General features: G+C 44.9%; 23 protein-coding genes across 29 annotated transcripts; 12 read left to right on the forward strand and 11 right to left on the reverse strand.

The window, feature by feature from the left end:
- Nucleotides 1-7879: 7879 nt before the first annotated feature.
- Nucleotides 7880-23472, reverse strand: LOC137524154 (nicotinamide N-methyltransferase-like). The gene is made up of 3 exons (XM_068243728.1): nt 23274-23472; nt 22334-22541; nt 7880-8880 (listed from the first exon to the last, which is right to left on the reverse strand). Exons 1-3 carry the CDS (start codon nt 23470-23472, stop codon nt 8457-8459), a joined length of 831 nt encoding a protein of 276 aa, XP_068099829.1. The 3' UTR covers nt 7880-8456.
- A 15259-nt stretch (nt 23473-38731) lies between these two features.
- LOC137524157 (nicotinamide N-methyltransferase-like) lies at nt 38732-58615 on the reverse strand. Its single transcript, XM_068243730.1, has 3 exons — nt 58441-58615; nt 57067-57274; nt 38732-39562 (listed from the first exon to the last, which is right to left on the reverse strand). Exons 1-3 carry the CDS (start codon nt 58589-58591, stop codon nt 39139-39141), a joined length of 783 nt encoding a protein of 260 aa, XP_068099831.1. The 5' UTR covers nt 58592-58615; the 3' UTR covers nt 38732-39138.
- An 8915-nt stretch (nt 58616-67530) lies between these two features.
- Nucleotides 67531-72432, forward strand: LOC137525419 (indolethylamine N-methyltransferase-like). The gene is made up of 3 exons (XM_068246497.1): nt 67531-67736; nt 69756-69963; nt 71316-72432. Exons 1-3 carry the CDS (start codon nt 67586-67588, stop codon nt 71737-71739), a joined length of 783 nt encoding a protein of 260 aa, XP_068102598.1. The 5' UTR covers nt 67531-67585; the 3' UTR covers nt 71740-72432.
- A 65960-nt stretch (nt 72433-138392) lies between these two features.
- Nucleotides 138393-162841, forward strand: LOC137524158 (indolethylamine N-methyltransferase-like). Of its 2 annotated transcripts, XM_068243732.1 has the most exons (4): nt 138393-138767; nt 142867-143074; nt 155820-156048; nt 162619-162841. In XM_068243732.1, the coding sequence occupies exons 1-4, from the start codon at nt 138617-138619 to the stop codon at nt 162697-162699; spliced, it is 669 nt and encodes a 222-aa protein (XP_068099833.1). In that variant the 5' UTR covers nt 138393-138616; the 3' UTR covers nt 162700-162841. The 2 variants fall into 2 exon arrangements, with proteins under 2 accessions (XP_068099833.1, XP_068099832.1); XM_068243731.1 differs by lacking the exon at nt 162619-162841 and having other exon boundaries at nt 138397-138767; nt 155820-157053.
- A 29824-nt stretch (nt 162842-192665) lies between these two features.
- On the forward strand, nt 192666-227118 carry LOC137524162 (indolethylamine N-methyltransferase-like). Its single transcript, XM_068243735.1, has 3 exons — nt 192666-192873; nt 199179-199386; nt 225015-227118. Exons 1-3 carry the CDS (start codon nt 192723-192725, stop codon nt 225436-225438), a joined length of 783 nt encoding a protein of 260 aa, XP_068099836.1. The 5' UTR covers nt 192666-192722; the 3' UTR covers nt 225439-227118.
- A 20768-nt stretch (nt 227119-247886) lies between these two features.
- Nucleotides 247887-260302, forward strand: LOC137524165 (indolethylamine N-methyltransferase-like). The gene is made up of 3 exons (XM_068243739.1): nt 247887-248071; nt 252837-253044; nt 259771-260302. Exons 1-3 carry the CDS (start codon nt 247921-247923, stop codon nt 260192-260194), a joined length of 783 nt encoding a protein of 260 aa, XP_068099840.1. The 5' UTR covers nt 247887-247920; the 3' UTR covers nt 260195-260302.
- Nucleotides 260303-262862: 2560 nt separating this feature from the next.
- LOC137525421 (indolethylamine N-methyltransferase-like) lies at nt 262863-279747 on the forward strand. The gene is made up of 3 exons (XM_068246499.1): nt 262863-263235; nt 270281-270488; nt 278028-279747. The coding sequence occupies exons 1-3, from the start codon at nt 263085-263087 to the stop codon at nt 278449-278451; spliced, it is 783 nt and encodes a 260-aa protein (XP_068102600.1). The 5' UTR covers nt 262863-263084; the 3' UTR covers nt 278452-279747.
- Nucleotides 279748-292671: 12924 nt separating this feature from the next.
- Nucleotides 292672-311700, forward strand: LOC137525422 (indolethylamine N-methyltransferase-like). Its single transcript, XM_068246500.1, has 3 exons — nt 292672-292850; nt 303742-303949; nt 310861-311700. Exons 1-3 carry the CDS (start codon nt 292697-292699, stop codon nt 311282-311284), a joined length of 786 nt encoding a protein of 261 aa, XP_068102601.1. The 5' UTR covers nt 292672-292696; the 3' UTR covers nt 311285-311700.
- Nucleotides 311701-314927: 3227 nt separating this feature from the next.
- Nucleotides 314928-858390, reverse strand: LOC137524164 (indolethylamine N-methyltransferase-like). 2 transcript variants are annotated; one of them, XR_011022638.1, is made up of 4 exons: nt 858185-858390; nt 852910-853117; nt 841471-842077; nt 314928-315004 (listed from the first exon to the last, which is right to left on the reverse strand). XR_011022638.1 is itself a non-coding variant. In XM_068243738.1 (3 exons), exons 1-3 carry the CDS (start codon nt 858333-858335, stop codon nt 841654-841656), a joined length of 783 nt encoding a protein of 260 aa, XP_068099839.1. In that variant the 5' UTR covers nt 858336-858390; the 3' UTR covers nt 841362-841653. The 2 variants fall into 2 exon arrangements, 1 of the variants encoding a protein (XP_068099839.1); XM_068243738.1 differs by lacking the exon at nt 314928-315004 and having other exon boundaries at nt 841362-842077.
- LOC137524166 (indolethylamine N-methyltransferase-like) lies at nt 338352-358193 on the forward strand. Its single transcript, XM_068243740.1, has 3 exons — nt 338352-338502; nt 351269-351476; nt 355296-358193. The coding sequence occupies exons 1-3, from the start codon at nt 338358-338360 to the stop codon at nt 355717-355719; spliced, it is 777 nt and encodes a 258-aa protein (XP_068099841.1). The 5' UTR covers nt 338352-338357; the 3' UTR covers nt 355720-358193.
- Nucleotides 387747-402593, forward strand: LOC137525423 (nicotinamide N-methyltransferase-like). The gene is made up of 3 exons (XM_068246502.1): nt 387747-387972; nt 401080-401287; nt 402088-402593. The coding sequence occupies exons 1-3, from the start codon at nt 387822-387824 to the stop codon at nt 402509-402511; spliced, it is 783 nt and encodes a 260-aa protein (XP_068102603.1). The 5' UTR covers nt 387747-387821; the 3' UTR covers nt 402512-402593.
- On the forward strand, nt 418266-429274 carry LOC137525424 (indolethylamine N-methyltransferase-like). The gene is made up of 3 exons (XM_068246503.1): nt 418266-418475; nt 419980-420187; nt 428217-429274. Exons 1-3 carry the CDS (start codon nt 418322-418324, stop codon nt 428638-428640), a joined length of 786 nt encoding a protein of 261 aa, XP_068102604.1. The 5' UTR covers nt 418266-418321; the 3' UTR covers nt 428641-429274.
- LOC137525425 (indolethylamine N-methyltransferase-like) lies at nt 498318-514871 on the forward strand. Its single transcript, XM_068246504.1, has 3 exons — nt 498318-498527; nt 512189-512396; nt 513841-514871. The coding sequence occupies exons 1-3, from the start codon at nt 498377-498379 to the stop codon at nt 514262-514264; spliced, it is 783 nt and encodes a 260-aa protein (XP_068102605.1). The 5' UTR covers nt 498318-498376; the 3' UTR covers nt 514265-514871.
- Nucleotides 526881-543616, forward strand: LOC137525426 (indolethylamine N-methyltransferase-like). 4 transcript variants are annotated; one of them, XM_068246506.1, is made up of 5 exons: nt 526881-526955; nt 532770-532981; nt 540751-540957; nt 542886-542946; nt 543101-543616. In XM_068246506.1, the coding sequence occupies exons 2-5, from the start codon at nt 532831-532833 to the stop codon at nt 543522-543524; spliced, it is 843 nt and encodes a 280-aa protein (XP_068102607.1). In that variant the 5' UTR covers nt 526881-526955; nt 532770-532830; the 3' UTR covers nt 543525-543616. The 4 variants fall into 4 exon arrangements, with proteins under 4 accessions (XP_068102607.1, XP_068102608.1, XP_068102606.1 ...); XM_068246507.1 differs by lacking the exon at nt 526881-526955 and having other exon boundaries at nt 532713-532981; nt 540751-540958; nt 542890-542946; XM_068246505.1 differs by lacking the exon at nt 526881-526955 and having other exon boundaries at nt 532713-532981.
- Nucleotides 569684-595363, reverse strand: LOC137525427 (indolethylamine N-methyltransferase-like). Its single transcript, XM_068246509.1, has 3 exons — nt 595062-595363; nt 575661-575868; nt 569684-570400 (listed from the first exon to the last, which is right to left on the reverse strand). The coding sequence occupies exons 1-3, from the start codon at nt 595210-595212 to the stop codon at nt 569968-569970; spliced, it is 792 nt and encodes a 263-aa protein (XP_068102610.1). The 5' UTR covers nt 595213-595363; the 3' UTR covers nt 569684-569967.
- On the reverse strand, nt 610421-632592 carry LOC137524159 (indolethylamine N-methyltransferase-like). The gene is made up of 3 exons (XM_068243733.1): nt 632389-632592; nt 623808-624015; nt 610421-610980 (listed from the first exon to the last, which is right to left on the reverse strand). The coding sequence occupies exons 1-3, from the start codon at nt 632537-632539 to the stop codon at nt 610557-610559; spliced, it is 783 nt and encodes a 260-aa protein (XP_068099834.1). The 5' UTR covers nt 632540-632592; the 3' UTR covers nt 610421-610556.
- LOC137525429 (indolethylamine N-methyltransferase-like) lies at nt 641954-666435 on the reverse strand. 2 transcript variants are annotated; one of them, XM_068246511.1, is made up of 4 exons: nt 666083-666435; nt 661901-662108; nt 651263-651486; nt 641954-642355 (listed from the first exon to the last, which is right to left on the reverse strand). In XM_068246511.1, the coding sequence occupies exons 1-4, from the start codon at nt 666231-666233 to the stop codon at nt 642327-642329; spliced, it is 612 nt and encodes a 203-aa protein (XP_068102612.1). In that variant the 5' UTR covers nt 666234-666435; the 3' UTR covers nt 641954-642326. The 2 variants fall into 2 exon arrangements, with proteins under 2 accessions (XP_068102612.1, XP_068102611.1); XM_068246510.1 differs by lacking the exon at nt 641954-642355 and having other exon boundaries at nt 650998-651486.
- On the reverse strand, nt 705113-727636 carry LOC137525430 (indolethylamine N-methyltransferase-like). The gene is made up of 3 exons (XM_068246512.1): nt 727308-727636; nt 709140-709347; nt 705113-705749 (listed from the first exon to the last, which is right to left on the reverse strand). Exons 1-3 carry the CDS (start codon nt 727456-727458, stop codon nt 705326-705328), a joined length of 783 nt encoding a protein of 260 aa, XP_068102613.1. The 5' UTR covers nt 727459-727636; the 3' UTR covers nt 705113-705325.
- On the reverse strand, nt 743717-768298 carry LOC137525431 (indolethylamine N-methyltransferase-like). The gene is made up of 3 exons (XM_068246514.1): nt 767932-768298; nt 749112-749319; nt 743717-744473 (listed from the first exon to the last, which is right to left on the reverse strand). Exons 1-3 carry the CDS (start codon nt 768080-768082, stop codon nt 744050-744052), a joined length of 783 nt encoding a protein of 260 aa, XP_068102615.1. The 5' UTR covers nt 768083-768298; the 3' UTR covers nt 743717-744049.
- LOC137524161 (indolethylamine N-methyltransferase-like) lies at nt 772705-791819 on the reverse strand. Its single transcript, XM_068243734.1, has 3 exons — nt 791587-791819; nt 776485-776692; nt 772705-775042 (listed from the first exon to the last, which is right to left on the reverse strand). The coding sequence occupies exons 1-3, from the start codon at nt 791735-791737 to the stop codon at nt 774619-774621; spliced, it is 783 nt and encodes a 260-aa protein (XP_068099835.1). The 5' UTR covers nt 791738-791819; the 3' UTR covers nt 772705-774618.
- Nucleotides 811809-826303, reverse strand: LOC137525432 (indolethylamine N-methyltransferase-like). Its single transcript, XM_068246515.1, has 3 exons — nt 826127-826303; nt 814875-815082; nt 811809-812348 (listed from the first exon to the last, which is right to left on the reverse strand). Exons 1-3 carry the CDS (start codon nt 826275-826277, stop codon nt 811925-811927), a joined length of 783 nt encoding a protein of 260 aa, XP_068102616.1. The 5' UTR covers nt 826278-826303; the 3' UTR covers nt 811809-811924.
- Nucleotides 858391-945400: 87010 nt separating the features above from the next.
- LOC137525433 (indolethylamine N-methyltransferase-like) lies at nt 945401-972556 on the reverse strand. The gene is made up of 3 exons (XM_068246516.1): nt 972333-972556; nt 963672-963879; nt 945401-945909 (listed from the first exon to the last, which is right to left on the reverse strand). The coding sequence occupies exons 1-3, from the start codon at nt 972481-972483 to the stop codon at nt 945486-945488; spliced, it is 783 nt and encodes a 260-aa protein (XP_068102617.1). The 5' UTR covers nt 972484-972556; the 3' UTR covers nt 945401-945485.
- A 33344-nt stretch (nt 972557-1005900) lies between these two features.
- On the forward strand, nt 1005901-1012588 carry LOC137525434 (indolethylamine N-methyltransferase-like). The gene is made up of 3 exons (XM_068246517.1): nt 1005901-1006082; nt 1010574-1010781; nt 1012092-1012588. Exons 1-3 carry the CDS (start codon nt 1005932-1005934, stop codon nt 1012507-1012509), a joined length of 777 nt encoding a protein of 258 aa, XP_068102618.1. The 5' UTR covers nt 1005901-1005931; the 3' UTR covers nt 1012510-1012588.
- Nucleotides 1012589-1027500: the final 14912 nt, after the last annotated feature.

Consider the following 1027500-nt stretch of genomic DNA (forward strand, 5'->3'; position numbering starts at 1 on the left):
CTTATTATGGATGATCGGAAAGGGCGATTTCTGATTCCGCAGAAATTCGGAATTCCGTCAGAACAAAATTCCGTAACTGTTACATTCTGCCGGTATTTTGCGGAATTCCGCATTCCGGTGGTACAATTTCAGTAATCTCATTTGAAACCTCGTTTTTGTAACATCGCAGGCCATGGGACCTAGTGGCTGTTCCACAAGTCTTTTTTTTTTTTTTTTGGGAGCAGCAGGAGTTGTCGTAGGCCATGGGACCTAGAGGTGGTTCCACGGCGGTCATCACAATTTTTGTTTGGGAGCAGCAGGAGTTGTCGTAGGCCATGGGACCTAGAGGTGGTTCCACGGTGGTCATCACAATTTTTGTCTGGGAGCATCAGGAGAAGTTGTAGGCCATGGGACCTAGAGGTGGTTTTACGGCAGTCATTATAATTGTTTTTTTTAAAGCAGCAGGAGTAGTCATTGGCCAAAAGCATAGAGTTAGTGATGTGAATACCCCACCGGCAGCACTAAATACTCACTCAGAAAGAACACTGGCGGCGGGGCATGCCAGAACCTCCAGTGCATACTGAGCGAGTTCAGGCCAGGTATCCAGTTGTTTTGTCCAATTGTCCATGGGGTCATCAGTACTCTCCATATTGTCTTGAGCACTGGCCGACCCCAAGTGATCATTCACCATACGGGCCAGCCGCTGGCGGTGACCACTTTGTCCGCTGGTGGTGCTGCTGCTAGAAGGAGTATCTGGCATTGGCTGATAAAATTCCTTCAACATACTCAACAGGTTCACAGATGAAAAATAAATCGTTGTATATGTACAACCTGGAAAAAAAACATAAAAATGCAAAATAGGAAATCAGAGAGTACGGACTACTCAAAAGTCCCTAAAAGTTCCTAAAAATAAATCGTTGTATATGTGCACCCAACACCAATGTACAAACTGGAAGAAAAACATATAATTGCAAAGTCAGAAAATCAAAAAGTGCGGACTACTCAAATGTCCCTGAACCCAAGTCCAAAAACTTATCTATATGTCCATGGGTCGCAGCATCAATTCATCAAGCATATGATGCACTTCTTTCACTTTATCCAGACGCTGCGCTCTCATGTACTCCAGAAGAGATCCCTCTTCAATATAGTGCTCAAAATAAAGAAAAAGAAACAAAAAACCATAGCGTGACTCTGTATCAACATTAACTTGTCCTCAACATCACACCAATGCTCCAAACTGATTATCTGTGCTCAATATCACCACCATATAAGTCTCATAGGTTCTCACCAAATAGTGCAGCTACCAAGCCACAGACAGCAATAAAACATTTGTGACTCTGGAGACTCCCACTCTCTCCCTCAGCATGCAAGTGCTTCTTAATATCACACGTGGCCTCTCACCTTATTAATATGCCATCCACATTATAAGACAGCTCATGCACTTATTGCTCCTAGTCTGAAAACTCCCAAGGCAGCGGACTCAGCCAAACGGATCAGCCAAGAAGCAGCAGACTGAATCTAGTAATTAAAAAGCTTCTCATAGCATAAAACTGTATGTTTATTAAAAGATATTAAAAGCAATTACACTCACATGATCCCAGAATACATAAGCATATAGTAACAAGTTGCTCCACGCCAACCACTCCACGCCTCTAAGCTCCTCCCTACGCGTTTTGTGCATGCGCACTCATCAGGCACTCATCATTGCTAGATGAAAGCAGTGGGACACATGGTGATACTGCTTACAGGCTTCAATTCAAGACTTCAGAAAGATCATGTGCCCCCCTGCATGATGCTGGTGTAACACACACAGCAAAGTACAGCAATCTGAAGTCTGGAAGATTCCAGGGCAAGGGTGGGAAGGATGAAAGGCTAGGCGGCCATGCAACCATTCCTGCTAACCTAAAGCTTACTTGTCTCTTACAAAACATTGGCTTAAGACTTTACCAAATCCAATGCTCCAATATGGGGAAGCTTCGCTGTTTGCTGTTTATTTTTTTATTTTTTTGTGTGTGGTGTCACAGTTCACTCATCTTTTCAAGTACAAGAAAGGCCCAGGAGTAGTCTTAGCTACCGTAATATCAATGTTACGGCAGGCCCTTATTACACTTTCTCTTACAGAGCTATGGAGTCTTAAGCCAATGCGTTGAAAGCCACAAGTAAGCTTTAGGTTAGCAGGAATGGTTGCATGGCCACCTAGCTTTTCATCCTTCCCACCCTTGGCCTGGAATCTTCCAGACTTCAAATTGCTGTCCTTTGCTGTGTGCGTTACTCCAGCATCATCCAGGGGGGCACATGATCTTTCTGAAGTCTTGAATTGAAGCCTGTAAGCAGTATCACCATGTGTCCACTGCTTTCATCTAGCAAATAAGGCAAATAAGCAAGCTCATTTTTCTCTTGGGTATATCACAATGGTACATGCTAGGCTGGCTTCAGCATGTAGTGTTGGTGGTATAGTGGTGAGCATAGCTGCCTTCCAAGCAGTTGACCTGGGTTCAATTCCTGGCCAATGTATGTGAGCTTGCTTTTGACAGCCTACAAATTCCTGGAAGACAAGATGAGAGAGGTGGAGGTGGTTATTTTTTAGCTTCCAAAACGGTTTGGAAGCCTTTTAAAATGCACTTCCAGTCTTTCTATCCAGATATCCGAATAGGTCGGATATCCGCTGATAATGCATCCGGATATCCGCGTTCACGCGGATATCTAAAAGGCCAGATTCAGATATCCAAACCGGATCCGAATATCTGGGGATCCGGATAATTTGGATTTTAAAAAGTACCATCCGGGCATCCCTGTTGAAGACGTAAGTTGAGATTTTCAGCATCAGAAACAGTTCCTATATTTATTTATTGCTGTACATTGGTATTCCCCACCCTCCCAGTGATGTTTAGCCTAGGCTATGATGTCACAAAGTCTTTGTTTTGCAGTGCACTCTGGGAGACTAGGCATTGTTTCTGCTCATTTCTAAACACACACACGCAATAAAAAGAAAACATTTCACAGTGATGCACTTTAGCAGCAGTAAAGATGTCACCTCAAACATTGACTTAATAGTATATACTGTAAATACATACTGTAAAATATAAGCAATTTAAATAATTCAGTTACATTCAATAAAGTTAATCTGTAAATAGCATTTATTTTGTATTTGAAGAGCATTACACTTACGTTTGATTACACATTTGATTTGCATATAAGTTCATTTTAATTTAGTTTTGTCAAAGCTAATCACTGAGTTCAGAAGAAGCTCACTCCAAAGCAATGTTAGAGGACAAAGCAAAGCACATCTTGTCAAATACAACTACAAACATGGATTTACACCCCTCCAACAGATCCCATTCACAATTCAAGCACTGGATGTAAGACCCCTCAAACATGTACGTAAAATTTAAGTTAAAAGAAAAATACAACCTTACGTGTCCACAAACCCTACCTGACCTAAAGACAATATAAAAGGTTCTACGGGTCTTTTTAAACTTAACCCCCCTGGTGGTAATTCCGAGTCACAGAAGCTGAAAGCTGATACTGCCGTGCCACTCCTATTGGCTGCCTGGGTCCTGCATACAATCAGTGCTGAACAATTATGCAGACAAATCTACATAACCAAGCTCAATTATGCAGATCAGGGGTTCTAATACTTAAACTCCAGTAACTGCATACATGGTCTAGGTACGGGACTTAAAAACAGATGATTAGAGTTGGGCCGAACCTCCGATTTTAGGTTCGCGAACTTCCGCGGAAGGTTCGGTTCGCGTTAAAGTTCGCGAACCGCAATAGACTTTAATGGGGATGCGAACTTTGAAAAAAAAAAAATTATGCTGGCCACAAAAGTGATGGAAAAGATGTTTCAAGGGGTCTAACACCTGGAGGGGGGCATGGCGGAGTGGGATACATGCCAAAAGTCCCCGGGAAAAATCTGGATTTGACGCAAAGCAGCGTTTTAAGGGCAGAAATCACATTGAATGCTAAATGACAGGCCTAAAGTGCTTTAAAAAATCTTGCATGTGTATACATCAATCAGGTAGTGTAATTAAGGTACTGCTTCACACTGACACACCAAACTCACCGTGTAACGCACCGCAAACAGCTGTTTGTGTAGTGACGGCAGTGGCGGGTTCACTGAACAGGAATACAGTGGCGGGTTCACTGAACAGGTATGCAGTGGTGGGTTCACAGAACAGGTATGCAGTGGTGGGTTCACAGAACAGGTATACAGTGGCGGGTTCACTGAACACAACAGGTATGCAGTGGCGGGTTCACAGAACAGGTATGCAGTGGCAGGTTCACTGAACAGGTATACAGTGGCGGGCTCACTGAACAGAACAGGTATGCAGTGGCGGGTTCACTGAGCAGTACAGGTATGCAGTGGCAGGTTCACTGAACAGGTATGCAGTGGTGGGTTCACAGAACAGGTATGCAGTGGTGGGTTCACAGAACAGGTATGCAGTGGTGGGTTCACTGAACAGGTATGCAGTGGTGGGTTCACAGAACAGGTATGCAGTGGTGGGTTCACAGAACAGGTATGCAGTGGTGGGTTCACAGAACAGGTATGCAGTGGTGGGTTCACAGAACAGGTATGCAGTGGTGGGTTCACAGTACAGGTATGCAGTGGTGGGTTCACAGAACAGGTATGCAGTGGTGGGTTCACAGAACAGGTATGCAGTGGTGGGTTCACAGTACAGGTATGTAGTGGTGGGTTCACAGAACAGGTATGCAGTGGTGGGTTCACAGTACAGGTATGCAGTGGTGGGTTCACAGAACAGGTATGCAGTGGTGGGTTCACAGAACAGGTATGCAGTGGTGGGTTCACAGAACAGGTATGCAGTGGTGGGTTCACAGAACAGGTATGCAGTGGTGGGTTCACAGAACAGAACAGGTATGCAGCCAGGAACAAGCTAAGCCTAACTAATCTTTCCCTATGAGAGACAGTCTGCAGCAGCTCGCCCTACTCTCACTAACGCAGGCACACGAGTGACCGTAATGGCCATCGCTGCCTGCCTTTTATAAGGGGGGGGAGTGGCTCCAGGGGCTAGTGTAGCCTAATTGGCTACACTGGGCCTGCTGACTGTGATGTAGAGGGTCAAAGTTGACCCTCATGGTGCATTATGGGGCGAACCGAACTTCCGCAAAAGTTCGCCTGCGGGACGCGAACGCGAACCACTGAAGTTCGCATGGAACCGTTCGCAGGCGAACCGTTCGGCCCAACACTACAGATGATGTCGAAAGTCCACATGGCAACCAGACAACCAAGTTATTAAATCTGATATGCATCACCCTTTTCCTCATTTTGTTTTAGTATCTACAGACTTTTCTCAGGATATAGATAGAGTTAGTTTGTGCCACAGATATTTGAAATGGCTGCAACAGAGCACAGCACTGAAATGAAAGGCTGGAAGGGGGAACAGGAAGAGCCTCTTTCCTACTAATGAGAGTGAGAGTGAGAGATAACTTATTTAGCTTACCTATCCTGTTGTTTTTTTGGTTTTTAGTGGTCACTATCAGATTTAGGAGAAATGGGATATGAAAAAGGAAAGAACATATCTTCTGGTATGCAGTGGTGGGTTCACAGAACAGGTATGCAGTGGTGGGTTCACAGAACAGAACAGGTATGCAGCCAGGAACAAGCTAAGCCTAACTAATCTTTCCCTATGAGAGACAGTCTGCAGCAGCTCGCCCTACTCTCACTAACGCAGGCACACGAGTGACCGTAATGGCCACCGCTGCCTGCCTTTTATAAGGGGGGGAGTGGCTCCAGGGGCTAGTGTAGCCTAATTGGCTACACTGGGCCTGCTGACTGTGATGTAGAGGGTCAAAGTTGACCCTCATGGTGCATTATGGGGCGAACCGAACTTCCGCAAAAGTTCGCCTGTGGGACGCGAACGCGAACCACTGAAGTTCGCATGGAACCGTTCGCAGGCGAACCGTTCGGCCCAACACTACAGATGATGTCGAAAGTCCACATGGCAACCAGACAACCAAGTTATTAAATCTGATATGCATCACCCTTTTCCTCATTTTGTTTTAGTATCTACAGACTTTTCTCAGGATATAGATAGAGTTAGTTTGTGCCACAGATATTTGAAATGGCTGCAACAGAGCACAGCACTGAAATGAAAGGCTGGAAGGGGGAACAGGAAGAGCCTCTTCCCTACTAAGGCGAGTGAGAGTGAGAGATAACTTATTTAGCTTACCTATCCTGTTGTTTTTTTGGTTTTTAGTGGTCACTATGAGATTTAGGAGAAATGGGATATGAAAAAGGAAAGAACATATCTTCTGGTTTCTATCTTTACTGTTTCTCTATGATGCCAAAAGTGACATAATTCTGCCCTTTTTTTCCAACCCAGTTCAGTGTTATTTTTCCTTCACTACTTCCACGGCTTACTGTCCCTCCCACAGCAAACATCATCATAGACTTACCGTATATACTCGAGTATAAGCCGACCTGAGTATAAGCCGACCCCCCAACTTTTACCTAAATATGCTGGTAAAAATGACTGACTCGAGTATAAGCCGAGGGTAGGAAATGCAGAGGTCTAAAGTAATTGTTCTGCTAGTCATACACTACACAACAAGCACCCAATCCTGCAACTGACAATGCCCCACAGCATATGCAGTGTGGTTTACCTGGTTTCAGCATCAGAAATACTTCCTATATCTACATATTGCTGTAAATTGGTGTGTAGCCCCACCATCCCAGTGATGTTTAGCCCACGCTGATTAGCTATGTGGAATTTTCCTCCCAAAGAATTCTGGAGACCAGATATATTTTGCACTTGCTTTGAAATTCTCAGAAACCAACATTCCGCAGAGATCACTTGACAGGACTAAAGATGCCACCTGTGATAAATTTCAGAGTATGAATCAGGGAGAGGAAAGATTTTACAATGGGCAATCACTGACTAAGCAATGTTATTCTTTTACATTATTTTCACTACTGTTCCTTTTTAATTGTTTTCCAAACTCTACATAACTGTATATTTCTCAGTTGAGTCTGTCAGTGCTCATACACTTACAGCTTCCAAGAGGACTTCTAAATTTCCATAGCTATGCATCTAGTCAACGAAGGGCATGGTAGTAGGCCTGTGTGCATACTCACATCAGACTTGGGCACAGAACAAACTCAGAAAAGTCTTGGAGGCAAGCTGCTGTTCTGCCCGGCATCTTATACAAACAGCTTACTAATGCCTTTTGGGATAGGCTGTAGTGACTGAACAGCAGTCTGAATGCTCATAAGTACCTTACATAGATAACCCAGCCCTAGAAATAAATATCAGCTGTATGCTGATTGTCCCCCTTGCAGTTTGCAGAGTGATAAACAGCGGAGCGTGCGTGTTTTACTCACCACCAGTCCCTCCCTACACCTAAATGCCCAGAGGCATAAATGATTGCAGACCAGACCATCCGCATATACAGCATGGTTTCACTGGATTTTCAGTGATGGCTCTGTCCCCCTTACCCTGCCAGAGTGGAGCGGCGTGTAAATATCAGCTGAATGCTGATATGATTGTTCCCCTCGCAGTTAGCAGAGTTATAAGCAGCGGAGCGTGCTTCTTTCACTCACCAGAGTCACCACCAGTCTGTCCGTAGCTGCAGGGATTCCCCTCTTCAGCTTGTCCTCCTTTGCAGGCTAATTTCTTTGACGCCCTCTAGTGGTGCTTCTCGTTACGCGTCATAAAGAAATGCAGGCTCATTTCTTTATGACGCGTAACGAGAAGCACCACTAGAGGGCGTCAAAGAAATGAGCCTGCAAAGGAGGACAAGCTGAAGAGGGGAATCCCTGCCGCTACGGACAGACTGGTGGTGACTCTGGTGAGTGAAAGAAGCACGCTCCGCTGCTTATAACTCTGCTAACTGCGAGGGGAACAATCATATCAGCATTCAGCTGATATTTACACGCCGCTCCACTCTGGCAGGGTAAGGGGGACAGAGCCATCACTGAAAATCCAGTGAAACCATGCTGTATATGCGGGCAGCACTCGGATCGGGACACAGCGATAGTTTCCACACTGTTCCGTTCCGGAGGAGAGATGGGGGGCACAGTCATGGCTGCACATCTGACATGGTGACCCGAGTATATGCCGACCCCCCCACTTTTGGGCTACTTTTTTTGCCCAAAAAAGTCGGCATATACTCGAGTATATACGGTATATCACTGAGTAAACTCTTCAAAGGGGAGGAAGGATTAATTAACCTTTTGGCCATAGTGTCCTTACTTTATCCAATGTGGGAAGTTTTCTGTTATTTGCATGCTGAGATAAGCTTGTTACTGTAGCAAAAATAAAAATATTTTTGCTGGCACTGAATAGTCTCTTCAGTTAGGCAAAGGCAACCAGATAAAAATGAATAAGAAATGGGGGAAATATAAAGACTTATTTTAGAAAAAAAGGGATTTACATATATTTTTGGAACACTAACAATTTTTGGTAATTTTTATTTTTGAATCTTACAATCCCCTTTAAAATAAAATGTTTAAACTACTACTTGGTCTTGCAAGCTGTGATAAACATGAAAGCTTCATAATCAGTAAGTTTTCTGTCATGCCTACTCTTCTGCACTGCATAATAATCAATAACAAAGCCCAGCTTGTGGAGGGCATTTTTCACAAAGCTTTCATCAAAAGTAAGAATATAACACCTGTCTTCTCCAGCCGTGAAATAAGTTGTATTCAGTGCTGCCATTAGTATCAGGTGGCCTCCAGGTTTCAGCAGCTTTGAGATCTTCTCCAGGTTCCTCATATAATCATCTTCATCTTTGCTGATGATATCGGCTATCCATAAACTGGTGACACAGTCGGCGAGTGGAAGCTCAACAGGATGAGTTATATTCTCATTTTCAAAGTCACATGATATAACGTGACTAATGGCTGTCTTCAGCTGCTGATCCTTGTCTTCAGTTTGGGTACTTGGAGGGAGATAAATATAATTAAAAGAAATGAAGTCTTAAAAGAAAAACTGAAGGGGGAAATATATATATATATATATATATATATATATATATATATATATATATATATATATATATACACATATTGTATATACAGGTCCTTCTAAAAAAATTAGCATATTGTGATAAAGTTCATTATTTTCTGTAATGTACTGATAAACATTAGACTTTCATATATTTTAGATTCATTACACACAACTGAAGTAGCGCAAGCCTTTTATTGTTTTAATATTGATAATTTTGGCATACAGCTCATGAAAACTTTATCACAATATGCTAATTTTTTGAGAAGGACCGGTATATATTCCTAAGTTTCTGATCTCCCGATCCTTGTTCTCATTTGGGTTGAAGGTTAAGTAGCAGCTTTGTTAGCAGGGACTTTAATCTGGTTAATTTAGGTCACATTTACATCACTATTCTATCATATTTTTTTTTTAAGCTACACAGAAGTTTTATGACTTATAATTAGCTTTCAGAAACGCTCATTATAAGCTTTATATTTTTAAATGCTAATTATAAGCTAATGACTGCTCAGACTGCTGATATACAGCATAGGTTTATGAGATACAGCATAGGTTTATGAGATACAGCATAGGTTTATGAATTCTCACTTTGAAAAAAAAAAAAAAAACACAGTCCACATGTAAGTGGATTTAGAGCTACAATGGTGTTTGCAATTTTGTGAAGCCTTTAAATAGTTTTACATTTTTTTTTATATAGCTCCGGATGAACAAGCTGATTTTGTTTAGGTTGCCAAAGTACCAAATTTATATTGAATTGAAGACAATTGTGCAGACATTTGCGGTTAATAGCACAGCCCCATACATGCTGGAATCGCCAGATTTGCTGGAATCAAAAGAACACAGTTCCCATTCACTGATCTAAGTGCCTGATATCAATGAGTACCAGCATCAATGAGATGCTCGTGTTCATTGACAAAAATCAATGTATTGCATACACGCGTTACTACTTCCTGTAGTATGCGTGTATGCCATCTAAAGTTAAATCAAAATAAAGTGTGGGAGACATCTAGTGGCCAAAAAGTAAAATTACACCTTGAAACTTCAATGCTATTTTAAATTAAATTAAAATAGCATTGATTAACTCCTTACCTCCCCTCCCATAGCTAACCAAATGTCATACTTACCGTCCTGGCTCTGTCCGGTGTTCCCGCGGGCGTGTTGTTACGTGCGCGCGGGTGCATTGAGTTTTATTGTTGCCTCTGGTGGTCTGGCGCGCACGGCGTTGCGCGCGCAGGCGCAGTGCACGCAAAAGGTTGCGCGCGTGCGCATAGCGGTGCGCGCGCATGCGCACACCGCACGGTGCGCTGCGCGCATCCGCAGGCGTCATTATTGGCGCCAAAATCCTCTATTTAAACAGCTCTGCCCTTGGAGCAGTGCTGTTAGTTCTTACAGCGTTGTGCCTTGTATCCTGAGTTTATTCTGATTGTTATTCCGGTATTGACCTTGGCTTGTTCCTGACTACTCCTGATCGCTGCCTGTCCTGACCTTTGGCTTGTTTCCTGATTATGTCTGATCGCAGCCTGCCCTGATCTCGGCTTGTCCTCGACCTTCCAGATCTCTGCCAATCCTGACACTCGGCCTGTCCACGACCCTGAGCATCTGTTACTGGCTCTCCTCAACGAGACGTCAACTGTTCTCCAACCCTCTGTGGGATCATTTCAAGCGCAACCTGGTGGGCACTAGGCAGCGAAGTAACCACTCTCCCCTCAAGGGATTGTGGTCCTGCTTCCCCCTTAAGGGGTCGTGGGTGAAGACCCGTGGTCACTTAGACTCTGCGCTTGGGTGGTTCGTATCACAGTGGGGCAGTCAACAGCATCTGTACCTCACCGCCGCGCCTAACAGTAACTAACAGCCACTATGGACGGCTCTGAAGAGCGCTCACCTTTTGAGGCCCTCTGTGACCTGGTTCATCAGTTAACCGTATCTGTTCAAGAGGTTCAAAGAGACTGTGCTATGATTCGTGGTTAACTCGACACTGCACCCGCTCCTGTGGCAGCTCCAGTGGCGCCTGCTCCAGTTCCGGCTCCTGTACCTGCACCTTTGCCTGCCGCAGTACCTGTAGAGTCCGGCTCACCTGCTCCTGAGCCCAAGCTACCTCTTCCTGAACGCTTCACCGGGGAGAGGAGCAAGTTTAGACTGTTTAGGAGTGCGTGTTATCTGCACTTCTCCCTATTACCCAGGACTACGCCAGTGAGAATGTACGTGTGGGTGCAATCATCTCCCTCCTGCAAGGGGAACCCCAAGCTTGGGCCCTCAGACGGGTCGAACAGAGTCACGACTGCCTACAAGACTCTGCTGCCTTCTTCCAAGCAATGGCCGAGCTTTATGACGACCCTGGTAAGAGCGACTCGGCAGACGCAGCTATACGCGCTCTCCGCCAAGGTCGAAGGTCGGTGGAGGATTATGTTCTGGAGTTCCGCCGCTGGTCTGGAGATCTTGACTGGAATGACTCTGTGCTCAAGTCCCAGTTTCGCCTAGGTCTATCCGAAGCTATCAAGGATGAGCTTGCCCGCATAGGAGTCCCCGATACCTTAAAAGATCTGATCCAGCTCTCCATTCAGATTGACAGACGGCTGAGGGAGAGACGTCAGGAAAGAGCTGGCATGACTCACGGTTCCTGGTTTCCTCCGGCTCCTATAGTTCCTACTGCCTCTGCTCCAGTTCCTAGCTCTCCCGTCATGGACGATCCTGAGCCCATGCAACTGGGCCTTGCTCGGGCTCCTCTAACGCCTGAAGAAAGACAGCGCCGGAGAACCGCCAACCTTTGCCTCTACTGCGGAGCCTCTGGACACTTTCGACAGAATTGCCCAGTCCGTCCTCTGAGTAAGCCTGATTCTTTGTGTCCTGCTGAAAATCCCAGATCCGCTGCGTCCACCTCTTATGTACCCTTGTCTCTCTCCTTACAGGGGTCCAGAGGAGAGAACCTAAGGATTGAGGCCATCGTTGATTCGGGAGCTTGTTCCTGCTTCCTTGACTTCCAGCTTACTCATGATCTCCAGTTGCCTACCCGTAGAAAGAGAAGACCACTCTTCTTGCAACTTGCTGATGGGTCCTCCATCCATTCTGGACCTATTACTTTAGAGACTTTTCCTCTTTTGATCACTATTGAAGACAATTATCAAGAGTATCTTGTCTTTGACTTAATTCCTTCTCCACTGTATCCTGCAATCCTCGGAATGCCCTGGCTCAAGAGTCACAATCCAGAAATCAACTGGACTACTGGAAAGGTGGCTTTGAACTCTTCTTACTGCCACTGTTTCTGCCTCAGTAATTCTGGCTGCCTTCTTTGCACCAGCCTTGAAAAAGCCTCCATCATTCCAGCCGTTTATCACGATTTCCTGGACGTTTTCGATAAAAAGAAGGCGGATACTCTTCCTCCACATCGTATATACGATTGCCCTATCGATCTTCAGCCTGGAGCCGCTATTCCTTATGGCCGAGTCTATCCTCTCTCAGAACCAGAAACTCAAACACTCAAGGACTACATCCAGGAAAATCTAGAAAAGGGCTTCATCAGACCTTCTAACTCGTCCGCAGGTGCAGGAATATTCTTTGTGGAGAAGAAGGATGGCTCCCTCAGGCCTTGTATTGACTTTAGAGCACTCAATCAAATCACCATTAAAGACCGCTATCCTCTACCCTTAATGTCCGATCTATTTCAGAGACTCCGTACCGCTAAAGTCTTCACTAAATTGGATCTACGGGGAGCTTACAACTTGATCAGGATCCGTGAAGGCGATGAATGGAAAACTGTATTCAGGTCTCGGTTTGGGCACTTTGAATATACAGTGATGCCTTTCGGCCTCTGCAATGCCCCAGCCACCTTCCAACGCTTCATCAATGATGTGTTCCGTGATTTTCTTGATGACTTTCTAGTTGTTTATCTGGACGACATCCTGATCTTTTCTGCCTCTCTGGAAGAACACCGGACTCATGTTAGAAAAGTCCTGTCCCGTTTACGCACCCACGAACTATACGCTAAACCTGAAAAGTGCGAATTTGAATTAGACAATATCCAGTTCCTGGGTTTCCGTATCTCATCTGAAGGGATAGAAATGGATCCTAAGAAGGTGTCTACCATCCTAGACTGGCCAGTGCCTTCTGATCGGAAAGCGGTCCAACGTTTCATCGGATTTGCTAACTTTTACCGAAGATTCATTAAGAACTTCTCCAAGATTGTAGCACCCATCACACAGCTGACCAAGACCAATTCCCCGTTTAAATGGACTCCTGAAGCCCAGTCTGCCTTTGAAAGACTCAAGGTTCAGTTTACTTCAGCTTCCATTCTCAAACACGCCGACCCATCACAAGCCTTCGTGGTGGAAGTGGATGCTTCAGAGACTGCTGTAGGGGCCATTCTTTCCCAACGCTTTGGTCCCAAAGCCCTACTACATCCAGTAGCTTTTTTTTCCAGAAAGCTGAGTTCCGCTGAAAGAAACTACAATGTAGCAGACAGAGAACTTCTGGCTATAAAGGCAGCTCTTGAAGAATGGCGCTACCTGTTGGAAGGGGCTATGCATCCAATTATTATTTTCACTGACCACAAGGACCTTGAGTACTTACGTTCTGCTCAAAGACTGAAGCCTCGTCAAGCTCGCTGGGCCCTGTTCTTCTCAAGATTTAATTTCCATCTCACCTTCCGTCCTGGGTCTAAGAATTCTAAGGCGGATGCATTATCCCGCATGTTTCACGAAGATTCCGTACCCCATGCGGAGCCTGATACCATCCTTTCGAAGAATCATTTTCTGCTGCTGCAATCTGATATGTTGATTCAAATTAAACAAGCCACCGCTGTAATCCCTGCACAGGAAGTTCCAGCTAACCTTGTCTGGTGTGACGGTCTTCTTCTTTTTCAAGATAAAGTCTTTGTTCCCCCTGATCTTCGTCTGACAGTTCTAGCAAACGGCCATGAGAGCAAATTGGCTGGCCACTTTGGTACCACCAAGACATTGGCGCTCCTTCAGAGGAACTTCTGGTGGCCGGAGATGTCTAAAGACTGCAATCAATTTGTCCTATCTTGTGCAGTATGTGCCAGATCAAAAAGTTCTAGATCTAAACCTTGGGGTCTTCTGAACCCTTTACCGGTGCCTGAACGACCTTGGGACAAGATTTCTATGGACTTTATTGTTGAACTTCCTCCCTCTGAAGGGTTTACTACTATTTTTGTGGTCATAGATCGTTTTACAAAGATGGCCCACTTCCTGCCCATGAAAGGCACTCCTTCCGTAGCAACTACGGCTCAAGTATTCTTAAAGGAGATTGTTCGTCTTCATGGCCTTCCTTCTGAAATCATCTCTGACAGAGGAACACAATTCACTTCTAAATTCTGGAAGGAACTTTGCAGACTGCTAGGAATTAATTCCTGCCTCTAGTCTGGTCATCATCCTCAGACCAACGGCCAGACCGAGAGGACTAATCAGACTCTTGAACAGTACTTGCGTTGCTTCTCCTCTGTGTCTCAAGATAATTGGTCCACACTTCTTCCTACCGCAGAGTTTGCCTACAATAATGCTATCCATTCAGCTACAAGGACTTCTCAGTTTTTTGCCAATTATGCCTTTCACCCTGCTTACCTACCTAACTCCTATGTCGATTCCTCTGTTCCTACTGTACAAGATAGACTCACACTGCTCACGGAAAATTTCAAGAAATTACAGTCTATCCTGTTAAAGTCGCAAGAAAAGGCAAAGTTCTGGGCGGATAAAAAAACGCAGGGAAAGTCCTGACTTTTCTCCAGGGGACTCAGTCTGGCTTTCTACTAACAATCTTCATCTCCATTGTCCTTCAAAGAAGCTGGGACCTAAGTTCATCGGGCCATTTATCATCGAGAAAGTGGTTAATCCTGTGACTTTTAGACTGACCCTCCCAAGTTCCATGAAGGTCCATCCTGTCTTCCATATCTCTTGCCTCAAGAAGTTTGTTCCTGATGAGTTTAGCCGATCTGTTTCCCCCCCGCCTCCTGTACTACTAGATGGCCATGAAGAATTTGAGGTTGAGAGAATTCTGGACTGTAGGCGAAGGGGTGGTTCTCTTCAGTACTTGGTAAAGTGGAAGGGGTTTGGAGTAGAAGAAAATTTGTGGGAACCCTCCAGTAATGTGCACGCACCTAGATTAATTAGGATGTTCCATTCCAGGTTTCCTGAAAAGCCAGCTCCAAGAGGCACCCGGAGGTTGCCTGTAGGGGGGGGGGGGGGGCAATGTCATACTTACCGTCCTGGCTCTGTCCGGTGTTCCCGCGGGCATGTTGTTACGCGCGCGCGGGTGCATTGAGTTTTATTGTTGCCTCTGGTGGTCTGGCGCGCACGGCGTTGCGCGCGCAGCGCGCAAGGTCACGCGCAGGCGCAGTGCATGCAAAAGGTTGCACGCGTGCGCATAGCAGTGCGCGCGCATGCGCGCACCGTGCAGGCGTAATTATTGGCGCCAAAATCCTCTATTTAAACAGCTCTACCCTTGGAGCAGTGCTGTTAGTTCTTACAGCATTGTGCCTTGTATCCTGAGTTTATTCTGATTGTTATTCCGGTATTGACCTTGGCTTGTTCCTGACTACTCCTGATCGCTGCCCGTCCTGACCTTTGGCTTGTTTCCTGATTACGTCTGATCGCAGCCTGCCCTGATCTCGGCTTGTCCTCGACCTTCCAGATCTCTGCCAATCCTGACACTCGGCCTGTCCACGACCCTGAGCATCTGTTACTGGCTCTCCTCAACGAGACGTCAACTGTTCTCCAACCCTCTGTGGGATCATTTCAAGCGCAACCTGGTGGGCACTAGGCAGCGAAGTAACCACTCTCCCCTCAAGGGATTGTGGTCCTGCTTCCCCCTCAAGGGGTCGTGGGTGAAGACCCGTGGTCACTTAGACTCTGCGCTTGGGTGGTTCGTATCACAGTGGGGCGGTCAACAGCATCTGTACCTCACCGCCTAACACCAAATAAAACCTTTAATTAAAAAAAAATGTAATTTAAAAAATATGACATAAATATTTAACTTAGGGACTAAACTTTTTTGATTTGTATGTCAAGAGTATATATTACTGTGTTTTGTTTTGTTCATTTTTTTTGCAAAAAAAATTGCTTCTAATTAGTGACAGATTCAAAACTAAAAAAAAAATAAAAATACAACTTTATTTCCAAATAAAATATTGTTACACCTTGAAACATCTTTTCCATCATTTTTCTGGCCAGCATAATTTTTTCTAATTTTCCAAGTTTGCCTCCCCATTGAAGTCTATTGCGGTTCGCGAAAGTTTGCGCAAATCAAACTTTCACGGTAGGTTCGCGAACATAAAATCGGAGGTTAAGGGCCATCTCTAGCTGTAAATGATCAAAATTATAACAAATAAAGGTTGAAATATCTTGCTTTGTATGTAATGAGTCTATATGTTATATATTAGTTTCACCTTTTAGGTTGAATTACTGAAATAAATGGACTTTTGCACGATTTTTCGTGTTTCACTTACACATTGAGCCAAATGTAATTTATTTTTGCTCCTACAGTTTCTCCTAGGAGAAATGTTTGCATTATAAATAAAAAGCCATTTAAGTCACCAAGAAAATACTCAGAATAATGTTGACAGTACTATTTCACCTACTTTTTGGCACATTTCCAATTGCAGAGTGCTGAAAAGCTACAGAAGATCGAAATGATCTCCTAGGAGAAAACTCAGGAAAAAAAGTGAATTGAATTGGGTCAATTTAGTTTCTACACTAATAAGTTTGGCACGAGCAGCAGGAGATAGTATTAGTGTTGATAGTTAAGTATTACTGATATTATACTATTAAGAGATTACTGCTATTTTCCCGAAAATAATGTTAAATTTGGTTTTCAAGCAAAAATGCCATTGAAAATAAGTTTTGTTATTTTTCGCGGTTTTCATGAATTTTCACATTAAAAACATTGAATACAAGCCAATTTCATATTAGAAATCAGGAAAGAAAAATATATAGTTGAAAAAGTATACAATACTCTTTATTAAAAAAAAAACACGTTATATATGGCACTGGTTATCGTTTGAAAAATTAAAAACAATTAAAAAGAATCGTGAAATCCGAAGTCACCTTGCTGTCACATTCATGCCCATCCAGATGAATATGATAATATATTACTGAATATTCAGATTATATGTTTAACACATCACATGCATTAGCCAATTTCATGAAAAATTTCTTGAAATCGAAAACGGCATTTTCGATGTGAAAATGACTTTGGCAAAAATTTGCAAGCAACCTTGCTCATAACACTAACCCTCCTACTACCTCACTGCCACTACACCTACACTATCTCCGCTACTTCTTCTATTCCCTACCACTACACTACTAACCTCATATCCACAAATTCTAAGATTAATCTTCCTACCTTTACACATAACACCAATCTTTCTACCCCTACACCTAACACCAACCTTCCTACCCCTACACCTAACACCAACCTTCCTACCCCTACACCTAACACCAACCTTCCTACCCCTACACCTAACTCTAACCTTCCTACCCCTACACCTAACACCAACCTTCCTACCCCTACACCTAACACCAACCATCCTACCCCTACACCTAACACCAACCTTCCTACCCCTACACCTAACACCAACCTTCCTACCCCTACACCTAACACCAACCTTCCTACCCCTGCACCAAACACTACCCTCCCTACCCCTACACCTAACTCTAACCTTCCTACCCCTACACCTACCACCAACCTTCCTACCCATACACCTAACACCAACCTTCCTACCCCTACACCTAACTCTAACCTTCCTACCCCTACACCTAACACCAACCTTCCTACCCCTACACCTAACACCAACCATCCTACCCCTACACCTAACACCAACCTTCCTACCACTACACCTAACACCAACCTTCCTACCCCTACACCTAACACCAACCTTCCTACCCCTGCACCAAACACTACCCTCCCTACCCCCACACCTAACACTAACCTTCCTACCCCTACACCTAACACTAACCTTCCTACCCCTACACCTAACACCAACCTTCCTACCCCTGCACCAAACACTACCCTCCCTACCCCTACACCTAACACTAACCTTCCTACCCCTACACCTAACACTAACCTCCCTACCCCTACACCTAACACCAACCTTCCTACCCCTGCACCAAACACTACCCTCCCTACCCCCACACCTAACACTAACCTACCTACCCCTACACCTAACACTAACCTTCCTACCCCTACACCTAACACCAACCTTCCTACCCCTGCACCAAACACTACCTTCCCTACCCCTACACCTAACACTAACCTTCCTACCCCTACACCTAACACTAACCTCCCTACCCCTACACCTAACACCAACCTTCCTACCCCTGCACCAAACACTACCCTCCCTACCCCTATACCTTACACTACCCTCCCTACCCCCATACCTTACACTAACATTTCTATCCCTACACCTAACACTAATCTTCCTACCCCTACACCTAACACTACCCTCCCTACCTCTACACCTAACACCAACCTTCCTACCCCTACAACTAACACTACCTCCCTACCCCTACACCTAACATTAACCTTCGTACGACTACACCTAACACAAATCTTCCTACCCTTACATCCAGCACTAATTTTTATACCCCTATACCTAACACTACCCTCCCTACCCCTACATCTAACACTACCCTCCCTATTCCTACACCTAACACTAATCTTCCTACCCCTATACCTAACACTAACCTTCCTACCCCTACACCTAAGACTAACCTTCCTACCCCTACAACATCACCTAACACTACCCTCCCTACTCCTACACCTAACATCAACCTTCATACCCCTACATCTAACACTACCCTCCCTACCCCTATACTTAACACTAACTTTCCTACCCCTACATCTAACACTATCCTTCCTACCCCTACCCCTAACACCAACCTTCCTACCCCTACACCTAACGTTACCCTCCCTACCCCTATACCTAACACTAATCTTCCTACCCCTACTCCTAAGACTGACCTTCCTACCCCTACACCTAACACTACCCTCCCTACTCCTACACCTAACATCAACCTTCCTACCCCTACACCTAACACTACCCTCTCTACCCCTATACCTAACACTAACTTTCCTACCCCTACACCTAACACTATCCTTCCTACCCCTACACCTAACACCAAACTTCCTACTCCTACACCAAACGCTACCCTCCCTACCCCTATACCTAACACTAATCTTCCTACCCCTACACCTAAGACTGACCTTCCTACCCCTACACCTAACACTTACCTTCATACCCTTACACCTAACACAACCCTTCCTACCCTTACACCTAACACTAGCCTTCCTAGCCCTACACCTAACACTATCCTTCCTACCCCTACACCAAGACTATCCTCCCTACCCCTACACCTAACAGTAACCTTCCTACCCCTACACCTAACACTACCCTCCCTACCCCTATACCTAACACTAGTCTTCCTACACCTACACCTAACACAACCCTTCCTACCCCTACACCTAATACTTTCCTTCCTACCCCTACACCTAACACTACCCTCCCTACCCCTATAACTAACACTAATCTTCCTACACCTACACCTAACACAACCCTTCCTACCCCTACACCTAACACTAACCTTTCTACCCTTACACCTAACACAACCCTTTCTACCCCTACACCTAACACTACCCTCCCTACCCCTACACCTAACACTAATCTTTCTACCCCTACACCTAAAACTTACCTTCCTACCCCTACACCTAACACAACCCTTCCTACCCCTACACATAACACAACCCTTCCTACCCCTACACCTAACACTATCCTTCCTACCCCTACACCTAAGACTATCCTCCCTACCCCTACACCTAACACTATCCTTCCTACCCCTACACCTAAGACTATCCTCCCTACCCCTACACCTAACACTATCCTTCCTACCCCTACACCAAACACTACTCTCCCTACCCCTATACCTAACACTAACCTTCCTACACCTAACACTAATCTTCCTACCCCATACACCTAATACTGACCTTCCTACCCCTACACCTAACACTAACCTTTCTACCCCTACACCTAACACTTACCTTTCTACCCCTACACTTAGCACTATCCTTCCTACCCCTACACCTAACACTATCCTTCCTACCCCTACACCTAAGACTATCCTACCTACCCCTACAACCAACACTAACCTTTCTTGTCTTACTTACCATTGGAAGATGGCCTCTTACTGACCGTGTTACCATCCCACCATTGCTTGCTGAACATGTGCCACCATGCTCAACAAAACTTTTGCTGAGCGCATCAATTTTAAGCACCTCAGCTTACTATAGTTGCAATTTGGATTACAGACTTTGGAAGTGCCTGTTTCCTTGTTGATCATATTACCATAGCAACATTGCATCCCGAATGTAATATCACTGTGCTACCACTCCCAATGAATCAATTGCTGAGTTTTCCAATTCTAAGCACCCCAGCGCCCCATAGCCTCAAATAACATTGTAGGCTACTGTAGTGCCAAGGATGCCACCTGCGTAAGATTTGCCTCCTTTTACTATTTTAGAGCCTAAAAACACCAATCATATAGCAAATGCATAAGGGTGTATTTTCTAGAGGTGAAGACAGACAGTTCCATTTTCTTCTATTGCATATGATCGCTTTGCTCCATACTTCACCAAAACCAGCAGTGGTGCAAAGTTCATTGCACTATTTGTCTCCTCTGCATGTGTGAATACATACTGTACCTACAGTGGCTTGCAAAAGTATTCAGCCCCCTTGAAGTTTTCCACATTTTGTCACATTACTGCCACAAACATAAATCAATTTTATTGGAATTCCACATGAAAGACCAATACAAAGTGGTGTACACGTGAGAAGTGGACCGAAAATCATACATGATTCCAAACATTTTTTAAAAATAAATAACTGCAAAGTGGGGCGTGCATAATTATTTGCCCCCCTCTGAGTCACTACTTTGTAGAACCACCTTTTGCTGCAATTACAGCCGCCAGTCTTTTAGGGTATGTCTCTACCACCTTTACACATCTAGGGACTGAAATCCTTGTCCATTCTTCTTTGCAAAACAGCTCCAGCTCAGTCAGATTAGATGGACAGCGTTTGTGAACAGCAGTTTTCAGATCTTGCCACATATTCTCGATTGGATTTATATCTGGACTTTGACCTGGCCATTCTAACACATGGATATGTTTTGTTTTAAACCATTCCATTGTTAACCTGGCTTTATGTTTAGGGTCGTTGTCCTGCTGGAAGGTGAACCTCCACCCCAGTCTCAAGTCTTTTGCAGACTCCAATAGGTTTTCTTCCAAGATTGCCCTGTATTTGGCTCCATCCATCTTCCCATCAACTCTGACCAGCTTCCCTGTCCCAGCTGAAGAGAAGCAACCCCAGAGCATGATGCTGCCACCACCATATTTGACAGTGGGGATGGTGTGTTCAGAGTGATGTGCAGTGTTAGTTTTCCGCCACACATAGCGTTTTGCATTTTGGCCAAAAAGTTCCATTTTGGTCTCATCTGACCAGAGCACCTACTTCCACATGTTTGCTGTGTCCCCCACATGGCTTGTGGCAAACTGCAAATGGGACTTCTTATGCTTTTCTGTTAACAATGGCTTTCTTCTTGCCACTCTTCCATAAAGGCCAACTTTGTGTAGTGCACAACTAATAGTTGTCCTATGGACAGATTCCCCCACCTGAGCTGTAGATCTCTGCAGCTCGTCCAGAGTCACCATAGGCCTCTTGACTGCATTTCTGATCAGTGCTCTCCTCGTTCAGCCTGTGAGTTTAGGTGGATGGCCTTGTCTTGGTAGGTTTACAGTTGTGCCATACTCCTTCCCTTTCTGAATGAACGCTTGAACAGTGCTCCGTGGGATGTTCAATGCTTTGGAAAAAATTTTTTAGCCTAATCCTGCTTTACATTTCTCAATAACTTTATCCCTGAGCTGTCTGGTGTGTTCTTTGGACTTCATGGTGTTGTTGCTTCCATTATTCTCTTAGACAACCTCTGAGGCTGTCACAGAGCAGCTGTATTTGTACTGACATTAGATTACACACAGGTGCATTCTATTTAGTCATTAGCACTCATCAGGCAATGTCTATGGGCAACTGACTGCACTCAGACCAAAGGGGGCTGAATAATTATGCACACCCTACTTTGCAGTTATTTATTTTTAAAAAATGTTTGGAATCATGTATGATTTTCGTTCCACTTCTCACGTGTACACCACTTTGTATTGGTCTTTCAAGTGGAATTCCAATAAAATGGATTCATATTTGTGGCAGTAATGCGACAAAATGTGGAAAACTTCAAGGGGGCCGAATACTTTTGCAAGCCACTGTATATCTCCTTAACTATAAAAAGGGAAAAGCATGAACTTTTCACTGCTTCATACATAGCACTTACACAACATCTCACCTCTTTCCCTCTAACTTTGCAGCATGGGCTGATGTGTGCTTCCACTCCGTAGCTCCAGTACGAGTGTCCTTCCATTTGCTTGTCTCCATGTTACATTTCTCATTGAGCTTCAGTATAATGATGTCCTTGAAGATATCACAAGCTGAGTAGAGATGATGAATGAGAGAACTCATACTGACGTCAATCAAAACATCTCCCTTTACGAAACCTGCACAGTTGTTAAAAAAAAAATCACCTCAATTCCATCATAGTCATAGGAATGCCAAAGCAAATATAATGTATCTGCCACCTGTTCATACAGATTTTCAGCAAAAGCAGCATTTTTTTGTGGATTAAAGTGATGCTTATTCTTAGTTGGAGCTGTAATGGGGTACACAAAGTTGCTGCTGAACCCATTACAGTTCCTTAACCTTTAAAAACACTGGCATTAGTTACACATATTTCCAGTTACCTGAGAAACCATGGAATTTCTGAGAAACATGCATATTTTAAATAGCCCTCCACGCAATACATTAGACAAACCTGCCAGAAGGCTGCTATTCACCTCTACGTAGGAGACCAGCTCTACCACATGACCAGCTCCAGACTCCATACAAATCAAAAGAAACAATCAAACATTACCTGGACATGCTTATAGCTTCTGTTGAAAGTTCTGTCTAGAGATCTGCAATAGTACATGTTTAATTATCACTAGAGACACAGGCATTAGTTACTAGTATTTGCAAATAATCAATTCCTGCCTAGAGATCCATGATTACTTCTCTATCTTCCCAAAGCAGGACATGCATTTCAACAGATAATAGATTTTAAGAGGTGAAGCATTGTGCAAAAATAAGAGATTTCTTTTCTACAAGTGATAGGATTAGATAATTTCCTGTATTTATTAAAAACTCAAGATTAGCTGTTATATACATACCTGACATTTATTACATATACATACCTGAGCTGAATATGTAGTGAAAATTATTCATAGGGAATTTTAAAGTATCATCTGCAAACTCCATGTCTGGCTTGTCATTGTAATATGTTTCAGTAAAAGCTCTGCAGTTAAATGCATGCTTGTGGTAGATCTTCAGTGGTGGGCAATCCATCTTGTGAGATCTTCTCCAACTCGGTTCTACAAGTTCTGTTCTGCTCATTTGATTTCAGTCTTTCCTTTATAGTCATACAAAGCCAGGTGGCTGCATCTGATGCTTTATGATTTCACATTTTACTATATCTATTTGTTATAGTCACATCATATGTCAACCATAAGGTCTCAGCTGACTGAGCTATGATTGATCATCTCCCTCTTGCTTCAAAATAATTCACAGTGTATTAACTGCTCTTCCAAATGATAGCATATACTATCTGTTTTTTTTAATCTCAATCATTTTTATTGAATTGTTAAGAAACAGTAAAAGTAAAGAATCTTGTAGCATAAGTATACAACAATTTAAGTAATACAAAGACTAGTACAGAATATGACATGACCTTATGGTCTACTTGTATGAACAATAGTAAAAATTAAGGAACAATATCAAAATTCCTCAATATGAAAGTATTACTCCTAGATAGTAATAAGGGATCCAGCTAAATAAGAATGGTTAAGGCAATAAAGGTGGGTTTAGTACATAACTACCCATGAACTAAACCAATCATGGTTGGTTAGAGATGCCCTCTCTTAAGACTCTCAATAGTAGCATACGAGGCCCGGTCTCCAGCAAGATCAGGTCTTAAATGCAAACTAAGTGGCTTAAAATTAAAAAAGGGGGGGGGGGGGACCAGTCTCATGAAATAAACGGAAACTGATAATAATTAGAGCTTCAGCAATTTCCACCATTTGGGCTATAATCAGAAAACTATGTTTTTCTCTATATCTACCCAGGCTGGTTTATTTACACTTGCATGCCAACTCGTGAGAGCTGCTAGTTGGGCTGCCTTGTAATATAGTTTAAGGTTGGGTACCCCTAAGCCACCATTAGATCTTAAAAGGAGTAAATAACGCTTATTGAATCATGGTTTCTTGGAACCCCATATAAAATCATTCACCTTGCTTTGGGGAGTCTCTGAAATGAGGATGGTAATGGGATAGGGAGTAACCAAAAGACATAAAGTAATTTGGGAAGCAAAGTCATCTTTTTGACTACGATCCATCCCAACCAGGAAATGGAATAACTCTAGCAACTTACAGAGGACTTTGACCAGTGGAGGAAAGTTATATTGAAGAAGTGTGTCATAAGAATTAGTGAGATACATTCCAAGATAGGGGAGTTTACTTTGTTCTATTTGAAATTCAAAGGTACCCTAAAGGGCTTGTATGAATCTGAGAGGTAAAGAGATATTTAAAGCCTTGGATTTGGTTGAATTAATGTGAAGCCCAGATATAGCTCCAAACTGTTTCAATAGGTTCATTTAGGTGAGAAGGGAATTAGTGGGCCGTGAAATACACACAATCAGGTCATCGGCAAATAGACCAATCTTATGCATCCTATCACCGAGTTGTATACCTTGGATCTCAAGCGTGTTGTGAATTAAGATAGCTTGCGGTTCAACAAGCAAGGCAAACAGAAGCGGGGATAGGGGACATCCCTGACTGGTGCCTCTCGTTATTTTAAAGGGGGAAGATTTAAAACCGTTATAGACAATTGATGCAAATGGATTGGAATAAAGGGCTATAATCCAATCCAAGTAATTAAGTGGTTTCCAAATCCCCAATGTCATAACGTAGCTAATAGGTAAACCCAAGAGACCGAATCAAAGGCTTTAGTTATATCAAGCGCTAGAAGCATGGAGGGGGAAAGATGAGCATGGTAATAAGGTGTATGAGCCGATGAACACTATCCCCTGCTTGTCATTGTGTATAATTGTTGTGATATCAAGGCTTAAAGCTAATGTAACCCGTTTTTTTTTTGTTTTTTTAAAGGCAGATACTCACCTAAGGAGAGGGAAGGCTCCTCCGTTCTCATCCCACGCCGAGGGGACTACGGAAGTCTTCGGGAGCTGAGTCCTCCCGAAGACTGGCGGCGCACACGCGAACACGTCATAGAGGCTGCGCGCATGTGCGCAGTGTAGAGTGGCCCGTCTTCGGGAGCACTCGGGCTCCCGAAGCATTTCCCAAGCCTCCCTTCAGCCGGGAGACAGCGGTATTTGACCAAAACGGTCGAATACCGCTACGGGGAGCCAGGACAGCAGCGGGCACCGGGAGAGGAGAGGGAGTGCTCTATGGGACCCAGAGCCTCCCTCTCCTTAGGTGACTATCTGACTTTAAAAAAAAAAACGGTTCTGTGAGAAAACGCGGAAAAGCCGCCGCAAGTATTCAGAGTAAGGCGGCTGATTCCGCGTTTGGCATGACAGCTTGCGTGCATGGGCCTGCATCCACTAGCCTGACGGAACGCGGAGAAGCCGTCGCATGCCCAATGAACAAGGCAGCGGATTCCGCGTCCGACGCGGAGGTTTGCACGCATGGGCTTGCCACTAACAGTATGGCCGAACGCGGGGAAACTGCCGCATGCTCTGACAGCGGTGCGGCTGGCCCCGCGTTCCAACCAACAGACGCATTACAACACATGTCTGGTGTGGCTGGGATGGATAGTCCACACAGGTTCAGAATGACGCGCGCGAACGCTGAGAGGCAGAACCTTTATGGCAGTCAGAAGGGTGTCAACTGATCCAGCCGATCAGCTGACAATTCTATCCAGTTTCATTGGTCCAGCACTTAGGAAAGGCGCTGGAGAGCGCTGGTGTATATATACTGGGTGCTGGTCATTTCTCTGGTGTCTGGCGTTGCGATCACTACGTGGTAGCACTCAGACCTTATCAGTATCTGTGATATATCTGTGTTATTATTCTAGACCAGTTCCTGGGTGTTGATGATCAAGGACCTCACACCTCAGTCTAGGGAAAACTGTATATTATCTGTGTTATTATCTAGACCATTTCCTAGGTGTTGATGATCAGGGACCTAACACCTCAGACTAGGAATTAGGTTACCATCTTGTTATACTTAGACCAGTTCCAGGGTGTTGATGATCAAGGAGCTCACACCCAAGACTAGGCATTGTTGAATATTTGGTATGACCTTCTGCTTTCCTGACTACTCTTCCGATCTCTGATTAGGTACCTCGCTATATCTGATACTCTGTTACTGAACTCTGCTTGTCTTAGGATTCCGCATCTGTCTCCTGTCTCTGTCCCTGATCTGTCTGTCTGTTGCCGACCCGGCTTGCCCGACCTCGAGAGCTATCTCCTCAGTCAGGGGCGTAACTAAGCCCCACCGGGCCCCCCTGCAGAATTTCAGAGCGGGCCCCCCCCCCGGGGCCCGCTCGTGGCCGGTTTTTGGGTGCTGGAGGGGTGGCAGCATGAGGGGAAAGCCTTGCCCACAGTCGGCGGGGAGAGGGGAAGTTCACCCCTCTCCCTCACCTCGGGGCTCTCCCCTCTGCGCTCCCCTCCAGCTAGTGAACCTGTGTGGGCAGCGAGCAGCAGCGGTGGCAGGATACATACCTTCTTCCTTGCGTTCCATCGCCGCCTTCTCGCTCTAGCGGCTGACGTCACTTCCGGAAGCGGAAGTGACGTCAGCCGCTAGAGCGAGAAGGCGGCGATGGAACGCAAGGAAGAAGGTATGTATCCTGCCGCCGCTGCTGCTCGCTGCCCACACAGGTTCACTAGCTGGAGGGGAGCGCAGAGGGGAGAGCCCCGAGGTGAGGGAGAGGGGGGAACTTCCCCTCTCCCCGCCGACTGTGGGCAAGGCTTTCCCCTCATGCTGCCACCCCTCCAGCCCCCAAAAAACGGCCCAGAGCGGGCCCCAGGGGGGGGCCGCCGGGCCCCCCCGTGGGCGCAGGGGCTATTGTTACGCCCCTGTCCTCAGTCAAGAGATAGCTCACAGACCTGGGGGTGACACCCTTCCTTGGTGTCACTCACACTCTGTCCTTCCTACTCTTAGCCTGACCCCTCCCTCGGGAGAGTCTCAAGCTTGCGGAAGGAACGTGTTACTGTGCAGTACTCCTTACTGCTGGGCACCTGCTCCTCAGGTGCAATCCTCAAAGTATTCCTGTTGCACCAAACACTCGTATTACCCTAGTGTCCAGAGGTTAGTGATACATCTGATTATCGGTGATACTGCAGATCATCAATAATCGGGTATATATCTGTATTCTCGGTGATACTGCAGATCACCGGTAATCAGATCCTCTCTGTGTTACACCGATCGTTACAGAACGCCAGACCGAAAAATGCAAATGGACGCACACACCGACCGTCTGGGCGCACTTGCCACTTCGGTGGATACCATCAACCAAGTGCTGGGTAGTCACCGGGCGTTGATTGACGCTTTGTCTGGGTCTTTTCAAACCCTCCAGACGGCTGTGGATGAAGTGCGATCTCCTCCTAGCACAGACATATGCATGCCTGTACCTGAAACATTTTCTGGTCACAGATCTGATTTCCGAAATTTTAGGAGTAGAGTGTTATCATACTTTGAGTTGAGACCTAGATCTTCAGGAACTATGGCCCAGAGGGTCACATTTATTAAGACTTTGTTATCAGGAGATTCTCAGACCTCGGCGTACAGTCTACCTGCTGGAGACTTAGCCCTAACCTCGGTAGATGCATTTTTTAAAGCCATGACTATAATTTACGACGATCCAGACATTGCCTCGACTTCTGAGCGGAAGCTCAAGTTATTACGTCAAGGCAAGAGTCCGGTCGAGGAGTATGCTGCTGAATTTAGAAGGTGGTCAGTATCAGCCAGGTGGGGCACCTTTGCCCTGTTAGATTGTTTCTTATCAGGATTATCAGATGAGGTCTCTGATCTTATGTTAAGTTAGCCTGAACCTAAGACCATTGACGAGGCCATTTCATCGGCCATCAGGATCGATCATAGGCTACGCTATCAGAGACAGACCCGGGGTAAAGACCATGTAAGGATGGTGTCCTACGCTGTGCCTCCTGTGACTCCACCTCCTCCCGTTTCACCTCCACCCGAACCAATGCAGATTGGTCGGTCAAAGTTGTCCCAAGTGGAGCGGAGACGCAGGATTTCAGAGCAGTTATGTCTTTATTGTGCAGAGGGGGGTCATAGAGTACAGAATTGCCCTAAGAAATCGGGAAACGCTACTGCCTAGGAGTAGTTGGGGGTAATACCCTAGGCGTACAACTTTTACCCCTAGATGATGAAAAGTTGCTTCTTCCTTGTACGATTACATGTGAAGATAAATCTGAAGTCACTGAGGCCTTCATTGATTCAGGCTCAGCGGCTAATTTTATGGATTACGAATTTGCTAAGAAATTGGGTATTCCGCTCATCCCGGTAACACCACCTATCCAGGTTACGGCAGTGGATGATTCCCCCCTGCAACGTAACCACCCTCTGTCTCAGACACCAGAGGTGGGAGTCACTATAGGGGTGCTGCATAGGGAGAAGTTTTTTTTTTTTTTTTGTGTTACACATGACAACCTCCACTATCATCCTTGGCATGCCTTGGTTACACCTTCACTCCCCTCAGATTAATTGGGCCACTGGTCAGCTAACAAGCTGGTCAGCCCATTGCTTTCATCATTGTTTAGTGAGGGTAACCTTGGGTCAGACCAGGATTCATGTGGAGGGAGTACCGGAACAATATTCTGAATTTTCAGATGTGTTTTGTCCCAAAGCCGCAGAGGAACTACCTCCACATCGCCCTTTCGATTGCCCCATCGATCTCCGATCTGGTTGTATGCCCCCTAGAGGTCATCTCTACAATTTGTCTGGGCCAGAAAAAGTGGCCATGCGAGAGTGAAAACTTAGCTAAGGGGTTTATTCGCCCTTCCCGGTCGCCTGCCGGAGCAGGGTTCTTTTTTGTAAAGAAAAAAGACGGAGGCCTTCGGCCATGCATTGATTACCGGGGCCTGAATAAAATCACAGTAAAAAATTGCTATCCATTGCCGTTGATAGACGATTTATTCACTCAGGTCACCAATGCTAAGATTTTCTCGAAATTGGATTTGCGGGGTGCATACAACCTGGTGCGGATCAGAGAGGGCGATGAGTGGAAGACGGCCTTTAACACACCCGGGGGGCATTACAAGTACCTGGTGATGCCCTTCGGGTTGTGTAACGCCCCGGCCGTCTTTCAGGAACTCATTAATGAAGTATTCAGGGAGGTATTGGGTAAATTTGTTCTGATATATCTGGATGATATACTAATCTTCTCAGATAACCTCTCTGAGCACAGAGCTCATGTTAAATTTGTGTTGCACAAGTTAAGACAGAACATGCTTTATGCTAAACTGGAGAAATGCATTTTTGAGGTAACATCTGTCACTTTTCTGGGGTACATAATTTCCACCTCAGGCCTTGCTATGGATCCTGCCAAAGTCTCTGCTGTCCTGGAATGGCCTCAGCCAGTGGGACTGAAATCTCTCCAGAGATTTTTAGGATTCGCTAACTACTATAGAAGGTTCATAAAGGGGTACTCCACAGTCATAGCACCCCTCACCAGTCTTACTAAGAAAGGGGCAGATACCAACCATTGGTCACCCGAAGCTCTGGCTGCTTTCTCCACTTTGAAAGAATTGTTTTGCTCTGCACCCATTTTGAGACACGTCGACACCTCCTATCCCTTTATTGTGGAGGTGGACGCATCGGAGGTCGGGGTAGGGGCTGTGCTGTATCAGCGCTCTGGGTTGCAGGGAAGATTACACCCGTGTGCCTATTTCTCTCGTAGGTTTTCACCAGCAGAGAAAAACTACGATATAGGCAACAGGGAGCTCCTAGCCATTAATTTGGCCTTCGAAAAATGGCGTCATTGGCTAGAAGGAGCAGATCATACTATTACTGTTTACACTGATCACAAAAATTTGGAATACATTGAGGGGGCTAAGAGATTGAGTCCCCGTCAGGCTCGGTGGTCACTGTTTTTCTCGAGATTCAGATTTGTAATTACGTACACTCCGGGTAGTAAAAACATTAAAGCAGATGCTTTATCCAGATGCTTTGAGCCAGAGACAGCACAGCCCTCAGACCCAGAGACTATTATCCCACAGAGAGTGGTGTTGGCAGCCACAGAGACCTGGAAAAACTGGATGGAGACTTTAAGTCCCTTCCAGCAGGATGTCCCTGAAGGAAAGCCTGAAGGGGTGATGTTTGTACCACTGCCATTTCGTCTCCAGATATTGCAGATGTTCCACTTCCACAAAAATGCTGGACATCCTTGGGCCACCAGAACACAGGACCTTGTTGCTAGGTGTGCTTGGTGGCCTTCATTGGCAACTGACTGCAAGGAGTATGTTAGAGAGTGTGCAGTATGTGCAAAAAGCAAATCCTCCCGTCTGGCACCTGTGGGAACGTTGCAGCCTTTGCCCACCCTGAGTGAACCATGGACCCATTTGTCCATGGATTTTGTGGGTGAGCTTCCGAGGTCTGAGGGCATGTCGGTCATTTGGGTGGTAGTCGACCGTTTCAGTAAAATGGCCCATTTTGAGCCCCTGAAAGGACTCCCCTCGGCCCAGGAGTTGGCCGATCTTTTCATCATCCACATTTTCCGGCTACATGGCATTCCGGAAAACGTTGTGTCAGATCGGGGAGTCCAATTTTTTTCGAAATTTTGGAGGGCATTTTTTCATCAAATGGGCATGGAACTGTCATTTTCGTCGGGCTACCACCCACAGACCAATGGTCAGACTGAGAGAATTAATCAGTCATTGGAACAGTTTCTAAGGTGTAATGTTGCGGATGCACAAAACGATTGGGTCAAGTTCTTGCCGTTTGCAGAATTTGCGCACAATAAATTAAAAAGCTCTTCCTCTGAATTTTCTCCGTTTCAGGTGGTAACTGGGAAGTTGCCTAAGTTCTCCCCACTGCCAATAGCTTCCATTCTGTTTCCAGCTTTGGAGGCTTGGCAGAAGTCATTTAAGAACATTTGGGGGATCGTAAAAAATAATTTGGAGAAGGCTTTTCAAAGTCAGAAAGGTCAAGCTGACAAGAAACGCTCCTTAGAGTGGAAGTTCCGGCCAGGAGACTTGGTTTGGGTGTCCACACGTCATTTAACCCTGAAACAGCCCTCGCCCAAGTTAGGACCCAGATTTGTGGGCCCTTTTCCAGTAACCAGGAAGATCAACAATGTTACTTATGCCATTGATCTTCCTGCCAGCATGCGTGGCGTAAGATCCTTTCATGTGTCCCTGCTTAAGCCAGCAGTTCATGTAGGTTCCACTCCTCCTCCTCCTGTGATGGTAGATGACAAACCTGAGTACGAAGTAGAAAAGATTTTAGACTCACGTGTTGTACAGAACTCGGTGCAGTATCTAGTTCACTGGAAAGGGTATGGTATTGAGGAGAGAACATGGGTACCTGAGTGTCGCATGCATGCGGATAAGTTAATGAGGGAGTTCCACGCTTTATATCCTAGGAAACCGGGTAGGAGCTGTCCGGAGTCCACTCCTCAGGGGGTGGTACTGTGAGAAAACGCAGAAAAGCCGCCGCAAGTATTCAGAGTAAGGCGGCTGATTCCGCGTTTGGCATGACAGCTTGCGCGCATGGGCCTGCATCCACTAGCCTGACGGAACGTGGAGAAGCCGCCGCATGCCCAATGAACAAGGCGGCGGATTCCGCGTCCGATGCGGAGGTTTGCACGCATGGGCTTGCCACTAACAGTATGGCCGAACGCGGGGAAACCGCCGCATGCTCTGACAGCGGTGCGGCTGGCCCCGCGTTCCAACCAACAGACGCATTACAACACATGCCTGGTGTGGCTGGGATGGATAGTCCACACAGGTTCAGAATGACGCGCGCGCGCGCTGAGAGGCAGCACCTTTATGGCAGTCAGAAGGGTGTCAGCTGATCCAGCCAATCAGCTGACAATTCTATCCGGTTTCATTGGTCCAGCACTTAGGGGAGGCGCTGGAGAGCGCTGGTGTATATATACTGGGTGCTGGTCATTTCTCTGGTGTCTGGCGTTGCGATCACTACGTGGTAGCACTCAGACCTTATCAGTATCTGTGATATATCTGTGTTATTATTCTAGACCAGTCCCTGGGTGTTGATGATCAAGGACCTCACACCTCAGTCTAGGGAAAACTGTATATTATCTGTGTTATTATCTAGACCAGTTCCTAGGTGTTGATGATCAGGGACCTCACACCTCAGACTAGGAATTAGGTTACCATCTTGTTATACTTAGACCAGTTCCATGGTGTTGATGATCAAGGAGCTCACACACAAGACTAGGCATTGTTGAATATTTGGTATGACCTTCTGCTTTCCTGACTACTCTTCCGATCTCTGATTAGGTACTTCGCTATATCTGATACTCTGTTACTGAACTCTGCTTGTCTTAGGATTCCGCATCTGTCTCCTGTCTCTGTCCCTGATCTGTCTGTCTGTTGCCGACCCGGCTTGCCTGACCTCGAGAGCTATCTCCTCAGTCAAGAGATAGCTCACAGACCTGGGGGTGACACCCTTCCTTGGTGTCACTCACACTCTGTCCTTCCTACTCCTAGCCTGACCCCTCCCTTGGGAGAGTCTCAGGCTTGCGGAAGGAACGTGTTACTGTGCAGTACTCCTTACTGCTGGGCACCTGCTCCTCAGGTGCAATCCTCAAAGTATTCCTGTTGCACAAAACACTCGTATTACCCTGGTGTCCAGAGATTAGTGATATATCTGATTATCGGTGATACTGCAGACCATCAATAATCGGGTATATATCTGTATTCTTGGTGATACTGCAGATCACCGGTAATCAGATCCTCTCTGTGTTACACCGATCGTTACAGGTTCCCATTAGCTTTAAGCTGTTAGCCAATATTTTTGCAAGTAGTTTGATATCTATTTTTAGAAGCGATATTGGTTGATAATTGGACCATATATTGTGTGATTAGTATTGGGTTTGGGAATCATACTGATATTTGCTGTAATAGTTTCTGAATGGAATTGGGCTCCTTTAAGTATACTATTAAATGCTTTTACTAGGTGGGGAGCAACAAGTTGATAATTTTTTTATAATATGATACGCGAAAGCCATCTGGACCTGGCTGTTTATTTGGCTTGAGTTGCTTAATTGCTTGTTGAACCTCTAGCAGTGAAATCTCCCTATCCAATGAGTCTTTTAGGCCATCAGGAAGTGCTGGAAAAGGTATTGTAGTTTGGAACGCTGTTACTTGTACTAATGGCATATTATCAGGGGAATTGTATAACTTCCCGAGATTATAGCGAAAAGTTTCAACGATTTTAGAGGGATTAGCAGATAATTGTTTTTGCCAATCTGGAGAGTAATAGGTTTAAAGAGACTCTGTAACAAAATGCTCAGCCTAATTTCTTCTATCCTATAAGTTCCTATACCTGTTCTAATGTGGTCTGGATTACTTCAGCCTTTTCTAGTTACACTGTCTCTGTAATATATCTAATCTTCTTTTCTTTGTCAAGCTTTGTCAACCCATGGAGGAATGCACTGCCTCTGCTGTGATAGGGAGAAGTTATGCACGTCCCCTCCACGCCCCCCTCTGTTTTCCTGTGTGCTGTGTGTATGAGTCACAGGCAAGGTCTCTGCTCACAGCCAGAGTGTCTGCCTCACAGAACTGTGACATTTCAAGCAGCTGTAAGTGCAGAAAGATCAGTTCAAAGCCCAGACAAGAAACTAAGGCAACAAGTGGGAGTAACATTCCAGCAGTCATGTCAGGCTAAAGAGGAGCTACTGCAAACGGGCACCTGCTCTGATTATGTATTTCCTGTTTGGCGGCCATCTTTATTGTTTACAAAAACAATGAATAAAACGTTGATTTTATCACCAAGAAAACAGCGGGGAGTCTTTTGTTATAAGGAGGATGTCTTTAAGACCTTTATTCTGACATATTTTGGGGAGTAATGAGTTAAGAATTGGAGGCCTAAAATGAAAAAAAATGTACCACTTTTAGACCCATAAATCCAGGCAGCAATGCACTGCCAGGGAGGTTAATGCATTTTAATGTGTTGCATTTTATTGCAGGGAAGCATGGACACCGAATTGCACATCAGTTGTCCTTTCAGCTACAACTGACAGCAACTTATATAGTGTAAAAAGACCCTTAGGCTGACTATGTTCTCTTGCCCCCCCCCCCCCCTTCTCCCCATCTCAATCCAAAACCAAGAACAATTATGAAGATCAGGTGTTCTCACAACACTTAGGCTTCTTTTCCACTGACTGTTGAGCTGTGTGCTCTGCAAGCAGCTGCCAGGCAGCAGTGAGCAGTTGCCAGGCAGCAGTGAGCAGTTACCAGGCAGCAACAAGCAGTTACCAGGCAGCAGTGAACAGATATCAGGCAGCAACGAGAAGTTACCAGGCAGCAGAGAACAGATATCAGGCAGCAACGAGCAGTTACCAGGCAGCAACGAGCAGTTACCAGGCAGCAACAAGCAGTTACCAGGCAGCAGTGAGCAGTTACCAGACAGCAGTGCGCAGTTGCCAGGCAGCATCAAGCAGTTGTGAGAGTCTCAGAAGCATTTCACTGGCTATCAACTGCTCGTGGAAAAGAGGCCTTAAACTCCAGTAACTGCATACTTTCTCTAGGTGTGTGACACAACAACAGATGATGTCAAAAGTCCACATGACAGCCAGACAACCATGTTATTTAAAGGGAATAAATATGATATGCATCACCCTTATATCTTAGAGCCCCTGATGAGTCAGTAAGCCTGACGAAATGCATAGGGCGGAGCCGCAGCACACGTGACTGGACCAGGAAGTTTGCCTCTCGCAGCTAGCAGCCAAACGGGGAGCTGAAGCAGCACTTGCAGAGCGGTCTCCCGGGGGACCAGGGTTGTAATTGCCTAATGCTTTGTGATCTAGCTGGCTTGTGAGTGCAACTGTTTTTATTCAACTCTAATAAATTTACAGTATTACGCTATGTCAGCCTTTCTCAGTTACAGCATAGTTTGAAGTTGGTTTGTGACATAGGAGATTGACGGTGATCCTTTTTAACCCCCATACATTATCAATCCTACCTCTGGAGAGACAGGAGGCTTACAGGGTGAGTGAGTTTAAAAAATATATATTCCTCGGGTGGCAGCCTGTACTTCAACGCTGTCAAAAAGTGAGGAATCGCTGGCTATGTAGACTCTGATGAGCCGGCTGCGCGGGCTGCACTTCCTGGATGAACGTACTGTCCGGATGGCTGAGGGCGGAAGCGACATTTCCGTGATGCCCTGTGTGTGGGCGGAAGTGTTTCATAAATAGATGCCATTGGCTCAATGGCTAAGGGCGGGAGCGACTTCTCTATGCTGCCCGGGTTGTGGGCGGAAGCGCTGCTGGCATGTATTCACGTATTCGGCATTCCTAGTTGCTTAGCAACTAGTGCCTGCTAAACATGTCTATAGCAGAGGGAAGAAAGAGGGAGGTGAAACAGGATGGACTTCCGAGGTTGCTTGGCAATCCCTAGCTACCTTGGAAGTGGTGAATTAATTGGGGAATAGTACATTCCTGATACTGGCCTCCTTTATCTAGACATTACATGATATAAAAGAATATCATCTCTCCCTGTAGAGGATGATATGTTTTAATGGAGGTGGAAGGTGTGTGTATTTAGTAAGATCCAATCGGAGCATAACAATCCCTCCCACCAGATAACTTCGCCCCTTACCATTAGCACCTGACCAAAAAATTAGGTCTATTTAAGCAGTGCACTAGCTTGCAGCATCATCTGATGAAGGTGTAGGTACGCCGAAACGCGTCATGATGCTACAGGCACTGCATTAGAGGCCCCGACGACCCCACCCCATCCCCAAGGTCTGAAATCCAACTTGACATCCCTGCTACTGGCCACAACAATTGGGAATTCGAGGAAGTAGAGGGAGAAAGGGAATCCTCACAGCCCGGATGTTGGGCGATATGCTTTTATAGCATTTACATCTTGTAAGTGCAATTTTAATCCTTTTTTAACAGTAATAAAACATTGCAAGGAAATGAACAGCGCTACTTAAAAACAGGCAAGTGCCTACCTGCAAAAGAGTGCAAGCCCCACTTGTGGGATATAATACACACCGAGCATACACATGACCTGTCTACCACCGGAGGAGGATGTTAGTTTCCGGTAACAGCTTGCATGCAACCTATTAAGTACTCGTCCCTCCCACTGCGTAGAAGTCGATCCTCCATGGGAGGGGCCTAACACTAACTAAATCCTAACCTATGTATATGCATAGCCTGGGTGCGGCTAATCAAATAAAATCGAAAATTGAAAATTGCGCAAAAGGTGGATCAGCGCAACACCAGGCCGCCTCCGAATGGCCTCCAATCAGAGGTGCGCTGAGCCCCCCCAGAAACTACAAACGCACCTTGAACCCAAACAGAAGCTCTGCATATACACCAAAAGCATGGCTGTTAAGTGGGAGCAGCTGACCAAAAACGAATTAAATTAGTACATAGCAAGGAAATGAACAGCGCTACTTAAAAACAGGCAAGTGCCTACCTGTAAAAGAGTGCAAGCCCCACTTGTGGGATATAATACACACCGAGAATACACATGACCTGTCTACCACTGGAGGAGGATGTTAGTTTCCTGTAACTTTTCAATTTTCGATTTTATTTGATTAGCCGCACCCAGGCTATGCATATACATAGGTTAGGATTTAGTTAGTGTTAGGCCCCTCCCATGGAGGATCGACTTCTACGCAGTGGGAGGGACGAGTACTTAATAGGTTGCATGCAAGCTGTTACAGGAAACTAACATCCTCCTCCAGTGGTAGACAGGTCATGTGTATGCTCGGTGTGTATTATATCCCACAAGTGGGGCTTGCACTCTTTTGCAGGTAGGCACTTGCCTGTTTTTAAGTAGCGCTGTTCATTTCCTTGCTATGTACTAATTTAATTCGTTGTTGGTCAGCTGCTCCCACTTAACAGCCATGCTTTTGGTGTATATGCAGAGCTTCTGTTTGGGTTCAAGGTGCGTTTGTAGTTTCTGGGGGGGCTCAGCGCACCTCTGATTGGAGGCCATTCGGAGGCGGCCTGGTGTTGCGCTGATCCACCTTTTGAGTAATAAAACATTAATGCACCATAGAGCGCTCCTGTCTTATCTTGTTTTCCCGTTTTTCTGTTTATCTCTTTTTGCATGCTGAGGAGTTTGTCCTGAAGTTAAGAGCCAAGGATTTTGGAAGACAGTTGAACTGCAATAGAGCCTGGTGTGAGAACAGATTGGCAGCTAACTGTGAGACTGTTAAAGTGGACCCAAATTAAAAATTAAAGATTTGAGAAATAAAATCTATTTTCTAACTTATAATAATAAATAGCAACCTTTTTTCAGCTGCATGATGACAAATATAAAATATTTTACATTTATTGGAGGAACCCCTCCCTTCCTTTCAAATTGCTGGAATTTTTCCGGCAAACTGGTGGAGTAGATGGTGTCCGGCAATGGAGGAATTGCTAATGGCTGCCACCTGTATAACCCTAGTTATGAAAAGAGAAGGGTGAAAAGCATGCACTGAAATGCTCATAGGTTTGAAGGAGTGTTTATTTATCTTTGTATGTGTCAGAGCGGTGCAACTAAATATTTTTAATTACAAACATGTTTAGTTTGGGTCCGCTTTAACTCTTATCTCTCATATGACAGGGAGCGTGGTCTATTTTTTTATTCTATTGACTTTCTGTTTATGCACAAACAGTGAGAACGCGATCCGCCTAGTGCAATAGTAGTCTTCCTAAGAGCATATTCTGTATTTTTATCACCCTTATATCATTTGTTTTAGTGTCTACAGACTTTTCTCAGGATATAGATAGCAAGTCTCCCTTACACTGCTACTGCCAATAGAGCGCGCCCTAGTGGCTGCTGCTCTGCTCTGGCGCTTTGAGTCCGCAAGGAGAAAAGCGCAATATAAATGTTATTTGTCTTGTCTTGTCTTGTCTTGTCTAGATAGAGTTAGTTTGTGCCACAGATATTTGCAATGGCTGCACCAGAGCACAGCACTGAAATGAAGGGCTGGAGGAGGGGAACAGGAAGAGCCTCTTCCCTACTAAGGTGAGTATAAGACCCGAGGTGAGATTTATCACTTCAGGTTCTCTTTAAAGTGCATTGAAACTCCATATTTACAGGAAAAAAATCATCAATGAGAGATAACTTATTTAGTTTACACATCCTGTTGTTTTGAGTGGTCATGATCAGATTTTGGAGAAATGTGATATGAAAAAGGAAAACACATTTTCTGCTGGCTTCCATCTTTACTGTTTCTCTATGATTCCAAAAGTGACGTAATTTCTGTGCCTTTTTTTTTTCAACCCAGCATTGTTAATATTACTTCAGTAGTCACAGTTTACTGTCCTTCTCTCAGCAAACATCACCTAGACCAGGCATGGACAAACTTGGCTCTCCAGCTGTTAAGGAACTACAAGTCCCACAATGCATTTGCCTTTATGAGTCATGACTGTGGCTGTCAGACTCCTGCAATGCATTGTGGGACTTGTAGTTCCTTAACAGCTGGTGGGCCAAGTTTGCCCATGCCTGACCTAGACAATAGACTTATATCACTGCGTAATCTCTTCAATGGGGGGAAGGGATTAAATAATCCTCTGGTCATAGTGTCCTTATCTTATCCAACATATGAAGTTTTCTGTTATTTGTATGCTAAGATAGGCTTATTACTGTATCTAACACCCCCCCCCCCCCCCAAATAAAAATAAAATAAAATAGAATTTCGCTGGCACTGAATAGTCTCTGCAGTTAGGCAAAGGCAACTGGACCAGGTAAAATGAAAGAGGGCATGGAGGACATAGAGGGACCTATTTTAGAAAAAAAGGGGTTGACATATATTTTTGGGGCACTATTTTTTGGGGTAAGTTTTTATTTTTGAATGTTACAAGCCCCTTTAAAATAAAAGGTTTAAGCTACTACTTGGTCTTGCAAGCTGTGATAAACATCAAAGCTTTATAATCAACAAGTTTGCTGTCATGCCTACTCTTCTGCACTGCACAATAATCAATAACAAAGCCCAGCTTGTGGAGGGCATTTTTCACAAAGCTTTCATCAAATGTAAGAATATGACACCTGTCTTCTCCAACTGTGAAATAAGTTGTATTCAATGCTGCCATTAGTATCAGGTGGCCTCCGGGTTTTAGCAGCTTTGAGATCCTTTCCAGGTTCCTCATATAATCATCTTCATCTTGGCTGATGACATCCAATAACCATAAGCTGGTGATGCAGTCGGCAAGTGGAAGCACAACAGGATAAGTTATATTTTCATTTTCAAAGTCACATGATATAACGTGACTAATGGCTGTCTTTAGCTGCATATCCTTGTCTTCAGTTTGGGTACTTATGGGAGGACATAAAAAACAAAAAACAAAACAAACAAAAAACAAAACAAAACACAATTAAGGCTTAAAAGAAAAACTGGGAAATGATAATGATAATAATAATAAAATATATATATAGAAAAGTGCGTGGATATATATATATATAGTCCACGCACTTTTCTCAATATTAATCTCAGTAACTCAATGACCGACTGTACAAGGTTTGAGAACCATGCCATTAACAGTGTAAGAATGGCTGTAGTTTACATTTTCCCAGTGAAATTTGTATTTGTCTCTGCCCACTGATGACCCGGCGTTGCCCGGGTATGTATTTCACTGGTGTTGGCTGCACCCACTTTTTCTAACCATAACACACAATTACTCAATTACTTAATGATCATGTTTGTGAGCTTTGTGGTCTTTGGCATCAATAATTTGCATTGAAATGAAACAAATCTGATTGGCTGCTTGTGGCTCCACCCCTTTTCTTAATTTTGCAGTGACCCAATGACCAACTGTACCAGGTTTGAGGTTTGTGCCATTAACAGTGCAAGAATGGCAGCAATTTTAATATTCCCTTTGAAAATCAACAGGTGAATTTTGATTGGCTTTTTTAAGCTCCATCAACTTTTCTGAATATTAATCCCAGTCACTCAGTAAAAAACTGTGCAAAGTTTGAGAACCCTACCATTAAGAGTGAAGAAGGGCTTCAGTTTATGTTTTCCCAGGGAAATCTTTTTTTTTTTTTTTTTAACAGTTAAATTTTATTGTTTTTTTTGAACATTACACAACTAGAGGAAAAGTGCAAAGCAATGCAAGTACAGTGTCCGCCACAGTAGAAGTTACAACGTGTTCACAGTCCCACCAGACAATAATACATAGGGCCCTTTTCCACTAGCAATCGCTAGCGTTCACGCTTAATGCTAGCGATTGCTGAATCGCAATTACCGCCGATTCCCCGACGTTCGCGGCCGCGATTTTGCTATGCTATGCACTGCATAGCAAAATCGCGGCAAAAGTCGCTCCGCGGCGCGATCGCGATCAAGTAAAAAACGAATCGCGGTAGTGGAAATTACCTACCGCGATTCCCATGTTAAAAAGCAAACCGTAGCGGTTGTAAAATCGCTAGCGGTTTGAGTTTTTGCGATTCAGCCAGCGCAAACGCGCTGGTGGAAAAGGGCCCATAGGAATAATTGAACAATGGTAATTATAACACTTAGAACCTAGTGAGACAGTGCAGGAGCAATTAATGATGAGACGGAAGGACCGACTCGCACTGAGAGGATGAGATAAAGATAAGGAAAGGGCCATAATTAGGGAGATGCCGCAGGTAATTGGCCCATAAGAAAGAAAAGGAAAGAAAAAAGAAAAAAGAAGAAGGTTTGCCCGCCCGCACCCAGCCCAGCACCCACCCCCGATCAACTCAGCATCCATTAGTCAACGATAGGAATGAATTTATCATTAGTAGGGTCTAAGATTTTGTTCTCCCATATACCCCATACTTTGTTTAATTTTTTGGGAGATTTCCTATTTAGGTATGTGGTTCTATATAATGGTAAAGCGTTATTGATTGATTTGGCCCAGGAACCAACTGCTGGGATTGCGTTTTTTTCCAAAATTTTAAAATCTCTTTCCTTGCTTGAAAGCATAATACTTTGAGTAATATTTGCTTATGCTTAGATATATTTTCCGTCTCCAGTTTACCAAGGAGCATTAGACCTATATCCAAAGGAAAGGCCATTTCTAATAAAGTATTAATAGTTAGAAGTATACTTTTCCAAAAAGGAATAATTACCGGGCATAACCAAAATATGTGTATAAAGTCTCCTCTATGTACAAAGCATCTCCAACATCTGTCCGAGTGAGTAGAGTTCATTCTGTTTAGTCTCGCAGGGGTGAGATATATTCTGTGCAGGAATTTGGTTTGAATAAGTTGGTCATTTGTTGATATTACTGTAGAAGGGAACTCCTCTAATATTATTTCCCACTCCTTGTCATTTAGGGAGGGGATATCTGTCTTCCATTTATTATAACATTTTTTCTAATCTAGAATTGTTAGTGTTAAGCAATTCAGAGTAAATGGCAGAAAGAGTCTTGGAGAGGTCTTTGATCAGAAGGAGCTTTTCCAACCTGTCTGTTTGCAAGTCAGGAGGTTGAGAACCGAACTGAGACCTATAAGCATGGTGAAGCTGTAGGTATCTGAACAGGTATTTATTTGGGAGGTCGCATTGGGTCTTGAGTGTATTAAAGGTATGAATAGTTTTATCATGTTGTATGTGGGAGATGTTTTTGATACCGTGTCTCGCCCATAGGGTGGGATCAGGAATGGTAGTGAAGTGTTGGAGGAAGAGATTGCCCCACAGTGGCGTGTAAGGAGAGATGGTGTCGGGATCTAAGAAGGGAACTGTGGCCGTTTTCCAAGCCTTCCATGTGGTTATCATAGCAAGAGTAGTTTGGGGGTTGGCTTTGGGACCTCTGTAAGGTAGGTTTGTAAGTTGTTCGTAGGAGCCCAAGATTGCCGCCTCCACATTCACTGCTGGGTTTGTATCCTCTTGCGAGAACCACCATCTAATGGGTACAAGAAGGGAAGCCCAATAGTATTTTTAAGATTTGGGAGAGCTAATCCACCTCTGGATTTAGGGAGCTGTAATACATCTAAAGCTATTCGGGGTTGTTTTCCCGCCCAGATAAAGGTAAGTATTATTTTGTCAATTTTCTTAAAGAAAGCAGAGGGGAGCCAGACAGGACATTGACGAAAAATGTATGTAAACTTAAGTAAAAAGATCATTTTGATTAGGTTAATCCTACCTATCAATGAAAGTGGAAGTTTATTCCAGATTGCACACCTGGACTCAAGCTGGCGAATGACCGGATCTATATTGAGGTTCTGGTATGTAGAAAGGTCATTGGTCACTTGAATTCCTAGGTATTTAAATTGATTAACTATTAGAAGCGAGGAGTTTGATCACGGTATTGAGTTGGGCTTGACATCTATAGGAAACAAAAGTGATTTATCCCAGTTAATCTTAATACCTGACATAACTCCAAACTCCTCAAAAAGATGGAGAGCTGCATCTAGAGAGGAAAATGGGTCGTTTAAATAGAGAAGTACATCGTCTGCATAAAGGGATATTTTTTCATGTAGTTTGCCAATCATCAAACCCATCACAGAGTTGCATTGTCTGATTTTAGCCGCGATGGGCTCCATAGCTAATGCAACTAAGCCTGGCGACAGGGGGCAACCCTGTCTGGTACCCCACTGCAAACAAAAGAACTGTGAGATTATGTTCCCTGTTTTGATTTTGGCTTTAGGAGAATTATAAAGTAGTTGAACCCACTTGATAAAATTGTTACCGAACCCAAATTTGCGAAGCACCGCCCACAAGTAATCCCATTCAACTGAATCAAACGCTTTTTCAGCGTCTAATGATGCTATTACCCTCTGACCCACGTTAGAATGGGAGGCGACAATATTGGTCAACAACCTACGGATATTGACGTCAGTGCCTTTACCAGGCATAAAGCCTGATTGGTCATGATGTATCAGCTTAAGGATATACATATTTAATCTGGTGGCTAATATTTTAGCTAGCACCTTTGCGTCAGTGTTCAAGAGGGAAATTGGCCTGTATGAGGAGCATTGAGTGGGGTCTTTCCTTGGCTTGGGAATTACTATTATTAAGGCTTCAGCCATTGAGGGTGGTAGGGAGCCCGTATCAAAAGAACGTTGGAGAGTGGATTTTAATTTGGGGGCTTTTAGGTTATTAGGTTGGAGTAAGGGTGATTGGAGCTTCGAGTGCTTCAACGTCCTCTATAGACAATGTAGGTAAAACTATTGTTTCAAGGTAAATTTCTAAGTCTGCGACTGATTTTTGGAGTCGGCTAGAATATAGCTTAGAGTAAAACTGGAAGAAAGTTTTGTTAATTTCGTCAGGATCAGAAGTAATAGTGTGAGAATCACAGCTTATTTGTGTAATTGTAGTCGAACTCCTGGCGTCTCTAGAGAGCCAGGCAAGGATTTTCCCGGCTGGATCCCCATGTTCAAAAATGTTTTGCTTTTGGTCCAGTAGACTCTTTTTAGTAGTATCTAATCTGTACAATTCGAGTGTTTGTAATGCCAACTGCCATTTTTTATAAGTGTCATTATCTTTAGTACTAATAAAGTCTGTTTCTAGGCCCGAAGCAATTTTTTTCCTCCACTGCACTGATGCATGCACCTGTTCTCTAGCAATTTGTATGGCTCCTGCGTATTGCCCTCTTAATACAGCTTTGTTGGCGTCCCATACCATTTGAGGGGAGGTGGAATCGTTGTTTTCTTCCCAATACTGTCTAATTTGTCTTTTTTATAATGTTGTCTATCGTGTCAGCTATCCAATAAGGAGACAGCCTCCACACTTTATCCACTCGCTTTATACTCCCTTGAAATAGCAATTCTAAGGGCGCGTGGTCTGAGATTCCTTTAGGCAGGAAATGGGATGTTTTAACCAGGGATAGCATTTCCTTGGAAGCAAGAGCTAGGTCAATCCTTGAAAGGTTGCCATGAGAGGCCGAGTGACAGGAATAAGCTTTGGTAGTGGGGTGTTTCCATCTCCAAACATCTGAGAGGTTGTATGCTTCTAGCCTGTGTCTAAATACTAATGAGTCTTTGCTAGAAGGCTTAAGGGCTCTTTTCCACTATGAAATGCGATCGCGATTGCGATCGCAATCGCGTTTCAATTTCCACCATGCGATTGCGATTGCGATTGAGCTACTATACTCATTATAGTACAGCTCAATCGCATACAAAACGCGGCAGGACGATGATTGCGCTTTGACCAAAATCGCATTGCAATCGGATCGCACTAATGGAAATTGCTGCTGCAGTTTCCATTAGTTTCCATTAGTTTAAATGTACCTTGCAATTTCCATTAGTGCGATCCGATTGCGATGCGATTTTGGTCAAAGCGCAATCGTCGTCCTGCTGCGTTTTGTATGCGATTGAGCTGGACTATAATGAGTATAGTAGCTCAATCGCAATCGCGATCGCATTTCATAGTGGAAAAGAGCCCTAAGTCTGTCCATGAGAGGATCATGAATGAGATTGAGGTCACCACAAACAATTAGCTTTTGAGAGGGCATTAGTGCCGTGATAGTGATTATCTTGTCAAGAATGGAGATATCTGCAGGAGGTTGTAAATAGACATTTACTACTGTTAACCTCTCTTGATCTACAGTAGCGTTTAAAATTATGTACCTACCACCAGGGTCAATTTTAATTTCGTGTAACTGAAAGGGTAAGGTCTTGCTAATGAGTATTGAGACTCCTCTTGAGTAGGATGAGTATGTAGCGTGGTATGCGTGTGCAATCCAGGGCTTTTTAATTGCTAGAATCTTTCCTCCTGTAAGGTGTGTCTCTTGTAAGAAACATATGTGAGGTGAATGTTGTTTCAGAAAGTTGGTTACTAGTGATCTTTTGATTTTTGAACCTAGACCCCTAACATTCCAAGATAGTAGTTTGACAGTTGACATTTATGTTAAGTGTATTGATAGTAGAGTATAATAAGGGTAGCTAGGCCTTGTGGCGGTGAGGGAGCCCGGGCAGGGAGCAGGCAGGCAAGGAGAGAAAGAGAGAAACTGAAAGGAACAGAGCATAGTACAAGTGAAGTGCAGTAACAAACCCCAAAAAAACCCCACCCTACATCCTGGAGAAAAAAAACCAACATCCGGACGTTTTGGATCCCTATACGTAACTGTATATTAACCACCCTGGCGTTCTGATAAAATCGCCAGGGTGGCTGCGGGAGGGTTTTTTTTAAATAAAAAAAAAACGATTCCATGCAGCCAACTGAAAGTTGGCTGCATGAAAGCCCACTAGAGGGCGCTCCAGAGGCGTTCTTCCGATCGCCTCCGGCGGCCAGAAGTAACACGGAAGGCCGCAATAAGCGGCCTTCCGTGTTTCGCTTACCTCGTCGCCATGGCGATGAGCGGAGTGACGTCATGGACGTCAGCCGACGTCCTGACGTCAGCCGCCTCCGATTCAGCCCTTAGCGCTGGCCGGAACTGTTTGTTCCGGCTACGCTGGGCTCGGGCGGCTGGGGGGACCCTCTTTCGCCGCTGCACGCGGCGGATCGCCACGCTGCAGCGGCGATCGGGCAGCACACGCGGCTGGCAAAGTGCCGGCTGCGTGTGCTGCTTTTTATTTCATTAAAATCGGCCTAGCAGGGCCTGAGCGGCAGCCTCCGGCGGTGTTGGACGAGCTGAGCTCGTCCAGACCGCTCAGGTGGTTAAAGAGCCTTCAGTCTCAAAATAGGACTGGATCAAACACAAACAAATTAAAATATAAAAAACTCAGAGGGGGCGGTAGTGGGCCAAGGTAGAGGTCTGCTACCCAGCTACACCCAGTTGTTATTCTGGGGGTACGACTTGCGTGTAGGGAAATAGGGAGAGGAAAGGGGGGGGGGGGGCGGGTGAGGTTAGAGAAAAAAGGGGAAGGGAGGTAGGAGAGGGGAGGTGGTGGGGATGGTAGGGTGGGAGGGGGGATCCAGGGTCTCATGCTGGGAGGATACAACCTGTATGGAGGCTTAAGACCAGCTAAAAAAAAACAGAAGCATAGCGGTATATAATACTTAGAGCAGTTTGAAGTATACACAGTATATATAATAGTACTTTCCTGGCCAATTACCGCGCAGGCACCTGAAAAAAGAAAGTAACCCGCGCAGAAATGGGCCTGGAAAGCATCATACGTATCGTACATCCTCGTATTCTGGGCGTATATTGATAAGGCATGCTTAGTGAATACTAGCACCCAGAGAGTAAGAGGATATTGAGAGGTGGTCCCAGCCATGCCACCAGAAATAAACAATCCATCAAACGATGCGGGAGGCAATTAATAGTGCCCAGGTGTAAAGTTCCAAACCCCTCAAGTAAAGGATGAGACGTTATGATATAGGTTATTCATGTATTACATATTACCCTGTATTTAAAGATTTTAGAAAGTGTGACCGTCATATTTCAGCTACACAGCTAGGACCCCTCTATATCGTACCTCTAAAAGCGTATGGGAGTTGTACATGTAGGGGGGAATGGTTACTAAACTGTGGGACAGTGAGCCGGCCATCTGGTGTAGACATAATACGTGTGCTACCCCTTGGAGAGCAAGAAGTTATTAGGTTACAGTATGTGATCAGGTTTGTACACAGTACACATAGACTTATTACTTATACACAGTATGATAAGATTAGTCGGCTCAGGCTTCAGCCAAATCCCGCGGCAAAACCCTATCTAACAGAATAGCAGTATTGTGTAATAAAACTGAGGATATCACCCGGGGGAAGGCAGGAAACACCAGCCGTCTCACAGATCAGAACCGGAAAACCAGTACAGCAGCACCACGGGCATGGCACACACAGGAGTGATTGATAACCTAAGCAGTTAGTTAGCATAAGTATAACACTCCAGAAAAAAAACCGGGGCGTAGATTCGGACCGCGGCTGAGCACCTGCCACGTAATAACACAGGAGGACTGATAGTGGTACAACAGAACCATCTAGTGGAAAATCGGTGGCAGCTGTAATAGTCTGTAACATAGTTACCCAATCCACCTAGCAGGGCTCAGCAGCACTGTTCCAATCTATTTAGCAATAAAGGTCCTATCCCGTAGTGTGCAATACCCCCGAGGCAGCGCAAATTAATTGGTACACTAAAAGCCTGCCAGAGGGAATGGAGGACCGTGTAGATTCGTAGTTAGATGTTTTATGTACACCATACACCAATGGGGCTAGATACCATGAGATTGATGATATTGGTATTAGAGGGGGGATTGATGGTAATGGGCGGGGAGGGGAAGGGCAGGGGAATAGGTGTGAGGATAATCAAGGTTTATATTATCTGCTTTTAGTACTGAATTATGAATTACCTAATACAGATTTATAACAAATCGGTAGATTGATAAGCAAGAATGAACTTTTTAAACATAGACTGATGTATAAACCGCATTTCTCTATGCATCTAAAACTGCGCAGGCAATCAGACAAAACAGCATTTAAATGTCATTGAACATTAGGGATGCTCGGAAAATTCCGCGGAATTATAAATTCCGTGATTCCGGCCGGAATTAGGTTAATTCCGATTCCGGTAATCAAAGCGGAATTCCTATACCTCTCAAACGGAATTCCGCGGAAATTTTATAATTCCGACGGAATTTTCCAAAATAGCATAAAAAATTCTTTCTTTCTTTTCCTCCTCCTCCGTACTTTTTGAAAAGCATGCTTATATACCATAGCTGGGATTTGAACCCAGGACGCAGTGTGTAGTAGGTATCTGTCTTAACCTCTAGACCATGACCCACACTACATGCTAAAGCTGGCCTAGCATAAACCATACTACCATTATGATCAATTCGATAGAAAAAGTAGCATGATTAAGGATTTGTACTTTTTGAAAAGCATGCTTATATACCATAGCTGGGATTTGAACCCAGGACATAGTGTGTAGTAGGTATCTGTCTTAACCTCTAGACCATGACCCACACTACATGCTAAAGCTGGCCTAGCATAAACCATACTACCATTATGATCAATTCGATAGAAAAAGTAGCATGATTAAGGATTTGTACTTTTTGAAAAGCATGCTTATATACCATAGCTGGGATTTGAACCCAGGACGTAGTTTGTAGTAGGTATCTGTCTTAACCTCTAGACCATGACCCACACTACATGCTAAAGCTGGCCTAACATAAACCATACTACCATTATAATCAATTCGATAGAAAAAGTAGCATGATTAAGGATTTGTACTTTTTGAAAAGCATGCTTATATACCATAGCTGGGATTTGAACCCAGGATGCAGTGTGTAGTAGGTAGCTGTCTTACCCTCTAGACCATCAACCACACTCAGGGTCAGGTTTTAGCATGTAGTGTGGTCAGAGGTGGGACAAGGTCCTTCAGCACCCAAGGCTGAGACAGCAAAGTGCGCCCCCCCATCCCTCCCACCCCAGCTGTCACACACTGATTGCTATTACACTAAGAGGTGCCCCAGCCCCCCCCCCCCCCCCAACACCTTAATCTCTACTTATCTGGCTTGCAGTCGCTGCCATGTATCACCTTTTCTTATTTCTTTCTGCTTCAAACACAATTGGGAATGACAGCTGAATGAATTGGGCACCCCCTCCTACACTGCGCCCTGAGGCTGCAGCCTCTCCAGCCTCTGCCTCAGCCTGGCCCTGAGTGTGGTTGATGGTCTAGTGGGTAAGACAGATACCTACTACCATGCAGTGTGGTTCATGGTCAAGAGGGTAAGACAGATACCTACTACACACTGCATCCTGGGTTAAAATCCCAGCTATGATATATAAGCATGCTTTTCAAAAAGTACAAATCCTTAATCATGCTACTTTTTCTATCGAATTGATCATAATGGTAGTATGGTTTATGCTAGGCCAGCTTTAGCATGTCATGTGGGTCATGGTCTAGAGGTTAAGACAGATACCTACTACACACTATGTCCTGGGTTCAAATCCCAGCTATGGTATATAAGCTGTTTTGAAAATCTGCAATTCCCTACTGCATGATATAAGAGGATGGATGGGAGGAGGAGAGAGAGATTTTAAAATTTTTCCGGCGGAATTCCGTATATGTGGGACAGCCCCGAATACCGTCGGAATGGAACGGTAACGGAATTTCTATATGACGGAATGCGGAATTGTCCCGGAAACGGAAATGGGCTCTTCCGACCATGCCTGTTAAACATAAAACATTAGAACAATGGAAGTAAATAATTAGCTAACCGCGCTCAAAGCGCAGATCCGGGCACTAGAGCCATAAACACAGCAGTGACAGTCCCCCTGGGAAAGAACGTTGGCGCCTAAAATTCAAAAAGTAGGAAAGGAGCGAAAATATGAACAAGGCGCTTTCCCGCCAGCGTCCGTTGGTGTAGCGCTGAGCGCCAAATAGGGCATAACCTGCAAAAGTATCCGCACCCTGCCTATAGCACCAGGTGTTCCTTTGTACTTCAGCTATGGGATAGCAGTTCATGAATAAAGTGTTATTGGGAAATAAAAATTATGTAGGATTGCTTCCCAGTCAGTTTGTTGCCTAGCTCGATCCATTCCAAACATGAGCATATAATCTTAACAGGTACCAGATATTTTAAGGAAGTCTGCGTGTATGGAGCAGATATCGAAGCTCCGAGCTTGTAATAAGTTTCAGAAGAGCTTTGGCAGACCGACAAAATGAAGGGCCTATATAGGTTAACAGTACCAATGTTTAAGATAAAGGACTATACAGGAGGAGCTGTAGCGAACACCTCAAAGGAAGAGTCTCACCAGGGCTCGTGCTGGGGCTATACGTGATGTATGCCATGACTTGGGGGGCCCTGTTTACTATGCGGGGCTTGAGTATCAAGGGGGAGACAAAGTGCTCCAGTGTGGTATCCTGGGTAGATGAAATTACAGCAATAGGTAGGGTTAGCCAAAAAAATCCCCAAGTGTAGCTACTTATCTGGTTGCTGCGCTGGTCGAGCCTCTAACCAAGTGGTGGCCGCTTCTAGGGGTCTCGAAAAAGATGGTAGATTCCCCGTCCTGGATTCGCAGCTTAGCGGGGAAGAGCATGGCGTATTTTATCTGACGTTCTCTCAGCTTTGCCTTAACATTCTGGAAATTTTTCCTGAGCTTTTGCGTCTCCGTTGTGTAGTCTGGAAATAATATCAGGCGTGCGTTCCCCAGTTTAAGATCCTCCACTTTTCTGGCTGCTGCAAGCATTTCGTCCCGATCTCTATAGTTGAGCATGCGGAAGATCAGCGGCCTTGGATAAGCCCCGGGAGGGCTTTTACATGTCGGGATCCTATGCGCTCTCTCCACTAGAGATGGGCCGAACGGTTCGCCGGCGAACGGTTCCACGCGAACTTCGGTGGTTCGCGTTCGCGTCCCGCTGGCGAACCTTTGCGGAAGTTCGGTTCGCCCCATAATGCACCTTGAGGGTCAACTTTGACCCTCTACATCACAGTCAGCAGGCCCAGTGTAGCCAATTAGGCTACACTAGCCCTTGGAGCCCCACCCCCCCTTATATAAGGCAGGCAGCGCCGGCCATTACGGTCACTCGTGTGCTGCCTGCGTTAGTGAGAGTAGGGCGAGCTGCTGCAGACTGTCTCTCAGGGAAAGATTAGTTAGGCTTAACTTGTTCCTGGCTGGCTGCATACCTGTTCTGTGAACCCACCACTGCATACCTGTACTGTGAACCCACCACTGCATACCTGTTCAGTGAACCTGCCACTGCATACCTGTTCTGTGAACCCATCACTGCATACCTGTTCAGTGAACCTGCCACTGCATACCTGTGCTGTGAACCCACCACTGCATACCTGTTCTGTGAACCCACCACTGCATACCTGTGCTGTGAACCCATCACTGCATACCTGTTCAGTGAACCTGCCACTGCATACCTGTGCTGTGAACCCATCACTGCATACCTGTTCAGTGAACCTGCCACTGCATACCTGTGCTGTGAACCCACCACTGCATACCTGTTCTATGAACCCACCACTGCATACCTGTGCTGTGAACCCACCACTGCATACCTGTTCTGTGAACCCACCACTGCATACCTGTTCTGTGAACCCACCACTGCATACCTGTTCAGTGAACCCACCACTGCATACCTGTTGTGTTCAGTGAACCCGCCACTGCATACCTGTTCTGTTCAGTGGACCCGCCACTGTATACCTGTTTAGTGAACCCGCCACTGCATACCTGTTGTGTTCAGTGAACCTGCCACTGCATACCTGTTCTGTGAACCCGCCACTGTATACCTGTTCTGTTCAGTGAACCCGCCACTGTATACCTGTTCAGTGAACCCGCCACTGCATACCTGTTGTGTTCAGTGAACCCGCCACTGTATACCTGTACTGTTCAGTGAACCCGCCACTGCATACCTGTTCAGTGAACCCGCCACTGCATACCTGTTGTGTTCAGTGAACCCGCCACTGCATACCTGTTGTGTTCAGTGAACCCGCCACTGCATACCTGTTGTGTTCAGTGAACCTGCCACTGTATACCTGTACTGTTCAGTGAACCCGCCACTGCATACCTGTTCTGTTCAGTGAACCTGCCACTGTATACCTGTACTGTTCAGTGAACCCGCCACTGCATACCTGTTGTGTTCAGTGAACCCACCACTGCATACCTGTTCAGTGAACCCACCACTGCATACCTGTTGTGTTCAGTGAACCTGCCACTGCATACCTGTTCTGTGAACCCGCCACTGTATACCTGTTCTGTTCAGTGAACCCGCCACTGTATACCTGTTCAGTGAACCCGCCACTGCATACCTGTTGTGTTCAGTGAACCCGCCACTGTATACCCGTACTGTTCAGTGAACCCACCACTGCATACCTGTTCAGTGAACCCGCCACTGCATACCTGTTGTGTTCAGTGAACCCGCCACTGCATACCTGTTGTGTTCAGTGAACCCGCCACTGTATACCTGTACTGTTCAGTGAACCCGCCGCTGCCGCCGCTGCCCCAAGAAGACTAAGTCGCTCCCAGTCCCTCCACACAGCATGTCTGCATGCAGGCCGCTTGACTACCTTCTCCTCCACCACCAACAGGGTCCGGGACTCCAGGCGGATTGCTGAATTTTTTAGGCCGCTGCTAGCAGCGGCCGCTGTAATATTTTTCTGGTGCGTGTACATGACTGCCTAATTTTTCTGGCTGCACTGCGGGCAGCTGCAACAACAAAAGAAAAGGCATGTACATGCACCCATTCCCCTTCGTGATCATTACCTTGCCGTGGTGAAGGGGCTTGTGTATCACAATGAAGCAATGACCGGCGCCTAGATGAGTGTCTCGGGGGGCACACAAAAGATAATAAGGTCGTTGCTTCATTGTGGTCAGACCAAATTTGATCAGCTGGACAGTCACTGTTCTGTCATTCAGCTACATCAGCCAGGCGACCATATGGGCTGTAAAGCCACCAAAACCTGCACTCTCGCCATGGTGCGCACCAGTCCAGCACGGCCATCACTACACAAACAGCTGTTTGCGGTGCGTTACACGGTGAGTTTGGTGTGTCAGTGTGAAGCAGTACCTTAATTACACTACCTGATTGATGTATACACATGCAAGATGTTTTAAAGCACTTTAGGCCTGTCATTTAGCATTCAATGTGATTTCTGCCCTTAAAACGCTGCTTTGCGTCAAATCCAGATTTTTCCCCGGGACTTTTGGCATGTATCCCACTCCGCCATGCCCCCCTCCAGGTGTTAGACCCCTTGAAACATCTTTTCCATCAGTTTTGTGGCCAGCATAATTATTTTTTTTTTTCAAAGTTCGCATCCCCATTGAAGTCTATTGCGGTTCGCGAACTTTAACGCGAACCGAACGTTACGCGAAAGTTCGCGAACCCGGTTCGCGAACCTAAAATCGGAGGTTCGGCCCATCTCTACTCTCCACAGCAAACTGAGAGGAAAACTTGGCATCGGGCAGAAGTTCCTTGAGAAGGTCTTCCATGTAGGCTGCGACATCTTGGCTTTCCTCTCCCTCAGGCAGCCCCAGCAAATGCAGGTTGTTACGCCTGTTACGATTTTCAGCATCATTTGCGCGGGCTTCAAGCTGGGAGACTCTTCTATTGATTTGAGGTATGTCAGCGTCATGCCTTCTGATGGTGTCCTCGGCATCCGAGGTACGGCGTTCCAGGTCTTTTGTACGGTCTCTAATTACGCCTAAATCTTGACGAAGGAGACCAAATTTGGCCTCCATGTGGTCCATTTTGGTGGTCAGGACGGTTTGACAGGCTTTAATTGCCTCCATGAGCTCGGCCGAGCTTGGCGAAGGAAAGGCGATCTCCACGTGGTCCACCGCCATGTCGTCCGCATGGTCCGGCTTGTTGCTATCAGCATCCTTGGAGTTGGAGCTTGACGCTGGTGAGTTGTCAGCTGGAGGATTACTCTCCCCTTTATCTTTCTTTCCCCTACCTCCCATCTCTCCGTAGGGAGTATAGCGCAGAGAAGTTCTTTGAGGGCGAGCCGGGCCTGGGGAGTGTGAGCATTCAGGTGAGGCCTCGGCGTTTTCCTCAGCCGATGCCGCAGGGGGGACACACCATTCCGCCAGGGTGAATCAGCAGTACTAGCAGTACAGTTTGAGCGTGTTTCTATGTAGTTAGCAAGCCGATGGCTGTGGATTGGAGAAGCTGGGTAGCGGAGCTCAGAGAAGAGACGGCTGGATAAACTGCTTCTATTCACACAATTTTGATGCCAGAAACCCAAAAGCTCACAAACTTGTTCATTGAGTGGCTGTGTGTCAAGGTTGCAAAAAGTGAGTGGAGTCAAAAATAGATTTCCGGGGCATGGCCAAGATGACGTGCTGAGCGGACGCTTGACACACAGCCACTCAATGACCAAGTTTGTGAGCTTTCGGGTTTCTGGCATCAAAATTGTGTGAATAGAAGCAGTTTATCCAGCAAATAAATCTGATTGGCTGTTTGTGGCTTCACCTCTTGAACCCCAGTCACTTAATGACCAACGGTAGCAGGTTTGAGGCCTCTGCCATTAACAGTGTAAGAATGGCAGCAGTTTCAATATTCTCCTTGAAAATCAATAGGTGAATTTTGATTGGATGTTGAGGGCTCCACCCACTTTTCTGAATTATTATCCCAGTCACCCAGTGACCAACTGTGTCAAGTCTGAGAACCCTGCCATTAACAGTGTAAGAATGGCTGCAGTTTATATTTTCCCATGTAAAAGGTTAGTTGTTTTTGGCTGCGCCCACCGTTTGTAACCTTGACATACAATCACTCAATGACCTAGTTTGTGATCTTTGGGGTCCTTGGTATCAATAATTTGTATATTCCCATTGAAATTAAAGAAATCTGATTGGCTGTTTGTGGCTTTGCCCCCTTTCTGAATTAGAACCCCAGTCACCCAGTGACCAACTGTACCAGGTTTCAGGCATCTTAATCTCAATCACCCAGTGACCAAGTGTGCCAAGTTTGAAAACCCTGTGATTAATAGTGTAAGAATGGCAGTTTACTGTGGTGTGGGCGTGACCTCACATGTATCGCACCTCTCGGCTGCTTCCTCGGAGATGATTAATTTTAATTAATTTTTGTGGATACATCTTTCTATAAATATTTACTATTTTTGCATACTATTAGCATGTGTTTGTGCTACTTTTCATGGAGTTATTTTGTTATTGATTGGTTTTGGTTCATTTCCATGACCATGGATTGTTTCTTATTGCTCTACCTTTTTGTATATTGGTAATAACTTAGTACAGCGCTGCGATCTACAGCAGCGCTGTACTGGGGATAGCCGTGTGACACGGCTGTCCCCCTGGGAGGTAAAATTGTGATCCGCTGTCGTAGGCTGAAGCCCATGACAGCCGATCGCGCTGATTAGCTGGCGGCGGGAGGGAGGTTAAAAAAATAAAGAAAAAAATTTAAAATTTATTTAAAAATTGAATAAATACTTATTAAAAAAATAATAATAAACACTGGGGGAGCGATCAGACCCCACCACCAGAGAGCTCTGTTGGTGGGGAGAAAAGAGGGGGGAGGAAATAAATTGTGTGCTGAGTTATGTGGCCCTGCAGTGAGGTCTTAAAGCTGCTGTGGCCCAATTTGTGAAAAAAGGCCTGGTCACTGGGGGGGAGGGGGGGGGGGGGGGGTTAACACCGCGGTCCTTAAGTGGTTAAACATTTACAATGTAGATGTAGGGTAGTAACACATTAGGCAGAATCACATATGCGTTTTCCATAACACATAGTGGAAAACACATATGTGAATCTGCCTAGTGTGTTCCTACCCTGAATGTTTTGTTGTCTCTGTATTGTGGCAGCCTATTAAGTGTCCCTAAATGAAAATACATGAACTATTGACCCTTTTCTATCTGCCTCTGCTCTCAGAAGTTCTATTCTGCCAGAAAAATTTTCATAGCTTTAATTTGCTTATTAGTGAGTGATGTTTACTATATTCCCGACTAGATACCAACAAGACAGCAGCTGTCACTTCCATACCTAGAAATTAACGCTTTTTGGCAGCAAAATAAAACAAGTAAAACAGCCTGGTTATTAATGTTTTGCACTGTACATACACATTTATCTCATCATCTTTTAGTCTTTCAGTACCCCTATGCTCATTTCTCCTGGGAAGGGGGTGGGCATCTGGAGTCCCCTTCTTAAAGTGGACTCCCAGAAGCCACCTCAAACCCCTTCCCCCAGGCATTGATCGCCCCCACCCCTCCTGGGCATCAGAGGGTGGGTAGCCATGGATTGGACAAGGGCTCTGGGAGAGAGAGGGAGGCTTGGCCACCCCTCTCTTTTAGAGCCCCACCCCCTATGCCATAGACCATGCGGGCTGGTATTGCTCAGGCTGGTCCAGGCTCTGCATTCTGACTACCCCAGCCTACATGGGTGACAAGGGGTTAAAATGGCTCAGGAGAGGGTACCCCACATAATTGTATTTTAATGTAACCTTTCAATGTCCAAACCATAGAAACATTTGCCAGGGATCCTTATACATAATATTGCAGCTGTTAGGAAGGTTTCTCAGACAGTGCAGTGTGCGAGGGGAAATTGCTGTTGTTGAGGTAACCAATACATCTGCTGTATTGCATCAATGCCCAGCACTGGAAGGGTTAAGTACAGAAAAGCTTCACAGGACACCAGGCAGCAGAGGGGAGGAGCACTTCACAAATAATTTCTAGCCTGCACTGCTGCGCTATCTGTAGAACTGCAATTAAGCACTTCTTATCAGATTAAGGATGGATTTGCACTTTTCTTAACTGTAGTGCAGCTCTAGAAATTCACACTAAACTGTTACTATTAAGTATGATTTCAGAAGTTTCTAATTATCATGCAGAACAGTTCCTCTGCTGGTTAGAACAGTTTAAGAAGAAAAAACTGTCAGTGATGCTTTACACTTAACACTATCCTTCCTACCCCTACACCTAACCCTATTCTTCCTTCTCCTAGTGCTAAATTATTATTGACATAATAATGCTGTGCCACCACGCCAAACAAATCTATTGCTGAGTGCATCAATTCTGAGCATCTTGACTTACTATAATTGCAATTTGCATTACAGACTATAGAAGTGCCTGTTCCCTTGTTGATCATATTACCATTGCATTGCACTGTCGCTTCCTGAACATAATATCACTGTGCTACTGATCCCAATGAATCTATTGCTGACTTTGCTGTTTCTAAGCACCCCATAGCTTCAATTAACATTGTAGGCTATGGTAGTGCCGATGAAGCCTCCTGCTGCTGATGCCAAAAGTAAGATTTGCCTCCTTTTATATTTTAGAGCCTTATAACACCAATCATATAGCAAATGCATAAGAGTGTATTTTCTAGAGGTGGAGACGGGCAGTTCCATTTGCTTCTATTGCATATGATCACATTGCTCCATACTTCACCAAAACCAGCAGAGGTGCCAAGTGCACTATTTGTCTCCCCTGCATGTGTGAATACATACCTATCTCTCCTTAACTATAAAAAGGGGAAAGTATGAAGTTTTCATCCCTTCTTACATAGCACTTACACAACATCTCACCTCTTTCCCTCTAATTTTGCGGCATGGGCTGATGTGTGCTTCCACTCTATAGCTCCAGTACGAGCGTCCTTCCATTTGCTTGTCTCCATGGTACATCTCTCATTGAGCTTTAGTATAATGATGTCCTTGAAGACATCACAAGATGAATAGAGATGATGAATGAGAGAACCAACACTGACATCCATCAAAACATCTCCTTTTACAAAACCTGCAGAGTTGTTAAAAAACACATTAATTCCATCATAGTCATAGGAATGCTGAAGCAAATGTAATGTATCGGCCATCTGTTCATACATATTTTCAGCAAAAGCAGCAATTTTTTTGTGGATTAACGTGATGCTTATCCTCAGGTGGAGCTGTAATGGGGTACACAGAGTTGCTGCTGAACCGATTACAGTTCCTTAACCTCTAAAAACACAGGCATTAGTTACACATATTCCAATTACCTGATAAACCATGGAATTTCTGTAAAACATGCATATTTTACAGAACCCTCCATGCAATACATCAGATGAACATGACAGACACCTGCCAGCAGGCTCTATTCACCTCCATGTAGGACACCAGCCCTGCCACATGACCAGCTCCAGACTCCATACAAATCAACAGAAACAAGCAAACATTTCCTGGGCATGCTTATAGCCTGAAAGTTGTGTCTAAAGATCTGCAACTGTACCTGTTTAAATGGAAGATCCGAGGAGGATAAAAAAAAAAACCACTTACCTGGGGATTTCTCCAGCCCCTGGCAGCCGTCTTTTGACCTCGTCACATCTCCAGTGGCTCCCTGTCCACACCGGTGGAGAAGTCGACTTTGCCAGGTCGGCTTCCAGGTTGGCTTCTCATGCGCTCTAGGATGATACTCACTGAGTCGCACTGACTTCAATCGGACTGTAATGCACAGGCGCAGAGCTATTGCACCTGTGCAGTACAGTCTGGATGACTTCAGCATGACTAAATGAGATGTGCGTTGGAACTCAAGCAGGCCTCTGGTACCAGAGGGGACCCTGGGCCGTCGGCAGGGAGTGGAGCGGCACGGGCACAGGACGGCTGCCAGGGGCTGGAGGAAGCCCCAGGTAAGTGGATATTTTTTTTTGTTTTTATCCTACTCGGATGTATCCTTTATCACTAAAGACACAGGCATTATTTACAAGTATTTGCAAATACACAATCCCTGCCTAGAGACCCATGATTCCTTCTCTAGTATCTCAAAGCAGGACATGCATTACAACAGAGAATAGATTTTAAGAGATGAAGCAATGTGCAAAGTAAGAGATTTCATTTCTATGAGTGATAGGATCAGATAATGTCCTGTATTTATTAAAAACTCAAGATTGGCTGTTATATTCATATCTGACATTGATTACATATACATACCTGAGCTGAATATATAGTGAAAATTATTCATAGGGAATTTCAAAGTATCATCTGCAAACTCCATGTCTTGCTTGTCATTGTAATATGTTTCAGCATAAGCTCTGCAGTTAAATGCATGCTTATGGTAGATCTTCAGTGGTGGGCAATCCATCTTGTGAGATCTTCTCCAACTCGCTGCTCCAATCTTTGCTTTGTTCATTTGATTGCAGTGTTCCCTTTATAGTCCTACAAAGCCAGGTGGCTACATCTGATGCTGTGTGTCTCCATATTTTACTAAATCTATTTGTTATAGTCATATGTCAACCACAAGGTCTCAGCTGACTAAGTGTTTGATCATCTTCTGGCCAAATAGTAAAACTACACCCTAAAGCATTTTACATATACAAATACATTAGTTTTACACAATTAATTAACTCATTACCTCCCACACTCCCCATTTTTTTTTTTTTTTTGTAATTAAAAAAAAATACAATAATAAAAAAAAAAAACATAAAGGGACTGAACTTTTTAAATATTTATGTCAAGAGGGTATAACACTGTTACTTTAAACACTATGGGCTTGTAATTAGGGATGGACGCAAAACTGAAAAAAATGCATCTTTATTTCCAAATAAAATATTGGCGCCAAACATTGTGATAGGGACATAATTTAAATGGTCTTATAACCGGGACAAATGGGCAAATACATTTCATGGGTTTTAATTACAGTAGCATGCATTATTTAAAAACTATAATGGCCGAAAACTGAAAAATAATAATTTTCTTCCCACGTTTTTTCCTATTTTCCCATTAAAACACATTTAGAATAAAATACTTCTTGGCATAATGTCCCCCCTAAAGAAAGCCTAATTGGTGGTGAAAAAAACAAGATATAGTTCATTTCATTGCGATAAGTAATAATAAGGTTATAGACGAATGAATGGAAGGAGCGCTGAAAGGTGAAAATTGCTCTGGTGTTCGAGGGGTAAAAGCCCTCAGTGGTGAAGTGGTTAAGGAGCTAATAACTGCGGCTGCTTTTGCACGCAAACCACTGCGCGCAAATGCTTGAGCGCATATTAGCACGCGAAGAGGCATTTTGCTCGTGCTACGGGGCTTTTCACTGATGTGCTAACACTTTAGCAACGCTTTAGTGAATCGAGCCCACTGTGTTATATAGGTTTTTTCTTGCCACAAAAGTGCAATGCAAGATGTGTACCCCGCCTATAATTAGGCTATGCACACCTATGCTGGTAGTCATTCAGATGCAGCCTGCTTTAGGAAGTGCAGCCATCTCTCTCTACTATCTTGGCGCTTGTTCCCCGCTGATGACGCTGTCACTAGTGTTCAGGCCACACATTCTGATAGGCAGAGGGCGCATTCCTAGTACACCTTTCGCAAAGGTAAACAATTGTCAGCTGACTCCGGTTAGCTGACAGAGCGGTGTCAGCTGACATTACAGCCTGACGCCTAGGTAGGGTCTTGCTGTGTGATTGGATGTGCAGTGTGTGGCCGGCCACTGATTGGATGATGAATTGTATTTAAACCTGCAGAGTGCTCCCAGTCATGGCCCGTGATAAGCATAGCTTTGGCTAGTTGCTGGGTGCGCACTCACTTGTAAAGATTGCTGGATATTGACCTTGGCCTGTATTTGACTATTCCTGTCTGTTTTGATTAACCTTTGCTTGATTCCTGGATATCCTTGCCTGCTTCCTGGACTGATCCCCGCCTGTTAACTGGATACTCTTTGCTTGTTGCCTGGACCGACACTTGCCTGTTTACTGGATACTCTTGCCTGCCACCTTGACCGACCACCGCCTGTTTACTGGATACTGTTGTCTGCCGCCTGGACTGACCATTGCCTGTTTACTGGATATTTCTTCCATGCCACCTGGACTGGACAAAAGTATACTTATACTAATCCCTATCAGTACTTGAACAACTTTGCATGCAGTTTCATATGAACTATATCACATACTGTCTGGAGCATCTATTGCCTGTTGAATAATCTTGCATGAACTGTGTCATACCTAGATTACCTATTGCCTGAAATCTTGCATGTGGACTTGCTTAATCCCTCCTCTGATATCTGGAAATCTGCACTTGTCATCTCTGCTACTCCTGACAAATGATGCTGACAGCCTCCTCCCACTGGATCAAGGCAATAACCCTGTGAGATACTGATGAACTATTGAACTGTGTTACTAGCCTCATTAGGGTTCTAACAGGTTATTCCTCTTTACTTCAGTCTGTATGTCTTGCAGTTAAGACCTGGAGGTAACCGTAGTCAGGAGACAAATAACGTGTCCTGTTCACGTGGGGGCTTGTCTATAGGTGAAGATGTGGGTCAGGCTCAGAGCTGCCGTAATAGATTGGGGCATAGAGACTGACTGGGGACATAACCTGTCAAGCCTTACAGTATCACAGGACAGAATCCCCCAAATCCTGCAAGATGGATGCCAACGGGTGGTGTTCTCAAATAGAAATTCTCTGTGAACTGATTGCTCAGTTGCGTATAGTGTTGGGCGAACATCTAGATGTTCGGGTTCGGGCCGAACAGGCCGAACATGGCCGCGATGTTCGGGTGTTCGACCCGAACTCCGAACATAATGGAAGTCAATGGGGACCCGAACTTTTGTGCTTTGTAAAGCCTCCTTACATGCTACATACCCCAAATTTACAGGGTATGTGCACCTTGGGAGTGGGTACAAGAGGAAAAAAAAATTTAGCAAAAAGAGCTTATAGTTTTTGAGAAAATTGATTGTAAAGTTTCAAAGGAAAAATTGTCTTTTAAATGCTGAAAATGTCATGTTTCTTTGCACAGGTAACATGGTTTTTACCGCCAGGCAGTCATAAATGTAATAAAGATAAGAGGTTCAATAAACAGGGACCGGTAACGCTAACCCAGCAGCAGCAGCAGCACACGTGATGGAACAGGAGGAGGCGCAGGAGGAGAAGGCCACGCTTTTTGAGACACAACAACCCAGGCCTTGCATGAGGACAAGAAGCATGCGGATAGCATGCTTTTTACCGCCATGCAGTCATAAATGTAATAAAGATAAGAGGTTCAATAAACAGGGACCGGTATCGCTAACCCAGCAGCAGCAGCAGCACACGTGATGGAACAGGAGGAGGCGCAGGAGGAGAAGGCCACGCTTTTTGAGACACAACAACCCAGGCCTTGCATGAGGACAAGAAGCGTGCGGATATAGCAGCAATGCTTTTTGCCGCCATGCAGTCATAAATGTAATAAAGAGAAGAGGTTCCATAAACAGGGACCGGTAACGCTAACCCAGCAGCAGCACAGAGCACACGTGATGGAACAGGAGGAGGCGCAGGAGGAGAAGGCCACGCTTTGAGACACAACAACCCAGGCCTTGCATGAGGACAAAAAGCGTGCGGATATAGCAATGCTTTTTGCCGCCATGCAGTCATAAATGTAATACAGATGAGAGGTTCAATAAACAGGGACTGGAAATGCTAACCCAGCAGCAGCAGACGTGATGGAACAGGAGCAGGCGCAGGAGGAGAAGGCCAAGCTTTTTGAGACACAACAACACAGGCCTTGCATGAGGACAAAAAGCGTGCGGATATAGCAATGCTTTTTGCCGCCATGCAGTCATAAGTGTAATACAGATGAGAGGTTCAATAAACAGGGACCGGAAACGCTAAACCATCCCAGATGTTCATTGGTCATGTTACTTGGTTGGGGTCCTGGAGTGTTGCGTAGTCGTTTCCAATCCAGGATTGATTCATTTTAATTTGAGTCAGACGGTCTGCATTTTCTGTGGAGAATGCTATATAGTGTGGCTGAACGAGCGGTGTACTACTGTTCCCAGCAGACACAGAACAGTACACAGAATGCTATATAGTGTGGCTGAACGAGCGGTGTACTACTGTTCCCAGCAGACACAGAACAGTACACAGAATGCTATATAGTGTGGCTGAACGAGCGGTGTACCACTATTCCCAGCAGACACAGAACAGTACACAGAATGCTATATAGTGTGGCTGAACGAGCGGTGTACTACTGTTCCCAGCAGACACAGAACAGTACACAGAATGCTATATAGTGTGGCTGAACGAGCGGTGTACTACTGTTCCCAGCAGACACAGAACAGTACACAGAATGCTATATAGTGTGGCTGAACGAGCGGTGTACTACTGTTCCCAGCAGACACAGAACAGTACACAGAATGCTATATAGTGTGGCTGAACGAGCGGTGTACCACTATTCCCAGCAGACACAGAACAGTACACAGAATGCTATATAGTGTGGCTGAACGAGCGGTGTACTACTGTTCCCAGCAGACACAGAACAGTACACAGAATGCTATATAGTGTGGCTGAACGAGCGGTGTACCACTATTCCCAGCAGACACAGAACAGTACACAGAATGCTATATAGTGTGGCTGAACGAGCGGTGTACTACTGTTCCCAGCAGACACAGAACAGTACACAGAATGCTATATAGTGTGGCTGAACGAGCGGTGTACTACTGTTCCCAGCAGACACAGAACAGTACACAGAATGCTATATAGTGTGGCTGAGCGAGGTACACAGTGGCAGTAAACAATGCTATATATAGTGTGGCTGAGCGAGCGGTGTACTACTGTTCCCAGCTGCGACACACAATGACTGGGGGGGACCCTGGCTAGCGTGGCTGGAGCGCGAACTACCCTGCCTGCCTACCCAAAGCTAAACCCACAGACAAATGGCGGAGATATGACGTGGTTCGGGTATTTATTTACCCGAACCACGTGACCGTTCGGCCAATCAGAGCGCGTTCGGGTCCGAACCACGTGACCCGTTCGGCCAATCACAGCGCTAGCCGAACGTTCGGGGAACGTTCGGCCATGCGCTCTTAGTTCGGCCATGTGGCCGAACTCGAACATCACCCGAACAGGGTGATGTTCTGCAGAACCCGAACAGTGGCGAACACTGTTCGCCCAACACTAGTTGCGTATATCTGTGGAAGAAGTTCAGAAGAACTATACTCAAATTCAGCAACAACTCAATAATCTCGTACCAACCCCTGCTCCTGCCTCTGTTGATGCAAATGATATCCATGCCAATGAGACTGCTTCATTCTCTGCTCTCTGTACTCTTGCCCCTGAACCCAAACTACCTCTGCCTGAGAGGTTTTTCAGAGGCAGAGCTAAGTACAGGTTATTCCGAAGTGTTTGTTATTTACATTTTTTCTTGATGCCTAGAACATTTGCTAATGAAAATACTTGAGTTGGGGCTATTATTTATTTGTTACAAGGGGAACCCCAGGCCTTGGCCCTACGTTTATTAGAACAACAACATCCTGCTCTTGCCAATACTACTACATTCTTTGAAACATTATCGGACATATATGATGACCCTTGTAAGGGAGCTCATGCTGAAACTGTACTTCAGGATCTTCGCCAGGGAAAAAGTCCTGTTAAAGACTATGCCAATAAGTTTAAACATTGGGCAGGATATACCATGTGGAACCATGCTGCTTTGAAACATCAATTCAGGCTTGGCTTACCCAACCAGTTGAAGGATGAGTTGGCCAGAGTGGGAGTACCTGATAGAAAGAGTTAATCCATCTTGCTATTCAGATTGATCGACGTCTGAGGGAAAGATGTCAGGAGAAATCATTTTCTTTGAAACCTGATTGGTTCTCCTCAGTTCCACCAATCCCAGCTGATCCTCCAGTATCTGTTTCAGTCTCCTGTGTTTGACAATCCTGAACCTATGTAGTTAGGTGTTTCTAAGATATCTGTGGTGGAAAAAATTAAGAGTAGAAATGAGGGATTGTGTTTCTATTTTGGGGGTACAAGACATTTTGCTCTAGTTTGTCCAGTAAAGAAAAATAAGTTGGAACTTCAGCACTTAGATGAGGTTGAGTAAACTCCTTTAAGTGTACAGGTGTTTCCTCTTAAATCTGAACGCATCATGTTACCTATTTCAGTTATTTATGGAGAAAATGTCCACAAGTGTCTTGCTTTGGTTGAATGTGGGACTGTGGGAAATTTCATGGATAGATCTTTAGCCCAAAAATTGCAGATTCCTACTGTTGCCGTGTCAGAAACTGTTTGTATTACTGTTATTGATGGTTCTACTTTACAGAAGGGTCAATCTTTGTCCTCAACTTCTGAAGTTACTATGCAAGTAGGATCTATGCGTATAGAAAGTTTCAAATTTTATTGTTTTGATATGCCTTCCTATGCAGCAGTGTTAGGTATGCCTTGACTCAAACAGCATAATCCTGTGTTTGATTGGCAGTCAGGTCAGTTGTTGAAATGGACTGCACACTGTGAGGATTCTTGTCTGAAGAAAATCACTATTGCTCAGACTAGTTTTGGCTTAAGGAATTACCACTGTATATCAAAATATTGCTAATATCAGGGATGCTCATCCAGATCCGGGTACCCGGGTAAACCCGGGTTCCCGACCATTTTTACACTATCCAGGTCAGATCCAGATCCAGATACCTGGGCCAATATCTGGATAGCTCTATGCGGGTATCTGGCCGCATAATCCGGATACCCGCGGGTACCCGCGGATATCCAACGGACATCCGGATCTGGGTACTGTAACAAATGAGATGATGTCATTGAGCCAAAGACCAATGAGACCAATGAGGGCATGAGGGCAATGAGGGCATGAGAGCATGAGGGCAATGAGACCAATGAGACCATTCCAAAGACCAATGAGGGCAGGTGTACACCTAGAGTTCTTCTGAGTGCTTTTAAAATCGCCAGCATTTTGTAAAGCACTTGGAGAATGTGTTTGGTTTTTTTCACATCAGAACGATGTCATTTTTGCCCAAATGAAAACACATTTTAGCAGCATTTTAGAGATGATTATGCCTCAAAGACAAGTATCGGAAAAGTGGAAAATCGCTTTAAAAAGTGCTGAACAGAGCGATTTTCCTAGCGTTTATTTTTTAAAGCTGATGTCTTCCAAGTCAAAGTGTACAAGAAGTATAAAAACAAAAAAACTTCAAAAAACTCGCTAGGGATAAATAGAAAATCATTAGGGACATGCCTGGAATTGCTTATAAAAATCACTTCAAAAAATGCTAAGGGTTTGTGATTACGCTAGTGATTTTTGGTGTGCCCTAGGCCTTAACGCTAATGTGACCCCATATTTAAACAAAAAAAAGTCAGATACTCACCTAAGGAGAGGGAAGGCTCAGTCCTAAGGAGCCTTCCCTCTCCTCTCCCGGTGCCCTCGATGCTGCGCTGGCTCCCCCGTTCGCATCCGCTGCCGCGGGGACTTCGGAAGTCTTCGGGAGTTGAGTCCTCCCGAAGACAGGCAGCGCACACACAAGTGCATCATAGAGGGCGCTCGTGCATGCGCAGTGTGGAGCGCCCCTTCTTCGGGAGCACTCGGGCACCCGAAGCATTTCCGAAGCTTCCCTTCGGCGGGGGAACAGCCGTATTTGACCGATAATAAGGTCGAATACCGCTACGGGGGAGCCAGCGCAACAACGAGGACCAGAAGAGGAGAGGGAAAGCTCTATGGGACCCAGAGCCTCCCTCTCCTTAGGTGAGTATCTGACTTTTTTATTTAAAAACAGGTTCCCATTCACTTTAAAAAGTGCCCAGTGCAAAGAGGAAAAAGCAGTGAGGCCAACTGACAACACAAGCATGGGTTAACAGTGGAAACTGCAGAGCTTAGCAGAGCACAAGCTGTGCAGCAGACGGACTGGGTACTGTGCAATGGAGTGAAGGGAAAGTGCAGAGCATTATCTTTAAACAGTGGACACTGCAGAGCACAAGGAAAATGAAAGTAACATGCTGTGCGGCAGACTGACTCGTGATGAGCTCAAATTTCACATAGACGTAATTTTTGCATCAAAATGCACAATTACGATGCAGAATTGTAATGCGAAAATAAAAAAAAAAATTGTAATTAATTTTGTCTGGAATTGTAATAATTCATAATTTCTTGAAAATGTTTGTGTAATTTTCGCATAGTTTTGTGTCGATTCTTGCGGTTAATAGCAAAACCTCCATACATGCTATTACCAACATTGCTAAATGTGTTAAGGTGAATAGTAGGTAAAGGTCCAAAAAGCATTTTTCAAAAAGACCTTGTAGTTTTTGAGAAAATCGATTTTAAAAATGGTTTTTAAACTGTCCTTTTTCTGAGTTTAAAAAAAAAACATTTCTCTTTGTGTTTTTAAAATCGATGTTCTCAAAAACTGCAAGGTCTTTTTGAAAAATTCAATTTTGGTGACAATAGCATGTATGGGGACTTCACTGCTAAAGTTGGCATAAAATTATGTGAAAATCCCGCATAAATGTATGCAAAATTACGAATGATTAATAGAAAATCAATTGAATTTACAAATCATAATTACGCATAGGTGTAATTGCGAAAATATATGCAACATTTCATGTAATCATAATTAGCTGATTATGATCGTCACTAAGATGGACCAAAAACACGCAGTGGAGTGAGAAGAGGAAAGAGGCTCCCCAGAGGATTACCGAGGTATCTGTTGCCAGAGTTTCTTTTGGCAGAATTACAGCACCGTGACTGATATTGCTGTAAACCAATCATGCTGACACTCAGGAAAGCTTGATTCTAATTGGTGCTGACAGCCCTTCAGACAAGCTCCTCTGTGACATGTTTACTGGAGATTCTGTCTCCTGTTATTGGACAAGAGCAATCAGCACCTCTTTCAGTTGGTACCGATGCCTTTTTGGGAGGTTCCTGAGCACTACAGCTGGCACATGATGATCAGCCGCCAATTCCTTCATCCCTGGATCTTCTGCTACTGCTGATGCTGTACGGAGGAGCTGGCATTTGGAGCCACTGCAGGGCAACATACGGACTATAAGATGCACTGATCCCGCCCCCCCCCCCCCCCACACACACACACACACTTTTAGGGGAGAAAAGGTGCATCTTATAGTCCAAAAAATACGATGTATTTCTTTTTATTCTACACCTTCACATGAACACAGAGCATGATCTGTTATTTGGATTAGATGGGAATAATCTGTAGTTTATTTTGCACAGCTCAGTCATCTGAATCCCCATGACCAAGCAAGCAGTTCTAGGAAAATAAAAAATCACGCAGTATCAGGTGTACCTCTGGGGGATGGATGACTGTAAAGAGAACACAGAAGAAAAACAGATTAGAAAGAGGAAAAGTCAAGTAAAGGAGATCCTCCCAAGATGGATTGTGGACCAAAGAAGTTCTACAATAAGCATGACTTTGATTCTAGAGATTACATTGAAACATTTTATTCCGACAAGCCAGACATGATCTTCTTAGATGACACTGTGACGTTTCCTATGATGAATTTTCATTACATGTTCAGCTCCGGTATGTATATCACAGCAAAACTTCCCTATGAAAGTAATACAGTTACTTTAACTGCTGTTGAATAGATAATCTCATTTTTGCACAGTGCTTCAGTTCTCACAATCTATCATCTATCGTAACTGATATTTTTAGCGAGGACCGAAGAGTCACACTGGAGGCTTGATGGAACACCCATGGGTTATCATATATTTGTAATTGCTTGCAACCAATATCTGTGCCATAGAACATATAGTCAGACACTGTTGCATGGCTACTGGGTCAGGCCTAGGATTACCCTTGAGATTGCACTAGTAGTGGTAGTTTCCTAATTGCCTTTGGCTGGGCAGTGGGCACAACTCTTAGCATGGATTATTGGTATGGACAGGAAAATGTTCCTTGCTTTTGTTCATTGGTATAGGCTCTGAAGCTGGCCATATGGTGGGTCTGGGGTCCTACGTGGAAGAGCGTAACCATTTCCTTGCAATTCTCTGCCAGGTTTATCTGTAGCAATACTGGCTCTGGTTTGAGGAGTGTAAGTGACTTAGGTAGATCTCTGTAGTAAATTATTTTTTTGCAATTATGTGTAGCCAATTAAAAACAGGTTTATTGACAAAAAGAGATAGGCACTGTTGTAGATGTTCCATGATTTGATAAACTTTTTCTCCTTCAAGATAATTTATGATCTTCTTATCTCAAAACTATTTAGAATATTTTCTTACTACCTGGTGACTTAAAAGTCATGTTAGTGACAAAGGCCCATATGCAATTATTTTTTTCTCCAGAGTTTTCTCCAAGGTGATAATCTATCATCTTCTATTTAGAAATAACTTCCCAACACTTTTCAACTGAAAAAGTTACAAAAAGTAGGTGAAAAAAAGTACTATTAAAATAAATTTGAGTATTTTCTTGCTTGTTGGTGCCTTAAAAAGCATTTTGACAGTTTAAAAATATCAGCTAGGAGAAAACTCAGGAGAAAAAGTGAATTGCATATGGGCCCATGGCCTTCTCAATAAAATGCCCTTTAACCAGCAGCAAGTGAAAAAGTACTCAAAATAATTTTGATAGCACGTTTTCATTTACTTTTTGGTACTTTTTCAATTGCAAAATGCTGAAAAGTTATTTTAAAAGGAAGTTGAAAAGTTATCTCCTAGGGGAAAACTCAGGAGAAAAAGTTAATTGCATGTGGGTCGAAGTATTTTAAAACACCAGCAAGGAAAAATAGTCAAATTAACATTAACAATACTTTTTGCATATTATTTTGATTTTTCAATTGTAAAGTTTTTTCAATTGCAAAGTACTGAAAAGGTATTTTAAAGTGGATATGAAAAATTATTCCCCAGGAGAAAATTAGGGAGAAACAAATTATTGCATAAATTATTGCATTTGGGCCAGGTTGTGAAAAGGAGAAAACTCAGAATGAAAAAGGAAGGATAGTGTACTGGTTAAGGGCTCTGCCTCTGACACAGGAGACCAGGGTTCGAATCTCGGCTCTGCCTGTTCAGTAAGCCAGCACCTATTCAGTAGGAGACCTTGGGCAAGACTCCCTAACACTACTACTGCCTATAGAGCGCATCCTAGTGGCTTCAGCTCTGGCGCTTTGAGTCCGCCAGGAGAAAAGCGCGATATAAATGTTCTGTGTTTGTTATTTTAATTGAATTATTATGTTTTGTTCAGAGACATTTTTATTGTAAGAGAATGACCAAGGGACTGAGATAGGTCTGTTAACCTCCCTACCAGTATTTATGGTTATACACTTCAATATACAAAACATGTGAACAGTATTGACGTGCATACACGTAAACACTCTCCTGCACTGTATACTAGACACTTGCTTGACACATTATGGCAATTTACAGAAAAAAAAGGTTATGAAAATTAATTGGTCACTTTTTGCACAAAAATCCTGGGGAAATTGAACCCAGGAAGGTTAATAGACTACTTAATAGTTTAACCCTCCAAAAAATATCTCTTGTTGTGGAAAACCTGTGTGAACAGCTTCATGCGTATAATCTATTAATATGACTCTTAACAACTTTGCAGGTTTTGTAAAGGGAGATGTTTTGGTGGACATTAGTGTTAGTTCTCTCATTCATCATCTCTACTCATCTTGTGATATCTTCAAGGATATAATTATACTGAAGCTCAATGAGAGATGTAACATGGAGACAAGCAGATGGAAGGACGCTCGTACTGGCGCTTATAGCTGGGAGCACACATCAGCCCATGCCGCCAAGCTAGAAGGAAAGAGGTGAGGTATTGTGTAAATGCAATTCTTGAAGGAATGAAGGACTTTATGTTCATTTCACCCTATTTAAACTGAGGAGAGTTAGATGGGGGAAGAAGTAGAGTAGAATGGAGAGTTTTAGTAAATGGCTGCAAGATCTGATGTGCTAAGACTGTGCCAAGTGGAGTCTAGGACTGGCTCCCTCAGGTTTGTTGTGTTACAAGATCATTTTAATGTCAGTGGAAGTGAAACCCTTTTTTCCGTGAGCAGCATGGTTTTGTTTGTGAAACCGCTATTGGAGGTAGGGATGTATTTTATTCCACTGTATTCGTGTGTAGTGTTAAAACCATAAAACCATACGTGTTTCCCCAAAAATAAGACACTGTCTTATATTAATTTTTACTCTAAAAGATGTGCTAGGGCTTATTTTCAGAGGATGTCTTATTTTGGGGGGAAACACGGGTAGTTTTCCTATGGGCAGCACGGTGGCGTAGTGGTTAGCGCTCTCGCCTTGCAGCGCTCGGTCCCTGGTTCGAATCCCAGCCAGGGCACTATCTGCAAAGAGTTTGTATGTTCTCTCCGTGTCTGCGTGGGTTTCCTCCGGGCACTCCGGTTTCCTCCCACACTCCAAAAAACATACGGATAAGTTAATTGGCTCCCCCTAAAAAATTGGCCCTAGACTACAGTACTTACACTACATAATATAGACATATGGCAATGGTAGGGATTAGATTGTGAGCTCCTTTGAGGGACAGTTAGTGACAAGATATATATATACACTGTACAGCGCTGCGTAATATGTCGGCGCTATATAAATACTAAAAATAATAATAATAATAATACAAAATGTGCATACTGCATGCCATAATGAAACACAAGCAGCATGCACAGAGCTTGTGGTTTGCAGATATTGGCTCTCACTTCCAAGAAACTGATTCTGCTGCTCATGTGGGTAATAGTCTATTTCTTGCAGGCAGATCAGGCTCCTCAAAGTTATGATAGGATAAGCTGTGTGTCTTGGGAAGAGGTGAAGCGCTGCTGATGCTTATCACTTTATGACAAAGATAAGGAGGGCTGGCTCCAACAAAAACACAAATTGCCTGACACAAATATACTGGACTGTAGAACTCACATTAGACTTCTGCTCTCCTGTATCCAGGCATTGTATTGAACGTGACTTGCTGGTGTCATGTGGGCTGCTGCTAGCTAGGGCTTACATTCGGGGATGGGCTTATATTTCAAGCATTCTTGAAATTCCTGCTAGGTCTTATGCTCAGGGGATGTCTTATTTTCAGGGAAACATGGTATGTGATTTTTTATTCAGTTCTGCTGTGTTACAAGATCATTTAAAAGCCTCCATTATTTGTTTCCCCCAGTGTTCAAATTCAGGACAAGGATGAGCAGTTAAAGACAGCCATCAGCCACATTATATCATGTGACTTTGAAAATGAAAACATTACTCACCCAGTTGTGCTTCCACTAGCTGACTGCATCACCAGTTTATTAATAATGGATGTCATCTGTAAGGATGAAGATGATTATTTGAGGAACCTGGAAAAAATGTCAAAGCTGCTGAGACCCGGAGGCCACCTGATACTAATGGGGGCTAGAAATGCATGCTACGTTATGGTTGGAGGAGAAAAGTTTCAGGGTTTTTCTTATGATGAAAGCTTTGTGAAAAATGCCCTCAGCAAGCTGGGCTTTGTTATTGATTATTGTGCAGTGCAGAGGAGGAGGAATGAGAGTAAGCTTGTTGATTATGATTCTGTTATATTCATCACAGCTTGCAAGACCAAGTAGGTCAAGATACCTGCCAACCTTCACCATACTTTCTTTACCTAATCTATCTATCTATCTATCTATCTATCTCTCAGTCTATCTATCTATTTTTCCTGACAGGCTAGAGAATGATAGGGTAAATGTAGACAAAACAGTCCCTTGTTACTGCTATTTTCAAACATCCCTGCCCCAAATTACTCTATCTGTAGCCTTCATGTGCCCATACATTTCTCAATTTGTGGCATCAATATCTGGGCGATTCAATCAAATATGACAGAGATCGATGCTAAAATATGGCTGCCAGATTGATCGATTTCTGGCTGAATTGATTGAAACAATAAATCCAGCTTGCTTGAAAGATCTCACTCGAAAGGGCTCGGTTGGGGATAGCTGCGTTCAATATTTCGATGAGTGGGGCAAACCCCTGGCCAGTTTCCCCCCAAGCATAATGTGTTTGCCCCAGGCCCATGGTGAGCATGAAAGTAGCTTACTTGTCCACTGGCATGAGTCATAATTTGAAATTACGATGCAAAATCATATTGCAAAATTTTGGTAAAAATCATCATTAATTTCATTGGTAATCGTAATCAGGAACTGTTCACAATTATGCATAATTTTGCCTAATTTTCACATTAAAAAATCACATACAATTGGGTGCTTAGCACACTGAAAGACTAATGAAAAACAATTCAAAACCCATCATAGCAAAAGTATAAACAAATTTATTGATTAAATAGTCTATTAAAAGACAAAACAGTGTATATCCCCAAAGTGGGATAAACTTTGGGGATATACACTGTTTTGTCTTTTAATAGACTTTTTAATCAATACATTTGTTTATACTTTTGCTATGATGGGTTTTGAATTGTTTTTTAATTTTCACATAACTTTGTACCAAATTTACCAGCTAATAGCAAACCCCCCATACATGATGTCTTCACAAAAATTGCTACAAATTATGCAAAATTTTGCCTAATTATGTGAAATTTATGAATGAATTATGCGAAATCAATTGAATTTCAACATCGTAATTACATATGGCTCTAATTGCAAAATGTTACGCTCCAGAGCGTTAAAGATAAAGATCCCAGACCACCACTTCTTCAGTAGGCTTCTATCTGGATTTAGGCCATCTCCACCAGGACCTCAAGGCATAGGAACTGTTTTTGCCCCTCCACCATCAACCTCTTGAACTCTCTCCAGCATCCCCTCCCCCTCTCCCCATCTAGGTTTGCAGCTGCTGGTTGGTGTTACCGATAGACTGTTAAAACACTGTTATAATGTATCTTGATTACACTTTGCTTATTGTGTCTTATTGTGTGTTTTATTATTCATATTGTATCTATTTTAATGTTCTGAGCCATGTGCGTGTCAAATCCAATTCCGGGCACGGCCCGGTCATACTTGGTGAATAATTAAATGTTTCTGAATTCTGATAAATTTTCTGTTTGAAATGACAATTACATCTGTTCAGATGCACAATGTATGCTAATTATGCTATTTAATCACTAATTCAATGTGACCTGATTAATTGAGCCTCCTTTTGCAAATATAAAAGTCTCAAGACCCTCCTATAGCCTTAAAGTGGACCTGAACTCAGAACGTCCTCTCTGCTTTAACAGATAATCAACAGCATATTAACCTTTAAACAAGAAAACATTTCTTTGTTACAGCTGATTCAAATCATAAAATAAATCTGCACAGTTTCTACTTCCTGATTCATGGAAGCAGACATATTGTATACAACCTGTGCTTTCAAATGGGCTTATCTGCTTATCTGCCATAGGCAGTTAAGTGACACAGGGGAGAGATCAAACTCCAACTAGTAATTAGACACAAATGAGGGTGAATTAAACAGGCTTATACGTACAGGGTGCATTTCTGTTATGTTTTCTTCCTGTCCTGTGTAAGAGTTCAGCTCCACTTTAAATGAGAGTCTTGCTTTTGACCATTCTTTAACCACCCTGGCATTCTATTAACTATGCCAGGGTGGCGGCGCAGCAGTTTTTTAAAAATATATATATTTTTTTAAATCATGTAGCTAGCCTATTGCTAGCTACATGATGCCCCCCTCCCTGCGCATCCGGTGCGTACCTTCGATCGCCGCCGGCGCGTACCCTCCTAAGGAAATCCCGTTCTGAACGGGATTTCCTTTAGGGCTTCCCTCGTCGCCATGACAACGATCGCAATGGTGGCATCGATGTCGTGACATCAGACGGAGTCCCGATCCACCCCTCAGCGCTGCCTAGCACTGATTTGCCAGGCTGCGCAGGGGTCTCGGCAGGGGGGGGGGGGGTCTTTACGCGGTGGGTAGTGGTGCATCAGTGGCGAGCGGCGGCCAGCGGGACAAGCACGCAGCAAGCAAAGTGCTTGCCGCGTGTTTTAAAAAAATATTGTGAAAATCGGCCCAATGGGCCCTGAGCGGCGCCCTCCGGCGGTCATCGTCCATACCGCCAAGGAGGTTAATACAAAATCTCTCTTTTTTTGCAGGTAAGCACTCATCTGTTTTTAAGTAGCGCTGTTCATTTCTTTGCTATGTTTGATTGATTTATTTCTGGTCAGCTGCTCCCACTTAATAGTTTTCCTTTGGTGTATATGCAGAGCCTCTGTTTGGGTTCAAGGTGCGTTTGCAGTTTCTGGGGGGGCTCAGCGCATCTCTGAGCTGGGGCCATTCAGAGGCGGCCTGGTGATGCGCTGATTTCACTTTTTTTGCGCAAAATCTCTCCAGTTAAGGTAAATTTGATGGCTGCCAAGCATGGACAGCCTGCTTTAAATTATCCGAAAGATACCCATGTCAGGGGACTGTGACAGCATTCCAGAACGTTCTACTGCATGAATGCCTTTGTAGATTTTTGACCTTTTTTTTTAATTGGTTATTGCATTGTTGGAATATCCATAAGTTCAACTTTGTGACTGTGGCTTGAACACTATCCTGCTGAATTTGTTGATATTAGGTTAATTTCACCAGACCCTCAACTTTAAAAGGAGTCTGAAGGCAAATTAAAAAAAAAAAAAAAAAGAAACTAACCTAAGGAGAGGGAAGGTTCTGGGTCCTATTGAGCCTTCCCGTTCCTCTCACAGTCCTTGCTAAGACTTTCCATTGGGCTTCTAACAAAAAGGGGAATCCTCCTCATGGAGGCTTTGATGGTGCTTACTGTGCATTAATTTAGTGAGTGCCAGCAGTAACGTCTACGTAAGTTCTTCAGGTATTTTCATTCAAGCAGTCCAGAGGATATTGGGGGCGATCACATTGTATCCAACCCAAGAGATTTGGGCACATCTGGTGCCACCATAGACCGTAATAGGAATTACGGCTATAGCGGCGCTGTATTGCTACAGAAAAAGTGACACCACTTAAACAGATAGCAATTGCAGGTTCTTTTTGACTCCTCCAAACATCAGACACAAGCAACAAGGTTAACAAGTTTATTGATACAAAATATGATGTAAAATACCAAGTTATTTGAAAGAAAACAAAGAATAAGAGCATAATAACATAAAAATTAAAGTGTAACTGTCGGGCTTAAAATAAAAAATCAATTCTTTATTTTTATCTGGTAAACAAGTAATAAGGATGCTAATCAGGCAATCCAAAAGTTAAAATCTCTATTACTTTTCTTGTTTATAAATGATCATTCCCCAGTTTACCTGACTGTTATTTGGTGCGTTGCCGCAAAAAGGAAGTTGCAGGGCATGCTGGGGTGTCCTTTTTTGCTTCTGTAGATTAGCTAAGTCTGGAGGGAAATAAAGAAGCAAAAAAGACAACCCAGCATGCCCTGCAACTTCCTGTGTGGGGCAACGTACCAAATAAGAGTCAGGTAAACTGGGGAATGATCATTTATAAACAAGAAAAGTAATAGAGATTTTAACTTTTGGATTGCCTGGTTAGTATCCTTATTACTTGTTTACCAGATAAAAATAAAGAATTGATTTTTGATTTTATGTCCGACAGTTACACTTTAACAGTATTATAAACATACTACATCACCTTGTGTTTATTAGGTGTAGTGTAACGATCCGCTCAGCTGATCATTATTCAGGTCTGCATGCTGCAGGACTCTGGAAAGTAGACCTTCTGTCAGTTTTGCAGCTTGTGCTTGCTGAGGAATTTGCATACGTTGTCATGCAAATTGCCTGGCCACATTCATTGGAGGCGTGTACTATAAGTAGTATGTGTGTCCCACAATGCTTCGCTGCTCATAGAGGTTTGTTCCTGCTGGACTCACCTGGAGTGTCAGCCACTGCTATCTTAGTATAGTTAATTCTTGGGGAGTGCTCCTTGCATTCCTAGTTAGTGCAGTCAGTTTGTGTATAATTTGTACTGCCTATTCTGTCTTGTCTTGTCTGTCGCGATTGCGCTGTCACCAGCGGCGGTTGATAGCGAATCGCTCTGTCTTGTTTGGATCTCACTAGCCTCTAGCGGTAGCGGCTGTGGATCCTTCTGATCTGAGTTCCTGGAGTGTAAGCTGGAGCAGCGGTTGCTACCGGCTACCTCATCTGATCTGTCTTGTTTAGATCGCACTAGCCGCTAGCGTTAGCGGCTGTGGATCTTTCTGATCTGTGTTCCTGCTTGGATCACACTTGCTCTGGCAGAAGAGCGGTGGATCCTTTCTGCCTAGTTCCTGTTTCTCGTTTGTCTGTCTTGTCTGATACGGGCGCTTGCTGTAGGCTCGATGAGGTAACCGTTAAGCAAGCGTTCACGTTCTTTGTTTCGTGTTTGTCTGTTGATGGTTAGTTAGGCGTGCTTGTCTCTATTGTGCTTATCACGTGGAGACCGCGCATAACCGCGTGCACTGTTGCGAATGAGTGCGGTGTTCGCGGTTAGCTAGCGTTTATTATTTTCCGTATATTCTCATTGTATTTGCTGTGCCTTTGCTACCCTCGTATTCTATTCTGATCTGCCTTGTGTCACGTCTGGCGATCGCACCTCTCGCGATCGCGTTCCTGTTTCGTATCTGCTGTTGTGTGTGCGCGGTCGCGGGGTGGCGACTAGATTGGCGCACACACATACAACCTATCCCTTTGCTCAATCTCATTCGCAATCGCCTCTCTTGCGATTGCGTTCTGCGCTTCGTACAAATTCCTGTCTGGCATTTGTGGAGGTACAGAGGATTGGTTCCTCTGCACTCCCCAGCGCCATCTGCCGACAGGAATTTTCCCTCTACTGGTGCTTGCACCAAAAGCTGGGTTCTAGTATCTTGACACGCTTGTGGAGGACCTCCGCAGTGTCAGCGCACATCTTTGTGCGCTGAACACGGAGATATCCCACAATCGTTACATTATGAGCAGCCCAACCCAAAACCCCAGTGTAGAGGGAATTTCTGATTTGTACGATTTTGCTGAGTATGGTTCCTGTGTCTTTAAGAGTTTCAAAATATTAAATTCAGAGACGAAAGAGGATTTTCTCTCTGAATGCGTAAAATTTTGTCTGAATCCTACTTTTCAAATTACTGATCCGTCCACGTCTGCTCTCCAATTAGCTTATGTGCTTTTGAAAGATGATCTGTTTGTATGGGCTCATGAAATCTTGCAAGACAATTCTTGGAATGATAATCTATATCAGTTTCTTACATTTACATTCTCCTACTGGTTTGAGTTGCCTTGCTTGCCACCTGCCCTGTATGAGTGTGTAGTTGCTAATGAGTCAGCTGCTCTACCTACTTCATGCAAAACCATTCAGTTTGAAAATGAATGCAGTAACTATTCCCCTGTGTCTAAACAGCAGCCACCTAAAGCAGCAAGGACTAAAAGCAGGAAAAAAAGGAAGACTTCTCAGCTGAAAAATCCGTTGCCCATAGCAACTACAAATAAAAGAATTGTGTCTGTAAAGTCTGAAATTTCTCAGTCTCAGGTTTCATTACCCCAAGAAAGGGCATTTGTGGATCCTTTGATAGGCAGAATTATTTTCTATATTAAAGGAGTGAGAAAGTCTTTGCATGTTCCTAACCCCAACCCTTATGAGGGTTTCTTGGAAACAGAGTTGTTTGAACCCCCATTTGCTCCATGGGATATTGGAGCATTAATTGAGGAGTTTGAGATTGATTGGAAGGCGTTTTGCGATTTTTACATCGCAAAAAGTGCAGAGATTCTTTATGCTTGTCTTGATTCGGTGTACGCTTTGATTGACTCTGATGAGTGTGATGAATGTTTTGTGAATCCGGTGACTTATGTGTGGCAGACGATTTTGGATGAATTGCACACACACCAATCAATTGACTTCAATAAAGAGACATCGTTATCGGATGATTGTTCCTGCCTTTCTGGGGTAAAGCATGTGAGTCTAGATATTGTGCGACCTGACATGAATGGGTGCACTACTGTGGTTGATTCTTGTGCGAATCTTGAAAGATTCTCTCCTGATTGCGTGAAGTTTGAATCTATGCGATGTAATGCCTGTTTCTCAGATGTTCCTGCAGATTGTGATCAACATGAATGTGCCAGTTTTCTCAAAGATATGTGGGATCCCTTGTCATCTAAGAACAGATCTTTTAGATCTTCCATCTATGATCCTGCTATGGGAAAAATTCCTAAACTATGCAGCATCAAAAGTGAAATTAATATGCCTAATAAAGTTTATTCTGTTGATGTCGCTATTTCTTCTGCAGATGAGTCTCTGTCTCACCCTGTTCACACCTGTAAGGGTCCGTTGCCTGGGGACAATTGCTCCAGTGTTTCGACCCTAGATGCCTTGCAGTCTGCTCCGCAGATCGCGGAGATTTGCGCTATGGAAGCGTCAGTTTCACAACCTAAAGCGATCTTGGATTCGCAGGTTTTGCGTTTTGGCTCCTCGGATTTGACATTGTTAGCCGAATCTAAGAGTGAGACAGCGCTTCGGTTTTGCGAATCTGACTCTGAAACATCTCTGCTGGGTCCAGAGAAAGTTTCTCTGAGCCTGCCCTGTACCATGAATAACAATATAATGTCCAATCACACTGACATTTGTGAGTCCCTTTCTTGTTCTGAGGAAAGTGCTGATTCTGCACCCTGTACTCTGGATGAGTTAAGATGGCCTTGTTTAGAGTCTCCTGCAGTGTCCCTAGAGGCTCGTCTAGGTATTGCCACTATACTCACCTGTTTTTCTGCAGTTTTGGAGTTACAAGCTAGTTTGACTGCCACACAGAATTCTGGGTACAGTGAGAATGAATTTAGGGAGTCAGTGTGTGTTCCAGTAAATATACCTGCACATTCCCCTCATGATGATGAGATCCAGTCTCAGGTTATGGTGGAACCATTCCTGGGACATCTGCCCTGTCCACAAAATAAAGTTCCAGTTTTGCCCTGTAACATGGATAGTTCAGAATCCTTCCGAGAAAACTTGAAAAAAGATGTTCTGGAGGTCCCCGAGTTCCTCCCAAAGGGTGCAGAACTTGTAGGAGATGTCTCCTGCCCCCCAAGTCCTTCTGAGGTGTTACCCTCTTCCGTAGGCATTGCTGCCTTGCTGGCTACCTTTTCAGCTCTGATGGAGCTTCACTCATATGTAGTCAATGATGATATTATTGTCACAGAAATTTCTGAATTTGTATCCGAGTCTTCTTGTGAAAGTCCAGTGTCTGTGACCTCCACTCATGATGATTCTCTGTCCGGTACTGGTTTTGGTCTTGTCGTGCCGGACTCTGAGGCTGGCAGTTCCCCGACATGTACTGAGGTTTCTCCTGTGCTGGTGTACCCCAGTGTGCTCTGTGACCCAGAAAGCCCAAGTGTGCCTCGGTTACCAGCGTACTCAGATGCTTCCTCGGTGGAGACATGCTCTGATTTAGCCTGCCTGCTTGCATGCCCAGAAGTGGTCCCTGAAAGTCTTGATCTTGATGGGTGTCCTCGTAATTCTAAATCCGGAATTGTCATTGGTTCCATGGGGGTTCTTGGTAATTCTCCATGTGAGCCTGGTGATTGTTCTGCCCTCTTGGGATCTCTGTGGAGCTTCAAAAGGTTCTGGGAGATTCCGGGAGAGATTTTGCTTGGTCCCCTGGATAAGATCAATGGTGGCTTTTGTGTTGTAAGGGACACTTCGAACAGGTATTGTGGCAGGTTTGGTATTTTCGGACGCTCCTTGGAAGGTGGTGGGTATTGTCTGGAGGGTGTCGATGGCTTTTTCTCTGGTATCCACAGTCCTGATGGGTGTTACGCTAAGACTGGTAGTACTGATGGGCATGTTTCGGTGGCTTCTGTTTCCGATGAGGTCGGTTTCGGGTGGACTGACTCTGGAATTGGACCTTGTCGGGCTGCCCCGACCTTCATGAGTCTTCAGTTAGAGTTTTTTGGTAACGCCAGTTTTGAAAGACGTCTGGAATTCGTCCCTAGAGGGGGGGGTACTGTAACGATCCGCTCAGCTGATCATTATTCAGGTCTGCATGCTGCAGGACTCTGGAAAGTAGACCTTCTGTCAGTTTTGCAGCTTGTGCTTGCTGAGGAATTTGCATACGTTGTCATGCAAATTGCCTGGCCACATTCATTGGAGGCGTGTACTATAAGTAGTATGTGTGTCCCACAATGCTTCGCTGCTCATAGAGGTTTGTTCCTGCTGGACTCACCTGGAGTGTCAGCCACTGCTATCTTAGTATAGTTAATTCTTGGGGAGTGCTCCTTGCATTCCTAGTTAGTGCAGTCAGTTTGTGTATAATTTGTACTGCCTATTCTGTCTTGTCTTGTCTGTCGCGATTGCGCTGTCACCAGCGGCGGTTGATAGCGAATCGCTCTGTCTTGTTTGGATCTCACTAGCCTCTAGCGGTAGCGGCTGTGGATCCTTCTGATCTGAGTTCCTGGAGTGTAAGCTGGAGCAGCGGTTGCTACCGGCTACCTCATCTGATCTGTCTTGTTTAGATCGCACTAGCCGCTAGCGTTAGCGGCTGTGGATCTTTCTGATCTGTGTTCCTGCTTGGATCACACTTGCTCTGGCAGAAGAGCGGTGGATCCTTTCTGCCTAGTTCCTGTTTCTCGTTTGTCTGTCTTGTCTGATACGGGCGCTTGCTGTAGGCTCGATGAGGTAACCGTTAAGCAAGCGTTCACGTTCTTTGTTTCGTGTTTGTCTGTTGATGGTTAGTTAGGCGTGCTTGTCTCTATTGTGCTTATCACGTGGAGACCGCGCATAACCGCGTGCACTGTTGCGAATGAGTGCGGTGTTCGCGGTTAGCTAGCGTTTATTATTTTCCGTATATTCTCATTGTATTTGCTGTGCCTTTGCTACCCTCGTATTCTATTCTGATCTGCCTTGTGTCACGTCTGGCGATCGCACCTCTCGCGATCGCGTTCCTGTTTCGTATCTGCTGTTGTGTGTGCGCGGTCGCGGGGTGGCGACTAGATTGGCGCACACACATACAACCTATCCCTTTGCTCAATCTCATTCGCAATCGCCTCTCTTGCGATTGCGTTCTGCGCTTCGTACAAATTCCTGTCTGGCATTTGTGGAGGTACAGAGGATTGGTTCCTCTGCACTCCCCAGCGCCATCTGCCGACAGGAATTTTCCCTCTACTGGTGCTTGCACCAAAAGCTGGGTTCTAGTATCTTGACACGCTTGTGGAGGACCTCCGCAGTGTCAGCGCACATCTTTGTGCGCTGAACACGGAGATATCCCACAATCGTTACATTATGAGCAGCCCAACCCAAAACCCCAGTGTAGAGGGAATTTCTGATTTGTACGATTTTGCTGAGTATGGTTCCTGTGTCTTTAAGAGTTTCAAAATATTAAATTCAGAGACGAAAGAGGATTTTCTCTCTGAATGCGTAAAATTTTGTCTGAATCCTACTTTTCAAATTACTGATCCGTCCACGTCTGCTCTCCAATTAGCTTATGTGCTTTTGAAAGATGATCTGTTTGTATGGGCTCATGAAATCTTGCAAGACAATTCTTGGAATGATAATCTATATCAGTTTCTTACATTTACATTCTCCTACTGGTTTGAGTTGCCTTGCTTGCCACCTGCCCTGTATGAGTGTGTAGTTGCTAATGAGTCAGCTGCTCTACCTACTTCATGCAAAACCATTCAGTTTGAAAATGAATGCAGTAACTATTCCCCTGTGTCTAAACAGCAGCCACCTAAAGCAGCAAGGACTAAAAGCAGGAAAAAAAGGAAGACTTCTCAGCTGAAAAATCCGTTGCCCATAGCAACTACAAATAAAAGAATTGTGTCTGTAAAGTCTGAAATTTCTCAGTCTCAGGTTTCATTACCCCAAGAAAGGGCATTTGTGGATCCTTTGATAGGCAGAATTATTTTCTATATTAAAGGAGTGAGAAAGTCTTTGCATGTTCCTAACCCCAACCCTTATGAGGGTTTCTTGGAAACAGAGTTGTTTGAACCCCCATTTGCTCCATGGGATATTGGAGCATTAATTGAGGAGTTTGAGATTGATTGGAAGGCGTTTTGCGATTTTTACATCGCAAAAAGTGCAGAGATTCTTTATGCTTGTCTTGATTCGGTGTACGCTTTGATTGACTCTGATGAGTGTGATGAATGTTTTGTGAATCCGGTGACTTATGTGTGGCAGACGATTTTGGATGAATTGCACACACACCAATCAATTGACTTCAATAAAGAGACATCGTTATCGGATGATTGTTCCTGCCTTTCTGGGGTAAAGCATGTGAGTCTAGATATTGTGCGACCTGACATGAATGGGTGCACTACTGTGGTTGATTCTTGTGCGAATCTTGAAAGATTCTCTCCTGATTGCGTGAAGTTTGAATCTATGCGATGTAATGCCTGTTTCTCAGATGTTCCTGCAGATTGTGATCAACATGAATGTGCCAGTTTTCTCAAAGATATGTGGGATCCCTTGTCATCTAAGAACAGATCTTTTAGATCTTCCATCTATGATCCTGCTATGGGAAAAATTCCTAAACTATGCAGCATCAAAAGTGAAATTAATATGCCTAATAAAGTTTATTCTGTTGATGTCGCTATTTCTTCTGCAGATGAGTCTCTGTCTCACCCTGTTCACACCTGTAAGGGTCCGTTGCCTGGGGACAATTGCTCCAGTGTTTCGACCCTAGATGCCTTGCAGTCTGCTCCGCAGATCGCGGAGATTTGCGCTATGGAAGCGTCAGTTTCACAACCTAAAGCGATCTTGGATTCGCAGGTTTTGCGTTTTGGCTCCTCGGATTTGACATTGTTAGCCGAATCTAAGAGTGAGACAGCGCTTCGGTTTTGCGAATCTGACTCTGAAACATCTCTGCTGGGTCCAGAGAAAGTTTCTCTGAGCCTGCCCTGTACCATGAATAACAATATAATGTCCAATCACACTGACATTTGTGAGTCCCTTTCTTGTTCTGAGGAAAGTGCTGATTCTGCACCCTGTACTCTGGATGAGTTAAGATGGCCTTGTTTAGAGTCTCCTGCAGTGTCCCTAGAGGCTCGTCTAGGTATTGCCACTATACTCACCTGTTTTTCTGCAGTTTTGGAGTTACAAGCTAGTTTGACTGCCACACAGAATTCTGGGTACAGTGAGAATGAATTTAGGGAGTCAGTGTGTGTTCCAGTAAATATACCTGCACATTCCCCTCATGATGATGAGATCCAGTCTCAGGTTATGGTGTGCTTATCACGTGGAGACCGCGCATAACCGCGTGCACTGTTGCGAATGAGTGCGGTGTTCGCGGTTAGCTAGCGTTTATTATTTTCCGTATATTCTCATTGTATTTGCTGTGCCTTTGCTACCCTCGTATTCTATTCTGATCTGCCTTGTGTCACGTCTGGCGATCGCACCTCTCGCGATCGCGTTCCTGTTTCGTATCTGCTGTTGTGTGTGCGCGGTCGCGGGGTGGCGACTAGATTGGCGCACACACATACAACCTATCCCTTTGCTCAATCTCATTCGCAATCGCCTCTCTTGCGATTGCGTTCTGCGCTTCGTACAAATTCCTGTCTGGCATTTGTGGAGGTACAGAGGATTGGTTCCTCTGCACTCCCCAGCGCCATCTGCCGACAGGAATTTTCCCTCTACTGGTGCTTGCACCAAAAGCTGGGTTCTAGTATCTTGACACGCTTGTGGAGGACCTCCGCAGTGTCAGCGCACATCTTTGTGCGCTGAACACGGAGATATCCCACAATCGTTACATGTAGTAACTACTATGTTTCCTAGAGAGCAACTCTTCCCTCGTGATAGCTTAGACGTTCCTCAGGCGAGAAGCACAGTCAGACTTAGTTAGTTGGCCAGCCCATCTATGAGTTGAGAGAATTCCACCGCCTCTAAATAGCAGCTGGGTTTTATATCTTTTTGCCCAGTAGAGAACTTTGGGATTACATAGAGGTCTATGGAGCATAGTAAAACCCCTTGAGACTTTAGACAACTCCCACCACTCATAATAGCTGGAACATCACCAAGTGGCCACATGACAGATGTATAGCCTCCTCTAAATGTCCTTTACACAATTAGATATTCACTCTGGGATACAACAACTATATTTACGACCCTCTTCTAAATAATCCTGAATTCATGCATTATGGCTAAAAAGTCTCCATACTAAAAGGACGATTATTGGGTTTTAGTAAATTAATAAGGAATTCTAAGTCATGGGTCAGATCAGTATTATGTTCCTTATATAAAAGCATTTTGTACTAATTGTAAATACGTCGTAACATATGAACCCACCTGGTTAGTTTCTGTTAAGCAAGTGTTTAAGGAAGTCCGCCAGACTCAAATGATCAGATACAGACCTGAATAAAAAGATTCACATAATATAAGACTACAAGATGGCTACCACAGCATCACTAATACAAAATGGCGGAGAATAAAAGCTGTAGCACTACAGGCGCACAGTGAGTAACTTTGGCGCTGTCAGAAGACAGAGCTAAAGTTACTTTTAAAACACTAAAATTTGTCCGCCAGCAATAGCTGGAAGCCTAATTACACAATTCCCTACTATCCACATCAACCTGAAGGGAGAATAGTAATAAACACCACCGGGACTTTTGCAGGAGCAGAGTAAGCTGTATATCGGTTGCATCCTGCACCCAAGTCTCCCTGTGGCCATTTCATATATACTCTATGGAATGGGGGGGGGGGGGGCAATTCTAGAGGATATTGGCGTTGGATCAATTGTTAAAGAAAAGTATTTATGATTTTATTTGTGGTTACATTTTTATTTCATTTACAATTTTTTTGTGAAAAAATGTAAGGGGTACAGTAGTTCCCCTTTATCCATTTCACCTGGGGAAGGGGGGTAACTGAGGTCCTATTGTTCTTCTATGGAAAACTGCATTTTTTTTATTTTTATTTTTATTTTTTACTTGATTACACTATTCCCTCTTACAAACCTACCCAATTTGGAGATAATAGCATGTATGGGGACTTTTCTATTAACCATATTTGACTTCAATGTAAATTCTGGTTAGTTCAAACTTTCTCGACATATGTGAAGAATCATTTAAAGAGACACTGAAGAGAAAAAAAATATATGATATAATGAATTGGTTGTGTACTATGAATAATTACTAGAAGATTAGCAGCAAAGAAAATATTCTCATACTTTTATTTTCAGGTATATAGTGTTTTTTATAACATTGTATCATTCTATAATATGTGCAGATTACACAACACTCAGCATTCAAAATGAGTCTTTCAGAGCAGTCTGTGAAGTAATGACCTCTCCTCTAGCAGAGGAAAATAAAACTGTTCACTAACAGTTGAGATAATAAAAGTCAGATAACAGCCCTCTCCATGACTAAGACTTAGTCAGAGAGTTAATAGCTTGTTTGCATAGAGATAACAACTGGAGTTTCTCAACTCTTCCTGTACTGGAAACAATTACACTGATGTATCTGATCTTAATGTTTTATTTCCTAGCTGTACTACACATACAAATCATAATATCATAATTTTTTTTCGCTTCATTGTCTCTTTACGACTGCTGTGTTCATAATTTTAATAATAACGTTATAAATGGATTATCAATAAATCAAATCAATTTAAAGATTGTAATTGCGTGCAATTGTAATTTCAAAATTGTGAAGGACATTAAGTATAGAGAAATAAGTACATTCCGACCATCACTAAATTAACCGGTTCTCTTAAAAAATTAGCATTAGACAATAGTAGGGACATTACTCAACTGTGGGATTAAATTGTGAACGCTGATGGCTTTGAACTGCATGCTAAGAGCTGTAGAAAATATCAGCACTACATAAATACATGGTGAAGGCAATACAATGTGACAGGCAGCAGTGGGAGCCCCAACTGCTTTTTAAACTATTCAAAGCTAAAATATTTTTTTTACTAAACTTGAGCAAATGTTATATTACATTTTTACCCTACGCCAGCATTCACATGAACACAAAGCATGACTGTAACATCTGTAAACTTGGCGGCTGCGGACACGCATGCTATGCCCGCAGCTGCCTTTGTTCCCTGTTCACAGGCCTTATCCGTCCTGGCGGCGTCCAGCATGCCGGGAACGGCATTGTCTCTTGCTCATAGGTTCTCTGTATCGCGCGGGCACGGAGACAGGACCTTTATGCTGGAAGAAGGCGCGTCAGCTGACCTGCCGGTCAGCTGACATCAGGAGTGACTCGCGCCGCTCTGATTGGCTGATTGTTAGGGGACGTGGCGCTGGGCTCTCCTCGGCTTCTTAAGCCTTCACAGATCATTGGCAACTCGTCTGCTGTTGCGAATACACTCGTGTTAGCGCTCAGACCTAGTGAGGTTCCTGTTGATGATAGATGTATATGCAGTGTTTGCAATATACATCTATCTATAGTTAGTTATTATTACATTGTATTCTGATAACCTGTGTATGATTCTGGCTACTTTCTGACCTTGCTATTGATTCTATACCTCTGCCTTTCTGACTTTAGTTGCTGAACCTCTGCCTGATATTAACTACTCTCTCGCCTGCCGATTTTGCACTATCTCTACCTGCCTGTTATCGAACCTTGCCTGTCTGACTACCCTACTCACCAGTGGGCCCTTGCCACTGGTGAGGTGCTCTAGCTATTAGAACCTACCAGCCCCTCTGGTGAGGTTCAGACTTACTTGCATAGCTCCAGTGACTGATAGTACCTTGCCAGCTCCACTGGCAAGGTCTAGTTAAACTATTCAGTCATTTGTACTGTTAGTACCTTACCAGCTCCTCTGGTAAGGTTTAGCCAAACTTCTTTAATTCTTTAATTATTAGTACTTTGCCAGCTCCTCTGGTAAAGGTATTGTTATTTGTGTTGGTAGACCCTCCAGCTTCTCTGGAGAAGTCTATACTGTTGCACCAAACACCACACCTTACTCTCAGCTAGCTATACGTGTATTATTGGTGATTCTGCAGATTACCACATAATCAGGTATAGCGTCTGTATTATTGGTGATTCTGCAGATCACAAATAATCAGACGTCTGAGTTGCAGCACCCAATCGTTACATTGACATTGTGTATAAGTCAACTCTAATATTTGACCCTCTCAAGCTGGAATTATCCTTTGACTCAAGTCTACCCAGTAAAGTTAATGGCTGCACTTGGGGCCGAGGAAGGGTTAATGACTGCACTGCATACAGTATTGCAGCCATTAACCCCTCCTGTCCCTTAAGTGCAGCCCATAACGCCTCTTGGCATCCCAAGTGCAGCAATTATTCACTCCCCTTCCTGTGGCCCAGTATTTCCCCCCTGCCTCTTTCCTTGTTAATTTTTGTGTCCAGGACTTTCAGACCTGAGTTTTCTTGACATTTCCTTTATCAAGAAAGTGACGTACCACTGGGTAAATTGCTGCAAATGGGAATATCTCTAATGGTACCCAAATTGCTCAGTGTTGCTCATGACTCATATGACTCATTTATTTAGTGAATCAAACCTACAGTTCTAGACTTGAAGTTAAGTATATATATCACAGCAAATATAATTTGGACTAGACGTGAATAATGAGTTATTTACTTTGTTAAAGTGGACCCGAACTCTTGCACAGGGCAGGGGGAAAACATAACAGAAATGCACCCTGGGCCATATGCAATTCACTTTTTCCCCTGACTTTTCTCCTTGGAGATCATTTTTCATGTTCATATTAAAATAACTTTCCAGCATTTTTCAACTAAAAAAGTACCAAAAAGTAAATGAAAAAGTACTATCAAAATTATTTTGAACATTTTCTTGCTTTCTGATGGCTTAAAATGCATTTTGTTGACAAATTTAAAAATATCACCCAGGAGAAAACTCAGGTGAAAAAATGAATTGCATATGGGCCCCTGTGTGTATTTAAAGAGTTTAGTCTGTTTAATTCCCCCTCATTTGTGGCTAATCACAAGTTGTAATTTGATCCACCCCTGTGTCACATGACTGCCTATGGCAGATAAGCCCATGTGAAACTGGCTGTAAACAATATGTCTGCTTCCATGAATCAGGAAGTAGAAACTGTGCAGGTTTAGTTTAGGACTTGTAACAGCTGTAACAAAGGAATGTTTTTTGTTTAAGGGCTCTTTCACACCAAGATGTTGCATTTTAGGGGACGTTAAGGTCGCATAACAGGCCCCTAACGCAACGCATTGTGGTTTTAAAGTTGGACGTCAGATTGAGCCGCGTTATGAGGCTCTTGGTGCTATCCTGGGAAGTCCGGATCTTTTCAATGATTCGGTTGATTCGAATCAGATCATTGAAAAGATCCGGATCTTTTAATCATTTTACTAGGGAAGCAGGAAGCAGGGGTGCAGCAGAGGGAGAGGTGCAGGAGAATGAAGGCACACTGAGGGTGCTAATGGGGAAGGGAGAGATGCAGCAGGAAGATTGTGCTTGTGCACAGAAGCTGCAGTTCCTGTTTCTTCCAGACATCCACTGTGAACCGAATCCTTCATTGTGATGATCCGGATGATTTGACTCACAAAAAAGATCCGGATCAAAGATCCGAATCGTTCATGATCTGGACAACACTACAGTGCAGTGAATATTAATTAGCCATGTGGTGAGGAACAATAGCCCCCTTACTGAGCATGTGCAAACAGTCTAACGCAGCTAAAACCACATATAACGCACAGCATGCTGCACTTTCTTTGAACATCCAGCTTTACAATGTAACGCAACGTGGGCACTGTGAACAGCCCATTGATTTTTCATTACTGTGCAGTGAGCTGTGTTACAGGCTGCTCTAACGTGCGCCTGTAACGTCCCACTGTGAAAGCAGCCTAAATGTTATTATGCTGTTGTATATCTTTTAGAGCAGAGAGGATTTCTGAATTCAGGTCTACTTTGAGCATGTGATGATTTGCTCAACTGCCTGTGCAGGCAGGCAGCTTTTTGACCATTGTTTTGATTTGCATGCTGCAGGACTCTGGAAAGAAGAGCTTCTGTCAGTTTTGCAGCTTGTGCTTGCAGAGGAATTTGCATACGTTGTCATGCAAATTGCCTGGCCACATTCATTGGAGGAGTGTACTATAAGTACTATGTCTTTCCCACAATGCTTCGCTGTTCATAAGGATTTCGTCCTATGTAACACTCCTGGTGGGGTGTCAGCCTTGCTCTCTGTTTGAACATCAGCTTAGAGTTTGACTTAAAGTTAGTTTTATTCAACCAGCAAGTAAGTTTTTGACGGGAAATTACATAGGTGTCTCCCAAAAGATAATAAGACAATGTACAAGAGGCATTGTTGTGGAAAAAAAGTATTTCTCAGTTTTTATTTACATTTGAACAAAAAGTGTCCAGTCCAGAATTATTCATACCCTTCACAAACTGTCACAATCTGTGGGAAAATCCAAAGTTCTATACCATTCCAAATAGTCCAAGGTGTTCTAAAGCATCCTAATTAGTTACCCTGATTAATTGGGAAAAGCTGTTTTAATCAACTCAACAGGTGAAAAACAGCAGCTCTCTGCAGTTGGTTTTTGGAGAGTCATGGCTAAGACAAAGGAGCTCGGTAAGGAGGACCTGCGGCTGTGCATTGTGGCTGCTCACAAGTCAGGAAAGGTCTACAAGGCCATTTCTAAATGTTTTCAAGTTCCAATGGCTACAGTACAAAGTATTATTAAAAAAATATGTGGAAAATCTCAGAGGACGTGTAAGGAAGCCAAAAGTGACACCTATGCTGGCCAGGAGGTTAGTGAGAGAGGTGGGAAGAATCCAAGGTCTACCACCAAGGCCATCCTGGTGAATCTGGGCTCTCTGCTGGTTGCAATGTCTCAAGGCAAACAATCCAATAGACACTGCACACTGCTGGGTTCCACATATGCAGACGAAGGAGGATGCCATTTCTCCAGATAAGGCACACAAAAGCTTGTGTCGCCTTTGCAAATGTCCGCCAGGAGAAAAGAGTGATATAAATGTTATTTATCTTGTTTGTCTAAATATTAAGGTAATGGCAAGAAGACCCTCCAATGAGCAAGGAGCTCCAACCTGAAAGATTTGGAGCTCATTGCTAAAGATTAATGGGCAAAAATATCTGTGGAGACATGCAGAAAGCTGGTCTGTAATAATAATAGGATTGCTGCAATAGTCAATAAAGGCTTTTCTATTGATTATTGTGAAGGGTATGAATAATTTTGAAGTGGACACTTTTTGCTCAAATGTAAATAAAAGCTGAGAAATGTTTTTTTCCCCCACAATAATGGCTCTTGTACACCTATGTCATTTCCCGTCAAAAAATGACTTGCTGGTTGAATAAAAGTAACTTTAAGTCAAAATTTGCCTGGGGTATGAATAGTTATGGGCAGCACTGTACGCCCCATTTTCCTCTTTGTTTCTTTGCAGGTTCTCTTTGGAATCTCTCAATCACATGCAGCTGCATATCTGTCATCCTTTTCTTTGGACCTGGTATATATGTTTTGAGCAGTGTTTAAAGAGAACCCGAGGTGTGTTTAAAGAATGTTATCTGCATACAGAGGCTGGATCTGCCTATACAGCCCAGCCTCTGTTGCTATCTCAAACCCCCCTAAGGTCCCCCTGCACTCTGCAATCCCCCATAAATCACACACAGCCATGCTGCGAGGCTGTGTTTACATCTGTAGTGTCAGTCTCGGCTGATCCCCCGCCTCCTGCATAGCTCCGGTCCCTGCCCCCATCCCTTCCCTCCAATCAGCAGGGAGGGAAGTGATAAAGGCGGGGACCAGAGTTCTGCAGGAGGCGGGGAGAGCAGCAGACTGACACTATAGAGATAAACACAGCCAGCTTTGACAAGCTGTTTGTCAGCAGCGTGGCTATGATTTATGAGGGATTGCAGAGTGCAGGGGGACCTTAGGGGGGTTTGGGATAGCAACAGAGGCTGGGCTGTATAGGCAGATCCAGCCTCTGTATGCAGATAACATTCTTCAAACCCACCTCGGGTTCTCTTTAAAGCAGGAGGATTAGCCATACTATGCCAGGGAAAAAAACACATATATAGGTAGATAAATACTTGATCTACTTACATAACACATGTTTTGATTTCAGTGAATGTTATATAGTAAATGAAGAGAATTCTGTTCTTGGTGGGGGTCATGTCTCTTGCCCACAGTTTGAAACTAAATCCTGATGTCATTCTTCCCTTAACTTTTTTTTCTTTTCTCCTCCAATCGCTGAGTCACCTCAGCCTTGCTTGTAAACACAAGTGAGCAGGGAATCAGGTTTCAGCTAGTCAGCTAGGCAGGGAAATAAAGGAAAGAGGAGGAATATATTATAGATGAAAAGAACCCCAGCATGCAACTGTTTGGCAATGGCTATTAAAGGGCCATTGCTCCAAAAATATGTGATAACTCCAAATCATAGCAGCAGAAAAAGTTTTGAAAGCAGGATTAGCATCTATATCACTTAATGCACTCAGACCAATTGCTGTTGAAATTTGATTTTTATAGTGACAATCCCACTTTAACTATCTACTGTATAAACATAGTCTGAGAAGAATGCACTGTGGCAAAGGGAAGTTTCACCTTACTCCAAACCATCATTTATGAACATCACCACCACAACTATGTCTATCTATATTCTTGGCAATATTGGGAGCAGTTAAAAAAAATTCTATTGACAGGAGCCTGGAGGCCCTTTTTATTCTTTGTTCAAAAAGGTAATTTGTTCGGCTGTTATGTGATGTTTTGTCATCTGCAGTTTTTAAAGAGAGCCTGAAGCTTCAATAAAAATAAAAAACAGATACTTACCTAAGGAGAGGGAAGGCTCTGGGTCCTGATAAGAGTTCCCGTTCTCCTCCGGTGTCTGCTTTCCCCAGGAGGCTCCCCCATTAACAGACCACAACCAAAAGGGTCGTGGCTGCTCTCTTCCAGGTTGGGGAGACTTCAGCAGCCTTCAGAGGCACTCGGGCTTCCGAAGATGAGCTGCTCCATTCTGGGCACACGCAAGCGCCCTCTCTCACGCACTCGCGTGTGCGCAGTATAGAGTTGCTGGTCTATGGAAGCCCGAGTGCTTCTGAAGTTTATTTAAGTCTCCCCCGGACTCAGGGCCTTCCGTCTCCTTTGGTAAGTATCTGTTTTTTATTTTTATTGAGACATCAGATTCACTTTAAGCTATGCACCTAGAACAAATACATAGTTAGTAGAGTTTTAGTGCAGTCAGAACACCTTATTTGCTTAATAATTTTGAGTCAGGGGTTCAAATTAAGCACATATTTGCCAAAAGGGATCTTTCACACAATACAACATTTATAGATTACTAGCTGATGACCCAGCATTTCCTGGGTATGTATTTGGATGCTATTGGCCCTGCCCACTTTTTCAAACCCTAACACACAAACACTCAAGGACCAAGTTTGTGAGCTTTGGGGTACTTGGCATCAATCATTTGTATTTTCCCAGTGAAATGAGACAAATCTGATTGGCTGTTTGTGGCTCAGCCCCCTTTTCTGAATTTGAACCTCAGTGATCCAATGTCCAACTGTACCAGGTTTGAGGCTTGTGCCATTAACAGTGCAAGAATGGCAGCAATTTAAATATTCCCTTGAAAATCAACAGGCAAATTTTGATTGGCTTTTTTAGGCTCCACCCACTTTTTCTGAACATTAATCCGAGTCACCCAGTAACCATCTGTGCAAAGTTTGAGAACCCTGCCATTAACAGTAAAGAAGGGCTGCAGTTTACATTTTCCCAGGGAAATTTGTTTTTGACTCCACCCACTTTTAGTAACCTTGACACACAATCACTTCATGACCGAGTTTGTGAGCTTTCGGGTTTCTGGCATCAAAATTGTGCGAATGGAAGCAGTTTATCCAGCAAGGAAATCTGATTGGCTGTTTGTAGCTCCTCTCCTTAAGGGAATTTGAACCACAGTTACCCAATGACCGACAGTAGCAAGTTTGAAGCTGCTGCCATTAACAGTGTAAGAATGGCTGCAGTTTACAGTTTCCGTTTTAAAATTAATGGCTGAAATTTGATTGGCTGAATGTATAACCTCGGTCACCAAGTGACAAACTGTGCCAAGTTTGGGGACTCTGGCTTGTGCAGGGGGACACGAGACCCCCAAAACATATCATCCTAGGTAGAAAGGGATCTGTATACCAAGTTTCAATGAAATTGGTCAGGGCGTTTTCGAGTAATTGCGGCACATACATACACATGCAGACACATACACATATGCATACATACTGTACATACATTATATATATATAGATTTAAATCTATTACTTTTTCAAATCACATGTACAGTATATGCCATTTTCTATTCAAATTAGCTGTAGTATGCCGCTGCCTGTTATTTTTCCCATATTGGGGGTACTCACAAAGAGGCACACAATCAGTGTCAAATACACAGCAGCTGTGTGAGTGTGTGTATCACAGGGCTGTGTAATTTAACACACACACACACACACGCACAGATATCCTATAGTACTTTCAATCACAAATACAGTTGCAAGCTAAGCACTGCTTATGATACACAGTGTGCTGGCTTGCTTGCAATAGTTAAAAAAGTATAGTAGAACTACAAGGCCCGGCAACTAGGGGCCTGTATGCAGTGTGAAACCCACACAGATATCAATAACAGATACAGTTGGAATCTAACACAGCTTATGATGATAGACAGTGTGCTGGCTTGTAATAGATAGAAGAGGATAGTAGAACTGCAAGGCCCAGCAATGACTGTGGCCTGGCCTGTATGCAGTGTCTGTCTCTCACACACACACACACACACACACACACACACACACACACACACACACACACACACACACACACACACACACACACACACACACACACACACACACACACACACACACACACACACACACACACACACACACACACACACACACACACACACACACACACACACACACACACACACACACACACACACACACACAGAATATGAGTCCTCAAAGGGGCTGTTGTTTTGGGGTGGTTTCAGCAATAAAGAACAGCCTACGGGGATGGCTGTAAAGCTGAAAACAGAGGCTACCACTGGCAGATCCTCACCTGCATTGCCATGTCCTCAATCCTGCTGATGTCACCAGGAGCGTACTGCACAGACACAGACCATACTGGGCCTGCTGGTGACATCAGTGGGATTGAGGACATGGCAATGCAGGCGCAGTGGTTTTCAGACTTTAAAGTCTGAAATTCCAGAAGTCAACCGGAGGCGGGGCCGGAGCATCGATAAGTGGCTGAGTGGGCACAGGATGTCTGCGGGGGACCATTAGAAGCCTCTAAGTTCAACTCATTTTCCCCCGACCCCCTACAGTGCCCCTTTAAATCAAGTATTTCTTATTAGATCTTGTTGCTAAATAGATGAAATAACATGATACTCATCCACTGGCGGGGCCGGAGCATCGATAAGTGGCTGAGTGGGCACAGGATGTCTGCGGGGGACCGTTAGAAGCCTCGGGTAAGTTCAACTCATTTTCCCCCGACCCCCTACAGTGTCCCTTTAAATCAAGTATTTCTTATTAGATCTTGTTGCTAAATAGATGAAATAACATGATACTCATCCGCTCCGCCTCCCCTCCAGTATCATAAGTTATTTTTATCTATTTAGCAACAAGATCTAATAAGAAATATTTGATTTAAGATGTGTTTTAGTGCGCAACATTACTTTTATTTATATAAACGGGCTACAAATCTACATAACTATGTGTGGAAGTCCTTTCAGAACTACATTACCCATGACCACATTGAGGTCATGTGAGAAAACTGACCAATTACGAATGGAAGCAGTGCAATCATGTGACACTCCCTTGCCCAATCCCTATCAGCACATGCAATGCAAGGCAGAGAGGGCGATGTGGAAGCTAGGGAGGAGGCAGCACTGGAATCTACAATGTAAGTGATCATATCTATAAATTGTATGTCCTAAGCTCAGTCTCCATCTGCTCCTGAGGACGGCACAATGCCAAGACCAGTCGAGCTGTGGAGATTAGGCAATACTCTACAACTGGATTGATCATTTATGCCTAGATATGCATTATATGCTCAATTTTACTGATGGGCCCCTTGTGATAAGGGCCCTCAATGTGAGTACCTTGTTGGTATTTAAGCTTGGATTTTAATAAACGTCAAAGTGTTTTGTTACCAACTAATGGTGATTTGATTAATTCATCTGGTGACAGTCACCTGTCTGTTTGTTGGAGCACGGGGTGAAGGCCAGTGGTGCTCGTAATGGACAAAAACTTTGTTTCGCAAATTTCGTGAAGTTTTTCGCATCGTAAAACTTTGCATTAAACTTCGCGTAGTATTTTACGAAATTACGGGTATAACGTAATTACGGCTACGGTACTACGCTTGTTGTAAGTGTACATCAATCAAATACGAGTCAAAAGATACTAAATGACTCATTTCGTAATGAACCGTAATTTCGTGAAATTACAAAGTTATGCAAAATTTCGATACATAATTACGGTTCACACGTAATTTATTATGCACTAGCTGGTCGCCCGGCGTTGCTCGGGTATGTAATTGGGTAGTGTTAGCTCTGCCCACTTTTTCTAATCCTAACACACAATTACTCAATGATGACCTAGTTTGTGAGCTTTGAGGTCTTTGGCATCAATAATTGGCATTGAAATGAAATAAATCTAATTGGCTGTGGCTCCACTCCTTTGATAATCAATAGGTGAATTTTGATTAGCTTTTGTAGGTCCACCCACTTTTCTGAATACTAATCCCAGTCACCCCGTGACCAACTGTGCAAAGTTTAAGAACCCTGCCATTGACAGACAGTGTAAGAATGGCTGCAGTTTACATTCTGGCAGTGAAATTTGTATTTTTCTCCACCCACTGATGCCCTAATGTTTCCCGGGTATGTATTTGGCTGCTGTTGGCTGTGGCCACTTTTTCTAACCCTAACACACAATTGTCAATAGTCAATGACCAAGTTTGTGAGATTTGTGGTCTTTGGCATGAATAATTTTCATTGAAATGAAACACATCTGATTCGCTGTTTGTGGCCCCACCCCTATTCTAAATATTTAACCCCAGTCACCCAATGATCAACTGTACCAGGTTTGAGGCTTGTGCCATTAACAGTGCAAAAATGGCAGCAATTAAATATTTGCCTTGAAAATCAATAGGTGAATTGTGATTGGTTTTTGTAGGCTCCACCCACTTTTCTGAATATTAATCCCAGTCACCCAGTGACCAACTGTGCAAAGTTTTAGAACCCTACAATTAATAGTGTAAGAATGGCTGCAGTTTACATTTTCCCAGTGAAATTTGTGTTTGTCTCTGCCCACTGATGACTTGGTATTGCCCAGGTATGTATTTGGCTGGTGTTGGCTCCGCCCACTTTTTCTAACCCTAACACAAAATTACTTAATGACCAAGTTTGTGAGCTTTGCGGTCTTTGGCATCAATAATTTGCATTGAAATAAAATAAATCTGATTGGCTGTGGCTCCACCCCTTTTCTGAATTTGAACCCCAATCACCCAATGGCCAACTGTACCAGGTACAGGTGATTAACAGTGCAAGAATGGCATCAATTAAATATTCCCCTTAAAGATTAATAGGTGGATTTTGATTGGCTTTTGTAGGCTCCACCCACTTTTCTGAATATTAACCCCAGTCACCCAGTAACCAACTGTGCAAAGTTTGAGAACACTACCATTGTACAGTGTAAGAATGGCTGCTGTTTACATTTTCCCAGTAAAATTTGTATTTGTCTCCGCCCACTTATGACCCTGCGTTGCCCGCTTATGTATTTGGCTGGTGTTGGCTGTGCCCACTTTCCTAACCCTAACACACAATCAATCAATTACTCAATTAAGTTTGTGAGATTTGCAGTGTTTGGCAACAATAATTTGCATTGGAATGAAACAAATCTGATTGGCTATTTGTGGCTCCACCCCCTTTCTGAAATTGAACCCCAGTCACCCAATGATCAACTATACCAGGTTTGAGGCTTGTGCCATTAACAGTGCAAGAATGGCAGAAATGTAAATATTCCCCTTGAAAATCAATAGATGAATATTAATTGGCTTTTATAGGCTCCAACCACTTTTCTGAATACTAATCCCAGTCACCCAACGACCAACTGTGCAAAGTTTGAAAACCCTGTCATTAACAGTGTAAGAAAAACAAAAGTTTGCTTTCTTAAAACAGAAAGAATTTGCAATAATTCAGGATGGAGTGAGCTTGAGATGTCTCCCAGTGCATCACTGCTGAATATATGCAAATTAACCATTGTTACCCATAGAAGCTAAACACACCTCCAGAACCGCTGGAATACAATGATGCGTCAGCTCATTAATTTGTACAGAGCCATAATAATCCAACATGCATACAGACTGTTCTGGATTGTTTGATCCTCATCAATGCATTGCATAGATTAATTTGGCTCTATGCAGTAGGGCTTGTAACACCGAGAGGTACAGACTAACCAGCAAGCTCATGGTGACCCAGAACTCATTGGAGTGTGTAAGGGACTACAATGGTCCTAAAAGCCCCCTTACTAAGATGTTAAGAAAAACAAAAGTTTGCTTTCTTAAAACAGAAAGAATTTGCGATAATTCAGGTTGGAGTGAGCTTGAGATGTCTCCCAGTGCATCACTGCTGAATATATGCAAATTAACCATTCTACCCTTAGAAGCTAAACACACCGCCAGTGTAACAGTGTAAGAATGGCTGCAATTTACATTTTCCAGTGACATTTGTATTTGTCTCTTTTTGGTTATGGGAATAAAAAGTATCCTATACTTTATTCCAGGTAATGTACTATGTGTGTGCCAAATTTCATTCGAATCCATTCAGCCGTTTTTGCGTGATCGAGTAACAAACATCCAAACATCCAAACATCCGAACTTTCCCATTTATTATATTAGTAGGATTCTCCCGTAAATTTCGCATTATGATTATGATGGAAAATAGCAAATTTCGATGCGACATTTCGCACATGCGAAATTTCGGCCCACCACTGGTAACTGCAGCTCAGTGCTGGGCCGAAATTACGCATTAGCGTAATTACGCATCGTAATTCACTACAAATGCACCGTAAGCGTTAAGTGTAAGGTTACGGTATTACGCGTAATTAATTACGCGTAGACCGTAGGTTACGTTGTTACGCGTAACAAATTACGCGTAAGACAGTAAACTCCCATTGAAATTACACAGTCTGCCGTAATCGTGTAATATTACGCTCCCGTATAATATAAAAAAGCAGCCGACTTTAAGGGTTAATAGCAAAGCTCCCTTAAGTGCTAAGAGCCTCAAATTTGGAGAATATATTAAGGAGATCAGAAGGAATAAGAGGAAAAAAATTTTTTTCAAAAAGACCTTATAGTTTTTGAGAAAATCGATGTTAAAGTTTCAAAGGAAAAATATATACATTTAAAAACCCACCGACTTTAACGGTTAATAGCAAAGCCTGCTTAAAATTTAGGAACACCAAATTCACAGGGTATATTAAGGGGATCAGTGGGAATAAGAAGAAATTTTTTTTTTCAAAAAGACCTTATAGTTTTTGAGAAAATCGATTTTTAAGTTTCAAGGGCAAAAATGTCTTTTAAATGCGGAAAATGTCCGTTTTTTTGCACAGGTAACAATAGTGTTTTATTTTCATAGATTCCCCCAAGTGGGAAGAGTTTTACTTACTTCGTTCTGAGTGTGGGAAATATTTAAAAAAAACGACGTGGGGTCCCCCCTCCCAGACCTCTTTAACCCCTTGTCCCCCATGCAGACTGGGATAGCCAGAATGCGGAGCACCGGCCGCGTGGGGCTCCGCACCCTGACTATACCAGCCCACATGGTCCATGGATTGGGGGGTCTCGGAAGGGGCAGCCAAGCTTCCCCCCCCCTTCCGAGCCCTTGTCCAATCCAAGGACAAGGGGCTCTTCTCCACCTCTGATGGGCGGTGGAGGTGGAGGCCGCGATTTCCTGGGGGGGGGGGGGTTCATGGTGGCATCTGGGAGTCCCCTTTAAAAAGGGGTCCCCCAGATGCCCACCCCCCCTCCCAGGAGAAATGAGTATAGAGGTACTTGTACCCCTTACCCATTTCCTTTAAGAGTTAAAAGTAAATAAACACACAAACACATAGAAAAAGTATTTTAATTGAACAAAAAACATAACCACGAAAAAAGTCCTTTAATATTCTTAATTAACCATTAATACTTACCTGTCCCTTTAAAAGCCAGTTCCCACGCAATATCCTCGGAAATATACTAATCAGTTACAATGTAACAAAGTTGTTACAATGTAACAACTTTGCTACTTTGTAACACCACCGCACCCGACGTCACTCGCCGCTCACCCGCCGGCCGCCGCATACACTAACGCTAAGTCCCCGCCGACTCCCGCCGTCCACTCCGCCCACACTGTTACCCTGTTACCCTGATTCTTGTTTCCCCCCTCCTTTCTCTTGCTCATTGTGTATTTTTTTTTTTCAATTAAATTTTTATTGAGCGAAAGAAGTGTCAGTAAAATACAAACTTTTGAAATAATTCAGCAAAAAGCATACAACGGATACATAGCAGAAGTGATAACATTCTTCAGTGTTTCAACTACATACAAACTTCAACTATAGTCATAATAACTCAAAGTTTAATTCAAGACTATAACTTTGTAGTAGAATGATTGGGAACAGGGGGCAGATAGGAGAAATGAGTGATTTTAGTCTGGTACCTCCTGTGTCGAGGGGGGTATATGCGACCCAGATGAGAGCGAGGGAATAAGGTATAGGAGTGAGGGAAGAAGAGAAGGAGAGAGAAAAAGAAGGGAGGGAGGAGATAGGAGGGAGATAGAGGATTCTCAGTTCTGTCGGAGGGGTTACTCAAGATTGCAGGATAGTTTTGTATTCCTGGGAGCATTGGAAATCCGACCAAATTGACCAAGTTATGGAGTACTGGTAATTTTTGTCTTGAGAGAGAAGGATAGATCTCTCCATGGTTTCTATGAAATCCACTCGTTTGATCCATGCTTTAATTGAGGGTGGTGATATTGATTTCCAATTTACAGGAATCAGAGCTCTGGCAGCATTGATCATGTGTATTGTTAGTAATTTTTTGTATGTCCTAATGGGTTCTGTAGTGGCGTGAAGGAGAAGGGTCTCGGGTGTGAAATCGAGTTTATCTGATGTGATCTTTTCCATCAAGCGGTGTGTCTGTTTCCAAAAGGGAACAATTAGGGGACATGACCAAAATATATGCATTAATGTGCCTACCTGTGAGTTGCATCTCCTGCAGAGGTCAGAGAGTGAACAAATATTTGGTGAAGACTTGAAGGAGTTCTGTACCATCTGGTAATAAGTTTATAACCCATCTCTTGGGTGTTTGCGCATAAGGAGCCTTTATGGTTTATTGCAAATATTTTTCCCCATAAATCATTGTCTATTTCCTTCCCAAGGTCAACCTCCCATTGAGTTTGGTATTTTAGCTTAGTTAGATCCCTGGATCCAAAGAGCATTTGGTACAGGAGGGAGATCAAATGACTAGGTTTAGATGTAGATAGGATGAGATTTTCAAAGACTGTGGGATTCTGGAACCAGTTAAATTTGTGTCTCAAGGAGTTCAAATAATGTCTGATTTGAAAGAATTGCCATCTTGATAGGGAAACATCGTCTCGGAGGGCCGAGATATCTGAAAAGGTTTTAACTGCTCCCTGGGAAATAAACTCGTGAACTCTTTGGATATCACCTGACGGCCAGGATTGTAAGAATGGGATATCCACTGCCGGAGGGAAAGCAGGGTTTTCAACTAAAGGTGTCAATTTTCCGGGGAAGGATGCCAGTCCAAGCGCGGTCAAGCCTTTGCGCATAGCTTTCACTGAGGCAGAGATAAGGGGGTTTCCCCAGGCCAGCATTTCTTTTTCTGGCCTCTCTACCCAACCCAATGTGCCTGAATCAAAACCTACTGAATTCTGTTCTACCTGTACCCATGCTTTGGGGTTTTCTCTGTTAGCCCACTCAATCACTCGACTCAGCTGGGAGGCTAGATGGTATGTATGTAGGTCTGGGAGGGCCATTCCTCCTTCATCTTTCGGGAGAGTTAAGATTTGCCTCCTAATTCTAGGGGGTTTTTGGCCCCAGATAAATTTGTTGATATGTTTCTGTAGGTCACGAATAAAGGCTGGTGGGAGAGTAATGGGGAGGCATTGACTAACATAGAGAAATCGGGGCAAAAGATTCATCTTTACCGAAGCCATTCGGCCAAACCAAGACAGACTTGGTTGGCGACCGCAAGTAGTTAAGTCTGATTTTAAGTCTCTACTTATAGTCAAGAAATTTAGAGGGAATACATCTTACAGGTGATGGGGTATATTAATACCTAGATATTTAAGAGAGTCTTTTGCCCAAATGAAGGGGAACGCCAGTTTGCAATGGTCAACCAGAGAGTCCCCAAGAGAAATATTAAGTGCATTCGATTTGTTGAAGTTAATTTTAAGATTAGAAATAGATCCAAATTCTTTGAATCTTGTTATCAGGTTGGGTAAGGAAATCAGGGGATCCTGGAGGTAAAAAAGTGGGTCATCAGCGAACGCAGAGACTACATGATAGGAAGACTCAATCTGAATTCCTTTGATAGATCTGTCCTCTCTTATGGCGTTAAGGAAGGGTTCAAGTGTAAGTATATAGATAAGAGGTGAGAGAGGGCATCCTTGCCTTGTCCCATTGCTAATGGCAAGAGGGTCAGAGAGAAGGCTGTTTGCTTTAAAACGAGCCGAAGGGTTCGAGTATAAAAGTTCAATCCATCTTCTCATTGATGAACCGAGGCCTAGGCTCGACAGGGTGGCACGCATGTAATTCCATGCCACCCTGTCGAAAGCCTTTTCTGCGTCTGTGGATAGTATAAATGCTTTAGTACCATGTCGCCTGGCATGTGCTATCACCCCCACTGTTCTCATGACATTGTCTTAAGCTTCCCTACCAGGGATAAAACCTGCCTGATCTACGCCTATGTGATTGGGTATAAAGGGAAGGAGTCTGTTTGCCAGCATTTTGGCCAACAGTTTCACATCAACGTTGAATAGCGAGATTGGCCTATAGCTCGAGCAGAGTCTGGCATCCTTCCCCGGTTTGGGTATGACAGATATGTGGGCCTCCAAGAGTTGAGGTGACGGGATAGTTGATGGTCGGATTTTATTGAATGCGGAGACAAAGGCGGGGGCTAGTATAGATTTAAAAGTCTTATAATATTGGGAGGTGAAGCCGTCAGGGCCAGGAGCCTTGCCAGATTTCAATGATTCTACCGCTAACAAGAATTCGTCAGTTGATAGGGGAGCTTCAAGATCTTCTTTGTCAGAGTGAGATAGATTAAAGAGTTTAGCGTATTTGTGGAGGAAGTTAGTAATCTGTTCCTTCCTGATTGAGGGTGTACAGGGATTGGAGATGTTGTACAAATTTTGATAGTATTTCCAAAATTCCTCTGCGATTTCGTCTGATCTCATTAGGTTCTGTTGCTTATTATCTGTTAAGGAATGGATATGGGAGCGGGTCATTTGTTTTCAAAGAGCTCTCGCCAGATATTTGCCACTCTTATTGCCTAGTTCATAGAATATTTTTTTGCCTGACAGAATTTTCCTTTTAGCTGCTACATAGAGTATGTGGTAGAGTTTTGTTCTAGCTGAGTTTAAAGCTTCAAGCGTTTGGCTAGCCAATGTTTGTTTGTGGAGTGTCTCTAGTTTTGAGATTTCAGCTGTCAGGTTTGAGATGCCCTCTTCTCTTTCCCTCTTGAGCTTTGCCCCCATTCTAATAAAGGAGCCTCTTATCACTGTCTTGTGGGCTTCCCACACTGTCAGGTCTGAAACCTCAGGAGTAATGTTGTGCTCAAAGTAGGAGGAGAGAGAATTGGATATCTCTTGGATTCTGTTTTGATCTGTTAATAGATTAGGGTTAAGTTTCCAGGACCAGCTTTTCGTGGTGGTCTCAGGGAACTCCAAGGATAAAAAAAATAGGGGCGTGGTCTGAGATATTCCTATGACCAATAGATGTGCTACTTATCAAAGGGAGGTCTCGTTGGGACACAAAGAAATAGTCAATTCGAGAATATTTGTTGTGTATAAGTGAGAAAAAGGTGTAATCCTTCTCGACTGGATGTGCTATTCTCCATGGGTCCATTAGTGTCAACTGTTGTAGGCTTTTTTTAATGTGTTTAAGTGCTCTGTAGGAGAGGGCCGAGGAGCCGTTAGAGCAGTCTATCAGGGGGTGTAGTGGAATAATGAAATCCCCTCCCAGAATTAGCATACCTTGGTAGAAGCCCAGCAGCTTGGAGGCGATGGAGGAGACGAAGGAAGGTTGTTTATTGTTTGGTGCATATATCGCTGCCAATGTAATCTGTTTGGCCGCAATTTTCCCTTTAACAAATAAAGATCGACCCTCTTCGTCTCTCTCCACATCCTCCAGTTCAAAGGGAACATCTCTGTGGATAAAAATTGAGACACCTTTAGTTTTAGATAATAATAATGGCAGTATTTGTATAGCGCCTTTCTCCTGTCGGACTCAAAGTCTTGCCCAATGAACTCCTTTCTGAATTACTGGCTTACTGAACAGGCAGAGCCAAGATTCGAACCCTGGTCTCCCATGTCAGAGGCAGAGCCCTTAACCAGTACACCATCCAGCCACTAGATGTTGGAGAGGTGGAATGGTATACCCAAGGGAATTTATTGTCAAATTTAGATGGGATGTGTTAGGTTCTAAGGTGGGTTTCTTGGAGGAAAGCTATATGAATGTTTTTCTTCCGAAGGAGGTCAAAGACTATCGTTCTTTTTTCAGGGGTGTTCAAGCCATTAACATTCAATGACATGAAATTCCAGCGAAGTGGGGCCTGGTGAGATTGATGCATTATGAGTGGGCAGCCAGGTGGTATTGAAAGCTGAGGGCTATTTAATCCTCTACTATAGGGGGGGTGAAATTGAGAGAGAGCAGAAAGGCAGAGAGAGAGAAAAAGGAAATATAGGGACCAGAGAGGAGAGGTAAGTCGACACAGGAGGTGGGTCACACACTGAGGTGCGCTCATCAGGGTGTAGAGTGTATAAATCCCACGTGAGTACGTCGTGGGAGGACGCATTCACCTACAATGTGGGAAAACTAGTCAGTATACAAAAATATACTGTGTGAGGGAAATGGATGACGTGCGATCAAAAGTAAATAAAGAACAAGAAAATAATTATTTACTGAAGAGAAACTGTTTCAGAAACTGATCTCCTGGTAATCCCTGTCATGTGGTGTAAGGGGAATTCCCCAGGCAGGATTTTAGTTAAGAGATTGAGCAGTTGAATCATGAGTAGGCCCGAAGGGGTTTTCACAGGTGTCCCTCATCCAGAAGGGAAGAGGGAGGGGGGGGGGAGGGGTAGGGGAGGGAGCTCCTAACTATTTGCTAGTGTGGGATGATGCGCCGGGTGGGAGTTATGTAGGTGCATAGAGGAGTGTAGGATTGTCAGGATTAAAGAATGGCTAATAACACATTTATCCTAGGTTCCTATTTCACGGATATGGGTTGGTTAGTGTAGTTTTAAATTGGGATAGGGACCGACAGGTGTCTATCAGTGATAACTTTAGTCTGTTTCTTAGGGGTCTATGAGGTAATTCAGAGATTAGATTGCAAGAGCGTTGTACTTTAGTATGTAAAAAACTTGCAGCAATGGATCAGACTCAGTATTCTGTCCCTTTGGGCAAGAAATACCGTCAAAGGGTAGAGTACCCAATAGGGAGTGTATGTATAGTGTTAGAAACCTTTCCTTTTTTATGGTGACAATACCAAAGGATGTCGCTATACTGTAGTGGTGGAAAACATGGCTAAAAATGTTTAATCTCATAGTGTGTTTTATTTCCATTTTAACCCTTTGTAGTAATGGGTAAGGGACGCCAAAACATATAACAATTGAACACAATAAGTAAAAAAATAAAGGATTAGCAAATGCCAAATCTACAATTTTTGCAATGTATATTTATACAGAGGTTGAAATAGGATATAATGAATTTGTTGTGTAGTTCAGATAATTACTAGATCATTAGTAGCAAAGAAAATAGTCTCATATTTTTATTTTCAGTTATGTGTTTGTTTGTTTTTTAAACATTGCATCATTCTCTAATATTTGCAGTTTACACATTACTCAGCATTCTAAATGATTTTCGAGAGCCGGCTAGTGAACTTTTAACCTGTCCTGAACTGTTCTCTGCAGTAGAAAAAACAAGTGACTGACAGTTGAGATAACAAGCTTCAGAAGACAGAGCTCTCTGTGACTTTGAAAGTCGTGGAGCTCAATGGCTCTTTTGCATAAATAACAACTGGAGTTTCTTAACTCTTCCTGTACTGGAAACAGTATTAGAATTGAGTTTCTGCTCCTAATGCTTTATTTCTTAGCTGTACTACAGAACAAATTCTTTATATCATAATTTATTTTTCGCTTCAGTGTCTCTTAAACTTTTCTATAAAAAAAGCAAACAAACAACAACAACAACAACAAAAAACACACACATTCAGACACACCACCTCAATAAAGGACATTTAAATACGTTATAAGGCAGGTGCTAAAGGGGGTGTGGCCAACAGAATAGCAAAGTCAGTTAACCTTTTGCACACTCATGTGCAAATGTTCAAACAAATGCTTTCACTGAAGTCAATCATCCAGGCACCTCAGCTATCCCTGCATCTAAGTTAAAGGAATACTGTAGGGGTGCGGGGAAAAATGAGTTGAAGTTACCCGGGGCTTCTCATGGTCCCCCGCAGACATCCTGTGCCGCGCAGCCACTCACCGATGCGATGGCTCCACCTCCGGTGCACTTCTGGAATTTTAGACTTTAAAGTCTGAAAACCACTGCGCCTGCGTTGCCATGTCCTCGCTCCCACTGATGTCACCAGGAGTGTATAGCACAAGCTCAGTATGGTCTGTGCCTGCGCTGTACGCTCCTGGTGACATCAGCGGGAGTGAGGAAACGGCAATGCAGGCGCAGTGGTTTTCAGACTTTAAAGTCTGAAATTCCAGAAGTGCACCGGAGGCGGAGCCGTCACATCGGTGAGTGGCTGCGCGGGCACAGGATGTCTGCGGGGGACCTTTAGAAGCCCCAGGAAAGTTTAACTCATTTTCCCCCTACCCCCTACAGTATTCCTTTAAAGGGGGGTGGGGGGGGGTCTTGGTACAAACCATGGTAAATTCTCTTATGCAGTCACCTACACCCCGCAGAGGAACACCAATATTCGTATGTATCCTAACTCTGGCCCTGTACCATGCATAGTACAAACATGCATTACTTCAAACCTGTCTGAATAAGATTAGGAGCACATATCCTGGAGTCCTCTCTTGGGACTAATAGTGCATCAAACTGATCCCACAAGTGAGCTAACAAAATTCATGGTGCATATGGATGTATTTAAGTTTGATGCAATGAATGTTTGCATGTCTTCCCTATGCATGCTACAGGGCCAAAGTTAGGACATCTACAAATACTGGGGTACCTCTGCACAGTGTAGGTGACTGCGTAAGAGAATGCATTCTATTGTACTAAGAACCCGGCTTTTAACTTAGCTTTCATAACATTTCTATAAACACAGATTAAAATGTTTCTGGAAGATAAGCAAATAAATCATTTATTTTGCATCAAACATCAGAAAGTTTACAGTTCAGTCAGCTGAATCCTCATGACCAACTTGTGAATATAACAAACATTTCTGGGTAAATACAGAATCACCCACAAAGAGGTGTAACTCCCCAGATCTGTATAACTAATGCCAAAGTCTAATAAGTAGAGTACAAAATGGGAAACCAAGGTGGAGAAGATCCTTACATAATGGATTGTGGACCATAGAAATTCTACCATAAACATGACTTTAAAGAGACTCTGTAACAAAATTTTCATCCTTATTTATTCTATCCTATAAGTTCCTATACCTGTTCTAATGTGGTCTGTCTAACTGCAGCCTTTCATAGTTGCACAGTGGCTGTGTTATCTCTGTTATATGATCTAATCTTCTCTCCTCTGTCGGTTCTGTTGGGCTGAGGCAGTCAGGCTGGAATGCGCTTTGCTGCTTGTGATTGGATAGAAGCTATACACACCCTCTCTAGGCCCCCTGCACACTCTGTATGACTCACACACTGAGATACTCTCAGCGTATCACTTGCTATGTATTTTGTTTGTAAACAAAGGATAAAAATGGCAATTACAAGCCAGAATTGCAGCAGGGAGAGGCAGAAACAGCACAGAGGGGCCCAGGAGAACATGATGAATAGAATGGTATGCTTTTTATTGTAAGAATCTTAGAGTACAGATTCTCTTTAATAGAGATCACCTTGATACGTATTTCTCGGACAAGCCAGATATGGTTTTTGCAGATGATGCTTTGAAATTTCCCATGATGAATTTCCATTACATGTTCAGCTCTGGTATGTATATCACAGCAAATCTTCTATATGCAATAAAAACAGTAAACATTAAATAGAATAGCTCATTTTTACACAAAGCATAAAAAAAAAATAATAAATAAACAGAATAGTAAGAGCAAATGTCAGGTATCGGAAACTCAATGTCTCCTAGTAATGATGAGCAGAAATTACGCCTATGCATAATTACACATCGTAATTTGCAAATACTGTACACATCGTAATATGAAATTTCGGGCAAAATCTTAATTAATTTCATGTAATCATTCATAACTGTGTAATTTCTCACTTAAGTTTGTGCCAATTTTAGGAGTGAATAGCAAACCCCCTACACATGCTATTGTTACCAACATGGCTACATATGTTAAGGAGAATAGTAAGTACAAAAAAAGAAATTTTTTTCAAAAAGATCTTGTAGGTTTTGAGAAAATAAATTGATAAAAATGCAAAAAAAAAAATGGTTTTTAAACTGTAATTTTATATGCTTTTTTAAAATTGACTTTTTCAAAAACTGCAAGGACGCAAAGGACACAAAAATGTGGAAAATTTCATGCAAAATTACGAAGGACTAGCCAAAATCAGGTGAATTAAAAATTTGTAGTTACGTATATGCGTAGTTGCGAAAACCTAGGTGAAATTTCACATAGTCGTAATAAGCTGATTCCGATCATCGCTGCCTTCTAGGACAGCAATGAGTTCAGCGCATGCTAGATGCAGACACACTTACTGTGTCTTTAAATTTGCTGATAGGCCTCCCTGCAGACCATTTAAAATGGAATGAAATGCCATATTAACCTCTAGCCCACCGCGTCACGCCGATGGGCGTGGCTGTGGCGGCAGCCCCAGGACCGCCTAACGCAGATCGTTGTAAAGTCCTAGGGCTCTGTTTTGCGGGAGATTGCACGCAGGCTGCACACTCATCTCCTGCTCGGTGGGCTGAGCGGAGCTATTGCTGCTCGGGAGACTGTTAGATGGCGTAATCGCCGTCTAATTACTGGTACAGCGCTGCGATCAGCAGCAGCGCTGTACTGGGGACAGCCATGTGACCTGGCTGTCCCCTCCAATCACGCTAATTGGCTGGCGGGGGAGGGAGGGAGCAGGGATGTGCTGTAAAAAAAAAAAAGTCATTTTTATAAAAAAAAAAAGGTTAACATAAATTTTGATTTAAAAAAAAATAAACACAGGGGGGGGGGGGGGGGGTGATCAGACCCCACCAACAGACAGCTCTGTTGGTGGGGAGAAAATGGGGGGGAATCACTTGTGTGCTGTGTCGTGTGGCCCTGCAGCTTGGCCTTAAAGCTGCAGTGGCAAATTTAATGAAAAAGTGCCTGGTCTTTAGGGGGGTTTAACACTGCGGTTCTCAAGTGGTTAACTAAAAAGATTTAACAAAATCATCCTGTAACGATTGGTGTCAGCACACAGAGAGAATCTGATTATTGATGATCTGCAGAATCATCAATAATACAGATGTATACTTGATTATGGATGATCTGCAGAATCACCAATAATACAAGTATGACTAACCTCTGGACACCTAATGAAGTGTAAGTGTTTGGTGTAACTGTAGGCTATCTCCCGTGAGACGGGAGACACAGGCAGCTCGGCCAGGAACCACCTGAGGGGCAGGTGGCCCTCGGCTGTGCAGGGACTATCTCCTTCAGAGAGGGAATAGAGAGAACCTGGCAACCGGTGATACTTGGTGATCAGGTAATAGACTGTACTGCAGCCAAGGGACTCCAGAGGAGTAGAGGCCACTGGCTGCTAGCAGGCCGGACTCTCTGAGGAACAGGAGTCCTAACAGCTAACTGACACTTGGTGTAATAGTGTCAGAGCTAGTACAGATAGACTGAGCACTCAAGAGATGAGTGACAGCCGGGAGGGTCGGGCAGGCCAGGTCGGCAACACACGAGCAGATAGGGTACAGAGACAGAAGGCTGATTCGGTAACCGGGTACAGGCAGGGTTTGGCAACAGGTAGGCAGATATGCAGAGGTACCGAATCAGAAAGCAAGAGAGAGGTTGACAGAGCAAATAGTCATAACAGATATAAAGCACAGTCCTAGTCTGAGGTGTGAGGTCCTTGGTCTCGACACCCAGGAACTAGTCTATAGAATAACTCAGCAATAACACAGTAATCCTAAGCTTGGGTGAGAGGTCCTTGGTCTCAACACCCCGGAACTGGTCTAAAGTATAACACAGTAATGACACAGTGATCCTAAGCTTGGGTGTGAGGTCCTTGGTCTCAACACCCTGGAACTGGTCTAAATTATAACACAGTAATGACACAGTGATCCTAAGCTTGGGTGTGAGGTCCTTGGTCTCAACACCCCGGAACTGGTCTAAAGTATAACACAGCAATGACACAGTGATCCTAAGCTTGGGTGTGAGGTTCTTGGTCTCAACACCCCGGAACTGGTCTAAAGTATAGCATAGCAATGACACAGTGATCTGGCTAAGTGTGAATTCCCAGGTCCACCTGGTTCTAACACACTGTGGAATCTGACTGAGGTTTGAGTGCTCACACATAAGTATTCGCAACGGCAGACAACCAGAGACTGACCAGCAAGATCTATATATACTGCAGCGCTCCTCCGCGCCGCCCTGCGCCACTCAGCCAATCAGTAACCGCGCTGGGATCAGCTGATCGTTCTCCTACTGGCATAAAGGGCTTGCCTTCTAGCTCTCTATCTGTGTGCACTAGAAGACCCAGGCAAACCAGACGCATGCTGCTGTACGGAAACCACCGGTCTGAACGCGGAGACAGCCACCCCGCTGCCAGACCACGCAGCGGCATCTCCGCAATCCATTACAAGAGGTTGCTTGTTCTGTAGTGGAGAGTCATCGATAGCGGTTACGTATATGTGTCTGTCTAATGGAAGAATGTGAATTCCCCACTTAGAAACCAGACTAGCATCAATAAAATTAGCTGCAGAACCTGAATCCACAAATGCCTGCGTACAAAAATCCTGACCCTTCCATGTCACAGAACAAGGTAATAATACTTTGGAAAACTTTGGAGGTGAAGCAGGTTCGCCTAGGGTAGTACCTCCAACTACACCTAGGAGGAGAAGTTTTCCGCCTTTTTACTGCAATTTTGAATAATATGGCCTCTTTCTCCACAATATAAACAAAGACCCTCTTTACGTCTGCGAGTCTTCTTGGTCTCCGACAACTTTGAATGACCGATCTGCATTGGTTTATCCAGGGTAGTTGTGACTTGTGGGGTAGAGACAACAGTTCTGGAAGTATCTTGTGACCTGCCTTGTCTATAGTACCGTATCCTGCGATCAATCTTTACTGCTAAGGTAATAGCTTCATCCAAGATTTTGGGTTCGGGATGGCTGATCATGATGTCAGTAACTGAATCAGCCAAGCCTGACAGAAAACAATCTAGTAGGGCGTAATGTTCCCATCTGGAAGAGACCACCCATTTCCTAAACTGTGAGGCGTAATCTTCCACGGTACCATGCCCTTGGTGCAGCCTTTTTAAATTCCTTTCTGCCATGGATGCAATGTCTGGGTCATCGTATATGACCGCCATGGCATTAAAGAAAGCCTGAACTGAACTTAATGCCTCATGACCCTCAGGCAGGTTATAGGCCCAAGTCTGTGAATCTCCAGACAGCAAGGTTTTAATCAAAGTTACCCGTTGTAATTCAGAGCCTGATGAGATGGGTCTCATTTCAAAGTATGATTTACACCTATTTCTAAAATTTCTGAAGTCAGACTTATGCCCTGAAAATCTCTTAGGTAGAGCCATTTTAGGCTCTCGGATCAGAGAGGGAGACGATGATGATGCAGATCTCTGTGAACGATTAATGGCTTCAGTCAAAGCGTTCAACTGAGCCTGTTGTGATGTCACAGTGGCATTTAATTGCGCAACGGCTGCAGTTAATGCTTGAATCTGAGCCTCCATTTGGTCTGCTGTTATGTAATGATCAGTGGTACTCTGCTGGTCAGAGTGAGCTCAACAGACTAGTTAGCAATACAACAGATAAAGATACAACAATATGTCAGTATTTTAATCAAGGTGTGATCACATGTGATTTGGTGCACAGTAGCTCAGGAGTACTCCTATGTGATAGCCCCTGGTTGTGGGGACTATCAGTACTATGTGATAGCCCCTGGCTGTGGGGTCTATCACTTATAATAAGAGTGGTCGTTCAGGCAAGGTCGTTATCAAATCGGTCAGAAGTCGGTACAAAATCAGCAATCAGAGTCGTAGTCAGAGTATAGCCAAGGTCGGCAGCAATCAGATATGCAGAGGTACAGAATCAGAGAGAGAGAGCTAAATCGAGGTCGGGCCGAGGTCGGCAACTAGACAGAAAGGCTGAGTACAGAATCGTGAGGCAGAAGGATATACGGAAGTTCAAGCAAGGTTCATACACATAAAGGCAACAATGTAAGTTATAATTATAGCTATCAAAATCAGATCCTGAGCTATGTGTGTAATTCCCGGGGTCCTGCTGGTTCAAAGCACACTAGGAACTAACTAAGGTCTGAGAGCTTAACCGCAAAGTTTCAGCAACAGCAGACAATGGTGCACTGACCACTCCAATCTTAAATACACAAGGTATACCTGCGGCTCCACCCACTAGCCTCAGCCAATCAAACGGCAAAGGATCAGACCAGAGTTGTCAGCTGACCGGCCGGTCAGCTGACCGGCCGGTCAGCTGAGCCTCCTCCTCAGAGCATAAAGGTCCTGTCTCTGTGTGCGCTCGTGCGCCCTTCTGGTCTGATGTATCCTGGAGAGACCTGACCTGGTGTGACGCGATGCCGAGGGGTGGCGGCGGAATCCGCCGTGACGTCAGACTAGTGTTGGGCGAACATCTAGATGTTCGGGTTCGGGCCGAACAGGCCGAACATGGCCGCGATGTTCGGGTGTTCGACCCGAACTCCGAACATAATGGAAGTCAATGGGGACCCGAACTTTTGTGGTTTGTAAAGCCTCCTTACATGCTACATACCCCAAATTTACAGGGTATGTGCACCTTGGGAGTGGGTACAAGAGGGAAAAAAAATTTGCAAAAAGAGCTTATAGTTTTTGAGAAAATCGATTTTAAAGTTTCAAAGGGAAAACTGTCTTTTAAATGCGGGAAATGTCTGTTTTCTTTGCACAGGTAACATGTTTTTTTGTCGGCATGCAGTCATAAATGTAATACATATAAGAGGTTCCAGGAAAAGGGACCGGTAACGCTAACCCAGCAGCAGCACACGTGATGGAACAGAAGGAGGCGCAGGAGGAGAAGGCCACGCTTTGTGAGACACAACAACCCCGGCCTTGCATGAGGGCAAGAAGCGTGCGGATAGCATGCTTTGTACCGCCATGCAGTCATAAATGTAATAAAGATAAGAGGTTCCATAAACAGGGACCAGCAACGCTAACCCAGCAGCAGCAGCACACGTGATGGAACAGGAGGAGGCGCAGGAGGAGAAGGCCACGCTTTGTGAGACACAACAACCCAGGCCTTGCATGAGGACAAAAAGCGTGCGGATAGCATGCTTTTTACCGCCATGCAGTCATAAATGTAATAAAGATAAGTGGTTCAATAAACAGGGACCACGCGGCAACGCTAACCCAGCAGCAGCAGACGTGATGGAACAGGAGGAGGCGCAGGAGGAGAAGGCCACGCTTTGTGAGACACAACAACCCCGGCCTTGCATGAGGGCAAGAAGCGTGCGGATAGCATGCTTTGTACCGCCATGCAGTCATAAATGTAATAAAGATAAGAGGTTCCATAAACAGGGACCAGCAACGCTAACCCAGCAGCAGCAGCAGCAGCACACGTGATGGAACAGGAGGAGGCGTAGGAGGAGAAGGCCACGCTTTGTGAGACACAACAACCCAGGCCTTGCATGAGGACAAAAAGCGTGCGGATAGCATGCTTTTTACCGCCATGCAGTCATAAATGTAATAAAGATAAGTGGTTCAATAAACAGGGACCACGCGGCAACGCTAACCCAGCAGCAGCAGACGTGATGGAACAGGAGGAGGCGCAGGAGGAGAAGGCCACGCTTTGTGAGACACAACAACCCCGGCCTTGCATGAGGGCAAGAAGTGTGCGGATAGCATGCTTTGTACCGCCATGCAGTCATAAATGTAATAAAGATAAGAGGTTCCATAAACAGGGACCAGCAACGCTAACCCAGCAGCAGCAGCAGCAGCACACGTGATGGAACAGGAGGAGGCGCAGGAGGAGAAGGCCACGCTTTGTGAGACACAACAACCCAGGCCTTGCATGAGGACAAAAAGCGTGCGGATAGCATGCTTTTTACCGCCATGCAGTCATAAATGTAATAAAGATAAGTGGTTCAATAAACAGGGACCACGCGGCAACGCTAACCCAGCAGCAGCAGACGTGATGGAACAGGAGGAGGCGCAGGAGGAGAAGGCCACGCTTTGTGAGACACAACAACCCAGGCCTTGCATGAGGGCAAGAAGCGTGCGGATAGCATGCTTTGTACCGCCATGCAGTCATAAATGTAATAAAGATAAGTGGTTCAATAAACAGGGACCACGCGGCAACGCTAACCCAGCAGCAGCAGACGTGATGGAACAGGAGGAGGCGCAGGAGGAGAAGGCCACGCTTTGTGAGACACAACAACCCAGGCCTTGCATGAGGGCAAGAAGCATGCGGATAGCATGCTTTGTACCGCCATGCAGTCATAAATGTAATAAAGATAAGTGGTTCAATAAACAGGGACCACGCGGCAACGCTAACCCAGCAGCAGCAGACGTGATGGAACAGGAGCAGGCGCAGGAGGAGAAGGCCACGGTTTTTGAGACACAACAACCCAGGCCTTGCATGAGGACAAAAAGCGTGCGGATATAGCAGCAATGCTTTTTGCCGCCATGCAGTCATAAATGTAATACAGATGAGAGGTTCAATAAACAGGGACCGGAAACGCTACACCATCCCAGATGTTCATTGGTCATGTTACTTGGTTGGGGTCCTGGAGTGTTGCGTAGTCATTTCCAATCCAGGATTGATTCATTTTAATTTGAGTCAGACGGTCTGCATTTTCTGTAGAGAGGCGGATACGCCGATCTGTGACGATGCCTCCGGCAGCACTGAAACAGCGTTCCGACATAACGCTGGCTGCCGGGCAAGCCAGCACCTCTATTGCGTACATTGCCAGTTCGTGCCAGGTGTCTAGCTTCGATACCCAATAGTTGAAGGGTGCAGATGGATTGTTCGACACAGCTACGTCATCTGACATGTAGTCCTTGACCATCTTCTCCAGGCGATCGGTGTTGGAGGTGGATCTGCACGCTTGCTGTTCAGTGGGCTGCTGCTGCATGGGTGTCAGAAAATTTTCCCACTCCAAGGACACTGCCGATACCGTTCCCTTTTGGGTACTAGCTGTGGCTTGCGTTGTTTGCTGCCCTCCTGGTCGTCCTGGGTTTGCGGAAGTCAGTCTGTCTGCGTACAACTGGCTAGAGGAGGGGGAGGATGTCAATCTCCTCTCTAAAGTCTCCACAAGGGCCTGCTGGTATTCTTCCATTTTGACCTGTCTGACTCTTTCTTCAAGCAGTTTTGGAACATTGTGTTTGTACCGTGGATCCAGAAGGGTATAAACCCAGTAATTGGTGTTGTCCAGAATGCGCACAATGCGTGGGTCACGTTCAATGCAGTCTAGCATGAATTGAGCCATGTGTGCCAGAGTCCTACCAGAATCCTCATCATCCTCTTGTGAGCGTTGTGATAGTTGTTGTGATGCATCATAGTCGTCACCTTCCTCCTGGTCTGCTTCTGCTGACCATTCGCGTTGAATTGTGGAAGTCCAACGTGCACCGCTCTGGCCCTCGTCAGTGGTGGCATGAAATTCCTGCTCCAACTCCAGCTGTTCCTCCTCCTCTTCTTCGTCATAGCTGCTGGGGCCAGCGTTCCCTGAGGCGGATGGCCTAATGTTGGTACCATCACGCTGATCGTTTTCTCCTTCAGATTCCCCCAGTTGCATCATGACAGCTGTTTCCTTGATTTTCAACATTGACCTCTTCAGTAAACACAGCAGTGGTATGGTAATGCTGACTGAAGAGTTGTCACTGCTCACAAGCAACGTGGATTGCTCAAAATTTTGGAGGACTTGGCAGAGGTCCAACATGTTGGCCCAATCGGATCCACAGAAGCTTGGCAGCTGTCCGGATGCGCCTCGGTACTGCGCCGTCATGTACTGGACCACTGCACTCTTCTGCTCGCAAAAGCGTGCTAGCATGTGCAGCTTAGAATTCCAGCGCGTAGGGACATCACACAGCAAGCGATGGTGGGGGAGATTGAAGCGCTCCTGCATCTTGGCGAGTGCCCCCGAAGCAGTACTGGAATTTCTACAATGTTTGGCCACTCGACGCACCTTCAACAGAAGATCGGCCACGCCTGGGTATGTCCTCAGGAACCGCTGAACTACTAGGTTCATCACGTGCGCCAGGCAAGGGATGTGTGTCAGCTTAGCCAACCTTAAAGCGCGAATGAGATTACTCCCATTATCACACACAACCATGCCCGGTTTCAAGTCCAGCGGTGCCAGCCACAAATCCGTCTGTTCCTTTATTCCCTTCCAAATTTCCTCCCCTGTGTGCTGCTTATCCCCAAGGCAGATCAGCTTCAGCAACGCTTGCTGACGCATGCCAACAGCTGTGCTGCACTGCTTCCACGATCCTACTGCTGCTGGGTTAGCGTTTCCGGATGAGGTACAGCTTTGAGATGCGTTGGAGGAGAAGGAGTCAGAGAGGTAGGTGCTGCTGTTGTTATCCAGTGGGAGGGACGGCGGTGCAGCTGTTTGCGGCGTGGGCAACACCCGCGCCGTAGCAGGTGAGGAATCGCTGCCAGGCTCCACAAGGTTCACCCAGTGCGCGGTAAGGGAGATGTATCGACCCTGGCCGAACGCACTCGTCCAAGTGTCAGTGGTGAGGTGAACCTTGCAGGCAATGGCATTCTTCAAGCTTCGGGTTATTTTGCTGACCACGTGCTCATGCAACTCAGGCACTGCAGAGCGTGCAAAGTGGTAGCGGCTGGGAACCACGTAACGTGGGATGGCCACTGACATCATGCCCTTGAAGCTGTTTGTCTCCACCACTCGATATGGCAGCATTTCGCAGGCCAGAAGCTTGGCTATGCTGGCTGTTACTGCCACGGCCCGGGGGTCATTTGCTGGCAATTTCCTCTTGCGCTCAAACATCTCCGACACAGACAACTGAACCGTAGCGCTGCACACGGAAGGGCTGTTGGTTGTTGTGTTTGATGAACACTGGGAGACCTCAAGAGCACTACTCCGGAAAGTGACAGTGTCAGCGTCGTCTGATGTTTGTGAATGTTGTGAACCACGCAATGGCTGGGCTACTGCTGCTGCTGAGGCGGGTCTGGTGGTGAGTCTGGTGAACCCAAGGGAGGCAGTGTTGCTGGTACCCTGTCCTGCCGCGTTTGCCCACAGAGTGGGATGTTTGGATAGCATGTGGCGGCTCATGCTGGTGGTGGAGAGGTTGTTAATACTTTTCCCCCTGCTCAGGCGAGTCTTGCACACCTTGCAAATCGCCATGGTAACATCCTCAGTGCAGTCTTCAAAGAAAGCCCAGACTTTGGAGCACCTGCCTCCTTGCTGGCGATTTCTGTTTCCTCCTCTTTTGCCTCTCACTCTAACTTCCACGCTTGTGGTGCCTGAAATTGCGCGCCGCCTACCTTGTGGCACAAGGCGAACTCGTGCAGCAGTGGGTTCTTCAACAGACTCATCTGTGCTGCTGCTACGACGGCGATGTTCTCGTTCACAAATAAAATCTGGGTCTCTGTCCACATTGTCCATACCCTCCTCTTCCATCTCCTCAAACTCGTCATATGTCATTGTGGGGGGCCGCCGCCGTGGAGTAGAGCTCCCCAGAACAACCTCTGCGCAGCTCACTCCAACGTCGTCTTCCAGATCTTGTCGGCCGACCTCCTGCAATTGCAACCCCTCCTGCCCAACTTGCTCTGGGATTTGGGTTTCCGAGTCCTCCTCGGACTCGCCTTGTATTTCAGTGCGCGGTGCATTTCCCACAGTTAATGGTTGTGAATCCGGGCACAACATTTCTGGCTGTTCCTCCATTGACCTTTCATAGGTGGAAGTTTGTTGGGCTGGGAATAGCTCCTGCGAATACCCCATTGTGTCCTGAGTAGTGTTGGGCGAACATCTAGATGTTCGGGTTCGGGCCGAACAGGCCGAACATGGCCGCGATGTTCGGGTGTTCGACCCGAACTCCGAACATAATGGAAGTCAATGGGGACCCGAACTTTTGTGGTTTGTAAAGCCTCCTTACATGCTACATACCCCAAATTTACAGGGTATGTGCACCTTGGGAGTGGGTACAAGAGGAAAAAATTTTTTAGCAAAAAGAGCTTATAGTTTTTGAGAAAATCGATTTTAAAGTTTCAAAGGGAAAACTGTCTTTTAAATGCGGGAAATGTCTGTTTTCTTTGCACAGGTAACATGCTTTTTGTCGGCATGCAGTCATAAATGTAATACATATAAGAGGTTCCAGGAAAAGGGACCGGTAATGCTAACCCAGCAGCAGCACACGTGATGGAATAGGAGGAGGGTGGCGCAGGAGGAGAAGGCCACGCTTTGAGACACAACAACCCAGGCCTTGCATGAGGACAAGAAGCGTGCGGATAGCATGCTTTGTACCACCATGCAGTCATAAATTTAATAAAGATAAGTGGTTCAATAAACAGGGACCACGCGGCAACGCTAACCCAGCAGCAGCACACGTGATGGAACAGGAGGAGGCGCAGGAGGAGAAGGCCACGCTTTGTGAGACACAACAACCCAGGCCTTGCATGAGGACAAAAAGCGTGCGGATAGCATGCTTTGTACCGCCATGTAGTCATAAATGTAATAAAGATAAGAGGTTCCATAAACAGGGACCGGCAACGGTAACCCAGCAGCAGCAGCAGCAGCAGCACACGTGATGGAACAGGAGGAGGCGCAGGAGGAGAAGGCCACGCTTTGTGAGACACAACAACCCAGGCCTTGCATGAGGACAAAAAGCGTGCGGATAGCATGCTTTGTACCGCCATGTAGTCATAAATGTAATAAAGATAAGAGGTTCCATAAACAGGGACCGGCAACAGTAACCCAGCAGCAGCAGCAGCAGCAGCAGCACACGTGATGGAACAGGAGGAGGCGCAGGAGGAGAAGGCCACGCTTTGTGAGACACAACAACCCAGGCCTTGCATGAGGACAAAAAGCGTGCGGATATAGCAGCAATGCTTTTTGCCGCCATGCAGTCATAAATGTAATACAGATGAGAGGTTCAATAAACAGGGACCGGAAACGCTAAACCATCCCAGATGTTCATCGGTCATGTTACTTGGTTGGGGTCCAGGAGTGTTGCGTAGTCGTTTCCAATCCAGGATTGATTCATTTTAATTTGAGTCAGACGGTCTGCATTTTCTGTGGAGAGGCGGATACGCCGATCTGTGATGATGCCTCCGGCAGCACTGAAACAGCGTTCCGACATAACGCTGGCTGCCGGGCAAGCCAGCACCTCTATTGTGTACATTGCCAGTTCGTGCCAGGTGTCTAGCTTCATGCCCGGTTTCAGGTCCAGCGGTGCCAGCCACAAATCCGTCTGTTCCTTTATTCCCCTCCAAATTTCCTCCCCTGTGTGCTGCTTATCCCCAAGGCAGATCAGCTTCAGCAACGCTTGCTGACGCATGCCAACAGCTGTGCTGCACTGCTTCCACGATCCTACTGCTGCTGGTGCTGGGTTAGCATTTCCGGATGAGGTACAGCTTTGAGATGCGTTGGAGGAGAAGGAGTCAGAGAGGTAGGTGCTGCTGTTGTTATCCAGCTGTTTGCGGCGTGGGCAACACCCGCGCCGTAGCAGGTGAGGAATCGCTGCCAGGCTCCACAAGGTTCACCCAGTGCGCGGTAAGGGAGATGTATCGACCCTGGCCGAACGCACTCGTCCAGGTGTCAGTGGTGAGGTGAACCTTGCAGGCAACGGCATTCTTCAAGCTTCGGGTTATTTAGCTGACCACGTGCTCATGCAACTCAGGCACTGCAGAGCACGCAAAGTGGTAGCGGCTGGGAACCACGTAACGTGGGATGGCCACTGACATCATGCCCTTGAAGCTGTTTGTCTCCACCACTCGATATGGCAGCATTTCGCAGGCCAGAAGCTTGGCTATGCTGGCTGGCTGTTACTGCCACGGCCCGGGGGTCATTTGCTGGCAATTTCCTCTTGTGCTCAAACATCTCAGAGACAGACAACTCAACCGTAGCGCTGCACACCGAAGGGCTGTTGGTTGTTGTGTTTGATGAACACTGGGAGACCTCAAGAGCACTAGTCCGGAAAGTGACAGTGTCAGCATCGTCTGATGTTTGTGAATGTTGTGAACCACGCAATGGCTGGGCTACTGCTGCTGCTGAGGCGGGTCTGGTGGTGAGTCTGGTGAACCCAAGGGAGGCAGTGTTGCTGGTGGTACCCTGTCCTGCCGCGTTTGCCCACAGAGTGGGATGTTTGGATAGAATGTGGCGGCTCATGCTGGTGGTGGAGAGGTTGTTAATACTTTTCCCCCTGCTCAGGCGGGTCTTGCACACCTTGCAAATCGCCATGGTAACATCCTCAGTGCAGTCTTCAAAGAAAGCCCAGACTTTAACTGGCTGAGGACTCGGACCTCGTGCGTGATGTGCTGGTGCTGCTTAACCCACTGCTGGACGCTTGAGAGGTCATCCAAGTAATTATCTGGTCCTGTTCTTTTGGATCTGTGAGGGTTGTTGTCCTGGACAACATGGGCAGTATTGAGTGGGTTTTCTTGGGTGCTCCCCTGTGGCCTGTACGTGAACCGTCAGGGGAAACACCTCTTCCCTTGCCCCTCCCTCTTTCACCGGATTTCTTCCTCATTTCACTTATCCTTAAAGTACACGCTGACTGGCAGCAGTACAGTGGCAGTACAGAAATGCTATACAGTGGTGGGTGAGCGGTGTACCACTATTGTCAGCAGTGACACAGAGCACAATGCTATACAGTGGCGGGTGAGCGGTGTACTACTGTTCCCAGCAGACACAGAGTGGAAGTAAACACAATGCTATATAGTGTGGCTGAGCCGTGTACACAGAGTGGCATTAAACACAATGCTATATAGTCTGCTATATAGTCACCCCGAACAGGGTGATGTTCTGCAGAACCCGAACAGTGGCAAACACTGTTCGCCCAACACTACTGGGAGGGAACGCAGATTTTAGTACCTAAACACACGATACAACATGTTTTCCGGGGTCGGACTCTGAGGCACATACAGATGGTCCCGATCATCATCCTCATCATACAACTCTTCTCCTGAGTCTGACCCACCCACCACCTCTGCCACCCCAACATCCCCAGACACAGACCCCTCATCGTCCTCAACATTAACTTGGGATGCTGGCCTGAGCCAGACCTCCTCCTCCACATCAGGCCCCATCATCTCCTCAATGGCAGCCCTCATTAATCGCTCTGGCGACGGACTGATGGACACAACGTTCTCCTCCGGGGAGGGCTGCTGCTGACCACTGGCTGCTGGGGTGGATGTTATAGCTTGCGTGGGGCGTTGGCTGTTGCTGTTGTTGGGAGTGCTGCTCACAGCGGAGGTCTCTGGGGAACTCATGTTGAGCTCATATAGTGGTTGACGGTGAGTGGAGTATTACTGATCCCAGCAATATACACACTGACTGGCAGAGTACGCAATGCTATATAGTGTGGCTGAGCGGTGTACACAGAGTGGCAGTAAACACAATGCTATATAGTCTGGCTGAGCGAGCGGTGTACTACTGTTCCCAGCAGAATCAGAGTGGCAGTAAACAATGGTATATAGTCTGGCTGAGCGGTGTACACAGAGTGTCAGTAAACAATGGTATATAGTCTGGCTGAGCGAGCGGTGTACTACTGTTCCCAGCAGAATCAGAGTGGCAGTAAACAATGGTATATAGTCTGGCTGAGCGGTGTACACAGAGTGTCAGTAAACAATGGTATATAGTCTGGCTGAGCGGTGTACACACAATGCTATATAGTCTGCTATATAGTGTCAGTAAACAATGGTATATAGTCTGGCTGAGCGAGCGGTGTACTACTGTTCCCAGCAGAATCAGAGTGGCAGTAAACAATGGTATATAGTCTGGCTGAGCGGTGTACACAGAGTGTCAGTAAACAATGGTATATAGTCTGGCTGAGCGGTGTACACAGAGTGTCAGTAAACAATGGTATATAGTCTGGCTGAGCGGTGTACACAGAGTGGCAGTAAACACAATGCTATATACTCTGGCTGAGCGAGCGGTGTACTACTGTTCCCAGCAGAATCAGAGTGGCAGTAAACAATGGTATATAGTCTGGCTGAGCGGTGTACACAGAGTGTCAGTAAACAATGGTATATAGTCTGGCTGAGCGGTGTACACACAATGCTATATAGTCTGCTATATAGTGTCAGTAAACAATGGTATATAGTCTGGCTGAGCGAGCGGTGTACTACTGTTCCCAGCAGAATCAGAGTGGCAGTAAACAATGGTATATAGTCTGGCTGAGCGGTGTACACAGAGTGTCAGTAAACAATGGTATATAGTCTGGCTGAGCGAGCGGTGTACTACTGTTCCCAGCAGAATCAGAGTGGCAGTAAACAATGGTATATAGTCTGGCTGAGCGGTGTACACAGAGTGTCAGTAAACAATGGTATATAGTCTGGCTGAGCGGTGTACACAGAGTGTCAGTAAACAATGGTATATAGTCTGGCTGAGCGGTGTACACAGAGTGGCAGTAAACACAATGCTATATACTCTGGCTGAGCGAGCGGTGTACTACTGTTCCCAGCAGACACAGAACAGTAAACAGAATGCTATATAGTGTGGCTGAGCGAGCGGTGTACCACTATTCCCAGCAGACACAGAACAGTAAACAGAATGCTATATAGTGTGGCTGAGCGAGCGGTGTACCACTATTCCCAGCAGACACAGAACAGTGAACAGAATGCTATATAGTGTGGCTGAGCGAGCGGTGTACCACTATTCCCAGCAGACACAGAACAGTGAACAGAATGCTATATAGTGTGGCTGAGCGAGCGGTGTACCACTATTCCCAGCAGACACAGAACAGTAAACAGAATGCTATATAGTGTGGCTGAGCGAGCGGTGTACCACTATTCCCAGCAGACACAGAACAGTAAACAGAATGCTATATAGTGTGGCTGAGCGAGCGGTGTACCACTATTCCAAGCAGACACAGAACAGTGAACAGAATGCTATATAGTGTGGCTGAGCGAGCGGTGTACCACTATTCCCAGCAGACACAGAGTGGCAGTAAACAGAATGCTATATAGTGTGGCTGAGCGAGGTACACAGAGTGGCAGTAAACAGAATGCTATATAGTGTGGCTGAGCAAGCGGTGTACTACTATTCCCAGCAGACACAGAGTGGCAGTAAACAGAATGCTATATAGTGTGGCTGAGCGAGGTACACAGAGTGGCAGTAAACAGAATGCTATATAGTGTGGCTGAACGAGCGGTGTACTACTGTTCCCAGCAGTGACACACAATGACTGGGGGGGACCCTGGCTAGCGTGGCTGGAGCGCGAACTACCCTGCCTGCCTACCCAAAGCTAAACCCACAGACAAATGGCGGAGATATGACGTGGTTCGGGTATTTATTTACCCGAACCACGTGACAGTTCGGCCAATCAGAGCGCGTTCGGGTCCGAACCACGTGACCCGTTCGGCCAATCACAGCGCTAGCCAAACGTTCGGGGAACGTTCGGCCATGCGCTCTTAGTTCGGCCATATGGCCGAACGGTTTGGCCGAGCACCGTCAGGTGTTCGGCCGAACTCGAACATCACCCGAACAGGGTGATGTTCTGCAGAACCCGAACAGTGGCGAACACTGTTCGCCCAACACTAGTCCTGAGGTAATTCATAGGACTGGTTATCTGGCAGTTGTGTGCGTGGTGTCGCTGCCGGTTGTGTCAGCTTTGTGCCCACTGGCTCCTTGTAACTGGCTGAGGACTCGGACCTCGTGCGTGATGTGCTGGTGCTGCTTAACCCACTGCTGGACGCTTGAGAGGTCATCCAAGTAATTATCTGGTCCTGTTCTTTTGGATTTGTGAGGGTTGTTGTCCTGGACAACATGGGCGGTATTGAGTGGGTTTTCTTGGGTGCTCCCCTGTGGCCTGTACGTGAACCGTCAGGGGAAACACCTCTTCCCTTGCCCCTTCCTCTTTCACCGGATTTCTTCCTCATTTCACTTATCCTTACAGTACACGCTGACTGGCAGCAGTACAGTGGCATTACAGAAATGCTATACAGTACCACTATTCCCAGCAGCGACACAGAGCACAATGCTATACAGTGGCGGGTGAGCGGTGTACTACTGTTCCCAGGCCCAGCAGACACAGAGTGGAAGTAAACACAATGCTATATAGTCTGGCTGAGCGGTGTACACAGAGTGGCAGTACACACAATGCTGTATAGTCTGGCTAAGCCGTGTACACAGAGTGTCAGAAAACACAATGCTATATATAGCGTGGCTGAGCCAGGTGCACAGTGGCAGTACACACAATGCTTTATAGTCAGGCTGAGCCGTGTACACAGAGTGTCAGTAAACAATGGTATATAGTCTGGCTGAGCGGTGTACACAGAGTGTCAGTAAACAACGGTATATAGTCTGGCTGAGCGGTGTACACAGAGTGGCAGTAAACACAATGCTATATATAGCATGGCTGAGCGAGGTGCACAGTGGCAGTACACACAATGCTATATAGTCAGGCTAAGCCGTGTACACAGAGTGTCAGAAAACACAATGCTATATATAGCGTGGCTGAGCGAGGTGCACAGTGGCAGTACACACAATGCTTTATAGTCAGGCTGAGCCGTGTACACAGAGTGTCAGTAAACAATGGTATATAGTCTGGCTGAGCGGTGTACACAGAGTGTCAGTAAACAACGGTATATAGTCTGGCTGAGCGGTGTACACAGAGTGGCAGTAAACACAATGCTATATATAGCGTGGCTGAGCGAGGTGCACAGTGGCAGTACACACAATGCTATAGAGCCAGGCTAAGCCGTGTACACAGAGTGTCAGAAAACACAATGCTATATATAGCGTGGCTGAGCGAGGTGCACAGTGGCAGTACACACAATGCTATATTAGTCAGGCTAAGCCGTGTACACAGAGTGTCAGAAAACACAATGCTATATATAGCGTGGCTGAGCGAGGTGCACAGTGGCAGTACACACAATGCTATATATAGCGTGGCTGAGCGAGGTGCACAGTGGCAGTACACACAATGCTATATATAGCGTGGCTGAGCGAGGTGCACAGTGGCAGTACACACAATGCTATATTAGTCAGGCTAAGCCGTGTACACAGAGTGTTAGAAAACACAATGCTATATATATAGCGTGGCTGAGCGAGGTGCACAGTGGCAGTACACACAATGCTATATATAGCGTGGCTGAGCGAGGTGCACAGTGGCAGTACACACAATGCTATATATAGCGTGGCTGAGCGAGGTGCACAGTGGCAGTACACACAATGCTATATATAGCGTGGCTGAGCGAGGTGCACAGTGGCAGTACACACAATGCTATATTAGTCAGGCTAAGCCGTGTACACAGAGTGTCAGAAAACACAATGCTATATATATAGCGTGGCTGAGCGAGGTGCACAGTGGCAGTACACACAATGCTATATATAGCGTGGCTGAGCGAGGTGCACAGTGGCAGTACACACAATGCTATATATAGCGTGGCTGAGCGAGGTGCACAGTGGCAGTACACACAATGCTATATTAGTCAGGCTAAGCCGTGTACACAGAGTGTCAGAAAACACAATGCTATATATATAGCGTGGCTGAGCGAGGTACACAGTGGCAGTAAACAATGCTATATATAGTGTGGCTGAGCGAGCGGTGTACTACTGTTCCCAGCAGCGACACACAATGACTGGGGGGGGACCCTGGCTAGCGTGGCTGGAGAGCGAACTACCCTGCCTGCCTACCCAAAGCTAAACCCACAGACAAATGGCGGAGATATGACGTGGTTCGGGTATTTATTTACCCGAACCACGTGACCGTTCGGCCAATCAGAGCGCGTTCGGGCCCGAACCACGTGACCCGTTCGGCCAATCACAGCGCTAGCCGAACGTTCGGGGAACGTTCGGCCATGCGCTCTTAGTTCGGCCATGTGGCCGAACGGTTTGGCCGAGCACCGTCAGGTGTTCGGCCGAACTCGAACATCACCCGAACAGGGTGATGTTCTGCAGAACCCGAACAGTGGCGAACACTGTTCGCCCAACACTACGTCAGACGCGAGAGCGGCGGCCGCACCGCTCTCCGCTGCAGAGGTAATTTTCCCATTACTGACAAAAGCTTTATGGAGATGAAGATTTCATTTTTCAGCACGACCTGGCACCTGCTCACAGTGCCAAAACCACTGGTAAATGGTTTACTGACCATGGTATTACTGTGCTCTATTGGCCTGCCAACTCTCCTGACCTGAACCCCATAGAGAATCTGTGGGATATTGTGAAGAAAAAGTTGAGAGACACAAGACCCAACACTCTGAATGAGCTTAAGGCCGCTATCGAAGCATCCTGGGCCTCCATAACACCTGAGCAGTGTCACAGGCTGATTGCCTCCATGCCACGCCGCATTGATGCAGTCATTTTTGCAAAAGGATTCCCGTCCAAATATTGAGTGCATAACTGAACATAATTATTTGAAGGTAGACTTTTTTTGTTTTAAAAACACTTTTCTTTTATTGGTCGGATGAAAGATGCTAATTTTTTGAGATAGGAAATTTGGGTTGTCATGAGCTGTATGCCAAAATCATCAATATTAAAACAATAAAAGGCTTGAACTACTTTAGTTGTGTGTAATGAATCCAAAATATATGAAAGTCTAATGTTTATCAGTACAATACAGAAAATAAGGAACTTTATCACAATATGCTATTTTTTGAGAAGGACCTGTAGTTCATAGACTTTAGCTCTGGCATACTTCAATGAATGTGTCATTAAAGGAACACTTAAGTCAAACAAAAAAAATTAGTTTTACTCACCTGGGGCTTCCAATAGCCCCCTGCAGCTGTCCGGTGCCCTCGCCGTCTCCCTCCGATCCTCCTGGCCCCGCCGGCAGCCACTTCCTGTTTCGGTGACAGGAGCTGACAGGCTGGGGACGCGAGTGATTCTTTGCGTTCCTTGCCACAATAGCGCCATCTATGCTGCTATAGCGTATATCATATACCATATAGCAGCATAGAGGGTGCTAATGTGTCTGGGAACGCGAACAATCACTCGCGTCCCCAGCCTGTCAGCTCCTGTCACCGAAACAGGAAGTGGCTGCTGGCGGGGCCGGGAGGATCGGAGGGAGACGGCGAGGGCACCGGACAGCTGCAGGGGGCTATTGGAAGCCCTAGGTGAGTAAAACTCTTTTTTTTTGTTTGACTTAAGTGTCCCTTTAAACAAAAACAATAAAACAGTAAAAACTTAAAAAGTACATTTAAATATAAAATAAAACTGTGGGATATCTTAAAAAGTCATTTTTAGGAGAAGGAAAATAGATACAATTGTTTATTTCATTAGTTTATTTTCACCTTGGGTGTCCTTTAAGAGAGATAGAGTGTGCGGGATTGCAGCATATATATAACTTGTGCTGATTTAAATCCAATTTTGATTAGCCAATCCTTAGCCAATATTACAACTTCCATATAGTATGAGGTAACCAATTTTGTATACTGCAAACAGATTGTGTAGGTAAGGACTTTTACTAAAGGAAGTGGTAAAATGAGTCAATCAATGATACAATCTTGATTATACAATCTTACCACTTTTTTACAGGTGAAGCCCAAAAATTAGAATAGCGTGCAAAAGCCCATTTTTTTTTCTAATTCAACTTAAAAGGTGACACTAATATATGAAATAGACTCAATATGCAAAGCGAGATATTTCAAGCCTTTATTTGTTATAATTTTGATGATTATGGCTTATAGCTTATGAAAAAACCCCAAATCAAAATTTCAGACCATTAGGGCCTGTACACATTGCTGCAGTTACGCTACATTTTAAAAAACGCATTTGTTTTTTAACCGATAGGTCTTTTGAAAAATCATGAAAATTGCAAATATCTGTACACACTGGTGCAATGTGATTTTTTTTATTTTCATGAAGGCTTTGCGATTTAAAAACGCAGTGCATGCGCAGCAGTGTGTACAAGCCCTTAAAATGTTGTGAAAAGGTTTGATATTCTAGGCTGAAAGTGTCAGTCTCTAAACAGCTATTGTATATACTTGAATATAAACCGACCCGAGTATAAGCCGATGTCCCAACTTTTACCTTTAAAAAAAACTGGAAAAATGTTTAGCCCGAGTATAAGCCGGGGTGTCAAAAGCCACAACCAAAGACCACTCACAACCATGGCCGGCCATAACAATATATTAGAAAAGCAGCATAAATTCAACAGATTGCAATAATAAGCCAGAACATAGGCCTACAATGGAGATGGACATGCAGAGAACTCCTGTTGCAAAGTTTAAGCTGGCATAAAGATAAAGTAAGGAATGCAGAGCCACATTTTCATGTATCTAAAACTTGATATAGGAATGCATGGATTCTCACTAGAGATGGGCCGAACGGTTCGCCGGCGAACGGTTCCAGGCGACCTTCGGGTGGTTCGCCTTCGCCGGCGAAGGCAAACTTTCCCGGAAGTTCAATTCGCCCCATAATGCTCTATGGAGCAGAACTTTGACCCTCTACATCACGGTCAGCAGGCACATTGTTGCCACTCAGACTGCACTCACTCCTGGAGCCCCACCACCCCTTATAAAAGGCAAGGTCCTTGTGCCATTTGACTCACTCGTCTGCCTACACTAATTAGTTAAGGGACAGCTGCTACACACACTCTGCTAGGGAGAGTTTAATTAGCCTCTTGTAGGCTTACCCCTCCTTCCTCCTACCAGAGGGAGGAGGGTCTCATCTGCCAGGGAATTACAGTATTTCAAAAGCCAGCTTACATACCGTGGCTGGGGATTGAACCCAGGTCTCAGTGTATGGTAGGTAGCTAACATATCCTTTATACCACCAACACTACTAGCTGACGCTAGCCTAGCATGTACCATTTATGCTCAATCCAAGAGAAAAATTAGACAAGACAAATAACATTTATATCACGCTTTTCTCCTGGCAGACTCAAAGCACCAGAGCTGTAGCCACAAGGGCACATTCTATAGGCAGTAGCAGTGTTAGGAAGACTTGCCTCAGGTCTCCTACTGAATAGGTGCAGGCTTATTGAACAGACAGAGCCAAGATTTGAACCCTGGTCTCCTGTGTCAGAGGCAGAGCCCTTAACCATTACACCATCCAGCCACTGCTTAAGGATTTGTAGCCAGGCATGGCCTTGCCTTTTGTGTTCAACAGTTGTCAAGAGAAAAATTAGACAAGACAAATAACATTTATATCGTGCTTTTCTCCTGGCAGACTCAAAGCGCCAGAGCTGCAGCCACTAGGGCACGCTCTATAGGCAGTAGCAGGAAGACTTGCCTAAGGTCTCCTACTGAAAAGGTGCAGGCTTACTGAACAGACAGAGCCAAGATTTCGAACCCTGGTCTCCTGTGTCAGAGGTAGTGTTGGGCGAACAGTGTTCGCCACTGTTCGGGTTCTGCAGAACATCACCCTGTTCGGGCGATGTTCGAGTTCGGCCGAACACCTCATGGTGTTCGGCCTTTTTAGTTCGGGTTCGCCCGAACAGCTCAATGCCCAGCCGAACAGGCCGAACAGGGCCCCTGTTTGGCCGAACAGGGCCCTGTTCGGCCAAATACTGCCCCCTATGGGGTCGCAGGCATAAGGGGGGAGCATGCCCCGGTCGCGGGGAGGGTCGGAAATTCCCCCCACCCCCTCCGCTAGCGCTTCCCCCTCTGCCCACTTCCCCATACAAAAATTTTCCGTAAAGTTCAATAGTACCTTCAGTGGCTGGCTGGCACTGTGGTGTGAGTGAGTAGGAGGAGTCCGAGTAGGACACGTTGAGGCCGGGCAGCGGGCGGTTCAGTGGTAGTACCCTTGTGGTACTTCTGCCCTTTCTCTGACCCCACGTCCTCTACGTGATGACGCATACGAGGGTACGCGTAACGCGTACCCTCGTATGCAGAGGACGTGAGGTCAGAGAAAGGGCGGAAGTACCACAAGGGTACTACCGCTGAACCGCCCGCTGCCCGGCCTCAACGCATCCTACTCGGACTCCTCCTACTCACTCACACCACAGTGCCAGCCAGCCACTGAAGGTACTATTGAACTTTACGCAAAATTTTTGTATGGGGAAGCGGGCAGAGGGGGGAGCGCTAGCGGAGGGGGTGGGGGGAATTTCCGACCCTCCCCGCGACCGGCGCATGCTCCCCCCTTATGCCTGCGACCCCATAGGGCCCCCAAAAGCGGGATGTTCGGGGGAGTTTGGGGTTCGGGCCGAACATGCCGAACATCTGGCCCATGTTCGGCGAACGGACCCGAACCCGAACATCCAGGTGTTCGCCCAGCACTAGTCAGAGGCAGAGCCCTTACCCATTACACCATCCAGTTACTGCTTAAGGATTTGTAGCCAGGCATGGCCTTGTCTTTTGTGTTCAACAGTTGTCCAAAGAGAACCCCAGATAGCCAGGTAGATTCATCTCTCTCTCTCTCTCTCTCTCTCTCTCTCTCTCTCTCTCTAGTAGGGATGGTCACCGCTTTCCGCGGAATTGCATTTTTGAGCATAAATGGATTGAGCATAAATGGTACATGCTAGGCTGGCTTCAGCATGTAGTGTTGGTGGTACAGTGCCACTGGCTTTTGAATTTGAAATACTGTAATTCCCTGGCAGATGAGACCCTCCGGTAGGAGGTAGGAGAGAAGAGGGTGGAGGAATACACTGCCTGATGTTGTAAAGCAGTGTAGGCCTGCAATTGAACATTCAATGAGATTTCTGACCTTAAAACACTGTTTTGTGTAAAATCCAGATTTTTTTCTGGTACTTTTGATGTGTATTCCAGTCAGCCATGTCTCCCGGGTATTAGACCCCTTGAAACATCTTTTCCTTCATTTTTCTAGCCAGCAGAATTTTTTCTAAATTTTTAAGTTCGCCTCCCCATTGAAGTCTATTGCGGTTCGCGAAAGTTCGCTTGAATCGAACCTTCCGCGGAAGTTCACGAACAGGGTTCGCGAACCAAAAATCGGAGGTTCGGCCCATCACTAATTCTCACCACTCAGTAGACACTGTCCCTGTATGCCTTCCAAGGCTACAACTCAAGATGAGGTTAGCTGCGACCTCCCATGGAAATATCAAGTGTGTGGTCTACCTCAGATTATGCACCAATGTGCATATAGTAGGAGTTACTCAAAGAGTAACAACTCGAGTATAAACAGAGAGCCCCACTTTTGGGCCATTTTTTGGGCCCAACAATCAGGCTTATACTTGAGTATATACATCCAAAACACATACAAAGACATATGTTAGTTTTATTTATATATTGTAACGATTCGCGGTAGATTTCCAGAGTCAGCGCACTCCGCGTGCGCTAAGCAGAGGAGAATCACCACAATCGCAGAATAAGTGTACCCAGGATGTGCACTACACATGTAGAGGGGAATTCCAACCAGCAGGTGGTGCTGTAGAGCACATAGAAACAGAGTCTCTCTGCACATCCACAGATGTCAGATTGGAATTGCACGACTTGAGACAAAACAGTGCAAACGGAAACCAGACAGCAAGACAGAAGAGATCTGGAACAGAAAGAGATTATGTGAGTGTCTACCAATCTAGTCGCCGCCCAGCGACGGTAGACACTCCACATCAGAACAGGCCAGAGTGAGAACACAATCGCAGGAGGGGCGATTGTAGCAGAGACACAAGACTGAGTAAAGGCAGAACACAGGTGTAGTGAGAAAGACACAGCAAAACCATACAATGAGAACGTCAAAGAAAATAACAAACGCACTAACTAAACGCGATCAACGCGACAAGCACGTTTAATCCACGGTCTCCGCACGATAAGCGCAACAGAGACAAGCACGCCACCCTGACTAACGAATGAACACGAAAACACAAACAAACAAATAACAGGAATGCTTGCTAAACGGCTGCCTTACCTCAGGCAACAGCAAGCGTTTGCTCCAGACAGACAGACAAACAAACAGACAACAGGACTTGGTCAGATAAGATCCACTGCTCTTTCCACCAGAGCAAGTGAGAACCAAGTTCAGGAACAGGACTGATAAGATCCACTGCTCTTTCCGCCAGAGCGAGTGCGATCCAAGTTCAGGAACAGGACTGGAAAGATCCACTGCTCTTTCCGCCAGAGCGAGTGCGATCCAAGTTCAGGACAGAACGATTCACTATTGCCAACCACTGGCGACAGTGTAATCGCAAGGACAAGACAAGACAGAACAGACAATACAGATATACAACCTGACTGCACTAAAAAGGGTGCTAGGTGCACTCCCAGGAATTAACTACAGGAGAATACTAGCAACAAAGATGCTGAGGCTCTAACGTTAGCCTCCCTAGAGAGGAGCTTATGACGAGCGAGGCATTCTAGGAGGAAGTGACATTTATACTCAAAATCATTCAAGGAAGCCAGCAAGTAATTTGCATGACAAGTGGATGCAAATCCATCCACAGCAGCAAGCTGCAAAACTGACAAAAGGTCTCTTTTCCAGAGACCTGCAGAATGCAGCCCAGGAAATGACAAAAAGCTGCCTGCTTGTGCAGGCCAACAGAGCAGATCCTAACATATATACATTTGAATTACTGAAATAAATGGGCTTTTGCATGAGGGAGCTAACGTAATGTATCCATGTGCACCATGCACATACACCAGCATAAGCTGTGTGCATGCTGACAAACACATACAGGGGAAGGAGGGAGTGCACTGAATTAGACCCTAGCCACAGGGGTCAGTAACAAGGGGTCAGTAACATGCTGGTGTATGTACATGGTGCACATGGATACATTATGTTAGCTCCCTTGTGCGATTGGTAAGATACACTATCTGTCCCAGGAGAGGACGTCAGGATGTTTGCTCCTAATCCATTGATAGGTTTGATGCAATGAATGTGTTTGCATGTCTGCACTATGCATGTTACAGGGCCAGAGTTAGGACACCTATGTTTACCTGGGTACTTCTGCGCAGTATAGGTGACTAAGCATAAGAATGCATTCTTCTGTGAACTAAGACCCCGGCTTTTAACTTAGCTGTAGGGATAACAGTTGTGCCTCGATGAGTGAATCTGTGAATGCATTTGTTTGAACAATTGCATGCGTGAGTGCGAGGGGTTAATAGATTTTTTGCTGTTTTCTAGCCACACCCCCTTCAGCACCTCCCTTTCCTTAACTTATATAATGTCCTAACTAGAGGCGATGTGCCTGGATATGTGTATTTTTTTCTTGTTACTGACCCCTATGGCTAGGGTCTATTTCAGTGCACTCCCTCCTTCCCCTGTATGTGTTTGTCAGCATGCACACAGCTTATGCTGGTGTATGTGCATGGTGCACATGGATACATTACGTTAGCTCCCTTGTGCGATTGGTAAGATGCACTGTCTGTCCCAGGAGAGGACGTCAGGATGTGTGCTCCTAATCCATTGATAGGTTTGATGCAATGAATGTGTTTGCATGTCTGCACTATGCATGTTACAGGGCCAGAGTTAGGACACCTATGTTTACCTGGGTACTTCTGCGCAGTATAGGTGACTAAGCATAAGAATGCATTCTTCTGTGAACTAAGAGCCCGGCTTTTAACTTAGCTGTAGGGATAACAGTTGTGCCTGGATGAGTGAATCTGTGAATGCATTTGTTTGAACATTTGCATGCATGAGTGCGAGGGGTAAATAGATTTTTTGCTGTTTTCTAGCCACACCCCCTTCAGCACCTCCCTTTCCTTAACTTATATAATGTCCTAACTAGAGGCGATGTGCCTGGATATGTGTATTTTTTTCTTGTTACTGACCCCTATGGCTAGGGTCTATTTCAGTGCACTCCCTCCTTCCCCTGTATGTGTTTGTCAGCATGCACACAGCTTATGCTGGTGTATGTGCATGGTGCACATGGATACATTACGTTAGCTCCCTTGTGCGATTGGTAAGATGCACTGTCTGTCCCAGGAGAGGACGTCAGGATGTGTGCTCCTAATCCATTGATAGGTTTGATGCAATGAATGTGTTTGCATGTCTGCACTATGCATGTTACAGGGCCAGAGTTAGGACACCTATGTTTACCTGGGTACTTCTGCGCAGTATAGGTGACTAAGCATAAGAATGCATTCTTCTGTGAACTAAGAGCCCGGCTTTTAACTTAGCTGTAGGGATAACAGTTGTGCCTGGATGAGTGAATCTGTGAATGCATTTGTTTGAACATTTGCATGCATGAGTGCGAGGGGTTAATAGATTTTTTGCTGTTTTCTAGCCACACCCCCTTCAGCACCTCCCTTTCCTTTACTTATATAATGTCCTAACTAGAGGCGATGTGCCTGGATATATGTATTTTTTCTTGAAGCTCCACAACAGCTGCAAAAGTAGTCGGCATAACAGCAATGCCCACTGAAGTGGGCAATACCTCAGAAGGACCTGGGGGGCAGGAGACAACTCCTAAAAGTTCTGCACCTTTAGGGAGGAACTCGGAGACCTCCAGAACATCAAACAAAACCTCAGGAGCATCATTTCCCAAGTTTTCTGACAAAGTCATCAAGGATTCTGAACTATCTATGTTACAGGGCAAAACATCAAATACATCAGCGTATTGTAGAACCATCCCTGGGACATTTGCCCTGTCCGGGCAAATGTCCCAGGGATGGTTCTACAATCCGCTGAGACTGAGTTTCATCTTCATGAACAGGATGCACAGGAATATCTACTGGATCACACACTGACTCCCTGGCTCTAATTTCACTGCACGCAGAATCCTACATAGCAGTCAAACTAGACTGCAATTCCAAACTGGCAGAAAAACAGGTGAGAGTAGTTGCAATACCTAAACGAGCCTCTAGGTTCACTGCAGGAGATTTTATGCAAGGCAACATTGACTCATCCAGAGTACAGGGTGGAGAGTCAGTACTTTCCTCAGAGCAAGAAAGGGACTCACAAATGTCCGTGCGAGTGGACATCACAGTTTTATTAATGGTACAGGGCAGGCTCACAGAAATATTCCACGGACAAAACAAAGATCCCTCAGCTTCAGATTCGCAAAACAAAAGCGCTGTCTCACCCTTAGACTCGGCTAACAATGTCGAATCCGAGGAGTCAGAACGCAAAATTTGCGAATCAAAGATCGCTTTTGGTTGTGAAACTGAGGCTTCTAAAGCGCAAGCCTCCGAAACCTGTGGACCATATTGTAAAATATCCAGAACAGGAACATGGGAACAATTTTCATCAGGCAATGTGCTTTCACAGGTGTGAACAGAGTGAGGCATAGATTTATTTGCAGAAGAAGTTGCGACAACAACATGAGGAATTTTATTAGTTATATTAACATTACTCTTGAGGTTGCATAGTTTAGGAATTTTCCCCATAGCAGGATCATAGATGGAAGATCTTAAAGAATTAGTGGGAGACGAAGATCTGTTTTTAAATGACAAAGGATCCCACATATCTTTGATAAAACTGACACATTCATGTTGATCATAATTTGCAGGAACACCTGAGAAAAAGGCATTAGATTGCACAGATTCAAACTCCACACAAGCTGTTGCCATGGGAAAGGATCTTTCAGAATTCACACTGGTGTCAACAACAGCAGCATACTCATTCATTTCAGATCGCACAGTATCAAAACTCACTTGCTTTACCCCAAAAAGGCAGGAACAATCATCCGATAACGGTGTCTTTTTATTGGAGTTAATTGGTTGGTGTGTGTGCAATTCATCCAAAATCGTCTGCCACACACAAATCACCGGATCCACAAAACACTCGTCACATTTACCAGATTCGATCAAAGTATAAACGGAATTAATACAAGCATTAAGAATCACTTCGCTTTCTGCGATGTAAAAATCGCAAAACGCCTTCCAATCAATCTCAAACTCCTCAACCAATGCCCCAATCTCCCATGGAGCAAATGGAGGCTCAAACAACCCTGTATCAAGGTAACACTCATACGGGTTGGGATCAGGAACATGCATAGATTTTCTTACACCTTTAATATACTGCATAATTCTGCCTATCGTGGGATCCACATATGCTTTTGCTTGGGGTAATAAAACCTGAGACTGAGAAGTCTCTCTGGATTTATCACATTCAAATGTGTTCCACATTTCAGACTTTACAGAAATAATTTCTTTATGAGTAGTTGCTATGGGCAACGGATTTTTCAGCTGGGAAGTTTTTCTAGACACAGGCTGAACAATTTCATTGTCAACATCTATAAGAAGTGTTTCACTCAGATGTTTGCGTCTTTTAGACTTTCTCTTTTTGCGGTGGTGGCTGGAAGGTGTAATGGTTAAGGGCTTTGCCTCTGACACAGGATACCTGGGTTCAAATCTCAGCTCTGCCAGCACTTATTCAGTAGGAGACCTTTGGCAAGTCTCCCTAACACTGCTACTGCCTATAGAGCGCGCCCTAGTGGCTGCAGCTATGGCGCTTTGAGTCCGCCAGGAGAAAGCGCAATATAAATGTTATTTGTCTTGTCTTTTTAGCAGTTTTGAATGGCTGCTGCTTAAATGCAAAAGAGCTGTAAATGCATTTCTCCTGCACACTCTTAGTAACTGAAGCAGTAACGGGAATATGTATAGGTTCATAAGGCAGTGGACAATCAAAGACCTTACGCAGATTGCATTGTCTAGGAACTTTCCCCATAGCCGGATCAAAAATGGATCTTCTCAAACAATTACTGGGAAAAGTAAATCTGATGCCCATAGACAAGGGAATCTCAGATTGCACAAGGTCAAACTTCACACACTCAGAGACTTCACATTCAGTTGCTTTAGGTACTGAGATATTAAACTGATTGTCAACGCCATCCTTTGCAAACTGCATAGTTCTGCATGAAGTGGATGGAACAGCTGACTGATTAGCAGGTACACACTCATCAAGAATAGGTGGTAAGTAAGGAAGTTTAAACTAGTGGGAAAAAAATCAATGTAAGAAACTGATAAGGATTATCATTCCAGGAATTGCTTTTCAAAATTTCATAAGCCCCTGAAAACAGATCCCCCTGCAATAGAATATAAGCTAATTGGAGAGCCCATGTGGACAAATCGGTAATTTGAAATGTGGGATTAAGAAAAAATCTTACACATTCAGAAAGGAAGTCCTCTTTGGTTTCAGAGTCTAGTTTCTTAAACCTCTTAAAGGTACAAGAACCAAATTCGACAAAATCGTACAAATCGGAAATCCCCTCTACAGTGGGAATTTCGGTTTGGCTGGTCATACTGTAACGATTGTGGAATTATCTCCGTGGTCAGTGCACAAGATGTGCGCTGACACTGCAGAAATCCTCCACAAGCGTCTAAATAACAGAACCCAGCTTTGGTGCAATGCACCTGTAGAGGGGGAATTCCCACCGGCAGATGGAGCTGTGGAGTACAGAGGAACAAACCCTCTGCACTGCCACAGATGCCAGCCAGGAATTGTACAAGGGGAAGCAATACAGGGCAAGAAAGCCCCTAGTGAGAGAGAGAGAGAGCACAGAGACAGAATGTATGTATGTCCACCAATCTAGTCGCCACCTGGCGACGGTGAACACACAACAGCGAAGACCAAGTGGGAAAGCAATCGCAAGAATGGCGATTGCTAACAGCGACACAAGACTGAGTAAAGACAGAGCATAGGTGTAGTAAGAAAGACACAGCAAACCATAACAATCAGAATGCCAAGGAAAATAACAAACGCACTAGCTAAACGCGGTCGCCGCACGAGAAGCGCAACAGCGACAAAACACGTTAATGGTGCGGTCTCCGCACGATAAGTGCAACAGAGACAAAACGCGCCAACCCTGACTAACAAATGAACCCAGAAAACACAAACAAACAAATAACAGAAACGCTTGCTAATTAGTTGCCTTACCTCAGGCAACTGCAAGCGTTTGCTCCGGACAAACAGACAACAGAAACAAGTCAGGTAGGATCCACTACTCTTCCGCAAGAGCGAGTGCGATCCGTACACAGGAACAGGACTGAAAGGATCCACTGCTCTTCCGCAAGAGCGAGTGCGATCCACACAACAAGACAGACAGAAGGAGTAGCCAGTAGCGACCGCAGCTCTGGCTACACTCCTAGACAGAATACAGAGAGATCCACCGCCTCTAACGCTAGGGCGAATGCAATCCAAACAGACAGAGCGATTTCCTGTCAGCCGCCGCTGGCAACAGAACAATCGCAAAAGAAGGACAGAACAAGCAACAAGGCAATACAGATAATAAACAACCTCACTATGCTAGAAGGAATGCTAGTGCACTCCCAAGGATAACAACTCTAAGATAATATTAGCAAACAATTAGCAGAGGGCTGAAACTCCAGGTAAGTTATCAGGAACAAACCTTCATGACCAGCAGGGAATTCTGGGAGGAAATGGTATTTATACTGCAAGCCATCAATGGAAGCAGCTAAGCAATTTGCATGACAAGTGGATGCAAATTCCTCACTAGAACAGCAACTCTAAAACTTGCAGAGTGAAGACAGGTCTCTTTTCCAGGGACCTGCAGCACTCAGACCCAAAAAATAGTCAAAAAGCTGTCTGCCTGTGCAAACAGCAGAGCAGATCATTACATTGATCAAATATGGAGCTACTATCAATAATATATGCCTTGCAATGGGACCTTGTTTGCATTGTGTGGTAGGGGATATGAAAGCACAGATGTGCATCATGGGACACTTCATTTCCGTCCACCAGAGAATATGGGTGTGTCCTAATTAATAGAAGGTAAGGATGTATTGCTAAAAATTGTTAAAATTAAAATACATTTATCTTCTTGTTCATTTTATTATTCTTAACTCATTGTAGCGATAGGTAAGGGTCACAAAAACTGCACATATAAATTGTACAAAGTATAAAATATATCATAGGCATATACAATTCTTACATTTTTACCATTTTATTTTTTCAGAAAGTTGAACCTTTCTAGAAACACAGATTATAAACTTGTTTGGAAAAGAAGTGAATAGTCAATAATCACAGATCAGTCAGCTGAATCCTCATGATCAACCTGAGAAGAAAACAAGCAGTTCTGAGAAAATAATGAACAGCAAATAAAAAGGTGTAACAACCTGGTGCTGTATGACTATAAAGGGAACACGAAAAGAAGGTACGTATTGGCAAAGTGAGAAACCAAAGTGGAGAAGATACTTACACCATGGATTGTGGACCAAAGAAATTCTACCATAAGCATGACTTTCATACTAGAGATTACATTGAAACGTATTGCTCTGACAAGCCAGACATGGTCTTCACAGAAGATACTCTGAAATTTCCTATGATGAATTTCCATTACGTGTTCAGCTCCGGTTTGTATATAACCACAAATCTTCTATATGCAATAGAAGCAGCGAAACCACTGTTTAATAGAAAAGCATATTTCTATACAAAGCTTCTGCTTTTCAAGTGTACCAGAGACGAAGAAAAGAAAAAGTTTTATACATACCTGGGGTTTGCTCCAGCCCCATAAGCTCGGATCGCTCCCATGCCACTGTCCTCCTTTGCCCGCAGCTCCGGTACCGGGTCCAGTCAGTCGCGGCCAGTCTGCACAAGAGAAGCGCGCCCTCTACTTATCTCTCCAGCAGCTGCACGCAAAGAGCACACTTCTCTTACGTCAGACTGGCCGCGACTGACAGAAGTGCCGGGACCCGGTACCGGAGCTGCGGGCAGAGGAGGACAGCGGCATGGGAGCGATCCAAGCTTATGGGGCTGGAGGAAGCCCTAGAAATGTATAAAACTTTTTATATTCTTTAGTTCTGTTTTTTTTTTAAGATATATCTATTGTAATGCATGTCATGCTTTAATAACTAATAGTCCAACAGACTTCTATGTCCCCCTGTGCCATCTATGTCCCCCTTATGCCTACTATGTCCTCCTGTGCCTTCTATGTCTCCCTGTGCCTCCTATATCCCCCTGTGCCTCCTATGCCCCCCTGCGCTTTCTATATTCCCCTGTGCCCCTATGTCCCCCTTGTGCCTTCTATGTCTCCCTGTGCCTCCTATGCCCCCTATGCATTTTATGCCCCCCTGTGCCTCCTATGCCCCCCTGTGCCTCCTATGTCCTCCTGTGCCTCCTATGTTCCCCTCCAGTGCTGCTCGGACACCCCTTTTCAAAATCCGGATAAATTCGGATCCGGATACCCAGATATCCAATCCGGGTGGAATATCCGAGTTCCAACTTTACTGATCCGAATCGAATATCCAACCTCAGTATCCGGGGAAACCGGGCGGATTGAGATATCTGGATAGAAAAAACGGAAGTGGCCTTTAAATTGCTTTAAAAATGTTTTTTTAGGGTAAATGAGGCATGATGTAGCATCATTATTTTTTAAAGCGAAACACTAATTGATGATGTGGGGACTTAAAATCCCCCCCCAAAAAAATGGCTGTCAATTAACATCAGGACTAGGTTCCAGACAGTGGTCGTGCAGCCCACATTGGGCCTGATTCACAAAGCGGTGCAAAGTGTTTGCACGCGAGTGAAAACCCCTTTATCACGCCTAAACTCAGTTTAGGCATGATAAGAAGAAACTCGCGCGAATTTTCCGCGCACAAGCGCGCAGGCGCGCGCGCAGCACCCGGCGCTTCGCGCGAAGCTCCCATTAAGCCCTATGGGACTTTGCGCGCGCATGTACGCGCGTACGCGAGGTAGCTTCGCGCGAGTTAGAGCACAAATCGGTGATAACTTTGCTAGTGCAAAGGTTATCACGCCTAAAGTCTTTTAGGCGTGATAACTGGGTTATCACCGCTTTGTGAATCAGGCCCATTGTGTCCAAAGTCCAACCGCACAACTGGGACATGACAGTTTTCAGCCCAGACACCTCCAAAAAATTACACAGCAATTGTGTTTTGGGTTTAATATAGGTATCAGCACAGCAGCAGTGGCCTGTGGCACCCTGGCGGTGGGAGCAGTAAAGGCAGCAGGAGCAGGGCAATGCAGCAGCAGCAGGTGTAACGTCTGCCAGGAGCATGCCGGACGTGGCACTTGGCAGTGGCACGTGGCACTTGGCACTTGGCATGTGGCACTTTGAACATGGCAATTTGCACTTGGCACGTGGCACTTTGCATGTGGCACGTGACACGTACCAAGTGCCACGTGCAAAGTGCCACGTGCAAAGCAGGGCTGTGGAGTCGGAGTTGGAGTCAGAGTCGAGGAGTCAGAGTCGGAGCAATTTTGGGCACCCGGAGTCGGAGTTGGAGTCGGAGTCGTTGATTTCAGAAACTGAGGAGTCAGAGTCGGAGTTGGAGTCGGAAGATTTTTGCACCGACTCCACAGCCCTAGTGCAAAGTGCCACGTGCAAAGTGAAAAGTGCCACCTGCCACGTGCAAATTGCCGCGTGCAAAGTGCCACAAGCAAAGTGCCATGTGCAAAGTGCAAAGTGCCATGTGCAAAGTGCAAAGTGCCACGTGCCAAGTGCAAAGTGCCACGTGCCAAGTGCAAAGTGTCACATGCCAAGTGCAAAGTGCCATGTGCAAAGTGCCACGTGCAAAGTGCCACATGCCAAGTGCAAAGTGCCAAGTGCAAAGTGCCGCGTGACAGTCAGGCAGCAGAGGAGAAGACACTAACTGTCACACTGGCACTGCTCAGCAGCACAGCAGTTCTGTAGTAAGCTAACACAGGAATACTACTACTCTAACAACTACTAGCACTGACTGCAGTACTACAGTACTAACTACACAATAACACAGTAATCCTATTCCCTAATCCCTAACCTAACCTATACTGTAGCTAGCTAAGGCTAATAGCTGGCCAGCAGGCAGCAGCTAGCCTGGTGGTCTGTGCACAGGCTCAGCACACACACAGACACATAGCAGCTGCCTGCAGCAGCCTTGCAGCACACACTCTGACTGTCACACAATGAAATCAAGCTAATTAACAATACAACAATAGTGTAGTGATAGTGAAGGGGTTAATCACTGAACAGCTTTAGTTTTATCACTGTATACAGCACTTGCTAGGCCAGCAGCACTGGAGCATGTCTCTCAGTGAGCATTCACAAGCAAGGACGAGATTTATCATCATGGCAGCCCTCCTTATTATACAGGGAGGCCTGGCCAGGGTTCCTTTCTGTGATTGGGTGCCAGGGCTGGGAGCCCTCTGATTGGCTCAATGAGGTCAGGTGGGGCTGGCCAGGGTTCCCTTCTGTGATTGGTTGCTAGGGCTTCTGCTGGGAGCCCTCTGATTGGTTAAATGACGTCTTGGACGTCATCTACTTAGTTATAGTATCTCAATAGTCAGATTTCTGCGGATATCCGCGGATATCTGGATTGCCTGCCAACTATCTGCAGATAGCTATCCGGAGTTTATACTCACTTCAGATTTGCTTTAAAGAGGAATTATTAGCCATACTATGCCAGGAAAGAAACTACATGTCTAAGTAGGTAAATACTTGCTCTACTTAGTTCACAGATGTATTACACTGTCCACGTTTTGATTTCAGTTAATTTTATATAGTGAATATAGAGAATTCTGTGCCCTGGCAGGGGCCATCTTTAGTCCCATTCCTGATGTAATTTCCTCTTATTCCTTCTCTCCCCCTCCTCCCCACAGCAATAGAGAGTGAGTGCCTCATCTATGGGCACCCCCACATCCATGGGAACCTCCGCCGTTACCATATCCATAGGGATTTACACTCTACCCATCGATAGGCAGCATCCCGCTGCATTACAGATCTTGGAAGGGAATAATAAATGCAGCGCACACACACTCACCTCAACATGGTTCCAAGCTATGGAGTTCCCGTCTATACTCTCTGCACTACCGCCACCCTGTACGGAGGTAGTGCAGAGAGTATAGACGGGAACTCCATCATCTGGAACCATGTTGAGGTGAGTCCGTGTTCGGTGCATTTATTATTTCCCGCCAAGCTCTTTAATGCTTCAGGACGCTGCCTATCGATGTGGTTGGATCGATGGGTAGAGGGTAAATCCCTATGGATATGGTAATGGGGCCGGCGGGTTCCCAGGATGCAGGGATGCCTAATAATGCGGAGGGGATACCTATCATGTGGCTGGAGTGCAGGGAGGGGGCAGACGGTGGCAGACATGAAGGCAGACAATCAGGAACATGCATGAGAGTGACACAGGCTTCAGCCAATCAATCAGGCTGAAGTAGCTGTGTCTGTGGAGAAGAGGAAAGTAAAACAGAAACCCTCCGCCGGCCCAGCATGCCCTGCAACTTCTCTTTTGCGGCTCATGTACGATCAAGAGCTGCAGGTAATATTCATCTTCAATTAAAAAAGTAAGATTGATTTTAAAAGTTTGGCATTGCCTTTTTAGCATCCTTTTTATATATTTAAAAGATGAAAATAGAGAATAAATTTTGTGTTTCATGCTTAACAGTTACTCTTTAACAGCTTTGTGGTTGTGATGTACTCAACATGGACAATTTTGTTTTTAACCCCCGCAGGTTTTGTGAAAGGAGATGTTCTGATTGATCTCAGCATAGGTTCCATTATTCATCATCTCTATTCAGCTTGTGATGTCTTCAAGTACCTAATTATACTGAAGCACAATGAGCAATGTAACATGGAAACAAGCAAATGGGCAAACACTAGAACTGGAGCTTATGATTGGAAGCACGCATCAGCCCATGCCGCCAAGTTAGAAGGAAAGAGGTGAGGGGTCGTTTAAATGCAATCTATGGAGGGATGAAAGAGTTTATTGCTTATTTAGATGGTGCAAAGAACAAAGTATTCCAGCAGCACAGAATATTTCAAGTTAGATAAAGAAAGGAGCAGTCTGGACAGGAGAATTAAGGAAATATGGGTTGGGTTGCATGTGATGGAAATTTAAGTCCAGAAGTGACTTTCTCAGTTCTGCTTACATTCATCACTAGAAACCATAGTATTATTGTTATTATTATTATTATTGTTTTTATTTATATAATGCCAACCTCTTCTGTAGCCCTGTACATAGTACAAAACAAATATTGGGCAACATATATACATGAGAAGTTCAAGACACTGTACAGCCATGACATCCAGCAATACAAGCGCAAATACATACTGTGACAAAGTCGATACCCAGGAGGTAATCGATTTGTCCCAGGTTGTGTTGGATGGGAGGTACATTCCACCTGGGATCAGACGCTACATCCAGTAGCAGCTCCGGAATAAAAAGGTTTTGGCTGTCTGTCACATGGACAGAGGTTAATAACCTTACTTGGGTCCGGAGCTGACCAGATGCAGAGTGGGCGGGCGCATCTGGTCGCCAGATCCTGGGTGGATCGTTTGCTCTGTGTATGTGGGCTTCTGCTGGAGTCAGGACACACAGGGTTAACAGAGCAGCTTTGAAAGGCTGGAGTAGGAGGAGAGAGAGTGGGTGTGACCAGCAAGGTCTGACAGTCTGCTAAGAAAGACTTCACGTTTGAATCCAGAAAGCTGGTTTTGCTCTGGAGAGAAAGTGCAGGCTGCACATGGAGTTTGGTGTGTTCCTGATATTGAAAGCTGAATGTAAGCTGCTGGCCTGGACTGGCCTTTTTGTTTTCATTTGAACTGTACTTTACAAACTGCCAAAAGACTGCTGTTTAAGAAGCCTGCTGTCCAATAAACTGTTGTTTGTTTTGGAAAATACACCTGTCTGTGCTGCTATCTCCCGCTGAGTACTCACCATTTGCAGCTGATCCCTCACAATTGGTGCTCGGATGCGGGCAACTTAGCATGCCTACAGCGACAGTGTGTTTGGCGTAAGATTTAAAAGTTTGAACAGCAGCATGGATGAAATGGTGAAGCAGCTGGTGTTAGCGAATGCGGCCTTGCAACAGGCTAATGCTGAGCAGCGGAAAACAAACACAGCCCTGCAACAACATACAGAGGCAGTACAGCAGCAAGCGGTGGCCCTGTGTGAGAGTCTGGCTGCAGCTGCGGAGGCCGATCGTCAGACTGCTGAGGCTGACAGGAAAGCAGTGAGTGAGTTGGTGCAACAACTTGTGGCTCGGAACCAAGAGGGACAGCTGCTGGTACCTGGCAGTGGAGGCACCATCCGCGCAAGCCACTTCTTGCAGAAGCTGACTCCCCATGATGATGTCGAGGCGTTCCTCCATACCTTTGAGAGGACAGCGGAGAGGGAAGCCTGGCCTAAAACGCAATGGGCAGGATTGGTAGCTTCGTTCCTGACTGGGGATGCTCAAAAGGCCTACTTCGACCTTGCCCTAGAGGATGCTAAAGACTACGACAAGCTGAAGGAGGAGATCCTGCGTAGACTTGGTGTCACCCCGGCGGTGCGAGCCCAGCGAGTTCACCAGTGGTCCTATTCAGCCGGATGCTCTCCAAGGTCCCAGATGCACGATCTAATCCACTTGGTAAAGAAGTGGTTGGAACCTGAGAAGTTAACAGCTCCGGAGGTCGTCGAAAGAGTTACCATTGACCGTTTCTTGCGCTCCCTACCGCCGGCTTTGCGAAGGTGGGTGAGTCATGCAGATCCACAGTCAGCTGATGAACTAATTGCGCTGCTGGAACGTTATCTGGCTGCAGAGGACTCTTTGGCTTGGGCCACAGGACAGCGCTCAGCTACCCGGAGACTGGCAGCACCCCAGGGAACTGGTAAGACAAAAGCTGACTTTGTGGGGGGTGTGGTCAGTGAGCCAAGCTCTGCAGGCCGAGGTCGACCAGGCACAATGGTAAGAAGTCGATCCCCGGTACAATGTTGGCAATGTAAAGAGTGGGGACATATTGCTGCTAACTGTCCTCAGGCAGTTGAACCCATGGAGTGCGATTACACTCGTCGCAGGTCCTTGTTTGCGCGACCTGTGTATATCGCAAGCTGTGACTCTCATTTGGCGGTGGTAAAAATTGCTGGAAAAACTGTCCAGGCTCTCTTAGACTCTGGTAGCTTGGTGACCCTGGTGCATTCCAGTTTAGTGGACCCGGCCTGGCTGGGGAATCGTCGGGTCACAGTACAATGTGTTCATGGGGACTCTAAACAATACCCCACCGCCCTTCTCACCATTGAAACAAACTGTGGACCTGCCACTCAGGAAATAGTGGTGAGCCCGAACTTGGCACATAGTGTCATCCTGGGGAGGGACTTTCCACTGTTCTGGAACTTGTGGGAAGGGGATAACTGTGGAGGCTCAAGAGAGCTGGAATCTAAAAATAATACAGAAATTGATGGTAATGAAATGTTTTCTCCCTTGGAGGTGTTTGCTGGGGACTCTGAGTTATCCCCAGAGACCTCTGAGGACTCGGTCCTACCAGAGCTGGAGGTGTCTCGGGATAACTTTGGGACTGCCCAGTTAAGGGATCCTACGCTGGCAAAAGCGTGGGAAAATGTCAAGGTGTTGAACGGTGAACCCCAAGTGGTCGGGGCTGAGAAAGTATTTCCTCATTTGGCGGTACAGTCAGACTTGCTGTACCAGGTTTGTAAAATTCAGGGTGAGGTTGTGGAACAACTCGTGGTCCCCAAGTCGTATCGCCCAATGGTCCTAGACCTAGCGCACAAACATGCCCTGGGGGGACATTTGGGTACCGAAAAAACTAGGGACCGAGTCCTGCAGCGATTCTTTTGGCCTGGGGTACATGGAGATGTAAAAGCTTACTGTGAATCCTGTCCCGAGTGCCAAAGATGTGCTCCGGCTCCCCATTTTCGAAGTCCGCTCGTCCCCTTGCCCATTATCGAAGTTCCCTTCGAAAGGATAGCCATGGACCTAGTGGGGCCATTGGTTCGATCAGCGCGTGGTCACCAGTACATTCTGGTGGTAGTGGACTATGCCACTCGCTACCCAGAAGCGGTTCCCCTCAGAAATACGTCGTCTAAAGTGATTGCACGTGAGTTGTTCCACATGTTCACCAGAGTAGGTTTGCCAAAGGAAATTTTGACAGACCAGGGTACCCCATTTATGTCTAAATTGATGAAAGAAGTGTGTAAACTGATGAAGATCGATCAGATTCGTACTTCAGTGTACCACCCTCAAACGGACGGGCTTGTGGAAAGATTCAACAAAACCTTAAAAAATATGTTAAAGAAAATAGTGGACAAGGATGGCAAAGATTGGGATTGCCTTTTGCCCTACCTAATGTTTGCAATTCGGGAGGTCCCTCAGTCTTCCACAGGTTTTTCGCCGTTTGAGTTGTTGTATGGGCGATGCCCACGGGGAATTCTGGATATAGCCAAAGAAACCTGGGAGCAAGAGGCCACCCCCTACAGAAGTATTGTTGAACATGTGTCTGGTATGCAAGATAGGATTGCAGCGGTGATGCCTTTAGTCAGAGAGCATTTGCAACATGCCCAGGAGGCACAGTCTCGTGTTTATAATAAATCAGCAAAGGTTCGAGCTTTCAGTCCTGGGGATCGGGTCCTGGTGTTGGTTCCCACGGTTGAAAGCAAGTTTTTGGCTAAGTGGCAAGGTCCATATGAGATTATTGAAAAGGTCGGGGAGGTGAATTACCGGGTTTACCAGCCTGGCCGGAGGAAGCCAGAACAGATATATCATGTGAATTTACTGAAACCCTGGAAAGAGAGGGTGGCCCTTGCAGCTTCCCAGGTTACTCAAGAGTCCACCAAGGGTGGAATAGAGCTGGTACAGGTGGCTGAGACGCTGTCTGTTTCACAGAAACGGGAGGTCCGAGAGTTCCTCTTACGGAATCGAGAGGTGTTCTCGGAACTTCCAGGTTGTACCCAAGTCATCAGGCATGATGTTGTGACTGAGCCCCATGTACAGGTCCGCCTTAAACCTTATAGAATACCTGAAGCTCGCAGACAGGCCATAGCAGGGGAAGTAGAAAGAATGCTGGAACTGGGGGTTATTGAGGAGTCCAACAGCGAATGGAATAGCCCCATAGTGCTAGTTCCGAAGTCTGACGGTTCCATTCGTTTCTGTAATGACTTCAGAAAGTTGAATGAGGTATCAAAATTTGATGCCTACCCTATGCCAAGGGTAGATGAGTTAGTCGAAAGGCTGGGCCCCGCAAGATATGTCACCACCTTAGATCTGACCCGGGGATATTGGCAGGTGCCCTTAACTGAATCAGCCAAGGAGAAGACAGCCTTCTCGACTCCCCAAGGGCTGTTTCAGTATGTCAGGATGCCGTTTGGGTTGCAAGGGGCCCCAGCCACCTTTCAAAGGATGATGGACAAGATCCTCAGGCCGCATCAGCGGTATGCTGCGGCTTATTTGGACGACGTGGTCGTCTTCAGTACAGATTGGGAAAGCCACCTTCCGAAAGTCCAGGCGGTCCTGGATGCCATTAGAAAGGCGGGACTGACAGCGAACCCCAAGAAGTGTGCAGTAGGGTTGGAGGAGGCTCGTTACCTGGGGTACACAATTGGGAGAGGTCTGATTAAGCCCCAAGTGCAGAAAGTGGAGGCCATAAGGGACTGGCCTAGGCCTACCACGAAAAAGCAGGTCAGGACCTTCTTAGGTTTGGTGGGCTATTATAGGAGGTTCATTCCAAATTTTGCCACTTTGGCCACTCCCATTACAAACCTCACAAAAGGGAAAAGTTCCTCCATGGGTCCATGGGGACAGGAGGCTGAAGAAGCCTTTCAAGGTCTTAAGGAGGCATTGTGCAGGGGTCCAGTCTTGGTCACGCCTGATTTTAAAAAAGAGTTTCTGGTACAGACAGATGCTTCAGCTGTGGGGTTAGGAGCAGTCCTATCCCAAATCGTCAATGGAGAGGAGCACCCAATTGTGTATCTGAGTCGAAGGCTGACCGCAGCCGAAGAAAGATATAGTATCGTGGAGCGGGAGTGTCTGGCCATCAAGTGGGCACTCGAGGCTCTACGGTACTATCTCTTGGGCCGTCGCTTTCGCCTCATTACCGACCATGCTCCTCTCACATGGATGTCTCAAAACAAGGAGAAAAATGCAAGGGTAACGCGCTGGTTTCTGGCATTACAGCCCTTTAATTTTTCTGTGGAGCACAGAGCTGGAAGACTGCATGGCAATGCAGATGCTCTATCAAGGGCATTCTGTCTTGCCGCAGACTGTGTCCGATCCCACGGGATCGAACAGAGGGGGGGAGTATGTGACAAAGTCGATACCCAGGAGGTAATCGATTTGTCCCAGGTTGTGTTGGATGGGAGGTACATTCCACCTGGGATCAGACGCTACATCCAGTAGCAGCTCCGGAATAAAAAGGTTTTGGCTGTCTGTCACATGGACAGAGGTTAATAACCTTACTTGGGTCCGGAGCTGACCAGATGCAGAGTGGGCGGGCGCATCTGGTCGCCAGATCCTGGGTGGATCGTTTGCTCTGTGTATGTGGGCTTCTGCTGGAGTCAGGACACACAGGGTTAACAGAGCAGCTTTGAAAGGCTGGAGTAGGAGGAGAGAGAGTGGGTGTGACCAGCAAGGTCTGACAGTCTGCTAAGAAAGACTTCACGTTTGAATCCAGAAAGCTGGTTTTGCTCTGGAGAGAAAGTGCAGGCTGCACATGGAGTTTGGTGTGTTCCTGATATTGAAAGCTGAATGTAAGCTGCTGGCCTGGACTGGCCTTTTTGTTTTCATTTGAACTGTACTTTACAAACTGCCAAAAGACTGCTGTTTAAGAAGCCTGCTGTCCAATAAACTGTTGTTTGTTTTGGAAAATACACCTGTCTGTGCTGCTATCTCCCGCTGAGTACTCACCATTTGCAGCTGATCCCTCACAATACATAGTTAATATGTGGATTGAGATATCACCAAAATTGGTAAACGCTCATCTGGCAAATTAAAGTGAGTAAGAAACGATAGGAGGAGGTACCTTCCCTTGTAAACTTACAATCTAGAGGGTAGTGTGGGGCGGAAACAACAGCAAAGGAAACATAGGGGATGAGACAGTGAACGTCCAATGCTGCCTATAGAAAATTATAGGGTTGTCTGCTGAATAGGTGTGTTTTAAGAGTACGTTTAAAGGTTTCCAGGCTCGGAGCATGGCGGACAGGCTGTGGGAGAGAGATCCAGAGGAGAGGGAAATCCCGTGGGAAGTCCTGGATGCTAGAGTGAGAAAATGTGATCAAGTTAGAGAACAAAAGGGACTCCTTTGAGGAACAGAGGTTCCAGACAAGGAAGTATCTGATATCTTGTATAAGCCCCTATGTCCTATAAACCCCTTGTGCCAAAATGTTTGGCTGGTAGCTGGCATGTATGGTGGCACCAACATTTTCCAGTAGCCATTTGAACTCCAAATTGCCTGTTTTGACTTGAAACTGGATTGATCAGAATCATCAGCTACGGCATTTAATTAGTACAGTAACAAGCTGCATAAATTTACATACAAATAACATAAAATTAGGTTGATGTAAGTATCTAATTGGCCATCTTGACTAGTGAATATGTACTGGTGTTGTTGGATCTTAGTTAGGACACCATGCATAAACTATGTACCATATACAGGATCTTCTCAAAAAATTAGCATATTGTGCTAAAGTTCATTATTTTCTGTAATGTACTGATAAGCGTTAGACTTTCATATATTTTAGATTCAAATACACACAACTGAAGTAGTTCAAGCTTTTTACTGTTTTAATATTGATGATTTTGGCATACAGCTCATGAAAACCCAAATATCCTATCTCAAAAAATTGGCATTTCATCCGACCAATAAAAGAAAGTGTTTTTAAAACAAAAAAGAGTCAACTTTCAAATAATTATGTTCAGTTATGCACTCAATACTTGTCCGGGAATCCTTTTGCAGAAATGACTGCTTCAATGCGGCGTGGCATGGAGGCAATCAGCCTGTGACACTGCTCAGGTGTTATGGAGGCCCAGGATGCTTCAATAGCGGCCTTAAGCTCATCCAGAGTGTTGGGTCTTGCGTCTCTCAACTTTCTCTTCACAATATCCCACAGATTCTCTATGGGGTTCGGGTCAGGAGAGTTGGCAGGCCAATTGAGCATACCATGGTTAGTAAACCATTTACCAGTGGTTTTGGCCCTGTGAGCAGGTGCCAGGTCGTGCTGAAAAATGAAATCTTCATCTCCATAAAGCTTTTCAGCAGATGGAAGTGCTCCAAAGTCTCCTGATAGCTAGCTGCATTGACCCTGCCCTTGATAAAACACAGTGGACCAACACCAGCAGCTGACATGGCACCCCAGACCATCACTGACTGTGGGTACTTGACACTGGACTTCAGGCATTTTGGCATTTCCCTCGCCCCAGTCTTCCTCCAGACGCTGGCACCTTGATTTCCGAATGAAATGTAAAAGTTGCTTTCATCCGAAAAAAGTACTTTGGACCACTGAGCAACAGTCCAGTGCTGCTTCTCTGTAGCCCAGGTCAGGCGCTTCTGCCACTGTTTCGGGTTCAAAAGTGGGTTCATGCTTCCATCTGCAGAAAAGCTTTATGGAGATGAAGATTTCATATTTCAGCACAACCTGGCACCTGGTCACAGTGCCAAAACCACTGGTAAATGGTTTACTGACCATGGTATTACTGTGCTCAATTGGCCTGCCAACTCTCCTGACCTGAACCCCATAGAGAATCTGTGGGATATTGTGAAGAGAAAGTTGAGAGACGCAAGGCCCAACACTCTGGATGAGCTTAAGGCCGCTATCGAAGCATCCTGGGCCTCCATAACACCTGAGCACTTCCACAGGCTGATTGCCTCCATGCCACGCCGCATTGAAGCAGTCATTTCTGCAAAGGATTTCCGACCAAGTATTGAGTGTATAACTGAACATAATTATTTGAAGGTTGACTTTTTTTTGTTTTAAAAACACTTTCTTTTATTGGTCGGATGAAATATGCTAATTTTTTGAGATAGGAAATTTGGGTTTTCATGAGCTGTATGCCAAAATCATCAATATTAACTAGTTCGGCCTTTCTGGACGAGCTTTCTCGTCCAGAAAGGCACTGCTGCTTTCAATGCGTGGTGCGCGCGATCGGGTGTGCATGGGTTTTAATTACGGTAGCGTATATTAATTTCAAACTATAATGGCCAAAAACTGAGAAATAATGAATTTTTTTCATTTCTTTCTTAATCCTCCTGTTAAAATGGATTTAGAAAAAAACAATTCTTAGCAAAATGTAGTACCCAAAGAAAGCCTAATTAGTGGCGGAAAAAACAAGATATAGATCAATTCATTGTGATAAGTAGCAATAAAGTTATAGGCGAATAAATGGGAGGTAAACGTTGCTCGGATGCATGAGATTTTCGGCACTGCGGCGCTGAACCGGTTAAAATAATAAAAGGCTTGAACTACTTCAGTTGTGTGTATTTGAATCTAAAATATATGAAAGTCTAATGTTTATCAGTACACTACAGAAAATAATGAACTTTAACACAATATGCAAATTTTTTGAGAAGATCCTGTATAGTTGTGTATAAGCCGTCCTGTGAATAGGCCGACCCCGAGCCTTTGCCCCTAAAAATACCTAATAATGTGTGACCCACTGATAAGCCGACCCGCCAATGTCTCACTCTGGTCCCCCCATTGTATGTGGGCCATGCCTCCGCTCTGTATATGGTACAGAGTAAAGCATGCTTGTAGAGTCTATGTTATGATGCAGTGTATGCATGTTCAGCAGAGTGTATGTAATTGATGATGCAGTGTATGTATGTTCAGCAAAGTGTATGTGATATTGAGTGCTGGGAAGTATACATATAGCTACCTCTCCTCCTCTGCCATCTTACCTTATCACTTGCAGCTCTGTACTTCCCGCTGACATCTAGTGGCCAAGTACGGAACTGCAAGGGAGAAAGGAAGTGGATCGGCTGGATGAGAAGAAAGTGGAACCATGACATCTAGAAAGGAGGGCTACACAAGAGACACTGTCAGGAACGAGGAGAGATAGCTATCCCCAAACACCCTGCACCCATGACCCCGACACACTTTTGGGACACTTTTTTTGTCCCAAAAATTTGGGTTATATGTGAGTATATACATTACGTATTTCTCTTGTGTTGCTAAATATTCCAGTTTTACTATGGATAAATTATATAAACATGTTATGTAGTCATTGTTGTCTGCATTGCACTGTTTGTAGTACCAAGAAACATTTCATATATATATATATATATATATATATATATATATATATATATACAGTATATATATATATATATATATATTATTCATACCCCTGGCAAATTTTGAACTAAAGTTACTTTTATTCAACCTACAAGTAATTTTGCAAAGGCGAACTTTTGCGGAAGTTCGATTCGCCCCATACTGCTCTATGGAGCAGAACTTTGACCCTCTACATCACAGTCAGCAGGCATATTGTTACCAATCAGACTGCACTCATGCCTGGAGCCCCATCCCCCCCTTATAAAAGGCAAGGTCCTTGTGCCGTTTTACTCACTCGTTTGCCTACACTAATTAGTTAAGGGACAGCTGCTACACACACTCTGCTAGGGAGCGTTTAAATAGGCTGTTGTATATCACCCCTCCTACCCTCCACCCTCCTACCTATTCCCTCCTCCCTCCTAGCAGAGGGAGGAAGGTCTCATCTGCCAGGGAATTATAGTATTTTAAAAGCCAGCTTATATACCGTAGCTAAGAAATTGAACCCAGGTCTCACTGTGTGGTGGGCAAGTACCTTCACCGCTGTACCACCAACACTACTAACTGAAGCTAGCCTAGCATGTACCATTTCTGCTCAATCCAAGAGAAACATTAGGTTGCTTAAAGGGAACCTTAACTGAGAGTGATATGGATGTTTCCTGTTAAACAATACCAGTTGCCTGGCAGTCCAGCTGATCTCTGTGGCTGCAATAGTGGCTGAATCGCACCCTGAAACAAGCATGCAGCTAATCCAGTCTGACTTCAGTCAGAGCACCTGATCTGCATGCTTGTTCAGGGGCTGTGGCTAAAAGTATTAGAGACACAGGATCAGCAGGCGATTCAGGCAACTGGTATTATTTTAAAAGGAAAAATCCATATCCTTCTCAGTTTAGGTTCCCTTTAAAGCAGAGGGACACCTAGAGCCCCAATAGTGTAATTCGTCTTGGGGACAACAAAATAATTTAAAATTATACTTACAAACCAGGGTTACCAACAGGCAACCACTGTATAGGCAGGTGGGGAGAACAATCCTGACCCCATTCAGGAATAAAAAGTTGCTCTCTGTAGACAGGAAAATAGGGTAACAACCCTCCACCCAGGGTGGACTCAATGTAGTGTACAAGATACAGAGGTGCCAAAGGAATAAAAGGTAATTAAATGAACTTAAAAAAAACCAACTGGTTAAACAGAGGAGGCAGCGGTGGTTTTACCCCCTCCAAACAGACACAGGCAAGGACTGCAATTCAGACAGTCACCAATTTATTCGGAACTCCAAAAAACAATGCAACGCGTTTTACGGGCCATACATCCCGCTTCCTCAGGCAAAATACAGTAGGAGTCACAGCATCTGTATTATATCAGAGGCGCCGAGCTCACTGATATAATACAGATGCTGTGACTCCTACTGTATTTTGCCTGAGGAAGCCGGATGTATGGCCCGTGAAACGCGTTGCATTGTTTTTTGGAGTTCCGAATAAATTGTTGACTGTCTGAATCACAGTCCTTGCCTGTGTCTGTTTGGAGGGGGTAAGACCACCGCTGCCTCCTCTGTTTAACCAGTTGGTTTTTTAAGTTCATTTAATTACCTTTTATTCTTTTGGCGCCTCTGTATCTTGTACATTAGGTTCCCTTTAAGGATTTGTAGCATAAAAGCCAACCCACATTGGTTGGGAATTGAACCCAGGTCTCACTGTGTGGTGGGCAAGTACCTTAACCGCTGTACCACCAACACTACTAACTGAAGCTAGCCAAGCATGTACCATTTCTGCTCAATCCAAAAGAAAAAGTTAGATAAGACAAATAACATTTATATCATGCTTTTCTCCTGGCGGACTCAAAGCACCAGAGCTGCAGCCACTAGGGCACACTCTATAGGCAGTAGCAGTGTTAGGAAGACTTGCCTAAGATCTCCTACTGAATAGGTGCTGGCTTACTGAACAGACAGAGCCAAGATTCGAACCCTGGTCTCCTGTGTCAGAGGCAGAGCCCTTAACCATTACACCATCCAGCCACTGCTTAAGGATTTGTAGCCAGGCATGGCCTTGCCTTTTGTGCTCAACAGTTGTCCAAAGAGAACCCCAGATAGCCAGGTAGATTAATCTCTCTCTCTCTCTCTCTCTCTCTCTCTCTCTCTCTCTCTCTCTCTCTCTTGTATTTTTGAGCATAAATGGATTGAGCATAAATGGTACATGCTAGGCTGGCTTCAGCATGTAGTGTTGGTGGTACAGTGCCTGCCTGTTTGTGTTGTCTAACTTTTTCTCTTGGATTGAGCAGAAATGGTACATGCTAGGCTAGCTTCAGTTAGTAGTGTTGGTGGTACAGCGGTTAAGTTACTTGCCCACCACACAGTGAGACCTGGGTTCAATTCCCAGTCACAGTATGTAAGCTGGCTTTTAAAATACTATAATTCCCTGGCAGATGAGACCCTCCTCCCTCCGGGAGAAGGGAAGGAAGGAGGGAGGGAGGAAAAGGAGAGTAGGCCTGTAATTGAAAATTGACCTTAAAATAGGGTTTTTTTGTGAAATCTAGATTTTTGCCTGGGACTTTTGATGTGTATTTCACTCAATCATGTCTGCCTCCAGGTATTAGACCCCTTGAAACATGTTTTCTATCATTTTTCTAGCCGGTAGATTTTTTTCTAGTTTTCAAAGTTCGCCTCCCCATTGAAGTCTATTGTGGTTCGCAAACTTTTTGCAGAGGTTCGCGAACTGAAAATCAGAGGTTCGCGACATCACTAGTGAATATAGGCAGATCCCCCCTTTAGTGTATACAGACAGATCTCTTTTGGTGCATATAGGCAGATCCCCCTTTTAGTGTATATAGCTAGGCAGATAAATAATGTAAAGTATACAAGCAGATCGCCCTTTGGCGTATATAGGCACCCCCCCCTCCACACACACACACACACACACACACAAACACACACACACACACACACACACACACACACACACACACACACACACACACACACACACACACACACACACACACACACACACACACACACACTTCCTCAACCTGGAAGTTTTTCTGCTTGTAGCTGGGGACAGAAGATGGCCAGGAGTCAGGAGTGACAAGCAGGTCTCTCCCTGATTAGCGTGCAGCGCAGACATCACCTGTGAGCGAGGGGCTCATACAGACTCGCCAAGACTCAGCAAAGGCAGCAGCACATTCCAGGAGTCTTCGCCCCCATCACCCCCAGTGTCACCAGGGGCGGAACTACCACTCAAAGCAGTCACAGATGGACCTGGAGCCCGCAACCGCAGCCAGCAGGTAGAAATGCGACCAGGGCCAGTTGAATGCACATCATGTGTGCCCCCCCCTCAGAAGCCGGTGCCCTGAGCGACCACTGTGGTCGCTCAGGTCAAAGGCCGGCCATTTATGGGCAGCACTGTATAAATAGCAACTGTTATGTGTTTTTTGTGTTTTCAGTGCCCAAGCTCAGGACAAGGATGAGCAACTGAAGACAGCCATCAGTCATATCATATCGTGTGACTTTGAAAATGAAAATATAACTTACCCTGTTGTGCTTCCACTCGCCGACTGCGTCACCAGTATAGGGATATTGGATTGTATCAGCAAAGATGAAGATGATTACATGAGGAACCTGGAAAAAATGTCAAAGCTGCTGAGACCTGGAGGCCACCTGATACTAATAGGGGTATTAGATACATCTTACGTTATGGTTGGAGGAGAGAAGGTTCATCTGCTTACATTTGATGAAAGCTTTGTGAAAAATGCCCTCAGCAAGTTGGGCTTTGTTATTGATTACTGTGCAGTGCAGAGGAGGAGAAATGACAGCAAACTATGTGATTATAAAGCTGTTATGTTTATCACAGCTTGCAAGACCAAGTAGGTCATGACTAGTGTTGAGCACAAATTTCGCAAAGATGTAATTTTGCATCAAAATTTGCAATTAATTAATTTTTTCTGTAATTGTGATCATTCGTAATTTCGCATAAATATATATCATTTTAGTGTTTCCGTGCCGACTTTAATAGCAAATCTCTCATACATGCTATTGCCACCAATTGGCATTTGGCAAATTGGCAATTGCAACATATGTTAAAGGGGAACTTCAGCCTAAACAAACATACTGTCATTAAGTTACATTAGTTATGTTAGTTAGAATAGATAGGTAATATAATTTTTTACCCACCCTGTTTTAAATGAACAGGCAAATGTTTGTGATTCATGGGAGCTGCTATCTTTGTCATGGGGGCTGCCATCTTTGTCATGGGGGTAGCCATCTTTTTGGTTGAAAGGAGGTGACAAGGAGCAGGAGACACAGTTCCAACTGTCCTGTGTCCTGATAACCCCTCCCAGCTGCACACACTAGGCTTCAAATGTCAAATTCAAAATGTAAAAAAAAAAAAATTGCAGCAAAACCGCAGAACGAGAACAACAACATCAGAAATCCAATCATGCTTTGCACAGCATCAGGGGGGAAATGCCCGGGCAGTTTTCTTCTGTGCAGCTAAAAATGAGGCTTGTATAAGAGAAACAAAGTTCTGATGCTGTGAAACTGTTAAAGAAACACGAAACCTTTTCAGTTCTGCTGAGTAGATTTTTAGTCTGGAGGTTCACTTTAAGAAGAATAGTGGGTACAAGCAAAGTCTCTTTTTTTCGAAGAGACCTTATAGTTTTTGAGAAAATTGACTTTAAAAATGCAAAGTAAAATTGTTTTTTAACTGTCATTTTTCTGAATTTGAAAACAATTTTTCTTTACATTTTTAAAACCGATATTCTCAAAAACTACAGAGTCTTTTAGATTTTTTTTTACTTGTACCCACTATTCTCCTTAACATATGTAGCCATTTTAACAACAATCACATGTATGGGGTCTTTGCTTTTCACGTCACGTATAAGTGTAGTTGCGAAAATGTACTAAAAATTTAGAGCAATCATAGTTAGCCGATTAAATCTACCGTATATACTCGCAAGCAAGCTGAATTTTTGACCCCCCAAAAGTGGGCCAAAAGTTGGGGGGTCGGCTTGCTTGCAAGTGCTGTGGTTCGTGGTCCCCACCCCCGTCCGCCCCCCCCCCCTCCGCCCCGCTCCCCCCCGCGGCCGCCGCTGCAATTAGCTTACCCGGCGGCTTCCTCTATTCCTGTCTCCGTGCAGGCATGTAAATAATTCACAGCAGCTCGCCCCACGGCGGCTGCTGTGTGATGAGGGAGGAAGCTGTAGGGAGAGCGGTTCCCATAGTAACGGCGATACACATCGCCGCTACAGGAAGCCGCTCTCCTGCTTCCTCCCTCATCACACAGCACTAGCCGTGGGGCGAGCTGCTGTGAATTATTTACATGCCTGCACGGAGACGGGAATAGAGGAAGCCGCCGCGTAAGCCAATTGCAGCGGCGGGGGGGGGGGGGGGGGATGGCCACCTACACATACTGGGCACTACCTATACTGAGCACTATACTAGCTATAATGGTTCACTATACTAGCTATAATGGGGCACTATACTAGCTATACTGGGGCACTATACTAGCTATAATGGGGCACTATACTAGCTATACTGGGGCACTATACTAGCTATACTGGGGCACTATACTGGGGAACATGGGGCACAATACTAGCTATACTGGGGAACATGGGGCACAATACTAGCTATCCTGGGGCACTATACTAGCTATACTGGGGCACTATACTAGCTATAATGGGGCACTATACTAGCTATAATGGGGCACTATACTAGCTATAATGGGGCACTATATTAGCTATACTGGGGCACTATACTAGCTATACTGTGGCACTATACTAGCTATACTGGGCCCTATACTAGCTATACTGGGGCACTATACTAGCTATAATAGGGGACTATACCAGCTATACTGGGGCACTATACTAGCTATACTGGGGCACTATACTAGCTATACTGGGGCACTATACTAGCTATAATGGGGCACTATACTAGCTATACTGGGGCACTATACTAGCTATACTGGGGCACTTTACTAGCTATACTGGGCACGATACTAGCTATGCTGGGCACTATACTAGCTATACTGGGGCACTTTACTAGCTATACTGGGCACTTTACTAGCTATACTGGGCACTATACTAGCTATACTGGGCACTTTACTAGCTATACTGAGCACTACCTATCTATACTGGGCACTATACTAGCTATACTGGGCACTTTACTAGCTATACTGGGCACTATACTATCTATACTGGGCACTATACTAGCTATACTGGGCACTATACTAGCTGTACTGGGCACTATACTGGGCACTTTACTAGCTGTACTGGGCACTATACTGGGCCAGGGCCGGATTTACCATAAGGCACTGTAGGCACGTGCCTACAGACGCCTGATGAGGAAAAGGCGGCTCACTACTCCCCTGGTGCCTCCTTCCCTATGCAGAGTCCTGAGGAGAGTGTAAATGAGAGTTTACTCATCCAGCTCTCGACATTCCACTGATGAGATCTCCTTTTAGTCAAGGACACCATTAGCTACTTAATAAGTAGGGTTCCTCTGGCTACCTAATGCTAAGGGACACCTCTAGCTATGACGGGAAAAGCTGGGCTAGTCATCAGACTTGTGGTATGGTTTGGTGGGGGTCGGTAGGTTTATGGAGGGTGATGTTCAGGGTGCCAGGACATCTGTGCCTATAGGCTCCTGTGATGTAAATCCAGGCCTGTACTGGGCACTATACTAGCTATACTGGGCACTATACTAGCTATACTGAGGCACTACCTACCCATACTGGGCACTATACTAGCTATACCAGGACACACTGGGGGGATCAAGCGGCCAGCATTTCCTACCCCCGGCTTATATGAGGGTCAATCATTTTTTCCTGTTTTTTTCGGGTAAAAGTTGGGGGGTCGGCTTACATGCGGGTCGGCTTGCTTGCGAGTATATACGGTATCTATTTGATCTATTTATCTTTCCTGACAGGCTAGAGAATGATAGGGCACAGCAAGAAAAAAACACCCCCTACCACTGCTATTTGCAAACATCTCTTGAAGCAAGAACGCCAGGCACCCACTACAGATCGTTAATCTCTATTGCACTCACTCAGCTTTTTTTATAGTGTTTCTTGCAGTGATATTAGGAATAGTTATTTAAATTAATTACTGAGACAGCGCTCCTCTTCTGTTAATAAGGCACCTGCAAAATCAGAAAAGCTGAACATAGTGCATTACTGCTATAATGACACAACTGCATATACACCCCAAGTGTACAAGTTTAAAAGTGTTTCACTCGTGCTCCACTCAAAAGCTTGTGACCTTCCACGTGGCTCCCTTAAAAATTGCAGGCTCACCAGATTCACACCACCTCAAATCCAGGTGGGTCTAGAGCATAGGTAAACCAGCCACGAAACTCAGTTGTACTATGTTGTCAGACTTTTAATCCAGCTTCTCTTAAAATAAAAATTGGACATAGCATAAAATCCTTTAAAATTCAAAAGGCCTGCGCTAAAGAGCGCACTTACATCATCCAAACGTGTTCTGCACTTATCGGGCTAAATAGCCCAGCGGTGTTGCCCTTGCTGCGGTCGCGGTGTCCCGTCTCCGCTATTGGCTCCCCGCACTAGTTTCAAGTTGAACTTCCGATCGGTATCCACCAAACTCTCTGCGACGTCAGGCGCTCCCGGCTCCACCTAGGCAAGTGCCTTATTAACAGAAGAGGAGCGCTGTCTCAGTAATTAATTTAAAAAGACATTCTGTGGATCCATCAGATAGCGAATACTCGTTTTTTATCAATACTGTATGATAATGTTTATGTGAGTAGCGGAGCAGTGGGCGCAGCCTTGTATCAGTATTGCAGATATTAGGAATATGATCCATTTCCAGTGGTTTTATAAGCAACTTTATTTCAGTTCTACAGATTTGTGGAGCAATTGTGATTAGAGATTGCAATTAAATTTATTATTATTTATTTTTATTTTTTTGGTGGGCCGGGCAGTAAAATTTCTGCAAAATCACTTTTGTGCAGCAATTTTGCAGCATTCTTATACTTTGTATTGAAACACAAGCACTCCAAAAAATGCTGCAGGACTTGCAATTGCAATTTCACTTTGGCCTAATCACAGTTGTTCCTGTGGGTTTGCCTGCATTGACTTTCATTAGCATAGCACTTTTTTGGATCGCCAGTGGTTGTTGGCAATCTCCAACTGCTGCTAAAATCACTCTAATGGGTCATAGCACGAAATTTAGGCACCTCCAAGCACTGGGGAAATTTGGATGGCATCATAGTCCTTATTAAATGCCACAATTACCGGCTACAGCTGGAAATGTAATTGCCAATAGTGCCTGAATAAAATAGCGGAACATCGAAGGTGGGTTTATCAGAAAGAAGCACTTGGTTATAGTATTGCTAAGTGCCAAGGGGTTAATATGGGCGCAGGCGGGTGGCTGGCCTGCTGAAGGTGTAGCAGAAATGGGCACTCAACTAAACTATAACCAAGCGCTAAGAGGTTAACTCCCACAGTAGAAGTTAAGGCACCAGAAAGATGCTAGGACAAAGCGAAAAAGTTGAGAAGGGTAAATTACTGAACATCACATTGGGGTAAGATAATTTAGTGTCCGGAGGGGGTGTCAGAATCTCATATTAATGCAGAGAAATAATCCCCATTTTGCCTTAAGTTGACCATGTATGTTAAAATGTTCTGCAGATTATTTGAGTTAATTTCATGATTTTTTAATTACAAGCAGAGGTTTTATTTGATCATTTAGATTGTTGGTTAGAATAACGTTTAATAGCACTTTCTGCAGTAAGCTGTTTTGTTTTCTGTACAAGGTTATGTTTATATTAAGATAGCGCTGAAGAATGTTCTGACTTTACTCAGATCTGGCTGTAATGCCTGCTTAGCAAGGCTTACCCATCAGAGAGAAATACCGCAGAAGCTACTAGTCCTGTGTGATGCTAACATCAATTTTGAATAGAAATTATGTATATTGATTATAGATTTGTTGATCAATGATAGACTTATATAATAAGGTAAATAAGTTTGCTTTCTATATATTTTAGCATGTATTAAAACAGATGGCTGTTTGCTAACCAATAAGCCATGTTAACAAGACAGTACAACCAGTGGCCACAGGGGGCGTTCAGAAATCCTCGTTAAAGGGAACCAGAGAGGATGAAAAAAAGCTTTTATACATACCTGGGGCTTCCTCCAGCCCCATACGCCTGGATCGCTCCCACGCCGCCTTCCTCCGCTCCCACGCCGCCTTCCTCCGCTGCCTGGATCCGCCACCACCGGGTCCCGTCATTGCCGCGAGTCGGCCAGTCGGCCGGTGCACGCGGCCAATTCTCCGCATCACAGGGGGCTCCCTCTATACAGGTACGCATGTGGCTGCTTACTGCGCAGCCGCATGTGTACGGGTATGGAGGGAGCCCCTGTGATGCGGACAATTGGACAAGTCCGCCGGAAGTGACGGGGCCGGCGGTTCCAGGAAGCGGAGGATGGCGGCGTGGGAGCGATCCAGGCTTATGGGGCTGGAAGAAGCCCCAGGTATGTATAAAAGCCTTTTTCTATTTTACACAACCATTCCTCTCTGGTTCCCTTTAATAAATTATGTAATGTAAGAGCATGCCGAGTTTCCAAGAATAGGTTAAGAACACACATATATCTTGACGTCTAACAGATTCAGAAAGATGTAAAAGAACACCATGAGTGTCAACAACTGTGTCAAAATTTCTAATTATAATAATGATTGAGGTAATGCTGATTAGAAAAGGCGCAGATTACCTACGTTAATAAGTCAAAGTAGCGTCATATATGTACGCACCTGTTCAGATAACCTGCTACTTCAAAATGTCACAAAATGTCACAAAATGTCAGAATGTACCAGCTAAAAATAATGTAAAATCCCCTAACAGACGCCATTTTAGAAAAATTACAATAAAAAGACCTGGCAGGCTAGCATATCAGATCATCAAGCCTGAAACTCTACTGAGATCAATTGAGGCCTAACAGACTACCTGCCTTCCACTGTGATTCTGGAACCCAAGAGAGGTAATATGCATTGTTCTTGCTAAATTTATTAACAAATAGTTTATATAAACGTTAAAGACTTGTTATTTCAAACTTCAGCAGCTTTTTAAGTTTTTTAGATAACTTTTTTCTGCTATACTTCATATACAATCAGTAAGCATTACTATTTAAATGCAATTGCAAGCTTAGGGACAACTACCTAGCTTTGATTGATTAAGATATATCTACTTTAAGTTCTTTATACAAGAATATAACTATGTATGTCATTTTTTAAGGATAAAGCAATAAAGCTATACACTGTACAATCTCAAGACAACAATTATCGATGGAAGTTAAAATCTACAGAAGAAGAATAACTATATTGATATGGACTTGTTTCACTAAACGAACTTTGAAAATGTATATTGGATGATGGACAACAACTGGAGAGATGTATATTCCTGTATATATATATGCTTTATCTATATTTTTTATTTCAATATAATTTTATAAAATTCAGCAGCTGAGTGTTGCGTATTTTTTTCAGAGGTAAACCTGTTAACCTATAAATATTCTGTTTATAGTGAGCAACTCACCCACTACTGACTAATCTTGATTATGACGACCTTAAAGAGAGTCTGAAGCGAGAATAAATCTCGCTTCAGACCTCATAAATAGCAGGGGCACGTGTGCCCCTGCTTAAACGCCGCTATAGCGCGGCTTAACGGGGGTCCCTTCACCCCCAAATCCCCCTCGATACACCCGGGGAGCGCTTCCTGGTTGGGGCAGGGCTAACCGCCGCAGCCCTGCCCCACGCGCGTCTGTCAGCGCGTATCTCCGCCTCTCCCCCGCCCCTCTCAGTCTTCCTTCACTGAGAGGGGCGGGGGAGAGGCGGCGATGCGCCGCTGACAGACGCGACTGGAGGCAGGGCTGCAGCCGTTAGCCCTGCCTCCAGGAAGGGAAATTCTGCGACCTTTCTACGACACACTTTTGCGGGGGGTGGGTTGGGGGTGAAGGGACCCCCGTTTAGCCGCGGGATAGCGGCGTTTTAGCAGGGGCACACGTGCCCCTGCTATTTATGAGCTCTGAAGCGAGATTTATTCTCGCTTCAGAGTCTCTTTAAGACTTGTTCTTTTGAGTAGTTAATAATCATTTAAAAGCAGATATCAATCAGATATTTGACAGGGAGCTAGTGTTAGGAATGGGGGGAGGGGGTGAGGGTAGTGTTAGGCATAGAAATGGGAGGACTATTATGAGATTAGGGTTATAGTGAGGGATAGTAGAATATTGGTATAATTATTGATATTGTACAATTGGGGATAGTAGAATTTTGGTAAAATTACCAGCATTCTACTATCGGTATTAACTAGTGCCCATATTTGATTGTGCCTCAGTTGAAAGTATACAACATCCCTGCCCCAAACGTAAGCTATCTATAGCCTGAGGAAATACTGTAAAACATGAAGGCTGCCATCTTTGTTCACTTTTAAATAATGCCAATTGTTTGCTAGTCGTGTTGTTTAACTGCTCGCCGACCGCGTCACACCGAGAGAAGGGGGCTTGGGCGACAGCCCCAGGACCGCCTAATGCCAATCGCTGTAAAGTCCTGGGGCTTCAGTTTGCAGGAGATTGCGCGCAGGCTAGGCATGCATTTCCTGCTTGGTAGGCGGAGTGATTGCCCCTCGAAGACTGTTAGACGGCGAAACCGCCATCTGTAAACATAGTACAGCGCAGCGATCTACAGCAGTGCTATTCTGGGGACAGCCGTGTGAGATGGGACACTAGAGAGTGATCAGCTCTCAGAGACTGAAGCCTATGACAGGCGATCACCGTGATTGGCTGGCTGGGGGGAGGATTTTAAAAAATAAATAAATAAATAGTAACATTTATTATAAAAAAAACAAAAAACAAACATAAATATTTGCAAAAAATACAAATAAACACGGGGATGAGAGGGGGATAGGGCTTCAGACCCCACCAACAGAGAGCTTTGCTGTAGTGGGAATCACTCGTGTGCTGTGTTGTGCGGCCCTGCAGCTTGGCCTTAAAGCTGCAGCGGCCCATTTTACAAAAATGGCCTGGTCTTTAGGGGGGGTTAAAGCCTGTGGTCCTGAAGAGGTTAAAGGATAGCAGAGCCGAAGCACATATGAGAAAGGAAGGAGCAGGCATGTATGGTGAGCTGTCTTGATGTTCACCGCTCCCCCATTCTCCTTTCTGCGCCACTGCTGCTTCTAAATGCCCTCCAGCACCCTCTTCCAGGGTTGCCGGAGTTGGGCATCACTGTACCTGCGCAGGTCTGGCTGTGCGCATCCTACGCAATGAAAATCTTGTTTGTCTTGAAAAAAACTATATACTGTATTTTTCAGACTATAAGATGCACTTTTTCTCTCCAGAAATGGGGGGAGAAAGTTAGTTCATCTTAAAGTTGCTGACACTCAGTGAGTGCAGTGATTGTCCTCAGTGAGGAAGCCCTGGTCCCGCTGGCGAGACCATTTGCTCCTGTCACGGCACAGCTGCAGCCGTGACTGGCAGTTCTCCCTGCCAATCAGACTGCAGGGATCTGAAGACATCCTCTGACGTTATCCAACTTACACATGCTGAAGCTCCCGTTACCGAGGGTGAGTATTCCCAGCACAGGGGGCACAGGGGAGACATAAAGAGGGCACTAGAGGGACAGAGCGGAGACGGAAAGGACACAGGGGGACGCTGGAATGACAGAGGGGGACACAGAAAGGACAGAGGGGGATAGTGGAAGGACAGAGAAGGTCAAAGGGACATAAAAGGGGACATAAAAGGTACAAGGGGGATATGATGATTGTGGGGAACATGCCCCTGCATCATGCACCAGGATTAGTATTTTTTTTCCTGTGGTTTGTCTTTAAAATCTAGGTGCATTCTTATGGTCAGAAAAATAAGGTATATATAATTTAGGTGTCATAGGTAGGGATAAAGTTATTGCTGATTAAATAGGGACATATCTAAAATGTCAAATCTGCTCTGGTCCATAAGGGGGAAAAAAAAAACTAAATGCAAAGTGGCTAACATACTTCACTATTGGATCCTGGTTATTTGTTTCCCTTGAGTCTTTTCAGTCCACAGATTCTGTTTGATCTCTCATTCTCTTCCTATAGATATGCATATATATGGATTTTACATTTCACATTTTTTTTTTGTGATAGTTGTCATTTTAGTCACAAGGATAGAGGCATAGCAGAGGAGCCGCGAGAGAGTACAGGCAGTCCTCTACTTACAAACAGGTTCCATTCCCGGGAGATTGTTTGTAAGTTGAATGGGTTTGTAGGTTGAGTCATTGTTAAACATGGTGAAACCTTGATAAATTATGTGCTTTAGGACAACTTTAGATTTGCACAGTACATATAGTAATAACTATGTTTTTTGGTTGTTTTCACTGAGATTTTAAAATGGATATGGAGGCTGCCATATTTATTTCATTTTAAGCAATACCAGTTGCCTGGCAGCCCTGCTGACCCTCTGCCTCTAATACATTTAGCCATAGACCCCAAACAAGCATGCAGCAGATCAGGTGTTTCTGACATTATTGTCAGATCTGACAAGATTAGCTGCATGGTTGTTTCTGGTGTGATTTAGACACTGCTGCAGCCAAATAGACCAGCAGGGCTGCCAGGCAACTGGTATTGTTTAAAAGGAAATAAATATGACAGCCTCCATATACCTCTCACTTCAGTCGTCCTTTAAACTACTTATAACAGTCAGATTAAGCAGTCAGATTAAGCAATACTGTAACATTTAACGAAAAAAATATATATATACATGTATATGTAATAAAAAAAAATTGTATTGTATATTTTTGCCAAGAAGACAACTTTGTTTGTTCTCTAAAATGTAACTGAAATTGTTTGTAAGTAGGTGACTGTCTGTATAGAAGTGGATGAAGGAGAGAATTATTTTTAGCTTTCTTTCTTTGCTACACAGTATATATATATATATATATATATATATATATATATATATATATATATATATATATATATATATATATATATATATATAGCAAAAAAAGAAGTATCAGCAGCACCGCTAAAGTGAAAAGGATAGCTCTTTTATTTGTGCAATAAAATCACATAGCAAAGATAGAGCTGAAGGCAACTACAGCCCGCTGTTTTGAAGCGACATGCTTCTTCTTCAAGTTGCAAGCTCATAATGACAAACAATGTTCACATACCTCCTTTTATATATCACATTCAAATGTTAACCAATCCACAAATAGGACTTGAGAAGTGACCAATCAGAGCAGATCAAAAAGCAGAGGACCTGATGGGTAACTTCAGTACACAGGAAGTACATCCCACAAGTGACATCACTGTCAAACAACACTCCCACAGAAAAAACGGCTGCTAAACCACGCCCAAAAGGAAAAAACGGACCTGATGGGGAACTGCCGTGTACGCATAAAAAGTCACGTGACGCGTAAAAATGTACGCATAGATTGTATTCAGACGCGTAAAACATGAAAACAACGCATAAAAACATCTGCATGAATACTGACAAAAAAGAAGAACGTGTAAAATTGTGGGAGTGGCATATAAAAATACGCGAAAGAATTCAAAATAGGCAGTGCATAACATTGAATGCAATACGCGAAAAAACGTGTAAAAATATACGCAAAAAGCATATAAAAATAGCAATATTGAAAAGCTCAGATTGGTCACTCCTCATACAGTACATACACATCAAGAGCAATTAATCACATAAGATACAGAAAAATACAGGAATAACCTTAAGAAAAATGTCATCTCAGCATATAAATACTAGATGCATCCCATAATTATCCCAAAAAGTGCAGAAAAAACCTCAGCCTAAGATACACTGGCCCCGATTGCCACCCAGACCCAACTCATTTCAAACACAAAAGGATAAATCGTACTCCCTATTTAAACCTCCTCGACCTACAGTTCCTAAACGTCTAATCCATCCTGCTTCACATTTTAACAATGCTTTCAATCTATCTCCACCACGTAACGTCCTAGGTACGCTGTCTATAACTTGAATCCTAAGTTGTGACACTGAATGTCGAAACTCGACAAAATGGGACGACACTGCTTGTTCCCGATTCTGGCCACGTATTGCACACTTGTGTGATGAAAGATGCACACATAAAGGTTGTGTCGTCATACCGACATAAGCTAAGCCACAAGGGCATTTTATGAGATATACTACATATGTTGAATCGCAAGAATAGCGTCCACGGATCTTAAACTACGTTCCCAAAGATGGGTGATTAAAGCGATCACCCTTCACAATGTGGCTACAAGCATGGCAACTTAAGCATGGATAAGTGCCAAATTTGCTCGCCAAGTCAGTCGCTGCAGGTGTCGTCCCATATTTGTCTCGTCCCACTTTATCCCTAATCGTGGGAGGTCTTTTAAAGGACAGGAGTGGAGGATATCTAAACTCATGAACTTGTGGGAAGGACTGGCGTAAGAGGCCCCAGTGTTTCCGTATAATGAACCCCAGCTGAGCGCTGCAGGCATTATAGGTGGAAACAAAGGGGAGTCTAAGGCCCTGCTGGCGTCTAGGTCTACTGTCCCGTTCCTTGAAAGTACGGTCAGGATAACCTCGTTGTTTAAATTTAGAAACAGTCTCCTGGAGTCGTTGGTCACGCATGATCGGATCAGAAACTATCTTTGAAACTCTCGCAAATTGTCCTCGTGGGATATGTTCTCTCACTGAACGGGGGTGGAAACTAGAAAATTCTAAGAGGGAATTGCGGTCAGTTGATTTAACATAAAGGTCTGTGATAAAATGGTTTCCTTGACGGATCACCATAGTATCTAAAAACAGAACACGTTCCAAATCTGAATGGCTAGTCAGTCTAATAGATGGACACTTGTTACTCAACTCACATATAAATAAATCGAGCTCCAAACGTGGCCCCCTCCACACGCAAAATACATCGTCAATGTATCGCCACCAACATAAAACATGTCGGCGGAAATACATACTTTGGTACACAAATGCCTCCTCATAGAGGCCCATAAAAAGATTGGCGTAGGAGGGGGCCACGTTGGAGCCCATTGCCGTTCCTCTCAGCTGTTTATAGAGATTACCACCAAAAAAGAAATACTTCTCTTCAAGAATAATGCGTAATAATTCAACCGCAAACTTCCTATGTGGAGTCTGTAAGTCAGAATGTGTTAACAAAAACCAATCGACAGCCTCTACACCCCCATCAGGTGGGATGGAGGAGTAGAGGCTCTCAACATCCAACGTAACAAGAAGAACATCCTCATCCCCAACATCTAATGAACTCAGTTTACTAAGGAACATAGAAGTATCCCTAAAATATGAATCCAGCCCAATTACTAAAGGCTGAAGGAGTTTATCCAAAAAAACTGCTAATGGGACAAACACAGAATCCATGCCGGCCACAATGGGTTGCCCCGGTGGCCTGCATGGATTCTTGTGAATCTTAGGAAGAATATAGAAAATAGGAGTAGCTGGATACTCTTTTTTAAGAAATCTTCTCAGGTCACTATCAATAATATCCTGTTGGATAGCTTTATCAAGAAGATGATCAATTCTTCGAATAATATTAGCTAAAGGATCACCACTAGTGTTGGGCGAACAGTGTTCGCCACTGTTCGGGTTCTGCAGAACATCACCCTGTTCGGGTGATGTTCGAGTTCGGCCGAACACCTGACGGTGCTCGGCCAAACCGTTCGGCCATATGGCCGAACTAAGAGCGCATGGCCGAACGTTCCCCGAACGTTCGGCTAGCGCTGTGATTGGCCGAACGGGTCACGTGGTTCGGACCCGAACGCGCTCTGATTGGCCGAACTGTCACGTGGTTCGGGTAAATAAATACCCGAACCACGTCATATCTCCGCCATTTGTCTGTGGGTTTAGCTTTGGGTAGGCAGGCAGGGTAGTTCGCGCTCCAGCCACGCTAGCCAGGGTCCCCCCCAGTCATTGTGTGTCGCTGCTGGGAATAGTAGTACACCGCTCGCTCAGCATTCTGTTTACTGCCACTCTGTGTACCTCGCTCAGCCACACTATATAGCATTCTGTTTACTGCCACTCTGTGTCTGCTGGGAATAGTAGTACACCGCTTGCACAGCCACACTATATAGCATTCTGTTTACTGCCACTCTGTGTACCTCGCTCAGCCACACTATATAGCATTCTGTTTACTGCCACTCTGTGTCTGCTGGGAATAGTGGTACACCGCTCGCTCAGCCACACTATATAGCATTCTGTTCACTGTTCTGTGTCTGCTTGGAATAGTGGTACACCGCTCGTTCAGCCACACTATATAGCATTCTGTGTACTGTTCTGTGTCTGCTGGGAACAGTAGTACACCGCTCGTTCAGCCACACTATATAGCATTCTGTGTACTGTTCTGTGTCTGCTGGGAACAGTAGTACACCGCTCGCTCAGCCACACTATATAGCATTCTGTTCACTGTTCTGTGTCTGCTGGGAATAGTGGTACACCGCTCGCTCAGCCACACTATATAGCATTCTGTTCACTGTTCTGTGTCTGCTGGGAATAGTGGTACACCGCTCGCTCAGCCACACTATATAGCATTCTGTTTACTGTTCTGTGTCTGCTGGGAATAGTGGTACACCGCTCGCTCATCCACACTATATAGCATTCTGTTCACTGTTCTGTGTCTGCTGGGAATAGTGGTACACCGCTCGCTCAGCCACACTATATAGCATTCTGTTCACTGTTCTGTGTCTGCTGGGAATAGTGGTACACCGCTCGCTCAGCCACACTATATAGCATTCTGTTTACTGCCACTCTGTGTACCTCGCTCAGCCACACTATATAGCATTGCGTACTCTGCCAGTCAGTGTGTATATTGCTGGGATCAGTAATACTCCACTCACCGTCAACCACTATATGAGCTCAACATGAGTTCCCCAGAGACCTCCGCTGTGAGCAGCACTCCCAACAACAGCAACAGCCAACGCCCCACGCAAGCTATAACATCCACCCCAGCAGCCAGTGGTCAGCAGCAGCCCTCCCCGGAGGAGAACGTTGTGTCCATCAGTCCGTCGCCAGAGCGATTAATGAGGGCTGCCATTGAGGAGATGATGGGGCCTGATGTGGAGGAGGAGGTCTGGCTCAGGCCAGCATCCCAAGTTAATGTTGAGGACGATGAGGGGTCTGTGTCTGGGGATGTTGGGGTGGCAGAGGTGGTGGGTGGGTCAGACTCAGGAGAAGAGTTGTATGATGAGGATGATGATCGGGACCATCTGTATGTGCCTCAGAGTCCGACCCCGGAAAACATGTTGTATCGTGTGTTTAGGTACTAAAATCTGCGTTCCCTCCCAGTAGTGTTGGGCGAACAGTGTTTGCCACTGTTCGGGTTCTGCAGAACATCACCCTGTTCGGGGTGACTATATAGCAGACTATATAGCATTGTGTTTAATGCCACTCTGTGTACACGGCTCAGCCACACTATATAGCATTGTGTTTACTTCCACTCTGTGTCTGCTGGGAACAGTAGTACACCGCTCACCCGCCACTGTATAGCATTGTGCTCTGTGTCACTGCTGACAATAGTGGTACACCGCTCACCCACCACTGTATAGCATTTCTGTACTGCCACTGTACTGCTGCCAGTCAGCGTGTACTTTAAGGATAAGTGAAATGAGGAAGAAATCCGGTGAAAGAGGGAGGGGCAAGGGAAGAGGTGTTTCCCCTGACGGTTCACGTACAGGCCACAGGGGAGCACCCAAGAAAACCCACTCAATACTGCCCATGTTGTCCAGGACAACAACCCTCACAGATCCAAAAGAACAGGACCAGATAATTACTTGGATGACCTCTCAAGCGTCCAGCAGTGGGTTAAGCAGCACCAGCACATCACGCACGAGGTCCGAGTCCTCAGCCAGTTAAAGTCTGGGCTTTCTTTGAAGACTGCACTGAGGATGTTACCATGGCGATTTGCAAGGTGTGCAAGACCCGCCTGAGCAGGGGGAAAAGTATTAACAACCTCTCCACCACCAGCATGAGCCGCCACATTCTATCCAAACATCCCACTCTGTGGGCAAACGCGGCAGGACAGGGTACCACCAGCAACACTGCCTCCCTTGGGTTCACCAGACTCACCACCAGACCCGCCTCAGCAGCAGCAGTAGCCCAGCCATTGCGTGGTTCACAACATTCACAAACATCAGACGATGCTGACACTGTCACTTTCCGGACTAGTGCTCTTGAGGTCTCCCAGTGTTCATCAAACACAACAACCAACAGCCCTTCGGTGTGCAGCGCTACGGTTGAGTTGTCTGTTTCTGAGATGTTTGAGCACAAGAGGAAATTGCCAGCAAATGACCCCCGGGCCGTGGCAGTAACAGCCAGCCAGCATAGCCAAGCTTCTGGCCTGCGAAATGCTGCCATATCGAGTGGTGGAGACAAACAGCTTCAAGGGCATGATGTCAGTGGCCATCCCACGTTACGTGGTTCCCAGCCGCTACCACTTTGCGCGCTCTGCAGTGCCTGAGTTGCATGAGCACGTGGTCAGCTAAATAACCCGAAGCTTGAAGAATGCCGTTGCCTGCAAGGTTCACCTCACCACTGACACCTGGACGAGTGCGTTCGGCCAGGGTCGATACATCTCCCTTACCGCGCACTGGGTGAACCTTGTGGAGCCTGGCAGCGATTCCTCACCTGCTACGGCGCGGGTGTTGCCCACGCCGCAAACAGCTGGATAACAACAGCAGCACCTACCTCTCTGACTCCTTCTCCTCCAACGCATCTCAAAGCTGTACCTCATCCGGAAATGCTAACCCAGCACCAGCAGCAGTAGGATCGTGGAAGCAGTGCAGCACAGCTGTTGGCATGCGTCAGCAAGCGTTGCTGAAGCTGATCTGCCTTGGGGATAAGCAGCACACAGGGGAGGAAATTTGGAGGGGAATAAAGGAACAGACGGATTTGTGGCTGGCACCGCTGGACCTGAAACCGGGCATGAAGCTAGACACCTGGCACGAACTGGCAATGTACGCAATAGAGGTGCTGGCTTGCCCGGCAGCCAGCGTTATGTCGGAACGCTGTTTCAGTGCTGCCGGAGGCATCATCACAGATCGGCGTATCCGCCTCTCCACAGAAAATGCAGACCGTCTGACTCAAATTAAAATGAATCAATCCTGGATTGGAAACGACTACGCAACACTCCTGGACCCCAACCAAGTAACATGACCGATGAACATCTGGGATGGTTTAGCGTTTCCGGTCCCTGTTTATTGAACCTCTCATCTGTATTACATTTATGACTGCATGGCGGCAAAAAGCATTGCTGCTATATCCGCACGCTTTTTGTCCTCATGCAAGGCCTGGGTTGTTGTGTCTCACAAAGCGTGGCCTTCTCCTCCTGCGCCTCCTCCTGTTCCATCACGTGTGCTGCTGCTGCTGCTGCTGCTGGGTTAGCGTTGCCGCGTGGTCCCTGTTTATTGAACCTCTTATCTTTATTACATTTATGACTACATGGCGGTACAAAGCATGCTATCCGCACGCTTTTTGTCCTCATGCAAGGCCTGGGTTGTTGTGTCTCACAAAGCGTGGCCTTCTCCTCCTGCGCCTCCTCCTGTTCCATCACGTGTGCTGCTGCTGGGTTAGCGTTGCCGCGTGGTCCCTGTTTATTGAACCACTTATCTTTATTACATTTATGACTGCATGGTGGTACAAAGCATGCTATCCGCACGCTTCTTGTCCTCATGCAAGGCCTGGGTTGTTGTGTCTCAAAGCGTGGCCTTCTCCTCCTGCGCCACCCTCCTCCTGTTCCATCACGTGTGCTGCTGCTGGGTTAGCATTACCGGTCCCTTTTCCTGGAACCTCTTATATGTATTACATTTATGACTGCATGCCGACAAAAAGCATGTTACCTGTGCAAAGAAAACAGACATTTCCCGCATTTAAAAGACAGTTTTCCCTTTGAAACTTTAAAATCGATTTTCTCAAAAACTATAAGCTCTTTTTGCTAAATTTTTTTTTCCTCTTGTACCCACTCCCAAGGTGCACATACCCTGTAAATTTGGGGTATGTAGCATATAAGGAGGCTTTACAAAGCACAAAAGTTCGGGTCCCCATTGACTTCCATTATGTTCGGAGTTCGGGTCGAACACCCGAACATCGCGGCCATGTTCGGCCTGTTCGGCCCGAACCCGAACATCTAGATGTTCGCCCAACACTAATCACCACCAAGTTTTAGATAGACCTCTTGTTGAGCCAATTGATTCAATATTTCCTCTTGATAGTATGATGTATCAAGTACCACCACTGCACCGCCTTTGTCGGCTGCGCAGATGGTGATGGCATCATTTTGTTGTAAGGCTGTCAATGCCTCTCTTTCCTGTTCACTCATATTGAAGTTGACCCGAGTACATTTTTGCTTAAAATCTTGCTCCACTTTCTTAAGATCATCCATAACATTCTTGGAAAACAGTTCCACAACAGGATTACTCGGTGGCATGAACGAACTCTTGTTCCTAAGACCAAAATCTTGAAGATGTAAAGAGTCATCATCACTTGGGGAGAATCTATTCGGCATTGGATTATTAGAAAAAAATACTTTCAATTTAAGAGATCTAAAAAATCGAAAACACTCCTGTTCAAGTTGAAAAAAGTCAGGAAATCTTGTAGGAAAGTAGGATAGTCCATGACTAAGGGCTCGTGTTTCAGTATCAGTAAGGGAGTATGAAGAGATGTTAACCACTAATTCTTGCGTTGTCTCAACACTCTCTTGGAAAGTTGCTGCGCGCCTCTGTTGTTGTTGGTATTTCCGTCGGACCCTCTTGCCCCCTCGTCGTTTTTTCGTTGTGTAGGGCGAGGGGAGGCATCTCTAGAGGATGATTGACCCTCACTAGAGGACCCATTAGCACCAGACGCAGGAGAACCATCGCTGGCATGACACGGCTTCTTGTGTGGTTTACTTCCAGGAAAGCGTCTACGGCGTGAGCCTGATGAATTAGGCTGGATTCATATTTGAGGGATACTTCTATGTTCCTTAGTAAACTGAGTTCATTAGATGTTGGGGATGAGGATGTTCTTCTTGTTACGTTGGATGTTGAGAGCCTCTACTCCTCCATCCCACCTGATGGGGGTGTAGAGGCTGTCGATTGGTTTTTTGTTAACACATTCTGACTTACAGACTCCACATAGGAAGTTTGCGGTTGAATTATTACGCATTATTCTTGAAGAGAAGTATTTCTTTTTTGGTGGTAATTTTTATAGACAGCTGAGATGAACGGCAATGGGCTCCAATGTGGCCCCCTCCTACGCCAATCTTTTTATGGGCCTCTATGAGGAGGCGTTAGTGTACCAAAGTATGTATTTCTGCCGACATGTTTTATGTTGGCGATGTATTTTGCGTGTGGAGGGGGCCACGTTTGGTGCTCGATTTATTTATATGTGAGTTGAGTAACAAGTGTCCATCTATTAGACTGACTGCCCACTCAGATTTGGAACGTGTTCCGTTTTTAGATACTATGGTGATCCGTCAAGGAAACTATTTTATCACAGACCTTTATGTTAAATCAACAGTCCGCAATTACCTCTTAGAATTTTCTAGTTTCCACCCCCGTTCAGTGAGAGAACATATCCCACGAGGACAATTTGTGAGAGTTTCAAAGATAGTTTCTGATCCGATCATGCGTGACCAACAACTCCAGGAGACTGTTTCTAGAATTAAACAACGAGGTTATCCTGACCGTACTTTCAAAGAAACGGGACAGTAGACCTAGACGCCAGCAGGGCCTTAGACTCCCCTTTATTTCCACCTATAATGCCCGCAGCGCTCAGCTGGGGTTCATTATACGGAAACACTGGGGCCTCTTACGCCAGTCCTTCCCACAAGTTCATGAGTTTAGATATCCTCCACTCCTGTCCTTTAAAAGACCTCCCACGATTAGGGATAAAGTGGGACGAGACAAATATGGGACGACACCTGCAGCGACTGACTTGGCGAGCAAATTTGGCACTTATCCATGCTTAAGTTGCCATGCTTGTAGCCACATTGTGAAGGGTGATAGCTTTAATCACCCATCTTTGGGAACGGAGTTTAAGATCTGTGGATGCTATTCTTGCGATTCAACATATGTAGTATATCTCATAAAATGCCCTTGTGGCTTAGCTTATGTCGGTATGACGACACAACCTTTACGTGTGTGTCTTTCATCACACAAGTGTGCGATACGTGGCCAGAATCGGGAACAAGCAGTGTCGTCCCATTTTGTCGAGTTTCGACATTCAGTGTCACAACTTAGGATTCAAGTTATAGACAGCGTACCTAGGACGTTACGTGGTGGAGATAGATTGAAAGCATTGTTAACATGTGAAGCAGGATGGATTAGACGTTTAGGAACTGTAGGTCGAGGAGGTTTAAATAGGGAGTACGATTTATCCTTTTGTGTTTGAGATGAGTTGGGTCTGGGTGGCAATCGGGGCCAGTGTATCTTAGGCTGAGGTTTTTTCTGCACTTTTTGGGATAATTATGGGATGCATCTAGTATTTTTATGCTGAGATGACATTTTTCTTAAGGTTATTCCTGTATTTTTCTGTATCTTATGTGATTAATTGCTCTTGATGTGTATGTATGAGGAGTGACCAATCTGAGCTTTTCAATATTGCTATTTTTATATGCTTTTTGCGTATATTTTTATGCGCCTTTTCGCGTATTGCATTCAATGTTATGCACTGTCTATTTTGAATTCTTTCGCGTATTTTTATATGCCACTCCCACAATTTTTACGCGTTCTTCTTTTTTGTCGGTATTCATGCAGATGTTTTTACGCGTCATTTTCATTTTTTTACGCGGCTGAATATGACTTATGCGTACAATTTTACGCGTTTACGCGTTCTTCTTGTCGGTATTCATGCAGACTTTTTTACGCGTTGTTTTCATGTTTTTACGCATCTGAATACAATCTATGCGTACATTTTTACGCGTCACGTGACTTTTTATGCATACACGGCAGTTCCCCATCAGGTTCGTTTTTTTCTTTTGGGTGTGGTTTAGCACCCGTTTTTCCTGTGGGAGTGTTGTTTGACAGTGATGTTACTTGTGGGATGTACTTCCTGTGTACTGAAGTTCCCCATCAGGTCCTCTGCTTTTTGATCTGCTCTGATTGGTCACTTCTCAAGTCCTATTTGTGGATTGGTTAACATTTGAATGTGTAGCCATATAAAAGGAGGTATGTGAACATTGTTTGTCATTATGAGCTTGCAACTTGAAGAAGAAGCATGTCGCTTCGAAACAGCGGGCTGTAGTTGCCTTCAGTAGTGTTGGGCGAACACCTGGATGTTCAGGTTCCCGAACGTTCGTCGAACATGGCCGCGATGTTCGGGTGTTCGCGCCGAACTCCGAACATAATGGAAGTCAAGGGGACCCGAACTTTCGTGCTTTGTAAAGCTTCCTTACATGCTACATACCCCAAATTTGCAGGGTATGTGCACCTTGGGAGTGGGTACAAGAGGAAAAAAATATTTGAAAAAGAGCTTATCGTTTTTGAGAAAATTGATTGTAAAGTTTCAAAGGAAAAAATGTCTTTTAAATGCGGAAAATGTCATTGGTGGGTGAGCGGTTTACTACTGTTCCCAGCAGCGACACAGAGCACAATGCTATACAGTGGTGGGTGAGCGGTGTACTACTGTTCCCAGCAGCGACACAGAGCACAATGCTATACAGTGGTGGGTGAGCAGTGTACTACTATTTCCAGCAGCGACACAGAGCACAATGCTATACAGTGGTGGGTGAGCGGTGTACTACTATTCCCAGCAGAGACACAGAGTGGCAGTAAACACAATGCTATACAGTGGTGGGTGAGCGGTGTACACAGAGTGGCAGTAAACACAATGCTATATAGTGTGGGTGAGCGGTGTACTACTGTTCCCAGCAGCGACACAATGACTGGGGGGACCCTGGCTAGCCTGGCTGGAGAGAGAACTACCCTGCCTGCCTACCCAAAGCTAAACCCACAGACAAATGGCGGAGAAATGACGTGGATCGGGTATTTATTTACCCGAACCACGTGACCCGTTCGGCCAATCAGAGCGCGTTCGGGTCCGAACCACGTGACCCGTTCGGCCAATCACAGCGCTAGCCGAACGTTCGGGGAACGTTCGGCCATGCGCTCTTAGTTCGGCCATATGGCCGAACACCATCAGGTGTTCGGTCGAACTCGAACATCACCCGAACAGGGTGATGTTCTGCTGAACCCGAACAGTGGCGAACACCGTTCGCCCAACACTAGCCTTCAGCTCTATCTTTGCTATGTGATTTTATTGCACAAATAAAAGAGCTATCTTTTTCACTTTAGCGGTGCTTTTGAACTTGATGAGCAACAAGTGCTGATCAGCTATAGCACGCTAGTCTCCAATTAGAGTGTTGTGTCAAACAAATATATATATATATAGATATACTGTATAGCAAAGAAATTTATGAGCAGTCAACACAGACTATTTGTTCTGAGTATGGGAAGTAGCGAATCTGTCTGGAAGTTTTTTTTAAGAAAAATACAAATATATTGTATATATCTTTATATTTTAGGCAGCGTAGGTGAATTAACCCTTCCTGCTGTGGCCTGTGCCCACTAACCTTCCAGTTCATTTTTTTTGTAAAAACAAGAAACTGAATTGCACTCATCCCTAGAAATATACAGCAGCAATATCACATGCATGTAAAATCCTAAGCATATTTGAATCAGTAACACACATTTTTTTGCTTTTTAATCAAGCAACACATATATATAACGCTATATGGCAGCTAACACTGCTATATTGGTTTTGGCACCAGTGCAATTCAGTTTCCTGTTTTTACAAAAAAAATAAATGAAGGTTGGTGGGCACAGGCTACAGCAGGAAGGGTTAATTCACCTATGCTACCTAAAATAAAAAATAAAAATATATACAATATATTTTTATTTTTCTAAAAAAACACTTCCAGACAGATTCGCTTACTTCCCGTGCTCAGAACAAATAGTCTGTGTTGACTGCTCATAAATTGTAACAGTACTTTCCTTGTTCAAAGTTCCAACTAGGGAGCAAATAAGTCGGCGCTTGTCAAGCCAGCAGGAAACCTCATGGGGGAATTCAACTAATGTGATTGGGTGGATGGCACCCTCTTGAACTGCTAGGTTTCCAATAGGTTGTAGTAAACTACGCCCACACTATTTGGCCAATCACAACACTTGTGTAGTAAGAGGGTGCTGGCTGCCATTGAAGAACTGTCCCCATAAAGGTTTCCTGCTGAGTCCCCTAAAGTAGACTACCACCAAAAAGTCAACAGGCTTCTGGATCCTTCACACATATTTTCAAACTATAGGTCACACTACTATCCACAAACTTTCAGTCACTTTCTTCCTCACGTTCCCTCAAAAGACGTAAGTAAGTATACATCATTGTGCAGTATATCGACAAACAGGCATAACTACAGGGGAGCAGGGGGGGCGCACAGCTGTAAGGGAGCCCCAACTACAACTCCGATAAAGGGGTCCGTCCTTCAGAGCAGGTGTTTTTGTGGCTACATTTGTTATGGGTGTAAAGATTATGATGCACACACATGTTTATGACACCCCCCAGGCTGAGTCACCAGGGGTAGGCAAGGAAAAGGGTGTGACCATGACCACTGGGGGGGATCAAAGTTTTGCCGGGGGGCATGATTTGTAGTTATGTCCCTGACTCCCTGACCATGAAAAGTCGATCTATCGGTCCCCAGCACCAGAGTGCACCCACCCTGCAATACTTCCAGCACCTGCCCTTACTCTACTTTTTTTCAAATGTAAATTCATCTGTTCAACATACACCTTAGCTCAATAGAAGCTTAGTAGTAGACTTACATGGCTAGAAGATAAAAGAACATGTAAAAACAATGTTTTCAGCTGCTTGTGGCCTCAACAGCATATCAGTAGGAATGGCAATACTAGATTTTATGCCCGATTGTCGTTCAAACCGAACGTTTGAACAATGTGTCATTCAAACAACAAGTCGTTCAAATGTCTTGTACACACAGACAACAAAATGGTTAATATGCTAATGGCAGCTAATTTACATGTTGTTTGACTGGTCAATGGACTGGGTAGAACGATGGACCAGATCAAACAACTGATCAAAAGACTTTATGTTTGAATGGACATAACTTATACAAACTACTCCCAGTGGTTTGTTTGTACATATGTACGGACCTAACTGTCGTTTGAATGACAGTTAGTCCAACGGATCTGCCAGGCGGATCAGTCAAAACTGCTGCTATCAGTCTAACGATCGAACGTACACATGTCCAACTGTTTAAACGACAAGTCTTTTGGAAAAATCAGACGTGTGTATGTACCTTTAGGAAAACTCCTGGAGAAGCATGTGATCAGTTTGATCAGCTGATAGATTTGTAAGGTTCTGGTTTGCTGGTCCTGATCATGTGTTAAACCAAGAAGTCATCACAACAAATCAGAACCTTACAAATCCAGTGATGTGAAAAACTATTTGCCCCCTTCCTGACTTTTTAAATTTTTTGCATGTTTGTCACACTTAAATGTTTCTGCTCATCAAAAACCATTAACTATTAGTCAAAGATAACATAATTGAACACAAAATGCAGTTTTAAATGATGGTTTTTTATTATTTAGTGAGAAAAAAAACTCCAAATCTACATGGCCCTGTGTGAAAAGTGATTCCCCCCTTGTTAAAAAATAACTTAACTGTGGTTTATCACACCTGAGTTCAATTTCTGTAGTTACCCCCAGGCCTGATTACTGCCACACCTGTTTCAATCAAGAAATCACTTAAATAGGAGCTATCTGACACAGAGAAGTAGACCAAAAGCCAGACATCATGCCAAGATCCAAAGAAATTCAGGAACAAATGAGAACAAAAGTAATTGAGATCTACCAGTCTGGTAAGGCCCCGTTCACACTGCACGCGTTTCCAGCCGTGTTTTGGAAACGCGTGCAGGTGGCCGACACACACGACATCAGACATTGCATAGAGTGCAATGTCTGATGTTCACACTGCCTGCGTTCTGGACCTGTGCGGTCCGGGAATGCATGCTGCACGCATTTTTTGTAAAAACGCGTGGCTGTCCCATTCACTTTTCAGTGATGGGATCAACCACGCAACGCACACAAATGCGGATGGCGTGCGTTCGCATACGTTGCGTTCCGCATGCGTGGCCATCCGCGTTTGTGATGTGAACGGGTCCAAAAGGTTATAAAGCCATTTCTAAAGCTTTGGGACTCCAGCGAACCACAGTGAGAGCCATTATCCACCAATGGCAAAAACATGAACAGTGATGAACCTTCCCAGGAGTGGCCGGCCGACCAAAATTACCCCAAGAGCGCAGAGAAAACTCATCCGAGAGGCCACAAAAGACCCGAGGACAACATCTAAAGAACTGCAGGCCTCACTTGCCTCAATTAAGGTCAGTGTTCACGACTCCACCATAAGAAAGAGACTGGGCGGATTGCTCAAGTTCAGTCTTATCAGCTGAACGACAGACTGTACACATGTCCGATTTGATGTCCAAACAACCGGACGATCAAACGTCCAAACAACGGGTCAGTTGTGAAAATCCGACGTGTGTATGTACCTTAAGATAACATTTTTACTCCATCATTAGCTCTTCTTGTGTTATAGCTTAAAGAGAAACTCCGACCAAGAATTGAACTTTATCCCAATCAGTAGCTGATACCCCCTTTTACATGAGAAATCTATTCCTTTTCACAAACAGAGCATCAGGGGGCGCTGTATGACTGATATTGTGGTGAAACCCCTCCCACAAGAAACCCCTCCCACAAGAAAAGTATGTACTCCTGGCAGTTTCCTGTCTGTGAACCTTGTTGCATTGTGGGAAATAGCTATTTACAGCTGTTTCCAACTGCCAAAAACCATGCAGCAGCTACATCACCTGCAACAGTAAACTGTTCACTGGAGTTCCTCTTTAAAATACAGAGTGTGGCTTGTAATTGCAAATATTAGAGAATTATGCAAATCCTCAGTCGTTTTTCACCTTATGCATACGAGCAATTTTTTACCTGCCATTCATTTGCCAATAACTTTAGCACTAATTAACACAATGAATTGATCTATATCTTTTTTTTCTTCCACTAATTATGCTTTCTTTGGGTGGTACCTTTTGCTAAGAATAATTTTTGTCTATATGCATTTCAACAGGGATATTAAGAAAAAAATTGAAAAAAAAAATCAATATTTCTCATTTTTGGCCATTATAGCTTTAACATAATACATGCTACCATAATTAAAGCCTATGTGTTTTATTTGCTCATTTGTCCCAGGTATTACACCATTTAAATGTTGTCCCTATCACAATGTATGGCGCCAATATTTTATTTGGAAATAAATGTGCATTCTTTTCAGTTTTGCGTCCATCTTTATTTACAAGCTTATAATTTAAAAAATATTAGTAATAGACCCTCTTCCCATGCATATGACCCTTAGGTAACTATTTATGGGTTTGTTTGTTTTTTAATTGTAATTTTTTTTTTCATAAAACATTTTATTTGTGTAATTTTTGGTGTGGGAGGTAAACAGTTAATTTTAAATGTAACAACATGTGTTTATTTAATTAAAAAGATGTATGTGAATGTAGTTTTAGTATTTGGCAACAAGATGGCCACAGTCAATTTTTTGTTTTTTTAGTCCTGGAACACTCTCGCTTCCAGGAAGTATAGGGAGGACGGAAACTTTTTTTCTTCAGAAACATTGCAGCTTCTCAAAGAAGCCATCGGTCTTTCTGCCGGGGACTTAGATCAATGAATGGCAATATGTTCCCATTCATTGATCTCTGGGCTAACGGGGGCACACGGTCGCGTGCGGGAGCGCGCAGCAGCCCAGCAGCAGCCAAATGGATGTGACAGTCATGTCCATTTGGCTAAAATGGTTAAAGGATATAAGAGGTGACATGTGAATGCAGGGCAGCCATCAGGCGGGACAACTGAAACTGCAGTGAGGGGCCCAGGGCTTCTGGGGGACCTTCCCCCCACCCAAAGCACTGTAAAGGGCAACATGTGCTGGCTCGCTCGCTACAGCAGACTTTCTATACTGGGACACCACCTATATCTGACTAGCGGCTACCTATACTGGGCCACCACCTGTGCCTGGCTACCTACAGTATACTGGGTCTGGAACCACCTATACCTAGTTACCTATACAGGGGCACCACCTATACCTGGCTACCTTTACTGAGGGCACCACCTGTACCTGGCTACCTATACTGGGGCACCACCTGTACCTGGCTACCTTTACTGAGGGCACCACCTGTACCTGGCTACCTATACTGGGGCATCACCTATACTTGGCTACTTATACTGGGGTACTTATAGCTTGCTACCTATACTGGGGGCAGGCTACCTATACCAGGGCACCACCCATAGTTAAATGCCAATACTGGGGCACCTGTATTTTTCTGGTCTATACTGGGGCACTAGCTATGCTAGGCTACCTATACTAGAGGCATCTACACCAGGCTACCTATACTAGAGGCACCTATACCTGGCTAGGGCAGGGGGACGAGCTGAGACAGAAGGGGACAAGAGGTAACACATGGGGATAAAAGAGGCATAAGGTGGAACAGAGGCGGACAAAACAGGCACAGGGAGAAAAGAGATGAGATGGGAACATGAGGACACACAGAGGGACACAAAAGAGGCACAAACTGAGGTGAGACAGAGGGGGACAAAAGAGGCACCGGAAGAAAAGAGGGGGACAAAAGAGAACGGATAAAGGATAAGAAGTCCCTATCTAATTTGTTAACCGGGAACTACCTGTATTTTGCTAGTATTTGGCCCCACCCACAACATGCCGTGGTCTCGCCCTCTTTTTGCCACATCACTCTGTGCATGCCGTTTTCTTCAGTGTCGGAGCCATGAACATTTTTTACCGCAGTGCACTTCGGACACGGGGGTGGGGTGGCTAGTGGGCTGGCACAGCAACCGGTGGGTTGATGTGTAAGGGGCCCCAAAAGTTCTGATGGCTGCCCTGTGTGAATGTGACATGATGAGATAGACATGTGTAAGTATAGTGCCTAGCACACAAATAACTATGCTGTGTTCCTTTTTTTCTTTCCCTGCCTGAAAGAGTTAAACATCAGGTATGTAAGTGGCAGTTCCTGTCTGAGTCAGGACTGGGTCAGACTACAGTGTGACTCTCACTGATAAGAAATTCCAACTATAAAACACTTTCCTAGCAGAAAATGGCTTCTGAAAGCAGGAAAGATGTAAAAAGGGACTATAGTTCATAGACTTTAGCTCTGGTATACTTCAATGAATGTGTCATTGAGCAAAAACAATAAAACAGTAACAACTTAAAAAGTAGATTTAAATATAAAATAAAACTGTGGAATATCTTAAAAAGTCAATTTTAGGAGAAGGAAGACAGATGCAATTGTTTATTTCATTCGTTTATTTTTTACCTCGGGTGTCCTTTAAGAGAGAGAGGGAGAGAGAGAGTGCAGGATTGCAGCATATATACTGTATAACCTGTGTTAATTTAAATCCAATTTTGATTAGCCTATCCCTGGCCAATATTACAACTTCCATATAGAACGAGGTTACCGATTTTTGTATACTATGAACAGATTGTGCAGGTAAGGACTTATACTGAAGGAAGTGGTAACATTATTTAATCAATGATACAATCTTGATTATACAATCTTACCACCTCTTTACAGGCAAAACTCTAAAATCAGAATAGTGTGCAAAAGCCTATTTATTTTTTTAATTCAACTTAAAAGGTGACACTTATATATGAAATAGACTCATTATGCAAAGCAAGATATTCCAAGCCTTTATTTGTTACTAGGGACCTTAGCCCATTTAATAACTTACTCTAGGTCTGTCACCGCCGTCACCTGTCAGCGCACATGCACACACCCGTGCGCACGTGCCTGGCCAGCCCCCTGGCTGTCCTGCTCATCCCAACAATGGCTGTCCCTGCAGCACATGCGCAGCAGCGCAGACACAGAGACACACACACACACACACACACACACGCAGGGACATAGGGGTTTTATTAGGTAGGATAATTTTGATAAATTAAGGCTTACAGCTTATGAGAACCCCAAAATCAAACTCTCAGACCATTAGGGCCTGTACACATTGCTGCAGTTGAGTTGCGCTTTTAAAAATGCATGCGTTTTTTAATTGCAAGGTCTTTTGAAAAATCGTGAAAATTACACAAACCTGTACACACTGGTGCAATGCGATTTTTCTATTTTCATGAAGGCTTTGAGATTTAAATTCACAGCACAAGCGCAGCAGCGTATACACGCCCTTAGACTATTGTGAAAAGGTTTAATATTCTAGGCTCAAAGTGTCAGACTCTCAACAGCTAATTCCTCCAAAACAGCTACAAAGGCATATATTAGTTTCACATTTAAAGTTGAATTACTGAAATAAATGGACTTTTGCATGATATTCACTCAGTTTACATTTGTACTGCACAGATTTGGTAAGATTGTTCAATCAAGATTATATCATAAGTTTGTACCTTAAAGTTACTTGAGCACCGAATTAAAACAAAAACAAAAAAACCTCCTTAAAAGGGCATTTTGTAATGGTGTGTGCCGTTGTGGGTGTTGGAGTTGGGGGTAGCATCAGGGGTGCTCGGATACCCCCTTTTCAAAATCCAAATTGATCCGGATCCGGATACCCAGATATCCGGATCTGGATCAGATATCCGAATCCAAACTTTGAGGTATCCGCGTACACGCGGATATCTGAACGCATTACCTGGGATATCTGGGCGGATTCGGATATCCGGATAGAAAACCGGATAGAATTAGCCTTTAAATTGCTTCCAAAACGTTTATTTTAGGGTAAAATGAGGCATGTAACATCATGTTTTTTTTAAAGGGAAACACTAATTGATTATGTGGGGACTTAAAAGCTCCCCCCCCCCCCCCCAAAAAAAAAAAATTGGCTGTCAATTTACATCAGGCCTAGGTTTCAGACAGCGGTCGTGCAGCCCACTGTAATGATCTGCGCTGCTGTCTGCACTGGCAGACAGCTGTTTGACCATTTTTTAAGTCTGAGTGCTGCAGGTCTCTGGAAAAGAGACCTGTCTTCACTCTGCAAGTTGCAGAGCTGCTGTTCTGGGGAGGAATTTGCATACACTTGTCATAAAAATTGCTTAGCTGCTTCCTTTGACGGCTTGCAGTATAAATACATTTTTTTCCCAGAATTCCCGGCTGGTCATACTGGTTTGTCTCTGCTTACTTACCTGGAGTCAGCCTTTGCAAATCGTTTGCTAAGATTATCTTAGAGTAAATCCTTGGGAGTGCACTAGGCATTCCTTCTAGCGTAGTCAGAATGTATTATCTGTTTTGCTTTGTACTGTCTATCTGTTACGATTGTCTTGTCGCCAGCGGCGGTCGACAGGAAATCGTACTGTCTGTTGGGATCGCATTCGCCCTAGCGGTAGTGGCGGTGGTTCCTTACCATCTGGGAGTGTGGGCCAGAGCTGCGGTTGCTGCTGGCTACTCCTTCTGTCTGTCTTGTCTGGAGCGAACGATTGCTGTAGGCTCGGTGAGGCAATCGTTTAGCAAGTGTTCACGTTTTCTTTTCGTTTTTGTGTTACATCGGTTAGTTAGGGTTCCAATTTTCAAAATACTGCGATCACTCCTTCCAATCACATAGCATCATTTGCCAGTATTGCAAAGAAACACCTTAAAATGGGAACAAAAACGTATATAGTATAGCCTGTATAAATACTATTCTATCACCCTCATGTGACAGGCATTCATTAACATACAAGGTGTGAGAAACACAGAAGGGGTCCACCACCTCTGGGCTCAGGCGCTCCCCCCCATTATCTCCCTGCTCACCAAACGTTTGCCTCTAATGAACATTCAATGTCTGCCACCTGGGCTTTTCCTCATGGATGAATCTGCAACCAAACTCAGAGAAACGTACCATGTGTAAAACCTCCTTTAATACTTAGATTAAAAAATAAGTAATGCCCGTACATAAAAACAAAACATCAACAGCATTGTATATCACCATCCCCTCGGTAAAGGCAGGATTCCGCGTCTCGCATCTCCACAGCCTCCACACCGCCTCACAGACTCAGCTCGTATGTCCTGTAGCTCCGCCCTACCGGTTTCGTCATATCACATGACTCATCAGGGGCTAATGACAGGACGTGTGGCTGGGTCTTATATCCGCCTCCCCCCTTATTAGCATATTCCGTATGAGCCCGGTGTCGTCCGCCTCTGACTGGGATGAAAGAATTGGGTGCCCGTTAATCTCCAACCTATATATTTCTTGCCGGTGCTTAATTACATCTATGCCCTATTCCATATTTATACTTTACCTCATTTCTCTCCATAGAACTTCCATATCACGTCTCTCGTCCCAGGGATTTCCAACTCCGCCCTACTCCCTGTGCGTCATCCTGCGTGCTCTATTCTTTATGCGCAGAAGTTTGGCACATGCGCATAAAGAATAGAGCACGCAGGATGACGCACAGGGAGTAGGGCGGAGTTGGAAATCCCTGGGACGAGAGACGTGATATGGAAGTTCTATGGAGAGAAATGAGGTAAAGTATAAATATGGAATAGGGCATAGATGTAATTAAGCACCGGCAAGAAATATATAGGTTGGAGATTAACGGGCACCCAATTCTTTCATCCCAGTCAGAGGTGGACGACACCGGGCTCATACGGAATATGCTAATAAGGGGGGAGGCGGATATAAGACCCAGCCACACGTCCTGTCATTAGCCCCTGATGAGTCATGTGATATGACGAAACCGGTAGGGCGGAGCTACAGGACATACGAGCTGAGTCTGTGAGGCGGTGTGGAGGCTGTGGAGATGCGAGACGCGGAATCCTGCCTTTACCGAGGGGATGGTGATATACAATGCTGTGGATGTTTTGTTTTTATGTACGGGCATTACTTATTTTTTAATCTAAGTATTAAAGGAGGTTTTACACATGGTACGTTTCTCTGAGTTTGGTTGCAGATTCATCCATGAGGAAAAGCCCAGGTGGCAGACATTGAATGTTCATTAGAGGCAAACGTTTGGTGAGCAGGGAGATAATGGGGGGGAGCGCCTGAGCCCACAGGTGGTGGACCCCTTCTGTGTTTCTTACACCTTGTATGTTAATGAATGCCTGTCACATGAGGGTGATAGAATAGTATTTATACAGGCTATACTATATACGTTTTTGTTCCCATTTTAAGGTGTTTCTTTGCAATACTGGCAAATGATGCTATGTGATTGGAAGGAGTGATCGCAGTATTTTGAAAATTGGAGGTTTGCTACAGATTGGTAATCTGCAAGTACAGCGATCCACGGAAGAAGGGAACTGGTATACGTATGTACTGTGGCCTTAGTAAAGGGTGAAGCGCAGCACAAAGACACTTCGTTTTGGTTAGTTAGGGTTGGCATGCTTTGTCTCTGTTGCTCTGTTTGTGTGGAGACCGCGCCATTAGCGTGCTTTGTCGCTGTTGTGCTTTTCGCGTGGCGACCGCGCTTAGCGAGTGCGTTTGTTATTTTCCTTGGCATTCTGATTATTGTTATTTGCTGTGTCTTTCTTGCTACGCTTGTGCTCTGTCTTGGCCGGTCTTGTGTCGCTATTGGCAATCACCACTCTTGCGATTGAGTTCCCACTTGGTTTCCGCTTTTGCGTGTTCACCGTCGTCGGGTGGCGACTAGATTGATGGACACACATACATCCTGTCTCTGTGCTCACTTTCTCTCTACAGGTGCATAGCATCAAAGCTGGGTTCTGTCGTTTTATACGCTTGTGGAGGACTTCCGCAGTGTCAGCGCATATCTTGTGCGCTGACCACGGAGATAATTCCGCAATAGTTACACCCACATTGTGTCCAAAGTCCAACCGCACAACTTGGACATGACAGTTTTCAGCCCAGACACCTCCAAAATATTACGCAGCAATTGTATTTTGGGTTCAATATAGGTGGTATCAGCACAGCAGCAGTGGCCTGTGGCACCCTGGCGGTGGGAGCAGCACGGGCAGCAGGAGCAGGGCAATGCAGCAGCAGCAGGTGTAACATGTGCCAGGAGGAGCATGCCGGACGTGGGACGTGTACGAGGCACGCATACGTGGCACGTGCATTGGTACCACGGCTGTAAAAAAGTTGTGAGCCAGGAGGCTTAGTTAGTAATAGTTAACAATCAGGAGGAGCCAGGAGGCTGTGGTGGTGGTGGTAAAGAGTGGTAAGGCAGACATAGTGAGTCCCAGCCACTTCATGTCCCCCTCTTGCCAACAACTGGGAAAGACTCACCCAACAGGGTCTGGCGGCAGTTTTTCCTTGCACGAGAAGCGGTGTAGGGAGCAGAGGAGGCCACTGAGGACTGGCTGCCTGAACAGGCCTCAGTGGCAGAGGGGGTTCTGGTGCTCCGAGTCTGACCACTGCCAGAGCCAGCTTGCTTCAGCCAGATGATGTGGGGTACTTGTACTTTATTAAAATAGGGGTTGGACTTTAAAGCAAATCAGCACGGAGTGACAGACAGCAGAGGAGAAGACAGTGTACACTAACTGTCTAACTACACAATACACAGTAATCCTATTCCCTAACCTATACTGTGGCTAATAGCAAGCCAGCAGCAGGCCTGGTCTCTGTGCACAGCACACACAGACACACAGGACCTAATAGCAGCTGCTGCAGGCCTGCAGCACAAACTCTGACTATCACTGAATGAAATCAAGCTAGCTACCTAATAAACAATAGAACAATAGTGTAGTGAAGGTGTTAATCACTGAAAAGCTTTAGGTTTATCACTGTATACAGCACTTGCTAGGTCAGGCAGCAGCACTGGAGCATGTCTCTCAGTTAGCAGTCACACAAGCAAGGACAAGATTTCTCATCATGGCACCCCTCCTTATATACAGGGAGGGGGGGCTGGCCAGGGTTCCATTCTGTGATCGGGTGCTAGAACTTAGGCTTGGAGCCCTCTGATTGGCTCAATGAGGTCAGGAGGGGCTGGCCAGGGTTCCCCTCTGTGATTGGTTGCTAGGGCTTCTGCTGGGAGCCCTCTCATTGGCTCAATGACATCATCTCCATGGTTACAGTTTCCGGATTTAGAAATCCGCTGCATATCCAACCAGATATCGGATTACGTATAAATATCTGCGTTACCCGGATAGTGCTATTCGGATTTGCGAAGAAATCCGGGAATCCGGATCCGGTTCGGATAGTGGAAAAAGTTCGGATTATCTGGGTAGTTCGGATATCCGGAATCCGGATGAGCACCACTGAGCATCATTACTTACCTACGGGGTGCTGCTCTTCTGGCCCCCGACTGTATGACATGCACCATCTTCTTCACCTGTGCAAAGTGAAAATGCCAATAATCTTTTTGCATTCATTTTTTCGAAAATAATGTTAAATTTGATTTTCGTGTGAAAATGCCATCTGAAATAAGTTTGTTATTTTTAAGGATTTTCACACTTTTCACAAATTTTGCAGAAAAAAAAGTATTGAAGTATTTTAAAGTATTTTTACCACCATAAAAATGTTTACTGTAAAAGTACAGTTCTTTGCATTTTCTCGCAATTTTTTGTAGAAAAAAATTGCTTTTTCGTGTTTTGACTAAAACGCAAAAATACAAGCCTTTATTGCAAATATCAGGGGCGTAACTAGAAATCACTGGGCCCCCTGCAAAACTTTGGATGGGGCCCCCTCCCACCAAACCTCAAACCTGCAGAGAATAGAAAGCTTTTTCTCTCCGTGCCCAGAGTCCTCAAGCATCACTACAGGACACAGAACTTGGGGAGGGGTAAAGAGGCTGGGGGTTGAAAAGAGCTGTACACAAGACCCTGCTGAACACTGAATAGGGACTGTCTACAAATCTTTGTCTGCAAAACTTTGTATGATTCCTTATCAGTGGCTGAGCAGATGCACTCATTAGAACAATTGTGCAGAGAGCAGAAAGCTTTTTCTCTCCTTGCCCTTAGTTGTCAGTCGCTCAGGACAGGGCCCCCTGCGGCTTCTGGGCCCCCCTGTGGCTGCATCCTTTGCAGGGTCTATTGTTACACCCCTGGCAAATATTTTCTTGAAATCGAAAATAGCATTGGTGATGCGAAAATGACTTTGGTGAAAATTTCCAAGCAACACTGTTGTTTTCCACTCGACCAGCCGATTCTGCCGGCTTTTGAAATTCCCAACAGTGTCACACGCATGTGCATCATAATGCATACAAGGAGATGTAGTCTGATGATGTGAGTAGGCTCCCTCAACAGCATACAACATTACAGACCCTCCCTTACGGGGAGGTTCTCTTTTTTTTAGTGCTCAGGTCACTGTAAGTCTAACATTGTGTTAAAACAGAGGCGCCAGTTTTATTGATTTATTTATTTATTGTATCTATAAAGCGCCAACTTATTACGCAGCGCTGGACATTAGTTTAGGTTACAGACAATATTTAGGGGTGACATACAGCAAAATGACAATACATGAATACAAGAAAGACCAGATCATGCAGCACAGTATGAGTATAAAGTAATGCTTAGTCACTGGAGGGGAGGATGGAGATTAGGCAAGTTAGGTTCACTCAGATGCGTAGCATGGGTTCACAGTAATGGAGGTGCATGATCAGGTAGGACACAAAAGGAGGAGGACACTGCCCAAAGGCTTACAATCTAGAGGGAGAGGTAAGGACACGAACGGTAGGGGACCAGAGTACAGCTGTGGGTTTAGAGTAATTGTGAGGGGTGGTAGGCCAGAGTGAAAAGGTGAGTTTTGAGGGGCCTTCTTGAAGATGTTGAAGGAGGGGGCTGCCCTAATGGGTGGAGGTAGGGAGTTCCATAGTGTTGGAGCAGCTCTTGAGAAGTCCTGGAGGCGTGCATGGGACTGGGTGATGCGGGGGGCGGTTAGGCAAAGTTCATTGGAAGAGCGCAGTGAGCGGCTAGGTGTGTACCTCTGAGTAAGATTGGAAATGTAGGTTGGACAGGTTTTGTGGACAGATTTGTAGGTCAGACACAGTATCTTGAATCTGATTCTGGACTGGATAGGAAGCCAGTGGAGGGATTCAAGGAGGGGATCCGCCATGGTGGAGCGATGGGAGCAGCGGATAATTCTGGCTGCCGCATTCATGATTGACTGCAGTGGGGCTGTTCAGGCCATAGGGAGACCAGACAGAAGGGCATTGCAGTAGTCGAGGCAGGAAATTATGAGGGCATGGATGAGGTGTTTGGTGGTGGCAGAGGTCAGGAAAGGGCGAATTTTACAGATGTTATGAAGGTGGAAGTTGCAGGACTTTGTGAGGTTTTGGATGTGGAGAGTGAAGGAGAGTGCGGAGTCTAGGGTGACCCCCAGACAGCGGGCTCGAGGGGTAGGGCGAATGGTAGTGTGGTTAACAGTGACATGCACATCTGGGAGGTTCATGGATGGCCGGGGTGGGAAGATCATAAATTCCGTTTTGTCTAGATTTAGTTTCAGGAACCAAGCGGATATTGAGGAGGAGATGGCAGATAGACAGGAGGAGACCTTGTCCATGGTAGTGGTGAGTATGTCAGGGGTGTGGAGGTAGATCTGGGTGTCATCTGCATACAGATGGTAGTTAAAACCCAAAGTTCAGGATAAAATAATTAAAATAATTAAAAGTCATTTAAAAATAAAGAGGTAGTAGTGGAGTTACCTCTCCCCAAGTAGACACAACAGTGTGAATTTACTTAAAAATATTCTTTATTCAAAGTACTCCACAATTGAACGCAACATGTTTTGCGTGCGTCATCCAGCTTCCTCAGGCAAATATAGGAGCTGTTTGTGGTCAAGAGGAAGCCAAAATACCAGAAGTGCCAAAGTCTAACATTGTCCGTTCCTGACATTGTTGATCAAATATGGAGCTACTATTGATAATATACACCTTGCATTGGCACCTTATTTGCATTGTGTGGTAGGGGATATGCAAGCACACATGTGCATCATGGGACACTTCATTTCCGTTCACCAGAGAATATGGGTGTGTCCTAATTAATAGAAGGTAAGTATTTATTGCTAAAAAAATGTTACAATTAAAATACATTTATCTTCTTGTGCATTTTATTTTTCTTAACTCATTGTAGCGATAGGTAAGGGGCACAAATACTGCACATATAAATTGTACAAAGTATAAAATATATCATTGGCATATACAATTCTTACATTTCTTACCAATTTATTTATTCGTAAAGTTGAACCTTTCTAGAAACACAGATTATAAACTTGTTTGGAACAGAAGTGAATAGTCAATCACTTTGCAGCAATAGTCAGTCAATAATCACAGATCAGTCAGCTGAATCGTCATGATCAACCTGAGAAGAAAACAAGCAGTTCTGAGAAAATAATGAACAGCAAATAAAAAGGTGTAACAACCTCGTGCTGTATGACTATAAAGGGAACACGAAAAACAAGTACGTATCGGCAAAGTGAGAAACCAAAGTGGAGAAGATCCTTACACCATGGATTGTGGACCAAAGAAATTCTACCATAAGCATGACTTTCATAGTAGAGATTACATTGAAACGTATTGCTCTGACAAGCCAGACATGGTCTTCACAGAAGATGCTCTGAAATTTCCCATGATGAATTTCCATTACGTGTTCAGCTCTGGTATGTATATAACCACAAGTCTTCTATATGCATCAGAAGCAGTGAAACCACTGTTTAAAAGAAAAGCATATTTTTACACAAGGCTTCTGCTTTCAAAGTGTACCAGACCTGAAGAAAATAAACATTTTTATACATACCTGGGGCTTCCTCCAGCCCCATAAGCTCGGCTCGCTCCCACGCCGCCGTCCTCCTCTGTCTTAAGCTCCGGTACCGGGTCCTGTCAATTCTGCCAGTCGAGGCCAGTCTGCGCTAAAGAAGTGTGCCCTCTACGTATCTCTCCAGTGGCTGCTGGATAGATACGCAAAGAGTGCACTTCACTTACGTCAGAATGGCCGCAACTGACAGAAGTGACGGGATCCGGTATCAAAACTGCAGACAGAGGAGAACGGCGACGTGGGAACGATCCAAGCTTATGGGGCTGAAGGAAGCTCCAGATATGTATAAAACATTTTATTTTTTTTAGCTCTGGTTTCCTTTAAGGCATATCTATTGTAATGCATGTCATGCTTTAGTAACCAATAGTCCAACAGACTTCTATGACCCCCTGTGCCGTCTATGTCCTCCTGTGCCTCCTATGTCCCCCGGTGCCTTCTATATCTCCCTGTGTCATCTATGTCCCCCTTGTGTCTCCTATGCCCTACTTGTGCTTTCTATATCCCCCTGTGCCCCCTATGTCCCCCTTGTGCATCCTAAGTCCCGCTTGTGCCGTCTATGTCCCACTGTGCCTCCTATCTCCCCCTGTGCCTTCTATGTCCCCCTTGGGCCTTCTATCTTCCCTTGTGCTTTCTATATCCCTTTTGTGCCTTCTTTGTCCCCCTGAACCTCCTATGTCCCCCTGTGCCTTCTATGTTCCCCTTGTGCCTTCTATGCCCCTGTGCTTTCTATATCCACCTGTGCCTCCTATGTCGCCCTTGTGCATTCTATGTCCCCCTGTGCCTCCTATGCCACCCTGTGCCTCGTATGCCGCCTATACATTCTATGCCCCCCTGTGCCTTCTATGTCCCCCTTGTGCCTCCTATGCCCCCCTGTGCCTCGTATGCCGCCTATACATTCTATGCCCCCCTGTGCCTTCTATGTCCCACTGTGCCTCCTATGCCCCCCTTGTGCCTTCTATGTCTCCCTGTTCCATCTTTGTCACCTTTGTGCCTCCAATTTCTGGCTGTGCCACCTATGTTCCCCTCTGCGTTCTATGTCCCTCTGTGCCTCCTATGCCCCCCTGTGCCTGCTATGTCCCCCGTGTGCCTTCTATATCCCCCTGTACCTCCAATGTCCCCTTGTGCCTACTATGTCCCCCTGTGTGTCCTATGTCTATCTGTGCCTGCTACGCCTCCCTTGTGCCTCCTATGTCCTCCTATGCCTACTAATGTATGTACTTCTGTGCTTTTTATGTTTCTGTGTCTTCTATGTCCTCTTTTTCTTTTTATGTCCCCTGTGCCTCTTACGTCCCCCTGTGTTTCCTCTGCTTCCCCAGCTCCATTCATTTAGCAAAGTATGCTCAGCGGAAGGAACAGCAATTGTGTCAACTGCCCCGGACATCTCCAGCAATGTCCTCTCACGCTCACTGTTTCCCAGGTGTCGGCCTCTCCTGATTTCATTATTATGGGGAAATAGTTGGGGTGAGAAGAAATTGCTAATCGATGCTCGTGCTCCTGGAGCAGGTGAGACAATTACTGCCGCTTCTGCTGTGCACACTCTGCTAAATAAAAAAACAAAAGGACTGGCACTGCTAAGTATATTATAGCTCTTTATTTCATAAGAATGGCAGCAGTGACAAACTGCTTTAAAGAGACTCTGTAACTTTAAAAAGATCCCCTGGGGGGTACTCACCTCAGGTGGGGGAAGCCTCCGGATCCAAATGAGGCTTCCCACGCCGTCCTGCGTCCCACGGGGGTCTCGCTGCAGCCCTCTGAACAGCCGGCCACAGGCCCGACTGTAATTTCAATATTTACCTTTGCTGGCTCCAGCGGGGGCGCTGTGGCTGCATTCGGCTCGGAAATAGATGGAAATACCCGATCTCCGTCGGGTCCGCTGTACTGCGCAGGCGCTGGAGACTTGCGCCTGCGCAGTAGAGCGGACCCAACGACGATCGTGTATTTCCGCCTACTTCGGAGCCGACAGCCGTCAGAGCGCCGTCACGGCTGTACGGAGGGCTGCAGCGAGACCCCCGAGGGACGCAGGACAGCGCGGGAAGCCTCATTAGGATCCGGAGGCTTCCCCCACCCGAGGTGAGTACCCCCCAGGGGATGTTTTGCCGTTACAGTTCCTCTTTAAGTAGTTTGATAAAGGGTTTTGCACTCAGAACAGGGGTCTGCCACTGCTGCCATTCTTATGAAATAATAAAGAGCTATAATATACTTAGTGGTACTCCCTGTAGTGCTCCCCAGGAGGCACTGGTGTTGGAATTAAGTTAAGCATGCTACTTTTTTGTTGGTGCTCCCTTCCTTCTGTTTTTGCACACTCTGCAAAAGAAATGGGGATGGAGGAGCACAGGATAGGGAGTCCCTAACTGTGCAACATCATTGTGACGGATAGGTGAGCTGTTTGTACGCTGGGTGTTTGTAGGTAGAGATGGCCCGAACGGTTCGCCCGGTGGGTAGTTTGTCTAGTTTTTCTATATGCATAATTTTCATGTAACTTTTGTGTAATTTTGTACCGACACCATACATGCTATCATCACCAAAATTGCTATGTATGTTATAGGGGCACTATGGCGAAAAATTGTAAAATTTAAAATATGTGCAAACATTAACAAATAAGAAGTACATTTTTTCCAGAGTAAAATGAGCCATAAATTACTTTTCTCCTATGTTGCTGTCACTTACAGAAGGTAGTAGAAATCTGAAAGAAGTGACAGGATTTGAACGAGTACATCTCTTCATGGGGGATTCTCAGGGATTTATTTATTTTTAAAAGCACTTAGTGAATGGCAGTTGCTCTGTCCAACTGCCAAAAAACTGTGTAGCGAGCAGGGAAGCTGGCCAGCATCATTGTTTAAATCCTTTTTATGGAATATCTTTATAAGGAATAAAATCCTTGCTGAGAATCCCCTATGAAGAGATGGACTAGTCCAAAACCTGTCACTTCTGTCAGATTTCTATTGTGACTGCAACATAGGAAAAAAGTAATTGATGGCTCATTTTACTCTGGAAAAATGTACTTCTTATTTTTCTGTTTGCACATATTTTAAATTTTACATTTTTTCACCATAGCGCCCCTTTAAGGAGAAGGGTGGGAAAAGGCAAAATATTTTTTTTTTAAAAAGACCAAGTAGTTTTTGAGAAAATCGATTTTAAAAATGCGAAGTAGTTTTCTCAAAAACTACGAGGTGCGGTTGATTCATTAAGTTAGCATTGCGTAACAGCAAGAGTTATCAGCTTTTATGCGCGCTATAAAACTTAAGTGCCTTAATTAGTGATTGGCCCAATAGGCTGTCTGTCAATCGATGTCAAGTGACAGACAGCCTATTGAGCCAATAAGAGCGCAGGGATCAGGTCCTTTGATGTGACTGAACCCGCTGATGAAGAGGGCAGGAGGAGTGGAGCTTGTTTCTTTAACAGTTTCACAGCATCAGAACTTTGTTTTTCTTACCAAAGCATCATTTTTAGCTGCATTTTTAACTAAGCTCCACCCATCAAAGAAAAAAAGCCCAGGCTTTTTTTCCCTGATGCTGTGCAGAGCATGATGGGATTTCCTATGTTGTTATTCACGTTACCTAGCAACTGGGAGAGGTGCTCAGGACACAGGACTGTTGGAACTGTGTCTCATGCTCCCTGTCACCTCCTTTCAACCAAAAAGATGGCTGCCATCATGAAATCAAACATTTGCCGGTTCTTTTAAAACACTGTGGATAAGAGATTATATTACCTATCTATTTTAATTAACGTAACTAATGTGACTTAAAGGGGTTCTTTCGCGAAAAAAGTAGGCAGTTAAAAAATGTGACAGATGACAGGTTTTGGGCCAGTCCAAGTGGGATTCTCAGGGCTTTCTTTGTTTTCAACAGCATTTCCTGAACAACAGTTGCAAAATCTAACTGACATAATAGTGTGCAAGTGATTAGGGAGGCCGGCTGGTATCTTGCTATTTTGGCAGTTAAACTGCTGTTCAGGAAATGCTGTTGAAAACAAAGAAAGCCCCGAGAATCCCCCTTAAAAAGATGGACTGGCCAAAAACCTGTCATCTGTCACATTTTTTAACTGCCTACTTTTTTCGCGAAAGAACCCCTTTAATGACAGTATGTTTGTTTAGGCTGGAGTTCCTCTTTAACGTTCGCTATGCTGCAATTCAGCAGCATAGCGTGTGCAGAGTGCCCACTCCCAGATTAAGCATGCTAAGTTGCCAATAGCGCACGTAGCGTGCAAGGACACTAATTAGGGCACTTAAGTTTTATAGTGCGCATAACAGCTGATAACTCTCACTGTCAGTGTCAGACTGGGAGCTGGGAGAGCTGAGTAAATTCACTTGCTGGTCAAGCAGCAGTAATCAGGTGTTGCTGCTCACAGTGAGGTCTTGCTGCAGGTGTCTATTGGGAGTGATAACACAGGGTTACTGCTGCTTGGCCAGCAGGTGGATTTCCTCAGTTTTTCCACCTCTCAGTCCGACACTGCTCACTGTTACACAGCACTAACTTTAGTAAATCAACCCCAAGGTCTTTTTGAAAAATTTTTTTTTTTTGCTATGTTCCCATCCTTCTATTCTCTCCTTAACGTACCTAGCAATTTTTTAATGATATTAGGGCTTTGCTATTCAGCGCTAAATTTTGCATTACCATTTTGCATCATAATTGCAAATTTTGTTGCGAAATTACGATTATGCGAAGTTTGTGCTCATCGCTACTTATCTTTAGTGATGAGCAGAAATTACGCCTGTGCATAATTACGCATCGCAAAATGCAATTACGCATCAAAATGGTAATGTGTAATTTCGGGGTAACAGTATAAGCAATTTAGTAGTTAATTGTTCCCATTCGTAATTACGCATGAACTGACGCGTAATTTACGCATAATTTCACGCCGACTTTGGTGGTGAATAGCAACGCCCCCATGCATGCCATTGCTACCAACATTTATATATATATATATATATATACATATATATATATATATATATATATATATATATATATATATATATATATATATATATATAAAGAAAAATAGTGGGTACAAGTTACAAAAAGAATTGTTCAAAAAGACTTTGTAGTTTTTGAGGAAATCGATTTAAAAAATACAAAAAAATGGTTCTTAAACTGTCATTTTCTAGGATTAAACACTTTACATCCAGACTTTTTTTTCCCACTTATTGACCAGAGCAGTTTTGACAGTTTAGCTATGTCCTGATTTAATCAGAAATAACTTTATCCCTACTGAGGACACAGAAATGAAATATATATTGTTTTTTCAAGACAAACTAGGCTTTCATTGTATGCCATTTTTTCCCTCAAACAGTTTTGCTTTCTTTGAATTTTAATGGGAAAACAAAGAAAAAAATAGAAAAAACATTTATTTCTCAGTTTTACCAATTCCAGTTTAAAAATAAAAAGTGCTACTGTAGATAAAAAACACAAATTGTGTTTGGCTATTCTTACCGCTTATCACAAAACTTAGATTATGTTCCTGTCACAATGTATGGTGAAGATATTTGATTCTGAAATAATGCTACAGAGTGTGTTTTTCACTATGAAATGAGAAAATAAAAGTATTTTTAATAGTAAAAATCAATCTCATTAGCTCAGGAAACTTATATTCCCATTCACCAATTAGTCCTGCATCAGATAGTGCCAGAAATGTGCACAGAAGCAAGCCCAATCCTGCACAGCCCTGCTTCTGTACAAGTCATATATCTACTGACTTGTGGCTTAGATGAAGTCACAGAGGACGTATATCTATTGACTTGTGGATAAAGTGGTTAAAAACCATTTTTCTTTACATTTTTAAAATCCATTTTCTCAAAAACTACAAGGTCTTTTTGAAAAAATATTTTTTTGACTTGTGCCTAATATTCTCTGTTACATGTAGCAGTTTTGGTAGCAATAGCATTGCTATTCACCACCAAAGTCTGCACAAAATTACGCATAAATTCATGTGTAAATATGAATGATTACACAAAGTCAATTGAATTACGAATTTGTAATTACGTGTATGCGTAAATACGAAAATGTACGCGTAATTTCTCGTAATCGTAGTTAGCAGATTACAATCATCACTACTTATCTTATAAGTTTATATTCGCTCCAGGTGTGCTTCAGCAGCTCCATGGTAATGATGTACTTAACATGGGCATTTTTGTTTTGAATAACTCTCCAGGTTTTGTGAAGGGAGATGTTCTGATTGATGTCAGCATGGGTCCCGTCATTCATCATCTCTATTCAGCTTGTGATGTCTTCAAGGACATAATTATACTGAAGCTCAATGAGAAATGCAATATGGAGACAAGCAAATGGAAGGACTCTCGCACTGGCGCTTGTAGCTGGGAGCACACATCAGCCCATGCCGCCAAGCTAGAAGGAAAGAGGTGAGGTGTCATGTAAATGCAATCTATGGAGGGTTGAATGAGCTAATTTAAGAGTGAACAGAGGCGCCAGCAGGATAAAAGGTTCTAATAGGCTTAAAGGAATACTGTAGGGGGGTCGGGGGAAAATGAGTTGAACTTACCCGGGGCTTCTAACGGTCCCCCGTAGACATCCTGTGTTGTCGCAGCCACTCACCGATGCTCCGGCCCCGCCTCCGGTTCACTTCTGGAATTTCAGACTTTCAAGTCTGAAAACCACTGCGCCTGCGTTGCCGTGTCCTCGATCCCGCTGATGTCATCAAGAGCGCACAGCGCAGGCCCAGTATGGTCTGTGTCTGCGCAGTACACTCCTGGTGACATCAGCGAGAGTGAGGACATGGCAACGCAGGCGCAGTGGTTTTCTGACTTTAAAGTCAAGAAATTTCAGAAGTGAACCAGAGGCGGGGCCGGAGCATCGGTGAGTGGCTGCGCCAACACAGGATGTCTGCGTGGGACCATTAGAAGCCCCGGGTAAGTTCAGCTCATTTTCCCCCGACCCCCTACAGTATCCCTTTAAAATCCCTGAGGAGGTGGTGGTGGACTCGCCTCTTCGAGGCAGACAAGATACCATCAGTTTTATGACAACAGAGGCGCTATTCGTGACCTTGAGACTTTACTCTGTACTCCTATCTGTTTATTGCCTGAGGAAGCGGAAACATACCCGTGAACCGCGTTGCACTGCTTGTTTTGGAGTATATTAATAAACCTGTTGTCATAAAACTGACGGTATCTTGTCTGCTTCGGGGAGGCGAGTCCACCACCACCTCCTGAGGGATTTTAAGCCTATTAGAACCTTTTATCCTGCTGGCGCCTCTGTTCACTCTTACATTACCAATACCCACCCCTGGTGGAGGGGTTGATCCCCATTTTTCCTTATCTACAGAGAGCGACTTTTAATCCTGAGTGAGGACAGGTCTAATCTCCTCACCTGCCTATACAGTGGTTACCTAGGCGGTAACCCACGTTTGTGAGTATATACATTATATACTTTTCATTTCCAACCCCTTGTTTTGCATACTACACTATATTGGGCTCTCGGTATTTCTTTTGTCTTTATTGAATGAGCTAATTGGTTATGTCAATGGTGTAAGGAAAATAGTCTTTAAGCAGCATGGACTATTCCAAGAGTAAGATAAGTAAAGGACATCCAAGGTGAAAATAAACGAATGAAAAAAAAAATTGCACCTATGCTACTTCTCCTCAAAAAATGACTTTTTTAGACATCACACAGTTTTATTTTATATTTAAATCTAGTTTATAAGTTTTTTTTTCTGTTTCATTGTCTCTGTTTAATGACACCTTCATTGAAGTATGCCAGAGCTAAAATCTATGAATTATTGACCCTTTTTATCTATTTCCTGCTCCCAGAAGCCATTTACTGACAGGAAAGTGTTTTATGGCTGTATTTACTTATCAGTGAGAGTTATGCTATAGTCTGACCCAGTCTGACCTGGTCCTCACCCGGACAAAAAATAACTGATTTTTAACTATTCTGGGTAAAGAAAGTAAAAAGGGAACACAGCATAGTTATTTGTGTGATTTACACTGTACATGCACATGTCTATCTCATCATGTCACATGTCACCTCGGGTATCCTTTAAAGGAACAGTGTGGATAGAGTAGTGTAGTGGGGGTGTCTCAGCACCTTGCAGGAAAAAAATATAGGAGACAAATACGGGAGCCCAATAGTGTAGTATATTAGTATGCAATTGAAAAAAAGGAATTTCAATAAATTACTACTCACAAAAGGAGGTTACAAGGGCAACCAACCGTAGGAAGCAGGTGGAGACCATAAACCCGACTCCACTCGGGGTAGTCCCAGCCGGGACCTGGATGTGGTCGCTCTCCTTGAAAAAGTAGGGACAGGTGTCCACTGTGGGGCACCCTTTGCCGTATCGACTTGTTCATTTGGCACTTTTATTGGCCTGATGAAGCGGGCTGGGACCCGCGAAACGCGTTGCCTGTGCTAAATAAAAATCTTTTGTCATATACAAGGATTTCGTTATTGAGGTAAGCCACCTCATATTATTTCCTCGATTTTAAGCTGTTTTTAGATGCTTTTATTTCAACCAGGGCGCCTCTTTACCTTCAAGTGTGGATAGAGGGTTGTGGAAGTATGTGTTGGGCCACATGTGATTGAATATTGTAAAGTTAAGTCCAGAAACCGGGGCACAACTACAAGGCATGGGGCCACCCAGCAAAACTTTCATGATCACACCCTTACCCTTGCCTACCCCTGATGACCTTCACAACCTGTGGGGTCCATCTTGCAAGGATCATAGAACAAGTGTGGATGTCACGATCTTCACACCCATAACAAGTGTATCCACAAAAACACCTGATCTGAAGGATGGATGTCTTTATAGAAGGGAGTGAAGTAGTAGTTTGGGCCCACTTAAATCTCTGCCCCCCCCCCCCCCCCGCAGTTTCAGGAGCTGCTCCCGTGTAGTTACACCCCAGTCCAGAACTGAATCTCAGTTCTGCTGTGTCGAAACATGATTTTGACAATTACAAGCACCTGTCTGCACATCCCTTTCATTGTGTTACTGTTTCCAACTTCAGCTATCTGGTCTGTTCCCTTCTCTTTTCCATCTCTACTCAAAGTCTACATCCCAGGTTCTCAACATGTGGTTTGCGCACTGCAGGGTGTACTTCTGATGGTTCCAGGGGGTACTCGAGCTTGATATACTTAACCAAGAAACAGGGCCATTTCTTGGGCAGTGCGGGCAAAACAACCACCCTGGGCCCAGACCGGCAAGTAGAGGAAGGGGACTCAGGCAGAAGGTCATAACCGCTAGGGAGCTGGTGACACAAGATGCCGCCAAATAGAAGAACAAAGAAGATTACCAGCACGATCACCTTCCTTGACTCTTCCTGGGCTGCCTGCGTCCCAGGGGCAAACGCAGGATTTTTAAGGGGGGGATTCCTGAAAGGTCCAGAAGTACTTATGTCCCCGAGTGCTTCCGAATACAGGTGGATCCATACTGCCCATGCACAAAAGTGCGCCGGCGTATTACGGAGCTGCCTATCTTTGAAAGTACTCAAGGACATGAGTGTTTCTGAGGGCTTCTGGTAGCAGCAAATTTGAACAGGGGACAGCGCTGGAACAACTCCCCGAGAGAGGAACGGGAGATAGACTTAGTTTGGACAATTCAGTGGAATATGCTACATAGTGTCACATAGCGCAAGCGATAGCCATATGATGCAGGGATATATGCATCTGCGGAAGATGGTGGTGCTATATAAATACTAAATAATAATAATTTGCCTCGCCAGGATTGCACTTTTATTTAGCTTTCCTGTATGACAAGAAGACACAGCCAGCCAGCACTAGGGGAAGAGGGAAACAAAGGTGAATGAGGGAGGGCTGGTGCACACCAAGAGTGCTTCTGAGCGTTTTTCAAATCAACAAGGATTTCAAAAAAGCGTTTGGCTCATGTTACTCTATGAGGGTGTTCCCACAGCAGCGTTGTGATTTTTTCAAAATCGCAGGTATACCGCATGTAGCATTTTTTTGAGCGATTCATTCAGAAATCGCTCTGAAAATCGCTTCACAAAATCGCACTCACTAATTGCTAGAGATTCCTATTGTGATTTTGGTGTGCACTAGCTCAGAGAGAGGAGGAGTGAAGAGAGACTGAGAATAGCCTGAGATGGAGCAGAGAGCGTATCTGTATTGCAATCACACAGAGGCTACTTGCCTGTAATAGGTCTTATGTCCCTGCTGGTCTCTCACACAAGTCAGAAAGCAACCCTCCTGGAGTCTAGGGACTGTAAAAAAACTTTTCACTTGTTTAACACCTTATCCACACATGCAGTCATTATAACAATGAGGAGAGACCAGACAGATTTTTGCCAATGGACCCTCCAGGCAAGCTCTGCATCATGCTGTGTATATTTACCAGCTTGCCTGCCCTCTAATTGCACTTTTATCAGCTAGCCTAGTATTTTACATTGCCTTACAACAACAAACCTGAATACACCAGACAGGGGACCAGCCCTAAATCACTGAATGAAAGGGGGCCTGGGAGGAGATTGCCCCCCTTCCAGCCAGCACTAGGGGAAGGGGAGAAACAATGGTGAATGCGGAGAGAGTATCTGTATTGCAGTCCCACATCACACAGGCTACTTGCCTGTAATGTGTTTCCTGTCCCTGCCAGCCAAATCCAAAAAAGCTTTATTGGCAGGACCAAATACATTTAGCATTGCCAAAGCAAAAACAAAACATGAACAACATAGTAGGGAGGATTGTGGGAATATGGGAATGATTATAAGTAAACCATCCATAGGGGTATGGAGGATGTAAGGGATGGTCCGCCTCTCACACAAGCTGCAGGCAGCCCTCCTGGAGTTTAGAGACTGTCAAAAACTTTTCAACCTGTGAATACCTTATGTAGCTGTCTACATGCAGTCTTTAAAATAGTGAGAGAGCTGAGTTTTTCCCACAGACCCTGGAGGAGGCAAGCCTTTGTGTATTTACCGCGTGTATCAAAAAAGGGCGCCTGGAAAAAAGGGCGCGGGGTATAGCCGAAATTGTAAGTTTGAATGCAAAATCATATTTTTCGTTTAAGAGGTTATAAACGATAATTTAGTGCTAAATAGGTTAAATAAACGGAAATGAAATGGCAAAATACCGTCTATAACAGAAAACGAATTCTGAAATGAAACGTCAAATAGCGTCTATAGCAAAAACGATATTTACACTTGTATTATGCATAGTACTAGAATGATAGGTTTTACAGGTATTTTACTACAATTATACCTAACTTTAGGGTCACAGATATCTCTACTTATCCCTATCCCTCACACCTAGACCCCCCCCTTTGTGTAAATACACATAATGTAATACATTGTATATATTACATATATTGTACTGTAACTATACCTAACCTTACTCTCATACAGAGCCCTCCCTGTACCTATCCATAACCCCTAGACCCCCCTGGTGGTGCCTAAACCTAAGACTCCCCTGGTGGTGCCTAAACCTAAGACCCCCCTGGTGGTGCCTAAAACTAACCACCCCCCTGGTGATGCCTAAACCTAACCACCCCCCTGGTGGTGCCTAAACCTAAGACCCCCCTGGTGGTGCCTAAACCTAAGACCCCCCTGGTGATGCCTAAACCTAAGACCCCCCCTGGTGGTGCCTAAAACTAACCACCCCCCTGGTGGTGCCTAAACCTAACCACACCCCTGGTGGTGTATATTGCACTGTAACTATACCTAACCCTCCCTGTACCTATCCCTAACCCCTAGACCTCCGTGGTGGTGCCTAAACCTAACCACCCCCCTGGTGGTGTATATTGCACTGTAACTATACCTAACCCACCCTGTACCTATCCCTAACCCCTAGACCCCCTAGTAATGCCTAAACCTAACCATCCCCACTGCACAAACACGCTAAACACATATAAACAATCATATATTTAATCCTTAAAATACTTCACTCCAAATAACATGAATAAAATAATTTATATATTTGTAATAGAATAACTAGCCTTAAAATCCCATATACATTAATAATATTATAATTAGAAAAAGGTATATATAATACATACACACATACAATACAATAGATAGCCTTACAATCACGTATGCATTAGAAATCTTAAAATAACAGTAATATTTAAAGCGATATTTTAGTAACTATAATCAACGCATTATAAGTGTAAAAACAAAGTTAATACCAAAAGCGATGTATTTCTAATACAATCAGGTTGAGAAACGATATTTAAGCATTATACATATGAAAACGAATTTTAAATGATAAAAGAAGTGTAAACGAAAATTTTGCTGTTATAGTTTTGTAAGCGCAATTTTAAAACGAAATAACTAGGTAAAACTCATATAAGCGAAACTTACAAACGAAAAAATAAGTATAACACAAAGTCAAAACGAACTTGTAAACGATATTTGTTATAAACCTTATTCTGTAAACGAAAACTTTTGTTAACACGATCCCTGTAACTGCTATTTCTCGGACGCCCTTTTTTCCTGTCGGGCGCTGAATAGCTGATATTTTGCATTGCAGTCTATGGTGGCGCCCTTTTTGTCCACTATCCCTGTGCGCCCTTTTTTACTAGCACCGTATTTACCAGCTTACACACTATTTTTTTTAAGGTACAGGAGTCTCAGGGGGTTTTCCATACATTCGGAACCCCCGTCTGAAAACGCCAGTGCGTCCGACGTCAAGTCATCATCACATCACCACCGCGTGATGTCACGTGATGTTCTGTAGCGGTACTGCAGGCTAGTGGTGCTCAAATACCCCTTTTTAAAATTCGAGTTTGGTCGAATTCGAATAGTAAATTATTCGAGGTCAGTCGAATATTCGAGTCGAATAAATTTTACTATTCGATTCGACCTCGGACTTCGAGCTCACTATTCGAGTCGGTATTCGAGCTCATTATTCGAGCTGACTATTCGAATTGGCCTTAAATAGCTTCCCAACACTTGTTTTGAGGGTGAATGATGCAAGAAACATATTTTTTTCCAAGTAACAACAGCAAGTGATTATGTGGGGATGTTCCTTTAAAAAAAAAAAGGTGAAAAGAGAAGTTGTGTCCAGAATTTTGTTCAGTACTGTATATACTTCTTCTTCTTCTTCTTCTTTATCTTCTATATCTTCTTCTTCTTCTTCTATATCTTCTTCTTCTTCTTCTATATCTTCTTCTTCTTCTTCTATATTGTCTTCTTTTTCTTCTTCTTCTTCATCTTCTTCATCTTCATCTTCTTCATCTTCTTCTTCATCTTCTTCATCTTCTTCATCTTCATCTTCTTCATCTTCTTCTTCATCTTCTTCATCTTCATCTTCTTCATCTTCTTCTTCTTCATCTTCTTCATCTTCTTCATCTTCTTCTTCATCTTCTTCATCTTCTTCATCTTCTTCTTCTTCTTCTTCTTCTTCTTCTTCTTCTTCTTCTTCTTCTTCTTCTTCTTCATCTTCTTCTTCTTCATCTTCTTCTTCTTCATCTTCTCCTATATCGTCTTCTTCTTCTTCACTTATTTCTCTTTTCATTTTTTTTTTTTAAAGAAATGCAGCTATTTTTGAGCGTAACAACAAATAGCTGGTGGCGCACGCATGTTGGAAGCGCATTGTATGTGCTCCCTGGCAGTGGAAACACACAGACAGCAGGAGGTAAATTCAGCAGCAGGAGGAGGAGGATGAGTGTGTGGCAGCATGCAGTCAATGAGGCAGGCAGCGTGACATAATAGCCCTGGTACCTAGCGGTGATACCAGGGCTGTAAATAAACACAACAGGAGGTCCCAGACAGCGGTCGTGCAGCCCACATTGTGTCCAATACACAACTGGGACAACACAGTTTTCAACCCGGGCACCTCAGAAAAATTAAACCTTTTTTTGTAATGGTTTTGTAGTTTTGGTTTTACAACCAATTACACAGATATATAGCTATTTTTTGACGTAATAGCTGGTGGCAGAGTGGCAGCAGAAGGTAAATCTGTGTACCCTGGCGGTGGGAAACACAGACAGACAGCAGCAGCAGCAGGAGGAGGAATGGAGGAGTAATTATGTGAGCAGCTATTGTTTGACGTAATAGCTGGTGGCAGTGTGGCAGCAGAAGGTAATTCTGTGTACCCTGGCAGTGGGAAACACAGACAGACAGCAGCAGCAGGAGTAATGGAGGAGTAGTGTGAGTGTGGCAGCAGGTAGACAGCGTGACATAATAGCCCTGGTACCTAGCGGTGATACCAGGCCGTAAATAAACACAACAGAAGGTCCCAGACAGCGGTCGTGCAGCCCACATTGTGTCCAATACACAACTGGGACAACACAGTTTTCAACCCGGGCACCTCAGAAAAATTAAACCTTTTTTTTTTTAATGGTTTTTTGGTTTTGTTTGTAAAAGAAATTACACAGATATATAGCTATTGTTTGACGTAATAGCTGGTGGCAGAGTGGCAGCAGAAGGTAAATCTGTGTACCCTGGCGGTGGGAAACACAGACAGACAGCAGCAGCAGCAGGAGGAGGAATGGAGGAGTAATTATGTGAGCAGCTATTGTTTGACGTAATAGCTGGTGGCAGTGTGGCAGCAGAAGGTAATTCTGTGTACCCTGGCAGTGGGAAACACAGACAGACAGCAGCAGCAGGAGTAATGGAGGAGTAGTGTGAGTGTGGCAGCAGGTAGGCAGCGTGACATAATAGCCCTGGTACCTAGCGGTGATACCAGGCCGTAAATAAACACAACAGGAGGTCCCAGACAGCGGTCGTGCAGCCCACATTGTGTCCAATACACAACTGGGACAACACAGTTTTCAACCCGGGCACCTCAGAAAAATTAAACCTTTTTTTTTTTAATGGTTTTTTGGTTTTGTTTGTAAAAGAAATTACACAGATATATAGCTATTGTTTGACGTAATAGCTGGTGGCAGAGTGGCAGCAGAAGGTAAATCTGTGTACCCTGGCGGTGGGAAACACAGACAGACAGCAGCAGCAGCAGGAGGAGGAATGGAGGAGTAATTATGTGAGCAGCTATTGTTTGACGTAATAGCTGGTGGCAGTGTGGCAGCAGAAGGTAATTCTGTGTACCCTGGCAGTGGGAAACACAGACAGACAGCAGCGGCAGGAGTAATGGAGGAGTAGTGTGAGTGTGGCAGCAGGTAGGCAGCGTGACATAATAGCCCTGGTACCTAGCGGTGATACCAGGCCGTAAATAAACACAACAGGAGGTCCCAGACAGCGGTCGTGCAGCCCACATTGTGTCCAATACACAACTGGGACAACACAGTTTTCAACCCGTGCACCTCAGAAAAATTAAACCTTTTTTTTTTTTTAATGGTTTTTTGGTTTTGTTTGTAAAAGAAATTACACAGATATATAGCTATTGTTTGACGTAATAGCTGGTGGCAGAGTGGCAGCAGAAGGTAAATCTGTGTACCCTGGCGGTGGGAAACACAGACAGACAGCAGCAGCAGCAGGAGGAGGAATGGAGGAGTAATTATGTGAACAGCTATTGTTTGACGTATTAGCTGGTGGCAGTGTGGCAGCAGAAGGTAATTCTGTGTACCCTGGCAGTGGGAAACACAGACAGACAGCAGCAGCAGGAGTAATGGAGGAGTAGTGTGAGTGTGGCAGCAGGTAGACAGCGTGACATAATAGCCCTGGTACCTAGCGGTGATACCAGGCCGTAAATAAACACAACAGGAGGTCCCAGACAGCGGTCGTGCAGCCCACATTGTGTCCAATACACAACTGGGACAACACAGTTTTCAACCCGGGCACCTCAGAAAAATTAAACCTTTTTTTGTAATGGTTTTGTAGTTTTGGTTTTACAACCAATTACACAGATATATAGCTATTTTTTGACGTAATAGCTGGTGGCAGAGTGGCAGCAGAAGGTAAATCTGTGTACCCTGGCGGTGGGAAACACAGACAGACAGCAGCAGCAGCACACAGCAGCCCACTGTAGGTGTAAAATGTGTGGCTGCAGGCGACGTAATAGTCAAAGTGAACCAGGCTGGCTTAGTGAGCAGGAGCCAGGAGGTGGTAAAGGGTGGTAAGGCACATTAACGATGGTTCTTAGCCAGTTCATGTCCCCCTCTCGCCGACAACAGGGGCCAGGAACTCGCCTTCCACCCACGCCTGGTTCATCTTGAGAAACGTCAGTCTGTCCACAGACTTGTGAGACAGACGTGAGCGTTTCTCGGTGACCACGCCACCAGCTGCACTGAAGCAGCGCTCGGACAGCACGCTGGAAGGGGGGCAGGACAGCACTTCCAGGGCGTACTGCGCCAGCTCGCTCCAGATCTCCAGGCGCTTGACCCAATACTCCATGGGATCAACAGGGGCATCGCTGTCAAGCCCATGTAGTCAGCCACCATGCGGGTCAGGCGCTGGCTGTGACTGGAGGAGGATGCTGCTGCATGCACCTCCTCTCTAGTCACTGCTGCCGGAGCCTCTACAGTCCTGTAGAGCTCGTGGCTGAGAGACAGCAGGTCTGTGGGGCGCTTGCTGCTGCTGGATGCAGGCACCTGCTGCTGCCTCTGTGCTGGCTGCTGGACAGTGGGGGTGGAAGGCTGGGGGAAGGCTTCCTCCAAGCGCTCAACAAGGGCCTGCTGCAAGCTCCTTATTTGTTGCGCTGGGTCTCCTCCTGCAGGCGGCAGGAACTGGCTCAACTTCCCCTTGAGGCGTGGGTCCAACATCATGCTGATCCAGATGTCCTCCCTCTGCTTCATCTGGATCACCCTGGGGTCCCTGCGCAGGCACGTCAGCATGTGCGCTGCCATTGGGAAGAGGCGGGCCACGTCTGCTGGCACATCGACGGCAGTGCTGCTGTCCTCATCCTCCTCCTCTGCCTCGTCAGCCTCATCCTCTCTCCACCCCCGCACCAACTCAGCTGCACTGTGCTGCTCCCCCTCATCAGCAGCAAGGTCAGGGACCTCCACCAAGTCCTCCTCCTCCTCCCCCTCAGAGGTGGACTGTGCAGCTGCTTGCCGCTCCTGCTGGTCCAAGGCTGCCGCTCCCTGTTCCAGCAAAGCATCGAGGGCCCTGTTCAGCAGACAAACCAGGGGCACCCACTCGCAGACCATAGCATGGTCCCTGCTCACCATGTTAGTGTCCTGCAGAAAGGGAGCCAGCACTAAGCACACCTGCTGCATGTGCCTCCAGTCATCATCGGGGACGATGGACGGGATGTTGCTGGTCTTGTCCCTTCTCTGAGCGGCGGAAACAGTGGCCAGGGCAAGGTACTGGTTGACAGCGTGCTTCTGTTCAACCAGACGCTCCAACATCGCCAGGGTGGAGTTCCAGCGAGTCGGAACGTCAAGGATCAGCCGATGGCGTGGCAGATCCAGCTCCTTTTGCACGTCTTCCAGGCTCGCACAGGCTGCAGCCGAGCGCCGGAAGTGACGCACAACGTTCCTTGCCGTTTCCAGCAGTTCGCCCATCCCCTGGTAGGTGCGCAAGAACTTTTGCACCACCAGGTTCAGCACGTGGGCAAGACAGGGGATGTGGGTCAGGTTTCCCCTGTCTATTGCGGCAACCAAATTGGCCCCATTGTCGGCCACCACCTTTTCGACTCTGAGGCCTCTGGGGGTCAGCCAAATCCTCTCCTGCTCCTGGAGTTTGGCCAACACATGGGTTGCCGTCAGCTTGGTCTTCCCAAGGCTGACCAAGTGCAGCAGCGCTTGGCAGTGGCGGGCCTTCACGCTGCTGCTGAGGCGGGGGGTTTGGCCAGGTGTGCCGGAGGATGGCAGAGGATCGGAGGAACCTGCTGCAGTTCCCCTGACCCTGCGGGGTGGCACCACCCACTGTGTTGCTGCTGCTGCTGTGCCCGCTGCTGCTCTCCCATCCTCACCCCCTTCCACCAAGCTGACCCAGTGGACAGTGAAGGACAGGTAGCGGCCTGTCCCGAAGCGGCTGCTCCAGGAGTCCATGGTGACATGGACCCTTTCACCAACCGCGTGCTCCAGCCCTCTCTCCACATTGGCCATCACAAAGCGGTGCAGTGCAGGAATGGCCTTGCGGGAGAAAAAGTGTCTGCTGGGGAGCTGCCAGTCTGGGGCTGCGCAAGCAAGCAGCGCACGAATGTCGCTCCCCTCCTGCACGAGCGTGTACGGCAGGAGTTGGGAGCACATGGCCCGTGCCAGCAAGCCGTTCAGCTGCCGCACGCGACGGCTGCTGGGAGGCAGAGCCCTAACCACCCCCTGGAAGGACTCGCTCAAAAGGCTCTGGCGTGGCCTTTTGCTGGCACGGGAATCAGCAGACACAGCGGAGGAGGCCACTGAGGACTGGCTGCCAGAACAGGCCTCAGTGTCGGCGGCAGGAGTTGCAGAGGGGGGAGGAGCAGTGCGTTTCCGCACTCCTGCTGGTGCTGCTGGAGGAGCAGGAGGGCGGGTGGCTGCTGTTGCTGCTGCTGCTGCTGCTGAAGGCTGTGCAGTGATGGGTGTGGTGCCACTGCCAGCACCAGATGCCTTCAGCCTCTGGAACTCCTCATGCTGGTGGAAATGTTTCGCAGCAAGGTGGTTGATGAGCGAGCTGGTGCTGAACTTTAAGGGGTCTGCACCTCTGCTCAACTTCCGCTGACAGTGGTTGCAAGTGGCGTACTTGCTGTACACAGTGGGCATGGTGAAATATCGCCAGATTGGTGACAGAAACATCCCCCTACAGCATGGAAGCGCTGCTGCCTGTCTCCCTGTGGTGGTTGGGGGGGGGGGGCTTGGGTGCGGCTGGTGGTGGTACTGGCAGATGCTGCTGCTGCTGCTGCTGCTGAGCCTGAGACACCAGCTGGCTGTGGGACCTGCCTACTGCTGCCAATGCTTGCAATGATGCGCCTCCTTGCAAGGCCCACAAGCGCATCCTCCTCCTCCTCCTCAGAGCTGCTGAGGACGACATCCCCTGGAGGTGGTGGCACCCAGTCTCTGTCTGTCACCGGGTCATCATCATCCTCCCCCTCCTGAAACATGTCCTGCTGGGATGATGACCCCCCAAACTCCTCTCCTGATGCATGGATGGGCTGCTTGACTGTCGCCACAGTCTTGCTGTCCAATCCCTCATCCCCCAAAGTGCCCATCAGCATCTCCTCCTCAAGATCGCCAACAACAGCAGACAATTTACTCATGATGCCTGGGGTCAAAAGACTGCTGAATGACAGGTCGGCGAGTGACGGTGAACTGGCCTCCTCCCCAGACCCTGCTGGGCGGCTGCTGCGAACAGGGGTGGTGGTGGTGGTGGTGAGGGTGGAGGCCTCGGATGCAGAGCTGATGGCGGGCTGCTCATCCTCCGTCATGAGTTGCACCACAGTGTCTGCATGCTTTTCCTCAATGGGACGTTTCCGACCCGGCTGGAGGAAAATCGGAGCAGGTGCTACACGCTGCTGCTGCTGTGTCTCTGCAGCGTGAGTTGCAGATGCTCCTGCTGGGCGGCGCCCAAGGCGTCCACGGCCAGTGGCTATGGGAGGAATGTTAGCCACTGACGCTGCTGCTGCTGCTGCGGAACTGTGCATGGTGGCGCGGCCGCGGCCTGCCACAATGCTGCTCCCTCTCCTCCTGATTCCCTTGCTGCCCTTCCCCTTGCCCAAACCGCGCTGGCTGCCACTTCCAGACATCTTCGATGTTTTGGGCAGGGCGGGTGAAAAGTGGGGTACTTTAATGGAGTGGGTTGGTGGGTGAGGTGACTGAGTGAGTGTCCCTAGTACAGTAAGTAAGTAGTAACAGTCAGGAAGTACAACTAACTAATTACAATAAGCAATCAGTTATCAGAAGGAAATAGAGTGTGTGTAGTGTGTGTACACAGACAGTGAGTGCACACACGCAGGAGCTAGTAGCCTATGAACAGTGACTGAGTGTCCTAGACTCCTAGTACAGTAAGAGTAACAAGTAGTAACAGTAAGTAACTAACTAATTACAATAATCAATCAGTAATCAGAAGGAAATAGAGTGTGTGTAGTGTGTACTCAGACAGTGAGTGCACACACGCAGGAGCTAGTAGCCTATGAACAGTGACTGAGTGTCCTAGACTCCTAGTACAGTAAGAGTAACAAGTAGTAACAGTAAGTAACTAACTAATTACAATAATCAATCAGTAATCAGAAGGAAATAGAGTGTGTGTAGTGTGTACTCAGACAGTGAGTGCACACACGCAGGAGCTAGTAGCCTATGAACAGTGACTGAGTGTCCTAGACTCCTAGTACAGTAAGAGTAACAAGTAGTAACAGTAAGTAACTAACTAATTACAATAATCAATCAGTAATCAGAAGGAAATAGAGTGTGTGTAGTGTGTACACAGACAGTGAGTGCACACACGCAGGAGCTAGTAGCCGATGAACAGTGACTGAGTGTACTAGACTCCTAGTACAGTAAGAGTAACAAGTAGTAACAGTAAGTAACTAACTAATTACAATAATCAATCAGTAATCAGAAGGAAATAGAGTGTGTGTAGTGTGTACTCAGACAGTGAGTGCACACACGCAGGAGCTAGTAGCCTATGAACAGTGACTGAGTGTCCTAGACTCCTAGTACAGTAAGAGTAACAAGTAGTAACAGTAAGTAACTAACTAATTACAATAATCAATCAGTAATCAGAAGGAAATAGAGTGTGTGTAGTGTGTACTCAGACAGTGAGTGCACACACGCAGGAGCTAGTAGCCGATGAACAGTGACTGAGTGTCCTAGACTCCTAGTACAGTAAGAGTAACACGTAAGAACAGTAAGTACAACTAACTAATTACAATAATCAATCAGTAATCAGAAGGAAATAGAGTGTGTGTAGAGTGTACTCAGACAGTGAGTGCACACACGCAGGAGCTAGTAGCCTATGAACAGTGACTGAGTGTCCTAGACTCCTAGTACAGTAAGAGTAACAAGTAGTAACAGTAAGTAACTAACTAATTACAATAATCAATCAGTAATCAGAAGGAAATAGAGTGTGTGTAGTGTGTACACAGACAGTGAGTGCACACACGCAGGAGCTAGTAGCCGATGAACAGTGACTGAGTGTACTAGACTCCTAGTACAGTAAGAGTAACAAGTAGTAACAGTAAGTAACTAACTAATTACAATAATCAATCAGTAATCAGAAGGAAATAGAGTGTGTGTAGTGTGTACTCAGACAGTGAGTGCACACACGCAGGAGCTAGTAGCCGATGAACAGTGACTGAGTGTCCTAGACTCCTAGTACAGTAAGAGTAACAAGTAGTAACAGTAAGTAACTAACTAATTACAATAATCAATCAGTAATCAGAAGGAAATAGAGTGTGTGTAGTGTGTACTCAGACAGTGAGTGCACACACGCAGGAGCTAGTAGCCGATGAACAGTGACTGAGTGTCCTAGACTCCTAGTACAGTAAGAGTAACACGTAAGAACAGTAAGTACAACTAACTAATTACAATAATCAATCAGTAATCAGAAGGAAATAGAGTGTGTGTAGTGTGTACTCAGACAGTGAGTGCACACACGCAGGAGCTAGTAGCCGAAGAACAGTGACTGAGTGTCCTAGACTCCTAGTACAGTAAGAGTAACAAGTAGTAACAGTAAGTAACTAACTAATTACAATAATCAATCACTAATCAGAAGGAAATAGAGTGTGTGTGTACAAGACTGTGAGTGCACACACGCAGGAGCTAGTAGCCTTAGCTTTAGCCTATGAACAGTGACAGTGAGTGTCCTAGCCTAACTACAATACTAAATACAGAATCAATCAGTAGTAAAGGACAGCAGCAGAAATACTGGTATAGATGAGAGAAATATACTAACAGAGGACAGGAGAGAACAGCTGCCCACACAGGCAGGCCCTGAGGCCTAAAGCTGTGTAAGCCTGCAGCAGCTGTGTCTCTGTCTATGTAACACAAAAGCTACTAACTAAAATACAATGTCTATCTAACTAACAACAATATAGGTGTATATAGGAGGTGTATGTGAGCAAAAACGCTAGGTAAATGACCACAATAGAGCTCTTGCTAAGCCAAAGCACAAAGGAGCAACTCTCTCTCTGTACAAGTCTCAGGCAAGCACGGAGAAACCTAACATGGCGGCCGCTATTTATAGGGTAGGGGCTGGCCAGGGTCCCCCTCTGTGATTGGCTGCCGTCAGAGGGCCTGGGAGCCCTCTGATTGGCTCTAAGGACATCAATCTGGGCTATGACGCTATTCGAGCTCGGTACCGAGCTCGAATAGCGCCGTTTTGCTCGAATAGCTCGAATAGTGAATGGGCTATTCGAGTGTACTCGAATACCCCATTCGAATAGCTCTAGCTATTCGGAGCTCGAATACCGAGCTCGAATAGCTGAGAAAGAGCTCGAATATTCGAGCTACTCGAATATTCGAGCTCTGCTGAGCACCACTGCTGCAGGCTGTCAGTGTGCAGCGCCCATGGAGGAGTTGGCTTTCCGGGCTCTATTCCTCTATGTGTTTACCTGGTCCCTGCTTCCTCCTGAATGAGCGGCTGGTCACTAGTAAGTAGGCAGATCTACTTGGTACCTGTGGCTGTGTGACTGTCCCTAAAGAGTAAGGGTTCGCAAGTTCACAGTGGTGGGGGAAAATGAGCGCAATTTTTACACCCTCGCCCTGGGTGCAATTTAGCTTAGAAACTGCCCTGCCAAGAAAAACAAATTTAGAGTTTTAGAAAATGATAAATTTTATTTAAACAACACCAAATTAGTATTTTAGCTAATTAAAAGCAATAGTGAACGTTTGGAAATTGTTTAGAACCAATTATCATGTACTAAGAATAAATATACCATATATTTGTCAAGGGGTACTTGAGATAAAGTTTAATATTCTAGGGGGTACTTGGTGAGTACAGGGTTTTAAAAAGGCTACATACCAATAACATTTTGAGAAACACTGGTCAACACAATTTAGGCTCATTTTCAATATAATTTCTACATAAATCTCTTAGCTTCTGAATTCTCTACTCTATAATCTTGAGCCCCATTATGTGCTGTTTCCCTATTCACATCATCTCATTTCATTACCTTAAAGGAAACCTAGGATTAAACAAGTACCAGCATGTAAACTTACTTGGGGCTTTCTCCAGCCCCTTGTAGGACGTGGGCTACTTCACCATCATACCAGGCCACAGGGGTGCTGCAAATGTTTTTTTGGCCACAAGTGGCACATCAATCATGGCCCTCTCCCCTGCAGACTTAGGTCCCTTCTCCCGTAATTGTAAAACCATTTGTAATTTTGCATAATTTTGTGCCGATTTTAGCAGTGAATAGTAAAACATCCATACATGCTATTGACACCAAATTGTTACATATATTAAGGAGAATTGTCGGTACATGTCAATAAAATAATTTTTCAAAAAGACCTTGCTGTTTTTTGGAAAAAAAAATCGATTTTGAAAATACAAAGTAAAATGTTTTTTTAAACTCATAAAAATGACAGTTTAAAAAACGTTTTTGCTTTGTATTTTTAAAATAGATTTTCTCAAAAACTACAAGGCCTTTTTGAAAAAAAAAATGTTTGACTTGTACCCACTATGTAGCAATTTTGGTAGAAATAGCATGTACGGGGGGGTTGGTATTAACTGGTAATGTCGGCACAAAATTATGCAAAAATGACTGACACGAAATGGAGGCAAAATTACGAATGATAACAATTACAGCCAAGATTTATATTTTCAGCCCGCGGGTAATTTTCACCTTATGGACGAGAGAAATGTTCACATTTCAGCACTCTTCCCTTTCATTCCCCAATAACTTTATCACTACTTATCACAACAAAATGATCTTTATCTTGTTTTTCACCACCAATTAGGCTTTCTTTGGGTGGTACATTATGCTAATAATTATTTTATTATAAATCTATTTTAATGGGAATAATAAGAAACATTTTTTTTTTAATTCATTATTTCTCAGTTTTCGGCCATTATAGTTTTAAAATAATACATGCTACTGTAAGTAAAATCCACACATTTTATTTGCCCATTTATCCTGGTTATTGCAACATTAAAATTATATCCCTAGTATAATGTATAGTGACAATATTTTATTTGGAAATAAAGGTGCATTTTTTCAATTTTACATCTATCACTAATTTCTAGCCTATAATTTAATAATAATATACAATCTTAAAATACATATTAAAATTATTATATTATATTTGGCCACAAGATGTCCTCGAACCAGTGCTTCCTTAGAGATGGCCTGAACTGTTCGCCGGCGAGCAGTATTCTGCGAACATCCGCTGTTTGCATTTGCGGTGAACAGCGAACATTTGGCCTGTTAGATTCACCCCTATATATTATAATTGGACTAAACTTTGACCCCTTACCTCACAGTTAGCAGACACATGGCAGCCAATCAGCTAGCACCCCTTCCTGGACCCCCACCCCCAATGACACCTAGGGCTGTGCATAATGTGATTTCTGACCTTTAGGGATTAAAACTACTGTTGATCGAACAGTGCTGAACACTGTTCGTTATTCCCCGAACATTAGGGTGTTCAGGTTCGGGTCGAGAGAGCACAGCCGAGCACTGCATGGTGCTCGGCCTCACTGTTCGGTCTCCTCCCCTCGCTTATTGGCGCCTTTGCAGGCAGCCAATAAGCAGCGACGATGCTTTTTCCACAACTATGGTCACACAGCCTAGCTGGCTGTGACCATAGCTGTGATTGGCCAAGCGGGTCACGTGTTCAGGTATATAAATACCCGAATGCGTGGCTGGCTCCGCCATTCGCATTGGGGTTTAGCTTGGGATAGGTAGGAGACAGAGCTAGCGTAGCGGTTAGGTAGGTGCCATCACTGCCAGCCAGGCTAGCCACAGTGCCCTGGCCTCACCACCACTGCCAGCAGCAGCCACAGTGCCCCAGCCTCACCACTGCCAGCAGCAGCCACAGAGCCCCGCCTCACCACTTCCAGCAGCAGCCACAGAGCCTCTGCCTCACCACTGCCAGGCATTGGCAGCAGCCACAGTGCCCCAGCCTCACCACTGGCAGCAGCCACAGTGCCCCTGCCTCACCACTGCCAGAAGGCACTGCCAGCCCACTGCCAGCAGGCACTGCCAGCAGCCACTGTGATTTCAATACTTTCAGTGCCAGCTGGGAATAGTTGTGCCCTTAACCTCCTTAGCGGTAACCCCGTGTGTGACACGGGGTAAGCCGCCGGAGGGTGCCGCTCAGGCCCTGCTGGGCCGATTTAAATATTTTTTTTTTTTGCTGGACGCAGCTAGCACTTTGCTAGCTGCGCCAGCACCCCGATCGCCCCCGCCGGGCGCCCGAACGCCGCTATCCGGTGCGGCGCGCGGCCCCCCCCCCCAGACCCCGTGCGCTGCCTGGCCAATCAGTGCCAGGCAGCGCCAAGGGGTGGATCGGGTCTCCCAATGACGTCCCGATGTCGCTGACATCGGTGACGTCATCCCGCCCCATCGCCATGGCGACGGGGGAAGCCCTCCAGGAAATCCCGTTCTTAGAACGGGATTTCCTGATCGGAGATCGCCGAAGGCGATCGAAGCGGGCGGGGGGATGCCGCTGAGCAGCGGCTATCATGTAGCGAGCCCTGGGCTCGCTACATGATTTAAAAAAAAAATTTAAAAAAAAAACTGCTGCGCTGCCCCCTGGCGGTATTTTTCATACCGCCAAGGGGGTTAAAATAAACACACTTTATTGCATTTTACTGTTGCTTATTGCTGAAAAAAACAGTACTTTCAGTGCCAGCTGGGAACAGTTGTGCCCATAAAAAAAACATTTTTCAGAAGTTTCCCTCATTTTGCAAGTTTTTTCAGGCCTGCAAAGGTCCCTATTTTCAGGCATGCTCGGGTCCCCATTGACTTCAATTAGGCTCGGAATATCCCGAACATCTGGACCATGGTCAGCCGAGCCGACCCGAGCCCGAATACCTGGGTGTTCGAACAACTCTAATTAAAACCCGACTTTGTGTCAATAATTTTTGGTGAGACTTTTGGCATGGATCCTCCTCTGGTATTCCACAGTCCAGGTGTTAGACCCCTTGAAACAACTTTTTCATCACTTTTGTGGCCAGAAACAATCTTTGTAGGTTTTAAAATGTGCGTGCCCATTGAAGTCTATGGTGGTTCACCAGATTCGCCTGTTTGCGAACATTTTCGGAAGTTCGTGTTCGCGAACGGAAAATTATTTTTTGCGACAACTCTATACTTCTTATAAGCATACAATAAGTACGCTACATAGGAAGCAAAGCGTTACATTGTAACTAAGGAAGTGAGGCAGGTATTTCCTTGATGCCTGCATCACGGTGGCCTAGAGGGGAGATGAATGACTGGGAACAATGTTCCCATTCATAAATCTAACGATTGGTGGCAAAAGCGGTGGAAACGATCGAGCGGGAGGCGGCATAGTGGCACTATTTAAGGAGACTCTGTAACAAAATGTTCTGCCTTATTTCTTCTATCCTACAAGTTCCTATACCTGTTCTAATGTGTTCTGTCTTACTGCAGCCTTTCCTAGTTGCACAGTGGCTGTATTATCTCTGTTATATAATCTAATCTTCTTTCCTCTGACGGCTTTGTCGGGCTCAGGCAGGAATGTGCTGTCTGCTGTTATAGGCAGAAGCTATACACATCCTCTCCAAGCTCTGTATGAGTCACAGACTGAGATCCTCTAAGCCTATCACATTCTGGTTAGCAGCTATGTCTTTTGTTTGTAAACACTGCCTAAACTTTTGTAGCAGGGAGTGGCAGAAACAGCACAGAGGGGCCCAGGTGAACATAATGAATAGAATGGTATGCTTTTTATTGTAAGAATTTTAGAGTACAGATTCTCTTTAAGAATGATCGAGGTTTTTGAACAAAAACCATGATCTCTCTCCGCGGACATGTACAAATTGGCTCAGGAGACTCTTGTCCCCTGCCACCAATCCCCCCTGTTGCCTGCAACATTACGATCGCAGGCTTCCACCTGCACGATCGCACGCACAGCCCCCAAACTGCAGGGACATGACTATCGCTTCCCTGCACCTGTGGCAGCTGCCACTGTGGATGTGAAGTTTCATTTAGGAGTGGGGCTTAGCTCAAGTGGTGGGGCTTAATCATAAACATGGCACCCCCAGAACCAGTATCACTCCAGGCAGTGGCTTGCTGTTTACAGTTGGGGAGCTCAAAAACATCCGTGGCTGCATCCCCACCGTATGCGGTGACCATATGAAGGCAGCAAGTTCAGTACAAGTATGGTAGAAGAAAATCCACTCACCAGTATTCCTGGAAAGAAGTGACTTAACGCGGTTCCGATAGCGAGATGAGGGGATACCTCACTGGGTGAAGGGTGGAGCAAGCTGCAGCCGTCCAGGAAGCCCGGGGTATGGAAAAAAGAGAGAGAGTGGCGATGTGCCCAGAAAAGTATGCCTCTGTCACCCGTCTGACCGGCCCTCGTATCCTATTGCCATACCTCCTTCTCTGCCTCTCAGATCTCACTCCTGAGGACTGCAGTGAAGAGGTGCAGGCGCACATGTGCGAGATCTGAGAGGCAGAGAAGGAGGTAAATAGGATACAAGGGTGGGCCAGACAGGTGAAAGAGGCGTGTTGCGCTATCGCTCTGTCTCAGAGATAGGTATAGCTGTCCAATCCAAGCAGGCTTTGTATACGACAACCATCCAATTGCCAGTAAGGTATATCGCTTGTTGTGATTGGTTAGTTGTTGTATACTGGGTCCCACATACAGTACAGCACCAGTATCTGTATCTGTTTATACAGTATTGCACCAGTGAATACAGTATAGTATACAAATGTCTAAAGGTGCCCATATATGGTACCATTTTTCATTTTTTTTTATTAGATAATTTAGTTTGATTATTCCGTTAGATCAAATATAAAGATTTTTTGGGACTTACGTATTATACCATCCAGCACATTTGGGAGCATCCAGTTAAAAATATATCTACTTTTCTTGCAAGGTTGAACCATCTTTATAAAGCTGAACGTCTTGGCTTTCATTTGTACCAGGTCCCAAGTCAGTATTTCACACGGTTTCTGAATAAGTGGCTGTATTATCTCTGTTATATAATCTAATCTTCTGGGTGCTGAAGGAGGGGTGCCCCCTACACTTGGCTGTCGCTGTTACTATTAGAAGCCTCCGATCTCTATATTGGGCGGCTGGAGGCTGGCCACTTCTTGCACGCAGGAACGAATCACAGTGACCCCGGCAGCACCAACTCAGAAATTGTGAAGTGTAGTGATAAGATCTGTTTCCAGGGGCCTGGGCAGGTAATATACTTGCAGAAACAGAACAGCTTTCTGCACGGCAACCCTACGCAGAACAGAGCAGAGCGCAGGAGACAATGGGGGTGGGATACAGGAGGAGCTTGAGTCAACAGTGAGGACAAGACGGGGGATGATAAACAGGAAGTGTGTAACGATCGGTGTCAGCACGCAGAGAGAATCTGATTATTAGCGATCTGCAGTATCACCAAGAATGCAGATATATACCCAATTATTGATGATCTGCAGTATCACCGATAATCCAATATATTGCTAACCTCTGGACACCAGCAAAAGAACACAATCAAGACAGTAATATCACGGAAGTGTGGAAATATCCACCACACGGCAATTCCTCAGAGGTGTGGTTACCTCTGAATGGGAACCCTGTGAGCTAGATCCTCTATCCAGGCAGAGTGAGGAATCTCGACCCCTAGCAGTAATCGTCTGCTTGGGGCAAGCGTCTCGGAGAGGCGAGCCTCAGAGATAACCCTCCAGTGGGAGACGTTCCACTGAAGGGAGAAAGGTCAGACAGGCAAGGGTTCAGCAACAGAGATGACGGCAGCAGTACAGGAACGGAAGGCAGAAGAGTAATCGGTAATCAGGCAGGGTTCGGCAACAAGGATCAGATAGGCAAAGGTACAAGATCAGCAAGAGATAGAGTAGTCAGGGATAGCCAAAGTCAAAACACAGATCAATATACAATAATATTCCTAAGCTAAGGTGTGAAATACTTAGTATCAACACCAGGGCACTGCACTAAGGTCTGAGCGCTAACACAGAAGTGTATTCACGACAGCAGACAACTTGCTACTGCCCAGCAAGTCCTTATGTAGCTGGAGGACTACTCAGCACCGCCCCAGAGCCCCAGCCAATCAGGAGACCTCTGGAGGTCAGCTGACTGGAGAGTCAGCTGACCCTCCTACGTAGGAGGTAAAACTCCTGCCTCCTTGCGCGCGCACGCACGCGAGACCCTTTGCCTCTGGACGTTGGAGAGGCCAGGCCCAGGAGCCGCGTCTGCACATGGCCTAAAGTCCGCCTGTCGCACTGCAGGACTCGCCCCCATGTCACCAGACGCGGCAGCGGCGGCGGCCTCGTCAGCCTGCGCCGGCATCTCTGTGTGGTCAGCGGAGCCGGCCGGCTGGGAAGCGGAGACCGTCCCCATGCTGCCCGGCGTGGCGGCGTTGTCTCCGCTATCCCTAACAAAGCGGAGTTCATCAGTTATTAACCTGACTGGCACTAGGCATTAAAAATACCGGCCGCCCACTCAAAAGACCAAAGGCTTCCAATGGTAACAGCGACAGCCAAATGCAGTGGATAGCTCTCCTTCAAAACCCACCAATTCGGGAATCGTGTGTCACACCGACTTGGAACCTGGTGCAAATGAAAGCCAAGACGTTCGGCTTCTTAAAGGCAGATCAATCTTGCAAGAGAAGTAAATATATTTTTAACAGGAGGCTCCCAAATGTGCTGGAGGGTATAATAAGTAAGTACCGATCTTTCCAACATGTCTGATTGGATTTTACACAAAATACAGGATAAGCATTCGTTTTCCTTGATTGAAAAAAATTATTCTTTTCATCTTTCATTCGATTCAAATGTTTTGGTCGAAAAAATGGGAAAATCAAGTGTTTTTATTGTCCCATGTATGGGTACCATAACAGTCAAAAGGGGTCATCTTATAGGGCGAGTATATCCCAAAATGCATATTTTAACTGGAAAAGTTGGGAGTTGTCTTATACGCACATTCATCTAATATGCCGGAACATACGGTACATTGGAAGCTGTAGAATTTTAAATAAATTAGTATTCCTAAAGAAAAAAACAAACAATATACTGAAGTTCTGACTATTTGGAGACTTTATTAAAATGCCATTTCATTCATTAGAATGGTTCTTTAACCCATTCAGGTTCCGTCGTTTTCACGTGAAAAATGTTCACCTCCCATTCATTAGCCTATAACTTTATCACTACTTATCACAATGCACTGATCTATATCTTGTTTTTTCCGCCACCAATTAGGCTTTCTTTGGGGGGGGGGGGGGTACATTTTGCTAAGAGCCACTTTACTGTAAATGCATTTTAACAGGAAGAATAAGAAAAAACGGAAAAAAATCATTATTTCTCAGTTTTCAGCCATTATAGTTTTAAAATAATACATGCCTCCATAATTAAAACTCACGTATTGTATTTGCCCATATGTCCCGGTTATTACACCGTTAAAATTATGTCCCTATCACAATGTATGGCGACAATATTTTATTTGGAAATAAAGGTGCATTTTTTCCATTTTGCATCTATCACTATTTACAAGTTTAAAATAAAAAAAATATAGAAATATTTCATCTTTACATTGATATTTAAAAAGTTTAGACCCTTAGGTAAATATTTACATGTTTTTTTTTTCATTGTAATGGTTTTTTTTTTTTTATAGTACACATTTTATTTGGGTAGTTTTGGGAGGGTGGGAGGTAAACAATAGATTTATAATGTAAATGTGTGTTAATTTAAAAAAATTTTTTTTACAGGTGTAGTATTACTTTTTGGGCACAAGATGGCAGCCATGAGTTTGTTTACATGACGTCACTCTAAGCGTAACATACACTTACAGTGACGCATCGGGAAGGGAACGGCCAGAAAAGGCGCAGCTTCCGAGAGAAGCTGTCGCTTTTTCAGCGGGGGAGAGGAATCAATGATCGGGCACCATAGCCCGATACATTGATTCCCTGGCTACCGAATCCGCGGCCGGGAGTGCACGTGCACGCGCGCGATCGGCTGCGGGAGCGCGCGGTAGCGCGCATGGTTCCTGGACGTAGAAACTACGTCCAGGAATCAAAATAGGTTAAAGTGAACCCGTGGTGAAAATACACTGATGAGATAAACAATTCTATTTATCCTCCTATTCCTAAAAATGACTTTTTTACGTATCCCAAGGTTTTCTTTTATACATAAACGTTTACAAAGTTGGTTGAAAGTTTTACTGTCTCTAATCAGTGGGATCCTGTTAAGTGTCCCAGAGTTAGAAAAAGGTCAATAGTTCATGCATTTTATTTCTCCCTACCCTCAAAAGTTGTATTCCACCAGGAAAACCTTTATGGCTATAATTTGCTTATCAGTGATGCTTACAATATTCCAGAAAAAGGTATCGGTAAGACAGAAGCTGTCACTTCCATGCCTAGAAATTAACTCTTTAAGGCAGCACAAAACAAGCAAGTAAGAGAGCCTGGTTATTAATGTGTTCTGTACTGTACATACACATGTTTATCTCATCCTGCCAAATGTCGCCTTAAAGGAATACTATCGATACTCAAGTGTTTTAAAATGACAGTGTGCAAATAATGTCTAAGTAGCTGTGTAAACATTTTCCTACTTTTCATGTTAAATATCAGAGGCAAAAGCTGTAATTTATTGAGGGTAGGATTTAGCTATAATGGGACAAATTAATTGCAGAAGGGGTGTCTGCTTCAATATACAGCCAGAGTTGCATATCAGACTACAGAAAACAAATATCAAACATATCAAACTCTGAAAGCAAAAACAAAAGCTGTGACAATTAGTTACATTTCCTCAGCTCTCTTCAGACAAGTCAGTCAGAAACACAGGAGCTGCAGCTGTTGGGAGCTCTCTTCTCTGTCACACACAGAGCTACACATAGAGTTAACTGATCAAGTGTGAGGGGAATTTCCCCTCTCCTCATGGCTCAGTCAGCCGTCAGTTTTGGCGTCAGTAAACTTTGAATGTATTTTGCTAACAGTAAACAAAGAAGTTGCTACTAAAATGTATACACCAGTACTTAGCAGCACTTCCCAAACAATTCCTGTGTCAATTGAAAAAAATATGTGAATCGATAGTATTCCTTTAAGCACACTTTAAGTTCCTCAGCATTTTCTGTATTGTACTATGTGGAATGCTCTGAAAGATGATGGTATGAATAATAATAACTTTAAAGCTTCTTTTTGTGTCTCAGTGCCCAAGTTCAGGACAAGGATCAGCAGCTAAAGACAGCCATCAGTCATATCATATCATGTGATTTTGAAAATGAGAATATAACGTATCCTGTTGTGCTTCCACTCGCCGACTGCATCACCAGCTTATGGATATTGGATTCCATCTGCAAAGATCAAGATGATTATATGAGCCACCTGGAGAAGATCTCAAAGCTGCTGAGACCCGGAGGCCACCTGATACTACTAGGGGATTTAGATACATCTTACATTATGGTTGGAGGGCATCAGGTTCATCTGCTTACATATGATGAGAGCTTTGTGAAAAATGCCCTCAGCAAGCTGGGCTTTGTTATTGATTATTGTGCCGTGCAGAAGAGGAGGAGTGAGAGCAAACTATGTGATTATAAAGCTGTTCTTTTTATCACAGCTTACAAGGCCAAGTAGTTCAAGATAGCTGCCAACTTTTATCTCAAATCATGCATTGGTGTGCAGCTCAGACGTATCTATGCTTAGTGTTATTTGCCTTCTTAAAACAGAAGGTTGGTGAGCTAATTCAGCTTTAGGTAAACATCTGTGGTTACCCACAGTGCACCGTTTCTGAATATGCAAATTAGCATTTTATGCCCCTGATGCCAGACTTGCATCCAGAACTGCTGGTGTAAAGTAAGCTTTAAGTTTTACATTTTACAGAGCCACATCAACCCAACATGCAGAAAGCCTGTTTCGGACTTCAGGTCCTCCTCAGTACATGGCAGGGATTGATTTGGCTCTAAGGGATTGTGGGTAACCACAGATGTTTACGTAAAGAGAAACCATAACCAAAAATTAAACTTTATCCCAGTCAGTAGCCGATACCCCCTTTCCCATGAGAAATCTTTCCTTTTCTCAAACAGATCATCAGGGGGCTCTGTATGGCTGATATTGTGGTACAACCCCTCCCACAGTGAGATGTCAGCACCAGGGTGCTGACATCACACTGTGGGAGCCGTGTTGCATTGTGGGAAATAACAGCTGTTTCCAACTGCCAAAAATACATTGTCTCTTCCTACAGACATCACCTGCCGTGAAAATAATAATAATAATAATAATGTGAAAATGTCACCATGCAATAAATGTCAGAATGTAAATCAGGGAATGGGCAAAATTGACTAAATCATTTATATATAATAATTGTAAAAATGTAGTACTTTTTTCATTACATTATTTTCACTGGAGTTCCTCTTTAAAGCTGAATTATTGCAAATACCTTCTGTTTTAAGAAGGACAACCACACTAAGTATTGCTTTTAAGTGGGAGGGCCTTTCAGTCTCTTTTAGTTCTCTATACTTTCCTAGTGGTTTAGTGATCTATCTAACTATCTATCCATCCATTTTTTCTCTCAAGCCTGGGAATCTTTTGTCTTTGGCATCAAGAGTGGTGGGTTAAGGGTTAGGCATCAGTACAGGGAGGGAGGTCTTAGGGTTATTAATCAGTTGAGGGCGGGTTCTATGTAAGTGTAGGGTTAGGATAAGTCATAGTAAAATATCGGTTAAAATAACCAATATTTTACTATTGGAATTTAGTAGTAGAATATTGCTAATGTTATCAATATTCTATTAGCAACAACCCCACATGCCCTTGTTTCCAGGTGCCTTTTTGACATGAACGCCATTTTTCTCCCGAAAACATGCTATTGAAAACTAGAGATATGAAAAATGCTAATAAAAAAGAAAAATACATAGTAGCGCTTAAAAATAATAATAATAATAATAATTAATTTCATGTGTAAAATGTAAAGTGTAGTGTGAAATGGCCCAAAACAAGATTTTTTTTTTCTAATGGAAATCAACAATAGCACCTTCCATTTTCTTTTTAGAGTAGATTTATTTCATTAAAGACTTGTGTACACTGGAGTTTGTATTCAGCTTCTGATATGCATTTTAGGAGCTTGTTTTAGGGTTATTAAAGCTATCATTAAGATCTTGAATAAGAGCAGTATAAACCCACAATAGTTCTTGCATTTGACAAAGTGTGCTTTTCCTTGTCCTGTAACCTTGCCTTTGAAGTGCTTTGCTAATTCTGTTAAATTTAATGAGTGGTTGTGAGTGACCTTCACAAATACAATAAATTTGTATGCAAATAAAATTTATCTTGAAATGAATGTTAAATATTTTCAAATGCACATAAATGCTATATTATTATTATCTATATATATAAAATCGGATGTGGGTATGTGTGTGTGTGTATGTATGTATGTATGTATGTGCCGCGATCACTCAAAAACGGCTTGATTTGAACGAAACTTGGTACACAGATCCCTTACTACCTGGGATGATAGGTTCTGGGGGTCTCGCGGCCCCCCTGCACACGTGGGCGGAGCTACAAACAGCAAATCAGATTTCACCCATTCAAGTCAATGGAAAAATTTATAAAAGGCTGCCATTCTCACAGAAATCAAGCCAGAGTCCCCACACTTGGCGCAGTTGGTCACTTGGTGACCAAGGTTACAAATCCAGGAAAAGTGGGCGGAGCATAAAACAGCCAATCAAATTTCAGCCGTTCATTTTAAATGGGAAAATGTTAACTGCAGCCATTCTTAGACTGTTAATCGCAGGGTTCTCAAACTTGACACAGTTTGTCACTAGGTGAATACGATTAAGATTCAAGAAAATGGGTGGAGCCTACAACAGCCAATCAAAATTCACCTTTGATTTTCAAGGGGAATATTTAAACTGCTGCCATTCTTACACTGTTAATGGCAGAGGCTTCAAACTTGCTACAGTCATCATTGGGTGCAAAGTAGGAAAGTTCAAATACGCTCTACCCCCCTCACCTCCAACCGGTCGGTGCAGGATCTGGGAAGCCAAACCAGTCAATATGTGAAGAAGGATCCGCAGACCAGACCAGGTAGATGAAAAAGTCTGAAAAAATTTTATTTGAAAAATTCCACAAACAGTGCAATAAAAAAGACAGAAAGTGCTAACGCGTATCGGGCCTACAATCTGCCCTTAATCATAGCTGAAGTAAATCTGCCTAAAAAAGGGCTTATATGCAGGTGGGGAAAGGAAAAACTCCACCCACTCACCATACAGCCCAAATCTTAAAGGTGCAATACAATGTTATAATACACAAACATGTTACAGACGTATTTAATAACAACAGTATAGAATTTAAGAAAAAGTAAAAAAGGGTTACCACTGAGTATATGTATATATGATATATAATCGAATGCACATAGTAAAATATAGAGTATAAATGTAATGAATATAGTAAATATAGTAAAAAAAAAAAAAAAAGGAGGAAGAAAAACGAGCATTATCATGGGAAATGGGATCATAACACAAGTGTGCAGTTACACCAAAGCATATACAAATATTAATACGTATACACTAAACTTAGATCCCAACGCTTATTTAAACCATCTGGCACACGAGTGCCCATTCGATGGATCCAATAAGCTTCTCTCCTAAGAAGTAAACTATAGATATCCCCTCCTCTAATAGGACATGTAACACGCTCCACCCCTTGGAAAATAAAGGACGAAAGATCGCCCTTATGGACTGTTTCGAAATGTTTCGAAACAGACGATTTCCTAAAAGTGTTCCAATTGGTTCCGCAATAGTGCTCCGCTATTCGGGCTCTGAGATTACGGGTAGTACACCCTACATACTGTATACGGCATGCAACACAAGAAATCACATAAACAGTGTATTTGGTATTACAATTTACATATTGCTTAATTGGAAAATCCTTATTGGCTGCAAATGAAAAAATTGCAGTACTTCGCCTATGACAGTGGCAATAGTGGCAGGTTGAAAAGCCACATGGATATGAACCCACTGTGGTAAGCCAAGTGGGTGTGCGCATGGATGAAGGGGATCGAAAAAGACTAGGGGAGAGGATTGATCCTAAATTCATCATTGGGTGACTGGGGTCCAAATTCACTAAAGGGGCGGGGCCACATACAGCCAATCAGATTTCCTTGGTGGATAAACTGCTTCCATTCACGCATTTTTGATGCCAGGAACCTGAAAGCTCACAAAACGTGGTCATTGAGTGACTGTGTGTCAAGGTCACAAAAAGTGGGCAGAGCCAATAACAGCTTTTACTGGGAAAATATAACCTGCAGCCATTCTTACATCGTTAATGGCAGGGTTCTCAAACTTTGCACAGTTGGTCATTGGGTAACTGAGATTAAGATTTTGAAAGGTGGGTGGAGCCTACAACAGCCAATAAAAATTCACCTTTTGATTTTCAAAGGGAATGTTTAAGCTGCTACCATTCTCTTATACTGTTAAAAGCAGATGCCTCAAACCTGGTACAGTTGGTCACTGGGTGACTAGGGCCCAAACTCAGAAAGGGGGCGGAGCCATAAACAGCCAATACGATTTGTTTATTTTTAAATGGGAATATACAAAGTATTGATGCCAAGGACCCCAAAGCTGATAATTGAGTGACTGTATGTCAAGGTTAGAAAAAGTGGGCGGTGCCAACAACTAAATTTTTAACATGGCAGGGTTCCCAAACTTTACACAATTGGCCACTGGGTGACTGGGAAGAATATTCAGAAATGTGGGTGGAGCCTAAAACAGCCAATCAAAATTTACCTAATGATTTTCAAGGGGAATATTCCCACTGCTACCATTCTTACACTGTTAATGGCAGAGGCCTCAAACCTGATACAGTCAGTCATTGGGTGACTGGGGTCCAAATTCACTAAAAAAGTGGAGCCACAAACAGCCAATCAGATTTGTTAGATTGATTTCAGCCATTATGTTATTGGCAGGAATCTCAAACATGACCCAGTTGGCCACTGGGTGACTGGGACTAATATTCAGGAAAGTGGGTGGAGCCTACAGCAGCCAATCAAAATTCACCTTTTGATTTTCAAGGGGAATATTGCAACTGCAGCCATTCTTACACTGTTAATGGCAGAGGCCTCAAACCTGCTACAGTCGGTCGTTAAGTGTCTGGGGTTCAAATTTAGTAAAGGGGCGGAGCCAAAAACAGCCAGATTTCTTTGCTGGATAAACTGCTTCCATTACCATAATTTTGATGCCAGGAACCCAAAAGCTCACAAACTTGGTCATTGTGTAGTGACTGTGTGTCCAGGTTACAAAAAGTGGGTGGAGCTAAAACAGATTTTTCCGGGAAATTGTAAACTGCAGCCCTTCTTCACTGTTAATGGAAAGGTTCTCAAACTTAGCACAGCTGGTTACTGGGTGACTGGGATTAATGTTCAGAAAAGTGGGTGAAACATAAAAATGCCAATCAAAAATCACATGTCCCTTTTGAAGGAGAATATTACAATTGCTGCCATTATTGCACTGTTAATGGCACAAGCCTCACACCTGGTACAGTTGGTCATTGGGTCACTGGGGATCAAATTCAGAAAAGGGGACAGAGCCACAAACAGTGAATCAGATTTGTTTCATTTCATGGGAAAATACAAATTATTGATGCCATTGCCAAGGACCCCAAAGCTCACAAACTTGGTCATTGAGTAGTGCCTTTGTGTCCAGGTTGCAAAAAGTGGCCGGAGGCAAAAACAAATTTCACTGGGAAAGTGTAAACTGCAGCCCTTCTTACACTGTTTATGACAGCGTTCCCAAACTTTGCCCAGATGGTCACTGAGTGACTGAGATTAATATTCAGGGAAGTGGATGGAGCCTATAATAACCAATCAAAATTCACCTGTTGATTTTCAAGTGGAATATTTAAATTGCTGCCATTTTTCCACTGTTAATAGCAGATGCCTCAAACCTGCTACAGTTGGAATATTTAATTGCTGCCATTCTTACACTGTTCATGGCACAGGCCTCAAATCTGGTACAGTTGGTTATTGGGTGACTGGGTTTCAAATTCAGAAAAGGGTGTGGAGCCACAAACAGCCAATCAGATTTTTTCATTTCAATGCAAATTATTGATACCAAAGACCACAAAGCTCACAAACTTGGTCAGTGAGTAATTGTGTGTTAGGGTTAGAAAAAAGTATGCAGAGCCAACACCAGCCAAATACATACCTGAGCAACGCCGGGCAATCAGCTAGTTATTTATAAAGCGCCAACATATTTCATGGCACCGTACAAAGTAGAAAAACAACAAGGGGTACATACTGATAGAGACAACAATATACATCAAGTATGGACACTAGTACTAGGGCTGCTCACCGCATTCCGCGGAATTCCTTTTTTCGCAATTCCGGCCGAATTTGGTGGTTCCGCTCCGTCGCATCGGAAAGGAATTGCTATACCGTTCCGATGGGATTCCAGAATTGCTATGCGTAATTCCGTTGGAATGCGGATTTGTGTACGCCAATCACAAGGAAGCCCCTTAAAGTGAAAACAACTGGATTTCTGCATGAAAATAGGAATTTCTGCACCAATTAGAGGTTTACAAACACCAACCAAACGGATTTCTGCATGAAAATCAGAATTATTTAGCACCAATTACAGTCCTGTGTTAGCAACCAGCTCCCTAGCTATCTCAGCTATCCCAATCATTTTGTATAGGTCCCATAGCCTACGCGACACTTCCTGTGGCGCCAATCGACCACCATGGAACCACCACCAGGTCCCCAAAGCTTACATGACACCTCCTGTGGCGCCAAAACCACCTCCATGGGACCACCGCTAGGTCCCATGGCTTACGCGACAACTCCTGTGGCTCCAAACCACACTTATAATGACCGCTGTGTAACCCCATGGCTTATGCGACACCTCCTGTGGTGTCAAAACCACCGCCATGGGGCCACCGGTAGGTCCCATTGCTTGGGCGACACCTCCTGCTGCCCTCCCTAAAAAAAACATGGGACCACCGGTAGGTCCCATGGGCTACTATTTAGCATAAACGAGGTTTCAATTGCGGTTACTTTAATTTTTCCGCTGAAATCCACAAAATTCCGCGGAAATGTAACGGTTACGGAATTTACCGCTGGCGGAATTCTGGAATTCCGGCGGGATGGAATTTCCTCTTTCCGATCATCCCTAACTAGTACAAAATACATAAATGGTGATTACAATGACAGATGGAACATGATGAATAAAAAGTATAACAGTGCAAGCTATAAAATGAACAACAAAATCCAGGACACAAATGGGAAGTACAGTAGCATTGAATCACTAATTCAATGCTATTTCCCATGGATGTAGGTTTTATAGCAAGCCTTAACTGAAAATAAACTTATGGGGTGATTAATCAAATTTTTAGCAGCAACAGTATATAGCGGACATTTTTTTAGGGAGCACGGCACTGAGTGCCGAGCACAGAAACTAAGAGCTGCTATAGTAGTAATGCTATAGTGCAGGGGACGTATAAGGGTAATTCGGGGACCCCAAATGCCTTTCCTCCGAGTTGCGATGACTCAAGGGTAAATGGTATTCAATACCCCCAGAGGTTTGAGCCGCAGCAGGGTGAGTCGTCTTTCGGCTCACCCTGTTCCCACTGCCCAGCTCACCGGTGGCATACTAATATGTACGTGTATATAAAACCGACCTGTAGTCTCATATTCCTAGTTTCAATTCAAGGGGATACATTTGATCTCTGAAGTTTAAACAGCAACCATTTCAGTGTGAGGTACAATGTGGTTCACTCAGCTGCCAACGGAAAGAAATAATAAGAAATAAGAAATGCACTTTCCAGCTCATGTTTGTTATCAGCAGTGTTTGCTCTTCAGAACAAACTTACTATTTGACATATTGCATTTCAAATTGCACAAAGATAACTAGGCTCTTTTAAATGGAATTTAAACCGATGCAAAAAAAAAAGAAGAGTTAAACTTACCTGAGACTTCTACCGGCCCCCTGCAGATGTCCTGTGCCCATGCTGCTATTACTCAGAAATCCTCCTGCCCCCTAAGGCTCAGTTTAGATTCTGAGAGTTAATGGTCACTGCGCCTGTGTGGCAGTAGAAGGTTTCTCATACTGTGATTGCATAGGAAGCTCCCTGCGATGGAGTGCAAAGACGCATGGGCCAGAGCCACGCAGGTGCAGTGGCCATCGACTGGCTCAGTCAGCATAATCGAAACTGAGCCATGGCGGTGGACAGGAGTATTGTTGAGTACTGGCACAGGGTGACTTCAGGGGGCTGGTAAAAGCCTCTGGTAAGTTAAACTCTTTTTTTCTTCATTGGTTAAGTTCCCTTAAATGCTGTAAATGTAAGAAAAATAATAATAATGAACACAGGCAGGTTCTACATAGGCTTAAGGAGTGTACAGGCCTTCAAATTGTTAGCCAGTTCAGGACTCAATGCTCTACAGACACCTGGAGGCTAGTGACACATAGAGATGGCTCGAACCTCCGATTTTGGGTTCACAAACCTCAAACGCGAACTTCAGCAAAAGTTCGGTTCGCGCAAAACTTCAATGGGGAGGCGAACTTTGAAAACTAGAAACATTTATGCTGGCCACAAAAGTGATGGAAAAGATGTTTCAAGGGGTCTAACACCTGGAGAGGAGCATGGTGGGAGTGGGATATGCGCCAAAAGTCGTGCCAAAAAGGGAAAAATCCGGATTTGGGGGAAAATCACTGTGTAACTTTGTGTAGTGACGGCCCTGCTGGACTGGTGCGCACCATGACGAGAGTGAGGTGATAGCGGTTGTCAAGCTCATATGGTCGCCAGGCTGAGGTAGCTCAATAACAAAACAACAGTGACTGTCCAGCTGATCGAATTTGGTCTGTCCACAATGAAGCAACGACCTTATTATCTTGTTTCAAGGGGTCTAACACCTGGAGAGGGGCATGGCGGGAGTGGGATATGCGCCAAAAGTTGTGCCAAAAAGGGAAAAATCCGGATTTGACGCACAGCAGGGTTTAAGGGCAGAAATCACATTGCATGCTAAATTGGAGGCCTAAAGTGCTTTAAAACATCTTGCATGTGTATACATCAAGCAGGGAGTGTAATTAGTGTACTGCTTCACACTGACAGACCAAACTCACTGTGTAACGCATCGCAAACAGCTGTTTGTGTAGTGACGGCCCTGCTGGACTGGTGCGCACCATGGCGAGAGTGAGGTGATAGCGGTTGTCAAGCTCATATGGTCGCCGAGCTGAGGTAGCTCAATAACAGAACAACAGTGACTGTCCAGCTGATCGAATTTGGTCTGTCCACAATGAAGCAATGACCTTATTATCTTGTTTCAAGGGGTCTAACACCTGGAGAGGGGCATGTCGGGAGTGGGATATGCGCCAAAAGTCGTGCCAAAAAGGGAAAAATCCGGATTTGACGCACAGCAGGGTTTAAGGGCAGAAATCACATTGCATGCTAAATTGGAGGCCTAAAGTGCTTTAAAACATCTTGCATGTGTATACATCAAGCAGGGAGTGTAATTAGTGTACTGCTTCACACTGACAGACCAAACTCACTGTGTAACGCACCACAAACAGCTGTTTGTGTAGTGACGGCCCTGCTGGACTGGTGCGCACCATGGTGAGAGTGAGGTGATAGCGGTTGTCAAGCTCATATGGTCGCCGAGCTGAGGTAGCTCAATAACAGAACAACAGTGACTGTCCAGCTGATCGAATTTGGTCTGTCCACAATGAAGCAACGACCTTATTATCTTGGGTGCGCCCCCCCCCCCTCCCGAGACACTCATATAGCCGGCGGTCATTGCTTCATTGTGATAGGCAAGCCCCTTCACCACAGCAAGGTAATGATCATCAAGGGGAATTGACACATGTACGTGCCTTTTTTTGTTGTTGTTGCAGCCGCAGTGCTGCCAGAAAAATTAGGCAGCATGTACACGCACCAGAAAAAATATTATAGCAGCCTTAAAAGTTCAGGAGTCCACCTGGAGTCCTGGACCCTGTTGGTGGTGGCAAAGAAGGCAGTCAAGTGGCCTGCAGGCAGAGATGCTGTGTGGGGACTGGGGACCAACTTAGTCTTGGGGCAGGCAGTCACACGGGCTGCAGGCAGAGATGCTGTGTGTGGGACTGACTTAGTCTTTGGGCAGGCCTGACCGTGATTTTCAGACCACGTGGTCAGATTGACCCTTGACCCAACGCTGTGTGCCAGAGATGACACCACTTGCCTTTCAACATCACGGTACAGTTTGGGTATCATCTTTTTTTGAGAAATAATTGCGGCCTGGTAACTTCCGCTGCGGTGTGTGGCTTTGCTTTTGTGTGCTGCTTTTCCTCAGGTGGTCAATCCCATTGCAGTTTGTGCTTTGTCATCATATGCCTTCATAAGGAAGTTGTCCCTACGCGGGTCTTGGTCTTTCCACGGCTCAATTTTTGGTGGCAGAGAGTACAGATGACATTGCTCTCATCTGAAGCAGACACACAAAAATTTTTCACACCACTGAGCCCTGGGGTAATGGCACTTTGGTGGTGGAGGCCGACTGAGTGTTAAGTGGGATCCCTGAATTAGAGCAGGAGAAGGAAGATATATCACAGTTCCATGCGGAAGCTGAGGAAGATGAGGTGTTCTGTGTTAAATAGTCAACTACGTCCTGACAATCCTGGGGGTTGATGGCACGTGCCTTCTTCTGAACACTGTACTTTGGTCCAGGGCCGCACGAAATCACGACAACACAACCTCGAACAGACCTGCCGGGTGGCCTGGCTCTGCCTATTTTTCCCATATTGGGGGGGTTGAAGTGAAAGGGATGTACTGACTTGGAGGGACAAACTCAGGATTTTCAAGGGGGGGGGGGGGGGGATTCCTGAAAGGTCTCCCTCAGCCACGTACAATACAGTATAATAATATGGTAGGACACCATGCTGGGTTCACATAATGCAATTTCCCGTCCGACTGAAAGGATATGACTACTGCTACATCCAAAGTCAACTGTAGCAGGGAAATAAAGGGGGCGGGGCTGTGAGCTGCAGAATGCCTGTCTCAACAGGTGCCTGTCTCCAGACATTGCACCGCTCCTGGTCTAAGGGGGGATTCTGGACAGCTGTAATCCCCCCCCCCTGCGTTTGCCTATGGACTTGACTAATACAATGTGCAGTGGTATGCAGTAACTGGTATTACAATACAATGTGCAGCTGTCACACAGGTGCAGTTAACAGATATGCACAGAGTGGTATATCACATAGCATGCGGGCACACAGGTACTGTGAACAACTATGCAATGACTGGTATTACAAATTTGCAGCTGTCACACACACAGGTGCCACGAACAGGTGCAGTGACACAGTGTGCACTCACATAGGTAGGTGGGTGCACTGAACAACAGGTAGGTATATGCAGTGATGAGTATTACAAATGTGCACCTGTCACACACACAGGTACCGAACAGGTACAGTGACACTGCGTGCACTCACGTAGGTAGGTGGGTGCACTGTGAACAACAGGTAGGTATATGCAGTGATGAGTATTACAAATGCGCACCTGTCACACACACACAGGTACCAAACAGGTACAGTGACACTGCTTGTGTTCACGTAGCTAGGTGGGTGAACTGAACAACAGGTAGGTATATGTAGTGATGAGTATTACAAATGTGCACCTGTCACACACACACAGGTACCAAACAGGTACAGTGACACTACGTGTGCTCACATAGGTAGGTGTGTGCACTGAACAACAGTCAGGTATATGCAGTGATGAGTATTACAAATGTGCAACTCTCACACACACACAGGTACTGAACAGGTACAGTCACACTGCGTGCGCTCACGTAGGTAGGTGGGTGCACTGTGAACAACAGGTAGGTATATGCAGTGATGGGTGTTACAAATGCGCACCTGTCACACACACACACAGGTACGGAACAGGTACAGTGACACTGCATACGTTCACGTAGGTAGGTGGGTGCACTGAACAAGAGGTAGGTATATGCAGTGATGAGTAATACAAATGTGCACCTGTCATACACACACAGGTACCGAACAGGTACAGTGACACTGTGTGTGCAAACGTAGGTAGGTAGGTGCACTGAACAATAGGTAGGTATATGCAGTGATGGGTATTACAAATGTACAGCTGTCACACACACAGGTAGTCACTGAATGTGCTGGGCCTGGCAGTGGCACGGTAGGAATTACCAAAGGGCCAAGGTCCAGCAGCTAAGACAAGTGTCTGTGGGACACACACACAAAAAAATAGATCACAAGAACAACATTAGCTCTCAAAAGAGCTGTTGAGGATTAGAGATGACCCGGACGGTTTGCCGGCGAATGGTTCCTGGCGAACTTCCGGGGTTCGCGATCGCGGAGAACCGCAAACTTTTCACCCCCATAATGCACCATAAGGGCCCGTTCACACTTACAATCGCAGAACGCCAGTTTTGCGGGAGTGATTTTCCCGCGATTAGCGCGGAAAAATAACTGGACACTGCGACGGTTTTGGAGCGATCGCGATTAGCGTGCTTTGCACGCTAATCACGATCGCTAATCGCGGAACGCTCGTCGCCGGCAAACCGCTGCATGCGGCGCGGTTGCGGTTATTGCTAATCGCAACCGCGGCAGTGAGAACACTGCCACTCGCTACATTGTGTAGCGTTTTTTGCTAAACCGCTAGCGGTTTGCTGTGAGAGCGGGCCCTTAGGGTCAACTTTGACCCTCTACATCACAGACAGCAGGCACATTGTACCTGTTGTGTTCAGTGAACCCACCTCATCACTGCATATACCTACCTGTTGTGTTCAGTGAACCCACCTCATCACTGCATATACCTACCTGTTGTGTTCAGTGAACCCACCTCATCACTGCATATACCTACCTGTTGTGGTCAGTGAACCCACCTCATCACTGCATATACCTACCTGTTGTGTTCAGTGAACCCACCTCATCACTGCATATACCTACCTGTTGTGGTCAGTGAACCCACCTCATCACCTCATCACTGCATATACCTACCTGTTGTGTTCAGTGAACTCACCTCATCACTGCATATATCTCCCTGTTGTGTTCAGTGCACCCACCTCATCACTGCATACACCTACCTGTTATAGGTGCGTGTACATGCCTGCCTAAACACCAGTGAGTGAAATGGCTGACACTGCCTGCATTTTATAAGGGGGGGGGGGGGGGGGGCTCGAGGAGGGAGTGTAGCCTGATTGGCTACCCTGTGCCTGCTGACTGTGATGTATAGGGTCAAAGTTGACCCTAATGATGTAGTATAAGGGGCGGGTCGAACCACCATAAAGCTTGCGGTTCACCGCGAACGCGAACCACCGAAGTTCACACGAATAAGTTCATGGGCAAACCGTTCGGGCCATCTCTAACCACCCTCAGGAGCCACACGAAATTGCAATCTTTGCGCAAATGCAGTAGAGGTCCACCACAGTTCACAAGAATACTGTCACTAACAGTTGAAAGGTTGTAATGTCCCTAGTTCCTGTTTATTCCTCCTGGGCACACCTCCTCCCTTTCTATCTATTTAGTTTTTTTTTTGGAGGAGATTACCTCTGTCACCCTCTCTACAGGAGGGAGCTTCAGCTTAGAACATACCATGTCTCCTGTGTCCAAGGTGGTGTCCTTAGCCAGGACTCTATCCAGCTGGGAAGGGCCCCCCTCGGCCTACCTTTATTCTGTTCTGAACTTTGGACATTGTTCACTCTCAGCGGTGGTCACCTACTAAAAAACCTGCTGGGGCCCATTACTTTCTATACTTAGAAATAAGTAATACTTTCTTTGTATCTTTTTTTGTGAGATTGATCCTGCAGCTACAATTGGGATAAACACGGAGTATAAATTATCATTTGGAAGAGACCTGAATACCAAATCATTTACTTTACTGCACAAGGCAGATCGGTAATCACACCTCAGGCAGCCGAATCAACATGACTGACTCGCAAGTGTAACAAACACCTATGTGTAAATATTGAACCACACAGATAATAAGTGTAATAACCCGATTCTGTAAAGCTATAAAAACACCAACGTCAAAGAGGTGTTAAAGCAAACCTAAAGTGAAAATAAACGTATGAAATGATTAATTGTATGTGTTTTAGTAAAAATAAATACAGCATAGAACCGAGTTTCCGTTGAAGGACTTCCTTTTTAGACTGGATTTTAAACAGCAGCTGTAGCAAATCTGCCTTGCTGAGGTGGAGAACAAACAGAAGTACTGTCCTGGGACTTCAGAATTTCCAGCACTAAAACATTAACAGAGTTATCAGAGTCCATTTCTTAACCAGATAAGCTTCTATTTACATTTCAGGAAAAAGACTAAATTGGACAAGCAGTTCAGACTAGCTTACTTGCATAAATAACAACTTGATGAACAGGAAAAGAGAAAGGAACTTTAGACATTTTTTTAAGTAGGGCTAGTACTATATGTACCTATGCTAATCTCATCCTGTCACATGTCACTTCAGGTACCCTTTACACTCTTAATCCTATCTGGACGACAATTGTTCTATAGAGGTGGACCAAACTATTCTGGTGGCAAATACTTCATAGCGCACCAGCGGTATTCAAAATTCATGTTCAACAGGAATTTTTTTGAAAAAAATTGCATTCACATTTTTCCCATAGACTTTAATGGCAGGCGAGCGGCCGCCGACTTTAACGGTAAATAGCAAAGCCCCTTACATGCTAGAAACATCACATTTTCAGGATATGTGGAGGAGGGCAGTGGCTACAAGAGGAAACATTTTCAAAAAGACCTTATCGTTTTTGAGAAAATTGATTTTAAAATTTCATAGGAACAAAAGAATACTTTTAAAGGGACTCCGAGCAGTGCAGAAACTATGGAAACATGCATACCATTTTGAAGCTCTCTTTCTCCTCTTTCCAACGACACATAAACCGCTACCCTACGCCTTTTAGTTTTCAATATTTTTGCGATCGAATTCGCGGCGGCCACAATTTGGATACCGTTGTCAGGGATCTTTATACAGCCATATTGCAGCTGTATAGTGATCCCTGACGAAAAACATTGAGACTTTGGAGGGGTTGTGTGGGTCCGTATGCACTGCATTTCGGACCCTGTTAGGAAATTCATTGCTCTTTCTTTTGATAAAGTTAAATTTACACGACCATTAGGTTTGCAACATTATCTGTCATTTATCGCATTTAAAGAGACTCCGAGCAGTGCAGAAACTATGGAAACATGCATACCATTTTGAAGCTCTCTTTCTCCTCTTTCCAACGACACATAAACCGCTACCCTACGCCTTTTAGTTTTCAATATTTTTGCGATCGAATTCGCTGCAGCCACAATTTGGATCGCGAAAATAGCAAAAACTAAAAGGCGTAGGGTGGTGGTTTATATATTGTTGGAAAGAGGAGAAAGAGAGCTTCAAAATGGTGTGCATCTTTCCATATTTTCTGCACTGATCGGAGTCTCTTTAAATGCGATAAATGACAGATAATGTTGCAAACCTAATGGTCGTGTAAATTTAACTTTATCAAAAGAAAGAGCAATGAATTTCCTAACAGGGTCCGAAATGCAGTGCATACGGACCCACACAACCCCTCCGAAGTCTCAATGTTTTTCGTCAGGGATCACTATACAGCTGCAATATGGCTGTATAAAGATCCCTGACAACTGTATCTATTTCCCACACACTAAACATTAACAAAAAATATATATGTAATATTGTTCAGAATGTGGGAATTTTTTTAAAAAATTGATGTGGGGTCACCCCTCCTGAACCTCTTTACTTTCAAATTTACTTTATTGAAGTCCTGAACCTCTTTAACCCCTTGTCCCCCATGCAGTCTGGGATAGCCAGAATGTGGAGCCCCTGCCGAGTGGGGCTTAGCACCCTGAGCTATACCAGGCTGCATGGCCCATAGTCCATGGAGGGTTCTCCGGGGAGAGGGTTAGCCACACCACATACCCTGAAAATGTGGTGTTTCTAGCACATAAGTGGGCTTTGCTATTAACCGCTAAATTCAACGCCTGTTTGCCTGCCATTAAAGTCTATGGAGCCTGCTGGAAATAGCAGATTTGAGGATCTTTGCAGAAATTAACATTCAAAATTCATGAACCTAAAATTTGATGTTTGGCCCAATACACTTCTATTCAAATGTCCATGTTCAACATACACCGTAACTCAATAGAACCAAAATCCAAGAGAGAAAAACTATGCTCCAATGAACCGTCCTTGAAAACTAATTTGTAGGGATTCCCAGCTGTATTCAGAGTTATTATTATTATTATTATTTATTGTATTTATTAAGTGCCAACATATTACGCAGCGCTGGACAATAAATATATACAATGATACAAGGATGACATACATAACAAGGTTATACACATAGAACACAGTTATACATGCAAATTGTACAAAATGCATGATTATGCAATATGGGCTGGTTAGGTAGGCCCAGTAATACAAGTACAGGCTGTCATAGGACAGGAGCACATGATCCTGTAGATTACACTAGGGAGTGGAGGACCCTGCCAGAGGCTTACAATCTAAAGGGAAGGGTGGAAACACTAAGTGGGGCTGTTAAATATTCCTTAGAGAGTTACTGTGTGGTAGGAGGTGGGTAGGCCATCATAAAGAGGTGGGTTTTGAGGGCTTGCTTGAATGTGTTGAAAGAGGGAGCAAGTCTGATGGGTGGTGGAAGGGCATTCCAGTGGGTGGGGGCAGATCTTGAGAAATCCTGGAGGCGGGCATGGGAGTGTGAAATGCGTGGGGTGGTGAGGCGAAGGTCGTTGGAGGAACGGAGGGGGCGACCTGGTGTATACTTGTGAACAAGCTCCGAGATGTAGGTAGGGCAGGTTTTGTGCACAGATTTATACGCCAGGCATAGAATCTTGAAACTTATCCTGAAACGGATAGGCAGCCAGTGCAGGTATTCACAAAGGGGAGATGTGGATGCAGAGCAGTGCGAAGAATGGATGAGTCTTGCAGCCGCGTTCATCACTGATTGAAGGGGAGCAGTGCATTTCAGGGGGAGGCCAGAAAGGAGGGAGTTACAGTAATCAAGGCGGGAGATGATGAGGGCATGGATGAGCAGTTTGGTCGTGTCCGGGGTTAAGAAGGGGCAGATCTTGGAGATATTACGGAGGTGGAAATTGCAGGCTCTGGTGATGTTTTGGATGTGTGGGATGAAGGAGAGGTCAGAGTCCAAGGTGACACCCAGACAGCGGGCCTGGGAGGTAGGGAGAATGGTTGTGTTGTCGATTGTGAGGTGGAAATCTGGGAGGGGTGCAGCAGCATGGGGTGGAAAGATCAGGAGCTCAGTTTTGTCTAGGTTAAGCTTTAGGAACCTAGCTGACATCCAGGAGGAAATTGCTGAGAGACACGAGGAGACCTTGTTTATGGTGGTGGATGAGAGATCGGGGGTATGGAGGTAAATCTGAGTGTCATCTGCATAAAGGTGGTAATTGAAGCCCAGGGAGGAGATAAGCTTGCCAATTGAGGAAGTGTATATGGAGAAAAGAAGGGGGCCTAGAACAGAGCCCTGGGGGGTAGGGGTTGAGGAGGAGCCATTGAAGGAAGTGGTGAAGGAGCAATTGGATAGGTAGGAGGAGATCCAGGCCAAGGCAAGACCATGGATGCCCATGGACTGTAGTGATTGGAGGAGGAGGGAGTGGTCAACAGTGTCAAATGCTGCAGAGAGGTCAAGGAGGAGCAGGATGGAATAACTGCCTTTGGCCCTGGCAAGGGTAAGGTCGTTGACCACCTTGGCGAGGGCTGTTTCAGTTGAGTGTGCAGGTCGGAATCCAGACTGTAGGGGGTCAAGTAGGGTATAGGTGTTGATGTATTGGGTAATGCATTGGTGGACTAGGCGTTCAAGGAGTTTAGAAGCATAGGGAAGGAGGGACTTTAGTTTACTTTACTTCTTCACGTGCCAATCTTAAAAGGCTGCACTCCATATACAAATGTCTCCCCACCACAAGGATGACTAGTACGATGACCTTAAAATAAAAAGTGTAGGACCGCACCTAGTGCTCAGTACTGTACATATAAAATAATAGCTAAAACCCCACACAGTACTCTGCTGAGATGTACCACCACCAGGAAGGGATCAATTCACTCTTCCCCTACGTGTGTGCACTCACTGACTGGCTGTTTGGCTGATTGCTCAATTGCAAAGCATCCATCACTTCTGGCATGCGTATCCTTTCAACAGGTTTATTCCTTAGAACACTTCTCAGTGGATAAGATTGATTAGTCCCCGATGAGTGATATTCTGATGAAATGCATCAGGGGAGGAGCCTGGAGGTATGCTGACGCTCAAGCTAAAGTGGAGTACAACCAAAAGGAGATTTGCTGGCTTTAATCTGCAGTGACAACCACATGGTATTATCCGGCTAAACCTGATTTTTGTTATGCTCTTATGGGTGCTATTCCAAGATGACCTAGAAAAGACAATATTAGGAATCAATAGGACTGCCCATAACAATCTACCCTTTGTATCTTAATTAAAAAGGTATTCAAAATATTATCCCAAGTGGTGTTATTGTTTCTTTTATCTGATAGTGTGTTGGATTGCAGCACATACAGTATATATATACCCTATGGATAATTTCAATATGTTATTCTACTTCCTGTTTAGATGGGGGTTGGGGAAGCGAGGTTAAAGACATTATCATTACACATGCAATTCTGTTTGGCCAATGACTGGCCAATTTACCACTTCCATGTAGTGTGAGGACCAACAGATTTAGAACAAAGATTGTGTAGGTAAGCTCTCAAACTATAGGCATATATATACTGTACAGGTGTTCCCAAAAGAAAAGATAAAACACAGCAGGTTTGATGAAACGTTAGCTGCCAAGCCAATGCAGATGACCACATTGCAATAAATACAAACAGATGTCCTCCACCAAAGATACAACAGAGAATGAATAAAAACTCTTGTCAAACACATTAAAGTTTAACCACTTCTTTACTATAGGTTTTTTTTTCCCCTTCAAAAGCTCTTCCCATTCATTCAGTAATAACTGTATTGCTAATTATCACACTGAAATGATTTATACATTATTTTTTGTGGGACAAACTAGGCTTTCTTTGGGCAGTACTTTTGCTAAGAATTATATTATTTTATATGCATTTGTCAGGGAAGAAGAAGACAAAAATTTCTCAGCTTTCAGCCATTGTACTCTAAAAAAAAGTGCTATTCTAGATAAAACCGACACATTTTATTTGCCCATTTGTCCCGGTTATTACAATGTTTAAATTGTGTCCCTAGTACAATGTATGACGATAATATTTTATTTTGAGTTAGGGGTGAAGGAGTTAAAAAAATTATGAAAATGTATTTAATTTTTCTATGGGAACATGTATAATGGTTTATTTGGATGTAGTTTTACTTTTTGGCCACAAGGTGGTGCTACTCTAACTCTGTTTTCTAAAAATAGAAAACAGAACCAAGTGTTTACATGTGTTTACAGGTGATTATAATTTTAAACAGGGACGTAGATCGTACTCAAAATGGGAGACTGTTAGCAGTGGGGTACCACAGGGATCTGTTCTGGGTCCAGTGCTCTTCAATTTATTTATTCATGACCTAGTAGATGCAGTAGTGAGCAATGTTGCTATTTTTGCAGATGATACAAAATTGTGCAGAATCATCAACTCTCAGGAAGATAGTGTCATATTGCAACAGGATCTGGATAGGATGGCTATATGGGCACATACATGGCAGATGAAATTCAATGTTGAAAAATGTAAAGTCATGCATTTTGGACGTACTAATGGTCTAGCACCATACAAAATAAATGGGATATAGTTGGGGACATCAAACTTGGAGAAGGACTTAGGAACACTCATGGACAACAAGTTAAATAATCGTACTCAATGCCAAGCAGCTGCAGGTAAAGCTAACAAAATTTTGGGATGCATTAAAAGGGAAATAAAAACTCGAGATGCTAGCATAATATTGCCCTTGTTTAACTCTCTAGTAAGGCCACATCTGGAATATGGAATTCAGTTCTGGGCACCACATTACAAAAAAGATATTGCAGTTTTAGAGCAGGTGCAGAGACGAGCAACAAAATTGATACGTGGGATGGAAGGTCTCACTTACCAAGAAAGGTTAGATAAACTGGGTTTATTTAGTGTAGAGAAAAGACGCCTTAGAGGGGATCTAATTAACATGTATAAATACATCAAAGGGCAATATAATAGCTTTGCAGATGAGCTTTTTGTCCCTAGGCCTTCTCAAAGGACTAGAGGACATGATCTGCGCATGGAGGAAAAACGTTTTAGCCATTTATTTAGGAAAGGATTCTTTACAGTAAGAGTGATTAAGATGTGGAATGCATTGCCACAGGAAGTCGTAATGGCAAACTCTATACCTGCATTTAAAGGGGGCTTAGATGCTTTCCTTGCGTTGAAAGACATCCATGGCTACAATTACTAGGTAATGCCTAATGATGTTGATCCAGGGATTTTATCTGATTGCCATCTGGAGTCGGGAAGGATTTTTTTCCTTTAGGGGCTAATTGGACCATGCCTTGTAAGGGTTTTTTCGCCTTCCTCTGGATCAACAGGGATATGTGAGGGAGCAGGCTGGAGTTGTACTTTATACTAGTTGAACTCAATGGATGGATGTCTTTTTTCAACCAAAATAACTATGTAACTATGTAGAAAAGCATGGCAGAAGTTGTTAAGTGGTTAATACGGCTCTTAAGCAGTTAAAATACAGTGTAGAGAACACTTACATTGCGGGCCTCTATGACATTTGAATTAGTCTCAAGCGTGACAACAGTATACATAAAAACATAAGTTCCAGTCAGAGAATGCCCACTCTCTTTTTCCCAACCGGTTTCGGCGCTGCGCCATCGTCAAGAGATAAAAAGAGTCTGAGCATATATCGGCCATTAAATAAACTAGTATACTTACAAGCTCCCTCATACTAATTGGACAATTAAAATTGGATTTATTCATGCACCCTTCAGGTGCCCATCAATGTACAATCTTGATTGTACAATCTTACTACTTCTATATAATATGAGGGACTACCTAGAGATCTACTACATAGATCTGGTGAGATTGTACAATCAAGATTGTATCATAAGTGGGTACCTTACAAGGGACCTGAGCAATGGAATTATAAAAAAAAATAAAAAATGAACCTCCCCATAAGTAACATTCATAAACGTGTTGGCCATTGTGATTGTGGAGATTAGGGGAGCATTATTACTAACCTACGGTTTCTGATCCTCTGACTCCCCACCGTATGACATGCACCATCTTCTCCATACAACTGGCAGCTTCTGACACTTTTGTGGTGACACACGCACGCCACAATGCATGCCAGCAGATATAGTTCATAGATACCAGAAACACCGCCTCCCCCATAATGGTACATAGAGTTTCGAGCCTTATCCTTTTTTAGTAGAAAAGGTGGTCACTGTGGGGATACCATGGTCACCTACTGTATATGACAAGGAGAGACCAGGAGCCAAATGGTGCAGTATTGTGGGGTATTAGATGTTAGATTGTAGTACAAGAGTATTTATACTCACAAAGGTGGATGGCAGTCCCTGCAACCACCGTATATCACCTACAGGGAAATAACCATCTACGCTCGGTATTCCAGGTCCTACTGGAACTGGGTGGTTGCACTCCTGGTTGGTCCTTCTTGGTTGTAGATAACACCATACCTGGAATGTTAACACCTCCAAAGGAGATATATAGTATAGTATATATATATAGTACTGGGGGAGGAGGTGCCCAAAAATAGGTAATGTGATGAAATGAAAAATAATAATAAGGGGGAGGGAAGTGTCTTTACCACTCCAGATGGAAGAACCCAAACAACAGAGTTAATGTAAAAAGATTAAATTAATTAATCAGCACGATTAAATGGATAACGCGTTTACCCCCCTAGTGACCAGGCTATTTTTCACAAATTAGGCCATTGCAGCTTTAAGGCCTCTCTGCAGGGCCATACATCCCAGCACACAAGTGACCCCCCCTTTTCTGCCCACCAACAAAGCTTTCTGTTGGTGGGGTCTGATCCCCGCCGGCATGTTTACTTATTTTTTTATGTATTTATTTATGTTTATTTTTTAAGTAAATTTCTCTATTTTTTTTATTTGTGTACTAACCCGCCCTCCCTCCCCTGTCAGCCAGTTACCGCAATTGGCTGTCATAGGCATCAGACTATGACAGCCGATCGCTCCTGTGGGTCCCAGGGGTACAGCACTGCCGTAGATTGCAGTGCTGTACAGTATAAATAGACAGCGGTTTTGCCATCTAACAGTCTCCTTGCGGTGACCACCGCAAAACCCCGCCCCAGGACTTAATGTCAATTGACGTTGAGTGATTCTGGGGCCGCCGCCTTCGCGTCCACACCAATTGCCGTGGATCGGTTGTTAAAAAATAATCTATTGCTCGAGTCACTTTACGTCTAACATTGTCTTTTCAGGATATCCGTTATCAAATAAGGAGCTAATATTGGTTATATACTTCCTGAAAATGGAACGTATTGGCATTGTGCCTCATGGGATGCTTCGGTTACGTTCACCAAAGGGTGTGGCCTAATTAATGAAAAGGTAAGAATTTATTGTTAAATATTGGTTATATACTTCCTGAAAATGGAGCGTATTGGCATTGTGCCTCATGGGATGCTTCGGTTATGTTCACCAAAGGGTGTGGCCTAATTAATGAAAAAATAATAATTTATTGTTAAATATTGTTAAAGAATATTACATTTTTTTTTGTTTTTTGTTTTGTTTTTACTTTTACTTGTTAACTTGTTAACTCTTTGTGGTAATAGGTAAGGGGCACAAATACATGCATACACATTTTACAAATTATAAATTAAATTATTAGAAAAATGAAACACTTACACTTGCACTTAACCTTCTATCAACGCAGCATATAACCTTATTTGGAACAGAAGTGAATAGTTCATTAATCTTCAGCAAAAGTCATATAGTAATCACAGCTCAGTCAGCTGAATCCTTGTGAACGACCTGAGACTATAACAAACAGTACCTGGAAAAGAAACCATGAAAAAACACACACAATAACTGCTGTGACCACCTGACCTGCTGCTATATGACTATAAAGGGAACACCAATGTCTAATGTGTAGAGCACGAAGTGGGGAACCAGAGTGGAGAAGACCCTCTCGCGATGGAGTGTGCACCAAAGAAGTTCTACCATAAGCATGACTTTCATAGTAGAGATTACATTGAAACGTATTGCTCTGACAAGCCAGACATGGTCTTCACAGAAGATGCTCTGAAATTTCCCATGATGAATTTCCATTATGTGTTCAGCTCCGGTATGTATAGCAGATCTGCCCTATGAACTAGTTACAGTAAATAGTAACTCTCATTTCCGTACACTGCTTCATCTTTTTAAAACATATCTTCTGTAATGCATGTTTTGAATTGTTTTGTATCAACCAAACCAATAGGCAAACAGAAGATCACAGGGAACCCCTTTAGTATTTTGTGTATTTTCATAAATGTGTAACTAATGTCTGTGTTTTTAATGATGATTAGAGACAGGTACTGTTGCAGAACTGATGGGAGTGAACATAAGATACTATTTGTGGTTAGGGATGGTTGGAAATGCCGATTTTCGATTCTGCAGAAATTCTGATTTGTGCATTTCTGATTTTCCGATTCCCCATTTTTCCGATTTTCTAATTTCCGATATTCAATTTTTCCGTTTTTTTAGGAGTATTTTATTAGTTATTTTTGGCATCAGAGAATCCAAAACAAATGAAAACAAATTGGCAAAACAGAAATTGGAAAAAAACAGAAATCGGAATTTCTTTCAGATTATTAACATGCTCAGAAAACTGATGCCAGCCAGCAATGTAGCAGCGATGATATGCTAGCTGGAGAAGTAGGGCAATCTCCTTTTAAATCTGCTGTATTTATCTCTTGTTTATCTCTTGATATGCATGCCCTGGTTTAGGACACTAGAGTAGGAACTAAGATTCACACAGGAGGTCTGATGGATCCCACACAACATATTCTGCATTTGTAAATTGGTGTAACTAATGCCTGTGTTTTTAAAGGATACCAGAAGTGACATGTGACATGATGAGATAGACATGGGTATGTACAGTGCCTAGCACACTAATACTATGCTGTGTTCCTTTTTTTCTTTCTCTGCCTGAAAGAGTTAAATATCAGGTATGTAAGTGGCTGACTCAGTCCTGACTCAGACAGGAAGTGACTACAGTGTGACCCTCACTGATAAGAAATTCCCCTTTTTATCTCTGTCTTGCTCTCAGAAGCTATTTCTGCTAGGAAAGTGTATTATAGTTGGAATTTCTTATCAGGGAGGGTCACACTGTAATCACTTCCTGTCTGAGTCAAGGCTGAGTCAGCCACTTGCATACCTGATATTTAACTCTTTCAGACAGAGAACGAAAAAAGGAACACAGCATAGTTATTGGTGTGGTAGGCCCTGTACATACACATGTCTATCTCATCATGTCACATGTCACATGTCACTTTGGGTATCCTTTAACTCCCTAAATACATACAGGGTGCATTTCTCTGTTTTCCTTCTGTCCTGTGCAAGAGTTCAGGTCCGCTTTATTAAAGATCTACTTTAATTCCTGCTATGTGCTTGCATGAAACATGCAATGTGCCCCCACCATGCAAATGCAATCATGCAACAGACTCTTAAATCTGATGGCCTGTTGCATGATTGCATTTGCATGGTAGTGGGAAGGGGGAGGGGGGGACGACACATGCTTCATGTCAGCACACAGCAGGAATTATAGTCTTATACACTGGCTCAACCTGAGGCTCTTCCTGCCTAGTCGGCACTATTCCAGCACACTGCAGGCCAGGAGTTAACATATTGGCTCCCACTCACCGAAAACCCCCTGAGGCTCCTCCTGCCTGGTCGGCGGTAAATTGCACAATGCGCATCTTGTGACAAGGCAGGGCGCGTCCTTCATTGCACGCCCATCTTGCCGGGAGAGCTCAGGATGTCAACCTTGGCGTCTTGTGCAGAGTGCTCCTGGCAGGGCGGGCAAGCGGTGTAGGACATGCGGTTAGAGCTCCTGAGTGTAACGTGGAGGAGGTGGAGCCGACTAGGAAGAGCCTCAGGGCTTTTGGGTGAGGTGCGGCTGGCAATCATTACTTGCAGCAGCTGTGATTGCTACTTCCACTTGCCCCCCCCCCCCACCCCCCCTCCCCCATCCCCCAAAGTTCAAAGAAAGAGAGGATCAATCAGAAACAATGAGATTTTACAGCCCTTTTGTCTGTGGATTTGGCAATAAGCTACACTCCTTTCGTCCATCAGCACTAAATAACAGAATAGATAGGTTCAAAGGCCAAGTATTGTGTTTACAAACAGTGGAGACTCCTACCTGCTCCCCCCCTCACTTCCTACCTGCACTGGAGAGCGAGGACTTTGTAGACACTTTACAAACTTCCCCTGGGAGGGAGGGGAGGAGGAGGGGGAGCAGGGAAAGTGTGGATTGCCGCTCTGCGCTGGGGTCCTGTCATTCCCGGACAGCTTCACTATTGTTATGCAAAGTGGATGTCCTATGCGAGACGGATCTCCAACAGGTTTTTTTTCTCATCCCGGGACACAGCCTCCAAAACAGCTGGTGTCTCCAGAAAGCCGAGAGAGGAGGAGTGTCTGATCAGACAGGCACCGCACCGACTGCACATAAGAGGAAAAAGATAGATCTGCTGTACCCAGCCAGTTCAGAGCCGGACATGTGCGAGGAGGAGAGCCTGTCACCACTCACTGGGAGCACCACTGGTGCCTGGTCCATGGTTGCTTCAGGTCAGGCCGCCGACGGGAGTTTTGCAGTGGCCAGTGGGCAGGACCTGTAGATCGAGGACTCGCACTTCTGTGAGTGCTATGCGTATGACGTCAATCGTAACGTCATGCGCAGAGCGCACCCAGCAGGGCCGGCAAATGGAACGCTGGCTGGTCTGCGCTCCAGATACAGGAAGCCTCAGGGCTTTAGGCGAGCGAGCTGCTGGCAGTATATAATATAAATGTAAGTGGCAGCGGTGAGGGGCCTCTTCAAGCGCGGGGCCTGGGGCCTTGCCCCACTTCCCCCACCGCCCCCCCCCCCCCCCCCCCCCCCCCGTACGCACCCTAAAGCCTTTACAGTCAATAATCACTTTATTTTAGCATAGTGAAAGGAAGAATTTTTGAATCATCAATTTAACCACCTCTATGTAATAGGAGATTTTAACCTACACAATTTTATGACAAGTTTATAGAATTCAAAATCTGTTGACCCTTTTACTTCATGGAAATGGTAAAATTGGCCAATCATTCGCCAATCAAAATTGAAGATGTGTACCAGGTCAAACGCTTACTAATAACTAGAGGTAATAAAACTGGCACATCATGGGAAACAGGAAGCAGAGAGGAGCCGGCCGCTGGAACCCATGGACAGGTGAGATAACCACAGTCACCACCACTGCAGCAAAACTTTGCAAGAGGACACAGGAAGGGGGGGCATGAGGAGGGAGGGAGGAATGATTACGGACTACCTCCATGTATCCCCACACTACTCATTGGCATGCGACTGGTGTCTCAATCATTTTTTCCCTCCTTTGCCTGCCCAGCCAGGGCACAAGGGGGAGAGGGGTGTTTGGAGGTGATTCCCCCAACCTGAGGAAGTCCCGCTGAATTCAGGACGGTTGGGAGGTCTGCTCTATATGCAAATGTAGAATGTGAGGTTCCATGGAAGTCCTAGTCAGTGTTTTGCTTGGATACCCCTGATCACAAATTTGAGTAAATCCGGCCATGGCAGTATCGAAATCCGGATATGCCGTGATCGTGATCTGAATTTGAAACGGAATTCCGAATTCGACTCAGATTTTAGCCGTGATTGCGTGTAGAATCCGTGATTACTGCCGTGATCACCGATTTTACTTTAACGTTAACAGCAAAACCCCAGCGGCCGGCGTGGCAGTACGGCGCATGCGCGCTTTAATCTCGCATGCGCAGTACTTTCACGCCGGCCGCCGTGATGACGCGAGGCGGCCGGCGTGTGACGTCAGCCGCGTCATACGCGGAAGGAACAGCCCGATACTCAGCAGAGTGTCGCCCGGGCTGCGGCCGGTCAGCCATTCCGGAACGGGGACTAGGAGAGGAGCCAGGACGCCGTCGTGGGACCTCCCGACCAGCACTGGGCTGGAAAAAGCCCCGGGTGAGTACAACTTTCTTTTTTTACTTGAGCTCGGAGTCCCTTTAAAGAGACACTGAAGCGGAAAAAAAGTGATATAGTGAATTGGTTGTGTACTATGAATAATTACTAGAAGATTAGCAGCAAAGAAAATATTCTCATACTTTTATTTTCAGGTATACAGTGTTTTTTCTAACATTGCATCATTCTATAATATATGCAGATTACACAACACTCAGCATTCAAAATGAGTCTTTCAGAGCAGTCTGTGATGTAATGACCTCTTCACTCTTCACTTACAGTTGAGATAATAAAAGTCAGATAACAGCCCTCTCCAGGACTAAAGCAGCCCATACACTCAGCCGATTTTCTGGCCGACCGATCGATCCCGATCGATCGATCGATCGATTGCAAATCGGTTGGCCAATCGACCGATCGACGGCCGATTTCGATCGATTTCGATGGATTTCCATCGAACTTGCAGGGTGGAAAATTTAGGTCGATCTGATGAGATTGCTTATCAGTTTGCATTGGCCTTAATGGAAATCTGATGGCAAAAAAATGCCATCAGATCGAATTTCAATAGATTTCAAACTGAAATCTATTGGAATTCTATCCTGGTAAAAAATGTTCTAAAAACGCATCAGATAGATCATCAGATGCATTTCTTATCTATCTGCTGCCAATCTGACGAGTGTATGGGCACCTTAAGACAGTCGGAGAGTTAATGGCTTGTTTGCATAGAGATAACAACTGTAGTTTCTTAACTCTTCCTGTACTGGAAACAATTAGACTGATGTATCTGATCTTAATGTTTTATTTCTTAGCTGTACTACACATACAAATCATAATATCATAATTTTTTTTTTTTGCTTCAGTGTCTCTTTAACATGTGAAATGTTGTTTTTAAATAATGCAGGTTTTGTGAAGGGAGATGTCTTGATTGATGTCAGTATGGGTTCCATTATTCATCATCTCTACTCAGCTTGTGATATCTTCCGGGACATAATTATACTGAAGGCCAATGAGCAATGCACCATGGAGACAAGCAGATGGAAGGACTCTCGCACTGGAGCTTATGATTGGACGCACACATCAGCCCATGCCGCCAAGCTAGAAGGAAAGAGGTGAGGTGTAGTGTAAATTCAATCTATCCAGGGATCAAAGAGTGCATTGCTCATTTATAGGGTAAAAGAAACAACGTATTCCTGAAGCATAGAGTATTTCAAGTGTTAGATAAAGTAAGGAGCAGTGGGATAGGAGAATTAAAGAAGTATGTGTTGGGTTGCATGTGATAGGGCGGTGGAAAGTTTATTCCAGAATTTCCTTCCCTCAGTTCTGATGTGTTGGAAAATCTTTTTGACATGCATCATCATCACTGGAGATTCCTTCCACAATCTTATAGAAATACTAACTGTTTCTAACACCCTACCTGTTGGTGTACTACAAGATTCCAATTCTTAGACCTCTTCTCTTCAGCATGGATGGCCAAACATCACAAAAAAATGTTTGCAAATTTTACAGAGAAAGTACACAAAACACATATGGCGAGCCTTATTGACTTTAATGGCAGGCAAGCTTCTAAAAATGTTAGTGGTTAATAGTGCAGGACCTCTGCAGAGGTGTAGGGTCTGCAGATGTGTGGGAGGATCTGCACTCAATGGCGGCCCTTCAGTTACAGTGTTAACTGGTGATGAGGGAGGACCTACCCTCGGTGGCAGTCCTTCACTTATAATGTTATCTGATGGTGTGGGAGGACCTGCCCTCGATGGAGCTCCTTCAGTTATAGCTTTGTCTGGTGGTGTGGGAGGACCCACCCTCAATGGCAGTCCTTCACTTATAGTGTTATCCACCGGCGTACCTACCGGGGATGCGACCCCCTCAGCCGCAGGGGGGCCCGGGGCTGCTCTGGGGCCCGCTCACTGTGCGTGGGGGGAGCGCTGCTCTGGACCCCCCAGCAAGGTGCTCAACTGGCCGCAGCGTCTAATAGACGCTGCGCCAGTTCATTCCCCGCAGCCCTGCTCCAGCAGCCTGCATAGTCTCCGGCAGGCAGAGCAGGGCTACGGCAAGATGGCCGCCGAAGAAGCCCTACACTGGAGACTATTTGTGTCTCCAGTACAGGGCTTCGGGAGCCATCTTGCCGTAGCCCTGCACTCTGCCTGTCAGCGCGGGAGATGTGCTGCAGGAGGACTCGGGGAGCTACGAGCCAGATGCCGGGAGAGGAGAAGACTTCTGTCAGGTAAGTGAATTGTTTTTTTTTCACAGGTGCATTTTTTTTCTAGTGTCTGCTGCACACATTATGATTTTCTAGTGTCTGCTGCCCACGTTAGGATTTTCTGGTGTCTGCTGCCCACATTGCGATTTTCTGGTGTCTGCTGCCCACATTACGATTTTCAGGTGTCTGCTGCCCACATTGCGATTTTCTGGTGACTGCTCCCCACATTGCGATTTTCTGGTGTCTGCTGCCCACATTACGATTTTCAGGTGTCTGCTGCCCACATTACGATTTTCTGGTGTCTGCTGCCCACATTGCGATTTTCTGGTGTCTGCTGCCCACATTGTGATTTTCTGGTGCCTGCTGCCCACATTAGGATTTTCTGGTGCCTGCTGCCCACATTACGATTTTCTGGTGTCTGCTGCCCACATTACGATTTTCTGGTCACTGCTGCCCTCATTGCGATTTTCTGGTCACTGCTGCCCACATTGCAATTTTCTGGTGCCTGCTGCCCACATTAGGATTTTCTGGTGCCTGCTGCCCACATTACGATTTTCTGGTGTCTGCTGCCCACATTGCGATTTTCTGGTGTCTGCTGCCCACATTACGATTTTCAGGTGTCTGCTGCCCAGCCTGCCCACATTACGATTTTCAGGTGTCTGCTGCCCACATTACGATTTTCTGGTCACTGCTGCCCTCATTGCGAATTTCTGGTCACTGCTGCCCACATTGCGATTTTCTGGTGTCTGCTGCCCACATTACGATTTTCAGGTGTCTGCTGCCCATATTATGATTTTCTGGTGTCTGCTGCCCACATTACGATTTTCAGGTGCCTGCTGCCCACATTACAATTTTCAGGTGTCTGCTGCCCACATTATGATTTTCTGGTGTCTGCTGCCCACATTGCGATTTTCTGGTGTCTGCTGCCCACATTACGATTTTCTGGTGTCTGCTGCCCACATTGCGATTTTCAGGTGTCTGCTGCCCACATTACGATTTTCAGGTGTCTGCTGCCCACGTTACGATTTTCAGGTGTCTGCTGCCCACATTACGATTTTCAGGTGTCTGCTGCCCACATTGCGATTTTCTGGTGACTGCTGCCCACATTGCGACTTTCTGGTGTCTGCTGCCCACATTACAATTTTCAGGTGTCTGCTGCCCAGCCTGCTCACATTACGATTTTCAGGTGTCTGCTGCCCACATTACGATTTTCTGGTCACTGCTGCCCTCATTGCGATTTTCTGGTCACTGCTGCCCACATTGCGATTTTCTGGTGTCTGCTGCCCATATTATGATTTTCTGGTGTCTGCTGCCCACATTACGATTTTCTGGTGTCTGCTGCCCACATTACGATTTTCTGGTCACTGCTGCCCACATTGCGATTTTCTGGTCACTGCTGCCCACATTGCGATTTTCAGGTGTCTGCTGCCCACATTACGATTTTCAGGTGTCTGCTGCCCACATTACGATTTTCAGGTGTCTGCTGCCCACATTACGATTTTCAGGTGTCTGCTGCCCACATTGTGATTTTCTGGTCACTGCTGCCCACATTGCGATTTTCTGGTCACTGCTGCCCACATTGCGATTTTCAGGTGTCTGCTGCCCACATTACGATTTTCAGGTGTCTGCTGCCCACATTGCGATTTTCAGGTGTCTGCTGCCCACATTACGATTTTCAGGTGTCTGCTGCCCACATTGCGATTTTCTGGTGTCTGCTGCCCACATTGCGATTTTCAGGTGTCTGCTGCCCACATTACGATTTTCTGGTGTATGCTACCCACATTGGGATTTTCTGGTGACTGCTGCCCACATTGTAATTTTATGGTGACTGCTGCCCACATTGCGATTTTCTGGTGACTGCTGCCCACATTGCGATTTTCTGGTGACTGCTGCCCACATAAGGATTTTCTGGTGACTGCTGCCCACATTAGGATTTTCTGGTGACTGCTGCCCACATTACGATATTCTGGTGACTGCTGCCCACATTAGGATTTTCTGGTGACTGCTGCCCACATTGCAATTTTCTGGTGTCTGCTGCCCACATTGCGATTTTCTGGTGTCTGCTGCCCACATTACGATTTTCTGGTGTATGCTACCCACATTGGGATTTTCTGGTGACTGCTGCCCACATTGGGATTTTATGGTGACTGCTGCCCACATTGCGATTTTCTGGTGACTGCTGCCCACATTGCGATTTTCTGGTGACTGCTGCCCACATTGCGATTTTCTGGTGACTGCTGCCCACATAAGGATTTTCTGGTGACTGCTGCCCACATTAGGATTTTCTGGTGACTGACTGCTGCCCACATTAGGATTTTCTGGTGACTGCTGCCCACATTACGATATTCTGGTGACTGCTGCCCACATTAGGATTTTCTGGTGACTGATGCCCACATTGCGATTTTCTGGTGACTGCTGCCCACATGGCGATTTTCTGGTGACTGCTGCCCACATTGCGATTTTCTGGTGAAATCTGCCCACATTACGATTTTCTGGCCCACATTACGATTTTCTGGTGAACACTGCCCACATTACGATTGTCTGGTGAATGCTGTCCACGTTACGATTTTCTGGTGAACGCTGCCCACATTACGATTTTCTGGCCCACATTACGATTTTCTGGTGAACACTGCCCATGTTACGATTGTCTGGTGAATGTTGTCCATGTTACAATTTTCTGGTGAACGCTGCCCACATTACGATTTTCTGGTGAACTCTGCCCACATTACGATTTTCTGTCCCACATTACGATATTCTGGTGAACGCTGCCCACATTACGATTGTCTAGTGAATGCTGTCCACGTTACAATTCTCTGGTGACTGCTGCTCACGTTACGATTTTCTGGTGACTGGTGCCCACATTACGATTTTCTGGTGAACTCTGCCCACATTACGATTTTCTAGTGAACTCTGCCCACATTACGATTTTCTGGCCCACATTACGATTGTCTGGTAAAATGTTGCCCACTTTACAATTAATTTACAGTGAAACGCTGCCCCATTACGATTATTTGGCACCTATGGGGGGGGCCCCATCCACATATTCGCAGGGGGGCCCAGTGATTTCTAGTTACGCCCCTGGTGTTATCTGATGGTGTGGGAGGACCTGCCCTCGATGGCGCTCCTTCAGTTATAGCTTTATCTGGAAATGTGGGAGGACCCACCCTCAATGGCGGTCCTTCAGTTATGGTGTTCCAACAACTTATATCATACAAGGATGGTTAAGAGTTCACAGCTTTCCCGAGTTGGTATTTGTGTCTAGGACTTATGCTGGCCAACTTCCCTGCTCGCTACACAGTTTTTTTTGGCAGTTGAACAGAGCAACTGCCATTCACTAAGTACTTTTGAAAATAAATAAATAAATCCCTGAGATCCCCCATGAACAGATGGACTAGTCAAAAACCTGTCACTTCTGTCAGATTTCTACTACCTACTGTAAGTGACAGCAACATAGGAGAAAAGTAATTTATGGCTCATTTAACTCTGGAAAAAACGTACTTTTTATTTGTATATGTTTGCACATATTTCAATTTTTTTACATTTTTCACCATAGTGCCCTTTTAAGGATTACCATTTCCAATGCATGTATACATTAGAGGTGTTCATTGCCAGCATAGCTCCAATAAAAAGAAAATAAGATGGATGAAAAAGGGCCCCTAGTGGGCCTGTTATGGTCACAACCTCTGCATCCCATATTGCTACACCACTGCTCTGGAACCTAATGAGGATTCCCCAGTCATCTTCAACCAGTTCAATCCAGCGATGAGACCCCCAAACAAACCAACACAATGATAATGATAGTTGCCTGCCTGCGCAGGTGCACTAGTGGCTTTCTACTCAGGCTCCAACAAAAATAGCCGAGTCCGATCAGGTCTGCTCTCCTGCGAAGCCGCAGGCTCGCAAGGACCCAATGGAGCTCAGCTATTTCCTCAAGATCCACAGTGAAAAGCTGCTAGTGCGCCTGCCAGCAGCAACTGTCATTGTTATTGTTTTGGTTTGTTTGGGGGTCTCATTAGGGATGGTTGGAAATGTCAATGTCAAATTCCGATTTCCACCAATGCCGATTACCGATTCCACAGATTTCCGTTTGGTTTCCGATTTCCGAGTAGTGTTTTTTTGGTTTATTTTTTGTATTCTCTGATTGGCCAAATACTTCCGAGTTGACTCTGCATTCTCTGATTGGTCCAATGCTTCCGAGTTCTGTAATTGGGTCAAAATCACCGAATTGCATTAATGCAGTATTTCCACTGAAATCCGATTTCCGAGTTCCGATTTCCGGGTAGTGGTTATTTTTGTCATTTTTTTGCCTTCTCTGATTGGCCAAATACTTCTGAGTTGACTCTGAATTCTCCGATTGGTCCATTCATTTCGAGTTCTGTAATTGGGCTAAAATTACTGAATTGCAGTAATGCAGTATTTCTGCAGAAATCCAACTTCCGAGTTCCGTTTTCTGATTCCATTTTCAGAAATTTTAATTCCACAAAATCTGAATGAGCATCACTAGTCCCTAGGTCTCATTGCTGGATTGGGCTGGCTGAGGAGTACTGGGAAAGCCTCATTAGGATCCAGCGGCTTCCCCCTCCCGAGGTAAGTACCCCACAGCGGCACTTTTTTCCCTCCATGTTCACTGAAAGTTCTTTGTTGATATATTAATCTTATTGTATGTTATGTTTTAGCCATTAACATCCAACCTGACAGTCCTTGCAAGATATTTAGCTTAGGAGATCAGTGGGATTGTGGTACATATTGTTGTGGTGATAACCTGGGCTCTTAGCAAATACTCACCTCAGATATTCTCTAAGTTTCCCTCTGAGTCACTTTTCATCTACAACACACAGATGTAAACGGACCCATAGAGAAACATGGAAAATTCCTTCTTCTCAGTTTTTCCATTGTTTTATACAGTGCTGCTCGTAATGGAAAAATCTACGCTTACGGATCATTACGCGTAATTTTACGCTATTACGCATTACGCAATTACGGTTACGGCATAGGAAATTATCTACGGTACATCACTGCAATTACGCGTAAACTTACGCAATTACGCGTAAGGATACCGTAATGAAGGCGCTTACACTACGATGTTACGCGTAGTGCCGTAATGACCATTAATGCGTATTTTTGGACGCATGCGGACGATATGTACGCAATAGCCGTCAATGTGACAGTTATTGCGTACATATCATTCGTATGCGTCAAAACTTACGCTTATACTGAAGGGCGGGAGAAGATACTATTGGTTGCTTAGGATGTTGACTGATTGGCTACTCTTAGAAAATGGGAGATTTTACGTTAGTAATTACGCGTAAAATTACGCGTAAGTGTTCGTAAAATTACGCATGCCTAGCAATTACGGTAGACAGTGTAATTACGATACCACTTACGGTCTTACGCGTAAATAATTACGCGTAAGACCGTAAGCTACGCGTAACGCTTACGCGTAAATTTACATTGAATTACGATGCGTAATTACGCTCATGCGTAATTTCGGCCCAGCACTGGTTTTATAGATGATAGCAACTGATTCAGTGTAAACCCAACCTTAGTTATGGACATGCATGTGCCCAACCAGCACTTATTTGCTTGTATAAGTGGAAAAATAATAATTTTAAGGCATCTGTTATGTTTTTTTCCCTAGTGCCCAAGTTCAGGACAAGGATGAGCAACTAAAGACATCCATCAGTCATATCATATCATGTGACTTTGAAAATGAGAATATAACGTATCCTGTTGTGCTTCCACTCGCCGACTGTGTCACCAGTTTATGGATATTGGATTGTATCAGTAAAGATGAAGACGATTACATGAGGAACCTGGAGAAAATCTCAAAGCTGCTGAGACCCGGAGGCCACCTGATACTGATAGGGGATTTAGATACATCTTACATTATGGTTGGAGGGCATAAGGTTCATGTGCTTACATATGATGAGAGCTTTGTGAAAAATGCCCTCAGCAAGTCGGGCTTTGTAATTGATTATTATGCAGTGCAGAGGAGGAGGAGTGAGAGCAAACTATGTGATTATAAAGCTGTTATATTTATCACAGCTTGCAAGACCAAGTAGCTCATGATAGTCAGTGATTAGTGAAAATGGCGATATTCTTTTTGCTTTAATTTTCACAAAAATAATGTTAACTTTGACTTTTGAGCAAAAACGCAATTGTTTGCTTTTTCATGCTAAATATATATATATATATATATATATATATATATATATATATATATATATATATATATATATATATATATTTTTTACATTTTCGCCCTAAATAAACCATTTTTGTGTTTTCACTGTAAAAATAACAATTCTGTGCATCTCCACTGATTTTTTGCCATATTGGAAAACAAAAAATTACTAAAATCAAAAATGCCATTTTCGATGGGAAAATGGCTTTGGTGAAGAATATTTGCGAGCAACACTGATTCAACTTTTATCTCAAAACCAGTGTTGATGTGCAGCTATCCAAATAGATAGTAGAGCACCCATTTGATATCTCTCTATGGCCTTGATTCAGCAACTGCGCTGCTTAATGTGAGGGAGTGCTCGCTATACATGCCTTACATAGCAGCGCTCCTAGCTATGTAATGAGCCTGCCTTCCTGAGTTACGCGCGTTGCTTGTATTACCGCTGGAATATATGTTGTGCAAATAGTGTAACAGGTGGTGATACTCTTTTTGAGTCACTCAGCTAGAACAAGTATGCAGTCACTAGAGTTTGTGTGCTGTCGGAACACCTGATCTGCATTATAATTTTGGGTCAGCGATTTTTTCAAATCACATATACATTATTTGTCATGTGTCAAATTCACAGTAGTATTCACAATGCGATGCATTTTTTCAGGGGCAGCACGGTGGCGTAGTGGTTAGCGCTCTCGCCTTGCAGCACTGGGTCCCTGGTTCGAATCCCAGCCAGGGCACTATCTGCAAAAGAGTTTGTATGTTCTCTCCGTGTCTGCGTGGGTTTCCTCCGGGCACTCCGGTTTCCTCCCACATTCCAAAAACATACGGATAAGTTAATTGGCTCCCCCTAAAATTGGCCCTAGACTACAGTACTTACACTACATAATATAGACATATGGCAATGGTAGGGATTAAATTGTGAGCTCCTTTGAGGGACAGTTAGTGACAAGATATATATATATATACACTGTACAGCGCTGCGTAATATGCCGGCGCTATATAAATACTAAATAATAATAATAATAATAACACACCTCAAGATGCACGCCCCCCCCCCCCCCCAAAAAAAAAACAAAAAAAACAAAACAACAACAAAACAAAAAATCTTGGTTTTTGATGGCAGGGATAAAAAAAGGCCAACGGAGAATGGAGAAACAAATGCACAGCAGTGTTCAAAAAACAGGAAATAAAAGAATACAAATGCACTCCATGTCCCAAAAGTGAAATGTGTAGTCTGTAGTGTGAAAGGGCCCAGGGCTGCATTTAAATAAATAAATAGATAAAAATCAGCAATAATCACCTTTAATTTTCTTTTTCGTGCAGATATCATTATAAGACTACAATAGAAATGTGGAACTCCGCTCAATACCTCCGTCTATCGACAGTGCAGAAAACAGGCTGCCAAGACCTCAGATCCAAGGATGTAGAAAGTGAAGTCCGCACGATGTCGATGAAATCACTATGGCTTTGTTCAATAGTTACACATACAAGCTAAGAACCAGCACCACATGCTGACATGTTTCGGGCGTTACACGCCCTTAATCATAGCATAGGCGCAAATGAGAAAGGGTGATAAAATAAAAAAATTGCCATTTAAAGAGATATTTCTCCTACCCAGCATAGGTATGTGTAAAAATACACTCCAAAACACATTATACTACTTCTCCTGAGTACGGAGATACCACACGTGTGACACTTTTTTGCAGCTTAGGTGCGCTAAGGGGCCCAACGTCCTATTCACAGGTCATTTTGAGGCATTTGGTTTCTAGACTACTCCTCACGCTTTAGGGCCCCTAAAATGCCAGGGCAGTATAGGAACCCCACAAGTGACCCCATTTTAGAAAGAAGACACCCCAAGGTATTCCGTTAGTTGTATGGTGAGTTCATAGAAGATTTTATTTTTTGACAGGGGAGAATAGATTTTATTTTTTGACAGATGATTGACAGGGGAGAATAGATGTATACAGTACACAGGGGGGAGGTCTAAGGGGGGGTCTGGGGTGGATCTGAGGGTAGGGGGGTGATCAGGAGCCCCCAGAGGGCAGTTAGGGACCTAATCTATAACATAGCACTGACAGATATTGACAGGGAGTGATTGATGGGTAATTAGGAGGTGATTAGAGGGAAGAACAGAAGGGAAGGTCCCTCGATCACTGGGACCACCAGGGCAGGAGGCAGCCTGTATAATACACTTTTTATACATTACAAAGTGCATTATACACTTTGTATGCGGCGATCGAGCAGTTAACATCCTGCCGGCGCTTACAAACAGCCGGCGGGATGATGTCGTGGGTGGGCGGAACCTGTTGCCAGGGGCAGCGCGTGTCACCAGTGATGCGATCGCTGCCCCGACACGCCCAAAGGAGCCACCGTCGAATGGCGTTTTGCGGTTCTTTCGGCGTCCACTTTGCCGCCGCCCATCATCTGTGGGTGGTCGACAAGTAGTTAAATTATTAGCAAATGAAATACTTTTTTTTTGTTTTTCTCAGAATGTTGAACCTGCACTTAACCTGTTTAAAAATACAGACTATAAACTCACCTGGAAGAGACATGAATAAATAATTTAATTTGCAGCAAAAGTCATAAAATAAACACAGCTCAGTCAGCTGAACTCTTATGACTGGCATGTGAATGTAACAAACAGTTCTGGGAAAATACTGAATCACACAGTAATAGGTGGGACTCCCTGGTGCTGCATGGCTATAAAGGGGACACCAATGTCAAATAAATAGAGTAAAAAGTGGGAAACAAAAAACGGAGAAGATTCTCACAAGATGGATTGTGGACCAAAGAAATTCTACCATGAGCATGACTTTGATTCAAGAGATCATCTTGAGACATATTTCTCAGACAAGCCAGACATGGAGTTTGCAGACGATTCTCTGAAATTCCCTATGGTGAATTTTAATTACACGTTCAGCTCAGGTATGTATGTGATCAGAAATCTTCTGAACAACAATAAAAGAGCTAATGAGCAGTGGTGAGCGAAAATGCCAATATTCTTTTCTGATTATTTTCATGAAAATAATGTTAAGTTCGATTTTCGAGCAAAAATTAGATTGAAAATAAGTGTTATTATTTTTCACAAATTTTAGAGGTAAACAAATTGATATTTTTTGCTGACAAATAGTCGCTGTAAAACTACTGTTTTCCATGGCTTTGAGCTTTTTTTTGGCAACAAATATAGTTTTATCGCATTTCTTTTCCGTGGCAAAAATATCATTTTTTGCGAAAATGTTCGTAAATCGAAAAATTTGCAAGTAACACTGCTAATGAATAGAAAAGCTTATTTCTACACAGTGATGCAGCGTTTACGACATATCTTTTGCAATGCATATCTTGCTTTGGGACTATAGGATAGTAACCAACAGACAAGCGGAAGATCACAGGAGAGCATCAGAAAATCTGGGCATGAGTATTGCTGATAATACATTAGTAATATTTCTGTTATTCTACCAGCAGCTATTCCAGATGGTATTATGTTGGTAATGTTATCGCTACTCTACTAGCATCTGTTCCGGATAATACCATATTGGTAATGTTATAGCTGTGCTACTAGCGTCTATTCCGGATAATACCATATTGGTAAAGTTATAGCTGTTCTACTAGCAGCTATTCTGGATAATACCATTTTGTAGTGGCTGGGTAGTGTAATAGTGCTCTAGTTAGGACCTCACACGCGCTTTGAGTCCAACTGGAGAAAAGCACTATACAATTATTATTGGTAATATTATCGCTATTCTACCAGCAGCTATTCCAGATAATACCATATTGGCAGGGCCAGATTTACAGCTCAGGACAAGCACAGAAGCTCCAGTGCTCTACACCCCACCCCTTAACACAGGCCACACACTTCACACACCTCCAAAGACATTCAAAGACACCCCCCATATTCAGATGTGCCAGCTATAGCTTCCCCAGTATAGATTAGCCAGCTATAGGTGCCCCAGTATAGATTAGCCAGGTATAGGTGCCTCAGTATAGGTCTTCCAGGTATAGGTGCCCCAGTATAGGTTAGCCAGTTATATGTGCCCCAGTATAGGTTAGCCAGCTATAGGTGCACCCAGTATAGGTAGCCAGACATAGGTGACCTAGGTTTGCCAGGTAAAGGTGCCCCATTATAGGTTAGCCAGCTATAGGTTCCCCAGTATAGATTAGCCAGCTATAGGTGCACCCAGTATAGGTAGCCAGACATAGGTGCCCTAGTTTAAGTTTGCCAGTGTAGATTCCCCAGTATAGATAGCCAAACATAGGTGCCCCAGTATAGGTTAGCCAGCTGTAGGCAGTGCTGCTTGGACACCACTTTTCACTATCTGGAACTAATTCGGATCCGGATACCCAGATATCTGATCCGGGTCGGATATCTGGATCAAAAATTTTGCAAACCGAATCTGGGTCAGATATCTGACCCCACTATCCGGCCGGATTCGGATATCTGGATAAAAAAAATGGAAGTGCCCTTTAAATTGCTTTAAAAATGTTTTTAAGTGTCAATGAGGCATGTAGAATCATTATTTTTGAAAGGGGAACACTAATTGATGATGTTGGGACTTAACCTCCCCCCCCCCCCAAAAAAAAATGGCTGTCAAAGTGCAAAGGGCCAAGTGCCAAATGAAAAGGGCCAAGTGCCAAATGCAAAGGGCCAAATGCAAAGTGCCAAGTGCAAATGGCCAAGTGCCAAATGCAAAGGGCCAAATGCCAAATGCAAAGTGCCAAGTGCAAATGGCCAAGTGCCAAGTGCAAAGGGCCAAATGCAAAGTGCCAAGTGCAAAGTGCCAAGTGCCAAGTGCAAAGGGCCAAATGCAAAGTGCTAAGTGCAAAGGGCCAAATGCCAAATGCAAAGTGCCAAGTGCAAAGGGCCAAGTGCCAAGTGCAAAGTGCCAAGCGCCAAATGCCAAGTGCCAAGGGCCAAGTGCCAAATGCAAAGGGCCAAGTGCCAAATACAAAGGGCCAAGTGCCAAATACAAAGTGTCAAGTTCCAAATGCTCATTGCCAAGGGCCAAGTGCCAAATGCAAAGGGCCAAGTGCCAAGTGCAAAGGGCCAAGTGCCAAATGCAAAGGGTCAGGTGCCAAGTGCAAATTAGCTAAGTGCCAAGTGCAAAGGGCCAAGTGCCAAATGCAAAGGGCCAAGTGCAAAGGGCCAAGTGCCAAGTGCCAAATGCAAAGTGCTAAATGCAAAGTGCCAAGTGCAAAGGGCCAAGTGCCAAATGCAAAGGGCTAAGTGCCAAATGCAAAGTGCCAAGTGCAAAGGGCCAAGTGCCAAATGCAAAGGGCTAAGTGCCAAATGCAAAGTGCCAAGTGCAAAGGGCCAAGTGACAAATGCAAAGGGCCACGTGCCAAATGCAAAGTGCCAAGTGCAAAGGGCCAAGTGCCAAATGCAAAGGGCCAAGTGCAAAGGGCCAAGTGCCAAATGCAAAGGGCCAAGTGCCAAATGCAAAGTGCCAAGTGCAAAGTGCCATGTGTAAAATGGCAAGTGCAAAGTGCCAACACGTGCAAACACGTGCAAAAATGTGCAAATACGTGCAAATACGTGAAAACACATGCAAAGTGCAAACACGTGCAAAGTGCAAACACGTGCAAAGTGCAAACACGTGCAAAGTGCAAAGTGGCACTTTGCATGTGTTTGCACGTGTTTGCACTTTGCACGTGTTTGCACTTTGCACGTGTTTGCACGTGTTTGCATTTTGCACCTGTTTGCACGTGGTTGCACTTTGTACATGTTTGCACGTGGTTGCACTTTGCACGTGTTTGCACTTTGCATGTGCACAGCACTTTGCACGTGGCACTTTGCTCTTTGCACGTGTTTGCACGTGGCAGGCAGCAGCTGGCGTGGTGTGTGCACAGCACACACACAAACACATAGCAGATGCAGCAGCACTGCAGCACACACTCTGAATGTCATATTTATGACATCAATCAAGCAACTGAATGATTTAAGAATACTGTAGTGATAGTGAAGGAGTTAATCACTGAACAGCTTAGGTTTATCACTGTGTACACACTTGGTATGCCAGCAGCACTGGAGCATGTCTCTCAGGAAGGATTCAGCAAGCCAGAACGATCTGTCTTATCATGGCAGCCCTCCTTATTATACAAGGGGGGCTGGCCAGGGTTCCTTTCTGTGATTGGGTGCCAGGGCTTAGGCTGGGAGGCCTCTGATTGGCTCAATGAGGTCAGGTGGGGCTGGCCAGGGTTCCCCTCTGTGTTTGGTTGCTGGTGCTTCTACTGGGAGCCCTCTGAGTGGCTCCCATGACATCCTGGACCTCATACAGTATTAAAATGGTCCAGGTTACACTTAGCCATCAGCCATCTTCTTTAAAGAGAATCTGTACTCTAATATTCTTACACTAAAAAGCATACCATTCTATTCCTTATTTTCTCCTGTGCCCCTCTGTGCTGTTTCTGCCACTCTCTGCTGCAATCCTGGCTTGTAATTAACAGTTTTAGGCAATGTTTACAAACAAACTAACCAGCTTCTAATAGGCTCAGCTAAGCATAGTGTGTGAGTGTGCAGGGGGCCTGCAGAGGGTGTGTATCGCTTCTACCAATCACAAGCAGCCCTGCACATTCCACACAAGCAAAGCCTTAGCCCGACAAACAGGACAGAGGAAAGATACATTGATTTATTACAGAGGCAGTGTAATTAGGAAGAGCTGCAATAAGCCCCAGCACATTAGAACAGGCATAGGAACTCATAGGATAGAAGAACTAAGGCTGAAAAAATTGTTACAGAGTCTCTTTAACACATCCCATGGCGCGTCCCATGCTGTGTTCCAAGCCACGTCACATCACTACTGCACTTCCTCCTTCAACCTGGAAGGAGGAAGTGTTTGTAGTCACAAGACCGCGTTTTGGAACACAGCGTGGGATGCGCCGTGGGATGGGTTAAAGAAAACGGCTGATGGGTAAGTTTAACCCCCCCCCCCCCCGCACACACCCACCCAGCTGCACTAATTAGAGGATGAAATCCAAGTAAAACTAATTTGGATTTCATCTGAATTTAATCCGGTGCTAATCCCTCTTGCAGGCACCCTTTTAATGGTCCAGATATCCATGGATATCCGCATAGCCCAGCCAACTGTCCGCAGATAGCTATCCGGATACAGGAACAGCTATCCGGAATCCGGATCCGGTCGGATAGGCCTAAAAAGTTGGATATCCGGGTCTACCCGGATATGTTTTACATGTGTCTACACTATGTTCTCATGAATGGAACCCTCTGAGGCCCCCAGAAAAATTGTCAGACATTCTTGTGTTTACTACTGATGCACTGAATAATAAAACTTCATAACAAAGACAATGGTGTGCTTAGTCCTCGGCCTAAAGTGGGACACATGCTTACAGCAGCTGGTTCTTAAGGATACCACAACTGAAATGTGACATAATGAGATAGACATGTGTATGTACAGTGCCTAGCACACAGATAACTATGCTGTGTTCCTTTTTTTCTTTCTCTGCCTGAAAGAGTTAAATATCAGGTACGTAAGTGGCTGACTCAGTCCTGACTCAGACAGGAAGTGACTACAGTGTGACCCTCACTGATAAGAAATTCCAACTATAAAACACTTTCCTAGCAGAAAATGGCTTCTGAGAGCAAGAAAGAGGTAAAAAAGGGGAATTTCTTATCAGTGAGGGTTACACTGTAGTCACTTCCTGTCTGAGTCAGGACTGAGTCAGCCACTTACATACCTGATATTTAACTCTTTAAGGCAGAGAAAGAAAAAAAGGAACACAGCATAGTTATTTGTGTGCTAGGCACTGTACATACACATGTCTATCTCATTATGTCACATGTCAGTTCAGGTATCCTTTAGTCAAGCAGTCCACTAAAACCAAGTGAAACCTGTCCGGGTGGCCATTTAGTCAGTAAATATACACAAGTGCTGTTCTTAGTTTGTTGTCATTTTCAGGGAATTATTATGGCTGCATCTGTGTGGAACAGTCACCTGATTGCACTACAAGATGGAAATCCCGCCCTTCATCCACTCTAACTACTAAGAACAAGGACTATAGATAACATTTTAATCTCATCAGTTAAAGTGGACCTGAACTCTTGCACAGGACACAAGGAAAACATAACAGAAATGCACCCTGTGTGTATTTAAAGAGTTTAGCTTGTGTGATTCCCCCTCATTTGTGTCTAATCACTAGTTGTAATTTGATCTCCCCCCTGTATCACATGACTGCCTACAGCAGATAAGCAGATAAGCCCATTTGAAAGGACAGGCTGTAAACAATATGTCTGCTTCCATGAATCAAGAAGTAGAAACTGTGCAGATTTATTTTAGGATGTGTTTCAGCTCTAACAAAGGAATGTTTTTGTTTAAAGGTTATTATGCTGTTGTTTATGTTTAGAGCAGAGGGGAGTTTTGAGTTCAGGGCCCATATGCAATTAACTTTTTCACCTGAGTTATCTCCTAGGAGATAATTTTCATTTTCTCTTTAAACTAACTTTACAGCATTTTAAAATTGACAAAGTACCCAAAAGTTAGTGAAAAGTTACTATCAAATTTATTTTGAGTATTTTCTTCCTTGCTGGTGGCTTAAAAGGCATTTTATGAAAAGTTGTGAAAATATCACCTAGGAGAAAACTAAGGAGAAAAGGTGAATTGCATATGGGCCAGGTCTTTAAAGTGCATCCGAGATAAACTTTTAATCATTGCATAATTGTGCCCCATACATAGTGTTTGTAGGGCATTCCTCAAGCCAAATACTTTTTTGTTGTTGTTTTAATACCCTTATTCTCTATAAACTAAACAAGCCTTGCCCACATCTCCTCCAGTTCCTAGGCATTCTAAGTCCCATGCAAGTGCTCATGGGAGTTCAGTCTGGGGAGGAGGAGGCTTTTCCTGAAGAAGGAGGTGGAGGCGTTACCAGCCAGAGATTTCAGAGGCAAGGGGAGGAGAGGGGAGGAGAGGAGAGAGGAGTGAAGTTTTCACAGGCTGTCGTGGTTGGGGTGTCTTGGCACCCTATGGAAAAAAATACAGAAGACAAAAAAGGGAGCCCGATAGTGCAGTATGTCAATAATAGGTGTGTTGAGAAATCAATTGATTGAAAGGGCTACTCACAAAGGAGGGCTGCAATAGGGAACCGACCACAGGAAGCAGGTGGAGACCATAAACTCGACTCCACTCGGGGTGGTCCTGGACGGACCTGGTTGCGATCGCTCTCTTAGACGAAAAAGGATGGACAAAACATTAACCGTGGTAAAACAACAGGTGTTCTGTCACCACCCCTCGGACAAACATGTACGGGGTATAACTATACAAATCAAGGGAAAGAGGCGCCCTGATTTGAATAAAAGCTTTTAAAACCAGTTTAAAAACGAAAAAGAAAAATGAGGTATCTTACCTCAATGACGAAATCTCTGTAAACTTACAAAAGATTTTTATTTGAGCACAGGCAACGCGTTTTGCGGGTCTGAGCCCGCTTCCTCAAGCCAATACAGTGCCAAATGACAGAAATCATGTAGCATAGGGAGCCTCTCTCTATGCTACATGATTTCTGTCATTTGGCATGTATTGGCCTGAGGAAGCGGGCTCGGACCCGCGAAACGCGTTGCCTGTGCTCAAATAAAAATCTTTTGTAAGTTTACAGAGATTTCGTCATTGAGGTAAGATAGCTCATTTTTCTTTTTCGTTTTTTAAACTGGTTTTAAAAGCTTTTATTCAAATTAGGGTTCCCCTTTCTCTTATTGTGCATTTTCACAGGCCGAGAGGAGGAGATGCAGAGCAGCTTGCCTGTGTGATGACAAGCAGAATATGGCAGCTCTCATTGTATCACAGGAAGAAACAATCATATAATGTTGAAGCTGTTTGCAGCTAGATTTGTCGTGTAAACTATCTAAACTTTAGATAAGATATATAGATACTTGTTATAGTTCGTTTTTCATCTCAGATCCACTTTAATATTCACCTCAGGTTTGCTTTAACAGCTTCATGGTAATGATTTTTTTTAAATAACTCTACAGGTTTTGTAAAGGGAGATGTTTTGATTGATGTCAGTTTTAGCTCTGCAATTCATCATCTATATTCAGCTTGTGATATCTTCAAGGACATAATTATACTGAAGGTCAATGAGAAATGTAACATGGAGACAAGTAGATGGAAGGACTCTCGCACTGGAGCTTTTAATTGGAAGCACACATCAACCCATGCCACCAAGTTAGAGGGAAAGAGGTGAGGTTTCTGAAAATGCTTCTTCAGTTTGACTTTGTTGCAACATCATTTTGACATAGAAATCAGACACTATCACATTTCTCTTGCCTGTCTGGGCATTCCTTTCACCATTTGACTGGCTTATTTTCCAGTACTGTTTCCAGTGCCAGCTTCTTGTTGGTGTACCACAAGGTTCTGTTTTTAGACCACTTCTCTTTTCCATATTTACTGAGAGTTAGGAAAATAATATGCTTAAATTCAAAATGTATTTTACCACATCTCTCAGCTCCTGACCTCTCTATTCTATAATCTTGAGTCTCTATTTGTCTGTCTGCTGTTTCCTTATTAGTCTAAAACGAGATTAAATAAATGATTTTACCTTGAATTAATGTTCAGCACTATAGCTAGTGCTAAAACGCTGCATCCCTGTGGCAAAACAAGGGGTTTATACCCGCTAAATCCCCTGGGCTAACAGCGGGGAGCACTTCCTGCTTGAGGCAGAGCTTATGGCTGAGCCTGTAACTCTGCCTCTTCGCGCGTCAATCTCCGCTGATCGCTGCCTCTCCCCGTCCCTCTCAATCTGCCTTCACAGAGAGGGGCAGGGGAGAGGTAGAGAACCGTGCGGCGATTGACGCGCATGGAGGCAGAGCTGCAGCTCATAGCTCTGCCTCCATGGGCAGCAAAATCCACGACCAAGAAAGTCGTGGATTTTGCAGAGGGGATATGGGGGGTATAAACCACTCGTTTTGCCGCAGGGATGCGGTTTAGCATTCCCTATAGTGCTTAACATTAATACAATGTAAAATCATTAATGTAATATCGCTTCAGAGTCTCTTTAATGTCATCTTAGTTCTGAAAATGTAACAGGAGTGAAAAGGAACATGTTGTCTTTCCACCCTCTCTTTCTGCTCACCTACCTGTAGTAACTATAAAAATGGAACCCCGGCCCCGCCACCACTCATAAATTCAGGCGGTCCAGGGGTAATATTTGACTCTGATCTCTCATTTAAGCCTCAGATTACCTCAAAAACGTTCTCCTTCTGTTCCTTCTGAAAAAGATGACAAGAAACAAACCAGTGTTATAATGAACAATCGCGCTAATCTCATCCAACTTTCCTCACATTTTTTTCTTATGCTGCCCCTCTCTGTCACTCCTTTGTCTGCAACCTTTGTGTCTCATACAAAATCGACCTCTTCTCCATTTTATTTTCTTCTGTTCACTCTCACGTCTTCTCTTTCATAGCATGTCCACTATTAGGGATAGGCTGGCAATTTTTTTTAAATCTTTTCAGGCAAAACATTTATCTTAACAGTTGGGTTATTTTCCCTTATTACTTCTAACTTTTTGTGCACATTTTTTTCAAAAAAGACCTTGTTGTTTTTGAGGAAATTGATTTTAAAAATTTCAGAACATTTTTTTTTCTGAACTCAGTAAAATTACATTTTGATGACACAGTTGCAATTAAGTAAATGGTGCCAACTTTATCAGTTAATAGCAAAGCCCATATGCACTCTTTATTCTTCAAATGTGTTCCCCCTTGGTCCCCCTTTGTAAATCCTCCTATTGGAAGTTTCCCATTGGTCTGTTAAAGGACCAATTGGGAGCTCCAGTGGCACTTTTAAGGATTCTTTGCTGGGGCTTGCTATACTTTAGTATAGCAAGTACGAGGGGAAGAGAGCAACGTGTGCACGGTTGTTTGCCGTCATCAATCAATTTCCTAGAGGATATGGGTGTGAGACCTTTTCCAAAGATTTTGGTGTGGGATCATTATTTAAAAGTAAGTATTCCTAGTTCATTAAGAGTATTTAAGGACTTTTCTAATGGCTATGTTTTTATTTAACTTTTAACTATTTGTGGAAATGGGTAAGAGGTGCTTCAGTACTCTGAGTACAAGAGCTCTGGGGGAACAAGGAAGGTGTTGCTTATTTCATGGACCATGGGGGCTGGTATAGCTCAGGGTGCAGAGCCCCCCACAGTCCAGGCTCTGAATTCTGGCTATACCAGCCATTACGGGTGACAAGGAGTTAAAGAGATTTGGGAGGGGGAACCCCACAATGTCGTTTTCTTAAATGTGATGAAATATGTATACAGTACTTAAAGAGACACTGAAGCGAAAAAAAAAATATGATATAGTGAATTGGTTGTGTACTATGAATAATTACTAGAAGATTAGCAGCAAAGAAAATATTCTCATATTTTTATTTTCAGGTATATAGTGTTTTTTCTAACATTGCATCATGCTATAATATGTGCAGATTACACAACATTCAGCATTCAAAATGAGTCTTTCAGAGCAGTCTGTGCACTAATGACCTCTCCTCTGGCAGAGCAAAAGAAAACAGTTGAGATAATAAAAGTCAGATAACAGCCCTCTCCACGACTAAACTTAGTCAGAGAGTTAATGGCTTGTTTGCATAGAGATAACAACTGGAGTTTCTTAACTCTTCCGGTACTGGAAACAATTAGACTGATGTATCTGATCTTAATGTTTTATTTCTTAGCTGTACTACACATACAAATCATAATATCATAATTTTTTTTTCGCTTCAGTGTCTCTTTAAAACTAGTATAAATGAAAGTGTACCACAGCAAAATTTAATTTTACTAGTTTAAAAAAACATGAACTGTTTGAAAACAACTTTCCCAAAATAACATCTTTGTATTATTATTTCTTTTTGCTTTTTTTTTCCAGTTTTCCTACTAATGTACCTATCACATTTGGTGATGGTAGACTGTGTGGAGGGTTTTCAATTAACCATGACATTTAGTGGTATTGATTTTAACATAAATGGCTTAATTCTTCCACAAAATGTCATTTTATTGCTGTTTTTTTTTTATCCATTCAACATTTTCTTAAAAACTACAAAGTCTTTCTTTATTTTTTTACTTAACCCCACTATCCTCCCTGATACCTGCCAACTTTGGTGAAGATTGCACTTACTTTGTAGTTAACTACGGAAGTCTGTGGTATTGACTTTAATGTTAATGTCAGAATTCCACAGCCTCTGGGTTCCAATCACATGATATGACATGTGATCAGGACCCGAAGAAAGAGGATGTCAGCATTACAGCACTGTGCGGTGGTGGAAGAGGACAACCGATCCTGTGTCCAGATCAGGTAAATATCTCAATTAGTGATGATCGTAATAGGCTTATTACGATTACGTAAAATTATGCATACATTTTCACAATCACGACTATATGTAATTACAGATTCTTAATTCAATTGACTTTGCATGATTATTCATAATTACAAATTAATTTACGCAGAATTTACACGTAATTTCTTGCCAAATTTGGCAGTGAATTGCAAAGCACCCATACATGCTATTGCTACCAAAACTGCTGTATATGTTAAGGAGAATAGTTGATACAAGTTTAAAAAAATAATTGTTCAAAAAGACCTTGTAGTCTTTGAGAAATTCGATTTTAAAAATGCAAAGGAAAATAGTTTTTAAATGCAGAAAAAGGGTTTAAAAACCATTTTCTTTGAATATTTAAAGGAAACCTAAACTGAGAAGGATATGAATTTTTCCTCTTAAAATAATACCAGTTGCCTGACTCTCTTGCTGATCCTGTGTCTCTAATACTTTTAGTCACAGCCCCTGAACAAGCATGCAGATCAGGTGCTCTGACTGAAGTCAGGCTGGATTAGCTGCATGCTTGTTTCAGGTGTGTGATTCTGCCACTACTTTGGTCAATGAGATCAGCAGGGCTGCCAGGCAACTGGTATTGTTTAAAAGGAAACATCCCTATCCCTCTCAGTTAAGGTTCCTTTTAAAATCAATTTTCTTAAAAACCACATGGTCTTTTGAACAATTCTTTTTTTCAATCTTTTACCCACTATTCTCCTTAACATTTGTAGCAATTTTGGTAGCAATAGCATGTACTGTATGGGGGCTTTGCTATTCATGGCCAAATTCAGTGCAAAATTACATGTAAATTACGCGTAACTTAATTCATACTTACAAATGCTAACAATTATGTAACGATTGGTGTCAACACACAGAGAGAATCTGATTATTGGTGATCTGCAGTATCACCAAGAATAGAGATATATACCTGATTATTGATGATCTGCAGAATCACCGATAATACAAGTATAACTAACCTCTGGACACCTGACAAGTGTAAGTGTTTGGTGCGACAGTATATGAGCCAGTGATTCCCTGACTGTTGGGAATCAGACTCTACTGCAGTCAAAGGACTCCTTTGAGATGGAGTCCCTGACTGAATTGCAGAGAGGTCCCTTTGGAAGATAGGGAGTCTCTGCAGCTACTGGACACCCCAGGAGAGGGTATCAGTTAGAGAGGTCGGCCGGGCCGGGTCGGCAACACATGAGCAGATAAAGTACAGAGACAGAAGGCTGATTCAGTAACCAGGGACAGGCAGGGTTGGCAACAAGAAATCAGAAAGGCGTAGGTACCAAATCAGAGAGCAGAAGCAAGGTCAGGAGAGCAATAGGTCATAACAGATATTTAACAGATGCCTAGTCTAGAGTGTGAGGTCCGTGGTCTCAACACCCAAGGACTGGTCTAATATATACACAATAATGATACAGTATCCCTAGTCTTGGGTGTGAGGTCCGTGGTCTCAACACCCTGGAACTAGACTTAAGTATAACACAATAATAACACAGTATTCTGGCTAAGTGTGGATTCCCAGGTCCACCTGGTTCCATTCCACTGTGGAGGATCTGACTAAGGTCTGAGTGCTAACACATAAGCATTCGCAATGGCAGACAACTGGCAACTGACAGAGAGGAAGTATATTTAGCAAAGTGCTCCTCAGCACCACCCAGTCCCAGGCAGCCAATCACCCGCTGTTCTGGGATCAGCTGATCGTCCAGATCAGCTGATCCTTCTCCTATTGGCATAAAGAGCTTGCCTGTTGGCGCGCACGCGCGTAGCTCTCCATCTGTGTGCACTACTAGGTTCAGACAAACCAGGCGCATGTTGTTGCAGAGAAACCCCCTGTCTGAATGCGGCACCAGCCGCCTCATTGTCAGACCGCGCGGTGGTGTCTCTGGACTCCGCCACAATCCCTCTCCTTTTGGCATGAAGGGTTTGCCTGTTAGTGCGTACGCGCGTAGCTCTTCATCTGTGTGCACTACTAGGCTCAGACAACCTAAGCGCACGTTGCTGCGGAGAAACTGCCGGTCTGAACGTGGCACCAGCCACCTCGCTGTCAGACAAATTAACTATGAAATTAATTACGCTTTTCCCCCAAAATTTTGCATTATGATTATAATGCGTAATTGCGAATTATGATGCATTATTAATCATAGGCATAATTTCTACTCATCACTAATCTCAATCTGTCTCTGTGCCACTCTGCATTAGGGGGCTGGGGAAGGCTGTGAGCTAAACCATTAAAAAGGATGCCTGCAGTAGGGATGAGCACCGGTTTAAATTCATCCTCTAATTAGTGCAGCTCAGCAGGTGTGTGCGGGGGGGGGGGGGGGGGGGGGGTGGTGGTTAAATTTACCCATCAGCCGTTTTCTTTAACCCATCTCACGGCTAGTGGTGCTCATCCAATATTCGGGTATCCGAACTACCCAGATAATCCAAACTTTTTCCACTATCCAAACTTTGAATAGCAATGCAGATACTTTTTTAAAATCCGAATAGCAATATCCGACAAACTCGGATTTCACATCTGAAATCCGAAATCCGGGCGGATAGTTAGTTCAGATATCCGAGCAGAAGCCAAAATCCCCTTCAGTGGCAGAAATCCCTTTCGAAGACATTTTGACCATTGCGTCGGGAAGTGAAAAAACAAATCGCTTTGCAAAAGCACTTAGAAAAGCACCTTACAAAAAATTGTAGTACACAGGTAAGCTCCGGGAGGCGCTAAAAAAGAAAATCACTCACAAAATTGCAAAATGCTGGCATGAGCGATTGCGATTTTAGATGGGAATAAGGCCTTAAAGCGGAATGAAACCCAGCATTTCTTCTTTGCTCTAATAGATTATTTACAGCATATTATATACTACCAGCATTTTTTTTTTACTAGAAAAGCATTCAAAGGGTTAAACACAGGACTAGCTCCCTGCAAGGAAAGCTGGATGCATCCGAACTGGAGATAATGTTATCTTGTGTTTTTCCGGACCGCCGCAGTATAAATCTACGTCGGGCGGGTGGCGATGCGGTTCTGACCGGACGTTTTTACTAGAACAGCATTCAAAGAGTTACAGGACTTACAAGCTCCCTGCAAGGAAAGCTGGACGCATCCGAACTGGAGATAATGTTATCTTGTGTTTACTTCATTGTATTGCCCACCCCCTCCGATCCTCCAATGACCTGCGCCTAGTCGCGCCACGCATAATTCAGTCACATGCACGATTGCAGGACTTCACCAGGGCTGCCCCTACTCTCTGAAACTCGCTCCCACCAGCCGTCAGACTCGCCCCCACCTTTAATACCTTCAAACAAGCTCTCAAGACTCACCTCTTCACGCTCGCATACCCCCCACATCAGCACCAAATATGTTCTGTTAGACACCCTCTCAAAAGATGCACCTATTGTCTCCACCCCCACCCTGTAGATTGTAAGCCTCTGGCAGGGCCCTCCTCCCTAGTGTTTCCAGCTTGATTATGCAATCTTACTGACAATCACCCCTCTTGTGGACTAGAACAGTCTCTATTTTGATCTATGACACTGTATTGTTATCAAATCATTTGCATCTTGTTTTGTTGTGAGTTTCCTGTATGTCCTACCTTGTATGTTAACACATTTATCTATTGTGCAGCACTGCGTAATATGTTGGCGCTTTATAAATACAATAAATTTTAATAATAATAAAATTGTATCAAGTGAGGAATGTAAACACTTCTCTGACACTGCAGACTCTCCTGAACACAGTGAGGCCCAGTGCACACCAAAACCGCTAGCAGATGCGCAAAACGCTAGGCGTTTTTGTGAGCAGATTTCAAAGTGATTCTAGGCATGTTTAGAGACGTTTTCTAAACATGCCTAGCATTTTTTGGAGCATTTTTGTGTAGCAGATTACACATATTGTTACCGTAAAAGCTGTAACTGAACAGCTTCTGTTACAAAAACGCCTGGAAAACTGCTCTGATCTTGCGTTTTCCAGAGCGGTTTGAGCTTTTCCTATACTTTACATTGAGGCAGAAACGCTTGTGCAAACCGCAAAAGTACTGCAGGACCCATGTTTGCGGTTTGCTAAAAACCTCAAACCGCTGGTGTGCACCATCCCATTGAAATACATTAGCCAAGCGGTTTTCCAAGGCGGATGCAGTTAAAGCAGTTATGAATAGAATGCAAAGTCAGCTCTCAGAGCAAAAAAAGTGTACTTTGGGAACTTGTAATTTCTTAATGGATAATGATAACCGTATGGCGTATAAAAAGTAGGAAAGCATGTTTTTATTGAATATTATTTCAGGGTTTTATACCACTGTAAGGTCCTCATTATTGTCTGTAGTGCACTCTGTGCAGTGCCCACAAAAGATAATTGTACTATTTATTTATTTATTTATTTATCTATTTATTCATTTTAAAGGTGATACATTTCAAATCTCTGCTACCTTTGTTTCTTAGTGCCCAAGTTCAGGACAAGGATCCGCAACTAAGAACAGCCATCAGTCATGTGATATCATGTGACTTTGAAAATGAGAATATAACTCATCCTGTTGTACTTCCGTTCGCCGACTGCATCACCAGCTTATGGATATTGGAAGCCATCAGCAAAGATGAGGATGATTATATGAGGAACCTTGAAAAAATGTCAAAGCTGTTGAAGCCTGGAGGTCACCTGATACTACTAGGGGTATTAAATACCTCTTATTATATCGTTGGTGGAGAGAAGTTTCACATGTTTGGATTTGATGAAAGCTTTGTGAAAAATGCCCTCAGGAAGTTGGGCTTTGTTATTGATTATTATTCAGTGCAGAGAAGGAAGAATGAGAGCAAACTATGTGATTATAAAGCTAGTATGTTCATCACAGCTTGTAAGACCAAGTAGGTCAAGGTAGCTGCCAAATTTTCTCCTAGGTGATTTTTTTACACCTTATTAATAAAATGTATTTTAAGCCACCAGCAAGCAAGAAAATACTCTAATTTTGAGAGTGCTTTTTTTCACTTACATTTTCAATTGCAGAGTTCGGAAAAGTTATTTTAAACAAAAGAGGAAAAATGAACTCCTAGGAGAAAAGTTTCAAGCGGAATGAAACCCAGCTTTCTTCTTTGCTCTAATAGATTATTTGCAGCATATTATATACAACCAGCATTTTTTTTTTACTAGAACAGCATTCAAAGGGTTAAACACAGGACTTAGAAGCTCCCCTGCAGGGAAAGCTGGACGCATCCAAACTAGAGATAATGTTATCTTGTGTTTATTTGTATCAAGTGAGAAATGTAAACAAATCCTTCTCTGACACTGCAAACTCTCCTGAAGACAGGGAGACAATCAGTAAACATCAGAAAGCATTTATGCTTAACCACCTTAAGACTGCCCCACGCCCATGGGCGTGGCTGCGGCGGCAGCCCCAGGACCGCCTAACGCTGATAGCGTCAAGTCCTGGGGCTGCAGTTTGCAGGAGATCGCGCGCAAGAAGCACGCGCACCTCCTGCTCGGGGGCGGGGCTCTGCCCCCTCTTCAGTCTACGAGCAGCGATCGCCGCTCGGAAGACTGTTAGATGGCATGATCGCCGTCTATTTACATGTACAGCGCTGCGATCAGTGTCACACGGCTGTCCCCCTGGGGGACAAGAGAGTGATCGGTTCTCATTAGAAGAAGCCTATGACAGCCGATCACCAGGATTGGCCGGCTGGGGGGTGGGAGGGTTTAAAAAAATAATAATATAGAAATAGTAAAAAATAATAATAAAAAAATTACATAAATATTGATAAAAAAATCAAGCTCTGTTGGTGGCGGGAAAAGGGGGGAGAATCACTCCTCTGCTGTGTTGTGCGGCCTTGCAGCTTGGCCTTAAAGCTGCAGTGGCCAATTACAGAAAAAACAGCCAGGTCTTTAGGGGGGTTTAGCACTGTGGTCCTCAAGTGGTTTAGTTAGACAATGAATAAAGCAGTTATGAATAAAATGCAAAGTTAGCTCTCAGAGCAAAAAAAAAGTGTACTTTGGGAACTTATAATTTCTAAATGAATAATAATACTTATGCACAAAAGCAAATATGATAACTGTATGGCATATAAAAAGTAGGAAAACATGTTTTTATTGAATATTATGTCAGGGTTTTATACTGCTTTAAGAGGAACTCCAGTGAAAATAATGTAATAAAAAAATGCTTCATTTTTACAATGATTATGTATAAATGATTTAGTCAATGTTTTCCTATTTTAAAAGCTTGCCTCTCCCTGATTTTCATTCTGATGGTTATCACATAGTGACATTTTTACTGCTGGCAGGTATGTCAGTGGAAGTAGCTGCTGCTTGCCTTTTTGGCAGTTGGGAACAGCTGTAAGCAGCTGTTATTTCCCACAATGCAACAAGGTTCACAGACAGAAACCTGCCAGGACCATGGTCATCACAGTTTCCTGTGGGAGGGGTTTCACCACAATATCAGCCATACAGAGCCCCCTGATGATCTGTTTGTGAGAAAGAACAGATTTCTCATGGGAAAGGGCGTATCAGCTACTAATTGGGATGAAGTTCAATTCTTGGTTACAGTTTCTCTTTAAGAGAAAAGGTGAATTTGATTTGGCCCAATATCTATAGCACAGCTATATCACTATATACTGTATCCTTGTAATGATTGTAAACATCAAAATAAAGTTGTATTCCAGAAGCCTGGAGGCCCATTCCTCTTATTATACTCCCTTTTAGAAAATATATTTTTTATATGTATTCATTTTTAACATCACATCATTCTCTATTCAAATTGCATAACAGTGCTTAAGAAAGGAAAAAACAAAACAGCATATACACACACATAGACACACACACACACACACACACACGCATGCACACACACACACACACATGCATGCACATACACACACACACACACACAGGGCTGGATTTCTGGGGAGGCCACAAAGGCCATGGCCTAGGGTGATAAAATTAGATAAGATAAGAAGGGCGAGAGGACTTGGAGAGAGAAGAGGTCATATGTTAAAGTAAATCATCTCTTCTGGTCTGCAGCGCAGCGCCCTGCTCTGCATTGATGTTTGAATTCCAGAGTTCCCGTACTCCCTGCATATCTGGTGCCTATCCCGTCCTCTGTATGATAGACATACATGCTGCTGCTGTGTGAAAAGTGCCAGTTTACAATAAAGCAGACAGAACTGCATTCAGTTTTAATACTCACATTCAGAGGAATTTCAAGAAGTTTTAAATCAGGATGATACACCATACAATACTCTACTACTACAGAGGGATTTCAGCTCTGCTAGTTACTTCTCCCTTTCTCCTACAGCTGTCAGAATGACTCCTGTTAAAGACTTTCTCTCATCTAACCTAAATTTATGACTGTTTAGCTAGCCAGGGATGTTTATGGCTGCAGTGATCTCCGCTTCAGTTAACTCTTTCCTGACTCATTTTAGGATCTGTGTTTCTGTTTTAAGCACGACATTGTCACTGTTTAACGGACACCTACATTTATGTCATGGTATGTAGTTTAGGATCCTTCTAATTACCTGTAGCAGTAGAGTATTGTACCGTGTTAGCCCTTAGTGAAGGCAGAAAGTTTTCAATCAGAATCTTATCATTTATTGGCTATTATGGTTAACTTAAAAGAAAAAGCTTTCTGCTACTAAGCCGCCTTCTTCCTGTATACTGACAAGATGTTGTTATTTGTTACTTACCTGTTCCCTGCTTTGGGTGGGCTTCTCTCACCTGTCTGTGGCCTTGATTGACAAAAAAGCAGCACATGCTCTGTCCACTCGCGCTCCTTATATTTTGGCGCTCCTGTCTGGATGTGCACAGGAGGCAAGTGTTATGAGTATGTGTACTTGACAAGTACTGCTCATACACAAGCGTAATTTCTGAAGGATGCATGCCTACAACAGTATTGACTGCTGTGCACATTCGGGCAGAAGCATGGAATTACAGGGAGCACGAGTGGACAGAGCATGCGCTGCTTTTTTGTTGTGTATAGCAAAGAGTAGCACAATGTAAAGGACCCCATTCAAATCAGTGATTACTAGTAAGGTTTTTGGACAGAATAGTGTTGGGGAGGGCAGGGCCACCTTCAGAAACTTTTGGGCCCCATAGTGGACAAGCAAACTGCCCCCCCCCCCCCCCGGCCTGTCTGTATACTTTCTATTGCTGCAGGAATGTGTCTGAGAGAGCAGAGTAACTGCCCAGTGTAATGTTTGCAATTGATTTGGGGGACTCGTGGTGTAGAATCTGGGGGGGGGTTGTGGGGTTGTATCTCTGTGCTCTATGTCCAGCAATGACCACAGTGCCTTTCCAGACCTTTCAGAGCAATGGAATGTATATAGTTTATCTTTTGGGCTATTTTTAGTACTGTCTCTTTGGACCGCAAACGGAACTGATCCTGAAGGGATCCGGACCTCCCGGATTCGTGTCCAACTGACAGTTTTGGCTTCAAACGCAAGTGTGAATCGGGCCTTATGCTGGATGTGGACTGCATCCTCCGTTCCCCTAACCACGGCTCCATTCAGCTACAATTTGGACGGAAGTAGGCCCTGACCCAAGGAAGAAGTATTTGCCCTGCATGCACGGTTCAGTTCTCATGTACTGCTGGCAGCTGTTATGAGTGCACCACGCCGCTCAAGAAGCCACTGGGAGCGCAGTCACATCATTCTGAATAAATTGCTCATATGCTTTATGCAAACGGCCAAAACTGTGCATGCGGGCAGACTTTTACCAGTTCAAACACCCCGAGACCCTAGTCTGGACCAAGTTGCAGCTGAACGGATTTGTGAGGGGCAGAGAATGGAGGACACAGTCTGTGTCCGTAGATTGCATTTTGGACAATATGGACACTGCTTCACTACAATTACCCAGGATTTCATTAAACTGCTTCTTTTTTTTTTACTTTAGACTTCCTTTTAACTTACCTGGGGCTTCTTGCAGTCCCCTGCAGTCACCCTATTCCCACACTGACCTTTTGGGGAAACTCCCATCAAAGCTTCCAGCCATCCACCTCATCGCATCCCCATACGCAGCAGTATTCTGTGCATGCGCAGTATTGGAAATAAGTAGAATGGTCCTGTGATGACCAGCCAGCTTTGAGGGGTTAACCACTGCTGACTGGATGGTTCCAGAGTGACGGGGCGTGCACAGGATGGCTATAGGGGGCTGCAAGAATCCACAGATAAATTCAACTGCATTTTTTTACTTTAATAACCCTTGAAAGAATACCAGAGCCAAAAGGAGTTGGAAAAACAGGGGGAGCAGGCATGTATTGTTCTCATGTCCGTTCTATTCCGGCCCCTTCCTTTGTGTCACCTAATTGCCCCCTTGCACCCCCTTCCAGGTAGGCAAGTTGCAAATGTGCATGTCACAGGTACGTTGTGCATTGCTCCTGGCCGTGGTTGCGCGATATAGGACTTGTGCAGCCGGGCCAGTGCCTGCGTACTACTGCAACTTACTCACTGATCCTGTTGCACAGAAGAGGCTGCAGGGGGGTATTTAGGTGACAAAGGAGGGAGACGTTTATGGCTCTGGTATCTTTTAAAGTGTACCTGAGATGGTACACTGGGCCTCATTTATACTGACCTGGGGATTCCTCCAGCCCCATGAGGAATGTGGCCTCCCTTACCATCCTCTTCACCCCCTTTGTTCTGATGCTTTGACTCCTGGTAATCCGTTCAGTCACCGCGCCAGTCGTAGGCTTCTGCACATGCTTGTGGTACTACTGAGCACACACAGAATGCTCCAGTCTTTGGGAGCGCAGCAAGGGGTGCACCGCGGTCAACTCACGTATGCACAGAGGAGTGCGGCTGGACGGATTACTGGGATGCATAGTGCAAGAAGGACAAGGAGTGAGGCCACAGTGCTCATGGGGATGGAGGAAGATCCAGGTAACTATAAATAAACATAATCTAAGATTCACTTTAAAATAAGCCTCATTAAGACGTATCTTAAAGAGACTCTGAAGCGAGAATAAATCTCACTTCAGAGCTCATAGTTAGCAGGGGCATGTGTGCCCGTGCTAAACCGGCGCTATCGCGCCGCTAAACGGGGGTCCCTTCACCCCCAAACCCACCCCCGCAAGACTTGGTCGTACACTTGGTCGCTCCTGGAGGCAGGGCTAACGGCTGAAGCCCTGCCTCCAGTCGCGTCTATCAGCGGCGCATCGCCGCCTCTCCCCCGCCCCTCTCAGTGAAGGAAGACTGAGAGGGGCGGGGGAGAGGCGGAGATACGCGCTGACAGACGCGCGTGGGGCAGGGCTGCGGCGGTTAGCCCTGTCCCAACCAGGAAGCGCTCCCCCGCTGCACCGAGGGGATTTGGGGGTGAAGAGACCCCCGTTTAGCGGCGCGATAGCTGCGGTTTAGCAGGGGCACACATGCCCCTGCTATCTATGAGGTCTGAAGCAATATTTATTCTCGCTTCAGACTCTCTTTAAACAAAATAATAAACCTTCAAAAAAAATCTCACCCACCCATCAATACATACTTTTTTCAAGAGCTTGTCTGTGCAGTGCTCTGTGGCTGTGCAGTGCTCTGTGCTGTCTGGGTCCTGCTGTCTGTGTCACAGTCACACATGCTTCTCCTGGCTGTTAGCTGATCTCTCTCCATTTCTCCACCTCCCATCAGCCCCTGCGCAGTGTGAGGAAGTGAGGAGGAGACATGGAGGGTGGAGCTGAGCTGGTGGTGGACAGCAAGGAAACAGGAACTAGAAACCACCACCAGCTCAGGGAGGTGGGACAAGGAGGAGAGAGTCTGGAGAGAGCAGTGTGATGAGACCAGCCCAGACCAGCCCACTGATACACAGCACAATAGCACACACAGTCACAGCATCCCAGCCCCCCCTCCCCCCAGCAAAGAGCGTGCGTAGGGAGAGATTAAAAGCAATGCAGCAGCAGCAGGGATGGATGAGGGAAACGTACAGTACATTACTGCAGCAGCTGGGGCCCAGTTTGTGTGATTCTGTGTCCACAGGGCCCTAGAAGTAACAAGGCCCCTCCCTGCTCTCATGTCAATCATGTGCTGTAGGCGGCCCTGGGGGGGAGGGGGCGGTTGGGGGGGCGGTTGGTGACACCTGACCTTGGGTGCTGGAGAGTACAAATCTGACCCTATACTCACACACACACTCACACACACACACATACACGTATGCATGCAAGCACACATGCATTTTATGGAGAACTGTAGTTTGTAGTGTGAAATATTCCCAAATGATTGTTTTGTTTTTGTTTTTTTTAATTGAAGTTAAGAATAGCACATTCCATATTCTTTTTAGTGCAGATTTCATTTGTGTAGAGGGATTGTACAAGCTGGAGGTGTTATTTTGCATTTTATATCCCTTTTAGAAGCTTTTTTGATGGTTATTGAACCCACCACATGGAATATTTTGGACAGCGCAAACCCAGATTAGTCCTTGCTTTTGACAAAATGTGCTTTACCTTGTCCTGTAATCTTGATATTGATGTGCTATGCGGATTATATTGCATTCCAAACACAAACACAATGTATTCATAATAAAAAATGATATTCAGGTGCACATGAAATCTGTTTGGATACAATACGGATGTTGATTGATCACAAATGACATGCTTGAGAGACCATGTGCCCATGGATACACGCCTTAAAGAGAATCTGTATTGTTAAAATCGCACAAAAGTAAACATACCAGTGTGTTAGGGGACATCTCCTATTCCCCTCTGTCACAATTTCGCTGCTCCCCGCCGCATTAAAAGTGGTTAAAAACAGTTTCAAAAAGTTTGTTTATAAACAAACAAAATGGCCACCAAAACAGGAAGTAGGTTGATGTACAGTATGTCCACACATAGAAAATACATCCATACACAAGCAGGCTGTATACAGCCTTCGTTTTGAATCTCAAGAGATCATTTGTGTGTTTCTTTCCCCCTGCATCTCTCATGCACTGAAGTTTCAGGCTGCTCTTTTCTTCCTGCAAACAGCTTTGCCCTTGTCTGTTCCTCAGTATGTGAAAGCCCAGCCAGCTCAGAGGACGATTTATCCAGCTTGTAAAAGATAAGAGAGAAGAGAGAAGCTGCTCTAATCTAAATAACACACAGGCAGTGTGCAGAGAGGGGCCTGGAAGGGGGAGTTCATAGCAGAACCACAACACTGAAGAACTTGGCAGCCTTCCAGACACAGGCCTGACAAGTCTGACAAGAGAGAGATAAGTTGATTTATTACAGAGACTGTGATAGTACAAAGTGCTGCAGTAAGCCAGAACACATTAGAATAGCTTTTGGAACTTGTAGGATGATAAAAAACAGGATGCAATTTTTGTTACGGAGTCTCTTTAAACCTGCACGGAAAATAAACGTATAAAATTAGGAATTGTATGATTATCAGTAATAGTATATAGAACCACCCTGCTGTCTCACATTCTTATTTTCAATTTAGGTGGTTAAATGGGATAAATGGAATATCCAAAGTTTGAACAGCAGCAATTTCAGAGTCAGGTAAAGGGATGGCAATTGCTGATTTGCCTTACAACTCTAACAGCTGATTAAACTGACCACATTATTTTCCATGAGTTTTCCTAAGCATTCTCCTTGCCTTTCCTAGTGAGGTACAATCTGGTTCACTCAGCTGACAACAACAAAAATTATAACGGTTTACACTCTCCAGCTCTTTTTTCTTATCAGCAGTGTTTGCTCACCCAGATAAAACTTATTTGCTTCGGTTTACTCTGCAGGACAGACTTGATGCATACTGTATTTGCTTTACTTGCATACAGAAAACACTGCTTTCTAAATTCAGTGAATGCAAAAAAATAAAAAGTTTTAAAGCAGCCTTAAAGAGGATCCGAGATGAAAAACTAACTATAACAAGTAACTTGTCTATATACCTTATCTAAAGTTTAGATAGTTTACACAGCAAATCTAGCTGCAAACAGCTTCAATATAATATGATTATTTCTTCCTGTGATATAATGACAGCAGCCATGTTGTTTGTAAACATTACAAACAGGCAAGCTTATCTGCATCTTTTGTGAAAGAAACCTAATCCCCCCCTCCTCCTCCCTTCTCCCCTCTGCCTCTGAAATCTCTGGCTAGTAATACCTCCCCCTCCTCCTCCCCAGACTGAGCTCCCATGAGCCCTTGCTACTGCTAGTGTTGGGCGAACATCTAGATGTTCGGGTTCGGGCCGAACAGGCCGAACATGGCCGCGATGTTCGGGTGTTCGACCCGAACTCCGAACATAATGGAAGTCAATGGGGACCCGAACTTTTGTGCTTTGTAAAGCCTCCTTATATGCTACATACCCCAAATTTACAGGGTATGTGCACCTTGGGAGTGGGTACAAGAGGAAAAAAAAATTTAGCAAAAAGAGCTTATAGTTTTTGAGAAAATCGATTTTAAAGTTTCAAAGGGAAAACTGTCTTTTAAATGCGGGAAATGTCTGTTTTCTTTGCACAGGTAACATGCTTTTTGTCGGCATGCAGTCATAAATGTAATACATATAAGAGGTTCCAGGAAAAGGGACCGGTAATGCTAACCCAGCAGCAGCACACGTGATGGAACAGGAGGAGGGTGGCGCAGGAGGAGAAGGCCACGCTTTGAGACACAACAACCCAGGCCTTGCATGAGGACAAGAAGCGTGCGGATAGCATGCTTTGTACCACCATGCAGTCATAAATGTAATAAAGATAAGTGGTTCAATAAACAGGGACCACGCGGCAACGCTAACCCAGCAGCAGCACACGTGATGGAACAGGAGGAGGCGCAGGAGGAGAAGGCCACGCTTTGTGAGACACAACAACCCAGGCCTTGCATGAGGACAAAAAGCGTGCGGATAGCATGCTTTGTACCGCCATGTAGTCATAAATGTAATAAAGATAAGAGGTTCAATAAACAGGGACCACGCGGCAACGCTAACCCAGCAGCAGCAGCAGCAGCAGCACACGTGATGGAACAGGAGGAGGCGCAGGAGGAGAAGGCCACGCTTTGTGAGACACAACAACCCAGGCCTTGCATGAGGACAAAAAGCGTGCGGATATAGCAGCAATGCTTTTTGCCGCCATGCAGTCATAAATGTAATACAGATGAGAGGTTCAATAAACAGGGACCGGAAACGCTAAACCATCCCAGATGTTCATCGGTCATGTTACTTGGTTGGGGTCCAGGAGTGTTGCGTAGTCGTTTCCAATCCAGGATTGATTCATTTTAATTTGAGTCAGACGGTCTGCATTTTCTGTGGAGAGGCGGATACGCCGATCTGTGATGATGCCTCCGGCAGCACTGAAACAGCGTTCCGACATAACGCTGGCTGCCGGGCAAGCCAGCACCTCTATTGCGTACATTGCCAGTTCGTGCCAGGTGTCTAGCTTCATGCCCGGTTTCAGGTCCAGCGGTGCCAGCCACAAATCCGTCTGTTCCTTTATTCCCCTCCAAATTTCCTCCCCTGTGTGCTGCTTATCCCCAAGGCAGATCAGCTTCAGCAACGCTTGCTGACGCATGCCAACAGCTGTGCTGCACTGCTTCCACGATCCTACTGCTGCTGGTGCTGGGTTAGCATTTCCGGATGAGGTACAGCTTTGAGATGCGTTGGAGGAGAAGGAGTCAGAGAGGTAGGTGCTGCTGTTGTTATCCAGCTGTTTGCGGCGTGGGCAACACCCGCGCCGTAGCAGGTGAGGAATCGCTGCCAGGCTCCACAAGGTTCACCCAGTGCGCGGTAAGGGAGATGTATCGACCCTGGCCGAACGCACTCGTCCAGGTGTCAGTGGTGAGGTGAACCTTGCAGGCAACGGCATTCTTCAAGCTTCGGGTTATTTAGCTGACCACGTGCTCATGCAACTCAGGCACTGCAGAGCGCGCAAAGTGGTAGCGGCTGGGAACCACGTAACGTGGGATGGCCACTGACATCATGCCCTTGAAGCTGTTTGTCTCCACCACTCGATATGGCAGCATTTCGCAGGCCAGAAGCTTGGCTATGCTGGCTGGCTGTTACTGCCACGGCCCGGGGGTCATTTGCTGGCAATTTCCTCTTGTGCTCAAACATCTCAGAAACAGACAACTCAACCGTAGCGCTGCACACCGAAGGGCTGTTGGTTGTTGTGTTTGATGAACACTGGGAGACCTCAAGAGCACTAGTCCGGAAAGTGACAGTGTCAGCATCGTCTGATGTTTGTGAATGTTGTGAACCACGCAATGGCTGGGCTACTGCTGCTGCTGAGGCGGGTCTGGTGGTGAGTCTGGTGAACCCAAGGGAGGCAGTGTTGCTGGTGGTACCCTGTCCTGCCGCGTTTGCCCACAGAGTGGGATGTTTGGATAGAATGTGGCGGCTCATGCTGGTGGTGGAGAGGTTGTTAATACTTTTCCCCCTGCTCAGGCGGGTCTTGCACACCTTGCAAATCGCCATGGTAACATCCTCAGTGCAGTCTTCAAAGAAAGCCCAGACTTTAACTGGCTGAGGACTCGGACCTCGTGCGTGATGTGCTGGTGCTGCTTAACCCACTGCTGGACGCTTGAGAGGTCATCCAAGTAATTATCTGGTCCTGTTCTTTTGGATCTGTGAGGGTTGTTGTCCTGGACAACATGGGCAGTATTGAGTGGGTTTTCTTGGGTGCTCCCCTGTGGCCTGTACGTGAACCGTCAGGGGAAACACCTCTTCCCTTGCCCCTCCCTCTTTCACCGGATTTCTTCCTCATTTCACTTATCCTTAAAGTACACGCTGACTGGCAGCAGTACAGTGGCAGTACAGAAATGCTATACAGTGGTGGGTGAGCGGTGTACCACTATTGTCAGCAGTGACACAGAGCACAATGCTATACAGTGGCGGGTGAGCGGTGTACTACTGTTCCCAGCAGACACAGAGTGGAAGTAAACACAATGCTATATAGTGTGGCTGAGCCGTGTACACAGAGTGGCATTAAACACAATGCTATATAGTCTGCTATATAGTCACCCCGAACAGGGTGATGTTCTGCAGAACCCGAACAGTGGCAAACACTGTTCGCCCAACACTACTGGGAGGGAACGCAGATTTTAGTACCTAAACACACGATACAACATGTTTTCCGGGGTCGGACTCTGAGGCACATACAGATGGTCCCGATCATCATCCTCATCATACAACTCTTCTCCTGAGTCTGACCCACCCACCACCTCTGCCACCCCAACATCCCCAGACACAGACCCCTCATCGTCCTCAACATTAACTTGGGATGCTGGCCTGAGCCAGACCTCCTCCTCCACATCAGGCCCCATCATCTCCTCAATGGCAGCCCTCATTAATCGCTCTGGCGACGGACTGATGGACACAACGTTCTCCTCCGGGGAGGGCTGCTGCTGACCACTGGCTGCTGGGGTGGATGTTATAGCTTGCGTGGGGCGTTGGCTGTTGCTGTTGTTGGGAGTGCTGCTCACAGCGGAGGTCTCTGGGGAACTCATGTTGAGCTCATATAGTGGTTGACGGTGAGTGGAGTATTACTGATCCCAGCAATATACACACTGACTGGCAGAGTACGCAATGCTATATAGTGTGGCTGAGCGAGGTACACAGAGTGGCAGTAAACAGAATGCTATATAGTGTGGCTGAGCGAGCGGTGTACCACTATTCCCAGCAGACACAGAACAGTGAACAGAATGCTATATAGTGTGGCTGAGCGAGCGGTGTACCACTATTCCCAGCAGACACAGAACAGTGAACAGAATGCTATATAGTGTGGATGAGCGAGCGGTGTACCACTATTCCCAGCAGACACAGAACAGTAAACAGAATGCTATATAGTGTGGCTGAGCGAGCGGTGTACCACTATTCCCAGCAGACACAGAACAGTGAACAGAATGCTATATAGTGTGGCTGAGCGAGCGGTGTACCACTATTCCCAGCAGACACAGAACAGTGAACAGAATGCTATATAGTGTGGCTGAGCGAGCGGTGTACTACTGTTCCCAGCAGACACAGAACAGTACACAGAATGCTATATAGTGTGGCTGAACGAGCGGTGTACTACTGTTCCCAGCAGACACAGAACAGTACACAGAATGCTATATAGTGTGGCTGAACGAGCGGTGTACCACTATTCCAAGCAGACACAGAACAGTGAACAGAATGCTATATAGTGTGGCTGAGCGAGCGGTGTACCACTATTCCCAGCAGACACAGAGTGGCAGTAAACAGAATGCTATATAGTGTGGCTGAGCGAGGTACACAGAGTGGCAGTAAACAGAATGCTATATAGTGTGGCTGTGCAAGCGGTGTACTACTATTCCCAGCAGACACAGAGTGGCAGTAAACAGAATGCTATATAGTGTGGCTGAGCGAGGTACACAGAGTGGCAGTAAACAGAATGCTGAGCGAGCGGTGTACTACTATTCCCAGCAGCGACACACAATGACTGGGGGGGACCCTGGCTAGCGTGGCTGGAGCGCGAACTACCCTGCCTGCCTACCCAAAGCTAAACCCACAGACAAATGGCGGAGATATGACGTGGTTCGGGTATTTATTTACCCGAACCACGTGACAGTTCGGCCAATCAGAGCGCGTTCGGGTCCGAACCACGTGACCCGTTCGGCCAATCACAGCGCTAGCCGAACGTTCGGGGAACGTTCGGCCATGCGCTCTTAGTTCGGCCATATGGCCGAACGGTTTGGCCGAGCACCGTCAGGTGTTCGGCCGAACTCGAACATCACCCGAACAGGGTGATGTTCTGCAGAACCCGAACAGTGGCGAACACTGTTCGCCCAACACTAGCTACTGCCAAGGCTCTCTGAAAAACTGTGGGCAAGGCTTGTTTAGTTTATAGGGAATGAGAGTATTAAAACAAAAACAAAAAAGTATTTGGCTTGAGGAATGCCCTATAAACAATAGGAAAGGAACACAATTATGCTATGAGTAAAAGTTCATCTCGGTTCCAGTTTAAGGTGGCCATACATCAGGTGAATTGGCGGCCGATCGACTATCCGATTTGATTATTATAATCAAATTGGATGAAAATTGGTGCCGCCCAGTGCATGCCCGATCAACAAAGCGACCAATTTCGGGCCAAAAACGGATGTAGGGCCGAAGTTGGTTGGTCAGGTGTGTGGCGGTACGGTGGCCGATTTCGGAACAAGCAATGAAATGATGAAACCCTGCTGCTGCCACAGAAATGTATAAATGTGCCTCCCTGTGTGTGAATTTTATTCAAACAATTATTGCGCATTTTCTGTAAATCCAATAAACTTTATTTAACTTCTCAAATATCACTGTGTGTGTCTCTTATATGATATATGTAACTGACATTTTTTATCATAACAACCAGCGATTTATACAGGAAAATCATGACGATTAACATGGTTGCCCAAACGTTCGCATCCCACTGTATGTTTTGCACATTTAAAGGGTTGCTGGGGCTGTTGTCCACCTAAATATGTCTTTCAGAACCACTTCTTTATATCCTGCATGTCTAAAGGGATACCAGGGATGCCACCTGCAGTCTTGGGGAAATTTGGTTTACTAATACCTATATATTGCAGAAATTAAATTATTACAAAATTAAATACTTAACCTCCCTGGCGGTATGATTCCCGCGGCCACAAGGTTTTTTTTAACCTTTTTTTTTTTTTTTTTTAGCATGTAGCTAGCAACATGCTTCCCCCCTCCCTGCGGCGTCCCCCCGTAGCGACTGATTGCCGCCGGCGCCGCTTGCCCATAAGGAAATCCCGCTCTGAACGGGATTTCCTTGAGGGCTTCCCCATCGCCATGGCGACGAACAGAGTGACGTCATCGATGGAGTGACTTCACAGGGAGTCCCGATCCACCCCATAGCGCAGCCTGGAGGCGAAAAAAAAAATTATACAAATCGGCCCAGCAGGGCGGCGGCTTACCCCGTGTCCAGCACTGGGTTACCGCTAAGGAAGTTAATTGTTTTGCTTTTTATCGTAAAGTTTACCTTCCACCTAACCTGTCTATAAACACAGAATATATATTAACCTGGAAGAGAGGTGAATAGTCGATCAATCTACAGCAAACATCAGATCATAGTCACAGCTCAGTCAGCTGGATCCCTATGACTGTCTTGTGAATGTAGCAAACAGTTCTGTTGGAGCCATTTAGTAATAGGTGTAACTACCTGACCCTGAACAACTATAAAAGTAACAACAACATTCATGAATACAGTAGAAAGTGAGAAACCGAGGTGAGAAGATCCTTACATGATGGATTGTGGACCAAAGAAATTCTACCATGAGCATGACTTTAATAGTAGAGATCACGTTGAAACCTATTGCTCTGACAAGCCAGATATGGTGTTTGCAGATGATTCTCTGAAATTTCCGATGGTGAATTGTCATTACATGTTCAGCTCTGGTATGTATGTAGCCGAAAATCTTCTATATGTAGTAAAAGCTGTAAAACAGTTCTTAAAGCGGAATATAACCCTGCATTTCAACTTTGCTCTAAAACATTATTTACAGTATATTATATGCAACCAGCATTTTTTTTTTTTACTAGACCAGCATTGGAAGGGTTACACAGGGCTTTAAAGTCCCTAGAGATTTCTGCAACCGAATCCGAACTTGAGTTAGATACTTTTTGTTTACAAATATGTGTTTATTATGACTCATCTCTCTCACTGAGAAGGAGCTTGGAGGACAGCCAAAGAGATGTATCTATTGATAAACAGTTACACACTAACTAAATAGAATGTAACCATCTGAATGTCTGCACGGAACTTAAAACCTCTGTGTTTAACCCTTCCAATGTTGGTCTAGTAAAAAAAAATGCTTTTTGCATATAATATGCTGTAAATAATGTTTTAGAGCAAAGTTGAAATGCAGGGTTATATTCCGCTTTAAATAGAAAAGCATATTTCTGCACAGTGCTTCAGCTTTTGCATGCTTTGGATGTTCTAGGATAAGATAGTATCCTTGGGTATTGTGTATTTACAAACATGTGGAACTGATGTCTGTGGTTTTAACCATTTTACACCTAGACCTATTTTCCACATTTATGAAGTGTTAACCACTTCACTATTTGCTGGGGCTTACCTGGGGCTTCTATCGGCCTCCTGCAGGTGTCATGTCCCGAGCCATCCTCCTACAATCCTCCGTTCTTCGTCACTGGTCCCAGTCTAATTCATCATCTAATAAAACTGTGACTGAAGGGCCATGGGCGTGCACGTCCTCGCTCCCACTCGCTTCTGCGGGAGCTTACTGCGCAGGCACAGTACGTGGTTTTCTCGTACTGCGCCTGCACAATAAGCTCCTAGAGACGCGAGGGGGAGCGAGCAGTGTTCGTCTAGATAAATAAATAATTACACTGGGACCGGCGGTGGGGAACGGAGAATCGTAGGAGGAAGAAGCAGGACACGACAGCTGTAGGGGGGCGATAAACCCCCCAGGTAAGTGTCAGTTTTTTGTTTTTAAAACCCTCCACAGAAGGGAGGGAAGGAGAGGGAGGGGGGAATGGCGCTGCAGAAGAGGGCTTTGAGGAGCCCCCCCGCTAGGCACACGTGAGCGGCGGCGATCAGACCCCCCCCAGCAGGACATCCCCCTAGTGGGGAAAAAAGGGGGGAAGTCTGATCGCCCTGCCTAAAACCTGATGGTTAAAAAATCAGAGCAATTTTCACCTGTAAGCGCTCCTTCTATTCATTCTTTGGGTTACTTTTTGCTAAGAATTATTTTATTCTAAACGTGTAGAATTTCTCAGTTTTCGGCCATTATAGTTTTAAAATAATACATGCTACCGTAATTAAAACTCACACATTTTAAATGCCCATTTGTCCCAGTTATTGCAACGTTTAAAAATTTCCCTAGTACAATGTATGGCGCCAATATTTCATTTGGAAATGAAGGTGCATTCTTTAAGTTTTGTGTCCATCCCTGATTACAAGCACATCATTTATAAAGTAATAGTAATATACCCTCTTGACATACATATTAAAATGTTCAGTCCCTAATTTGTGTATTTTTTTTTTATTTGTAATTTTTTTTTTCAAAAAAATAAATAAATGCTAACTATTGGGGAGTGTGGGAGGTCAGAGGTTAATTTAAAAAGTAAAAATAAGGTAAAAATAGGTCCTTTATTGAACAAAAAGATAAAAAAAACGCAGATGTCATTTTACTATTTGGTCACAAGATGTAGTATCACTACACAAACAGCAAGCACTGCCTGGACGGGTTTTGTGAATGATGGTGCCATCTAATAGACAGCTATGGTCATTCCCACGGGAACTTAGATCAATGATTTATTGATCTAGCGGCTAGCGATCGGCGGCGGTAATGAGCATGGGGGGCAATCGGTAACGTGCGGTGGGGAGGGACGTGATAGTTACGCCTCTGCAAGAAGTTATGGGAACTTCCTGGGACACAGTTACTCGTCCCAGGGGAGAAGAAGTGGTTAATTATGTCTCTATTTAAAGGAAACCTGTGAGAAGAAAGTGCCCTAAAATAGGTACACACTTTGGGAGAGGGAAGCCTCTGAATTCTTCAGAGGCTTCGCCCGTCTTCCTCCATTGGCTTATTCCAGCGATGTCTCGTCCACAAAACACATGCGAAGGAGCATGGAGCTGCTCAGGTTTCAGATGAAAAACCCAAGTCAGGATGGGTATTACATATGCGTGAGCCACCTGCCCTGTAACATGGACCCAATCATACCCGGCTTTTTCCTGCTAAAGCCCAGATGGTTCCATGCAACTGCATAGGCACAGTGTGGTTATGCTTTGGAGGTCTCAGCACTGAAATGACCTGGCAGAGGCCATCAGAGAAAGCCTCTGTCGGACCCAGAGGCTTCCTTCTCCGAAGTAAGTATCTAAATGTGTGCTTTGAAAATCTCATAGATTTGCTTTAATCAAATGCTATTTTTGGGGGGTTGGGTGCTTTCTTCCCCTAGAAATTAATTTAAATTGACAAAGGACAAGAAATTGAAAAATTACTTGTGCACTGTTTCTCAGTTTTTACTCATTATTGTGAGGGGATTGGACACTAAGGTAGGATTTCCTGCTTAGTCACCTAAATATTGCATGGGCTAATGAGCACAGGCATCTTCCACAGCACTTTTACATAGTGTATATAGTAATGCTACTGACTAAACTCATAATCTAATCCTTCCATAATCATTGTTGAATGTGTTACCATGTTATTATTATGTATTTATATAGCACTGACATATTCTGCAGCACTTTACAGAGTACATAGTCATGTCACTGTGTGTCCTCAGAGAAGCTCACAATCTAATCCCTACTATAGTCATAGTCTAATGTCCTACTATATTATTAGTATTTATTGATTTAGCACTGGCAATGTCTGCAGCACTTTACAGAGTACATAGTCATGTCACTGACTGTCCTTAGAATCTTTTTCCACCATACTGTAGTTATAATCGAATGTCCTACCATACTATTAGAATGTATTTACAGTATATAGCACTGACATCTTCTGCAGCACTTTCTAGTTCACATACTTAATCCTTCTATAGTCAGTCTTTGTCTACAATTCACTAATCTCATAAGGCCAGTAAAAACTTATCCCAACACATCAATGCCTAGTGCATCAATTCCTAAACCTAGCGTTATCTTAATTTATTTATTTTTGGATTATATTCAACTTCCACTTGTATGACATACTAATCTTGACACTCTAAATGCTCCATTCTCCCTAAACTAAATTAATAATGTAATAAACAAATCTTAAATCTAACCAGTTCCAAACAAATGAATAATATTCATATGTCTTATCAATTCTCTCTACCGCAATGCAAAATATATGTAACAACTTCAACCCAAGGGTTTTTTCCCTAACGGACCAGAGCATTTTTCCCTGTCAGCACCCCTCCCTTCCATTCACCAATAACTACAAATCACTACTTATCACATGAAATGATCTGTAACTTATTTATTTATTTTTGCAACAAACAAGGCTTTTGTTGGGTGATGTCAGTAATTGCTTTATTTTTGTGTTGTCAGTATTTACTTTATTTTTTATGCATTTTATAGGAAAAAAAAAGGAAAGTGCACTATTTCTCTAAATGCATTCCTTATAGTTTTAAAATAAGCAATATTACTATGAATAAAACCTACACATTTTATCAGCCCATTAGTCCCAGTTATCACAACATGTCAATGATGTTCGTAGTACAATGTATTGCAACAATATATTATTTGGAAATAAAGGTGTATTTTTTCTGGTTTGGGTTTTTAGTATCCAACCAATAATTGCATGCCCTTATTACTAAAATAACAATAATATACCTATTACATACATATTAAAAAAAGCTCAGTCCCTAACATATCCATTTATGTATTATGTTTTAAATGCTGTCATTTTTTTTTTTTTTACAAGTCTTTGATTTTGGTAACTATTTGGGGAGTAGGGGGTGATTTTAATGTATTTTTATTGAAAGTAAAAAGTGTCAAATGTAGTGTAAAATGTGTATTTTTACTTTTTTTTATGTATTTTTCTACCACTAGATGTCACTAGTCTGTGTGCTTTGAACAAGCTCACAGAGAGTGTTGTTACTGCAAAGATCATTGGCTTCTTGTTGAAGTCATGATGTTTCCCTCACAGGCACTTTGATTGGTTCAGGAAGTTCTTGTTCACCAATTGCAAATCTTTGATTTCTGATGGGTACGCATGGTGGGGAGTGCTTGTGGGTGCACGGTAGTGGCAGAGAATATTTTAAAATGTCTGTTGGTCCATTAAGAGCGACCAACAGGACGTTTTAAAATGATGTATTTTCCAGAAGTGGTTAATTACCTTAGGACACAAAGTAATACTTAGATGACATTTTCCTAATTTGCAGATACGTATCAAAACTTGCACCGGACTTAGGCCCCATTCACACTTGCGTTTTGGCAAGTAAACGGACCGGATCCTGATCGGATCCTGACCTGATCCTGATCAGAACCGTACGGTTCCGATCCGGATCCGATCCGGATCCGGTCCGTTTGCATCAGGCATGCATCAGGCTGCCATCCGGATCCGTGGGCAAAAAATAGCGAAATTTTAAGAAAAAAATGTTGGGGTCAGCAGAAGGTGCACCTGGTGCACCTGTAGAATCAGGTTCCTCCGCTGTAGGCCTCACCTCCACCTCCGACATTCTGCCAAACAGCTCCAGCACGTCTGTCACTGCTGCTCCACTCCAGACATGCTTGGCCCATGTGTCCCCATCCGAAATGGCCGCTTGGATACGCATAGGAAGTGGGGTAGAACGTCAGGTTTTTGTAGGCAGTGTGTTCTGTGCCTTCCGTTTCCCATTGGTTTCTTTGTTCCGGATGGTGCTGTCAGGCTCAGGTCCGGCTCCGGTCCGGGTGCGTGGGCTGGAGATCCGGACCCAAAAAATAGCGCATGTTGGAAAAGAGTCCGGAGTCCGGATCCGATCTGGCTCCGGTACGTACGGAACGGACGCGTGTGAACGTCCGTATAGACTTTACATTGCTATGCGGAACGTACGTTCCGTTTGTACAGTATGCGGTCCGGATCAGACCAGGAAAATCCGGATAGCGAACGCTAATGTGAACCGGGCCTTATATCTTTTCTAACTAGTGTTACTGCAACATCAGATAACATTTCCCAAATATCTTTTTATAAAATTAATCTCCATAAACCCTATATATTTGGGTTTTACAACGATATAAGGTTAAAAGAAACCTACATCTCATATATCATACCACTGTATTAGCCTGTTTAACCCTCAAACATTTATAAATGTAACATTATTAAATTATTTGAAGATATTTCAAAGAATTATATACAGCAATATTTTAAAATTTCAAATATCATAAGTAGAACAATTAGAATTGTTTATAATGAAAATTCTTTCTAAAATATTTTATATTATTATTATTATTTTATACACATACTATATTCTAACTTCCAAATTAAACAGACAAATGTCAACATTTATATGAAATGGTAGCAAATTAAGAATCTATCTTTATAATGCAAAAGCTCTTTAAAAAAGGTATTCATCCTATTCATCCTAGATTGCTCTAGATAATGGTTAATAACTAAATCCAACAAAAAATTGTCAAACATTGAAAGATTCTTAATTATGAATCATACACATTCATATATTTTAGCTTATATTCTAAAACCTAAAAGTGTCCCAACATTATCTTCTTCTGTTAGAGCCACTCTACAAATTGGGAGTAGTGATGGGCCACATATGAAATTTTGGGTTTGCAAATTTTGAATCTGAATCTATGCAAAAATGTGCAAATTTGGTAAACCTGAAAATCTCCATAGACTTCAATGGGCAGGAGAATGTTAAAACCTACAAAGACTGTTTCTGGCCACAAAAGAGATGGAAAAGTTGTTTCAAGGGGCCTGATACCTGGACAGGGGCATGCCAAAGGGGGACCCACCAAAAATGACATAGTTAACACAGAGTCATGCTTTAATCATTAAAGGGCAGAAATCACATTACATTCCTAAATTGGTGGAATAAAGTGCTTTAAAACATCGGGCATGTGTACAAGTCCCAAAGTACAGATAAACTGTACTTTGGGACTTGTAATTTGTAAATAGTCATTATTACTTGTGCACAAAAGCAAACATGGTAACTGTATGGGTAATACAAAGTAGCGAACATTTTTACTGAATGTTATTTCAGAGTTTTATTACATTTTAACCACTTGTCGACCGCCTAATGCCGATTGGCGGCAGCAGAGTGGCTCTCTTGTTCGACCAAGAGATTTTCAGAATCAGAATCAGAATCAAGTTTAATGGCCAAGTACAGGGGTTTGCACCTGGAATTATTTTTGGCACAGGCAGGCTCGAGTAGTACACAAGACAAGTAATACAGATATACAGTACCGTAGACAGATATACAACAGTAGTACAGGAGGGCAGTAGAGTAGTTAATTAACTCTAGAATAGTTGAGGTGATGTACCATGGGTGGGCTACTACCCGGGTGTAAGCGCTGGAGCTAGGGAGTGCGCTTGGGAGGGAACGTTGAGGAGGGCGATGGCTTGTGGAAAGAAGGTGTTTCTGTGTCTAGTGGTCCTGGTGGGTAAGGACCTGTAGCGGCGGCCTAGGGGGAGGAGACTGAAATAGCGGTTGCCAGGGTGGGTGGGGTCACTTGCTATCCTAGCGGCCCTTGAGCTTAGTCTTGACGAGTAGAGAATGTTAAGTGGTGGGAGGGGAGTACCGATGATCCTTTTGGCAGACTTTATGACTCTTTGTAGTCTGTACCTGTTGCTCGCAGAGGCCCCTGCATACCACACGATGATGGAAGAGCCAAGTATTGACTCAATGGCAGCAGAATAGAAGCAGGTCATAATGTCTTGCGACATTCCAAACTTTTTCAGCTGTCGTAGGAAAAACAGCCGTTGTTGCACTCTCTTCTGGATCATTGTGACATTTGCCTCCCACCTTAGGTTGCTGGATATGGTGGTGCCTAGGAAACGTGCGTGCGGGACCCTGGCCACCTCAGTGCCTTCGATGAGGACCGGGGGGAGTTCGGGACAGCCTTTTATGAAATCAATGATCAGTTCTGCGGTTTTAGCTGTGTTCAGTACAAGCTTGTTTGCCTTGCACCAGTTGCAGATATTCGCAATCTGTTGGCGATAGGCTCGTTCATCGCTCCCTTCTATAAGACAAAGGATGGTGGTATCACCTGCAAACTTGATGACCTGGACCGAGTTGTTTGTTGAGATGCAGAAGTCTGTGTACAGCGAGAACAGCATTGGGGAGGAGCGAAATTTGACGGGCGCTTGCACGAGTGCAAGCTCCCGCCACTGTAAACAGATGGCCCCAGAGATCAGCCTGCCAGCAGCTGATCAGCGCTGGCAGGCTGTTATTTTTTATTTTTTCAGCAGGAAAGTACGTATATAGCGCTGACATTGTAAGCAGTGCTGTACAGAGTATAAGCGTGTCACTTCACTGTACCTCAGAGGGGTTCACAATCGAATCCACGCCATAGTAGTGAGTGTAACATAGTCTAGGGCTATTTAAAGGGGAAGCCAATTAAATAATCTATATGTGTATTATTTTATAAAATGTATGTCATTTTTAATTAATAATAATAAAAAAAAACTTAGCAATCAGATACCAGCAAACTAGAGCTCTATTAGTGGGAAGAAAAGGGGGTAAAAATTAATTTGGGTGCTAAGTTGTATGACCAAGCAATAAACCGGTGTTATGATCACTTCTGCAGCATGTACTGCTGGCTGCAGTTTTAATGTAGACAAGCAGTTTTTGATTTCTTTGCGTGCATTTGCTCGCATAGTTTTGCTTGCGCTCACACTGAGTGTTGATTCCATCTGTAGTCGCTCTGAAGGTAATGACAGTTTAAGATGCTCTTGTGAAGTCAAACATTGTCTGTTGCAGTGGAGCTGCAACCCCTTTCATGCTGATTGCATAGTTTTGTCTGCCTTTTCCTGCTGTCAGCTTGTGACTGATTATCATTCACCTGTGTGGGAATCTGCATGTCTGCTCCCATTGGATGACCTCAGTATAAAGAACTGCTTCCTGCAGTGCTCCTCGGGCTATCATAGTTCCAGCATAAGCCTGTCTTGCTGTTACTCTGGCCCCAGACCGTGTTCCTAGTTCTAGTGTTAATTCATGTGGACTGCACTGATCTCCTGCGTAGGAGTCAGTGAGTCCTTCTAGTCCTGTTCTTGTTTATCAGTATTTGTTACTTTGCTAGTCTTGCATCATATATTGGTTCATTGCCGATATATACGCATACTAGCGCGTTTGTTATTTTCCTTGTACTCGTGTTACGTTAATACATCAGTGTCGCTGATATATACGTACTCGAACTGTTTATATCCTGTGTTCAGTCAGTCAGTTCCAGCACATTTCGGTAGTGTAGGGTTTAGCGGAGGCACCGCCGCCGCACTGGTCAGCATGGCGGCGGTCTCCGCTTCCCAGCCGGCGGTTTCTGCCACTCGGGCGGAGCTGGTGGCACAGTGCAGTGGGGACACCGCCGCCCCGGCTGGCGACATGGCGGCGGGTCTCACAACCCAGCCGGCGGACTTTGGTGCGCGTTCGTGCGCTGACCTGGGGCCTGGCCTCTCTGGTACACAGCAGGAGGAGGCAGCAGGACTTTAACCTCCTACGTAGGAGGGTCAGCTGACTCTCCAGTCAGCTGACCTCAGGAGATCTCCGTATTGGCTGGGCTTCTGGGCGGGCTGGCTGAGTGACTCTCAGCATATAAGGAGCTGGATGTCAGTTGCTCCTTGTCTGCTGTCGTGAATACATTCGTGTTAGCGCTCAGACCTTAGTCCAGTTTCCTAGGTGTTGATATCAAGGACGTCACACCTTAGATTAGGATTGTATTTGTATATTTACCTATGTTTTGACTCTGGCTATCCCTGACTACTCTTTACTCTAATCGCTCTTGTACTTTTGCCTATCTAATTCAAGTTGCTGACCCTGCCTGTTTACCGACTCTGAATCAGCCTTCCGTTTCTGTGCTGCTGCCGCCTTCTCTGTTGCCGAACCTCTGCTTGTCTGACCTTTCTCCCTTCAGTGGAACGTCTCCCACTGTAGGGTTATCTCTGAGGCTTGCCTCTCTGAGACGCCTGCCCTAGCAGACAATTACTGCCAGGGGCCGAGATTCCTCTCTTTGCCTGGTTTGAAGATCTCACACACGGGGTTCCCATTCAGAGGTAACCACACCTCTGAGGAATTGCCGTGTGGTGGATATTTCCACGATCTTGTGAATTATTACTGTCGTTATTATCATTTACTGTATTAGGTGTCCGGAGGTTAGTTACACTTGTATTATTGGTGATTCTGCAGATCATCAATAATCAGGTGACATCTGTATTATTGGCGATACTGCAGATCACAAATAATCAGATTCTCTCTCTTTGCTGACACCGATCCTTACAGGTAGGTTGCGCTTATCGTGATCACCCGTGCTTAGTTAGTTCAGTCCTGTTCCTGTTACCTTGCAAGGATTGCGCTCACTTCTGCGTAGAAGTAGCGAATCCTTCCTAGTCCTGTTCCTTGTATTGCTCCAGTTCCTAGTCAGTGTTCCTTGCTTATGTTATATATCGGTTCCTCGCCGATATATACATATGTTAGTCAGTCGTTTGTAGTTTCATTGATAGCTGTAATTATAATACGCTAGGAATATCCAATCTATTGTATATTAAGTATTGTTTGTGGTTGCTCGGATCTACGCCTGCTCTGTGCGCCACATCTCCTACGGGAGTCAGTCCTCTCCTCCACTACACTGGGGATATCCTGGTCTCTTGTGTGTGTGTCTCCTTCATGTCAGGTTATGCATTACGTGCGGACTGTGGAGAATATACCACCGAGCGTAACAACCGTAACAACAACTTATACAATAACTCATACAATAAACCAGAAAGTTGTGAAGTGCTGAATTGTAAACAATGGCCTGTTCACTAGGGGAGTATAAACCTCTGGTGCCTCAAGAGGTTAAGAATTCATTGCAAATAATACTGTGTTAGTCTTTCAAATTTGTTATGAATGTTTGCTTTTACATTATATTAAATTAAAAATAAATGAGAAATCAATGTTTGAATTCTTTATTTAAAAGTATTTATTTACGTGCATTTTTACATTTCTTCAAATGCTTACATCAAATTATCTGTTTTTGCAATTCTCATACACCATAATAAACAACAATAAATACAGAAAATATAATTTTGGATGTGGTTCAAGATTTGTCTGTGGGGGAGCTGAAAATTAGCCATCCTATTTCCTATATGGGCTATAGATACAGTTATTTATCTCATCAGTTTATATTATGTTTGAATTTGCTTCAACAGTTTTATGATTGTGAGGTACTTAAAGGATACCCGAAGTGACATGTAACATGATGAGATAGACATGTGTTTTTACAGTGCCTAGCACACAAATAACTATACTGTATTCCTTTTTTTCTTTCTTTGCCTGAAAGAGTTAAATATCAGGTATGTAAGTGGCTGACTCAGTCCTGACTCAGACAGGAAGTGACTACAGCGTGACCCTCACTGATAAGAAATTCCCCTTTTTTTTACCTCTTTCTTGCTCTCAGAAGCCATTTTCTGCTAGGAAAGTGTTTTATAGTTGGAATTTCTTATCAGTGAGAGTCACACTGTAGTCACTTCCTGTCAGGACTGAGTCAGCCACTTGCATACCTGATATTTAACTCTTTCAGACAGAGAGAGAGAAAAAAGGAACACCGCCTAGTTATTTGTGTGCTAGGTACTGTACATACACATGTCTATCTCATCATGTCACATGTCAGTTTGGGTATCCTTTAACATAAGCCTTTTTGCTTTTAATAATCCCACAGGTTTTGTAAAGGGAGATGTTTTGATTGATCTCAGTATTGGTTCCCTCATTCATCATCTCTACCCTGCTTGTGATATCTTCAAGAACATAATTATACTGAAGCTCAATGAGAGATGTAACATGGAGACAAGCAGATGGAAGGACACTCGCACTGGTGCTTTTACTTGGAATCACGCATCAGCCCATGCTGCCAAGTTAGAAGGAAAGAGGTGAGGCATATTGTAATTGCGATCGCAGTAATTGGCTCGCGGGGGGAGGGAGGGATGGGAATAAAAAAATAGTATGATTTTATACAAAAAAAAAACAATTAAACAAATAAACAAATATGCCAGTGGGGATCAGAGCCCACCAACAGAAAGCTCTGTTGGTGGGCATAAAAGCTGAAAAGGGGGGGGGGGGGGAAATCACTTGTGTGCTGAGTTGTACATCCCTGCAGCAAGGCCTTAAAGCTGCAGTGGCCTAATTTGCAAAAAATAACCAGGTCACTGGGGGGGGGGGGGGTAAGGCCTGTGGTCCTTAAGTGGTTAAGGTCCACATTATTGTCTGTATTGCTGCTAATGTGATTGCTTTAAAGAGACTCTGAAGTCTCAAAAAAGCTTCTTTTTACGTAATAAAAGTGTTTAACCTAATAGCTGTCACGTTCCGTAACAACTAGAGAGGACAGAGAGTGACTGATCTCTGGAGATCTGCAGTATCGCCAGAAATACAGATATACCTGATTATAAGTGATCTGCAGTCTCACCGATAATCCGATATATACGCTAACCTCTGTCCACCCACATGGGGTGTAATGATTGGTGCAAACAATAATAGCGTATTGCTCTGTGGCGAGGGCCCACAGAACACAGACTACCGTCCAGCGGCAAGGGCCCGCTGGCGGGGATGGTCGACAAGCAAGGATCGGCAACAGGTAATCAGAAATACGAGGTACAGAATCAGGAGGCGGAGGCGGAGTCTAGAAGGCTAGCCGGGGTTCGGCAACAGAGATCAGAGATACGAGGTACAGAGACGGTAGGCAAGAGAGTAAACGAGGGCACAGCAAGGTAGGCAACGGGAAATCAGATAGGCAGCAGTACAGAAGGATTCGGCAAACTCAGAGTCAAGGACAGGCAAAAGATCAAAGACACAGGTAAATACAATGGTATATTTCTTCCAGTACCTATATATTGGCGTAACCAATATATAAGTATACTGTGGATCCGAGAGCTAGCACAGAGTGTGATCGCTACAGCGGACAAGGAGTACTGACAGTCTGCTGCTTAAATGCAGATTGTTCCTCCAGGAACCCCCACCCCCCGGATGATGTCAGCAAGGGGCGGAGCGTGCCTCAACAGGGCGGATCAAGGCAACCTTCTCCTCAGGGCATAAAGGGCCTGACGCTCCGTGCGTGAGCGCGTTGCCCGGCCCTGCAATGATGACTTGTGGCTGTGACGGCCGCCGGCGCCGCCAGCTGATGCCGACCGGAAGTTCGGGGATCCGGTGACGTCAGCGCTGCGAGCGGCGTCCATACTGGCCGCCGCTGAAGAGGTGAGTCTCTCCCTGACATTACCCCTCCCCTGAGGCGTGGTCTCCGAACGCGCTAAGGAAGGTTTATCAGGATGGGAGTCATGAAACTCCTGTATGAGTTCTTGTGCATGGCAATGATGAGCTGGTACCCATGATCTCTCCTCAGGACCGTATCCCCTCCAATGAACCAGATACTGGAGAGACCTCCTAAGAAATCGAGAATCCAGTATTCTCTCGACCTCATACTCAGGCTCCCCATCCACTAACACAGGAGGAGGACCAGGGTCCACATGCACCGCAGGTTTTAGTAATGACACATGAAATGTTCTCACCCCACGCATAGATTGAGGCAACGTTATCTGATAAGAAACTTTATTGATTCTTTTAGCTACTGGATATGGACCCACAAATTTAGGCCCAAGCTTAGCTGAAGGTTGCCGTAAGGCGATATGCCGAGTGGAAATCCATACAAGATCCCCGGGAGAGAACTCCCACTCGGGTGAACGCTTTCGGTCAGCCTGTACTTTCTGGAGTGAAACCGACTTCTTTAAATTGGCATTTACTTCCTTCCATCGGGATTTTAGTGTCTCCTGCCAGTTTTCTAGGGCAGGAAAAGGAGAAGAACTAACAGGAAAGGGGGAAAACCTGGGAGATCTCCCATTAACAATCTGAAAGGGTGAAAACCCTGAGGAAGAGCTCCGGAGATTGTTATGGGCAAATTCGGCGTATGGTAAGTATTGTACCCATTCTGTTTGGTTATCTGCCACATAACACCGGAGATACTGTTCCAGTGACTGGTTCACCCTCTCTGTCTGACCATTGGTCTGAGGGTGATAACCAGATGAAAATGAAAGCGTAATTCCTAGTACTCTGCAAAATTCTTTCCAAAATTCCGAGATAAACTGTACCCCCCTGTCAGACACTATATTCTCTGGGACCCCATGAAGGCGAAGGACATGGACTACGAATAGCTCAGCCAGTTCCTTGGCGGAGGGAAATTTTCTCAATGGCACAAAATGAGCCATTTTAGAAAATCGGTCAATAATGACCCAAATCACCGTGTTACCATCTGAAGAAGGCAATTCCCCCACAAAATCCATGGATATGTGAGTCCAGGGTTCAGAGGGTATGGGCAGGGGTTGGAGGGTACCTACTGGGGATATATGTGAGGGTTTGCTCCGTGAACATACTGCACAAGAGGCAACAAATTCCTCGACATCCCTCCTCCAGTTGGGCCACCAGACACTCCTGGATAACAATTCTCTGGTTCTGTCAATTCCAGGATGCCCTGCCAGTCTGGATGAATGGAACAACTGCAACACCTGTAACCTAAACTGTAACGGAACAAACATCAGATCAGGTGGCTTCCCCGTCGGACTGTCTGGTTGATGAGGAAGAAGAACAGAGGCAAGATCCTCCCTCGAATCTACACAAGCCAACACCACTTTCTCAGATAAAATTGGATCTGGTTCAGAGGGCAATACCGACTCTATGTCAAAACATCGGGAGAGGGCATCTGCTTTGACATTTTTACTTCCCGGTTTGAATGTGATAATGAAGTCAAACCGGGAAAAAAATAAAGACCACCGTGCCTGTCTGGGATTCAATCTCTTAGCCCCCTTCAGATACTCCAAATTCTTGTGATCTGTATAAACTGTGATCACATGTTCTGCCCCCTCAAGCCAGTGTCGCCACTCTTCAAATGCCAACTTCACAGCAAGCAATTCCCTATTGCCAATATCATAATTTTTCTCTGCCTCGGAAAATTTTTTCGAAAAAAAAGCGCAGGGATGGAGTCTTCCCTGTGACCCGGTGTATTGTGACAAGACTGCCCCAACCCCAATCTCAGATGCGTCTACTTCCACAATAAATGGTCTGGAAGAATCCACGTGATGCAAAATGGGGGCGGAACAGAACGCTGTCTTAAGGTTTTGAAAAGCGGAAATGGCCTCGGAAGACCAATTGACGGTGTTAGCCCCTTTCTTGGTCATGTCAGTAAGAGGGGCTATCAAGGCGGCATACCCCTTTATGAATTTTCTGTAATAATTAGAAAACCCCAAAAATCGTTGTAGGGCCTTCAGTCCAACTGGCTGAGGCCAGTTCAAAACCGCCGTGACCTTGCTGTTATCCATAGATAACCCGGAACTCGAGATTATATAACCTAAAAATGGAACCTCTGTGACCTCAAATAAACATTTTTCTAATTTAGCATATAATGAATTCTCACGTAATTTGAGCAAAACATACTGAACTTGTGACCGATGTTCCTTGATATCATGAGAAAAGACCAGGATGTCATCTAGATAGACGACCACGAACCTCCCCACAACGTCCCTGAAAATGTCATTGACCAGCTCCTGGAAGACAGCGGGAGCATTACACAGACCAAAAGGCATGACCGTATATTCGTAATGCCCGTCCTGGGTGTTGAACGCTGTCTTCCACTCGTCCCCCTGCCTAATTCTGACCAAATTGTAAGCTCCCCTGAGATCTAACTTGGTAAATATCTGGGCACCTGTGACCTGATTAAAGAGATCATCGATCAGGGGGAGCGGGTAACGATTTTTAATTGTAATGGCGTTAAGAGCTCTGTAGTCAATACAAGGCCGCAGGCCACCATCTTTTTTCTTTACAAAGAAAAACCCTGCCCCAGCGGGTGACTTAGAGGGTCTAATGAACCCCTTCTCCAAGTTCTCCTGGATGTATTCCCTCATGGCCACTTTCTCGGGACCAGTGAGATTGTAAAGGTGACCCCTGGGAGGCATGGTTCCAGGTCTGAGTTCAATCGGGCAGTCATACGGTCTGTGAGGTGGCAGTGAATCAGCAGATCGTGGACAGAACACGTCGGCATAAGATACATATGGCTGAGGGAGTCCCTGAAGAACTAACTGAGTGGCACGGAGAGGTATTTGGGAAATACAGTGCTTCTGACAGTATGGTGACCAGGATAATAATTGCCCGGAGGCCCAATCTATTTGTGGGGAATGCAGACGTAGCCATGGTAGGCCCAAAATAATAGGACAAGAAGGCATTCTGATTAGATAGAATCGTAACCTCTCACAATGTAAGATCCCCACAGTACATGTCAACTCAGGTGTGACGGAGACCGGCAAACTATCCTGTAATGGCGAATCATCAATGGCCGTGACTATGATATGTTTTTCTAACGGGATGACTGGTATGCCCATCTTTAAAGCTAGACTAGAGTCCATAAAATTGGCTGCAGCGCCTGTATCAATAAAAGCCTGCAGTAAACTGACCTGTTTATTCCAGGAAATGGAAATAGGTAATAACACTTTATCTCTGGGAGGTATCGAATTCTCGCCCAGGGTAGTACCTCCGACTAACCCTAGGCGGAGAAGTTTTCCGCCTTCCTGGTACAAACAGATGCGATATGACCTTTCTCCCCACAATAAAGACATAGACCCTCCTTTCTTCTTCTTAACTTTTCTGTCTCAGATAGTTTAGAATGACCCAACTGCATGGGCTCATCAGTGGAAGGAGAGCTGGGAAGACTTATGGGAGTTTGAAGTCGCATAATGGGTCGTTGTCTAGATGACTTATGAAAACGTACCCTTCGATCAATTTTAATAGCAAGGCTTATGGCTTCATCCAGAGTTCTGGGTTCAGGGTGACTTAACATTAATTCAGATACAGAGTCAGCTAACCCCGTCAGAAACCTATCTAAAAGAGACTGTGCCTCCCACCTGGTGGAGAACGACCACTTGCGGAACTCTGCCGCATAAGTCTCAACAGAGTTCTGACCTTGTCTGAGTCTCTTGAGTTTCATTTCAGCTGTGGCGGCTATATCTGGATCATCATATACCACCGCCATGGCATTAAAAAAGTTCTCAACAGAGGTAAGGGCCTCATGACCTAAGGGTAAGCTGTAGGCCCAGGTCTGTGAGTTGCCCTGTAAGAGGGTCTTTATAAGCGTGACCCTTTGTAATTCTGAACCAGATGAGATAGGACGCATCAAAAAATAAGACTGACAGCGATCCCGAAAATTTCGGAAATCGGAACGTTCCCCTGAAAATGGTATCGGTAACGGCATCTTAGGTTCGACAGGTGCTATGGGAGCGGGAACACCTGGTGCCTGCAAGTTTTGCACAGTCTCTGTTAGTCGGTTGATCTGGACCTGCTGGTCTTTAATGGTCTGGTCCAATTGAGCAACGACTGTAGTCAGAGTATTGACCTGCTGGACCAGGGCTTCCATATTAATTGGTCCGCTGTACTGTCACGTTCCGTAACAACTAGAGAGGACAGAGAGTGACTGATCTCTGGAGATCTGCAGTATCGCCAGAAATACAGATATACCTGATTATAAGTGATCTGCAGTCTCACCGATAATCCGATATATACGCTAACCTCTGTCCACCCACATGGGGTGTAATGATTGGTGCAAACAATAATAGCGTATTGCTCTGTGGCGAGGGCCCACAGAACACAGACTACCGTCCAGCGGCAAGGGCCCGCTGGCGGGGATGGTCGACAAGCAAGGATCGGCAACAGGTATTCAGAAATACGAGGTACAGAATCAGGAGGCGGAGGCGGAGTCTAGAAGGCTAGCCGGGGTTCGGCAACAGAGATCAGAGATACGAGGTACAGAGACGGTAGGCAAGAGAGTAAACGAGGGCACAGCAAGGTAGGCAACGGGAAATCAGATAGGCAGCAGTACAGAAGGATTCGGCAAACTCAGAGTCAAGGACAGGCAAAAGATCAAAGACACAGGTAAATACAATGGTATATTTCTTCCAGTACCTATATATTGGCGTAACCAATATATAAGTATACTGTGGATCCGAGAGCTAGCACAGAGTGTGATCGCTACAGCGGACAAGGAGTACTGACAGTCTGCTGCTTAAATGCAGATTGTTCCTCCAGGAACCCCCACCCCCCGGATGATGTCAGCAAGGGGCGGAGCGTGCCTCAACAGGGCGGATCAAGGCAACCTTCTCCTCAGGGCATAAAGGGCCTGACGCTCCGTGCGTGAGCGCGTTGCCCGGCCCTGCAATGATGACTTGTGGCTGTGACGGCCGCCGGCGCCGCCAGCTGATGCCGACCGGAAGTTCGGGGATCCGGTGACGTCAGCGCTGCGAGCGGCGTCCATACTGGCCGCCGCTGAAGAGGTGAGTCTCTCCCTGACAATAGCCCTAACTAAACCACCGCATTCCCGCCGCTCTAATCTAACTAAATTCCCCCAAAACTCCCCGGGGGACAATCCGGGCAGCGCTTCCGTGTGAGGCAGAGCTATGAGCTGCAGCCCTTCCTCACATGCATCTGTCAGCCCGGATCACCACCTCTCCCCCACCCCTCTCAGTCTTCCTTCACTGAGAGAGGCGGGGCAGAGGCGGAGATCCGCCACTGACAGAAGCGTGTGAGGCAGGGCTGCAGCTCGTAGCTCTGCCTCACACGGAAGCGCTTAGGGCAGCAAAATCCACGACCAAGAAAGTCGTGGATTTTGCAGGGGAGAGGGAGGGGGGAGTTAGGGGGGATTTAGTTTACAGCGGCGGTTTAGTTGGGGCTATTAGGTTAAACACATTTATTACATAAAAAGATGTTTTTTTTAGACACTTCAGTCTCTCTTTAAAGCCTTTCCTGTTTTGTTTCTCAGTGACCAAGTTAAAGACAAGGATCAACAACTAAAAACAGCCATCAGTCACATTATATTATGTGACTTTGGAAATGAAAATATTACTCATCCTGTTGTGCTTCCTCTTGCTGACTGCATCACTAGTTACTCTGTTTTGGAAGCCATCAGCAAAGATGAAGATGATTATGTGAGGAACCTGGAGAAAATCTCCAAGCTGTTGAGACCCGGAGGCCACCTGATACTGGTTGGGGTATTAAATGCATCTTATTACATGGTTGGAAGAGAGAAGTTTCATGTTTTTGATTGTGATGAAAGCTTTGTGAAAAATGCCCTCAGCAAGCTGGGCTTTATTATTGACTATTGTGCAGTGAAGAGGAGGAAGAATGACAGCAAATTGATTGACTATAAAGCTATAATGTTTATCACAGCTTATAAGACCAAGTAGGTCAAAATAGCTGCCAGCCTTTATCTCAAAAAGTGATCTACAGTCTATCTATCTATCTATCTATCTATCTATCTATCTATCTATCTATCTATCTATCTATCTATCTATCTATCTATTTATCTAATTTATCCAGCATAACGCACTATGGCAAGATGAAATATCACCCCATCCCCCAGTAAAAGTCATAAATGGCTAATTACTCACCCTTTTGTGTCATGGAATGTTATTAATTCAATTGCTTGCACACTGTTAGAAATTTATACATTTTAGTCATCATGTTAAATCAAGTTGTAATCAGCAGTGCTGTATCTTGTATCAGTGTTCAGATTTCATGTATATCATTGTCTGTATCATTATGTATCCCTTGTTTGTTTTCTTACATTGTACAGCGCCACGGAATATGTTGGCGCTTTATAAATAAATAAATAATAATAATAATAATTACAATTGTGCAACATTTTTCACAAAATTTCACAACTACGAACACATACATAATCATGATTTGGAAATTCAATTGACTATGCATAATCCATTCATTATTTTGCATAATTATGCATTTTTTTTTTTTAGCAAAGCTTCTATACATACTGTTGTTACCAAAATGTATACATATGTTAAGGAGAATAGTGGTAACAAGTCAAAATTCAAAGGGAAATGAAAACTACAAGGTCTTGAAATATACATATATATAATTTTTTTTACTTACATAAGTTGTCATTTCAGTGACGATAGCATGCATGAGGACTTTTCATGAAAATCACACAAAATAACAATCCCTGATTATGGTTACAACTAAGATTAATTACGATTTTTTACCAAAATTTTTCATCACGATTCTGCATTGCAATTGCGAATTACAATGCTAAATTTTTTATGCAAAATTTAAGCTTATCACTAGTCCCCTCCATTTATGAATATTTATAACACAGCTGCATCTATGTATACCCTTGGAATGATTGTGAACATTAAAATAAAACTGTATTAACTTGAGACTGCAGGCTTTCTTTACCCATTGCATACACAATTTTAAGATTCAGGTTTTTTTAACAAGTTTTTCAAATCACATGCATACTGTATGTAATTTCCATTCAAATTCATAGTAGTATTCACAATGCAATGCATTATAAACACATTATATTTTTTCCTAAAATACATATGATTAACCACTTAAAGGACAACTGAGGTGACATGTGACATGATGAGATAGACATGTGTATGTACAGTGCCAAGCACAGAAATAACTAGGCTGTGTTCCTTTTTTTCTTTCTCTGCCTGAAAGAGATAAACATCAGGTATGCAAGTGACAGTTTCTGTCCGGGTCAGGACTGGGTCGGACTGGGTCAGTCTGTAGCAGTGATGGCTAACCTTGGCACGCCAGCTGTGGTGGAACTACAAGTCCCATGAGGCATTGCAATACTTTGACAGCTCTAAGCATTACTCGGGGAGGCAGAGGCATGATGGGATTAGTAGTTTTGTTACAGCTGGAGTGCCAAGGTTAGCGATCACTGGTCTATAGCAAAACCCTTACTGATAAGAAAGTACAGCCATAAAATACTTTCCTGGTATAAAATGGCTTCTGAGAGCAGTAAAGAGATAAAAAGAGTAAATAAGTCATAGATTTGTGCTCTAGCATACTTCCATTAAGGTGTCATTGAGCAGAGAAAATGAAACAGTAAAAATGTAAAAACTAGAACTGTCGTGAAAATCTTAAAATGTAAAACTCATACAAATAAGAAGTACATTTCTTCCTGAGTAAAATAAGTCATACATTACTTTTCTCCTATGTTGCTGCCACTTACAGTAAGTAGTAGAAATCTGACATTACCGACAGGTTTTGGGTTAGTCCATCTCTTCATGGGGGATTCTCAGCATGGCCTTTATTCTTTATAAAGACATTCCCTAAAAAAGATTTATACACTGATGCTGGTCAGCCTTCCTGCTCACCGTACACTTCCTTGGCAGTTAGACGATGGGACTAACATTTACTAAGTGCTTTTTAAAATAAAGAAAACCCTGAGAACCCCCTTTGAGAAGATGGGCTAGTCCAAAATCTGTTGGTAATGTCAGACTTCTACTACCTACTGCAAGTGACAGCAACATAGGAGAAAAGTAATTTATGGCTCATTTTACTCCAGAAGAAATGTACTTCTTATTTGTATATGTTTACATGTATTTTAAATTTTAATATTTTCGCGACGGAGGTCCTTTAACCACCCTGGCGTTCTGATAAGATCGCCAGGGCGGCTGCGGGAGGGTTTTTTTTAAATAAAAAAAAAACTATTCCATGCAGCCAACTGAAAGTTGGCTGCATGAAAGCCCACTAGAGGGCGCTCCGGATGCGTTCTTCTGATCGCCTCCGGCGGCCAGAAGTAACACGGAAGGCCGCAATGAGCGGCCTTCCGTGTTTCGCTTACCTCGTCGCCATGGCGACGAGCGGAGTGACGTCATGGACGTCAGCCGTCGTCCTGACGTCAGCCGCCTCCGATCCAGCCCTTAGCGCTAGCCGGAACTGTTTGTTCCGGCTACGCTTGGCTCGGGCGGCTGGGGGGACCCTCTTTCGCCGCTGCACGCGGCGGATCGCCGCGCTGCAGCGGCGATCAGGTAGCACACGCGGCTGGCAAAGTGCCGGCTGCGTGTGCTGCTTTTTATTTCATTAAAATCGGCCCAGCAGGGCCTGAGCGGCAGCCTCCGGCGGTGTTGGACAAGCTGAGCTCGTCCAGACCGCTCAGGTGGTTAATAACCTTTAAACAAAAAAAAAAAAACATTTTTCTTACAGCTGATACAAATCCTAAAATAAATCTCACCGTTTCTACTTCCTGATTCTAGGAAGCAGACATACCAGCCCATATACAATTCACTTTTTCACCTGAGTTTTCTCCTAGGTGAAATTTTCAAACTTGTCAATAAAATGCATTTTAAACCCACCAACAAACAAACAAATACTCAAATTAATTTGTATAGTACTTTTTCAACTACTTGTTGGTACTTTTTCCATTGCAAAATCCTAAAAAGTTGTTATAAATCAAAGATGAAAAATTATCTCCTAGGAGAAAACTCAGGTGAAAAAGTAAATTGCATATGGGCCACCATCTACCATAGGCAGTCATGTGACACGAGGGAGATCAAATTACAACTAGGGATTAGACACAAGTGAGCTGGGATTACACAGGCTAAACTCTTTAAATACATACAGGGTGCATTTCTGTTATGTTTTCTTGTGTCCTGTGAAAGAGTTCAGGTCCGCGTTAAAGGACAACTGAAGTGAAGCTGCCTTATTTATTTCCTTTAAACAATACCATTTGCCTGGCAGCCCTGTTGATCTATTTGGCTGCAGCAGTCTCTAAATCCCACCAGAAACAAGCAGGCAGCTAATCTAGTCATATCTGATAATAATGTCAGAAACACCTGGGGCTTGATTTACAAAATGGTGCTAACTTTAGCACTGGCCCTTAGCACGTCTAAACTCAGTTGAAATGTGAGAAGTAGTGATCGTGCGCAAAGTACCGCGCGCAAAGTTTTGCACGCGCACTGCACAGAGCGCAAGGCGCTCCGCGCGAAGTGCCCATTAAAGCCTATGGGACTTAGCGCGCGCTCTGCGAGCAAAACTTTGCGGGCGATCTGATTGAGAAATCCGGTGCTAACCTACTTAACACCCTGGTTAGCGCGCCTTAAGACTTTAGACGTGCTAAGTAGGTTAGCACCTCTTAGTAAATCAAGCCCCTGATCTGCTGCATGCTTGTTCAGGGGCGGTGAGTGAAGGTATTAGAGGCAGAGGATCAGCAGGATAGCCAGGCAACTGGTATTGCTTAAATGGAAATAAATATGGCAGCCTCCATAGCCCTCTCACTTTGGTTGTCCTTTAAAGAGACTCTGTAACAAAATGTTCATCCTTATTTCTTCAATCCAATAAATTCCTATACCTGTTCTAATGTGCTCTGTCTAACTGCAGCCTTTTCTAGTTGCACAGTGGCTGTATTATCTCTGTTATATGATCTAATCTTTTCTCCTCTGTCGGCTTTGTTGGGCTCAGGCAGTCAGGCTGGAATGTGCTGTGCTGCTTATGATTGGATAGAAGCTATACACACCCTCTCCAGGCCCCCTGCACACTCTGTATGACTCACACACTGAGCTACTCTCAGCCTAGCACTTGCTATGTCTTTTGTTTGTAAACACTGGATAAAAATGGCAATTACAAGCCAGGATTGCAGCAGGGAGTGGCAGAAACAGCACAGAGGGTCCCAGGAGAACATAATGAATAGAATGGTATGCTTTTTATTGTAAGAATTTTAGAGTACAGATTCTCTTCAAATAAAATAAAAAAAATAAAAATTGCAGCAGCAATCAGAGACCACCAAAAGAAAGCTCTATTTGTGAGAAGAAAAGAAGGTAAAATTCATTTGGGTGGTAATTTATATGAACGAGCAATAAAGCATTAAAGTGTGAAGTGCTGAATTGTAAAACATTGCCTGGTCACTAGGGGGGGGGGGGGGGGGGGGGGTCAGGCAGTGCTGAGGGGTGGATCGGGACTCCCAATGACGTCACGACGTCGCTGACGTCGGTGACGTCATCCCGCCCTGTCGCCATGGGGACGTGGGAAGCCCTCCAGGAAATCCCGTTCTTTGAACGGGATTTCCTGATCGGAGATCGCCGAAGGCGGTCGAAGTGGGCGGGGGGATGCCGCTGAGCAGCGGCTATCATGTAGCGAGCCTTGGGCTCGCTACATGTTTTTAAAAAAAAACTGCTGTGCTGCCTCCTGGCAGAATTCATTAAAAACCAGGAGCGTTAATTACACATTTATGCACCGGATTATTTGCAGCCTGTCTATAATCGGCCTGTACAGGTGTGTCTGGTGGCTCTAAGGAACCACCCCCCAGAAATTGTTCTACACAGTACACAGTACACAACTTTTTACAACAACTATTGGGTAACAATAGCACTGGCGTAACAATAGGGGATATGACCCCTGCCGCCGTGGGGGGGGGGGGCCCGAGGCCCCCCTAGGGCCAGCTCAGGGACTTTTGTGGAGCAGGAGGGGTCGCAGCATAAGAGGAGAGCATGGCCAAAGATCGGTGGGGAGGGGGGACATTCCCCCCCTCCCTCACCTTGGGCTCTCCTCTCAGCGCTCCCCCTCCTGCAATCATTGGTGGCAGCGGGCAGGCAGCAGCGGCAGGCAGGCTGAACACATACCTCCTTCTCGCCAGAGGTCTTCCGAACTCTAAGAGCAACTTTCTGTTTACACAGGAAGTTGCATGAAGCTCTTAGAGATCGGAAGACCTCCGGCGAGAAGGAGGTAATGTGTTTAGCCTGCCTAACGCTGCTGCCTGCCCGCTACCACCAATGATTGCAGGAGGGGGAGCGCTGAGTGGAGAGCCCAAGGTGAGGGAAAGGGGCAATGTCCCCCCTCCCCACCGATCTGCGGCCACGCTCTCCTCTTATGCTGCGACCCCTCCTGCCCCACAAAAATCCCTGAGCGGGCCCTAGGGGGGGGGGGGGGGCTTGATTTTTTTTTGCAGGGGGGCCCGGGGATTTCTAGGTAGGCCCCTGAACAATAGTATGAAAATTCCCCATGCCCCTTAAAACAATGACACAAGGCAGTCTTAAACACCCCCCCAGAAGTACACATAGCCGGCTGGGGAACACACACGAGAGCCACACAACACGCAACTGTCTTAAGAGGATAATAGAAAGAGAAGCCACTCAGCTCTCCCTGCTTTCTTGAGTATGCTTCTCTTTATTAGGTGAGTTTATCCAGAGCAGTGATAAGCGAAAATACTGATAACCCTTTCGCATTAATGTTTGCAAAAATAATGTTGCATTCTACTTTCAAGCAAAAACACAATCAAAAATCATTTTGGAATAAATGTGTGATTTTTTGCATTTTTCGTGAATTTTAAAATAAAAATTAAAAATGAATCCTTTTTTGTGTTTTCATGAATTTTGTATAGACAATTTGTTTTTTTGTTAGTTTTTTTGCAGTAAAAAAAATTGATTTTTCTTTTTTGCGAATTGTCACCAATGTTCTCAAACTCGAAAATTACATTTTTATAACCACAAAAACAAAGCTGTAGAGCAGTAAAATCACCCCCACCGCCACTAACACACCCACATAATCAACATGTTTCGCTTAATTAATACATTTAAGCTTCGTCAGGACAATAAAATAAAAAAGGTGCAGTGCTAAAGTGGTTATAACCACATGTGTCGGGTTAGCGGCCCCTTAGCAATGTTTGGCTGAGGGACTGAAACCTGATTTAGAGCAGATCAAGATTATATGTAGGAGTATTGTGGGCTAAATCTCTCTTCAACTCATCTACTAACTGCTGCTATATATGAATAGACGGATTTCTGGGTGACCGCTATACCCGGACTCAGACGCCCATTTTATATGTACCTACCAAACTGTCCATTTAGGACATTATATTGATAACAGTACTCCAAAACGATCATATAACTGTACAGGTAGTCCCCGGTTTACGAACGCCCGACTTACGAACGACCCGCCGATACGAACGCCCGCCAACCCGCTGCGATGACGTCACGCCGCCTGGGACTACCTGTTCTGCTGCCATTTTTAATTAGGTTGGCGCAGCGGAAGGTAAATAGTGGACATCTCACCTGTTCCATGGCTGTAGAAGGTCTTATCATGCTGCCGGGAAGCTGCACGGGCCATCCTCTTGCTCCGTCCACTGTCCTCCCGGTGGCTTCACATGCGTTGCATAATGACACATTAGCAGGCGCCGCCACTAGGGGGCTTCTCCTGATTGCGTCATTATGCGACGCATGTGAAGCCGCCGGGAGGACAGTGGACGCTTCCAGGCAGCACGCTGGGACCTTCTAGAGCCATGGAACAGGTGAGATGTCCTCTATTTACCTTTCACTGTGCCAACTTTGCATTAAAAATAGCAGCAGAACAGGTAGTCCCGACTTAAGGACGGATTCAGGTTAAGAACGAGCTGACAGTCCCTATCTTGTTCATTAACTGAGGACTACCTGTATAGATTTTTTGTCCCCCCCACTCACCCTATATGTTGTATGGTGATGGCATTGTTAGCCCGGTTTTATTAATGATTGATAATTAAAGTTATATTTTATGGTAATATATTACCAATATTATGTCAAGGGGCGAATAGGGATCAGTGGGTCCCAGTGTTTTGTGTATTGCTACCCCAGTACTTTTCTCTCTGTGTGTTTGTCTCTCAGGAGAAAACTCAGGAGAAAAAAAGGGAATTGCATATGGGCCCGTGTGTCCTTATTTTCAGTTTTGACATCTTAGAAAGCAGCATCATCTATACCTTTGTTACAAATCCTTAAGTATATGCAGGGAGAAGGAGGAGAGCGCCAACACTGCTGTCATTCACTTTATATAAAATCCCAGTATGATATATATTGTTAAAAACATGCATATATAAAAAATATTGTGACACATTCCAGAATGACTGTGGATTGATGCAGTGGGTGAGGGGGTTAGGCTCCTCACCCCCTGCACCCACCACATCAATCCACAGTCATCTTGGTGTGTGTCACAATATTTTTTATCAATGCACGTTTTTAACAATGTATATCATACTGGAGTTTTGAATAAAGTGAATGACAGCAGTGCCAATGCTCTCCTCCTTCTCCCTGCATATACAGGGAATGCAGAATTATTAGGCAAATTAGTATTTTGACCACATCATCCTCTTTATGCATGTTGTCTTACTCCAAGCTGTATAGGCTCGAAAGCCTACTACCAATTAAGCATATTAGGTGATGTGCAGCTCTGTAATGAGAAGGGGTGTGGTCTAATGACATCAACACCTTATATCAGGTGTGCATAATTATTAGGCAACTTCCTTTCCTTTGGCAAAATGGGTCAAAAGAAGGACTTGACAGGTTCAAAAAAGTCAAAAATAGTGAGATATCTTGCAGAGGGATGCAGCACTCTTAAAATTGCAAAGCTTCTGAAGCGTGATCATCGAACAATCCAGCGTTTCAATCAAAATAGTCAACAGGGTCGCAAGAAGCGTGTGAAAAAGCCAAGGCGCAAAATAACTGCCCATGAACTACGAAAAATGAAGCGTGGAGCTGCCAAGATGCCACTTGCCACCAGCTTGGCCATATTTCAAAGCTGCAACATCACTGGAGTGCCCAAAAGCACAAGGTGTGCAATACTCAGAGACATGACCAAGGTAAGAAAGGCTGAAAGACGACCACCACTGAACAAGACACACAAGCTGAAACGTCAAGACTGGGCCAAGAAATATCTCAAGATTTTTCTAAGGTTTTATAGACTGATGAAATGAGAGTGAGTCTTGATGGGCCAGATGGATGGGCCCGTGGCTGGATTGGTAAAGGGCAGAGAGCTCCAGTCCGACTCAGACGCCAGCAAGGTGGAGGTGGAGTACTGGTTTGGGCTGGTATCATCAAAGATGAGCTTGTGGGGCCTTTTCGGGTTGAGGATGGAGTCAAGCTCAACTCCCAGTCCTACTGCCAGTTTCTGGAAGACACCTTCTTCAAGCAGTGGTACAGGAAGAAGTCTGCATCCTTCAAGTAAAACATGATTTTCATGCAGGACAATGCTCCATCAGTACTCCACAGAAGTGGCAAGAAAGGGTATAAAAGAAGAAAAACTAATGACATGGCCTCCTTGTTCACCTGATCTGAACCCCATTGAGAACCTGTGGTCCATCATAAAATGTGAGATTTACAAGGAGGGAAAACAGTACACCTCTCTGAACAGTGTCTGGGAGGCTGTGGTTGCTGCACGCAATATGTTGATGATGAACAGATCAAAACACTGACAGAATCCATGGATGGCAGGTGTTTGAGTGTCCTTGCAAAGAAAGGTGGCTATATTGGTCACTGATTTGTTTTTGTTTTGTTTTTGAATTTCAGAATTGTATATTTGTGAATGTTAAGATGTTATATTGGTTTCACTGGTAAAAATAAATAATTGAAATGGGTATATATTTGTTTTTTTGTTAAATTGCCTAATAATTATGCACAGTAATAGTCACCTGCACACACAGATATCCCCCTAAAATAGCTAAAACTAAAAACAAACTAAAAACTACTTTCAAAAATATTCAGCTTTGATATTAATGAGTTTTTTTGGGTTCATTGAGAACATGATTGTTCAATAATAAAATTATTCCTCAAAAATACAACTTGGCTAATAATTCTGCACTCCCTGTAGATATAAGCTTTGCCTGAGCACACTGAAGACTCACACTATTCATACCTGGTTGCCTGTGGCTGTGCCGCCCCCCTCCTTCTCCCTGCATAGAAGATGGCAACTGCAGGGTCAGCGTTTCTGCTTCTTTTTTCTTATGACATCTTGAAATCCTTAAGTATGGATCATACATGTCTGCTGAGATAACTTCAGCCTGACAAATTATGCCCATGTGAGCCTAAGAAAACAATTAATGTTTGAGTAAAATTATCTCTTGAGTTCCCATGAGAGGGACATAATTGTTCATAGGAACTCAAAAAACTGAACATTAAAGAAGAAGAAAGAAGTTTACAAAATAAATTATAACAATGAGTACAGTTCAAAAATGAGAAGTCAAATATTAAGTATTTTTTATGTATTTTTTGTTTAATTATCTTTATTATGATAATGAGATAAACAGAGGAACACCAAGAGCCCCAATAGTGTAGTATGTATTGACAAAGGGGGTAATGACAAAGAGTAATAGTTATACTCACAAACATGGGTCACCAATAGGCAACCACTGTAAAGGCAGGTGGGGAGATTATCCTGACCCCACTCAGGAATAAGAAGTCGCTCTCTGTAGATAGTAGAAAGGGTCGCAACCCTCCACCAAGGGTGGATACAATATTATATAAGAGAGAACAGAGGCGCCAAAAGGATAAAATGGGTTTTAAAGGAGCTTAAAAGCCAAAACTTGGTAATTAGAGGAGGCAGTGGTGGACTTACCCCCTCCAAGCAGACACAACACGACTGTACATTCAGTCTATTTATTAACGAACTCCAGATAAAACAAAGCAATGCGTTTTACGGGTCAGCGCCCGCTTCCTCAGGCAATAGAAAAAGGAGTTACAGCATCTAGCAAAACAAACGACACTCAGCGCCTCTGCCGCTGCTGCAGAGGCGCTGAGTGTTGTTTGTTTTGCTATATGCTGTAACTCCTTTTTCTATTGCCTGAGGAAGCGGGCGCTGACCCGTGAAACGCGTTGCTTTGTTTTATCTGGAGTTCGTTAATAAATAGACTGAATGTACAGTCGTGTTGTGTCTGCTTGGAGGGGGTAAGTCCACCACTGCCTCCTCTAATTACCAAGATTTGGCTTTTAAGCTCCTTTAAAACCCATTTTATCCTTTTGGCGCCTCTGTTCTCTCTTATATAATGTATTATGATAATGTATTTATTAGTGATGGGCAGCTGAAATTTATAATCTTAATTTTGATGTGAGTTTTTGCTTAAAGTGGATCCGAGATAAACTTTTACTCATTGCATAATGGTGTTCCTTTTGTATAGTTTATAGGGCATTCCTCAATCCAAATACTTTTTTTAATACTCTAATTCGCTATAAACTAAACAAGACTCACCCATAGCTTCTCCAGAGACCCTTGGCACTGTAGGAAGGGCTTATGGGAGCTCAGTCTGGGCAGGAGGAGGAGGAGGCTACTAGCCAGATAATTCAGAGGCATAGGGGAGGAGGGAGGAGGAGAGGTTAGTGAAGTTTTCCCAGGCTAAGGGCTGGAGATGCTATCACTTGCTTGTGTGTATTGTGACAAACAGAACATGGCTGCCCACATTGTATCACAGGAATAAATAAACATAAACTGTGGAAGTTGTTTACAGCTAGATTTGCTGTGTAAACTATCTGAACTTTAGATAAGATATATAGACAAGTTACTTGTTGTTTAACAAAGATTTAGTAAAATTGCGGCCAATTCCTCCTCTTCCTTGCCATTCCAGCACTGAGACCCCCTGAAACCCATCGACAAGGTCTTAATGATGGAGCTCACCCTCACTGTGCAGGTGTGGAGCCGAACGGGCTTAGCTTATTCCGCTAAGTCCGAATGTCGGCTCCAAGCTACTGTACAGGTGTAAGCCATCTGCACCTGCACAGTGAGGCCGTGCTTATTCTTTTACCGGAGCAAGGGCATGAGCTTTCGGGGTCCCAGCACTCGAACAGCAAGGTGGAGGGGGGCAGGAGAACCTTTTACCAAGGTATCTTTTTTTTTGTTTATTCAATTTCAGATGGATTTTCTTTTAAGTAGGTATGAGTTTCTGAATTTCATGGAATTCAGTCATCCAAGTTTCCATTTACAAATTGATATGTGGAAGTGTGAGGAATCGCGGAAGAGCCGCCGCCATGAGCCAGCGGCGGGCGGCTCTTTCCGCATCACACGGAGAGGCAGCCGCCTCTTCACATCATGAGGCGGCTGCCTCCATGCAGCAGGTGGGGCAACGCGGCGAAACCGCCGCGTTGGACGCGGCGGTTCGCGCACATGTCCCCGCAGCAGAGACACCGCTGAGCGGGGCTGCGGTGGCTGGGACCCGTAGTCCCACAGAGTTTAGAGTGACGCGCGCGCGCACACTCAAGCAGGCCTTATGACACCCGGGAGAGAGTCAGCTGATCAGGCAGGTCAGCTGACTCTTTACTCCGCTCCCCATTGGTCCAGCAATCTGGGAGGTGCAGGGGATGCTTAGGTGCATATATACTGCCGGCTGTTCACTCTTGCTTCGTCTGGCGTTGCGATCACACATGTGGGAGCACCCAGATCCGTAGTCAGATCCTCAAGTGTGCCGGGACCAGCAGGAGCTGTAATCCTACACTTAGATAGATTTTGATAGCTAAAGTACTAGTTTGATTGTGATTATTTGTTATGACTTTTGCCTGCCTCGACTATCCGCCTGAACTCTGACCTTGTACCTCGATATTTCTGATACTCTGTTGCCGAACCTCGGCTCGTTCCTAGACTCTGTTTCTGCCTCCTGATTTTGTACCCCGATATATCTGATACCCCGTTGCCGAACCCTGCCTGTACTTTGACTCCGCCTTTGCCTACTGTATTTGTACTTTATCTGTCCGTGTGTGTACGACCTGGCTTGTCCGACCTCGAGAACCGACCTCACGATTGGAGGCGGTTCCCAGTCCTGTTAGTGACACTTCTTCCTGAGTGTCACTCTCGGACTTTCCTTCCTACTGTCAGTCTGACTCCTCCCGTCTTGGAGAGCTCAGGTCTGCGGAAGGAATCCGTGCAGTTCTCCTTGCTGCACCCAGGCCTCGGCATTTTTGTGTTACTGTTACACCAAACACTACACTCTACTCAGGTGAACAGAGGTTAGCCAGTATATTGGATTATCGGTGATACTGCAGATCACATATAATTAGAGTTGGGCCGAACCTCCGATTTTAGGTTCGCGAACCGGGTTCGCGAACTTTCGCGGAAGGTTCGGTTCGCGTTAAAGTTCGCGAACCGCAATAGACTTCAATGGGGATGCGAACTTTGAAAAAAAAAAAAATTATGCTGGCCACAAAAGTGATGGAAAAGATGTTTCAAGGGGTCTAACACCTGGAGGGGGGCATGGCGGAGTGGGATAGATGCCAAAAGTCCCCGGGAAAAATCTGGATTTGACGCAAAGCAGCGTTTTAAGGGCAGAAATCACATTGAATGCTAAATGACAGGCCTAAAGTGCTTTAAAACATCTTGCATGTGTATACATCAATCAGGTAGTGTAATTAAGGTACTGCTTCACACTGACACACCAAACTGTTCACTGAACAGAACAGGTATGCAGTGGCGGGTTCACTGAACAGGTATGCAGTGGCAGGATCAATGAACAGGTATGCAGTGGCAGGATCACTGAACAGGTATGCAGTGGCAGGATCAATGAACAGGTATGCAGTGGCAGGATCACTGAACAGGTATGCAGTGGCAGGATCAATGAACAGGTATGCAGTGGCAGGATCAATGAACAGGTATGCAGTGGCAGGATCACTGAACAGGTATGCAGTGGCAGGATCAATGAACAGGTATGCAGTGGCAGGATCAATGAACAGGTATGCAGTGGCAGGATCACTGAACAGGTATGCAGTGGCAGGATCAATGAACAGGTATGCAGTGGCAGGATCAATGAACAGGTATGCAGTGGCAGGATCACTGAACAGGTATGCAGTGGCAGGATCACTGAACAGGTATGCAGTGGCAGGATCACTGAACAGGTATGCAGTGGCAGGATCACTGAACAGGTATGCAGTGGGCTGAGGGCTCACTGAACAGAACAGGTATGCAGCCAGGAAGAAGTTAAGCCTAACTAATCTTTCCCTATGAGAGACTGCAGCAGCTCGCCCTACTCTCACTAATGCAGGCACACGAGTGGCCATAACGGCCGCCGCTGCCTGCCTTATATAAGGGGGGGTGGGGCTCCAGGGGCTAGTGTAGCCTAATTGGCTACACTGGGCCTGCTGACTGTGATGTAGAGGGTCAAAGTTGACCCTCAGGTGCATTATGGGGCGAACCGATTTTATGCGAACTTTTGCCGCAAAACGTTCGCGTGCGACACCCGCACGCGAACCACCTAAGTTCGCGCGAACCACGTTCGCCGGCGAACCGTTCGGCCCAACTCTACATATAATCTGGTATACGTCTGTATTCCCCGTGACGCTGCAGGTCACCGGTAATCAGACCTCTCTGTGCTTCACCGATCGTTACAGAACGCCAGACCAAAATACCGATGGAACGCACTGATCCTCTGACTGTGCTTGCCACTTCGGTGGATAGCATTCATCAGTCACTAGGCCAGCACAAAGCCTTAATTGATGCCTTAACAGGCTCTGTGAGAACCCTCCAGACATCAGTTGATTCAGTGCGATCCCCTCACAGTGAGGACATACGTATGCCTGTCCCTGATAAGTTTTCCGGCCACAAGTCTGACTTCCGGAATTTCAGGAGTAGAGTGTTGTCATATTTCGAGTTAAGACCCCGATCCTCGGGGACTGAGACCCAACGGGTCATTTTCATTAAAACTTTATTGACTGGAGATTCCCAGTCTTGGGCATACAACCTGCCCGCTACCGATACTGCCTTGACCTCAGTAGAGGAATTTTTTAAGGCCATGGCTATAATCTACGACGACCCTGATCTTGCGGCATCCTCAGAGCGGAAGATCAAACTCTTACGGCAAGGCAGAGGGTCAGTCGAGGATTATGCGGCAGAGTTCCGTAGGTGGTCAGTCACCTCGAGATTTGATAATTTTGCCCTCATGGACTATTTCTTGTCTGGGTTGTCGGAAGAGGTTTCCGATCTTATGTTGACCGTACCCGAGCCCAAGACAGTTGACGAGGCCATTTCATCAGCCATTCGCGTAGATCGCAGGCTACGCCATCAGAGGCAGGCTAGGAGTAGTCACCGGGTCAGGGTGACTTCGTACGCTGTACCAGCTGTAGCATCCCCAGTAACCGCAACTCCGTCTGTCTCATCCTCTCCGGCCTTGCCTCCACCAGAGCCAATGCAAATTGGTCGATCAAAACTGACCCAGGTGGAGCGGAGGAGGAGAATGACGGAACAACTGTGCCTATACTGTGCAGAGGCAGGGCATAGGGTGCGAAATTGCCCCAACAGGGCGGGAAACGGGTCTGCCTAGGAGTAGTGGGGGGTGACACCCTAGGCACACAAACTTCACCCCTTAAAGAGAAAAAATTGCTTCTCCCTTGTACTGTCACATGGGATGATAGGTCTGTTGCCACTGAAGCTTTCATTGACTCCGGCTCAGCGGCTAACTTTATGAATTTTGAGTTTGCTCAGGAGTTGGGTCTACTACTCACTCCCGTGAGACCCCCCATTCAGGTTACGGCTGTTGACGATTCCCCTTTGCAGCGGAATTGTCCTCTGTCACAGACTCCGGTTGTGAAGCTCACCATAGGGGTATTGCACGAGGAGCAGTTACAATTTTTTGTTTTACACATGTCCACCTCCACTATAATCCTAGGCATGCCTTGGTTGCAAGTCCACTCCCCGCAGATAGACTGGGCCACAGGACAGTTGACAGCCTGGTCACCTCATTGTTTCCAGCAGTGTTTGGGGAGACTAACATTGGGTTTAACTAAGGTACAGGTGGAGGGTATACCGGAACAGTATTCGGATTATGCCGATGTGTTTTGTCCCAAGGCCGCGGATAAATTACCCCCGCATCGCCCATTTGACTGTCCCATTGACCTTCGTTCTGGTTGTATGCCTCCTCGAGGCCATTTATATAATTTATCTGGTCCCGAGAAACTTGCCATGCAGGAGTACATCCGTGAGAACTTAGCAAAGGGCTTTATTAGGCCATCCCGGTCACCCGCTGGGGCAGGCTTCTTTTTTGTTAAAAAGAAAGACGGGGGTTTACGGCCTTGCATTGATTATCGTGGCCTCAATAAAATCACGGTGAAGAATCGTTACCCGCTACCACTTATAGACGATTTATTCACACAAGTCACTGAGGCTAGGATATTTTCAAAATTGGATTTACGGGGGGCATACAACCTGGTGCGTATAAGGAGGGGCGATGAATGGAAGACGGCCTTCAATACCCCTGATGGGCACTACGAGTATAGGGTGATGCCTTTCGGCTTGTGCAATGCCCCGGCCGTCTTCCAGGAACTCATCAATGAGGTTTTTCGGGAGGTCTTGGGAAAGTTCGTCCTAGTCTATCTTGACGACATTCTCATTTTTTCTAACAACCTCCCGGAACACAGAACCCATGTCAGGATGGTGTTAGACAAACTGAGGCAGAATCGGTTATACGCCAAACTCGAGAAATGTATTTTTGAGGTCACGTCGGTGGCTTTTTTGGGGTATATAATCTCCACCTCAGGTCTGTCTATGGACCCTGCCAAGGTTTCCGCGGTCCTAGAATGGCCACAGCCGGTGGGGTTAAAATCTTTGCAACGGTTCTTGGGGTTTGCGAATTATTATAGAAGGTTTATAAAGGGGTACTCCACAGTTGTCGCCCCTCTCACTAGCCTTACTAAAAAAGGGGCAGACACCACTCATTGGTCTCCCGAGGCCTTACAGGCTTTTTCTAAGTTAAAGGGGTTGTTCTGCTCAGCCCCCATACTCAGACATGTGGACACTTCCTTTCCGTTTATTGTTGAGGTAGACGCCTCGGAGATCGGGGTGGGGGCTGTGCTGTCCCAGCGTTCTGGTCTTCAGGGTAGACTACACCCGTGTGCCTATTTTTCTCGAAGGTTCTCTCCGGCAGAGAGAAACTACGACATAGGCAACAGGGAGCTCCTAGCCATCAAATTGGCCTTTGAAGAATGGCGTCATTGGCTAGAGGGAGCCGAGCACACGATCACGGTTTTTACCGACCACAAAAACCTAGAATACATCGAGGGGGCTAAAAGGTTAAGCCCGAGACAGGCTCGGTGGTCGCTATTTTTTTTGAGATTTACATTTTTGATCACATACACGCCAGGTAGTAAGAATACCAAGGCGGACGCACTTTCTAGGTGTTTTGAGCCGGAGACAGCACAGCCCTCTGTTTCCGAGACCATTGTCCCACGAAGTATGGTGTTAGCCGCCACCGAGACTTGGGAGGACTGGAAAGAGACTTTGAGTCCTTTTCAGCAGGATATCCCAGAAGGGAAACCAGACGGGGTGTTATTTGTTCCGTTACCACTCCGTTTTCAGATCTTGGAGATGGTTCATTCCCATAAGAATGGGGGACATCCGGGAGCGTCTAGAACGCAAGATCTCGTGGCCAGATGTGTATGGTGGCCTTCGCTGGCCGCCGACTGTAAGGAGTTTGTCAGGGAATGTGCGGTGTGCGCAAAAAGCAAGCCCTCCCGCCTGGCACCTGTAGGTACTTTACAGCCTTTGCCCACCCCGAGTGAGCCATGGACCCATTTGTCCATGGACTTTGTGGGAGAGCTTCCGAGATCTGAGGGCATGTCAGTTATTTGGGTGGTGGTTGACCGTTTTAGTAAGATGGCCCACTTCGTGCCTCTGAAAGGACTCCCCTCGGCCCAGGAACTGGCCGATTTATTTATCATCCATGTTTTCAGACTGCATGGCATTCCAGAAAACATAGTATCCGATCGGGGAGTCCAGTTTGTTTCGAAGTTTTGGAAGGCATTTTGTCACCTAATGGGCATGAAATTGTCATTTTCCTCGGGGTACCACCCGCAGACAAACGGCCAGACGGAGAGGGTCAACCAATCCTTAGAGCAATTTTTGAGGTGCTATGTTGCCGAGACACAGAGCGATTGGGTTAAATATATTCCTTATGCAGAGTTTGCCCACAATAACTTGAAGAGCTCTTCCTCAGGTTTCTGTCCATTTCAGATTGTGACAGGTAAATTGCCTAAATTCTCTCCTTTGCCAGTTGCATCCACTCCGTTCCCAGCTTTGGAGGCCTGGCAAAGGTCATTTAGAGACAGGTGGTGGACCATTAAGAATAATCTCGTTAAAGCATTTCAGAGTCAGAAAGGTCAGGCTGATAAGAGACGCTCGGTAGAGTGGAGATTTCAACCAGGAGATTTGGTTTGGGTGTCATCTCGTCACCTGACCCTGAAACAACCCTCTGACAAACTTGGTCCCAGGTTCGTGGGTCCATTCCCAGTTACTAGGAAGATCAACGATGTCACGTATACCGTGGATCTTCCCGCCAGCATGCGTGGAGTGAGGTCTTTCCACGTATCACTTCTCAAACCCGCAGCCCAGGTGGGTCCCACTCCTCCTCCTCCGGTGTTAGTCAATGCCCAACCCGAGTATGAGGTGGAGAAGATCATAGACTCACGTACTGTACAGAACTCGGTACAGTATCTCGTACATTGGAAGGGGTACGGCATTGAGGAGAGGCAATGGGTACCTGGGAACCGCATGCATGCGGATGAGTTAGTAAGGGAATTTCACGCTTCACATCCAGAGAAGCCTAGAAGGAGCTGTCCGGAGTCCACTCCTCGGGGGGGGGGGGGTACTGTGAGGAATCGCGGAAGAGCCGCCGCCATGAGCCAGCGGCGGGCGGCTCTTTCCGCATCACACGGAGAGGCAGCCGCCTCTTCACATCATGAGGCGGCTGCCTCCATGCAGCAGGTGGGGCAACGCGGCGAAACCGCCGCGTTGGACGCGGCGGTTCGCGCACATGTCCCCGCAGCAGAGACACCGCTGAGCGGGGCTGCGGTGGCTGGGACCCGTAGTCCCACAGAGTTTAGAGTGACGCGCGCGCGCACACTCAAGCAGGCCTTATGACACCCGGGAGAGAGTCAGCTGATCAGGCAGGTCAGCTGACTCTTTACTCCGCTCCCCATTGGTCCAGCAATCTGGGAGGTGCAGGGGATGCTTAGGTGCATATATACTGCCGGCTGTTCACTCCGTAGTCAGATCCTCAAGTGTGCCGGGACCAGCAGGAGCTGTAATCCTACACTTAGATAGATTTTGATAGCTAAAGTACTAGTTTGATTGTGATTATTTGTTATGACTTTTGCCTGCCTCGACTATCCGCCTGAACTCTGACCTTGTACCTCGATATTTCTGATACTCTGTTGCCGAACCTCGGCTCGTTCCTAGACTCTGTTTCTGCCTCCTGATTTTGTACCCCGATATATCTGATACCCCGTTGCCGAACCCTGCCTGTACTTTGACTCCGCCTTTGCCTACTGTATTTGTACTTTATCTGTCCGTGTGTGTACGACCTGGCTTGTCCGACCTCGAGAACCGACCTCACGATTGGAGGCGGTTCCCAGTCCTGTTAGTGACACTTCTTCCTGAGTGTCACTCTCGGACTTTCCTTCCTACTGTCAGTCTGACTCCTCCCGTCTTGGAGAGCTCAGGTCTGCGGAAGGAATCCGTGCAGTTCTCCTTGCTGCACCCAGGCCTCGGCATTTTTGTGTTACTGTTACACCAAACACTACACTCTACTCAGGTGAACAGAGGTTAGCCAGTATATTGGATTATCGGTGATACTGCAGATCACATATAATCTGGTATACGTCTGTATTCCCCGTGACGCTGCAGGTCACCGGTAATCAGACCTCTCTGTGCTTCACCGATCGTTACAGGAAGTTGGAATTCTGGCATTTTGGGCCAATCACAAGACTTGAAAGCATTGGACCAGAGAATCCCAGAATCAGTGTTGTACTAAAGAAATCGGATAACCACAGAATTTTTAGGCCATAAGAAGACTTGGAAGTATTAGGCCAGTTAGCGAATGCAGAAGTTTTCCACGATTGCCAAATGGAAACTAGAGATGTCGCGAACCTCCGATTTTCGGTTCGCAAACCCCGTTTGCGAACTTCCGCGGAAGGTTCGGTTCGCGTAAAAGTTCGCGAACCACAATAGACTTCAATGGGGAGGCGAACTTTGAAAAATAGAAAAAATTATGCTGGCCAGAAAAGTGATGGAAAACATGTTTCAAGGGGTCTAACATCTGGAGAGGGGCATGGATGAGTGGGATAGACACCAAAAGCCCCGGGGAAAAAATCAGGAATTGACGCAAAGCAGCGTTTTAAGGGCAGAAATCACATTGAATGCTAAATTGCAGGCCTAAAGTGCTTTCAAACATATTGCATGTGTATACATCAATCAGGGAGTGTAATTAGAGTTCTACTTCACACTGACACACCAAACTCACTGTGTAACACACCGCAAACAGCTGTTTGCGTAGTGACGGCCGTGCTGGACTGGTGCGCACCATGGCCAGAGTGCAGGCCGTGGCAGTTTTCCAGCCCATATGGTCGCCGGGCTGTGGTAGCTCAATGATAGAACAACAGTGACTGTCCAGCTGATCGAATTTGGTCTGTCCACAATGAAGCAACAACCTTATTATCTTCTTGTATGTAGGTAGGCATAGGTAGGAGTCCCAGTATAGGTAGGTAGGCATAGGTAGGTGCCTCAGTAGTTAGCTAGGCATAGGTAGGAGACCCAGTATAGGTAGGTAGGCATAGGTAGGAGTCCCATTAGTTAGCTAGGCATAGGTAGGAGACCCAGTATAGGTAGGTAGGCATAGGTAGGAGTCCCAGTATAGGTAGGTGGGCATAGGTAGGTGCCTCAGTAGTTAGCTAGGCATAGCTAGGAGACCCAATATAGGTAGGTAGGCATAGGTAGGAGTCCCATTAGTTAGCTAGGCATAGGTAGGAGACCCAGTATAGGTAGGTAGGCATAGGTAGGAGTCCCAGTATAGGTAGGTAGGCATAGGTAGGTGCCTCAGTAGTTAGCTAGGCATATGTAGGAGACCCAGTATAGGTAGGTAGGCATAGGTAGGCGTCCCAGTAGTTAGCTAGGCATAGGTAGGAGTCCCAGTATAGGTAGGTAGGCATAGGTAGGTGCCTCAGTAGTTAGCTAGACATAGGTAGGAATCCCAGTATAGGTAGGTGGGCATAGGTAGGTCCCCTAGTATAGGTAGGTAGGTAGGTGTCCCCGTATAGGTAAGTAGGTGCCCCAGTAGTTAGGTAGGCATAGGTAGAGGTCCCAGTATAGATAGTTAGGCAGGGCCTGGCTGGCTCAGTAATAACAATTATCAAGGTCCAGCTGCAACAGATAGGGCTGTATAATGTCAGTGAGCAACACACACAAAAAAAACACATCAGGAAAACATTATCTCTCAAAAGAGAGCTGAGGGGTGCTATTTTAGCAATAACAATCATCCAGGAGCAAGCCAAGAGCCTAACTAATCTTTCCCTAGGAGAACAAGTCTGCAGCAGCTGTCCCTAGTCTGTCTCTAGCAGGCACACGAGTGAGTGTCATGGCCAGCGAGCCTGCCTTATATAAGGGGGGGGGGGGGGGGGCTCCAGGGCTTAGTGTAGCCTGAATGGCTACAATGTGCCTGCTGACTGTGATGCAGAGGGTCAAAGTTGACCCTCATAGTGCATTATGGGGCGAATCGAACTTCCGCAAAATTTCGCCTGGTGCAGGCGAACGCGAACCCCCAAAGTTCGCCTAGAACCGTTCGCCGGCGAACCGTTCGCTACATCTCTAATGGAAACGCGGATTCAGCATAATGGTGTACCACCACCAAAATTAGCGGATGCTAAAAAAAAATATTATATGTATATATTTTTTGCTTTTACATTAAACTAACTTTATTGAAAAAAATAGCACAAAAAAACACAACATTCTGTGGAAATCAGTAATTGGAAATTACGATTTTTGAGGAATTCTGTGGAAATCTGAAAGACACATCTTGGAAAGCAGAATTCCATTGGAAATAAAAAAAAAATCATTTCTGACATCCCTACTTTAAAGATTATAAAATAATTGATAACAGTAACTCACCATTCATTTTTTACCACAAAAAAAAAATAATTCTAGGAGAAAACCTAAGAGAAGAAGTTAATTGAATAAGGCCTGCGAGTCCTTATTTTCAGTTCCGGCATCTCACAAAGCAGATGGACTGCGAGGATGGCACCATCTGCTTTTTGTTGCATTTTTCAAATTTTTCCAGGAACTCTGCACCTTTGTCCCAAATCTTGAAGTATGGATTGTTGGTGTTTGCTGAGATAACTTCAGCATGACAAGCTATGCCTGTGTGAGCCTAAGTAAACTACGTACAATGTTTGTGTAAAGCTATCACCTGTGTTTCCATGAGGCACATGCTCCATCCATGGCTTTCCTGAAGCTGCACATTGCCTCAGGCCTCCATCCCGGATACAGCACGGCACAGACTTGTGTAGTGCTATAGCTTTTATGCACCATATTGTACTGATATTGCTATAGTGAGCCATCTTGAATGTGAATCTTTTCATTCAGATCTGTATATTGGTTCATTTGAGTCGGGTGGACTTCTTTAATACTTGTTTATTAGGAAACTAACACAGATGGGTCGATGAGTCATATGTTACTTAAAAAGCACTATTATAGGGAGTGCTTGCATATACAGAATGTACTAATCTGACCCAGGATTTAAGACTCTTCACTAATGAACTAATGGCCTCTTAGTGTATGAAGTTAGAGGACATTAGGATATTTTTTAGGCTATAATGCATGACTATGATCTTATTAATAGGTCGTAAATCTAGTACTTGTATTCTGGAATGAATATCTAATTGTGCAGATGGGCGGATGGAAATATGAAAGGGGGCCATAAATCTATCAGAAGTATGCTGACCGAAACATGGCCTAATGGGTGGAATGCCAGCTATTGTTGCTTGATTCAGAAGTTGCTGATTGTCAAAAAGGGGGTGTTCTATCATACTCCATAGGCTAACATGGAGTCCCATGTTGGTCTATGGGATGAGGAGCTATAAAGCCCAGCTGCTATTTCCAGACAATCGGGACTCCTCTCAACTCGTAACTGGGCTGGCCACCTGGTTAAAGACTGACTGTATTTCCCGTCTGAGGAACTTCTAAACTATCGTGAGGGAAGAGTTGCTCTCTAGGACAGATAGAAGTTACTGCAACCTTGAGCGGGACACCTAGGAAACACAAGGTGATGTGATGTGTTTATAATTCTGATACTTATGTTATGTTAGGCTGTTATTCTCTGTCTTCTTTCCAATAACTTGGTATTGTATGTCATATTCTGTATCAATAAACTTGTTAACCTTGTTACTTGTCTCTGATTTTGGAGGAATCTAAAAGAACCTGCAAGTGCTACATTTGTAAGTGGTGTCACTTTTTCTGTAGCAATACAACTTGAGTCACCTTGCTTTTCGAAAACATGAAGTCATGTCACAGCGGAGTTTATCATAAAAAGAGCTAGCTTCCAGATTTGCCAGAAATACAGGGGCCCATACCCTAATGCCGTAAATGGGGGGCCCCAAGGTTAGTTTTGCCCTGAGGCCCAATTGTCACTACAACTGGTCCTGTGTAAGGGTACCACAATGTTTGTCCAGATTGCTTTATATTTGTGCATATATCAGTATCAATATCTATCTATCTATCTATCTATCTATCTATCTATCTATCTATCTATCTATCTATCTATCTGTCTGTCTGTCTGTCTGTCTGTCTGTCTGTCTGTCTGTCTGTCTGTCTGTATCTCTCTATCCATCTAACAGATTTGTGCAACTGCAGGGCCACCATCAGAAATTCTTGGGCCCCATACTGGACAAACCTACTAGGCCCCTCTTACTTCCCTCACTACCCTCTGCCCCCACATGGCAAATCACAATCTTTGAAGGTCTGATGGCACTAATGTCTGTGTGTCCGATTTGCATGTGCTCCTATGGCTGGGAGTGTTCTTCATTTGCTCAGTTAAGACTGTACTGCATGCACAAAGCGCTCCCAGCTATGGGAGAACAATGGAGGAGGTGCACAGCCCAGAACAATGTGCACAGTGCCCAGCAACCCAGCTGTATTGACTTTCCAGGAACACAATGGTTGGGAAAGGAAAGGGTGTATTGCCACACAAATGCGCCCCCTTGAGGGGAGATGTCATTTTGTATTTGTATTTGTGATGCAATTATTAGGCGCCTTTGAATAGTAGATGCGCCATTTTGTAAGTAGTAGCCATTTTGTACTTCATTCTGTAAGACAAAAAAGTTCAGCCGGCACCATCAAAATGCTCTTTTACATTTATTGGAAGACCGTCATATAGTACAGAGTACAAATGAGCGACGTTTCGGAGCGATGGTATTGCTCCTTTTTCAAGCCATGACAGTCTCAATTAACCAACAGTTACAAGCAGTGTATATAGTACATCATCTAATTCAAATTTACCAATCACGGCTCCTGACACATAGGGAGCCAATCATATTCCCCTACAGCAAGAGCGGACCTGATGGAAACCTGTTCTAAATATATTTGAACCAATAGAAATGAGGAACTCACCTACACCTTCCTTCCTATTCCTGTGCGCACTCATAGACAGTCCTGCACCCGACGTCACGAAGACTATTATTCTATTAGATTATTCTATTAGCCTCATGTGTAGACTGTTAGCTGTGTATATTCTTTCCAGTTTACAGATCTTGATTTGATGCTGCTATGTTGTGATTAATATGCTACTATGCTGTGATTTATATACATCCATTCCTTTGCGCACTGACAGCTCTGTTTATTCCATCACTAGGACAACGCGGCCTGTGCCGCTGTTGTCTATCTGGGAGACGGAATGGCTGGCTGATATGTGGAGCTTCCACAGGATTGGCTGGCCTTAGCAGTGACGGGTGCGTCCTGCCCTTTTGGAGGCGGGCGGCATTTGTGCCCTCATCCATGCAGTGACGTTCGCGTCCTGCCCTTTTGGAGGTGAGCGGCTTGTCCGCCCGCGTCCATGCCGTCTCCCAGGTAACGTCTTTGATGTTACTAGCTCCGCCCCCGTGCGCTACGTTCCCCATCAGGTCCAGCGTTTCTACTTCGTGACGTCGGGCGCAGGACTGTCTATGAGTGCGCACAGGAATAGGAAGGAAGGTGTAGGTGAGTTCCTCATTTCTATTGGTTCAAATATATTTAGAACAGGTTTCCATCAGGTCCGCTCTTGCTGTAGGGGAATATGATTGGCTCCCTATGTGTCAGGAGCCGTGATTGGTAAATTTGAATTAGATGATGTACTATATACACTTGTAACTGTTGGTTAATTGAGACTGTCATGGCTTGAAAAAGGAGCAATACCATCGCTCCGAAACGTCGCTCCTTTGTACTCTGTACTATATGACGGTCTTCCAATAAATGTAAAAGAGCATTTTGATGGTGCCGGCTGAACTTTTTTGTCTTACTACTCGGGTGGTATCCGAGCTTGCCTTGGCACATCAACGGTGAATTTCTATGGGAGGGTGCGACTCTACACTACTAGTGCTTCATTCTGTATGAATCTGTTTATTTAGGTCTAGAAGACATCTTTAACACTTGTTTACTAGGAGCTGATACCAGCTGTACTGTATGTATGACTCATATGCTGTTCATGTCACATTAGTACAAAGTGCTTTCATATAAAGAATGTAGCACTGATCTGACCCATGGTTTAGGATCCCTTATTAATGTACTAAAAAACAATAATTGCCTTTTAGTATGAAGATGGGGGACACTGGGAGACTTTTTAGCCATAATGCATGTATTTAGAATTATGTAGAAGAGGATTGTAAATGTAATTGTTGTATTCTAGAGTGAATATCTAATTGTTTAGATGAGGGAAAAGTCATTTAGAGGGCGCTATGAATCCCTCAGTTACATGCTGACCAGAATGTGGCCCACTTGGTGCTGTTCCAGCCATTATGAGTTGTTAGGGGAGTTGCTGATCGTCTCGAGGGGTTTTATCATACTCCATGGTCCTCTATGGAGTAGAAACGGTATAAAACCCAGCTACTATTCTGAGACAGCGGAATTCTCTCGAATCTTGACTGGGCTGGCCACCTAGCTAAGTCTGACTGCCTAAATCTCGCCTGAGGAACTTCTAATCTATCACAGGGGAAGAGTCGCTCTCGTAGGATAATAGAAGTTACTGCAACCTTGAGGGGGACACCTAGCAAACACAAGGTGATGTGATGTTTTTCTAGTACTGTTAATTATTATGTTTTTATACTCTTATTCTTTGTCTTCTTTCAAATAACTTGGTATTTTTTCATCATATTGTATATCAATAAACTTGTTAACTTTGTTGGTTGTGTTGGTCGTATCTGATTTTGGAGGAATCAAAAAAGAACTGCTGCAGTTGCTACCTGTTTAATTGGTGTCCCGTTTTCTGTAGCAATACAAAGGGTATTGAGGGAAATGATGGACTACAGAGGGCTGGAAGGAAAGGTTAGGTAAGTAAAAATCCTTTTCTCCCATTCATCTCAGGTTTACTTTAACTACTTTATGACCGCCTCATGCCAATGGACGTGACCGCAGGGGCAGCCCCAGGACCGCCTAACGCCATTTGGCCTCAAGTCCTGGGGCTGCAGTTTCCCAGGGAACGGCCGCGCGCATGCGCGATCGTTCCCTGCCACTTCACGGAACGGAGTTCCGTGATTAGCCTGCTAGCCGACGATCGCGGCTAGCAGGCTGCTTGTAAACGAAAGGGGAAAGAAAGCCCCTTTGTTTATATGCGTACAGCGCTGCAGTCTCCAGCAGCGCTGTACAAGATCGGCGATCACCGTCCTGCTCAATTCTTTAGGCAGAGGGGAAGAGAGAAGAAGAGGGACAGCGGCAGCGGCAATGAGAGCCTCTAAGAGGCTGAAGAAAAAAAATAATAAAAGTGACCTCACCGATCGGACCCCTCCGGCAGCATGTCCCCTTAGGGACAAAAATAGGAGGTGAGTCCGATCGCCATATTCCTTAGCTGGGCTGTGCAGGAGGCTGAAAAGCCTGCACAACCCAGTACAGAAAAAAAGTGCCTGGTCTTTATGGGGAAGGGGGGTTAACACTACAGTCATCAAGTGGTTAATCATTAACTGACTAAGGTCCTTTCACACCAGCTGCATTCCATTTTGTTTTTCAGAAGGCTTGCAGTTTTCAAAACACAAGTACAGTAAAGTTACAATTGGAATTGTGGGAATGCAATTATACTAAACGAGTCTATGATTAAAGGCAATAGTAGCTCTGCTGCATTTTTTTCTGCATTTCGATTGAGGCCAACATAGTGAAAACCATAAACTTTGAAATACAAAATTCAATTGAATTTAATTGTGATTGTTTTTTTCAATTTTTGGTGTGAAAGAGGACTCAGGTCACTCCTGGGAGATTCTACCGGCACCTCTCACAACATTAATGGGCAGCCTGAAGGACAGACATGGATAGACACAGACTGCAGTTGGGGCTCACATGAGGCAATGTTCCCCGGGCCCAGATTCACTCGGGCCCCATACAACAGTTCTCCCTGTCCTGAAGGCGGCCTTGTGTAACTGTCCCCAGAACCACCAAGGCTTAAATGGAGCCATTAAAATCTATAAACCATTGAAATCTATAAAGAGCCACAGGACAAGACATAAGAGCAGATATTAACAGTGGGACTGGCGGCAGCAATGGGAGCCCAGCTTTCACATAAATGCACAATATAAACCTTTATTTGGAAGAGAGATAGGTAATCATCAATCATTTACTTCTCAGTAAGAGGCAGATTGTTAATCAATCACTGCTCACAACTTAGTCAGCTGAACCCCATGAGCAACACATAGTTAAAGGAAAATATTGAATCACACAGTAATGGGTTTAACTTCTCGGTTTTATGAGAACATAAAAGGAGCACCAAATCAAATACGTTTTCAGAAGTGAGAAGATTCTTACATGATGGAGAAAAAATTGTACCATAAACATGCATTTAAAAGCCGAGATTACTCTGAAACCTATTTCTCGGACAAGCCAGACATGGTCTTCGGAGATGATACTTTGAAATTCCCTATGACGAATTTTCACTACGTGTTCAGCTCCGGTATGTATTTTGTAGCAAATTATGAACAAAAACAAAAAAAATTCAGCAAAGCTATTTTTCCTATGCAAAAAAAGAAAAACAAAAAACTATGTATGCATAGCAGAAGAAAAGAACTAGGAGGAACTGCTCACACGATGCATGGACAGTACCAGTTCCAGGATAGCCAGGCCAGGGATGCAATAATACAGAAAGAACCCGCACAATGTCCTTAAAGAGACTCTGTAACATCAAAAAGATCCCCTGGGGGGTACTCACCTCGGGTGGGGGAAGCCTCCGGATCCTAATGAGGCTTCCCACGCCGTCCTCTGTCCCACGGGGGTCTCGCTGCAGCCCTCTGAACAGCCGGCGACAGACCCGACTGTCAGTTCAATATTTACCTTTGCTGGCTCCAGCGGGGGCGCTGTGGCTGCTTTCGGCTCCGAACTACACGGAAATACCCGATCTCAGTCGGGTCCGCTCTACTGCGCAGGCGCCGGAAACTTGCGCCTGTGCAGTAGAGCAGACCCGACGGCGATCGGGTATTTCTGCCTACTTCGGAGCCGACAGCCGTCAGAGCACCTGCACAGGAGCCGGGAAGGTAAATATTGACGTCATCATTCACGGAGGGCTGCAGCGAGACCCCCGTGGGACAGAGGACGGCGTGGGAAGCCTCAGTAGGATCCGGAGGCTTCCCCCACCCGAGGTGAGTACCCCCCAGGGAATCTTTTGACATTACAGATCCTCTTTAAGATCGAGATCCTTTATTATGGACGTATCCAGATAAAATCACACACCATCAGCTGACATGTTTCGGACCTTGGTCCTTAATCATAGCTATGTTTAAGGACCAAGGTCCGAAACATGTCAGCTGATGGTGTGTGATTTTATCTGGATACGTCCATAATAAAGGATCTTGATCTTAAGGACATTGTGCATGTTCTTTCTGTATTATGCATGCATAGCCATGGAGAATCTTATTTCTGAACAGTGCTTCATTTATGTTAAAGTCTGTTATCTATTGTATTGTAAGCTCTGCCTTGGGACTTGAGAGCAAGAACCATCATTCAAATATGAAAATAAGCAAAACGCTCAAATTTTATAATATTGGCAAATATGTGTAAATTGATTTGGGTTCAAATCCTTCCCCACCGCCTAATGCTGATAGGCGTTGGGAAGGTGGCAGCCCCAGGACTGCCTAACGCCGAAAGGCATCAAGTCCTGGTGCCGGGTTTTTCAGGGGTTTGCGCGCGCCTATGCACGCAAATCCCTGCTTGAATGGCGCTCTGCACTGTCATCAGTCTACCAGCGGCGATTGTCACTAGCAGACTATTAAATGGCGAAACCGCTATCTATTTACATTGTACAATGCTGCGATCTATAGCAGCGATGTACTGGGGTCAGCCATGACACTTGGCTGCCATCTGGAGAGGCTCAGAGAGCGATTGGCTCTAATAGGCTGATGCCTATGAGAGTTGATCACTGTGATTCTGTGATTGGCAGGCGGGGGGAGGGGAGTATTTAAAATAAATAAAAAAAATACAGGAATTTGTAAAAAAAATAAAAAATAAATTAAAAAATAAATAAACATTGCAGCAGCGATTAGAGCCCACCAACAGAAATCTCAGTTGGTGGGAAGAAAAGGGGGGGGGGGTTATTTGTGTGCTTAGTTGTGTGGCTCTGCAGCGAACCCTTAAAGCTGCATATCACTTATTTGTAAAAAATAGCCTCGTCACTGGGGGGTGTAAGCCTATAAACCTTAAGTGGTAAAGTGGTATTAGAGCTATATACTCCTAAAACTAAAATTTCAGTAACTACTCTTCAATACATAAGAGAACATTTGAGAGAGTTCCTAAGCATTCTCTGTGTGCAATTTTTTTTTCACTGCAGAGAGTAGTACAGGCTTGCTTATCTGTGGCTCATTGGTAAATGTAATCATTGCTGACTAGGAGACACTCTCTGCCTGTGTCTTCAGTCTTTCCCCTCCTCCCTTCTGCTGATGGACAGACACATTGCCCTAACAACAGTTGAGTCACTTCAGCAGAAAAGAAGTAGGGCAGAGTGAAGACACAGGCAGAGAATGTTCCCTGGTCCGCAGTTTCTGTTCATTTGCACTGAATTTGCAGCTGGCCATATAGCAAATCTGGTAACTAATGTGGAGGCAGATAGCAGCCTCCTGTGAAGTTTCTGGCATGTGTACTTGTTAAATATAAGTGTGCCTTCTTAAAACAGAAGGTATTTGCAATAATTCAGCTTAAGAGGGCATTTAAAGATGATTTGCACATTTAGGATTGATGCATTATTGGAAATACACTTGCTCATGTGAAGGATAACTAAAGTGAGCAACACTGCTGCCGATTCTCTGCCTTTGAGGCTGATTTCACAGTGGGACGTTACAGGCGCAGGTTAGAGCAGCCTGTAACGCACTCCACCGCACAGTAATGAAAAATCAATGGGCTGTTCACAGTGCCCACGTTGCGTTACTTATTAACGCTGCGCCATAAAACAACGTACTGCATGCAGTACTTTATAAGCGGCAGAGCCGCGTTAGACTGTTTGCACATGCTCAGTCATGTTGAGGAGGAGCGGAGAGCGGCCAGGCACATGGCTAATTAATATTCACTGCACTCAGTGATGTGCAGTGTTTACTTCCTGGAGCGGCCGCTCTGTGCGGCGATTGGCCGGGCGGGACCACGTGATGCCGCATGCGTCCAATAGTACGCATCATGGCATCACGGACGCCAGAGTGAGCTGCACAACGCGGCTAACTCTGACGTCCACATCAGAGAGCATCAGGCGTTGCGTTAGGGGCACGTTATGCGACCATAACGTCCCCTAAAACGCAACGTCCTGGTGTGAAACCAGCCTAATAGTTTTGGTCCATAGACCCTGAACACACATGCAGATCAGATGTTTCTGACATTTTTATCAGAACTGACAAGATTAGCTGCATGCTTGTTTCTGGTGTTATTCAGACACTACTGCAGCCAAATAGATCAGCAGGCCCATCAGGCAACTGGTTTGTTTAAAAGGAAATGAATATGGTAGCCTCCATACTTTTTTCTCTTTTGTTGCCCTTTAAAATTACTGCAAACACCTTCAGTTTTAAAAAGGTATAATTATACTAAGCACCCGTTTCTCAGTAAGAGGGCTTTTAGGGTCTCTTGTAGCTCCTTATACTCTCCTTGTGGCAACTTATGGGTCTCCATGAGCTATGTGGGTACTCTGTTTATCTGCTGCAATGCATATCCTGTAATGGGACACTAACTTGACTGAATAATCTATAATGCTTAATGTTTTTGATTTTGATTTTCTTTTTATAGTTTTTTTTTAACCCCAAAATGTCACAACATTACAAATCATTATATGCAGGTGAGTTGAGTACTAAAGTCACAACAGCAATTCAATAATGAAATAACTTATAAAGCATTGAAGCTTTGTTTTAACTTGTCCGAGGTAAAAATAAAGTGATGAGAAAAACAATTGCATCTATCCTCCTTCTCCTAAAAAATGACTTTTTTTTTAGATATCCCACAGCTTTATTTTATATTTAAATCTAGCTTTTAAGTTTTTACTGTTTCATTGTCTCTGCTCAATGACACCTTCATTGAAGTATGCTAGAGCTTAACCTCCCTAGCGTTCTGGACGAGCTGAGCTCGTCTAGAGACTCCGGAGGTGCCTCTTTTCCCATTTCTGGTATTGAAAGAATATTTCAAAAGATGTTTAAGTATTTCAGTAAATATTTTTATTTTAATTAATTAATTCTACCTAAAGTGAAAGACGAAGAGAGTTCCAACATTTAATATTCTCTTGAGTCTTGAATAATAAGGGAGCAAGGTTTAAATCATAATATTGATCAATATCAGTATTAACATTTTAATTTTAGAAACAGTTAGTAAAGAGAAATTTATATTTATTGGCCAATGCATCTACGGGTAACAAAAGGGATTTATGCCAATTAATAACTAACCCAGAATACGTTTCAAACTCAGACGTTGTAGTGCAGATTTAAGAGAAGAATGTGGGTCGGCCACGTATGGCAATAAATTGTCAGAAAAAATGGGATTAGCGCATTACCAGGCCGCCTCTGAATGGCCTCAGCTCAGAGATGCGCTGAGCCCCCCCAGGAACTACGAACGCACCTTGAACCAAACAGAGGCTCTGCATATACACCAAAGAAAAACTAACAAGTGGGAGCAGCTGACCAGAATTAAATCAAACATAGCCAAGAAATGAACAGCGCTACTTAAAAACAGATGAATGCTTACCTGCAAAAAAGTGCAGACCCCACTCATGGGATACAAATACACAATGAGCACACATACAACCTGTCTACCACTTGGAGGATGTTAGTTTCCACTAACAGCTTGCAATGCAATTTGTTAGGTACTCGTCCCTCCCACTGTCGAAGAAGTCTTTCCTCCATGGGAGGGGACCTAACACTAACTAAAACCTACCTATGCATATGCATAGCCTGGGCGCGCTACCAGTAAAATTAAGAATTGCGCAGAAAAAATGGGATTAGCGCATTACCAGGCCGCCTCTGAATGGCCTCAGCTCAGAGATGCGCTGAGCCCCCCCAGGAACTACGAACGCACCTTGAACCACACAGAGGCTCTGCATATACACCAAAGAAAAACTAACAAGTGGGAGCAGCTGACCAGAATTAAATCAAACATAGCAAAGAAATGAACAGCGCTACTTAAAAACAGATGAATGCTTACCTGCAAAAAAGTGCAGACCCCACTCATGGGGTACTAATACACAATGAGCACACATACAACCTGTCTACCACTTGGAGGATGTTAGTTTCCACTAACAGCTTGCAATGCAATTTGTTAGGTACTCGTCCCTCCCACTGTCGAAGAAGTCTTTCCTCCATGGGAGGGGACCTAACACTAACTAAACCTACCTGTGCATATGCATAGCCTGGGCGCGCTACCAGTAAAATTAAGAATTGCGCAGAAAAAATGGGATCAGCGCATCACCAGGCCGCCTCTGAATGGCCTCAGCTCAGAGATGCGCTGAGCCCCCCCAGGAACTACGAACGCACCTTGAACCAAACAGAGGCTCTGCATATACACCAAAGAAAAACTAACAAGTGGGAGCAGCTGACCAGAATTAAATCAAACATAGCAAAGAAATGAACAGCGGCGGCCTGGTGATGCGCTGATCCCATTTTTTCTGTGCAATTCTTAATTTTACTGGTAGCGCGCCCAGGCTATGCATATGCATAGGTAGGTTTTAGTTAGTGTTAGGTCCCCTCCCATGGAGGAAAGACTTCTTCGACAGTGGGAGGGACGAGTACCTAACAAATTGCATTGCAAGCTGTTAATGGAAACTAACATCCTCCAAGTGGTAGACAGGTTGTATGTGTGCTCATTTTGTATTAGTACCCCATGAGTGGGGTCTGCACTTTTTTGCAGGTAAGCATTCATCTGTTTTTAAGTAGCGCTGTTCATTTCTTTGCTATGTTTGAATAAATTGTCAGCATACAAAGAGATTTTTTCTTCTAACCAATGTGAAATCTAACAACATCAGTGTAATTATGTATACCAGCTGTCAATGATTCAATGGCTAGAGCAAAAAGTGCAGGTCAGAAAGGACAACCTTATCAAGTTCCACTTTCCAAATGAAAAGAGATGATATCACCAGTGCATATTTTAGCAACAGAATATGCATATAAAACTTTGATATAAGTAAAAAAAGAACCTTTAATATGATGTTTTTCCAATGATGCCCATAGATCCGCCCACTCTGCTAAGTCAAATGCTTTTTCTGCATCAAGAGACACATTGGCCTCAATTCACTAAGATCATGCTGGAGATAATAAGGCAAGAGAAAACTTACCTCCACCAGTGAGAGAGTTATCTTAACTCTTCATTCCTTAAGTTACCTCCTCTGTAGTTAATTTACCTCCTCTGTAGTTAATTTACCTCCTCTGTAGTTATTTTCACATGCAGTTAATTAACAGCCTGTCTTTAACTCTGGAGTTATTTTAAGGATTGAAGAGTTAACTTAAAGACAGAATAGTTAACTTTAGGTTTGCCTAGTGTTGGGCGAACAATGTTCGCCACTGTTCGGGTTCTGAAGAACATCACCCTGTTCGGGTGATGTTCGAGTTCGGCCGAACACCTGATGGTGCTCGGCCAAACCGTTCGGCCGCATGGCCAAACTAAGAGCGCATGGCCGAACGTTCCCCGAACGTTCAGCTAGCGCTGTGATTGGCCGAACGGGTCACGTGGTTCGGACCCGAACGCGCTCTGATTGGCCGAACGGTCACGTGGTTCGGGTAAATAAATACCCGAACCACGTCATATCTCCGCCATTTCTCTGTGGGTTTAGCTTTGGGTAGGCAGGCAGGGTAGTTCGCTCTCCAGCCACGCTAGCCAGGGTCCCCCCCAGTCATTGTGTGTCGCTGCTGGGAACAGTAGTACACCGCTCGCTCAGCCACATTATATATAGCATTGTTTACTGCCACTGTGTACCTCGCTCAGCCACACTATATATAGCATTGTGTTTACTGCCACTCTGTGTACACGGCTCAGCCAGACTATATAGCATTGTGTGTACTGCCACTGTGTACCTCGCTCAGCCACGCTATATATAGCATTGTGTTTACTGCCACTCTGTGTACACGGTTCAGCCAGACTATATAGCATTGTGTGTACTGCCACTGTGTACCTCGCTCAGCCACGCTATATATAGCATTGTGTTTACTGCCACTCTGTGTACACCGCTCAGCCAGACTATATAGCATTGTGTTTACTGCCACTCTGTGTACACGGCTCAGCCAGACTATATAGCATTGTGTGTACTGCCACTCTGTGTACACCGCTCAGCCAGACTATATAGCATTGTGTGTACTGCCACTCTGTGTACACGGCTCAGCCAGACTATATAGCATTGTGTGTACTGCCACTCTGTGTACACCGCTCAGCCAGACTATATAGCATTGTTTACTGCCACTCTGTGTACACGGCTCAGCCAGACTATATAGCATTGTTTACTGCCACTCTGTGTAAACCGCTCAGCCAGACTATATAGCATTGTGTGTACTGCCACTCTGTGTACACCGCTCAGCCAGACTATATAGCATTGCGTACTCTGCCAGTCAGTGTGTATATTGCTGGGATCAGTAATACTCCACTCACCGCCAACCACTATATGAGCTCACCATGAGTTCCTCAGAGACCTCCGCTGTGAGCAGCACTCCCAACAACAGCAACAGCCAACGCCCCACGCAAGCTTTAACATCCACCCCAGCAGCCAGTGGTCAGCAGCAGCCCTCCCCGGAGGAGAACATTGTGTCCATCGGTCCGTCGCCAGAGCGATTAATGAGGGCTGCCATTGAGGAGATGATGGGGCCTGATGTGGAGGAGGAGGTCTGGCTCAGGCCAGCATCCCAAGTTAATGTTGAGGACGATGAGGGGTCTGTGTCTGGGGATGTTGGGGTGGCAGAGGTGGTGGGTGGGTCTGACTCAGGAGAAGAGTTGTATGATGAGGATGATGATCGGGACCATCTGTATGTGCCTCAGAGTCCGACCCCGGAAAACATGTTGTATCGTGTGTTTAGGTACTAAAATCTGCGTTCCCACTTCCAGAATCCCAGTACTGCCCGCAGTGCCCGGGTCCACGGATCCATATAATTTTTTGGGCAGCACTATCAAACTGTGGTACTATGAGTGAGTTGCCATGGTCCTTCTGTGCTGCCTGTCACACTCACCGTCTGTCTGCAGATGGATTGTTCAACACAGCTACGCCATCTGACATGTAGTCCTGGACCTTGACCATCTTCTCCAGGCGATTGGTGTTGGAGGACATGGAACTGCCCGATTGCTGTTCTGTGGGCTGCTGCATGGGTGTCAGAAAATGTTCCCACTCCAAGGACACTGCCAATACCATTCCCTTTTCGGCACTAGCAGCAGCTTGTGTTCTTTGCTGCCCTCCTGGTCCTCCTGGGTTTGCTGAAGTCAGTCTGTCGGCGTACAACTGGCTAGAGAAGGAGGAGGATGTCAATCTCCTCTCTAAAGTCTCCATCCTCAAGGGCCTGCTGGAATTGTTCCATTTTTGACCTGTCTGACACTTTCTTCAATCAGTTTTTTAACATTGTGTTTGTATAAACTGGGTATAAACCCAGTAATTGGTGTTGTCCAGATTCCAGAATAATGAATAATAATGAATAGTGAATAATGCGTGGGCCGCGTTCAATGCAGTCTAGCATGAATTGAGCCATGTGTGCCAGAGAGTCCTGCCAGACTCCTCTGTCTTCATGTTCTTGTGAGCGTTGTGATTGTTGTGATGCATCATATTCGTCACCAGCATCACTTTCTTCCTCTTCTGCTGTCCATTCCCGCTAAATTGTGGAAGTCCAACGTGCACCGCTCTATCCCTCGGCAGTGGGGGCATCCAATTCCTGCTCCAACTCCAGCTGTTCCTCGTCCTGTTCTTTGTCATAGCTGGGAACAGCGTTTCCTGAGGCAGGTTGCCTGATGTTGGTATCATCACGCTGATCGTTTTCATCTTCAGAATCCCCCACTTGCATCATGCCAGCGGTTTCCATCTTCAACATTGATTTCTTCAGTAAACACAGCAGTGGTATTGTAATGCTGACTGTAGAGTTGTCACTGCTCAGTCACGCAACGTGGATTGCTCAAAATTTTGGAGGACTTGGCAGAGATCCAACATGGTGGCCCAATCAGATCCACAGAAGCTTGGTAGCTAGCTGCTGGAATGCACCTCGGCACTGCGCAAAAGCGTGCTAGCATGTGCAGCGTAGAATTCCAGCGCGTAGGGAGGGACATCACCCAGCGAGCGATGGTGCGCTAGATTAAAGCGCTCCTGCATCTCTTGGTGAGTCCTTCAGAAGCGGTACTGGACTTTTAACAATGTTTTGTTTTTTTTCCTTCAACAGAAGATCTGCCACGTTGGAGTGAGGAGGACGCCGCCGACCCCGACACCAAGCTGAACCCCGGCGAACTCCAAGCAGAGGATCTTCAGGAACCCTCAAGGCTTTGAGCAAGCTGAGGAGGATCAGCAGTCCCGACGAGACCTCTCCTCATATGCGACTGAGTGCAGTGGAGCTCCCCAGAGCAACCTCTCAGTTGTCACTTTGTCACTTGTCACTTTGTCACTTGTCACTTTGTCACTTGTCACTTGTCACTTTGTCACTTGTCACTTGTCATTTTGTCACTTTGTCACTGGTCACTTTGTCACTTTTCACTTGGTCACTTGTCACTTGGTCACTTGGTCACTTGTCCAGATGATCTCGGTACACCTCCTGCGATTCAAATTCCTGCACACATTGCTCTGGGATTTGGGTGTGATGAATGATGCATCTAACTGGCCACCGGAGGCAATTAAGGCCTTCAAAACATTGAAAGCAGCTTTCTGTTCCGCCCCCATTTTGCGTCATGTTGAGTTGACGTCATGTTCATCCTCGGCCTCGCCTTGCATTTCAGTGCGAGGTGCATTTTCCACAGAAAAAGGTTGTGAATCCGGGCACAACATTTGTGGCTGTTCCATTGACCTTTCACAGGTAGAAGATTGTGGGGGTGGGAATAGCTCCTCCGAATAGCCCATTGTGTCCTGAAAACTACTCATTGCATTGCTTTGCGCACACATTTTTTTGTCCTCATGCAAGGCCTGAGTTGCACCTGAAAGCGTGGCCTTCTCCTCCTGCGCCTCCTCCTGTTCCATCACGTCTGCTGCTGCTGGGTTAGCGTTGACGCCCGGTCCCTGTTTATTGAACCTCTTATCTTTATTACATTTATGACTGCATGGCGGTAAAAAGCATGCTATCCGCACGCTTCTTGTCCTCATGCAAGGCCTGGGTTGTTGTGTCTCAAAAAGCATGGCCTTCTCCTCCCGCGCCTGCTCCTGTTCCATCACGTGTGCTGCTGCTGCTGGGTTAGCGTTACCGGTCCCTTTTCCTGGAACCTCTTCTCTGTATTACATTTATGACTGCATGGCGACAAAAAGCATGTTACCTGTGCAAAGAAACATGACATTTTCCACATTTAAAAGACAGTTTTTCCTTTGAAACTTTACAATCAATTTTCTCAAAAACTATAAGCTCTTTTTCAAATATTTTTTTTCCTCTTGTACCCACTCCCAAGGTGCACATACCCTGCTAATTTGGGGTATGTAGCATGTAAGGAAGCTTTACAAAGCACGAAAGTTCGGGTCCCCATTGACTTCCATTATGTTCGGAGTTCGGCGCGAAAACCCGAACATCGCGGCGATGTTCGGCGAACGTTCGCGAACCCGAACATCTAGGTGTTCGCCCAACACTAGGTTTGCCTGAGGTAAAATGTTTCCTGAATACTACATGCCTTATCACCATGGTAACAACTCTAGAAGAGTGATTAAAGACAGGAGATAATCTTAGTGAATTGAGGCCATTACCTCTAAACCCAGAAGTGTCATGGTGTAAACATGTGAGAGGTCTTAGGAATAGTTTGGTCTGCTATCTCCTATTTCTCTCCTGGGATTGTAACTTGTAGAGATCTTTCCTAAGCCCTAAGCCAGTGGTTAATGTTGTGATTTTAATGGTGAGTAGAGCTAAACTTTGTCTTCTCTTAACACCTAAGACTGATCTCAAAATTGTGCAGTGACCTTCTTATGGTACTAAAAAGCAGAAACCACAGAATTTTCAAGTTCAGTCTTGAGCAGCTCCAATGAAATGAATTAATGATTTTAATGATGATTAGAGTCCGTACAGTTGCAACCTTGTGGAAAAACATCTATACTTTGTCTTCTCTTGATATTTAAGACTAATCTCAAAATTATGCAGTGACTTTCTTATGGTACCAGAAAGCAGGGAACTGAATTTTCAAGTTTGCTCTTGAGCAGCCCCAAATTCACTTAAGATGGCCACACACCATCAGGGCTGTGGAGTCGGAGTTGGAGTCGAGGAGTCGGGGCAATTTTGGGCACCTGGAGTCGGAGTTGGAGTCGGAGTCGTTGATTTCATAAACTGAGGAGTCGGGAGTCAGAGTCGGATGATTTTCGTACAAAATCCACAGCCCTGTTAAGTATTAGGCTAAGGAGTCGGAGTAAAGGAGTCGGAGTCGGAGCCATTTTGGGTACCCGGAGTCGGAGTTGGAGTCGGAGTCGTGGTATCATGAACTGAGGAGTCGGAGTTGGAGTCGGAAGATTTTTGTCCCGACTCCACAGCCCTGCACACCATACTATTTTTTTCTTTTCTCTTTAGATCAATTTAATTTAATCAATTTTCTTAAAGTGAACCCAAATTAAAATACAAGATTTTGCAATAAAGCCACATTAGTCAAGAGCAAGGAGTTTACATTAAACAGGGTTGGTAAATAGAAGTACAAAGATTCTAAATAAAAGTAAAATGTAACTATGATCATTTGATCAATTTACGCTATTAATGATGATCAAAAGACATGATTTATTGATTGTTTCATTTGCTTCAGGGTCATTTTACTACTGTTTATGATACTTTTGCTTATTCATATGTGTCAGTTTAGTAAACCTGCTCCATATGGACTGATCGGAAGTTGACAGCAATCTTGTGATATCAACAATTTTGCTAATCCTTAGTACAGAGAGGGACTCCAAGGGGTGTAGCAGCAACCCTGTTTACACCAATAAAGTGTGATTAAAGGCTGATCACAGTTTTTATCCACACCAGGACTAAATCAGATGCAAAAATGTATTTGCGAAAATACAATACATTTTTGCAGTATCGGCAGTGCATTCAAAAATACTTTTTTTCCTACACTAGTTTTGAATTTACTTCCACATCATACAGAGATACTTAAAAATAAACTTTACTGACTGTAACGAAATAATTTAAAATTGGTTATATTTTACATTTTAATTTATAGATTATTTAGTCAATAGTTGCCCTTTCCTCACCCTGATTTACATTCTTAAATTTAGCATGTGTGACAACAACTTTACTGCTGGCCAGTTACATTACTCTGGATTTTTTTTTGTTTTTAATTCTGAGGTAATCAGAAAAAAACATAGTCTCCCAGAATGCACAGGGTTGAGAAAGCTGTGTGACACCACAGCCTAGATTAACCACTTCAGGTCACAGGCTTACACCCTCCTAGTGTCCAGGCTATTTTTTACAATTTAGTGCTCTGCAGCTTTAATAGCTCACTGCAGAGCCATACAACTTAGCACACAAGTGAGTCCCTCCCTCCTTTTCTGCCCACCAACAGCAATTTCTGCTGGTGGGCTCTGATCGCTGGTGCCATGTTTATTTATTTATTTTTATTAATTTATTTGTATTTTTTTATGCAAAAATATTGCTATTTTTTTCTCCCTCCCTCCACCAGACAATCACGGTAATCCTCTCTCATAGGCATCAGCCTATGAGAGGGGATCCCGATCGGAGCCTCTCCAGGGGACAGCCGAGTGACACGACTGTCCACAGTACAGCGCTGCAGTAGATAGCAGTACTGTACAATGTAAATAGATGGCGGTTTCACCGACTAACAGTCTGCTAGTGGCTCTCACCGCTAGTAGACTCCGTCACTCAAGCGGGAACGCGCGATCCCCTGTAAAACCCCGCCCCAGGACTTGACATCTTTCGTCGTTAGGCGGTCGGCAAGGGGATAAACATCACTGGGAGGGCGGGGCTACATACAAATTATGACAGCGATATAGAGATACAGGAAGTGTTTCTGATTCTGAAACCAGGATAATTCAAGTAAAATTGGGTATCTTGAATAATAAAAATGTGCCTCCTACTATATGTCATCACAGTGTCTCTTTAACATAATTATTATTTATTTTTTTAACCACACTGCAGGTTTCATTAAAGGAGATGTTATGATTGATATCAGCCTTGGTCCCCTCATTCATCATCTCTATGCAGCTTGTGATGTCTTCAAGAACATAATAATACTGAAGCTCAATGAGAGCTGTAACATGGAGACAAGCAGATGGGCGAACACTCGGACTGGAGCTTATAATTGGAATCACACATCAGCCCATGCCGCCAAGTTAGAAGGAAAGAGGTGAGTGGTTTTGTAAATACAGTCTATGAAGACTCCTTGCCCATTTCTCTATTTCAGTTCAGAAGAGCTAATGCGGGAAGAAGCAGGGTAGAGAGGATAGTTAAAGAATAATTGTACCCACCTACAAAAAAAGAAAAGAAAAAATAACATACTCACTGTAGAAGAGTGAAGGCTCTGCATCCCAGAGATCCTTCCTGGTCCTCTCACAGTCCCCTTGTTCCCCCACTGGGCCCCTGTTTCAGAAATCCAACTTTTATGTTGAGGAAGCCCTCGGGTCTCCTTGGAAGGCTTCAGGAATACTCAGATCTCCGAGCACTTGCAAAGACGAGTGGACTCACGTATGCATAGCACGGAGCCACTTGTCTTAGAAAGTACTCTGAGACCTCAGCAGGCCCGGATTTACCCCACGGGAGCCTATAGGCACAGATGTCCTGGCACCCTAGACTTCACACTCCATGAACCTACAAACCCCCACCGAAGTATGTTGGCTGGCCGAGCTGTCAATTCTTCCTTACTTCCCTGGCCCGTCATAGGTCGCTACAGGTCCCCCTTTATTATTAGGTAGCCAAAGATACTCTCAGTATTATAGGAAAACTTAAATCATGTAAAAAAAGAGAGATTCACTTACCTGTGGCTTCTACTAGCCCCCTGCAGCTGTCCGTTGCTGCGGTGGTCCGCAACAATCCTCCGTTCCCTGAGTCAGCAGGCCCATGCTCCTGCACGACCCGGGTCGCACATATCCTTTTTTGCGTTCCACTTTGCAATAGTAGGGGAACACGAAGAAGGATACGTGTTGCCAGGGCTGCGCAGGCACAGTGTCCTGCCGACTCCAGGTCGGTGAAAACGAAACTAGGTGGGGAACGGAGGATCGTTGTGGACGGGTGTGGCAACGGACGGCTACAGGGGACTAGTAAAAGCCCCAGGTAAGTGAATCTCTTTTTTAAGGTGACTTAGGTTTCCCTGTCAGTAGCTAGAGATGTTCCCAATTGAAGGGAGATCTAGTCAGTAGAATGCCAAGACCTGATTGAGTAACCTCTCATTTACACTCAGCTTGGGACTCTGCATAGGGAAGGAGGGAGGGAGGTGCTTTGGGAGGGGAGTAAGCCGCCTTTCCCTCAACAGGTGCCTCTAGGCACAAGCCTAAAGTGCCTTATGGTAAATCCGGCCCTGGACCTCAGTATTTCTAAACTTCCAAGGAGAAACAAATGAGGAGAAAGGGAAAACACATGGCTGGCTTAGAGAGGGTGCTGAGGGGTGGGTGGGGGAGAGGGTAGCTTACTGAGGGTGCTGGGGGGAGAGACTTACTGAGGGTGCTGGGGGTGGATGGGAAGAGGGGGACTCACTGAGGGTAATGGGTTGAAAATGGGGCTTAGTGAGGGTGCTGGGGGTAGGTATTTAATTCGGATTTCGCGGAATTGAAAGCGGAAGCCGATCGGAAATCTGTGAAATCGGTAATTGGCATTGGCGGAAATCGGAATTTCTGCAGAATCAGAAATTAACATTTCTGACCATCCCTAGCTGAGGGAGAGTGGGGTTTAGTTAGGGTGTATTAGTAAGGGTGTTAAGGGGTGGATGAGGGGAGAGGAGGGTGTACTGATGGTGATGGGGGGGGGGGGCAGAGGAGATTAGTGAGGATGCTGGAAGGGATACAGGAAGGGGGGCTGGGGAGAGAATGGAGATTATTTAGGGTTGGGGGGAGAGAAGACAGAATAATCACTACTGAGGGTGCTGGGGATTACAGAGGTGGCTGATTAGAGGGCAGTTAACTCCCTCTTCTAGTCTGTTCAGAGGTTATGAAGGCGGAGCTTCATGGGTTCTGGGGGAACAGCTTATCGCTGTCTGGAGGAGAAGCTTAATGCTGGTCTGGGGCAGGGCATATGGAAGATGAAACACACACACACATGCACATATGGCCTGTGTGCTAGTCATCAAGACCTGCTTCAACCAATAGAATGCATTTGCAGTGAAGCCTATTACTGTGCAGAGTGTTCCCTGTACTCTCCAGGCTACTGCTGTGCATGCAGGGGCATAACTAGAAATCACTGGCCCCCCTGCAATACTTTGGATGGGGCCCCCTCCCTTCTTGCTTTCTGCACAGGTAAACTGAGAACCAATCTAATTCAATTAGCTAGTGCACACTTTAATGTTTTTCCCTATGCAGATAAAAACAGCAGTGAAGCACAGCATGCATTTTCTCTATTAATTACATTAGCTTCTGTGATAAAAGGTGCATGTTTTCACACATACAGACACACATGGTGTGCAGAAAAGGCATACAGAAAACCGACAGGCGAGTGTGCTCCCAGCCTCGGCTTATTACACTCACTCTGTCCATCTCTGATGGGGAAGAACTGGCTCTGCAGATTCTCCAACATCACTACAGTACAGAGCATTCGGAGAGGGGTAGAGAGGTTGGAGGCTGGGTGCTGTATACAAGACCCGGCTGCACGCTGAATAGGGACTGTCTACAAATCTTTGTCTACAAAACTTTGTATAATTTGTTATTAGTGGCTGAGCAGATGCAGTCATTAGAGAGCAGAAAAAAAATTATCTCCATGCCCTTAGTTGTCAGTCTATCCAGTTGAAGCCCGTAGAAGGCGGGCGCAACGCGTAGGTGGGCGGGGCTCCAACCCGCACTTTTGAACTGGAGTTATTCGAAGTGTCTCTAGCCGGGATAACCTCGGGCATTGCTTGCATGCCGCTGGATCCCTGTGGACCGGAGACCTCTCCTCTAGATCGAGGTCCGGCGAAAGAGTGAGGATTACCACTGTGCGCACAGCAACTTCTAGAGGAGGACATAGGGAAGAAGAGTGGTGAGTCCCGCGACGCGGGTGAAGATTTTCACTAACCCTTTGCCGTTATCTCGGAAGCCTTCTTGGTTTCATCCTGGCCAGTAGTTTGACACTTTCCGGACAGCATGTATTTCCACTCCGATTGCTTCATTCCCTGCAGGGTAGAATCTCCGCTCTGGTACCGGTACCCCTGTATGGATGGTGTTGTGTGAGTGTGATTGCAGCTTGTCTGGGCACGGAGCGCTCCAATTATTTTAATTGGTTTTATGGTTTATTCCAGTATGTGTGTTTTTCCAATAATAAAGTTTGTTACATTTTGAAACCTGCTGAGTGATGGCACATGATTTATTGTCAATTGCCCTGATTCAGTTGTGACGTCATTCCTGCTCTGCAGTGTTGCAGGTTACACTACAAGGTTGAGTTTGTGCAGTCTTATTTCATAATTAGTTGTCAGTCTATCGGGACAGGAAAAAAAAACTTCTCCCCCCCCCATGGGCCCCCCTGTGGCTTCTGGGCCCACCTGCAGCTGCATCCCTTGCTGGGTCTATTGTTTCACCCCTGGGTGCATGTCAGGAGGGCTGGGGAATGGAGCAGCTACATGTTCTGTTGCAAGGCAGCAGAAGATTCGCTGGATATCATTGAGCTGGCACAGCTATAAGAAGCTCATTTGGTTGAAGACTGCTGCGTACCCCCAGCTGTGGTCTTGCTTACCCCCTGGGGTACCGTGTCTTGAGACACACTGCTCTATATGATCTAGAATTCTGGAACTAACTTAGTGGCTGTGTAGTGTACTGGTTAAGGGCACTGTCTTTGACATAGGGGACCAGGGTTAAAATCCTGGCTAGGGTCAGTACCTATTCAGTAAGGAGATCAAGGCAAGACTCCCCAACACTGCTGGGTGGCCTCTTGAGCGAGTCCCAGTGGCTGCAGCTCTTGAGCGCTTTGAGTCAGACGAGAGAAAAGTGCTAAACAAATATTCGGATTATTTAAACTTCATCAGTTTTCCTGTGTTTGTTTTTTTTCACAGTGCCCAAATAGAGGACAAGGAGGAGCAACTAAAGACAGCCATCAGTCACATCGTATCATGTGACTTTGACAATGAGAACGTAACTCATCCTGTTGTGCTTCCACTCGCCGACTGCATCACCAGTTTATGGATATTGGATGTCACCAGCAAAAATAAAGATGATTATATGAGGAACCTGGAAAAAATGTCAAAGCTGCTGAGACCCGGAGGCCACCTGATACTAGTTTCGGCTTTAAATATATCTTACTTTATGGTTGGAGCAGACAGTATACATTGTTTTAAATCTGATGAAAGCTTTGTGAAAAATGCCCTCCACAAGCTGGGCTTTGTTATTGATTATTGTGCAATGCAGAAGAGGAAGAATACGAGCAAACTTACGGATTATGAAGCTTTTATGTTTATAACCGCATGCAAGACCAAGTAGGTCAGGATAATTGCCAAGCTTCATCTCAAAGCATGTGCTAGTGTGCATCTATCAAAGCTTCACAATAAGAGTAGCAAACATGACCAGGGCTTAAACCATTCTGGAAAACATTTAAAGTGGTTATTTGGGGGGTTGAAAATAAAAAACGACACTCACATCGACACTTCTATCAGCCCCCCGTAGCTGTAATGTCCCACGCCGTCCTCTAACGATCTGCCATTCCCCACCGCCGGCCCCGGTCTAGCGCAGCATCCCATTCAACTGCGGCTGCGTGGCAGTGGCCGCGCATGTGCTTGCTCCTGCACGTGTCATCGGAAGCTTACTGCACAGACGCAGTACAAGAAAACTTTGTACTGCGCATGCGCGGTAAGTTACCGATGGGAGCGCGCATTATTCGTTTTGTGGGGAATGGCGGATCGGAGGAGGACGGTGTGAGAAATGGCAGCTACATGGGGCTGATAGGAGCCCCAGGTAAGTGTCGGATTTAATGTTTAATCCCCCCCCCCCCCGAGAACCCCTTTAAAGCACACGTGACCTAAGGCAAAGCTACCTAAGGTAAGCACAAAGCGGATGCTCATACTGGATCCACATACCTCTGTTCATTGTCCATTCTTCTACTTGACCTCACCTTCAATCCCTGCTATCACTCCTTGAAAAAAGGTTTAATACTTACCTGGGGCTTCATCTAGCCCCCTTCAGGGTACTTGGCCCCTTGCTGTCCTCTTCTGGTAGTTTGGGAAGTTGGGGTGTACTACACATGCGCGGCATGGCTGCGTGCCCCATTGTGCTTCTGTCACTGGGAGAGTTCTGCACCTGGGCAGTACTAATGCTCAGGCACAGAACTCTCCTTGCACACGGGGCAGTGTGCACTGCTGGACTGTGCCTGCGCTGACTGGCAGTGATGCTCGGATACCCCCAATCACGGATTTGACTTATTCGCCGTGGTTGAAAAAAAATCCGGAAATTCCATGATTCATTACCGGATTTGAAACGGACTCACGAATTTGACCTGTATTTTTTCCGTGAATGAGGCAATCGTGGAAATTCACGTCCGTGATCACGGAAAAGCAGTTAAGCTAATAGCAAGGCCCCCACGCATGCTACAATCCCCCAAATTGCATGGATTATAAAGGTGATAAGGGGCTAAAACTTAAACAAAACAAAAAAATTAAAGAAGAACTTTTAGTTTTTGAGAAAAAAAACGTAAAATGGAAAAAGTATTTGTGATTAAAAAGCCGCCAAAACCCGCCGACTTTAGCGGTTAATAGCAAAGTCGCCTTATATTGTAGAAACACCAAATTTGCCAGATATGTTAAGAAGAAGAAGAAGATCCAGAATCCGAAGTCGAATAGTGAAAAAGTGCTTGTGAATCACAGCATTTCCGTGATCACAGAAATTATCTGCCCACCACTGCTGACTGGCACCGATTTGCAAAATTACCAGGCCAGTGACACTGGCCACCTAGTGGAGGATCCAGGCAGCATGGGAAGATGGTGAGGGACCAATGAGCCTAAAGTGGGCTGGACGGAGCCCCAGGTTTGTATAAAACTTTCTTTTTTCTTGTCTCAGGTACACTTTAACTAAAGTCAAATTTTCTATCAGAAAGAAGCCGGCCTGCAACAATGTTCCCTCCTATCACCCTCCAATTCCCTCCTCTACTCTGACCCAGTCACAGCACTTAAGTGAGGGTGATAGGAGGGAACATTGCTGTAAGAATTCCTGTCTAAAAATTTGACTTTAGCTACACGTCACATTTTTGAAGGAGTGATCATTGGAGATAGGGGGAATGAGGAGAGGAATGGACAATGCACAGAGTTATGTGGAACCACTTTGAACATACCTTTGTGTGAGATTTGCTCACTATATACTTTCCCATAGAAAAAGTACCCCCCTAACCCAAAATAAAATATTATCGCCATACATTGTACTAAGGACACAATTTAAACATTGTAACAACCGCGACAAATGGGCAAATAAAACATGTCTGTTTTATCTACAAAAGCACATTGTATTTTTAAACTACAATAGCTGTAAGCTGAGAAATTGTGATTTTTTTAAAACTTTTTTTCTTCTTCTTCTTCCCTGTAAAATGCATATAAAAAATTATAATTCTTATCAATAAGTACTGCCCAAAGAAAGCCTAGTTTGTCTCACAAAAAATTATATATACATCATTTCAGTGTTATAAGTAGCGCTAAAGTTATTAACGAATGAATGGGAAGAGCTTTTGAAGGGGAAAAAACCTGTGGTACAGAAATGGTTAAATCTATCTATCTACCAATCTTTACCGATCTAGATTCATAGGCTACAAAAATATGATACAGTAAGGGCCCGTTTCCACTGTAGCGTTACGAAATCGCCGGCGAATCACCGCAGGCAAATCGCATGCGGGTGCGATTCCGCATGCGTTTTTTGCCGCGATTTCGCATGCGATTTCGCATAGGTAAGGCTGTATGCGATTTTAACCATGTCACTGCCTGTGTGAATTAACATGGGTACCTATGCGAAATCGCATGCGAAATCGCGGCAAAAAACGCATGGGGAAAACGCATGCGATTTCCCTATTAAATACATTGTGTGCGATTCGCCTGCATTCCACACGCAGGCGAATTCTGAGGCCCCTACCCTGCAGATTTTTTCTGCACAGAAAAACGTGCGGGGAAACGCACAAGTGGAAACAGTCCCATCCACTTCTACTGACTGTGCGGATCCGCATGCGTTGCCCGCATGCGGATTCGCGATAGTGGAAACGGGCCCTAAGACAAAAGACCCCCCATTCTTACTGTTTACCCCACATTAAACCTATCTCTATAAAGAGGAAACAGTTACCTGGTACAAGGTTGTTGTTGTTCAGGGATTTAGACCAGGAATTTGTTTTCCCCTAAAAACAAAATCAACCAAATCACCTCTGATATTATTAGCTCACATATCCTTAAAGCTGTATAAAACCCTGACATAATATTCTATAAAAAACATGTTTTCCTACTTTGTATATCCCATACGGTTATCATATTTGCTTTTGTGCATAAGTATTATTATTCATTTAGAAATTATAAGTTCCCAAAGTACACTTTTTTGCTCTGAAAGCTGACTTTGCATTTTATTTATAACTACTTTATTCATGTTCTAACCTAATCAGAAATGCTTTCTGATTGTCTCACTTTGTTCAGCAGAGCCTGCAGTGTCAGAGAAGTGTTTATTTACATTCCTCACTTGATACAATTAAACACAAGATAATATTATCTCAAGTTTGGATGTGTCCAGCTTTGCTGGCAGGGAAGCTCCCAAGTACTGTGTGTAACCCTTTGAATGCTGTTCTAGTAAAAAAAAATGCCAGTTGTATGTAATATGCTGAAAATAATCTATTAGAGCAAAAAGAAATGCTGGGTTTCATTCCGCTTTAAAAGACCACTATCGCAACAATTGTAAGATTTAAAATACACACATATAAAAAATGTATGTTTCTTCTACAGTAAAATGCACTATATAAATTGCTTTTTTCATATGTCACTGTCACTTACAGTGGGTAGTAAGTGGTTTGACAGATTTTGTCTAGTCCATCTACTCATGGGAGATTCTAAGTATTTTCTTTATTCGTTACAGAAATCACTCCCTGGAAAGGATCTATACACAGATGTCAGCCAGCCTCTCTACTCATTTGCTCACTATTCCAGCAGTTGGATTGAGCAACTGCAGTTCAGTCAATGTTTTTGCAAATAACAAAATCACTGATAATCCCCTATGAGGAGATGGACTAGTCAAAATCCTGTCAGATCTGCCAGATTTTCACTACCTACTGTAAGTGACAACAATACAGGAAACAAATAATTGATAGTGAATTTTACTGTAGGAGAAATGTATATTTTATATACCATATGTATTTTATAAAAAAATAAACTTTTTTATGATAGTTGGCCTTTCAGTGTATACATCAGAGAAGGTAGTTTGTCTAAATATTGTTATGCACACCTAAACAAGATAGCAAGTTTGAAGTAACATATATTAAAAAGGTAGTATTCAAATAAAGGATTAAAAAATGTACTCTAAGCATACAGTGTTAAAATACAGGCATGGAGATGACTGCTGAATTTGTAAATGAGTGTATCATAAAGTAAAAATGCAATGCAGTACAATAATCTGACAATCAGGACAGATAAACAAAACAACATAATGCATGCAAGAGTATAAGAACAAAGCTATACCACAGCTATCATGCAAGCAATCGGCTGACATCCCATCTCAAAATACGAGCAAAAAAAAAGAGGACAAAATACAGTAGTATGTATGTTATTGCAAAGGCACCAATAACATAACTGAAATGCACTGTCAGAACAAAACCAAAAATTATGCAAAAAGTTTAGAGTCCACAGCAACCTCAGTAATAACATGAATCAACATCAGAAGAAATAGCATTGATTATCAACAACATTGTATTGGGGCACTCCCAACTTAATCAAGGTAATGCCAAAACATGATAAATGTGGCTCTCCCAATGGCATCTTCTTAATAAAGAGGGGGAGGGGGGGGCTGCTTAAGATTTAAATCCAATCCAATACTTGAATTTTTAATTTGATTTCTTGTAGCAGTGAAAACCCACATCTGTGCCGCTTTTGACAATATGAACATTGCCTTGTCTTGTAACTTTGCTTTTGAAGTGCTTTGTTGTTAGCTTTGACCAAATGCCAATAAAATGGAGTATTGTGGAAAAAAATGATTGTTGTGCAAAGACAATGTCTGGTCAAATGCAAGTGTCTTGCTGTTTAATTGCAAAACAAATGTTATTTAAAGAGAATCTGTACTCTAAAATTCTTACAATAAAAAGCATACCATTCTATTCCTTATATTCTCCTGGGCCCCTCTTTGCTGTTTCTGCCACTCCCTGCTGCTATCCTGGCTTGTAATTGACATTTGTATGCAGTGTTTACAAACAAAAAACATGGCTTCTAACCAGAGTATGATACGCTGAGAACAGCTTACTGTGTGATTCATGCACAGCTTGGAGAGGGTGTGTATAGCTTCTGCCAAGGACAAGCAGTGCTGCACTTTCCACACATTCCAGCCTAAGCCCAACAGAGATGACAGAGGAAAGAAGATACGATTTATTACAGAGACAGTGCACCTAGGAAAGGCTGCAGTAAGACAAACCACATTAGAACAGGCATAGGAACTTATAGGATAGAAGAAATAAGGCTCAAAATTTTGTTACAGAGTCTCTTTAAACACAAATGAAATGCTTTGTAAAACATATTCCACAATACACCAGCCTATTAACAGACCATTGGCTACAGCGGATGTCCAGGGAATTCAGGGGCAGTTTCAACATAATCATTTTGGCCCTACAACATTTATTTATTTTTATAAATGTACCGACGTGCTATTGGTTAAATGAACACTTTAAAATGGCATAGCATTGTAAGATATCCAGGTGCTCACCAGTTACTCTTCAGATCCAGTACTTCAATCTCCACAACAATCTATACCTATAGCCAAGCCCCTGCTTGAATGGGAGACTGTAAATGTCTACCTGACCTTGGATGACCCTCTGGACTTATTTGTGAAAAGTATTGGACCTGAGGCTGTGGTAACCAATGAAACCCGCAAAACTAAGAAAATGCAGAGTCCAGGAATGGAGCCAGCGTTCATACACAGGTGGTCAGTTGACTTACTAATCTGAGGGTTAAGCAAACTTTTACCTTCTTGGTGTTATTATTTTTAAATATAGGGTCTAAAACCGTGCAATGTTTTCACAAGCTTTTAGACCCTAGAAACAAGAAAAAAATACCACCAAGGAATCTGCAGCTGCTCCCGCATATAACTCACTCAGGCACAAGGTTACCACTCTGAGCTGCGGAGCTTACCACTAAGGAGGTTAAGCCAGGAACAAGCCAGAGGGCATACACAGTGGATCAAGCAGACCCAGGGGTGAGACCGGAGAATTTTGTTACAAAGCAGAGGTCAATTCAGGAAGGTCAAACAAGCCGAGGTCAGTAACAGAGCAATCCAAAAGCAACCCCTTCACTGAACAGGCATCTGAACACCATAATGGGCGTGGAGCCAAGGCAGGAAGAAATGTTTATGTTAATAGCAGTCAAATGGAGAGCAGATGCAAATCAGACTCACCAGGACATTAATTAGCCAAGAGTGGTCGAGGTGGGAGAAAGCCAACTGTCATACAAAGAATGCTCAACTGGCAATTAGCCTAGTGAGAAATGGGTAGACTTGCTGCAATACCTAAAGCTGTCACTGGGTGACAGCAGCAACACTCCTGCCAGCTCCAAATCTGATGGGCTGGCAAAAAGCATCATGAGAACATTCAGAATGAGTGTGTGTACGCTGGGAACCTGCTAAGTTCTGATTCCTAACAAGCATTTCCCTGTTCATCTCCCTTAGTAAATCATCAGTGGATTTGCATTGACATCATTAGCTGCTGAATTTTTGCACGTGTGAGGAGACTAAATGCACTGACTGATAAGAGGAAGATCATGTCAATATAACTGTTGGACTGATTTGTGCTGCGTGTTATCAGTTGTTTGAACAATAGCAAAAAACTTTTTTGGGTTGTTTCAACTTGTTTCAACAACAAAAGTTGCTAATTGTGCATTTAAAAGTGTTTTGTTGAGTGTGTGTACGGGGCTTTAGACCTAATGTATACACTGTAACTTTAGAGTACTTGGTTGTTGAAAGGATGTGACCTAAGCTGTGTTAAGGGCTCTGCCTCTGACGCAGGAGACCTGGGTTCGAATCTCAGCTCTGCCTGTTCAGTAAGCCAGCACCTATTTTCAGTAGGAGACCTTGGGCAAGTTTGCCTAACACTGCTACTGCCTATAGAGTGTGTCCTAGTGGCTGCAGCTCTGGCGCTTTGAGTCCGCCAGGAGAAAAGCGCGATATAAATGTTCTGTGTTTGTTTGTTTGTTTGTAATAAGACCTGCTGTAACAGTAGCCCAGTCAAAACTTCCTTGATCCAGCTCCAAACACCTGTAGGGATGAGCCAGTGAATTTCTTTACATTGTTTCACCAGGGGAGACATGCTGAAAGAAAATTAGCGAGTTTTCTTATTTGTGGTCAGATAAACATCCAGTGGCTATCACAAACCTATGGTAAATGAGAACTCCTGACCTAACCTACACTGCCACACCCTCAACGTCTGTGTTCATTTGAATTACTTTAATCGAGAGCTCTGTCTGAAATGTGTACCCTGTTGCAACACTTTGCCAGGAAGAGGTTGCCTACCCCATATGTGGAAGTCCTATTACTGGAGCAGAACTCATCGCAATATCAGCTCCCTGTTGGATCCACCAGTATAACCAGTCGAGTCAGTTCTAAACTATGATGATCATGAAGGACCATACAGGTACAGTAGTAATAAGCTACAGCCCACAAGATCGCAAAGTTTTCCTATTTAACCAGTTCAGGACTATAGGATTACACCCCCCCCCCCCCCCACCCTAGTGACCAGGGTATTTTTTACAATTCAGGCCACTGCAACTTAAGGGCTCGCTGCAGGGCCATACAAAGCACACTGCTTTCTCACAGATTATATGAGAACAGCTGAGATATTTGTCAGCTATGTATAAGGAATCTGACGAGAAGGACCTGTACTTTATTCCTGTTCTTTCATGCCCCCCCATTCAAAATGAGCTCTTCCTGTCTGTAAACTGTTTACTTTATAAAGCGAGGCAAAGAGAGAGAGACACACAGGAACACAGGGCTACAGCTGATGAGTTATTTACACACTTTATTTGATGCAATATTTCTGCTTTCTATCATTCTGAACACATTTCACTCACATGATTACAGCCAGTAAAGCTTGTTTCTGTACAGTGAAAACTGTTCTCTGTAAATGTCATATTTTCTTCACATAAAACATGAAAATATGAAGGAAAAAAAAACATTTGTATTGCTGTTTGCTAGTAATTACTGGAAATATAGGTGGCATTTAGGATTTTAGTTAAAGCGGATCCGAGATGAAAAACGAACTATAACAAGTAACTTGTCTATATATCTTATCTAAAGTTTAGATAGTTTACCCAGCAAATCTAGCTGCAAACAGCTTTAATAGAAAATGATTATTTCTTGCTGTGATACAATGACAGCAGCCATGTTGTTTGTAAACATTACACAGAGGCAGGCTTATCTGCATGCTGAGCATTCAGCCTGTAAAAAAAACGAATCTCCCCTCCTCCTCCCTCCTCCCCTCCGCCTCTGAAATCAATGGCTAGTAACACCTCCCCCTCCTCCTGCCTAGACTGAGCTCCCATGAGCCCTTGCTACTGCCAAGGCTCTCTGAAAACCTGTGGGCGTGGATTGTTTAGTTTATAGGGAATTAGAGTATTAAAACAAAAACAAAAAAGTATTTGGCTTGAGGAATACCCTATAAAAAATAGGAAAGGAACACAAGTATGCAATGAGTAAAGTTCACCTCAGATCCACTTTAACTTTAGTTAACTTTGATAGTTGTCCTTTAAAGTCAATGGGATGACCAAAAATGCAAATTTTCACTGTAAAATTTGCCACAAATTTTAATTGCAAAATTTGCCACAAATTTTAATTGCAGAATTTGCAAACAGCCTTTAAACCGTTGTTTGCGATGTGAGTTGATCACTAGTTGAGCGTGGTTGGTTGTTTGAAGATGTTAATGAGTGGTGGAAGGAAGTTCCAGAGAGTGGGGGCAGCTCTAGAGAAGACCTGCAATTTTGCATGGGAATGGGAGATGTGAGGGCGGTCAGGCACAGGTTGTTGGAGGATTGGAGAGGGCGGCTGGGTGTATGTCTGTAGATGAGTTTAGAGATGTAGGTCAGGCAGGTCTTGTGGACAGATTTAGACACAGAATCATAAAGTTGATCCTAGAATGGGTAGAGAGTCAGTGGGGGGATTTACAGAGGAGAGTTGTGGAGGTAAAGTGATGGTAGGAATGGATCAGTGTGGCTGCTGCATTCATGACAGATTGTAGGGGGTGATGAGGTTCAAAGGGAGACCAGACAAAAGGGAGTAGAGATGAGCGTAATGACTTAATTACGATTTCACGAAATTTTGCGTAATTAGTGTAATTACGATTATGGCCGTAAGTACATAATCGTAATGAAGAAGGATTTCGCGAAATTCCACGTAAGCGTAATTTTTGCATTACAGTGGGTATCGCGAAATTACGTTTGCCTTGCATGCAACCATTTGTAAGCGTAATTACATAACGTAATTTCGCGATAGTTCATATTACTGTAAGCGTTAATTTTTGTGTCGTTTTCGCGTTACAGTGGGTATCGCAAAATTATGTTTGCCTTGCATGCAAACGTTTGTAAGCGTAGTTTACACCCTTGAACTGCGCATGCTTAGTTTTTACATTATTTAACGCGAAAAAGCGTTTATATGCGAAAATTTGTTAGCGTTCATCTGACTACTGCTGATTCGCTTCTGATTGGCTAATGCGAACAAGTAATTTTTTATAGCTAACAAGTAATTACGAAATTCGCGAAATTACGAAGAAATGCGAAATTACGGGATGATTTAACGCGAAATTACATTATGGTTTAACGCGAAATTACGTTATGAACGAAACGCGAAATTACGCGTTGAAAATTACGCTTACGGTATTTTCAATTACGATTTTTTTTTGGTAACACTGATTTTTATTAAGCAGATTAGATAATACACAAAGACCGTTAGAAGATTGGAAGTTAACTTACAAATCATATAAAATTTAAGAGTCAGTGATGTAAGAGTCTTAGGGTGAAAAGTTCTTCAGCCAGTCTTCATGTGGCTCGTAGAATTGTTTACTTCTCTGAGATGGATTTTAATAATATACCTATTTCTTTGAAGAAGTAGACAGCCTTGTATATGGGAGGGGGGAGGGAGGGAGGGGTATGAGGGGGGGAGGGGTTAGGGGGGAGGGGAGGGGGTAGTGTAATAGGGATAAGGGGGGGAGGAGTTGAATTATTATTAAAGGTCAACCAGCTAAATAATCAGCAGATAGCAACAATTGAAAATAAAGAACTGATGGACAACAGGTCCAAGTGGGTCACGATGGTCAGATATCCCGCATATCAGTTTTGATAGTTACCTCAGATGAGGTTAGTTCTATTTAGAGATAGAGGGGAGGAAGGGCCTAATAGAGAGGGTTGTATAGAGTCCTTGTATTGGATAAAGAGGGGGTGATATGGGGATTTGTTTTTCCCTCAACTACCACATTCACTCCAAAGCCCATTCGTCTCCTTTAGCATCCCAAAAAGATTTAAGCATATGTTCTACTCAGCTAGATAATAAAAGTGGCAAACACGCTGCACCATTGACATCACAGAACAGTTGCCTATAAAACTAGACTTCTGACTCTGGGCTCAAGGTTCATTCATCTTACAGATCGTTATCTTCATCTGGCAGTGCTGTGGTCTGGGGCAACCTATATATCATTTAAGGGGGTATGTAATCTGAGGAGTTAAAAGTCCATGGGTCCCAGATCTTATGGAATCTGTCTTCGGAGTCTCTCAGAGAGGCTGTCATTTTCTCCATAGTTTTATACCAGGTAATTTTAATTTTTATCTCTAAGGTTGTGGGTGGGGCTATTTGTTTCCATGCGGCTGCTATGGAGAGTCTGGTGGCTGTCAGGATGTGGGTAATTAGACGCATAGAATGTGTAGGGACACCAGGTATGGTTTTACCCAGTAGCATATAAAGGGGATCGTGAGGGATAAAAGTGTCAGTGACATGTTGAATCAGAGATTGGATGTCTCTCCATAATGTATCAATGAGAGGACAGAACCAGAATATATGTGCTAGGGTTTTTCAATTACGATTTTAATGGCAATTACGCTACCATAATTTCGCATCGTAATAGCAAATTTCGCATGCGTAATTATAGTAACGCGAAATTTCGAAAATTTCAGCTCAAACCTAGTAGTGAGTAGCATAAAGTTCTCATAATTGTAATGTTTCATCGTACATCACATTTATGATGCAGAATCTTAATGAAACATTTTGAGAAAAATCATATCTAATTTCATATGTAAACGTAATCAGGAACCATTGTTTCACAATTTTGCATAATTTTTGCATACTTTGTGCCAAATTTAGAGATTAATAGCAAAGTGCCTACACATCCTACCATAACAATTTCTAGGTATGTTAAGAGGAACAGTGGGAGCAAGTTAAAAAAAAATCTTTTTTGACCTTGTGATTTCAGGGAAACTCGATTTTAGAAATGCAAAGGAAAAAAAGGTTTTTTAACCATTTATTTTTCTGTGTTCTAAAACCATTTTTCATTTGCAACTAATTTCTCAAAAACTGCAATGTCTTTTTCAAAAAAAATATTTTTTTTTTATTAATTCCTACTATTCCCCTTAAAGAGAATCTGTATTGTTAAAATCTTTTAAAAGTAAACATACCAGTGCGTTAGGGGACATCTCCTATTACCCTCTGTCACAATTTCGCCGCTCCCCGCCGCATTAAAAGTGGTTAAAAACAGTTTTTAAAAGTTTGTTTGTAAACAAACAAAATGGCCACCAAAACAGGAAGTAGGTTGATGTACAGTATGTCCACACATAGAAAATACATCCATACACAAGCAGGCTGTATACAACATTCCTTTTGAATCTCAAGAGATCATTTGTGTGTTTCTTTCCCCATGCACTGAAGTTTCAGGCTGCTCTTTTCTTCCTGCAAACAGCTTTGCCCTTGTCTGTAATTCTTCAGTATGTGAAAGCCCAGCCAGCTCAGAGGACGATTTATCCAGCTTGTAAAAGATAAGAGAGAAGAGAGAAGCTGCTCTAATCTAAATAACACACAGGCAGTGTGCAGAGAGGGGCCTGGAAGGGGGAGTTCATAGCAGAACCACAACACTGAAGAACTTGGCAGCCTTCCAGACACAGGCCGACAAGTCTGACAGGGGAAAGATACATTGATTTATTACAGAGACTGTGATAGTACAAAGTGCTGCAGTTAGCCAGAACACATTAGAATAGCTTTTGGAACTTGTAGGATGATAAAAAACAGGATGCAATTTTTGTTACGGAGTCTCTTTAATTTACTGTATGTAGCTAAAGTCGGCACAACATTATGCCAAAATGTATGTGAAATGTTGTGGAATTGTAATTAGCAAAACACTAAAAGAGAGTTGCAGTGATGAACAAAATGTATAGCATATTCATCCATCCATCCATCATTCATCCACCCATCATCCATCCATGAGCCCAATAGGTTTCTATTACTGAACCACCAAGGTTTAAATTCTAACCACTAATTTATATAAAGATCCCAAGGACCAGACATAAGAGCAGATGTTCACAGAGGGGCTGACGGCAGCAATGGGAGCTCAGCTTTCACATAAATTCACAGTATAACCCATAATTCAGGACAAAGAGAAGTAAATAATCAGATATTTACTTTGCAGGAAGAGGCAGGTTAGTGATCAGTCACAACTCAGCTGAATCCCCATGACCACCTTGTGTGTAACACACAGGTAAAGGAAAATATTGAATCACACAGTGACAGGTTTAGCTACTCGGTTTTATAAAGGGAGCACTAAATCACATAAAGGTTCAGAAAGTGTGTGATACCGTAGGTGAGAGGATCTTTATACGATGGGCAAGAAATTGTACCATAAACATGCCTTTAATAGTAGAGACCACTCAGAGACCTATTTTTCCGACAAGCCAGACTTGGTCTTCACAGATGATACGCTGACATTTTCTATGATGTGTTTTCATTACATGTTTAGCTCTGGGATGTGTATGTATTACTATATGAGTATATATAATATATAACGATATATAATTTATTATATAAACATAAAAATGAGCCGTAATTTCGCATTTTTGCGTAATTACGTGTAATTTTGTGCTGGCTTTAGAGGTCATTAGTAACACCCCCATGCATGTTATCATCACCAGTCTCTATGGCCCATATGCAATTCACTTCTTCACCTGACTTCTCTCCCAGGAGATAATTTTTCATCTTCTATTTAAAATAACTTTTCAGCACTTTTCAACTAAAAAAGTACCAAACAGTAGGTGAAAAAGTACTATCAAAATTATTTTGAATATTTTCTTGCTTGCTGGTGGCTTAAAAGGCATTTTATTGACAAGTTTACAAATATCACCTAGGAGAAAACTATGGAGAAAAAAGTGAATTGCATATGGCCCTATATGTGTGTTAAGAGGAATAGTGAAGACAAAGCAAAAAAAAAAAAGACTTTCTCAAAAGGACCTTGTAGTTTTTGAGAAAATACATTTTAAATTGCAAAGGAAAAATAGTTTTGAACCTGAGTTTTCTGAGTTTAAAAATAATTTTACCTTTGCATTTTTAAAATCGTTTTTTTTCAAAACGACACAGTTTTTTTTAAAAAAAAAAGGAGAAAAAAAATGTTTTGCCTTGTTTGCGCCCTTCTTATTAACATGTGTAGCAATTTTAGTGATGATAGCATGTATGGGGATTTGCTATTATCCTCACGAGTCATCAGGAAATCACACAAAAATTATGCAAAAATTACACAAAATTGCAAAAGGAAATATTATATATAATAAGTTGAATGTCCAATTCGTAATTACATACTGTATGGTCATACTTTTAAACATGATAAAATGTTTTTAAATTGTCATTTTCCTGAGTTTAAAAAACTTTTTTCCGTGGCTGAACGGCAGACTGTGGGAGGACGGCGAGGGACTCACACATGCTTATGGGGCTGGAGAAAGCCCTGGGTAAGTATGGATTCTTGCATTTTACTCAGCTCTGGTACACTTTAAAAGTAACTTTAAAAATGAACAAGCAAGAAGGATTTCTAAGTACAAATTTATGAAGATGTTCAAGACATTAACAGAAGGTTTAAATTGTGGAATGGGATTCATGAACCCTATTTAACATGATTGACTTGGCTTCATTATCCTCAGAGACCTGCAGCATTTCTGGTATGCTTGCATAGCTAACTGGCTCCACCCTGCTGATCACCTGACATCTAACTGCTAAACAGTAACCAGCACAACAGTCATCTTTGTGTTTACTATTTACCTGAATCAGTGTTTTACTTCAGCTAACATCTCGATGTAATAAACATGGAGGAGGCAGCTGCGGGCAGTCTGACGTCCTCCGCAACTGCCTCCATTTCTCTGCCTAGCGTGTCACCTGTGCCTCCGGCGTCTAGCACGCCAAGGACAGGTTTGTCAGCCGCACATAGGGTCCCATTGTCGCGTGCTTGCGCACACAGACAGGACCTTTATGCAGGGAGGAGGCGTGTCAGCTGACCAGCCTCATTGGCTCAGAGGAGTGGGCGTGCCAATTGGGTCTCCTCTGCTTCTTAAGCCTCTCGGCTTCACTTGCAACCTGTCTGCTGTTGTGAATACTTCGTGTTAGCGCTCAGACCTTAGATAGATCCGGTGTGCTTTGATCCGGGAGGAAACCGGGGATTTCACACTAGATAGGAATATTGTTGTTTATATTACTCTCTGGCTTGCTTCTGACCTCTCTCTTGTTTACTGACTCTGTACTTCTGCCCATCTGATCATGCTGCCGACTTTGCCTGTATAACCTCCTTCCTATTGCTATCCGATTTTGTACTGTTACAACCTGTCTGTTGCTGACCTTGCCTGTCTGACCTCGCCTCCCCACCAGAGAGCCCTGATCTCTGGTGAGGGCCTCTGTACTGGTAGTACCCACCAGCTCCTCTGGTGAGGTATAGCTAAATCTATCAAGTACTACTGTTGCACCAAGCACTATACATTAGTATCTCTTCTGTGTGTTGCTATACTTGTATTATTGGTAATTCTGCAGATCACCACATAATCAGGTATAGTGTCTGGATTATTAGTGATACTGCAGATCACTCAATAATCAGACATCAGTATTTGCTGACACCAATCGTTACAGACAGTATCAACAGGAGAGTCGGGTCAGCAACAGATAATCAGATAAACACGGTACCATGGATTCATCAAGAGCAAGGTCAAAGGCAGAATAAACAGGTCAGAATAAGGAACAAATACAGATCGAGTAACAGGTATACGGAATTCCCAGAGGCTCAGGCCTGCAAGGGACTACAAAGTTCTGGCAACTGGCTGGAGCAAACAACAGTCTTTATATAGGCCATGCAACCAGCAGGATTAAAAACAAGAAGCAGCTGGTGGTGTCACCCTGCAGAATGTGCTCCTGAACCACCCACAGGCCAGATCAGGAACTGCAGGTCTTTCCCACAGACAGTAAACCTACTGGTGGATGGCAGAGCTCCAGGGCTGCTTAAGATCCACAAAGCCCTTCGCTGGTGGCACAATGAAAGTCTAGGACAGCCCAAATCAACAGCAGGCAGGAGAAGGCCGTACATAATTCCTAACAAAGTGAGGGCCAAGTCATCAATAATAAGTCAGTGCCAAGTTCATTCCAGAACTGACATCGTCAGTTTCCCTGTATTTTAAAACCATGTTAAAGCAAATCTGTAGTGAAAATATATTAAAGAGGTAATGAATTGCATGCGTAGTATGGAAAATAAATAGATAATAAATTAAGATAATAAATAGATAAAACATCAGTTGCAAAGAAAAGAGTCTGATATTGTTTTCCCGTACAGTAACTCTTAACAGTAAGAGTTAAAAAAAAAAAAAAAAAAAAAAAACTTGAGTTTTTATCTATGCAGAAGCTGAGCTAATCAACTAACTTTGTCAAACTCAGTCCTGTTTTCTGAAGAACTTAACACTCAAGGACCGGGCTGTTTCTGCAGTATCTGTGCTGCGTGGGCTCTCCAGCCTGCAGCACAGATCTGCAATAAGCCAGGGCGATCAGACTTTACCCCTTTTTTCCCCACCAGGGGGATGACCTGCTGGGGGGGTCTGATCGCCGCCGGCTTGCTGTACCTTGCAGGGGGGGGGGCTCCTCAAAGCAATTTCCGCCCTCTCTGCCCTTCCCTCCCTCTCCCTTCCCCTATGTGCTGCGCAGGATGGATATCCATCCTGTGCCTAATAGATTAGGCTTCAGCCTATCAAATGACGGTGATCCCCAGCCAATCAGAGGCCCGGGGATTGCCAATCTCCTGTACGGCGCTGCTGCGCAGCAGCGCCCAGTGCCGCATTGATGTAAACAGCGGGGATTTCTTCCCCATGCGTGTTTATATTACACGTGAGAGCCGCGATCGTACACACACTGTTCACGGAGACACCCTCTGTGAACTGACATGGAAAGGCCGCTCGAACGAGCGGCCGTTTCCATGCAAAACCACAAACAACCAGCCGCCGCCTGTCGGCATTAGCTGGTCGTTAAGTGGTTAAACAGTCAAGAAACAGTGAGAAACATCTTGAGATAAGGTTTTACTGCACAAAAGTTCAAAGGGTCATTAGCTCTGCTTTGTTTTACAGTTAAAAATACAGAGTGGGGATTCCAAAATGAAATTTTGAAAGTCTGGTGCAATGTTAAAAATAACGCTGTATAACTGAGAATATGAGCCTCTTTTCTCTGCTACTAATTTTCTATTTATTATCTACACTACGCATAAAATTCATTATCTCATAGGTTTATATTTGCTACAGATTTTTTTTAAAGCCTTCATTTTTTCCCCTCAGTGACCAAATTTAGGTCCAGGATCAGCAACTAAAGACATCCATCAGTCACGTGATATCATGTGACTTTGAAAATGAGAATATAACCCATCCTGTTGTGCTTCTACTCGCCGACTGTGTCACCAGTTTATGGATAGCTGATGTCATCAGCCAAGATGAAGATGATTACATGAGGAACCTGGAAAAAAGCTGCTAGAACCCGGAGGCCACCTGATACTAGTTGCAGCACTAAATATACCTTACTTTATGGTTGGCGAAGACAGGATACACACCTTTAAATTTGATGAGAGCTTTATGAAACATGCCCTCCACAAGTTGGGGTTTGTTATTGATTATTGTGCAATGCAGAAGAAGAAGAATAAGAGCAAACTTTCTGATTATGCCGCTTATATGTTTATTACAGCCAGGGCCGACCCTAGACTTTTTGCCGCCTGAGGCATAATTAGAAAAAATCGCCGCCGTCGCCCGCCCCCAGGTATTGGGCCTAGCGGTGGGGAGGGGGGTCGGACCCCCCCCTCCCTTGCCTGGGTCCCCCGTTCTGCGCTCCTCCTCCTCCTCCTCCTCCTGTCACTTCCTGCAAGGCGGTCCACTTACAATACAGTGGGCGGCATTGCCAGAAGTGACGTCAGTGGAGCACACGATGGAACGCGGAAGAGGTGAGTGATTCCCCCGCCCGTTGCCTCTTCATCTTTATGCACGCTGGTTACTTAACGCTGGAGGAGGAGCGCAGATCGGGGGACCCAGGCGAGGGAGGGGGGGTCTGACCCCCCTCCCCACCGCTAGGCCCAATACCCCCTTTCTGCCAGCTACCCCTCCAGCTTGGCGGGCGACACCCAGCATCCACAGACAGGCGGGTGCCGCCACCCCAGATCTGCCGCCTGAGGCAAATGTTTCACCCCGCCTCATGAGCGGGCCAGGCCTGATTACAGCTTGTAAGACCAAGTAGGTCAGGATCATCTCCAATCTCCATCTCAAAGCATGTGCTAGTGTGCATTTAATGAATTTTCACAATTATAATAGCAAGCATGAATTTGATTTTAAACTGATTAAAACCTACCTACCTAAGGCAAACACAGATGTATGTTCATCCTGAATCCACATACTTTTGTGTGTTTTCCACTTCTCTCCTTATCAACCATGGCCTCCATAATTACTCCATTAAAATGTGAGTTTTGGCTAAAGTCAAATTTTCAGATAAGAAAAAGCAGGCTTGCAGCAACGTTCCCTCTTATCACCCTCCCATTTCCTCCTCTTCCCTGACCCATTCACTCACATTAACCCCTTCTTGACCGTCCAAGGCTGATAGGCATCAGAAAGGTGGCTCTGCCAGGACGGCCTAACACCAATTGGTGTCAAGTCCTGGGGGAGGAGATTAGCGGGGATTGCGCGCACATCCTCGCTGAGTTACCGTAAACAACCTGCCAGTCCTGATCGCAGCTGGCAGGCTGTGAAATACAAAAAAAGGGCCAAAATTATTTGTACAGCGCTGCGATCTAGCACATCGCTTTCCTGGGGAGAGCCCTGTCACTTGGCTGTCCCCTGGAGTGCTCAAAATGCGATCGCTCTCATAGGCTGATGCATATGAAAGGCAATCGCTTTGATTGGATCTCGGGGGTATGGAGAAATTTAAAAAAAAATAGTCATTTCAATTAAAAAAAAAAGAGTTACATTAATAATAATAATACAAAAATACAGCCTGCAGCAGCGACCAGTGCCCACCAACAGAAAGCTTTGTGAGCAGAAATGGGGGGGGGGGGGGGGGATTCATTTGTGTGCTCAGTTGTGTGGCTGTGCAGCAAAATTGTTCAAGGAAAAGTATACATACATTTGTAAATTATCCATAGAGAATAAACATTCAGTATGTTTATTATAATTGTTGTTTAGCCGGTAATGAGAAATACTCAAAACACATTGAACAGGAAAAGAGTAGGATTAAGAATAGGAATAGTAAAGGAATCCTATATTACCTAAAGAACCAAACAGGCTCCCCAATCCATATCATTTTTGAAGAATACAGTATCACAACAGCTTTGTAATCTATGGCAAAATACATCTGTGTATTAGAGTGAATTTGATTTCTTATACCAGTGTACAGTAAACACACATTTGTGCTGCTTTTGATAATGTTAAAATTGCTTGTTCTATAACTTTACTTTTGAAGTGCTTTGTTCATTCTGTTAAATTCCATGGGTGGCTTTAACCAAATGCAAATAAAATATGTAAAAAAATAAAATGACTGTTTAAATGAAAATGAAATGGTGTTCAACTACTTTGGCCTCCTGGACGTAGTAGCTATGCCCAGGAGGCCATGTGTGCATCCGCGCGGTCCCGGCCACGGTTCGTTAGCCTGGCAATCAGGGCTGGGCTATGGTGCCCGATCACTGATTCCTCTCCCCCGCTGAAAAAGCAACAGCTTCTCTCGGAAGCTGTGCTTTTTCTGGCTGTAACGTCCCCCATACGTCGCTTTAAGCGTATGTTACGCTTAGAGTGACGTCATGTAAACAAACTCATGGCCGCCATCTTGTGGCCAAAGAGTAAAACTACAACTACAAGTAAAAAAAAATAAAACTCAAGACACATTTACATTTTAAAACTATGGCTTTAATCCCACCCTCCCAAAAATACCCAAATAAAATGTTTAATACAAAAAAAATAAAAAATAATCATTACAATAAAAAAAAACATGAAAATATTTACCTAAGGGTCTAAACTTTTTAAATATCAATGTAAAGATGAAATATTTCTATTTTTTTTTATTTTAAACTTGTAAATAGTTATAGATGCAAAACGGAAAAAAATGCACCTTTATTTCCACATAAAATATTGTCGCCATACATTGTGATATGGACATAATTTTAACGGTGTAATAACCGGGACATATGGGCAAATACAATACATGAGTTTTAAATATAGAGGCATGTATTATTTTAAAACTATAATGGCTGAAAACTGAGAAATAATGCATTTTTTCCATTTTTTTTCTTATTCTTCCTGTTAAAATGCATTTACAGTAAAGTGGCTCTTAGCAAAATGTACCCCCCAAAGAAAGCCTAATTGGTGGCGGAAAAAACAAGATATAGATCAGTTCATTGTGATAAGTAGTGATAAAGTTATAGGCTAATGAATAGGAGGTGAAAATTGCTCGGATGCATAAAGTGAAAACGACTGAAGGCTGAAGTGGTTAAAGAGAAACTCCGACCAAGTATTGAACTTTATCCCAGTCAGTAGCTGATACCCCCTTTTACATGAGAAATCTATTCCTTTTCACAAACAGACCATCAGGGGGCTCTGTATGGCTGATTTTGTGGTGAAACCCCTCCCACAAAGAAATTCTGAGTACGTACTCTTGGCAGTTTCCTGTCTGTGAACCCTGTTGCATTGTGGGAAATAGCTGTTTACAGCTGTTTCCAACCGCCAAAACAGCAAGCAGCAGCTACATCACTTGCCAGCATTAAAAATGTCACCATGTTTGTAATTCATACGGGATTCCTAAACAACATTTTTTATACTATGGTCAACTACAATCTTATATACGAGACAAGGGTGGCAAGCTCGCATCAGTTTGTTCGGTGAACGAGTTTGACAGATTTCTGACCCCACATGTCCCTAAGGTTTCCTTGTCTTCTATTCAATCAAACCTCCAGCTTTTCAATATTTCTTCCAAAGCGCTTAATAATCTCGCCAAATGGGGAAAGGACATTCCCGGGGAACAAGTGGAGTCTAAAATTCTTGAGGGGTATCGGATATCTTATAAGCTGATTTCAGGGGAATCGTGGAAGGAATCTCAATTGAAACTAATACACAGGGAAAAGTATGCCTTTAATATTAAATATAGTAAACCCCCCGCTTATTATTCACCAGCATGTCCAAAATGCACACACCCACAGGCGGATCTCTTCCACTGTATCTGGTCTTGCTCTATAATCTCACCAAACACACAATTGGAGAACCTCACTCCCAAACAGTTCTCTGCTGCTTTATAAAGCCTGCAGGCTGCTTATAAGCCAATGAGAAATGCACACATAATTCACCTAGCTTGCAGTGATAATCAAGCAGAAGCTGAGCAAGTCAGCCAATTAGTAGGAGAGGGCTTCAGTTGCATATAGACAATGGCTATATGACCAGCAGGGGGCACCAGCGTGCAGGATATTCCCTCTCATCTGCCCCCCTCCTAACTAAACTGCATGGAATACTACAATAATTAAAAACAATGGTGCATGAGCCAGCCTGGGGCCCCGGGAACTCTCACTGCCCGGGGCCCCAGAACCAGCATCTAACACCATATGTGAGCGCAGCCAAAACCTTGGAGCTGCCACCTCCACGGCCTGTCTCCTACTGCTCTAAAACTTACCAAACACACAATTGGAGAACCTCACTCCCAAACAGTTCTCTGCTGCTTTATAAAGCCTGCAGGCTGCTTATAAGCCAATGAGAAATGCACACATAATTCACCTAGCTTGCAGTGATAATCAAGCAGAAGCTGAGCAAGTCAGCCAGTCAGTTGACAGGCCGTGGAGGTGGCAGCTCCAAGGTTTTGGCTGCGCTCACATATGGTGTTAGATGCTGGTTCTGGGGCCCCGGGCAGTGAGAGTTCCCGGGGCCCCAGGCTGGCTCATGCACCATTGTTTTTAATTATTGTAGTATCCCATGCAGTTTAGTTAGGAGGGGGGCAGATGAGAGGGAATATCCTGCACGCTGGTGCCCCCTGCTGGTCATATAGCCATTGTCTATATGCAACTGAAGCCCTCTCCAACTGACTGGCTGACTTGCTCAGCTTCTGCTTGATTATCACTGCAAGCTAGGTGAATTATGTGTGCATTTCTCATTGGCTTATAAGCAGCCTGCAGGCTTTATAAAGCAGCAGAGAACTGTTTGGGAGTGAGGTTCTCCAATTGTGTGTTTGGTAAGTTTTAGAGCAGTAGGAGACAGGCCGTGGAGGTGGCAGCTCCAAGGTTTTGGCTGCGCTCACATATGGTGTTAGATGCTGGTTCTGGGGCCCCGGGCAGTGAGAGTTCCCGGGGCCCCAGGCTGGCTCATGCACCATTGTTTTTAATTATTGTAGTATCCCATGCAGTTTAGTTAGGAGGGGGGCAGATGAGAGGGAATATCCTGCACGCTGGTGCCCCCTGCTGGTCGTATAGCCATTGTCTATATGCAACTGAAGCCCTCTCCAACTGACTGGCTGACTTGCTCAGCTTCTGCTTGATTATCACTGCAAGCTAGGTGAATTATGTGTGCATTTCTCATTGGCTTATAAGCAGCCTGCAGGCTTTATAAAGCAGCAGAGAACTGTTTGGGAGTGAGGTTCTCCAATTGTGTGTTTGGTAAGTTTTAGAGCAGTAGGAGACAGGCCGTGGAGGTGGCAGCTCCAAGGTTTTGGCTGCGCTCACATATGGTGTTAGATGCTGGTTCTGGGGCCCCGGGCAGTGAGAGTTCCCGGGGCCCCAGGCTGGCTCATGCACCATTGTTTTTAATTATTGCTCTATAATCTCAACATTTTGGAAGAAAGTAGCGGACTACGTGGAAGAGATCTGCAAGTATAAAGTCGAGCCAAATCCATTACTATTTCTCAGGGGCAAACGCAGGATTTTTAAGGGGGGGGGGGTTCCTGAAAGGTCCAGAAGCACGTATGTCCCGAGTGCTTCCGAATACAGGTGGCTCCATACTGCCCATGCACAAAAGTGCGCTGGCGTATTACGGAGCTGCCTATCTTTGGAAGTACTCAAGGACACTAGTGTTTCTGAGGGCTTCTGGTAGCAGCAAATGTGAACGGGGTACAGCGCTGGAACAACTCCCCAAGAGAGGAACAGGAGATAGACTTAGTTTGGACAATTCAGTGGAATATGCTACATAGTTTCACATAGCGCAAGCGATACCCATATGATGCAGGGATATATGCATCTGCGGAAGATGTCGGCGCTACATAAATACTAAATAATAATATTTTGCCTCACCAGGATTGCACTTTTATTTAGCTTTCCTGTAAGACAAGAACACACAGTCAGCTCTAGGGGAAGAGGGAAACAAAGGTGAATGAGGGAGGGCTGGTGCACACCAAGAGTGCTTCTGAGCGTTTTTCAAATCAGCAGTGATTTGAAAAGCGCTTGGCTAATGTTACCCTATGTGGGTGTTCCCACAGCAGCGTTGTGATTTTTTCAAAATCGCAGGTATACTGCATGTAGCATGTTTTTGAGCAATTCATTCAAAAATCGCTCTGAAAATCACTTCACAAAATCACACTCACAAATTGCTAGCGATTGCTATTGTCATTTTGGCGTTGCACTAGCCCAGAGAGAGGAGTGGAGAAATTGAGAATAGCCTGATGCTACGTACACACATGCGACAACGATCGTTCGTTGAGAACGACGAACGAGCTTTTAATTGATGAAAGAACGACCTGAGTAAAGTTAGTTTTTAAATGTGTGTAACGATCTGAACGTTAGAACGAACGTTACATCACGTAAAGCAACTATTGCGCCTGCGCATAAAAATGAGAAGTTTCAGGGAGAAATAGTGAAATGCGCATGTCAAGCCTAGTACGAACGATCGTTTCCAACGATGTACTACTTTTGCAAACGATCGTCGTTGGTTAAAATCCGCCGAGACAGAACTTTCTTTTGTAGCGATTTGGCTCGTTCGTCGTTTGCCTTAATAGTCGGTGGTTCGTTTTTTGTAACGATCGTCGTTAGTAAAGATCGGGGAACGATCGTTACAAACGACTATAGTCGCATGTGTGTACGCACCTTGAGATGGAGCAGAGAACTTATCTGTATTGAAGTCCCACATCACACAGGCTACTTGCCTGTAATCGGACTCCTGTCCCTGTCAGTCTCTCACACAAGTCAGAAAGAAGCCCTCCTGGAGTCTAGGGACTGTCAAAAACTTTTCAGCTTGTTATCCACACCTTATCCACACATGCAGTCATTATAACAATGGGGAGAGACCAGACAGATGTTTGCCCACAGACCCTGAGTCCAGGCAAGCTCTCCATCATGCTGTGCATATTTACCAGCTTGCCTGCACTCTAATTTCATCATGTCTGACACTTCTGTGCTGTGGAGAGTCCAGGACTCCATAATCAACATTCTCTCACTGCAGGCTGCATCTTCTTGTGAGGGTTGTGAGGGGAAGCATGGCTGCCTCTCTCATTCTATTAGCTGGAGGGAGGCACCAGAAGTAAGAAGGGAGGGAGAATGAGGCTGTTTATATTATGCGGGCTTCCCTGGCTGAATACACAGCTCAGTGCAGGGGGGAGGTTCCAGACACCCGGAATAGCCCCCTGAGTTCGCCAGTGTTTCTATTCCATTATGTTCCTCCAAAAACACCAATTACGGACGTACAGCAACAGCCAGCTATCGCCCCAAGCAAATTAACCCACCTCATAATTTTGGCGGCCCGCAAAGTTATATTCAATAAATGGATTTATTCCACTGCCCCCTCAATATGGGACGTGAAGGAAGAATTACTGCATCTATTCAGACAAGACAAGTTGGAGGCTGTGACATATAAGGACAAGAAAACCAAAAGTTTTTTTAAAACCTGGAAATATTTTATCTTGTCATCTTTCTCTAAAAAAGAGATAGATGAGGTGATGACCCCTTTTGTAGATACCAAGTGGTATTTGGTTGAGAAGCTGTCCGGTACTTTAGGTAAACTAGAAGTGTAATATCGGCAAGGTTACTAGTGACCGTTAAACCAGAGATGACTAGATGGAAAGAGGGGGGGGGGGGGGGGGGGGGGAGGGAGCGGGAGGGAGCTCAGTGGGCGTTACTATAACGAGTTTTTTTATGGTTTATTCTGAAACATCATATTGTAAGACACAGTGGATAAATGTGAAATAGACCCATATGATGACGTGTCTTCATGTTGGAAAAAACCAATATTGTACTTTTCTTTCCTATCTGCTGATGTATGGCCCACGGTGTGTGTTCTGGATGAAAATGTTGAAAAATTCAATAAATTTTGTTTAAAAAAAAAATGTCACCATGTGATAAATGTCAGAATATACATCAGGGATTTAAAATATTTCACAATGGGCAAACACTGACTAAATCATTTATACATAATTATTGTAAAAATGAAGCACTTTTTTATTACATTATTTTCACTGGAGTTCCTCTTTAAGTGCAAAGCCCATGTTTTTAAAAATAAATTAAATATTATTCAAATAAAGTGCAACCTTTATTAATGCATTGTTTTATATCAATCCACACACAATTGGTTGTTTAAGATTAACACTTAAACATTTCACAGCAATTTCCTGTTTATCTCCCTTTGTGAATACTCCAGTGTTTATTGGCATTGACATTATTATCTTCAAAGGGGTTAGGTGGAGCCACAGCCAATCAGATTTGTTTCATTTCAATGCAAATTATTGATGCCAAAGACCGCAAAGCTCACAAATTAAGTGAGTAATTAAATAATTGTGTGTTAGGGTTAGAAAAAGTAGGCGAAGCCAACATCAGCCAAATACATACACTACAATCTAGGCTTTTCTGGTAAATATTTTTTTAAGAGTGTTTTAATTTTATTGGCATTTTATAGGGGAAAAATATGCGTAAATGCAGTAAAGATTAATTTATTTTCATTTTTCACCCTTCCTATTTTTTCTTTTCTTTGATTACAAATCTTTTATTGAACACAGATAAATCAGAACAATATATATAGCAAAAGTTCAATGCAAGGGTTACAATAGTAATAACATATACAGTAGATACATAACACATTGTCTGTCATTATGAATACCTTGTAACAAACTTACCTGGTGTTGTCTCTGCAGGCTGCTCTGATAGTGTTGAGCAGCTGGAGAGAGTTTCCTCTTTCTCTTTGGTCAGTTGCATCCCCGGCTCCCCTGTAGACATGAGTCAGCATGTTGGCATCCCTGGCTCCCCTGTAGACGTGAGCCGGCACCTTGCATCCTCCCAAGACCCTGGGCAAATGCGCACAACATGTGACAGCCTTTATAGGCTGAGAAGCCGGGTGTGAGGCCGGTCAGCTGACACAGCGGTCAGCTGACTAGGAGCAGGATTCTGATTGGCTGGCAGTTCGGTAGTGTGCTGCACTTTCCCTCCTCTCTCAGTTCCAAGCTGTCTGTTATAGCAATCAGGTCACTGAGCGCTGGACATTGCTCTGCTTCTGAGTCTAGTTAGAGTTCTACTGAGATAGATGTATATGCAGTTTTTTGCGATATATATCTACCCTTAGTTAGTATATTATATTGTATTATTGTGATTTTTTTTTCTGTGTATGACCCGGCAAGCTCTCCACTTTGATTAAAGTCTCATCCTTCTGTGCTTCAGTCATCTGATCCTCGATATTGACCTCGACTAGCCTAACGACCTTGTCTCTGCCTCATCCTTAAATGTACCTCAGCCATCTGACCTATGTGTATGATTTCGGCCTGTTTAATGTTCATGCATCTGTCTTAGCCCACTGTACTTTAGCCATCGGATTACCAGTGTATGATTCTAGCCAGTTATTGACCTTGCTCCGTCTTAAGTCCCTTTGTACTGCATATCTCTGACTTCACATGTATGACCTCAGCTGACTATCTGACTTTGATTTACCATATTTTCAAAGTACACTTACAACCAGCATTACACACATTAAGTTTGATACATAACATACTCTTTTAAAAGTCATCTTTCAATTGGTTGTTTTTGCTACACCTCAGCGAGGTAGCAACATCAAGAGACATCAATATTATAAATCAGAACAGTGAGCTAGAAAGAGCCCCGGATACTTGCATTCTATAATATATATGAAAGAGTGGTATGTCAAGATATACATATATAAAGGCAATAAAGAAAAAAAAAATAGTTTGACAGCACTAAGTGCCTTGAAGTACCTTGAACTAAACCAAACAGAAAAGAGAGAAGAAAGAAAAAAATAAAAACACAGCACAAAACAGACCTACAAAGCCTAAAACGTAAAACCTACAGGTCGTTTATAGGTTTCCACGTACCAGGGAGGGTAAAAGATCTTAACCAGGAAAGTTAAACCAGGATCTTGACAGGAGAAAGACACTTTGGTCACCTTAGGTCCTACTCCTAATTTTATGTTCTAGGGATAAGTTTCTATTCACCAGAATCAGCAACTGGGAAATTGAAATCTGATGTGCCGATTTCCAAATAGAGTTAATTATTGAACGAGCAGTATTAAAATGTGATGGATCTGATTTTTAATATTGTATGGAGGATCTTCCAGACCCAGTAAAAGTTGAGCTAGTCTAGGAGAAATACAGAAAGTCAGTAGAATTTTTTTTTTCAAACTAAAGATTTAACTTGAAACTAAAACTTGGAGATTGGGGGCCCTCCCAAAACATATGGAGTAAAGTGCCAGGCAGAGAGAGGCAATGTCAATGCAGAAAAGATGCAGCAGCAGTAAACGAGGCTATCCTCCTTGGAGTTAAATACCATATATAAATTAATTTACGGGATTGCTCCCAATGAGAGTTGCATTTAAAAAGTTTTAGAACTTTCAACGTAGATTTGAGTAAGTGGTGAACCGTAATATTTATATGTATATAATAAGAACAAGAACATAAGAACAAGATAGGGCATACTTCTGTAAAGGGGAAGTAGAAGGAAGGTTTAGAGCCTCATACCGAACTGAAATATCCCCTCTGCGTCTGGCCTTTACAATTTTATGTTGTTAATAAGTGACTAGGGAGTTGGGGGAGACTTAATTTTTTTTAAGTTTAATCAAGTCAAATAGTCTATGAAATGTAATGATTTGTGAGTGAGGAAGATGGAACTCTTTCTGAAGCTCAGTAAATGTCTTAAGTTGGGATCCGGAAAAGAGCTCATTTACAGATGTATTACATACTTTATACCAGGACAGGAAACTAAGATGAGGGGTGAATAGATTGAGGACTGAGAGTGGGATACTCAGACAGTGTGTTTGTTCAGCATTAGGTGGGTATTTACCAAATCGTTCCCATGCTAGGAGCATAGATTGTATGTTAGGTTATTGGGTGGAAGGAATCTTAGCACGTAGAAGGACACCTGCTAAGATGGTTTGGAGGTTCATCTTCAGTCGGCTGTAGCTTAGCCCAGGGTTTACTGGATAATTTTTTCTCCCAATGTTTGGTAAGGTATAATGATGTAGTGTAATAATATGACTTAACATATGATAGGCCCATGCCATCTAGTTTTATGGGTAGACCATGACTTTATATAGGACCAAAATCCTTTTCCCATTCCAGACATAATGGTTGATACATTTATTTTTAGATCATCTAGAAAGGATTTACGTAAGGGGATATTTGCTGTTCTTAGGGTATATTGAATTGTTGGCAGTATAAACATTTTGAAGACTGAAATTACCCCAGAATAAGTTAACCAATCCCTTTTTAACCAATCCATTTCAAGTAAACCAATCCATTTCTGCACAGTCCTTCTTGACTGTAGCAAGCAAGGGGATATAATTGCTTGTGAATAGTCTCTCAGACTGATCTGTTAATCTAAGACCAAGATAAGTGATATCCGAGCCTGTCCATGGAAAAGAAATGTATCTGAGATCTTGGTTTTCAGGAGAGGAGAAACATTAAGCCCTAAGGGCCATATCCTATTCAAGGTGATAAGTAGCTTGCAGATGCGAGCTACTTATCACCTTGCCATCGCGCGAGGATTACCGGCAAATCCTATTGCCCATATCCTTCGCGCGATGGCCGATCGTTAGAGAGCATTACTCAGGCGAAAGCCTGAGGGATGCTCCCTTTTACCGAGCGATGGGGAGTGAGGTTTACGCTGTGGTGCTGTCCATCAGCACCACGGCCTCACTTCCCACACATGCGCACTCGCCCGCCGAACATCGCCGACATCTTCCGCCGCAGCATCTGGGGGTCTCCTCTTTGAATCTGCAGCTGGGGCTCCCCATTGGTCCGCTGTCTGAGCCATTTTATTGGTTCAGACAGCAGACCAATGGGGAGCCCGGCTGCAGATTCAAAGATGCTTTGCCCGGGCTCCTTCTATGCGCACAGTAATTACAGTGTTAGATACACTGTAATTACGTGACGGATTTTGCGGCGAGAGGCGGCGGGTGATCGGCGGCGGTACGTATGAGAGGGGAGCCCGGCAGAGCTGCGCGGGGGCTTCTACACTGTGCGGCGACCCGACGGGGAGCTCTGGGGGTCTCCTTATCAAAGGAGACCCCCAGATGCTGCGGCGACGACGTGCGTAAGCTAGTTTAGACCTGCTTTTTGCAGGTCTAAGCTAACGCTCATGTCTGCCGGGAAGCATCGCTTCCCGGAGACATGATAAGGGTAATTGGATTCTGTGTTAAGAACTCACTGGGCGATTATATCGCCCAAGCGAGTTCTTTTCCGCCTGGGGGGTCTAAAGTTTAATTAGATTAGGCGATGCCCCCATCGCCTAAGTTAAGAACTCGCCAGTGCTTAGCGCTGGCGAGTTCAGCAATAGAATATGGCCCTAAGAGCAAAGACTTAGGCCTATTTTCCATGGACTGTTGATAGGCAGTGAAATGCCTCTCAGACTCTCACAACTGCTCAGTGCTCACTACTGCCTGGTAACTGCTTGTTGCTGCCTGGTATCTTTTCTCTGTTGCCTGCTAACTGCTTGTTGAGCACACAGATCAAAAGTCCAGGGAAAAGAGGCCTTATGCTGGTTAAAGCGGTTTAAAACTCTGACAAAATTTTCAACAAAAATGTGTTTTCCTACTTTTTATAACCCATACAATTATCATATTTGCTTTTGTGCACAAGTACTTTATTCATTTAAACTTATAACTTTCCAAAGTTCAGTTAATTTATTTTTAAAGCTGCTGGTGCATTTTATTCATAACTGTTGTCATTCTATTGTGAATGCAGCCACCAGGGATTTCTGACCTGTGTTTCACCCCAGGACTCATTAGCTGAAGTCCTGCACAGCCAGAGAATGTTTACATAAATGTATCAAGTAATGAATGTGTACACAAGATAAGCTTAACAGCAGTTCGGATACCAGTTCTCCCTGCAGAAGAAAGAGTCAGCACTGTGATGTAGACCTTTGAAAGTGGTTTTACTAAAAAAAAACAAAAAAAAACAAAACATTGTGTTAGTATATTATATGCTGTAAATAATCTTTTAGAGCAAAGAAAAAAATCTGGGTTATATTCTGCTTTAAGCTTATAATAAGAGGCATTGAAAAACAGATTCAGATCTTATAATAAATGTTTCAAAGAGTTAAATGGGTGGTTGTCCCCTACAATAAATAATAATAATATCTGCACTACTTTTATTGAGGAATTATACCATATCTTTTGGGCAATGGTCTCCATCAACAGAACAAAAATAATTTTCTCAGCTAGGGCTCCGCATTCTGGCTATCCCAGCCTGCATTAGGGACAAGGGTTCAAAGGGTGTATCGAGGCTCGGGAGGGGGGATAGCATGTCATTCTGTTTTTTACATTTCCAAAAATAGGTAAAGTTGTCAGGGATCTTTATACAGCCATATTGCGGCTGTATAGCGATCCCTGGCCAAATCGTTGTGGCTACCAGGGTATCCGTACGCACTACGTAAAAAATTAATTGCTCTTTCTTTTGATATATGTAAATTCACAGTAGAGTTAGGTTTGCTACATTATCTGTCATTTACTGCATTTTAATGTACACTTTTTTTTAGTATTGAAACTTTTTTCTCAACAACTATAAGGTCTTTTTGAAAATGTTTCTTTCCTCTTGTATCCACTGTCCCTTTTCACATACACTTCAAATGTGGTGTTTCTAACATATAAGGGGTTTTTCTATTCTTATTATTTCTATTAACCGTTAAAGGGACTCCAAGCTCAAAAAATAAAGGAGATTTGTACTCACCTGGGGCTTTGTACAGCCCACCGTAGGTTGGGAGGTCCACCGGCGTGGTCCTGGCTCCTCTCCCGGTCCCTCCGCCGCATACCACACGTCCCACTTCCTGAACCGGGCCGCTTTTCATCATGACGTCAGCCGCTGCGTGTCATCACGCCGGCCGGCGTGAAAGCACTGTGTATGCGCGGTTTAACAATGCACATAAAGCACCTGGTGCACATATAGGAAAACATATATAATATAATAACGGCGGGTCAGAAGAAAATTACGCAACATAACAATTAACACTATAACCGTAAAACGGGTGAAAGGGCTGATAGTCAAGCCTGATGTGTGGCAAAGTTCCATTATCCACACGAGAAAGTTGGGTAAAAAAATTAGAGAAAGCTGTATAACTCAAGACAGCAGAAACAACAAAAGTCACAAGGGTAGAGACAGCATAAGCCTACGCCTGAATTCAAAGTTTTTTCTGTGAATGCCACTGTCATGAGCAACTTTAGCAGCACCGAAGGAAGTTGAAGGTCGGCGAAAGTCCTCTAGGACTTGCATTTTCAAGTGTTTAAACAACCTTAGGCCTGATTCAGAGGAACTATTGTATAGTGCTTATTGAAATAGACCAGACAGTTATTGTCATTTGTCAATATTTACAAATAATTTTCAAGACTATGCAAAATTCTGTATGCTAATTGACCACTTGAATACTGCAAAGGTGGACTTTGATTGGTCCATTTTCAAGCAGCAAACATTTGCATACATAATTTGCCTAGTCATGCATTTACTTAAAATTATTTGCATTTTATTGACCATCCATAGGACCAGATGTGTGCAGGTGTTTATAACAATTAGATAAATAATGCCAGTGCAACCTGCATTTTCTTTTCTTGTGGGAATCTTGTCCACAAGAACTAGAATATTAAGAATATAGAAAAGGAAAATAGAATATTAAGGAGTGGGAAGGCTCTGAGGCTTATAGAGCCTTCCTTCTCCTCTGCCAGTTCCCATTCCAGCGCTGGCTTCCCTGTAGCAGCATTCAACCAAGTTGGTCAAATACTGCTGTCTCCCCAGCTGAAAGGAGACTTTCAGAAGTCTTCAGGATCCCAAGTCCTCCTGAAGACAGGCGGCTCTATACTGCACACATGCAAGCGCCCTCTCTCACTCACTCACTCACTCACTCACTTACTCACTCACTCACTCACTCACTCACTCGTGAGTGCGCAGTATGGAGCCGCCTCAGCTCTCGAAGACTTCCAAAGTTCCTCACGGTAAGGAATTCAAACAAGGAGCTGCCACTGCAATGAGGGCACTGGAAGAGGAGAGGGAATGTTCTATAGGACCCAGAGCCTCCCCTCTCCTTAGGCAGGTATCTGGCTTTTTAAGAAAAATAAAACATTCCCATTTACTTTAACCAGCATATGATTTGATGTTTGCTGGTCATTATTGTCCCAAAAACTCATTTTTAAATGACCCCCGAAGGTGGGTCCTAAATCTACAAAATAAATGATCAGCATTACTGTTGTTTAATTAGATTACTGAATGTTTAACTAATACGTAACAGTGACATAAACACAAAATGTCAACTATCTTGTGACAAGTGGCAGATAATTAACCACAGCTCAGTCAGCTGAATCCCTGTGACAAGTACAAACAGTGATGGGATAGATTTATTCAAACAATAATACACATAATAGTGACTACCTGGTTCTATGTGACTATACAATGAACGCTGAAGACAAGTAAGTCACAATAAAAAGGGAGCTAGTTGAGAAGTTCCATACAAAATGGATTGTGCGTCTAGGAAATTCTACCATAAACATGAATTTGATTGTAGAGATTTTCTTGAAAAATATTGCGCTGACAAGCCAGACATGGAGTTTGCCGAAGATGCTTTACAATTTCCCACGATGAGTTTTCATTATGTTTTCAGCTCTGGTATGTATATATAACAGCAAAACTTCTGCATACAATAATTATACAAAAATTATAGTGGATCACTTACGGGGTTGGACAGATTCCCATACGTTTTTGTGGTTTTGCAAATATGTGTAGCTAATACCTGTGTTTGTAAATAGAGATAATTACTGACCGAGTCCTGAAGTTTTCTTTCAGTTGACTTTAAAAATTGGTTCAAGCCGTGATGTTTTGCATTGACTTTATTATTGTACTAGATGGAGTAATGAGCAAGGAACGGCAAGGGGTTTAGCAACCTTGGTTACATTAGTATTATTTTTTATTTATAAAGTACCAACATTTTCTGTAGTTCTTTACATAGTACAAAACAAATAGTAGGATAGGAAGCCTAAAACTCTGTACAGTCAGGACATCCAGCAATACAAGAACAAATGCATGCAGAGTTGATGTGGGGTTTGAGACATCACCAATGTAGATGTTCATATGCTTACGATCTAGAGATAAGTCAGGTGGAGAAAATTAGGGAAAGGACACAGGGGTTTAGCAGATGAGGCCGTGAGCCTCCATAGCTAGCTTTGACGAACTGTAAGCTTGTCTAAAAAAGGTGTATTTTCAGAGAACACGTGAAAGTTTTAAAGAGGAACTGTAACATGAAAAGATCCCCTGGGGGGTACTCACCTCGGGTGGGGGAAGCCTCCGGATCCTAATGAGGCTTCCCACGCCGTCCTCCATCCGTCAGGGGTCTCGCTGCAGCCCTCCGTGGAGTCCGGGCAGCGGTGACGTCAATATTTACCTTCCTGGCTCCTGCGCAGGCGCTCTGACGGCTGTTGGCTCCGAACTACACGGAAATACCCGATCGCCGTCGGATCTGCTCTACTGCGCAGGTGCAAGTTTCCTGCGCCTGCGCAGTAGAGCGGACCCGAATGAGATCGGGTATTTCCATGTAGTTCGGAACGGAAAGCCGCCACAGCGCCCCCGCTGGAGCCAGCAAAGGTAAATATTGAACTGACAGTCGGCACAGTCGCCGGCTGTTCGGAGGGCTGCGGCGAGACCCCCGGGGGACAGAGGACGGCGTGGGAAGCCTCATTAGGATCCGGAGGCTTCCCCCACCCGAGGTGAGTACCCCCCAGGGGATCTTTTTAATGTTACAGAGTCTCTTTAAGGAGCATGGCAGACAAGGGCCCATATGCAATTACTTTTTTCACCTGAGTTTTCTCCTAGTAGATAATTTTTCATCTTGTATTTAAAATAATTTTTCATCACTTTGCAATTTAAAAAAAATGCCAAAAATAGTTGTTAAGGTGCTATCAAAATTATTTTTAGTATTTTCTTGCCTATTGGTGTAAGGCATTTTATTGTAAGTTATAAAAATATCACCTAGGGGAAAATTCATTAAAAAAAGTGAATTGCATATGGGCCAAGGTATGGAAGAGAGTTACAAAGTAGTGATGAGCAAAAATGTCAATATTCTTTTTACATTAATGTTCACAAAAATAATGAAAAATTCAATTTTCGGGTGACAATGTACCTTAAAGAGACTCTGTAACATCAAAAAGATCCCCTGGGGGGTACTCACCTCGGGTGGGGGAAGCCTCCGTATCCTAATGAGGCTTTCCACGCCGTCCTCTGTCCCACAGGGGTCTCACTGCAGCCCTCTGAACAGCCGGCGACAGACCCGACTGTAAATTCAATATTTACCTTTGCTGGCTCCAGCGGGGGCGCTGTGGCTGCTTTTGGCTCCGAAGTAGACGGAAATACCCGATCTCAGTCGGGTCCGCTCTACTGCGCAGGCGCCGGAAACTTGCGCCTGCGCAGTAGAGCGAACCCGACGGCGATCGGGTATTTCCGCCTACTTCGGAGCCGACAGCCGTCAGAGCGCCTGCGCAGGAGTCGGGAAGGTAAATATTGATGTCATCTTGCACGGAGGGCTGCAGCTAGACCCCTGAGGGACGGAGGATGGCGTGGGAAGCCTCATTAGGATCTGGAGGCTTCCCCCACCCGAGGTGAGTACCCCCCAGGGGACGTTTTGACATTACAGATCCTCTTTAAAATCCTTTTGTTAGCTCTGAGAAAATATGTTCGCAGAGTACACAATTTTTTTTTCCGCAGATGCGCACAATTGTGAAAACACGTTTACAGATAGCTGTACTAAAATTTAGCTTAAAATATGATGCCATTCAACTTACACAGGCATACTTCAGTATATGCTATATAAAGTTTTAATTAAAAAAAAAAACTTTTGAAATCCTTTTGATGACAGCCCATCCCTAATATCAGCAGTCAGTATCTATCTCTGCTTCAATCAACTCTAATGAACTAATCAAAAGAAACAAAAGCACAAAAAAAGTGTTTAAAAATACTGTTGGTTTGTAGTAAAAGTACTACACAACCTGCTATAGTTTGTATTTGTGCAGATCTAAAGACACATAGCATTTAGAAGAACAAAAATGCAGCTTATTGTATATTATGCCTATTAAAAAACACAGATGCACAGTAGTGAATACACTGTATATTTTAAAAATATAGCCTTTATTTTTTAGAACAAAAAAAAATCAGCATTTTTGCAGTTACTTTCTTATATCCATTTTTAGAATATACTGTATTTCCAAAATTAAAAATAGCATTTTCAATGTTAAAATAACTTTGGCACACATTCTAACTAAACACTTTTCAAAATGAGAGGTTACTAGGCTGGATGACAAGAGGGTCTCATGGAAGGAGCAAAGATGTGGGTGGGTGGGATGCAATCTTAAGATTAATGAGGAGATATATGGAGATGACAACTTGCATAGAGTTTAGTATAATAGGGTTAGGAGTTTGAACTGGATTCTTTAGTTGATTAGCAGCCAGTGGAGGGTTTGGTAGAGAAGGGCTACCTTAAAGGGACCGGAGGAGAGATTGATGAGACAGGCAGCAGAGTTCAGTAGGGACTGGAAAGTTGTCAGTTTGTTTATTGGTAGACCATAGAGTATGGTGTTACAGTATTCAAGATGGGATAGAGCATGTACAAGCATTTTGGTTGCCTCCTGTGAAAGGTAGGGGTACATTCTGGAGATGTTTTTAAGTAGCAGGAGCAGGGGCGGCGCTACACTGGGGCTTGCCGGGGCTGAAGCCCCAGCTGACAAACTGTAAGCCTCCCCCAAAGCCCCCCCAGAGCTAAATGTACTTTTAAAAAAAAACCTTCCCTCATGCTGCTGCTGCTTAAATGTTCTGCCCTCATCAGTGTCATTGTTAAGCTCAATTTATTTGTAGCACGTGCCGGTATCAGCCCCATTGTGCCCCGAACGGGCATTTCCACTGTACAAAATAGTCCCGATCGCTGCATATTTACACTAGCTGACTCAAAGGCGTAAGGATACAGGATTTTTCAGCTGCAGGGCGGAAGGATACAGTTTCAGCTGACAGCGATCACGGGTGTTGGAAAAGCTTTTAACCTCCCTGGCGGTTTATTAAAATCCGCCAGGGGGCAGCAAATACGAGCGGCATCCCCCCAGCCCCTCCGATCGCCTTCGGCGATCAGAGATCAAGAGATCCCGTTCAAAGAACGGGATCTCTTGGAGGGCTTCCCCCGTCGCCATGGCGACGGGGCGGGATGACGTCACCGACGTCATCGACGTCGTGACGTCAAAGGGGAATCCGATCCACCCCACGGCGCTGCCTGGCACTGATTGGCCAGGCAGCGCACGGGGTCTGGGGGGGGGGGCGGCTGCGGCGACGCGTATAGCGGCGGATCGGCGGGTAGCGGCGGCGATCGGAGGTTACACGCAGCTAGCAAAGTGCTAGCTGCGTGTAACAAAAAGAAAATTATGCAAATCGGCCCAGCGGGGCCTGAGCGGTGCCTCCCGGCGGCATAGCCCGAACTCAGTTCGGGCTTACCGCCAGGGAGGTTAATAGGAAGGAAGAATTGAAGAGAGGAGGAGGAGAAGCAGGAGGCTGGAGGAATGTCTGATGCTGCAGTCAGAAATCAGCAGTGTCTGTGAGTGTTTCTCCTCCACGACTTCACTCACACCACCAGTGGACTAAAGGGCAGATCATGGATGTCTGATAGCTGACACCAGGGCAGGGAGAGAAGCAGACACGGAGGGATTACTAGTGACTAGTGTGAGTCTATGACGTCTAGGGGAAAGCAGCAGCAGGATAGATACTGTGAAAGCAAGCAGGGATTCTGGGCATACATTAGAATAGATGACAGATCACCAAGTACATTTCTCTTAGCATGCAGGGAACTTGGTTACTCTGCTGTGCAGGGAAGGGAGTCACACATCCTCACCATACACTGAAAATAATGCACTTTACCTGACTGCTTAATAGCTAACCTGTTGGCTATTATATGAATGATATGGTGCAAAATCAGGGTGCCTAATTGCTATATGGGAAACGTCTACTTTCAAGTGGTATGTGTCACTAATTGCTGTGTGCTCTGCTACCTTTCTACTTCCTACTATCCTACTTCCTACTATCCATCTGCTACCTTGCTACTGTGCAGAGGGATACGCTGCCTAACTGCCATGCAGGGGTATAAATGGGGGATACATGCAGTCCTATTGCTATGTGACAGATGCCTAATTACTGTACTATGTGGGACGTATGCAGCTGTATTACTATGTGGTAGATGTAGTGCCTAACTGCTAAATGGGGGATTTGATGCCTAAAAATTGCTATGTGTGAGATATTTTGGCTGTTATGTGGGAAGATTCTATAGGAGACTTCGGAGCTAGTCTACTTTAGGAGACCCAGCAGGAAATCTAGCTAACGTGATTGGGTGGACGGCATGCTCTTGAACTTATAGGTTTCAGATAGGTTGTAATAAACTACACCCACGTTGTTCAGCCAATCACAATGCTCTGTGCGGTAAAGGGTGCTGTGATTGGAGAGCTGTTCCCTATGAGGTTTCCTGCGGGGTCCCCTAAAGTAGACTAGCTCTGAGACTTCTAGCCTTATTCTTTTTTATTATGGTGACATATAACCTGTCATTGCCATGCCCACAAACACCACAGCATGTCACACGGTTTCCTTTTATTGGTGCCCAGAAGTGCCCCGAATCTTTTGGGATGCTGGCAACGCACCTGCCCCTTATTCTCCCCTGTGGTGGTGGTGCTGCCACTGCTAACACACCTCAGATCAGTAGATAGGAATCAGCCAGACCAGCGCATAGCAGCCGCACGGTGGACTTTAAATGCTGGACGTGACCGATGATGTCACTTCCTGCATTTGATTTCACCGCGTGGCTGCAATGCGCTGTTCTGGCTGACTCCTATCTCCTGCTCGCCGCCGATCTGAGGTGTGTTAGCGTCAGCAGCAGCACCACCACAGGGGAGAATGAGGGTGGGGGGTATATTTAAGCAGCGATGCAACAGCAGTAGATGGCTTCTTCCTCCTCCACACCCCCAGACGGACCCAGGACCATGGGAGCCACATACTTCTCTCGCTGCCACTCAAGTACCAGCTGCTCTGGGGTCCTGGGCTGAAGGATGGGGTCAGTGCTAGAGGCAGGAATGAGATGTGCTGCTGGGGTTACAGAGGGACAGGTGTGTGATATGCTGGGGGAGGGGGGTGGCTGGAGTGTGATGTTTTTGGGGGGACTGGAGGGGACAGGTGTGTGATGTGCTGGAGGGGACAGTGAAGTGAGGTGCTGGAGGGGACTGGGGTGTGATGTGCTGGATGGGACTGGGGTGTGATGTGCTGGAGGGGACAGGGGTGTGATGTGCTGAGAGGGACAGTATTGGCATGTTCTGGAGAGGACAGGGGTGTGATTTTCTGGGAGTACAGGGGTTTTGTGCTGGAGGGGACATGGGTGTTGTGCTTGGGAGACAGGGGTGTCATGACACCCCTGTCTCCCAAGCTCACAATACCCCCTGTCCTCCCAGCATGACACCCCTGTCCCTCGATTTCCTCAGCATACATTTACTGGTGAAAAGCTGTCTGTCAAAATGTGCATTTACTGGTGAAAAGCTGTCTCTTATGTGCATTTACTGGTGAAACGCTGTCTCATTACGTGCATTTACTGGTGGAATGCTGTCTGGGGAAACGCTGTCCCTCCTTACATGCATTTACTGGTGAAAGGCTGTCTGTCATTGCGTGCATTTACTGGTGAAACGCTGTCTCTTATTACATGCATTTACTGGAAAAACCCTGTCTGTCATTACGTGCATTTGCTGGGGAAACGCTGTCTGTCATTATGTGCATTTACTTTATATTTTTTTTTATGCAACTACATTAGCTGGTACAAATACATTACAGTTAGCCCCTCCCACATGATGTCATGACCACACCCACATGGTCGCCGCGGCTTCCCCCCATGAGCCCCGCCTGCCATCCATTGTGCCCCTCTTGAGCCCCCCCCAAAAATCTGAAGCTGGAGCCGCCACTGAGCAGGAGGCGATTAATGTGTTAATATGTGGTTAAAATGAGAGCTCAAAGTCAAGAGTGGGAGAGAGTGAGTGAGATTAACAAGTATGATCTCACAGCGAATCATTGCTTGCTTGCTGAACTTCTTCGAAAGAAAGGCCTGGTGATTGGCCATGCGGTCATTATCTCGCCAAACAAGCTGGGTCAACATTGAGGGGTGGTAATGATGCCAAAATTCAGTAGGAAGAGCAGAATGGGCATCTGTTGAAGAAATTATTTGCTCCAAAGATGCACAGCAAGTCCCAGCAGCCAATAACAAGGGATACAACCAGAGGCAAATATATACAGGAGGGGTGGGGAGGGGATGTTGGCTTAGTCAGTCCATTTTGAGCTATGTGTGTGTAGGAGGTAGGGACAGAGCCAGGAAGAGCATTGTATTATAACAGGGCGATATTTAGAGCATAGTTAGGTTTTCTCAGCCTAGATCTGTGTTTCTTAGGGGAGAGACTGAGTAGAAGTGTTCAGTTTGGATTTTTTGTGTCTAGATTCTAGAATTGGATAAGCATACATTAGTGATGAGCAGAAATTATGTCCATGCGTACTTATGCACCTTAAAGTGGACCTAAACCAAACATTTTTTTAATTCAAAATATTTAGTTGCACCACTCTGACACATACAAATATAAATAAACACTCCTTCAAGCCTATGAGCATTTCAGTGCATGCTTTTCACCCGTCTCTTTACATAACTAGGGTTATACAGGGGGCAGCCATTAGCAATTCCTCCATTGCCCGGACACCATCTACTCCACCAGTCTGCCGGATTCTGTCCCGGCAATATGAAAGGAAGGGAGGGGTTCCACCAATAAATGTAAAATATTTTATATTTGTCATCATGCAGCTGAAAAAAGGCTGCTATTTATTATTATAATTTAGAAAATACATTTTATTTCTGAAATCTTGTATTTTTAATTTAGGTCCACTTTAATTCCCAATTACACATTGTAATGGTAATGCAACATTTTGGGGAAAATTGTAATTAATTTTGTATGTAAATGTAATCATTTGCATAATTGTCATGTAATTTTGTGCCGACTTCAGCGGTAAATAGCAAACTCATCATACATGCTATTAATACCAAAATTGCTACATATGTTAAGAAGAATAGTGGGTACAAGTCAAAAAACGAGACCTTGTAGTTTTTGAGAAAATCGATTTTAAAAATGCAAAGAAGAATGGTTTTTAAACTGTCATGTTTCCATGTTTATAAACTTTTTTTCTTTGCACTTTCAAAGTCAATGTTCTCAAAAACTACATGGTCTTTTTGAAAATTATTTTGGTAATAAAGTAGCATGTATGGCGGCTTTGCTATTCACCACCGAGGTTGGCACAAAATTACACAAAAATGACAGGAAAATTTGTGCGAAATAACGAATGGATATACAAAATCGAATTGAAGTAATAATTTGTAATTACATATAGGCGTAATTGTGAAAATGTACAAGAAATATTGCGTAATTGTAATTAGCTGATTATGATAATCACAAGCAGACATTATTGCCGTTACGGTAGGTATGCAGGCTTGTCAGCTTAGCTTCTGCAAACTGTATTGTATCACTGTCAGAAGAACACTGTTAGGCAGCATTTCACTGCAGATTCACTAAGGTAGAACGCTGTGGACAGAAATTATCTGTAAATAATCATGTGTAAAAACATACTGACTGAGAGAAGAACAGTGCTGCTCACTCAGTAGAAGACAGTGGCCCATATGCAATTAACTTTTCTCCAGGGCCAGAGCTACCATAGGAAAAATGGGCAATTGCCCCAGGGCCTCAGAGCCTGAAAGGGCCCCCAAGGTGTCCCTCCCCATCTTAACTGTTGCTCCCCAGGGACTCTGCAGAGTCTGTTAAGTTGGGAGGTGATTGGGGAAGGGTCAGCAGCCAGCTCAGGGTCCCATGAGGGAAATTTGGCTGCAACAAATGGCCTCTAATGACGCTTTTTGGTCGAGGGTGTTTGTTGGGGGGCCCCCAGGCTGATTTTGCTCTAGGGCCCAATTGTTACTTGAACCGGCCCTGCTTTTCTCTCTTGAGTTTTCTCCTAGGATTTATTTTTAAACTTGTCAATAAAATGCTTTATATGCCACCAGAAAGCAAGAAAATACTCAAAAGAATTTTGACAGTACCTTTTTCACCTACTTTTAGTACTTTTTCAGTTGAAAAGTGCAGAAATGGTACTTTAAACAGAAGATGAAAAACTATCTCCAATGAGAAAACTCTGGAGCAAACGTGAATTGCATATGGGTCAGTGGCCCTGCTATCCTCCTGCTACTGATTAAATAACATTTGACTCTATTATGGCCCATATGCAATTAGCTTTTTCTTCTGAGTTTTCTCCTAGGTGATATTTTTGCACCTTGTAAATAAAATGCTTTTTAAACCACCAGCAAGCGAGAAAATACACACAATAATTTTGATAGTTCTTTGTCGTGTACTTTCTGGCCTTTTTTTAATTGCAAAGTGCTGTAAAATAATTTTAAGAATAAGTTGAAAAATGATCTCCTTGGCAAAAACTAAGGAGAAACGTTAATTGCATAGGGGCTATAGGTCACATGCAATTCACTTTTTCACCTGAGTTTTCCGATTTATAAATAAAATGATTTTTTTTTTGCAACTAAAATGCCTTTTAAACCACCACAAGCAAACAAATATTTAAAATAATTTTGACTGTACTTTTTCACCTACTTTTTGGTATTTTTCCATTGTAAAGTGCTAAGATGTTATTTATAATTGGAGATGAAAAATGATCTCCTAGGCAGGGATACTCAAATCCAAACTTTGAATGAATAGTTGTTATCCGGATTTCACCCAGTAAAATCAAATCACCTGTGCGGGCTGGGCGGGAGGGGGTGTCAATCTTACCTCTCTGACGTCTTCTTAGGACCGTCCCTCAGCGCCTCCTACGATGCGGTCCACGCGCGTCAAGTGAGTGCAAACACTTCCTCCTTCAACCCGGAAGGAGGAAGTGTTTGTAATCACGTGACCGCCGCTTGGACCACAACGTAGGAGGCGCTGAGGGACGGACCTAAGGCGATTTCAGAGAGGTAAAATTGACCCACCCCCCATCCCTGCTCACCCCGCACAGGTGATTTGATTTCACTGGGTGAAATCCAGATAACAATTATCCGGATTTATCCAAAGTTCGGATTTGAGCATCCCTGCTCCTAGGACAAAACTCAGGAGAAAATGTGTTTGAACATAGCCCTATTACATTTTATTGTGACATTTCCACCCAGGGTGACACATTACACTAGCTTTTAGTATGTAACACAGTTGCACCCCACATATTATTCCTAAAAGATGCGCTTACATTTTATATATTTGGTGTTAATTTTTTCATTGTAGCAGACACTTACTTTTTGCACATATTTTAATGCACAGTAATTGCCAAACAAAGTTGCTTCTACGTACTGTATATTTGTGTGGAACTGAACTCTTGCACATGGCAGAAGAAAAACATAGAGTATATGTATGAACAGTATTGTATGTATTTAGAGAGTTTAGCCTGTGTAATCCCCCCTCATTTGTCTCTAAACACTAGTTGTAATTTGATCTCTCCCCTGTGTCACATAATAATACTGCTAATAATAATAATAATAATCTTAAATTTTCCCCTGTCGCGCTTTTCCCCTGTCAGAGTGAGCAAGAGCTGCACCCACTAATGCTGGGTACACACGATGCGTTTCCACGTCGAATGCGCCGCTTGATTCGATTATTTCCGAGCATTCCAGAGTGCATTTTCGATTATTTTTAGGTCGAATGCCATGTAAAGTATGGCAAATTGACCTAACGATCCATCAAAATGCGAATCGGACATGTCGAAAATCGAATCGACGCGAATCGAGAGGCGTATCGAACGCGGAAACGCATCGTGTGTACCCAGCATAAGGACACACTAGATTAAGGGAACAAGACAGATAAGATAAGTCAGATTGTTTACAGCCTGTACTTTCAAATGAGCTTATCTGCTTATCTGCCATTGGCAGTCATGTGACACGTGGGAGATCAAATTACAACTAGTGATTAGACACAAATGAGGGGGAATTACACAGGCTAAACTCTTTAAATACAAACAGGGTGCATTTCTGTTATGTTTTTCTTGTGTCATGTGCAAGAGTTAAGGTCAACTTTAACTGCTATTTTCAGAAAAGCTAAAATGTATTTTGGAATGTTATATAGGAGAGAACAGAGGCGCCAAAAGGATAAAAGGGGTTTTAAATGAGCTTAAAAGCCAAAAATTTGGTAATTAGAGGAGGCAGTGGTGGACTTACCTCCTCCAAGTAGACACAACACGACTGTACATTCAGTCTATTTATTAACGAACTCCAGATAAAACAAAGCAACGCGTTTCACGGGTCAGTGCCCGCTTCCTCAGGCAATAGAAAAAGGAGTTACAGCTGCAAATGACAGAGATCAGAGGGTATATTGTTTCTGCTATGATACATCCTACATTTTAAGCTTCGATCAATGAGTGACAGACATGTGCAACATAATATGGTATATTGGCAGTAAAGGTACAGTATTTTGTATTATAGAATTGTTATGTTGGTGGGCTGTGTTGGTGGGGGGAAAGAATGGGAGGGGAGGAGAACCACACAGGGGTGGGGGATGGGGGAAACCCCCAGGGAAACCCCCAGGTTTCCCCCATCCCCTTCCCCCTTCCCCCATCCCCCACCCCTGTGTGGTTCTCCTCCCCTCCCATTCTTTCCCCCCACCAACACAGCCCACCAACATAACAATTCTATAATACAAAATACTGTACCTTTACTGCCAATATACCATATTATGTTGCACATGTTTGTCACTCATTGATCGAAGCTTAAAATGTAGGATGTATCATAGCGGAAACAATATACCCTCTGATCTCTGTCATTTGCAGCTGTAACTCCTTTTTCTATTGCCTGAGGAAGCGGGCGCTGACCCGTGAAACGCGTTGCTTTGTTTTATCTGGAGTTCGTTAATAAATAGACTGAATGTACAGTCGTGTTGTGTCTGCTTGGAGGGGGTAAGTCCACCACTGCCTCCTCTAATTACCAAATGTTTGGCTTTTAAGCTCATTTAAAACCCCTTTTATCCTTTTGGCGCCTCTGTTCTCTCCTATATAATATTGTATCCACCCTGGGTGGAGGGTTGCGACCCTTTTCTACTATCTACAGAGAGCGACTTCTTATTCCTGAGTGGGGTCAGGATAATCTCCCCACCTGCCTTTACAGTGGTTGCCTATTGGTGACCCATGCTTGTGAGTATAACAACTATTACTCTTTGTCATTATCCCCTTTGTCAATACATACTACACTATTGGGGCTCTTGGTGTTCCTCTGTTTATCTCGTTTGTATTTTGGAATGTGTATCCCTTGTTGCCACTGTTCTGCTACACATACCTAGCAAATATGATGGTTCTAACTTGTATAGGAGCTTTGCTATTAACCTTTAAAGTCAGCCCATGGAATTCGCAAAATTTGTTTGCAGAAATTCACAGTACCACCTAAAGTTCGAGGAAATTTTCACAAGACTCTCAGGTGCCTTTACGCTCATCTCTAGTCCAGAGAAAGCCGCAAACAGAGAGCTTCAGGAGTGGAGGTTAATGGGCTGTTTTCTACATTGATTGATATTTATTGGTGTGAGAACAGATTAATAAAATGGAAATATTATCATCTCCTTTTTGCCCATGTTAAGTTTAAGAAAACAAATGACATGAAATCAGAGACAGCAGATAGTCTGTCCCAGCTGTTTCTCTTTCAAATATTGTGAGACACGGGTGAATTAGCTGTCATTATTTAAATTGACGGCTTGAGGCACAATCTAGCTTGAAGGGATACTTAAAAAGAGTTTTACTCACCTGGGGCTTTTACCAGTCCCCCACAGCCAACCTGTCCCACGCCGCTCCTCAATGATCCTCCATTCCCCCGAAGCCAGCTAGTTTTGTTTTCGCCAAATTGGAGTCGGCAGTCCACTGCACCTGCGCAGGACGCTCTTGCAGACAGCAATGTGTGAGTGAAACTCTTTTTTTCCGACGTGCTTAAGTATCCCTTTAAGGTCTTCACCTTGAACCATGGTGGTGAGCTTAATCCCCACCAGGGAGCCCATACAAGGCAGCGATGATGCAAAAAGAATTGCTGTCCCCCACTATCTTCATGACTGATAAAACTGTTGTTGCTGTCAAAGCTGCTGGACATGTAAATATTGTAAGGAATAAATATAGCTGATGTGCCCTTGTGCTCACAATTTGTCTTAGTATATTACGTCTTAATTATAGAGTACCCAAAGCAGATATAGATTATAGGACACAAGAGGCATGTTCTCTTCCCAATGACATGCCTCTGTGTCCTTCTAGTGCCGCTACCAGTCCCCCTGGGCTCTGCTGTCCTCTCCCCCCCATTTAGCGACAGACTAGCGACAATCTGATTGTCGCTAGCCTCCTGTTTACTTGCTGCTGTCAGCCCTCTCCTCCCTCCTCCCCTGCCTTGCTACACTGCCTAGCTCCCCCGCTTCCCCCAGCTCATTCCACGCCTCCGTTATCTCACTCCCCCACCTCCTCCAACCACCAGCTAAGTGGTGACCCTGGAAGTACTTGGAGGATGAACGGACCCACGGAGAGAAGCGTGAAGCAGTGCAGATTGATTCGGGAGGTGGCTTGGAGCAGGTAGTATGTTGTTTTTTATTTTTTTAATGCCTCCTCAGGTTCTCCTTAACACTTGATTATATTTTTTTAACAATCCTGCAGGTTTTGTGAAGGGAGATGTTTTGATTGATATCAGTATGGGACCTCTCATTCATCATCTCTATTCAGCTTGTGATATCTTCAAGGACATAATTATACTGAAGCTCAATGAGGGCTGTAACATGGAGACAAGCAGATGGGCGAACACTCGTACTGGAGCTTTTGAATGGAGGCACACATCAGCCTATGTTTCGAAGTTAGAAGGAAAGAGGTGAGGTGTCATGTAAGTTCAAACTATGAAGGGATGAAAGAGCCTCGTACATTTTCTCTATTTCAACTGTGGGGAGTTAGATGGCAGAAGGAACAGATTCCTCAAGCAGTGCAGAGTATCTCGAGGAGAAGGTAGATGGTGGAAATGGCAGAGAGGGGTGAAGAGAAAGCTTAGGCAGGGGCAGGTTGTACATGATATGGTAGTGCTAAGATGACTGTTAGGGATGGATTTTAAATGCCGATTTCCGATTCTGCAGAAATTCTGATTTCCCCCATGCCGAATACTGATTCCACGGATTTCCGATTTCCAAGTAGTGTTTTTTTTGTTGTCATTGTTTTGCATTTTCTGATTGGCCAAATACTTCCGAGTTGACTGCATTCTCTGATTGGCTCAATGCTTCCGAGTTCTGTGATTAGGCTAAAATTACCAAGTTGTAGTATTTCAGCTTAAATCCGATTTCCGTTTTGCAAGTAGGGTTATTTTGATCATTTTTTGCATTCTCCGATTGGCCAAATACTTCTGCGATGACTCTGCATTCTCTGACTGATCCAAGGTTTTCACAGTCCTGTGACTGGGCTAAAATGACTGAGTTGCAATAATGCAGTATATCCGCTGAAATCCGATTTCCGAGTTCTGTTTTCTGATTTCCAATCCGAAATGCCGATTTCTGATTGGAAATGTGAAAATTTTAAACCCGCAAAATCCTAATGAACATCCCTAATGACTGTTTAATAACGTCTTCAGTTCTGCTGTTTTTGACAATCATTTTAAAGCCTGGTATGTTTTTTTCCCCCTCTCAGTGCCCAAATTCAGGACAAGGAAATGAAACTAAAGGAAGCCATCAGCCACATTATATGTTGTGACTTTGAAAATGAAAACATTACTCATCCTGTTGTGCTTCCACTCGCCGACTGCATCACCAGTATTTGGATACTGGATGCCATCAGCAAAGATGAAGATGAATATATGAAGAACCTGGAAAAAGTCTCAAAGCTGCTGAGACCTGGAGGCCACCTGATTCTAATTGCGGCTTTAAATACAACATTCTTCATGACCGGCGGAGAAAGAATTTATATTCTTAAACATGATGCAAATTTTGTGATAAATGCCCTCAGCAAGGTGGGCTTTGTTATTGAATATTATGCAGTGCAGATGAGGAGGAACGACAGCACACTTATTGATTATGAAGGTGTTATGTTTTTCACATTTCGAAAGACCAAGTAGGTCAAGATAGCTGCAAACTCATATCTCAAAACATGCAACAATCAAACTTAAAAACATAATAAAGATAATGAACTGGGTTTAATTTGTCTCTGAAGACTCTTTAAATTGTTTATGAAAGTAACTCTATTTATATATCTGTTATACAGCTGTCTATTTTTATCTTAATACCTCACAAACAGTGTTGCATGCAAATGTTTGCCCAAGTCATTTTTGCATTGAAAATGCCAAATTCATTTTTGCATTTATCACATTTAAAAAAAACAAGTGCCTTATTTTTAGCCAAAATGACAATTTTCCAAAATAACTGCCCTATTTGAAATGTCCTTTGTGGAGAACGCAAAAAAATTTAAAGGAAGTAACTTCTTCTCTCTCCATGTTAGGCCCATATTAGGCCTTACAGAAAGCAAAAAATCAAAGCAAAAAAATGCTAAACTAATTTTCCACTTTTTGAGCAAAAATTAAAGCAAAAAAACTTGCTAAATTATTTGAGCGTATTTTCGCTTGTTAAAAAGACAATTATACTTATTTCTGCAAAGATAACGCAAAAAGTATATCTGCATTTTCGCTCATCACTGCTCACACGTACAGGAAAACAAAACCATGCATTCATCACCATAATTTTCAAACGTCCGCACACCAAACTCTATCTACACTCTTAGGATACACTGTGGACAATAAAAGGATGCTGTATTCAAAGGAAAGGGGAGGCTATCAATAAATGCCAAAAAAGCCTGAAACACCTGACTGCAGGTTGGATTATATGACTCTGTGAATTGACTACAGTAAAAGGTATGCTTTAAACCAGCAGTATTACCTATTTGCCTGGCAACTTAGGGTCAAAAAGGATACATTTACATTATAGCTCTGGAAATGGTACAACCTTCAATGCACTCATTTTCCTTTTTTTTAAATTGCCCACAGTGTTTCCACCTAAATAGTTTGGCCCATTTGCTATTAACTTTTTCTCCTGAATTTTCTCATAGGGAAGAATTTTTAGCTTCTGTTTGAAATAATTGAAAAAGCTTTTTAGCAATCTGCAAAAAGTACCCAAAAGTAGGTTATTATTAGTAGTAGTATTATTATCAATACTTGTAGTCAACTGTGTCGCTACTCAGTATTTCTAAACTTTAAACTAATAATCGTCTTCTTAATGCTAGGCAAGATCTCCCAGGTTCGCTGCAGTTCTTTCAAATATTGGGGAACGCTTGTATAATTTTCTGCTGAGATTCCAAAAATAGATCCTATAAAGCAGTACCAAACAGGACGTAGCTCCTACATCCAAATATGCATGCTGGACATAGGAGATACGTCCATGAAAAAAAATGCAGCCGCCGGGGTTCGCAGTGCCACAACCGCATGTTATCCCGGAGATCAATGAATGGGAATGCATGTCAAAAAGTTATAATACTAATATTTTTTAAATGATAAGCTTGAAAATAGCGATGGTCGCAAAACTGAAAAAATGCACCTTTATTTCCTAATAAAATATTGGCGCCATACATTGTGATAGGGACATCATTAAAATGGTGTAATAACTGGGACAAATGGGCAAGTAAAATACAAGGGTTTTAATTATGGTAGCATGTATTATTTGAAAGCTATAATGACCGAAAACTGACAAATAATTTTGTCCATTTTTCTCTTAATATTCCCGTTAACATGCATTTAGAATAAAATATTTCTTAGAAAAATGTACCACCCAAAGAAAGCCTAATTGGTGGCGGAAAAAAGAAGATATATATTATTTCATTGTTATAATTAGTGATAAAGTTATTGGTGAATGAATGAGAGGTGACAATTGCTCGGATGCATAAGGTGAAAAAACACTAAAGGCTGAAGTGGTTAAAGTCCTTCTGATGCTGTAATTGACCAACACACTCATATGGGTCATTGCTTCATTGTTATACGCAGTGGTGCTCAGCAGAGCTAGGATATCCGAGATACTCGGATATCCTAGCTCTTTTTTCACTATTCGAGCTCGAATACCGAGCTCGAATAGTATTAGCTATCCTGGCTGTGCTATCCGAGCGCACTCGGATAGCAAGCAGCTATCCGGAGATATCCTAGTTATCCGAGCTCGGATAGCGTCACCAGCTCGGATAGCGTCACACCAGACGTCACCTCGAGTCCTCACAAGCGAATCAGAGGGCTCCCAGCCCTCTGACTGCAGCCAATCACAGAGGGGGAGCCTGGCCAAGCCCCCCTCTATAAATAGCGGGCGCCATCTTGCCTTACTCTTCCTGCTTGCGACTTACTGACTGATTGTACAGAGAGAACTGCTTCAGTGCTTTTTGTCTGTGTGCAAGTGCATTTATACTGTTCTAAACCTAGCGTTTTTACACTCCAACACTTGATATTCAACTGTATTGCTTTGTATTTTAGATAGATTGTATTTTAGGCAGTTTAGTTTGTGTGATTAGGGACTAGGGAGGGAGACTGTCACTGGTGCTGCTGCAGGCCAGCAGCTAGGCCCTGTGCCTAGGCAAGGCAGCCTGCCCTGCTCTTTGCTCTAGTCTCTAGTTACCTGTGCTCTCACCTGTCCTACTCTACTGTACTACTTCTGTGTTAGATAGATTGTATTTTAGGCAGTTTAGTTTGTGTGATTAGGGACTAGGGAGGGAGACTGTCACTGGTGCTGCTGCAGGCCTGCAGCCAGCAGCTAGGCCCTGTGCCTAGGCAAGGCAGCCTGCCCTGCTCTGTGCTCTAGTCTCTAGTTACCTTACCTGTGCTCTCACCTGTCCTACTCTACTGTACTACTACTTCTGTGTTAGATAGATTTGTACTATTTTGTAGTTAGCAAGGCCCAGCTTTACTGCTATACTGTCAGGGAGAGACTCACCTCTTCAGCGGCGGCCAGTATGGACGCCGCTCGCAGCGCTGACGTCACCGGATCCCCGAACTTCCGGTCGGCATCAGCTGGCGGCGCCGGCGGCCGTCACAGCCACAAGTCATCATTGCAGGGCCGGGCAACGCGCTCACGCACGGAGCGTCAGGCCCTTTATGCCCTGAGGAGAAGGTTGCCTTGATCCGCCCTGTTGAGGCACGCTCCGCCCCTTGCTGACATCATCCGGGGGGTGGGGGTTCCTGGAGGAACAATCTGCATTTAAGCAGCAGACTGTCAGTACTCCTTGTCCGCTGTAGCGATCACACTCTGTGCTAGCTCTCGGATCCACAGTATACTTATATATTGGTTACGCCAATATATAGGTACTGGAAGAAATATACCATTGTATTTACCTGTGTCTTTGATCTTTTGCCTGTCCTTGACTCTGAGTTTGCCGAATCCTTCTGTACTGCTGCCTATCTGATTTCCCGTTGCCTACCTTGCTGTGCCCTCGTTTACTCTCTTGCCTACCGTCTCTGTACCTCGTATCTCTGATCTCTGTTGCCGAACCCCGGCTAGCCTTCTAGACTCCGCCTCCGCCTCCTGATTCTGTACCTCGTATTTCTGATTACCTGTTGCCGATCCTTGCTTGTCGACCATCCCCGCCAGCGGGCCCTTGCCGCTGGACGGTAGTCTGTGTTCTGTGGGCCCTCGCCACAGAGCAATACGCTATTATTGTTTGCACCAATCATTACACCCCATGTGGGTGGACAGAGGTTAGCGTATATATCGGATTATCGGTGAGACTGCAGATCACTTATAATCAGGTATATCTGTATTTCTGGCGATACTGCAGATCTCCAGAGATCAGTCACTCTCTGTCCTCTCTAGTTGTTACGGAACGTGACAGTACAGCGGACCCTTTAATATGGAAGCCCTGGTCCAGCAGGTCAATACTCTGACTACAGTCGTTGCTCAATTGGACCAGACCATTAAAGACCAGCAGGTCCAGATCAACCGACTAACAGAGACTGTGCAAAACTTGCAGGCACCAGGTGTTCCCGCTCCCATAGCACCTGTCGAACCTAAGATGCCGTTACCGATACCATTTTCAGGGGAACGTTCCGATTTCCGAAATTTTCGGGATCGCTGTCAGTCTTATTTTTTGATGCGTCCTATCTCATCTGGTTCAGAATTACAAAGGGTCACGCTTATAAAGACCCTCTTACAGGGCAACTCACAGACCTGGGCCTACAGCTTACCCTTAGGTCATGAGGCCCTTACCTCTGTTGAGAACTTTTTTAATGCCATGGCGGTGGTATATGATGATCCAGATATAGCCGCCACAGCTGAAATGAAACTCAAGAGACTCAGACAAGGTCAGAACTCTGTTGAGACTTATGCGGCAGAGTTCCGCAAGTGGTCGTTCTCCACCAGGTGGGAGGCACAGTCTCTTTTAGATAGGTTTCTGACGGGGTTAGCTGACTCTGTATCTGAATTAATGTTAAGTCACCCTGAACCCAGAACTCTGGATGAAGCCATAAGCCTTGCTATTAAAATTGATCGAAGGGTACGTTTTCATAAGTCATCTAGACAACGACCCATTATGCGACTTCAAACTCCCATAAGTCTTCCCAGCTCTCCTTCCACTGATGAGCCCATGCAGTTGGGTCATTCTAAACTATCTGAGACAGAAAAGTTAAGAAGAAGAAAGGAGGGTCTATGTCTTTATTGTGGGGAGAAAGGTCATATCGCATCTGTTTGTACCAGGAAGGCGGAAAACTTCTCCGCCTAGGGTTAGTCGGAGGTACTACCCTGGGCGAGAATTCGATACCTCCCAGAGATAAAGTGTTATTACCTATTTCCATTTCCTGGAATAAACAGGTCAGTTTACTGCAGGCTTTTATTGATACAGGCGCTGCAGCCAATTTTATGGACTCTAGTCTAGCTTTAAAGATGGGCATACCAGTCATCCCGTTAGAAAAACATATCATAGTCACGGCCATTGATGATTCGCCATTACAGGATAGTTTGCCGGTCTCCGTCACACCTGAGTTGACATGTACTGTGGGGATCTTACATTGTGAGAGGTTACGATTCTATCTAATCAGAATGCCTTCTTGTCCTATTATTTTGGGCCTACCATGGCTACGTCTGCATTCCCCACAAATAGATTGGGCCTCCGGGCAATTATTATCCTGGTCACCATACTGTCAGAAGCACTGTATTTCCCAAATACCTCTCCGTGCCACTCAGTTAGTTCTTCAGGGACTCCCTCAGCCATATGTATCTTATGCCGACGTGTTCTGTCCACGATCTGCTGATTCACTGCCACCTCACAGACCGTATGACTGCCCGATTGAACTCAGACCTGGAACCATGCCTCCCAGGGGTCACCTTTACAATCTCACTGGTCCCGAGAAAGTGGCCATGAGGGAATACATCCAGGAGAACTTGGAGAAGGGGTTCATTAGACCCTCTAAGTCACCCGCTGGGGCAGGGTTTTTCTTTGTAAAGAAAAAAGATGGTGGCCTGCGGCCTTGTATTGACTACAGAGCTCTTAACGCCATTACAATTAAAAATCGTTACCCGCTCCCCCTGATCGATGATCTCTTTAATCAGGTCACAGGTGCCCAGATATTTACCAAGTTAGATCTCAGGGGAGCTTACAATTTGGTCAGAATTAGGCAGGGGGACGAGTGGAAGACAGCGTTCAACACCCAGGACGGGCATTACGAATATACGGTCATGCCTTTTGGTCTGTGTAATGCTCCCGCTGTCTTCCAGGAGCTGGTCAATGACATTTTCAGGGACGTTGTGGGGAGGTTCGTGGTCGTCTATCTAGATGACATCCTGGTCTTTTCTCATGATATCAAGGAACATCGGTCACAAGTTCAGTATGTTTTGCTCAAATTACGTGAGAATTCATTATATGCTAAATTAGAAAAATGTTTATTTGAGGTCACAGAGGTTCCATTTTTAGGTTATATAATCTCGAGTTCCGGGTTATCTATGGATAACAGCAAGGTCACGGCGGTTTTGAACTGGCCTCAGCCAGTTGGACTGAAGGCCCTACAACGATTTTTGGGGTTTTCTAATTATTACAGAAAATTCATAAAGGGGTATGCCGCCTTGATAGCCCCTCTTACTGACATGACCAAGAAAGGGGCTAACACCGTCAATTGGTCTTCCGAGGCCATTTCCGCTTTTCAAAACCTTAAGACAGCGTTCTGTTCCGCCCCCATTTTGCATCACGTGGATTCTTCCAGACCATTTATTGTGGAAGTAGACGCATCTGAGATTGGGGTTGGGGCAGTCTTGTCACAATACACCGGGTCACAGGGAAGACTCCATCCCTGCGCTTTTTTTTCGAAAAAATTTTCCGAGGCAGAGAAAAATTATGATATTGGCAATAGGGAATTGCTTGCTGTGAAGTTGGCATTTGAAGAGTGGCGACACTGGCTTGAGGGGGCAGAACATGTGATCACAGTTTATACAGATCACAAGAATTTGGAGTATCTGAAGGGGGCTAAGAGATTGAATCCCAGACAGGCACGGTGGTCTTTATTTTTTTCCCGGTTTGACTTCATTATCACATTCAAACCGGGAAGTAAAAATGTCAAAGCAGATGCCCTCTCCCGATGTTTTGACATAGAGTCGGTATTGCCCTCTGAACCAGATCCAATTTTATCTGAGAAAGTGGTGTTGGCTTGTGTAGATTCGAGGGAGGATCTTGCCTCTGTTCTTCTTCCTCATCAACCAGACAGTCCGACGGGGAAGCCACCTGATCTGATGTTTGTTCCGTTACAGTTTAGGTTACAGGTGTTGCAGTTGTTCCATTCATCCAGACTGGCAGGGCATCCTGGAATTGACAGAACCAGAGAATTGTTATCCAGGAGTGTCTGGTGGCCCAACTGGAGGAGGGATGTCGAGGAATTTGTTGCCTCTTGTGCAGTATGTTCACGGAGCAAACCCTCACATATATCCCCAGTAGGTACCCTCCAACCCCTGCCCATACCCTCTGAACCCTGGACTCACATATCCATGGATTTTGTGGGGGAATTGCCTTCTTCAGATGGTAACACGGTGATTTGGGTCATTATTGACCGATTTTCTAAAATGGCTCATTTTGTGCCATTGAGAAAATTTCCCTCCGCCAAGGAACTGGCTGAGCTATTCGTAGTCCATGTCCTTCGCCTTCATGGGGTCCCAGAGAATATAGTGTCTGACAGGGGGGTACAGTTTATCTCGGAATTTTGGAAAGAATTTTGCAGAGTACTAGGAATTACGCTTTCATTTTCATCTGGTTATCACCCTCAGACCAATGGTCAGACAGAGAGGGTGAACCAGTCACTGGAACAGTATCTCCGGTGTTATGTGGCAGATAACCAAACAGAATGGGTACAATACTTACCATACGCCGAATTTGCCCATAACAATCTCCGGAGCTCTTCCTCAGGGTTTTCACCCTTTCAGATTGTTAATGGGAGATCTCCCAGGTTTTCCCCCTTTCCTGTTAGTTCTTCTCCTTTTCCTGCCCTAGAAAACTGGCAGGAGACACTAAAATCCCGATGGAAGGAAGTAAATGCCAATTTAAAGAAGTCGGTTTCACTCCAGAAAGTACAGGCTGACCGAAAGCGTTCACCCGAGTGGGAGTTCTCTCCCGGGGATCTTGTATGGATTTCCACTCGGCATATCGCCTTACGGCAACCTTCAGCTAAGCTTGGGCCTAAATTTGTGGGTCCATATCCAGTAGCTAAAAGAATCAATAAAGTTTCTTATCAGATAACGTTGCCTCAATCTATGCGTGGGGTGAGAACATTTCATGTGTCATTACTAAAACCTGCGGTGCATGTGGACCCTGGTCCTCCTCCTGTGTTAGTGGATGGGGAGCCTGAGTATGAGGTCGAGAGAATACTGGATTCTCGATTTCTTAGGAGGTCTCTCCAGTATCTGGTTCATTGGAGGGGATACGGTCCTGAGGAGAGATCATGGGTACCAGCTCATCATTGCCATGCACAAGAACTCATACAGGAGTTTCATGACTCCCATCCTGATAAACCTTCCTTAGCGCGTTCGGAGACCACGCCTCAGGGGAGGGGTAATGTCAGGGAGAGACTCACCTCTTCAGCGGCGGCCAGTATGGACGCCGCTCGCAGCGCTGACGTCACCGGATCCCCGAACTTCCGGTCGGCATCAGCTGGCGGCGCCGGCGGCCGTCACAGCCACAAGTCATCATTGCAGGGCCGGGCAACGCGCTCACGCACGGAGCGTCAGGCCCTTTATGCCCTGAGGAGAAGGTTGCCTTGATCCGCCCTGTTGAGGCACGCTCCGCCCCTTGCTGACATCATCCGGGGGGTGGGGGTTCCTGGAGGAACAATCTGCATTTAAGCAGCAGACTGTCAGTACTCCTTGTCCGCTGTAGCGATCACACTCTGTGCTAGCTCTCGGATCCACAGTATACTTATATATTGGTTACGCCAATATATAGGTACTGGAAGAAATATACCATTGTATTTACCTGTGTCTTTGATCTTTTGCCTGTCCTTGACTCTGAGTTTGCCGAATCCTTCTGTACTGCTGCCTATCTGATTTCCCGTTGCCTACCTTGCTGTGCCCTCGTTTACTCTCTTGCCTACCGTCTCTGTACCTCGTATCTCTGATCTCTGTTGCCGAACCCCGGCTAGCCTTCTAGACTCCGCCTCCGCCTCCTGATTCTGTACCTCGTATTTCTGATTACCTGTTGCCGATCCTTGCTTGTCGACCATCCCCGCCAGCGGGCCCTTGCCGCTGGACGGTAGTCTGTGTTCTGTGGGCCCTCGCCACAGAGCAATACGCTATTATTGTTTGCACCAATCATTACACCCCATGTGGGTGGACAGAGGTTAGCGTATATATCGGATTATCGGTGAGACTGCAGATCACTTATAATCAGGTATATCTGTATTTCTGGCGATACTGCAGATCTCCAGAGATCAGTCACTCTCTGTCCTCTCTAGTTGTTACGGAACGTGACATATACCTGTCCTGTATCTGCTCTCTGTAATCTAGTCACACCTGTTCTATTGTTTAGCTAGATTTGTTAGTACTGTAATAGTACTTTAGTCTGTGTATAGGGACCGTCCGTCACCGCGTTGCCTAGGGGCTTTGTGTGCGCAGTGCACGTCTGCGCTGTCCGCACCCTCTCTTTAGTGCTACACCCGTCCTAATTTTTTATATTACTTCTATTGGGTATTTGCTGACTTGTACTCTACTGGTCCCCAGGAAAATGGTCTATTATACTATGACATTTGAAGAAGCTCAAAACAGATATTGCCCTCCTCCAGGAGTGCCACTTTTCACGTGATCAGTTCTCGTATATGCGTAAATCCTGGGTAGGTCAAGTTTATGGATCTCCAGCCCAAGGGAGGAAAGCGGGAGTACTTATTTTATTACATAAGCAATTACAAGGGAAAGTAGTAGAGGAAAAATTTGATGAAGAAGGCAGGTGGGTGAGAATTAAGATATGCTTAGCAGGGGAAGAGTTGATGGTCTCTAGCATATATGGACCTAATATTGAGGATAAAAAATTATTTGCTAGTCTCCTTTCAGGCACTCTATCCACTGGTACTTCTAAAGTGGTGCCGGGGGGTGATTTCAATGTGATGGTCAGCCTTTGTGAGGATAGGTCTAGGGGTCCAGTGCTAGTTCTCTCTCTTCAGCTAAATCCTTGCTATTAAATGATTACATGCATTCTTCTCAAGTATCGGATAGCTGGTGCTTGTTTCACCCAGATGGCGAAGAATATACATTTTATCCCCCGCCTAATGATATATGGTCCCGTCTGGATCATATACTGGTTTTCCAGCAGTTTATGCCACAAATTATTTCCTCAGAAATTCTTCTTTAGTGGTCTCAGATCATGAACCAGTACAGTTAGCTTTCTCCCCAATGATCCCAAGAGGTACAGATATTATCTGGAGGTTTCCATCTTTCCTCTATGAGGATGAGGGCTTTGCAAGTTTATTACAGCAGTGGTGGTGGGAATATAAGGAGGATAATAAGTCTCATGCTAAGGACATTTAGCCTACAAGGAATGTTTAACAAAGTTAAAAATTAAAATGGCTTAGAGCTAAGGGAGGAATGGATACCAATTTGAAAATGATGGATATGTACCTGAAATCACATAAAGACCTCTATTTTTACAAATTTGGTAACAAAATAGGTACTTTGTTGTCCAGGTTATCAAAGCCCCTGTATGTAAATACAGTGATCACCTCACTCTGTTCAACTGAGGGCCAACTAAAACATAACCCCAAGGAGATCAATATGATCTTTAAGGACTTTTATAAGAAACTGTACTCTAGTTCTCCTTCAGCCATGCGGAGGGATAAAATTCAAGACTGGATGGCGAGGATTTCTCTTCCTTCACTTGCAGAGGCTGACCTTCAGGATTTGAATGCACCTATCACAGAAATTGAGGTTCATACAGTTATAAACGGATTGGATAATGGAAAGGCGCCGGGCCCTGATGGGTTTTCATCAGAGTTTTTTAAATTATTACGACAGGACCTGGCCCCCTACTTGGTTTCACTCTTCAATAGGATACTAAAGGAGGGCACTTATCCAATGTCGGCAAACATGGCCTATATCAAGCTTCTGCCTAAAGCAGGAAGGGACCCACTCTCGCCTGGTTCATACCATTCAATTTCTTTAATAAATCAAGACATAAAGCTTTTGTCCAAAATAATGGTAGATCGATTGGCGACGTTACTTCCCAAATTGATAAGTCCCAATCAAGTGGGTTTTGTAAGAAATCGGTCAGCAGTAGCCATTATCCGTAAGCTACTATTGGTCCAGGACTGGGTCAAGGCCTATCACAGGACATGTAAAGACTATGCTATTTTAATGATTGATGCCGAAAAGGCATTTGATAATGTGTCCTGGGGTTGGTTGGAAGTAGTCTTGGATAAAATGAAAATAATGGAGGCTTTTCGTCGGCTTATAATGGCTATGCATACAAATCCCACGGCTCGTGTCTATACTCCGGGTTTTCTCTCTGATCCCATTAAATTGGAATAAGGAACCAGGCAGGGATGTCCTCTCTCGCCACTATTATTTAACCTGGCTCTGGGACCTATGACCTGATATTTGGCAAACCAACTAGCAGGGGTGAATGTGGGGGACCACCAAGTGGCTCAGGCCGTGTTTGCTGATGTTGTCATGCTTTTTCTCAGGGATCCAGCTACGCAATTGGAACGAGCTTTGGATATTATTGGGGATGTGGGATCATTGAGTGGTTTTAAAATTAATGTATGAAAATGTGAATTGATGTATCTTTCTCCTCAGTGTTCCAGTGTTGGTCTATCTCATCTCCCAGTGAAATAGTCTCACAGGTTACATACTTGGGCATCAAATTCCATAGAGACCCCTCACTTTTGTACTCTAAAAACTATCAACCACTCATAGCTGACATTAAACGACAGTTGCTCAATTGGGAAAAATTACCCATAAGCCGCTCTTATGAAGTCAGTTTGTTTTGGCAGGTTACTGTATCCTTTACAAAAAATTCCTCTCTTACTGAAACACTCAGATGTAAAAGACATATATAAGGCATTTTCTTGTTTTCTGTGGAAAGGTCAGAATTGCACTCTCAAAGCTTCAACTGCCTAAGGAGTGGGGCGGGTTAGCCATTACAGATATTTAAAAAAACAGGGAGAACCGAGAGCCCAATATGGTGTAGTAAGTTAAGGCAATTGGTATATTGAAAAAGAGTAAGTTATATACTCACAAACCAGGGTTACCTCCATGCAACCACTGTATAAGCAGGTGAGGAGATTGACCTGTCCCCACTCAGGATTAAGAAGTCGCTCTCTGTAGACGTGAAAAAAGAAAGGGGTATCCCCCTCCACCAAGGGTGGATATGTACTATATTGTAAACTGAACAGAGGCGCCAAAAGGATAAAAACAGTATTTAAAATATTTAAAATCGCTTAGGAGGCAGTGGTGGACTTACCTCCCTCAAGCAGACACAAAAACTGTGTAGTTCGACAACAATAAATTTATTAGTACACTCCAGGGTTTTGCAACGCGTTTCGCGGCTCTATACCTGCTTCATCAGGCAGTGGAGATAGGAGTACACAGTATAATGTCAGAGTCACACCTGGTGCCAGGTGTGACTCTGACATTATACTGTGTACTCCTATCTCCACTGCCTGATGAAGCGGGTATAGACCCGCGAAACGCGTTGCAAAACCCTGGAGTGTACTAATAAATTTATTGTTGTCGAACTACACAGTTTTTGTGTCTGCTTGAGGGAGGTAAGTCCACCACTGCCTCCTAAGCGATTTTAAATATTTTAAATACTGTTTTTATCCTTTTGGCGCCTCTGTTCAGTTTACAATACATTCCAGATATTAAACGCTATAATTTAGCCTGCCTTAAACGACACATAAGAGATTGGATCAATAATTCTATATAGATATACTCTAACTGCGCACTTGAATCATCTTATGCGAATCCTTGGTCCTTGGCAGGATTATTACATTCCTCTCATAAGAATCTTCCCCCCATATTTAAAAGGTGTAAAATGTTCAATGACACTATAGTGGCTTGGAGGGAGATATGCAAAATGTTTACTCTTCCTTTCCACGTTTCAAAATATATGCCTTTATGGGGTCTTCCTGGGTTCCCGGCCAGTTTAGCACATGGGGGTTTTTTGGAATGGCAAGGAAAAGGTATTCAGAGACTAGGCCAATTGATAGATCTTTCTACCAGGAAATTATTATCTTTTTTAAAGATCAGACAAAAATTTCTTATACCCAAACACCATTTCTTATATTATGGTCAGTTGAAATCTTATGTAGAGAGTAGAAGGGAGCATTTTGAGAAAATAGCCACTTTAAATGCTCTGGATGGTTTTCTAGCCCCACATGTGCCCAAGCTTTCATTGTCTATGCTCCAAACTGACCTTCAAAAATTATGGTTGCCTAAAAAAGCCTTGAATAATCTAGTCAAATGGTCAAAAGATATACCCGGAGACGATATTCTAACTAAAATTCTTGAAGGGTATAAGGAGATTTATAAGGTGGTGATTGGGGAAAATTGGCGAGAATCACATTTAAAGTTTGTGCACAGAGCAAAATACGCTTTTAATATTAAATATACAAACCCTCCACCCTATTACACTCCAAAGTGCCCTAAATGTTTAGCTTTGAATGCTGATCTTTTCCACTGTTTCTGGGATTGCCCTATAGTGAAAAATCTTTGGAGCGAGGTGATGAAATTCATTGGGCGAATGTTTAAAATCCAGGTATAACCCACACCACTATTATGTCTCTTTAATTATGAGAAACCGGCCTCACAAAGTGGGGGTGTTAACCAGGCATTTTGCAAATTTTTGAGTAAGTTGGCTCACTTGACATTACTGGCAGCACGCAAGGTGATCTTTGACAAATGGATATTTAACAGTGGTCCCACAGTTTGGAATATTAAAGAAGAGTTCACTCATTTGTATCATTTAGACAAGTTGGATGCCTTATGCCATAAAGATAAAAAGACCAAGTCTATCTTTAAGAAGTGGAGACTTTTCATAATAACAACTCATACTCAACAGGATATCCGAGCTTTGATGGAACACTTTCGTTACACTAAATGGTATTTAATAGAACACCTACAAAGGTACATTGGGAAAACTGGATATCTCGTGATATGAAAAGCATACAGTTAGTACAGGGATGACAAGACAGGGAGAGGGGGGAGGTAGTAGGGGAGGGGGGATTAGGTCTTTATCTTTTGTATATATAGGTGGCACAAATATAGTCAAGTACAATGGTCAAATTAAAATGTACCGTCTAACATTGGAATACTTCGGCAGGAGAAAAATTGTACTTGTAAACTTTCTTGAACAGTATTTCTATATGCTACTGTACACCTGATATGTAAAATGTAAAAATCAAATAAAAATGTTGTTTAACCTCCCTAGCGTTCTGGATGAGCTGAGCTCGTCCAGAGACGCCGGAGGTCACGGCTCAGACCCTGGTGGGCCGATTTGAATTTTTTTCTTTTTTGTGAAACACGCAGCTAGCACTTTGCTAGCTGCGCGTTTCTCCGCTCGCCGCCGATCCGCCTCTACCCGACGCGAAAGAGGACCCCCGCCCGCACACCCTGTGTGCAGCCTGGCCAATCAGTGGAGTGGTGGATCAGGACTCCGTCTGACGTCACGACGTCAATGATGTCAGTTTGATTGTTGCCATGGCGACCGGGGAAGCCTTAAAGGAAATCCCGTTCAGAACGGGATTTCCGGATGGGTCTTCACGCCGGCGGCGATCGGAAGGGTGGGATGGATGGAGCACGGGGGGGGGGGGGGGAGCATGTAGCTAGCGATAGGCTAGCTACATGGAAAAAAAATTAGGTAAAAAAAACCCTCCCGCAGAATCAGAACGCCAGGGAGGTTAAAAAAAATGGTCTACCTTACTGCAGTTGAAAGTTACTGTAAATACAAATTATATGCATACAAATAGGATCCTAAGAGGTGATTCTAAGTCACATTCACATCCACACTGTACAGTCACACTCACTGCAGTGAAAAAATAGGTGTCTGAAAAAAAAACATTTTGTATACATGCATATATAAAAATATATTAAAAATAGAAGTACAAATATAAAAAGTAAAAATGAAAAATGGGAGCATCAAATGCATTTACCATTCAATGGAAAGTATTGTTGAAGGTTGCTGTCTCTTTAATTGTGTCCAAATCACTCAGGGAGTCCTGAATCCTAGTGTGTAAAAGTTCATCCAGTATGTGCTGGTATGTTTATAGCTGCAATCCCTGGATCAGTAAGAGGATTGATGGCTGAGCTGAATGAGCATCAGCACTCTATGTTCAAATGCCGTTCAGTGTAATGTTTGTGGCTGCAGTCCCTGCTCAGGTGTCAGGGCAGATAGCTGGGTTGAATAGCACAGTGTTCAGATGCTAATCACTGTCTCCCTGTGATTATCAATAGAGTGAGACAGGCAAAAATAGCTGAATAAATGCAGCTGCAACAGGAGGACTATGGGAGTAGAGCAGACTTCTACTCACAGTTAGCTGGAATTGTAGTGAGGATAGTGTATGGATGGCGTAAGATCTGCAGTGAAGCTCAGCTGGACCCGGCCGGCGGTGCAGCTGGCAGGATGGATGTGACCAGAAGCAGTCCTCTGCTCTCCTCTGGTGGGATATCACTCCTCCTGTCTGGTGCGGCTAGCGGTGGTGCACTTGCAGGTCAGTACTGCTCACAGCAGACACAGATATTTGCTCACAGACCTCTACTGGGGGAGGGGAACCCCCAATATTTCAAACTTGCAGCTGACAAACAATACAATTAGGTGCAATACCATTACAATTTATTCTTTAACTTATCTGTATGTTTTTTGGGATGTGGGTGGAAACCGGAGTGTCCGGATGAAACCCACACAGACACGGGAAGAACATACAAACTCTTTGCAGATATTGACCTGGCTGGGATTCGAACCAGGGACCCAGCGCTGATTCTAGAATGAATAGGGGCTTTGCTATTAACTGATAAAATTGGTGGTATTCCTTTATGCTATTCAACCCAAAATCTGACGATGAATATGCAGAAATGTGTAAAGGGGAGAATTAATGTGAATATGCGCCATTATCGTGGAAAACCATGGTGAGTGAGAAAAGCCCGAATTGCCCATGAGATCAAGCATAAAAATCTCACTCACTCATCCCCACTAAAAATGTACCCACTCCTAGCATCCACATATACACTGAGTGTGGCAAATATTTTCTTTATGACAAGATTCTGTTTGGTAGTCACAGATCAGTCAGCTGCATCCTCGTGATCTTGTAAATACAACAAACAACCATAGGAAAACATCGAAACCAACAGTAATAAGTTTCACTTCCTGGTGCTGCACGACTATAAAAGGGAACACTGAAGTCACATAAGCAGAGCAGAAGGTAGAACATCATCCAAGTGGAGAAAATAGTTACAGGATGGAGTCTGAATCAAAAACAATGTACCACCAACATGATGAGTTTCCGAGTAAAGAATACCTTGAGTTATTTTTCTCGAACAAGCCAGACATGGCGTTTGCAGATGATTCGTGGAAATTCCCTATGGCCAATTTGCATTACATCTTCAGCTCTGGTAGGTATAGATCAGCATTTATCCCATACACCATAAATATAAGAAAACAGCATTAAAAAAGACATATTTAAACTCTTATCTCGTAAAATGTATTCCCTGATTTCGGGCACAAGACAAGCAACAAAGGGTCATAAAGGAGGTTTGAAGAAGCCTCCATAGTTTGCCCTGTGGTAGGGCTGGTAGGTAGAGGTGACTTGCAGCCTACTAGTAAATCTCTTCCACTTATATTTACTATGCTATTGCATACACATGTCTTAAGGTGTCAATTAACAGTAGAATTTTTTTGTGAACAATCGTCTTTTTGATCAGATATTTAGATGGTTGATTGCCATGGTGAATTTTTTAATAGATATGATTGTAACTGGTCTAGATACGATCACAAGCTGAATTCTTTAATGGTGTGAATTGATGAAATACAATCTTTAAAATTAATATGAACAAAATCCAAGACGCAAAACAGTGAGGGAGCCATGCCCTAAATGTATGGACGGCAATCTAAACGTATGGGGGGCAGGGCAAGCGGGGTAGTATACCAAAGGCAGTGTGTTTTAGGTCATCTAGTAGGAAGTACAACTTGGCCAGAGGTCAAAAGGGGAACTGGCCTAAGCTAGAGCATATGCTTGTCAGAAAAAAAATGAGCTTTGAAGGCACGTCTAAAGATATCAAAGGTTGGAGAGTGACAGATGTGTTGTGGCAGGGAATTCCAGAAGAGGGGTTACATGAGAAATCTTGTATATGTGAATGACAGAAGATGATTCTAGAAGAGGACAATAGAAGATCATGTGCAGATCTGACATTGCAATTGGGTCGGTATCTGGAAACTAGTGAGGAGATGCACACAGGAGAGAGATTATATCTGAATTATCTTTTTAAAAATAAAATTGGTCTCTAAAAATGGCATCATATGAATAGGCAGCTTAACTTTGAGGCACTAGAATAGGAACCATGGGTCACACCGAAAGATTATTTAAACTTCCAAACCTTACTGTGTGTTTGCAAATATGTGTGACATATGCTTCTGATTTAATGGCAAAAGAATTGACCCAGAGTATACCAATTTATCTTGTACTGGCATGTTGATTGCCTTTCTCTGGAGTCTTCCCTTGCACAGGTTATAAAAATGCTCAAAGAAGTTTTGCTTTTATCTGCGTATTTCAGTGGACTCTACATTTAGGGAATGGTGACTTTTTGACTTTGACAAAACATACGCAACTAATGCCTGTGTTTTTAATTTCAATTATAGATAGATACTGTTGTAGAGAAATCTGAGGTTCCTCTTTAGGATTTTTTTTTCTTATTCCTAAGATTATGTAGCAACTGTAGAGAATAGGGACTGCAATGGAATTGGCAGTCACTCTTCTTTCATCTGTATGGTGCCACCTAAAGCTGAGAATTGGTGAAACTCACAAACATCACTGCTTTTGCTAAAAAGCCTTTTCTGAACTCGTAGCTCAGACATTGAAATTACATTAATAACGTAACATGATTTTTAACATCCCTGTAGGTTTTTCAAAGGGAAAAATTTTGATGGATGTCACTGCTGGTCCCATCATTCATCATCTCTTATCAGCTTGTAATGTCTTCAAGGAAATAATATTACTGAAGGTCAATGCGAAATGTAACATGGAAACAAACAAATGGCTAAATTCTGATGCTGAATGTTTTGATTGGACTCACACCTTAAAGCATGCCACCAAGTTGGAAGGAAAGAGGTGAGATGTCTTGTAAATGCAATCTACGAAGGGATGAAATTACTTTATACTCATTTCCCTGGCTGGATAGTGTAATGGTTAAGGGCTCCGCCTCTGACACAGGAGATCTGGGTTCGAATCTTGGCTCTGCCTGTTCAGTAATCCAGTACCTATTCTGTAAGGAGTTCTTTGAGCATGTCTCCCTAACACTGCTAATGCCTACTGAGTGCGCTCTAGTGGCTGCCTCACAAGCGCTCTGAGTCCGACAGGAGAAGAGCGCTATACAAAAAAAGGAATTATTATTATTTCATATGGGAAGAATTAAAGGATACATGAGATAAGCGAGAATATATGAGATGGCTATACCTGGGGCTAGGATGAACAATATGAAATGAACATTCGTAGCGAGCACGTTTACTTTAATGGCAGATGAACTTCTACAATTAGTGGTGCTCATAATGGGTCAATTACGCAAAATTTCTTGTAATTTTTTACAATTACGTATTGCATTATTGCGATTACGTTAAGTACAGCATGCTATGTTTGTGAATCATAATTACGCCTGTAATATAATACTACCAGTAGGGCTGAGCTCTCGGATTCTGAATTTCGAGTTTGGCATCGGAATTTGGCAGTTCCGAGTACACACTTGAAACTCAAAAATTTGGCAGTTCCGAGTATCGAATTCGCATTTCCATTGAAGTCAATAGTGCCAAATTCCGCAGTTCATTGTGAAGCCCCCATACATGCTATCATCACCAAATTTGGCATGTATATTAAGCAGATGAGTAGGAACATGGTAAAAAAAAATTGTGAAAAGACCTTTTAGTTTTTGAGCAATTCGATTTCCAAGTCTAATGGGAAAAATGTTTTTTAAACTGGGTAAAATTACACTGCTGCAGTACAGGTTACTGCATTCCGAGTTCTGTATACATATTGTATACATTTCATGAAAACAGACAACTTGGGGTCCCCCCTCTTGAGCCTCCTTAACTCCTTGCCCCCATGCAGGCTGGGATAGTCAGAATGCGGAGTCCTGGCCACGTGGGGCTTCGCACCCTGAGCTATACCAGCCTGCATGGTCCATGGTATGGGGGGGCTCTAGAGGAGAGGGGCAGCCAAGCCTCCCCCTCTCCCCCAGAGCCCTTGTCCAATCCAGGGGCTCTTCCCCACCTCTGGTGCCCCAGGAGGAGGTGGGGGCCCCCGATGGAGGGGGGGTTCATGGTGCGATCCAGGGGTCCGTCTTAAAAAAGCGGATCCCTGGAGGCCACCCCCTCCTCAGGAAAAATGAGTATAGGGGTACACAGAACCCCTTACCCATTTCCACAAACAGTTAAAAAAAGAAATAGAAACAAGACAACGAAAAAAAAAGTCCTTTATTGTTTTATATTAACCAGGGATACTTACCTTGTGATAACCCCACGCCAGTATCCTCTTAGGAGATCCCACACACCTGCCCAACTCCCGAGGCTGAATGGCTGTAGACGGCCTCTGAAATCTGTATTGCATAAGCTGGAAACACAAAAATTGTTTTCTGAAACCAGAAGTTTCGTCAAATAGTGCCACATGCAAAATGGCTGCTGGGGAATCCCCGTTCCCCAGAGGCCACCGCAGAGTGTCAGAATGAGCTTTATTTCACATGAATGGGTGGGTGCAGGGGACCAGGGCATCTCCTGCACTGGTCACCTGGACCCACCATCTATGTGAAAAATGGCTGGTTTCACCACTCTAGTGTGGCCTCCAGCGATCAGGGATTTCCCATTGGCCATTGTGATTGCATCCCTGTTTGCTAAAATTTCTTGTTTCAAAGGCAACATTTTCATGTTCCCAGCCTCTGCTATACAGATGCAGAGGCTGACTGTGACCATTCAGTGGCGGGAGTTCATTGGTGTGGGAGGGCTGTGGGATGTCCTAAGAGGACACTGGCGTGGGACCACTGCTGAGGATACTGGCGTGGGATTATCACAAGGTAAGTATCCCTGGTTAATCTAGAACAATAGAGGACTTTTTTCACTGTCGTGTTTTTATTTCTTTTTTTAACTCTTTGTGGAAATGGGTAAGGGGTACTATGTACACCAATACTCATTTCTCCTGGGGAGGGGGCGGCCTCCAGGGATCCGCCTGTAGCCCCAGATTGCACCATGAACACTCCCCCAGGACCACGGCAGCTCCCACCTCCTCCTGTCCGCCCCTCTCCTCCAGATCCCACCATACCATGGACCATGTGGGCTGGTATAGCTCAGGGTGCGAAGCCCCACGCGGCCGGGACTCCGCAATCTGGCTATCCCAGCCTGCATGGGGGACAAGGGGTTACAGAAGCTCGGGAGGGGGGACCCCACGCTGTCTGTTTTCATGAAACGTATACAATATGTATACAGAACTCTGAATACAGTAACCTGTACTGCATTCTAGGTTACTAGGTTAGCACCGCTTTGTAAATCGAGCCCTAAATATGTAAAATGCATTCGTATGTGAAAAAAATTGTGTTCATCAGCTGGTATACTGCGCACATGCAGGTATTATTTAAATGTTTAATATGAAAAATCAAAATTGCAAATTTCACATTACGATTACGATGCATAATCAGAATTATTATGTGTAATTACACATCAACGTAATTTCTGCCCACCACTATCTAAAACCTTCAGGGCATCTCTGCAGCCACAATTTCTTTAAAAAAAAAGTGTACTAAGTGTCCAAAAACCCATAAAGTGGCATGACGGAGGGGGATCAATGGCAAAATATTCACCAAAAATGTGGTTTTTTTTAAACAAACGCTTTTTTAATGTTTTTTTTTTTTTTTTTTTTAAAGGAGATGTTAATCGCCTCCAACTTTAGAAGTTATTGTAACGATCGGTGTCAGCACACGGAGAGAATCTGATTATTGGTGATCTGCAGTATCACCAAGAATACAGATATATACCTGATTATTGATGATCTGCAGAATCACCAATAATACAGATATAGAGCTAACCTCTGGACACCTGTATAATTGTGAGTGTTTGGTGCAACAGTCAAGACTTTGAGTAAACCACCTGATGAGCAGGTGGTCCTTGGCAGTATGGGCAATACTGCTTTTTAGAGAAGCCTGAGAACCTTCCAGCTGCTTGAGACCTTCCAAGGTGTGGAGTCTCAGGCTGAAGGTAGGAAGGGCCAGGGAGTGAGTGACACCTGAAGGTGGATGTCACTAGCGGATCTAGAGACTATCTCCTAAAGGGGAGAGATAGCTCTCGAGGTCGGGCAAGCCAGGTCGGCAACACACGGACAGACAAAGTACAAAGACAGAAGGCTGATTCGGTATCCAAGGCAGGCAGGGTTGGCAACGGATAATCAGATGTGCGTGGTACCGAATCAGAGCATGGAGGGATAGTCAGGAAAGCAATAGGTCATAACAGATATCAAATCAAACAATGCCTAGTCTTGGGTGTGAGGTCCTTGGTCTCTACACCCTGGAACTAGTCTGAAGAATAACAGAATGATAACACAAGTTCCCTAGTCTTGGGTGTGAGGTCCGTGGTCTCTACACCCTGGAACTAGTCTGAAGTATAACAGAATGATAACACAAGTTCTCTAGTCTTGGGTGTGAGGTCCGTGGTCTCTACACCCTGGAACTAGTCTGAAGTATAACAGAATGATAACACAAGTTCCCTAGTCTTGGGTGTGAGGTCCGTGGTCTCTACACCCTGGAACTAGTCTGAAGTATAACAGAATGATAACACAAGTTCCCTAGTCTTGGGTGTGAGGTCCGTGGTCTCTACACCCTGGAACTAGTCTGAAGTATAACAGAATGATAACACAAGTTCCCTAGTCTTGGGTGTGAGGTCCGTGGTCTCTACACCCTGGAACTAGTCTGAAGTATAACAGAATGATAACACAAGTTTTCTGGCTCAGTGTGAATTCCCAGGTCCTCCTGGTTCAAACACACTGTAGGATCTGACTAAGGTCTGAGTGCTTCCACGTAGTGTTCGCAACTTTGCACTTGTGACTGACCAGCAGTAACTATATATAGAACAGCACTCTCTGGCGCCACCCTAAGTGAAAGACCAATAGTTACTAGCTCTGAGGTCAGCTCACCAACCTGATCAGCTGATCCCTCTCCGTTTGTCATAAAGTTTCCGCCTCTCTGCACGTGCGCGCGTATTCCTCAATCTGTGTGCACTAGAAGGCCCAGCCACATCAGACGCATGCTGCTGCGTTCAAACCGCCGCGCTGGAACTAGCCGCCTTGCTATCAGTACACGCGGCGGCTTTTCCGTGTTCTCTCACAGTACCAGACGCCCGCCCTTGCATGCAAACCGCCGCGCTGGACGCAGAATCAGCCGCCTTGCCTTCAGTACACGCAGCGGCTTTTCCGCGTTTCCTCGCAGTTATTAGCAAAGCCCCCAAACAAATTAGAAACACCAAATTTCCAGGGTATACAGAACTCCGAATGCAGTAACCTGTACTGTAGCACTGTCATTTTTTTGCAGTTTAAAATCAATTTTTCCTATGAAATTTTGAAATCAATTTGCTCAAAAACTATAAGGTCTTTTCACAATTTTTTTTTTTTACCACGTTCCTACTCATCTGCTTAATGTACACTACATGCCAAATTTGGTGAAGATAGCATCTATGGGGGCTTCACAATTAACTGCGGAAGATGCATTTGAAACAAAAAGAAAAATCGAGAGCCCAATATAGTGCAGTAAGTCTAACAATTGTTGGCAAAATAATTAACAGATGTGGATATACTCACAAACATGGTTACCACATAGGCAACCACATAAAATGCAGGTGGGGAGCATTAGAACCTGACCCCATTCAGGTTTAAGAAGTCGCTCTCTTTAGATAGAAAGAAGGGGAGAGTCCACTCCACCCAAGGTGGACTATATACTGTGCAAATTTGGACAGAGGCGCCAGGCAGGTTAAAATGATCTAAAAACAACATCAGGCAAGGAGTGCAAGCTCAAAAAGGTCCAATAGTGGCAATGCGTCTCTATATACCTTTTTGAGCTTGCACTCCTTGCCTGATGAAGCAGGTTGTACCTGCGAAACGCGTTGCGGAGTGCCAAAATAAATTGTTATTTGCGATTTGAACAATCTCGATTGTCCATCATTTCAGGAGGTAAGTCCACCTGTACTCCTTTTTAGTTGCTTTTAGATCATTTTAACCTAACCGTGGAAGATGGCACTATTGAATTCAATAGAAATGCACTCGGAACGCTAAAATTCGGAACACGAAATTCGGTTTTCGCCGGCGGTACACCGAATGTAGTTGAAATCGGAATTCAGCTGTTCCGATCAGCCCTAATTACCAGTGTACTGCGCATGCGAGGCTATTAGTCAGATACTAAGGGCTTGATTCACAAAAGGGTGCCTAGTGTTAGCACGTCTGTGAAAAGCCTCTTAGCATGCCTAAAAGAGCTTTCCGTGTGCTAATTCGCGCGCAAAACGCATCGCGCACAAAGTTTTGCATGGATTTGTGCTGCATGGAGCGCATGAAACATTGCACCATTCACGTGCTAAATACACTTATTAGGCGTATTTAGCGTGCGAACGTGTGACGTTTCAGTTAGTAAGCACACCCAAACCCTTTAGGCGTGCTAACTAGGTTAGCACCACTATGTGAATCAAGCCTTAAATGTGTAAAATACATTTGTATGCGAAAAAAATTGTGTTCATCAGCTGGTATACTGCGCACATGCAGGTATTATTTAAATATTCAATGTGAAAAATCAATTTGTATGTATAAAAATGTTTGCATCTGAAAATACACTAAAATTACACTAACTAAGTAATTAAAGTTTGTGATTACGTTTTCAGCTACTTTTTTACGCAAAATCTGCAAATTTCACATTAGGATTACGATGCATAATCAGAATTATTATGTGTAATTACACATTGACGTAATTTCTGCCCACCACCATCTATAACCTTCAGGGCATCTCTGCAGCCACAATTTCTTTAAACAAAAGGTGTACTAAGTGTCCAAAAATCCATAAAGTGGCATGACGGAGGGGTGTCAATGGCAAAATATTCACCAAAAATGTGTTTTTTTACACAAACGCTTTTTTAATGTTTTTTTTTTTTTTTTAAAGGAGATGTTGTTTATTGCCACCAACTTTAGAAGTTATTAGCAAAGCCCTCATACATATTAGAAACACCAAATTTTCAGGGTATGTTATGGAGAAGAGTGGGAACAAGATGGGAGAAATGAAAAAGACCTTGTAGTTTTGTAGAAAATCTATTATGAAAACTTCAAAGAAAAGATGATGAAGTCTGCAGAATTAAAAATGTTATCACTCTGGGACTTGCTATACTTAGTGTAACAAGTCCAAGGCTGGGAATGTGATCAACAGTTGTGGTCAGTGATCGAAGCGTGTGGCATTCTCCATCATTCATCGAGTTTCGGGAGGATATGGTGCAGGATCATTTCTAAGCATACTGTCATGTTTTGTCCATGGCTTGGACAAGGGCTCTGGGGAGAGGGGGGGCTTGGCCACCCCGTCTCTTCCAGAGCCCCCCATACCATGTAGACTAGTATACAGTAGCTCAGGCTGGGGAGCCCCACACGGTCCGGGCTCTGTCAGAGCCGCTCCAACACTATGGAACTCCCTACCTCCACCCATTAGGGCAGCCCCCTCCTTTAACACCTTCATGAAGGCCCTCAAAACTCACCTTTTCACTCTGGCCTACCACCCCTCACAATTGCTCTAAACCCACAGCTGAACTCTGGTCCCCTACCTCTCGTGTCCCTACCTCTCCCTCTAGATTGTAAGCCTTTGGGCAGGGTCCTCCTCCTTTTGTGTCCTTCCCAATCATACACCTCCATTACTGTAAACCCATGCTATGCATTTGAGTGAACCTAACTTGCCTAATCTCCATGTTCCATCCAGTGACTGACTAAGCATTATCTTGTACTCATACTGTGCTTTATGATCTGGTTTTCTTGTATTTCTGTATTGTCATATTGCTGTATGTCACCCCTAAATATTGTCTGTAACCTAAATTAATGTCCAGCGCTGCGTAATATGTTGGCGCTTTATAAATACAATAAATAATAATAATAATAATAATAACCCAGCCAGCATGGGTGACAAGGGGTTGAAGAGGCTTGGGAGGGGGGACCCCATAACACTTAAAAAAATGAACCATGATTTGATCAATAAAATGTTAAGTAAAAAAAAAATCGGTTAATGAACAAGACAGGGATTGTAGATTTGGTCTTAACCTGAATCTGTCTATCAGTCAAAACACTGTCCCATCTATTTCCCCTGTACCTCCTGTATGCCACCTTGTGCCTTCATTTTCCCTTTGCCTCCACTGTGTCCCTTTGTAACACCTCTGCCCACCATTCGTCAATTTTGCCTCGTTTTGTGAAATTATTAAGGCAGCCATTGTAAACAGTTGTTTGTGTAAATTGCAAAAACATTTTTGCGCAAACGACAAAAAACAAACAGGAACAGGCCCAATTTTATTTTTAAAAAGATCATGTAGTTTTTGACAAAACCGATTTAAAAAAAGAATCCACAGTTTTTGAACTCAGTAAAACTATCATATTACCATGTTCTTTGATTTTTTTAAATCTATTTTCCCAAAAACTATAAGGTGTTTTTAACATTTTTTTTACTTGATCCCACAGAATCAAATTTAGCAATGTTGGGCTGTTCGTATCTGCGGGTCTTTTGTAATTTGGGTGTTAGTAAATTAGACTACCTGTAATTATTTACAGTGGATATTTAGCCTTAGGTTTTCAGTTCCAACAGATTTGCATTAAGGCCCCAAAACTACTACAAACTCCAGTTTATGTGCGTAAAGTAAGCTATCCTCTTCCCATGCATATGCCTATGGGCCAGAACACTTAAAAGATGAGGTTCTGAAATACTCCCACATATAGAAAAGTGCACACATCCAGGTACAGTATGACCATCTCATTGTGTCACCTTAGCTATCCCTTGAGTAAGTTTGGGCCAGGTGGCATAAGACCAGTGCCAGACTCAATCCAGAACCAGCTTGTTCAGTATTACTGTGTCGTAAGATCATTTCATGAATCCTGTTACTTTTTTCATTAGTGACCAAATTGAGGACAAGATTACACAGGTAAAGTCAGCCATCAGTCAAGTTATACCATGTGACTTTGAAAAGGAAAATATAACCGATCCGGCCGTGCTTCCACTTGCCGACTGCATCCTCAGTTTGGGGGTAATGGATACCATCAACAAAAATGAAGATGATTATATGAGGAACATGGAAAAGCTCTCAAAGATGTTGAAACCCGGAGGCCACCTGATACTAGTCGGGGCATTAAACACATCTTACATTATAATTGGAGGAGAAAGATTTCATGTTTTTTGCTATGATGAAAGCTTTGTGAAAAAAGCCCTTAACAAGTTGGGCTTTGTTATTGATTACTGTGCAGTGCAGAGGAGGAAGAATGATAGTGAAATTATTGATTACAAAGCTCTTATGTTTGTCACAGCTTGCAAGACCAAGTAGGTCAAGACAATTGTTCGCCTTCATCTCTGGCCTGTGCAGCTATTAAACTTTACAAAATATAATAAAGAAAGAGTGTAACTTGGGTTTAAAGAGGAATAAAACCCAGAATTTCTACTTTGCTCTAATAGATTATTTACAGCATATTATATACAACTAGCATTTTTTTTTACTAGAACTGCATTCAAAGGGTTAACACAGGCATTAGAAGCTTAGAGATGGAAGCATCTGAACTTGTAGATAATGTTATCTTGTGTTTAATTGTATCAAGTGAGGAATGTAAACAAAGCCTTCTCTCACGCTGCTGAGTCTCTTAAAGACAGTGAGACAACCAGAAAGCATCAGAAAGCATTTATGCTTAAGTTAGAGGATGAATAAAGCAGTTATGAATAAAATGCAATGTAAGCTCTCAGAGTAAAATAAGTGTACTTTAGGAACGTATGATTTCTAAATGAGTAATAATAATACTTATGCACAAAAGCAAATATGCTAACCGTATGGCATATAAAAAGTAGGAAAACATGTTTTTATTGAATATTAGGTCAGGGTTTTATACCGCTTTAAACTGTCTTTGAAGATGTTTGTATTTGTTCCCTCCATCTCCACCAATTTCAAATATCCATGCCACTAAGTCCATCTGCATCTTAGTAACATAGATGTTAAAAGAAATCGGTATTGCATGGAAGATGTGACCGCCATCTTTTTCCCTTTTAAAGGGACACTTAAGTCAAACAAAAAAAATGAGTTTTACTCACCTGGGGCTTCCAATAGCCAGCTGCAGCTGTCCGGTGCCCTCGCCGTCTCCCTCCGATCCTCCTGGCCCCGCCGGCAGCCACTTCCTGTTTCGGTGACAGGAGCTGACAGGCTGGGGACGCGAGTGATTGTTCGCGTTCCCAGACACATTAGCACCCTCTATGCTGCTATATGGTATATGATATATGCTATAGCAGCATAGATGGCGCTATTGTGGCCAGCAACGCGAAGAATCACTCGCGTCCCCATCCAGTCAGCTCCTGTCACCGAAACAGGAAGTGGCTGCCAGCGGGGCCAGGAGGATCGGAGGGAGACGGCAAGGGCACCGGACAGCTGAAGGGGGCTATTGGAAACCCCAGGTGAGTAAAACTCATTTTTTTTTTGACTTAAGTGTCCCTTTAAATAATATCAGATGCCTGGCTTTATTATTATTATTATTATTATTATTTTTATTAGTAGTAGTAGTAGTAGTGTCACCTGGGTATGCTTCACTGTCTGGTCCGCAAAGACTTCTACATCATTTTATGTTTACTCCGGCCCACCAGCGGTCTGAAGTATGTTGACCCGGCCCTCAACCCAAAATGTTTGGGGACCCCTGGTCTAGAGGGTAAGACAGAAACCTACTACACACTAGGTCCTGGGTTCAAATCCCAGCTATGGTATATAAGCATGCTTTTCAAAAAGTACAAATCCTTAATCATGCTACTTTTTCTATCGAATTGATCATAATGGAAGTATGGTTTATGCTACCGGCAGCTTTAGCATGCAGTGTGGGTCATGGTCTAGAGGGTAAGACAGATACCTACTACACACTAGGTCCTGGGTTCAAATCCCAGCTATGGTATATAAGCATGCTTTTCAAAAAGTACAAATCCTTAATCATGCTACTTTTTCTATCGAATTGATCATAATGGAAGTATGGTTTATGCTACCGGCAGCTTTAGCATGCAGTGTGGGTCATGGTCTAGAGGGTAAGACAGATACCTACTACACACTAGGTTCTGGGTTCAAATCCCAGCTATGGTATATAAATAAGCATGCTTTTCAAAAAGTACAAATCCTTAATCATGCTACTTTTTCTATCGAATTGATCATAATGGAAGTATGGTTCATGCTACCGGCAGCTTTAGCATGCAGTGTGGGTCATGGTCTAGAGGGTAAGACACATACCTACTACACACTAGGTTCTGGGTTCAAATCCCAGCTATGGTATATAAATAAGCATGCTTTTCAAAAAGTACAAATCCTTAATCATGCTACTTTTTCTATCGAATTGATCATAATGGAAGTATGGTTCATGCTACCGGCAGCTTTAGCATGCAGTGTGGGTCATGGTCTAGAGGGTAAGACACATACCTACTACACACTAGGTTCTGGGTTCAAATCCCAGCTATGGTATATAAATAAGCATGCTTTTCAAAAAGTACAAATCCTTAATCATGCTACTTTTTCTATCGAATTGATCATAATGGAAGTATGGTTTATGCTACCGGCAGCTTTAGCATGCAGTGTGGGTCATGGTCTAGAGGGTAAGACAGATACCTACTACACACTAGGTTCTGGGTTCAAATCCCAGCTATGGTATATAAATAAGCATGCTTTTCAAAAAGTACAAATCCTTAATCATGCTACTTTTTCTATCGAATTGATCATAATGGAAGTATGGTTTATGCTACCGGCAGCTTTAGCATGCAGTGTGGGTCATGGTCTAGAGGGTAAGACAGATACCTACTACACACTAGGTTCTGGGTTCAAATCCCAGCTATGGTATATAAATAAGCATGCTTTTCAAAAAGTACAAATCCTTAATCATGCTACTTTTTCTATCGAATTGATCATAATGGAAGTATGGTTTATGCTACCGGCAGCTTTAGCATGCAGTGTGGGTCATGGTCTAGAGGGTAAGACAGATACCTACTACACACTAGGTTCTGGGTTCAAATCCCAGCTATGGTATATAAATAAGCATGCTTTTCAAAAAGTACAAATCCTTAATCATGCTACTTTTTCTATCGAATTGATCATAATGGAAGTATGGTTTATGCTACCGGCAGCTTTAGCATGCAGTGTGGGTCATGGTCTAGAGGGTAAGACAGATACCTACTACACACTAGGTTCTGGGTTCAAATCCCAGCTATGGTATATAAATAAGCATGCTTTTCAAAAAGTACAAATCCTTAATCATGCTACTTTTTCTATCGAATTGATCATAATGGAAGTATGGTTTATGCTACCGGCAGCTTTAGCATGCAGTGTGGGTCATGGTCTAGAGGGTAAGACAGATACCTACTACACACTAGGTTCTGGGTTCAAATCCCAGCTATGGTATATAAATAAGCATGCTTTTCAAAAAGTACAAATCCTTAATCATGCTACTTTTTCTATCGAATTGATCATAATGGAAGTATGGTTTATGCTACCGGCAGCTTTAGCATGCAGTGTGGGTCATGGTCTAGAGGGTAAGACAGATACCTACTACACACTAGGTTCTGGGTTCAAATCCCAGCTATGGTATATAAATAAGCATGCTTTTCAAAAAGTACAAATCCTTAATCATGCTACTTTTTCTATCGAATTGATCATAATGGAAGTATGGTTTATGCTACCGGCAGCTTTAGCATGCAGTGTGGGTCATGGTCTAGAGGGTAAGACAGATACCTACTACACACTAGGTTCTGGGTTCAAATCCCAGCTATGGTATATAAATAAGCATGCTTTTCAAAAAGTACAAATCCTTAATCATGCTACTTTTTCTATCGAATTGATCATAATGGAAGTATGGTTTATGCTACCGGCAGCTTTAGCATGCAGTGTGGGTCATGGTCTAGAGGGTAAGACAGATACCTACTACACACTAGGTTCTGGGTTCAAATCCCAGCTATGGTATATAAATAAGCATGCTTTTCAAAAAGTACAAATCCTTAATCATGCTACTTTTTCTATCGAATTGATCATAATGGAAGTATGGTTTATGCTACCGGCAGCTTTAGCATGCAGTGTGGGTCATGGTCTAGAGGGTAAGACAGATACCTACTACACACTAGGTTCTGGGTTCAAATCCCAGCTATGGTATATAAATAAGCATGCTTTTCAAAAAGTACAAATCCTTAATCATGCTACTTTTTCTATCGAATTGATCATAATGGAAGTATGGTTTATGCTACCGGCAGCTTTAGCATGCAGTGTGGGTCATGGTCTAGAGGGTAAGACAGATACCTACTACACACTAGGTTCTGGGTTCAAATCCCAGCTATGGTATATAAATAAGCATGCTTTTCAAAAAGTACAAATCCTTAATCATGCTACTTTTTCTATCGAATTGATCATAATGGAAGTATGGTTTATGCTACCGGCAGCTTTAGCATGCAGTGTGGGTCATGGTCTAGAGGGTAAGACAGATACCTACTACACACTAGGTTCTGGGTTCAAATCCCAGCTATGGTATATAAATAAGCATGCTTTTCAAAAAGTACAAATCCTTAATCATGCTACTTTTTCTATCGAATTGATCATAATGGAAGTATGGTTTATGCTACCGGCAGCTTTAGCATGCAGTGTGGGTCATGGTCTAGAGGGTAAGACAGATACCTACTACACACTAGGTTCTGGGTTCAAATCCCAGCTATGGTATATAAATAAGCATGCTTTTCAAAAAGTACAAATCCTTAATCATGCTACTTTTTCTATCGAATTGATCATAATGGAAGTATGGTTTATGCTACCGGCAGCTTTAGCATGCAGTGTGGGTCATGGTCTAGAGGGTAAGACAGATACCTACTACACACTAGGTTCTGGGTTCAAATCCCAGCTATGGTATATAAATAAGCATGCTTTTCAAAAAGTACAAATCCTTAATCATGCTACTTTTTCTATCGAATTGATCATAATGGAAGTATGGTTTATGCTACCGGCAGCTTTAGCATGCAGTGTGGGTCATGGTCTAGAGGGTAAGACAGATACCTACTACACACTAGGTTCTGGGTTCAAATCCCAGCTATGGTATATAAATAAGCATGCTTTTCAAAAAGTACAAATCCTTAATCATGCTACTTTTTCTATCGAATTGATCATAATGGAAGTATGGTTTATGCTACCGGCAGCTTTAGCATGCAGTGTGGGTCATGGTCTAGAGGGTAAGACAGATACCTACTACACACTAGGTTCTGGGTTCAAATCCCAGCTATGGTATATAAATAAGCATGCTTTTCAAAAAGTACAAATCCTTAATCATGCTACTTTTTCTATCGAATTGATCATAATGGAAGTATGGTTTATGCTACCGGCAGCTTTAGCATGCAGTGTGGGTCATGGTCTAGAGGGTAAGACAGATACCTACTAACACTAGGTTCTGGGTTCAAATCCCAGCTATGGTATATAAATAAGCATGCTTTTCAAAAAGTACAAATCCTTAATCATGCTACTTTTTCTATCGAATTGATCATAATGGAAGTATGGTTTATGCTACCGGCAGCTTTAGCATGCAGTGTGGGTCATGGTCTAGAGGGTAAGACAGATACCTACTACACACTAGGTTCTGGGTTCAAATCCCAGCTATGGTATATAAATAAGCATGCTTTTCAAAAAGTACAAATCCTTAATCATGCTACTTTTTCTATCGAATTGATCATAATGGAAGTATGGTTTATGCTACCGGCAGCTTTAGCATGCAGTGTGGGTCATGGTCTAGAGGGTAAGACAGATACCTACTACACACTAGGTTCTGGGTTCAAATCCCAGCTATGGTATATAAATAAGCATGCTTTTCAAAAAGTACAAATCCTTAATCATGCTACTTTTTCTATCGAATTGATCATAATGGAAGTATGGTTTATGCTACCGGCAGCTTTAGCATGCAGTGTGGGTCATGGTCTAGAGGGTAAGACAGATACCTACTACACACTAGGTTCTGGGTTCAAATCCCAGCTATGGTATATAAATAAGCATGCTTTTCAAAAAGTACAAATCCTTAATCATGCTACTTTTTCTATCGAATTGATCATAATGGAAGTATGGTTTATGCGACCGGCAGCTTTAGCATGCAGTGTGGGTCATGGTCTAGAGGGTAAGACAGATACCTACTACACACTAGGTTCTGGGTTCAAATCCCAGCTATGGTATATAAATAAGCATGCTTTTCAAAAAGTACAAATCCTTAATCATGCTACTTTTTCTATCGAATTGATCATAATGGAAGTATGGTTTATGCTACCGGCAGCTTTAGCATGCAGTGTGGGTCATGGTCTAGAGGGTAAGACAGATACCTACTACACACTAGGTTCTGGGTTCAAATCCCAGCTATGGTATATAAATAAGCATGCTTTTCAAAAAGTACAAATCCTTAATCATGCTACTTTTTCTATCGAATTGATCATAATGGAAGTATGGTTTATGCTACCGGCAGCTTTAGCATGCAGTGTGGGTCATGGTCTAGAGGGTAAGACAGATACCTACTACACACTAGGTTCTGGGTTCAAATCCCAGCTATGGTATATAAATAAGCATGCTTTTCAAAAAGTACAAATCCTTAATCATGCTACTTTTTCTATCGAATTGATCATAATGGAAGTATGGTTTATGCTACCGGCAGCTTTAGCATGCAGTGTGGGTCATGGTCTAGAGGGTAAGACAGATACCTACTACACACTAGGTTCTGGGTTCAAATCCCAGCTATGGTATATAAATAAGCATGCTTTTCAAAAAGTACAAATCCTTAATCATGCTACTTTTTCTATCGAATTGATCATAATGGAAGTATGGTTTATGCTACCGGCAGCTTTAGCATGCAGTGTGGGTCATGGTCTAGAGGGTAAGACAGATACCTACTACACACTAGGTTCTGGGTTCAAATCCCAGCTATGGTATATAAATAAGCATGCTTTTCAAAAAGTACAAATCCTTAATCATGCTACTTTTTCTATCGAATTGATCATAATGGAAGTATGGTTTATGCTACCGGCAGCTTTAGCATGCAGTGTGGGTCATGGTCTAGAGGGTAAGACAGATACCTACTACACACTAGGTTCTGGGTTCAAATCCCAGCTATGGTATATAAATAAGCATGCTTTTCAAAAAGTACAAATCCTTAATCATGCTACTTTTTCTATCGAATTGATCATAATGGAAGTATGGTTTATGCTACCGGCAGCTTTAGCATGCAGTGTGGGTCATGGTCTAGAGGGTAAGACAGATACCTACTACACACTAGGTTCTGGGTTCAAATCCCAGCTATGGTATATAAATAAGCATGCTTTTCAAAAAGTACAAATCCTTAATCATGCTACTTTTTCTATCGAATTGATCATAATGGAAGTATGGTTTATGCTACCGGCAGCTTTAGCATGCAGTGTGGGTCATGGTCTAGAGGGTAAGACAGATACCTACTACACACTAGGTTCTGGGTTCAAATCCCAGCTATGGTATATAAATAAGCATGCTTTTCAAAAAGTACAAATCCTTAATCATGCTACTTTTTCTATCGAATTGATCATAATGGAAGTATGGTTTATGCTACCGGCAGCTTTAGCATGCAGTGTGGGTCATGGTCTAGAGGGTAAGACAGATACCTACTACACACTAGGTTCTGGGTTCAAATCCCAGCTATGGTATATAAATAAGCATGCTTTTCAAAAAGTACAAATCCTTAATCATGCTACTTTTTCTATCGAATTGATCATAATGGAAGTATGGTTTATGCTACCGGCAGCTTTAGCATGCAGTGTGGGTCATGGTCTAGAGGGTAAGACAGATACCTACTACACACTAGGTTCTGGGTTCAAATCCCAGCTATGGTATATAAATAAGCATGCTTTTCAAAAAGTACAAATCCTTAATCATGCTACTTTTTCTATCGAATTGATCATAATGGAAGTATGGTTTATGCTACCGGCAGCTTTAGCATGCAGTGTGGGTCATGGTCTAGAGGGTAAGACAGATACCTACTACACACTAGGTTCTGGGTTCAAATCCCAGCTATGGTATATAAATAAGCATGCTTTTCAAAAAGTACAAATCCTTAATCATGCTACTTTTTCTATCGAATTGATCATAATGGAAGTATGGTTTATGCTACCGGCAGCTTTAGCATGCAGTGTGGGTCATGGTCTAGAGGGTAAGACAGCATACCTACTACACACTAGGTTCTGGGTTCAAATCCCAGCTATGGTATATAAATAAGCATGCTTTTCAAAAAGTACAAATCCTTAATCATGCTACTTTTTCTATCGAATTGATCATAATGGAAGTATGGTTTATGCTACCGGCAGCTTTAGCATGCAGTGTGGGTCATGGTCTAGAGGGTAAGACAGATACCTACTACACACTAGGTTCTGGGTTCAAATCCCAGCTATGGTATATAAATAAGCATGCTTTTCAAAAAGTACAAATCCTTAATCATGCTACTTTTTCTATCGAATTGATCATAATGGAAGTATGGTTTATGCTACCGGCAGCTTTAGCATGCAGTGTGGGTCATGGTCTAGAGGGTAAGACAGATACCTACTACACACTAGGTTCTGGGTTCAAATCCCAGCTATGGTATATAAATAAGCATGCTTTTCAAAAAGTACAAATCCTTAATCATGCTACTTTTTCTATCGAATTGATCATAATGGAAGTATGGTTTATGCTACCGGCAGCTTTAGCATGCAGTGTGGGTCATGGTCTAGAGGGTAAGACAGATACCTACTACACACTAGGTTCTGGGTTCAAATCCCAGCTATGGTATATAAATAAGCATGCTTTTCAAAAAGTACAAATCCTTAATCATGCTACTTTTTCTATCGAATTGATCATAATGGAAGTATGGTTTATGCTACCGGCAGCTTTAGCATGCAGTGTGGGTCATGGTCTAGAGGGTAAGACAGATACCTACTACACACTAGGTTCTGGGTTCAAATCCCAGCTATGGTATATAAATAAGCATGCTTTTCAAAAAGTACAAATCCTTAATCATGCTACTTTTTCTATCGAATTGATCATAATGGAAGTATGGTTTATGCTACCGGCAGCTTTAGCATGCAGTGTGGGTCATGGTCTAGAGGGTAAGACAGATACCTACTACACACTAGGTTCTGGGTTCAAATCCCAGCTATGGTATATAAATAAGCATGCTTTTCAAAAAGTACAAATCCTTAATCATGCTACTTTTTCTATCGAATTGATCATAATGGAAGTATGGTTTATGCTACCGGCAGCTTTAGCATGCAGTGTGGGTCATGGTCTAGAGGGTAAGACAGATACCTACTACACACTAGGTTCTGGGTTCAAATCCCAGCTATGGTATATAAATAAGCATGCTTTTCAAAAAGTACAAATCCTTAATCATGCTACTTTTTCTATCGAATTGATCATAATGGAAGTATGGTTTATGCTACCGGCAGCTTTAGCATGCAGTGTGGGTCATGGTCTAGAGGGTAAGACAGATACCTACTACACACTAGGTTCTGGGTTCAAATCCCAGCTATGGTATATAAATAAGCATGCTTTTCAAAAAGTACAAATCCTTAATCATGCTACTTTTTCTATCGAATTGATCATAATGGAAGTATGGTTTATGCTACCGGCAGCTTTAGCATGCAGTGTGGGTCATGGTCTAGAGGGTAAGACAGATACCTACTACACACTAGGTTCTGGGTTCAAATCCCAGCTATGGTATATAAATAAGCATGCTTTTCAAAAAGTACAAATCCTTAATCATGCTACTTTTTCTATCGAATTGATCATAATGGAAGTATGGTTTATGCTACCGGCAGCTTTAGCATGCAGTGTGGGTCATGGTCTAGAGGGTAAGACAGATACCTACTACACACTAGGTTCTGGGTTCAAATCCCAGCTATGGTATATAAATAAGCATGCTTTTCAAAAAGTACAAATCCTTAATCATGCTACTTTTTCTATCGAATTGATCATAATGGAAGTATGGTTTATGCTACCGGCAGCTTTAGCATGCAGTGTGGGTCATGGTCTAGAGGGTAAGACAGATACCTACTACACACTAGGTTCTGGGTTCAAATCCCAGCTATGGTATATAAATAAGCATGCTTTTCAAAAAGTACAAATCCTTAATCATGCTACTTTTTCTATCGAATTGATCATAATGGAAGTATGGTTTATGCTACCGGCAGCTTTAGCATGCAGTGTGGGTCATGGTCTAGAGGGTAAGACAGATACCTACTACACACTAGGTTCTGGGTTCAAATCCCAGCTATGGTATATAAATAAGCATGCTTTTCAAAAAGTACAAATCCTTAATCATGCTACTTTTTCTATCGAATTGATCATAATGGAAGTATGGTTTATGCTACCGGCAGCTTTAGCATGCAGTGTGGGTCATGGTCTAGAGGGTAAGACAGATACCTACTACACACTAGGTTCTGGGTTCAAATCCCAGCTATGGTATATAAATAAGCATGCTTTTCAAAAAGTACAAATCCTTAATCATGCTACTTTTTCTATCGAATTGATCATAATGGAAGTATGGTTTATGCTACCGGCAGCTTTAGCATGCAGTGTGGGTCATGGTCTAGAGGGTAAGACAGATACCTACTACACACTAGGTTCTGGGTTCAAATCCCAGCTATGGTATATAAATAAGCATGCTTTTCAAAAAGTACAAATCCTTAATCATGCTACTTTTTCTATCGAATTGATCATAATGGAAGTATGGTTTATGCTACCGGCAGCTTTAGCATGCAGTGTGGGTCATGGTCTAGAGGGTAAGACAGATACCTACTACACACTAGGTTCTGGGTTCAAATCCCAGCTATGGTATATAAATAAGCATGCTTTTCAAAAAGTACAAATCCTTAATCATGCTACTTTTTCTATCGAATTGATCATAATGGAAGTATGGTTTATGCTACCGGCAGCTTTAGCATGCAGTGTGGGTCATGGTCTAGAGGGTAAGACAGATACCTACTACACACTAGGTTCTGGGTTCAAATCCCAGCTATGGTATATAAATAAGCATGCTTTTCAAAAAGTACAAATCCTTAATCATGCTACTTTTTCTATCGAATTGATCATAATGGAAGTATGGTTTATGCTACCGGCAGCTTTAGCATGCAGTGTGGGTCATGGTCTAGAGGGTAAGACAGATACCTACTACACACTAGGTTCTGGGTTCAAATCCCAGCTATGGTATATAAATAAGCATGCTTTTCAAAAAGTACAAATCCTTAATCATGCTACTTTTTCTATCGAATTGATCATAATGGAAGTATGGTTTATGCTACCGGCAGCTTTAGCATGCAGTGTGGGTCATGGTCTAGAGGGTAAGACAGATACCTACTACACACTAGGTTCTGGGTTCAAATCCCAGCTATGGTATATAAATAAGCATGCTTTTCAAAAAGTACAAATCCTTAATCATGCTACTTTTTCTATCGAATTGATCATAATGGAAGTATGGTTTATGCTACCGGCAGCTTTAGCATGCAGTGTGGGTCATGGTCTAGAGGGTAAGACAGATACCTACTACACACTAGGTTCTGGGTTCAAATCCCAGCTATGGTATATAAATAAGCATGCTTTTCAAAAAGTACAAATCCTTAATCATGCTACTTTTTCTATCGAATTGATCATAATGGAAGTATGGTTTATGCTACCGGCAGCTTTAGCATGCAGTGTGGGTCATGGTCTAGAGGGTAAGACAGATACCTACTACACACTAGGTTCTGGGTTCAAATCCCAGCTATGGTATATAAATAAGCATGCTTTTCAAAAAGTACAAATCCTTAATCATGCTACTTTTTCTATCGAATTGATCATAATGGAAGTATGGTTTATGCTACCGGCAGCTTTAGCATGCAGTGTGGGTCATGGTCTAGAGGGTAAGACAGATACCTACTACACACTAGGTTCTGGGTTCAAATCCCAGCTATGGTATATAAATAAGCATGCTTTTCAAAAAGTACAAATCCTTAATCATGCTACTTTTTCTATCGAATTGATCATAATGGAAGTATGGTTTATGCTACCGGCAGCTTTAGCATGCAGTGTGGGTCATGGTCTAGAGGGTAAGACAGATACCTACTACACACTAGGTTCTGGGTTCAAATCCCAGCTATGGTATATAAATAAGCATGCTTTTCAAAAAGTACAAATCCTTAATCATGCTACTTTTTCTATCGAATTGATCATAATGGAAGTATGGTTTATGCTACCGGCAGCTTTAGCATGCAGTGTGGGTCATGGTCTAGAGGGTAAGACAGATACCTACTACACACTAGGTTCTGGGTTCAAATCCCAGCTATGGTATATAAATAAGCATGCTTTTCAAAAAGTACAAATCCTTAATCATGCTACTTTTTCTATCGAATTGATCATAATGGAAGTATGGTTTATGCTACCGGCAGCTTTAGCATGCAGTGTGGGTCATGGTCTAGAGGGTAAGACAGATACCTACTACACACTAGGTTCTGGGTTCAAATCCCAGCTATGGTATATAAATAAGCATGCTTTTCAAAAAGTACAAATCCTTAATCATGCTACTTTTTCTATCGAATTGATCATAATGGAAGTATGGTTTATGCTACCGGCAGCTTTAGCATGCAGTGTGGGTCATGGTCTAGAGGGTAAGACAGATACCTACTACACACTAGGTTCTGGGTTCAAATCCCAGCTATGGTATATAAATAAGCATGCTTTTCAAAAAGTACAAATCCTTAATCATGCTACTTTTTCTATCGAATTGATCATAATGGAAGTATGGTTTATGCTACCGGCAGCTTTAGCATGCAGTGTGGGTCATGGTCTAGAGGGTAAGACAGATACCTACTACACACTAGGTTCTGGGTTCAAATCCCAGCTATGGTATATAAATAAGCATGCTTTTCAAAAAGTACAAATCCTTAATCATGCTACTTTTTCTATCGAATTGATCATAATGGAAGTATGGTTTATGCTACCGGCAGCTTTAGCATGCAGTGTGGGTCATGGTCTAGAGGGTAAGACAGATACCTACTACACACTAGGTTCTGGGTTCAAATCCCAGCTATGGTATATAAATAAGCATGCTTTTCAAAAAGTACAAATCCTTAATCATGCTACTTTTTCTATCGAATTGATCATAATGGAAGTATGGTTTATGCTACCGGCAGCTTTAGCATGCAGTGTGGGTCATGGTCTAGAGGGTAAGACAGATACCTACTACACACTAGGTTCTGGGTTCAAATCCCAGCTATGGTATATAAATAAGCATGCTTTTCAAAAAGTACAAATCCTTAATCATGCTACTTTTTCTATCGAATTGATCATAATGGAAGTATGGTTTATGCTACCGGCAGCTTTAGCATGCAGTGTGGGTCATGGTCTAGAGGGTAAGACAGATACCTACTACACACTAGGTTCTGGGTTCAAATCCCAGCTATGGTATATAAATAAGCATGCTTTTCAAAAAGTACAAATCCTTAATCATGCTACTTTTTCTATCGAATTGATCATAATGGAAGTATGGTTTATGCTACCGGCAGCTTTAGCATGCAGTGTGGGTCATGGTCTAGAGGGTAAGACAGATACCTACTACACACTAGGTTCTGGGTTCAAATCCCAGCTATGGTATATAAATAAGCATGCTTTTCAAAAAGTACAAATCCTTAATCATGCTACTTTTTCTATCGAATTGATCATAATGGAAGTATGGTTTATGCTACCGGCAGCTTTAGCATGCAGTGTGGGTCATGGTCTAGAGGGTAAGACAGATACCTACTACACACTAGGTTCTGGGTTCAAATCCCAGCTATGGTATATAAATAAGCATGCTTTTCAAAAAGTACAAATCCTTAATCATGCTACTTTTTCTATCGAATTGATCATAATGGAAGTATGGTTTATGCTACCGGCAGCTTTAGCATGCAGTGTGGGTCATGGTCTAGAGGGTAAGACAGATACCTACTACACACTAGGTTCTGGGTTCAAATCCCAGCTATGGTATATAAATAAGCATGCTTTTCAAAAAGTACAAATCCTTAATCATGCTACTTTTTCTATCGAATTGATCATAATGGAAGTATGGTTTATGCTACCGGCAGCTTTAGCATGCAGTGTGGGTCATGGTCTAGAGGGTAAGACAGATACCTACTACACACTAGGTTCTGGGTTCAAATCCCAGCTATGGTATATAAATAAGCATGCTTTTCAAAAAGTACAAATCCTTAATCATGCTACTTTTTCTATCGAATTGATCATAATGGAAGTATGGTTTATGCTACCGGCAGCTTTAGCATGCAGTGTGGGTCATGGTCTAGAGGGTAAGACAGATACCTACTACACACTAGGTTCTGGGTTCAAATCCCAGCTATGGTATATAAATAAGCATGCTTTTCAAAAAGTACAAATCCTTAATCATGCTACTTTTTCTATCGAATTGATCATAATGGAAGTATGGTTTATGCTACCGGCAGCTTTAGCATGCAGTGTGGGTCATGGTCTAGAGGGTAAGACAGATACCTACTACACACTAGGTTCTGGGTTCAAATCCCAGCTATGGTATATAAATAAGCATGCTTTTCAAAAAGTACAAATCCTTAATCATGCTACTTTTTCTATCGAATTGATCATAATGGAAGTATGGTTTATGCTACCGGCAGCTTTAGCATGCAGTGTGGGTCATGGTCTAGAGGGTAAGACAGATACCTACTACACACTAGGTTCTGGGTTCAAATCCCAGCTATGGTATATAAATAAGCATGCTTTTCAAAAAGTACAAATCCTTAATCATGCTACTTTTTCTATCGAATTGATCATAATGGAAGTATGGTTTATGCTACCGGCAGCTTTAGCATGCAGTGTGGGTCATGGTCTAGAGGGTAAGACAGATACCTACTACACACTAGGTTCTGGGTTCAAATCCCAGCTATGGTATATAAATAAGCATGCTTTTCAAAAAGTACAAATCCTTAATCATGCTACTTTTTCTATCGAATTGATCATAATGGAAGTATGGTTTATGCTACCGGCAGCTTTAGCATGCAGTGTGGGTCATGGTCTAGAGGGTAAGACAGATACCTACTACACACTAGGTTCTGGGTTCAAATCCCAGCTATGGTATATAAATAAGCATGCTTTTCAAAAAGTACAAATCCTTAATCATGCTACTTTTTCTATCGAATTGATCATAATGGAAGTATGGTTTATGCTACCGGCAGCTTTAGCATGCAGTGTGGGTCATGGTCTAGAGGGTAAGACAGATACCTACTACACACTAGGTTCTGGGTTCAAATCCCAGCTATGGTATATAAATAAGCATGCTTTTCAAAAAGTACAAATCCTTAATCATGCTACTTTTTCTATCGAATTGATCATAATGGAAGTATGGTTTATGCTACCGGCAGCTTTAGCATGCAGTGTGGGTCATGGTCTAGAGGGTAAGACAGATACCTACTACACACTAGGTTCTGGGTTCAAATCCCAGCTATGGTATATAAATAAGCATGCTTTTCAAAAAGTACAAATCCTTAATCATGCTACTTTTTCTATCGAATTGATCATAATGGAAGTATGGTTTATGCTACCGGCAGCTTTAGCATGCAGTGTGGGTCATGGTCTAGAGGGTAAGACAGATACCTACTACACACTAGGTTCTGGGTTCAAATCCCAGCTATGGTATATAAATAAGCATGCTTTTCAAAAAGTACAAATCCTTAATCATGCTACTTTTTCTATCGAATTGATCATAATGGAAGATGCTACCCGGCAGCTTTAGCATGCTAGTGTGGGTCATGGTCCTAGAGGGGTAAGGGACACATACCTACCTACTCACTAGGTTCTGGGTTCATATCCCAGCTGTGGTATATAAATACGCATGCTTTTTCAAAAAGTACAAATCCTTAATCATGCTACTTTTTCTATCGAATTGTCATACTGGAAAGTATGGTTTATGCTACCGGCAGCTTTAGCATGCAGTGTGGGTCATGGTCTAGAGGGTAAGACAGATACCTACTACACACTAGGTTCTGGGTTCAAATCCCAGCTATGGTATATAAATAAGCATGCTTTTCAAAAAGTACAAATCCTTAATCATGCTACTTTTTCTATCGAATTGATCATAATGGAAGTATGGTTTATGCTACCGGCAGCTTTAGCATGCAGTGTGGGTCATGGTCTAGAGGGTAAGACAGATACCTACTACACACTAGGTTCTGGGTTCAAATCCCAGCTATGGTATATAAATAAGCATGCTTTTCAAAAAGTACAAATCCTTAATCATGCTACTTTTTCTATCGAATTGATCATAATGGAAGTATGGTTTATGCTACCGGCAGCTTTAGCATGCAGTGTGGGTCATGGTCTAGAGGGTAAGACAGATACCTACTACACACTAGGTTCTGGGTTCAAATCCCAGCTATGGTATATAAATAAGCATGCTTTTCAAAAAGTACAAATCCTTAATCATGCTACTTTTTCTATCGAATTGATCATAATGGAAGTATGGTTTATGCTACCGGCAGCTTTAGCATGCAGTGTGGGTCATGGTCTAGAGGGTAAGACAGATACCTACTACACACTAGGTTCTGGGTTCAAATCCCAGCTATGGTATATAAATAAGCATGCTTTTCAAAAAGTACAAATCCTTAATCATGCTACTTTTTCTATCGAATTGATCATAATGGAAGTATGGTTTATGCTACCGGCAGCTTTAGCATGCAGTGTGGGTCATGGTCTAGAGGGTAAGACAGATACCTACTACACACTAGGTTCTGGGTTCAAATCCCAGCTATGGTATATAAATAAGCATGCTTTTCAAAAAGTACAAATCCTTAATCATGCTACTTTTTCTATCGAATTGATCATAATGGAAGTATGGTTTATGCTACCGGCAGCTTTAGCATGCAGTGTGGGTCATGGTCTAGAGGGTAAGACAGATACCTACTACACACTAGGTTCTGGGTTCAAATCCCAGCTATGGTATATAAATAAGCATGCTTTTCAAAAAGTACAAATCCTTAATCATGCTACTTTTTCTATCGAATTGATCATAATGGAAGTATGGTTTATGCTACCGGCAGCTTTAGCATGCAGTGTGGGTCATGGTCTAGAGGGTAAGACAGATACCTACTACACACTAGGTTCTGGGTTCAAATCCCAGCTATGGTATATAAATAAGCATGCTTTTCAAAAAGTACAAATCCTTAATCATGCTACTTTTTCTATCGAATTGATCATAATGGAAGTATGGTTTATGCTACCGGCAGCTTTAGCATGCAGTGTGGGTCATGGTCTAGAGGGTAAGACAGATACCTACTACACACTAGGTTCTGGGTTCAAATCCCAGCTATGGTATATAAATAAGCATGCTTTTCAAAAAGTACAAATCCTTAATCATGCTACTTTTTCTATCGAATTGATCATAATGGAAGTATGGTTTATGCTACCGGCAGCTTTAGCATGCAGTGTGGGTCATGGTCTAGAGGGTAAGACAGATACCTACTACACACTAGGTTCTGGGTTCAAATCCCAGCTATGGTATATAAATAAGCATGCTTTTCAAAAAGTACAAATCCTTAATCATGCTACTTTTTCTATCGAATTGATCATAATGGAAGTATGGTTTATGCTACCGGCAGCTTTAGCATGCAGTGTGGGTCATGGTCTAGAGGGTAAGACAGATACCTACTACACACTAGGTTCTGGGTTCAAATCCCAGCTATGGTATATAAATAAGCATGCTTTTCAAAAAGTACAAATCCTTAATCATGCTACTTTTTCTATCGAATTGATCATAATGGAAGTATGGTTTATGCTACCGGCAGCTTTAGCATGCAGTGTGGGTCATGGTCTAGAGGGTAAGACAGATACCTACTACACACTAGGTTCTGGGTTCAAATCCCAGCTATGGTATATAAATAAGCATGCTTTTCAAAAAGTACAAATCCTTAATCATGCTACTTTTTCTATCGAATTGATCATAATGGAAGTATGGTTTATGCTACCGGCAGCTTTAGCATGCAGTGTGGGTCATGGTCTAGAGGGTAAGACAGATACCTACTACACACTAGGTTCTGGGTTCAAATCCCAGCTATGGTATATAAATAAGCATGCTTTTCAAAAAGTACAAATCCTTAATCATGCTACTTTTTCTATCGAATTGATCATAATGGAAGTATGGTTTATGCTACCGGCAGCTTTAGCATGCAGTGTGGGTCATGGTCTAGAGGGTAAGACAGATACCTACTACACACTAGGTTCTGGGTTCAAATCCCAGCTATGGTATATAAATAAGCATGCTTTTCAAAAAGTACAAATCCTTAATCATGCTACTTTTTCTATCGAATTGATCATAATGGAAGTATGGTTTATGCTACCGGCAGCTTTAGCATGCAGTGTGGGTCATGGTCTAGAGGGTAAGACAGATACCTACTACACACTAGGTTCTGGGTTCAAATCCCAGCTATGGTATATAAATAAGCATGCTTTTCAAAAAGTACAAATCCTTAATCATGCTACTTTTTCTATCGAATTGATCATAATGGAAGTATGGTTTATGCTACCGGCAGCTTTAGCATGCAGTGTGGGTCATGGTCTAGAGGGTAAGACAGATACCTACTACACACTAGGTTCTGGGTTCAAATCCCAGCTATGGTATATAAATAAGCATGCTTTTCAAAAAGTACAAATCCTTAATCATGCTACTTTTTCTATCGAATTGATCATAATGGAAGTATGGTTTATGCTACCGGCAGCTTTAGCATGCAGTGTGGGTCATGGTCTAGAGGGTAAGACAGATACCTACTACACACTAGGTTCTGGGTTCAAATCCCAGCTATGGTATATAAATAAGCATGCTTTTCAAAAAGTACAAATCCTTAATCATGCTACTTTTTCTATCGAATTGATCATAATGGAAGTATGGTTTATGCTACCGGCAGCTTTAGCATGCAGTGTGGGTCATGGTCTAGAGGGTAAGACAGATACCTACTACACACTAGGTTCTGGGTTCAAATCCCAGCTATGGTATATAAATAAGCATGCTTTTCAAAAAGTACAAATCCTTAATCATGCTACTTTTTCTATCGAATTGATCATAATGGAAGTATGGTTTATGCTACCGGCAGCTTTAGCATGCAGTGTGGGTCATGGTCTAGAGGGTAAGACAGATACCTACTACACACTAGGTTCTGGGTTCAAATCCCAGCTATGGTATATAAATAAGCATGCTTTTCAAAAAGTACAAATCCTTAATCATGCTACTTTTTCTATCGAATTGATCATAATGGAAGTATGGTTTATGCTACCGGCAGCTTTAGCATGCAGTGTGGGTCATGGTCTAGAGGGTAAGACAGATACCTACTACACACTAGGTTCTGGGTTCAAATCCCAGCTATGGTATATAAATAAGCATGCTTTTCAAAAAGTACAAATCCTTAATCATGCTACTTTTTCTATCGAATTGATCATAATGGAAGTATGGTTTATGCTACCGGCAGCTTTAGCATGCAGTGTGGGTCATGGTCTAGAGGGTAAGACAGATACCTACTACACACTAGGTTCTGGGTTCAAATCCCAGCTATGGTATATAAATAAGCATGCTTTTCAAAAAGTACAAATCCTTAATCATGCTACTTTTTCTATCGAATTGATCATAATGGAAGTATGGTTTATGCTACCGGCAGCTTTAGCATGCAGTGTGGGTCATGGTCTAGAGGGTAAGACAGATACCTACTACACACTAGGTTCTGGGTTCAAATCCCAGCTATGGTATATAAATAAGCATGCTTTTCAAAAAGTACAAATCCTTAATCATGCTACTTTTTCTATCGAATTGATCATAATGGAAGTATGGTTTATGCTACCGGCAGCTTTAGCATGCAGTGTGGGTCATGGTCTAGAGGGTAAGACAGATACCTACTACACACTAGGTTCTGGGTTCAAATCCCAGCTATGGTATATAAATAAGCATGCTTTTCAAAAAGTACAAATCCTTAATCATGCTACTTTTTCTATCGAATTGATCATAATGGAAGTATGGTTTATGCTACCGGCAGCTTTAGCATGCAGTGTGGGTCATGGTCTAGAGGGTAAGACAGATACCTACTACACACTAGGTTCTGGGTTCAAATCCCAGCTATGGTATATAAATAAGCATGCTTTTCAAAAAGTACAAATCCTTAATCATGCTACTTTTTCTATCGAATTGATCATAATGGAAGTATGGTTTATGCTACCGGCAGCTTTAGCATGCAGTGTGGGTCATGGTCTAGAGGGTAAGACAGATACCTACTACACACTAGGTTCTGGGTTCAAATCCCAGCTATGGTATATAAATAAGCATGCTTTTCAAAAAGTACAAATCCTTAATCATGCTACTTTTTCTATCGAATTGATCATAATGGAAGTATGGTTTATGCTACCGGCAGCTTTAGCATGCAGTGTGGGTCATGGTCTAGAGGGTAAGACAGATACCTACTACACACTAGGTTCTGGGTTCAAATCCCAGCTATGGTATATAAATAAGCATGCTTTTCAAAAAGTACAAATCCTTAATCATGCTACTTTTTCTATCGAATTGATCATAATGGAAGTATGGTTTATGCTACCGGCAGCTTTAGCATGCAGTGTGGGTCATGGTCTAGAGGGTAAGACAGATACCTACTACACACTAGGTTCTGGGTTCAAATCCCAGCTATGGTATATAAATAAGCATGCTTTTCAAAAAGTACAAATCCTTAATCATGCTACTTTTTCTATCGAATTGATCATAATGGAAGTATGGTTTATGCTACCGGCAGCTTTAGCATGCAGTGTGGGTCATGGTCTAGAGGGTAAGACAGATACCTACTACACACTAGGTTCTGGGTTCAAATCCCAGCTATGGTATATAAATAAGCATGCTTTTCAAAAAGTACAAATCCTTAATCATGCTACTTTTTCTATCGAATTGATCATAATGGAAGTATGGTTTATGCTACCGGCAGCTTTAGCATGCAGTGTGGGTCATGGTCTAGAGGGTAAGACAGATACCTACTACACACTAGGTTCTGGGTTCAAATCCCAGCTATGGTATATAAATAAGCATGCTTTTCAAAAAGTACAAATCCTTAATCATGCTACTTTTTCTATCGAATTGATCATAATGGAAGTATGGTTTATGCTACCGGCAGCTTTAGCATGCAGTGTGGGTCATGGTCTAGAGGGTAAGACAGATACCTACTACACACTAGGTTCTGGGTTCAAATCCCAGCTATGGTATATAAATAAGCATGCTTTTCAAAAAGTACAAATCCTTAATCATGCTACTTTTTCTATCGAATTGATCATAATGGAAGTATGGTTTATGCTACCGGCAGCTTTAGCATGCAGTGTGGGTCATGGTCTAGAGGGTAAGACAGATACCTACTACACACTAGGTTCTGGGTTCAAATCCCAGCTATGGTATATAAATAAGCATGCTTTTCAAAAAGTACAAATCCTTAATCATGCTACTTTTTCTATCGAATTGATCATAATGGAAGTATGGTTTATGCTACCGGCAGCTTTAGCATGCAGTGTGGGTCATGGTCTAGAGGGTAAGACAAATACCTACTACACACTAGGTTCTGGGTTCAAATCCCAGCTATGGTATATAAATAAGCATGCTTTTCAAAAAGTACAAATCCTTAATCATGCTACTTTTTCTATCGAATTGATCATAATGGAAGTATGGTTTATGCTACCGGCAGCTTTAGCATGCAGTGTGGGTCATGGTCTAGAGGGTAAGACAGATACCTACTACACACTAGGTTCTGGGTTCAAATCCCAGCTATGGTATATAAATAAGCATGCTTTTCAAAAAGTACAAATCCTTAATCATGCTACTTTTTCTATCGAATTGATCATAATGGAAGTATGGTTTATGCTACCGGCAGCTTTAGCATGCAGTGTGGGTCATGGTCTAGAGGGTAAGACAGATACCTACTACACACTAGGTTCTGGGTTCAAATCCCAGCTATGGTATATAAATAAGCATGCTTTTCAAAAAGTACAAATCCTTAATCATGCTACTTTTTCTATCGAATTGATCATAATGGAAGTATGGTTTATGCTACCGGCAGCTTTAGCATGCAGTGTGGGTCATGGTCTAGAGGGTAAGACAGATACCTACTACACACTAGGTTCTGGGTTCAAATCCCAGCTATGGTATATAAATAAGCATGCTTTTCAAAAAGTACAAATCCTTAATCATGCTACTTTTTCTATCGAATTGATCATAATGGAAGTATGGTTTATGCTACCGGCAGCTTTAGCATGCAGTGTGGGTCATGGTCTAGAGGGTAAGACACATACCTACTACACACTAGGTTCTGGGTTCAAATCCCAGCTATGGTATATAAATAAGCATGCTTTTCAAAAAGTACAAATCCTTAATCATGCTACTTTTTCTATCGAATTGATCATAATGGAAGTATGGTTTATGCTACCGGCAGCTTTAGCATGCAGTGTGGGTCATGGTCTAGAGGGTAAGACAGATACCTACTACACACTAGGTTCTGGGTTCAAATCCCAGCTATGGTATATAAATAAGCATGCTTTTCAAAAAGTACAAATCCTTAATCATGCTACTTTTTCTATCGAATTGATCATAATGGAAGTATGGTTTATGCTACCGGCAGCTTTAGCATGCAGTGTGGGTCATGGTCTAGAGGGTAAGACAGATACCTACTACACACTAGGTTCTGGGTTCAAATCCCAGCTATGGTATATAAATAAGCATGCTTTTCAAAAAGTACAAATCCTTAATCATGCTACTTTTTCTATCGAATTGATCATAATGGAAGTATGGTTTATGCTACCGGCAGCTTTAGCATGCAGTGTGGGTCATGGTCTAGAGGGTAAGACAGATACCTACTACACACTAGGTTCTGGGTTCAAATCCCAGCTATGGTATATAAATAAGCATGCTTTTCAAAAAGTACAAATCCTTAATCATGCTACTTTTTCTATCGAATTGATCATAATGGAAGTATGGTTTATGCTACCGGCAGCTTTAGCATGCAGTGTGGGTCATGGTCTAGAGGGTAAGACAGATACCTACTACACACTAGGTTCTGGGTTCAAATCCCAGCTATGGTATATAAGCTGTTTTGAAAATCTGCAATTCCCTACTGCATATGAGAGAGAGAGAGAGAGAGAGAGAGAGAGAGAGAGAGAGAGAGAGAGATTGAGAGATTGAGAGATTTTAAAATTTTTCCGACGGAATTCCGTGGAACTGACCCGGTATACTGTCGGAACGGTAACGGAAATCGGCTATTCCGACCATGCCTGTTCAAATGTATCAGTTACATCCTTAGTTATAAAAAAGACATCTTTCCATCAAGTTAGACCAGAAACCCCCCTCCCCCAAAAAATAAAAAACAAAATATTTTTTACAGCGTTGTTTTGCACCCTCACATATTACAGCTGACCCAGAGGAAGGTGAAACATCTTTACAAGCCTTAGGGTAATTAGCCTTAAAAAGAAAAGATAATTTTTACCGATACCAGAAAGCAGTCAAATAAAATCCCTTGATCCACATCGCCGAGGATGTTCTACAAGCCCTGGATTTATCACTTCCTGTGCTAATACAGTCCACATTTTAACCACTCTTAAAGCGGAACTGAAATTGAATAAAAAGAAAAAACAAACAAACAAAGCGTTTCACTTACCTGGGGCTTCTGCCAGCCCCTTGCAGCCTTCCTGTCCCGCGCCAATCCTCCACAATCCTTCAATCTTTCGCGCCAGCTACTTTTGGTTCCGTCGACTCAGCAACTGTGCCTGAACACCCTGGTCCACACTTATCATTTTACATAATAGTGCGTTATTAGCGTAGGACACTATTGTGGGCGGGAAAGATATGCGTGGCTTGCCATCAACTTACAAGTCATCGTCGATGGTATGACAGTATCAAAAGTAGCTGATGGCGGGAGAACGGAGGATCATGGAGGATCGGAGCGGGACAGGAAGGCTGCTAGAGGCTGGCAGAAGCCTCAGGTAAATCAAACACTTTTTTATCTCAGTTCCACTTTCAAGAACCCCCTTTCTAAAGAGACCACACAGGTGAAAAAGGAAATACTTACCTAAGAAGAGGGAATTGGAGAAGCCTCTGGAGCCTATAGAGGCTTCCTGTGTCCTCTTTGCTCCTGCTGCCCCTCACGGTACCCTCCCTAACATTGGGGCTGCGCTTCTCCTCTAGCATGAGCACGCCCCTGCTGCACCCGCTCAAGCATAGCCGCACCTGCACAGTAGTACCGAACAGTGCATGAGTGAAGTTAGACATCTTAACCAGGAAGCTTGAGATAGCAGTTTGTATTTTGCTTTTGACATGCTTTTTAGTAGCCTATTTGAAGATTTCTAAATCCAGTATTAGAGTTTTTAATTAGATCTTATAGACTAGTTTTAAATCACATTTGTTACTGGCTTTTTACAAGATGTGTTTGGTGTTGTTCTGCATTTTGCTTCAAGTGCTTGACTGCTAATGTGGCTGCAACCATACACAATTGAAATTATTTCATATTTATAAATACAATGTAGGTTCAAATTGCAAATTAAAACCTTATTCAAATGCAAAATAAATTATGTTTAAAATAAATAAATGTTATGCAAAGGAAGTGTCCCTATGTCCTACTTTACATAGTTACATAGTTACAGTTATTTTGGTTGAAAAAAGACATACGTCCATCGAGTTCAACCAGAGAACAAAGTACAACACCAGCCTGCTCCCTCACATATCCCTGTACTTTGTCCTACTTGGTTTTAGAGTGCTTGCCACTTCACACACCTTGCACTATCACCTGTGTACGAGCCAAAAGGTTTTGCAAACTCACAGGTTCTCTTTAAAGTACACCTGAGACAAAAGAAGGGAAAAGTTTTATAGATACCTGGAGCTTCCTCCAGTCTCCTCCACACAGATCCAGGGCCAGTTCAAGTAACAATTGGGCCCTAGGGCAAAATTAGGCAGGGGGTCCCCCAACAGACACCCCGACCAAAAAGCGTCATTAGAGGCCCTTTGTTGCAGCCAAATTTCCCTCCTGGGCCCCTGAGCTGGCTGCTGACCCTCCCCCAATCACCTCCCAACTTAACAGACTCTTCAGAGTCCCTGGGGAGCAACAGTTAAGATAGGGAGGGACACCTTGGGGGGCCCCTACAGGCTCTGGGGCAATTGCCCATTTTTTCCTATGGTAGCTCCGGCCCTGCACAGATCGCTCCCTCACCGCCGTCATCCGTCTCCTGGATGGACTGGTAGATGCCCTGCTATCTTTAAGCTGTTGGGTGTCCTGCACATGCGCGGCCTGGGTCCAACTGGCCGAAGATAACAGGGCATCTACCAGACCACCCAGGAGGCTGAGGACGGCAGCGAGGGAATGATCTGCATGGAGGGGGCTGGAGAAAACCCCAGATATGTATAAAACTTTTCTCTCCTTTTGTCTAAGGTACACTTTAAGGGCAACAGTAAAGAGATATGTTTAGGGATCTAGACTCAAATTGCAGTGAAAAAACTCAGCCTTGATTTATTGACTATTTCAGTTAAAAAAGATGGAAACACAGTCAAATAGGGTTTCTTGGTAGTATGTACACATGTTTATCTCATAATATTAGATGTCACATCAAGGTGTACTTAAAGAGACTCGGAAGTGAGAATAAATCTCGCTTCAGAGCTCATAGTTAGCAGGGGCACGTGTGCCCCTGCTAAACCGCCGCTACAGCGCTGCTAAACAGGGGTCCCTTCAGCCCCAAACCCCCCACTGCAACACTTGGTCGCAGACTTGGTCGCTCCTGGAGACAGGGCTAACGGCTGCAGCCCTGCCTCCAGTCGCGTCTATCAGCCGCGCATAGCCGCCTCTCCCCCGCCCCTCTCAGTGAAGGAAGACTGAGAGGGGCGGGGGAGAGGCGGAGATACGCGCTGACAGATGCGCGTGGGGCAGGGCTGCGGCGGTTAGCCCTGCCCCAACCAGGAAGCTCTCCCCCGCTGCACCGAGGGGATTTAGGGGTGAAGGGACCCTTTAGTGACGCGATATCGGCGGTTTAGCAGGGGCACACATGCCCCTGCTAACTATGAGGTCTGAAGCGAGATTTATTCTCGCTTCAGACTCTCTTTAAGTCAGGTGAATTCCCATAACTGTCTTATGAATTAAATAAACAATACTAAGATAATATTAAATCATACAGTAGTGAGTTTACTAAGCTGGATGTGGATCAAGACACACTGAATTCTGGGAACAGAAGGTCATGCTGGAGCATGGAAAACAAAAAACAGTTCAAACTGCTCAGCATCTCTATCACGACAACTCCACATTACATAAATATGACGGTATACGTCGCAAATCTCCGTCTTTATGGGAATTCTCTTTTCTGAAGAAGCCACAGTAGTCCTCTTGTGATTATTTTTTTCTCTCTAAATGTGGCAAATTGGTGTAATTTGCCATGAGCAGGTAATAGAGTGTTAAAATTAGTGATGAGCATAATGACCAAATTACAATTACACGAAATTTAGCGAAATTTTGTGTAATTCACAAATTTACGATTATGGCCGTAATCAAAATTTCTTGAATTTCACGAAATTACGCGAAATTTCGCGTTTATGGGTAATGTCGTAATTACAATCTTTTTCGTAGTTACGATCGTTTACGTAACACAAACAAATCAGAATGTCGTGTTTAACACACAAATTCATCCTTTCTCAAAATTGTGTTCCAGTCCAGAGCCTCCTGATACATTTAAAGCGACAGCACGTGCAGGTACCTTTGCATTATCAGATATTGCAAAGCCCAAAACCAAGTGTCTCAGCATGCATGACCGCTAAGTGCACCTTGACAAAGAGCACCTGTCTTAGAAGTGGCTGTAGGTAGAGCCTCCTGATAAATTTAAAGTGACAGCAAGTGCAGGGACATTTGTATTATCAGATATTGCAAGGTCCAAAAACAAGTGTCTCAACATGACCGCTAAGTGCACCATGGCAAAGAGCACTTGTCTTAGAAGTGGCTGCAGATAGAGCCTTGTGATACATTTAAAGTGACAGCATGTGCAGGGGCCTTTGCATTATCATTCGTGTCGTAGCGGCAAAATTCGTGTCCATAATTAAGGAAACACGAAATTATGAAAATTTTGGCTCAACATGTTCAAATAAAATAAAGGCCAGGAAAAGGGGCATTGGAAGATTGGTGGGTAGGCAAAGAATACTGGTGATGGATGATGAAGGGCATGTATTGATTTTAGAGCAGGCTGGAGGCATAAAATGTGGGTCACTAAAATGACCCATACACCATGGGTATTTTTGTAATTCACTAGATACTAGATTTTATAAAAATGATGATGATGATGGGGATTATAATTACTGATTTATATTAAGTCATCACTGCAATTTAAAACACAAACATGATTAGTAGGTTGGCAAACAACATAAATGTGACTGATGTAATCTGTAATAAAACACGAAAAATTACAAAATCAGCAGTAAAAAAAAAAAGTTTTAAAACTAAGGTTGTTTTTATCAACTGTCATTTTTTTTCAAATTGTCTTAACGTTAATGGGTTGAAGCCATTACCATTTAAAACTTTTGTACACACACCTAACCACGGTCCTCCATAATGAACCTAGAACACCACATCTGAGTATCATTGAAAAAATGATTCAAAAAGACTTTCTCTCTGCTAACTCCTCATTGCACCCCCTCCAGTCCTGCTTCTGATCTCCGCATTATACAGAAACGGTCCTCAGTAAAATTGCAAATTACCTCCTAGTAGAGTTGGGCTGAACCTCCGATTTTAGGTTCGCGAACCTGGTTCGCGAACTTCCGCGGAAGGTTCGGTTCGCGTTAAAGTTCGCAAACCGCAATAGACTTCAATGGGGATGCGAACTTTGAAAAAAAAAATAATTATGCTGGCCACAAAAGTGATGGAAAAGATGTTTCAAGGGGTCTAACACCTGGAGGGGGGCATGGCGGAGTGGGATACACGCCAAAAGTCCCCGGGAAAAATTTGGATTTGACGCAAAGCAGCGTTTTAAGGGCAGAAATCACATTGATTGCTAAATGACAGGCCTAAAGTGCTTTAAAACATCTTGCATGTGTATACATCAATCAGGTAGTGTAATTAAGGTACTGCTTCACACTGACACACCAAACTCACCGTGTAACGCACCGCAAACAGCTGTTTGTGTAGTGACGGCCGTGCTGGACTGGTGCGCACCATGGCGAGAGTGCAGGTTTTGGTGGCTTTACAGCCCATATGGTCGCCTGGCTGATGTAGCTGAATGACAGAACAGTGACTGTCCAGCTGATCAAATTTGGTCTGACCACAATGAACCTTATTATCTTTTGTGTGCCCCTCGAGACACTCATCTAGGCGCCGGTCATTGCTTCATTGTGATACGCAAGCCCCTTCACCACGGCAAGGTAATGATCACGAAGGGGAATGGGCGCATGTACATGCCTTTTCTTTTGTTGTTGCAGCTGCCCGCAGTGCAGTCAGAAAAATTAGGCAGTCATGTACACGGACCAGAAAAATTATTACAGCGGCCGCTGCTAGCAGCGGCCTAAAAAATTCAGCAATCCACCTGGAGTCCCGGACCCTGTTGGTGGTGGCGGAGAAGGTAGTCAAGCGGCCTGCAGGCAGACATGCTGTGTGAAGGGACTGGGAGCGACTTAGTCTTCTTGGGCAGGCCAGGCAGCCAGTCACACGGCGTGCAGGCAGAGATGCTGTGTGTGCGGGGACTGACTTAGTCTTGGGGCGGGCAGCAGCCCTCCGGGATCCATGCCTCATTCATTTTGATAAAGGTGAGGTACTTAACACTTTTGTGACTTAGGCGACATCTCTTCTCTGTGACAATGCCTCCAGCTGCGCTGAAGGTCCTTTCTGACAGGACGCTTGCGGCAGGGCAGGAGAGAAGTTGGATGGCAAATTGGGACAGCTCTGGCCACAGGTCAAGCCTGCGCACCCAGTAGTTCAAGGGTTCCTCATCGCTGTTCACAGCAGTGTCTACATCCACACTTAAGGCCAGGTAGTCGGCTACCTGCCGTTCCAGGCGTTGGTGGAGGGTGGATCCGGAAGGGCTACGGCGAGGCGTTGGACTAAAGAACGTCCGCATGTCCGACATCACCATGAGATCGCTGGAGCGTCCTGTCTTTGACTGCGTGGACACGGGAGGAGGATTAGTGGCAGTGGTACCTTGCTGGCGTTGTGCTGTCACATCACCCTTAAAGGCATTGTAAAGCATAGTTGACAGCTGGTTCTGCATGTGCTGCATCCTTTCCACCTTCCGGTGAGTTGGTAACAGGTCCGCCACTTTGTGCCTGTACTGAGGGTCTAGTAGTGTGGCCACCCAGTACAGCTCATTCCCCTTGAGGTTTTTTATACGGGGGTCCCTCAACAGGCAGGACAGCATAAAAGACATCTGCACAAAGTCGGATCCAGTACCCTCCATCTCCTCTTGCTCTTCCTCAGTGACATCAGGTAAGTCAACCTCCTCCCCCCAGCCGCGAACAATACCACGGGAAGGTTGAGCAGCACAAGCCCCTTGCGACGCCTGCTGCGGTTGTTATCCTGCTGCTGTCCCCTCCTCCTCCTCCTCCTCCTCCTCCTCCCCCAAAGAAACACCTTGCTCATCATCCTCTGAGTCTGACTCGTCTTCTGCACACGACTTCTCTTCCTCCTCCTCCTCCCCCCCTCTGTGCTGTCGCAGGTGTTGAGGAAACAGCTGGGTCTGATGAAAATTGGTCCCATGCCTGTTCCTGCCGTAACGGTTCCTGGTCACGCTCATTCACAGCTTCATCCGCCACTCTACGCACAGCACGCTCCAAGAAGTAAGCGTAGGGAATTAAGTCGCTGATGGTGCCCTCACTGCGGCTCACCAGGTTGGTCACCTCCTCAAACGGCCGCATGAGCCTGCATGCATTTTTCATCAGTGTCCAGTTGTCGGGCCAGAACATCCCCATCTTCCCAGACTGTTTCATTCTACTGTAGTTGTAGAGGTAGTGGGTCACGGCTTTCTTCTGTTCTAGCAGGCGGGAGAACATGAGCAGGGTCGAGTTCCAGCGAGTCGGGCTATCGCAAATGAGGCGTCTCACCGGCATGTTGTTTTTGCGCTGAATTTCCGCAAAGCGTGCCATGGCTGTGTAAGACCGCCTCAAATGCCCACAGAACTTCCTGGCCTGCTTCAGGACACCCGCTAAGCCAGGGTACTTTGCCACAAATCTTTGAACCACTAGATTCATGACATGTGCCATGCAGGGTATGTGTGTCATCTTCCCCATATGCAAAGCGGCAAGCAGATTGCTGCCGTTGTCGCACACCACGTTGCCTATCTCCAGGTGGTGCGGGGTCAGCCACTCATCCACCTGTTTCTTAAGAGCAGCCAGGAGAGCTGCTCCAGTGTGACTCTCCGCTTTGAGACAAGACATGTCTAAGATGGCGTGACACCGTCTTACCTGGCATGCAGCATAGGCCCTGCGGAGCTGGGGCTGTGTAGCTGGAGAGGAGAACTGCCACTCAGCCAAGGAGGAGGAGGACAGCGAAGAGCATGTAGCAGGAGGAGAGGAGGTGGCAGGAGGCCTGCCTGCAAGCCGTGGAGGTGTCACAATTTGGTCCGCTGCGCCCTGCTTGCCATCGTTCACCACCAGGTTCACCCAATGGGCTGTGTACGTAATGTAGCGGCCCTGCCCGTGCTTGGCAGACCAGGCATCCGTGGTCAGGTGTACCCTTGCCTTGACCCAACGCTCTTCGCAAGAGATGACACCACTTGCCTCTCAACTTCACGGTGCAGTTGGGGTATGGCCTTTCTCGAAAAATAAGTGCGGCCTGGCATCTTCCACTGCGGTGTTCCGATGGCCACAAATTTATGGAAGGCCTCAGAGTCCACCAGCCGGTATGGTAACAGCTGCCGAGCTAACAGTTCCGCCACGCCAGCTGTCAGACGCCGGGCAAGGGGGTGACTGGCCGAAATTGGCTTCTTCCGCTCAAACATTTCCTTCACGGACACCTGACTGCTGCTGTGGGCAGAGGAGCAGGAACCGCTCAAGGGCAGAGACGGAGTGGAGGAGGGTGCCTGTGAAGGTGGAAGGGAGAAAGTGGCAGAAGCAGATAATGCACCTGATGGAGGAGGAAGAGGAGAAGGAGGGTGGCTTTGCTTTTGTGTGCTGCTGCTGCTTTTGCTCAGGTGGCCATCCCATTGCTGTTTGTGCCTTTTCTCCAGGTGCCTTCGTAAGGCACTTGTCCCTACGTGAGTGTTGGCCTTTCCACGGCTCAATTTTTGTTGGCAGAGCGAACAGATGGCTTTGGTCCGATCTGAGGCACACACATTAAAAAATGTCCACACCGCTGAGCCACCCTGGGATGTGGGCACTATGGGGACCTCAGCAGCTGATGCTGAAGGGCAAGTTGGCTGGCTGTACATAGGTGGCGATACATGGTGCCGGACTCTGCCACCAGCTGTTTCTGACGAAGAGCTGCCCCAGCTTCTTTCAGCAACTTCTCTCCTCCTACTACTCTCTGACTCCCCCTCTGAACTGTCCCCCTCTTCATCTCCTCTATTGGGAACATACAGAGGATCCATATCATCGTCATCATCGTAGTCATCCTGCCCAGCTTCGCTTGACTCAGAAAAATCCAAACATGCACCATCAGTAGGTCCTTCATCCTCCTTACACGTTACATCCATAGTGTTGCCGCGTAACGCAGACATATGAGCTGGTGAAAATTCATCTGGCTGTAACAACAATGGCTGTGCATCAGTGATTTCACCACTAAATAATTCTTGCGAAGTGTCAAATGCAGCGGAAGTGGTGCTAGTAGTAGCGCTGGTGGCTGAGCAAGATGAGGTGTTCTGTGTCGCTAAATACTCAACCACGTCCTGACAATCTTGGGACGTGATGGGACGTGCCTTCTTCCGAGCACTGTACTGTGGGCCAGGTCCACACGAAATTACATTTACACGACCTCGCGCAGACCTGCCGGGTGGCCTTCCTCTGGCTCTGGCACTACCTCTTCCACTACCTGTTTTGTCCATATCGGGTATGCACGGAGTGGTATATCACACTGCGTGCACTCACGTAGGTAGGTGGGTTCACTTAACTGCACAGGTATGCGCACTGATGCGGTGGGTTCACTGAACAGAACAGGTATACAGTGGCGGGTTCAAAGAACAGGTATGCAGTGGCAGGTTCACTGAACACAACAGGTATGCAGTGGCGGGTTCACTAAACAGGTTTACAGTGGCGGGTCCACTGAACAGAACAGGTATGCAGTGGCGGGTTCACTGAACACAACAGGTATGCAGTGGCGGGTTCACAGAACAGGTATGCAGTGGCAGGTTCACTGAACACAACAGGTATGCAGTGGCGGGTTCACTAAACAGGTATACAGTGGCGGGTCCACTGAACAGAACAGGTATGCAGTGGCGGGTTCACTAAACAGGTATACAGTGGCGGGTCCACTGAACAGAACAGGTATGCAGTGGCGGGTTCACTGAACACAACAGGTATGCAGTGGCGGGTTCACTGAACACAACAGGTATGCAGTGGCAGGTTCACTGAACACAACAGGTATGCAGTGGCGGGTTCACTAAACAGGTATACAGTGGCGGGTCCACTGAACAGAACAGGTATGCAGTGGCAGGTTCACTGAACACAACAGGTATGCAGTGGCGGGTTCACAGAACAGGTATGCAGTGGCAGGTTCACTGAACACAACAGGTATGCAGTGGCGGGTTCACTAAACAGTACAGGTATACAGTGGCGGGTTCACTGAACACAACAGGTATGCAGTGGCGGGTTCACTAAACAGTACAGGTATACAGTGGCGGGTTCACTGAACACAACAGGTATGCAGTGGCGGGTTCACTGAACAGGTATACAGTGACGGGTTCACTGAACAGAACAGGTATGCAGTGGTGGGTTCACTGAACAGGTATGCAGTGGTGGGTTCACAGAACAGGTATGCAATGGCGGGTTCACTGAACAGTACAGGTATACAGTGGCGGGTTCACTGAACACAACAGGTATGCAGTGGCGGGTTCACTGAACAGGTATACAGTGGCGGGTTCACTGAACAGGTATGCAGTGGTGGGTTCACAGAACAGGTATGCAGTGGCGGGTTCACTGAAAAGTACAGGTATACAGTGGCGGGTTCACTGAACACAACAGGTATGCAGTGGCGGGTTCACTGAACAGGTATACAGTGGCGGGTTCACTGAACAGAACAGGTATGCAGTGGTGGGTTCACTGAACAGGTATGCAGTGGTGGGTTCACAGAACAGGTATGCAGTGGCGGGTTCACTGAACAGTACAGATATACAGTGGCAGGTTCACTGAACACAACAGGTATGCAGTGGCGGGGTCACTAAACAGGTATACAGTGGCGGGTCCACTAAACAGAACAGGTATGCAGTGGCGGGTTCACTGAACACAACAGGTATGCAGTGGCGGGTTCACTGAACAGGTATGCAGTGGCAGGTTCACTGAACACAACAGGTATGCAGTGGCGGGTTCACTAAACAGTACAGGTATACAGTGGTGGGTTCACTGAACACAACAGGTATGCAGTGGCGGGTTCACTGAACAGTTATACAGTGGCGGGTTCACTGAACAGAACAGGTATGCAGTGGTGGGTTCACTGAACAGGTATGCAGTGGTGGGTTCACAGAACAGGTATGCAGTGGCGGGTTCACTGAACAGTACAGGTATACAGTGCCGGGTTCACTGAACACAACAGGTATGCAGTGGCGGGTTCACTGAACAGGTATACAGTGGCGGGTTCACTGAACAGAACAGGTATGCAGTGGTGGGTTCACTGTACAGGTATGCAGTGGTGGGTTCACAGAACAGGTATGCAGTGGCGGGTTCACTGAACAGTACAGGTATACAGTGGCAGGTTCACTGAACACAACAGGTATGCAGTGGCGGGGTCACTAAACAGGTATACAGTGGCGGGTCCACTGAACAGAACAGGTATGCAGTGGCGGGTTCACTGAACAGAACAGGTATACAGTGGCGGGTTCACAGAACAGGTATGCAGTGGCAGGTTCACTGAACACAACAGGTATGCAGTGGCGGGGTCACTGAACAGGTATACAGTGGCGGGTCCACTGAACAGAACAGGTATGCAGTGGCAGGTTCACTGAACACAACAGGTATGCAGTGGTGGGTTCACTGAACAGGTATGCAGTGGTGGGTTCACAGCACAGGTATGCAGTGGTGGGTTCACAGCACAGGTATGCAGTGGTGGGTTCACTGAACAGGTATGCAGTGGTGGGTTCACAGAACAGGTATGCAGTGGCAGGTTCACTGAACAGGTATGCAGTGGTGGGTTCACTGAACAGGTATGCAGTGGTGGGTTCACTGAACAGGTATGCAGTGGTGGGTTCACAGAACAGGTATGCAGTGGCAGGTTCACTGAACAGGTATGCAGTGGTGGGTTCACAGCACAGGTATGCAGTGGTGGGTTCACTGAACAGGTATGCAGTGGTGGGTTCACAGCACAGGTATGCAGTGGTGGGTTCACAGAATAGGTATGCAGTGGTGGGTTCACAGCACAGGTATGCAGTGGTGGGTTCACTGAACAGGTATGCAGTGGTGGGTTCACAGAACAGGTATGCAGTGGCAGGTTCACTGAACAGGTATGCAGTGGTGGGTTCACTGAACAGGTATGCAGTGGTGGGTTCACTGAACAGGTATGCAGTGGTGGGTTCACTGAACAGGTATGCAGTGGTGGGTTCACTGAACAGGTATGCAGTGGTGGGTTCACAGAACAGGTATGCAGTGGCAGGCTCACTGAACAGGTATGCAGTGGTGGGTTCACAGCACAGGTATGCAGTGGTGGGTTCACTGAACAGGTATGCAGTGGTGGGTTCACAGCACAGGTATGCAGTGGTGGGTTCACAGAACAGGTATGCAGTGGTGGGTTCACAGCACAGGTATGCAGTGGTGGGTTCACAGCACAGGTATGCAGTGGTGGGTTCACAGCACAGGTATGCAGTGGTGGGTTCACAGAACAGGTATGCAGCCAGACAGGAACAAGTTAAGCCTAACTAATCTTTCCCTGAGAGACAGTCTGCAGCAGCTCGCCCTACTCTCACTAACGCAGGCAGCACACGAGTGACCGTAATGGCCGCCGCTGCCTGCCTTATATAAGGGGGGGGTGGGGCTCCAGGGGCTAGTGTAGCCTAATTGGCTACACTGGGCCTGCTGACTGTGATGTAGAGGGTCAAAGTTGACCCTCCATGTGCATTATGGGGGGAACCGAACTTCCGCAAAGGTTCGCCTGCGGGACGCGAACGTGAACCACTGAAGTTCGCATGGAACCGTTCGGCCCAACTCTACCTCCTAGTTGCAAACTCCAAAGGACAATTTTTCTGTACTAATACTCCTCGACCTTTCCTCTGCCTTTGACACTGCCAATCATTTTTTGCCTCTTCAGACCCTCTCGTCACTGAGTATTAAGGGCCAAGCACATTTTTTGATTTGCTTATTCCTGCCTGGTTGTTCTTTCACTTTCTCCTACTAGTTCGTCTCCACATTCATTGTCTGTAGAAGTACCATAAGGCTCCCTTCTTGGTCCTCTTTGCTTCTCCAACTACATTCATGGTCTGGAACAATTAATAGGCCCTTTTGATTTCTAGCATCACATCTGCGCTGATGACACCCAAATCTATCACTTAGCTCTTGACCATCTACTCTATTATCTCAAATTCCTGGCTGTCTATCTGCTGTTTCTGCATTCATGTTTTCCCATTTCCTTAATATTTCCCCCGTCTTTCTCTGCTCTCCAACCTGTAGTTCCCATCTACATAGCATCCCAACAGTCTCAACTTTTAATGCTTACTGTCTGAGGGTAGCTCTGGACTCTGAACTCTCATTCAAACCACATAAAACTGCATTACCAACTTCCTACTAGTTCTATGTTAGAAATAGCTGCAGAACATTTTCCTTTGCTACTTAAGAGGCTACTAACATGCTTATACAGCATATGTGTTATACTGCCACTGGTGAGCTGGGCGAGCTAAATGTCGGCTCACTCTGCTGCCAATCGAATTGCTGACAATGTTTAACACTATTCCACCTCTGAGTTGTAGCAACTTGGAGGGAGAAGTAATTTGGGGTCCGCCGATTGCTGGAACCCCAAATTACCCTTGCAAGGGGTGCGCATTATAGCATTATTGCCACAGCAGTGCCCAGCTTCGGTGCTCAGCACCCACTTGCTTCGCTTGTACATGCTCTTATCATTTCCCGACTTGACTACTGTAACACCTTACTCTATGGCCTACCGGAAACAGACTGGCACATCTCCAGTCCCTGTTGAACTTGCTGCTCATCTCATTCACCTCTCCTCTCACTCTTCTGATGCTGCCTCTCTCTTCCAATTGCTTCATTGGCTGCCAGTTACCCAGTTATGATCTAACTCCTAACACTATCATACAAAGCTCTACACAAGCTGTCCACTCCATAATTTTCTTCATTCATCTCTAGATACCGTCCCTCCCAGGAGACACTCTTATCATCTAGCTTGGGCATGGCTTCTCACTCTTACTTCCAGGACTTCTCACAAGTGTTACCTCTCCATTGGAAACACCTTCCACAGCCTGTATCTAAAGTCCCAAGTCTGGACTCTTCAAACACACTTAAAACACACCTCTTTAGACAAGCTTATAATTAGTTATAGCTAGAATTGGAGACTCACTGCCTCATTTGCTAACCTTATGTGTCCACCCAACTACCCTCTAGTTTGTAAGCTTGCAAGGGTAGGGACCTCCCCCTTAATAATAATAAATACACCTCAGAACTGTCCAGAATCCTCTCTCCCAGCATTGGTTCACCTTACGCCTGCCCCAGATGACCCAACCAACAAATGGTCAGAAAGGGTAAATACAGACTTGGCATATCATTGCTTTGCTGTTTTTTTATCTCCTACTACACTCACCGCTGGGGATTCAGGCTTGTACCAGTCAAGCGCAGAAAAATGTTTACATGCCCACCGCAGCGTCTTCCAAATAACAACCATGGAATCCCGACTGGATCACCATCCAGATTTGATCTTTGAGCGAAAATTCCATTGAAAATACTTTCAGTTATTTTTAAATTAATGTTGCACTTTCCATGAATTTTCGTGGTAAAAAAAAATAATTTTTTCTCATTTTCATGGTAAAATTTGTCTGCGTGGATGCAATTTTTTGTGGAAAAAATAATGATTTTTATTGATCTATTTTTCATAAAAATGTATTAAAATCGAAAACTGCATTCTCGATGTGAAAGTGTACAAGCAACACTGGTGAATTACGATGCAAAATTATGAGTATGTGAAATTTGTGCCCATCACTAAACTCCTCGTCCCAGTCATACAAACTCACTTCATAATCAGGGAAAAGGCCAAGCCCCTTCTCAAGAACTTTGATCTCATTTTGAGAACTGGAGAGGGAGGATACATTAATAATATTACTCCGTACCTCTTTGCCAATAAGAGAGGTGGATCTTTTCAGAATTTAGTTTGCAATTCCGACATACAAAGGGAGACAAGTGATATAGCTGCTATAGGCAGGAGAGGCACCTTTCCTGCCTCTACTTCAACTTTTGTAGTGCCATCATAAGGGGAATTTTGTTTTCACCCACATACAGGGAAAAAAATGTTCATGACCAACAAGTATTATTGCTATAGCATGTGTGTTGTCTATGGCCTGAAGTGTACAATGTGGCTTGGTCTTAGTGGTGGGCCGAAATTTTGCATACGCCAAATTTCTCATCGGAATACGCATTTTCGCATCTTAATCGTAATGCAAAATTTCAGCAAAAATCATAATTAATTTACTTTGTATGTAATTTCGTATGTAATAGTAGTATTTCATAATTTTGGGTAATTTTTTTACTTTGGTGGTTAATAGCAAAGCCCCCATACATGCTATTGCTACCAAAATTGCTACATATGTTAAGCACAATAGTGGGTACAAGTAAAAAAAAAAACCTTTTAGTTTTTGAGAAAATCGATTTTAAAAATGCATAGAAGAATGGTTCTTCAAAGTTTAAAAATCATTTTTCTTTGCATTTTTTAAATGATTTTCTCAAAAACTATATGGTGTTTTTGGAAATTCTTTTTTTCCCTTATACCCACCATTCCCTTAAACATAGATAGCAATTTTGGTGTCAGTAGCATGTATGGGGGCTTTGCTATTAACCTCCAAAGTCGGCACAAAATTAAGCAAAATTTTGCGAAAATTATGTGAATTTTTATGTGAAATTACGAATGACTACAAAATCAATTTAGTTTGCAAATCGTAATTACGTATAGGCATAATTGTCAAAATTTACACAAAATGTAACAAAATCATAATTTTGCTGATTACGATCATCACTACTTAGTCTAAATTGGGAATAGTGATGATCGAACACCTAGATGTTCGGGTTCGGTTAGGTTCGGCTGACGTCATCCAGCCCACCTGCCCCCTCCCGCCACCAGGGGCCGCCAGTCCTCCCGAGAGCTGGTCTGCCCCTCTCTCGCACTGTGGGGGGGGGGGGGGGGCTGGCATGCCGGCTCTCGGGAGGACCGGTTGCCCTGATGGCGGGAGGGGGCAGGTGGGCTGGATGACGTCAGCCGAACCTAACCGAACCCGAACATCTAGGTGATCGATCATCACTAATTGGGAACACCAAGCATGTGGCACGAGCAAAAATCCAGGAACACCAACAGGATACTGAGTGTGGTCCGCTATTAGTCATGGAAAGAATCCAAAGACATAACCACAAAAGTTGTTTAGGTGATACCTTTAATGACTAACTGTCATTATGACTAACTGTACAAGCTATCTCTGCAAGTTTTTGAAACTTTAAGTATTTCCTTCAGGCATTAGAGATGGGCCCAATATTTTGGGTTTCTGAATTTTGAATCTGAATCTCCACAAAAATTTGCAAATAGTTGAATCTGGTAAATAGACTTCAATGGGCAAGCACATTTTAAAACCTAGAAAGACTGTTTCTGGCCACAAAAGCGATGGAAAAGTTGTTTCAAGGGGTCTAACATCTGGACTCTGGCATGCAGGAGGGGGGCCCATGGCAAAAGTCGCACCAAAAATTATGAAGTTGACGCAAAGTCGTGTTTTAATTGCTAAAGGGCAGAAATCACAGTACATTACTAAATTGGTGGAATAAAGTGCTTTAAAACAACTGGCGTACATGTCAATCAGGTAGTGTAAGGGTTATGCCTGCTTCACACTAGCAGACCAAATTCATTGTTTAATGCACCGCAAACAACCACAAAGAGTTGTCAATAGTTGACACTCTCAGGACATAAATGTTAGTCCTCTCGGCGGCAATCTTTGTTCAGTGGTCACCATGCTCGTGCACACATTCACAAGAGTGTAGGCAATGGCTGTTTTCCAGCCCCTATGATCAGGCTGAGGTAGTTCAATGATAGTAAAGTGACCCAGAAAACACTGATTCTGCAGTTTGGGCCCCCTCACTACATCAAGGGTAATTGACACATGTACATGCCTTTTTTTGCAGCTACAGTGCATCACCAGAGGCCAAAAGAATTAGGCATTGCACAAAAGCCTGAAAAATTAGGTATTGCAGCAGCCGCTGCAGGAGAAAAAGTCACAAAAACATGTGTGGTGAGAGTAAAGCCAGCTGTGTGGGGGAGTCTGGGGACTAAGTCACAAGTCTTCTGTCAGGCAGTAACCCTCCAGGATTCATGTCTCATTCATCTTAATAAAGCTCAGGTAGTCAACACTTTGGTGACCTAGGTGACTTCTCTTGTCAGTGAAAATCCCTCCTGCTGCGCTGAAGGTCCTTTCTGACAGGACAAGCCAGGAGTTCAATGGCAAATTGACAGCTGACAGCTCTGGCCACAGATCAAGCCTGTGCACCCAGTAATCCAGGGGTGCATCGCTCCTTAGAATGTTGATATCCGCACTTAAGGCCAGGTAGCCCGCTACCTGCCGGCAGAGGCGTTCTCTGAGGGTGGATCCCGAAGGGCTGTGGCAGTGCGTCGGACTAAAAAAACTGTACATGTCCGACATCACCATCACATCGCTACAGTGTTTTCCTTGCCGGCGTGGCCATGGGAGGAGGAGGATTACTGCCTGGCACCTCTTTCCCGTTGTGCTGTGACATCACCCTTAAAGGCAGTATACTCCTTAAAGGCAGTGTAATGCATACTTGCCAGCTTATTGTGCAACTGCTGCATCCTTTCTGCCTTCTTGTAATTCAGCGACATTTCCACCACTTTTGTGCTTATACCAAGGGTCTAGCAGCATTGCCACCCAGTACAGTTCATTGTCCTTTTTATACGGGGGTCCCTCAACAGGCAGGACAGCATGAAAGACCCCATTTGCATGTCGAGCTAGCCATCTCCAGTTCTTCGTCCTCACTGATGTCATGGAAGGTCTGTTGCTCCCCCCAGCTACGTACAACACCAAGGATGTTGTACTATTTGCAAGTAGTTTAGGATCTGTAGTTATTTGTAAGATTGGTCTATAGCTGCTGGGGTAGACAGGCTGCTAGCCGTGTTTATGGATACTTGTAGTGGTGGCACACAGAAATTCGGAAGGAAGAGGACCCAGCAAAACTACTTCAAGGCTTTAGCTAGTGGACTAATTATTTGATGGGCAAAAGTTGAATAGTAATTGTTAAGGAAGCCATCCTCTCCAGGGGCTTTGTTGAATTTTAATGATTTAATAACATCTGCATCTATTTCTCTATAAAGTGTTTATTAAAGAGTTAGGGTTGTTCACTAGTAGTATTGGGTATGTTAAAGGGGAACTGAAGAGAGAGGTATATGGAGGCTGTCATGTTTATTTCCTTTTAGACAATACCAGTTGCCTGGCAGCCCTGCTGATCCTCTGCCTCTAATACTATTAGCCATAGCCCCTGAACAAGCATGCAGCAGATGAGGTGTTTCAGTGGTTCAGACTTATAAGTCTGATCTGACAAGACTAGCTGCATGCTTGTTTCTGGTTTTAATCAGATACTACTGCAGAGAAATAGACCAGCAGGGCTGCCAGGCAACTGGTATTGATTAAAAGGAAATAAACATGACAGCCTCCATGTAGCTCTCTCTTCAGTTCCCCTTTAAGTTCTGCTAGGTAGAAACGTATTTCGAGCAGGGTGGGACATATACAGGACATTGTAGCCATCTTTGCTAGTAGACCTTATGTGGAATCTATCTTGTCCACATTCTGTCTGATGTGTGTGCGAAATACCATCTTCTGTCCACACATTCTGTCTGCTGTGTCTGAAGTTCACTCATATACAAAGTTATTGCAGTTGCATCCCCTTTGAAGAGTGCTGTAATAACATTTGAATTACATGAATATAGAGTTAAAAGAGTGTGTCAAGCTGCCAGCAAGTCCTATCTCAGCTCATGAGCCTGGCCAGAGCTCAAGGAGCAGTGTTCTCATGGGATGAGCGGTGGGCAGAGCCTGGTCATGCGGCGAGCCATCTGAAATCACTCGCTGGCGGCTGGACACTCGCTTTTAACCCTATATTGTTGTAAGTGCAACTTAATGTGTAATTTTATCAATTAAAAAGGTTACCACACCCTTGGAGCACTCCTTTCCCTTCTTGTTTCCGTATTTAGCAAGGGTTACCCTGACCCAACATCACTATCGCATTCTCCCACACCAAGAATTAAACCGTACACAGGGTAAAGTTCTATTTCAGTTTTCTTTTCTTTTTATTTTATAAGCAATCGTCTTGTTGTGTGTCTTTGTCATTTTTACTTTTGTTTTTGTAAATAATATTTTTATATATATTCTTTCTGCATTTGTTAAAAAATGTCCACACCGCTGAGCCACCCTGGGATGTGGGCACTATGGGGACCTCAGCAGCTGATGCTGAAGGGCAAGTTGGCTGGCTGTACATAGGTGGCGATACATGGTGCCGGACTCTGCCACCAGCTGTTTCTGACGAAGAGCTGCCCCAGCTTCTTTCAGCAACTTCTCTTCTCCTACTACTCTCTGACTCCCCCTCTGAACTGTCCCCCTCTTCATCTCCTCTATTGGGAACATACAGAGGATCCATATCATCGTCATCATCGTATTCATCCTGCCCAGCTTCGCTTGACTCAGAAAAATCCAAACATGCACCATCAGTAGGTCCTTCATCCTCCTTACACGTTACATCCATAGTGTTGCCGCGTAACGCAGACATATGAGCTGGTGAAAATTCATCTGGCTGTAACAACAATGGCTGTGCATCAGTGATTTCACCACTAAATAATTCTTGCGAAGTGTCAAATGCAGCGGAAGTGGTGCTAGTAGTAGCGCTGGTGGCTGAGCAAGATGAGGTGTTCTGTGTCGCTAAATACTCAACCACGTCCTGACAATCTTGGGACGTGATGGGACGTGCCTTCTTCCGAGCACTGTACTGTGGGCCAGGTCCACACGAAATTACATTTACACGACCTCGCGCAGACCTGCCGGGTGGCCTTCCTCTGGTTCTGGCACTACCTCTTCCTCTACCTGTTTTGTCCATATCGGGTATGCACGGAGTGGTATATCACACTGCGTGCACTCACGTAGGTAGGTGGGTTCACTTAACTGCACAGGTATGCGCACTGATGCGGTGGGTTCACTGAACACAACAGGTATACAGTGGCGGGTTCACAGAACAGGTATGCAGTGGCAGGTTCACTGAACACAACAGGTATGCAGTGGCGGGTTCACTAAACAGGTTTACAGTGGCGGGTCCACTGAACAGAACAGGTATGCAGTGGCGGGTTCACTGAACACAACAGGTATGCAGTGGCGGGTTCACAGAACAGGTATGCAGTGGCAGGTTCACTGAACACAACAGGTATGCAGTGGCGGGTTCACTAAACAGGTATACAGTGGCGGGTCCACTGAACAGAACAGGTATGCAGTGGCGGGTTCACTAAACAGGTATACAGTGGCGGGTCCACTGAACAGAACAGGTATGCAGTGGCGGGTTCACTGAACACAACAGGTATGCAGTGGCGGGTTCACAGAACAGGTATGCAGTGGCAGGTTCACTGAACACAACAGGTATGCAGTGGCGGGTTCACTAAACAGGTATACAGTGGCGGGTCCACTGAACAGAACAGGTATGCAGTGGCAGGTTCACTGAACACAACAGGTATGCAGTGGCGGGTTCACTAAACAGTACAGGTATACAGTGGCGGGTTCACTGAACACAACAGGTATGCAGTGGCGGGTTCACTGAACAGGTATACAGTGGCGGGTTCACTGAACAGAACAGGTATGCAGTGGTGGGTTCACTGAACAGGTATGCAGTGGTGGGTTCACAGAACAGGTATGCAGTGGCGGGTTCACTGAACAGTACAGGTATACAGTGGCGGGTTCACTGAACACAACAGGTATGCAGTGGCGGGTTCACTGAACAGGTATACAGTGGCGGGTTCACTGAACAGAACAGGTATGCAGTGGTGGGTTCACTGAACAGGTATGCAGTGGTGGGTTCACAGAACAGGTATGCAGTGGCGGGTTCACTGAACAGTACAGATATACAGTGGCAGGTTCACTGAACACAACAGGTATGCAGTGGCGGGGTCACTAAACAGGTATACAGTGGCGGGTCCACTGAACAGAACAGGTATGCAGTGGCGGGTTCACTGAACACAACAGGTATGCAGTGGCGGGTTCACAGAACAGGTATGCAGTGGCAGGTTCACTGAACACAACAGGTATGCAGTGGCGGGTTCATTAAACAGTACAGGTATACAGTGGTGGGTTCACTGAACACAACAGGTATGCAGTGGCGGGTTCACTGAACAGTTATACAGTGGCGGGTTCACTGAACAGAACAGGTATGCAGTGGTGGGTTCACTGAACAGGTATGCAGTGGTGGGTTCACAGAACAGGTATGCAGTGGCGGGTTCACTGAACAGTACAGGTATACAGTGGCGGGTTCACTGAACACAACAGGTATGCAGTGGCGGGTTCACTGAACAGGTATACAGTGGCGGGTTCACTGAACAGAACAGGTATGCAGTGGTGGGTTCACTGAACAGGTATGCAGTGATGGGTTCACAGAACAGGTATGCAGTGGCGGGTTCACTGAACAGTACAGGTATACAGTGGCAGGTTCACTGAACACAACAGGTATGCAGTGGCGGGGTCACTAAACGGGTATACAGTGGCGGGTCCACTGAACAGAACAGATATGCAGTGGCGGGTTCACTGAACAGAACAGGTATACAGTGGCGGGTTCACAGAACAGGTATGCAGTGGCAGGTTCACTGAACACAACAGGTATGCAGTGGCGGGGTCACTGAACAGGTATACAGTGGCGGGTCCACTGAACAGAACAGGTATGCAGTGGCGGGTTCACTGAACACAACAGGTATGCAGTGGTGGGTTCACTGAACAGGTATGCAGTGGTGGGTTCACAGAACAGGTATGCAGTGGTGGGTTCACAGCACAGGTATGCAGTGGTGGGTTCACTGAACAGGTATGCAGTGGTGGGTTCACAGCACAGGTATGCAGTGGTGGGTTCACTGAACAGGTATGCAGTGGTGGGTTCACAGAACAGGTATGCAGTGGCAGGTTCACTGAACAGGTATGCAGTGGTGGGTTCACTGAACAGGTATGCAGTGGTGGGTTCACTGAACAGGTATGCAGTGGTGGGTTCACAGAACAGGTATGCAGTGGCAGGTTCACTGAACAGGTATGCAGTGGTGGGTTCACAGCACAGGTATGCAGTGGTGGGTTCACTGAACAGGTATGCAGTGGTGGGTTCACAGCACAGGTATGCAGTGGTGGGTTCACAGAACAGGTATGCAGTGGTGGGTTCACAGCACAGGTATGCAGTGGTGGGTTCACAGCACAGGTATGCAGTGGTGGGTTCACTGAACAGGTATGCAGTGGTGGGTTCACAGAACAGGTATGCAGTGGCAGGTTCACTGAACAGGCATGCAGTGGTGGGTTCACTGAACAGGTATGCAGTGGTGGGTTCACTGAACAGGTATGCAGTGGTGGGTTCACAGAACAGGTATGCAGTGGCAGGTTCACTGAACAGGTATGCAGTGGTGGGTTCACAGCACAGGTATGCAGTGGTGGGTTCACTGAACAGGTATGCAGTGGTGGGTTCACAGCACAGGTATGCAGTGGTGGGTTCACAGAACAGGTATGCAGTGGTGGGTTCACAGCACAGGTATGCAGTGGTGGGTTCACAGCACAGGTATGCAGTGGTGGGTTCACAGCACAGGTATGCAGTGGTGGGTTCACAGAACAGGTATGCAGCCAGACAGGAACAAGTTAAGCCTAACTAATCTTTCCCTGAGAGACAGTCTGCAGCAGCTCGCCCTACTCTCACTAACGCAGGCAGCACACGAGTGACCGTAATGGCCGCCGCTGCCTGCCTTATATAAGGGGGGGTGGGGCTCCAGGGGCTAGTGTAGCCTAATTGGCTACACTGGGCCTGCTGACTGTGATGTAGAGGGTCAAAGTTGACCCTCCATGTGCATTATGGGGCGAACCGAACTTCCGCAAAGGTTCGCCTGCAGGACGCGAACGTGAACCACTGAAGTTCGCATGGAACCGTTCGCAGGCGAACCGTTCGGCCCAACTCTACCTCCTAGTTGCAAAATCCAAAGGACAATTTTTCTGTACTAATACTCCTCGACCTTTCCTCTGCCTTTGACACTGCCAATCATTTTTTGCCTCTTCAGACCCTCTCGTCACTGAGTATTAAGGGCCAAGCACATTTTTTGATTTGCTTATTCCTGCCTGGTTGTTCTTTCACTTTCTCCTACTAGTTCGTCTCCACATTCATTGTCTGTAGAAGTACCATAAGGCTCCCTTCTTGGTCCTCTTTGCTTCTCCAACTACATTCATGGTCTGGAACAATTAATAGGCCCTTTTGATTTCTAGCATCACATCTGCGCTGATGACACCCAAATCTATCACTTAGCTCTTGACCATCTACTCTATTATCTCAAATTCCTGGCTGTCTATCTGCTGTTTCTGCATTCATGTTTTCCCATTTCCTTAATATTTCCCCCGTCTTTCTCTGCTCTCCAACCTGTAGTTCCCATCTACATAGCATCCCAACAGTCTCAACTTTTAATGCTTACTGTCTGAGGGTAGCTCTGGACTCTGAACTCTCATTCAAACCACATAAAACTGCATTACCAACTTCCTACTAGTTCTATGTTAGAAATAGCTGCAGAACATTTTCCTTTGCTACTTAAGAGGCTACTAACATGCTTATACAGCATATGTGTTATACTGCCACTGGTGAGCTGGGCGAGCCAAATGTCGGCTCACTCTGCTGCCAATCGAATTGCTGACAATGTTTAACACTATTCCACCTCTGAGTTGAAGCAACTTGGAGGGAGAAGTAATTTGGGGTCCGCCGATTGCTGGAACCCCAAATTACCCTTGCAAGGGGTGCGCATTATAGCATTATTGCCACAGCAGTGCCCAGCTTCGGTGCTCAGCACCCACTTGCTTCGCTTGTACATGCTCTTATCATTTCCCGACTTGACTACTGTAACACCTTACTCTATGGCCTACCGGAAACAGACTGGCACATCTCCAGTCCCTGTTGAACTTGCTGCTCATCTCATTCACCTCTCCTCTCACTCTTCTGATGCTGCCTCTCTCTTCCAATTGCTTCATTGGCTGCCAGTTACCCAGTTATGATCTAACTCCTAACACTATCATACAAAGCTCTACACAAGCTGTCCACTCCATAATTTTCTTCATTCATCTCTAGATACCGTCCCTCCCAGGAGACACTCTTATCATCTAGCTTGGGCATGGCTTCTCACTCTTACTTCCAGGACTTCTCACAAGTGTTACCTCTCCATTGGAAACACCTTCCACAGCCTGTATCTAAAGTCCCAAGTCTGGACTCTTCAAACACACTTAAAACACACCTCTTTAGACAAGCTTATAATTAGTTATAGCTAGAATTGGAGACTCACTGCCTCATTTGCTAACCTTATGTGTCCACCCAACTACCCTCTAGTTTGTAAGCTTGCAAGGGTAGGGACCTCCCCCTTAATAATAATAAATACACCTCAGAACTGTCCAGAATCCTCTCTCCCAGCATTGGTTCACCTTACGCCTGCCCCAGATGACCCAACCAACAAATGGTCAGAAAGGGTAAATACAGACTTGGCATATCATTGCTTTGCTGTTTTTTTATCTCCTACTACACTCACCGCTGGGGATTCAGGCTTGTACCAGTCAAGCGCAGAAAAATGTTTACATGCCCACCGCAGCGTCTTCCAAATAACCACCATGGAATCCCGACTGGATCACCATCCAGATTTGATCTTTGAGCGAAAATTCCATTGAAAATACTTTCAGTTATTTTTAAATTAATGTTGCACTTTCCATGAATTTTCGTGGTAAAAAAAAATAATTTTTTCTCATTTTCATGGTAAAATTTGTCTGCGTGGATGCAATTTTTTGTGGAAAAAATAATGATTTTTATTGATCTATTTTTCATAAAAATGTATTAAAATCGAAAACTGCATTCTCGATGTGAAAGTGTACAAGCAACACTGGTGAATTACGATGCAAAATTATGAGTATGTGAAATTTGTGCCCATCACTAAACTCCTCGTCCCAGTCATACAAACTCACTTCATAATCAGGGAAAAGGCCAAGCCCCTTCTCAAGAACTTTGATCTCATTTTGAGAACTGGAGAGGGAGGATACATTAATAATATTACTCCGTACCTCTTTGCCAATAAGAGAGGTGGATCTTTTCAGAATTTAGTTTGCAATTCCGACATACAAAGGGAGACAAGTGATATAGCTGCTATAGGCAGGAGAGGCACCTTTCCTGCCTCTACTTCAACTTTTGTAGTGCCATCATAAGGGGAATTTTGTTTTCACCCACATACAGGGAAAAAAATGTTCATGACCAACAAGTATTATTGCTATAGCATGTGTGTTGTCTATGGCCTGAAGTGTACAATGTGGCTTGGTCTTAGTGGTGGGCCGAAATTTTGCATACGCCAAATTTCTCATCGGAATACGCATTTTCGCATCTTAATCGTAATGCAAAATTTCAGCAAAAATCATAATTAATTTACTTTGTATGTAATTTCGTATGTAATAGTAGTATTTCATAATTTTGGGTAATTTTTTTACTTTGGTGGTTAATAGCAAAGCCCCCATACATGCTATTGCTACCAAAATTGCTACATATGTTAAGCACAATAGTGGGTACAAGTAAAAAAAAAAACCTTTTAGTTTTTGAGAAAATCGATTTTAAAAATGCATAGAAGAATGGTTCTTCAAAGTTTAAAAATCATTTTTCTTTGCATTTTTTAAATGATTTTCTCAAAAACTATATGGTGTTTTTGGAAATTCTTTTTTTCCCTTATACCCACCATTCCCTTAAACATAGATAGCAATTTTGGTGTCAGTAGCATGTATGGGGGCTTTGCTATTAACCTCCAAAGTCGGCACAAAATGAAGCAAAATTTTGCGAAAATTATGTGAATTTTTATGTGAAATTACGAATGACTACAAAATCAATTTAGTTTGCAAATCGTAATTACGTATAGGCATAATTGTCAAAATTTACACAAAATGTAACGAAATCATAATTTTGCTGATTACGATCATCACTACTTAGTCTAAATTGGGAATAGTGATGATCGAACACCTAGATGTTCGGGTTCGGTTAGGTTCGGCTGACGTCATCCAGCCCACCTGCCCCCTCCCGCCACCAGGGGCCGCCAGTCCTCCCGAGAGCTGGTCTGCCCCTCTCTCGCACTGTGGGGGGGGGGGCTGGCATGCCGGCTCTCGGGAGGACCGGTTGCCCCTGATGGCGGGAGGGGGCAGGTGGGCTGGATGACGTCAGCCGAACCTGACCGAACCCGAACATCTAGGTGATCGATCATCACTAATTGGGAACACCAAGCATGTGGCACGAGCAAAAATCCAGGAACACCAACAGGATACTGAGTGTGGTCCGCTATTAGTCATGGAAAGAATCCAAAGACATAACCACAAAAGTTGTTTAGGTGATACCTTTAATGACTAACTGTCATTATGACTAACTGTACAAGCTATCTCTGCAAGTTTTTGAAACATTAAGTATTTCCTTCAGGCATTAGAGATGGGCCCAATATTTTGGGTTTCTGAATTTTGAATCTGAATCTCCACAAAAATTTGCAAATAGTTGAATCTGGTAAATAGACTTCAATGGGCAAGCACATTTTAAAACCTAGAAAGACTGATTCTGGCCACAAAAGCGATGGAAAAGTTGTTTCAAGTGGTCTAACATCTGGACTCTGGCATGCAGGAGGGGGGCCCATGGCAAAAGTCGCACCAAAAATTATGAAGTTGACGCAAAGTCGTGTTTTAATTGCTAAAGGGCAGAAATCACAGTACATTACTAAATTGGTGGAATAAAGTGCTTTAAAACAACTGGCGTACATGTCAATCAGGTAGTGTAAGGGTTATGCCTGCTTCACACTGGCAGACCAAATTCATTGTTTAATGCACCGCAAACAACCACAAAGAGTTGTCAATAGTTGACACTCTCAGGACATAAATGTTAGTCCTCTCGGCGGCAATCTTTGTTCAGTGGTCACCATGCTCGTGCATGAATTGACTGTAAACAAGAAGCAGATTCGGGCACCATCCGTGTGTAAACATAGTAGGAAGGAAGTATTGCATGAATTCACTGTAAACAAGAAGCAGATTCGGGCACGTCAGTGGCTGAATTTGTATAGTGCAAGTGATTGACTGTGCGAGAAGTTTTGGCCCAGTGTCATTCTACCCACTGAACTTTCCTGGATTGTCAGGAGTGCCACACTTGCTTTTCTTGGATCACAGACCATGCTCGTGCACACATTCACAAGAGTGTAGGCAATGGCTGTTTTCCAGCCCCTATGATCAGGCTGAGGTAGTTCAATGATAGTAAAGTGACCCAGAAAACACTGATTCTGCAGTTTGGGCCCCCTTACTACATCAAGGGTAATTGACACATGTACATGCCTTTTTTTGCAGCTACAGTGCATCACCAGAGGCCAAAAGAATTAGGCATTGCACAAAAGCCTGAAAAATTAGGTATTGCAGCAGCCGCTGCAGGAGAAAAAGTCACAAAAACATGTGTGGTGAGAGTAAAGCCAGCTGTATGGGGGAGTCTGGGGACTAAGTCACAAGTCTTCTGTCAGGCAGTAACCCTCCAGGATTCATGTCTCATTCATCTTAATAAAGCTCAGGTAGTCAACACTTTGGTGACCTAGGTGACTTCTCTTGTCAGTGAAAATCCCTTCTGCTGCGCTGAAGGTCCTTTCTGACAGGACAAGCCAGGAGTTCAATGGCAAATTGACAGCTGACAGCTCTGGCCACAGATCAAGCCTGTGCACCCAGTAATCCAGGGGTGCATCGCTCCTTAGAATGTTGATATCCGCACTTAAGGCCAGGTAGCCCGCTACCTGCCGGCAGAGGCGTTCTCTGAGGGTGGATCCCGAAGGGCTGTGGCAGTGCGTCGGACTAAAAAAACTGTACATGTCCGACATCACCATCACATCGCTACAGTGTTTTCCTTGCCGGCGTGGCCATGGGAGGAGGAGGATTACTGCCTGGCACCTCTTTCCCGTTGTGCTGTGACATCACCCTTAAAGGCAGTATACTCCTTAAAGGCAGTGTAATGCATACTTGCCAGCTTATTGTGCAACTGCTGCATCCTTTCTGCCTTCTTGTAATTCAGCGACATTTCCACCACTTTTGTGCTTATACCAAGGGTCTAGCAGCATTGCCACCCAGTACAGGTCATTGTCCTTTTTATACGGGGGTCCCTCAACAGGCAGGACAGCATGAAAGACCCCATTTGCATGTCGAGCTAGCCATCTCCAGTTCTTCGTCCTCACTGATGTCATGGAAGGTCTGTTGCTCCCCCCAGCTACGTACAACACCAAGGATGTTGTACTATTTGCAAGTAGTTTAGGATCTGTAGTTATTTGTAAGATTGGTCTGTAGCTGCTGGGGTAGACAGGCTGCTAGCCGTGTTTATGGATACTTGTAGTGGTGGCACACAGAAATTCGGAAGGAAGAGGACCCAGCAAAACTACTTCAAGGCTTTAGCTAGTGGACTAATTATTTGATGGGCAAAAGTTGAATAGTAATTGTTAAGGAAGCCATCCTCTCCAGGGGCTTTGTTGAATTTTAATGATTTAATAACATCTGCATCTATTTCTCTATAAAGTGTTTATTAAAGAGTTAGGGTTGTTCACTAGTAGTATTGGGTATGTTAAAGGGGAACTGAAGAGAGAGGTATATAGAGGCTGTCATGTTTATTTCCTTTTAGACAATACTAGTTGCCTGGCAGCCCTGCTGATCCTCTGCCTCTAATACTATTAGCCATAGCCCCTGAACAAGCATGCAGCAGATGAGGTGTTTCAGTGGTTCAGACTTATAAGTCTGATCTGACAAGACTAGCTGCATGCTTGTTTCTGGTTTTAATCAGATACTACTGCAGAGAAATAGACCAGCAGGGCTGCCAGGCAACTGGTATTGATTAAAAGGAAATAAACATGACAGCCTCCATGTAGCTCTCTCTTCAGTTCCCCTTTAAGTTCTGCTAGGTAGAAACGTATTTCGAGCAGGGTGGGACATATACAGGACATTGTAGCCATCTTTGCTAGTAGACCTTATGTGGAATCTATCTTGTCCACATTCTGTCTGATGTGTGTGCGAAATACCATCTTCTGTCCACACATTCTGTCTGCTGTGTCTGAAGTTCACTCATATACAAAGTTATTGCAGTTGCATCCCCTTTGAAGAGTGCTGTAATAACATTTGAATTACATGAATATAGAGTTAAAAGAGTGTGTCAAGCTGCCAGCAAGTCCTATCTCAGCTCATGAGCCTGGCCAGAGCTCAAGGAGCAGTGTTCTCATGGGATGAGCGGTGGGCAGAGCCTGGTCATGCGGCGAGCCATCTGAAATCACTCGCTGGCGGCTGGACACTCGCTTTTAACCCTATATTGTTGTAAGTGCAACTTAATGTGTAATTTTATCAATTAAAAAGGTTACCACACCCTTGGAGCACTCCTTTCCCTTCTTGTTTCCGTATTTAGCAAGGGTTACCCTGACCCAACATCACTATCGCATTCTCCCACACCAAGAATTAAACCGTACACAGGGTAAAGTTCTATTTCAGTTTTCTTTTCTTTTTATTTTATAAGCAATCGTCTTGTTGTGTGTCTTTGTCATTTTTACTTTTGTTTTTGTAAATAATATTTTTCTATATATTCTTTCTGCATTTGTTAAAAAATGTCCACACCGCTGAGCCACCCTGGGATGTGGGCACTATGGGGACCTCAGCAGCTGATGCTGAAGGGCAAGTTGGCTGGCTGTACATAGGTGGCGATACATGGTGCCGGACTCTGCCACCAGCTGTTTCTGACGAAGAGCTGCCCCAGCTTCTTTCAGCAACTTCTCTTCTCCTACTACTCTCTGACTCCCCCTCTGAACTGTCCCCCTCTTCATCTCCTCTATTGGGAACATACAGAGGATCCATATCATCGTCATCATCGTAGTCATCCTGCCCAGCTTCGCTTGACTCAGAAAAATCCAAACATGCACCATCAGTAGGTCCTTCATCCTCCTTACACGTTACATCCATAGTGTTGCCGCGTAACGCAGACATATGAGCTGGTGAAAATTCATCTGGCTGTAACAACAATGGCTGTGCATCAGTGATTTCACCACTAAATAATTCTTGCGAAGTGTCAAATGCAGCGGAAGTGGTGCTAGTAGTAGCGCTGGTGGCTGAGCAAGATGAGGTGTTCTGTGTCGCTAAATACTCAACCACGTCCTGACAATCTTGGGACGTGATGGGACGTGCCTTCTTCCGAGCACTGTACTGTGGGCCAGGTCCACACGAAATTACATTTACACGACCTCGCGCAGACCTGCCGGGTGGCCTTCCTCTGGCTCTGGCACTACCTCTTCCTCTACCTGTTTTGTCCATATCGGGTATGCACGGAGTGGTATATCACACTGCGTGCACTCACGTAGGTAGGTGGGTTCACTTAACTGCACAGGTATGCGCACTGATGCGGTGGGTTCACTGAACACAACAGGTATACAGTGGCGGGTTCACAGAACAGGTATGCAGTGGCAGGTTCACTGAACACAACAGGTATGCAGTGGCGGGTTCACTAAACAGGTTTACAGTGGCGGGTCCACTGAACAGAACAGGTATGCAGTGGCGGGTTCACTGAACACAACAGGTATGCAGTGGCGGGTTCACAGAACAGGTATGCAGTGGCAGGTTCACTGAACACAACAGGTATGCAGTGGCGGGTTCACTAAACAGGTATACAGTGGCGGGTCCACTGAACAGAACAGGTATGCAGTGGCGGGTTCACTAAACAGGTATACAGTGGCGGGTCCACTGAACAAAACAGGTATGCAGTGGCGGGTTCACTGAACACAACAGGTATGCAGTGGCGGGTTCACAGAACAGGTATGCAGTGGCAGGTTCACTGAACACAACAGGTATGCAGTGGCGGGTTCACTAAACAGGTATACAGTGGCGGGTCCACTGAACAGAACAGGTATGCAGTGGCAGGTTCACTGAACACAACAGGTATGCAGTGGCGGGTTCACTAAACAGTACAGGTATACAGTGGCGGGTTCACTGAACACAACAGGTATGCAGTGGCGGGTTCACTGAACAGGTATACAGTGGCGGGTTCACTGAACAGAACAGGTATGCAGTGGTGGGTTCACTGAACAGGTATGCAGTGGTGGGTTCACAGAACAGGTATGCAGTGGCGGGTTCACTGAACAGTACAGGTATACAGTGGCGGGTTCACTGAACACAACAGGTATGCAGTGGCGGGTTCACTGAACAGGTATACAGTGGCGGGTTCACTGAACAGAACAGGTATGCAGTGGTGGGTTCACTGAACAGGTATGCAGTGGTGGGTTCACAGAACAGGTATGCAGTGGCGGGTTCACTGAACAGTACAGATATACAGTGGCAGGTTCACTGAACACAACAGGTATGCAGTGGCGGGGTCACTAAACAGGTATACAGTGGCGGGTCCACTGAACAGAACAGGTATGCAGTGGCGGGTTCACTGAACACAACAGGTATGCAGTGGCGGGTTCACAGAACAGGTATGCAGTGGCAGGTTCACTGAACACAACAGGTATGCAGTGGCGGGTTCATTAAACAGTACAGGTATACAGTGGTGGGTTCACTGAACACAACAGGTATGCAGTGGCGGGTTCACTGAACAGTTATACAGTGGCGGGTTCACTGAACAGAACAGGTATGCAGTGGTGGGTTCACTGAACAGGTATGCAGTGGTGGGTTCACAGAACAGGTATGCAGTGGCGGGTTCACTGAACAGTACAGGTATACAGTGGCGGGTTCACTGAACACAACAGGTATGCAGTGGCGGGTTCACTGAACAGGTATACAGTGGCGGGTTCACTGAACAGAACAGGTATGCAGTGGTGGGTTCACTGAACAGGTATGCAGTGATGGGTTCACAGAACAGGTATGCAGTGGCGGGTTCACTGAACAGTACAGGTATACAGTGGCAGGTTCACTGAACACAACAGGTATGCAGTGGCGGGGTCACTAAACGGGTATACAGTGGCGGGTCCACTGAACAGAACAGATATGCAGTGGCGGGTTCACTGAACAGAACAGGTATACAGTGGCGGGTTCACAGAACAGGTATGCAGTGGCAGGTTCACTGAACACAACAGGTATGCAGTGGCGGGGTCACTGAACAGGTATACAGTGGCGGGTCCACTGAACAGAACAGGTATGCAGTGGCGGGTTCACTGAACACAACAGGTATGCAGTGGTGGGTTCACTGAACAGGTATGCAGTGGTGGGTTCACAGAACAGGTATGCAGTGGTGGGTTCACAGCACAGGTATGCAGTGGTGGGTTCACTGAACAGGTATGCAGTGGTGGGTTCACAGCACAGGTATGCAGTGGTGGGTTCACTGAACAGGTATGCAGTGGTGGGTTCACTGAACAGGTATGCAGTGGCAGGTTCACTGAACAGGTATGCAGTGGTGGGTTCACTGAACAGGTATGCAGTGGTGGGTTCACTGAACAGGTATGCAGTGGTGGGTTCACAGAACAGGTATGCAGTGGCAGGTTCACTGAACAGGTATGCAGTGGTGGGTTCACAGCACAGGTATGCAGTGGTGGGTTCACTGAACAGGTATGCAGTGGTGGGTTCACAGCACAGGTATGCAGTGGTGGGTTCACAGCACAGGTATGCAGTGGTGGGTTCACAGCACAGGTATGCAGTGGTGGGTTCACTGAACAGGTATGCAGTGGTGGGTTCACAGAACAGGTATGCAGTGGCAGGTTCACTGAACAGGTATGCAGTGGTGGGTTCACTGAACAGGTATGCAGTGGTGGGTTCACTGAACAGGTATGCAGTGGTGGGTTCACAGAACAGGTATGCAGTGGCAGGTTCACTGAACAGGTATGCAGTGGTGGGTTCACAGCACAGGTATGCAGTGGTGGGTTCACTGAACAGGTATGCAGTGGTGGGTTCACAGCACAGGTATGCAGTGGTGGGTTCACAGAACAGGTATGCAGTGGTGGGTTCACAGCACAGGTATGCAGTGGTGGGTTCACAGCACAGGTATGCAGTGGTGGGTTCACAGCACAGGTATGCAGTGGTGGGTTCACAGAACAGGTATGCAGCCAGACAGGAACAAGTTAAGCCTAACTAATCTTTCCCTGAGAGACAGTCTGCAGCAGCTCGCCCTACTCTCACTAACGCAGGCAGCACACGAGTGACCGTAATGGCCGCCGCTGCCTGCCTTATATAAGGGGGGGTGGGGCTCCAGGGGCTAGTGTAGCCTAATTGGCTACACTGGGCCTGCTGACTGTGATGTAGAGGGTCAAAGTTGACCCTCCATGTGCATTATGGGGCGAACAGAACTTCCGCAAAGGTTCGCCTGCAGGACGCGAACGTGAACCACTGAAGTTCGCATGGAACCGTTCGCAGGCGAACCGTTCGGCCCAACTCTACCTCCTAGTTGCAAAATCCAAAGGACAATTTTTCTGTACTAATACTCCTCGACCTTTCCTCTGCCTTTGACACTGCCAATCATTTTTTGCCTCTTCAGACCCTCTCGTCACTGAGTATTAAGGGCCAAGCACATTTTTTGATTTGCTTATTCCTGCCTGGTTGTTCTTTCACTTTCTCCTACTAGTTCGTCTCCACATTCATTGTCTGTAGAAGTACCATAAGGCTCCCTTCTTGGTCCTCTTTGCTTCTCCAACTACATTCATGGTCTGGAACAATTAATAGGCCCTTTTGATTTCTAGCATCACATCTGCGCTGATGACACCCAAATCTATCACTTAGCTCTTGACCATCTACTCTATTATCTCAAATTCCTGGCTGTCTATCTGCTGTTTCTGCATTCATGTTTTCCCATTTCCTTAATATTTCCCCCGTCTTTCTCTGCTCTCCAACCTGTAGTTCCCATCTACATAGCATCCCAACAGTCTCAACTTTTAATGCTTACTGTCTGAGGGTAGCTCTGGACTCTGAACTCTCATTCAAACCACATAAAACTGCATTACCAACTTCCTACTAGTTCTATGTTAGAAATAGCTGCAGAACATTTTCCTTTGCTACTTAAGAGGCTACTAACATGCTTATACAGCATATGTGTTATACTGCCACTGGTGAGCTGGGCGAGCCAAATGTCGGCTCACTCTGCTGCCAATCGAATTGCTGACAATGTTTAACACTATTCCACCTCTGAGTTGTAGCAACTTGGAGGGAGAAGTAATTTGGGGTCCGCCGATTGCTGGAACCCCAAATTACCCTTGCAAGGGGTGCGCATTATAGCATTATTGCCACAGCAGTGCCCAGCTTCGGTGCTCAGCACCCACTTGCTTCGCTTGTACATGCTCTTATCATTTCCCGACTTGACTACTGTAACACCTTACTCTATGGCCTACCGGAAACAGACTGGCACATCTCCAGTCCCTGTTGAACTTGCTGCTCATCTCATTCACCTCTCCTCTCACTCTTCTGATGCTGCCTCTCTCTTCCAATTGCTTCATTGGCTGCCAGTTACCCAGTTATGATCTAACTCCTAACACTATCATACAAAGCTCTACACAAGCTGTCCACTCCATAATTTTCTTCATTCATCTCTAGATACCGTCCCTCCCAGGAGACACTCTTATCATCTAGCTTGGGCATGGCTTCTCACTCTTACTTCCAGGACTTCTCACAAGTGTTACCTCTCCATTGGAAACACCTTCCACAGCCTGTATCTAAAGTCCCAAGTCTGGACTCTTCAAACACACTTAAAACACACCTCTTTAGACAAGCTTATAATTAGTTATAGCTAGAATTGGAGACTCACTGCCTCATTTGCTAACCTTATGTGTCCACCCAACTACCCTCTAGTTTGTAAGCTTGCAAGGGTAGGGACCTCCCCCTTAATAATAATAAATACACCTCAGAACTGTCCAGAATCCTCTCTCCCAGCATTGGTTCACCTTACGCCTGCCCCAGATGACCCAACCAACAAATGGTCAGAAAGGGTAAATACAGACTTGGCATATCATTGCTTTGCTGTTTTTTTATCTCCTACTACACTCACCGCTGGGGATTCAGGCTTGTACCAGTCAAGCGCAGAAAAATGTTTACATGCCCACCGCAGCGTCTTCCAAATAACAACCATGGAATCCCGACTGGATCACCATCCAGATTTGATCTTTGAGCGAAAATTCCATTGAAAATACTTTCAGTTATTTTTAAATTAATGTTGCACTTTCCATGAATTTTCGTGGTAAAAAAAAATAATTTTTTCTCATTTTCATGGTAAAATTTGTCTGCGTGGATGCAATTTTTTGTGGAAAAAATAATGATTTTTATTGATCTATTTTTCATAAAAATGTATTAAAATCGAAAACTGCATTCTCGATGTGAAAGTGTACAAGCAACACTGGTGAATTACGATGCAAAATTATGAGTATGTGAAATTTGTGCCCATCACTAAACTCCTCGTCCCAGTCATACAAACTCACTTCATAATCAGGGAAAAGGCCAAGCCCCTTCTCAAGAACTTTGATCTCATTTTGAGAACTGGAGAGGGAGGATACATTAATAATATTACTCCGTACCTCTTTGCCAATAAGAGAGGTGGATCTTTTCAGAATTTAGTTTGCAATTCCGACATACAAAGGGAGACAAGTGATATAGCTGCTATAGGCAGGAGAGGCACCTTTCCTGCCTCTACTTCAACTTTTGTAGTGCCATCATAAGGGGAATTTTGTTTTCACCCACATACAGGGAAAAAAATGTTCATGACCAACAAGTATTATTGCTATAGCATGTGTGTTGTCTATGGCCTGAAGTGTACAATGTGGCTTGGTCTTAGTGGTGGGCCGAAATTTTGCATACGCCAAATTTCTCATCGGAATACGCATTTTCGCATCTTAATCGTAATGCAAAATTTCAGCAAAAATCATAATTAATTTACTTTGTATGTAATTTCGTATGTAATAGTAGTATTTCATAATTTTGGGTAATTTTTTTACTTTGGTGGTTAATAGCAAAGCCCCCATACATGCTATTGCTACCAAAATTGCTACATATGTTAAGCACAATAGTGGGTACAAGTAAAAAAAAAAACCTTTTAGTTTTTGAGAAAATCGATTTTAAAAATGCATAGAAGAATGGTTCTTCAAAGTTTAAAAATCATTTTTCTTTGCATTTTTTAAATGATTTTCTCAAAAACTATATGGTGTTTTTGGAAATTCTTTTTTTCCCTTATACCCACCATTCCCTTAAACATAGATAGCAATTTTGGTGTCAGTAGCATGTATGGGGGCTTTGCTATTAACCTCCAAAGTCGGCACAAAATGAAGCAAAATTTTGCGAAAATTATGTGAATTTTTATGTGAAATTACGAATGACTACAAAATCAATTTAGTTTGCAAATCGTAATTACGTATAGGCATAATTGTCAAAATTTACACAAAATGTAACAAAATCATAATTTTGCTGATTACGATCATCACTACTTAGTCTAAATTGGGAATAGTGATGATCGAACACCTAGATGTTCGGGTTCGGTTAGGTTCGGCTGACGTCATCCAGCCCACCTGCCCCCTCCCGCCACCAGGGGCCGCCAGTCCTCCCGAGAGCTGGTCTGCCCCTCTCTCGCACTGTGGGGGGGGGGGGGGGGGGGGGCTGGCATGCCGGCTCTCGGGAGGACCGGTTGCCCTGATGGCGGGAGGGGGCAGTTGGGCTGGATGACGTCAGCCGAACCTAACCGAACCCGAACATCTAGGTGATCGATCATCACTAATTGGGAACACCAAGCATGTGGCACGAGCAAAAATCCAGGAACACCAACAGGATACTGAGTGTGGTCCGCTATTAGTCATGGAAAGAATCCAAAGACATAACCACAAAAGTTGTTTAGGTGATACCTTTAATGACTAACTGTCATTATGACTAACTGTACAAGCTATCTCTGCAAGTTTTTGAAACTTTAAGTATTTCCTTCAGGCATTAGAGATGGGCCCAATATTTTGGGTTTCTGAATTTTGAATCTGAATCTCCACAAAAATTTGCAAATAGTTGAATCTGGTAAATAGACTTCAATGGGCAAGCACATTTTAAAACCTAGAAAGACTGTTTCTGGCCACAAAAGCGATGGAAAAGTTGTTTCAAGGGGTCTAACATCTGGACTCTGGCATGCAGGAGGGGGGCCCATGGCAAAAGTCGCACCAAAAATTATGAAGTTGACGCAAAGTCGTGTTTTAATTGCTAAAGGGCAGAAATCACAGTACATTAATAAATTGGTGGAATAAAGTGCTTTAAAACAACTGGCGTACATGTCAATCAGGTAGTGTAAGGGTTATGCCTGCTTCACACTAGCAGACCAAATTCATTGTTTAATGCACCGCAAACAACCACAAAGAGTTGTCAATAGTTGACACTCTCAGGACATAAATGTTAGTCCTCTCGGCGGCAATCTTTGTTCAGTGGTCACCATGCTCGTGCACACATTCACAAGAGTGTAGGCAATGGCTGTTTTCCAGCCCCTATGATCAGGCTGAGGTAGTTCAATGATAGTAAAGTGACCCAGAAAACACTGATTCTGCAGTTTGGGCCCCCTCACTACATCAAGGGTAATTGACACATGTACATGCCTTTTTTTGCAGCTACAGTGCATCACCAGAGGCCAAAAGAATTAGGCATTGCACAAAAGCCTGAAAAATTAGGTATTGCAGCAGCCGCTGCAGGAGAAAAAGTCACAAAAACATGTGTGGTGAGAGTAAAGCCAGCTGTGTGGGGGAGTCTGGGGACTAAGTCACAAGTCTTCTGTCAGGCAGTAACCCTCCAGGATTCATGTCTCATTCATCTTAATAAAGCTCAGGTAGTCAACACTTTGGTGACCTAGGTGACTTCTCTTGTCAGTGAAAATCCCTCCTGCTGCGCTGAAGGTCCTTTCTGACAGGACAAGCCAGGAGTTCAATGGCAAATTGACAGCTGACAGCTCTGGCCACAGATCAAGCCTGTGCACCCAGTAATCCAGGGGTGCATCGCTCCTTAGAATGTTGATATCCGCACTTAAGGCCAGGTAGCCCGCTACCTGCCGGCAGAGGCGTTCTCTGAGGGTGGATCCCGAAGGGCTGTGGCAGTGCGTCGGACTAAAAAAACTGTACATGTCCGACATCACCATCACATCGCTACAGTGTTTTCCTTGCCGGCGTGGCCATGGGAGGAGGAGGATTACTGCCTGGCACCTCTTTCCCGTTGTGCTGTGACATCACCCTTAAAGGCAGTATACTCCTTAAAGGCAGTGTAATGCATACTTGCCAGCTTATTGTGCAACTGCTGCATCCTTTCTGCCTTCTTGTAATTCAGCGACATTTCCACCACTTTTGTGCTTATACCAAGGGTCTAGCAGCATTGCCACCCAGTACAGGTCATTGTCCTTTTTATACGGGGGTCCCTCAACAGGCAGGACAGCATGAAAGACCCCATTTGCATGCCGAGCTAGCCATCTCCAGTTCTTCGTCCTCACTGATGTCATGGAAGGTCTGTTGCTCCCCCCAGCTACGTACAACACCAAGGATGTTGTACTATTTGCAAGTAGTTTAGGATCTGTAGTTATTTGTAAGATTGGTCTGTAGCTGCTGGGGTAGACAGGCTGCTAGCCGTGTTTATGGATACTTGTAGTGGTGGCACACAGAAATTCGGAAGGAAGAGGACCCAGCAAAACTACTTCAAGGCTTTAGCTAGTGGACTAATTATTTGATGGGCAAAAGTTGAATAGTAATTGTTAAGGAAGCCATCCTCTCCAGGGGCTTTGTTGAATTTTAATGATTTAATAACATCTGCATCTATTTCTCTATAAAGTGTTTATTAAAGAGTTAGGGTTGTTCACTAGTAGTATTGGGTATGTTAAAGGGGAACTGAAGAGAGAGGTATATGGAGGCTGTCATGTTTATTTCCTTTTAGACAATACCAGTTGCCTGGCAGCCCTGCTGATCCTCTGCCTCTAATACTATTAGCCATAGCCCCTGAACAAGCATGCAGCAGATGAGGTGTTTCAGTGGTTCAGACTTATAAGTCTGATCTGACAAGACTAGCTGCATGCTTGTTTCTGGTTTTAATCAGATACTACTGCAGAGAAATAGACCAGCAGGGCTGCCAGGCAACTGGTATTGATTAAAAGGAAATAAACATGACAGCCTCCATGTAGCTCTCTCTTCAGTTCCCCTTTAAGTTCTGCTAGGTAGAAACGTATTTCGAGCAGGGTGGGACATATACAGGACATTGTAGCCATCTTTGCTAGTAGACCTTATGTGGAATCTATCTTGTCCACATTCTGTCTGATGTGTGTGCGAAATACCATCTTCTGTCCACACATTCTGTCTGCTGTGTCTGAAGTTCACTCATATACAAAGTTATTGCAGTTGCATCCCCTTTGAAGAGTGCTGTAATAACATTTGAATTACATGAATATAGAGTTAAAAGAGTGTGTCAAGCTGCCAGCAAGTCCTATCTCAGCTCATGAGCCTGGCCAGAGCTCAAGGAGCAGTGTTCTCATGGGATGAGCGGTGGGCAGAGCCTGGTCACGCGGCGAGCCATCTGAAATCACTCGCTGGCGGCTGGACACTCGCTTTTAACCCTATATTGTTGTAAGTGCAACTTAATGTGTAATTTTATCAATTAAAAAGGTTAACACACCCTTGGAGCACTTCTTTCCCTTCTTGTTTCCGTATTTAGCAAGGGTTACCCTGACCCAACATCACTATCGCATTCTCCCACACCAAGAATTAAACCGTACACAGGGTAAAGTTCTATTTCAGTTTTCTTTTCTTTTTATTTTATAAGCAATCGTCTTGTTGTGTGTCTTTGTCATTTTTACTTTTGTTTTTGTAAATAATATTTTTCTATATATTCTTTCTGCATTTGTTTCACCTTTATTTAATAAATTGTCTTCTGTGTACTAAGCAGAGAATTAACATCTCCTAGCGGGAGACTGCAGAGTATTGTGTTACAAATCAGTGCCGCATTATATGTTTGGTAGTTTCATTGCTTCCGTGTGAGATTGCATTGGGTGTGGCGTTCCCGTAGTTTAGGTTTAAAGCATGTGGCTGGCCCAAGATATATGAAGGCCAGCCTAGGTGCATGCAGCTTGACAGCAGTCAGCCAATTAATCCGGTGCACAGGTCTTCAATTGTATAGTATACCTCCTAAAATAAGGGGGTAAATGGGTACAACATTTCTTGAACGCCGGGGGGCCTGCTCGGGGCCGTTTTGGGGGGCTGGAGGGGTCGCAGCATGAGAGGAAAGCCAAGCTGCACTTCGGCGGGGAGGGGGGCGGTCCCCCCCTCCCTCACCTCAGGCTCTACCCTCCAGCATCAATACGATTGTGTGTGCAGCGGCGGGCAGCTGCAGATACATACCTTCCATGCGCTCCAGCGAGGACGTTCCTCTCTCTCTCTAGCCTCTGACGCGACCTCCTGTATAAACAGAAAGTTGCAGCCTCCGTAGAAGCGCATAGCGCGAAACGGCTGTCAGGCTCCTCTCCCTCTGCACCCACCATCACACCGTCACGATCCACCTCTGGGTATGTGTTTCCATCACGTTACTTTGCATGTACGCATGTTTTAACATGTTGCCTATACTGGAGCAAATAAATTGTGTATGACAGCAGTGCCGGCGCTTTTCTCCTTCCTTGTTGATGCAGATTCACTGCTGCCTGAGCACGCTGTGGACTCACCTATCCTTATCCGACTGTGTGGACTCAGCCATCTCCCTCCCCCTCCCACCCTAATAGAAGTGTGCAGACTGCAGTGCCAGCGTCCTTGTATCTTTATCTCCTATTGCACTTAAGACACTAGAGGGAGAAACATCCACGGTGGAGCGCACAGAAGGTATGTATCTGCACACACAATGGTATTGATACCGGAAGGGAGCGCAGAGGGGAGAGCCCGAGGTGAGGGAGGGGGGACTGTCCCCCCTCCCCGCCATATGCGGCCATGGCTTTCCCCTCATGCTGCGACCCCTCCAGCCCCCCAAAACAGCCCCGAGTGGGCCCCCGGGGGGGCGCTCAGAATTTCTGCAGGGGGTCCCGGTGGGACCTAGTTATGCCCCCGACGAGTACACAAATGAGAACCCGTCACTCATCTACTATAACGACCAAAAGTTTATTATTTCCAACTTGCAGTGGATATAAACTGGTCACTCCACGCCTGTATATGCGTTGGTCCAGCTTGGCTCACACAAAATGTAAAAAGGACTGGACGTCCAGGATTATATGTAGTGTGTGGAAATGAGTGTGCATGTTCATAGGAGCGCTCCTTATGGAATCCAGTGTGTCTGGGGGATTTTAATGGGTTTGGGAGGGGTGTGGGGAACCAGTTTATATCCACTGCAAGTTTGAAGTAATAAAGTTTTGTACGTTTATAGTAGATGAGTGGCGGGTTCTCGTTTATATACTAGCTTGACAGCAGTGCATGAAATTGTTGTCATTCAGAATCAGAATCAGATTTATCAGAATCAGAATCAGAATCAGAATCAGAATCAGATTTATTTCGCCAAGTGCAGCAGTTGCCACACTCGGAATTGTTTGTGGTACACATCGGCATAAGACATAGTAGTGCAAAGCATGCAATGACAGGCATAGAACAATAAAACAACATAGTGCAAGCAAAACATGTGCAGACAAGAGACTTTAGGGTATTGTAGTGCAAAAACTGCGTGCGGAACCACGGAAAAGTACATATTTAATTAGGCCTGGGTCGCAGGTGTTCTATTTAGTTTTTCTGTGTGTGTGACTTGAGTTCAGAAGGCACACTGCTTGGGGGAAAAAGGAGTTCCTGTGCCTGGAGGTTTTGGTGGAAATAGCTCTGAAACGATGGTCCGAGCGCATGCGGTTGAAAAAGCGGCCACCGGGGTGGTGCGGGTCATTCGTGATCCTGTATGCCCTTGTTTTCAATCTGGATGCGTGGAGGAGGTCCAGAGGTGGCAGGGGTGACCCAATGATTCTTTCCGCTGCCTTGATTACTCTTTGAAGTCTGTACCTGTCGCTCGTGGTGGCACCCCCATACCACACGATGATAGATGAGCACAGGATTGACTCGATGGTGGCAGTGTAGAAGCTTGATAACAGTTCCTGCGGCATGCCAAACTTCCTGAGTTGTCTTAGGAAGAACAGCCGTTGCTGCGCCTTCTTTTGGCATTTGGTGGTGTTTTCACTCCATCTCAAGTCGTTGGTGATGGTAGTGCCCAGAAACCGAACACTTGATACTCTGGTGACTACAGTGCCTTCGATGAGTACCGGGCTGAGTGGGGGGGGGCGTTTCCTGAAATCGATAACCAGCTCGACTGTCTTTGCAGCGTTTAGGACAAGCATGTTGTCCTTGCACCAGCTGCAGATTCGCTCAATCTCACTGCGGTAGGTGCGTTCGTCCCCCTCACTGATGAGACCAAGGATGGTGGTGTCGTCCGCAAATTTAATTACCTTAACGCAGTCCGCGGTTGAGGTGCATCTGTTCGTGTACAGGGAAAACAGTATCGGAGACAGTACACAGCCTTGGGGGGCGCCAGTATTTGTGGTCCTCGTTTGGGAGAGGCAGCTACCAAGTCTGACCTGTTGCGTCCTGTTTGTGAGGAAGTCCTTGATCCATGTGCAGAGATTACCCTCAAGCCCAAGTTGCGCTAAGTTGTTATACAGGATGTTCGGGCAGATCGTATTGAAAGCAGAGCTAAAATCCAGGAAGAGGATCCTGGCGTAGGTGTTGGGTCTGTCCAGATGTTCCATAGTGTATGCCAGACTGATGTTGATGGCATCCTCTACGGACCTGTTTGCCCTGTATGCAAATTGAAGTGGGTCTAGGAGGGCGTTGGTGGAGTTTTTCAGATGGGTGAGGACTATTTTTTCAAGGATCTTCATGACTGTTGAGGTAAGGGCCACGGGTCTGTAGTTGTTGAGATCCGTGACCCCTGGTTTTTTGGGGAGTGGGATGATGGTGGACCTTTTAAGGCAGGAGGGTACTTTGCCAGCCGACAGGGAATTCTGAAAAATGGAGGTCAGCACCGGGGCTAGCTGGCTAGCGCAGGATCTTAGGCACATGGATGACACGCCGTCTGGGCCAGAGGCTTTCCTAGGATTAAGTTTCCGGAGGTGCCTGAGTACGTCTGTCGCCTGGACCACAGCTGGTTCTGGGAGGGCATCACCAGTCCTAGGAGGGGTGAGTATGGGGGGTGCCCAGTGGTTGGTCCTCAGATCTCCTACCCGGGTTGGTTGATGTTCGAACCTGCAGTAGAATTCGTTGAGTTTTTCTGCTAGCTCGAGGCTCGGGGGTGCATGATGGGGAGAAGACTTGAAGTTTGTGGCTGCCCTAAGACCTTGCCAGACCTCCCGTGTGTTGTTTGAGCGTAGGCGGAGCCCCAGCTTGTTGGAGTATTCCCTCTTTGCTGCACTCAGTTCACGCTTGAGGGTGTATCTGGCTGCCTTGAATTCCTCTGGTGTCCCGGACTTGTGCGCTTCTTCCTTGATTTTTCGGAGCCGGCGTAACTTGCCGTTAAACCAGGGCTTGTTGTTGGGATAGGCCCTGAAGGTTTTTGTGGGGATGCACAGCTCCTCGCAGAAGCTGATGTAGGAGATGACGTTCTCTGTCCATTCTTCCAGGCAGGCTGTCTCAAGGGTGGCCCAGTCCGTGCAGTCAAAGCACGCCTGCAGTTGTAGCTTAGCTTCTTCTGTCCACTTTCTCACAGTCCTGAGGACTGGCTTGGATGATTCAAGGTGCCTTCTGTAGGTTGGAATTAGATGGAGTAGGCAGTGGTCAGAGTTGCCCAGGGGAGCCTGGCGAATAGGTTTATACGCCTTCTTGAGGACCGTGTAGCAATGGTCCAGGGTGTTCTGATTCCTGGTGGGGCAAGTAATGTGTTGTTTGTAGCGAGGCATCTCCGTGTGGAGGTTCGCGCTGTTGAAGTCCCCGCAGACGATGAAGAGGGAGTCCGGGAGGGATGTCTCCCACCTCGAGATGGTGTCGCTGATTGTACGCTGGGCGATCTTGGTGTTGGCACTGGGGGGGATGTATACTCCTACAAGGACGTAGGAGGAGAATTCTCTTGGTGAATATTGGGGTTTGCAATTTATGAGTAGGAACTCAATGTCAGGTGAGCAGTGACTGTCCATAATGGAAGTGTTTGTGCACCAGGTGGCCTTGATATAGAAGCAGATGCCACCCCCCCTCTGTTTTCCGGAGAGTGCGCTGTCACGGTCTGCGCGGAAGAGGTTGAAGCCGGGTAGTTGGAGGGAGTTGTCCGGGATGGTGTCGTTCAGCCACGTTTCAGTGAAGCAAAGGACTGGGGTGTTAGTGCCCATTGAACGATTGCGTCCTAGCAGTATGAGCAGTTCGTCAAGCTTGTTTGGGAGGGAGCAGACATTAGCCAGGAGAATGGCTGGGATGGGTGAACGCAGGCCTTTTCTTTTAAGCTTCGCTTGGACTCCTGCTCTCTTTCCCCTGGGGCGGTATCTTCTGCTGGCCCACCTGGCCCTTCTGGTAAGTAGCCCGATGTGTGCCCAGACTGTGTCCCGCAGGGATGCATGGGACTCCGCGCTGCAGGCCTCCCATAGCAGGAGTTCCTCTCTGGTGTGCGTGGTGATGCCCGTCGTGCATGGGGAGTGCGGCGGCTTCAGAGCCATGGAGCTGCTATGGAATATGCAGGGGGGCCGGTGCAGGTAACAGGCAGTAACAGTCAAGCAGTCGCTGTGGCAGAAAAGTAGTTTGTAAAAGTGCAGGTAACCGGCCTTAACAGACAAGCGGTCTCTGCGGCAGGCAGTATGAAGCAGGACCAGCAAAGTGCACAGAGCAGATGGATAGGGCAGGACTAGCAAGGTGTGCAGAGCAGATGAGGCAAGAGAGCACCAGTAGCAGGCAGGGTAGCAGGCAGATAGCAGGCAATACACTTTGTGGCAGGCAGCTGGATACACAGGTCCGGCACGGAGATCCAGTGTACAGGAAGGGCAAACAAGGATGCTAAGGCACAGAGATCAGGTGTGCAGGCAGGGCGAGCATGGGTGCAGGCAAGGATGCAAGGGTGGCAGATGAACTTGCTTACCGGAGTAGATTGAGCCCTTCCCGGTGTGTAGCAGAGACGGAGAAGGTGGCAGCGGAGACTCTCTGGCGAAGATGGGTGGCCAAGCAGGGCCTCGGGACTGCAGGGACAGCGCAGCGGTGACGCTCCAGCCGGGTGGATGCCAGAGGCCACGTGGGTGGCCGAGCAGCCGGACCTCCGGGATGCGGGGACAGCGGCGGCAGTGTTCCTCCTCCTGCTGCAGGGACAGGGGTGGCGCAGTGTTCCTCCTCCTGTCGCAGGGACAGCGCTGATCCTCTGGATGGATGGATGCCGGGGGCCACGTGGGAGCCGAGCGGCCGGACCTCCGGGCTGCGGGAACAGCGGCAGCAGTGTTCCTCCTCCTGCCGTAGGGACAGGGGTAGCGCTGATCCTCCGGATGGATGGAAGCCGGAGGCCGCGTGGGAGCCGAGCAGAGCAGTGTGCAGAGCAGATGAGGGTGGCGCTGATCCTCCAGATGGATGCTGGAGGCCACGTGGGAGCCGCTCAGCCGGACCTCGGGGCTGCGGGGACACAGCGGGGATGGATGCCACGTGGGAGGCCGGGCAGCAGGACCTCAGGCTTGGCGGAGGCCCCTCTGAAGGTGCTGGAGGGGCAGCGGTGATCCACCTCCAGCTGCGAGATAAGGCGGCGCTGGTCCTCCGACGGGAACCGGGATGGATGCCACGTGGGTGGCCTAGCCGCAGGACCTCCGGGGCAGCGTGTTCTCCTCCTCTGTTTGGCTGTTGCGGAGGCTCCTCCGAGTGCCGGAGGGCCTGGAGCAGGGCAACTGAGCGGGTCCACGGCAGAACGAGGGTGCTTGAGCAGGTTAGATTACACTACACAAGACTAACAAATAAAAACAAAAAGAAACAAAAAGAAAGGGATGCTAACACTATTTACACTAAACTATGCTGGGAGCCGATGTGACCGAGGCTGCACACGTGGGCGCCATCATCCAGCCATAGACACGGACAAATCTTGTTTTATTGCAGAATGTGTGTGTACGGTGTCTAGCAGATTTTGTTCGCAGATGACCGCTAGTGGTGGCTGAATCTCACAATGTGTGACTAAAGGCAACAGCCTTGTTTTACACTTAAAAAGAAACCGTAACTAAGAATTGAACTTCATCACAATCAGTAGCGGATGCCCCCTTTCCCATGAGAAAGATTTTCCTTTTCAGAAACAAATCATCAGGGGGCTCTGTATGGCTGATATTGTGGTGAAACCCCTCCCGCAGTGTGATGTCAGGACCATGGTTCTGACATCACACTGTGGGAGCCTTGTTGCATTGTGGGAAATAACTGCTGTTTCGAGCTGCGAAAAAAGCAAGCAGCTTCTCCTTCCACTAACATCACCTGCCAGCAGTAAAATGTCACCATGTGATAAATGTCAGAATGTAAATCAGGGAGAGGAAAAATATTTCAATGGGAAAACACTGACTAAATCATGTATAAATAATTATTGTAAAAATGAAGCACTTTTTATTACATTATTTTCACTGGAGTTCCTCTTTAAACAAGACTGCTCTTCATCTTGATTTGGTTGAAAAACATCAAGTCCTGTCTCGGCATCAGGCTTGCCGTAGGGGCCGGTTCCTGAAACAGGGAGTTTAGCTTCTTTTTCAGTCATCCAAACCTGGAAGCTTTTTATTCCTGGAGTTGCGACTTGATGCCTTAAAGGGAACCTAAAGCGAGGCTTCTATATTTAGTTCCCTTTTAAGCAATACAGTTGCCTGGCATCCGGCTGATCACGTTGGCTGCGGTAGTGTCTGAATCCCCCACTTGAAACAAACATGGAGATAATCCAGTCCGACTTCAGTCAGAAACACCTGATCTACATACTTATTCAGGGCCAGGGGCGTAACAATAGACCCTTCAAGGGATGCAGCCGCAGGGGGGCCCCATCTTGAGAGACTGACAACTAAAGGTAAGGTGAAATAACTTCATCTGCTCAGCCACTGATAATAAATCATACAAAGTTTTATAGACAAAGATTTGTAGACAATCCCTATTCAGTGTGCTGGGGCCCCATCTAAAGTTTTGCGGGGGGGCCCAGTTATTTCTAGTTACGCCTCTGTTCAGGGTCTATGGCCAAAATTATTAAAGGAGAAGGATCAGCAGGATAGCCAGGCAATATGCATTATTTAAAAGGAAATAAATATGGCAGCCCCTATATCTCTCTCGCCTTAGGTTCCCTTTAACTGTATATATTTTTAAAAAAATGCAAACGTGACACTCATTTTTGTCACTTTGTTTTTTCAAACTACTCCTAGCGTTCATGTCACCACAGAGTACCATCCATCATTTTCTCTTCAGCAAGAGAGAAAGTGTTGATCAATGATCACAGGTCAGTCAGCTGAATCCTCATGACTGACTTGAGAAGGTATTCACACAGTAATAGGTGTGACTATCTCAGGCTGTGCAAAGTGAACACCGAAGTCCCATAAGTGAATCAGAAAGTGGTAATCAAAATTTTAGCCGATCCTTACAAGATGGATTGTGCATCAAAGAAATTCTACCACAAGCATGACTTTGATTCTAGGAAGTTTCTTGAGACATTTTTCTCAGACAAGCCAGACATGGTGTTTGCAGATGATTCTTTGAAATTTCCTATGGTGAATCTTCACTACGTGTTCAGCTCCGGTATGTATATAATAAATCATCTATTCGCACGAAATATAGCAAAAACTTTCTATTACTTTTTCTGTTATTCAAATACATTTAAAATGAGTTTTCTACAAGCAGCTTAAAGTGTACCAGAGACAAAGTAAAATAGAAGTTTTATGCATACCTGGGGCATCCTCCAGCCCCCTCCACACTGATCGCTCCCACGCTGTTTTCCTCCATCTCCTTGCTTGCTTGGTAGAAGCCCCATTAGCTTGGCAAGTCTGGGCCAGTCGGTGCAGGTGCAGTTCACCCACACGTGCACCCCCATCTGGCTCCCGTGGCTGGGAGCATTCTGCACCTGCACAGTAGTACTGCACAGGTGCAGAGCACGTCGGTACGTGTGCACGCGGCCGGGCAGCGCATGCCCAGTACACCCTGACCCAACCAAGCTAATGGGCTTCTACCGAACAAAAAAGGAGGGGGAGGAAGACACACCCCACAAATGACCCCATTTTGGAAAGTAGACACCCCAAAGTATTCAAAGAGGGACATGGTGAGTCCGTGGCAGATTTCATTTTTTTTTTTGTCACAAGTTAGCAGAAATGGAAACTTTTTTTTATTTTTATTTATTTTTTTGGTCACAAAGAGTAATTTTCCGCTAACTTGTGACAAAAATTAAAATCTTCTATGAACTCACCATGCCTCTTAGTGAATACTTTGGGATGTCTTCTTTCCAAAATGGGGTCATTTGGGGGTGGTTTTATACTATCCTGGAATTCTAGCACCTCATGAAACATGACAGGTGCTCAGAAAAGTCAGAGAGGCTTTAAAATGGGAAAATTCACTTTTTGCGCCATAGTTTGTAAACGCTATGACTTTTACCGAAACCAATAAATATACACTTATTGGATTTTTTTTTTATCAAAGACATGTTGCACAATACATTTGGACAAAAATATATATAGAAAGTTTACTTTTTTTTGAAAAATGTCAGCACAGAAAGTAAAAAAAAAATCATTTTTTTGACAAAATTGATGTCTTTTTTGATGAATATAATAAAAACTACAAATCGCAGCAGCAATCAAATAGCACCAAAAGAAAGCTGTATTAGTGATAAGAAAAGGAGGTAAAATTCATTTAGATAGTAGGTTGTATGACCGAGCAATGAACCGTTAAAGCTGCAGTGGTCTGAATGGAAAAAAAGTGTCTGGTCCTTAAGGGGTTTTAAGACTACAATCCTTAAGTGGTTAAGCCAGAGAACTGACCAAACATTTGCAGATGTATTAAAATATCTAGTTCATGGTTTTCTGGATTAGACAAGAACAGTGGGGTTTCATCTGTGAATAGGGCATATTTGATACTAGGTTTCAGCAGAAGATGAAGCAAGTAATTTGGGCATGATGGCTGCCCAAAAATTGTGTGCCACTATAGGTGCCTATGTTAAAATTCAGAATTACCAGCTACAACCTTAAACGTGGGTGCCAGTGGCAAGCAAGATCATAGCAGAGGGAAAGCTCAGCCACATTGTAATTGAACTTTGTAGTCACGGTGCTAAGTATCATAGGGGCTATATTATCGACGAGAGAGTTCTGTTACGATGTAGCAAAATTCTCTAGTGGATAAAATAGGGACAGTGGTAGAGTATCATAGCGCCTATTTTATCCACTACTGGGTTGGGTTCTACTGATAAATGATATGGAGAATCATAACAGATGTTTTAACCACTTCATAGCAGCAGCGATAGTGGCAGTGACAGAGTCAGATATAGGTAGGGGTACACATTATTATGAGGTGTAGGTAGAGAGGGTTAGTGCTAGGCAAAGATAAGGGTAGGCTTGTGTTAGGCATAGGTAGAGGGGTAGTTTAGTGTTGCTGGGAAAGTTAGTGTGAGAATAGGTTGAGATACTGATATTCTGCCGTCGATGAAAGGTGATAGTGTACTATCGGTAAAAATACTGTTTATAAGGGCACACATTAACAATAGTACTGGAGACAGTTTATTTCTTCACAAAGCACTCTCTCTCTCCACTTTAAAACCATCCCTCCAGTTGAAGGGACTCAGCTACAGAAACTGATGGACTGAACCATTTTTTGCGCAAGAGATCCTGCTGGTAACACCTCAAAATAAAGCGGAATGAAACCCAGCACTTCTTCTTTGCTCTAAAACATTATTTACAGCATACTATATACTACCGGCATTTTTGTTTTACTAGAACAGCAGGGATCAGTGAAAAGGGCGCCTGAGCTACCTGTATGAAAAGGGCGCCTCCATAGACATCAATGTTATTGTAACGATTGGTGTCAGCACGCAGAGATAATCTGATTATTGGCGATCTGCAGTACCACCAAAAATGCAGATATACGCCTGATTATCGATGATCTGCAGAATCAGCGATAATACAGATGTATTACTAACCTCTGGACACCAGAATAGTGAGAGTGTTTGGTGTAACAGTAACAACTCTGAGAGGAGACCACCAGAGGAGCTGGCGGCCTAAGACTCCTGAGGAATTCACCCCTGACTGGGGGTGATATTCCTGTAGCCTGTGGACCCCTGGGCGAGGGACCAAGGCTGGGTTGCAGGAAGCCCTGCTGCTAATATGAAAGGTTTTGCCCTGAACTGAGCTAATGTAATACAGAAGTAGCAATATCCTAGTCTTGGGTGTGAGGTCCGTAGTCACAATATCCTGGAACTAGTCTGGATCATAACATAAATGATAATACAATGCCCTAGTCTTGGGTGTGAGGTCCGTGATCATCAACACCCTGGAACTAGTCTGGAGTATAACATAAATGATGGTACAATTCCCTAGTCTTGGCTGTGAGGTTCGTGATCATCAACAACCTGGTACTAGTCTGGGATATAACACAAAGACAATACAGTTCCCTAGTCTTGGGTGTGAGGGCCTTGATCTCAACACCCTGGAACTATGCTAGAGAATACACTGAAGATACACAGTATTCCTAGTCTGGGGTGTGAGGGCCTTGATCTCAACACCCTGGAACTGGTCTAACAAATAATAACAGTACAAGGTAATCTGGCTCAGTGTGACTTCCCAGGTCCACCTGGTTCAAACACACTGTAATGATCTGACTATGGTCTGAATGCTTCCACAAAGTGTTTGCAACGGCAGACAACCAGCAACTGACAAGCAAGTAGAATATATAGTAGCTGAACTCTGCTGCCCCGCCCGAGCCACTCAGCCAATCATGAGTCCAGCAGGAATCAGCTGATCGTCCTGATCAGCTGACACTTCCCCTGCTGGTATAAAGGTCCTGACTTCTGGCCCGCGCGCGTAGCTCTTCATCCATCTATGTGGAATAACAGACCCAGCCACTCCAAAGGCACGCTGCCTTTGCAAATCGCCGCGTTGGATGCGGAATCAGCCGCCTTGCTTTCAGCACACGCGGCGGCTTTTCCGCGTTTTTTCACAGTTATTTCTGGAAATGAGCTAAAAGGTGGTGAAAAGGGCGCCCGAGTTTTGATATAGGCTACAAGCGGGCACCCCTTTATAGCCCATATTTTTTCGGCTAGAGTAGGGCGCTCCTTTGTAGCCCATATTTTTTTCAGCTACAAGGATTTCGGCTACAGAAGGGCACTCTTTTGTAGACCATATTTTTTTCAGCTACAAGGTTTTCGGCTACAGTAGCGCACCCCTTTGTAGCCCATATGTTTTATTTGGCTACAAGATTTTCGACTACAAGGTTTTTGATTCTGGGGATTAGGCACCACCAGGGGAGTCTTAGCGTTAGGCACCACCTGGGGGGTCTTAGGGTTATGTGCCCCCTGGGGGGACTTAGGGTTAGGCACCACCTGGGGGGTCTTAGGGTTAGGCGATAATGTTATCTTGTGTTTAATTGTATCAAGTGAGAAATGTAAACAAACACTTCTCTGACACTGCAGACTCTCCTGAACGCAGGCAGATAGTCAGAAAGCATTTCTGCTTATATTTCAAGATGAAAAAAAAAACAGCTATGAATAAAATGCAAAGTCAGCTATCAGATCAAAAAAGTGTACTTTGGAAACTTAATTTCTAAATGAATAATAATACTTATGCACAAAAGCAAATATACTAACCATATGGCGTATAACAAGTAAGAAAACATATTTTTATTGAATATTATGTCAGGGTTTTATACTGCCTCGCCATTAGGAATGTAGAAGTGGTGGGACAGGGTTCAAGTTTCCTGCAGTGTGTGTTTGTGGTCTTCATTCCTCACGCAGCTCACAAAAGCATTCCTTTTCACCAGTGTGTTTCTTAGTGAGGATCATAATTGGCTAATTCCGATTATGCTAAATTTCCCATACATGTTCACAATTACACCTATACGTAGTTACGATTTGTAAACGCAATTGATTTGGTATAGTCATTCGTAATTTCATGTAAAATTGTGCGTCATTTTAGCATATTTCGTGCAGATTTCAGCAGTGAATAGCAAAGCCCTTATACACGCTATTAACACCAAAATTGCTACATACTGTATGTTAAGGAGTATAGTGGGTAAAAGTCAAAAAGATCTTGTAGTTTTTGAGAAAATTGATTTTAAAAATGCAAAGAATTTTTTTTTTAAACCACAATTTCAAAAACATTTTTCTTCGCATTTTTAAAATTGATTTTCTCAAAAACAAAAAGGTCTTTTTGAATTTTTGAAATTATTTTTGATTTTTTTTTTTTTTACATGTACCCACTATTCTTCTTAACATATGTAGCAATTGCTCGTATGGGGGCTTTGCTATTAACTGCTAAAATCGGCACAAAATTACACCAAATTGTGTGAATATTTACACTAAATTATAAAATATTACAATTACATACAAAATTAAGATTTCCCCAAAATGTTGCATTAGGATTAGGATGCGTAACTACGAATTATGATGCGTAACTATAATTATGCATAGGCATATTTTCTGCTTCACTTTTGAGGGAGAAAAAGTGCATCTTATGGTTTAAAAAATATGGTAGATCCTTTCCAGGGAGTACCGTATTTTTGTAAAAAAATGCAGGAAATACGGAAAATGTCCTATAGGGAGATGGTCTAGTGTAAGACTTGTGAAGTTTTTACTACCTACTGTAAGTGACAGCGACACAAGGAAAAAAAGTAATTTATATTGCATTTTACTCAGTGACAAATGTAAATCTTATATGAACTGTATGTTTAAATTTTACATTTTTTTGCCGCGGTGCAGAGAATGCAAGCTGTGTAAGTGCCCCTAGTAAAATTTTGTGTGATAAATGTTTTTTTTATAGACTACAATTTATTTATTTATTTATTGTATTTATAAAGCACCAACATATTACGCAGCGCTGGACATTAGTTTAGGTTACAGACAATATTTAGGGGTGACATACAGCAAAATGACTATACATGAATACAAGAAAGACCAGATCATGCAGCACAGTATGAGTACAAGGTAATGCTTAGTCACTGGAGGGGAGCATGGAGATTAGGCAAGTTAGGTTCACTCAAGTGCATAGCATGGGTTCACAGTAATGGAGGTGCATGATAAGATAGGACACAAAAGGAGGAGGACCCTGCCCAAAGGCTTACAATCTAGAGGGAGAGGTGGGGATACGAAAGGTAGGGGACCAGAGTTCAGCTGTGGGTTAAGAGCAGTTGCGAGGGGTAGTAGGCCAGAGTGAAAAGGTGAGTTTTGAGGGCTTTCTTGAAGATGTTGAAGGAGGGGGCTTCCCTAATGGGTGGAGGTAGGGAGTTCCATAGTGTTGGAGCAGCTCTTGAGAAGTCCTGGAGGCGTGCATGGGACTGGGTGATGCGGGGGGCGGTTAGGCGAAGTTCATTGGAAGAGTGGAGTGAGCGGCTAGGTGTGGACCTATCGCTACAAAACAGTGATTTTCAGTTTTCACAATTCTTAGATGGTTGCAGATTGAAATAGAAAGATACTATTTTAATATCATAACATTGCAAAAAAAGTAGTTTTCTGTAACGATCGGTGTAACACAGAGAGGGTCTGAATACCGGTGATCTGCAGTATCACCGAGAATACAGATATATACCCGATTATTGATGATCTGCAGTATCACCGATAATCAGACATATCTCCAACCTCTGGACACCTGGGTAACAAGAGTGCCCGGTGCAACAGGAATATCTCGAGGACTGCACCTGAGGAGCAGGTGCACAGCAGTAAGGAGTACTGCACAGTAACACATTCCTTCCGCAAGCCCGAGACTCTCCCGAGGGAGGGGTCAGGCTAGGAGTAGCAAGGACAGAGAGTGAGTGACACCAAGGAAGGGTGTCACTCCCAGGACTGTGAGCTATCTCCAAACTGAGGAGATAGCTCCCGAGGTCGGGCAAGCCGGGTCGGCAACAGACAGACAGATCAGGGACAGAGACAGGAGACAGATGCGGAATCCTAAGACAAACAGAGTTCGGCAACAGAGTATCAGACACAGCGAAGCACCCAACCAGAGATCTGAAGAGTAGTCAGGAAAGCAGAAGGTCATAACAAATAATCAACAATGCCTAGTCTTGGGTGTGAGCTCCTTGATCATCAACATCCTGGAACTGGTCTGAGTATAACTAGATGGTAAAGCTAATTCCTAGTCTGAGGTGTGAGGTCCCTGGTCATCAACACCTAGGAACTGGTCTAAATAATAACACAGATAATATACAGTTTTCCCTAGACTAAGGTGTGAGGTCCTTGATCATCAACACCCTGGAACTGGTCTAGATAATAACACAGATAATATCACAGATACTGACAAGGTCTGAGTGCTACCACGTAGTGATCGCAACGCCAGACACCAGTGAAATGACCAGCACCCAGTATATATACACAAGCGCTCTCCAGCGCCTCCCCTAAGTGCTGGACCAATGAAACCTGATAGAATTGTCAGCTGATTGGCTGGATCAGCTGACACCCTTCTGACTGCCATAAAGGCTCTGCCTCTCAGCGCGCGCTTGTCCTTCTGAACCTGTGTGGACTATCAGTCCCAGCCACATCAGACATGTGGAGTATTTTGGAGTATGTGAATAAATTTCCGTTAATTTGAACTGACAGCATCGTGTCTGTTTTGGGTTGGTTGGTCCACCACCACCACCTAGATGTTTTAAACCTTTTATCATCTTTTATTCTACTGGCGCCTCTGTACACCGGTTTATCCAGCGAACCACCCTTGGTGGAAGGGTGTCATACCCTCCTTTCTTCTATCACAGAGAGCGACATCTTAATCCTGAGTGGGGACAGGCTTGTACTCCCCACCTGCCTATACAGTGGTTGCCTTTGCGGTAACCCGTGTTTGTAAGTATAATACTTACCTTCATTTATATTCCTCCTGGGTTAATACCTACTACACCATATTGGGCTCTCGGTTTGTCTCTTTTTTATCTCCTACAAGTTTACTTGGCCACCTCGCTAGACGTCGCGGCAACCTTAACCCGATTGCAGCCCTTCTGTACAACCTACATGGATCCATTTGAGGATCATATCTCGCATAGGAACACACTCCTGGCACAATTCAAGAAAGGTCAACAGCCTACAACAGAACTCATCATCCACACTCCGACGACTGACACCCCTCCACAAGTGGACCTGAAACCTACGTTTCAAAAATTAGAGTCAGTCCTCAAGGATGAGTTCTTCAACCTTGCAGACATCACCATGCAGGAAACTTATATTAGTGAAAAAATTTCTCCTGACGGCATCAGAATAAAAATTCTGTCAGCCTTTCCTAAAGATACTGTGTTTACGACAGAATTTTATAGCTACCTAGAATGTTGTACACAAGGCATTATGGAGAGAATCATCAAAAAGAGAAAGTCCCTGGTGGTAGAGCTACAGCCCACTATCACTGAATGTAAAAACTTTCTAGCCCAGCATACTACCAACCCCCAATACCATCCCTTATTTTCAAACCTCACCACTAGAGTCAAAAGATTCGAGCGGGACACCACTGAAACAAAACTCAAGAAGCTTAACCGTGATCGACTTGCCTATGCAGAACACAGGGAAAGGGATAGGAAACCACGACCCACACCTCTACCTAATGCACCCCTACCACCAGGCTCCTACCCACCTTTTCCCCCACCACCACTCATGAGCCTCCCCCTTCACAGACCCAACGGGCAGTTTTACCCACCTTATCCACCCCCTCCCCTCCTCCCCACCAAACTTAACACCCCACCACCACCACCACCAACCTTACCCACAACCACGAACATGAAGCCTACCTCCATCAACACCACCCCTCTCTCCAAACTCGTTCCACAATCCAGTTGTTTCACAAACACCAAAACCTCCCACTCTAGGAACACACCTAAAACACAGCACTCCATTCGCACCAAGCCTAGGCCAATACAGAAAACATCTCGAAACAGCCCACATACTGTGGCTGACCGGAACATTACCCTAACAAACCCGAAATCATCCAACTTCAATTTTACCAACTCCACCCCTCCCATAACCCTTTCACTACAGAAACCGGACATATCAGGACCCGAAAAGGATGGCCAACCTCCCTCCCCCCATCAAGGTTTGGCGGCCAGCGACACAGACGGCGAGTTTAGACTCTCCCAGATTAGCACATACAACTCAAACCCCAATTCCCCAACCACACCTGACCAATACACCACACCATCCAGCTCATCCTTTGTCAAACCCCGCCAAACCACCATCGGTAGGTTTTTTGTGCCTAGAATTTCCCAACTTACAGATACAGATGAACCACAAAACCAAACTCTATCATCATCTTTTTTAGAATTACCTGCCTCCCTAACACAAAACATCCTCTCGACCCAGCTACCCAGTCCCATCTCCACGCGGTCTCATCTGCAACCGGTGAAAAAGAGCAAACGCCCACTATCCGACTCAGAAAACGAGGAAGGAGAGGCAAAAGAAAAAAGAAACAAACGATAACGGCCCTTTATCCATTAATCACCTCCCCTCCCACCACTGAAACAAAAAGAAGTATCTTCAATCTCTCCCATCACAATCTTACTAAACAGGATTCTGGTCTATTAGAAAAAGGCCTCTCATTTTGCCCCACCAATCAATCCGATCTATTTGAACTATTTAATGACCTTAACACTTACATACGCAAACTCACCCTTAAAAGACACTTTGCCATCAAAAAACTTAACACCTCGCTCCACACAGACCCCACCAGCTTTATCATCACTTGCAACGACTCCATCCCCACTGTTTCGGTCTCTACGGCGGAAATTGAAACAGAAAAATTCATTAATACAAAACTCAAAGGCCGTTCACGATTCTATCCCACTTCTTCCAAAGGAAACTTTATTGACACCTTTTATTCCCTAGTCCTAAAAGACCTACAAGAGCTTACCATCCCCGACGCCCTCCCTACCTCAAACTTAACGCCATCTGAAAGATCGGCACTCCGAACCCTGCGTAATAACACGAACATCGTCATCAAACCGGCAGATAAGGGGGGAGGGATAGTCATCCTAGACAGAGTTGACTATTTAGAAGAATCCCTCAGACTATTAAATAACCCCAGACACTACAAACTACTGAACACAGATCCCACACCAGAAATCAACAAAACCCTCAAAAGTTTCATTAATGAGGCACTTCTCAACAACATCATCACCAAAAACGAACGCAATTTTATTATCAATCATCATCCAAAAACTCCATTCTTCTATTACTTACCCAAAATTCACAAGAATATTCTTAAACCACCGGGCAGACCTATCATTTCAGGTATTGATTCCGCAACCAGCAATCTGTCCCGATTTATTGACACACACCTCCAACCCCATGTTCAGGCCCTACCATCTTTTTTAAAAGATTCCCAGCATCTCATCCAACTGTTACACTCAACAACATGGCAGGACGACTACGTCTGGCTCACCTGTGATGTTACCTCCCTGTACACAAACATTCCACACTCTTTTGGACTTACCGCCTTACAATACTACCTCAAATCCAACACATACATGCCACCAATACAGCAATCATTTCTAGTACAATGCACTGAATTTATCCTTAACAACAATATTTTCACATTTCAAGAATCCACCTACCACCAAGTCAGCGGAGTATCCATGGGAAGTTCTTTCTCCCCTTCCTATGCAAACCTGGCCATGGGTCTCCTAGAACACATCAAATTATACTCAGATAACCCCTTCTCCAACAAAATCATCTTCTACAAAAGATATATCGACGATCTGATTTTTATATGGAAAGGTTCCTCTGACTCCATTCCCTCCTTTCTAGATTACCTTAATAACAATCCAGCAGGCCTACAATTTACCTCACACCATGACCCCACCTCCATTGAATTTCTAGATCTGGTCCTTTACACGGACCAACATCACATCAAAACCAAAACCTTTTTCAAACCCGTGGACGCCAATAATTATATACACTACCACAGTTTCCACCACCGCCCCTGGACCAAGAACATCCCCTACAGTCAATACAAAAGAATACATCGCAACTGCACAGATATCCAACAGTACAATATACAATCCAAAGTTCTGACAACCAAATTCACAGACCGGAAATACCCCAAAAAACTCCTACAGGACGCATACCACAAGGCAAAAATCCCGAAACCACCCACATTAGCTCCTGACACTGAAACCAGTAACGTACCCCGCTTCATTACCAAATACAGCCACCAGCATCAGTCCATTCGTAGCATCCTTAACAGAAGGTGGGAGGTCCTTCTCCAGGACCCCCACCTACGTCCCATCCTACCCACGAAACCAGCCATCACATATAGACGCGCCCCAAATCTTCGCAGCCTACTGGCTCCCAGCAGGCTCCGCCAACCCCCTATCAGCAATATGAACTCCCATACCACCTCTCCCCCCGGAAGTGCCCCATGCCAACATCAGAGATGTTTGGCATGCCAATTTGTCCTCAGTACATCTACCTTTTCCTCCTCGGTTACTAATACAACATTTAACATTAAAAACGCTATCAACTGTGGATCCAAATACATCATCTACGTCATTTCCTGCCCGTGCCAGCTACAGTATGTGGGCAGAACCACTCAAATAGCCAGAAGCAGAGTAGGACAACATAAAAGAAACATCAGCAAGAAATATCCCCTACACAGTGTCTCACGTCACTTCGCCACACACCACAACAGTGACCCTGCACTATTTCGTATCACCTTTATCGAATCTGTCCCACACTCCCGCTCTGACTCTTTTGACTCCCTCAGAAAACGAGAGATATATTGGATACAAATTCTAAAAACATTAACTCCAGGTGGCCTCAATGAGGTACTGGAGAAGATTTATTAGATACACTACTCAAAAATAACTGATCCCCCTTTTTTCAATCTGTCGCTCTCCTTTTATTAACTTATATGTGTTTTTTTATAGGCATCATATGTCCTTTTTATGCAATTTTATGCTTCTTTATGTCCTTTCATAGCTTTTTATTATTTTTATTATTAGTTTTATGAGTTGTACTAGCAAATTGAGTTTGATCTTGAGGTCAATTTGTATATATTCATGAGATATGACAACGGTCGAGTACATATGCACGTTAGTATCAGTCACTTCTGGGAACCATGCGCATACGAGTATGTGTCCGTGTCCCTCAGGTGGGCATCTCTCCATGTGAATTTTTCTTGCGATCTTCCTTATATTTTTTACCTGTACAAATCCTATCCCTCTGTTTCCCCCCCCCCCCCCCCCTTCCCGTTTTTTTATGGTTACGTGAACCAAACATAACCAATACCTAAGTTAGGAGTGGATATTTGTATAGATATAGTTATGTTTTTGCATAATTGTTTTACATATTTGTATATCTAATGTTGTGACACTTACTGATGACACACATCATCAACACTAGTGCACACACACACTTAAACCTTCTATAATAACATGGCATGTCCTGGTAATTATTTAATTTTTAAACTGAAAAAGTTCTTCAAGTGGCCACTAGAGGGCAGCATCACTCCACTACCAGTATCTCCGGTAATGGTACACGTGTTTGTTACAAATATAGGAAGCCACTAGATCTAATTGTTTAACACATCGTTCTAATATCACTATACTTATGTCCAATTGCTTTTATGTATTCATGCTCATCCCCCTTGCCCACTTGATCCCTCTCACTGTTGCTGCCCGTTATTCCCTTATCCAACATGGCCACCCCTGTCTCTCGCGCATGCGCCGTCCGCATGTATAACTATCCCCTTCTCTTCCGTATACGTGTCAAGGTTCGCATGCGCAGTAGCGGCCAGCCTATGATGCGACCATGCGCACGCGCACTAGCGGTAAGCGGCATGACGTATTACACGCACCGCCCCGCTGCTCGTGACCCTTACCTCTTTCCCCAGTACGCTTACACCTGCCGCCCTCTGGTCTCCACCCACCCGCACATCCCATTGGTTCCTGACCTGGTCCACTGCCTCCAACCCCGCCCTCCAGCCACGCTGAATCTTACAACACTTGGATCTATTTAAAGGTCCTGAGCGGGCATACAAGCACAGAGGTGCTGAGCCTGATCAGGACAGATAGCTGGTAAGTGTTTTTGCACATATATTTAAAGACTATTACTCACTGGTATAATTTGCGATAGGAATGTTTTCCAGCTGGATATCTAAAAGTTGTAATCTACTAGTATAACCCCAACTTCCCTTAAACCCCACATATACTTACTGCAATAGATCACTTTCCCCTTAGCCCACCCATATTCCCACACCTCCTCCCACCTTTTACCCCTGGCCACCTTAGCCCCCCTCCCCCCTGAAACCCCCTCCCCCCCTCTCCCAATTCCAATACATTATACGACCAATCACACACTATACTACTACCCATGTTATCATCACATTATCTCCCCTTAACATAAACATTATCGTACGTACATGTTTATTATTATTATATACTTTATACAGTTCCCTGATGTGGTTTTTATCTCTGTCATCCTGTAGTGAGATACTCCTGTTTTTTAATGCCTGAGGAAGCGGGCTTTTGACCCGAGAAACGCGTCGCAGTATTTTGGAGTATGTGAATAAATTTCCGTTAATTTGAACTGACAGCATCGTGTCTGTTTTGGGTTGGTTGGTCCACCACCACCACCTAGATGTTTTAAACCTTTTATCATCTTTTATTCTACTGGCGCCTCTGTACACCGGTTTATCCAGCGAACCACCCTTGGTGGAAGGGTGTCATACCCTCCTTTCTTCTATCACAGAGAGCGACATCTTAATCCTGAGTGGGGACAGGCTTGTACTCCCCACCTGCCTATACAGTGGTTGCCTTTGCGGTAACCCGTGTTTGTAAGTATAATACTTACCTTCATTTATATTCCTCCTGGGTTAATACCTACTACACCATATTGGGCTCTCGGTTTGTCTCTTTTTTATGTGTTGTAATGCATCTGTTGGTTTGAACGCGGGGCCAGCCTCACCGCTGTCAGAGCATGCGGCGGTTTCCCCGTGTTCAGCCATACTGCTAGTGGTAAGCCCATGCGTGCAAACCGCCACATCGGACGCGGAATCCGCCTCCTTGTTCACTGGGCATGCGACGGTTTCTCCGCGCTTCGTCAGGCTAGTGGATGCAGGCCCATGCACGCAAGCTGCCATGTTGAATGCGGAATCAGCCGCCTTACTCTGAGTACTCGCGGCGGCTTTTTCGCATTTTCTCACATTTTCATTGAACTTTTTTCCTTTTTTTCTCCTGTTAACAGCTTTCTGACTATAATTTTCTTAATTTTCTTAACTTTTTTTTTCTTTAACAAATTGCAGGTTTTGTGAAGGGAGATATTTTGATTGATCTCAGTGTTGGTTCCTTTATTCATCATCTGTATTCAGCCTGTGATATCTTCAATGACATCATTATGCTAAAATTTAATGAGAGATGTAACCTGGAGACAAGCAGATGGAAGGACTCTCGCACCGGAGCTTATAATTGGAAGCACGCCTTAACTCATGCCGCCAAGTTAGAGGGAAAGAGGTGAGGTGTTCCGTAAATGCAAGCTACAATGGCTTATTATGTTGTTTTGTTTGTTTGTTTGTATTTTATTTCATGTAATGAGGAGTTAGATGGTGGAGGAAGGCAATGTTGTGAGAAAATTAATCTCAAGGTAGAGATCAGAAAGGAGGGTAGTGGTTTTGGGTGCTGCCTCCTGTACAAGACGATATCTAAAGCGAAGGGAGACTCTCTTTTTGTCTTCCTTCACAGACGGTGGAGGAATCAGAGTCCTCCAGCAGCACAATGTATTTCAGTAAAGGAGAATAACATAGTAAAAGAAGCAAAGCTGAGAAGAGAGTTAAGTAAAGGTTCACTTTATATAACCTATTTTAATAGATTAGAAGCTAGATTTAATATAAAAACATGGAATAAAGAAAAATGAAAGCAAAGGCAATTAAAATTCATATTACATGTAAACACTTGATCAGACTTGCCTGTTATTTGCTAGATTGATCCCAGCAGGAGTGTGGTTGAGAAGGGGGTCAGGCAGCAGCAGCACATGCAACTGAGGTTTTATTAGTGTTGTGCTACATTGGGCAGTACAAAACTTTCAACTGCGAGGATAAGATAAAATTCTATCTAATGGTTCAAGATGGTGGAATGGGTAAATGACCAATGTTTGTTTGTTTGATCTAGCACAAATTGTATAGTCTATGGTTAGCTTAAGTGAGACCCAAGGAGTGTTGCCAACCATCAGTAAATTTACTGACAGTCCATGAAAAAAATTTGTAGTGTCAGTACAAAAACCCCTCTCTCTCCCAGAAGATCACAGCACTTACTGCTTATCAGTTCACGTATCACTCTGGAATGTACACTGCTGTAGCTAATGGTGGCCATACATCTGTAGACTTGGTGGTCGATCGACCATCAGATAAGACAATTATTATGTAATATTATAAAAATCGGTGTCACCAAGAGCATGCCTAGTTGACAATCAAACCAATTTCGGGCCGAAATCGGTTGCATGTATCAATCGCATGTATAAATCTGACATGCTGGAAAATCTCAGGTTGGCATGGTCGATAAGGTGTGCAGCAGTAAGGGCTGCAATAATCGAGGACAAATGTGACGGAAACCCCCCGGTCGCATCCCCTAAATGTAAATGTATCAAAGCCCCCTCCCCCCCATGCCATGCATTAATACTTCACCTTTCTGGTGTCCGCCACTGCACTCTTTTTCCTCATTCACACCCCTTGTGGTTGCCGTTGTATTGCACGTAGGGCGCATGTGTGATACCTTTCATTTAATTTCATTAATAGATGTCAGTAAAAAAGGGGTTATGTCAGTAAATTTTTTGTGCTTTGTCAGTATAAATGTATTTCCCAAGTGGCATGTAACAGAGCAGTACTAGCTTCTCTTAAGAGGTGACTTTTTCAGTTCTGCTGTGTGTAAAACCTCTGCTATGTTTTTTGTATTGTTTTCCCAGTGCTCAAATGAAAGACAAGGATGAGCAGCTAAAGACAGCCATCAGTCACGTTATATCATGTGACTTTGACAATGAGAATATAACTCATCCTGTTGTGCTTCCCCTCGCCGACTGTGTCACCAGTTTATGGATAGCTAGTGTAATCAGTAAAGATGAAGATGATTATACGAGGAACCTGGAAAAAATCTCAAAGCTGCTGAGACCTGGAGGCCACCTGATACTGGTTGGGTTATTAAATACGTCTTACATTAAGGTTGGAGAAGAGAATTTTCATGCCTTTAATGTTGATGAAAGCTTTGTGAAAAATGTCCTCCACAAGTTGGGCTTTGTTATTGATTATTGTGCAATACAGAAAAGGAGGAATGAAAGCACACTCATTGATTATAAAGCTATTATGTTCATTACAGCTTTCAAGACCAAGTAGGTCACGAAGATAGTGGTCAAATGTTCCTCAAAATATGTGGAACTTTATTAAATAAAATAAAGTGCATGCATTGGGTTGAAGCTGTCTGTGAAGATTTTTAAATAATATTTCACATCAGTTATCAGACTATCTATGCTATCTGTCTGTTGCACATATCCAGAAGAGATTCCACCGTATTGTTTGTCGTAATGTGCTTATTTCAGCTACAAAAAAATTCACATCAAATTTTGCAATTATGACTGCAAGTAATTATGATTTTGAAATTTATTTTTTTCATGTATTCCACTGGTACATTTCACGTTATGCAAAATTACGAATGTGGCAATTGTAAAAGACTTTTCACATAAATTGCAAAAACATTTAGCACAAATCCGAATGGTTAAGGGGGATAGGAAATAAACCGTGGGAACAAAGAAAAAAAAACTGGTAGTTTTTGAGAAAATCAATTTAAAAAAATCAAGTTTATATAACTGTAACTATAACAAATGTACCCAGGGCTGTGATGAAGTCCTCCAACAATGGAGGCTAAGGCCTCATAGTTGAGCTAAGCAAAAATGCAGATAGCCTGTTTGCATTAATTTTCCCAAAAATAATGTTAAATTCGACTCCTTGTAATTTTGCATTTTTTGGTGAATTTTGGTGAGTTTTTGCACTAACAATAAACTATTTTGTGCATTCTCATGCTTAAATAAACTTTTTCTCTTCTTTGCATTTTCAGGAGTTGTTTCCATATTTCAAAACTACTATGGGCTTGATTCACAAAGCGGTGCTAACCTACTTAGCACGTCTAAAGTCTTTAGATGTGCTAACCAGAGTGCTAAGTAGGTTAGCACCGGATTTTTCAATTGATTAACCTACTTAGCACCCTGGTTAGCATGTCTAAAGACTTTAGACGTGCTAAGTAGGTTAGCACCGCTTTGTGAATCAAGCCGTATGTATTTTTGTAAAAATTTTCTCAAAACCAAAAGTGTAATTTTTGATGTGACATGATTAGTGAAAATTCTTGTGCAACACTTCTCAAAGTGTGACCCCAATCCCCCAGACTTCAAATGCTTTATAAGACATGATACTAAGGAAGCCTTGAGCCATAAACTGCACCTTCATTTACATTTAAATATAGAAATACAGTTAATCGAAAAACATGTTTTATTTTATTTTTTCCACAGATAGAAAAACATAGACAACCTAATACCGTATTATTTAGACTATAAGACACACTTTTTGTTCAGTAAAACTAGGGGAAAAAAGTAAAAAGGAACAAAACTATATTCATCTTATAGCCCAAATGTACAGTTGCAGAGTAGAAATCCCTTTCTGATGCAGCTGGCACACTTCTTTCCTCCATTTGCAGAGTTGATGAGAAATCCTGCCGATTTAATCCTCCAAGCCCCCGTGCTCCTCTCCCCATCTGTCTTCGTCTGCAGTCACTGCACATTCTGTTGTTGTCCACACACCATCCCTCCTGGTTATTCCACACTTCCTAATTACTTCCTGATAAAGACATTTGACATTGCTGTGATGACAACAGATGTGGACGCTAAGAACTACACTGCATCTGTGGGTCTCTAACTCTGATACGGCATAGATTCTATGCTGCGGCTTAACATAGTCCTGTGCCGATTGCTTCTTCTAGAGGAAGTAACCTTGGCTACCATGTGACAGCCGAGGCTTCCTCCTTTCATTCAGTTGTTGTTTTCATTGGCTCCTGACCTCCTGATCACTGTGAGTCAATCACAGGGATCCGGAAGTGAAAAAAGTAAATAAAAAAGACCCTGGCCCTTAAAGAAGGAACTGGAGGCTGTTGTGCTAAATTAATCAAATAATAAACTATTTTGTACCATTTTTTTTCTTTTGGTTTTTGTTTTTTTGTTTTTTTTTTACTCAACCTTTTGTAGTAATGGGTAAGGAATCAGTTGAAAACAGCTCCTGAGCCATCTGTATTAAAAGGGCACCTGTCCTCCATAGACTTCAATGGTATTTCTGCAAATCTCAGCTATAAGGTGGTGAAAAGGCGCCTGGTGTAGCTAAAATGCCAAATTCGGCTAAAAGGGGTGTCTGGTGTAGGCAAAATGCCAAAGTTGTCTACAAAGGGGGCCTGGTGTAGCCAAGATGCTAAATTCAGCTACGAAAGGGCGTACGAGAGGAATCAGCGTGTGAGACTTGAGTGCAGGATACAACCTGTGTATGGCTGATCCTGCTGCTGCACAAGTTCCTGAAGCATGTTAAATACTATTCCCCCTCCAGGCCACCATGGATGGGGGGGAATTAAATAATTCCGCTTCCAGCAATTGCTGGAAGCTGAATGATTGTGTTTTAAAAGTAACTTCAGCTCCGTCTTCTGGCGGCACCAAAGTTACTCCCTGTGCCTGCTATAGCCGTAATTTCTATTATGGCTTATAGTGGTGCCAGCTGCGCCCAAGACTCCTGCGCTGGATTCACTGTGTTCATACAAAAGGTGCCCGGTGCAGACGAGATGTCAAAATCGGCTATCACGGGTGCTCAGTGTAGCCAAAATTCCAAATTCATCTACAAAGGTCGCCTGGGGTAGCCAAAATAAAAATCGTCTACAAAGAGTGCCTGGTATAGACGAGATTCTATAATCGGCTACAAAAGGCACCTGGTGTAGATGAAAAGCTAGTTTTAGTTTATAAAAAGGATGCTGTTAAAGGCAAAATTTGTTGGGCTATAAAAGGGCGCTGGATATAGCCTAAAAAAGTGATATAGCCTAGAAAAGTGATTATTATGACATTACTTCTGTGTGAGAGTAGGGAGAAGTTAGGTCATAGTAACCACCGGTAGATGTTAGGGTTAGGCACCACCAGGGGGTCTTAGGGTTAGGCAACACCCAGGGGAGTCTTAGGGTTAGGCACCACCAGAGGGGTATTAGAAATAGGCACCACCGTTAGGGGGTTAGGGTTAGGTACCACCAGGGGATGGTTTTGTGTGAGAGTGGGGAGAAGGTAGGTCATAGTAATCATTTGGGGGTCTTAGGGTTAGGCACTACCAAGGGGGTCTTAGGGTTAGGCAACACCACGGGGTCTTAGGGTTAGGCACCACCAGGGGGGTTAGGGTTAGGCACCACCAGTAGGGTCTTAAGGATAGGCACCACCAAGGGGGGGGGGGGGTTTATGGCTAGGCACCACCAGGGGAGGGTTATGTGTGAGAGAAGGGAAAAGTTACATCATAGTAATCACTTTTCACGACTATATCATTTTTCTAGGCTATGTCCAGTGCCCTTTTAATACCCAAACATTTTTTTCCCATAACAACATCCTTTTTATAAATTAAAACTTGCCTTTTGTAGCCGATTTTACCATCTGGTCTACACCAGACGCCCCTTGTAGCCAAATTTGGCATTTCAGCTACACCAGGCGCCTTTTGTAGATGAATTTGGAATTTCGCCAACACCGGGCACCCTTTGTAGCTGAATTTGTCATTTTGGCTACACCTGGCAACCTTTGTAGATACATTTGGAATTTTGACTACACCTGGAGCCCTTTGTAGCCAAATTTGGAATTTTGGCTACACCAGACACCCTTTGTAGCCAATTTGGCACTTCTGCTACACCAGACGCCCTTTGTAAACAAATTTGAAATTTTGACTACACCAGGCGCCCTTTGTGGATGAATTTGGAATTTTGGCTACACCGGGCTCCCTTTGTAGTCCCCCAAGCTGTCCGGTTACTGAACTCCAACCTCCCCCTGACGGGCCTGCATAGCATCGCGCACTAGCTGGGTCGATCAACCGGTCCCCGCTGCTGCCTGCCTGGCCTACCCAGATAGACTCGGGGCTACTGCCTGCATCCTTAGTATTATTATTTCCATCATTATTGTTATTATTATTATTGTTATTTTTACTGGGCTGTATTTGCACAGCAGTGAAATGGACGATATGAACTGATTACTGCATTTTAAATTGTACGTGCTGTGCGTCTGTCTTATACTCTGTCTATGCCATGTGAACCACAACTACGGTAATTCCGATTACAGCTCTTGCTGTACTTGGCGAAATAAAGTGATTCTGATTCAATTCAGAAATTTGGCATTTTGGCTACACCAGAAGCCCTTTGTAGCCGAATTTTGCTTTATTTGTCTATATCAGGTGTCCTTTTTTCCAGGCACCCTTTTCAAAAGTACGCCGTTTGTAGAAATGGGTACCCTGTAGTCATTACACCTGTATTTTGATATATGTGTATTGGATGAACTGTATTTTAGGTTGATTCCCAGATTAATCTGAATTTGAATGCAAAGTCTAATGAGGCTGGCACCACCATCATGGCCATGGCCATTTTTATTGACTAAATGTCATTTTAATGGACTTCGTATTGCTTGGCCACTGGTACTGTGACCTTAGGTTTTGGCACACCGGGATCTGCTGCATGTGTCCTCCCACACACCGAAAGTCACTCTAACTTTGAATGGAGGAGCCTGTACAATGAAACTTTGTTACCCTATGTGGCTTCATATGAATACTTGTTATAAGCTAAATAATAATAATAATAAGTTGGATCATTAAATTGTATTGTTTTGATTGTTTTGATTGTCTGTCATCCTCCACCTGCATCTGATTGGGTTAAGCCTGCTGTTTGAAGGGTATAAGAGGAGGCAGGAATCCCCCAACCCCCAGTGCATGTTGCTTGAGGAGGTCGAGCTGAGGTCGAGCTCTCCAACTTTAAACTGTCTGTGTGGCTCAGGAGCTGAGGTCCAGGGTACCAGTATCAGCCAAATAATTGTGAGTACTCGAAGAGTTGACAAAGCAGCAAGAAGGTTGACACGTTCACCCGAGGCCCGAGGAGTGCTAAGCTCTATATATCATCTCCATGTTTAAAGTGTAGCATGCCTGCTGCGAGGCCAACACAACAGGGCTATTTACTGCTGTCGGTTTCTGGTCTATTTACCCATACATAAAATCAGGGCGGCAGAAAAAAGGGCACAGGATATAGCCAAAATTTTAAGATATTGTCTATAACTTTTTAAAATCATTTCTTTATTTTTATCTGATATAGAATAATAAATACTGTATGTTGAAATAACAGTATTAAAGCTAACCTAATCCTACTAATCACACAGAACCCTCCCCTGGTGGTGCCTAACCCTAAGACCCTCCTTCCTGATGCCTAACCCTAAAACTCCCTTTCTGACACCTAACCCTAACCCCCCCCCCCCCCCCTCCTGACGCCTAGTCCTAAAACCTCCTTCCTGACTCCTAACCCTAAAACCCCCTTTTTCTGCTTCAGACAATGTTAATACAAAAATCAATACATTTCTAAGAGAACACATTTCAAAATGATAATTTACAAAATTATAATTGTCAAAACATTTTTCAAAAAAACTAACTCTCAAAATGATAACATCTGGTTGGACGGGCTCAGCTATTTATCGAGTGGCCAAATGTCTTCTTTTTCTTCCCAATTTATACCATAGCATAAGCTATCTCCCAGCTCTAGGAGCTACAGTTAGAGTGTGGCTAGTGAGAGTGTTGGACAGCTTGTGTGCGGGCAAAGCAGGTCACTTCATTGTATGCTCTAACCCACGCTGCACATCACCTGAGTGCCCCCACAGACATAATGTTATTATGTCTATGCTTACCCAGGAGAGTAATCTGGGTGCCAGCAATCAAATTACTTCTCCCTCTGAGTTGCTACAACTTGGTACAACACAGTAATTAATGCTGCCCGGAATTCGTGCGGCAGCAGGGAGGCTCACCATGCGCCAAAATGATGGGTGGCTAATATACATGTACGCCTGTGCTGGACCGTTGCAGTTTTTCTGCAAGCAGTTGTTTGTTTTGTGGCACCTCTCATTCAGTGCACTCACAGTGGGTGATGGTTTTGGTAAGGTAGGATCGTTGGGGTGGGTTTTGTAAGGCGTGGTTTCTAATCATGCACTTATAAAGTGTTGACCTAATAACATTTGTAAATGTATAAACTGTTGAGTACTCAAATTCACATGATATAATGTGATTGATGGCTGCATTTAGTTGCTAATTTTAGTCCTGAATTTGGGCACCGAAACTGAAAAATAAAAAAATAATAATAATAGTAATAATAATAATAGAGTCTTTAGGATTGCTTTTCAGCACAATTGAAAAATTCAGTTCTGAAAGTAACTTGGCACTGCAGTATCACATGAAACTAAAACCTCATTTATTACAGGAAAGCTCTGTACACATTCACCAGAGTAAACTCAGCCGAGGGAGCTGATAAAGACTGCCTTGGGTGAGAAACTAGCTTGTGTACAGGAGTTACCCTACATGACCTACAAATCCAGCATGATCATATCATCATATGATTAAGCATGTGATGGTTGGGGGGAGCACTATGGTGCCTTGGGTGCTGGGAGACCTTGTCCCAGTCCTGGTGGTGATACCTTGGACCCTCAGCTGTATAGAGCTGCCAGCAGAGTTGGACTAGTCCAAAACCAGCTGGGTTTGTTTGAATTTGTATTGTAACAGCAACATTGGAAAATAATAATTGATTGTGCATTTTGCTTTGCTTCTTAGATGTATGTGTACATATTTATTTTACATTTTGAACTTTTTTTGGCAATGGTGGTTCTATGAGCATACATAGTAAGAAGTGGTAGATATTTTCCACAGCCATGTAACAAAAAAGGGGGGACCAAGAATTGATAGTGTGTAGTATGTTTAAAAAAAAACATGTTTAAAAAAAGGTGATAGAGCACAATATGCTATGAAGAAATGGAGTTCTCGTTGGTGAGCGATCTCCACTGTAGTTAAATCTAACATTCTCAAAGACACTCCTTTTAAACTACTGCTCTGGTAGCTTTACACCCCTGCCAGACTAGCTAAGGTTTGACCCACTGTCTCACCTGATTGTTAAGGAGGGTGTGGTGGTAAGGACACACTTTCTCACATGTTTTGAGAACAGCCATGTGGCAAACCTGTAAAATGATGCTATGTCTTGTACAGTTTGATGTTTCCTTATTAAGTTTGTTCTGTTATTGTTATTAAGATCTCATATTGGCACTGCTTCAGATAGCTGTAGGGGATGCTCGCTGAGTTTGATGTAGCCTTGTTAACAGACCAATGGGAATCCTCCATATTCCCATTTGGTCTGTTAATGGTCCAATGAAAAGCCCTGGATGGAATTTGAAGATGCTTTGGAGCTCTTAGCTGTACTAAATATAGCTGGGAGCTGCAAGGAGAGTGTCATTTGTGGCAGTGGGTGAGCGAAAACCTTCAACCAAGGTATCTTTGAATCTTCTTGGATCATTTATGAGGATACTGTCATGGAAACATTAATTAAAGGTAAGTATTTTGGTTAATTAAAATAAATAAAGGACTTTTCTCATTATCGGCTTGCATGTTTATTTATTTTTTTTACTTTTTTAACATCACACACACGTGCCCTTACTAGACTACCATGTAAGGCATCGGGGGCACTGGGCTCCGGGGGGGTGGGGCATTTAACATTAGGGGGACAGCCTCTGGAGTTTTGACGCATTCGCCGATCATTCCAAAATTGCATGCATTACCACCACGCACCTGATCAAGCAAGTCGGCCCTACATCTTGCAGCATGTGCAATCGACTAATATGACCAATTTCGGCCTGAAATTGGTCACATTGTTGGTCTGGCATGTGCTTGATGGCACCAATTTTCATCCAATTTGATTATAATAATAAAATCGGATGGTCGGTCGGCAGCTAAGTCGCCTGATGTATGACTACCATTAGTCATGTTGACAAATAGGATTTTCTATGCCAGTATTAAAAACTTGGACAAATATGAGGCTATCAGGGTGTAATGAATCACCTATAGAGGGTTTAGACCTGCTGTCATATCCTAACTCTCTCAGTTTGGACCATGACATGCCTGTCATTTACTGTGCATTTTTTTTATATTGTACAAGGACCCTTTTCCACTGAAAGCGATTTGCAAATCGCAATCGCAAATTGTACGGTTGATACTGTTAGAATTTAAGTATGATATGCTTGAATTCTTAGGCCTCAGTTACTTTAACTGAGTTTAGTTAAAAGACTTGATTTGCAGAGAGTCTCCCTTTAAGGAGGATTTCTAGAAGCACTGAAGAATATTGTGCTTCTAACTACGCAAGGCCAGAGGCCTTATCTGTCCACGATTTACAGACATGTACAGACATCCAGGCAGCCTTTACTGTAAACATCGAGTGTTTTCATATTTCCTAAAGGTAAAGAATAGCCAGGGAACATTTTGCCTAATTACTGGGTACAAGTAGAGGAAACGCCATATTTGGCTTGTCCCATCGGAGCAGGCACGGATAGGGTCACCCATCACATCCTATTTATCAGCCAATTGCATGTGATGGGGACTGGATCATCCCTGCGGGATGATGTCCCATTTAACCCTTTAGAGGTTAGTATAAGAATAGCTAACATGGGCTCCAGAGGGGACTTCTCACTTATGACTTTACTTCTCACTCCTGTTTCTACTTTCCTTCTACATTATCTGTATGCTGTATATATGCCTAAGTGCAACTAGCATAGATGTAACAAAGAGAAAGCCTGGTCTAGTCACTATGGATAGACTAAGTCTGCATGGAACTCATAAAATTCTACAGACCGATTGCTTTGCCGAGGTAACATGTAACGAAGATATAAGATTGCTGATGAACACATCTGTATATTTGTTTTACAAATAAACACTTGAATCTTTGACGACGTCTAAGATATTCTATCTCCTATGCTGTTTGCTGTGATGAGTGTCGAGTTATCACACTTCCTGCCACTTTTTAGTCAATAAAAGTGATATGTTTACGCGATGTCAGCGTTTTTATCTTTTTATATATAACGAATGGAGTCCACTGATGCCAGCTGGTAACTGGACGGAATACATCAAGAAGTGACCTGTTCTGCTCGAGAGGCTGTGAGGTGGTTAATACCTCAGATGTGCGACTGGGCCTATCTTGGCCGCATCGTTTGGTGAGTGGGGACAAGAAGGGGGGAGATGATCCCTGAATGTATTTGTTACCACAAAGCGTCTTTATAAGACTGGTTTACACCTACTGTGAACTTTCAGCCATATTGGTTGTGGATGAACTGCATGCAGTGTTTGCCTAACCGTCCCGCATCACTTGCTACTAACCAATATTGCAAAGTACCTCTGCATGAACTATTTTCTCTTATAGTGAATTATCAACCATATTGGCTGTGTATGAACTGTATGTAGCGCTTCTTTCCCCTTTTCTTTGTTTTAACATGTGCTTTTGCTGTACACGTAGCAGGGGAGCGCTCTACATTTCAACATTGTTTCTGAGATTGTGTAAGGTTGCAGCGCTAGTCTAAGTTTGTGTATAACTTCCTGTGATATGGTGCCGAACGAAGGTGTATTGTTGTTGCCTATAGCAACCAACAAATATTTATTACAGATACTTTATCATAGGAATCATGAAATGGATTTTCCACTATAGCGGTTCGGTCTGAAAATCCCAATCACTTTCTGGAGCGATTTTAACCTCCCTGGCATTCTGATTCTGCGCAGCCGCACGGCCGCGCATGGTTTTTTAAACCTAATTTTTTTTTTAGCAGGTAGCTAGCCTATCGCTAGCTACATAAACGATGTACAGAGGCGCCAGTAGGATAAAAGATGTCTAAAAAGTTTTAAACATTCGGGTGGCGGCGGTGGACCAGCCACTCAAAAATGGACTTGATGCGTCAGTTAAGGAACAAACAATTTATTCACATACTCCAATGAACAATATCGCTATCGGCGATATTGTTCATTGGAGTATGTGAGTAAATTGTATGTTCCTTAACTGACGCATCAAGTCCATTTTTGAGTGGCTGGTCCACCGCCGCCACCCGAATGTTTAAAACTTTTTAGACATCTTTTATCCTACTGGCGCCTCTGTACATCGTTTAGTCAAGATTCCCACCCTGGGTGGAAGGGTGACATACCCTCTTTCTTCCTTCAGAGAGCGACTTCTTAATCCTGAGTGGGGACAGGTCTAATCTCCCCACCTGCCTATACAGTGGTTGCCTGAGCGGTAACCCACGTTTGTGAGTATAATACTTACTTGTCACAATTCCTTTTCGTTGTTTCATAATATACTACACCATATTGGGCTCTCGGTTTCTCTCCTTGTATCGCTAGCTACATGATACCCTTCCGATCGCTGCCGGCGATCATGCCCATCAGGAAATCCATTCAGGGCTTCCCCCGTTGCCATGGCAATGAACGGAATGATCGTAATCGATGTTGTGACGTCATAGGGAGTCCTGATCCACCCCTCAGCGCTGCCTGGCACTGATTGGCCAGGCTGTGCACGGGGTCTTGGGGGGGTCCTATTACGCAGCGGGTAGCGGTGGATCGGCGGCGGCAATCGGAGAAACACGCAGCTAGCAAAGTACTAGCTGCGTGTTTAAAAAAAAAATTATTCAAATCGGCCCACCAGGGCCTGAGCAGTGCCCTCTGGTGTCACTGGACGAGCTCAGCTCATCCAGAACGCTAGGGAGGTTAAGAGTGATTATGCAATGCGAATGAAAAATTGCAATCGCATAACAAAATTGATGAAAAATTGCAATCGCTGGCATCTGTGATTTGCGATTGCAATTACTAGTGGAAAAGAGCCCTAACCCTTCATGCTTGAAGGTCTAGCTTTGCATGACCCCTTTCTTTGTTCTGGATGTACTAAGTGTGATTCCTGTTTGCTTCATTTTCATGATCAGCATTGTTCAACACAATGTCCAGTATATCCTTTGCCCTTTATTTTAATAAGCTTCTTTGTTACCATAATAAAAAAATGATAGAAGAAAACATGAGATAATGGCCTCAATTCACTAAGATCATGCTGGAGATAATAAGGCAAGAGAAAACTTACCTCCACATAAGAGAGAGTTATCTTATCTCTACATTCCTTAAGTTACCTCCTCTGTAGTTAAGTTACCTCCTCTGTAGTTATTTTACCTCCTCTGTAGTTAATTTACCTCCTCTGTAGTTATTTTCACATGCAGTTAATAAACAGCCTGTCTTTAACTCTGGAGTTATTTTAAGGATTGAAGAGTTAACTTAAAGACAGAAGAGTTAACTTTAGGTTTGCCTGAGGTAAAATTTTTCCTGAATACTACATGCCTTATCACCATGGTAACAACTCTAGAAGAGTTATTAAACACAGGAGATAAGCTTAGTGAATTGAGGCCAATGTGTATTTTTAAACCAGGGCTGCCAGTATAACAAAGTCAGGTAAGTGGATTTCTCTCTGGTGTACCAGTGCCACTCCAAGTGTAAAAGGAAAGGTATGTGAAACATAAAAATCAATCTCCTAACAGAGATATGGAATAAACTATAAGGCTGGTTTCACAGTGGGACGTTAAAGTCCCATGTTACAGCAGCCAGTAACGCAGCCTAACTCACAGCAATGTAAAATCAATGTTGCTGTTCACAGTAACACGTTGCGTTACATAGTAACGCAGCACGTTAAAAACAAAGTGCTGCATGTTGTACATTATACTGGGCTAAGCAGCGTTAGCCTGTTTGCACATGCTCAGTAATGTTGGAAGAGGAGGTCTCCCCTCCTCCTTGCAGCCAGCCACATGGCTAATTAATATTCACTGCACTGCAGAGACTTGTGGTGGGACTGTAGTGTTGTCCGGATCATGAACGAATCATTCAAGGTTCATTTGATCCGGATCATCACAATGAAAGATTCGGTTCACAGTGGATGTCTGTCTGGAAGAAACAGGAACATACAGAATGTACAGTGCAGGGAAAGTCCTGTCCTGCTAGTCATTTCACCCCCAGTCTGCTTCCCTAGTAAAATTATTCAAATGATTTGGTTCAAAGATCCGGATCTTTTCAATGATCCGATTAGAATGATCCGAATCCTTAAAAAGATCCGGACTTCCCATCACTAACCTGGAGCTGCTGCTTTGAGAGCTGCATAACGCAGCTCAATCTGACGTCCAACTTCAACACCACCATGCGTTGCGTTAGGGGCACGTTATGCGACCATAGCGTCCACTAAAACACAACGTCTTGGTGGGAAAGTAGCCTAAGGAAATATGAGGTGTTTAAAACAGTATAAAATAATTTGAGGTAGCTAAAAAAGAGTATGGGTGTTGCCTTACCGCTATAGTAATGATCGTAATCTGCTTTGATTACGCAAAATTACGTATACATTTTCACAATGACACATACACGTAATTACAAATTCATACTTCAATTGACTTTGTGTAATCATTCGTAATTACGCCTGAATTTATGTGTTATATGTTACAGAGAATATTGGGCACAAGTCAAAAAAAAAAATATTTTTCAAAAAGACCTTAAAGTTTTTTAGATGAATGTTTTTTAAATGAATTTTAAAAATGCAAAGAAAAATGTTTTTTATACCTAGAAAAATCTGGTAGCAATGGCATGTATGGGGGATTTGCTCTTCACCATCAAAATCTGCTCAAAATGACGTGTAAATTACACGTAAATTCTTGCGTAATTACGAATGGGAACAAATACGAAATTACTTACACTGTTCCCCTGAAATTACGCATTACTATTACGATGCATAATTGCGTATTACGATGCGCAATTTCTGCTCATCACTATACCACCACAACTGATAGCTGTTTACCAAAAACAAAGGCACTTTTCAGGCAATTCTTTTCATCAATTTCCCTAGGTCTTCCTCGGCATAAATACTTCCGAGTGGCAGGCCCAGCACATAGGATCATCCATGCTTTGTTGTACAGCTATCATGGTAAGTTTGCCTAACTGCTCACCTCTTCATAGGAGAGAGAGAGAGAGAGAGAGAGAGAGAGAGAGAGAGAGAGAGAGATTTTTTTGAAAATGTAGCCGAATTTTCGAATACGAATTCTTACCCGAATTTTATTAATGAAATCCGAACCGAATTCGAATTTGGAGATTGCATCCGAATTCGAATTTTTCCGACTCCGAATTTTACTTGGACCCGAATTCGAATGTACCCGAATTGAATTTTGGTACATTCGAGCCACCCTGGTGCTCAGGGGCTATATGTTTTTTTGTTTGTTTGTTTTTGAGCTGCAGCCAATAGGACACACTCTCTCTTATAGGCAGTAGCAGTGTTAGTGAGACTTACCCATAGAACACCTTACTGAATAGGTGCTGGCTTACTGAACAGGCAGAGCCAAGATTTGAACCCAGGTCTCCTGTGTCAGAGGCAGAGCCCTATCCAGCCAACGTAAATAGATACAGTAAATAACAGAAGCTTTGAATCAGTATCAAAATCATCTTTATTTGCCAACACAGCGGTTGATGTACCCCAAATTGGTTGTAGTATACATGGCAATGGCATTAGTACATGAGTTATGAGACATTGAATGAATTATATTGAGCATTACAGGGGGGACTGGCTGAGCGATTTCTAAGCTTGATACAGGATAATTCATACTGATTTGTAGAACTGTATTCAGCATCATGCATTATGTCTCAAGTCTTTTTTTTTAATAAAATCAGGGGACAATAAAATCCACCCTCACCAGTCACCTTAACCTGCTCTAGTCCATGCCAGCTCATATTTCCAGAATAGCTGTGCTAGACATAAGGGGCTTCACCTCTTGAACAATACCAGGGGTAATTGACATAGAAGGGGCAGGAATTCTTCCCCCTTCATGTCAAATCCTTCATTCATGTCAAGAACAGGACTGGGGGTGGAGGTGTCCAAAAATAGGTAATGCAATGAAATGAAAAAATAATAAGATGGAGGGAGGTGTCTTTACCACTCCCGATGTAAGAACACAAACCACAGAGTAAATGTAAAAAGGTTAAATGATTTATTCAGCGCAATTAAAAGGACAACACATATTTTAAATGCACTTGTATTGACCTGAAGAATCAGGCTAAGACCCACGAAACGTGTTGTCCTTTTAATCGTGCTGAATAAATAATTTAATCTTTTTACATTTACCCTGTGGTTTGGGTTCTTACATCTGGAGTGATAAAGACACCTCCCTCCCCCTTATTATTTTTTTTTTAAGTTTCATTGCATTACCTATTTTGGGACGCCACCACCCTCCAGTACTACACATTAAATCTCTTCTGAAAGTGTTCATATTTCTGGGTGTGGTGTTATCTACAAACAAGAAAGAATCAATTATAAAAAATGGGTTAGCACTCTAAAGTTCAGTCCTTAGTATTGATAGGTGTCAGTCTTTCAAGCTTCAGGCAGATGTAAAGTTAAAACATTCACATTCCTCCCCCCCCCCCCCCCAATATGGGAAGACTCACCGGAAGATGCGGCCTAGAAGGCCCAACAGCGCAGCAGGGGTATGAGCCACCCCTCGGCCACTCGGGCAGTCACAGCTGGGCACTTGAAATCCGGTCTTAAATCTTTCACAGGTGTGTCCCTTCCACATGCATTCACCTACAGAGAGTAAAAGGACACCTGAATGTTGGGCTGGGAGCTGGGAAAGCTTCAAGACCGGATTTCAAGTGCCCAGCTGTGATTGCCTGAGTGGCTGAGGGGTGGCCCATATCCCTGCTGCGCTGTTGGGCCTTATTGGGGGGGGGGGGGGATGTAAATGTTTTAACTTTACATCTGCCTGATGCTTGAAAGACTGACATCTATTAACACTAAGGACTGAACTTTAGAGCGCTAACCCATTTTTATAATTGATTCTTTCCCGCTATTACACATTTAGCAGGGCAGCGCTCCACCGAGTAGTTGTGTACTTGTTCGGTTCCTCTGTTCTAAATTGATGTTATTGTTTTTAAAGGTCTGTGAGCGCTAACACTTTCTTGATTGTTACAAACAGGGGTCTAGTCCTAGGAAAAGAGGTGAGTGGACTCACCCCGAAAACCTCTGCAGGGTGCCAAAATGGGGGTGGTCAAGCATAACGTGGGCGCGGCCATGGGTGGGGCCAAATATACACGACCTTAGCAGTGATGTAAAAGGTCTGCCGGGGAAGTTTGAGCTCTGCCGTAGTGTATCCCCCCAAAAATAGATCTGACAGCATTTCACCAAAAAGACATGCAATCTAGTAGAAGTTCCTCAATACACATAATATGGCAGTGGTTACCCCAAAATAGACAATCTGGCAGCAGCAGTTCCCCAACATACACATAATCTGGAAGCAGTTCCCCAAAATACGCAAAACCTGGTAGTGGAACACCCAAAATCAGGGCCGTGCAGAGGATCCTCAAGGGGGTGGTGCTCAAATTTGAAATCGATAAATCATGTTAAATTGTGTATGTAATACAACTCTCCAGAAAGCATAAGGCAGTCTTAACCCCCCCCCCCCCCCCAACCACACACACACAAATACACATACACACACCTTTATAGCAGTATCAGGCAGACTTTGTGTCTCCTTCAAACCAACTCTTTTGGTGCCACCACCCTCAACTCAGCAGTGATAGGTGCCCACTGTTAGTGGGTTAGAGTGGGCACAGTGTAGGCACAGACTCACCTTTCATTACTGGGACCTCTGTCCCTCTTGCTCAGCACCCAAGCTTCTTTTCATGCAAAGAAGAAGTGGTTACCAATATGCAGTGGTTGCTAAGCATTAGTAGATGCAAAACTGCAGTAAGTGCCAAGGTGCAGTGGGTGCCCAGATGCAGTAGATGGTAAGATGCAAAGGTTCACTTTGTGCTAAGTTGCAGTGGGTGCCGAGATGCCAAAGTACAGTCCGTGTCAAGCTGCTGAGGGTACCAAGGTCCAGTTTGTATTGAGTGTTTATTTGCAGTGGGTGTTATGCAGTATTGGGTGCTGAATGAGTAGCAGATGGTGATAAACCATAGTGGGTGCCATGTGAGTGCTAATTGGTACAGGGAGACATGTGAGTGTTGGACATGAGTGAGTAGGGAGTGCCATGTGTGGTCTGGGTGTGTGCCATGGGAGAGTACTTAGTCTCATATGGGTTCAACCAAGGATGGGTACTGTATTCCGAAGCTGCATGCAATATTGATAGTATTATAAAGGTTGTGTAATACACTGGTTAAAGGACACCTGAGAGAAATATGCAGGCTGCCACATTTATTTCCTTTTAAACAATGCACATTGCCTGGTAGTTCTGCTGATCATTTCCCTCTAATACTTGTAGCCCCTGAACAAGCATGCAGATCAGGTGCTCTGACTGAAGTCAGACTGGATTAGCCACATGCTTGTTTCAGGTGTGTGATTTAGATACCACTGCATCCAAAGAAATCAGCAGGACAGCCAGGCAACTGATATTGTTTAGAAGGAAATGAAAATGTGGCAGCCACCATATACCTCTCACTTCAGGTGTCCTTTAAAAATAAGTTCTCCCCTCTAGATTTTTTACACTATTTTTGAAAACATTGATATACACACCAAAATCGGTTTCAGTATCATGGAGCTTTTGCAATCAACTGCAAACATCCGCTTAATGGACTTCAGTCTTCAGTGCAAATTTGTGAAACTACATACATTTCACAGAAAATGTAGCAATTTTGTAAGAACTTTGGCTAAACTGGTTTTCCCCACAAAAGCCTCAATTCATAAAGCATTACCGTATGCAGTAATGCTGAAAACAGCAGACTCTCCCGAGCACTTAGCAAAGTGTCAATTCATAAAGGCTGTTACCGCATGAAAAGCTGACATTACCAAGCACTGAGGAAAATTACCAACTTGGCTGTAGTTACCCCCAACACATGTTAGTAAATTGTCAGCAAATGTCAATTCATAAAGCCTTCAACAAGCGGTCTTAACAAGTTACTGACACCTCTGGTGAGGTCTTAACAATGCAAAGTGCAGGGAGCTGAAAATCTGTGCAGGGAGCAGAAGTCTCTGTGAGTCTGTGCAGGGAGCCAAAGTCTGTGTGAGTCGTCTGTGCAGAGAGCCAAAATCTGTGTGAGTCATCTGTACAGGGAGCCGAAGTCTGTGTCAGTCATCTGTGCAGGGAGCCAAAGTCTGTGTGAATCATCTGTGCAGGGAGCCGAAGTCTGTGTGAGTCATCTGTGCAGGGAGCCGAAGTCTGTGTGAGTCATCTGTGCAGGGAGCCGAAGTCTGTGTGAGTCATCTGTGCAGGGAGCCGAAGTCTGTGTGAGTCATCTGTACAGGGAGCCGAAGTCTGTGTGAGTCATCTGTGCAGGGGGCTGAAGTCTGTGTGAGTCATCTGTGCAGGGAGCCGAAGTCTGTGTGAGTCATCTGTGCAGGGAGCCGAAGTCTCTACAAGTCTGTGCAGGGAACCATAATTACAGCTTGTAACAAAAGAGAGATATGCCACATTTCTACTGTACCACTCAATGGGCTGCGGTAATTTACCGAACTTCAAAGGCAGCTTTGAAAATCTTTATGAATTAGCACACAAAGGTCTAAAATACCGAATGTAGTATTTTCCCTCTCAGATTTTTTTACCGCAAAGCCTTTTATGAATTGAGGCCAAAGTCTCTTTTGGGGTTCCTAATGGAGTATAAATTAACCACAAACATCTATGGAGATCCCAGGGACAAGAAGTCAGAAGCAAATATTTATAACAGCACGGACTGCAGTAACAGTGGCTAGTGGCTGAATAGTGTACTGATTAACCCCCTTGGCGGTATGAAAAATACCGCCAGGGGGCAGCGCAGCAGTTTTTTTTTAATTTTTTTTTTTTAAATCATGTAGCGAGCCGAGGGCTCGCTACATGATAGCCGCTGCTCAGCGGCATCCCCCTAGCCCCGCCGATCGCCTCCGGCGATAGGCGATCAGGAAATCCCGTTCAAAGAACGGGATTTCCTGGAGGGCTTCCCCCGTCGCCATGGCGACGGGGCGGAATGACGTCACCGACGTCAGCGACGTCGGGACGTCATTGGGAGACCCGATCCACCCCTCGGCGCTGCCTGGCACTGATTGGCCAGGCAGCGCTCGGGGTCTGGGGGGGGGGGGCCGCGCGCCGCACCGGATAGCGGCGATCGGGCGCGCGGCGGCGGCGATCGGGGTGCTGGCGCAGCTAGCAAAGTGCTAGCTGCGTCCAGCAAAAAAAAAAATTAAGTAAATCGGCCCAGCAGGGCCTGAGCGGCACCCTCCGGCGGCTTACCCCGTGTCACACACGGGGTTACCGCTAAGGAGGTTAAGGGCTCTGCCTTTGACATGGGAGACCAGAGTTTTAATCCTGGCTAGGGTCAGTACCTATTCAGTAAGGGGTCCAAGGCAAGACTCCCTAACACTGCAGGGTGGCCCATTGAGAACGTCCCAGTGGCTGCAGCTCTTGAGCGCTTTGAGTCCAACAGGAGAAAAGTGCTTTACAAGTGCTAGGATTGTTTTTATAAACCAAAAATAATGTTATTTTGAGTTTTCACATACGCAAGTTATCCAAACCCAAAGACCATTTATTTCTGAACGTCCTCCTTAATTCTACATATGAGAACAAATGGTAATTATTTTTTATCATTTTCATTATAAAGTTGAAACTAATTCAAGAATTCACAAATTCGCCGAGTACAATCAGTAGTTTTCTTTTCGGCAAGAACCAGGTTGGTAAACACAGCTCAGTCAGCTGAATTCTCATGACTGACTTGGGAAAGTAACAGACAGTTCTGTAAAATATTGATCCACACAGTAATAGGTGTATCTCCCTGCTGCTTTATATAGGGAACCCAAAAGATAAATACAGTGGAAAGTGGGGAACTGAATTGGAGAAGATCTTTACACGATGGATTGTGGACCAAAGAAATTCTACCATAAGCATGACTTTAATTCTAGAGATTTACTTGAAACCTATCTCTCGGACAAGCCAGACCTGGTCTTTGGAGATGACTTTTTGAAATTTCCTATGATGAATCTTCATTACATATTCAGCTCTGGTAAGTAAACAACACATCTTCAATGCACTTTCAATGCAGCAAAGTACTTCCTATTGATATTTCTATTAATCGTGTAAATTACAAATCTGCCCCATGCAAAGCTTAAGCTTTTACAAACTATTTTGTGTCTCAGTGTATCCTGGGGACCGGGACACTGGAGGAAGAATGATGGGACAGAAAGAGACCTCCTCCTCCTGGGCCTATTGTATATGTACAAATATGAGTATATGTTTCATAATAGGGCTCATTTAATTAAATGCCCATTGGGCCTGTACTGTAGCCAGTGGCAGCTCCAGGTTCCAATTTTTTGGGGGGCAGACACAAAGGGGACGCGATGGCTGGCGTGTGGGGCCCATTTTGGGGACTAAAATCAATGTTTGTAGGGCGAACGTAAGATATTTTTTTCCCAACTCTGGTGATAAAATTAAAGCTAACTAGTGTAGCAATGATAGGAACCTAAAGTAAACACCACAAACCGAACTCAGAAGCTTTTGAACAGAGCAGATTGTCTAAATGGTGGTGCTATTATTGAAGAAACGTTACCTACAGATGTACTTGGCTAGTTTGCTGGCATGCTTTAATCCTTACTTGGTAACAAGCTGCTCCCTTGTGGACAGATCACAGACAAATCATTCCAGCCCCCAACCTGTGTCTCACGACTCTACAAGCAAGGGTAAGAAGCACGTGTGTGTAATTCCTTATGTTAGTAGCTAAGCATTGCTGCAGTCTAGAGTGTGTATTTTACAGACAGGAAGTTTTGAATCACTCAAAACATCAATATGTACAATTCAACTTTATTCAACAATAAGGATAAAAACACTGCCCAGAGGAAGCCGCCATAGCGCTGAGCGACGAATCGCGATGGCCCGCCCCACGGTTGCCAGCCATGACACATTAATTCTTGTTTGCCTGCCACGGTAAGCTTTCGGTGCTCTCTCCATTTCACTTCTTTGGCACCACTTTGCACTTTGGTTTCTCACCGCTTCTGCACTTGTCACTTTTTATCCGCTCTGGATTCCTCCTTCACCAATTGCGTGTTTTATATTCAATATAATATATATATTTATATGTATTTGCACTAGGTTGATGCACTTTAGTTCTGAGCACTGTAGCCGGCTTGGTAGAGCTACCTGCAGGGAACTATCTACTTTGTTTGATTCCCAGCATTTATTTATTCATGTTTCCATGTTATTCTTATATTTTGGAACTATATTGATTATACGTGTCTTTGTCATGGCTATCCACCATTTTAGTTTTTAAGTGTTTTTATCCTTATTGTTGAATAAAGTTGAATTGTACATATTGATGTTTTGAGTGGTGCGGTTCTTTGAGGGAACTCCTGTTCTTTGTTCTGTGCTGCATTTGATTTAGTCCCTCTTCTGCACACTCATAGATTACCTATTTTGGGTGTTTGGTTGATGGTGCTTGCCCTATCTGTGACATATACTAGGAAGTTTTGAATCAGGATTGATTCAAAACTTCCCATCTGCAAAACACAGGCTCTAGTCTATTGGCAAATTGAAAAGAAAAATAGTAAACTCTCAACTTGTAAGCCTTCTTCAGACTCTATACCTGTTGAGTAACAGTGTTAGAACATACAATCAGAGGAAGGTAGAGAGATTTTTTATTTTTTTTTGCAAATATAAGTGAAATTCAGATGCATACTACAAGGGATCTTTCAAGGATTTATGGCAAATAGATAAGACCCTTGATTTACTTAACCACTTAAGGACCAGGGGATTTTTCACTGATCTGTGCTGCGTGGGCTCTCCAGCCCACAGCACAGATCAGGTAATAGGCAGGGCGATCAGACTTCCCCCCTTTTTTCCCGACTAGGGGGATGTCCTGCTGGGGGGGTCTGATCGCCGCCAATCTGTGTGGCCAAGCGGGGGGGGGGGCTCCTCAAAGCCCCCCTCCGCAGCGCTATTTCCCCCTCCCTCTCCTTCCCTTCCTCCCCTTCGCTCCATGGGCGGCACAGGACGGCGATCCATGCTGTACCACCTCTGATAGGCTTCAGCCTATCAGATGCCGGTGATCCCCGATCCAGGCCGGGGATTACCAATTTCCTTTACGCCGCTACTGCGCCGTACGCGCCGTATGATGTAAACACAGGGGATTTCTTCCCCGCGTGTTTACATTTCGCCTGAGAGCCGCGATCGGGGGCTCGCAGGCTGTTCACAGAGACACCCTCTGTGAACTGACATGGAACGGTCGCTCGTTGTTTCCATGGAAACACCACTGTGACCTGCCGACGCCTATCGGCGTTAGGCGGTCGTTAAGTGGTTAACACCTAGATAGACTCAGGCAGGGAGAGTTTTTTTTTACAGAGCCTAACCTGTTCACTGTACACTGCTGGAGACTGGAAACAGTTAGCCGTATGTTACTGAGCAGGGGTGGTGGGGACGTCACTCAGGGAGGCACAGCAATTCCCAGGCGGGAGGGAGTGCCTTAGTATGCCCCTGTGTAGTGCTGCCCATGGCTGTAGCCTTGACAGATGATTAAATACCTGAAAAATATAACTGCATTTGTAGTCGGAGAGTTTTATATCTAGTGTCTAGAAATTCCCTCCTCCAGAGAAATAAACTGGCATAGCACAACTATTTAATAACAGGTTTTGAATTTGTTTGATGTTCCTGTAAAGATATTTTATTTTGTTAATATGATGGAATTACGTTTTCCTCTAGCCACACTAGTCAGGAGTATGCCTGCCTAATTGCCCTGTTTTGTGAAAACCTGATGGAAGCATGGATTATCAAACCAGCGGTCATGTAGCTGTTCTGCATGTAGCCCTTGTTCCAGATCGGTTATTTTTACATGTCATCTATGCAGAGTGAGTCAATCAACATACATCAATACAGCTGCCTCCTTATGTTGTGTTTATAAGGTAGAAATCAGCTTATGCACGCCAAGGTGAGATTGGTTGATTAACAGGATAAAGCACTATCTTATCGCCTATGCATCGTGCCTCCACATAGGAAAAGACTAGAGTTTAGCTGCTCAAACATTCAAAGAAACACATAGGCATCAGGTAAAATTGCAACAAATGCTGTGCATATTTAATCATCCAGATTCCGACAGCTAGACAATATTTGTGCTGTTACAAATTATACTTCACCTGTTCCAGGGCACACCCGACACATGAGATGTTCCGGTCAACAATTGTTTCACATCAAAAGATGCATTGTCAGGACCACTCGTTGGGCTGTGGCGGGGGAATAGGCTCGAGCCTATTCCCCTGCCTTATGGAATTCTGAATTATAGTTTGTATGGCAATTATAAAATAAAAAAATTGCGTCCGTCAGGGCCGGATTTAAGCCAAGGCCAGTTGGCCATGGCCTAGGGCATCACAGGATTAAGGGTGGGTGGGCGTCAGGCTATACTAGGGAGGAGGGTCATCTGGCTACCTATACTGGAGGGCGGAGGTCTACAGGCTATCTATAGGGAGGGTCACCTGGATTCTTATACTGAAGGAAAGGGGGAAGGGGTCATCAGATTACCTATACTAAGGGAAGGCTATCTAAACTGGAGGATGGGGGTTATCTGGCTACCTATACAGGAGGTGTGTGTGTGTGTGTGTGTGTGTGGAGGGGGAGGGGTTCAGCTGACTGCTTATTCTAGAGCGAAAGGTCAATGGGCTACCTATATGGGAGGAAGGGGGAAGGGTCATCTAGCTACCTCTTCTTGAGAAGGAGGGGTCATGTGGCTACCTATACTGGAGGGGGCAGCTGCTGCTGACAGTGGCCTTGGGCGGTAAAGAGTAGATATCCGGCCCTGGCGTCCGTAGTTATGGAAATGCAAAATTACGCAAATTTTGACTCTAAAAGTGCAGCTGCAGGTGCTGGCAGGTTCCTATTCATAAAGGGCGCTTGGCTATAGTATAGCATAGCTGAGCACTGTTCAGCTTTGACAGTTCAGCTGCATGCACTGTACCAGTAATTGGTGCTCATTTATAGCATAACTGAGCACTAGTGGGTTAGTTAGGGAGCCGGTCGACAGGCTGCAATGGTAGTTGACAGTTAGGGGTAAACACTGAGCTGTAGAATAGACGAGTGTTAGGGGGTAATGGTTAGTTTTAGGCTTAGTTAAAGCAGTCTAAAACTCTGACAAAATATTCAACAAAAATGTGTTTTCCTACTTTTTATAACCCATACAATTATCATATTTGCTTTTGTGCACAAGTATTATTATTCATTTATACAATATAACTTCCCAAAGTTCAGTTTATTTACTTTGAAAGCCGCTGATGCATTTTATTCACAACTGTTGTAATTCTGTTGTAAATGCTGCCATCAGTGATTTCTGACCTGTGTTTCACTCCAGGACTCATTAGCATAAGTTTCTGCACAGCCAGAGCATGTTTACTTAATTGTATCAAGTAAAGAATGTATACAGTAGATAAGCTAATCACCAGTTCGGATGCGGCAGCCCCTGCAGGAGAAAAAGTCAGTCCCCTTTAAATGCTGTTTTGCTAAAAAAAAAAAAAAACATTGTGTTAGTATATTATATGCTGTAAATAATCTTTTAGAGCAAAGAAGAAATACTGGGTTATATTCCACTTTAAGGGCAGGGCTGGATTTAGGCCAAGGCCACCTATGCCATGGCCTAGGGCACCACAGGAGGAACAGCATCAAAGCAGAAGGCTAAACTGGTGCAGCATTTGCAAGCTTGCAGGGAGGTCAGGCGAGCCCCTGACCGCAGTACTCTGCTGCTAGCCACCTGCGCAGCAGCCACATTGCTCTCTGTGCATGTTTGCATTGTGGCCGGTGGCTATGGACTTGGGCAGCATTGGAGACGGAAAGGAAGAGGAAGCTTCTGCACTGGAGGTGAGAGGAGAAATGAGTGACACTGAGGGCTGCTGCAGTGTGAAGGCAAGCTGGCTACCTATACTGAAAGGTGCGGAGGTGGGAAAAGGAGAGATTAAGGGAGTTATCTGGCTATCTGTACTGGAGTGAAGGGGGGAGGAGTCATCTGGCTAAATAAACTAGAGGGAAGGGGGGAGGGGTAATCTGGCTACCTTTACTGGAGGGAAAGGGGATGAGCCATTTGGCTACCTATACCGGGGGGGGGGGGGTCATCAGGCTACCTATACTAGAGGGAAGGGGGAGGGGTCATCTCACTACCTATACTGAAGGGGGCAGCTGGTTACAGTGGCCTAGGGCAGTAAAGAGTTCAAATCCGGCCTTGGTTAAGGGGAAGGTTAGTGTTAGATATACTGTAGGTAGGTAGGGGAGGGCCAATGTGAGGATTACCTTACATAATAAAAAATATATTTTTTTGTTAAAAGTGTTAACCCCTATCAGACTAATTTACACCTTGTGTCACCTATACTTGGCCTTAAGATTCACAGACACCTGTAATGGCTGCCGCCCATTGCGATTGGATGTGATCACTAGGATGACAGCTCTGGGACCCAACGCTATATAGATGCATTAACATATTGTGGCCTAGCAATGAATCTATACAGTACTGGGGCAACTTTGCACCCTAGCGATCACATGCAATAGCTACAGATGCACAGGGTGGCGCTAATGGTATGCCACATGCCCGACTGATATATGGTATGTATAGTGTCGTTCTAACCAGGACGAGCCACTTGTCATGTAAAAATGATGAAGGGGAAAACATGGAAAAGTGCATAATTTTTGTTTTTATGCCTAATTTTCCTCGAATAAGTGGCTGTAAAATTTTAAAATACTTGAAAAAAAATATTACATAAAGAACATCTAGATTGCCTCTGTAAAAAGCAATACACTGTATTTTTTGGACTATAAGACTCACTTTTTCTCCACCAAAACTGAGGGGAAAAAGTCACTGCATCATATGGTCCAAATGCAGGGAGTTCCTGACTTGTGAATGCCTGCCAATACGAACCTCCAACCCACCGCAATGTCAGGGACTCCCTGTACAGTGCCCATGCAGAGGAGGACACAGGGACAAACGGGGTACACAGGGGGACACAAGGAGCATAGAGGAGGACACAAGGGGGACACAAAGGGCCATAGAGGAGGACACAAGGAAGATAGAGGCGGACACAAGGGGGACAGAGGAGGACACAGGGAGACACAAGAGGTACAAGGGGGCATAATCCACAAGATGCCCCTTCACCATGGAGGCACCAGGTTTAGTATTTATTTTTTCCCCTGGTTTTTGTCCTCTAAACCTAGGAGTGTCTTATGGTCAGGAGCATCTTATAATCTGGAGAATACGGTGTATATCACTTTGATGGCATAGGTAATAAAAAGTTATTGCTTTATTAATAGCGAAACAGTTAACATGCAAAAATTGTCAGGAACCTTAAATAGGTAAAAACCCCAGAAACTGAAGCGGTTAATAGGCATTAAATGTGCATGATCAGGGCTAAGGGTGGTGTTTGTTGCGAGAGTGTGTGGTGGCTAGTGGTGGCTTTTAATTAATGATGTGGACACAGGCACTAGTCCCCATGACAATGGGCAACATCATGTGACTTTGCAAGATGCAGACTGTAATCATAGGCCACCGTAGCAATCCACTGCTATCATGCGCCCATGTTTTTGTGAAGAAAGGAGTTAGGCAAACCTGAAGCATTGTGGATCTTAAAGTACTGGATGGGCAGCTGGATGGAATGGCTCATCCAGCCTACCCATTCACCTTACTATGATCCATGGGTGGTGTCATCAGTGCAGCACTGAATGAGGTGATGGACGGTTCAGCAGAAGAGACTTACAGGATGGCAAAGTTACACAAGGTGGGAAGACATGACTTTGGAGTATCGTGATGGGGGACTTCAACATTGAACGGCATGAAAGTCAGGCGGTGCAGTACAGCTGGAAGAAAATAAACCCTGTATCCAAACAAGGGGTTAAACCCAGGGGAGGACTGGCCAGGGGGGAAGGGGGGAGATTTCCCTGACTGCCTCTCATTTAATGATTTAGGGCTGGCCGATCCACCAATCTTTTCGATTATTATTGAATCAGATGGAAACCTGTGCTGCCACAAGAATGCCCAATCAAGGATTTGACTGATTTCGGGTGGAAATTAGTTGAATGTATTGATCTGAGATGCTGGGAAATCTCAGGTCGATGTGGTCGATCAAGTGCAGCAATCACGAATGATGAATGTGACGGAAACTCGGGCCATTGTGGCTCAAAATATATTCTGTGCCCCCCGATGCCTGTGCATTATACTTTACCTGTCACGCTGTCCCTCAAGTGTCCTTGCTGCATTTCTGCATTGGCGCCCCACGTGACCGTCGGCATATAGCACGTGGGGCGCAAGTGTGACATCATTTGGGCTGGGGTGCCGTGAAAACGGGCCTCTAGTTTGTGTTTTCCCTCCAGGCCAGAAGGCCCCAGTCCTCCCCTGGTTAAACCTGGTATATTGACATACATTTGGGTTAACAAACCTATTTGTCCCACCAGACTGCCATATTTGGTTATTGGAAGCCATTAACATCTAGCTCATTGAGCATGAGCACCCGAAGAAGTTTTTTAATGAACCTAGCCAAAGGCTGGATTAACATTGGCTAGTTGCATAACATGAATTATAATGAGTGTTAACTGCTATAGAGTCTGGACATTGACAAAGGCTGCATGCAGTGAGTTAGACGGTACTGTGAACAGACCCATAGAAGTGTTGGATGCAGGGATGAGTAAAATTACCTCTGGGTAGGGAGTTGACATGCAGAATTACACTGCAACATAACTGAGCACTGTGAACTAGCCCTAAGACTATAACTTGCTTAACTTTTTGTTTCCTTTACTATTTTTGTTGTTGTTGTTAACAAACTGCAGGTTTTGTGAAGGGAGATGTTTTGATTGATCTCAGTGTTGGTTCCTTCATTCATCATCTCTATTCAGCCTGTGATGTCTTCAAGGACATAATTATACTGAAGCTCAATGAGAGATGTACCATGGAGACAAGCAAATGGAAGGACTCTCGTACTGGAGCTTTTAATTGGAGGCATGCCTCAGCCCATGCCACTAAGTTACAAGGGGAAAGGTAAGTAGATATTAATTAAAATGTCTAAACCAGTTTTGCAAATTTTATTTATTTTTTTTCAAAATCCAGGCAGGCAAATGGTATTGTATGAAATGTGAAGTTTAGAGGGGTCGCAGCCAGCACGCAGTACACAGATGTATAAACAAAGTCCGTTTATTGTGCAGCAGAACATAAACAGCTTAGCTTCAGCAGTAAAAAGGTGAAAAATAAACAGTACGTTTACTTCAGCTTTGTAGTAAAGAAAAGTCCAGCTTATTCAAAATAAGTCCAGTATCATCCGGCCAAAGCCACACTTAACAGCAGTCCACTGTGTGGTTTGGCTTCCAGCAATTTATCTCCAACACTTTTTGACAGGAGATCCAGTAGCAGGCATGCTATTCCTCCAACAACACTCTCCATACTGCCTGTGAGGGTGCTACATATACAATTCATGCATTTCATTAATCAGACTCTGCTCCAAGATACCAGGTGTGTACCTGGGGTGGAATGGTAAGGCCCACCCTTCCTTCTCTCCCATTCCTAGGAGTCCAGCCCTTCAAACAGAAATAACACAACAGCAACTGGCTTGCTGCCAACATTATCCAGACTCCTTTCCCAGGTCTACACAGGGTTTTAAAGGGAGCATAGTCCAAATAACGGAGACATATACCTCCCATCCAACACCCAGCCCTGATGACCTCTACATATCCCCCCCCCCCCCCCCTCTGCCTCAACCCCAAGGAGGTGGAGGCACCTTGACCCACCAAGCAGTGGACTCTCAAAAGGGCATCAGCATTTTGGTGCACTTTACCAGGCCTGTGTTCCACCACAAAATTGAACTCCTGTAGAGAGAGAAACCACCAGGACACTCTGGCATTCGTACCCCTTAATAAATAACAGCAGCAACCGGCTTGCTGCCAACATTATCCGGACTCCTTTCCCAGGTCTACACAGGGTTTTAAAGGGAACATAGTCCAAATAACAGAGACACATACCTCCCATCCAACACCCAGCCCCGATGACCTCTACAGAAAGGAAACAAATATGGCATCCTCCACATCCCTCTCACTTCAAGTGTCTTTTAAAGGACACACGAGATTGTTCCCGCATGCGGAAAACTTTTTTTTAGTGAATGTGAAAAAAAATGTGAAGATGATCACTTCTGAAAATATAGCGGTAAACAATCCCTTACCGCATGTGTGATTGTGAATAGAGCCAATTGCAGGGCTCTGGTACACACACTATGTTCTTGACCAAGGTGGTCTTTATCAGCGGTCATGACAGATTTTCATTTAGGATGAACATAGCCTAAAAAGCAACTAAAACTTGCAGTTGAAAAGTATACCAGTCAGTAGGCTACACCCACTTTCCCATGAGAAATATTTACCTTTTCTTGAACAGTTCATCAGGGATGTCTATGGGGCTGAGAATGAGTTAAAAACCTCCCTACTTAACAGACAGGAAACTGTCATAGCCATGGCTAAGACTTTTTTCTACCTGTAAATGAATATCAATCATTTCTCGACCCACCTTTTATTTTTTGAACTTCTCATTTTAATATGATTTGATTTGTTTTTCCCCTAGTACTCTCTTTTAATAAAAGTTCCACTTTAAAGGATTACTGTAAGGGGTGGGGGGCAAATAGTTGAACTTACCCGGGGCTTCTAATGGTCCCCCACAGACGTCCTGTGCCCGCGCAGCCACTCACCAATGCTCTGACCCTCGCCTTCGGTTCACTTCTGCAATTTCCAACTTTAAAGCCAGAAAACCACTGTGCCTGCGTTGCCGTGTCCTCGCCCCCGCTGACGTCACCAGGAGCGTACTGCGCAGGCGCAGACCGTACTGGCACTGCCCTATACACTCCTGGTGACGTCATCGGCAGCAATGGCATGGCCGCTCAGACGCAGTGGTTTTCCGACTTTAAAGTCGCAAATTCTGGAAGTGAACCGCAGGTTGGTGGCTGGCTGTGCGTTCACAGTACATCTGCAGGGGACCATTAGAAGCCCCAGGTAAGTTCAACTCCCCCTACCCCCTACAGTACTCCTTTAAAAGTGAGGCCTAGGTTGCATATGATAGAGCAGTACTAGCTTCTCTCCAGAAGTAAATGTTTCAGTTCTGCTGTGATGCAATCATTTTATAGTCTATGTTATGGTCTTTTTACAGCGGCCAAGTTCAGGACAAGGACGAGCAACTAAAAACAGCCATCAGTCACATTATATCATGTGACTTTGAAAATGAGAATATAACCCATCCTGTTGTGCTTCCACTCGCTGACTGCATCTCCAGTTTATGGCTAGTTGGTGTAATCAGCAAAGATGAAGATGATTATATAAGACACCTGGAGAAAATCTCAAAGCTGCTGAGAGCTGGAGGCCACCTGCTACTAATGAGTTCATTAAATACATCTTACTTTATGGTTGGGGGAGAGAAGTTTCACGGTTTTAACTTTGATGAAAGATTTGTGAAAAATGCCCTCAGCAAGTTGGGCTTTGTTATTGATTATTGTGCCGTGCAGAGGAGGAGGAGTGAGAGCACACATATTGATTATAAAGCTATTATGTTCATCACAGCTTGTAAGACCAAGTAGGTCAAGATAGCTGCCAACTTTTTTCTCAAAATATGTGCATGTTTGCTGCTATCAAACTATATCAAATTAAATAAAGTAATCAAGTGCATGCATTGGGTTTAAGCTGTCCTTGATGATTGTTAAATAATATTTCACATCAGTTATCAGGAGGGCAGTTTATAGGCTAAATTGTTATACCTGTTAGGAGATGGAGGACAGGTTTTCACTGGCAGGAAGAATGCAACTAACAAAAGTTCCCCACCAGAGACAAATACATTTGTTCCCCCCTTCCAGGTAGATCTCCTCTACAGAAAATCAAGTTTATATATCTGGAACTATAGTAAGGGCTCAGCCACACTATAGGTGCTTTTCTGAGCGCTTGTGATTGATTAGTGCTTTCTGAGCAAGATTGCTCCCATGAACTTTCATTAAAATCGTGGTAACCATTTTTCCAGTATGCGATCGCAACGATTTTTACGCGTTTTTTAATGAAAGTGAATGGGAGAAAATTTTAAAAAGCACTCAGAAAGCAATAATCAATCACAAGCACTCAGAAAAGCACTTATAGTGTTCAGCGGGCGGCCGGGTCTGCGGCGGGTCAGCAGGCGGCATGCGCGCAGCGGGTGCGCGCATGCGTGGTGACACTGCGGAGGGGAGGTGGGAGGGCAGGGGAGTGGAGGAGAGGGGAGGTGGGAGGGAAGTGGAGGAGAGGGGAGGTGGGAGGGGAGTGAAGGAGAGGGGAGGTGGGAGGGGAGTGGAGGAGAGGGGAGGTCGGAGGGGAGTGAAGGAGAGGGGAGGTGGGAGGGGAGTGGAGGAGAGGGGAGGTGGAAGGGGAGGTGGGAGGGGAGTGGAGGAGAGGGGAGGTCGGAGGGGAGTGAAGGAGAGTGGAGGTGGGAGGGGAGTGGAGGAGAGGGGAGGTCGGAGGGGAGTGAAGGAGAGGGGAGGTGGGAGGGGAGGTGGGAGGGGAGTGGAGGAGAGGGGAGGTCGGAGGGGAGTGAAGGAGAGGGGAGGTGGGAGGAGAGTAGAGAAGAGGGGAGGTCCGAGGGGAGTGAAGAAGAGGGGAGGTGGGGGGAGTGGAGGAGAGGTGATGGGGATTCTGCACAGACCTAGAGCCCATTTTTAAACGGGCTTAGGTCACCTAGTAGTAAATAATTATGCATGTGTTTTAATACATTATAACATTGCATTGTTATTTGTAGTGTTGACAGTAATGGATAATTTCACTTTCATTAATTTTCATGTAATTTTCACAATTACGATCTAGATTTTGGCAAGTTAGGTGAAATTATATTCATGGAGCTCCTTATTTCACCTATTTTGAACATATTTTTGTAGCGCTACTATGTGTAAAAGGGTATTTCTGCAGAGGGAGTGGTTAGGGTTAGGCACCACCAGGGGGTGGTTATGGTTAGGCACCACTCGGTGGGGGGGGTTAGCATTAGGCATCACCGGGGGGGAGGTTAGGGTTAGGCGCCACCAGGGGAGCGGTTCGTTTTAGGCACCACCAGGGGAGGGTTCTGTGGGAGGGTAGGGTTGGGTTAAGCTGTATTGTTGAATTACGTAAAGATATTTAACGTTAATATTTTTTCATTATCATTTCTCTTCTGTTTTTACAACGGTATTTATCGTTAACAAAGCTTGACAATGATGTTTATCGTTATCAGATTTTGTTAATAACCGGCGCCATTTCATTATCAACTCGGGCCCTTTTTTCACGGCGCCCTTTTTTCATGCACGCAACGCATGGGCATACATCCAAAACATGAATTTTATTAAATGGCCTGAATCCCAAGGGCATGAGAAAACACATTTTTACATACATAAATGTTTTGTGATTCTGAATAGTTCAAAATTTCACTGCAAAATTACTACTATGCTGAATTTGAACTCATCATAGTTATTTGTTGCCTCTTAATTTAATTAGAAGCTCTTGATGCAAGATCAATAATGTATAATCTAACAAAGGTGGATATGCTCCTTAATTTAAAGGGGAAAAGATAGACCTTGTTGTTAGGATGTAGCTGTGTCTCAACGTATGTAAAGCAGAGAAGTTTTTCTAGGAAAACAAAATTTGGCATTGCTGTGATTTCAGTGGATGTGGATGCTTATGGAGGAACTGTTGTTCAGCAAAAGCCTAGAGAATATTTGTGTGAGATTATTAAACAAAGGTATTTATGGATACCTTAAAGCGGACCTGAACTCTCTGCTCTAAAAAATAAGCAACAGCATAATAGCCTTTACAGAAAAACATTTATTGGTTACAGCTGATACAAATCCTGCAATAAATCTGCAGTGTGTCTACTTCCTTCTTTCATGGAAGCAGACAACGGGTTAACACCCTGTGTTTACAAATTAGCTGTGGCTGTCAAGGACTGCCAAGATTTCTGTGCTGACGCTGCGGAAAGATCAAATTACAGTTGTGATTAATCACAGATGAGGGGGAATTAGAAAGGCCCATCATACAAACAGGGTGGATTAATCTGTGCTTTTCCTTATGTCCTGTGCATGAGTTCAAACTATTTTGTACTGTGTGTTTTTTTTTTTTTTTTTTTTTTTAGTTTGTTTTTTACTTAACCCTCTGTGGAAATCGGTAGGGAGTAAATAGGTACCCCTATAGCCATATCACCTGTATTTTGATATATCTGAATTGGATGAGTTTTATTTTAGCTTGATTCCTGGATTAATATAAGTTTGAATGCAAAGTCCAATGAGGCTGGCAACACCTTCACCACTTAAGCCTATCTGGACGAATATGTTCTTCCAAATAGACTGTGCTGCTGCTGCTGGCTGAGGCGCGCGATCGCACACTCCCGTGCATGCTCCCGTCGCCTGCCATTAGCCCCCCGATCAGTGAATGGGAATCTAGTTCCCATTCACTGATCTAAGTCCCCACAGAAAAACCGACGGTCTCTTATCAGAGGCTGCGTTCTTTCTGAGTAAAAAAAAAGTTTCCCTTCCTCATTCTAGATCCTGGAAGCAAGGTTGTTCGCTTCCAGGTCTTTTTGACTGTTGCCATCTTGTGGCCAAATAGTAAAATTATATCCACAACCATGTTTTAAATAAATAAATACATTATATTACATTTAAAATTAGCTGTTTACCTCCCACACCAAAAATTACCCAAATACATTTTTTAATAAAAAAATAAATAAATAAAAATACAATAAAAAAAAAACGACATAAATAGTTACCTAAGGGTCTGAACTTTTTAAATATGCATGTCAGGAGAGTATGTTAATAAAATGTTTTATATTATAGGCTTGTAAATAGTGATGGACGCAAAGTGAAAAAATGCACCTTTATTTCCAAATAAAATATTGGTGCCATAAATTGTGATGGGGACATCATTTAAACGGTGTAATAACCGGGACAAATGGGCAAATAAAATGCATAGGTTTTAATTACGGTAGCATGTATTAATGTAAAACTATAATGGCCAAAAACTGAGAAATAATGATTTTTTTTCCATTTCTTTCTTAATCTTCCTGTTAAAATGGATTTAGAAAAAAATAATTCTTAGCAAAATTTACCACCCAAAGTAAGCCTAATTAGTGGCAGAAAAAACAAGATATAGATCAATTAATTGTGATAAGTAGTGATAAAGTTATTGACAAATGAATGGGAGCTGAAAGTTGCTTGGATGCATAAGGTGAACTGAAGTGGTTCATGACCATGGCCATTTTTATTGACTAAATGCCATTTTAAAGCAGATCCGAGATGCAAAACTATAACAAGTAACTTGTCTATATATCTTATCTAAAGTTTAGATAGTTTACACAGCAAATCTAGCTGCAAACAGCTTCAATAGAATATGATTATTTCTTCCTGTGATACAATGACAGCAGCCATGTTGTTTGTAAACATTACACACAGGCAAGCTTAACCTTTTCGGGACCATGTGCAGTAGATTCTACGCCACACTTGTGGCTGTTCTAGCCTGATGCGGCGTAGAATCCACGCCGGCCCGCAATTTCCGCTCACAACGCGATCGTGCGCACCCGGAGGGGGAGATTAAGCTGTCATATGACAGCCGACATCTCCCCCGAGTGATCAGCAGCCATCGCGTATGGCTGCTGATCACGTGATCACTACGATCGCCATCGGATCGTAGTGATCTGTTTGACAGCTGCGGCGGCAGGGGGGAAAGAAGAGGATCCACTCACCTCCCTGCCGTTCCAGCGACGATCGGCGCCCCCCTCCGCTCTGGCCGGCATCTCCGCTTCATCTGACGTCAGCGCCGGGTCCCGGCTTGATGACGTCATCAAGCCACGACCCGGAACTGCTCGTCAGACAGAAGGGAGATGCCGGCCGGAGAAGAGGGTCCCGTGCGGCTCATCACTGGAGCCTGGAAGGTAAGTGAAGGCTGCTGGCAGAAGGGGGGGCCCAGGCCACCAAGAGGGGACACAATGCCAGGCAGCCACAGACGGGATCCGGCCGCCTGACCCCCCAAAACGCGCGCACCCCCTTCCCGCGCAAAATGCCTGGTCCTTAAGGGGGGGTAGGTGGCCGGTCCCGAAAAGGTTAAACCTAATCCCTCTCCCCCCTTCCTCCCCTCTGCCTCTGAAATCTCTGGCTAGTAATACCTCCCCCTCCTCCTGCCCAGACTGAGCTCCCATGTGCCCTTGCTACTGTCTGAAAATACCAAGGCTCTCTGAAAAACTGTGGGAGAGGCTTGTTTAGCTTATAGGGAGTTAGAGTATTAAAACAAAAAAGTATTTGGCTTGAGGAATGCCCTATAAATAATAGGAAAGGAACACAATTATGCAATGAGTAAAAGTTCATCCACTTTAATGTAATTTAAATAAAGAGATTATTTTATTAAAGCTGGTGCCACCCTCATTAGACTTCATATTGCTTGGGCACTAATACTGTGACTAGTGTTGGGCGAACATCTAGATGTTCGGGTTCGGGCCGAACAGGCCGAACATGGCCGCGATGTTCGGGTGTTCGACCCGAACTCCGAACATAATGGAAGTCAATGGGGACCCGAACTTTTGTGCTTTGTAAAGCCTCCTTACATGCTACATACCCCAAATTTACAGGGTATGTGCACCTTGGGAGTGGGTACAAGAGGAAAAAATTTTTTAGCAAAAAGAGCTTATAGTTTTTGAGAAAATCGATTTTAAAGTTTCAAAGGGAAAACTGTCTTTTAAATGCGGGAAATGTCTGTTTTCTTTGCACAGGTAACATGCTTTTTGTCGGCATGCAGTCATAAATGTAATACATATAAGAGGTTCCAGGAAAAGGGACCGGTAACGCTAACCCAGCAGCAGCACATGTGATGGAACAGGAGGAGGGTGGCGCAGGAGGAGAAGGCCACGCTTTGTGAGACACAACCACCCAAGGCCTTGCATGAGGACAAAAAGCGTGCGGATAGCATGCTTTGTACCGCCATGCAGTCATAAATGTAATAAAGATAAGTGGTTCAATAAACAGGGACCACGCGGCAACGCTAACCCAGCAGCAGCAGACGTGATGGAACAGGAGGAGGCGCAGGAGGAGAAGGCCACGCTTTGTGAGACACAACAACCCAGGCCTTGCATGAGGGCAAGAAGCGTGCGGATAGCATGCTTTGTACCGCCATGCAGTCATAAATGTAATAAAGATAAGAGGTTCCATAAACAGGGACCGGCAATGCTAACCCAGCAGCAGCAGCAGCACACGTGATGAAACAGGAGCAGGCGCAGGAGGAGAAGGCCATGCTTTTTGAGACACAACAACCCAGGCCTTGCATGAGGACAAAAAGCGTGCGGATATAGCAGCAATGCTTTTGGCCGCCATGCAGTCATAAATGTAATACAGATGAGAGGTTCAATAAACAGGGACCGGAAACGCTACACCATCCCAGATGTTCATTGGTCATGTTACTTGGTTGGGGTCCTGGAGTGTTGCGTAGTCATTTCCAATCCAGGATTGATTCATTTTAATTTGAGTCAGACGGTCTGCATTTTCTGTGGAGAGGCGGATACGCCGATCTGTGACGATGCCTCCGGCAGCACTGAAACAGCGTTCTGACATAACGCTGGCTGCCGGGCAAGCCAGCACCTCTATTGCGTACATTGCCAGTTCGTGCCAGGTGTCTTGCTTCGATACCCAATAGTTGAAGGGTGCAGATGGATTGTTCGACACAGCTACGTCATCTGACATGTAGTCCTTGACCATCTTCTCCAGGCGATCGGTGTTGGAGGTGGATCTGCACGCTTGCTGTTCAGTGGGCTGCTGCTGCATGGGTGTCAGAAAATTTTCCCACTCCAAGGACACTGCCGGTACCATTCCCTTTTGGGCACTAGCTGCGGCTTGTGTTGTTTGCTGCCCTCCTGGTCGTCCTGGGTTTGCGGAAGTCAGTCTGTCGGCGTACAACTGGCTAGAGGAGGGGGAGGATGTCAATCTCCTCTCTAAAGTCTCCACAAGGGCCTGCTGGTATTCTTCCATTTTGACCTGTCTGACTCTTTCTTCAAGCAGTTTTGGAACATTGTGTTTGTACCGTGGATCCAGAAGGGTATAAACCCAGTAATTGGTGTTGTCCAGAATGCGCACAATGCGTGGGTCGCGTTCAATGCAGTCTAGCATGAATTGAGCCATGTGTGCCAGAGTCCTACCAGAATCCTCATCATCCTCTTGTGAGCGTTGTGATAGTTGTTGTGATGCACCATAGTCGTCACCTTCCTCCTGGTCTGCTTCTGCTGACCATTCGCGCTGAATTGTGGAAGTCCAACGTGCACCGCTCTGGCCCTCGTCAGTGGTGGCATGAAATTCCTGCTCCAACTCCAGCTGTTCCTCCTCCTCTTCTTCGTCATAGCTGCTGGGGCCAGCGTTCCCTGAGGCGGATGGCCTGATGTTGGTACCATCACGCTGATCGTTTTCTCCTTCAGATTCCCCCAGTTGCATCATGACAGCTGTTTCCTTGATTTTCAACATTGACCTCTTCAGTAAACACAGCAGTGGTATGGTAATGCTGACTGAAGAGTTGTCACTGCTCACAAGCAATGTGGATTGCTCAAAATTTTGGAGGACTTGGCAGAGGTCCAACATGTTGGCCCAATCGGATCCACAGAAGCTTGGCAGCTGTCCGGATGCGCCTCGGTACTGCGCCGTCATGTACTGGACCACTGCACTCTTCTGCTCACAAAAGCGTGCTAGCATGTGCAGCGTAGAATTCCAGCGCGTAGGGACATCACACAGCAAGCGATGGTGGGGGAGATTGAAGCGCTCCTGCATCTTGGCGAGTGCCCCCGAAGCAGTACTGGAATTCCTACAATGTTTGGCCACTCGACGCACCTTCAACAGAAGATCGGCCACGCCTGGGTATGTCCTCAGGAACCACTGAACTACTAGGTTCATCACGTGCGCCAGGCAAGGGATGTGTGTCAGCTTAGCCAACCTTAAAGCGCGAATGAGATTACTCCCATTATTACACACAACCATGCCCGGTTTCAGGTCCAGCGGTGCCAGCCACAAATCCGTCTGTTCCTTTATTCCCTTCCAAATTTCCTCCCCTGTGTGCTGCTTATCCCCAAGGCAGATCAGCTTCAGCAACGCTTGCTGACGCATGCCAACAGCTGTGCTGCACTGCTTCCACGATCCTACTGCTGCTGGGTTAGCGTTTCCGGATGAGGTACAGCTTTGAGATGCGTTGGAGGAGAAGGAGTCAGAGAGGTAGGTGCTGCTGTTGTTATCCAGTGGGAGGGACGGCGGTGCAGCTGTTTGCGGCGTGGGCAACACCCGCGCCATAGCAGGTGAGGAATCGCTGCCAGGCTCCACAAGGTTCACCCAGTGCGCGGTAAGGGAGATGTATCGACCCTGTCCGAACGCACTCGTCCAAGTGTCAGTGGTGAGGTGAACCTTGCAGGCAACGGCATTCTTCAAGCTTCGGGTTATTTTGCTGACCACGTGCTCATGCAACTCAGGCACTGCAGAGCGCGCAAAGTGGTAGCGGCTGGGAACCACGTAACGTGGGATGGCCACTGACATCATGCCCTTGAAGCTGTTTGTCTCCACCACTCGATATGGCAGCATTTCGCAGGCCAGAAGCTTGGCTATGCTGGCTGTTACTGCTACGGCCCGGGGGTCATTTGCTGGCAATTTCCTCTTGTGCTCAAACATCTCCGACACAGACAACTGAACCGTAGCGCTGCACACGGAAGGGCTGTTGGTTGTTGTGTTTGATGAACACTGGGAGACCTCAAGAGCACTACTCCGGAAAGTGACAGTGTCAGCGTCGTCTGATGTTTGTGAATGTTGTGAACTACGCAATGGCTGGGCTACTGCTGCTGCTGAGGCGGGTCTGGTGGTGAGTCTGGTGAACCCAAGGGAGGCAGTGTTGCTGGTACCCTGTCCTGCCGCGTTTGCCCACAGAGTGGGATGTTTAGATAGCATGTGGCGGCTCATGCTGGTGGTGGAGAGGTTGTTAATACTTTTCCCCCTGCTCAGGCGGGTCTTGCACACCTTGCAAATCGCCATGGTAACATCCTCAGTGCAGTCTTCAAAGAAAGCCCAGACTTTGGAGCACCTGCCTCCTTGCTGGCGATTTCTGTTTGCTCCTCTTTTGCCTCTCACTTGAACTTCCACGCTTGTGGTGCCTGAAATTGCGCGCCGCCTACCTTGTGGCACAAGGCGAACTCGTGCAGCAGTGGGTTCTTCAACAGACTCATCTGTGCTGCTGCTACGACGGCGATGTTCTCGTTCAGAAACAAAATCTGGGTCTATGTCCACATTGTCCATACCCTCCTCTTCCATCTCCTCAAACTCGTCATATGTCATTGTGGGGGGCCGCCGCCGTGGAGTAGAGCTCCCCAGAACAACCTCTGCGCAGCTCACTCCAACGTCGTCTTCCAGATCTTGTCGGCCGACCTCCTGCAATTGCAACCCCTCCTGCCCAACTTGCTCTGGGATTTGGGTTTCCGAGTCCTCCTCGGACTCGCCTTGTATTTCAGTGCGCGGTGCATTTCCCACAGTTAATGGTTGTGAATCCGGGCACAACATTTCTGGCTGTTCCTCCATTGACCTTTGAAAGGTGGAATAGCTCCTGCGAATACCCCATTGTGTCCTGAGGTAATTCATCAGACTGGTTATCTGGCAGTTGTGTGCGTGGTGTCGCTGCCGGTTGTGTCAGCTTTGTGCCCACTGGCTCCTTGTAACTGGCTGAGGACTCGGACCTCGTGCGTGATGTGCTGGTGCTGCTTAACCCACTGCTGGACGCTTGAGAGGTCATCCAAGTAATTATCTGGTCCTGTTCTTTTGGATCTGTGAGGGTTGTTGTCCTGGACAACATGGGCGGTATTGAGTGGGTTTTCTTGGGTGCTCCCCTGTGGCCTGTACGTGAACCGTCAGGGGAAACACCTCTTCCCTTGCCCCTTCCTCTTTCACCGGATTTCTTCCTCATTTCACTTATCCTTACAGTACACGCTGACTGGCAGCAGTACAGTGGCAGTACAGAAATGCTATACAGCACCACTATTCCCAGCAGCGACACAGAGCACAATGCTATACAGTGGCGGGTGAGCGGTGTACCACTATTCCCAGCAGCGACACAGAGCACAATGCTATACAGTGGCAGGTGAGCGGTGTACTACTGTTCCCAGGCCCAGCAGACACAGAGTGGAAGTAAACACAATGCTATATAGTCTGGCTGAGCGGTGTACACAGAGTGGCAGTACACACAATGCTATATAGTCTGGCTGAGCGGTGTACACAGAGTGGCAGTACACACAATGCTATATAGTCTGGCTGAGCCGTGTACACAGAGTGTCAGTAAACAATGCTATATATAGCGTGGCTGAGCGAGGTACACAGTGGCAGTACACACAATGCTATATAGTCTGGCTGAGCGGTGTACACAGAGTGGCAGTACACACAATGCTATATAGTCTGGCTGAGCGGTGTACACAGAGTGGCAGTACACACAATGATATATAGTCTGGCTGAGCCGTGTACACAGAGTGGCAGTACACACAATGCTATATAGTCTGGCTGACCCGTGTACACAGAGTGTCAGTAAACAATGCTATATATAGCGTGGCTGAGCGAGGTGCACAGTGGCAGTACACACAATGCTATATAGTCAGGCTGAGCCGTGTACACAGAGTGTCAGTAAACAATGGTATATAGTCTGGCTGAGCGGTGTACACAGAGTGTCAGTAAACAATGGTATATAGTCTGGCTGAGCGGTGTACACAGAGTGGCAGTAAACACAATGCTATATATAGCGTGGCTGAGCGAGGTGCACAGTGGCAGTACACACAATGCTATATAGTCAGGCTAAGCCGTGTACACAGAGTGTCAGAAAACACAATGCTATATATAGCGTGGCTGAGCGAGGTGCACAGTGGCAGTACACACAATGCTATATAGTCAGGCTAAGCCGTGTACACAGAGTGTCAGAAAACACAATGCTATATATAGCGTGGCTGAGCGAGGTGCACAGTGGCAGTACACACAATGCTATATAGCCAGGCTAAGCCGTGTACACAGAGTGTCAGAAAACACAATGCTATATATAGCGTGGCTGAGCGAGGTACACAGTGGCAGTAAACAATGCTATATATATAGTGTGGCTGAGCGAGCGGTGTACTACTGTTCCCAGCAGCGACACACAATGACTGGGGGGGACCCTGGCTAGCGTGGCTGGAGAGCGAACTACCCTGCCTGCCTACCCAAAGCTAAACCCACAGAGAAATGGCGGAGATATGACGTGGTTCGGGTATTTATTTACCCGAACCACGTGACCGTTCGGCCAATCAGAGCGCGTTCGGGCCCGAACCACGTGACCCGTTCGGCCAATCACAGCGCTAGCCGAACGTTCGGGGAACGTTCGGCCATGCGCTCTTAGTTCGGCCATGTGGCCGAACGGTTTGGCCGAGCACCGTCAGGTGTTCGGCCGAACTCGAACATCACCCGAACAGGGTGATGTTCTGCAGAACCCGAACAGTGGCGAACACTGTTCGCCCAACACTAACTGTGACCTTAGGCTTTTAGCACACCAGGATCTTCTGCAAGAGTTCTCTCCCAAACCAATATTCACTCTAAATTTGAATGGGAGGAGCCTGTAAAAAGGAACTTTGTTTCCGTAAGTGGCTTCATATGAATAATTTTTAGAATTTGAATCATGAAATTGTACTGTTTTGATTGGCTGTCATCCTGCACCTGAATTTCGTAAAAACACCTGTGTGAAGCACAGCTATGTATGCAAGCTTTGAGAAAGTCTGGCATGACACAGGCAAAACACATAGGTGGACCTTGAGGGTGTGCAGTGCATGCTGAACGAGGAGCCAAGGTCGAGCGCTCCAACTTTGTACTGTCAGTGTGGGTCAGGAGCTGAGGTCCAGGGGAACCAGGATCAGCCACATAATTGTGTGTACCCCAAGAAACGATAAAGCTGTAGGAAGGTTGACATGTTCACCTGAAGAGTGGTGAGATCCATAGTTTGGAGGGAAGTCACTCGATATAATGTGACTGATGGCTGATTTTAGTTGCTAATCTTTGTCCTGAATTTGGGCATTGAAGCAGAAAAATAAATAAATTAAGACTAAAAAAATGATCTTACTATACAGCAGAACTGAGGAATTCAGCTCCAAAAGGAACGTCGGACTGCAGTATCACATGAAACGTAGATCTCATTTATTTACAGTAAAGCTATGTACACAGGCTATATTAAATGTATTTGCTATGTGCACATGATAGATTGACCTCAACGGAGGAAGCTGATAAAGACTGCCTTGGGTGAGAAACTAGCTTCTGTACAGGAGTTACCCAACATGACCTAAAGAGATCCAGCATGATCATCATCATATGATCAGGCATGGGATGGTTGGTGGAGCCTCAGCTTTGGGTGCTGGACCTACTGGGAAACCTTATCCATGTCCTAGTAATTCCTGGGGACCCCAACTGTGTAGAGCTGGCAGCAGAGCATTCTGTAAAGCAACTCACCTGCCTGGAACCCTCCTCCTCCTTCATCCTCTAATCTCAGTCTCCATGGGTTCAGGGCTGCAGTATTTTAGTTAATTTAACCACTTGGGTACTAATAGCCCCTTACATTAAACCTGTAGGGGTAAACGTAGTGCCTCTTGGGGGTACTTACCTCCAGAGGGGCAATCCTGGGGATCCCAATGAGGCTGCTCCGTCACCCTCAGCCAGCTCGCTCCAGTGCTGGCTCCCCTGCAGCAACACTAACATCAATATTTACACTAGCAGCTTCCTGCTCAGAAGACAGCTAGCAGTATTAGACAGTAACTGTGCCCCTGTAAGGAACAGCGGAGATGCCGCCACTGCTTGCTTGCATGGCGGCTATCTCCGCGTATCAACCTACAGCCTCTGCCGCGCGGTTACAGACCTGTCAGTAGCTCCGTGTCTGCTGTTGCGAATGCTATAGTGTGTTAGCGCTCAGACCCTAGTCAGATCCCAAAGTGTGCTAGAACCAGCCGGAGCTGGGGATCCACACTTAGCCAGATTCTGTTGATAGCTTTAAAGTTCTATTGCATTGTTTATTTGTTATGACCTTCTGCTTCCTCTGACTATTCTCCTGTTTGTCGATTCCGTACTTCAGCCTATCTGATTCACGCTGCCGACCCTGCCTGTCCCTGATGTTAAATCAGTCTTCCGCTTCTGTACTGTATCTGTCCGCTCATTGCCAAATCTGCCTGTCTGACCTCGCTACCCGCACCAGTGAGCTTGCCACTGGTGAGGGAATCTAGTTTCTTACACCAACCTCTCAGGTGTAGGATACTGCTACTGTTTATGTGTTAGACTAGTTCCAGGGTGTTGAGACTAGTGTTGGGCGAACAGTGTTCGCCACTGTTCGGGTTCTGCAGAACATCACCCTGTTCGGGTGATGTTCGAGTTCGGCCGAACACCTGACGGTGCTCGGCCAAACCGTTCGGCCATATGGCCGAACTAAGAGCGCATGGCCGAACGTTCCCCGAACGTTCGGCTAGCGCTGTGATTGGCCGAACGGGTCACGTGGTTCGGACCCGAACGCGCTCTGATTGGCCGAACTGTCACGTGGTTCGGGTAAATAAATACCCGAACCACGTCATATCTCCGCCATTTGTCTGTGGGTTTAGCTTTGGGTAGGCAGGCAGGGTAGTTCGCGCTCCAGCCACGCTAGCCAGGGTCCCCCCCAGTCATTGTGTGTCACTGCTGGGAACAGTAGTACACCGCTCGTTCAGCCACACTATATAGCATTCTGTGTACTGTTCTGTGTCTGCTGGGAACAGTGGTACACCGCTCGTTCAGCCACACTATATAGCATTCTGTGTACTGTTCTGTGTCTGCTGGGAACAGTGGTACACCGCTCGTTCAGCCACACTATATAGCATTCTGTGTACTGTTCTGTGTCTGCTGGGAACAGTAGTACACCGCTCGTTCAGCCACACTATATAGCATTCTGTGTACTGTTCTGTGTCTGCTGGGAACAGTAGTACACCGCTCGTTCAGCCACACTATATAGCATTCTGTGTACTGTTCTGTGTCTGCTGGGAACAGTAGTACACCGCTCGTTCAGCCACACTATATAGCATTCTGTGTACTGTTCTGTGTCTGCTGGGAATAGTGGTACACCGCTCGTTCAGCCACACTATATAGCATTCTGTGTACTGTTCTGTGTCTGCTGGGAACAGTAGTACACCGCTCGTTCAGCCACACTATATAGCATTCTGTGTACTGTTCTGTGTCTGCTGGGAACAGTAGTACACCGCTCGTTCAGCCACACTATATAGCATTCTGTGTACTGTTCTGTGTCTGCTGGGAACAGTAGTACACCGCTCGTTCAGCCACACTATATAGCATTCTGTGTACTGTTCTGTGTCTGCTGGGAACAGTAGTACACCGCTCGTTCAGCCACACTATATAGCATTCTGTGTACTGTTCTGTGTCTGCTGGGAATAGTGGTACACCGCTCGTTCAGCCACACTATATAGCATTCTGTGTACTGTTCTGTGTCTGCTGGGAACAGTAGTACACCGCTCGTTCAGCCACACTATATAGCATTCTGTGTACTGTTCTGTGTCTGCTGGGAACAGTAGTACACCGCTCGTTCAGCCACACTATATAGCATTCTGTGTACTGTTCTGTGTCTGCTGGGAACAGTGGTACACCGCTCGTTCAGCCACACTATATAGCATTCTGTGTACTGTTCTGTGTCTGCTGGGAACAGTGGTACACCGCTCGTTCAGCCACACTATATAGCATTCTGTGTACTGTTCTGTGTCTGCTGGGAACAGTGGTACACCGCTCGTTCAGCCACACTATATAGCATTCTGTGTACTGTTCTGTGTCTGCTGGGAACAGTAGTACACCGCTCGTTCAGCCACACTATATAGCATTCTGTGTACTGTTCTGTGTCTGCTGGGAACAGTAGTACACCGCTCGTTCAGCCACACTATATAGCATTCTGTGTACTGTTCTGTGTCTGCTGGGAACAGTAGTACACCGCTCGTTCAGCCACACTATATAGCATTCTGTGTACTGTTCTGTGTCTGCTGGGAATAGTGGTACACCGCTCGTTCAGCCACACTATATAGCATTCTGTGTACTGTTCTGTGTCTGCTGGGAATAGTGGTACACCGCTCGTTCGCCACTGTATAGCATTGTGCTCTGTGTCGCTGCTGGGAATAGTGGTACACCGCTCACCCGTCACTGTATAGCATTGTGCTCTGTGTCGCTGCTGGGAATAGTGGTACACCGCTCACCCGTCACTGTATAGCATTGTGCTCTGTGTCGCTGCTGGGAATAGTGGTACTGTATAGCATTTCTGTACTGCCACTGTACTGCTGCCAGTCAGCGTGTACTGTAAGGATAAGTGAAATGAGGAAGAAATCCGGTGAAAGAGGGAGGGGCAAGGGAAGAGGTGTTTCCCCTGACGGTTCACGTACAGGCCACAGGGGAGCACCCAAGAAAACCCACTCAATACCGCCCATGTTGTCCAGGACAACAACCCTCACAAATCCAAAAGAACAGGACCAGATAATTACTTGGATGACCTCTCAAGCGTCCAGCAGTGGGTTAAGCAGCACCAGCACATCACGCACGAGGTCCGAGTCCTCAGCCAGTTACAAGGAGCCAGTGGGCACAAAGCTGACACAACCGGCAGCGACACCACGCACACAACTGCCAGATAACCAGTCCGATGAATTACCTCAGGACACAATGGGGTATTCGCAGGAGCTATTCCCAGCCCAACAAACTTCCACCTTTCAAAGGTCAATGGAGGAACAGCCAGAAATGTTGTGCCTGGATTCACAACCGTTAACTGTGGGAAATGCACCGCGCACTGAAATACAAGGCGAGTCCGAAGAGGACTCGGAAACCCAAATCCCAGAGCAATTTGGGCAGGAGGGGTTGCAATTGCAGGAGGTCGGCCGACAAGATCTGGAAGACGACGTTGGAGTGTGCTGCGCAGAGGTTGTTGTGGGGAGCTCTACTCCACGGCGGTGGCCCACAATGACATATGACGAGTTTGAGGAGATGGAAGAGGAGGGTATAGACAATGTGGACAGAGACCCAGATTTTGTTTGTGAACGAGAACATCGCCGTCGTAGCAGCAGCACAGATGAGTCTGTTGAAGAACACACTGCTGCACGAGTTCGCCTTGTGCCACAAGGTAGGCGGCGCGCAATTTCAGGCACCACAAGCGTGGAAGTTCAAGTGAGAGGCAAAAGAGGAGCAAACAGAAATCGCCAGCAAGGAGGCTGGTGCTCCAAAGTCTGGGCTTTCTTTGAAGACTGCACTGAGGATGTTACCATGGCGATTTGCAAGGTGTGCAAGACCCGCCTGAGCAGGGGGAAAAATATTAACAACCTCTCCACCACCAGCATGAGCCGTCACATGCTATCCAAACATCCCACTCTTTGGGCAAACGCGTCAGGACAGGGTACCAGAAACAACACTGCCTCCCTTGGGTTCACCAGACTCACCACCAGACCCGCCTCAGCAGCAGCAGTAGCCCAGCCATTGCGTGGTTCACAACATTCACAAACATCAGACGACGCTGACACTGTCACTTTCCGGAGTAGTGCTCTTGAGGTCTCCCAGTGTTCATCAAACACAACAACCAACAGCCCTTCCGTGTGCAGCGCTACGGTTCAGTTGTCTGTGTCGGAGATGTTTGAGCGCAAGAGGAAATTGCCAGCAAATGACCCCCGGGCCGTGGCAGTAACAGCCAGCATAGCCAAGCTTCTGGCCTGCGAAATGCTGCCATATCGATTGGTGGAGACAAACAGCTTCAAGGGCATGATGTCAGTGGCCATCCCACGTTACGTGGTTCCCAGCCGCTACCACTTTGCACGCTCTGCAGTGCCTGAGTTGCATGAGCACGTGGTCAGCAAAATAACCCGAAGCTTGAAGAATGCCGTTGCCTGCAAGGTTCACCTCACCACTGACACCTGGACGAGTGCGTTCGGCCAGGGTCGATACATCTCCCTTACCGCGCACTGGGTGAACCTTGTGGAGCCTGGCAGCGATTCCTCACCTGCTACGGCACGGGTGTTGCCCACGCCACAAACAGCTGCACCGCCGTCCCTCCCACTGGATAACAGCAGCACCTACCTCTCTGACTCCTTCTCCTCCAACGCATCTCAAAGCTGTACCTCATCCGGAAACGCTAACCCAGCAGCAGTAGGATCGTGGAAGCAGTGCAGCACAGCTGTTGGCATGCGTCAGCAAGCGTTGCTGAAGCTAATCTGCCTTGGGGATAAGCAGCACACAGGGGAGGAAATTTGGAGGGGAATAAAGGAACAGACGGATTTGTGGCTGGCACCGCTGGACCTGAAACCGGGCATGGTTGTGTGTGATAATGGGAGTAATCTCATTCGCGCTTTAAGGTTGGCTAAGCTGACACACATCCCTTGCCTGGCGCACGTGATGAACCTAGTAGTTCAGCGGTTCCTGAGGACATACCCAGGCGTGCCCGATCTGCTGTTGAAGGTGCGTCGAGTGTCCAAACATTGTAGAAATTCCAGTACTGCTTCGGGGGCACTCGCCAAGATGCAGGAGCGCTTCAATCTCCCCCACCATCGCTTGCTGTGTGATGTCCCTACGCGCTGGAATTCTACGCTGCACATGCTAGCCCGCTTTTGCGAGCAGAAGAGTGCAGTGGTCCAGTACATGACGGCGCAGTACCGAGGCGCATCCGGCCAGCTGCCAAGCTTCTGTGGATCCGATTGGGCCAACATGTTGGACCTCTGCCAAGTCCTCCAAAATTTTGAGCAATCCACGTTGCTTGTGAGCAGTGACAACTCTTCAGTCAGCATTACCATACCACTGCTGTGTTTACTGAAGAGGTCGATGTTAAAAATCAAGGAAACAGCTGTCATGATGCAACTGGGGGAATCTGAAGGAGAAAACGATCAGCGTGATGGTACCAACATCAGGCCATCCGCCTCAGGGAACGCTGGCCCCAGCAGCTATGACGAAGAAGAGGAGGAGGAACAGCTGGAGTTGGAGCAGGAATTTCATGCCACCACTGACGAGGGCCAGAGCGGTGCACGTTGGACTTCCACAATTCAACGCGAATGGTCAGCAGAAGCAGACCAGGAGGAAGGTGACGACTATGATGCATCACAACAACTATCACAACGCTCACAAGAGGATGATGAGGATTCTGGTAGGACTCTGGCACACATGGCTCAATTCATGCTAGACTGCATTGAACGTGACCCACGCATTGTGCGCATTCTGGACAACACCAATTACTGGGTTTATACCCTTCTGGATCCACGGTACAAACACAATGTTCCAAAACTGCTTGAAGAAAGAGTCAGACAGGTCAAAATGGAAGAATACCAGCAGGCCCTTGTGGAGACTTTAGAGAGGAGATTGACATCCTCCCCCTCCTCTAGCCAGTTGTACGCAGACAGACTGACTTCCGCAAACCCAGGACGACCAGGAGGGCAGCAAACAACGCAAGCCGCAGCTAGTACCCAAAAGGGAATGGTATCGGCAGTGTCCTTGGAGTGGGAAAATTTTCTGACACCCATGCAGCCGCAGCCCACTGAACAGCAAGCGTGCAGATCCACCTCCAACACCGATCGCCTGGAGAAGATGGTCAAGGACTACATGTCAGATGGCGTAGCTGTGTCGAACCATCCATCTGCACCCTTCAACTATTGGGTATCGAAGCTAGACACCTGGCACGAACTGGCAATGTACGCAATAGAGGTGCTGGCTTGCCCGGCAGCCAGCGTTATGTCGGAACGCTGTTTCAGTGCTGCCGGAGGCATCGTCACAGATCGGCGTATCCGCCTCTCTACAGAAAATGCAGACCGTCTGACTCAAATTAAAATGAATCAATCCTGGATTGGAAATGACTACGCAACACTCCAGGACCCCAACCAAGTAACATGACCAATGAACATCTGGGATGGTGTTGCGTTTCCGGGCCCTGTTTATTGAACCTCTCATCTGTATTACATTTATGACTGCATGGCGGCAAAAAGCATTGCTGCTATATCCGCACGCTTTTTGTCCACATGCAAGGCCTGGGTTGTTGTGTCTCACAAAGCGTGGCCTTCTCCTCCTGCGCCTGCTCCTGTTCCATCACGTCTGCTGCTGCTGGGTTAGCGTTGCCGCGTGGTCCCTGTTTATTGAACCACTTATCTTTATTACATTTATGACTGCATGGCGGTACAAAGCATGCTATCCGCACGCTTCTTGCCCTCATGCAAGGCCTGGGTTGTTGTGTCTCACAAAGCGTGGCCTTCTCCTCCTGCGCCTGCTCCTGTTCCATCACGTCTGCTGCTGCTGGGTTAGCGTTGCCGCGTGGTCCCTGTTTATTGAACCACTTATCTTTATTACATTTATGACTGCATGGCGGTACAAAGCATGCTATCCGCACGCTTCTTGCCCTCATGCAAGGCCTGGGTTGTTGTGTCTCACAAAGCGTGGCCTTCTCCTCCTGCGCCTCCTCCTGTTCCATCACGTCTGCTGCTGCTGGGTTAGCGTTGCCGCGTGGTCCCTGTTTATTGAACCACTTATCTTTATTACATTTATGACTGCATGGCGGTACAAAGCATGCTATCCGCACGCTTCTTGCCCTCATGCAAGGCCTGGGTTGTTGTGTCTCACAAAGCGTGGCCTTCTCCTCCTGCGCCTGCTCCTGTTCCATCACGTCTGCTGCTGCTGGGTTAGCGTTGCCGCGTGGTCCCTGTTTATTGAACCACTTATCTTTATTACATTTATGACTGCATGGCGGTACAAAGCATGCTATCCGCACGCTTCTTGCCCTCATGCAAGGCCGGGGTTGTTGTGTCTCACAAAGCGTGGCCTTCTCCTCCTGCGCCTCCTCCTGTTCCATCACGTCTGCTGCTGCTGGGTTAGCGTTGCCGCGTGGTCCCTGTTTATTGAACCACTTATCTTTATTACATTTATGACTGCATGGCGGTACAAAGCATGCTATCCGCACGCTTCTTGCCCTCATGCAAGGCCTGGGTTGTTGTGTCTCACAAAGCGTGGCCTTCTCCTCCTGCGCCTGCTCCTGTTCCATCACGTCTGCTGCTGCTGGGTTAGCGTTGCCGCGTGGTCCCTGTTTATTGAACCACTTATCTTTATTACATTTATGACTGCATGGCGGTACAAAGCCTGCTATCCGCACGCTTCTTGCCCTCATGCAAGGCCGGGGTTGTTGTGTCTCACAAAGCGTGGCCTTCTTCTCCTCCTGCGCCACCCTCCTCCTGTTCCATCACGTGTGCTGCTGCTGGGTTAGCGTTACCGGTCCCTTTTCCTGGAACCTCTTATATGTATTACATTTATGACTGCATGCCGATAAAAAACATGTTACCTGTGCAAAGAAAACAGACATTTCCCGCATTTAAAAGACAGTTTTCCCTTTGAAACTTTAAAATCGATTTTCTCAAAAACTATAAGCTCTTTTTGCTAATTTTTTTTTCCTCTTGTACCCACTCCCAAGGTGCACATACCCTGTAAATTTGGGGTATGTAGCATGCAAGGAGGCTTTACAAACCACAAAAGTTCGGGTCCCCATTGACTTCCATTATGTTCGGAGTTCGGGTCGAACACCCGAACATCGCGGCCATGTTCGGCCTGTTCGGCCCGAACCCGAACATCTAGATGTTCGCCCAACACTAGTTGAGACCACGGACCTCACACCCAAGACTAGGAGATCACTGCATTGCTACTGTTTATGTGTTAGACTAGTTCCCGGGTGTTGAGACCAAGGACCTCACACCTTAGTTTAGAACTGTGACACCTGCTCTTCAGGTGGTTACTAGCTGCTATATCAGTCCTATGGTCACCAGCTCTTCGGGAGGCCATCAGGCAGCATTGCCAGTGGATCTTTACCTCTCTAGGTCCACTGGCTGCAGTACAGTCTGATTCCCTGCCTCTCAGGGAATCCTTGGCTGCAGTAGTGTCTGTATCTCCCGCTTCTCGGGAGGTAACTTCTCCAAGTACTGTTGCAACAAACACTATACTACATTGGGTGTCTTGTGTCTAGCTATACTAGTATTATTGGTGATTCTGCAGATCACCACATAATCAGGTATAGCATCTGTATTATTGGTGATACTGCAGATCACCAATAATCAGAAAAATCTATGTTGCTGACACCAATCGTTACAGCCCCCCTCTTCTCTGAAACAGCAATACTAGGAAGTCTCTGTTCCTCCCACTCTCGCCAGATACCAATCTTAGCCACTTAAGTACCAGCGGTCTCTGCCCCCTTAAAGAGAACCCGAGGTGGGATTCTACAAATGAAATCTGCGCTCAGAGGCTGGGTCTGCCTATACAGCCCAGCCTCTGTTGCTATTTCAATCCCCCCAAAGTTCCCCCTGCGCTCCGCTCTCCCCATAAAACATCAGCCGTGCTGCCGACACGCAGCGTGTCACAGCGGGCTGTGTTTACTTTTGGACTGTCACTCTCCACCACTCCCCCACCTCCTCCATAGCTCCGGTCCCCGCCTTCGTCCCTTCCCTCCCCGCTGATTGGACGCGTATCTGGAGCCGTGCACATAGGGCTCCTGCCATAGGCGCACCTTGTCATTCACCTCCCAGGAGACGCATCAGTTAGCAAATCACCTCTCCCTCCCAGCCAGCCCAGCTGCCCGTACAAGTAGCAAGAGGCAGAGTACTGTGTCTGTGTCCCGTCCAGGCATCCACCTCTCTGCTGCCAGCTTCTGTGTCGCCCCGGCAACGCCACTTGCATTCCCCTATTGATTGGCCATGGAGCCCTGCGTGCATGTGGGTGGGGCTGATGGGGATGGGAGAGGAGTGTATGTGTGAGTAGCTGTAGCTGTGGAGCAGACATAAGTGGGGGATACTGTGCTGAGTGCGGCAGGAAGAGACAGGGATCATGCTGTTCTATGTTCTTATCAGGATGATCTTTTGCACTGCGCTGATAAAAGCAAAGGACATGTGGATCTTTTGACCTGCAGCTGTGTGCTGTAATCCTCCCAAGAGATGCTATATAGGCATTGTAAGGTTTACAGCCTAAGGGCTCGTTTCCACTATTGCGTTGCGAAATCGCTGCGGCAAAATTCACATGCGGATGCGAATTTGGCATGCAAATTTTCGTGCGAATTTGCATGAAAATTTGCATGGATGACAATGTGTGCGAATTTAACCATGGCAATGCCGGTGTGCTTTTCCATTGATTTCATGCGAATTCGCATGCGAAACAAACAGCATGTGAATTCCCTATTAAATACATTAGCGGCGATTCGCCTGCATTCCACTCGCAGGCGAATTCTGCGGCTCTTTTGTGCGTTTTTGCACCGCTGAAAAAAATGCACCTCAACAACGCTACAGTGGAAACAGGCCCATCCACTTGCATTACATGTGCGAATCCGCATGCGTTGGACGCATGCGGATTCGCGATAGTGGAAACGAGCCCTAAGATGCCCATACATTGCTCTCAGCAGGCTCAGTAGGCTCAAAGTACATAGCTGCTGGTGAGAAGATTCACAGGTCCTTAGCTTTTGTCAGAACTGCTGCAGGAGATCCTCCTGATAAGAACACTGACCAGCAATGAGAAGATAAGCAAGTAGATGCTGGACTAACGGGAGGGAGGAAATTGAACATCTCACTGTCTCAAAGCTAAATACTCACTGGCACGACATGTAAGAAGATGGATCCAGCGATGTCCCCCGATGACGAGCGTTCTCCGAGCCATCTTCCTGTGGGCGACGTCACACGATTTTACACGGTGGGTGCAAATGGGAAGTCGAGCATTTTTGGTTTTGGTTTGTTTGATTTTACTTTTACCCATTCATACAATTGAAGAGATTCGATCATTTAATCATGGCACTATTTTTATGTATAATTCATGTGTTTTAAACATAATTCAGATGTTATTATTTCTGTGAGTGCAGCAAACAAAGAACAAACTCTTGATCAGAACACAGTACCATAATTTCCAGTTAAAGAGGAACACCAGTGAAAATAATGTAATAAAAAAGTGCTTCAATTTTACAATAATTCTGTATAAATGATTTAGTCAGTGTTTGCCCATTGTAAAATCTTTTAAATTCTTGATTTACATTATGCCATTTATCACATGGTGATATTTTTACTGCTGGCAGGTGATGTAGCTGCTGCTTGCTTTTTTGGCAGTTGGAAACAGCTGTAAACTCCCACAATGCAACGAGGTTCACAGACAGGAAACTGCCAGGACCATGGTCCTCAGAGTTTCTTGTGAGAGGGGTTTCACCGCAATATCAGTCATACAGTGCCCCCTGATGATCCGTTTGTGAAAAGGAATACATTTCTCATGTAAAATGTGGTATCAGCTACTGATTGGGATGAAGGTCAACTCTTGGTCACGGTTTCTCTTTAAGTAATCACCATTGTTTTTATACTGTCCATCATGCAATTATAGGCCTACACCATTATGATAGATAGATAGATAGATAGATAGATAGATAGATAGATAGATAGATAGATAGACATAACTAGAGGGGAGTGGCACCTGCGATTGCAGGGGGGGGGGGGGCTGAGCTGTTGGGGCTCCAACTACTAACCTGCCCCCCCTCGATACAGGGGACTGCTCTTCAGATCTGGTGTTTTGTGGCTGCACTTGTTATGGGTCTGAAGATCATGATGACCACTTGTTTTATGGCCCTTGTGAGATGGGCCCCTAGGCAGTGAGGGTCACCATGTGGTAGGCAAGGGAAGGGGTGTGGCCATTAGGGGGCCCATCAAAGTTTAGCTGGGGGGCCCCATAAATTGTAGTTATGCCACGAGATAGATCATTTTAATTTTAAAAAATCAGTTTGAACCCAACTCAAGTTCTTTACTATTAGTATTTAAGTTCAATAATAGTTATGGTCAGTATTGCCAAATCCAACAAAATTCTACACAAGATTCAGAACACATTCGGAATTTCAAGGATTCCAAGTTTGCATTGTGAATTTGGGAAATTGTAATTTATTGAAAAAACATTTTTTTGCACTAACCATATGGCTAAACATGCTTAGTGAGAATTAGCAAAATGATGTTCCTAAAACAGGTGAAAGAGGAACTCCAGTGAAAATAATGTAATAAAAAAGTGCTTCATTTTTTACAATAATTATGTATAAATGATTTAGTCAGTGTTTGCTCATTGTAAAATCTTTCCGCTCCCTGATTTACATTCTGACATTTATGACATGGTGACATCTTTACTGCTGGCAGGTGGCATTTTTGGCAGATGGAAACAGCTGTTATTTCCCACAATGCAACGAGGTTCACAGACAGAAACCTGCCAGGACCATGGTCCTGACATCACACTGTGGGAGGGGTTTCACCACAAGGGGCCATATGCAATTCACTTTTTCACCTGAGTTTTCTCCTGGGTGATATTTTAACAACTTGTAAATAAAATCCCTTTTAAACCACCAACAAGTAAACAAATACTCAAAATAATTTTGACAGTACTTTTTCACCTACTTCTTGGTACTTTTTCCACTGTAAAGTGCTAAAAAAGTTATTTTAAATCGAAGTTCAAAATTATATCCGAGGAGAAAACTCAGGTGAAAAAGTGAATTGCATATGGGCCAATATCAGCTATACAGCGCTCCCTGATGTTCTGTTTGAGAAAAGGAAAAGTTTTCTCATGGGAATGGGGGTATCAGCTACTGATTGGGAGGAAGTTCAATCATTGGTTAGGGTTTCTCTTTAAAATTTTGCTTTCAATTTTTGTATAGAATTTCCACATTCTTGTCCCTCAAGGAAGCTCAGTAGACATTGTTCAGGATTTGTGTAAGAAAAACAAAAACAAACAAAAAACAGAAGTCCTACCCCATAGAGCCACATTGATCCATGCCATGCACTGATGAAGACTAGTCAAAAACAGTCTGTATGCATGTTGGATTATTGTGGCTCTGTACAATTAACAAGCTGACACATCATTGCATTCAAACGGCTCTGGAGGTGTGTTTAGCTTACAGGGACAACAAAGGGATGATTTGCCTATTCAGCAGTGATGCATCGTGGGACACCTCATGTGCTCACTTCAACCTGAATAATCACAAATACCTTCTGTTTTTAATAAGACAACATTCAGTTGTGTATAACATTTTAGTAAGAGGGCTTTTTGGTCCTTTATAACCCCTTACACACTCCTAGAAGTTCTGGTTCATCAATGAGCTTGCTGGACAATCTTGAAATCGCAAAATTTGGAATTCCGGAAAATGCGTGTGGCCGGTCATCCTTATTTGATCTGTTAGGTGTATTGAAGGATTGTGTGAAGATTGTGGAGACTGGGATCCTGCGAGGGTGTTGTTGCATGATACACCAGTTTCTATAAGTAGATATAAGAGATCTCTTGTTCCTCAGCTATTGATAGCTGCTAAAAGTTTAATCCCTGTTAAGTGGAGATGCCAGAATTCTCCTACTCTTAGGCTGCTTACACACTAAGACGTTACAGGCGCACGTTAGTGTGCCTGTAACGCTCCCCCAACGTACAGCAATGTAACACAAGTGGGCTGTTCACACAGTGGGGGGCGGAGAGGAGGCGGGGAGATGCAGCTACAGTAGCCGTGCACATGGCTACTTAATATTCACTGCACTGGCGGCCGCTGATTGGCCGGCGGGACCACGTGATGCAGAGTGTCTCGCTCCGCATCACGTGGTCCCACCGGCCAATCAGCGACACTCTAGGAGACCTCATACGGATAGAGCCGCCTAACGCGGCTCACTCTACCGTCCTCTCCCGCACCACCATACGTTGCATTAGGTGCACGTTATGCGACCTTAACGTAGCACCTAACGCAACGTCTTGGTGAGCAAGTAGCCTTAAGGATTGGATTGGTAGAGTAAATTTGGTTAAGAGCATGGAGAATCAGATTGCTTTACAGCAAGATAGGTTGGAGGTTTATAATTTTAAATGGGAAAAATGGAATATGTTTCAAGTCACGGTGGAATATGGGAACATAGTGGGGGGATAGGGGAGAAGTATCTTGTTGGAGAAGTTAGATATTTTGGCTAGTTAGTAGGGTATGAGCCCTTTATGTATTCTAAGGTTGTTATACTGAGGAGTATAGTGGTTGGATTGGAGACAGGAGGAGGGGGTTTGTTTTAAGGGTGTAATTATGTTTTTTTCTGGGGATATTTTGAAAAAATTGGAGAAGCGGAGAGCAGAACATTGGTTGTTATTACTGAATTTGATGTTGTTCATGGGATTTTTCTCTTTTCCTTAAATAAAAATTATATTAAAAAATTTAATCTGTTAGTACACAGATAAGTGAATGGGAACACAGTGCACACTCACTGATCTAAGTGCCCGGCATAAATGAAAAACGGCATCAGCCGGCATAGACAAAAATCAATGTATTGAGTACACAAATTACTTCCTGTAATGCGTGTATGCCACCAAATGTTAATTCCAAAATTGTGTGGGAGACAAAAATAAAATTACACCTACAATGCTATAATTAAAACTACAATGCTATTTTCAATGCATTTGAAATAACATTGATTAACTCCTTACCTCCCTTCCCATAGTTTCCCAAATAAAACCTTTAATTAAAAAAAGTGACATTTAAAAACACATACATAAATAGCTAACGCAGGGACTAAACTTTTTTCATATGTATGTTAAGAGTGTATATATTTTTTTTCTTTTTGCAAACAAATTCTTGTAATTAGTGACAAACTCAAAACTAAAAAAAAAATACATGTTCATTTCCAAACAAAATATTGTCACCATACATTGTGAAAACGACATAATTTAATTGGTGTGATAACCAGGACAAATGGGCAAATATAATATGTGAGTTTTAAATTTAATTATGGCAGCATATATTATTTTAAAACTATAATGGCTGAAAACTGGCTAAAATTCCTGTTAAAATGCATTTAGAATAAAAATTATTCTTAGCATAATGTAGCACCCAAAGAAAGCCCAATTAGTGGCAAAAAAGAGAGGTATAGATCATTTTGTTGTGATTATTAGTGATTAAGTTATTGGTGAATGAATGGAAGTAGCACTGAAAGTGGAAAATTGCTCTGGTCCATAAGGGGAAAACCCCCTCAGTTGTAAACTAGTTAACCTGCTTAGTCTTGCAAGCCGAGATATACAAAGCAGCTTTATAATCAGTGAGTTTACTGTCATCCCTTCTCCTCTGCACTGCACAATAATCAATAACAAAGCCCAACTTAGTGAGGGCATTTTTCACAAAGCTTTCATCACATTTAAAAATGTGAAATCTCTCTCCTCCAACCGTAAAATAAGATGCATTTAATAACGCAGCTAGTATCATGTGGCCTCCAGGTCTCAGTAACTTTGAGATCTTTTCCAGGTTCCTCATATAATCATCTTCATCTTTGCTGATTACATCCAATATCATACCACTGGTGACACAGTCGGCAATCGGAAGCACAACAGGATGGGTAATGTTTTCATTTTCAAAGTCACATGATATCACGTGACTGATGGCTGCCTTTAGCTGCTCATCCTTGTCCTGAATTTGGGAACTGGAACAAGATTAAATAGATAAATAACAGAAGCTTTGAATCAGTATCAGAATCATCTAAAATCACCAACACGACAATTGACATACCCAGAATTGGTTGTGGTATACATGGCAATGGCAGTAGTACAGGAGATATGAGACATTGAATTAATCACATTGAGCATTACAGGGGACTGGCTGGGCAATTTCTTAGAGTGATACAGGATAATTCATACTGCTTTGTAGAGCTGTATTCAGCATCATTCATTCAGGGCAGCCATCAGGGGGGGACAACTAACACTGCAGTGAGGGACCCAGGGCTTCTGGGGGCCCTGGGCCCCCCAAAGCACTGGAAGGGATGCATGTGCTGGCTGTGGGCCTGTGGCTCGCTCACCAGCACACCGCGTTCCAGCACTGAGAGAAGAGTGACATCAGTGCTTGAACGTGGGGAGCAGATAAGTGAGCCCGCTACAGTGGACTTTCTTTACTGGGGCACCATCTATATCTGCCTACAGGCTACCTATACTGGGCCACCACCAATACCTGGCTACCTATACTGAGGGCACCACCTGTACCTGGCTACCTATACTGGGGCACCACCTATACCTGGCTACCTATACTGGGGTCAACTATACCAGGCTACCTATATCGGGGCACGAGCTGAGACAGAAGGGGACAAGAGGTAACATGGGGATAAAAGAGGCACAGGGGGAACCGAGGTGGACATAAGAGGCACGGGGAGAAAAGCGATGAGATAGGAACTAGTGTTGGGTGAACATCCAGATGTTCGGGTTCGGGGTGGTTCGGCCGAACATGCCCCCGATATTCGGCATGTTCGTGCCGAACCCCGAACCCAATGCAAGTCTATGGGGACCCCGAATATGTCCCTTTGGGGCCCCCTATAGGGTCCCAGCATAAAGGGAGAGCATGCCCCAAACGCGGGGGGGGGGGGTCGGAAATGCCCCCCACCCCTCCCCGCTAAGCTCTCCCTTCTGCTGTACCCTATAAAATTAAATATAAGTCCCCCGAAAGTACCTGGCAGGCTTTCGGGGGACTTATATTTAATTTTATAGGGTCCAGCAGAAGGGAGAGCTTAGCGGGGAGGGGTGGGGGGCCAAACCTTTCATTTTATAGGGTCCAGCAGAAGGGAGAGCTTAGCGGGGAGGGGTGGGGGGGCCAAACCTTTCATTTTATAGGGTCCAGCAGAAGGGAGAGCTTAGCGGGGAGGGGTGGGGGGCCAAACCTTTCATTCATGTCGAGAACAGGACTGGGGGTGGAGGTGCCCAAAATAGGTGCAAGGAAATGAAAACATAATAAGGAGGAGGGAGGTGTCTTTACCACTCCCAATGTAAGAACCCAAACCACGGGGTGAATATAAAAAGATTAAATGATTTATTCAGCACTATTAAAAGAACACATTTTAAAGGCATTTGTATTGACCCAAAGTGGGCTGAGACCCACAAAATGAGTTGTCCTTTTAATCATGCTGAATAAATCATTTAATCTTTTTACATTTGGTTTCGGTTTTTACATATGGAGTGATGAAGACACCTCCCTTCCCTTATTATTTTTTTGTTTCATTACATTACTTATTTTTGGGTGCCTCCGCCCCCCAGTACTATATCTTACATCTCCTTTGAAGGTGTTCACCTTCCGGGTTTGGTGTTATCTACAAGCAAGAAAGACCAGCCAGGAGGGCGACCGTCTAGTACCAGTAGGACCTTGAAAACCGAGTGGGAAAGGTTATTTCCCTGTAGGTAATATATGGTGGTTGCAGGGACTGCCATCCACCTTTGTGAGTATAAATACTCTTATAGTACAATCTAACATCTAATACCCCACAATACTGCACCCTTTGCCTCCTGGTCTCTCCTTGTCATATAGGTGACCGTGGAATTCCCACAGTGACTACCTTTTCTAATGTCAAAAACAGGGGCCTTTTCCTCATCTTAATTCTTGGAGATGTGGTGCTAACAATCTAATGCATATGTTAGTAGGTCGTAGAGGGTTTATGGTGTATGGACTGTAATCACCAAATTTCCAAGGTATGTTAAGTGGAATAGTATTAACAAGAGGATTTTCTTTTCTCCAAAAAGATCTTGTAGTTTTGAGGAAATAAATTGTAGAAAAGTGTCCATTTTCATTGGTCCAGACAGGGGACCAATGGGGAGCTTGGCTCAGGTCCTGCAAGGATTACAGTGTTGGGACTTGGTGTTTTCAGGGGCTGAAAGGCAATTGACAGGGGTGCCCAGCTCAGACACGGAGGGCTTCAGCGATGTGCGGTGGCTGGTGGGGGGATCTGGGAATTGCCTTATTAAAGATGGGGGCAGATGTTTGGCGTGCATGCACATCTCTGGGGAGCGAGGAAGCAGTGCCGTGGTGCTGAAGGACAGCACCACACTGCTAAACCTCGCTCCCTATCGCCAGGAACATGGGAGCATCACTCAGGTTGTCACCTGAGTAATTCTCCCTAGCGATCGTCAATCACACTAAGGAAACTGGCTATAAGATTTGCTGGTAATCCTTGTGCGGTAAAAAGGTGATAAGTAGCTCGCATCTGGCAATCTCCTTATCACCTTAAATAGGATATGGCCAATAATCTTTAGGTAAAATAAAAAGGTCATAGGTCCCTGCAGTGCTCCAAGGTCTCTGTATCACGCTGGTGCGTGACGAGACAACGTACAGAAAAATACACAATAATAGTACAATGTGTAGTCTAGCCAGGTCAGAACTTGTGCACAAGTTTTTGTGATATCGAGGTACAAAGTCGTTAAGCTAAATCGTAGTCAAATCGAGCAGGGTCATACACGTGTATCAGATGTCAGTCGTATTGCAAGGATCAGACAATAACACAGTCAGGGACAGGCCGAGTCGGTAACGTAAATCAGATGGCAGCGGCACAGAAGGACTAGACTAGAGCGAGGTCAGGAAACAAGCAAGAGGTCGGTACACAGGTAAATATATACAATAATAATAATATACAATAAGATGTTACTTCAATAATATCAGGAGGATATTACGAATGAATTACAATAATAATAATCAATACGAATATAACAAATGACTAACTAACTGGAGTACATATATATTGTCCGTCTACAAAATATATTAATGTAACTCAGAGTAGCTAGCTAGGCCAAGAACCAGCGAACTGATTAGTATCAACGCCAATGATAGACTGAGAGCTCTGGCCTTATATACAAAATCCCAATTTCCCAGAACCACTCCCCTAGTGATGTCACCTAGTGACATCACTGCTGATGTCAGCTAGATCCTCCTTCTAAGCCTATAAAGACAGCTCTGAGCTGCGCGTGTCCTGCCAGAAAAAACATGCTGACCCACATCTGTAGGGGAGCTGGGGATGCCAACATTCTGAGTCACGTCTACAGGGAAGCCGGGGATGCCTTTGATCAAAGAGGAAGCTGCCTCCAGCTGCTCCAAACTATCAGAGCAGCCTGCAGAGACCGCACCAGGTACACTCTGTTACACTCTGCTTATACTTTGATTTTCCAGAAGCTCTGGTGAAATAGAAATAAAAGAACTGTGCACAAAAATATTACCGTTGCCCCATGCCTCAACCTCATAGTGTGGACCATGTCTTCACCACCTCTCCTACCCTGAAGGACGTTATGCTATTGAAGTATTCTGTCCCATTCACTGTCTAACTCTCCACAAAATAAATGTAATCCAAGTACGGCTAGCACACCAATGTAAATATTCCAGGAAGTTTATTCCTTATTGCATGCACAACATGTTGTGTATGCAATAAAGAACAAACTTCCTGGAATATTTACATTGGTGTGCTAGCCATACTCGGATTACCTATATGGACTCACTGGCGAATGGAGGGGGCTATTCAGGGTGTCTGGAACACCCCCCCTGCACTGAGCTGTGGATTCAGCCAGGGAAGCGAGCCATAATATAAACAGCCTCATTCTCCCTCTCTTCTTACTTCTGGTGCCTCCCTCCAGCTAATAGAATGAGAGAGGCAGCCGTGCTTCCCCTACAAGAAGATACAGCCTGCAGTGAGAGAATGTTGATTCTGGAGTCCTGGACTCTCCACAGTACAGAAGTGTCAGACATGATGCAATTAGAGGGCAGGCAAGCTGGTAAATATGCACAGCATGATGCAGAGCTTGCCTGGACTCAGGGTCCGTGGGCAAACATCTGTCTGGTCTCTCCCCATTGTTATAATGACTGCATGTGTGGATAAGGTGTTAAACAAGTTGAAAAGTTTTTGACAGTCCCTAGACTCCAGGAGGGCTTCTTTCTGACTTGTGTGGGAGACTGGCAGGGGCAGGAGTCTGATTACAGGCAAGTAACCTGTCTGATGTGGGACTGCAATACAGATAAGTTCTCTGCTCCATCTCAGACTATTCTCAATTTCTCCACTCCTCTCTCTGGGCTAGTGCAACGCCAAAATGACAATAGCAATCGCTAGCAATTTGTGAGTGTGATTTTGTGAAGCGATTTTCAGAGCGATTTTTTAATGAATCGCTCAAAAACATGCTACATGCAGTATACGTGCGATTTTGAAAAAGTCGCAACGCTGCTGTGAGAACACTGTCATAGGGTAACTTTAGAAAAGAGCTAATGTTACCCTATCACTGTTGATTTGAAAAATGCTCAGAAGCACTCTTGGTGTGCACCAGCCTCCATCATTCACCTTTGTTTCCCTCTTCCCCTAGTGCTGGCTGTGTCTTCTTGTCATACAGGAAAGCTAAATAAAAGTGCAATTCTGCTGAGGCAAAATATTATTATTTAGTATTTATATAGCGCCGCCATCTTCCACAGATTCATATATCCCTGCATCATATGGGTATCGTTTGCGCTATGTGACACTATGTGGCATATTCCACTGAATTGTCCAAACTAAGTCTATCTCCCGTTCCTCTCTCGGGGAGTTGTTCTAGTGCTGTCCCCCATTCAAATTTTCTGCTACCTGAAGCCCTCAAACACTCGTGTCCTTGAGTACTTCCAAAGATAGGCAGCTCCGTAATACGCCAGCGCACTTTTGTGCATGGGCAGTATGGAGCCACCTGTATTCGGAAGCAGTCGAGGACATAAGTGCTTCTGGACCTTTCAGGAATCCCCCCCTTAAAAATCCTGCGTTTGCCCCTGGGACTGATGTCGCTTTTGCATCTAGGCTAAGCACCCAATCACTCACGGTAAGGTGTGCCTATCCAATACCTGACATTCCACAAAATAAATGGTGAATTTGGCCTGAAGGCAATCCTTTGGTGTTGATCATTAATTTAACTAATATTAACAAGAAAACTCACCTCTTTCCTTCTAACTTGGCGGCATGGGCTGATGCGTGCTCCCAGCTATAAGCTCCAGTACGAGAGTCTTTCCATCTGCTTGTCTCCATGTTACATTTCTCATTGACCTTCAGTATAATTATGTCCTTGAAGACATCACAAGCCAGGTATAGATGATGAATGAAGGAACCAGAACTGATGTCAATCAAAACATCTCCCTTCACAAAACCTGAAGGGTTGTTAAAACAATCTATTAAATACATCAAGTCAAACCATGAAGCTGTTAAACTAATTTAAATGTATCTATCTCCTAATACAAGTTTTTCAGCAAAAGCAGTAATTATTTTGTAAATTAACCCAATACCCAACTACCTTAAAGTGCACCAGAGCTGGTGGAACATAAAAGTTTTATACATACCGGGGACTTCCTCCAGCCCCATAAGTTCGGATCGCTTTCATGCCGCCGTCCTCAGCCGACTACAGCTCCGGTACCGGGTCCCGACACTTCAGCCAGTCGCAGCCAGTCTGATGTAAGAGAAGTGCGCTCTTTGCGTATCTCTCCAGCAGCCGCTGGAGAGATACATAGAGGATGTACTTCCCTTTGCGCAGACTGACCGCGACTGGCTGAAGTGATGGAACCCGGTACCGGAGCTGCGGGCAGCGGAGAATAGTGGTGTGGGAGTGATACGAGCTTATGGGGCTGGAGGAAGACCCAGGTATGTATAAAACTTTTATGTTCCATTAGCTCTGGTACACTTTAAGTAGCCCTGTGTTGGGATAAGACCCAATGCCGTCCCTGCTCCCTAGACTTTCTTCTGCAATAAGAAAGTAATTAAATAATATTTTGAATTAACCTTTTTTTCTTTTTTCAAAAGGCAGCTCTGGGTGTGTTGTAGCAGGTCCCAATCAGTGCCCCAATTTAATTGTCAATAAAGCACAGGCATTAGTCACACATATTTGCAAAAAACATGATAAACCATGTGAGTTCTGGCAAGCTTCTTGTGTGCCCCATGATTCCTGCTCTAGTGTCCCAAAGCTGCACATACATTGTTATAGAGGAATCCACCAGAGACTTGCCATTCACATCCACATAGGAAATTTGCCCTTCCACATGGCCAGATGCAGAAGCCACACAATTAAATGGTGATAAGCTTGAATTTCACATAGAAGTGATTTTGCCACTACTTTTGCTGCCAATTATGAGCAATGCAAATCGGGAATGTAGACAGTTCCCTGTTAGTGCGATCTGGCAATCCTCCTTAGGCAGCTCTCAGTATCCACTAGAGAAAGTAAAATCATGCAAAAGAGAGAGCGCTCTGAGTGACAAAAAAAAATAGGAGCATCCACCCTGCCAAAGACAGGTCTCACCTGTTCAGAAATGGCTGCTCGTAGGACACAGCCTCTGATAGCGTTTGTCCCTTTAGGGGCCAGGGACCAGGCTCACGATCCAGCTCCAGGCGGGGAATCCGGAGGGCCACCAGGGAGTCATGTTCTCAGTTTGGACACTTCCAGGGAGGCTATAGGCAGGCCAAACATTAGATCCTGGCGAACGCTCACCTTGCGAGACCAAATGGGAGTGAGCGGCGTCTATGCGATGTCAGTAGCGTACTGAGTAGTATTGTGTGGCTAGCAGATATAACCGCTGACTTGCCGCAAATAAAATAGAGAGTGGTGAGGTAGTAAGGTGTAAAAAGGGGCTTATTTATTAGTAAAAACGACGCGTTTCTCAGAGAAAACGTTCTATGTTTCATCAGGCTAATATAAAACAATATGGCGGCATCTCTTTTTATAGGGAATGGTAAACATTTGTTCTCTGGGATTGGCCAATCCACATTATATGGGCAGTACTATGCAAAATAGCGTGAGGTCATAAAGGTGGTGCTAATGATGTAACTTCCACTAGGTGGAATATATAAATAAGAAGGAGGAGTTAGAAAGCTGCTCCTTTATCACAATACTATAAAGATCACTGAATAAAACTATTAAAAATTGTATATATAGCAATACAAATTTTAGAAAGGATCTTCCTTATTTAAATTACTCGATCTTAAGAGGGAAGTAATATTGAAATTTCCCAATAATCAGTCACCATAATGGTGTACCATTAATGGTTCCCTGGAGTATATATAGATAAAGAAAGGGAAGTGGTATAATGTGACTTCGCTCACAATTTCACATGGTTACAAATAAAATCAGTGTTATGCATACAGATCCACATATGTATGTACAGGATCTTCTCAAAAAATTAGCATATTGTGATAAAGTTCATTATTTTCTGTAATGTACTGATAAACATTAGACTTTCATATAGTTTAGATTCAAATACACACAACTGAAGTAGTTCAAGCCTTTTATTGTTTTAATGTTGATGATTTTGGCATACAGCTCATGAAAACCCAAATTTCCTATCTCAAAAAATTAGCATATTTCATCCGACCAATAAAAGAAAAGTGTTTTTAAAACAAAAAAAAGTCAACCTTCAAATAATTATGTTCAGTTATGCACTCAATATTTGATCGGGAATCCTTTTGCAGAAATGACTGCTTCGATGCGGCGTGACATGGAGGCAATCAGCCTGTGGCACTGCTCAGGTGTTATGGAGGCCCAGGATGCTTCAATAGCAGCCTTAAGCTCATCCAGAGTGTTGGGTCTTGCGTCTCTCAACTTTCTCTTCACAATATCCCATAGATTCTCTACGGGGTTCAGGTCAGGAGAGTTGGCAGGCCAATTGAGCACAGTAATGCCATGGTCAGTAAACCATTTACCAGTGGTTTTGGCACTGTGAGCAGGTGCCAGCCAGGTCAGGCTGAAAAATGAAATCTTCAGCTCCATAAAGCTTTTGAGCAGATGGAAGCATGAACCCACTTTTAAACCAGAAACAGCGCCAGAAGCGCCTGACCTGGGCTATAGAGTTGGGCCGAACCTCCGATTTTAGGTTCGCGAACCGGGTTCGCGAACTTCCGCGGAAGGTTCGGTTCGCGTTAAAGTTCGCAAACCGCAATAGACTTCAATGGGAATGCGAACTTTGAAAAAAAAAATAATTATGCTGGCCACAAAAGTGATGGAAAAGATGTTTCAAGGGGTCTAACACCTGGAGGGGGGCATGGCGGAGTGGGATACACGCCAAAAGTCCCCAGGAAAAATCTGGATTTGACGCAAAGCAGCGTTTTAAGGGCAGAAATCACATTGAATGCTAAATGACAGGCCTAAAGTGCTTTAAAACATCTTGCATGTGTATACATCAATCAGGTAGTGTAATTAAGGTACTGCTTCACACTGACACAACAAACTCACCGTGTAACGCACCGCAAACAGCTGTTTGTGTAGTGACGGCCGTGCTGGACTGGTGCGCACCATGGCGAGAGTGCATGTTTTGGTGGCTTTACAGCCCATATGGTCGCCTGGCTGATGTAGCTGAATGACAGAACAGTGACTGTCCAGCTGATCAAATTTGGTCTGACCACAATGAAGTAACAACCTTATTATCTTTTGTGTGCCCCCCGAGACACTCATCTATGCGCCGGTCATTGCTTCATTGTGATACGCAAGCCCCTTCACCACGGCAAGGTAATGATCACGAAGGGGAATGGGCGCATGTAGATGCCTTTTCTTTTGTTGTTGCAGCTGCCCGCAGTGCAGCCAGAAAAATTAGGCAGTCATGTACACGCACCAGAAAAATTATTACAGCGGCCGCTGCTAGCAGCGGCCTAAAAAATTCAGCAATCCGCCTGGAGTCCCGGACCCTGTTGGTGGTGGCGGAGAAGGTAGTCAAGCGGCCTGCAGGCAGACATGCTGTGTGGAGGGACTGGGAGCGACTTAGTCTTCTTGGGGCAAGCCAGGCAACCAGTCACACGGCGTGCAGGCAGAGATGCTGTGTGTGCGGGGACTGACTTAGTCTTGGGGCGGGCAGCAGCCCTCCGGGATCCATGCCTCATTCATTTTGATAAAGGTGAGGTACTTAACACTTTTGTGACTTAGGCGACTTCTCTTCTCTGTGACAATGCCTCCAGCTGCGCTGAAGGTCCTTTCTGACAGGACGCTTGCGGCAGGGCAGGAGAGAAGTTGGATGGCAAATTGGGACAGCTCTGGCCACAGGTCAAGCCTGCGCACCCAGTAGTTCAAGGGTTCCTCATCGCTGTTCACAGCAGTGTCTACATCCACACTTAAGGCCAGGTAGTCGGCTACCTGCCGTTCCAGGCGTTGGTGGAGGGTGGATCCGGAAGGGCTACGGCGAGGCGTTGGACTAAAGAACGTCCGCATGTCCGACATCACCATGAGATCGCTGGAGCGTCCTGTCTTTGACTGCGTGGACACGGGAGGAGGATTAGTGGCAGTGGTACCTTGCTGGCGTTGTGCTGTCACATCACCCTTAAAGGCATTGTAAAGCATAGTTGACAGCTGGTTCTGCATGTGCTGCATCCTTTCCACCTTCCGGTGAGTTGGTAACAGGTCCGCCACTTTGTGCCTGTACCGAGGGTCTAGTAGTGTGGCCACCCAGTACAGCTCATTCCCCTTGAGGTTTTTTATACGGGGGTCCCTCAACAGGCAGGACAGCATAAAAGACGACATCTGCACAAAGTCGGATCCAGTACCCTCCATCTCCTCTTGCTCTTCCTCAGTGACGTCAGGTAAGTCAACCTCCTCCCCCCAGCCACAAACAATACCACGGGAAGGTTGAGCAGCACAAGCCCCCTGCCTGCTGCGGTTGTTCTCCTGCCGCTGTCCCCTCCTCCTCCTCCTCCCCCAAAGAAACACCTTGCTCATCATCCTCTGAATCTGACTCATCTTCTGCACACGACTTCTCTTCTTCCTCCTCCTCCCCCCTCTGTGCTGCCGCAGGTGTTGAGGAAACAGCTGGGTCTGATGAAAATTGGTCCCATGCCTGTTCCTGCCGTAACGGTTCCTGGTCACGCTCATTCACAGCTTCATCCGCCACTCTACGCACAGCACGCTCCAAGAAGTAAGCGTAGGGAATTAAGTCGCTGATGGTGCCCTCACTGCGGCTCACCAGGTTGGTCACCTCCTCAAACAGCCGCATGAGCCTGCATGCATTTTTCATCAGTGTCAAGTTGTCGGGCCAGAACATCCCCATCTTCCCAGACTGTTTCATTCTACTGTAGTTGTAGAGGTACTGGGTGACGGCTTTCTTCTGTTCTAGCAGGCGGGAGAACATGAGCAGGGTCGAGTTCCAGCGAGTCAGGCTATCGCAAATGAGGCGTCTCACCGGCATGTTGTTTTTGCGCTGAATTTCCGCAAAGCGTGCCATGGCTGTGTAAGACCGCCTCAAATGCCCACAGAACTTCCTGGCCTGCTTCAGGACATCCGCTAAGCCAGGGTACTTTGCCACAAATCTTTGAACCACTAGATTCATGACATGTGCCATGCAGGGTATGTGTGTCAGCTTCCCCATATGCAAAGCGGCAAGCAGATTGCTGCCGTTGTCGCACACCACGTTGCCTATCTCCAGGTGGTGCGGGGTCAGCCACTCATCCACCTGTTTCTTAAGAGCAGCCAGGAGAGCTGCTCCAGTGTGACTCTCCGCTTTGAGACAAGACATGTCTAAGATGGCGTGACACCGTCTTACCTGGCATGCAGCATAGGCCCTGCGGAGCTGGGGCTGTGTAGCTGGAGAGGAGAACTGCCACTCAGCCAAGGAGGAGGAGGACAGCGAAGAGCATGCAGCAGGAGGAGAGGAGGTGGCAGGAGGCCTGCCTGCAAGCCGTGGAGGTGTCACAATTTGGTCCGCTGCGCCCTGCTTGCCATCGTTCACCACCAGGTTCACCCAATGGGCTGTGTACGTAATGTAGCGGCCCTGCCCGTGCTTGGCAGACCAGGCATCCGTGGTCAGGTGTACCCTTGACCCAACGCTCTTCGCAAGAGATGACACCACTTGCCTCTCAACTTCACGGTGCAGTTGGGGTATGGCCTTTCTCGAAAAATAAGTGCGGCCTGGCATCTTCCACTGCGGTGTTCCGGTGGCCACAAATTTACGGAAGGCCTCAGAGTCCACCAGCCGGTATGGTAACAGCTGCTGAGCTAACAGTTCCGCCACGCCAGCTGTCAGACGCCGGGCAAGGGGGTGACTGGCCGAAATTGGCTTCTTCCGCTCAAACATTTCCTTCACGGACACCTGACTGCTGCTGTGGGCAGAGGAGCAGGAAACGCTCAAGGGCAGAGGCGGAGTGGAGGAGGGTGCCTGTGAAGGTGGAAGGGAGAAAGAGGCAGAAGCAGATAATGCACCTGATGGAGGAGGAAGAGGAGAAGGAGGGTGGCTTTGCTTTTGTGTGCTGCTGCTGCTTTTGCTCAGGTGGCCATCCCATTGCTGTTTGTGCCTTTTCTCCAGGTGCCTTCGTAAGGCACTTGTCCCTACGTGAGTGTTGGCCTTTCGATGGCTCAATTTTTGTTGGCAGAGCGAACAGATGGCTTTGGTCCGATCTGAGGCACACACATTAAAAAATTTCCACACCGCTGAGTAGTGTTGGGCGAACATCTAGATGTTCGGGTTCGGGCCGAACAGGCCGAACATGGCCGCGATGTTCGGGTGTTCGACCCGAACTCCGAACATAATGGAAGTCAATGGGGACCCGAACTTTTGTGCTTTGTAAAGCCTCCTTACATGCTACATACCCCAAATTTACAGGGTATGTGCACCTTGGGAGTGGGTACAAGAGGAAAAAATTTTTTAGCAAAAAGAGCTTATAGTTTTTGAGAAAATTGATTGTAAAGTTTCAAAGGAAAAATTGTCTTTTAAATGCTGAAAATGTCATGTTTCTTTGCACAGGTAACATGGTTTTTACCGCCAGGCAGTCATAAATGTAATAAAGATAAGAGGTTCAATAAACAGGGACCGGTAACGCTAACCCAGCAGCAGCAGCAGCACACGTGATGGAACAGGAGGAGGCGCAGGAGGAGAAGGCCACGCTTTTTGAGACACAACAACCCAGGCCTTGCATGAGGACAAGAAGCGTGCGGATAGCATGCTTTTTACCGCCATGCAGTCATAAATGTAATAAAGATAAGAGGTTCAATAAACAGGGACCGGTAACGCTAACCCAGCAGCAGCACAGAGCACACGTGATGGAACAGGAGGAGGCGCAGGAGGAGAAGGCCACGCTTTTTGAGACACAACAACCCAGGCCTTGCATGAGGACAAGAAGCGTGCGGATATAGCAGCAATGCTTTTTGCCGCCATGAAGTCATAAATGTAATAAAGAGAAGAGGTTCCATAAGCAGGGACCGGTAACGCTAACCCAGCAGCAGCACAGAGCACACGTGATGGAACAGGAGGAGGCGCAGGAGGAGAAGGCCACGCTTTGAGACACAACAACCCAGGCCTTGCATGAGGACAATAAGCGTGCGGATATAGCAATGCTTTTTGCCGCCATGCAGTCATAAATGTAATACAGATGAGAGGTTCAATAAACAGGGACTGGAAATGCTAACCCAGCAGCAGCAGACGTGATGGAACAGGAGCAGGCGCAGGAGGAGAAGGCCAAGCTTTTTGAGACACAACAACACAGGCCTTGCATGAGGACAAAAAGCGTGCGGATATAGCAATGCTTTTTGCCGCCATGCAGTCATAAATGTAATACAGATGAGAGGTTCAATAAACAGAGACTGGAAACGCTAACCCAGCAGCAGCACACATGATGGAACAGGAGGAGGCGCAGGAGGAGAAGGCCACGCTTTTTGAGACGCAACCCAGGCCTTGCATGAGGACAAAAAGCGTGCGGATATAGCAATGCTTTTTGCCGCCATGCAGTCATAAATGTAATACAGATGAGAGGTTCAATAAACAGGGACTGGAAATGCTAACCCAGCAGCAGCAGACGTGATGGAACAGGAGCAGGCGCAGGAGGAGAAGGCCAAGCTTTTTGAGACACAACAACACAGGCCTTGCATGAGGACAAAAAGCGTGCGGATATAGCAATGCTTTTTGCCGCCATGCAGTCATAAGTGTAATACAGATGAGAGGTTCAATAAACAGGGACCGGAAACGCTAAACCATCCCAGATGTTCATTGGTCATGTTACTTGGTTGGGGTCCTGGAGTGTTGCGTAGTCGTTTCCAATCCAGGATTGATTCATTTTAATTTGAGTCAGACGGTCTGCATTTTCTGTGGAGAGGCGGATACGCCGATCTGTGACGATGCCTCCGGCAGCACTGAAACAGCGTTCCGACATAACGCTCGCTGCCGGGCAAGCCAGCACCTCTATTGCGTACATTGCCAGTTCGTGCCAGGTGTCTAGCTTCGATACCCAATAGTTGAAGGGTGCAGATGGATTGTTAGACACAGCTACGTCATCTGACATGTAGTCCTTGACCATCTTCTCCAGGCGATCGGTGTTGGAGGTGGATCTGCACGCTTGCTGTTCAGTGGGCTGCTGCTGCATGGGTGTCAGAAAATTTTCCCACTCCAAGGACACTGCCGATACCATTCCCTTTTGGGTACTAGCTGCGGCTTGCGTTGTTTGCTGCCCTCCTGGTCGTCCTGGGTTTGCGGAAGTCAGTCTGTCTGCGTACAACTGGCTAGAGGAGGGGGAGGATGTCAATCTCCTCTCTAAAGTCTCCACAAGGGCCTGCTGGTATTCTTCCATTTTGACCTGTCTGACTCTTTCTTCAAGCAGTTTTGGAACATTGTGTTTGTACCGTGGATCCAGAAGGGTATAAACCCAGTAATTGGTGTTGTCCAGAATGCGCACAATGCGTGGGTCACGTTCAATGCAGTCTAGCATGAATTGAGCCATGTGTGCCAGAGTCCCACCAGAATCCTCATCATCCTCTTGTGAGCGTTGTGATAGTTGTTGTGATGCATCATAGTCGTCACCTTCCTCCTGGTCTGCTTCTGCTGACCATTCGCGTTGAATTGTGGAAGTCCAACGTGCACCGCTCTGGCCCTCGTCAGTGGTGGCATGAAACTCCTGCTCCAACTCCAGCTGTTCCTCCTCCTCTTCTTCGTCATAGCTGCTGGGGCCAGCGTTCCCTGAGGCGGATGGCCTGATGTTGGTACCATCACGCTGATCGTTTTCTCCTTCAGATTCCCCCAGTTGCATCATGACAGCTGTTTCCTTGATTTTTAACATCGACCTCTTCAGTAAACACAGCAGTGGTATGGTAATGCTGACTGAAGAGTTGTCACTGCTCACAAGCAACGTGGATTGCTCAAAATTTTGGAGGACTTGGCAGAGGTCCAACATGTTGGCCCAATCGGTTCCACAGAAGCTTGGCAGCTGGCCGGATGCGCCTCGGTACTGCGCCGTCATGTACTGGACCACTGCACTCTTCTGCTCGCAAAAGCGGGCTAGCATGTGCAGCGTAGAATTCCAGCGCGTAGGGACATCACACAGCAAGCGATGGTGGGGGAGATTGAAGCGCTCCTGCATCTTGGCGAGTGCCCCCGAAGCAGTACTGGAAGTTCTACAATGTTTGGCCACTCGACGCACCTTCAACAGAAGATCGGCCACGCCTGGGTATGTCCTCAGGAACCGCTGAACTACTAGGTTCATCACGTGCGCCAGGCAAGGGATGTGTGTCAGCTTAGCCAACCTTAAAGCGCGAATGAGATTACTCCCATTATCACACACAACCATGCCCGGTTTCAGGTCCAGCGGTGCCAGCCACAAATCCGTCTGTTCCTTTATTCCCTTCCAAATTTCCTCCCCTGTGTGCTGCTTATCCCCAAGGCAGATCAGCTTCAGCAACGCTTGCTGACGCATGCCAACAGCTGTGCTGCACTGCTTCCACGATCCTACTGCTGCTGGGTTAGCGTTTCCGGATGAGGTACAGCTTTGAGATGCGTTGGAGGAGAAGGAGTCAGAGAGGTAGGTGCTGCTGTTATCCAGTGTGAGGGATGGCGGTGCAGCTGTTTGTGGCGTGGGCAACACCCGTGCCGTAGCAGGTGAGGAATCGCTGCCAGGCTCCACAAGGTTCATCCAGTGCGCGGTAAGGGAGATGTATCGACCCTGGCCGAACGCACTCGTCCAGGTGTCAGTGGTGAGGTGAACCTTGCAGGCAACGGCATTCTTCAAGCTTCGGGTTATTTTGCTGACCACGTGCTCATGCAACTCAGGCACTGCAGAGCGTGCAAAGTGGTAGCGGCTGGGAACCACGTAACGTGGGATGGCCACTGACATCATGCCCTTGAAGCTGTTTGTCTCCACCAATCGATATGGCAGCATTTCGCAGGCCAGAAGCTTGGCTATGCTGGCTGTTACTGCCACGGCCCGGGGGTCATTTGCTGGCAATTTCCTCTTGCGCTCAAACATCTCCGACACAGACAACTGAACCGTAGCGCTGCACACGGAAGGGCTGTTGGTTGTTGTGTTTGAAGAACACTGGGAGACCTCAAGAGCACTACTCCGGAAAGTGACAGTGTCAGCGTCGTCTGATGTTTGTGAATGTTGTGAACCACGCAATGGCTGGGCTACTGCTGCTGCTGAGGCGGGTCTGGTGAACCCAAGGGAGGCAGTGTTGTTTCTGGTACCCTGTCCTGACGCGTTTGCCCAAAGAGTGGGATGTTTGGATAGCATGTGACGGCTCATGCTGGTGGTGGAGAGGTTGTTAATACTTTTCCCCCTGCTCAGGCGGGTCTTGCACACCTTGCAAATCGCCATGGTAACATCCTCAGTGCAGTCTTCAAAGAAAGCCCAGACTTTGGAGCACCTGCCTCCTTGCTGGCGATTTCTGTTTGCTCCTCTTTTGCCTCTCACTTGAACTTCCACGCTTGTGGTGCCTGAAATTGCGCGCCGCCTACCTTGTGGCACAAGGCGAGCTCGTGCAGCAGTGGGTTCTTCAACAGACTCATCTGTGCTGCTGCTACGACGGCGATGTTCTCGTTCACAAACAAAATCTGGGTCTCTGTCCACATTGTCCATACCCTCCTCTTCCATCTCCTCAAACTCGTCATATGTCATTGTGGGCCGCCGCCGTGGAGTAGAGCTCCCCACAACAACCTCTGCGCAGCACACTCCAACGTCGTCTTCCAGATCTTGTCGGCCGACCTCCTGCAATTGCAACCCCTCCTGCCCAAATTGCTCTGGGATTTGGGTTTCCGAGTCCTCTTCGGACTCGCCTTGTATTTCAGTGCGCGGTGCATTTCCCACAGTTAACGGTTGTGAATCCAGGCACAACATTTCTGGCTGTTCCTCCATTGACCTTTGAAAGGTGGAAGTTTGTTGGGCTGGGAATAGCTCCTGCGAATACCCCATTGTGTCCTGAGGTAATTCATCGGACTGGTTATCTGGCAGTTGTGTGCGTGGTGTCGCTGCCGGTTGTGTCAGCTTTGTGCCCACTGGCTCCTTGTAACTGGCTGAGGACTCGGACCTCGTGCGTGATGTGCTGGTGCTGCTTAACCCACTGCTGGACGCTTGAGAGGTCATCCAAGTAATTATCTGGTCCTGTTCTTTTGGATTTGTGAGGGTTGTTGTCCTGGACAACATGGGCGGTATTGAGTGGGTTTTCTTGGGTGCTCCCCTGTGGCCTGTACGTGAACCGTCAGGGGAAACACCTCTTCCCTTGCCCCTCCCTCTTTCACCGGATTTCTTCCTCATTTCACTTATCCTTACAGTACACGCTGACTGGCAGCAGTACAGTGGCAGTACAGAAATGCTATACAGTACCACTATTCCCAGCAGCGACACAGAGCACAATGCTATACAGTGACGGGTGAGCGGTGTACCACTATTCCCAGCAGCGACACAGAGCACAATGCTATACAGTGGCGGGTGAGCGGTGTACCACTATTCCCAGCAGACACAGAACAGTACACAGAATGCTATATAGTGTGGCTGAACGAGCGGTGTACTACTGTTCCCAGCAGACACAGAACAGTACACAGAATGCTATATAGTGTGGCTGAACGAGCGGTGTACTACTGTTCCCAGCAGACACAGAACAGTACACAGAATGCTATATAGTGTGGCTGAACGAGCGGTGTACCACTATTCCCAGCAGACACAGAACAGTACACAGAATGCTATATAGTGTGGCTGAACGAGCGGTGTACTACTGTTCCCAGCAGACACAGAACAGTACACAGAATGCTATATAGTGTGGCTGAACGAGCGGTGTACCACTATTCCCAGCAGACACAGAACAGTACACAGAATGCTATATAGTGTGGCTGAACGAGCGGTGTACTACTGTTCCCAGCAGACACAGAACAGTACACAGAATGCTATATAGTGTGGCTGAACGAGCGGTGTACTACTGTTCCCAGCAGACACAGAACAGTACACAGAATGCTATATAGTGTGGCTGAACGAGCGGTTTACTACTGTTCCCAGCAGACACAGAACAGTACACAGAATGCTATATAGTGTGGCTGAACGAGCGGTGTACTACTGTTCCCAGCAGACACAGAACAGTACACAGAATGCTATATAGTGTGGCTGAGCGAGGTACACAGTGGCAGTAAACAATGCTATATATAGTGTGGCTGAGCGAGCGGTGTACTACTGTTCCCAGCTGCGACACACAATGACTGGGGGGGACCCTGGCTAGCGTGGCTGGAGCGCGAACTACCCTGCCTGCCTACCCAAAGCTAAACCCACAGACAAATGGCGGAGATATGACGTGGTTCGGGTATTTATTTACCCGAACCACGTGACCGTTCGGCCAATCAGAGCGCGTTCGGGTCCGAACCACGTGACCCGTTCGGCCAATCACAGCGCTAGCCGAACGTTCGGGGAACGTTCGGCCATGCGCTCTTAGTTCGGCCATGTGGCCGAACGGTTTGGCCGAGCACCGTCAGGTGTTCGGCCGAACTCGAACATCACCCGAACAGGGTGATGTTCTGCAGAACCCGAACAGTGGCGAACACTGTTCGCCCAACACTACCGCTGAGCCACCCTGGGATGTGGGCACTATAGGGACCTCAGCAGCTGATGCTGAAGGGCAAGTTGGCTGGCTGTACATAGGTGGCGATACATGGTGCCGGACTCTGCCACCAGCTGTTTCTGACGAAGAGCTGCCCCAGCTTCTTTCAGCAACTTCTCTCCTCCTACTACTCTCTGACTCTCCCTCTGAACTGTCCCCCTCTTCATCTCCTCTATTGGGAACATACAGAGGATCCCTATCATCGTCATCATCGTAATCATCCTGCCCAGCTTCGCTTGACTCAGAAAAATCCAAACATGCACCATCAGTAGGTCCTTCATCCTCCTTACACGTTACATCCATAGTGTTGCCGCGTAACGCAGACATATGAGCTGGTGAAAATTCATCTGGCTGTAACAACAATGGCTGTGCATCAGTGATTTCACCACTAAATAATTCTTGCGAAGTGTCAACTGCAGCGGAAGTGGTGCTAGTAGTAGCGCTGGTTGCTGAGCAAGATGAGGTGTTCTGTGTCGCTAAATACTCAACCACGTCCTGACAATCTTGGGAGGTGATGGGACGTGCCTTCTTCCGAGCACTGTACTGTGGGCCAGGTCCACACGAAATTACATTTACACGACCTCGCGCAGACCTGCCGGGTGGCCTTCCTCTGGCTCTGGCACTACCTCTTCCTCTACCTGTTTTGTCCATATCGGGTATGCACGGAGTGGTATATCACACTGCGTGCACTCACGTAGGTAGGTGGGTTCACTTAACTGCACAGGTATGCGCACTGATGCGGTGGGTTCACTGAACAGAACAGGTATGCAGTGGCAGGTTCAATGAACAGTACAGGTATACAGTGGCGGGTTCACTGAACACAACAGGTATGCAGTGGCGGGTTCACTGAACAGGTATACAGTGGCGGGTTCACTGAACAGAACAGGTATACAGTGGCGGGTTCACAGAACAGGTATGCAGTGGCAGATTCACTGAACACAACAGGTATGCAGTGGCGGGTTCACTAAACAGGTATACAGTGGCGGGTCCACTGAACAGAACAGGTATGCAGTGGCGGGTTCACTGAACACAACAGGTATGCAGTGGTGGGTTCACTGAACAGGTATGCAGTGGTGGGTTCACAGAACAGGTATGCAGTGGCAGGTTCACTGAACAGTACAGGTATACAGTGGCGGGTTCACTGATCAGGTATGCAGTGGCGGGTTCACTGAACAGTACAGGTATACAGTGGCAGGTTCACTGAACAGAACAGGTATGCAGTGGCGGGTTCACTGAACAGTACAGGTATACAGTGGCGGGTTCACTGAACAGGTATGCAGTGGCGGGTTCACTGAACAGTACAGGTATACAGTGGCGGGTTCACTGAACAGGTATGCAGTGGCGGGTTCACTGAACAGTACAGGTATACAGTGGCAGGTTCACTGAACAGAACAGGTATGCAGTGGCGGGTTCACTGAACAGTACAGGTATACAGTGGCGGGTTCACTGAACAGGTATGCAGTGGCGGGTTCACTGAACAGTACAGGTATACAGTGGTGGGTCCACTGAACAGAACAGGTATGCAGTGGCGGGTTCACTGAACACAACAGGTATGCAGTGGTGGGTTCACTGAACAGGTATGCAGTGGTGGGTTCACAGAACAGGTACGCAGTGGCGGGTTCACTGAACAGTACAGGTATACAGTGGCGGGTTCACTGAACAGGTATGCAGTGGCGGGTTCACTGAACAGTACAGGTATACAGTGGCGGGTCCACTGAACAGGTATGCAGTGGCGGGTTCACTGAACAGTACAGGTATACAGTGGCGGGTTCACTGAACACAACAGGTATGCAGTGGCGGGTTCACTGAACAGGTATGCAGTGGCGGGTTCACTGAACAGTACAGGTATACAGTGGCAGGTTCACTGAACAGAACAGGTATGCAGTGGCGGGTTCACTGAACAGTACAGGTATACAGTGGCGGGTTCACTGAACAGGTATGCAGTGGCGTGTTCACTGAACAGTACAGGTATACTGTGGCGGGTCCACTGAACAGAACAGGTATGCAGTGGCGGGTTCACTGAACACAACAGGTATGCAGTGGTGGGTTCACTGAACAGGTATGCAGTGGTGGGTTCACAGAACAGGTATGCAGTGGCGGGTTCACTGAACAGTACAGGTATACAGTGGCGGGTTCACTGAACAGGTATGCAGTGGCGGGTTCACTGAACAGTACAGGTATACAGTGGCGGGTCCACTGAACAGGTATGCAGTGGCGGGTTCACTGAACAGTACAGGTATACAGTGGCGGGTTCACTGAACACAACAGGTATGCAGTGGCGGGTTCAGTGAACAGGTATGCAGTGGCGGGTTCACTAAACAGGTATACAGTGGCGGGTCCACTGAACAGAACAGGTATGCAGTGGCGGGTTCACTGAACACAACAGCTATGCAGTGGTGGGTTCACTGAACAGGTATGCAGTGGTGAGTTCACAGAACAGGTATGCAGTGGCGGGTTCACTGAACAGTACAGGTATACAGTGGCAGGTTCACTGAACAGAACAGGTATACAGTGGCGGGTTCACTGAACAGAACAGGTATACAGTGGCGGGTTCACAGAACAGGTATGCAGTGGCAGGTTCACTGAACACAACTGGTATGCAGTGGCGGGTTCACTAAACAGGTATACAGTGGCGGGTCCACTGAACAGAACAGGTATGCAGTGGCGGGTTCACTGAACAGGTATGCAGTGGTGGGTTCACAGAACAGGTATGCAGTGGTGGGTTCACTGAACAGGTATGCAGTGGTGGGTTCACAGCACAGGTATGCAGTGGTGGGTTCACAGAACAGGTATGCAGTGGTGGGTTCACAGCACAGGTTTGCAGTGGTGGGTTCACAGCACAGGTATGCAGTGGTGGGTTCACAGCACAGGTATGCAGTGGTGGGTTCACAGAACAGGTATGCAGCCAGACAGGAACAAGTTAAGCCTAACTAATCTTTCCCTGAGAGACAGTCTGCAGCAGCTCGCCCTACTCTCACTAACGCAGGCAGCACAGGAGTGACCGTAATGGCCGCCGCTGCCTGCCTTATATAAGGGGGGGTGGGGCTCCAGGGGCTAGTGTAGCCTAATTGGCTACACTGGGCCTGCTGACTGTGATGTAGAGGGTCAAAGTTGACCCTCAAGGTGCATTATGGGGCGAACCGAACTTCCGCAAAGGTTCGCCAGCGGGACGCGAACGCGAACCACCGAAGTTCGCGTGGAACCGTTCGCCGGCGAACCGTTCGGCCCATCTCTACTGGGCTACAGAGAAGCAGCACTGGACTGTTGCTCAGTGGTCCAAAGTACTTTTTTTCTGATGAAAGCAAGTTTTACATGTCATTCAGAAATCAAGGTGCCAGAGTCTGGAGGAAGACTGGGGAGAGGGAAATGCCAAAATGCCTGAAGTCCAGTGTCAAGTACCCACAGTCAGTGATGGTCTGGGCTGCCATGTCAGCTGCTGGTGTTGGTCCACTGTGTTTTATCAAGGGCAGGGTCAATGCAGCTAGCTATCAGGAGATTTTGGAGCATTTCATGCTTCCATCTGCTGAAAAGCTTTATGGAGATAAAGATTTTATTTTTCAGCACAACCTGGCACCTGCTCACAGTGCCAAAACCACTGGTAAATGGTTTACTGACCGTTGTATTACTGTGCTCAATTGGCCTGCCAACTCTCCTGACCTGAACCCCATAGAGACTCTGTGGGATATTGTGAAGAGAAAGTTGAGAGACGCAAGACCCAACACTCTGGATGAGCTTAAGGCCGCTATCGAAGCATCCTGGGCCCCCATAACACCTGAGCAGTGCCACAGGCTGATTGCCTCCATGTCACGCCGCATTGAAGCAGTCATTTCTGCAAAAGGATTCCCGACCAAGTATTGAGTGCATAACTGAACATAATTATTTGAAGGTTGACTTTTTTTTGTTTTAAAAACACTTTTCTTTTATTGGTCGGATGAAATATGCTAATTTTTTGAGATAGGAAATTTGGGTGTTCATGAGCTGTATGCCAAAATCATCAATATTAAAACAATAAAAGGCTTGAACTACTTCAGTTGTGAGTATTTGAATCTAAAATATATGAAAGTCTAATGTTTATCAGTACATTACAGAAAATAATGAACTTTATCACAATATGCTAATTTTTTGAGAAGATCCTGTATATGTGGCATGTGGGTTTGCCCACCAATGGCTGTACCCCACAGCAGGGGCGTAGGAATAGGCCCTGCAGCCCCTGCGCCCGCGGGGGGGCCCGCCCCCCCCCCTGGGGCCCGCTTGGGGCCGTTTTGTGGGTGCTGGAGGGGTGGCAGCATGAGGGGAAAGCCTTGCCCACAGTCGGCGGGGAGAGGGGTAGTTCCCCCCTCTCCCTCACCTCGGGGCTCTCACCTCCAGCTCGTAAGTGTGTGGGGCTGTGGTGGGCAGCGGGCAGCGGCGGGCAGATACATACCTGCTTCCGTGCGTTCCATCGGAGACTTCTCCCTCTAGCGGCTGACGTCACTTCCGGAAGTGACGTCAGCCGCTAGAGGGAGAAGTCTCCGATGGAACGCACGGAAGCAGGTATGTATCTGCCCGCCGCTGCCCGCTGCCCACCACAGCCCCACACACTTACGAGCTGGAGGGGAGCGCAGAGGGGAGAGCCCCGAGGTGAGGGAGAGCGGGGAACTACCCCTCTCCCCGCCGACTGTGGGCAAGGCTTTCCCCTCATGCTGCCACCCCTCCAGCACCCACAAAACTCCGAGCGGGCCCCAGAGGGGGAGGGGGGCCCGCTCTGAAAATCTGCAGGGGGGGCCCGGTGGGGCCTAGTTACGCCCCTGCCCCACAGACACACATACCTGTTGTTCACAATCAAATCTTCCATTATATACTTTGTAAATAAAGAGAGAAAATAAAAGGGGGGATGGAAAGGAAAAAAGGGGGGGGGGAATAAAATAGGAACTAGAACAGTGAGATTGTCATCAAATACAAAATGTATGCATTAATATCCTATATCCCTATTAAGGAATATATAATGTCCCAGCTAGTCTATACCTCCTAAAGTCACAAATATGACACCAAATCATGATCTAAAATTTCAAACATTCGTCATCATTATAAGAAAATCGTAATTTTGCATTCACTTTTGAAACATTAATCTATGTGGAATCTGGAATGTGCTTCATCATGCACATTGCCTTCAATGGATTTGGTGAAAAGAATTGTTGCATACATTACATACTTGTCTAAGTGATAATGTGCTTTCTCATGCCTATTAACACTTTAGTGAATTCTGTAAATGTAATTTCCTGTAACATGCAAAAATTAGCCAATATTAAGAAATGCAAAATTGTAATAATGATCAAGATCGTAACTGCCAAAATGATCTGAAACTTCCAAAAATTGAAATGATCCATTACGATCAACACAATAAAAAACAGGTATGATACACAGTTTTCTGAGCATTCTAATAAACTGTACTGCGAGCAATGCCCATAGAAAGGCACGTAGGATAAGACTAGCAAAATACTAGCTGAGATTCTCCCAGCAGGTCTTTAGCAGTACTTGTCCCTGTCATTAAAGGATACCCAAACTCACATGTGACGTGATGAGATAGACATGTGTACATACAGTGCCTAGCACACAAATAACTAGGCTGTGTTCCTTTTTTTCTTTCTCTGTCTGAAAGAGTTACATATCAGGTATGTAAGTGGCTTACTCAGTCCTGACTCAGACAGGAAGTGACTTCAGTGTGACCCTCACTGATAAGAAATTCCAACTATAAAACACTTTCCTAGCAGAAAATGACTTCTGAGAACAAGAAAGTGATAAAAAGGGGAATTTCTTAACAGTGAGGGTCACACTGTAGTCACTTCCTGTCTGAGTCAGGACTGAGTCAGTTACTTACATACCTGATATTTAACTCTTTCAGACAGAGGAAGAAAAAAAAGGAACACAGCATAGTTATTAGTGTGCTAGGCACTGTACATTATTATTATTATTAGTATTTAGATAGCGCCAACATCTTACACAGCGCTGTACAGTATATATATATTGTCTTGTCACTAACTGTCCCTCAAAGGAGCTCACAATCTAATCCCTACTATTATCATATGTCTATGTTTGTATTATGTAGTGTAAGTACTGTAGTCTAGGGCCAATTTAAGGGTGAGCCAATTAACTTATCTGTATGTTTTTGGGATGTGGGAGGAAACCGGAGTACCCGGAGGAAACCCCCACAGACACGGGGAGAACATACAAACTCCTTGCAGATGGTGCCCTAGCTGGGATTCAAACTGGGGACCCAGAGCTGCAAGGCGAGAGCGCTAACCACTACGCCACCGTGCTGCCCATACCGTGCTGTACATACCCATGTCTATCTCATCATGTCACATGTCACTTCGGGTATCCTTTAAAAACACAGAAACACAGGCATTAGTTACATGTGTTTGTAAATACACAATAAGCCTTTTATCAAACCTCCTGTGTTACCCATGCTGCCTTAGTGTTCAAAAGCAAGATGTGAACAGCAAAAGATAAACCTGCTGGACACATACGGAATATACACGTATGGAAGAATTGCTGTGATATACATACCGGAGCTGAACACATAATGAGAATTCACCATAGGAAATTTCAATGAATCTTCTGCAAAGACCATGTCTGGCTTGTCGGAGTAATACGTCTCAAGGTAATGTCTAGAATCAAAGTCATGCTCATGGTAGAATTTTTTTGGTTCACAATCCATCTCGTAAGGATCCTCTTCGCTTTGGTTTCTCCCTTTCCACTGTGGTTATTAGATTTTGGTGTTTTCTTTGTAGTTATACAGCAGCAGGTAGTCACTCCTATTACTGTGTGATCCAGTATTTTTCCATAACTGTTTCTCACACTCACAAGTCAGTCATGAGGATCCAGCTGACTGAGCTGAGTACCAAGTGATTGACAATTATAATAAACCTAGTATTTGCTAATCACTTAAATGCTATGTGGAATTAACCACTTGAGGACCGCCCCCAGCCGATGGGCGGCGGCAAAGTCCGGGCCCAAACGACCGCAATACGCCCATCGGCGGGGGCGGCTGCGGGAGTGGCTATGCGGCGATCGCGTCATTCGTGACGCGATCAGCCGCCGGGGACTGGCTCCGCCCACCGCTCGTAGTAACCCGCCGGCCGTTCGGAAGTGCCGGCGGGTTACTAGCACCCGGATCGCCGCTGCACGTATGTATAATAGGCTTTGTAATGTATACAAAGCCTATTATACTGGCTGCCTCCTGCCCTGGTGGTCCCAGTGTCCGAGGGACCACCAGGGCAGGCTGCAGCCACCCTAGTCTGCACCCAAGCACACTGATTTCCCCCCCCCTGCCCCCTGATCGCCCACAGCACCCCCCAGACCCCCCCCCTGCCCACCCCCCAGACCACTGTTTGCACCCAGTCACCCCCCTAATCACCCATCAATCACTCCCTGTCACTATCTGTCAACGCTATTTTTTTTTTATCCCCCCCCTGCCCACTGCCCCCTCCTGATCACCCCCCACCCCTCAGATTCTCCCCAGACCCCCCCCCCCAGACCCCCCCCGTGTACTATATGCATCTATCCCCCCTGATCACCTGTCAATCACCTGTCAATCACCCGTCAATCACCCGTCAATCACCCCCTGTCACTGCCACCCATCAATCAGCCCCTAACCTGCCCCTTGCGGGCAATCTGATCACCCCCCCACACCAGTAGATCGCCCGCAGATCCGACATCAGATCACCTCCCAAATCCATTGTTTACATCTATTCTCTCCTCTAAACACCCACTAATTACCCATCAATCACCCATCAATCACCCCCTATCACCACCTCTCACTGTTACCCATCAGATTAGACCCTAATCTACCCCTTGCGGGCACCCAATCACCCGCCCACACGCTCAGATTGCCCTCAGACCCCCCCTTATCAATTCGCCAGTGCAATATTTACATCTGTTATTCCCTGTAATAACCCACTGATCACCTGTCAATCACCTATCAATCACCCCCTGTCACTGCCACCCATCAATCACCCCCTGTCACTGCCACCCATCAATCAGCCCCTAACCTGCCCCTTGCGGGCAATCTGATCACCCACCCACACCAATAGATCGCCCGCAGATCCGACATCAGATCACCTCCCAAGTGCAGTGTTTACCTCTCTTCTCTCCTCTAAACACCCACTAATTACCCATCAATCACCCCCTATCACCACCTGTCACTGTTACCCATCAGATTAGACCCTAATCTGCCCCTTGCGGGCACCCAATCACCCGCCCACATGCTCAGATTGCCCTCAGACCCCCCCTTATCAATTCGCCAGTGCAATATTTACATCTGTTATTCCCTGTAATAACCCACTGATCACCTGTCAATCACCTATCAATCACCCCCTGTCACTGCCACCCATCAATCACCCCCTGTCACTGCCACCCATCAATCACCCCCTGTCACTGCCACCCATCAATCAGCCCCTAACCTGCCCCTTGCGGGCAATCTGATCACCCACCCACACCAATAGATCGCCCGCAGATCCGACATCAGATCACCTCCCAAGTGCAGTGTTTACATCTCTTCTCTCCTCTAAACACCCACTAATTACCCATCAATCACCCCCTATCACCACCTGTCACGGTTACCCATCAGATTAGACCCTAATCTGCCCCTTGCGGGCACCCAATCACCCGCCCACACCTCAGAACGTCCTCAGACCCCAGCCCTGATCACCTCGCTAGTGCATTGCTTGCATCTATTTCCCCCCTCTAATCACACCTTGAGACACCCATCAATCACCTCCTGTCACCCCCTAGCACACCTACCCATCAGATCAGGCCCTAATTTGCCCTGTGTGGGCTCCTGATCACTCGGCCAAACCCTCAGATCCCCCTCAGACCCCCTTCCGATCACCTCCCCAGTGCATTGATTGCATCTATTTTCCCCTCTAACCGCCCCCTGAGACACCCATCAATCACCTCCTGTCACCCCCCTAGCACTCCTATCCATCAGATCAGGCCCCAAACATCCTGTCATCTAAGAGGCCACCCTGCTTATGACCGGTTCCACAAAATTTGCCCCCTCATAGACCACCTGTCATCAAAATTTGCAGATGCTTATACCCCTGAACAGTCATTTTGAGAAATTTGGTTTCCAGACTACTCACAGTTTTGGGCCCGTAAAATGCCAGGGCAGTATAGGAACCCCACAAGTGACCCCATTTTAGAAAGAAGACACCCCAAGGTATTCTGTTAGGTGTATGATGAGTTCATAGAAGATTTTATTTTTTGTCAAAAGTTAGCGGAAATTGGATTTTTATTGTTTTTTTCACAAAGTGTCATTTTTCACTAACTTGTGACAAAAAATAAAATCTTCTATGAACTCACCATACCCCTAACGGAATACCTTGGGGTGTCTTCTTTCTAAAATGGGGTCACTTGTGGGGTTCCTATACTGTCCTGGCATTTTAGGGGCCCTAAACCGTGAGGAGTAGTCTAGAAAACAAATGCCTCAAAATGACCTGTGAATAAGACGTTGGGCCCCTTAGCGCACCTAGGCTGCAAAAAAGTGTCACACATGTGGTATCGCCATACTCAGGAGAAGTAGTATAATGTGTTTTGTGGTGTATTTTTACACATACCCATGCTGGGTGGGAGAAATCTCTCTGTAAATGGACAATTGTGTGTAAAAAAAATCAAAAATGTGTCATTTACAGAGATATTTCTCCCACCCAGCATGGTTATATGTAAAAATACACCACAAAACACATTATACTACTTCTTCTGAGTACGGCGATACCACATGTGTGACACTTTTTTGCAGCCTAACTGTGCTAAGGGGCCCAAAGTCCAATGAGTACCTTTAGGATTTCACAGGTCATTTTGAGACATTTGGGTTCAAGGCTACTCCTCACGGTTTAGGGCCCCTAAAATGCCAGGGCAGTATAGGAACCCCACAAGTGACCCCATTTTAGAAAGAAGACACCCAAGGTATTCTGTTAGGTGTATGATGAGTTCATAGAAGATTTTATTTTTTGTCACAAGTTAGCGGAAATTGATATGTATTGTTTTTTTTTTTCACAAAGTGTCATTTTCCGCTAACTTGTGACAAAAAAAAAAAATCTTCTATGAACTCACCATACTCCTAACAGAATACCTTGGGGTGTCTTCTTTCTAAAATGGGGTCACTTGTGGGGTTCCTATACTGCCCTGGCATTTTAGGGGCCCTAAACCGTGAGCAGTAGTCTAGAATCCAAATGCCTCAAAATGACCTGTGAATAGGACGTTAGGCCCCTTAGCGCACCTAGGTTGCAAAAAAGTGTCACACATGTGGTATCGCCGTACTCAGAAGAAGTAGTATATTGTGTTTTGGGGTGTATTTTTACACATACCCATGCTGGGTGGGAGAAATCTCTCTGTAAATGGACAATTGTGTGTAAAAAAAATCAAACAATTGTCATTTACAGAGATATTTCTCCCACCCAGCATGGGTATGTGTAAAAATACACCCCAAAACACATTATACTACTTCTCCTGAGTACGGCGGTACCACATGTGTGGCACTTTTTTGCACCCTAAGTGCGCTAAGAGGCCCAAAGTCCAATGAGTACCTTTAGGATTTCACAGGTCATTTTGCGACATTTGGTTTCAAGACTACTCCTCACGGTTTAGGGCCCCTAAAATGCCAGGGCAGTATAGGAACCCCACAAATGACCCCATTTTAGAAAGAAGACACCCCAAGGTATTCCGTTAGGAGTATGGTGAGTTCATAGAAGATTTTATTTTTTGTCACAAGTTAGCGGAAAATGACACTTTGTGAAAAAAAACAATTAAAATCAATTTCCGCTAACTTGTGACAAAAAAAAAAAAATCTTCTATGAACTCACCATCCTCCTAACGGAATACCTTGGGGTGTCTTCTTTCTAAAATGGGGTAATTTGTGGGGTTCCTATACTGTCCTGGCATTTTAGGGGCCCTAAACCGTGAGGAGTAGTCTTGAAACGAAATTTCTCAAAATGACCTGTGAAATCCTAAAGGTACTCATTGAACTTTGGGCCCCTTAGCGCAGTTAGGGTGCAAAAAAGTGCCACACATGTGGTATCGCCGTACTCAGGAGAAGTAGTATAATGTGTTTTGGGGTGTATTTTTACACATACCCATGCTGAGTGGGAGAAATATCTCTATAAATAGACAATTGTGTGTAAAAAAAATTAAACAATTGTCATTTACGGAGATATTTCTCCCACCCAGCATGGGTATGTGTAAAAATACACCCCAAAACACATTATACTACTTCTCCTGAGTACGGCAATACCACATGTGTGGCACTTTTTTGCAGCCTAACTGCGCTAAGGGGCCAAAAGTCCAATGAGCATCTTTAGGCTTTACAGGGGTGCTTACAATTAGGCACCCCCCAAAATACCAGGACAATGAACACACCCCACAAATGACCCCATTTTGGAAAGTAGACACTTCAAGGTATTCAGAGAGGAGCATAGTGAGTCTGTGGCAGATTTCATTTTTTTTTGTCGCAAGTTAGAAGAAATGGAAACTTTTTTTTTTTCTTTTTTTTGTCAGAAAGTGTCATTTTCCGCTAACTTGTGACAAAAAATAAAATCTTGTATGAACTCACCATGCCTCTCACTGAATACTTTGGGATGTCTTCTTTCCAAAATGGGGTCATTTGGGGGGTATTTGTACTATCCTGGAATTTTAGCCCCTCATGAAACCTGACAGGTGCGCAGAAAAGTCAGAGATGCTTGAAAATGGGAAAATTCACTTTTGGCACCATAGTTTGTAAACGCTATAACTTTTACCCAATCCAATAAATATACACTGAATGGTTTTTTTTTTATCAAAGACATGTAGCAGAATAACTTTCGCGCTCAAATGTATAGGAAATTTTACTTTATTTGAAAAATGTCAGCACAGCAAGTTAAAAAAGTCATTTTTTTTGCCAAAATTCATGTCTTTTTTGATGAATATAATAAAAACTAAAACTCGCAGCAGCAATCAAATAGCAGCAAAAGAAAGCTGTATTAGTGACAAGAAAAGGAGGTAAAATTCATTTAGGTGGTAGGTTGTATGACCGAGCAATAAACCGTGAAAGCTGCAGTGGTCTGAATGGAGAAAAAGGCTCTGGTCCTTAAGGGGCGAAAAGACTGTGGTCCTGAAGTGGTTAAAACCTGTGTCAGGGGGATCTTCTAGTTTTAGATAACTTGCAAAATAGTTAAAAATACTTGGAACTTGCAAAGTAGTTAACCACTTTACCCCCGCCCGTACGGATTTCTCCGTCCCTTTTTCCATCCTTTAACCCCCAGGGACGGAGAAATCTGTACTTTCCGCTGTAGCGCGCACTCCCGCTCGTAAACACGCCGCCCGCCGCTCGCCCGGAGATCAATGAACGGGAAAATCCATTCCCGTTCGTTGATCTAAGCCCCGCAATGATCCGCTGCTCTGCGATGAGCAGCGCGATCATTGTGAAAAAAAACCCCACTTACCCAGCCACCTAGTACTTCCTCCAAGCATCCGGAAGGACGCTTGGAGGTCGCATTAAACAAAAAGTTACTGTTGCCATCTTGTGGCCAAATAGTAAAACTGCACCCTGAAGCATTTTTCACATACAAATATATTACTTAAACACAAAAAATTAACTCATTACCTCTCACACTCCCCATTTTTTATTTTTTTGTAATTAAAAAAAATTAAAAATTAAAAAATTTAAAATATTGGCGCCAAACATTGTGATAGGAACATAATTTAAACGGTTTTATAATCGGGACAAAAGGGCAAATACATTTCATGGGTTTCAATTACAGTAGCATGCATTATTTAAAAACTATAATGGCCGAAAACTGAAAAATAATTAATTTTTTCCCACATTTTTCCTATTTTCCCATTAAAACACATTTAGAATAAAATAATTCTTGGCATAATGTCCCACCTAAAGAAAGCCTAATTGGTGGCGAAAAAAACAAGATATAGTTCATTTCATTGCGATAAGTAATGATAAAGTTATAGACGAATGAATGGAAGGAGCGCTGAAAGGTGAAAATTGCTCTGGTGCTCATGGGGTAAAACCCCTCAGTGGTGAAGTGGTTAAGCAATAATTGGGAATTTTATTGCTGTTTGTCCAAATGGATAATTTTCTCCCCCCACTTGTCCATCGGGCTTCCTGAAATCCCAATGGTTGAATATAAATGCCTGGTTTAACCTCCCCGGAATCACAATTCAGCAGATATACAGCATTACTGAGACCCGAAAATGTTAGGTCAATAACAATACTCAGAAGCATTGAACCGATTAGCGAATCAGCATCAGCATTGTACCATGGTAATCAGATTACAGCGGAAATTGTTAGACCAACCAGAAGACTCTGAGGTATTGGGTCAATCAGAGAATGAAGGAGTTTATCGTGATTGAGGATTGGAAATACAGATTCGGCACAATAGCATACATCCATACATTTTTTTTTGCAGTTATGATTTCTTTCCCATTTACTACCTTTGAGTTTGCTAGATGCCAAAGCGTTCTTAACATTTTTCACTTGTCTAAAAACAACTTAAGGGGTTTTTTTTTGTTTGTTTTTTTCCCCAAGTCTTTTTATGAGAAAAGGGTCTCTCATTTGGAGGTGTGAATGTTTTAAAATGATTGCCCTAATGGCTCTATAACCTTAACATATCTCATACCCTCAGTCACCCCCCACCCATAGCAGGTGCCTTATGGAAAGCCAACTCCGTATGTATCAAACTGGAACATATGCATGACCTTTTATCTCACATGGCATCACCTTTTTTGGAGTAACCCTGAACGTAGTTCGGGGCAAGCCGCGCAGGAGGTTTTCTCAGGCCCTGCTGGGTCGATTTGCGCAATTTTTTTTACTGCACGCAGCTAGCACTTTGCTAGCTGCGTGAGCACACCAATCGCCGCCGCCCCACGCCAATTCGCGGCTATCCGCGTCGCCCCCAGGGCCCCCCCCTGGACCCCTGCGCTGCCTGGCCTATCAGCGCCAGGCAGCGCTGAGGGGTGGATCGGGACTCCCTTAGACGTCACGACGTCCATGACGTCGGTGACGTCATCCCGCCCCGTCGCCGTGGCGACGGGGGAAGCCCTCCAGGAAATCCCGTTCTTTGAACAGGATTTCCTGATCGACGATCGCAGGAGGCGATCAAAGAGGGTGGGGAGATGCCGCTGCACAGCGGCTATCATGTAGCGAGCCCTAGGCTCGCTACATGATTTAAAAAAAAAAAAAAAATTAAAAAACGGCTGTGCTGCCCCCTGGCAGTTTTTAATAGACTGCCAGGAGGGTTAATAAAGAGATTGAAAGCGGACCTGAACTCTTGCACAGGACAGAAGGAAATATAGAGAAGTTCACCCTTTGTGTGTATTTAGAGAGTTTAGCCTGTCTAATTCCCCATTATCTGTGACTAAGCACAAGTTGTAATTTGATCTCTCTCCTGTGTCAGCTGACTGGCAGATAAGGCAGATGAACTCATTTGAAAGCACAGGATGTTAACAATATGTCTGCTTCCGTGAAAGCAGGAAGTTGAAACAGTGCAGATGTATTGCAGTATTTGTATTAGCTGTACCAAATAAATGTTTTTCTTGAATGGTTGTTATGCTTTTGCGTATCTTTTAGAGCAGAGAGAAAGTTCTGAGTTCAGGTCCGCTTTTAAAAAAGTAGATTTTAGATTGTTTTGTCTCAGCTCCTTGAAACAGTCTTTCCAGTAACTCAAAGTCCAGAAATACATGAACTATTGATCTTTTTATCTATTCCCAGTTATATGTCAGGAAATAATATTATGGCTGTAATTCCTTATCAGTGAGGGAAGATATAGTCCGACTGGGTCCTGACTGGAGGAAAGTTCAGTTGCATAACCGAATATAAACTCTTTTTATTTGTGTGCTTGGCACTGTACATACACATGTCTATCTCATCATGTCACATAAAGAGAGTCTGAAGTCAAATTAATTTTCTATTTTTAATGTCCACATTAGGGATGATCGGAAAGAGCAAATTCCGTTCCGCCGGAATTGCGGAATTCCAACAGCGCTAAATTCCGTCGCCATTACATTTCCGCAGAATTCCGCATTTTGGTGGAAAAATAAAAGTAATCGCTAATGAAACCTCTTTTTTGCTAAATGGTAGCCCATGGGACCTAGTGGCTGTTCGCCCAGTCATTTTTATTTATTTATTTCATTTTATTTTTGCAGCAGGAGGTGTCGCTTACGCCACGGGACCTAGCGGTGGTCCCATGGCGGTCGTTTTGGCACCGCAGGAGGTGTCGCTTATGCCATGGGACCTAGCAGTGGTCCCATGGCGAAGGTTTTGGCCCCGCATGAGGTGTCGCTTAAGCCATGGGACCTTGTGGTGGTCCCATGGCGGTCGTTTTGGCACTGCAGGAGGTGTTGCTTAAGCTTTGGGACCTGGCGGTGGTCCCATGGTGGTGGTTTTGGCACCGCAGGGGGTGTAGCATAAGCTTTGGGACCTGGCGGTGGTCCCATGGTGGTGGTTTTGGCGCTGCATGAGGTGTCGCGTAAGCTTTGGCACCTTGCGGTGGTCCCATGGCGGTCGTTTTGGCGCCGCAGGAGGTGTTGCGTAAGCTTTAGGACCTTGCGGTGGTCCAATGGCGGTCGTTTTGGCACCGCAGGTGGTGTCGCGTAAGCTTTGGGACCTGGCGGTGGTCCCATGGCGGTGGTTTTGGCGCTGCAGGAGGTGTCGCGTAAGCTTTGGGACCTTGCGGTGGTCCCATGGCGGTCGTTTTGGCACCGCAAGAGGTGCCGCGTAAGCTTTGGGACCTGGCAGTGGTCCCATGGCGGTCGTTTTGGCACCGCAGGTGGTGTCGCGTAAGCTTTGGGACCTGGCGGTGGTTCCATGGTGGTCGTTTTGGCACCGCAGGTGGTGTCGAATAAGCTTTGGGACCTGGCGGTGGTCCCATGGCGGTGGTTTTGGCGTCACATGAGGTGTTGCATAAGCTTTGGGACCTTGCGGTGGTCCCATGGCAGTCGTTTTTGCACCACAGGAGGTGCCGCGTAAACTTTGGGACCTGGCGGTGGTCCCATGGCGGTCGTTCTGGCACCGCAGGTGGTGTCGCGTAAGCTTTGGGACCTGGCGGGGGTCCCATGGCGGTGGTTTTGGCGCTGCAGAGGTGTTGCGTAGGCTATAGGACCTATACAAAATGGTTGGGATAGGTGAGATAGTTAGTTAGCTGGTTGCTAACATAGGATTGATTGGTTTTTGTTAAGACTGTAATTGGTGCTGAAATATTTCCGATTTTCATTCAGAAATCCGTTTGGGTGCTTTTTGTAAGCCTCTGATTGGTGCAGAAATTCAGATATTCATGAAGAAATCCTGGTGTTTTCACTTTAAGCTTCTTCTAGGGGCTTTCTTGTGATTGGCTTACAAAAATCCGCATTCCGCCGGAATTACGCATCGTTCCGCGGAATTTCAGCTATAGCGCTATAGCAATTCCGTTCCGATGCAACGGAACGGAACCACCAAATTCTGGCCAGTATTGCAGAAAACAGAATTCCGCGGAATGCGGTGAGCATCCCTAGTCCACATATGTTAAGCATTAACACCATAGCTGAAGCTCTGCCTCCAGTCACGTCAATCTCTGCAGATAGCCACTTTTCTCCGCCCCTCTCAGTCTTCTTTCACTGAGAGGGGTGGGGATAGGAGGCAATCTTCGTAGATTGACGCGACTGGAGGCAGAGCTACAACGCTAAGCTCTGCCTCCTTAAAGAGGAACTGTCGCTAAAATCTTAAAATTTAAAACGCATACAAATAAGAAGTACTTTTCTTCCTGAGTAAAATGAGCCATAAATTACCTTTCTCCTATGTTGCTGTCACTTACAGTAAGTAGTAGAAAACTGACATTACCGACATATTTTGGGCTAGTCCATCCCTCCATAGGGGATTCTCAGCAGAACCTTTATTCTTTATAAATACATACCCTGAAAAATCTTTATACAAAGATGCTGGCCAGCCTCCATGCTCGCTGCACACTATTTTGGCAGTTGGACAGAGCAACTGCCATTCACTAACTGCTTTTAAAAATAAAGAAAACCCTGAGAACCCCCTTATGAGAAGATGGGCTAGTCCAAAATTTGTCAGTAATGTCAGATTTCTACTGCCTACTGTAAATGACAGCAACATAGGAGAAAAGTAATTTATGGCTCATTTTACTCAGGAAGAAATGTACTTCTTATTTGTAAGTGCTTTAAATTTTAAGATTTTTGCGACAGTTCCTTTTTCAGGACATGAGGGGAGAATTTTGCCCCAGAGATTTCAGGGGTGATAAAACCTCGTTCTGCTGCGCCGTTGCAGTGAATCAGCTCTGGTTTTAATGCTTAACATATATGGACATTAGAAACAGAAAATTTATTTGGCTTCAGACTCTCTTTAACCCCTTAAGCCTAACTGGAGGAATATTTTTGTCCAGTGTATTTGTGGAGAGTGCACCACCAGTTTGCTACTAAATGAGGCACATGTGATATCATTTTAACCGTGACCAGTTGTAGAATACATTTTGGCGTGTCTAAAAGCTGTGAACCATGTCACATGAAAAATAGGTAGGGACAAACTCAATCAAACATAAAAAGTCATTTTCAGAATTATGATCAAACTTGGGAAAGTTTTAGCAACACTACAATAGACATATGTGCTATCATTTTAACCGTGATAAGTAGTAGAATAGAGTTTAAAGAGTTTTAGGGTTGAAGCACATGTCTCCAGTATTTTTTTAGTCACAAACTGAATCAAAAGATTAAATTTTGCATATTATGTATCAAAATAAAAGACTTGTAAAATAAAAAAAAGTGACAGAATATGAAAGAAACAACATATATTGTTACCTTAGGATCCTGGCTTTTTAAATATGTATGCCATGAGGGTATATTACTATTATTTTTCAAAATAAGGCCTTGTAATCATCGATAGTGTACAATGAGAAAGCAAAAAACAAAAACAGAAAAAAGACACCTTTATTTCCAAATACAATATTGTCACTATACATTGTGCTTGGGCCGTAATCTAAATGTTGCAATAACCAGGATGGGTGAGCAAATAATATTAGTGGGTTTAACTTATAGTCAGCACTGTTTAATGTAAAGCTATAATGGAAGTAAATGAAGAAATAGTTTTTTTTTTTCAATTTTTCCCCTTATTTTCCCTTTAAAATGCATATAAAATAAGGTGATTACTAAACAAAATTAAAACACACTAAAAGCCGAATTTGTCCCGAAAATATATATATATATATAGATCATTTAGGTGTGATAAGTAGTAATAAAGTTATTGGTGAATGAATGGAAGCAGCGCCCATATGTGAAAATTGCTCTCAGGCTGAAGTGGTTAAGCCTCCTTTTAAGAGTCTGTGGGCTTGATTCATTAACCGGCACTGAGTGTTAAGGCCGGAGTGAAAAGCCATGTAGTGCCCCATAAGTAGCTTTGCGTGCACTAACAACCACGCCAAGCTACTTCGCGCATAGCCCTGCTCAGTGTGCGCACAGTGCGGTGCGCTGGTATTAGTGCTCGGTGCGACGATAACATTGCACCCGCTGCCTTGTAAACATCGCACATGGTGCGACAAAAATGGCGCATTGGATGCCCCCAAAGCGGTGCACACAGGCAGCAGGTGCGATGTTATCGTCGCACCGCGCACTTATACCGGCGCACCGCGCTACACGCGCACTGAGCAGGGCTATGCGCGAAGGCTCACTAACCGGCTTAGCGCCAGTTAGTGGATCAGGCTGTGTATGTTCGTCTGCGCTCCCCCCTCGCCCCATTGTCGGTGTGTTCGCTCCCAGGATGCGCATATGCACTACAGGTAAGCAAAATATGCAAGAGTAGGGCATCTATCCTTTGGGGGAGCAGCATGGATGGTTCTCCCTGGGCGTAGGTCACGTCTGGGGAGTACACCGTTCATGTGTTCTCACTCCCCCCCGGCTTTTGGGGGACAGTTGCGGCGCTCCCGGGCAGTGGATGCTTTGTGGGGGTGCTTGCGCTGCCCCTCATTTCCTGGGGGTACAAGGAGGCCTACACGCGGCGCCCCTGTTGAGATGCAAGAACTTGCGTGGGCCAACTCCTGCAGGAATGTCAGGAAGGTAGCCTTAGAACCTGCACAACCTGGTAAGCGATTGGAGCTTGCAACGCTTTGCCATTTGAATTAGATGAGAGTCAGTTTAAATTTGAATGAGTCATTAGACGTGAGGCAGCCAGTATATAAATCAGGTGAAACTGGTCAGAAGCACACACCTTCCACTCTTCTTGGATTGCATTGTATGTCTAATCCTGGCTGCTGTACAGGCTGACTATGGATCATTGTCAAGTTAATCACCTTATTTGCTCAAATAATGTCCTCAATTAGGGCTTGTTCACACTGAGGGTCTTTTCAATTTTTTTTAAGCGCCGGCGATTTTAAAAATCACCCTAAAAGCGATTGTGCAATGATTACCTATGAGAGTGTTCACATCTGAGCGGTTTGATTCCGATCCGCTCACCAAAGCGCTGCCTGTACCATTTTCTGAGTGTTTTTGCTCAATGGAAGGTATAGGGAAATTGCAAAGCGCTTGAAAAAGCGATTTGTATAGCGATTTCCCGAGCGCTTTAATGAATAAATACAATGGGCTCGATTCACAAAGCGGTGATAACCCAGTTAAAGACTTTAGGCGTGATAACCATTTTATCATGCCTAAACTCGGTTTAGGCATGATAAGTTTAGGCATGATAAGTTTAGGCATGATAAGTTTAGGTGTGATAAGTTTAGGCATGATAAGTTTAGGCATGATAAGTTTAGATAAGTTTAGATCACGCGCAAAGTCCCGCACGCAAAGCAGCACCATTAAACTCTATGCGAAGTGCACTAGACTTTGCTAGCGCAAAACTTTTGATCAGCTGTGCACTGCGGTGTTAACCCAGTTGGTGCTTAAACTTATCACGCCTAAACTTATCACACCTAAACGTATCACACCTAAACTTATCATGCCTAAACTGAGTTTAGGCATGATAAAGGGCTTTTCACCAGCGTGCTAACTGTTAGCACCGCTTTGTGAATCAGGCCCAATGGATTTATTCATTTCCGGGTGAAAGAATACACTTCCTCCTGGACGTCGGGAAGTGAAAAAATGAATCGCTCTGCAAAAACGCTTAGAAAATAGCTTTCTAAGCGCAAAGCACAAGGAAAAATGGAGGAAAAAACTCTTGATAAATCACTCAGCGCTTGTGATAGCGCTGGCTATTTACCTCTGTAGAGGTGAGTTCCTACTAGTGTTGGGCGAACACTGTTCGCCACTGTTCGGGGTTCTGCAGAACATCACCCTGTTCGGGTGATGTTCGCGTTCGGCCGAACACCTGATGGTGTTCGGCCTTTTAAGTTCGGGTTCGCCCCGAACTTCTAATGGCCGCCGAACAGGGCCGAACAGGGCCCCTGTTCGGCCGAACAGGGCCCTGTTCGGCCGAATACTGCCCCCCTATGGGGTCGCAGGCATAAGGGGGGAGCATGCCCCGATCGCGGGGGGGGGGGTCGGAAATTCCCCCCACCCCCTCCGCTAGCGCTCCCCCCTCTGCCCGCTTCCCTATACAAAAGTTTAAGCAAAGTACCTGTAGTGGATGGCCTGGCAGTGGGCGGCACTGTGGAGTGAGGAGGAGGAGTCCGGAGAGTGACGCGTTGAGGGAGGCCGGGCAGCGGGCGTGAGGTCAGAGAAAGGGCGGAAGTACCACAAGGGTACTTCCGCTGAACCGCCCGCTGCCTGGCCTCCCTCAACTCGTCACTCTCCGGACTCCTCCTCCTCACTCCACAGTGCCGCCCACTGCCAGGCCATCCACTATACAGGTACTTTGCTTAAACTTTTGTATGGGGAAGCGGGCAGAGGGGGGAGCGCTAGCGGAGGGGGTGGGGGGAATTTCTGACCCCCCCCCCCCCCCCGCGATCGGGGCATGCTCCCCCCTTATGCCTGCGACCCCATATGGCCCCCAAAAGCTGGATGTTCGGAAAGTTCAGGGTTCGGCCCGAACATGCCGAACATCTCGGCCATGTTCGGCGAACTTTCCCGAACCCGAACATCCAGGTGTTCGCCCATCACTAGTTCCTACTAAAAGCTCCACACAGGACAGTGTATATAAATCACTTGTTTTAACATGGCCCCTTACCATCTGAAGAAGCTCTAAATGCAGAATGGTACTTGTTATTGAGGCCTGCGTGTGATGTCACCCCGGAGAGCAGTTCCCGGAAGGCGCTAGCCCTGTTATGCTGCATGCAAACTGGTTTGGCTGGATGGAGTGTATGGACCTTGTGATCAGGAGCTGAGCGTTATTCAGTGCCAGAAGGATCAAAGCTGGGACACTGGAACCATCCGGTGACCGGAGCAGTCCTTTTCAGAGCAGGTAGATTTGGGCGCAGCTGGTGCCACCATAGACTGTAATAGGAATTACAGCTATAGCGCGCTCAGTGAGTAACGTCGGCGCCATAAAAAGACGGAGCCTCAATTGCTTTTAAGACACAATCAATCAATAAATCAAATTAAATTATAAAATTCCCCACTATCCATGGCGGCCTGGAGGGGGAATAGTAATCAACACGACCCAGACTTGTGCAGAAGAAGGATCAGCCATATACCGGCTGTATCCTGTGCCTAAGTCTACCGGCGCCGATTTCAAATGTATGCTCGGTGACAGCCTGCTCAGGCACGGTGGTTACTTCTTTGCAAACTGTCTTTGAGTGGCTCTTGGATGGAAGTGTTTCTTCAAGGCTTGTGTGGACACTTGCAAATTTGACAGGGCTACATATGCAGCCAATGCCAATATATATCTGGTTTCTACTTCTCTCAATAAAGTCTGATGCAGGGACATTAGTTCAGTTTGATTGGTCAACCATTAGTTGGTGTGTGTGTGTGTGGTGTGTTCGGTTGAAGAATGTTACTCATTTAAACAAAAATCTTAAAAGTCAGTATAAACCCAATTTGTGTTCTTTATTATAGTGTTGATGTTTGATTTTTTTTTGAAGAATTTTCGATTTTTATGTTTCAGAGTTTAGATGGCTACATACCAACACATGCTTAGAGATGACGGTTGGCAGCTATCGTAACCTACTTGGTCTTGCAAGCTGTGATAAAAATAACATCTTTATAATCAGTAAGTTTACTCTCACTCCTCCTCCTCTGCACTGCACAATAATCAGTAACAAAGCCCAACTTGCAGAGGGCATTTTTCACAAAGCTTTCATCGCATTTAAATATATGAAATTTTTCTCCTCCAACCATGTAGTAAGATGCATTTAATAACCCAGCTAGTATCAGGTTGCCTCCGGGTCTCAGCAGCTTTGATATTTTATCCAGGTTCCTCATGTAATCATTTTCATCTTTACTGATGGCTTCCAATATCAATCCACTGATGATGCAGTCGGCGGGTGGAAGCACAACAGGGTGCGTTATATTCTCATTTTCAAAGTCACAGGATATAACGTGACTGATGGCCGTCTTTAGTTGCATTTCCTTGTCTTGAATTTGGGCACTGAAAAAAAAATAAATTACAGGGGATTTAGAATTTTCTTGCATTACAGCAATATTTAATACATTTAATTTAATTCGTTTTTGGTTATCAGTTAGCCAGTTATATCATTTTATTTAAAGCGTTGCATCATCCTTTCATATTTGCAGTTTAGAAACCCCACACTGTACAGGTGATATTTGAAAAATTAGAATATCGCGCACAAGCTTATTTATTTCAGTCATTCAACTTAAAAGGGGCAATTAATCTATGAAATGGACTCATTACATGCAAAGCAAGCTATGTCAAGCCTTTATTTGTTATAATTTTAATGATTATGGCTAAAAGTTTATTAAAACCCCAAAATCAAAGTCTTAGAAAAGTGGAATACTGCATGAAATAAATAAAACAAAGTTTTTAAATTGAAAAATGTAGGACTTTTGAAAAAATATAATCATGCATATCTACTCAGTACTAGTTGGTTTGGGCCCCTTTTGTATCAATTACTTCCTCAATGCGGTGTGGCATGGATACTATCAGCCTGTGGCACTGTTGAGGTGTTATGGAAGACCAGGATGCTTCAATAGCGGCCTTCAGTGTTCTTCTGCATTGTTTTGTCTCATGTCTCTCATTTTTTTCTTGGCAATGCCCCACAGATTCCCTATGGAGTTCAGATCAGGGGAGTTTTCTGGCCAATCAAGCGCAGTAATCTCATGGTCATTGACCCAAGTTTTGGTAATTTTTGCAGTGTGGGCAGGTGCCAAGTCCTGATGGAAAATGTAGTCAGCATCTCATAAAGCTCGTTTGCAGAAGGAACCATGAAGTGCTCCAAAACCCTGGTAGATGGGTGCATCGACTCTGGTCTTAATGAAACAGGGTGGACCAACACCAGCAGTTGACATTACTCCCCAAATCAACACAGACTGTGGAAACGTCACATTGGACTTTAAGCATCTTGGATTGAGTGTCTCTCCATTCTTCACCAAATTCTTGGTCCTTGGTTTCCAAACGAGACGCAAAATTTGCTCTGATCGGAAAAGTTAGTGAACAGGTGAATCTGCCATAGACTTCAATGGACAGGAACATTTTAGGACCTATAGGGACTGTTTCTGGCCACAAAAATGATGGGAAAGTTGTTTCAAGAGGCCTAACACCTGGACGGTGGCATGCCGGAGGGGGAGCCATGCCAAAAGTCTGACCAAAAATTACGTATTTGATTCAGAGTCGTGTTTTAATCTCTAAAGGGCAAAATTCACAGTGCATTCCTAAATTTGTGAAATTAAGTGCTTTAACACTAGAATTACCAAGTTTTCTATTTTCTGGTGCAAGGCTAGAGGTGTTATTCACCCCTGCTGAGATGTTCACAGGTCTTCAGGGTTGATTATCTTCAATCTATTGTTGTGCAAACCACCCATTACCTGTACATTTGAATTTGTGGACACAGAGTAGCTGTGTGAGACTTGGAAACCTTCAGAAATGCCTGTCCTATCTATCTATACAAAATATCCCCCACATTCACTGATCTGCAAATTCACAATATATGGAAACACAAGTCTTTTATCAAAAATTGTGTAAAAACAGAATGAAAAGTTGCTGATACAATGACATGAATACAATGAAAACTTGCAGATTTTATTTAAGTATTTATATAGCGCCAACATATTATGCAGCACTGTACAGAGTATATTGTTTCGTCACTAACTGTCCCTCAGAGGGGCTCACAATCTAGTCCCTGTCATAATCATACAGTATGTCTATGTATGTATCATGTAGTGTATGTATCGTCATCTAGGGCCAATTTTATGGGGAAGCCAATTAACTTACCTGTATGTTTTTGGGATGTGGGAGGAAACCGGAGTGCCCGGAGGAAACCCACGCAGACACCAAACTCTGTTGCCGATTCATGCAGCAAAATGCAATCAGAGGGCAATTGGCACGTTTGGCAGTGTTCCATTGACATGACAAATGATGACAGACCGAGACATTCGATTGCCATGGCAGTATGGCAGATACTGTAATGCAATAAGGCTGGCTTTTCACAACATATGAATGCTGTAGAGGTGGCCAAACGGTGTTATGCTGTCCATCCATTGTAGCAGTGTATGCAAGGGAGTGGCATGACACAGTGCTGTGCATAAAAGCAGACCAGACAAATTTGGGATCAAGTTCTGGATGGCCACGGATTTGGAGACCAAATATGTCTGCAATGCATCTCCTTACTTGGGAAATGACCCCAGTCGTCAGAAGGGAGAGAGGCTGGCAGAGAACATGGTCATGAATCTGATGGAGCCATTTGTGGATGATGGGAGAAATGTCACGACGGACAATTTCTTTACTTCACTGTCACTGTCGCACAGACTGCTGCAGCGCAAAACAACGCTATTGGGCACGGTGAATAAAGTCCGGCGTGAACTTCCTCAGCTTGCAAAAGACACTGCACAGTGAGAGGTATTCTCCACTTCAGTGCTTAGAAGTGGCAGTGTCTCCTTGACAATTTATGCTCCTAAAAAAACAAGACTGTGTGTGTTCTAAGTTCCATGCACCAAGATCAGTGACGGCAGAAAGAGGAAACCCAACACGATAACAGACTATAATCACATGAAGGTATGTGAATGTGTGTATCATTTTACCATGGCCGTTTCTAGGGCCGTGCAGGCGCCCTGAGCGCTGTTGGGAGGGGGGGGCGCTGTGATGGAGGGGGGAGCCGTAGCCGCGGGGAGGGCAGCCCGACCTCTCCCTCCCTTCCTCTCCCAGGCCGCCCTCCGTGCTCCCCCCTCGGACTGCAAAGCAAAGGGCAGGGAAGCGCTATACAAAACGACTCACCTCCCTGGTTCCAATCGCTGCTCTCTCGCCGCCAGTCTCCTCTCTGCACAGAGTAGACGCTGATACACACACAGGAAGCAGCATGTGTATCAGCGTCTATGCAGAGAGGAGACTGGCGGCGAGAGAGCAGCGATTGGAACCAGGGAGGTGAGTAGTTTTGTATAGCGCTTCCCTGCCCATTGCTTTGCAGTCTGAGGGGGGAGCACGGAGGGCGACCTGGGAGAGGAAGGGAGGGAGAGGTTGGGCTGCCCTCCTCACGGCTGCGGCTCCCCCCTCCATCATGGGGGGCACCTACCTAACCTATACTGGGGCAGCTACCTATCTAACCTATCCTGGGGGGCACCTACATATCTAACCTATCCTGGGGGGCACCTACCTATCTAACCTGGGGGGCAGCTACCTAATCTAACCTATACTGAGGGGGCAGCTACCTAATCTAACCTATACTGGGGGGCACCTACCTATCTAACCTATACTGGGGGGCACCTACCTATCTAACCTATACTGGGGGGCAGCTACCTATCTAACCTATAATGGGAACATTAACTTATCTAACCTGTATTGGGGGCACCTACCTACCTACCTAGCTAGCCTATACAGGTGACAACTATACTGGCTACCTATATTGGAGGCACCTACCTAACTAACCTATACTGGGAGCATCTACCTATCTAACCTATGCTGGGGGCAACTATTCTGGCTACCTATGTTAGAGGCACCCACCTAGCTAACCTGTACTGGGGGCACCTACCTATCTAACTTATACCGGGGGCGCCTGCCTATCTAACCTATACTGGGGGCAACTATACTGGCTACCTATACTGGAGGCACCTACCTGGCTAACCTATACCGGAGGCAACTATACTGGCTCACCTATGCCTGGCTACCTATACTGGGGGGACCTATAGCTGGCTACCTATACTGGGGTACCTATTCTGGGCTACCTATACTGGGGGAATCTATACTGAGTGCAACTAGACCTGGCTAACCTATACTGCGGGCACCCATACCTTGCTTTGGGGGGGCACAATTTTTACACCCTCACCCTGGGTGTATTTTAGCCTAGAAACTGCACTGAATTTTACAGTGCTCAGTGGCATCGCTAGCGCTATTTTGGGGGGCCCATGTCCCAAAATTTTCTGGGGTGCCCCCAATCTATTTCCAGGGGTGCCCCGACCAGTTAGAGTGGGCGCTAGCACCTAGCGGACACCGCTGATATGCGGAAGTGACATCACTTCTGCATATTTGCGCCCGGCGCCCACTCTAACTGGTCAGGTCGCTGCTGGCTACGAGGTGAGGGGGCTTGTAAAAACAAAACAGAGGACACCAAGAGCCCAATAGTGCAATATTGTCTGGTAAGCTCAATATATAATGTAAAGTCAAAGGTTCTTATACTCACAAAGGTGGGTTACCATCAGGTAACCACTTGACAGGCAGGTGGGGAGTATTAGTACCTGACCCCACTCAGGTATAAAAGTCGCTCTCTGTAGATAGGAAAATGGGGAAAGAACCCCTCCACCAGGGGTGGACTTAATCGTGCTGTAATATGTATGAACAGAGGTGCCAAGCAGAGTAAAACAATGTTCTAAAAATGATAAAAAGAGGGAAGTCGAGGTGGACTTACCTCCCTCTGGTAGTGGACATATACTCAAATGCAGAGTAAAAATATATACAATTTATTCACAGCTCCATAAAATCGCAACGCGTTTCGCGGTCAACAATCCTGCTTCATCAGGCAGTACAGGAGCATATAAAACTGGTTCAGGTCCATAAAGAGGTGAGGGGGTGCCTGTCACTCACTATCTAACCTGGGGTCCCTGCTGTCACTCACTATCTAACGGGGGTCCCTGCTGTCACTCACTAACCTAACATGGGTCCCTGCTGTCACTCACTACCTAACTGGGGGACCCTGCTGTCACTACCTAACTGGGGGACCCTGCTGTCACTACCTAACTTGTACACACATACAATTTTGATTAGCCAATTTTAGCTCTGTTCATCAAATTCATTGTCTGTTTGCCCACTTACTGCATGGGGGTGGTAAAATTGGTCAGTGATTGACCAATCAAAATTGTATGTGCGTATACATCTTTGATCTATGCCCAGAGGTGGCCTTAGAGTACGCGGGGCCTGGGGCGAGTGTCATATGCGGGGCCTAGAGACATATGCCATTGTGGATTGCTGGTCAGGCAGTCTGGCAGCGGGGACAGCTGCGGTGGCCGGGGGGGGGAGGGGGACCGCACAGGTGCCCCCGATCTCCAAGGACCCAAGGAACGCCCCTACCAGTGCTACAATGTTTTCTGATGTGCACTATACAGGCCTATAGAAAAAAAGCACATATACTCATGTCTCTCTCTCTCTGCTTTTACAGTGTGGTGTAGACGTGTTGGACCAAATGGCATGGATGTATTCCGTAAGAGCAGCAACACGCAGGTGGCCAGTAGCAGTTTTTTACAATATGCTGGACCTGGCAGCTGTGAATGCCTACATTTTGTACAAGGCATGTACAGGGTGGACAGGCAAAAGAAGATTGTTTCTGAGTCTTCTAGCTAAGAAACTCTGTTGCCGATTCATGCAGCACAAGGAAATATTGGCACAAAGGCGGGCTGCTGAAGCTGTTGCAGCTGCTGTGCCAGGGACTGTACAGACAACACAGTGCCAGGTGCAAGAGAGCTGCAACAAGAATCGCAGCAGGTTTACCTGTGCAACATGTCAAAAATTCCCCTGTGCCAAATGCAGGGACGATGGACACTGGGTCTGCAAACGCTGTAAACTCTGTAAAGTTTGAAACACTGAAAAATAAAACAGAATTTTTGGTTTTGCGCTATCGTGAATTTTCACGTGAAACGATAACGTTTTTGTGCGCAAACGAGAATTTTTGCACGAAACCAATATCTATAAATGTTATCGATACACACCAAGCCGCTCACTCCGCTCCTCCAATGAACTTCGCCTGACCGTCCCCCGCATCACCCAGTCCCATGCACGCCTCCAGGACTTCTCAAGAGCCGCTCCAACACTATGGAACTCCCTACCTCCACCCATTAGGGCAGCCCCCTCCTTCAACACCTTCAACAAGGCCCTCAAAACTCACCTTTTCACTCTGGCCTAGCACCCCTCACAATTGCTCTAAACCCACAGCTGAACTCTGGTCCCCTACCTCTCGTGTCCCTACCTCTCCCTCTAGATTGTAAGCCTTAGGGCAGGGTCCTCCTCCTTTTGTGTCCTACCTGATCATGCACCTCCATTACTGTGAACCCATGCTATGCATTTGAGTGAACCTAACTTGCCTAATCTCCATGCTCCCATCCAGTGACTAAGCACTACCTTGTACTCATACTGTGCTGCGTGATCTTGTTTTCTTGTATTCCTGTATTGTCATATTGCTGTATGTCACCCCTAAATATTGTCTGTAACCTAAATTAATGTCCAGTGCTGCGTAATATGTTGGCGCTTTATAAATACAATAAATAAGAATAATACCTCTCGCTGTGCAGTGTCTTTTGCAAGCTGAGGAAGTTCACACCGGACTTTATTCACCTTGCCCAATAGCATTGTTTTGCGCTGCAGCAGTCTGTGCGACAGTGACAGTGAAGTAAAGAAATTGTCCGTCGTGGGTTTATATAAATATCATATGTATTATGGCAATGACAAACCTTAGCAGACTCCCATCCAGTGACTGACTATGCATTACCTTGTACTCATACTGTGCTCAAACAAAGGACAGAATTCTCTGGTTGTGGGGGATAGGAGGTGGCCACATAGAGTAACTCAGATCCAAGGTGATTTAGTTCAAGTAAACAAATGGAAATGTGCATGTTTTCAGAACAAAAGAAAGAGAACAATGGAGTTGATAGCATGTTAAAAAAAACTCAGCAGGGGTGCTACTAGGTGTGAGCTCCAGGGAATTTACGCAGATCTGCGCAGCTTTGGTAAATCTAGTGTTACGTGCTTTAAAACGTCCATGTACACGGTGATAAGGTAGTGTAAGGGTTAGGACCGGTCCACGCCTCTCAGTCCACAGAGTCAAGCAAGGACAGGGGGCCACTGAACATGGCCACCACTTTATATACAGGAGACGAGAGCAGAGCCTTCCCTCCTATGATTGGTTGCTCAGGGCCTACGCTGGGGGCCTCTGATTGGCCCAGATACTTAATTTCCGCCAATCATGGATATTTCCACTACCACTACCTTGATCACAGGGCCGAATAGGCGGAATCAGTGCTGTTCATCAGGATTCCGGATATCCGTGTAACCCGGATATCCAAACTTTTTTACGCTATCCGATTCGGATTCGGGTTCTGGATTTTTAAAAAAATTTGGCTAGCTATCTGCGGATATTTGGGCGCATAACGTGGATATCCGCGGATATTGCGGATATCCGGATCCAAAATACTGTAACTAAGGAGATGACATCCTGGAGCTAATCAGAGGGTTCCCAGCAGAAGCCCTAGCAACCAATCACAGAGGGGAACCCTGGCCAGCCCCACCTGACCTCATTGAGCCAATCAGAGGGCTCCCAGCCTAAACCCTGGCACCCAATCACAGAAAGGAACACTGGCCAGCCCCCTGTATAATAAAGAGGGCTGCCATGATGAGACATATTGTCTTAGCTTGCTGAATGCTCACTGAGAGACATGATCCAGTGCTGGTGGCCTAGCAAGGGTTGTACACAGTTATAAACCTAAAGCTGTTCAGTGATTAACCCCCTTCGCTACTATCACTACACTTTTGTTAAATCGTTAATTAGCTTGATTGATGTCATAGTGTGACAGTCAGAGTGTGTGCTCCAGTGCTGCTGGGCCTAGTAGCAAGGGCTGTACACAGTGATAAGCTGTTCAGTGATTAACCCCTTCACTACTATCACTACACTATTGTTAAATCGTTAATTAGCTTGATTGATGTCATTGTGTGACAGTCAGAGTGTGTGCTCCAGTGCTGCTGGCCTAGCAGTGATAAACTGAAAGCTGTTCAGTGATTAACCCCTTCACTATCACTAAACTATTGTTAAATCATTAATTAGCTTGATGTCATTTGTGTGACAGTCAGAGTGTGTGCTGCAGGCAGCTGCTATGTGTCTGTGTGTGTGTGCTGTGCACAGACCAGGCCAGCTGCTGCCTGCTGCCCAGCTATGAGCCTTAGGTATAGGTTAGGTTAGGGATTAGGGGATAGATTACTGTGTTATTGTGTAGTTAGTACTGTAGTACTGCAGTCATTGCTAGTAGTTGTTAGAGTAGTAGTACTACTGTGTTAGCTTTCTACAGAACTGTTGTGCTGTGAGCAGTGGCAGTGTGACAGTTAGTGTGCACTAGTGTCTTCTCCTCTGCTGTCTGACTGTCACTCGGCACTTGGCTCGTGTCACGTGGCACTTGGCACGTGTCACGTGGCACTTGCCTCGTGTCATGTGGCACTTGCCACATTTCCCTTGGCACTTGCCACATGTCACATGGCACTTGGCACGTGGCACTTGGCACGTGTCACTCTTGGCACGTATCACGTGGCACTTGCCAAGTGTCACATGGCACTTGCCAAGTGTCACGTGGCACTTGCCACGTGTCACTTGCAAGTGCCACGTGACACGTGCCAAGTGCCACGTGCCAAGTGCCACGTGACAAGTGACACGTGACACGTGACAAGTGCAACGTGACACGTGACAAGTGCCACGTGACACATGCTAAGTGCCAATTGCAATGTGCCACGTCCGGCATGCTCCTGGCACACATTACACCTGCTGCTGCTGCTGCATTGCACTGCACTTGCTGCCTGTGCAGCTCCCACCGCCAGGCCAGGGTGCCACAGGCCACTGATACCACCTATAATTAACCCAAAACACAATTGCTGCATAATTTTTTGGAGGTGTCTTGGCTGAAAACTGTCATGTCCCAATTGTGCGGTTGGACTTTGGACACAATGGCCCATATGCAATTAAATTTTTCACCTGACTTTTCTCCTAGGTGATAATTTTAAACTTGTCGATAAAATGCTTTTTAAGCCACCAAAAAAAAAGAAAATACTCAAAATAATTTTGATAGTACTTTTTCACTTACTTTTTGGTACTTTTTTAGTTGAAAATTGCTGAAAAGTTATTTTAAATCGAAGATGAAAAATTATCTCCTAGGAGAAAACTCAGGTAAAAAGGTGAATTGCATATGGCCCCATGTGTGCTGCACGACTGCTGTCTGGAACCTAGGCCTAATGTTAATTGACAGCCATTTTTTTCTTTCTCTGGGGGGATTTTAAGTCCCAATCATCAATTAGTGTTCCCCTTTACAAAATAATTATGCTAGATGCCTCATATACCCTAAAAAATGTTTTTAAAGCAATTTAAAGGCCACTTCCGGGTTTTCCTATCCGGATATCCGAGGACCACAGGCTTAAACCCCCCTAAAGACCAGGCCATTTTTCACAAATTGGGCAACTGCAGCTTTAAGGCCTTGCTGCAGGGCCACACAACTCAGCGCACAAGTGATTCCCCCCCCCCCCCCCCCTTTTCTCCCCACCAAGAGAGCTCTCTGTTGGTGGGGTCTGATCACTTTCCAGCTGTTTTTTTTTTTTTATATATATTTTTTTATTTATTTCTACAATAAATGTAGCTATTTTTTTTTATTATTCCCCCCCCCCTCCCTCCCCCGCTATCCAATCAGCATGATCGGCTGTCATAGGCTTCAGCCTATGACAGCCGATCAAGCCTATGACAACCAATCACTTTCCTGCCTAGAGAGGGGACAGCCATGTCACACGGCTGTCCCAAGTACAGCACTGCCTTAGATCACAGCGCTGTACTGTGTTTCTAGATGGAGGTTTTGCCACCATCTAACAGTCTCCGAGCGGCGATCACCGATGGGAGACTGAAGGCGGCTTGGAGCTCCATCATCCAAGCATAGATGCGTGTGCAACGTCACGCACAATTTCCTGCAAACCACACCCCAAGGACTTTACGTTAGGCGGTCCTGGGGCTGGCGCCGTGTGCACGCCAATCGGCGTGATGCGGTCGTGTAGTGGTTAATTGCTGCCTAAGTATAAATAGGTTGTGGCCTATTTTTGGCTCTAGAGCTTGTTTGTGTCTTTTTTCAGCTGTTTTGATCTGGTCTATTAATGAGTGGTATTTTTCCGTGGATTCTTTTTTTATTCTGGAACCTAGTTAGATTAATAAGCCCCTGATATAGGCTTTATGCAAGGCCCATAATGTAGCAACATTTATGTCAGGAGTATCGTTAAGTTTAAAGAATTTCAAGATATCTTTCAATATAACCTGTTTGTGGGAGGGATTAGTTATGATGGAAGTGTTTATTTTCTATTGTCTTGGGGGTAATTTAGGTGTCGTAGTAGAGATGGATATCTGTATGGGAGCGTGGTCAGACCAGGATATAATTCCTATGTCTGTAACTCGGACATAGCTAAGGAGATTTCTATCCACTAAAAAATGATCTATTCTGGTGTAAGTTTTGTGTACTCCAGAGTAGTAGGTGTAAAGAACCATGATGTATTCTCCAAGGATCAAATAAATCGTTCCAATTTCATAAGGCTTGTAAATGAGGAGAAGATCTGTTATGTTTAGCTGTAGAGTCAAGTTTGGACACTGTCGCATTCAGATCGCCACCTATGAGGAGGAACCCATCTTTTACTTTGTTGGCTTTATTAATTATTTTTTGCAGAAAAGCCTTAGGGGATTTGTTTGGACAATACTTGTTAATTAACCTCCCTAGCGGTATTGACGGTTATACACGTCAATACAAAACATGCTGTGAACACTCCGTCTGAGGCAGGGAATGCTGCAATGTCTATGCTACAAATAGGCTGCTCATCACTCGTAAGAGGCTATGGGCCTACCTTGTTGGCGTGTGATGGTGGAGAAGTGCGCGGTTTCACCTTTGCAGGGCTCCTGGTGGAGGGAGCACATTCCAGGGATGAAGAGGAGACATCAGTGTAGTGATCCGCCTTGCTTGGGTTGCTTTTGTTTCGTGCGGGCGTCATTTTGGCAAGAGGAGGAAGAGCATGCAGCCTTCTCGGTAAAATAATCCATCAGTTTTTTAAGTCCTTGGCTGAGTTTCTTCCTCTTCTTGGAGGGGTCTGTTTCAGGGCACATTTCCTCCATCTCGGAGGTAGAAGGGAGCAGTGGTGGCATTGCGGTGAGCCGGTATGCAGAGGCTGACAGCGGAGCTCTGTTCTCACACGACCGTCCTGCTTGAGTGGTGGCCACGCCCCCCAGCTATAGCTAGTTCAAGGATTCACCCTCTTTCTCTTATTCCCCTATCCCTTTACACAGAACCTCTCACTTTTCCCCTTTGCCACTTTCCCTTCTTTCTAAGAGGGAAAGACACATATGATGGAGCTTCTAATTATAGCACAACCAAAAATGGGCATGCATTATAGTGGGCGCCGAGGCTGCCCACTATGGGAACTGTGGCTATCAATAGCTGGCACTAAGGGTTATAAGTTGCCCGGGGGAGAGTTATTATTTGCTCGGGGGAATTTAATAGTTGTCCAGGGGGAGGGTTATTAGTTGGGGGGGTTATTAGTTGCTAACCAGGGGAGGGTTCTGTGTGAGAGTAGGGAAAGGTACCAGAGAGCTACAAAATGGCCACCAGTTTCTAGGTCCTTCTGCACCCACCTGTGCATTGCTGCTATCACTGTTGGATTGGATGCACATTTGTATGAAAATGTATTTACCTAGAACTGGAATATGACATCATTAAAACTTTTGATACAATAAATTGCAGTGCTAGATTTTTTTTTTTTTTTTTTTTGATCATGGTGTGAATTATGCCTTTACCATCTCCCCTACCCTGAAAGACTTTATGCTATTGAAGTATTCCACAAAATAAATGGTGGAATTGGCCTGGAAGCAGGGCCGGATTTGTACTTTTTACCGCCCAAGGCCAACTGTACTGTCTATATGGTTGTTTTCTCTGTGTGCCCCAATGAGAATTTTACTTACTTTTCATCATTGGATGTCACAGACAATAAGTATTTTAGTAATACACGTATAGATTATAAGTTGTGTTTTCCTTAAAGAGAACCTGTACTGAGTAAAAATATTTAAAATAAACACATGAGGTAACTTCAAATGAACATTACATAATTACCTTGCCATCAGTTCCTCTCAGAAGCTCACCATTTTCTTCTGACAATAATCCCTTCCAGTTCTGACAATAATTTGTCAGATCTGAAATATATCAGTTGCTGTCAGTAAAATATCAGTTGCTGTCAGTTACAGCTAAGAGGAAAACTGATGTACCAGGTAATGTCCATGTTTCCCTATGGCTCAAGTGGGCGATGTTACAGTTTAACTGTGTGCTGACAAGAAAGCTGTTATGGGTAATGGCCATTTTCAAAATGGAGGACGGAAAATTCTCTTTATCACAGTGAACAAATAGGACGCGGGACAGGAGAAAGACACTGAGGAGTAGACTACATGGGAGGTAAGTATGAGTTGTGTATGCTTATTTTGACTTTTAATTTTCAGTTCAGGTTTTCTTTAAGAACTTTATGTTACACTTGCCATCTTGTTAATGATGGACCCACTGTGTCACCATGAGAATTAGGCTGATGTGTACCTGCAGGGATAGAGCTTACAGGTCTTGCAGGGACGACACAAGTACAGGACACAGAGTACGAAGGGTTAAAGCTGTCCTCGTAGATAGGGATGGCTGCACAGAACAGCTGTACTGCCCCTCACTGAGCCGCCCCTAAAATTCTGGTGCCCTAGGCCATGGCCTATGTGGCCTTGCCAGAAATCCGGCCCTGCCTGGAAGGAATAAAACAGTGCAGTCTGCTCAACCTTTGCATCGGGGTCTGTGCAGGAACCAGGCCACTAAGCCATAGACCAGTAAAATTGAAGAAGTGAGGTTCTGCACAATGCCCCTTAGATAACGTAAACCTTTATTTAATCACATACAATCAGCAACCTGTAGCTAACATGTTTCAGGTGCACAATGGTCCTTAATCATAATTGGTCTGTAGGCACTAGGCAATCCTTTGGTGTTAATCCTTTCATATATATATATATATAACTATATTTAACTGACCTTTTTCCCTCTAACTTGGCGGCATGAGCTGATGCGTGCATCCAATTAAAGGCTCCAGTATGAGCGCCCTTCCATCTGCTTGTCTCCATGTTACATTTCTCATTGAGCTTCAGTATAATTATGTCCTTGACGACATCACAAGCTGAATAGAGTTGATGAACGAAGGAAGCAAGACTGAGATCAATCAGGACTTCTCCCTTCACAAAACCTGCAGGATTGTTAGAACAGTCTATTAAATACATCAAAGTCATGAAGCTGCTAAACTAATTTTATTGTATCTCCTACCTCTTAATACAGTACATGTTCAGCAATAGCAGCAATTTTTTTATTTAACCAATATTCATCCTTAAGTAGCACCAAAGCACAGTGTTGGGATAGGCAGGGTTGTTGCAAGACCCAGTGCAGTCCCCTGCTCTCTAGACTTTCTTCTACAAAAAGAGAGTCACCACATAATATTACGAATTAAGCTGATTTTAAAAGTTGATTAAAAGGAAACTCTTGACCTTTTATAATAAACATAATGTCAACTGCAGAGCTACAAAATATGGTTACTCTCTTAAAATACACCACCTAGTACCTCAGACAAAGGTTTGCCAATACTCTCGGCTGTTTGGACTTTGGATTATAACTCTCTAATACTGATCTGCGCGCTGCAAGTTCATCATCTGAGTACTGGCAGGAGACTTTTGAATACTCTAACTAGCTAGATCAGAGGGTGGTTGGGGTGGAGGGTGGGGAGTGTTGTTGGGATGGGGGGGGGGATTATCGGGTGAGGGGTTGTTGACTGATTTGTTCTTTTTGTGCATGTTGCACACACACACCTATCTGTTATTATCTTTGTTACCGATAACATTTTCCTTACAAAATAATAAAAGGTATTTGAGAAAAAAAGGGAACTGTTGGTCTTTTGTAGCAGGTCTGCAAAAGTGCCTGTCTTTAATTTATCTGTTACTAAAACATAGGCATTAGTTACACATATTTTCGGAAGCACAATACACCATGGGAGTTCTATCAAGCTTCTTGTGTGACCCAGGCTTTCTGCTCTAGTGTCCCAAATCTGCACATACAATGCAATAGATGAACCCACCAGAGAATTGCCATTCAACTCCACATAGGACTTTTCCCTTTCACTTGGGCCGATGCAGAGTCCATACAAAAAAAAACCCAAAAATTAGTGATGGCTCAAATATATCATAATGCAAAATGTAAATGTCTGCAAAATGTATTTCAAACGTAATAATTTGTGTTGGTTTTTGAATTTGAGTTAGCGGTTAATAGCAAAGCCCCATATATGGTAGATTTACTAAATTGGCTAGATATATTAAGGAAAAAATGAGAACAAGGAGAAAAAAAATAAGATAGACCTTGTGGTTTTTGAGAACTGAATGTTAAGGTTACAATAGGAAAAATTGTTTTTAAATGTGGTTAAATGACAGATAAATGTATCCATCCATCTAAAGTGAAAATGTACATATACCCCTAGAAACAACAGTAAGTTTCTTCCTGGGGTTTTCTGGTGGTCAGTACACAATGCGTAATAATCATTTGTGAAACTCTGGGGCAAGTTGCAATGCTTTTGCAAGAGATTGCTTTGCATTTGCAACACTACTGTATAAGGATCCCCGGCAAATATACCTATTTGCACTGATAAAAATACATTTAAAAATGACATGGGGGCTACGCAACAGATTTCTTTCTTGACATCTTTCCTCTCCAAACTCCAAAAAAACGCCAAGGGGACGATTATTCTAGGAGGGGATTTCAACTTGGCCTTCTCTTCTATTAAAGACAGAAGTAAACCTGTCTCATCATCCACTACCTCTCCCCATGAGCGCAATTCCCGTAAATTTCGAATGTTACTCCGAAAGTTCGGGATGATTGATCTTTGGAGAGTAGCTAACCCTACAGCAGTAGAATATACATTCTTTTCTCCCCCGCATGCCTCTCACTCACGTATCGATTACTTTTTTGCCAAAGCCCAACTTCTTCCTTCCCTAATCGATTCCACCATATCCCCTACGGCATGGTCGGACCACCACGCAGTCATATTAGATCTTGATTGGCTAGCTAACCCACACAAACCACTACACTGGAGGCTAAATGAATCCTTACTAAAAGACAAAACACTCATTACTAATTGTCTAGAAGAATTACAATCCTTTTTCGCAACAAATATAGACTCAGTTACATCCTTTGGCTTAATGTGGGAATCCCACAAGGCCTTTATAAGGGGTTACTTTATTGCGCAGGGTTCTAGGAAAAAGCGTCATACTACAAAAAAATTGCTAGAACTCAATAATTCTCTTACCAAAGCGTTTCACACCTACAAAAGCCACCCAACGCATGAGCACTTCTTGACCATCCAACAACTTAAACTGGACATACACACTCTCCAATCCTCCCAACTTGAAAAAAGTTTAAAATGGACCAGACAGCTGTTCTTTGAAAGAGGCAACAAACCACACACTATACTGGCTAAAAAACTTAATCCACAAAGCACTCAACAGACAATTTACTCAATGAAGGACATTCATGGTGTCACTCATTATGATCCTACCAAAATAGCCAATATATTTACCTCCTTCTATGAGCAACTCTACAATCTCCCAGACCCCTCCTCTAACCCACAATACTCGGAAAAAGTATCCCTCTACTTAGAACAACTAAACCTCCCCAAGCTATCTGAAGAGGAACAACGGACTCTAAACTCACCAATAACCTCAACTGAAATAATAGAAGTCCTCAAAAAATTGCCCTCATCTAAATCCCCTGGTCCAGATGGCCTGCCCTACTCATACTATAAGCATTTTCAGTCAATTCTCATTCCACACTTGGCGACTTTAGCTAACAAAATCATGAACGGGGACAACCCACCTAATTCCCTTTTAAACTCACTAATTACTGTCATCCCCAAGGAAGGGAAAGACCCCCAACTACCTCAGAGTTATCGTCCCATATCCCTTCTTAACTCAGATTTAAAAATTATTACGAAAACAATAGCTAACCGCCTTAACCCTATTCTAACCAGGCTTATTAACAACGATCAGGTAGGCTTTATATTAAATCGACAAGCAGGAGATAATACCCGCAGAGCCATAAATCTGATATCATTGATGAACAAGATGGGAAGGCCTTCTCTGCTTCTAAGTTTGGATGCAGAGAAGGCCTTTGATAGACTATACTGGCCCTTTCTTTTCCAGGTGCTAGAACATCAAGGCTTTGTAGGCTCTTTCCTACATATAATCAGGTTCTTATACTCTACCCCATCAGCTTCAATTAAACTTCCCTTTGCCTCCCCCACTCCTTTCCAAATCCATAATGGTACGAGACAAGGCTGTCCCCTATCCCCACTTCTTTTCGCCCTGAGCATCGAACCCTTGGCAGCAGCAATTCGACAAAACAATAACATAAAAGGAGTTTCTCACGGCAAACATGAATATAAAGTATCATTATTCGCAGATGACATTTTACTTACCATTTCGGAACCCCTGATATCACTTCCAGCTCTACATAACACTCTGAATATATACGAAGCCATATCTGGGTTTAAATTAAACCAAGATAAAACAGAAGCCTTGCCTATAAAAATCCCTCCCAATCTATTAGCTTCCTTAAAAACACACTTCCCCTACAAATGGCAGTCCCACTCCATAAAATATCTAGGAATTCAACTCACATCCACCTATAATACCTTATATAAAAGTAACTTCCCGACCCTGATCCAAAAAATTCTACAAGACTTACACAAGTGGACAGCATATAAGATTTCATGGCTGGGCCGAATATACGCTTTAAAAATGAACGTTCTACCACGCCTATTATACCTATTCGAAACCCTCCCAGTACTGGTCCCATCCTCCCAACTGGCGATGCTTCAATCAGCTTTCCTACAATTTGTGTGGAATCATAAGAGACCAAGAGTACACAAGAATATTCTTCTCTCTTCTAGGGAACAAGGTGGTCTTGGACTCCCAAATCTGCGATACTACTACTACGCAGCACATCTTCGCCAGTTGGGGGAATGGTCTAGCCTAAGGGTTTACACAAAATGGGGTCTCATAGAGGCAACCAGCATGCTCCCTATTTCACTAGCATCTTTAATATGGGCTCATCAACCAATTAAAATCCCCACACAACAAATTCTCCCAACGATTAAGTTTACGCTTCACATATGGCGTTTAACCGCTAACGTGGCCAGGTTGAAATCCTCTCCTTCACCGCTGCTCCCGATACTGGGAAACCCTTACTTTCAACCAGGTTTATCTGAATCATTTATGTCTACATGGTTTAATCTAGGTTTTTTCAACCTGAGTAACTGGATACACCCCCTCACAGGTAAAGTCTATACTAAATCACAGATAGAAGAAAAAAACCCTCTTACTACTAAACTAATCTTAGAATTTAATCAAATTATCCACTTTATTCATTCGCTTATCCCCAAACCACCTACATCTTTTATCCTATCACCCTTTGAACAATTATGCAATCGCAAGGGACACCAAAAGGGCCTGATCTCACAGATCTATGGACTACTCCTCACTAAGTCAGGTTCCTGCACCTTAGACCATCCCTACATGGCCAAATGGTCAAGTGTACTTCCCTCCTCTGTTTCCATAGAAGAATGGTATGAGATATGGGAAAATGCCAAACATTCTTCCATGTGTATCCAAATCAGAGAGAATATATATAAAATCATCTTTCGATGGTATCTTACCCCAGAAAGACTATCAAAGATTTATCCGGGTACTTCAGATCTCTGCTGGAGGGGCTGTAATGAAAAGGGCACCCTGGAACACATATTTTGGTATTGTCCCATCCTCACTCCTCTATGGACCAAGGTCCAAGGCCTTATTGCTTCCACTACTGGCACACAAGTCCCGCTCAACCCCCTCCACATGTTATTAGGCAAGCCACTCACGAAAGTGAACAAACACACAAATCGGTTAGTCAACCACATACTTACGGCCACTAGAATAACCATAGCTTCAGCATGGAAAAACATAGCTCCACCAGATATCTCTGAAGTTATTCTGAAAGTTAATTGGACCAGGTCCATGGAACAACTGACCGCCTCACTAAGAGATACAGAAAATAGCTTCCACAGAATCTGGGACTCATGGCCCTATTCCTCGCCTGTTTACCAACCCCCTTGATTATTAGAAACTATTTTTAACAAACCCTTACACTGACCATAAACTATATAAAGGGATATTTCCCCACCTTACTTATTAATATTTAGACCCCGGCATAATACAACTCTAACCTCTAATACAGCTTTCCAAAATAACTACAGGTAACCTAAGATGATCTATACCTATAAAAGACAGTAGGAACCGTTCCTTTTTCTTTCTTTCCTCCCTTTCTTTCTCACTATAGTTAGGCCTACATTCCATAGTAGGTCAAGATGATAAGAAAAAGTTTGATGCTTCTGATTACAGGATCCAACATAGATGATAAAACCTGTAAGAATAAAAACTACGGGATCTATTATACCTAGCAAAACAGTACTCCAGGTCTAATAGCCCATCTTAAGGACCATAAAACTTTCCTGGACCCTCTATGGGGAACATTTCCCTCAGATCCTTTCGAGAATAACTCTCCCCTGCTCCTGATGGATCCTGCTCCACTTCCTTAAGCAAAGTTCAATTGTTATATATTCTCTCAACAAATGTACAACCTGTTCAGTTATTTATACTATGAAAAGTATATGATGTACATTGGAAGTTTTTCTTTTCTTGTTGAAAATAAAAAAAAAGTATAACAAAAAAAAAAAAATGACATGGGGGCCCCAGATGGTATGGGGGAGCTCTGGATACAGGAGCAACAAAGGCTCCACCTCTTCCCCAGGACTCTCCCTGAACTCTCCCCAAAAGCTTGATGAGCTTTTCCCCACTCAGGTGCCCAGGAGGACGTGGCTTTGCACACCCGGGGGGGGGGTTCATGCTGACATCTGGGGGTCCCCAAGGCAGTCTCCAAATGTCGTCCCATCAGGTGAAAACAGTAAAGGGATACTAAAATACCCCTAACAAAGAGTAAAAAATAAAAACATAACAAAGAGAAAAGTAATTTATTATTCTTAATTAACCATAAACTCTGACCTTTAATTAGCTGTTTGTACCACTATACGTATTTCCCCCCGGGTGGGGGGGGGGTCTCCATCATCAGATGCAAATAGTTTCCCCATGCATTCACTGCTATTTCTGGGGATACAGTATATGTAAATTTTTACTACTGATGGATGGATGCATTTATCTGTCATTTAACCACATTTAACCTCCCTGGCGGTATGATATTTTCCAGTTTTCATTGTTTAAAAGTTTTGCAATTTTTTCACAAGCTTTTAGACCCTAAAAATCATACTGCTAGATACAGTAGATCTGTGGCAGCCCTGCACATTACACACTTTCCATGGATCCAACTCGGGATGACCACTCTGAGCTACAAACGTCTGTCCCGAGCCTGACTCAGGGTTACTGCCAAGGAAGTTAAACCACATTTAAAACCATTTTCCCTATTGTAACTTGAAAATGTGTATTCAAATTCGCAAACCAGGAGAAAGTATACCTATTTTTTTGAATGTCCAGCAAATGGGGCAGAAAGCTACTTTAACAACACTAATTGTAATTAGAATTTGTAATTTTGCATTGACTTGTCATTTTGTGAAATATTAATCTGTAAAAAAAAAGTCATACCCATTGACTTCAATCAATTTAGTGAAAATACATTTTTGCATGCATGCCAATACATTTTTGCACATATGCTCACCTATGCAAGAATGTGTGTCCTCATGTCTATTGACAACTGGTAAAAATTATTTTTCAACCTACTAAAGACTTGCCATTCACCTACTAAAGACTTGCCATTCACCTCCAAATAGGACATTTGTCCTCCCACATGGCCAGATGTAGAGTCCATAAATGTAAACAGCAATAAGCAGTAGTTTTCTGATCATTCTGATAACCTGCCCTGTGAGCAATGTCTAGAGCAGTGGTCCTCAAACTAAGGCCTGCGGGCCGAATGCGGCACCCTGAGGCTTTTTCCCCGGCCCTCCACTCACAACATGTATTACTTATAGATGCAGTCCACTGCATCTTAAAATATCAGTGGTGCACATTCACTGGCTTCCAATCCAATTCTGCATCAGGTGACACTGCTGTCCAATTGGATGACAGGTTGCTCCGAGTATGCTTCACTGTCTGGCGCAAAGAGGTTTTTTACTATCTGCACATGGTATGCTGGGGTCATAATATTTGCACATGCTGTGTTGGGGGCATAATAATCTGCTTTGGTAAAAGGAGTGATCAAGCAAGTAATGTTACCCAGAGTACTACTTATCCGGGGCTTCCTCCAGCCCCTGGCAGCCACTATGTCCCTCACCGCAACTCCGCCACTGGCTCCCGGTCCTTGGCGGTGCCTCGCCAAGTATCCTCTGCTGATCCTGCACGAGCGCCGCTGTCAGTCACCTCCACGTGGTCCGGAACGTACTGTGCAAGCGCAGAACCACTACACAGTACACTCTAGACCACGTGTAGGTGATTGACATTGGCGCTCGCGCAGTAGAGGACTACCTGGTGAGAACTGGGGGCCAGCGGCTGAGAGTGGAGCTGTGGTGAGGGACATAGTGACTGCTAGGGGCTGGAGGAAGCCCCAGGTAAGTAGTACTCTGGGTAGCATAACTTGCTTGATGACGCCTTTAAATGGGAGACAAAAGGGCTGCACGTGTTAACAGGTAATAGTTTACACTACCTAGGTGCAATGTAATGTTTTCTACATCATATTATGTATACTCTGGTCCCCCATTAGTTTTAAGTATGTTGAACCGTCCCTTGACTGAAAATGTTTGGGGATCCCTGGTCTAGAGAACAGTAGAGGGTAAAGAGGCGCCCAATGTATATAAAACACTTTCAAATCAATAAAATGAAAAAAGATTGAGGTGGCTTACCTCACAGACGACAAACTCACTTTAGGTAAGGAGGTTTAATTGAATATTAAACACAGGCAACGCGTTTCGTGGGACCACGCCCACTTGCTCAGGCCAAATAAAAGTGCCCTAGCAGTCTGTATGCCGCATTCGGGGCGCCTCTTTTTTTTTTTTGCTAAGAGAGCGACCGAGTCCAGGACTGCTGGTAGACCTGAGTGGAGTCAGGTTCAAAACACTCCACCTGCCTGAAGTGGTCGGTTGCCCCCTTTTCAACCCACCTTTGTGAGTACCCTTCTATAGAAATATTTTTTAAACCCAATACTTGTGAGATACTGCACCATTTGGGCTCCCGTTTGTCTTTGTTTCTTTCCCTCCAGTACTGGTCTAGAGAAAGGCATTAATATACTAATAGCAAAATACTAGCTGAGAACGCTGGGATTCTCCTAGCAGGTTTTAAGCAATGTCTTTCTCTGTCATTAAAAGCACACGCATTAGTTACATGTATTTGTAAATACACAAAAAGATTTTTGTATAAAACCTCCTGTGTTACCCATGCTTCCTACTCTAGTGAACCAAAGCAGGATTTGAACAGCGAAAGATAAACTTACTGGAGACATACAGTTATTAACACAAATGGAAGAAATGTTGTTTTATACATACCAGAGCTGAACACGTAATGACAATTCATCATAGGAAATTTCAAAGAATCATCTGCAAACTCCATGCCTGGCTTGTCCGAGTAATATGTATCAATGTAATCTCTAGAGTCAAAGTCATCTTTATGGTAGAATTTCTTTGGTCCACAATCCATCTTGGGAGGAATCCTCTCCACTTTGGTTTCTCACTTTCATCTGTAGTTATTTGTCTTTGGTGTTCCCTTTATAGTCATACAGCACCAGGTGGATACACCTATTACTGTGTCATTCTGTATTTTCTCATAGCTGTTTCTCACTCTCACAAGTCAGTCATGGGGATTCAGCTGACTGAGCTGTAACTGATAATAAATTATTAAAAATTATAATAAACTAAGCTGTATATTTGCTAAACAATGACATTGCCATGTGGACTTAAAACCCGACTGTGGAAAAAAATCTTACTGTTTTAGATAACTTTGCAGAATAGAGTTTAAGACTAATTGGGGCTTTTATTGTGTTTTTTCTCAATACGGTGGCATAGATAAGACATTCTGGGCCCCAGTGCAAGTTTTACAATGGGCCCCCCCCCCCCAAGCACTCTATACATAGCAAATGATACGGCACACCAAAACCTGCCAAGGACAACCACAGTGTCAGAGGTGCAGGAAGATGATGGGAAACCGTGTGTTAATGATTACCACTATTCAAAGTATCTATAGAAGTGATTATTACAAGCACTGGATCAATAAAGAGCTAATACTGTGGTTGAGGGAGGGCCCCTCTGGCCCAAGAGTTCCAGCACAGTCGCAACCTTTGCACTGCCTATTGCTATGTCACTGTCCCAATGTAACATTTTGTGTTACCAGTCCATTGGACCTCCATAGATGCCCATGGTTTAATATAAACACCTGGCTCAGCCTCCCATCTTTAATGTATCTGCAGTAAATCTACAATTATTAGCAAGGTAGAATGTTTAGTACTTTGCATGTCTGTAGCTTTTGCAATAAATCTATTTAGAATGTCTGGCTTGCTGGGTCCAGTGGCTTAATTTCATGTTGGCAATGGCATGGCAGAACTATTTTACTAGAGAGAACAATCCACACGTCTCTTTCATTATCGCCTGAAGTAGTGAGAAAATGAATGGGAATAGGCAGCAGCCACTTTTGCCTTGTGAGCCTGGATCACCTAGCCCCTGCCACCCTCTCCCTCTGCTAAGAGATTTAACCTTTGTTGCTTGTTGTATTCCAGAATTGGATTCCGTATTTGGATTCATCATATGAAGGCAACAAGAACGTTCGATGAAAGAACTGATGATGGCATGTATGGGGGGCTCTGCTATGAACCCCATAACTCAGCACCATTGACTTCAATATAAAATGTAAAATGTTGTCTGAAATCGGCCTGTAATTATCCCCAAAGAATTTAGTAAGCGAAATTTGCCTGATTCGCCACAAAATCAAAATTAAATCTTGCTCGCGCGCTCGATCCTTATGTCCTGTGTCTGGAAGACAATGGTGAAGAGCTTAAGTTTGAGTAAATATCACTCATGTCATGACCAACAATTAAGAATTTTTTTTATCATATGATACTTTTCCTGCTTTTCCAGTATCACGGCCTGTATATATCCCTACATAAGCTTGGGGTTCTTGCCACCTTTCACTGATTGATAACAGGCCTTTAGATTGTTTTCAATATTTGAAGACAATTGATAATAACAACACTCTAGCTCACAGGTGTCAAACTCTAGACCCACGGCCAAAATCTGACCCTCCTTGCCGTTTAATGTGGTCCTTGAGGGTTTCAAATGCACAGTATTGTAAGCAGTAAAAGAACAAAAGCACACAATCTTTAAATCTAGGGGAGCACACTGGTGACAATGACTGTTTAAAGCGGACCCAAACCAAACATTTTTTTTTATTAAAAATATTTAGTTGCACCAATCTGACACATACAAAGATAAATAAACACTCCTTCAAGCCTATGAGCATTTCAGTGCATGCTTTGCACCCTTCTCTTTTCATAACTAGGGTTATACTGGGGGCAGCCATTAGCAATTCCTCCATTGCCGGACACCACCTTTTGCCGGATTTTGTCTCGGCAATTTGAAAGGAAGGGAGGGGTTCCTCCAATAAATGTAAAATATTTTATATTTGTCATCATGCAGCTGAAAAAAGGCTGCTATTTATTATTATAATTTAGAAAATAGATTTTATTTCTGAAATCTTGTATTTTTAGTTTGGGTCCACTTTAAGTTGGAGTGCAGCAACAACCAATGGGATCCTGACCTGGCAAAAAAAACCTGTGCATAAACTATGTACTTTTGGGGGTGAATATTTTGCCATTTACATAACACTCCCCCCCCCCCCCCCCCCTCCGCCATGCCACTGTCTGGGTTTTAGTACATTTTGTACACTTTTTTTTTTTTATTGAGGCTGCAGAGATGTCAAGAAGTCAAAAGTGTTGACTTTGACTGTTTGTTTCCACTATTGGCGATCCTATTACTTATATATATTATATATGAACTATATTTTTTTGCATTTTTTTGCACATCATGCTGTATGAACATTGTGAACTATTGTTATTTATATATATTTATTTGTGACTTCATTTCTTTATTATATTATAAATGTACAATTTTGTAGCAGGGACACCAGTATTGTCACTTCTTAGTGATTTTTAAATTGTTTTCAATCCATTGATTACAGTTGAATTTAATAAAGATCAAGTGATTCAAACTTGATTTTCTGGTCAGTGTGGTGCTGTTGTGAGCACTCTCTTGTTCTGCTCACCTGTACCTATCATTACTTGGAATGATAAATATCCAAAGTTCACTACCTGATGCAGATTAGAGATGGGCCGAACGGTTCGCCGGTTACAGGCGAACTTTTGGTGATTCGCCTTCGCCGGCGAAGGCAAACTTTCCCGGAAGTTCGGTTCGCCCCCATATTGCTCCATTAGGGTCAACTTTGACCCTCTACATCACAGTCAACAGGCACATTGTAGCCAATAAGGCTACACTCACTCCTGGAGCCACTCCCCCCCTTATATAAGGCAGGCACCGCCGGCCATTACACTCACTCGTGTGCCTGCAGTAAATAGAGAAGGGACAGCTGCTGGCAGACTCTCATAGGGAAAGATTAGTTAGGCTCTTGTAGGCTTCTTAGCTTGCTCCTTGCTGATTTCTTATTGCAAAAATAGCACCCAACAACAGCTCTTTTGAGAGCTAATCTTGTTCTTGTGATCTTTTTTTTTCTGTGTGTCCCACTGACACTTGTGTTGCATACACAGCCTTGATAATTCATACTGTCTGTGTGTGCCACTGCCAGGCCCAGCACATTCAGTGACTACCCTGTGTGCGGGACAGGTGCACATTGCAATACCCATTACTACATATACCTACCTGTTGTGTTCAGTGCACCCACCTACCTACGTGAGTGCACGCAGTGTGATATACCACACCGTGCATACCTGTTAACTGCACCTGTGTGCCTGCACATTGTATTAGTCAAGTCAGTGCATACCTTTCACTTCATCCCCCCAAATATGGACAAAACAAAAGGCAGAGGCAGGCCACCTGGCAGGTCTGTTCGAGGTCGCGCTGTCGTGAATTCCGTGGAAATTCACAAAATTCAGTGGAAATGTAATGGTGACGGAATTTAGCGCTAGGGGAATTCCACAATTCCGGCGGAACGGAATTTGCTCTTTCCAGTCATCCCTACTGTTCATGTTCACAGCACCTGCGTGACAGCACACAGTGTTATATACCAGCAGTCACTGCATAACTGTTCACTGCACCATTGTGTGTGACAGCTGCACATTTGTAATACCAGTCCGACCGTGCATACCTGTTCATGTTCACAGCACCTGCGTAACAGCACACAGTGTTATATACCAGCAGTCACTGCATACCTGTTCACTGCACCTGTGTGTGACAGCTGCACATTTGTAATACCAGTTCATGCATACCTTTCACTGCACCTGTGAAACAGCACGCACCACGCAGTTTTATATACTAGTCACTGCATACCTGTTCACTGCACCTGTGTAACCGCACATTGTTGTACCAGCAGTCACTGCAACCGTTTCACTGCACCTGTGTAACCGTACATTGTTGTACCAGCAGTCACCTTTTCACTGCACCTGTGTAACCGCACATTGTGGTACCAGCAGTCACTACAACCTTTTCACTGCACCTGTGTAACCACATATTGTTGTACCAGCAGTCACTGCAACCTTTTCACTGCACCTGTGTAACTGCACATTGTATTAGTCAAGTCAGTGAATACCTTTCACTTCATCTCCCCCATAGGGACAAAACGACAGGCAGAGCCAGAGGCAGAGTACAGTGTTCAGAAGGCACGTTCCATTAACTCCCAAGATTGCTAGGATGTAGTTGACTATTTAACACAGAACACCTCATCTTCCTCAGCTTCCGCATGGAACCGTGACATATCTTCCTCCGCAGCCACCACTGCTACTACTAGCACCACATCCACCCCATTTGACACTTCGCAGGAGTTATTTGGTGGGGAATTAACTGATTCACAGCCATTCTTGTTACAAGATGATGGAACTAAGCATGTTACACCACCACCTCATATGTCTGAGTTAGGTGCAAGTATGGACCTAAGGTGTGAGGATGATGAAGTACCTGTTGTTGGTGCAGTTTTTGAGGTGTCTGATACAAGTAAAGCTGTGGAGGATAATGATGATGATGATGATGATGATACTGCCATGGATGTCACGTGAGATCCTAATAGACAAGATGAACAGGGGGACAGTTCAGAGGGGGAGTCAGAGAGGAGTAGGAGGAGACGAGTTGCTGAAAGAAGCAGGGGGTGCTCATCATCATCAGAAACAGCTGGTGGCAGTGTCCGGCGGCATGTATCGCCACCTATGGACAGCCAGCCAACATGCTCTTCAAGGTCAGCTGCTGATGCCACCACAAAAGTGCCATCATTCCAGGGCTCAGCGGTGTGGTTTTTTTGTGTGTCTACCTCAGATGAGAGCAATGCCTTCTGTACTATCTGCGATCAAAGATTGAGTCGTGGAAAGACTAAGACCCACATAGGGACAACTGCCTTATGAAGGCACATGGTGAAAAGCACTAACGGCAATGGGAAGACCACCTGTGTAAAAGCAGCAAAGAAAGGCAAAGCCACCCTCCGCCTCCTCTTCCTCCTTCAGGTGCAGCATCTTCTTCAGCCGCTTTATCCCTTGCACCTTCACAGCCACCCTCCTCCACTCCTCCTCTCACCTTGAGCGCTTCTTCCTCCACTGCCAGTGCCCACAGCAACAGCCAGGTGTCCGTGAAGGAAATCTTTCAGCGGAAGTAGCCAATGTCTGCTAGTCACCCCCTTGCCCGGCGTCTGACAGCTGGCTTCGCAGAACTGTTATCTCGCCAGCTGTTACCATACCGGCTGGTGGACTGTGAGGCCTTCCGAAAATATATGGCGATTTGGACACCGCAGTGGAAGATACCAGACCGCAATTACTTATCTTATCTTAGTTTAGGTGATACCCAAACTGTACCGTGATGTAGAAAGGCAAGTGGTGTCATCTCACAGCGTTGGGTCAAGGGTCCATCTGAGCACGGATATCTGGTCTGCCAAGCTTGGTCAGGGCAGGTACATTACTTATACGGCACATTGGGTCAACCTGGTGACTGATGGCAAGCAGGGAGTACGTGGCTGTGTAGTGGACCTAGTTGTGACACGGTCCCCGGGTTGCAGACTGGCCTTCTGCCACCTCCTCTCCTTCTCCTCCTACTCCTCCTGCTACATTCTCTCCAACTACACACCCCCAGCTCCCCAGGGCCTATGCTGCATGCCAGGTACGACGGTGTCACACCATCTTGAACATGTCTTGCCTCAAAGCCCAGAGTCACACTGGAGCAGCTCTCCAGGCTGCTCTGGACAAACAGATAGATCAGTGGCTGACCCCGCACCAACTGGAGATCGGCAACGTGGTGTGTGACAATGGCAGCAATCTCATTTCGGCTTTGAGTTTGGGAAAGTTGACACATGTAACCTACATGGGACATGTGCTCAATATCATAATACAAATATTTGTGTGCATGTACCCAGGATTACATGAGGTCCTGAAGCAGTCCAGGAAGGTGTGTGGGCATTTCAGGCGGTCCTACACGCCCATGGTGCACTTTACCGATATTCAGTGGAGAAACAACTTGCCGGTGAGGCGCTTGATTTGCAATAGCCCGGCTCGCTGGAAATCAACGCTCCTGATGTTTGACTGCCTGCTACAACAGGAGAAAGCTGTCAAACAGTATCTGTACAACTACAGTGAAAGGACATGCTCTGGGGAGCTGGGGATGTTATGGCCAAAGTACTGGACACTCATGCGTAATGCCTGCAGGCTCATGCATCCGTTTGAGGAGGTGACAAACCTGGTGAGTTGCAGTGAAGGCGTCATCAGCGACTTGATCCCATATGCTTTCTTCCTGGAGCATGCCGTGCGTAGAGTGGTGGATCAAGCTGTAGAGGAGCATGACCAGGAACAGGAGGAGGAGGAAGAGTTTTTGGAAACATCACCTGCGGCATCATCATCAGCACCTGCAGCATCACAGAGGAGGGGGGAGGAGGAGTCTGGGGAAGAGGAGTCAGATGAGGAAGGTGTTTTTTGAGGAGGAGGCAGAAGAACAACCGCAGCAGGGGGCATGTGCTGCTCACCTTTCCCGTGGTATTCTTTGTGGCTGGGGGGAGGAGGAGCACTTACCTGACATCACTGAGGAAGAGCAAGAGGAGATGGCTAGTACAGCAGCATCCGACTTTGTGCAGATGTGGTCTTTCATGCTGTCCAGCCTGTTGAGGGACCCCCGTATAAAAAAACTTAAGGGCAATGACCATTACTGGGTGGCAACACTACTAGACCCTCGGTATAAGCACAAAGTGGCGGAGATGTTTCCAAATCACCAGAAGGCAGAAAGGATGCAGCACTTGCAGAACAAGCTGGCAACTATGATTTACAGTGCGTTTAAGGGTGATGTTGCAGCACAACGGAATAAAGGTGCCACTGCCAGCAATCTTCCTCCTCCTCCCATGTCCACGCAAGCAAGTACAGGACGCTCTAGCAATCTTATGGTGATGTCGGACATGCAGACATTCTTTACTCCCAACGCCTTGCCTTAGCCCTTCCGGATCCACCCTCCACCAATACCTCGACTGGCAGGTAGCCGACTACTTGGCCTTAAGTGTGGATATAGACACTCTGAGCAGCTATGAACCCCTGGACTACTGGGTACGTAGGCTTGACCTGTGGACAGAGCTGTCACAATTTGCCATCCAACTTCTGTCTTGCCCTGCCTCAAGCGTCCTGTCAGAAAGTACCTACAGTGAAGCTGGAGGCATTGTTGGTGAGAAGAGAAGTCGCCTAGGCCACAAGAGATTTCAGTACCTCACCTTTATCAAAATGAATGAGGCATGGATCCCAGAGGGTTCTTGCCTGCCCGAAGACTAAGTCAGTCCCCACACACAGCATCTCTGCCTGCACGCCGTGTGACTGCCTTCTCCGCCACCACCAACCACTCCAGGCGGATTCCTGAATCCTGAACGCTATAATAATGTTTTCTGGTGTGTGTACATGCCTGCCTAATTTTTCTGGCTGCACTGCAGCTGCAACAACAACAAAAAAGGCATGTACATGCCGCAGTGAAGGGGCATGCGTATCACAATGATGCAATGACCGCCGGCTATATGAATGTGTTGGGGTTGGGGGGCACACCTGACCCAAGAAGGTAATAAGGTCATTGTTTCATTGTGGACAGACCAAATTCAATCAGCTGGGCACTCAGTCACTGTTGTTCTGTCATTCAGCTACCTCAGCCTGACCATATGGGCTTGAAAACTGCCATCGCCTGCACTCTCGCCATGGTGCGCACCAGTCCAGCATGGCCGTCACTACACAAACAGCTGTTTGCGGTGCATTACACAGTGAATTTAGTCTGTCAGTGTGAAGCAGTACACTAATTACACTTCCTGATTGATGTACACATGCAAGATTTTTTAAAGCACTTTAGGCCTCCAATTTAGGAATAAAATGTTATTTCTGCCCTTAAACCCTGCTGTGCGTCAAATCCGGATTTTCCCCCGGGACTTTTGCCGTGTATCCCACTCCGCCATGCCCCTCTCCAGGTGTTAGACCCCTTGAAACATCTTTTCCATCACTTTAGTGGTCACAATTAATGTTTGTAGTTTTGAAAGTTCGCTTGAAATCTATGGCAGTTCGAAAAGTTTGCATGTTCGCAAACTTTTTTCGCATGTTCGAGGTTCGCAAACCAAAATCGGAGGTTCACGACAACTCTAATCACCATGGCAGACTTCTATACACAAGTTCAGAAACACCTGCAATCTCACCCTCCAGACACTATCAACCTCTCTGCATCCTCTACTCACTCTACCCTTATTTTACTGACCCTGAGCTAGCAGCTGCTTATTATCACAACACCTTAACTTCAGCTTTTGATTCTGTGGCTCCCTCCTCCACAGTCTACCATCGCTGGGCCCTTCAACAGCCCTGATTTGATGAGGAGATCAAGCTACTGTAATGCTGCTCCAGGCTAGCTGAATGGTGCTGGCAAATATATATATATACATATATATATATATATATATATATATATATATATATATATATATATATATATATATATATATAAGCATTTCCAAAATTACACAGAGGCTTTACACACACTCAGGCAGGTCCTCTCAGCAGCCAAACAATCATACTTTTCGTCCCTAATTTCCTCCCAGTCCCACAACCCTAAACTACTCATTGCTACCTTTAACTCCTTCTAAACCTTTAAACTGTAAGGGCTTTTGGCCAGGGCTCTCTTTCCCCTTCTGTCTCTCAGTGCTGTGTGTTATGAGTGCATATCTTCCATCCCTGTGTAAAAAACCACATAAGTACTTATGTTACAAACCATGTATCTCAGTAGGCCTGAGTCTCTAGTTTTCAGAATGGTAACATTTATGGCTTTTCTTGACTGTTTAGACACTCCATGGGCTTTGCTAAGAAAGAATGACTGTATTAATTTTGGTGCAAAAAATTGGCCTTGATCAATCAATTGGTGCTGCTCATGGTTAATGGTTTATTGTGTAGGCAAAAAACCTATCTGATTATGTATATAGGGTATAATTTTATCTGTGACAAGCGAGAGAATAGAATTTGGGGTGTTTGACATCTCAGGCCTATGTCATTAGATTTACTTTTAGTGGCAAACTTAATGAAAAACAATAAAATTGTTATTTTCATACACTTTGTACCAAAATAAAACACTTGTGCAAAAAAAAAAAAAAAAAAGTGACAGAATTAAATAGTTACCTTAGGGACTCAATTTTTTTAATAATGTATGCCGTGAGAGTGTATTATTACTTTTTGCTAATAAGGGCTTGCAATCATTGGTAGTGTGCAATGAGAAAACGAAAACCACAACATAGAAAACAATACACCTTTATTTTCAAATAATATATTGTCACCATACTTTGTACTAGGGACATGACTTAAATCTTGTGATAACCAAGACAAATAGGCAAATAAAATATGTGAGTTTTATGTACGGTAGCAGTGTTTATTCTAAAACTAAAGGAGATGGCATTTGAAAAATTGTGTATTGTTTCATTTTTTTCCCTTGCTTTTCCCTTTAAAACGCATAGAAAGTAAAGTAATTACTGGAAACAAATATCGCTTCCAAAAAGCCTAATTTGTGGCTAAAAAAAAAAAGGCATAGATCATTTTGTTGTGATAAGTACTGAAAAGAAAGTTATTGGCAAATGAAAGGGAGGAGAGTTGACATGTGAAAATTTCTCTTAGGCTAAAAACTTTGGGGTTGAAGTGTTTTTTTAAATATAGGGGAGGGAGGGAGTTCCCAGTACGTTTTCCAGGTATGGGTCCTAGAATTTTTTTTTTGTTAAACTGTTTTTTATTACATTTTCAAAATTTCTCTTGTCATATAAAGTAGACATATACAATTCCATCTGCAAAAGAGGCAGACAAAAATAGTTACAAAATCCAGAATAGTATAAAACAAAGATGCAGGGCAATCTAAATATTGCAGTATTAATATATACGCAATACAGGAAACTCGAGAGAGACATTTTCAAGAAGAATAAATATCAACCGTGAGGGAAACTGTAGGAGAAGGACCTAAGAAAAGGTCCGGTTACATTACCTATACTGCACATGTAAATGGATAGGAAGCGGGTAGCCGGGTAGCAGTGATGTCGTAATCAGCTAATTATGGCTACACAAAATTTCACATACATTTTCACATTTACTCTTATACGTAGTTACGACTTGCAAATTCAATTGAATTAGCAGAGTGATTCATAATTCTGCCTAAAATTTTGCATAATTTTCACATAACTTCATGCCGACCATGGCAGTGAATAGCAAAGCCCCCATACATGGTAGTGACACCAAAATTGCTACGTATGTTAAGGAGAATAGTGGGTATAAGTCAATTTTCCAAAAAGACCTTGTCGTTTTTGAGAAAATCGATTTTAAAAATGCAAAGAAAAAATGTTGTTTTTAACTAAAAATGACCTTAAAGCGGTATTGTCACCATAAAAATCAAATTTCAGCAGCAACTTGTAACGATCGGTGAAGCACAGAGAGGACCTGATTACCAGTGATCTGCAGAATCACTGGGAATACAGATGTATACCAGATTATACGTGATCTGCAGTATCACTGATAATCCGATATACTAGCTAACCTCTGTTCACCTGAGTAGAGTGTAGTGTTTGGTGTAACAGTAACACTTTGAGGACTAGGCCTCAGTGCAGCAAGGAGTACTGCACAGATTCCTTCCGCAGACCTGAGCTCTCCAAGACGGGAGGAGTCAGACTGACAGTAGGAAGGACAGACTGAAAGTAACCTTCAGGAGGAAGGATCACTAACAGAGCGAGGAACCGCCTCTAACAGTCAGGGACGGATCTAGAACAAGTTGCCCCAAGTTGCGCCTGGGGCAAGGTCAGGTTTTGGCGCCTAAAGTGCCATTCCCCATCCAAATTTTGCCGCCTTTTTAAGAATTCAACAAACTGCGCCTGGGGCAAGAGACCTGCTTGCCCCCCCCTAGATCCGTCCCTGCTAACAGTAAGGTCAGTTCTCGAGGTCAGACAAGCCAGGTCGTACACACACGGACAGATAAAGTACAAGATCAGAAGGCAAAGGCGGAGTCAAAGTACAGGCAGGGTTCAGCAACGGGGTATCAGAAATATCGGGGTACAAAATCAGGAGGCAGAAGCAGAGTCAAGGAATGAGCCGGGGTTCGGCAACAGAGTATCAGAAATATCGAGGTGCAAGATCAGAGTTCAGGAGGGTAGTCAAGGCAGGCAAAAGTGATAACAAATAATCACAATCAAACTAGTACTTTAGCTATCAACAGAATCTAGCTAAGTGTAGGATTACAGCTCCAGCTGGTCCCGGCACACTTGCGGATCTGACTACGGATCTGGGTGCTCCCACATATGTGATCGCACGCCAGACAAAGAGCAAGTGAACCACCAGCAGTATATATACTCTAGGACCTTTCCAGGACCTCCCTAATTGCTGGTCCAATGGGAGCAGTGGAATTTGTCAGCTGACCCAGCTGGTCAGCCGACACCCTTCTAACTGCTATTTAAACTCTGCCTCTGTGCTCGCGCGCGTGTAAGTCTGAATCTTGGTGGACTATCAGTCCCAGCCACACCAGTACTGTTTTGCAATGTATCCAGTGAACTGAGTGCGGGAGCCGCCTCCAATGCGGATTCCGCCGTTCCCAATGCGGATTCCGCCGCTCTGCCTAAGCGGCATGCGGCGTTTTTTCCGCGTTGTGACGCCATGCTGGACGCGGAAACAGCTGCCTCGCCTTGAGAGACAGCGGCTTTTCCGCGTTTCATCACAGTAATCCCCCCCCCCGAGGAGTGGACTCCGGACAACTCCTACCAGGCTTCTCGGGGTGTAAGGCATGAAACTCCCTCCTTAACTCATCCGCATGCATACGCCTCCCTGGTACCCATTGCCTCTCTTCAATGCCGTACCCTTTCCAATGAACGAGATACTGTACCGAGTTTTGTACAGTACGTGAATCAATAATCTTCTCCACCTCATATTCGGGTTGGGCATCTACCAATACAGGAGGAGGAGGAGTGGGACCCACCTGGACTGCTGGTTTAAGAAGGGATACATGGAAAGACCTTACTCCCCGCATGCTGGTGGGAAGGTCAACGGTATATGTAACATCATTAATTTTCCTGACAACCGGGAATGGACCCACAAACCTGGGACCAAGTTTATCAGAAGGTTGTCTCAGGGTCAAGTGACGTGTGGATACCCAGACCAAGTCTCCTGGTCTGAACCTCCACTCCACTGAGCGTCTTTTATCAGCTTGACCCTTCTGACTCAGAAATGCTTTTTCCAGGTTACTTCTTACCGTCCCCCAAAGGTTCCTAAATGACCTTTGCCAGAGCTCCAGGGCTGGGAACGGAGTGGAGACCACAGGCAATGGGGAAAATTTGGGTGATCTCCCTGTCACTACCTGAAAGGGGGAAAATCCGGAGGACAATTTTTTTAAATTATTCTGAGCAAACTCCGCGAAGGGCAAGAATCTGACCCAATCGTCTTGCGCCTCTGCAACATAACACCTCAAAAACTGCTCTAAGGACTGGTTTATCCTCTCAGTCTGGCCATTTGTCTGAGGATGATAACCAGACGAGAATGATAGCTTTATGCCCATGAGTTGGCAAAAAGCCTTCCAAAATCGGGAAACAAATTGCACTCCCCTATCTGAAACTATGTCTTCAGGAATGCCGTGCAATCGGAATACATGTGTAATAAATAACTCGGCCAACTCCTGAGCCGAGGGGAGTCACTTCAATGGCACAAAGTGGGCCATCTTGCTAAAGCGGTCAATTATGACCCAAATGACTGTCATGCCTTCAGATCTGGGAAGCTCACCCACAAAATCCATGGACAGGTGGGTCCACGGCTCACTCGGGGTGGGCAAAGGCTGTAAGGTACCGACAGGTGCCAGCCGGGAGGGTTTGCTCCTGGCACATATCGTACACTCCTTCACATATTCCTTGCAATCTGCTGCCAGTGACGGCCACCAGGCGCATCTGGCCACCAGATCCTGTGTTCTAGATGCCCCTGGATGGCCAGCATTCTTATGCGCATGAAACATCTCCAGTACCTGGAGATGAAATGGCAGAGGAATAAACAAAACCCCTGCGGGCTTCCCTTCCGGGATGTCCTGCTGAAAGGGAGTCAAAGTCTCCTTCCAGTCCTCCCAAGTTCCAGTTGCTGCCAGTATCAACCTCTGGGGAACAATGGTCTCTGGAACGGAGGGCTGTGCTGTCTCTGACTCGAAACACCTGGATAACGCATCCGCCTTAACATTTTTGCTACCTGGAGTGTACATAATAATGAAACTAAACCTGGAGAAGAACAGCGACCACCGAGCCTGGCGCGGGCTCAACCTCTTAGCCCCCTCGATATACTCTAGGTTTTTGTGATCGGTGTAAACCGTGATGGTATGCTCAGCTCCTTCTAACCAATGTCGCCATTCCTCGAAAGCCAACTTGATGGCCAAAAGCTCCCTGTTGCCAATATCGTAATTCCTCTCTGCAGGGGAGAACCTGCGAGAGAAATACGCACACGGGTGCAATCTACCCTGCAAGCCTGACCGCTGAGACAGCACAGCCCCCACCCCAACCTCCGAGGCATCCACCTCTACAATGAATGGGAAAGAGGCATCCACATGTCTGAGGATGGGTGCTGAACAGAATAGGCCCTTCAGGGTGGCAAAAGCCTGTAAAGCCTCAGGAGACCAGTGGGTGGTATCTGCCCCCTTCTTAGTGAGACAGGTAAGGGGAGCAATGACCGTGGAGTACCCCTTTATAAACCGTCTATAGTAGTTGGCGAAGCCAAGAAAGCGCTGAAGGGATTTCAACCCAACCGGTTGTGGCCACTCCAGAACAGCGGAGACCTTGGCAGGATCCATAGATAGGCCCGTGGTGGAGATTATGTACCCCAAGAAAGCGACAGATGTTACTTCAAAGATGCACTTCTCAAGTTTTGCGTATAACGAGTTCTGCCTTAACTGATTCAACACAAACCTCACATGGTTTCTATGTTCAGCGAGGTTGTTGGAGAAGATAAGAATATCATCAAGATAAACCAGAACAAATTTCCCCAACACCTCCCGGAATACCTCGTTAATGAGTTCCTGAAAAACGGCCGGAGCATTACATAGCCCGAAGGGCATCACCAGGTACTCATAATGCCCGTCTGGTGTATTAAAGGCCGTTTTCCACTCATCGCCCCTTCTTATGCGCACCAGATTGTACGCGCCCCGCAAGTCTAGCTTAGAAAAGATTTTAGCATCCGTAATCTGAGTGAACAAATCATCTATCAGTGGCAACGGATAGCGATTTTTTACAGTAATCTTGTTGAGACCGCGATAATCGATGCAGGGTCGCAGGCCTCCATCTTTCTTTTTGACAAAAAAGAACCCTGCTCCAGCAGGGGACCGGGACGGGCGAATGAAACCCTTGGCCAAATTTTCACGGATGTACTCCTGCATGGCCAATTTTTCGGGCCCTGACAGATTGTACAAATGACCCCGGGGAGGTACACAACCGGAACGGAGATCAATGGGACAGTCGAAAGGGCGATGTGGGGGTAACTTATCCGCTGCCTTGGGACAAAATACGTCAGCATATTTCATGTACTGTTCAGGAACCCCCTCCACCTGAACCCTGGTTTGGCCCAAAGTCACCCTCCCTAAACAGTGCTGGTGACAATGATCGGACCATCTGGTTATCTGACCCGTAGCCCAGTCTATTTGTGGAGAATGGACTTGTAACCATGGCATGCCTAGGATGATAGTGGAGGTTGACATATGCAATACAAAAAACTGTAGATGTTCCCCATGCAGTACCCCTAAGGTGACCTTCACCTGCGGTGTCTGTGACAGGGAACGATTCCGTTGCAGAGGAGAATCGTCTACTGCCGTGACCTGAATGGGGGGACTCACTGGAGTGAGAGGAATACCCAACTCCTGAGCAAATTCAGTGTTCATAAAATTAGCCGCTGAGCCTGAATCAATAAAAGCCTCAGTGGCTACAGACTTATTATCCCATGTAATCGTACAGGGGAGAAGCAATCTTTTCTCTTTTTGGGGTGAGAATGGCGTGCCTAGGGTGTCACCCCCCACTACTCCTAGGCAGACTCGTTTCCCGGCTTGTTCGGGCAGTTTCGCTCGACCAATCTGCATTGGTTCGGGCGGAGGCAAGGCCGGAGAGGTTGAGACAGGCGGATAAGGTGTTACTAGGGGAGTAGCGGATGGTGCCGCGTACGAAGTCAACCTGACACGGTGACTGCCCCTAGCCTGCCTCTGATGACGTAGCCTGCGATTAACTCGAATGGCCGATGATATGGCCTGATCAACTGTCTTGGGCTCAGGTACAGTTAACATTAGGTCGGAGACCTCCTCCGATAACCCAGACAGGAAGTAATCTATCAGGGCAAAGTTGTCAAATCTAGCGGTGACGGACCACCTACGGAATTCTGCCGCGTAATCCTCGACCGACCCTCTGCCTTGGCGCAAAAGTTTGAGCTTCCGCTCAGAGGTTGCCGCAAGGTCAGGGTCGTCGTATATCACGGCCATAGCCTTAAAAAATTCCTCAACTGAGGTCAGAGCTCTGAGAGCTGTATCTGTGGGAGGCAGATTGTATGCCCAGGTCTGGGAGTCACCGGTTAACAATGTTTTAATAAAAATGACCCGTTGGGTCTCAGTCCCCGATGATCGGGGTCTCAATTCGAAATATGACAACACTCTACTCCTAAAATTCCGGAAGTCAGACTTGTGGCCGGAAAACGTATCAGGTACGGGCATACGTATGTCAGTACTAGGAGAGGATCGCACTGAATCAACTGACGTCTGGAGGGTTTGCACAGAGCCTTTAAGAGCATCAATTAAGGCTTTGTGCTGGCCCAGTGCTTGATGGATGTTATCCACCAAAGTGGCAAGCACAGACAGAGGGTCAGCTCGTGCGTCCATCAGTATTTTAGGTCTGGCATTCTGTAACGATCGGTGAAGCACAGAGAGGACCAGATTACCACACAGATTACCAGTGATCTGCAGAATCACTGGGAATACAGATGTATACCAGATTATACATGATCTGCAGTATCACTGATAATCCGATATACTAGCTAACCTCTGTTCACCTGAGTAGAGTGTAGTGTTTGGTGTAACAGTAACACTTTGAGGACTAGGCCTCAGTGCAGCAAGGAGTACTGCACAGATTCCTTCCGCAGACCTGAGCTCTCCAAGACGGGAGTAGTCAGACTGACAGTAGGAAGGACAGACTGAAAGTAACCTTCAGGAGGAAGGATCACTAACAGAGCGAGGAACCGCCTCTAACAGTAAGGTCGGTTCTCGAGGTCAGACAAGCCAGGTCGTACACACACGGACAGATAAAGTACAAGATCAGAAGGCAAAGGCGGAGTCAAAGTACAGGCAGGGTTCAGCAACGGGGTATCAGAAATATCGGGGTACAAAATCAGGAGGCAGAAGCAGAGTCAAGGAATGAGCCGGGGTGCGGCAACAGAGTATCAGAAATATCGAGGTGCAAGATCAGAGTTCAGGAGGGTAGTCAAGGCAGGCAAAAGTGATAACAAATAATCACAATCAAACTAGTACTTTAGCTATCAACAGAATCTAGCTTAGTGTAGGATTACAGCTCCAGCTGGTCCCGGCACACTAACGGATCTAACTACGGATCTGGGTGCTCCCACATATGTGATCGCACGCCAGACAAAGAGCAAGTGAACAACCAGCAGTATATATACTCTAGGACCTTTCCAGCACCTCCCTAATTGCTGGTCCAATGGGAGCAGTGGAATTTGTCAGCTGACCCAGCTGGTCAGCCGACACCCTTCTAACTGCTATTTAAACTCTGCCTCTGTGCTCGCACGCGTGTAAGTCTGAATCTTGGTGGACTATCAGTCCCAGCCACACCAGTACTGTTTTGCAATGTATCCAGTGAACTGAGTGCGGGAGCCGCCTCCAATGCGGATTCCGCCGTTCCCAATGCAGATTCCGCCGCTCTGCCTAAGCGGCATGCGGCGTTTTTTCCGCGTTGTGACGCCATGCTGGACGCGGAAACAGCCGCCTCGCCTTGAGAGACAGCGGCTTTTCCGCGTTTCATCACACAACTGGTCTGAGTGTATTAAGTGATAAAGATGCTAATCCTGCATTCAAAACTTTTTTCTGCTGTTATGGTTTGGAGTTATTACATATTATAGGAGCACTGGCCTAGTGCCAAACAGTGCCAAAGAGTTGAATGCTGGGAGTTCTTTTGAATGCTTGGAGTTCTTTTTATCTATAATATAGTCCTCCTCTTCCATTTATTTCCCTGCCTAGCTGATCACTTGTGTTTACAAGCAAGGCTGAGGTGACTCAGTGATTGGGTGTGTAAATAAAAAAAAAAGACTCTGGGAGGAGGGCAGCTAATGAATACACAATGAGCAAGAGAAGGGAGGGGGGAAACAAGAGTCAGGGAGGATATGATGTCAACATTAGCTTGGCAAGATGGCCACTGCCTAGAAAAGGATGTAGCAATTTTGGTAGCAATAGCATGTATGGGGGCTTTGCTATTAACCGCTAAAATTGTGCGAAAATTACGAGAAAGTATGACATATTACTATTACATACAGAATTAATTACAATTTTCTCCGAAATTTTGCATTACGATCATGATGTGTAATTGCAAATTTCGATGCAAAATTTTGCATATGCGAAATTTTGGCCCACCACTGGAGTTTAGCTCAAGGGAACATAAGTAGACAAGATGAGACAGTACGGTAGAGGATACATAATAATAGAAAAGATAAAAAAAGAGGAAAGAAAAGAAGAAACAGGATCCCAATCCAATAACAAGGGGAGAGGGGGCCACACCAAGGGTAAGCTAGTGAAGGTTGTAGGGTTGTCAGAGAGCCCAGAACATTCTAATGGCAGCTCTAGCTGCATAGGTGCACATGCTTTGAGATGAAGGAGGCAGGGGCGTAGGAATAGGCCCTGCAGCCCCTGCGCCCGCGGGGGGGCCCGGCCCCCCCCCTGGGGCCCGCTCGGGGCCGTTTTGTGGGTGCTGGAGGGGTGGCAGCATGAGTGGAAAGCCTTGCCCACAGTCGGCGGGGAGAGGGGTAGTTCCCCCCTCTCCCTCACCTCGGGGCTCTCCCCTCTGCGCTCCCCTCCAGCTCGTAAGTGTCTGTGGGGCTGTGGTGGGCAGCGAGCGGCGGGCAGATACATACCTGCTTCCGTGCGTTCCATCGGAGACTTCTCCCTCTAGCGGCTAACGTCACTTCCGGAAGTGACGTCAGCCGCTAGAGGGAGAAGTCTCCGATGGAACGCACGGAAGCAGGTATGTATCTGCCCGCCGCTCGCTGCCCACCACAGCCCCACAGACACTTACGAGCTGGAGGGGAGCTGGAGGGGAGAGCCCCGAGGTGAGGGAGAGGGGGGAACTACCCCTCTCCCCGCCGACTGTGGGCAAGGCTTTCCCCTCATGCTGCCACCCCTCCAGCACCCACAAAACGGCCACGAGCGGGCCCCCGGGGGGGGGGGCGCTCAGAAAATCTGCAGGGGGGCCCGGTGGGGCCTAGTTACGCCCCTGGAAGGAGGGCAGCAATCTTGACCTACTTGGTCTTGGAAGCTGCGATAAACATAGCAGCTTTATAATCAGTAAGTTTACTGTCATCCCTTCTCCTCTGCACTGCACAATAATCAATAACAAAGCCTAACTTGCTGAAGGCATTTTTCACAAAGCTTTCATCATATTTAAGAATATGAAATTTTTCTCCTGCAACCAGAAAATAAGATGCATTTATTAGCCCACCTAGTATTAGGTGGCCTCCAGGTCTTAGCAACTTTGAGATTTGTTCCAGGTTTCTTATGTATTTGTCTTCATTGCTGCTGATGAAATCCAATGTCAATAAACTGGTGACACAGTCGGCAAGCGGAAGCTCAACAGGATGAGTTATATTCTCATTTTCAAAGTCACATGATATCACGTGACTGATGGATGTCTTTAGCTGCTCATCCTTGTCCAGAATTTCTGCACTGAAATAAACACATAAATTACAGAGGCTTTAACATGATCACATCAGATTTAAGAAGTCAGTCCTCGATGGAACCTTACCCTGATTTATCACTGATAAGTGGTAAATCGGACCTCACTTATTTAGAGTAACTCTCCACCCCCCTTTGCTACTTCTGCCTAACTCTCCTCTGGTTAAAAAGGCTAGTTTAACACTATGCTGAAGGGGTACCATATCCAGGGCTGGACTGGGAAACCAAAGGCTCCTCCAGCTCTTGATGTGCCACTGACCTAAATTCTCTGCTCCCTCTTTAAGGGCCCCACCCAATGCTCCCTCCTGTCTATGGTAGTGGCAATCGAAGCAAGAATATGCTCACCTAAACCCGGGCCAGCTGGATTGGGTGAGCATCTCCTTGCTTCTGCTACTCTGCATAAGGAGTGAGCGCACTAGACAACAAGGAAATCAAAATGTGGAGGGGGCCAAAAGAGGACTAAGGAAGCAATATGGGGATGGGGACCACTAGACCACCTGGGAAGCAGTAAGGGGATGGGGACCACTAGACCACCTGGGAAGCAATATGGGGATGAGGAGACACCAGGGCTTGCTGAAATGGAGAAGGTTGACCACAAGAATACCAGGAAAGCTGGATTGGAAGCACTAGACCACCGGTGAAGTAATATGAAGAGGGGGATTACTAGACCACCATGAAAGCAAAATGCGGAGGGGGACCACTAAATTATGAAGGGATACTGTGGGGAAATAAGGGACCACTACATCACTATAACCTATTTTTAGGAAGATGGACTATTAGACACACTACCAGTGTCAGGAGAGAGGTGTGTGGAGGATGGAGCACAGTGCAACATGCAGTATGGGGAGGTAAGGGGGAGAAAGGCTCTCATGAAATTGTGGGATACAATGCAATTTGTAATATGAGGGGGGAGGGGGGGTTGAATGGACAATAGATTTCACATCACTTTTACTTATTTACTGTATATAGCAGTAATATTTTCTATAGCACTAATCTGATTATTAACATATGTATGATAATTTACTAGAGCATTACTTTTTATTAACCACTACCCGACTGCTCTTCATATTAAAAATGTCCAGTTTGTCTCTGTTAATGGAAAACAGATGTATTAAAATTTACCTGCCGCTGCGCACATGCCTACATGCTCCCGCCTAGCGTACCTGCCAGTGCCAAGACTGACACATCATTGATTGGTGAACGGGAACATTTGTTCCCAGAGCTAATCAAAGTGCCTGTAATGGGAAAATCAAGGCTTCAACAAGACACCAATGATCTTTCCTGTAAAAACACTGTTTATGTGCTTCGAACTTTGTTCAGAGCACACAGAAAAGTGTGTGTGGGGATATCTAGATCTAGTGATTAAAAAATACCCTGCTTCCCATAGTTAACATAGTTAACAAAATAAAACACTTTAAAAAAGTGACAGCATTACTATGTATGTCATAAGGGTATAGTACTGTTAAATTGGCAAAATAAATGTTGAGTTTTATTAACCCACTTAATTTAATGAATTAGCAAAAAAATTGGAAAGGTCTAGTTGGAAAGGTCTAGTGTTGGGCGAACATCTAGATGTTCGGGTTCGGGCCGAACAGGCCGAACATGGCCGCGATGTTCGGGTGTTCGAGCCGAACTCCGAACATAATGAGGACCCGAACTTTCGTGCTTTGTAAAGCCTCCTTACATGCTACATACCCCAAATTTACAGGGTATGTGCACCTTGGGAGTGGGTACAAGGGGGAAAAAAATAGCAAAAAGAGCTTATAGTTTTTGAGAAAATCGATTTTAAAGTTTCAAAGGGAAAACTGTCTTTTAAATGCGGGAAATGTCTGTTTTCTTTGCACAGGTAACATGCTTTTTGTCGCCATGCAGTCATAAATGTAATACAGATAAGAGGTTCCAGGAAAAGGGACCGGTAACGCTAACCCAGCAGCAGCACACGTGATGGAACAGGAGGAGGGTGGCGCAGGAGGAGAAGGCCACGCTTTGAGACACAACAACCCAGGCCTTGCATGAGGACAAGAAGCGTGCGGATAGCAATTTGCATTTTATCTGCATGCAGTCATAAATGTAATACAGATAAGAGGTTCCAGGAAAAGGGACCGGTAACGCTAACCCAGCAGCAGCACACGTGATGGAACAGGAGGAGGGCGGCGCAGGAGGAGAAGGCCACGCTTTGAGACACAACAACCCAGGCCTTGCATGAGGACAAGAAGCGTGCGGATAGCAATTTGCATTTTGTCGGCATGCAGTCATAAATGTAATACAGATAAGAGGTTCCAGGAAAAGGGACCGGTAACGCTAACCCAGCAGCAGCACACGTGATGGAACAGGAGGAGGGCGGCGCAAGAGGAGAAGGCCACGCTTTGAGACACAACAACCCAGGCCTTGCATGAGGACAAGAAGCGTGCGGATAGCAATTTGCATTTTGTCGGCATGCAGTCATAAATGTAATACAGATAAGAGGTTCCAGGAAAAGGGACCGGTAACGCTAACCCAGCAGCAGCACACGTGATGGAACAGGAGGAGGGCGGCGCAGGAGGAGAAGGCCACGCTTTGAGACACAACAACCCAGGCCTTGCATGAGGACAAGAAGCGTGCGGATAGCAATTTGCATTTTGTCGGCATGCAGTCATAAATGTAATACAGATAAGAGGTTTCAGGAAAAGGGACTGGTAACGCTAACCCAGCAGCAGCACACGTGATGGAACAGGAGGAGGGTGGCGCAGGAGGAGAAGGCCACGCTTTGAGACACAACAACCCAGGCCTTGCATGAGGACAAGAAGCGTGCGGATAGCAATTTGCATTTTGTCGGCATGCAGTCATAAATGTAATACAGATAAGAGGTTCCAGGAAAAGGGACTGGTAACGCTAACCCAGCAGCAGCACACGTGATGGAACAGGAGGAGGGCGGCGCAGGAGGAGAAGGCCACGCTTTGAGACACAACAACCCAGGCCTTGCATGAGGACAAGAAGCGGGCGGATAGCAATTTGCATTTTGTCGGCATGCAGTCATAAATGTAATACAGATGAGAGGTTCAATAAACAGGGACCGGAAACGCTAACCCATCACAGATGTTCATTGTTCATGTTACTTGGTTGGGGTCCAGGAGTGTTGCGTAGTCGTTTCCAATCCAGGATTGATTCATTTTAATTTGAGTCAGACGGTCTGCATTTTCTGTGGAGAGGCGGATACGCCGATCCGTGACGATGCCTCCGGCAGCACTGAAACAGCGTTCCGACATAATGCTGGCTGCCGGGCAAGCCAGCACCTCTATTGCGTACATTGCCAGTTCGTGCCAGGTGTCTAGCTTCAATACCCAATAGTTGAAGGGTGCAGATGGATTGTTCAACACAGCTACGCCATCTGACATGTAGTCCTTGACCATCTTCTCCAGGCGATCGGTGTTGGAGGTGGATCTGCACGCTTGCTGTTCTGTGGGCTGCTGCATGGGTGTCAGAAAATTTTCCCACTCCAAAGACACTGCCGATACCATTCCCTTTTGGGCACTAGCTGCGGCTTGTGTTGTTTGCTGCCCTCCTGGTCGTCCTGGGTTTGCGGAAGTCAGTCTGTCGGCGTACAACTGGCTAGAGGAGGGGGAGGATGTCAATCTCCTCTCTAAAGTCTCCACAAGGGCCTGCTGGTATTCTTCCATTTTGACCTGTCTGACTCTTTCTTCAAGCAGTTTTGGAACATTGTGTTTGTACCGTGGATCCAGAAGGGTATAAACCCAGTAATTGGTGTTGTCCAGAATGCGCACAATGCGTGGGTCGCGTTCAATGCAGTCTAGTATGAATTGAGCCATGTGTGCCAGAGTCCTGCCAGAATCCTCATCATCCTCTTGTGAGCGTTGTGATAGTTGTGATGCATCATAGTCGTCACCTTCTTCCTGGTCTGCTTCTGCTGACCATTCGCGCTGAATTGTGGAAGTCCAACGTGCACCGCTCTGGCCCTCGTCAGTGGTGGCATGAAATTCCTGCTCCAACTCCAGCTGTTCCTCCTCCTCTTCTTCGTCATAGCTGCTGGGGCCAGCGTTTCCTGAGGCAGATGGCCTGATGTTGGTATCATCACGCTGATCGTTTTCTCCTTCAGATTCCCCCAGTTGCATCATGACAGCTGTTTCCTTGATTTTCAACATTGACTTCTTCAGTAAACACAGCAGTGGTATGGTAATGCTGACTGAAGAGTTGTCACTGCTCACAAGCAACGTGGATTGCTCAAAATTTTGGAGGACTTGGCAGAGGTCCAACATGTTGGCCCAATTGGATCCACAGAAGCTTGGCAGCTGTCCGGATGCGCCTCGGTACTGCGCCGTCATGTACTGGACCACTGCACTCTTCTGCTCGCAAAAGCGGGCTAGCATGTGCAGCGTAGAATTCCAGCGCGTAGGGACATCACACAGCAAGCGATGGTGGGGGAGATTGAAGCGCTCCTGCATCTTGGCGAGTGCCCCCGAAGCAGTACTGGAATTTCTACAATGTTTGGCCACTCGTCGCACCTTCAACAGAAGATCGGCCACGCCTGGGTTTGTCCTCATGAACCGCTGAACTACTAGGTTCATCACGTGCGCCAGGCAAGAGGTGTGTCAGCTTAGCCAACCTTAAAGTGCGAATGAGATTACTCCCATTATCACACACAACCATGCCCGGTTTCAGGTCCAGCGGTGCCAGCCACAAATCCGTCTGTTCCTTTATTCCCCTCCAAATTTCCTCCCCTGTGTGCTGCTTATCCCCAAGGCAGATCAGCTTCAGCAACGCTTGCTGACGCATGCCAACAGCTATGCTGCACTGCTTCCACGATCCTACTGCTGCTGGGTTAGCGTTTCCGGATGAGGTACAGCTTTGAGATGCGTTGGAGGAGAAGGAGTCAGAGAGGTAGGTGCTGCTGTTGTTATCCAGTGGGAGGGACGGCGGTGCAGCTGTTTGCGGCGTGGGCAACACCCGCGCCGTAGCAGGTGAGGAGTCGCTGCCAGGCTCTACAAGGTTCACCCAGTGTGCGGTAAGGGAGATGTATCGACCCTGGCCGAACGCACTCGTCCAGGTGTCAGTGGTGAGGTGAACCTTGCAGGCAACGGCATTCTTCAAGCTTCGGGTTATTTTGCTGACCACGTGCTCATGCAACTCAGGCACTGCAGAGCGCGCAAAGTGGTAGCGGCTGGGAACCACGTAACGTGGGATGGCCACTGACATCATGCCCTTGAAGCTGTTTGTCTCCACCAATCGATATGGCAGCATTTCACAGGCCAGAAGCTTGGCTATGCTGGCTGTTAGTGCCACGGCCCGGGGGTCATTTGCTGGTAATTTCCTCTTGCGCTCAAACATCTCCGAGACAGACAACTGAACCGTAGGGCTGCACACTGAAGGGCTGTTGGTTGTTGTGTTTGATGAAGACTGGGAGACCTCAAGAGCACTATTCCGGAAAGTGACAGTGTCAGCGTCGTCTGATGTTTGTGAATGTTGTTGTGAACCACGCAATGGCTGGGCTACTGCTGCTGCTGAGGAGGGTCTGGTGGTGAGTCTGGTGACCCCAAGGGAGGCAGTGTTGCTGGTACCCTGTCCTGCCGCGTTTGCCCACAGAGTGGGATGTTTGGATACCATGTGGCGGGTCATGCTGGTGGTGGAGAGGTTGTTAATATTTTTCCCCCTGCTCATGTGGGTCTTGCACACCTTGCAAATCACCATGGTACCATCCTCACTGCAGTCTTCAAAGAAAGGCCAGACTTTGGAGCACCTGCCTTGCTGGCGATTTCTGTTTGCGCCTCTTTTGCGTCTCACTTGAACTTCCAGGCTTGTGGTGCCTGAAATTTCGCGCCGCCTACCTTGTGGCACAAGGCGAACTCGTGCAGCAGTGGGTTCTTCAACAGACTCATCTGTGCTGCTACGACGGCGATGTTCTCCTTCACATACAAAATCTGGGTCTGTCTCAACATTGTCCAAACCCTCCTCTTCCATCTCCTCAAACTCGTCATATGTGATTGTGGGCCGCCGCCGTGGAGTAGAGCTCCCCAGAACAACCTCTGCGCAGCTCACTCCAACGTCGCCTTTCAGATCTTCTCGGCCGACCTCCTGCAATTGAAACCCCTCCTGCCCAACTTGCTCTGGGATTTGGGTTTCAAAGTCCTCGGACTCGCCTTGCATTTCAGTGCACGGTGCATTTCCCACAGTAAATGGTTGTGAATCTGGGCACAACATTTCTGGCTGTTCCATTGACCTTTGAAAGGTGGAAGTTTGTTGGGCTGGGAATAGCTCCTGCGAATACCCCATTGTGTCCTGAGGAAATTCTTCGGACTGGTTATTTGGCAGTTGTGTGCGTGGTGTCGCTGCCGGTTGTGTCAGCTTTGTGCCCACTGGCTCCTTGTTGTAACTGGCTGAGGACTCGGACCTCGTGCGTGATGTGCTGGTGCTGCTTAACCCACTGCTGGACGCTTGAGAGGTCATCCAATTAAATATCTGGTCCTGTTCTTTTGGATTTGTGAGGGTTGATTTCCTGGACAACATGGGCGGTATTGAGTGGGTTTTCTTCGGTGCTCCACTGTGGCCTGTACGTGAACCGTCAGGGGAAACACCTCTTCCCTTGCCCCTCCCTCTTTCACAGGATTTCTTCTTCATTTCACTTATCCTTAAAGTACACGCTGACTGGCAGCAGTACAGTGGCAGTACAGAAATGCTATACAGTGGTGGGTGAGCGGTGTACTACTGTTCCCAGCAGAGACACAGAGTGGCATTAAACACAATGCTATACAGTGGTGGGTGAGCGGTGTACACAGAGTGGCAGTAAACACAATGCTATATAGTGTGGGTGAGCGGTGTACTACTGTTCCCAGCAGCGACACAGAGCACAATGCTATACAGTGGTGGGTGAGCAGTGTACTACTGTTCCCAGCAGCGACACAGAGCACAATGCTATACAGTGGTGGGTGAGCGGTGTACTACTGTTCCCAGCAGAGACACAGAGTGGCAGTAAACACAATGCTATATAGTGTGGGTGAGCGGTGTACTACTGTTCCCAGCAGCGACACAGAGCACAATGCTATACAGTGGTGGGTGAGCGGTGTACTACTGTTCCCAGCAGCGACACAGAGCACAATGCTATACAGTGGTGGGTGAGCGGTGTACTACTGTTCCCAGCAGCGACACAGAGCACAATGCTATACAGTGGTGGGCGAGCGGTGTACTACTGTTCCCAGCAGCGACACAGAGCACAATGCTATACAGTGGTGGGTGAGCGGTGTACTACTGTTCCCAGCAGAGACACAGAGTGGCAGTAAACACAATGCTATATAGTGTGGGTAAACGGTGTACTACTGTTCCCAGCAGCGACACAGAGCACAATGCTATACAGTGGTGGGTGAGCGGTGTACTACTGTTCCCAGCAGCGACACAGAGCACAATGCTATACATTGGTGGGTGAGCTGTGTACTACTGTTCCCAGCAGAGACACAGAGTGGCAGTAAACACAATGCTATATAGTGTGGGTGAGCGGTGTACTACTGTTCCCAGCAGCGACACAGAGCACAATGCTATACAGTGGTGGGTGAGCGGTGTACTACTGTTCCCAGCAGCGACACAGAGCACAATGTTATACAGTGGTGGGTGAGCGGTGTACTACTGTTCCCAGCAGCGACACAGAGCACAATGCTATACAGTGGTGGGTGAGCGGTGTACTACTGTTCCCAGCAGCGACACAGAGCACAATGCTATACAGTGGTTGGTGAGCGGTGTACTACTGTTCCCAGCAGCGACACAGAGCACAATGCTATACACTGGTGGGTGAGCGGTGTACTACTGTTCCCAGCAGCGACACAGAGCACAATGCTATACAGTGGTGAGTGAGCGGTGTACTACTGTCCCCAGCAGCGACACAGAGCACAATGCTATACAGTGGTGGGTGAGCGGTGTACTACTGTTCCCAGCAGCAACACAGAGCACAATGCTATACAGTGGTGGGTGAGCGGTGTACTACTGTTCCCAGCAGCGACACAGAGCACAATGCTATACAGTGGTGGGTGAGCGGTGTACTACTGTTCCCAGCAGCGACACAGAGCACAATGCTATACAGTGGTGGGTGAGCGGTGTACTACTGTTTCCAGCAGCGACACAGAGCACAATGCTATACAGTGGTGGGTGATCGGTGTACTACTATTCCCAGCAGTGACACAGAGCACAATGCTATACAGTGGTGGGTGGGTGAGCGGTGTACTACTGTTCCCAGCAGCGACACAGAGCACAATGATATACAGTGGTGGGTGAGCGGTGTACTACTGTTCCCAGCAGAGACACAGAGTGGCAGTAAACACAATGCTATACAGTGGTGGGTGAGTGGTGTACACAGAGTGGCAGTAAACACAATGCTATATAGTGTGGGTGAGTGGTGTACTACTGTTCCAAGCAGCGACACAGAGCACAATGCTATACAGTGGCGGGTGAGCGGTGTACTACTGTTCCCAGCAGAGACACAGAGTGGCAGTAAACACAATGCTATACAGTGGTGGGTTAGCGGTGTACTACTGTTCCCAGCAGCGACACAAAGCACAATGCTATACAGTGGTGGGTGAGCGGTGTACTACTGTTCCCAGCAGCGACACAGAGCACAATGCTATACAGTGGTGGGTGAGCGGTGTACTACTGTTCCCAGCAGCGACACAGAGCACAATGCTATACAGTGGTGGGTGAGCGGTGTACTACTACTCCCAGCAGCGACACAGAGCACAATGCTATACAGTGGTGGGTGAGCGGTGTACTACTGTTCCCAGCAGCGACACAGAGCACAATGCTATACAGTGGTGGGTGAGCGGTGTACTACTGTTCCCAGCAGCGACACAGAGCACAATGCTATACAGTGGTGGGTGAGCGGTGTACTACTGTTCCCAGCAGCGACACAGAGCACAATGCTATACAGTGGTGGGTGAGCGGTGTACTACTATTCCCAGCAGCGACACAGAGCACAATGCTATACAGTGGTGGGTGAGCGGTGTACACAGAGTGGCAGTAAACACAATGCTATATAGTGTGGGTGAGCGGTGTACTACTGTTCCCAGCAGCGACACAATGACTGGGGGGACCCTGGCTAGCCTGGCTGGAGAGAGAACTACCCTGCCTGCCCACCCAAAGCTAAACCCACAGACAAATGGCGGAGAAATGACGTGGATCGGGTATTTATTTACCTGAACCACGTGACCCGTTCGGCCAATCAGAGCGCGTTCGGGTCCGAACCACGTGACCCGTTCAGCCAATCACAGCGCTAGCCGAACGTTCGGGGAACGTTCGGCCATGCGCTCTTAGTTCGGCCATATGGCCGAACGGTTTGGCTGAACACCATCAGGTGTTCGGTCGAACTCGAACATCACCCGAACAGGGTGATGTTCTGCAGAACCCGAACAGTGGCGAACACTGTTCGCCCAACACTAGAAAGGTCCAATCCATACTTATTGAGTATTGAAGGAATAAAGGACTTACGTGTATTTATCAAAATCAGATAGAATGCAAAAAAAAGATCAGCTGCCAAATATGTATCTTGTATCTGTATCTGTAGACACATTTGAGTACTAAACATTTTTATTTTCTTTGTGTGGGATTCGGGATTATTAGAGCTACATTACTTCTCATCTCAGTGTTGTTGTTTTTTTGTTGTTTTTTTTGTTTTGTTTTGTTTTTCAAAAAAAATTAGGTAAAAAAATTCAAAATTACACCCACCTGCTGAACAATACTGGTTCATGAAATGGAGGGGGTTTGTGTGAGAAGGGGCAGAAATACTTGCTAAACCTTTTGTGCATGTCAAGGACAAGGACCTCATCCTCACCTACCTTAATGCTTGTGAAGGTGGGGGCAATTAGCTAATGCATATGATAGTAGGTCCCAAGGGGTGTATGGTGGAATATTTGCTTTCCAATTACTGCTCCAGCACTGCAAGCCAACCAATTCTGGGACCACCACTGGGCTAATTAAACTGCCACATGTGCAGCACACACCCCCACCAACCGACCACTTACCAGATTCAATGCCACTCCTGTTATACTGCCAGCTCCATTACAGCCATGAGGGGCCTCTTGATTGTGGTGTCTGGGGCAAACGCAGAGACAATTTTTTTAAGTGGATGTTCTACTACCAATCATAAGGAATGGCATGCCTCACAGTTGGTAGTCTTACAGTTTTGGGTATTGGAGCAATAATTAGCTGGAGTCTAGTTTTAGGCTATGCACATTTCTTTTACATATATATGAAACATATGTCCCTTTGGTTGTTCCTCTAGATTCCTACACTGAACTGTGGCAAACCAAGAAATTTAGTACTGTAATTGGTTTTGAAGTGCACCTGGGAACTTTGTACTTCTTGACAAATTAAATAGCGAAATTGGCCCGAAATTGGTGTTGATTGTCTAATAGGCTGTATTTACAAGACATCTCACCTCTTTCCCTCTAACTTGGCGGCATGGGAGGATGCGTGTGCCCAAGTAAAAGCTCCAGTACGAGTGTCCTTCCATCGACTTGTCTCCATGGTACATCTCTCATTGAGCTTCAGTAAAATTATGTCCTTGAAGACATCACAAGCTGAATAGAGATGGTGAATGAGGGAACCAGAACTGATGTCAATCAGAACATCTCCCTTCACAATACCTGCAGGGTTGTTAAAACAATCTATTAAACACATCAAAGTCATGAAGCTGTTAAAGGATTTTTAACGTATTTACTATCCCCTAATACATGCATTTTCACTGATAGCAGCAATTGTTTTGTAAATTAAACCAATAACCAACCTTAACCTCCTTAGCGGTAATTCCGAATCAAGCTCAGGATGGAAAACCGTAGCTCAGAGCGGTAATCCCGTGCCTGAGTGAGTTATATGCAGGAGCTGCTACAGAGCTCTCTGTGGTATGGTTTTCTTTCTTCTTTTTTTTAGGGTCTAAAAGCTTGTGGAAAAATTGCACGGCTTTTATACTAAATCTGGAAATAATCATAACGCCAGGAAGGTTAAGTAGCCCTGTGTTGGAATAGGCAGGGTTGTTGCAAGACCCATCGCAGTCCCTGCTCTCTAGACTTTCTGCTGCATTAACCTTCCTGGCGGTAACCCCAAACGTAGTTCGGGGTAAGCCGCGCAGGAGGTTTTCTCCGGCCCTGCTTGGTGGATTTTCTTAATTTTTTTTTTGCTGGACGCTGCTAGCACTTTGCTAGCTGCCCCAGCACACCGATCGCCGCTGCCCCGCGCCCGATCGCCGCTATCCGTTGCGGCGCCCCCCCCCCCAGACCCCGAGCGCTGCCTGGCCAATCAGTGCCAGCCAGCGCCGAGGGGTGGATCGGGACTCCCAATGACGTCACGACGTCGCTGACGTCGGTGACGTCATCCCGCCCCGTCGCCATGGCGGGGGAAGCCCTCCAGGAAATCCCGTTCTTTGAACGGGATTTCCTGATAGGAGATCGCCGAAGGCGATCGAAGCGGGCGGGGGTATGCTGCTGAGCAGCGGCTATCATCGGCTGGGCTCGCTACATGATTTAACAACAAAAAAAAACAAAAAAAACCCTGCCGTGCTGCCTCCTGGCGGAATTTTTCATACCGCCAGGAGGGTTAATATTATGAATTAAACAATTTTTAAAAAGTTTAATTTAAAGGCAACTTTTGGTCTGAAACACTGCCTTTCTTTAATTGTCAATAAAACACAGGCATTAGTTACACATATTTGCCATAGCATGATACACTACATGAGGTCTGCCAAGCTTCTTGTGTGGCCCACACTACCTACTCTAGTTTTCCAAAGCTGTACATACATTGTTATAGATGAATCCACCAGAGACTTGCCATTCACCTTTACATAGGACATTTGCCCTTTCACATGGTCAGATGCTAAATTCCATACAAATAAGTAGCGATAAGCTTGAATTTCACACAGTAGTGATTTTGCTGCTACATTTGCTGCCAAATTTAGAATTATGACACCAAATCGTAATCTAAAATTTCAACATTTTGCGATTTTTTTTTTCAACGATTCATCGTAATTAGAAAATTGTAGTTTTTACTTTAATTCATGATTTTGTGAAACATAAATCTATGTGAAATGTGCTTTCTCAACCATATTGACTTCAATTAATTTGGTGAAAAGAATTGTTGCATGCATGCCCATACATTTTTGCACATATACTCAACTAAGCGATAATGTGCTTTCTCATGCCTATTATCACGTTAGTGAATTCCGTAAATGTAATTTCCTGTAACATGCAAAAATCGGGCAATATTAAGCAATGCAAAATTGTAATAATGATCAAGATTGTATCTGCAAAAATGATCTGAAAATTCCCAAAAGTGAAATGATCCATTACGATTGACACAATAAATAAACAAGGACGATAAGCAGTTTGAGCATTCTAATAACCTGTACTGTGAGCAATGCCCATAGAAAGGCATTTAGGATATTACCAGTAAAATACTAGCTGAGATTATCCCAGTAGGTCTTCAGCAGTACCTGTCCCTGACATTAAAAACACAGGCATTAGTTACATGTGTACATGTGCAAACCTCCTGTGTTACCCAAGCTGCCTACCTTAGTGTTCTATCCAAAGCAGGATGTGAACAGCAAAAAATAAACCTACTAGACACTAGAGTTGGGCCGAACCTCCAATTTTAGGTTCGCGAACTTCCGCAAAAGGTTCAGTTCACGAAAAAGTTCGCGAACCGCAATAGACTTCAATGGGGAGGCGAACTTTCAAAGTTTTAAAAAATTCTATCAGCTGGAAAAATGATAGAAAACATGTTTCAAAAGCTCTAATACCTGGAGCCCCACCTAATTGAGTGAAATACACATCTCTGCTGGAGGACCCACCCCTCCTCCCTCCTCCAAGCAAGGTCCTTTATACCATTTGCCTACCTACACTAATTAGTTATGGGACAGCTGCTACACACTCTGCTAGGGAGATTTTAATCTCCCTCCTACCCTTCTACCCATTCCCTCCTCCCTCCTACCTCCTACCGGAGAGAGGAGGGTCTCTTCTGCCAGGGAATTATACTATTTTAAAAACCAGTATACATCATACCATAGCTGGGAATACATACATGAGTATACATCATACCATAGCTGGGAATACATACATGAGTATACATCATACCATAGCTGGGAATCGAACCCAGATCTCACTGTGTGGTGGGCATGTCACCCTAAGCACTGTACCACTACAGAAGTAAGTGAAGCTAGCCTAAAATTTAACATTTATGCTCAATGCAATAGAACCATTAGGTTGCTTAAAGGAGAACTGTAGTGAGAGGTATATGGAGGCTGCCATATTGATTTCCTTTTAAGCTATACCAGTTGCCTGGCAGCCCTGCTGATCTATTTGGCTGCAGTAGTGTGAATCACACCAGAAACAAGCATGCAGCTAATCTTGTCAGATCTTACAAAAATGTCAAACACCAGATCATACCATAGCTGGGAATCGAACCCAGATCTCACTGTGTGGTGGGCACGTCACCCTAAGCACTGTACCACTACAGAAGTAAGTGAAGCTAGCCTAAAATTTAACATTTATGCTCAATGCAATAGAACCATTAGGTTTCTTAAAGGAGAACTGTAGTGAAAGGTATATGGAGGCTACCATATTGATTTCCTTTTAAGCAATACCAGTTACCTGGCTATCCTGCAGATCCTCTGCCTCCAATACTTTTAGCCCTAGACCCTGAACAAGCATGCAGCAGATCTGGTGTTTGACATTTTTGTAAGATCTGACAAGATTAGCTGCATGCTTGTTTCTGGTGTGATTCACACTACAGTGGCTGGATAGTGTACTGGTTAAGGGCTCTGCCTTTGACATGGGAGACTAGGGTTTGAATCCTGGCTAGGTCAAGTACCTATTCAATAAGGAGTTCAAGGCAAGATCCCTAACACTGTAGGGTGGCCTCTTGAGCGTGTCCCTGTGGCTGCAGCTCTTGAGCGCTTTGAGTCCGACAGGAGAAAAGCGCTATACAAATGTTTGGATTATTATTATTATTACTGCAGCCAAATAGATCAGCAGGGCTGCCAGGCAAGTGGTATAGCTTAAAAGGAAATCAATATGGCAGCCTCCATATACCTCTCACTACAGTTCTTCTTTAAGCAACCTAATGGTTCTATTGCGTTGAGCATAAATGGTACATTTTAGGCTAGCTTCACTTACTACTGTAGTGGTACAGTGCTTAGGGTGACGTGCCCACCACACAGTGAGATCTGGGTTCAATTCCCGGCTATGGTATGATGTATACTGGTTTTTAAAATAGTATAATTCCCTGGCAGAAGAGACCCTCCTCCCTCCGGTAGGAGGGTAGGCCAATTAAAATCTCCCTAGCAGAGTGTGTAGCAGCTGTCCCATAACTAATTAGTGTAGGCAGACAACTGAGTCAAATGGTATGAAGGGACCTAGCTTGAAGGGAGGGTGTTTGACAATAACATGTCTGCTGACAGTGAAATGGAGGCTAAAAATTTTGCTCAATACAGCATTATGGGGCAAATCGAACTTCCTCAAAAGTTCGCCTGATGCAGGCGAACGCGAACCCCCAAAGTTCGCCTGGAACCGTTCGCCGGCAAACCGTTCGGCCCATCTCTACTAGACACATATGGCTGTGCTATACATACCAGAGCTGAACAGGTAATGAGAATTCACCACAGGGAATTTCAATGAATCTTCTGCAAAGGCCATGCCTGGCTTGTCGGAGTAATACGTCTCAAGGTGGTCTCTAGAATCAAAGTCATGCTCGTGGTAGAATTTTTTTGGTTCACAATCCATCTTGTAAGGATCCTCTTTGCTTTGGTTTCTCACTTTCCACTGTGGTTATTAGATTTTGGTGTTTTCTTTGTAGTTATACAGCAGCAGGTAGATACACCTATTACTGTGCGATCCAGTATATTTCCATAACTGTTTCTCACACTCACAAGTCAGTCATGAGGATTCAGCTGACTGAGCTGAGTACCAAATGATTGACAATTATAATAAACCTAGTATTTGCTAACCATTTACATGCTATGTGCAATTAACCACTTGAGGACTGTAGGCTTACACCACCCTAGTGACCAGGCTATATTTTACAATTCAGGGATCTACATCTTTAATAGCTCACTGCAGGGCCATAACACTTAGCAGACAAATGAATTTTGTCCCCTTTTCTTGCCACCAGCAGAGCTTTCTCTTGGTGGTATCTGATCGATGCTCCTATCTATTTTTTGCACCAGGTGCCAGCCTAGGTGAGGATGACAGGTGATGGCAGGTGGGGAGACACAGCAGCTATGCGTCCACACAGGACATATTCTAAGCTATACTAACCAGTTCATGAATGATCCAGTTCTTTTTACCGTATTTTTCGGAATATAAGACGCACTTTTTCTCCCCCAAAAGAGGGGGGGAAAAGTCAGTGCGTCTTATATTCCAAAGGATAAAAAAAATTGCCCAAAAATGTCACCTGGTCGATCTCGGCGGCAGCAGCATTGGCAGCCTGTCAGCTTGCAGAGGTGCATGATGCGATCAGCATCGGGCACTGCGGGCAGCCAGTGTGACTGCTGCGTGTGTGGTCCACACTTTCCCCGCAAAGTAGGCGGCAGTGACGGTAGCAGTAGTGAACATACTTCACCTCAACCTTGGAACCCGCGGTGATCAGCAGCTGTTCCGGTATCCTTTGTGTCCCTGGCATCCGCTCCCCCTGCGAAGTAATTACCGGTAAGTGGTGGCAGCAGCTGCGGGCATCCCTCACCTCATCCTCGGAGCCCGCGAGATCAGCCGCACGTCTCTCTCTCTCTTTCCCTCAAGTGCCGGTACTTCCTGGTCGCGTCATTACAGATGCGACCAATGACGCGACCGGCACTTGAGGGAAAGAGAGAGAGAGAGAAGTGCGGCTGATCTCGCGGGCTCCGAGGATGAGGTGAGGGATGCCCGCAGCTGCTGCCACCACTTACCGGTAATTACTTTGCGGAGGGAGCGGACGCCAGGGACACAAAGGATACCGGAACAGCTGCTGATCACCGCGGGCATCAGGTCAGGGTAAGTGATAACAACTGTGCCCGGGGAAAGCCACAAAAGGGGACTTGAGGAGGCCACAAGGGGAGACTGGAGGGGAACACCAAGGGGGATGGGGTAGGCCATAAAAGGGACACGGACAGGACACAAGGGGCCACAAGAGGCAGACACAATGGCAACAGGGGGAAGCCACAAAGGGGGCAGGATGGGGCCACAATGGGGGGGGGGGGCAGGAGGGCAAACAGAGGAGTATACAAGGGGGACTTGAGGAGGCCACAAGGGTAAACAGGAGGTGGACACCAAGGGGGGCAGGGGTAGGCCAGAAGGGGGCACAGAAGGAGGACACAATGGTGAAAGGAGGAGGCCACAAGGGGGGGGGGGGCAAGAGGAGGCCACAAGGGGGGGCAGGAGGTGCACAGCAAGGGGGACAGGAGAAGGATGCCCAAGGGGACAAAATAATTGGGGGGGGAGAACATCTACAAGACACCCTTGGACTATAGATGCACCAGGTTTAATATTTTTTTTTTCCTGCTTTTTGCCCTCTAAACCTAGGTGCGTCTTATAGTCCAGAGCGTCTTATATTCCGAAAAATACGGTAATTAATTGAATCAAATGAATCGGTTCAGAGCTGATTCATTCAATTCAATCCAGTAAAAAGAACTGGATCATTCATTAATCGGTTAGTATAGCTTAGAATGCGTCCTGTGTGGATGCATAGCTGCCGGCTCCCGCTGTCTCTCCCCACCTACCTTCACCTGTGTCACCCTCACCTAGCCTAGCACTTGGTGCACCCTTGGGTGCACCAGGTGCCAGCCTAGGTGAGGGTGACAGGTGAGGAGGTAGGGAGGACCGCGGGTGCCGGCGCTATGCATCTGCAGGGCGCATTCTAAGCTATAATTAGTATAGCTCGTGGGTGATATTCAATCAACTTAATCGAAGATCGCAAGATGAGAGGATAAGGGCATGGGACATTTTCGAAGGATATTGGCGTGGGAACTTTTTTTAAAGGTACAGGTAAGTATTTCTGGTTAATTAAGAACATTAAAGGACTTTTTTTGTGGTTGTGTTTTTATTTAATTTAACCCTTTGTGGAAATGAGTAAGGGGTACTTTGTACCCCTATACACATTTCTCCTGGGAGGGGGGTGGGCATCTGGGGTCCCCTTCCTAAAGGGGACTCCCAGATGCCACCATGAACCCCCTCCCCAGGGAGCCATTGCCCCCACCTCTCGTGCCCCATGGATTAGACAAGGGCTCAGGGGGAGAGGGGAAGGTTTGGCCGCCCCTCTCCCCTGGAGCCCCCCCATACCATGGACCATGCGGGCTGGTATAGCTCAGGGTGCGAAGCCCCATGTGGCCAGGGCTCCGCATTCTGGCTATCCCAGCCTGCATGGGGACAAGGGGTTACAGACAGCTCGGCAGGGAGACCCCATGTCATTTTGGGGGGAAATTTCCCACACTCTGGACATAACAAATACATTAAAAAAAAATTGTTTAATTTTTTTTTAAATATCGTTTCCCACTATCTTTTTAACATATCCTGCAAAATTTGATGTTGCTCGGATGTAATGGGCCTTTGCTATTAACTGCTAAAGTCGGCGGGTATTGTTTCCCACAATCTGTCATTTAAATGTATACGTTTTTTTCCTTTGAACATTTAAAATCGATTTTCTCAAAAAGTATAAAGTCTTCTTGAAAAAAAAAATGTTTCCTCTTGTAGTCAGTGACCCCCTCCACGAACCCTGCACATTTGGTGTTTCTACTATGTAACTGGGCTTTGCTATTAACCCTTAAAGTAGGCGCCATTAAAGTATCAAACCCAAACTTTTTTGAAAAAAAATTGTGGTTCACGTCGAACAAGAACCGCTGGGGTTCGCGTGAACAAGTTCACGGGCGAACCGTTTGAGTCATCTCTATCAGTAAATGGTTAATACATAATCAAAATATTATCTGATTTCAAAATGAAAGGTTTGAACAACGTGCTTTATATATAAGTAAGTGTCTGGTTGAAATAAGCCAACACAGACCCCTCCCCCCCTTTTTTTATGTGTTTATACATGTTAAGGTTACAAAAGGAGACAAATAAATAATTGTTCTGTGAGATATTACTAAATGATCTGTGCCTGTCAGTAAACATTAACATAAATATTCCATAGTGCATGGCTAAAGTGTCTCATGCATAACCGTAGCCATAGGTGTTCAAAAATAAAACAGTAAAGACAGTTATCACATAGACAACATATACCATTGGGTATTGGAATAAAGGGCATGTACTGTGAAAAGGAGAATTACCTAAAACACTCAACCACAAATTATAGTGGGGCTATAATGAATGTGCATGTCCCAAAGGGGAATAAAGTGTACATCTAAAGGCAAGGTCAAAATACTTACCAGCCACAAACTTTAGCCAAGCATTGACCTCTTCTAGGGCATCCAGTATGCTCCGGTCTTTTAAATAGAAGATTAATACCAGACTGATCTTCACCCTTTTCTGGGAGGTGTGGAATGACATGAGCCACAGCTACGTCATCTGTGGAGAATCACAGGTCCTGGTAACCGGTATAGTGTTGATTGAACAGTGTTCGCCACTGTTCGGGATTTGGCAAATTATGTGGTGTTCGAGCTTGCGGCGAACACCATCCGAACACCTCAGTGTCCGGGATGGATGCTCGGCCACGTGGCTCGAACTTGTCCGTGGCCGAACGTTCGGCCGAACTTGGCGTGTCTCGCGCTGTGATTGGTCGAGCGGGTCACGTGTTCGGGTGCATAAATACCCGAACGCGCGTGATTGGCGCCATTTGCTTTGGGGTTTAGCTTTGGGTAGGTAGGGAGTTTAGCGTAGCGTACTGTCTGCCAGTGCCAGCCACAGGGCCCCAGCCGCCAGCCTCACCACTGACAACAGCACCCACAGAGCCTCACTGCTAGCCAGGCCAGCCACAGTGCCCCAGCCCAGTGATGCTCATCCAGATTCCGGATATCCGAGTATTGTTTATTAAAAAAAACACTTTCAGTGCCGCCAAGTGGGATCACTTGCGTACCACCAATCCACAAATATATTCTGTGACTTTTGCTGAGTATTGTTTATTAAAAAAACACTTTCAGTGCCGCCAAGTGGGATCACGTGCTTACCACCGATCCACACGTATATTCTGTGACTTTTGCTGCATATTGTTAATTAAAAAAGCACCTTCAGTGCCGCCAAGTGGGATCACTTGCATACCACCAATCCACAAATATATTCAAATATATTCATGCTACAAAAGTCACTGAAAATGAAAATACGTGTGGATTTTTAACACCTTCAGTGCCGCCAAGTGGGATCACTTGCATACCACCAATCCACAAATATATTCAGTGACTTTTGCTGAGTATTGTTCATTAAAAAAACACTTTCAGTGCCGCCAAGTGGGATCACTTGCGTACCACCAATCCACAAATATATTCTGTGACCTTTGCTGAGTATTGTTTATTAAAAAAAACACTTTCAGTGCCGCCAAGTGGGATCACTTGCGTACCACCGAGCCACACGTATATTCTGCGACTTTTGCTGAGTATTGTTTATAAAAAAAACACTTTCAGTGCCGCCAAGTGGGATCACTTGCGTACCACCGATCCACTTGTATGTTCTGTGACTTTTGCTGAGTATTGTTTATTAAAAAAACACTTTCAGTGCCGCCTAGTGGGATCACTTGCGTACCACCGATCCACACGTATATTCTGTGACTTTTGCTGAGTATTGTTTATTAAAAAAACACTTTCAGTGCCGCCAAGTGGGATCACTTGCGTACCGCCAATCCATTCCACACATATATTCTGTGACTTTTGCTGAGTATTGTTTATAAAAAAAACACTTTCAGTGCCGCCAAGTGGGATCACTTACGTACCGCCAATCCATTCCACACGTATATTCTGTGACTTTTGCTGAGTATTGTTTATTAAAAAAACACTTTCAGTGCCGCCAAGTGGGATCACTTGCGTACCGCCAATCCATTCCACACATATATTCTGTGACTTTTGCTGAGTATTGTTTATAAAAAAAACACTTTCAGTGCCGCCAAGTGGGATCACTTACGTACCGCCAATCCATTCCACACGTATATTCTGTGACTTTTGCTGAGTATTGTTTATTAAAAAAGTACTTTCAGTGCCTCCAAGTGGGATCACTTGCAAACCATCGATCCACACGTTGTGACAAAGTCGATACCCAGGAGGTAATCGATTTGTCCCAGGTTGTGTTGGATGGGAGGTACATTCCACCTGGGATCAGACGCTACATCCAGTAGCAGCTCCGGAATAAAGGTATTGGCTGTCTGTCACATGGACAGAGGTTAAAAACCTTACTTGGGTCCGGAACTGACCAGATGCAGAGTGGGCGGGCGCATCTGGTCGCCAGATCCTGGGTGGATCGATTGCTCTGTGTATGTGGGCTTCTGCTGGAGTCAGGCTCACACAGGGTTAACAGAGCAGCTTTGAAAGGCTGGAGTAGGAGGAGAGAGAGGGGGTGTGACCAGCAAGGTCTGACAGTCTGCTGGGAAAAGACTTCAGTTTGCTTTCAGGAAGCTGTTTTTGCTCTGGAGAGAAAGTGCAGGCTGCACGTGGAGTTTGCTGTGTTCCTGATATTGAAAGCTGAATGTAAGCTGCTGGCCTGGACTGGCCTTTTGTTTTGTCGTTTGAACTGTACTTTACAAACTGCCAAAAGACTGCTGTTTAAGAAGCCTGCTGTCCAATAAACTATTGTTTGCTTTGGAAACTACACCTGTCTGTGCTGCTATCTCCCGCTGTGTACTCACCATTTGCAGCTGATCCCTCACAACGTATATTCTGTGACTTTTGCTGAGTATAGTTTATTAAAAAAACACTTTCAGTGCCGCCAAGTGGGATCACTTGCGTACCACCAATCCACACTTATATTCAGTGACTTTTGCTGAGTATTGTTTATTAAAAAAACGTTTTCAGTGCCGCCAAGTGGGATCACTTGCGTACCACCAATCCACAAATCTATTTTGTGACTTTTGCTGAGTATTGTTTATTAAAAAAACACTTTTAGTGCCACCAAGTGGGATCACTTGCGTACCACCAATCCACACGTATATTCTGTGACTTTTGCTGCATATTGTTAATTAAAAAAACACCTTCAGTGCCGCCAAGTGGGATCACTTGGCTACCACCAATCCACACGTATTTTCAGTGACTTTTACTGCATATTGTTTATTAAAAAAACACTCACTTTCAGTGCCACCAAGTGGGATTACTTGCGTACCACCAGGTGCGCAAAGGTTGTTCTGATGATCTGTACTCCACCGCACACATATGAGCCCACCATGAGTTCCTCACAGACCTCCACTGTGAGCAGCACTCCCAACAACAGCAACAGCCAACGCCCCACGCAAGTTATAACATCCACTCCAGCAGCCAGTGATCAGCAGTAGCCCTCCCTGGACGAGAGTGTTGTGTCCCTTGGTCCGGTGCCAGGGCGATTATTGAGGGCTGCCGTTGAGGAGATGATGGGGCCTGATGTGGAGGAGGAGGTTAGGCTCAGGCCAGCATCCCAAGTTAATGTTGAGGACGATGAGGGGTCTGTGTCTGGGGATGTTGGGGTGGCAGAGGTGGTGGGGGGGTCAGGAGAAGAGTTCTATGATGATGATGATGATCGGGACCATCTATATGTGCCTCAGACCCCAGAAAACATGTTTTATCGTGTGTGTAGGTACTAAAATCTGCGTTCCCACTGCCCGGGTCCACCGATGCATATAATTTTTGGGCAGCACTATCAAACTGTGGTACTATCAGTGAGTTGCCATGGTCCTTCTGTGCTGCTGCACTGACCATCCACTTTGTCCAGTGCCAGCATTACATGATCACGTGGTCGGCAAAATCACCTGAAGCCTGAAAAATGCCGTTGCCTGCAAGGTTCACCTCACCACTGACACCTGGACGAGTGCGTTTGGCCAGGGTATTTAAAGGGCACTTCCGGATTTTCTATCCAGATATCCGAATAGGCCAGATATCCGCGGATAATGCGACCGGATATCTGCGTTCACTGGGATATCTAAAAGGCCGGATTCGGATATCCGAACCGGATCCGGATATCTAGGTATCCGGATTGGGGTCAATTCGGATTTTAAAAAGCACAATCTGAGCAACACTACCCCAGCCTCACGCTGACAGCAGCACCCACAGAGCCTTACTGCCAGCCAGGCCAGCCACAGGGCCCCAGCCTCACCGCTGACAGCAGCACCCACAGAGCCTTACTGCCAGCCAGGCCAGCCACAGGGCCCCAGCCTCACCGCTGACAGCAGCACCCACAGGGACTCACTGCCAGCCAGGCCAGCCACAGGGCCCCAGCCTCACCGCTGACAGCAGCACCCACAGGGACTCACTGCCAGCCAGGCCAGCCACAGGGCCCCAGCCTCACCGCTGACAGCAGCTGCAGCACCCAAAGGGCTGTTAAAAATCCACACGTATTTTCAATTTCAGTGACTTTTGTAGCATATTGTTTATTAAAAAAAACACTTTCAGTGCCTGCCAAGTGGGATCACTTGCGTACCACCAATCCACAAATATATTCAGTGACTTTTGCTGGGTAATGTTTATTAAAAAAACACTTTCAGTGCCACCAAGTGGGATCACTTGCGTACCACCAATCCACAAATATATTCAAATATATTCATGCTACAAAAGTCACTGAAAATGAAAATACGTGTGGATTTTTAACACCTTCAGTGCCGCCAAGTGGGATCACTTGCATACCACCAATCCACAAATATATTCAGTGACTTTTGCTGAGTATTGTTTATTAAAAAAACACCTTCAGTGCCGCCAAGTGGGATCACTTGCATACCACCAATCCACAAATATATTCTGCGACTTTTGCTGAGTATTGTTTATTAAAAAAACACTTTCAGTGCCGCCAAGTTGGATCACTTGCGTACCACCGATCCACACGTATGTACTGTGACTTTTGCTGCATATTGTTTATTAAAAAACACTTTCAGTGCCGCCAAGTGGGATCACTTGCGTACCACCAATCCACACGTATATTCTGTGACTTTTGCTGAGTATTGTTTATTAAAAAAACACTTTCAGTGCCGCCAAGTGGGATCACTTGCGTACCGCCAATCCACACTTATATTCTATGACTTTTGCTGGGTAATGTTTATTAAAAAAACACTTTCAGTGCCGCCAATTGGGATCACTTGCGTACCACCAATCCATTCCACACGTATATTCTGTGACTTTTGCTGAGTATTGTTTATTAAAAAAACACTTTCAGTGCCACCAAGTGGGATCACTTGCGTACCACCAATCCACACGTATATTCTGTGACTTTTGCTGAGTATTGTTTATTAAAAAAGTACTTTCAGTGCCTCCAAGTGGGATCACTTGCGAACCATCAATCCACATGTATATTCTGTGACTTTTGCTGAGTATTGTTTATTAAAAAAACACTTTCAGTGCCGCCAAGTGGGATCACTTGCGTACTACCAATCCACAAATATATTTTGTGACTTTTGCTGAGTATTGTTTATTAAAAAAACACTTTCAGTGCCACCAAGTGGGATCACTTGCGTACCAGCAATCCACAAATATATTCTGTGACTTTTGCTGCATATTGTTAATTAAAAAAGCACCTTCAGTGCCGCCAAGTGGGATCACTTGGCTACCACCAATCCACACGTATTTTCAGTGACTTTTACTGCATATTGTTTATTAAAAAAACACTCTCTTTCAGTGCTGCCAAGTGGGATTACTTGCGTACCACCAGGTGTGCAAAGGTTGTTCTGATGATCTGTACTCCACCGCACACATATGAGCCCACCATGAGTTCCTCACAGACCTCCACTGTGAGCAGCACTCCCAACAACAGCAACAGCCAACGCCCCACGCAAGTTATAACATCCACTCCAGCAGCCAGTGATCAGCAGTAGCCCTCCCCGGACGAGAGTGTTGTGTCCCTTGGTCCGGTGCTAGGGCGATTATTGAGGGCTGCCGTTGAGGAGATGATGGGGCCTGATGTGGAGGAGGAGGTTGGGCTCAGGCCAGCATCCCAAGTTAATGTTGAGGACGATGAGGGGTCTGTGTCTGGGGATGTTGGGGTGGCAGAGGTGGTGGGGGGGTCAGGAGAAGAGTTCTATGATGATGATGATGATCGGGACCATCTATATGTGCCTCAGACCCCGGGAAAACATGTTGTATCGTGTGTTTAGGTACTAAAATCTGCGTTCCCACTGCCCGGGTCCACCGATGCATATAATTTTTGGGCAGCACTATCAAACTGTGGTACTATCAGTGAGTTGCCATGGTCCTTCTGTGCTGCCGCACTGACCGTCCGCTTTGTCCAGTGCCAGCATTACATGATCACGTGGTCGGCAAAATCACCTGAAGCCTGAAAAATGCCGTTGCCTGCAAGGTTCACCTCACCACTGACACCTGGACGAGTGCGTTTGGCCAGGGTATTTAAAGGGCACTTCCGGTTTTTCTATCCAGATATTCGTATAGGCCAGATATCCGCGGATAATGCGACCGGATATCCGCGTTCACTCGGATATCTAAAAGGCCGGATTCGGATATCCGAACCGGATCCGGATATCTAGGTATCCAGATTGGGGTCAATTCGGATTTTAAAAAGCACAATCTGAGCAACACTACCCCAGCCTCACGCTGACAGCAGCACCCACAGAGCCTTACTGCCAGCCAGGCCAGCCACAGGGCCCCAGCCTCACCGCTGACAGCAGCACCCACAGGGACTCACTGCCAGCCAGGCCAGCCACAGGGCCCCAGCCTCACCGCTGACAGCAGCACCCACAGGGACTCACTGCCAGCCAGGCCAGCCACAGGGCCCCAGCCTCACCGCTGACAGCAGCTGCAGCACCCAAAGGGCTGTTAAAAATCCACACGTATTTTCAATTTCAGTGACTTTTGTAGCATATTGTTTATTAAAAAAAAACACTTTCAGTGCCTGCCAAGTGGGATCACTTGCGTACCACCAATCCACAAATATATTCTGTGACTTTTGCTGGGTAATGTTTGTTAAAAAAAACACTTTCAGTGCCGCCAAGCAGTGGTGCTCAGCAGAGCTCGAATATTCGAGTAGTTCGAATATTCGAGCTCTTTTTCAGCTATTCGAGCTCGGTATTCGAGCTCCGAATAGCTGGAGCTATTCGAATGGGCTATCCGAGTACACTCGAATAGCCCATTCACTATTCGAGCTATTCGAGCCACCCGGCGCTATTCGAGCTCGGTACCGAGCTCGAATAGCGTCATAGCCCAGATTGATGTCCTTAGAGCCAATCAGAGGGCTCCCAGGCCCTCTGACGGCAGCCAATCACAGAGGGGGACCCTGGCCAGCCCCTACCCTATAAATAGCGGCCGCCATGTTCGGTTTTTCCATGCTTGCCTGAGACTTGTACAGAGAGAGAGTTGCTCCTTTGTGCTTTGGCTTAGCAAGTGCTCTATTGTGGTCATTTACCTAGCGTTTTTGCTCACCTACACCTGCCATATACACCTATATTGTTGTTAGTTAGATAGACATTGTATTTTAGTTAGTAGCTTGTGTGTTACATTAGAGAACTGCAGGCAGCTGCTGCAAGCTTACAGGTTTAGGCCTCAGGGGGGCCTTGCCTCTGTGGGCAGCTGTCCTCTGTTTATTTCTCTCATATTCTATACCAGTATTTCTGCTGTCCTTTACTAATAGTATTGTAGTTATACTGTACTAGGAGTAGGACACTCACTGACTGTCACTGTTTATAGGCTACTAGCTAGCTCCTGCGTGTGTGCACTCACTCACTGTCTGTGTGTACACACACTCTATTTCCTTCTCATTACTGTTTGATTATTGTTAGTTGTACTTACTTACTACTTACTCTTACTGTACCCGTAGGGACACTCACTGTCACTGTTCATATAGGCTACTATTACCTCCTGCGTGTGCGCACTCACTGTCTGAGTGTACACACACAACACACACTCTATTTCCTTCTGATCGCTGATTGATTATTGTAATTAGTTAGTTCTACTTACTGTTACTACTTGTACTTACTCACTCTTACTGTACTAGGAGTCTAGGACACTGAGTCACTGTGTTCATAGGCTACTAGCTCCTGCCTGCGTGCACTCACTGTCTGAGTGTACACACACCCACACTCCATTTCCTTCTGATCGCTGATTGATTATTGTAATTAGTTAGTTCTACTTACTGGTGTTACTACTTACTCTTACTGTACTAGGAGTCTAGGACACTCAGTCACTGTGTTCATAGGCTACTAGCTCCTGCCTGCGTGCACTCACTGTCTGAGTGTTCACACACCCACACTCCATTTCCTTCTGATCGCTGATTGATTATTGTAATTAGTTAGTTCTTCTTACTGTTACTACTTACTCTTACTGTACTAGGAGTCTAGGACACTCAGTCACTGTGTTCATAGGCTACTAGCTCCTGCGTGCGTGCACTCACTGTCTGAGTGTACACACACCCACACTCCATTTCCTTCTGATCGCTGATTGATTATTGTAATTAGTTAGTTCTACTTACTGTTATTACTTACTCTTACTGTACTAGGAGTCTAGGACACTCAGTCACTGTGTTCATAGGCTACTAGCTGCTGCGTGCGTGCACTCACTGTCTGAGTGTACACACACCCACACTCCATTTCCTTCTGATCGCTAATTGATTATTGTAATTAGTTAGTTCTTCTTACTGTTACTACTTACTCTTACTGTACTAGGAGTCTAGGACACTCAGTCACTGTGTTCATAGGCTACTAGCTCCTGCGTGCGTGCACTCACTGTCTGAGTGTACACACACCCACACTCCATTTCCTTCTGATCGCTGATTGATTATTGTAATTATTTAGTTCTACTTACTGTTATTACTTACTCTTACTGTACTAGGAGTCTAGGACACTCAGTCACTGTGTTCATAGGCTACTAGCTCCTGCGTGCGTGCACTCACTGTCTGAGTGTACACACACCCACACTCCATTTCCTTCTGATCGCTGATTGATTATTGTAATTAGTTAGTTCTACTTACTGTTATTACTTACTCTTACTGTACTAGGAGTCTAGGACACTCAGTCACTGTGTTCATAGGCTACTAGCTCCTGCGTGCGTGCACTCACTGTCTGAGTGTACACACACCCACACTCCATTTCCTTCTGATCGCTGATTGATTATTGTAATTAGTTAGTTCTACTTACTGTTATTACTTACTCTTACTGTACTAGGAGTCTAGGACACTCAGTCACTGTGTTCATAGGCTACTAGCTCCTGCGTGCGTGCACTCAGTGTCTGAGTGTACACACACCCACACTCCATTTCCTTCTGATCGCTGATTGATTATTGTAATTAGTTAGTTCTTCTTACTGTTACTACTTACTCTTACTGTACTAGGAGTCTAGGACACTCAGTCACTGTGTTCATAGGCTACTAGCTCCTGCGTGCGTGCACTCACTGTCTGAGTGTACACACACCCACACTCCATTTCCTTCTGATCGCTGATTGATTATTGTAATTAGTTAGTTCTACTTACTGTTATTACTTACTCTTACTGTACTAGGAGTCTAGGACACTCAGTCACTGTGTTCATAGGCTACTAGCTCCTGCGTGCGTGCACTCAGTGTCTGAGTGTACACACACCCACACTCCATTTCCTTCTGATCGCTGATTGATTATTGTAATTAGTTAGTTCTTCTTACTGCTACTACTTACTCTTACTGTACTAGGAGTCTAGGACACTCAGTCACTGTGTTCATAGGCTACTAGCTCCTGCCTGCGTGCACTCACTGTCTGAGTGTACACACACTAAATTTACTTGTGATTACTACTGATTATTGTAACTGCTAGTTGTACTTCCTGACTGTTACTACTTACTTACTGTACTAGGGGACACTCACTCAGTCACCTCACCAACCAACCCACTCCATTAAAGTACCCCACTTTTCACCCGCCCTTTTAAAAAACTTTTGTCTATACGCCCAAAACATTGAAGATGTCTGGAAGTGGCAGCCAGCGCGGTTTGGGCAAGGGGAAGGGCAGCAAGGGAATCAGGAGGAGAGGGAGCAGCATTGTGGCAAGCCGCGGCCGCGGGCGCGCCACCATGCACAGTTCCGCAGCAGCAGCAGCAGCGTCAGTGGCTAACATTCCTCCCATAGCCACTGGCCGTGGACGCCTTGGGCGCCGCCCAGCAGGAGCATCTGCAACTCACGCTGCAGAGACACAGCAGCAGCAGCGTGTAGCACCTGCTCCGATTTTCCTCCAGCCGGGTCGGAAACGTCCCATTGAGGAAAAGGATGCAGACACTGTGGTGCAACTCATGACGGAGGATGAGCAGCCCGCCATCAGCTCTGCATCCGAGGCCTCCACCCTCACCACCACCACCACCACCACCCCTGTTCGCAGCAGCCGCCCAGCAGGGTCTGGGGAGGAGGCCAGTTCACCGTCAGTCGCCGACCTCTCATTCAGCACTCTTTTGACCCCAGGCATGATGAGTCAATTGTCTGCTGTTGTTGGCGATTTTGAGGAGGAGATGCTGATGGGCACTTTGGGGGATGAGGGATTGGACAGCAAGACTGTGGCGACAGTCAAGCAGCCCATCCATGCATCAGGAGAGGAGTTTGGGGGGTCATCATCCCAGCAGGACATGTTTGAGGAGGGGGAGGATGATGTTGATGACCCGGTGACAGACAGAGACTGGGTGCCACCACCTCCAGGGGATGTCGTCCTCAGCAGCTCGGAGGAGGAGGAGGATGCGCTTGTGGGCCTTGCAAGGAGGCGCATCATTGCAAGCATTGGCAGCGACCCACAGCCTGCTGGTGTCTCAGGCTCAGCAGCAGCAGCAGCAGCATCAGCCAGTACCACCACCAGCCGCACCCAAGCCCCCCCCCCAACCACCACAGGGAGACAGGCAGCAGCGCTTCCATGCCGTAGGGGGATGTTTCTGTCACCAATCTGGCGCTTTTTCACCATGCCCACTGTGTACAGCAAGTACGCCACTTGCAACCACTGTCAGCGGAAGTTGAGCAGAGGTGCAGACCCCTTAAAGTTCAGCACCAGCTCGCTGATCAACCACCTTGCGGCTAAACATTTCCACCAGCATGAGGAGTTCCAGAGGCTGAAGGCATCTGGTGCTGGCAGTGGCACCACACCCATCACTGCACAGCCTTCAGCAGCAGCAACAGCAGCCACCCGCCCTCCTGCTCCTCCAGCAGCACCAGCAGGAGTGCGGAAACGCACTGCTCCTCCCCCCCTCTGCAACTCCTGCCGCCGACACTGAGGCCTGTTCTGGCAGCCAGTCCTCAGTGGCCTCCTCCGCTGTGTCTGGTGATTCCCGTGTCAGCAAAAGGCCACGCCAGAGCCTTTTGAGCGAGTCCTTCCAGGGGGTGGTTAGGGCTCTGCCTCCCAGCAGCCGTCGCGTGCGGCAGCTGAACGGCTTGCTGGCACGGGCCATGTGCTCCCAACTCCTGCCGTACACGCTCGTGCAGGAGGGGAGCGACATGCGGGCGCTGCTTGCTTGTGCAGCCCCAGACTGGCAGCTCCCCAGCAGACACTTTTTCTCCCGCAAGGCCATTCCAGCACTGCACCGCTTTGTGATGGCCAATGTGGAGCGAGGGCTGGAGCACGCGGTTGGTGAAAGGGTCCACGTCACCATGGACTCCTGGAGCAGCCGCTTCGGGACAGGCCGCTACCTGTCCTTCACTGTCCACTGGGTCAGCTTGGTGGAAGGGGGTGAGGATGGGAGAGCAGCAGCGGGCACAGCAGCAGCAGCAGCAGCAACACAGTGGGTGGTGCCACCCCGCAGGGTCAGGGGAACTGCAGCGGGTTCCTCCGATCCTCTGCCATCCTCCGCCACACCTGGCCAAACCCCCCGCCTCAGCAGCAGCGTGAAGGCCCGCCACTGCCAAGCGCTGCTGCACTTGGTCAGCCTTGGCAAGACCAAGCTGACGGCAGCCCACGTGTTGGCCAAACTCCAGGAGCAGGAGAGGATTTGGCTGACCCCCAGAGGCCTCAGAGTCGGAGAGGTGGTGTCCGACAATGGGGCCAATCTGGTTGCTGCCATAGACAGGGGAAACCTGACCCACATCCCCTGTCTTGCCCACGTGCTGAACCTGGTGGTGCAGAAGTTCCTGCGCACCTACCAGGGGATGGGCGAACTGCTGGAAACGGCAAGGAATGTTGTGCGTCACTTCCGGCGCTCGGCTGCAGCCTGTGCGAGCCTGGAAGACGTGCAAAAGGAGCTGGATCTGCCACGCCATCGGCTGATCATTGACGTTCCGACTCGCTGGAACTCCACCCTGGCGATGTTGGAGCGTCTGGTTGAACAGAGGCACGCTGTCAACCAGTACCTTGCCCTGGCCACTGTTTCCGCAGCTCGGAGAAGGGACAAGACCAGCAACATCCCGTCCATCGTCCCCGATGATGACTGGAGGCACATGCAGCAGGTGTGCTTTGTGCTGGCTCCCTTCCTGCAGGCCACAAACATGGTGAGCAGGGACCATGCTATGGTCTGCGAGTGGGTGCCCCTGGTTTCTCTGCTGAACAGGGCCCTCGATGGTTTGCTGGAACAGGGAGCGGCAGCCTTGGACCAGCAGGAGCGGCAACCAGCTGCGCAGTCCACCTCTGAGGGGGAGGAGGAGGAGGACTTGGTGGAGGTCCCTGACCTGGCTGCTGATGAGGGGGATCAGCACAGCGCAGCTGAGTTGGTGCGGGGGTGGAGAGAGGATGAGGCGGCAGAGGAGGAGGATGAGGACAGCACTGACGTCGATGTGCCAGCAGACGTGGCCCGCCTCTTCCCAATGGCAGCGCACATGCTGGCGTGCCTGCGCAGGGACCCCAGGGTGATCCAGATGAAGCAGAGGGAGGACATCTGGATCAGCATGATGTTGGACCCACGCCTCAAGGGGAAGTTGAGCCAGTTCCTGCCGCCTGCAGGAGGAGACCCAGCGCAACAAATAAGGAGCTTGCAGCAGGCCCTTGTTGAGCGCTTGGAGGAAGCCTTCCCCCAGCCTTCCACCCCCACTGTCCAGCAGCCAGCACAGAGGCAGCAGCAGGTGCCTGCATCCAGCAGCAGCAAGCGCCCCACAGACCTGCTGTCTCTCAGCCACGAGCTCTACAGGACTGTAGAGGCTCCGGCAGCAGTGACTAGAGAGGAGATGCATGCAGCAGCATCCTCCTCCGGTCACAGCCAGCGCCTGACCCGCATGGTGGCTGACTACATGGGGTCGTACAGCGGGCTTGACAGCGATGCCCCTGTTGATCCCATGGAGTATTGGGTCAAGCGCATGGAGATCTGGAGCGAGCTAGCGCAGTACGCCCTGGAAGTGCTGTCCTGCCCCCCTTCCAGCGTGCTGTCCGAGCGCTGCTTCAGTGCAGCTGGTGGCGTGGTCACCGAGAAACGCTCACGTCTGTCTCACAAGTCTGTGGACAGACTGACGTTTCTCAAGATGAACCAGGCGTGGGTGGAAGGCGAGTTCCTGGCCCCTGTTGTCGGCGAGAGGGGGACATGAACTGGCTGCCGGAACCATCGTTAATGTGCCTTACCACCCTTTACCACCTCCTGGCTCCTGCTCACTAAGCCAGCCTGGTTCACTTTGACTATTACGTCGCCTGCAGCCACACATTTTACACCTACAGTGGGCTGCTGTGTACTGCCCTTCTGCTGTCTGTCTGTGTTTCCCACTGCCAGGGTACACAGAATGACCTTCTTCTGCTGCCACTCTGCCACCAGCTATTACGTCAAACAATAGCTATATTGGTTGCAAAACCGAAACCAAACAAACCATTAAAAAAAAAAAAGGTTTAATTTTTCTGAGGTGCCCGGGTTGAAAACTGTGTTGTTCCAGTTGTGTATTGGACACAATGTGGGCTGCACGACCGCTGTCTGGGACCTCCTGTTGTGTTTATTTACGGCCCTGGTATCACCGCTAGGTACCAGGGCTATTATGTCACGCTGCCTACCTGCTGCCACACTCACACTGCTCCTCCATACCTCCTCCTGCTGCTGCTGCTGCTGCTGTCTGTCTGTGTTTCCCACTGCCAGGGTACACAGATGATTTACCTTCTGCTGCCACTCTGCCACCAGCTATTACGTCAAACAATAGCTGCTCGCCTACTCCTCCATTCCTCCTCCTGCTGCTGCTGTCTGTCTGTGTTTCCCACTGCCAGGGTACACAGAATTACCTTCTTCTGCTGCCACTCTGCCACCAGCTATTACATCCAAAAATAGCTAAATTGGTTGTAAAACCAAAAACCAAAAAACCATTAAAAAAAAAAAAAGGTTTAATTTTTCTGAGGTGCCCGGGTTGAAAACTGTGTTGTCCCAGTTGTGTATTGGACACAATGTGGGCTGCACGACCGCTGTCTGGGACCTCCTGTTGTGTTTATTTACGGCCCTGGTATCACCGCTAGGTACCAGGGCTATTATGTCACGCTGCCTACCTGCTGCCACACTCACACTACTCCTCCATTCCTCCTGCTGCTGCTGTCTGTCTGTGTTTCCCACTGCCAGGGTACACAGAATTACCTTCTGCTGCCACACTGCCACCAGCTATTACGTCAAACAATAGCTGCTCACATAATTACTCTCCTCCATTCCTCCTCCTGCTGCTGCTGCTGTCTGTCTGTGTTTCCCACCGCCAGGGTACACAGATTTACCTTCTGCTGCCACTCTGCCACCAGCTATTACGTCAAAAAATAGCTATATATCTGTGTAATTGGTTGTAAAACCAAAACTACAAAACCATTACAAAAAAAGGTTTAATTTTTCTGAGGTGCCCGGGTTGAAAACTGTGTTGTCCCAGTTGTGTATTGGACACAATGTGGGCTGCACGACCGCTGTCTGGGACCTCCTGTTGTGTTTATTTACAGCCATGGTATCACCGCTAGGTACCAGGGCTATTATGTCACGCTGCCTGCCTCATTGACTGCATGCTGCCACACACTCATCCTCCTCCTCCTGCTGCTAAATTTACCTCCTGCTGTCTGTGTGTTTCCACTGCCAGGGAGCACATACAATGGCGCTTCCAACATGCGTGCGCCACCAGCTATTTGTTGTTACGCTCAAAAATAGCTGCATTTCTTTAAAAAAAAAAAAATGAAAAGAGAAATAAGTGACGAAGAAGACGATATAGAAGAAGATGAAGATGAAGAAGATGAAGAAGAAGAAGAAGAAGATGAAGAAGATGAATAAGAAGAAGAAGAAGAAGATGAAGAAGATGAAGAAGAAGATGAAGAAGATGAAGATGAAGAAGATGAAGAAGAAGATGAAGAAGATGAAGAAGAAGATGAAGAAGAAGAAGAAGAAGATGAAGATGAAGAAGATGAAGAAGATGAAGAAGAAGATGAAGAAGATGAAGATGAAGAAGATGAAGAAGATGAAGATGAAGAAGATGAAGATGAAGAAGATGAAGAAGAAGAAGAAGAAGATGAAGAAGAAGAAGAAGATATAGAAGAAGAAGAAGAAGATATAGAAGATAAAGAAGAAGAAGAAGAAGAAGTATATACAGTACTGAACAAAATTCTGGACACAACTTCTCTTTTCACCTTTTTTTTTTTTTTAAAGGAACATCCCCACATAATCACTTGCTGTTGTCACTTGGAAAAAAATATGTTTCTTGCATCATTAACCCTCAAAACAAGTGTTGGGAAGCTATTTAAGGCCAATTCGAATAGTCAGCTCGAATAATGAGCTCGAATACCGACTCGAATAGTGAGCTCGAAGTCCGAGGTCGAATCGAATAGTAAAATTTATTCGACTCGAATATTCGACTGACCTCGAATAATTTACTATTCGAATTCGACCAAACTCGAATTTTAAAAAGGGGTATTTGAGCACCACTACCGCCAAGTGGGATCACTTGCGTACCACCAATCCACAAATATATTCTGTGACTTTTGCTGAGTATTGTTTATTAAAAAAACACTTTCAGTGCCGCCAAGTGGGATCACTTGCATACCACCAATCCACAAATATATTCTGTGACCTTTGCTAAGTATTGTTTATTAAAAAAACACTTTCAGTGCCACCAAGTGGGATCACTTGCGTACCACCAATCCACAAATATATTCAAATATATTCATGCTACAAAAGTCACTGAAAATGAAAATACGTGTGGATTTTTAACACCTTCAGTGCCGCCAAGTGGGATCACTTGCATACCACCAATGCACAAATATATTCAGTGACTTTTGCTGGGTAATGTTTATTAAAAAAACACTTTCAGTGCCGCCAAGTGGGATCACTTGCGTACCACCAATCCACAAATATATTCTGTGACTTTTGCTGAGTATTGTTTATTAAAAAAACACTTTCAGTGCCGCCAAGTGGGATCACTTGCGTACCACCAATCCACAAATATATTCTGTGACCTTTGGTAAGTATTGTTTATTAAAAAAACACTTTCAGTGCCACCAAGTGGGATCACTTGCGTACCACCAATCCACAAATATATTCTGCGACTTTTGCTTAATAATTGTTTATTAAAAAAACACTTTCAGTGCCGCCAAGTTGGATCACTTGCGTACCACCGATCCACACGTATGTTCTGTGACTTTTGCTGAGTATTGTTTATTAAAAAAACACTTTCAGTGCTGCCAAGTGGGATCATTTGCGTACCGCCAATCCACAAATATATTCTGTGACTTTTGCTGAGTATTGTTTATTAAAAAAACACTTTCAGTGCCGCCAAGTGGGATCACTTGCGTACCACCGATCCACACGTATGTTCTGTGACTTTTGCTGAGTATTGTTTATTAAAAACACACTTTCAGTGCCGCCAAGTGGGATCACTTGCGTACCACCGATCCACGCGTATGTTCTGTGACTTTTGCTGAGTATTGTTTATTAAAAAAACACTTTCAGTGCCGCCAAGTGGGATCACTTGCGTACCACCAATCCACACTTATATTCTGTGACTTTTGCTGGGTAATGTTTATTAAAAAAACACTTTCAGTGCCGCCAATTGGGATCACTTGCGTACCACCAATCCATTCCACACGTATATTATGTGACTTTTGCTGAGTATTGTTTATTAAAAAAACACTTTCAGTGCCACCAAGTGGGATCACTTGCGTCCACACGTATATTCTGTGACTTTTGCTGAGTATTGTTTATTAAAAAAGTACTTTCAGTGCCTCCAAGTGGGATCACTTGCGAACCATCGATCCACATGTATATTCAGTGACTTTTGCTGAGTATTGTTTATTAAAAAAACACTTTCAGTGCCGCCAAGTGGGATCACTTGTGTACTACCAATCCACAAATATATTTTGTGACTTTTGCTGAGTATTGTTTATTAAAAAAACACTTTCAGTGCCACCAAGTGGGATCACTTGCGTACCACCAATCCACACTTATATTCTGTGACTTTTGCTGCATATTGTTAATTAAAAAAGCACCTTCAGTGCCGCCAAGTGGGATCACTTGGCTACCACCAATCCACACGTATTTTCAGTGACTTTTACTGCATATTGTTTATTAAAAAAACACTCTCTTTCAGTGCCGCCAAGTGGTGTTACTTGCGTACCACCAGGTGCGCAAAGGTTGTTCTGATGATCTGTACTCCACCGCACACATATGAGCCCACCATGAGTTCCTCACAGACCTCCACTGTGAGCAGCACTCCCAACAACAGCAACAGCCAACGCCCCTCGCAAGTTATAACATCCACTCCAGCAGCCAGTGATCAGCAGTAGCCCTCCCTGGACGAGAGTGTTGTGTCCCTTGGTCCGGCGCCAGGGCGATTATTGAGGGCTGCCGTTGAGGAGATGATGGGGCCTGATGTGGAGGAGGAGGTTGGGCTCAGGCCAGCATCCCAAGTTAATGTTGAGGACGATGAGGGGTCTGTGTCTGGGGATGTTGGGGTGGCAGAGGTGGTGGGGGGGGTCAGGAGAAGAGTTCTATGATGATGATGATGATCGGGACCATCTATATGTGCCTCAGACCCCGGAAAACATGTTGTATCGTGTGTTTAGGTACTAAAATCTGCGTTCCCACTGCCCTCGTCCACGGATGCATATAATTTTTGGGCAGCACTATCAAACTGTGGTACTATCAGTGAGTTGCCATGGTCCTTCTGTGCTGCCGCACTGACCGTCCGCTTTGTCCAGTGCCAGCATTACATGATCACGTGGTCGGCAAAATCACCTGAAGCCTGAACAATGCCGTTGCCTGCAAGGTTCACCTCACCACTGACACCTGGACGAGTGCGTTTGGCCAGGGTCGGTACATCTCCCTTACGGCGCACTGGGAGAACCTTGTGGAGCCTGGCAGCGACTCCTCACCCGCTACGGCACAGGTGTTGCCAATGCCGCAAATTGCCGGACCTGCTTCCCTGCGAGTCAATGACAACAGCGACCTCTCTGGCTCCTTCTTCTCCACCGCCTCTCCAAGCTCTACCTCATCCGGCATCGCTAACCCAGCAACAGGAGCGTGGAAGAGGTGCAGCACAGCTGTTGCCATGCGTCAGCAAGCCTCAAGCCTTACTGAAGCTGATCTGCATTGGAGATAAGCAGCACACAGGTGCAGAAATTTGGAAGGCAATCAAGGAACAGACCCAGTTGTGGCTGGCACCGCTGCACCTGGAACCAAGCATGGTTATGTGTGATAATGGGAGCAATTTCATTCGCACCTTACAGTGGGCAAAGCTGAGACACATCTCTTGCCTGGCCCACGTTCTGAACCTAGTTGTTCAGCGGTCCCTGAGGACATATCCAAACGTGGCGGATCTTCTGCTGAAGGTGCGGCGAGTGGCCAAACATTCCGAAAGTCCAGTGCCGCTTTGGCCACACTCACCAAGTTGCAGCAGCGCTTCAGTTACGCCTGCATTTTGTCACCATGCCAGGCCTGGGTTGTGTCACAAAGCGTGGCCTTGCTCTCCTGTAGTACCTCCTCTTCCATCCTGTGTGCTGGGTTAGCGTTGCCGCTCTCTTTTTAAGGAATATCTCATTCCTGCATGGCGACAAAATTCTTTACTTTACGCATGCATTTTGTCGCCATACCAGGCCTGGGTTGTGTCACAAAGTGTGGCCTTGCTCTCCTGTAGTACCTCCTCTTCCATCCTGTTTGCTGGCTTAGCCAGCACACAGGATGGCAGAGCGGGCACAGGAGAGCAAGGCCACGCTTTGAGACACAAACCAGGCCTGGCGTGAGGACAAATTGCATGCTTAAAGCAATGCACTTTGTCGCCATAATTGAAAAATATAATAATATAATAATAAAAATATAATATAATATCATATAAAAATATTCGGGTCCCCATTGACTTGCATTGGGTTCGGAATTCGGCCCGAACATGTTATATATCGGGGCGACATTTAGCCGAACCGAACCCGAACATTTTAGTGTTCGATCAACACTAATAGGAATATGGTTCCATCGGCAATCTTGGTGGTGGAATTTGTGGAAGAGATGCCTCTGTCCTCCTTGTAGGTGTGGCAACAAGGATGAAGTATATCCTTATGGCTTTTGTGATGCTAATTCTGGAATATTATTGATGGGGATTGGGGAATGGAACTACAGTGTTCCGTCGGCCATATTGTAGATGGGAATGCTTACCTAAACGTGTTTAGGGAGTATAAAAAGGCAATCTCCAGATATTAATACAAAGGATATAGTATGTACCTCTAAAAGTAGAAAAATAAAATGATAATTTCATTAAAAGAAAAGATTGATGTTGAACAATAATCATGGAAAGGAAATTTGGTAAAATGAACCATATATGGAAGTACACATCCATATGTAATTAGGGAGATCAGATGGGATAAATAATAGATAGGTGGTTGTGAAATAAATGACAGTCACAAAAATGGGATGTGTGACCATTTGTAGAACCTAGAAGTTGGAAGAGGGTGTGAGGGAAGGAAGGAAGAAATTGGGGATAAGGAGTGAATCAATACAGTGAAAACAATAGGAGGAATTAAAAAACAGGGGCAAGCACCAATAGGATGTCTAACTATGTATATAAAATGGTATGTATGTGTGTATGCATGTGCAACAATCACTCAAAAATTCCTTAACCGATTTGAATGAAACTTGGCATACAGATCCCTTACTACCTGGGATGATATGGTCTGAGGGTCTCACATCCCCCCTGCACAGCTGGGCAGAGCTACAAACAGCAAATCAGATTTTACCCATTCATGTCAATGGAAAATGTAAAAAGCTGCCATTCTCACAGTAATCAAGCCAGAGTCCCCACACCTGGCACAGTTGGTCACTTGGTGACCGAGGTTGCAAATCCAGGAAAAGTGGACAGATCATAAAGCAGCCAATCAAATTTCAGCCATTCATTTTAAACTAGCTGGACACCCGGCGTTACCCGGGTATGTATTTGGCTGGTGTTGGCCGCGCCCCCTTTTCCTAACCCTAACACACAATTACTTAATTACTTAATGACCAAGTTTGTGAGCTTTGCGGTCTTTGGCATCAATAATTTGCATTGAAATAAAATAAATCTGATTGGCTGTGGCTCCACCCCTTTTCTGAATTTGAAGCCACATCATCCAATAGCCAAGTGTACCAGGTACAGGTGATTAACAGTGCAACCCACCCATTGATTTCCTGACATTGTCCGGGTATGTATTTGGCTGGTGTTGGCTCCCCCTACTTTTTCTAACCCTAACACACAATTACTCAATGACCAAGTTTGTGCGCTTTGCGGTCTTTGGCATCAATAAACAAATCTGATTGGCTGTTTGTGGCTCCACCCCTTTGTCTAAATTTGAACCCCAGTCACCCAATGACCAACTGTACCAGGTTTAAGGCTTGTGCCATTAACAGTGCAAGAATGGCAGCAATTACATATTCCCCTTGAAAATCAATAGGTGGATTTTGATTGGCTTTTGTACGCTCCACCCACCTTTCTGAATATTAATCCCAGTCACCCAGTGACAAACTGTGCAAAGTTTGAGAACCCTGCCATAAACAGTGTAAGAATGGCTGCAGTTTACATTTTCCCAATGAAATTTGTATTTTTCTCCACCCACTGATTTCCTGGCATTTTTTGGGTATGTATTTGGCTGGTGTTGGCTCCGCCTACTTTTTGTAACCCTAACACACAATTACTCAATGACCAAGTTTGTGCGCTTTGCGGTCTTTGGCATCAATAAACAAATCTGATTGGCTGTTTGTGGCTCCACCCCTTTGTCTAAATTTGAACCCCAGTCACCCAATGACCAACTGTACCAGGTTTAAGACTTGTGCCATTAACAGTGCAAGAATGGCAGCAATTACATTTTCCCCTTGAAAATCAATAGGTGAATTTTGATTGTCTTTTGTAGGCTCCACCCACTTTTCTGAATATTAATCCCAGTCACCCAGTGACCAATTGTGCAAAGTTTGAGAACCCTACCATTAACAGTGTAAGAATGGCTGCAGTTTACATTTTCTCAGTGAAATGTGTATTTGTCTCCGCCCACTGATGACCCAGTATTGCCCGATTATGTATTTGGCTGGTGTTGGCTGTGCCCACTTTTCTAACCTTAACACACAATTACTCAATGACCAAGTTTGTGAGCTTTGCGGTTTTTAGCATCCATAACCTGCATTAAAATGAAACAAATAAGATTGTCTGTTTGTGGCTCCACCCCCTTTTATCAATTCTTATCAATTTAAACCCCAGTCACCAAATGATCAACTGTACCAGGTTTAAGGCTTGTGCCATTAACAGTGCAAGAATGGCAGAAATTACATATTCCCCTGAAAAATCAATAGGTAATATTTGATCGGCTTTTGTAGGCTCCACCCACTTTTCTGAATATTAATCCCAGTCACCCAGTGACCAATTGTTCAAAGTTTGAGAACCCTACAATTAATAGTGTAAGAATGGCTGCAGTTTACATTTTCCCAGTAAAATTTGTATTTGTCTCCGCCCACTTATGACCCCGCGTTGCCCACTTATGTATTTGGCTGGTGTTGGCTGTGCCCACTTTTCTAACCCTCACACACAATTAATCAGTTACTTAATTACCAAGTTTGTGAGCTTTGCGGTGTTTGAACATCAATAATTTGCATTGGAATGAAACAAATCTAATTGGCTGCTTGTGGCTCCACCCCCCTTTCTCAAATTGAACCCCAGTCACCCAATGATCAACTGTACCAGGTTTGAGGCTTGTGCCATTAACAGTGCAAGAATGGCAGCAATGTAAATATTCCCCTTGAAAATTAATAGGTGAATTATGATTGACTTTTGTAGGCTCATCCCACCATTCTGAATATTAATCCCAGTCAACCAGTGACCAACTGTGCAAAGTTTGAGAACCCTACCATTAACAGTGTAAGAATGGCTGCAGTTTACATTTTCCAGTGAAATTTGTATTTGTCTCCGCCCCCTTTTTGGTTATGGGAATAAAAAGTATCCTATACTTTATTCCAGGTAATTTACTATGTATGTGCCAAATTTCATTCAAATCCGTTCAAATCCGTTCAGCCATTTTTGCGTGATCGAGTAACAAACATCCAAACATCCGAACTTTCCCATTTATTATATTAGTAGGATAACTATAAAATGAGCGATCTCTCAAGAACAGATTGCAAAAACAGAAAAAAAATAAAAATATTTTCACTGAAGCATACAATTGAAATGCAGAAAAAAATATGCACAGATCTGTGCAATATTGTTAATATTCATAGATATCACATGGTGCTGGTGTAAGGGAGATAACACCATAAAAAATGCCAAAAATGTGAAAAAGGATTTAGAGTGAAGCATACCAATGAAAGTGCTAGTGCAAAAAGATGGCCAAAATAGACTGAAAGTGCTAGTGCAAAAAGATAGCCAATATAGACAAAAAGTGCCAGTGCGAACCTATACAGCGTATCCCCCGAGAATATAATGCAACAGAAAGGATCAATAAGAGGTATTATAGAGGATATACCACATCTGCAGTGAATAGGAGCAGGAACCAAAGTGATGAGAGGCGCAGAGTAGTGAGTCAGTGAGGAATTCTGATTCTTGAGGTTGTTTGTGCATGTCAAGTGACAGGCAGCCTATTGGGCCAATCAAAGTGTGGGGATAATGTCCTTTAAAGTGATTGGACCCGCAGGGGCTCAGGGTAGGATGAGTGGAGCTCTCATCATTGCCAATTAGCAGACATATGTTCGTAGCGCTCGCTATGCTACTCTGATAAGGCCCCTTAACTCTGATAATGCCCCTTAACTTTGATAAGGCTCCAATAAGACCCTTTAACTCTGCTAAGGCACCAATAAGGCTCACTATGTCTTAAGGCTCACTAACCGGCTTAGCGCCGGTTAGTGAATCAAGCTCTTAATTTTCAAGGGGAATATATACATTGCTGTATATTCTGCTGTATGCTATATGATATAGCAGCATAGAGGGCGCTATTGTGGCCGGGAATGTGAAGAATCACTGGTGTTCCCGGCCTGACAGCTCCTGTCACCGAAACCGGAAGTGGCTGCCGGCCGGGCCAGGAGCATCTGATAGTGTCTGCGTGGGCACGATACAGCTGCTGGAAACCCAAGGTGAGTAAAACTAATTTTTTTACAGAGACTTACGTGTCCCTTTAAAGGACATCTGTAGCAAGAGGACTATGGAGAATGCCATGTTTATTTCCTTTTAAACAATACCAGTTGCCTGGCAGCCCTGCCTATCTATTTGGCAGCAGCAGTGTCTGAATCACACCAGAAACAAGCATACAGCTAACCTTGTCAGATCTAACAATAATGTTAGAAACACCTGATCTGCTGCATGCTTGTTCAGGGTCTATGGCTAAAAGTATTTAGATAAAAGGACAGCCAGGCAATTGGTATTGCTTAAAAGAAAATAAATATAACAGCCTCCAAATCCCTCTCTGTCCTTTAAAGAAAGCAGCATTGGGTCTATATTATGATGGTTAACCTCCCTGGCGTTCTGATTCTGCGCGGCCGCACGGCCGCTGGTGCTATTTTTAACTTAATTTTTTTTAATCATGTAGCTAGCCTAGCACTAGCTACATGATTGTAGTGTTGGGCGAACAGTGTTCGCCACTGTTCGGGTTCTGCAGAACATCACCCTGTTCGGGTGATGTCCGAGTTTGGCCAAACACCTGGTGGTGTTCGGCCAAACTGTTCGCGTTCACCCGAACGGCTCAATTCCTGGCCGAACCTGGCCGAACAGGGCCCCTGTTCGGCCGAACAGGGCCCTGTTCGGCCGAATACGGCCCCCTATGGGGTCGCAGGCATAAGGGGGGAGCATGCCCCGATCGCGGGGGGGGGGTCGGAAATTCCCCCCACCCCCTCCGCTAGCGCTCCCCCCTCTGCCCGCTTCCCCATACAAAAGTTTAAGGAAAGTACCGGTGGTAGTGGATGGCCTGGCAGTGGCACTGTGGAGTGAGGAGGAGGAGTCCGGAGAGTGACGCGTTGAGGGAGGCCGGGCAGCGGGCGTGAGGTCAGAGAAAGGGCGGAAGTACCACAAGGGTACTACTGCTGAACCGCCCGCTGCCTGGCCTCCCTCAACGCGTCACTCTCCGGACTCCTCCTCCTCACTCCACAGTGCCACTGCCAGGCCATCCACTACCACCGGTACTTTCCTTAAACTTTTGTATGGGGAAGCGGGCAGAGGGGGGAGCGCTAGCGGAGGGGGTGGGGGGAATTTCCGACCCCCCCCCACGATCGGGGCATGCTCCCCCCTTATGCCTGCGACCCCATAGGGCCCCCAAAAGCGGGATGTTCGGGGAGTTCGGGGTTCGGCCCGAACATGCCGAACATCGCGGTCATGTTCGGCGAACTTTCCCGAACCCGAACATCCAGGTGTTCGCCCAACACTACATGATTGTCCTCTCCATGCAGCATCCCGCTCACCCCTCCGATCGCCGCCGGCGATCAAGCCCGTCAGGAAATCCCGTTCTGAACGGGATTTCCTTCAGGGCTTCCCCCATCGCCACAGCGATGAACGGAATGACGTCATCGACGTCGTGACGTCACAGGGAGTCCCGATCCACCCCTCAGCGCTGCCTGGCACTGATTGGCCAGGCTGCGCACGGGGTCTCGGGGGGGGGGGGGGGACTGTTACGCGTCAGGTAGCGGTGGATCGGTGGCAAGCAGCAGCGATCGGAGAAACACGCAGCTAGCAAAGTGCTAGCTGCATGTTTAAAAAAAAAATATTCAAATCGGCCCACCAGGGCCTGAGCGGTGACCTCCGGCATGACTGGACGAGCTGAGCTCGTCCAGAACACTACAGAGGTTAAACAAATGTCAGTACAAGCTATGTTTAGAGAGACCCTTTGTGATATTCCTCTTAGGTTGTCTTAAGGCCCATACTCACGGGCGAGAAATGTGGCCTGTCGCCAGCACACGTGAGCATGTGGGCGACAGGCCGGCGACAGCTTCTCGCCAGGTCCCTCCGCGTACACACGCGGAAGAGGGACCAGCGGCAAGGCGGAAGCTGTCGCTGACGTTCCTCCTCCCCCCGCCGGAAGCTCCATGTACCTACATGGAGGTTGCTGTCGCTAGTCCGCGTACTCACGCGGACTAGCGACAGTTGCGGCGGGGGGGCAGTGGCGACTGTCGCCATGCGATTGAAAGTTTCAATCGCCTGGCGACATGAGCGACGGGCGACAGTTCGGGGTGCGCGCGCGTGCGGCGGCCCATACTCACGGGCGACCTGTCGCCGCAACACGCGCGCGCCGCGTGTTGCGGCGACAAATGTCACTCGTGAGTATGGGCCTTAAGTCTAAAGCCAGAAACCCACTAGGAGCGATTTTCACTTTTGCGATTTGAAAACTCTTGCTAATGTAATGCTATAGGTTGTGATCCCACTTGAGTGATGTGATTTTATAAAAATCCCTTATAGCATTGCATTTGCATTAGCAAGAGTTTTTTCAAATCACTTGTGATTAGAAATCGCTCCTAGTGGTTCTCTGGCCTAAGTCATAGTTGTTTGCTGTACCATATATTGCAGCCCACTGTAAAATGATGCTGTAAGTCAAACTTTTTCCCTGTTATTGTACAGTGAAAGGTACAAATAGTTGGATTAAAATATTGAACAACAAAGACGTTTAGTTTGTAGACATCTACTAACTTCTGTTTTTTTTCTTTTGTGGTTGGCTGCAAAGGGTCAAAGGTTCTTTAACTGCTTTTTTTTTTTTTTTTAGCTGGGTGCCAAAATACTCTTCAAAGTTTTTGCTTGTCTAAAAACAAATCAAGTTTTTTTTTCAAGTGTTTTTTTTCTGAGAAAAGGGTTTCTCACTATGAGGGACTATTTTTTTTTTCAATTATAGTTCTAATCACTCTATAACCTTAACATATCTTGTACCGGGAATGCCCGCTCTGTATGTATCAAGAAAAATATGATTGTTTGGCTGCTAAAAGGGCCTGCCCAGAGTGTGTGTAAAGCCTCTTTGGAATTTTGAAAGTGCTTAGGCAAATCATTATTTTTTGCCAGCGCCCTTCAGCTACTGGAACATATCCATGGCCTCTTTCGCTCACATGGCCTTACCTTTTTTGGAATAACTGAAGCATGGTTACTTCCCTCAGGCCTACAGTTAAGTCACCCAGCCAGATCTGGTAATAAATATGGCAGAGCTGTAGGCATCTTTCTTTCCAAACACTGTTCGTTCAGCCCCTTTCCTCTTGCTTTTCATCCTTCAGAATGTACTCAATCTGAGTCTACGCCCCCTTTTTCCTTCAAATCTCTGTGATCTATTGTCCCTCAGGTCCAACCAGTCTTTTCCTGTGACCACTTCTCAACATGGATTCCTCTCTTCTTGTCCACTGACATTCCCTCAGCCATCATCTTCAATATCCCTTATTGATACTAACACCTCCTGCACCTCCAAGTTCCTGTCACTTACCACCTTCCTTAATCTCACACTGTGGTCAACTGTGGTCAACTGTGGTCCACCACTGCAACTCATGCTGACAGCCACAAACTCTACAACATCTTCATCAAAAACAATAATAATAATCTCCACTAGATATTGTTCCCTATCCAACCTCATCAAATCTTCCCTCCCACTGTCTGATCATAACTTACTCAAGTTCACAATCCTTTCTATCCAGTTCCTACACATCCACATGGCAGACATCTATACACAAGTTCAGAAACACTTGCAAGCTCAGCCTCCAGACCCTATCAACCTCTCTGCATCCTCTACTAATTCTACCCTCCTTTACTGATCCTGAGCTAGCAGCTGCCCATTATAACAATTCCTTAACTTCAGCTTTTGATTCTGTGGCTCCCTCCTCCACAGTCTCCCATCACTGGGCCCTTCGACAACCCTGGTTCGGTGAGGAGATCAAACTACTGTAATGCTGCTCCTGGGTAGCTGAACAGAGCTGGAAAAATATGATTTGCCTGAGTACTTCCAAAATTACAAACAGGCTTTACACACACTAAGGTAGGCACTTTCATACTTTTCTTACCTAATTTCCTCCCAGTCCCACAACCCTAAACTACTCTTTGCTACTTTTAACTTCTAAACCTCTAAACTGTAAGGCCTTGTGGCCGGGGCTCTCTTTTCCCTTCTGTCTCCCAATACTGTGCATTATGAGACAGGAGTGGGACCGCTGCAACCACCCACAAACAAGCCAAAAGGGAGTCAGGAATCCATGGAACTCGTACAGGCAGCAAGGAAAAGAAGATTCCGCTACACCAATGGCTGGGTGAAAAAAGTCTCCATTTATTGTCACATCAGTGGATACACAAGTTAAAAAAGCTCACGCGTATCGGAGCTCACGGCTCTTTAATCATAGCTTGATTAAGGGGCTGTGAGCTCCGAAAGGCGTGAGCTTTTTTAACTTGTGTATCCACTGATGTGACAATAAATGGAGACTTTTTTCACCCAGCCATTGGTGTAGCGGAATCTTCTTTTCCTTGCTGACTGTGCATTACGAGTACATATCTTTAACCCCTGTGTAAGAATCTTTAGGTGATTTGTTCATTGCACCAGTAATCCACCATCGTTAGCTGTCATATTGTTTATATTTTATTGTTTTCCTCTGTATTCTGTTGTACAGCGCCATGGAAGATGCTGACACTACATAAATCATTGATAATAATAATAATAATAATACAATGAGTAGTGAAGAGCAATAATTCCCCCATTTTAAGTTTATTTGCAGGAGCTTTATTATACAGGGGCCCGTCTCCTAGGTGATATTTTCACACCTCGTCAAAAAAATGCTTTTTAAAGAGACACTAAAGCGAAAAAAAAAATATGATTTTATGATTTGTATGTGTAGTACAGCTAAGAAATAAAACATTAAGATCAGATACATCAGTCTACTTGTTTCCAGTACAGGAAGAGTTGAGAAACTCCAGTTGTTATCTCTATGCAAAAAAGCCATTAAGCTCTCCGACTTTCAAAGTCGTGGAGAGGGCTGTTTTCTGACTTTTATTATCTCAACTGTACCTGAACTATTTACTTTTCCTCTGCTAGAGGAGAGGTCATTACTTCACAGACTGCTCCGAAAGAATCATTTTGAATGCTGAGTGTTGTGTAATCTGCACATTTTATAGAATGATGCAATGTTAGAAAAAACACTATATACCTGAAAATAAAAATATGAGAATATTTTATTTGCTGCTAATCTTCTAGTAATTATTCATAGTACACAACCAATTCACTATATCATATTTTTTTTTTCGCTTCAGTGTCTCTTTAAACCACCAACAAGCAAACAAATACCCAAAATAATTTTGATAGTACATTTTCACCTACTTTTTCAATCGTAAAGTGCTAAAAAAAGTTATTTTAAATCAAAGATGAAAAATGATCTCTTATGAACACCTGACTTACAAATTAATAGTTTTGCTCGGATACCCCCAATCACAAATTCAAAATAATCTGGACACGGCAGAATCGAAATCCGGATATGCCATTATCGTGATCCTGATTTGAATCGGAGCTCCGGATTCGACTCGGATTTTAGCCGTGGTTACATGTAGAATCCCTGATCATGGCCGTGATCACGAATTTGACTTTAATGTTAATAGCAAAGCCCTCATACATGCTACAATCACCAAAATTGCATGGATTATAAAATTGATCAGTGGCTACACATTATTTGTTTTTTCAAAAAGACCTAATAGTTTTTGAGAAAATTGATTTCAAAGTATCAAATGAAAAAAAGTATTTGTGGTTAAAAACCACCAAAACCGACGACTTTTCAGGTTCAACCTGGCTGAAGTGATGGAACCCAGTGGTGCTGACCGCCAGGTCGTGATCACGCTTACGCGTGGATTCACGACCATTTTGACGCATTCCGCCTCGGACACGCTAAGCCGTGAATAGATTTTCAACCACGAAAATCTGCTTCGGCTTCGCGTGAATGCGGACAGAAATCCGCATTCACGCTCATGAAACCCGGTGCTGAAGTCGTGGTTTGCGGAAATGCGTCAAACTATGCGGAAGTGACACATTGCAGGCCAATCAGAGGGCCCCAGCCAGGCCCTAGCAACCAATCACAGGAGGGGAGCTATGCCCTCCCCTCCTGAATATAAAGCGGCGGCCATGATGGAAAAGCTCTGTCCTTGCTAGACTGTGGTGCTGAGAGGATTATCTCCAGGCCATTGTTGTTTGAGCAAGTGCATTTATTGTGTTAAAAACAAAGCTTTTTTTTGCTAACACTGCTCTTATACTGTACACAGTTAGCTAGTCAGTGAGTGATTGCTGTAGTTAGTTGTAGTCAGTGTAGTGTAGTGGGAGTGTGGGAGTCTAGTGATTATTTAACTGTGTGTAGTGCAGGCAGGTTCAGTGCTGCAGTGTAGTCAGTGTAGTGGGAGTGGGGATTATCTGTGTGTAGTGCAGGCAGGCAGGTTAGTGCAGCTGCAGTGTTCACTTGTATATTCCAGTGACAGTTATACACTTGTACTATTTGCAGGCAGCCAGTCACACTGCCGGCGCCGCCACTCTCTGCCAGCGCTGTTCATTCATTCTGTCAGTGACCTTGTGCCGTGCCCAGTGCCCACTGCTCGCTCGCTGGCATATAAGCATCTCATTACACACTTGTATATTATTTCAGTGACAGTTATACACTTCACTTGTACTATTTGTAGGCAGCCAGTCACACCGCCGGCACCGCCACTCTCTGCCAGCGCTGTTCATTCATTCTGTCAGTGACCTTGTGCCGTGCCCAGTGCCCACTGCTCGCTGGCATATAAGCATCTCATTACACAGTGTGACATCCTTGTGTGCCCACTGCATCCTTCAGTGACCTAGTTGTATATCCAGTGCCCACTGCTGTGCCCACTGCATCCTTCAGTGACCTTGTACTGTGCCCACTGCATCCTTCAGTGACCTAGTTGTATATCCAGTGCCCACTGCTGTGCCCACTGCATCCTTCAGTGACCTTGTACTGTGCCCACTGCATCCTTCAGTGACCTAGTTGTATATCCAGTGCCCACTGCTGTGCCCACTGCATCCTTCAGTGACCTTGTACTGTGCCCACTGCATCCTTCAGTGACCTAGTTGTATATCCAGTGCCCACTGCTGTGCCCACTGCATCCTTCAGTGACCTTGTACTGTGCCCACTGCATCCTTCAGTGACCTAGTTGTATATCCAGTGCCCACTGCTGTGCCCACTGCATCCTTCAGTGACCTTGTACTGTGCCCACTGCATCCTTCAGTGACCTAGTTGTATATCCAGTGCCCACTGCTGTGCCCACTGCATCCTTCAGTGACCTTGTACTGTGCCCACTGCATCCTTCAGTGACCTAGTTGTATATCCAGTGCCCACTGCTGTGCCCACTGCATCCTTCAGTGACCTTGTACTGTGCCCACTGCATCCTTCAGTGACCTAGTTGTATATCCAGTGCCCACTGCTGTGCCCACTGCATCCTTCAGTGACCTTGTACTGTGCCCACTGCATCCTATGACGCTGTGCTACTACTACTACCACCAGTATGTTGCCATGGTCCTTCTGTGCTGCTGAACTGACCGCCCGCATTGTCCTCCTCCTCCTGACTCAGTCGCTTCCACCAATGTACTATGTCTGCGTTCACACTGCCCGGGTCACCGGGTGCATTTAATTTTTTGGCCAGCACTATGACGCTGTGCTGCTACTACTACCACCACTATGTTGGCATGGTCCTTCTGTGCTGCTGCTGCTGCTGAACTGAACGCCCGCTTTGTCCTCCTCCTCCTCCTGACTCAGTCGCTACCATGGTACCACCAATGCACTCTGTCTGCGTTATCACTTCCCGGGTCACCGGGTGCATTTAATTTTTTGGCCAGCACTATGACACTGTGCTACTACTACTACCACCAGTATGTTGGCATGGTCCTTCTGTGCTGCTGCTGCTGAACTGACCGCCCGCATTGTCCTCCTCTTCCTGACTCAGTCGCTTCCCGCTGCTGCACTCTGCGTTCACACTGTCCGGATCACTGGGTGCATTTAATTTTTTGGCCAGCACTATGACACTGTGCTACTACTACTACCACCAGTATGTTGCCATGGTCCTTCTGTGCTGCTAAACTGACCGCCCGCATTGTCCTCCTCCTCCTGACTCAATCGCTTCCACCAATGTACTCTGTCTGCGTTCACACTGCCCGGGTCACCGGGTGCATTTAATTGTTTGGCCAGCACTATGACGCTGTGCTGCTACTACTACCACCAGTATGGTGCCATGGTCCTTCTGTGCTGCTGAATTGACCGCACGCATTGTCCTCCTCCTCCTGACTCACTCGCTTCCAGCTCTGTCTGCGTTCACACTGCCCGGGTCACCGGGTGCATTTAATTTTTTGGCCAGCACTATGACGCTGTGCTGCTACTACTACTACCAGTATGTTGCCGTGGTCCTTCTGTGCTGCTGAACTGACCGCCCGCATAGTCCTTCTCCTGACTCTACGCTACCACCACTGCACTCTGCGTTCACACTGCCCGTGTCCACTGACAACTCTGCTGCGATGTCATTGCTAATTGCTGCAAAAAAAAAAAATTACAAAAACCTCTCTGGGGCCTTTTTGGCGTCAGCCACTCATCCTCCTCCAGCGGTACCTTCGCCGCCAAGTGCCATTGGAACTCGCCTTCACCTCTTTGATTGCTTAACGTGTATATCCCTTTTTAAAACCACGTATTACCAATTAATAGCCCCATTTACAGTGGTGATTTGTCTTTAAAAGCCATTAAAAAAAAAAATTATGTTGAAGTTATGTTGCCCCTTATCACCTTGATAATCCATGTAATTTGGGGGATTGTAGCATGTATGGGGGCTTTGTTATTAACGTTAAAAGAAAATCCGCCTCCGGGTGGGAATCCACGCGTGATTACGCCATTCACGGCAGAAAATCCGCGTGGTTGCGTGGACGCGGATGAAAATCCGCATGCGGCGGGGCCGAATGCGGATTTTTTTTTGCAACCACGCGGATTGCCGAATTCGTGGATGAGGCACATCCGAGCATCCCTGATGGAACCCAGTACTGGAGCTGCGGGCAGCGGAGGACGGTGGCGTGGGAGCGATACGAGCTTATGGGGCTGGAGGAAAACCCAGGTATGTGTAAAACTTGTATGTTTCTTAAGCTCTGGTACACTTTAAGTAGCCCTGTGTTGGGATAAGACCCACTGCAGTCCCTGCTCTCTAGACTTTCTTCTGCAATAAGATAGTCATTGCATAATATTTTGAATTAAACTTTTTTTTTTTTTTTTAAAGGCAGCTCTGGGTGTGTTGTAGCAGGTCTCAAACACTGTCCCAATGTAATTGTCAATAAAACACAGGCATTAGTTACACATTTTTGCAAAAAACATGATAAACCATGTGAGTTCTGGCAAGCTTCTTGTGTGGCCCACGCTTCCTACTCTAGTGTCACAAAGCTGCACATATATTGTCATAGATGAATCCACCAGAGACTTGCCATTTATCTCCACATAGGAAATTTGCCCTTCCACATGGACAGATGCAGAAGCCATATAAAACAAATAGTGATAAGATTGAATTGAATTGATTGAATTTCACGCAGAAGTGATTTTGCCACTATCACCTTTTGCTGCCAAATTCACAATTATGACACCAAATCATGCATACTGAGTAAACATTTCTCAATGTCCTTACTAATTGTAGTGTAGGTGGACACAAAAGCTACTCTCCTATTATGGCGACTACATCTTTTACCCCTATCACTTTTTTTGACACTCTTGTCCAATTGTTCACTCAGTACGTGATCTGGATACCCACGAATTTTAAATTGCTGAACCATATCATTTAATCTATGGGATTGTTTATCTAAATCTTTTACTATCTTGCCAATACGCTGAAACTGTCAACCGGGAATGTTATACACTGTATGTTTTGGATGGAAACTATTAAAGTGCAAAATCGAGTTTCTATCTGTCTCCTTTCTATATAGGTCCATAACCAATTTTCCATTAACTTTAGAAACCACAGTGTCCAGATATGATATGCTCTTCAAATCACTATTAATGGTAAGTCTAATTGCTTGACATTTGGTTTGGACAGACTTAACAAAATCGATCAGGGTCGAGTTTGGCCCCGCCCACACAACAAAATACATCATCAATGTAACACCACCAACATTTGGAATACTTATGAAACAACGAGGATGCATAAATAAATGTCTCTTCATATAGGCCCATGAATAAATTAGCATAGGTAGGGGCCACACTCGATCCCATCACCATACCTCTACATTGTAGATATAAATGACCATCAAAATAAAAATAATTGTCATGCAAAATGATCTTTAAGAGCTTGAGTAGGAAACCCCTCCACTGTTCATCAAGATTTGTTTACCTGTTCTGATCTTGATGAACAGCAGAGGGATTTCCTACTCAAGCTCTTGAAGATCATTTTGCATGACAATTATTTTTATTTTGATGCTTGAACAGTTTTGAGTTTTCTAGATGGCAAACCATTCTTCAAATTTTTCACTTGTCTAAAACAACTCAAGGGTTTTTTTTTCAAGTCTTTTTATGAGAAAAGGGTCTCTCATTAGGAGGTACAAATGTTTTGAAATGATAGTCCTAATGGCTCTATAACCTTAACATATCTCATACCCTCAGTCATCCCCCACCCATAGCAGGTGCCTTATGGAAAGCCCACTCTGCATGTATCAAGCTGGAACATATGTATGACCTCTTATCTCACATGGCATCACCTTTTTTGGAATAACTGAAACATAGTTTCTTCCCTCAGGCATCTGCTGGACTTTCTTATGTAGGCCTATAGTTCAGCGCAACACCCAGACCAGGCAATAAACATGGTGGGGGTGTAGGCATCATTCTTTCCCAGCACTGTTCATTCAGTACCCGTTCTCTTGCCCTTCCTTTTTGCTTTTCATCCTTTGGAATTCACTAAATCTGAGTCTACTCCCCCTTTCACCTTCAAATTTCTGTAATGTATTATCTACCAGGTCAAACCAGTCTTTTCCTAGATCACTTCTCTTTTCTTCTTGTCCACTGGCATTCCTTAAGTAATCATAGGGGACTTAAACATCCCCATCCACACTAATGCCTACTGTGCCTCCAAGTTCCAGTCACTTACCATCTCCCTTAATCTCACACTGTGGTCCACCACTGCAACCCATGCTCAAAGCCACATACTTAACCTCACATTTATCAATAATCTTCTTCACTAGGTGTTGTTCCCTATCCAACCTCATCAACTATTCCCTCCAGCTGTCTGATCATAACTTACTCAAACTCACTATCCTTTCCATCCTGTCCCTACACATCGCCATGGCAGACTTCTATATACAAGTTCAGAAACACGTGCAATCTCAACCTCCAGACACTATCAACCTCTCTGCATCCTCTACTAACCCTGAGCTAGCAGCTGCTTATTATCACAACACCTTAACTTCAGCTTTTGATTCTGAGGCTCCCTCCTATACAGTCTATCATTGCTGGGTCCATGAACAACCCTGACTCGATGAGGAGATCAAGCTACTGTAATGCTGCTCCAGGCTACTTGAATGGTGCTGGCAAAAATATATATATTTGTCTGAGCACTTCCAAAATTACACAGAGGCTTTACACACACTCAGGCAGGTTCTCTCAGCAGCCAATACAATCATACTTTTCTTCCCTAATTTCCTTCCAGTCCCACAACCCTAAACTACTCTTTGCTACCTTTAACTCCTAAACCTTTAAACTGTAAAGCCTTTTTGGCCAGGGCTCTCTTTCCCCTTCTGTCTCTCAGTGCTGTGTGTTATGAGTACATATCTTCCATCCCTGTGTAAAAAAAACCCACATAAGTACAAATGTTACAAACTATGTATCTGAGTAGGCCTGAGTCTCTAGTTTTCAGAATGGTAACATTTATGGCTCTTCTTGACTGTTCAGACACTCCATGGCCTTTACTAAGAAAGAATGACTGTATTACTTTTGGTGCAAAAAAATTGGCCTTGATAAATCAGTTGGTGCTGCTAATGGTTAACAGTGTATTGTGTGGCCAAAAATCTATCTGATTATGTATATAGGGTATAATTTTTTTTCGTGACAAGCCAGAAAATAGAATTTGGGGTGTTTGAGATCTCAGGCCTATGTCATTAGATTTACTTTTAGTGGCAGACTTAATGAGATACAATAAAATGGCTATTTTCATACACTTTGTACCAAAATAAAACACAATAAAAAAAATGACAGAATTGAAAAGAGATTACATAAATAGTTCCCTTAGGGACTCAGTTTTTTAAATATGTATGCCATGAGAGTGTATTGCTTTTTGCTAATAACGGCTTGTAATCATTGGTAGCGTGCAATGAGAAAATGAAAACCACAACAAAAAATACACCTTTATTTTAAAATAATATATTGTCACCATACTTTGTACTAGGGACATGATTTAAATCTTGTGATAACCAGGACAAATATACCAAGGGTAAGCTAGTGAAGGTTGTAGGGTTTACAGAGAGCACAAAAACTTTTAATGGCAGCTCTAGCTGTATAGCTACACATGTTTTGAGATGAAGGTAGGCAGCAATCTTGACCTACTTGGTCTTGAAAGCTGCGATAAACATAACGGCTTTATAATCAGTAAGTTTACTGTCATCCCTTCTCCTCTGCACTGCACAATAATCAATAACAAAGCCCAGCTTGCTGAGGGCAGCTTTCACAAAGCTTTCATCATATTTCAAAATATGAAATTTTTCTCCTGCAACCAGAAAATAAGATGCATTTAATAATGCACCTATTATAACGTGGCCTCCAGGTCTTAGCAACTTTGAGATTTTTTCCAGGTTTTTTATGTATTTGTCTTCATTGTTACTGATGAAATCCAATATCAATAAACTGGTGACACAGTCGGCGAGTGGAAGCACAACAGGATACGTTATATTCTCATTTTCAAAGTCACATGATATCACGTGACTGATGGATGTCTTTAGCTGCTCATCCTTGTCCTGAATTTCTGCACTGAAATAAACAAATTACAGAGGCGTTAACATTATCACAGGAGATTTAAGAAGTCAGTCCTGGGTGGAACCTTACCCTGCTTTATTACTGATAAGTGGTAAATTGGACCTCACTTATTTAGAGTAACTCTCCACCCCACTCTGTTACTTCAGCCTCACTCTCCTCTGGTTAAAAAGGCTAGTTTAACACTATGCAAAAGGGGAACCATATCCAGGGCGGAACTGGACAACTAAAGGATCCTCCAGCTCTTGATGTGCCTCAGGCCTGAATTCTCTCCTCCCTCTTTAAGGGTCCCCCTCCAGTGCTCCCTACTGTCTATTTAGAGCAGTGGCAATGGCAGCAAGAATATGCTCACCTAAACCTGGGCCAGCTGGATTAGGTTAGCATCTTCTTGCTTCTGCTACTCTGCATGGGGGTAGGGGAGGTGGGAGCATTAGTCAACCAGTACATCACCATAGCAGCATTTGGGAGGAAGGCATCAATTCACCAGGTAAGCAATATGTGAAGGGGAGGGCACTACACCACCACAGATGCAATAACGGGAGGGTGGACCAGTAGACCACAAGAGAAGTGATATGGAAATTACTAGACCACCAGGGAAGCAATATGCAGGCACTAGACCACCAGGGAAGCAACATGCAGGGTACTAGACCACCACCACAGAACCGATAAAAGGATTGAGCACACTAGACAACAAGGAAATGTGGAGGGGGCCACAAGAGGACAGCAATATGGGGATGGGGACCACTAGACCACCTGGGAAGCAATATGGGGATAAGGAGACACCAGGGCTTGCTGAAAGGGAGAAGGTTGACCACAAGAACACCAGGAAAGCTGGATAGGGAGCACTAGACCACCAGTGAAGTAATATGAAGAGGGGGATTACTAGACCACCATGAAAGCAAAATGAGGAGGGGGACCACTAGAATATCAGGGACTACTGTGGGGAAATAATGGACCACTACATCAATATAACCTATTTTTAGGAGGAAGAGGGACTATTAGACACACTACCAGTGTCAGGAGAGAGGTGTGTGTAGGGTGAGAGAGAGGAATTAAACCGTGCAACATGCAGTATGGGGAGGTAAGGGGGAGAAAGGCTCTCATAAAATTGTGGGATACAATGCAATTTGTAATATGGGGGGGGGGGGGGGTTGGATAGACAATAGTTTCCACATCAATTTTACTTGTTTAGCAGTAATATTTTCTATAGCACTAATCTGATTACTAACATGTATGATAATTTAGTAGCGCATTACTTTTTATTAACCACTACCTGACTGCTCTTTATATTAAAAATGTCCAGTTTGTCTCTGTTGATGGCAAACGGATGTATTAAAAATTTACCTGCTGCTGCGCACATGCCTACATGCTCCCATCTAGCGTACCTGTCAGTGCCAAGACTGACACATCATTGATTGGTGAACGGGAACATTTGTTCCCTGAGCTAATCAAAGTGCCTGTAATGGAAAAATAATGGCTTCAATAAGAAGCCAATGATCTTTCCTGTAAGAACACTGTTTATGTGCTTTGAACTCTGTTCAGAGCACACAGAAAAGTGTGGGTGGGGATACCTAGTGATTAAAAAAAATACCCCACCTCCCATAGTTACCAAAATAAAACACTTAAAAAAAAGTGGCAGCATTACTATGTATGTCAAAAGGGTATAGTACTGTTATTTTGGCAAATAAAGGCTTGTAAATAAAGGAATGCTATTACTGATTGGTTTTGAAAAAATACAAAACAGAAAAAATACACCTTTATTTCAAAATATTAAATTGTTGCCATACATAGGTGGTCATAGGCAACGCACATGTTGTCATACATAGGAAAACAATTTAAATTTTGTAATAACTGGGACAAATTGGCAAATTAAATGTGTGAGTTTTATTAACCCATTTAATTTAATGATTTAGCAAAACATTGTAGAGGTCCAATTGGAAAGGCCCAATCCATACTAATTGAGTATTAAAGGAATAAAGGACTTAAAGCTAATGGGAACCGGGTTAAAAAAAAAAAGTCAGATACTCACCTAAGGAGAGGGAGGCTCTGGGTCCTATAGAGCACTCCCTCTCCTCCTCCCGGTGCCCGCTGCTGTCCTGGCTCCCCCGTAGCGGTATTCGACCATTTTGGTTAAATACCGCTGTCTCCCGGCCGAAAGGAGGCTTCGGAAATGCTTCGGGAGCCCAAGTGCTCCCGAAGACGGGCCGCGATAACACTGCGCACATGCGCGTGCCCTCTATGACGCACTGGCGTGTGCGCCGCCTGTCTTCGGGAGGACTCGGCTCCAGAAGGCTTCCGAAGTCCCTTCTGCGTCGGATGAGAACGGAGGAGCCAGCGCAGCACCGGGGCCAGCGGGAGAGAAGAGGGATGGCTCATTAGGGCCGAGCCTTCCCTCTCCTTAGGTGAGTATCTGACTTTTTTTTTTTTTAAACAGGGGTTACATTAGCTTTAAGTGTGTTTATCAAAATCAGATCGAATGCAAAAAAAGATGATCAGCTGCCAAATATGTATCTTGTATCTGTATCTGTAGACACATTTGAGTACTAAATATTTTTATTTTCTTTGTGTGGGATGCAGGATTTTTAGAGCTACATAACTTCTCATCTCAGTGTTTTTTTGTTGTTTTTGTTTTTCAAAAACATTAGGTAGAAAATAACAAAATTACACCCACCTCCTGAACAATACTGGTTCATGACATGGAGGGGGTTTGTGTGAGAAGGGGCAGAAATACTTGCTAAACCTTTTGTGCATGTCAAGGACAAGGACCTCATCCGCACCTATTTTATTGCTTGTGAAGGTGTGGGCAATTAGCTAATGCACATGGTAGTAGGTCCCAAGGGGTGTATGGTGGAATCTTTGCTCTCCAATTGCTGCTCCAGCACTGCAAGCCAACCAATTCTGGGACCACCACTGGGCTAATTTAACTGCCACATATGCAGCACACACCCCCACCAACTGGCCACTTACCAGATTCATTGCCACTCCTGTTATACTGCCAGCTCCATTACAGCCATGAGGGGCCTCTTGATTGTGCTGTCTAGGGCAAATGCAGAGACAATTTTTTTAAGTGCATGTTCTACTACCAATCATAAGGAATGGCACGCCTCACAGTTGGTAGTCTTACAGTGCTGGGTATTGGAGCAATAGCTGGAGACTAGTTTTAGGCCATGCACATTTCTTTTACATATATATGAAATATATGCCCTTTTGGTTGTTCCTCTAGATTCCTACACTGAACTGTGGCAAACCAAGAAATTTAGTACTGTTATTGGTTTTGAAGTGCACCTGGGAACTTTGAATTTCTTGACAAATTAAATAGTGAAATTGGTCCAAAGGCAATCCTTTGGTGTTGGTTGTCTAATAGGCTGTATTTACAAGACAGCTCACCTCTTTCCTTCTAACTTAGCGGCATGGGAGGATGCGTGTGCCCAAGTAAAAGCTCCAGTACGAGTGTCCTTCCATCTGCTTGTCTCCATGGTACATCTCTCATTGAGCTTCAGTAAAATTATGTCTTTGAAGACATCACAAGCTGAATAGAGATGATGAATGAGGGAACCAGAACTGATGTCAATCAGAACATCTCCCTTCACAATACCTGCAGGGTTATTAAAACAATCTATTAAACACATCAAAGTCATGAAGCTGGGAAAGTGTTTTTAATGTCTATGTCGCTCCTTTAAGACCTAATGTTGCTCCTTTAAGACCTTCTTCAATGGTTCTTCCTCAACCTCCATCCCCCTCTCAGTTGGAGTCCCCCAAGGCTCCGTTCTTGGCCCCTGATGTTCTCACGTTACACCGCCTCCATCAAAAAATTCCTTTCCTCTCTGGGTTTCAACTATCACTTATATGCTGATGACACCCAGATTTACCTCCATACCACTGACCTCTCCACCACCACCATGGAGAAGGTATCCTCCGGCCTCTCAGCTATCTCATCCTGGATGTCTGCCAGGTTCCTAATGTTAAACCTGGATAAGACTGAACTAATCTTCCCACCCCATGCTGTTTCACCCCCCTCAGACCTCTACGTCACTGTCAATGGCACAATGATTCGTCCAACCATACAAGCCCGCTGCCTGGGTGTCACCCTGGACTCAGCCCTCACCTTCACCCCCCCAGATCCAAACTGTATCTAGGGCCTGCAATTTTCATCTACGCAACATCTCCAAGATCCGGCCTTTCCTGACCCCAAACACTGCCAAACTCCTTGTCCATGCCCTCATCATCTCCCGCCTGGACTACTGTAACTCCCTCCTGTCAGTCCTTCCTCAAAACCGCATCGACCCCCTACAATCCATCATGAATGCAGCAGCCCGACTAATCTACTCCTCCCACCGCTCTGTCTCCCCTATGCAAATCCCTTCACCGGCTTCCAATTCACTTCAGAATCAGCTTCAAGGTCCTATGTTAGGAATACAAATCTATACACAAGTGCTGCCCAACCTACATCTCTGACCTGGTCAGCAGATACCCACCTGGCCGCCCAATTCGCTCCTCCAACAACCTCCTCCTATACACCCCACACATCTCACACTCCCATGCACGACTGCAGGACTTCACAAGACCTCCATCCTGTGGAACTCTCTCCCACTGCCCATCAGGCTTGCTCCCACCTTCAACACCTTCAAAAAGGCACTCAAAACTCACTTTCAAGGAGTCCTACATCAACTCAACACTGCCTTAACCCTCTCTTCCAAGAACTTCATGATGCACCCCCTCCTTTTGTGTCACCAACCCCTCTCTCTACATTGTAAGCCTTTGGCAGGGCCCTCTCCCCTTGTGTATCATACATGACTGTGTGTGCACTTTACCCAGAATTTTGAACTTGTATTTTTACCACTACCACTCCAGTGTAAATCTGGCATTGTATTACTATCTGCCTTGTGTTGTGTGTTTTATTGCCTATTACCTGTATTGTTGTATCTATTTTAAATTACCTGTATTGTGCTGTCACCCCTGTTATCATTGTCTGTAATCCTATTTATTGTACAGCGCTGCGTAATATGTTGGCGCTATATAAATCCAATAAATAATAATAATAATAATAATGATGTATCTACTATCCCCTAATACATATGTTTTCACTGACAGCAGCAGTTGTTTCGTAAATTAAACCAATACTAAGTAGCCGTGTGTTGGAATAGGCAGGGTTGTTGCAAGACCCAAGTGCACAGAAAGAAGTCGCACACCACTCATGAGGTGCTGAACCAATTTGTAATCCACAAAAAATTCCAGAGGGTCCGCACACTCTAATGTACCATGTCCTGTTTATTCAAAAAAAACGTGACACACCATTCCACAACCAACGAGTCGTTTCGGGGCCCCGTGGGGTCCCCTTTGTCAAGGCTACAGTACAGAATGGTAACAATGTGTGATTACATGAAGGTGATATAAAACCAGTTTTCCCACATTGAACCACACCCCCATTACAAAATTGCCGCCCAAAAAAATTAGCATAATTTGTATAATTAACTTAATCCTTGGAGTAATCTCATATGCATATGACCTCTTGTGGTCTCATACCAACAAAGACAATAAATCACATTATGCCAGCTTGATAGAATTAAACCACATGCACTTTTACCTGTTAAGGTACGCTGTAGTCCAGCACAGTACTGCCCTGAATGTGTGCTGACGCCATCTCCGCACTATGCGTACCCGATCATTGCTGCTGCCGTCTGGTGCAGAAGTCCCGCCTCCCTCTGGCCGTTACCAGCCCCGGGTCATCTGCGAGACCATTCTCGCTGGTCCCCGGCGCTGTCACTCGCCGCAGCTTAGCTCCGCCCCCATTGACGTCACATTGTTGTTCTCCTCATGCCGATTCCGCCCAATTCGGAATCATGCAGCCAATCACTGCGCTCGTCAGTGTGTGACCACTCCCCCTGTCATTTCGTTCGCTCCACACCTCCGGAGCAAAGTGGGGGTACCGCCGCGTGCTGGGGTCGCTAGGTGACCAGTAAACACTGTTCTGCAATGTGCTAAGAGCAGGAGCTGCGGCTCCATAGCCCACAGTTCCTGCTAACAATACAATGGGGGCTTTTGTAACTCACTGTGTGAGTCATGGCAAGTCATCACACACATTCTGTGCAGGCTGGGGGACTAATGCAATCATTGCGCAGCATATGATATGCAGACACCGCGCAATAACAAGGGAGCCCCACTCCTCCATATACTCCAATAACAATTTTTGTATCTTCAACCTAGGAAAATACATAACATATTTGATATGGCCAAGGCAAAGTTGCGTAAGAGGTGCCGTTGGGGCCAACTATAGGTATTTACTCACCCGGTGCAGGAAATAGATAATACCACCAGAAAGACACCACAGTGAAAGAGTATAAGCCAACACCTAAGGGATGGGATAAAGGAGAATATAAGATTTAGAAAGAATATTTACACTGTACATATGAAAAGTTAGACAAACTATCTACACTGTATATATTAACTGGCTGCTTAAGCACAATAGATCACCTCTGTTTCAGAAAGCAAGTAAGGCTGTTGTTGGTGTTCAAACCCCCGGGTACGACTGTATTGAGGGTATAAATCCAAAATGCTTCCCTTTGTAATAGGGATTGTCTGTGATCACCTCCTCTCCTTGGCGCCTGTACTCGTTCTATAATCATGCCTCTCAATGAGTGAACCTGATGCCTCATCTCCAAAAAATGCAATGCTACTGGCTTTGTTGCATCAGGGGTTTCAACTTTTTGCTACCGCCGCATACATCGTCCTAATATCGCTGCGATGACGCTGAAATCATTTCTTAAAGGGACCTGTGGTCATGCCTACATAGGCCAGACCACAGGGACACTTGAGCATGTAAACCACGTGATCTGGTTGGCAAGGTATGTAGATTTTCATTTGCAGCCTTTGGTACAGAGACTTCCAGCATATCTGAGGGATACAGATGACTTTCTGGGTAAGCTCAAGGTATTTCATGGAAATATTGACTCTATGATACTATGCTCAATGGACATTTCTGCGTTGTACACTAGTATACCTATAGAAAAGGGATTGACTGCTGTCAGTCATTTTTTGAACAAAAGGGAAAACAAACAGGTGCCTAGGGAATATATACAACATTGTTTGGAAACAGTACTTATGAACAATTGTTTTCGTTTTGAGAATGAGTGGTTTGGACAGATCAAAGGGACGGCAATGGGAAGTTCGGCCGCACCCGCTTTCGCTAATCTCTTTATGGGGTATCTTGAAGAGACCAAAATCTACCCCAATGAACTGTATCAACAACATGTCAAAGTGTGGTATAGGTTTATTGATGATGTGGTACTGCTGTGGGACGGGAATGTCCATCAGCTGGGAATGTTCTTTGATTTCTTGAATGGATTGGCAGATGGTATTGTATTTAACCCTGAGTTCTCCACTGAGAGTATTACATTTCTAGATGTCAAGATAAGTAAAGGAGAAGGGAGATTTATAACCACCTTGTTCCAGAAACCCACAGATAGGAATAGTATTTTGAGAGCAGAAAGCTATCATCCCCCACATCTCATCAACTCATTGCCAATCTCTCAATTCCTGCGGGTCTTGAGGATCTGCAATACTGATGAGGAAAGAGATCAACAAATTTTGTTGATGCATAACAGGTTTCTTGAGAGGGGGTATAGTGAAACCATCCTGAACCGAGCGCTTGATAAAGCAAAAGAAAAGTGGGTGTGTGGCAATGAATTTAGAAATGTATGTTCAAGCAAAACGAGAATGTGTACCGTTGGTACAAAAATTTGGCCCAATGGCTACACAGATTAAGCAAGCCACACAAAAAAACCACAATGTTTTAATGGCTGACAAAAAACTGGCCCCAGTGATCAAAGCAAAACCCTTGTTTGCATATAGAAATTGCCAGAATATCCGCAGTACTTTGGTACAAGGGATCCCTGGCAAAAATATATGCAGAAGGGGTTCAAGTTTTCTGAGAGAACAGGATGCTTCAAATGCCATAAATGCAACATTTGCAACTCATTGATCATTGGCGATACGTTTATCCATACCCAAAGTGGCAAAAAATATGCCATTCGCGACTATGTAAACTGTGACACAGATCACGTGGTTTACATGCTCAAGTGTCCCTGTGGTCTGGCCTATGTAAGCATGACCACAGGTCCCTTTAAGAAACGATTTCAGCGTCATCGCAGCGATATTAGGACGATGTATGCGGCGGTAGCAAAGGGTGAAACCCCTGATGCAACAAAGTCAGTAGCATTGCATTTTTTGGAGATGAGGCATCAGGTTCACTCATTGAGAGGCATGATTATAGAACGAGTACAGGCGCCAAGGAGAGGAGGTGATCACAGACAATCCCTATTACAAAGGGAAGCATTTTGGATTTATACCCTCAATACAGTCGTACCCGGGGGTTTGAACACCAACAACAGCCTTACTTGCTTTCTGAAACAGAGGTGATCTATTGTGCTTAAGCAGCCAGTTAATATGTACAGTGTAGATAGTTTGTCTAACTTTTCATATGTACAGTGTAAATATTCTTTCTAAATCTTATATTCTCCTTTATCCCATCCCTTAGGTGTTGGCTTATACTCTTTCACTGTGGTGTCTTTCTGGTGGTATTATCTATTTCCTGCACCGGGTGAGTAAATACCTATAGTTGGCCCCAACGGCACCTCTTACGCAACTTTGCCTTGGCCATATCAAATATGTTATGTATTTTCCTAGGTTGAAGATACAAAAATTGTTATTGGATTATATGGAGGATTGGTGCTCCCTTGTTATTGCACGGTGTCTGCATATCATATGCTGCGCAATGATTGCATTAGTCCCCCAGCCTGCACAGAATGTGTGTGATGACTTGCCATGACTCACACAGTGAGTTACAAAAGCCCCCATTGTATTGTTAGCAGGAACTGTGGGCTATGGAGCCGCAGCCCCTGCTCTTAGCACATTGCAGAACAGTGTTTACTGGTCACCTAGCGACCCCAGCACGCGGCGGTACCCCCACTTTGCTCTGGAGGTGTGGAGCGAACGAAATGACAGGGGGAGTGGTCACACACTGACGCGCGCAGTGATTGGCTGCATGATTCCAAATTGGGCGGAATCGGCATGAGGAGAACAACAATGTGACGTCAATGGGGGCGGAGCTAAGCTGCGGCGAGTGACAGCGCCGGGGACCAGCGAGAATGGTCTCGCAGATGACCCGGGGCTGGTAACGGCCAGAGGGAGGCGGGACTTCCGCAACAGACGGCAGCAGCAATGATCGGGTACGCATAGTGCGGAGATGGCGTCAGCACACATTCAGGGCAGTACTGTGCTGGACTACAGCATACCTTAACAGGTAAAAGTGCATATGGTTTAATTCTATCAAGCTGGCATAATGTGATTTATTGTCTTTGTTGGTATGAGACCACAAGAGGTCATATGCATATGAGATTACTCCAATGATTAAGTTAATTATGCAAATTATGCTAATTTTTTTGGGCGGCAATTTTGTAATGGGGTGTGGTTTACTGTGGGAAAACTGGTTTTATATCACCTTCATGTAATCACACATTGTTACCATTCTGTACTGTAGCCTTGACAAAAGGGGGACCCCACGGGGCCCCGAAACGACTCGTTGGTTGTGGAATGGTGTGTCACGTTTTTTTTGAATAAACAGGACATGGTACATTAGAGTGTGCGGACCCTCTGGAATTTTTTGTGGATTACAAATTGGTTCAGCACCTCATGAGTGGTGTGCGACTTCTTTCTGTGCACTTGGATCTTTTCTGTAGAGTCTGCACCCACCTGGCCATTTGAAGTGACACCTACAGCGAGGAACACGGAACTAGGTTTCTGTCCTCATTTCCAGCACCTTTGCGATTGGAAGGAACTGGCGTATTATAGCACAGCTGCATCACTGGAAGTGACACCTTTAACCACCAGTTTACGGGTTGCCAAGGACGTAAGTGTCTACATACTGTTTTGCATAGACTGCTTATATCTATCTTCAGAGTCATTGCAACTGCGATTGGGTCAGTGACTGTTTCGAATAGTGTACGAAGGCAACCTGGAGGCAACTACAAGTGGTGTCATATTTGTACGCTTCTACTATCTGAATGGAGCCAAGTACAGGCTTGTTTGAACCGTTCACTTATTCCCCGGAAGAAGTGGAGTCTATTTTGTTTGCTGACACAGATACAGCATTTGGTAGTGAAACCACCAATGATCTGCTAAATGAATTAAGACGATTAAAGAAAAAGAAGGCTGATCTTGAATTACATGATCAAACACTATCGCAGTATTATAAATTAAAGAAAATCCCCAAAGGTTTCAGACTGCAAATCCAGCCTACGATCAGCAGGCATAAACATGAATTTTGCTTGAGGTGGTGTGCCTTATCTACCCAACATTCTTTAAACTACATGTTGATGATTATAGAAGAGGTCAAAGTCCTTCTTGGAGGTATTAATAAAGAAATCACTAAGATTTATAGCCATATTCAACCAAGAATTAAGGCGGGCATTGAAACAAATCTTCAGAAAGATCTAGATTTGCTGGAATCTGATATTATTAAATATATCGAACAGCAAAGAGGCGCATGCGCGGCGATCGTAAGATGGCCGCTTAGGCTCCGAGCTCCTGCCCACATCCCTGCCATATTAGGCCGCACACCGCTCCTCTTCCGCTTAAACAGCGCGGCCGCAACGGGTCCACACAGCGGAAACTCCTGGGCACAGATGGCCGCAAAAAGTAACTCCAAGGCAGCCTCACAAACCGGCTCCATGGACCGGTATGTCCGCACCTCCACGATCCAAGATGGCGCCGACCGCGCTCCGGACACAGAGACGCTCCAACCCACACAACCTCAGCAGCAGCTCACACAGCAGCCTGACGTGGGTCCCCCGGCCTCAGACCTCACACCGCTCACCGCTGCCATGCTGGACTCAGCCCTAGACAGGCATTACCGAGTCATACACGACTCCCTTCAGCAGATGATCTTCACAGCAGTGAAGGACCTCAGAGGTGACTTTTCCACTCTGGCAGAGCGCACTAACTCCCTGGAAACAAAAATGGAGGCCATGTCCTTTAAACAACAGGACATTGAGGACGAACAGCGCTTAATCCAAAATGACCTTAAATCAATAAGAGATACCCAGGAGGACTTTGAAAACAGGGAAAGACGCCAAAACATACGCATAAAAGGTATGTCTATGTCTATCACCTCTGATAAACTTCTTCCTCATCTCCTGGAACTTTATAAATCATTAGTGCCCGAGCTACCTGACGAAATGTGGAGAATGGACAGAGCCCATCGCTCCCTGGGTGAGAGACGAACCTCAGCACAGAGACCTAAAGATGTTATAATTAGACTCCACTATTATGAATCAAAAGAGGCCCTTCTGAGAGCGATCCGTAACACCTCTACAGTTTCTTTTAAAGGGGACGAACTCTCTATATACAATGACTTATCCCTTATTACTCTGGCCAAAAGAAGAGCCTTCAGGCCCATCACCCAGCTGTTGAGAGATGCCAAAATTCAGTACCAATGGGGCTTCCCCTTCCGCTTATCTGTAAACAGGAATGGCGCACGCTTTACAGTCTCAGAAATGGACAATGCACCAATGTTTCTTAAACAACTAGGCCTTCGTCTTCCTCCTACTCTCAGCACTCAGCAGAGCCTGCCCTCTTCGCCAAGTTCCCCCCCAAGGAAGATCCGCCACATGGCAGACAGATCCAGAGGCCACCTACGCAGTCTCACCTTTCCAGACCCATCGGAGGATATGGAAGCCTTACCTACCTGATATACCTACACCAATCATGACTCTACGTGGCCATAGCTTCAGACCTGGTCTTCACGCAAATATGTTTTTTCTATCATATCCTCTCTCTCTCATAATGTGAATTGATATGCTTGTCTTGAAGATAGATGTTATGTTATGTTCATGTTCAGGTTGTGTTCCCAATTTAACTCCGGTTCAACCATAATGTTGACCCCGATCATTTTCCTATTTTTTTTTTGGCAGAGGAGATTTGGGCGGCCCTCTTGGCTCACCCGCATGTACCTCCGGAGGACTGCCGCTTGGCCCCATGGTTTTTCCCGGGGACCAAGTTACCTTTTTAGGCAGTTCTCACTTTTGCAGCTCTTTAGAGTTGCTCCACAATGTTACCACATAAATTGCAGTGGTTACCTTTTTGTTATTGTTCATCAGATGCTGTCTTATACAACTTACCCCTTCTGGTTTCTCGCTATCCTTACACCTATTGTCTTTTTCTCTACCTACTGGCCACTACTGATACTCTCTGTCCTTAAATATGTGCATATCTACAGCATAGATAATGGTTAATCTATACACACTTAACACCAAGGGCCTGAATATCCCACAAAAAAGGTCATCTCTATTGAGAGATATCAGGAAACTCGACTCTGACATGGTCATCCTTCAAGAGACCCATTTGACCTCTAATGACTCCATAAGACTCACTAACAAATTTTATCCCTCTGCATACCTGGCCTCAGGCCCAAAAAAACGTGCTGGCGTAGCTATCCTGTGCAAAAAAGATTTACCCATACAGATAGATAAAACCATCAGTGACCCTCAAGGTCACTTCCTGATACTGGTGGGAGCTTTGGCAGGAAAACCAATCACGATAGCTAATGTATATGCCCCCACATCCCATCAAATTGCTTTCCTTACTACCTTTTTGGCAAAGCTTAATAAGGTAATGAAAGGGACTCTTATCTTAGGAGGTGACTTCAACTTGGCCTTCTCATCTACAAAAGACAGGAGCACCCCATCCTCCTCTCCCTCCCAGGCATCTCATGACAGAAACTCACGTAAATTTAGGGTCCTTCTAAGGAGATATAGGCTCCTAGACCTATGGCGCATAGCCAACCCCACGAGTGTTGAGTACACCTTCTTCTCCCCCCCCCCATGCCTCTCATTCCAGAATAGATTACTTCTTCACCAATGCCCCTACTCTACCGATACTTATCTCCTCAAATATCATCCCAACTGCATGGTCAGACCACCAAGCGGTAACAGCAGAACTCGACTGGTTATCCTCCCCCCATAAACCTATGCACTGGAGATTGAATGAGTCACTTTTCAGAGATAAAACTTTAATTGCTAAATGCTGTGAAGAATTAAAATCATTCTTTGATATAAACATAGATTCAGTTCCGTCCCTTGGCTTAGTTTGGGAATCCCATAAAGCTTTTATAAGAGGCTTCTTCATTGCAGAAAGCTCCAAACGTAAGCGTTTTTCCTCTGAGAAGCTGACTCATCTCAATGCTTCTCTTGCTAAGGCATACTCCATATACAAATTACAGCCCACACAGGTCCACTTTTCTGACATTCAACGTATAAAATTAGACATTAGGTCCCTTCAATCATCTCAGCTAGAGAAAAGCTTAAAATGGACAAGACAGTTATTTTTTGAAAGGGGCAACAAACCTCACACCATATTGGCTCGAAAGCTAAATCCCAGGGGATCATATCAGGCCGTCCATTCCTTAAAAGACCAACAGGGCACTCTTCATCATGACCCCTCCCGGATAGCTCAAATCTTTACATCTTTTTACGAGCAACTGTACAACTTACCAGACCCTTCCTCCTCTCTAAATTACGACTCAAGGGTCCTATCCTTCCTCACTCAGCTAAACCTTCCAAAACTCACAGAACAAGAACGCCTATCTCTTAATACCCCCATAACAACTGAAGAGGTCTTAGAAATACTTAAAGCCCTTCCATCGTCCAAGTCACCAGGACCAGACGGCCTTCCCTACTCCTATTACAAAAACTTCAGCTCTATTCTTACTCCCCACCTGGTTAATTTAGCAAATAAGATTATGGAAGGGGAAACCCCCCCTCCTTCCTTATTAGCATCCCTGCTTACTGTCCTCCCAAAGGATGGTAAAGACCCCCATTTACCCCAAAGCTATCGCCCTATCTCCCTTCTCAACTCAGACCTGAAGATCATCACCAAAACCTTAGCCAATCGCCTCAATCCTATTCTTATCAGACTTATTGATAACGATCAAGTGGGCTTCATTATGGGTAGACAAGCAGGGGACAATACCCGCCGAGCTATTGATCTTATATCCATAATGAATAGATCCAACAAACCTTCTCTGCTCCTTAGTTTAGATGCAGAGAAGGCTTTTGACCGTCTCAATTGGCCTTTCCTCTTCCATGTTCTAAACCACCAAGGCTTTTCAGGTCCATTTCTCTCCATGATAAAATTTCTATATTCATCCCCTTCAGCTTCGATTAAATTGCCCTTTGCTCCCCCATCCCCTTTCCCGATCCATAATGGCACTAGACAGGGCTGCCCTCTCTCCCCCTTACTATTTGCTCTGAGCATCGAGCCCCTGGCTTCAGCTATAAGACAAAATACAGATATCACAGGAATCTTATTTGGTAAACGAGAATATAAAATATCCCTCTTTGCAGACGACATACTCCTTACCCTCACTAATCCCCTCACTACACTCCCAATCCTACATGATACCCTGAGAAAGTTTGAATCCCTGTCTGGATTCAAGCTTAACCAGGACAAAACGGAGGCCCTGCCTATTAAAATTCCCTCTCAGTTACTTACAATAATACAGTCATCTTTCCCCTATAGATGGCAAACCCACTCACTAAAATATCTAGGTATCCATTTAACTCCTACATATAGTACACTTTACAAACGCAACTTCCCTTCTCTTATCCAAAAAATATTACAAGACCTCCACAAATGGACGGCCTATAAGATCTCCTGGTTAGGACGCATCTACGCCCTCAAAATGAATATACTCCCACGTCTCCTATATCTGTTTGAGACCCTCCCAGTCCAGGTCCCTGCCCATCAGTTATCATCCCTGCAATCAGCCTTCTTCTCATTTATTTGGAATCATAAACGATCTCGAATTTCAAGATCTGTTCTCCTCTCTCCTAGGGATCAGGGGGGTCTAGGGGTACCTCATCTTAGGTATTATTATCAAGCTTCACATCTGCGCCAACTCCCTGAATGGACAAGCCTGAAGGTCTTCACCAAATGGGGTCTTATCGAGGCCTCTAGCATTCTCCCCATGTCCCTCGCATCTCTCCTATGGTCTCACCCTCAACCTAGGACCAATGAACAACAATTGCTTCCTACCATTAAATTTACACTCAATATTTGGAAAAATACCAGCCACCCCGCCAAGTTGAAGTCATCTCCTTCACCTCTATGCCCAATTCTGGGCAACCCCCATTTCCCCCCAGGGCTATCAAACTCCTTTATGAATAGGTGGTTTAACCTGGGTTACTTTAACCTCAGCGACTGGCTCAATCCACTAACGGGCAAAGCATATGGCAAACCCCACCTAGAGGAAAAAATTACTTTCACACCCCAACTTCTATTGCAATATAACCAGATCTCTCATTTTCTGCAAACTCTCCTGAAAAAATCACCTCCTACTCTATCTCCCTTTGAACGAATTTGTAAACAGCCTGGCCACCAAAAGGGCCTGATATCTCAGATTTACGCTCTGCTACATACAAAATCAGGAACATGGTCACCTGATCACATCTATATGCATAAATGGGCCAGTTCCCTCTCAACCCCCATTCCCCTAGAAGACTTGTCTGAGATATGGACCAATGCTAGACATTCATCTCAATGTATTCAGATTCGAGAAAATATCTATAAGATCCTCTTCCACTGGTATCTAACACCAGCCAAATTAGCAAAGATCTACCCAGGCTCATCGGATCTTTGCTGGAGAGGGTGCAATAATAAAGGAACCACAGAACATATTTTTTGGTTCTGCCCCCTGATCTCCAATCTATGGTCCACAGTTCGGGATCTAATCAAAACATCAATGGATATTACAGTTCCCTTAGATCCTGTGCATATGATCCTGGGCAAACCTTTGAAAAAAGTTCCCAAACACTCCAACCGTCTAATTACTCACATACTAACTGCTACTAGACTAACTATTGCGTCCAATTGGAAAAAATTAGCACCCCCTGATATATCAGAAGTCATTCATAAAATTAACTGGACAAAAAATATGGAACAACTCACAGCATCACTGAGAGATACGGAATTAAATTTCCACAAAATTTGGGATTCATGGCCCTATTCCTCCCCTATTTACCATCCACCTTAGACGATACACAGCCCAGGCCCTTGGTAACCCCCATACAACCCCTCTATGAAGCACAGGTCAGAGTAGTGTCAGAGTGGCCCCACTTTTCTATATACCTCTATGTAGATACAATTGTCTTTTCTTCTCTTCTCCTCTTTCCTTTTTCGAGTTTTGACGCTTACACAATTATATCTGCACCCAACCCCTTGTGTTGGCAATGTGATACTCTCTACTCTCCACAGCGAAAACTTAAACTACAATCAACATCACATCTGAAAACGCTCTTCTATGAGCTAAGACTTTTGCCTCCTTAGGACTTATTTGGTTTATTCATGTTTTCACTTAAATAAGATTCTTACCAAGACTCTTCCACGTTCGCAGTTTACCTCTGTTGAACTATTTTCTACTGGTTGGATATTTGTAACATTGTCAAAATGTGGACAAATTGTAATACAGTGAAATCAGTATTTTTGAAAATAAAACAAGTATAACAAAAAAAATATATCGAACAGCAGAAACAATATAAAAGGGACAAATTCAAACTGGTGAATCAGGATTACCAGGAAGGCCGTGTGTATCCCTGGCTTACTGGGATCCGGGAAGGCGGTAATCCGAGATACCCCCCTCGTTTTCCCAGGAAACCAACAAGACCGAGGAAACCAAGACCTCAGAAACCACAAATACCTACTGGGAAGGGGAGTGACGTGGGGAGTGAGAATCCAACTTCAGACAGTGACAGTGCCACTGGACCTGCACAAAAATCCCAGCGCCATTTTCAGGAGGGCGCCGCTGGAGGAGACTCAGGAGGGGCAGGAAGCTCAAAGAAAGGCAGTCACTCACCAGTACAAACAAGGAGACAGAAACACCAGTATTGAACCTTTCCAATAAAATACTCACAACGGAAGAAACACAGGTACTTTCAAAAGGTCTATCATTTTGCCCCTTCTCTAGGTTCAACAAGTTTGACTTTGAAGTTGACATGTTCAAATACGAACGGAATATGAAGCTAAGACAATTTTTTTCTAAGGAGCCTCAGAAGGAGAAAACTGCACTGGACACGCCACTCAAACTCAAAAGTAAATTTATTCCTGCAGGTCAATTTCCAACTATTGAGACTTTCACCCAGACAGTCAAATACGAAGTCCTACAAGGAGTTGATCAAATACGGCCGAAACACAATCTGTCTATAGGAGAACGAGATGCCTTGAACAACCTAAAGAAAGATGACACCATAATTATAAAACCAGCGGACAAGGGTGGAGCGATCGTGGTGCTGGACTATGGAGAATATAGATCAGCGATGACATCCATGCTTAGTGATGGCGACAGCTATAAGCGCATCATGAGAAATCCCACCTCAAATATTATGTATAAGATTGACCAACTGGTTGAATTAGGTCACAAAAATGGTTGGATATCAGATACCACAAAGGAATATCTTCTTTGCGACAATCCACAAACGCCCATTATTTACGTGTTACCAAAAGTCCATAAAGGTTTGTCTCCCTTAAAGTATAGACCGATCATTTCAGGGTCAGACTCTGCAACTCAGCCATTGGCAAGGTATGTAGATTTTCATTTGCAGCCTTTGGTACAGAGACTTCCAGCATATCTGAGGGATACAGATGACTTTCTGGGTAAGCTCAAGGTATTTCATGGAAATATTGACTCTATGATACTATGCTCAATGGACATTTCTGCGTTGTACACTAGTATACCTATAGAAAAGGGATTGACTGCTGTCAGTCATTTTTTGAACAAAAGGGAAAACAAACAGGTGCCTAGTGAATATATACAACATTGTTTGGAAACAGTACTTATAAACATTTGTTTTCGTTTTGAGAATGAGTGGTTTGAACAGATCAAAGGGACGGCAATGGGAAGTTCGGCCGCACCCGCTTTCGCTAATCTCTTTATGGGGTATCTTGAAGAGACCAAAATCTACCCCAATGAACTGTATCAACAACATGTCAAAGTGTGGTATAGGTTTATTGATGATGTGGTACTGCTGTGGGACGGGAATGTCCATCAGCTGGGAATGTTCTTTGATTTCTTGAATGGATTGGCAGATGGTATTGTATTTAACCCTGAGTTCTCCACTGAGAGTATTACATTTCTAGATGTCAAGATAAGTAAAGGAGAAGGGAGATTTATAACCACCTTGTTCCAGAAACCCACAGATAGGAATAGTATTTTGAGAGCAGAAAGCTATCATCCCCCACATCTCATCAACTCCTTGCCAATCTCTCAATTCCTGCGGGTCTTCAGGATCTGCAATACTGATGAGGAAAGAGATCAACAAATTTTGTTGATGCATAACAGGTTTCTTGAGAGGGGGTATAGTGAAACCATCCTGAACCGAGCGCTTGATAAAGCAAAAGAAAAGTAGGTGTGTGGCAATGAATTTAGAAATGTATGTTCAAGCAAAACGAGAATGTGTACCGTTGGTACAAAAATTTGGCCCAATGGCTACACAGATTAAGCAAGCCACACAAAAAAACCACAATGTTTTAATGGCTGACAAAAAACTGGCCCCAGTGATCAAAGCAAAACCCTTGTTTGCATATAGAAATTGCCAGAATATCCGCAGTACTTTGGTACAAGCGGATCCCTGGCAAAAATATATGCAGAAGGGGTTCAAGTTTTCTGAGAGAACAGGATGCTTCAAATGCCATAAATGCAACATTTGCAACTCATTGATCATTGGTGATACGTTTATCCATCCCCAAAGTGGCAAAAAATATGCCATTCGCGACTATGTAAACTGTGACACAGATCACGTGGTTTACATGCTCAAGTGTCCCTGTGGTCTGGCCTATGTAAGCATGACCACAGGTCCCTTTAAGAAACGATTTCAGCGTCATCGCAGCGATATTAGGACGATGTATGCGGCGGTAGCAAAGGGTGAAACCCCTGATGCAACAAAGCCAGTAGCATTGCATTTTTTGGAGATGAGGCATCAGGTTCACTCATTGAGAGGCATGATTATAGAACGAGTACAGGCGCCAAGGAGAGGAGGTGATCACAGACAATCCCTATTACAAAGGGAAGCATTTTGGATTTATACCCTCAATACAGTCGTACCCGGGGGTTTGAACACCAACAACAGCCTTACTTGCTTTCTGAAACAGAGGTGATCTATTGTGCTTAAGCAGCCAGTTAATATGTACAGTGTAGATAGTTTGTCTAACTTTTCATATGTACAGTGTAAATATTCTTTCTAAATCTTATATTCTCCTTTATCCCATCCCTTAGGTGTTGGCTTATACTCTTTCACTGTGGTGTCTTTCTGGTGGTATTATCTATTTCCTGCACCGGGTGAGTAAATACCTATAGTTGGCCCCAACGGCACCTCTTACGCAACTTTGCCTTGGCCATATTAAATATGTTATGTATTTTCCTAGGTTGAAGATACAAAAATTGTTATTGGATTATATGGAGGAGTGGGGCTCCCTTGTTATTGCACGGTGTCTGCATATCATATGCTGCGCAATGATTGCATTAGTCCCCCAGCCTGCACAGAATGTGTGTGATGACTTGCCATGACTCACACAGTGAGTTACAAAAGCCCCCATTGTATTGTTAGCAGGAACTGTGGGCTATGGAGCCGCAGCCCCTGCTCTTAGCACATTGCAGAACAGTGTTTACTGGTCACCTAGCGACCCCAGCACGCGGCGGTACCCCCACTTTGCTCCGGAGGTGTGGAGCGAACGAAATGACAGGGGGAGTGGTCACACACTGACGCGCGCAGTGATTGGCTGCATGATTCCAAATTGGGCGGAATCGGCATGAGGAGAGCAACAATGTGACGTCAATGGGGGCGGAGCTAAGCTGCGGCGAGTGACAGCGCCGGGGACCAGCGAGAATGGTCTCGCAGATGACCCGGGGCTGGTAACGGCCAGAGGGAGGCGGGACTTCCGCAACAGACGGCAGCAGCAATGATCGGGTACGCATAGTGCGGAGATGGCGTCAGCACACATTCAGGGCAGTACTGTGCTGGACTACAGCGTACCTTAACAGGTAAAAGTGCATATGGTTTAATTCTATCAAGCTGGCATAATGTGATTTATTGTCTTTGTTGGTATGAGACCACAAGAGGTCATATGCATATGAGATTACTCCAAGGATTAGGTTAATTATGCAAATTATGCTAATTTTTTTGGGCGGCAATTTTGTAATGGGGGTGTGGTTTAATGTGGGAAAACTGGTTTTATATCACCTTCATGTAATCACACATTGTTACCATTCTGTACTGTAGCCTTGACAAAGGGGACCCCACGGGGCCCCGAAACGACTCGTTGGTTGTGGAATGGTGTGTCACGTTTTTTTTGAATAAACAGGACATGGTACATTAGAGTGTGCGGACCCTCTGGAATTTTTTGTTGCAAGACCCATCGCAGTCCCTGCTCTCTAGACTTTCTTCCGCATTAATATTATAAATTAAACATTTTTAAACAGTTTAATTTAAAGGTAACTTTGGGTCTGAAACACTGCCCTTCTATAATTGCCAATAAAACACAAGCATTAGTTACACATATTTGCCATAGCAGGATAAACTATGTGAGTTCTGCCAAGCTTCTTGTGTGGCCCACACTACCTACCCTAGTGTCCCAAAGCTGCACATACATTGTTATAAATGAATCCACCAGAGACTTGCCATTCACCTCTACATAGGACATTTTCCCTTCCACATGGCCAGATGCAGAATGCATACCAAAAAAAAAAAAAATAGTGATAAGCTTGAATTTCACACCGTAGTAATTTTGCTGCTACTTGTGCTGCAATATTCACAATTATGACACCAAATCTAAAATTTCTAACTTTTTTTTATTGTATTTTTTGTATTAACTCATGATCTGCATAATAAGTTGGAGCTTTATAAGTACAATAAATAAATAAATAAATTAATTAATTATCTTGTGAAACATTAATCTATGTGAACGGTGCTTTTGGTGTGAATTTGGTGAAAAGAATCATTGCATGCACACCTATACATTTTTGCACATATACTCAACTAAGCGATAATGTGCTCTCTCATGCCTATTAACACATTAGTACTTTTTTGTAACATGCAAAAATAAGCAAAATCAAGAAATGCTAAATTGTAATAATCATCAAGATCGTATCTGCAAAAATGACCTGAAAATTCCCAAAAGGAAAATGATCCATTACGATCAACACAATAAATAAACAGGAAAGATAAGTAGTTTTCTGAGCAGTCTAATAACCTGTACTGTGATCACTGCCCATAGAAAGGCATTTAGGATATTACCAGTAAAATACTAGCTGAGATTCTCCCAGCAGGTCTTTTGCAGTACCTGTCCCTGTCATTAAAAACACAGGCATTAGTTACATGTGTTTGTAAATACACAGTAAGCCTTTTATAAAACCTCCTGTGTTACCCAAGCTGCCTACCTTAGTGTTCCAACCAAAGCACGATGTTAACAGCAAAAGATAAACCTACTAGACACATATGGCTGTGATATACATACCAGAGCTGAACAGGTAATGAGAAATCACCACAGGAAATTTCAATGAATCTTCTGCAAAGGCCATGCCTGGCTTGTCGGAGTAATACGTCTCAAGGTAATGTCTAGAATCAAAGTCATGCTCGTGGTAGAATTTTTTTGGTTCGCAATCCATCTCGTAACGATCCCCTTCGCTTTGGTTTCTTACTTTCCACTGTGGTTATTAGATTTTGGTGTTTTCTTTGTAGTTATACAGCAGCAGGTAGATACACCTATTACTGTGCGATCCAGTATATTTCCATAACTGTTTCTCACACTCACAAGTCAGTCATGAGGATTCAGCTGACTGAGCTGAGTACCAAATGATTGACAATTATAATAAACCTAGTATTTGCTAACCATTTACATGCTATGTGCAATTACCACTTGAGGACCGTAGACTTAACCCCCCCCCCCCCCCCTAGTAAGCCAGGATATATTTTACAATTCCGGGCTCTGCGGCTTTAATAGCTCACTGCAGAGCCATAACACTTAGCAGACAAATGAATTGTGTCCCCTTTTCTTGCCACCAACAGAGCTTTCTGTTGGTGGCATCTGATCATTGCTTCTACGTATATTTTTTATTATTAATTTTTTTATATTCTTTATTTTAATAAAAAATAGCTATTTTTCTTTAGATTTAAATACTCATCATCCCTCCCTCCCCCCAAAGAGCAAATTAGTGTGATCGGCTCTCCTAGGCATCAACCTAAGAAAGACGATCACTTTTGTGGCCAATGGAGGGGACAGCTCAGTGTCAGGGTTGTCCCCGTACAGCGCTGCCATAGATCGCAGCGCTGTACACGGAATTAACCTGCTGAGCGTTTCAATTCCCACGGCCGCATTGGCCTGGGAGGGTTTTTTTTTCTGATCATGTAGCTAGCCCAGTGCTAGCTACATGATTGTCCCCTTTCTGCTGCCTCCCTCCCACCCTTCTGATCACCGCCGGTGATCACGCCCATAAGGAAATACCGTTCTGAACGGGATTTCCTTTAGGGCTTCCCCCGTCGCCATGGCGATGAACGGGACACAGGGACTCCCGATCCACCCCAAAGCGCAGCCTGGTGGCGATTGGCCCTCTTTCGTGTCAGGTAGCGGCGGATCAGCGGCAAGCGGCGGCGATCGGGGCAAACACGCAGCTAGCAAAGTGCTAGCTGAGTGTTTGAAAAAAAAATATCAAAATCGGCCCAGCGGGGCCTGAGCGGTGCCCTCTAGCGTCTCTGGACGAGCTCAGCTCGTCCAGAATGCTAGGGAGGTTAAACTGTTTACTGTTTACAATATGCTAGCGGTGATCGCTAGACTGCTGTGACCCCCTGCAATCTCCACCCCAGGACTTCATGCCAATTGGCATTAAGCGTGTCCTGGGGAGCCGCCATGTTCAAGCCAATTGGCGTGGAGGGGTCAGCAAGTAACCACCACAAGCTTAAACCCCCCCCCCCCCCCCCCCCAAAGACCAGGCCATTTTTTGTAAAATGGGCTACTGCAGCTTTAAAGCCAAGCTGCAGGGCCGCACGACACAGCACACAAGTTATTCCTCACCCCTTCTCCCCACCAACAGAGCTCTCTGTTAGCGGGGTCTGATCATCCCCAGGTTTTTTTGTTTGTTTTTAAATAAATATTCCTTGTATTATTTTTTATTGCATTTCCGTGGTTTTTTTTAAATTATGTAAATTCCCCCCGTCTGCCTATCACAGCAATGGGCTGGCAAGGTCTCAAACATGTAGGATTCTTTTCAACCCTCCCTTTCTTTTCTTTTTCTTTGTTTTTTGTTTTCTTCCTTTTTTTTTCTTTTCTTTTTGTAAACTTAATTTCCCCTAACTACATGGAGTCTCATGTGCATTAGATAGGCTTCAGCTGTGATAGGCAGCCTATCACAGTGGACCGCTTCTGTGTCCCCCAGGAGGACAGCCGTGTCACACAGCTGTTCCCAGTACAGTGCTGCTGTAGATCACAGTGCTGTACATGCTAATTAGTCAGCGGTTTCGCCATCTAACAATTTCTGAGTGGTGATCACCAACCAAGCCGGAGATGCGCGCGCAGCCTGCGCCTGATCTCCTGCAAACTGCAGCTCCAGGACTTTACGCCGAACGGCGTTAGGCGGTCCTGGGGCTGCCGCCACGGTCCTGCCCATCGGCGTCACGCAGTCGTTAGGTAGTTAAACCACCAACAAGCGAACAAATACCCAAAATAATTTTGATAGTACATGTTTTCCTACTCTTTGCTACTTTTTCCAGTGTAAAGTGCTAAAAAAGTTATTTTAATTCGAAGATGAAAAATGATCTCTTAGGAGAAAACTCGGGCAAAAAGGTGAATTGCATATGGCCCAGGAAGTCTTCAACTTATAAACACCTGACTTACAAATGAACCACTGATATATGAACAGCCCAAAAATGCCAAGATTAAATCTTGTTGTGGAAACAAGTCAATTTTTATTTTGTTCAAAAAGGCCGTGTAGTTTTTGAGGCGATTGATTTTATTAAATTCAAAGAAAATGTTTTTTCTAAACTTGGTAAAATGACATTTTTCTGCGTTATGCTATACCATAAAGGGAGTTCTGACTTCCACATACACATTTTATACATTGAAAAGCAGACCTGTGACCCAGCCCTGAGACCCTCTGGAAGTCTGCGTCCACACTACCATCCGTGAATAAGGCCCAGTGCACACCGAAAACCTCTAGCAGATCCGCAAAACGCTAGAGGTTTATGAAGCAGATTTTCCGAGCGGTTCTAGGCATGTTTAGAGAGGTTTTCTAACCTCTCTAAACATGCGTTTTTGTGCAGCAGATTTCATATATTGTTACAGTAAATCTGTTACCGGACAGCTTCTGTAACAAAAACGCCTGGAAAACAACTTTGATCTAGCGTTTTTCAGAGCGGTTTGAGCTTTTCCTATACTTTACATTCAGTCATAAACGATTCACTGCACTTTCTCAAACCCTGTAAGAACAATTAAAACACGCACATAGTGCACAGTATTGACTTTTAAAAAGCTACAAATTGCACCCCGTGCATGAACTCCTGGGAGTAGTGCCTCCCTCGTATAATAATGTTTCACTCTCCCTTTGTTAATGCACTCACCAGAAGCACGTCTTCAATGTTAGCATATCACACTTAGGCCCATATGCAATTCACTTTTTCACCTGGGTTTTCTCCTAGGAGATAATTTTTTATCTTCGATTTAAAATAACTTTTCATTACTTTTCAACTAAAAAAGTACCAAAAAGTAGGTGAAAAGATACTATCAAAATTATTTTGAGTATTTTCTTGCTTTCTGGTGGCATTTTATTGACAAGTTTAAAAATATCACCTAGGAGAAAACTCAGGTGAAAAAGTGAATTGCATATGGGTCTTAGTGTAGTAGTCAGCCAAGGAGGATCTCCATGTGTAAAACCAGCATCCAAGTTTAATATCACAGTTGTGCAGGGTAACAGAGGGTACATACGCTCCTACCGAGGATATAATAGAGCCTCATACCACCACACTGTCTCTCCTGCTTCCTTCTCGTATCTCCGTGACGTCAGCGTGCACACCTCCAACTCCGCCCTACGCGTTTCGTCACAATGCGTGACTCATTCAGGGGCTCTGCGAGGGTCATAGTGGAGGAAGAGGCTGTACAGAGGGGGACACTAAGAGTACAGGGGGATACAGGTGACACCATGGGAGGGCTGAGGTAACATAGAGGAGTGTCATGCGTACCTAATTTATGCAATTCCTGTCAGATTTGGTACAGCAGGCAAAGGATGTATGACAGTACACCTGATTGGCTGACTGGCGCCTGCTGACCAAATAAAGGTAGGAAAGTGATTTAGCTGGGAGTGAGCAAATTGTGTGTTTTGCAATTAGCATTCAGTTCAGAGGCAGTGGGGGTGAATTCCTTGGGGGTGAGCGGACCAGGGCCCGCCCGCACTTCCTTCTGGGTATCGCATGGTGGTTTGGGGTCCCCAGCCAGTGAGAGAGACTGGGGCCCCCGGCTGTCGTGCGAACCGGTGTTTGTGATTTCAAAAATATACCACCCAAAGGAAGCCTAATTGGTGGTGGAAAAACAAGATATAGATCAATTAATTGTGATAAGTAGTGATAAAGTTAATTGCTTGGATGCCTAAGATGAAAAACGATTGTAGGCTTAAGTGGTTAAAATAGTTTTGATGCAATTGGAACCACCAGATAAAATGTCCAAAACAGTTTAAAATGAGGTAAGCAGTGAATTTACCTCAAAAGAAGAACACAAACCATATGGTAGGACATTTATAGGACACTATAAATGAGGCTATGTATGTTACCTAATAATCCTAACAATAATAAACCTAACATTTGTATAGCGCTTTTCTCCTGTTGGACTCAAAGCACTCAAGAGTAGAGTTGGGCCGAACCTCCGATTTTAGGTTCGCGAACCGGGTTTGCGAACTTTCGCGGAAGGTTCGGTTCGCGTTAAAGTTCACGAACCGCAATAGACTTCAATGGGGATGCGAACTTTGAAAAAAAAAAATTATGCTGGCCACAAAAGTGATGGAAAAGATGTTTCAAGGGGTCCAACACCTGGAGGGGGGCATGGCGGAGTGGGATACACGCCAAAAGTCCCCGGGAAAAATCTGGATTTGACGCAAAGCAGCGTTTTAAGGGCAGAAATCATATTGAATGCTAAATGACAGGCCTAAAGTGCTTTAAAACATCTTGCATGTGTATACATCAATCAGGTAGTGTAATTAAGGTACTGCTTCACACTGACACACCAAACTGTTCACTGAACAGAACAGGTATGCAGTGGCGGGTTCACTGAACAGAACAGGTATGCAGTGGCGGGTTCACTGAACAGAACAGGTATACAGTGGCGGGTTCACTGAACAGAACAGGTATGCAGTGGCGGGTTCACTGAACAGAACAGGTATACAGTGGCGGGTTCACTGAACAGTACAGGTATGCAGTGGCAGGTTCACTGAACAGGTATGCAGTGGTGGGTTCACAGAACAGGTATGCAGTGGTGGGTTCACAGAACAGGTATGCAGTGGTGGGTTCACAGAACAGGTATGCAGTGGTGGGTTCACAGTACAGGTATGCAGTGGTGGGTTCACAGAACAGGTATGCAGTGGTGGGTTCACAGAACAGGTATGCAGTGGTGGGTTCACAGAACAGGTATGCAGTGGTGGGTTCACAGAACAGGTATGCAGTGGTGGGTTCACAGAACAGGTATGCAGTGGTGGGTTCACAGAACAGGTATGTAGTGGTGGGTTCACAGAACAGGTATGCAGTGGTGGGTTCACAGAACAGGTATGCAGTGGTGGGTTCACAGAACAGGTATGCAGTGGTGGGTTCACTGAACAGGTATGCAGTGGTGGGTTCACAGAACAGGTATGCAGTGGTGGGTTCACAGTACAGGTATGCAGTGGTGGGTTCACAGAACAGGTATGCAGTGGTGGGTTCACAGAACAGGTATGCAGTGGTGGGTTCACAGTACAGGTATGCAGTGGTGGATTCACAGAACAGGTATGCAGCCAGGGACAAGCTAAGCCTAACTAATCTTTCCCTATGAGAGAGAGTGTGCAGCAGCTCGCCCTACTCTCACTAATGCAGGCACACGAGTGACCGTAATGGTCGCCAGTGGTGCTCAGCAGAGCTCGAATATTCGAGTAGCTCGAATATTCGAGCTCTTTTTCAGCTATTCGAGCTCGGTATTCGAGCTCCGAATAGCTGCAGCTATTCGAATGGGCTATTCGAGTAAACGCGAATAGCCCATTCACTATTCGAGCTATTCGAGCAAACGGCGCTATTCGAGCTCGAATACCGAGCTCGAATAGCGTCATAGCCCAGATTGATGTCCTTAGAGCCAATCAGAGGGCTCCCAGGCCCTCTGACGGCAGCCAATCACAGAGGGGGACCCTGGCCAGCCCCTACCCTATAAATAGCGGCCGCCATGTTCTGTTTCTCCGTCCTTGCCTGAGACTTGCATAGAGAGAGAGTTGCTCCTTTGTGCTTTGGCTTAGCAAAAGCTCTATTGTGGTCATTTACCTAGCGTTTTTGCTCACATACACCTCCTATACACACCTATATTGTTGTTAGTTAGATAGACATTGTATTTTAGTTAGTAGCTTTTGTGTTACATAGAGACAGGCCAGCTGCTGCTGCAGGCTTACAGCTTTAGGCCTCAGGGCCTGCCTGTGTGGGCAGCTGTCCTCCTGTCCTCTGTTAGTTTATTTCTCATTAGTATTAGACAGTATTAGATAGTATTAGACAGTATTTCTGCTGTCCTTTACTACTTAGTGATTGTATTTTGTATTGTAGTTATATACTGTAACTGTACTAGGACACTCACTGACTGTCACTGTTCATAGGCTAGCTCCTGCGTGTGCTTGCACTCACTGTCTGTGTACACACACTCTATTTCCTTCTGAATAGTTATATACTGTAACTGTACTAGGACACTCACTGTCACTGTTCATAGGCTACTAGCTCCTGCGTGTGTGTGTGCACTCACTGTCTGTGTACTGTACACACACTCTATTTCCTTCTGAATAGTTATATACTGTAACTGTACTAGGACACTCACTGACTGTCACTGTTCATAGGCTAGCTCCTGCGTGTGCTTGCACTCACTGTCTGTGTACACACACTCTATTTCCTTCTGAATAGTTATATACTGTAACTGTACTAGGACACTCACTGTCACTGTTCATAGGCTACTAGCTCCTGCGTGTGTGTGTGCACTCACTGTCTGTGTACTGTACACACACTCTATTTCCTTCTGAATAGTTATATACTGTAACTGTACTAGGACACTCACTGACTGTCACTGTTCATAGGCTAGCTCCTGCGTGTGCTTGCACTCACTGTCTGTGTACACACACTCTATTTCCTTCTGAATAGTTATATACTGTAACTGTACTAGGACACTCACTGACTGTCACTGTTCATAGGCTAGCTCCTGCGTGTGCGTGCACTCACTGTCTGTGTACTGTACACACACTCTATTTCCTTCTGAATAGTTATATACTGTAACTGTACTAGGACACTCACTGACTGTCACTGTTCATAGGCTACTAGCTCCTGCGTGTGCGTGCACTCACTGTCTGTGTACTGTACACACACTCTATTTCCTTCTGAATAGTTATATACTGTAACTGTACTAGGACACTCACTGACTGTCACTGTTCATAGGCTAGCTCCTGCGTGTGCGTGCACTCACTCACTGTCTGTGTACTGTACACACACTCTATTTCCTTCTGAATAGTTATATACTGTAACTGTACTAGGACACTCACTGACTGTCACTGTTCATAGGCTAGCTCCTGCGTGTGCGTGCACTCACTGTCTGTGTACTGTACACACACTCTATTTCCTTCTGAATAGTTATATACTGTAACTGTACTAGGACACTCACTGTCACTGTTCATAGGCTACTAGCTCCTGCGTGTGTGTGTGCACTCACTGTCTGTGTACTGTACACACACTCTATTTCCTTCTGATTACTGATTGATTATTGTAAATTCTACTTCCTGACAGTTACTACTTACTTACTGTAGTAGGGACACTCACTCAGTCACTGTTCATAGGCTAGCTCCTGCACGTGTGTGCGCGTGCGTGCACTCACTGTCTGTAGTGTACACACACTCTATTTCCTTGTGATTACTACTGATTATTGTAACTTCTAGTTGTACTTCCTGACTGTTACTACTTACTTACTGTACTAGGGACACTCACTCACTCTCTGTTCATAGGCCAGCTCCTGCGCGTGTTTGCGCGTGCGTGCACTCACTGTCTGTAGTGTACACACACTCTATTTCCTTGTGATTACTACGGATTATTGTAACTGCTAGTTGTACTTCCTGACTGTTACTACTTACTTACTGTACTAGGGAGTCGGGACACTCACTCAGTCACCTCACCCACCAACCCACTCCATTAAAGTACCCCACTTTTCACCCGCCCTTTTCAAAAACTTTTGTGTTTACGCCCAAAACATCGAAGATGTCTGGAAGTGGCAGCCAGCGCGGTTTGGGCAAGGGGAAGGGCAGCAAGGGAATCAGGAGGAGAGGGAGCAGCATTGTGGCAAGCCGCGGGCGCGGCCGCGCCACCATGCACAGTTCCGCAGCAGCAGCGTCAGTGGCTAACATTCCTCCCATAGCTACTGGCCGTGGACGCCTTGGGCGCCGCCCAGCAGGAGCATCTGCAACTCACGCTGCAGAGACACAGCAGCAGCAGCAGCGTGTAGCACCTGCTCCGATTTTCCTCCAGCCGGGTCGGAAACGTCCCATTGAGGAAAAGGATGCAGACACTGTGGTGCAACTGATGACGGAGGATGAGCAGCTCGCCATCAGCTCTGCATCCGAGGCCTCCACCCTCACCACCACCACCCCTGTTCGCAGCAGCCGCCCAGCAGGGCCTGGGGAGGAGGCCAGTTCACCGTCAGTCGCCGACCTGTCACTCAGCACTCTTTTGACCCCAGGCATGATGCGTCAATTGTCTGCTGTTGTTGGCGATTTGGAGGAGGAGATGCTGATGGGCACTTTGGGGGATGAGGGATTGGACAGCAAGACTGTGGCGACAGTCAAGCAGCCCATCCATGCATCAGGAGAGGAGTTTGGGGGGTCATCATCCCAGCAGGACATGTTTCAGGAGGGGGAGGCTGATGATGACACGGTGACAGACAGAGACTGGGTGCCACCACCTCCAGGGGATGTCGTCCTCAGCAGCTCTGAGGAGGAGGAGGAGGATGCGCTTGTGGGACTTGCAAGGAGGCGCATCATTGCAAGCATTGGCAGCAGTAGGCAGGTCCCACAGCCTGCTGGTGTCTCAGGCTCAGCAGCAGCAGCAGCAGCATCTGCCAGTACCACCACCAGCCGCACCCAAGCCCCCCCCCCCAACCACCACAGGGAGACAGGCAGCAGCGGTTCCATGCCGTAGGGGGTCGTTTTTGTCACCAATCTGGCGTTTTTTCACCATGCCCACAGTGTACAGCAAGTACGCCACTTGCAACCACTGTCAGCGGAAGTTGAGCAGAGGTGCAGACCCCTTAAAGTTCAGCACCAGCTCGCTCATCAACCACCTTGCTGCGAAACATTTCCACCAGCATGAGGAGTTCCAGAGGCTGAAGGCATCTGGTGCTGGCAGTGGCACCACACCCATCACTGCACAGCCTTCAGCAGCAGCAGCAGCAGCAACAGCAGCCACCCGCCCTCCTGCTCCTCCAGCAGCACCAGCAGGAGTGCGGAAACGCACTGCTCCTCCCCCCTCTGCAACTCCTGCCGCCGACACTGAGGCCTGTTCTGGCAGCCAGTCCTCAGTGGCCTCCTCTGCTGTGTCTGCTGATTCCTGTGCCAGAAAAAGGCCACGCCAGAGCCTTTTGAGAGAGTCCTTCCAGGGGGTGGTTAGGGCTCTGCCTCCCAGCAGCCGTCGCGTGCGGCAGCTGAACGGCTTGCTGGCACGGGCCATGTGCTCCCAACTCCTGCCGTACACGCTTGTGCAGGAGGGGAGCGACATGCGTGCGCTGCTGCTTGCTTGTGCAGCCCCAGACTGGCAGCTCCCCAGCAGACATTTCTTCGCCCGCAAGGCCATTCCTGCACTGCACCGCTTTGTGATGGCCAATGTGGAGCGAGGGCTGGAGCCCGCGGTTGGTGAAAGGGTCCACGTCACCATGGGCTCCTGGAGCAGCCGCTTCGGGACAGGCCGCTACCTGTCTTTCAACTGTCCACTGGGTCAGCTTGGTGGAAGGGGGTGAGGATGGGAGAGCAGCAGCGGGCACAGCAGCAGCAACACAGTGGGTGGTGCCACCCCGCAGGGTCAGGGGAACTGCAGCAGGTTCCTCCGATCCTCTGCCATCCTCCGGCACACCTGGCCAAACCCCCCGCCTCAGCAGCAGCGTGAAGGCCCGCCACTGCCAAGCGCTGCTGCACTTGGTCAGCCTTGGGAAGACCAAGCTGACGGCAACCCATGTGTTGGCCAAACTCCAGGAGCAGGAGAGGATTTGGCTGACCCCCAGAGGCCTCAGAGTCGGAGAGGTGGTGGCCGACAATGAGGCCAATCTGGTTGCCGCAATAGACAGGGGAAACCTGACCCACATCCCCTGTCTTGCCCACGTGCTGAACCTGGTGGTGCAAAAGTTCTTGCGCACCTACCAGGGGATGGGCGAACTGCTGGAAACGGCAAGGAACGTTGTGCGTCACTTCCGGCGCTCGGCTGCAGCCTGTGCGAGCCTGGAAGACGTGCAAAAGGAGCTGGAGCTGCCACGCCATCGGCTGATCCTTGACGTTCCGACTCACTGGAACTCCACCCTGGCGATGTTGGAGCGTCTGGTTGAAACAGAAGCACGCTGTCAACCAGTACCTTGCCCTGGCCACTGTTTCCGCCGCTCGGAGAAGGGACAAGACCAGCAACATCCCGTCCATCGTCCCGATGATGACTGGAGGCACATGCAGCAGGTGTGCTTAGTGCTGGCTCCCTTTCTGCAGGCCACTAACATGGTGAGCAGGGACCATGCTATGGTCTGCGAGTGAGTGCCCCTGGTTTGTCTGCTGAACAGGGCCCTCGATGCTTTGCTGGAACAGGGAGCGGCAGCCTTGGACCAGCAGGAGCGGCAAGCAGCTGCACAGTCCACCTCTGAGGGGGAGGAGGAGGAGGACTTGGTGGAGGTCCCTGACCTTGCTGCTGATAAGGGGGATCAGCACAGTGCAGCTGAGTTGGTGCGGGGGTGGAGAGAGGATGAGGCGGCAGAGGAGGAGGATGAGGAGGACAGCACTGCCGTCGATGTGCCAGCACACGTGGCCCGCCTCTTCCCAATGGCAGCGCACATGCTGGCGTGCCTGCGCAAGGACCCCAGGGTGATCCAGATGAAGCAGAGGGAGGACATCTGGATCAGCATGATGTTGGACCCACGCCTCAAGGGGAAGTTGAGCCAGTTCCTGCCGCCTGCAGGAGGAGACCCAGCGCAACAAATAAGGAGCTTGCAGCAGGCCCTTGTTGAGCGCTTGGAGGAAGCCTTCCCCCAGCCTTCCACCCCCACTGTCCAGCAGCCAGCACAGAGGCAGCAGCAGGTGCCTGCATCCAGCAGCAAGCGCCTCACAGACCTGCTGTCTCTCAGCCACGAGCTCTACAGGACTGTAGAGGCTCCGACAGCAGTGACTAGAGAGGAGGTGCATGATGCAGCAGCATCCTCCTCCGGTCACAGCCAGCGCCTGACCCGCATGGTGGCTGACTACATGGGGTCCTACAGCGGGCTTGACAGCGATGCCCCTGTTGATCCCATAGAGTATTGGGTCAAGCGCCTGGAGATCTGGAGCGAGCTGGCGCAGTACGCCCTGGAAGTGCTGTCCTGCCCCCCTTCCAGCGTGCTGTCCGAGCGCTGCTTCAGTGCAGCTGGTGGCGTGGTCACCGAGAAACGCTCACGTATGTCTCACAAGTCTGTGGACAGACTGACGTTTCTCAAGATGAACCAGGCGTGGGTGGAAGGCGAGTTCCTGGCCCCTGTTGTCGGCGAGAGGGGGACATGAACTGGCTAAGAACCATCGTTAATGTGCCTTACCACCCTTTACCACCTCCTGGCTCCTGCTCACTAAGCCAGCCTGGTTCAGTTTGACTATTACGTCGCCTGCAGCCACACATTTTACACTTACAGTGGGCTGCTGTGTACTGCCCTTCTGCTGTCTGTCTGTGTTTCCCACTGCCAGGGTACACAGAATTACATTCTGCTGCCACTCTGCCACCAGCTATTACGTCAAACAATAGCTATATATCTGTGTAATTGGTTGTACAAACAAAACCAAAAAACCATTAAAAAAAAAAAAAAGGTTTAATTTTTCTGAGGTGCCCGGGTTGAAAACTGTGTTGTCCCAGTTGTGTATTGGACACGATGTGGGCTGCACGACCGCTGTCTGGGACCTCCTGTTGTGTTTATTTACAGCCCTGGTATCACCGCTAGGTACCAGGGCTATTATGTCACGCTGCCTGCCTGCTGCCACACTCACACTACTCCTCCATTCCTCCTGCTGCTGCTGTCTGTCTGTGTTTCCCACTGCCAGGGTACACAGAATTACCTTCTGCTGCCACACTGCCACCAGCTATTACGTCAAACAATAGCTGCTCACATTACTCCTCCATTCCTCCTGCTGCTGCTGCTGTCGGTCTGTGTTTCCCACTGCCAGGGTACACAGAATTACATTCTGCTGCCACTCTGCCACCAGCTATTACGTCAAACAATAGCTATATATCTGTGTAATTGGTTGTACAAACAAAACCAAAAAACCATTAAAAAAAAAAAAAGTTTAATTTTTCTGAGGTGCCCGGGTTGAAAACTGTTTTGTCCAGGTGTGTATTGGACACGATGTGGGCTGCACGACCGCTGTCTGGGACCTCCTGTTGTGTTTATTTACAGCCCTGGTATCACCGCTAGGTACGAGGGCTATTATGTCACGCTGCCTGCCTGCTGCCACACTCACACTACTCCTCCATTCCTCCTGCTGCTGCTGTCTGTCTGTGTTTCCCACTGCCAGGGTACACAGAATTACATTCTGCTGCCACTCTGCCACCAGCTATTACGTCAAACAATAGCTATATATCTGTGTAATTGGTTGTACAAACAAAACCAAAAAACCATTAAAAAAAAAAAAGGTTTAATTTTTCTGAGGTGCCCGGGTTGAAAACTGTGTTGTCCCAGTTGTGTATTGGACACGATGTGGGCTGCACGACCGCTGTCTGGGACCTCCTGCCTGCTGTGTTTATTTACAGCCCTGGTATCACCGCTAGGTACCAGGGCTATTATGTCACGCTGCCTGCCTGCTGCCACACTCACACTACTCCTCCATTCCTCCTGCTGCTGCTGTCTGTCTGTGTTTCCCACTGCCAGGGTACACAGAATTACCTTCTGCTGCCACACTGCCACCAGCTATTACGTCAAACAATAGCTGCTCACATTACTCCTCCATTCCTCCTGCTACTGCTGCTGTCGGTCTGTGTTTCCCACTGCCAGGGTACACAGAATTACATTCTGCTGCCACTCTGCCACCAGCTATTACGTCAAACAATAGCTATATATCTGTGTAATTGGTTGTACAAACAAAACCAAAAAACCATTAAAAAAAAAAAAAGGTTTAATTTTTCTGAGGTGCCCGGGTTGAAAACTGTGTTGTCCCAGTTGTGTATTGGACACGATGTGGGCTGCACGACCGCTGTCTGGGACCTCCTGCCTGCTGTGTTTATTTACAGCCCTGGTATCACCGCTAGGTACCAGGGCTATTATGTCACGATGCCTGCCTCATTGACTGCCTGCTGCCACACACTCATCCTCCTCCTCCTGCTGCTGAATTTACCTCCTGCTGTCTGTGTGTTTCCACTGCCAGGGAGCACATACAATGGCGCTTCCAACATGCGTGCGCCACCAGCTATTTGTTACGCTCAAAAATAGCTGCATTTCTTTAAAAAAAAAATTGAAAAGAGAAATACGTGAAGAAGAAGACGATATAGAAGAAGATGAAGAAGATGAAGAAGAAGAAGATGAAGAAGAAGAAGATGAAGAAGAAGAAGAAGAAGAAGAAGAAGAAGAAGAAGAAGAAGAAGAAGAAGAAGAAGAAGAAGAAGAAGAAGATGAAGAAGAAGAAGAAGAAGGAGAAGAAGATGAAGAAGAAGAAGAAGAAGAAGAAGAAGAAGAAGAAGAAGAAGAAGAAGATGAAGAAGAAGATGAAGAAGAAGAAGATGAAGAAGATGAAGAAGATGAAGAAGAAGATGAAGAAGAAGAAGATGAAGAAGAAGAAGAAGATGATGATGAAGAAGATGAAGAAGATGATGATGATGAAGAAGATGAAGAAGATGAAGAAGATGAAGAAGAAGAAGATGAAGAAGAAGAAGAAGACAATATAGAAGAAGAAGAAGATATAGAAGAAGATATAGAAGAAGAAGATATAGAAGAAGAAGAAGATAGAAGATAAAGAAGAAGAAGAAGAAGTATATACAGTACTGAACAAAATTCTGGACACAACTTCTCTTTTCACCTTTTTTTTTTTAAAGGAACATCCCCACATAATCACTTGCTGTTGTTACTTGGAAAAAAAGATGTTTCTTGCATCATTCACCCTCAAAACAAGTGTTGGAAGCTATTTAAGGCCAATTCGAATAGTCAGCTCGAATAATGAGCTCGAATACCGACTCGAATAGTGAGCTCGAAGTCCGAGGTCGAATCGAATAGTAAAAATTATTCAACTCGAATATTCGACTGACCTCGAATAATTTACTATTCGAATTCGACCAAACTCGAATTTTAAAAAGGGGTATTTGAGCACCACTGATGGTCGCCGCTGCCTGCCTTTTAGTTGGGGGGGAGTGGCTCCAGGGGCTAGTGTAGCCTAATTGGGTACACTGGGCCTGCTGACTGTGATGTAGAGGGTCAAAGTTGACCCTCATGGTGCATTATGGGGTGAACCGAACTTCCGCAAAAGTTCGCCTGCGGGATGCGAACGCGAAACCACGGAAGTTCGCATGGAACCATTCGCAGGCGAACCGTTCGGCCCAACTCTACTCAAGAGCTGCAGCCACTAAGGGCACGCTCAACTGGCCACCCAGCAGTGTTAGGATGTCTTGCCCAAGGACTTCTTACTGAATAGGTACTGACCACAGCCATGATTTGAACCCTGGTCTCTCATGTCAATGGCAAAACCCTTAACCAGTACACGATCCAGCTAAGTACCTACATGTGATTTCTGACACTACCATTTGTTTTACATTAGTAAAAACAACATTCTTTAGTTATGTTCAACAGGACAGAGATGAGATCAAGTAAAATAATGTTTACTCAAGTTTTTTGTGGAAATTGATTGTTAAAAAGTAATTGAAACAGATCCACACAGGGAATGCAACTTCATTTTATGTGCTGGCTATACTTCCTGGACATTAGTAACATTATTACTTTTTAATAATTGCTGTTATTATGATATAGTTTACAAAATAACTGGCATATCAGCTAGCCTTGCCAGCAGCAATGAGCGAAAATGGCAATATTCTTTTTGCATTAATTTTCGCAAAAATAATGAGTTTGGCAAAAATACGCAAGCAAAACTGCTTGCCAGCTTATGCTACATCAGCTTTATTCACAAACTTAAATGCAATAAATATTAGTACTCTAATGAAAATAAAGGTATACAAATATTACATTGCTATGCAGATTATGTCATTTTCATGTCCTCGATCTGGAATGTGTCTATTAACACCCAGTTCTTTCCTCTAGCCCCTTCCTCTTCAATATGCCTATTAGCTGTGGGCGTGTACACCTACACAAGTGTTTTCCCCCTGTTACACTGTTTGACCCCGAGCATTATAATCTTTTAAGATAAAAAAGATCCAAGGGGGGAGTTCCAGGGAGATTTTAATGCCACTGTGGGCTGTCCATAGCACTGCTACATGAGTCATGTGTGTCTTCCCCTGGAACCCCTCCCCCCTTCCTGCTTCCTTGGCTATATGTATAAATAAAGGGAGAAGATACCTTAAAGGAACCCTGAGCAGTAAAAAAAAAAATAAAACTGGTACTTACCTGGGGCTTCCTCCAGCCCACCGTAGGCCACGAGGTCTCCTGGTTTCCTCCTGGCTCCTCTCCCAGTCCCGCTGGCTGCTCCGTTACCGGCGACTTTTGGACTAAAGGTTGGCCGGTTCTTAATGGAGACACGCCATGTCATTGTGCCGGCCGGCGTGATAGTCCTGCATGTGCACAGTTCAGTTAGAAATCCGTACATGCGCAGGACTGTCACGCTGGCCGACACGATAATGCACAGTGGCCGAGGTGATGACGTGGAGCATCCCCATTCAGGTACAACTTCTGCCTGAAAATCGGTGGTAATGGAGCCACCAGCAGGACTGGGAGAGGAGCCAGGAGGACGCCGGGGGACCTCGCGGCCTACGGTGGGCTGGAGTAAGCCCCAGGTAAGTACCAGTTTTATTTTTTTTGACTGTTTAGGGTCCCTTTCATATTAAACATTTTTTTAAACAGAAGACCTACAATACACCCATAATAAAATATAAATACCAATAGGGGAGCAATGGAAGTAAATGTTAAAAGTACTTCTACTTTAAGTTCAGCTTTGCATTCAGAAAGTGTTCTTTTTGCCTCCAAATATATATGTTCTCTTTTATTCCATTTGGGTTTAGTTGCAACCATCCACTACATTGAACAGAATCAGAAAGGTATATTAAAAGCAAAATCATAGGACAATGTAAAGTACGTCTTGTCAAAAAGCACATGCAAAAGTAACCTTACACTATAAGATTACACTCAAAATGAGGGAGGACCTTGCAACACTCCCTCGTTCCATGACCCGTGAGGATAGATGAATAGATAGATCGATAGATAGATAGATAGATAGATAGATAGATAGATAGATAGATCAATAGATGACTAGATAGATAGAATATTATTAATTTAAACAAATATCTTCGAAGACAATTTAAACCCAATATGTGCTCTTTATTATATGACCTGAAGTTTGATTGCTCCACACTAGTTTAGATAAAGACTGTCAACGATCTTAATTATTAGTTATTGTATTTATAAAGCGCCAACATATTACGCAGCACTGGCCAATAAATGCATACAATGATACAAAGGATGACAGGCATAACATAACAAGGTTATACAATATCGGACAAAGTTTAAGATTTGTGGCTAGTTAGGTAGGCCCAATAATATGAGTACAAGGAGGTCATAGGAAAGATCGTGTAGAATACAATAGGGAAGGGAGGACCCAACCGAAGGCTTACAATCTACTTAGTCTTGCAAGCTGTGATAAACATAATAGCTTTATAATCAGTAAGTTTGCTGTCATTCCTTTTTGTCTGCACTGCACAATAATCAATAACAAAGCCCAGTTTGCTGAGGGCATTTTTCACAAAGCTTTCGTCACATTTAAAAATATGAAATCTCTCTCCTCCAATCGTAATGTAAGATGCATTTAACGCTACAACCAGTATCAAGTGGCCTCCGGGTCTCAGCAGCTTTGACATTTTTTCCATGTTCCTCATATAACCATCTTCATCTTTACTGATTGCACCCAATACCCATAAACTGGTGACACAGTCGGCGAGTGGAAGCACTTCAGGATGGGTTATATTTTCATTTTCAAAGTTGCATGACATGACATGACTGATGGCTGTCTTCAGTTGCTGATCCTTGTCCTGAACTTGGGCACTGATTAAAAAAACAAAAATAAAAATTGAGCAACAGAGGCGTTAAAATGTTTTTGCTTTGCAGCAGAATTGAATTATTCAGTTCTAAAAGGAACTCGGTGCTGCAGTATCATATGTAACTTAAATTTAGACCTCATTTATTTACTTTAAATGATGTACACATACTAGAATAAACTCAGCTGAGGCAGCTGACAATGGTTTCTGTAGAGGAGTCTCCCAACATCGTTTAAAGATACAGCATGCTTTGTCTTTAGCAACCTGCCTGACCAACCCTGAGCCCATCATTCTCTATACACCCCCCCCCCCCCCGGAAGCTGCTGGACCTTGTACAGCTTGTTATCCCTCCACCCCTCTCCATAGGGACATAACACATAACACATTCGATGCATCTTTACAGCCTCAGCCACAAACTGTGACAATCAGATGACAGAAATATAAAGTGTGCATGAGGCTTAACTCTCCTTATCACTATGCCACACCTACTAACACTATGGGCTTGATTCACAAAAGAGTGCTAACTTTTAGCACGGCCGTTTTCGCGGGAATTTTCGCGTTCGCGCGCAATTAAACGTTTTTGCGCGAAATCGTTATCGTTTTCACGTGCAAACGCGAATTTTCGCGTGAAATCGATACCGTTTTCACGTGAAAATTCGCGTTAGCGCGCAAAAACGATAACGATTTCGCGCGTAAACGTTTAATTGCGCGCAAACGCGAAAATTCGCGCGAAAACGCCGAAAATTCGCGCGAAAACGGCCGTGCTTAAAAGTTAGCACTCTTTTGTGAATCAAGCCCTATGTTGGCAAAGTACCATATCAATTTTGATGGATGAGCCATGCCATTGGCAGGGTCTATTGAAGAGTCCACTGCCAATCCATTGGGTCTAATGTGGGGGGGGGGGGAAGGTCAATGTGACCCCCTTTACCTACTTGCCTCAGAAGGAATGGACATTTGGGAGTCTCTGCATTATTAGAGGGTATCCTGGATTCCACCATTAATGCCCGGAACCTACTGCCATATGTATGGAGTAGTTACCCCACCTGTTATGAACAATATGGGATGTTGTTTCCTAGGCAGTGGAGCCCCACTCTGTTCATTGTGTTCATTGTATCAAGCAATTTGCAGATAGCATAATGTAATCTCAGCTACAGTACATCTACCTCCTCTATGACTTAATCTAAGCCCTGAGGACATGGATATAGGTTTTGTAGCTTAAGCACACCTCCAGCACTATCTGCTGCAGCACTAATGGGTGAAAGGGAATATATGTTCCCTGAGCCAATAAGATTGATTTTTACTATTAAAAATGCTTTTATTTTCTCAGTTCACAATGTAGCATTACTTCAGAATCAAATATCCTCTCTATAAATTGTGACAGGAACATCATCTAAGTTTTGTGATAAGTGGTAGAAAAAGGCAAACAAAATTTGTGTTTTTTTATCTACAGTAGGACTTATTACTTTTAACCTCTTGAGCCCCAGCAGTTTATACCCCCCTAGTGACCACCAGGCCCTTTTTCACAATTGTGCACTTCACAAATTTAACAATGTATTGCTCGATAATATGACTTAGCACCCAAATAAATTGTACCTCCTTTTCTTCTTACAAATAGAGCTTTCTTTTGAGGTATTTGAGTGCTGCTGCTATTTTTAGCAGCAGCAATCACTCGAGTTGTGTGAGCTCGAGTTCCAGTCAAATCTCGTTCCTTGTGAGATGACACCTATAGGCGTCGTGGAGGAACTATAGAGCCGCTGTCATGCCACCCTCTTGCTTTAGGCGGACAGGAAGTGGTTAAACTAGAATTAATAAAACTGAGAAATAATGTTTTGTTTTGTGATTCCCCATTAAAATGCATAGAAAACAAAATTGTACCAGCGAAAAAATGCCATACAACGAAAGTCTAGTTTGAAAGTCTAGAAATGATATATATTTCATGCAGGTGTCATAGGTTGGGATAAAGTTATTACAGATTAAATAGGAACAAAGCTAAAATGTCAAAACTGCTCTGGTCCATAAGCTGGAAAACAAGGTCTGGATGCAAAGTGGTTAAATAATTGCCAGGTGATTATTATATTAATAATTATTATAATTTAAATAAATGCTGATGATTGATGGGATTAATTTGTGCTTAGAAATACAGGTGTGAACTGGCTAATACAAATTAATTGAAGTCTTCAACCTGTCTGTTTTGAATCCACTGCCTGATCCATCTAAATGAAGGGCAGCAGACATAGACCCCAGGGGTGGTCGTAGGCAGCCAACTTCGCTACGCTGGAAATACGCGTATTTTTACGCAAATACGCTTCGCAATCTACGCCTCCGCTATCGGCCACTTCGCTACGTTCCCATACCGTAGACTATGCATTAAAATACGCATGCTGAACGTATTGCGTAGCGTAGTTGATGCGACCGCTTATGCCCTTATGCGTAAAAATTTCCACCATAATCCGATAACTATCCGCATCCACAACCTACTATTATATGCATACATTATGCGATTCCATGCGGAATTCTATGCGTACAAAGGGCAATAAAATTTCTGCGCATGCGCAATGACCCATATCAATGCTGTTACCGCACGCGTAGTTAACTACGCAATACGATCGTGAACAACGCATAGCGGGCGAAACTACGCATAGCGGGACTACGCCTACGTGTAAATGCGTATTTGTAAATTTTAAACTTCGCCTGCGAACTACGATGCGTAGTTGCGTACTACGATGCGTAGATTCGTTCTGGCGTAGTTTACGAGCAACCCTGATAGACCCATATGCAACTAACTTTTTATCCTGAGTTTTCTCCTATGTGATAATTTCAAACTTGTCAATAAAAGGCATTTTAACCTCCTTGCCGGTTATCCCGAGCTGAGCTCGGGGTAAACCGTCGCGGAGGATTTCTCAGGCCCTGGTGGTCCGATTTACATATTTTTTTTTGTTGCACTTTGCTAGCTGCATGTATCATGCGATCGCCGCCGCTTGCCGCTACCCGCTGCGTTAGAGGGCCCCCCCCCCGCCGAGACCCCGTGCGCAGCCTGGCCAATCAGTGCCAGGCAGCGCTGAGGGGTGGTTCGGGACTCCCGCTGCCGCCACGACGTCGGTGACGTCATCGCGATCACCGCCATGGCAATGGGGGAAGCTCTAAAGGAAATCCCGTTCAGAACGGGATTTCCTTATGGGCATATGCGCCGGCTGCGATCAGAGGGGTGGGAGGGACGCCGCAGGGAGGGGGGCATCATGTAGCTAGCGCTAGGCTAGCTACATGATAGAAAAAAAATTATGCAAAAAAAACCTTGCGGCCGCAGGGCCGCGGGAATCAGAACGGCAGGGAGGTTAAATCACCAGCAAGCAAGCGAATACTTAAATAGTTTGATAGTACTTATCCACATCGGTTTTGGTAATTTTTCTATTGCAACATGCTGAAAAGTTATTTAACATAGACAATGAAAAATAATCTCTTAGGAAAAAACTCAATTCCCCTTTTTCTTTTTCTTAAGTTTTAGAAAATTAAAAAAATATATACATTTTCACACTTTGTTCTTGTCAATAAAATGCCACCAGCCAGCAAGAAAACACTAAGTAATTTTAACAGTACTTTTTCACCAACTTTTTGGTACTTTTCTTTGCAGAGTGTTGAAAATGTATTTTAAAAATATTTAAAAAAAAAATCTTAGGAGAAAAAAGGAATTGAATAAAAGCCATAGGCCCATATGCAATTCACCTTTTCTTCTGAGTTTTTTCCTAGGTGATATTTTTTACACTTTGTCATAAAATAACTTTTAAACCACCCACAAGCAAGAAAATACTCACAATATATTTCGATAGTACTTTTTAACCAACTTTTGGGTACTTTTTCAATTGTGAAATGCTTAAAAGTTATTTTAAGAGGGAAAATGTTAAATGCATAAGGGCCATATGGTGTGAACTACTAACTGTTCTTCCCTGAAAGACTCCATGGCCCATATGCAATTAAATTTTTCTCCTGAGTTTTTTCCTAGGAGATAATTTTTAATCTTCTATTTACAATAACTTCTCATCACTTAGCTACTGAAAAGGTACCAAAAAGTAGGTGAAAAACGACTTTCAAAATCATTCTGAGTATTTTCTTGCTTGCTGGCGGTTTGAAAAACATTTTGTTGACAATTTTGAAAATATCATCCAAGAGAAAACTAAGGAGAAAAAAGGAATTGTATATGGGCCCATGTTACTGGAGAATTCAGTTCCATCCACTGTCTAGGCCTCCACAAACTAAATACGGGTAGTCCCCGGTTAACGAAAGAGATAGAGACTGTAGGTTCGTTCTTAACATGAGTCGGAACACTGTCATCTCTGTCCCCTGTATCTCCTCTGTGCCCCCCTGTGCCTTCAGTGCCCCCCTCTTTGTCACCTCTGCCCTTTGTACCTGTTTATACAAGTTTAAAAGCAATTTTTTTCTTAGATGTTTTTAAAATCAATTTTCTCAAAAACTACAAGTCCAATTTGAAAAAAAAAATGTTTTACTTGTTACTAGGGAAACAGAGAATCCATGCCGTTCGTATCGGCGAAGTGTTCGTAAGTCGGGCATTCCTATGTCGGGGACTACCTCTAGTGAAATTGACCTAAAGTTATTTGATCCCTTCATAGATTGCATTTACACTACACCTTACCTCTTTCCATCTAACATGGCGGCTTGGGATGATGCGTGCTTCCAATTAAAAGCTCCAGTACAAGTGTTCTTCCATTTGCTTGTCTCCATTTTACATCCCTCATTGAGCTTCAGTATAATTATGTCCTTGAAGACATCACAAGTTGGGTAGAGGTGATGAATGAGGGAACCAGTGCTGACGTCAAGCAGAACATCTCCCTTCACAAAACCTGCAGGATTGTTCAAATATTTTACTGAATACATCTACTGTAAGGCATGAAATCGTTAGAGTGATTTTAATGTATTTGCTACCAGTGGTGCTCGGATACCCCAATCACAAATTCAAGTGATCCCGAATTTGATTCCACACACTTACGATTTGACTCGTTATCACAATCTTGAGTAGAAAGGGATATCCACCTCGAGTGCAGTTTTGAGTTTTGAGATAACCGCATGTGATCAAGAATCACGAGTGGTATTCGTGATTAAAAACACGCCGACTTTAACGGTTAATAGCAAAGCCCCCTTACATGCTAGAAACACCAAATTTGCCAGATATGTTAAGAAGAACAGTGGGGACACAACTATTTTATTTTTTTCAAACAGACCTTATAGTTTTTGAGAAAGTTGATTTTACAGTTTCAAAGGAAAAAAATTATACATTAAATGAGGTAAATACATTTACTGTCATTTAAATGTACACTTCTGTCAAATGTGATGTTTCTATCAAGTAAGGGGGATTTGCTATTAACTGCTAAAGCGGGTTTTTAATCATGAATACCGACTAGTGATCACGAGTAACTCGTAATCACGAGTTGGGTAACAAGTGCAATCGCGAGTGCATTCGTGATCGGCATTCCTGATTGAGAGCAGTGTATGTACAGAGCATGGAGAAGCAGTGTGTGTACAGAGCATGGAGCAGCAGCGTGTGTACAGAGCATGGAGCAGCAGCATGTGTACAGAGCATGGAGCAGCAGCGTGTGAACAGAGTATAGAGCAGCAGCGTGTGTACAGAGTATAGAGCAGCAGTGTGTGTACAGAGCATGGAGCAGCAACATGTGTACAGAGTATGGAGCAGCAGTGTGTGTACAGAGTATAGAGCAGCAGTGTGTGTACAGAGTATAGAGCATCGGTGTGTGTACAGAGCATGAAGCAGCAGTGTGTGTACAGAGCATGGAGCAGCAGAGTGTGTACAGAGAATGGAGCAGCAGCGTGTGTACAGAGCATGGAACAGCAGAGTGTGTACAGAGCATGGAGCAGCTGCATGTGTACAGAGCATGGAGCAGCAGCGTGTGTACAGAGCATGGAGCAGCAGCGTGTGTACAGAGCATGGAGCAGCTGCTTGTGTGTACAGAGTATAGAGCAGCAGCGTGTGTACAGAGTATAGAGCAGCTGCGTGTGTACAGAGCATGGAGCAGCAGCGTGTGTACAGAGCATGGAGCAACTGCATGTGTACAGAGCATGGAGCAGCTGCTTGTGTGTACAGAGCATGGAGCAGCAGCGTGTGTACAGAGCATGGAGCAGCTGCTTGTGTGTACAGAGTATAGAGCAGCAGCGTGTGTACAGAGTATAGAGCAGCAGTGTGTGTACAGAGCATGGAGCAGCAGCGTGTGTACAGAGCATAGAACAGCAGCATGTGTACAGAGCATGGAGCAGCAGCATGTGTACAGAGCATGGAGCAGCAGCGTGTGTACAGAGTATAGAGCAGCAGTGTGTGTACAGAGCATGAAGCAGCAGCGTGTGTACAGAGCATGGAGCAGCAGAGTGTGTACAGAGAATGGAGCAGCAGAGTGTGTACAGAGCATGGAGCAGCAGTGTGTGTACAGAGCATGGAGCAGCAGCATGTGTACAGAGCATGGAGCAGCAGAGTGTGTACAGAGAATGGAGCAGCAGCGTGTGTACAGAGCATGGAGCAGCAGTGTGTGTACAGAGCATGGAGCAGCAGCATGTGTACAGAGCATGGAGCAGCAGCGTGTGTACAGAGCATGGAGCAGCTGCTTGTGTGTACAGAGTATGGAGCAGCAGCAGGTGTACAGAGCATGGAGCAGCTGCTTGTGTGTACAGAGTATGGAGCAGCAGCAGGTGTACATAGCATGGAGCAGCAGAGTGTGTACAGAGCATGGAGCAGCAGCGTGTGTACAGAGCATGGAGCAGCAGTGTGTGTACAGAGTATGGAGCAGCAGCAGGTGTACATTGCATGGAGCAGCAGAGTGTGTACAGACCATGGAGCATATCTGGGGAACTTGACTCCCCCATTCCTGTCTCTCACTCTTCCCCTCTCCTCTTTCTTTTTTCCATACTCTCATTTTCCCCACAGACACACTGACACTCACTAATGTCTCTTCCACCTTTTCTGTATCTTGCATCCCCCTCTCTACCGTCCCACATTCTATCTCTTTGTATCTCCCCCCTGTCTCTGTCTCATCATCTTCTGCAGTACTTTACAGAGTACATAGTCATGTCACTGACTGTCCTCAGAGGAGCTCACATTGGAATCCCTACAATAGCCCCACTCTAATGTCCTACAATATTTTTATATTATGCATGGCCCTTTCAGGAATCCTGGGTTTGCCCCTGAAGCCTTAGGCCCCTTTTCCACTACAGTTACTGTCAATTATAACTAAAAGAACCATTGATGTGGAAGGTAATGTTAATGTTTTTCTATGGTTTAAGTGAGCAATATTACGGGTTAATGAGGTGCTTTAAAATGGAGGATGGAGAATTCCATTCAATCACAACGGACAAACAGCATGCAGAGGAGAAAGATATTCATGAGTATATTACGCGGGAGGTAAGTATGATGTGTGTATGTTCATTTTGGCTGTTGTTTTCCAGTTCTGGTTTGTGTTGCTTAGTACTGTGTTAAGATAAACAGGCAGTAAGAAAGCTTGCAACAGTTCCGGTTTTCATTTGTGATTAAAAGCATGGGCATTAGTTACAGATATTTGCAACAACAGGATAAACCCTATGAGTTCTGTCAAGTGTTATGTGTGGCCCATGTTTCCTACCCTAGTGTCCCAAGCAGTACATGCATTGCAATACATAAACCTGTCATGGAGTTGCCAAGAAGCTTCCACTAACCTCCACATAGGACATTTGTCCTTCCACATGGTCAGATGCAGATTCCATACAAACACACAGGAACAAGTAGAAGTTTTCTGAGCACTCTTGTAACCTATGCTGCAAGAAATGCCCAGCAAAGGACACCACCAATACAAATGTATGGGGAATTCTGCATTATTCCCAGCCAGTCTTCCACATTACCCTTCTCCAACTGGTATTAAAACATGTGCATTAGTTACATGCATTTTTAAACAAACAAAACAGTCTTGAGAATTTTATTAAACCTCTTGCATTCTTCCTTCTGGTGTCTCAAAGCAAGATGAGGACTGCAAATGAAAACCTAACAGAGGCACACTCACCTAAAGGATTATTAGGAACACCATACTAATACAGTGTTTGACCCCCTTTCGCCTTCAGAACTGCCTTAATTCTATTTTCATTGATTCAACAAGGTGCTGAAAGAATTCTTAAGAAATGTTGGCCCATATTGATAGGATAGCATCTTCCAGTTGATGGAGATTTGTGGGATGCACATCCAGGGCATGAAGCTCCCGTTCCAGACCATCATATCCCAAAAATGCGCTATTGGGTTGAGATCTGGTGATTGTGGGGGCCATTTTAGTACAGTGAACTCATTGTCATGTTCAAGAAACCAATTTGAAATGATTCGAGCTATGTGACATGGTGCATTATCCTGCTGGAAATAGCCATCAGAGGAGCTGGGTACATGGTGGTCATGAAGGGATGGTCATGGTCAGAAACAATTCTCAGGTAGCCTGTGGCATTTAAATTATGCCCAATTGGCACTAAGGGGCCTAAAGTGTGCCAAGAAAACATCCCCCACACCATTACACCACCACCAGCAGCATTCACAGTGTTAACAAGGCATAATGGATGCATGTTTGCATTCTGTTTATGCCAAATTCTGACTCTATCAAGACTCATCAGGCAAGGCAACATTTTTCCAGTCTTCAACTGTCCAATTTTGGTGAGCTTGTTCAAATTGTAGCCCCTTTTTCCTATTTGTACTGGAGATGAGTGGTACCCGGTTGGGTCTTCTGCTGTTGTAGCCCATCCGCCTCAAGGTTGTGCATGTTGTGGCTTCACAAATGCTTTTGCTGCATACCTTGGTTTCAATGAGTGGTTATTTCAGTCAACATTGCTTTTCTATCAGCTTGAATCAGTCAGCCCATTCTCCTCTAACCTCTAGCATCAACAAGGCATTTTCACCCACAGGACTGCCGCATACTGGATGTTTTTCCCTTTTAACACCATTCTTTGTACACCCTAGAATAGAAATGGTTGTGAAAATCCCAGTAACTGAGCAGATTGTGAAATACTCAGATCGGCCCCCCTGGCACCAGCAACCATGCCACGCTCAAAATTGCATAAATCACCTTTCTTTCCCATTCTGACATTCAGTTTGGAGTTCAGGAGATTGTCTTGACCAGGACCACACCCCTAAATGCATTGAAGCAACTGTCATGTGATTGGTTGATTAAATAACTGCATTATTGAGAAACTGAACAGGTGACCCTAATAATCCTTTAGATGAGTGTATATTGGAGTCATCCAAAAAGTAACAGGCATTTGCTTATTTGCTCTTATCTGCATGCAAGGTATTATTTCTTTCTAATCCGACTTGCAACGGTCAAGGCAATCTCTTCTTTCCTTGGACCTTGGCAAGGAGTGTGATGCTAATAAAAAATGGGATTGAAAACCTTAATAATAAATAAAGGAGGTGGTGAAATAGTCAGAAGATACGATAAATTGGCACCTATTCAATTCACTTTAAGCCATATCCTATTGACTTTTCTCCTGTGTTTCCTCCAAGAAGATACTGTATGTTTCCATCTTATCTAAAAATGAACTTTCCAGTAGGTAAAATGTTAATACCAAACTTAGTTAGAATAATGTCTTGCTTTAAAAGTATTTTATTGATAAGGTTTGAAAATATCTAATTGAAGAATGCACAGGAGAAATGTTAATAGGATATGTGCCTCCTAAGTTTTCCCCTAGGCGGTATTTTTACACGTTATCAGTAAAATACCTTTAAAGCGGAATGAATCCCAGCATTTCTACTTTGCTCTAATATATTATTTACAGCATATTATATACAACCTGCATTTTTTTTTTTACTAGAACTGCATTCAAAGGGTTAACACAGGCTTTAGAAGCTTGGCCGCGTCCCAACTTTACATAATGTTATCTTGTGTTTAATTGTATGAAGTGAGAAGTGTAAACAAAGCCTTCTCTCACACTGCCAGGTCCCCTGAACAAAGTCAGACAAGCATAAATGCTTTCTGTTTAAGTTAGAAGATGAATAAAGCAGTTGTAAATAAAATGCAAAGTCTGCTCTCAGAGTAAAATTAGTGTACTTTAGGAATGTATAATTTCTAAATGAATAATAATACTTATGCACAAAAGCAAATATGCTAACCGTATGGCATATAAAATGTTTTTATTGAATACTATGTCAGGGTTTTATACCCCTTTAAGGCTACCAGCAAGCAAGAACATACTTGAATAATTTTAACAGTACCTTTTACCTACTTGTTGGCACTTTTTCAATTGCAGGGTGTATAAAAGTCCTTTTAAACAGAAGATAAAAAATTATCACTCTTAAGAAAACTCAGGAGAAAATGGCCCCAATCAATTCACTATTCTAAGTTTCTCCTTGGGGATATTTTTTTCATCTTCTGTTTCATTTTATTTATAATGGGAAAAAATTACCTAGGAGAAAGAAAAAGTGACTTGAATGGGGCCCAAAGTAATTTGAATAAACCCACGGGTCCATATGCAATTAACATTTTCTATTACGTTTTCTCCTTGGCGATATTCTCACACCTTTGCTTTTATTCTAACCACCTTTTCTCTTAAGTTTTTTCCTTGGAGATAATTTTTCATCTTCTGTTAAAAATAACATTTCAGCACTCTGCAATTGAAAAAGTACTAAAAAAGTAGATGAAAAAGTATTGTCAGTATTATTCTGAGTATTTGTAATGATCTGCTCTGCTGTCCGCACAGGCAGGCAGCTTTTTGACCATTTTTCAGGTCTGTATGCTGCAGGTCCCTGGAAAGGAGACCTGTCTTCACTCTGCAAGTTTCAGACTTGCTGTTCTGGTGAGGGATTTGCATTCACTTATCTGGCTATTGATAGCTCTGCCTCTCTTGAAGGCTTGCAGTATAAATACCATTTCCTCCCAGAATTCCCTGCTGGTCATAAAGGTTTGGTTCTGCTGGACTTACCTTGAGTTACAGCCCCTCTGCTAATTGTTTGCTAAATATTGTCTTAGAGTAGTTATCCTTGGGAGTGCACTAGCATTCCTTCTAGCGCAGTCAGGTTGTTTATTATCTGTATTGCTTAGTTATGTCTTATCTGTTGCGATTGCACTTTCTCCAATGGCGGCTGACAGTAATTCACTCTGTCTGTTTGGATCGCATTCGCCCTAGTGGTAGAGGCGGTGGATCTTTCTGTATTCTGTCTTGGAGTTTAAGCCAGAGCAGCGGTTGCTACTGGTTGCTCCATCTGTCTGTCTGTTGGGATCGCATTTGCCCTAGCGGTAGAGGTAGTGGATCTCTCGGTACTCTGTCTTGGAGTGTAGCCAGAGCAGCGGTTGCTACTGGTTACTCCTTCTGTCTGTCTTGTTTCATCCGTGCAATGGTATTGTCGCCAGCGGTGGCTGACAGTGAATTGTTTTGTCCTGTTCCTAGATCGCATTCGCCCTAGCGTTAGAGGTGGTGGATCTCTCTTGTCTGAACCTTGGAGTTTAACCTTAGCTGCGGTTGCTATTGGTTACTCCTTCTGTCTGTCTTGTCTGGAACGAACGCTTGCTGTTGTCTGGGTGAGGCAACCGATTAGCAAGCGTTCACGTTCTTTGTTTGTTTTCTTTTTTCATGTTTCATTTGTTAGTCAGGGTTGGTACGCTTTGTCGCTGTTGCGCTTAACGTGCAGTGACCGTGCCTTGCACAAGCTTTGCCACTATTGCGCTTAACGTGTGGTGACCGCGTGTAGTTAATCCTGTCTGTTCTTTAACCATGAGAGAAAAAAGTATCCCTTGTAAATGGAGTCCTATATATATATATATAAATACTACAAAATCATGTGTCAAAAGTGAAAAAATCTTTATTTATATTCTAACACAATCACATACAATTAAAATCGATAAAATGCCCCCACACGTCCCACAATAAGGGGACCGCCAGAAGAAGATTAAATAATCACATATATCAATACATAAATCACCATGCAATCATGGCCAGCCAGCAACAATTATTAAAGTGCTCAGTGCGAAAGAAAAACTACTACTGACAATTAATCATGTCACCTATGTGAAAACAATAATAAGGATTGTGGACTGCGACACACACCCAGAAATCCGGATATGTGTCCCAGACCACAATCTACACAACATCAAATTTCAATAAAGTGATTCAATATATTACAGTTTGTGCAAAACATACATATAATAAAGTGCATTAAAGTCAAAGGCTGGAGAATGCTTACATATGGATGGGATGATCCTGGCGTGGGGGTAAAAAAGTGCCTTACGCGCTCGCAGGACTACCTGTCCGCTTCCATCGAGGCTAATTCCCAAACTGACTGTGTGCAGCTTAAATGTCCGCAGGGCGTGGGGCGGGTCCCTAATTAACGTACGTGGCCACGTACTGTGACCATGCCGCCCAGCGTGTGAATAACACGCCGTTCAGCAAGGTCCTATCACTTCCTGGGGACCAAGGTGCGCATGCGCAATGCGGCCCAATGTCCGCGTTCAACGCTGCTATGCGTATGACGTCACTGTGCGTCCTCTGGATATGCACGTCGCACTTGAGTACGACAGTGCGTTCCAGGCTATACTGAACATGCGTCCCAATGCCCTCCTGTCTACCAAGCTGTATACACTATATAAGCATATCAATGTACACATGAATTATATAATTACATAGCAAAACAATAATTATTCAATTACAATAACATAATATAAACAATATATGCCAAACGGATCCCACGATTGGAGTCACTTTTTTCAAGAAGGCCATATTTGATGCTCTGCTGCCACCCAGTGTTTGAAATGTAGATTGATGCTAAAAGATATAAACTTTAAACAACAGATTTCAATTAGTGGCACTTCATTTTTCATACATATATGTCTCATCATATATCCCCAGGTGTGCATGCTGTGTTTGGCAAGTCTGCTACTCACAAACAGACCAGTCCCGCTAAACCATTGTCTCAAAGTGTATTGTCCTCAAAAGAAAACCGTGAATCACAATCTTAACAAGTGCCCATACTATCCATACTGCATTTTTATAGGTCTGCTACTCACAAACAGATCAATTATACTCGGCCAGTACCTCGGAGTGCAATTCCTTATAAAAGAAAAGACCGTAACTCATAGAATAGAGGCACCAATTGTTATCATGCAGTGAGACAAGTAAGTAAGTGTATACACACAAAACCAAGAGTGTCCTCTGTTACTTACTCCCACAGGTGGTAATGATTGTACTCACCACAATGACCCCATAAAAAAGTGTTGTTAATCAAAACCTTGCTGTTTAAATAACCACAATAAATAATAACATAATATGATACTCACCTCCTACACATACCACCTAGTTGGAAAATAGTAAATTCTACAAGATATAAAGCACATGAGAAAAGAAGGGGTTAATTCAATGATCAGCACCCCCATCCTCGATCTTTTTTATTTTATTTTAGAAAACAACCATAATTATAGTCCTCATTAAGACCCCATGGTCTTTGGGTCTTAAGATCGTGTATCCATCTAAGCTCTTTTTTCAGTAAGATCACGGAATATATATCCACCTCTCTCACTGTGTCTTACATGTTGTATACCCTTAAAGGTCCACCCTCTCAGGTCGCTGTTGTGATAGTCCAGGGCATGTTCTGCCACTGTGGTCAATGTTTTCCCCTCTCTCCTATCACGTTCTGCTAATTTAATCGTAGAGATATGTTTTTGTAGGCATAATTTTAACTGATTTTTAGTTTGTCCTACATATTGTTTGTTGCAAGGACATTCTAGTAAATATATAACTCCTTGTGTCTGGCAATTTATAAAGTCTCTGATTTCATACAACTTACCAGTTTTTGCACTTGCAAACATTTTACTCGTGATCATCCATGGACACACCGAGCATGTTCCACATCTGTGGCTCCCCTTCAGATGAGAGACATAATTTTCCTTTGAGAAGTGGCTCCGACTTAGAATGTTTTTAAGAGTGGGTGCTCGCTTAGCTGTAATACTGGGATGGTCTGTGATACATTGTTTCAGCAATCTGTCATTCTGTAAGATGCTCCAATGTTTTCCAAGGACCTTGTATATCTCTTTCCAAGCATTGTTATATGGGGTAACAAATCGTGTCAGGTTCTTTTGATTTTTATTTTTGACACATGATTTTGGAGTATTTATATATATATATATATATATATATATATATATATATACATATATATATATATATATATATATATATAGGACTCCATTTACAAGGGATACTTTTTTCTCTCATGGTTAAATATATAAGTTTATTCCCAGAATGGAGAACCATAAATGATGATGTGGTAGTGCTCGTTATATAGGTTAAGTTTTGTAAATAATAGAAATCTCTTTGATTTTTTATAGAGCATTTTTATATCATGGATCCCAATTTATTGGAGACGCTTGAATCTAATTGGTCAGACAAATTAAAGGTGCTTTTTCAGGATGTATCCCCGGGGGATATGGGGGAAACACCATCAGACCCCCTGAGATCTCTGTGTAATGAATTGAAGGATACTCACCTCCTATACATCAAAACCTGGTGGAATGTAAAAAGTTTGGAAAACTATATGAAAGAATTTATTTACCCCAGGGGACTTCGTGTGCAAATTTTCCCCTCGTGGCAGTTGGGACAGGATGACAAAGAGTTTTGGGAGGAAGGCCTAAGTAGATGTTCAAGGATTATTGTGGAGATGTTATTGACTCTGGACAGGAGGCTCCTAGTAGCTACGAAGGTGAAGATCAATGAGCTGCAAATAAAAATTACTGAAATAGATCAGAAAAAGTGGGTAGAAACATTCATGATCAAATTGAAAAAGGATATATCAAGGATAGAGGCAGACATTTTGAAAAATAAGAAAACAAAATTAGAATGAGACAGGAAAGATTACTTAATGAAAAGAGCGTATAGATGGCATCATAGGGGGAACCCCAAAGGTCAACAATTATGGAGACGGCAGAGGAAACCCAGAGGGCCCCCGGTACAACCACAACAACTGTCCCCCTCAAGGCAGATGGAGGAGACGAGTCAGAGTGCCATCTGTATCTCAGATTCCAGTGATTGCCCAGATTCAGAATGGGAAAATCAGGAACAGAACATCAGACAAAGGGTTCAAGTAAATCAATCAGGAGGAAGTAATAATTCAAAGAAGACCTACAGTAACTCAAATAGAAGGAATCCCAATAGGAACAAGGGCAGAGAAGATAAAATGGAGGATGAGGAAGATGACACTGAGGTACTTAAAATCATTAATCTGTCTGAGAGGGTTTTGACACGGGAGGAGGAGGGGGTTCTTAGAAGGGGATTGTCCTTTGCTCCAACAAATCAATTTGATAAATTTGAAGTAATCATGGATTTGTATCTTTTTTGTAGACGCCTAACACTCAGAAAATTATACGACAAGCCCACAAGGGAAATGGTCGAACTTGAGAGCCTCTTTCCCAATTATCAGGACCAACAGGCAATGCAGGATCTTTTGAGCCTCCTTGACGAAAATGAAACTTCAATAAAAGGTGGGTACAACTCCATTCAAACCTACCTCCAAATTTTTACCTGCTTTATCAATATGTCCCGAAATAAGGGTCTTCTTTGAACTTGTAAGCCACGATCTAGAATCAGTACAAGCAAATCATATAAAAGGCTAACAGAACCTATCATCCAAAGAAAGAAGAGCTTTAGTGGACCTTAAAAAAGACCAAAAAATACAAATAAAAGAAGCAGATAAAGGGGGTAACGTTGTGGTGTGGCCCACCGTTATGTATATTAAAGAAGCAGAAAGACAGCTAGGAAATACAAATGTTTATAAAAAATTGAGAAATAATCCAACGAAATTATATCAGGGGGAGCTAAAAAGGATCCTGCAAAAAGCTAGAGACCCTAACATCATAAACTCCAATGAATACAAATTCATGTGGAATGAATGGCCAATAACACCAACTTTTTATATGTTGCCCAAGGTCCACAAGAATAAGGAGCACCTGCCCGGGAGACCGATAATTTCTGGTATAGGAGGACTAAGCGAAAAGTGCAGTCAGTATGTGGACTTTTTTCTCCAGTCATACGTCACAAGCCTGGAGTCCTATTTGAGAGACACCGGTGACCTCCTGTCCAGAGTTAGCAATTTAGGTTTGCCAGACAACGTTCTATTGGTCACATGTGATGTGGAATCGTTGTATTCCAACATTGGCCATAAGGAAGGCATTGGAGCTGTGGAGTATTTCCTACAAATGGATAGTACAGCGAACCGGGAGAGGAACCGATTTCTTTTGGAACTTTTGGAATTTATTTTGACCAGGAATTTTTTCCTCTTTGACCACCAATACTACCTGCAGATAAGGGGTGTGGCCATGGGCATTAAATGCACACCAGCCGTGGCAAACCTGTTTTTGGGGTGGTGGGAAAGAGAGACGGTGTGGGGGGAGTCGATGGAGCGGTACCACCCTTATATTTTGGGGTGGTATCGCTTCAGCGACGACCTGTTAATTTTTTGGCAGGGGCCCGCATCGGTCTGTCGAGAATTTTTGGATGCCCTCAATAAGAACAGTCTGAACATCAAATTGACGTATCAGATTTCTGATGAGGAGGTGGAATTTTTGGACATAAAGTTAAAAAAGAGTCCCACTGGAACTTTACAGACAACAATCTTTAGAAAACCCACTGCGGCCAATAGTCTTTTAAGTTTTGATTCACATCACACAAGAAACCTGAAATTGAACATCCCGACGGGCCAGTTTATACGCCTCAGGAGAAACTGTTCTACGGAAGAGGCTTTTGAATCAGAAGGTGAAAAGATGCGGTTAAGATTCCAAAAGAGGGGGTATCCTCGCAAATGCCTTGAGACCGCAATAAGAAGGGCAAGAGCTACACCCAGGGAAGGATTACTAGTACCCAAACCGAAAAATAAAAATCAAAAGAACCTGACACGATTTGTTACCCCATATAACAATGCTTGGAAAGAGATATACAAGGTCCTTGGAAAACATTGGAGCATCTTACAGAATGACAGGTTACTGAAACAATGTATCACAGACCATCCCAGTATTACAGCTAAGCGAGCACCCACTCTTAAAAACATTCTAAGTCGGAGCCACTTCTCAAAGGAAAATTATGTCTCTCATCTGAAGGGGAGCCACAGATGTGGAACATGCTCGGTGTGTCCATGGATGATCATGAGTAAAATGTTTGCAAGTGCAAAAACTGGTAAGTTGTATGAAATCAGAGACTTTATAAATTGCCAGACAAAAGGAGTTATATATTTACTAGAATGTCCTTGCAACAAACAATATGTAGGACAAACTAAAAATCAGTTAAAATTACGCCTACAAAAACATATCTCTACGATTAAATTAGCAGAACGTGATAGGAGAGAGGGGAAAACATTGACCACAGTGGCAGAACATGCCCTGGACTATCACAACAGCGACCTGAGAGGGTGGACCTTTAAGGGTATACAAGGGTCCTCCATCTGCCTTGAGGGGGACAGTTGTTGTGGTTGTACCGGGGGCCCTCTGGGTTTCCTCTGCCGTCTCCATAATTGTTGACCTTTGGGGTTCCCCCTATGATGCCATCTATACGCTCTTTTCATTAAGTAATCTTTCCTGTCTCATTCTAATTTTGTTTTCTTATTTTTCAAAATGTCTGCCTCTATCCTTGATATATCCTTTTTCAATTTGATCATGAATGTTTCTACCCACTTTTTCTGATCTATTTCAGTAATTTTTATTTGCAGCTCATTGATCTTCACCTTCGTAGCTACTAGGAGCCTCCTGTCCAGAGTCAATAACATCTCCACAATAATCCTTGAACATCTACTTAGGCCTTCCTCCCAAAACTCTTTGTCATCCTGTCCCAACTGCCACGAGGGGAAAATTTGCACACGAAGTCCCCTGGGGTAAATAAATTCTTTCATATAGTTTTCCAAACTTTTTACATTCCACCAGGTTTTGATGTATAGGAGGTGAGTATCCTTCAATTCATTACACAGAGATCTCAGGGGGTCTGATGGTGTTTCCCCCATATCCCCCGGGGATACATCCTGAAAAAGCACCTTTAATTTGTCTGACCAATTAGATTCAAGCGTCTCCAATAAATTGGGATCCATGATATAAAAATGCTCTATAAAAAATCAAAGAGATTTCTATTATTTACAAAACTTAACCTATATAACGAGCACTACCACATCATCATTTATGGTTCTCCATTCTGGGAATAAACTTATATATTTAACCATGAGAGAAAAAAGTATCCCTTGTAAATGGAGTCCTATATATATATATATATATATATATATATATATATATATATATATATATATATATATAAATACTCCAAAATCATGTGTCAAAAATAAAAATCAAAAGAACCTGACACGATTTGTTACCCCATATAACAATGCTTGGAAAGAGATATACAAGGTCCTTGGAAAACATTGGAGCATCTTACAGAATGACAGGTTGCTGAAACAATGTATCACAGACCATCCCAGTATTACAGCTAAGCGAGCACCCACTCTTAAAAACATTCTAAGTCGGAGCCACTTCTCAAAGGAAAATTATGTCTCTCATCTGAAGGGGAGCCACAGATGTGGAACATGCTCGGTGTGTCCATGGATGATCACGAGTAAAATGTTTGCAAGTGCAAAAACTGGTAAGTTGTATGAAATCAGAGACTTTATAAATTGCCAGACACAAGGAGTTATATATTTACTAGAATGTCCTTGCAACAAACAATATGTAGGACAAACTAAAAATCAGTTAAAATTATGCCTACAAAAACATATCTCTACGATTAAATTAGCAGAACGTGATAGGAGAGAGGGGAAAACATTGACCACAGTGGCAGAACATGCCCTGGACTATCACAACAGCGACCTGAGAGGGTGGACCTTTAAGGGTATACAACATGTAAGACACAGTGAGAGAGGTGGATATATATTCCGTGATCTTACTGAAAAAAGAGCTTAGATGGATACACGATCTTAAGACCCAAAGACCATGGGGTCTTAATGAGGACTATAATTATGGTTGTTTTCTAAAATAAAATAAAAAAGATCGAGGATGGGGGTGCTGATCATTGAATTAACCCCTTCTTTTCTCATGTGCTTTATATCTTGTAGAATTTACTATTTTCCAACTAGGTGGTATGTGTAGGAGGTGAGTATCATATTATGTTATTATTTATTGTGGTTATTTAAACAGCAAGGTTTTGATTAACAACACTTTTTTATGGGGTCATTGTGGTGAGTACAATGATTACCACCTCTGGGAGTAAGTAACAGAGGACACTCTTGGTTTTGTGTGTATACACTTACTTACTTGTCTCACTGCATGATAACAATTGGTGCCTCTATTCTATGAGTTACGGTCTTTTCTTTTATAAGGAATTGCACTCCGAGGTACTGGCCGAGTATAATTGATCTGTTTGTGAGTAGCAGACCTATAAAAATGCAGTATGGATAGTATGGGCACTTGTTAAGATTGTGATTCACGGTTTTCTTTTGAGGACAATACACTTTGAGACAATGGTTTAGCGGGACTGGTCTGTTTGTGAGTAGCAGACTTGCCAAACACAGCATGCACATCTGGGGATATATGATGAGACATATATGTATGAAAAATGAAGTGCCACTAATTGAAATCTGTTGTTTAAAGTTTAGATCTTTTAGCATCAATCTACATTTCAAACACTGGGTGGCAGCAGAGCATCAAATATGGCCTTCTTGAAACAAGTGACTCCAATCGTGGGATCCGTTTGGCATATATTGTTTATATTATGTTATTGTAATTGAATAATTATTGTTTTGCTATGTAATTATATAATTCATGTGTACATTGATATGCTTATATAGTGTATACAGCTTGGTAGACAGGAGGGCATTGGGACGCATGTTCAGTATAGCCTGGAACGCACTGTCGTACTCAAGTGCGACGTGCGTATCCAGAGGACGCACAGTGACGTCATACGCATAGCAGCGTTGAACGCGGACATTGGGCCGCATTGCGCATGCGCACCTTGGTCCCCAGGAAGTGATAGGACCTTGCTGAACGGCGTGTTATTCACACGCTGGGCGGCATGGTCACAGTACGTGGCCACGTATGTTAATTAGGGACCCGCCCCACGCCCTGCGGACATTTAAGCTGCACACAGTCAGTTTGGGAATTAGCCTCGATGGAAGCGGACAGGTAGTCCTGCGAGCGCGTAAGGCACTTTTTTACCCCCACGCCAGGATTATCCCATCCATATGTAAGCATTCTCCAGCCTTTGACTTTAATGCACTTTATTATATGTATGTTTTGCACAAACTGTAATATATTGAATCACTTTATTGAAATTTGATGTTGTGTAGATTGTGGTCTGGGACACGTATCCGGATTTCTGGGTGTGTGTCGCAGTCCACAATCCTTATTATTGTTTTCACATAGGTGACATGATTAATTGTCAGTAGTAGTTTTTCTTTCGCACTGAGCACTTTAATAATTGTTGCTGGCTGGCCATGATTGCATGGTGATTTATGTATTGATATATGTGATTATTTAATCTTCTTCTGGCGGTCCCCTTATTGTGGGACGTGTGGGGGCATTTTATCGATTTTAATTGTATGTGATTGTGTTAGAATATAAATAAAGATTTTTTCAATTTTGACACATGATTTTGGAGTATTTATATATATATATATATATATATATAGGACTCCATTTACAAGGGATACTTTTTTCTCTCATGGTTAAATATATAAGTTTATTCCCAGAATGGAGAACCATAAATGATGATGTGGTAGTGCTCGTTATATAGGTTAAATCCTGTCTGTTCTTTCGTGTTGGATTACAGTTTGTTATTGGTTCTGTCTTTATTCTTCCTATGATCTGTCTTTACTCAGTCTTGTGTCTCTATTAGCAATCGCCATTCTTGCGATTGCTTTCTCACTTGGTCTTCACTGTTGTGTGTCCATCGTCACCGGGTGGCGACTAGATTGGTGGACATACATACATTCTGTCTCTGTGCTCACTCTCTTTTGAGAGGCTATCTTGTCCTGTATTGCTTCACTTCGTACAATTTCTATCTGGCATCTGTGGCTGTGCAGAGGGTTTATTCCTCTGCACTCCACAGCACCATCTGCCGGTTGGAATTCCTCTCTACAGGTGCATTTGCACCAAAGTTGGGTTTCCTTATCTAAACGCTTGTGGAGGGTTTCCACAGTGTCGGCGCACATGTTGTGCACTGACCACGGAGATAATTCCACACTCGTTACAGTATTGTTTTGCTTGCTGGTAGACTCTGTAACAAAATGTTGAGTTATATTTCTTCCGTCCTATAAGTTCCTATACCTGTTCTAATGTGCTCTGGCATACTGCAGGCTTTCCTAGTTGCACAGTCTCTGTAATAAATCTTATCTTCTTTCCTCTGTCGGCTCTGTCGGGCTCAGGCTGGAATGTGTGGAATGTGCAGCACTGCTTATGATAGGCAGAAGCTTTACACACCCTCTCCAAGCTCTGCATGAGCCACAGACCTAGCTGTTCTCAGCCTATCACTTGCCATGTCTTTTGTTTGTAAACACTGCCTAAAACTGGCAATTTCAAGCCAGGATTGCAGCAGGGAGTGGCAGAAACAGCACAGAGGGCCCAGGAGAACATAATGAATAGAATGGTATGCTTTTTATTGTAAGAATTTTACAGTACAGATTCTCTTTAAAAGGCTGTTTATTATAATGTGTAAAAATGTCACGTAGGAGAAAACTTAGGAGAAAAGGTGAATGACAATGCCCTTATCTATACCAATTTTTTTTAGTTTCTTTATTTTTCAAAAGTTTGGAATTGTATTGTAACGATCGGTGTCAGCACACAGAAAGAATCTGATTATTGGTGATCTGCAGAATCACCAATAATACAGATATATGACTAACCTCTGGACACCTAATGAGTAAATATAAAGGAGCTAATGGCTATTTCCCGAGGAGCGGGGAATGTAGCCAGCTGGGCTGAGAACCACCTGAGGGGCAGGTGGCCCTGGAAAGTGCAGGAAGTATCTCCTAGATAGTAAGGACCTGGTTGCAGCTAAGCCCTAGTGGATTGGTGTTAATACTAGTACAATAAGCTGAGCACCCCTGGGGAGTGACAGCTTGCGAGGTCGGACAGGCCAGGTCGGCAACTCACGAGCGGATAAGGTACAGAAAGGGATATACTGATTCGGTAACCGGGTACAGGCAGGGTCTGGCAACAGGTAGGCAGAGATGCGAATCAGAAGGCAGGAGCGAGGTCGACAGAGCAAATGGTCAGAACATATGATACAACAGAATCCTAGACTGAGGTGTGGGCTCCTAGATCCCCACACCCTGGAACTAGTCTGAATGATAACACAATAATGACACAGTGTCCCTAGTCTTGGGTGTGAGGTCCGTGGTCTCAACACCCCGGAACTGGTCTAAACGATAACACAGCGATGACACAGTATCCCTAGTCTTGGGTGTGAGGTCCGTGGTCTCAACACCTTGGAACTGGTCTAAATGATAACCCAGCAATGACACAGTATCCCTAGTCTTGGGTGTGAGGTCTGTGGTCTCAACACCCCGGAACTGGTCTAAATGATAACACAGCAATGACACAGTATCCCTAGTCTTGGGTGTGAGGTCCGTGGTCTCTACACCCTGGAACTAGTCTCAATAATAACACAGCAATAGCGTAATCTGGCTAAGTGTGAATTCCCAGGTCCTCCTGGTTCTAACACACTGTAAGATCTGACTGGTCTGAGTGCTCACACGTTAGTATTCGCAATGGCAGACAACTGGCTACTGACAGGCAAGGAGTATATATAGCGGAGCGCTCCACAGCGCCTCCCAGTCCCATTCAGCCAATCACCCACTGTGCTGGGATCAGTTGACCTTCCTGATCTGCTGATCCCTCTCCTATTGGTATAAAGGGCCTGCCTCCCAGTGCGCGCACGTAGCTCTCCATCTGTGTGCACTACTAGGCTCAGACAAACCAGACGCATGCCACTGCGTGGAAACCGCCGGCCTGAACGCGGAAACAGCCGCCCCGCTGTCAGACCGCGCGGCGGTGTCTCCGCAATCCATTACATGTATACATAGAAATCAGTATAACAAATATCTTGTTAAAGGGGCAATACAATATACATTTATGGTAGTTTCACACTAGAAAATACATAAACCGGTATGGAGCCCACCATGTGCCCAGCCCAGAGATCCCCATGATGATTAAGAAGGCACATACAACTGAAATATAATACAATCTTTTTAGACCACCTGCAAGCAAAAAATAATTTTGATATTATTTTTCAACTACTTTTGGTACCCTTTCAATTGCAAAATGCTGAAAAGTTATTTTAAAGAACAGAAGTAAAATATCTCCTTGGAGAAAACTCAGGCCCACTGTGTTTAAAATAATATAAATGTATTGTTTCCTTAATTGATTAGATGAAAACGGCTGTTACCTTCCAGATGACCCCCGTGTATAAAACCTATGGAGGATTTGCTGTGATATACATACCAGAGCTGAAGATGTAATGAAAATTCATCATAGGAAATTTCAAACAATCATCTGCAAACTCCATGTCTGGCTTGTCGGAGTAATATGTTTTAAGGTGGTCTCTAGAGTCAAAGTTATGCTCATGGTAGAATTTCTTTGGTCCGCCGTCCATCTTGTCAGAAACTTCTCCACTTTGGTTTCTCACTTTCTATTCTACATATCTGCCTTCAGTGTACTCTTTATAGTCATACAGCACCAAGGAGATACACCTATTACTGTGTGGTTCAATATTTACCCATATTTATTTGTCTCACTCAAAAGACAGTCATGGGGATTCAGCTGACTATGTTGCGACTAATAATAAACAGTCTGACACTTGCTATACTTCAAATATATTCTGTATGTGAAATTAGGAATTCCACATATTTTGTATACACTAGTTGGAAAACATGAAACATGAAAATGTCCTTGAATTTTGGGTGGTACCGCTAATTTTCACTGAAACAGATTTGAACATTGCATTTAAGTCAATGGCACCAACTTTAGTGGCTAATAACGAAGCTATTGCTACAATTCACCAAATTTGCCGGTATGTTAAAGCTAATGTAACCCCAAGTAAAACTAAAAAAAATCAGATACGCACCTAAGGAGAGGGAAGTCTCTGAGTCCTAATAAGCCTTCCCTCTCCTCTCCCGGTGCCTGGTGAATCCTCCGTGCAAATCCGCTGCTGCGGGGACTTCGGAAGTCTTCGGGAGCACTCGGGCTCCCGAAGGCCGGTGGCTCCATACTGCGCACGCGCGAGTGCATCATGCGCAGTATGCAGCGGCCCGTCTTTGGGAGCCTGAGTGCTCCTGAAGACTTCCGAAACCTCCCTTCGGCAGCGGAAGTGGCAGTATTTGACCGAAACGGTCAAATACTGCTACGGGGGTTCCTGCGCGGGACTGGGCACCGGGAGAGGAGAGGGAAGGATCATTAGGACCAAGCCTTTCCTCTCCTTAGGTGAGTATCTGACTTCTTTTTTTATATCGGGTTCCCATTAGCTTTAAGGGGAACCCAAGGTGATAGGAATATGGAGGCTGGTATGTTTATTTCCTTTTAAGTAATGCACATTGCCTGGCTGTCCTGCTGCTTCTAATACTTCAAGCCATAGACCCTGAACAAGCATGCAGATCAGATGTCTATGATACATTTTACAAGATTAGCTGCATGCTTGTTTCAGGTGAGTGCTTTAGACCCTACTGACCAGAAAGATCAGCAGGATTGCCAGGCAACTGGTATTGTTTAAAAAATAAATATATATGACAGCTTACATAGATTTCTCACCTCTGCTTCCTTTTAAGGAGAACAGTGGGAACAAGAGGAAAAGAAACTCAAAGAGACCTTGCGGTTTTTGAGAATTTTAAAGTTATGATAGGAAAAATACTTTAAAAATGTGGTTGATTGACATATAATGTATCTAAGTACCCATGAGTCAGGGTAGTTAAATATAAACTTTACGGTAGGTAAACTTCTAAAACCTTCAGGGGATCTCTGCAGCCAATTTCTTAAAAAAAAGGTGTACAAAGCGTACCAAAATTTGGGCAGTTGGGCTATTATTGACTTGAAAAAACGGAGGGCGGACCTCGGTGAAACGAGTTGTCTTAACTTTTTTATGTATATCCCTTTATTCAATTTTTAAACTTCATTGCACACCCCTTGTGTTGTTTCCCTATAACGCTGCAATATCTAGTAGTAGCGTGACGTACATTACCGCTCAATCACAACCATCCACGTAGTGACGGGCGGAGCACCTGTTCCTCGCAGCGCTGTACTGACGCTGATGACGAGCCCTACAGTAATGCCCCCTGCACCACGTGGTTCCCTGGGATACCTCAGATAGCCTGGTCCCGGGTTGATACAAAGTAGGACGCAAGCGGTTATCAGCTGAGCACTATCTGTCAGCCGCAACACGAGCAGGTGAGACCAGTCCTGGAAGGGCTAATTCCATTTTACAGCAAGAGTCTCAGAGCGCCCTTGTCTTTGTGTGTTTCAAAATTTGGGCAGTGGCATTGCAGATCGGGATCACGGGCGAAATGTCAAAAAATGTGTATTGCATGCAAGGGCTTTTTTTTCATTTGTAAATGCCAAAAAAAATCAACAATAGGCTCAAGCTTTTTCAAATAAATGTCTTTAGAATGGCCACGGTGGTTACCTGCCTACAAATTGTTATGTTCAGCTACTTTAGCACATACCAGAAATGCGTTTCATTGCAAATGTATCCATTACATTTTGAAACTTTTTGTGACCTAAAATTTCAACATTTTAAATATTTCAACTCAACGTTGGACGTTGCCAATGACTCCACTTTACAGACACCTCATCCTTCCTGCCCGGCTGAAAAAAATGCCAGTCCTCAAATAGACCTGAGATATGTGGCATTGTAAATGTATCTGTGACATTTTTAACCATTTTGGGCCATCAAAATTTCTGGCGGCAGCAGACACACAGAAATATTCCCACACTAAAGAGCTCTGTTGAGCTGGTATGGTATCGGTAGAAGTGACCGGGCAGATTTTCTGGCTAACCCCAGGTGACAACTTGGAATAAGGGAGGGGAGGAGGCAGAAGGTCGAACACAAGGAAGCTTGCTTGCACTTCTAGTGCTTCTTTTATCACACATATACATTTTCCCACACTAAAGAGCCTTGTTGAGCTGGTCTAGTACTAGTAGAAGTGACCAGGCGGTTGTCTGGCTGACCCCAGGTGAAATCACACACTGCTGTTTGCCTCCTGTTCCCTGTGACCTCTCCCTACTTCCTAGTCCTACCATTTTCCTATCTCTCTGAGACTTGGTTGCTTCTTCAGACAAAAAATAAATATCTGTGTAATGCAAGGTACACACAATACAATTTTCTGGCAGATTCACCTGCCAGATCGACTATTTCCAACATGTCCGATCTGAATTTCGATCAATTTTTTTGATCGATCGAAAAATCAATCAGGAAATCTTTCGAAATTCAGAACGGAAATGTTGGAAATAGTCGATCTGGCAGGTAAATCTGCCAAAAGATTGTATTGTGTGTACCTTGCATGAGAATAACTGTGCATATAATGTAATTGTGGTAGAGATCCTCTTTAACCATTTGCCAACCGCTCCATGCTGATTGGCGTGAATGTGGTGGCAGCCCCAGGCCTGCTAAACACCAATTGGCATGAAGTCCTGGGGGTGTGTATTGCAGGAGATCATGTGCTCCATTGTGCGTGCATCTCCACTTAAATGACGGAACGGAGCGATCGCCGCTAGGAGACTTTTTTGCCATCTATTTACACTGTACTGCACTGCGATCTACGGCAGCTCTGTACTGGGGACAACTGTCTCACTCGGTTGTCCCCCTGGGAGGCTCAGGAGCGATCGGCTGTCATAGACTGATGCCTATGGCAGTTGATCGCTGTGATTGGATGGCGGGAGGAGGGAGGGAGTAAAAAAACTATTTAAAGAAACACATTTATTTAAAATAACAAATATATATTGGGGATGCAGGGATCAGAACTCACCAACAGAAAGCTCTGTTGGTGGGCAGAAAGAGCGGGGGGTGAATCACTTGTGTGCTGAGTTGTACGGCCCTGCAGCGAGCCCTTAAAGCTGCAGTGACCTGAAATTTAAAAAAATAGCCTGGTCACTAGGGGGGTATAAGCCTACGGTCTGAAGTGGTTAATTTGAGGGAAGAGGCTGCCCTTCTTGTTACGGAGATGTAGCTGCATCTTGCTGTATAGGGCGTGAAGAAGCTTCGCTGTGACATTTGGCATCATTACAGCAGATACGTTTTGGTTACATGACATGCAATGCCGCTATAGCTTCACTTTAGGGTATGGGGTAGTATTTGGGATAATGTAGGCTATCTTTCTAGCTCTAATACTGTATATTCAGAGACACCCCTGTTAAACTGATGCTTCAGTGGTACTACAATTCAGTTATAGTCCATAGTTTTTTTTTCCTTCTGTTTCCCCGTTAAGTGTTTGTGGGTGTGGTTCCTTTGGTACTCTCTCAAGTATTTTTGGGACTGGCCTACAGCTCAGAGCTTTTGGGATGAATGGTAGGCTTCAGGGCTCATTTCCATGGGTAGTTGACTTGTGTGCTCGGCAAGCAGTTACCAGGCAGCAGCCAGCAGTTGTGAGAGTTTTAGAGGCTTTTCACTGCCTATCAACTACTCGTGGATTTAGTGTCCCGAATTTTCACCCTCCCAGTGACTGTCACTAAATTGCAAGCTCTTCTATTTGCTCCTAACCCGAGGATCCCCAGTCCGTTTCGGAGGCTCTATACAGTAGGTATTTATTTCTGGCTGCAATCTGGCTAATTGCTTTTCAATGGAAAAGCCCTATGCTTTCTTTATCATTTATTTATGACATTTTGCAATTGTCTGACTATTTGTTTTATGCAAGCTGGGTAATCTATATGGATAGATTTACTAAAGTGTGGGGAAAATGGCTGATGATATCATTGAACTACAAGAGCCCAATCGTCCTTAACTTAATTTTTTTTTAGGTTTTGGAGGGTGCTTTCCTGTATATATTTTGTACATTTTGTGTTATATCATGGTGTTTTGTTCTTTTTATTAATTTCTTCAGTAAATGGCTTTGATTTTAGAAAGGAAGAGTTTTGGCTCTTGTCATCTTGTAATAAACAGGTAGAATGTAATTAATTAAAACAATCTTCAATGACAGGTTAAACCCAACTTAAGTTCTGTACTATTAATGTTGAAGTTTAATAGTAGGGATGCTTAGTTTTGTCAAAATTCTAAACAAAATACAGAACAAATTCTGAATTTTTGGATTCTGAGTTTTTATTGCAAAATCGCAAAATAGTGATTTATTTTGAATGTACACTCACCTAAAGGATTATTAGGAACACCTGTTCAATTTCTCATTAATGCAGTTATCTAATCAACCATTCACATGGCTGGTCAATACAATCTCCTGAACTCCAAACTGAATGTCAGAATGGGAAAGAAAGGTGATTTAAACAATTTTGAGCGTGGCATGGTTGTTGGTGCCAGATGGGCTGGTCTGAGTATTGCACAATCTGCTCAGTTACTGGGATTTTCACGCACAACCATTTCTAGGGTTTGCAAAGACTGGTGTGAAAAAACTTTCTGTATGCGGCAGTCCTATGGGCGAAAATGCTTTGTTGATGCTAGAGGTCAGAGGAGAATAGGCCGAATGATTCAAGCTGATAGAACAGCAGCGTTGACTGAAATAACCACTCGTTACAACTGAGGTATGTAGCAAAGCATTTGTGAAGCCACAACACACACAACCTTGAGGTGGATGGGCTACAACAGCAGAAGACCCAACCGGGTACCACTCATCTCCACTACAAATAGGAAAAAGAGGCTATAATTTGCACAAGCTCACCAAAATTGGACTGTTGAAGACTGGAAAAATGTTGCCTGGTCTAATGAGTCTCGACAGAGTCAGAATTTGGTGTAAACAAAATAAGAACATGGATCCATAATGCCATGTTACCACTGTGCAGGCTGGTGGTGGTGTAATGGTGTGGGGGATGTTTTCTTGGCACACTTTAGGCCTCTTAGTCAGGGATGAGCAGAAACTATGCCAGTGCGAATTTTCGCATCGTAGTTCGCATATACGCATCGTAGTTCGTAGGCGAGGTCTCAAAACTACGCGTACGATTTTACGCGTAGTGAAGTACCGTTACGCGTAGTTTACGCCCCTACGTGTAGTTCTCATGTGTATTGCGAAGTAAACTACGAATGCGTTATTTGCTTCTATTTTTCCGCGTACGATTGTATGCATACAAAATTACGCATTGGAAAGGGGAATGCACGCATAGAAGAGTTACTGTTAAACATTTTGCAGAGGAATTCATGCGTACATTTTTACGCATAATGGCATAAGCGTCCGCATGTACTACGCTGCGCACTACGCGTAATTGCGTATTTTAATGCGTATTCTACGAAATGCATACGAAGCAATTATTTGGTTTTGAAGCCGTAGTTTGGCGAAGCGTAATTGCGTAAAACTATGCGTAGTTCCAGCGTAGCGAAGTTGGCTGACTACGACCATCCCTGCTCTTAGTGCCAATTGGGCATCATTTAATGACACAGGCTACCTGAGCATTGTTTCTGACCATGTCCATCCCTTTATGACCACCATGTACCCATCCTCTGAAGGCTACTTCCAGCAGGATAATGCACCATGTCACAAAGCTCGAATCATTTCAAATTGGTTTCTTGAACACGACAATGAGTTCACTGTACTAAAATGGCCCCCACATTCACCAGATCTCAACCCAATAGAGCATCTTTGGGATTTGATAGAATAGGAGCTTCGTGCCCTGGATGTGCATCCCACAAATCTCCATTAACTGCAAGATGCTATCCTGTCAATATGGGCCAACATTTCTAAAGAAAGCTTTCAGCACCTTGTTGAATCAATGTCATGTAGAACTAAGGCAGTTCAGAAGGCGAAATGGGGTCAAACACCTTATTAGTATGGTGTTCCTAATAATAGCTCACTATCTGTGCAAAAAAAATTGTGTATTACACGGACATAATTTCACATAACTTTTGAAATTTAGATGTCGGAAATAATTTTGACTGTGATCTTGAAATTGCAAATTTTAGAATCCCACAAAATGCATGCGCTCACCCATGTGTGATAGCTGTGCACCAGCAGATGTTTTGAGATAAAGACTGGCATCCATGTTGACCTACTTGGTCTTGCAAGCTGTGATAAAAATAACAGAATCATAATCAATAAGTTTGCTGTCATTCCTCCTCCTCTGCACTGCACAATAATCAATAACAAAGCCCAGCTTGCTGAAGGCATTTTTCACAAAGCTTTCATCACATTTAAAAGTATGAAATTTCTCTCCTCCAACCATATAGTAAGATGCATTTAACATCCCAACTTGTATCAGGTGGCCTCCGGGTCTCAGCAGCTTTGACATTTTTCCCAGGTTCCTCATGTAGTCATCTTCATCTTTACTGATGGTTTCCAGTATCAATATATTGGTGACACAGTCGGCAAGCGGGAGCACAGCAGGATAAGTTATGTTTTCATTTTCAAAGTCACAGGATATGACGTGACTGATGGCTGTCTTTAGTTGCATTTCCTTGTCCTGAACTTGGGTACTGAAACAAATCGAAAAATGAACAACTGGAGCTTTAGAACGATCTTTCGTCACAGCAGAATTTAAGAAGTCAGATCTGAAAGGAACATGCAATGCTATATCACATTCACTGGTAACTTGGACTTAAGTTAATTACAGTAACTCTCCACCCAACTGTATTACTTCTGATCAACTCTCCTCTGGTGAAATAAGCTAGTTTAACACTATGTTAGTGGGGGTAACAGAATCATTTTGATGGATGAACCAAGCCATAAGCAAGGCCCACTGCCACTCTGGTGCCTAACTGGATGCTAGTCTTCTATCTCCCCAGCAACACATAACAGATTTAATTGTAAATTTAGCACCCTCAATACCAGGCCTGTGCAAACTACAGCCCACGTCTGTTGTAAAGCTGGCCCGCCACTAGATGACCAGATTCCTCTCCTCCCATCTTTTCCCTTCTGCCGTCCCTTCAAGGTTGCATGCAACACACAACAACACAATAAACTCATACAATCGCTTGTTCCAGAATTGATATCCATGGCAACGACAACATCATGTGACATGACATCATTGCTTACCAGTGGGTCACATGACGCCACCGTTGCCATGGAGATCACTGCTGGAATGAGAAATTGGGTCAGTTAAACTCCAATCCTCTTTACCCACACAAACTCCGAAGGGATTGAGCCAGGGAGGGAGACAGAGTAGCAGCAGGCCATATTCTAGAGGACTGCGGCCCGATCCTGCACACGTTTGATTATTCCAGCTCTATAGCTTTGCAATTTGAAGCTCAACTAGCACATTAAATGCATTGCCTTGAGCTATGAGCTTTACAAGGGGACTGGCTGGGCAATTTTTAAGTGTGGCAAATGATGGTTCATATTGCTTTGAGGAGTTGTCTTCAGCAACATACGTTACTTAAATAAGATTAGGGGGAAATGACATACACACTACACAATCCCCTTAAATTCTTCTCCTCAATGCCAGATGATAGATCCAGAAGGCTGAGCTAGCCATATGGGGGCTCCACCTCCTGAATAATACCAATGCTCCATGACATGGAGGAGGGCTGTGCAAGAAGGGGCAACAATTCTTCTCCCGTCTTGCAAAAACTTTTGTACATGTCAAGAACAAGGGCATGATCCCCTCCTTAAATCTTGGGGAGATGGTGGTAACTAACTAATGCATGTGGTTGTAGGCCCTGGGGGCTTATGGTGGAATTAAGGTATTTAAATAAAAAGGATGAAAAAAAAAACTTGGAGAAAAGTTGATAGAATCTGGGCCATAATGTGAACCATTCCTTTACCAGCTCTTCTTCCCTGAAATATTCTATGATATTGAAGTATTCTGTTCCATTCATTTATTCTATCTTTCCACAAAATAAATGGTGAAATTGGCCTGAAGTGAAGGCAATCATTTGGTGTTGATCTTGTCATAGACTATATTTACACTACACCTCACCTCTTTCCTTCTAAATTGGCAGCATGGGATGACGTGTGCGTCCAATCAAAAGCTCCAGTCCGAGTGTCCTTCCATCTGCTTGTCTCCATGTTACATCTCTCATTGAGCTTCAGTATAATGATGTCCTTGAATATATCACAAGCTGAGTAGAGGTGATGGATGGGGGAACCATTACTGACATCAATCAGAACATCTCCCTTTACAAAACCTGCAGGGTTGGTAAAACAGCCTATTAAATACATCAAAACCATGATTTTTGCTCAAATGTAAATAAAAGCTGTGAAATGTTTTTTTCCCACAATAATTCCTCTTATACATTGTCCTATCATTCTGCCCACCAACAGAGAAAGCTCTGTTGGTGGGCAGAAAAAGGGAGGGGGATTCACTTGTGTGTGCAGTTGTATGACTCTGCAGCAAGCTTTTAAAGCTGCAGAGCACTAAATTGTAAAAAATAGCCTGGTCACTAGGGGGGTGTAAGCCTATGGTCCTCAAGCGGTTAACCTCCTTGCCGGTCTAAAAAATCCGGCAAGGAGGCAGCGCCGCACTTTTTAAAAAAAAATTTTTTTAATCATGTAGCGAGCCCAGGGCTCGCTACATGATAGCTGCTGAGCGGCGGCATCCCCCCACCCACTCCGATCGCCTTCGGCGATCAGAGTATGCAGGAAATCCCGTTGAGAACGGGATTTCCTGCAGGGCTTCCCCGGTCGCCATGGCGACGGGGCGGGATGACGTCACCAACGTCATGGACGTCGGGACATCACAGGGAATCCCGAACCGCCCCTCAGCGCTGCCTGGCACTGATTGGCCAGGCTGCACAGGGGTCTGGGGCGGGGGGGGGCGGCTCGGCGTGGCGGGTAGCGGCAAATCGGTGGCGAGCGGCGGCGATCGTGTACTACACGCAGCTAGCAAAGTGCTAGCTGCGTGTAGGAAAATAAAATTATGCAAATCGGCCCAGCGGGGCCTGAGAAATCCTCCTGCGCAGGTTACCCCGAGCTGAGCTCGGGATAACCGGCAAGGAGGTTAAATAACCAATGTGCCTTCAACAATGAGCATGTATATGTAAAAATTAGTTTGCTTACTTTTTGTTTTTCATGGTGGACAATTGTGCAAAAACAGACAAAAGAAAAATGAGCAGCTGTGCACAATGCTAGCTATTTTCAGTCAGTACTGTAGTAAAGTTGCAAGTCTGCAACCAAACCAACACACAATCTGCTCTGTGAGGACTGCAGCTGCCTTCTCTCCACACAGTTGTAGCCCAAAGTGAATGTGCACTGACTGAGGAGCTGCCTGCCTGACAGACTCGTGTTCAGTTTTCACAGCACAACATACCTCACAACTTTTTGAAGTAAGAAGGAGGGGCACTTTAAGACACGCCCCAGACACACATCTAACCACGCCCCCAACACACCCCTCACCATGCATATCACAAATAATTCAGAAACAATTTAGAAACAAAAGATGTTGTTTTATCATTCAAACCACACTGGTCCTTTCTATCACTATCCGTTTTTCTTCATTATAACATTTGAAAATAAGAAATATATCAATTTATTTGATGGGAATAAAGTTTAGAGTCAGTTAAACACATTTTACAGTAATAAAAAATACATATATTTACATAGATCTCTACATCAGTCGTAAAAGAGGGACACATGAGGGAGAAAGGGAGACAGAGGTATTTAGTTCCTAACGAAGGACACTCCCTCTGAAAGAGGGACAGTTGGGAGCTATGGTGCTCATCACACAGCAGTTTAGTAGCTGAGCAGAGCTGACAAGTGACAAGCCTGGTTGCCCTCTATTACAGTCATATGTCTGTCTACCCTACTCACTACACAGATCCCTGCACTGAACAGTTCTTTTTTTTCATCATTAATCTTTTTATTAAACGTTTTCAAAAAATACAAAGAAGAACATTGCTGGTATAGCATTGAAAACAAGCAATCAGTACATTTTTGACAAAGGGTAGTCTCCAGTATACCATTATCTGAGGAGTTTTCACGACCTTAAAGGTATCCAAAGATAACGTCTCTTGTTCTCCAATACTGGTGATAACAGGTGGCCGCGGCCTTCACCAGTGTTATATGCTTGACAACTCTGTCCAGCTTTTAGTCATGTGTTGTACATGTATTATAATTTTAGTACAGTCTTTATGCTCTTCAATGTATAGCCATTAATGCATAAAAGCTGAAGAAACGCTAATTAACATATCAAAACAAGAAAAGAATAACTTTAAACAACCAGGTCGGGGTCTAGCCCGGCCTCACTATCACCTCTCATGGTGTGGAATATATACTTTCATATGTTTAGTGGCTGTTAAGATATGGCAGTGTTGACAGGGAGTAACTCAGATTTGGGATAATTAGTTTCAGGGATTGGAGTTTGCGGCTGGGAGGACAGCAGTGGATGTCCAAACAGTTGGGATAGCGTAGTTTTCCTTATTTAGGCCTAGTCTGGCTCTAATTTTACCTTCCATGGCTAGATTAAGTTTCGTGTTGTTTAGGAGCTGGGGGAAGGAGAACTCCTCAGGGGATTTCCAATTAGATAGAATTAGATGTTGGGTACCGAATAACAAATGGCAAATAAGGTATCTGCTCTCGATTGGTAAGTCATTGATCCCTACTAATAATAAGGCTAGTTTAGGAGTGAGTTTAAACCTGCGTTTTAGAGTTCTTCCAATGAGCCATTCTACCTTGGCCCAAATCCTTGCAACTATAGGGCATTCCCACAGCATATGTAATAGGGTGCCTATCCCCATGTTGCATTTCCAGCACAAGTGGGAGGCGTTGGGTGAGAATGAGGCTAACTGTCTAGGGGTTATATGCCACCTATATAGAATCTTCTTTAGAGTTTCCCAGTGTGTATTGCACTTTGAAGCTGTCAGCGTTGTTTTGTTTGCTGTTTGTAATTGTTCGATAGTTATGATGCACTGGAGGTCAGTCGACCATACGTCGGCGTACCTCTTAAGAGGAGCAGATGTATTTGTATTTGTATTTAATGCCTTATACCAGGTGGCCGTGCCACTTTTGATCTGTCCTTTATAGTTAAGCATGGTGGCTACGCTAGTTTGTAGGGTTGGGTTTTTTAAATTTGTTGATCTACATAGGTGGAAGATTCTGTGATATGTGAATAATTGAGACTGTGGTAGTGGAAATTGCTTTGTGAGTTCTAGGAAGGTTTTTAGTTGGCCATGGTTGAAAAGATTATGGAGGTGGGCTATCCCTGCTCTCCTCCACTCCGCAAGGTCCAAGTCCTGTGTAAAATGTTCGAGAACTGAGATTGGGGTAATAATGGGGATTGTATCGCCTGAAGTGGGAGGGTGCTTTACAAAGTATTCCCAGGATTTAAGTGAAGCCTGTATGGAGGGGTATGTTCACTGGCACTTTGGCCCCTAATAGAATGCTTGTCAGTAGAGGCCTGAGGTCGGTTCCCAGGATATGGGTTTCAAAGGCCACCCAGGGCTTATTTGCTGATGGAATCCACCACTGCCGAATGGTTTCTAGGAGTGTAGCGTGATAATACAAATCTAGATTAGGGAGACCCATACCTCCCTTTATTTTGGCTAATGTCATTACTTGGTATGTGGTACGTATTCTCTTCCCCTTCCATACAAATGCATTTATACATTTCTTTATATCCGAAAACCAGGATTTGGGAATTGACACATGAACCGTGCGGAATACATAGAGTATCTTGGGAAGGAGAAATTGCTTGAAGACTGCAATGCGTCCCGACCAGGATAGCCAGAAGTTAGCTAAATTTGCGCATTCTTTCTTTATGGCATCGAGTAGGGGGATATAGTTTAGTTTGAAGAGGTTGGTTGAGCATCCTGTTAGTTGTATACCCAGATAGGTCACCGCTCCATCCGCCCAAGGGAACGGGTATGTTCTTGCAAGGGCGACTTTTAGTAAGGGGGGGATATTGAGGCCTAAAACAAAGGATTTAGTCTGGTTTAATTTGTATAACGATGCTCCAGAGAAACTCTGTAGATCTAGAAGAAGAGCAGGAAGTGATGTAGAAGGATTGGAAATAATTAGTGCTACATCATCTGCGAACATACTAATTACGTGTTTATGCCCTCCAACTTCTATGCCTGTGATATCCGGGTTGGTTCTAATTTTTTGCGCTATTGTCTCCATTAACAAGACAAATAGAATCGGAGATAGCGGGCAGCCCTGCCGTGTTCCATTTGTTATGGAGAAAGGTTTTGAAATGAAACCGGCTGCATTAACTCGGGCGGATGGAGCGGTGTACAATGCCATTATAGCTGTCAGGATAGTGCCTGAGAGACCAAATTTATCTAATGTAGCTTTGAGGAATCGCCAGTGAACTCTGTCGAACGCCTTCTCCGCATCCAAAGTTAGTAGCAGAGAAGGCGTCCGACAGAGCTCAATGTGTCTCAGGATATTTAGCATGCGCCTAGTTGCATCTGATGCCTGTCGGCCTCTGGTGAACCCAACCTGATCCTGTGCTAAGAGCATGGGGGTGAGTTCCATGAGTCTGTTGGCGAGTAACTTAGCGTATAGTTTTGTGTCAGAATTCAGCAGAGAAATAGGCCTGTAGTTAGACGCATTAGTAGGGTCCTTGCCTTGTTTGTGTATCACTATGATTGTGGCCTCTAGGTATTCCGCTGGAATCTGACCTGAGTGGGCGAATTCATGAAAGAGGTCCACTAATAGGGGGGAGATAGTCTGATTTAAAGCCAGGAAAAACTCGCTACTAAAGCCATCAGGGCCTGGTGCTTTGTTTCGTTTCAATGATCTGATTGCCTTGGTTATCTCCTCTATGGAGAATGGTTGGTTGAGTTGGGTTAGTTGGGAAGGGTTCAGTGCTGGTAGGTGTATAGAATCTAGAAAGGAGGCAATGGACTCGTCTGTAGGTTGGGGAGTGTTGAGATCATTTTTTAAATTATATAAGTCCGAGTAATAATCGCAGAAAAGATCTGCTATCTGTTTGGGATTAGAGATTATTTGTTTTGTTTTTGGATTTTTTAAGGCGTGGATTTTGGCTTTGATTTGTTTCTGCTTTACATATTTAGCCAGATGTGCACCGGCCTTGTTGTCTTGGTGATAGGAGTTTAGTTTAGCTTTTTGGATCATCAGGTCATATTTTGATTGTAATATCAACTGTAGTTCATGTCTTAACTGGAAAAGTTGTCTTTCCAACTGATATGTCGGGTTCTGTTTATGGAGTTTTTCCTGGCTTCGTATCAGGGCTAGTATGTTATCTAATTTAGAGAGTCTCTCTCTCTTTTGAATCGTGCCTTGTCTGATTATGATACCTCTAGCAAAGGCTTTGAAGGCTGCCCAGATAGTGGAAGGCTTTAGCAATGGATTCCGGTTAGTTTCCATAAACTCCTGACTCTCTTTGGACAGGCTGTCTAAAAAGTTGGGATTAAGGAGAAGGGAGGTGTTGAGTCTCCATTGGTTGGGCTTCTTAGTCTGAAGATTATCATTTAATTCAATGTGTATGGGGGCATGGTCGGACCATAGTTTAGTGCCAATCGATGCATCTGTTACTGATTGTAGCAGTAGTTTGTCAGTGAGAAAGAGGTCAATTCTCGAATGCGTTTTGTGAACGCTAGAGAAATAAGTATAATCTCGCTCAGTATTATGGAGTGCACGCCACGGATCATAGAGATCATTCCAATTTATTACTTTATCAATGGTTTGGGTGGGAGATTTGCGTGAGTGGTCTATTTTAGCTGGGCAGGCGTTGAAGTCACCACCTATGAGCAGGCGGCCTTGTTGGACGGTTTTAACTTTGGCACACAATTTCTGAAGGAGCGCTTTTTGGCCGGAGTTAGGGGCATAGAGCGAGAGCAGCGTAATGGGTTCGTCGTTGATTTGGCCTATGAATATGATATATCTGCCATTGGGGTCAATGATGACATTATTAGGGGAGATTTTTAAGTCACGATGAAAGGCCATCATAACTCCTCTTTTTTTTGTGTGAAAGTACTGTGGTAAATCACTGGGAAATGGACATTAGAACAGAGGTGTGTGTCTTTCCCCATCAGGTGGGTCTCCTGTACGAAGAGAATTTGTGTTTTCTGAGTAACTGCTTCGTTCCATAGGAGATGTCGCCTATATGGCGTATTCAGCCCTCGAACATTTAATGAAGTAACTTTTAATGGCATGTTAGATTAGTGGTAGATCTGCATCTTATTAACTGTAGACCCTGGTCTGGCTCCCATATCAAATGTAATAAGCTTTGTACATATAACCACATAATAGCATGTTTGTGCAAGTATAGAGGTGAGGCAATAAACATATAGAACATAATAAAAGGTAGCTTAACATAGCAGGAGGATAAACTCCTCATCTTAGATAACTACAAAACAGCGGTAGTGAGACACTGTTCGTCGTCCACTATCAAAAGGTGGGGCAAAGTGAGGGTCAAAAAGACCAAATGAAGCGCTCCTTGTGCAGCTTGAAGGCAGAGCCATGTTATGTTGCACACCCCCGTGTGCCAGGACGTATTGTGGCTCAGCGATGTGATAGCTTATTCCAGTCAGGAGTGACTTTGGTGGATCTGGCAGCTTGCTTGTATGTTGGGGGAAACTGCTGGACTTGTATGTGTAGCTGATTGAATAAAGCCATGCCAGCCTCTGTGTCCATAATCGCGAATTTTTTATTCTTGTATGTGAATCTCAACTTCGTCGGGAAGCCCCAGTTGTATGGGATCTGAAGTTGCTGCAGTGCTTTGGTAAAGGGCTGCAGGTCCTTCCTGAGTCTCAGCGTATTAGCTGAGAGGTCTGCGTAGATCTGTCTGTGTTTGTACTGCTCTGGTAGAGATCCTTCCTTTCTTGTTGATTGCACAATTCCTTCCTTAACGTGATAGAACATGAAGCGTGCAATCACATCTCTAGGTATAGCTTCGGCCAAGTGGGGTGGCTTAGGGAGGCGGTGTGCCCTATCTATGGTCAGCTCAATTTCTGTAGTGTCTGGGAGCAGGGCTTTGGTAAGATTCTGCAGGTAATGTTTCAGATCATGTTCCTGTATTTTTTCAGAGATGCCTCTGAATTTCAGGTTGTTCCGACGATTTCTGTCTTCTAAGTCGGCTGCCTTGGCTTTTAACCACTTGATGTCCTCTGTAGAGGCTGAAGCAGAATCTACCATGACATTAAACTCCTTGACCACCTCACTAACTTTCTCCTCCACTTCATTGACTCTGTTGCCCAGTGTAGCTATGTCAGTGTGCAGGCCAGCATTCAATGATGAGATCTCTGCCAGTAATGAGGAGCGAAAGGACAGGAGAATGTCCTTAATGAAGGATTGCGTTGCGTATGTGTCTGTAGCAGGGAAGGACTCTATAGAGAGAGATATGCTGTCAGCTTGTGTTGTCCCACATGTCTGGCCGCTTACCGTAGAGCCTGAGTCCCTCCTCGGTCGTGACTTCGCTGGGCTGCCCGAGGGTGATGTGTCACTGTCCTGTGTAGGTACTTCTTCTTGGGGAGTCTGAGATTCGATCTCCCTGCCGCGCGAGGAGGCCGCCTGTGCTGGAGAGGCGTCTCCTACTAGCGCGGCGCCATCTTGAGCCTGTTCTGCTCGTTTGGATCTGAAGAAGTCCGTCAGTTTGCGGGGTGCTGGCGGCGCTTGCTTCCTCTTTTTGGAGAGGTCTGTGTCCAGCGGCATCTCCTCGACATTTGGCATGTTGTCTCCGGCTGGGGTGAGGTCGCTGTGGGTTGCTGCAGCTGCCATCAAGCGGGAGCTAGTTCACAGTGCGTCCGTCTCTTCCTCGGCGGAAGTCACGCCCCCTGCACTGAACAGTTCTAAACACACCATAAACCCTATAATACACTATGCTGGTTAAATTAATATACCTTAACCACTTAAGGACCAGGGCTGTTCTTTGAGATCTGTGCTGCGTGGGCTCTCCAGCCCGCAGCGCAGATCGTGAGCAAGGCAGGGCGATCAGACTTCCCCCCTTTTTTCCCCACTAGGGGGATGACCTGCTGGGGGGGTCTGATCACCGCCGCTCCGTGTGGCCGAGCGGGGGGGCTCTTCAAAGCCCCCCTCCGCAGCGTTCTCTGCGCTCCCTCTTTCCTCTTACCTCCAGCTTCCTTATTATCCTCGTACGAGCGGCCGTTTCCATGTAATAACCACTTAAACCCGCCGCCTATGGGCGTAAGGCGGTCCTAGAGAAACTGTACTAAACAAAAAAAGGAGGGGGAAGCCTCAGGATCCCAATGAGGCTTTCCCATCCTCTGTAGCTTCGGGGAATCCAGCGCTGGTTACCCCAAAACCTCCCCTGACAAGCTTGACAAGGGTGCGCAGGAGTGGGCTATATTTACCTCTCCATGATCCAACACAGGCACACTAGCGGCTTTGTTCGCTTATCCGCTCTACTGCACGGATGCAAAGGACTCGCGCCTGCGCAGTAGAGCGGATACGATTGGGTTCGGCTTTTTGCACCTTAACCCGAACGGAGAGTCGCTGGTGTGTCTGTGCAAGATTGTGGTAGGTAGATATTTAGCCCGTTGCGGTTCTGGGGGGTCGCAGCGCTGGATTGCTGGGACACTGGAGGACGGGGGAAGCCTTGTTAGGATCCAGAGGCTTCCCCCTCCCAAGGTATGTATCCCCAGAGGGATTTTTTTTCATTACGGATTTTCTTTAATAATGCTCGTCCTAATCTCTCCCTGAATCATTACACAGCTCTGCCTAGCTCTGTCTCTAGTCCTATATGCAGAACCTAAAATGGAGTAACTAATTTCTCCCTTCACTCCACTATTTATCTGCCTATGATGGGATCTCTTGTAATCGGTTCCTGGACCTTGCAGAACATTGTAAATGATTTGCTCCTGCAAACGCCCATTCCCACTACTCTACGAAATTTGCCTTGTTCCCTGCCCCTCATTTTTGCCAACACTCATTCAGGGATACTGTAATAAAACCACATAGAAAAACTTGGACCTTTTCTCGCGAACATTTGTGGTAAGCAAGAAGGGACAAATTATGGGACAATGTATGATTGGGCTTTAAATTCTCGTCTGCTCATCCTTATAGAAATTATTCTGTTATTCACAATTGTGATGCAAAATCACAATTCAACATTTTAAGCTCATGTTAACCTGCCTGGCGTTCTGATTCCCGCGGCCGCCGTTTTTTGCATTTTTTTTTTAAATATATCATGTAGCTAGCCTAGCGCTAGCTACATGATTCCCCCCTCCCTGCGGCGTCCCTCCCACCCCTCCGATCCCCGCCGGCGCAATCACCCATCCGGAAATCCCGTTCTGAACGGGATTTCCAGGAGGGCTTCCCCGTCACCATGACGACGCACGTCGTGACGTCATCGATGTCGTGACGTCACAGGGAGACCCGATCCACCCCACAGCGCTGCCTGGCACTGATTGGCCAGGCAGCGCACGGGGTCTCGCCTGGGGGGGCCCTGCATCGCGGCGGGTAGCGGCGAATCTGCGGCGGGCGGCGGCGATCGGACACAACACGCAGCAAGCAAAGTGCTTGCTGCGTGTTTTAAAAAAAAATTATTCAAATCGGCCTAGCGGGGCCTGAGCGGTGACCTCCGGCGTCTCTAGACGAGCCTAGCTCGTCCAGAACGCTAGGGAGGTTAAATAATGTTGCACGTAACCATAATTAAAAGGGACAATTTCCCATTTACTTATCATCTTGCAAATAATCCTCTTTGTGAAAATATGTTTTTTCATGTCCATTTACTTCAATTAATTTAAGGAAAATGAATTTTTGCATACATTACTATACATTTTGGCACATCTAGTCATCTATGCCAAAATGTGTTCAAGACATGTTTGTTAATCCTGTGAACGTAATTTCCTGTTACTTGCAAAAATAATGCAAAATCAAGATTACATGCAACATCGTAATTAGGATCGTAATTGCAAAACTCACGGCAAAATTCACGAAACCAAAATTATCCATTACAATCAACACTAAAAATAAACAGGAACAAGCCATTTTGTTTGACCATTTTTTTAATCTGCACTGCAAGCAATGTCCAGAGAACAACCTTTAGGATACTACCAGTAGAGTTGGCTCGAACTGTTCACCAGCAGACAGCTCCCGGTGAATTTCCGCTCTTCGCATTCTCGGTGAACTGCGAACATTTGGTGTGTTCGACCCGCCCCCTACACTTCATCATGGAGCTAAACTTTGACTCCTTACCTCACAGCCAGCAGACACATGGCAGCCAATCAGCTAGCACCCCCTCCTTGACCCCCACCCTCCTATTAAAAAGCAGTTGCGGTGGCCATATTGGATTCATTCTCTGCTGGCTGCTGTTAGTGAAAGCAGGGTCAGACTTGCTGCAGATAGGTAGGGAAAGCATTAGCTAGGCCTGTGTTCTTGTTCCTCACTGACTACTTGCTGAAAGCACCCCAAATAGCTCTTTTGAGGGCTAGTACATTGGTCTCCTGTTTTTTATTTTGTTTGTGACACACCACAGCCCACACTGACACCCATAGCTGTGTACACTATTTCTATTGTGGCCACATTAAGTTGCAGGTACACAGAGGCGGATCTACAGGGGTGCACATGGGGCACCTGCTATAGGCGCCCCTTGTCACTCACCTGGTGGGGGGGGCGCATGATCACAGAAAAAAAATTGCCCCCCAGGTCCACGCTTATAACCTTCCTTTGCGCTGTTACTTATACATTGCCCCATGACTGCCCGGCGCCCAGCCCGTACACTACAGTAGGAGGAGAGGACATGTGTCTGAAACCAGTGTTTTAACATCCCTTCTCCCCCTAGTCACACCGACAATGCTTGTGTCTTGTAGCTGCTTGCATGATCCCCCTCCTGATTGGCCACATGGAGCCACTGGGGCTGATGGGGGTGGGAGGGGATCAGAGAGGAACAACAGCGTGGTTGTAGGCTGCAGAGCTGCAGTGACACACACAGTGTGTGAGTATAAGGGCCAATGCAGACATGCAGAGGCAGTCACAGGGCTGCAATTACAAGGTAATTACATGCTATGTAGTTAAAGGGGAACTTCAGCCTAAACAAACATACTGTCATTACGTTACATTAGTTATGTTAATTAGAATAGATAGGTAATATAATCTCTTACCCACCCCGTTGTAAAAGAACAGGCAAATGTTTGTGATTCATGGGGGCTGCCATCTTTGTCATGGGGGCAGACATCTTTTTGGTTGAAAGGAGGTGACAGGGAGCAGGAGACACAGTTCCAACTGTCCTGTGTCCTGATCACCCCTCCCAGCTGCACACACTAGGCTTCAAATGTCAAATTTAAAATGTAAAAAAAAAAAATTGCACCAAAACAGCAGAACGAGAACAACAACATCAGAAATCCCATCATGCTTTGCACAGCATTAGGGTAAAAATGCCCGGGCAGTTTTTTTCTGTGCAGCTAAAAATGAGGCTTGTATAAGAGAAAAAGTTCTGATGCTGTGAAACAGTTAAAGAAACACCAGGCCTTTCCAGTGCTGCTGAGTAAATTTTTAGTCTGGAGTTTCAGTTTAAGATGCTTAGTACTGTCTCTCTGGTGGTTTCTGGTGTGTAGGGGGGCAGAGAGAGTCTGAGTTTGTTGTGTTTCTGGAGTGTAGGAGGTCTTGTGTAGTGTGTGTGTGTGTGTGTGTGTGTGTGTGTGTGTAGTGTGTTTGTGTGTCTGTGTTTGTTTGTGTGTTTGTGTGTGTGTGTGTGTGTGTGTACAGAGTGTGTGTGTACAGAGTGTGTGTGTGTGTGTGTGTGTGTGTGTGTGTGTGTGTGTGTGTGTGTATGGTGTGTGTGTAGTGTGTGTGTGTGTGTGTGTGTGTGTGTAATAGAGAGTAGATTCCGCACTAGGTCAGTGGAAACAAACTTTGCTTTATTGAATCACGTACATGACAAGCTAAAATCCATCACCACATGCTGACATGTTTCGGACGTTACACGTCCTTAATCATAGCATGGGGGTCTTGTGTAGTGTGTGTGTGTGTGTGTAGTGTGTTTGTGTGTCTGTGTTTGTTTGTGTGTTTGTGTGTGTGTGTGTGTGTACAGAGTGTGTGTGTACAGAGTGTGTGTGTACAGAGTGTGTGTGTGTGTGTGTGTGTGTGTGTGTGTGTGTGTGCGTGCGTGTGTCCATGTGTCCGTGTGTGTGTGTACAGTGTGTACTTTGTGTGTGTGTGTAGTGTGTGTGTGTGTGTGTGTCTGTGTTTGTGTGTGTGTGTGTGTGTGTGTGTGTGTTTTGCAGTGCAGTGTACTCTCCTTGTGAGTTACTGTTGTGGGGTGGTTTCTGGAGTGTAGGGTCTTGTGATGTCAGGTTGTGTGTGTTTTGTAGTGAATTGTGTCTTAAAACCCTCACCCCCCCTCCCCATCCTTGTTGTGTGTGTGTGTGTGTGTGTGTGTGTGTGTGTGTGTGTGTGTGTATGTGTGTGTGTGTGTGTGTGTGTGTGTGTGTGTGTGTGTGTGTGTGTGTGTGTGTGTGTGTGTGTGTGTGTGTGTTTTGCAGTGCAGTGTACTCTCCTTGTGAGTTACTGTTGTGGGGTGGTTTCTGGAGTGTAGGGTCTTGTGATGTCAGGTTGTGTGTGTTTTGTAGTGAATTGTGTCTTAAAACCCTCACCCCCCCCTCCCCATCCTTGTTGTGTGTGTGTGTGTGTGTGTGTGTGTGTGTGTGTGTGTGTGTGTGTGTGTGTGTAATATTTATTTATTAACAGGGTGTAACTTTAATACCCCCCCGCGGGGGGCTAGAGAATAAAAATGGTGCCTTGTGTGCGCTCTCCCGGCTCCCCTCCCCCCACCCGCATGTGTGCAGCTCCTGTCCCCACCACCTACATATCTTGCAGAGTAGAGCGGCAGCAGAGTTTCATAATTTACCTCATTGGTGGTGGGACAGGACCTCTTCAGTGTAACTGCACTGTGTAGCCTAGCACCGCTGCGGCTCTGGACACTGCACCTTGACTTGCATCCAGAGCCCCAAGGTGATAGGTTGCATGGCGTGGTTACACTGAAGTGGACTGAAGTGGGAAGTAAAGGGGACTTCTCCCACTGCCAGAACGAGGTAAAGTTTGAAGCTCCGCTGCCACGCTACTCTGGAAGCTCTAGGGGTAAGGTTGTGGTTATTCAGGCTGCTCTAATTGTTTTTTTTTTTGGGGGGGGGGGGGCAGTTTTAGTGTTCGCCATGGGCGCCATTTTACCTAGATACGCCTCTGCAGGCACAGAGTACCACTCCAGTGCATTATTTGTAGGAATGTATTGGGATTTCTGCCCTTTAGGCATTAAAACCTGACTCTGCGTCAACTGCGTGATTTTTGGTGTGACTTTTGGCATGGCTCCCCCTCTGGCATGCCACAGTCCAGATGTTAGACCCCCTTGCAACAACTTTTCCATCACTTTTGTGGCCAGAAAGAGTCCCTGTAGATTTTAAAATTTGCCTGCCCAATGAAATCTGTGGTGGTTCGGCTGCTCATGAACAATTATATACAATACAATACAATAACATTTCTATAGCACTTTTCTCCAATAGGACTCAAAGCGCTTAGGCTCTCTCAGATTCAGTAATTGGTAGTAGGATGAAGTATTCACACAACAAAAGTTATATTTCTGCAAATGCCAGACTGAACAGGTGGGTTTTCAGTCTGGATTTAAAGAGACACTGAAGCGAAAAAAAATTATGATATTATGATTTGTATGTGTAGTACAGATAAGAAATAAAACATTAAGATCAGATACATCAGTCTAATTGTTTCCAGTACAGGAAGAGTTGAGAAACTCCAGTTGTTATCTCTATGCAAACAAGCCATTAAGCTCTCCAACTAAGTCTTAGTCGTGGAGAGGGCTGTTATCTGACTTTTATTATCTCAACTGTAAGTGAACTGTTTACTTTTTCTCTGCCAGAGGAGAGGTCATTATTTCACAGACTGCTCTGAAAGACTCATTTTGAATGCTGAGTGTTGTGTAATCTGCACATATTATAGAATGATGCAATGTTAGAAAAAACACTATATACCTGAAAATAAAAGTATGAGAATATTTTCTTTGCTGCTAATCTTCTAGTAATTATTCATAGTACACAACCAATTCACTATATCATATTTTTTCGTTTCAGTGTCTCTTTAAACACCTCAAGAGATGGAGCTGTCCTGATCTGTTGAGGTAAGGAGTTCTACAACGTAGGGGCAGCATGACAGAAGGCTCTGGGACCAACAGTTTACAATTGCGGAAGTTCGCTGTTTGCGAACCAAAAAATTGAGTGTTCGCAACATCTCTAGCTACCAGTAAAATACTAGCTGATAAATCTGGGACTCTCCCAGTAGGTCTTCAGCAACACCTTTCTCTGTCATTAAAAACACAGGCATTAGTTACATGTATTTGCAAAAACACAATATTTTTTTTATCAAACCTCTTTATCACCCATGCTTCCTGCTGGAGAGCATACTGGAAGGGCTGTTGCCTTTGATGTGGCAAGCAAGTATGCAAAAAAAAGGAAAGAGTTTTTTGGTAATGCTCTGTAATGATCCTGGTCACCTGCAGAGCACAACTTAAAGAGACACTGAAGCGGACAAAAAATATGATATAGTGAATTGGTTGTGTACTATGAATAATTAGAAGAAGATTAGCAGCAAAGAAAATATTCTCATACTTTTATTTTCAGGTATATAGTGTTTTTTCTAACATTGCATCATTCTATAATATGTGCAGATTACACAACACTCAGCATTCAAAATGATTCTTTCAGAGCAGTCTGTGAACTAATGACCTCTCCTCTAGCAGAGGAAAAGTAAATAGTCCAGGAACAGTTGAGATAATAAAAGTCAGATAACAGCCCTCTCCACGACTAACTTAGTCGGAGAGCTTAATGGCTTGTTTGCATAGAGATAACAACTGGAGTTTCTCAACTCTTCCTGTACTGGAAACAATTACACTGATGTATCTGATCTAAATGTTTTATTTCTTAGCTGTGCTACACATACAAATCATAATATCATCATTTTTTTTCGCTTCAGTGTCTCTTTAAGTTACTGCCTCTCTGAGAATTTGAGTCCGCCAGTAAAAAAGTGTGATATAAATGTTTTGTGTCATGTTGTGTCTATTTTAATGCCCCAAAGCAGGATGTGTACAACAAAAGATAAACCTAACAGGCATATACAGTATATAACACATGTGGAAGAATTCTTGTGATATACGTACCAGAGCTGAACATGTAATGAAAATTCATCATAGGGAATTTCAAAGAATCAGCTGCAAACGCCATGTCTGGCTTATCAGAGTAATATGTCTCAAGGTGATCTCTAGAGTCAAAGTCATGCTTATGGTAGAGTTTTTTTGGTCCACAATCCATTTCGTGAGGATCTTCTCCGTTTTTGGTTTCTCACTTTCCACGTTGGTGTTCACTTTATAGTCATCCAGCAGCAGGTAGATACACCTATTACTGTTTGGTTAAACATCTTCCTATAACTGTGTCTCACGCTCACAAGCCAGTCACAGGGATTCAGCTGACTGAGATGTGACTGATAATAAATAATGATAAATGATAATAAACTAAGTATTATATTTGCTAACCATTTAATTGGTATGTGGAATTAAAACCCGACTCGGGGGGGGGGGGGGGAATCTTCCAGTTTTAGATAATCTCCAGAATAATTAGAAACTTGTTGTGGTTTTTGCTACTGTTCTGTAGGTAGAGAAAGACAGATTTGAAAGTTTTTGGACTAGCCCATCTCCTCATGAGTGATTGTTATTTCTTTTTTATTTACAAAAAGCACTTACTTAATTGCAGTTGCTCAGTCCAACTGCAAAAACAGTATGCTCATGGCTCTGAAGTAGTCCTCCTCATTGGCCCCTGATGATTTGTCAAAGTTGAAATGCATAGGCGGAGCCTGAGGCATAGAGATGAGCCGAAATTTTCGAAATTTCGAACTGCTTTTATTACGAATGCGAAATTTAACATTACGACCCAAATTCGTAATTTCGTAATTAATTTTCAAATCGTAATTTACAATTTCGTAATCGAAATTTTACTCCCGTAATTACGAATTTCGTGTCTCCAACCGAAATTTTACTGTTTCAGGTTTGTAAGGGTTTTCTATCCCTCTAGATGCCTAAAATGAATAGCTAGCACAGCCAGCCAGCCAGCCAGCCAGCCAGCCAGCCAGCCAGCCAGCCAGCCAGCCAGCCAGCCAGCCAGCCAGCCAGCCAGCCAGCCAGCCAGCCAGCCAGCCAGCCAGCCAGCCAGCCAGCCAGCCAGCCAGCCAGCCAGCAGCCAGCCAGCCAGCCAGCCAGCCAGCCAGCCAGCCAGCCTCCTCCTCCTCCTCCTCCTCCTCCTCCTCCTCCTCCTCCTCCTCCTCCTCCCTCCTCCTCCTCCTCCTCCTCCTCCTCCTCCTCCTCCTCCTCCTCCTCCTCCTCCTCCTCCTCCTCCTCCTCTCTCCTTCTCTCTCTCTCTCTCTCTCTCTCTCTCTCTCTCTCTCCTCTCTCTCTCTCTCTCTCCTCTCCTCTCTCTCTCTCTCTCTCTCTCTCTCTCTCTCTCTCTCTCTCTCTCCCCAGAGATCTGTAGTATTTCAAAACCATACTCACATTCATGACATGTCCAAGGATCAAACCCAGGCCAACCACATGGAAGACAGCTATGCTCACCACCATACCACCAAACACACACTAAATAGACTGCTAACCTAAATCTTACTTGTAGACAGTCATATGAGACACATGCTGGGTGCAGGGCTTTGTGATTGGACCATGGACCATGCGATAGAGTGAGGTGCAAAATGAAATCATGCCTAGCAGAGGATGGTTTCACAATGCTAAATGCTAGGCTGGCTGTGGTGCAATTGGTTAGTGTGTCTGGCTGGTAACAGCAAGGTTACAGGTTCGATTCCATCCAGGCATGTCTTTTCCTTTTGCGTTCAACAGTTGTCCAAACAGAGCCAACAGAGCCCCAGATAGCCATGTAGAGTTAGGTCCACAGCTAGCCTGGCTGTGGTGCAATTGGTTAGTGTGTCTGGCTGGTAACAGCAAGGTTACAGGTTCGATTCCATCCAGGCATTGTCTTTTCCTTTTGAGTTCAACAGTTGTCCAAACACCGAGCACAAAGTTTTGCATGCGTAAAGTTTTACGCACGCAAAATACCCCATGGGGTTCAATGGCGCAGCGCGCGCAACGCCAAAAGGAAAAGACATGCCTGGATGGAATCAAACCTTGCTGTTACCAGCCAGACACACTAACCAATTGCACCACAGCCAGGCTAGCTGTGACCTAACTCTACATGGCTATCTGGGGCTCTGTTGGCTCTGTTTGGACAACTGTTGAACGCAAAAGGAAAAGACATGCCTGGATGGAATTGAACCTGTAACCTTGCTGTTACCAGCCAGACGCACTAACCAATTGCACCACAGCCAGGCTAGCTGTGACCTAACTCTACATGGCTATCTGGGGCTCTGTTGGCTCTGTTTGGACAACTGTTGAACGCAAAAGGAAAAGACATGCCTGGATGGAATCGAACCTGTAACCTTGCTGTTACCAGCCAGACGCACTAACCAATTGCACCACAGCCAGGCTAGCAGTGACCTAACTCTACATGGCTATCTGGGGCTCTGTTGACTCTGTTTGGACAACTGTTGAACGCAAAAGGAAAAGACATGCCTGGATGGAATCGAACCTGTAACCTTGCTGTTACTAGCCAGACGCACTAACCAATTGCCACCACAGCCAGGCTAGCTGTGACCTAACTCTACATTGGCTATCTGGGGCTCTGGGGCTCTGTTGGCTCTGTTTGGACAACTGTTGAACGCAAGAGGAAAAGACATGCCTGGATGGAATTGAACCTGTAACCTTGCTGTTACCAGCCAGACACACTAACCAATTGCACCACAGCCAGCCTAGCATTTAGCACTGTGAAACCATCCTCTGCTAGGCATGATTTCATTTTTGCACCTCACTCTATCGCATGGTCCAATCACAAAGCCCTGCACCCAGCATGTGTCTCATATGACTGTCTACAAGTAAGATTTAGGTTAGCAGTCTATTTAGTGTGTGTTTGGTGGTATGGTGGTGAGCATAGCTGTCTTCCATGTGGTTGGCCTGGGTTTGATCCCTGGACATGTCATGAATGTGAGTATGGTTTTGAAGTACTACAGATCTCTGGAGAGTGAGAGAGAGAGAGAGAGAGAGAGAGAGAGAGAGAGAGAGAGAGAGAGAGAGAGAGAGAGAGAGAGAGAGAGAGAGAGAGAGAGAGAGAGAGAGAGAGAGAGAGAGAGAGAGAGAGAGAGAGAGAGAGAGAGAGAGAGAGAGAGAGAGAGAGAGAGAGAGAGAGAGAGAGAGAGAGAGAGAGAGGAGAGGAGGAGGAGGAGGAGGAGGAGGAGGAGGAGGAGGAGGAGGAGGAGGAGAGGAGGAGGAGGAGGAGGAGGAGGAGGAGGAGGAGGAGGAGGAGGAGGAGGAGGAGGAGGAGGAGGAGGAGAGGAGGAGGAGGAAGGAGGAGGAGGAGGAGGCTGGCTGGCTGGCTGGCTGGCTGGCTGGCTGGCTGGCTGGCTGGCTGGCTGGCTGGCTGGCTGGCTGGCTGGCTGGCTGGCTGGCTGTGCTATTCATTTTAGCATCTAGAGGGATAGAAACCCTTACAAACCTGAAACAGTAAAATTTCGGTTGGGAGACACGAAATTCGTAATTACGGGAGTGAAATTTCGATTATAAAGGCATCTAGAGGGATAGAAACCTTTGCAAACTTTAAAATACTAAATTTCGTAATCGTAATTACGAAAATTTGCGTAATTTGCGAAAATTACGAAATTTCGATTACTGCTAAAATCGTAATTGTAGTAATTTCGCGAAATTTCGAAAATTCGTAATTAGGTCATTACGCTCATCCCTACTGAGGCAGGACGCAAACAGCAAGGGGAAATACCAGGAGATGTCCTCTGTGTTTAAAGTACCATAAAAAGGGCTTTGATCCTCTACACTTGGTAGTTGGAGTTGGAGAGGACTTCAGAACCATGGACAGAGGTTACATACACCCCAAGATCCCAGAGTGCTGTTGCTTTACATCTGTCTATAAGAGTGAGCAGCCCAGGAATAGGGTGAGTGAGCTGGAGTCTGTGGACTGTTCACTGTTGAGGGGAAAGCTTCATATGTGCAGATGTGAATAATTTGTGTCACTCGGTGGTGGGAGCTTCAGAATATTCCAAAAAACTATCATGCTATGTTAGAATCCGATTTTTTTTTTGAGGAAATATTACTGAGAGGACCGGGGAGTATTGCAGATGGATTGAAAAAGTGGATGTGTCTGTGAGGGTGGGCAGCATTGCAAAAAGGGTTAGACCCCTTTTACACTTAAAGTGAACCTCCGGACTAAAAATCGACTCAGCAGCACTGAAAAGGCTTTGTGTTTTTTTAACAGTTTCACAGCATCAGAACTTTGTTTTTCTTACACAAGCCTCATTTTTAGCTGCACAGAAGAAAACTGCCCGGGCTTTTTTCCCCTGATGCTGTGCAAAGCATGATGGGATTTCTGATTTTGTTGTTCTCGTTCTGCTGTTTTGGTGCAATTTTTTTTTTTTTTACATTTTGAATTTGACTTTTGAAGCCTAGGGTGTGCAGCTGGGAGGGGTAATCAGGACACAGGATAGTTGGAACTGTGTCTCATGCTCCCTGTCACCTCCTTTCAACCAAAAAGATGGCTGCCCCCATGACAAAGATGGCAGCCCCCATGAATCACAAACACGTGCCTGTTCTTTTAAAACAGGGTGGGTAAGATGGCTGGCTGGATGGTGTAATGGTTAAGGGCTCTGCCTCTGACACAGGAGACCAGGGTTCGAATCTTGGCTCTGCCTGTTCAGTAAGCCAGCACCTATAGTCAGTAGGAGACCTTAGGCAAGTCTCCCTAATACTGCTACTGCCTATAGAGCGTGCCCTAGTGGCTGCTGCTCTGGTGCTTTGAGTCTGACTGGAGAAAAGCGCGATATAAATGTTATTTGTCTTGTCTAAGAGATTATATTACCTATCTATTCTAATTAACATAACTTATGTAACTTGATGACAGTATGTTTGTTTAGGCTGAAGTTCCCCTTTAATCAGTTGCTCTCAGTTAAAGCTGAAAGAAAACTGATTTTCAAAGTAATGTCCATGTTTTCCTGTGGCACAGTTCCCACTATACACGTTTAACTGAAAGCATTTTCACAATGCACTGCTATGGAAAAAACGCGTACTAATGCATACTAACACACACTAACGCATACCAACACATTAGGTGTAAAAGGGTTCTTAGTCTCTTCATATTAATTGCTGCAGTTGCCCCACTTACAGTGGAAAGTGGTGACCACATTAAGAACACTTAGGAGGCATAAATTGATTGGTGGGACCCCCGTCTTTTACATGATCTTGCACTATGATCTGTGTATCTGCTTATATCCGAGGTTAACTGGCTCCAGTGGGAGAGAAAGTATATGCAGTTAACCCCCTTGCCGTTATGATTCTTTCCAAATTTTAGGGTCTAAACGAGGTGCAATTTTTTTCCACTCATTCAGACCCTAAAACCTGAAAAAAAATCATTCTGGCAGGGAGATCTGCAGCAGTATAAAAAATTCACCTTCCTGGGCTCCAGCGCTGCAGTTTTCACTTTGACCACAAGATGACGCTAATATACATATAAACGAACTTCTCTATATTTCTCTAATATAGAGAAGTTCGTTGTAAATATTGGCCCCGCCCCCAATGACGTCATGCCGTCACGCTCCAATTGGCCGCAGGGTCCCCGGAAGAATAGCGGGGACATGGGGGTCCCGGCTGCCAGCGAAAGACCCCACATTGCCGGGGAGAGAGGCTGGAGTCCCGCTGCACAGCGCGAACGCGCGCGGGACTCTAAAACTGAAGGTAAAGCGCTGCACTGCCTACCCCAACCTGAGCTCAGGATCACCACTAACAGCTTCTTTTTTCTACCCTGAGCTCAGGTCGGGAAAAACGCCAAGGAGGTTAAAGGGGCACTATGGCGAAAAATTGTAAAATGTTAAATTTTGCAAACATAGACACATAAAAAGTACTTTTTTTCCAGAGTAAAATGAGCCATAAATTACATTTTCTCCTATGTTGCTGTCACTTACAGTAGGTAGTAGAAATCTGACAGAAGTGACAGGTTTTGTACTAGTCCATCTTTTCATAGGGGATTCTCAGCAAGGCTTTTATTCTTTATAAAGATATTCCCTAAAAATGATTTATACAATGATGCTGGCCAGCTTACCTGCTCGCTACACAGTTTTCTGGCAGTTGGACAGAGCAACTACCATTCACTAAGTGCTATTGAAAATAAATAAATCCCTGAGAATCCCCTATGAAGAGATGGCCCAGTCCAAAACCTGTCGCTTCTGCCAGATTTCTACTACCTACTGTAAGTGACAGCAACATAGGAGAAAAGTAATGTATGGCTAAAGGCCTTTTCACAGACGTGCTGACACTTAGCACACTTTTGTGAATCAAGCCCTTGGACTACCACAGAATGGCTTTGGACTGTTACTACTGTTATATGTAGGTTTGAACTGTTGAATGTATTTGGTGGGACTGGGAAGACCTTCCTTACATATGTCCTATGTTTGTCCCAATGTAACCTTTCCTCTCACCACATTTCCATTGGACTTACAGTAAATCTCAGTGGTTTGGTATAACGTGTTGGCTAAGCCTCCCATCTTTAATCCATTCCACACACCTCCCCCATCCTATTATCACCTAAACATGAAGTAGTGCTTAGCCTTGCCTGCTTACACTCCTCTGTAAGGGGAAGGGGTAAGCACCCTAAGTGGCCCCATAGAGGGTCTTGGAGGGTGAGTTAAACAAAAACCCAGTGGTGTAGCTAAGGAGTTGTTTGCCCTGATGTAAGTTTTACAATGGGGCCCCCCAAACACTCTATACATAACAATTGATATGGTGCACCAAAACCTGCCAAAGGCAACTACAGTGTTGATGATTACCACTATTCAATGTATCTAAAGAAGGTATCATTAGGAGCACAGGACCAATAGAGAGCTACAGTAATACTGTAGTTTAGGGGGTGCCCTTTGGAGCCCCTCTGGTCCAAGGGCTCTGATGCGGTCGCTACCTCTGCACCCCCTTCACCCTTGCAAAAACCCCTGTGAAGTCATAATTAGGGATGCTCATCCGGATTCCCGGATATCCGGGTAACCCGGATATCCAAACTCTTTTCAGCTATCCAAATCGGATTCGGATTCTGGATTTTTTTTTCAAATCCGGATAGCTATCTGCGGATATTTGGGCGCATAACGCGGATATCCACGGATATTGCGGATATCCAGATCCGAAATACTGTAACTAAGGAGATGACGTCCTGGAGCCAATAAGAGGGCTCCCAGCAAAAGCCCTAGCAACCAATCACAGAGGTGAACCCTGGCCTGCCCCACCTGACCTCATTGAGCTAATCAGAGGGCTCCCAGCCAAAACCCTGGCACCCAAACACAGACAGGAACACTGGCCAGCCCCCCTGTATAATAAGGAGGGCTGCCATGATGAGACATATTGTCCCTTGCTTGTGAATGCTCACTGACAGACATGCTCCAGTGCTGCTGGCCTAGCAAGGGCTGTACACAGTAAACCTAAAGCTGTTCAGTGATTAACCCCTTCACTATCACTACACTATTGTTAAATCGTTAATTAGCTTGATTGATTTCATTGTGTGACAGTCAGAGTGTTTGCTCCAGTGCTGCTGGCCTAGCAAGGGCTGTACAATACAGTGATAAGCTGTTCAGTGATTAACCCCTTCACTATCACTACACTATTGTTATATTGTTAATTAGCTTGATTTCATAGTGTGACAGTCAGAGTGTGTGCTCCAGTGCTGCTGCAGCTGCTATGTGACTGTGTGTGTGCTGTGCACAGACCAGGCCAGCTGCTGCCTGCTGACCAGCTATTAGCCTTAGCTAGCTACAGTTTAGGTTAGGTTAGGGATTAGGTTATAGCATTACTGTGTAATTGTGTAGTTAGTACTGTAGTACTGCAGTCAGTGCTAGTAGTTGTTAGAGTAGTAGTACTACTGTGTTAGATTACTACAGAACTGCTGTGCTGCTGAGCAGTGCCAGTGTGACAGTTAGAGTCCTCTCCCCCGCATGTTTGACTGTTACTCAGCACATGGCACTTGGCACGTGGTCCTTGGCACGTGACACTTTGCACTTGGGTTGAAAAATGACATCCATCCATCGAGTTTAACCAGAAAGCAAAGTATAACACCAGCCTGCTCCCTCACATATACCTGTTGATCCAAATGAAGACGGAAAACCCTTACAAGGCATGGTCTAATTAACCCCTAAAGGGAAAAAATTCATTCCCAACTCCAGATGGCAATCAGATAAAATTCCTGGATGAACACAACTGGGCATTACCTAGTAATTATAGCCATGGATGTCGTTCAATGGAAGGAAAGCATCTAAGCCCCCTTTAAATGCAGATATAGAATTTGCCATAACTACTTCCTGTGGCAATGCATACCACATCTTAATCACTCTTACTGTAAAGAACCCTTTCTTAAATAAATGGCTAAAACGTTTTTCCTGTACAGATCATGTCCTCTAGTCCTTTGTGCAGGCCTAGGGACAAAAAGCTCATCTGCTAAGCTTTTATATTGCCCTCTGATGTATTTATACATAATAATTAAATCACCTCTAAGGAGTCTTTTCTCTAGAACCTTTCTTTGTATGTGAGACTTTCCATCCCTCGTATCAATTTTGTTGCTCGTCTCTTCATCTGCTCTAAAACTGCAATATCTTTTTTGTAATGTGGTGCCCAGAACTGAATTCCATATTCCAGATGTGGCCTTACTAGAGAGTTAAACAGGGGCAATATTATGCTAGCATCTCAAGTTTTTATTTCCCTTTTAATGCATCTCAAAATTGTATTAGCTTTAGCTGCAGCGGCTTGGCATTGAATACGATTATTTAACTTGTTGTCGATGAGTACTCCTAAGTCCTTCTCCAAGTTTGATGTCCCCAACTGTATTCCATTTATTTTGTATGGTGCTAGACCATTGATATGACCAAAATGCATGACTTTACATTTTTCAACATTGAATTTCATCTGCCACTTATGTGCCCATATAGCCATACTATCCAGATCAAGTTGCAATATGTCACTATCTTCCTGAGAGTTGATGATTCTGCACAATTTTGTACCATCTGCAAAAATAGCAACATTGTTTTCTACTGCGTAAAATGAAGAGCAACGAGCGTGCATCATCCGTCCAGATTTGTGCATTTATTGCGGATAGGCAAAAACCAGTGCAGATACAATACGGTGCATAACATGAATCATCTGTATTACATGTTTGATGTGCATATCATAGTTGGCAGACTTATCTGTATTCCCGTAATTAGCCCGTCAGTGATGGAGGTGGGAGCATGGGAGTGAGATGGGCCTAGCGACGGCCGTTTCGCGTCCTCCTGGACGCTTGGTCACGCTGCGCTCCACTATGCGCCGGCGACGCTTGGCCACAGTTTACATACGGGAGGGTCCGCCTCCCCTGTGGCGTCACAACGCCGGCGCTGATTGGAGCTCAAGAATTCCTCCAATGGAAGAGTCCGCGACGCATGATGACGTAGACGGTGGCCAAAGGATAACACTGCGTGCGCTCCAGCTTGCCGCATCGGCGTGCGTCATGTCTGACGCGTCCCGCACCACCCAATCACTGCACTGGCAAAAAGCGTGTCGGGCGGCCCACTGGCCGCATAAACACGCGTCACGTGGAGCGCAAACAAATTGATCTAACTCCACCACCCGGATACATTACATCCTGGTATTGCAGGGGACAAATGCCGGTTTCAAAATTTCCGGCAGGGTGCGTGATGTCCATTAAAGCGTGTGGAACGCTAGTCAGGTGCATCCATGGCCATCCATCCACTATCCTGCCCGTATATATATGTGGCAGTCAATCAAAACGTCACTGGCTCATCCACTGGTGAATTACAATTAAGTGAAGAAACTGTGTGAGTGTGAAATTGTGTTTCAACATTAAAATTGGATGCTGGGGCTGAGGAGCAGAAACATTATATAATCATTCCATATATTCATAAGCTGTTACATGGTTCCTAGATCATTCACTGATCCAATATGAAACCCATAGTAGAAACGATGAGAGGGGGGAGGGAAAGGGAAGGAAGGGAAGGGGTAAAACAGGGGGGGGGGGGAGGGGAGGGGGGGAAGAAAAGGCTGGAGCAGGGGGGGGGGGGGAAGAAGAAGGGAAAGGAAACAGGAGTGAGAAGGGAAAACAAGAAGGGGAGGCTTCATCGCCTAACAGGACAACCAGCAGTTGTAATCATCATGCGCATTCAGTCCCCCAAACGCACATAAATTCATTTACTTGAAGACACACATCATAAGTCATGGATCCAACATACTAGAGAGTTCGACCTTATCATTGAGGCCAACAGGGCCCAGGGCTTCAGTCTGTAAAATTAGCCAGGTTTCTCTTCTCAACAATTTCCTTGCTCTGTCCCCACCCCTCCTCTCCTTATCTATCCTCTCTAAACCTGCGAATTTTAACCCCTTTACATCTCCTTCATGTTCATCTCTCATATGAGCAATAAACCGAGCACAACCTTTTCCACTTTTCACCGACCCCACATGTTCTCCCACTCGTTCCTTCAAGGGACGAGTGGTTTGTCCTATATAATAACGTCCACAGGGGCAGAAGAGGACGTATACAACATATTTAGTTTGGCAAGTGATTAGGGTATTAACCGCTAAGCTCTCTTTTCCTACCTGTACACGCTTCTTGGGAATCATACGAGGGCAAAACTTACAATGCCCACATCGGTGATTCCCTTTGGGCATGCCTGTATCCAGCCAATTTCCTTTCTTGGGGGAGATGAACTCACTATTAGTCAGCATATCACCTAACGTAGGTGCCCTCCTAAATGCCACCCTCGGGGGGCCGCCAAGGGCCTGCCTCAGGGTGTCATCCCTTTCTACCAAGGGCCAGTTAGTAAAAATGGCTTTCCTGACTAGACTGGCCATGGGTGTGTAATCAAAAGTAAACGTTATCCGGTCCCGCAACGGTCTTGGCCTTTGTTTGGGTGTCAAGAGGCTCTGTCTGGACTGACATTTAGCCCTATGATATGCCTCCTCCAACCATGTGGCCTCATAACCCCTATTGGACAAACGTTTAGTTAAATCAGCTGCCTGCATTTCAAATTCTTTATCATCGGCATTATTTCTCCGTAGTCTCAAATACTGGCCATATGGAATGGCCTTAACAACGTGCTGGGGATGAAAACTTTTAGCGTGAAGGAGGGAATTCGTTGCCGTTGGCTTCCTATATCCTTCGCAACACAAATCATTGTTCTTAACCATAATTCTTAAATCAAGAAAAGTCACCGCTACATCACTCATCTCTGCAGTGAACTCCATATTAATTGTGTTGCTATTAATATAGCGCAGAAAGCTCTCAAATTGTATGTCCGTACCTGACCACACCACCAGGACATCGTCCACATACCTCGACCATTGTCTGATGTGCCGACGGAATGGATTCTTGTCCGAGAGCACAGCAGACTCCTCCCACGCCCCCAGAAAGAGGTTGGCAAAGGAGCATGCCACGGGGGTCCCCATGGCCGTACCCGCTATCTGATGGTACCATTGTCCATCAAACATGAAGGCATTATGCCTCAATACAAAATCCAAACATTCACAGACGAAGACAATATATTCCTCATCTCTATCGGTACGCTTCAAAAAATGCTTGACAGCTTCAATCCCCAGATCCTGGGGACAGGGCCGGGCCGAGGCATAGGCTGGAGAGGCTCCAGCCTCAGGGCGCAGTGTAGGAGGGGGCGCAGAATTCATTCAGCTGTCATTCCTAATTGTGTTTGAAGCAGAAAGAAATAAGAAAAGGGGATACATGGCAGTGACTGCAACCAGATAACTAGATATTAAGGTGTTGGGGAGGTTGTGGGCCCTGTGGCGCCTCTTAGTCTAATAGCAATCAGTGTTTGATGGCTCGGGTGGCAGGGATGGAGGGGCACACTTTGGTGTCTCAGCCTTGGGTGCTGGAGGACCTTGTCCCGGCTCTGCCTGGGGAATACGGCTGTACAGACTGACCACATCAATAGTGGCCAGTCTGTCACCGGGGACCCACGTGGCACGCTCCACCATCTGCAGAACCTCCAACGTATCCCTCAAATAAGAGGGCACCCCCTTAAGGAGGGGGCGCAGGAGATGGTCGAGGTATCTGGACAGCCTCTCCGTGAGAGACCCACAGCCGGAAACTATGGGACGTCCCGGCGGTGCGGTCACAGACTTATGCATTTTAGGTATATGGTACCACACCGGACAGCGAGGATGGGAAGGAAGCAGATCGCGGGCCAATTTTTGTGGAAGAAATCCCCTCTCTACGCCTCTGCGAAGCAGAGAACGTAGGTTTGTTTGGTACTTAAGGGTTGGGTCTACTTGGAGCGGACAATATGTAGACCTGTCACCCAATTGCCTCTCGGCCTCGTTTTGGTATTGGGTGGCTGACATAATAACCAAGTTGCCAAGTTTGCCTATCCGCAATAAATGCACAAATCTGGACGGATGATGCACGCTCTTTGCTCTTCATTTTACATTGTCCATATCTCTTCCTTCATAGTATAACAGCGGAGCACACGTCCTGCATACAGTGTTTGTATACTAATAAGACTGTCAGTACATTATTGACCACCTGTCCACGTAAAACCCGCCTGAGAGGCTGGAGTCAATAAATCCCCCATTAGAGAGGAGAAGTGCCACGCTATTCCTATTCTCTTTAGTTCATTGTTTTCTACTGCATCTACTAGATCATTAATAAATAAATTGAAGAGCACTGGACCCAGTACTGACCCCCGTGGGACCCCACTGCTAACAGTCACCCATTTTGAATATGATCCATTGACCACAATTCTTTGTTTTCTGTCCATTAGCCAGTTCCCTATCCATGCACACAGACTCTTCCCCAGTCCTTGCATCCTCAACTTTTGCACCAGACTTTTTTGGAGAACAGTGCCGAAGTCCTTTGCAAAGTCCAAGTATATCACATCTACAGTAATTTAAATATCCACATTAGTGTTCACTACCTAAAAATGTTAGTCAAACAGGGCCTGTCTTTAGTAAACCAATTTTGATGCTGAGAAATAAAATTATTTTCTACTATGAAGTCATGTATAGTATCTCTTAGTAACCCCTCAAATAGTTTGCACACAGCAGACGTTAAGCCCACAGGTCCATAATTTTCCGGATCTGATTTTTTTCCCTTCTTAAATAACGGGAAAACGTGGGCTGTACGCCAATCTACTGGAACTCTGCCAGTTGAATGAGAGTCACAAAAGATAAGATAAAGGGGATTATCGATAACTGAACTTAATTCCCTTAGGACCCGAAGATGTATGTCATCCAGGCCAGGTGCTTTGTCTATTTTTAACCACCCTGGCGTTCTATTAAAATCGCTAGGGTGGCGGCGCAGCATTTTTTTTTTTTTTTTTTTATCATGTAGCTAGCCTATCGCTAGCTAAATGATAGCCGCTGTGCAGCGGCATCCCCCCACCCCTTCCGATCGCCTCTAGCGATCAGAGCAAACAGGAAATCCTGTTCAGAAAGGTATTTCCTGTTTGGCTTCCCCTGTCGCCATGGCAACGATCGGGATGACGTCATCCATGTCATGGCGTCGGAGGGAGTCCCGATCCACCCCATCGCGCAGCCTGGCGGTGATTGGCCAGGCTGTGCAAGGGGTCTCGGGCGGGGGGGGGGCGGTAACGCGGCGGGTAGCGGCGCATTGGCGGCGATCGATCACAACACGCAGCTAGCAAAGTGCTAGCTGCGTGTTTTAAAAAAAAATTGTGAAAATCGGCCCACCAGGGCCTGAGCATCCCACCGCGGCGGTCATGGACGAGCTGAGCTCATCATTACCGCCAAGGTGGTTACGGTAATTTATTTAGTCTTGCCTTCACATCTTCCTGCGTTAAGTATTCAATATTACAATTGGGAGATTGAGACTCTTCTGTAGTTGATTTGTTCATTGCATCAGCTATAATGCCCCATTGATAACTGTTATATTGTTTATTTTGTATGGTTTTCTGCATATTCGGTTGTACAGCACCAAAGAAGATGCTGGCGCTATATAAATCAATGATAACGGTACAATACTTAGTGATGACAGATAATTCACCCATTTCTAGTTTATCAGCAGGAGCTTTATTATACAGGTAGTCTTCAACTTACGAACATCTGACTTACAAACGATCTACGGAGATGAATAGCCCAAAAATGGAAAATGTGATTTTTGTTGTGGGATCAAGTCAAATTATGTTTTCAAAATGACCTTTGAGAAAACTGATTTTTAATAAATTCAAAGAAAATGTTTTTAAACTTGGTAAAATGACATTCTGCTGCAGTACACTATACAATAAAGTGGGTTCTGAATTCTGCATAGGGATGCTCCTTAAGATTCCGCAGAATTTAAATTTTCGTATTTATTGGCATCTCTGAAATCCGGTTTACGACAATTCAATCATTTTAGCCTTTATAACAGAATTCAGAAACATTGGACCAATTGGAGAATGCAGAATTGTTCCACAAAAATCCGACTACCGCAGTATTTTTAGACCACAAGATCACAAGATTAAATTTTTACAATTTCTGATTTTTACAATTTCGTATATGTTTGTAACTTTTTTGCATTCTTGGATGCGGAAAGACAAATAAAATACTCCTCGGAAATGTGAAAAATAAAAAAAATGGAAGATTGGAAAAACTGAAAATTGAACAAATAAAAAAATTTAAAAAATGATACATTTCTGAAAAATCAGAAATTGGCATAGTTAAAAATCTGAATTTCCGGGGAATCAGAAATGGGCATTTTCCACCATCCCTAGTTCTGCATATATATTTTAACTACTTGAGGACCACGGTGTTAAACCCTCCTAAAGACCAGGCCATTTTTTTGTTAAATTGGCCACTGCAGCTTTAAGGCCAAGCTGCAGGGCAGCACAACTCAGCACACTAGTGATCCCCCCCCCTTTTCTCCCCACCAACAGAGCTCTCTGTTGGTGGGGTCTGATCGCTCCCCAAGTGTTTATTTTTTTTAAATAAATTAATAAATATTTATTTTATTATATTTATTATAAAAGTCAGCATTTTTTTTTATTTATTTATTTTTATTTCCCTCCCTCCCCTGCCAGCCAATCAGCGTGATCGACTGTCATAGGCTTCAGCCTTTGACAGTGGATCACTTTCCAGAGCAATAGAGGGGACAGCCATGTACAGCGCTGCCTTAGATTGCAGCGCTGTACGGCCTAATTAGATGGCAGTTTCGCCATCTAACAGTCTCCGAGCGGTGATCGCAGCTGGGAGACTAGAGGCTCCGCTCTGCCTTCCAAGCAGGAGATGGGCGCACAGCCTGCGTGATCTCCTGCTTGTCCCATAGAGAGCCGTTCACGCCAATCAGTGTGGAGTGGTCCTGGGGCTGCCGCACTGCTTACGCCAATTGGCGTGGAGCAGTCAGTAAGTAGTTAAAGCAGACCTGTGACCCAGCCCTAGGACCCTCTGGAAGTTTGCGTCTACTCTCCCGTCCGTAAATAAGCGTGACCACACTGCATAAGAGAAATTAGCTGTAACGATTGTGGGATTCTCTCCGTGATCAGCGCACAAGACGTGCGCTGACACTGCGGAAATCCTCCACAAGCGTAGAATTTGCGGGAACCTAGCAAAAGGTGCAATGCACCTGTAGAGGGAAATTCCTGTCAACAGATGGAGCTGTGGAGTGCAGAGGAACAGCTCCTCTGCCCTGCCACACACACCAGACAGGAATTGCACGAAGGGACGGAACGCAGGGCAAGATAGCCCTGAAGGAGAGAGAGCAAAGCGACAGATTGTATGTGTGTGCACCAAACTAGTCGCCAACCCGCGATGGTGCATACACAGCAGCAGATAGGAAGCAGGAACGCAATCGCGGGAGAGGCGATTGCCAGAGGTGACACAAGGCTACAGCAAGGCAGAGCACGAGAGTAGCAAAGGCACAGCAAATAATACAATGAGAAGATACGGAAAATAACAAACGCTAGCTGAACGCGAACACTGCACTCATTCGCAACAGTGCACGCGTTTATGCGTGGTCCCCGCATGATAAGCACACCAGAGATAAGCACGCCTAACTAACCACGGACAGACAAACATGAAACATAGGACGCGAGCGCTTGCTTAACGGTTACCTCACCGAGCCTCCAGCAAGCGTTCGTAGCAGACAAGACAGATACACGAGATAGGATCCACAGCACTAGCGCAAGGCGAGTGCTATCCAGGCAGACAGAACAGAAGGATCCACAGCACTAGCGCAAGAGGCTGGTGCGATCCAAGTACAGCAAGAGAGTAGCAGACCAGAAGGATCCACAGCACTAGTGCAAGTGGCAAGTGCGATCCAGGAAGACAGAACAGGAGGATCCACAGCGATAGCGCAAGATGCTAGTGCAATCCAAGTACAGAGTAGCAGAACAGAAGAATCCACAGCACTAGCGCAAGAGGCTGGTGCGATCCGGGGAAACAGATCAGAAGGGGCTACCAGTAACAACCGCTGTTCCGGTTAGCACCCAGAGACACAGAACGATTTCCTGTCAACCACCGCTGGGACAGGACAATCGCAACAGACAAACAAAACAGATAAGCAATCCTAACTGCACTAGGGAAACCTGCCTAGTGCAGTCCCAGGAATTACTCTAGGCTAAGCTTCAAACAAAGAGCAAGGCTGACACTCCAGGCGAGTGTTCCACAGGACTAACTCTTATGACCAGCCACTTACTGTGGTATCACATAGTATTTATAGAGCAGCAAGCCCACAAGGGATGTGGCTAGGCAATCTGCATGACAAACGTATGCAAATTCCTCAGCAGCAAGCTGCACAACTGACAAAAGGTCTCTCTTCCAGAGACCTGCAGAATGCAGATCTGAACAGTGGTCAAAAGGCTGCCTGCCTGCCTGCGCAGGCAGCCCAGCGGATCCTCACATTAGCACAGTACATTTTTCACTAGGACAGAAATAGGCACAAGAGGGGATGGGGGAAGGGGGTGAGGGGACAGAGGTGGTATAGAGGGACACAGTGAAGGCAGAGGGACACAGTAAGTGCAGAGGTTGTACAGAGGGGACACTAAGAGTACAGGGGGATACAGGTGACATTGTGGGAGGGTAGAGGGGGATATTGAAGTCAGTGGTTGCCCTGGTCCATTGGATTTCCAAACTATGTGAAAAATGGCTTCTCTAGAGTAAGGAGCTAACCCAACCCATAGTGGACCCAGAGCCAGGACCGCTTATGGGCTGTAGCTCCACTCACCTTTCAGGAGCACCAATGTATTTTATTATTACATGGAACTTCGTGCTGCTGGAGGGAAGTAAAGTGTTGAACTTTGTCAGACACTTTAATATATATATATATAGAGGTATGCTGTGCCAGACCAAATCCACAACAATTGGCTCAAATGCAGCGGATAGGGTGTTTTGAATAGGGTGATACTATGCTGGATTTTATCTATAGCAGCACCATGTAGCAGAAGTCACTTTTTCCTACTTTGGACTGTCCAACATTGGACCTAGAAAAGAAAAGGCCAATGAGGGACATAGTCGGACATAGAATGGGACAGGATTAAACATTTATGTACACGTATTATACACTTATTGTGTTTGTTTTTTTATTTATTTTGTGTTTAAAACTTTTTGTTTTGCATTCAAAAGTGTTCTTTTTGTCTCTGAATAGATATTTCATTCTATTTCATTTGGGTTTGGCTTCATTCATCCACTGAATTCAGTAGAATCATCAAAGCACCTCAAAAGCAAGATTACAGGACAATGCAAAGTACATCTTGTCAAAAGTAAATTCAAAAGTGAATTTATAAGATTATGCTCAAAACGAGGCATGTTTCTCCTTCCTAAACTCCATTGTTCCGACCTTTGAGGATAAATAGATAGATAGATAGATAGATAAGATAAGATAGAAAAATACTTAATTAGTGATTCTGAGTATGATATACTCATGTAAATATATATTTTTAGTACGCTGCTTTTTCTTGGATTTACCCTGATTTTAAAGAGACTCTGTAACAAAATGTTTATCCTTATTTCTTCTATCCTATAAGTTCCTATACCTGTTCTAATGTGCTCTGTCTAACTGCAGCCTTTCCTATTTGCACAGTGGCTGTATTATCTCTGTTATATGGTCTAATCTTCTCTCCTCTGTCGGCACTGTCGGGCTGAGGCTGGAATGTGTGGAATGTGCTGTGCTGCTTGTGATTGGCCTATACACACCCTCTCCAGGCCCCCTGCACACTCTGTATAACTCACACACTCGGCTCTTTCTCAGCGTATCACTTGCTATGTCTTTTGTTTGTAAACAATGGATAAAAATGGCAATTACAAGCCAGGATTGCAGCAGGGAGAGGCAGAAACAGCACAGAGGGGCCCAGGAGAACATAATGAATAAAATGGTATGCTTTTTATTGTAAGAATTTTAGAGTACAGATTCTCTTTAAACTATTTTCACACGTCACTGTCATTTTATAAGATATGTTTTCCTATACCTTTAAACTGAATCAACAAAGAACTGCAAAAGCAAGATTATAGAACAACGCTAAGTGTTTTTTTGTCAAATGTAAATTCAAAAGGGAATTTATAAGATTATACTCAAAATGAGGGGTGTTTCTCATTGCTAAACTCCATTATTCTGACCTGTGAGGATAGATGGATGGATAGACAGATATATAGATAGATAGAGAGTAGAGTTGGGCCGAACCTTCGATTTTAGGTTCGCGAACCGGGTTCGCGAACTTCCGCGGAAGGTTCGGTTCGTGTTAAAGTTCGCGAACCGCAATAGACTTCAATGGGGATGCGAACTTTGGAAAAAAAAAATTTATGCTGGCCACAAAAGTGATGGAAAAGATGTTTCAAGGGGTCTAACACCTGGAGGGGGGCATGGCGGAGTGGGATACACGCCAAAAGTCCCGGGGAAAAATCTGGATTTGACGCAAAGCAGCGTTTTAAGGGCAGAAATCATATTGAATGCTAAATGACAGGCCTAAAGTGCTTTAAAACATCTTGCATGTGTATACATCAATCAGGTAGTGTAATTAAGGTACTGCTTCACACTGACACACCAAACTGTTCACTGAACAGAACAGGTATGCAGTGGCAGGTTCACTGAACAGAACAGGTATGCAGTGCCGGGTTCACTGAACAGAACAGGTATGCAGTGGCGGGTTCACTGAACAGAACAGGTATGCAGTGGCGGGTTCACTGAACAGAACAGGTATGCAGTGGCGGGTTCACTGAACAGAACAGGTATACAGTGGCGGGTTCACTGAACAGAACAGGTATGCAGTGGCGGGTTCACTGAACAGAACAGGTATACAGTGGCGGGTTCACTGAACAGGTATGCAGTGGTGGGTTCACAGAACAGGTATGCAGTGGTGGGTTCACTGAACAGGTATGCAGTGGTGGGTTCACAGAACAGGTATGCAGTGGTGGGTTCACAGAACAGGTATGCAGTGGCAGGTTCACTGAACAGGTATGCAGTGGTGGGTTCACAGAACAGGTATGCAGTGGTGGGTTCACAGTACAGGTATGCAGTGGTGGGTTCACAGAACAGGTATGCAGTGGTGGGTTCACAGTACAGGTATGCAGTGGTGGGTTCACAGTACAGGTATGCAGTGGTGGGTTCACAGAACAGGTATGCAGTGGCAGGTTCACTGAACAGGTATGCAGTGGTGGGTTCACAGAACAGGTATGCAGTGGTGGGTTCACAGTACAGGTATGCAGTGGTGGGTTCACAGAACAGGTATGCAGTGGTGGGTTCACAGTACAGGTATGCAGTGGTGGGTTCACATTACAGGTATGCAGTGGTGGGTTCACAGAACAGGTATGCAGTGGTGGGTTCACAGAATAGGTATGCAGCCAGGGACAAGCTAAGCCTAACTAATCTTTCCCTTTGAGAGAGAGTTTGCAGCAGCTCGCCCTACTCTCACTAATGCAGGCACACGAGTGACCGTAATGGTCGCCACTGCCTGCCTTTTAGTAGGGGGGTGGGGCTCCAGGGGCTAGTGTAGCCTAATTGGCTACACTGTGCCTGCTGACTGTGATGTAGAGGGTCAAAGTTGACCCTCCATGGTGCATTATGGGGCGAACCGAACTTCCGCAAAGGTTCGCCTGCGGGACGCGAACGCGAACCACGGAAGTCCGCATGGAACCGTTCGCAAGCGAACCGTTCGGCCCAACTCTAATAGAGAGAGAGAGAGAGAGATGGGTGGATGGATAGATAGAGAGAGAGAGAGAGAGAGAGAGAGAGAGAGAGAGAGAGAGAGAGAGAGAGAGAGAGAGAGAGAGAGAGAGAGAGAGAGAGATAGATAGATAGATAGATAGATAGATAGATAGATAGATAGATAGATAGATTTTGATCTAAACACAATTCTTCAGACAATTTATACCCAATATTTGCTCTTTATTAAATGTTTTGAAGATTGATAGCGCCACATGTGTTGAGATAAAGACTGGTGGCTATCTTGACCTACTTGGTCTTGCAAGCTGTGAGACACATAACAGCTTTATAATCAGTAAGTTTACTCTCATTCCTCCTCCTCTGCACTGCACAATAATCAATAACAAAACCCAGCTTGAGGAGGGCATTTTTCACAAAGCTCTCATCATGCTTAAACAAATGAAATCTCTCTCCTCCATTTATAACGTAAGACGCATTTAATAACCCAGCTAATATCAGGTGGCCTCCGGGTCTCAGCAGCTTTGAGATTTTGTCCAGGTTCCTCATATAATCATCTTCATCTTTGCTGATGGCATTCAACATCAACCCACTAGTGACACAGTCGGCGAGTGGAAGCACAACAGGATATGTTATATTCTCATTATCAAAGTCACATGATATGACGTGACTGATGGCTGTCTTTAGTTGCACTTCCTTGTCCTGAATTTGTTCACTGAAACAAAATAAATAGATTTATTTAATATTTATTTTTCTATTATATTTATAACAGGGATGAGCAGAAACTACGCCAGTGCGAATTTACACGTCGTATTTTGCATCTACGCATCGTAGTTCGTAGGCGAAGTTTCAAAACTACACTTACGCATTTACGCCTAGCGAAGCACCGCTATGCGTAGTTTACACAAGCTATGCGTAGTTAACATGTGTATTGCGAAGTAAACTACGAATGCGGTAACCGTGTATATTTTTCCGCGTACAGATCAAATTTACGCTCGCGCATGCCTAGAAATATTATTTATAGTTGTACGTAGTGAATATTTGATTTCGGAGCCGTAGTTTGGCGAAGCGTAATTGCATAAAACTACGCGTAGTTCCAGTGTAGTGAAGTTGGCTGACTACGACCATCCCTGATTTATAAAGCGCCAACATATTACGTAGCGCTGGACATTAGTTTAGGTTACAGACAATATTACAGACAATATTTAGGGGTGACATACAGCAATATGACAATACAGGAATACAAGAAAACCAGATCACACAGCACAGTATGAGTACAAGGTAATGCTTAGTCAGTCACTGGATGGGTGCATGAAGATTAGGCAAGTTGAGTTTACTCAGATCCATAGGATGGGTGTACGTTGATGCAGGTGCGTGATCAGATAGGAGACACAAGGAAGAGGACCCTGCCCAAATGCTTACAATCTAGAGGGAGAGGTGGGGACACGAAAGGTAGGGGACCATAGTTGAGCTGCGGGTTTAGAGCACTTGTGAGGGGTGGTAGGCCAGAGTGAAAAGGTGGCTTTAGAATGATCTTGCATTGCAGCAGAATTAAGCAGTCAGTTCTGGTAGGAACCTGGCACTGATGTATCACTGGTTACTTGTACCACATTTTTTTACAGTAACTCTCTCCTGACTCTGCTACTTCTGCCTAATTCTCTTCTGGTGAAAAAGACTAGGTCATCACTATGCTGGAGGGGCACCATATCCATTTTTCCAGCCTGTCCATTGCAGTTCACACACATGAATGATAACACCTGTGTTATGCAATGCGCACAAATGTGAATCCAGAGGGACACAAGATAGCACATTTGCCTTCCCAGCTAACATCAGGCTAAGCATGCTTGATGTCCTCCAGACCTCCACTACTCTATCACCAGGGTGAATAATGAGCCCACTACTTCTACCTTTGTCTCAGTGTGACCTTGCACAGATGTGACCATGTGCAGCATGGAGACCAGGTCCTTGAGATGCACCATCAGTCATCTATAAGCCTTCATAGGAGCACCAAAAAATGGCTGTGTGGCGCTAGGTCCCCCTGCACCCACCTGTGCATTGCTGCTGTCACTGTTGGATTGGATGCCCCTTCATATGTGAATGCATTTACCTAAAACTGGAATATGCCACCATTAAAAAGTTTGCTGCAGTAAAAGAAAAGAAACTGAGAGCCCAAATAGTGCAGTATTCCAAGGTAAAAAGAGTAAATTGGTATAAAAATGTAAATGTACTCACAAACGTGAGTTACTGCTGAGGCAACCACTGAAAATGCAGGTGGGGAGATAAGACTCAACTCCACTCGGGTTTAAGAATGTTGCTCTCTGTGGATTTAGAAAAGGGGGTTGACACCACACCACCAAGGGTGGACTCAAAATAACAGCGCTCTAACGGAGACGCCAGTTGAGCATATCACAATTATCATAAGTAACTCCACAAAATATTTGCAAATATTTTATGGAGGTTTTTTTTTGATTAAATACATTTTTCAGTGGGCCCTTAACTGTTGAGTCTACTTTGGGGAGGTAAGTCAACCTCTGCCTCCCTTATTAACTGTTTTAAGGACCAGGGGTGGTTTGCCTGATCTGTGCTGCATGGACTCTCCAGCCCGCAGCACAGATCAGGAATATGCCAGGGTGATCAGACTTACCCCCTTTTTTCCCCACTAGGGGGATGTCCTGCTGGGGGGGTCTGATCACCGCCAGCTTGCTGCGCTTTGCGGGGGGGGCTCTTAAAAGCCCCCTCCGCAGCGTTTTCAGTGCTCCGTCCCTCTCCCACCCACTCCCTTCCCCTCTGAGCGGCGTAGGACAGATATCCGTCCTGCGCATTGTAGGATAGGCTTCAGCCTATCATATGCCGGCCATTCCCTGGCCAATCAGAGTCCTGAGATCGCCAATCTGCGTTACGGCGCTGCTGCGCAGCAGCGCCGTATGATGTAAACAGTGGGGATTTCTTCCCCGCTTGTTTACATTTTGCCGGCGAGCCGCGATCGACACCCTCCGTGAACTGACAATGGAGCGGCCGTTTCCATGGTAAAACACTTAAGACCTGCCGACGCCTATGGGCGTTAGCTGGTCGTTAAGTGGTTAATTGTTTTATGCTCAACTGGCGCCTCCATTCTAACATTGTTTTTGCTGCAGTAAGGTACAGTACCAGATTGTTCTTTTCTTCTTTAGATCATAGTGTGAGCTATGTCTTCACCAAATCCCCTACCCTGAAAGACTCTATGCTGTTGAAAACACCTCACCTCTTTCCTTCCAATTTAGTGGCATGGGCCGATGCGTGTGTCCAAGTAAAACATCCAGTACGAGTGTCCTTCCATCTGCTTGTCTCCATGTTACATCTCTCATTGAGCTTCAGTATGATTATGTCCTTGAAGATATCACAAGCTGGGTATAGGTGATGGATGAAGGAAGCGAAACTAACATCAATCAAAACATCTCCCTTCACAAAACCTGCAGGGTTTGGTAAAACAGTCTATTAAACACATCAAATGAATGAAGCTGTTGATGTAATTTTAATGTATCTACTACCTCTTAACCTCCCTGGCGGTTGCCGCACAGAAGGATTTCTCAGGCCCTACTGGGCCGATTTTCATAATATTTTTTTGGTACACGCAGATAGCACCTTGCTAGCTGCATGTACAAACCAATCACTGACGCTCCGCGCCGATTCGCCGCTACCCGCCGCGCCGCCCCCCCAGACCCCTTGTGCAGCCTCGCCTATCAGTGCCAGGCAGCACTGAGGGGTGGATCGGGACTCCCGATGATGTCACAACGTCGATGACGATCATTGCCATGGCGACGGGGAAGCCAAACAGGAAATCCCGTTCTGAACGAGATTTCCTGTTTGCGCTAATTGCCGTAAGCGATCGGAAGGGGTAGGGGGATGCTGCTGCGCTGCCCCCTCGCGGTTTTAATAGACCGCCAGGGAGGTTAATACATGTTTTCAGCAATAGCAGCTATCGTTTTATAAATCAAACCAATGCCCAACCTTATAGAAGAAATGCAGTGAAAATAACATAATGCAAAACATGCTTAATTTGTACAATAATTATGTATAAAGGATTTAGCCAGTGTGTGCCCATTGTAAAAGCTTTAAAAGCTTTCCTCTCCCTGATTTACACTCTGACATTTATCCCATGGACATTTTTACTGCTGGCAGGTGATGTCACTGAAAGGAGATGCTGCTTGCATTTTTGGCAGTAGGAAACACCTGTTAACCTACTTAGCGGTAACCCCGTGTGTGATACGGGGTACGCCGCCGGAGGGTGCCGCACTGCCGCTCAGGCCCTGCTGGGCCGATTTAATTAATTTTTTTTTTTTTTGCTGGACGCAGCTAGCACTTTGCTAGCTGCGCCAGCACCCCGATCGCCGCCCCCCAGACCCTGTGCGCTGCCTGGCCAATCAGTGCCAGGCAGCGCCGAGGGGTGGATCTGGAGTCCCAATGACGTCCCGACGTCGCTGACGTCGGTGACGTCATCCCGCTCCGTCGCCATGGCGACGGGGGAAGCCCTCCAGGAAATCCTGTTCTTTGAACGGGATTTCCTGATCGATGCGGGGGGATGCCGCGATGCCAGGTCGCGATGCCATTTAAACCATTTAACGGCAGCTTTGTCGGCTTTGGACTAATAATGTCCAAAACTGACAAAGCTGCCGTTAAATGGTTTAAATGGCATCGCGACCTGGTGCTCAAACAGGCGGACAAAGGGGGGAATGTGGTGATCATGTCGAGCGAGTTCTATACGAAAGAGGCCTACAGGCAACTGAAAAATACTGAGTTCTATCAGAGGTTGGGAAGCAATCCGAGGCATAGGTACCAGTCAACTCTCCGCACTTTGTTAAGGCGAGGAGTTGAAAGTGGGTACATGTCACAGAGGTTGGCAGTTGACCTATTCCCCGTGTCCCCCCGGCACCCTGTGTGGTATCACCTCCCTAAATTGCATAAGTCCGCGGAGAGCCCCCCAGGAAGACCTATCGTCTCAGGGTGTGGCTCTCTGACGGAACGCCTGTCCAGGTTCCTTGACCATCTGCTGCATCCCTTACTCGTGGGGGTTCCGGCCTATTTGGACGACACACTTGATACGATCAATATGGTCGAAAATATTATATGGGAACCTGATTACACACTGGCCACTATTGATGTGGAAAGCCTGTATAGCAGGATACCCCATTAGGAGGGACTGAGAGCGGTTCGGAAGTTCCTGGACAGGACAAACAAAGATGAAGGGTACAAGGACTTCCTTTGTGATTGTTTGAGGTTTACCTTAACACACAATGCCTTCTTGTTCGATGGAAGGTGGTACCACCAGACATCTGGGACGGCCATGGGGACCTCTGTGGCATGTACCTATGCTGGCCTCTTCCCGGGAGCGTGGGAGGAGGATTATGTGTGGGCCCTAACAACCCCTACAGGTGTAACATCAAGAAATGGGCCCGGTATGTGGACGATGTGCTGGTGGTGTGGCAGGGAGGTACAGTAGCTTTCGAGGCCTTCATGGATTATCTTAACGATAATCGGGTGAATATGCGCTTTACGTCAGAAATAAATGAGGTCTCCATCAGCTTTCTGGACCTCAAGATAAAGCCAGAAGGCACAAAATTGGTATGTGAGGGCTTCAGGAAGACCACAGCCGTTAACTCCCTGCTACACAGGAACAGCTTCCATCCCAAGCATGTCACAACCTCCCTGCCATACGGCCAGTATTTGCGATTAAGACGAAACAATTCAAGTCTAGATACCTTCGAGCAGCAGGCGCAGGAGCTGACTGGGCGATTGGAGGCAAGAAGGTATGATAGACACTCCCTTGAGGTAGCCCAGGATAGAGCAAGGAAAGCGGATAGGAGCTCCCTCCTTACTAGAGGCCCCAAAAATCAGAAGAAGGAAACTTTTACCTTTACTTTCGACTATACCCCGATGTCCAAAAAGTTGACACAAATCATCAAGAAAAACTGGGGAATAATAGTGAGAGATCCTACCCTCCAAAAAGTGTTCCCGGACCCCCCTAGAGTAGCGTATAGGAAAGCCCCGACGTTGGGGGACACCCTGACCCGGAGCGAATACCGCTCACCCCCTGTTCAAAACTGGCTCTCCAATAGACGTCCCAGGGGGAATCATAGGTGTGGTAACTGCAGCTACTGTAAGAATATGTGGGAGGGCACAAACTACCGGCTAGGTGGCCTGCAGTGGGAGGTGAGAGCCTTTATCACATGCCAAACCAAGTTTGTCTCGTATGTGATTTTTTTCCCCTGTCTCTTTTACTATGTAGGTAAAACTACCCGCCCCTTGAAAGAAAGAGTAGGGGAACATTTCAAGTCAATTAAGTCGGGTAAAGGCAGCCCGAGGCTGATTGAACATGTAAGGGAGGCCCATGGGGGTAGGGCAGGGTGCTTGAGATTTGCAGGCCTTCTGCACGTCGCCCCTTCATGTAGGAGAGGTGACCGCGACCGAGAATTGACCAGACGGGAATCGCGGGTCATCTTACGTGCAGAGGCCTTGGGGCCGCTAGGCCTGAATTATAGGTTGGAGTTATCTTGCTTTCTGGACCCCTGAGGACTCCTACTAGCCCCCCCCCCACTTTGACTCCAGCCTTTTTGTCCACAATATACCTTCTTCCATATCTAACTCCCCAAATCTTGGTGGTTGGGTCTAACTAGTCCACTTTTACCTCTCTGGGTTTACCCTGGACACTTCCCTTTTTCGGAATTCTTTCCTATCGGCCTGTGAAGCACAACCAGGACGGACCAGTTGCCAGATCACGACGTTGAGTGGGGTTTAAAGGGTGCAGAATGCACCGCCAGGTTCTCAATAGGAGACCAGGCTCCCCACCACTTCGACCAGGCGTAGATGTAGCCAGCGGACCAATGGGGGTCCAAGCCAGCCTTTGACCCAATGTTCGGAGGCTGACTCTCTTCCCTTTTCCCTCCCCTTTCCCCTTCCTGTGCTTGGATATAGGGGGAGAGATGCCTGGGCGTACGACCTCGGCCTGGGGGGGTCGGATCTGGCATATGGCCCGGATTTTGGGGTTATTCCTGGTGGTGGGTTCTGTGGTGTGTTGGCTTCTCTATAGATCCAACTACTCTAGTCTGCCTAGCATTTCCTGGGTTTGCCCCCATGTGAATCCCACGGGTGTCCTCTTCCTTTCAGATCCCTTTCCTCCCTGTCCCCTTTTCTCTACGCTCAACCAGATGCTTGTCAACTACAGGTTTCTGATTTATAGTTCACCTGGCTTGGAGGCCCAGGACTCTGGCCCTCTAAGCATTTCCATTGAGGAAGTGACCTGCCCCCGTTTCTGAATACAGAAGCAGGATGCTCTTGGGTCGTTCAGGTATGGGGTGGACAGTCCTATATACACCTCTGCTCCTTGTAGATGGAATTAAACCAAATAGGAGTATGGGTGTAGTCCTGAATGTGAATACGCCCCACTGGGTCTCTTTCCATGCAATTTTACCCCCTGATCTTTTTTAATGGGACCCCCTTTGGGTTGGGACGGATGGGGTGTTTTCCACCCCCTTTTAAGCTTATACTAATAAAGGGCGAGTTTTAAATATGTAAAACTTTAGGATTCCGGAAAGTTATGCCATCATGCTGGCATCTATGTATGCCTCTAATAATGCACTGTTGCACTTTTGATTTTATGCACTTTATTTGCCATAATGTCATGCACCGAGATGAGTAATGTTTGTTTATCAATTCCTGTTTGCCAATGCATCATATGTATTTCACGTATTTGCCTTGTTTGCACATGTCACTTTCCCATTGGCTGCTTAGCGCAGTCCAGCACGATGATGTAAGCTAGATGCTTAATTCTCTCCGTAGAGCGGAGAGTCTCCGCCCCTTCACCCCTGACCCTCACTACCACGCAACTCTCACCAATGGGGCATCGCTGGGGGCGCGGCTTGAGGACTGTATGTAAGAAGCCGTTCAGCGCTGCCCCGTTTTTGGACACACGCACGTGAACAAGCGTCAAACGGCTGTAGTGCTGTCCGCACATCCCCTGGTCACCTCTTCCCTGCTCACCCCGGCATCCCCATTGATCCAGGTTTGACAGTTCTGTTTTCTTAATGTCATCAATACTGGCTGTTGGCTGAAAGACAGAATCAATAAACGTGCAAGAGGAAGGTGCACAGCGCTGTCTTTGTGTACTTCATATTTGAGTTTGTGCCCTGCACTGTCCAAAAGCTTGATGCACTTCCCTTTGCTTGGACTGTGAGCTGACTACTGGGTGCTGTTGTATTGGTGAAGCCGATTGCAGATATATTGGAGCTAGCTGTGCCCCCCACCAAACCAGCTGTGTGCCAAGTGTTTTCCTCCACTGAAGTGTAAAAAGAAATTACAGCCATAAAACCCTTTCCTGTCAGTAAATGGTTTATGAGAGCAGGAAAGAGATAAAAAGGTTCAGTAGTTCATATATTTTAGCTTTGGCATACTTCAGTGCATGCGTCATTAAACAGAGATAATGAAACAGTAAAAACTTTAAAACTAGATTTAAATATAAAATAAAACTGTGGAATATCTAAAAAAAAGTCATTTTTAGGAGAAGGAGGATAGATTCAGTTGTTTATCTCATCAGTTTTTATTCACCCCGGATTTCCCTTCAGGGAGAAAATTATTATCCATTTCAGCCCGCGGGTATTTTTCTCCTTTTGCATCAGAGCAATGTTCACCTCCCATTCATTCGCCAATAACTTTATCACTAATTATCACATTGAATTGATCTATATCTTGTTTTTTTCTGCCACTAATTAGGCTTTCTTTGGGTGGTACATTTTTCTAAGAATTATTTTTTTCTAAATGCATTTTCACAGGACTATTAAGAAAAAAATGGAAAAATGTATTATTTCTCAGTTTTCTGCCAATATAGCTTTAAAATAATACATACTACCACAATTAAAACCTATGTATTTTATTTGCCCATTTATTCCAGTTATTACACCATTTAAATTGTGTCCCTATCGCAATGTATGGCGCCAATATTTTATTAGGAAATAAAGGTGCATTTTTTCAGTTTTGCGTCCATAACTATTTACAAGCTTATAATTTTAAAAATGTTCATACTATACCTTCTTCACATGCACATTAAAAAAAGTTCAGACCCTAAGGTAACTATTTATGTTTTTTTTTTTATTGTATTTTTTTATTTTATTTGAGTAATTTTTGGTTTCTATTAGAAAGATAGTGGCTTCTGGGGAGCGCTCCTAGCATTTTATCTGTTTCTGCAAATAATCATCAAATGAGAATAGTCCATCATTTTTTAACTAGAGATATAGTCTGAACTCTGCCCAGTAAAGCACCTACACTGTATGCTTAAATATGTGTGTTAAAATTTTGCTCTAATCCACTGTCTATTCACATAAGTCTAACATATGTCCACAACTACTAGCAAACAATGCTTTGTTAATAAGACCACTATCAGTACTATGTATGTATGTGTGGGTGTTGTATTAGAATTCTATAAAAACGTATTTAAGAAAAAAAAAACTTGGCTGTGTATTTCTTTCACTGTTAACGTTTTGTACCCCTATACCAGTGATGGCTAACCTTGGCACTCCAGTTGTCGTGGAACTACAAGTCTCATGAGGCATTGCAATACTCTGACAGCTCTAAGAATAACTCAGGGAGGCAGAGGCATGATGGGATTTGTAGTTTTCTCACAGCTGGAGTGCCAAGGTAAGCCATCACTGCCCTATACTAATTCTTCCTCTGAGGGAGGGTGTTGTCGGGCAGGCATCTGGAGCACACCCAAATGCCACCATGAACCACCATAGACCCTAGACCCCCCCTTCTCCTGGGCACCGAAGGTAGAGGAAGAGCCCCTGGTATGGACAAAGCCTCCGGGAGAGGGAGAAGGCTTTGCCAGCCTTCTCTGTCAGAGCCTCCCCACATCATGGTGGTCTGAAATAGCTTAGGTTGCTGAGCCCCACGCAGCTATACCAGTCTGCATGGATGGCAATGGTTTAAAAAAGGTTTGGGACTCCTTATATTTTTTTTTTTTACAGCTGTACTGTGATTGCTGACAAAAGCATTGCAACTTGGCCATGGTGGTCATAATACATTGCATACTTACCACCAGGAAACGCCAGACGTGCTTAATTACAAACAGGAAACTTCAGCAGGAAATGCACTGCTGTTTCTGGGGATATATATATTTAAATTTTCACTACCGATGGGCAATGCATTTATCCGTCATTTATCCAAATTTTAAAAAAAAAATGTACCCTAACTTTCTCAAAAATTACAAGGTCTTTTTGAATGTTTTTCCCTTATTCTCACTGTTGTCTTACTGCTCTCCTTTAAATATCTAGCATGTTAGGTGATTGAAGCATTATGGGAGCTTTACTATTAACCTCTAAAGTCAGCAGTATTCTTCTTCATGGCAATTTTGCGCTGAATTCTGCTGGTGAATTCATAGAAATATGGGCCGGGGTGAACCAAGAGTGCTTCTAAACTCTTTTAAAAATACTAGCGCTTTGCAAAGGCCTTGGTTAATGTATTTGAATGGGATGGATCACACCAGAGCAATGTGATTTTCTCCCAAATGCAAACGTGGGTCCTTCAGCATTTCTTTGCTTTTCTGAGGCGTTTCATATATGTATAGTAAAGTGGAAAATTGCTCTGAAAATCTCTAGGCATGATTAGAAAATTGCTAGGCACATGCCTAGAATCGTTCTGAAAAATCACTTCAAACAGCGTTGAGCGTTTGTAATTATGCTAGCTCTTTTTGGTGTGCACTGGCCCTGATAAAGGATGAATTTTAATGTGAACTACACGTCAGAACGGCAAAAAAAGATTGGTAAGCAAAAAATAGGCCAATTCACAGTAAAATTCAAGTTCACAAATTTTGCTTGCTCAATGCAATTCTGGAAAAATATGCATTCGGACTTGCCAACTATGCAATTGAATGGACAGTGAATCAAACAGGGAGCTATTTGATCAACAAGATCGCAATTGCAAAAATTAGCTCTTCATTATGATCAACACTACAAACCAAAAGGAACCAGCAGCAGCTATCTGAGCATTACATAGTTACATAGTTATTTGGGTTGAAAAAAGACTTAAGTCCATCGAGTTCAACCAGAGAACAAGTACAACACCAGCCTGCTCCCTCACATATCCCTGATGATCCAGAGGAAGGAGAAAAACCCTTACAAGGCATGGCCCAATTAGCCCCAAAAGGAAAAAAATTCCTTCCCGACTCCAGATGGCAATCAGATAAAATCCCTGGATCAACATCATTAGGCATTACCTAGTAAGTGTAGCCATGGATGTCTTTCAACGCAAAGAAAGCATCTAAGCCCCCTTTAAAAGCAGGTATAGAATTTGCCATAACTACTTCCTGTGCAACTGCATTCCACATCTTAAACACTCTTACTGTTACATAGTTACATAGTTACATAGTTATTTTGGTTGAAAAAAGACATACGTCCATTGAGTTCAACCAGTACAAAGTACAACTCCAGCCCGTCCCCCACATACCCCTGTTGATCCAGAGGAAGGCAAAAAAAAACCCACAATGCATGGTCCAATTAGCCCCAAAAGGGAAAAATTCCTTCCTGACTCCAGATGGCAATCAGATAAAATCCCTGGATCAACATCATTAGACATAACCTAGTAATTGCAGCCATGGATGTCTTTCAACGCAAGGAAAGCATCTAAGCCCCCTTTAAATGCAGGTATAGAGTTTGCCATAACGACTTCCTGTGGCAATGCATTCCACATCTTAATCACTCTTACTGTAAAAAACCCTTACAAGGCATGGCCCAATTAGCCCCAAAAGGTAAAAAATTCCTTCCCGACTCCAGATGGCAATCAGATAAAATCCCTGGATCAACATCATTAGGCATTACCTAGTAAGTGTAGCCATGGATGTCTTTCAACGCAAAGAAAGCATCTAAGCCCCCTTTAAATGCAGGTATAGAATTTGCCATAACTACTTCCTGTGCAAATGCATTCCACATCTTAAACACTCTTACTGTTACATAGTTACATAGTTACATAGTTATTTTGGTTGAAAAAAGACATACGTCCATCGAGTTCAACCAGTACAATGTACAACTCCAGCCCGTCCCCCACATACCCCTGTTGATCCAGAGGAAGGCAAAAAAAAAAAACCACAAGGCATGGTCCAATTAACCCCAAAAGGGAAAAATTCCTTCCTGACTCCAGATGGCAATCAGATAAAATCCCTGGATAAACATCATTATTCATAACCTAGTAATTGCAGCCATGGATGTCTTTCAACGCAAGGAAAGCATCTAAGCCCCCTTTAAATGCAGGTATAGAGTTTGCCATAACGACTTCCTGTGGCAATGCATTCCACATCTTAATCACTCTTACTGTAAAGAACCCTTTCCTAAATAAATGGCTAAAACGTTTTTCCTCCATGCGCAGATCATGTCCTCTAGTCCTTTGAGAAGGCCTAGGGACAAAAAGCTCATCCGCCAAGCTTTTATATTGCCCTCTAATGTATTTATACATGTTAATTAGATCCCCTCTAAGGCGTCTTTTCCTTTAGACTAAATAAACTCAGTTTATCTAACCTTTCTTGGTAAGCAAGACCTTCCATCCCACGTATCAATTTTGTTGCTCGTCTCTGCACCTGCTCTAAAACTGCAATATCTTTCCTGTAATGTGGTGCCCATAACTGAGTTCCATATTCCAAATGTGGTCTTACTAGAGAGTTAAACAGGGGCAATATTATGCTAGCATCTTGAGTTTATATTTCCCTTTTAATGCATCCCAAAAGTTTATTAGCTTTAGCTGCAGAGGCTTGGCATCGAATACGATTTTTTAACTTGTTGTCGTCTACAAGTATGATGTCCCCAACTGTATTCCATTTATTTTGTATGGTGCTAGACCATTGGTACGACCAAAATGCATGACTTTACATTTTTCATCATTGAATTTCATCTGCCATTTATGTGCCCATATAGCCTTCCTATCCAGATCCTGTTGCAATATGACACTATCTTCCTGAGAGTTGATGATTCTGCACAATTTTGTATCATCTGCAAAAATAGCAACATTGCTTTCTACTGCATCTATTAGGTCATTAATAAATAAATTGAATAGAACTGGACCCAGAACAGACCCCTGTGGGACCCCACTGCTAACAGTCACCCATTTTGAGTATGATCCATTGACCACAACTCTTCCCCAGTCCTTGCATCCCAACTTTTGCACCAGACTTTTGTTTTGAACAGTGTCGAAGTCCTTTGCAAAGTCCAAGTATATCACATCTACAGCATTCCCAATGTTCACATTAGCGTTCACTACCTCATACAAGCTGAGCATGATAGTCAAACAGGACCTGTCTTTAGTAAACACATGTTGATGCTGAGAAATTAGATTATTTTCTACTATGAAGTTGTGTATAGTATCTCTTAGTAACCCCTCATTCTTATAACTTGCACTCTAAACAACGCCCATAGAAACTAAGCAGGTGGTTTCGGCGCATGCTCACGGCTGGGTGCCGAAACCAGGTGCCCCATAGCAGCAATGTAATGCTGTGCGGGGCGTGTAAATGTAATTTGGAGCTGCAGAGGTTGCTGGACCTCGAGTGAGAACTCAGAGGGGAATAAGTATTTAAAGCCGCCAGGGAGTTTTGTGGCAGCAGGAAGAGCCATCATTTGGCTCTCCCAGTGCCCAACTCACCAGCGACGCGTACATATATATACACATCACAGAAAGGCATGAAGAAGATATAGTAAAATATTGACTGAGAACTTTGGGATTCTCCTAGCAGGTCTTCAGTGTAACCTTTATCAGTCATTAAAGGGACTCCGAGCAGTGCAGAAACTATGGAAAGATGCATACCATTTTGAAGCTCTCTTTCTCCTCTTTCCAACAATATATAAACCGCCGTCTTACTCCTTTTAGTTTTCGATATTTCCGCGATTTTGATCAGGAAAATATTGAAAACTAAAAGGAGTAGGGCGGTGGTTTTTGTGTCGTTGGAAAGAGGAGAAAGAGAGCTTAAAAATGATATGCATCTTTCCATAGTTGCTTGTACTACACAGGACGACTTTTCTCCAAAGTCAGCAGTGAATGAAGCTGCTGACTTTGGGGAAAAGTCGTCCTGTATAATACTAGTAACTATGGAAAGATGCATATCATTTTGAAGCTCTCTTTCTCCTCTTTCCAACGACACATAAACTGCCAACCTACACTTTTTAGTTTTCATTATTTTCGCGTTTGCCACAATTTCGATTGCGAAAATAGTGAAAACTAAAAGGCGTAGGGCGGCGGTTTATATATTGTTGGAAAGAGGAGAGCTTCAAAATGGTATGCATCTTTCCATAGATTCTGCACTGCTCGGAGTCCCTTTAAAAACCCAGGCATTAGTTACATGTATTTGTAAATACACAATAAGGAGATGTTGACAAACCTCCTGAGTTAACCTTGCTTCCTATTCAAGTGTACCAAAGTGGGATGTGTAAAAAAAGAAAGAAAAACATACAGCATACACACAACATGGAAGAACTGTTATATTTTACATACCAGAGCTAAAAATGTAATGAGAATTCATCAAAGGAAATTTCAAAGAATCCTCTGCAAAGTCCATGTCTGGCTTGTCCGAGAAAAATGTCTCAAGGTAATGTCTAGAGTCAAAGTCATCTTCATGGTAGAATTTTTTTGGTTCCCCATCCATTTTCAGGATCTTCTCCACTTTTGGTTTCTCGCTTGTCTTCGATCTTCTCTTTATAGTCATTTACACCAATTACTATGTGATTTACTACTTACTCATAGGTTTCCACGCTCACAAGTCAGTCATGGGGATTCAGCTGACTGCATCATGGCTGATCATAAATATTTAAAAATGACAATAAGCAAAGTATTATATTTCATTGCTATGTGTATTTAAACCCGACGCTGGGGATACAAAAAAAAAAAAATCTTCCAGTTTTATCTATTTATTTAAGTATTTGTATAGCGCCAACATATTACACAGCGCTGTACAGAGTATATATTGTCTTGTCACTAACTGTACCTCAGAGGGGCTCACAATCTAGTTCCTACCATAGTCATATGTCTATGCATGTATCGTGTAGTGCATGTATCATAGTCTAGGGACAATTTAGGGGGAAGCCAATGAACTTATCTGTATGTTTTTGGAATGTGGGAGGAAACCGGAGTGCCCGGAGGAAACCCACGCAGACACAGGGAGAACATACAAACTCCTTGCAGATGTTGACCTTGCTGGGATCTGAACCAGGAACCCAACGCTGCAAGGCGAGAGCGCTAACCCCTATGCCACTGTGCTGCAAGTCAGTTTTAGATGACTTGCAGAATAGTTGGAAATTTTGGAATGTTATTGTTGTTTGTCCTATATTTTCTCTACATCTTTACTGGACTACCATAAATCTCCATGCTTTACTATAAACACCTGGATCAGCATCCCATCTTTAACACATCTGCAGTAAATCTGTATCTTCTCCATAACGCTTACATCTAGCAGATAGTATGGTGAAGTGGTTACATGCACCTTACATTAACACACACTCAACGTTTCTAGGAGGACCTGATTGGAGGCTGCCACTTATTATGCAGACTACTCCCAAGTCCTCATCATCCACTTGCTATAAGTCAGCACAAAACTGCATGTTTAACCTTCTAACATCCGCTCCCTGCCAATTGGCATGAGCAGACCGGCAGCCCCAGGACCACTCCACGCCAATTGGCGTGAAGTCCTTGGGTGGAGTTTTGCAGAAAATCGCTCACCGCTGCGCATCTCCACATAAATGACGGAGCTCTGCTCTGCCATCAGTCTCCCAGTGGCGATCGCCGCTAGGAGACTGTTAAATGGGAAAACCGCCATCTAATAACACTGTACAGTGCTGTGATCTAAGGCAGCGCTGTAGTGTCACACGGCGGTCCCCCTGGGGGAGACAGGAGCGATTCGCTGTCATTGGCTGCAGGCAGGAGGGAGGGAGGAAAAAAAAAGATTAAATTAATAATAAAATGACTTTATTTATTAAAAAATATATATATTTATAAAAAAAATAAAATAAACACCTTGGGAGAAATCATAGCCCACCCAACAGAAAGCTCTGAAAGGGCAGAAAGGGGGGAGGGGGGGTCACTTGTGTGCTGAGTTGTGCACTGAAGCTAGGCCTTAAAGCTGCAGTGGCCTAATTAGTAAAAAATGGCCTGGTCACTAGAGGAGTTTAAGACCGCGGTCCTTAAAGGACCTCTTTCCCAAACATTTTTAAATGTTAAAAACATGTAAACATATGTAATATGTAAACAAAAGTATGTTTCTTCTAAAGTAATGTAAGCCATAAATTACTTTTCTCCTATGTTGCTGTCACTTACAGCAAGTAGTAGAAATCTGACATTACCAACAGATTTTAGACTATCCTATCTTCTTATGGGGGTGTGTGTGTGTAGGGGGGGGGGGGTCTCAGGGTTTTCTTTATTTGTAAAAGCACTTAGTGAATGGCAGTTGCCCCATCCAACTGCCAAAAATGTGTGCAGTGAACACTGAGGCTGGACAGCATCTTGTATAAATCTTTTTCAGGGGGTGTCTTTATACAGAATAAAGGCCATGCTGAGAATCCCCTATGGAGAGATCGACTTGCCCAAAATCTGTCGGAAATTTCAGATTTCTAATACTTACTGTAAGCAACATAGGAGAAAAGTAATTTATGGCTCATTTTACTCTGGAAGAAAATAACTTCTTAATTGTATGTGTTTTAAATTTTACGATTTTTGTGACGGTTCCTCTTTAAGAGGTTAATCAATAAATATAAGTATAATAGCATCACAATAGCAGCATATAAATGTCCTACCATGTATTTTATGATATAATTATGGTTCTGTTTGAAATTAATTTTGCAATAGTTTGAAATTTTGCATTACGGTATTTGACAAGCATATATTTGCAATGTATTGTATGATTTTATATAATAGATCATATTATATTTTATACATGTTGTGAGATATGATAAATATCTACCTTACATTTTTAGGCCCTTTATGACCTGAGAAAATGAGCTGATCTTATCATGAAATGCATCAGCTGGTGCTTTTATTAAACTTTATGCATATAGCTTGCTGTGTCCTTATTTAGGGAGCTAAGCCAATGATATTTTTGCACTGTTTTTAATTATTTTAATTTATTTTGGGAACCTCCCAGTTCCTTATAGTTTCTGAACTTTAGAGGTCTTTCAGAACTGCATGAAGTAGATTCTACTGTATGCTGCACTTATGTCTTCCTAGTCCTGATGTGGTATGGAATTTAGGCCACCTAATTTCCGCATACTCGCTGTGATCGTGTGCACCCAACTGGGGAGATTTCAAAAGTCATATGACAGCTGAAATCTTCCTCACTGATCAGGAGAATGGCGATTGCAGTGAGCACAATGCAGCAGCTGCAGCAGAAGGGACTCACTCACCTCTCTTTGTTACCCCAAAGATCTTCGTCCCCACCACACAGATTAACATCCAGGCTCCAACAGCACACTGCCCCTAGTGTGGGGACCTAGCTTGATGACATCATCAAGAGAGGATTGAGAACTTAGCAGCAGTGGAGGCTGGATGCCAGTTTGAGTGGAAAAGAGAGCTTATTTTTATTGGATCTAGGGGACTGGAGTAAATACTTATCTAGCATGCTTCTTGCTCCTAGCTCTGCATATGGAGAATCACAAGACCACCTCACCAGACCACCATGGAAACACATGGGGGCCATCAGACCTCCAGGAAGGTGCAATACAGAATGCCAAACCACCAGGGAAGTGCATGGGGACCACCAGGGAAGCACAGGGGACCACCAGACCACCAGGGAAGTGCATGAGGACCACCAGATCACCAGGGAAGTGTGGGAGAACCAGCAGACCACCAGGGAAGCACAAGAGACCACCAGATCACAAGGGAAGTGCATGGCGACCACTAGACCACCAAAGAAGCACATGGATACCAACATACCACCAGGGAAGTTCATAAGGACCACCAGACCACCAGGGAAGTGCATAGCAACCATCAGACCAGCAGGGAGGTAAACGAGGACCACCAGTAAAGCCCATGGAAACCACCAGGGAAGAACATGGGGACCACTAAACCAACAGGATAGCTATGGGGACCTCTAAACTTCTACAGGGAGATCTGTATAAGGGAGGGGGGACAGGCCAAATTGGAAAATTGAATAGGGAGACCCTAGTGATGGCAATGAAGTGAAAACTATTAAAATAAAATAAACGAAATATATAAAAGGCTCACATTACACCTGTCTTTGTTAACTTGCTTTGGTTAACCTCCCTGGCGGTAAGCCCGAGCTGAGCTTGGGCTATGCCGCCGGGAGGCACCGCTCAGGCCCCGCTGGGCCGATTTGCATAATTTTTTTTTGTTACACGCAGCTAGCACTTTGCTAGCTGCGTGTAACCTCCGATCGCCGCCGCTACCCGCCGATCCGCCGCTATACCCGTCGCCGCAGCCGCCCCCCCCCCCCCCAGACCCCGTGCGCTGCCTGGCCAATCAGTGCCAGGCAGCGCTGTGGGGTGGATCGGATTCCCCTTTGACGTCACGACGTCGATGACGTCGGTGACGTCATCCCGCCCCGTCGCCATGGCGACGGGGGAAGCCCTCCAAGAGATCCCATTCTTTGAACGGGATCTCTTGATCTCCGTTCGCCGAAGGCGATCGGAGGGGCTGGGGGGATGCCGCTCAGCAGCGGCTATCATGTAGCGAGACATTGTCTCGCTACATGAAAAAAAAAAAAAGCTGCCCCCTGGTGGATTTTAACAAACCGCCAGGAAGGTTAATGTAAAAGTGGCCATACACTGGTCGGTTTGCCATCAGATCGACCAACCGATAGATCATCTCTGATCGAATCTGATCAGAGGGATCGTATGGCTGCCTTTACTGCAAACAGATTACGAATCGATTTCAGCATGAAACCGATCACAATCTGTGAAGCTGCTGATTGTTAAAGGTCACAATCTGTGACCTTGTCTCGCTACATGATAGCCGCTGCTCAGCGGCATCCCTCCAGCCCCTCTGATCGCCTCCGGCGATCGGAGATCCCATTCAAAGAACGGGATCTCCTGGAGGGCTTCCCCTGTTGCCATGGCGACGGGCGGGACGACATCACCGACCGTCAAAGGGGACTCCGATCCACCCCACAGCCCTGCCTGGCACTTATTGGCCAGGCAGCGCACGGGGTCTGGGGGGGCGGCTGCGGTGCGACGGTATGTGGCGAATCGGCAGGTAGCGGCGGCGATCGGATTGCACACACAGCTAGCAAAGTGCTAGCTGTGTGTAGCAAGAAAAAAAAAATAGTTATGCAAATCGACCCTGCGGGGCCTGAGCGGTGCCTTCCGGCGGCATAGCCCGAGCTCAGCTCGGGCTTACCGCCAGGAAGGTTAATGAATCTGCAATCTGCAAATGTTATATGGGTTATCTGTCTGTTTTAGACATTCAATTCAAGGTTGTCTTTTATTATAAGGTCATGGCACGGTCCTAATCTAGCTCAACATGATAGAAATCACATTACATTTTTGCTATTATACACTTCAAATCTGCTTTTTCTATGCCAGTGAGAATTTCTTCTATAAATGTTTTGGGACTGAATTCACCCTATAAAAGATATATTTTGTGGAAGGAAATCAAGACACATAATTCCCTTTTAGAAAAATATATGCATTTGTGCTCTAACATCTTATTCTCTTTAATCTATCACAGCTCATTTTTGCAAAAGAATAGAGGTGTATTGATTTGGGCAGCTGTGTATATTAGCAGCTGTGTAGGAACGTAGGAAAACATAGTGGAGGTATACAATGATAGGCTGTTGTAGACCTGTATGTAGGTGGTATCAATGAGTTAGAGAGGGGTAGTAATGAGTAGTGTAATAGTAGTATAAGATGATGTCCTGCTGTAAATGGGACATGGGTATAGAGAGGAGGTAGGATAGCATGCGGTGGTGCCCTAGGGATGCTTACTGATCCAGAACCCCAGTACAGCCCACTTTTATCATTTACCAAAAATTCACAAATCATTAACCAACCCACCAGGCAGACCTATTATTTCCGGTATTAACTCACTATCATCACATCTATCAGAGTTAATCGATTATCATTTACAACAAAAAGTAAGAGAATTACCTTCGTTCCTCAAGGATTCCACTCAACTACTCAAAGAACTTACAGATATACCCTGGAAGACAGACTACAAATGGGTAGCATTGGATGTATCAGCTTTATATTCCAATATTTGTCATAAAGTCAGGCTTAAAGCAGTTTGGCATTTTCTACAGAGAGACACTAGGATTCCGCACAAACAAAAAATTATCCTGATTAAATCAATTGCATTTATACTCACGCACAACCATTTTACATTGATGGGTAATATCTATTTACAAAAACGAGGAACGGCAATGGGGTCGAATGTGGCTCCTAGCTATGCTAATCTTACAATAGAATACCTGCTAATAGAACAAAACAATCCCTACATCTCTAACATCATCTACTACCGAAGGTATATAGACGACTTGATATTTATTTGGAACGGCGACACAACATTGATATGTGACTTTGTTAGCCATATGAATAACTACAACTGAGGAATATCGTTCACATCAAACTGCAATGAAAGGGAAATCGAATACTTAGATGTAGTACTGTGCGCCGTGGGCGGTGAGATTAAATTGAAGAACCATGTCAAGTCTGTTGATTCCAATGCATATATTGATTATAGGAGTAGCCACCATAGACCATGGAGGAATAATATTCCATACGTCAATTTTTAAGGATATGCAAAAATTGTACAGACCTAAGATCTTTTGACACACAAGAGTCCTTACCAATAAATTCAGAGATAAGAATTTCCCAACTAAAATCATCACCGCGGCAAGAAAAAAAGCTAGAAGAACTGATAGATCTACATTATTGACAACTAAAGAAAAATCCACAGAATCAAACAAATCCCAGAATCAAACCAGCTTCATCACTAGATTCTCCAGCAATCATATGTCAGTGAAAAAAATATTAACAAAACATTGGCCACTACTTAAAAACGATCCTTATCTGAAAAAAAGGAATCAACGAAAAACCACAGTGGATCTTCAGAAGGGCACAAACATTAAAAAAATGTACTAGCCCCCAGCAAACTGAAAGTCCCGAAACCAAGATTAGATTCTGAGCACCCAGAACCGTGGGGGTCCAAAAATGCAAACAAAAAAGTTGCCTCTGCTGTCAGAAGATCCAGAACAACCAAAAGACTTTCAGATCCACCACTACAGGAGAGTCTTTTGATATCACCCAAAAGATGTATTGCTCAACAACCTTTATTATCTATCTTCTAACATGTGGATGCGGGCTACAATATGTGGGTCGGACAACACAACAGCTGAAAACGAGATGGGGACAACATAGGCAGAACATCAACAAGGGTTTCACCAAACATGGCCTGTCCAGACATTTTAAAGAAATACATAACCAAGAACACACCGAAAGTTTGTCCAATAGAACATATACCACTTGATATACAGAATGGAAAGGACAGACTAAAGGCCAGGGAGATATACAGAACAGAAAGGACAGACTAAAGGCCAGGGAGATGTACTGGGTATTCAAACTGAGGACCCTCCAACCAGAAGGCCTGAACATTAGTTTGGAACGCAACCTTTAGAACCTATTCCAATCCATTTTCTTCTCCTCCCCCCGCCCTCCCTCCCTCCCCCCGCCCTTCCTTTTTCCCCCTCCTCCCTCCCATTTGATATCCCTCGCCTCCCTTCCCCCGTTTTTTCCCCTTCCCGCTCCACCGCATCACATAATTTCATTCATCCACAATATGATGTAGAGTGGAACTTTAGAATAATACCACTCCAAATGTATGGCAACACCAAACTGGAAGAGTATAACAACATCTCTGTAAGAGGCCTCCTTCTTAGAAATATAAATAATAATACCAATATCAGACCCTGCTAGAGAACTCTACTACATAAAAGTCTTTTAAAATCAGAAACACCATGTTGGGCACTAGATGCAATATACAGTTTATTTTATATTATTGTGTTTCATTTATGACTGTTCTATCCTAGAATGGGTCTGCCTCCATTTATTGATCTAATATGGTCTTTATCCATTGCCGATATAGAGTATGGTCTTTTCTATTATATTTCATATTTTATCTATGACTACTACAATTGCTTGGTACACACATCTTATAAACATATTTTTTTTATTTTTTTCTAAACACTCATTTACATTTTTACTTTTTCTCATATCCCTTTCTCCATGCCTGACACATCTCACTCATTTGGCACAGAAACTATCTGTATCTTATTCTTTTTACCCATTGCTACCTGTTCCTTGATCCTGCATACTACTTTACATATCAAATGGAATATATACATTCCTGACAAACATTTATATTTGTCTTACCCACTAGGGGGCAGCACCATACATAAACAGACATGGTGTAGTGTATTTATTATTCCTCCATAGATATCAACATATCCAGTATACTATATACAACATACTGTATTAGTATGTTAGATGGTTACAATAACTTATGCAGGATCGTATTTATATAATCTGATACGTCTGTCCCTTAATTTCGATCGAGACCATCTGTCTTGTTTGCCCTGGTGATTGCCCTCATCCATCATGGTGGATATGACCTCTGGCGCATGTGCAACACACACACATGTCGCCATCATTGACATCCCCCGTCTTCCTCCGAATATACTCCTTCCGCCCACAGAGCGACACGTGAGACGCTCCTTCTAACCTTTCCTACCATCACAGATCATTAAAGTCGCATCCCCATTTCCCCTTACTATGCGCCAACCCAGCATGATGCCAGTAAGTCCTTTGCCCCTCCCCTATGACGCAGCACGGACGGCCTTTCCTTGCCCTGTCCTTCTCTCTCCCTCCCACAGCAACCACTGTCTATATCAGCGCTCTCACGCCAAAGAGTTGGTTTGGCGCCCCAGCATCCGTACACCTTGTTTCAGGTAAGACCCCCCGTACAGCACTTTAGCTGAGCATCCCTAGGGCACCACCGCATGTTATCCTACCTCCTCTTTATACCCATGTCCCCTCCCTCGCCTGGGTCCCCCGATCTGCACTCCCCTCCAGCCTTAAATAGATCAGAAGCAGCCGCTACTCGTAAGAGGCACGGGCGGGGAGGACTCACCTCTTCCTCGATCCAGCGTGCGCTCCACTGACGTCACTTCCTGCAACGCCGTCCACTTACAATACAGTGGGCGGCGTTGCAGGAAGTGACTTCAGTGGAGAGCGGGGGGATCCGTCTTGTCCTCTGTGACAAAGCGGCGTGACGGCCGCCATACCGGTGGAGCAGTCCACCGGGGGCTCCTGTTGGGACTTCACCCATGCGCCTATCATATCCTTGGTCCGGCTAAGTATCTAAGCTAGTCTTCTCTGTGGGTTCACTTATAAGTCGCGTCTGTTCTCACTAATGTATTGGCTAATATGCTCATGTTGAATTGTGGATTATTATTTCACTTTGTTATATATTTTCTATTAGGAATCGTCTTGTCTGATTTCACTGTGTGCACTTTTTTTTCTAGCTTTGATATATGAACCCAGGTTCTTAGCCCAGGATAGATCAAAATTGAGCATTCTGGTTGCTATATTATTTATGATATATAGAGTTATCAATGCGGACCTTGGCCAGTCCTTATGATTGTACAATTTGTGTGTTGTATATGCATTGTGCTATTGGGTTGAGTACCTCTCTTTTTTAATTGGGTTTATAAATTGTAGTGATGTATCTAATAAACCTTTTGTAATTTCTCGTATGATAGAGTGTAGTGCTAATTATTGAGGGCTGATTTCCCTTTCCCTTTTAACAGTTCGCACATTGGCCGGCCAGAACCCGAAGTGGCCGGCCAGAACGCGAAGTGGCCACACTTCGGGTTCTGGCCGTAACATATATACAAAGTGAATACACAGTATACTATAAGGGCGCCTCCTACTCTTCTCGATACCCTTTTTGTATTACCCTAATGACCAGGGGTCCTTCACTACACATTTGGAGTGACGTTTTTTTCAAGGAGCAGCGACCAACCCTAGGAAAAGACCAAGTGGGGACGGGATTTCACCACATGCCCTATCGAGTGGTTGCCTACGTAGCAACCTACACTTGTGAGTATTATTACTCTTATTTATGCTCTTTTACCGGATATAATACACCATAAGGGCTCCTGGTGTCCCTGCGGTTTCTCTTTTTCTACATCTGCTACAGCTCCCAGATGCCGTTGCAAATGTATCCATTACATTTTGAAACTTTTTGTGACATAAAATTTCAACATTTCAAACATTTTAACTCAACGTGCCACATCGCCAAGGACTCCACTGCACAGCCACACCATCCTTCCTGCCAATCTGAAAGCCAGTCCTGAAATATGTGAAATTGTAAATTTATGTAAGACATTTTTAAACATTTTGGGCCTTCAAAATGTTAAATTTGAAAAATCTCCTGTCAACTAGTGTTAGTGTGGTACAACAATTGTAATTGCAACCACTGCATGAGAGGCCTGAAATACCAAATTGTTAGAGTCCGTAGGTTTTTTTCGTTTAGTTTTCCCTTTATGTTTTTCTGAGTGTGGTTCTCTTGGTAATCTCTGACACATTTTCTGGAATTGCCCTATAGCTTAGAGCTTTTGGGCTGAATAGCAGGTTTAAAGGGACTCCGAGCTCAACTTAAAAATGAAAATTGTACTCACCCGGGGCTTTCTCCAGCCCAGTGCTGGTCGAGAGGTCCCATGAGCCAAGTGTCGGGCTCCTTCTTCCGCGTATGACGTGGCTGACGCCGTACTTTCACGCCGGCTGCCGTGATGACACAAGGCGGCCGGCGTGGTGACGCCAGCCGCGTCATACGTGAAAGAAGGAGCCCGACACTTGCCCGAGAGTTGCCGGGCTACCGCCGGGCAGCCGTTCTGGAGCGGGGACTAGGAGAGGAGCCAGGACGCCGTCGTGGGACCTCCCGACCAGCACTGGGCTGGAGAAAGCCACGGCCCGGGTGAGTACAATTTTCATTTTTAAGTTGAGCTCAGTGTCCCTTTAAGTTTTCCGTATTTTCCCCCTCCCAGTGATGGCCACTTAAAGGGAACCTTAACTGAACGGGGGGTAAAGAGTTTTACTTACCTGGGGCTATTACCAGCCCCCTGCAGCAGTCCTGTGCCCTCGGCGCCGCTCTGCAATCCTCTGGTCCCCCGCTGTCACTTAGTTTCGTTTTTGACGACTCACCAGTCCCCGGCCGCCATGTGTATTATTGGACGCATTCACCAATGCAATTAGCGCTATTGCGGACCGCAACGCGTACAAAAATACGCGTTGCCACATTCCGCACGTGTAGATTATGCGGCAACGCGTATTTTTGTACGCATTGCGGTCCGCAATAGCGCTAATTGCATTAGTGAATGTGTCCAATAATACGCATGGCGGCCGGCGACTGGTGAGTCGTCAAAAATGAAACTAAGTGACAGCGGGGGACCAGAGGATTCCAGAGCGGCGCCGAGGGCACAGGACTGCTGCAGGGGGCTGGTAATAGCCCCAGGTAAGTAAAACTCTTTACCCCCCGTTCAGTTAAGGTTCCCTTTAATTGCAAGCTTTTCTATTTGCTCCTAACCCTAGGATTCCCAGTTCTTTTCAGAGGCTCTATATGTTTTATTGCTGGCTGCAATCTGAGTAATTGCTTTTCAATGGAAAAGCCCTATGCTTTCTTTATCATTGATTCATGACAGAATGAATATTTTGCAATTGTCTGACCATTTGTGTTATGCAAGCATTGATAACAGTGCCTAGCACACAAATAACTATGCTGTGTTCCTTTTTTTCTTTTTCTGCCTGAAAGAGTTTTTTTTTCTTTAAACAAAGGTTTGTTTATTGAAAATAGTAGAGTAGCATACAAAGTACGGTGTCACAATGTATACAGCAGAATACAGTAGTAGTACTATATAGTACAGAAGAATGTTCTTGCAATAGTCATAGGTACAGCTGACATGTATAAAGAAGTTTGTGCACATCGTTTTAATAAAAACAGTGCAAACTATTTACTTGCATCCTGTCATTTGTTATTCGTGAAAGACATATAAAGGTATACATAGGAATTATGAAGTGGTATCCCTTCACAGATCTGAGTGTGTTTAATATTGGCATAAAGGGGGAAGAACAGAACATTTATGGTAAAGAACCCCATTTTATGGATGTAGAGGATCCCGGAAGCAGGGTGAGACAAGAATACTGGTTTTAATTTAAATAGGTGGGTTTTTCAACCATCTGTCCCAGATTTGGTTAAACTTATTAGGGCATTTTCTGTGTTTGTATAAAAGTTGCTCGTATGGTAAAGAGTTCTTTATTTTGGATTTCCACTCTATCAGTGTTGGATTAGTTGGAGACATCCTCCGGAAAGCTACGCATTGCTTGGCAATGAATAAGGTCTCTATCAGGAATGTTTTCTCAAATTTGTTTATCTTCAGGTATAATGTTTAGGATACACATTTTAATGTCTAGGGTGGCCGGGGAGCCCATACGATCATGTAGAAAGTCCACTACCTGCTTCCAAAATGCCTCTACTGGGGGCATTGCCACAACATATGTATAAAGGAGGGTTCTTTCTTGTTACACTTTGGACAGTTGGGTGAGGTTGAGAGGGATAACTTGGCAATTTGGGAAGGCAGTATGTAGCATTGGTGTATAGTGTACAATTGTGTCTGCCTGAAAGAGTTAAACATCAGGTATGTAAGTGGCAGTTCCTGTCTGAATCAGGACTGGGTCAGACTACAGTGTGACCCTCACTGATAAGAAATTACATATAGTGAAGGTGAGATCCGCACTATGTCGGTTGAATAATGACTTTATTAAATTAGAAACATCTAATCCAGGACACCACATGCTGATAAGAAATTACAACTATAAAACACTTTCCTAGCAGAAAATGGCTTCTGAGAGCAGGAAAGAGGTAAAAGGGGGGGTCAATAGTTCATAGATTTTAGCTCCAGCATACTTCAATAAATGTGTCCTTTAAAGGGAACCCAAGGTGAGAGGAATATGAAGGCTGACCTGTTTATTTCATTTTAAGTAATGCACATTGCCTGGCTGTCCTGCTAATGCTCTGTTTCTAATAATTTAGGCCATAGACCCTGAACAAGCACATGCAGATCAGATGTCTGAGACAAATCTATGACAAGATTAGCTGCATGCTTGTTTCAGGTGAGTGCTTTAGACCCGACTGACCAGAAAAATTAGCCAGGCAACTGGTATTGTTTAAAAAGAAATCTATATGGCAGCTTCCATAGGTTTCACACCTCTGGTTCCTTTTAATGATAATAGAAGGAACAAGAGGAAAACAAATTCAAGGAAAGCAGGAAAGAGGTAAAAAGGGGTCAATAGTTCATAGATTTTAGCTCTGGCATACGTCAATGAATGTGTCATTGACCAAAAACAATAAAACAGTAAAAACTTAAAAAGTAGATTTGAATATAAAATAAAACTGGAATATCTTAAAAAGTCATTTTTAGGAGAAGGAAGATAGATACAATTGTTTCTTTCATTAGTTTATTTTCACCTTGGGTGTTCTTTAACTTACATTTTCTTAGGTTTTGTAGGTTGTCTGGGTGGGAGGTTTGGGTCTACTGCTATTTTGTACCAGTGTGATATTGTGCTATTGTAGCATTGTGTATTGTGAAGTATGTGTTATATCATGATGTTTTGTTCTTTTAATTGCTTTCTTCAATAAATGGCTTTTGAACAGGGTCCAGCCAAGGCAGAGGCAGGAGAGGCTCCAGCCTCAGGGCGCAGTGTAGGAGGGGGCGCACAACTCACTCAGCTATCATTTCACTTTTGTGTTTGAAGCAGAGAGAAATAAGAAAAGAGGATACATGGCAGTGACTGCAAGCCAGATAACTAGAGATAAAGCTGTTGGGGGGGGGGGGGGGTTGGGCACCCTGGGACCCTTCTTAGTCTAATAGCAATCAGTGTGTGACAGCTGGGGTGGGAGGGATGGAGGAGTGCACTTTGGTGTCTTAGCCTTGGATGCTGGAGGACCTTGTCCCGGCTCTGGCTTTGAATATAAAAAAGAAGTGCTTTTGGCTCTTGTGATCTTCTGATCTTCTTTACTATTGATGTGACTGTTGATGTTTAAGTTTGAAAGTAGAGATGCTCAGTATTGCGAAATTCCAAATCTACCAAAATTCTTGACAAAATTTGGAGCAAATTCAGAATTTTTTGGATTCCGAGTTTATATTGCAAAGTCATTAAATTTTAATTTACTGTGAACCTATTTTTGCACTGACCCTAAGGTAAATGTGATTAGAGTGAATTTGCAAAAATATATTGACAATAGGTTAGAATTTCACTTTCAATCCACCACTCTGCTGGAGATGCTCCTCTTGCACAGGCACACTAATCCATATGATTTGGAATTGTGATATAGTACAAACACTATGGCAGAAAGTAGAAGATTATGTTGTTCGTCACCTATATATGGGATTTAAACTATCTCCCCAATTAGCAATATTAGGCATTGGCCTTGAATCAATTCCCATAACAGCCAGACTCTCTATTGCCCACTTAATTTTGGCATCCAGACATATAATTGCAAGCAATTGGAAATTAAATACTGCCATCCCATTTCACCAGGTACTTTCAATCTCTAAAAGCAACCTTACCATGGAAAAATACATTAGATCAAGGATCTCTTCGACAATGCAACATAAAACGCATGTAATCTTTTAGCTATGTTACAATAACGTCCATTAAGGCAATAAGGTTAATTACTAAATTGTTGCACAAGTGGAACCAGTTCTCCTTTATCCCCTATGTATTCATTTTTCTTCCTTCTTAGCCTATACTTCATATCCCTAATGGTACTCTATCTGATTCGTATTCAAGACTATCTATATTTTATATAGTTTATTCACACTAAAATTCAGAAAATGGTATGTTCCAACATGATTCCTTAAAGAGACACTGAAGCGAAAAAAATATATGATATAATGAATTGGTTGTGTACTATGAATAATTACTAGAAGATTAGCAGCAAAGAAAATATTCTCATATTTTTATTTTCAGGTATATAGTGTTTTTTCTACCATTGCATCATTCTATAATATGTGCAGATTACACAACACTCAGCATTCAAAATGATTCTTTCAGAGCAGTCTGTGAACTAATGACCTCTCCTCTGACAGAGAAAAAGTAAACAGTTAATGAACAGTTGAGATAATAAAAATCAGAAAACAGCCCTCTCCACGACTTTGAAAGTCGTAGAGATTAATGGCTTTTTTGTATAGAGATAACAACTGGAGTTTCTTATATTTTCCTGTACTGGAAACAATTAGACTGATGTATCTGATCTTAATGTTTTATTTCTTAGCTGTACTACACATACAAATCATAATATCATATTTTTTTTTCGCTTCAGTGTCTCTTTAATAGACACAATATGGAAATCAGTTACAATATGTAATTCTATATAAGATATCGATATCAACAAAACTCCATTTTTGCTATCCCTAAAACTCGCTATCTCTAGCTATGAGAATGGCAGGTCTTTGACCGCTGCGCCTTTCTCTATGAGCAGCTGGGAATACTACCTCTCTCCTTCCACCCATTATTTTGGGCAGTGGCTGGAAATAAGTAGCCCTTTCCCAGCCTGGGTTAGAAAATATTGAAATTTTTCTTCATTTTAATGTTTATATTGTTCATTTTGTAAGCCAGTTTATATATGTAAACAGAAAATTGTGCAACATTGTATTGACACTATGTACCACTTTTCTGAAATAAAAATTTTATTGGAAAAAAAAAAGAATTTCACTTTCAATCTTAGCATATAAATTTTCATATTGAAGTCCCTTCAGCATGGTCAGTAGACATGCTCACTATTTGTGCAAAAAAAAAAAAGGTGTGCATTACACCGACATAGTTTCACAAATATTTCAAAATGTAGAAATCAGAAATCATTTGGACTGTGGTCTTCAAATTGCAAATTTTGGAATTCCACAAAATACATGCGCTGTGCACTAGCAGATGTTTTGAGATAAAGACTGGTATCTGTGTATCTGTCTACTTGGTCTTGCAAGCTGTGATAAAAATAGCAGCATCATAATCAATAAGTTTGCTGTCACTCCTCCTCCTCTGCACTGCACAATAATCAATTACAAAGCCCAACTTGCTGAGGGCATTTTTCACAAAGCTTTCATCACATTTCAAAGTATGAAATTTCTCTCTTCCAACCATATAGTAAGAAGTATTTAACATCCCAGCTACTATCAGGTGGCCTCCAGGTCTCAGCAGCTTTGACATTTTTTCCAGGTTCCTCATGTAGTCATCTTCATCTTTACTGATGGTTTCCAGTATCAATATATTGGTGACACAGTCGGCAAGCGGAAGCACAGCAGGATACGTTATGTTTTCATTTTCAAAGTCGCATGATATAACATGGCTAATGGCTGTCTTTAGTTGCATTTCCTTGTCCTGAACTTGGGTACTGAAACAAATAGAAAAATGAACAACTGGAGCTTTAGAATGATCTTTCGTCACAGCAGAATTTTAGAAGTCAGATCTGAAAGGAACATGCAATGTTATATCACATTCACTGGTGGTAACTTGGACTTAAGTTAATTACAGTAACTCTCCACTCAACTGTATTACTTCTGATCAACTCTCCTCTGGTAAAATAGGCTAGTTTATCACTATGTTAGTGGGGGTACGATGGGTCCACTGCCACTCTGGTGCCTAACTGGATGCTAGCCTTCAATATCCCCAGCAACACATAACAGATTTTAATGGTAAAGTTAGCACCCTCTATACCAAGCCTGGGCAAACTATGTCCCACTGCTGTTATGAAGCTGGCCCGCCACTAGATGACCAGATTCCTCTCCTCCCATCTTCTCCCTCCCGCCGTCCCTTCAAGGTTGATAGTAAAGCACGCAACAACACAATGAACTCACAAAATCGCTTGTTCCAGCATTGATCTCCATGGCAACGGTGGCATCATGTGACATGCCGTCATTACTTACCAGTGTGTCACATGATGCCGCTGTAGCCATGGAGATCATTGCTGGAATGAGCAATTGGGTGAGTTAAACTCCAGTCATCTTCGCCCACACAAACTCTGTAGGGAGGGAGCCAGGTAGGGAAACAGTAGTAGTCATCATGGGCTCACGCGTCCTTAAGGACTCGAATACGTGATTTAAATGAGACTTAATTGCCTCACCTGTGCAGCTGGGAGAGAGGGGGTTAGTTACCCATAAGTCTGTTGTCTTTCCTGCGCTCCAAAATCTTGCATGCATCCTATTGGACACTTTGCAAGACTCACTATCGCGCACTTCCTCCTTTAAGTCAGAAGGAGGAAGTGCGTGGTACTGAGTTTTGCAACGCGTCCAATAGGATGCATGCAAGATGTTTGAAACGCAGTATGGGCGGCGGACTTATGATGATAATCATATTGCTTCATAATGCTTTGTGGATCTGTCTTCAGCCCCCATACATTACTTATAAAATTGGGGAGGAGATGACAACCACTCACCCCCATAACCTTAACCTCTTCTCCTCCATGTCAGCTGACATTTCCAGAAAGGCTGAGCTAGGCATATGGGGGCTCCAACTCTTCTAAATTCTTAAAAAAACAACAACTTTTATCTGTGTCAAGAACAGGGGCGTTATCCCTTCCTTAATGTTTAGGGAGATGATGGTAACTACCTAATGCAGGTGGTTGAAGGTAGTGTTGGGCGAACAGTGTTCGCCACTGTTCGGGTTCTGCAGAACATCACCCTGTTCGGGTGATGTTCGAGTTCGGCCGAACACCTGATGGTGTTCGGCCAAACCGTTCGGCCACATGGCCGAACTAAGAGCGCATGGCCGAACGTTCCCCGAACGTTTGGCTAGCGCTGTGATTGGCCGAACGGGTCACGTGGTTCGGACCCGAACGCGCTCTGATTGGCCGAACTGTCACGTGGTTCGGGTAAATAAATACCTGAACCACGTCATATCTCCGCCATTTGTCTGTGGGTTTAGCTTTGGGTAGGCAGGCAGGGTAGTTTGCGCTCCAGCCACGCTAGCCAGGGTCCCCCCAGTCATTGTGTCGCTGCTGGGAATAGTAGTACACCGCTCGCTCAGCCACACTATATAGCATTCTGTTTACTGCCACTCTGTGTACCTCGCTCAGCCACACTATATAGCATTCTGTTAACTGTTCTGTGTCTGCTGGGAATAGTAGTACACCGCTCGCTCAGCCACACTATATAGCATTCTGTTTACTGCCACTCTGTGTACCTCGCTCAGCCACACTATATAGCATTCTGTTTACTGCCACTCTGTGTCTGCTGGGAATAGTAGTACACCGCTCGCTCAGCCACACTATATAGCATTCTGTTTACTGCCACTCTGTGTACCTCGCTCAGCCACACTATATAGCATTCTGTTTACTGCCACTCTGTGTCTGCTGGGAACAGTAGTACACCGCTCACCCGCCACTGTATAGCATTGTGCTCTGTGTCGCTGCTGGGAATAGTGGTACACCGCTCACCCGCCACTGTATAGCATTGTGCTCTGTGTCGCTGCTGGGAATAGTGGTACACCGCTCAGCCACACTATATAGCATTCTGTTTACTGTTCTGTGTCTGCTGGGAATAGTAGTACACCGCTCGCTCAGCCACACTATATAGCATTCTGTTTACTGCCACTCTGTGTACCTCGCTCAGCCACAATATATAGCATTCTGTTTACTGCCACTCTGTGTCTGCTGGGAACAGTAGTACACCGCTCACCCGCCACTGTATAGCATTGTGCTCTGTGTCGCTGCTGGGAATAGTGGTACACCGCTCACCCGCCACTGTATAGCATTGTGCTCTGTGTCGCTGCTGGAAATAGTGGTACACCGCTCAGCCACACTATATAGCATTCTGTTTACTGTTCTGTGTCTGCTGGGAATAGTAGTACACCGCTCGCTCAGCCACACTATATAGCATTCTGTTTACTGCCACTCTGTGTCTGCTGGGAACAGTAGTACACCGCTCACCCGCCACTGTATAGCATTGTGCTCTGTGTCGCTGCTGGGAATAGTGGTACACCGCTCACCCGCCACTGTATAGCATTTCTGTACTGCCACTGTACTGCTGCCAGTCAGCGTGTACTTTAAGGATAAGTGAAATGAGGAAGAAATCCGGTGAAAGAGGGAGGGGCAAGGGAAGAGGTGTTTCCCCTGACAGTTCACGTACAGGCCACAGGGGAGCACCCAAGAAAACCTACTCAATACCGCCCATGTTGTCCAGGACAACAACCCTCACAAATCCAAAAGCACAGGACCAGATAATTACTTGGATGACCTCTCAAGCGTCCAGCAGTGGATTAAGCAGCACCAGCACATCACGCACGAGGTCTGAGTCCTCAGCCAGTTACAAGGAGCCAGTGGGCACAAAGCTGACACAACCGGCAGCGACACTACGCACACAACTGCCAGATAACCAGTCCGATGAATTACCTCAGGACACAATGGGGTATTCGCAGGAGCTATTCCCAGCCCAACAAACTTCCACCTTTCAAAGGTCAATGGAGGAACAGCCAGAAATGTTGTGCCCGGATTCACAACCATTAACTGTGGGAAATGCACCGCGCACTGAAATACAAGGCGAGTCCGAGGAGGACTCGGAAACCCAAATCCCAGAGCAAGTTGGGCAGGAGGGGTTGCAATTGCAGGAGGTCGGCCGACAAGATCTGGAAGACGACGTTGGAGTGAGCTGCGCAGAGGTTGTTCTGGGGAGCTCTACTCCACAGCGGCAGCCCCCCACAATGACATATGACGAGTTTGAGGAGATGGAAGAGGAGGGTATGGACAATGTGGACAGAGACCCAGATTTTGTTTGTGAACGAGAACATCGCCGTCGTAGCAGCAGCACAGATGAGTCTGTTGAAAAACCCACTGCTGCACGAGTTCGCCTTGTGCCACAAGGTAGGCGGCGCGCAATTTCAGGCACCACAAGCGTGGAAGTTCAAGTGAGAGGCAAAAGAGGCGCAAACAGAAATCGCCAGCAAGGCAGGTGCTCCAAAGTCTGGGCTTTCTTTGAAGACTGCACTGAGGATGGTACTATGGCGATTTGCAAGGTGTGCAAGACCCGCCTGAGCAGGGGGAAAAGAATTAACAACCTCTCCACCACCAGCATGAGCCGCCACATGCTATCCAAACATCCCACTCTGTGGGCAAACGCGGCAGGACAGGGTACCAGCAACACTGCCTCCCTTGGGGTCACCAGACTCACCACCAGACCCGTCTCAGCAGCAGCAGTAGCCCAGCCATTGCGTGGTTCACAACATTCACAAACATCAGACGCTGACACTGTCACTTTCCGGAGTAGTGCTCTTGAGGTCTCCCAGTGTTCATCAAACACAACAACCAACAGCCCTTCAGTGTGCAGCCCTACGATTCAGTTGTCTGTCTCGGAGATGTTTGATCGCAAGAGGAAATTGCCAGCAAATGACCCCCGGGCCGTGGCAATAACAGCCAGCATAGCCAAGCTTCTGGCCTGCGAAACAGTGCTGGGCGTAATGGAAAAAGCTACGCTTACGGATCATTACGCGTAATTTTACGCTATTACGCATTACGGAATTACGCTTACGGCGTAGACATTGAATTACGGTACATGTCTGTAATTACGCATAGCCCTTACGCAATTACGCTTAAGAATACCGTAATTCAGGTTGTTACGTTATAGGCTTACGCGTAAAATCCTACTAGCAATTAATGCATAAGGTCAAGCTGCCAAGCGGAAAAGTTGACGCATGGATCAATGTTAAGTAGCCGCCGACTTTAAGTGTTAATAGCAAAGCCCCCTTAAGTGCTAAGAGCCTCAAATTTGGAGAATATATTAAGGAGATCAGAAGGAATAAGAGGAAACATTTTTTTTTCAAAAAGACCTTATAGTTTTTGAGAAAATCGATGTTAAAGTTTCAAAGGAAAAATTTATACATTTAAAAACCCGCCGACTTTAACGGTTAATAGCAAAGCCTGCTTAAAATTTAGGAACACCAAATTCACAGGATATATTAAGGGGATCAGTGGGAATAAGAGGAAAATTTTTTTTTTCAAAAAGACCTTATAGTTTTTGAGAAAATCGATTTTTAAGTTTCAATGGCAAAAATGTCTTTTAAATGCGGAAAATGTCAGTTTTTTTTGCACAGGTAACAATAGTGTTTTATTTTCATAGATTCCCCCAAGTGGGAAGAGTTTTACTTACTTCGTTCTGAGTGTGGGAAATAAAAAAAAAAATGACGTGGGGTCCCCCCTCCCAGACCTCTTTAACCCCTGGTCCCCCATGCAGACTGGGATAGCCAGAATGCGGAGCACCGGCCGCGTGGGGCTCCGCACCCTGACTATACCAGCCCGCATGGTCCATGGATTGGGGGGTCTTGGAAGGGGAGGGGCAGCCAAGCTTTCCCCTCCCCCTCCGAGCCCTTGTCCAATCCAAGGACAAGGGGCTCTTCTCCACCTCCGATGGGCGGTGGAGGTGGAGGCCGCAATTTCCTGGGGGGGGGGGGTTCATGGTGGCATCTGGGAGTCCCCTTTAAAAAGGGGTCCCCCAGATGCCCACCCCCCCTCCCAGGAGAAATGAGTATAGAGCTACTTGTACCCCTTACCCATTTCCTTTAAGAGTTAAAAGTAAATAAACACACAAACACATAGAAAAAGTATTTTAATTGAACAAAAAACATAACCACGAAAAAAGTCCTTTAATATTCTTAATTAACCATTAATACTTACCTGTCCCTTTAAATAAATGATCCCTCGAAATGTTCTATCAGTTACAATGTAACAAAGTTATTACAATGTAACAACTTTGTTACATTGTAACTACGCCACACCCGACGTCACTCACCGCCGCCGCATACGCGTCTGCGCTGCACGGACCCGACAGAGCTCTGAGCTATATAGCTCAGAGCTCTCGAAAGCATCTTTGTATTTTGGCTCCAAGGAGCCCCATTGGTCCTTAGCAGACCAATGGGGTTCCTTCAAATCAGAAGGAACACCATTGGTCTGCTAAGGACCAATGGGGCTCCTTGGAGCCCAAATACAAAGATGCTTTCGAGAGCTCTGAGCTATATAGCTCAGAGCTCTGTCGGGTTTAGGACGCTAAGTCCTCGCCGGCTCCGCTGCCCTCCCCGCCTCTCCCACATGTCACCTATATACATGCTGGCACCCATGGGTGCCAGCATGTATATGGGTGACACGTGTGGTCAGGGTGGACGGCGGGAGCCGGCGGGGACTTAGCGTAAGTGTATGCGGCGGCCGGCGGGTGAGCGGCGAGTGACGTCGGGTGCGGTGGTGTTACAAAGTAACAAAGTTGTTACATTGTAACAACTTTGTTACATTGTAACTGATTAGTATATTTCCGAGGATATTGCGTGGGAACTGGCTTTTAAAGGGACAGGTAAGTATTAATGGTTAATTAAGAATATTAAAGGACTTTTTTCGTGGTTATGTTTTTTGTTCAATTAAAATACCTTTTCTATGTGTTTGTGTGTTTATTTACTTTTAACTCTTAAAGGAAATGGGTAAGGGGTACAAGTACCTCTATACTCATTTCTCCTGGGAGGGGGGGTGGGCATCTGGGGGACCCCTTTTTAAAGGGGACTCCCAGATGCCACCATGAACCCCCCCCCCCCCCAGGAAATCGCGGCCTCCACCTCCACCGCCCATCGGAGGTGGAGAAGAGCCCCTTGTCCTTGGATTGGACAAGGGCTCGGAGGGGGAGGGGAAAGCTTGGCTGCCCCTCCCCTTCCGAGACCCCCCAATCCATGGACCATGCGGGCTGGTATAGTCAGGGTGCGGAGCCCCACGCGGCCGGTGCTCCGCATTCTGGCTATCCCAGTCTGCATGGGGGACAAGGGGTTAAAGAGGTCTGGGAGGGGGGACCCCACGTCGTTTTTTTTTAATATTTCCCACACTCAGAACGAAGTAAGTAAAACTCTTCCCACTTGGGGGAATCTATGAAAATAAAACACTATTGTTACCTGTGCAAAAAAAACTGACATTTTCCGCATTTAAAAGACATTTTGCCCTTGAAACTTAAAAATCGATTTTCTCAAAAACTATAAGGTCTTTTTGACAATTTTTTCCCTCTTATTCCCACTGATCCCCTTAATATACCCTGTGAATTTGGTGTTCCTAAATTTTATGCAGGCTTTGCTATTAACCGTTAAAGTCGGCGGGTTTTTAAATGTATATATTTTTCCTTTGAAACTTTAACATCGATTTTCTCAAAAACTATAAGGTCTTTTTGAAAAATTTTTTTTTCCTCTTATTCCTTCTGATCTCCTTAATATATTCTCCAAATTTGAGGCTCTTAGCACTTATGGGGGCTTTGCTATTAACCCTTAAAGTCGGCGGCTTTTTTATATTATACGGGAGCGTAATATTACGCGATTACGGCAGACTGTGTAATTTCAATGGGAGTTTACTGTCTTACGCGTAATTTGTTACGCGTAATAACGTAACCTACGGTCTACGCGTAATTAATTACGCGTAATACCGTAACCTTACACGTAACGCTTACGGTGCATTTGTAGTGAATTACGATGCGTAATTACGCTAATGCGTAATTTCGGCCCAGCACTGCTGCGAAATGCTGCCATATCGAGTGGTGGAGACAAACAGCTTCAAGGGAATGATGTCAGTGGCCATCCCACGTTACGTGGTTCCCAGCCGCTTCCACTTTGCGCGCTCTGCAGTGCCTGAGTTGCATGAGCACGTGGTCAGCAAAAAAACCCGAAGCTTGAAGAATGCGGTTGCCTGCAAGGTTCACCTCACCACTGACACCTGGACGAGTGCGTTTGGCCAGGGTCGATACATCTCCCTTACCGCGCACTGGGTGAACCTTGTGGAGCCTGGCAGTGATTCCTCACCTGCTACGGCGTGGGTGTTGCCCACGCCGCAAACAGCTGCACCGCTGTCCCTCCCACTGGATAACAACAGCAGCACCTACCTCTCTGACTCCTTCTCCTCCAACGCATCTCAAAGCTGTACCTCATCCGGAAACGCTAACCCAGCAGCAGTAGGATCGTGGAAGCAGTGCAGCACAGCTGTTGGCATGCGTCAGCAAGCGTTGCTGAAGCTGATCTGCCTTGGGGATAAGCAGCACACAGGGGAGGAAATTTGGAGGGGAATAAAGGAACAGACGGATTTGTGGCTGGCACCGCTGGACCTGAAACCGGGCATGGTTGTGTGTGATAATGGGAGTAATCTCATTCGCGATTTAAGGTTGGCTAAGCTGACACACATCCCTTGCCTGGCGCACGTGATGAACCTAGTAGTTCAGTGGTTCCTGAGGACATACCCAGGCGTGGCCGATCTTCTGTTGAAGGTGCGACGAGTGGCCAAACATTGCAGAAATTCCAGTACTGCTTCGGGGGCACTCGCCAAGATGCAGGAGCGCTTCAATCTCCCCCACTATCGCTTGCTGTGTGATGTCCCTACGCGCTGGAATTCTACGCTGCACATGCTAGCCCGCTTTTGCGAGCAGAAGAGTGCAGTGGTCCAGTACATGACGGCGCAGTACCGAGGCGCATCCGGACAGCTGCCAAGCTTCTGTGGATCCGATTGGGTTAACATTTTGGACCTCTGCCAAGTCCTCCAAAATTTTGAGCAGTCCACGTTGCTTGTGAGCAGTGACAACTCTTCAGTCAGCATTACCATACCACTGCTGTGTTTACTGAAGAGGTCAATGTTGAAAATCAAGGAAACAGCTGTCATGATGCAACTGGGGGAATCTGAAGGAGAAAACGATCAGCGTGATGGTACCAACATCAGGCCATCCGCCTCAGGAAACACTGGCCCCAGCAGCTATGACGAAGAAGAGGAGGAGGAACAGCTGGAGTTGGAGCAGGAATTTCCTGCCACCACTGACGAGGGCCAGAGCAGTGCACGTTGGACTTCCACAATTCAGCGCGAATGGTCAGCAGAAGCAGACCAGGAAGAAGGTGACGACTATGATGCATCACAACAACTATCACAACGCTCACAAGAGGATGATGAGGATTCTGGCAGGACTCTGGCACACGTGGCTCAATTCATGCTAGACTGCATTGAACGCGACCCATGCATTGTGCGCATTCTGGACAACACCAATTACTGGGTTTATACCCTTCTGGATCCACGGTACAAACACAATGTTCCAAAACTGCTTGAAGAAAGAGTCAGACAGGTCAAAATGGAAGAATACCAGCAGGCCCTTGTGGAGACTTTAGAGAGGAGATTGACATCCTCCCCCTCCTCTAGCCAGTTGTACGCCGACAGACTGACTTCCGCAAACCCAGGACGACCAGGAGGGCAGCAAACAACACAAGCAGCAGCTAGTGCCCAAAAGGGAATGGTATCGGCAGTGTCCTTGAAGTGGGAAAATTATATGACACCCATGCAGCAGCAGCCCACAGAACAGCAAGCGTGCAGATCCACCTCCAACACCGATCGCCTGGAGAAGATGGTCAAGGACTACATGTCAGATGGCGTAGCTGTGTTGAACAATCCATCTGCACCCTTCAACTATTGGGTATCGAAGCTAGACACCTGGCACGAACTGGCAATGTACGCAATAGAGGTGCTGGCTTGCCCGGCAGCCAGCGTTATGTCGGAACGCTGTTTCAGTGCTGCCGGAGGCATCGTCACAGATCGTCGTATCCGCCTCTCCACAGAAAATGCAGACCGTCTGGCTCAAATTAAAATGAATCAATCCTGGATTGGAAACGACTATGCAACACTCCCGGACCCCAACCAAGTAACATGAACAATGACCATCTGTGATGGGTTAGCGTTGCCGGTCCCTGTTTATTGAACCTCTCATATTTATTACATTTATGACTGCATGGCGGCAAAAAGCATTGCTATATCCGCACGCTTTTTGTCCTCATGCAAGGCCTGGGTTGTTGTGTCTCAAAGCGTGGCCTTCTCCTCCTGCGCCTCCTCCTGTTACATCACGTGTGCTGCTGCTGGGTTAGCGTTTCCGGTCCCTGTTTATGGAACCTCTTATCTTTATTACATTTATGACTGCATGGCGGTACAAAGCATGCTATCCGCACGCTTCTTGTCCTCATGCAAGGCCTGGGTTGTTGTGTCTCAAAAAGCGTGGCCTTCTTCTCCTGCGCCTCCTCCTGTTCCATCACGTGTGCTGCTGCTGGGTTAGCGTTGCCGGTCCCTGTTTATGGAACCTCTCATCTTTATTACATTTATGACTGCATGGCGGCAAAAAGCATTGCTATATCCGCACGCTTTTTGTCCTCATGCAAGGCCTGGGTTGTTGTGTCTCAAAGCGTGGCCTTCTCCTCCTGCGCCTCCTTCTGTTACATCACGTGTGCTGCTGCTGGGTTAGCGTTTCCGGTCCCTGTTTATGGAACCTCTCATCTTTATTACATTTATGACTGCATGGCGGTACAAAGCATGCTATCCGCACGCTTCTTGTCCTCATGCAAGGCCTGGGTTGTTGTGTCTCAAAAAGCGTGGCCTTCTCCTCCTGCGCCTCCTCCTGTTCCATCACGTGTGCTGCTGCTGGGTTAGCGTTGCCGGTCCCTGTTTATGGAACCTCTCATCTTTATTACATTTATGACTACATGGCGGTAAAAAGCATGCTATCCGCACGCTTCTTGTCCTCATGCAAGGCCTGGGTTGTTGTGTCTCAAAGCGTGGCCTTCTCCTCCTGCGCCTCCTCCTGTTCCATCACGTGTGCTGCTGCTGGTGCTGGGTTAGCGTTACCGGTCCCTTTTCCTGGAACCTCTTCTCTGTATTACATGTATGACTGCATGGCGACAAAAAGCATGTTACCTGTGCAAAGAAACATGACATTTTCCACATTTAAAAGACAGTTTTTCCTTTGAAACTTTACAATCAATTTTCTCAAAAACTATAAGCTCTTTTTCAAATATTTTTTTTCCTCTTGTACCCACTCCCAAGGTGCACATACCCTGCAAATTTGGGGTATGTAGCATGTAAGGAAGCTTTAAAAAGCACAAAAGTTCGGGTCCCCATTGACTTCCATTATGTTCGGAGTTCGGCGCGAACACCCGAACATCGCGGCGATGTTCGTCGAACGTTCGCGAACCCGAAAATCTAGGTGTTCACCCAACACTAGTTGTAGGCCCTAGAGTGTTTATGGTGGAATCTGTGAACCTCCTTCAATAATAAGGGCTCTCAGGAGACCATTCTCTCCCATCTATGATATTGAAGCATTCTGTTCTGTGCATCTAATCTATCTTTCCACAAAATAAATGGTGAAAATGGTCTGAAGGCAATCCTTTGGTGTTTATCTTGTCATAGACTATATTTACACTACACCTCACCTCTTTCCTTCTAATTTAGCGGCATGGGCTGACGTGTGCGTCCAATCAAAAGCTCCAGTACGAGTGTCCTTCCATCTGCTTGTCTCCATGTTACATTTCTCATTGAGCTTCAGTATAATGATGTCCTTGAAGATATCACAAGCTGAGTAGAGATGATGGATGGGGGAACCATTACTGACATCAATCAAGACATCTCCCTTCACAAAACCTGCAGGGTTGGTAAAACAGTCTATTAAATACATCAAAACCATAAAGCTATTAAAATAATAAAAAAGCCATGAAGCTGTTAAAATAATAATAATAAAAAAAAATGTCTGATACATGTTTTAGCAATGGCAGTGACTCGTGTTCCGTTTTCACAGTACAACATACCTCCCAAATTTTTGAGGTAAGAAGGAGGGGCACTTTAAGACACGCCCCTGAAAGACCTCCTACCACGCCCCCAACACACCCCTCACCATGCATATCACAAAGAATTCAGAAAGAATTTAGAAACAAAAGATGTTGTTTTATCATTCAAACCACACTGGTCCTTTCTATCACTATCAGTTTTTCTTCATTATAACATTTGAAAATAAGAACTATATCAATGTATTTGATGACAATAAAGTTTAGAGTCAGTTAAACACATTTTACAGTAATAAAAAATACATATATTTACATAGATCTGTACATCAGTCGTAAAAGAGGGACACATGAGGGAGAAAGGGGGACAGAGGGATTTGGTTCTTAAAGAAGGACACTCCCTCTGAAAGAGGGACAGTTAGGAGCTGTGGTGCTCATCACATAGCAGTTTAGTAGCTGAGCAGAGCTGACAAGTGACAGTGACAAGCCTGGTTGCCCTCTGTTACAGTCATATGTCTGTCTACCCTACTCACACTACACAGATCACTGCACTGAACAGTTCTACACACACCATCCAATACTATAAAACCTAACTGTCTCTGCGTACACTCCTGTCCGTGTGTCCTTGGGGTCCGTGCTTTTGTGCTACTGCGCATGTGTGCAGCACAGACAGCTGTTGGAACAGGAGGACGGGGCCAGGGAGCCGAACGGCTGCGGGTATGGAGGACGGGGTGCGCATGCATGCACATTAACATGTGGCAGTGGCGGCGGTGAGAGACAGACCTACAGCTTGTTTTTAAACGGGCTTAGGTCTACTAGTAAACCCTATAAAACACTATGCTGGTTAAAGTGACACTGAAGCGGAAAAAAAAACCTCATGATATAATGAATTGGTTGTGTAATACGGTTAATTAATAGAGCATTAGTGGCAAAGAAAATAGTGTCATATTTTTTATTTTCAGATATATAGCGTTTTTTATAACATTGCATCGTTCACGAATAATTGCAGTTTCCACAATACACTCAGCATTTTAAATGATTTCACCGAGCAGGCTAATGAACCTTTGAACTTTTCTTTACAGACAAAAAAAAAAACATAAACAAAGAAGAAACAATGAGAGACATTTGAGAACTTCAAAAGGCAGTGCTTTCCGCGACTTTATAAAGTCAGACAGCTCACAGGACAGAAGCTTCTTTGCCTCGATAACAAGTGAAGTTTCTTAACACTCCCTGGAAACAATATAAGACTCATATCTGTGCTGATTATGTGTTATTCCTTAGCAGTACTACACATACAAATCATTATGTCATAAGCTTATTTTCACTTTAGATTTCCTTTAAATGAAAGCGGAATATAACCCTGCATTTCAACTTTGCTCTAAAACATTATTTACAGCATATTATATGCAACCAGCATATTTTTTTTACTAGACCAGCATTGAAAGGGTTACACACAGAGCTTTAAAGTTTCATGGAGAGAAATGCTGCCACATCCGAAGTTTAGATAGATACATTTAAGTAAACACAATGTAAAAAGTGTGGAATGTGGCACACACTCTGACTGTGCAGGAGCTCCCTGACACAGAGAGAGAGTGAGTCACATTCCTTACTTGTTACATTGTGTTTACTTAAATGTATCTATTTAAACTTCGGCTGCTGCAGCTTTTCTCTCCACAGAACTTTAACCGATTCAGCACCGCAGTGCCGAAAATCTCATTCATCCGAGCAACGTTCACCTCCCATTCATTCGCCTATAACTTTATTGCTACTTATCACAATGAATTGATCTATATCTTGTTTTTTCTGCCACCAATTAGGCTTTCTTTGGGGGGTACATTTTGCTAAGAACCACTTTACTGTAAATGCATTTTAACAGGAAGAATAAGAAAAAAACTGAAAAAATTCATTATTTCTCAGTTTTTGGCCATTATAGTTTGAAATTAATATACACTACCATAATTAAAATGCATGTATATTATTTGCCCATCTGTCTCGGTTATTACACCGTTTAAACGATGTCCCTATCACAATTTATGTTGCCGATATTTCATTTAGAAATAAAGGTGCATTTTTTCAATTTGCGTCCATCACTATTTATAAGCTTATAATTTTAAATAATATAATAACATATTCTCTTGACATGCATATTTAAAAAGTTCAGACCCTTGGGTAACTATTTATGTTGTTGTTTTTTTTTTTTAATTGTATTTATTTTTTTTAATAAAAAAAGTGTATGTGGGTAATTTTTGGTGTGGAAGGGAAACTGCTAATTTTAAATGTAAAATAATATTTTTTTTTTTTATTAAAAATGTATGTGGGTGCAGTTTACTATTTGGCCACAAGATGGCCACAGTGAAAAAAGTCCTGGATGCGAACGATCTCGCATCCAGGAACTAAAATGCTGGGGAGAGGTTTCCTGGGGGCAGAAATACTGCGCTCTCTGGAGAGAAAGCTTCGGTATTCCTGGGGGGAAGTTAGATCGGTGAATGGGAATTATATTCCCATTCACTGATCGGGGGGCTAGCGGCTGGCAGCAGGAGCGCGCGCGGGGGCGCGCCCGATCGTGCGCACGAGTCGGCGACAGCAGCAGTGCCTATCTGGACGAGAAAGCTCATCCAGATAGGCCGAACCGGTTAAAGCTCTGTGTGTAACCCTTCCAATGCTGGTCTAGTAAAAAAAAAATGCTGGTTGCATATAATATGCTGTATATAATGTTTTAGAGCAAAGTTGAAATGCAGGGTTATATTCTGCTTTAAAATACCTTAACAATGTTCCTAATCTCTCCCTGTATCAGTGCACATAGCTCTGCCTAACTCTGTCTCTCCTCCTACATACAGAACTTAAAAAGGAGTAAGGCCCCGTTCAGACTGCAGAACGCAGACCGCAACGCATGCGGACCGCAACGCGTACGAACGCACGCCATCCGCGTTCGTATGCGTTGCGTGGCTGATCCCATCACTGAAAAGTGAATGGGACAGCCATGCGTTTTTACAAAAAATGCGTGCAGCATGCGTTTCCGGACCGCACAGGTCCGGAACGCATGCAGTGTGAACATCAGACATTGCACTCTATGCAATGTCTGATGTCGTGCGTGTTGGCCACCTGCACGCGTTTCCAAAACGCGGCTGGAAACGCGTGCAGTGTGAACGGGGCCTAACTAGTTCCTCTCTTCACTCCACTATTTATCTGCCTAAGATGGGATCTCTTGTAATCGGTTTCTGGACCTTGCACAACATTGTAAATGCTTTGCTCCTGCAAATGCCCATTCCCACTACTCTACGAAATCTGCCTTGTTTCTTGCCCTTCATTTTTGCCAACAAATATTCAGGGATACTGTAATAAAACTGCATAGAAAAACATGGGACCTTTTCTTGCGAACATTTGTGGTAAGCAAGAAGGGACAAATTCACAGTATGATTTATCTTTAAATCCTCATCTGCTCATCCCTGTAGAAAGTATGCTGTGAAATTCACAATCGTGATGCAAAATCGTAATTCAATGTTTTAAGCTTCTGTTAAATAATTTTGCATGTAATCGTAATTAAAATAGAAAATTTTACATTGACTTATGATTTTGCAAATAATCCTCTATGTGAAAAATAAAATATGTTTTTTCATGTCCATTGGCTTCAATTAATTTGAGAAAATTGAATTTATGCCTATATATTTTGGCATCTACTCATCTATGGCAAAATGTGCTCAAGACGTGTTTGTGAATCTTGTGAATGTAATTTCCTGTAAATAACGCAAAACCAAGATTACATGCAACATCGTAATTGGGATCGTAATTGCAAAACTCATGGGAAAATTCCCAAAAGCAAAATTATTCATTATCCATTACAATCAAAACTACAAATAAACAGGAAAAAACAGCAGTTTTTTTTTTTATCATTCTTACAACCTGCACTGTAAGCAATGTCCAGAGAGCGACCTTTAGAATACTACCAGTAAAATACTAGCTAAGAAATCTGGGACTCTCCCAGTAGGTCTTCAGCAACACCTTTCTCTGTCATTAAAAACACAGGCATTAGTTACATGTATTTGCAAAAACACAAGTCTTTTATCTAACGTCCTGTATTACCCATTCTTCCAGCTGGATAGCATACTGGAAAGGCTGTTGCCTTTGATATGGGATTTGTGTTCAGCCAAGCTCAAGACGGTAAGGAGTCTCTGTGCAAGGTTCCATAATGACCGTGGTCGCTTGTGGAACACACCTTAAAGGGGCACTATGGTGAAAAATTGTAAATTTTAAAATATGTGCAAACATGTACAAATAAGAAGTACATTTTTTTTCCAGAGGAAAATGAGCCATAAATTACTTTTCTCCTATGTTGCTGTCACTTACAATAGGTAGTAGAAATCTGACAAAAGTGACAGGTTTAGGGCTAGTTCATCTCTTCATAGGGTATTCTCAAGGATTTATTTATTTTCAAAAGCACTTAGTGAATGGCAGTTGCTCTGTCCAACTGGCAAAAACTGTGTAGCGAGCAGGGATGCTGACCAGCATCATTGTTTAAATCCTTTTTAGGGAATAACTTTATAAAGAATAAAAGCCTTGCTGATAATCCCCTATGGAGAGATGGGCTAGTCTAAAACCTGTTGCTTCTGTTAGATTTCTACAACCTACTGTAAGTCACAGCACCATAGGAGAAAACTAATGTATGTCTCATTTTACTCTGGATAAAACGTACTTCTTATTTGTTCATGTTTACACATATTTTAAATTTTACAATTTTTCGCCATAGTGCCCCTTTAAGTGGCTGCAGCTCTGACACTTTGAGTCTGCCAGGAAAAAAATGTGGTATAAATGTTTTGTGTTGTGTCTTGTCTAGTTTAGTGCCCCAAAGCAAGAAAGGAACCACAAAAAATAAACCTACCAGTGATATATAGTATATATAACACATATGTAAGAATTCCTGTGATATACATACCAGAGCTGAACATGTAATGAAAATTCATCATAGGGAATTTCAAAGTATCATCTGCAAACGCCATGTCTGGCTTATCAGAGTAATATGTCTCAAGGTGATCTCTAGAGTCAAAGCCATGTTTATGGTAGAGTTTTTTTGGTCCACAATCCATTTCGTGAGGAATGAGGATCTTCTCCGTTTTTGGTTTCTTACTTTCCACGTTGGTGTTCACTTTATAGTCATCCAGCAGCAGGTAGATACACCTATTACTGTTTGGTTAAACATCTTCCTGTAACTGTGTCTGACACTCACAAGCCAGTCACAGGATTCAGCTGACTGAGATGTATGTGATAATAAATAATGACAAATGATAATAAACTGTAACAATCGGTGTCAGCACGCAGAGAGAATCTGATTATTGGTGATCTGCAGTATCACCAAGAATACAGATCTATACCTGATTATGGATGATCTGCAGAATCACCAATAATACAGATATAGTGCTAACCTCTGGAAACCTCTAGATAAATATATGGTGAGTGTTTGGTGTAACAGTATGACTTTGAGCAACCCAGGTGACCCTAAGCAGTACAGAAGAGACTGCTATGGAGAGTACAGAAACCTTCCAGCAGCCTGAGACTCTCCAAGGGGAGGAGTCAGACTGAAGGTAGGAAGGAACAGAGAGTGAGTGACACCTGAAGGTGGATGTCACTGACTGATCTAGGAGACTATCTCTTAGGTGGAGAGAGATAGCTCTCGAGGTTGGGCAAGCCAGGTCGGCAACACACAGACAGATAAAGTACAAAGACAGAAGGCTGATTCGGTATCCAAGTCAGGCAGGGTTTGGCAACGAGATATCAGATATGCATGGTACCGAATCAGAAAGCAGAGGGATAGTCAGGAAAGCAATAGGTCATAACAAATATCAAACAATGCCTAGTCTTGGGTGTGAGGTCCGTGGTCTCTACACCCTGGAACTAGTCTGATGTATAACAGAATGATAACACAAGTTCCCTAGTCTTGGGTGTGAGGTCCGTGGTCTCTACACCCTGGAACTAGTCTGATGTATAACAGATTAATAACACAAGTAATCTGGCTCAGTGTGAATTCCCAGGTCCTCCTGGTTCAAACACACTGTTGGACCTGACTAAGGTCTAAGTGCTTCCACGTAGTGATCGCAACGGCAGACAACCAGCAACTGACAAGCAAGCTGTATATATAGTTGCAGGACTCTGCCGCCCCGCCCGAACCACTCAGCTAATCAGGAGTCCAGCAGGAATCAGCTGATCATCCTGATCAGCTGACACATCTCCTGCTGGCATAAAGGTCCTGACTTCTGGTGCGCGCGTGCGTAGCCCTAAACCTGTGTGAACTAACAGGCTCAGCCACACCAGCTGCACGCTGCTGCGTGCAAACCGCCGCGCTGGACGCGGAACCAGCCGCCTTGCTGTCAGTACATGCGGCGGCTTTTCCGCGCTCTGCCATGTCACTAGATGCACGCTTCCGCGTGCAGACCGCCACCTTGGACGCGGAATCAGCCGCCTTGCTGCCAGTACACGCGGTGGCTTTTCCGCGTTTTCTCACAGTACCCCCCCTGAGAAGTGGACTCCGGACATCTCCTACCCGGCTTCCCAGGATGCAAGTTATGGAATTCCTTTTTCAACTCCTCTGCGTGCATACGACAGTCTGGCACCCAAGTTCTTTCCTCTATGCCATACCCCTTCCAGTGAACCAAATACTGCACGGAGTTCTGCACAAGCCGTGAGTCCAGAATCTTCTCAATTTCATACTCGGGTTGGTCATCAATCAACACAGGGGGGGGGAGGGGGGAGAGGAATCCACGTGCACTGCTGGCTTGAGCAAGGACACATGAAATGATCTCACACCTCGCATGCTGGTAGGGAGATCAATGGCATAAGTGACATTATTGATTTTCCTGGTTACTGGAAAAGGACCCACAAATCTAGGACCTAACTTGGGTGACAGTTGCTTTAGAGCCAAATGCCACGTGGACACCCAGACCAAGTCTCCTGGAAGAAATTCCCATTCTATGGAACGTCTCTTGTCAGCCTGTTTTTTCTGGTTCTGAAAAGCCCTCCCCAGATTTCTTTCAACCATTCCCCAAATCTGTTTCAAAGACTTCTGCCAGTTCTCCAGTGCTGGAAACGGAGTAGAAGCCACTGGCAATGGGGTGATTTTTTCACAAATTTCACAAAAAAGAATCCGGCCCCTGCTGGGGACCGAGAAGGACGAATATAACCCTTAGCTAAAATTTTCTCAGATGTATTCTTGCATGGCTAGTAGTGGATGATTGGTGTCAGGACACCTTCTGGGGAAAAGGCACAGGAAACAAAAAACACGGGAGCCCAATAGTGTAATATGTTTAGTCAAAATTGTCAATGTAGAAGATAAGAATCTACTCACAAGAGTGGGTTGCAAGGGGGCAACCGACCACAGGAAGCAGGTGGAGACAATTAACCCGACTCCACTCGGGGAGGTCACTAAGGACCTGGATGCGGTCGCTCTCCTTGGAAAAAAGAGGGGAGGCAGATGTCCACCGTGGTGTAAACCACATATGTTCTGCCTCCACCCCTCACACGGGTATCGTATGGGGGCTAGGGATGCACTAAATGGTTTAAAGAGGCGCCCTGGTGGTATATAAAAGCGTTTAAAAGCAGTTTAAAACCGAGAAAGGTTTTGAGGTTGCTTACCTCAAGGACGACAAATCTTTGTAGGGACAAAATATTTTATTGGTAGCACAGGCAACGCGTTTCACGGGTCTGAGCCCGCTTTCTCAGGCCAATAGCAGTACCAGGCCAATTGAAATAGCAAGCTAAGGGAGCCTCTAGTCTTGCATGGCTAATTTCTCTGGCCCAGATAGATTATAGAGATAACCTCTAGGGGGCATACAACCAGACCTGAGATCAATGGGGCAATCAAAAGGACGGTGTGGAGGAAGTTTATCGGCTGACTTAGGACAAAACACGTCCGCAAATTCTAAATACTGATCTGGCAATCCCTCCATGTGAATATTGGTTTCACCCAAGGTTACTTTCTCTAGACAATTATGATAACAATGGGTAGACCAGCTCGTTAGCTGACTTGTAGCCCAATTGATCTGAGGCGAGTGAAGTTGTAACCATGGCATACCAAGAATGATCGTGGAGGTTGTCATTCGCAACACTAGAAACTGTAAATTCTCTTTATGTAACACCCCTACCGTAACCCTTAACTCAGGGGTCTGAGACAGAGGGTGGTTACTCTGCAGGGGGGAATCGTCCACTGCAGTGACCAGAATCTGTTGTTTCAACTGGGAAATTGGGATCCCCAATTTCTTAGCAAATTTGTAATCCATAAAGTTGGCTGCTGAGCCAGAGTCAACGAAGGCCTCAGTGGTCTCTGTCTTATCCTTCCAAGATATAGTACAAGGGAGGAGCAAACGCTTATTGTCTAGAGGCAAAGACTGTTTGGGACAACTCTGCACTATATGACCCACCTCTGCACAGTATAGACAGAGCTGCTCTGTTTCTCTGCGCCTCTGCTCCACCCGGGACAATTTCGACCGCCCAATCTGCATTGGTTCTGGTGGAGATTAATCGGGTGGAGATGAATCGGGTTGAGGCGCGGCGTAGGAAACATATCTCACATCGTTCCTACTCCGAGTCTGCCTTTGATAACGTAGGCAACGATCAATCCTGACTGCTAATGAAATGGCCTCATCGATAGACTTTGGTTCGGGGTGACCCAATATTAAATCAGAGACCGCGTCTGAAAACCCTGACAAAAAACAGTCCAGAAGTGCGAATGAGTCCCATCTAGCTGAAACTGCCCACTTCCTGAACTCAGCTGCATAATTTTCCACCGGACCCTTGCCCTGCCGTAACGTCTTGAGCTTCCGCTCAGCGGTAGAGGCAATGTCCGGATCATCATAAATTATAGCCATAGCTTTAAAAAATTCCTCAACCGAGGCTATAGCCTCATTCCCTGGCTGAAGATTATATGCCCAGGTCTGGGAATCCCCTGACAACAGAGTCTTAATAAACGTAATTCTCTGTGCCATGGTTCCAGAAGAATTAGGTCTCAACTCAAAGTATGACAACACTCTATTTCTAAAATTCTGGAAGTCAGATCTGTGACCAGAAAACCTTTCAGGTACAGGCATACGTATGTCTGTGCTAGGAGGAGATCGCACTGTGTTCACAGCCGTCTGAAAGACTTGTACAGACCCAGATAATGCGTTGATCTGAGTCTGATGACTGTCCAGCACTCGGATGAAAGTTTCCGCCAAGGTGGTGAGTGCATCAAGACGGCTGTAAAGTGCATCCATTTAGGTTTGGTCTGCCGTTCTGTAACGATCGGTGTCAGCACGCAAAGAGAATCTGATTATTGGTGATCTGCAGTATCACCAAGAATACAGATCTATACCTGATTATGGATGATCACAGAATACAGATATAGTGCTAGCCTCTGGACACCTCTAGATATATATATGGTGAGTGTTTTGTGTAACAGTATGACTTTGAGCAATCCACCTGATGAACAGGTGACCCTAAGCAGTACAAAAGAGACTGCTATGGAGAGTACAGAAATCAGCCGCCTTGCTGCCAGTACACGCGGCGGCTTTTCCGCGTTTTCTCACATAAACTAAGTATAGTATATTCTGGCGTATAAGACTACCTTTTAACCCTTGAAAATCTTCTGAAAAGTCAGGGGTCGTCTTATACGCCGGGTGTCATTGATGCTGAGTGATACTTCCTATCCTGTTATATTGGTAGGTGAACAGAGGCGCCAGAAGGATAAAAGTACATAAAATTTTTTAAAAATTGCTGGGAGGAAGTGGTGGACTCACCTCCGTTAAAGCAGACACCAAGGACTGTAAATATATAGATATACACATCGCAACGTGTTTCGCGGGCACAGCCCACTTCTTCAGGCAATAAGCAGGGGATAAACAACAGCAATTCAGTTATAGCAAGCAGAGCACCTCTGTGACAGTCCACCACTTCCTCCCAGCAATTTTTAAAAATTTTTATGTACTTTTATCCTTCTGGTGCCTCTGTTCACCTACCAATATATTTGAGTCCACCCCAGGTGGAGGGGTGATCTACCCCCTTTCTTCCTATCTACAGAGAGCGACTTCTTAATCCCGAGTGAGGACAGGTCTAATCTCCTCACCTGCCTAATAAGTGGTTACCTAGGTGGTAACCCGTGTTTGTGAGTATTACCATCTCACTGTTTCATTTATCCAATTAATTTTGACATACTACACCATATTGGGCTCTCGATTTCTCTTCAACTTTAGTTTCCTATCCTGTTACCGCCTTTCAGATCTTGCTGCTGAGGACTGTAGTGAGGCGGCGCAGGTGCACATGTGCGAGATCTGAGAGGCAGAAAAGGAGGTAAATAGGATACAAGGGTGGGCCAGAAGGGTGAAAGAGGCGTGTTTTATGGGCACAGCGCAATCTTTTCTTCCACACCGCACTGATAAACAGGTAGACAAGGAGAGCTGACTAATCAACTTAGGGAGAGGTAGAGTTGACCATGACCAATCCAACCAGCCAATCACCTATATAATGTAATGTTATATTTTGGGTACCACATACAGTACAGCACCAGTATCTGTTCATACATAGCACCAATTTATGATGTTTTTTATTTTTATTTGGTGTGCGTTGGAAGAGGGGTAGTCTTATATGGTGAATATATCCCAAAACTCTATATTTTAAATGGAAAAGTTGGGCGGGGTCGTCTTATACGCCAAGTTGTCTTATATGTAGGAATAAACAGTATTATATTTGCTAACCGTTTAATTGCTATGTGGAACTAAAACCCAACTCTGGGGGAAAAAAAATCTTCCAGTTTTAGATGACTTGCAGAATTATTTGAAACTTGTGATTTTTGCTACCGTTCTGTTGGTAGTGAAAATCTCACAGATCTGAAAGTTTTTGGACCAGTCCGTCATCTCCTTATGAGTGATTGTTATTTGTTTTTTATTTACAAAAAGCACTTACTAAATTGCAGTTTTTCAGTCCAATTGCAAAAAACAGTATGGCTCTCAAGTCCTCCTCATTGGACCCTGATAAATTGTCAAAGAGGAAACGCATAGGTGGAGCCTGAGGCAGGATGCAGCCAGCAAGGGGAAATACCAGGAGATGTCCTCTGTGCTTAAAGTATTATAAAAAGTGCTTTGATCATCTACACTTGGTAGTGGGAGTTGGAGAGGACCTCAGAACCATGGACAGAGGTTACATACACCCCAAGTTCCCGTAATGCTGGTACTTTACAGCTGTCTATAAAGTGGTCTGTTCACTGTTAAGGGGAAAGCCTCTTATGTTAAGATGTGAATAATTTGTGTCACTCTGTGGTGGGGAGCTTCAGAATATCCAAAAACATATTAGAATCTGTAGTTCGTTTGAGGAAATTTTACTGAGAGGCCAGGGGAGGATTGCAGATGGATTGAAAAAGTGGATGTGTCTGTGAGGGTGGGCAGCATTGCAAAAGGGGTTAGCCTCTTCATATTGATTGCTGCAGTTGCCACACTTACAGTGGAAAGTGGGGACCACATTAAGAACACTTAAGAGACATAAATTGGATGGTGGGACCCCCGTATTTTATGTGTTTAATGTTTTGCACTATGATCTGTGTACTTGCTTTTATCCAATGTTAACTGGCTCCAGTGGGAGAGATAGTACATGCTGTTAAAGATTTAACTCTTGGACTCCCACAGAATGGGTTTGGACTGTTACTAGTGTTATCTGGACATCTATGCTCATTGAACTGTTGATTCTATTTGGCGGGAATCCTTTCCTTATATATTGTATATACCCGAATATAAGCAGGCCCAAGTATAGGCAGACCCGAGTATAAGCTGATCCCCCAACTTTTACCTAAAAAACTGGAAAAAATGTTTGACCTGAGTATAAGTCGGGGTGGCAAGCAAGAGCCACAACCCCAACACCACTCACAGCCATGGCCTGCCATAACCGTATATTAGAAAAGCACCATAAATTCAGCAGATTGCAATAATAAGCCAGAATATAGAACTAGAGATGGGCCGAACCTCCAATTTTAGGTTTGCGAACCTCGTTCGCGAACCTTCGGGGAAGGTTCGGTTCGCGGAAAAGTTTGCGAACCGCAATAGACTTCAATGGGGATGCGAACTTTGAAAAATAGAAAAAATTATGCTGGCCACAAAAATGATGGAAAAGATGTTTCAAGGGGTCTAACACCTGGAGGGGGGCATGGCGGAGTGGGATACATGCCCAAAGTCCCGGGGAAAAATCTGGATGTGACGCAAAGCAGCGTTTTAAGGGCAGAAATCACATTGAATGCTAAATTGCAGGCCTAAAGTGCTTTCAAACATCTTGCATGTGTATACATCAATCAGGGAGTGTAATTAGAGTTCTGCTTCACAGTGACACACCAAACTCACTGTGTAACGCACCGCAAACAGCTGTTTGTGTAGACGTAGTGGCGGTCGTGCTGGACTGGTGCGCACCGTGGCGAGAGTGTAGGCCGTGTCGGTTTTCAAGCCCATATGGTCGCCGGGCTGTGATAGCTCAATGATAGAAAAATAGTGACTGTCCAGCTGATCAAATTTGGTCTGATCACAATGAAGCAACAACCTTATTATCTTTTGTGTCCCACCCCCACCCGAGACACTCAAATAGCCGGCGGTCATTGCTTCATTGTGATACGCAAGCCCCTTCACCGCAGAAAAGTAATGATCAGGAAGGAGGATGGGCACATGTACATGCCTTTTGTTTTTTTGTTGCAGCCGCCTGCAGTGCAGCCAGAAAAATTAGGCAGGCATGTACACGCACCAGAAAAATTAGTGTAGCGGCCGCTGCTAGCAGTGGCCTTAAAAATTCAGGAATCCGCCTAGAGTCCTGGACCCTGTTGGTGGTGGAGGAGAAGGCAAGTGGCCTGCAGGCAGAGATGCTGTGTGTGGGGACTGACTTAGTCTTCGGTCATGCAGTAGCCCTGCGTGATCCATTCCTCATTCATTTTGATAAAGGTCAGGTACTGAACACTGTCGTGACTTAGGCGACTTCTCTTCTCAGTGACTATGCCTCCAGCTGCACTGAAGGTCCTTTCTGACAGGAAGCTTGCGGCAGGGCAAGAGAGAAGTTGTATGGCAAGCTCTGACCAGAGGTCAAGACTGCGCAACCAGTAGTCCAAGGGTTCATCGTCGCTGCTCGCAGTGTCTACATCCACACTCAAGGCCAGGTAGTCGGCTACCTGCAGGTCCAGGCGTTGGTGGAGGGTGGATCCGGAAGGACTATGGTGAGGAGTTGGACTAAAGAATATCCGCATGTCCGACATCACCCTGAGATCGCTGGAGCGTCCTGTCCTTGCCTGCGTGGACTTGGGAGGAGGAGGGTTACTGCCAGTGGTACCTTGATTGCATTGTGCAGCCACATCACCCTTAAACGCATTGTAAAGCATCATTAACATCTTGTTCTGCAAGTGCTGCATCCTTTCCACTTTGTGTTGAGTTGGTAACAGGTCCACCACTTTGTGCCTGTACCGAGGGTCTAGTAGCGTGGCCACCCAGTACAGGTCATTCGCCTTGAGTTTTTTGATATGGGGGTCCCTCAACAGGCTGGACAACATGAAAGAGGCCATCTGCACAAAGCTGGATGCAGACGTATTCTCCATCTCCTCTTGTTCTTCCTCAGTGATGGGACGCAACTCCTCTTCCTCCCCCCAGCTACGAACAATACCACGGGAACGTGGAGCAGCAGAAGCCCCCTGTATCGACTGCCGCGGTTGTTCTTCTTCCGCCGCCTCTTCCTCCTCCACAGAAACACCTTCCTCATCATCATCTGACTCCTCTCCTTCCCCACACTACTCCTCTTCTTCCTCCTCCTCCCCTCCCCTCTGTGCTGCCGCAGGTGTTGTGGAAACATCGGGTTCAGATGTAAATCGCTCCCACGACTCCTGCTGCCGTAACTGTTCTCGTTCACTCTCCTCCACAGCTGTATTCACCACTCTACACACGGCACGCTCCACGAAGTAGGCGTAGGGGATCAAGTCGCTGATGGTGCCCTTAGCGCGTTTTACCAGTTTGGTCACCTCCTGAAAGGGCTCCATGACCCTGCATGCATTTCGCATCAGTGTCCAGTTGTTGGGCCACAACATCCCCATCCTCCCAGATTGTGTCCTTGTACTGTAATGATACAGGTACTGGGTGACGGCTTTCTCCTGGTCTAGCAGGCGAGAAAACATCAGCAGGGTGGAATTCCAGTGAGTTGGGCTATCGCAAATCAGGTGTCACGCCGGCAAGTTGTTTCTACGCTGAATGTCCGCAAAGCGTGCCATGGCTGTGTAAGAGCGCCTAAAATGCCCACACAACTTCCTGGCCTGCTTCAGGACGTCCTCTAAGCCTGGGTACTTGGACACATATCTTTGCACGACCAAATTCAGCACATGTGCCATGCAGGGTACGTGTGTCAGCTTTCCCAAATTCAACGCGGAAATGAGATTGCTGCCATTGTCACACACCACGTTGCCGATCTCAAGCTTGTGCGGGGACAGCCATTGCTCCACCTGTTTGTTAAGAGCAGCCAGGAGAGCTGCTCCAGTGTGACTCTCCGCTTTGAGGCAAGATATGTCTAACACTGCGTGACACCGTCGTACCTGGCATGCAGCATAGGCCCTGGGGTGCGGGGGCTGTGTAGCTGGAGAGGAGATCGCGGCACCAGCCAAGGAGGAGGAGGAGGAGGATGATGACAGTGAAGAGGTGATAGCAGGTGGAGAGGAGGTGGCTGGAGGCCTGCCTGCAAGCCATGGAGGTGTGACAAGTTGGTCCGCTGCGCAGCCACGTACTCCCTGCTTGCTGCCATCGGTCACCAGGTTGACCCAATGGGCTGTGTATGTAATGTAGCGGCCCTGCCCGTGCTTGGCAGACCCGGCATCCGTGGTCAGGTGGACCCTTGACCCAACGATCTTCGCAATAGATGACACCACTTGCCTCTCAACTGCATGGTGCAGTTTGGGTATGGCCTTTCGTGAAAAATAAGTGCAGCCTGGTATCTTCCACTGCGGTGTCCCAATGGCCACACATTTACGGAAAGCTTCTGACTCCACGAGCCTGTATGGTAATAGCTGGAGAGCTAATAGTTCCGCCACGCCAGCTGTCAGACGCCGGGCAAGAGGGTGACTGGCAGACATTTGCTTCTTACGCTCAAATACTTCCTTTACAGACAGCTGGGCAGAGGAGAAGGAACCACTCAAGGGAAGAGGTGGTGTGGAGGAGGGTGGCTGTGAAGGTGCAAGGGAGAAAGCGGATGAAGACGATGCACCTGAAGGAGTAAGAGGAGAAGGAGGGTGGCTTGTCTTTTGAGGGGTGCTGCTTTTCCTCAGGTGGTTCTTGCCAGTTGCCATAGCTGTTTGTGCCTTTTCTCCAGGTGCCTTCGTAATGCACTTGTCCCTACGTGAGAGTTGGCCTTTCCACGGCTCAATTTTTGCTGGCAGAGAGAACAGATGGCTTTGCACCAATCTGAGACACACATGTTAAAAAATTTCCAAACCGCTGAGCCCCCCTGGGGTGATGGCGCTACGGTGGCATCAGCAGCTGCCGTTGAAGGGCATGTTGGCTGGCTGTCCATAGCTGGCGATACATGGCACCAGACACTGCCCCAAGCTGTTTCTGAGGACGAGCTCCCTCTGCTTCTATCATGGAGTCATCTCCTCCTACTCCTCTCTGACTCCCCCTCTGAACTGTCCCCCTGGTCATCTCCTCTACTGGGAACATATGTGGCATCCGTATAATCGTCATCATAATCCTCCTGCCCAGCTTCACTTTCCTCAGACACCTCCTAAACTGCACCAACTTCAGGTGGTTCATCACCCCCTTCCTCACACGTTACGTCCATACTATCACCACCTAACTCAGACATATGAGGTGGTGTACCTGCGCCTTTTTGTTGTTGTTGCAGTAGTGGCTGGTAATCAGTGATTTCACCACCACCAAATAACTCCTGCGAAGTGTCAAATGCAGCGGATGTGGTGCTTGTTGTAGCGCTGGTGGCTGCGGGAGATGAGGTGTTCTGTGTTAAATACTCAAGCATGTCCTCACAATTTTGGGAAGTGATGGCACGTGCCTTCTTCTGAGCACTGTATTTTGGGCCAGGTCCGCACGAAATCACAGCACCACAACCTCGCACAGACCTTCCGGTGCCTGGTGGCCTTCCTCTGGGTCTGCCTCTACCTCTTCCTCTACCTGGTTTGTACATTTTGTCCATCTCAGGGGGATGCTAGGTATATTGTGAGAACGCGGAAGAGCCGCCGCCATGATTCAGCGGCAGGCGGCTCTTTCCGCGCACAGACGCGCTACACACACGGAGAGGCAGCCGCCTCTCCTCAGCATGAGGCGGCTGTCTCCGTGCAAGCGTCTGCAGGGCACGCAGAAACCGCCGCGTTGGACGCGGCGGTTAGTGCCCATACCACCGCTGCGGAGACACCGCAGAGCGGGGCAGTTGTGGCTGGGACTCGTAGTCCCTCAGGTTTGAGAGTGACGCGCGCGCGCACTCAGGAAGAATTTATGTTAACACAGAACTAGTCAGCTGACCAGGCTGGTCAGCTGACTCTGACTCCTCTTCCCATTGGTTCAGCACTTAGGGAGGTGCTGGGAAGAGGGTCAGGTATATATACTGCTGGCTGTTCACTTGCTCCCCGTCTGGCGTTGCGTTCACATATGTGGGAGCACCCAGATCCGTAGTCAGATCCGTTAGTGTGCCGGGACCAGCTGGAGCTGTAATCCTACACTAAGCTAGATTCTGTTGATAGCTTAAAGTACTAGTTTGATTGTGATTATCTGTTATGACCTTTGCCTGTCTCGACTATCCTCCTGAACTCTGACCTTGTACCTCGTTATATCTGATACCCCGTTGCTGAAACCTGCCTGTACTTTGACTCCGCCTCTGCATCCTGATTTTGTACCCCGATATTTCTGACACCCCGTTGCCGAACCCTGCCTGTACTTTGACTCCGCCTTTGCCTACTGATATTGTACTTATCTGTCCGTCTGTTTACGACCTGGCTTGTCCGACCTCGAGAACCGACCTCACGATTGGAGGCGGTTCCCCGTCCTGTTAGTGACACTTCCGCCTGAGTGTCACTTTTGGACTTCCCTTCCCACTGTCAGTCTGACTCCTCACGTCTTGGAGAGCTCAGACCTGCGGAAGGAACCTGTGCAGTTCTCCTTGCTGCACTGAGGCTTGTCCTCTGTATTACTGTTGCACCAATCACAACACTCTACTCAGGTGACCAGAGGTTAGCTAGTATATTGGATTATCGGTGATACTGCAGATCACATATAATCTGGTATACGTCTGTATTTCCCGTGATACTGCAGATCACCGGTAATCAGACCTCTCTGTGCTTCACCGAGCGTTACAAAACGCCAGACCACAAAACCGATGGAATCACGCGCTGATCCTCTGACTGTGCTTGCCACTTCGGTGGATAACATTCATCAAGCACTGGGCCAGCACAAAGCCTTAATCGATGCTCTATCAGGCTCTGTGAAAACCCTCCAGACGTCAGTTGATTCAGTGCGATCCCCTCATAGTGATGACATACGTATGCCTGTACCTGATAAATTTTCCGGCCACAAGTCTGACTTCCGGAATTTCAGGAGTAGAGTGTTGTCGTATTTCGAGTTAAGACCCCGATCCTCGGGGACTGAGACCCAACGGGTCATCTTTATTAAGACTTTGTTGACTGGGGACTCCCAGTCCTGGGCATATAACCTGCCTCCTACCGATACCGCTCTGACCTCGGTAGAGGAATTCTTTAAGGCCATGGCCATAATCTACGACGACCCTGACCTTGCTGCGTCCTCAGAGCGGAAGCTCAAACTTTTGCGGCAAGGCAGAGGTTCGGTCGAGGATTATGCGGCGGAGTTCCGTAGGTGGTCAGTCACCTCCAGATTTGATAACTTCGCCCTAATGGATTATTTTTTGTCTGGGTTGACAGAGGAGGTCTCCGACTTAATGTTAACCGTACCCGAGCCCAAGACAGTTGATGAGGCCATATCATCGGCCATTCGAGTAGATCGCAGGTTACGCCATCAGAGGCAGGCCAGGGGCAGTCACCGTGTCAGGGTGACTTCGTACGCGGCACCGGTTGCTGCGTCCTCTGTAACAGCATCTCCGCCTGTCTCGCCTTTTCCGCCCTTGCCTCCACCAGAGCCGATGCAAGTTGGTCGATCAAAACTGACCCAGGTGGAGCGAAGGCGGAGGATGACGGAACAACTGTGCCTGTACTGTGCAGAGGCAGGACATAGGGTGCGAAACTGCCCCAACAGGGCGGGAAACGGGTCTGCCTAGGAGTAGTGGGGGGTGACACCCTAGGCACACAAACCTCACCCCTTAAAGAGAAAAAATTACTTCTCCCTTTTACGGTCACATGGGATGATAAGTCTGTCGCCACTGAAGCTTTTATTCACTCCGGCTCAGCGGCTAACTTTATGAACTTTGAGTTTGCTCAGGAGTTGGGTCTACCACTCACTCCCGTGAGACCCCCCATTCAGGTCACGGCAGTTGACGATTCCCCTATGCAGCGGAATCGTCCCCTGTCACAGACTCCGCTTGTGAAGCTCACCATAGGGGTATTGCACGGGGAGCAGTTACAATTTTTTGTTTTACACATGTCCACCTCCACTATTATCCTAGGCATGCCTTGGTTGCAGGTTCATTCCCCGCAGATAGACTGGGCCACAGGACAGTTGACAGCATGGTCACCTCATTCTTTCCAGCAGTGTTTGGGGAGACTGACATTAGGTCTAACAAAGGTACAGGTGGAAGGTATACCGGAACAATACTCAGATTATGCCGATGTGTTTTGTCCCAAGGCCGCGGATAAATTACCCCCGCATCGCCCATTTGACTGTCCCATTGACCTTCGTTCCGGTTGTATGCCTCCTCGAGGCCATTTATATAACTTATCTGGCCCCGAGAAACTCGCCATGCAGGAGTACATCCGTGAGAACTTGGCAAAGGGCTTCATCAGGCCGTCCCGGTCACCCGCTGGGGCAGGGTTCTTTTTTGTTAAAAAGAAAGACGGGGGTTTACGGCCTTGCATCGATTATCGTGGCCTCAATAAAATCACAGTGAAGAATCGCTACCCGTTACCACTTATAGACGATTTGTTCACACAGGTCACTGAGGCTAGGATATTTTCAAAACTGGATTTACGGGGGGCATACAACCTGGTGCGTATAAGGAAGGGCGATGAATGGAAGACGGCTTTCAATACCCCTGATGGGCACTACGAGTATAGGGTAATGCCCTTTGGTTTATGTAATGCCCCGGCCGTCTTCCAGGAACTCATCAATGAGGTTTTTCGGGAGGTGTTGGGAAAGTTCGTTTTAGTCTATCTAGACGATATTCTCATTTTTTCTAACAACCTCCCGGAACACAGAACCCATGTCAGGATGGTATTAGACAAACTGAGGCAGAATCTGTTATACGCCAAACTCGAGAAATGTATTTTTGAGGTCACGTCGGTTGCCTTTCTGGGGTATATAATCTCCACCTCAGGTCTGTCTATGGACCCTGCCAAGGTCTCCGCGGTCCTGGAGTGGCCGCAGCCGGTGGGGTTAAAATCATTGCAACGGTTCTTGGGGTTTGCGAACTATTATAGAAGGTTTATTAAGGGGTACTCCACAGTAGTCGCCCCTCTCACTAGCCTTACTAAAAAAGGGGCAGACACCACTCATTGGTCTCCCGAGGCCTTACAGGCTTTTTCTAAGTTAAAGGGGTTGTTCTGCTCAGCACCCATACTCAGACACGTGGACACTTCTTTTCCGTTTATTGTTGAGGTAGACGCCTCGGAGATCGGGGTGGGGGCTGTGCTGTCCCAGCGTTCAGGTCTCCAGGGTAGACTACACCCGTGTGCTTATTTTTCCCGAAGGTTCTCTTCGGCAGAGAGAAACTACGACATAGGCAACAGGGAGCTCCTAGCCATCAAATTGGCCTTCGAAGAGTGGCGTCATTGGCTAGAGGGAGCTAAGCACACTATCACGGTTTATACCTACCACAAAAACCTGGAATACATCGAGGGGGCTAGAAGGTTAAGCCCAAGGCAGGCTCGATGGTCGCTATTTTTCTCGAGATTTACATTTTTGATCACGTATACGCCAGGTAGTAAGAATACCAAGGCAGACGCACTCTCTAGGTGTTTTGAGCCGGAGACAGCACAGCCCTCTGTTCCCGAGACCATTGTCCCACGAAGTGTGGTGTTAGCCGCCACCGAGACTTGGGAGGACTGGAAAGAGACCTTGAGTCCTTTTCAGCAGGATATCCCGGAAGGGAAACCAGACGGGGTATTATTTGTTCCGTTACCATTCCGTCTCCAGATCTTGGAGATGATCCACTCTCATAAGAACGCGGGACATCCTGGAGCGTCTAGAACGCAAGATCTCGTGGCCAGATGTGCATGGTGGCCTTCGCTAGCCGCTGACTGCAAAGAGTTTGTCAGGGAATGTGCGGTGTGCGCGAAAAGCAAGCCCTCCCGGCTGGCATCTGGGGGTACTTTTCAGCCTTTGCCCACCCCGAGTGAACCATGGACCCACTTGTCCATGGATTTCATGGGAGAGCTTCCGAGATCTGAAGGCATGTCAGTTATTTGGGTGGTGGTTGACCGTTTTAGTAAGATGGCCCACTTCGTGCCTCTGAAAGGACTCCCCTCGGCCAAGGAACTGGCCGATTTATTTATCATCCATATCTTCAGACTGCATGGCATTCCAGAAGACATAGTATCCGATCGGGGAGTCCAGTTTGTTTCGAAATTTTGGAGGGCATTCTGTCACCAAATGGGCATGAAATTGTCATTTTCCTCGGGGTACCACCCACAGACAAATGGCCAGACGGAGAGGGTCAACCAATCGTTAGAGCAATTTCTGAGATGCTACGTTGCCGAGGCACAGAGTGATTGGGTTAAATATTTACCTTATGCAGAATTTGCCCACAATAACTTAAAGAGTTCGTCCTCAGGTTTCTGTCCATTTCAGGTTGTGACAGGTAAACTGCCTAAATTCTCTCCATTGCCAGTTGCGGCCACTCCGTTCCCAGCCTTGGAGGCGTGGCAAAGGTCGTTTAAGGACATGTGGTGGACCATCAAGAATAATCTCGTTAAAGCATTTCAGAGTCAGAAAGGTCAGGCTGACAAGAGACGCTCGTTAGAGTGGAAATTTCAACCAGGAGATTTGGTTTGGGTGTCAACCCGTCACCTGACCCTGAAACAACCCTCTGACAAACTTGGTCCCAGGTTCGTGGGTCCATTCCCAGTTACTAGGAAGATCAACGATGTCACATATACCGTTGATCTTCCCACCAGCATGCGTGGAGTGAGGTCCTTCCACGTATCACTTCTCAAACCCGCAGTCCAGGTGGGCCCCACTCCTCCTCCTCCTCCTCCTCCTGTCTTAGTCGATGCCCAACCCGAGTATGAGGTGGAGAAGATCATAGACTCACGTACTGTACAAAACTCGGTGCAGTATCTCGTACATTGGAAGGGGTACGGCATTGAGGAGAGGCAATGGGTACCTGGGAACCGCATGCATGCGGACGAGTTAGTGAGAGAATTTCATGCCGTACATCCCAAAAAACCTGGTAGGAGCTGTCCGGAGTCCACTCCTCGGGGGAGGGGGGGGGGGTACTGTGAGAACGCGGAAGAGCCGCCGCCATGATTCAGCGGCAGGCGGCTCTTTCCGCGCACAGACGCGCTACACACATGGAGAGGCAACCGCCTCTCCTCAGCATGAGGCGACTGTCTCCGTGCAAGCGTCTGCAGGGCACGCAGAAACCGGCTAGTGCCCATACCCCCGCTGCGGAGACACCGCAGAGCGGGGCAGTTGTGGCTGGGACTCGTAGTCCCTCAGGTTTGAGAGTAACGCGCGCGCGCGCACTCAGGAAGAATTTATGTTAACACAGAACTAGTCAGCTGACCAGGCTGGTCAGCTGACTCTGACTCCTCTTCCCATTGGTTCAGCACTTAGGGAGGTGCTGGGAAGAGGGTCAGGTATATATACTGCTGGCTGTTCACTTGCTCCCCGTCTGGCGTTGCGTTCACATATGTGGGAGCACCCAGATCCGTAGTCAGATCCGTTAGTGTGCCGGGACCAGCTGGAGCTGTAATCCTACACTAAGCTAGATTCTGTTGATAGCTTAAAGTACTAGTTTGATTGTGATTATCTGTTATGACCTTTGCCTGTCTCGACTATCCTCCTGAACTCTGACCTTGTACCTCGTTATATCTGATACCCCGTTGCTGAAACCTGCCTGTACTTTGACTCCGCCTCTGCCTCATGATTTTGTACCCCGATATTTCTGACACCCCGTTGCCGAACCCTGCCTGTACTTTGACTCCGCCTTTGCCTACTGATATTGTACTTATCTGTCCGTCTGTTTACGACCTGGCTTGTCCGACCTCGAGAACCGACCTCACGATTGGAGGCGGTTCCCCGTCCTGTTAGTGACACTTCCGCCTGAGTGTCACTTTCGGACTTCCCTTCCCACTGTCAGTCTGACTCCTCACGTCTTGGAGAGCTCAGACCTGCGGAAGGAACCTGTGCAGTTCTCCTTGCTGCACTGAGGCTTGTCCTCTGTATTACTGTTGCACCAATCACAACACTCTACTCAGGTGACCAGAGGTTAGCTAGTATATTGGATTATCGGTGATACTGCAGATCACATATAATCTGGTATACGTCTGTATTTCCCGTGATACTGCAGATCACCGGTAATCAGACCTCTCTGTGCTTCACCGAGCGTTACATATATGCAGTGAGCTGGGTTCACGCAACACAACAGGTAGTTGTATGCAGTGAGGTGGGTTCACTGAACACAAAGGTAGTTATATGCAATGAGGTGGGTTCACTCAACACAAAGGTAGTTGTATGCAGTGAGGTGAGTTCACTGAACAGTAAAGGTAGTTATATGCAGTGAGGTGGGTTCACTCAACACAACAGGTAGTTAGATGCAGTGAGGTGGGTTCACTGAACAGTAAAGGTAGTTAATGGCAAAGAAATGAACAGCGCTACTTAAAAACAGATAAGTGCCTACCTGCAAGAGAGTGCAAGCCCCACTTGTGGGATAAAATACACACCTAGCATACACATAACCTGTCTACCACTGGAGGATGTTGGTTTCCTGTAACAGCTTGCATGCAACTTGTTAAGTACTTGTCCCTCCCACTGCGAAGAAGTCATCCTCATATGGGAGGGGACCTAACACTAACTAAATCCTAACCTATGCATAAGCATAGCCTGGGTGCGCTACCAAGTAAAATCGAAAATTGGAAATTGCGCAAAAGGTGGATCAGCGCATCACCAGGCCGCTTACGAATGGCCTACAATCAGAGGTGCGCTGAGTCCCCCAGAAACTGCAAACGTACCTTGAACCCAAACAGAAGCTCTGCAAGATAAAGTAAGGAATGCTGAGCCACATGGTCATGTATCTAAAACTTGATATAGGAATGCAAGGATTCTCAATTTCTCACCACTCAGTAGACACTGTCCCTGTATGCCTTCTAAGGCTACAACTTGAGATAAGGTTAGCTGGGTCCTCCCATGGAAATGTCAAGTGTGTGGTCTTCCTGAGATGACGCACCACTGTACATACAGTGGGGGCACTGAGGGGGTTACTCAGTGGCGTAGCTAAGGAGTTGTGGGCCCCAATGCAAGTTTTACAATGGGGCCCCCCAAGCACTCTATACATAATAATTGATATGGTGTGTGTGTGTGTGTGTGTGTGTGTGTGTGTGTGTGTGTGTGTGTGTGTGTGTGTGTGTGTGTGTGTGTGTGTGTGTGTGTGTGTGTGTGTGTGTGTGTGTGTGTGTGTGTGTGAGCACATGTTCCATTCTGGCTGACACTAGTATTCTAACAGCCTCCTTGTAACACTATGGCTTGAGGAATGTATTCTCTGCCCCCAATGATGGGAACCACATGCTCTAATTACCTTATGGGGGAAGGCTGGCATACACATTCCAAGTGAGGGGGGTAGTTCACAGACATCATAGACCAAGTCTTATGTTAAATTTCCACTAAAGCCTAGTACTCCTAACCTAAATAATTAAAGATTTATTTTCAATCAAGCTTATCAATATCACATATATAATTGATCTATAGCTTTGATATCTCAATCGCGTCACATCCAATATAGATAATTCTCCTTCTCATCATAGCAGGGCCCTAGCTATGTAGAGAGCTCAAATCATCAAATATTTAGATTACTCGAAGATTAAAATATCAAAACATTCAACATATTTCATCTCCCCCTGATTATAGAAGTTAAATCATCTATTAAAATTACTTTCACTTCTATAAATACATCTTTGTATAATTTTATCATTATCAAAAAATTTTTGTTAAGATATAACAATCATATTCTGTCATCTTTCATTAATAATTACATTCAAATTTTGCTACCTCTAATTTTTAGACAAACCAATAACTTTTATTGAAACTAATTGCATTTATATGCTCTTCATACATCCTTTGTGAATGAACTCTATGAGGGGGAAAAACCACTTAACCACTGCCTTGCTGGACTTAACTTTAACAGCAACTTCTTTTGTTCTTTCATGTGTAATTGAATCAGTGTGTGTTAACCCTTTCACATCTTGTTGTACAGGAAATTTTACATTTGACAAAAATGGTAGATTCTTCTTAAAATTAAACTAATACCCTTAAACTAAACATGCAAGCATGATGACAAATCTAAACTTTGAATTTCATTACTTTTCCTTCCATTTTAAAATGATCATAAAACCCCTTTTTTTTTTATAAAACAATCATAATCCATTGGATCACCTACTAATGTTAAATAACACTAAAATGTATTGCTTTCCAGCTACTAATATCATTAAGATGTTATACACTCATCATGATGGAATTCATATCACTTATTTATCGATCCCAAATCAATATGAAATAATGTATACCTGTATTCTTCAATTATGTTATATCTCCTTAAAAAATTTGTATTATTGTTTGGAAATATCTATAATATATACAGTTTGAACTTTCAAACATATCCTAATCAAATATATTTTCCATTATTAATCAAAATTAAAAATATTAAATCATATTATTTTTCTAATATTTCAATCAAACTCTCAAAATAACTTAGCATACAAGATATATTATGGAAACCCCTTTCTATCAAAAATATCAATTTCCAAACATTAATCAAAAATGTACCTTATTTTTTTCAAAAAATGATTGGATCTATAGGTTATTGGATAAAAAAAAAGTTTCCTTATAGAACCTTTTCTGTTTTTACCAATATTTTTCCCTAAACTTTTCATTACTTTATGAAAACATCACATATAACCTAACCCTGTTCTGTAACAAACAAAACATAAAAAAATTAACATTAAGACACCAAAACAAAAAATGAAAATGTCTTTTTCATGTGTGTCAAATAAATTAAAAATTATGTGTGTAAAGAGATTAGATTTTCAGTTCAGTTCATGAAAAGGGGGGAGGGAAAAAAAAAACTCTTCAAATTCTTCAAGCACTTCTGTTCATTCCCTTATCAATGGAAGCATGGAATCTCATCTCAATAGGCTCATTAGCATGTGAAAGCCTTGTAATCTTCGCCATCTCTGCATGTGACCTTTTTCGTCAATCAATCTTTAGAGATACTTCTATAAACAAAAATATGGTATCAATAATCTTGTCTCAAGAAAATAACTTTAAACTTTTGTTCCACCTTTGAACAAACAAAAACTCATATGACATTGTCTACGATCCTTTAATAAGGACACAACTTTACCATGAACTTTTCTAAATCTCGTTTATCTAATAAACATAAGTTTCATAACCTTAGATAAACCTAACAAAAAGCTCAATTAAACCTACAACGTCATCTTAAAACCATCCTTCACACATTATTGTGAGGACATCAAAGTTATATTCTTTTTATGCAAATGTGTAATAGCATGTTAATATGTGTGTGTGCGTTAACATAACATGCCAATCTCATGCGTATATGTCATTATTAGTCTACCTGCTGTGTGTGTGCAAATTGCAAATAAACTAAGGATACCTTTACATTTCTTACACAATGATATTTCAAAAATGATCAATACATTGTCTATAAAGACTTCTGACGTATCTTGACTCATGCAGTTTGAGTGACTTAAAATGGTTCAGATTACATGACTCCAGCTGTTCTTAATTAACCCTTCTGCTTAACATAAACATCGCTGTTTCTTATACAAACAGACGAAAGCATCTCCCAAACAACTTCTGCTAAAACATTTCTATGTCACTAAAAAAACTTAACTTGAAAACTTTCTTTAATCTTTATTTAAAATGACCTTATCTTATATACTTGTTACTAGTGATGGGCGAACACCTGGATGTTCGGGTTCGGGAAAGTTCGCCGAACATGGCCGAGATGTTCGGCATGTTCGGGCCGAACCCCGAACTTTCCGAACATCCAGCTTTTGGGGGCCATATGGGGTCGCAGGCATAAGGGGGGAGCATGCCCCGATCGCGGGGGGGGGTCGGAAATTCCCCCCACCCCCTCCGCTAGCGCTCCCCCCTCTGCCCGCTTCCCCATTCAAAAGTTTAAGCAAAGTACCTGTAGTGGATGGCCTGGCAGTGGGCGGCACTGTGGAGTGAGGAGGAGGAGTCCGGAGAGTGACGAGTTGAGGGAGGCCGGGCAGCGGGCGTGAGGTCAGAGAAAGGGCGGAAGTACCACAAGGGTACTTCCGCTGAACCGCCCGCTGCCCGGCCTCCCTCAACTCGTCACTCTCCGGACTCCTCCTCCTCACTCCACTGCCAGGCCATCCACTACAGGTACTTTGCTTAAACTTTTGAATGGGGAAGCGGGCAGAGGGGGGAGCGCTAGCGGAGGGGGTGGGGGGAATTTCCGACCCCCCCCCGCGATCGGGGCATGCTCCCCCCTTATGCCTGCGACCCCATAGGGGGGCAGTATTCGGCCGAACAGGGCCCTGTTCGGCCGAACAGGGGCCCTGTTCGGCGGCCATTTGAAGTTCGGGGCGAACCCGAACTTAAAAGGCCGAACACCATCAGGTGTTCGGCCGAACGCGAACATCACCCGAACAGGGTGATGTTCTGCAGAACCCGAACAGTGGCGAACACTGTTCGCCCAACACTACTTGTTACTAACAAATTAATATAACAAGATATATCCTTTTTACTCGACTTTCTTGACATAAGTCTCTTTCTTATGATTTAACTTTACTAGCTCACTGAGTCTATACAACTGGCCTACTAAAGTACATAGCAACTGATATAACCAATTGCTAGTATCCAAAATAAACTCAAAGAAACATGAAATCCACTTTTCTATAAATAACTGATACTCGAATTACTTTTAAATTCACTATCCCAATCAATATTGTACCTCAATTTTCATCAATTTACAGAAAGGAAGGAAATCACCACCATCTCTGATTTTCTTCACATACTTCTCAGGAAACAAAATGTAATAATTAAGGAGATAGAATACATGTTTACACCAAATCATAAAGGGGAAATAAAAAACATTATCACATAAGCACATATAGAATAAACAAACAATAACTTTTATCAGAGTTCTGCTTTAACCTGTTGTCCTTTAAACATTTAATTTTTAAATGTCCTTGAATTTGAATATATTGTGTACAGTCTAAAATATCAATGCATACATCACTGTACTAATAATCTACAGCAATGATCAGAGTGTACAATTTTATTTCAGATATTTGATACACCAACACCAAGTCCCTTATATACCAATAATTTGAACTGGCACAACTGATTTCACACCTCTGACCGGAAAAAGATATGAAAACACATGTCACCATTCATTAATTATATTTTTTTATATTTCCACCTTTCTTCCGGTAAAGAAAAATAGACCTATACAAAAATACAGCACATATAAGTATTAAGATATACTTATTTATGACAAATCACTTATGGGACTGAGCATTTAGCACATATCATAATCTGATCATATTACCAATCATCAATCACTGATCACATTAAACTGAACACACATATTATCTTTTAAAATATATCTTTACCTTATAAAGTGTCAAAATCCTCTAAATGTAATAACTATAGTCATGAGCTACCACATTTATTTTATACATTACAGATCAAATTCTTATGTCATTGATGCAATCGTTATTTGCAACAATTCGGCTTTATTTAATCAAAATTAAACCAAATCTCTTTATTTCACAATAAACTCACTAAGAATATCCCCCTGACTAAACCTATAACTTAAAAAAAACTTATTTTATCAACTTTTGTGTAAATCGATTTTTACAATATCTGTCTGTCGTCTATGGACACAAGCAATCACATCTTACTCATGAATGCTGACTCTTATCACAATATCCTCATCAATCATCTAATATAGAAACAGATATGTTTATCATCAAGATATGATGACTAACAATCCTATGCAAAATTATAATAAGCTCATTTTAATTAATTAAAATTTTTAATATCAATTATAATATTAATGACTATATTTTATACTTTTTATCAAAACTCAAAGGTAAAAATATAGGCAACAACTCTGAAACATAGAATGAATTGTCTTCATAACATATATAGAAACTAAACAAATACATTTATGTGACATCTGCAATGATTTTACACTCCAATTAGAATAGCTGTAACATGAGACATGCTGTTACAAAGAGAACATGTCATTTTGGTAACCAATTCATAAAATATCACTTTTAAATACCCAGAAACATTTTATTTTTCCATGGCTTTCAGGATTATTGTGCTTCTAATAAACCACTATTACAGATATATTTCCTTTTTATATAAACTGTCACTTATTCATGGTCTATACATTTTCTTTCACACAAGTGGCCAATTAGCATAAATATAAAATCCTTATTTTACTTATAGAAGCTAATATACTAAATCTGCTCCTATGATCCAACTACAACTTCCATTTAACCCATTTTTTCCCACGTTTAGCTTGCAGCTCTGTAATCAAGAATGGTTCCATTTTTAAATAAACATCATCATTGACAAGGTCTGCATACTGTCTATTTTGCATGCTGTTCATTTTATCAAACTCTAAGTAACTATTTCCCTTATTAACTAGCAAATATTCTTGATTTCTTTAACAACTTTGGACAACGCATCTGACTTTTAAAACTTTTAGCTAATTCAACAGGAAATAAAGCATAGTCACCTTATGCAGACAGACTTCTGGTATCACCCACATCTTATGGAGGTCCATTCGCCTCTGGTCTGGTCTCCTCGTCCCTTTCAACTTCAGGTTCAATCGTAAAAATAGTTTCAGAAATACCCAGCTTTCACTTCTCCTCAGTCCCCCGTTTTTGAAACGAGTTTGCGATCTATAGCTGAGTTAATCTTCGTGAATTATTTACGACTGGTTGGCTCACCAAAATGTTAAATATGGGATTTGTTGTTTAAAAACAAAGTCTTTTGGAGACCAGAATAAATCATTTTAAAGATGTGGTTGTTTAATTAAGCATTATTGATCTTCCATGAATATTCAAAAATAAATCAATAAAGGTACACATCTTAGTTACATTATAAATAATTACAAAATATAAACAAATTGATTGCTGAGTAATCTGTAAGTATATTAATAAAAGGCCTATTGTTCTGGCTTGTATGTTTGCATGTGTGTGGATGTGTGTGTGTGTGTGTGTGTGTGTGTGTGTGTGTGTGTGTGTGTGTGTGTGTGTGTGTGTGTGTGTGTGTGTGTGTGTGTGTGTGTGTGTGTGTCTGAAGAAAGTAAGTCTGACCCCTGACTCCCGCCTAAAACTCTATACATACGAAATGGGAGGGTCCCATAATGCATTACGATCCTATCTCTGATTGGTCTAATTAAATAATGCTATAGTCTCTATTCGTTGACTACTAAACTTAGCTGCTTCAGATTGATACAAATTGATTGCTGAGTAATCTGTAAGTATATTAATAAAAGGCCTATTGTTCTGGCTTGTATGTTTGCATGTGTGTGGATGTGTGTGTGTGTGTGTGCGTGCGTGCGTGCGTGCGTGCGTGCGTGCCTGCGTGCGTGCGTGCGTGCGTGTGTGTGTGTGTGTGTGTGTGTGTGTGTGTCTGAAGTCTGAAGAAAGAAAGTCTGACCCCTGACTCCCGCCTAAATTCTTACTTATGAAATGGCAGGATCCCATAATGCATTACGATCCTATCTCTGATTGGTCTAATTAAATAATGCTATAGCCTCCATTCGTTGACTACTAAACTTAGCTGCTTCAGTTAACTTCATTTACTCCAGAGAGAGCACATGTTCCATGTTCCATTCTGGCTGAAACTAGTATTCTAACAGCCTCATTGTAACACTATGGCTTGAGGAATGTATTCTCTGCCCCCAATGATGGGAACCACATGCTCTAATTACCTTATGGGGAAGGGCTGGCATACACATTCCAAGTGAGGGGGGTAGTTCACAGACATCATAGACCAAGTCTTATGTTAAATTTCCACTAAAGCCTAGTACTCCTAACCTAAATAATTAAAGATTTATTTTCAATCAAGCTTATCAATATCACATATATAATTGATCTATAGCTTTGATATCTCAATCGCGTCACATCCAATATAGATAATTCTCCTTCTCATCACAGCAGGGCCCTAGCTATGTAGAGAGCTCAAATCATCAAATATTTAGATTACTCGAAGATTAAAATATCAAAACATTCAACATATTTCAGGCCCCAATATGGTGGCTACCTCAGCAACCCCTATACTACACCCTAAAGAGTAGTGACTCAAGTATAAGCCAAGACCCCCACTTTTGGGCCACTTTTTTCAGCCGAAAAACTAGTCGTATACTTGAGTATATACAGTATGTTGTATGTTTGTCCCAATATAATGTTTTCTCTCACCACATTTCCATTGGACTACAGTAGATCTCAATGGTTTGTTGATGTCTTGTGTAGCCTAAACTATTTCCGGTCCTCCACAACCATGCACTGTGATTTAAAGGATCAGAATGACAACAACAACAACATTAGCAGACAGGTGAGAGACATCCACTCTCGCTCATGCTGTGCTCAAGTAATGTATTGCACATGAGCGCACAATGATCTCAATTAGATGAGAACTGGCAGAGGCGGGAGGTGTCTTGACTAAATGAAGGTGGTTATTTATAGGAATTAATATAGGTTAATATGGGTAATATGGGTGATAACAGTCTCCCCTCTCTAGCCTGTTTAACACCTTGTCACCCATGCATGCTGGTATAGTAGGGATGGGCGGAAATGTCTATTTCCTATAACGTGGAAATTCCAATTCCCACCAAGAATATTGTATTAGTAATTTTTGCATGTAATAATGCAAAAGTGAAAAAAAAAAACTTGGAACAACGGAAATTGTAAAAACAGAAATCAGAAGAATCGGAAAATGTGTCTTATGATTGTTTTAAAATGACCACAGTGATCCAAGTTCTGCCGAATAATTATCCATTCTCTGATTGGTCCAATGCTTCTGAGTTCTATGATTGGGTTAAAATTATCGAGTTGTGCTAAATCGTACTTCTGGTTTCCAATTTCCGTAAATGTGGAAATTCTGCAGAATAGAAATGTGCATCTTTATAGTGTAGCCCAAATTCTAAGCCTAGGCAGCATGGGGCTCCACATCCTGAGCTATATCAGCCCTGGTGGTCCATGATATGGGGGTGGGGCTCTGGAAAATAAGGACGGCAAAGCCTCCCCCCTTTTAATTGTTGTGTCTTTATTTAATGTTAACTTCTTGTGGAAATTAGTAATGGGTACATTAATGCACCTTTTTTTAATTGGGGCAGACATACTGTGGTCCCCCTGTTAGAGGGGACCCCCAGATTTCACCATGACCCCCCCTCCCTGGGCCCCCACCTCAAGCACAAGGGCTTTGGGGGAGAGGGGGAAGCTTTTCTGCAACTCTTTTTTAGAGCCCCTGCTTATCATGGTCCATGTGAGCTGGTATAGCTCAAGGTGTAGAGTCCCACGTGGTTTAGGCTCCATATTCTGGCTATATCTGCCTACATGGGTGACAAGGGGTTAAAGAGGCCTAGGAGGGTCTAATAATATCAATATTTGCCAGGGATGTACAACCGTCCCTAGGAAAAGTGTTGGAAAACTCTCTGCTGCGTCTAGGAATATACAGTATGTACAATTTCACTAGCAATTGGTATATACATCCTCTGTCATTTAACCATAATTAAAAAAAACAACATTTTTTTCCTATCACAACTTTTAAAATACATTTTCTTACAAACGTAAAGTTTTTTTTTAAATAATGTTTTTTTTGTTTTTGTTTATTTTCTATTGTTTCCACTAATTTCCTTAACATGCCCAATACATTTAATGAATATAGCATGTATGGGGACTTTGCTAAAATTAGTGCCATAACATTGACATCAATGCAACTTGCAAACATTTTTCAGCGAAAAAATCACCTGAAGCTATTAATGCTTTCATCTCTAGTAAAATGTAATTGAGCCAGATCCCCCAGGAAGTGCTTTTTAATTTTATGTGTTGACTATACTTTCTGGAAGGACAATAGTGAGCATTAAAAATGTGTTAGTTTTGATATCGAGTACAAAATGACTGGCACCTATTTTATTTAGGCAAGGCTAAACCTTAGCAGCTTATACTACATCAACATTAGTGAATTAGCCATCAGTTTAAACGTTTACATACATGTGTACTTTTCTGCACATTCAATGAGTGTTCTTTTTGCCTCTGAATAGGCATTGTGTTCCAATTCATTTGGGTTTCATTGCAAACAGCAAATAATTCAACAGAATCAGCAAAGCATTTTAAAAGCAAGGTCATAGGATAATGCAAAGTGCATCTTGTCAAAAGCAAATGCAGACATGAGCTTACACTGTAAGATTACACTCAAAATTAGGCATGTTTTAGATTACAATCAGTGATGACACTACACTGGGGCACTGACCAGCCTTAGGATTCACTGTGCCCCATTTAGTGCCCCACCTGCTCAGTCACATACAGCTAACTGTTTCCAGGCTCCAGTAGCATACACTGAATAGCATGGGGTATGTAAAAACTCTCCATGTCACCCTGAGTCTATATAGGCATTAGGTAAACCAAGGGTCTTATCTATTACATCATGAATACCTCACAACAGTGGTGCTCATCAGAGCTAGGATATCCGAGGTACTCGGATAATCCTAGCTCTTTTTCACTATTCGAGCTCGAATACCGAACTCGAATAGTATTAGCTATCCGGGCTGTGCTATCCGAGCGCACTCGGATAGCAAGCAGCTATCCGGAGATATCCTAGCTATCCGAGCTCGGATAGCATCACCAGCTCGGATAGCGTTACGCCAGACTCATGCCTCACTCGTCCTGCTTGCGACTTACTGACTGATAGTACTGAGAGAACTGCTCCAGTGCGTTTTGTCTGTGTGCAAGTGCATTTCCATTGCTCTAAACCTAGCGTTTTTACACTCCAACACTTGATCTTCAATGGTATTGCTTTGTATTGTAGATAGATTGTATTTTAGGCAGTTTAGTTAGTGTGATTAGGGACTAGGGAGGGAGACTGTCACTGGTGCTGCTGCAGGCCTGCAGCCAGCAGCTAGGCCCTGTGCCTGCCCTGCTCTGTGCTCTAGTCTCTACCTTACCTCACCTCACCTGTCCTACTCTACTCCTGTACTACTACTTCTGTGTTAGATAGAATATTGTACTATTTTGTAGTTAGCAAGGCCCAGCTTTACTGCTATACCTGTCCGGCTGTATCTGCCTCTCAGTAATCTAGTCACACCTGTTGTACTATTTAGCTCGATTCTTCTATTGTTTAGTACTCACTGTACTCTAGTCTGTGTTTAGGGACCGTCAGTCAGCGTCAGCTAGGGTCTTAGTGTGCGTGCCGTGCGCACGCACCCTCCAGTTAGTGCTACACCTGTCCTCCTATTGTTTATATATATACTACTTCTATTGTGTCTTAGCTGAATTGTACTGTAGTCTGACACCGTCAGTCAGCGTCAGCTAGGGTCTTTGTGTGCGCAGTGCACGTCTGCGCTGTCAGCACCCTCCAGTTAGTTAGTGCTACACCCGTCCTCCTATTGTTTATATATCACTACTTCTATTGTGTCTTAGGCTTAGCTGAATTGTACTGTAGTCTGACACCGTCAGTCAGCGTCATCTAGGGTCTTTGTGTGCGCAGTGCACATCTGCGCTGTTAGCACCCTCCAGTTAGTGCTACACCCGTCCTCCTATTGTTTATATATCACTACTTCTAATGTGTCTAAGCTGAATTGTACTGTAGTCTGACACCGTCAGTCAGCGTCAGCTAGGGTCTTTGTGTGCGCAGTGCACATCTGCGCTGTCAGCACCCTCCAGTTAGTGCTACACCCGTCCTCCTATTGTTTATATATATATATATATATATATATACTACTTCTATTGTGTCTTAGCTGAATTGTACTGTAGTCTGACACCGTCAGTCAGCGTCAGCTAGGGTCTTTGTGTGCGCAGTGCGCACTCTCTCGTTAGCGCTACACCGATCTCTGCTGTAGAGTACACCTGTCCGTCACCTCACACTCCCACCACCACCAGTCCCACCCCATTAAAGTACCCCACTTGTCCCACCCGCCTTTACATACATACGTTTTTTTTTCATTTGTATAATATTAAAAATATACAATGTCTGGCACTGGCAGCCGCGGTCTGGGCAAGGGCAGCAAGGGCTGAAATTGCTGGCCTAAAATTTACTATTTATGCTCAATACAAGAGAAAAATTAGACAAGACAAATAACATTTATATCACACTTTTCTCCTGGCGGACTCAAAGGATCAGAGCTGCAGCCACTAGGGCATGCTCTATAGGCAGTAGCAGTGTTAGGAAGACTTGCCTAAGGTCTCCTACTGAATAGGTGCTGGCTTACTGAACAGACAGAGCTGAGATTTGAACTCTGGTCTCCTTTGTCAGAGGCAGCGCCCTTATCCATTACACCATGCAGCCACTGCTTACAGATATTTAGCCAGACATGGCCTTCTCTTTTGTGTTATTTGTCTTGTCTACTTTTTCTCTTGTATTGAGCATAAATAGTAAATTTTAGGCCAGCAATTTCAGGCCAGCTTCAGTTGGTATAGTGGTTAGTGTGCTTGTCCACCATACAGTGAGACCCAGGTTCAAATCCCAGCCAATGTGAGTTGGCTTTTATGCTACAAATCCTTAAAGGGAACCTAAACGGAGAAGGATATGGATTTTTCCTTTTAAAATAATACCAGTTGCCTGAATCGCCTGCTGATCCTGTGTCTCTAATACTTTTAGCCACAGCCCCTGAACAAGCATGCAGATCAGGTGCTCTGACTGAGGTCAGACTGGATTAGCTGCATGCTTGTTTCAGGGTGTCATTCAGCCACTATTGCAGTCACAAAGATCAGCTGGACTGCCAGGCAACTGGTATTGTTTACAGGAAACATCCATATCATTCTCAGTTAAGGTTCCCTTTAAAGGAGAACTGTAGTGAAAGGTATATGGAGGCTACCATATTGATTTCCTTTTAAGCAATACCAGTTACCTGGCTATCCTGCAGATCCTCTGCCTCCAATACTTTTAGCCCTAGACCCCGAACAAGCATGCAGCAGATCTGGTGTTTGACATTTTTGTAAGATCTGACAAGATTAGCTGCATGCTTGTTTCTGGTGTGATTCACACTACAGTGGCTGGATAGTGTACTGGTTAAGGGCTCTGCCTTTGACATGGGAGACCAGGGTTTGAATCCTGGCTAGGTCAAGTACTTATTCAGTAAGGAGTTCAAGGCAAGACTCCCTAACACTGCAGGGTGGCCTCTTGAGCGCGTCCCTGTGGCTGCAGCTCTTGAGCGCTTTGAGTCCGTCAGGAGAAAAGCACTATACAAATGTTTGGATTATTATTACTGCAGCCAAATAGATCAGCAGGGCTGCCAGGCAACTGGTATAGCTTAAAAGGAAATCAATATGGCAGCCTCCATATACCTCTCACTACAGTTCTCCTTTAAGCAACCTAATGGTTCTATTGCATTGAGCATAAATGGTACATTTTAGGCTAGCTTCACTTACTACTGTAGTGGTACAGTGCTTAGGGTGACGTGCCCACCACACAGTGAGATCTGGGTTCGATTCTCAGCCATGGTATGATGTATACTTGTTTTTAAAATAGTATAATTCCCTGGCAGAAGAGACCCTCCTCCCTCTGGTAGAAGGGTAGAAGGGAGGAGGGAGGAGGCCAATTAAAATCTCCCTAGCAGAGTGTGTAGCAGCTGTCCCATAACTAATTAGTGTAGGCAGACAACTGAGTCAAATGGTATAAAGGACCTAGCTTAAAGGGAGGGTGGGTGGATTCTCTAGCACTGAAAGCAGTGTGTTTGACAATAACATGTCTGCTGACAGTGAAATGGAGGGTAAAAATTTTGCTCAATACAGCATTATGGGGCGAATCGAACTTTCGCAAAAGTTCGCCTGATGCAGGCAAACGCGAACCCCCAAAGTTCGCCTGGAACCATTCGCCGGCGAACCGTTCGGCCCATCTCTAGTTCCAACTCGCTGGAACTCCACCCTGGCGATGTTGGAGCGTCTGGTTGAACAGAGGCAGGCTGTCAGCCAGTACGTTGCACGAGCAACAGTTGCCTCCCTCACTGCAACTGGGCGTGCCGCCACCAACCTCCCGTCCATCATCTCCACGGAGCACTGGGGGCTCATGCAGCAGGTGTGCTCAGTCCTGGCACCCTTCCTGCAGACCACCAACAGGGTGAGCAGCAGTGGTGCTCAGCAGAGCTCGAATATTCGAGTAGCTCGAATATTCGAGCTCTTTTTCAGCTATCCGAGCTCGGTATTCGAGCTCCGAATAGCTGTAGCTATTCGAATGGGCTATCCGAGTACACTCGAATAGCCCATTCACTATTCGAGCTATTCGAGCAAACGGCGCTATTCGAGCTCGGTACCGAGCTCGAATAGCGTCATAGCCCAGATTGATGTCCTTAGAGCCAATCAGAGGGCTCCCAGGCCCTCTGACGGCAGCCAATCACAGAGGGGGACCCTGGCCAGCCCCTACCCTATAAATAGCGGCCGCCATGTTCCGTTTCTCCATGCTTGCCTGAGACTTGTACAGAGAGAGAGTTGCTCCTTTGTGCTTTGGCTTAGCAAGTGCTCTATTGTGATCATTTACCTAGCGTTTTTGCTCACCTACACCTGCCATATACACCTATATTGTTGTTAGTTAGATAGACATTGTATTTTAGTTAGTAGCTTGTGTGTTACATTAGAGACAGGCAGCTGCTGCAAGCTTACAGGTTTAGGCCTCAGGGGGGCCTTGCCTCTGTGGGCAGCTGTCCTCTGTTTATTTCTCTCATCTATACCAGTATTTCTGCTGTCCTTTACTAATAGTATTGTAGTTATACTGTACTAGGAGTAGGACACTCACTGACTGTCACTGTTTATAGGCTACTAGCTAGCTCCTGCGTGTGTGCACTCACTCACTGTCTGTGTGTACACACACTCTATTTCCTTCTGATTACTGATAGATTATTGTTAGTTAGTTGTACTTACTGTTACTACTTACTCTTACTGTACTAGGAGTCTAGGACACTCAGTCAGACAGTCACTGTGTTCATAGGCTACTAGCTCCTGCGTGCGGTCACTCACTGTCTGAGTGTACACACACCACCCACACTCCATTTCCTTCTGATCGCTGATTGATTATTGTAATTAGTTAGTTCTACTTACTGTTACTACTTACTCTTACTGTACTAGGAGTCTAGGACACTCAGTCACTGTGTTCATAGGCTACTAGCTCCTGCGTGCGGTCACTCACTGTCTGAGTGTACACACACCACCCACACTCCATTTCCTTCTGATCGCTGATTGATTATTGTAATTAGTTAGTTCTACTTACTGTTACTACTTACTCTTACTGTACTAGGAGTCTAGGACACTCAGTCACTGTGTTCATAGGCTACTAGCTCCTGCGTGCGGTCACTCACTGTCTGAGTGTACACACACCACCCACACTCCATTTCCTTCTGATCGCTGATTGATTATTGTAATTAGTTAGTTCTACTTACTGTTACTACTTACTCTTACTGTACTAGGAGTCTAGGACACTCAGTCACTGTGTTCATAGGCTACTAGCTCCTGCGTGCGGTCACTCACTGTCTGAGTGTACACACACCACCCACACTCCATTTCCTTCTGATCGCTGATTGATTATTGTAATTAGTTAGTTCTACTTACTGTTACTACTTACTCTTACTGTACTAGGAGTCTAGGACACTCAGTCACTGTGTTCATAGGCTACTAGCTCCTGCGTGCGGTCACTCACTGTCTGAGTGTACACACACCACCCACACTCCATTTCCTTCTGATCGCTGATTGATTATTGTAATTAGTTAGTTCTACTTACTGTTACTACTTACTCTTACTGTACTAGGAGTCTAGGACACTCAGTCACTGTGTTCATAGGCTACTAGCTCCTGCGTGCGGTCACTCACTGTCTGAGTGTACACACACCACCCACACTCCATTTCCTTCTGATCGCTGATTGATTATTGTAATTAGTTAGTTCTACTTACTGTTACTACTTACTCTTACTGTACTAGGAGTCTAGGACACTCAGTCACTGTGTTCATAGGCTACTAGCTCCTGTGTGCGGTCACTCACTGTCTGAGTGTACACACACCACCCACACTCCATTTCCTTCTGATCGCTGATTGATTATTGTAATTAGTTAGTTCTACTTACTGTTACTACTTACTCTTACTGTACTAGGAGTCTAGGACACTCAGTCACTGTGTTCATAGGCTACTAGCTCCTGCGTGCGGTCACTCACTGTCTGAGTGTACACACACCACCCACACTCCATTTCCTTCTGATCGCTGATTGATTATTGTAATTAGTTAGTTCTACTTACTGTTACTACTTACTCTTACTGTACTAGGAGTCTAGGACACTCAGTCACTGTGTTCATAGGCTACTAGCTCCTGCGTGCGGTCACTCACTGTCTGAGTGTACACACACCACCCACACTCCATTTCCTTCTGATCGCTGATTGATTATTGTAATTAGTTAGTTCTACTTACTGTTACTACTTACTCTTACTGTACTAGGAGTCTAGGACACTCAGTCACTGTGTTCATAGGCTACTAGCTCCTGCGTGCGGTCACTCACTGTCTGAGTGTACACACACCACCCACACTCCATTTCCTTCTGATCGCTGATTGATTATTGTAATTAGTTAGTTCTACTTACTGTTACTACTTACTCTTACTGTACTAGGAGTCTAGGACACTCAGTCACTGTGTTCATAGGCTACTAGCTCCTGCGTGCGGTCACTCACTGTCTGAGTGTACACACACCACCCACACTCCATTTCCTTCTGATCGCTGATTGATTATTGTAATTAGTTAGTTCTACTTACTGTTACTACTTACTCTTACTGTACTAGGAGTCTAGGACACTCAGTCACTGTGTTCATAGGCTACTAGCTCCTGCGTGCGGTCACTCACTGTCTGAGTGTACACACACCACCCACACTCCATTTCCTTCTGATCGCTGATTGATTATTGTAATTAGTTAGTTCTACTTACTGTTACTACTTACTCTTACTGTACTAGGAGTCTAGGACACTCAGTCACTGTGTTCATAGGCTACTAGCTCCTGCGTGCGGTCACTCACTGTCTGAGTGTACACACACCACCCACACTCCATTTCCTTCTGATCGCTGATTGATTATTGTAATTAGTTAGTTCTACTTACTGTTACTACTTACTCTTACTGTACTAGGAGTCTAGGACACTCAGTCACTGTGTTCATAGGCTACTAGCTCCTGCGTGCGGTCACTCACTGTCTGAGTGTACACACACTAAATTTACTTGTGATTACTACTGATTATTGTAACTGCTAGTTGTACTTCCTGACTGTTACTACTTACTTACTGTACTAGGGGACACTCACTCAGTCACCTCACCAACCAACCCACTCCATTAAAGTACCCCACTTTTCACCCGCCCTTTTACAAAACTTTTGTCTATACGCCCAAAACATTGAAGATGTCTGGAAGTGGCAGCCAGCGCGGTTTGGGCAAGGGGAAGGGCAGCAAGGGAATCAGGAGGAGAGGGAGCAGCATTGTGGCAAGCCGCGGCCGCGGGCGCGCCACCATGCACAGTTCCGCAGCAGCAGCAGCAGCGTCAGTGGCTAACATTCCTCCCATAGCCACTGGCCGTGGACGCCTTGGGCGCCGCCCAGCAGGAGCATCTGCAACTCACGCTGCAGAGACACAGCAGCAGCAGCGTGTAGCACCTGCTCCCATTTTCCTCCAGCCGGGTCGGAAACGTCCCATTGAGGAAAAGGATGCAGACACTGTGGTGCAACTCATGACGGAGGATGAGCAGCCCGCCATCAGCTCTGCATCCGAGGCCTCCACCCTCACCACCACCACCACCCCTGTTCGCAGCAGCCGCCCAGCAGGGTCTGGGGAGGAGGCCAGTTCACCGTCACTCGCCGACCTGTCATTCAGCAGTCTTTTGACCCCAGGCATCATGAGTAAATTGTCTGCTGTTGTTGGCGATCTTGAGGAGGAGATGCTGATGGGCACTTTGGGGGATGAGGGATTGGACAGCAAGACTGTGGCGACAGTCAAGCAGCCCATCCATGCATCAGGAGAGGAGTTTGGGGGGTCCTCATCCCAGCAGGACATGTTTCAGGAGGGGGAGGATGATGATGACCCGGTGACAGACAGAGACTGGGTGCCACCACCTCCAGGGGATGTCGTCCTCAGCAGCTCTGAGGAGGAGGAGGAGGATGCTCTTGTGGGCCTTGCAAGGAGGCGCATCATTGCAAGCATTGGCAGCAGCAGTAGGCAGGTCCCACAGCCTGCTGGTGTCTCAGGCTCAGCAGCAGCAGCATCTGCCAGTACCACCACCAGCCGCACCCAAGCCCCCCCCCCCAACCACCACAGGGAGACAGGCAGCAGCGCTTCCATGCCGTAGGGGGATGTTTAAGTCACCAATCTGGCGATATTTCACCATGCCCACTGTGTACAGCAAGTACGCCACTTGCAACCACTGTCAGCGGAAGTTGAGCAGAGGTGCAGACCCCTTAAAGTTCTGCACCAGCTCGCTCATCAACCACCTTGCGGCTAAACATTTCCACCAGCATGAGGAGTTCCAGAGGCTGAAGGCATCTGGTGCTGGCAGTGGCACCACACCCATCACTGCACAGCCTTCAGCAGCAGCAGCAGCAGCAACAGCAGCCACCCGCCCTCCTGCTCCTCCAGCAGCACCAGCAGGAGTGCGGAAACGCACTGCTCCTCCCCCCTCTGCAACTCCTGCCGCCGACACTGAGGCCTGTTCTGGCAGCCAGTCCTCAGTGGCCTCCTCCGCTGTGTCTGCTGATTCCCGTGTCAGCAAAAGGCCACGCCAGAGCCTTTTGAGCGAGTCCTTCCAGGGGGTGGTTAGGGCTCTGCCTCCCAGCAGCCGTCGCGTGCGGCAGCTGAACGGCTTGCTGGCACGGGCCATGTGCTCCCAACTCCTGCCGTACACGCTCGTGCAGGAGGGGAGCGACATTCGTGCGCTGCTTGCTTGCGCAGCCCCAGACTGGCAGCTCCCCAGCAGACACTTCTTTGCCCGCAAGGCCATTCCTGCACTGCACCGCTTTGTGATGGCCAATGTGGAGCGAGGGCTGGAGCACGCGGTTGGTGAAAGGGTCCACGTCACCATGGACTCCTGGAGCAGCCGCTTCGGGACAGGCCGCTACCTGTCCTTCACTGTCCACTGGGTCAGCTTGGTGGAAGGGGGTGAGGATGGGAGAGCAGCAGCGGGCACAGCAGCAGCAGCAACACAGTGGGTGGTGCCACCCCGCAGGCTCAGGGGAACTGCAGCAGGTTCCTCCGATCCTCTGCCATCCTCCGGCACACCTGGCCAAACCCCCCGCCTCAGCAGCAGCGTGAAGGCCCGCCACTGCCAAGCGCTGCTGCACTTGGTCAGCCTTGGGAAGACCAAGCTGACGGCAACCCATGTGTTGGCCAAACTCCAGGAGCAGGAGAGGATTTGGCTGACCCCCAGAGGCCTCAGAGTCGGAGAGGTGGTGGCCGACAATGGGGCCAATCTGGTTGCCGCAATAGACAGGGGAAACCTGACCCACATCCCCTGTCTTGCCCACGTGCTGAACCTGGTGGTGCAGAAGTTCCTGCGCACCTACCAGGGGATGGGCGAACTGCTGTAAACGGCAAGGAATGTTGTGCGTCACTTCCGGCGCTCGGCTGCAGCCTGTGCGAGCCTGGAAGACGTGCAAAAGGAGCTGGATCTGCCACGCCATCGGCTGATCCTTGACGTTCCGACTCGCTGGAACTCCACCCTGGCGATGTTGGAGCGTCTGGTTGAACAGAGGCACGCTGTCAACCAGTACCTTGCCCTGGCCACTGTTTCCGCAGCTCAGAGAAGGGACAAGACCAGCAACATCCCGTCCATCGTCCCCGATGATGACTGGAGGCACATGCAGCAGGTGTGCTTTGTGCTGGCTCCCTTCCTGCAGGCCACAAACATGGTGAGCAGGGACCATGCTATGGTCTGCGAGTGGGTGCCCCTGGTTTCTCTGCTGAACAGGGCCCTCGATGCTTTGCTGGAACAGGGAGCGGCAGCCTTGGACCAGCAGGAGCGGCAACCAGCTGCGCAGTCCACCTCTGAGGGGGAGGAGGAGGAGGACTTGGTGGAGGTCCCTGACCTGGCTGCTGATGAGGGGGATCAGCACAGCGCAGCTGAGTTGGTGCGGGGGTGGAGAGAGGATGAGGCGGCAGAGGAGGAGGATGAGGACAGCACTGACGTCGATGTGCCAGCAGACGTGGCCCGCCTCTTCCCAATGGCAGCGCACATGCTGACGTGCCTGCGCAGGGACCCCAGGGTGAACCAGATGAAGCAGAGGGAGGAGATCTGGATCAGCATGATGTTGGACCCACGCCTCAAGGGGAAGTTGAGCCAGTTCCTGCCGCCTGCAGGAGGAGACCCAGCGCAACAAATAAGGAGCTTGCAGCAGGCCCTTGTTGAGCGCTTGGAGGAAGCCTTCCCCCAGCCTTCCACCCCCACTGTCCAGCAGCCAGCACAGAGGCAGCAGCAGGTGCCTGCATCCAGCAGCAGCAAGCGCCCCACAGACCTGCTGTCTCTCAGCCACGAGCTCTACAGGACTGTAGAGGCTCCGGCAGCAGTGACTAGAGAGGAGATGCATGCAGCAGCATCCTCCTCCGGTCACAGCCAGCGCCTGACCCGCATGGTGGCTGACTACATGGGGTCGTACAGCGGGCTTGACAGCGATGCCCCTGTTGATCCCATGGAGTATTGGGTCAAGCGCATGGAGATCTGGAGCGAGCTGGCGCAGTACGCCCTGGAAGTGCTGTCCTGCCCCCCTTCCAGCGTGCTGTCCGAGCGCTGCTTCAGTGCAGCTGGTGGCGTGGTCACCGAGAAACGCTCACGTCTGTCTCACAAGTCTGTGGACAGACTGACGTTTCTCAAGATGAACCAGGCGTGGGTGGAAGGCGAGTTCCTGGCCCCTGTTGTCGGCGAGAGGGGGACATGAACTGGCTGCCGGAACCATCGTTAATGTGCCTTACCACCCTTTACCACCTCCTGGCTCCTGCTCACTAAGCCAGCCTGGTTCACTTTGACTATTACGTCGCCTGCAGCCACACATTTTACACCTACAGTGGGCTGCTGTGTACTGCCCTTCTGCTGTCTGTCTGTGTTTCCCACTGCCAGGGTACACAGAATTACCTTCTTCTGCTGCCACTCTGCCACCAGCTATTACGTCAAACAATAGCTATATTGGTTGCAAAACCAAAACCAAACAAACCATTAAAAAAAATAAAAGGTTTAATTTTTCTGAGGTGCCCGGGTTGAAAACTGTGTTGTCCCAGTTGTGTATTGGACACAATGTGGGCTGCACGACCGCTGTCTGGGACCTCCTGTTGTGTTTATTTACAGCCCTGGTATCACCGCTAGGTACCAGGGCTATTATGTCACGCTGCCTACCTGCTGCCACACTCACACTGCTCCTCCACACCTCCTCCTGCTGCTGCTGCTGCTGTCTGTCTGTGTTTCCCACTGCCAGGGTACACAGATGATTTACCTTCTGCTGCCACTCTGCCACCAGCTATTACGTCAAACAATAGCTGCTCGCCTACTCCTCCATTCCTCCTCCTGCTGCTGCTGTCTGTCTGTGTTTCCCACTGCCAGGGTACACAGCATTACCTTCTTCTGCTGCCACTCTGCCACCAGCTATTACGTCAAACAATAGCTATATTGGTTGTAAAACCAAAAACCAAAAAACCATTAAAAAAAAAAAAGGTTTAATTTTTCTGAGGTGCCCGGGTTGAAAACTGTGTTGTCCCAGTTGTGTATTGGACACAATGTGGGCTGCACGACCGCTGTCTGGGACCTCCTGTTGTGTTTATTTACAGCCCTGGTATCACCGCTAGGTACCAGGGCTATTATGTCACGCTGCCTACCTGCTGCCACACTCACACTGCTCCTCCACACCTCCTCCTGCTGCTGCTGCTGCTGTCTGTCTGTGTTTCCCACTGCCAGGGTACACAGATGATTTACCTTCTGCTGCCACTCTGCCACCAGCTATTACGTCAAACAATAGCTGCTCGCCTACTCCTCCATTCCTCCTCCTGCTGCTGCTGTCTGTCTGTGTTTCCCACTGCCAGGGTACACAGCATTACCTTCTTCTGCTGCCACTCTGCCACCAGCTATTACGTCAAACAATAGCTATATTGGTTGTAAAACCAAAAACCAAAAAACCATTAAAAAAAAAAAAAGGTTTAATTTTTCTGAGGTGCCCGGGTTGAAAACTGTGTTGTCCCAGTTGTGTATTGGACACAATGTGGGCTGCACGACCGCTGTCTGGGACCTCCTGTTGTGTTTATTTACAGCCCTGGTATCACCGCTAGGTACCAGGGCTATTATGTCACGCTGCCTACCTGCTGCCACACTCACACTGCTCCTCCACACCTCCTCCTGCTGCTGCTGCTGCTGTCTGTCTGTGTTTCCCACTGCCAGGGTACACAGATGATTTACCTTCTGCTGCCACTCTGCCACCAGCTATTACGTCAAACAATAGCTGCTCGCCTACTCCTCCATTCCTCCTCCTGCTGCTGCTGTCTGTCTGTGTTTCCCACTGCCAGGGTACACAGCATTACCTTCTTCTGCTGCCACTCTGCCACCAGCTATTACGTCAAACAATAGCTATATTGGTTGTAAAACCAAAAACCAAAAAACCATTAAAAAAAAAAAAAGGTTTAATTTTTCTGAGGTGCCCGGGTTGAAAACTGTGTTGTCCCAGTTGTGTATTGGACACAATGTGGGCTGCACGACCGCTGTCTGGGACCTCCTGTTGTGTTTATTTACAGCCCTGGTATCACCGCTAGGTACCAGGGCTATTATGTCACGCTGCCTACCTGCTGCCACACTCACACTGCTCCTCCACACCTCCTCCTGCTGCTGCTGCTGCTGTCTGTCTGTGTTTCCCACTGCCAGGGTACACAGATGATTTACCTTCTGCTGCCACTCTGCCACCAGCTATTACGTCAAACAATAGCTGCTCGCCTACTCCTCCATTCCTCCTCCTGCTGCTGCTGTCTGTCTGTGTTTCCCACTGCCAGGGTACACAGAATTACCTTCTTCTGCTGCCACTCTGCCACCAGCTATTACGTCAAACAATAGCTATATTGGTTGCAAAACCAAAACCCAAACAAACCATTAAAAAAAAAAAAAGGTTTAATTTTTCTGAGGTGCCCGGGTTGAAAACTGTGTTGTCCCAGTTGTGTATTGGACACAATGTGGGCTGCACGACCGCTGTCTGGGACCTCCTGTTGTGTTTATTTACAGCCCTGGTATCACCGCTAGGTACCAGGGCTATTATGTCACGCTGCCTACCTGCTGCCACACTCACACTGCTCCTCCACACCTCCTCCTGCTGCTGCTGCTGCTGTCTGTCTGTGTTTCCCACTGCCAGGGTACACAGATGATTTACCTTCTGCTGCCACTCTGCCACCAGCTATTACGTCAAACAATAGCTGCTCGCCTACTCCTCCATTCCTCCTCCTGCTGCTGCTGTCTGTCTGTGTTTCCCACTGCCAGGGTACACAGCATTACCTTCTTCTGCTGCCACTCTGCCACCAGCTATTACGTCAAACAATAGCTTTATTGGTTGTAAAACCAAAAACCAAAAAACCATTAAAAAAAAAAAAAGGTTTAATTTTTCTGAGGTGCCCGGGTTGAAAACTGTGTTGTCCCAGTTGTGTATTGGACACAATGTGGGCTGCACGACCGCTGTCTGGGACCTCCTGTTGTGCTTATTTACAGCCCTGGTATCACCGCTAGGTACCAGGGCTATTATGTCACGGCGAGCTGCCTGCCTCATTGACTGCCTGCTGCCACACACTCATCCTCCTCCTCCTGCTGCTGAATTTACCTCCTGCTGTCTTTGTGTTTCCACTGCCAGGGAGCACATACAATGGCGCTTCCAACATGCGTGCGCCCACCAGCTATTTGTTACGCTCAAAAATAGCTGCATTTCTTTAAAAAAAAATTGAAAAGAGAAATACGTGAAGATGATGAAGAAGAAGATGAAAAAGAAGAAGAAGATAAAGAAGAAGAAGATGAAGAAGATGAAGAAGAAGAAGATGAAGAAGAAGATGAAGATGAAGAAGAAGATGAAAAAGAAGATGAAAAAGAAGAAGAAGATGAAGAAGATGAAGAAGAAGAAGATGAAGAAGAAGAAGATGAAGAAGAAGAAGAAGAAGATGAAGAAGATGAAGAAGAAGAAGATGAAGAAGATGAAGAAGAAGAAGATGAAGAAGAAGAAGATGAAGAAGAAGAAGATGAAGAAGAAGAAGAAGAAGAAGATGAAGAAGATGAAGATGAAGAAGAAGAAGAAGATGAAGATGAAGATGAAGAAGAAGATGAAGAAGATGAAGAAGAAGATGATGAAGAAGAAGAAGAAGAAGAAGATGATGAAGAAGAAGAAGATCTAGAAGAAGAAGAAAGATAAAGAAGAAGAAGAACAAGTATATACAGTAACACTACTGAACAAAATTTAGGACACAACTTCTCTTTCCACATTTTTTTTTAAAGGAACATCCCCACATAATCACTTGCTGTTGTTACTTGGAAAAAAAGATGTTTCTTGCATCATTCACCCTCAAAACAAGTGTTGGAAGCTATTTAAGGCCAATTCGAATAGTCAGCTCGAATAGTGAGCTCGAATACCGACTCGAATAGTGAGCTCGAAGTCCGAGGTCGAATTGAATAGTAAAAATTATTCGACTCGAATATTCGACTGACCTCGAATAATTTACTATTCGAATTCGACCAAACTCGAATTTTAAAAAGGGGTATTTAAGCATCACTAGTGAGCAGGGACCATGCAATGGTGTGCGAGTGGGTCCCCTTGGTGTGTTTGCTGGACAGGGCCCTGTATGCACTGGTGGAAGAGGGAGCGGCAGCCTTGGACCAGCAGGAGCTGCAGGCAGCTTCAAGGCCACCTCTGAGGAGGAGGGCTCGGAGTTGGTGGAGGTCCCTGACCTTGCTGCTGATGAGGGGGAGCAGCAGAGCGCAGCTGGACTCGTGCGGGGGTGGAGAGAGTATGAGGTGTAGGAGGCAGAGGAGGACAGCAATGTCGGCTCTGGGGCTGCCGATGATGTGCCAACAGACGTGGCCAGACTGTTCCCAATGGCAGCGCACATGCTGAGGTGCCTGCGCAAGGACCCAAGGGTGATCCAGATGAAGCAGAGGGAGGACATCTGGATCTGCATGATGCTGGACCCACGTCTGAAGGGGAAGCTCAGCCAGTTCCTGCCTGCAGAAGGAGACCGTGCGCAACAAATGAGGGATTTGCAGCTGTCTCTTGTTGAGTGCTTGCAGGAAGCCTTCCCTGAGCCATCCACCCCCACTGTCCAGCCAGCACAGAGGCAGCAGCAGGTGCCTGCATCCACCAGCAGCAAGCGCTCGCGCACCACAGACCTGCTGTCTCTGACCCAAGAGCTCTACATGAGTGTAGAGCTGCCAAGGACTAGAGAGGAGGTGCCTGCAGCAGCATCCTTCTCCAGTCACAGGCAGCGCTTGACCCGCATGGTGGCTGACTACATGGGGTCCTTCAGCGGGCTTGACAGCGTGGCCCCTGTTGATCCCATGGAGTATTGGGTCAAGCACCTGCCGATCTGGAGCGAGCTTGCGCAGTACGCCCTGGAAGTGCTCTCCTGCCCCCCTTCCAGCGTACTGTCAGAGCGCTGCTTCAGTGCAGCCGGTGGAGTCGTCACTGAGAAGCGATCTCGTCTGTCTCACAAGTCTGTGGACAGACTGACGTTTCTCAAAATGAACCAGGCTTGGGTGGAAGGCGAATTCATGGCCCCTGTTGTCGGCGAGAGGGGTACATGAAGTGACGACTGGCACACACACATACACCTGCTGCTGCTGCTGCTGCTGCTGCTGCTGCTGTTATATTTCCTCCTGCTCCTCTGTGTCTCCTCTCCACTGCCAGGGAACACATTACAAGGTGCTGCTGCCCAAGCGCCACCAGCTATTACGCTCAACAATAGCTGCATTATTTTGAAAAAAAAATTGTAATTATTTTAGAGGTGTCCGGGTTGAAAACTGTGCTGTCCCAATTGTGTATTGGACACAATGTGGGCTTCACGACCGCTGTCTGGAACCTCATGCTGTTCATTTACGGCCCTGAGACCACCGCTAGGACCCAGGGCCTACTATGTCTCGCTGCCTGCCCTCCTGCCTGCTGCCAAATGCCAGTCTGCCACACACACTTATCCTCCTCATGCTGCCTGCTGTTATATTTACTCCTGCTGCCTGTGTCTCCTCTCCACTGCCAGGGAACACATTACAAGGTGCTGCTGCCCAAGCGCCACCAGCTATTATGCTCAACAATAGCTGCATTATTTTGAAGAAAAAAAAAATTATAATTATTTTTAGAGGTGTCCGGGTTGAAAACTGTGCTGTCCCAATTGTGTATTGGACACAATGTGGGCTTCACGACCGCTGTCTGGAACCTCATGCTGTTCATTTACGGCCCTGAGACCACCGCTAGGACCCAGGGCCTACTATGTCTCGCTGCCTGCCCTCCTGCCTGCTGCCAAATGCCAGTCTGCCACACACACTTATCCTCCTCATGCTGCCTGCTGTTATATTTACTCCTGCTGCCTGTGTCTCCTCTCCACTGCCAGGGAACACATTACAAGGTGCTGCTGCCCAAGCGCCACCAGCTATTATGCTCAACAATAGCTGCATTATTTTGAAGAAAAAAAAAATTGTAATTATTTTTAGAGGTGTCCGGGTTGAAAACTGTGCTGTCCCAATTGTGTATTGGACACAATGTGGGCTTCACGACCGCTGTCTGGAACCTCATGCTGTTTATTTATGGCCCTGGTACCACCGCTAGGTACCAGGGCCTATTATGTCAGTCACATCACACTACCTGACACACATTACTCCTCCTCCTGTAGCTGCATTGAGCTTCTGCTGTCTGTGTGCTGCTACCACTGCCAGGGAGAACAGAAGAAGAACTATTTTCTACTGCCACCTGCCCACCCACTCTCCTACCGAGTACCAACCGACTATTACCACACACAAATAGCTGCAAGCCTGCAACTACTACTTCCTCCTCCTGCTGATGTCTGTGTTTTACCACCGCCAGGGTCCACAGAAAAAGGCGCTTTGGCTTGCAATGTGCCACTACCTACCTATTATGCCATCAACACAAATATAACTATGGTGTTATTACAATAAAATATTTCCACAAGTGAAGTAAAAAAAAATATTACAAAAGAAAGGAAAACCAAGACACATAATATAATGATAGAGAAGAAGAGGAAGAAGAAGAGGAAGAAGAAGAAGAAGAAGAAGAAGAAGAAGAAGAAGAAGAAGAAGAAGAAGAAGAAGAAGAAGAAGAAGAAGAAGAAGAAGAAGAAGAAGAAGAAGAAGAAGAAGAAGAAGAAGAAGATATAGAAGAAGAAGAAGTAGAAGAAGAAGAAGAAGATATAGAAACAGAAGATATAGAAGAAGAAGAAGAAGAAGAAGAAGAAGAAGAAGAAGAAGAAGAAGAAGAAGAAGAAGAAGAAGAAGAAGAAGAAGAAGAAGATATAGAAGAAGATATAGAAACAGAAGATATAGAAGAAGATATAGAAGAAGAAGATATAGAAGAAGAAGAAGAAGATATAGAAGAAGAAGATATAGAAGAAGAAGAAGAAGAAGAAGAAGAAGAAGAAGAAGAAGAAGAAGAAGAAGAAGAAGAAGAAGAAGAAGAAGAAGAAGAAGAAGAAGATATAGAAACAGAAGATATAGAAGAAAATATAGAAACAGAAGATATAGAAGAAGATATAGAAACAGAAGATGTAGAAGAAGATATAGAAACAGAAGATACAGAAGAAGATATAGAAACAGAAGATATAGAAGAAGAAGATATAGACGAAGAAGAAGATATAGAAGAAGAAGAAGATATAGAAGAAGATATAGAAGAAGAAGAAGATATAGAAGAAGAAGATATAGAAGAAGAAGAAGAAGATATAGAAGAAGAAGATATAGAAGAAGAAGAAGAAGATATAGAAGAAGAAGATATAGAAGAAGAAGAAGAAGAAGAAGATATAGAAGAAGAAGAAGAAGATATAGAAGAAGAAGCAATAGAAGAAGAAGAAGAAGATATAGAAGAAGAAGAAGAAGATATAGAAGAAGAAGATATAGAAGAAGAAGAAGAAGAAGAAGATATAGAAGAAGAAGAAGATATAGAAGAAGAAGAAGATATAGAAGAAGAAGAAGAAGATATAGAAGAAGAAGAAGAAAATATAGAAACAGAAGATATAGAAGAAGATATAGAAGAAGAAAATATAGAAACAGAAGATATAGAAGAAGATATAGAAGAAGAAGAAGAAGATATAAAAGAAGAAGAAGAAGATATAGAAGAAGAAGATATAGAAGAAGAAGATATAGAAGAAGAAGAAGAAGACGAAGAAGATATAGAAGAAGAAGAAGAAGAAGAAGAAAATATAGAAACAGAAGATATAGAAGAAGATATAGAAGAAGAAAATATAGAAACAGAAGATATAGAAAAAGATATAGAAGAAGAAGAAGATATAGAAGAAGAAGAAGAAGATATAGAAAAAGAAGAAGATATAGAAGAAGAAGATATAGAAGAAGAAGATATAGAAGAAGATAAAGAAGAAGAAGAAGAAGAAGAAGAAGAAGAAGAAGAAGAAGAAGAAGAAGAAGAAGAAGAAGAAGAAGAAGAAGAAGAAGAAGAAGAAGAAGAAGAAGATATAGAAAAAGAAGAAGAAGAAAATATAGAAACAGAAGATATAGAAGAAGATATAGAAGAAGAAAATATAGAAACAGAAGATATAGAAGAAGATATAGAAGAAGAAGAAGATATAGAAGAAGAAGAAGAAGATATAGAAGAAGAAGATATAGAAGAAGAAGAAGAAGAAGATATAGAAGAAGAAGAAGAAGATATAGAAGAAGAAGAAGAAGAAGAAGATATAGAAGAAGAAGATATAGAAGAAGAAGAAGAAGAAGAAGAAGAAGAAGAAGAAGAAGAAGAAGAAGAAGAAGAAGAAAATATAGAAACATAAGATATAGAAGAAGATATAGAAGAAGAAGAAGAAGATATAGAAGAAGAAGAAGATATAGAAGAAGAAGCAATAGAAGAAGAAGAAGAAGATATAGAAGAAGAAGATATAGAAGAAGAAGATATAGAAGAAGAAGAAGAAGATATAGAAGAAGAAGAAGAAGATATAGAAGAAGAAGATATAGAAGAAGAAGAAGAAGATATAGAAGAAGAAGATGAAGACGACGTAAATGAAGACTTCCAACAACCATTTTGGACACACCTTCTCATGCAAACACTTTTCATGAAGTTAATTTACTTTTTTGAGACCTTTTTTATAACTACTACATCACCACATAATAACTTGATGTTTTTCTTCATAAAAAAGGTGGTTTTATGCATCATTGACCTCCTATACAAGTTTTACAAGCTATTTAAGGCCAGCTCGAATATTTTACTCGAATACAGACTCGGATAGTGACGTCGGATATCCGAGGTCGAATCGGATATTCGATTACATCAGATATCCAACTTCGAGTAAATTCGGATAGTTTACTATCCGAATTCGACCAAACTCGAATAGGATAATGAGGTATACGAGCCACACTACCTCACAATACTTGCAAGATCCCTTGTAATGAATTTATCCGGATGACACTTATCTCCACAAAAAATAAAAATAATAAATTAATTAATAAATATATGTATTAGAAGTATTAGTATACAAGTACATCTGTAGGTAACTTTTCTTTCTTAATAACACCATCATTTGGACAATCTGCTCTGCTCAAAAGCCTCTGAGTTCTGTTTGTGATATGATTTGCATTTGGCTGAACTGTTGAACTAGTTAGCCTTAATTTTTATCACCTGAGTTAGGCAAAAAATATCTAAAGCTCGCCATACAAACATTGGGCCCCACCAGCCAGCCATCGTGCCCCCTTTGTGCTCTTTGTTATATGTTTTGAAGTTTGAAAGCTGCACCTTTTCAGACAAAGCAAGCTGTAATAAACATAACAGCTTCATAATCAATAAGCTTGCTTTCACTCCTCCTCTACTGCACTGCATATTAATCAATAACAAAGTCAACCTTATGGAGGGCAATTTTCACAAAGTTTTCATCATGTTTAAGAACATGAAAGTTCTCTTCTCCAACCATGAAATACGATGTATTAAGATGTATTAACTGCCCCGAATAGTATGAGGTAGCCTTTGGGTCTCAGCATCTGTGAGAATTTTTCCAGGTTTCTCACATATTCATCTTCAGTTTTACTAATGACATCCAATATCCATAAGCTAGTGATGCATTCGGCAAGTGGAAGCACAACAGGATGAGTTATATTCTCATTTTCAAAGCCACATGACATAACGTGGCTGATAGCTGTCTTTAGTTGCTGATTGTAACGATTGGTGTCAGCACGCAGAGATAATCTGATTATTGGTGATCTGCAGTATCACCAAGAATACAGATCTATACCTGATTATGGATTATCTGCAGATTTACCAATAATACAGATATAGTGCTAACCTCTGGACACCTCTAAATATATATATATTGAGTGTTTGGTGTAACAGTATGACTTTGAGTAACCAACCTGAGGAGCAGGTGGGCCTAGGCAGTACAGGAAGTACTGCAATAGAGAGTAGAGAAACCTTCCAGCAGCCAGAAACTCTCCAAGGGGTGGAGTCAGACTGAAGGTAGGAAGGGCCAGAGAGTGAGTGACACCTGAAGGTGGATGTCACTGACTGATCTGGGGACTATCTCTTTAGTGGAGAGAGATAGCTCTCGAGGTCGGGCAAGCCAGGTCGGCAACACATGGGCAGACAAAGTACAAAGACAGAAGGCTGATTCGGTATCCAGGGCAGGCAGGGTTTGGCAACGGAATATCAGATATGCGTGGTACCGAATCAGAAAGCAGAGGGATAGTCAGAAAAGCAACAGGTCATAACAATTATCAAACAATGCCTAGTCTTGGGTGTGAGGTCCGTGGTCTCTACACCCTGGAACTAGTCTGATGTATAACAGAATGGTACCACAAGTTCCCTAGTCTTGGGTGTGAGGTCCGTGGTCTCCACCCCCTGGAACTAGTCTGAAGCACAACAGAATGATAACACAAGTTCCCTAGTCTTGGGTGTGAGGTCCGTGGTCTCTACACCCTGGAACTAGTCTGAAGTATAACAGAATAATAACACAAGTTCCCTAGTCTTGGGTGTGAGGTCCGTGGTCTCTACACCCTGGAACTAGTCTGATGTACAACAGAATGATAACACAAGTTCCCTAGTCTTGGGTGTGAGGTCCGTGGTCTCTACACCCTGGAACTAGTCTGAAGTATAACAGAATGATAACACAAGTAATCAGTGTGAATTCCCAGGTCCTCCTGGTTCAAACACACTGTTGGATCTGACTAAGGTCTGAGTGGTTCCACGTAGTGATCGCAACGGCAGACAATTTGAGAATGGCCAGCAGTAACCATATATAGATCAGTGCTCTCTGGCGCCACCCTAAAGTGATCAAACAATGGTTACCAACTCTGAGGTCAGCTGACCAGCCTGGTCAGCTGATCCCCCCTTGGCCATCATAAAAGTTCTGCCTTTCAGCGCGCGCGCGTGTATTCCTAAACCTATGTGAACTAACAGGCTCAGCCCCCCCAGCTGCACGATGCTGCGTGCAAACCACCGCGCTGGACGCGGAACCAGCCACCCTGCCGTCAAAACAATGCACAGAGTATGGGATCGCACACCACGGTCGAGGTGCTGAACCGTATTGTAATCCACGACAAATATCCAGTGGGTTCGCACACTCTTAGATACCAAATCCAGTTTATTCAATTAGCGTGACACACCATTCCAGAAAACCAACGAATCATTTCGGGGCCCCTCAGGGTCCCCTTTGTCAAGGTAACAGTACAGAATGGTTAATAATGTGCTACAATGCATGGGTGATATATAACAGATTCCCTTTACATAAGCCACACCTCCAAACTTGCCGCCTTAATTAACATAATTAGCATGGTTAACATCATTAGCATATGTCAACATTTCCATCATTAGCTTATTGTAACAACAAGCACATACATCGATCCTATTATCATAGGTAACTTAATAGCAATGTGACAATAAGGTATTTACCTCTACTGTACATGAACTAGGTAGTTCTACTTGTCTTCTCAATTTCATACTCAGGTTGGTCATCAATCAACACAGGGGGGGGGGGGGGGGGGGGAGCGGAATCCACGTGCACTGCCGGCTTGAGCAGGGACACATGAAATGATCTCACACCTCGCATGCTGGCAGGGAGATCAATGGCATAAGTGACATTGTTGATTTTCCTGGTCACTGGAAAAGGACCCACAAATCTAGGACATAACTTGGGTGACAGTTGTTTTAGAGCCAAATGTCGTGTGGACACCCAGACCAGGTCTCCTGGAAGAAATTCCCATTCCATGGAACGTCTCTTGTCAGCCTGTTTTTTCTGGTTCTGAAAAGCCCTTCCCAGATTTCTTTCAACGATTCCCCAAATCTGTTTCAAAGACTTCTGCCAGTTCTCCAGTGCTGGAAACGGAGTAGAAGCCACTGGCAATGGGGTGAACTCAGGTATCCTTCCCGTCACCACCTGAAATGGGGAAAATCCTGAAGAGGAACTCTTCAGATTGTTGTGTGCAAATTTTGTAAATGGCAAAAATTTGACCCAGTCGGTTTGTGCATCTGCAACATAACACCTCAGAAATTGTTCCAGAGACTGATTCGTTCTTTCGGTCTGGCCATTGGTCTGTGGGTGGTAGCCTGATGAGAAAGAAAGCTCCATGTCTAACTAATGGCAGAATGCCCTCCAAAACTTAGAAACAAATTGGACTCCCGGATCTGACACTATATTTTCTGGAATGCCATGCAGCCGGAAAACATGTTGGATGAAGAGATCGGCCAATTCCTGGGCCGAGGGGAGTCCTTTCAGGGGGAAAAAATGGGCCATCTTACTGAATCGATCGACTACCACCCAAATGACCGTCATGCCCTCAGACCTGGGGAGTTCGCCCACAAAATCCATGGACAAATGGGTCCATCATTCCCTCGGGACTGGCAGAGGCTGCAATGTTCCAACAGGTGCCTGACAGGAGGGTTTGCTCCTAGCACACACTGCACATTCCCTCACATACTCCTTGCAGTCAGTTGCCAATGACGGCCACCAAGCACATCTCGCAATGAGATCCTGAGTTCTGGTGGCCCCAGGATGCCCAGCATTCTTGTGGGAATGGAGCAGCTGCAATATTTGTAAGCGAAAAGGCAATGGTACAAACATGACCCCCTCAGGCTTCCCCTCTGGTACATCCTGTTGGAATGGACCCAACGTGACTGTCCAGTCTTTCCAGGTCTCAGTGGCTGCCAGAACCATTTTTTGAGGAACAATGGTTTCTGGGTCTGAGGGCTGTGCTGTCTCGGGCTCAAAACATCTGGATAAGGCATCCGCCTTGATGTTCTTACTACCAGGGGAATACGTGATTACAAATCTGAATCTTGAGAAAAATAATGACCACCGGGCCTGTCGAGGGCTAAGTCTCTTAGCGCCCTCAATGTACTCCAAATTCTTGTGGTCAGTGACAGTGTAAACAGTAATAGTATGTTCTGCTCCTTCTAGCCAATGCCGCCATTCCTCAAAAGCCAATTTGATGGCTAGAAGTTCCCTATTGCCTATATCGTAGTTTTACTCTGCGGGTGAAAACCTACGGGAGAAATAGGCACAAGGATGCAGTTTTCCTTGCAAACCAGAACGCTGAGACAGCACAGCCCCTACTCCTACCTCTGAAGTATCTACCTCCACGATAAAGGGAAAGGTGATGTCAACATGTCTCAGTATGGGTGCAGAACAGAAAAATTTCTTCAGGGTGGAGAAAGCAGCATGGGCCTCAGGGGACCAGTGGTGAGTATCTGCCCTTTTTTTGGTGAGACTGGTGAGAGGTGAAATCACCGTAGAGTACCCCTTTATGAACCTCCTATAGTAGTTGGCAAATCCTAGGAATCTCTGGAGAGCTTTCAGCCCCACAGGTTGAGGCCACTCCAAGACCGCTGAAACTTTTCCAGGATCCATAGAGAGACCAGAGGTCGAGATTATGTACCCCAGAAAGGCGACAGAGGTCACTTCGAAAATGCACTTCTCCAATTTGGCATACAGCATATTTTGTCTTAACTTTCGTAACACAAACTTAACATGCTTTCTGTGTTCTGAGAGGTTGGACGAGAAAATTAGTATGTCATCTAAATACACCAAGATGAATTTGCCCAATACCTCTCTGAACACCTCATTAATCAACTCTTGGAAGACTAGGTACTCGTATTGCCCATCGGGCGTGTTAAAGAGGAGCTGTTAGGTATAGGGTCTCAGAGAAAATAAACACATATATCAGTAGCTAAAGATTGGCTGTACTTACATTACATATGCATTTCACTGTCCACGTTTGGACTTCACAGAATTTGTATATAGTATATGCAGAGATAGATGCTCCTGACAGCTCATGGCAGGCTCCATGTTTGTGAAGCCAAATGTGTCGTCATGTCCTGCCTGCTTCTGATCACAGATAAGCTCGTTCTTGAACAACACGGTGTGCAGTGAATATTAATGAGCCATGTGGCTAGGAACAATAGCTGACTCCTGCAGTGTAGTCTGCCCCGAGATTTATCAGTGCTTCGCGCTGGAAGGATTAGAAGCTCCTGTACCGTCTCATTAGCAGCCGAGGGGAGGGCCCCAGAATGCTTTGCAGTTTAGCTGCGGCTTGCGTCTTTATGGGTCTATAACAGACTTTAAGATAAGCACACATCAAAGGTAACTGAAATGTTTATCTTCACTAATGGCTTTTGAGCTTCCTTCTAAACTGTTTAACACAGGAGAATAGAGGTTTAAATTAGCTTCTGCAGCCTGACAGTTACTCTTTAAAGGCCGTCTTCCATTCATCACCGTCCCTGATACGCACAAGGTTGTATGCACCCCTTAAATCCAGCTTCGAGGAAATCTTAGCATTGGTTACCTGGGTAAACAAATCGTCTATCAAGGGCAGAGGATAACGATTCTTTACTGTAATTTTATTTAAGCCCCGATAATCAATGCATGGACGGAGGCCTCCATCCTTCTTTTTCACAAAAAAGATCCTGGCCCCTGCTGGGGACCGAGAAGGATGAATAAAACCCTTAGCTAAATTTTCTCGAATATATTCTTGCATGGCTAATTTCTCTGGCCCAGATAAATTATAGAGTTGACCTCTAGGGGGCATACAACCAGACCTGAGATCAATGGGGCAATCAAAAGGACAGTGTGGGGGAAGTTTATCGGCTGACTTTGGACAAAACACGTCTGCAAATTCTGAATACTGATCTGGCAATCCCTCTATGTGAATCTTGGTTTCCCCCAAGGTTACCTTCGCTAGACAATGATGATAACAATGGGTAGACCAGCTCGTTAGCTGACCTGTAGCCCAATTGATCTGAAGTGAGTGAAGTTGTAACCATGGCATACCAAGAATGATCGTGGAGGTTGTCATTCACAACACTAGAAACTGTAAATTCTCTTTATGTAACACCCCTACCGTAACCCTTAACTCAGAGGTGTGAGACAGAGGGTGGTTACTCTGCAGGGGAGAGTCATCCACTGCAGTGACCAGAATCTGTTGCTTCAATGGGGAAAATGGAATCCCCAATTTCTTAGCAAAATCATAATCCATAAAATTGGCTGCTGAGCCAGAGTCAATGAAGGCTTCAGTGGTCTCTGTCTTATCCTTCCAGGATATAGTACAGGGGAGGAGCAAAAGTTTATCATCTAGAGGTAATGACTGCGCGCCTAGGGTATTACCTCCAACTACAGCTAGGCAGCAGCGTTTCCCGACGTCTTGGGACAATTCTGCACTTTATGACCCCCCTCTGCACAGTATAGACAGAGCTGTTCTGTTTCTCTGCGCCTCCGTTCCACCCGGGACAATCTCGATTGACTAATCTGCATTGGTTCTGGTGGAGGCGAAGCGGGTGGAGATGAAGCAGATGGAGGCGTAGTGTAGGACACATATCTCACATTGTTCCTACCCCGAGTCTGTCTTTGGTAACGTAAGCGACGGTCAATCCTGATGGTCGATGAAATGGCCTCATCGATAGACTTCGGCTCAGGATGACCCAGCATAAGATCAGAAACTGCGTCTGACAAGCCTGACAAAAAGCAGTCTAGAAGAGCAAATGAGTCCCATCTAGCTAAACCTGCCCTTTTCCTGAACTCTGCAGCATAGTTCTCTACCGGACCCTTGCCCTGCCGCAGTGTCTTGAGCTTCCGCTCAGTGGTAGAGGCAATGTCCGGATCATCATAAATTATAGCCATAGCTTTAAAGAATTCTTCTACCGAAGTTAGGGCCGGATGCCCTGTCTGAAGATTATATGCCCAAGTCTGGGAATCCCCTGACAACAAGGTCTTAATAAAGGTTACTCTCTGGGCCATGGTTTCTGACGAATTAGGCCTTAAAGGACTTACGAGCCCAAACAGCTAAAAAAAGATAAGTACCTTATTCAGTTTTAAATGCACGGAGGATGCCGTCCGTGCCCTCCGTGCAGTTCCGCCGGGTCCCCGCAGTCTGATCGCCCCCCGTGCCGCTCCCGACCCCACGGACGGGGTCGGGCTCCCCTTCCTCTCCTAAGATGTCCGCCGGAGCCGGCCGCGGCTGCGCAGTCCGCATACGCGTTAGTGCGGCTGCGCAGCTCTAGGGCCCTCCCCCCGATCCACGCACAGTAGCCGCACTAACGCGTATGCGGACTGCGCAGCCGCGGCCGGCTCCTGCGGACATCTTAGGAGAGGAAGGGGAGCCCGACCCCGTCCGTGGGGTCGGGAGCGGCACGGGGGGCGATCAGACTGCGGGGACCCGGCGGAACTGCACGGAGGGCGCGGACGGCGTCCTCCGTGCATTTAAAACTGAATAAGGTACTTATTTTTTTTTAGCTTTTTGGGCTCGTAAGTCCTTTAACTCAAAGTATGACAACACTCTATTTCTAAAATTTCGGAAGTCAGATCTGTGACCAGAAAACCTTTCAGGTACAGGCATGCGTATGTCTGTGCTAGGAGGAGATCACACTGTCTCTACAGCCGTCTGATAGACTTGTACAGTCCCAGACAAAGCGTTAATTTGGGTCTGGTGACTGTCCAGCACTCGGGTGTAATTCTCCACCGTAGTGGTGAGTGTATCAAGACGGCTGCTGAGTGCGTCCATTTGGGTTTGGTCTGCCGTTCTGTAACAATCGGTGTCAGCTCGCAGAGAGAATCTGATTATTGGTGATCTGCAGTATCACCAAGAATACAGATCTATACCTGATTATGGATTATCTGCAGAATCACCAATAATACAGATATAGTGCTAACCTCTGGACACCTCTAAATATATATATATTGAGTGTTTGGTGTAACAGTATGACTTTGAGTAACCCACCTGAGGAGCAGGTGGGCCTAGGCAGTACAGGAAGTACTGCAATAGAGAGTACAGAAACCTTCCAGCAGCCAGAAACTCTCCAAGGGGTGGAGTCAGGCTGAAGGTAGGAAGGACCAGAGAGTGAGTGACACCTGAAGGTGGATGTCACTGCCTGATCTGGGGACTATCTCTTTAGTGGAGAGAGATAGCTCTCGAGGTCGGGCAAGCCAGGTCGGCAACACACGGGCAGACAAAGTACAAAGACAGAAGGCTGATTCGGTATCCAGGGCAGGCAGGGTTTGGCAATGGAATATCAGATATGCATGGTACCGAATCAGAAAGCAGAGGGATAGTCAGGAAAGCAACAGGTCATAACAATTATCAAACAATGCCTAGTCTTGGGTGTGAGGTCCATGGTCTCTACACCCTGGAACTAGTCTGAAGTATAACAGAATGATAACACAAGTAATCTGGCTCAGTGTGAATTCCCAGGTCCTCCTGGTTCAAACACACTGTTGGATCTGACTAAGGTCTGAGTGCTTCCACGTAGTGATCGCAACGGCAGACAATTTGAGAATGGCCAGCAGTAACCATATATAGATCAGTGCTCTCTGGCGCCGCCCTAAAGTGATCAACCAATGGTTACCAACTCTGAGGTCAGCTGACCGGCCTGGTCAGCTGATCCCCCCTTGGCCATCATAACATTTCTGCCTTTCAGCGCGCGCGCGTGTATTCCTAATTCTATGTGAACTAACAGGCTCAGCCACACCAGATGCACGCTGCTGCGTGCAAACCGCCGCGCTGGACGCGGTACCAGCCGCCCTGCCGTCAATACATGCGGCGGCTTTTCCACGTTCTGCCATGTCACTAGGTGCACGCTTCCGCGTGCAGACCGCCGCATTGGACGCGGAATCTGCCGCCTTGCTGCTAGTACACGCGGCGGCTTTTCCGCGTTTTCTCACACTGATCCTTGAGAAATAAGAAAAATAAATTAAACAAAGATTAAAAAAAATGAATAACAGAAGTTTAGAATGATCTTGCTTTAGAGTAAGATTGAATAAAGCAGTTCTGAAAGTAACTTGGCACTGCAGTATCACATGAAACTTAGACCTCATTTATTTACTGGAAAGCTATGTACACACAGGAGAATAAACTCAGCTGAGGCAGCTGATAAAGACTGCCTTGGGTGAGAATCTAGCTTGTGTACAGGAGTTTCCCAACATGACCTACAAATCCGGGATGCCTGATCTTAAACCAACCTCAAGCTCATCTACACACCTTGCAACTTGAAGCTGTGGCATCGTGCACTGCTTATCATCCCCCTAATGCCTATGAGAGCAGATCGCTGTCATTGGCTGGTGCGGGAGAAAAATAAATTTTAAAATAGGGGATTTTATTAAAAAATTTAAATAAATAAATAAACATACATCCCAGCAGTGATCAGAGCCCACCAACAGGAATCTCTGTTGATGGGCAGAAAAGGGGGGGGGGGATTCATTTGTGTGCTCAGTAGTATGGCTCTACAGTAGTGTTGGGCAAACACCTGGATGTCCGGGTTCGAGAACGTTCGCCGAACATGGCCGCGATGTTCGGGTGTTCGCGCCGAACTCCGAACATAATGGAAGTCAATGGGGACCCGAACTTTCGTGCTTTGTAAAGCTTCCTTACATGCTACATACCCCAAATTTGCAGGGTATGTGCACCTTGGGAGTGGGTACAAGAGGAAAAAAATTAGCAAAAAGAGCTTATAGTTTTTGAGAAAATCGATTTTAAAGTTTCAAAGGGAAAACTGTCTTTTAAATGCGGGAAATGTCTGTTTTCTTTGCACAGGTAGCAAGCATTTTGCCGCCATGCAGTTATAAATGTATTACAGATAAGAGGTTCCAGGAAAAGGGACATGTAACGCTAACCCAGCAGCAGCACATGTGATGGAACAGGAGGAGGGCGGCGCAGGAGGAGAAGGCCACGCTTTGAGACACAACAACCCAGGCCTTGCATGAGGACAAGAAGCGTGCGGATAGCATGCTTTTTACCGCCATGCAGTCATAAATGTAATAAAGATAAGAGGTTCCATAAACAGGGACCGGCAACGCTAACCCAGCAGCAGCACACGTGATGGAACAGGAGGAGGCGCAGGAGGAGAAGGCCACGCTTTCAGACACAACAACCCAGGCCTTGCATGAGGACAAGAAGCGTGCGGATAGCATGCATTTTGCCGCCATGCAGTCATAAATGTAATAAAGATAAGAGGTTCCATAAACAGGGACCGGCAACGCTAACCCAGCAGCAGCACACGTGATGGAACAGGAGGAGGCGCAGGAGGAGAAGGCCACGCTTTCAGACACAACAACCCAGGTCTTGCATGAGGACAAGAAGCGTGCGGATAGCATGCTTTTTACCGCCATGCAGTCATAAATGTAATAAAGATAAGAGGTTCCATAAACAGGGACCGGCAACGCTAACCCAGCAGCAGCACACGTGATGGAACAGGAGGAGGCGCAGGAGGAGAAGGCAACGCTTTCAGACACAACAACCCAGGCCTTGCATGAGGACAAGAAGCGTGCGGATAGCATGCATTTTGCCGCCATGCAGTCATAAATGTAATAAAGATAAGAGGTTCCATAAACAGGGTCCGGCAATGCTAACCCAGCAGCAGCACACGTGATGGAACAGGAGGCGGCGCAGGAGGAGAAGGCCACGCTTTGAGACACAACAACCCAGGCCTTGCATGAAGACAAGAAGCATGCGGATAGCATGCATTTTGCCGCCATGCAGTCATAAATGTAATAAAGATAAGAGGTTCCATAAACAGGGACCGGCAACGCTAAACCAGCAGCAGCACACGTGATGGAACAGGAGGAGGCGCAGGAGGAGAAGGCCACGCTTTGAGACACAACAACCCAGGCCTTGCATGAGGACAAGAAGCGTGCGGATAACATGCATTTTGCCGCCATGCAGTCATAAATGTAATAGAGATAAGAGGTTCCATAAACAGGGACCGGCAACGCTAACCCAGCCAGCAGCAGCACACGTGATGGAACAGGAGGAGGCGCAGGAGGAGAAGGCCACACTTTCAGACACAACAACCCAGGCCTTGCATGAGGACAAGAAGCGTGCGGATAGCATGCATTTTGCCGCCATGCAGTCATAAATGTAATAAAGATAAGAGGTTCCATAAACAGGGACCGGCAACGCTAACCCAGCAGCAGCACACGTGATGGAACAGGAGGAGGCGCAGGAGGAGAAGGCCACGCTTTGAGACACAAGAACCCAGGCCTTGCATGAGGACAAGAAGCGTGCGGATAGCATGCATTTTGCCGCCATGCAGTCATAAATGTAATAAAGATAAGAGGTTCCATAAACAGGGACCGGCAACGCTAACCCAGCAGCAGCACACGTGATGGAACAGGAGGTGGCGCAGGAGGAGAAGGCCACGCTTTGAGACACAACAACCCAGGCCTTGCATGAGGACAAGAAGCGTGCGGATAGCATGCATTTTGCCGCCATGCAGTCATAAATGTAATAAAGATAAGAGGTTCCATAAACAGGGACCGGCAACGCTAACCCAGCAGCAGCACGCATGATGGAACAGGAGGAGGCGCAGGAGGAGAAGGCCACGCTTTGAGACACAACAACCCAGGCCTTGCATGAGGACAAGAAGCGTGCGGATAGCATGAATTTTGACGCCATGCAGTCATAAATGTAATAAAGATAAGAGGTTCCATAAACAGGGACCGGCAACGCTAACCCAGCCAGCAGCAGCACACGTGATGGAACAGGAGGAGGCGCAGGAGGAGAAGGCCACGCTTTGAGACACAACAACCCAGGCCTTGCATGAGGACAAGAAGCGTGCGGATAGCATGCATTTTGCCGCCATGCAGTCATAAATGTAATAAAGATAAGAGGTTCCATAAACAGGGACCGGCAACACTAACCCAGCAGCAGCACACGTGATGGAACAGGAGGAGGCGCAGGAGGAGAAGGCCACGCTTTGAGACACAACAATCCAGGCCTTGCATGAGGACAAGAAGCGTGCGGATAGCATGCTTTTTACCGCCATGCAGTCATAAATGTAATACAGAATCTGTATTACAGATAAGAGGTTCAATAAACAGAGACCGGAAACGCTAACCCATCACAGATGGTCATTGTTTATGTTACTTGGTTGGGGTCCAGGAGTGTTGCATAGTCGTTTCCAATCCAGGATTGATTCATTTTAATTTGAGTCAGACGGTCTGCATTTTCTGTGGAGAGGCGGATCTGTGATGATGCCTCCGGCAGCACTGAAACAGCGTTCCGACATAACGCTGGCTGCCGGGCAAGCCAGCACCTCTATTGCGTACATTGCCAGTTCGTGCCAGGTGTCTAGCTTCGATACCCAATAGTTGAAGGGTGCAGATGGATTGTTCAACACAGCTACGCCATCTGACATGTAGTCCTTGACCATCTTCTCCAGGCGATCGGTGTTGGAGGTGGATCTGCACGCTTGCTGTTCTGTGGGCTGCTGCTGCATGGGTGTCAGAAAATGTTCCCACTCCAAGGACACTGCCGATACCATTCCCTTTTGGGCACTAGCTGCGGCTTGTGTTGTTTGCTGCCCTCCTGGTCGTCCTGGGTTTTGCGGAAGTCAGTCTGTCGGCATGCAACTGGCTAGAGGAGAGGGAGGATGTCAATCTCCTCTCTAAAGTCTCCACAAGGGCCTGCTGGTATTCTTCCATTTTGACCTGTCTGACTCTTTCTTCAAGCAGTTTTGGAACATTGTGTTTATACCGTGGATCCAGAAGGGTATAAACCCAGTAATTGGTGTTGTCCAGAATGCGCACAATGCGTGGGTCGCGTTCAATGCAGTCTAGCATGAATTGAGCCATGTGTGCCAGAGTCCTGCCAGAATCCTCATCATCCTCTTGTGAGCGTTGTGATAGTTGTTGTGATGCATCATAGTCGTCACCTTCTTCCTGGTCTGCTTCTGCTGACCATTCGCGCTGAATTGTGGAAGTCCAACGTGCACCGCTCTGGCCCTCGTCAGTGGTGGCATGAAATTCCTGCTCCAACTCCAGCTGTTCCTCCTCCTCTTCTTCGTCATAGCTGCTGGGGCCAGCATTTCCTGAGGCGGATGGCCTGATGTTGGTACCATCACGCTGATCGTTTTCTCCTTCAGATTCCACCAGTTGCCTCATGACAGCTGTTTCCTTGATTTTCAACATTGACTTCTTCAGTAAACACAGCAGTGGTATGGTAATGCTGACTGAAGAGTTGTCACTGCTCACAAGCAACGTGGATTGCTCAAAATTTTGGAGGACTTGGCAGAGGTCCAACATGTTGGCCCAATCAGATCCACAGAAGCTTGGCAGCTGTCCGGATGCGCCTCGGTACTGCGCTGTCATGTACTGGACCACTGCACTCTTCTGCTCGCAAAAGCGGGCTAGCATGTGCAGCGTAGAATTCCAGCGCGGGACATCACACAGCAAGCGATGGTGGGGGAGAATGAAGCGCTCCTGCATCTTGGTGAGTGCCCCCGAAGCAGTACTGGAATTTCTGCAATGTTTGGCCACTCGTCGCACCTTCAACAGAAGATCGGCCACGCCTGGGTATGTCCTTAGGAACCGCTGAACTACTAGGTTCAACACGTGCGCCAGGCAAGGGATGTGTGACAGCTTAGCCAACCTTAAAGCGTGAATGAGATTACTCCCATTATCACACACAACCATGCCCGGTTTCAGGTCCAGCGGTGCCAGCCACAAATCCGTCTGTTCCTTTATTCCCCTCCAAATTTCCTCCCCTGTGTGCTGCTTATCCCCAAGGCAGATCAGCTTCAGCAACGCTTGCTGACGCATGCCAACAGCTGTGCTGCACTGCTTCCACGATCCTACTGCTGCTGGGTTAGTGTTTCCGGATGAGGTACAGCTTTGAGATGCGTTGGAGGAGAAGGAGTCAGAGAGGTAGGTGCTGCTGTTGTTATCCAGTGGGAGGGACGGCGGTGCAGCTGTTTGCGGCGTGGGCAACACCCGCGCCGTAGCAGGTGAGAAATTGCTGCCAGGCTCCACAAGGTTCACCCAGTGCGCGGTAAGGGAGATGTATCGACCCTGGCCGAACGCACTCGTCCAGGTGTCAGTGGTGAGGTGAACCTTGCAGGCAACGGCATTCTTCAAGTTTCAGGTTATTTTGCTGACCACGTGCTCATGCAACTCAGGCACTGCAGAGCGCGCAAAGTGGTAGCGGCTGGGAACCACGTAACGTGGGATGGCCACTGACATCATGCCCTTGAAGCTGTTTGTCTCCACCACTCGATATGGCAGCATTTCGCAGGCCAGAAGCTTGGCTATGCTGGCTGTTAGTGCCACGGCCCGGGGGTCATTTGCTGGCAATTTCCTCTTACGCTCAAACATCTCCGAGACAGACAACTGAACCGTAGGGATGCACATTGAAGGGCTGTTGGTTGTTGTGTTTGATGAAGACTGGGAGACCTCAAGAGCACTATTCCGGAAAGTGACAGTGTCAGCGTCGTCTGATGTTTGTGAATGTTGTTGTGAACCACGCAATGGCTGGGCTACTGCTGCTGCTGAGGAGGGTCTGGTGGTGAGTCTGGTGACCCCAAGGGAGGCAGTGTTGCTGGTACCCTGTCCTGGCGCCCACAGAGTGGGATGTTTGGATACCATGTTGCGGGTCATGCTGGTGGTGGAGAGGTTGTTAATATTTTTCCCCTTGCTCAGGCGGGTCTTGCACACCTTGCAAATCACCATGGTACCATCCTCACTGCAGTCTTCAAAGAAAGGCCAGACTTTGGAGCACCTGCCTTGCTGGCGATTTCTGTTTGCACCTCTTTTGCATCTTACTTGAACTTCCACGCTTGTGGTGCCTGAAATTTCGCGCCGCCTACCTTGTGGCACAAGGCGAACTCGTGCAGCAGTGGGTTCTTCAACAGACTCATCTGTGTTGCTGCTACGACGGCAATGTTCTCCTTCACATATAAAATCTGGGTCTCTGTCAACATTGTCCATACCCTCCTCCTCTTCCATCTCCTCAAACTCGTCATATGTGATTGTGGGCCGCCGCCGTGGAGTAGAGCTCCCCAGAACAACCTCTGCGCAGCTCACTCCAACGTCGTCTTCCAGATCTTCTCGGCCGACCTCCTGCAATTGAAACCCCTCCTGCCCAACTTACTCTGGGATTTGGGTTTCAAAGTCCTTGGACTCGCCTTGCATTTCAGTGCGCGGTGCATTTCCCACACTAAATGGTTGTGAATCCGGGCACAAAATTTCTGGCTGTTCCATTGACCTTTGAAAGGTGGAAGTTTGTTGGGCTGGGAATAGCTCCTGCGAATACCCCATTGTGTCCTGAGGAAATTCTTCGGACTGGTTATTTGGCAGTTGTGTGCGTGGTGTCGCTGCCGGTTGTGTCAGCTTTGTGCCCACTGGCTCCTTGTAACTGGCTGAGGACTCGGACCTCGTGCGTGATGTGCTGGTGCTGCTTAACCCACTGCTGGACGCTTGAGAGGTCATCCAATTAATTATCTGGTGCTGTTCTTTTGGATTTGTGAGGGTTGATTTCCTGGACAACATGGGCGGTATTGAGTGGGTTTTCTTCGGTGCTCCACTGTGGCCTGTACGTGAACCGTCAGGGGAAACACCTTTTCCCTTGCCCCTCCCTCTTTCACAGGATTTCTTCTTCATTTCACTTATCCTTAAAGTACACGCTGACTGGCAGCAGTACAGTGGCAGTACAGAAATGCTATACAGTGGCGGGTGAGCGGTGTACTACTATTCCCAGCAGCGACACAGAGCACAATGCTATACAGTGGTGGGTGAGCGGTGTACTACTGTTCCCAGCAGCGACACAGAGCACAATGCTATACAGTGGTGGGTGAGCGGTGTACTACTGTTCCCAGCAGAGACACAGAGTGGCAGTAAACACAATGCTATACAGTGGTGGCTGAGCGGTGTACTACTGTTCCCAGCAGCGACACAGAGCACAATGCTATACAGTGGTGGGTGGGTGAGCGGTGTACTACTGTTCCCAGCAGCGACACAGAGCACAATGCTATACAGTGGTGGGTGAGCGGTGTACTACTGTTCCCAGCAGAGACACAGAGTGGCAGTAAACACAATGCTATACAGTGGTGGCTGAGCGGTGTACTACTGTTCCCAGCAGCGACACAGAGCACAATGCTATACAGTGGTGGGTGGGTGAGCGGTGTACTACTGTTCCCAGCAGCGACACAGAGCACAATGCTATACAGTGGTGGGTGAGAGGTGTACTACTGTTCCCAGCAGAGACACAGAGTGGCAGTAAACACAATGCTATACAGTGATGACTGAGCGGTGTACTACTGTTCCCAGCAGCGACACAGAGCACAATGGTATACAGTGGTGGGTGAGTGGTGTACTACTGTTCCCAGCAGCGACACAGAGCACAATGCTATACAGTGGTGGGTGAGCGGTGTACTACTGTTCCCAGCAGAGACACAGAGTGGCAGTAAACACGATGCTATACAGTGGTGGCTGAGCGGTGTACTACTGTTCCCAGCAGCGACACAGAGCACAATGGTATACAGTGGTGGGTGAGTGGTGTACTACTGTTCCCAGCAGCGATACAGAGCACAATGCTATACAGTGGTGGGTGAGCGGTGTACTACTGTTCCCAGAAGAGACACAGAGTGGCAGTAAACACAATGCTATATAGTGTGGGTGAGCGGTGTACTACTGTTCCCAGCAGAGACACAGAGTGGCAGTAAACACAATGCTATACAGTGGTGGCTGAGCGGTGTACTACTGTTCCCAGCAGCGACACAGAGCACAATGCTATACAGTGGTGGGTGGGTGAGCGGTGTACTACTGTTCCCAGCAGCGACACAGAGCACAATGCTATACAGTGGTGGGTGAGCGGTGTACTACTGTTCCCAGCAGAGACACAGAGTGGCAGTAAACACAATGCTATATAGTGTGGGTGAGCGGTGTACTACTATTCCCAGCAGCGACACAGAGCACAATGCTATACAGGGTGAGCGGTGTACTACTGTTCCCAGCAGACACACAGAGTGGCAGTAAACACAATGCTATATAGTGTGGGTGAGCGGTGTACTACTGTTCCCAGCAGCGACACAGAGCACAATGCTATACAGGGTGAGCGGTGTACTACTGTTCCCAGCAGAGAGACACAGAGTGGCAGTAAACACAATGCTATATAGTGTGGGTGAGCGGTGTACTACTATTCCCAGCAGCGACACAATGACCGGGGGACCCTGGCTAGCCTGGCTGGAGAGAGAACTACCCTGCCTGCCTACCCAAAGCTAAACCCACAGACAAATGGTGGAGAAATTATGTGGATCGGGTGTTTATTTACCCGAACCACGTGACCCGTTCGGCCAATCAGAGCGCGTTCGGGTCCGAACCACGTGACCCGTTCGGCCAATTACAGCGCTAGCCGAACGTTCGGGTAACGTTCGGCCATGCGATCTTAGTTCGGCCATATGGCCGAACAGTTTGGCCGAACACCATCAGGTGTTCAGCCGAACTCGAACATCACCCGAACAGTGGCAAACACTGTTCGCCCAACACTACTCTACAGCGAGCTTTTAAAGCTGCAGATCAGTAAATTGTAAAAAAAAGTCACTGGGGGGGTGTAAACCTATGATCCTCAAGTGGTTAAAGTGTGTATGAGGCTTAAATGTCCACTATAACACAAGAATTGTAAAATTATAAATTTATGGAAAATTCTCAGTATTTCATTTATTCTTTACAAAAGCACTCCCTGGAAACGACCTTTATAAAGATGATACACCTATTTTCACACTATTCTGGCGGTTGGACGAGGCAACTGCCATTCACTAAGTGCTTTTGAACATTAAAAAAAACCTCCCATGAAGAGATGGACTATTCCAAAACCTGTCAGTTTTGTCAGATTTTTAAAAAGTACATAGAGGCAGACTGGACACTTGTCTCTTTAAATGCTTTAATCCTTGCTTGAGCCACACTTATGGTAATAACACATTCATCACATGCATATACATCAAACCTGGAATTGACGATCGTGGTGGGGTGAATAGGGATTGGGTGAGGAGGGGGTGATCGGACGGCACAACAGTCGTTTCGCGCCGGTGTGGCGCTTGCTCAGGCACTTGTGTCCCTGGACACTCCATACAGCAATAGGGTATGCAGAAGTGTGGTGATGTGGCTGGGAATAGTGAATCAAGATGTAAGGAAAAGGTAGAAGAACAAAAAAACTAGAAGTACAGGTAGGCCGTGGTTAACAAACAATATAGGGACCAAATACATTCCACCTCTGCCCTCTATGCCCCCTTTGTCTCCAGTGTTCCACTTTGTGCCACCTCTGCCCTCTGTGCCCCCTTTGTCTCTAGTGTTCCACTTTGTGCCACCTCTGCCCTTTGTGCCTCCTTGTGTTCCCCTGTGCCTCCTTGTGTCCCCATTTTTGACTCTCTGTGTCCCCCTGTGCCTTCTCTGTGTCCCCCGTGACTCCTTTGTGCCCCTTTCTCTTTTTGCCCTGTCCAGCTCTTCCCAAGTATAGTGTAGTAACAGTGGCATAGCTACAGACCTCGGGGCCCTGCTTTGGAACTTGGACTGGGGCCCCCTAATCCCGTAGCAGTTTCCTTGTGGTTCCCACTCCCAGTTTGTTGCAGAGTGCATGCAGCGGAGCGTTCCCATTTGTCGAGGGTGCTTGCTTCCCCCGTTCTTGTTTCAGCGTCCTTCCATCTTCATACCTAGGGTGTCTCTGTGACCTGGCATCATATCATTTGAAAATTAGGCACCAATAAATGTTAGCTTCATGCAGCGGTGTAGAACTGTATCAGTGAGTGGCATGTGTGAATGGAGTGCGGCATGTGAGGAGGTCTGGGGGGCTCCAGGGAACTTTATTGGTTTTAATTGCTTTCAGAATCGGTTGCTGTGGTTTTTGTGTACAAAATAAAGCATTGCATTTTTCATGGATTCGTTGAGGCCTCTGGAAGCTTTTTCCTTCTTGTTTTCGTCTGACCTGGCGACATGTATGGCAGGTCACGGGGCCAGAAACACTGCGGGTATGGAGACAGGAGGACGCTGAGGGAAGACGGAGGTAAAGTGCATTCTGGACAGGTAAAAATGCTATGCTGTGCGCACATTGGATGAGAAGCATGTGTGGGTGACCTCTTGTACGGCTAGTTAGGGGGGGTTTGGGGATACAGACAGTAACTAAAACTGCTAATTTGGAGGGGGGGGGGTGATAACTTACAGCCAGTCTGCTGGATCCCTGATTGTAAGATGAAAAGTGTACCAGGCAAATGGGGAGAGAAGCAAAGCGTAAATATGAAGCAATAATCTGGGAAAGAAGTAGTAAATGTACAGGAGTCAAAAGAAAAGTAATTTAGCTGAAAGGAAAATCATGCAGCCACAATGGATTAGCACGAACTGTGAGAGTTTGAGGCACTAATGGTTATACAGCACTAAGAGCTAGTTATAAAAACTGTAAACACATATGCAGTCTATTTTTCACTTAAATTTGGGTCAAAAACTGTTCATTATCCTACCTAGCCCTCCTCACACCAGTTCTCACGACAAAGTCTGTGCTCTCTCCATCCCCAGTCACTCACAAGCAGTTGCTCCTGATTCCCCCCCCCCCCCCCTGTCCCTTCAGTGACTGGGAAGTGGGGGCAGAGTAGTGCAGATGCCTAATGGAGAACAGAGCACAGGCAGACACACTAAACACCTAAACACAGCCTGTGTTGTCCTGTATTGAAGCTTAGTCATGCCAATAAAGCTATCTTTGATTTGATTTGATCTGAACTTACAGACAGGCATGCTCAGATGTACCAAAATTTGGTTCGGGTACATTCGAATTCGGGTCCACATGACATTCAAATTCGAATTCGCCTTCGACCATGAAATTCGGTTCGAATTCATATTCGGTTCGGGGTTACGCCTCAAAATTCTGTAAAAATGTGTGTTCGCGAATTCGGAGTTTTTTTGTGTGTGTTTTTAAAGGGAATTCACATTGAAATAGGTGTACTTAAAAAACAAAACTAAAAACATGACGTGTGGCACTGGCAGCAGGCAATGCATTGTGTGGACCCTGGCGGTGGGACCACTGACAGCAGGAGGATAAATACAGCAGCAGGAGGATAAATACAGCAGCATCAGGAGGAGGAGTGACGTGTGGCACTGGCAGCAGGCAATGTATTGTGTTGACCCTGGCGGTGGGACCACTGACAGCAGGAGGATAAATACAACAGCAGCAGCAGGAGGAGGAGGAGTGACATGTGTGTGGCACTGGCAGCAGGCAATGCATTGTGTGGACCCTGGCGGTGGGACCACTGACAGCAGGAGGATAAATACAGCAGCAGGAGGATAAATACAGCAGCAGGAGGAGGAGTGACGTGTGGCACTTGCAGCAGGCAATGTATTGTGTTGACCCTGGCGGTGGGACCACCGACAGCAGGAGGATAAATGCAACAGCAGCAGCAGGAGGAGGAGGAGAAGGAGTGACGTGTGTGTGGCACTGGCAGCAGGCAATGCATAGTGTGGACCCTGGCGGTGGGACTACTGACAGCAGCAGGATAAATACAACAGCAGCAGTAGGAGGAGAAGTGACGTGTGGCACTGGCAGAAGGCAATGCATAGTAATTCTTTATTAAGAATACCGCAACTCATTTTATACAAAAATATGAAAGTAACCAAAATAAATACACTAACAAAAACATCAGGCCTCTTGCCTCAAATACTTAATATTCAGTCCATATCAAGTCCATTTTTCCTGCAATGAAGACTACTCAAAAAACCAAATAACTTAAACTTCTGCTACTTGACTAACGTATCATATCACACTATATACACTATACACTATTCACAATATTTACATATCTCAATAAGAAAGACTAAGCAATCTTACTCCTCCTATGTTTGCAAGCCATTCCTCAAATTTAAGTTTCTAACTAAGTGAAAAGAAATAGAAAGCTCACCATAAAGAGATTTAGCCAAATCAAGGAGGTCTGATGTTCTGCCAAAACAGACGCCATTCCTCCCGACTCAACCTCCTCTCCTCAAGACCCCGAATTTTCCCAACCTCACCAATAATGCCATGCACCACCACCTGGACAGGGAGGACTTTTTGATGGACCATAATTTGACACCGTGCATGCCATGTGTAATATCTAATCACTAAACTAACTAAAAATAATGTGTCCAAATTAAATGACCCCCGGTTATTGAATGCACCATATGTCCACTCCGCATAACTGAGCCGCTCAAGGAAAGGAATACCTAAAGCCCTACCCACCTGTTTATATACTTCTTTCTTAAAGGAACAGTCCACCAGGAAATGGTCCATGGTCTCCTCCACCCCACCACACTCCTCATGAGGACAACCACGATCCCTATCCCCAATGAACTTCAAATTTCCTCTAACGAAGAGTCTACCATGAAAGGAAAGCCAAGCCAAGTCCCTGAATTTGTTAGGAATCCTAGGAGAACATAGCAAGCGCAAACCCTCTTCCATAATTGGGCTTGGGCAATCTCTCAGGGCCAATGGGTCCTGAAAAAAGGTTTCAACCACTCTCTCCACTAGGATTTTCCTAGGGATTAAGATAATATCCTCCCTTGTCAGTTCCCATTGCCGGATCACTTTCAGACACAGTGCAACATAGGCCGGCAGATAATCAGCACTGGCTCTCAGTCTTTTCACCAAACCACCCTCTTCCCAACGCCTAAGAAAAGGTTTAAACCAGGACCGAAAAATACCCATCCATCCAGGCAGTTCCTCCGCATACATTCTACCAAAGTTGTTTTTAATAAATAACAGAGAAAAGAAAACCACTGGGTTGACCATTCCTAAGCCACCCTTCTGCCTTGATCGATAAGTGATATTCCTCTTAACGTGGTTCATCTTGTTTCCCCAGAGCATTTGGAAAAACAAGCTGTAAATTCTTGTGTGAAGAGACACTGGCAAAATACAGACAAAACTGACATATAACATAATTGGAATCAAATAAGTCTTGATTATGCCAATCCTTTCTCCGAAAGTCAATCGCCAACCTTTCCAGCGGATCACCTTAGCCTCAGCACATTTCAGTCTGCCTTCCCAATTTCGGTGACCATAGTCACCCAGGCCAAATTCTATGCCGAGTATCTTAATCTTTTCTTTTGGTGCCGGAAAAGAGACCGGAAGCAAGAAGTTCTCATTTTCCTTACCCATCCAGAAAGCCTCACATTTGTCCTGATTGATCTTGGAGCCTGACGCTAATGAGTAATGGGCAACCTCCGCACAAACTCCTTCTGCCTCCTCCTGTCCAGAGATTACCACAGTCACATCATCAGCGTAAGCCACCACCTTGAGAGGAGGTACACCAGCTATGCCCGACGGCACCCCACACAACGCCCCACCATCAATCCTTCTTATGAAAGGATCAATGGCAAAGGCATACAGCAGGGGACTCAACGGACACCCCTGGCGCACCCCAGATCTAACCTCAAAGGTCTGTCCAACCCAACCATTGACAAGCGGGAAACTCTCAGCACCTCTATATAAAATTTTCAGCCAATCAATAAACCTTCCCGGCAGACCATACTTGCTAAGGAGCACCCACAGATACTCATGATTGACACGATCAAAGGCTTTTGCTTGATCCAACGCCAGTAAGTATTTTCCCCAACCAGCAGCCCTGCATCTCTCCAAAATCTCCCGGACCGTTAATACGGCTGAAAAAGTACTTCTACCCTGAACAGAACAGTGCTGCTGGCGAGAAAGCACTTCATTTGCCACCTGACTTAAACGCCAAAAAATTATTTTAGCCAGTATCTTTCGGTCAACATTAAGAAGGCTGATGGGCCGCCAATTCTCAATCATTGAAGAATCCTTACCTTTTGATAAAAGAATAACTGCTGATTCTCTCATAGAGGGAGGAAGCTCACCCTCTGCAAGGCTGCGATTGTAAACCTCTGCCAATTCAGGGGCCAAAATGTCCTTGAAAACCTTATAAAATTCGGCAGTCAAGCCATCCGGCCCTGGAGTTTTTTTTATAGCCAACTTCTCTATGGCCTTCACTACTTCTTCAGCAGAAATTCTTTCCGTCAAAAACGCAAGAGGAACATCTAAATTCTTCAGTCCTGGAATATCACACAAGAAAGTCTCCATTACTGTCCTATCAAGAGGCTTGTTGTCCAACAGTTCAGCATAAAAGGATCTCACGACTTCCAAGATCCCTGCTCTGGACTTCACCAGAGACCCTGTACTATCTTTGAGACCATAAATGATCTTAACTGCTATGCTTTGTTTACAATTCTGATAAGGATCTGGCGAGTGATTTTTACCATAATCTCTTTCCAGAAGCAAAGAATCATGCCGATCGTGTAGACTCTTGTGCAACAAGTCCTTGATCCTTTTGATCTCTACAGGATCACCATCCCCCAAGACAGCAATTTCAAGTTTCCGCCTCAGACGCTGGTAGGCAACATATTTACCAAAAGCTCTCCTTCTTGCTAGGTTCTTGAAAAGACCTACTGCCCGCTTTTTAACCATCTCCCACCACTCAGACCTACTGTCACAACAGTCCAGTAAAGTAACCTGTGCCTGAAAAAAATCCCTAAAAGATTGTCTTACACTTTCTTCTTTCAATAGCACCGAATTCAATCTCCAGATACCCCTTCCCTTAGGAGGAACATCTGAAACATTCAACACCATAGACAGAATACAGTGATCAGAGAACTCTACCACCCGCACCCCAAGAGGTGAGGTAGCAGAGCTCTCCTTAACAAAAAACCTATCTATTCTACTCTTACGCTCTCCACAGAAATAAGTGAAACCCGTGTCATCTGGGGTGTGCTTTATATGCACATCCACCAGACCAGCATCCCTAACCATACTATTCAAAAAATTGCTATCATAGCCCAGGCGAGTCTTGGCACCTCTCCTGTCCTTAAGCCTAACTACGGTATTGAAATCACCGCCAAAGACTACTTCCTGGGCTGTGAACAGAAATGGCTTGATCTCTGTGAAGAGGCGCTTCCTCTCCCTCTCAGATTGAGGACCATAGATATTAATTAGCCTCAAATCCTGCCCCCTCACAGAGACGTCCATGACCAAACATCGCCCCATCTCAATTTCACTTACCCGCCGGAAAGTTACCATATCGGTCTTAAAAAGGACCGCCACCCCAGTATAAGGCTCAGCCGCAAGAGACCAATAAGAGGGACCAAAGTGCCAATCTCTCTTGACCTCACGGATGTCAGACAACGTTTGAAGCCTGGTCTCTTGCAAAAATAAAATGTCGGCATCAAACTGACCGAGAAAAAATATGGCTTCCTTACGAGCACTTACAGATCTCATACTAGCAACATTAATGGTTGCTAGTTTCAAAGGGGGGGGGAACCTCCATCAGGATGAATGAAAAAGGAGATTGCTTAATCCTTCCCTAAACTGCATTTTCTTTCTCTCTTGAGGAAGATACATCCATATCTCCCTCTTCCTCACTATTTACATTTTCTGATGCATCACTCAATACATCATATTTGTTTTTTAACTTAAGATTCCCTTTTCTTTCCCACTTTTCCAATTTTTCTGCTGCCTTTTTTTCCGCCACCTCCTTTCTCCTTTCCTGTCTCCTCATTTTTGCAGATTTCACATCTTTCAATGGCTTAGGCTCTTCCACCTTCTTAACCATTCTTTGCTTATCTTTCTTTTTCCCTTCCAAAGATCCCTCCCCTTTTTCCTTTGCTTCTCCCGAAACACTCTTGTCATCTGAAACCTTTCCTTCTTTTTTTTCCTCCACCAAAGGTTCATTTTCTTTATTCTCCTTTTCATTTGCTCCCCTGGTCATTTCCTTCTCTTTAGAAGAAATGCACCCATTAGGAACAAAGAAAATATTTCCCCCACTTGAGTCTGCTGACTTTGAGTCAGCAGCTCCTACTGATACTTGCTCTTTAGTCATAACCATCAAGGACGGAGGAGGAGATGGCGGTGGCAATGCTTTCAGAACTGACAAAAACTGAGGAACGACACTTTGGGGCTTCAGGACAGTGGATTCTGGTTGTGACGACCCTCCACCAGGAGCAACCTCTCCACCTTCTTCCACCAGAATTTTTTCCATCTCTTTATGTATTTCCTCATCCATATTTGACCATGACTCAGGGCACTGAGAATATGGATGCCCCAATTTGAGGCAAAGACTACACCTAATCAGCTTACAATCTTTTGCCAAGTGCCCCAACTCATGGCAACGGGAACACTTCTGTTCCGGACAGGAAATACTATAATGACTTTTTGAGCCACACTTATGACACACACGAGGTTGCCCCTGGTAGAAGACCGTCACCCGATCCCTGCCTATAAATACTGATGTGGGAATGTGCTTGACCACATTCCCTACTTTATTCAGTCTTACCATCAACTCCCATCCACCCCCCCCAGATCCCGAACTCGTCCATCACCTTCTTGGGGGTATCTAAAGGTACTCCATAATTTTTTATCCAAACCGTAAGATCATGCACAGGGATGGACTCATTCGGGACCACGATTGTCACCTTTTTGTCCAACGACCATCCGGACACAGTCTGGGGAGACAACCCTCTCCACTCCTCACTGTTCTTCCAGGTGCCTTCATATTTCTCCCAGAAAGTGTCCAAACCCGTCGGGGACAAAAAGCTGACATCGAAAAATGAAGGGGGGGTTTCAGGAGTTAAAATGGCGTAAAAATCCACCGCCCTGTAACCCATTTTCATCAATAACTGAATAAATGTTTTCCTTGTGTATGTAATCCCTTCTCCATTACCATAACATACTCTAACTAGATTTCTCCTGTTTCTTGAGCATTGACCCACTTCATCCTGTATCCCAGGTACTTTAGCATTAGCACTCCTTTGTTTAACCATTTGAGCATATGACATAACACCACTTTGCCTTGCTGTTCCCTGACCCAAAGTTTCTTTATGAGCATTTTTCCCTCCTTCCTCCATACCCACTTGCTTTCTGTTTTCCTTATCTCCACCACCTTGTCCTGCTGTTTCCTGACCCACAATTCCTTTATGAGTTTTTTCCCCTCCTCCCCCCTGCTCACCTCCTTCATTGTTTCCACTTCCTTCCAACCTCCCCACCAACCTCCTTTTTCCTTCTGCCCCACCAACATCCTCATCATTCCTATTTCCCCTTCTTTTTCCACCTTGAACAATAGAAGCGTTTTTTACCTGGTCAATCCTGCCCTTTGTAGCGCTGTTTACTGCAACAATCTTTGCAGGATCACTTCCAGGAACTTCACTCGCTGCTGTTGTATCCAGCCTGCCGCTGGATACAACCTGCCCTTCCGCATCTTTCTCCGCGCAAACCGCCGCAACTCCCGCACTCTCCACACTGTTTCCTTTAGGGAAACTCGCCGCAACATCTCCTCTCTTCGCCGCTGCTATACCGGGAGTGACATTTCCGTCACTTCCGGATTCCGCCCCCACGCCGAAGAAGGTACCCGACGCCATCTTGGATGAGGGCGCACACTGCATACTCTGCCCCGCAAGTACAGGGCTTTGCCCAGTACCGCTCGCCGCCGCTCCTGATGCCATCCTGAAGGAAAAAAGGTTTGCAGGGGTCTGTTCCTGGAATAAAAATCCCATATCATGTCTACCAGTACCCCCTACAGGGGAAAACATAATATTACTCTTTTCCTCATCTTTCTTAACCCCTTCCATCACTGGCTGCATGAGAACCTGAGGACTCACAGGGTTTACACAGACAGGGGGAACAAAACTGGGAAAGGAATTAGCCACATTAGGTAAATGCACACTAGGATTTAAGTTTTGGGAAACAAAGGGAAAAAGGGGAGAGGTCTGGGAAAGGGGAAAATTTTGCATATTTTGAAATTTACCACCATTTGATACATTCATATTGTTATATGCACTTAATTGACTCCCAGAAAAATTTTGAAAATGTCCAGGAAAAAGCATACTTGGACCATACTGAAAGGGAAAATAACCATTTACTGACTGCTGCATATTCTGCATATCTGGAACCTGACTAAAGTTCATTCCAGACGCCATGGATTTATTTCCAGTAGCACTCAATTCCACTCCACTTTGACTTGCTGTAAGTCCACTAGGGGATCCCATGCCTCTGGCATTTTGTTCCACAATACTTCCTGTACTCCAAGGCATTTCTCCACTCATCTGGGCAAACCTCTGCTGATTCCTCAGTCCTTCAGAAAACATACCACCACTTGCTTCCAACTTCTTCAGAGCCTCACTCTGCTCACTAATTTGACTTTGAAGCTTTGCCAGTTGCGGGTTAGATTTTAAAAACCCTGGCTTCCAAGACTGACCATACTTATTCACTCTTTTCTTTAATTCAAATTGCAAGTTTTTAAGAGTTTCTTGGGTCTTCTTAACCTCCAGTTGCCATGCAACAACATCATTTACAGTTCTCTCCACTGAAAATCCACTGCCCCCAGCACTATGAGCCTCCATTATGGAGGACAGGGAAGCTCTTCCTGATCCAGGCCCCCCAGAGCCGTCTAGCCCAGGGGAGCCCAAACCCACACAACGAAAGTCCTGCTTACCCTCTTTCACTCACCACCTTGACAGGGACCCAGTCCTTGGATGGAAAATCTCAGATTACTCCAGCTGCTGAAAACACAGGAGCTCAGTCGGAGAGGTCCTCTCTCCACCACAGCCACACTCACACTGACTTCCTAGGGGCGGAGCCAATGCATAGTGTGGACCCTGGCGGTGGGACCACTGACAGCAGCAGGATAAATACAACAGCAGCAGGAGGAGGAGGAGTGACGTGTGGCACTGGCAGCAGGCAATGCATAGTGTGGACCCTGGCAGTGGGACCACTGACAGCAGCAGGATAAATACAACAGCAGCAGCAGGAGGAGGAGTGACATGTGGCACTGACAGCAGGCAATGCATAGTGTGGACCCTGGCGGTGGGACCACTGACAGCAGCAGGATAAATACAACAGCAGCAGGAGGAGGAGGTGTGGAGTGACGTGTGGCACTGACAGCAGGCAATGCATAGTGTGGACCTTGGCGGTGGGACCACTGACAGCAGGAGGATAAATACAACAGCAGCAGGAAGAGGAGGAGTGATGTGTGGCACTGGCAGCAGGCAATGCATAGTGTGGACCCTGGCGGTGGGACCACTGACAGCAGCAGGATAAATACAACAGCAGCAGTAGGAGGAGGAGTGACGTGTGGCACTGGCAGCAGGCAATGCATAGTGTGGACCCTGGCAGTGGGACCACTGACAGCAGCAGGATAAATACAACAGCAGCAGTAGGAGGAGGAGTGACGTGTGGCACTGGCAGCAGGCAATGCATAGTGTGGACCCTGGCGGTGGGACCACTGATAGCAGCAGGATAAATACAACAGCAGCAGGAGGAGGAGGAGGAGTGACGTGTGGCACTGGCAGCAGGCAATGCATAGTGTGGACCCTGGCGGTGGGACCACTGACAGCAGCAGGATGAAAATGAGCGCGGTGTAATATGTTGCCGCTTTATAAATACAATAAATACATAAATAAATTCATAGGTAAATCAATGCAGCAGGCCAGCAGCAGCAGGAGGAGTCCAGTAGAAATACAATAAATACATAAATAAATTCATAGGTAAATCAATGCAGCAGGCCAGCAGCAGCAGGAGTCAGGTAGAAATACAATAAATACATAAATAAATTCATAGGTAAATCAATGCAGCAGGCCAGCAGCAGAAGGAGGAGTCCGGTAGAAATACAATAAATACATAAATAAATGTATAGGTAAATCAATGCAGCAGGCCAGCAGCAGCAGGAGGAGTCAGGTAGAAATACAATAAATACATAAATAAATTCATAGGTAAATCAATGCAGCAGGCCAGCAGCAGCAGCAGGAGTCAGGTAGAAATACAATAAATACATAAATAAATTCATAGGTAAATCAATGCAGCAGGCCAGCAGCAGCAGGAGTCAGGTAAAAATACAATAAATACATAAATAAATTCATAGGTAAATCAATGCAGCAGGCCAGCAGCAGCAGCAGCAGGAGTCAGGTAGAAATACAATAAATACATAAATAAATTCATAGGCAAATCAATGCAGCAGGCCAGCAGCAGCAGGAGTCAGGTAGAAATACAATAAATACATAAATAAATTCATAGGTAAATCAATGCAGCAGGCCAGCAGGAGGAGGAGGAGGAGTCACGTATGGCAGGCAGCAGGCAATGTATTGTAATTCCCAGGCAGGCACCTCATGTCCTCCTTTCGCCGACAACAGATGCCAGGAACGTGCCTTTGATCCAGGCCTGGTTAATCTTCAAAAATATCAGTCTGTCCATGCCCTCTGTGGACAGACGAGAGCGTTTCTCGGTGACCATGCCACCGGCCGCACTGAAGCACCTCTCAGACAGCACGCTGGAAGGGGGGCAAGACAATACCTTCAGGGCGTACTGCGTAAGCTCCCTCCAGATGTGCAAGCGCTCTACCCAGTACTCCATGGGGTCCACAGGCTCTTTGCTGCCGGTGTCAAGCCCACTGAAGGACCCCATGTAGTCGGCCACCATCTGGATCATGCGCTGGCTGTGACTCTCACTGAAGGTGGCTGCTGCCCGCACCTCCTCTCTCGGCTGCTGTACCTTCATGTAGAACGCCTGCGTCAATGACAGCAGGTCTCCTGGGCGCCTGATGCTGCTGCTGGCCGCAGGCACCTGCTGCTGTGCTGCTGGCTGCTGGACAGGGACAGAGGAAGTGGAAGGCGGGGGGAAGGCTTCCTCCAGTCGCCGAACATGGATCTCCTGCAACTCCCTTGCTTGCTGCTCACGGTCTCTGGCAGGCAGAAACTGATCCCACCTCCCCCTCAGCCGTGGGTCCAGGATCATGCTGATGCAGGCGTCCTCCCTCGCTTGCATCTGCTTGACCCTGGGGTCTGTGCTCAGGCAGCACAGCATGTGCGCTGCCATGGGGAACAGGGTGGACCGTCTAACAGAGACATCAGGGTCAGCGTCCTCCTCCTCCTCCTCCTCTTGCCCCTGAGACTCTTCCTCCTCTCTCCACCCTTGCACCACTGCTGCTGCGCTCCGATGTTCCCCCCCAGCAGCAACGTCCAGTACCTCCAACTCCTCCTCCTCCAGGGACTCAAATACCTGCAGAGCAGTGGACTGCGCAGGCGGCTGCTGTTCCAGCTGCTTCAGGGCCTCCTCTCCCAAATCCACCAAATCGCCAAGTGCCCTGTCCAGCAGACAAACAAAGGGCACCCACTGGCTGAGGGATGCCCGTTGTTTACTCACCAGGTTGGTTCCCTGCAGGAAGGGAGCCAACACCAAGCAGGCCTGCTGCATCTGCCCCCATTGCGCGTTGGTGAGGAGCTGGAGTGTGGTGCTCCTTCTGCTGCCGGTGCCGGCGACAGTGGCATCATAGATGTACCGGTTGACAGCCCTCCTCTGCTCAACCAGCTGCTCCAACATCGCCAGGGTGGAGTTCCAGCGAGTTGGCACATCTATGATGAGGCGGTGTCGTGGCAGGCCCTCCTGCTGCTGGATGTCTGCCAGTTTTGCTGCGGCAGCTGCTGAGCGGCGGAAAGTGCGCACAATTTTCCACGCCGCTTCTAACAGCTCCTCCATCCCCAGGTAGGTGTGCATGAACTTTTGCACCACCAGGTTCAGGACGTGGGCCAAGCAAGGGACGTGGAGCAAGTCTCCACTGCTGATGGCAGACAGCAGGTTGGCGGCATTGTCGGACACCACCAATCTCACAGTGAGGCCTCTGGGGGTCAGCCACGTCCTCTCCTGCTCCCTGAGGTACCGGAACACGTTGGATGCCGTCAAGGAGTTTTTCCCCAGGCTTTTCATCTCCAGCAGCGCTTGGCAGTGGCGGGCCTTCACGCTGCTGGAGAGACGGGATCGCTTAGTGGTGGGAGCTGCTGCTTCTCCCCTGACCCTGTGCGGTGGCACCACGTAGTGGGCAACTGGTGCTGCTGCGCCCGAGGATGGACCTGCTGCTTCCTCGCTCAGCCTTTCCACCAGGCTGACCCAGTGGGCCGTAAAGGACAGATAGCGCTCTGTCCCAAACCGGCTGCTCCAGGAATCCATGGTTATGTGGATCCGCGCACTGACAGCGTGATCCAGCGCGCGGCCCACGTTCTCCATGGCAGAGCGGTGCAGTGCTGGGATCGCCCTGCGGGAGAAAAAGTGGTGGCTGGGGACTTGCCACTCCGGGATCACAACCTGCAGCAGCGCTCTGATGTCACTCCCCTCCTGCACAAAGGAATATGGCAGGAGCTGGGAGCACATGGCCCGGGCAAGCAACCCGTTCAGCAAACGGATGCGCCTGTGGGCGGGAGGCAGCACCTTGGTCACACCGGGGAATGCTTCGCTGAGCAGGGTCTGGTGGCGTTTGCCTGCACGGGAGGATGAGGAGGCCACTGTGGAGGGAGCTGATGAGTGGCTGGCTGCCCGGGGGGGGGGGGAGTGAGTTGCTGCTGTGCTCCTGATGCTGCTGCTGCTGGATGGGCAGGAGGGGCTGCTGCTGCTTCTGTTGGATGGGCAGGAGGGTCGGCTGCTGCTGCTGAAATCTGTGCAGTGGCTGTCTGGCTCTGACCACTGCCTGCACCACTTTGCATAAGCTTCTCCAACTCATTAAAGTCCTCAAAATGTCTGCTCTGTAAGTGGGTCTGCAGGCATGAGGTACTCAATTTGTGGATATCGCGACCTCTGCTGAGACTGAGATTGCAACTGTTGCAAATTGCACGGGTCGGGTCCACTGGGCACTTAGTGAAGTACCGCCAGACTGGGGACTTCAACCTGCTTTTTGAGCTTGAGGGCTGGGGTTTTTGGGTGCCCTTGGAGGATTGTGCCTTTTTGGTTGTAGTTAGAGGTTTGCTGCGGGTGGTGGTAGTGACTGAAGCAGCAGGCTGTGGCTCCTGCCTTCCACGCCCTGTGCTGGCCGAATTGCTGCTGCCGCGCCTCTGCGCCAGAGACGCCTCCTCCTCCGATGACGAGCTGCCTTCAACCAACTGTGCTGGTGGTACTGGTGGCACATAGGGAGCATCTATCAAGTCATCATCATCAACCCCAAACAAATCCTGTGAGCCCGACTCAACCAACTCCTCTACCCCAACATCCCCTGCATCACGGCCCTCCTCCTCAGCGCCAACAACAAACTTCTGCACCTCAAACTCCTCCTCCTCCTCCTTGGATGGCCCCATCATCTCCAACTCGTACTTCTCCAAAACATCCCTGTACATGGTCATAGTCTCAGGGGAGAAGAGCGTGCTCATTGAGGGCAGGCTGGTCGATGGGGTCACCGTGACCATGGCCTCAAGCGCTGGTGGAGAGCTGCTGCGGACAGGAGTGCTGGTGCTGGTGGCACTAGTCTCGCTGGTGCTGGAGGCCTGGCTGGAAAGGCGGCTTCCTGCACCGCCATCATTTCCACCACAGCCTGCACCTGACTCTCCCCAATGGGCCGTGGGCGACGACCCGTCTCAAAGATGGGCGCAACACGCTGCTGTTGCGCCTCTGCTCCCTGTAGTCAGTGGCTGGCGGCGGACCAGTCCCAGACCTGCTGCTCCTGGCAGTGGCTCCTGCAATCGCACTTCCTCTACTGGTGGTGCCTCACCCTCTACCTCTGCCAGTCATTGTGCACTATACAAATACAGTAAAAAAATATAAGTAGAAAAGGGCGAGAAAGGGTGTAAACTTTAATAAAGTCTGTGTTGGTGGTGACTTGGTGGTGACTAGTAGTAGTAGTAGGCAGTAGTAGTACGCACGCAGGTAGCTAAGAAACACCTAGCGTACTACGCTACAAGTAAGTCATGCGGCAGATAGTCGGTGACAATTACATTCGCTCACACACGGTCAGACGCAATCAATCAATAGGCTCGGGCAGGCGACAGACAGTCACAGGTCACTCACAACGGATGCTGGTGGTGACCTGTATGTGTTGTAACTCTTATTTATTACACACACTACAGATGATAATAAAATCACACAGTAAAAGTGAAAAAAAAAATATAAGTGGACGGGTACTAGTAGACTAGGAGTATAGTAGTAGACACTAGTAGTAGTACACATGCACGCAGGTAACTAAGAAACACCTAGCGTACTACGCTACAAGTAAGTCGTGCAGCAGACAGTCGGTGACAATTACAACAATCGGTCACACACGGTCAGACGCAATCAATCAATAGGCTCGGGCAGGCGACAGACAGTCACAGGTCACTCACAACAACGGATGCTGGTGGTGGCCTGTATGTGTTGTAACTCTTATTTATTTCACACACTACAGATGATAATAAAATCACACAGTAAAAGTGAAAAAAAAATATAAGTGAACGGGTACTAGTAGACTAGTAGTATAGTAGTAGACACTAGTAGTAGCACGCACGCAGGTAACTAAGAAACACCTAGCGTACTACGCTACAAGTAAGTCGTGCGGCAGACAGTCGGTGACAATTACAAACGGTCACACACGGTCAGATGCAATCAATCAATAGGCTCGTGCAGGCGACAGACAATCACAGGTCACTCACAACGGATGCTGGTGGTGGCCTGTATGTGTTGTAACTCTTATTTATTACACACACTACGGATGATGATAAAATCACACAGTAAAAGTGAAAAAAAAATATAAGTGAACGGGTACTAGTAGACTAGTAGTATAGTAGTAGACACTAGTAGTAGCACGCACGCAGGTAACTAAGAAACACCTAGCGTACTACGCTACAAGTAAGTCGTGCGGCAGACAGTCGGTGACAATTACAAACGGTCACACACGGTCAGATGCAATCAATCAATAGGCTCGTGCAGGCGACAGACAATCACAGGTCACTCACAACGGATGCTGGTGGTGGCCTGTATGTGTTGTAACTCTTATTTATTACACACACTACGGATGATGATAAAATCACACAGTAAAAGTGAAAAAAAAATATAAGTGAACGGGTACTAGTAGACTAGTAGTATAGTAGTAGACACTAGTAGTAGCACGCACGCAGGTAACTAAGAAACACCTAGCGTACTACGCTACAAGTAAGTCGTGCGGCAGACAGTCGGTGACAATTACAAACGGTCACACACGGTCAGATGCAATCAATCAATAGGCTCGTGCAGGCGACAGACAATCACAGGTCACTCACAACGGATGCTGGTGGTGGCCTGTATGTGTTGTAACTCTTATTTATTTCACACACTACAGATGATAATAAAATCACACAGTAAAAGGGAAAAAAAATAAGTGAACGGGTACTAGTAGACTAGTAGTATAGTAGTAGACACTAGTAGTATGCACACACGCAGGTAACTAAGAAACACCTAGCGTACTACGCTACAAGTAAGTCGTGAGGCAGACAGTCGGTGACAACTACAACAATCAGTCACACACGGTCAGACGCAATCAATCAATAGGCTCGGGCAGGTGACAGACAGTCATAGGTCAGGTCACTCACAACGGATGCTGGTGGTGACCTGTCACAGTCAGTAACTAACTAACACAGTACTGAAACTAATAAAGTAACAGACTACAGCAGTAATAATTAACTAAACTAGTACTACTAAGTACACAACTAACTAGAATCCCTAACCTACCTAAGCTAGTAGTAGGCTAAGGCTACCTAGGCTAGCAGGCCTAGCCTGCTCACAGACTAACACTAGCCTAGCACAGTATACACTATACACTAGCTGACTAAAAACAATCAAAATACTAGCTAACTATATAAGACAACACTAAATGTGTTTAGGAGGTGTTTAGGAAGCAAAACGCTAGGTTTAGCAGTGAAAAGCACTTGCTCAGACACAGCACAGCACTGGAGAATCTCTCAGTACCAGCAGCAGTCACACAAGTGCGTGGCTCCGCAACATGGCCAACGCCTTATATAGAGGAGGGGAGGGCCAGGCTCCCCTCCTCTGATTGGTTGCCAGGTCCTCGGCAGGAGGACTTCTGATTGGCCCAATCACGTCATCCCCGAATCCGGAAGCCGAAACCAAACCCACAGCTCCATCCGACCGAATTCGAGTGCGCACATTCGGCAGGCTTCGTATTCGGGTTTGGCTCGGATTGCAGCATTCGGGTTCGAGTTCGCATGCGGCAAACCCAAAAAACACCAGAATTTTTTGGGGAAATTTCATATTCGGGGTCCTGCTGAGCAACCCTGCTTACAGAGCCTCTCTGCTTCTTATCATGCAAGTAAAGATAGTTCTGTCATTTTCCAGCCAGCGCTCCTGCATGTGATCTCTGGCAGGAAATATCGGGAGGAGGAAGAACAGCGAACAGCGTCTTCAACACACATGTTGGGCAGCACAGGCCCCTTAAGAGGGTGAGCCCAGTCGCCATGGTGACCGCTGCGACCGCAGGCCCTACGCCAGTGTGTAGCAAGAAGATATTTATCTCCCCACCAGAGTCCAGCACTGTACAACCTTTCTCTCTGCTCACAGCTTACTCTAGTGCTCTGCATTTCATCCCACATGGCAAATGATTATGCATCGTGCAGGAGTAAATGCCAGGGACTGGAGTGAGTTTTGAGCAGAGAGGAATGTCTCATGGTGCTGGACTCCAGCGGGGAGATGAGTAACTTTCAGCTGCTATACTCTGAGCTTCAAGACCGCAGGACCAGGGAAGACAGAGGCACAAGGGGAGTCCCCATTGGGATGCAATGGGATCAGCGGGTGGTTCACATCGGTGGGGTCTCCCTGTATACAGAAGAAGATGATGTCATAACATAGAAGTGTATATAAAAAAGAAGTTTGCAGAAGAGAAGCATACAGATGAAATAGAAGACTTCAGATAAAAAGACGTGTTATAATCTCCAAGGGCACAAATCAAAGTACATTCCTAAACTTGTGGAATAAAGTGCTTTAAAATGTCTGGCGTTTGTACATCAATGTATATGTCAATCAGGTAGTGTAAGGGTTAGGCCCGATTCACACTGACGAATGAAACGCTGCATTTACCACACCGCAAACAACAACAAGAGCTTTACTGATAACCTCAGGTGAGCCAATCATTGTTTCTACTAGTTGATACCTTCAGCGCATAAATGTTAGTCCTCTTGGGGGGAATATTTGTGTAGTGGAGACGGTCACCATGCTTGTGCACGCAATCAGGGTTTCCCAGCCCCTAGCATGTACATTTTTTTTTAAATTATGTTTTGTTGCAGGGACTGTAGCAGAGGTCAGAAACATTAGTCGTATACATTTTTGGAAAAATTATTGTTTGTTGTATCCACTGTGGCAGAGGCCAAAAGTTTAAAAAAACATTTTTTAGGGAACTGAATGACACTTAAACAAAATGTTCAGCCTTATTTCTTCTATCCTATAAGTTCCTATACCTGTTCTAATGTGGTCTGAATTACTGCAGCCTTTTCTAGTTGAACTGTCTCTGTAATATATCTAATCTTCTTTTCTTTGTCAAGCTTTGTCGACCCAGGGAGGAAGGAGCTGCCTCTGCTGTGATAGGGACAAGTTATGCACGCCCCCTCCAAGCTCTGTCTGTGTGCTTTGTTTATTCATCCCTGCTCTCAGTTTCAGCTTGTCTATTGCAGTTTGTGAGGCTGAGGGGGGAGGGAGCTGCTGCCTATTACATGCTGAGAAACTGTGATTACTCCCAGACTGGAGTGCAGATACGTCACTATCTAATAAAAACTTGTAGTATACTGTAACATGATATATACGCACACACACACACATACATACATACATACACACATATTAGAAACTTTTGGTCCCAGAGCCTGTCATGCTGCTCCTACATTATGGAACTCCTTACCTCAGCAGATCAGGACAGCTCCATCCCTGGACGTGTTTGAATCCAGACTTAAAACCCATCTGTTCAGTTTGGCATTTGCAGAAATATAATTTTTGTTTGTTGTGTGAATACTCCATCCTACTACCAACTACTGAATCTGAGAGATTCTTATGGGAGAAAAGCGCTATAAAAATGTTATTGTATTGTATATATATATGTATCACTTCCTGGTTAGCGGCCATGGTTTTTGTTTGTAAACACTGCCCAAAACTGGCGATTAAAAGCCAGGATCGCGGCGGGGATCTGCCCCTGTAGTGAATTTGAATCCACGTCACGTAATGACTGACTGTAGCAGGTTTGAGGCCTCTGCCATTAACTGTGGAAGAATGGGAGCAGTTTAAATATTCCCCTTGAAAATCAACAGGTGAATTTTGATTGGCTATTATAGGCTCCACCCACTTCCCTGAATATTAATCTCAGTTACCCAGTGACCATCTGGGCAAAGTTTGAGAACCCTGTCATTAACAGTGTAAGAAGGCCTGCAGTTTATATTTTTACAGTGAAATTTGTTTTTTACTCCACCCACTTTTTGTAACCTTGACACACAGTCACTCAATGACCAAGTTTGTGAGCTTTCAGATTCCTGGCATCAAAACTGTGTGAATGGAAGCAGTTTATCCAGCAAATAAATCTGATTGGCTATTTGTGGATCCCTGTCACTTAATGGCCAACTGTAGCAAGTTTGAGGCCTCTGCCACTAACAGTGTAAGAGTAGCAGCAGTTTTAATATCCCCCTTGAAAATCAATGGGTCAATTTTGAATAGCTGTTGTACGCTCCACCCACTTTTCTGAATATTAATTCCAGTCACCCAGTGACCAACTGTGTCAAGTTTGAGAGCCCTGCCATTAATAGTGTAAGAATGGCTGCAGTTTATATTTTCCCATGTAAAAAATTAGTTGTTTTTGGCTCCGCCTACTGTTTCTAACCTTGACATACAGTCACTCAATGGCCAAGTTTGTGAGCTTTGGGGTCCTTGGAATCAATAAGTTGCATTTTCCCATTTAAATTAAGCAGTGACTGACTGTACCAGATTTGAGGCCTCTGCCATTAAGAAAGTAAGAATGGCAGCAATGTAAATATTTTGCTTGAAAATCAATAGGTGAATTTTGATTGGCTGTTGTAGGCTCCACCCAGTTTCCTGAATATTAATCCCAGTCATCCATTGACCAACTGTGTCAAGTTTGAGAACCCTGCCAATAACAGAATGGCTGAAATCAATCTAATAAATCTGATTGGCTGTTTGTGGCTCCACCCCTTTAGTAAATTTGGACCCCAGTCACCCAATGACTATTGTTATGTATTGTGGCTATGTAACAAATTTCCCCATCCTTAGGCCCAAGCTTAGCCATAACCTTGTTCTGACAAATAGTTTTAGGACACCTTTCCTAATGCCTTCATCTACTCTCCTAACTAATAAAACTAACCCTTGCCTAACCCATACCCTAACTTTTACCATCCTCCTTACTCTAGCCAATATTCACTTTTATCATGTTAATTGTGCCCCAGTGGCCCCAGAGTCAACATTTTCATAGCTGTGATTTGGTTATATAAGATGTATATGCAGAATATGTCAAATAAAGTACTTTTGGCTGTAAGCTTAATCGCAAATGGTACAAATTATGTACACTTTCAGAAGCCCTGAAGTGAAAATAAGCACATGACATAATGAACATAATGAACTGTTTGTGGAGCAGCAATGGTTAACATAAGTTTTCTGGTGTTTTTTAGATTCTGAATTTTAGAAAACATTTCTAGAAATTGTTGTGTAGCCCTGCTCTCTTAGTGATGTTTAGTCTAGGCCATGATGTGATGCAGCCTTCTGCCCTAAGAGTTCAACAGACATTACTTCTCATTACACAGACAGGAAAGAAAGGTAGCAGGAAAAAAGGGCACCGGGTGACGGTGGACGAAAAGGGCGCCGCCATAGACTCATAGACACATAGATAAATATCATTAACAACATTACAACATTACAGTTTTTTAAGTATGTTGTTGTTTTAGAAGCTTGCAATGTTATAGTTTTTGTCACATTATTTTGTTGGTATGTACGTATTTTTATCAAAGATATTATCGTTTCTTTGTGTAAAAGGGTGTTTCTGCAGAGGTAGTGTTTCGGGTTAGGCACCACCATGGGGAGTGGTTAGGCACCACCCAGGAAGCGGTTTGTTTTAGGTAACATGGGGGGTTAGGTTTAGGCGCCACCAGGGGGTTGGTTAGGGTTAGGCATTATTGGGGGGTTAGGGTTAGGCATCATTGAAGGGTTAGGGTTAGGCACCACTAGGGGGAGTGGTTAGGCACCACCCAGGCAGCGGTTATGGGTTAGGGTTAGGCAACACCAGGGGGGTGGTTAGGGTTAGGCATCATTGGGGGGTTAGGGTTAGGCACCACTGGGGGGTGATTAGGGTTAGGCACCACCGGGGGCGGGGGTAATTAGGGTTAGGCGCCACCAGGGGGTTGGTTAGGGTTAGGCATCATTGGGGGGTTAGTGTTAGGCCCCATTGGAGGGTGATTAGGGTTAGGCAAAACCAGGGGGGGGTAATTAGGGTTAGGCGGCACCAGGGGAGTAGTTAGTTTTAGGCATCAGTAGAGGGGGGTTCTGTGTGAGAGTAGGGTTGGGTTAAGCTGTATTGTTGAATTACGTAACTATTTTTTTAACATTAATATCTTTTCATTAATATTTCCCCTCTGTTATTACAACGGTATTTATCGTTAACCAAGTTTAACAAAAATGTTTATTGTTATCATATTTCGTTATCCAGCCGGGCCCTTTTTTCATGGTGCCCTTTTTTCATGCACGCGAAAAAACCCGATTCAGTCCATCTGATGGATGGAGGTGGGTGCAGCAGCGGCTGAGCTGACAAAGCGTTCTGGATCTGAGGCGTCAGATCTTGTAATGTAAGGAAGGCCAACGAGCCAGTGATAACATCTCGGCACTGAAAGCAGACAAATGCTCAGTGATATAATTGCAGTTGTAAGAGGGGGCTAAAAACAAGATTTAGGAACCATACTGGATATTTCAGCTTGCTAAATACCTTTGTTTTCTGACCTTTGAGGTTAGATAGATAGATAGATAGATAGATAGATAGAAAGATAGATAGATAGATAGATAGATAGATAGATAGATAGATAGAATAAACATTATTGATTAAAAAAAATCTTCAAAGACAACTCACGCCCAACTCTTGCTCTTTATTATATGTTTTGAAATTTGAAAGCTGTACATGCTTTGAGAAAAACATCGGCAGGCAGCTTTTTTTTTAACCTACTTGCCTACTTGGTCTAGATAGGGCATAATTCACTAAACCGTCATAACTAAATAACACAAATTTTCACGTGAAAACGTGATCGTCTTCACACAAATATAAGCTATTGCTATTGATCATTTGCGATCACGCGCAAACTTGAAAATGCGCACGAAAACGCCCGTGATATGATTTATTACGGTTTAGTGAATCAAGCCAATAGACTAAATGTTATTGATTAAAAAAAATCTTCAAAGACAGCTCAAACCCAATTAGTGCTTTTTATTATATGTATCGAAGTATGATAGCTGTATATGCTTTGAGAAAAACATTGGCAGACAGCTCCCTCTACCTACTTGGTCTTGCAAGCTGCGATAAACATAACAGCTGAGTAATCAATAAGTTTGCTGTCATTCTTCCTCCTCTGCACTGAAATGTAATCAATGACGAAGCCCAACTTGCTGAGGGCGTTTTTCACAAAGTTTTCATCATATTTGAGAACATGAAATTGCTTTCCTCCAACCACAATGTAAGATGTATTTATTACAGCAACTTGTATCAGGTGGCCTCCAGGTCTCAGCAGCTTTGATAATTTTTCCAAGTTCTTCAGATGATCCTCTACATTTTTGTTGACTACATTCATGATCCATAAGCTGGTGATGCAGTCAGCGAGAGGAAGCACAACAGGATGAGTTATGTTTTCATTTTTAAAGTCGCATGATATGATGTGGCTGATGGCTTCCTTTAGTTGCTCATCCTTGTCCTGAACTTGGTCACTAAAAAAAAAAGGTATGAATATGATCTTGCATCACAGCAGAATTGAAGAAGACCGTTCTAGAAGGAACCTTGATCTGAAATGTAGACCCCATTAACTTACAGTAACTCTCCTAACTTTGGTGCTTAAAGGGAAGATAATCTGGAGTGGAGGAGACCATTCCCTTTAAAGCGGAATGAAATGCAGCATTTCTTCTTTGTTCTTAAAGATTATTTACAGCATATCATATACTACCACCATTTTTTTTTTACTAGAACAGCATTTAATTAGTTAAACACAGGATTTCAAAGTTCCCTGCAGAGAAAGCTGGACCATCTGAACTGGAGATAAAGTTATCTTGTGTTTACATTCCTCACTTGATACAATTAAATAAATACTTCTCTGACTCTTCAGACACTCCTGAACACAGTCAGACACTCAGAAAGCATTTCTGCTTATATTACAAGATAAATAAACCACCAGTTATGAATAAAATGCAAAGGCAGCTCTCAGAGCAAAAAAAATGTACTTTGGGAACTTTTAATTTCTAAATGAATACTAATACTTATGCACAAAAGCAAATATGAAAACCGTATAACATATAAAACGTAGAAAAACATGTTTTTATTGAATATTATTTCAGAGTTTTATACCGCTTTAAAGGAGAACTATCAAAGTTAACTAAAATTGTAAATGCCACATATATTTCCAGTAGTTATTAGCAAATAGTAATACAAAGCCTTTTTTTCATCTTTTTTTCCCATGATGAACTCCTCTACCTCTAATAAATGTCTTTGCAGAGAATGGCATAGCTCTCCACAACCTGAAAAAAAAAGCCAAAGATAATGTTGCTTCACTCTCAAGGATCCCCAAAGCACAAAGGTCTTTAACCATGGATCCACCAACTTAATTGTGAGAAAGGCAGTCTAACCAGGAACTTTTATTCTCCACACCCGACTGATTCCTATCACTAGTTAGGAGCTCACAGGCCTATCAAGCCACGCCCTTGCAGGACAGGAAGTGCTTGTGGGACAGGAAATGCTCTGAGGAGACGTCCTCATAATACATGCTTGTTCTAACAATGCTTTTGTGAGTAGTACTACTTTTATCTTTTAAATAAATTATGGTTTTATACTATGAAGAGTCCTTTTAGTTGGCAGACTGATACAGAGAGGTTTTGAGGCCACCGTTAGGACCACAGGGAAGAATTGAGAGGTGGGCTGTGTACCAGGATTGTGCCATAAGCGTGTTGAGTAGAGATGTCTGGAACGGTTCACCTGCAAACGGTTCCAGGCGAACTTTAGGTGGTTCGCGTTCGCCGGCGAAGGTGAACTTTTGCGGAAGTTAGAATCGCCCCATAATGCTCCTTTGAGCAGAACTTTGACCCTCTACATCACAGTCAGCAGGCACATTGTCACCAATCAGACTACACTCACTCTTGGAGCCCCACCTTCCTTATAAAAGGCAAGGTTCTGCAGTCGTTTTACTCATTCGTCTGCCTCCAGTAATTAGTTAAGGGACAGCTGCTGACAGACTCTGCTAGGGAGAGTTTAGTTAGGATCCTGTAGGTTTGTTCAGAGCTGATTGTTATTCCTTATCCTCCCTCCTCCCTCCTGGAGGGAGGAGGGTCTCATCTTCCAGGGAATTGTAGTATTTCAAAAGCCAGCTTACATTCCGTGGCTGGGAATTGAACCCAGGTCTCAGTGCGTGGTAGGTAACTCATTCAACCACTATACCACCAACAACGCTACATGCTGAAGCCAGCCTAGCATGTACCATTATGATCAATCCAAGAGAAAAATTAGCTTGCTTAATCCACGGAATTGTACTATATCAAAAGCCAGCTTACATACCGTGGCTGGGAATTGAACCCAGGTCTCAGTGTGTGGTAGGTAACTCATTTAACCACTATACCACCAACAACACTACATGCTGAAACTTCGTGGAGCAGACTTACTTCCTCCCTCCAAAAGACACACATATATACCCCTAAAATTATTCAACAGCAACTGCATGCACAGTATTTGTGGTACACAGTCTGTGTGGCACAATTGGTTAGTGCGTTTGGCTGTTAACTGCAAGGTTGGTGGTTCAAGCCCACCCAGGCATGGCCTTGCCTTTTGTGTTCAACAGTTGTCTGAAGAGAACCCCAGATAGCCAGGTAGATTCATATCTCTCTCTCTCTCTCTCTCTCTAGTAGGGATGGAGAGAGAGAGAGAGAGAGAGAGAGAGAGAGAGAGAGAGAGAGAGAGAGAGAGAGAGAGAGAGAGAGAGAGAGAGAGAGAGAGAGAGAGAGAGAGAGAGAATTTTTCTCTTGGGTTTATCACAATGGTACATGCTAGACAGCATGTAGAGTTGTTGGTGGTATAGTAGTCAAATGAGTTACCTACCGCACACTGAGACCTGGGTTCAATTCCCAGCCACGGTATGTAAGCTGGCTTTTGATATAGTACAATTCCGTGGACTAAGCAAGCTAATTTTTCTCTTGGATTGATCATAATGGTACATGCTAGGATGGCTTCTGCATGTAGTGTTGTTGGTGTTATAGTGGTTAAATGAGTTACCTACCGCACACCGAGACCTGGGTTCAATTCCCTGCCACGGTATGTAAGCTGGCTTTTGAGATACTACAATTCCCTGGAAGATGAGACCCTCTGGGAGGATTTGATGCAGAATTCCGAATTTTACTCCGATTTTAGCCGTGATTACAAGTAATAATCTGAACATTTGTATAGTGCTTTTCTCCTGTCGGACTCAAAGCGCTCAAGAGCTGCAGCCACTGGGACGCGCTCAAGAGGCCACCCCGCAGTGTTAGGGAGTCTTGCCTTGAACTCCTTACTGAATAAGTACTTGACCTAGCCAGGATTCGAACCCTGGTCTCCCATGTCAAAGGCAGAGCCCTTAACCAGTACACTATCCAGCCACTATCCATGAACACAAGCAAGAGTTGTTTGATTGCAGAGAGAAATTGCATGGAGACAGATATGAAAATCGATGCAGATTTTTAACTGCAAGGTTGGTGGTTCAAGCCCACCCAGGCATGGCCTTGCCTTTTGTGTTCAACAGTTGTCCGAAGAGAACCCCAGATAGCCAGGTAGATTCATATCTCTCTCTCTCTCTCTAGTAGGGATGTCCACCGCTTTCCGCAGAATTGTATTTTCCGCAATTTTAGGCGGAAATTGGTCACTATACCACCAACAACACTACATGCTGTCTAGCATGTACCATTGTGATATACCCAAGATCATGGATTCATGGACAGTAGAATCCATGATCACAGCCGTGATGACGGATTTTACTTTAACAGTTAATAGCAAAGCCCCTTTACATGCTAAAAAAACAAATTTGCCAGATATGTTAAGAAGAACAGTGGGAACTAGAGGAAAACATTTTTTTTTAAAAAGACCTTATAGTTTTTGAGAAAATCGATTTTAAAGTTTCAAAGAAAAAAAAATAATACATTTAAATGCGGTAAATATATTAACTGTCATTTACCACATTTGAACTTATACTTTTTTCCTTTGAATCTTTAAAATCGTTTTTCTTAAAAACTATAAGGTATTTTTGAAAATGTTTTCCTCTTGTGCCCACTGTTCTTCTTAACATATCTGCCAAATTTGGTGTTTCTGGAATGTTAGGGGGTTTTGCTAAAGTTGTCGGGTTTTCAGGTAATAATCACAGCCACGATCATGCCTAAATCCGTGATCACAAGTCGGATTTGGGCCACGATCACGGGTGCATTCGGAACTGAATCCGTGATTAAGAGGTGATCACAAATTCGGAAACCGACCTCGTGCTCAGGAAAAACAGCTCATGATCACGGGTTACCCATGATCACAAGCTCTTGATGAGCTGAAGCCCACTGAAAATTTTTTAGGAAATTCTATGTTCGCTACATCTTTAGTGACATGTGACATGATGAGATAAACGTGTATGTACAGTACAAAATATATATATTTTTTTTTTTTTTTGCTGCCTGAAATAGTTAATTTATAGGCATGGAAGAGACAGCTTCTGTCTTGTTGGTACATTGTCAGGAATATAGTAAACATCCCTAATAAGCAGATTACAGTCATACAGTCAGTAAAAGTTTTCCTGGCAGAATACAACTTCTGAGGGTCCTGGAGAAAATACACGAACGATTGGCCTTTGTCCAACTCTGGGACACTTAACCTCCTATGCCATTCACAGCAGTATATCTACGCCCGCAGGACTTCAGTTCCTGCCTAGGGGCGTAGTTATATGTCTATTACTGTGAACGGCCTTTGCTTGATCCCCTGCTCGCTCCCGCATGGGTACTCATCACCACCCATTGGAGGGGAGATCAATGAATGGGAATGCATTAATCTAAGTCTCTGTGTCAGTGATCGCCGGCAATGACATGCCGTGATCAATGAGATGCTGTGATCATTGTAACAGAACAAAGTTGCACGTCCACGCATTACTCCCTGTTCACATACTAAATGTATGCTAACAGGAAAAAATGTGAAAGGACATCTTTTGGCCAAATAGTAAAATTACACCTACATGTATTTGAATAAAAAAGACCTACACATACATTGAAAATTAACCCCTTACCTCCCACACTTTCCCATAAATACCTAAATAAATTATATGCATACAAAATACATAAATAGTTACCTTATGGACTAATTTTTTTAATATATATATATATGACAAAGGGTTATATTAATGTTATTTATGAAATTATGGGTTGGTAATTAGTGATGGAGGCAAAACTGAAAAAAATGCACCTTTATTTCCAAATAAAATATTGGCGCTCTACATTGTACTAGGGAAATATTTTAAATGTTTAATAACTGGGACAAATGGGCAAATAAAATGTGTGGGTTTTAATTACAGTAGCATGCATTATTTTAAAACTAAATAGTGGCCGAATACTGAGAAATAATTTTTTTTTCCATTTTTTTTCTTGTTTTCCCGTTAGAATGCATTTAGAACAAAATAATTCTTAGCAAAATGTACCACTCAAAAAAAATCTTAATTAATGGCAAAAAACAAACAAACAAAATAAAGGTCATTTTGTTGTGACAAGTAGTAATAAAGTCATAGGTGAATAAATGGAAGAAGCTCTGAAACCCCTCAGTAGTGGTTAATAGACTGCCACTAATTTGAGGCAGTAAAACATTCAGAGTAGGAACACACTAGGCAGAATCGCATATGTGGTTTCCATAGCACATAGTGGAAAATGCACATGCGATTCTGCCTAGTGTGTTCCTACACTTAACCTACTTTGTAAAATGTTTAAATATAAAAGAAACCACTGGAATACTTAAAAAAAAGTCATTTTTATGAGTAGGAGGATAAATATAATTGTTTCTTTCATCTGTTTATTTTAACGTCAAAGGAGGAGGTCCGCACCAGTTCAGGATTCTAGGTGTGTATCTTTATTCAGGACGTATCCAATATAAAATAGACACATGCATCAAATGCTGACATGTTTCGAGCTATCTCAGCTCTTAATCATAGCTGGTTTAAAAAATGGCAACACCCCTTATAAATAGGAGGAAGTCATGTATCCGCCTTCCAAAGCTCCTCCCCCCAAAGAGGAAATGGGAGGAAAGGCAATCTTTCACAATAATAAACAGATACTAAATCCATACCATCTACCACAATACAGGATGCTGTGTACAGAAAGATAAAATATTGTTTACATATGAAGATGTAAAATACAAAATATAAAAATTGAAAATTAAAATATGACTGGAACAGCGTGTGAGTCAGAGTCAACTATATATAATTATACCCGGGTATCACCAGCCAGCAATAGGGCTAAAGGGAAGAAGGGAAGGGGGGGTGGAGGGAAAGGAGGGGGGGAAAGGAAGGGGAGGAGGGGGGGGGGAAAGGAAAGGAGAAGGAAAGGGAAAAAGAGTCACTGAGTGATAAAGGCACTGTCACTGAGTGATAATCGGTTTGTCAGATCTCTTCTTTTGAGGAAACATTTTGGTGACACAGGGGAGGGTAGGGGTCCGTCACACACGTGTGATATACCTAATATTAGTGATTTCAGGGACACACGCTGCAGATGGAAGCTGGATTATCTGACATCTGCTAGCGTTGGTCTCATCACGTCAAATGATGTTGAACCGGTTCAGGTTAGAAATCGAGACTTCTATCCGCATGCATCCAGATGCCCATGTGTGGATACCTTTCAGGAGTTAGTGGAAAGGGATCTTTCGCGGCTGTCTGGGGGTCCACCATATGCTATCGCTTCCAATCTCACCCATGAAGAGCGTGATGCCTTACATAAACTGCAAAATAATAAGAGCATTGTCATACGCAATGCAGATAAAGGCGGCTCAGTGGTGGTTATGGATAGTGACGCATACCGGTTTGAGGCTCTCAGACAGCTGGAAGATGCTGATACCTATTTAGGTCTGGGATCTGACCCTACCCCCGAGTTTAAGAGAAGACTAAGCAGTCTACTTTCTTGTGGGGAAAGTTTGGGAGTCATTGATTCTAGATTGAGGAATTTTTTGGAAGTTAAATCTCCCATTATCCCTATCTTCCACCATTTGCCCAAGATTCATAAGCCGGGCTCTCCCCCAGAGGGTAGGTCCATTGTGGCTGGCATTGGTTCTCTGGGTGAGCGCCTAGGCTCTTGGCTCTTGGGTTGATTCCCTGCTCCAGCCTCTAGTTAGGCGTCTCCCTGGCTACTTGAAGTATACTAAACACCTACTGACCAGTTTAAGAAGTGTGGAATGGAGGACGGAATTTATCTGGGTCACAGTAGACGTCAAGTCCTTATATTCCTGCATTCCGCACAATCTGGCCTTAAAGGCTCTGGATTTTCACCTCTCGAGATACTCGGATTATTCGGAGGATCTCCGTACCTTTATTCTTATGGCTGTCGAGTACCTCCTGGCCCACAACTACTTCATGTTTGACGGCGGTTTCTTCCTCCAGAGGCGGGGCGCATCTATGGGCGCCAAATTCTCACCATCCCTTGCGAATCTTTACATGGGGTGGTGGGAAGAATGTCACGTCTTTGAGGGAGACTGCCGTCTGCTGGAGAGTGTTGTCTGGTACGGGAGGTACATCGACGACCTTTTAATTATCCTGAGGGGTGATATTTCCAGTGCAGCCTCTTTAGTCGATTATTTCAACCAAAACACATTGAACTTGCAGTTCACATATACGGTAGACATCATGTCGATTAATTATTTGGATGTCACTTTGAGTGGGGATGGTGTGTCTGGACAGATCAACACCTCCACTTATAGAAAAACCGTGTGGTGGTAACACAACCCTCAGGGCAAACAGTTGTCATCCAGCTCACACTATTCGTGGCATTCCTGTCGGTGAATTCACCCAGAGTGAGGCGTAATTGCTCGAGGGATGAAAATCTGAAGAGTGAGCTTGACATTGTTGAGAAACGCCTGAGGGCACGAGGTTACCCGTCCTGGTCTATTGGCAGAGGGAGATCTAAAGCCATGCAGGAGAACCCAGACTGATTTGTTACAAAGTGATGGCCACTTGGTCTGCAATACATACAAACCCACGTTTGTGACTACCTACTCAGTTGAGTATAGGCGGGGTGACGGATATCATCTCTAGGTATCTTCCTATTTTGGAAGGGGATGAAGGTCTCTCGCCTTTTCTGAGGAATGGAGTCAGGTTTTCTAGTCGGCGGGCCCCCACTTTGGGACAAATCCTTTCCCCTAGTTTATTCACGTCTAGTGCCACAGTGGACACCTGGCTGACAGTCAAGGGGTCCTACAAGTGTGGGATAGCCACATGTAGATACTGCCACCTCCATAATAAAACCAGGACGGCTGTCTCTGTCTCTAATGGCCACACTTATAGTCTTAAGCAGTTCATTAATTGTGGCACACGCTATGTTATTTATCTCATTGACTGCACTCTTTGTTCCCTCCAATATGTTGGGTGTTCACCAGGCCTATGAGACAGAGAATTGCCGAACATTATCTAGGGGCAGGGGTGGGTCCTCCACTCACATTTCGAACGTGGCTAGGCATTTTAGGGAAGTGCATGGGGGTGACATGATGGGGTTTCCGGTTTCAGGGGGTAGAGAAGGTCATGTCATCAAGAAGAGGGGGGTGACCTATATAAGATCCTTCTCAAAAGAGAGGCTATGTGGATATACCGTTTGGGGACTAGGTCGCCCCATGGTCTTAAATGCCAGGTAAGACCTGGCCTTTATCACTCAGTGACTCTTTTTCCCTTTCCTTCTCCTTTCTTTCCCCCCCTCCTCCCCCTTCCTTTCCCCCCCTCCTTTCCCTCCCCCCCCCCCCCTTCCCTTCTTCCCTTTAGCCCTATTGCTGGCTGGTGATACCCGGGTATAATTATATATAGTTGACTCTGACTCACACGCTGTTCCAGTCATATTTTAATTTTAAATTTTTATATTTTGTATTTTGCATCTTCATATGTAAACAATATTTTATCTTTCTGTACACAGCATCCTGTATTGTGGTAGATGGTATGGATTTAGTATCTGTTAATTATTGTGAAAGATTGCCTTTCCTCCCATTTCCTCTTTGGGGGGAGGAGCTTTGGAAGGCGGATACATGACTTCCTCCTATTTATAGGGGGTGTTGCCATTTTTTAAACCAGCTATGATTAAGAGCTGAGATAGCTCGAAACATGTCAGCATTTGATGCATGTGTCTATTTTATATTGGATACGTCCTGAATAAAGATACACACCTAGAATCCTGAACTGGTGCGGACCTCCTCCTTTGACGTATACTGTGGGCTTTGCTGACCTGATCCTGCACATTACAGCGATTGGTGGGTAGAGCGGTGTGTACACCAACGTTTATTTTAACCTCGAGGTACACTTTAAAAGGCATTCTATTGAAACATTTGAAAATACCACCTAGGAGCAGTGGTGCTCAACAGAATATTCGAGCTCTTTTTCAGCTATTCGAGCTCGGTATTCGAGCTCCGAATAGCTGGAGCTATTCGAATGGGCTATTCGAGTAAACTCGAATAGCCCATTCACTATTCGCGCTATTCGAGCTAACAGCGCTATTCGAGCTCGAATACCGAGCTCGAATAGCGTCATAGCCCAGATTGATGTCCTCAGAGCCAATCAGAGGGCTCCCAGGCCCTCTGACGGCAGCCAATCACAGAGGGGGACCCTGGCCAGCCCCTACCCTATAAATAGCGGCCGCCATGTTAGGTTTTTCCGTCCTTGCCTGACTTTGTACAGAGAGAGATCTGCTCCTTTGTGCTTTGGCTTAGCAAGAGCTTTATTGTGGTCATTCACCTAGCGTTTTTGCTCACATACACCTCCTATATACACCTATATTGTTGTTAGTTAGATAGACATTGTATTTTAGTTAGTAGCTTGTGTGTTACTAGAGAGCCAGCTGCTGCAGGCAAGCTTACACAACTTTAGGCCTCAGGGCCTGCCTGTGGGCAGCTCAGCTGTTCTCTCCTGTCCTCTGTTAGTTTATTTCTCATCTATTTCTGCTGTCCTTTACTAGTACGGAGTGATTGTATTTTGTATTGTAGTTATATAACTGTACTAGGACACTCACTGTCACTGTTTGTTCATAGCTCCTGCGTGTGACCGTGTGTGTGTGCGTGCACTGTACACACACTCTATTTCCTTCTGATTACTGATTATTGTAATTTCTAGTTGTACTTACTGTTACTACTTACTGTACTAGGGAGGGACACTCAGTCACTGTTCATAGGCTAGCTCCTGCGTGTGTGCGCGCGTGCACTGTCTAATTCCTTGTGATTACTACTGAATCTGATTATTGTAATTTCTAGTTGTACTTCCTGACTGTTACTACTTACTTACTGTACTAGGGACACTCACTCAGTCACTGTTCATAGGCTAGCTCCTGCGCGTGTGTGCTCGTGCGTGCACTCACTGTCTGTAGTGTACTGTACACACACACTATTTCCTTGTGATTACTACTGATTATTGTAATTTCTAATTGCACTTCCTGACTGTTACTACTTACTTACTGTACTAGGGGACACTCGCTCAGTCACTGTTCATAGGCTAGCTCCTGCGCGTGTGTGCGCGTGCGTGCACTCACTGTCTGTAGTGTACACACACTCTATTTCCTTGTGATTACTACTGATTATTGTAATTTCTAGTTGTACTTCCTGACTGTTACTACTTACTTACTGTACTAGGGGACACTCACTCAGTCACTGTTCATAGGCTAGCTCCTGCGCGTGTGTGCGCGTGCGTGCACTCACTGTCTGTAGTGTACACACACTCTATTTCCTTGTGATTACTACTGATTATTGTAATTTCTAGTTGTACTTCCTGACTGTTACTACTTACTTACTGTACTAGGGACACTCACTCAGTCACTGTTCATAGGCTAGCTCCTGCGCGTGTGTGCGCGTGCGTGCACTCACTGTCTGTAGTGTACACACACTCTATTTCCTTGTGATTACTACTGATTATTGTAGTTTCTAGTTGTACTTCCTGACTGTTACTACTTACTTACTGTACTAGGGACACTCACTCAGTCACTGTTCATAGGCAAGCTCCTGCGCGTGTGTGCGCGTGCGTGCACTTACTGTCTGTAGTGTACACACACTCTATTTCCTTCTACTGAATCTGAGTGATTACTACTGATTATTGTATTTTCTAGTTAGTGTACTAGGGGACACACTTACTGTTCACTGTTCACACTTACTGATTACCGATTATTGTATTTTGTATTTGTACTGTACTAATCAGTTAGCGATCTAATCACTTAGTGATTAGTGTCACCTCACCCACCAACCCACTCCATTAAAGTACCCCACTTTTCACCCGCCCTTTTAAAAAACTTTTGTGTTTACGCCCAAAACATCTAAGATGTCTGGAAGTGGCAGCCAGCGCGGTTTGGGCAAGGGGAAGGGCAGCAAGGGAATCAGGAGGAGAGGGAGCAGCATTGTGGCAAGCCGCGGCCGCGACACCATGCACAGTTCCGCAGCAGCAGCAGCAGCGTCAGTGGCTAACATTCCTCCTATAGCCACTGGCCGTGGACGCCTTGGGCGCCGCCCAGCAGGAGCATCTGCAACTCACGCTGCAGAGACACAGCAGCAGCAGCGTGTAGCACCTGCTCCGATTTTCCTCCAGCCGGGTCGGAAACGTCCCATTGAGGAAAAGGATGCAGACACTGTGGTGCAACTGATGATGGAGGATGAGCAGCCCGCCATCAGCTCTGCATCCGAGGCCTCCACCCTCACCACCACCACCACCACCCCTGTTCGCAGCAGCCGCCCAGCAGGGCCTGGGGAGGAGGCCAGTTCACCGTCATTCGCCGACCTGTCATTCAGCAGTCTTTTGACCCCAGGCATCATGAGTAAATTGTCTGCTGTTGTTGGCGATCTTGAGGAGGAGATGCTGATGGGCACTTTGGGGGAGGAGGGATTGGACAGCAAGACTGTGGCGACAGTCAAGAAGCCCATCCATGCATCAGGAGAGGAGTTTGGGGGGTCATCATCCCAGCAGGACAAGTTTCAGGAGGGGGAGGATGATGATGACACGGTGACAGACAAAGACTGGGTGCCACCAGCTCCAGGGGATGTCGTCATCAGCAGCTCTGAGGAGGAGGATGCGCTTGTGGGCCTTGCAAGGAGGCGCATCATTGCAAGCATTGGCAGCAGTAGACAGGTCCCACAGCCTGCTGGTGTCTCAGGCTCAGCAGCAGCAGCATCTGCCAGTACCACCACCAGCTGCACCCAAGCCCCCGCCCCAACCACCACAGGGAGACAGGCAGCAGCGGCTCCAGGCCGTAGGGGGTTGTTTTTGTCACCAATCTGGCGATTTTTCACCATGCCCACAGTGTACAGCAAGTACGCCACTTGCAACCACTGTCAGCGGAAGTTGAGCAGAGGTGCAGACCCCTTAAAGTTCAGCACCAGCTCGCTCATCAACCACCTTGCTGCGAAACATTTCCACCAGCATGAGGAGTTCCAGAGGCTGAAGGCATCTGGTGCTGGCAGTGGCACCACACCCATCACTGCACAGCCTTCAGCAGCAGCAGCAGCAGCAACAGCAGCCACCCGCCCTCCTGCTCCTCCAGCAGCACCAGCAGGAGTGCGGAAACGCACTGCTCCTCCCCCCTCTGCAACTCCTGCCGCCGACACTGAGGCCTGTTCAGGCAGCCAGTCCTCAGTGGCCTCCTCTGCTGTGTCTGCTGATTCCCGTGCAAGCAAAAGGCCACGCCAGAGCCTTTTGAGCGAGTCCTTCCAGGGGGTGGTTAGGGCTCTGCCTCCCAGCAGCCGTCGCGTGCGGCAGCTGAACGGCTTGCTGGCACGGGCCATGTGCTCCCAACTCCTGCCGTACACGCTCGTGCAGGAGGGGAGCGACATGCGTGCGCTGCTTGCTTGTGCAGCCCCAGACTGGCAGCTCCCCAGCAGACACTTCTTCGCCCGCAAGGCCATTCCTGCACTGCACCGCTTTGTGATGGCCAATGTGGAGCGAGGGCTGGAGCACGCGGTTGGTGAAAGGGTCCACGTCACCATGGACTCCTGGAGCAGCCGCTTCGGGACAGGCCGCTACCTGTCCTTCACTGTCCACTGGGTCAGCTTGGTGGAAGGGGGGTGAGGATGGGAGAGCAGCAGCGGGCACAGCAGCAGCAGCAACACAGTGGGTGGTGCCACCCCGCAGGGTCAGGGGAACTGCAGCAGGTTCCTCCGATCCTCTGCCATCCTCCGGCACACCTGGCCAAACCCCCTGCCTCAGCAGCAGCGTGAAGCCACGCCACTGCCGAGCGCTGCTGCACTTGGTCAGCCTTGGGAAGACCAAACTGACGGCAACCCATGTGTTGGCCAAACTCCAGGAGCAGGAGAGGATTTGGCTGACCCCCAGAGGCCTCAGAGTCGGAGAGGTGGTGGCCGACAATGGGGCCAATCTGGTTGCCGCAATTGACAGGGGAAACCTGACCCACATCCCCTGTCTTGCCCACGTGCTGAACCTGGTGGTGCAGAAGTTCTTGCGCACCTACCAGGGGATGGGCGAACTGCTGGAAACGGCAAGGAACGTTGTGTGTCACTTCCGGCGCTCGGCTGCAGCCTGTGCGAGCCTGGAAGACGTGCAAAAGGAGCTGGAGCTGCCACGCCATCGGCTGATCCTTGACGTTCCGACTCGCTGGAACTCCACCCTGGCGATGTTGGAGCGTCTGGTTGAACAGAAGCACGCTGTCAACCAGTACCTTGCCCAGGCCACTGTTTCCACCGCTCAGAGACCAGCAACATCCCGTCCATCGTCCCCGATGATGACTGGAGGCACATGCAGCAGGTGTGCTTAGTGCTGGCTATCTTTCTGCAGGCCACTAACATGGTGAGCAGGGACCATGCTATGGTCTGCGAGTGGGTGCCCCTGGTTTGTCTGCTGAACAGGGCCCTCGATGCTTTGCTGGAACAGGGAGCGGCAGCCTTGGACCAGCAGGAGCGGCAAGCAGCTGCACAGTCCACCTCTGAGGGGGAGGAGGAGGAGGACTTGGTGGAGGTCCCTGACCTTGCTGCTGATGAGGGGGATCAGCACAGCGCAGCTGAGTTGGTGCGGGGGTGGAGAGAGGATGAGGCTGAGAAGGCAGAGGAGGAGGATGAGGACAGCACTGCCATCGATGTGCCAGCACACGTGGCCCGCCTCTTCCCAATGGCAGTGCACATGCTGACGTGCCTGCGCAAGGACCCCAGGGTGATCCAGATGAAGCAGAGGGAGGACATCTGGATCAGCATGATGTTGGACCCACGCCTCAAGGGGAAGTTGAGCCAGTTCCTGCCGCCTGCAGGAGGAGGGCCAGCGCAACAAATAAGGAGCTTGCAGCAGGCCCTTGTTGAGCGCTTGGAGGAAGCCTTCCCCCAGCCTTCCACCCCCACTGTCCAGCCAGCACAGAGGCAGCAGCAGGTGCCTGCATCCAGCAGCAAGCGCCCCACAGACCTGCTGTCTCTCAGCAACGAGCTCTACAGGACTGTAGAGGCTCCGGCAGCAGTGACTAGAGAGGAGGTGCATGCAGCAGCATCCTACTCCGGTCACAGCCAGCGCCTGACCCGAATGGTGGCTGACTACATGGGGTCCTACAGCGGGCTTGACAGCGATGCCCCTGTTGATCCCATGGAGTATTGGGTCAAGCACCTGGAGATCTGGAGCGAGCTGGCGCAGTACGCCCTGGAAGTGCTGTCCTGTCCCCCTTCCAGCGTGCTGTCCGAGCGCTGCTTCAGTGCAGCTGGTGGCGTGGTCACCGAGAAACGCTCACGTCTGTCTCACAAGTCTGTGGACAGACTGACGTTTCTCAAGATGAACCAGGCGTGGGTGGAAGGCGAGTTCCTGGCCCCTGTTGTCGGCGAGAGGGGGACATGAACTGGCTACCAGAAGAACCATCGTTAATGTGCCTTACCACCCTTTACCACCTTCTGGCTCCTGCTCACTAAGCCAGCCTGGTTCACTTTGACTATTACGTCGCCTGCAGCCACACATTTTACACCTACAGTGGGCTGCTGTGTACTGCCCTTCTGCTGTCTGTCTGTGTTTCCCACTGCCAGGGTACACAGATTTACCTTCTGCTGCCACTCTGCCACCAGCTATTACGTCAAACAATAGCTATATCTGTCAGTGTAATTTTCTGTAAAAAACAAAACAAATAAACCATAAAAAAAAAAGGTTTAATTTTTCTGAGGTGCCCGGGTTGAAAACTGTGTTGTCCCAGCTGTGTATTGGACACGATGTGGGCTGCACGACCGCTGTCTGGGACCTCCTGCTGTGTTTATTTACAGCCCTGATATCACCGCTAGGTACCAGGGCTATTATGTCACGCTGCCTGCCTGGCCTGCTGCCACACTCACACTACTCCTCCATTCCTCCTGCTGCTGCTGCTGTATGTCTGTGTTTCCCACTGCCAGGGTACACAGAGTTTCCTTCTGCTGCCACTCTGCCACCAGCTATTACGTCAAACAATAGTTGCTCACATTACTCCTCCATTCCTCCTGCTGCTGCTGCTGTCTGTCTGTGTTTCCCACTGCCAGGGTACACAGAATTTCCTTCTGCTGCCACTCTGCCACCAGCTATTACGTCAAACAATAGCTATATCTGTCTGTGTAATTTTCTGTAAAAAACAAAACAAATAAACCATAAAAAAAAAAGGTTTAATTTTTCTGAGGTGCCCGGGTTGAAAACTGTGTTGTCCCAGTTGTGTATTGGACACGATGTGGGCTGCACGACCGCTGTCTGGGACCTCCTGCTGTGTTTATTTACAGCCCTGGTATCACCGCTAGGTACCAGGGCTATTATGTCACGCTGCCTGCCTGGCCTGCTGCCACACTCACACTACTCCTCCATTCCTCCTGCTGCTGCTGCTGTATGTCTGTGTTTCCCACTGCCAGAGTACACAGAATTTCCTTCTGCTGCCACTCTGCCACCAGCTATTACGTCAAACAATAGTTGCTCACATTACTCCTCCATTCCACCTGCTGCTGCTGCTGTCTGTCTGTGTTTCCCACTGCCAGGGTACACAGATTTACCTTCTGCTGCCACTCTGCCACCAGCTATTACGTCAAACAATAGCTATATCTGTCAGTGTAATTTGTTGTAAAAACAAAACAAATAAACCATAAAAAAAAAAGGTTTAATTTTTCTGAGGTGCCCGGGTTGAAAACTGTGTTGTCCCAGTTGTGTATTGGACACGATGTGGGCTGCACGACCGCTGTCTGGGACCTCCTGCTGTGTTTATTTACAGCCCTGGTATCACCGCTAGGTACCAGGGCTATTATGTCACGCTGCCTGCCTCATTGACTGCCTGCTGCCACACACTCATCCTCCTCCTCCTGCTGCTGAATTTACCTCCCGCTGTCTGTGTGTTTCCACTGCCAGGGAGCACATACAATGGCGCTTCCAACATGCGTGAGCCACCAGCTATTTGTAATGCTCAAAAATAGCTGTATTTCTTTAAAAAAACCAAAAAATTATATATACTTTTTATTAATACTGTGTGATATTATTTTTAGAGGTATCCGGGTTGAAAACTGTGTTGTCCCAGTTGTGTATTGGACATGATGTGGGCTTCACGACCGCTGTCTGGAACCTCATGCTGTGTATTTACGGCCTGGTACCACCGCTAGGTACCACAGCCTATTATGTCTCATCTCGCTGCCTGCCTCATTGACTGCCTGCTGCCACACAATCATCCTCCTCCTCCTGCTGCTAAATTTTCCACTGCCAGGGAGCACATACAATGGCGCTTCCAACATGCGTGCGCCACCAGCTATTTATTACGCTCAAAAATAGCTGCATTTCTTTAAAAAAATATAAAAGAGAAATAAGTTAAGAAGAAGAAGACGATATAGAAAAAGAAGGAGAAGAAGAAGAAGAAGAAGAAGAAGAAGGAGAAGAAGAAGAAGAAGAAGAAGGAGAAGAAGGAGAAGAAGAAGAAGAAGATGAAGAAGATGAAAAAGATGAAGAAGATGAAGAAGAAGAAGATGAAGAAGATGAAGAAGATGAAGAAGAAGAAGATGAAGAAGATGAAGAAGAAGAAGATGATGATGAAGAAGAAGAAGAAGATGATGAAGAAGAAGAAGAAGAAGAAGAAGAAGAAGAAGAAGACGATATAGAAGAAGAAGAAGAAGATATAGAAGAAGATATAGAAGAAGAAGATATAGAAGAAGAAGAAGAAGAAGATATAGAAGATAAAGAAGAAGAAGAAGTATATACAATACTGAACAAAATTTTGGACACAACTTCTCTTTCCACCTTTTTTTTTTTTTTAAAGGAACGTCCCCACATAATCACTTGCTGTTGTTACTTGGAAAAAAAGATATTGAAATACGATAACAGAGGCGCCAAGCAGAATAAAATTAGTTAAAATTTATAAATTTAGGACAGAGCACCCCACACCTCACAGAGGCGCTCTACCTGGTTCATGACCTGATTTTGCACCCTCCAAATAATCGTTTGCCTGAAGAAGCGGGACTGTTACCCGTGAAACGCGTTGCACTTTTGGAGTTACTAATAACTGTTACTTTAGACTGTAAGTAACCTGTCCATTGTCCGGCCATTTTTTTCAGAAGGGAGGTGAGTCCACCCACTTCCCCCTTTTTAACAATTTTAACTAATTTTATTCTGCTTGGCGCCTCTGTTATCGTATTTCAATATTATCTAGTCCACCCTTGGTGGAGGGGTGTATCCCCATTTTCTCCTATCTACAGAGAGCGACTTTTTAACCTGAGCGGGGTCAGATTACAATTCTCCCCGCCGGCCTTTCCAGTGGTTGCCTTTGTGGCGACCCACCCTTGTGAGTATAATCATCTCATTTATTCACAACAGATCTCTCCATATTAACATACTGCACCATATTGGGCTCTCGGTTTCTCCCCCATTTTCAAGCTTTGGAAAAAAAGATGTTTCTTGCATCATTCACCCTCAAAACAAGTGTTGGAAGCTATTTAAGGCCAATTCAAATAGTCAGCTCGAATAATGAGCTCGAATACTGACTCAAATAGTGAGCTCAAAGTCCGAGGTCGAATCGAATAGTAAAAAAAAATTCGATTCGAATATTCGACCGAACGCGAATAATTTACTATTCGAATTCGACCAAACTCGAATAATAAAAAGGGGTATCCGAGCATCACTACCTAGGAGAATACTAAGGAGAAAAAATTAATTGCATATGGGCCATAGTGTGAACTATGCCTCCACCAACTCTCCTAAGTTGAAAGACTCTGTGCTACTGGAGTATTTGTCCCATCCATTGTCTAACTCTAGTCTCCACAAACTAAAGGATAAAAGGCTCAAAGCCCTATGATCCCTTTTTAGACTGCATTTAAAAAAAAGTCTCACCTCATTCCTTCTAGCTTTGCGGCATGGGCTGATGTGTGCTTCCAATTATAAGCTCCGGTACGAGTGTTCGCCCATCTGCTTGTCTCCATGTTACTGTTCTCATTGACCTTCAGAATAATTATGTCCTTGAAGACATTACAAGCTGAGTAGAGATGATGAATGAGGGAACCCATTGTGATATCAATCAAAACATCTCCCTTTACAAAACCTGAAAGACAAAAAGCAGTTAAAGCGGACCCAAACCAAACATTTTTTATAATTCAAAGTATTTAGTTGCACCACTCTGACACATACAAAAATAAATAAACACTCCTTCAAGCCTATGAGCATTTCAGTGCATGTTTTTCACCCTTCTCTTTCCACAACTAGGGTTATACAGGTGGCGGCCATTACTTCTGAGCTTAGTAGGAAGTTTTAGGTCATGGATGTGTTTGTTATCAGCTACCCTTCCTCACAGGGGAGTTGTCTATGTGAAATCTCACACAAGCTGAGATCACCTCCCCTGTGACATCATCAGTAGCAGCCTGTGTTTTGTTTTTTATCTCCTCCACCAGTCTGCCGGATTCTGTCCCGGCAATATGAAAGGAAAGGAGGGGTTCCTCCAATAAATGTAAAATATTGTATATTTGTCATCATGCAGCTGAAGAAAGGCTGCTATTTATTATAATAATTTAGAAAATAGATTTTATTTCAGAAATTTTGTATTTTTAATTTGGGTCCACTTTAAACTTATGTTCATGTATCCTCTTTGTATATGTTTTCAGCAATAGCAGCAACTCTTTAGAAAAAAAAAAAAAAAAAACAATGCTCAACCCTAAAGTGCACCTGACACACTTAAATTGCAAGCATTTACTGGGGGCAGATTTGCTTCCTGTACTGGTGGGGGGTTAATACTGAAGGTACGTCTTGCTTTCTTTGGGGGAGGGGGGCTAATACTGGGGGCACATCTGGCTATCTATATGTGGCAGGCGAAATTTGGGGGGTTGGGCACACTTTGAAATCCAGCATGTTGGAGAACCTTAGCTGGTTCTGCCAGGTAAGCCTACGGTGATACCACCAGACACCAGGGACACAATTAGACCACCGTGGAGACATATGGTGATGCAGTGAAAACTATTATAACAAAATCTACTGTTTATCCACACCCACTTATAAGACCCCGTACTCTACATGCAGTAATTAAAAATTAACCTTCTCCAGTAACATTTTTCTCCCCTAATTTTTACCATCATCATACTTTTATATTTTAAAATCAAACCTTTAAAACCTTCATTTCAAAATCAAATATCACCATGAACAGGAGAAATAGCAAAATAAACTGTGTGAATTTTATCTACAGTAGCACTTTTTGTGTTTAGACTGTAATGGGTAAAAAACAAGAAGAAATACGTTATCTCTCAGATTTTACCCATAGCAAAATAGAAAAAATACTGTACAATGAATGGCTTGAAAAAAATTATATATACGGTATATAGTTTAGGTGTCATAAGCAGGGATAGAGTTATTGCTAACTTAATAGGGACATAGCTAAAATGTGAAAAAAAAACTGTTTTGGTCCATACAAGGAAAACAAGAGAGACCTGGAAGCAGAGCTGCAGTGAGGGACACATATTCTTCCATGGGCTGGAGGAAGCCCCAGGTAAGTAGACCTCATTTTGTTAAAAATCCCCGCATCACCCAGTCCCATGCACGCCTCCAGGACTTCTCAAGAGCTGCTCCAACACTATGGAACTCCCTACCTCCACCCATTAGGGCAGCCCCCTCCTTCAACATCTTCAAGAAAGCCCTCAAAACTCACCTTTTCACTCTGGCCTACTACCCCTCACAAGTGCTCTAAACCCGCAGCTGAACTCTGGTCCCCTACCTCTCGTGTCCTTACCTCTCCCTCTAGATTGTAAGCCTTTGGGCAGGGTCCTCCTCCTTTTGTGTCCTATCTGATCATGCACCTCCATTACTGTGAACCCACGCTATGCATCTGAGTGAACCTAACTTGCCTAATCTCCATGCTCCCCTCCAGTGACTAAGTATTAACTTGTACTCATACTGTGGTCTTTCTTGTATTCATGTATTGTCATTTTGCTGTATGTCACCCCTAAATATTGTCTGTAACCTAAACTAATGTCCAGCGCTGCGTAATATGTTGGCGCTTTATAAATACAATAAATAAATATTTCCTTTAAGTCAGTGCCATTGACTTGATGCAAGGCACATTTTAAAGTAAAAATGCACTGCAAATGTCAGGGAAAAGTTTGTTAAAGAGACTCTGTAACAAAATTTTCAGACTTATTTCTTCTATCCTATAGGTTCATATACCTGTTCTAATGTGCTCTGTCTTATTGCAGCCTTTCCTACTTGCACAGTGGCAGTGTTATCTCTGTTATATGATCTAATCTTCTCTCTTCTGTCGGCTCTGTCGGCTGAGGCTGGAATGTGTGGAATGTGCTGCACTGCTTGTCATTGGCGGAAGCTATACACACCCTCTCCAAGCTCTGTATGAGTCAGAGACTGACTACTCTCAAGCCTATCACACTCTAGTTAGAAGCCATGCCTTTTGTTTGTAAACACTGCATACAAATGGCAATTACAAGCCAGGATTGCAGCAGGGAGTGGCAGAAACAGCACAGAGGGGCCCAAGAGAACATAATGAATAGAATGGTATGTTTTTTATTGTAAGAATTTTAGAGTACAGATTCTCTTTAAGCAAAAATGGGCAAATTCACCATGAGATCAAACTTTAAAACTTCACCTGCTTATCCCCAGTAGGGATACTTATTCAGATTCCACAGAATTGAAATTCCCACTAGTGATGAGCAGAAATTACACTTATGCATAATTGCACATTGTAATTCCCAATTATGCATCATAATTGTAATGTGAAATTTCGGTGGCGATTTAGGTGGTGACTAGCAAAGAAAACAAACACATGCTATTTCTACCAAATGTGCTACATATGTTAAGGAGAACAGTGGGTACAAGTAAAAAAAAAAGAATTGTTCGAAAATACTTTGTAGTTTTTTGAGAACATTTTAAAGGCTACCCGAAGTGACGTGTGACATGAGATAGACATGTGTATGTACAGGTATTCAGGTATGTAAGTGGCTGACTCAGTCCTGACTCAGACAGGAAGTGACTACAGTGTGACCCTCACTGATAAGAAATTCCAACTACAAAACACTTTCCTAGCAGAAAATGGCTTCTGAGAGCAGGAAAGAGATACAAAGGGGAATTTCTTATCAGTGAGGGTCACACTGCAGTCACTTCCTGTCTTTGTCAGGACTGAGCCAGCCACTTCCATACCTGAATTTAACTCTTTCAGGCAGAGGAAGTAAAAAAGGAACACAGCATAGTTATGTGTGTGCTAGGCACTGTACATACACACACATGTCTATCTCATCATGTTACATGTCACTTCAGGTATCCTTTAAAAATACAAACAAAATTGGTTTTTAAAAAACAATTTTTCTGAGTTTAAAAACCATTTATTATTCTATTATCTCAAAAACTACAGCCTTTTTGAAAAATTATTTTGTCTTGTACCCACTATTCTCCTTAACATATGTAGGTGTTTTGATAGCAATAGCATGTATTGCTTTGCTACTCACCACTAAAGTCAGTACGAAATTATACGTAAATTATACGTAAGTTCATGCATAATTACGAATAAATACACAAAATCAATTGAATTTACAATTTGTAATTTGTAAATAGGTATTGGCATAGTTGTGAAAATGAACACAAAATTTTGTGTAATCATAATTACCTGATTACGATTATCACTTATTCCCACATTTCTGATCAGAAACCAGCATTCCCATTGGAATTCAGGACTCGATAATTTTACCCAATCACAGAACTTAGAAGCATTGGACCAATCAGAGAGTGCAAAATTTTTCTGCAAAAATTGGATTACTCATTTTAGACCAATGACAAGATTCTGATTTTCCAATTTCCAATTTTTTTGTAATTTATTTTATTTTTTTGCATTGGTTGATGCAAAAAATGACAAACAAAATACACCTCAGGAATTGGTAAATTGGAATAATGGAAAAACTGAAAATCAGAAAACAGGAAATCAGAAATTGGCATTGGCGGAAATTGGAATTTCTGTGGAATTGAAAACAGGCATTTCCCACCATCCCTAATTCCAGTAGTCATTACATAATATCCTGAATTAGACAAGTTTTAAAAGTTAATGAAAAGTAATCTTTGAGATTGTTGCCGCAGGTTTGTTATTAAAAACAGTGATGCTCATCCAGATTCCAGATACCCAAACTATCCAGATATCTGAATTTTTTTCTGGTATCCGAACTCGGATACGGATTCCAAATACCTGGATAAATTCGGAATGCACTATCCGAGCTAACTCAGATACCTGTTAGGTATCTGGAAATCAGTCCAGATACCTAGTTTTCCAGATACCTAGTTCGGGTACCCGGATCCGGATAGTGTAACTACAAAGATGATGCCCATGAGATCATTTAGCCAATCAGAGGGCTCCCAGCTGAAACCCTAGCAACCAATCACAGAGGGGAACCCTGACCAGCCCCAGCAGTATTAAAGGTGGGCGCCATGATGAGAATCTCGTCCTTGCTTGTGACTGCTCACTGAGAGACATCTCCAGTGCTATTGGCTAAGCAAATGCTGTATTACTGAGTTAAACCTGCCGTTTTTGCTCCTAAACACCTGTACTACACCAGTATTTTATTGTTTTTTTAGTTAGCTAGCTTGTATTTTGATTTTAGTCAGTGTGACAGTCAGACTCAGTGCTGCAGCTGCTAGGCTAGGTTAGGGCCTGCTGTGTGCACAGTCTAGGCCTGCTTCCAGCCTTAGCTACAGTATAGCTTGTAGGTTATTAGGGATTAGGTTACTGCACTACTGCTAATCTATCTACTAGTACTACTACAACTAGTCTACTACTACCAGTTATATATAGTTAATTTGTATTGAGTTACCTTACTTTAATTGCTGTGCTGTTACAGTGTGACAGATAGACAGTTAGTGTGTCAGTGTGTGCTACTCTGCTGTCACTCCATTAGTTGAAATTCTACTACTGCTACTATCTACTAGTACTACTGATTTAAATAAAGTACAAGTACCCCACTTCATTTGGACACATATAAAGTTGTACTATGTCTGCTGGCACTGGCAGCCGGGGAGGGGCAGCATGAAAAGCAAGGGCAAGAGGAGAGGGAGCAGCATTGCCGCCACCGTCGGCAGTTCCGCCACTAGCCACTGGCCGTGGACGCACTGGACGCCCAGCTGTTAGGGGGAGTCACATTGCAGAGGTGCAGCAGCGTGTAGCAGCCATTTTCCATCAGGGTCGTCGGCGTACATTGGAGGAGAAAGACACCAAGCCTGTGATGGAGCTGTTGGTGGATGAGCAGGCCACCACCAGCTCTACAACAGAGATCTCTACCCACCACACAGAAGGAATCTTCTGCTGCCTGTCCGCCACTGTCACCAGCTACCACTGTCACCAGGGATGAGCAGAAACTATGCCAGTGCGAATTTACGCATCGTAGTTCGCATCTACGCATCGTAGTTCATAGGCAAAGTTTCAAAACTTTGCTTACGAAGTTACGCGTAGCGAAGTACCGTTACGCGTAGCTTACGCCCACTGTGCATAGTTAACATGTGTATTGCGTAGTGAACTACGAATGCGTTACTCGCGTCTAATTTTCCGCATGCGATTGTATGCATACAAATTTACGCATTGGAAAGGGGAATGTACGCATAGAAGGGTTCCCAGTATATGCATTTATAAAGAAATGAATGCATACAATTTTCTGCATACGGGCATAAGTATCCGCGTAATTGCGTATTTTAACGCGTATTCTACGAAATGCATACGAAGAGAATATTTGTTTTCGAAGCCGTAGTTTGGCAAAGTGTAATTGCGTAAAACTACGCGTATTTCCAGCGTAGCGAAGTTGGCTGACTACGACCATCCCTGACTGTCACCAGCCACTAAAATAGCTGTATTTTGTTGAAAAAAAAAACAGTTTAATTTTTTTGAGATGTCTGTGTTGAAAACTGTGATGTCCCAGTTGTGTATTGGACACAATGTGGGCTACACGACTGCTGTCTGGAACCTCCTGATGTTAATTTACAGCCATTTCGGTTCGAATCCAGATATCTGAATTAATCCAGATTTTTTTACTATCTGGATCCGGAACAACCCAGATATCAAAAAGAGGTATCCGAGCATCTCTGATTAAAAATATAGGCATTAGTTACAGATCTTTGTGAAAAGGTGAAAAGTTCAAGATATATAATATAGCCCACACTTCCTGCTCTAGTGTCCTAAAGCAGCACATACAATGGCAACAAATAGACCTACCACAGACTTGCCAGGGGGCTGACATTCACATAGGACATTTGTCCTTCCACCCAGTCAGATGCTGATTCCATACAAATATACAGAGACAAGCAGCAGTTTTCTGATCATTCTTATAGCCTGTACTGCAAGCAATGTCCAAAGAAAGGCATTTAGGATACTACCAGTAAAGTACTAGCTGAAAACTCTGGCAGTCTTCAGCAATACCTTTTTTCAACTGGGATTAAAACCTGGGCATTCGTTACATCTGTTTGTAAACAAGCAATTAAGCTTTGGAATTTTATCAAACCTCCTGTGTTAGCCTTGTGTCCTAAGGTGCATACACACACACTACAGAGGCCAATGACGGGTCCGTCAGCACCTCCCACTGGGCGGACTTTCAGCAGACTGTAGTGCGTGTGTATGCACTGTCGGCGGACTGATAAGGCTGTTCCTGAACGATCTGCTCAGCTCAGCGGATCGTTCAGGAGCAGCCTTATCAGTCCGCCGACAGTGCATACACACGCACTACAGTCTGCTGACAGTCCGCCCAGCGGGAGGTGCCGACGGACCCGTCATTGGCTTCTGTAGTGCATGTGTACACACCACTACTCTAGTGCCCCTAAGCAGGGTGGTGATATAATTCATACAGTTCTGTACATCAGTCCAGAAAGAGGGACAAATGGGGAAGAAAGAGGAATAAAGTGATCCACCGAAAGAGGGACAGATGGGAGCTATTGTATTTTCCACCAAATAAGATGCACTTTTTCTCCCCCAAAACAGGGGAGAAAAAGTCCCTGTGTCTTAAACAGCAAAGGCAGGGAATCCCCGACTTCTGAATGCCTGCCAATACAAAACACGGACCTGCTGCCATGTTGGGAATTCCCTGCCTGGGTGTGCCCACTCCCCCGCGTGCTGTTTCCCCCTCCCTCTTGTGTCTCCTGGCCCCCCTCGGGTGTATAGCAGCCAGGGTCGGGTTTAGGCCTAGGCCACCTAGGCCATGGCCTAGGGCACCACGAGAGCAAGGGCACCAAAGCAGCAGGCTAAACTGGTGCAGCATTTGCAAGCTTGCAAATGTTGCAACGCAGGGAGATGAGGCGAGCGACTGACAGCGGTACTCTGCTGCTAGTTGCCTGTGCAGTAGCCACCTTGCTCTCTGTGAACATTTGCATTGTTGCAGGTGGCTAGGGAGTTGGACAGCATTGGAGACAGAAAAGAAGAGGAAGCTTCTGCACTGGAGACGAGTGGAGAAATGAGTGACACTGATGGCTGATGTGGTAGGCGAGCTGGCTACATATACTGAAAAGAAGGGTGGGAAAAGGAGGAATTAAGGGAGTTATCAGGCTACCTATACTGGAGGGTAGGGGTCATCTCGCTACCTATACTGAAGGGGCCGCTGGTGACAGTGGCCTTGGGCGGTAAAGAGTACAAATCCGGCCCTGGTAGCAGCAGCTGCTTACCTAATCAGCCATGCCCATGGGCATAGCAGACCCCTGTCTTCTACTCTTCTCCATGCAGCTTCCACTAGGGATAGCCTTCCAATGATCACTTCATCATTAGCAGCCCATCACTAAAGCCAGCTGCAATGAAGAAGACAGGGGTCATCTATCCCCACGTGCATGGCGGATTAGGTAAGCAGCTGCTGCTACACACCCGAGGGGGGCCAGGATACATAAGGGGAGGGGGAGATGGCCCATGGGGGGGTCATAAGAGGACACATGGAGGAGACATAGGAGACACAGGAGGACATAGGGGAGACATAGGGTAAGCAAGAGGCCATGGGAGAGACATGAGGGACACAGGGGGACATATGGGGAGACATGGAGGACACATGAGGGGGACATGGAGGACACAGGGGGACACATGAGGGACACAGGAGGACACATGGGAACACAGGGGGACAAATGGGGACACAGGAGAACACAGGGGTTACAGGAGAAGACATGCAGGACACATGGGAATACATGAATCATGGGGGATACAGAAGGACACATATGGAGACATGGGGGACACAGGGGGACACATGGGAACACAGGGGGACACATGGGGACACAGGATAACACAGGGGTTACAGGAGAAGACATGCAGGACACATGGGAATACATAAATCATGGGGGATACAGAAGGACACATATGGGGACATGGGGGGCACAGGAGGACACCATTTGGGGGAGAACATGTACAAGATGCTCCTGGAATATGGACGCACTAGGTTTAGTATGTATATTTTTTTCCCTGTTTTTTGCCTCTAAGCCTGGATGCATCTTATATTCCGGAGCATCGTATACGGTGGAAAATACGGTATATATATGACATATTTAGAAGATTTGCTGTGATATACATACCAGAGCTGAACACGTAATGAAAATTCATCATAGGAAATTTCAAAGAATCATCTCCAAACACCATGTCTGGCTTGCCCGAGAAATATGTATCAAAGTAATCTCTACAATCGAAGTCGTGCTCATGGTAGAATTTCTTTGTTCCACAATCCATCGTGTAAGGATCTTCTCCAATTTGGTTTCCGACTTTCTACTCTGCTTACCTGACTTTGGTGTTCCCTTTATAGTCGTACAACACCATGTAGATAAACTTATTACTGTGTGATCCACGATTTACACAGAACTGTTTCTCATAGTCACAAGTTAGTCATAGGGATTCAGCTGACTGAGCTGTGACTGACATCCAAATACATAACTGAGCAATGCTGAGCAGTGGTGGGCAGATAATTTACGTGATCACGGAATAGCTGTGATTCACGTGCATTTTTTCACTATTCGGCTTCGGTATTTGAAGCCGTGATCGATTCTGGATCACGGTAATTGGCCACGGCAATGCCGTGATTGAAAATATTCGGAACGCAATCACGGTCGTGATTGTGGTGGGTAAAGCCGTGATTAGGTCGTGATTAGTGGAAATGACATCCTTGGGCCAATTAGAGGGCCCCAACAAGGCCCTAGCAACCAATCATAGGAGGGGAGGCTTTGCCCTACCCTCCTGTATATAAAGCGGCGGCCATGATGAAAAACTCTGTCCTTGCTAGACTCTGTGGACTGAGAGCAGGGATGAGCAGAAACTATGCCAGTGCAAATCTACGCATCGTAGTTCGTAGGCGAAGTTTCAAAACTATGCTTACGAATTTACGCGTAGCGAAGTACCGCTACGCATAACTTACGTCCACTATGCTTAGTTACATGTGTATTGCGTAGTTAACTACGAATGCGTTACTCGCGTCTATTTTTCTGCGTACGATTGTATGCTCACGCATTGGAAAGGGGAATGTACGCATAGAAGAGTTCCCGATATAAGCATTTAAAGAGGAATTAATTTGGAGATTTTTCCGCATAAGGGCATAAGCGTCCGCATACAGTACGCTTCGTTCTACTCTTAATTGCGTATTTTAAAGCGTAGTCTACGGAATGCATACGAAGCGAATATTTGATTTTGAAGCCGTAGTTTGGCGAAGCGTAATTGCTTAAAACTACGCATAGTTCAGGCGTAGTGACGTTGGCTGACTACGACCATCCCTGACTGAGAGCATCTCCAGGCCATATTAGAGACAGCAACAGCAAGAGCATTCTATTGTGTAAAACCCCAGTATTTCAACTCATTTCAGTGCTGTAATACTGTATATGATACTTGTATGTAGCTAGTAGTGTTGATCGAACACCAAAATGTTCGGGTTCAGTTCGGTCGAACACCGCCCGATATTCGGCATGTTCGGGCCCAATTCCGAACCCAATGCAAGTCAATGGGGACCCGAATATTTCTGCTTTGCAGGCCAGAAAAACCTTAAAAAATGAGGGAAACTTCTGCAAAATGGCTTGGGAATAGTAGGGGGGAGGGCAAATGAGATCCTGGAAAGCTGCCGTAGTACTACCAATGGGACCGGCAACGCTAACCCCGCAGCACACAGGATGGAAGAGGAGGTGCAGGAGGAGAAGGCCACACTTTGTGACACAACCCAGGCCTGGCATGGCGACAAAATGCATGCGTACAGCAAAGCATTTTGTCGCCATGCAGTGATAAATATAATAGAATGAGATATTCCTTAAAAAGAGAATGGCAACGCTAACCCAGCACACAGGATGGAAGAGGGGGTACTACAGGAGAGCAAGGCCACGCTTTGTGACACAACCCAGGCCTGGCATGGCGACAAAATGCATGCGTACAGCAAAGCATTTTGTCGCCATGCAGTGATAAATATATAAGAGAATGAGATATTCCTTAAAAAGAGAGCAGAAACGCTAACCCAGCACAGATGTTCATGGTGCTGGGTCGTGGGGTGTTGCAAAGTTGTTTTCAATCCATGATTTATTCATTTTAATTTGTGTCAGACGGTCTGCATTTTCTGTGGAGAGGCGGATACGCCGATCTGTAATGATGCCTCCGGCAGCACTGAAACAGTGTTTGGAGATAACGCTGGCTGCAGGACAAGCCAGCACCTCTATTGCGTACATTGCCAGTTCGTGCCAGGTGTCTAGCTTAGAGACCCAATAGTTAAAGGGGACTGATGAATTGTTGAACATGGCTACGCCATCTGACATGTAGTCCTTGACCATCTTCTGCAGGCGATCTGTGTTGTAGGTGGAACTGGGTGAATGCTGTTCTGTGGGCTGCTGCCTGGGTGTCAGAAAACTTCTGTCTTCAAAGAAATCCCAGACTTTGGAGGATTTACTGCTTTGCTTGGGAGTTTGGCGCGTGCCTCTTTTGCCTCTTACTTGTGCGCTTGTTGTAGCCGATGTTCCCTGAGTCTGACTCCTTTGCGGCACAACGCGAACTCTTGATGCAGTAGGTTCTTCAGCTGACTCATCTGTACTGCTATCCCGATGGCCACGTGCTGCTGGTGGCCAATCCAGGTCTGTGCGATCATCATCCAAAACCTCCTCTTCCATCTCCGAGTCGTCCTCATATGTGTGTGGTGGAGTAGAGCTCATCAGAACAACCTCTGCGCACCTCAATCCCATCTGTTCTTCATGTTCTGTGCAGCCCTCCTGCCATTCCAATTGCTGCGCACATTGCTGGGATTTGGGTGTCTTCGTCCTCACTTTGCCTTTCAGTGATTGATGCATTTTCATCATCCACTGCCTGTGAATCCGGGCACAAGATTTGTGTCTGTTCCATTGATCTTTCACAGATGGCAGTTTGTGCGGGTGCGAATAGCTCCTCTGAATAGTCCACTGTGTCGTACAAGATTTGTTCAGACTCTGTATTTGGTTGTTGTGTGCATGTTGTAGCTGCTAGTTGTGTCACCTTTGTGCCCACTGGCTCCATATAACTGGCAGAGGACCTCATGTCTGACAAGGATGGGCTGGTGCTTAACCCGCTGCTGGACGCTTGAGAGGTCAACCAATTCATTAAATCTCCCCGTTCTTGTGGATTAGTGAGGTTTGTTTTTTGACTGGGGCAGATGGGCGGCATTGAGGGGGTTTCCTTAGGTGCGCCACCACGGCCTGTACGTGAACCGTCAGGGGAAACACCTCTTCCCCTGCCCCTCTCTCTTTCACGGAATTTCTTCATAGTAGTTGTTACTTAGTCATTACTTGTCACAAAGATGAAATATTTTTTTAATAAACAATACTCAGTAAAAGTCACTGAATATACATGTGGATTGGTGGTATGCAAGTGATCCCACTTGGCGGCACTGAAAGTGTTTTATTAATAAACAATACTCAGCAAAAGTCACAGAATGTATTTGTAGATTGGTGGTACGTAAGTGATCCCACTTGGCGGCACTGAAAGTGTTTTTTTTTAATAAACAATATGCTACAAAAGTCACTGAAAATGAAAATACGTGTGGATTTTGAACAGCCCTGTGGGTGCTGCAGCTGCTGTCGGCGGTGAGGCTGGGGCCCTGTGGCTGGCCTTGATAGCAGTGAGGCCCTGTGGCTGCTGCTGTCAGTGTTGAGGCTGGGGCCCTGTGGCTGGCCTGGCTGGCAGTGAGGCCCTGTGGCTGCTGCTGTCAGCGGTGAGGCTGGGGCCCTGTGGCTGGCCTGGCTGGCAGTGAGGCCCTGTGGGTGCTGCTGTCAGTGGTGAGGCTGGGGCCCTGTGGCTGGCCTAGCTGGCAGTGAGGCCCTGTGGGTGCTGCTGTCAGCGGTGAGGCTGGGGCCCTGTGGCTGGCCTGGCTGGCAGTGAGGCCCTGTGGATGCTGCTGTCAGTGTTGAGGCTGGGGCCCTGTGGCTGGCCTGGCTGGCAGTGAGGCCCTGTGGCTGCTGCTGTCAGTGGTGAGGCTGGGGCCCTGTGGCTGGCCTGGCTAGCAGTGAGGCTCTGTGGGTGCTGCTGTCAGCGGTGAGGCTGGAGGCTGGGGCCCTGTGGCTGGCACTGGCAGACAGTACGCTACGCTAAACTCCCTACTTACCCAAAGCTAAACCCCAAAGCAAATGGCGCCGATCACGAGCGTTCGGGTATTTATGCACTCGAACACGTGACCCGCTCGGCCAAAGCGCAAAACGCGCGTTCGGCCGAACGTTCGGCCAAGGACAAGTTTGAGCCACGTGGCCGAGCATCCATCACGGACACTGAGGTGTTTGGATGGTGTTCGCCGCGAACTCGAACACCACAAAATTTGCCGAACCCTGAACAGTGGCGAACACTGTTCGATCAACACTATTGGACACCCCATAAGGCACTGGGGTGGGACTGTGGGCACGCTGTATTTTTCTCTTTGGCTGATTGGTGCTCCATTCCCTCGTGTTTGTAATCTCAGTGATGTTAGCATTTTCCATTCCTATACAGTGTCACTTACAAGACACCTTATTGTATGGATACTTCTATTGTACGTGCCTTTTTCTTTTCTTTTTTACTTAAAATGGAGTGTTGACAAAATATGACCTCCAGATTCGATCTTCCCATTCACTTAAAGTGTACCCAAACTCATATGTTAAAATTTTAAATTGCCACACAGGTATGTTCCTTTTTACCCGGGACACCTTTCTGTCAAGTTGTTTTGCCCGTGCAGCTGTCCCCAGTCCCTAAAATCACTGTGGGAAATATTCTACAAAATTGTTGAATAGTCATCATCAGGAAGAGGCTGAGCCCTTCTGTTTGTTCCTCCCCTTGCCACATTTTACCACTTACTCTCCACCCATAGCCGGCCGCTCCATATGCACTCACATCTCTGTGGCTTATTTCAGCTCAGAGTGCAGAGAGTAAACTAGGATGCACTTCAGGTCACAACGTGCTGCCCCAGAAGTAGTTCTGAGGCTTGCACCATTTCAAGCAACTGGGATTATGGAGCATCTGGCTGCCAAATAGGACGTTGCAGGAGATAACGAAGATGCAGTTTAGAATCTGCAGGAGGTAAGTATTTCATTTCTGTTAGTGTCCTTTGAGGTTTTTATACTTTAGATTTAGATGCAGTTTATTTTGGCAACAGATGAAATAAGGTCAAAAGGAAAAGTACATTAATTTGGTAAAATCCAGCAAAATTAAAGTAATCTATCTGTAATAGGGAATAAAAGAACCAGTTACAAAACAAGACTTCAGATTTTATTAATTAAAGGCTGCATTTTTTAAGAGACGGGAATAGAATTTATGACTGAAACAGGTGATATGATAATCATCAGTCACCTGGATTCCTATGACTGCCTTATGAGCAGGATAAACAATTCTATGATAATATTTAACTACATGGAAATTAATTGGTCCAGCTGGAGTTGGTTCCACACACACTGTATTCTGAGATCAGATGATCATAGCGGGACATGGTAAACCAAAACAAACTCAACACATTCAGCATAACAATATCAATTCCTGATCACATTATTACTATACATGCAGGTCTGACTTCATCCTTGCTAAAATAATTTGTATACCTTTATGTCCTTTCATGTTTTAGTCTGTAATTGCTAATTGTGGTTATTATATTATTACCATTACACATAATGTACCTGCAGTTGGATATCACATACCTACCTCACCATCAGTTCCTGTCAGAAGCTTACCATTTTCTTTGTACAATGATTCCTTCCAGTTCTGAAAAGATTTTGTCAGGACAGAAATAGTTGCTGTCAGTTATATATGTATATATATATATCAGTTGCTGTCAGTTATAACTGAAAGGACAAATGATGAACAAGGTAATGTCCATGTTTCCCTATGGTTCACGTGGTAGATATTACAGTTTAACAGTGTGCTGACCAGGAAGCTGTTATGGGGTAATGTCTATTTTCAAAATGGGGGAAGGAGAATTCCATTGATCACAGTGGACAAACGGGATGCAGGAGAGGATAAAGAGATTGATGAGTAGAATACACAGGAGGCAAGTATGACATGTGTGTGTTTATTTTGACATTTAATCTTCAGTTCAGGTCTGCTTTAAAAACATTTGAAAAACAGACAGTATGGGGTCCCTCTCCCAAGTACTATTAACCCCTTACTATGCAGGCTGATATTCTCCAGGAAATATGACGTCTGCCAGGATGTTACTTGACCCCACCCCAACCACCACCACCACCAACAACAACAACCACAACAAGACAAATCCATGTACCATGTGGTTTATGACAACTGTGTACAATGGAAGCCCCCTTTTTGCTTTCTGAGAAATGCCAACCAACATGACACATACAACCATGTCCTTTATCTGAAGGAATTCTTAATATAAATATTAAAGAGGGCTTTCAGATTCCACCATTAATCACCACCACCTCCTCCTGCGGCTGAGCACTGAAAGTGGCATTCTGTCCATTTTTTAGTGTGTGTTTAGATGTGTCTTTTATAGAATGCGGCATGTGGAACATAATTAAAACAAGACTTAAACAATCTAATACAGCATTGGATTAAAAAAAAACAACTTTTTTTTTCTTCAATGTAAAGTAAAGAGAACACAGATTTCTGAGCAATCGTTAACAATAACAATAACATTTCTATAGCGCTTTTCTCCCATAGGACTCAAAGCGCTTAGGCTCTCTCAGATTCAGTTGTTGGTAGTAGGATGAAGTATTAACACAACAAAAGTTATATTTCTGCAAATGCCAAACTGAACAGGTGGGTTTTCAGTCTGGATTTAAACACGTCCAGGGATGGAGCTGTCCTGATCTGCTGAGGTAAGGAGTTCCAAAACGTAGGGGCAGCATGACAGAAGGCTCTGGGACCAAAAGTTTAAAAGTGGACTCTAGCTCGTTCTGGCTCTTCAGGTTCGAATCCGGACCTGCAAAATGCAGTTGGAATGCCAAAACTCCGCCTCTCATCTCTGTTGACAGTCGCAGCTCACCAGCTGATTCCATGTGACTACTTAGAAATATAGCAAACAGATTTGGATAAATATTGAATTGCATAGTATGTTGGTTTACCATCATGAACATTTTTCTGCAGCCAACTTCTGTACTTTTGTTACGTGCTGCATTTTTAATGTTGCACATTTAATACATCCATCAGGGGTGTAGACTCCTCCAGCATCATTACAGTGTACAACAATTGGAGAGCAATAGAGAGGTTGGGGGCTGGGCTTTGTACACAAGACCCTGCTGAACACAGGACCGTCTACAAATCCTAGTCAACAAAACTTTGTATGATTCGTTATCAGTGGTTGAGCAGATGCAGTAATTAGAACAATTGTGCACAATTGTACAGTTTTTTCTCTCTGTGCCCTTAGTTGTTAGTCTCTCAGGACAGGGAAAAGAAACTTCTCCCCCCACTGGGCCCCCTTTGGCTTCTGGGCCACCCTGCGGCTGCATACCCCGCAGGGTCTGTTTTTACGCCTCCTGAGATTTATTAGGGTGATTGACAAAACTATGGTGAAATTGTGTGCAGAGAGAGCATGGCAATTTTACCTGTGTTTATGCAAGCAACCCAATGTGCATTGCGCACATAGAGCAACTCATATTAAGCACACTGCGCATGCGCTCCTAGAATAACAATTGTAATAAGTTACAAGTAGTGTAACACCTTATAGGAGCAATGCATGCATTGTATAAAAATCTGATTATAGAGAGATTTGTCGGCTGCCCATAAAACCAGGTCGATTGCAAATCGATTTTAAGCATAAAACCTCTCGGGAATTAGACGCATCTTCTCCGCTTTGTTTTTTTTTCATTTTCTCCTCTACTTATTTGGTCTTGATTTTCTCTTTATAGTCATACAGATCTAGGCACTGATATTGCCCCGTGATTCAATATTTATATATAAGCATTTGTTACTTGTATGAGTTAGTCACATGGAATCAGCTGACTGAGCTATGATGACTAATCAATCTCTTCTGGCAATGAAAACACCTGATTATTGCATTCGTTGCTTGTCACTAGTGATGCGCAGAAATTACGCCCATACGTAATTACGCATTGAGCGCACCCAGACTGGTGCTGCTGCTCTCTAAGGCTGCTCCAGACACTACATCTCATTTCTGCTACTTTAAACCTCTTAATGGAAAGACTGGACCCAAATTTCAGAGGATTCTAATGCATCACTTCTCCAGCAACACCTACAACCTTTCAGAACACCTGGATTACTTGGGATGGCAAAGATTTAAGTTGGATTGGCTCTTCCTTGGAATCACCCACTGCTGTACACAGGGGCGCCTCTAGCCTTCTTGTCACTCCAGGCAAGAAATCCTGTGGCGCCCCCCCCCCCCCCCCCCCATAAAAAAATAAAACAAAAATCATATACATTATAGAACACTTCACACATGATATAAGCCATCAGAGAGGGATAACTATGAAATGGGGCCCTAGGCAAGATAACACTTTGCCCTCCACTGATGGTCACCTGGCTTATTTAGTTAGATTTGGTGGGGACTAGCAACCACCAGGCCCCTAAACTCTCTCTAGACCCTAGGCAGCTGCCTAAGTTTGCCTTGTGGATGATCAGCATTGTATGCCATACAGCACATGCTGCCAGTATGCACCTCAAATAAATACAGCATCCACACTACAAGTTCCAATGGCAGTCACATTGCAAGATTGGATTATCAAGCAAGACATTCTTACTTTCAAAATAATTTTTGCACAAACATTATGAGATATGCAGATATGTTACCACCTGTTAGGGTAGGACTGGAGTGAGTATATCATGACATTGAAGGGCTGATATGGTAAGGTGGTTTAAGGTCCAGTGCACACCGAGCGGTTTTAGCAGCGATCCGCCAACCGCATTTGTCTGTGAAAATGCTTGGCTAATGTATTTCAATGGAATGGAGCACACCAGCGGTTTGAGGTTTTTAGCAAACCGCAAACGTGCCTCCTGCTGCACATTTGCGGTTTGCAGAAGCGATTCTGCCTCAATATAAAGTATAGGAAAAATGCAAACCGCTCTTAAAAACGCTAGATCAGAGCGGTTTTCCAGGCGTTTTTGCTACAGAAGCTGTTCAGTAACAGCTTTTACTGTAACAATATTTGTAATCTGCTTCACAAAAACGCTCGGCATGTTTCGAAAATGTCTCTAAACATGCCTAGAATCGCTCTGAAATCTGCTCCAAAACCGCTAGCGTTTTGAGGATCTGCTAGCGGTTTTGGTGTGCACTGGGGCTAATAGTTTGATTCATAATCCATTCTGGAGATAAGCACAGTGTGTTTGTAGTGTAAGTGATACAAGAGAAGAGAAGTAGAATGGAGGGAGGAAGGGTAGTAGAGGGTCAGAATTGATGACATGGATGAGCAGATATCTATGAGTAGAATAGAGGCTCAGTGGGTACCACTACTGCATTTTAGTGCTGAGTCCTAGGCTTGAACATTGGCCAGGGCAAAATCTGCATGGAGTTTCTGTCTTCAGACACTTCAGACACTTCCTGCATCCTAAAAAACATACTAATAAGTCAACTGGTTTACCCCAAAACAATCCTATATTGAAAATATTAGACTATAACTGTGGTAGGGATTAGACTGTGAGCTCCTCTGAGGACAGTCAGTGACATGACTATGTACTCTGTAAAGTGCTTCAGGAGATGTCAGTGCTATATAAATAAATAATAATAATATGGTAGGACATTAGACTATGACTATGGTAGGGTTAGATTGCGAGCTCCTCTGAGGACAGTCAGTGACATGACTATGTACTCTGTAAAGTGCTTCAGGAGATGTCAGTGCTATATAAATAAATAATAATAATATGGTAGGACATTAGACTATGACTATGGTAGGGTTAGATTGTGAGCTCCTCTGAGGACAGTCAGTGACATCACTATGTACTCTCTACAGTGCTGCAGAAGATGTCAGTGCTATATAAATACATAATAATAATATGGTAGGACTAGGACATTAGACTATGACTATGGTAGGATTAGATTGCGAGCTCCTCTGGGGACAGTCAGTGACATGACTATGTACTCTGTAAAGTGTTGCAGAAGATGTCAGTGCTATATAAATACATAGTAATAATATGGCAGGACATTAGACTATGACTATGGTAGGATTAGATTGTGAGCTCCTCTGAGGACAGTCAGTGACATGACTATGTACTCTGTAAAGTACTGCAGAAGATGTCAGTGCTATATAAAGTACTGCAGAAGATGTCAGTGCTATATAAATACATGATAATAATATGGTGGGACATTACAGTTTGACTATGGTAGGGATGAAATTGTAAGCTCCAGTGAGCAGTCAGTGACATGACTATGTACTCTGTAACTAGAGATGGGCCGAACGGTTCGCCTGCGAACGGTTCCAGGCGAACTTTGGAGGTTCGCGTTCGCCTGCATCAGGCGAACTTTTGCGGAAGTTCGATTCGCCCCATAATGCTGTATTGAGCAAAATTTTTACCCTCCATTTCACTGTCAGCAGACATGTTACACTCTCTGCTAGGGAGATGTTAATTGGCCTCCTCCCCTTCTACCTATTCCCACCTCCCTCCTACCGGAGGGAGGAGGGTCTCTTCTGCCAGGGAATTATACTATTTTAAAAACCAGTATACATCATACCATAGCTGGGAATACATACATGAGTATACATCATACCATAGCTGGGGATACATACATGAGTATACATCATACCATAGCTGGGAATTGAACCCAGATCTCACTGTGTGGTGGGCACGTCACCCTAAGCACTGTACCACTACAGAAGTAAGTGATGCTAGCCTAAAATTTAACATTTATGCTCAATGCAATAGAACCATTAGGTTGCTTAAAGGAGAACTGTAGTGAGAGGTATATGGAGGCTGCCATATTGATTTCCTTTTAAGCTATACCAGTTGCCTGGCAGCCCTGCTGATCTATTTGGCTGCAGTAATAATAATAATCCAAACATTTGTATAGTGCTTTTCTCCTGTCAGACTCAAAGCACTCAAGAGCTGCAAGCCACAGGGACGCACTCAAGAGGCCACCCTGCAGTGTTAGGGAGTCTTGCCTTGAACTCCTTACTGAATAGGTACTTGACCTAGCCAGGATTCAAACCCTGGTCTCCCATGTCAAAGGCAGAGCCCTTAACCAGTACACTATCCAGCCACTGTAGTGTGAATCACACCAGAAACAAGCATGCAGCTAATCTTGTCAGATCTTACAAAAATGTCAAACACCAGATCTGCTGCATGCTTGTTCAGGGTCTAGGGCTAAAAGTATTGGAGGCAGAGGATCTGCAGGATAGCCAGGTAACTGGTATTGCTTAAAAGGAAATCAAAATGGTAGCCTCCATATACCTTTCACTACAGTTCTCCTTTAAAGGGAACCTTAACTGAGAATGATATGGATGTTTCCTGTAAACAATACCAGTTGCCTGGCAGTCCAGCTGATCTTTGTGACTGCAATAGTGGCTGAATCACACCCTGAAACAAGCATGCAGCTAATCCAGTCTGACTTCAGTCAGAGCACCTGATCTGCATGCTTGTTCAGGGGCTGTGGCTAAAAGTATTAGAGACACAGGATCAGCAGGCGATTCAGGCAACTGGTATTATTTTAAAAGGAAAAGTCCATATCCTTCTCCGTTTGGGTTCCCTTTAAGGATTTGTAGCATAAAAGCCACCTCACATTGGCTGGGATTTGAACCTGGGTCTCACTGTATGGTGGACAAGCACACTAACCACTATACCAACTGAAGCTGGCCTGAAATTGCTGGCCTAAAATTTACTATTTATGCTCAATACAAGAGAAAAAGTAGACAAGACAAATAACACAAAAGAGAAGGCCATGTCTGGCTAAATATCTGTAAGCAGTGGCTGCATGGTGTAATGGATAAGGGCGCTGCCTCTGACAAAGGAGACCAGAGTTCAAATCTCAGCTCTGTCTGTTCAGTAAGCCAGCACCTATTCAGTAGGAGACCTTAGGCAAGTCTTCCTAACACTTCTACTGCCTATTAGTGTTGGGCGAACACCTAGATGTTCGGGTTCCCGAATGTTCGCCGAACATCGCCGCGATGTTTGGGTGTTTGACCCGAACTCCGAACATAATAGAAGTCAATGGGGACCCGAACTTTCGTGCTTTGTAAAGCTTCCTTACATGCTACATACCCCAAATTTGCAGGGTATGTGCACCTTGGGAGTGGGTACAAGAGGAAAAAAAATTAGCAAAAAGAGCTTATAGTTTTTGAGAAAATCGATTTTAAAGTTTCAAAGGGAAAACTGTCTTTTAAATGCGGGAAATGTCTGTTTTCTTTGCACAGGTAACATGCTTTTTGTCGGCATGCAGTCATAAATGTAATACATATAAGAGGTTCCAGGAAAAGGGACCGGTAACGCTAACCCAGCAGCAGCACACGTGATGGAACAGGAGGAGGGTGGCGCAGGAGGAGAAGGCCACGCTTTGAGACACAACAACCCAGGCCTTGCATGAGGACAAGAAGCATGCGGATAGCAATTTGCGTTTTGTCGCCATGCAGTCATAAATTTAATACAGATGAGAGGTTCAATAAACAGGGACCGGAAACGCTAACCCATCACAGATGTTCATTGTTCATGTTACTTGGTTGGGGTCCGGGAGTGTTGCGTAGTCGTTTCCAATCCAGGATTGATTCATTTTAATTTGAGTCAGACGGTCTGCATTTTCTGTGGAGAGGCGGATACGCCGATCTGTGACGATGCCTCCGGCAGCACTAAAACAGCGTTCCGACATAACGCTGGCTGCCGGGCAAGCCAGCACCTCTATTGCGTACATTGCCAGTTTGTGCCAGGTGTCTAGCTTCGATACCCAATAGTTGAAGGGTGCAGATGGATTGTTCAACACAGCTATGCCATCTGACATGTAGTCCTTGACCATCTTCTCCAGGCGATCGGTGTTGGAGGTGGATCTGCACGCTTGCTGTTCTGTGTGCTGCTGCATGGGTGTCAGAAAATGTTCCCACTCCAAGGACACTGCCGATACCATTCCCTTTTGGGCACTAGCTGCGGCTTGTGTTGTTTGCTGCCCTCCTGGTCGTCCTGGGTTTGCGGAAGTCAGTCTGTCGGCGTACAACTGGCTAGAGAAGGGGGAGGATGTCAATCTCCTCTTTAAAGTCTCCACAAGGGCCTGCTTGTATTCTTCCATTTTGACCTGTTGGACTCTTTCTTCAAGCAGTGTTGGAACATTGTGTTTGTACCGTGGATCCAGAAGGGTATAAACCCAGTAATTGGTGTTGTCCAGAATGCGCACAATGCGTGGGTCGCGTTCAATGCAGACCTAGGCCGAAGAGGTCATAGCCTAGGGTCTGAATTTCACGAAATGTCTCATGCAGGTAGAAGACATATTGTTAGACTTGAATTCCAAAGATGGGGTCCCTACATCTCTGCAAACCAGAGTTACAGGGGTCCAAAATTGGTAAAATCCCCCATAGACTTTGATTGCCTCCCTATTTCACTTTCCAAAATCTCACATCTTTTCAAAGGGCAATGGCTCAGCAGTACCAAATTTTCTAGCATTGTAGGGACCCTTAGGGGGAACATGACTGGTGAGTTTCGGGCCCCTAGGCCAAAGAGGTCATAGCCTAGGGTCACAAAAACCTGTTTATTTGGGCTATTTCAATGGTAGTGATGGTGACGTACATAAATCTCAGCTATGGCCGTTAGCAACGTCTGAATTTCACGAAATGTCTCATGCAGGTAGAAGACATATTGTTAGACTTGGATTCCAAAGATGGGGTCCCTACATCTCTGCAAACCAGAGTTACAGGGTCCAAAATTGGTAAAATCCCTTCTGGATCCACGGTACAAACACAATGTTCCAACACTGCTTGAAGAAAGAGTCCAACAGGTCAAAATGGAAGAATACAAGCAGGCCCTTGTGGAGACTTTAAAGAGGAGATTGACATCCTCCCCCTCCTCTAGCCAGTTGTACGCCGACAGAATGACTTCCGCAAACCCAGGACGACCAGGAGGGCAGCAAACAACACAAGCCGCAGCTAGTGCCCAAAAGGGAATGGTATCGGCAGTGTCCTTGGAGTGGGAAAATTTTCTGACACCCATGCAGCAGCACACAGAACAGCAAGCGTGCAGATCCACCTCCAACACCGATCGCCTGGAGAAGATGGTCAAGGACTACATGTCAGATGGCATAGCTGTGTTGAACAATCCATCTGCACCCTTCAACTATTGGGTATCGAAGCTAGACACCTGGCACAAACTGGCAATGTACGCAATAGAGGTGCTGGCTTGCCCGGCAGCCAGCGTTATGTCGGAACGCTGTTTCAGTGCTGCCGGAGGCATTGTCACAGATCGGCGTATCCGCCTCTCCACAGAAAATGCAGACCGTCTGACTCAAATTAAAATGAATCAATCCTGGATTGGAAACGACTACGCAACACTCCCGGACCCCAACCAAGTAACATGAACAATGAACATCTGTGATGGGTTAGCGTTTCCGGTCCCTGTTTATTGGACCTCTCATCTGTATTACATTTATGACTGCATGGCGACAAAACGCAAATTGCTATCCGCACGCTTCTTGTCCTCATGCAAGGCCTGGGTTGTTGTGTCTCAAAGCGTGGCCTTCTCCTCCTGTGCCACCCTCCTCCTGTTCCATCACGTGTGCTGCTGCTGGGTTAGCGTTACCGGTCCCTTTTCCTGGAACCTCTTATATGTATTACATTTATGACTGCATGCCGACAAAAAGCATGTTACCTGTGCAAAGAAAACAGACATTTCCCGCATTTAAAAGACAGTTTTCCCTTTGAAACTTTAAAATCGATTTTCTCAAAAACTATAAGCTCTTTTTGCTAATTTTTTTTTCCTCTTGTACCCACTCCCACGGTGCATATACCCTGTAAATTTGGGGTATGTAGCATATAAGGAGGCTTTACAAAGCACGAAAGTTCGGGTCCCCATTGACTTCCATTATGTTCAGAGTTCGGCTCGAACACCCGAACATCGCGGCCATGTTCGGCCCGAACCCGAACATCTAGATGTTCGCCCAACACTACACGTGACCCGTTCGGCCAATCACAGCGCTAGCCGAACGTTCGGGTAACGTTCGGCCATGCGCTCTTAGTTCGGCCATATGGCCGAACAGTTTGGCCGAACACCATCAGGTGTTCGGCCGAACTCGAACATCACCCGAACAGGGTGATGTTCTGCAGAACCCGAACAGTGGCGAACACTGTTCGCCCAACACTACTGACTATAGAGCATGCCCTAGTGGCTGCAGCTCTGGTCCTTTGAGTCCGCCAGGAGAAAAGTGTGATATAAATGTTATTTGTCTTGTCTACTTTTTCTCTTGTATTGAGCATAAATAGTAAATTTTAGGCCAGCAGTTTCAGGCCAGCTTCAGTTGGTATAATGGTTAGTGTGCTTGTCCACCATACAGTGAGACCCAGGTTCAAATCCCAGCCAATGTGAGTTGGCTTTTATGCTACAAATCCTTAAAGGGAACCTAAACGGAGAAGGATATGGATGTTTCCTTTTAAAATAATACCAGTTGCCTGAATCGCCTGCTGATCCTGTGTCTCTAATACTTTTAGCCACAGCCCCTGAACAAGCATGCAGATCAGGTGCTCTGACTGAAGTCAGACTGGATTAGCTGCATGCTTGTTTCAGGGTGTGATTCAGCCACTATTGCAGTCACAAAGATCAGCTGGACTGCCAGGCAACTGGTATTGTTTACAGGAAACATCCATAGCATTCTCAGTTAAGGTTCCCTTTAAAGGAGAACTGTAGTGAAAGGTATATGGAGGCTACCATATTGATTTCCTTTTAAGCAATACCAGTTACCTGGCTATCCTGCAGATCCTCTGCCTCCAATACTTTTAGCCCTAGACCCTGAACAAGCATGCAGCAGATCTGGTGTTTGACATTTTTGTAAGATCTGACAAGATTAGCTGCATGCTTGTTTCTGGTGTGGTTCACACTACAGTGGCTGGATAGTGTACTGGTTAAGGGCTCTGCCTTTGACATGGGAGACCAGGGTTTGAATCCTGGCTAGGTCAAGTACCTATTCAGTAAGGAGTTCAAGGCAAGACTCCCTAACACTGCAGGGTGGCCTCTTGAGTGCGTCCCTGTGGCTTGCAGCTCTTGAGCGCTTTGAGTCTGACAGGAGAAAAGCACTATACAAATGTTTGGATTATTATTATTACTGCAGCCAAATAGATCAGCAGGGCTGCCAGGCAACTGGTATAGCTTAAAAGGAAATCAATATGGCAGCCTCCATATACCTCTCACTACAGTTCTCCTTTAAGCAACCTAATGGTTCTATTGCATTGAGCATAAATGTTAAATTTTAGGCTAGCTTCACTTACTTCTGTAGTGGTACAGTGCTTATGGTGATGTGCCCACCACACAGTGAGATCTGGGTTCGATTCCCAGCTATGGTATGATGTATACTCATGTATGTATTCCCAGCTATGGTATGATGTACCAGCTATGATATGATGTATACTGGTTTTTAAAATAGTATAATTCCCTGGCAGAAGAGACCCTCCTCCCTCTGGTAGGAGGGAGGAGGGAATAGGCAGAAGGGTAGGAGGGAGGTGGGAGATTAAAATTTCTCTAGCAGAGTGTGTAGCAGCTGTCCCATAACTAATTAGTGTAGGTAGGCAAATGGTATAAAGGACCTTGCTTGGAGGAGGGAGGATGGGCGGGTCCTCTAGCAGTGATGTGTATTGCACTGAATTAGGTGGGGCTCCAGGTATTAGAGCTTTTGAAACATGTTTTCTATCATTTTTCCAGTTGATAGAATTTTTTAAAACTTTGAAAGTTCGCCTCCCCATTGAAGTCTATTGCGTTTCGCGAACTTTTTCGCGAACCGAACCTTTCGCGGAAGTTCGCGAACAGGGTTGTCGGACCTAAAATCGGAGGTTCGGCCCATCTCTATCTGTAACGTGCTGAAGATGTCAGTGCTACATAAATACACAATAATAGTTCCAAATGCTCCTGGCTCCCCTGAAGAGTGCTCAGACTAGTGTACATAGTTGTGCACATTGTTCCCCAAGTAGCAGTTGTTTGGTCAGAGAGACAGTGGGAGAGGGAGCATGAGCAGAGGGTGAGGGCAAGCAAAGTTAAGCTCCACACTCACCACAGTGACTGCAACAACACAGGAAGATGGATCCAGCGAGGTGTCCCTCATGACAAGCGTCCAGCGATTCATCTTCCTGCCAGCGGGTATGTGAGATGTCACGTGACATTACAGGACGGGCGCGAACGAGAAGTCAAGCGACCTCAGTACTTTACTTGATCCTCAGTGACGGTCACTTTTCACCACACAACGCTAAGCGATGTCACGACATCGTGTAAATGACTACTTGTCACTAAAAAAAAAAAAATTGATGAACATCGGGAAAATCGTTGGAAAAATCGTGAGGTGGTACATAGCATTAGAGAGAGGGCAAACAGACAGCATTAATGGAAATACATTATTATGCCATCTTCAATTATAAGTAGTGATGGATGTAATTACACACATTGCTTACATGTCCATTATCATTGTTTGAGCTTTAGATGCTGCCCTCCTATTCACTCTCTCACAATGAAAGACAAAACCTGCAACCCCCACTGTGTCCATTACACACTTCAAACACTGTCCTGTTGAATTCAGGGAGAAGTGCAAGCTGTGTAGGGGAGAGGATCAGATGATCCTACCACTCCATAGCTAGTCATGGCGAGCGTCCTGACATCTAGACATGCAGACATTCTAGCAGAGCACACAGCTGTCTGCAAAGTTTACTGTTTGTTTGTTTGTTTGTTTGTTTGTTTGTCTCACTCCCTCTGCAGACTCAGTAACATTTGGGGGTAGGGCGCTGTCGCTGTCTCCTCTGTGGAGGGGCAGAGAACAGCTATAAGCCAGACACCTTCTTCTTAGGGAGTATCTATAATTCTGAACTCTGAATGATTCTTTAGTGACTTAGCAGAAGGCTATTTATGAAAAGAGCAGAGTAACCAAGCAGCTCAGGGTGACCCAAGCTACTAGGAATGTATAGGGGGATAAAAGGAACCAAATGCCCTCCTACTAAAAAAGCAAAGCTTGGTGTAATTTGCCTTCTTAAAACAGAAGGAAATCTTTTTCTCTCCAGTCCCTTACAACGGTCTTTCAGGACAGGAATTTTTATTTCCCCTTGGACTGACAGTAATTTATTGCGCCTTCCCCATCAAAGCCGCTCCAAGCCACTGTCTGGGTGGTCAGTAGGTAAAGGCGCCCCTGGCTGTACACTGCACACCTTCCTTGAAATTGACCTCCTGAGACTTTAAAGACTTTCGGTCTTTCTGCACCCACCCTCTCCCCATCCTGTGAGTAATTTTTTATCGATTATCCACAACATCTATGCTCAGTAGACTATTTTTCTATGTATGTTATATATAATATCTTCAAACTCCTAAACAAGGGACTGCGTTTTCAAATCCATGCTGTCCATCCATACATCTGTGTGTAAGGACAATTCAGTCTACACAGGCCCTTTGATCTCTGCAGGATACCAAAGCTGGAGCTGAGAAAGTTCACACCTTGACTCTAAACAGGGCCTTTCTCAGCAGGAGCCCTGAGCTGTCTCTTGTCCACCTAATGTATAAACATCAATATTCAGCAGAGACACTTCTAGCTGTATACCAATCAAGAAATATTTATCCAATTGACAAATGAACAATAATTCTACTTAAGTCTGTTGGAATCCTCAGAAAGACCAAAAGTGGGTCCCGAGGACCTGGAAAAAAATGGTCTTCACTGCAGAATCAAAATAACTATGTGACAAAATCTACAGAGTACACCTAGACAACAACCTTAATAGCTCCAGCATAATCCAGCAGAGATGACAGTCACACATCTAGAGACTGTTCCCTCCTGGAGTCCTCAATCACAGACCTCAGCTCCCAGGGTAGCCCCATCAAGGCTGTTCTCTGTAACGTCAGATACATAAACAACAAAACAGCAATCATACTGTACATGATCTAATAGAGTCTTCTGATCTGGCTTGCCTGACTGAAACCTGGCTTTTTGAACCAGTTGGCCTAACCCTGGAGGCTGCCGTGCCAACAAACTATTCCGTGATACACTGCAACAGGAAAGAACGCAGAGGAGGAGGGGTTGCACTTTGCTTTAAATCAGCTTTGAAAATCAGACCACTTACTGTAGGACCTACCAACTCGTTTGAATGCTTGGGGGTGCAACTTTCAGCTGAGAAAAACATAAACATATTGCTGATCTACCGCCCACCAGGAAAGGACCTTCCTTAAGTTGGCTGATGGTGTAATGGTTAAGGGCTCTGCCTCTGACACAGGAGACCAGGGTTCGAATCTCGGCTCTGCCTGTTCAGTAAGCCAGCACTAATTCAGTAGGAGACCTTTGGCAAGTCTCCCTTACACTGCTACTGCCAATAGAGCGCGCCCTAGTGGCTGCTGCTCTGCTCTGGCGCTTTGAGTCCGCAAGGAGAAAAGCGCAATATAAATGTTATTTGTCTTGTCTTGTCTTGTCTTAAGGAACTTGTAGATCTCTTATGCAACCTAACACTGGAACACCCCAGATGGATTGTCCTTGGAGATTTCAATACATAGGTGGATAACCCCATCTCGAAATTAGGAATAGAGCTACCTTGTGCCATAAACGAACTGGGCTTCTCCCAAGCAATCAGCTCTGCCACTCACAGGAAAGGTCACACTCTGGACCTTATATTCCATACTGGACTGTCAATAGCCAGTGTGGAAATTAATCCTGTCGCCTGGGCAGACCATCACACTATCCACTTCTTCCTCTTAATACCAGCTGTCAAACACCAGTACAAGAATCAAATAAAATATCGCCGCTTAAAAGGGCTAACACTAATGTTGGGCGAACATCTAGATGTTCGGGTTCGGGCCGTACAGGCCGAACATGGCCGCGATGTTCGGGTGTTCGACCCGAACTTCGAGCATAATGGAAGTCAATGGGGACCCGAACTTTCGTGCTTTGTAAAGCTTCCTTACATGCTACATACCCCAAATTAGCAGGGTATGTGCACCTTGGGAGTGGGTACAAGAGGAAAAAAAATATTTGAAAAAGAGCTTATAGTTTTTGAGAAAATTGATTGTAAAGTTTCAAAGGAAAAACTGTCTTTTAAATGTGGAAAATGTCATGTTTCTTTGCACAGGTAACATGCTTTTTGTCACCATGCAGTCATAAATGTAATACAGAGAAGAGGTTCCAGGAAAAGGGACCGGTAACGGTAACCCAGCAGCAGCAGCACACGTGATGGAACAGGAGCAGGCGCAGGAGGAGAAGGCCATGCTTTTTGAGACACAACAACCCAGGCCTTGCATGAGGACAAGAAGCGTGCGGATAGCATGCTTTTTACCGCCATGCAGTCATAAATGTAATAAAGATAAGAGGTTCAATAAACAGGGACCGGGCGTCAACGCTAACCCAGCAGCAGCAGACGTGATGGAACAGGAGGAGGCGCAGGAGGAGAAGGCCACGCTTTCAGGTGCAACTCAGGCCTTGCATGAGGACAAAAAAATTTGTGCGCAAAACAATGCAATGAGTAGTTTTCAGGACACAATGGGCTATTCGGAGGAGCTATTCCCACCCCCACAATCTTCTACCTGTGAAAGGTCAATGGAACAGCCACAAATGTTGTGCCCGGATTCACAACCTTTTTCTGTGGAAAATGCACCTCGCACTGAAATGCAAGGCGAGGCCGAGGATGAACATGACGTCAACAACTCAACATGACGCAAAATGGGGGCGGAACAGAAAGCTGCTTTCAATGTTTTGAAGGCCTTAATTGCCTCCGGTGGCCAGTTAGATGCATCATTCATCACACCCAAATCCCAGAGCAATGTGTGCAGGAATTTGAATCTCAGGAGGTGTACCGAGATCATCTGGACAAGTGACCAAGTGACAAAGTGACTAGTGACAAAGTGACAAAGTGACAAAATGACAAAGTGACAAGTGACAAAATGACAAAGTGACAAGTGACAAAGTGAGAAGTGACAAGTGACAAGTGACAAAATGACAAAGTGACAAGTGACAAAATGACAAAGTGACAAGTGACAAAGTGACAAGTGACAAGTGACAAAGTGACAAGTGACAAAATGACAAAGTGACAAGTGACAAAGTGACCAGTGACAAAGTGACAACTGACAAAGTAACAAAATGACAAAGTGACAAAGTGACAAAGTGACCAGTGACAAAGTGACAACTGAGAGGTTGTTCTGGGGAGCTCCACTGCACTCAGTCGCATATGAGGAGAGGTCTCGTCGGGACTGCTGATCCTCCTCAGCTTGCTCAAAGCCTTGAGGGTTCCTGAAGATCCTCTGCTTGGAGTTCGCCGGGGTTCAGCTTGGTGTCGGGGTCGGCGGCGTCCTCCTCACTCCAACGTGGCAGATCTTCTGTTGAAGGAAAAAAAAAAAAACATTGTTAAAAGTCCAGTACCGCTTCTGAAGGACTCACCAAGAGATGCAGGAGCGCTTCAATCCAGCGCACCATCGCTCGCTGGGTGATGTCCCTGCCTACGCGCTGGAATTCTACGCTGCACATGCTAGCACGCTTTTGCGCAGTGCCGAGGCGCATTCCAGCAGCTAGTAGCTACCAAGCTTCTGTGGATCTGATTGGGCCACCATGTTGGATCTCTGCCAAGTCCTCCAAAATTTTGAGCAATCCACGTTGCGTGACTGAGCAGTGACAACTCTACAGTCAGCATTACAATACCACTGCTGTGTTTACTGAAGAAATCAATGTTGAAGATGGAAACCGCTGGCATGATGCAAGTGGGGGATTCTGAAGATGAAAACGATCAGCGTGATGATACCAACATCAGGCAACCTGCCTCAGGAAACGCTGGTCCCAGCTATGACAAAGAACAGGACGAGGAACAGCTGGAGTTGGAGCAGGAATTGGATGCCCCCACTGCCGAGGGACAGAGCGGTGCACGTTGGACTTCCACAATTTAGCGGGAAAGGACAGCAGAAGAGGAAGAAAGTGATGCTGGTGACGAATATGGTGCATCACAACAATCACAACGCTTACAAGAACATGAAGATAGAGGAGTCTGGCAGGACTCTCTGGCACACATGGCTCAATTCATGCTAGACTGCATTGAAAGCGGCCCGCGCATTATTCACTATTCATTATTATTCATTATTCTGGAATCTGGACAACACCAATTACTGGGTTTATACCCAGTTTATACAAACACAATGTTAAAAAACTGATTGAAGAAAGTGTCAGACAGGTCAAAAATGGAACAATTCCAGCAGGCCCTTGAGGATGGAGACTTTAGAGAGGAGATTGACATCCTCCTCCTTCTCTAGCCAGTTGTACGCCGACAGACTGACTTCAGCAAACCCAGGAGGACCAGGAGGGCAGCAAAGAACACAAGCTGCTGCTAGTGCCCAAAAGGGAATGGTATTGGCAGTGTCCTTGGAGTGGGAACATTTTCTGACACCCATGCAGCAGCCCACAGAACAGCAATCGGGCAGTTCCACGTCCTCCAACACCAATCGCCTAGAGAAGATGGTCAAGGTCCAGGACTACATGTCAGATGGCGTAGCTGTGTTGAACAATCCATCTGCAGACAGACGGTGAGTGTGACAGGCAGCACAGAAGGACCATGGCAACTCACTCATAGTACCACAGTTTGATAGTGCTGCCCAAAAAATTATATGGATCCGTGGACCCGGGCACTGCGGGCAGTACTGGGAAGTGGGAACGCAGATTTTAGTACTAAACACACGATACAACATGTTTTCCGGGGTCGGACTCTGAGGCACATACAGATGGTCCCGATCATCATCCTCATCATACAACTCTTCTCCTGAGTCTGACCCACCCACCACCTCTGCCACCCCAACATCCCCAGACACAGACCCCTCATCGTCCTCAACATTAACTTGGGATGCTGGCCTGAGCCCGACCTCCTCCTCCACATCAGGCCCCATCATCTCCTCAATGGCAGCCCTCATTAATCGTTCTGGCGACGGACCGATGGACACAACATTCTCCTCCAGAGAGGGCTGCTGCTGACCACTGGCTGCTGTAGTGGATGTTATAGCTTGCGTGGGGCGTTGGCTGTTGCTGTTGTTGGGAGTGCTGCTCACAGCGGAGGTCTCTGAGGAACTCATGGTGAGCTCATATAGTGGTTGGCGGTGAGTGGAGTATTACTGATCCCAGCAATATACACACTGACTGGCAGAGTACGCAATGCTATATAGTCTGGCTGAGCGGTGTACACAGAGTGGCAGTACACACAATGCTATATAGTCTGGCTGAGCCGTGTACACAGAGTGGCAGTACACACAATGCTATATAGTCTGGCTGAGCGGTGTACACAGAGTGGCAGTACACACAATGCTATATAGTCTGGCTGAGCCGTGTACACAGAGTGGCAGTAAACACAATGCTATATATAGCGTGGCTGAGCGAGGTGCACAGTGGCAGTACACACAATGCTATATTAGTCAGGCTAAGCCGTGTACACAGAGTGTCAGAAAACACAATGCTATATATAGCGTGGCTGAGCGAGGTGCACAGTGGCAGTACACACAATGCTATATTAGTCAGGCTAAGCCGTGTACACAGAGTGTCAGAAAACACAATGCTATATATAGCGTGGCTGAGCGAGGTGCACAGTGGCAGTACACACAATGCTATATTAGTCAGGCTAAGCCGTGTACACAGAGTGTCAGAAAACACAATGCTATATATAGCGTGGCTGAGCGAGGTGCACAGTGGCAGTACACACAATGCTATATTAGTCAGGCTAAGCCGTGTACACAGAGTGTCAGAAAACACAATGCTATATATAGCGTGGCTGAGCGAGGTGCACAGTGGCAGTACACACAATGCTATATTAGTCAGGCTAAGCCGTGTACACAGAGTGTCAGAAAACACAATGCTATATATAGCGTGGCTGAGCGAGGTGCACAGTGGCAGTACACACAATGCTATATTAGTCAGGCTAAGCCGTGTACACAGAGTGTCAGAAAACACAATGCTATATATATAGCGTGGCTGAGCGAGGTGCACAGTGGCAGTACACACAATGCTATATATAGCGTGGCTGAGCGAGGTGCACAGTGGCAGTACACACAATGCTATATATAGCGTGGCTGAGCGAGGTGCACAGTGGCAGTACACACAATGCTATATATAGCGTGGCTGAGCGAGGTGCACAGTGGCAGTACACACAATGCTATATTAGTCAGGCTAAGCCGTGTACACAGAGTGTCAGAAAACACAATGCTATATATATAGCGTGGCTGAGCGAGGTGCACAGTGGCAGTACACACAATGCTATATATAGCGTGGCTGAGCGAGGTGCACAGTGGCAGTACACACAATGCTATATATAGCGTGGCTGAGCGAGGTGCACAGTGGCAGTACACACAATGCTATATTAGTCAGGCTAAGCCGTGTACACAGAGTGTCAGAAAACACAATGCTATATATATAGCGTGGCTGAGCGAGGTACACAGTGGCAGTAAACAATGCTATATATAGTGTGGCTGAGCGAGCGGTGTACTACTGTTCCCAGCAGCGACACACAATGACTGGGGGGGACCCTGGCTAGCGTGGCTGGAGAGCGAACTACCCTGCCTGCCTACCCAAAGCTAAACCCACAGACAAATGGTGGAGATATGACGTGGTTCGGGTATTTATTTACCCGAACCACGTGACCGTTCGGCCAATCAGAGCGCGTTCGGGCCCGAACCACGTGACCCGTTCGGCCAATCACAGCGCTAGCCGAACGTTCGGGGAACGTTCGGCCATGCGCTCTTAGTTCGGCCATGTGGCCGAACGGTTTGGCCGAGCACCGTCAGGTGTTCGGCCGAACTCGAACATCACCCGAACAGGGTGATGTTCTGCAGAACCCGAACAGTGGCGAACACTGTTCGCCCAACACTAGCTAACACCACTACCCGAGAACCTCAGCTTTGATGAATTGACTGACTCCAGCTCGGACCCTGATACTCTGGTGTTTAAATACAACAAATGTTTGTCCCCCACCTTTGAGACCATTGCTCCTCTGCGCACCAAATATCTTGCGCAAAGGTGGATCAGCGCATCACCAGGCCGCCTCCGAATGGCCACCAATCAGAGGTGCGCTGAGCCCCCCCCAAGAAACTACAAATGCACCTTGAAACCAAACAAAAGCTCTGCATAAACATCAATAAGCAATGCTATTAAATGGGAGCAGCTGACCAAAGTTACTTACATTTGTACATGACGGGAAAAGAAACAGCGCTACTTAAAAACAGGTTGCATCCGTATGACTACCTGCTTGAGAGTGCAAGTAGAGTTGAGCCGAAATTTTCGTAATTTCGCATTACTATAATTACGCATGCGAAATTTGCGATTACGATGCAAAATTACGGTAGCGTAATTGCCATTAAAATCGTAATTGAAAATACCGTAAGCGTAATTTTCAACGCGTAATTTCGCGTTTCGTTCATACCGTAATTTCGCATTAAACCGTAACGCTCCCGTATAGAAAAGCCGCCGACTTTAAGGGTTAATAGCAAAGCCCCCTTAAATGCTAAGAGCCTCAAATTTAAAGAATATATTAAGGAGATCAAAAGGAATAAGAGGGAAAAAATTTTTTTCAAAAAGACCTTATAGTTTTTCAGAAAATCGATGTTAAAGTTTCAAAGGAAAAATGTATACATTTAAAAACCCGCCGACTTTAACGGTTAATAGCAAAGCCTGCTTAAAGTTTAGGAACACCAAATTCCCAGGATATATTAAGGGGATCAGTGGGAATAAGAGGAAAAATTTTTTTTTTCAAAAAGACCTTATAGTTTTTGAGAAAATCGATTTTTAAGTTTCAAGGGGGAAAATGTATTTCAAATGCGGAAAATGTCAGGTTTTTTTGCACAGGTAACAATAGTGTATTATTTTCATAGATTCCCCCAAGTGGGAAGAGTTTTACTTACTTCGTTCTGAGTGTGGGAAATATAAAAAAAAAACGACGTGGGGTCCCCCCTCCCAGACCTCTTTAACCCCTTGTCCCCATGCAGGCTGGGATAGCCAGAATGCGGAGCACTGGCCGCGTGGGGCTCCGCACCCTGACTATAACAGCCCGCATGGTCCATGGATTGGGGGGTCTCAGAAGGGGAGGGGCAGCCAAGCTTTCCCCTCCGAGCCCTTGTCCAATCCAAGGACAAGGGGCTCTTCTCCACCTCCGATGGGCGGTGGAGGTGGAGGCCGCGATTTCCTGGGGGGGGGGGGGTTCATGGTGGCATCTGGGAGTCCCCTTTAAAAAGGGGTCCCCCAGATGCCCACCCCCCCTCCCAGGAGAAATGAGTATAGAGGTACTTGTACCCCTTACTCATTTCCTTTAAGAGTTAAAAGTAAATAAATACACAAACACATAGAAAAAGTATTTTAATTGAACAAAAAACATAACCACGAAAAAAGTCCTTTAATATTCTTAATTAACCATTAATACTTACCTGTCCCTTTAAATAAATGATCCCTCGCAATAGCCTCGGAAATGTTCTATCAGTTACAATGTAACAAAGTTATTACAATGTAACAACTTTGTTACATTGTAACTACGCCACACCCGACGTCACTCGCCGCTCAGCCGCCGCATACGCGTCCTGCACGGACCCGACAGAGCTCTGAGCTATATAGCTCAGAGCTCTCTAAGCATCTTTGTATTTGGGCTCCAAGGAGCCCCATTGGTCCTTAGCAGACCAATGGGTTTCCTTTAAATCAGAAGGAACCCCATTGGTCTGCTAAGGACCAATGGGGGTCCTTGGAGCCCAAATACAAAGATGCTTAGAGAGCTCTGAGCTATATAGCTCAGAGCTCTGTCGGGTCCGTGCAGGACGATAAGTCCCGCCGGCTCCCGCTGCCTTCCCCGCCTCTCCCACATGTCACCCACATGTCACCCACATGTAGGTGACATGTGGGTGACAGATGTGGGCGGGGTGACAGCGGGAGCCGGCGGGGACTTAGCGTCCTGCAAGGACGCGTAAGTGTATGCGGCGGCTGAGCGGCGAGTGATGTCGGGTGCGGCGTAGTTACAATGTAACAAAGTTGTTACATTGTAATAACTTTGTTACATTGTAACTGATAGAACATTTCCGAGGCTATTGCGAGGGATCATTTATTTAAAGGGACAGGTAAGTATTAATGGTTAATTAAGAATATTAAAGGACTTTTTTCGTGGTTATGTTTTTTGTTCAATTAAAATACTTTTTCTATGTGTTTGTGTGTTTATTTACTTTTAACTCTTAAAGGAAATGGCTAAGGGGTACAAGTACCTCTATACTCATTTCTCCTGGGAGGGGGGGTGGGCATCTGGGGGACCCCTTTTTAAAGGGGACTCCAAGATGCCACCATGAACCCCCCCCCCCAGGAAATCGCGGCCTCCACCTCCACCGCCCATCGGAGGTGGAGAAGAGCCCCTTGTCCTTGGATTGGACAAGGGCTCGGAGGGGGAGGGGAAAGCTTGGCTGCCCCTCCCCTTCCGAGACCCCCCAATCCATGGACCATGCGGGCTGGTATAGTCAGGGTGCGGAGCCCCACGCGGCCGGTGCTCCGCATTCTGGCTATCCCAGCCTGCATGGGGACAAGGGGTTAAAGAGGTCTGGGAGGGGGGACCCCACGTCGCTGTTTTTTTATATTTCCCACACTCAGAACGAAGTAAGTAAAACTCTTCCCACTTGGGGGAATCTATGAAAATAATACACTATTGTTACCTGTGCAAAAAAAACCCTGACATTTTCCGCATTTGAAAGACATTTTCCCCCTTGAAACTTAAAAATCGATTTTCTCAAAAACTATAAGGTCTTTTTGAAAAAACAATTTTCCTCTTATTCCCACTGATCCCCTTAATATACCCTGGTAATTTGGTGTTCCTAAACTTTAAGCAGGCTTTGCTATTAACCGTTAAAGTCGGCGGGTTTTTAAATGTATACATTTTTCCTTTGAAACTTTAACATCGATTTTCTAAAAAACTATAAGGTCTTTTTGAAAAAAAATGTTTCCTCTTATTCCTTCTGATCTCCTTAATATATTCTCCAAATTTGAGGCTCTTAGTTTCTATATTCTCCAAATTTGAGGCTCTTAGCATTTAAGGGGGCTTTGCTATTAACCCTTAACCACTTTACCCCCAGCGGTACGAATTTCTCCGCCCCTTTTTCCCCCCTAAAAAACCAGGGATGGAGAAATCCGTACCTTCCGCGCTACCGCCGCTGTCCGCACTCCCGCCGCTCGTGCGCGCGCACCCGCCGCTCGTGCACGCCGCCGCCCGCTTGCCCGGAGATCAATGAACGGGAAAATCCATTCCCGTTCGTTGATCTAGCCCCCGCAATGATCTGCTGCTTCTTTCAGAAACAGCGAGATCATTGTGAGTCTCCCAGCCTCCTACTGCTTCCTGTAAGCGTCCTTCCGGACGCTTACAGGTCGCATGTAAACAAACACTCTGTGGCCATCTTGTGGCCAAATAGTAAACTACACCCTAAAAGCATTTTACATGTTCAAACATTACATTTACACAATAAATTAACTCATTACCTCCCTCACTCCCCAATTTTTATTTTTTTTTTGTAATTAAAAAAAAAAATACAATAAAAAAAAAAACATAAATAGTTACCTTAGGGACTGAACTTTTTAAATATTTATGTCAAGAGGGTATAACACTGTTACTTTATAAACTGCGGGCTTGTAATTAGGGATGGCTGCAAAACTGAAAAAAATGCACCTTTATTTCCAAATGAAATATTGTCGCCAAACATTGTGATAGGGACATAATTTAAATGTTTTTATAACCGGGACAAATGGGTTAATACATTTCATGGGTTTTAATTACAGTAGCATGCTTTATTTAAAAACTATAATGGCCGAAAACTGAAAAATAATAATTTTTCCCACATTTTTTCCTATTTCTCCATTAAAACACATTTAGAATAAAATAATTCTTGGCATAATGTCCTACCTAAAGAAAGCCTAATTGGTGGCGAAAAAAACAAGATATAGTTCATTTAATTGGGATAAGTAATGATAAAGTTATAGACGAATGAATGGAAGGAGCGCTGAAAGGTGAAAATTGCTCTGGTGGTCAGGGGGTAAAACCCCTCAGTGGTGAAGTGGTTAAAGTCGGCGGCTACCTAACATTGATCCATGCGTCAACTTTTCCGCTTGGGAGCATGACCATACGCATTAGTTTCGTAATACCCACTGTAATGCGAAAATTACGCGAAAATTACGCTTACGCGAAATTTCGCGAAATCCTTCTTCATTATGATTATGTATTTACGGCCATAATCGTAATTACACTAATTACGCGAAATTTCGCGAAATCGTAATTACGGCATTACGCTCATCTCTAAGTGCAAGCCCCACTAGTGGGATAAAAAGCACACCCAGCATTCAAATAAAATGCACCTGTCTACCATTGGAGGATGTTGGTTTCCATAATAGCTTGCATAATTTAGGATTAGTTAGTGTTAGGGCCCCTCCCATGGGGGATGACTTCTTCGCAGTGGGAGGTACGAGTACTTAATAAGTTGCATGCAAGCTATTACGGAAACCAACATCCTCCAATGGTAGACAAGTGCATTTTATTTAAATGCTGGGTGTGTATTTTATCCCACTAGTGGGGCTTGCACTCTCAAGCAGGTAGTCATAAGGATGCAATCTGTTTTTAAGTAGCGCTGTTCCTTTCCTCGCAATGTACAAATGTAAGTAACTTTGGTCAGCTGCTCCTATTTAATAGCATTGCTTATTGATGTTTATGCAGAGCTTCTGTTTGGATTCAAGGTGTGTTTGTAGTTTCTTGGGGGGGGCTCAGTGCACCTCTGGTTGGTGGCCATTCGGAGGCGGCCTGGTGATGTGCTGATCCACCTTTGCTCAATTTTGAATTTTTACTTGGTAGTGCACTCAGGCTATGCATATACATAATTTAGGATTAGTTAGTGTTAGGGCCCCTCCCATGAGGGATCACTTCTTCGCAGTGGGAGGGATGAGTACTTAATAAGTTGCATGCAAGCTATTACGGAAACCAACATCCTCCAATGGTAGACAGGTGCATTTTATTTGAATGCTAGGTGTGTATTTTATCCCACTAGTGGGGCTTGCACCAAATATCTTACTCCCCATCACCATGCACAGTGGTTTGATAACTCTATAAAAGAGCTGAAAAGACAAGGCCAAAAGCTTGAAAGACTGTGGCACAAATCTCAGTCCCCAAAAGACAAACATGCGTTAATCCTCCACTTGAAGAACTACCAAAAGGTAATCACTGAGAAAAAGTCATCCTTTTTATCACATGAGATAGCAAATGCAGTTAACAAACCAGCCCAACAGTTCAGCGCAGTGGAAAAACTCTGCAACCCGGCATGTCAAAAACCTAATATACACTCTTCAAAGGACCTCTGTGACCAATTTGCCTATTTCTTCTCAGACAAAGTCTCCGCTATAAGATCCGCCATCCAACTTATAGCATCTGAGCCTAATATAGCCCCAAAGATCATTAGCAGAGACAATGTAACACCTTGGTCAAACTTCAAAGAAATTGATGAAGTAGCCATATCAAGTGTCCTCCTTCACCTCCGCCAAACTACCTGCGACCTGGATCCTGGCCCAACACAGTTCATGTTGAACTGCCCTGACCTGTTTGTACCGGTATTCCTCAAACTTGTAAATTGTTCCTTACAAGCAGGGATATTTCCTGCTTTACTGAAGGAAGCAATCATCAGGCCTCTCCTCAAAAAAAACCTCCCTCCCTGGTCCTAGATGCAATGACCAGCTACAGACCTGTCTCTAACCTTCTCTTTCTGGGTAAGCTAATTGAAAAAGCTGTATACCTCCAGCTAGAAGCCAAAATCCTACAAAATAACAGTTATGATCCATTCCAGTCTGACTTTAGGAAACATCACAGCACTGAAACTGCCCTCATCCAAATATGCAAACACCTGCTCATGGCAAGAGACAGAGGAGAGTGCTCCATCCTGATATTGCTAGACCTTTCTGCAGCATTGATACAGTTGACCATGACATCTTGATAAACAGGCTACAGGAATACTGCGGCATTGATGGCATAGTTCTTCAGTGGTTCCAATCCTTCTTGAGTGGCAGAACCCAAAAAGTGTCTATGGGGCCCTTCCTGTACACCTCTGTACCACTTAAGTATGGGGTGCCCCAGGGCTCAATCCTTTCTCCCCTGCTTTTCACGATTTACATGTTACCGCTTGGAAAACTAATCCAAAAACATGGCCTGACATACCACTGCTATGCGGATGACACCCAACTATATATTTCCTTAAAGCCTGGTGTGACAGACCCAACTCCAACTATAAACGCCTGCTTACGTGAACTACAGCAATGGATGAGTGACAACTGGCTGAAACTAAATGCAGACAAAACTGAAGTCCTTCTGATCTGAGGGCAGAGCATGATAACAAAACAACTTAACCTGCAGTCTTCACCACTGGAAATAGGAGGCATGGATCTACACAGCTCTGATCATGTGCGTAGCCTGGGAGTTCTAATTGATGGGGATTTAAACTTCAGAACTCACGTCTCTGCTGTGGTGAAATCATCCTATTTTCACCTGAAGAACATCACAAAAATCAAGCACCTCATCCCCCCAGAACATCTACCAACCTTAGTTCATGCCTTCATTACCTCCCGACTGGACTACTGCAATGCTCTCTACACTGGCCTTCCAAAAAAGGACTTGTACCGCCTACAGCTGATACAGAATACTGCTGCCAGACTATTAAACAACCCCATTACTGCCACACAATGCCAGTCCTCCACTCCCTTCTCTGGCTACCTATAGAATGGAGGGTCCTATTCAAGATTGACCTACTGACATTTAAATCACTAAATAATCTGGGCCCTGGATACATGAAAGAAATGTTGCAGCTACGTAGCAATCCCCGCAATCTCAGATCCACAGGTTCTAATAATCTAGTCATACCCAGAGTCCGCTTGGAAACTTTTGGTCCCAGAGCCTTCTGTCATGCTGCTCCTACATTTTGGAACTCTTTACCTCAACAGATCATTCAGGACAGCTCCATCTCTGGATGTGTTTAAATCCAGACTGAAAACCGACCTGTTCAGTTTGGCATTTGCAGAAATATAGTTTTGTTGTGTGAAGACTACCTACTACCAACTAATGAATCTGAGAAAGCCTAAGCGCTTTGAGTCCTATGGGAGAAAAGAGCTATAGAAATGTTATTGTATTGTATTATTATTGTATTGTAATACACAATTACGCATCATAATCGTAATGTGAAATTTCTGGGAATAGCGTAATTAATTTAGTACTTAATTGTTCCTAATCATAATTACGTATGAATTTACGCGTAACTTCGTGCTGATTTTGGCAGTGGATAACAAATCCCTCATACATGCCATTGCTACCAAAATTGCTACATATGTTAAGAAGATGGGTACAGGTTACAAAAAGAATTGTTCAAAATGATCTTGTAGTTTGAGAAAATCGATTCTAAAAACCCAGGGATGAGCAGAAACTACGCCAGTGTGAATTTATGTATCGTAGTTTGCATCTACGCATCGTAGTTTGTAGGTGAAGTTTCAAAACTACGCTTACGAATGTACATGTAGCAAAGTACCGCTACACATAGCTTATGCCCACTATGCATATTTTAACAAGTGTATTGCGTAGTGAACTACGAATCCATTACTCGCAGCTAATTTTCCACGTGCGATTGTATGCTTACATATTTACGCATTGGAAAGGGGAATGTAGAAGAGTTCCCGGTATAAGCTTTAAAAGAGGAATTAATATGTAACATTTTCTGCATACGGGCATAAGCATCTGCATACAATACGCTTCGCACTACGCATAATTGCGTATTTTAACACGTAGTCTACGAAATGCATACGAAACGAATATTTGATTTCGAAGCCACAGTTTGGCAAAGCGTAATTGCGTAAAACTATGCATAGTTCCAGCGTAGCGAAGTTGGCCGACTACAACCATCCCTGTAAAAACCCATACAAATGATTTTCAAACTGTAATTTTTCTGAGTTTAAAAACCATTTTTCTTTCCATTTTTAAAATTAATTTTCTCAAAAACTACAAGGTCTTTTTGAATAATTTGTAACTTGTACCCACTATTATTCCTAACATATGTAGCAATTTTGGTAGTAATGGCATGTATTTGCTTTGCAATTCACTGCCAAAATTGGCACAAAATTAAAAGTAAATTATGCGTAAATTCATGTGTAATTACGAATGATTATAAAAAGTCAAAACGTTTAAATACGTATATGTGTAATTGCGAACATTTACGCGTAATTTTGCATAAACGTAATTAGCAGATTACAATCATCGCCACTATAACACTCCCAGTTACCGTCGCGCACCCGACCAAAAATTGATTGCATTGTTGGCCAGACATGTGCTTGGCGGCACCGATTTTCATCTGGTTCAGTAATAATTATCGAATCGGATGTTCAGTCAGCCGCCAAGTCGAGTAGACAATGGCCACTTTTAACCTGAAGACAAATCAATAATCAGTTATTTTCTTTCCCAGAAGAGGTGGATTAGTCATCATAGCTCAGTCAGCTGATTCCATGTGACTTACTCATGCATGTAGCAAACACTTATGTATAAATATTGAATCACATGGCAATAGATTGAAATACCTGGTTCTGTACAACTATAAAGGGAACATCGAGATCGAATAAGTAGAGGTGAAAATGGAAATCCAAAGTGGAGATGATCGCTACAACATGGATTGTGCACCAAACAAAATCTACCACAAACATGACTTTGATTCTAGAGCCCACCTTGAAACGTATTGCAGTGAGAAATCAGGAAATGCATTTTCAGATGATGCCATGAAATTTCCTATGATGAATTTTCATCATATGTTCAGCTCCGGTATGTATACAGCAGCTAACACTTAAGGCTCGAAACTCCGGAGATGGAACCATGGTTCAAACAGGAGGTCAAAAAGGGTCCACGTAGTCTATCATGTATTTGAAAAAACATGATACTCATTTTTATGTTTTTCTTGACATTGGAAACAGGTACTGTTGCAGAAATACTCTGGTGCTGTTGCAGAACCCCAAGTTCCTATTTAATGTAAATGTAAATAAATCTTATGATATAATGAATTGTATGTGTAGTAAGGATAATTAATAGAACATTTGCAGCAAAGAAAAGAGTCTTATTTTTTTTATTTTCTGATATATACTTTTTTTATAGCATTGCATTATTCTATTATATTTGCAATTTACAAACCACATTGCATTTTAAAGGATATCGAGGTGAAAATAAACTCATGAAATAAACAATTGCATCTATCTTCCTTCTCCCATAAATGACTTTTTAAAATATCCCACGGTTTTATTTTATTTCTAAATCTACTTTTTAGTTTTAACAGTTTTATTGTCTTTGCTCAATGACACATTCATTGAAGTATGCCAGAGCTAAAATATATGAGCTATTGACCCTTTTTATCTCGTTCCTGCCCCCAAAGCCATTTTCTGCTAGGAAAGTGTTTTATAGTTGTAATTTCTTATCAGTGAGAATTACACTGTAGTCTGTAGTCTGACCCTGTCACAACTCAAACAGGAAATGCCACTTGCATACCTGATGTTTAACTTTTTCAGGCAGAGACAGAGAAAAGGGAACACAGCATAGTTATTTGTGTGCTAGGCACTGTACATACACGTCTATCTCATTAAGTCACATGTCACCTCGGGTATCCTTTAAACTATGAAAAAGAGCAGGGCTAACAACCTGTCAACTTCCATACAGTAAAAATGTTATCTGAAGCTGCCTGTCACTGTTTCTTTGAAGTATAAGTGCCTCAGAAAACAGCGACCCAAGATGGGTTGTAGAGCTCAGAGAAGCTCTTTTGCATAAATAACAAGTGAAGTTTCTTAACTCTTCCTGTACTGGAAACAATATGAGACTCATATCTGTGCTACTAATGTTATATTTCTTAGCTGTACTACACATACAATGCATTATTCCATACGTTTATATTCACTTCAGTTTCCCTTTAATAGTATTATATTATAGGCATTCCAGTCACCTACTTGGGTGCTGCTGGCTGAGGATAATAGAATATCAGTGAAGCACTAATAGCAATATTGTACTATCAGCTTTGCAGCAGTAGTGGTGAGCTAAAATTTAGCATTTTTGGAATTATGACACTACATTTGCAATTACGGCACAAAAGATTGTAATTTGTAATTATCAGAAAATTCCTAATTCATAAAATTGTCATTTGTAATTCGATGTCATAGTTTTGCATTAAATCGTAATTTCAAGTTTAATTTTGTGTTACTTGTAATTTTGTAATTTCTTGTAAAACAAGAACACTATTGTAACGAGCGGCGGGGTAGCGGGAAGCAGCGGGACCGCCGCTATCCCCGCCGCTCAACCTAGTAGGACGCCGTGCACTGGCCTGTCGCCTGCGCATAGTGGCAGAGCTATGCGTGCGCGCGGCCAGCGGCGGGACCTTTACACCGCACAGAGATGCGTCAGCTGACCTGAGGGTCGGCTGACGTCACGATCAGTGCTCCGCAGCGCTGATTGGCTCGTTTGGTCGGGGCGGGCCCTGGGGGTTCCCTGCCTTGCATAAAGACAGCGAGCTGTCAGTAGCTCGCTGTCTGCTGTTGCGAATACTCAGTGTTCGCTCAGACCTAGATAGATCCTTGTGTGCATTGATCCGGCAGGAACCCAGATATTACACACTTAGACTAGGATTATTATTTCATTGTATTGATATTTTGTGTATGACTCCTTGCCTGTGACCTCTGATTACTCTCTCTGCCTCCTGATTCTGTACCTTACCCATCTGATCTGTTGCCGACCCTCTGCCTGGATACTGACCTAGATCTCTGCCTTTCGATTCTGTACCTTTGCCTATCTGATCTCGTTGCCGACCTATTGCCTGAACTTCTCTCTGAATCTGCCTGCCGATTTTGTACTTTGTCTGCCCCTCTGTTGCCTACCCGATCTGTCTGACTACTCTCACTCTCACCAATGGGCAGTGAGGTAACTGCTGATCTCCTATCAGCAATTTACTGTTTGCACCAATCATTACACCCTGGGTAATAAAGTTGTTACTTTGCATATGCCTTGTGCTTCTATATCTGTATTATTGGTGATTCTGCAGATCACCACATAATCAGATATAGTATCTGTATTATTGGTGATACTGCAGATCACCACATAATCAGAAATCTGTTTCTTTGCTACACATTGTTACAACTATACATTATTAACGGTAACACAAAATCGTAATTTCACATTTTTGCACTCATCCCTCCCAAAAAATGTGTAATTCCGAAAACTTTCAGAACTTTGTCATGAGAGTGATCGTAATTACAAAAATTATCGTCATTATGAACATTTGTGTATGGTCGAAATTATGGAAAATTTAATTATATTTTAATGATTATGATTTTTCCATTATGATCATAATCATAATTACAAAGATTTAGTGAAGTTTTGTGAAATGATAATTCGCACATTACGATTATCACTACACACCAGTGCTTTTATCTGCATTTTCTGCATCCTCTTTTCATCCACTGACTAGCTCTTGATTCTCATCCCTTTTTTATTGATTAACCTTAAAGAGACACTGAAGCGAAAAAAAATTATGATATTATGATTTGTATGTGTAGTAGAGCTAAGAAATAAAACATTAAGATCAGATACATCAGTCCAGTACAGGAAGAGTTGAGAAACTCCAGTTGTTATCTCTATGCAAAAAAGCTATTAAGCTCTCCGACTAACTTAGTCGTGGAGAGGGCTGTTATCTGACTTTTATTATCTTAACTGTAAGTGAACTGTTTACTTTTCCTCTGCTAGAGGAGAGGTCATTACTTCACAGACTGCTCTGAAAGAGTCATTTTGAATGCTGAGTGTTGTGTAATCTGCACATATTATAGAATGATGCAATGTAAGAAAAAACACTATATACCTGAAAATAAAAATATGAGAATACTTTCTTTGCTGCTAATCTTCTAGTAATTATTTATAGTACACAACCAATTCATTATATCATATATATTTTTTTTCGCTTCAGTGTCTCTTTAACCTCTAGATGAACTTTCCTGGCAGAGAACTGGGCTTCTAAAAGCATTGGATAGACAAAAGGTTAATAGTTTGTATATTTTAGCTCTCTGAGACACAGGACAGACTGTTTGATTCAAGTACACCTGTAACTTTAGATTAACCATTCGAGGACCGGAGGCTCACACCACCCTAGTGACCAGGCTACTTTTTACAATTTAGGCCACTGCAGCTTTAAGGCCTCACTGCAGGACCGTACAACTCAGCACACAAGTAATCTCCCCCCTCTGTCGGTGGGCTCTGATCGCTGCTGAGGTGTTTGTTTGTATTTCTGTAAATATTTGTTGTTGTTTTTTAATAAATGTTGCCTTTTTTTATATTTTATTTACCACCCTCCCATCAGCCTATGAGAGCCATTCGCTCTCTTGCCTCCCAGGGGGACAGCCCTGTCACATGGCTGTCCCCAGTACATCGCTGCCGTAGATCACAGCACTGTACACTGGAAACAGTCTCCTAGCATCGATAGCCGCTGGGAGACTGATGGTGGAGTGAAGCTCCGTCATTCAAGCAGAGATGCGCGCGCCTCGGTGCGCGCAATCTCCTGCAAAACCCCGCCCGAAGACTTGACACCAATTGGCGTTAGGCGGTCCTGGGGCTGCCGCTGCGTTCACACGCATCAGTGTGACGCGGTCGTTGGATGGTTAAAGAAAAAAAAAACTACTTGGCTCAGGAGTATAAGCCTCTGGATCTGAATGAGGCTTTCCCTAGTCCCGCTCCATCCATACTTTCAAGCACTGGCAGCCCCAAAAGGATCAAACAAAAACAATGTCAGTGGCCTGTCTGTGCAGACGCACTAGCGACTTTTCTCTTCGGCTCTGGTGGAAATAGCCAAGTCTGATTGGGTCTGCTCTACTGCCCAGTCATGAGCCATTTGTGCCAGCGCAGTAGAGCAGACCCGATTGGGCTTGGCTATCTCCACCACAACCCAACGAAAAGCCACTACTGTGCCTGCCTGGGGCTTGTTGGTGGATTTTCGGGGTTCCTGCCTCTGGAGCAGATGGACGGAGGGGGCCAGAGGAGAGCCTTTTTAGGATACAGAACCTTCCCCTTCCTGAAGTCGGTACCCTCTAGGGGCCCTTTTTTCCATTTGAGGTACACTTTAAGAGACAAAACAAAAATGCTGTTGTACTAAAATTGGTTAAGCAGCTTCATGACTATGATGTTTTTCATTTGAAATGTTCTTAATCAGTATATTCACATTGTTGTTCAGATTCATCTACTTGCTGTTGATAGATATGATGAGTTGCTTAACAGGACTTTTTAACTTCTCTGCAGGTTTTGTAAAGGGAGATGTTTTGGTTGATCTCAGCATGGGTTCCCTCATTCATCATCTCTATTCTGCTTCTAATGTGTTCAAGGACATAATTATACTGAAGCTCAATGAGAAATGTAACATGGAGACAAGCAGATGGAAGGAAGCTCACACCGGAGCTTTTAATTGGAAGCACATCTCAGCCATTGCCACTACATTGGACAGAAAGAGGTGACATTGCTTGCAAATGCAGTACATGAAGGGAATGTCTTCATGCCTATTTCCCAATTTCACTTAAAGAATAGTCCTTAATAGAATCGAAAATTGACGCCCTGTGTGTTTGGGAGATGCACATAAGTTTTCCCCAACTCCCATGACCCGGCATCTTCATTCGTTCATCTGTAACCTGGCCTTATTTTAAAGCCCTGGTCGGCGGTGTCAGCGCAGGAGCAATACGTCAACTGGTGATCGTGCAAACTCCCACAGGAAGACATGGTGCAGTGACGTGACGCTGCGACAGTGACACTGGCTACATCTACCTGCAGGAGGGCGTGAGTACTCACTACACCTGCACCAACCCTGCCAAGCAGTGCTTTGGAACCGGTTTACAGCTGAACGGATAAAGTTGATGGGCCATGGGAGGTGCAGTGAGCCTATGCGCACCTCCCCACACAGTTGGTAAAATTAACAGACTTCTCACGAAGCACAGAGCATTACAGTGGAGGAGAGTTGGATAGTAGAAGGAGCAGAGTAGGGAGGAACCTGCCTGGCGTTCTATTAAGATCGCCAGGGAGGCTGCGGGAGGGTTTTTTTTTAATAAAAAAAAACTATTTCATGCAGCCAACTGAAAGTTGGCTGCATGAAAGCCCACTAGAGGGCGCTCCGGAGGCATTCTTCCGATCGCCTCCGGCGCCCAGAATAAACAAGGAAGGCCGCAATGAGCAGCCTTCCTTGTTTTGCTTACATCGTCGCCATAGCGACGAGCGGAGTGACGTCATCGACGTCAGCCGACGTCCTGATGTCAGCCGCCTCCGATTCAGCCCTTAGCGCTGGCCGGAACTTTTTGTTCCGGCTACGCTGGGCTCAGGCGGCTGGGGGGACCCTCTTTCGCCACTGCTCGCGGCGGATCGCCGCAGAGCGGCGGCGATCAGGCAGCACACGCAGCTGGCAAAGTGCCGGCTGCGTGTGCTGCTTTTTATTTGAGCCAAATCGGCCCAGCAGGGCCTGAGCGGCAGGCTCCGGCGGTACTGGACGAGCTGAGCTCGTCCAGACCGCCCAGCAGGTTAAGTGTTGTTTTAATTGCATTTGGAATAGTATTGTCAAGTTCAGTTCAGAGGGCTTCCCCCTTCTGAGGTACTTACCCCTCCAGGGGCATTTTTTCCCTACAGGTTTACTTTAAGTAAGTGTAGGCCAGATTTCACTTGGTAAGACATTGTGAAGGTCAGTCTAGTGGTGGCTTTTCCAGTTCTGCTGCGTTGCAAATCAGTTATTAATACCCCTGTTATGGTTTTCTTTTTCTTTCGTTCTATTTTCTATTTCAGTTCTGAAATTCTGGATATGACGCTAAAGTCAGCCATCAAGCACATTATACCATGTGACTTTGAAAATGAAAATATAACTCACCCCGTGGTGCTTCCACTTGCCGACTGCATCACCAGTTTATGGCTAATAGACATCATGAGTAAAGATGGAGATGATTATACGAGGAACCTGGAAAAGATCTCAAAGCGGCTGAGACCTGGAGGCCACCTGATACTAGTTGCAGCATTAGATATGTCTTACTTTATGGTTGGAACAGAGAGGATGCATGCTTTTAAATGTGATGAAGGCTTTGTGAAAAATTCCCTACAGAACCTGGGCTTTGTTATTGAGTATTGTGCAGTGCAGAGGAGGAAGACCCAAAACACACTGACTGATTATAAAGCTATGATATTCATCACAGCTTGCAAGACCAAGTAGGTCAATAAAGCTGACAACTTTCATCTTGTGCTGGTGAGCAGATAGCTTCAAAACACATAATAAAAAGCATTAACTTGGTTACAAATGTCTTTTTTTTTATTTATTTATTAGATTATGTCTATTTATGTTTTTATTTATCTGTCTATCACCTATCTATGCTCACAGGCCAAATAAAATGAAGTCCCCTTATCACTACCATTTTCAAAACACTCACCTCTCTAATTATCTGTTGATTGTAATTTGCCTAGTTTGAGTCTATGGTAGCTCCTCTTAATTGTTCCAAATACCACCTGACTTTCACGTTCCAGGAGCAGGAACGGTGCGTCACCACGTGCTACGGGTCTCTGAGTCCACCTTCAATGCCGATCACTGTGCTTCCTGATTGGCGGAAGCACAGTGAGCGGCACTGAAAGCGGAGACCTATGGCATGTGACACAGCATTCCAGCACCTGGAAGGTGGAAGTTAGGTGAGTCATTCCCCGCCCGCTGCACCTGCCCGGCAGTCACTGATCCGCTATCTGTAGGTGGGAGAGTGCGGAAGGAGGGGACCCGGGGGGGGGGTCCGTGTCCCCCTCCCCACTGCCACAGCTGTCCCTGATGCCCCTCCTGCTTGCGCTGCTTCCCGCTCCTGATTATGGCAGGTCCCACTTCTGTGGGAGACCTTTTTGACACCCCCAGCCTGTCTGTCATGTAGAGCACCATGCACCCTTGCATCCAATGGACAGAAATCCACTGATCTCTGGAGAGCTTGTTCAGCACCTAAACGCAGTAAAAGAGGCACAAAAGTACAGAACTGTAGAGCAAAGGTAAAAAGCACTGGGACCGTTACCGGAGAATTAAATAGAAATAGCATTTTTTTTTACACTGCAATGATAAAAATTGGCACATTTAATTTCACATACCTATTTTTCAGCCGCCGGTGAGTTAGGCGCAGGGCGAGCCAAACAATGGCTCTCGCTGCTGCCGCAAAACTCCCCGGCAGCGTTGAATACAATTCTCCCTCTGAATTGTAGCAACTCAGAGAGAGATGTCAGAAGATCCCCGAATTACTCTTGCGTGGTAGCGTCGGCGCCCAGCTTCAACACTGGGCACTGAGCACCTTGTGCCAAAGTAACCAGCCTCATTAATTTCAGCCTAAAATGAGTATTGTATCATTCTGTAGTTAAAGAGACACTGAAGCGAAAAAAAAATGATATAGTGAATTAGTTGTGTACTATGAATAATTACTAGAAGATTAGCAGCAAAGAAAATATTCTCATACTTTTATTTTCAGGTATATAGTGTTTTTTCTAACATTGCATCATTCTATAATATGTGCAGATTACACAACACTCAGCATTCAAAATGATTCTTTCAGAGCAGTCTGTGAAGTAATGACCTCTCCTCTAGCAGAGGAAAAGTAAACAGTTCAATTACAGTTGAGATAATAAAAGTCAGATAACAGCCCTCTCCACGACTAACTTAGTCAGAGAGCTTAAAGAGTAACTGTCAGGCTGCAGAAGCTAATTTAAACCTCTATTCTCCTGTGTTAAACAGTTTAGACGGAAGCCAAAAAGGCAATAGTGAAAATAAAAATTTCTCTTACATTTGATGTGTGCTTATCAGCAAAGCTGTTAGACCCAAGAGGATGCAAGCCGCATACCATACTGCAAAGCATTCTGGGGCTCTCCCCTCGGCTGCTAATGAGAAGTTACAGGGTCAAGTAACAATAGCATGTAACTCAGTCCAGTGCACAGCACTGATAAATCTCCAGGCAGAGTACACTGCAGGAGTCCGCTATTGTTCCTAGCCACATGGCTAATTAATATTCACTGCACACTAGTGTTATTCAGTACCAGCTTTTCTGTGATCAGGAAGCAGGCAGGACATGACGACACATTTGGCTTCATTGGAGACAGACAAACATGGAACCTGCCATGAGCTGTCAGGAGCATCATTCTCTGCATATACTATATACAAAATCTGTGAAGTACAAACGTGGACAGTGAAATGCATATGTAATGTAAGTACAGCCAATCTTTAGCTACTGATATATGTGTTTATTTTCTCTGAGACCCTATACCTAACAGCTCCTCTTTAATGGCTTGTTTGCATAGAGATAACAACTGGAGTTTCTCAACTCTTCCTGTACTGGAAACAATTACACTGATGTATCTGATCTTAATGTTTTATTTCTTAGCTGTGCTACACATACAAATCATAATATCATCATTTTTTTTTCGCTTCAGTGTCTCTTTAACTAATTTTGTGAATACTAAATTTATAGTCCCCCTAGATCAGGCTGCATTTCTAGGCATGTGGTAAGTTAGCAATAGTCTTTTCTATTTGTTTGTGTTTTTATTTAGTGTTTATTAGGAGGCACATCTTCCACAGTGCTTTATAGACTTGCCTCTAACTGTCCTTCAGAAGTGCTCAAAATCTAATCCCTACCATAGTCATATGTCCATCATAGTCTAGTGCCAATTTAGGGGAAATCCAATTACTGTATGCTTTTGGGCTATGGGAGACAGGGCAATGGGGAGAACATACAAATGCCTTGTAGATAACGTCCTTGCTAGGATTTAAACCACCGACCCAGTCTCGCAGGGTAAGAGTGAACGTGCTATCCACTACGCCACCGTGCTGTTACTTGTCCAGTTGTAATTAATCAACCTTAAAGGAAACTTGAGGTAAACTGATGAGGTAAACAATTGTAGCCATCCTCCTACTGCTAATTTTTTTTTTTTTAAGAGTCTCTGTGTATAAGCTAAAAAAAGTGGTATTGTCTTAGATGAATTATACTGTCCTTCTTACAGTCTGAGAGAGTTCAAAGCAAAATATATAAACTATTGACCTTTTTATCTCCACCCTGCAGCTAGAAGCTGTTCTCTTCTGGTAAAAGTTTTATGGCTGTAATTCCTTATCAGTGTGGGGTATGCTATAGTTCAACTAGGTCAATGTTTCCCAAACCTGTCCTCCTGACTCCCCAAATGGTGCATGTTTTGCAGGCAGCTTCACCTATGCACAGGTAATTAGTGTCTCAGCTAGGTGGATTCTATGTAGCTGAGACACTAATTACCCCACCTGTGCATAAGTGAGGTTGCCTGCAAAACATACACCGTTGTGGAGCCATGAGGACAGGTTTGAGAAACATTGAACTTGGTCCTGAATTGGCTGCCACTGATTCTATCCCCTCCTCATTAGCTACATTACCCGAGTGGCATCATTTGCCATGCATTCACTCTCTTTGGCAGCGTTGCCTATGTGATAGTTCTGCCCACAGGTCACGTCACAATGGGGGACAGTCTGCCTACCCCGTCACTCACTATTACCACTATAATTACTGATCCCAGCACTGGCTCTGTTAGCTCCTGATAAGTCCTATTGGACGAAACTTGTAGGTCAGAGCCAGTGCTACACGATGTCATACCGGGGAAGTTAGCTGGCCAGGGGAGAGCCCGGTAATCCATTGGATCCAAACGGTCTTGAGAAAGCCCTTATTGCAGGGCAAAAGAATTGTCGGCCTTCCTCCGCACTACCTGTTATACTGCCTTCCGACTTGTTAAGTATACAATTTTACATCTCTTTGCTGCTGAGTCATTTTAATGAAGAATGGAATTAAAGTTGTAAAGTTTTAAAACGCCCTCATGTGGTGGGTTGCTCCTGGATTATTTTCCTGAGATTGTTTAAATCCATTGGATGCATCTGTGGAGCAGGTATACTGGGTGGAATGCCACAATTATTACTCCCAGTGCCTGGTTGTAGCTCTTTAACCACTCATGTGCCTATTTACCCTCCAGTAGCTGAAAGTGCATATACTTGCAGTGCGAGGGCTCTTAAAGCAACATAATGTGCTATGTTTTTATGTCATTATTTTATTTTTGAGCTTTATGTGAATTCATCGATCTGGGAGCTTTGCCATCTATGTCCAACTAAGGGTGCAGAGAGAAAAAGCTTTCTGCTCTCTGCATGGTTGTTCTAATGACTGTGTCTGCTCAACCACTGATAAGGAATTGTACAAAGTTTTGTAGACAAAGATTTGTAGGCAGTCCCTATTAAGTGTGCAGCAGGGTCTTGTCTAGAGATGGCCCGAACGGTTCATGGGCGAACTTGTTCACGTGAACGGGGTTCACGTTCGCGGCGAACCGCTAACACATAGCGAGTTCGGCCCGCCCCCTGTACTACATCATTGGGCTAAACTTTGACCCTCTACATCACAGTCAGCAGACACATGGCAGCCAACCAGGCTGCACTTCCTCCTGGACCCCCGCCCCCCCTTATAAAAGCCTTGGTCATTTTCTCACTCTATCTGCTGCCTGCTTTAGTGAGAGAAAGGATAGACGTTGCTGCAGAGATAGGGAAAGCGTTAGTTAGGAGGTCTTGTTAGCTTGCTCCTTGCTGATATTTGATGCTGAAAAGCACCACAAAAAAGGTCTTTTGAGAGCTAATGTTCTTGTGTTTTTTTTGTGTTTTATTTTGTGTGTGCCACTGACACTGCATATACAGCCCTGTCTGTCAAAGCTGGCCCATGCTAATTGCTATACTGTGCCAGGCCCAGCACAGTAAGTGCATACCATCTACTGCATCTGTGTGACTCCACACTGTATTATGCCAGTCACTGCATACCTTTCACTGCATCTGTGTGACTCCACACTGTATTTTACCAGTCACTGCATACATTTCACTGCATTTGTGTGACTCCACACAGCATTATACCAGTGACTGCATACCTCTCACTGCATCTGTGTGACTTCACGCTGTATTATACCAGTCACTGCATACTTTTCACTGCATCTGTGTGACTGCACACTGTACTATACCAGTCACTGCATACCTTTCACTGCATCTGTGTGACTGCACACTGTGTTATACCAGTCACTGCATACATTTCACTGCAACTGTGTGACTCCATACACTGTATTATACCAGTCAGTGCATACCTCTCACTGCATCTGTGTGACTCCACACTGTATTATACCAGTCACTGCAAACCTTTCACTGCATCTGTGTGACTGCACACTGTATTATACCAGTCACTGCATACCTTTAACTGCATCTGTGTGACTGTCCACTGTATTATACCAGTCACTGCATACCTTTCACTGCATCTGTGTGACTGCACATTGTATTATAATACCAGTCAGTGCATACCTTTCACTGCATCTGTGTGACTGCACATTGTATTATACCAGCAGTCAGTGCATACCTTTCACTTCATCCCCCCAATATGGACAAAACAACAGGCAGGTCTGTTCAAGGTCGTGCTGACGTGATTTCGTGCGGCCCTCAACCAAAGTACAGTGTTCAGAAGGCACGTGCCATCAACTCCCAAGATTGTCAGGACATAGTTGACTATTTAACACAGAACACCTTATCTTCCTCTACTTCCGCACGGAACCGTGACATATTTTCCTCCTCCTGCTCTGATTCTGGCACCCCACTTAACACTCAGGCGGCAGCCACCAGCGCTACTACTAGCACCACGTCCACTTCATTTGACAGTTTGCAGGAGTTATTTGGTGGGGAATTAACTGATTCACAGCCATTATTGTTACAAGATGAAGGCGCTAAGCATGTTACACCACCTCATATGTCTGAGTTAGGTGTCAGTATGGACGTAAAGTGTGAGGATGATGAATAAAGTACCTGCTGTAGGTGCAGTTTTGGAGGTGTCTGATACAAGCGGAGCTGTGGAGGATGAATATGATGATGATGATGATGATGATGATGATGATGATGATGATGATGATACTGCCATGGATGTCACATGGGTTCCCAATAGACGAGATGAACAGGGGGACAGTTCAGAGGGGGAGTCAGAGAGGAGTAGGAGGAGACGAGTTGCTGAAAGAAGCATGGGGAGCTTATTGTCAAAAACAGCTCATGGCAGTGTCTGGTGGCATGTATCGCCACCTATGGACATCCAGCCAACATGCCCTTCAAGGTCAGCTGCTGCCGCCGCCACCACAATGCCATCATCCCAGGTGATGACCACCTGAGGAAAAGCAGCACACAAACGAAAAGCAGTACACAAATGTAAAGCCACCCTATGCCTCCTCTTCCTCCTTCAGCCGCGTTATCCCTTGCACCTTCACAGCCACCCTCCTCCAATCCGCCTCTCACCTTGAGCGGTTCCTGCTTCTCTGCCCACAGCAGCCAGGTGTCCATTAAGGAAATCTTTAAAGGGAACCAGAGAGAAACCTTCATTAAAAATAGAAAAAGCCTTTATACATACCTGGGGCTTCTTCCAGCCCCATAAGCCTGGATCGATCCCACGCCACCATCTTCCGCTTCCTCTATCGCCGGTACCGGGTCCCGTCACTTCCGGCGGACGTGGCCAATTGTCCGCATCACAGGGGCTCCCTCCATACCTGTATGCATGCGGCTGTGCAGTATGCAGCCTCACGTGTACTTATATGGAGGGAGCCCCCTGTGATGCGGACAATTGGCCATGTCTGCCGGCCGACTGGCCGACTGGCGGTAATGACGGGACCCGGCACCGGCGGATCCAGGCAGCAGAGGACGGCGGCATGCGAGTGATCAGTGCGTATGGGGCTGGAGGAAGCCCCAGGTATGTATAAAAGCTTTCCCCCAACATCTCTGGTTCCCTTTAAGCGGAAGAAGCCAATGTCTGCCAGTCACCCCCTTGCCTGGCATCTTAAAGCTGGCTTGGAGGAACTGTTAGCTCGCCAGCTGTTACCATACCAGCTGGTGGACTCTGAGGCCTTCCGAAAATTTGTGGCGATTGGGACACCGCAGTGGAAGATACAGGCCGCAATTATAATTCTAAAAAGACGATACCCAAACTGTACCGAGATGTTGAAAGGCAAGTGGTGTTATCTCTGGCACGCAGGGCGGAGCTAAGGAGTCACGTGGGACGGAAGGAGGAAGCTAAGCGGGGACTGTGGTGTGCAGCGGGGATCCAACCACGGCGGTGCTGACACGCACATAGAAACGCTTATGCATTGGAATCCGGTACGCATGTTTTTATGCATTTTAGCAATAAATGAAAAACGTTTTTACGCTATGCGAGTTTCGATCTATATATTTTAAAAGGTCCTGAATTGTGATTGCCCAGGCTGGAGGGTTTATATGCTTGAAAACAAGAAACGATCTGGTGAGTGGAACTCACTAAGGGGGTGAAAATATTCCCCCGTGTTTCCTTTATATACTGGTGGAGGCTGCTCTCACACAATCCTATGAAGTGAATCACTGGGTGGCTCATTAGAAGCAATATTGCACTATATTTTGATTTCTTTCAGGGAAATCCTATACCACGCTGAGAGGTCAGGATTGTGATCGCAACTTTTTTTGTGGACTAAATCTCTGGCACACAGCTATGGGTCAAGGGTCCATCTGACCATGGATGCCTGGTCTGCAAAGCACGGTCAGGGCAGGTACATTACTTATACCACCCATTGGATCAACCTGGTGACCGCTATTGGCAAGCAGGGAGTAAGTGGCTGGCTGTAGAGGTGCGTGAACAGGAAGAGGAGGAAGAGTTGTTGGAAACATCACGACCAGAACCAAATTTGTCATCAACACCTGCCAGTAATCTTCCTCATCCTCCCATGTCCATGCAGGCAAGGACAGGATGCTCTAGGGATCTCATGGTGATGTCGGACATGCGGACATTCTTTAGTCTAATGCCTCACCTTAGCCCTTCCAGATCCACCCTCTACCAACGCCTCGACTGGCAGGTAGCCAACTACCTGGCCTTATATGCAGATACAGACACTCTGAGCAGCGATGAACCCCTGGACTACTGGGTGCGCAAGGCTTGACCTGTGGTCAGAGCTGTTACAATTTGCCATTCAACTTCTGGCTTGCCCTGCCTCAATCATCCTGACAGAGAGGACCTTCAGCTCAACTGGAGGCATTGTGAGTGAGAACAGAAGTCGCCCAGTCAAAAAAGTGTTCAGTACCTCCCCACACACAGCATCTCTGCCTGCATGCCGTGTGACTGCCTTCTCCGCCACCACCAACAGGGTCCAGGATGCCAGGTGGATTCCTGCTAGCAGCGGCCACTAACAAAAATAATAAAACATTTTCTGGTGTGTCTACATGCCTGCCTAATTTTTCTGGCTGCACTGCGGCTGCAACAGCAAAACAAAATGCATGTACATGTGTCAATTCCCCTGATTGTTACCTTGCCGCTGTGAAGGGGCTTGCATATCACAATGAAGCAATGACCTATATGAGTGTATTTTTGACCCAAGATAATAAGGTCGTTGCTTCATTGTGGACAAACCAAATTCGATCAGCTGGACAGTCACTGTTGTTCTGTCATTGAGCTACCTCAGCCCGACCATATGGGCTTGAAAACCGCCATCGCTTGCACTCTCGCCATGGTGCGCACCAGTCCAGCACAACAGCTGTTTGCGGTGCGTTACACAGTGAGTTTGGTCTGTCAGTGTGAAGCAGTACATTACTTACACTAGCTGATCCATGTGTACACACGCAAGATGTTTTCAAGCACTTTATGCCTCCAATTTTGGAATGCAATGGGATTTCTGCCCTTTAGGGATTATAACCCTGCTCTGCATCAAATCCGTAATTTTCCTCGGGATTTTGGCGTGTATCCCACTCCGCCGTGCCCCCCTCCAGGCAGAGCCGGGACAAGGTCCTCCAGCACCCAAGGCTGAGACCCCAAAGTGCGCCCCTCCATCCCTGCCACCCCAGCCGTCACACACCGATTGCTATTAGACTAAGAGGCGCCACAGGGCCCACAACCTCCCCAACACCTTAATATCTAGTTAACTGGCTTGCAGTCACTGCCATGTATCCCCTTTTCATATTTCTTTCTGCTTCAAACACAATTAGGAATGACAGTTGAATGAATTTTGCGCCCCCTCTTACACTGCGCCCTGAGGCTGGAGCCTCTCCAGCCTATGCCTCGGCCCGGCCCTGCCTCCAGGTGTTAGACCCCTTGAAACATTTTTTCCATCACTTTTGTGGCCAGAAACAGTGTTTGTAGTTTTTCAAGTTCACCTGCCCATTGAAGTCTAATGCAGTTCGCGCGAACTCAAACTTTTGCAGAAGTTTGCGTTCGAGGTTAGCGAACCGAAAATCTGAGGTTCGAGCCATCTCTAATCTCCACCCCCTTTTCTGAATTAACCCCAGTCACCCAATGACCAACTGTACCAAGTTTGAGGCTTGTGACATGAACGGTGCAAGAATGGCAGCAATTAAATATTCCCCTTGAAAATCAATAGGTGAATGTTGATTGGCTTTTGTAGGCTCCACCTACTTTTCTGAATATTAATCTTAGTCACCCAATGACCAAATGTGCAAAGTTTGAGAACCCTACCACAAACAGTGTAAGAGTGGCTGCAGTTTACATTTTCCCAGTGAAATTCGTATTTGTCTCCACCCACTTTTTGGTTAGGGGGATAAAAAAATGATCCTGTTATTCCAGGTAATGTACTATGTGTGTGCCAAATTTTATTTAAATCTGTTCGTTCAGCCATTGTTGCGTGTTTGAGTAACAAACATCCAAACTTCACATTTATAAAATTAGTGAGATGCTCAATCTACACCAGCATAATATACTTAGGCCACAATTCACTAATGTCATCTCATGTCTTTAATAATGATTCTGCACTAAAAATATTACCATGCAACCAATTTGGAAAGTGGTGGTCTAATACCACAGACAAAATATGGCTTTCACAGGAAAGCAATTTGTTAAAACACAAATCACATGATATTCTCTCTAATATTCTTTTGGGGTATAAGGTCCCCAAATCAGACTTCCTAACAATTCAATCTACAATACTCTCCTGGGAGCACTTTTGCAAACATCCCCCTGATACAGACCAACTATTAGCTTTTAGGATACCTATTACTGTTCTACAGATTATGATGCCACATATACAAATGACTGAATGGATAAACAAAGGGATTACATCTCTAAATGGCCTTATAGATAAGGTTCATATTAAATCCTTTACATAACTACTACTAATATCAGTTTAAGATTACAAACTCTATGTTTTTTTCTTATCTAAGAATCTCCAACTTTCTCAAGGCCAGGAAAATCCTAATTCCCCAATGCAAGGCACATATTGTCACATTTCTTAACTCAAAGATACCTGTGCAAGGAGGTATATCTATCTGGTACAATGTACTAGCAATACCAGAATATTCCCCTATCCAAAAATACGTGCAAACATGGTCCTATGATTTGAAGACCCAATTTTCACTGGACCAGATTCTTAAAGGGAACAGGTCACTACTCTCATACTCTAAATGCAATTCCCACTGGGAACAATACCAAAAAACACTATAGATGGTATATTACCCCTCGGAGATGAACGGCCTTCTCCCCATCAACATCTGATACTTGCTTGAAATGTGGTAAAAATACAGGAACTCTATTCCATATGTTATGTGAATGCCCCCTAGTGACGCAATTGTGGTCAGAAATCGAGACTATAATTCGCCAAAACTACTCAAATTCCTTCCGACTTCTACCACAACTGGCACTATTATTGATAGGCCTTGAGAAGATTGGAAAACCTCATGAATTCATAATATGTCATATCATTATGATTGCTCAAAATGTTATCACAACCAACTGGAAATCTATGGAACCCTTCACTCTATCTCAGCTAATTGCCAAGGTATCCTATAATCTAACTATGGAACTTAAGCTTACAAACATATATTGGCCAAATCGACCTGGAGCAATAATCCCAAACTCCTGGAAGACAGTATTTAACCTGCTGAGCGGTCTGGACGAGCTCAGCTCGTCCAACACCGCCAGAGGCTGCCGCTCAGGCCCTGCTGGGCCGATTTTCGTAAAATAAAAAGCAGCACACGCAGCCGGCACTTTGCCAGCCACGTGTGCTGCCTGATCGCCGCTGCTCTGCGGCGATCCGCCGCGAGCAGCGGCGAAAGAGGGTCCCCCCAGCCGCCTGAGCCCAGCGTAGCCGGAACAAAAAGTTCCGGCCAGCGCTAAGGGCTGGATCGGAGGCGGCTGACGTCAGGACGTCGGCTGACGTCGATGACGTCACTCCGCTCGTCGCTATGGCGACGATCTAAGCAAAACAAGGAAGGCCGCTCATTGCGGCCTTCCTTGTTTATTCTGGGCGCCGGAGGCGATCGGAAGAACGCCTCCGGAGCGCCCTCTAGTGGGCTTTCATGCAGCCAACTTTCAGTTGGCTGCATGAAATAGTTTTTTTTTTATTTAAAAAAAACCCTCCCGCAGCCACCCTGGCGATTTAATCAGAACGCCAGGGTGGTTAACGTCTAAAGCAGTACTGACCCCTCCATCACCCTTGTTATGTTATTTGTTACCCGTAGTTATAGACTAGTCCACTTTCTATAATTCCCACATGAGATATACTCCATGATTACTGATATCCCTCTTAGCCTCAACCCTCACGGAACATAACCTCAGAGGGCGTACTATTCTCATTGCTTTACAACCCATAGTGGTTCATACTGGAATCACCCAACAACAGACCTGGGAAGTCTAGGTCCTGTTCACCCGTAGTGGCCATGAAAATGAACAGGATTTGTACTATAATCCTAGCTCATTATGAGTACAACCTCAAGGCTAAAACATTACAAATAGTATATCATCATTGGTGTGATATATATGTTATATAGCTTAGAGTGGTTAATTTAGAATTGTAAGATTTATCTGTCAATCATTACAATTGGAATTGTTAAATATCATTCTTGATAATATAATTATTGTCACAAGTGTATTTGCAAAATGATTTCAATAACTATTTGTATGTTATGATAAATCTAATAAAAAGATAAATGTTAAAAAAAATACTGATTCTGTACTGTGTTTACTGTTATCACCATGGTGATAAAGCATTTAGTATTCGCTAAGCAATTTACCTCAAACTTTAAAATAAGGACTCTGTCTTTAACGTAAGGAGTGATATTTAATGTTAAGGTTTCAATCCTTAAAATAAGGACATAGTTCTAAATTTAACCAGTTCAGCCCCACAGTGTTGAAAATCTCATGCATCTGAGCAACATTCACCTCCCATTCATTCGCCAATAACTTTAACACTACTTACCACAATGAATTGATCTATTGATCTATATCTTGTTTTTTCCGCCACCAACTAGGCTTTCTTTATGTGGTACAATTTGCAAATAATTATTTTTTTCTAAATCCATTTTAACAGGAAGATTAAGAAAGAAATGAAAAAAATTCATTATTTCTCAGTTTTTGGCCATTATAGTTTGAAATTAATATATGCTACCATAATTAAAACTCATGTATTTTATTTGCCCATTTGTCCTGGTTATTGCACCGTTTAAATGATGCCCCTATCACAATTTATGGCGCCAATATTTTATTTAGAAATAAAGGTGCATTTTTCCAATTTGCGTCCATCACTATTTACAAGCTTATAATTTAAAATAATATAATAATATACTCTCTTGACATGCATATTTAAAAAGTTCAGACCTTTAGGTAACTATTTATGTTGTTTTTGTTTTTTTTTATTGTAATTTTGTTAATTTATTTTTTTGTATAAAGAAATGTATTTGGGTAATTTTTGGAGTGGAAAGGAAACAGCTAATTTTAAATGTAAAATAATGTCATTGTTTAATAAAAAAAAATGTATGTGGGTGAAGTCTACTATTTGGCAACAAGATGGCAACAGTCAAAAAAGTCCTGGATGTGAACGATCTCGCATCCAGGAACTAGAAAGAGGACGGGAAACATTTTTTTGGGGCAGAAAGACGGCGGTCTCTGATGAGAGATCATCGGTTTTTCTGTGGGGCACTTAGATCGGTGAATGGAAAGTATATTCCCATTCACTGATCGGGGGCTAGCAGCAGGCGGTGAGAGCGCAATCGTGTGCACTGCGCAGCAGCAGCAAAGCCTATATGGACAAACTTACTCGTCCAGATAGGCTGAACTGGTTAAAGACAGGATGTAAATTCACAGAGTGGAATACAAGTGATAACTACTGTAAGGTGTGTGAGGAGATATCACCTGGCCTGAGCTGTCATTAAGTAGAGTGTTACTACAGACCGCAAGCATTCTGAGCTGTCTGCTTTATTTTTTTACTAGGTTATGGAGAAGGGGACTCTGTTTAGATAGAAATATACACAGCAGGCACACAGAGAGGGAGTGAGTGTGAGAGAGAGAGAGAGAGACCAAGTATACACACACACACACACACACACACATTAACACACTGAGAAACAAGCACAGACCCAACCACACACACACAGCCACAACCTCTCTCTCTCCTTCCCTGGCCGTCCTGCACAGGCTAGCTGTAATTGTCCTGGCAGCAGGAGGGGTGGAGCTACATCCTACATGCGTGTGCTCCTTTCTGCATGTAACAATAACTACCCGCTGGAACTAAGAATAACTATAGAGGTGATAATTTAAGGACTGGAGTGATAAGACACTCTCACTGCCAAAGCTTATCTCTACATGTTAATAAGGCTAGCCAAACGATGTGTGGTGATATTTTTCACTTGCCTTATTATCACCAGCATGTTCTTCGGGAATTGTGGCCAAACTGTTTCTACACTTTGAATGAGGCCTTGTAACAGTCTCTGGAGATGCAGCTGTGGGCAGTCAGGATACCCCCGCAGCTGCTTCGGTTTCTCTGTCGGGCGTTTCTCCCGTTCCTCCGGTGTCTAGCACGCCGAGGAGGGGACTGTCAGTGGCTCACAGGGTGGCTTTGTCGCGTTCGCGCACAGATGGGACCTTTATGCGGGGAGGAGGCGTGTCAGCTGACCGGCCGGTCGGCTAATGCCAGGGGAGACTCTCAGCGTTTCCGATTGGCTGATGGGTGTGGGTGTGGCCGAGGGGTCTCATCCGCTTCTTAAGCCGCTTGGAGTCACTTGCAAACTGTCTGCTGTTGCGAATGTTACGTGTCAGCACTCACGGCGGAGGGCGGCATGACCGCCGCTTCCGCATCTTAGGTGGCGGCGGTCCCCGCCGTCCTGTCGCATGGTAGTTTGCGGCCAGGTCCTTCGGCCGCATACAGGGCAAGAGCTACGCGTGCGCGCGCCCAGCGTCAGGACCTTTATGCTGCTAAGAGGGGAGTCAGCTGACTTACTGGTCAGCTGACTCCAGCGAGATTCCGGATTGGCTGAGCCTGTGGGCGGACGTCCTGGGACATCTCCAGCATATAAGGAGCTGGAGTTCAGTTGTTCCTCGTCTGCTGTTGCGAATACTTCGTGTTAGCACTCAGACCTTAGATAGATCTGGTGTGCTTTGATCCGGGAGGAAACCGGGGATTTCACACAAGACTAGGATTTATTATTGTTATTGTTATATTGCTTGATATCCTGTGTTTGACTCTGGCTCTCTTCTGACTTCGCTTTTGCTTAACGATTCTGTACTTTAGCCCATCTGATCCTGTTGCTGACTCTGCCTGAAATATCTCTATACTCTTGTCTGTCGATTTTGTACTGTATCTTCCTGTCTGTTGCCGATCCGATCTGTCTGACTACTCCACTCACCAGTGAGCCCTTGTCACTGGTGATGGTTATTACTGATATTACCCACCAGCTCCTCTGGTGAGGTTCTGCCAAACTAATCAGTATTACAGTTGCACCAAGCACTATACACTGTTGCTATTACCTTGTTAGCTATACTTGTATTATTGGTGATTCTGCAGATCACCATATAATCAGGTATACTGCCTGGCTTATTGGTGATACTGCAGATCACACAATAACCAGACTCCTGTTTTGCTACACCAATCATTACAGGTCTGCATTAAGGCTGCTTTCACAGTGCGACGATAAAGTCACATGTTAGAAAAAGTAATAATTTAGACTAATGCACAGCAACTCAAAGTATGTGTGACATTCACAGTTCTCACGTTGCATTGTGTGTAATGTGTAGCAATATTTAGAAAGTGCTGCATGCTGTGCGTTAGAAGTGTTATTAGCTGCGTTGGACTGTTTGCACATGCTCAGTAATGTTTTTCTTTTTTTTTTAAATGTGACGCATGCGCCATTTTTGTTCCATCAGTATGTGACGAAAACGGCTCACTGCGATAC

The sequence above is a fragment of the Hyperolius riggenbachi genome, chromosome 7, assembly GCF_040937935.1.
Source record: "Hyperolius riggenbachi isolate aHypRig1 chromosome 7, aHypRig1.pri, whole genome shotgun sequence".
Lineage (NCBI taxonomy): Eukaryota > Metazoa > Chordata > Amphibia > Anura > Hyperoliidae > Hyperolius > Hyperolius riggenbachi.

What these genes read in the sequence shown, in the direction of transcription:
- LOC137524154 (XM_068243728.1), bottom strand. Translation starts at nt 23,472, where the DNA reads ATGAGCAGAACAGAACTTGTAGAACCGAGTTGGAGAAGATCTCACAAG. An exon ending in TCACTACATATTCAGCTCAG is followed by an intron (nt 22,542 to 23,273) that starts GTATGTATATGT and finishes ACAACTGTGCAG; the next exon opens with GTTTCGTAAAGGGAGATGTT. An exon ending in GCAAAGTTAGAGGGAAAGAG is followed by an intron (nt 8,881 to 22,333) that starts GTGAGATGTTGT and finishes TCTCCCTCCAAG; the next exon opens with TACCCAAACTGAAGACAAGG.
- LOC137524157 (XM_068243730.1), bottom strand. Translation starts at nt 58,591, where the DNA reads ATGGATTGCCCACCACTGAAGATCTACCATAAGCATGCATTTAACTGC. An exon ending in TCACTATATATTCAGCTCAG is followed by an intron (nt 57,275 to 58,440) that starts GTATGTATATGT and finishes ACAACTCTGCAG; the next exon opens with GTTTTGTAAAAGGAGATGTT. An exon ending in GCAAAATTAGAGGGAAAGAG is followed by an intron (nt 39,563 to 57,066) that starts GTGAGATGTTGT and finishes TCCTCCCATAAG; the next exon opens with TACCCAAACTGAAGACAAGG.
- LOC137525419 (XM_068246497.1), top strand. Translation starts at nt 67,586, where the DNA reads ATGGATTGTGGACCAAAGAAGTTCTACAATAAGCATGACTTTGATTCT. An exon ending in TCATTACATGTTCAGCTCCG is followed by an intron (nt 67,737 to 69,755) that starts GTATGTATATCA and finishes ACAACTTTGCAG; the next exon opens with GTTTTGTAAAGGGAGATGTT. An exon ending in GCCAAGCTAGAAGGAAAGAG is followed by an intron (nt 69,964 to 71,315) that starts GTGAGGTATTGT and finishes TGTTTCCCCCAG; the next exon opens with TGTTCAAATTCAGGACAAGG.
- LOC137524158 (XM_068243731.1), top strand. Translation starts at nt 138,617, where the DNA reads ATGGATTGTGGACCAAAGAAATTCTACCATAAGCATGACTTTCATACT. An exon ending in CCATTACGTGTTCAGCTCCG is followed by an intron (nt 138,768 to 142,866) that starts GTTTGTATATAA and finishes TAACCCCCGCAG; the next exon opens with GTTTTGTGAAAGGAGATGTT. An exon ending in GCCAAGTTAGAAGGAAAGAG is followed by an intron (nt 143,075 to 155,819) that starts GTGAGGGGTCGT and finishes TTGTGTTTTCAG; the next exon opens with TGCCCAAGCTCAGGACAAGG.
- LOC137524162 (XM_068243735.1), top strand. Translation starts at nt 192,723, where the DNA reads ATGGATTGTGGACCAAAGAAATTCTACCATAAGCATGACTTTCATAGT. An exon ending in CCATTACGTGTTCAGCTCTG is followed by an intron (nt 192,874 to 199,178) that starts GTATGTATATAA and finishes ATAACTCTCCAG; the next exon opens with GTTTTGTGAAGGGAGATGTT. An exon ending in GCCAAGCTAGAAGGAAAGAG is followed by an intron (nt 199,387 to 225,014) that starts GTGAGGTGTCAT and finishes TTTGTGTCTCAG; the next exon opens with TGCCCAAGTTCAGGACAAGG.
- LOC137524165 (XM_068243739.1), top strand. Translation starts at nt 247,921, where the DNA reads ATGGAGTGTGCACCAAAGAAGTTCTACCATAAGCATGACTTTCATAGT. An exon ending in CCATTATGTGTTCAGCTCCG is followed by an intron (nt 248,072 to 252,836) that starts GTATGTATAGCA and finishes TAAATAATGCAG; the next exon opens with GTTTTGTGAAGGGAGATGTC. An exon ending in GCCAAGCTAGAAGGAAAGAG is followed by an intron (nt 253,045 to 259,770) that starts GTGAGGTGTAGT and finishes TTTTTTCCCTAG; the next exon opens with TGCCCAAGTTCAGGACAAGG.
- LOC137525421 (XM_068246499.1), top strand. Translation starts at nt 263,085, where the DNA reads ATGGATTGTGGACCAAAGAAATTCTACCATGAGCATGACTTTGATTCA. An exon ending in TAATTACACGTTCAGCTCAG is followed by an intron (nt 263,236 to 270,280) that starts GTATGTATGTGA and finishes ATAACTCTACAG; the next exon opens with GTTTTGTAAAGGGAGATGTT. An exon ending in ACCAAGTTAGAGGGAAAGAG is followed by an intron (nt 270,489 to 278,027) that starts GTGAGGTTTCTG and finishes TTTGTTTCTTAG; the next exon opens with TGCCCAAGTTCAGGACAAGG.
- LOC137525422 (XM_068246500.1), top strand. Translation starts at nt 292,697, where the DNA reads ATGATGGATTGTGGACCAAAGAAATTCTACCATGAGCATGACTTTAAT. An exon ending in TCATTACATGTTCAGCTCTG is followed by an intron (nt 292,851 to 303,741) that starts GTATGTATGTAG and finishes ATAATCCCACAG; the next exon opens with GTTTTGTAAAGGGAGATGTT. An exon ending in GCCAAGTTAGAAGGAAAGAG is followed by an intron (nt 303,950 to 310,860) that starts GTGAGGCATATT and finishes TTTGTTTCTCAG; the next exon opens with TGACCAAGTTAAAGACAAGG.
- LOC137524166 (XM_068243740.1), top strand. Translation starts at nt 338,358, where the DNA reads ATGATGGAGAAAAAATTGTACCATAAACATGCATTTAAAAGCCGAGAT. An exon ending in TCACTACGTGTTCAGCTCCG is followed by an intron (nt 338,503 to 351,268) that starts GTATGTATTTTG and finishes ACCACACTGCAG; the next exon opens with GTTTCATTAAAGGAGATGTT. An exon ending in GCCAAGTTAGAAGGAAAGAG is followed by an intron (nt 351,477 to 355,295) that starts GTGAGTGGTTTT and finishes TTTTTTTCACAG; the next exon opens with TGCCCAAATAGAGGACAAGG.
- LOC137525423 (XM_068246502.1), top strand. Translation starts at nt 387,822, where the DNA reads ATGGATTGTGCGTCTAGGAAATTCTACCATAAACATGAATTTGATTGT. An exon ending in TCATTATGTTTTCAGCTCTG is followed by an intron (nt 387,973 to 401,079) that starts GTATGTATATAT and finishes ACAATCCTGCAG; the next exon opens with GTTTTGTGAAGGGAGATGTT. An exon ending in TCGAAGTTAGAAGGAAAGAG is followed by an intron (nt 401,288 to 402,087) that starts GTGAGGTGTCAT and finishes TCCCCCTCTCAG; the next exon opens with TGCCCAAATTCAGGACAAGG.
- LOC137525424 (XM_068246503.1), top strand. Translation starts at nt 418,322, where the DNA reads ATGGAGTCTGAATCAAAAACAATGTACCACCAACATGATGAGTTTCCG. An exon ending in GCATTACATCTTCAGCTCTG is followed by an intron (nt 418,476 to 419,979) that starts GTAGGTATAGAT and finishes ACATCCCTGTAG; the next exon opens with GTTTTTCAAAGGGAAAAATT. An exon ending in ACCAAGTTGGAAGGAAAGAG is followed by an intron (nt 420,188 to 428,216) that starts GTGAGATGTCTT and finishes TTTTTTCATTAG; the next exon opens with TGACCAAATTGAGGACAAGA.
- LOC137525425 (XM_068246504.1), top strand. Translation starts at nt 498,377, where the DNA reads ATGGATTGTGCATCAAAGAAATTCTACCACAAGCATGACTTTGATTCT. An exon ending in TCACTACGTGTTCAGCTCCG is followed by an intron (nt 498,528 to 512,188) that starts GTATGTATATAA and finishes AACAAATTGCAG; the next exon opens with GTTTTGTGAAGGGAGATATT. An exon ending in GCCAAGTTAGAGGGAAAGAG is followed by an intron (nt 512,397 to 513,840) that starts GTGAGGTGTTCC and finishes TTGTTTTCCCAG; the next exon opens with TGCTCAAATGAAAGACAAGG.
- LOC137525426 (XM_068246506.1), top strand. Translation starts at nt 532,831, where the DNA reads ATGGATTGTGGACCAAAGAAATTCTACCATAAGCATGACTTTAATTCT. An exon ending in TCATTACATATTCAGCTCTG is followed by an intron (nt 532,982 to 540,750) that starts GTAAGTAAACAA and finishes AACAAACTGCAG; the next exon opens with GTTTTGTGAAGGGAGATGTT. An exon ending in GGGACCATTAGAAGCCCCAG is followed by an intron (nt 542,947 to 543,100) that starts GTAAGTTCAACT and finishes GTCTTTTTACAG; the next exon opens with CGGCCAAGTTCAGGACAAGG.
- LOC137525427 (XM_068246509.1), bottom strand. Translation starts at nt 595,212, where the DNA reads ATGGATTGTGAACCAAAAAAATTCTACCATGAGCATGACTTTGATTCT. An exon ending in TCATTATGTGTTCAGCTCCG is followed by an intron (nt 575,869 to 595,061) that starts GTATGTATATCA and finishes ACAACCCTTCAG; the next exon opens with GTTTTGTGAAGGGAGATGTT. An exon ending in GCCAAGTTAGAAGGAAAGAG is followed by an intron (nt 570,401 to 575,660) that starts GTGAGTTTTCTT and finishes ATCTTGTTCCAG; the next exon opens with TTCCCAAATTCAGGACAAGG.
- LOC137524159 (XM_068243733.1), bottom strand. Translation starts at nt 632,539, where the DNA reads ATGGATTGTGGACCAAAGAAATTCTACCATAAAGATGACTTTGACTCT. An exon ending in TCATTACGTGTTCAGCTCTG is followed by an intron (nt 624,016 to 632,388) that starts GTATGTATAAAA and finishes ACAATCCTGCAG; the next exon opens with GTTTTGTGAAGGGAGAAGTC. An exon ending in GCCAAGTTAGAGGGAAAAAG is followed by an intron (nt 610,981 to 623,807) that starts GTCAGTTAAATA and finishes TTTTTTTTTCAG; the next exon opens with TGCCCAAATTCAAGACAAGG.
- LOC137525429 (XM_068246510.1), bottom strand. Translation starts at nt 666,233, where the DNA reads ATGGATTGTGAACCAAAAAAATTCTACCACGAGCATGACTTTGATTCT. An exon ending in TCATTACCTGTTCAGCTCTG is followed by an intron (nt 662,109 to 666,082) that starts GTATGTATAGCA and finishes ACAACCCTGCAG; the next exon opens with GTATTGTGAAGGGAGATGTT. An exon ending in GCCAAGTTAGAGGGAAAGAG is followed by an intron (nt 651,487 to 661,900) that starts GTGAGATGTCTT and finishes TGTTTATTTCAG; the next exon opens with TGCAGAAATTCTGGACAAGG.
- LOC137525430 (XM_068246512.1), bottom strand. Translation starts at nt 727,458, where the DNA reads ATGGATTGCGAACCAAAAAAATTCTACCACGAGCATGACTTTGATTCT. An exon ending in TCATTACCTGTTCAGCTCTG is followed by an intron (nt 709,348 to 727,307) that starts GTATGTATATCA and finishes ATAACCCTGCAG; the next exon opens with GTATTGTGAAGGGAGATGTT. An exon ending in GCTAAGTTAGAAGGAAAGAG is followed by an intron (nt 705,750 to 709,139) that starts GTGAGCTGTCTT and finishes TGTTTATTTCAG; the next exon opens with TGCAGAAATTCAGGACAAGG.
- LOC137525431 (XM_068246514.1), bottom strand. Translation starts at nt 768,082, where the DNA reads ATGGACGGCGGACCAAAGAAATTCTACCATGAGCATAACTTTGACTCT. An exon ending in TCATTACATCTTCAGCTCTG is followed by an intron (nt 749,320 to 767,931) that starts GTATGTATATCA and finishes ACAATCCTGCAG; the next exon opens with GTTTTGTGAAGGGAGATGTT. An exon ending in GCCATGTTAGATGGAAAGAG is followed by an intron (nt 744,474 to 749,111) that starts GTAAGGTGTAGT and finishes TTTTTTAATCAG; the next exon opens with TGCCCAAGTTCAGGACAAGG.
- LOC137524161 (XM_068243734.1), bottom strand. Translation starts at nt 791,737, where the DNA reads ATGGATTGTGGACCAAAAAAACTCTACCATAAGCATGACTTTGACTCT. An exon ending in TCATTACATGTTCAGCTCTG is followed by an intron (nt 776,693 to 791,586) that starts GTACGTATATCA and finishes CCAACCCTGCAG; the next exon opens with GTTTTGTAAAGGGAGATGTT. An exon ending in GCCAATTTAGAAGGAAAGAG is followed by an intron (nt 775,043 to 776,484) that starts GTGAGGTGTAGT and finishes GATTTGTTTCAG; the next exon opens with TACCCAAGTTCAGGACAAGG.
- LOC137525432 (XM_068246515.1), bottom strand. Translation starts at nt 826,277, where the DNA reads ATGGATGGGGAACCAAAAAAATTCTACCATGAAGATGACTTTGACTCT. An exon ending in TCATTACATTTTTAGCTCTG is followed by an intron (nt 815,083 to 826,126) that starts GTATGTAAAATA and finishes CAAACCCTGCAG; the next exon opens with GTTTTGTGAAGGGAGATGTT. An exon ending in ACTAAATTGGAAGGAAAGAG is followed by an intron (nt 812,349 to 814,874) that starts GTGAGGTGTTTT and finishes ATTTTGTTTCAG; the next exon opens with TGAACAAATTCAGGACAAGG.
- LOC137524164 (XM_068243738.1), bottom strand. Translation starts at nt 858,335, where the DNA reads ATGGATTGTGGACCAAAAAAACTCTACCATAAACATGGCTTTGACTCT. An exon ending in TCATTACATGTTCAGCTCTG is followed by an intron (nt 853,118 to 858,184) that starts GTATGTATATCA and finishes CCAACCCTGCAG; the next exon opens with GTTTTGTGAAGGGAGATGTC. An exon ending in GCTAAATTAGAAGGAAAGAG is followed by an intron (nt 842,078 to 852,909) that starts GTGAGGTGTAGT and finishes TATTTGTTTCAG; the next exon opens with TACCCAAGTTCAGGACAAGG.
- LOC137525433 (XM_068246516.1), bottom strand. Translation starts at nt 972,483, where the DNA reads ATGGATTGTGGAACAAAGAAATTCTACCATGAGCACGACTTCGATTGT. An exon ending in TCATTACGTGTTCAGCTCTG is followed by an intron (nt 963,880 to 972,332) that starts GTATGTATATCA and finishes TTTGTCTTTCAG; the next exon opens with GTTTTGTAAAGGGAGATGTT. An exon ending in GCAAAGCTAGAAGGAATGAG is followed by an intron (nt 945,910 to 963,671) that starts GTGAGACTTTTT and finishes TTTTTTTTTTAG; the next exon opens with TGACCAAGTTCAGGACAAGG.
- LOC137525434 (XM_068246517.1), top strand. Translation starts at nt 1,005,932, where the DNA reads ATGGATTGTGCACCAAACAAAATCTACCACAAACATGACTTTGATTCT. An exon ending in TCATCATATGTTCAGCTCCG is followed by an intron (nt 1,006,083 to 1,010,573) that starts GTATGTATACAG and finishes ACTTCTCTGCAG; the next exon opens with GTTTTGTAAAGGGAGATGTT. An exon ending in ACTACATTGGACAGAAAGAG is followed by an intron (nt 1,010,782 to 1,012,091) that starts GTGACATTGCTT and finishes TTTCTATTTCAG; the next exon opens with TTCTGAAATTCTGGATATGA.